This window comes from Malaya genurostris, chromosome 3, assembly GCF_030247185.1.
Source record: "Malaya genurostris strain Urasoe2022 chromosome 3, Malgen_1.1, whole genome shotgun sequence".
Lineage (NCBI taxonomy): Eukaryota > Metazoa > Arthropoda > Insecta > Diptera > Culicidae > Malaya > Malaya genurostris.
The window spans coordinates 192,941,115-194,051,114 of record NC_080572.1 but is presented as its reverse complement, the minus strand read 5'-3'; the positions used below and the strand labels follow the sequence as shown (position 1 = coordinate 194,051,114).

The following is a 1,110,000-nucleotide window of genomic DNA, read 5'->3' as shown; positions in this document are numbered from 1 at the left end:
TGACCTTGAAAACAGAATATGTTTCCAGACTTAGATTTCGCTCGGTAATACCTATCCAACAAGCCATAGATTGTTAAAATCCGTCCATTTTTAACGGAGATATCGAATTTTTTGTTTAAGCCTTATTCCAGTAGAAGGAATTTTGAGCGCTGTATGAAAAAGCAATGCTTGGGAGCAACATGAAACACGATTTTTTATACTGTTACATATAATTGTTTCTAAGTACCAAAAAGACTGTGTACAGCATCCTTTTTTATGACAATTTGCCTCGGACCAATTTTAGCACGGTTAATTTTTGGCAACATAACCTTTCGAATATGGCATATGTAAACCAGATGATACCAGCATTATCGAGTTGGAAGTAATTCCATAATTATATTGATTTAAACTATTTACAGCAATAAATGCTGGAAGAACATGACTTCCATATACCATACGACTCAGTTCGTCGAGATCAGCAAATGCGTGTGTGACAAATAATATCACTCAATTTTCTCGGAGATGGTTAAACCGACGACACGACCAGGCACTTCGAATAAAAATCTACATGAAAATTGTCCGTTAACGATTCACCGCCAGTTACCATAAATATAGTGACCCCTTGAGAATGATCGAAATAATCTTCTCGAGCAACACTGTTCGATTTACTAAGAACAAGTTGCTATGGAGTCCAAGAATAAATAAACAAACAATTTGAGAACGTAGATACGTGCAAGCGTGCATAACAGGTTTGAAAGGTGAATCAATTTGCCTTTTGGAATAGTTTAAAAAATTATTAGTGGTTCAATAATAGATGTAATGGCTCCCAATAAAGGTTTACTATCACCAGTAATCTTTCCAATATATTTTAACCAGTCGACATCTCCTTGTTTCAGGCGGTAGTGGAGCCTCTAAGAAGATAGTTGAAAACTGTTTTGTAATACATTAAATTCATTGTTTAGAAAAAAGAACAATTACAAAGCCAAATTGCAAGATATATTTGTGTGTTTTCTAATGTCTACAATATATGGAAATATATGAGATATACAACAATTGCCAATTGACATAAGTTGGAAATGCCATCCGAAAAAAATGCCACTGTTAGTTCATTCTCTTTGATTCAGTTCTTCATCGAATAACCTCGAGATTTTTCCATCAAGATATTTTATCCTGCCGTAAACTATTTAGTGCAGTTTTCAATAATTTGTTTTAAATTAAATCATCCTTGAGTAGATAAGCTTTTGCTTTTTCAGTCGCTAACTTACGCGTCATTGTGAGTAATTTATTCTCTTCGCTCGGTTTGGGTGTTGATCTAGGATAACGATTTCTACCATTCATTTATTTCGCATATGAAAAATGATTCGGGATTTGTTTTGTTTACATTCATTTGGTCTATAATATACAGTAACCAAGGTTACAATAACTATTATTCAAAATCAATAATCTATCAATTTGTGTTGCCAGTTTTAAAAATTTCTTAAGCAATGTCGTTTTGACATTACCAGTTACTGAGGAGTAGTTAAATTTGCGATACAGTTTTAAATAGCGAGTGGCAGGTCGTGTCGTCGTATAACCGTTTTCTACAAACTCAGATTCATATGAAAAGTCGTATACTCCCAAACAAGGTTCCTGAATTACGTTTGGATCCGACTTCTGATTGCGGAACCACAGGATGATATGTGAAACGAAATTAAAATAATGCAATTAATTTTTCTCGTAGATGGCCGAACCGATCTAAGATTCAAATGAAATCTAAGAATCATCTATGATTCAAATGAGAGGTCTTAAAATCCTATAAAACCTCTTACTTTTTAGTCAGATCCGACTTCTGATTTAGAAAATGCAGGGTGATTAGTATAAAAATGTCCATTTTACATAAATTAAGCAGGTTTATCGGGTTTGCAGATTTGGATAGTCGATTACCAAATAAATTTATTTCAGTTTGAACGGTATTCGTTTTTGGATTCGGAATGTACCCCCAAATTTTAATTCGCACTACAATTTCTCAAAGATGTCTACACACTCCTCAGGTGTATTTAACTGATTTCGGCTACACCGATTTTAGAATTCCGATTCCAGTATCGAATCGATTCTCAAAGCTCAATCATTTTCTCAAAAAAGACCAAATCGAACTTCAAAAACCAATATTACAGGACTTAAGGTCCCATACAAAATCGGTGAATTTTATCCGATTCTGGAATTACAGATGATGAGTTTATAAATTTCATGTAAATTGTTTGGCGTAATAATTTATGGCCATTCGAATCATTTTGGGCTATGCTAATTCCTGAATACCGGCTCTGGAAGTACCATAAATAATGACGAAAAACTCTAAAGTGGAACTTACTTCGACATCTCATGGAATGTTCAATCGATTGTCACACGCTAAGATTGAAATTCGATATGTTTTGCAGTTTCGGCATTACAGGGTAATGAGTGATTAAAATCTCAATTTGCCGTTTAAAACGACGATAGTTAAAACAATGTCATGGGAACTAAAACACCTGAGAATATCCATGCAAAAACACATGCGTATTGATAAAAAAAGGTATCATCTCACTGCTAGGTGGATTAATCACGTTTTTTATTGTAGTATTTCGAGGAATTTTTGATAAGAAGTGTATCGAAAATAAGCTATCCTCATACATTTGTGTTGTACGCATGTATTTGTGATGGTTTTTATGCTCAGATCACAGCATGCGTTTGGCTGTTAGCTTTCGTTTGTTTACTTGTTTGTGCGGTTGAAATTTTGCGTTTTCAAAATGTCGCGTATTGAAAAAGAAGTGAAAATTAAGGTTCTGGACACATGGCTAAGTGAGAAAGGTATTACTATGTGAAAATTGGCGAAGCGGTTCATCATGTCAGTGTTAAAACCATCATTAATAACACTTTGGGAAACACTATTCTTTAGATGAGCTACGAGAAAGTGGCAGAAAATCCGGTTCATCCAACCCGAAACTGGACCAGAAAGTGGTATCACTAATCATGAAGAACAAATACAATGCCAATACGTGATTTGACCAAAAAAGCAGGAACGAGTGTCGAAATGATCCAGCGTATCAAGAGGCGAAACCACCTGAAGCAAAAACTCTCGAAACAAAGTGTAGAACAGAAGAAGCGAGCAGCAACAAGGGCCCGTAAATTATATTCGCGTCTTTTGCAGTGTTCGGATGCATGCGTTTCGATGGACGGTGAGACTTATGTAAAGGACGACTCAAAAATCCTTCCAGGTTCACAATACTTTACTGTCGTCGTTGGGGAGGATGTGAGCGATGCGGACAGGTCGATTCAAGTGGAAATTCGGTCGAAAGGTACTGGTATGGCAAGCAATATGTTCATGTGGTTTGAAGTCAATCATTTTTTAGCGGATTTGGCTTGCGGAAAAGGGTATAAATTTCGTTGGGAAAAATATCAATCCACCAAATTGCCCTCAGCTTCGACCCATCTAACGTCACTGGGCAATCGTTAAGAGGGTTTTCAAGAAGACTGGTAAGACAGCTGGGAACATGAAGGAGTTCAAAAAAAAAATTATCATAATTTGATAGAAAAATTTATGGATAGCTTATTTTCGAAACACTCCTTATAATATATAGGAACAAATGAAAATGAGAAAGGCATCATTAAACCACTCGGGGGATTAAAACAGGTTTTTTGTATATACTTATGAATAATTTTTTGAATGATATTTAAAAAAAATTCAACAAATTTGGCTTTTTTATACGAGTTTAATGACTAAAATCTGATATTTTCTCATTTCTCATTTCATTAACTCTCTGATCATATCCATGAGATTCACGAGGAAATCATATGAAAACAAATGTTGGTGAACCAATTTGTCTTACCCCGGCACTTTTTTGGCAATTATGGCGTGTCTAAAATTCCATGACATAGAAATCATTGAAATAAAAAAAATTAATACTGATAGCGATCACCGCGACTTGAACCGAGAATCTTTGGATCGCAAAGTACGTCTGTCAAACGACTGAGCCACAGAAACACACATTTTCTTGGCTGATAAAAGGTGCATTTAAATTCATACAATCGCACCTGCTAGCAGAATGTCAGTTACAGTCGAAACCAGAAAAATTCAAGCTAATCTAACATTAAGTTTCACAAATGAAATTTTCGGACATTTATGAATTACATGACATTATGAATTACATCGCATGAAGAATTAAGTCACTTGAAAAATTCAAATTTTTTGGTGTGTAATTTTGAAACAAATTCAGCAGCTTTGACTTTACAACCTTTAAGGATCAATAATTCAATCCCACTGAACAGTTTGACATTTACTTCATTAAAGCAATTAATATTACAGTTATGAAAGGCTTTTCGAAAACGAATTTCAGCTAAAAACTATTTGCAAGCGTCGACAAAACTTCAATTTATGGATGAAAAAATAAAGCTGCGAGGAATTCAGGCCTTCGTTATATTACAGCGTTTTAACAAGTCCGCACGTACAGGAACAAACTTGTTTAATAAAATAAACAATTAATTTTAATTTGGTGAAATTACGTGATTCAACAGAAATCTCATTATTCCATTTTTTTGTTTTAGTGTCAATTTTTCTTGAAAAACTTCAAATTTCACGACGTGTTTCTATACATTACGCTGAATTGCAATCTAGGGTGAAGTGGTGAAGGTTAGCCAAACACTTTTATTTTTTTTTTACTTTTTATTACTTTGATCATATTATGGTTTCACTCCAATTGTCATCATTTACTCTTATCGAAAACATTGGACATTTCCGGAACGAGTTGTGTGCACTGTTTCAACGGCACAAATTCAATCCCCTCGAAGAACGACTTTTCGACGGTAACCATGGGCACCGGTCATAACCACACTAGCAATGCTAACCCAAAACCTAGTGACAACACAAAACTATGCTCACAGTAACGGGTGAATTTATATAGAAAGCGAAACACCAAATAAGGGCGAATGTTCCACTGTAGTAGCTGTGGTTGCTAGTTACCAATAGTAGCGGAAAACCTCAAAGTATCTCTTTTTCTAGCTTGTTTTCTTTGCCAAAGGCCGTCGTTGCACGCAATATATTGTAATCATTTTAAGGTCGCCCAAATGCAAACCGCGACTTCGAGCGACACACGACCTTTGAAGTTTTCATTCCATAGAAAACTTTCTGCATACAAAAATATTTCGAATGCTAGATTTTCTGCTCTATACTGTTGTTTATTACCGAAAATCTCGCAGCTGGAATAGGAATATCAGTATGATGACAATATTCAAGATTGTTAAAAGGTGTGTGAACAAAAAAAAAATGTTACATAACAAAACGAGATCGAACGGCTCTAAAAAAAATAGAATCTACTGTGTTTAGACAAACTTCGTCTGTGAACATTAACTACACGTGCATTGCTTTGTTTACCATTTTTTCCTATTGCCGATAATAACGTTCGGTTCCCAACAGTCTGATTACTCAATTCAAACTTTCAAATACCGTAATTGAAGCATCCCGAATTGAATTATTAGGTACCAGATCGAGTTACAAGTTGACAATACGCGATGGTTCCCGTCTGATAGATCATGCGAGCTGCACTTGATTTTCATCCAATTATAGATTCCCAGTGCTCACCACTTTCGATTGCGGGAAAGAAAAGCGCCATTGTTGCGGTTTTCCCACGGATCGGCGAGAACAAAAAAAAACGTAAACAAACTACTTTTCGTTCGTCTGCGGCGCGTGTACGCTTCGGGTATATTCTAATGCGTCGAGAAGGGTGCTGAGAAAAGTAATCTTCGCGAAAATCTTCCATCCTAAGCTACACTTACATATCGATGGCAGGCGTTCAATATGTAATTAGCGAAAAAAAAGGCGAAACGCAGTAGTTTTAGCGCACCTCAACAATAAACAAACTGCCGCCGTTCGCAGTTTTGCATCTCATTTCGGAAGGAGTGCTGGCGTGTGTGTGTCTGTGACAGAAACTGTAACATCTCACTGCCGGTGCGTGATTTCTGAACCGGGTGAGTCAAGCAACGCAGGAGGAAAAAAACCCCTTGGTGTAATTATTCCCACTTAATTAGTTTCGGACATGCGAATTATCGAGAGTGTTGCGGATGATTTTTTTTCACTTTTGTTATGGAAAATCATGTTTAGATTTGCAACAACACGGCTTGAAAAATCGATTCATAAGTGGTGCACTTCAGAAGTGTAAACAATATTTCTCTAAAATTAGCAGGTTAGGTGAAAGGTTACCTGCTTGGTAATGAAAAATATTTTTTTTTAATATTTATTTATTTCCTTTTGGGTTGATATAACAGTTTCTAAATCATTTAGGGGTTAGCCAAATTTTGTGCTAGGACACATAACCGTTTTTATTAGTTTTACGTTTCGTCTTTGACTCATCAGTGCCGATCAGTTCAAATTGAACTGCTTAGTGCTAAACTCGGAAGTTCAATTTGAACCACTAAGCAGACGTAAAGTTTCTGCTATTTACAGAACACTTTTTGTTTTGCAACGGAGTGCAATGTCTTTTCTGACGTGCCGAACAAAAACTTGTTCTCGACTATTTCTAGCCGATGCAGTTTTGGTCATTTAGGGGTTGGCTAAATTTTGTGCTAGGGCACATAACATAACATAACAAAATTTGGCTAACCCCTTAATGACTTGACAAAAACGGAAAATGTGTTGGTGTGCCCCTTTCAAATATTATTCAAGTTTAGGCTCGTTTGAAAGCTACTATTGGGTCATTGATCAAGTTTGAAGATCAAATGACTATCACATCTGGTTCCGAAAAGATAATGGTATAAGTGGCGTAACCGACAAAACGCTTTTTTTTTGTAACGCTCAATTTTTTTTTGAAGATGACTATACCGATTTCAACAAACTGTGGCTCGTTTTAAAATTGATTATTTTCTGATGGGTTTTACTGAACAACGGGTACGATCTCTTTTGTTCATTGAATTGAAAGATGACTTTGGATGGTCACTTGTTACTTTTGACATTTTTATTTCACGTGAACGGCCCACGTTTTGATGGTTTATTCCTTCATCTTCAGGGCAACATACATAAATTAATCAGAAATTGTTTTCACAAGATTTTACTTCTACGACTACAAATAGTTTTCGTCAAGTAAGTTGCAACATCGAAAATAACAGATGCGGAAACGACTAATTTGCACTGGAAATCACAAAAACGAAATATGCGAACACAATTTTTAATGTTATTTTAATTTAAATCTATCAATCCAGTTTTATTTTTCTCGTTCAAACATCAATTATTTTGCACCGCTTGGATAACCAGGTCTCGGGGTATGGAAATGAACAAACTTACGACATCGAAAGAAACCAATGCATAGTTTGGCGGAAGAGAAACGTTATTTATGAATGAACAAAACTCATAAGAATTTTGTGCATTGTACATTGTTTTGGCCTATCGAGTGACGTAGAATACCTGCGAGATATTGTGATAGGTCATATGTTGGGCAATTGATGCATGATAATATGCGACCCTCTTTGTGGATTTTGGGAAAACCGTATATTTTCGGACATATGCACCATATCAAACCAAACTAAGTATTGGTTTCTATCGATGTAGTAAGTTTGTTCACTTTGAATACCCCGAGACCTGGTTATCCAAGCGGTGCAAAATAGTTGGAGTTTAATCGAGAAAAATACAACTTTAAAGACCGTGAATTATTCACACAACTTGTCGACTTTAATCTCTCCTCCTAGCTATTTTGTGTTCCGTGGCGCTTAGTACAGGCAAACATCAGACACAGCGAGGGGGAAATCCACTGTCGCCTGCACTTGTCGATTTGGTGGTGGAAACGTTACTTGATCGCGTGATGGAGACGATCGACATAACGATTCCGTTTTTTGAAAAAAATACGTCGATGATTTTGATGGTCACCACTCTCTCCAGAGACAAAATTGAACATGTTAGAAGTTCACTTAATGCGTACAACTCATATATGCAAAGTCTACGTAGTCTCATTTTTTTAATTTTCAAAAATAAAATTACGAAAATCAATCAACCAAGCCAGAATAATGTTTCATCAGCTTAGGCAAGACAGATTCGAAAAAAAGTTAATGTCTAACATTGCGGAAGTGCAAACTTGCGAAAAATATACCTCAGAGGCAGAACTAGATCTTTGCAAGTAAAATTGTTTATGACGAAAACCCATTTTTCCTATTAATTTAAAAGATATTTTATTCAGGCCTATTTGCGTACAAGCTTTACGTGGCCGATTTAGCTGAGTTTTTAGATAATTTTTTTTTTGTATTGGATCTCGTTGTCACCCAGCTTCCATTTTCCTACTGCGAGGATTGAGGGGCAGTTTGTTCGGGGTTCGTCTCGTCATTCATTGCCGCATCGGTGGTATTGTTGTTGATTTCGTTGCTAGTTGCTGTAGATGCGTGTTGTTGTACATTGTTTGCAGTTGCTGGTTGGTTGGATGGTTGGTGGATACGTTGGATGGTTTCGTTGAAGGGGATGCTAAATTGTTGTTGGTGGCTGTCACAGGTGTACTGGGGTTGCTTGCGGTTGGTATGAAGGAAGCACCGTTGTCCTTTGGTGTAGTTGTCTCCTTGTCCAGTTTATCACATGGCTTACCGTAGTGAACAGCTTTTTGGTAATATTGACATGTGGCCATCTGATTGTTATAGGTAACAAGTGATTTGCACGGGATTCTTGTATCCTAACCGAATGTCACATAAGAAGGTATAGGCCTCCTCAAGCGCATGCGTAACAAACGTACGCCATTTAGAATACCGGGGAAAAATTCTTCCACTTTTCTTTTTCGATAGAGAGAATCTCTCCGTATTGGGACATAGTTTTGCGAATATACCCAAGTAACAATTCGAATGCCTTATGGTTTTGATGATAATTTATAGGAGTTTAGTAATTGCTTGTTCAATCACTACTTATTTTATAACAACTATAATAAGTGTCGCTTTTGACAAGTAATATCATAGTTTTTAAAGCTTCTATAAAACCTTTTACCTAGACTAACAACTGGACTAAAAATGAATTAATTTGTACTAGAATAAAACCATGCAAACGCTCTTAATATTGCTTTAAAAACTTTTCTTTAAAACATTATTGTCAGTTAAATTCTTTCATAAATCTAGTTTTGTGTGTGAGCGTGTTCATTTAATGACAGTTCCACTCAGAGCAAATTTGTGAGTTCTAAAGTACATTTATGACACTCTTGTTGTGGGCTATTTGATTCATTGCTTCTTAGATTAAGTGTAATTTGCATTAAAGGAAATTTCATGGCCGCCATTATGATGTTCTTTGCCGTAGCCTTTATTGACATCAAATAAACTTCGAAATGCAAAAACGAGGAAGTATGATGGACTTTTATAATTCATTTTCAGAACGTATGAACAAGTTTTACCGCCACAAAATAGTTTTATTCAAAAAAGACGATGCATCACAGAAAATAATTTTCATAAATCATGGAGACTTTTGCAAAAAAACCGTATTTATTTCAAGGCGATTAGTTATAATTCTTATTTTTATTCATACATTCACGATAAAAATAAAAGCGCATGAAGTTTTTACGTTCGGTTGAAGCCTCAAACTTGTAAATAAAATCCAATGAATTCTTATTGATTGCATTCAACGCAGACATGACACATATAGTCAAGAAAAATATTATCAAAACGACAGTTTATTCATAGCGGATTTTTTCCATCCAAATAAATTGAATGTTGATCGTAAAGCTGGTTTCAAAATTTTCTTGAATTTGAAGTTTTAACGCAGCTTTATGCTGATTCTTCACTTTGCTTTATAAACCTTATGAAGAATGGTCCACTTGGCAGGAACATGCTCTTATAGAGGTTTTCAATAGGTTTTCGTGGAGTTTAAAGTTTTATTGCAAGATTTATTATGTAGCATTGAAGACAGCTACAAGTATTTATTAATATTAAAAATGTTACTTGGGTAAGGATCGATGACGCATGAGGGAAGATCAGGCGCGTATACAGGGGGGGGGGGGGGTTTAGGGGTTCAAACCCCCCCCGAAACAAAAAATTATAACCCATGGGAAACATTGTGATATAAATTGTACATGTGTTGATTTATCACCATGTTCTAAAACTCCCCCCGAAAATTTTCTCTGGCTACGCGCCTGGGGAAGATCATGTACACGCACTTCTATAGCACTATCTTTCATACATACTGGAATGTTGTACTTGATATTTTCATGCTCCACATAGTGTACATTATTATTGTCTTTAGCGAATTGAATTGCATCCAACTCTTTATAAAACTGTATATAAACAACATTATTGGTCTTATTGCATTGAAGTAAATGCACAATGTCAAGATGCATTTGCTCCTAATGTTAAGATGTCAAGATGTCAAGATGTCAAGATGCATGTCAAGATGCATTTGCTCCTTTAATGTCAAGATGCATTTGCTCCTTAAGCAAACCTTTAAGTTCTCGTATCGAAGGTCGAATTTTACACTGTCTGAAGTAAACAATTGTATTCTTTCGTGTCGGCGGTAGCTTTTGTTCGTTTGGTTCACTCATTTCGAGGTCGTTCTATTGTTCACTACATAATACTGTACTTGGTCTCTTCTGTCCCGAACGTAAGCGGTTTTGTTTTATCGACTGACTTGGATGAGATGAGAAAGCGATGATTTTTTTCCTATTGTTCATCTCGTAAAGACGCTTGAAAATCATTGTATCTAATTGCCGCTTGTTTATCTGTAATAACTGAGAATTGATAACACCACCGGTAAACGACCTTCATAGTTAAAAACGATGTAATTTAACTATCTTTCAAAACAAATGGTACATTGCTTTGCTCGCTTTCTGGTTTGTGGTATCGTCTCGTTGGAAAACAAATTTTATCTAGACCACTTATTAGGTATTTCTAGTAACACTAAGACTGTGGACCATCTCACGAATTGTTTTAACTTTTAGTCGAGCAGTTATCAGTTTGTCTTTAACAAAAATAGCTCTGCACAAGAGTATGGTTTTTTTGGCAGCTCGATATTTACTTTCTAATTAAAAAAAAAATCTTGCTGAACAATTATAGTTTTGAATCTTGAGCAAAAATTACCTCCGTGTAACTTCTTTTATACTTATAGTAAAAAAACCGCAATTTGAAGTTTCAATACATTGTCAAACTCAAAGCTCTTACGTTCTTTGTATTGCAATCAATATATTACTCGTTATCATTTCATTCTCAGTGCAAAATAAATCCAAATAACTTTTAATTCGTCAAGCTTTGAATTGGGTGGTAGTATTAGTTTAACTTGACTATTCGATGAAAATAATTTTATAGCTATGTAAAATATTAAGCAACAGTTAATGTCATTCGCAAAATGGTTCACAGCCTAAGTGCACAAACATTAAATTTTATCAATCTTAGAGAATCGGCTCCTGAATACCAGAAATGAATCCCGTACAGTATTTTGATAGTTTCTTTCACTCAATGTATTGAGATGTATGACATATTGAAATATATGAGCGATTGTACGACTTGTGTTACGATTACATTAAAAATGATTTCTTTTTGGTCAAGGCTCACACTTACAAATGACTTGGAATGGTGCCCTGCTTCCTGGAATATAATCATACTTGAACGAAGTCTTTTCCAGGACTCCAAAGCCACTAACTTTCCTTTTCAGGGCCCCAAAAGCAACGCTACTTCCTAGAATACAAACGTAATCTTTTGAAACCAAATGGCCCTTTTCAGCACTACAAAATCTTAAACGGTCAATCGGTGTCAAATCAATTAATATCTATACACATCTCGAATGCAGTCCTACGTCAATCTCACGATTATGTCTCTGGCATTACCTACTCCAAGTTTTATTCATATCGTGCTGAATCCAAATCCGGAATTTTTCAAGGACTGTTTTCATAGCAATCTAAAAGGGTAAAATTTGTGAGCCTAAATAAACTACCAAAACTGAAGGAAAAATCCAACATTGGCAAATCATCACGCCAACTAATACGACCAGGCGCGTATACAAGTGGGGATTTGGAGGTCCGAATTTTTATCGTATTCTACACTGGAAAAAATAGACTTTATAAATTTAAAACCTATTTGAAAAAAACCCATTTTTGATTTTGATAATATTGATAAACAAGATAGGCACTTTTAAGGAAAAAAAAGTTGCTACTTTTTCTAATATTTTTGAAAGCTTTTTCCTGTTCAAATTTGATGTTTTACCCAGTGTCTTTTCATCGAAAACTAAACTAAACTGAAGGTCATTATAATCCAAGATTCCAATGAATCTCAATTGTGAGAAATTTTTCCCGAATACCCTATTGCTAGCTGCCCGATATTTGAAGGTAGTATCAGCGCTGGATAAGATAAAGGTTTTGTTAGAAAAACTTTTTCCCTTCGAAACAGTCCATCTTACAATATATGGAAGGTTGGTAGGGGTGCTGGGTTGGTAGGGGTGCATTCAAATAAAGGGTGGCATTTTTTGTGATTTGCCGTCAATTTTTTTAGATCGATTTTTTTAGTGTGAAATTCGATTAGTAATTTTGTTAGTATTTTCATTCGAAAATGAAAATATGTGTAGGAGAACATCAACAGCATAATAGCTTTCTGTAGGATTTGTCATTTTTTACTCTAACTATTTGCAAAAATTTTGTAAAAAGGTCCTAGTCCTAGTCCTATTGAAAAGATGGTCTAGATAAATTTTGGAAAAATAAAGTGACCAAAAAGGCTTATTGTTATAAAGTCTATATGCTGCCAAATCCGAATACGATTTTGCGCGAAATTGATCTATTCGAAGTCTACACTTAAAAAAATGGGATTTGAAAATTTAAAGTCAATCTACAAGAAAAAACACCACTTACGAATTCAACGAAACTTCGTCCCTACTAGGTTAATAAGTTCCCTTCCAACAGTCCATATATTGTAAGGCTGGGGCAAAAAGTGTTTTCAACTAAAACTTTTTCTTGACCATTACTGATACTTTTGGAAAACTCCTCTCAAATTGAGATTTATTGAACTCTTGGATGATAATGACTTTCTATTCAGTTTAGTTTCCGATAAAAGGACTCTGTATTTTTTTTGTATTAAATAAAAAGTTCGTGTTTTGTAAATTGATTTAATTTTTCAATTTTTTGGAAGCTTTTCAGTATTTGATCGATTTTATGAAAATCACTAGTATTACTATTTGAAAAATAAACGATTAAAAAAACTAGATAAATTTGGGCAATATAAAGTATGCAAGTTTACATGTCCAGAAAGTTTTATTCAAATCTGAGAAAATTGTGCCAACTGCGAGTATGATTTAGCGCGAAATTCATCATATTTAAGTCAATTATAAAATGAATAATTTTCAGCATTCATTCAAAAAACCCTTCTTAATCCACCTAGTGGTATGATAATGCCTTTCTCTTTCTTCACAACAGTTTCATGAAAACATATTTTGTACTTTTATTAAGTAATTTCTGACACTAATTTGGGCTCATTTTTGACACCAATTGATTCAGATTGAATCCAGTAGTTCACAAAAGCATTCTTCAGTGTTTATATCACATAGTAGGCATCATTTTTCCAAAAAAGCGCTCGACATTTGCGTTGCCTATGTGTATGAGAAGAGTGATGCCAATCTATAAAAACCCACTTAGTGGAATTTTCATAGATCTTGAAAAATCACCATGAAACTTCCGAAACCGAAAAAAAATTTTTGATGCCAAAAGTCTTAGAAATGCATGAAACGTCGAGATTTAGTGTCATCTAGAAAAAAAAATTATTTTTTAAATCGACTTTCTGGGACTTGAGAAAAAACACCAAATTTTCAGAAAGTCGATTTAAAAAAAAATTTTTTTTTGAGATAACTTTAACCGCTGGGCAACACCCCTTACCCATGCCCGATTTAGCTCAAATTTTGCATAAGGACTTTTTTCTAGGTGCTTAAACTTTTGAACAATAGCGCTTAACGAAATTAGAGGTGATCCCAAAATATTGGCACCCTCATATACATTAGAGCGATACAAACAACGTGTTTTGTCGGTTACGTCACTTATATCATTATATTTCCGGAACCAAAAGTCACAGCTAATTGATCTTTGATCTTGAAAAATGGCCCGACATTAGCTTTCAAACGAGCATAAGTTTGTTAAAATAGGTTCAGCCATCTCTGAGAAAATTAAGCGCGTATAAATATCTCCGAAAAGTGCACACACACTAACACTATGGGTCTCCGAGGCTCCGTTCAAAAGTCGGTTTCCAGCAATTCTAATACCTTTCTATAGGAAAAGGTAAAAACAATCAAGTAATTGTATACATATTTCCATGCGTATGGAAATTAATCATCATATTCCCCAACCAAAAAAATTTTCTGGGTACGCGCCTGAATGGGGCAAACTAAAATTACTTTTTCACCTACTTAGTATTTTTTTATGATAATGGAAATATTAAAAATTTGACTCTTACTTTTACTTTGAATTAAAAAAAACGTAGCTATGCTGCATCAATAAAGTCCTAAGTTTGAAAGCAGGTTATTTGATAACTATTTTTCAACACACTTCACCACCGATTCCTAGGGTACATAACTATTATACGGCCAGTTTAACGATCTTTTCCTGATTTAAGAGTGAAACCTACCCGGAGAACGACCGTAACTAGGTTGAAACCAGGTATACATAAACGATATTAGAAAAGAGTGAAACCTAATTGTTTTTTTTTGTGTAATTTTTAATCATAAACAAACTCAGTTGATAATGGAGATTTCTTGCAATCGTGCCAACTAGAGTTGAAATATAAATGAAGCTAAATACTTTCAGTTGCAGATGTTCAGATATAATATTATTGCTTTCAAACACATTTTATGTCTACAACAATTTTCACATCATTGCAAATTGCACAACCTAATCGCACAGTCGTCTTTCCGATAAAAAACAATCTGCTAACTTATCAACATCGGCTTCGTACTTAACGTGTCGACCTGATAACTGACTGAATGAATGGTACTATCATAAATGCGATGCGATGAGTTCATGCCCAACAAAATAGAAACACAATAATACCACGAATCTCGACTTACCCGAAGAATTTGTCGTCTACAGCCACTTGCGGCACGGTGTGCAATTTCCAAAAAAAACAGTCCTGCTATTTCGGTGAACTGTCCCAATTAAACTCACGAGCACTGTTCGGCTCCGGTTGGCGCAAAAAAAAAATATAGAGTCAAAAAATCCTCCTACGCTTTTTGTTGCACTTATGCGAGTTGAGTACAAACACTAGCTAGCATGAAACCACTTAAGAAAATGGGCAATACAATACTATGGCAGTGGTATGATTGGTTTCGGTAAAAATAAATGGGTAATACTTTCGGGTGTTACTATCTTGCAGCGGTTCACCACGTGACGACTGGAAACCACGAAATTCGCAAGTACCTGACAGCAGGAGAGGGACGCGGTGTGGTTCGGCTTTTGTCACACCAGAGATCACGCCTAAATATCAAGCTATCGAACAAACTCTGCAAAGAACCAATTGATTTACGTTTCGATTTCGATAAAGTCGAGACTGAGGTTTTCGCTTTGCACACCGCTTGCTTGCCACACAACACTTTTCCACCAGGGGGGTAACTTTTTCACCGATTTTCCGCTACCGTAAACGATCACACCTAAGCGACACTTTTCGAATCTTGCACAAAAATAAGGCACTGTTTCCTAACCTCTTCGTTTCGCCGTCTGCGGACCGATCCGCCGCGACCTAGCAATCAGTCGAATTCGGTGAGCCTGTGTTTGGTCAGGGGGGAAACACAATACCACATTGGCCGCCAGTGACTCAACAAACCCGTCCGGAATGATGATTGTTCAATACTTCCAGCAAAGGTTCTGCTCGCGCGGTCCAGTATTGTGTTTTTTTTTTTATTTGTTCACTACCAACTTCAGTCTTACACGAGATAAAATGATGAACTGATATAAAATAAAAGAAAAAAACAGCTCCCCGAGCGAAAACAGTACACGAAATACACAAACGGTCCACGAGGGAAGCGTCCAGCCAATCCGAGCATACGAGAGTGACTGATTAGCGGCGGCAGAATCGAACAGAATAAAAGCTCGCGCGGGTGGATGACTGGACGCGAATACTCGGGCCGCTGTCAGTGCCGCCGCGAATGCGTGCAAATGCCGCGGGATTGTCGCCGGAGCGGAGCGGATCGAACCCAAGAGCGCGAGAGCATTCACCGACAGCCACAGTGTCAGGTGGAATTTCTCGGTGTTCTCTCTCTGGTCCCTAGACAATGACAAAATCGCGATTGATTCACTGAGTGGTATAGAGGTTTATCGCATTCTGATCACTATGTCCAGTAGTCGAACGCAATTGATAAATATTCGTTTACGCAGAATAAATTTCATGCAAATTCGTGCATTCGAGGTTCATGCACTTTCAAGAATTTGAAAATTAGCAGAAAAATCGCTCCTTTTTTGCCTTTTTCATATAGAAAGGCTATGCAATCATTGTGGAAACCTTTCTCGGATTCATTTCTCGTTAGCTCGGGGGAACTCCAAGGAAGTCATCTCGGACCACTTCTTTTCGTTTTATTCGTGAACGATTTTTACAGTGAATTATCGTCATTTGAAGTAATGTATGCTGACAGTCTCAAAATTTACCGCATCATTACAAGCATTGTGGTTTGCTGTTCTCTACAGGGTTACCAGATATACGGATTTTTCAGTATTCTACTGATTTTCAAGTACATTGGGAATATTGCCTAAGATACGCCGTTTTTTACAGGAATAGATATAAAAGAAGTGGTTCTCCACTGCTGTCATGATTCCGACAGTTCTCCTTATTGGAAATAAAAAAAAAACAGTACACCACTTTATTCGTGGTACTAAAACAAAGAAAAAGTTTAAGAAAATAATTGTTTTGGGAAGTTAAAAAAATTCATCTAATTTACCTTTTTGGCATTCAAAAGGTCTTACTCTTTACTTTACTACACTATACTATATAAATAAATCTGTAACACATTTGTTGATTGATTTAAACGTTTCAACCACCGAAAACTTTTGACTTTAATGTGCTTGGTAAAAGTGGAAATATTTGCCAATAATATTGAATAATCAGTTTGAAAAGAGCCGTGTTTTCACAAGCTAATTAGAACACGTTATCAGAGCAACAAGTAAGCTGCGCGGATATAAAAGCAAAATGTTGAAATTTTTTCAACATTCTTTCTGAAGCGGTTCTCACAGCACGACTGGCAGTGCGAAACATTTTACCCATTTCAACTTTATTCTGTCTGGACGGCAGCACGAAAAATTATATGCGAAATATGTTATGCACATAATTCTGAAGAATGCGCAACCTCAAATAGAAATCGCTCTGTACAAAAGCAGCGGGTTTCTTTCCCAGATTTCCTCCATGGCTGCCGTTCAACAAGATGGTTCGAAGTACCGATATGAACGCTCTAATTCACAATTATTGTAAAAAGCGACATATATGTGCTCTTTTTAGTACTACCATAACAAATCATGCAAATGATTAATACGATATTTTCACAATTGAATCATTCGGTTTCATGAAATCAAATTTTATTTAGAGCAAGCGTCGTCACTAATGCATTTAACGCCTTGCTTTAGTATGAGTATCGTTTGAATATGTGTTGTGCATATAATTATTTTGTTACTGATTTGCCTGAATTTTTGCTTTATATAGAAGCAAGTATCAATTCTTGATTTAGGTAAGACGAAGAATTTGATTTTTCTTATAATTGTTTTTTTTTCTCATAAATACGTTTATTTCATAGGCAATATACATAAGTTTTTCTTCGCCGTGGCATCCACAATACATAGAAGTTTAAACCTAATACATTTTGAATATCATATTAGTATGTTGGTACTCATTAGTTAATCTAAACACTGTTTTTATCAAGCGAGTTGCTATTTTAAATTACATTAAATAAAATACATTTATTTTGTACATGATCTTATAACTATTTCAGGATTGTTTGTATCAGTTCACCACTTATATTCAATATCCTATAGTTGGCTATTGGTTGAACTCATGGAAGAGAAAACAGTCTAACATAAAATAAAATTTAAATTGGAACTCCAATTGATTTAATGAAATGATAAAGAAGTTTCATGTATGGAAGGTCACGACAAGCAAGAATGTCGCGAACTGGGACATTGGATAGTCTACCTTGGGTACGCAAGGAATTTATTAGTTGAGATCTGACATCACGAAACTCCACGCATGTCCAAACAACATGGTCAATATCGCGGTAACCTTCGCCGCAAGCACAATGATTAGTCTCGGAAAGTCCAATTCGAAGGAGATGTGCATCTAACGTGTAGTGATTGGACATGAGTCTGGACATCACACGAATGAAATCTCTACTCACATCCAGTCCCCTGAACCATGCCTTTGTCGATATTTTAGGAATAATTGAGTGCATCCACCGACCCAGATCATCTTTATCCCAAGAAGCTTGCCAGCTGGCAAATGTTCTTTGGCGAGACGCGCTATAGAATTCGTTGAAAGCAATCGGTCTCTCATAAATTTCACCCTCAATAGCACCACGTTTGGCTAAAATATCGGCTCTTTCATTGCCTGGAATGGAGCAATGAGCCGGAACCCAAACTATTGTGATTTGATAATTATTATTCAATATGACGTTCAGGCACTGTTTTATTTTGGCCAAGAGAAAAGGTTCATTTTTGCAAGCGGCGTTTGAGCGAATAGCTTCAATTGCACTGAGACTATCTGTGAAAAGAAAATAATGGTTTGGAGATAATGTGACGATTACACTCAAGCTATAATGAACTGCTACTAACTCTGCTATATAAACAGATGCAGGTTCTTGAAGCCTAAATGAGACCGAAACATTATTGTTGAATATACCAAACCCAGTAGCCTCTTCAATTCGTGATCCGTCCGTGTAAAATATTTTCTCAGAGTCAATATGCCTGAACTTACTTGAAAATATTTTTGGGATTTCCAACGAGCGTAGGTGTTCCGGGATTCCACGCACTTCGCGCTGCATGGATGTGTCGAAAAATAAAGTTGAGTCAGGGACATTTAGGAGGCTGACACGGATAGGAATATATCTTGAAGGGTTGATTTCCTGTGACATATGGTTAAAATATACTGTCATGAATCTTGTTTGAGATTGAAGCTCAACTAGCCTTTCGAAGTTATTAATAACCAGGGGATTCAGTACCTCACATCTTATTAGCAGTCGCGATGAAAGCTCCCAAAAACGATCTTTCAATGGAAGAACTCCCGCCAGAACTTCAAGACTCATTGTATGTGTCGAATGCATGCACCCTGAAGCAATTCGCAAACAACGATACTGAATTCGCTCCAGTTTGATAATATGAGAGTTTGCAGCGGAACGAAAGCAAACGCATCCATATTCCATCACTGAAAGTATCGTTGTCTGATACAATTTTATTAGATCTTCCGGATGAGCACCCCACCAAGATCCTGTTATTGTTCGAAGAAAATTTACTCTTTGTTGGCATTTTGTTATCAGATACCTAATGTGTCCTCCCCACGTGCATTTGGAATCAAACCACACCCCAAGGTATTTGAAAATCAAAACCTGTTGGATCATTCTTCCCATCATATGAAGCTGAAGCTGCGCGGGATCATGCTTTCTTGAAAAGACGACCAGCTCTGTTTTCTCCGCAGAGAATTCGATACCCAGATGAACAGCCCAAACGGACAAGTTATCTAAGGTATCTTGCAATGGTTTTTGCAGATCAATAGCTTTGGGTCCAGTAACTGAAACTACGCCATCATCTGTCAATTGTCTTAGTGTACATGGGGTTACTAGACAGCTGTCAATGTCATTCACGTAAAAATTATAAAGGAGCGGACTGAGGCATGAGCCTTGCGGTAGACCCATGTAGCTAATTCTGAATGTTGCCAAATCGCCATGTGAAAAATGCATGCGTTTCTCTGACAAAAGGTTGTGCAAATAATTATTTATAACCGGTGGAAGTCCATGTTGGTGGAGCTTGTCTGAAAGAACATCAATGGAAACTGAATCAAATGCTCCTTTAATGTCTAAAAATACAGATGCCATTTGTTGCTTTTGAGCGAAGGCAATTTGGATGTCAGACGAAAGTAATGCAAGGCAATCATTCGTCCCTTTATTTCTACGGAAGCCAAACTGAGTATCTGACAACAAACCGTTCGTCTCGACCCAAGTGTCGAGACGTCGTAGAATAATTTTTTCGAACAATTTTCTGATGCAGGACAACATCGCAATGGGTCTATATGAGTTGTGATTGGAAGCTGGTTTCCCCGGCTTTTGAATGGCGATAACTTTCACTTGCCTCCAGTCAGGTGGAACAATATTTTGCTCAAGAAACTTGTTAAACAATTCCAACAAACGTCTTTTTGCGAGGTAGGGCAGATTCTTCACCAAGTTGAATTTAATTCTGTCCAACCCAGGAGCGTTATTGTTACAAGACATGAGTGCTATGGAAAAATCCAACATTGAAAAGGGGCTATCAATGGACCCATTATTTGGAAAAGATTCTCTCATAATGCTATGCATAGGAATAGAATCTGGACAAACTTTCCTCGCAAAATCAAATATCCATCGGTTCGAGTATTCCTCACTCTCATTTCCTACGTTACGATTCCTCATTCGTCTGGCCGTATTCCAAAGAGTGCTCATTGAGGTTTCTCTTGACAAACCTTCGACAAAATGTCTCCAATAGCTACATTTCTTGGCCCGAAGTATGCTCTTGTACTTGGTTTCTAAAGTCAAGAAATTTTCAAAATTCTGAGGAGTTCCTCCTCCTCGTTTTAAAAACGTCTTGAAAGCATTTTGTTTCGCGTGCTTAGCATCTGAACACTCTTTGTCCCACCAAGGGTTTGGAGGCCTTCTGTTAGACGATGGACCAAGAAATCGTTTGGTTTGGGCTTGTTCTGCGGCCTCCAGAATCGAACAAACGAGGAAGTCATATTCTTCAAGTGGGGGGAGCTCTTCCATTGAAGTTAAGACAATTGAAATATTACTTTGGTATTTAATCCAGTCAATATTTTTTGTCAAATCATATGGAATATTAACTGAATTAGCAATGCCTTTGTTACTGCTAATTGAGATGATGATTGGTAAATGATCGCTACCATGTAAATCAGGAAATACTTTCCAGGTGCAATCTAGTCGAATTGAAGTCGAACAAAGAGATAAATCTAATGCACTTGGACGTGCAGGAGGTCTTGGGATCCGTGTCATGCTACCCATATTTAGTACCGTCATGCTAAAATTGTCGCAAATATTATATATTAGAGATGATCTGCTATCATTGTAAACGGAACCCCACATCATTCCGTGCGAATTGAAATCTCCTAAAATCAAACGTGGAGCAGGAAGGGCTTCGACAATTTCATTAAGCTGTCGTTGTCCAACTTGAGCTCTTGGAGGAATATATACCGAAGCAATGCAAATGTCCTTTCCTTTAATGTTTATTTGACAAGCAACAACTTCTATACTAGAAGTCGAAGGAATGTTTAATCTATAAAAGGAATAACATTTCTTAATTCCTAAAAGCACTCCACCATACGGGGAGTCTCTATCGAGACGTATAATGTTAAAGTCATTAAAATTTAAGGCTATGTTTGATGTAAGCCATGTTTCGCACAAAGCAAATACATCACATTTTTGACTATGCAACAAAACTTTAAATGAATCAAGTTTTGGCATGATGCTTCGACAATTCCACTGCAGGACAGTGATTGAATCATTTGGGGCGGATGATAAATTATCCATCAAATGATACAAAACCTGAAAGAGCTGGCCATTGAGCTGATAACTGTTTCAAAAAAGTTTTAGCTATTGGAAGGAATGCTGTTATGATGGTCTTTAGAGGTTCAGAAATATTGAATGCAGCGAAAATCCATTCTACAATTTCCGAAAATTTCAGTAATCCTGTTGGTGAATGTGAAATAGAGCCCACTGGATTATTGTCTTTTCTTTTCCTGGATTGGTTTGTGAATTTGACAAACCAGGAGGTACAGTTTTTGGTTTTAAATTTGGCTTTTTAGCTTTAACACGGGGATCTTTTTTTGAAGGTGTAATTTTAGGTGTCTTTTTTGGTATTTTATGGTTTGGTAATCTCCTCTTAACAGACCCTTGAGGAGTGACAAACGAGGTATCTTCACTATTTCCGTCAGAGTCAGATTCCTCTGGCTCCGCAAGATTTGAAAAACCGTTTTCGGTTTCCAAAGGGGAGACATGTATGACCGTTTTAAGCATTTCTGCATATGTGCGCTTAGACCGTGCTTTTAAAGAAAGCTTCATTTTGTCTTTACGCAGCTTAAATGCAGCGCACACTGAAAGATCATCATGAGGACTTTCCCCACAATAAACACATTTTTCAACATCTTTATCGCAAAGATTATCCTTATGAGGCCCTTGACATTTGATACATTTGGACTTATTACTACAGTAAGTAGCTGTATGTCCGAATTTTTTACAGTTCGTGCAATTCATAACATGCGGTACGAAAAGCCGAACAGGAAGATGAATTTTATCGATATAGACATGGCTAGGCAATGCAGATCCGGCAAATGTTACGCGAAACGAATCTGAGGGACGATAAGACTTTTTTCCATCGACAATAGATGCTGAGTACAATTGTTTGCACTCGAGTATCTTAACTCCCTCAAGCATGGAGTTTTTAAAACGGCCAACTCCATTTTTAAGTAAATCATCTGCTGTCAGACTTGCTTCAGTCACAACACCGTCAATTTCTACCTCCTTCGATGGAATGTAAACTCGATATTCAATAGCAAATAATTTACAGGTTACAATATCGTTTGCCTGTTTCAAGTCGTTAACAACAACTCGAATTTTATCTCTATTAACCTTACAGATTTCTTTAACTTCAGAGAAATCAAGTTTAAAATCTTTTCTTTTTTTCGAAGATAGACTATCCATGGCCCAGTGGTACCCTGTGGATAATGTTTAGCCCTCGGAGTATTTAAACTCTTACTAGTATCCAGAATCGGATTCGGATGATCTTCCATGAGATCATCCATTACATTAAATTTTTTTGTAAATTAATAATACCAAAATAAAAACTTATGTTTAGTAAAATTTCAGATATAAGAAATAAAAAATAAATTAAATTAAATCTACCTTGTAGCTGATGTCTCTGTTCCTTTATCGTGAAGAACGACGTGAAGCTCTTCCAACGATTTCCAATTGGCAGTTTTCTGCTGTTTCCAATTGGCAGTCTTCTGTCGTTTACTGCTATCTCAGTTGCTCTGCCGTCGTTGTGGACACCACTGCACTTGCTGTGCTGCCTGTACCTGACCCCAGGTACAGTGCTTTTGCTCTTGGTGGCGATCAAATGCGATGCTTGCAGTGTAGCACCTCGCGATATATGCCGTCTCTTTTGATCCTACGCAGCGTACAAATTCTGGTACCTGGTAGATCAGCACTGGGTTTCTTTAGCACCTCTGTGCCTTTGCACCCCTTCGGCTTCGCACCTTTATGCGATGGCACCTCTGTGACTCGTCACTTCTATGCTCTCGCACCTCTGTGTCTCAACACCTCTGTGCGTATGAACGGGATGGCCTTCGTTGCTAGCTTTCCAGTCGGGAAACGCCCCGAATATTGCGTTTGCTCTGGGCAGTTTAACTACCTGAAGCTTAGAATTGTCTCGGTAGCAGCCGTTAACTCACGAGCCAGTACAATCGAAACACAACCTCTTCGCTTGAATGGTTTTTACTGAATGATTATAATTGTTCAATTAGTGAGAAAAAGTACAAATTCTTAACTCTCCCTATACGGAATCGGGTGTGAATTAAAATGTCAAAACGACTATCATAATTTCGAACGATGATTACTCAGACATTTACTGGTGGATTTAATTCAACCAAGTGCGAACCGATTTGGAATATGTAGACTTAAGCTACGTTTATCTGTCACAGTTTATCTGCCACAGACAAGTAATTTTTCGGCAGTTTATATTTGGTCTGGCAATGTGATTACACTATTCACAGTTAAATGACTGCAACAGTCAAGTTTGACTGCCGACAGTCAATACTTTGACAGTTGTTATGTTTGACTGTGACAGACTTTTTGAGCATGTCTGTATTGTGATTACATTGATCAGACAAATCAAAGTGGTTACAGACTTAAATATAGGGAGTGGGCTGTTTATTGCAGTTTTTCTGCACAAAGTGATCACATTGGAAGAAAGTTTGTGGGGCAGACAACTTTTCACGGAATATTGCATTATGATAAAATATCGATCTGATCTCACAAACGGAAGTTCGTTGCGTTGCTACTTGGTTTGTTTCGAAGCAATTAAAGAAGGAATATATATATATGTGCTCCGTGCACAAAGTCAATGCGTGACTATTCGATAAAAACAAATGGTAGTCATTTCATTTAAATTCATATTTCATTTCAAAATATTTCATCTTTGTTGCAGTACTTTGGTTGTTCTGTTTCTTATTTTCTATCTGTATCTTGGTGTTCACTGATTTAGTGTCATTTGATACAAATAGTATTCGGAAATAAATGAATACGACGGAGAGGGAGAAGCTCCCAGTCAAGTGCTTTGATTGTATCCTTCCTGAACTTTGAAACTGATTTTGATTTGACTCTGCAGTATTTTTCTTCAAATGCAAGCAAAAATCATAATTAACTTTTTTCATTAATTCATTGTTTAATTTTTCATAATAATTTCATCCAAGTACAAAGCAAAACGTTCCAGTACTATGCTTCTGGAGATCCATTGCATTTTATCGTGAAGGAGGAGCTAGGAAAATTCAGTAGTAATTTCTATTAAGAATTCTACGAAATATGCGATAAGCTTCATTATTTCTACCGGAAATGACGACATTGACAACGCGGTTCGGTGAGAAGTTAGTACACGTGGTTAAGCCATAGAATTGGGGTCCAATACTCGTTAATCGATTTCGATCGATTTTAAGTACTTTTTTGTAAAATAAACAATATTTGTGTATAAAACTAAAGAGCCACAGCATCATATACAAAAAGCCTTGGGCTATTCCCGGCTTCCTGTTAGTGTTCCTGAAATAGTGGTCATATACTCAAAAATGGAACTCACTCTCATTTCGTAGAGGTCGCTTGACCGATATTCACAAATTTAGGTTCAAATAAAAGGCCAAAACTCCTGAGCTTCTGAACTTCTGCGCGGATGCAAGTGTTTAAAGATTCATTTTTGCCATTTCTAAAATTATAAGTATTTAAAATTTAAACCGTCGTTTAAAGTACGATGGCCGAATCATATAAAATCTTATAAAATTGACTAAAATCAATACAGTTTGTAAGTCATGTTAACAGATGCTCATTCGAACCGACCTCATTTACACCGATTGCAGAAGTACTTGCAATAGCAAAACTATTTTATTTTGTTGGTTGTTGGTTGTGCTAATTGATTTTTTTTTCTTTCTAGAAGCAATAAAAATTATTTCGAAGAATACTACATATATGAGAATGTGACAATATGAGTAATACGAGAAAGCCATCAATACACAACTAGGTAGATTAAAACAGGTTTTTTATTACTATCTGGTTTCTACACATTAGAAAATAATTGATCACGAAACCAACCCTCTTGGGGAAAACCACGTGTACTCACTTCTCACACTAGTGCTGGAACGTTTTGCTTTGTGTTTGGATGTAATAAACAAGTTTTTGGTTGTCATAGAATCTGTGGCAGACAACTTCTGCACAACAGTTTCAGAAACAGTCAAATTTGTCTGTACAGTCATCAACTATTTGTCTGTCGACTATGATCACACTATGATCACATTGTCACAGATAATCTGCACACTTTGATTGCATACAGATGGACAGTCAAGCCGATTTTGACTGCTTGCAGACAACTGCGAACCGATTACACTATGATACAGTCAATCTGCACAAGTTTGTGCAGATAAACTGGCTAATGTAATCGTACCTTTAGATATGAATATCAACAGAATGTACTGTTTGCAATAGTACACTTTTTAAGAGACCCGTATTTTCACGAGCCTATCAGCATACGTTATCAGGACAACAAGTAAACTGTGCGTATATAAAAGCTAAAGGCTGAACTTTTTTAATCATTCTTTCTGGAGCGGATCTCGCAGCACGACGGGCAATGCGAAACATTTTACGCATTTCAACTTTATTCTGTCTGGAGCTTCCTTCATTCAGGATTCTTTCGATATTCTCAAAATTTAATCATACGGTTTCATAGAACCGAATTTCATTTAGAGCAAACGTCATCACACTTATTAGAATGTCGGAGAACAACCCGGTTAAAATCATTCTCGATTATGATCCGACCGGTATAAGAAGAAGAGGCGCGCAGCGGGCAAGATGAATCGATCAAATTGAGGACGACCTGCGGACCCTTCGCAGCTACCGAGGCTGGCGGCGAACAGCCATGAACCGAGTTGAATGGAGACGCCTCCTGGATACAGCAGAGACCCGCGTGGTCTACGACTGAAAGAGTAAGAGTAAGTCATTTATCATTGGATCATGTACAACGAAATTGTAATTGTTGAGATAACCATAAATAGCTCAGTTTTCTGATTGCGCGGTCGACAAGTATCAACCAGAAAAGTATATGGGGTGCATATTCGGAAATCCAGAAGTGCCTATGATTCGATGGCTCGCGATGCAATTGATGTATATTATCTGCCAATCTATTCAGAATGATTTTTGAGAATATAAACGGAATTCATGTTTTTTCTATGTCAGTTTAAGCTAATCAAGAAATACAGAAGACTTTTAATAATTAATAATTTCTCATAAGATACGATAGAGAGATGGCTAATACTCCTTACCGGTAGCAGGTGCTACTATCTTTAACTGTTTGAAGGTGCTTTGTTAAGATTTTGCATTTCATTTTGTTTGCATATCTAGGTTATATTTTATTCACGAGCATCAGTTATTCATAGTTGCTTGCTAAGTTATTGAATATCTTCTACAAAACAAAAAGACGATTGGAAACAAAAGTTTCTTTAGCTACTTCGATTCGGTTCGGTAAAATAAACTTTTCCCTCTGATTATTATAACTTTTGGTTGCTGTTCAATAAAAGTGAAATAAAAGGTAATAATAATAAGACCAATGTCACATAACATAGGTATATGAAATAATAGAAATGGTAGCGCGTATCCACGGAATGCATAAGAATGCAGGTTCGAGTCCTGTCTCTGAGGGTATCGAGGGTATGACGGCCAGGATGTAGACCATGTTCGATATACGTTGCTACTATGTCTGTTTCGAGTTTTGGAGTGGCTAAAACAAGATCAGAGTGGCGAAATGGTAGCGCGTATGCACGGAATGCATAAGAACGCAGGTGCGAGTCCTGTCTCTGAACGTATCTTTTTCCAAAAATTCATATTTTCTGTTAGCTTTTCTTTTACTTGGCTTCTCCAATATATATTTCCGCTCAGTCATTGCAAAAACTTTACGTCAAACTAAAAATTAATAAATCGTCTCCAATATATGTTTCCGCTCAGTCATTGCAAAAACTAATAGAAATTGTTCTTTATAATAACTCATACGACATCTAAAATAATAAACGTTTAAACTAGAGTTGTGTTACAAATCAGTGGAAATATTATGTGAAGACTATTATTGCTTGTATTTATAACCTAGTTTCTTGACCTCTAGAATTAATATGATTTCGTTAATGTTTGAATTACTACCTTTTTAATGTCATCGCAATATCGGTCGTATCTTGTACACAATCTTGTATTTTTTTGGGCTTATATATGTTTCATAAACAACTAACGAAACAATCTTAATTATTCTAGTTCAGTTTAAAGCTGCACATATACTAAAGAAGCTGTATAAACTTGAACAGAATCAGGCAAACAGTTTCGAGATATCATGCAGCAGAGTTTGTTCATGGAACTCTATGTTGAAAAAAAAAATTCATGGAACTTAATGTTGAAAAATCAATCCCCAGAATCGCTTGCAATTGCGCCAGCTTGGAGATGCAGGACAATTCGGTACTAGTAAGGACAAAATAATATTAACATGTATTTGTTTATACTTTCCCAAAAAAAGTTACGATATCATTCTAGAGAGTGGATTTATTCAATAAAATTCTAATTAAAAGCTAAAACAGACTCAAGCCGAGGTAAAAAAAATGACATACTCGATTCAAATGCGTTTGGGTCACGTTGGTAATAGTTTCTGTAGCAGTTTTATGGTAATTTTGACTGGTTTTTCAATCAACAATCATTTTTTTACAACACTCGAGCGGAAAAGTAGATTGTATAGTCAAATTCAGGATGATGAAAAAGATACGTCTAGAGCTGGACTCGAACCTACTGGACATAAAAACATAATATTCTGTATCATCCCATGTACATATTCGTGACCTTACCCATATTGAATAATACTAGAAGTTTTTCTAGTTTTAGTATACCGGTTATCAACGTAATATAATAGCACTACATATCACTCATCACGCGAATCTCACGTCACGACTAACATATGTAGCTTACTCACTCTCAAGTAGTACCATTCAGACAGTGTTTGATTAGTGTTCTCTAGATTAACAACAACAAAAAAACCAAACAAAAACTGCTGTACGGAGAACAAGAGTAAGATTGTTTTTATCAATTCCTCTCATGTTTCGTTGAGAGCACTAACAAACGATTCTACGAAAGAGAGTCACTAGCGGGCTTTGCTACCTTTGTTAAACACTCTACATATACTCATTCTCACCTTTTATGACAATGCGAGGCCAACCACGTTGCGTTTTATGGCATTCTGCTGTGACTGTTGCTATAAAGTAAAATGTAATCGAAGGCACATAGAGCTCTGGTGAATTGTTTGGTGGGGATTTCGGCGGTTGAACATTGATGTGGTTTGCACACCTTAATAAATTTTTGGTTGAAAGTAGTGCATGGCTTTATTGGGTTAATCATACTTTCGGCAGGATTAGTCACAATGCAAAATGTTCATTTATGGAAACTCCATTTTAAAACTGTAATGATTTATGAATATGATAATCAGTTGCTTCGAAAACAATCATTGATCAGAAGTGCTCATGGGTAGAGGTGAAAAGAACAATCCATTCTTAACAAGGAAGCATTACCGATTCCAGCCATTCGATGTCACTCAAACCCAATGTCAATTGTTCAAGATTTCCCTTTAATATTCAACAGGCTCATTCACACCACCATATCAGTCTGTAAGGATCTTGGCACTACTCCAGAAGACCCTCCACGATTCTTTCTTCTGTAGAGCACAAAAGAACGGTAGTAGGATTTTCCTGGTGCTGCATAGTATCATCGCAGAACAAACAAACTTTGCCGCCCTCAGACCACAGAACATCCTCAGAATTCCAGACGAATCAACGAACCACAACCTCCGAATGCACCGCAAAAATAATAGCAGCTAGCGATGGATGAGTCATTCATGGGAACCATACTTTCTTTACCAAGCAGCACTGCTGCAAGCGGAAAAGGCTGGAGCATTAACGTTCGAAGTTTGGGCAGGTATATTTAGCGTATTTTATTTGGGCTGCGCATGCGATGCGATCTGGTGAATGATTCACTTACGAACTATGATGAAGCTCCTTTCTAAATATTGTCAAAATAAATTGTATTGAAGTTTGATTTGTTCGGCAGAAAATGTGAAAGTTCTTTCATGAGAAACTGAGTCAATTAGGACGTATCATCAATGTTTGGAAATTGGGAACCGATCGGTTTTAAACTAACGCCTTTTTCACAGAGATTCCAAAAATCTACAAGGAATGGTGGAGGCCAAATTGGATGCAAATAATTTATTTTGGAAAATAATTTTAAATTCATGAACGAGTTTGTCTACGTGTAACTTTAGATTTTTTTTCAAAATCCTGATAGTATCGTAGAAATATATACACTACACCCAAACCCGAACCCGACGGGTACGCGTCGGGTTCGGGTACAGAAGAAAAATGGTGGTCGGGCTCGGGTCGGGTACGGGTTCGGGTATAAAAATTTTGTCGAGTTTCGGGCCCGACTACTAAAGTTTTTTCGGGTCGCGTCGGGTACGCGAGAAGATTTTTATTGTTTAGGAGGTCGGATTCGGGTTTGGAAGAAAATTTATTCTCGGATTCGGGTCGGATTCGGGTATAAGAAATTGCTTACCCAACCATCTCTAGCATACGCACAATCATTTTGCGATTTAGATTAACTGATTTGAATTCGAATTCGAATTTGAAACTCTCGGTCTGCAATTGAACACATCTTAAGATGTGGGACAATTCGATGGAACGGCGTGCCGCACATGTGGGTAGAGTTCTACAGGTTTCGCATGGTATTATAATGAGGACAGAATAATAATTAAATGTATTTTTATACCTTCCCCAAAGCAAATTTTGATTTTATTTCAGAGAATATAATTATTCAATAGAATGAAATTTACGCTTGACGTAAACTCTAGCATAACGTGAATTCTTCGGTGATGACACAATATTCGATCTACTAAAATGTAAGAATAAATTTTGCATCTGTGTCGATGTGAGTGAATCGCGACGCTCCTTTTATGTGCATCTATAAAGATGAAAATTTTCTCTCAGACCCGTTTTATGTCCTTGTATTTTGATTACATGGCTCAGAATATTAATCCTTCTTCGTTTGTTTCCAACCGTGCTCATTTCTTGGATACTACTAATTCTACTGTGTTTTTCGACACATCCATGAGAGAAGAAATTCGTGGAATTCCGGACCACGTGCGCCCTCAAGTGGCCCCAAATATTTTTTATAATAAATTTAGAACAGTCAACTGTGAAAAGATGTTTTACACTGACGGATCAAACATCAACCGGTCCACAGGCTTCGGAATCTTCAATCAGAACATCACCGCTTCGTACAAACTCAGTGATCCGGCTTCAGTCTACGTCGCAGAATTAGCTGCTATTCAGTACACCCTCGAGATCATTGAAACCTTGCCCAAAGACCATTACTTCATTGTCACGGACAGTCTAAGCTCAATAGAAGCTCTCCGGGCAATGAAGTCAGGAAAGTATCCCCCATATTTCCTGGGGAAAATACGGGAACATTTGAGAACTTTATCTGAACGGTCTTATTTAATATCGTTAGTCTGGGTCCCTTCGCATTGTTCCATTCCGGGCAATGAAAAGGCAGACTCATTGGCTAAGGTGGGCGCATTAGAAGGTGATATTTATGAAAGACCAATCTGCTTCAATGAATTTTTCAGTATCTCTCGTCAGAAAACTCTCGAAAGTTGGCAAACTTCATGGAGCAATGGCGAACTGGGACGATGGCTGCATTCCATTATCCCTAGGGTATCGACGAAACCTTGGTTCAGGGGGATGAACGTGAGTCGTGACTTCATTCGTGTGATGTCTCGGCTCATGTCAAACCATTACACCTTCAACGCGCACCTCCGGCGTATTGGAATCGTGGAGAGCGGTCTCTGCGCTTGTGGTGACGGTTATCAGGACATCGAGCATGTCGTATGGACGTGTACGGAGTATCGTGACGCCAGGTCTTTATTAAAGGACTCCCTAAGGGCCCGAGGTAGACCACCTGAAGTTCCGGTCCGAGATGTGTTGGCTAGTCGGGATATCTCTTATATGCTTCTTATATACCAGTACCTCAAACACATTAATATCCAAGTGTAATCTGTTATACCTCGCTCAGAAAGTATAATCTCCACCTACAGGTTCGACACTAACATCCGCTCGATTCTCTCGATCACCGTCCCTGTCCACCATCTTCATTGGAACTAACAAGATCTTTTTTTGTCACTAACTTTTCGTTCCCCCCTTCCATGTCTCTTCACCATCTCGATGGCAACTAATTAGATCTCTGTAGTTTTCAGACATTTTGTTTCCATACCCCCTATTTACCTCGGTTTTCACAATATTTACTTTTTTTATTTTCTCATCTCTTCGTAACATCACCATCACCGCCTACGGTCCTACGCTCCAGACGATGACCAGCATGCGGGCCACCCGCCGGGCCTTCGTAGCCTGGGGGTGTTTCCCGCGGACCCACACGAACCGAAAGGAAGCGGCCATATATAGCACCATTTGGAATTCATGCAATATTCAATTCACCGACACCTGCCGAATACCAGCTAAAAGCTTTTTTCAAAAATTCTAGACGACATAATCTAATAATACTATTCTAGTTTTAAGTTAGTCGTTAATTAAGATTAGGAAATACCCTTGGCATCTTAGAGCTTAAGCAGTGTGCCTGAAAATATATATTATACTATTGAAAAAAAAAAAAAAAAAAAAAAAGATGAAAATTTTAACCTAGAAAAATGTGTAAATTTAAGTCCTCTGAGACCGACATATTCGAGCGTTAAAAATGATTCATTTTTACAATTCATCTTACACATATTTCATGCATTCTGACATACTTTTAAGTGCTGAGACATGTAAGTTAACCCAGACCTGCTCACCCAGAGACTGGGGGAATTTGACACATATTTAAATCATTGTTGTAAAATTCAGTCATTTTACAAATTACGTTCTTATGAATTGAGTCCTATATAAATTTGCGTCACCCGTAAATTTTGTGACACTCTCATATTCTGATTGCTTTTCCTTTCTTGGCTAGACAACGGTTCACGTCATACGATGAATTGAAAAACAGCTTTTATTTGTACACAGCCAAAAATTATGATCTACATATGACTCAATTCATTGGGACGTAATTCGTAAATTGACTGAGTGTTACAAGAATGATTTGAACATGTGTCGAAAACACCCTCTTTCAAGCAGGCTTGTAATTTTACATGTTTCAGCACTCAAAAGTATGTCTTAATGCATTAAATATGTGTAAGATCTACTGTAAAAATGAATCATTTTTGACGTTCGTATATGTCGGTCTCAGAAGACGTAAATTTACACGACTTTTCCTAGGTGTGTATATTAATTCGAAAGAGAGATGTAGAAAGCGATGGACTTTGCAGGGAATTCGTTGAGTCTACACTGCTAGAAAAAAAGGTGAACGTGTACAATCATTTTTTGTTCGTATTCTATAAGTATACGAATGCGACCATCAAACACACACACTTAAAAAAATCCTGTCATTTTACATCTTATTAGATGCACATAAATGGAGCGTCACAGCTCACGCAAATTTACGTGGAAGAACATTCAATATTGTGTCTAAAACTCCATGACATGAAATTCATTGAAATAAAATAAGAGAATACTGATAGTAACCACCGCGACTTGAACCAAGAATCATTGGATCGCAAGTACGTCTGTTAATTGACTGATCCACAGAAGCATGCATCTGCTTGGCTGGTAAAGGTGCATTCAAATTCATACAGTCGCACCTGCTAGCAGAACGCAAGTTACAGTCAAAACCAGTAAAATTCAAGCTCATCTAATATTAAGTCATTACAAATAAAATTTTCCGTCATTTGACAAATTAGGTCCTTGTGAATTACATCGCATGACGGATTAAGTCACCTGTAAAATTCACACCTTCTTGCGAATGTTCCTCATTAAATTCCGTACAGACTTCTTGGCGACAAGCTTTGACACTTTTTTCCAATCTTTTTCGAACTGTTGAATGGTTTCGGCTGTCGAGACATGTTTCCTAAGATGTGCCTTCGTTAATGCCCAAAATTCCTTAATTGGTCGAAGTTGTGGGCAATTTGGTGGATTCATGTCTTTTAGGACGAAAGTGACAGTTTTGGTAGTATACCATTCTACCGTTGATTTCGAGTAGTGGCAAGAAGCAAGATCTGGCCAGACGACAACAGGATCCTTGTGACTTCGAATCATGGGTAGAAGTCGTTTTTGTAAGCATTCCTTGATGTATATTTCGCTATTCATTGAAGCAGTGGTGATGAAGAGTCTCGAAATCTTACCGCAGCTACAAATTGCTTGCCGGACCATAGCTTTCTTACCAAATTTTTCGACTTCAATCGATGTCTCGGGCTGGTTTAACACTTGCCCTTTTCGCACCGTATAATATTGTGGCTCCGGCAAGGATTTGTAATCGAGTTTCACGTAGGTTTCGTCGTCCATGATTATGCAGTTCAAATTTCCAGCAAGAATCGTATTGTACAGCTTTCGAACCCTCGGCCTGATCGATGCTTCTTGTTTCGGACTACGTTTTGGTTGTTTCTGCTTCTTATAGGTTCGAAGATTCAAACGTTCTTTAGCACGAAGATAATTTGACTTCGAAGTGCCCACTTTTTTGGCCACATCCCGAACTGAAACCTTCTTCTTTTGCTCGAACGCCTTCATTATACGTTTATCAAACTGAGGGTTAGCAGGACCTTTATTTCGACCCGTTTTCGGTTTATCCTCAAAGGTATTAATCCTCACCGAACTTCCTGTTTGCATTTCGCACGGCTTTTTCATTTACTCCTTACATTTTTGCTATCTCAGTGATAGTCCGCGTTCTGTGCACCATTTGTGCACATTTTTTCGATGTTGTTCTGCTGAAAGTCCCCGCATTTCGAAACAAAACTAATGGAAACGAATAAACAACTGCACAAGTGGTTAGAGAAGAGTGTAAACAACAAGACGCAGCCATAAAAATTGACTGATTCTGAACCATTGCGGTTTTTGGTTGCGTCCATACTTTCTGGGACAGTCTTTATTACTGCTTCTGAACCCTTCTTGTTTAATTAAATCAGTCATTAACAAAATTTTCGAATTTTTTTGTTGGATTTGGTTCTTCGTGGAACACCCATACAATCGACTGCTGTTTAGTTTCGGGCTCATATGAGTAAATCCATGTTTCGTCACCTGTTATACATCAAATTTGAAGCACTACGTATGATTATTTTCAGCATTTCTTTGCACACATCGACACGAGCCTTATTTTGAGCGATTGTCAAAATATGTGGGATCCGACGTGAACAAATTTTTTTCACAACTAAATGTTCATGAAAATAAAATATAAGCTTTTCACACTAATGCCCAAGGCTGCTTCCATTTCACGGTATGTCAGATCATTATCAGATTTTTCACAGCATCGTTGTTTTCTGGCAAAACAACTGATTTTGGACGACCTTCTTTGAATTCATCGGCTAGCAAACTACGACCACTATTGAATCCCTTATACCAGATTTTCACAGCCGCATAGGATGGTGCTACACTGTCAAGAGTCGAAACAAAAATCGTATTAAATCATTACACGAAAATGTTCACGATTCAATTCCATTTTTTTGCTGAGGTGAAATTTTCAACTCACTGTAAACAGAACAAATAGCGCTCAAATGATAGAATGTTCTGAAGACGGTAATGGTTTAAAAAGTCAAACTTTATTATGGAAACGTCAAATCCACCGGGCAACACTTAGTGTTGCCAAAACTAAATACAAAAGTAAAACATGCATTCGATAAAAAACAGTTTCAGTTCGACAAATGTCTTTAATTCTACGTTCGCTTAACGGTTCATGTTGAACTGTTAGCTTAAGTAAACATTTTTGTTACGATAGCTAATCTGTGACTAGTTTGCATTAAAAAAAATAATAAAAGAGCAGCATAGTAATAGAAATAACAGACGGGGTTCAAATGTTACGATTTCTGAAACATCGAGCAAAAGAAGTCATAAATTTTTTTGAAAAAATAATAATTTAGTTCTATTTATGTTTCATACACTTCTTGCGACCCCTTACGGTTTCCTACGTTGAATTTTCGTTACGATTACGATGCCAAAATCAACCGCTAAGTTATCGTAATCAATGCAGTAATTTTAAGTTATAATCTTGTAATATCTTTGTTTAATGACATTTAAATTTACAGTAACGATTTTCTCATACGTTTTTGTGCTGCTAATGTTTTCGCAACGTCTAATAAACTTTTGTTCAACTAGTAGCTAAAAGCAAAGGTGTGATTAAACGTATGTTTAAATATATAACGATACCTTATAAACGATAATTTGTTCAATATGAAAATAGATGTTGTGATAGATATTTTCCTTTTAATTGTTCCCCAAGGAGCGTATTTTTTATCTTGCGCTGTTCATTAATTTCAGCACAAGCTGCGAACGTTTTTGAGTAATCTTTCAACAGAAGTCATGGAGTCCTGACACGTTTTCGTGAATAACGTTTACATCAAAAACAAAAAAAACTTTATTTAAGCCATCTAGTGGTGTAATGCTGCCTTTCTCATATTATATATTTATACATACACATATATATTTATACATACACCTAAACATTGCTCAGATGGATGAACTGTATTGAATGATATAGAACACTTTACCCTCCGCGCGAATTTTTACAAGTCAGTTGTTCAAGTAATTGCATAACCTTGCTATATTAGAATAGCAAAAAGTATACTTTTAGATAATAAATTCGTTATCATGATTTTGTGATAATACTATCAAGTGGGCACAAATTAAATAAATATGGTAACCTTGGTCATAATATAAGATAATAAAAAGAAATGAATTCCAATTGCATTGCAATACGATACCTCTAAACAAAAAGTAGCTGTCATTTTCAGATTCAATTTAATAACTCATTTCGTTGCGCTTTAATTTATTCTTGTACACAGATTTTCCATATAGAATTATGAACCCCCGATACAGATTTCTAGATTCTTGAAAAATATACATTTAAATGGGGCAAACCTGCACGCTATAAAAAATTTAACAAAGCACTTTGTGTGCTTCGTACGAAAAGCGGTATTTTCTTCTCCCGTACCAACGTGTACCGGTTTTGCATCGTCATTTTGTATGACGAATTGGAAGTTTAGACACTCATTGCCACAAAATTTCGGAACCGGAATTTGAATCTGGATGAAATTGCACAGCATCTTTCAATACAATGGTAACTTTAATTTGAATCACCTATTGTGAAAATCGGATTGACCGTAGCTTAGAAATCGAAGTGAGTTCCGTTTTTGGAATCTTCTCTCACTACTACCGGTGCTATTGGTAGAGGAAACCGAAGACTAGTAGATATTTTATGAATAAAATTTGTACCTCGTTTCGCCTCATAAAAAAATACTTACGAAATTTTCCACTTATCGCGCTGTAATACGAGAACCGGAAATCAGATCAGAATGTACTTTTAGACGAGTTTTTTTAAAGAAAATTGGGTGACATTGTTTGTCACATACATAGACATTATGTGATCTCGACGAACTGAGTCGAATGGTATGTGACACTCGGCCCTCCGTTCAAAAGTCGGTTTTTATAGTGATTGCACAGCTTTTCTATATGAGAAAGTTCCGTATATTACTAATATACCAAAGCGAAAATCAATGTATGTAAGTAAATATTTTATGCGGACTGTTTCACATGTTTTCTTCCTCCACAGATCGAAAAAAAACTAGTGATTTTACATCTTATAACATGCACATAAATGGAGCATCGTATTTCACTCAAATTTATATTCAAGAACATTTAAAATTCTGTGATTTGAAAATCACATGGCTTGAAATCGAATGAAATAAAAAGCAAAAGACCGATAGAAACAGCACGACTTGAACCGAGAAACATTAGCTCGCAAAGCACGGCAGTTATCGACTGTGCCATGGAAGCACATATCTGCTCGATGGATTATTGATGCATATAAATCCACATAGCGACTAATAGTAGCCGTATTCAAATTACACTCGGAGCCTGTAGAATTCTGTGGGAAAGGAATATTTAGTCTTTTGACAAGTTAAATTGTTATGAATTGTATCGGTTGTAGAATTACATCACCTGTAAAATTCATAATTTTTTTCTGTGTCGTATTGTTGCCATATTTATTACAGACACTTTCCAAAGATTATCGACGATTTTGAAGAAAGATTGATGAAATTACACTGTAACTGAGTTTACTGGTACAACATTATTCGTTAAAATATATAAAATCTTCTCTTGGATCGATTAACTGTTTTTAAAATAGTAAGTTTGTACGTTTCTCGAAAATTATTATCATAAAATAAAATCATTTCATTTGTCCAGGTTTAAATCTTTAGGTTGTTTGTATCTAAAATTGAACTTTCAAGTAACTTTGAATTCATCATAATTGGCTTCTAGTTAAAGTAGTTGTTCAAAAACTTAACAATGGAAAAATTTGTGGAAAGGGATAAAAATTGAATATAGAATCAATTATCAAGAAAGAATCTAATTGTCAATTTCATCAATCGCTAACAATCTAAGCGCTTAAACTAGAGCAAGTTTGTAATTAGTCAATTGAATAAGTTCTTAGTTTAGTGTATCATCATCATTATCATCTTTATTTTTGTATTTATTATGGAGACCCTAGCAAAGTTTCATTTTTAATGTTATTGTGCTCGGTCGTATCTTGTATACAACCCTCTAATTTTTTTTATTAACAATATGACACCAGAATTATCTGCAATTTGGTTCACTTCACAGAATTCTCGTTCGAAGGTCAATACAAAGCCATACAATATATGCTGTGACATTTGGATATTTGAAATTTACGCAAGCAATCAGTTTGGTGCTGACAACAAAAATCCCTTCTGAAGTAGACCTCAAACCGATTTACCTTGACTCGAAAGCAAATCTGATTGTGGGCACTTCCTCTTCAATGAAACTGAAAACGTGTCTTGAATTTAGGTACAAACTTAAGCCAAAGCAAGTTAATGAGCGATCAAGGTAACAAAAGTACCAATGGCATGATTCTTTTTCGCACTTATCGTTTACAGTAATCTGTTAGTTGGTACCATTATCTCTGTAGGCATCCTTTTACTGTGTGTGCTCGTCTAGAATTGCAAAACTGCAACAGTGGGCAAGATGCGAGGAAAGTTTTGTGTTTCCTGCAGTTTCTTTTGTTCTATTGCCATCTGTCGAAAGCACAGTGTGCGAATATCCTCTCCTTGAGATAATTTATGTGTGGTGACTTCTATGTGTTCTGCCCTATGACCAGAATACCGAGAAATGCAGGCTGTAGGAGCTTCCGAGGACAAAGACGCAAAGCAGTTGCAACTAGATTTACAATGCAAAATAACTCACTCGAGTTTTAATACCCGTCTTCATCGTCAAGTTTTACTGAGCAGGCTAGCATGTACCTGTCACCGGTCCATCGTATCGTCCATCCTGGAGAGCTTATCGAAACGGAATATACTGACTCGTCGTGCGTTTAATTGTCGTAAATTTGTGTTCATATAAAAAAAATGGTTATAAAACACCAGCGACAATTCCGCTCGTACACGTTTCAGTGCTGCCGAGTCTTCCGAGGATAGCTTCTGACAGGTTTCCTCAAGTTAATCAGGCAAACTTTCGTGGTGGTTGGTGAGATTTAACGATAGAATAATTAACTGACCCCGTTCACGTTCCTCGTAATCGCCGTCGTTGCCGGTCTGACATTGGTACTGACCTACAGGCGAATCCCGGTGTCAGGGTGTTTTATGAAGTCGATGTTCTGCAAATTCGTACGATTGGTAGCTTCGCAAATCTCACAATGTTTGCAGTAGACAACACCATTCTATAATCAATTACAATTACATATGAAGATTTCGATACAGTCTTCGATGATGGATCTAGTCTTTGCCGACAAGGAATTATCCGATGTAGGAAGTTCTCCCGAGTCGTAGCGCTGAGTCGTTTCGCTTTGAGCTGTGTATGTGCATCATCCAAAGATTTTTCTATCCAATCACTTTTCTAGGAAAAATTTATAAAATCACACGATAATGCCGTTTATTTGAAAAACCACTATTCCGTCAACAATTGATTGTTCGAAAATTATTTATTTCATTTTTACAAAAACTGTTCAAAAATTACATCGAGTAGAAAATTAACTTTCTCATATGATTAGTATTCTCAGAAATATTACTATGGTATTCTTGAAAAAAAACTGTACTTTCGGAACCGGGAGTTAAATCCGGATAAAATTCAGAAATTTTATACAGAATTGTAAGCAAAAAAATTTGACATTTTTTTAAACTGTCGCCAAGCATAAGGTCACTACCAACGATACACGCAGCTATTACATTCAACAGTAGCCAACACGCAATAAAACGAGAGCTTGGCAAATCATGAGAGCCACGACACACGACAGCAATATTGAGAGCAGGTAATTTTGTCGCACTCTCTCTAACAGCGTTCGTTTTGTGGTAGTGTACGTTAATGCTGGATAGGTAGCTGCTGCATTCATTTCCAGTCACGGTATCGAGAATGTTATGAGCTCGAAATGTCATGACATTTTCATAACTGGACTGTCATATCCGCTGTTAAGTGCGTGCGACGGTGTTTCCATTACTGGTTCAATTTCGGTTTTGAGCATCGTTAAGTAATTCTCATGCATAATTATATTGTCATGACATTTATATCTGCTTTTCAAATTAAGATAAAATTTGGCATGGTAGAAACTCAATCACAAAGCTTGCTCACGCAGATAGTTAAAAAATATTACAACCATTTACTTAAATTCAATACACGAAGTAGCAGGAGCGCAGCTTTTGCTTTTTGATATGACGCAAAGATAAAGAATCTTACGGTAGAAACTAAAAGAGAGAGAGAAAAAACTGTCTGAGAAACAAAACAGGATACAGAAAAAACTGTCTGCATTGGGAAGAAAGACTTTCATGTGAAAATCCCCCTGCACCTCATGATAATTCGAAGTAGAACGAATTTCAAAGTATGGCCTTGTTTGCAACTGTCTCTCGAAAGTTGTTAAATTTGGAAGGATCGACTGTTTATTGTGGCCTAGCCATTCTCAGATTGTAGAGAATAGAACAGCTACCGATGAGAGCATACGGCAACATTCACGAGAAAAAAATGTCATGAGACCTATGACATTTTTTTTCGTTACAGTCACGGCGAAGTACAGTCTGCGACTGTGGCCATTTGTGCGGTTTAACTGTCTGCTGTTTCGTGTCATATCCTACATATGTGAGTTTGTGATGTCTTCAACTTAAAAGACCTGTAAAATAGAGGAATTCATTTACTATTTTTGAAATCCATTACCAGGCCATAGATAGAATTTTGAATGATAATGGAGAATAGTTGCGAAGATTTATTCGTATATGTGGTATATCCGCTACTCTAACGCGTTATGTAGAAATAATCATATAAGTGACGTAAGCGACAAAGCGCATTTATCTCTATCCGCACAATTTTCTCGATGATGGCTTAACCGTAAACAATATTGGTCTCGTTTGGAAGCTACAAAGGAGTCAATTATCATGTTTATATTTGTTATTGCTGATATTTTCGGTTTTAGAAATGTTACCGAATGAATATAACACTGTGGAGATTATTGAATCTACATAAATTAACGATGGAAATATCTTATAGTGGGACAATCTTGATGAAAAGAAAAACATATTACTTTGCTTATTAGAGCCGAAGCAAACATATTGTGTCCGATTTCGTAATAATTCGTTGATCGAAAATCGAGTAATCGGTAGAATATTAGGGCGACTCTACTAATGAGATGACTCTCTGTTCAATAGCCATGCACATTTAGGAAATATCGCATTAATTTATATCTCTATAGATGCACATAAAAGAAGCGCCACAATTCACCTAACTTTACATGTACAAAGGAATCATTCTCTTTAGAGATAATTTATACCGTTTTCGTTTTTGAACCTACACGCGGGCAACTCTGACTCCGAGTAAAACGAACACGTGGTACACGCCCTAAACAACAACTCATGAAAAAAGAAAAAATAAACGAACTCGCGTGGATGCGTAGTGCGACCCGAGAAAATTTTCCGAGGGAAACTACGTGATTGGAGTCCGATCTAAAACAAACACATCAAAAGATGTTTGGTCGACTCTGGGTCAGCTCTCGAGCTGCTCTGATCAATAAACGAAAACGGTGTTAGTCAAAGTTGGTATTGAAAGAGATACAAAACTTATTTTTGCATGCTAAAGACTGTCCCAGAAAGTATGGATGCAACCAAAAACCGCTGCCATTTCGCAATGGTTCAGAATCTGTAAATTTTTATGGCTGCGTCCTGTTGTGTACACTCTTCTCTAACCACTTGTGCAGTTGTTTATTCGTTTTCATTAGTTTGCTTCGAAATGCGTGAACTTTCAGCAGAACAAAGTCGAAAAATTGTGTACAAATGGTGCACAGAACGCGGACTGTCACTGAGAAAGATAGCAAAAATGGAAGGAGTAATTGAAAAAGCCGTGCGAAATGCAATCAGGAAGTTCGGTGAGGATAACACCTTTGAGGATAAATCGAAAACGGGTCGAAATACAGGTCCTGCTAACCCTCAGTTTGACAAACGTATACTGAAGGCGTTCGAGCAAAAGAAGATGGTTTCAGTTCGGGATGTGGCCAAAAAAGTGGGCACTTCGAAGTCAAATGTTCGTCGTGCTAAAGAACGTTTGAATCTTCGAACCTATAAGAAGCAGAAACAACCAAAACGTAGTCCGAAACAAGAAGCATCGATCAGGCCGAGGGTTCGAAAGCTGTACAATACGACTCTTGCTGGAAATTTGAACTGCATAATCGACATGGACATGGACGACGAAACCTACGTGAAACTCGATTACAAATCCTTGCTGGGACCACAATATTATACGGTGCGAGAAGGGCAAGTGTTAAACCAGTCCGAGACATCAATTGAAGTCGAAAAATTTGGTAAGAAAGCTATGGTCCGGCAAGCAATTTGTAGCTGCGGTAAGATTTCGAGACCCTTCATCACCACTGCCTAAATGAACAGCGAAATATACATCAAGGAATGTTTACAAAAACGACTTCTACCCATGATTCGAAGTCACAAGGATCCTGTTGTCTTTTGGCCAGATCTTGCTTCTTGCCACTACTCGAATTGTCTGTACGGAATTTATTGAGGAACGTTCGCAAGAAGGTGCGCCAGCTAGTCTACAATGGCTAAGTAGCAAATGTTGAGAATAATATTCTGTTGCTGTAGTCTAATATTATCAGTATATCGAATAAAATTTGAATATCTAACACTTGTGAATTATTTACAGTGAAATCAAAGTGCGTCCATACTTTCTGGGACAGTCTTTACCTACTGGGAAAGCAAATCTTCACTTATTTTCAAGCTAAAAGCAAATAACATATTGTAAGGATAATTTAAAAGGGCATTACAGGAATGATCCCAGAGCGCAGAATCACGATAGGAAAATGAAGTAATGAAGTATGAAAGTATTTTTAAATACATTAAATAATCCTAGTGAGGGCGCAAGTTTTTATTTGTTTTCAGGCTAAAAAAATAAAATCTTGTAAGGAGAATTTGGAAGGACGCATTAGGAATAATTCCAGGGCGCAGAGTGGAAGTGTTTTAGAATACATCAAATGTTCCAACTGAAGGCGCAAATCACTATCTATTTTCAAGAAAAAAAAATTTGCACGCCTAATTTAAAAGGGTGCCTTAGGAATGTTTTAAGGGCGCAGAATCACGGTAGGAGAATTGAAAAGGGCGCTCTTAAAACGGGCGCATAGTGGAAATCTTTTTAAATACATTATATAATTCTACTGAGGGCGCAAATCATTATTTAGTTTCATGATAAATAAATATCGCAAGTAAGGAGTGCCTCAGGATTGACATCAGGGTGTAAAACGAAATTTGTTTACCTAATACTACAAAGCTTTCGAAAGCATACATGGAGCGCAAATTATTTCTTTGTTTTTGAGTTATATAAATAGAATCTCAGGAGGAAGCAATGAACAAGTCTACTTTGAGCAGTGCTGCCTTAACAACAATTTTTGTAACATTTATTATATTCAAACATAAAATATACTAGCATTTATAACTGTTTGTAATCTTCATTAACAGCAGCTTTATTAAATAAAGTATCTCAAATATTATATTTGAGGAAAATACTAAGAAATAGAAGTATCTAAAGATTTGGTGCTATTTTCAAGTACATCTAACTTGAACAATATTCTCGTCCATATCACACTTCGTGATTTCTGGCTTTCTCCTTGTATCATCAAGTGATTGTTAAATGTACTTGTATACTTTCCACATTGACAGGACTTAAAAAAAAATTGAACTTAGATCCTACTGAAATAATTAATTTTTAAAAGATGATCCGAAAACCAAATATGCAATATCAAACTACATAGTTACCGACGATACTGACAACAATTTTTCTACCACTCTGCAGTAATATTAATTTCAACAACTTGTAATTGCTTATGTCAATTTTGACCAATCACGAGCTGGTCCGGAACTGGTTCTAGAAGTGGATTAACAATTGTCAGGTCCTGTCCTCGGTATAAACGGACATATCGCTACCGTTACTATCGCATGACCGTCAATTCTGATCGAGGGTCGCAAGACCTTCAATGCTGATTGGTGTACCATCATTTGTTTGCCAGAAGTTCCTCGTGAAATAAGAAAAAAGCGATGCTAATTCATTCACCCAGAATTCACGTCGAATTGATGGGCCACCCGTCGTATAGTCCTGACTTGGCACCTAACGACTTCTATTTGTTCCCATCCGTGAGGAATAAACTGCGTGGAAAGCGATTCAATAGCTTAACGTTCGGTAATCAGTTCAGTAATTGATTTGATTACTGAACGTTCGGTAGTAATATTTAAGTTGAACTGTTAAACAACTACTGTACAGTTCTGTAATTTTAATGGTATCAGATAGCAGTTGGTTCGATTTATAAGGCTTTTCGGATTTTTACCTATTTATATATATATTGACCTATTTTTATATATATAAAAAATAGGTATAGAATTCGCTCAAACTTTCGAAAATTTTTCCGAGGCCCGGAGGGCCGAATGACATATACCAATCGATTCAGCTCGACGAACTGAGCAAATGTCTGTGTGTGTGTGTATGTGTGTGTGTCCGTATGTGTGTTGTCAACTAAGAGGTCGAGATCTCAGAGATGGCTGGACCGATTTTCATCAAACTAGTCGCAAATGAAAGGTCTCCCCGTCACCCAAAACGCTATTGAATGGTTTTGAGATCGGATGTTTACTTTTTGAGTTATACAAAGTTTTATGTCAAAATTTTCAGTTTTTTGACAGTATCTGTCACAATTGACCTTGAAAACAGAATATGTTTTCAGACTTAGATTCCGCACGGTAATACCTATCCAACAAGCCATAGATTGTTAAAATCCGTCCATTTTTAACGGAGATATCGAAATTTTTCTGTAAGCGACTTTTCCCCCTATTCCAGCAGTAGGAGTTTTGAGCGCTGTATGACAAAGAAATGCTTGGGAGCAACGGAAAACACGATTTTTTATACTGTTACATACAATTGTTTCTAAGAACCAAAAGGATTGTGTACAGCATTCTTTTTCATGACATTTAGCCTCGGACCGATTTTGGCACGGCTCGTTTTTGGCAACATAATCGTTCGAATATGACATATATAAACCAGATGATGGCAGAATTTTTTTTAATTATTTTGTTTTAAACTACTTACAGCAATAAATGCTGGAACAACATAACATCCATATACCATTCGAATCAGTTCGTCGAGATCAGCAAATGCGTGTGTGACAAATAACTTCAATTAATTTTCTCGGAAAATTTCTTTTCTACAAATTCAGATTCATACGAAAAGTCGTATGCTCCCAAACAAAGTTCCTGCATTATGTTTGGTTCCGACCTCTGGTTTCGGAACTACAGGATGATATGTGAAACGAAATCAAAATTGTGTAACTCATTTTTCTTGAAGATGGCTGAACCGATCTAAGATGCAAATGAAATCTAAGAATCATCTAAGATTCAAATGAAAAGTTTCAAAGTTCTATAAAACATCTTGCTTTTCAGTCAGATCCAACTTCCGGTTTCGGGGATTGTATAAAAATGTCTATTCCACATAATTTAATCAGGTTTATCGGGTTAGCAGATTTGGATAGTCGATAAAAAAATTAACTTTTTTCAGTTTTAGTGGTATTCAGTTGTCGATCAGAAGGCACCTAAAAATTTAATTCGTGCTATGATCTCTCAAAGATGTCTTAACTGATTTTCAAATGTTTTAAAACAAATGTAAAGTGTACAGCTACTCAGGTGAATTTATTTGACTTCGGCCATACCGCTTTTAGAATTCCGGTTCCAGTATAAAATCGTTTCTCAAAGCTCAATCGTTTTCTCAAAAAAAGCCTAATCAAATTTCAGAAACAAAAATTTCAATTAAAACAAACTTATATACAAAAATTAATTATTTTATCCAATTATGACTTCCGGTTCTCGAATTACATGATGATGAATTTTTAAAATTCAAACCGATATAGAAGATGACAATCCCGAAAAGCTTCAAAGTTGAACTCAAAACTGTTGTAATTTATTCGTCATATGGCCATACGAATCGGTTTGGGTTATGCTGGTTCCTGAATACCGGCTCTGGAAGTACCTTAAATTACCGTAAACTCTAGAGTGAAACTTACATATCATGGCATGTTTAATCGATTATCACACTTCTAGATTCAAATTCGATCCGATTTGCAGTTTCGACATTACAGAGTAATGAGTGATTAAAATTTCAAATTGTCGCTTAAAACGAGGGTCATTAAAATAATGTCATGAAAACTTAAACACCGAAGAATATTCATGCAAAAAACACATGCGGATTGATAAAAATAGGTATCATCTCACTGCTAGGTGGATTAAACACGTTTTTAAAAAAACATCTATTTTCATTTTACCATTGTGTTTTTCAAATACATTTTTTCACAGTGACGAGTCATTAAATTGAGAACCAGTGACTGTCTAATTTTGACCCAAGAAAAAAAAAAGATATTTATAAGATGCAACCGGTGCTATGTGCGCAAAAAATGAAAACCAATATTTACCGGAATGCCTTCAAGTATATTGAAACATCTACCGAGTCCGCCGTGAATTACCCCCAAATGCTAAGCGTTGGCCACAAGTGAATATAGAGATATGAAATTATCCTATGCTATATATTGGTTATTGCTGATGTTTACCGTAATATTTCGTCAAAAAAATTACCAAACAGAGAAATGTTATCTCAATGCGTGTATTTCAAACCGATGATTATTATATAAATGCAAACAAATGATTGAAGTGATTTTTACATGGCTTCATGTCGCTATGTGATGTGAATTTAGTACATATTTTTGAAGAAAAATCATTTCAAATTCAACTGCATCTCGAGCTGTTATTTTTTTGCTGTGATGTTCTAAGTGCACCATAAAATCCTATAAATTTACCGAACTTACAACTAATTACCCTCATAGCGCACTGCAAAGAATAAATACACCTAGTCGCACATTCGTATTCCTATTAAGCGGGAAATCACGATCATCCTTGGCATTCTCCGGTATCGATTACACGATCATTCATCCTCGGGAGGGTGCAGACAGCGACACATTTGCCCCTGCTGCTGCACTATTCCACATCAACAAACACCGCTGTCCAGCCGGATGCGAACGATCCCCCGCTGAAAGGTGTTGAAGTCACTGGCATTGTTCATCCGTAGAACAAACAATTTCTCCGCAGCCAGTGGATGCCACGAGCCGAAAGTGCAAACCGAGTTGATCTAGCGGAAGTATAAAAATTGTTAGCCTTGCTGTAAAATTATCTGAAATGGTCAGCTTTTTATTGGTACTGACCTCTGAGTCGTAGTAGTGGCAGAGGCCATTCATGCGACTGCTCGGGATGTACTCGATCATATCGACGAACCGACAAGCTGGCATCAGCAAACCTAGACCTGGGAGAGAAATTTCTTTCTTTCTGATTAGTCACCAATTATGTGAGTCATAACCTACCAATGAATCCGGAAGTGGGAGGATTGCGCATAATTTTGATGTCGGTTTTATCCTGCAGGGCGGTCCAAGCTCGCCAAATACTGCGAGGGTCCACCAGATGAAAATTAGATCCTGAGTACTTTTCATGGTACTTTTTGAAGTTTTCGAAAAGATTGAAATCCGGTTTCTTGATCCTAGAAATAAATAATATTACCGTTTTTTCTCTATGAGTGACACAAAATCGCAACCATACCAATCCTTTAGACTTTGATTAAACTTTCCAGGATCCCAAGCCGCAATCGAAATGTTTCGAAACAGTTTGGCCGTTAGTAGTTTGAACTCGGGTTTTGACACCACCTGTGAGTTGACCACTCGTACCGTGGTTTTCGATCCCACATCCATTTCGTACTTTCTCGTCGGTGCATTATTAAATCTCATGACGATATCGTGCTGATCTATGAACGTACCCAGCTTCGACCCTTTCAACGAGCCAGCACTGGCAATCACGGCGCAGCTGGCATTCCTCTGACTGAACAACGGTCCCACCGGTATGTAGCTGCCGATTTCATTCCAATCAAACGGTGAATCTCTCCAAGATACGGTTCGTACCGAGGCTCGCCGTAATCGGCAAACGTCTAACTCATCGCTTTTCACCCGCTGATATCGTACCTGATAGTAGTCATTTTCCTCAAACGATTCTTTGAGTACCCTACGAAATTCGGATATCACTTTCGACTTGAAAATTCTAGTTTTATTGATACAATCGGTTGAGCTTGGCTCATCACATGCATATTTAACTGGGTCAAAGGCAACATTCGCGGTTTTCGAAACACTAAAGTGTGGTCTGGTGCGAGGAGCATCCTGTTCATTGGTTTTGACTGAGGGCTTCTCTGAACCTGCCTTCAGCAGGCGTTCGCTGGAGTTGTATTTGACGTAAAACACACTGCGTTTATCCTTCCGAGCATGTTCTGTGGGTAAGAATTAAAATCAACGGCACAACGCACTGTTGCAGAGCAACGTTTGCGTAATACTTACTAGCAGAATGATGCGATGATGCGACTAAACTGAAAGCTACCGCCACCAGTAGCATTAAGTAGCACGCATCATTGAGTTTGTTGCGCGACATCGTTGCGTGCGACATCTTGGTTTGTGGCGCGGATAAATACTACGCCATGATGGAAGATGGTATCGTCACACGAAAGCTTAGTTACACTCTAAAATAAACCAAAACAAGTTGATTAATCTGAAAATTTTATTCAATATATAAGAGTTGACTGAAGAACTCAATATTATGAATGTATTTCAATTTGGCTGAGGTTGGTTTCTGCCAACCAATATTTGTACAATACGGAGTACGCCTACAGTATTTACAAAATACAAAATAAACTTAATCCGAATCAGTCTCAGAAAAATCGTCAATAATGAATGTAACGGCAAAATATAACGCACTTCCACATAGACTGAACGAGATATTTAATTAGTGTAGTATTCTGGGTTTACAAGCTGTCAGAAGTAAATAATTTTTTCATCAATTTTTGTTTGTTGGTTTCGTTGTGGATCCCATGAAAGGAAATGTTTTCCACTGGGATTCCGCTTTATTTTAGTAATGATTAATTGCCCATCAGAAAGATACAATCAAAAAAAAAAAAGGCCGGTTCTAAAACTTTTACGAAAGCGTTAAGTTTATCGAATCAATAGCTCCTAATTCGATTTAGATGAAACTTAGTACACGTGTTCAGCATAGAAAACCATTTGGTTTGCACAGTCGGAAAGACCAATATGACGCAAATTTTAGAAATAGCGAATGTACTTTTGTACGCTTTTTTTAAATCCCTGCGATGTAAAACTCGTAAAAATTGTATTTTACCGCAATATTTTTATTCTACCAATGGAGAACCAAGATTTGATTAGTGTCTGTTTTGAAAACGAAGAAGTTAAAACTAAAATTCTTTAAAGTTATTTGAAAGACTGTTGTTGATGAAAAATATCTAATTAAACACCAGAAAATATCATTAAAGGTTTATCCTATGTTTGTGCTTAGGGCACATCATCGTATTTACTTTTATTTTAGTTTCGTCTTAAGCTCGTCAGTGTATAACACATTGTGGTGAACTGTTATGCCACCAAGCTGTTCAACGGGTTGGTGGTTCAATGCGTAGGGCGCTTACAAGCAAGTTGTCGTATGTTCGAGCCCCGACCCGGAAGGATGCATTGATTCTGTACGCTATGAGTTGGCTGTTAAGTCTGTTGAAACAGGAAGGCCAAATTCCTGGAATGTAAGGCCAAGACTTTGCTTTAGTTCATCATAAACTGCAGTTTTAGTTTTAGTTCATCGGTAGATGCAAAGTTAATAACACTTTTTGATCAGAAATTTGTGATTAAATCGTGAACAGTGTGAGATAGCCATGAATAACGCAAAATATTAGTTTTCAAAAACAATGAAGAAACTCGAAACGCTTGCTTGCGTTTTTCGCACTAGGTCGACGGTTTTGAGATAGTCTCAGTTCCGACGTTCAACTGAACGAATGGCAAACCATGGTCGAAAATCGATCATTTCTACTTGTGCTTTAGATGGGACTGGAAGTTGTGGTGAGAATACTCAACCAACTGCAGTAAAAATATACCTTCTGAGAAATTGAAAGCCTCATCTGGATTGGATTAGGAACTGAATTCTAAAACTGCATTTTAAAACTGAATTCAGAAACTTAGTTCTGGTCTACCTGATTTCTGAACTTAAGGTGAAATGTAGCGTCATAAAATGCGCGCAAAATTTTATCCGCTTCAGTTGAACGAACCGTCGCACAAAGCATACCAAGAAAAACGGACACATAGAAACAAAAACTTTCTTCAATGATTGAGCACAGTGGGCTTACCTCTCGTTATATTGGCTTGTAAAAAAGACTGGACGTAATGGATTTTTGAATCCTTCACACTTAGAATATATGCTAATTCAATCGTTATTGTTAGTGATTACTCTTACACTAGTGCTTTAAATCATGAGTAATTATGAATGACTAACATGAGGCTATATGTATATGTATTGACCAACTTGCCATGTATATGCCTGAGTTTAATAGCAAGCATGGATTTCTCTTCAAAAGAACGATTGAAGACAAGAGAACATTCAAGTATTTTCGATATCTTTGCCAGTAGTTCACCAGGCCCTTCCCGCCGATGAGATAGAATTTACGTAAAAGTATTTACTTGACTCGCATGAGTTCATCTTACCATGCAGTTAAAATTATTTAGTGAATCTTTTCTCAAACACATATTTGGGGCACTAAATTAAATATAAAGTTATTTCGTAGTTCATTATTATTCAATCGATTTTGAAAAGAAAATCAAGCGTTGATTCATTGTATTCATAATAATTGAAAAACCAATGAATTCCAATAAGTTTTCCATGCTGACTGGCCCGAAGCTGACTCTCAATTTTTATCACATTGTTTGTATCACAGGTTAATTAACGATAATACTTGGCTTGTATTCATTTCATTCAGTAGCTTGTCATTGATAAAGTTATAGTTTTGCTATAAAAATTGCTTCAATCTGAAATAATACCTGTTATACGATATTACACAGCTTTATTGCCTCAGAAACATCAATGCATTGAAACAGAATTTGACATTATTAGCATTATAAATGACAGTTGCTTAGAAAATAGACGACTTCTTACAATACCCATTTTATTGTATTCAAATCGTTTTTATTTCAACACAAAACCCAATGCTGCATAAATTCGCGTCATAATTTTATATGTAATGTTTGCTCACAATATAATGCCACCGTGCCCACCGTGCATTTCTCACACCACCTCAATACGAAACAGCAGCGCGCAAGCAATGAAAAAATAAGGAAAAGTTTATGTAAACTTTTTCAAATTTCGGTTGTTTTAGCTAATATTTTATAATTTTGAGTTGCATTTTCAGATTCTTTGTGAAATTCTGCTACAAACACTACTTTTCAGTTCTAAAATCATCCCCATGGAACGGAACGGTAACCATTTGTACATTTCAAAAACCAATTACGGCTCGGCAAAGCAAAATTTCAAAATTCTAAGAATACTTAGTTATGATAAATTTGATTTCGAAAACTTAAGTGTTTTTGGTTTTTCGAAAATCGGTCTAGTTTTTGAATAATTGATCAAAAACGCGATTTTCGCATTCCGCTACATTTCACCTTAATTTAAGATATAGAATCTAATTTCAGAATTTAGTTCAAGAATACAGGTACAAAAATTAAAACTATGACTCTGGGACTGAATCCTAATTATAAAATCAGGAACTACATTTTTGGAGCGGATTTGGGAACTGAGATTAGTGTTTAAATTAAGGTTCGGAATTCGTATCCAGAATTTAGATAGAGGAATTCAATTTCAGAATTCTGAAACAAAATTCAAAAAAATAAATTCTAGTTTTTAATTCTGAAACAAAATTTAACAACTGAACTCCGAACCAGAATTTCTGAACTGATTTCCGAACCTCTATCTAATTCCTGAATTCAGGTTCAGAATTCAAAATCTGCATACTAGAGTTGAATTCGAAACTTGCGTTCAGGAGTTAGATTTTGGAATTGAATTCAGCTTTCTGTTCTAACATTAAATTCGGAAGCTATATTTTGAAAATAGGTTCAGTTGCAAAATTATGGAACTAAATTGATGAACTGAGTTCTTGAGAGCTGAATTCCGTAACTGAACTTTGCAACTTAATTGGGAGCCAGTGCCATGTTTCGAATTTATTACTTTATCCCAGTTCCTGAATGCTCAAAATTTAGGTTCGTTGGTAGATAAATAGGTGGTGGCAAAAAGTGCTTTACAGTTGTAAATATCAGATAAATTTCTCGAAGCGGTTCTTTTTAGAATCAGTAAAATATTAAAATCATTTACGTTTCGCATTCAGCTCATCAGTGCATTAGCAGATTATGTTGATCTACTAATGCTACCTCGCGGACCAACATAATCCGCTAAGAAGACGTAAAGTCATTGCTATTTGCAACGCACTTATTTTACACTAAAAGTGCTCTGTCTATTCTGACGTGCCGAAAGTAACGAAACCAATTGACGGCAATGCTGGCCGCCAACAGATAGTAGTCATTTGGGGGTTTGGAACCTCTTGGGTTACGGTTTGTGCTAAAGTGCACATAACTAGCTTAAATCATTTACATTTCGCATTCAGCTCATCAGTGCATTAGCAGATTATGTTGATCTACTAATGCCATTTTTACGTTTCGTCTTTGACTCATCAGTGCAGAGCAGTTCAAATAGAACTGCTTAGTGCTAAACTCGGCAGTTCAATTGCAACCGCTAAGAAGACGTAAAGTTTCTGCTATTTAAAGAACACTTTTTGTTTTGCAACGCAGCAATGTCTTTTCTGACGTGCCGAACGAAAACGTGTTTTCGACTATTTCTGGCCGATGTAGGTTTGGTCATTTATACGTGTCGTCTTTGACCCATCAGTGCAGAGTTATTGAACAAAAAAAATTTTTTTTCCAGTGTATATTATTTTTTAGAGTGCCCTATTGATTCCCTACAACTTCTTTCTTAACGTCATTTTTGTACAATTAACGGTTTCCGAGTTACTATGATTTGAAAAAGGCAATTTTTGTGAAATGTAAAAATACATACGCCCTACGCGTCTATTTTCAGAGAAAACTAAATTGAAATGTTTTGCATAATAAAAAGCATCATTCGAATAGAATACCGTTCAGATGCTTTTCTAGACCCCAACGTTTTTGTTTGATTTTTTAAAGTTTTGGTGATTGTTTAAATTAAAAACTTCGTCGGTTTACATAAAAATTCGCCATTTTGTAGCTGAAAAACCTCACCAAAGTAACAACAAACGAAAACCTTGGGGTCTAGTATTTTACATATATTTATTTATTTATTGAATTTTTCCTGAGACTTTAAGTACCTAACTATCAGTACTATAACTAATTATCTATACCTTATTTCAATATATTTAATTACTTTGTGTGTGATAAACAATGTACTTTTGTCTAGCTTTTAATCCTAGGTTATAACTGCTCATATAATTTTGTGACCCTTAAAAATTTGAACAAATTTTCATTTTTTTGCAAGTCATTGTCTAAATTAGTAAAGTCTATTTTGAATGCTTCTCTTTGTTCTGAATATCTATTACAGTTATTTAGAATGTGGGATATGATAAGATTTGTATCACAATCCTCGCATTGCGGAGGAAAAGACCTATCAAAGAGATTTCTGTGAGAGGTAGCCCACTCATGAGTATCCATTTTTATACTACGTAACTTATTATCCGTCGTATTTTGCCAACTTGTATTCCAAGACCTGATTGCTGCTGATTTTGCTAGCGACTTCCATTCATATACATGTAGTCCAATGGTCAAAATATTCATGTTCACAACGTTTTTCGCCATTGCATCTGCCATCTCATTTCCTGTGATTTTCATATGTCCCGGTATCCAGAGGAACTGAATTATTTTGTTTTGGTTCTCTGATATTCTCATATTGTCCTGGATTTTTTGAATGACCGGATTATCATTGTATATATTCGCAATCGATTTCAATGCACTCAGGGAATCAGAAGCTATTATGTATTAGAATATCGTAGTATCATTTTTTGTAATATATTCTATTGCATTATGAATTGCTTTCAATTCGGCTGTATATACTGACGATTCATTGTCAAGACGTTCTTTATACTGGCAGTTTGAACTGTATACCCCACAACCCGTAGTTGTGTTAGTTTTTGAGCCATCGGTGTAAAGAAAGTAATAATCGTGATATTTTTCACATGCTCTGCGGAATTCTGTCTGAAACTGGGAAACCGGAGTGCTCGTCTTGTTCCATTTTGCTAATGAGAAGTCTATTTCATATCCAGCTCGCTTCCATGGAGCAATTTCATGAAATCCGCGAGGCATAACAACCCCGAGTGCTAGTTCATATTTTTCAACAATTTCTTTGACCCTTATATAGAATGGGTGGGCTAGTCGTGGTCGACCTTTATAGCGCTGTTCTTCTCCAGAATGGTGAATTATTCTATAGAGTGGATGATTTGGTATAGATTTTATTCTAATTCCGTATGTCATCATTAGCAGGTCTCGTCTAAGTGGTAGAGCGAGCATGCCAGAGTCCGATAATAGACTGATTACAGGACTAGTCCTAAATGCACCAGTAGCAAGGCGAATTCCAAGGTGATGGATTGAGTCCAACTGTTTTAATATGGTTTTGCATGCTGAAGAATATACTATTGCCCCGTATTCTTATCTTGGTAGTACTAATGATTTGTGTAGTGTAAGTAAAGTCTGGCGATCCGAGCCCCAACTCGTGTTGGCGAGGGTTCGAATGATTTTCATACTTCCAAGAGTTCTTGCTTTCGTTTGCTTTATGTGTATATTTCATGTCAAGCGTTTGTCAAAAACTAAGCCTAGAAACTGGTATGAATCCACAACAAGTAACTTCTCTCCATTTAAATATAATTCAGGTTCAGTTGTACAGGAACTTTGACGACAGAAGTGTATTATTTTCGTTTTGGTGGGTGAGAATCGAAAGCCTGTCAATTTACTCCAGCGGTAAAGATTATCCAGTAGAGATTGCAAATTACTTTGGATTTCCCTAAGTGATCTACCTTTTAAAAATGCTACTAGGTCGTCGGCAAATATTAGTTTTCGTATGTTAGGTGGAACGAAATTCTTAAGCGAATTGATGGCAACTAGGAATAGAGTTACACTCAAGATTGCTCCTTGAGGAATTCCATTTTCTTGTTGGTATATCGATGAGTATGTATTTCCAAGGCAAACTCGAAATATTCTTTCACTAAGAAAATTCTGTATGAATCGTAACATATTTCCTCTTAGTCCGTAGTCAGATAACGTTTTGATAATGAGGTGTTTCCAGGTCGTGTCATATGCTTTTTCGATGTCGAATAAGATACAGACCAGGTGTTGTTTATTGGCGAACGCTTCTTGTATAGCTGACTCCAAGTTAACAAGATTGTCAATAGTGTTTCTATATTTTCTAAAACCTGACTGGTCTGGATCCAGTAGCTGGTTTGACTCAAGATACCATACTAGTCGTCGATTTACCATTTTTTCCATTACTTTGCAGAGACAACATGTTAAAGAGATTGGGCGGTAATTAAGTGGATTCAAAGGACTTTTGTTGGGTTTTCGAATAGCTATGGTGATAGCTTCTTTCCATTGTTTCGGAAACAATCTTTTCAACCAAAGTTCATTGTATAGCCCTAACAAATAGTATAACCCATCGTGTGGTAAGTTTTCTATCATGTCATAATGAATATCATCGGGACCTGTGGATCCACCCTTGCAACTTTTTATCGCATGCTGTAACTCTCGCATTGTGAATATTTCATTTAAATCATCTGATCCCCCTATTTCATATAAAATAGGGAAATTTCGTTCCTCTGTCATTTTGTATTCCAGAAATTCCAGTGAGTAGTTTTATGAGCTACACACCGAGGAGAATGTTTGGCCGAAAGTTTCAACAATCTTGTCGTGTTCTGTAATTAGATTGTCATCTACCTGCAGAGCAGTTACAATTTGGGGCTTCGTTTTACCGCTAATTCTATGTATTTTATTCCAGACTTCTCGAGTGGGTGTAGAAAGATTGAGAGTAGGGACAAACGATGTCCAAGATTCTTTTTGGGCTTTGCGAATAGTTTTCCGAGCGTTTGCTTTTGAAATTTTGAATGCAGTGTCATTTTCAGGTGTCATACTTCTGGAAAATTTCCAGTTATGATTTTTAACTTTCTCTATGAGTTTCCCTCTAGTATTGTCTGTTAGACTTCCCCATAAAATATTATGAGCATTGCAGTCAGTTGTTATTATATACGGCTTGGATAGTTGATCTAGTAGTTGTTCGATTTCGGTATCGGTTACGATTTTGTTTGGTGGTAAATAGAGGTCATATTTATTGGAACACATACACTCACGGCGAGAGCTTGAAGTTCTGTGTTCAAGTTGATTTCCTTAGAGTAATAATCATCACGTATAGCAATAGCTACGCCTCCCGATGCTCTCAGATGGAATTGGTCAAGTTTGTAGTATAGTTTGAAATTTTTTAAAGTTGGTTGTTTTGCATGGTTCAAATGTGTCTCTTGCATGGCTATGATATATGGGTCGTATTTACTTATCAAGAGTTGATAAGCTCATTATTTTTGATCACCATGATGAAAGCTTCAGAATAGTCGTTAAACTAAATAGTTGTGACACTGTACGTGATTTATGCAAACAAAATATTTGTTATGCAGTCAATTGTAAGAATTGTTTTTAAATAACTTTTGATTCAGTTTTTAAGTAAATGACCATTTTCTCGTAGTATTTTAAAGCATGTTCTAAAATTGACCAGACAACGTAGCGTCAGACATCGACAAATTTTGACTATAAACGATAGACTTTAGTAAGTTTTTACATTGTATTGTTTGTTCAACGCTCTATGTTTTTGTCAATTTAACACAATAAATTTTCCAGTTTTCCTTGAAAAAGGCCTACATCAAAGGCCGAAACGTCGGACAGTAAACAACATTCGTTTGTATTATAAGACTGAGACAGCCGTTTTACAGTTTTCCACGATTATCACCCCAGTCGAAATCAAGTATAATTCATTAAAGTTATTGTAGAAACCATTAGAATTCCATTGAATTATTGTACTATGCATTTTGAATTGAAATTTTCAATCAAGAGACTTGCTTTACGTTAGTTGAATTAAAGGTCTGAGTCAGGTCCTTGAAGTAACATTGATGTCTTCAAAGCCTGTGAGACAATACTAAGACTAGTTTCTTTTACTTTTACTGATTCTAGGTTTATGTTATGTTTTGTCTGTTTCGGTGACATTTCCTGATTATTTTTATTCAGTGGTGTTAGTAGTGTACCTTGGGCTCCTTCATCTGTAATCATAGGCTGCTGTGTTGGTGATAATGCAGAGCGTGATCTTTCTCTATCACGTTTCGTCGGTGCATTTCCGGGAGAACTAATACAATGCGAGTCTTTTATGCTAGTATTTTGCGGTGTTTGTGTTGATGGGTACTTTGACAACTGGGATCTTCTTTCGGTAGTTGTATCCAAATGCGAATTAACAGTGTTGATAGTAGTAGGAGTAGTATTTGTCTGGTTCCGGATCGTGTTTTCATTGTTTTGGTGTGTTTCAGTCGTACCTGCGTCATTCGATACAACTTTGGCGAAGCTTTTGGTTAGCCTCGGCGATTTTGGGTCCGGCGCTTGTAATCGTCGCTTCTTTATGGCTTCACGTAAAGAAATCCTCTCAGTTATGCGAATTTTCATGGCGACACTTTTTCCATTGTTTTACCTTCATCTGTCCTGGCCAGTACCAGATAGCGTGGTCCATTGTTTCCTTCTAATCTGCTTTCTTTTGCAAACGTATTTTCATGTAGCGTGTTTCTTGTAGCTCCACGTTTTTTCGATTTCGAAGTTACCTTCTTATTGTTTCCGGGATCATTATCCGTCAAAGTACAAAAACGAGATCCGAACGGTCGTGGCGACCCTCCGCCACCAGAGTCAGAGTCCATTGCTCCTTCTCCCTTCACGTCTGAATACAATAGTACGAACCAACGATATAGATTTGATATATAACTCGACTTGAACTAAAGAGCTCCAATAAAGATGTTTCTCGTTTGAAAGCTAAAGCCGAACTGTATTTTACGTATAGAAAGTGTGTGCAAAATTAAAAAAAAAATCGGTGAAGTATTTATAGAATCACGATCGGCACAGACTGTGTCTATAAAATCGAAGAAAACAATTTATTGTTCTAGGGTCTAGGGTCTAACATTTTCAAAACATTGTATTTTTTCTTTTGAATTTTGTTATGATGAAACATTGTAAGAATGTTTAGTCAAGATTGTAGGTAAGCAAAACTTGAAAGTTATAATCATTTACTGACTAATTTTAAGCGATTCACCGTTTATAGCACCGTTGAAAAAATTTAATTTGAAGATTCAATTTTCATTATTTATGTTACACCGGAAACATAAGTTTTATTCTGACATATTAAATTGGAAGACCTTTCATATGCATCTAGGTTTGGAAAGGCCGGATCTGCTACACTTACACAGACTTAGACACAAGTTTGAAAGTTGTTCTTTACCGTAATGGCATAGTTTATCCTTTCCTCCGACAAAATTTTAAAAAACTTTCTACTTCTGATTCCAGTTATTGCTTTTCGCTTCACATGTTTTTTTTTTAATCACTAAATGTTCATCAGAATTTATACAAACGTTGAAGAGTCATTATGGATGGAAAGCTAAAGATTCCATCCGTAGCGTTCAAAAACCCGGAACTTTCTGTAAAAGTTAAAACTGTCCATTCTAGTGCTTCATTAATATAGGAACTTGGTGTTATTGTAGTACCTAAATCATGTGCATGATTTTATAACTATTTATTGCTGCTTACAGAAATGTCACTTGGTCCTCTTCGGTACAACACAGACCAAATATAGCAGCGTCAAAAGAAACGAAAAACCATAACAACCACGTTGAATTTGTTCGCTAAAAATTTTCCATAATAAATCATGCATATCAAAATATTCACTTCACTCCAAATTCTAATTGAAAAAACTTGAAGATGGAAATGTCAAACGAACAATATTATTTGATTTTTGATCACTAAATCACAACAAAGCACAAATCACTAAGTTAGTACCTGTTATCGAGCGGATCAGAATCGTGCAGTTGCTCCTCGTGGGTAGGCACAAACTAACAGTGTTTTCATTGACCGAGGTTCTGTGATCCTGCAAATCGTTCGAACTTGAAAAAACCCTCACCAAACTGCAGCTGGTGTCGAAGAAAAAAAATTACGATCGATGCTATTCTGGCTTCGGTTGCCATGGTACTCACGAGATGAAAGGCACACGGGACAAAGCATATCTGCTCGGCTGATAACGAAATCTCCCACTTGGCGGAGCAAACAACTGGATATCAACACAAGCTCGGCAACCGTCGGAAGCGCCTGCGTCGTTGATTTCTACCGCTGATGCGATGAATCGTATCGAACCATTGCCTGAATGGTGGTTGAATTTGGCGGCTTCATCAAAAAAAAATTTCTCCAATGTGAGGCAATTGACAGAAGACCACGAGGTATCCCGAAGTTGCTTTCAACATAGTTAAAAATTTCTGCTTTGCTGGATTAGCGATGCTATGAGATTATATTTCTTTATGTACGTTTTGAGTGGATTCTAGTTATTTCGTTTTTACTGAAAGGTAATTGGAGTGCTAGAGCTTACGCAAAAGAATGTTTTCGTTATGAATCGAATTTTTGTTTATTTGTAATCTAGAACTAGAAGAAGTTTGTTTATTTGTAATCTAGAAGGGGTCGGAGGGGCCCTGGCCCCTCCCGAAGTTCGAAACAGAACCAAAAAAATATATGCTACGAAGCGAACAGTGTCAAAACTAATAAAATGGAGGTTGAATCCGGGGAAAAAACAACATTAATAATAAGACACTTAATTGTACTGGATGACTGAAAAAAGAAAGTGCGCGTAGTTGGGTAAGATTTAGCAGATGAGAAAGATATCCTGCTGCTGGATCTCGCACATACTTATTTAGAACAAAAAAAACGAACGCGAGTGTACTTCGAGTACATGTTCGGCTGGATCCATTATTATACATCAGAGAGTAAAATTATTACCCGACAATGGACTGAAGTCGTTCTTCGAAGTGGCACTAGTGCCTGGAAGGGAGGCTCAGTGGGACGGAAAGATCATGATGCCGGTTTTGTGGAATTGTCATAATGTTCTTTTGAAGGACTACCTCAAAATAGAAAAAATACAAGCATTAGCGTGCATTAATGGAGCGATTAAAGACCGAAATCAACGGTTTAGGGCTCCAATTATTTGTCCATCCATCTTCTTCAACTGATTTGGCCTCCTCGAACTTTTATCTGTTTCCAAATCTCAAATCATCGCTGAGAAATCGATGTGAGTTTCGTTATGGAAATTTAGACCACTACTTGCGGAACCTGTGTGGCTAAAGTTAGTTTGTACGGCCATCAACTAATATTACCAACAAATTTAGAAGATGTTTTCCGTTCTGCACGAATCTCAAAACCTATCAGAAGTCTTGTGAATTATTGTGCTTTATAAATAGACATTTAGGAGGTCTTACACATGCGCGACTGAAATATCGTGTATGACAGTAAACATTAAGAAATGTAATACAATAACCTTCTCTCGCTCACAGTCACAATCTTCATTTTATTACCTAATAATGATAGTTCCAGTGGAAAAGTTTAAAGTGTCTGTTGAAAACGCCGGTAAAAGGTGCACCGAAAATTATGTACATAAGCAATCCTTCCAAGCCCGAATATACGACCACTAGGTTGTAAGACCGGCGCCCTAAGCATTGAATCAGGAATGAGAGCTAATTGGCACAAGTGGCACGTTCCCCTAGTTATTTTGGAGATTTGTGTCTTTGTACCGAAAATTGTGCAACACTGCTGTTATAGCGATGCGAAAACTCTAAGCGAATGCAACTATTTTCATCTTACCCTTACAGTAGATCTATCGAACAGAGACAACAGAGCTCACTCTAACTATCTTCGATGGTCCCGGAATCTATCGTCCTGCCTCCAACCCATACGCATCTTTGAAGTAGAAGGGACGTCTTATCTTAGAGATATTTTATGCTATTTTTCTCGTGCTTGATTTTATTCATCTTTTGATTTGATTATGTACGTCTTGTTGCATCACTCTCCCGCATATGTCCATCATCGTATATTGTCATCATGTTAATAATTATCTTTCACATATTCAATGACCCTTCGTTTGAACTGGAGAAATCTGGATAATTGTTTTGTATCTAGTTCAAGATTGTTTTAAGATTTGTAAAATATTGATCTCTTTGATGATTTTTTCAAATATCGAGGTAATCTGAAACCATCAGTTCCTCGCTTGTTGTATTGGTGCACAGGCCCGTACCCAGGATTTCGTTTCGGGAGGAGCTTCAAGATAAAAAAAATTACTGAAGATAACTTAGGTATCTAATTCTCAGTGTGCCTTTCACGACGTTTTAACAGAGACTTTTAACGAGAGAAGGCTATTGTATTATCCCTTGACCCCCTTCCCTTCTGGGTACGCGGCTGTAGGTAACATTTAAAACATTGAAACCGTTGCATCATGTGAAATAACAATTCAATCTACTGAATACTTTCATATCAAAAAAAGAACGAATAATTCCTTCATGGATCGAATAGAACAATTAATTCACATGACTAAGATTTATGCTCATTTTCATTCAATATTAAAAATGAACTATTTTAAAATTTTAATAATGTAACACATGTAACGTTTTGTAACACCGAAAACTTACAAAAATATAACGCATGTAACACTTCGTAATGTCTGTAATTCACAAAAGAGTAACGCGCGTAATGCCTACAACTCACAAAAAACTAATCCATGTAACACATAGTAACGTTTCGTTGCACTTGTAATTTATAAATGGTAAAGCTTCGTAGCACCTAAGTTTACTAAAAATAACCCATGTAACGTATCGTAACGCTGGTAACTTCCAAGCGAGTGAAACTTGTAACGTTTCGTAATGTCCATAACTCATAGAAAAAATCGCATATAACGCTTCCTAACGCCTATTGCTCACGTAACAAAAAACACATGTAACGCTTCGTAATGCCCAAAACTTATAAAAAGTAACGCTTGTAGCTTTTAAACGAGAAACGTCGGTAACGCTTCGTTACGTCATAACTAACAAAAAAGTAACGCATATAACGCTTCGCAATGTCCATAACTTACACAAAAGTAATGCATGTAGCGCTTAGTAACGCCTCTAATTTATATTAAAGTAACGCTTCGTAACGTCTGTAACTTACTAACGCATCTAACGCTTCGTAACATCTATAACTCAAAGAAAAGTAACGTATCGTAACGTCTATGATTCACAAAAGAGTAACACATGTAACGCTTCGTAACGCCTATAACTTATAAAATTGAAACGCACCGCAATGTCAATAACTTATGAAAAAGTAACGCATGTAACCCATCCTAACTCCTATAGCTAACAAAAAATCAACACCTAGAATTTAAAAAAAAGTAATGCCTGTATCGCCTTTGACTCACAAAAAAGTAATACATGTAACGCTTCGTAGTGCCGATAACTAACAAAAACTAACGCATGTAAAGCTCCGTAACGCCTTCAACTTACAAAAATATAACGCTCCGGAACGCCTATAGTTTACTTAAATGTAACGCATCTAACACTTGTAACGTCTATAACTTACGGAAGAGTAACGTATGTAACACTTCGTTACGCCTATAACTTACAAGAAAAATAACGTTTGTAACGCTTTGTAACTCTTATGACTCGTAAAAGTAACACATGTAACGCTTCGTAACGTCTATAACTTACTAAGAAGTAACGCATGTAACGCACCGTTGCGCTTATGACTTACAAAAAAGAACGCATGTAACACTTCGTAATGCCGATAACTCACAAAAACAGTAGCGCATGTAACACTTCGTAACGCCTATAACTTCGTAACGCATGTGACTTACAAAAAAGTAATGCATGTGACGCTTCGTAATGACTATAACTTAAAAAAGCAACGCATCGTAACGTCTATGACTCACAAAAGAGTAACACATGTAACGCTTCGTACCACCTATAACTTATAAAATTGAAACGCACTGCAATGCCAATAACTTATGAAAATGTAACGCATGCAACCCATCCTAACTCCTATAACATACAAAAAATCAACACCTAGAATTTAAAAAAAAGTAATGCCTGTAACGCCTTTGACTCACAAACAAGTAATACATGTAACGCTTCGTAGTGATGATAACTAACAAAAAGTAACGTTGCGCTTATGACATACAAAAAAGGAACGCATGTAACACTTCGTAACACCGATAGCTTACAAAGACAGTAACGCATGTAACGCTTCGTAACGTTTATGACTCACAAAAAGATAACACATGTAACTCTTCGTAACGCTTATAACTTAAAAGTAACGCAGGTAATGCTTCGCAATGCCTATAACTTACCAAAAACAAAAAGTAACGCATGTAACACATCTTAACGCCTAGAACTTACTAAAAATAACACTTCGTAACGCTCATAACTTAGAAAAAAGTAACGCATGTAACGCTTATTACCACCTATAACTTACAAATAATAATGCATATAACGCTTCGTAACGCCTATCATTCACATGCAACGCTTCGTTGCACCTATAGCTTATTAAAAAGTAACGCATGTAACTCTTCATTACGCCTATAACTTACCAAAAATTAACGCATCGTGACTCGTTTACCGCAAGAATCTAACTCATATAGCGGTTTTTACCATTCATATTTTCCACAAAATAGCTCAAGTGATTTGTAATCCTCAATTGTTGGGGACAGATATAGCGTGACAAGTCAATCGATGGCTTTTCACGCAGCCCGTCTGGGTTCGATACCCAATCCCGCACATAGGGTCAGAAAGTTTTTCTAGCCTGAAGAGGCGAATGACCTTAAAGTAAATACCTCTATAATCGGCACAAAAAAATCCATAGTACCTTTATTCAGGCAGTAGGTCGTAAGATAGGCTTCGTAACTTACAACAAGTAACGCATCGTAATGCCTATGAGTTACAAAGGAGTAACACATGTAACGCTTCGCAGTGCCGATAACTAAAGAAAAGTAACGCATGTAGAGCGACGTAACACCTGTAACTTACATAAAAGTAACGCATACAGCCCATCGTAACACCTACAACTTACAAAAAAGTAACGCTTCGTAACGCTTCGTTACGCTCCAGAACGCTTTTTGCTTACTAAATTGTAACACATTTATTACTTGTAACATCTATAACTTACGAAAGGGTGACGTATGAAACGATCCGTAACGCCTATAACTTACACAAAAAATAACGCATGTAACGCTTCGCAACGCCTGTGACTCATAAAAAAGTAATCATCGTTGCGATTATGACTTACAATCAAAGGAACACATGTAACACTTCGTAACACCGATAACTTACAAAAACAGTAACGCATGTAACGCTTCGTAACACCTATAACTTAGTAACGCATATGACTTACAAAAAAGTAACGCATTTGACGCTTCGTAACGTTTATGACTCACAAAAAGGTAACACATGTAACACTTTGTAACGCTTATGAGTTACAAAAAAGTAAAGCATGTAACACTTCTTAACGCATATAACTAAAAAAATTTAACACTTCGTAACGCTCGTAGCTTACAAAAAAAGTAAAGTATGTAACGCTTCGTAACACCTATAACTTACAAAAAATAATGCATGTAACGCTTCGTAACGCTTATAACGCACCATGTAACGCTTCGTAACACCTATAACTTATAAAAAAGTAACGCATGTAACTCTTCATTACGCCTATAACTTACAAAAAAGTTACGGATGTGACGCTACGTAAGGACTATAATTCACAAAAAATTAACGCGTGTAACGCTTCGTTATGTTTATGACTCACAAAAAGATACCACATGTAACGCTTCGTAACGCTTCGTAACGCTTCGTAACCCTTATAACTTACAAAAAAACGAATATAACACTTCGTAACATGTATAACTTACTGAAAAGTAACGCTTATAACTTACAAAAAGTAACGATTATTAACACCTATAACTTATAAAAAATAATGCATATAACGCTTCGTAACGCCTATGACTCCCCATGTAACGCATGTAACTCTTCATTACGCCTATTATCTAATTATCTAAAACTAACGCATGTAACGCTTTGAACTTCCTTAAAAGTAACACATCGTGACTCGTTTATCGCAAGAATCTAACTTGTAACGGTTTTTAACATTCATATTTTCCACAAAACAACTCATACGATTTGTAATTCTCTATTGAAAAAAAAATCGTATGCAACGCTTTCTAGCTTCTTTAAGTTAAAGTAACATAACGCGTCCCATGTCACGCTAATATCGAGTGGAACGCTTCGTCAAATGGAACATTTTTCCATGTTAGGGACGGATATAGCGTGATAAGTCAGTCGATGGCTTTCCACGCAGCCCGTCTGGGTTCGTAGTAACGCATTTAACGCTTAGTAACTTACAAAAAGTAACGCATCGTAATTCCTATGAGTTACAAAAGAGTAACACATGTAACGCTTCGTAACGCCTGTAACTTATAAAATTGTGACACTCCGTAACTATTATAACTTATATAAATTAACGTATGTAGAGCTTCGTTACGCCTATAAATAACAAAAATATAACGCATATAACACATCGTAATTCCTATAACTAATAAAAAAGTAACACCTTGAATTTGCTAAAAAAAGTGTCGCATGTAACGCATTTGACTCACAATAAGTAATACATGAAACGCTTCGTAATACCGATAATTAACAAAAAAGTAAAGCAAGTAAAGCTCCGTAACGTCTGTAACTTACTAATAATTAACGCATATAGCGCTTCGTAACGCCGTAATGCCGTTAGCTTACATAAAGTAACGCTTCGTAACGCTCCGGAATACCTTTAACTTACTGAAATGTAACACATTTAACGCTTGTAAAGTCTATAACTAAATAAAGAGTAACGCTTCATAACGCCAATAACTTACAAAAAAATAACACGCTTCGTAACGCCTATGACTCATAAAAAAGTAACACATGTAACGATTCGTAACGTCTATAACTTACTAAGAAGTAGCGCATGTAACGCATCGTTGCGATTATGACTTACAAAACAGGAACACATATAACACTTCGTAACACCGATAACATACAAAAACAGTAACGCATGCAAAGCTTCGTAACACTCATAACTTCGTAACGCATATGATTTACAAAAAAGTAACGCATGTGACGCTTCGTAACGTTTATGACTCACAAAAAGGTAAAACATGTAACATTTCGTAACGCTTATGAGTTACATAAAAGTAAAGCATGTAACGCTTATTAACACCTATAACTTACCAAAAATAATGCATATAACGCCTCGTACCGCCCATAAGGCACCATGTAACGCTTCGTAACACCTAAAACTTTTAAAAAACTACAAGGATCAGCCCCATGGGGTTGTTCGAGCCATTGATGTGAAACATGGCAACCAAAATTTCTAATGATGGACATTTTCAATGAATCGTCACACTTTTGAATCCGCAAATGCACGAGAGTCTGCTTAGTCACAGAACACGCGAACCCAGAATATAGACTATATTTGTCATGATTTGTATTTGTTTTTTAGCCAACGAAAATACATCAATAGCCCAAGTGTATGCAATTATATGTTTATACAAGCTTGCGATACAGATATCGATATTTAAGCTTCTTTTCGCCAAGCTTGTGTTCAAGATTTGTATGCAAGTAGTTATTTTTATAGCGTTTCTTTACCATTACTACCATTCTGTGATTTCGGTTGAAGCGATAAACTTTTTCTCATTATCAATCGAGTTCATCTTATATAAATAAGAAATTAATCTTATGCACTCAAAATTTACCCTGGGGTAGTTGTCAATTTCTCAGCCGAAACGACATAACATGGGATTTCATCCAATCTTTCCTGACACAAGATCAGAGCATAGCAATTAAAGCTTCAAATCGTTTTATGGCACTTTTTGTCTTGCTGTTTAGCAACAACCTACCTCTAGCAAGCTACGTGTAGGACTGAAACGTTAGCTATAATTTTGCTTCTATTTATAGATTCGCGTGCTTCCAACAGCTTCGATTTTGATTCGATTGACCAATCAGAGCGATGCTTTCCCTTTGATATATCGCTTACTCCTTCAAAACCGTCGACTATGGCAGGGAAATCCGGTATGCCGGCGATTTTTTGCAGACAAAATAGGACACTGTTAGCTATTCATCAACATTTCAATAATATACTATTAAAAATACATGGCTATGAACATTCAAATCAATACGTAGAAATATTTCGAATCAAATGGTGACATGATATTAATAATTGATACAAAATTGACTGAGCTGTAACTGTTCAAAACCTGACCACATTTCTACGTGTATTTTTTCTTGAGTTTCTAGTTTGCACCACTATATAGAAAACAAAAATGTGTTCCACATTAAAAGAAACGCATGTAACTCTTCATTACGCCTATAACTTACAAAAAAGTAACGGATGTGACGCTTCGTAACGACTATAATTTAAAAAAATTAACGCATGTAACGCTTCGTTAGGTTTATAAATCACAAAAAGATACCACATGTAACGCCTTATAACGCTTATAACTTACAAAGAAAATAACGCAGGCAACACTTCGTAACTTACCAAAAAGTAACGCATATAACACCTCGTAAGGTCTATAACTTACTGAAAACTAACGCTTCTTAACGCTCATAACTTACAAAAAGTAACGCATGTAACGCTTATTAACAACTATAACTTACAAAAAATAATGCATATAACGCTTCGTAAAGCCTATGACTCACATGTAACACTTCGTAACACCTACAACTTATAAAAAAAGTAACGCATGTAACTCTTCATTACGCCTATAACTTACCAAAAAGTTACACATGTAATGCTTTGTAGCACCTATAACTTCCTTGTAAGTAACTTATCGTGACTAGTTTACCGCAAGAATCTAACTCTTATAATTTTTAACATTCATATTTTCCAAAATATAACTAATATGATTTGTAATCCTCAATTGAAAAAAATAATAATATGCAACGCTTTCTAGCTTCTTTAAGTTAAAGTAACGCTTCCCAACTCATGATAATATCGAGTGAAACACTTCGTAAAATGGAACATTCTTCCATGTTGGGGACGGAAATAGCGTGATATGTTAAGTCAGTCGATGGCTTTTCATGCAGCCCGTCTGGGTTCGATTCCCAAGCCCGCACATAGGTTTAGAGAGTTTTTCTAGCCTGAAGAGGCGAATGACCTTAAGGTTAAAACCTGTATAATCGGAACAAAAAAAAACAATTGTATTTTTATTCAGGCGTTGACTCAGATAGGTCTCAAAAACAGATAATGATTTAAGCATGTCCAACATACACAGAAAATAGAGCTTAAGCAGTGTGCCTTAATATTATATTATATTATTGAATAAAAAAAAAAATACACAGAAAAAAATTATGAATTTTACAGGTGATGTAATTCTACAACCGATACAATTCATAACAATTTAACTTGTCAAAAGACTAAATATTCCTTTCCCACAGAATTTTACAGGCTCCGAGTGTAATTTGAATACGGCTACTATTAGTCGCTATGTGGATTTATATGCATCAATAATCCATCGAGCAGATATGTGCTTCCATGGCACAGTCGATAACTGCCGTACTTTGCGAGCTAATGTTTCTCGGTTCAAGTCGTGCTGTTTCTATCGGTCTTTTGCTTTTTATTTCATTCGATTTCAAGCCATGTGATTTTCAAATCACAGAATTTTAAATGTTCTTGAATATAAATTTGAGTGAAATACGATGCTCCATTTATGTGCATGTTATAAGATGTAAAATCACTAGTTTTTTCGATCTGTGTAGTTTTCGTTGGAGTAAGACGACCACATCGAATAACAACTTTCATAACCTTGTTTTACAAACGTTAAATTCTCTGCAACTGAGTATCTGATGTATGTAGAAGTATTGTCGAGCAATAATCAAAGTGTGGCATTATTACCGCCTTCACACATGTCAGTTTAAACCAAAGCATGTTATAACCATCGATACGACACAGCACATCATCTTTTACCTACACAGTTCGAAAAAATCTTGTGATTTTACATCTTATAAAATGCACATAAATGGAGCGTCATATTTCATACAAATTTGTAATCAAGAACATGTAAAATTGTGTGATTTGAAAACTACATGTCTTGAATTCGAACGAAAAAAAACAACAAAAGATCGATAGAAGCAGCGCGACTTGAACCGAGAAACATTTGAACACAAGCACATCGGTTTCTCGACTGCACCGCAGAGCACATATCTGTTCATTGAATAATTGATAAATATAAATCCATACAGCGGCACTTGGTAGTCGAGTGCAAATTACACTTGGAGCATGTAAAATTCTGTGCGAGTGGAATATTGCGTCGTTTGAAAAATTAAGTAGTTGTGAATTGTATCGTTTGTAGAATTCTGTCACCTGTAAAATTCATTATTTTTTCTGTGTACCTACCTTTTTGTTACATAACCTATCTGGTGTATAAAATTCTTTTTCTCGTTAATGCAAACTCCTAAATATTTCATTACACTATTTCATGATTGTTTATTAGTGGTATTGAATTTTGGATAATTTTTCGATTTCCAATTTAGCATCCATTTAGTATTGGCCAAATTAATACAAATTCAGCGCTTGCCCATTCTATAATCTCATTTAGGTTCTTATCTTCCCGGTATAAGGCAGAACCGTTGTCGAAAAGTTTCAACCTTCCTCTGCCCAAGTTTCTGCGTTGAAAATTTTAGAAGGAGTTACAGAATTTGATCCTTTACCACCTGTTTGACAGATAATTCTCACACAGTAACACAATTTCAGGTAGGCCGATTTTGTACAATAGTTTTAGCTAGAGTGCCTATAACCAATAATATAGCAACTGCGCTCCGTCAGTAAAGCAATCAAAGATACCATTGCTGATATCTTTGAAACGAAAATTGGTTTTTGACGGTTACACGTGTATTGAATTTTCAAATTTTAGTCTATTTGTATTTTTATTCCGTAATAATGGTTTTTCTTACACCATTGTTGAGAAGTACAAAACGCATTCCCTTGATCAAGTTCCGGAAGAATCGTCCAACTCCGAAAGACGATAACCCATCTCCTACTACTGTAAGCATTACTATTAGTTTCAATCAAGATTCTTTGCAGAATTTCCTACAAGTTCTAATGGTCATTAGCACTCACTGATCAGAACTCCGCAGTGGTGATCATGTAGAATCTACCAATTTCAATGAACTGTGAATTGGTTGTAGGTATAGGGTTTGATCCGTCTGAAATTGTTATGTTTTGAAAATGAATCTCTTATATTCAGTAACATATTTGATTTTATAGCAATCGCCAAACGGCTCAACTCTTGAAGCAAACCAGTTACCACCTCGCTATCACAGAAAGCCACTAGATGATAATGAAATCGCTTGGATTAACAGCGGAGGTCCACCGGCTTCGAAACATTAACACGCTGTTTACCTAAAATCATGGAAAATTTACCTTGGAACGGTAGTTAGCAAAGCACTTCTTTAAATATCAATAAAACTAAACAACTCGTGATCGATATGCGATTTTATTTATTTCATTTTAATATTGTTGTATCAATTTTGGACACTACCGTCGCCAAAATGTCTCGGCGGACTACCGGATTACTTAAGGTCATCAAATTATTGAGCATGCACTCGACTTTTTCTTCGATGTTTTTTTGTTGTATTGAACCAATTTACTGCACTTGTGCTCACAAAATAATTTTCACCGGAAAAATCATTTTTAAAAATGATCTCTTCTCTAGAACATCGCACAAATCAACTGCCAGCCTGAGTTCCTAAATCATTCCGAGCACCGACATACGAAGCAAAGGCGGATGATGCGGCACACATGTAAACGACGGTAAAACACGCCAGGCGGTGGCCAATTTCCGTATCATCTTGCCGCGGAGCAAACGCCGAACCGACCGGACCGGAATGCCGAGACCAAGCCAAGGAGGGGAAACATGTAACGCAAAATCAAAGTGAAACAACAAACAACCGGTTCATTTCGGATATTTATTTTTTATTTCATTGCAACTCTTGCTGACCACCTGCGCGCATCCGCGCACTTGTTTCTCTAGAAATAATAAACAAATCGGTGTTATTTTTCTCTCATGTTATTCTCTTTAATCTTAGTTTTCCACTTTCAACTATCCACTTTGTTTTTCTTCTTCTTCTTCTTCTTCTTACTCTTCGGTTGGCATTGTTGTTGGTTACCTTCCTAAATATGAACAGCATTGTTTAAAAGTATACAGAAGCGATGAAATTATATACAAATTAGCCTCAATTCGACGAAAAACAAAGATCTCTTAGTTTCTCCAGTTGTTTTTTTTTTGGGTTTTTGTTTACTTTTAGTTGTTTGATCTTCTCAACTGCTTCTTCTCGGATTGGATCACTTTTCCCTAGTAGTTCGTGTATCTTTTTTTTTGCCACCTGTCACTTGTTTACTTGTTTAATTTCCTAGTTTTTTTCCAGATTAATGCTTAGATATAGACTTTTTTTTTTTTCTTTTCTTAAGTATGTGTTGGGTGAGTTTCTCTCATTTATTTTTTTTTCCTATTTGTTTAATATTAATCTACTCTTCCGTGGATCCGACTTGCAACAATTTTCAATCAGAGTAAATTCCTACTAATACATCGTATATATATACTTTTTTTTATTTTTTTCTCCTCTTATTCACTGAACATAGTTAACAAACAGCTCTACAAACTAAAAAGTTCAGGATTTACTGTGATTTTTCATCCCATTGTTTGCTCTTGAACTCGATTACTTGTTTTCCATGTTTGTTCTGTTTTTTTTTTGCTGTTTATTTGTAATTCGTTTCGCCTTAACGTGCTACATTGTAATTGTGTAGTACTGGTTTGTTACCAATCTATTTTTTCAATGATTCGGCTTTCGTATGAATGTATGTGTGTGTGTTTGTTTTTTTTTCGTCTAGTGTACGTAAATGTCTGTATTACAATATAACCATTACTTATGTGCGTGCCTATCGTTAGGCTTCGAGATTTTTTTTCCCTTTTCCTCCGGTTGGTTCGTTCCGCATTTGTGTGTTTCACTTTCAAACACTCGCTACAGTCGGAACTTAACCTATGGTGGTTTATTTTTTGCTTGAACTATTTTTTTTAATTATTTTACTTTGTTATCCGTTACAATTGTGTGTATGTGTGTGTGTTTTTTTTGTTCTTATTCGATTCTGTGGCGGGGGCGATTGCTATTAAATGTTATCCACTGTTTGCTGTACTTTTCACTACTAGAACTCATTCGCTCATGGTATTTCTCTATCTGTGTGTGTATGTGTGTGTTTGTCTCGGTTTTGTGTGTAAGTGTATGCCTCCGGTTAACGTTTATAAGAACCCATTAAAAACTCAACGGAAAGTCAACTGAATACGTCCATACTGATAGTTTCGGTGAACTGTGTTCATGCCTAGCCCTCATTCATTATTCTTTCTTTGATTTCTCGTAATGCTTTGCTGTAGAATTAGATAACTGTACTTAACAATTTTTTCTTATTTTTTTTTCCTTTTTTATAACTTTTTTGCATCTACGGTACGATTTTTTTTTTGGTTTGGTTTTTTGCAATTGTTTTTCTTTTGTTTTTTGTTATGTAAAATTTTTATCTATTTTTCTCATTGTTCTATAAAACACATTTAAGTTGCTGCTGTTCTTTAAATTATCTAATATATTTGTTCTGTTTGTGTGTGTGTGTGTGTATATGAGTCTGTGTGTGTGAGAGATTTTTCTAAGTTGCTTGCAATGACGATTCCGTTTCTGCTGTGACGGGGTTGTTCGTGGATGTTGAGAATTTGGAATATTTTCCACTAATTCAATCACTAGTAGCATCTGGCTACGATTCGTTCGACTAGCGAAAAAACCTACTGTGACAATGGTAAGATTTTGATAACCTTCCGGCAGTCGTCACTTTCCAAAACTATTAGTGAACTAGGACTGTAGAGCACCTGATTTGAAGCAACAACAAGAAGGTTAAGAATCACCGAATACTACGTGAAATTCATACAGATGCCATAAAGAATGTTGTAGACTACTTGCAAAGTATAAGTTAACTAATCACCGATTGAATTCTCCTGAAAGGTTCGCATTGTTTGCTACAAACTGAATAGTCACTTCAAATGTTTTGCGAAAATGTTGAAAAATGTAAAATTTCGATTGTTTTATCTTTAAAGGTGAAAATTCAGAAACAAAACCGACAATAAATAAAACACTAGAAAACATTTGGAACTGCAAGCGAACTGATGTTTCAGAGACGAAAGGTTACAAGTTAAGAAATTTGTTATAGGCACCTGTCACAAAACCTGAATGACATACGACAATTTTTTGCATGGTAAATGGGTGACATTAGCAAACCAGAAAGAAAACTTATATTTGTTTTAAATCCAAATTTTCATTCCGAGATCGTTTTTTTATATAATCGACTCCTAATGGTGTTATCATAAATCAAGAATAGTTTCTATCGTAGTTCTCTACATTAAACTTAATTCAATTTTGGAATCAGAGCTCGAATCCAGATTCCAGTAATAGTAATGTGCTGGTTTAAATAAACTCAATCTAAAAACAACAGATAAGTTCTAGATATCGGTTTCCTAAGCCGACATTTATAGGAGAGGCAAAATTGCCATATTAGAAATAATAATGCAGTAAGTTATTACAAATGAAATTTTTCGTCATTTGACTAATTAGGTCTTTATGAATTACATCGTATGAGGGATTAAGTCACCTGTAAAATTTAAATTTTTTTGGTGTGCAAAAAATCCAGCGAACTACTCAACACGGGACCAATTATGTACATTTATGAAACACCTTTGAAAAACTTCTCATTGAAGTGTTCAAATCGGGCACAAGAATTTATGTTATTTTTTTTAATTATAGAGGTTTTAACCATGAGGTCATTCGCCTCTTCCGGCCAGAAAAGTTTGCGGACCCTATGTGGAGGGTTGGAAATCGAACCCAGGTTGGCTGCGTGAAAAGCATCGACTCACCCATCACGCTATACCCGTCCCCAATGTGATGTACTGTTAGCACATCGCATTCACTCTGTCAGATTTGTTTTGATTGAATGTAGGGGAAGATGGGGTAAAACGTACCCTTCAAGGAAATATTTGTATATCCTAACTAAAAAAAATAAAACGTGCAAGTTTCATGCATGACTTCCGTCAGTCATCATTATTTCTTTTGATTACAAACAAATACACTATGCTTCGAAAAATACATAAAATATATCACTTTTTAAAACCCCTAAAAATTTCACATTGAAGTACATGTAAATATACATTTTAAGTCATGGGTATCAAAACAGAGGCAGAATGATCTTCAACAACGGGTCAACATTCGTGAAAAAACGGGTCAACATTCGTGACAATAACGGGTCAATATGCATCCTCAAGAAGCTTCTTTTTACCTTTTTTATATATATAAAAAATAGGTATAGAATTCACTCAAATTTTCGAAAAATTTTCCGAGGCCCGGAGGGCCGAATGTCATATACCAATCGATTCAGCTCGACGAACTGAGCAAATGTCTCTGTGTGTGTGTGTGTGTGTGTGTGTGTGTATGTGTGTGTGTCTGTATGTGTGTTGTCAACTAAGAGGTCGAGATCTCAGAGATGGCTGGACCGATTTTGATCAAACTAGTCGCAAATGAAAGGTCTCCCCGTCACTCAGAACGCTATTGAATGGTTTTGAGATCGGATGTTTACTTTTTGAGTTATACGAAGTTTTATGTCGAAATTTTTAGTTTTTTGACAGTATCTGTCACATTTGACCTTGAAAACAGAATATGTTTCCAGACTTAGATTTCGCTCGGTAATACCTATCCAACAAGCCATAGATTGTTAAAATCCGTCCATTTTTAACGGAGATATCGATATTTTTGTGTAAGCCTTATTCCAGTAGAAGGAATTTTGAGCGCTGTATGAAAAAGCAATGCTTGGGAGCAACATGAAACACGATTTTTTATACTGTTACATATAATTGTTTCTAAGTACCAAAAAGACTGTGTACAGCATCCTTTTTATGACAATTTGCCTCGGACCAATTTTAGCACGGTTCATTTTTGGCAACATAATCTTTCGAATATGGCATATGTAAACCAGATGATACCAGCATTATCGAGTTGGAAGTAATTCCATAATTATATTGATTTAAACTATTTACAGCAATAAATGCTGGAAGAACATGACTTCCATATACCATACGACTCAGTTCGTCGAGATCAGCAAATGCGTGTGTGACAAATAATTTCACTCAATTTTCTCGGAGATGGTTAAACCGACGACACGACCAGGCACTTCGAATAAAAATCTACATGAAAATTGTCCGTTAACGATTCACCGCCAGTTACCATAAATATAGTGACCCCTTGAGAATGATCGAAATAATCTTCTCGAGCAACACTGTTCGATTTACTAAGAACAAGTTGCTATGGAGTCCAAGAATAAATAAACAAACAATTTGAGAACGTAGATACGTGCAAGCGTGCATAACAGGTTTGAAAGGTGAATCAATTTGCCTTTTGGAATAGTTTAAAAAATTATTAGTGGTTCAATAATAGATGTAATGGCTCCCAATAAAGGTTTACTATCACCAGTAATCTTTCCAATATATTTTAACCAGTCGACATCTCCTTGTTTCAGGCGGTAGTGGAGCCTCTAAGAAGATAGTTGAAAACTGTTTTGTAATACATTAAATTCATTGTTTAGAAAAAAGAACAATTACAAAGCCAAATTGCAAGATATATTTGTGTGTTTTCTAATGTCTACAATATATGGAAATATATGAGATATACAACAATTGCCAATTGACATAAGTTGGAAATGCCATCCGAAAAAAATGCCACTGTTAGTTCATTCTCTTTGATTCAGTTCTTCATCGAATAACCTCGAGATTTTTCCATCAAGATATTTTATCCTGCCGTAAACTATTTAGTGCAGTTTTCAATAATTTGTTTTAAATTAAATCATCCTTGAGTAGATAAGCTTTTGCTTTTTCAGTCGCTAACTTACGCGTCATTGTGAGTAATTTATTCTCTTCGCTCGGTTTGGGTGATGATCTAGGATAACGATTTCTACCATTCATTTATTTCGCATATGAAAAATGATTCGGGATTTGTTTTGTTTACATTCATTTGGTCTATAATATACAGTAACCAAGGTTACAATAACTATTATTCAAAATCAATAATCTATCAATTTGTGTTGCCAGTTTTAAAAATTTCTTAAGCAATGTCGTTTTGACATTACCAGTTACTGAGGAGTAGTTAAATTTGCGATACAGTTTTAAATAGCGAGTGGCAGGTCGTGTCGTCGTATAACCGTTTTCTACAAACTCAGATTCATATGAAAAGTCGTATACTCCCAAACAAGGTTCCTGAATTACTTTTGGATCCGACTTCTGATTGCGGAACCACAGGATGATATGTGAAACGAAATTAAAATAATGCAATTAATTTTTCTCGTAGATGGCTGAACCGATCTAAGATTCAAATGAAATCTAAGAATCATCTATGATTCAAATGAGAGGTCTTAAAATCCTATAAAACCTCTTACTTTTTAGTCAGATCCGACTTCTGGTTTAGAAAATGCAGGGTGATTAGTATAAAAATGTCCATTTCACATAAATTAATCAGGTTTATCGGGTTTGCAGATTTGGATAGTCGATTACCAAATAAATTTATTTCAGTTTGAGCGGTATTCGTTTTTGGATTCGGAATGTACCCCCAAATTTTAATTCGCACTACAATTTCTCAAAGATGTCTACACACTGCTCAGGTGAATTTAACTGATTTCGGCTACACCGATTTTAGAATTCCGGTTCCAGTATCGAATCGATTCTCAAAGCTCAATCATTTTCTCAAAAAAGACCAAATCGAACTTCAAAAACAAATATTACAGGACTTAAGGTCCCATACAAAATTGGTGAATTTTATCCGATTCTGGAATTACAGATGATGAGTTTATAAATTTCATGTAAATTGTTTGGCGTAATAATTTATGGCCATTCGAATCATTTTGGGCTATGCTAATTCCTGAATACCGGCTCTGGAAGTACCATAAATAATGACGAAAAACTCTAAAGTGGAACTTACTTCGACATCTCATGGAATGTTCAATCGATTGTCACACGCTAAGATTGAAATTCGATATGTTTTGCAGTTTCGGCATTACAGGGAAATGAGTGATTAAAATCTCAATTTGCCGTTTAAAACGACGATAATTGAAATAATGTCATGAGAACTAAAAGACCTAAGAATATCCATGCAAAAAACATGCGTATTGATAAAAAAGGTATCATCTCACTGCTAGGTGGATTAATCACGTTTTTAATTTAAAAAATGTTTGAATCATTTCGTGGAAGAAATACTTCCCAAGTGGAAAATTGTACACTATTATTCATTAAATTGATAACTTATATATAATTTTTGTATGTGAATTCTTAAGTCATTTTGCCTTCATATACATGAAACGATAACTTCAACAGTTCCACATTTAATTGCAAATATATCCTCTGTATTAGAATTGAATTAAATTAAACAAAAGATTGGTACAGAAGTTCGTTGGTGACATAATTGAAATCGTCTTCATAGCTTTAGAGAATTACTATGGAACGAACACTAAAGATTACACACTTAAATTTAAAAAAAACTGCAATTTTACATCTTATTAGATGCACATCAATGGAGCGTCGCAGCTCACGTAAATTTACGTGGAACATTGTGTCTATAATTTCATGACACAAAATTCATTGAAATAAGAAAAAACGAATACTGAAAGCGACCGTCGTGACTTGAACCGAGAGTCATTTGATCACAAAGTAAACCCGGTAATCAACAGAGCCACAGTCAAATACAGTCGCACCTGCTAGCAGAACTCAAGTTACAGAAACCAGTAAAATTCAAACTAGTCTAACATTAAGTCATTACAAGTGAAATTTTCAGTCATTTGACAGATTAGATCTTTATGAATTACATCGTATGAGGGATTAAGTCACCTGCAGAATTATTCTTTTTTTGTTTTTTTCCATGTAATAACGACACAATTGTTTTATTTTTGTTTTTTCTATTCAGATATAATTAATCTATAGTTACCAAAATTTCAAAGATATATCTTGTCATGATCGACTTTTAGCTTCATTAAAACTTCTGCGTGAAAAATCGGTAACTTTTTATAAAAGCCAAGAGCCATTTTCCTCTAACTACACCTTTAGAAAAAAATGAAATTTACGTAAATTCAAGCATGCCGTAATTTCTTCGGTGATGACCCAGTATTACACCTACTAAGATGTAAAAATAAATTTTGTGTCTGTATCGATGTAAGCATCAGCTCAATTAACTGTGAAGTTATTGATAAGAGTTATCTTTACATGCTTTGAATTGTGAATGTAAGTGAATCGTGACGTTCCTTTTATGTGGATCTATTTTCTAAGTGCTCGCATGTCGCTTCGTGTGACTTACACTCTGATTGTAACCTAAGGGCACTGTCAGAGTGCATTCGTCTGGGGAAGTGTCAACACGCGCATCATGTGCAAAGTATTTGAACTATCACTACTTGTAGAAAACATGAAATTCATGAAACTTTTAACTCATAAAATGAGTTTAAAAACTATTGATATTTAGTGGAAATCATGCTACATTTATCTGAAATGCACATCATAACGGTAAGATACAGTCCGTTACATAAGAGCGTGGTCACTGTTGTGAGAAAATGAAAAGACTCAACATGAAAGTACATTTGAATATTATTTTGTTAGATCAAAAACTTGTTTTTTAGATCAAAAACTTGACACCTTCGAGGTATACTTTGAGCGAGATTTTGCGCGTATTCTTTTTAAAACGACCTCCAAATTTGTGAATTCGACGAACAAGCTGTTTTAAAGTGTGTGATCGGTTTTTCCCTAGCTTTAGTTTCATTTGAGCCCAAACGTTCTCAATTGGATTGGCATCGGGCGACTGATAAGGTCAACCCAAGATCACGACACCATTGTGCTCTTTTGCCCATTCAGTTTTTACATATGTTTTTCACTCAACATCGGTTTTTGCAAAAGTACTTCAAATTTTCAAATTATTTGCGATCAAATGTCTGCGAACAGTTCCGTACGTTATATTTAAACCATTTTTGGTCAATTTTGAAGCACCTTCGCGTAAATCACTTTTTCGTCTTTTTCCGACAATACACTGACAGTGCGCGATTTGGAAAGTTGTCGACATTTTTCACCTCTTTAAAATCACTTACTCACAAACAGTTTCGACTTTTTCAAGTATTTCGCCGCGGCAGTTTGGGTCATTTTGGGACCTTTCGGCTTCGAAGCGCGTAGCGTACGTGGAACTCATTTTGGAAGAATGTTGAAATCGAATTGTAAATAATAGTCAGCTGATTTATTCTTGCATTGCATCAAGGACACTACTGCCCTCTGTATTTAAAATAATATCTCACCATTCCACTTTGCCGATCGCGAGTAATCGTGACCACGCTCTTATGTAACAGACTGTATATCGTTACCTCTAGATTCTACATGAATTTCAAATGAATGTGACATTGTTTTCCACATAGCTCTCAATTGAAAAACAGTTGACCGAATCAAGTGTTTTGCACATACATTTGTGCTATACTCATTTCCACTAGAAAATGAAGTGTTTAACACGTGTAGTTCGATACAATACCAAAACACATTACATCCAAAGGAAAAAAAATTAAAAACTAAGTGAAAAATAATCTAACCTCGCATCTTAGTGAATTTGCCCATGAAATCTTAAAACAAATCGCTTTGGTTGTGCATTGAAACGAAAAAGCATATTAAATTAAAGTGCTGTTTACATATGAATCGATCGATTTTTATCAGTGTATATTAGATCTCAAACTTCAAATCCTTTCGACTAATTCTTCGCGTGGTACTTTTTTCCGCTTATTACTGAACATTTTACACCAAATCGAACTACCCGGTATGAAAGCGAGCTGAATCAAAAGTGTCATAACTGCAACTGCTCTGTACTAACAGAACTTCGACGTCTATAAACGACTAAACAATCATGTGGTTCTATTTTTTCTTTGCTTCTTTTTTACTCGTCTTTATAATTAATAAGCAGGGTTACCAGCTTTGCAGCTATTCAAGAAAAACTGTATTTTCGTTGATTCTCTCAACTTTTTTCGGCAACCATGTGTGTGTAAAAAAGAGTTTGGCTAAGAAACTGTGTCAAAAGTCCGGCTTTGGAAGCTGATTGCACTATCGAAACAAATTTCCGAAGTGAATCGAAGCAGGCGTGCTCCCGAAAAATTTGTTTCAAAATTAACTTTTGTTCGGTTTGCAGACAATGTAATAGAACAAGTCTGCATGATTGTAATTATGTAATGATTCTATGCTCAGTGGAAGTCGGGTCAGTTTTCCATTTCGATTGCTTTTCTTGTAATTGATTTATGAATAAGTGAATGGTTTTGCGATGGGTTCTACTTTGATACGTAGTGAAACAGTAGAGCTATCAAATATCAACGGCATCTCAAAAAGCGCAAGAATAGAATGGCGAATAGATTGCCATAACAAATTGGCTTAAGTGGCACGTGCCTAAAACAAATACAAATTATAATACGGAATAGTGCCGCATTTTGCAATATGCGGTACACCGTCAGCAACTCTGATGAAAAAAAAATCAGATCACCTTAGGGCATATTCAGAAGTGTTCTTGTTCTAGATGCATAATTTATGTGAGTTACAAAATTTAAATCAGAATTTTATGACAAGAGAAACTGGCAGTCCCAGCAGTGTTTTACTCGTGTTTCCAATATACAAAAAATAGAACGGCATCGTAGACCAGTTTTAAATTTGACAGAAGAACTTGTCGAATAAGTAAAACTAGAACGGCTTGGTGGGGATACGTTTGTTACAGTTTCTGCTCTATTATAGATCTTGCATATAGAACTTCTAGCTGCTTAATTTGCTCTTATAGATTTTCCATATAGACTTACTGAATTGGCTCTTAGATCCTGTTTATAATTTCATAATGTCATTAGTTTGACTAGATAACGTCTAGAAAAGAATCTCTTCACTTTAGGAATCGTTTGAAGTTGAGTACAAGCAAATACATTCGTATGTACAAATAACAAAACTACATAATAAAATACATATTATGTTTGGTAAAAGCTCCTCAGAATTCACATCCAAGGAAATCCTTCCAAGTGTAATATGTACGATGTAACTGTAGCCAAGGATGGCTTTTATCGTATCAAAGAACGCTCACCAGCAACTCTGCACACAATTAAATCAGTGCCATCAAAGAGAGACGGATATCATCGCAACAACAAAAACCCGGCATGGCTCATTTAACATAGAATAGACACCAGTGCGAGAGCTAACCTTTGATTCTGATTTGGATTTCTATCTTACGTTTCAACTTTGTTGTGGTGAAAGCCATTCCAATTACTTCGATTCGAGCATTATATTGGAATCTGTTGTTTATTCAGGACGCTAAATTTTATCTGCAGAACCAGATAAAATTGAGCAGCAGTAACAGAATTGATTAGTGAGAATTTGAGATTTGATAAGTGATTTAGAACGGTAGTTAATAGTAAAAGCCATAAATAGTTTTATTTTTTTTTTATCAAAGCTAGACTGCAAAAAAATATAGCTTTTCTATATATAATCTTTGACCGATGTGAAAACGTATAGTTTGTGAAGGAAAAACAAGAAAAATATTTTCCTTTTTAAAAATAGATTCTGGGGCTATCGTATCCCGAACAAAATTACAGTTCTCAAAATATACTACGAAATTGGATGCTTCAAGTTCGAATTATGAAAGTGTCGATTAAATTGCGTTTTTTTTTTTATCTCGATATATCTTAAGCAGATTTCATCATTAGACCCTAATCTCTTATTATCAAAACAAAACATATATCATTTGGTTAAGTTAGTGAATATGACCAAAACTAGGAATGCTTCTAATGGATACTACTTCTAATAAGTCCCTTCCTTATCCTATCGAGGGCAGGGAAATTGAATTGATACTAGATCATGAACGGAGCTTCGTTCTGACGGGTTGACATCTGGATTGTGTTTCACCACATGTAGAGTTGTTTAAGATCTCTCCATGCCTCAATAAGGTTGCAAGCACAGCTGCTGTCTCAGAGATCTGATTATTTTGTAAGTTTCCGTTTTCTCAATTTAATATGATAATCCTTTTCTTGGCTAGGTTTTCCTTGGGCTTCAATAACAGTCAAATCAAATCTGATTCGCTAACACCACTTGAAAGATCACAAACGAAAAGCGTTACTAAAATACAAAGCCTACAGTGTTAATGCAAAGTATCGACATTCAACACGAAAATATAACCTAGATGCTATGGATTGGCAAATCAGCTGTCATATCTGCGGAAGATGATGAACAGAGATGCCAGATATTTTCATAGGAAATCTGTATTACTCTCTATAAAAAATCTGTATTTATCTGTATTCACTAACAAAATTTAATTTCAACAATAAAATGATATTAAAAGATGTTATTCCAACACATTATGGCTGTAGAACGGTAGATTCAATGAGACCAAGACTTTGCTTCTCGTCACTGCAATCAAATACTAATACAGGCTCTTTGAACATAACTCATGGTTTGAGTTGCGTTTACTCAAATTCATAAACTGGAACACTATGTCAAAATTTGAGTATGAATTTGAGTAAAATTTACTAAGGCCATGAGTTCTCTCGCATTTATTCATACATTAAGCGGTAAGCGTTCAGTTTTCAAACATTTGAGTGGATAAAATACTTATAGCAGTTAAGTGCGTTTTCATCCTCGGAATCTTTTTATTGAATTTAAGAATGCAAGAATACGTCGTTTTTTAATACCGTTTCTAGATCCGGCCTTTGAAATCATGAATCATCAATCATAGATATGTTCAATAGTAATTTTGTGGTTTCAATTATGCTAAGTGAGAGATCCTACATAAGGATATCAAAATCGTTCAATATTAATTCCAATACGGTCAAATTGAACGGTTTTCAATCACTTTTTTGCCCTTCCTATTTAAAAGAAATAGGAATGATTTTAATCAGGGAATCCTTTTATATAAACATTAATGAAAAAGAATTTATTTATTTTGAGAGCAAAAAACTAAAATTTTTAGTTAAATTCACTTGTATTGTGAATAAAATATTTATTCCTTATTTTAAGTAAAATATACTCAAATTTTGACAGCCTCGTCGCTTACTCAAAAATAAGTAGATAGATGGTAACTCAAGTTCAGCGTACGTGCACTTTTTAATGAATTTGAGTGGTGTGTCACTCAATTTTGAGTTATGTTTAATGAGAGTGTATATTACTCATACGTAAAAATTTTTAATTTTGCTTCTTGGGAGATTCGTATTAAATTTATGAAATCTGTACTCTGTATGCGTATGTAAAAATCTGTATAATACAGATAAATCTGTATAAATGGCATCTCTGGTGATAAACACCATTAACATGGTGACTAGAGGCGTGCAAAACAGCTCATTTTGGTGAACAGCTCCGAACCGATCAGCTCACCAAAGTGAATCGATTCGATGTATCAGCTCATCAGCTCTTTTATTTTGAACTTAAGGTTCATTTTGTGCGCCGTGTTTCTTATGCACCGTTTTTTTTCAAATGCATGATCGAAATTGAATCATTGATTTGCAATGATGCAATGAATGCCATGCGAAATAATTTATCTTTAATTGATGTCGACTAAATTGAATCTCTTAAAGAGCCGAAGATCCGATCAGCTCGTAGCGTGTTCCTGCGTCATAATGCAGTGAACTGGGTAGCAAATGAGTGAGCTGGTGAGCTGCGGTTCCTTTGAAAAGAGCTGTGAGCTGTCAGCTCACTTCAATGATTCGATTCACTGGAACAGCTCAGGAGCGAATTGCCCATCTCTAATGGTGACGCAAGGTGCTTAATTTCAATATCGAAAGGGGAGAAAGCCGCGAAGCACTATAATAAATGTTTGCTAGTGTCACTGAGCTTTTGATTTGTCGCATGTCATTCGATTGGTTTTGGTTGATTTTAACTCTTTTTGAAAATCTGCCTATCAACACCTATGAACAAGATCGGTTTTTCGATTTTTCATTCCATCTTTTCCATAAATCCCCTGTAAAGCTGGTTTCGCGAATTTGTTCAATTGTTTATTTTTTGTTTTTGCGATCTTGTTGAATATTTTATTTCGTTTTCTCTTTTGGATTGGGACTCTCTCGCGTTAGTTTATGTAATGGAATCTTTGTGTCTTTACGGTTTGATTTATTTGTTTGCTAGTTGTTATGGTAATAATAAAAACATATTGCATGTATTTGCTTTTTTTTGCGTGTTCGCTAACTCACGACATCTTTTCCCTTCCACCACAGGTCTGTTAAGCTGAATAGTAGAAAAATAGCAGAAACGATAAAATCAGATCCGCTCCGAGTGCAAAAAACGAGTGAGTGACTGATGTATGTGCTATTTTGTTGTTGTTTGTTGTTTCTGTTTCGTATATTGTTGTTCTAGTACAAGAAGCGAAAAGATTTGTGCTGGTTTTCGAGTTTTCATTGTTTGTTTGTTTGTTTGTTTGTATTTGGTTGCATTTCGGGCAAAGTAGCAGAAAGTCAACATCATTCTTTTGGGGCAGGCGGCCACTAGCTGACCGCAATCCACGTTCATCATTTCCACATTCGAGATAGTGATAAGTAATAGTGTGTTCTTAGATAGAGATATACTTGCCTATACGTAGTAGATTTGATTTCTTTTTTCGTGTTTTCTTCTATGTTTACATAACTCCTCCGCAGGGGGGTTGTAATTTTTATCGCTTTCTAATAGATAATTGGAATCAATTATTATTATTTGTTTTTTTTTTTTGGTTTCTTATCTTCACGCAGGAAGTACGTCTTTCGTGAATTTCTTCCATTGTTAGTGTTAGTTCTAAGTAGTATGTAGTAGTTTCGAGTGGAAGTATTCTTGTGGTTGTGAGTGTATGATTTTTGTTTCATAATTCTAACGTAGGAAAATCAGACGTGTTCCAGAAATTGGGGGCTTTGGAACTGAACTGTTTCTTCGGAGGTCGTTTTTTTTCTGCAACAATAGGTTTTCTGTTTTCTCCGTCGCACCGTGTCTAAATGCTTCGAAACAAATTGCCGTCGTGATTTTTTTTTATAACTTCTACTGTACAAACATAGCGCTTCGGTTAACGAGCTCTTCTTCTGCTTCTGTTGCTGTGTGCGAGAGAGAGTGCTGTTTTGTTTGTATTCTGTTTTTTTTCATTGTTTACTCCTATATAAATTAGTACAAATTTCAATCTATACACTCTAGGTTGTTTTGTTCACAGGATGTATTTTCTTTTTTCCTCGATTTTTCTTTTTCACTAATAATTCTTAGCTTAACGTATTTATTACACTCTTTTTTTCTCTACTCAACAGCCCTCGCCGGCCGTGGCTGTTCTGCTAATGTCAAAACGTCGGAATTGTTTTTTTTCTTCTAATTTTACCATTTGCTTTCACTATATAAAAATAAATTCTCGAAAATATATCTGGTAATAATCAGTACAAATAAATCAACAACACCTTACACCGCTCCTTCGAAAATCGCAAACGAAAAGTCGAAAAAACTTTGGGTGGGTTTTCTCTGCTCGACGTTTATCCGGCTCTAGTACTTGTTTCAATTGTGTTTTTTTTACAATTTTTTTTGTTTTGTTTTCTTTTGTTTTGGTTTACCACTTGACTGACCTACACGATTAACATTACAACTTGATGACGTCACTAGATTTTTGTTTTTGTTTTGTTTGGTTTTGCTTCTTCTGTAAGTTACTGTGTTCTGTACGATCGCCCACTCAACTCTGCGGTAAACGGATTGGATGCTCTAGTGTTTTGGGTTTCATTTATTGTATCTCTAGGCTATTAATTTCCTTCTTCTTTTTTTTTTTGCTTTCCCAGTAGTCCATTAATTTAATTATTTATTTTTCTGTCTGGGTTTGCCCGTCATTAAATCTCACATTTATGTAACAAATATTGATTATAATTTCATTTGTTTTAATTACTATTTAAATGCTAAAAATATGGCTTTCGAACGTTAACAATTTTGTTTTATTATTATTTTTAGGTTTTATCCTTGGGGTTTGGCCATCGCTGGTGGCTTCAAATTGTTTTGTTTTTTTGTTGTTGCTGTTTGGATTCCTTCGGGCCGTGTTTTTTTTATTCGCTCACTGCTAGCTGGTCCTGTTTTTACGCGCGCGCATCTTCTCTGTATGTGTATATTTGTGTCAGTGTGTACGCTGTTTGCCATGCAGTGCCTGCATTGAGCGCGAGGGGAAGGCCTACCGCCGGCCTTCCAGATCATTCGCAGGACTGTGCGATAAATTTTAGAGGGCTACAATGTTTGTTTGTTTGTTTTTTTTTGGTTTCAAACAAGATGGCCGATTAGCGGTTGTAATTTCACTTGTTTCGTTCTAAGGTTACAATTTACGATAGTTTCTAGCGTTACTGTCCTCGGCACAGCGATTTGTGCTCGCACACGTAGTAGTTGTGTGTTTGTGTATGGGTGTGTCTGTGTGTTTTCTCGCGAGGAAAAAACAATTTTCGACATGTTTTTCAACAACGAGTATAAAAGTTGAGAAACTGCTAGCTTCTAATTCCCACTAGTGCATTTAGCTTTCACAGTTAACTGGATAGAGGGTTCAGGTGAACGTTTTCCTATGCGTCCTCCTGATTCGTGCTCCGATCCGGAGCGAAAGGGTGGTTCAGTCGGGACCACCAGGGTCTGCGATGTGTCGTTTTAACTCCGGATTCGCGTTGTTTCACCTGCCTCCATCGGGTAAAACCAGTTCAACTACAACGATTGTTGTATAAATTGACGGACTAATTATAATATCAGCGACTAAAAACATGTTTCCCAGTTCCTGCGATCCTGCGATAACACCGTTGCTTCCGAGAATCACTGAAAAACTCGAACGAAACATTCGCTTTCCATCGCCCCATACTCTGCTTCTTCGGCATTCCACTAAAACGCTCGAAAAAAGTCAAAACTTAACAACGCAAAAATAAATCGAACTCGAAAAATATTTGCTTGCTTACACGTGTGTTGTTTAATCTTGTAAAAACATTTTTGTTGAACCTTTTCATTTCTTATCCTCTTCTACTGTTAGCTTTCGTTTACGTCTATTAGTTTTCTCACTTTGCTTAACAATTAGAAATTTCTTCATGTGTCACCTAAAACTGTTCATATTATTATTATAATAATTTTAACGTGCCGTTCGATCTCGTCCCTTCCCACGTGGGTAAAAACCCGTCTGTTTAGCGCACCAAACACGAAATGCATAGCCTGTCCAGAGTGCGATCGCACTTTCTTTCATTTTCACCCCCAACCCCTGGAAACTCCCACACCCCACCAACGCTAAAATTCATCCCCTCCACCGACCACCTCGCGGTTGGAAATGCGCTCTCACAATTTGTTTACTATGCAGCGAAAATGCACCGCACTTATTCGAATTGTTTTCCAATTCAAATGCCCCAAAATCCTTGTTTTTCCCGGCTATTATTATCGTGTTTCCTCTTCTCAGCCTGCTTCGGGGTTTTCCTCGCGGTTCCCGCCGGAGCGCGCAAAACTTTGTGCTTTGTTCTGTTAATCATTTGTTGTTTATTTTCTTATGTATGCTACACAGTTGCGAACCTGGTCGCTTTCACGAATATGGCGCTGTGTTTTCCTTTCATTCGTTACATTGATGCGAACCTCGAGCTCTTGAATTTGTTTGTTTGTTTTTTTTTTCGGTTTGCTATTAAATTTTGGTTTCACTTCGTTCGACTCGCGGTCAATTTTCGGCCAACCGCGTGCGCATGGGGGTGAGTGCCTGTGGACTTAGCGTCGTTAGCGCCCATGATATCACTTTAACTATAACCCGGCCAGCTGCAGCAGGATCTTTGTCCATGCAACAAATTCGTCTAGACACCGTAGTCTCATCGTCCATGAGTTATTAAAGTAAGTGCTATAAATCGACTTTATACTAGTTAATTTAATAAATAACGACGACGATGCTAGCGATGAGGCTGATGATGACGTGGGCGCCACCGAAGGCGTCGGCGTCGGCGTTACCACCGAAAGGGTGACAGCAGCAGTAGTTTTACTGGTGGTTGAGACGGCGGTCAATTGCTGTTGTTGTTGTTGGAGAAGCTGCTGCTGCTGCGCTGATTTGCAATGCTCCGATTGTGTTGACGGGGTTGTTGCGCTTGTTATACTCGGACACGTGGCTAATCGGGGCGGCAGCTCGCTTTGGAATCTTAGTTCCGCTAAGAAATTACTTCTCGTACTAGTACTACTACTTCTACTATCGCTACTGCTGCTGCTGCTGCTGCTGATAATGATGGCGTTTGTGGTAGAGTTCGTGTTGTTCGCAACAGCCAGCTTCTCGTTTAGTTTTCCATTGGACGTAGCATCATCGTCACTAATGCCGTCCTCGTAGTCCTCTTCGTTGTCGTCCAGCAAAGGATCACACTTCGTACAGATGCCGGCACGAGGACTCAGTCCGCAATAGTCGTAACAGCAGTTAATCGGGCCACTGTTGGACTTCTGCCGCTGCTCACCCGTTTCTTCAATATTGAGATCTAGAAAATGATGAAGAAAAATTTTGTTTATACTTGAATGTTTGTTTCAACCTGCATGAAGCAGTCCAAGTTTCCGACGTTTTTCGCCATCTTACCTCGACACAGAAAGGTCGGCTCACCGGCATACTGCGTAGGATAGGCCGGAGCTCGATCACCCGGCAGCATGTAGGGACATTTTTGCTCCACAGTTTGACATACGTCTAGACACGGTCGTATTCGTACTCGTTGCGTTTTTCGACGTGAACTGAAATCGAAGAAAGAAAAAAAGATAGTTTAGTTTTAGGCTGTGGAAAAAATCCTGTACCGACCGACTGTGCGAACTGAATCTAGCTCTGCTCAACTATTCAATTGTAATTGCAGGAAACAATTTCTAATCCACAGGATCGAGCGAAAGTCTATTGTTGTAAAATTGCCATTTTTGTATGGTAACGGCACTTAACAGCATATTCGGTATATGGTAAAATCGTGCCTAATCATAATGGAAATAGTCAATAAGATCACTAGAAACGACGATTCATCGTTTCCTAACAATACGGGAAAATAGTACGGAACGATTTATTTGGGAATTGAAAGAAAAAATGACGACAGAAAAACCTACATTAGCATATGGGACCATTTGTAATGTTTACCGTCCTTGTTATTCTCTTTTATGTGAAGTTTTCCTCTTTTTATAACAAACACAAAATCAGGATAATGATTTTACTTCGAGAAAAAACAAAACCACACACTTAGAACAATTTACATCTCTATAGATGCACATAAATCGATCATCGTGATTCACTTACATTCACAATTGAAAGCATGTAAAGATAAGTCATTTCATTAACTTCACAGTTAATTTAGCTGAAACATCGAAACAGACGCAAAATTTATTTTACATGTTACAAGATGTAATATTTGTTACGGCATGCTTGAATTTACGTCAAGCGTATATTTCATTTTTTCTAAGAGTGCACTATTTATTATATTCAGACTCGATCCCTACACTCTCAGAACAAATAAAATTTACGCTAGACGTAAACTCAAGCATTGCGTAATTTCTTCAGTGATGACACAATATTACATCTACCAACATGTAAAAATAAACTTTGCGTCTGTATCGATGTAAGCTTCAGCTTATGGAGCAAGACTCTTTGCAAGCGTATGAGTAATGCCAACAATGTGTGCGTAAAAACAAATTCCGGCGCTTATTTTCCTGATTTTACTCAATAAATCTTCCATATGGCTGAAAAACAAACCAATCGATTCATACTGCTGAACACTCCAAATTAGAGATGGGAAATATCGAATAAAATCAGTTATCGATAATATCGATATTTCAATGTTCAATATCGATATTATCGATAAATATCGATATTTTTGCCACCGTAATAAAAGTTTATTGAAACAAGAAAGTACATTTGATTGCAAAAATTAATTTAGGTTTACAGCCGAACAAATTAGATTTTCAAAAATTGGAAATTCCCTGGACTCAAACAAGCCGTGTTTCCCGTTGTTGAATTGACTCTTTCGGAGGCAACTGATGTTGTTAAAGTTATCAAATGACGCTGTGCAATAAATTTCAGCTATTTGCATGCTGTGTAATTTTCCCAATAAGAGAAAATATCTGTTTTCTCTGGAGCTTGCTCAACAAACGCTGCCAACAAAATACTTTACCTTAAGTCATGTTTGTCCTATAGAAGGGTTGCGTGCAGGAAGTCAATTTTAGCAGAACCTGTCAGCTTGGAGCGAAATTAATCTTCAGTCCAACAACGCCATCGCATGGCATCACATTAAACATATCATGTCAATTGTATGGGCGCGCAGTGCTGCTATTTTGGCGCGCACAAATTTGACATTTCTATCTCCTAAATAGGATTTGAAACCAAAGTCGAAACATTCATCGCTGAAAAACAGCTGATTGGATTTCCCTTTTTTTTAAACATAGCTCAAATATCAAATATTAGATAAAAACTACACGAGCGAAGTAAAAATATGAAATTATTATTTTACTGAACTGGTTTCAATATCGAATATCGATAATTTTTGTCAATGCTATGAATTATCGATATCGTCGATATCGTGGTAATATCGATACTATCGATAAATATCGATAAGTTTGCCATCTCTACTCCAAATACCAAGCCTCAAAAAAAGTTGGAACGGTAACTTTGAGCTGTCATAGTTCAACTGTTTTTCAGCGAATCTCAATAAATTTTACACCCTCGAATTTTGTGAAGTTCGTAGATTGATTCAAAAACTTTGTAGGAGATGATTGGTAAAGAAAAACCAATGAAAATTTGATTTTTCCCGTTCCAGCGTTTTTTCACGCGCCCAATATACCCTATCTGCTTTTATTTGGCATAAACGTCGCATAGAAAATATTGATTACTTCAACTTTACCGAGTCATAACTTTGTTGTTGGCCAACCGATCTTCAAAATTTGTTCACCATTGGAAAGGTACTACTTCCAGAAATAAAATGCAAAAAAAAAGGAAAAATAGGGTTGTCTACCCAAAGTTATAATGAAAACTGTAGATAGATGACCTAAGAAAAGGTGAGATTTTTTATAATGATCGTAAGTATCTCGAAATTCAAAACGATGGCCTATATATTGTTACACATCATTCGATTGCTAGTGATACCAGCTACAATTTTCGCTCAACTACCATTCTTGAACAATCACAAGAAAACATTTAAAATTGATGAATTTATAAATATATATGATTTTTTCATTTTTTTCACATGTTTGTATATAACTCGAAAACTAAAGCGATGACATGTACACTTCTCTACTCCAAAATATTGGAATCACTACTAGAAACAATGTTTTGATGATCAAAATTATATATCAGTTCAAAGAATCTCAAGAAATTCGGTACAAATACAAAGAATTTCTATTATTGGGAAAATTTTGAAAAAAAAAACAAATCAAAACTTTGAAATTTCATGACATATATTTTTTTATTATTTTAGTTGGAGATTTATTATGAACAAAATTTACAGTAAAACTGAAACTTGGATTTCACTGAAAATCTTAAAAATTTTGGTAAATATACATAAACTCTAAAAATAATTATATTTTTGTGTTAGACAAAAGATCTAAACAATTTTTATGACTACTAAAATTAGTTTTTTTTTTCGTTTTAGGTTTTCCGTAAAATCTCAAAAAATCGGTATAAGATCGGAAATTTCAAAATTTTTGATAGGTATTGCGTTCCAACGTTTCTGCACATATTTCAGTTTTCCAATCTGTTTCCCCGTTAGATACTGATCATATTGAATACTAGTGTTCATGATTAAAATGGTATTTGCCCAAATATTTACATTTTTAAACGGGGGTGAAACGATTATTATTTCGATTACCTTTACAAGGATAGTGACTATTTTGCATTTCTCATATACAAAGACTATGCAATTACTGTAAGAGTCGTCTTTTCAACTGAGGTCCGGAGGCCCGAATGTCATATAACATTCGATTCAGCTCGACGAGTCGTCTGTGTGTGACAAATATTGTCACTCAATTTTGTTGGAGATGGCTGCTCCGATTTTCTTAAACTCAGGTTCGAATGTAAAGTCCCGTATGAAAGTCCTGAATTTGATTTGAATCTATTGTCCGGTTCCAGAATTTCAGTGTACATGAAAAATGAAAATAACGACCCTCAATACTATCGGAGATGACTTAACCGATTTTTAAAAACTAAAATTAAAATAAAAGCTATTATATATATATATATATATATATATATATATATATATATATATATATATATATATATATATATATATATATATATATATATATATATATATATATATATATATATATATATATATATATATATATATATATATATATAAATAATAGAGAAAAAAGTGTGTGTTGCTAATGTTCTCTGGTATGCGTTTGCCGATCTTCAAATGATTTTTTTTTCGAAAGGTGACGTTTATGCGTAGGTTTTAGGTTATATTGCATAAGGAAAATCCTTCGGGAAAGTAAAGAAAAACTAGAAAATTGGTTCGTTTAAAATTGGAAATTTTCTATTCAATGCATGCTAGATCTCCAATGATTGTTTGGAGCGTATCGAGTTATGCAATGCTGCTGCCCGCTGGAGAGCAAAATATGAATACTAGATTATTAATAAAACCGTTTGGCGCCAAACGAGCTGATTTGTGCAAAAAATTCACTGAGCCTACTTGATTCACGTGTTTCTTTATTTCGAATCACATGTTCAATTGACTAAGGGCGCCAAACGAACAGCATACAGGTTTCCATTTTCCGATATATAAATTTGAGTTCAATACCGTGAAGAATAAGTGAAAATAAAGTGATTAACGTTTTTTTATGATTCGTTGTTTTCCTAAAATTACAAAAATATGAATTGTATCTTCTTGATAAATATAATTATTGCTTTCACAATGCACTGAGGCAACAGGATCAGCACACCTCAGCTGCCACTTCAAATTAAAACCGTTAACTCAAACACCAAAACTGTTCGGCTCTCTACTTTTTGGAACAATTCCATTCGAATTAAAAGGATGTTTTCTGTTTTTTTCTGCTTAAATTTTTCATAAGCATTTCCTGTGCTATACCTTTGAAGGATTTTTTGGACGGGATTTTGTGTATTTTTTTCTCGAAACGACCTCCACATTTCGTCATTTGCTTCGAATTGCAAGATCGGTTATTTATTTGAGTCCAAACGTCTTTAATTGGCCCAAACGCGATTCCAATTATATCAACCCAGAGTATTCCGAAATTTCAAATTATTTGCATTTGAGTAACTACGAACAGTTTCGTCCAATGTACTCGAAACATCCCGTTTGCTTCTGTTAAATTACATCGATTGAACCGAGATGGGAACTCATCGAAATGTTATACATATTCGAATGATTCACTCTCTTGCTCATAAACCGTCAATCTGATTTTGGGCGTATTTTTCTTGAATCATTTGGGACTTTTAAGAGCAGGAAAAAACCACTTTAAAGTGCGAAGTGTACGTGTGTACCTGAATTGGGGAAAAATCTTGAGATCGAATCAAAAACAATTGTCAGATGATTCATTTTTACAGAACACTCTACCATTCTACTACACTAATCTCGAGCATTCATCGATTATTCTAATTTAAGAGTATTCGAAATAATTTCCATCCAAAGACAAATTTTGAGCTGTGAGAAATTCACAGGGACAGCTACAGGTACAGAAATAAAAGGAACAAGTACAGAAGCTAAGTTCAGGAAAAAATAAAGAAGGTACAGGAGTACAAGTGCAGAAAGTACAAAATCAAGTACAGAAATGAGGGAGACAAGTATAGGAAGTACTGGCACAATTGAGTGCAGAAAAAGGTACAGAATGTGCAGATGGTACAGATATAAGAAAAAAGTTAAAAGTTCAAATGTTAACCGCAAATGTTGTCGAGACAACAATTTTGAATGGCAAATTAGAAGAAGTAAAAGTTTTCATTTCACGCATTCCAATGATGTCCACTGCTATGCCATTTCAATTTGAACGTGATTTTCTCATCCGTTTAACTTTTCTATTGCCGTCAATAATCGTTATGAGTCTGTAGCGTGAATTTAGAGTTTTTTTCGTTTCGGCAAACCATCGGTTTTATATATTTTGTCCTGTTGTCCGCGATATAAAAAGGTTGGAGCCACTATCATAGAGCATTATAATGATATTTTTCTTCAATAATCATTGAAATTGATTTTCTACATCTAATCTAATATTATTGCGCTACGAAGTGTGCAGTGGTCCGCTAGTAGTCCCATATAAGGCTTCTGGATTGTATCTGGATCCCAATTTCCAGTTCCGGAATTACAGGGTGATGCGTTTTAAAAAATGAAAATAATGTCACTCACATTTCTCTAATATGGCTGAACTGATTTAGACCATCTTAGCATCAACAGAAATATCTTCAGATGCCATAAAAATATCTCGATATCTTTTTTCAGATCCAAATTTCGGTTCCGGAGGTAAGGTGTTGAGAGTGAAAATGTTCATTTCAAGTTTTTTGCCTAAATAATAGGGGCTGCGGTCCACTAGGAGATTGATAGTACCTATTATCTTTCTCCGGACAGTTCCAGCCTAGATGCCGTGTGGAGTCCGGCGGAAAAAAGGCCCAAGAATAGATCCACTGGGTTCCTGCTTCCATGTCGTCAAAGGCGACAATTGCTGGAGTTCCTTTTGCCTTCAGTTATTAGATATTTTCAACGTTTCTCTTCTGATTACTCTATGTTACTAAATTATCCCTTCAATCAACTTATCAATTTGCGACTAGATTTGGATAGAAATTTTATTTGATATGTTTTCTTCTTCTATGTTATTGCTTTGCAAGATTGCAAGATTATAAATGGAATGATATAAATCTACTTTTGCGCAAATTTGTTAATATTACAAAGCTAATAACAGAGATAACATATATCGGTATATTGAATAAATAGTAAAAAATACTTGTTTGTTTGATAAATTAATAATTCGCTCTTGGTAGCCGGCTACCCAGATCAACCAATATAACCAATTAATAATTTAATAAAAAAATTAAAATAATAAATAATAAGAAATCAAGTCGCGCGTGAAATCTGTTGACCTTTGTTTGGTGATTTAAAATGATTTTTTTAGTGTGCATTCAAATAATTGAATTGGACAATGCGTAATTCAGACCCCAACGTGGCTCTTAACCTCTTGTTCAGTAACTCCTATCCCTACCTCCCCGCGGTGCCGACTGGGGTACGAGTAATCATAAGAAAGATCGGGTAATCAACCCCGGTGAAACCTTGGTCGTATACTATCAGGAAAGGGGGGGGGCTTGCATTCTCTGTACAGAGAGAGCGAGCCTACCCGAGCGTCTGTTGTTCATGTTAGGAGCGGCTGACTGCCGTCCTTGGTCAGTGTGGGACTCTAAACAGTGCTGACACGATGACCACCGTCGAGATAGGAGGTTGGTGCAGGCCTAACAAGCCGCCCGTAAAAAGGAAGTTTGGAATAATCAAGGAAGAAATACGTCTCGAAATAATCGGCAAAGATCTACGTGACGAACAAAGGACTACGATTGGAAGCTAGGAATATCTGGGTTGTTCGACTCAAGACTTTCAAAAAGGGCGAATGCATTTTTTGCTAGAAAATTGTTTTTAAATTGAAAACTGTAATTAGTAGAATAATGATGTCAAAAAGAAGGGGTTGGAGATCGATTGAGCATTCTACTAAATCTATACACTGAGAAAACCAAATGAAAAACCATTTTCAATAATTCAAGAATTAACAAGACAAATATAATTATGTAACAACGCAACCGAATATTTTGATATTTTTAAGCCTGTTTTTGAAACACATTTACGTTAATGCGACTTATGTCTTTTGAAAACATGAGTAATTAGAACTGAAATAAATTTAAAGTTATTTCTAAGAGTTCAAGTTATTCATGTCATTTAAACACTAGCAAACGATTTTGCAGGTCAAAAACAATCATTTTACTCACAGTAATCGTTTTCCGATGCACGTCCAAGTGCATTAGATTTATCTCTTTGTTCGACTTCAATTCGACTAGATTGCACCTGGAAAGTATTTCCTGATTTACATGGTAGCGATCATTTACCAATCATCATCTCAATTAGCAGTAACAAAGGCATTGCTAATTCAGTTAATATTCCATATGATTTGACAAAAAATATTGACTGGATTAAATACCAAAGTAATATTTCAAGTGTCTTAACTTCAATGGAAGAGCTCCCCCCACTTGAAGAATATGACTTCCTCGTTTGTTCGATTCTGGAGGCCGCAGAACAAGCCCAAACCAAACGATTTCTTGGTCCATCGTCTAACAGAAGGCCTCCAAACCCTTGGTGGGACAAAGAGTGTTCAGATGCTAAGCACGCGAAACAAAATGCTTTCAAGACGTTTTTAAAACGAGGAGGAGGAACTCCTCAGAATTTTGAAAATTTCTTGACTTTAGAAACCAAGTACAAGAGCATACTTCGGGCCAAGAAATGTAGCTATTGGAGACATTTTGTCGAAGGTTTGTCAAGAGAAACCTCAATGAGCACTCTTTGGAATACAGCCAGACGAATGAGGAATCGTAACGTGGGCAATGAGAGTGATGAATACTCGAACCGATGGATATTTGACTTTGCTAGGAAAGTTTGCCCAGATTCTGTTCCTACGCAAAGCATTATACGGGAATCTCTTCCAAATAATGGTTTTATTAATAACCCATTTTCAATGATAGAATTTTCTATAGCACTCTTGTCTTGTAACAATAACGCCCCTGGGTTGGACAGAATTAAATTCAACTTGGTGAAGAATCTGCCCGACCTCGCAAAAAGACGTTTGTTGGAATTGTTCAACAAGTTTCTTGAGCAAAACATTGTTCCGCCTGACTGGAGACAAGTGAAAGTTATCGCCATTCAAAAGCCGGGGAAACCAGCTTCCAATCACAACTCATATAGACCCATTGCGATGTTGTCCTGCATCAGAAAATTGTTCGAAAAAATTATTCTACGACGTCTCGACACTTGGGTCGAGACGAACGGTTTGTTGTCAGATACTCAGTTTGGCTTCCGTAGAAATAAAGGGACGAATGATTGCCTTGCATTACTTTCGTCTGACATCCAAATTGCCTTCGCTCAAAAGCAACAAATGGCATCTGTATTTTTAGACATTAAAGGAGCATTTGATTCAGTTTCCATTGTGTAGAGTATAGATACGTCCTTATGAAAAACATTACTATAGATATTGTAGAGTATAGATACGTCCTAATGAAAAGGTCTTCTAGATATGTCACAAACAAAAGGGGAGGAAGTAAGTTCCGGTTAGATAGCAAGAAACGTTTCAAACGCGATCAGTTAAAAAGGGTGACGAAATCACGGCATCGAACGGAATTAAATAAACTGCTGGTTACGAAGTAAATGATCGAGTAATCTACTTTTGGTCCGAAAGTGTCGCGAAGTTGGACTCTACAATTTGGCGCAGCCGGTACGATTTTATGGTGAGTAGATTCGATATTTTCCCAAAATTCATTGCAGAAACATGGGCAAAGAGGTGAACAGTGAAGAATTAAAAAAAAAAAAAAAAAAAGAAATTCAAGACCAGTTGACGACTGTAAAAAAAAGGTATAAGTATTATTGTTTGAAGCGACGAGTTAAAGATACGAGACCGGTTGATGACCGAAGCGTACAGAAGCAAAAAAAAAAAAAAAAAAAAGAAGAAGGAACAAAATTTGCTTTCAAATTGTTAAAACGTGTATAGAGGTACATGTCAAGGTACAGTGGCAATGACTCGAGATGTTTGTCCATCTAGGTGAATGTAAGTTAAAGGAACAAACGCACATACTCAAATAACGATCAATTCAATGATTTATTAAATTTTAATGCACAATATTAATTTCCATTCCGAAAGTTCTTTGTAATGTGTAATGTTAATGTAATCGATAAAAGGGAATTTACATTATTGAAAATTTTACAATCTTTTATTCTTACTTTGTAGATGGACACTCATTTCCAATTGGATTTTTTTAATGATACGGTTGATTCCTCTAATTTACGATGCGAGTGGGAGGAATGGCATCGAGCCTGCGAAATCGTCGTAGAATTGAAAAACATAGAATCCCAGCATCAAAAACTGCTTTTTATGTTGGCCCGAGGTGGCAGAGGTCTTCAGAGAATCTATCACAATCTCGCCCCTGTGGTTGGTGAAATTTATCCAGGACCCGTGAAAATTCCGTTTGCTCCTGAAGAAGTTCCGGAATATGATAATGCTGTCAAACGTCTCAATTCATTTTTTGTGGGAAAACGTAATGAACGAGTGGAATTAGAAATATTTCGTTCAATTCGGCAGGCTGCTGGAGAGTCGTTCAATCGGTTTGTTTTGAGATTACGTACGCAGGCCGCCTGCTGTGACTTTCTTGATCGCGTGGAAAAGGAATTACTCCAGCAAATAACTGTTGGCGCCATCGACGAGAGAGTGCGAGACAAAGGCCTCGAGGGTACCATGAGTTTAGATGAGATAATTAATTATGCGATCAATCGCGAAATATTACTGAATCAAAAACAGAAAGCACAACCCTTTAGATCGGAGTCTGATGTAGTATCACTAGTAAAGCAAGATTGGATGAAGAAGACAATGCCAAAAGACGGACATTCTTATCAGCGTTTTAATCGTGTGCGAAAGCAGGAATACGGCAATAGACCTTCCACTGAATGTAGCCGGTGTGGATCATGGAGACACCAGCAAGAATCGAAGGATTGCATTGCACGAAATGCAACTTGCAACAAGTGTGGGGCTGTAGGCCACTTTGCAAGAAAATGTTCAGATAAACGATATGCGTCAATGAAAAATCGTTTTACATGGAAGAAGACAGAAGCAGTTAATACACTGCGAAATGAAGTTGATTTTAATCGTGAAGCTAGATGTTCTGGTCGTCATGAAGAGATTACACCGATGAAGGTAGAATGAATTTTATTCTTATTTTTTGTTACTTAATGAACCATCTTTGTTAAAAAAAAAATAAAATAAACTATTCTAAGTTGATTATAACGTTTTGCATAATTTATTTCACCAGGTTAATCCTAACGATGGAACCATCGTGGGCTTTATAGATAAACTTCCTGTAAAATTCTTGATTGACTCTGGAGCGACTATCAACACGGTTACGAATCTGGTATGGGAAAAGTTAATTGCAAGCAATGCTAGGATTTTTAAAAAGAAATTTAAATGCGACCGTCAGTTCATAGCGTATGCTTCCGAGGAACCGTTACGAGTAATAGCCATCTTTGAAGCTTGGATTACTATTAATGAAACAAAACCAAAAAATTATGCAGAATTGTTTGTGATACAAGGTGCGCAAAAATGTTTGCTTAGCAAAAGAACAGCGGAAGACTTGAAGATACTGAAAGTAGGACTAGAAGTTCAAACCATTACACAGAAGAAAGTTGAATTTCCAAAGTTTCCAAATGTCCAAGTAAAATTGTCAATTGATTACACTGTCCCCCCAAGAAAGCTAGCTTACCTCCGAATTCCTGTGGCATTGGAGAATAAGGTCAGTCAAAAGCTTCAGGAAATGTTGGATGCAGATATCATTGAACCAGTTTTTGGACCCTCTGATTGGATTTCTCCTATGGTGGTAGTCCCAAAGGGAGCTCATGATATCCGTCTGTGCATTGATATGCGGTATCCCAATCGAGCGATACAACGGGAACACTACCCACTTCCACTGGTTGATACTTTATTATGCAAGCTCAAGGGAGCGGTCATATTTTCAAAACTAGATATTACATCCGCTTACTACCACGTAGAATTACATCCCGACTCACGAGAAATAACAACTTTTATAACAGCAAACGGTCTGATGCGTTTCAAAAGACTAATGTTTGGTGTTAATTGTGCACCGGAGATATTCCAAAGAATCATGTGCGAGATGCTAGCTGGTATTGATGGTGTAATGGTTTACATCGATGACGTTATTGTATGGGGTGCAAATTTGATCGAACATAACGAAAGGTTACAAAAAGTTTTGAAGGTCCTTGATGAAAACCACGCATTGTTGAATAAAACTAAATGCCTGTTCGAAGTACATGAGCTTGAAATACTTGGATTCAAAATCAGTGGGAAGGGGATCAGCCCTACAGACGATAAAATCTCAGCGATCCAGAATTTCAGAATACCGGAAACGAAGGAAGAAGTTCGAAGCTTTTTAGGGTTGGTCAATTTCGTGGGTCATTTCATTCCACATCTTTCCACGAGAATTGAAGTATTACGACGTTTTATTAGAGGTGAAGTACAGTCGTTTGGCCTTGACCAGCAGCAAGCTTTTGATGATTTGCGTAATGAACTTTGTAACACAGTTCGTCGTTTAGGTTTTTTTGACCCTAAAGATCAAACCGAGTTGTACGTAGACGCATCTGCAGTCGGTCTTGGTGCCGTCTTGATACAAAGAGACAGTTCTAATAATCCAAGGATTATCAGCTTCGCATCAAAGGGTCTAACAAAAACTGAAAGAGTGTACCCACAAACTCAACGCGAAGCGTTGGCTGTTGTGTGGGCTGTGGAGAAATTCTACTTATACCTATTCGGTATACATTTTACGTTGTTCACTGATCATAAGACGTTGGAATATATATTCGGGGGTAAACATCAGGAAGGGAAACGTGCATGTTCTCGTGCGGAGGCCTGGGCGTTAAGGCTTCAACCTTACGACTTTACAGTAGAATACGTTCGTGGTATCGAAAATATTTCTGATATTTTTTCAAGGCTGTGTTCGCAGTCAGATGCACCGTTTGATGAGTTTTCAGAACATTTTGTTTGTGGTATCGGTGAGGGCCCTTCTGCCATCACATTGAGTGATATCAAGAATGAAACCAAACTGGATGATACATTAAAAGAAGTCGTTAAGTCTATTGAAACGCACATCTGGCCGTCAGACTTATTTAATTATCAGGCATTTTCAAAGGAGCTAGGAGTCATAGATGGTGTTGTTGTGAGAAACGACAGAATTATTCTACCGTCAAAACTTCGACAAAGGGCGTTAAATATCGCACATCGAGGACACCCTGGTGTGGTCTCTATGAAACGAAATCTCAGAGAGAGAGTCTGGTGGCCGTATATGGACCGTGATGTGGAAAATCGAGTGCAAGAGTGTGCTGGCTGTGCTTCAGTGAGCCTTCAAGGACCTCCAGAGCCAATGATACGAAAAGAAATGCCTGAACGGGCATGGCAGGACTTGGCACTAGATTTCTTCTCTGCCAAGGAATGTGCGACATTTTTGGTCGTGGTTGATTATTACAGCCGATTTCTGATAGTTACTGAAATGAAACTAACGAACGCATCTAAAACCGTTGAAGCCTTAGAACATATTTTCAGAGAGCACACATATCCTGAAACAATTCGAACAGACAACGGACCGCCATTTGCCAGCGAAGAATTTTCAAACTATTGTGTCCACAAAAATATCCGGCTCATCCGCACTATCCCATACTGGCCCCAAATGAACGGGCTAGTTGAACGGCAAAACCAAGGAATTTTGCGGGCACTGCGAATCGCTAGATCGATGAAAGAGGATTGGAGAAAAGCCGTTAATGAATACGTATATTCCTACAATACCACACCGCATTCCGTTACTGGTAAGTCACCAATGGAACTGTTAACAGGAAGACCAGTCAAGGATTTGTTACCATCTTTAAGGACCGAGCCATATTGGAAACGAGACGAAGAAACCCGAGATAAAGATTCTATAAAAAAGATGCAAGGCAAATTGTATGCGGACAAGCGACGTCACGCAAGAGAATCTGAGATAGCTGTTGGAGATACCGTTATGATCAAATGCTATGAGACAGGGAAACTAGAACCAAGTTTTCATTCAGAAAAGTATACAGTGATCCAAAAGAATGGTAATGATGTAGTTGTCCTGAACGAAGATGGGGTTAAATATCGACGACCTGTTGCCCATTTGAAAAAATGGAATACTACACGTGACCAAAATGACCTTCTTCAATCACCTTCTAAAACGTATGATGAATTACGTCTGACGGAGACGAGACAGATGAATGAAAATCCGAACATGGAGAAATCAACAGTCAAAAGACCCAAGAGATCTATTAAAATGCCAGCACGGTATTATGAATAAAAATACAAGGTTATAGTTTCATTATAAATTTTATTTCATTCTGTAAGTTTGCGTAAATCACGTTTATCCTTGAAGCAGGAGAGAGATGTAGAGTATAGATACGTCCTTATGAAAAACATTACTATAGATATTGTAGAGTATAGATACGTCCTAATGAAAAGGTCTTCTAGATATGTCACAAACAAAAGGGGAGGAAGTAAGTTCCGGTTAGATAGCAAGAAACGTTTCAAACGCGATCAGTTAAAAAGGGTGACGAAATCACGGCATCGAACGGAATTAAATAAACTGCTGGTTACGAAGTAAATGATCGAGTAATCTACTTTTGGTCCGAAAGTGTCGCGAAGTTGGACTCTACACATTGATGTTCTTTCAGACAAGCTCCACCAACATGGACTTCCAGCGGTTATAAATAATTATTTGCACAACCTTTTGTCAGAGAAGTGCATGTATTTTTCACATGGCGATTTGGCAACATTCAGAATTAGCTACATGGGTCTCCCGCAAGGCTCATGCCTCAGTCCGCTTCTCTATAATTTTTACGTGAATGACATTGACAGCTGTCTAGTATCCCCATGTACACTAAGACAATTGGCAGATGATGGCGTGGTTTCAGTCACTGGGCCCAAAGCTATTGATCTGCATAAACCATTGCAAGATACCTTAGATAACTTGTCCGTTTGGGCTGTTCATCTTGGTATCGAATTCTCTGCGGAGAAAACAGAGTTAGTCGTCTTTTCAAGAAAGCATGATCCCGCGCAGCTTCAGCTCCATATGATGGGAAGAATGATCCAACAGGTTTTAACTTTTAAATACCTCGGGGTGTGGTTCGATTCCAAATGCACGTGGGGAGGACACATTAGGTATCTGATAACGAAATGCCAACAAAGAGTAAATTTTCTTCGAACAATAACAGGATCTTGGTGGGGTTCTCATCCGCAAGATCTAATAAAATTGTATCAAACAACGATACTTTCAGTGATGGAATATGGATGCGTTTGTTTTCGTTCCGCTGCAAACTCTCATTTTATCAAACTTGAGCGAATTCAGTACCGTTGTTTGCGAATTGCCTTAGGCTGCATGCACTCGACACATACAATGAGTCTTGAAGTTCTGGCGGGAGTTCTTCCATTAAAAGATCGATTTTGGGAGCTTTCATCACGCCTGCTAATAAGATGTGAGGTGCTGAATCCCATGGTAATTAATAATTTCGAACGACTAGTCGAGCTTCGATCTCAAACAAAATTTATGACAGTATATTTTAACCATATGTCACAGGAAATCAACCCTTCAAGATATATTCCTATCCGTGTCAGCATCCTAAGTGCCCCTGACTCAACTTTATTTTTCGATACATCCATGCAGCGTGAAGTGCGTGGAATCCCGGATCATCTACGCTCGACGGAAATCCCAAAAATATTTTTAAGTAAGTTCAGGCATATTGACTCTGAGAAAATGTTTTACACGGACGGATCGCGAATTGAAGAAGCGACAGGGTTTGGTATGTTCAACAATAATGTTTCGGCTTCATTTAGGCTTCAAGAACCTGCATCTGTTTATATAGCAGAGCTAGCAGCAGTTCATTATAGTTTGAGTGTAATCGTCACATTATCTCCAAACCATTATTTCCTCTTCACAGATAGTCTGAGTGCAATTGAAGCCATTCGCTCAATCGCTGCTGGCAAAAATGAACCGTTTTTCTTGGGTAAAATAAAACAGTGTCTGAACGACATATTGAATAATAATTATCTAATCACTATAGTCTGGGTCCCGGCTCATTGCTCCATTCCAGGCAATGAAAGAGCCGATAATTTAGCCAAACGTGATGCTATTGAGGGTGAAATTTATGAGCGACCGATTGCTTTCAACGAATTCTATAGTTCGTCTCGCCAAAGAACACTTGCCAGCTGGCAAGCATCTTGGGATAGAGATGATCTGGGTCGGTGGATGCACTCAATTATTCCGAAAATATCGACAAAGGCATGGTTCAGGGGACTGGATGTGAGTAGGGATTTCATTCGTGTGATGTCCAGACTTATGTCCAATCACTACACGTTAGATGCACATCTCCTTCGAATTGGGCTCTCCGAGACTAATCATTGTGCTTGCGGAGAAGGTTATCGGGATATTGATCATGTCGTTTGGACATGCGTGGAGTATCGTGATGTCAGATCTCAACTAATAAATTCTTTGCGTACCCAAGGTAGACTATCCAATATCCCAGTTCGAGACATTCTTGCTTGTCGTGACCTTTCATACATGAAACTTATTTATCATTTCATAAAGAAAATTGGAGTTTCAATTTAATAAAGGCCCCTTTTAAGACTTAGTTCTGATCCCAGCTGCGTCCATGAGTTCAACCAATAGCTAAATTAGAATAAAAATTATGTAATGATACAAACAAACTCGAAACAGTTTATGAAATTATCAACAAAATGTCTGAAAATAACAGCTTATTTTATAATTTATAGAAGTTAATCGTTTGGTTCAAATAATATTTCCGAGTAGATTTCATAATTAATGACGAGTTACCTAAGATGATATTTAAGCTATACACACTTAAAACCATTTCTTGAGCTCGGCATAATAAAATGCCGAAACTGATCAGCAACACCTAAATTTTCTGATTGCTCAGTAATCAATACGCATGTTTCTGAACTTCGTTAAATGCATTCACTGATATTTCGGTAAAACGCTTCACTTTGCCGAAATTTGTCATGATTGCTTGCTGAATTTATCAGTAAACAACAGATATGCCGACATCAGCAGAAACGTTTGCCGAGATTTCGGAATATGCGCTAGCTGTTACCGAGATTCAGCACGACAGCTGTCATTTATTGCTGCGTTACATTTTCGCTTCGCATTGCGCGATTATTTTCTGATGAAATTCTCGAGTGAAAAAATGAATAATCTTCGAAGAAACGTGGAACCACTTGCAAGTAAAAATATTGAATAAATATAGTGACATGTTTCGCTTTATAAAAAGCGACTTTATCAGATCACATTATAAGGGAAAAACACCCAACACGGGGCTCAAAGAGTCTTCGAGACAAAACTTTGGGGGATATGCGAAAAAATAACCCAATGCATGGACAAATTCAATAGATCAAAGTAAGTTTATTTTTTGAACAATACCGTATATGCATCATTAAATATTGAAAATTTTTGTATATTTATCTTTGTTTTCATATTTCCAGCTCGACTCAAGGTGGCCGCATCCGGAAACGCCGCTTTTTATTATGCTACATGTTTTAAGGTAGAGGCTTTAAGCACTACTGGCAACAAATTTGTAAGCCTCCTTCAAGTGTTAATAAAATGAACTTTTGATCCTGAATGGTGTGTTTATAATGTTTAGAAATTACAAACAAAATTAATTGACTAGATATTTAATTACTGATGATTTGGTAATTTGTTTTTTTCATTTTTTCGTTTTATTGGATTGCCGAATATTCAGCGAACGTTTCACTGAGAAAACAGTAAATCTTATGCTGGCGATTTCGGCAATATTTGACGTTTGTCAAATTTGAGGGTGCCGAGACGCTCAGTTATTTTATTTTTGCCGAGATGATTGCTGATTACTCGGCTGTGCGAATCTCGGCATTTTTTTGCCGAGACTCAGCTAAAAAATTTAAGTGTGTAAGAGAATATGTTTTAATAAATTCAAAACGTTGTGACTATGTTAGAATTAAATTAGGATAAGAATGTTATGTAAAAGTGATGCTACGGCGAAGAAAAACTTATGTAAACTGCCTTAAGAAATAAACGTATTTATGGAAAAAAAAAAATCGTTTTCCTTGAAGTAGCCGTTCTTAACATATTTTGACACGAAACTTGAAAAAAACCTTATTTAATAAACCTAGTGGTGTAATAATGTACAAGATTCTGTCAAGAATTTTTTTTTTCATACTTGAGTAAACAGCTGCTCTACGCATAATTGTCCCTTATTTTAGAGGATTTCCTATGTATATGGGACAATTATGCGTAGAACGGCAGTAAAGTTAGAGACTTTTATTGGAACTAACATAATCTTTTAAATTTGTCAAAAGTTGTGTCAAGTTAATAAGCATTCTCCTTTTTTTAATCTTCAATGATACACTTCAATGACCTTTTGATATTTTAAACACACTTCACCTGATAGTTCTGGAACCGGAAGTCAGACTCGTATGAAATTCAACAGTAACCTATGAGACATTTGAGCCTAAGTTGTGAAAATCGATCAAGTCATGTCTGAGAAAATTGGGTGAGTTTTTAAGTTTTTGACCACTATTTCCAGTATTCCCAGAACCGGGAACTGGAAACGAAAACAAAACCTACAAATTAAATCAATTTTGAATCAAATCTAGAAGAATTTTACCCTTTTTTGCATCGTCGCTCTAAATGACGGTGTGCAACTTTAAACAAACTTTACCCTAAGATGAAACTCAATAGCAACGTATGAGATTATGATCTTTTTTATTCAAGCCTACGTTTGTGTGCTCACCTCGATGAACTGTTTTAGCTATATTTACTTTTCTTGTAATTATTTTAGCGAATTATAAAATTTCTTCTGATAAAATAAACGCTATTTCAAAACGAAAAGTAGCTGTCATTTTCAGATTCGATTCAATGCCCCTTCCTTTCGTCGCGCTTTAATTTCTTATCATTTTCACACACACAAGCAGATTTTCAATACAGAGTTTTGATCTTCCGATACAGATTTACAGATTTTTCTCCCGGAAAATATAGATTTAAATGTGGTAACCCTGCCTGCTATACGAAATTGAACAAAGCACACTGTATGCTAGGCAATGGTGTTTTCTTCTTCCGTACCAGCACATACCGATGTGTACTGGTATTGCAGTTTTTATTTTGTATGACAGTTCGAAAGTTCTGATACTTATCGCTATATAATTTCGGAACCGGAAATCGGAACTGTACAAAGATAATTGTACAGTATCTTTTAAAACAATGAGAACTTTAACAAAATTTGTGAAAATCGGTTTAGTTATTGCTTAAAAAATTGTTTTTGGAGCATTTCTGCAATATTATAGGTGCTTACGGAACTGGAAACCGGGGACAAGTTATCCCAAAGCAGGTTTATATATCCACTAACTAACAAGGTCTGCCAACTAGATGAACTTACCAACCGAAAGTCGGATTAGGATCAATTTTCCGAGGGCTCTTAAAAGAAATTCAAGACCTTTCATTTGCATCTTAGTTTGTAAAAATCGGTTGAGAAATTTCCGAGATAATAGAATGCGCATTTTCTCATAGATTTGCATATATTATCTTGTAATTCAGGAACCGTAAGTCGGATAAAAATAAATGTTAATAACAAGCTATGGGACCATAAGACATTTCGTTTGAGTTTTTTATGTCTGTGTGTTTTTGTGTGAGCCAGAATGTATGAGATTGCACCGTTCAAAGAATTTTCTCTCTGCTCAATTTTCTCCGAGACGGCTCACTCGATTTCAACAAGCTTAGACTCGCTTGAAAGTTACTATTAATATTACTACTATTATAGCTGTCACCTCCGATTCCAGAGATCTAATGACTTCAGTGACTTTACCGGCAAACCACCTTTTTTTTTTATCGGCTCAATTTTTACGGAGATCGTTACACAAATTTTGATAAATTGAGGTCATTGATCGATCATTTCCGATTCGGGAACGGATTCTGATAGCTGACATAAGCGACATATCGCAGTATTTTTCTCGGAATTGTCTGAATTGGTTTCAAAACCTTTAGGAACAATGTTCGTTGTAAGCACGTTTTGTTACTTATCGTATGCATGGCGTAACCGACAAGTCGCACTTTTTTTATCAGTATTTTTTTGTAAAATTCAAATGCTAATGAATCTACTATTGCAAATCTACACTTTTGGTCTTGCAAATATTACCGGATTAACGAAGTGAGTGTTGGAATACGCTTTCAGGAATTACTCGAATAATTTTGAATTTTTGAAAAAAATAGCTAGTTTCGGCTTTTTGATTGTGAAATAAACTGATTTTGATATATAGGTAATGTAATCTTAAAACCTTCGATACTATGGATATGCAGTCTGAGCTTTGAAGTCATCCGGACATACTCGAACATTGGTGTGCAAGTTACTTGGGAATCTCAAGCGTCCTTCTACGTTAAAGAAATGTTCAAATTATCCCTCAACTGAAATTCAAAATTGTTTTACTACTTTGTCTCTCTATTCGTTATTGTGTAAGTAAGAAATCCCATATTAAAATTGGTGTGTATTATTTATGAACTCGGTTAGAATTTGATACACATTGATTTTAGAGGGTAATTTTGGAAGAAACATTATTTTTGGAGTAATCCAAAAATGAAAATTTGGTTCCATTTCTGCCCCAATCTCTCGCTAAGCCCAGTAGGAAATTCATTATTTATCAACATATTATGCAACCCGTCATCCTTTCAGTATTGTCCGATTATACATATAGTTATCTTAACAGTCATTGCACAGAAAACTATCAATTCCATCCCAATCAGCAGCAGTGGCAGGCAGTTCATCCGGTACCCCTACCTGCCTCCCTCCTTCGCATCAGCCTCGTCGCTCCCGAGGGTCCAACTACGTTGACGTTTTCGTCCGTCTCCAGCTCGGTCTTAATAGGTATCCAGTTCTGCTGGCAGCGTACGAATAAGACATCAAATTTATGTTATGCGCTTCATATCATTCACTAACTCACAATCATTCTCATCAGCCGTCCAGCACCGTTTGCATAACTCCTGCATTATGTATATTCCGGGCTACGGCTTTGTGTTCCTTGTTATCACTTTCCAGACTTCCGAGGGCAGTCAAGAAAGTGGAAGCTTAATTGATTAGATAAATGGATGGTGAATATAAGTGGAAGTGGATATGAGAGCGAGAGTGTGAGTGTTGTACTGCCTCTGCTGCTAATAAATAATAGATCAGGGCAAATTAATAAGCCCTCAAACTCTTAAGACAAGAACCGAACTGGAGCCAGCGCGGTCCAACATATCACTGGACCGAGCGGGTTTGCTACCACCGGACGATGGAGGACTGCTCTGCAGATTTTAACTTCGGTCATATCGTCTGCCAAGGAAAAGGAGGAATAGCGATTTATCCTTTTTCTGACAATTTCACATAGATTTACGTGTTGCCTACTTTTTTTGTCCTGCTTTGGTTGTATTGCTCAGTAGGGAAAACAAATCGCAACAATTTGATAGATGGCGCTGTGTTCTACCAGGTTCTTCAAGGAGCGAGGAGTTGGTATGGAATGTTGTTGCATAAAGTTGATTGCAATCGCTGTGGAAATGCGTTGTGGTGGAACTTGTTGTTACTCTAAGATCTATATAGTCCATTGATTCAGACATATCAATCAATAGCTGTAAAGACTGTCCCAGAAAGTATGGACGCACTTTGATTTCGCTGTAAATAATTCACAAGTGTTAGATATTCAAATTTTATTCGATATACTGATAATATTAGACTACAACAACAGAATATTATTCTCAACCCGCTGCTCGGCTATCCATGGAAGTTGACCATAAATGTTAACTTCCCTCTCTGAGCAGCCTAGATAGCCGTGTAGTGTCGGTAGCGGTTTCCCAACTGCTAAGAATAACGCTACGGTCCACCTGTACCGGTGGTATAAGTCCACCAAACAGGTAAGCCGTGTGGCATCCGGCGGAATTATTTTTTACCAAGAATTGATCCACTGGTTTCCTATTCCATGTCGTAAAAGGCCACAAAAATAGGAACTCCTAAGTCAAGGTGTATTTCCGTGCCGATGGCTGAATGGCTGCAGGAGGTTAAACATTGCAGTCGTGAACGGAATATCTTGGGTTTTTCCCTTACTGGATACACGCAATGCTTAGCAATCAACTTCTTTGATCATCGCTTCGGCAGGCCAGAGATTAGAAAGCTGAGTGTCTGTGGGTGTCCTCAAGGTGGTGTACTATCCCCACTTTTATGGAACCTAGTCGCTGATAGTTTGTTAAGGAAACTTAATAACCTTGGATTTCCGACTTATGGTTTTGCCGACGATTATCATATATTGATGACCGGTATAAGCATTAACACTCTCTTTGATTTAATGCAGCAAGCCCTGCGATCTGTTGAACAATGGTGTTGTCAGGTTTGGATTATCTGTAAATCCGGGCAAAACATCAATGGTGCTTTTCACTCATCGTAGGATAATTACAGGAGCTCGTCCGTTGCAGTTCTTTGGTTCAGGGGTCACTGTGGTCGATCAAGTTAAATACGTCGGGGTTATTCTTGACTCAAAACTGAATTGGTCTGCTCACATTAATTTCAGGATTAAAAGAGCTTGCATGGCTTTCGGCCAATGCAGACGAGCTTTTGGAAAATCATGGGGACTCAAACCCAGATATATTCATTGGATCTACACAACTATCGTAAGACCAATTTTAGCATATGGTTGTCTTGTATGGTGGCAGAAAGGAGAAGTCGCGACAGTTCAGTCAAAGCTAAATCATCTCCAAAGGATGGTCCTAATGGCGATGACAGGAGCATTCACGACAACTCCTACTGCTGCTCTAGAGGCGCTACTGTGCATTAAACCACTACATGTGTTCCTAAAACAAGAAGCATTATCTTGTGCATACCGTCTTAGGGTTACAGGGCTTTGGAACAGTAACCCATTAGAATATGCTACCAGTCACACTCGCTTGTGGTCTCAAATGGTTCCGTGGGATGAGTATTTACTCGCTCCTAGTGACCTTACTCTCACATGCAGTTTTCCTTTTAAAACATTCAATGTGAGCTATCCTCTTCGTTAGGAATGATTGTCTGGTTGTCTGGAACGACAACTTGATGAACACATAGTTTGTTTTACGGACGGTTCTCTGTTGAATGGTCGTGCTGGTGCTGGTATCTACTGTCGTGAAATAGGCTGGAGCAGTCTCATTCACTTGGTAGATACTGTACTGTGTTCCAAGCAGAAATCTACGCAATTCTGTGTGGAGTACAATCGGCACTTCAGCAGAGGATCTGTGGTAAACGTATTTATTTTTGTTCCGACAGTCAGGCAGCCTTAAAAGCACTCAGTTCGAATGACTCACGGTCGAATCTAGTGATCGCATGTCGAACTCAAATTGAAGACCTCAGCATTTCAAATGCTGTTTACTTCTTATGGGTACCCGGCCATTCTGGTATTACTGGAAATGAATGGGTTGATGAGTTGGCTAGAGCTGGTGCAACGAATGATTTCGTTGGTCCTGAACCAGCTTTACCACTTTCAACTAGTTGGATAAAGCACAAGATACGTGCTTGGGCTGCATCCAAACATGCCAGCTACTGGCGCAGCTTGCAAACTTGCGCTCAGACAAAAGCATTTCTACCAGATTTAGATCTGAAAATGTCAAAGTGTCTACTGCATTTCTCCAAGTATCATTGAAGTGTTCTGGTCAGAGCTCTGACTGGACATTGCAAACTCAATTATCACATGGCTACTATTCAACGTGCTGAGTATTATTCGTGTGATTTGTGTGAATGCGATTATGGTACTTCATATCATCTGATATGTAACTGTCCCGCATTGACGCAGCTACGTATCCGGGTTTTTGGTTCTCCATATATGGTTGAGTCTGTGTATGCGAAGCTAAAATTGAAGGATATTCTCTCGTTTCTCACCCAATGTGGTAAGGAGCTATAGTCAGAAGGGTTCATCGTTCTTCCTGGAGTGAATGAATCCCTTCTGTATTCACCTTAAATAGGGTTTGGCAGATTGTTTGGCATCCTCTGGGGGGTACCGAATTTACTTCTGCTCGTACATACTGCGAGTCGTTCTGCATTCTTCCGAGAGTGGTGTCGCTTTTGTAAGATCTCTAAATCCTCTCGGGGGTTGGAGGTTTTATTAACAGCAGACTGTTCGGGACCTCGTAGAGGTTCAGAATTTCCTTCTGCTTCCACTAAATGTGATCCTCAGCAGATTGTTCAGCATCCCTTAGGGGTGCAGAATTTACTTCTGCTTTTATGTGTTTTTGTGTCGTCAATTTTTCCCATCCTCCTAGTCCAACCCTTACCATTTCCTTTCAATCCTTCCCTCTTATATATCGGGAAAATGATGCTAAAAACAAATTGATGGCAAGGCACAAATCTCCAAATATCAAGGGGAACGTGCCATTTGAGCAAATTTGTTCTGATTCCTGATTCCTGAAGATCTATATAGTCCATTGATTCAGACATATCAATCAATAGCTGTAAAGACTGTCCCAGAAAGTATGGACGCACTTTGATTTCGCTGTAAATAATTCACAAGTGTTAGATATTCAAATTTTATTCGATATACTGATAATATTAGACTACAACAACAGAATATTATTCTCAACATTTGCTACTTAGCCATTCTTGCGAACGTTCCTCAATAAATTCCGTACAGACTTCTTGGCGACAAGTTTTGACACTTTTCTCCAATCTTTTTCGAACTGTTGAATGGTTTCGGCTGCCGAGACATGTTTCCTAAGATGTGCTTTCGTTAATGCCCAGAATTCCTCAATTAGTCGAAGTTGTGGGCAATTTGGTGGATTCATGTCTTTTGGGAGAAAATGACATTTTTGGTAGTATACCATTCTACCGTTGATTTCGAGTAGTGGCAAGAAGCAAGATCTGGCCAGAAGACAACAGGATCCTTGTGGCTTCGAATCATGGGTAGAAGTCGTTTTTGTAAACATTCCTTGATGTATATTTCGCTGTTCATTGAAGCAGTGGTTGTGAAGTGTTTCGAAATCTTACCGCAACTACAATTTGCTTGCCAGACCATAGCTTTCTTATCAATTTTTTCGACTACAATCGATGTCTCGGACTGGTTTAAAACTTGCCCTTCTCGCACTGTTTAATATTGTGGTCCCGGCAAGGATTTGTAATCGAGTTTCACGTAGGTTTCGTCGTCCATGATTATGCAGTTCGAATTTCCAGCAAGAATCGTATTGTACAGCTTTCGAACCCTCGGCCTGATCGGTGCTTCTAGTTCCGGACTACGTTTTGGTTGTTTCTGCTTCTTATAGGTTCGAAGATTCAAACGTTCTCGAACGCCTTCAGTATGCGTTTATCCAACTGAGGGTTAGCAGGACCTTTTTTCGACCCGTTCTCGGTTTATCCTCAAAGGTGTTATCTTCACCGCACTTCCTGATTGCATTTCGCACGGCTTTTTCACTTACTCCTTCCATTTTTGCTATCTTTCTCAGTGGCAGTTCGCGTTCTGTGCACCATTTGTACACAATTTTTCGACTTTGTTCTGCTGAAAGTCCACGCATTTCGAAACAAACTAATGGAAACGAATAAACTACTGCACAAGTGGTTAGAGTGTAAACAACAGGACGCAGCCATAAAAATTGACAGATTCTGAACCATTGCGAAATGGCAGCGGTTTTTGGTTGCGTCCATACTTTCTGGGACATTCATTATTATTCTATCTAGTGGATCAACTAGTGGATACTTTTGAGTCGAAAGGGTAAAAAATTAACAATTAACAACATTCAAACCATTTAAAAGCGCTATATTAAAAATTATTTGTCTTATGAATTAAAAAAAAATCACCGATCGATCGGTTACCTACTTAAAATACAAATAGTAAAACTTGTGAATTTGAAGTAATCACCGAATACAGTTAAAATTACTGTATGAAGTGTAAAATTTCAGAGCTACGGTAAATTAAAAATTAATTGGTATTTAGCTGACAAACTGCAACCACTTACCATATCATATATTCACAAAATTGTGTAATTTGTACGAACTAGTTAGAAACGGGTGTTGTGTTGTGCAGGTATTCTACCTACCTAATTAGAAAAGATAATCGCGAGTGAAAAAGCCTTTTCGTGCGTAGTGCGCCATGTAGCGGGTAGAAGCCGCTACCGTTTAATATTTCGGTGACATGAGTTTGGTTGTACTAATGGCAAATTTGTCAACCGTACTGCAAGTACCCGAGCACATTGATGAAAATGCTGGATACTGGTGAGATCGTTTCATAATATTTTATTTATTTATAAAAAATTTTAATGGTTTCCTGTTCAGCGATTATAATTGTGCTACTGTTTTCCTTGTTTGATGAATATTTATTATTATTATCAGGTGTACAACTTTGCTTCCGCCGTTTTTTTTTCCAAAATTAAAAGCTTCATTGCGAAAAAGTGCTTACAGATGTATTATTCAAAGTATTGTCCGTCGCTAGCGACAACTTTCTCCCAACTTTCCGGCAATTTTTGGATCCCGGCTCGAGAAAAGGAGTCCTCTTTTGACGCTATCCATGAAGCAATCCATTTTTCCAACTCTTCGAAGGATTGAAAATGTTGATCTGCCAGGCCGTGTGCCATCGAACGAAATAGGTGGAAGACAAAAGGGGCGACATCGAGGGAATACGGCGGGTGGGGCAAGACTTCCGATTTCAGCGTTTCCAGGTACTTTTTGACCACTTTTGCGACGTGAGGCCGAGCATTGTCATGTTGGAGGATGACTTTGTCATGTTGCTCTTGATATTGTGGCCGCTTTTCTTTAACCGCGCAACTAAGGCGCATCAGTTGCGTTCGATAGCGATCTCCTGTGATGGTTTCACCCAGTTTTAAGAGCTCGTAGAAAATCACACCGAGCTGATCCCACGAAATACAAATCATAACCTTGGCGCCGTGAATATTTGGTTTTGCCTTCGCCGAAGTAGCATGCCCGGGCTTTCCCCATGATTTTCTGCGTATAGGATTATCGTATCTAACCCACTTTTTATCACCGGTTACGATTCGATGTAAAAACCCCTATACGATTTTGTCTTTGAAGCAGTTGCTGACATACACATAGACGGCGCTCGATGTCCCTCGGTTTCAACTCGTACGGCACCCAGTTTCCTTCTTTCTGAATCATGCCCAGGGCCTTGAGACGTTTTGAAATGGCTTGCTGACTCATTCCCAACGATTCGGCAAGCTCTTCTTGGGTTTGGCACGAATCTTCATCAAGCAATGCTTCTAGTTGTTCATCTTTGAAGGTTTTTTCTCCTCCACCACCATGTTTGTCGTCGACATCGAAATCACCATTTTTAAAACGTTGAAACCACTCCCGTCACGTTCTTGTACTCAGAGCAGCATGACCGTAAGTTTCTGAGAGCATATTTTTCGAATAATAAAGAATTTAAAACTTCCCGCGTATGGCGAGAATTGGGCACATAAACAGACATTTTCGAGCGTGAATAATACGAAAACAAGAACAACTGTCACTGAAACGGCGATGACAATTCGTTTGGCACTGTAAACACTCACTTTAAAGGCATTATCATCTATGTATTTTGACCAACCTCAGCCGGTACAGCCACCTATCGGAAAACGGCGGAAGCAAAGTTGTACACCTGACATTTATAATTACTATGATTATTATTTTTGATTTCCCACTCATTGTCAATACAATGATTGAATCATTGAATGGGGGCTTCAGATTTTTTTCACAGCATTTAGGATGTCTACAAATTCATCATGACATTTCAAATCATTTCACTACGCAATGAATGAAAATATGTTATATTATATTGTGTTATATTATTTTATGTTATGTTATATTATATTATATTGTATTATATTATATTACTGGCGCTGCATATATTGAGCCACCAATCCGGGTATTTGTTGTTTGATGTTATATTATTTTATACTGCATTATACTAGGGTATATTATATTATTTTTTTTAGATTATATTGTGTCACAATGCATTATATTGTTTTGCATTATATCGGATTATATTACATTGTTTTATATTAAAATATATTATGTAGTATTATTCTATAATGTTTCATATCGTATTGTGTTATACTATAAAATAGTATGTTCAAACTACGGAATTAAAACGTGATTTAATATAATCAACAAGAAAAATGACATCGAGATAGCTTTAAAACGCGTTTTTAAATCGTGCTGTGAACATAGTATTACATTAAATATATTGTTGTTGCTGTATTATATTATGAGTTATTAAAGTATTTTACATCATGTTATATTATATTGCATATCATCATATTATATTTATTATACTATATTACATTATATTCCGCGCTATATATAATACATTATAATCGCATCAGGGTATCATTGAAGTTACAACTGGACAATGAAGGGGAGTGCCAATCGGAGTAAAAGTGTTAGTATTTCGATACTGATGCATTTCTCTCCAACAGTTGTAAAATATTTGACACGCCCTTCTTCAACAAACCATCTAGTGGAAAGCTAGACAAGTAAAAAAAAATAATTACTCAATCTATTGGATCATACCGTTGGATGGAGATTCTTTGCTCTCCGCGGTTTTTCACGTAGGTCATTCAGTTATTTTTTTTATTTATTTATTTATTTCGTCAAGCAAATGTAGACTACATATAAATTGTTTACAATGTTCACTTACATACTACGCATTATTTCTACGACAAAGCTGAGATTTGATTTGATTTTTTGACATAGTAAGGTCAAGATGTTCGCAGTATTGATTGTAATGGCGCATTATTCGATTGACTGGACTGTATTTTGCATAATTTGTTCTAGTGTTTCTTTCTAAAAATAATTTCCTGGTTCGTAATTGACGGCTAGGTGTATAAAAATTTAGTTGCGATAATAAAGAAGGTGATTGAATGCGTTGAGAAATAATGTCGCTGATAAAATAAAGCATTGCAAGGTCGCGGCGTTCATTAAGTGTTTGTATATTGATGAGCATGCAGCGTGCTTCATATGATGGTAGAGGAAATGCTGTCCAGTTTAATTTACGAAGTGCATATAAAAGAAATTGTTTTTGAATAGATTCGATGCGTTCTTCGTGAATAATATTATATGGATTCCATACTAGGCTGCAATATTCCAAAATAGGTCTGACATATGCAGTGTATAATAATTTTATTGTGTATGGGTCCTGAAAGTTATGACTGAAGCGTTTAATAAAGCCCAGCATGCTATTTGCTTTATTGATTATGGTATTGTAGTGTTCCACAAAAGTGAGCTTGGAGTCTAAGATTACGCCTAAATCTCTTACAATTTTACATTTTTCTGCAAGCTGATTTCCTAGATGTATGTTTGTGGGTATAGTTTCATTTTTCCTACTGAAAGTTATTGAGTTACATTTTTTTACATTGAGTTGGAGTAGACTTTTGCAGCACCAAATGTGGAATAGATTGATTTCGTTCTGGAATATTACAGCGTCGTTGATATTTTTAATTTCCATGAAGAGTTTCATGTCGTCTGCATATATAAGCACTTTCAGATTTTTGAGTATGAAGGAAATGTCGTTTATATGTAAAATGAAAAGGAGAGACCCTAAGTGAGAACCCTGAGGTACGCCAGATGTTACATTAATTGGTTCAGACAGAATGTTTTGGAAGCGGACTACCTGTACACTATTCGTTAAGTATGATTTGAGCCATTCCAGAAGAGTATGTTTTATGCCATATTTTTGTAGTTTGACACATACACACACATGTTTATTTGACACATACACACACACACACACACACACATACATACATACACACACACACACACACACAGACATTGCTCAGCTCGATGAACTGAGTCGAATGGTATACAACACTTGGCCCTCCGGGCCAATTTTCACTAGTCGGCTTTTCAAGTGATTGCATAACCTTTCTATATGAGAAAGGCAAAAACGTGAAAATTTTTCTAAACTGGTCTCAAAACTACACAAATCGATAGTCATTATCAGTAGGCAACTAAACAAACCGATTCCGGCTATTCTGGTTCCCGGTATCCGGTTCCGGAAGTACCGGAAATAGTGGTCATATATACCAAAATGGATCTCACTCACTTTTTTCAGCGATGGTTTGACCAATTTCCACAAACTAATATGCAAATGAAAGGTCTTCTGGTCCCATACGGAATTCCTGAATTTCATCCGGATCCGACTTCCGAATCCGGAGTTATAGAGTGCGTACTAGAAGAGTTTGAGTGTCATGTTAGTTGGTGGCCGTACGAACCGACTTTGACTATACCGGTTCTTGGGTTCCGGTGCCGGAAGTGCATATAATAGTGAACCCATTTCGTTCTCTTAAGGATGGCTTACGCAATCAAAGCACTGTTTTATTCTGTATGTTATGCATAAACAATCACTTGGTTTCTTTCAAAAATCGAAGAGAAAATTTTTGAATAGAATACCACAATATTATATACATGAGAAAGGCATCATTACACCACTAGGTGGATTAAGACAGGTTTTTTTTGGTTCCATCACACAGTGGTATGTTGAATTTAGATTGGTAACGAATTTTGAAGTTACTGTCGAGTGGAACCGCATGCAGAGCAAGACTCCAGCTAATATGGTGGCTACCTACATACATACATACATACATACTAGTTAGAAACGGGCGATTTTTTCCCACTTTTATAGATAGATTAGGGATTAAAATTTTAAGAAATTATTCTTTAATTAAAAACTGACAATGAGAAAAGCGATACACTCTTCGCGCGCTGCTTGCACACTTCAAAAATCTTTTACCGTGGTTTGTTTACAATTTCATAGATAACAACTGGTGCAATTTTTATCAAAGTAGTGAATTGCGTTCAGAAAAAAACGTCATATGGAACTAAATAGAAAAAATTCAAAACTACCTGGATCATACATCGTAATCCGGTTTCAATCTGGCTAAAATGCTAAAGATGCAGAAAACAATAATATGACGAGTGCTCAAATCCTGCCAGGAGTGGAAAAGATCCAGTGACCCTATGAAGAAACTGGAATCAGGGATCGTCAGCCGCGCAGCAACGAGTTGAGATGAGGTGAAGCCATCCCCGGTATTTCGATCCTAGATGTGACCAGAAGGAAAAACGCCAGATTTGATTTTTGTTTTGGTTCGATTGTAGATGTTTTAACTTTACGGTCATTCGGCACTTCGGCCAGCAAAATTTTCTGACCCTATGTGTGAGGTTCAACGCCAACTTTCAAACGGTACGGAACATTGTTGCCAGGGAGGGACACAAGTCATACATATCCAGTAAACATTCGAGGCGCTACATGAAGCAGAATTACGTGAAAAAACGTGCTTAATCCACCTAGCAGTGAGATGATACCTTTTTTTTATCAATCCGCATGTGTTTTTTGCATGAATATTCTCCGGTGTTCCAGTTTTCATGACATTATTCTAATGTCCGTCGTTTTAAGTGGCAATTTGCGATTTTAATCACTCATTACTCTGTAATGTCTAAACTGCAAATCGGATCGAATTTGAATCAGAAAGTGTAACAATCGATTAAAAATTCCATGCTATGTCGAAGTAATTTCCACTTTAGAGTTTAGGGTAATTTTAGGTACTTCCAGAACCGGTATTCAGGAACCAGCATAACCCAAACCGATTCATATGGCCATGTGACGCATAAATTGCATTTTAGAGTCCAATTTTAAGCTTTTCGGGATTGTCATCTTCTATATCGCTTTGAATTTTAAAAATTCATCATTCTAAAATTCCAGAAAAGAAAGTCAGAATTGGATAAAATTGGATTTATTGTAATTTGAACTTTTGTTTCTGAAATTCTATTTGGCTTTTTTGAGAAAACGATTGAGCTTTGAGAAATTCGGTGTAGCCGAAGTCAGATAAATTTACCTGAGTAGCTGTATAGTTTACATTTGTTTCAAAATGTTTGAAAATCAATGTAGACATCTTTGAGGTATCGTAATGCGAATTAAATTTTTGGGTGCCTTCCGAAATGAAAACTTAACACAACCAAAAATGAAATAATATTTTTTGGTTATCGACTATCCAAATCTGCTAACCCGATAACCCTGATTAATTTATGTGAAATAGACACTTTTATACTAATCACCCTGTATCTCCGAAACCGGAAATCGGATCTGACTGAAAAACAAGATGTTTTAGAGAATCTTAAAATTTCTCATTTGAATCTTAGATCGGTTCAGCCATCAACGAGCAAAATGAGTTACACAGTTTTAATTTCGTTTCACATATCATCCTGTAGTTCCGGAACCAGAGGTCGGAACCAAACATAATTCAGGAACCTTGTTTGGGAATATACGACTTTTCATATGAATCTGAGTTTGTAGAACACGGTTGAGTCATCTCCGAAAAAATTGAGTGAAATTATTTGTCACACACGTATTTGCTGATCTCGACGAACTGATTCGAATGGTATAGGGCTGTTATGTTCTTTCAGCAATCAGTACTGTAAGTAATTTAAATCAATATAATTATGGAACTCGAAAATTCATATGTTTTCATATAGCATATTCGAACGATTATGTTGCCAAAAACGAACCGTGCTAAAATCGGTCCGAGGCAAAATATCATGCTGTACACAGTCTTTTGGGTATTTAGAAACATATGTATGTAACAGTATAAAAAATCTTGTTTTACGTTGCTCCCAAGCATTTCTTTGTCATACATTGCTCAAAGCTTCTACTGCTGGAATAGGGGAAAAAGTCGCTAACACAAAAATTTCGATATCTCCGTTAAAAATGGTCGGATTTTAACAATCTATGGCTTGTTGAATAGGTATTATCGTGCGGAATCTAAGTCTGAAAACATATTCTGTTTTCAAGGTCAATTGTGACAGATACTGTCAAAAAACTGAAAATTTTGACATAAAACTTCGAATAACTCAAAAAGTAAACATCCGATCTCAAAACCATTCAATAGCGTTTTGGGTGACGGGGAGACCTTTCATTTGCGACTAGTTTGATCAAAATCGGTCCAGCCATTTCTGAGATCTCGACCTCTTAGTTGACAACACACATACAGACACACACACACACACACACACACACACACACACACACACACACACACACACACACACACACACACACACACACACACACACACACACACACACACACAACACACGGACATTTGCTCAGTTCGTCGAGCTGAATCGATTGGTATATGACATTCGGCCCTCCGGGCCTCGGAAAATTTTTCTAAAGTTTGAGCGAATTCTATACCTATTTTTTATATATATATAAAAAAGCTAAAAACAGTCATAACGTTTTACTGGTAGCTCACATGAAAAAGCATGGTTGAGCAAAATTGTGCGGAATAATTATTTCAACAACTCTTCTGAAGAAAATTTTTTAGAACGTTTCACAAAAAAGTTATAACAAGAAAGTGATTTTTCAGGAACCACCCTATTTTTAAACGGGAAAATGTTCGTAACTCGATCAAATGAAAAGCTAGAGAGGTGCTTTCTTCAGCAAAGTTGCTCAAAATACAATTTTCTACAACTTTATTGCACAATAAAATCATTTTTGAGTTCAATTAAGACGGTTAGATTAGAGATTTCATTCTAAATGAGGACCACCTTAGCAACTGTTTACATTCAAACAACTTTTGCGAAGACACCAACTACAAAAAACTTATATTTTATAGTGAAAATATTTTTGTCACACTAATTTCCCGTTTCAGACCACTGTGGATTGGTTGTCCTTTTTGCTCACGAGACCTGGACTATGTCAGCAGAGGGCTAACGTTGATGGAAGACGGAACGAGGAGACGATAACTCTGAACCACGAATTTGCAAGTTGGACGGTTGCGATGGGCTGGACATGTCGCCAGGATGCCGGACGGGAACACAATTAAAATGTTGCTTGATACAGCATATAACACGACAGGACCTTTAGTTGATAGGTAAGATACGGTATCATAGCACATTAAAATTTTCATGTTAGTGATTTCCACTCAAAAAGTTTGCTTTCAACTCTTAGTGCAAACAGGCATGTAACGATGCATGCAACTATTATTCAAGAAACATCAACTCCAATTCATTCTGTGCAATGATCGATCTCTGTGCTAGTTATGTAGTGTTATTTAATTCGGATATCGTAATATTCTCATTGCTATCATCCATGCCGATTGTGACCATGATTGATACTTCCAGTTTCCGACGAGCCTCACAATAAAACAAACAACTTCCGACAAAGACTCATCATGACATGAAATGTGCTCCGAAAAACCATTAACCACCCTAAACTGCATCGCACTCCGTTGCTCAACACAAAGCCAACAAACAGTAAACGAACCGGCGACATCTTTATTGTGGTAACCTGAAAAACACTACACACTGAACAATAGATTTTGCCGTTTGCCTTTCAGCAGTAAACGTACGAGAATTGACACTCTAGTCTAGGACAACATTCCCACCACTCACCGACTTTGCGTCGTTCCGGAACACGATGAATATATAAAGAAAATCTTCTAGCTTGCCATAAGACTACTAAAAGCCAACAGACTCTCTGCCCTTGTCAAATGAAGTGACGATGAATTATTTATTCATGCGCTGGTTGGATGAGCCCCGGTTAGATTTCAACTCGGAACAATATCTCAGGTACCGACAGACCGACGAGCAAGCCAGGTCCGAGGCCTGACGGGGGATTCGTAGAGACAAACGGCGGACAAACGGTCGAACGCCGGAGCAATCAGGCATGAGAATTGATCAGAAACATTTATGCAAAATGTTTACTTTTTCTATGTTTCCAAAGGGAATAATTGAGCAGTTGTTGTTCAGTAAGTGTAAGTTTACTACCGGTGCATCTGGCAATCTGACAAAAGCTAACCAATCGACGGAAGTGAATAAATAGGTGTTGCTCGTCGAGACAGGAGCATCATATGCAGAAGCGGTAAACTGCTTGCATATTCATTGGGTGTTGGTTCCACTTCAGGATGGACCGATGGATTGTGTGGCATTTTTGTCAATCACCATAATTAAGCAATCCCCGAGCACACTTACCTTTTCACAGTGATTGATATATTTTTTAATAGTTGCTGCTTATTCGCATCGTTCAAATTCGGTTCAGTCTGCTTGTTCGAGACGTTCCCGCGGTAGTTGGCATTCGAGTTACCACGGGACGCCCGGTCACCGTCGATTCCGGTTTTATTGTTAACACTTTTGTTGTTTATGATGCTGCTGTTGCCGCTGCCGCTGCTGCCGACACCTGCCTCACTTCGGGGGTTGTTGTTCGTGGCCTCTACGCTGGCCACATCGCCACTGGTCGTAAACAACGGTAGAAGCATACTGCAGCCCCACCGCCGATATGCCTCCTGGAATGAAACGTACAAGGGGATGATAGATAACTGTTAGTAATGCCGCCACTTTAGTGTGTCTTGTATGGATAGAGTAAATATTTTTTCCGAAATAATTGTAGTCTTTTCGACAAGAAAATGTGATCGGTTTCGAAGGAGTCATATTCATTTTATGGAAATTGATATCGCCGAAGAAGTCTTAAGAGCCATTTCATCAAAGTCAGTTTTGAACTATTTTCGAAAATTAGTTGGATTAATAGTTATGTTAAGATTCTGAGCATTAATTTTCCCGGGAATTTTATGAGGAATTGCACTTGAAAACTTTAACTGAATTCCTTAAAGGAATGTTTTTGCTGCAAAGCTCATTCAATACAAAAACACTTCGAGATACATTTAAATATGGAACTCCCAAAATCATACTAAACTAAAAACCTGTTTTTATCCACTTAGTGGTGTAATGATGCCTTTCTCATATTACTCATAACATCATAAATGTTACAGTGGAATTCGCAAAAACAACTGTTCATTGAATAGAAATAGGAAAGTTTCTTCGGACTTGATTTAACAAAATCTACAAACCCTGTTTACCCTGTAATCGCCGAACAGGAAGTAGTATCCACAACAAAATTTAGAATTCCGTATGAGACTGTAAGGCTTTTCCTTTGAACCTATAAGTTTGTGAAAATCGATTAGGCCATCTTGAAGGAAATCGAATGAGATCCTTTTTGCAGTTTTTAATCATCATTTCCAATTCTTCCAAAACCGGATTCAGATGAACAAAGATCTACGAAATGGAACAGTTCTGAATCTAGTTAAATCTAGACTTACTACCTCATGCTTTATTGCGATTGAACCAATTAGACGAAATCTAATACCGTTTTCGTTTTTGAATTTAGACACGGGCTACTCTGACTCCGAGTAAAACGAACACGTGGTACGCGCCCTAAACAACAACTCATGAAAAAAAGAAAAAATAAACATACTCGGCTGGATGCGTGGTGCGACCCGAGAAAATTTTCAGAGCGAAACTACGCGATTGGAGTCCGATCCAGAGCGACCTCAGGTTGCTAAAACAAACATATCAAACGTTGTTTGGGCGACTCTGGGTCAGCTTTCGGGCTGCTCTGATCAATAAACGAAAACGGTATAACCGACGACACGACCTGCCACTCGTCTATCAAAACTGTATCGCAAATTTAAGTACCCCTCAGTAATTGGTAATGTCAAAACGTAATCGCTTAGAAAATTGTTGAGACTGGCAACAAAAGCTTAAAATTGTTGATTTCAAATAACAGTTACCAGTTACCTTAGCTACCAATGTTGTTATGTTGAAACCAAACGTGATTGTTAACACCGGAAAAAATCTAAAATGATCAGTAATGGAACGAAAGGAAATGTTTTTTTTTCTCCAGGAATAGTTTTCCAAGAAAATTGAGCGAATAATTAGAGTCGTGAAGATCTTAACGGAGGAATGGGTCGAATTATAATTGGACTACGTTTTCTGTGAAAGTCTTGTGATTATAGCCAGTCATCATAACGATCATTTCTGAGGCTTCTTCCAATCTAAAACAACTGATTCAGGAATATTTCCCCATAAAGCATTTGCTTTTAATCTTACTAGAAGATGTATGACTTATTAAAACCCTGTACATAAAATCTCGCCAGTGGTATGAATATTATACAATAAACACGAAAATAAAGAATGTGAGATTTTAAAGAGTTTTTTCGTTTTTTACTTTTATTATTTACATTTTAATATAACAACCCAAGACATTCGCCTTAGTCTAATAAACTTTCTTGAAAAATCCTTAATTTATTAACTTTCGAAGTATTACGCCTACACGCTTTCAAACAATTATTAGTCCTCTAACTCCCATCCTAACTATCTAGCGAAGTATCGTACATATCTAACGTCTAAAAGTGAACGAATTGAGAATTGGCACCGGCAAGGCATGGTGATGAACAAAGCATTTAAAAATTCCGACATTGACTATTTGAAATTTGTACAACTTATCGTCAGCATCGAAAATAGGGATGAAATCAAGATTTTGAAATCTTTCAAGCCATTTCCCAATGCTAATTCTTGATATTTTCATCCGATAAGACGGAGGCACAGTTAAACACGGAGATAATTGTAAATACACACATATCGGCCAACAAAAATGTGAACGCTGCATTGCTTTATTTGGCCTGTTTATAACTTGCCTAAATCATCTGCAATCATCAAAATCAAACGAACGATTCCGCAAATATATCAAACTGTTTGTTTATTTGTATTAGAACTCCTTGGCAACTAGTTCATAGCAACTGAACAGTGTTGCTCCAAAACATTATTTTCATCATTAGCGAGGGATCGCACAATTTTTGGTAACTGATAGTAAATCGTCAATGGACATTTTTCAAGTCGGTTTTTCTTCAGAGTGCCTGGTCGTGTCGTCGGTATAACTAAACTCTAAACAGCATGAATCAGCAGCATAAAACATGCAGGGAGAGTATTATTATTATTATTATTATTATTATTATTATTATTATTATTATTATTATTATTATTATTATTATTATTATTATTATTATTATTATTATTATTATTATTATTATTATTATTATTATTATTATTATTATTATTATTATTATTATTATTATTATTATTATTATTATTATTATTATTATTATTATTATTATTATTATTATTATTATTATTATTATTATTATTATTATTGACATCATTACACAACTGAAACGGTATTACTGCACTAACGGTTGCGAAAATTGCATATTTTTCAAATAAATTTGAATTCAATGACATTTGTTTATTCTTTCGGTCGCACTTATCATACACTGATAAAAATTTGCACGATCGATTCATATGTAAACAGCACTTCAATTTGAATATGCTTTTTCATTTCGATACTTAACCAAAGCGGTTTGTATTAAGATTTCATGTGCAAATTCACTAAGATGCAAAATTAGATTATTTTTCACTTGCCTTCGATGTGTTTTTCCTTTGGATGTGATGTGTTTTGCTATTGAATCGAACTACTTGTGTTAATCACTTCATTTTCTAGTGGAAATGAGAACAGCACAAATGTATGTGTAAAACACATGATTCGGTCAATTGTGTTTCAATTGAAATCTATATGGAAAATAATTTGACATTCATATCAGGTGTACAACTTTGCTTCCGCCGTTTTCCGATAGGTGGCTGTACCGGCTGAGGCTGGTTGAAATACATAGATGATAACGCCTTTGAAGTGAGTGTGTACAGTGCCTAACGAATTGTCGTCGCCGTTTCAGTGACAGTTGTTCTTGTTTTCGTATTATTCACGCTCGAAAATGTCTGTCTATGTGCCCAATTCTCGCCATTTGCGGGAAGTTTTATTTTTCTGTTACAATTCGAGAAAAATGCAGCTGAAGCGCATCGACTGCTCTCAGAAACTTACGGTGATGCTGCTCTGAGTTAAAAAACGTGTCGGGAGTGGTTTCAACGTTTTGAAAATGGCGATTTCGATGTCGAAGAAAAACATGATGGTGGAAGAGAAAAAACCTTCAAAGATGAATAACAATTTACTACGAGCTCTTAAAACCGGGTGAAACCATCACAGGAGATCGCTACCGAACGCAACTGATGCGCCTTAGTCGCGCGCTAAAAGAAAAGCGGCCACAGTATCAAGAGCGACATGGCAAAGTCATCCTCCAACACGACAATGCTCGGCCTCACGTCGCAAAAGTGGTCAAAAAGTACCTGGAAACGCTGAAATGGGAAGTCTTGCCCCACTCGCCATATTCCCCAGATGTGCCCCGTCCGACTACCACCTATTCCGTTCGATGTCACACGGCCTGGCAGATTAACATTTTCAATCCTTCGAAGAATTGAAAAAATGGATTGCGTCAAAAACGGACTCCTTTTTTCGAGCCGGGATCCGAAAATTTCCGGAAAGATGGGAGAAAGTTGTCGCTAGAGACGGACAATACTTTGAATAATATATCTGTAAGCACTTTTTCGCAATAAAGCATTAAATTTTGGAGAAAAAACGGCGGAAGCATGTAGTATCTACAGGTAACGATATATCTTATTATTATTTTGATGTGCATTTCAGATAAATGTGGCATGATTCTCATTAAATATCAACAGTTTTTAAACTCATTCTATGAGTTAAGTGTATATTTTCATGAATTTCATGTGTCTAGAATAACTAAAATTTTCATCAACCGCAGCACCGTTTTTACCAATATTACACACTAGTAACAGACATCCGTAACCGTTTCGATTTCTTCATAGCGTGTACGAACTAAAACATAGAACGCATCGCTTGTTTTGTGTTTTCTTCTTCTTTTGGTGTTGTACATATTGTCAGTTTATATGGCGATTTGAAAGCTTTGACACTCATCGCCCTGTAACTGCGGAACCGAAAGTCGGACCCGGAGGAAATTTCACAGTAGCTTTAAAGATAATATGAGCTTCCATTCAAATCAAGATTTGTAAAAATCGGTTCAAGAAGCATCGCTGAGAAATCGAAGTGAGTTCTATTTTTGGATTTTTTCTGCACCATTTTCGGTGCTTCCGGAACAGGAAAAGGGGGGACCAGTAGTGCCGAATCAAGTTTTTATGGCCACAAATTAACAAGCTCTGCAAAATAGAATAAATCTATCAGACAGTTTTATGGGATTTGTACCTGTTTTTGACCATCGTTCGTGAAAAAATACTCATGAAATCTGTAATTTTACACTTACCACGCTTTAGTTCCGGAATCGGAAGTCGGATCTGGATAAAATGTTGTAGAAATGTTTAGGAAACTGTAAGATCTTTCATTTAAATCTTAGTTTGTGAAAATCGGTTGAGCCATCTCTGAAAAAGTGAGTGCATATTTTTGTACATACATACACATACAAACACACACACACACACACACACACACACACACACACACACACACACACACACACACACACACACACACACACACACACACACACACACACACACACACACACACACACACACACACACACACACACACACACACACACACGCACACACACCAGGGAACCGGACGCCATCTCCCAACCGGAACCACTGGACCGACCTTGGCATCCTTTCGGTCGGGTCGTATACGGGTATCAAAAACGTCGGTTTCGGGAGAACTTCCATCGTCGGGGAACTCTGTCGGTGTAGACTAGATCCATCACCGGGGACTAGTCGAGTAGACGCCACAACACCGATTCGAGTCGTCGGGGCATCAGCGAACCGGAAGCCACGCTCCAACAGGAATCGCGGAGCCGACCTCGGTACTCCTTCGGGTGTCCCGCGTGGCGTAAAAGGGGATTCGGTGCCGGTGAGTTCCTTCGCCGAGGAACTCTCCGTCGGGGTAGTCTAGGTCCTTAGTCGGGGACTAGACGAGTAGACCGTATCGTAGTACCGTTAAAATCGTCGGGGCACCAGTGATCCGGAAGCCATCCTCCAACCGGCATCATTTAATCGACCCAGGCATCCGTACCTGACAACTACCGGTAGCTTGACAACTACCGGTAGCTTGACAACTACCGAGCACGTGAGCTGGGAAAGTACATAAAGTATTTCACCTTGTAAAAAAAACACACACACACAGACATTTGCTCAGCTGGTCGAGCTAAGTCGAATGGTATATGACATTCGGCCCTCGGTTGAAATATCGGTTTTCACAGTCATTGCATAGCCTTTCTATATGAGAAAGTCACACACGTTTCTCAAAAATTGCTTAACCGATTTTCACCAACTTAGATTCAAATTAAAGGTCTTATAGCCTCATACAATTTTTCTGAATTTCATTCGGCTCCAAATTTCGGTTCAGGAATTACAAATTGCAAATTTACTCAAATTGAGCACTTAATTTTCTGGAAAAATCTTAACCGATTTTCACAAACTAAGATGCAAATAAAAGATCTTGAAATTCTTTGAAAAGTTTCCAAGAAATTAATCCAGATCCGACTTCCGGTTCCGGTATTACAGTGCGATTAATGAAAATTTTCAATTTGAGTATTTTTTCACAAGCGATGGCGAAACGAGGTGCACATTTTTATAAAACTTACTGCTAAATTCATAAAGTTTGCAGATCTTGTTAGTTAGTGAATATACCTACTTTGGGACTACTAGTCCCCGGTTTCCGCACCGAATTTCAAAAGCGGAACTCACTTCGATTTCTCAGCAATGGTTAAACCGATTCATGATTTTAATTAAAGGTCTTATTATCTAAAACGATGCAGTGCAATTTCATCCAGATCCGACTTCCGGTGCCGAAATTATAGGGCGATGAGTGTCAAAAAATTCAAATCGTCATTCAAAATGACGATGCAAAACTGGTACGCGTAGGTAGGTGCGGCTTTGCTCCGTTCGAAGCGCGCTTTGTTTAATTTCGTATAGCGTGCAGGGTTGCCACATTTAAATCTATATTTTCCAGGTGAAAAAAATGTAAATTTGTAAATCTTTTATTTAATTTGTACCTACTTGTTAGTATTATCACAAAATCATGATAACGATGCTTATCTATTAAAATACACTTATTGCCTTTCTTATATAAAAAAAGTTTATGCAATCTCTTGAAAAATTGACTAGTGAAAATTGGCCCAGAGGGCTAAGTGTTTTATATCATTCGATACAGATCATCGAGCTGAGCAATGTGTGTATGTATGTGTGTGAGTATGTGTCAAATAATGTCACTGATGAAATAAAAATTGCATAGTCTCATAGGTTGCTATTCACTTTAATCATGCTTTTATAGGGTAAAATGTATCTAAAATTGCACAGCGTCATTTAGAGCGACGATGCAAAAGAGGGTAAAATTCTTCTGAATATGGCTCAAAACTGATTTAATTTGTAGGCTACATTAGTTACTTACTAAACGAACCGACTTCGGCTAAAGTGGCACCAAGTTCCCGGTTCCAGAAGTACCGAAAATAGTGGTCAAACACTCTAAAACAAGACTCACTCAATTTTCTCCGAAATGATTTGAGAGATTCCCACAAACTTAGACTCAAATAAAAGTTTCTATAGTCTCATATGTTGCAGTTTAATTTTATTCCGGTTCCAGATCTATAAGTTATCTAAAAGTGTGTTTAACCATTTAGTGCGATAATCAAAATAACGAAAAATTCTTATTAACTTGACATAACTGTTTACAAATTGAAAAGGTTATGTTAGTTCGCACCCAAAGAAAGTTTCTTATTTACTCAAGATTGAAAAAAAAAATTCTTGACAGAATCTTCTGGTAAAATTTTTGAAAATATGAGTAATATGAAAAAGGCATCATTACACCACTAGGTGGATTTAAAAATCATTAGTAACAGTGGGATCAAGTGTCTCTGTTGCCCTCGGCATCTTATAGCTTAACGCAATGTGCCTTAAAATATGTTATTAAATAAAAAAAAAGTGTCTCTGTTAGATAGATTATATTTCAAAGTAAGATGAAAATAGATGCATTCGCATTCGAAGCAAAGATATTGTATCCGATTTAATCACAATTCGTTGACTGAATGTCGAATAATCGATAAAATAATATGACGACTCTACCAACGAGATGACTTTTGGTACAATAGCCCTATTTGTGCAACTTTTGAGAAAAAAATAAACAGAACAGCGCGGTCGAAAGTTCCATCTGTTTATAATTGACGAGATAATTGAATAAATAAAATTTTACAATCGTCCCCCTTCATCGCATGTCTATATTGACACCGTTTTATAGACCAAAAGAGCAGCCTTACTTCCTGGAATCAATTCAAAACATTTACAAATACTAAACCAGTACCCATCAATCGGAGCAGGTCCATTAGTGGTTAGCATGACTGATAACTACCACCCCAACCAATTAACAATAAATCAATCAAAACCCGCACCCAGTTCGGGCGGCCACTCTAAATATTAAGCAAAGAATCATCTGTTGAATTCGAAATCCGATAAAATTAACCAGGTCACACCGGATTTTCGCTGTGTGACACAAGTTTTTGGCAAGACTAGCTACAATCAGAACTGTAAATACATTGTAAATTTATTATTCTAATCGTCGAGTTTGGTCTCAACAGTTCTAATTCGTTAACGAATGATTATTCATAAAATCTAATAATGAACTTGCCAACGATAATCTCTTGCTTAAATTCCACAGTAAGAGTTTCACGCTTCAACCAATTTAAGCCGATCAAAAAATTTCATTTGGAACTTTACGATTGAATGCTGTGGTGGCCGAGTAAAGCGAAGCGTGATTGGTTCGTCTAATGAATTCTTTAAGTGAATAAAAACTAGTAGAGTTTGTACATCATGTTAGTTGATGGCCATACGAACCGACTTCGATTATAGCGGCTCTCGGGTGGGTTAAAACAGTTTTTCACTTCGAATTAGCGGAAAGTTTAGCGTAAGATCGCGGTTTTTGTTTAAATATGTCACAAACTATAAAAAAAAATCAAAATACTAACTTGAGAACGACGGAGGGGGGAGAATTACCTCGTACTTCAAGTTAATTTAAGAACATTGTTGATTCAAATTAGGATGATGACTCCCCCCTTAATCCTTCATATGATGTAATTTATGATCTAAGTTGTCGAATGACGGAAAATTTCATTTGTAATAATACACATATGGTACACACCAAAAAAATTTGAATTTTACAGGTGACTTAACCCCTCATACGATGTAAATCATAAAGTCCTAATTTGTCACCTGTTAGCAAAATGCAAGTTACAGTCTAAACCAGTAAAATTCATGCTAATCTAAGGGTGAAGCCAGAGTGGGAGCGACGCGATGCGATAAGCGACGCGATGCGAATATCAAAGGATTGCACGGCGAATGCGGTAAAAGGCTTTCGAAAAAGGCTTCATCTTCATCTTTTTCACGCGGTAAATATTTTTTCTCTGATAGTTCAAGCTTTCGATGTTCAATGTCTAGAAGTAGTGCCGATTGTTGATTTTTTTCAAAGTTCTTTTTCAATTGCTTTCGGGGACGCGGAATAGAGACATAAACTGACTGTATGCTGGATGTCTCGACCTGCTCGATTTCAGTCTGACTGGGTGTTATTTAAAATGAACCTTCTTCTGATTCGACGGTATCAAGCATATCGTTGTACTGTACAAAAGGTTTCAGATTCCCCGACGATTTTCTGGGTTTCATTTGATGGCGTAGAAAAACAAGGCTGTTGAAATATGGCCAGCTTGATGAAATGTCATCACCACCTGCATCCCCTGATCTAGACTCTGGTATTTTCCGCAGCTCTCGATCAAAAGTATCGCGAAGATTTTTCCATCTTCTCTTCACAGTTTCGTCTTAAAATTTGAGAAAAAATGTATGTTGAACATTTTTGTTTCTACTTTTTTCATCAATATAACTCGAGGTATCCGAAAAACTTTAAGTAATTTCATTGACTATACTAACCAGTAGTTCTTAATATTTCCGAAACTTCTTTCCAGCACTTGTTCACAAGAACCCGGTTCCGGGAATTACGATTGTTGATCCCAGAGCGCATTTCGTTCAAAAATAGCACCGATTAGCGCTTCAACATCAATCGATTTTTTTTTGTTCCGTCATGACACAAATCAATTCAACCTCTGTTCGCTCGTGAAAATCTGTGCACGTGGTGCTTGGTCGCTTGTCGCGCTGAAAATCGCTCGTCGCTACGCAACGCATCGTGTTTACTGTGGCATGCATGTTTATATTTCTAAAGTGGACGAAATTCGGTCGTGCTTCGCCGTGCAATCCTTTGATATTAACATCGCGTCGCTTGTCGCATCGCGTCGCTCCCACTCTGGCTTCACCCTAAGGGTGAAGCCAGAGAGAAAGCGACACGCGACGCGAAGCGAAGCGATGCGATACTTGACAGATCGCTCGGAGTCGCGCGGCAGAGCTCCGTCAACTCAAGTTCAGCAGAAATATGACAAATATGTCAGAGTGAACTCGATGCGTTGCGAAGCGACTACTGACCGATTGCATCGCTCTCACTCTGACATACATGTCATTTTTCTGTTGAACTTACGGAGCTCTGCCGCGCGACTCCGTGCGATCTGTCAAGATTCGCATCGCTTCGTTTCGCGTTGCGTGTCGCTTTCTCTCTGGCTTCACCCTAACATTAAGGGCTGAGGCCACTAGGTCGCGTAAAACCACGTGGCTCGCTGTGCGTATTCCATTTCTCTCCATGCTCTCTCGCAAATGCGCAAAATAACTCTCGGTGTGGCCGGGTGGCCACGAAAGTTTTGATATTTCCGGTTACAAGTTTGACTAAATCACATAAAATCCAATAAAGCTACCGCTTGTTTGGCACCCTTGCTGAGCCGATTTTATGTCTCTCTCATGTTTCGTTACGTTACCAGGGAACTAAAATGGCGCCGACATAGAAATCGACTTACCTCTACAAAAACAACTAACACTTCATTTTCATCGCAAAAAATCATATATGTTTTTATGCACTAATCGCATCTAAACTAAATTATCTAGTCATTGTCAGGATAGAATTTTGATCCATGCTTTTGAGGGCGAGATATTCAATGAACGATTTGAAATACGGCGTTTTCAGCTAAGCAATTCTTCCTTCAGATAAAAGACTTTCCCGACCGCTAAAGTCAATGAATCATTATGAAATTTTCACAGAATAATCTAAACTAATTTTCTAAGAGATTGTCAGTTGGGTTTTTTTAATATTCGTCACCGTTTCTGAGAAAATCTTATTTGAATCGTGAAAATAGCCCTCTAAATCACCCTAAAACACACTGGCCTCAGCCTTTAAGTCCTTTAAAATGAAATTTTCCGTCATTTGTTAAATTTGGTATTTGTGAATTACATCGTATGAGGAATTAAGTCAATTGTAGAAATCAAAATTTTTTGGTGTGTAGATGATTAGTATGGCATTTACTGCTTCCAACTGTAACTTGCATTCTGTACGTTACTGTGGCTCAGTCGATTAACGGGATCACTTTGTAATCAATTGATTCTCGGCTCAAGTCGCGGCGGTCAGTATTCAATATTTTTTTGTTTCAATGAATTTCGTGTCGTGGAATTTCAGACACAATATTAAATGACCCTCCACTTAAACTTGCATGAATCACAAGGTTTTTTCGAAGTGTGTGACATTCCCCGAACTACAACGATTTTAAGGAATTTCGTATAAAAAAATAAATGTTTTTTTTTTAAATCAGTCTTATGTCAAATTGCTCGCTCCAACCGTGCACACATCCCAAAAATAAAAAAAGTTTCACAGGTGATCTAATCCCTTATACGACTCAATTCATAAAGACCTTATTTGTGAAATTCCATTTGTAACGAATTAGTGTTAGATGAGACTGAATTGAATTGATTCCGACTGTAATTTCCATTCGGCATTTCCGGGTTGAGGTGATTTGCAAACTAATAACAAATTATATTATTCAGTTCGTGCTGGCATCTCATCAGACACAGTCGACAATTGCTTACGGTCGAGACGATAGAAACAAAGACAATACAGTGTAGTGAACAATAGATTGTACGAAATGGGCAAATACGATTTAACAAAGCCTGAAACTTGGCCTACAAGGCCAAATTCAATTTGTATTGATTTCAAGCGCTGCAAAGTTAGACCAGCAGCAACCGAAATTGAAATCTTGCTTAAGGAACGAATGCATCTAAACGTTACTGATGTAAGTGAGATTCAATTCAACAAGGCGTCTAACTGTGTGTACATTATGTTCAAACGTGAAAAAGATGCAATTGCATTTGCTTCGGTTAATAACGGGGTGCACAGTATTGATCATGACAATGTTAAATATAAAATCCCTGTGTACATGGTGGATAATGCCATAGAAGTACGCGTGCATGACCTTCCCCCGCAGACCAGCGAGGGGTATGTTCGGGAATGTATGTCGCAGTACGGTGAAGTTCTTTCCATCGAAAGGGAATATGGCGGAATTTTTTTCCGGGTATCCGGAATGGCGTGCGAGTAGTACGTATGCAACTACGTAAAGCAATTCCATCTTACATCATTTGTGATCAAGACGGGATACATCCGTGTAAAACGCTGATTACGTATGAAAATCAACTGGTTACATGTCAGTTTTGTGAACAACCTGCACACTACGGCAAAACTTGCACTGAAACTGCAAAAAGGACATCTTTAAACAAAAAAAAGGACAACCGCCCAACAACGGAAACTAGTGAGCGCAATACTCCTGTTGTACCATCAAACCCACCAACAACTGCAATTAATGCACAACAAGGCGCGTCTACAGCAACTAACAACCAACCCAAGAATGCGAATTACAAGGAAAACGAAGAAAAAACGGAAACCAACAAAGTGCCCCTCACTCATCGCAAGATAAAAATGGAAGCTCCTCTCCCCCTAGAAAAAGGGTGACAACGAGATCCAACGGTAAAAAAATTATTTTATCTAATAAAAATATGGCTCATTCGGCCACGTAAAGCTTGTACGCAAATTGGCCTGAATAAAAAATTTTTTATAAAAAAAAAAAAAACAAATTATATTATTAAAATCAAACAATGGTAAAAATTGCCATTATATAGTTTGAAATAAGAGTTAAAATATCAAAAATCATCTGCATGCGAAAATAACAACAAAATATTAAATTCCGTCATTGTAATATCAAAGCAAGATCAAAATATTTATAGAAGATGATTTTTTTTCTAAATAAGATATAATAACTCATTTTAATGCTAAACAGATATTTAAAAATTTCTTGATCTCCTCGATGAAATATCAAAAAAATATCAAGTGTTTGGCTATGACAGCACAGAATCGTCAAGACAAGATAGGATAGTAAATTTCGTTATTATTTTGATTTTTGTTTGCTATTTACTATCTACCCGGGTTACCAGCCAAGCAGATGTGTGCTTCTGTGGCTCAGTCGGTTAACGGACGTACTTAGTGATCATAAGTTTCACGATACAAGTCGCGGCAGTCGCTATGGGTATTTTATTTTTATTTAAATGAATTTCATGTCATGTAATTTTTAAATCACAAAATAAAACACGAAGATGCACACTTTTTGCAACCTCAATTGAATTTTTTTGAATTTTTTTGCAAGCTCAATCGTTGAATGGTTTCACTCCAACAAGATGGTATTAAACGACTCTAAATGCTCCGTCATATCATTTTCCCGGAGGCACTCAGTAATAAGATATGACTACAATCTTTCGCAAAATGTTCTTAAGCGTGAATCGTTCGTGAAAGATTGAGGAGTTATTCTTGATGATAAACTTAATTTTAAGAATCACATTGACTACGTGATTTCGAAGGCATCGAGACTCTTAGGCTTCATATTTATAATTACCAAAAATTTCGCTAACATACACTGCTTGAAAACTCTTTATTGTGCACTAGTTCGATCATCGCTTGAATATGCGGCTGTCGTTTGGTCACCTCATTATCAAACTGATATTGATCGTATTGAAGCTGTTCAACGCAAATTCATTAGGTTTGCTCTCCGAAATCTACCATGGAGAGACCCATTAAACCTTCCAAGTTATAATGATCGTTGCCGACTGATCGAACTGGATCCGCTGTGTATTCGAAGGCTGTTTTCATCGCTGATTTAATACAATCACATATTAATTGCCCTGATCTCCTACGATTGGTCAACTTTGACATCCATCGTCGCAATCTTCGTTCACATCCATTTTGACGAATCCCTCGTGATAGAACTAACTACGGATATAATGAACCGTTTCTCAGTATGTGTCGTTTGTTTAACAGTTGCTCGCAGGTCTTTGATTTTCATCTCTCGCGTAATGCGATAAAACGCTTATTCAGCGATTTCTTAACTATCCAGTAAATAAATGTTCACCATCTTCATTGGAAACTAATCAGATTCGCCGAAACTAACCTGTTCTTTATATCCACTTTTCTCTTCTATCTCGCTTTTCAAGAAAGCTGCTCTGTAATGCTGTAATATTGTGTCATCAACTAGTTATAGAGTTAGCGGTTTACCTTCAACTGTTAGTTTTAATTGTTAGTTTTAAACGTAAATGTATCTGTTGGATCATTGTAATCTGTTGATACAAAAGATGATGAGGTTTTATGCCTGCTGGAGAGAGAGATTGCTATATTTCATCTCCATCGGACTTTTCCCTGCTCCCCAAAATAAAATAAAATACAAGGATAAATTTTTAAATATTACCATTTAATTCTGTTATAAGTATATCACGTCACTATACAAATTCACTATGTATCTCACGACACTATAAATCTTGTATAATAAACGTCACATCACATATGCACATATCGAATACAATTTATATTCTTCTTCAGTGTGATAGTTTTGTTTAGTTATTGAAAGAATGCTGCAATGTTGTTCCTTTTATATGAAACGGAAGTAGGTAGATTCCTACAACAGGTATAAACACCTCGAAAAAATTATCTAATTTGTTAGGGAGAGATTAAGTGTTTTAATGTGGAACACATTTTTGTTTTCTATATAGGCGTGCAAACTAGAAACTCAAGAAAAATACACGTAGAAATGTGGTCAGGTTTTGGACAATTACAGCTCAGTCAATTTTATATAAATTATTAATATTATGTCACCATTTGATTGGAAATATTTCTACGTATTGATTTGAATGTTCATAGCCATGTATTTTTAATTGTATATCATTGAAATGTTGAATAATAGCTAGCAGTGTCCAATTTTGTCTGCAAAAAATCTCCGGCATAGCGGATTTCCCTGCCATAGTCGACGGTTTTGAAGGAGTAAGCGATGTATCAAACGGAAAGCAGCGCTCTGATTGGTCAATCGATGCAAAAGCGAAGCTGTTGGAAGCACGCGAAGCTATAAATAGAGGCAAAATTATAGCTAACGTTTCAGTGCTACGCGTAGCTTGATAGAGGTAGGTTGTTGCTAGACAGCAAGACAAAAAGTGCCATAAAACGATTTGAAGCTTTAATTGGTATGCCCTGATCTTGTGTCATGCAAGTTCGGATGATATTCCATGTTATGTCGTTTCGCCTGACAACTACCCCAGGGTAAAGCGTGTACAAACATATAATTGCATACATTTGGGTAATTGATGTAATTTCGTCTGCTACAAAACAAATACAAATCACGACAAATAGAGTCTACATTCTGGGTTCGCGTGTTTGGTGTTAGTTCCTAACAAATTTCAATCTAAGCAGACTCTCGTGCATTTGCGGATTCAAAAGTGTGACGATTAATTAAAAATGATGATCACTAGAAATTTTGGTTGCCTTGTTCCACATCAATGGCTCGAACAACCCCATGGGACTGATCCTTGTAGTTTTTTATGTTTGTCTGTCCCCTGTGTGTAGGTAGTAACTTAAAGAGCCAGGAAGACCTATTTCCTTGGTCTCTGTTTAGTAAAGAAGTGGAATTATGTTTGAAAATTTCCAGACTTTCTGCCGAATCTAATTTCCATGGGTTGGAAATTTGTCTTAAAATTTTTATGTCATTTGTAGTGAAATCATGGTTTTCGGAAAAGGCATGCTCAGCTACTTTCGACTTGAAATGGTGTGATAAACCCCGTTCCAGATCCTTGGATGCTTTCCCTATTTCCGCTATGTGTTCCTTGAAACGGATATCTAATGATCTCTTTGTTTGTCCAATGTATAATTTATCACAATGAGAACATGAAATTTTGTATACCCCCGATTTTTTCAATTTGTCAGTAGGATCTTTAGTAGATCCTAGTAAAGTTTTCAACTGGTTGCTAGTACTACTGAACACTAAATCCAAGCCAAAGGGTTTTAATTTTGATTTAAGTGGATATGCCATGTTAGAGTTGAAGTCTACCGATATTCTTTTCAAGGTTTCTGATAGGGGGGTCAAAGTTGTAAACGATAATTTTTTCAATGATCTTAATTTCTTATCTTGGATTGTTTGGATTGAGCGCTCCGGATATCCATTAAGCTTTCCAATTTCGAAGATAACCGCATCATCTATGAGGGGTAAGAAAGGTAAACTGTTGTTTGTCTCCCTCTCGCAGGTGAATTTTATGTTCCTATGTAAATTGTTGATTGTATCCAAAAAATTTTCCAAATCGTTACGCTTGATGATGCAAAATATATCATCAACGTATCTCCACCAGCGATTAGGTAGTAATCCTTGTTTATTTAAAAGTTCTTCTAGGTTTGTCATAAATAATTCGCATAAAAAAGGGGAGAGCGGATTAAATTATGCCATTTCTTCCAAAGTTAATCTCGAACAGGTTATTATAGACGTTGAAACAGGTCTTCGTAACCCTTCATTACCAAAAATCAAAGGATTACCTAAAGTCCATAAACCTGGGAATGAAATAAGGGAAATTATCTCTTCAGTAGGAGCCCCTACCCAAAAAATCTCCAAATGGCTCGTGGAAGAATTCCAAAATATGCCGAAAAAGTTTTTTAGTAGATCCATTCCCAATACACAAGAATTCGCTACTCAACTTCTGAACTCAGGTGAAATCGAAGATGACGAAATAATGGTATCTTTCGATGTAGCCTCCTTATTCCCAAGTGTCCCGGTGAAGGACTCAATCAATCTGTTGGAAGATTGGTTAGTTAAACAAAAGAGTAGTAGTTTATGGAAATGCAAAGTAAGGTCTTACCTTACTCTAACCCGGCTTTGCATGGATGTAAATTATTTCAAATTCAGAGGGGAATTTTATAAACAATTACAAGGGGCCCCAATGGGTAATCCGCTCTCCCCATTTTTATGCGAATTATTTATGGCAAACCTCGAAGAACTTTTAAATAAACAAGGATTACTACCTAATCGCTGGTGGAGATACGTTGATGATATATTTTGCATCATCACGCGTAACGATTTGGAAAGTTTTTTTTGGATACAATCAACAATTTACATAGGAACATAAAATTCACCTGTGAGAGGGAGACAAACAACAGTTTACCTTTCTTAGATGTTCTTATTATACGGGAGGCGAAAACTTTATCTTTCGAAATATATAGGAAGCCAACCAATACAGAGCGAGTTATACCTAATATTTCTAACCATTCTCACCAACACAAAATGGCAGCATTTCACCATATGTTTCACAGAATGCTAACATTACCCCTCAGAGATGATGCGGTAGTGAAAGAGAAAAATTTTATCTTCGAAATTGGAAAGCTCAATGGATATCCGGATCGCTCAATCCAAACAATCCTCGATAAGAAATTAAGATCATTGAAAAAATTATCACTTACAACTTTGACCCCCCTATCAGAAACCTTGAAAAGAATATCGGTAGACTTCAACTCTAACATGGCATATCCACTTAAATCAAAATTAAAACCCTTTGGCTTGGATTTAGTGTTCAGTAGTACTAGCAACCAGTTGAAAACTTTACTAGGATCTACTAAAGATCCTACTGACAAATTGAAAAAATCGGGGGTATACAAAATTTCATGTTCTCATTGTGATAAATTATACATTGGACAAACAAAGAGATCATTAGATATCCGTTTCAAGGAACACATAGCGGAAATAGGGAAAGCATCCAAGGATCTGGAACGGGGTTTATCACACCATTTCAAGTCGAAAGTAGCTGAGCATGCCTTTTCCGAAAACCATGATTTCACTACAAATGACATAAAAATTTTAAGACAAATTTCCAACCCATGGAAATTAGATTCGGCAGAAAGTCTGGAAATTTTCAAACATAATTCCACTTCTTTACTAAACAGAGACCAAGGAAATAGGTCTTCCTGGCTCTTTAAGTTACTACCTACACACAGGTGTTTACACCTGTTGTAGGAATCTACCCACTTCCGTTTCATATAAAAGGAACAACATTGCAGCATTCTTTCAATAACTAAACAAAACTATCACACTGAAGAAGAATATAAATTGTATTCGAAATGTGCATATGTGATGTGACGTTTATTATACAAGATTTATAGTGTCGTGAGATACATAGTGAATTTGTATAGTGACGTGATATACTTATAACAGAATTAAATGGTAATATTTAAAAATTTATCCTTGTAAAATCATTCTGTTCAAACACTCAAACGAAAAGTTAATAAAAATAAAATAAAAATTGAATAATCGTTCGCCATACTGAAAACGTGAGCAAAGGGTTATACAAATTGAAACAAGTCAATCCTGAGTTTTACACGATTTCTGTTGTTAATTTCTGCAATCACTCATCAGTAAACTGTGAAATGGACAACAATTCAGTAAAATTTGATTTTTCAGACCACTAGAAATATTGCTGTTCAAACCATTCAAAACCAAATTTTTTGGTACCATCAATCGTATAGCATTTTTCTCTGTCGACACAAAGACATCGAATTCGAACAGATAGTATTTCGCCCAGAGTTAAATTTCTCATGTTTCAAATGTGATCAAATAACGATAGCAATTTAAACCGTTTCCCCGCTTACCAGCAGGACGAGACCCACATCGCCACATTCTTTCAGCAGCTAAATGATATGGAAACAATGTGGTGCTGTGGTCGCCCGCAGGACTTAATTCCGGTCGGGCTGGTCTATGGTCAAAGCAGAAGTGGGAGAAGGTGGGACGAGGAGAACGAATCGACCGATGAATTAATTATTCGTCATCGAGATAGGAGAGGACCTTTGACAAACTTAGACTGCAGCGGTTGCCGGTTGCGAGCCATCGAACAAAAGCTGAATAGAACGCGTGAAAAATCCTTCTGACGAGAGGACGCCGGAAATCGGGTTCTTATCGGGTAGATTGGAATCGTCGATGTCGCAGTTGAGAAGAGGATGACAGGAGAAGGGTTTGCAAATGAAGTGCTTTATCACGATGACTGCGCACGATGAAAGATGGTTTTTTTCTCATTTGGTTCAATTATTGTATTATCCGTTTCCGGTGCAACGTTTCTATCGAGGGAAGATTTCGGTGTCAACTATAGGAAAGCGTAGGTTCGTCCTTAATTTCTTTTGGCCACAAATAAAATACCGAATATCATAATTAAATCATTAACAGCTACTAATCTTGGATCCTCCGATGGAAACAAGCAGGTACTAACCAAAAGCACTTAACGGTAGAAGAATTGCTGTAATGTAACGTATCAGTCGAGAGTCTATTTTGGTAACGGAGGCGTTCCTGTTTGTATTATGTCTTCCCTTTCTATAGGGCTTGAGTTCCCCCCTCTGCACGTGCCTATCGGACGAGAGAGATTCTTGATTCTTCTATACTATACTCAATGGAAAAAGGCTAAAGCTCTTCTTCGGTTCGGCACATAATCAACTGAACTTAGCAAAGTTAATGAAAAGATTGGTGGTAGGCCTTCAATCGCAGTCGGTAGTCGGGAGGCTGCACCATAGCAGCTACCGATTGGCGAAGGCGAAGTTTGCGCGGGTTTGTGGTGTGTGGGTGGCACGGTGGGTGGTAGGATGGTGGTTGCTCTGGGAAAGAAAAAGCAACGGAATGCCATTGCTGTGTCGTTACTCGGTCGTCGCTTCGTAATCCTCATCCCTCCTCGGAAGCAACTAACAACCAGGGCGGCAGGCTGTGCCTTTCAAGTGGCGGAACCACACAGTACAGATTCTTCCGAAGAAAACTGGGTATCGCTTGAATAATAATGTACGCAAAAAAGAGAAACAGCTTTCACGTGATTAGGCACGTTTATAGATCCTGCACTGCGGTGTCCTCAACACAAATTGTTGTTGTTGTTTTACGCCCGTTCACAAGCAACCGCCGGTGGAGGCTAAAAAAAGAGGGTCTAGAACGGGGTTCCGCTACTATGGGTTGTGATTCATAGAATTTCTAGAAAATTAGTCATTAATGGAACAACATCCTTAACGTTTTAAATGGTTCCCCTAAACGAACATATAAAGCCCATACTAAACGGACCATTTCAAATTTTATCCAGCCATGGTTGTTATAAAGTGAAACTTAAGTGACACATTTCTTTTTCCGTCGAATGGATTTACATTTTGTAAAGTGATCATTCATACAGAGCCCTTTTGACAATTTTGATTCCTACAGAATATCCTTCTTTCCTCTGTTTGCCGCTCGAAGTAAACTCCTTACCCGCTGACTGCAAAACACGAACACATAATCACTTTTCACAACCGTAGGTACTTGACAGTCGGATCCGAATCCTATAAGGATTCGTTCTCCACTTTCAACTTCGTCATCCCGCCTACGACATTCGCACATACTTGCTATTGCTGCTACTTCTGGTGGTGGTGGTCAGTTTTAGTCAACCATTCAACTCCAACGCTAGAAATCCTTCTACACAGTCGAGGTCCAACGTTCAGTACTATTGCTGCCTATGATGATGATGATGGTATGATTCGAGGAACGAAACCAGAGGAAGCCGAGCAGGGTCTTGCAAATTTCACTCTTGTCAACCTGATTGAATCGAGGGTATGGAGACCATCGACACAGATGCTAGACCACAGTCTCTCACACCGTTGATTGGCGGCAATGGAATTTTCGAATGGTTGTGTTTAGTTCGAAGAATGATTCGCATCGGTTTTCTAATATACAATGTGATAATTTCAAACCGAAAATAGGACCAACTTTAAAAATTTATTAAACACCGCGTCATCCTGTATATAATCAGGATTGACTTTTAATTTTTGTGATTATTGTGATCATCGAAACGGAGGAGCTGAACGAGTCTTTCGAGTCCCTAGCTCATGCCTCACCGTTAGTCTTTGATGGCACTTCTCCCAAAAAATTGTATAATATCAGAATTCAAAAGCAAAGTCGTAACTCATGTCAAGCAAGGCAGACATTATACATCTTGAATCAAGTATTTTGAAGCGATTGTCTTTAAATTCGGTGGTATAACGAATCGCTTTCGACCTGGCGCACAGTGGTTCGAATCAATAAAAACCTGTCTTAATCCACCTAGTGGTGTAATGATGCCTTTCTCATGTACATATAATATTGTGGTATTCTATTCAAAAATTTTCTCTTCGATTTTTGAAAGAAACCAAGTGATTGTTTATGCATAACATACAGAATAAAACAGTGCTTTGATTGCGTAAGCCATCCTTAAGAGAACGAAATGGGTTCACTATTATATGCACTTCCGGCACCGGAACCCGAGAACCGGTATAGTCAAAGTCGCTTCGTACGGCAACCAACTAACATGACACACAAACTCTTCTAGTACGCACTCTATAACTCCGGATTCGGAAGTCGGATCCGGATGAAATTCAGGAATTCCGTATGGGACCAGAAGACCTTTCATTTGCGTATTAGTTTGTGGAAATCGGTCTAACCATCGCTGAGAAAAGTGAGTGAGAAAAATTTTGGTATATATGACCACTATTTCCGGTACTTCCGGAACCGGATACCGGGAACCAGGATAGCCGGAATCGGTTTGTTTAGTTGCCTAGTGATAATGACTATTGATTTGTGTAGTTTTGAGACCAGTTTAGAAAAATTTTCACGTTTTTTGCTTCGCCGGTTTAAGTGACGGTGTACAATATTGAACACACTTTACCCTATAATTTCGGAACCGGAAGTCGGATCCGGATGAAATTCAGGAATTCCGTATGGGACCGGGAGACCTTTCATTTGAATCTAAGTTTGTGGAAATCGGTCAAACCATCGCTGGGAAAAGTGAGTGAGAACCATTTTGGTATATATGACCACTATTTCCGGAACTTCCGGAATCGGATACCGGGAACCAGGATAGCCGGAATCGGTTTGTTTAGTTGCCTACTGATAATGACTATCGATTTGTGTAGTTTTGAGACCAGTTTAGAAAAATTTTCACGTTTTTTGCTTCGCCGGTTTAAGTGACGGTGTACAATATTGAACACGCTTTACCCTATAATTCCGGAACCGGAAATCGGATCCGGATGAAATTCAGGAATTCCGTATGGGACCGGGAGAACTTTCATTTGAATCTAAGTTTGTGAAAATCGGTTAAACCATCGCTGAGAAAAGTGAGTGAGAACCATTTTGGTATATATGACCACTATTTCCGATACTTCCGGAATCGGATACCGGGAACCAGGATAGCCGGAATCGGTTTGTTTAGTTGCCTAGTGATAATGACTATCGATTTGTGTAGTTTTGAGACCAGTTTAGAAAAATTTTCACGTTTTTTGCTTCGCCGGTTTAAGTGACGGTGTACAATATTGAACACACTTTACCCTATAATTTCGGAACCGGAAGTCGGATCCGGATGAAATTCAGGAATTCCGTATTGGACCGGAAGACCTTTCATTTTTTTTCCTAGTTTGTGGCAATCGGTCAAACCATCGCTGAGAAAAGTGAGTGAGATCCATTTTGGTATATATGACCACTATTTCCGGAACTTCCGGAACCGGATACCGGGAACCAGGATAGCCGGAATCGGTTTGTTTAGTTGCCTAGTGATAATGACTATCGATTTGTGTAGTTTTGAGACCAGTTTAGAAAAATTTTCACGTTTTTTGCTTCGCCGGTTTAAGTGACGGTGTACAATATTGAACACACTTTACCCTATAATTTCGGAACCGGAAGTCGGATCCGGATGAAATTCAGGAATTCCGTATGGGACCGGAAGACCTTTCATTTTTTTTCCTAGTTTGTGGCAATCGGTCAAACCATCGCTGAGAAAAGTGAGTGAGATCCATTTTGGTATATATGACCACTATTTCCGGAACTTCCGGAACCGGATACCGGGAACCAGGATAGCCGGAATCGGTTTGTTTAGTTGCCTACTGATAATGACTATCGATTTGTGTAGTTTTGAGACCAGTTTAGAAAAATTTTCACGATTTTTGCTTCGCCGGTTTAAGTGACGGTGTACAATATTGAACACGCTTTACCCTATAATTCCGGAACCGGAAGTCGGATCCGGATGAAATTCAGGAATTTCGTATGGGACCGGAAGACCTTTCATTTGAATCTAAGTTTGTGAAAATCGGTCAAACCATCGCTGAGAAAAGTGAGTGAGAACCATTTTGGTATATATGGCCACTATTTCCGGAACTTCCGGAACCGGATACCGGGAACCAGGATAGCCGGAATCGGTTTGTTTAGTTGCCTAGTGATAATGACTATCGATTTGTGTAGTTTTGAGACCAGTTTAGAAAAATTTTCACGTTTTTTGCTTCGCCGGTTTAAGTGACGGTGTACAATATTGAACACACTTTACCCTATAATTTCGGAACCGGAAGTCGGATCCGGATGAAATTCAGGAATTCCGTATGGGACTACGAGACCTTTTATTTGAATCCTAGTTTGTCAAAATCGGTTCAGCCATTTCCGAGAAAACCTAGTGAGATTATTTGACACATACACACACACACACACATATACATACACACACACACACACACACACAGACATTGCTCAGCTCGATGAACTGAGTCGAATGGTATATGACACTTGGCCCTCCGGGCCAATTTTCACTAGTCGGTTTTTCAAGTGATTGCATAACCTTTCTATATGAGAAAGGCAAAACGTGGACATAAATCAGCACCTGCCAAACCGTTCTTTTAATGCATATAGTTGCTTTTAAGAATTTTTTTTTACAAATACATACCGCGTAATTTGATTCTATCCCTAATTGTTCATGGCCTTCTTTGACAAAAACTATAACCATAACTTTTTTTTCTGAAGAGATAGAAAATTTTTTTCTTCTGCAAAGTTTTAGAACTATTGAAAATAATTTACTTTGTCAAATATATAAAAAGTATAGGTCGCACCTTTTCGGATATACAAAGTGTTTTTATGGCAACCCCCTTAAAATCCGTTTTTTATTCATAACTTGTTTCGAGTTACTCTTTTATGCATACTTTGTTTGGAATAATTGAAGCTATTTCTGTAACTCCCTTTTGCAGTGAGCGTAGAGATGTGCAATTCGCTCCTGAGCTATTCCAGTGAATCGAATCTCTAAAGTGAGCTAATAGCTCACAGCTCTTTTTTAATGATCCGCAGCTAACCAGTTCACCGCACTGGTAAGCAGGGATGCCAAGTTCACAGAGTAATTTGTGTGTCACAGATTTTCAACCTTTTGCACGGATTTAAAAAATGGCCCAGATTCTCAGAGATTTCTTAAAATAGTCACAAATTAACACCGTTTACGTTTCTGAAATCGATCATAGATTTTTTTAGATCACAGTTTAGCACCAAAAATTACAGAGCGGTAGGAAATAATGAGAGTTGCTGGTAAGGTGATAACAAGCTACGAGCTGAACGGATCTTCGGCTCTTGAAGAGCGAGTTATAAATGAGAAGAAATGTGTACATGAGCTTTTGTTCGTTCTTCCAAATGTGTATCTATCCTTCTTTAACAGATTGAATGAGCCATTGTCAATAAGAAATCTTACCTCTCACTAAGTAGGCTAAGGTACATTCAGGGATGCCACTTTTGCAGATATTCTCAAATATGACATAATAATAATTCGCAGACAAGTTAGTTCGCATATAATTTTTCTTTGTGCATTAATGATTTCGATCATGCATATGAAAGAAAAACGTAGTAAGAAGTTCAATCTTAATGAGCTGATGAGCTGATACGTTAAATCAATTCCATTTAGTGAGCTGATCGGTTCGGAGCTGTTCACCGGTATGAGCTGCTTCGCACATCTCTAAGTGAGCGTCGCACGATCAACATTCTGTCTTAAGAAACGTGTTGCTTCGCGATAACTCAATTTATTTACACGTTTAAAAATGAAATATCTTCGTAAAGGTAGGCACTTTTACAATACTTTTGCATATTTTGTTTGGAAAACATTTTTTAATTTTTTTTAATATGTGTTGAACTTTTGATAATTTTTCGGATTTTCAATATTTAAAACTAACTTTGAAAAGGCCTAAAAATTGCATCGAGTTCCATTTAGATTTTTTCCTAATATTGTTAATTGTCAAAAAGTAAACAAAATAATAATCACAACAATTTGCTTAAGCTGCGCGTGCAACCATGAGCTTGTTTATGCGTATTTATGCGCACTTTGTAGTAGATACATAGGTAATAGCGGTAGATTCTCTACGTAGATAAAACCAAAAATACTGTTTTTAAAAGAAAGTGAATATATCTCAAAAAAATTTTTTTTTTCATTATTTATATCTTCAGCAAAAATACTTCAAATGTTTTTTTCTTCAAAATGAGATAAAAAATAAAATTTTTTCGTGAAAAAAAATTTTTTTTTTTGTAATTGGTACCCCTTAACAAAAATTAAGGTGCCACTTTCAAAAGAAGCATAATATAATCTTTTTCCAGTTTTGGACCACTGTGGGGCGGTCGAAATCTCAAGTTTGTAGTACTAAATTTCGACCAGTAGTAGTAGAATAGATGTACGAGAGAGCTATATCAAATGAAAGTAAACAAATCAATGAAACCATAAACTGTAAATAATTATATGGATATGTGAGGATAACACTGTATCACAAGCGGTTATAATATTACTAGAGTTTAGACTGTACTCGTAAAAAAAAACGTGGAACAGACAAAAATAATCACCGAATTAAAGTATATTTGAATATTTTTGAAATTCTCAGAAAAAATTATCACGCATTAGTTATATTTTTGCGAAATTAGTTTATTAAACCACCTCCCCTAGGCCAAACACCCTCTCCTTGGACTTAATTGGTATATTGTCGCAAAACTGAAATGTAGAGGCGCTGCTTGTTTAGAGATGATACTTTCAGCAAGAGCGGTCAAATCGGTAGGAAAATTTCTAATTACTCCACCTTTTCAACGATTTCTTATGAAAACGGGTAAATTCATTTGAAAAATCATAGTTTTTACTCTGAGGTGGTAATGTTGATCTTAGCTCATTGTGCGAAATCTACCGTTTATTCAGAATAGAGCATTAAGCTTGGTTTGATACCATTTTTCAAATGCCTGGAAATAACAAATAAAGTATCCAAAATAAATAGTACTCGATCGCTCTACATTCTAGTACTCGAGGAATCAACATTAAACTGGTTTCTGTTTAAAAAAATGTTGATCCAAAATAACCTAACCTTACTCAATTTCACACATTTCTGAAGATTTTCCATGTTTAATCGTAGTTTACACTAAAAAAAAGGAGTGGTAATCACATTGAAATCGATTTTCTTCTACAGGGTGATTTTTTAAGAGCTTGAGAACTTTTTTAAACAATAAAACGCATAAAATTTGCAAAATCTCATCGGTTCTTTATTTTAAACGTTAGATTGGTACATGACATTTACTTTTTGAAGATAATTTCATTTAAATGTTGACCGCGGCTGCGTCTTAGGTGGTCCATTCGGAAAATCCGCTTTTTTATCGACAAATTTTGTTCAGCGATGAGGCTCATTTCTGGTTGAATGGCTACGTAAATAAGCAAAATTGCCGCATTTGGAGTGAAGAGCAACCAGAAGCCGTTCAAGAACTGCCCATGCATCCCGAAAAATGCACTGTTTGGTGTGGTTTGTACGCTGGTGGAATCATTGGACCGTATTTTTTCAAAGATGCTGTTGGACGCAACGTTACAGTGAATGGCGATCGCTATCGTTCGATGCTAACAAACTTTTTGTTGCCAAAAATGGAAGAACTGAACTTGGTTGACATGTGGTTTCAACAAGATGGCGCTACATGCCACACAGCTCGCGATTCTATGGCCATTTTGAGGGAAAACTTCGGAGAACAATTAATCTCAAGAAATGGACCGGTAAGTTGGCCACCAAGATCATGTGATTTGACGCCTTTAGACTATTTTTTGTGGGGCTACGTCAAGTCTAAAGTCTACAGAAATAAGCCAGTAACTATTCCAGCTTTGGAAGACAACATTTCCGAAGAAATTCGGGCTATTCCGGCCGAAATGCTCGAAAAAGTTGCCCAAAATTGGACTTTCCGAATGGACCACCTAAGACGCAGCCGCGGTCAACATTTAAATGAAATTATCTTCAAAAAGTAAATGTCATGTACCAATCTAACGTTTAAAATAAAGAACCGATGAGATTTTGCAAATTTTATGCGTTTTATTGTTTAAAAAAGTTCTCAAGCTCTTAAAAAATCACCCTTTACTTCGAGTGTACTTTTATTGCGGATATCTATTTGTACAATTGAATAAACGATAAAAATGTTGCACATCACTACTGCCGATATGAAAATTTCCGAAAGAATCCCTCTTTTCTTGATTCCATTTTTCATTGGCAGGTGTCGCTACCGGTAAATCAGCTTTGCGACAATGTGCCAATACTACTCATCGAATCCGGTGCAACACCTGCCCCATCGTTCTTACTCACTTTCATCTACTCTTTCTCTTTTTGGTGGGTATTATGCTCTTCTGGGGACATTCTTCTTCTGGCAGTTGATGGAGCTGTTTGTTACGTACGCTTTTTTGAAATTACTGCTCACACAGATCGCCTACCACATCAAGTAATTCTTGGCATATTTGTTAACCGTTTTCTTCCGGAACGTCTCTGGACTAACTAGGCGTGTCGACTTGTCGACAGGAAACTCCAAACCGGAAATCTGCTTGGCATTCTTTCCACGATGTAAATGTCCTTGCATTTCGGCTGCGCCCGCCAACTGCAATACAGGGGTGGAATCATGTAAGGTGATAAGTTACTATCAGCTCCTGGTGATAAAGAGGTGATCACCAGAATGTTTGGAAGGCACCGAAGGTGATCACTTTTGCTATCACCATCACCGGTGATTGAGCCAACTTCACCCCATTCATCACCTGTCAAGAAACGTCAATCGTTCAGGAGTAAAAAATGGATGAGGCGTATATTTTAAATTCGGAAATTTTATTCCTATACCTTTGAATCCTTTTCGTTAATTCGATTCATGTTGTAATACAAGTATTTTTTTAATAAAGCGCATAATGTTATATTAAAATTGTTTTTTTATCTGAACTTATTTCCGCTACTATTCTTCCTAGTGATAGCTTGGCAAGCATGCTAAAGAATGACTTTTATACTGCAAGTTGTTACTTTCTTCATTCCAACAACTGTTTTTGTTCATCCAATGTTATATTATATTTGAATTATTTCATATTGTTGATCGCTCATATTTTGCCTTTTCGTACAATCCGTCTAAAACCAATCATTCCTGTCAATCCTAGTTAAGATTTAGTGCTGATGAAAACGACCGGAAACAAGAGTTCAGATATACGATTAATAGAATCCTTTCACTAAATAATTACTCTTGAATGTTTTAAGATAGAGAACTATCAAAATCCGAGTTAGAAAACAATCTAAATATTCACGGGTCTCCTATTAGGATATAAAAAATATCGATGATCTATTCATCATATCGGGACATTATAATATCATTAGTAGACTCATCACGTTATTTCCCAAATTACTCGGTTTTCAATCAACAAATTTTGATAAAATCGAAAATCTTATCTTTGTATGAGTAATTTCTGATTTTATTAATTCGAACGGCTATGCAATCTCCAGAAAAGTCGTCTTTTGATTAAAATTTGGAGTGTAATATATAACCCGAATGGTCCTCGAAACCAAAAAATGTATGTGATGGACGATCTAACGTTGTGTTTCACAACTAGAGGCGAACGAGTGCCTGTGGTGATTGCAAGTTTATCTGTCAAAAAGCGGGGGAAAACATGTTTCCACTTGTTGAATAATTTCTAAATTATTAACAACATCATTTCTTCAAGTGAAAAGATTATTTTCGAGTGAGAAAAATCATTTTCCTCCTCTGTTATTTTTGCAACAATCAAGATTCTGTTTAAAATAATGAAAATTTGTAGCTCTGATTACAACATGTGAGAGAGTGTAATGCTGATAATTTTCAAGTGGTTTTATTTGACGCGTTCGTTATGAAATTCCACTCAAAAGATCGTCCAGATGTGCTAATCTAATCGAATATGCGTTATATTCTGAACGGCTTTGAGATTATTATCTCAATCGAACCGAAACATATTCCGGATCTTAATATTGGTAAACATATCATCTTGAAAAATCAAAAATGATTTCTCGAAACAAAAGAAAATAAAAGTGCTAACATTTTTCGGGTGACAAAGCGTATATTTCACACATTCGCTCTGTATGAAGGCAAACGCTAACTGAGCAAAAAATGTTACAGAGCCTATATTTTTCGATTCTGTTTTGTACGAAAGCTCCTGCTGTGCGGAACGGAGGGGTATTTTTTCGAAGCCTCCCTATACGCCGTGTTAGAGGAAGGATGACATCATAATGGTACGCTGTGGTTGGCTCGTGAAAACATAGGTTAATTCAATCCGATTTTTCAATGGTGTACTATTGAAAAACTAAACGTATATAACAACACGTTTGATGTAAATGTTTCCGAATCGATTGATAGTTAAATTATACAAATCCATCCACAGATCACTAGCTTTCAAAATCATGACAAAAAGGCAGGTAGGTAGTGTCAGAGACATAACCGGATAACGTGAATATAAATTAAGTAAAAAACTGTTTTAATCCACCTAGTGGTTTAATGATACCTTTCTCATATCAATCATACTATCATATATAATACTGTGCTATTCTTCAAAATAATTTTCTTCGTTTCCTAACAGAATAACCGAAATCGGTTTGTTTGACCGTCTACTGATAAAAACTATCATTTGGAAAACATTTGAGGTCGATTTAGAAATTTTTTTAAGGTTTTTTCTCCATTTTCAGTGATGGTATACAATTTTTAACCCACTTTACCCTATATTTCCGGCTCCGGAAGTCGGATCCGCATGAAATACAGGAATTTTGTATGGGACCGCAAGACCTTTCATTTGAATCTAAGTTTGTGAAAATCGGTTCAGCCATCTCCGAGAAAAGTTAGTGCAAAAAAAAGTTACACACACACATACACACAAAACATTTTGCGTACTCGACGAACTGAGTCGAATGGTATATGACTCGGTTCAAAAGTCGGTTTTCACAGTGATTGCATAACCTTTCTATATGAGAAAGACAAAAACATAGTAAAAAATCGAAATTCTGGAACCGAATTTTGGAGACGAATGCTAGAACTGAATTCTGAAACTTAACTTTGATGCCAGATTCTGGCACTGAATTCTGAGCCTGAACTTGGGAGCTGAATTCTGAAACTGAGTTCTAGAACTGAATTCTTGATCTGCATGGTTTAACTGATCAATGAATCTGTGATCTGGAACTGAATTTGAGATCAGGATTCTGGTTCGAAACTGAGTTTTGGATTTTAGTTACAGAATTCCGGTCCAGGACTCTGTTTTGAAATTCTGATCCTGAATTCACTTTCGAATCAGAGCTCTGTAATCCAGATGTAGAATTTAGTTCGAAAATCTTAAGAATGTAGTTCCTGAATTCCGTTACACTTTTAGAATTGTGAACGATTTCTGGAATCAAATTCTAGAGCAGCATTCTGGAATGCATTTTTAACTGAGTTCTGAAATTACAACTGAATTTTGTATCTAAATTCTGGTCCTGGATCTCGGTTTGAAGTACAGTTTCAGAACTTGGCTTCCGATTCTTCTGAACCTAAGTTCTAAGTCTGAACAACATAATTCTGGTCTGAACCTCAATTTCAGTTCCAGAATTCAGTTGCAAGTCAAGAATTTATTTCCGAAATTTATTTCCAGAGTCCAAGTCTAGAATTAAGACCTGATTTCAGTTGATGTTCAGATTTCTGTTCCAAAACCCAGGTTTTGAATCGAGTCTTCAAATTCGGTTTGAGTTCCAGAATTCTGGCCTCGGATTCTGGACGAGGAACTGATCTGTATTCTGGAATGAAACAAAACTCTGGTCTTGGATTCGGAAACCGCATTTCAGAACTAAATTCTAGAATTGTATTTTGGACCGGGATTCTGACCTGAATCGAACGAGCCAACTACTCCGGCTATAATGAATGAAGAATCAAATTATTTCAGAACATTCGATAGTTATTTGTAGTTATTTCATACTACCGAATATTCTATCACAAATTCGTTATCTTATCTTCGATGACGTGGAGGAAAAAATAAGTTGATACGTTGAATGAAACAAGAGACACTCACGATCAAAACCTTATCACTTTCCCAGAGAGAAAATTTGGAAAACGCACCCCATAGTAAAGTAAGACGTGTTCACGAAAAAAATTTAACGCGAATCTAAGCAGTTCAATTTGAACTGCTCTGCACTGATGAGTCAAAGACGAAACGTAAAAATAATGAAAACGGTTATGTGCCCTATCACAAAATTTGGCTAACCCCTAAATGACCATACCTGCATCGGCCAGAAATAGTCGAAAACACGTTTTCGTTGGGCACGTCAGAAAAGACATTGCACTTCGTTGCAAAACAAAAAGTGTTCTGTAAATAGCAGAAACTTTACGTCTGCTTAGCGGTTCAAATTGAACTGCCGAGTTTAGCACTAAGCAGTTCAATTTGAACTGCTCTGCACTGATGAGTCAAAGACGAAACGTAAAAATAATTAACGCGAATGTTTTTGAATTTCTAATTGACACCTAGTATAATGCAGAGTAAGGCATTTTTAATGTAATAAAATGATCATTAGTTTCGTTGTATTACTATAAAAGAGATTGCTGTGGATTCTGGTATATAATACTGCATATGTTACTTAACCGGACGAAGACAGTCCGGGACATTTCAAATATCGTTTTTATCAATCCAACGTCACATTTTTGTAATTTTTCAGAAAGAGTTTTGATAGATTTGAGATGTTTCGTTACTTGATATTTGTATAAAATAAAAAGAAAGAAAGAATTCGAAAATCGGTTAAAAAAGGCGGGTGGGTAATGTCAGTGACATAACTGGATGTCGTGAATACGAAAACAACTGACATGTTCCTTAACACGTCCGAATATCAATTAGTTGATCAATTGTATGAATTATCCAAGCATTCCCTTTTTTAACATTTTTCGCAAAAACAAAGAAGGCTTCACTTGATCTCGATTACTGTGAGTTTCACACAGCGAAAAGTGCACAAATCTAATCAAACTGTTCTAGATTTGCACTAAACTGAGGATACTAACCTTCGATTTGCGAAGAAGAAATCCTAATAGTTCTTTAGAAAACTTTTAGAGCCATTAGAACGGCTGATTTTGTGTGATGCTTTCCACCGTTGTTGTTTTTTTACCAATGCAAACGACTAGCAGCTGTGACGTAATCGCTCTTGTCGGAAAGCTCTGCAAACGACACACAATACATCTGTTCGCAGTGGCGATATAATCGAAACTGAGGTTTCGTTTTACGTGATTTCGTTAGTAACTTTTTCACTAATGGGCGGTCCTAACGGCTATAAAATTAGCCGCACACAGAATTTTAATGTCGATTGTTTCTTTTCGGATTTGCATTTCATTGAAAGAAACTATCAGCATGCTGTACGGGATTCATTCCTGCCTTTCAGAAAGACCAAATTGTGGAACTCACTACGATATTAAGCACTGTTCGGAACATTTTTCTCGAACGATTTGTTGTACAGCAGCAGATATTTTGTTTTCTTCCTCAGAACGCGTTCTGATTAGCTGGTGTTGACATGGGTTAAATGAGACAGGTTTTTCAATAGTGTACTATTGAAATACTTCAATGCTGTTGCTATACACGTTTAAGTTGAAAAATTTCGATTCTATTGGTAGTTAGATTATATAAATCCTTTCACAGATCACTGAGCTATGAGCTTTAAAAATACGATCAAGGAAAACGCTCCTTATGGATTATCACCTTTGATACTCTTTTATACCAAACATTTCAGAAAAGGTTAACTTTGAATTATTTGAGATTATGTCACACAACTGAATTTTTTATCATAAAATTGTGATCATCTTTCCGATGGCGTGTAGCAAAAATTATGTTGATTCGTTAGATACAACAAGAGATTTTCACGATCAAAAACGTATCACTCTCTCAGAGGGTAAATTTTGAAAAGGCGCCCCATAGTAAAGTAAGTCGTATTCACGACAAAAGAAAAGAAAACATTTGGACGGATCAGGGCGGAAGCAGTTTTCGTTGAATCGATTTCAAAAAAATAAATATAAAAGAGAGGTTCGAAGGTTCGAGTCATGTTTCAGTGGTAGCTTTTTCGCGGTTTTCATTTTATAGTTGTAATCGCATGTCGTTGTTACTAATATGTTTTTCTCGTTAAATACTGCTAATATTTGAAACTAGGACAAGGCGGCTCTACGTCTCAACAAGACTAAAAAGCCAATCGTTCAAAATAAAAGCTTTTGTTCCAACCTGACCAAAAAATCGTATGTCTGAAGTTGTACCCATTTGAAATATCGGATAAAATCATGTCTCCATGTTTTTTACAGATAGAGTACTTTCATGGATAAAATTCTGAGTTTGATTCTGAATCATTTTCAAAGAATAATTTAAACGATTGAAACAGAACATTGGGACTAAAAGACGTGCCTGAAGTTGAGCATTGAGATTCTTCAGAAATACGAAAATTGATTCCTCATGGACGACGAAACGTACGTGGAATTGAATTAAGACCAGCTTCCCGGACAAAAGTTCCCTCACGTGGTTGGTGGGCTTGACGGTATTGCAAACATCATCAGATACAATCAATTAGAGTTAGAACATAATATAGATATATGTTACAGCTTTAGCTTAATTATTTATTTTAATGAATCAAATTCGGAACGACTTGAATAAGATGTTGATTGCATTACGCTCCAAACATCCGTGGTTTGGAGAGGCCGGTAGGGCTTAACTGAGTTCTGTTTTATGATACATTTTCATACTACCGGCCTTTATTACTAGTGTAAAGTGGAAATTAAATGAAGTGAACGTATCCCAATTGGGTTTCACACGATGACATCAAACGAACGGTAAATGCAGTCAATTTTTGACGTTTATTGGTGGTTTGTGTACCATGGAATACTGTGGAATGAGATAGAATATTGTAGAATAGAATAAAATAATACAGACTGAACAAATGAGCAAACCACTGATAACTGTCATACGATGTTCATCCCGTTCATTTTGTGAGGTTGTGTCGTTTTCATGTGAGACCTGATGGGTGAGATGATCTGTGAGTGAAGTGTAAGAGGAAGTGTTTGCAAGAACGGTAATAAAGGCCACCGTTTCAACTCAGGGCTAACGATCGACCAATAGTAGAGATAAAAGTAGGGTAACGGTACCCTCATTTATCTCAGCTCCATTAGTCAACTCATATTCGGAAACCATCAGTTATAGTAAGATCTGTTGTCTCTGTTCGATAGATTGACTTCAAAATTAAGATGAAATTAATAGCATTCTCTTCAAATTTTCACGTCGCTATAACAACAGTATTGAACAATTTTCAAATCCGAAGCAAAGATATTGTATTCCATTTGATCACAATTCATCAATTGGAAGTCGAGGATTCGCTAAATTAACATGGTGGAACAACAAATGAGATGATTATTGGTACATTAACTCTAGTCAGAATCTATTAGAATTGAAACAGTAGCTCAATGTTACGTTGTTCGCTTGTGGAGTACATGTATGTATGCATGTGTGTGTGAGTATGTTTGCGTACATATGCATAAGTATATGATGTGTAAATTGCATGTGTAAATAATTACTAACTTAACATTTCTATTCCATATAAAATTAATTCACACTGAGAGAACTGGAACATCGAACTAAGAGAAGCTCTTAAACTTGGAAAAGAAGAATGATGCAGGTAACCAGAAGTATAAAAAAAACCCTTCCTAATCCATCTAGTGGTGTGATACTGCCTTTCTCTTCTTTCATAACAGTCTCATGAGAATATATTTCATACTTTTATTAAAAAATTTCGAATACTAAATTTGGCTCATTTTTGACACCAATTGATTCAGAATGATTCTAGTATTTCACAAAAGCATGCTTCAGTGTTTATGTCACACAGTCAGCATCATTTTTCCAAACTATTGCTTGACATTCGCGGTTCCTATTTGTATGAGAACAGTGATGCTAATTTTCATAGATCTTGAAAAATCACCACATGGAATTTTCGAAATCGAAAAAAATTTTTGATACCAAAAGTCTTAGAATTGCATGATAGGTCGAGATTTAGTGTTCATTTCGAAAAAATTTTTTTTTTGAAAAAATCGACTTTTTGGGACTCAGATCAAAGTCTCAGAAAGTCAATTTTTTCGATTTTTTTTTAAATAACACTAAATCTCGACGTTTCATGCAATTTTAAGATTTTCATGCAATTTTAAAAATTTTTAAATTTGAAAATTTCATGTACTTCCCCCTATGGTGCTTTTTCAAGATCGAAAATTTTCGAATTTTAACCGCTCGGCAGCACCCCTTATCCATGTCCGATTTAGCTCAAATTTTGCATGAGGACTTTTTTCGAGGTGCTTAAACTTTTGAACAGTAGCGCTTTACGAAATTAGAGGTGATCCCAAAATATTAGCACCCTTATATACATTAGAGCGGTAAAAAACAACGTGTTTTGTCGGTTACGTCACATATACAATCATATCTCCGGAACCAAAAGTCACTGCCATTTGATCTTTGAACTTGATCAATGGCCCTATAGTAGCTTTCAAACGAGCCCAAGTTTGTAAAAATCGGTTCAGCCATCTCTGAGAAAGTTGAGCGCGCTTAAATATCTTCGAAAAGTGCACACACACACAGACATTTTCCGATCTCTTCGAACTGAGTCGAATAGTATATAACACTATGGGTCTCCGAGGCTCCGTTCAAAAGTCGGTTTTTCCAGCAATTCTAATACCTTTCTATCGAGAAAGGCAAAACAGCTTCCCGTACAAAAGTTTTACGAAGCTATTGGTCGAGGTGATCTCCCTAGCAAGTTCAAATTTCTTTACTGACATTAGTGACAATATACTGAAGATTATTTTTAAATAGAGTGGAATTAAATGGAAATATTTTTTATTTTTGAATCGACTCAGTTCAAATTAGTTTTTCTAGACATTTGGATTTGCTGCTACCAACGAAAAACACAAATTAGCTGCCAACGAAAAACACAAATCCGTTTTTTTGCGTCCAAATATTGAATATCTCAAATTTCAAACACGTCGTGGAGATCTTAATCTAACTTGTCTGACAACAAATTTACAAATAAATGTAACTGAAGGTGCATATAGACACACATTGAGTATGTTGATAGTTAAATTCGTACACAATTGCAGATTTCCGAGGATCTCATCTACGAATTCGTACATTAACTTTGTAACATGTGTACAAACAGCAGGGTGAATAATGTTAAAGCACTTGGTGCATGTGATGGTCGTTTGTGGAATATTTTCAAAAAGCTTCAGGGGCTGCATTTCTGTATGTTTTCGTGTTCAGCTCAAGTCCAAGAAAAAATTGGAATATTCGATTTCTTTTCTCAATGCTCCAGTATCTGTTTTTTTATATTCATTGTTCGCACCGACTAGTCGTTAACTGCGATTTAAAGTTATCAAAATAGATTGACTCCGATTCATACTATACGTTCCGTCAGCACGTCCACGTGACAGGGTACAGTACATAAATCTAATTCGATTTTTTTTTCATACAAAGCGTATTCAGAGTACCTCAACCAAAATCTCCCTATCATGGAAAATCGATTTACTTCCACTAGCGCACTAGCACTGGTGACTATTTCTCATCCACTCGAAAAAGGGATACTCCTCGTTACAGAGCTGCTGCGCTACTTACTGCGCTTCCACTTCACCTACCGCCACTTCAAACCCGACGCCCGCCTCAAGATGACGATCCACTTTGGGATCCAACTAGGACATGAATCATTTGTAATAAGACGATTATGTAACTGACCGTACCTAGGCGAACGAATATTTGAAAGGTGCTGCCGGAGGAAATCGGAGTGCACACACTTTCTTTTTCCCCATTGTGACCGAGTTTCTTGAGAGACGTGTTCTGTATGTTGGATTTGTTTTTTTTTGTATGTGAGTCATTTTTCGAGCAAAAAAAAAATACTTCTATTCTATCTCAACAAGATTCTACGCAAGGCAAAGCTCATGTGTTTTTTGTTTCTTCGAACGAATGACGAGATAAATGACCGAACTAAAATCTCAAAAATCATCGCTCCAACTGCGATTTCGGTACTTCATTTCCATTGTACAGTAGGAAAATAATACAGCTAGCATCGTTTAAAAATTTAATCATCCAACCAACCTGATTCGTTTTAGCCACCACAGAAAAATTTACGGAGTAGAAGTTTTGACATCAAACCGAAGGTCGTGTTATTTTGTTGCAGCAGAACACTACTTCGAATGTGCAAAAGTTCTGTGCACAAACAGCAAAACTAAATATTTAAATAAGTGCATTATCATTTTCACTCGGTTGCTCAAAAAATAGGTCATCCTTGGAATCCAGCATAAAGATTGCGGTTTCCTTCGCCCCTTGTTCATGTGCTTTTTTTTTGTTTTTTTTTTAGTGTTTCCTTGTTTGGCTTGCAGCAGTGGTAGTGCACAGGGGATTTTTCTTTCGTCACTTGCAACACCGAGCGAACCGTGACACCGCGGCCACAGGAGGCAGCAGCAGCAGCAGCAGCCGACCGGGTTTTTCAGTGGTGCTGGCCAGAACTCGGTGCTGTCTCAGCCAGCGAAAGTATGCTAAACAATGCGCTGTCGCTCACGTCTTGCCTTGCCTTGGGGGTGTCACTCCAGACGACGCGGCGGTTCTGTTTGTCATTTCAGCCAACCGCTTCCGGGAACGAACATTCTGTAGGACATGGTGCCAGATCAGACAGGTTAAACGGTGGCTTGCAGCTGTGTTAGACAATTGGGGACACCTTTTGCGGGGCGTTTTCACGAGTGCATATGCTTGGTGCGATTAGTCGACAATCTGTACCATCTGCACCGGCGTTTAGGGGTAAGGCCGTCGCCAACGCCAACGAATAGAAAGGGTATACGACGGCTTTTAACTCTGAATACAGTAGTTGCTCAGGGATTTGGGAGTTTGAATAATAATGAAAGTGTTTGTGTGGAAAACAATGAAACTACACATGGACTCAAAGCCAAGTTGAGAATCACTAAATTGTTAAAATTATAACTGCTTTAATGTCTTTGAATTCTACAGTTCGACATAAATCAAGTTGATTGGAGTTTTATGCAATTTCTATTAGTGTACTGGTCAAACGATCCAACAACGGACAAATCCCCGTAATGATCACTTTACCGAATTATTTATAAACGATTTCAAGATACCAGCTATACAAAATGGCTAGGAAACCAATACTTTTGGCCTACTGAATCTTATTTCAATCTAAGATATTTAGCTTCGATTGAAAAATTGCTATTTCCTCAATCCTTCCAAACTAATTCGTTTTGCAGATAACAATACCTCACTTAATAAACTTTCCAAGTATTTAAATCTAAAACTAGAATGTGAATTTTCTTAGAACTGACCGATTCTTTCCTAAACTCTTGCAACTGTTCAATGTACAGAAATGGTGACCAAAAGGATGTTGCAGAAAATGGATTGATTCAACAAAAGTGTTAGTTCTTCCCAGGTCCGCACCCAGGATTTCGTTTCGGGAGGGGCCCTCAGATATACTATTTATGCCATTTCTGTCAAACATAGCTAAAACCATCTAAGTGCCCATTTATAGAGAACAATAATCCACAAGACTTGTGATGATGCGATAAATTCTGAGAAGTGGTCCGTGATAGGTCCCTTACTCCGATTCGCGGAGAACGGAAAACGTCTTTGTAAATTTGTAAATCATATTAGTTGATGGCCATACAAACTTACTTTGGCTATATTGGTTTCGGTTTCAGGTTCTGGAAGTAGCAGTCTAAAATCCCATAACGAAACTCACATTAATTTCTCCCAGATTACTTGGGGTTTGGGAACAGGTAACAGTTTGAGGAAACCAAATCAGGTGAACAAGGTGAATGGAGACTAGCGTGGGACAAGGTTATATGGGAAAAAGAATTATTATTTTCCCGCTCCACCAAACTTTTCGTGTTCCTTGTGAAACCTTCGACAACGACGAATTTTGCTAAAAAAAGTCATTAAAAGAAAACTGACACACGGTCCGAACTATGGCTCTTTCCTTGATATATCTAGCACCACTGCTGCTAGTGGTCGTAGCATGATTCGGCTTTCTTTTATTATGCTAGAACGGTTGATCTGGGTTGTTTGATATATTCACAGTAGTTACTCAGCTTAGTATTAACTTTCTTTGATCGTGAATACGACTTACTTTACTATGGGGCGCGTTTTCAAAATTTACCCTCTGAGAGAGTGATAAGTTTTTGATCGTGAATATCTCTTGTTGTATCTAACGAATCAACATTATTTTTTGCTACATGTCATCGGAAATATGATCACAATTTTAGCATAAAATTTTCAGTTGTGTGACTTAATCTCAAATAATTCAAAATTAAACTTTTCTGAAAAGTTTGGTATAAACGAGTATCAAAGAGGATAATTCATAAGGCGCGTTTGCCTCTCTCGTATTTTGAAAGCTCATAGCTCAGTGATCTGTGAAAGGATTTATATAATCTAACTACCAAGAGAATCGAAATTTTTCAACTTAAACGTGTATAGTAACAGCATTGAAGTATTTCAATAGTACACTATTGAAAAACCTGTCTCATTTGACCCATGTCAACTCCAGCCAATCAGAACGCGTTCTGAGGAAGAGCACTAAATATCTGCTGCTGTACAACAAATCGTTCGAGAAAAATGTTCCGAACAGTGTTTAATATCGTAGTGAGTTCCACAATTTGGTCCTTCTGAAAGGCAGGAATGAATCTCTTACAGCATCCTGATAGTTTCTTTCAATGAAATGCAAATCCGAATTGAAATAAACGACATAAAAATTCTGTATGCGGCTATTTTTATAGCCGTTAGGACCGCCCGTTAGTGAAAAAGCTACAATCGAAATCACGTAAAAAAACCTCTTAACAAAAATTGGATCAGTTTCGATTCTATCGCCACTGCGAACAGATGTATTTTGTGTCATTTGCAAAGCTAGTTTCGCTTCCGACAAGAGCGATTACTTCACAGCTTCCAGTCGTTTGCATTGGTGAAAAAACAACGAAAACAAGACAACGGTAAGGGGCATCACACAAAATCAGCCATTCTAATGGCTCTAAAAGTTTTCTAAAGAGCTATTAGGATTTCTTTTTTTCAAATCGAAGGTAAAAAACCTCAGTTTAGTGCAAATCTAGAACTGTTTGATTAGTAATCGATATCAAGTGCAGCCTTCTTTGTTTTTGCGAAAAATGTGAAAAAGGTGCGTGTGCTTGCATAATTTATACAATTGATCAACTAATTAATATTCGGAAGTGTTAAGGAACATGTTAGTTGTTTTCGTATTCACGACATCCAGTTATGTCTCTGACATTACCCACCCGCCTTTTTAAGTTACAAACTATTTCCCAAAACAAACCCAGATCAACCGTTGTAGCATAATATTAGGAAGTCGAATCATGCTACAACTAATAGCAGCAGTGTTGCTAGATATATGTCCACTCCAAATACCAAGCCTGAAAAAAGGTTGGAACGGTAACTTCGAGCTGTCATAGCTCAGCTGTTTTCAACGAATCTCAATAAATTTTACACCCTCGAATTGTGTGAAGTTCGTAAATTGATTCAAAAACTTTGTAGCAGACGATTGGTAAGGGAAAACCAATGAAAATTTGATTTTTCCCGTTCCAAGTTTTTTTTCACGCGCCCAATATGCCCTATCTGCTTTCCTATTTTCTTTCCTTTGGCATAAACCTCGCATAGAAAATATTGAACACTTCAACTTTATCGAGTCATAACTTTGTGGTTAGTCAACCGATTTTCGAAATTTGTTCACCATTGGAAAGGTACTACTTCCAGAAGTAAAATGCACCGAAAAAAAAACGAAAAATAGAGATTACCTATATAAAGACTGTCCCAGAAAATATGCACGCAACCAAAAACCGCTGCCATTTCGCAATGGTACAGCATCTGTCAATTTTTATGGCTGCGCCCTGTTGTTTACATTCTTCTTTAACCACTTGTGCAGTTGTTTATTCGTTTTCATTAGTTTGTTTCGAAATGCGTGGACTTTCAACAGAACAACGTCGAAAAATCGTGTACAAATGGTGCACAGAAAGCGGACTGTCACTGAGAAAGATAGCAAAAATGGAAGGAGTAAGTGAAAAAGCCATGCGAAATGCAATCAGAAAGTTCGGTGAGGAGGATAAACCGAAAACGGGTCGAAAAAAAAGGTCCTGCTAGATAAACGTATACTGAAGGCGTTCGAGCAGAAGAAGAAAGTTTCAGTTTGGTATGTGAGTGGGCACTTCGAAGTCAAATGTTCTTCGTGCTAAAGAACGTTTGAATCTTCGAACCTATAAGAAGCAGAAACAACCAAAACGTTGTCCGAAACAAGAAGCATCGATCAGGCCGAGGGTTCGAAAGCTGTACAATACGATTCTTGCTGGAAATTTGAACTGCATAATCATGGACGACGAAACCTACGTGAAACTCGATTACAAATACTTTCCAAGACCACAATATCATACGGTGCGAGAAGGGCAAGTGTTAAACCAGTCCGAGACATCGATTGAAGTCGAAAAATTTGGTAAGAAAGCTATGGTCTGGCAAACAATTTGTAGCTGCGGTATGATTTCGAAACCCTTCATCACCACTGCTTCAATGGACAGCGAAATATACACCAAAGAATGTTTACAAAAACGACTTCTACCCATAATTCGAAGCCACAAGGATCCTGTTGTCTTCTGCAAGATCTTGCTTCTTGCCACTACTCGAAATCAACGGTAGAATGGTATACTACCAAAAATGTCACTTTCGTCCCAAAAGACATGAATCCACCAAATTGCCCACAACTTCGACCAATTGAGGAATTTTGGGCATTAACGAAGGCACATCTTAGGAAACATGTCTCGGCAGCCGAAACCATTCAACAGTTCGAAAAAGATTGGAAAAAAGTGTCTAAACTTGTCTGTACGGAATTTAATGAGGAACGTTGGCAAGAAGGTGCGCCACCTAGTCTACAATGGCTAAGTAGTAAATGTTGAGAATAATATTATGTTGTAGTAGTCTAATATTATCAGTATATCGAATAAAATTTTAACACCTGTGAATTATTTACAGCGAAATCAAAGTGCGTCCATACTTTCTGGGACAGTCTTTTTTTTCACACATCATTCGATTGCTAGTGATACCAGCTACAATTTTCACTATCAAAATAAGACCCTAAAAAATCGATGAATTTATAAATATATATGAATATAAATTTTTTATTACATGTTTGTATATGACTCAAAAATTAAAGCGATGACATGTACATTTTTCTGCTATTGGAATTATTGCCAGAAACAATGTATTGATGAACAAAATTATATATCCGTTCAAAGAATCTCAAGAAATTTGGTACAAATACAGAGAGTTTCTATTATAGGAAAAATTTTGCCAAACAGAATCAAAACAAAACTTTTAAATTGTATGACATAGTTGGAAATTTATTATGAACCAAATTTACAAAAGACTGAAACTTGGATTTCACTGACACTCTTAAAAATTTCGGGAAATATACCTAAACTCTAAAAATAGTTATATTTTTGTATTGGACAAAATATTCAAACAATTTTTATGCACAACTCAAACGCAATTGATAAAATTCTGATTTTGTTTTAGGTTTTCCGTAGAATCTCAAAAATCGGTAGAAGATCGGAGATTTCAAAATTTCAAAATTGCCATCCGTGTTGATTTCACCTATTTCATAGAGACGTAGACTTTGAATTTTTCTAGTAAAATAAGTTTCGTGATAATACAAAAATGTTGACTAATTTCAATGGCTTTATATAATAAGGATTAGAACATAAAAATATAAGAATTTTATGGCAATTCCTAACCCATGGCAGAAAAACCAACCACAATTTAAAAATAATACATTGCTTGATTTTTGTTTTACAAGCAATTAAGAACAAAATCATATATCTTAAAATTCGGTGTTCAGGATACGATATCAATTATAATCGATAGAATAATTAAATTTATATTTCGCAAACATAGAATTATTTCGGAATGTACAGAATGCGAAAATTATTTGAATTTTCTATTAGTAAATTCCAAAAGGTAGGATTACGAATTTAGCAAAAAAAATCTCACAAAATTATGTAAAACCTGTTTTTATCCACCTACTGGTGTGATGATGCCTTTTTCATATCTCTCTTATTCTTATATAAAAAAGGAATGATATTCTCCAAACAATTTTGTATGATTTTTGGAAATCATGAAAGCTAGTGCTTGAACTAGTGTAACCTACAGAATGAAACAGTTCTCAGATCGGCCATCTTTCTCAGTGAAGTAAGTTCCACTATTCCAGGTACTTCTGAAACTGGAATCGCCCCGAATGTCGGCTTGCAGCAGGCTTTGCGATTAGTACCAACAGGTTATCTACCTGCAGCTTACAGTTGTCTGCGTCTCGAAAAACAACACCGGAAATTTATTTTTTATGTCATATATCTTAGAATTGCCTGAAACGTCGAAATAACACCAGATCTCGACGTTCGATATAGGAAATCTTAAAATTCAAAGTCCAGAGAGTCGAAATTTAAAAAAAATATATATTCGAGATGACTCACGATACAGCAGTTTAAAAATAACCCATTTTGAACTAGTTTTGCTCATAACTTCGGTTCAGAAAACGCTACTCGAATGCGACAGTCATCAAAAAATTGGTTTTAGCAATGTTCAACAATACCTAATACGAAAAGGAATAATAAAAATACTACAGAAAAAAATCTTATTTTTTAGGAACACCCTAAGTTGCTCTTTAAAAATAGCTGTAACACTAAAACCGTTGGAGATACCTTAATGGTGTCTTCAGCAAAATATAAGCTGCTCGATATAAGTTTATCTGCAATTTTGCCGAATTATACAGTTCTCTATCTCAGCACATCCGCAAAATAATTTTTTAATCATCTTTATAATAAGAGCCACCCTAATACCATGTACATCAATATATGGCTTATCTTTCACCGTTTTTTAAAAGTTGATTTCCTGATATTAAATCCCACACAAACTTGAAACCGCGAAAATAGAGTTTCGCCGATCGAGCTAAAATTTTGCATAGTTCTTATGGGAGCTGAAATCGAAATTTGGTCCCACCCTAATGGACACGTGATTGGAACCCTAAAATGATGATATCAACCATGGCAGCGTTGCCCATAGGCTTCGTGCAAAGTTATTTCACAACGATTTCGCTCTAACACTGTCGACACTAATACTTGCATTTTATCCGCTATGAGGTAGTCCTCTAAAAGTAAACTATGACAATCCCGGAAAACAGACATCATGATCTTTCTGACCCACTCAGTCTCCCTTCCAGGCACTCGTGCCGCTTTGAAGCACGGCTTCTGTCCATTGTCGGGTAATTCCAAACGACGTATAATACTGGATCCAGGCTAACATGTACTCGAAGTGCGCTTGCGTTCGTATTTTTAGTAAGTTTGTGCGGGGATCCAGGAACAAGAATATTACCCAAGTATAGCGAGCTCGCGCACTTTCGCACTTTCGCACTTTGTCGCTTATTTTGCCCCGGTTTTTACCTCCATTTTATGTAGTTATGACACTGTTCTCTGTAACCGCTTCTTAGGGCCTGCCGCTACGGGCCTTATCAGCAGTGGAATTTCGACCATCACGAAACTCTCGAAGCTTCTATCTCACGGTGTAATGTACAGGATCAACAGCCTCAAATTATTTATTAAACATTTTTTCTTGTACTTATTTCTGGTTTTGGGAGAGGCAGGGTCCCTTTGGGCCACCCTCTGGGTATGTGCCTGGTTCTTTAAATTTCATGCCTTAATATCCCAAGAATGGCTACTTCTAAGCGAATGGTGAGGTCAATGAACTAATTTATTACCATTGATTCGTATCACAGTTATTATCACCAGAAACTTGTAATTTTCAAAATGCCTGTAGTTTTTCTATTTTCAAAAAAGGTGTTGAACACATTTACGTTAAGTGTTGGTTTCAATAACAACTTTAAATGAAATTATTGAAGAAAATCTAGAAACGCGCGTTTCGAAATTTTTTGATTGTAGTTAATTTTTTACCTTCTCTATAGAAAGGTAACAGAGTTGCTGGAGAAACCGAATTTCGATCGGAGCTCCGGAAACCCATGTGTTATATATCATTCGACTCAGCTCGACGAGATCGGAAAATATCTGTATGTATATGTGTAGTATTCAACTACGCTATTTCTCAAACTGTCCTCAAGTGAGAGTCGACAGTGAAAGATCTTGGAGCCCTGCCGGATTCTTAACTCAATTCAAAAATCACTTTAAATATATTATCTCTAAGGTTTACAGAATACTTGGCTGTATTTTTCGTAACACAAAGAACTTTAAAAGTATATATTACCTAAAAGCACTATATTACTCACTGGTTGGTTCTACTCTGGAATACGCTCTGTCGTTTGGGCCCCCTAATATCAATTCGACATCCAACGTATCACAACGCTATTCAGCACAAATTCCTTCGCTTCGCTCTTCGTAGTCTTCCTTGGAGAGATTCTAACAAGCTTCCAAGCTATCAGGAACGCTGCAAACAGATCGATCTGTACCTGTTATCTGTTCGCCGAGATCTCTCCAGATCAATTTTCGTAGCAGATCTGTTGCAATCTCGAATTGATTGCCCTGAATTGTAAGCCAAACTAAATTTAGATATCCATTCTCCAATTGAATTTTGTACCTCTTAGAAGTACTTGAAAACCTAAAACTTGTTATAAGTATTTAAAGTGCTTCCATAGAAAGTATGCTCCATTTTCCATTGACGGCAGAACCAATTTCAACAAGCTTAAGCTCATTTGAAAGCCACTATTAGATTATTGATCAAATGACTAACTTTTTCGTTTTTATAGATATAATCGTATAATTGACGCAACCGACAAATAGTACTTTTTTTCTATCCGCATATTTTTTTCGGATTCGGCCAATGGTATCTCCGGAACCGGAATTCAAATATATTATTTTCAATACACTTGATTTGGCGAATTTTGCCAAATGTGTGACGTAAGCGCTGACGCATACTTTTCTTTTCTACCCAAATCAAACTTAGTGAGTTTGTATTAAAAATTTATCCCAAATTTGTACTAGAAATCATCCTAATAAAAAAATATTTTAACGAGCCTGTGCGAATGACAAGGTAATGGCATTATTTTCGGTGATTTTCCCGTGGCACAATTTGGCTCAAATTTTGCATAAAGAATTTTTTCGAGATGCTTGCACTTTCGGGCACTATCGGTTTGTAAGATTCAAAGACGACCATTTTTTGTACCATGCCATCGATCATATTTAAAATATTTAACTTAGGTAACTCTAATGAAGCGTTTACGATCAAAATTTGAAACTGTTTTAATCAAGCAGAAATGATACCCATTCCCTAGAAGATGCATCAAAAAGAATAAACTATGAAGTCTGCTGATTTATTCTTGGCTGCACAAACCGTAAGCCCCAAAATGATCAGATTCTACGGCGTCTCGTAGTCAGTCATCTCTCGTTTACGCCATTGACATCAAAAAGTACATGCACCTCGGTGCAATAGTCATCAAGCGTTACATGCCAGTGTTGAACAGTCGTTCGCACCGCACGCGTATAGCTCTTGGTTCCTGGAATTTTTTTTCTGGCTACCTAGAGTTTCATTGATTCAAGGCTTCAGTCTTTTTCAAGACTACCTGAATCACTAACTAAGTGACTAAGTGATACAAAGAGTGATATTAAAGTGACTAAGAAATTAATCAGCCTTTTTTAAGGCTAGCTAGGAGTCTAATCGAAGACTAATTTAGCCTAGTTAATTTAATTTAAAATTTCATTCATTTCAAAAATGCCTGCGTCCAACCGGAAAGGCAACAAGCCTAAGGCTAAAAATAATTCAATACGGAATAAATCACAATCCGTTATTCAACATTTTTCAAATAACATTCACGATATTATAGAATCTGAATGTAAAAATAACAGACAACGGACGGATTTCCCTTCCGTTGATCCTATGCCGTCTAACAATATTTACGAGATTCTTCCTGAATCCGATTGTAGCGACATAGAAGAAAATTCTTCAAAAATTCCCAAAATGGAAGTTCTCGTTCTGGGAAGAAACATCAATCTATGCCACCAGTGACGGTGATGATTTCCGACTTCAAAGCATTCCGTACTGAGCTTTCTACTTTTCTCCCGGAAGTAAAAGTCTCATTTCAAATCGGACGAAGAGGAGAATGTCGAGTCTTGGTTGATGGATTGGAAGATTACGAACGTCTTATTCGATATTTGACCGAGAAACTTCATAAATTTTATTCATATGATATAAAATCAGACAGACCCTTCAAGGCTGTCTTGAAAGGATTATCAAATGATCAAAGTATTGATGAAATTAAAAATGAACTAAAAGAATTGCTTGGTTTTGCCCCTTCCCAAGTAATACTTATGAAAAAAAGAGCGAATGGTACTTCTAAACCACGCTCTGGAATTTCCCATGAACTTTACCTAATACACTTCAATCGAAGTGATGTAAACAATTTGAAAACTTTAGAAAAAGTACGTTTCATTTCCCACATTAAAATTCATTGGGAACATTATAAACGGCATAATCGTATTGCAAACTTAACGCAATGTCGTCGTTGCCAAGGCTTCGGTCATGGAACCAAAAATTGTCATATGGATATACGGTGTTTGAATTGTGGTAAATCACATTCGAAAGACGTTTGTCCAATGAATGATAAATTTTCATGTTCAAATTGCAATGGAAATCATAAATCCAATTATTTGAAATGTCCTGTCAGGGAAAAAAATTTAAACGCTCGTTCGCTTAGACAACAAGTCAAATCAACGACCTTAAATTTACAGAACATACCTGAAAATCAAAAAACCGTTACAAATGCCACACCTAATTCTTCTAAGGCACTGATTTCTTCGAATTTGAAACAAAAAACAGGTACGCCTGCCAATTCGTCTTCTAACGAAAACAATTTATTGACAGGTAGATCGACTTCGTCATCATCTTCTTCTAATGTCAGTTATGCTGGTATATTAGGTAGAAAACTACCACCTATTTCTTCTAATGTAAATAATTCTAACGAAAACAATTTATTAATAGGTAGACCGGCCAAATCACCTTCTTCTAATGGCAGTCTACCTACCAATATTCCTTCAATGCCATTCGCTTCTTTAAATGAAGTCGTTTTAGGCGATATAACTGAAATTAAAATGATCTACCTACAAGATCAACTTTTTCAAATGATCATCCAAATGAATTCGACTTCATCACTTTTTGAAGCATTTCAAATCGGATGGAAATTTGCAAATAATATTATAATGGATTCAAAATTTAACAGTGATGTTAAATAAATATTTGAATATTTTAAATTGGAATGCTTGATCTTTGAAATCGAGTGAAGATGAATTTTATAATTTTCTCGAAGTTCACAAAATCCATATTGCCATTGTGACAGAAACTTTTCTTAAACCAAATGTCAAATTGAAAAGTAATCCACATTATGGGGTTCATCGATTTGACAGGATTACTGGAATGGGTGGTGGAGTTGCCATTTTTGTCCAACGGCAAATTAAACATCGAATTTTACCTTCTTTCAATACTAAAGTTATTGAAAGCTTGGGAATCGAAGTTGAAACCATTCATGGAATTTATTTCATCACTGGAGCATATTTGCCATTCCAATGCACCGGCGAACAATTAAATTTCTTTAAAGGCGATTTGCAAAAACTTACAAGATATCGATCGAAATTTTTCATAATAGGGGACTTAAATGCTAAGCAAGTCCAGTGGAATTGTAGGCAAAATAACAGTAATGGTAAAATACTTCATAATCAACTCTCAGCTGGTTACTTCACAGTTCTTCATCCCAGTAATCCGACTTGTTTCTCTTCAGTGAAAAACCCGTCTACAATTGATCTGGTTCTAACAGATCAAAGTCACATTTGTAGTGAACCGATTACACATGCTGACTTTGACTCAGATCATCTTCCAGTAACATTCAGACTTTCCAACGAAGCTATAATTAATCCAATTAGTTCTATTTTCAACTATCATAGAGCTAATTGGTTGGATTACAGATCTCACATTGAAAATCATGTGGATCATGAAACTATTTTAGAAAATTCTGCGGACATCGACACAGCAATTGATAATTTGAATCATTATATTATCGAAGCTAGAAATCTTTCAGTTCCCAAAGCTCAAACTAAATTAAATTCTCCTATCATCGATGACAATCTTCAACTGCTCATTCGGTTGAAGAATGTTCGTCGACGACAATATCAACGTTCTCGTGATCCTGCTATGAAAAACATAGTTAAGGATTTACAAAAAGAAATTAAACATAGATTTACTCTTTTGCGAAATGAAAATTTCGCTAAAGAAGTTGAACAAATTAAACCATATTCTAAACCTTTCTGGAAACTTTCTAAGGTTCTTAAGAAACCTCAGAAACCAATTCCTGCTCTCAAGGAAGGAAATCAAATACTTCTTACAAATGGCGAAAAAGCTCAAAAACTTGCTCAGCAGTTCGAGAGTGTCCACAATTTTGATTTGAACGTTGTGAGTCCTATTGAAAATGAAGTCTCACTTAAATATGATCATATTTCAACCCAAGTGTTATCACACGATGACATTATTGAGACGAATTTTGATGAAATTAAATCAATTATTAGAAAACTTAAAAACATGAAGGCTCCTGGTAATGATGGAATTTTTAATATTCTTATTAAAACTCTTCCCGATGTTGCCTTGAGACTCCTGGTTAAAATTTTCAACAAGTGTTTTTCATTAGCTTACTTCCCAAAAAGATGGAAAAACGCTAAAGTAATTCCTATCCTCAAACCTGATAAAAACCCAGCAGAAACATCAAGTTATCGACCAATTAGCTTACTTTCTTCTATCAGTAAACTTTTTGAAAAAATTATCTTGTTGAGAATGATGACTCATATAAATGAGAATTCAATTTTTTTACCAGAGCAGTTTGGATTTCGTCATGAACATTCAACTACTCATCAACTTGTCAGAGTAACGAACATGATAAAATCAAATAAATCTTCTGGGTTATCCACTGGAGTTGCTCTTCTAGACATAGAAAAAGCATTCGACAGTGTTTGGCACAAAGGTTTAATAGCAAAAATGTCTGATTTCCAGTTTCCTATTTATTTGATCAAAATGATTCAAAATTATTTAACTGATCGTACTCTTCAGGTTAGCTATCAGAATTGTAAATCTGAATTGCTACCCGTACGAGCCGGTGTTCCGCAGGGTTCGAGTGTAGCTCCAATCTTGTATAATATTTTCACTTCTGATCTTTCAAATCTACCCGTTGGTTGTCAGAAATCGTTATTCTGTGACGACACAAGTCTGTTAGCCACAGGTAGAAATCTAAGAGTGATCTGCAGTCGCCTACAAAGAAGTTTAAATATTTTCAGTGATTATCTGTCAAAATGAAAAATTAAACCAAATGCAGCAAAAACGCAATTAATTATCTTTCCTCATAAGCCAAGAGCTTCTTTTCTTCAACCAAGCAATAATCACATACTCAAATTGAATGGCTTGGAATTGACATGGTGTGATCAAGCTAAATACTTAGGTTTAACGTATGACAAAAAACTCACTTTCAAGGATCACATTGAAGGAATCCAGGCAAAGTGTAATAAAAATATTAAATGCTTATATCCTCTTATAAACAGAAATTCTAAGCTCTGTCCAAAAAACAAATTGTTAATTTATAAACAAATTTTCAGACCAGCCATGCTTTATGCGGTACCAATTTGGTCAAGCTGTTGTTCCACCAGGAAGAAAACGCTTCAAAGGATTCAGAATAAAATTCTGAAAATGATTTTGAAGCGTCCTCCCTGGTTTAGTACAAATGAGTTACACAGACTCACAAATATAGAACCATTAGATGTAATGTTACATAATATTATAAGAAAATTCCGACAACAATCGATGCAATCTTCAATTGAATCGATTCGCTCTCTGTATTAGTTAGTAAGTTAGTATATAAGTTCCTTTTCCCCATTACACAATACAAGTAGGTTTAGAATTTTCCCTACACAAAAATCTCAGAATTGCGAAAGCAAATAATGTCCTCATGGTAATAACCAAATCATATATATAATAGGGCTGAAAAGTCACCACTTGTGGCTGAACACCCAATTTAAATCTTAATAATTTAATTTTAACTCATATTCCAATAAATAGTTATTTAAAAAAAAAGCGTTACATGAATATTGTAAACATTTCGTCTGCTTAGCGGTTCAATTTGAAAATGAAAATAAAAAGTACGAAAGATTCCTTCGTAGTACATGGACAATTTAATATTTGTGTTGATTCTCCAACTTAAAAGACGCATCTGGTCAAAACTTTTCATGGCCTTTGCGAGCGTTGATGAGCGGTAGAATGTAACATATTTTATCCGGCACTCTTCCTTGTAGGATTTTATGTCTCATTTGTAATGAAAACTGAAGAATCAGAAATATTCTATCAAACTTACCAGCAAAAACTGACTTATATTTGCTGAAGTAAATTTTCTCTTATCGAGATATCACTCTTTATATAACTCCGAGAGGTCCGTGTTTTAGGCGTGTTCAATTTTTTAAAATTATGGAATTTCACTCTTATTGCTTCTGAAAGCGATATTTGTAAAACCATCCCCCACCAACAAGAGATTCCAGAGTATCTGAACTAATTCAATTTCAAGCTCCCAACAATTGCATTTTTAGTTACGAGTATTACTACTACTTGACGGCACACGTGTAACTTTCAGCCAGCTTAGAAGTACAGAACATAATTATGTAGAAAACGCATAGCTTAAGTCAAGCTCTTTTATTCAAACTTTTGGTTACTTTACAAGATGAGATCCTGTATAATCTACTGGATTGCTGTAAAACCCCACGTGAAATGTGTCGTGCATGGAAGTTATTTATATAGTTTAAAAATTTATATAGAAAGAAAAAATGATACATTTCCTTCCTGTCATAAAAGATGAATTTCAATTTCTTAACATTCTAAAACATTCCCTCTCCCAGAAATCCATTCCATCACAAAAAGAGGCGATAATTTATACAAAAATGTCATCATGTTCAGATTCATGAATTCTAACTTAAAATAATGATCATCCGTATCTGTATTTATCAGGAAACTAATCTCAAAATAAGAATCACAAGGAACGTCTGACGAATTTCGCGTCAGCTCTAATAAATGTGGGTAGCACGTCCCTGTTTGATAAGCAGAAAACTTTTTGAACATGCAGGCATGAAACACCATTTTACATATATGTTTTTTTTCCAAACCGACCAAGAATTGTCTTTTGAAAAGCGTAAATCCTTTTCTAAACCAATTTCATACAAATAGTGTCGAAAAATTATGAATCCTTCAAAAGCCGGGTATAGATAAACCATATACAGTACAATATAAATCCTTCAAACAAGTGTTGTACTAGTGATTTTCAAAATATCAGTAAAATTTTCGATTCAAAAAACTAAAAAAATCCTTCACTGGAAAAAAAACGATTTTGACATAAAATCTATCAGTAAAAACAAAAATACTTGATAATTGTGATAAATTTTTTTCTCAAGATAAATAACTATGCTCCAAACCCGGTGAACGACCAAAATGGTTAAAGCCGGGGTAAAATAAATGATTTAAAAAAAAACTATGCTCCTTACAAACCGTTCATATAATGCAAGTGTTAGGAAAAAAGTTTTTCTAACAAAAGCCTTTTCTTGTACAAACAGATTTTATCCAATGTCTTTTTTATCAAAAACCAAACAGAACTGAAAGTCAAAAGAATCGAATAAATATCAATTTGTGAGAAGGTTTTTCAGAACACTTCATCGTTTTTGGCCCGATATAAGCAAAACGTATAAGTGCTTCCCAAGAAAAAGTGTTATATAGAAAAAACTAGCACAACACTTTCAGAAGGATTTGTCATTTTGGCGCTAAATCCGTTATTATTGTCAATGTGGATTCAAGACAAAGACCAACGTATCTTTAATTTAAAATTTTCAAAACATCCTTTTTTATTAGCTTTTGAAATCTTCAAATAATAGTCAATTCCAAATAAGCATATAATTTTACAATCTATAAATCGAATACTGTCTTCATTTAAAAGTTCGAATAAAGCGCGTACATAGTAATTTTTTTCTGGAAATATGTATATAATTATTTGAAATATTTATGGTTATACAGTCGGTTGTTGGAAATTATCCATTTTATAATTTACTTGAAGATCTAAAAAAGAAGTTTTAATAGAAAAATGAAGACCGGAGCTAAACCGAAAACTTGTTGAAAATTGAAAAAACATCCATCCATCCATTCCAAGTTATCTTCACTGTTGTTAGATTCACCTTTCAGCTACAATTCCCAATTTGTGATTTGGAAAAATATGCACTAGTTTACATACCAAGTCGCGCAGAAGTGACCAACCAAAAATCCAATATTTCTTGAACCACGGGGCTAAACTGGACTCGTTATTGGACGAAACCAGGCTATAAGCTTCAGACAAATATTAAGAAAGAAAACAATGGGGTGCCAAATCTCGAGATACCTTAATTTCAAACTTTCGTGAGACTGACGTCTCAATCTCTAGTAGTCTGTCAAATGAAAACGCGTCTACAAAGTCAATCCATGGATCGAAATATTGACAGGCCCATAAGATATTTAAGCTATCCTGTCTAACCTCGGTCGCATGTAATAATTTCTTGAGTTTCATAGGGGTTCAAATTAAACGTAGAAATTTGTCCAAGCATTTGGTGCAACTATATCGTTCAACTTAATATAACTCGACGAACTGTTGATGAATAAAACCTGACAACATTTCACGACGCTAAAATTTTTCAAATGCCCTTCTATGAAAAACAAAATTGTGCTCCACATCGAAATTCATTCAGAGATGTTTCATCGGTTGAACTATTTTGAATATAATAAAACTCAATTCAGAAAGCAACCCAATTGTGCAGAATTCCGTACATATTCAGACTTCACACGGCCGGTGTGTGGCTCGATTTTGTGGTCTCGTGCTTGAATCCCCCCATAACTCGGTATAAAACACGCAATAACTCAAGAAGATTCCCGAATCAATCAAAATGATTCCCGAAGGAAATCGGAAAAGGCCATGCACCCAATGGTTCTGAAAATGGTGTCAGAAACGAAAAAATAATCCAAATGCAAAGATCTCAAAAAGTAAATCCAATCCACTTTTGAAGATATTGATCCGGACAATTTCAATCTCAACTGCAACATATTTTCTGAGAATTTTGTTTTTGTGTTTGTGTGGCATAAAATCTCAGTTGCCCAGCTCAAAGTTTTTCATTATAACTTCCCGCAAGCTTGTTTAATTTGTGATAACTCACCAACCAGAGCGATGTAAACTTCACATCGAGAAATAAATATGGCACAAAAAAGGGCCAATAAATCTTGACTTGCTGCTGTTCCTCGTGCAGGCAGTTTGCACTGACAGTTCAGCTAACAGCGATTCCACTTAGAAACCCATATTTATGACCAATTTCAGTCACCCGTGGCAGTCCACTCCACCTTTCGGTAGAATATGTCGGTAGCAGCAAAGTGATCTGGGAAAACTATTAGAGCGTTGTGCTACCACACGTGAAATACCTCTCGCAGTCCTGTGGTACCCTTTCTAACCCAGCAACTGATTCTTCAGCCTTTTCACTCACACGCCCACGCTAGTTGACGAGAGAAGTATCATTGGGAGAGAATGAGTTTAGCAGAAGAGAATGAGTGCGCACACATACCGGGAAAAGGCAAGGTACTCAGACCAACTCCAGAAAATAAGAAACGGAATTATGAAAAAGACGAAAGAGAGAGAGAAAAAAAAGCCCAACATTTCTCTTCCTGTGTGGGTGGCATAGAAACAGCTTGTTTTCCAAGAGAAACGAGAGTCGCGTGAGTCGGTATTTGTTGTGGCAGCAAACGAAGAAGATTTCCACTGTCACAAATTTCCATCCAACAAGGATACAAAAAAACGCACACACAAACACAATTTGGATCAGCAGCGAATCGACTGATGTGATGATGTGCTGCAATGTGACCAAATGCCAGCACACGGTCGATGTCGGAGTCATGCCTTTCCACAGGGTGCCAGCACAGGAACTGGGGAGAGCGAGTATAGGCGATATGCGCAGTTGGGTGCGTTCGTTTCAGTTGGTGGATGAGTTTCAGCTCTTTTTCTTTTATTGCTATCCACGGAACTCGTGGCGCTCGCAGTCTTTATTTCGAACTGTGCTCGACCACGGATTTTTTTGTTTTTTCGCTTACCACTGCATGTAGCAAACGTCAATCACGGCAAGGAAACTCTTATCAAATGATGCTGGGGATTGTCGCTCATTAGCAACGGTGGATTTCTTTGTGGGAATGATCAATAAATTTGTCCAGAAAAAAAAATGCATCCGATGGGTGATTGTCCACTTTACAAATCACGCTAGAAAGCTCGAAAAATCTGCTGAAGTGGTGAAATTAAGGAATATTACTATTCAGGTATCGATATTGAAGGAGTGATGATGGTTTGGTTCTGCTACCTTTAATCGCAGAAAAAAAGCTTCAGCTTCGAACACTAATCGACTGTCACTCTAAATGTATCAATTCGGAAAACAATCAAATACGTTTTCCAATTATAACACTTTAATGTTTCATTGTTCATTTTGACAGTAATGTTCTATGTTAACCAAAAACATGTTTCATGAGATAAATCTAGAAAAACGCAGTCCTAATTCGTTTGTGGATTTTCTCCGTTTTGCTTTAGAGGACTTCTTAGTCGGTTATTGCCGTGTATTCAGAATAAATGCAGACTTCTAAACTTTCTAAAAATAAGTCTTAGTAACAAATTGGTGTCCTCAGCCCTGTTTTTAGTAATCATTGGGGATATGTGGGAAAATGACAGTAAATTTTTTCAATTTAATTCTGTAATAAAACTTAAGAGCCTGTTTCATCAAAATGAAAATAATCGTTTCTTTCGTGAGTTTATTGCAGCACAGGTGAAGATGAAGAAATGAGGAACAATAAATTATAGTGTTTCGGAAAGACGAATTTTGTAACACTGTCGTAACATTTCTTCAATGTCTTTCGATCCGATTTAATGAAAGCCGAGTAATTCCACAAATTGACAACAGAAAAGGTTACAAAGTCTACTTTTTTAAGTTAGAATGAAATATCGTGCACGTCTTCCTTAAGGCAAATCCAATTTTTTTTATGTATAAAGAGACCGATTCGCTTCAAATTAGTTTTGAGGATGGTCGAATGCATTCATTGCATTCAAAGTGTCTCAGTAAAAATATCCTTTTTTTTTAATTTAACCATTTTTTTCGACAGATTTCGCAGCCGATTCTTAGCGTACAGAACCATTTCACCATGTACTGATCATAAGAACCTCTTCCAGGTCGGGGCTCGAACATACGACAACTGGCTTGTAAGTTTAGCATCTTATGCTTGAACCGCCAACCCAGGACGATGCATGCACTTTCTTCAAATCGATTTCACTCGTAAAATGTTACTTGCACAAAAAAGATATCCATAAAGAAATGATCGGAAACCTATGAAGAACCCTCTAAAAGATTTAAAGACTAAAAAAATCGACAGTAAAAAATAAAACTAGAAAAAATTATCGCATCTTTCTGGTTTTTATTAAACAATTTTGCAGTTTCAAACAAGTTACGAAAGCTAAGGTTTGATGATAATTTGATTAATTTTTTTCTTTAAAAAAATGTGAATATAGCAGTAACAATTTACAAACGGTTTATGAACTTAAAGGGTGTAGCCGGGTTTTTTTATAAAAACTGCCCCCAAACAGAAAAAAATGATATACGTTGTTTGAAAGGGGTTATATTGGAGATGATTTTCCCAAAACTTTAACCCTTTACTGCCATATTGATGGTAGCTCTTCTGAATTTCATTTTATTTGAACTTTACAAAAACCCCTTTAGAAAAAAAAAATTAAAAAATCAGGAATATTTTATCAATTATGGGAAACCTTTCTGATTTTTTTTTCAGAATTTTTCAAAATTTATTTCATGCAAAAAAAATTTTTTCAAAGTTTTCGATTTTTTTAATCGCACTTACAATTTTGATACCACTCTAGATTTTACATCAAATATAAATCATTTATGAGTACATTACGCTGTATTTTTTTCAGATTTTTAAAAGTCGTGGACGAATATAATATAGGACTTTTAAAAAATAAATAATTCGGAAAACCATGCGTCTCCATCGAATTGTCATCATCCGATGGAGACGCATGGTATTTTGTTCTAAAATCATATATCACATGGCCTTAGAACTAAATACCATGCGTTTCCATCTACAACTTGAGTTCAGGCTAAAGAAAGAATTTTCATAAGGAAGAAACAGTGAGAGAAACATGAATCAGAACTAATAAATTTACAAATATTTAAGTTTTAATATACGATTTAAAGTATAATATAGTCTGATATTACACCCGTCAATATTTTCTAAAAATCGGAAAAAATACAGCGTGATGTACTCATAAATGATTTATATTTGATTTAAAATCTAGAGTGGTACCAAAATTGTAAGTAAATTAAAAAAAATCGAAAATTTTGAACATTTTTTTTTTGCATAAAAATAAATTTTGAAACATTCTGAAAGAAAATCAGAAAGATTTCCCATAATTGATAAAATATTCCTTTTTTTTTAATTCAGAAGAGCTACCCTAACTCCACCAATATGGCAGTTAAATGGTTAAAATTTTGGGAAAATCATCTCCGATATTAACCCTTTCAAACATCGTATATCATTTTTTTTTCTGTTTTCTTTTTTCGCATAAAATACACTTTGAAAAATTCTGAAAAAAATCAGATAGGTTTCCCATAATTCCTAAAATATTCCTGATTTTTTCAATTTTTTTGCTCGGGGGTTTTTGAAAAAATTAAATAAAATGAAAATCAGAAGAACCACCCTAACTCCACTAATATGACAGTTAAAGTGTTAAATTTTTGAGAAAATCAACTCCACTATAAACCCTTTCCAATAGCGTGTATCCATTTTTTTTTGTTTTAGGGTAGTTTTTATATGAAAACCCGGATACACCATCTAATAATATAAAGTAATAGATTAAATATATGATGCATTTCCGGGGTAGAAGTAATTGGCAAACCAATAGCAAATTCTATTACTAAAACCGAACATCTTAATGGTAGAAATTACCATTATTCAGTTTGAAATAAGAGTTAAGATATCAAAAATCATAACAAAGTCTGCATGAGAAAATAGCGACAAAATATCAATTTCTTTCATTGTAATATCAAAGAAAGAACAAAATATTTATATAAGACGAATTTTTCACTTCTTTTATATTCTAGCATCTTGAAAAGAATAATAACATAAGCATTTCTCTTATCTGATTCTTATCCAGTTTATCCAATTGTATTTTATTTGAAGATAGAAGTACAGGATTAATTGTACTTAATTAAATTGCAGTATCTCATCAATTGCTCAATAAGATATAATAACTAATTTTGATGCTTAACAGATATTGTACTATTTATCGATTCCTTTCATGAAATATCAAGAAAACATCAAGACAAGATGTGATGGTAAAATTTGTCATTATTTTGTTCTTTGTTTGCTATTCACTTCTACCCGGGTTAAGTTAAAAATTGAAAGCTATAAATTTGATCATGATGACTTTTCTCCTATATGGAGCCTTAGTCAAGATGTTTAGGCATGGAATGAAAGTTTTCACCCAATCGCAGCAACACGAAAGCGTACCGAGGAAATTTGGCGCCTTGGGTAAAATAAAAGTGATTTGGTGAGCAAAAAACAAAAAGCAAAGATCTTCGACGAGCAAAAAAAAAAGATGACTTTGCCTCTCCTTCACATGTTGCGCTCGGGGCAAATGCCCCGGCGGCGACTGGGTCAATCTCTCGCCTTCTGCGTTAGTAGTAGAATGAGAGGCAGCGAACTGATTTGTATGTTTGAAACACAAAAAATAATAAAAATCATTTAAATAGGTCAAATATTTCGGCTTGACGTCCTATTGCCACTTGATGTGATTTTGAATTGCATCTTATTGATCCAGGCATGTAGGTCTTGTTTTGATAAAAACCGTCTGTAACATTCCTAGTATTATTCATAGATTAGATTTTTCTTCTCATTCTTAAGGCCATCGTTCAAGTACCATGCGCGCGGGTGGTTTTCGGAAATTTTCGATGGAGTTTTTTTTTAATTTTCCAAGACCAAAAACATACAGACCTTTGAAAAACTATCTAAGATCTAACTAACTAAGACCTATCTGCAGGGCAAAAATGGATGAAAAATTCGGAGGATTTTCCGAATGTTATCAAAAAAAGGTTCCGAAAAATGAGAATTACATTCAGACACATGTTTGGAAAAGCTTTCTACGCTTTTCATGGAAAATCAATGAATTTTATATAACCGATTTCGTTGTATTTTTAAGATTTGGAAGTACTAAATGAAACAAACATTATTTCATAACGATTCTAATTCAATTTATAAACGGAATAACGTTAGTTTGGTAAAGTTTTCTAGGTTTCACACAGAATAAGATCAATTTTGCAATGAACTGAAGAAAATCCGCTTTAGCTTGAATGTTTGTAATAATTGTGATAGATCCTAATTTTTTCAGTCTTTTTTGCCCTGCAGATAGATAAAAGTTTTTCAAATGTCTGTATGTCTTTGGTTTTGGTAATTTTTTTCAAAATTTCTATCGAAAATTTCCGAAAACCACCGGCGCGCATGGTACTTGGACGATGGCCTTAAAGAATTCGACCTATAAAAACAAAATACGTTTTGTGAGTTAGAGAAACTGTTTAGGTATAAGTAATTTTTCTATTCTCATTATTAATGTTTTATGTAGGAGTGTCTATGGAAAAAATATTGAGATGTGCAATATCATACTATATCCCAAAAGTGTAATTGGGTGGTTCCGAATACTGAATATTTGGATACGATTACGATACGGTAAGGAATAAGACATCGGATGCAAACTCGAGTACTGCTAAGATCGGAAAATGTTAACGGAATCGATTGCTTGCCATTTGCAAGGGATCGAAAGTCTTTATGTAGTTATTTTATCCATTTATTGCAAACATTGCATTGAGGCGGGGCTGGTGATTGGTGGAACGGTGATCTTGGAACACGATTTGCTCTGTATAAGAAATGGCTCATCGGAATTCGATTGTCCCCTTGAGTTCTGGATATCTAAAGTTATTTGCATATATACATAAAATACATGGAAACATATTTTTTCTGTAAACCTCTACTAAACAGTGTGGCTTTGGATAGGTTAGCTTTCTATTTTTTTTTCAAAACATCTTTTTTGCCTTTCTCATGTAGAAAAGTTGCTAAATCGCTTGAAAAACCAATGTGCGAAAATTGGCCCAGAAGGCCAAGTATACCATTCCACTCAGTTCGTCCAGTTGAGTAATGTTTGTGTGTGTGTGTGTGTGCGTATTTATATGTGCAAGTAAATAATGTCTCTCAAATTTCTCTGAAATGGCTGCATCGATTTTCACGGAATCAGGTTCAAATGAAAGATCTTTTGGTCCCATAGGTTGCGCTTCCGTAGTTACAGGGTGAAGTGTGTAAAGGGTGAACCTCACCACATTTTCTCAGAGATGGTATGCAGAACCTATTCTCACAAACTGAAATTTATACGAAAAGTCTTATGATTCCTAAGCTGCTATCTAATATCATCCATTTCTTACTTCCGGTTCGGGAGTTACAAGTGAAATATGTTAAATATTTTTCAAACCATCACTTAGAGCAAAAATGAGAAATAACGGAACAATTCTTGTCTCATTACTGTTTCCAAAGGTGGTTTGATTTGTAGAAGTAACAGAAGTGCAACATTTTGTTTGTCTCGAACACACAGCAGGCGCAGCGTTCGAATGGCACTTTTGAATTAGAGTAACGATCACCTGCGCTCCTGTTACTGCTGCGTACGATATTCAAGTTAAATTGGGTAATATTGTTAATCAGCAGCATAACAAGTTTTGTGATTGGTTTTCTAATAAAGTTTTTACTATTATTATTTACTATTATTAATGATATTACTCCACCACCACGGTATTGCTGAGTAAATCTCGAATACATCACCACTATTGCTCCTCTCATCAACCACCCCACGCGCACTGAACACTTCCAGAAAGCTTTACTTTCTGATCATCGGAGAATTTATTCCTCAAGTACGTATTCTGCAAAGGGTTGAGTTATAACGGCTATGAAAATTCAGTTCCCAAAAATCTTCCGTTCGAGAATCATATCAGATATATCCAATGTGTGAACTTTTTTCTTAAATATCTTCGAAGCGAATGTTCGAACTTTTCACAATTGATTTTTTGCTATGTGATGTCAGTATCAGTGAGAATTACGTTATGTTTTCTGACTGATGATTTTTTGTCTGAAAATCACTTGTGAAAAATTGTAGTCGCGATTTCCGAAAATGTGATTTTTTCCCAATACTAAATGTAATGTATATTTTTGGTGTGTTGAGATTCAGCGAAAAAAAATCATCATCTAACTATGGCCATAAAAAAGTATCGTTTCATGCCTAATTAGATACGTTTAAAAATGACACTAGATCCCTGATAATAACATTTAAAAAAATCCTTACATGGTTCGCTATAGGCGATTATAAGCCAATATATTTGGTTTCTTGTAGTTGTTGTACGGTTGGTGCTGGAGGTGGAATGTTCGTTATTCTAATTTATAATGGTTAGAGTGGCACAAATCATTCTTCAGCATAGACGTACAGCAACTATGAATCTATCCAGACTTCTGCAAGAAGGTAAAGCTACTATAGCTTTGGTTCAAGAACCATATTTCCAAAAGGGAAACTTCTACGCTGGAAAATTGTTAAACCCAGTCTTTGTTGCCTTCAACAAGATCGGTATGACTAATCCACGTGAAATGCCTCGAGCATGCATACTTGCTAATAGTGCTCTCGATGTTTCTCTCATATCGGAGCTCACAACTCGGGATATTTGTGCTGTCACAGTTGGTATGACTATTGATGGCATAGACAGGAAATATGTCTATTGTTCGGCATATTTACCGCATAACCAACCTTCGCCAAGCGATGACTTCAAAAAGGTTGTATCATACTGCTGCTAGAGTGATTTACCGCTTGTAATCGGCAGTGACATAAATGCTCACCATATCATTTGGGGCAGCACAGATATAAAGTCGAGAGGCTCTGATATGATGGAATTTGTGAGCAGTACAAACCTGCACATAGTCAATGCAGGAAACCGTCCAACTTTTACGAGATCTGGAAGAGAGGAGGTTTTGGACGTAACTCTCTGCTCTGATAGAATTGCGCATGAGTTGGTGAATTGGCTCGTCTCCGATGAGCTCGAACCTTCGTTGTCTGATCATAAGTACATATTTTATGATCATTCAAACGTTAAATTTGATATTATCACATATCGTAATCCCAAATCTACAAACTGGGACCTCTATGAAGAGGGCTTGGCGACTAGATTTTACGGGTACCAACCAACAATTGGAACCCCAATTGATTTGGAAAATGTTGTCGACGAGACAAATTCACTCATAGTTGCAGCATATGAAGAGGCTTGTCCACTTCGGATTGTGCGAGCTACTAGAGGAACTCCTTGGTGGAATGCTGAACTTGCTAGACTAAGGAAACTATGCAGAAGAGCTTGGAACCACCGACGCAGAGATGGGTCGGAGGCATTCGTGTCGGCTCGAAGGGCTTACAAAAATGCTCTTCGATCGTCTGAGCGAAGTGGTTGGAAAAGCCTCTGCACAAATGTCTCTAGTCTCAACGAGGCTAGCAGATTAAATAAGTTACTTTCGAAGTCTAAGGATTTTAATGTCAGTTTCCTAAGAACTTCAGATGGTGAACACTTGTCTGATGAAAGTGATGTACTTCACTGCCTTTTTAACACTCACTTTCCAGGATGTATATCCATCACCGACAGCTCTTCCCGAGACTTTTTCAGGTAGTTACGATTCTTGGGCCCTTGCTCGAAGCGTTGTGACGATTGAATCGGTCAAATGGGCAGTTGAGAGTTTTGATCCGTACAAGTCTCCTGGAAAGGATGGAGTTTTCCCAGTGTTACTGCAGAAAGGGTATGAACATTTCAAACATGTTTTGAAGAAAATACTTACTTTTAGTCTTGCGACAGGATATATTCAAAGAGCCTGGCAGGAAATAATTGTCAAATTTATTCCCAAAGGCGGTCGCGACACTTATGAGGGAGCGAAGAGTTTCAGGCCTATCAGTGTTAGCTCATTTCTTCTTAAAACAGTGGAACGCATAGTCGATCACTATATTAGGAATGTTAGTCTGGGCGTGCAACCGCTACATGGAATGCAACATGCTTACCAGCGTGGAAAGTCCACTACAACCCTGTTACATGATGTTGTGTACAACATTGAAAAAGCTTTCTCACAAAAGCAATCTTGCTTGGGAGTTTTCTTTGATATTGAAGGTGCCTTTGATAACGTGTCTTTCAATTCAATTCTGGAAGCAGCCCGTGGTCATGGCATACCTTCAAGTATCACAAATTGGATACACGCAATCCCGAATAAAAAATATTGTGGAAAAACAATACGATTTGCTGTTACAAAACCTGCCACAATTTTGCTTTGACCATTGAAAAATATTTTATTGTATTGTTGAACACTATTCAATTAATTGTGAACATGCTTTTTACAATAGAATGTATAGGTTGTTAAGTATCGTAACAATTTAAATTATAAAATTTTCTCATACATTTTTTCTTGTAAAACAATCAAATGTATAGTTTGCATATTGTTTGAAATACCACGTGTACAATAAATTCAATTGTAGAATCGTAGGAACAATATATTGAATCGTTGGAAACGAAAAAAATCTTGTCAAGATACAATAAAATGTATTGTAACCCATATATCTAATTGTGAATCAATTGCTTATACTGTAAAATCAATGGTTAATTTTTTTACGGGATGCTTAGCAATCGACTTCTTTGTTCATCGCTTCGGCAAGCAGAGATTAGAAAGCTGAGTGTCTGTGGGTGTCCTCAAGGTGGTGTACTATCCCCACTTTTATGGAACCTAGTCGCTGATGGTTTGTTAAGGAAACTTAATAACCTTGGATTTCCGACTTATGGTTTTGCCGACGATTATCATATATTGATGACCGGTATAAGCATTAACACTCTCTTTGATTTAATGCAGCAAGCCCTGCGATATGTTGAACAATGGTGTTGTCAGGTTGGATTATCTGTAAATCCGGGCAAAACATCAATGGTACTTTTCACTCATCGTAGGATAATCACAGGAGCTCGTCCGTTACAGTTCTTCGGTTCAGAGGTCACTGTGGTCGATCAAGTTAAATACGTCGGGGTTATTCTTGACTCAAAACTGAATTAGTCTGCTCACATTGACTTCAGGATTAGGAGTGCTTGTATGGCTTTCGGCCAATGCAGACGAGCTTTTGGAAAATCATGGGGACTCAAACCCAGATATATTCATTGGATCTACACAACTATCGTAAGACCAATTTTAGCATATGGTTGTCTTGTATGGTGGCAGAAAGGAGAAGTCGCGACAGTTCAGTCAAAGCTAAATCATCTCCAAAGGATGGTCCTAATGGCGATGACAGGAGCATTCACGACAACTCCTACTGCTGCTCTAGAGGCGCTACTGTGCATTAAACCACTACATGTGTTCCTAAAACAAGAAGCATTATCTTGTGCATACCGTCTTAAGGTTACAGGGCTTTGGAACAGTAACCCTTTAGATTATGCTACCAGCCACACACGCTTGTGGTCTCAAATGGTTACATGGGATGAGTATTTACTCGCTCCTAGTGACCTAACTCTCACATGCAGTTTTCCTTTCAAAACATTCCATGTGACCTATCCTCTTCGTGAGGAATGGTTGTCTGTTTGTCTGGAACGACAACTTGATGAACACATAGTTTGTTACACGGACGGTTCTCTGTTGAATGGTCGTGCTGGTGTCTACTGTCGTGAAATGAGGCTGGAGCAGTCTCATTCACTTGGTAGATACTGTACTGTGTTCCAAGCAGAAATCTACGCGATTCTGTGTGGAGTACAATCGGCACTTCAGCAGAGGATCTGTGGTAAGCGAATTTATTTTTGTTCCGACAGTCAGGCAGCCTTAAAAGCACTCAGTTCGAATGACTCACGGTCTAATCTAGTGATCGCATGTCGAACTCAAATCGAGGACCTCAGCATTTCAAATGCTGTTTACTTCTTATGGGTACCCGGCCATTCTGGTATTACTGGAAATGAATGGGCTGATGAGTTGGCTAGAGCTGGTGCAACGAATGATTTCGTTGGTCCTGAACCAGCTTTACCACTTTCAACTAGTTGGATAAAGCACAAGATTCGTTCTTGGGCTGCATCCAAACATGCCAGCTACTGGCGCAGCTTGCAAACTTGCGCTCAGACAAAAGCATTTCTACCAGATTTAAATCTGAAAATGTCAAAGTGTCTACTGCATTTCTCCAAGCAACATTGCAGTATTCTGGTCAGAGCTCTGACAGGACATTGCAAACTCAATTATCACATGGCTACTATTCAACGTGCTGAGTATTATTCGTGTGATTTGTGTGAATGCGATTATGGTACTTCATATCATCTGATATGTAACTGTCCCGCATTTACGCTGCTACGTATCCGGGTTTTTGGTTCTCCATACATGGTTGAGTCTGTGTATGCGGAGCTAAAATTGAAGGATATTCTCTCGTTTCTCACCCAATGTGGTAAGGAGCTATAGTCAGAAGGGATCATCGTTCTTCCTGGAGTGAATGAATCCCTTCTGTATTCACCTTAAATATGGTTTAGCAGATTGTTTGGCATCCTTTAGGGGGTGCCGAATTTACTTCTGCTCGTACATACTGCGAATCGTTCTGCATTCTTCCGGGAATGCAGAATGGTGTCGCTTTTGTAAGATCTCTAAATCCTCTCGGGGGTTGGAGGTTTTATTAACAGCAGACTTTTCGGGATTTCGTAGAGGTTCAGAATTTACTTCTGCTTCCACTAAATGTGATCCTCAGCAGATTGTTCGGCATTCCTTAGGGGTGCAGAATTTACTTCTGCTTTTATGTGTTTTTGTGTCGTCAATTTTTCCCATCCTCCTAGTCCAACCCTTACCATTTCCTTTCAATCCTTCCTTTTTATATATCGGGAAAATGATGCTAAAAACAAATTGATGGCAAGGCACAAATCTCCAAATATCAAGGGGAACGTGCCATTTGAGCCAATTTGTTCTGATTCCTGATTCCTGATGCCATAAAATAGTATCGTTTCATGCCTAATTAGATACGTTTAAAAATGACACTAGATCAATCGGAATTATCATTTCTAAGATTTATATTTTTGAAAATTTCCAAGGAAATTTTGCCTATGTATGGCTAGAATCAAACCATTTTTTTCTGAAAATGCCATAAGAAATGTTTGCTTTATTAAAAAAATACAAAAATGCATTTATTCAAAATGATTTTAAACCTTTTAAAATACTAGTAAATTGCTATTCCACAATTTGCCACTCTACCATACGAGAAAAATTTAAGTACCTTAGCCATAAGTATCTAGCGTTATAAACATATCATATTTTTTACAACTGCGAGTTGACAATAGAACTCATAAATGCTTGGAATCTGTTGTGCTACGAAAATTGAACGAAATTTCAAAAATTGTTTGAACCTGAAACTTAGATTCAGAAGGCTATTACTTCGACGTGCCCATTAGAACAAAATAAAAATAAAATCCACTACTTGTCTAGTAGCGTTCAACGGTTCTGACGTTGTTGTGAAAGTCCTGATGCAGGACGAACTATCCAGAAGAATGATATTTCCTCAAGTTCTTTGTCTTTGTTGTCTTCGCTCGTCTGGTCTGTTTTGAAGGCACGGGCGATAGCTTTCGACCCCAGCAGCAGAACATATGCGATGAGCATGATATATTAGGTTGGATTCCTTTTGTCTTTACACACGGACCTGCCCGTTAGTGGAAGGATGGGCATTCGGAGCAGAGAAGAAGAGGAAAGAAGAAGCAGGAATACTTGTTTGAATGACTGAATAAGGGTAGCTGCTGGCATGTGGCGCTTCATTGCCGGGATACTTTTGCAACTGTTTGCTCAAGTACGAATGAAAGCGGAGAAGGTTCTTGATGGATCTTGAGTTTGCGAATAAACTGCTCCGTGTTTAAACACCAGAACCCGACAGATTGCAAACATAAGTTTATGAGGTGAAATATATGATTACACTGGTGAATAAATGCCTCCGATTGTCTGTGGAGCGGTATCTAGATTTCGCTCTGTGTCTTCCGGACACGTTTCAATGTTGTTTACAGGGCCAGGACGTTTGCTACAATGAGACCACGAGCAATCAAAGAAACCAAGATTAGCTGTTGTATATCTCATTTACGGGCAGACAGTTGCGAAACTTCAGTGGTTGAGGTACGGAAAATCATGAAAAAGTGACAGAAAACGAAAGTTTCATCTACACAAATTAAACCACAATCTGTTCTGTTACCTAAAAAATGTTTTAAAGTATCAGTTTTTGAAAACGCTCTTCTTCGTTTTGTAAGATATTTTATGCATCATAGTATTCTATAATTCCGTGGTAATGCCATAGTTCTGAATACCGCATGCTGCTTGGTCATCCATCAAAAATTGTCTTTCAATGTCAACTTCCCTTTCCAAAAATCGAAAAGGGGAAAGCTAAATGGCATTGGACAGAACTTTTCAACCAAGAATTGGTCCACGATTGTCCTATTCCTTCCCATAAAAGGTCGCAACCACAATAAAACTTTCAAGTTAAGTTCTATCTACAGGTAGGGCACTGAACGGAATAGGGAGCATGAAAAAAGGTAGTCGTAGACGGAACATCTATTGTAACTAACTAATGTAACATCTAGCGTGCCTCAGGGCTCTCACCTAGAATCTCTTCTTTTCATACGATATGTTAACGACTGGTTACATATGTGAAATACTTGAAAGTGCTTATATTTGCACACGATAAGAAAGTCTCCGAAGAAATTAGAAATTGTAACGAAGCAGTAAAATACCAGAACGAAACTAATCTAATCCTCATTTGGTGCAGCAAAATCCTATTTAAGGTAAAAAATTAAAAATCAATCAATTTCAGTATGCAAAATTAAACCTAATCTATATATACACTTTCAAGAAATCAAGTTGTAAAAAAAACGTTAAACTGTACGAGATTTAGGTGCAATCTTACACACTGAGCTCACATTTTTGAAACATCACTGCACAGTTAATAAATCTAATAACATGTTGGGTTTCATTAAACGTTCCAATCATGACATTGAAGCTTAAATGTACACAATGAAATCACATGCCGCATCTACTTAGGAATATTTCAGCCTTGTGTAGAATACATACATTATGACTCACGAAGAACGCATTAAATCGATCCATAAACAATTTTCTTCATATGCACTATGTAAATTAACCTGGAAAGCATTTTCTCTTCTAGGTCCCATAAGAACTGTACAAAATTTGAGGGGCTGGGCTACAATAGGAGACTGAGAGTGCTTATTATCTTACTTCGGACAGGACCAGCCTAAATGCCGGCAAAAAGAAAAAAAAAATGCCGGCAAAAAGATGCGACCAAGAAAAGATCCACTGGGTTCCTGCTTCCATGTCGTAAAAGGCCACAGTTGCCGGAGTTTCTATTTTCCTACTTTCAGTTACCAGAACTTTTTTTTTACTAAACTATCACTTGATTCAACAAAGTGTTTTTGTGTATTCTTAATTTTTCAAGACAATTTGTTCTTATTTATTCTTTCGAGCTTTTAAGAGTAATCTGATCTGGGAAAAAACTTCTTCTCATCGCTTATTCTTATGGCGTGATTCGTTAGCGATGCTTTTATTGAAAATGTTCCGCTATTTTGCTTTTGTTTGTAGCTTTCTACTTTTTAACCAAAAACGTAAAATATATTTTGTGATTGGATTTTTATCATTAAATTAAACAGTAGAGTGCCAATATTTTGGAATCCGCTTTAATTGCGTAAAGCGGTAGGTGGGTGAGTGGTGCCGACTGATATTGGAAGTTATTTGGGAATTAACCTTGTTTGTGCTAGGGCACATAACCAATTTCATTATGTTCACGTTTCGTTTTAGCCGTGATGGTTTATGTTGAACTGCAGATGGCATAATAGTTCAACATAAACTGCTATGTACTGACGAGTCTAAGACGAAACGTAAAGATAATGGTGAAAGTTTGATAATTTTCCATTTAGGAAAATCATCACACAAGATTTTTTTCCAATTCCAAATACCTTAAAATTAGCTGAAACGTTAAGATCTAGTGTCATCTAAAAAAATTCTTTTTTTTTTGTTGAAAAAAATTCACCGAAATCGGAAATTTATTTTTTATGTCAAATATCTTAGAATTGCCTGAAACGTCGAAATTACCCCAGATCTCGATGTTCGATATCGGAAATTCAAAGTCCCAGAGAGTCGAAATTAAAAAAATAAATATATTCGAGATGAATCATGATCTCGACGTTCGGTGAGGAAGCGCAAGAAAGTCGAAACTAATCAATACACAAGTATAGGGAAATTCAATCGTTTAGTGAATCTGGAGGAGGTGTTCAAACGATAGCTTTTAAAATTAGATAATCTCTGTAATAGCATTATCAAATAGAGTAACAACCAACGTGAGTGAACTTCATCTTCCCGAATATTCACCTGAACTAGTTTTTTTTTTCATAAATACGTTTATTTCATAGGCAATATACAGAAGTTTTTCTTCGCCGTGGCAACCACAATACATAGTAGTTTAAACCTAATACATTTCGAATATCATATTAGTATGTTGGTACGCATTAGTTAATCTAAACACTGTTTTTATCAAGCGAGTTGCTATTTTAAATTACATTAAATAAAATACATTTATTTTGTACATGATCTTATAACTATTTCAGGTTTGTTTGTATCAGTTCACCACTTATATTCAATATCCTATAGTTGGCTATTGGTTGAACTCATGGAAGAGAAAACAGTCTAACATAAAATAAAATTTAAATTGGAACTCCAATTGATTTAATGAAATGATAAAGAAGTTTCATGTATGGAAGGTCACGACAAGCAAGAATGTCGCGAACTGGGACATTGGATAGTCTACCTTGGGTACGCAAGGAATTTATTAGTTGAGATCTGATATCACGAAACTCCACGCATGTCCAAACAACATGGTCAATATCGCGGTAACCTTCGCCGCAAGCACAATGATTAGTCTCGGAAAGTCCAATTCGAAGGAGATGTGCATCTAACGTGTAGTGATTGGACATGAGTCTGGACATCACACGAATGAAATCTCTACTCACATCCAGTCCCCTGAACCATGCCTTTGTCGATATTTTAGGAATAATTGAGTGCATCCACCGACCCAGATCATCTTTATCCCAAGAAGCTTGCCAGCTGGCAAGTGTTCTTTGGCGAGACGCGCTATAGAATTCGTTGAAAGCAATCGGTCTCTCATAAATTTCACCCTCAATAGCACCACGTTTGGCTAAAATATCGGCTCTTTCATTGCCTGGAATGGAGCAATGAGCCGGAACCCAAACTATTGTGATTTGATAATTATTATTCAATATGACGTTCAGGCACTGTTTTATTTTGCCCAAGAAAAAAGGTTCATTTTGGCAAGCAGCGTTTGAGCGAATAGCTTCAATTGCACTCAGACTATCTGTGAAAAGAAAATAATGGTTTGGAGATAATGTGACGATTACACTGAAACTATAATGAACTGCTGCTAGCTCTGCTATATAAACAGATGCAGGTTCTTGAAGCTTAAATGAGACCGAAACATTATTGTTGAATATACCAAACCCAGTAGCCTCTTCAATTCGTGATCCGTCCGTGTAAAATATTTTCTCAGAGTCAATATGCCTGAACTTACTTGTAAATATTTTTGGGATTTCCATCGAGCGTAGGTGTTCCGGGATTCCACGCACTTCGCGCTGCATGGGTGTGTCGAAAAATAAAGTTGAGTCAGGGACATTTAGGAAGCTGACACGGATAGGAATATATCTTGAAGGGTTGATTTCCTGTGACATATGGTTAAAATATACTGTCATGAATCTTGTTTGAGATTGAAGCTCAACTAGCCTTTCGAAGTTATTAATAACCAGGGGATTCAGTACCTCACATCTTATTAGCAGTCGCGATGAAAGCTCCCAAAAACGATTTTTCAATGGAAGAACTCCCGCCAGAACTTCAAGACTCATTGTATGTGTCGAATGCATGCCGCCTAAAGCAATTCGCAAACAACGATATTGAATTCGCTCTAATTTGATAATATGAGAGTTTGCAGCTGAACGAAAGCAAACGCATCCATATTCCATCACTGAAAGTATCGTTGTCTGATACAATTTTATTAGATCTTCCGGATGAGCACCCCACCAAGATCCTGTTATTGTTCGAAGAAAATTTACTCTTTGTTGGCATTTTGTTATCAGAAACCTAATGTGTCCTCCCCACGTGCATTTGGAATCAAACCACACCCCAAGGTATTTGAAAGTCAAAACCTGTTGGATCATTCTTCCCATCATATGAAGCTGAAGCTGCGCGGGATCATGCTTTCGTGAAAAGACGACCAGCTCCGCAGAGAATTCGATACCCAGATGAACAGCCCAAACGGACAAGTTATCTAAGGTATCTTGCAATGGTTTTTGCAGATCAATAGCTTTGGGTCCAGTAACTGCAACTACGCCATCATCTGCCAATTGTCTTAGTGTACATGGGGTTACTAGACAGCTGTCAATGTCATTCACGTAAAAATTATAAAGGAGTGGACTGAGGCATGAGCCTTGCGGTAGACCCATGTAGCTAATTCTGAATGTTGCCAAATCGCCATGTGAAAAATGCATGCGTTTCTCTGACAAAAGGTTGTGAAAATAATTATTTATAACCGGTGGAAGTCCATGTTGGTGGAGCTTGTCTGAAAGAACATCAATGGAAACTGAATCAAATGCTCCTTTAATGTCTAAAAATACAGATGCCATTTGTTGCTTTTGAGCGAGGGCAATTTGGATGTCAGACGAAAGTAATGCAAGGCAGTCATTCGTCCCTTTATTTCTACGGAAGCCAAACTGAGTATCAGACAACAACCCGTTCGTCTCGACCCAAGTGTCGAGACGTCGTAGAATAATTTTTTCGAACAATTTTCTGATGCAGGATAACATCGCAATGGGTCTATATGAGTTGTGATTGGAAGCTGATTTCCCCGGCTTTTGAATGGCGATAACTTTCACTTGCCTCCAGTCAGGTGGAACAATATATTGCTCAAGAAACTTGTTAAACAATTCCAACAAACGTCTTTTTGCGAGGTCGGGCAGATTCTTCACCAAGTTGAATTTAATTCTGTCCAACCCAGGAGCGTTATTGTTACAAGACATGAGTGCTATGGAAAAATCCATCATTGAAAAGGGGCTATCAATGGACCCATTATTTGGAAAAGATTCTCTCATAATGCTATGCATAGGAACAGAATCTGGACAAACTTTCCTCGCAAAATCAAATATCCATCGGTTCGAGTATTCCTCACTCTCATTTCCTACGTTACGATTCCTCATTCGTCTGGCCGTATTCCAAAGAGTGCTCATTGAGGTTTCTCTTGACAAACCTTCGACAAAATGTCTCCAATAGCTACATTTCTTGGCCCGAAGTATGCTCTTGTATAGAAATTTTCAAAATTCTGAGGAGTTCCTCCTCTTCGTTTTAAAAACGTCTTGAAAGCATTTTGTTTCGCGTGCTTAGCATCTGAGCACTCTTTGTCCCACCAAGGGTTTGGAGGCCTTCTGTAAGACGATGGACCAAGAAATCGTTTGGTTTGGGCTTGTTCTGCGGCCTCCAGAATCGAACAAACGAGGAAGTCATATTCTTCAAGTGGGGGGAGCTCTCCCATTGAAGTTAAGACACTTGAAATATTACTTTGGTATTTAATCCAGTCAATATTTTTTGTCAAATCATATGGAATATTAACTGAATTAGCAATGCCTTTGTTACTGCTAATTGAGATGATGATTGGTAAATGATCGCTACCATGTAAATCAGGAAATACTTTCCAGGTGCAATCTAGTCGAATTGAAGTCGAGCACAGAGATAAATCTAATGCACTTGGACGTGCAGGAGGTCTTGGGATCCGTGTCATGCTACCCATATTTAGTACCGTCATGCTAAAATTGTCGCAAATATTATATATTAGAGATGATCTGCTATCATTGTAAACGGAACCCCACATCATTCCGTGCGAATTGAAATCTCCTAAAATCAAACGTGGAGCAGGAAGGGCTTCGACAATTTCATTAAGCTGTCGTTGTCCAACTTGAGCTCTTGGAGGAATATATACCGAAGCAATGCAAATGTCCTTTCCTTTAATGTTTATTTGACAAGCAACAACTTCTATACTAGAAGTCGAAGGAATGTTTAATCTATAAAAGGAATAACATTTCTTAATTCTTAAAAGCACTCCACCATACGGAGAGTCTCTATCGAGACGTATAATGTTAAAGTCATTAAAATTTAAGGTTATGGTTGATGTAAGCCATGTTTCGCACAAAGCAAATACATCACATTTTTGACTATGCAACAAAACTTTAAATGAATCAAGTTTTGGCATGATGCTTCGACAATTCCACTGCAGGACAGTGATCGAATCATTTGCGGCGGATGATAAATTATCCATCAAATGATACAAAACCTGAAAGAGCCATTGAGCTGATAACTGTTTCAAAAAAGTTCTAGCTATTGGTAGGAATGCCGTTATGATAGTCTTTAGAGGTTCAGAAATATTGAATGCTGCGAAAATCCATTCTACAATTTCCGAAAACTTAAGTAATCCTGCTGGTGAATGTGAAACGGAGCCCACTGGATTATTGTCTTTTCTTGAGCTAGTTTCTGGATTGGTTTGTGAATTTGACAAACCAGGAGGCACAGTTTTTGGTTTTAAATTTGGCTTTTTAGCTTTAACACGGGGATCTTTTTTTGAAGGTGTAATTTTAGGTGTCTTTTTTGGTATTTTATGGTTTAGTAATCTCCTCTTAACAGACCCTTGAGGAGTGGCAAACGAGGTATCTTCACTATTTCCGTCAGAGTCAGATTCCTCTGGCTCCGCAAGATTTGAAAAACCGTTTTCGGTTTCCAAAGGGGAGACATGTATGACCGTTTTGAGCATTTCTGCATATGTACGCTTAGACCGTGCTTTTAAAGAAAGCTTCATTTTATCTTTACGCAGCTTAAATGCAGCGCACACTGAAAGATCATCATGAGGACTTTCCCCACAATAAACACATTTTTCAACATCTTTATCGCAAAGATTATCCTTATGAGGCCCTTGACATTTGATACATTTGGACTTATTACTACAGTAAGTAGCTGTATGTCCGAATTTTTTACTGTTCGTGCAATTCATAACATGCGGTACGAAAAGCCGAACAGGAAGACGAATTTTATCGATATAGACATGGCTAGGCAACGCAGATCCGGCAAATGTTACACGAAACGAATCTGTGGGACGATACGACTTTTTTCCATCGACAATAGATGCTGAGTACAATTGCTTGCACTCGAGTATCTTAACTCCCTCAAGCATGGAGTTTTTAAAACGACCAACTCCATTTTTAAGTAAATCATCGGCCGTCAGACTTGCTTCAGTCACAACACCGTCAATTTCTACCTCCTTCGATGGAATGTAAACTCGATATTCAATAGCAAATAATTTACAGGTTACAATATCGTTTGCCTGTTTCAAGTCGTTAACAACAACTCGAATTTTATCTCTATTAACCTTACAGATTTCTTTAACTTCAGAGAAATGTGATGTCAAATCCTTTGTAATTTGCATCAAGTTTAAAATCTTTTCTTTTTTTCGAAGATAGACTATCCATGGCCCAGTGGTACTCTGTGGATAATGTTTAGCCCTCGGAGTATTTAAACTCTTACTAGTATCCAGAATCGGATTCGGATGATCTTCCATGAGATCATCCATTACATTAATTTTTTTTGTAAATTAATAATACCAAAATAAAAACTTATGTTTAGTAAAATTTCAGATATAAGAAATAAAAAATAAATTAAATTAAATCTACCTTGTAGCTGATGTCTCTGTTCCTTTATCGTGAAGAACGACGTGAAGCTCTTCCAACGATTTCCAATTGGCAGTCTTCTGCTGTTTCCAATTGGCAGTCTTCTGTCGTTTACTGCTATCTCAGTTGCTCTGCCGTCGTTGTGAACACCACTGCACTTGCTGTGCTGCCTGTACCTGACCCCAGGTACAGTGCTTTTGCTCTTGGTGGCGATCAAATGCGATGCTTGCAGTGTAGCACCTCGCGATATATGCCGTCTCTTTTGATCCTACGCAGCGTACAAATTCTGGTACCTGGTAGATCAGCACTGGGTTGCTTTAGCACCTCTGTGCCTTTGCACCCCTTCGTCTTCGCACCTTTATGCGATGGCACCTCTGTGACTCGTCACTTCTATGCTCTCGCACCTCTGTGTCTCAACACCTCTGTGCGTATGAACGGGATGGCCTTCGTTGCTAGCTTTCCAGTCGGGAAACGCCCCGAATATTGCGTTTGCTATGGGCAGTTTAACTACCTGAAGCTTAGAATTGTCTCGGTAGCAGCCGTTAACTCACGAGTCAGTACAATCGAAACACAACCTCTTCGCTTGAATGGTTTTTACTGAATGATGAACTAGTTTTAACACTCTTTATATAAAAAAAAGAAAAAACTACCTAACCTTCTTTTTATAAACATGCTCGAAAATATTTTCTGTCAAATGCAATGATCTGATCATGATTCAAATATTTTTGAGAAGAAAAATGTACATGTCATCGCTTTAATTTTTAAGTTATATACAAACATGTAAAAAATATTAAATTTATAAAATCATCGTTTTTTTAATGTTTTCTTTTGACTGTGCAAGAATGGTAGTTGAGCGAAAATTATAGCAGGTATCACTAGCAATCGAATGATGTTTAAAAATATATAGGTCATCGCTTTGAAATTCGAGATATTTACGATCATTGTAGAAAGTCTCACATTTTCTGAGGTCATCTATCTACAGTTTTCATTATAACTTTGGGTAGACAACCCTATTTTTTGTTTTTTCATTGCATTTTATTTCTGGAAGTAGTACCTTTCCAATGGTGAACAAATTTCGAAAATCGGTCGACTAACAACAAAGTTATAAACTCGGTAAATTTGAGGTTCACAATACCCTATTCGCGATGCAGGTGCCGCATGAATGCTGATAGGGCATATTTTGAGCTTGAAAGAAAACTTGGAGCGGGAAAAATCAGATTTTCGTTAGTTTTTCCTAAACGATCGTCAATAATTCAATATACTTAAAATAATCTACAAACTTAACAAAATTTGAGGGTGTAAATTTTATCGAAATTGATCAAGTAACAACTGAGCTATGATAGCTCAAACTTACCGTTCCACCTTTTTTCAGGCTTGGTGCTCCGCGTAACATTTTTAGGCTTCATATTACCAGTGTTAAAAATTACTCCCAGGCCATTGATTAAGTTCGAAGATCAAATGGCTATGGCTTCTTTTTTACCTTTTTTTGTATATATAAAAAATAGGTATAGAATTCGCTCAAACTTTCGAAAATTTTTCCGAAGCCCGGAGGGCCGAATGACATATACCAATCGATTCAGCTCGACGAACTGAGCAAATGTCTGTGTGTGTGTGTGTGTGTGTGTGTGTGTGTGTGTGTGTGTGTGTGTGTGTGTGTATATGTGTGTGTATGTGTGTGTGTCTGTATGTGTGTTGTCAACTAAGAGGTCGAGATCTCAGAGATGGCTGGACCGATTTTGATCAAACTAGTCGCAAATGAAAGGTCTCCCCGTCACCCAAAACGCTATTGAATGGTTTTGAGATCGGATGTTTACTTTTTGAGTTATTCGAAGTTTTATGTCAAAAATTTCAGTTTTTTGACAGTATCTGTCACAATTGACCTTGAAAACAGAATATGTTTTCAGACTTAGATTCCGCACGATAATACCTATTCAACAAGCCATAGATTGTTAAAATCCGTCCATTTTTAACGGAAATATCGAAATTTTTGTGTAAACGACTTTTCCCCCTATTCCAGCAGTAGGAGTTTTGAGCGCTGTCTGGCAAAGAAATGCTTGGGAGCAACGGAAAACACGATTTTTTATACTGTTACATACAATTGTTTCTAAGTACCAAAAAGACTGTGTACAGCATCCTTTTTCATGACAATTTGCCTCGGACCGATTTTAGCACGGCTCGTTTTTGGCAACATAATCGTTCGAATATGACATATATAAACCAGATGATGGCAGATTTTTTTTAATTATATTGTTTTAAACTACTTACAGCAATAAATGCTGGAAGAACATAACACCCATATATCATTCGATTCAGTTCGTCGAGATCAGCAAATGTGTGTGTGACAAATAATTTCACTCAATTTTCTCTGAAAATTTCTTTTCTACAAATTCAGATTCATACGAAAATTCGTATGCTCCCAAACAAAGTTCCTGAATTATGTTTGCTTTCGATCTCTGGTTCCGGAACTACAGGATGATATATGAAACGAAATCAAAATTGTGTAACTCATTCTTCTCGTAGATGGCTGAACCGATCTAAGATTCAAATAAAATCTAAGAATCATCTAAGATGCAAATGAAAAGTTTCAAGATTCTTTAAAACATCTTGCTCTTCAGTCAGATCCAACTTCCGGTTTCGGGAATACAGGGTGATTAGTATAAAAATGTCTATTCCACATAAATTAATCAGGTTTATCGGGTTAGCAGATTTGGATAGTCGATAAAAAAAATTACCTTTTTTCAGTTTTAGTGGTATTCAGTTGTCGATTCAGAAGGCACCTAAAAATTTAATTCGTGCTATGATTTCTCAAAGATGTCTTCACTGATTTTCAAATATTTTGAAACAAATGTAAACTATACAGCTATTCAGGTGAATTTATCTGACTTCGGCCATACCGATTTTAGAATTCCGGTTCCAGTATAAAATCGTTTCTCAAAGCTCAATCGTTTTCTCTAAAAAAGCCTAATCAAATTTCAGAAACAAAAATTCAAATTAAAATAAACTTATATACAAAATTTATTAATTTTATACATACATACAAAAATTAATGAATTTTATCCAATTAAGCTTCAAAGTTGTACTCAAAACTGTAATTTATTCGTCATATGGCCATACGAATCGGTTTGGGTTATGCTGGTTCCTGAATACCGGCTCTTGAAGTACCTTAAATTACCGTAAACTCTAAAGTGGAACTTACATATCATGGCATGTTCAATCGATTATCACACTTCTAGATTTAAATTCGATTGTATTTGCAGTTTCGACATTACAGAGTAATGAGTGATTACAATCTCAAATTGTTGCTTAAAACGACGGTCATTAAAATAATGTAATGAAAACTTAAACACCGAAGAATATTCATGCAAAAAACACATGCGGATTGATGAAAAAAGGTATCATCTCACTGCTAGGTGGATTAATCACGTTTTATTTTATCTTTTTATTCAGGCAAATTCGCGTACAAGCTTTACGTGTCCGATTGAGCCATGGTTTTATTATATAAAATATTTTTTTTACCGTTGGATCTCGTTGTCACCTTTTTTCTAGGGAGAGAGGAGCTTCCATTTTTATCTTGCGATGATTGAGGGGCACTTTGTTCGTGGCTCGTCTCGTCCTCCATTGCCGCATCGGTGGTATCGTTGTTGGCTTCCGTTTTGTCTTCGTTTTCCTTGTAATTCGCAGCCTTGGGTTCGTTGTTAGTTGCTGTAGACGCGCCTTGTTGGGCGGTTGTCCTTGTTTTTGTTTGAAGATGTCCTTTTCGCAGTTTCAGTGCAAGGTTTGCCGTAGTGTGCTGGTTGTTCACGAAACTGACATGTAACCAGTTGATTTTCATACGTAATCAGCGTTTTACACGGACGTATCTCGTGTTGATCACAAATGATGTAAGATGGAATTTCTTTACGTAGTTGCATACGTACCATTCGCACGCCATTCCGGATACCCGGAAAAAAATTCCGCCATACTTTCCTTTCAATGGAAAGAACTACACCATACTGCGACATACTTTCCCGATCAAACTGATCGCTGGTCTGGTGGGGAAGGTTATGCACGCGTACTTCTATGGCATTGTACATCAAGTACACAGGGATTTTATATTTAACATTATCATGATCAACACTGTGCACTCCGTTATTAACCGAAGCAAATGCAATTGCATCTCTTTCACGTTTGAACATAATGTACACACAGTAGGCGCCTTGTAGAATTGAATCTTACTTACATCAATAACGTTTAGATGCATTCGTTCCTTGGCTATGACTTCTATTTTCGGAGATATGATGGTATAAGTGACGTAACCGACAAAACGCATTGATTTTTCACCGCGCAATGTTTTCAGAGATTATTATTTTTTTTTCAATTTCAGAGGCTTTAAAATTAATGTCATTCGCCTCTTCGGGCCAGAAAAACTTTCTGACCCTATGTGCGGGGATGGGAATCGAACCCAGGCGGGCGGCGTGAAAGGCATCGACTTACCCATCACGCTATACCCGTCCCCCAACAGATTATTTTTTATATCTGTTGAACGATCCATGACAAAATCGAATACAACTTGTTTTAACTGTTTTACCCCATTATACCGAATCCAGAATTTGAATCAGTAATCAGGCTATCAGACCATGCGACCTTGGTTTATTTCACTCTACCCTCTGGGCCTTGGCTACAAAATCGATTTTCACAGTGATTGGTTAACCGTTTTTTAATGATAGGGCAAAAACACTTGAAATTGAAATGCTTACACTAATCACCCTGTATTTCTAACCCCGAAAGATGGATCTGAAAAATTGGGTGGGTAATGTCAGAGACATAGGTGGATGACGTGAATACGAATAAAACTAACATGTTTCTTCGCACTTGTGAAAATCTAAAATTGTTCCATAAGTTCATGTAATATGTGAAATGTGAAACGTTTAATTTCTATACTTTCAGAACTGTAACGGTGCACCTATACTAAAGGGGAGCGGGTCATTTCGTCGAAAGCCCTTTCGCCGAAAGTCGTTTCGCCAAACAGGTCATTTCGCCGAAAGGGTCATGTCTCCTGTATAACTCAGAGGTCTAAATAATCAAATTTTTTGATTCACAGAAAATAAAAATAGTCAGTATTATCTTTTCATATCACATATGAATTTGTAGATATTATAATGAATTTTGAAACGCACGGTTTTTTATAAGATAAATTTTGATTTTACTTAAAATTTAAAAAGGTCTTCAATTTCATTTCCCAAAATTTAAAACATAATCGTAATTTTAGGTTTGTTACTCTACTTTTTAATTCACGGTGTTCGGTTTTTTGGTTTACAATCGGAAATCTTGATTCACATTTTCGTGCGCAAAATGAGCTTATTTCCACCTCTGGTATAACTGATGTGGCCCGGCCACATAACCGAAGCCAAGATGGCTCGGTGGCACAAAGCCGCCGAGGCGACGCACAGTGGGAAAAAATCTATGAAAACCCGCAAAGAATTCTGTAACTCATGAACTAATTGAGATAGGTCAACAAACTAAAGCGTTTCTTATGTAAAAATGTCCAAGGAATTTAATGGATTGGTTTACAATGGCCTCACGAATCACAATCCTGCTCGTTTTACCCCGAATGTACAGCAGTTTTGGGGTTTCCTATAACATTTGCTCTGTAACGTGAAAAGAAGTCGAGTGCGGTATTCTGGAATAGCCTACTTTCATGTAAAAAAGTCTGGAGAATCGAACGGAAGAACCTACACTGGCCGGACGAAACGTTTTGGTAACTATTTCACCCCATTTCTCCATTTCATGATATCTTATTGTAAATCGTCCTTGAATGTCGGTAAAACTTATTGGAAGTTCACTAAATCTAGCTTATCTGTAGTTAAAAAGTATGTAGAATCGAATGCCAGAACTTATACTGGCCGCATGAAACGTTATGGTGGCTATTTTACCCCAATTCCTCAAATATGTGAAATTTTCATCTAAATCACCCTTAAGTCTCAGGCGAACCACGTGGAATGCATACGAAAACTATCTTATAATATGTAAAAAAGTCTGGAGAATCGAATGGAAGAACATACACTGGTAAAAAAAAGTTTACGTTATTTGGAATTTTCAACGTAAAAAAAGTTTCCCCTATGTATGTATATTATTGGATATGTATAAAATAATGGGTAACATCATTTAATGTAATGATGTTTGAGGTGGTTTTGAATTCCAAGATGGCGACTTCCGGTTTATTGATATTCCTTGAAAACCCTTATAATATGGGTATTTTTAAACGGGTTTGATGAGTAGATGTCGGAACACGATGTTTGAGGTGGTTCTGAATTCCAAGATGGTATAGCATAGTTTCAACAGTCTTGATAATCTTAAACTGATTTGTCTGGTATTTTAATCTTTTTTCTACTAAATCCGGCTATAATTTAGATCTCCCGCAGACATTAGGCTACTGCTTCAAAAGTGTAAACTCTCACTAATGAAAGACGCTGTTTCTAGCCGCCCCAACCCGGAACCGCGGGGAGGTAAGGATAGAAGTCACTGGACAAGAGGCTAAGAACCACACTGGGGCCTGAATTGCGCATTGTCCAGTCGTTTACCATCCAATCGAAGCATGTGATATTTCTAAATTAGCACAGGAGTCTCCCAAATCATCAGTAAATTCGTCCCATCAAACGCTTTTTGGCTCGGGTCAATGTTCAATCAGCGTCTGAAATCGTTACTAACCTGTCTATACCGAACCTTATGAAAAAAAGTTAGGAAAAGTTTAGAAACTTCATTTTAAAGCTATCGAGAATCTTCCACTGACTGTTGACAAACAATGAAAGAATAAAAGGCAACGAAAGTAAAAATATCGATGTTTGTTTTTAAAGAACTGAAAGTGTACTCTTACTTTCTCGAAGCCATAAATTAGAGTTAAATACGAGACTTTACTCTTAATTTTGTAAATTTTAATCGCACAATTTTATATTCGTTCGGAAAAAAATATTCTCAAGCCGCGATCATCAGTATCAGTAGTATCATTGTTTCAGCCAGGCCAATATGCTAAACAATCGGTTGTCACCGCGACGGAGCTCGGCATCCAAAACACGACATGCGGATATCCCTAACAAAGAGATGAAATATCATAATTGGCAGCCCATAGCAAAGAATCCGATTACAGGTGCTTACCATTTCCGAGAATGCATATTTAATGCACTCTTAAACGTTTCTTCCCGTTGTGAAGAGCTCCGGCGGAACGTGGAAATCTGGTGGTAAATTTTCGGTTCGCCTTAAGCCGTTTTATATCAGTACCAGTAGTTTGGGGTGGTTCCCAAAATGAACGATAAGAGAGTACACGAGTCGGCTGCATTTAAGTACCTGTTATGGGTAGACTCATTTAAGGAGGAGTTCCGTCCGCACTCGGAAAACTTTGTTCGAATTTTTAAGCCTTCGGATAGTGACGATAATCGTCGAATATTCGTCTAATGAATTAAGACACGCTGATGACTGTAATGTTAAAACCTAGCTCATACCCTACAGCAAAATATTAAAATCCCATTTCTGCTGGATGCTTTTCTTTTTGTCGCGGAAAATTTCACCTACTTGCAAGACAAATGCTCTCGCGGATGGAAGTGGAAAGTGCTTTTCATTCGCGTTCTCGTTCTGCAACGAGTGAACGATTCCCACTTTGCTTTGTACCGGGGAAACTTCTTGCTTCGTTTCGTGGGAGCTGAAGATTATCACGCTGTATTTCCTGCACTCAAAGCCAGTGCAGTGCCATTCGCGTCGTGGTTGGCCACCGCAGCCTTGCAGAAGGAACGATCGTGACATTCCCCGTCGGTGTGCATTGAATAAATATTTTGGATAACAATTCCGTTGTATGCTTGCGAGTCGTCACCGTAATCGTTGTTGTTGTTGTTGTTGTTGTTATTGTTATTTGCACAAGGCGAAATATCTAGGTCACACAGCGAACACTGAGACGTGGGGTGCATTTTCTCACAGTGGAAACCACTACCTCCATCACAATCCTTAGCGCCTGATGCAGCAACAGCTGCAACCGCCGCAAATCTGGGACTGCTGAAAGTGCTAAAATGAACAATGAGTTCAACCAGCCCACGATTGCAGAGCTGCACTGGTGGTGAACAGGATGTGTTCCGGTTTCGAAACAAGACGTGGTCGGCTCAATTTGAATTTATGTTATATTGAGTAAACTACAGGTTCAATTTGAATTCGGAGAATTTTTCGGCAGTAGGTTGTCGATTCACAACTTTATTGTTCGATATTTCCCAAAGCTATTCACGCTAATGGGACTGCCATTGTCGTTATTGTTAGTTCTGGCTGGGAAAACATAGCATCGGTTCTTCTTGTCCATTTGTTTGACACAAAGATAGTATGCTCACTGCGCTACATTCGGTGCACGGTTTTGTCTGTCTAGGTAACAAAGTTTCTATTATGGAGATTTTTTTTTCTCGTCATAACATTTTTTATTTCGATTCAAACGTTTAGCGTTAGGTTTAGAAGCTATAAAATAAGCTGCTGACCGGGAACCAAAAATACGAACGCGAGCGCACTTCGTCAGCATATTTGACCATACTGATGCGGAGTCGGGTTGACTTTTGGCATCGATTGTTAACTGCTGATGAAACCTGGATCCACTAAAGCTTGCTTCATTTAGAATTGAAAACAAACTTTTGCTCATATTGTGGCACTCCTGGTAGACGGATTTAGAAGTTCTTGGCGCCCACGTGTCGGGAATTTTGTCAGCTTCACGTATGATTTTTGACATTCCGCAAATCGACTGCACTTTGTAAACAAACAACATGGAAGCCGAAAGAAGGGAAAAAAATGTGCACAGTTATTTAGAAAATCCATTGTGGTCTGCATCTAGGCTAGCTAAACAGCTGAAATTGCCCAGAAATACCGTTTGGCGCGTGATAAGATTTTGAAGACGACGATAATCTGTCGGACTGTGATTTAGCCAGAAAATTCGGTGCTGACCATAGTACCATAGTGGTCAAAATTCGGGCTCGGAAACTATATGACCAGGTGCTGACCAAGTCTTCTGATGGACGATGAAACCTATGTCAAGGCTGACTTCGGGCAAATCCCAGCTCTGGGGGATGTTCCAGCCAAATTTAAATTTGTTTTTGCCGACAAATTTGCAAAAAAAGAAATTCCCAGGGCATTTGCACCTGTGGCAAAAAAACGAAAGAATATAAAAAAACCTGTTTTAATCCATCTAGTGGTGTAATGATGCCTTTCTCATGTATAATATTGTGGCATTCTATTCAAAATTTTTCTCTTCGATTATTGAAAGAAACCAAGAGATTGTTTGTGCATTAACTAATAGAACATACAGAATAAAACAGTGCTTTGATTGCGTAGGTCATCCATAAGAAAACGAAGTGGGTTCACTATTACACACCCAAACCTCCGTTTACGAACACTTTTTATATCCCAAATAACGTAAACTTTTTTTACGAACCTACTTCGTAAAAAGAGGTTTTGTCATTCATCGAAAGCGATTTCCATGGAAACTACTACAATATGAGTATTTTTGGAACGGGTTTAAAGAGTAGATTCCGGAAAATGATGTTTAAGGTATTTTGGAAATCCAAGATGGCGACTACCGGTTGATTGATATTCCTTGAAAACCCATACAATATGGGTATTTTCGGAACGGGGTTAATGAGTAGATGTCGGAAAATGATGTTTGAGGTGGTTCTTAAATCCAAGATGTCGACTTCCGATTTATCGATATTCCTTGAAAACACTTGCAATATGGGTATTTTCGGAACCGAATTGATGAGTAGATGTCGGAAAATGATGTTTGAAGTGGTTCTGAAATCCAAGATTGCGACTTCCGATTTGTTGATATTCCTTGAAAACCCTTACAATATGGATATTTTCGGAACGGTATAATGTTTTAAAGGAATACCAATTTAAAGAAAATAACAAAAAATTTCAAAAGATACTAATAAACCGGAAGTCACTGTTTCGCATTTCAAAACCACCTCAAATATAATTTTCCGACATCTGCTTTTAAATCTCTATCCGAAGTACCCATATTGTAAGGGGTTTCAAGGAATATCAACAAATCGGAAGTCGCCATCATGGATTTCAGAACCACTTCAAACATCGTTTTCCGACATCCACTCATCAATTCCGTTCCGAAGACACCCATATTGTAAAGGTTTTCAAGAAATATCAAGAAACCGGAAGTCACCATATTGGATGTCAGAACCACCTCAAACATCGTTTTCTGATATCTACACATCAATTCCGTTCCGAAAATATCCATATTGTAAGGGTTTTCAAGGAATATCAACAAACCGGAAGTCGCCATCTTGAATTTCCAAACTACCTCAAACATCGTTTTCTGACATCTACTCATCAATTCCGTTCCGAAAATAGCCATATTGTAAAGGTTTTCAAGGAATATCAACAAACCGGAAGTCGCCATCTTGAATTTCAAAACTACCTCAAACATCGTTTTCTGACATCTATCCATCAATTCCGTTCCTAAAATATCCATATTGTAAGAGTTTTCAAGGAATATAAACAAACCGGAAGTCGCCATCTTGGATTTCAGAACCACTTCAAACATCGTTTTCTGACATCTACTCATCAATTCCGTTCCCAAGATACTCATTTTGCAAGGGTTTTCAAGGAATATCAATCAACCGGAAGTCGCCATCTTGGATTTAAGAACCACCTCAAATATCGTTTTCCGACATCTACTCATTAACCCCGTTCCGAAAATACTCATATTGTAAGGGTTTTCGAGGAATATCAATCAACCGGAAGTCGCCATCTTGAATTTCAAATCTACCTCAAACATCGTTTTCTGACATCTATTCATCAATTCCGTTCCGAAAATACCTATATTGTATGGGTTCTCAAGAAATATCAACAAACCGGAAGTCGCCATCTCGGATTTAAGAACCACCTCAAACAACATTTTCCGACATCTACTCATCAATTCCGTTCCGAAGATACCCATATTGTTAGGGGTTTTAGGCAATCTCAATAAACCGGAAGCCGCCATCTTGGATTTTGAAACGAGCCCAAACATCATTTTCGTGCACTTACTCTTCACATCCGTTCCGAAAATAAACATATGATGCGCGGTTTCCACAATAATCACACAAAACTTTTTTTACGAACCAAATCCCAAATAACGTAAACTTTTTTTACGAACCAAATCCCAAATAACGTAAACTTTTTTTACGAACTACCTCTTTTTACGAACCCCCGTTTAGTTCGTAAATGGAGGTTTCGGTGTATGCACTTCAGGCACCGGAACCCGAGAACCGGTATAATCGAAGTCGGTTTGTACGAACACCAACTAACATGACATACAAACTCTACTAGTACGCACTCTAAATTACGATTTAAACGTTTGTCGCATCCGAAAATATGCAGTAATTTTTGGTAGGATCGTAAGACTTTTCAATTGACCCTAAGATTTTGAATACCGGTTTAGAGTCCAGTTTATAAATTTTTTTACGGTTTCTGTTCCAGTTACAGTTTAGGTGATGGTGTACAATATTGAACACACTTTACCCTATAACTCCGGAACCGGAAGTCGGATCCGTATGAAATTCAGGAATTCCGTATGGGACCATGAGACCTTTCATTTGAATCAAAGTTTGTCAAAATCGGTTCAGCCATCTCCGAGTAAACCTAGTGAGATTATTTGACACATACACACACATACATAAATACACACATACACACACATACATACATACACACACAACCGTAATTTGTTTTTAATTAAAATGAAACATACGTTTTTGTCTTTTTCATATAGAAAGGCTATACAAACACTGCAAAAACCGACTTTTGAACCGAGGCCCGGAGAGCCGTATGTCATATACCATTCGACTCAGCTTGACGAACTGAGCAAATGTGTGTGTGTCAAATAATCTCACTCGCTTTTCTCGGAGATGGCTTAACCGATTTTCATAAACTTAAATTCAAATGAAAGTGCTCATAGTCCCATACAAATTTTCTGAATATCGTTTGGATCCGACTTTTACTTCCGGAATTTCAGGGTGATATGCATCAAATATGTGAAAATAATATCATTCACTTTACTCGAAAATGACTAAACCGATTTTGACAAACTTAGATTCAAATGAAAGGTCCTAAGATACCATAAGAATTACCAATTTTCATTCGTCATAAACCCCTGCTTCCGGAGGTAGAGTGTTTAGTGTAAAAATGTCAGTTTCAAGAATTTTTTTTCATAAGCTACCTCTTTATATTTGCTAGCTAAATTTTCTAGTTTGCCGACCATGAGAGTCTGATAATTTGATAATCCCATAAAAGATCTGCTGAGCTTTGTTCAAGTCCGACTACCGGTACATTTTTTTCAAAATTCAAATCTTCATAGAGAATCGTAAATAAATTTGTAGGTCATATTTTCTAAACTTTTTTAAATTGTAGTATTTCGGGGAATTTTGCTGTACTATACAGGAGAAAATGGAAATGAGAAAGGCATCATTACACCACTAGGTGGATTAAAATAGGTTTTTGTAAATTGATTTAATTTTTTAAAGTCAATTTACTGTGCAGGTTTTCCGTATTTTTATTGAAAAATTCTGGTATAGTCCTTTTTAAAAGACACTCTATTTTGGAAAAACAATGTGACATTTTAGGACAAAGTCTACATGTCCAGAACGTTTTATTCATATCTTAGAAAATTCTGAAAACTGCGATTATGATTTAGCGCGGAATTCGTCTTCAAAAATGTTTCAGTGCTCTTAAGAAATTAGTTCGAAGAAATATAACGAATCAGTGTTTTTTTTTCAAATTTTGCAAAATGGGAAAGATTCGATCTGTGTCATTATCAGATCTAACGAAAAATACAAAAATGCTTGGGTTGCATTTGAAAACGGAGAAGGGAAAGGATGGAAAAATTTAAATATAAAAAAAAAAAATAAAATACCATTTTCGACCAAACCTAAATTCGCTTACATCGGCTTGCCAGTAGCATTCCATTCCGATGATTTCGTGATCCAGTCACGCACGAATAATAAATTCAATTTTGTATATAATTAAGAGCCATTCGTTGATATAACATAAAGGCAATTCTAGTTTAAAGTTGCTCTTAACGAACACCATTCAGCATACGGGAAAAAAATAGCTTGTTTGTAATAAAATGTTCAACATCCCTATCGTCATTCGACGAAGAGAAAAAAAAACTCACACGAAAAACGATGACCGAACAACAACAACAACAACAGCGAAACAAAAAATTATTCCTCAATTTTCCGGGCGTTGCACAAGCCAACCATCAGCGGCATCCGATGTGAGATAGATTCAAACGGAAACGGTGCAAGATTGATTCCCTTCGCTCTCGTTGACCGATGATAAATTATTCCAACGAAATCGATGATGATACAACCACCAGCAGCACCATCACCAATGCCGGAGTTTTTTTTTCTCTTTCATTCGCCCAGTTGCGCTCGCCATTCACAAGAGATTTCCACCTGAGTCGCCTGTCGGCCTGCCAAGGGACTGCCGATCTGTTCGTGGTGACTCGCGTTGATCCGATGGCAATGGTGGAATTTGGAATGTGCCTCGCTGATGCCACCACCCGTCATTAGCGTTCGATACTGATGAATTTGAATGTTCGAGTCATTGAACCTTGAGAGTGCCCTATGCTTATGCTGATGCCATTAGCGTTTCTGCCCCAAGGGATTCTTTTTATAAAGTCTAACCAAAAAAGTCTGATAGTCACACGGAAAAAGAAGCTGACCGGTAGCTCCAGGGCGGATTATAATAGAATATCGAATTTGATTCAAATAAAAAAGCAATTACCATCGCCGATCGACGGTCACCGCGGCTGCTGTTGAGCATACACTTCCGTGCGTTGCGTTGCATGCATCCGGGTGGGCGTAAAAAGTGCAACTGCACTTGAAGGACCAACTCTTCAATCTCAACTCTCGACGACTGCCGCAGTGGCCGAGTCGTTGTCGTTTGGCGCTGATGAATTCGCAGAAAGTGCCATTTACTGTTTTGCAGTTTCGGTTGGCCGTGAATAATTGCTAATGAAATTATTACCCTTGAATCGGTCCAGCCGGTCCAGGCCCAGCTCCCAGGAACCCTCTTCTAGATCTATTTGTGGCCACGTTGTTGACGGCGTCGTCAACGTTCATTTGTGGCATCAATCGTTCATACGCTGAAATTATTCACACGACTGCCGGTGTGGAGAACATTCATCACCCATCACCCAGCGCAACATCACGGACGAGGGCAGTGAGTGCATTTAGCACCCCCAAATATTTTATTTATTTGGGTAGCTGCGCCCGGGACTTTGCGTGTCTGTTACTGCAAAGATGCCACTAGAGTGGTTCCTATTTTTTTTTTTATCAAATGATCACTCTATATGTTCCGATTCGCTCATAGACATCTTCCAGATTCAGTCATCTTAAGCGAAAGTGACTTACAAACAAATTTAGGACAACCCTACTGCAGAACCCTTAACCGTCAATGATTTCGGTTCAATGTTTCGAGTGCAATCGACCGGTTGCGATGGTAAATATTGACTGAGCTACACCCAACTCGAACTCGAACGAACGAATAAGAAATGCGACGAAGGATGACTCTACGACAGCTTCAGTGTCAAACACTAAGTTTCGCTAATTAGCCGTGGATCATAATTGGTTCGTGACAAATCCGACTGTAGGGGCGGACTGTTCAATTTATTGTACGTGATTCAATGGACTCTCAGGAAGCAATGATTCGTTCAAGCAATTTCTAGACTATTCTAGACTTACGAAATTACCCGATGCCGTTTGCTGATTTTTCTAGCATAAATTAGTTTGGCACACCTGCGGTGAGATATTTCGGTTTATGACTGTGACAACGCCATTTGCATACATTAATGAAGTCTGTTCTAGAATTTGGTTTATTAGAAAATAAACCAAGAAAAAAACGACATACCAAGAAAAAAACGACATGTTTACACTGACCCAAGAATTTGTCGGAATTTTTCGTAGATTTTTTTTCTATGATTCGCGCCGTGTCGGAAAAATTGCAGGTTTAATTTTGTAACTCGCGAGAATATGAGGGAGTGTGTTTTCTTCGAATTAAGAAAAATCATAGTCTCCTCGTCTGAAAATTATTCAATAAACAGAACATCGATCAATTGGGCTTGCAGAGAAATTTTAGAAATTCACAGAAGAAAAACCAAATTTTAGAAAAGCGAATGTATTTTTACATGAAATGTCTTCAAATAATAGATTTTACTGGGACAGGCTACGACCCTCTTTAGTTGATTATATTAAAAAGTGGCGTTGAATATATTCAAAGCAACAAATGATCGATCGAACACTCTAATAACTATACATAATCTGAAATTGATTGAAAAAGATAATAGGTAAAGAAACGCGTTCTAATGTTTGCCTTTCTCATAAAGACTGTCCCAGAAAGTATGGACGCAACCAAAAACCGCTGCCATTTCGCAATGGTTCAGAATCTGTCAATTTTTATGGTTGTGTCCTATTGTTTACACTCTTTTCTAACCACTTGTGCAGTTGTTTATTCGTTTTCATTAGTTTGTTTCGAAATGCGTGGACTTTCAGCAGAACAACGTCGAAAAATTGTGTACAAATGGTGCACAGAACGCGGACTGTCACTGAGAAAGATAGCTAAAATGGAAGGAGTAAGTGAAAAAGTCGTGCGAAATGCAATCAGGAAGTTCGATGAGGATAACACCTTTGAGGATAAACCGAAAATGGGTCGAAAAAAGGTCCTGCTAACCCTTAGTTAGATAAACGTATACTGAAGGCGTTCGAGCAAAAGAAGGAGGTTTCAGTTTGGGATGTGGCCAAAAAAGTGGGCACTTCGAAGTGAAATGTTCTTCGTGCTAAAGAACGTTTGAATCTTCGAACCTACAAGAAGCAGAAACAACCAAAACGTAGTCCGAAACAAGAAGCATCGATCAGGCCGAGGGTTCGAAAGCTGTACAATACGATTCTTGCTGGAAATTTGAACTGCATAATCATGGACGACGAAACCTACGTGAAACTCGATTACAAATCCTTGCCGGGGCCACAATATTATACGGTGCGAGAAGGGCAAGTGTTAAACCAGTCCGAGACATCGATTGAAGTCGACAAATTTGGTAAGCAAGCTATGGTCTGGCAAGCAATTTGTAGCTGCGGTAAGATTTCGGAACCCTTCATCACCATTGCTTCAATGAACAGCGAAATGTACATCAAGGAATGTTTACAAAAACGACTTCTACCCATGATTCGAAGCCACAAGGATTCTGCTGTCTTCTGGCCAGATCTTGCATCTTGCCACTACTCGTAATCAACGGTAGAATGGTATACTACCCAGAAAGTATGGACGCACTTTGATTTCGCTGTGAATAATTCACAAGTTGTGGGCAATTTGGTGGATTCATGTCTTTTGGGACGAAAGTGACATTTTTGGTAGTATACCATTCTACCGTTGATTTCGAGTAGTGGCAAGAAGCAAGATCTAGCCAGAAGACAGCAGAATCCTTGTGGCTTCGAATCATGGGTAGAAGTCGTTTTTGTCTTTCTCATATAGAAAATTTATGCAATCACTTGAAAAACCGACCAGTGAAAATACCATATACCATTCGACTCAGTTCATCGAGCTGAGCAATGTCTGTGTGTGTCAAATAATCTCACTTGGTTTTCTCGGAGATGGCTGAACCGATTTCCACAAATTTGGATTCAAATGAAAGGTGTTCCGGTCCCATATGAAATTTCTGAATTTCATCCGGATCTGACTTCCGGTTCCGGATTTATAGGGTAAAGTGTGTTCAATATTGTACACCGTCACTTAAACTGGCGAAACAAAAAACGTAAAAAAGACCTTCTGGGGAAAACACACAGCTTTCCCCTGTGAATCGGGTTGACATTTCACTCCTTCATTCAGTCATTCACTTGTAAGATACCCTGATGCACTCCCATCCCTCTTCCCTTACAATGTACTTGAGCATAGTATTATATAATGTAACATAATACATTTTAATATAATTTCCGGCAGTATAATACAATAAAACATAATATAGTATAAAACTGTGAAAAATCGTATGGTACAGTGTATTATAGTCTACTATAATATTTTATGATGAATATAATAGTATCATAATGTTATGTGACATAATATAGTAAAATATACCATAATATATTATAATATAGTTTGGTCACTATACGACACTGAATATAATAAAATATTATTATGCATAAAATATAAAAATGTAATACATCACAATGCAATATAATACACTTATAATTGTGTATTAAAAAAATGCATTACAATACTATATAAAACAATACCAAACATTGTACCATAATATAGTATAATATAGTACAATGTAATATAATATAATACCACAAAATATGACGTAATATAATATGATACAATTTAATAACATATGTGTAAAGTGAAATGTGTAGTATGGAAATGAAAATGTAGCTGATAATGATATAAAGATTATAATAATGGTAACAATAGTAATAATAATAATAATAATCATAAAAATAATACTAATAGAAACAATAGAAATACTAATAATAATAATAATAATAATAATAATAATAATAATAATACCTAAATGCTACAAAATTATATAATATAACATAATATAGTATAATATATTTTAATTTAATATAATATAATACAATGTCATACAATATAATATATTATAAATCAATATATAAAATAACAGTTAATGTAGAGTGTCAGTTATGCTCTTCTATCTTCGCAATACTGCAGGAAGTAGAATATTTCTCTTCTAATAACAATAATAATATCCACATCCATAAAAATAATATATGTTATTATTATTGATGACGAATTAATAATAATAACAATAAATATAATAATGAAAATAATAATAAGAAACAACATAATATAGTACAATGAATTATATAATAAATAATAGAATGAATAAAATGATATGTTGCGATATGCTATGATATTATATTACTTCAATTTATATGTCATTTCTCATCCTCTCATTCTGCCATCAACGCATTCCATCGAACAATTGTCACCACAGATACACGTGTAGGCATGAAACAGGAACCAGTGAGAACCAAGCTCACCTTGTGACGACCTTGATATTTAGTTAAAATTTACTTTAAAAATGATAACTTATAAGGAAAACAAATTTATATTTTGCGCAGAGGTACGTAGTACTACTCATAATAAAGCCTATAATAGAATATAATATAATATAATACAATACAACATAATGAATACAATATAACATAATATAATAGAATACAATATAATATAATAAAATATAATATAATATAATATAATACAATATAATATGATATAATGCAATGCAGTATAATACCATACAACATAGTATATAATAACATAAAATAAAGTAAGACGATAATATGTGAAATAATATGCTATGATACAATATAACAGTTAATTAATTAATTAATAATAATAATATTAATAATAATAATAATAATAATAATAATAATAATAATAATAATAATAATAATAATAATAATAATAATAATAATAATAATAATAATAATAATAATAATAATAATAATAATAATAATAATAATAATAATAATAATAATAATAATAATAATAATAATAATAATAATAATAATAATAATAATAATAATACATGATGTAATAAACAACAGAATTATATGTTGTAATATACTATGATAAACACTGCACTTTAGGATGGACTTCAACCTACAAGCCATTTCACACCCTCTCATTCTGCTACTAACGCAGAGGGCGATAGCACCAGTCGACGCCGTTCTATTGACCAAATGTCATCATAGACGCTCGGGGAGGCATGAGATAGGGACTTGTGAGGACTTAGTTATCTCACCATTTGACGACCTCTCAGCGATGGTTTGACCGATTTCCACAAACTTAGATTCAAATGAAAGGTCACACGGTTCCATACAGAATTTCTTAATTTTATAAGGATCCGACTTCCGGTTCCGGAGTTATAGGGTAAAGTGTGTTCAATATTGTACACCGTCACTTAAACTGACGGAACAAAAATCGTGAAAAATGTTATAAACTGGACTCTAAATCGTTACTCCCAATCTTAGGGTTAAATAAAAGGTCTTATGGTCCTACCAAAAATTACTGCATATTTTCGGAATCAACAAAAATTTAAATCGTCGTTTAGAGTACAATGGCAAAATTGTATAAAATCTTCACAATTTTCATAAAAACTTAAAGAGTTTGTACGTCATGTTAGTTGGTGACCGTACGAACCGACTTTGATCATACCGGTTCTCGGGTTCCGGTGCCAGTAGTGCATATAATAGTGAACCCACTTCGTTTTCTTAAGGATGACCTACGCAATCAAAGCACTGTTTTATTCTGTACGTTATACTAGTTAATGCACAAACAATCTCTTGGTTTCTTTCAAAAATCGAAGAGAATTTTTTTTCAATAGAATAGCACAATTCCTTGATGTATATTTCGCTGTTCATTAAAGCAGTGGTATTAAAGGGTTTCGAAATCTTACCGCAGCTACATATTGCTTGCCAAATTTTTCGACTTCAATCGATGTCTCGGACTGGTTAAACCCTTGCCCTTCTCGCGCCGTATAATATTGTGGTCCCGACAAGGATTTGTAATCGAGTTTCACGTAGATTTCGTCGTCCATGATTATGCAGTTCAAATTTCCAGCAAGAATCGTATTGTACAGCTTTCGAACCCTCGGCCTGATCGATGCTTCTTGTTACGGACTACGTTTTGGTTGTTTCTGCTTCTTATAGGTTCGAAGGTTCAAACGTTCTTTAGCACGAAGAACATTTGACTTCGAAGTGCCCACTTTTTTGGCCACATCCCGAACTGAAACCTCCTTCTTTTGCTCGAACGCCTTCAGTATACGTTTATCTAACTAAGGGTTAGCAGGACCTTTTTTTCGACCCGTTTTCGGTTTATCCTCAAAGGTGTTATCCTCATCGAACTTTCTGATTGCATTTCGCACGGCTTTTTCACTTACTCCTTCCATTTTAGCTATCTTTCTCAATGACAGTCCGCATTCTGTGCACCATTTGTATACAATTTTTCGACGTTGTTCTGCTGAAAGTCCACGCATTTCGAAACAAACTAATGAAAACGAATAAACAACTGCATAAGTGGTTAGAGAAGAGTGTAAACAGCAGAACGCAGCCATAAAAATTGACAGATTCTGAACCATTGCGAAATGGCAGCGGTTTTTGGTTGCGTCTATACTTTCTGGGACAGTCTTTAGGTCTCTTGCAAAAACAATTTTTTCCCAGCAATTCGTAAGTACCATTCAACAATTACACCAACTAAGTGTGCGAGTTGTTGGAATTTTTAGGAGATCCGAGCAAAATTTTGTCCTGTTGATCATTTTGTTTCAATGTCATTTTTACACCAAAATACCTTATGATCAAAAAAGAACCGGAATTTTTATTTTAAAATTCCCGCGCTTGCCCAATTGGTAAACTTTTATCCTTTCAACGTTGGCAACACTTTTATACACATTCTGTCAAATTTTGACGCATATCGTACGATTAGTTTTTGTTTGGCGTCTCTACAAAGAAGTTGAAAAATTTTCGTGTGACGATTTTTATAATGGATGAATATTTAGAACAACGGCTCGCCTTCGAAGCGCCATTCGGTCGATTGTTGTGCGGTTTCGACGTCATATTCATAGATCCACACCTCATCACCAGTTATGAAGCATTCGATGAATGTGGGGTCACTATCTGCGTTGGAAATCATCTCTTTGGCCACATCAACATGACGCTGTTTTTGAATGAAATTCAGCTTTTTTGGCACCAGCCGAGAAGCGACGCGTTTCAAACCCAAAACATCAGTTAAAATGTGTTTGGCTGATCCATAAGAGATGCCCAAAAACACAGCAATCTCTCTAATTGATACAGAACGATTTTGCTACACGATTTGCTTCGCCGATTCAATGTTTTCTTCAGTAACAGATGTTGTTGGGCGACCAGGGATCTCATCATGATCCAAGCTTGTACGACCACCTTTGAAGCGTTTATACCACTCGTATGCCTGTGTTTTTCCTAGACACGATTCACCAAAGGCCTTTTCTAACATTTAGAACGCTTTGGAACACTTAAATCCATTTGCAACACAAAATTTGATGCACGCACGTTGTTCTAAATTTTCATCCATTATAAAAATCGCCACACGAAAATTTTTCAACTTTCCTTGTATAGACGCCAAACAAAAACTAATCGTACGATATGCGTCAAAATTTGACAGAATGTGTATAAAAGTATTGCCAACGTTGAAAGGATAAAAGTTTACCAAGTGGACAAGCGCGGGAATTTTAAAATGAAAATTCCTGTTCGTTTTTGATCGTAAGGTATATTAGTATATCGTTGAAAACTATGAGAAATGCAGAAAAAAAATTAATCAACAGCAATAAAAATTAAATCTTCAATTTAAACGGTAAAGGTATGTGGTACACTTTGAAAATATTCCAGCAAAAGTGTAGTCATTGCTCCATCATTGAACAAAGGAAAATTGCTGTGTTCTGTTTTACATTTTCACTGGAATTTTGTTATGAAGCTGTTTCCTGTTTCAACAGTTTAGACGCGGACAGCGATAACAACTCTATCCATTCACTATTGGGTGACTAAACATTATAAAACGGTGATGCTTCGAGTAATTGAGATGAACATTATAGGGCCAAAAGCCCTAAAATACGTTTAATTCATACCGCTGTTTCGCGCATAGCGAACACTTTGCGAGTCCTCGTCCAGCTCGTTATTGTTCGGCAAACATAAGAACCGTTAAGGCACGATCGTTGAAAAGAACGCCACCATCTGTGAAATCCCACCCACCAACCCACGATGGTGGGTTCCGTTCACGCGGAGAGCGTTGCTTTCGACTTCTAATCGCCGTCGTTATCGACCCGGTTCCAAGTCTGCTTGCTGCTATTAATTAAGAGTGAGTGTTAACAACGCTTTGTGTGTTGTTTGCAATCTTCTTTACGACTATTTGCCCTCAGGTCGATTTTTATTGAAACACGCTCAAATATTATGGAAGAACGCCGCTCGCTGTGCCGCTGTGTTCGGGTGCCGTTCGATGTGCTGCCGTCTGCCGGTGACCGTCGGCCACTTGGCACTGTGTGTGACCACGGCCACCACCGAGCATGATCGTGGCTGGCCAGGAACTGACTTCTCTTGTGTGTGTCGGCGTACTTTGATGCTGCCGAGAGCCAGACCTTCACATTCGCATCGCCATGTGAACCCCGGTGACTGATTCCAGCAGTGAAAATTGCGTGAAATTAAGCTGCAGCGTTATTATTTTGCGGGAATTAATTTCACTGAAATTTTTTGCGGTAAATTGTTTTACACATCCCAAGCCAAAGAATATCGATTTTGGTTTTGCGTTGGTCGCATATGCTGGTACTGGTTCCTGGATTGGACTATTTCGACGCGTTACGTGTTGTGGCAATTTCCTGTCATCACGGTTTTAGCGGTTTTCTGAGCGTATTGCTCATGTGGCAGGCAGTGAGCATCAGTTGTCATAAATCAAAGAGTGTACAAGCTCAAGCCATGCACAGAAATTGGACTCATCCAACTGTCAATCAACTTTCTGTTTGCTCAGGCTCATTAAATAATGCTGAAGGTTGCGGGGTTTCGACCACCGCTGCGATAATAGACAGCAATTTATTTCACCGAAAGATTCAAACTACTCGTAGGTAGTAGTAACTAGCAATAGGGCAAAGGTGATATTTTCCTGAACCCACTCGGTTGTATAATAATTCGACATTGCAATGCTCATGGCGCTTGAATGCCAACTTGCGATACTCGTTGGTTATTGAACGGTCCTCGAAATATCGTTTCTAAGGAAAGCTTGGTAATATGCTGAATAGTGAACACTTTCAATTGTCAAATTGTGAGATCTGATGTCTTATTGAATAGGAGAGTATAACTTCTAATACATCTACTTCACTTGGAAATAATAACTTTAAATCAAGAAACCTTATTTTTATATGTCTTCGATAATTAGAATGTCGTGATCAGTTCTCTAGCATGAATTGTCATGAAATTTCTATTAAATGCTGAAGCTTTCTTGTATATACTCTGTAAATCTTCGTTTCTTTTTTTGGAAACAGGTTGTTGAAGTATGCTGTGTATTCTGTTTTTGTTTACGATATTACAACTACGAATTAAAACTGCAAAAAAGCTACCGCATAGACGAGACTTGAACCTGCAGCAAACTCTTATCAGTGGAAATCGTTTTGCCAATTCCAGTCCCGTCTCTGCGGTAGCAGTTCTCATTGCGTAGTTGTATTCGTTTACTTTTTTTCAATCTGTTTTCTTCGATAGATTCTGATCAAATTTTGAAAATAGCTCAAGGCTGCTCTTCGTCTTAACGTGACTTAAGGGGCGGATAGGGTATAACACTTTTGAAAAATCATTTATTGTTTTCTTTATACTTTCTCATAGTAGAACATTACAAGAATATTCTAAGAAATTTTCAAACCTATCGGAATAAAACTCAGCAAGTTATGGGCCTTTATCTTTGCTTATCTCATACTGCGAAGAAGTAAGAGCTCGGCGCACAGGCCCAAAATTTCTACTTCGATTGACTTCAAAACTTGACAAAACATTCTTCAAATGATTCGTTATAATAAATTATAAAATAAAAACCTATTTTAATCCACCTAGTGATGTAATGATGCCTTTCTCATATTACTCATTACATCATAAATATAACCGTGAAATTCGCAAAAACAATCCTGTTTAACCTGTAGCTCCGGAACCAGAAGTACAGGGTGATTTTTTAAGAGCTTGAGAACTTTTTTAAACAATAAAACGCATAAAATTTGCAAAATCTCATCGGTTCTTTATTTTAAACGTTAGATTGGTACATGACATTTACTTTTTGAAGATAATTTCATTTAAATGTTGACCGCGGCTGCGTCTTAGGTGGTCCATTCGGAAAGTCCAATTTTGGGCAACTTTTTCGAGCATTTCGGCCGGAATAGCCCGAATTTCTTCGGAAATGTTGTCTTCCAAAGCTGGAATAGTTACTGGCTTATTTCTGTAGACTTTAGACTTGACGTAGCCCCACAAAAAATAGTCTAAAGGCGTCAAATCGCATGATCTTGGTGGCCAACTTACCGGTCCATTTCTTGAGATGAATTGTTCTCCGAAGTTTTCCCTCAAAATGGCCATAGAATCGCGAGCTGTGTGGCATGTAGCGCCATCTTGTTGAAACCACATGTCAACCAAGTTCAGTTCTTCCATTTTTGGCAACAAAAAGTTTGTTAGCATCGAACGATAGCGATCGCCATTCACTGTAACGTTGCGTCCAACAGCATCTTTGAAAAAATACGGTCCAATGATTCCACCAGCGTACAAACCACACCAAACAGTGCATTTTTCGGGATGCATGGGCAGTTCTTGAACGGCTTCTGGTTGCTCTTCACTCCAAATGCGGCAATTTTGCTTATTTACGTAGCCATTCAACCAGAATTATGTAGACCATAAATCGGGCGTAAAGCGCGAAACACATTTCGAACCGAACACTGATTTTGGTAATAAAATTCAATGATTTGCAAGCGTTGCTCGTTAGTAAGTCTATTCATGATGAAATGTCAGAGCATACTGAGCAAATAATAATGCATGAAAATCATAACCTCAAAAAATCTGAGCAAATACTAATGCATGAAAATCCTAACCTCAAAAAAATCACCTTTTAGTATCCACAACAAATTAAAGAATTCCGTATGAAGCTGTAAGACTTTTCTTTTGAACCTATAAGTTTGTGAAAAGCGATTTGGCCATCTCCAAGGAAAGTGAGTGAGATCCGTTTTGCAGTTTTTAATCACCATTTCCAATTCCTCCGAAACCGGATTCAGATGAACGGAATAGCCGAAGTTGGTTCGCTTGCTACCAACAAATATGACCTACAAATTGGATCAGTTTTGAACGTAGTTAAACCTATACTTACTATCTCATGCTCTATTTCGATTAAACCAATTAAACGAAATCTAACAAACGAAACGAACCTGCGTTTCTGTTACTTCTGCATATTTAAGTCAAGCTAAACAGCATGAATCAGCAGCATAAAACATGTAGTAGGATTATTATTATTATTATTATTATTATTATTATTATTATTATTATTATTATTATTATTATTATTATTATTATTATTATTATTATTATTATTATTATTATTATTATTATTATTATTATTATTATTATTATTATTTTATTATTATTATTATTATTGTTGACATCACTACACAACGTGCACGAAATAGAAAAAAGCACGTCTTGCTCGTTTTGTGTTTTCTTCTTCTTTCGGTGTTGTACATATTGTCACACTATATGGCGATTTGAAAACTTTGACAATCATCGTCCTGTAACTGCGAAGCCGGAAGTAGGATCCGGATGAAATTTCATAGTAGCTTTAAACACAGCATGAACTTTAATTCAAATCAAGATTTGTGAAAATCGGTTTAAACATCGCAGAGAAATCGAAGTGAATTTAGTTTTAGGAGTTTTTCTTTTCCATTTTCGGTGCTCTCGGAACAGGAAAAGAGGGGACCATTAGTGCCGAATTAAGTTTTCAGAGTTTATCAGACAGTTTTATGGTATTTGTACCTGTTTTTAACCATCGTTCGTGGAAAATACTAATAAAATTGGTAATTTTTCACTTATAACGCTTTAGTTCCGGAACTGGAAGTCGGATCCAGATAAAATGTTCTACAAATTTTTAGGATATTATAAGACCATTCATTTGAATCTTAGTTTTAGAAAATCGGTTGAGTTGTTCCAGAGATAATTGAGTGTAAACGTTTTCTAAAATTTTCACATATTACCATGTAACTTCGGAACCGGGAGTCAAAATCAAATGAAATTCAATAGCAAGCTATGGGACCATAATACCTTTCATTTGAATCTTTGTTTCTGAAAATCGGTTCAGCCATCTCTGACTAAAGTGAGTGCATATTTTTGTTACATACATACACACACCCACACAAAGATTTGCTCAGTTCGTCGAGCTGAGTCGAATGGTGTATGACATTCGGCCCTCCGGACCTCGGTTAAAAAGTCGATTTTCACAGTGATTGCATATCCTTTCTATATGAGAAAGACAAAAATATGATTTTGTGAAAGTGTTAGGTCCTACGGGCCCTCTGGAGTAATAAATTGTTTCCATTGATTTTATAGACAAAAACCTGTTTTAATCCACCTAGTGGTGTAATGATGCCTTTCTCATATCAATCATACTTTCATATATAATACTGCGATTCTTGAAAGAATAATCGAAATCGGTTTGTTTGACCGTCTACTGATGAAAACTATCAATTGGAAAAGATTTGAGGTCGATTTAGACAATTTTTTAAGGTTTTTCCCCATTTTCAGTGATGGTAAACAATTTTTAACCCACTTTACCCCATAACTCCGGACCCGGAAGTCGGATCCAAATAATATTCAGGAATTTTGTATGGGACCACAAGACCTTCCATTTGAATCTAAGTTGTGAAAATCGGTCGCGCCATCTATGAGAAAAGTTAGAACACATATTTTTATATTTTTGCACATTTTACCCCATAACTCCGGAACCGAAAGTCGGATCCAAATAATATTCAGGTTTTTTTTATGGGACCACAATACCTTTCATTTGAATCTTAGTTTGTGAAAATCGGTTCTGCCATTTCCGAGAAAAGTTAGTGCACTTATTTTCACAATTTTTTGCTCATTTTACCCCATAATTCCGGAACCGGAAATCGGATCCAAATAATATTCAGGAATTTTTTATGGGATCATGAGACCTTTCATTTGAATCTAAGTTTGTGAAAATCGGTTCAGCCATCTCCGAGAAAAGTTAGTGCAAAAAAACGTTACATACACACACACACACACACAGACATTTTGCGTACGAACTGAGTCGAATGGTATATGACACTCGGCCTTCCGGCCCTCGGTTCAAAAGTCGGTTTTCACAGTGATTGCATAACCTTTCTATATGAGAAAGGCAAAAACTTTAAACGCGTTTTTCTCGAAAGCAGGTTTTGAAAGTCCGTGTCCATCGTCATTCAAAAACTACTGCACAAATTTTGTCCAAATTTTGCACACACATATAAAAAAACCTGATCCCAACGTTTTCCTTTTCGTTATATGTTACTTTGGGGAGATTTTATAGTTACAAAATGGTGGATTTTTTTCGTGATAAATCGTAGTTTTCACTTTGAACAACCACCAAAAATTCAAATAATTAAAAAAAAATCAAACAGAAACTTTGGGGTCTAGAAAAACTTCTACTCTATCTATGATGCTTTGATTTGTTCACTACTGATTAGTCTGCGCTGAGATACAGTGGACACCACAAATCATGATTTTCAAGAAGCGTTCTCAAAAATATCTCTTCACCGACTTATTTCTCAATATTTTTCCACGAACAAATTACAAAATGTTGTTCGAATGATGCTTTTTATCATGCAAAACATTTCAATTTATTTTGTTGCACGATAATTCTGAAAAAAATCCTCAAAAATGATGAGTTTTTTCATCATTTAGACCCTACCCCCTCCTTAAACAAAACATTGGAAGCAGGCGCGTACCTATAAAAATATTTCGATGGAATATATGTATATAATTACTTGAATTTTTTTTGGGCACAATGTTCGCTGAAAATTTTTCATTGTATTATTGACTTAAAAAAATGACAAATTTCGCGCTAAATCATATTCGCTGTAGGTAAAATTTTCTCAGATTTAAATGAAACTTGCTGGACATAAAGACTTTGTCTTAAAATGTCACATTGCACATTTTGTTTTTCCAAAATTAATCTTTACTACCTTTTAAAGGGCTAAAATAAATTAATAATTATTATTCAAATAAATAACAAAAACTGCTACAAAAAAATATAATACCATTGCTTTTTACAAAATCAGTCAAATTTTCCAATAAAAATACTGAAAAACTTCCATATCGAGTCCTACACTAAAGCAAATTGACTTTAAAAACAAGGATGGCTTTTATCGTATCAAAGAACGTTCACTGGCAACTCTTCAACGATTGAATCAGTGCCATCAAAGAGAAACGGAAATCATCGCAACAACAAAAATCTGGCATGGCTCATTTAACATAGAATCGACACCAGTGCGAGAGCGAATTTCTCTCGATGATATTTCTGAGAATCAAACGTTACCACGCTGCTGTGGGGATCCTCTCTGAAGCAACAAACGGTCGCTTATTCTCGTTTTGCGATCCGATTCTATGCAAGCAGTTGAAAATTGCGATAGTATCATTTTACTATTGCCGCTTATTCTAACTATGTGCATATAACCTTTGTATAAGTTGTGTCTATGAAAATGTCTGTGAATGCTCCACACAAGGGTTTTGAAATATTGCAACCTAGTATGAGAATCATCAAGTTGAATAATCGATTCGATTTTCTGCGATAATTGTCAACCAAGTGATTCTCTCTTGGGAAATTACACACAGCAACGATCATTATCAGACTGTAAATTTTTTTTAAGGGCGTGAAATACTCAGAGTATGAAGTGGAGCGAAGAAATGTAGCAAAATTCTCTCACGGTTAATGCATTGAGAGACTCGAGTTCTTGTAGCATCTTCTACCGGATTGAAAATGTTGTATACAATATAGATAGCAGTATAGCAGCTTCTGTCAAATTTTCGGCATTCACCAACACTGTTTTTTTTAAAGATCTTTATATCAAAAACAAAAAACAATCATTCTCCGCCCTGAAATCTATTATATGACCCGCCCTTTTCCATTTTCCTCTCGTTATTCTGCCCCCTGGAACTATTCCTAAGGCGCCCTTCCAAATTATCCTTACAAGATGTTATTTTTGTAGCTTGAAAATCAGTGACGATTTGGTTTCCCAGTAGGTATTATTGCTTCTGCACCCTTGTTGTTTAATTAAATCAATCATTAACTAAATTTTCGAAAAAATTTTTCTTGGTTCCAGAGAAGTTGCAGTTTCATGAGTTGGTTAGTCACTGACTAACTACAGCACTGGTTGTGATAAAACTTAAACGGTGAAATTGAATGATTTGCGGTACGCATTGGCGCACCATCCCCCGTATTCTCCAGACCTGGCCCCCAGCGACTATTATCCTGAAAAGGTTTCTCCAGGGAAAAGAATTTTCGTCGAGATTATACTGAAGAATAAAAAAGTTTGGTCCGGGACTTCTCATTCCATGTGTTATAGGAGACGTAACGAACATATAGTATGAAATAAGAGAACCAAAGCGTGATTAGTAGAAATACGTTGCAAACACGTGTTGAAGAAGAATCCAAGAATATTGACTCTTTCTCCAACACCATGAATACTCAATGAAAATATGTCAGTATTATATTCTGAACATTTCTTATTTTCAATGGAATGCTAAACTTGAAATGGCAATAAATGTGTCACACAGTTTGACACACCTACAAAAATATATCTCATGTAATCAAATGAAACCGTTAAAATGGTGCCGAGTAGCGATGGGCGCATCCCAGCAAAACTGTCCTCTTTGGCAATTGTAAACCTCAATTTACGGCACCTCGTTAATTTCAACTGTGATTACAATCCTCAGCAGTAGGAGTAAATTCAATTTTCATTACATCTGCATTGCGCTAATTTTTTCCCCACGAAGTAGTGAAACCACCAGCTCCAGAAAGTCATTCCACTTTCCACCGGATAGCACTCGGAAATTTTTCTCTCTCAAACGAAAGCGGGATGAAAAACTCGCAAGCCCATCAGAGAAGGGTCCTGATTTCATACCTCCACTGTTTGCCGGTTTGCTGGTAGTCATGATGGAGATAAGTAAAAAATCATACACCACAATGGTGTAACATCCGCTCCAGTCCATGGGATTGTTACGCACCGGAGCTCTGCTGTCCGCGCTGTGGTCTCGGTATGGGAAAACTCATGCTACGGCCATTAACGCATATGGTGGTTAATGCCGGGGGATGACATGCAAAGTCCCTAACGCCCCGGTCGCTTCAACCGGAAAGCTGCTGCGAGCCAAGTAGGATTCAACACAGTTTAACATTTCGCAGCAAAAGCGTCAGGATGAAAATGCTTTCGTGCCTTGGTCACTTGGTAATTGGTTTCGGTCGGGCAGAAACCGTAGGCATTCGTCTGCACCGTGATGATAGGGTTGTTCAAAATAATAATTCCGATTATACTGAACGAATACCGAACAAATATTTGTCCGTCCGGAGTGCTCCTGAATGCATCGGTTCTAAACTATTACTCACGATAACTCATTGCATCATCACAAAGTGGGCAGATGATATCCGATGCGTATGCTCCATAGATTAGGCGTTAGGAAAGGCTGTGATGCGGTATTCAATAAGTGTCATGATGCAAAGCCAAGCCAAGCAGCTGCAGTGTTGTCATGAAAAATTTCGACCTTTTTTCCATTCCACAATGAGGAACGATTTCGAATGGGGCGTGCATGAATCAAGATTAGAGATTTTACTAAACAGTTGACACGAATTTTGAAATTAATCATTAAATAGGTCACATATTTTGCCAATTTGCTGTTGAAAACTGCAACGAAAATGTTGTTTTGGAACGAAATGAAATGCTTCGTTTATGAGACGAAGGAATGGCCTCCGCATTTGGACAGGTGAAAGATCTGAGATTCACTTTAAACAAGTGGTAGAAAGTAGTACAATCATAATTGTTGTCTAGCGTTTATTTTATCATCGAGTTACACTGGAACCTCAATGTTTGCGCCGAGTTAGGAGCGCGTAAATTGAATAGAACCTTGCGTTATTTCAAAAGTTTCGCGTGAAATAAGCTTTTTTCAATTCCATTTGATCTTAGTATAAATAACTTACAAAATTTAACTATGTCCGCACTCAAATGTATTTAGGATCATCTGAGTATGTTCCTAGACTATGTAAATCCGTAGTAGATGTTCCAAGATCCAAGAACTACTTGGAATGTTGTTCTTTGGGACTACACTGTGCAACAGCAAGAACTACAACAGCTTATGTCTATTTTTGTTCGCTGTTCATATAGTTAGATTTACACATTGCTTACTTGTCTGTTTGTTCCAGAGATGTTCTCAGTCGACCGAGAACTTCTGTGAAACTGCACTCAAAATCTTCGCGGGTAATCGGCAGCTTGCGTATGAATTTTCAACGTTGTTCAGATTTATGGAGCTACATGTATCTTACTTGTTTACTTTGATTCGTTCCAGGCTAGTGGAGACGGGACTCGAACCCGTAGCTATCTCCTCACCTGGGAAATTGTATTACCAATTAAACTACCCTGCATATGAAAACACATGAGTTTAGTTTAGATTATTCTGTGAAAATTTCAGAATGATTCATTGACTTTAGTGGTCGGGAAAGTATTTTTTCTGAAGGAAAAATTGCATAGCTGAAAACGGCAACATTCAATTTGTTAATTGAATATCTCGCTTTCAAAGGCATGCATTAAAAATCTATCCTGGCAGGCAATGTCTATATAATTTAATTTAGATGCGATTAGTGCATAAAACATAGGTTTTGTCGCGATAAAAATGAAGTGAAGGTTATTTTTGTGAAGGTAAGTCGGTTTCGATGCACGCTCCATTTTTTTTTTGCTCCAATTTCCTGGTAAAATGACGGAGACAAGAACGAAAAATGAGAGAGAAATTGAAATCGGCTTAGCAAGGCTGCCAAACAAGCGGTAGCTTTATTGGATGGAGACACATTTTATGCCTATATATGCTAATCCCATTCGATCGATTGATGTATTCAAACTTCTAACCGAAAATATCAAAACTGTTTTGGCCATCCGGCTCATCGAGAGTCATTTTGCATATATGCGAGAGAGCACGGAGAGAAATAGAATGCGCAGAGCGCACACGTGGTCGATTCAAAATTTATACGCGAACCACTGGCCTCAGCCCTTAAGGCTTAAGCTCCAGGTAGATTTTGGCTGAACAAGCACTTCCTCATAGTTCATGACAATGATCCCATTAATTGATTGTGATGCCAAGAATATCGACCACAATAAAAAAAAACTCTCTGATGTCATCGGATATGTTAGTAAACTTTAAGACCTATGTTCAAAGGAGGTTTTAGTTGAACTAGAACTTCCACAGATCCTGTCACAGTATGCCAATGTTCTGTACATAATACAATGAGCACATACCGCACTGAAAAGTCATGCAAACTAAACTAGATTCTATGAAACCAAACTATTCAGTTATGTACATTTCGTAACATTCAATTCACAGAAGTATGTTGGATTGTTATGCATAAGTATAAATTCAAATTTCCTTTACTATGCAGAAACTTGCTTTAAAAACGCGTTAAAAAGACACGTAAATTGATTTCACGAAACCTAAGCTTCAAGTGAACTTCAATGGAACAAAACGAATAAAGTTTTTGTATACTCAAATTCAAGGCAATTGCCTGCCGAACAGTGCTGTAAAGCTTCATTCAATTCAATTGATATCGAATGTGTGCACTCAATGACGAGCACTCTACTGCAGTAAACTTCACATTCTAACACACAACCTTCGCTGTCGCACCGAATGGGGCTTCATCCCATCTTTCATTCGTTTCTCTTTCTACCGAAGCTCAGTTTAACCACCGTCATTTTATCTCTTGAGGTAACAAAATATCTCTTACAATGGAATAATAATGTGGCCTTCAAGTGAGGTTCATGCAAACATTTGAATTGCTTCAAGATAATGAATGAAAGGTTAACCAGTCATGATAACTGATATATCAATTACAAAATTAATGTAAATTAATTGTTTCCTCTTTCAGTTTTCATTTTTAATATTTCGAAATCCATCTCAATACATTTCAAACAGTCGAAATTATCGATTTTAACTTGCTGGTGATAATTGAAAACTCAAATGAGAACCGCTACCCTCTATTTATCATTATGGTCGGGTAGAGTTTTGTGTTATTCGAGTTGATGTTTATGTCTTTTCATTCGCACTTGCTCACTACCTACAGTGAAGACAAGGAAGACAATGAAACAGGTAGATTACAGGGCACTACAAACTGAGCAAGCAGAATTTCAAGTGACTAGGAACGGTTATTTATTTGACAATGAATTCTGGGAGCTTCGGCAACAGAAGTAAAATAAAGCCATAAATTTCATTTTCAACTAATAGTATTCGAAGGAAATGTAGCTGTACCGCAATGCTGCCGATAGCAGATAGTATGTTTTGCTGATTTTATCAAAGCGGTCAAAAACTACAATTTATTATAAAACAGTGATTTTTGCCACGTAGCTAGATTAGTTGAATTTTAAGCGTGCCCATGTAGAAGTACTTTCATTTAGAATTGAAACAAACTTTTGCACATATTGTGGCGCTCCTGGTGGACGCATTTGGAAGTTATTGGCGCCCACGTGTCGGGAATTTTGTCAGCTTCACGTATGATTTTTGACATTCCGCAAATCGACTGTACTTTGTAAACAATCAACATGGAAGCCGAAAGAAGGGAAAAAATTGTGCACAGTTATTTGAAAAATCCATTGTGGTCTGCATCTAGGCTAGCTAAGGCTAGCTTTATCAAACGATGTAGGGAAACATTGACGACGATTCGGAAGCCTCAAGCCAATTGTCGGAGTGGAACTATCGACCAGAAATTACGTGGTAAGATTTTGAAGACGATTAAGAGGAATCCTAATCTGTCGGACCGTGAATTGGCCAGAAAATTCGGTGCTGCCCATAGTACCGTGAGGAGAACTCGACTCCGGGAAGGAATCAAGTCGTATCGAGCTAGCAAACAGCCAAATCGGACAATAAAACAGAATAGTGTGGTCAAAATTCGTGCTTGGAAACTATATGACCAGGTGCTGACCAAGTTCGACGGGTGTCTTCTGATGGACGATGAAACCTATGTCAAGGCTGACTTCGGGCAAATCCCAGGTCAAAAATTTATTTGGCAACGGCTCGGGGGGATGTTCCAACCAAATTTAAATTTATTTTTGCCGACAAATCTGCAAGAAAATTTATTATTTGGCAGGGCATTTGTAGCTGTGGCAAAAAACGAAAGTTTTCGTTACAAATAAGACAATGACATCGGAACTATACCAAAAAGAGTGTCTCCAAAAACGAATTTTGCCGTTCATTCGATCCCACGACCATCCCGTAATGTTTTGGCCAGATTTAGCAAGCTGTCATTACAGCAAAGTCGTTCAAGAATGGTATGCAGAGAAAGGGGTCCAGTTGGTTCCGAAAAACCTTAACCCACCCAACTGCCCCCAGTTCCGCCCTATTGAGAAATACTGGGCAATCATGAAGAGGAGACTCAAGGCAAAGGAAAAGGTTTTCAAAGACATCAATCAGATGACGACCTGGTGGAATAAGATAGCTAAAACGATGGACGAAGAAGGTGTGCGCCGTCTAATGAACCGTGTTACAGGAAAAATTCGAGAATTTCTTCGAAACCGTGACTAATAATTTTATCCGCATTTGTAAAAGTATGAAAAGAAACGCTACATTTGTATAAAAAAATATCTTGAATTCAATAATAAATAACTGAAATACTGGCAATTGTCTTCGTTCCAATTCTATCTGATGCAAGCTTTATCAAAGTACTGCTCAGCAAATGCGTGAGCATCTATGAAAACAAATAACAATCGGGATGGGCTGAGTCTGGAGAGTATAGCGGATCGGCAAAGTCTCCCATCTGAGCTTTGGAATGATATTTTTCGCAATTTTCGTTGTGTGAACGTGGAGGCATTGTCGTGCTGCAAAATGACTTTCTAGTATTTTGTAGAAGATGGTTTTTCGATTGCATCATTAACTGTCGGTAGCGATGAGAAGACTCTCAGAAAACCATGTTTTTATTCACCTAATGGTGTAATGATTCCTTTTTCATATTATTTATGTTTTCAAAAACATAACTAGAAGATTCTTGTTTGGGTATAAACTACCATAACATTCAATATTTGTAAACAGTTAGGTCAAGTTAATATAGATTTAAATGTGGCAACCCTACAAAATTAAACAAAGAACACTGTGTGCTAGGTGGTGGTGTTTTCTTCTTCCGTATCAGCACTTACCGATGCGTACCGATTGTGCATCATTTTGTATGACAGTTTGAAAGTTTTCATATTCATCGCTCTATAATTTCGGAACCGGAAGTCGGATCTGAATGAATTTCACAGTACCTTTTAAGACACAGAGAGCTTCTATTCGATTCATGATTAGTGAAAATCGGTTTAACTGTTGCTAAGAAATCGAAGTGAGTTCCGTTTTTAGAACTTTGCTTCTTTCTTAGCCCCGAAGTAGATTTATATATCCAATAACTAACAAGGTCTGCCAACCAAACGAATGTACCAGTAAGTTTCATAAAAATTTGTACCTTGTTTCGTCATCGCTTGTGAAAAAATACCCATGAAAATGAAAATTTTCCACTTATCGCGCTGTAATACCGAAACCGAAAGTCCGATCTGAATCAACTTTTGGGGGGCTTTAAAAAGAATTTTAAAAGCTTTTACATACATCTTAGTTTGTAAAAGTCGGCTAAGAAATTTCCGAGAAAATTGAATGCGCATTTTCTCATAGATTTGCACATATTGCCTTGTAATTCCAGAATCGGAAGTCAGATAAAGACAAAATAAATTCAATAGCAAGCTACCTTTTGTTTGAATCTAAGTTTTTTACAAGGTTCATTTCATCTATGAGAAAATCGAGTAACATTATTGACACACACACACACACACACACACACACACACACACACACACACACACACACACACACACACACACACACACACACACACACACACACACACACACACACACACACACACACACACACACACACACACACACACACACACACACACACACACACACACATACACACAGACACAGACATTTTGTGATCTCAACGAACTGAGTCGAGTGATACACACTAAAAATACTGAATTTTACAGGTTACTTAATCCCTCATAAGATGTAATCCATGAAGACCTAATTTGTCAAACGATGGAAAATTTCATTTGTAATGACTTAATGTTATATTAGTTTGAATTTTACTTGTTTCGACTGTAACTTGAGTTCTTCTGCACTTGAGGTGCGACTGTATGAATTCAAATGCACTTTTTACCAGCCAAGTAGATGCATGCTTCTGTGGCTCAGTCGATTAACAGATGTACTTGCGATCCAATGATTCTTGGTTTAAGTCGCGGCAAGTATTCTATTCTATTATTTCAATGAATTTCATGTCATGGAGTTTTAGACACAATATTAAATGTTCTGTCACATAAATTAGCGTGAACTGTGACGCTCCATTTATGTGCATCTAATAAGAAGTAAAATCACTGGTAAGATGTAAAATCAGTCGGTTTTCAGAGGGAGTGCATAACCTTTCTGCGTGAGAAAAATTCAAAATGAAATTCAAGTATGCCGTACTCTCTTAAATTATCCAACAGAATATTATATCTATTACCACGTGCACATAAATTTTGTGACTGTTTCGATGTCAACTTTATCTGTTAAGTTAATGATATGGTTTTCAATTTTACATGTTTTGATTTTTATAAATTTCGGTGGATTGTGATGCTCCTTTTAGGTACATCTATTTACACGTAAATTTACGTAAATTAACACGATTTTTTGTAAGTGTGTATACACTGTTTCGTCTGGCTTGAGTGAAAACGAGCTAGCTAAAAAAAAAGTATAAGTTATTTGGAATTTACTTCGTACAGAAAGAGGGGGATTTATTACAAGGAATAAAAAAGGCCTTGGACCTCTCACAAAAAAGACGTGAATAGTTTCGAACCGTGTATATTTTCGTTGAAAACAACTAGTGTTTGAATAACAGCTAATCATGTCAGACGAGTTCAGGTTTTCATCGAGCAATGGAAAAATATGCATATATGTGAATATATGTGAAAATGAAATATTTGCGGTACGGATTGGTCCACCGTCCCCCATATTCTCTAATCCTGGCCCCCATCAACTATTAACTATTTCCAAACCTGAAAATGTTTCTCTGGGAGAATAAATTTTTCGTCGAATGCAGAGGTGATTGCAGAAAAGGAAGCCTATTTTGAAGGCCTTGAAATGTTTTTTTTTTCCAAAGGGCATCAAAATGTTGGAGTACCGATCGGTCAAGTTTATGGCTCTAGATATGATTATACCGAAGAACAAAAAAGTTTTCTCGGTGAAAAACGACTTTTTCTTTGTTTGGTCCAGGACTTCTCCCATGTAGTACTATGTGTGAAAAATTTTTCTTCCGGTTTTTGTACATTTTTTGAAATCCCCTACAATATACATATGTTCGGAACGAATTTGATGAGTATATGCCGAGAAATAATAATTGAAGGAGTTCCGAAACTAATGGTGTTAAATTCCGGGTATTTGATATTACCGGCTTTTCAAATCCGTTGTAAAAAACGTGTTTTATCCACCTAGCAGTGAGATGATACCTTTTTACCTTTTTTTATATATATAATAAAAAATAGGTATAGAATTCGCTCAAACTTTCGAAAAATTTTCCGAGGCCCGTAGGGCCGAATGTCATATACCAATCGATTCAGCTCGACGAACTGAGCAAATGTGTGTGTGTCTGTATGTGTGTTGTCAACTAAGAGGTCGAGATCTCAGAGATAGCTGGACCGATTTTGATCAAACTAGTCGCAAATGAAAGGTCTCCCCGTCACCCAGAACGCTATTGAATGGTTTTGAGATCGGAGTTTTTTGACAGTATCTGTCACATTTGACCTTGAAAACAGAATATGTTTCCAGACTTAGATTTCGCTCGGTAATAGCTATCCAACAAGCCATAGATTGTTAAAATCCGTCCATTTTTACCGGAGATATCGATATTTTTGTGTAAGCCTTATTCCAGTAGAAGGAATTTTGAGCGCTGTATGAAAAAGCAATGCTTGGGAGCAACATGAAACACGATTTTTTATACTGTTACATATAATTGTTTCTAAGTACCAAAAAGACTGTGTACAGCATCCTTTTTTATGACAATTTGCCTCGGACCAATTTTAGCACGGTTCATTTTTGGCAACATAATCTTTCGAATATGGCATATGTAAACCAGATGATACCAGCATTATCGAGTTGGAAGTAATTCCATAATTATATTGATTTAAACTATTTACAGCAATAAATGCTGGAAGAACATGACTTCCATATACCAAACGACTCAGTTCGTCGAGATCAGCAAATGCGTGTGTGACAAATAATATCACTCAATTTTTTCGGAGATGGTTAAACCGTTTTCTACAAACTCAGATTTATATGAAAAGTCGTATACTCCCAAACAAGGTTCCTGAATTACGTTTGGATCCGACTTCTGATTGCGGAACCACAGGATGATATGTGAAACGAAATTAAAATAATGCAATTAATTTTTCTCGTAGATGGCTGAACCGATCTAAGATTCTAATGAAATCTAAGAATCATCTATGATTCAAATGAGAGGTCTTAAAATCCTATAAAACCTCTTACTTTTTAGTCAGAAAATGCAGGGTGATTAGTATAAAAATGTCCATTTCACATAAATTAATCGGGTGCAGATTTGGATAGTCGATTACCAAATAAATTTATATTAGTTTGAACGGTATTCGTTTTTGGATTCGGAATGTACCCCCAAATTTTAATTCGCACTACAATTTCTCAAAGATGTCTACACACTCCTCAAGTGAATTTATCTGATTTCGGCTACATCGATCTTAGAACTCCGGATCCAGTTTCGAATCGTTTCTCAAAGTTTAATCATTTTTTCAAAAAGGCCAAATCGAACTTCAAAAACAAAAATTCAAATTAAAGGACTTAAGGTTCCATACAAAATTGGTGAATTTTATCCGATTCTGGAATTACAGATGATGAGTTTATAAATTTCATGTAAATTGTTTGGCGTAATAACTTATGGCCATTCGAATCATTTTGGGCTATGCTAATTCCTGAATACCGGCTCTGGAAGTACCATAAATAATGACGAAAAACTCTAAAGTGGAACTTACTTCGACATCTCATGGAATGTTCAATCGAATGTCACACGTTAAGATTGAAATTCGATATGTTTTGCAGTTTCGGCATTACAGGGTAATGAGTGATTAAAATTTCAATTTGCCGTTTAAAACGACGATAGTTAAAATAATGTTATGAGAACTAAAACACCTAAGAATATCCATGCAAAAACACATGCGTATTGATAAAAAAAGGTATCATCTCACTGCTAGGTGGATTAATCACGTTTTTTATCAATCAATTATCAATAGTTTATTTTGCATGAATATTCTTCGGTGTTTCAGTTTTATGTCCGTCGTTTTAAGTGGCAATTTGAGATTTGATTAACTCACTCGAGGTAATTTCCACTTTAGAGTTTAGGGTAATTTAAGATACTTCCAGAGCCGGACTGAAAAACAAGATGTTTCATAGAATCTTAAAAATTTTCATTTGAATCTTAGATCGGTTCTGCCATCTACGAGAAAAATGAGTTACACAGTTTTAACTTCGTTTCACATATCATCCTGTAGTTCCGGAACCAGAGGTCGGAACCAAACATAATTCAGGTACCTTGTTTGGGAGTATACGACTTTTCATATGAATCTGAGTTTGTAGAAAACGGTTGAACCATCTCCGAAAAAAATTGAGTGAAATTCTTTGTCACACACGCATTTGCTGATCTCGACGAACTGATTCGAATGGTGTATGTTTTCCAGCATTTATTACTGTAAGTAGTTTAAATCAATATAATTATGGAATTGCTTTCAACTCGATAATTCTGCCATCATCTGGTTTATATATGGCATATTCGAACGATTATGTTGCCAAAAACGAACCGTGCTAAAATCGGTCCGAGTCTTTTGGGTACTTAGAAACAAATGTATGTAACAGTACAAAAATCGTGTTTTATGTTGCTCTCAAGCATTTCTTTACCAGACTGCGCTCAAAACTTCTACTGCTGGAATAGGGGAAAAAGTCGCTTACACAAAAATTTCGATATCTCAGTTAAAAATGAACGGATTTTGACAACCTATGGCTTGTTGGATAGGTACTACCGTGCGGAATCCAAGTCTGAAAACATATTCTGTTTTCAAGGTCATTTGGGACAGATACTGTCCAAAAACCGAAAAATTTAAATTAAAACTTCGTATAACTCCAAAAATAAACATCCTATCTCAAAACCATTCAATATCGTTCAGGGTGACGGGGAGACCTTTCATTTGCGACTAGTTTGATCAAAATCGGTCCAGCCATCTCTGAGATCTCGACCTATTAGTTGACAACACACATACAGACACACACACATACACACACACACACACACACACACACGGACGTTTGCTCAGTTCGTCGAGCTGAATCGATTGGTATATGACATTCGGACTTCCGGGCCTCGGAAAAATTTTCTAAAGTTTGAGCGAATTCTATACCTATTTTTTATATTTATAAAAATGGTAAAAGAGCTATTTTTACAATCAAGTTAAATTCATGTTTTGCATAAATCACTTTTTACGATACGGATATGTAAAAAAAGTTTACTATTTACTATGTAAAAAAAACGTTGTTCAAATGTTGTTTAAGATTTAATTCGTAAAAAAAGAAACAGTTTTGGGATAATTTATGTTTATTGTGATCCCCAGAGAACATGCTAACATCTTAGTTACAAACTGACCATCTCTAATCCATCTGTGTCAACTGATGCCCAAACAGAAGCATTACGCTTTTTTCACTGCGACAATTTGGTTAATTTTTTTCGTACCCTAATAAGAGTGGCACAACTAGAATGATAGTGGCGATGATGATGCTGCTGCTGTTAGTGTGGATGATGGTGACCAGTTCTAGAGGAGGATTTTCATTTCCAAGTTTCCAAAATGGTTGCTATGCGAGACAGGTAGAAACACAAGTTTTGGCTTCTCAGCGGGAACGGACGGTGCCAAGACAACGCATCGAAGGGCAGCATAGAAATGCAAGTGCACTGCTTGGAGATAATTAGCAATTTTTACTTTACAAATTCTTCATTATGTCCTTGTCAAATAGTGATTTAAAGCAACACTAGATTGAAATATGTCCGCTGCATATGATGTTATACTTTAATTAACCCATTTTACTCTTAGCCAAAACTTCAACCAAATTCACAAACAACATTCAGTTAGTTTCGTTTTTATTTTATTTTTTTCGGAGAAGCTTCCTTTTATCCGAGTGTTTGTCTTCTTTGAATTGTCATAAAGTAACGAATCCTGGCTCTGCACTGTTTTGTTTTCTCGTGAAAACCGCAAAGAAACATTCACAATTAACGTGGGTGAAATTATGCACCCACAATCCATTACTGAGCCGGTGTACAGCATTCTCATGCTCGCACAGGAGTTAATGAATTGTGAAAGGTTACCCAAAAAATGGAAAAATTCTCGGTACCAACGTCGGATCCTGACAGAACTCACACCACAAAACACGCTTTGAGATCCATCATAAGCATGGTCGAACCCTCGGTTATTTTTTCTTCTTCTGTACGGATTTTGATTTTCTGCTGAGAACTCATCTCTCAGACTGCTGCAGTTTGTCTCATATTTTACGGAAACGGACAATCGTCGTCCGAGTGGAGATCGGAACAGTGTCAATTTCCCGTAGGGGCTAGACTAGAACTAATATGTGACTAGCAAGTGTTAATTTCCATTGTGAAACAACAACACGGACAAGTTGAAAACTGGATATTCATTATGAAACCGGAACAAGCACCAAAATACCGGAAAGTTAGTTTTACACCCGGTTTTTCACGTTCTCCGGTAAACGACGGCAGCCAAATGGACGCGCCGGAGCTGGGTTGATGTGCTAAAGGCAAGGGTTTGGCACAGTTAGATAAATAAAACTGGTCGAGAGTTGATCCTTTGTTTGACATCGACACATACAAAGGGCTCTACCCGCACAGGTAGCTGTTGGGTGGAACACGGAGTAATTATGGTACACGAATGGTTGGCGTTGTTTGGTCAGAAGATACACTGGAATGATAGAAAATATACTCGAAATATTTCTACCTGTTTACTAAATATTTTCTACCCAAAAAAAAAAGTTATTCCATCCATTATCCATTCCTTATTCGAACATTCTATTTTCTTGGCAAGTCAAATAATACTAAACCGGCATACAATTACTGTAGTGTTACATTTCACTGAAGCTTGGTTGTTACTTTGCCATGTCGATATGGAAAGTTATCATCTCAGTCGCAATTTCATTCGTTCATTCACTTTTTCTTTTCAATCCATTACTCGTTTGGATTCAAGAACAATAACAAACAAAATTGTTTACGGCTTTGCGTTATGCAAAGTGACATAAAATGAATCAAGATTTTTTGGATACTTTCCAAACAAAACGAGTTTTAGCATAACTGGAGGATGAGGAAACTATGGTTAGAGAAATTCTTCGTAAACCTTTTGTAGCCTAGATAGGCAATTTCTCGAAAATTTCTTATTGGTTCAGTTTTCCACTCAAATGGTTTTAAACATCATAGTTGTGTCCTTGCCAAGTTAGATAGGCTAGTAAAGTTTGTTTACACGATGGATACTTAAGGATCAGAATGAGTGCAAACCTCATAAATTAGAATTCGGAAAGTTTCAAAGAACGCATGAATTGCGTTGTATCGTTTTATCCCAATTTATTGTAAAAGGCTGATTTTAAGTTGAATTCTGATCTACCATTCTTAGGTCGAATACGACGTACCAAAATTATTACGTTTACATTTCACGTGAAAAACTCCAACGATCCAAATGCATGCAGTTAGTAAAACATTACTGGACTATTTGACCCGTTGTACTCAATTCTTTTCAGAAGCCGTATGTAGGGGAAGATGAGGTAAGACGCATTCCATTCTTTTCTCAAAAGTTATCAAATTATCGCATAAACATTTTATTGGAGCTGCCAGTCCATCATGACAAGATATCAGGCGCGTGTACAGGAGGAGGGGAAAGTGGTTTTTTTTGGGATTATCCCGAACAGCTTAAATATCTTATAAACCTGCTATTACTTCAATTCATGGATTTAAAAATTTCAGTCTTGTTGGACTTTATTTTTCAATTTCTAAAAAGTGCCCGACTCAGCTCCGGTCTGCCCTACATTATGAAAACACATTTTTCTGGGCACGCGACTGCAAGATATATTTATAAAACATTGGTAAATATGGATTATTCGTATCTAGAAAAATACACATATTCTTTTTATGTCGTCGTTATATGCAATTATTGGTTTCCATTAAATTTTCTAGTGTTATAAAAACGATTTTAAACGGTGCCAAGCCTTCGTTTTTCTAACATCGGTTCTTAAACAGATTGCAATTAAATGTCTCATGTTTATTGGAACAAAATGACAAAATACTAAGTAGTTCACTCAGCAAAATTATGCTTAAGTAATCAATTTAAGGAATAATAGTAAACACAAACCTATATCTAGAAAAAGGCGTTCTTAAAAATGAGATATTTTATATATTTTCCAATGCGTATTGCGAGCATTTGTTTGTAGTTATGATGAATGATGGTGGCTGAAGACAGTCATTGTATTAAACTATCGCATTTTTTTTTCTTTAATTAAGATATAATCCCCATTTTCTCTGGGGGTGCGTATTACCTCATCTTCCCCTAGATAAAATTTCTTCCGCAGTCCGAAAGGAGGCTGTTTGCGGCTGGCAAAATCGAATGATCAGAATCAGGAATCAGAACAAATTGGCTCAAATGGCACGTTCCCCTTGATACCCGGCTGACCCGGAGCGGGCGGCCGAATATGAAATGCGGTGTCCCGTCAGCTATAACAAAGGTGGCAGCCCCATCACGAGACTTGGTATACCGGAATACCGAAACAAAATAAAACAATATGAAGAAAAACAAAAAAAAACTTACGTCTAGATTATTGATCTAAACAAAGTGTGTAATTTTTTATGAATGTATTTTATTCTACAATATATGGAAAAAAAGCACCGAATAAAATTTCGAACGCTTTTTCAAAAAATCAAAAAATGATCGAAAAAATTCAATAGCGAAAAAAGCATCCGAAATGTTTTCCTACATATTCAAATATAAACCTGTAATTGAAAAAACTGAAAACTTAATTAGTTACAGCGGACACAAGATTTTAGCTATGCTCAAGAATTCAAGTTCTTGATGAAAAATAGTCGTTTTAGTCGTTGGTTTGGTTAAAATTACACTAAATAAATCGTTTGGACAAGTTTCTTAAGGGTTACACAACTGTAGAACAAAAAGAGAAGGACTTTTTTGAGGAATTATTGTGGATTCCAAAAAATGGAATAATTTTGAATAAAGCACTTTTTAATATGTATATTTAAATAGAAAAAAATTATCAGTTTTAGAAATTGAAAAACAAAATGGCGACTTGGTGACATTTCCGCGAAAGTGCTGCATTTTGACGGCCGGAAACAATTAATTTAAATAATTGATATTCTGTAAAATGACAGTCCTTCGAAAATAAAACCGCATTTTTTCATCACAACATTGTTAATAAAAAAATATTCACAATTTTCAAAAACCGCCAATTACCTCTGTGGAGATAACTATCGAGAATATTCTGTAAAAATTTTGAATCTATTGGTCAAGATTTACTTGACCTATATTTCCGGTCGTCAAATATGCATATTAAGGTGAAATGTAGCGTCATAAAATGCGCGCAAAATTTTATCCGCTTCAGTTGAACGAACCGTCGCACAAAGCATACCAAGAATAACGGACACATACAAACAAGAACTTTTTTCAATGATTGAGCGCAGTGGGCTTACCTCTCGTTATATTGGCTTGTAAAAAAGACTGGACGTAATGAATAATAAGAAGCCAGTTGTCAGGTCTTGTCTTAGGTTTCTGCTACTGCGAGTTTATGCAACCGGTATGATGAAATATTAACATACACAGCCGAAGAAATTTCAAACCAAGCCAAAGAGGTCGACTCATGTGTGTGCAATAATAAATTCACTACATTTTCTCGGAGATCACTAGCTGGGGTTTTGAAAACTAAGATTGAAATGAATAAACTTTATAGTACCATAAACTACCATTAACTTTTTTTCGAAAGCGACTTTCGGAATTATAGCATGATGAGTCTAGAAATGTCTATTTCAACGATAACGAACCGAAGATCAAATGTCCTCTGGCCTCCGGTGCCAGAAATCATCAATAGTTTAATAATTTCTTAGATTACATTATTGGAATACATTCCAATTATAACTAATAGTTCAACTTACCATGCAGTTAAAATTATTTAGTGAATCTTTTTTCAAGCACTATTTGGGGCACGAAATTAAATATAAAGTTATTTCGTAGCTCATTATTATTCAATCGATTTTGAAAGCAAAATCAAGCGTTGATTCATTGTATTCATAATAATTGAAAAACCAATGAATTCCAATAAGTTTTCCATGCTGACTGACTCGAAACTGACCCTCAATGTTGATCACTTTGTTTGTATATCAGGATAATTAACGATAATACTTGGCTTGTATTAATTTCATTCAGTAGCTTGTCAATGGTGAAGTTTTAGTTTTGCTATAAAAATTGCTACAATCTAAAATAATACCAGTTATACGATATTACACAGCCAAGCTTTATTGCTTCAGCAACATCAATGCATTGAACTCAACAGAATTGGACATTATTAGCATTATAAACATTATTAGCATTATAAATAAACGATTTCTTACAATACCCATTTTATTGTAATCAACTCGTTTTCATTTCAACACAAAACCCAATACCAATACTATAAAAAGTATTGATAAAATACGCCCAGATAAGCTCAGGGTTCTGCTCACCAGCTCAAAGCAGGCTAATGAGCTCGTTCAAAATGATCATTTTACGCGGGAGTACCGCGTCTACGTGCCAGCTCGCGAAGTAGAAATCGACGGTGTGGTCACCGATTCGAGTTTGACTTGCGAGGACGTTCTTAAGTACGGAGAGGGCTGTTTTAAGGACCCCTCACTTAAGAACGTCAAGATACTGGACTGCAAGCGATTGCATTCAGTATCGATCGCCGGGGATGGAACAAAGTCTTATCCCCAATCTGACTCTTATCGTGTGACCTTCGCCGGCTCTGCTTTGCCCAACTACATCCTCTTGGACCGGGTTCGTCTGCCTGTTCGTCTTTTTGTACCTCGAGTAATGAATTGTACCAATTGCAAACAATTGGGGCATACAGCTTCTCATTGCTGCAATAAGCCCCGGTGTGCTAACTGTGGGGAGGCTCATGCGGATGGCTCTTGCGGTAAGGATGCTGGAAAGTGTCTCTACTGCAAGGAGGGTCCGCATGACCTAATGGCATGTCCTGCGTATAAGCTGCGAGGAGATCGGATGAAGCGTTCCCTGAAGGCACACTCCAAGCGTTCCTTTGCCGAGATGCTTAAGAGTGCCACCCCTCCTAAACTGACAACGAACCCATATGCCTGCTTGTCAACTGACGAGAGCGATTCTGATGACCCTTTGGAAGGTCCATCATCGGCGGTCCCTCATAGCTGTAGGAAAAGAATGAATAAATCCTCTCATAAGCTACCTAGTAAGGGTTCGAAGGTGTCTTCTGAAGGGCTTCGAAAAGTTACAGCTAACGGGAATCGGGACAAACCACCGAAGCAAAAGGCTCCTGGTCTCGGAAAACTCAGTTCCGAGATGGAATTCCCACCACTTCCCGGGACAACAAAATCCCCAAACGTCCCTGAAAATCTACCAGAGAAACAACTAGGTGCTGGACTTATCAAGTTCTCTGATGTTGTGGACTGGATTTTTACAACTTTTAATATTTCTGACCCTCTTAAAAGCATTTTAATTGCTTTCATGCCAACAGTAAAAACATATTTAAAGCAGTTGACTGCAAATTGGCCCCTCCTCTCAGCGATTGTATCCTTCGATGGCTAAATCATCCATCGAGGTCACGGATCTAATCACTGTTTTACAGTGGAATTGCAGAAGTATCATTCCAAAAATAGATTCTTTTAAATTTTTAGTAAATAATCTGAAATGTGACGCATTTGCATTGTGCGAAACTTGGCTAACTTCTGAAATATCCTTAAACTTCCACGATTTTAACATTATTCGCCTGGATCGAGATGATCCCTACGGAGGAGTACTTTTGGGGATCAAAAAGTGCTATTCTTTTTATCGAATTAACCTCCCCTCGATATCAGGTATTGAAACTGTCGCATGTCATGTTACAATCAAAGGCAAGGATCTTTGCATTGCTTCAATCTATATTCCCCCAAGAGCCTCGGTTGGGCATCGGTGGCTCAGTGATATCATTGAGCTCCTTCCCGCACCGACGTTGGTTTTAGGGGACTTTAACTCACACGGTACGGGATGGGGCTGTCTTCACGACGATAACAGATCAGCTATGATCCATGATATCTGCGACAACTTCAATATGACAATCTTGAATACGGGAGAAATGACACGGATTCCTGCACCACCAGCAAGACCAAGTGCGCTGGATTTATCACTTTGCTCGACATCGCTACGGTTGGATTGCACGTGGGAGGTAATTCCTGATCCCCACGGTAGCGATCATCTACCGATCGTAATATCAATCACCAGCGGCTCAAAACCATCGAAGACAATCAATGTTTCGTATGACCTCACACGAAATATTGATTGGAATAGCTATGCGACCGCGATATCTGAGAAACTTGAAAGAACTCAACAATTTCCTCCGGAGGAAGAGTACACGTTTTTGGCTGGCTTGATTCTCGACACCGCGACTCAAGCTCAGACGAAACGTGTACCCGGCGTGAAAACTAACATCCGTCCTCCCAACCCGTGGTGGGACAAAGAGTGCACAAATTTAAACGCGGAGAGAGCCTCCGCGTATAAAATATTCAGAAAAAATGGAACACCTGATAATTACCGGAATTACGCGGCGTTAGACGTTAAAATTAAGAACTTGATTAGAGCTAAGAAACGCGGTTACTGGCGTCGGTTCGTAGACGGCCTAACAAAAGAAACATCTATGTGCACTCTTTGGAACACAGCCCGACGAATGCGCAATCATAACACAACGAATGAAAGCGAGGAATATTCTAACCGCTGGATATTCGATTTCGCTAAAAAAGTATGTCCAGACTCTGTTCCGGAACAGAAGATCACCCGCGCCGCGACACCAAATACAAACGAAACACCGTTTTCGATGGTAGAGCTCTCACTTGCGCTCTTGTCATGTAACAATAAAGCCCCGGGATTAGACAGAATAAAATTCAACTTGTTGAAAAATCTGCCTGACCCCGCCAAAAGGCGCTTGCTGAGTTTATTCAATAAGTTCCTTGAGGACAACATTGTTCCACATGACTGGAGACAAGTGAAAGTGATATCCATTCAAAAACCAGGAAAACCAGCCTCCGATCACAATTCGTATCGGCCGATTGCTATGCTTTCCTGTATCCGGAAATTGTTCGAAAAAATGATTCTGTTTCGTCTAGACAATTGGGTCGAGACTAATGGCTTACTTTCAGATACACAATTTGGTTTCCGCAGGGGCAAAGGAACGAACGATTGTCTTGCGTTGCTCTCAACAGAAATTCAAATGGCATTTGCTCGTAAGGAACAAATGGCGTCAGTTTTCCTAGACATCAAGGGGGCTTTTGACTCAGTTTCTATAAATATCCTATCTGAGAAGTTGCATCAGCATGGTCTTTCACCAATTTTGAATAACTTTTTGTACAATCTATTGTCCGAGAAATACATGTATTTCGCGCATGGTGATTTGTCGACAATACGATTCAGTTACATGGGTCTTCCTCAGGGCTCATGCTTAAGCCCCCTTTTATACAATTTTTACGTAAACGGCATCGATAAATGTATCAACACATCTTGCACGCTGAGACAACTTGCCGACGACAGCGTTGTGTCCATTATAGGACCCAAAGCTGGCGATCTGCAAGGGCCGTTACAAGATACTCTTGCCAACTTATCCACATGGGCTCTTCAAATGGGTATCGAGTTCTCTACGGAGAAAACTGAGCTGGTTGTATTTTCAAGGAAGCGAGAACCAGCACAACTACAGCTTCAACTAGGGGGTGGAAACATAGCTCAGGTCTTCACATTCAAATATCTCGGGGTCTGGTTCGACTCCAAAGGCACCTGGGGATGTCACATTAGGTATCTGAAACAAAAATGCCAGCAGAGAATCAATTTTCTTCATACAATAACCGGAACTTGGTGGGGTGCCCACCCAGGAGACCTGATCAGGTTGTACCAAACAACGATATTGTCCGTTATGGAATATGGATGCTTCTGCTTCCGATCCGCCGCGAACACCCATTTCATTAAGCTGGAAAGAATTCAGTATCGTTGTTTGCGTATTGCCTTGGGTTGCATGCAATCAACTCATACGACGAGTCTTGAAGTGTTGGCGGGCGTCTTACCGTTGAAAAACCGGTTCTGGGATCTCTCATATCGTTTGCTCATTCGATGCGACATTTTGAATCCTCTGGTGATTGAAAACTTCGAAAGGTTAGTTGAGCTTAATTCTCAAACCCGTTTTATGTCCTTGTATTTTGATTACATGGCTCAGAATATTAATCCTTCTTCGTTTGCTTCCAACCGTGCTCATTTCTTGGATACTTCTGATTCTACTGTGTTTTTCGACACATCCATGAGAGAAGAGATTCGTGGAATTCCGGAACACGTACGCCCTCGAGTGGCCCCTAATATATTTTATAATAAATTTAGAACAGTCAACTGTGAAAAGGTGTTTTACACTGATGGATCAAACATCGACAGGTCCACAGGCTTCGGCATCTTCAATCAAAACATCACCGCTTCTTACAAACTCAGTGATCCGGCTTCAGTTTACGTCGCAGAATTAGCTGCTATTCAGTACACCCTCGAGATCATTGAAACATTGCCCAAAGACCATTACTTCATTGTCACGGACAGTCTAAGCTCAATAGAAGCTCTCCGGGCAATGAAGCCAGGAAAGTATCCCCCATATTTCCTGGGGAAAATACGGGAACACTTGCGAACTTTATCTGAACGGTCTTATTCAATATCGTTAGTCTGGGTCCCTTCGCATTGTTCCATTCCGGGCAATGAAAAGGCAGACTCATTGGCTAAGGTGGGCGCATTACAAGGTGACATTTATGAAAGACCAATCTGCTTCAATGAATTTTTCAGTATTTCTCGTCAGAAAACTCTCGAAAGTTGGCAAACTTCATGGACGAATGACGAACTGGGACGATGGCTACACTCCATTATCCCTAAGGTATCGACGAAACCTTGGTTCAAGGGGATGAACATGAGTCGTGATTTCATTCGCGTTATGTCACGACTCATGTCAAATCACTATACATTCAACGCACATCTCCGGCGTATCGGGATCGTGGAGAACGGGCTCTGCACCTGTGGCGACGGTTATCAGGACATCGAGCATGTCGTGTGGTCGTGCGTAGAGTATCGCGACGCCAGATCGGAGCTATTGGAATCCCTCAGGGCCCGAGGTAGACCGACTGAGGTTCCGGTTCGGGATGTGTTGGCGAGTCGGGATAGTTCATATATGCTTCTGATATACCAGTTCCTCAAACACATTAATATACAAGTGTAATCTGTTACATCTTGCTTAGAAAGTTCCTCCTATTTATCGACGTTATTTCAACTGTGGCTAAGAATTATTTTCACCTGCAGGTTCGACACTAACTTCCGCCGATTACCCCGAGTCCTCTTCTGTCCACCATCTTCATCGGAACTAACAAGATCTTTTTGCTGTCACTAACCTTCTCGCTTCCCCCCTCCCCGTCTCTTCTCCATCTCGATGTCAACTAATTAGATCTCTGTCGTTCTTAGTCATTTCGTTCCCATATCCCCATTTTACTTCGTTTTCCGCAATATTTACTTCTCTATATTTTTTCGTTATATTTACATCACCATCATCGCCCACGGAAGGTCGCTCTAGTCATGCGGGCCACCCGCCGGGTATTCGTAGCCTGGGGGTGTTTCCCGCGGACCCACACGGACCGAGGGATGCGGCCAACGTCATCTGGAAGACTCATGACATATTCCATCCACCGGCCGGTGCCGATCGCCAGCTGAAGGTTGGATCAGCCAAAGTCGACCACTGCGACCCCAATACAACATTATCCAATCATACTATCCTAGTTTTAAGTTAGTCGTTAATAAAATTAAAAAAAGTCCTTGGCACCTTAGAGCTAAAGCAGTGTGCCTTAAAAATAATTATATTATTGAATAAAAAAAAAAAAAACCCAATACTGCATAAATTCGCGTCATTATTTGATATGTAATTTTTGCTCACGATATAATGCCACTGAGTCCACCGTGCATTTCTCACACCACCTCAATACGAAACAGCAGCGCGCAAGCAATAAAAAAAATGTGGGAAACTTTTTGTAAACTTTTTCAAATTTCGGTTGTTTTGGCTAAAGTTTTATAATTTTGAGTTGCATTTTCAGATTCTTTGTGAAATTCTGCTACAAATACTACTTTTCAGGTCTAGAACCATCTCCGGGGAACGGAACAGTAACCGTTTATACATTTCGAAAACCAATTACGGCTCGGCAAAGCAAAATTTCAAAATTCTAAGAATACTTAGTAGTGATAAATTTTATTTCGAAAACTTGTATTAATGTCAGCAACATAACTCTTTCACTATTTTATCAAAAATATGATCAGGAATTTAGAAAATATATTTTGAACAGTGCGAGATAACCACAAACAACTAAAAAATTAAGTTTTCTCAAAATTTGAAAACAACACGGAAAACTCTTTACTTTCGCTTGGGTTTTTCGTGCAAGGACGACGATTTTGAGGTAGTCAGGCACATATCTTCAACTGAACGTTATACAAGGGGAACCAGCGATGTCAGATCTACGGAAATCTCCGTAGATCTACTGATTCGAACATTCGTAGACAAAATCTACGGAAATTGGATTTTTTCTACGGAAGTTACAATTTATCAACGGAGAACTACGGAAACTAGTTTTGTCTGGCGAGCAAAAAAAAAGCTTTTCACCGTAAGAGCTTCCGAGAAAAATGCCAATCTACGGAAATGACACTACTACTGTCTGGCATCGCTGAGGGGAACCGTGGTCGAAAATCGATCATTTCTTCTTGTGCGTTGGATGGAAGCAGACGTCGGGGCCAGAGGACGCATTGAACCAGTTTCGCATCATTTGACACTGCGAGCGGATGTGTTGCGGTTTGTACGCAAAGCTAGTTTCAACTCAAACAAAAGCGATTGCACCATGCAACTGAGCTTCTGGTCGTTTGCATTGTAGAGAAAGAAAACGAAAAACGAAAAGTGGACAACATAATTTAAAATCAGCCGTTCTAATGGCTCTAAATGTTATCTAAAGAACTATTAAGATTACTTCTTTGCAAATCAAAGGTAAAAAACATCAGTTTAGTGAACATCCAAAATAATTTGATTTGCTTTGTGCACTTTTCGCTGTGCGAAAATCGTTCGAGAAAAATGTTCCGAACTGTGCTAAATATAGTAGAGAATTCCACAATTTGGTTCTTCTAAATAGTAGAAATGAATCCTGTACAGCATCTTGATAGATTTTTTCAATGAAATATGCAAATCCGAAATGAGATAATCGACGTCAAAAGTTTCACAATTCACACAATCGATCAGCTATCAATTCGAATTCGAAAGTATAAAGAAATCGTATCAGTTTTATTCATATTCACGACATCCAGTTATGTCTCTGACATTACACACCCGTACTTTTTGCTAATCGACTTTAAATTTTTAAAATCGATTTTTTTAGTGTAGTAGTTGATTAGGATTTTTTTTCAATATTTATATTCAAAAACTTGACTAATTTTGTAAAAACTACTCATACATCACTTTTTTGAAGAGTTTTTCGACTACAATTATTTTCAAAAAAATGGTAATAAAAAATTTGACCCATTTCAAAAGACAGTCTAGATTATTTTTGGAAAAACATAGTATGCAAAGTGTTTTTTTATTGTTACAAAGTCATTATGTTCTGCTAGTTTTATCAAAATCTGAGAGAGTGCTGTCAACTCTGCATACGATTAAGCGCGAAATTCATCTATGAATAAAATCAACCTTTGTTTACAGGGGTATTTTTCATAAAGAATTTGAAGCAAAACAATTCTATCAGATGTAACTTTTTCACTTGTCAATTTATACAAATCAAATTTATATTAGATAGTTATGTTTAAAATAAACCTTACAAATATATTAAATTTTTAAATTCTAGAAAACAATCACTATTTTCCTTGTAAATATTTTTTTAAAGTACCAAACCGATTTCTTGCCACTTCTTATTTGACAGGGGCGACCCGTTTGGCATAAGATCATTTGGTATAACAGTTATTTGGCATAGTGCCATTTGTCATAATAATTGATGGACTTACAATATTTTAACGTAACGTGAAATCTCGTTTGTGTTACGATCGAGTGATGTTTTGCAAGAAAAATTCGAACGAAACATGTGAATTTTATATTCGATCCAAATATTTCGATGATATAAGATGAAATAGTATTATTTTTTTAAGCTCTGTAGTAAATAGAACACCATCAATGTATATGAGCAACTCACTTAGTGCTAGCACAATATTCTGTTCGTTATGGATCTCTATCCTTCAATTAAGTCCGAACGAGCGGCAGCGAGGTCGAACAGCAGGTTATCAAAAACGATGTAAAGTTTCATTTAAATCGGAGTATGTGAAGTTTGATATCCTATTATCATTTTCAAGTGATTTATCTTCGAATGCAAAGCTTCTACTAGTAAATATAATTATGCATGTTTTTTGAAGATTGGCCAATACGCTACAAAGGCTGTTGAATATGGTAGTTTGAAGGGGATAAAGTCTACTTTTGTACCCCCAAATTTATGCTAGGTGTATATACCAATGTTCAAATTTATTTTACGTTTCGTCTTTGATTCGTCAGTATGCAGCAGTTTACGTTGAACTGCTAGCGCTACCTGGCGGCTCAACATTTTGTCTAGCGTTTTATGTTGAGCCACTTCAAATTACCAAAATCTGTACGGCAAGCCAGTCGAAATCTGTTTCGTCCGAGACGTCAGTTTAAACATTACACTTCGTTGTAATAGCAGAAAGTGTTTTGCAAATAGCATTAACTTTACTTCTGCCTAGCGGTTTATGTTGAACCGCTAGGTCGCGCTAGCAGTTCAACTTAAACTGCTACGCACTGATAAGTCGAAGATAAAACGTAAAATTCAGTTCGCTTTCACATCTCATCCAAGTCAGTCGATAAAACAAAACCGCTTAAGTTCGGGACCGAAGAAACCAAGTACAGTATTGTGTACTGAACAATAGAACGACCTCGAAATGAGTGAACCAAACGAACAAAAGCTACCGCCGACACGAAAGAATACTATTGTTGTTGACTTCAGGCAGTGCAAAATTCGACCTTCGATACGAGAACTTGAAGGTTTGCTTAAGGAACAAATGCATCTTGACATTAAACGTGTGCATTTACTTCAATGCAATAAGACAAACAATGTTGTTTGCATCCAATTTTATAAAGAGTTGGATGCAATTCAATTCGCAAAAGACAATAACAATGTGCACTGCGTGGAGCATGAGAACATTAAGTACAACATTCCAGTATATATGGAAGATAGTGCTATAGAAGTGCGTGTGCATGATCTTCCCTCAAGCGTCACCGATTCATATATTCGCAAAACTATGTCCCAATACGGAGTGATTCTATCTATTGAAAAAGAAAAGTGGAAGAATTTTTTCCCCGGTATTCTAAATGGCGTACGTTTATTACGCATACACTTGAAGAAGCCTATACCTTCTTATGTGATTTTCGGTCAAGATACAAGAATTCGGTGCAAATCACTTGTTATCTATGACAATCAGATGGCCACATGTCAATATTACCAAAAAGCTGTTCACTGTTCAGCAACTGGTTTATAATTACCAAATCTTCGAACATTTTAGGCAGTCGACTGTCCAGAGCAATAAGCAAACACAAAAATTCTATCACTCTGTGAGACGTGTTTTTATGCAGTACGATTCCAACGAAAGGTTAGGGTTTCTTGGTCAATTCCAGTAGTTTTTCCGCAAGATGCCTCGCGGCTTTTTTATCTATACATGACGCTCGTATCCATACTGCATTTTACAGTATTGTACTGTATTTTTGATCCATATACTGCGTACTGTTTTTCACCCTCAAATGTACTGTATTTTAATTTGTACTGTATTATTACTCTAAAATGTACTGGAGTTTTCAAAACAAAAATTAATACAGCATTTTAAATCTTTAACACATCGAATTTTGACTTGTGGTCAGAAACGATAGTAACAATACGTAGCGAATGTGAATGTGAATATAAGTACGTCAAAATAATATTTTTTCATTAATTATGCTTGTTCTGAGCGCGCCACAATAATTAAGCGAAACTTTGATGATTAAAAAAAAAGAAAAATGTCTCAACCAAAAAGTTTCATACGCTTCTCAAAAAATTCGTGCATTTTTTTAGTTTTTGTCGAACTTAAAAATGGCCTAAAAAGGAAATTAAAAAAATGAGATTATGAAAAAAAATCATTTGATAATTTTTTGCTTTTAACGATTTGTTTAGTCTTGTTAAGGCCGTAGAGCCGTATTGAGCTAGTTTTATCTTTAATCAGTATCTAATGAGGTCAACAGATTTAAAAAATGATTTGCGAATGCAACTGTGTGACAAAAACCATAAAAAAGCTACCGCAGAGACGGGACTCGAACCCGTAACAAGCTCCTGTCCGGGGAAATCGTTTTGCCAATTAAGCTATCCTACATGTGAAGCACACGAAACACACGGACTAATTGAGGGCTGAAACAACTAGCGAAGGGGGTTGCTCTAGAGAATTGACTGCAAATGAAAGCCGTGGCGTCCGAGCACATTCATTGTTTAATTCGACTGTTTCTTCGTATGTTTCACATGCAGGGTAGCTTAATTGGCAAAACGATTTCCCCGGATAGGAGCTGGTTACGGGTTCGAGTCCCGTCTCTGCTGTGGCTTTTTTACGGTTTTCATTATATAGTTGTATTTTCATGTCATTTTTTCAATCTGTTCTTAAGATGCTGAACAAATTTATTTGTTTAAGTTTTTTATTCACTATTTTTACAAAAATGCTGACTGTAAAATGTACTGTTTTTTTTTCAAAGTCTAAGTACTGTTTTTCGGCAAAAAAAATTATCGAACGTTATCTTTACACCATATTTGATCTGATTCTTTTTTAACATTTTATTAACTCGAAAATACGAAACAATGCTAGACTTAGATAAAATGAATAGTAACAGAGGTGCACCGAAAATGTTTCATAATTTATGAAATTGTATATTAAAAATTTACAAACTATAGAGTTTATTTCTTCCCCATTAGATATGTTGGAAATCATCTGAAATCTTCCTCTCGTGAAACACTGATTGATAGTAATTAAGCAAAGGGCTTACTCACCTACCTGAAGAAGAGTTAAATCAAGTCCTATCAAAGTGCTATCGAACTGTTTATTCTGGAATGGCCTACTGAAAATGGACCCGTTCCATTATGAATGGCCACGCGCTAGTTTTGTCACCGTTCTCCAAAACTAATCCATGCTTATGATACCAATTAAAATCAATTCATCGTTTATGGGCCGTATAAATAGCTAAACTCGAACGATTAGTTAAAAATAGGTAAATTGTCCCACATCGCCCTATTCATCGAATCACCGAAAAGTTACCACCCGGACACCGAAACCCAAATCCTCCCAACTCGTTCACCCCGTTTTGTCCGTCCGTGTGCCACACGCGTTTGCATTCGTACGGGATGATGGCCCACTTCATGAATAATGCATTTTCATGAGGTAATGAAATTAAGTGACCCCATTTCAAGGTCCCCCGGCTCATCAAGTGAATCCTCTGTATATCTATCAGTTGTCTATCATCCTTGCAGCCGCGTCACTCTGATTGGTTCGTATCCACTTGCCAGCGCCAATTGGGTTGGCCTCGTTCGTTTAATGTAGAAATTAACTTCTCGCCGATGTAGGTCCTGCGAGCAGCTGAGACAAAACAATAAAAAGATTGCGGAATGGGGTTTTCCACCAAGTCTTGGCGAAAGCCGTTTTCTTCCGATCGGTCCGCAACAATGGAAGCTTCCAACATCCAACTGCGGTTCCCTTTCCTGGTGCTAGCCGAGCGGTAAGCTGCCGTGAATGGGTGGAAGGATAAGTACGGTATAAGCACATAAAATCAATAAGTCGCTTTCGATCCCTGTCTCTGACATGTCTTGTGTATCATCTGCCTTCTCGGCGAAAGACGGTTGTTCCATCATTATTTCGGTACGGAGCTGCTACAAAGCGGCTGGACTTTTCTCCGAGAAGGACGTCACGCGTGTGACTTACGTAATTAATGTTTTGAAAGCACACACGGTTCACCGTGTTCGCGTTTTCAGAATTTTCTGGCATTTACACGTTCCGCCACCGATACGAAACATCAAAATCAATCTCATGAAGTTCCTTTATCAATATCAATTAATCGAAGGTGTCCAATCCTCCTGGCAAGAAGAAGCCCAGTCGATGCTCGGAAAAGACACCGACACACCGAACCGAAAGTACATATATAGCAATAGCAGCATAAAGAAAGCTACATAAAGCTTTCATTTGTTTCTAGAAGCTTGCTCAACTTTATATCAACCCAAGGCACCATTTCGCTGGCAACCATAAATGAGTGAAATCTCATTTTCCTGTCATTTGTCGGCACTGGGTTGACCCATCATGCATGTATGCGTGTGAGCAAATAGTTTTCCATTTCCTTTCGGTCAGCACGGTCCAAGGGAAAACCCGCCGCTTCGTCCGTGTGAGTGCCATTCATACGTCCATGCGATACGGTGATGGGTCAGAATTTTCCCTTCTGCGAAGTCAGCCTGAGCCAACACCGAGGAAGGAAGTGTTTTGTAACACCGAGTCACGAATGTGCTTTTATGGGTTTGTTTTATCTCGCCTGCTTTTTTTTCTTCCTACCCCGACAATCGTTGTATTTTCCGACTTCCTGTGTACGTTGCTGGCTCCGTCACCGTATGTGAATCCCATAGATGGGTGGCCGGATGGTCACAGTGGGGGGAGTGGGACGCATGCGGGTATCTTCCAGCATGATCATCATATATTTATTAGCAGACAATTGAATGTATATCTTTCGAAGTGATGGTCTCGATTTCGATGTTTTTTTTTCGGGTTGATGGAGATAGTTGTGCCACAGCCAAAAACGGTAAGTCATTCTGGGTGGAATACGTTAGTTTATTTGATTAATGCATTGGTGAATAGATAGTACGGTAGACGAGTTTATTGGCAATATTCCACCGAGATTGTTGGAACCATCTTTTTTTTTGCTTTTTATGATACATTGCCAATATCACGAAAGAAGTAACGCCAAGTAAATTCTGTTTCTCAGCATTAAGCTCCTGGAAGTACCAATTTGGGGGCAGAGGTCACTAAAGTCTTATCGAAAATTCCTCCTGGAAGCACGTTAATGAGACCCAAAAAAATGTGAGGCTTCTGTCCCTATGTTATTACACAAAAAGAGTTCTTGCATTCAGAAAATTAGCGAAACATTGAATGTAATGAATCCGTACAGCAAGCAATTGCTGTTTATTAATCTTATTTTTGTGTATTACATCAACATTTTACAGTACAAGTGTTTTGACCCTTTGGCCTTTCATCTTTGTTGTTCATACGATTCGTTATTAATAATAGGTGTTTTAGTTTTTCTTGTTTTACATACTAATGTTTAATCATAATATTTATTTTAATTATTTATAAAATATCTACCTATTTATAACTATCCCTAACCTAATACGTACAAATTTTGAATTATTTGTATTTCAGAGATTGAGTACCTCTCTTCAAATTTCGTGCAGTATTGTTCGAATTTTTGTTCTAGTATATCCAGTGAGGCCATCTCATGTACTTCACTAGTCCTTGTCCAAGGGGGTAGATTTAGAATCATCTTTAAGATCTTACTTTGAATGCGCTGAAGCCTAAGTTTGTGTGTTCGTGCACAGCCCCGCCAAACAGGGACTGCGTATTCAATTGCGGGGTAGATGATTTGTTTATAGACAGCCATCTGATTCTTCAGGCATAGTTTAGATGTTCTACAAATCAGCGGATACAGAGACCTGATGAGTATGCTACATTTTTGAACGATTTTGTCAACATGTGACCTGAATATCAGATGTCTGTCAAAGGTGAGTCCTAGATAGATAACTTCATCGGACCATTGAATGACCTCATCACCGAATCGTATTCTGCATTCGTCTGATGGAACAAGTTTTGGAGATCTTGAATGTGGAAACAAGATGACCTGAGTTTTTGCTGCATTGATCACAATTTTCCAGCTTGTAAAATATTCCGTTAAAGCGTCCAAACCTGTCTGTAGTTTATTCTTCAGAGCATTAATGACACGACCTTTGTAAAGAATGGCAGTATCATCAGCAAATTGTGACAGAACACCACCACCTGGAAGAGGTGGGATGTCTGATGTGAAAATGTTGTATAGAATGGGACCTAGGATACTTCCCTGGGGTACACCAGCAGGAATAGTAAATCTTTCTGAAAGTGCATTATTCAGAGAAACCTGGAATGCTCTATCTGCAAGATAATTTTTGATAATTTTAATAAGATACATGGGAAAATTATACCTATGCAGTTTGAACACCAGTCCATCGTGCCACACATTATCGAATGCCTTTTCAATATCCAATATTGCCATGGCAGTCGTTTTGGACACTGATTTGTTTTGCTGGATGCAAATATTTATAATTTCAAAAATTCAATTTATTCCTTCAAATCTATTTCGTTCCCCTCAAGTGAATCTCTCCTGGCCCCAATACACTTGTGCCAACGTTATTTTTTCCAATTCCCGAAACAGTTGTTCGGATTAGCCTTCAATACTCGATTCAAGTTTGATGTCTTCAATTGACTCAAACCGGTCAAAACCCCGGAGCGGTCGTTTGAGTTTGATACAATTTCAAAAAAGCCGACTACAATAGTATCATTGTTTTTTCTTTTTAACTTGACCTGGAGTGAAATTCTTGACAACGACGATGTTAATCTTGCGACTCAAACATTTTCTAACGTTATTTGTTTATTTATTTATTTATTTATTTATTTATTTATTTATTAATTTATTTATTTATTTATTTATTTATTTATTTATTTATTTATTTATTTATTTATTTATTGATTTATTTATTTATTTATTCATTTATGTATTGATTTATTTATTTATTTATTTATTTATTTATTTATTTATTTATTTATTTATTTATTTATTTATTCATTATCATCGGACATAACCGTCTAAATGATATGAGTGGGGAAAAGCCCGTTTGAGTGTACCAAATCATTTCAATGGCACTATTCTCAAAGAGGCATACAAACCACTATCTTTACCAATACACCAAAATTTACACATAATACATACACAATTGTCGTTGTTAATAAAAAAAAACTATACAAACATCATTCGTTAATCATACAAACACCAATAAATACTATACATAAATATCACAGTAAATGTAGTCTTCGTATAGAGGATGCAAATTTTTTTGATGAGTCGCCAAACTCGAAGGTACACTCTGCTCGTGAAAAAGTAAGTATCATTGAAGAGACTGGTTCGGGATATCCATAGCTTGTCCGATGAAACCTCGTTGATAATAACGGCACGTCGCGGTTAGTGGCTCGAAGATCCAAACGGGATAGTAGTTCAGGTGCATCAATTTCACCATTCAGAATTTTCGCAACTGTTAAGGCTTGTTGAATACGACGACAACGTTCCAATGATTTAAGATTTAATAGCTGACAACGATCTTGATATGGCGGTAGGTTCTGCGGGTCACGCCAAGGTAGATTCCTGGGAGCTAATCGTATGAATCTTTTCTGAACTCTTTCTAGTTTTAGGCACCAAGTTAACTGATACGGATTCCAAACTGGCAAAGAAAACTCAAGAACTCAAGGCTGAACTAAGGAGCAATAAAGAGATTTTAAGCAATATGGATTCGTAAAGTCAAGGGATATTTTAGATATGAATCCCAGTTGTCGATTCGCTTTTTTAGTTATATGAGCCATGTGGGAGCTTAAGCTCAGTTTTTGGTCCATCAATGCTGTAACTGAAGATGATCGGATATCTCTTCCTACTAAAAGTCATTACGGCGCATTTAGCGATGCTAATGGTCAGCTGATTTGTTCGACACCAATCCACGAAGCTTTTCAACAGTGTTTGCAATCGAACGCAGTCTTCGGTCGAATTCACCGCTAAATAGAGTTTGAGATCGTCAACAAATATTAGTTTACATCCAGTACCCAAAACGGAAGTTACATCATTAAAAAGAGTATGAAAAGCAGAGGACCCAGATTACTACCCTGTGGTACTCCTGATCCATTGTTAAATGCGGACGATTCGCAAGAACCCAGTTTTACACGAATGACGTATGCAATCGATCAATACGTTCCTTAGCGAATTAGCCAGCCCTTCAAGCAGGCTCCTTGGCAAACTGCAGAGCTAATACGTTTGAAAAGCTTAAAAAGGACTGCATTGAAGTCCGATCCAAAATCATGTTGGAAACATGTTAACGAGCTTAGAAAGGAGTTGGACCTACCTTCGACTATATTTTACGACCAACAAACTGGTCCTGCGCGCAAGAGATAAGCGATATTTTTATGAGAAAAATTTCCAGCGTTTTTTCTAGAGAGACCTTAAGCCCGTACCAAATCTCTCAGGCGGCTCCTAATGTTCTCATATCGAACCAATCTTTGAATTAAATCAATATCGACGCTGACGCTGTTCTAACTGCAATAAAAAAAATTAAACCTTTACACTCTGCTGGACCCGACGGTATCCCGGCAGTTGTCTTGAAGAGATGTCCAAGTGCAATAGTAATCCCCTTATGCCAACTGTTTCAACTATCACTTACGACCGGAGTCTTTCCCGTTATGTGAAAATTTTCCTACATGTTTCCAGTTCACAAAAAAAGGAGACAAAAAGAACATTAACAATTATCGTGGTATTACTGCCCTAAGCGCCATCTCTAAATTGTTTGAATTAGTAGTTCTAAAGCCAATTTTCGACGGATTCATGCCGAAACGCTCCACTGCTACTAATCTTCTATCTTTTACGACGTGCATAATGGATGCTATGTCTAATGGCTTCCAAACGGATGCTATTTACACAGATCTCTCCACAGCTTTTGATAAAATCAATCACGCTATCACGATCGCCAAACTGGATAGGCTGGGTTTCGGTTCCAGTATTCTTCGATGGATGCAATCCTATCTCTACAATCGACGGCAATCAATGACAGTCTATCGCAGGAGCTCTTTGCTTTTTCCGGCATACCTCAAGGAAGCCAACTCGGTCCACTGATTTTCCTCCTATATTTCAACGATGTAAATTACTCACTGGATGGCCCACGACTATTTTTTGCTGATAACTTAAAGTTCTACCAAGTAATCAAGAGTGCAGAGGATGCTTCATCCCTTCTGCGTCAACTGACCATTTGTTCAAGATGGTGCGAGATCAACCGTATGACTCTAAATGTTAGCAAATTTGTTATGGGATTTGTTATGAGAACTACTAGGCGCTATACAGATATATACTGTTTGAAGTCGCTCTACTGCTCACTTGTTCGCTCAACACTCGAATACTGCTCGGTGATATGGAACCCTCACTACGTCAATGGTGTTCTCAGAATCGAGTCAATCCAACGACGTTTCGTTCGTCTCGTTCTTCACCAATTGCCCTGTAACAAACCTCATCAGCTACCGAGCTACGAAAGCCGTGGAATGCTTATCGGTCTCGGTACTTTGCAAGTGCGCCGTGACCTGTCCCGTGCAATACTGATTGCCGATGTCTTGACGAACAATATCGATTGCCCAGCACTTCTTAGTCAAATCAACCTCAACGTTCGTTCCAGAACTATCCACAACAGCAACCTCCTCAGATTGCCTCTACGTCGCACTAACTACGGAATCGACGGTGCCGTTATTGGATTGCAACGAACCTTCAACGGTGTTTCTATGGGATTCGATTTTCATTTTTCACGCAGCCGAATAAGAGAAAAAATTTAAATTAGTCTTAGAAACAATCATTAGGACTTAAATTGGTCTGTTGATTAAATAAATAAAAAAATAATAAAGCAAAATAGCCAGAAGTCATACGGAGCTAAATCAGGCGAATACGGTGATTGCGGAACGATATTGGTTGAATTTTAGGCGAAAAAATCACGAAGAATCGATGCAGTATGTGACGGTGCATTATCGTGGTGCAAAATCCAAGAGTTGTCGGCCCATAATTCCGGTTTCTTTTAACGACTACCTTCGCGAAAATGACGCATCCCAAGTAGCAATTCGCAACTAGTTCTGATACGACTAAGTCCAAACTTCGTTGCAACAAGAGCACGAACATGTTTTTTATGTTATACGGGTTAAAACAAGGTGACGGTAGTTTTTTTATGTGTAACACATCTTTATTTCCTATATAGGGGTGCAAATCAGAAACTCAAGGAAAAATACAGGTAGAAATGTGGTCAGGTTTTAAACACTTAGAGCTCAGTCTATTTTGTATCAATTATTAATATTATTTCATCATTTGATTGGAAATATTTCTAAGATTCGATTTGAATGTATGAAGCCACGTATTTTCAATTATATATGATTGAAATTTTGATTAGTGGCGAGCAGTGTCCTACTTCGTCTGATAAAAATCTCCGGCATACCGGATTTCCCTGCCATAGACGACGGTTTTGAAGGAGTAAGCGATGTATCAAAGAGAGAGCATCGCACTGATTGGTCAATCGAAACAAAAGCGAAGCTGTTGGAAGCACGCGAATCTATAAATAAAAGCGAAATTATAGCTTCAGTCCTACGCGTAGCATGCCAGATGTAGGTTGTTGCTAGACAGCAAGATAAAAAATGCCATAAAACGATTTGAAGCTTTAATTGGTATGCTCTGATCTTGTGTCATGCAAGCTCGAATGAAATTCCATGTTATTTCGTTAAGATTAATTTCTAATTTATATAAGATGAAGCCGATTGATAATGATAAAAAGTTTATCGCTTCAACCGAAATTGCAGAATGGTAGAGAAACTTAACGCTATAAAAATAACTGCTTGCATACAAAACTTGAACGCAAGCTTGGCGAAGAGATGTTTAAATATCGAAATCCGTATCGCAAGTTTGTACAAAGATATGATTGCATACATTTGGGGTATTGATGTAATTTCGTCAGCTATAAAACAAATACAAATCAAGACAAACAATGTTCGGTTTTGGTTCCTAATCAAGATCAATCTAAGCAGACTCTCGTGCAATTGCGGATTCAAAAGTGTGTCGATTGATTGAACTGTTTGAGAAATCACTCTACTTGGATTAATTTTGAGCATTCTGAATAAAGAGGTTTTTCGTTGTTTTTTGTTCATATCTTCATAGACAAATTTAGATTGAAGGCGCATATAATTAAGAATTATTCATGTACATATAATAATTGTAGATATAGCAAGCAAATAAACAATTCATGGAAATATAAAAAATGACGTTAAAATTAAATATCCAAGTATCTCAAGAACAGCTATTTTTAGAAGAAATGATATCATGAACAAGTTTATTGCCTTTAACCTGTAGAATAATATGCTACTGTTTAAATGATTATTTTTCAACGAGAACTTGAAATTTCGAATATATCTGTAAATTGTTTTAGCTGTAACTTCTTCATTTTTCAAAAGGCACGGATGGGATAGCCATCAATCTGTAGGTTTTAATAAGAGCGTTAAAATAACAATTATCAAAAAAAATCGAAACCCTGAATTTTTTTTAATATAATTTTTTTGGTTCATTTTGAAATTATTGAGAAAAAAATATCAATTTTTTTTTCAGTGTATATATTTTTTAGAGTGCCCCATTGATTCCCTACAACTTCTTCCTGGACGCCATTTTCGTACGATTAACGGTTTCCGAATTACAACGATTTAAAAAAGGCAATTTTTTGTGAAATGCAGAAATACATCCGCCTTTTTTAAAAATCAGTCGTGAGTCGGATTGACCTCTCAATCGGTTCAAAACTTACGGTTTTCCATACTGAAGTCATGTGCAAAGTTTCATCCAAATCGGAGAAGGTCGATTATGATTTTGTCACTTTTTCGTCTACTCATTCCTGGAATTGCTCCAGTGCTTAAAACATTGCTGGTTTTTATTGATTTTTTTCAGGGGAGCGGTTACTTCAAAAATAAAATAAAATGAAAATCAATAGAACCTCAAAAAGTCCGTCAAAATGGCAGTTAAAAGGTTTTAATTTTGTGGAAATTGTGTTCAGTCCAAGTGCTCAACATGAGCATAGCTTCGGGGGCAAATTTTACATACTTATCGGGCTACAAAAAAGTGGACGCTGTTTGACAGTTAATTGTCATTAAATATCAAATTGGCTGAAGTGAGGAGAGAGTTGGCATCACTGGAAGTATGCGTGCTAAAGTGTTGCTCTCAAAAAAAGTCTAAGTCTAATTTCAATATTTATCAAACAATTTATAGTAAAGTAATTCGACGAAACAATTATTTTGAGTGATAGTGCAGCTATGGCGAGTGTGTGTTTACTAATTTAAAGTATAAAAAGTGTTATTTATTGAATAGTAAATAATTTATAAAAATAATGAGTGAAAAAAATGTTATAAAAGTTGTTTCAAGCGTATGCATAAGTGTATTGATCATTTATGCGAATATTTCGAAAAACAAAAAAAACATTACCGATCAAATATAACATAGTTTTCATTTTTAGACTTCTCGTATAAGATTAGATAACTTACGAGCGATCTTGAATCTCTAATATAACAACACACCGAATTAAAACATTCGTGACATAAAAATAATACTTCGATGAGAAAACTGACGGAAACGCAAGGTAAAGTTCGAGGGTGTTTCAAAACAAAAATTCATTTTTCCGGTAGTTCGCACCATAATCCAGGAAATATATCAAGCATATCCCACTTTGCACACCATTTCCCTATTTGAATCAGTTATTTCATTTTGCATTGATAAGACGGAAAACACGACGTATATAATTGCTACGAGCTTTGCCATTGTTCTGTGCGCTAAGAACCGACTCAAAGTCTATTAAAATGGAAGTTTAATTTCAAAACGTATTCCCAAGACTAAGCTTTGTGTTGAGATATAATGAAGTCCGAAATGGCAAACAATATGGTAGAATACAACAGTATATGGCTGCTGAACAAAGACAATGAATGATACAAGGCAAGAATAATTGGAAAACAAAAATCGGTTAAATACATTTTTTTTCGAACTAATGTCCATTGAACGAGGTGAATCTATTCTCTAAGGTCAATCTAATTATTTTCAATCGATTTTTTTTTTGAACGCTGAAATAATTTTCTGATTAGTTCTCAGCCTTCGTAGCGCGACTAAGCGAAGATTGTCTAATTTGTCAATGGGAGATTTGGTTTTATATTTATGCTTATTTTGTGAATAAGTGTGCGAAATGATACGCGCGCAATGCTTGCAGTATTTGTATTAAAATTGATCATTTAGGATGATATTTAGGTTTCAGTTTGTCATCAGGAAATTTTTCGTGTCCGAATATGGTTTTACCATTGTGATTCAAATGTAACAAATTATGTAGAAATTAAAATTATTTTAGGCTACATGGAGTACAACGAAAAAACTGATGGCCTCATATTCCATAAAATAAACGAAGAACATTACAATCTTCGGGATCGGGATTATAGTCGCACTAAAAATATTAAAAAAAAAAAGCGGTTTTGTCATCTTCAATACTAAATGGGAAGCAAAAATTTGAGCCCGAAAAGAGTGCCACCGAACTTACCTTGCAGTCCTCGCAGTGGTGAATGATCGAGAACGGCTGGCCGCAGTCGTACCGCACCAGCACCTCGGTGAACTCGCAGGTGATCCGGGCGGCCAGTGCATCCGTTTCCAGCAGGTCACTCAGCATCCTAACACATTCTGAACCACCGCGCAGCACTCCGGCGTAGGCCGCGTTGTGCAGCGCGCTGCCAACAGTACGTTCACAACAATGTCTTAAACGTAACGTTTTCAACTTGGTCTCAATACTTTGTGACGATTTTTTACAAATTTGTGCTGGACTTAACTCTTCATTATCGCCCAAATAGTCAAGGCACTGTTGTTTATCATGTAACCGGTTCTCCATGTTATATTTAGTATTATCAATATTGTTTGGCTTATAATTACTATTTTTATTATTAGACTTAGCCTTGCATGGCGGTGGACACCGCGGTGGACCAGGACCTTCGTCTATCCAGGCCACAGGCAGTGTACCGGCTGAACATTGACCCTGGAATTGAAAAGAAACAGAAAGAGAAAAAAAACAGATTGTTAAATTTTCCCTGCACTTTCCACAAACTGACATTCAACAAGATTCGGTCTAATTCTGGCAATCGTGATTTGCCGCTATTGCTACATTTATAATTGACAATTCAAAACTGCGGAAACCGAGCGGACCCATCAAGAACAGTGATAGGGAAAATGTAGGCCGGTTCGAAGCACATAATGACGTAATTGACTTGTTTCCTCCACTGTTGACCTCGGCTACCCTTTGGCACCTCTCAACACCCGGGGTTGGGCCCGGAATACAAACCGTTTCTCGTTTCTGTTTGCTCCGAGGGAGTGTAGGCGTTCCACCCCGATGACGTAGTTCCGATTATTTTTCACTCCTGGCTTGACGCTGCTTCCAATGGTGGAGCTTCCAACGAGCAGCCAGCCGGCTGAAATTCCTTCACCAGATTGACATTCTTTCTTCGGGTAAGGGGTTTTGTTGCTTTTGCACGACCGCCACGATGGTTACGTAAGAATGAAAATTTCTTTCATTCATTTCCATCCCGATTGTTGCGAAGCGTACCCGGTAAGCTAATCAATTAGTATCGCGTGGTGAAACAGTTGAATGAAAGAGAAGATGAGCGTTGTTCGGAAACTATGTTAAGTAAATTTTCATCACTAGTTCAGAATAATTGTGTAACAAATTCAGTACACGTTCTCCGATTCCGGATGATGAGCGGGTGATAAAAGCATTCCGAAAGCTCGGCAAATGATTAGCAATACTGGTGCAGAATCGAAGCATTTTTTCTGCTGGTTATAGTTTTCTTCATTTAAAAACTTCCTGACAATGTGTTAGAAACAGTGAACAAAAAAATGCTCTCCTGAAGGGGCCTTCAACCTACATGCATCCAATCGCCAATAGGGTACAGTACCTCTCTAATATCGACTCACAAAAAGGCAACAGTTTCATTCATTTACATCCCAATGATCTATTTACACTTGATCAACTTCCAATCTTTACACTTGAAAGCATTCAAATGAGTCCAAGTTTATTTAACCCTTATGCACTCGAATGGGTACCCGGGTACCTTTTCGAATTTCAAAATAAGAAATTTCTGAGTTAGGTTTAAACTAAGATTCTGCAATTCGGTCAATTCCAAGAACTAGTTGGACCATAACTTCTCATGCTTTGACTTTTCATTTTACAGTAAGGGGGGTCGAATGGGGGGGCTCAAATTTTTTTTATTACGTAAACACCCGAATGGGTACCCGGGTACCCACAAATAAAAATGCTTGTAACTAAGGCAAATTCCATCCGATTTGAATTTTTTCAGTACGGGTAAATTCAGAAATTTATCCACTTTTCGATGGCCGTGTATATTGCTGTAGTAGGTTCTTCTGGTTCCCGTTAATCCGGATTTCCGTAGAATGTTCCGACACTTGTGTTTTCCACCATAAATGTCATTTACTAATTTGAAACTTTTCCAAACCAGCTATTTGAGAAAGGCCGTACCAAAATGAACCTTTTGTAGAAAAATGACGTCATCTAAAGGGTAGTTGGCCTATTCTGGACTTACTCTCATAGAACGAAAAAAAGGAAATATAAATGAGAACGAAACTGTTTGGGAAGTAACTTCGTGATGTTTCGAAATGTTTGTTGCCAGAATTAAAAATTGTATTGCGTGCTCCTCGCAATAGGCCTGAAGTACATAATAATTTTCAAACTGAAGATAAGAAAGTGAAGTATATAAGGGAACATACATAAAGTACGTCACGCGTTTAGGGGGGAGAGGTTTCAAAAATACGTGACAATACATGGTGAAAAGATTGAGAAATGCTCGACAAAGGGGGAAAGGAGTGGTAGAAAAATTCAAAATTTTATGTTACGTACATAACGGATGCCCCCTGAAATATATAAACATAACAACTCAGCATAGCACTTGATTTCATATAGCAATTCTTAGATAAGATTACAAAAATACGTGAAATCCGTGTATAAATGCCTCGATGTCGGAACTCATTTAGGATATCCGGGTTCCTGGGAACCAGGAGCACCATGTCCATCTTTATGGGTACCAATCCCAAAGAGCTTAAGTTCCTGAATCCAACAGTGCTAAAATTACTTCAATCGGTTGAAAAATGCTCAACTTACAGCGATTTAAAAAAATGGGTACCCGGGTACCCATTCGGGTGGTTAAAGGTGTTTTTTTTTTCGAGTGCACAACGGTTAAATCGGTTGAATTATCTATAAGAAATTTGCGCGGGTTGAAAAAAATACGGTTCCTTGCGTATAATACATATATCATTATACCTTCGGAACCGGAAATGTCCGCCATCATTATTTGTGAATTGATTTGTATATCTGTGTTTCGTTATATATTTCCTTCGAAAATTTAGTTGCATTAATGTTGAGAAATATTTTGAATATGATCAGTACCTAACGGGGAAGTAGATTGGAAAATGTTACCACAGGAACGGAATTTGAACCCTTATTGTGTTCGATATCACAATCGTCACCGTTGCTCTACACACTGGTGGAGACCATTATATAGATGTGTGATAACGTGTGTTCCTCCCTAGATAGCAAAAATAGATAAAAACAAAATCTCGAATCAGTGTCGGCGGCAAAATAGAAGAGAAGAAGTAAGTTGAATGACGTAGTGATCAGGTACAGCGAAGCATGTCTGGTTTCCGTCTAGTCAATTGGACTTTCTCTTCATTTGTTTTCATGTGTAGGGTAGTTTAATTGGTAAAACAATTTCCCCGGTTAGGAGTTAGCTATGGGTTCAAGTCCCGTCTCTGCAGTAAAATACTCGTGGTTTTCATTACATAGTTGCATTCACATATCAATTTTCCGATCTGCTTCCCCGTTAGATACTGATCATATTTTAAAACTAGCTCAAGACGGCTCTACATCTTAACAATGACTAAAACACAAATCGTTGACATTATTTTTTGTTTTGAATATAAAATTTTTGAATTGAATTTGTTGCTAAAGGGTTTTTCTTTCAATTTATTGATATTTTGCAGCAGAAGATAACTGCCAAACTTACACAGCAGCAAGATACTACGAAAAGATAGTGTTACTGATAATATTCAAGTTTGAAAACTAATCGGAGGAGGGTATTTTACTCAGATGGAGTGTTTAACACTACCTATCCTTACGAAAAATACCGTCGTTGTTGACTTGAACCGAATCCACATTTGACTTTCGGCACCAGTAATTGAGATCATGCTTAAAGAGCAAATGCGCCATAATTTAGGTCAGTATACTTGCTGCAACTGAATAAAACAAATAGTTTTATATTAATTCAAGAACACTTTACTTTTATATCTTTCAAGACAGTTGATAAAATGAATCATTTAGGATCATGCCGGACTGAGATATTTATCAAAATAGAGTGCAGTCAATAGGAAATTTCCGAAATAAGAGAACCCAATGAACAGAAGGTACCGCCGCCAATACGAAAAAAGAAACGGAGGCTAATGTCAGAGACATAACTGGATGACGTGAATACAACTAAAACTGACACCTCCAAATATCGATAATCGCACTTACTAGTTGATCGATTTTGTGAATTTTGCTAGCTTCTATTGCATCACTTGTGTAATTGTAACGGTAAAACTACTTACATGGAATGAAAAGTCCCGGGCCTTTCACAGAAAATTAGTGAACAGTTACGAACCGTGTATATGTTTTGTTGAGAACAAGCCTTTAGATGGCACAATATCAAATTTTATGTCAATCTATCCACTAGTGTTTGAATAACAGCTGATCATGTCAGACGAGTTCAGGTTTTCATCAAGCTCTGGAAAAATATGCACCAGCAATATTCATGCATAAAAGCAACGGTGAAAATAGAAAAGAAATGCGGTACGGGTTGGTTCACCGTCCCTCGTATTCTCCAGGCCTGGCCCCCAGTGACTATTATCTATTTCCAAACCTGAAAAGGTTTTTCCAGGAAATAAAACTTTCTTCGAATAATGAGGTCATTTCAGAAACGGAAGTCTATTTTGAAGGCCTTGACATTTTTTCTTCAAGGGGCTTCAAAATGTTGAAGGACAGATGGGTCAAAAGTATCGCTCTAGACGGAGATTAAAATTACAGGGTTCTGTAGGGGGCAAGACCGATTAAATAAAAAAATGCAATGTTCAATGTGAATTTCATTCTTAATTTTAAAAATATACAATAAATCATTTTTAGGATTTCTGACTCTTATGAAATTATGAATTATTATGAAATTAATTCAATAACTTACTCCTTAAATCCGTCTCGAAATTACAAACTGTATAGCGATTTGAAAGAATATCCACAAACCGAATCTAAGAATTTTTAAATATAAATTATTGATATCCACTAGTCAAGCGTAGATAAAAAGTAACTGTTCTTCATTCAATAATTCATGAGAAATGGTAGAACATTACTCACTTATGTATTGATATGATATGCACTACATATTTTTAGTGAATATCTTACAAGTCAGTTTTAAATACATATAAAAAGATCTTGTTTGAATATTATTCAGTTATTTTATAAAATGATACCTATTTGGAATCAGCTAGGTGAAGTATTATCATCATTCCAAAGGTTTTGCCTTTCTCATATAGAAAGGTTATGCAATCACTGTGAAAACCGACTTTTGAACCGAGGCCCGGAGGGCCGAGTGTCATATACCATTCGACTCAGTTCGTCGAGTACGCAAAATGTCTGTGTGTGTGTTTGTGTGTGTGTGTGTGTGTGTGTGTGTGTGTGTGTGTGTGTGTGTGTGTGTGTGTGTGTGTGTGTGTGTGTGTGTGTGTGAGTGTGTGTGTGCGTATGTGTGTATGTAACGTTTTTTTGCACTAACTTTTCTCGGAGATGGCTGAACCGATTTTCACAAACTTAGATTCAAACGAAAGGTCTTGAGGTTCCATACAAAATTCCTGAATATTATTTGGATCCGACTTCCGGTTCGGGAGTTATGGGGTAAAATGTGCAAAAAATTGTGAAAATAAGTGCACTAACTTTTCTCAGAGATGGCTGAACCGATTTTCACAAACTTAGATTCAAATGAAATGTCTTAAGGTCCCAAAGAAATTTTCTGAATATTATTTGGATCCGACTTCCGGTTCGGGAGTTATGGGGTAAAATGTGCAAAAAAAAGAAAATATGTGTTCTAACTTTTCTCATAGAAGGTGCGACCGATTTTCACAAACTTAGATTCAAATGAAAGGTCTTGTGGTCCCATACAAAATTCCTGAATATTATTTGGAATCGACTTCCTGTTCCGGAATTATGGGGTAAAATGTGCAAAAAATTGTGAAAATAAGTGCACTAACTTTTCTCAGAGATGGCTGAACCGATTTTCACAAACTTAGATTCAAATGAAAGGTCTTGAGGTCCCATAGAAAATTCCTAAATATTATTTGGATCCGACTTCCGGTTCGGGAGTTATGGGGTAAAATGTGCAAAAAAAAAGAAAATATGTGTTCTAACTTTTCTCATAGATGGCGCGACCAATTTTCACAAACTTAGATTCAAATGAAAGGTCCTGTGGTCCCGTAATTCCTGAATTTCACGCGGATCCGACTTCCGGATCCGGAAATATAGGGTAAAGTGGGTTAAAAATTGTATACCATCACTGAAAATGGGGAAGAACCTTAAAAAAATTTCTAAATCGACCTCAAATTCTTTCTAATTGATAGTTTTTATCAGTAGACGGTCAAACAAACCGATTTCGGTTATTCTTTCAAGAATCGCAGAGAATTATTTTGAAGAATACCACAGTATTATATATAATAGTATGATTGATATGAGAAAGGCATCATTACACCACTAGGTGGATTAAAACAGGTTTTATCTGTAGCAATGAATAAACACCTTCGACAATTTGAGCATGTCGGTACTAAATATGAGTAGCATGACACGGATCTCAAGCCCTCCTGCACGTCCAAGTGCATTAGATTTATCTCTTTGCTCGACTTCAATTCGACTAGATTGCACCTGGAAAGTATTCCCTGATTTACACGGTAGCGATCATTTACCAATCATCATCTCAATCAGCAGTAACAAAGGTATTGCTAATTCAGATAATATGCTACATGATTTGACAAAAATGTTGACTGGATTAAATACCAATGTCAAGTGTCTTAAATTCAATGGAAGAGTTCCCCCCGCCGCCGCCCCTCCCCGCACTTGAAGAATATGACTTCTTCGTTTGTTCGATTCTGGAGGCCGCAGAACAAGCACAAACCAAACGATTTCTTAGTCCATTGTCTAACAGAAGGCCTCCAAACCCTTGGTGGGACAAAGACGTTTTAAAAATGGAGGAGGAACTCCTCATAATATTAAAAAATTCCTGATTTTAGAAATCAAGTACAAGAGCATACTTCGGGCCAAGAAATGTAACTATTGGAGACATTTTGTCGAAGGTTTGTCAAGAGAAACCTCAATGAGCGCTCTTTGGAATACGGCCTGACGAATGAAGAATCGTAACGTAGGAAATGAGAGTGAGGAATACTTGAACCGATGGAAATTTGATTTTGTGAGGAAAGTTTGTCCAGATTCTGTTCCTACGCAGAGCATTATTTTTGAGTTTTCTAAAAATAAATTGATAGCCCCTTTTCAATGATGGAATTTTCCATAGCACTCATGTCTTGTAACAATAACGCTCCTGGGTTGGACAGAATTAAATTTAACTTGGTGAATAATCTGCCCGATCTTGCAAGAAGACGTTTGTTGGAATCGTTCAACAAGTTTCTTGAGCAAAATATTGTTCCACCTGACTGGAGGCAAGTAAAAGTTATCGCCATTCAAAAGCCGGTGAAACCAGCTTTCAATCACAACTTATATAGACCCATTGCAATGTTGTGCTGCATCAGAAAATTGTTCGAAAAAATTATTCTTCGACGTCTCGACACTTGGGTCGAGACGAACGGTTTGTTGTCCGATACTCAGTTTGGCTCAGTTTTAGACATTAAAGGAGCATTTGATTCAGTTTCCATTGATGTTCTTTCAGACAAGCTCCATCAACATGGACTCCCAGCGGTTATAAATAATTATTTGCACAATCTTTTGTCAGAGAAGTGCATGTATTTTTCACATGGCGATAATAACGGAGAAAACAAAGCTTGTCGTCTTTTCAAGAAAGCATGATGATCTGATAAAATTGTATCAGACAACGATACTTTCAGTGATGGAATATGGATGCGTTTGCATTCGTTCCGCTGCAAACTCTTATATTATCAAACTGGAGCGAATTCAGAATCGTTGTTTGCGAATTGCCTTAGGCTGCATGCAAGGATGGCTTTTATCGTATCAAAGAACGTTCGCTGGCAACTCTTCAACGATTGATTTAGTGCCATCAAAGAGAGTTGGAAATCATCGCAACAACAAAAAAAACGGCATGGCTCATTTAACTTAGAATCGACACCAGTGCGAGAGCGAATTTCTCTCGATGACATTTCTGAGAATCAAAGGTTGGCACGCCGCTGTGGGGATCTTCTCTGAAGCAACAAACGGTCGCTTATTCTCGTTTCGCGATCCGATTCTATACAGGCAGTTGATAATTGCGATAGAATCATTTTACTATTGCCGCTTATTTTAACTATGTGCATATAACCTTTGTATAAGTTGTGTCTATGAAAATGTAAGTGAATGCTCCACACAAGGGTTTTGAAATATTGCAACCTAGTATGAGAATCATCAAGTTGAATCATCGACTCGATTTTCTGCGATAATTTTCAACTTGCGATTCTCTCTTGGGAAATTCCACACAGCAACGATCATTATCAGACTGTAATTTTTTTTAAGGGCCGAGAAATACTCAGAGTATGAAGTGGAGCGAAGGAATGTAGAAAAATTCTCTCGCGGTTCATGCATTGAGAGACTCGAGTTCTTGTAGCATCTTCTACCGGATTGAAAATGTTGTATAATATAGATAGTAATATAGCAGCTTCTGTAAAATTTTCGGCAATCACCAACACTGGCTGCATGCATTCCACACATACAATGAGTCTTGAAGTTCTGGCGGGAGTTCTTCCATTAAAAGATCGTTTTTGGAAGCTTTCATCGCGACTGCTAATAAGATGTGATGTACTGAATCTCCTGGATATTAAAAACTTCGAAAGGCTAGTTGAGCTTCAATCTTAAACATGATTCATGACAGTATATTTTAACCATTTGTCACAGGAAATCAACCCTTCAAGATATATTCCTATTCGTGTCAGCCTCCTAAATGTCCCTGACTCAACTTTATTTTTCGACACATCCATGCAGCGCGAAGTGCGTGAAATCCCAGAACACCTACACTCGATGGAAATCCCAAAAATATTTTCAAGTAAATTCAGGTATATTGACTCTGAGAAAATGTTTTACACGGACGAATCACGAATTGAAGAGGCTACTGAGTTTGGTATATTCAACAATAATGTTTCGGTCTCATTTAGGCTTCAAGAACCTGCATCTGTTTATATAGCAGAGTTAGCAGCAGTTCATTATAGCTTAAGTGTAATTGTCATATGATCTCCAAACCATTATTTTCTCTTCGCAGATAGTCTAAGTGCAATTGAAGCCATTCGCTCAAACTCTGCTGGCAAAATGAACCGTTTTTCTTGGGTAAAATAAAACAGTGCCTGAACGTCTTATTGAATAATAATTATCAAATCACAATAGTTTGGGTCCCAGCTCATTGCTCCTTTCCAGGCAATGAAAGAGCCAATTTTTTAGCCAAACGTGGTGCTATTGAGGGTGAAATTTATGAGAGACCGATTGCTTTCAACGAATTCTATAGTGCGTCTCGCCAAAGAACACTTGCCAGCTGGCAAGCTTCTTGGGATAAAGATGATCTGGGTCGGTGGATGCACTTAATTATTCCTAAAATATCGACAAAGGCATGGTTCAGGAGACTGGATGTGAGTAGGGACTACATTCGTGTGATGTTCAGACTCATGTCCAATCACTACACGTTAGATGCACATCTCCTTCGAATTGGACTTTCCGAGACTAATCATTGTGCTTGTGGCGAAAGCTATCGCGATATTGATCATGTCGTTTGGACATCAGTGGAGTATCGTGATGTCAGATCTCAACTAATAAATTCCTTGCGTAGCCAAAGTAGACTATCCAATGTTCCAGTTCGCGACATTCTTGCTTATCATAACCTTCCTTTCGAGAAACTTCTTCATTATTTCATTAAGTCCATTGGAGTTCGAATTTAAATTTTATTTTATGTTAGACCCCTTTCTCTTCCATGAGTTCAACCAATAGCCAGCTATCTTATATTGAATAAAAGTGATGAACTGATACAAACAAACTTGAAATAGTTATAAGATCATGTACAAAATAAATGTATTTTATTTAATGCAATTTATAATAGCAAACCGCTTGATAAAACCAGTGTTTAGATTAACTAATAAATACCAACATTCTAATATGATATTCGAAATGTATTAGGTTTAAAGTACTATGTACTGTGTATGCCACGGCGAAGAAAAAATTATGTATATTGCCTATGAAATAAACGTATTTATGAAAAAAATCAGATACAAAACTTGTCTATCATCTCACTAGCGAAATGATTTTTGCAACCTGTAGATTAAACATTTATTCGCAGCAAAAATTTCGAATCGATGCAAACATCACGACATCTATAAATATGACCCACCCAAATGAATGAATGTTTGGAATTCCCCAGGCACGGTTCGCCGGATTCGAAATGTCACCATGGAGCATCGATACATGCCGTAGCATTACAAGGGGAAAGATGAATGGTAGCCTTGGGACACTCGTGTTTTATCGAAAAATATTGTCAGTTCGTTAAGCTAAGTCGAATGGTATATGACACTCGGCCCTCCGGGCCTCGATTAAAAATTCGGTTTTCACAGTGATTGCATAACCTTTCTATATGAGAAAGGCAAAAAGGTGGGGCACAGGCGAGCTCTATTTTCGGGACCTTAAAAGAACTGAATCGTTGGGAAAAGTCCGAGTGCATTTTCTTTGAATTCGCAACTTCTGCTGCTGGATATTGATGAAAATAATTGACCCTTTTCAGGTGCGACCGTCGCACTCTCCCAGAATTGTACACAACGCGAATTAGATCATTAAATTTTATACTGACGCTAACATTTCAGATCGACCAAATAGCTATAGATTAAGGTAATAAGAACTAGTTGAATAATACATGGCATTGACAGCGGTTTCAGAAATGCCAAAATCACAGATGGTACCGAGATTTTACTTAATGTATGACTTTGCTGGTGGATAACAATGCTTCTACTCCTTCTAGCAACTAATTGTGTAAAACCACTGATCTTTTTATGTCTAACACACAACAATATGATTGAATTCCCAACATGGAGGGACTATTATGTATCTACTAACATCAAAACGGACATCCGAGTGCGAGAAACGCAAGAAAACGTGATGAGTTTTTCTCCATAATGCTCGTTGAGAAAAACTAATGTTTGGTTAATTTGTGATCATCTTCCCAATGGTCAGGAACAAAGAATGGTGCTGCTACGTTTAGTACAACATGGAAAATTCAAACTCAAAATGGAACCTCACTCACGGATGGCCCCTTAATCAACCCTTCCCGTCTGCTGCATTTTTAGTTAGCTTGCTTTTAGTTGATCGAACTTCTCCACCCCACACATGCAGACGGTTTTTCGACAGCCAATTAAATGAACTGTGAAGGTCGGCAACATGCAACGCAGTAAATAACTTAGCGCAATGCATAACAGCATTGCTATAATTGAACCCAATTTTTTTTCAAAGCTATCCAACCTACTGAGCCAGCTCCGAAAGCAATTGCGGGAAATTTTTATAGTTTATTTTTCTATATTTCTTTCTTTCTTCCGGTACTTATAATTATGAAACCTTGCAGATGCATAAGGAAAATGAAAATACTGCAGCTCTCGGAACTGTCGTTGAGGTTTCGGTGAAATCTTCCACTTGAGCAACGGTTCTCTTTTTTTTTTGGGATCTGCAACTTTTGAGGTTTGCGGTTGAAAATTTATCTTGCCTGATCTTGTCTTTTTGGTGTCACTGCGACAAGCAGGACCCAAGCGAAACGTAATTGTGAATGGGTTGGTTGAATTGCATATTTCATTCTGGACGCAAAAGAGGCAAATGCATCCAATCAAATAGCTGCTGCAGTTTAAACTTACGATCTCAGTGCGGGTTTCTTGCGGTTTCGTGTGATTGCGGGTGATGATTTGAAAATCTCATCGTTTGAAACCGACAGAACAGAACGGTCTGAGTTCTTGGTATATCGCAAATGTCTCCTAGGATGCAGATGTCAATTATTGTCTGTTGAAATAGAGTTTGCCTTCAACCATAGTTCACGTGACTTAAAGATGATATTAGTTTACTGATTTATTCCTTCATGTATGGGTATCTGACAATAAAAATTCTAATTATCTTCAGGTTTCATTTGCATCAATGCATCAGCACTTCAAATTGAACTGCTATTGCTATTTTGCGGTTCAATTGAAAACGGAAGGCAAACGCAACGCTTACTCTATAATAGCAGAGAAGAGGAATATTTAACCGGGATGCAATATTCTTTTTGATGGGTGCGAGTTATAATGACGTAAGCCATTTCACTGAAAGTAGTTTCGCCAAACAGAGCATACATTTCGCTTAATTTTTTAAATATTTTGTCATTTTCCATCAATTTGTCATAGAAACTTCAGTAGTTTGAGATACCCAAAAATAACTCAAAGCTAAAGTTTTCTAAAATGTTTAGTATGAACGATCATTAGGGTGAAATTCAGTGCCAAAATAAGGTGCGCAAAATTCCTAACAAATGAATTGAACGAATCATCGCACAAAGCGTATCGTACAAAACCAACACATAGAAATACGGAATATTTTCAATGATGGAGGGTTTGTGCATGTTGTTTAAGACGTACAATCCAGTCATTCAAATGATGATGATGATTTAAATTAAAGACAAACGAAAGATGATAGCGTTAAGGCCCGGCTTTGTGCCGCCGAGCCATTTTGGCTTCGGTTATGTGGCTACGCACATCAGTTATACAGGAGACATAACATGCGGGAGATATGACCCTTTCGGCAAAATGACCCTTTCGGCTAAATGACCCTTTCGGCGAAATGACCTTTTCGGCGAAATGACCCTTTCGGCGAAACGACTTTCGGCGAAATTACCTATTCGGCGAAACGACTTTCGACGATATGACCCGCTCCCCTCAGACACATAGTAGTTCCCATTCCCTCAATACGAGTAGTAGAAATTTAACTATTCATAAATATACTACTTCACGAGTTAATGAATACGATCAGCTATTATGAATCTCATAAAATGATAATTTAATATTACTAATATTAATTTTGTTTTATTGTATTCTCTCTATTATTTTTTATTAATGACTTATTTATTAATTTTTTATTAATGACTTATACATTGCTATATGTTTTTGATTTCACAAAAGGTACTCCGGAAAATACAAAATCGAAAATTTTGCGTTATAAATAGAAAATATTTGGTTTCATTTGATTTTACGTCGATTGTTGCCACCAAAGAAAAACTTTCCGAAGTTTTAATCGTATTCACGCCGTTTCCCACCCGTCTTTTTTTACTTTTAGTTAAAAGTCATTTCGTCGAAAGGATCATTTCGCCGAAAGTCATTTCATCGAAAGCCATTTCGCCGAAAGAGTCATTTCGCCAAAAACCATTTCGTCGAAAGGGTAACTACGCCGAATTCTTCATTAGTCTTAATATCGTGATTAGGATTGATAAAAAAGATAAAAAACAATAATTTTAACTCCCGTTTTGTTGACCTACAATCGTATTTCTGAAATGATTCAGAGACTTGGATAATTTTTGTAGGTTTATTCATGATCCTCAGAAATGAATTCATAAAAAAAAATTTGGCAATTGTTTGCTGTACTTTCCGATAACTGCGTGCAGATGGAAATATATCTAATGCGGCTTTGCCACATTGTTTTGTTCGTATGCAAACCGACCTCACTACCGCTCGTTCGGAACTCACTGAAACAAAGAAACCTAGCTTTTAGTAGACCAGGCAAATGAGGCGGTTACAGGTTTGTAACAGATCGGCTGAAAAGTTCGTATCGTTTCTATGAGAGGGCGCCACTAGAATTAAATCCATACCATTTTCAGTTAGTGCCAACCTTCAAAAGATACGTGTATAAATTTGACAGCTGTCTGATTATTAGTTTGTGAGATATTGCCTTTTGAGTGAAGCTACTTTTGTTATTGTGAAAAAAAATGGAAAAAAAGGAATTTCGTGTGTTGATGAAACACTACTTTTTGATGAAAAAAAGTGCCACCGATACCAAAAAATGGCTTGATGAGTGTTATCCAGACTCTGCACCGGGCGAAGCAACAATTCTTAAGTGGTTTGCAAAATTTCGTACTGGTCATATGAGCACCGAAAACGATGAACGCAGTGGACGTCCAAAAGAGGCTGTTACCGATGAAAACGTGAAAAAAATCCACAAAATGATTTTCAATGACCGTAAAGTGAAGTTGATCGAGATAGCTGACATCCTAAAGATATCAAATGAACGTGTTGGACATATTATTCACGAATATTTGGATATGAGAAAGCTTTGTGCAAAATGGGTGCCGCGTGAGCTCACAATCACAACGTCACAAGTCGATGAAAACCATGCTGAAATTGAACGAATTGGGCTTCGAATTGCTCCCTCATCCACCGTATTCTCCAGATTTGGCCCTCAGTGACTTTTTCCTGTTCTCCGACCTCAAGAGAATGCTCGCTGGTAAAAAATTTAGAAGCAATGAAGAGGTTATCGCTGAAACTGAGGCCTATTTTATTCGCTGTATCGCCTCTGAAAGCAAGTATGTTGAATAATAAAAACGAATTTTGGCAAAAAAATGTGTGTTTCTATTAAACGATACGAACTTTTCAGCCGAACTGTTATGCAAGAGGCCGCCGCTTCCGACTTTGCTTCCGGCTTCGGTTATGGGGCTGCGCCTGATCAATTATCTAGAGCTATAAAAACAAATAGATATTTTTGATGACTAACTAGAATTTGCAGTTTCCTAATGAATTATGTTGTGTATTCAAAGTTACCCTGTCGGCGAAACAACCCTTTCGGCGAAACTGCTTTCGGCGAAATGGCATTCGGTGAAACGACTTTCGGCGAAATGGCTTTAGGCGAAATGGCTTTCGGTGAAATGGCTTTTGGCGAAATGGCTTTCGGTGAAATGTCTTTGGTGAAATGACCCGCTCCCACGAAAAATAACCCCGCTTGAAAGCAGAGTAATTTTTGACAGTTTGATAATCATTTTCCGACACTGAAAAAAATCTTGCAGAACAATTCCTACTGCTGAGCTTTAGTAAAAATTACTACTTTCAAATCCCGAAAAATTGATTTAAGTGATAGTGAAATAACTAACCAAAAATAAATATGTTTTCTTCGTGATTCATTTATTTCTATATCCTCGAATCAACATCTCGATGGTACAATTAGTTATTCTATTCATGTCAGTTAATGGGGGAGTTAGGTATAATTTATATCAAAAAGCACAATTTTATTTAAACTTTTTTTACTTTATAAAGCATCATTTTAAGAATACTTAGTAAAATTTCCGCATACTAATATTGAAAAATAACTTTTTTCGTCATTTAGGGGTAAGCCTAAGTTTGTGCTTAGGGCAAATAACCGTTTTTACTTTTTTCTTTACGTTTCGTCTTAGACTCGTCAGTGCAGAGCAGTTCAAATTGAACTGCTTAATGCAAACTTAAACAGTTCAACTTGAACCGCTAAGCAGACGTAAAGTTAATGCTATTTGCAAAACACTTATTAATTTGCACCGAAGTGCCATGTCTTTGCTGACGTGCCGAACGAAAACGTTATTTTCGGCTAATACTGGCCGATTTAGGTATGGTCATTTAGGGGTAAACCTAAGTTTGTGCTTAGGGCACATAACCGTTTTTACTTTTCTTTACGTTTCGTCATAGACTCGTCAGTGCCATCTTAGCGATACGAGTCATCCGAGTCTCACTTTTCCGCACTTTATTCTTCCCATCCTTGCTCTTCCTTGAGTACTATGGCTCTATAATTTCATATTCTTTCTCTTCTTATAATCTCTAGTTAGTTTGATATCGTTAAAAACCGAAACTGACTGACCAGAAAAATAAGGCAGTAACAGAACATTCAATCTTAAATTTACTTAAAGTACGAGTTATTTCTTCCCCCTCCGTCATTCTCAAGTTATATATTTAAGCATATTTAGGTAAAAAACGCGATTCTACGCAGAATTTTCCGCCAAATTTGAGGTGCAAACTATCATAATATGAAAAGGGAAAAATTTCAAAAACGAGGGGGAGGCATTGTATAACAAAAAAGTATATTCCAAGTTTGATCGGAAAATCGGTTCAGTAGATTTTTCAGGATCGTGTTTCGTGGACTTCGAAAAATTGGTTTTTAAAAAACGCGTTTAATTTTTTTCTCGAAAATTCAACTGGGAAATTTAGGCACACACAAAACCATCTTATACCCGACCCGGCCCGATGCGAGTCCATGTTCAAGTCTTAGACTCGTCAGTGCCATCTTAGCGATACGAGTCATCCGAGTATTCTATCTTTGATCAATCTAATGGTTAAAATTTTAACGCCATTTCGTTTATTACCGCTCCAATAACATCAACGGAAGAGGGGTATAGCGTGGTATGGTTAGTCGATGTCTTACACGCAACCCACCTGGGTTCGATTCCCAACCCCGCACATAGGGTCAGAAAGTTTTTGTGGACCGAAGAGGCGAATGACCTTAAGATTAGAACTCTAAAATCTAAATAGACAAAAATCGTAGGTCAGCGTATTGATAGAGGACGGAAATCAACAAGCGGTATTCATTTAAAATAGAATTTAGTTTAAATCCAATTTGCAAGGGAACCGGTATAATTATTCTATTGGAAATATTTCTCATCACTTCCTTCACATTTTTACGATATTTTAGGTAATTTCTGAGCCCCCCCAAAAGATTTATTGGAGTGGCCATGCTACCCCCCGCAACTGGAATACTTTTTTTTGTTATCCCCGTAGTTCGTTTCCTTCATATTTCTTTACTAAGTTATTAAAATTTTTGAACTAAGGGTGTGGCCGGGTTTCCATATAAAAACTGCACCCAAACAGACCAAAAATTGATATACGCTGTTTGAAAGGGATTATATTGGAGATGATTTTCCCAACATTTTAACCCTTTAACTACCATATTGGTGGAGTTAGGGCGTTTCTTCTGATTTTCATTTTATTTAAGTTTTTCAAAATCCTCTTTAGCAAAAAAATTGAAATAAATCAGGAATCTTTTAGGAATTATGGGATACCTATGTGATTATTTTCAGAAATTTTCAAAATGTATTTCAAGTGAAAAAAAAAACGTTCAAAATTTTCGAATATTTTTTAATCGCACTTCAAGTTTTCCACCACTTCAGATTTTAAATCAAAAATAAATCATTTATGAGTACATTACGCTGTATTTCTTTCAGATTTTTAAAAAATGTGGACGGGTATAATATCTGTCTTTAAAAAAATCATTTGGAAATGCATTCGTCTCCATCAAATTGTCATCATCCGATGGAGGCGCATGGTATTTAGTTCTAAAATCATATATCACATGCCCTCAGAACTAAATACCATGCGTTTCCATCTACAACTTGAGCTCTGGACTTAAGAAGAAATTTTCATAAGGAAGGATCGGTGAGAGAAACATGAATCAGAACTAATGAATTGACAAATATTTAGGTTTTAATGTACGGTTTAAAGTTTTTATTCATGAGCTGATAAGTTATTTTACATTTATTTTACGTTTATTGTATTCAAATAATAACTATGTTAAGTAAAAATTCTGAAGGACAATCAAATTATAGTTCATTTGCAGAAAAAAAGTATTCCTAGATACCAAGCGCAAAATCAAGGAAAATTCGAAACCAAGCGAAATCTAAAAAAAACTATCAATTTTAAGGTAAAATGTTCATCAACGTTCTGTATCACATGGTATGAATAGCCAAGTTGCCTGAAACTGCTCAACAAGACAGCTAAAGTCAAACGGCTTAAGCTCATAAACACGGATTAATCAAAGTTGAGCTGATACGTGAGAAAAGTACTCCACGAAACACCAGAAAAAGACCACCAAGTGCAAGTAAATTCGATGAACTATATTTGCGAAAGCATTTGAAATTCAATTTTTACACATAGCTTAGTTTCCCATTTATTCTTAGATAATACATATTTCGATTAAAGCAATAAAACAATAAAGGGGTTCTCTTCAGTAAATAGCATAAAACTGAAAATATTAAGTTTAAACGAACATGTTGTTTGTATAAAAAATCGAAAGCAAAGTCCTGGCATTACATTCCTTTTGTGGAATTTGGCCTTTTTGTTTCAACATACTTCGCAGACGATTCTTAGTGTGCAGAATCATTGCATGGCTAGTACTATGGATCCTACTATGTTAACACTAAGAATCCTTCCAGGTCGGGGCTCGAACATACGACAACTGGCTTGTGAACCGCCAACCCTGGACGTATAGAAAATCGACGATGCGAATTAATACGCTCTTTTTGGGTCTTCGGGACTTGCTGGAGGCGCTTCGACTTGATTTCTATCTGCTTTATAGTATTTCTTAGGACTGCTAATAGCTAACCACGAAACCTCCAGACTATCTTGCAAGATGTTGAAGTTAGACACGAACTACAACCGTCCGCTGGCACACATGTTCACTAATGCATTCCCTACATCATTGTTTGGTAAATCGTACGTACGTATCGCAAAGTTAGAAAGTCAAAATTATAATGGACGACGAAACATACGTGCTCTTTAAGGTGAAATTCAGTGCCAGAGAGTGCGAGCCAAAGTGTGGCCGATTGACTTGAACGAATCTTCGCACAAAGCAAAGTAAAGTAGAACCGACACAGAGGAACTAGGAATATTTTTTTGTGATTCAGCGCAGTGGGCTCTCGATACGTTTTTCTATTATTAATAATAATAATGTACGGGCGTGTGTAAATAACATAAGGAATAAAATTCTTTTATCATTATTAACTACGTCAATACTCAAGCCCTGAGTTCAAGTTGTACAGGGTGATTTTTTAAGAGCTTGAGAACTTTTTTAAACAATAAAACGCATAAAATTTGCAAAATCTCATCGGTTCTTTATTTTAAACGTTAGATTGGTACATGACATTTACTTTTTGAAGATAATTTCATTTAAATGTTGACCGCGGCTGCGTCTTAGGTGGTCCATTCGGAAAATCCGCTTTTTTATCGACAAATTTTGTTCAGCGATGAGGCTCATTTCTGGTTGAATGGCTACGTAAATAAGCAAAATTGCCGCATTTGGAGTGAAGAGCAACCAGAAGCCGTTCAAGAACTGCCCATGCATCCCGAAAAATGCACTGTTTGGTGTGGTTTGTACGCTGGTGGAATCATTGGACCGTATTTTTTCAAAGATGCTGTTGGACGCAACGTTACAGTGAATGGCGATCGCTATCGTTCGATGCTAACAAACTTTTTGTTGCCAAAAATGGAAGAACTGAACTTGGTTGACATGTGGTTTCAACAAGATGGCGCTACATGCCACACAGCTCGCGATTCTATGGCCATTTTGAGGGAAAACTTCGGAGAACAATTCATCTCAAGAAATGGACCGGTAAGTTGGCCACCAAGATCATGCGATTTGACGCCTTTAGACTATTTTTTGTGGGGCTACGTCAAGTCTAAAGTCTACAGAAATAAGCCAGTAACTATTCCAGCTTTGGAAGACAACATTTCCGAAGAAATTCGGGCTATTCCGGCCGAAATGCTCGAAAAAGTTGCCCAAAATTGGACTTTCCGAATGGACCACCTAAGACGCAGCCGCGGTCAACATTTAAATGAAATTATCTTCAAAAAGTAAATGTCATGTACCAATCTAACGTTTAAAATAAAGAACCGATGAGATTTTGCAAATTTTATGCGTTTTATTGTTTAAAAAAGTTCTCAAGCTCTTAAAAAATCACCCTTTAGATGGAAACGCATGGTATTTAGTTCTAAGGGCATGTGATATATGATTTTAGAACTAAATTACCATGCGTCTCCATCGGATGACGGCAATTTGATGGGGACGCATGGTTTTCCGAATGATTTATTTTTTTAAAGTCTGATATTATACCCGTCGACATTTTTTTAAAATCTGAAAAAATATAGTGTATTGTACTCATAAATGATTTATTTTTGATGTAAAATCTAGAGTGGTATCAAAATTGAAGTGCGATTAAAGAAAATTCGAAAATTTTGAACATTTTTTTTCACATCAAATACATTTTGAAAAATTCTGAAAATAATCGCATAGGTATCCCATATATCCTAAAAGATTCCTGATCTTTTTCAATTTTTTTTGCTAAAGGGTTTTTGAAAAATTCAAATAAAATGAAAATCAGAAGAACCACCATAATTCCACCAATATGGCAGTTAAAGGGTTAAAATTTTGTGAAAATCATCTCCAATATAAACCCTTTCCCTTATTGGTTATTACTGGAATAGTAGGGAAAATGTTAGTGATTTTTACTTGGTTGCTTTTTTATTTGCTCTAACCTTTCCGTTTTCTTTATGAAAATGCTTAAGATATTGCAAAGCTCTATGATGTGTAGTAATAATTTTTTGTGCCCCCAATATTTCATGAAACTTGCCGCCCCTGGCTGAGATCATCGAATAGATGATGACACTAGGGGTCATCAAGCAGCAAAAGAGACAAAAACAAAAATTTCAAATCAGTGTCTGAAGTAGAAGTGAAGATAGACATGTGATGTGTTGTGTGTTGCTTCTGTTGGATGTGTTTCTATAGATATAGGATTATAATTGAATGCTGTGGTGGCCAAGTAAAGCGAAACATGCTTGGTTCTTCTAGTCAATTGGGCTATCTCTTCATGTGTATTTATATGCAGAGCAGTTTAATTGGTAATACAATTTCCCCAGTTAGGAGTTAGCTACGGGTTTGAGTCCCGTCTCTGCAGTAACATTTTCGCTGTTTCCATCTCATTTATCTCTTAACATGACTAAAACAAATCATTGGTGTAGAACGAGTCACAGAGATGCTAGTCAGATAGGGCCAGGTCTGGTGAGTAGGCCGCATGGTCAAGTGCTTCCCACTTGTACATTGTGTTGGACCAAAATGATTCTTATTTATCTTTTTTATTCCTCATGGCTCGTAAACGTATCGAAGCTAGTTTCCGTTGAACTTCCAGTGCCTCAGCAAACAGTCGTTTTATTTGCGTGCCGTCCTTATCTAAAAATGATTGCAATTATGTGCCAAAAAAAAAAAATTCCCGCTTGCCGAAGCATGCGACGACGTTAAGGTCGAAATTTTCTTCTTCGAATTTTTAAAAACCCGTTTTATATGCTCACGATACACGGTGGCTCTCGAACACATATCCCTTTTGATTGAACATTGAACATAGCAATGCATGGCGCATTCGATACATCGAAATGAAATTGTTCAGCAATAGCACACAAAACCTACAATGCCATCTATGAGCAGCTATTGGAAATGTATTAGGAGTAAATGTAGCCTGGTAAATCATACATCGTACAATCGGCTGTGAAGTCTGTTGAAACAGAAAGGCCAAATTCCACAAAAGGAATGTAGTGCCTAGACTTTGCTTTTCATTCGCGTTGACGTCACCTAGTTATGTCTCCGATATTACCCATCTGATTTTTTTTCCCGCCCCGTCTTAGTGATCTACTTTTGGAATCAATGTCTGGATTTTCCCCTTTTCTGGATTGACTCTCAACTTACTCTTGCCCATCTCAAACTGTTCAGGTTCTTGAATAATAGCCACTGAACATACGAACGCAACTGCCAATGACTTCACCCTTCACACGATAGTAAGCACCGATGAACCGATGACAGAAAGCAATTTGTATTGATGTGGCAGTGTGTGTGTGTGTAAATCGTCCAATTGCCAATATGCACTTGTAGTTATTTTCGACGAAGTCAGCCTCTCGTCATTTCAAATGCTTCCAAAATAGCCCTGAAAACTAAACCAAATAATACCGGCGAAAATGCATTGATAAAACCAGTGTGTTTATTTGTTCAATCCAACGGAGAGTTTGTATTGAGTTCCGTCCGTCACCGGTCGGCTTCTTTGCTGGTTACTGTCAGCGTTGGACTAGTCTATACATATCACGTTTCGCGTCGCGGAAGTATTCCTTTTCCTCCGATTGCATTTCATTCACCGAATAACGTTTCGCTAGCTCCAGAGGAAAATTCGAGATAAAGATACCAATCGAGTTCGGTTCGAGGTTCGAGCAGCGAAAACGGGTTTCAAGCAACTCTCCACATCGTTCGAGATTTTTGGATAAATAAACACCGCCGGTGGAATCGGCGCAGTGCGGCCCCAATTTTGCGTTTCCTATCCGTCTCCACCGCACTACCAGAACCAACCCGTGTCAAGGGCTATTTTTCCAATACGGTCATTATTCATAGTCATTCGGGCGAGAATTTTAATAGCCTCTTGGAAAACATTTCAAACAACCACAAACTCATCGATGGTTTATGCTAGAAAACCATCGGCTGCGCCACGCAACACCACATAACGGACTACTGGATTTCTACTCCCATCCTCCTTTAGTGCAACACTCACGGCAAATTTTGATCCTCTAGCTCTCTAATAAATAATGTGAAATATAGCTCAGTCGAAACAAACAATGCAAATTGAGCGATCATTTCAGTTTGCAATTACATACGCGATCCTCATAAACCGTCAGTGGTGTTTTAATTGCTGAATAAATTTACTTCTTGCAGCTTGTGAACCTACGCCATTGAAGTGAAAATTTATGGATCCAACTCAACAACAATACGATATCGATTCTGTAGTTTTCTGGTCGTTAATTTTAATGAGATGATTACTAGAACGCTATTTGCACAGTGGTTGATAATCACATGACATTTTTTTTCTTCGATAACTGACATATTTGACATTTAGTTTTTGGGTTTGTGTGGTACCATGTTCAAACGTTTTTATTCATAAGAGTATTTTATGTGATTACACTTGTCCGGTTTGTAGCGAATTAAGCAGCACAAAAAAAATGGTATTCTACAGGTGACCTAATCCCTCATACGATGTAATTAATAAAGACCTAATGCGTCAAATGACGGAAAATTTCATTTGTAATAATTTAATGTTAGATTAATATGAATTTTACTGGTTTTGGCTGTAATTTGCATTCTGCTAGCAGGTGCGAGTTTTTGCATTTAAATACATCTTTCACCAGCGTAGTAGATATGTGCTTCTCTGGCTCAGTCGATTAACCGAAGTAATTTCCGATCCAATGAGTCTCTGTTCAAGTCGCGCGGCGGTTGCAATCAGTATTCACTTTTTTTTCCTTTCTCATATAGAAAGGCTATGCTATCACTGTGAAAACCGACTTTTTAAACGAGGCCCCGAGGGCCGAATGTCATACCATTCGACTCAACTCGGCGAACTGAGAAAACGCCTGTGTATGCGTGGTGTGTGTATGTGTGTATGTATGTATTCAACAAAAATATGTACTCACTTTGCTCAGAGATGGTTGAACCGATTTTCACAAACTAAGATTAAAATAATGGTCCTATAGTCTGCTATTAAATTTCATTTGGATCTGGCTTCCGGTTCCGGAGTTACATGGTAATATGTGAAAATAGTAGAAAATGTGTGCACTCAATTTCTCCTAAACGACTCAACCGATTTTCACAAACTAAGATTCAAATGAAAGGTCTTATAGTTTCCTAAAAAAATTATGAAACATTTTATCTGGATCCGACTTCCGGTTCCGGAACTACAGCATGATAAGTGGGAAATTACATATTTCATTTGTATTTTTTCACAAATGATGGTCAAAAACAGGTAAAAATACCATAAAACTGTGTGATAAATTCTTCTAGTTTGCAGAGCTTGTTAGTTTGTGGGTATAGAAACTTAATCCGGCACTACTGGTCCCCCCCCCTCTCCTGTTCCGGAAGCACCGAAAGTGGCGAAGCAAAACCCCAAAAATAGAATTTACTTCGATGTCTCTGCGATGCTTGAACCGATAGTCACAAATCTTGATTTAAATTAAAGCTCATATTATCTTTAAAGCTGCTGTGAAATTTCATCCGGATTCGACTTCCAGTTCCGCAGTTACAGGGCGATGAGTGTCGAAGTTTCCAAATCGCCATGTAGAATGACAACATGTACAACACCAGTACCAGGTGATACGGTGGAAGGATAAAACACAAGACGAACGATGCGTGCTTTATTCTATTTCGTACACGCTATAAAAACACTTAACGGTTACGGATGTCTGCTACTAGTGTGTGATATTGGTAAAAGACAGGGGGTGCAATTGATAAAATTTTTAGCTATTTTATGATAAGTGCGACCGAAAGAGTGAAAGAATGTAAAGCCGGGGTAAAAAAAGTAATATAAAAAAATAAAAGAATGTCAATGAATTGAAAATTATTTGAAATGATTATCTTTCAACGAGAACTTGAAATTTCGAATATATCTGTAAATTGTTTTAACTGTAACTTCTTCATTTTTTAAAAGGCACGGATGGGATAGCCATCAATCTGATGGTTTTAATAAGAGCTTTAAAATAAAAATTACCAAAAAAAAAATCGAAACCCTGATTTTTTTAATTTAATTTTTTTGGTTCATTTTAAAATTATTGAGAAAAACTACAAGGATCAGCCCCATGGGGTTGTTCGAGCCATTGATGTAGAACAAGGCATCCAAAATTTCTAATGATCTACAAACAAACAGTTCAATCAATCGTCACACTTTTGAATCCGCAATTGCACGAGAGTTTGCATTGTTTGTTTTATAGCCGACGAAATTACACCAATATTCCAAATGTATGCAATTATATCTTTTTGCATACTTGTGATACGATTTTGATATTTAAGCTCCTCTTCGCCAAGCTTGTGTAAAAGTTTTGTATGCAAGCAGTAATTTTTATAGCATTAAGTTTTTCTACCATTCTGAGATTTCGATTGAAGCGATAAACGATTATCAATCGAGTTCATTCTATATAAATTAGAAATTAATCTTAAGCACTCGAAATTTACCCTGGTTAGTTGTCAATTTCTCAGGCAAAACAACATAACATAGAATTTCATGCTAGCTTGCATGACACAAGATCAGAGCATACCAATTAAAGATTTAAATCGTTTTATGGCACTTTTTGTCTTGCTGTCTATCAACAACCTACCTCTAGCATGCTACGCGTAGGACTGAAACGTTAGCTATAATTTTGCTTCTATTTATGCATTCGTGTGCTTCCAACATTCGTGTGCTTCACTTTTGCATCGATCGACCAATCAGAGCGATGCTTTTCCTTTGGTATATCGCTTACTCCTTCAAAACCGTCGTCTATGGCAGGGAAATTCGATATGCCGGAAATTATTAGCAGACAAAATAGGACACTGCTCGCTACTAACCTAAATTGAAAATACGTTGATGATACATTCAAATCGAATCTTAGAAATATTTCTAATCAAATAATGAAATAATATTAATAGTTGATACAAAATATACTGAGCTATTAGTGTTTAAAACCTGACCACATTTCTACGTGTATTTTTTTTTTGAGTTTCTGTTTTGCACCCCTATATAGAAAATAAAGATGTGTTCCACATCAAAAACATATTTTTTTCAGTGTTTATTTTTTTAAAGTGCCCTACAACTTCTTCCTGAACGTCATTTTTGTACAATTAACGGTTTCCGAGTTACAACGATTTAAAAAAGCAATTTTTGTGAAATGCAAAAATACATACGCCCTTTTTAAAAATCTGTAGTGAGTCGGATTGACCTTTCCATCGGTTCAAAACTTATTGTTTGCCATACTGAAGCCATGTGCAAAGTTTCATCCAAATCGGAGAAGGTCGATTCTGATTTTGTCACTTTTTCGTCTACTCATTCCTGGAATCCTGTACTCCATGTTAGGAGCGGCTTCAAACAGCGTCTGTTCTGGTATCCAGCGGCTGAGTATGAAATGCTGCATCCCGTCCAGCTAAATCCAAGGTGGCAACCCCACCAATGGAATCGTCCTAGTTCTAGCTGGGACGTTAAACAGAGTAAGCACGATGATCCTCCGGCGAGACCCCGTAAAATAATCATTACAAATAATACAGGAGAGCCGGAACAATCGTCATAGACCCACGCGACGAAAAAAGGACTACGATTGGAAACTTGGAACATGGAACTGCAAGTCGCTAGGTTTCGCAGGCTGCGACAGGATAATATACGATGAACTAAATCCTCGCAACTTCGACATCGTAGCGCTGCAGGAGCTTTGTTGGACGGAACAGAAGGTGTGGAAAGCGGACATCGAGCGGCTACTTTCTACCAAAACTGTGGCACAACGAATGAGCAGGGAACTGCCTTTATAGTGCTGGGCGAGATGCGTCAGCGAGTGATTGGGTGGCAGCCGATCAACGCTAGGATGTGTAAGTTGAGAATTAAAGGCCGTTTTTTCAATTACAGCATAATTAACGTGCACTGCCCACACGAAGGGAGACCCGATGACGAGAAAGAAGCGTTCTACGTGCAGCTGGAACAAGCCTATGACGGCTGCCCACGCAGAGACGTAAAAATTGTCATCGGTGACATGAATGCCCAGGTAGGAAGGGAGGCAATGTACCGACCGGTAATTGGGCCGAACAGCCTGCATGCCGCATCGAATAACAACGGCCAACGGTGTGCCAACTTTGCGGCCTCCCGAGGAATGGTAGTCAGAAGCACCTTCTTTCCCCGCAAGGATATCCACAAAGCTACCTGGAGATCACCTGACCAACAGAACGAAAACCAAATCGACCACATTTTTATCGACGGAAAATTTTTCTCGGACATCAACAATGTTCGCACCTACCGCAGTGCGAATATAGATTCGGAACACTACTTGGTTGCTGTATGCATGCGCTCAAAACTTTCGACGGTGGCTACCCAACGTCGAAACCGAATGTCGCGGTTTAACATCGCGCGGATCAGGGATGCTGGAGCAGCCCAAGATTACGCGCAGCAGTTGGCAGAGGCACTACCAACGGAAGAGCAACTTGGTGCAGCTACTCTTGAAGATGGCTGGAGAGACATCCGTTCTGCCATAGGTAGCACTGCATCAGCAACGTTAGGGACGGCAGCTCCGAACGTAAGGAATGATTGGTTCGACGACGAATGTCAACAGTTAGTGGCCGAGAAGAATTCAGCTTGGGCGAGCAATGCAGATGAGCCGTTCGCGCAGAGGCCATGTACCACAGGCCGATATGTGCAAGGAAACCAAAGGGACTCTTCTCACGAACGACTGTGAGGTGATCGAGAAGTGGCGGCAGTATTTCGACGAGCACCTCAATGGTGATGTGGCGGAATACGAAAGTAGCGGCGCGGTAACGAACTTGGGAACGCGTGCGGAGGACGATAGACTGCCGGTCCCAGACCTCCAAGAAGTTGAGGAGGAGGTAAGCCGGTTGAAAAATAATAAGGCCGCTGGCGTTGACCAACTACCAAGCGAGCTACTACAACACGGTGGTAATGCACTAGTGAAAGCACTGCACAGTGGTTTGAATCGACAAAAACGTGAACTCAATTCTCTAGCTGCTGAACCGTTGATCCGATATACATAGTTACTTTGGAGAACACATTTACAAAAATATCCCTCGTGATTTGATTACAATAAAAAATGTGCAAAGCCTACTACGACAAAAGTTCATTTCAACAACTTTTTCCCTTAAGAGATAGAAAAACGATGTCTTCTACAAAGTTTTAGAACTTCTAACGAGAAAAAACTTTGCCGTTATAGGTCTAGGTTATAGGTCTAACGCAAAAAGTTTCGGGTATATGAAGCAATTTCGTTTGAAATCACTTAAAATCAATTTTTTGTACATAACTTTTTTCACAATAATTTTCAGTGTCTATTATGTTCGAGACAATTACTCAAAACGTAAAATTACACATTTTTGTTGAAGAATGTGCACGGTTTGGCCTTTTCCTTAAAAAGTTATTTAACATTTAAACTTTTATATACACTAACTTTAACTATTAATAGGAAGCAGGGTCGCATACCAAAAGGCACATACATATACTTTTTGGAAAGCTTAAACCAAGTAACATATAGTTACGAAGTGTGTAGCGTGGCCCTTTTAAATTGTGTGAATGAGACTACAAAATATAGAGTTCTTTTTTGACCATTTTCTTAGCAAAAACATGTGCTAAAACGACTATTTTTGGTTTATTAGAAGTAACTTTGTAGGAAATGTTCAAAAATTATGTATTGTAGCATTGGTGCAATGGTGTAATGATTGAATATAATTCCATGATGCATGCTTGTATGCAATTGAACAAACTAAAGAAGCATGTTAACGTGCTCATTAAACTTCGAAAAGTTTTATCTATTCTTTTAATAGAACATTCCTTATCCGTTCTTTTAATTTCAATCCAATTCATTTCAAGGATGATATCTCACACCATTACCAGTACGCCTAAAAACAAATACGTTCTTATGAATTAATACATACACTGAGAAAAATAATGAAATTCGCACTATTTCTAAATAAATAATACTATGAAATGGACATCAGTTGAATAAAAAATTCGATTCAAAACCATCCTCGATGTAAAACTAAATTGGAATACATTAATTTCAATGAATATGACCGATTATTTATATTGACGATTAGCTTTACTTTTAAGGTATATTGAAAAAATAAGCACAGTGAAGTAACTTCATATTAAATTTCCTGCTCCAAATATGCACTGTTGGTGTTGGTGAGAGCAGCACTGCATATTATTTTTAAGAACACAAAAGAGTTAGTTAATAATACAAATGCTGGAGCATTCGGTCGATGATGATATTACAATAAAATGCGTGAGTGGTTCAACGTTACATACAGGCGTACACGGTAAAGTATCAAATCAAATTATGTAAATTATGAGTCTAGGTATTTTTTTAAAAGAGAAATGCCTGAACTTGAGTATAAAAACGTGCACAGACTAAGAATAAAGAATAATAACCAACAAAAACAAGTTTGTTTGGTTTTAGGAAATTTGTAACTAATCTGTTGTCTTACAGAAATTCTAATACATTTTCTACTGAAGTCGGTAATATCTCGCGATTTTTTTGTGATTGCGGTCAATAAGACACCTATCAACATTCACTTTGCAGAGGAATTCCGAAAGACTCGGTACTCGCTGAGAGTAAGTCATAATAGTAAGCTATAGTGAAAAGTCTTCTCTTTCGTCTGGTGTTAAAACTAATGCTCTATTTTTTATACCTCGACTGCAATTTCTTGCAAAAGTCGTTGCCTAAAGGTAACTTATCGATCGATATCACAAAAAACGCGTGATATGAAGATAAACAATTTTTTTAATGTACGTTTTTCCTAAGAAAATTGTCAAAAAAGGACTCTATATTTTGTAGTCTCATTCACACAATTTAAAAGGGCCACGCTACACACTTCGTAACTTTATATTACTTGATTTAAGCTTTCCAAAAAGTATATGTATGTGCCTTTTGGTCTGCGACCCTGCTTCCTATTGGTAGTTAAAGTTAGTGTATATAAAAGTTTAAATGTTAAATAACTTTTTAAGGAAAAGCCCAAACAGTGCACTGTCTTCAACAAAAATGTGTAATTTTTCGTTTTTAGTAATTGTCTCGAACATAGTAGACACTGAAAATAATTGTGAAAAAAGTTATGTACAAAAAATTGATTTTAAGTGATTTCAAACGAAATTGCTTCATATATCCGAAACTTTTTGCGTTAGACCTATAGCTTCTACGGCAAAGTTTTTTCTCGTTAGAAGTTCTAAAACTTTGTAGAAGACATCGTTTTTCTATCTCTTAAGGGAAAAAAGTTGTTGAAATGAACTTTTGTCGTAGTAGGCTTTGCACATTTTTTATTATGATCAAATCACGAGGGATATTTTTGTGAATGTGTTCTCCAAAGAAACTATGTATATCGGATCAACGGTTTAGCAGCTAGATAATTAAGTTCACTTTTTTGTCGATTCAAACCACTGTGCACTGCACTGGGTCGTTACCAAGATCTGGGAGGACGAGAGTTTACCGGAGAAATGGATGGAAGGAATCGTGTGTCTCATCTACAAAATGGGCGACAAGCTGGATTGCTGCAATTACCGCGCGATAACGCTGCTGAACGCCGCCTACAAGGTACTCTCCCAAATCTTATGCCGCCGACTTTCACCGATTGCAAACGTCGCGCTACCACGGACCAAGTGTTCGCCATCCGTCAGGTGTTGCAAAGTGCCACGAATACAATCAGCCATGTAAAATCATCCACGACTACGGATTCCCGGACAAACTGTTACTCAAGTCCCTTCGAAACTCGCAGAGGGCTTCGGCAAGGTGATGGCCTTTCGTGTCTGCTATTCAACATTGCTTTGGAGGGTGTGATAAAAAGAGCGAGGATAGACACGAGTGGCACGATTTTCAGAAAGTCCGTCCAGCTACTTGGTTTCGCTGATGACATTGATATTATAGCACGCAACTTTGAGAAGATGGAAGATACGTACATCGGACTAAAAGCTGAGGCAGGGGATCCAGAGAAGATAACGTCAGCCACCCATTACGAGTTCTGATTGGTGGTGATGAATTCGAAATGGTCGACGAGTTCGTGTACTTGGGCTCACTGGTGACTGCCTATAATGACACCAGCAGAGAAATTCAGAGACGCATATTGTCAGGAAATCGGGCTTACTTTAGACTGCGCAGGACGCTTCGATCGAGCAAAATTCGCCGTCGTACGAAGTTAACTATCTACAAAACGCTGATTAGACCGGTTATCCTCTACGGGCACGAGTCCTGGACAATGCTTGCGGAGGATCAACGCGCACTAGGTGTTTTTGAACGGAAGGTGTTGCGAACCATCTTCGGCGGAGTGCGGATGGAAGACGGTACGTGGAGAAGGCGAATGAACCATGAGACGCACCAGTTGTTGGGAGGACCAACCCTCGTCCAAACGGCCAAGGTCGGGCGGTTACGGTGGGCCGGGCATGTTGTTAGAATGTCGGAGAACAACCCGGTTAAAATGATCCTCGATTATGATCCGACCGGTATAAGAAGAAGAGGCGCGCAGCGGGCAAAATGGATCGATCGAATTGAGGACGACCTGCGGACCCTTCGCAGCTACCGAGGCTGGCGGCGAACAGCCATGAACCGAGTTGAATGGAGACGCCTCCTGTATACAGCAGAGGCCCGCGTGGTCTACGACTGAAAGAGTAAGTAAGTATCGTTCTTTCTATAGAAAAACACAAAATAAAAATCGCTTCTGTTATGTTTCTTCCATATATTTCATTTTGAACATGTTATGCAACACTCAACGGATAGGTGTCATTTGGCGTATGAAGAAGTAACTGCTAAACGAATTCTTAGCTCTTGATGAGCAATAGTCATTTAAGCACTGAAATATGATGCTACAGATCTAAAGCAAAAAATTTTCTCGTGATAATTTTTCTTCTAGAAGTAACCGTTCAGAAATTCATAAATAGAACATGCAAAATAAAGCATTTTGAAAAATCGATTTCAAACTATCAATGAAAAAAAAAAACAAACTACTCCTCCCCTAGAATATCGATGAAAAAAAAACTTAATAAATGCAATACAATTGCTGTTTGATTGAAAATGTTGAATACACTAGATTTCAATTTCAGGTTAATTGGAAAATCAACGAGTTCCAGTCTGCATTTAAATGAACGAAACTGAAATAAATTTTGAGCTCCTCTAAAGCCGAAAAAATAGCATTTTTAAAACAAAAACAGCTCGAGTTTGAAATATATTGTGTCAATTTTAATTCTATCGTTTTAAACGATATGTTGAAATGACATAATGAATTGCTTCATGAATGTGAAGTCTGAAAGCTATTTCACCGCTCCTCAGAATAGAGAAATTTGAAAAAATGGTAAAACAGTCCTTTAATTTAAATATCTACTCCGTCTAGCGTCCATTCGACCATGATAACCATTTGTGCTCTACATCATCACGAGTTTCTATGACATCCACATATTTGCTACCAGGTTTTGAAAGATAGTTTGATTTAGCTCGATTGGCATTTGTTATATTAACAACAAAAAAAAGCCCAAAGCAAGCATCTTCGAGTGTACAGAAAACGAAACAATTCCTTGTTAGACAGAGCCTCTTGTTGCTTGCTCACATGTCGGAAATCCCACCGATTTATTTATTTGTGGCCCGGATCGGTAAATTTACTTTATTCCGAAAGCTAGACAGTACAGTATCCACAATTCGAGTACTTTGTTTGAAATCAATATTTGCCATACTTCATACTACGACTGGTATCATACAGCTTGAAAATGTCTATAAAAAGCACATTAATGGAGTGTCGTAAGGTTGTATGATGTGAAAATTGACATGACTTGAAATTCCATAAAATAACAAAAAAAAAACTAAAATTCAATAGCGATCGCGACATGAATTTAGAATCATCAAATCACAAAATACGTTCAGTTTGTGTCGTTTATTCAACAGTTGCCCACAGCACTTTAATTTTCTTCTGTCTTTAATATATTACAAAACGATTCTTCCATGATTTCCTATCTATTCAGAAATGTTATTTTCAAAAAAAATGTAATGTTTCTGGTTAAAATTCTTAGTATGTTATTATGATATCATTCTTTCGCGTACCATTTGAATGTTGTGAAGCTGTTGGATTTAAAAGAAGATGACGTTTTATGCTTGTATGACATAAAGATTAGAAAATGTATACTCCCGTAGGTTCTTTCCTGCCCCTAATATATAAATTAACATATAAAAATTTTTGTACATTGAGGTCTTTTTTTACGCGTAATTTCGGAAATTCCCTTGAAGCCCGCCAAACTTCTATAATCCGTGTATTGACATAACCTCAAAACTATAGAAGAAAACATTTTGTTGCCGAATGTCTCGAAAAAATCATAAAACATTTAGACGATGTTGATATTCTATTCAATAGTCTGTGCGTTATTGTGCTAAGAGTGACGCTACTTTTGTTATTTTCAGAACAATGGATCAAAAACAATTTCGTGTTTAAATTTTACACTGCTTCTTGATGGGACAAAATACCGTTCAAGCAAAACAATGGCTTGAAAAGTGTTTTGGACGCTTCTCTCCATCAGAAACAATAATTAAACGTTGGTAAAGATATCAAAAGGACGTGTTAGCTTAACATTGCATGAGCGTTTGACTATGAGACAGCTCTGTTCAAAGTGGGTGCCGCGTTTGCTCACTGATAACCAAAAACGGGAACGTGTTGATGATTCTGAGCAGTGTTTGGCCATGTTTAAACATAACAAACCAAAATTTTTGCATCGATATGTGATAATGAATGAAACACGGATTCATCATTTCATTCCGGAATCAAAACGATCAAAAAAAGCCTCGTCCAAAGCGCCCGAAAGTACAACAAACGGCTGGAAAGGTTATGGCCTCGGTATTTAGGGATGTGCGTGGTGTAATATTTATCTACTGTCTTGAGAAAGCAAATACCATTAACAGTGAATATTATAGAGCGTTATTGGAGCGTTTGAAGGCTGAAAGAAACGACCGCATAAGGAGTGTATCGAAAATAAGCTATCCACATATATTTGAGTTGTACGCATGTATTTGTGATGGTTTTTATGCTCAGATCACAGCATGCTGTGCGTTTGGCTGTCAGCTTTCGTTTGTTTACTTGTTTGTGCGGTTGAAATTCTGCGTTTTCAAAATGTCGCGTATTGGAAAGACAGTGAAAATTAAGGTTCTGGAAACATGGTTAAGTGAGAAGGGTAGTACTATGCGAAAATTGGAGGAGCGGCATGGAATTCATCATGCCAATGTAAAAACCATCATTAAAAAGTTTGGGGAACACTATTCTTTAGATGGGTTACCAGGAAGAGGCAAAAAACCCGGTTCTTGCAGCTCTAAACTGGACCAGAAAGTGGTATCTCTAATTATGAAGAACAAATCAATGTCAATACGTGATTTAGCAAAAAAAAAAAAGCAGTGACTGAATGATCAAGCGTATCAAGAGACGAAATCACCTGAAGACCTACAACAAGCGGAAAATCTCGAAACAAAGTGTAGAACAGAAGAAGCGAGCAGCATTAAGAGCCCGGAAATTGTATTCGCGTTTTTTGCGGTGTCCGGATTTATGCGTTTTGATGCGTTATGTAAAATAGGGCTCAAAAACCCTTCCAGGTGCACAATACTTTACTGTCGTCGTTGGGGAGGATGTAAGCGATGCGGACAGGTCGATTCAAGTGGAGAAATTCGGTCGAAAGGTACTGGTATGGCAAGCAATATGTTTCTGTGGTTTGAAGACAACCATTTTTTACACTAACGGAACTATAAATGCAGGAATCTATCGATCTGAGTGTCTCCAGAAGAGATTGCTCCCATTATATAAAAAGCATAGTACAACTCCATTGTTTTGGCCGGATTTAGCGTCGGCTCACTATGCCTAAACCACTCTCAATTGGCTTGTGGAAAAGGGTATAAATTTCGTTGAGAAAAATATCAATCCACCAAATTACCCTCAAAATCCGACCCATCGAACGTTACTGGGCAATGGTGAAGAGGGTCTTCAAGAAGACTAGTACGGCAGCTGGGAACATGCAGGAGTTCAAAAAATTTGGGCTCAAGCGTCCAAAAAATGCGATGCAACACTTGTCCGGAACTTGATGAAGAGCGTTCGATCAAAAGTTCGTGAAGTAATAACTTAAATTCGGTCTCATTATACTCAAGTTTAGCCTCGTACAATAAAGGATCAATTTTTAGTTTGAATAAAATATCGTTTTTTATCGTAATTTGAAAGAAAAAATTGTGGATAGCTTATTTTCGATAAGCCATAAGGAGGGCAAAGAAAAAAATTTTGCTTTATCAAGACATTGCGCCGTGTCACAAGTCAATCAAAACAATGGCAAAACTACATGAATTGAGCTTCGAATTGCTCTCACATTCACCGTATTCACCATATTTGGCTCTCAGCGACTACTGGATTTTCGCAGACCTGAAAAATTATTGTTATTGCGTCATTGGTTATTGCTGAAACTGAGGCCTATTATGAGGTAAAAGATAAATCGTACTACAAAAGTGATATTTAAATGCGTACTACAAAAGTGATATTTAAACGGCGCTGGAATGATTGCGTTGCTCTTTATGGCGATTACGTTGATGAATGAAGTTAATTTTGAACCAAAAAACCGTGTTCTCTTTGGTAGGGCAGAGATTTTTCAGCCCATGTTAGTTTTTAGTGATGTCAATTCACTTTCAGTCGGTAGGTAAAAAACACATTTTTTAATGAATATATCTCAGTATCAAGTAAACATTTTCAAGTAGATCTTGTTTTCCGATGTCAGCCCTATGCCTTCTAATTAACCTATTTAGTAATCCATCACATTACTTGAGGAAGACGATTCAAAGTGATATCCTGGAAAAAAATGGGAGTGAAGACTTATTGCTTATGCTTTGAATACTTTCGATCATAAAATGATGTGGACAATTTAGTGGATTCATGTCTTTTGGGACGAAAGTGACATTTTTGGTAGTATACCATTCTACCGTTGATTTCGAGTGATGGCAAGAAGCAAGATCGGGCCAAACGACAACAGGATGCGTGTGGCTTCGAATCATGGGTAGAAGTCGTTTTTGTAAACATTCCTTGATGTATATTTCGCTGTTCATTGAAGCAGTGGTGACGAAGGGTTTCGAAATCCTACCGCAGCTACAAATTGCTTGACAGACCATAGCTTTCTTACCAAATTTTTCGACTTCAATAGATGTCTCGGACTGGTTTAACACTTGCCCTTCTCGCACCGTATAATGTTGTGGTCCCGGCAAGGATTTGTAATCGAGTTTCACGTAGGTTTCGAACCCTCGGTCTGATCGATGCTTCTTGTTTCGGACTACGTTTTGGTTGTTCCTGCTTCTTATAGGTGCGAAGATTCAAACGTTCTTTAGCACGAAGAACATTTGACTTCGAAGTGCCCACTTTTTTGGTCACATCCCGAACTGAAACCTCCTTCTTTTGCTCGAACGCCTTCAGTATTCGTTTATCCAACTGAGGGTTAGTAGGCCCTTTTTTCGAGCCGTTTTCGGTTTATCCTCAAAGGTGTTATCCTCACCAAACTTCCTGATTGCATTTCACACGACTTTTTCACTTACTCCTTCCATTTTTGCTATCTTTCTCAGTGACAGTCCGCGTTCTGTGCACCATTTGTACACACTTTTTCGACGTTGTTCTGCTGGATGCGTGGACTCATTTCGAAACAAACTAATGGAAACGAATAAACAACTGCACAAGTGGTTAGAGAACAGTGTAAACAACAGGACGCAGCCATAAAAATTGTCAGATTTTGAACCATTGCGTAATGGCAGCGGTTTTTGGTCGCGTCCATACTTTCTGGGACAATCTTTATTCGCTTCGAGTATTCGCGTTGCTATAGTAGCAGTATTGAACACTTTTCGATTTTTTTTTGCGGTTTTGCTTTTCAGAGTCGAAGCAGAGATATTGTATCCGATTGTATCACAATTCGTTGATTGAAAGGCAAAATAATATTACGACTTTATTGATGAGATGACTATTAAAACAATAGCCCTAGGCGTTTCAGTTTGTTCCGAAAATAATATTTTTCACCTTTGTTTTAGACAGTTAAAAGGCGGTCTCGAACCTAGTTCCAACGTTGTTGAACTGAAAATCAACTCAGTTTCGAACCTTATTTTTATATTAAAGACTGTCCCAGAAGTAATGGACGCAACCAAAAACCGCTGCCATTTCGCAATGGTTCAGAATCTGTCAATTTTTATGGCTGCGTCCTGTTGGTTACACTCTTCTCTAACCACTTGTGCAGTTGTTTATTCGTTTCCATTAGTTTGTTTCGAAATGCGTGGACTTTCAGCAGAACAACGTCGAAAAATTGTGTACAAATGGTGCACAGAACGCGAACTGCCACTGAGAAAGATAGCAAAAATGGAAGGAATAAGTGAAATAGCCGTGCGAAATGCATTCAGTCGATTCGGTGAGGATAACACCTTTGAGGATAAACCGAAAACGGGTCGAAAAAAAGGTCCGGCTCACCCTCAGTTGGATAAACGTATACTGAAGTCGTTCGAGCAAAAAAAAAAAGATTTCAGTTCAGGATGTGACCAAAAACGTGGGCACTTCGAAGTCAAATGTTCTTCGTGCTAAAGAACGTTTGAATCTTCGAACCTATAAGAAGCAGAAACAACCCGAAACAAGAAGCATCGATCAGGCCGAGGGTTCGAAAGCTGTACAATACGACTATTGTTTGAAATTTGAACTGCATAATCATGGGCGACGAAACCTACGTGAAACTCGATCACAAATCCTTGTTGGGACCACAATATTATACGGTGCGAGAAGGGCAAGTGTTAAACCAGTCCGAGACATCGATTGAAGTCGAAAAATTTGGTAAGAAAGCTATGGTCTGGCAAGCAATTTGTAGCTGGGTAAGATTTCGAAACCCTTCATCACCAATGCTTCAATGAACAGTGAAATATACATCAAGGAATGTTTACAAAAACGACTTCTACCCATGCTTCGAAGCCACAAGGATCCTGTTGTCTTCTGGCCAGATCTTGCTTCTTGCCACTACTCGATATCAACGGTAGAATGGTATACTACCAAAAATGTCACTTTCGTCCCAAAAGACATGAATCCACCAAATTGCCCACAACTTCGACCAATTGAGGAATTTTGGGCATCAACGAAGGCACATCTTAGGAAACATGTCTCGGCAGCCGAAACCATTCAACAGTTCGAAAAGATTGGAAAAAAGTGTCAAAACTTGTCGCCAAGAAGTCTGTACGGAATTTCATGAGGAACGTTCGCAAGAAGGTGCGCCAGCTAGTCTACAATAGCTAAGTAGCAAATGTTGAGAATAATATTCTGTTGTTGTAGTCTAATATTGCGTCCATACCTTCTGGTACAGTCTTTAATTTTAAATTTTAATCCAACAAAATTCAGAGTAGGCACAAGTACAAAATACGGTTTCTGTTTTGAAAATCCAACTCCATTAGCTGTGCTCTCCGAAATCCTGCAAACCTACCGATTCCTAGTTGAAAGCGCCAAAGACTACAATCGAGTCTAGCCCTCACCCACGTTCTAGTGATGAAGAAGGAAAAAAAATCCCACCGTTTCATGAGCTGTGACAGTTCGGAGTACCATTAGACGGAATACTGGCTGTTGATTCGTAAAACAAACAATCGTCTGCCCAAGTAAGTCTGGTTTCTTTCATTGATTTTCTAGAAGCAAGTAGATCTAGATGGACTGATAGTGAAATTTTCAATATACGGATCCATACTGAATGGTGCACAGACATAGACAACGTTTCAAACCGTCGTTCCTAGCATTGTCAAGTGAATCTTGCTTGTATCATCGTGGGGGCGATCGGACGGGGGTGGCTATTGAATCGATCGAAGACAAGAGTTTGAACAAGCAAATTCAGGGACTGGGTTGAAGAGCTTCCAACTGCTCTTCGATGTACACGACCCGTTTGTCTGTCTGTCCTGGGCAGGATGAAATAGAATAAGAAAAAAAAACGTACGAAAAGAGAACGAGAGTGTGGGTGTGTAGAGTAGTCTCATCCGTCTCATTGGATTCTTTCTTTCAAACGCTTTGCTTGAAAGTCCAACCAGCTCTCTAATTGACCTTCATCTTTACTAGGAAGAAATTCATAGTGATCCTTGCTAGCTTTGGCACAAACTGTTGGCTTGTTCATTGTTCCCGAGGATCCGAGCAGTGACAAAAAGTACCCATGGCTAGAGAGGACGAAACAGAGCTCGACACCAGGCTTGGTTTTTCAAAGGAAGCAAACGGGAAAGGGTAGTGGGTTGAGAGAGAGTGATAAAGTGCTCACCACATACCATGTACCGAATCGGCCATTGCCAACCCTAATGGCTTCGGCAGCACAAGCAGAATCTTCTCTCATGGCAACCCGCAACCAGCAGACAAACGAGAAGTGTACCGAGCAAAGCAACATCCTAGCGTTCGCCGGCACGAACGATGTGACATGGTTTTCGCCCCCGAGACGGGAGTATAACATTTCAGCAAATTGATTTTAGAACCTTGTTGGAATTTCGTGCTATTATCATTAACCCGTTGGCGTTGGTAAATAGTTGCGAGCTAATACAGAAATTTTATGGTCGGCATTTGGTCGGTGTTGTTCTGCTACAATGGTAGCGTGTTTACTTGCTGTGGACTGTTGTATGGTCGCCATCATGGTTGAAAGCGGAAAAACATGTTCCCATCCACAATTAGAATATGCGGAATGCGACTGATTCAAGCGCCATCCCCTCCTGGGATCAGCAAACAACGGAACTACCACAAAAGTGCACCTGTAAATGTAACAGAGCAAATCGTTCCGTAGCATTCCCGTTCGTTTTTTTTTTCTTCTTTCAAATCTCTATGCGATGCAAATTTGAAACAGTGAAAATTCCACTTCAAATTCGCGTGGCTCCCCCCCTCGAGGAAATATCAACCTCCACGCGCACACTGCAACGGGTGAACAATCTGGCCAAGGCTGGCGTAATCTCGGGCGAGCGCTCGTGCGTAAAAAGAACGGCCCGTGATCCGTACGAATTTGCACATTCCGTGCCGAATGCCGTGGTCGGTAGCAAAGAACGGTTCGATACGGATCTGCAACTTCACTTCGTGGTTGCATCGTGAAATCTCTCCATCCCGTTCTTTCTCCCAACCGACTGCTGCTGCTGCTGCTGCTATTTCAGCTACTGACTGGTACCAATCAGTTACGCAGAGACAGGATGAAGGCGGACGGAACAGGGTGGGAACATCGTGACTGGTTTCTTTTAATTTTTCAGCGAATCTTCCTCCTTCCGATAGACAGTCAGACAGTAGGGGGAAATTGATGAGCGATAGGAAGGAAGGAAGGAAGGAAGGAAGGAAGCAGTAGCAGCAGTACAACCCTGGCACGTTGACAGCAAGGTAACACAGAGAGAAGATCAATCTTGATTCGGTTCCCATTCGCCCAATTGAAGCCCTCGCAATTTTTGCCGCTGATATTTTCGAGAAATAATTTTTCGTGCTCCGAAACTCGTCACTTTTGCCAATATTGCTGAGTTCAATAAATGTCCGCTCAAACTGTTCATGTAACATGACGTGGTTTATTATTTCGCCGGAAGATTTATCGTAGTCTGGCTGTACATGCCCAAACCGGGTGGCCCGCGATCGGTGAACGGATAGACACCGGGGGGGCACGGGAGCACGGGAGGTAGGCATCTTGATTGAAAACTAGGGCAAAAGAAGCACAAGTCGATTGCTTGCGCGGTGCTCGATGGAAAGGTTCAATTTTTCCTGGTTCACCTCACTTGCGAGAACACAGACTTGTACACATACACACATACACTTACACTCCTACACCTACACTGCAACGCTAGCGCGAACTGGATAAATGAGGCCAGGAAAACGTGAAAATCATTGCCTGATGTTTTTGCCTCTTCTGCTATCAATAGAAGATGCCGCTGCTGTTGTTGTGTGCCTCATCCGTTCGATCCCAATGAGCCGAGTCTAATTTATTGAGGGGAAAATTGGAAAACCTTTGACGTTCCGACATGCGACATTATCTCTTCCTTTTAATCTTGCGGTGGTATTTCATCTGATGAACTTTGTACAGTGTTACGTAATCAGAATGTTACTTTTAACGGATGGGATGTCGAGTCATTTGCGAACGGCTTGAAATTCTAGGAAATCACTTCTTCCAACCAGAACACGCGCACCTTCGTTTTTGTTCGATTTAGAGTTAAACTTCCGACCTGATTTTCTTTGGCGAAGTTTGGTGAAGTGACACGAAACGGGTAGGATGAGGCAGTTATGTTCGAATTTTCACGGCTCCGTTAATAGACAAAATATTTTGCTGTTGGAAATTTTGCGCGAGTTACTTGTACTATCATTGATATTATTGAGAAAAGTCATTTCTGCAGCATATCGTATATTATGGAACAAAAGTTACTGGAATCAGAACTAATTGGCTCAAGTGGCACGTTCCGCTAATTATTTGGAGATTTTCCGAGGCTTCTCATCATTTTCGTAATGGGAAGGGAACCAGAATATTGCAATGCACCTATGGTCCGAAACGGGAAATAAGCGTGACAAAAATATTTTCACTATTAAATATTAGTTTTTTGTAGTTGGTGTCTTCACAAAAGTTGTTTGTAATCAAATGGCACTCCTTTTGATGAAAAAAGTTACTAGGGTGGTTCTTATTTAGATTGAAATCTGAAATCTAACTTTCTTAATTGTACTTAAAAATGATTTTGTTGTACAATAAAGTTGTGGGAAATTTTATTGCGAGCAACTTTGCTGAGAAAAGCACCTCTCTAGCTTTTCTATTGCTCGAGTTACATCAATTTTCCCGAGTAAAAGTAGAGTGACTCCTGAAAAGTTGTCATTAAAAGAGTTTTGCTCAACCAAGCTTTTTCATATGAGCTACCAGTAATAAGTTATGATGGTTTTTTCATCAAAACTAGTCAAGCTTCAAATCAGGGTGGAAATAGGCAATTTTTTTGATTCACAGTAAATAAAAATAGTCAATACTATCTTTTCATATCACATATGTATTGTATGATTTTTGATAAGATACAGTTTGGTTTTACTTGGAATTTAAAAATGTCTTCATCGTTATCAGTGTCACTGTCTGATTTGGAAATAATATTTCAAAATAGTTAGGCTCGTTTTAATGGTGGTCATTAAACCAATCCACCAACCAATACAGTTCAAATGGCTGTCACTTACGGTTCCGGTGATATAATGGTATAAGTGACGTCAAAACGCTCAATTTTCTCGGATATGGATTATCCTATGTCAAGGCTCGCTAGGTGAGTTTATTTCGTCGGTCGAATTTCCATACTTCGTAATGTATTTGAAATTTATTCAGCAATACCGTCGTGGTGGAGTAATATCATCGATGAAAACAGCTAATAATTTGAACATACATGTCCAATCACAAAGCATGCTCTGCAGCTGATTAGTATTACCCCATTTAGTTTGAATATCATACACAGAAGTAACAGGAGTACAGGATTTTGCTACACCAATTTATACGCAACATTTCAACGGATCATTCAAACGCTGCCCCAAATGCTGCGCTCCTGTTGCTTCTATAATTACTTTTTGGTGCAGTATATTTTTACTAATGTTGCATTAACTATTGCTATTGCGCAGTGAAAACTGTTAAATTACAATTATCAATGTGATTACGATCCAAACTGATTATTTCCATTAAAACCTTGATCTAGCATTCATTTCCCTTCATCTAGTATTCATTTAATTGCGAATTAAACAACAGGTTGCCAAATCAAACACAAACAAACGAGAACATGTATTGAAACTTCTTAAGGCCATCGTCCAGGTACCAATGAGTGTTTTGTGATGTTCCACAATTATCTGGAAAAAAATGCGATGATATACATTTTTTTCTCAAATAAACCTGGCTACAAAAATTACATTCGGACACATTTTTGGAATGCCTTTTCACGCTTATCATAGAAAATCAACGAATTTCAAAAATTTCAACGAAACCGATTTTATGAAATTCGTTGATTCTCCACCGGTCTGCTGACACTCTAAGAAATATACTGTTCCCACAATTTAGAAAATAATTTTAATTTTAATTTTGTTGCCCAATTTTTTAATTCACGGAGTTCGGTTTTTACCTTTTTTTATATATATAAAAAATAGGTTTAGAATTCGCTCAAACTTTAGAAAATTTTTCCGAGGCCCGGAGGGCCGAATGACATATACCAATCGATTCAGCTCGACGAACTGAGCAAATGTCTGTGTGTGTGTGTGTGTGTATGTGTGTGTGTCTGTATGTGTGTTGTCAACTAAGAGGTCGAGATCTCAGAGATGGCTGGACCGATTTTGATCAAACTAGTCGCAAATGAAAGGTCTCCCCGTCACCCAAAACGCCATTGAATGGTTTTGAGATCGGATGTTTACTTTTTGAGTTATACGAAGTTTTATGTCAAAATTTTCAGTTTTTTGACAGTATCTGTCACAATTGACCTTGAAAACAGAATATGTTTTCAGACTTAGATTCCGCACGGTAATACCTATCCAACAAGCCATAGATTGTTAAAATCCGTCCATTTTTAACGGAGATATCGAAATTTTTGTGTAAGCGACTTTTCCCCCTATTCCAGCAGTGGGAGTTTTGAGCGCTGTATGACAAAGAAATGCTTGTGAGCAACGGAAAACACGATTTTTTATACTGTTACATACAATTGTTTCTAAGTACCAAAAAGACAGTGTACAGCATCCTTTTTCATTATATTTAGCCTCGGACCGATTTTAGCACGACTCGTTTTTGGCAACATAATCGTTCGAATATGACATATATAAACCAGATGATGGCAGAATTTTTTTTAATTGTATTGTTTTAAACTACTTACAGCAATAAATGCTGGAAGAACATAACATCCATATACCATTCGAATCAGTTCGTCGAGATCAGCAAATGCGTGTGTGACAAATAATTTCACTCAATTTTCTCGGAAAATTTCTTTTCTACAAATTCAGATTCATACGAAAAGTCGTATGCTCTCAAACAAAGTTCCTGCATTATGTTTGGTTCCGACCTCTGGTTCCGGAACTACAGGATGATATATGAAACGAAGTCGAAATTGTGTAACTCATTCTTCTCGTAGATGGCTGAACCGATCAAAGATTCAAATGAAATCTAAGAATCATCTAAGATTCAAATGAAAAGTTTCAAGATTCTATAAAACATCTTACTCTTCAGTCAGATCCAACTTCCGGTTTCGGGGATACAGGGTGATTGTTATAAAAATGTCTATTCCACATAAACTAATCAGGTTTATCGGGTTAGCAGATTTGGATAGTCGATAAAAAAATATTAACTTTTTTCAGTTTTAGTGGTATTCAGTTGTCGAATCAGAAGGCAGCTAAAAATTTAATTCGTGCTTTGATTTCTCAAAGATGTCTTCACTGATTTTCAAATATTTTGAAACAAATGTAAACTGTACAGCTACTCAGGTGAATTTATCTGACTTCGGCCATATCGATTTTAGAATTTCGGTTCCAGTATAAAATCGATTATCAAAGCTCAATCGTTTTCTCAAAAAAGCCTAATCAAATTTCAGAAACAAAAATTAAAATTAAAAAAAACTTATATACAAAATTAATTTATTTTATACATACATACAAAAAATAATTAATTTTATCCAGTTATGACTTCCGGTTCTCGAATTACATGATGATGAATTTTTAAAATTCAAACCGATATAGAAAATGACAATCCCGAAAAGCTTCAAAGTTGGACTCAAAACTGTTGTAATTTATTCGTCATATGGCCATACGAATCGGTTTGGGTTATGCCGGTTCCTGAATACCGGCTCTGGAAGTACCTTAAATTACCGTAAACTCTAAAGTGGAACTTACATATCATGGCATGTTTAATCGATTATCACACTTCTAGATTCAAATTCGATACGATTTGCAGTTTCGACATTACAGGGTAATGAGTGACTAAAATCTCAAATTGTCGCTTAAAACGACGGTCATTAAAATAATGTCATGAAAACTTAAACTCCGAAAAATATTAAAAATAAAAAAAGGTATCATCTCACTGCTAGGTGGATTAAACACGTTTTTGATTCACAATCGGAAATCTTAATTCACATTTTAATGCGCAAAATGAGCTTATTTCCACCTCTACTTCAAATATCAATATTCATTAGATGCCAGATCGATAAAAATGTATCCTATGCGGTTCGTGAAAGGTTATAAAATAAGTAAAAATTAAAGAAAAATTGGAAAGGTGTTTTTTTTAACTTAATTAAATTAGTTTTGAAAATATCTTCAAAAATCTCAAGAATATTGCATAACTCTTAAACGCCTTAACGTATCAACATACTTCCTTCAGCAAAATAATAGTATCAAATTAGTTCTACAAGTGTTCCTTTCGAGGAATGTGACACACAAAAACTACAGCCGAAAATAGATTGCAGAACAATTTTAATTCATTTATGACCAATACAACTACAGCAATCTCTCTAATCGGTACAGAACGATTTTGCAACACGATTTGCTCCTCCGATTCAATATTTTCTTCAGTAACAGATGTTGTTGGGCGGCCAGGGATCTCATCATGATCCAAGCTTGTACGACCACCTATGAAGCGTTTATACCACTCGTATGCCTGTGTTTTTCCTAGACACGATTCACCAAAGGCCTTTTCTAACATTTTCAACGTTTCGGAACACTTAAATCCATTTGCAACACAAAATTTGATGCACGCACGTTGTTCTAAATTTTCATCCATTATAAAAATCGTCACACGAAAATTTTTCAACTTCTTTGTATAGACGTCAAACAAAAACTAATCGTACGATATGCGTCAAAATTTGACAGAATGTGTATAAAAGTGTTGCCAACGTTGAAAGAATGAAAATTTACCGATTGGACAAGCGCGGGAATTTTAAAATGAAAATTCCGGTTTTTTTTTTATCATAAGGTATATAATTTAACTACCAATCGATTCGAAAAACATTTGACTCAAACTTATGAGGTCTCGTCGTTTAAGTATTTCAATTGCATACCATTGAAAAGCTGGTTTGAATTTACCTATGTTTTCACGAGCCAAAGATAGACGCAGTCAACTATGTCATGCTCTCGTCCGATTTGCGCTGTATGAACTATAGGACAAAGCAAAATCTATAAATATATGCCCTAATACATTTCTGCTTTAGTTTACTCCTGGCTGCCGGCGAGGAAGCCATAGTAATTTCAGACTCTTTCCGAAGATTGTCGAGACTTTTTAACGAAGGATCAATGAAATCACACTATTACTGAGTTTACTGGCTGCCGACTTGCCGGTTATTAACATTTTTTACATTCACATTTTTTGGTCAAAATATCTAAAATCTTCTCTAATCGCTGTTTATAAAATGAATAAATCGTAGTACTAGACATGCAATGATTCTGTACGCTATGAATCGGCCGCGAATTCTGTGAAATTAAAAGGCCAAATTCCTAATGCCAAGAATTTAATCAAAATAGAGTGGAATAAATTATTCTGAAAGAATCTAATTGTAAATTTGATCATTCGCAAAAAAATACCAAAAGTAGAGTAAGTTTGTAATTTGTCACTGTTTTTTGCATCCGCCATCATGTTTATTTTTGTATTTATTGTGTGTACCTTAGAATTATTTCATTTTTAATATAATCGTGCTCGATGGTGTCTTGCATACAACTCTTTAATTTCTAACTGGTACAATTGGTATACAAATCATGTAAAAGGAATTGGGAAGTCGATACTTCACGACTCAAAGAGGACGAAGAAAATTAAAAGTATTTTCAAAAAACCTCAATTTACGTGTAGAGTCGAGGGTGCGTAAATGTAATAAAACATCGCGCTATTTCAAATTTTTCGCTTAAAAAGGGTTTTTCCAAATTTCATTCGAATTTAGTGTAAATAACATGAACAATCCCACTACATGTGATGTTTTAGCGCCTGAGGACCCTCTAAGTATGTTCTGAGACTATGGAAATGTTTAATAGATGTTCCAACATCCAAGAACTACTTGGAGTATTGTCCTTAGGGACTAAACTGTGTCACAGCAAGAACTAATGCTTTTTTTTATTTGTGGTTCAAACTTTTAGAGCTACACATTGCTTACTTATCTATTTATAGCTGTTCCAGGTAGGTTCCCAGTCGTCCAAGAACTTCGGTGTCAAGAATATGGACGGTGTCAAGAATTTTCTGTAAATAATACTACGAGTACATACCGCACTCAATAGTCATATAAAAGTGAATACACACAGTATTCGCTTTCCAGATAATTCTTAGATGCCCACGATCTTATTTAGATTCTTTGAAAGTAAACAATTTAAAAATGCACATTTCACAATATTCGATTCCCTGAACTTCATTTTGCAAAGACCTTTTTTACGCGATCATCGCATAAATAGGAAATCGCGTTATTTCGAATAAAACGCGTAAAAAAAACGCGCAAATTAAATTCACGTAAATTGAGGTTTTAGTGTATTTAAAACTAAGAATCTACATTTCATATATACTTTTGTTTATTTACCGTAATAAAAAATCTGCTTCAAAACACCTTGTGGTACCACTAGTAGAGTTTACATGTATTCTTGTTGATTGTTCTCGAGTTGTGGTCACAGAAGTACCTTCACCAAAAATCCCTTTGGTTTCTTTAATTATTTTGAATAAAACCACAGACTTACATATGAAAATATGATCAATATAAGAAAGGTATCATTACACAACTAGGTGGAATATGTTCTAATTTAAACCAAGTAGTTGTGACATCTCTGAGAAAATAAGTTTATTTTCGTAGTTTTTATCACTAATTCTGGAACTTCCGGTACCAGATTCCAGGGATCGGTAAATCCGTAGTCTGTTTATATGAGTAACAACTAAAATGACCGGAGGTATACTCGAAGCGATGAATATTTGATTTTGCGAATAAAGTTTGTCAAGATTCTGTTCCTACGCATAGCATTATTAGGGAGTCTTCTCCAAATAATGGTTCCATTGATAGCCCCTTTCAATGATAGTATTTTCCATAGCACTAATGTCTTGTAACAATAACGCTCCTGGGTTGTACAGAATTAAATTCAACTTGGTTAAGAATCTGTCCAACCTTGACCTTTGTTGGAATTATTCAACAAGTTTCTTGAGCAAAATATTGTTCCACCTGACTGGAGGCAAGTGAAAATTATCGCCATTCAAAAGTCGGGGAAACCAGCTTCCAATCACAACTCATATAGACCCATTTAAATGTTGTCCTGCATCAGAAAATTATTCAAATAAAAATATTCTTCGACGTCTCGAAATTTGGGTCGAGACGATTGGTTTGTTGTCAGATACTCAGTTTACCATATGTCACAGGAAATCGACCCTTCAAGATATATTCCTATTCGTTACAGTCTTCTAAATGTCCCTAACTCAACTTTATTTTCCGACACATCCAAGCAGCGCAAAGTGCGTGGAATCCCGGAACACCTACGCTCGTTGGAAATCCAAAAAATATTTACAAGTAAGTTCAGGCATATTGACTCTGAGAAAATGTTTTACACGGACGAATCACGAATTGAAGAGGTCGGTATTTCGGTTTCATTTGGGCTCCAAGAACCTGCATCTGTTTATATAGCAGAGTTAGCAGCAGTTAATTATGGTTTGAGTGTAATCGTCACATTATCTCCAAACCATTATTTTCTCTTCACAGATAGTCTGAGTGCAATTGAAGCCATTCGCTCAAACGCTACTGGCAAAAATGAACCGTTTTTCTTGGGCAAAATGAAACAGTGCCTGAACGACATATTAAATAATAATTATCAAATCACAATAGTTTGGGTTCCGGTTCATTGCTCCATTTCAGCAATTGAAGAGCCGATATTTTAGCCAAACGTGATGCTTTTGAGAATGAAATTATTGAGAGACCGATTGCTTTCAACGAATTCTATAGCCCGTCCCACCAAAAAACACTGGCTAGCTGGCAAGCTTCTTATGATAAAGATGATCTGGGTCGGTGGATGCACTCAATTATTCCTAAAATATCGACAAAGGCATGGTTCAGGGGACTGGATGTGAGTAGGGACTTCATTCGTGCGATGTACAGACTCATGTCCAATCACTACACGTTAGATGCACATCTCCTTCGAATTGGACATTCCGAGACTAATCGTTGTGCTTGTGGCGAAGGTTATCGCGGTATTCATCATGTCGTTTGTGGAGTATCGTGATGTCAGATCTCAACTAATAAATTCCTTGCGTACTCAAGGTAGACTATCCAATGTCCCAGTTCGAGACATTCATTGCTTGTCATGACCTTTCTTACGTGAAACTTCTTTATCATTTCATTAAGTCCATTGCAGTTCGAATTTAAATCTTCCATGAGCTCAACCAATAGCCAGCTATAATAAATAAATAAATAAAAGTGATGAACTGATACAAACAAACCTAAATAGTTATAGTTAGTTATCATGTACAAAATAAATGTATTTTATTTAATGCAATTTATAATAGCAAATCGCTTGATAAAAACATACTAATATGATATTCGAAATGAATTACGTTTAAAGTATTATGCATTGTGGATGCCACGGCGAAGAAAAACTTCTGTATATTGCCTATGAAATAAACGTATTTATGCTTTGTCTCTTTATACGAAGGCTTGAAATTTTAAACACGTATAATCCTGTAATTCCGAAACAGGTAATCAGATTCGGACAAAACTTAGGAGTTCTGTTTTAGACTATAAGACCCCTAATTTGAATCTAAGTGAAGATCAGATCAGTCATCTCGTAGAAAAGTGAGTGTATATTTGACACAGACGTTCTGCGATCTCGACAAACTGATTCGAACGGTATATGACACTCGGCCCTCTGGGTCACGGTTCGGTTTGTGTGGCAAGTTACATATGTGATCTACAAATTGAAACAGTTTTGAGCCAAATTGAGAAGATTTTTTCCCTCCGTTGGGTCACTGCTCTTAGTAATGGCTTGAAATTTTAAACACTCATCACCCTGTAATTCCGAAACCAGAAGTTGAGTCTAAAAAAATTAGAAATTCGGTATGGGACCGAAAGACCTTTCATTTGAAACTAAGTTTGTGAAAATCGGCAGTACGAAGTATGAAACTACGATAAATTTTCCTACAAATTTTTCTAAATCCCGACAAGTTCGTTCAAGCGAAATCATCTTTTAATAATTGCAATATGAACGTCATTTATTTCAATTTCATTCTCATCACACCAGATTATGGTAAATCATTTTTGGTCCGAGTGGGTAGTTTGCCCTCTTATAAAAAGTCATCGACTGCGTTTCTATTGTTCATGAAAGGAAAGGATTATACAAGTAGATTGTTCATTGATTTATTATAGCGTGTAAAATATCATCAGTATAAAAACAAAGCTTCCATTCATCATTCAATCTTTTTTAAATTTTTTTTTCTAGTATACCCAAGTAACCAATAAGCATCAAAACGATCTTGTATATTTTCCTGGTATACGAATATGGAATTGCCATTATAGTCTTATCAGTCCTACATGCTAATGTAGAGCTGATATAAAAGCACAAAAGGCGAAATATTTAGCCGTAATAATGCAGAGGTTGATTACTGCACTAGTAGAGTTATTGTAAAACAAAATGTGAAAATGTCAAAATTGAAACACCAAATACAGCTTTGCCAATGCTATTAAACATATGAAGTTTGGTGTTCAAAACAAACTTTCACCTGATTTATTTTATATTCCTTATCATTAGCAAAACTGAAATTGAAACAAGAAAAAGTACAACAGAACTGCTGGTCCCATTTAGCTACTATGAAACGAACCTAGAAACTTTTTCTTCGATTTCTTTGTTGAAGTGCTGCCTCTATATGAACCATGCCGAGTATAATTTAGTGTAGTGAACTATGTTCAATTTAAATCGTATTACTCTTTTGTTCAGAGACTTCTCTTTAGCAGTGATGTCTAGTCAAAATATTTAATTATTCGATTTTTAACAACATTCGATTTACAGTGAGCAGAGTTAGCTGAATAAACAAGAGAAATGAAAGTAATCGATGGAACTATTAATTTGATTCCTAAGGTTTCGTTTTACACCAATCAGCTATATACTACTTGATGAATGCAAAGCTGCACTAAGAAGAAAATTAGTCCCAATATTTGTTTTCATGCTCATGTTATGTTTGCGTAAGCCAAACTGATCTGTTCAGATTTACCACAAAAAAACGATAGCAATATATCGGTATTATAATAACATTATACTTATTCGATAAGGGCACTATATTAATATTTACAGCATAAAAAAGGTTAACGCTTGTACATTTTTTTATTAGCGCTTTATAATCACATCGAGCCAACCTTGATGCTACGTAATTGCAGTGTTCTTATGTATTAAAATTTCAAATACCACATGGCTTAAACGCAATGTTAAGACTATAATAGGTGCAATGTAGGGAACACAAGAATAACTTCGAGGAAAATTTAATATATATTGGAACTTTTTATTGGGGTATTTTCTTTAACTGATAGTATAAAAAGAAATTACACAGAACTAACTAATTAACCAAAGCTCAGAAATAGGAATTGTTCTGCAAGTTTTTGTTTCAATATCTGAAAATAATTATTGAACTGTCAAAAATAATCATGCTCTTGAGCTGGGTTATTTTTGACAACGATAAAATAACTGCTCGACTGGTAAACGATTATTTGCCAATCGGTTCACAGCCTAAGTGTTCTAAATTTTCATAAACAGTTTTATCATTTTATCGACTGCTCTCTGATCTAATATACAAAAAGTACAGGTGTGTAATGCCAGAGACATAACTGGATGTCGTGAATACGAATAAAACTGACACTCTTACTTTATACTTTAGAATATAAATTAGTTGATCGATTGTGTGAATTGTGCAAGTTTTGCCCTTTTACACTACTAGAATTTAAAACGATACACCTAAACTACAGTACAGATTAGTTACATTAAACATTCTGACACACAAATATTACGAAATAACCAGTATAGTTCTTTATGATAAAATATTGGTGGTTCTGAAAAGAACCATTCATGAAGACGTTCGGGACGAGTGACGAGTTGAGTTCAAATTCCGATGGATACCATTGACAGCCGATACTGATATGTGTTCTGTTGGAGTCTCCTGGTTCTTCGGCTTGCGGTAACAAGCTTTGTATTTCGCTCGGAGATTCCTCGATCGAATCATAATCAACACGATGACAACGACAGTTAAATTCGAAATGAATGGCTTCTGAGTCGATGCTAACTTTATATTTGAGTTGTTTGTGGTTATCTCACAATGTTCAAAATATTATCGTAAATTCCTGATCATATTTTTGATGAAATGGTGAAAGAATTATGTTGCTGCCGTTATTACAAGTCGAGATATTCACGATTAAGTTCTGACCATTCTTCCATATGGATAATTTTGAAAAGGCACCCCATAGTAAAGTAAGTCGTATTCACGACAAAAAGCTCACATTTTTGTGTGAAATTGGAAAACTTCTATAGGATTCCACATCCACCCAGCTACCCATACTATCTGCCGGGCCTGCCCGATGAATACGTGTTGCCTTATAATAATTGCCAAATGTAATCCTTGAATTTAGGATGAATTGAAAGCTCTGTTCATAATAAATAAATTCAGTTTTAGACCAAATCTATCGACTTTTGTATTTTGGTTTAGAAAAAATGGAATGTTGAATTATCAGAGGATTGAATATGTTCTACTTTTATGCAATAGTTGAGCAAAATTAGAGCTTGGACCATAATAGAATAATTTTTGGCTTTTGTGTTGAGATACTGAATTGGAGTTAGTGATGACTCATCAATTATTCAATCAGCTTCATTTATTTTACTTAACTAATCACTTCTATCACAGAACACTTAATTCGGAAAAGTTTCACCCTGCACGACTTTTTGTTTACCAATATTATAGCCAAACTTTTCAATCATTCGTAAGTTTGGTGGTAGTATTTTTCTTCTTTGACTTTTTTTGTTCCGATCGAGCTTTCAATGAAACCGTCTCCTCTCGATTTCCACGGGAGCAAGGATCGATTTCCTCAAAATCCAGTATAACAACTCGGCCTACGGAAGCCACCGAAAGTTGCTTCGGTGCAGATTGTGATCAATGATTAAATCTTTTCCTTGCCGTTCGTCTCTGTCAGTAGGTGGCGAAAATTAAAATCAATACAGTAATTTATATAGATTAATTACACTGGCTCGTGTTTTCCCATTCCATTACCCACTAGCATTTGCCGACCTCTCACATGACTGACAGCTCAGGGTGTCAGTCAAATCAGTCAATCTGAACCTTCCCGTGTTCTCGACTGTGTATGTGTGTGTGTGTGTGCGTGTGTGGCGTGGAGAGCAGTGGCCTAGATGGTCTGTCAAAAGCAGAAAATTTCCTCCCGTTTTGGGGGTCGGAGAGAAAGGATCTCACTCTCGTACCCAATTCCATGTGAAAGGATTCGCCAGTGAACAACTCTCAACGGAAGCTTTGATCTCTCGTTCGCGCGCTCTCTCTCTCTCTCTCTTTCTCGTTTTCCTCGCGTGTGTCACACATTCGAGTATGAAGTTTTCGTTGGTATGGCGTTTTTTTTTTTCTTTGCTCATTTGATTCAAGCGAAAAGAGATGTTTTTCTTCGAACAGGGACAAACAAGACGAGTATGTGGGACGAATTTTTCTTCTAGCAGTTGGTCACTTAGATTGGAACCCCAGCTTCTTTTCTTCTTTTTTTTTGAGTCCTCTGAGAATAACTAACTGTACGACTGGAGTAGATTTGAAGTTCAATCTGGTATCGGGGAGGATAACTTTGACAGGTTGAAGTGTCATTTCGACGGGAAAGCTAAACGTTGGAAGCTTCGAACTATACACGAAATGGAAGATTAAAGTTAATCGGGCAGCTCGTATATCGGTGACCCTCGGACGGAACGATGAAACTTTTCCTCCGAGGAGACTTTGGAGGGAGAGTTCTGCCTTAGTTGAAGGTTTTACTGAACCATTCAGTACACGACGTGTGAGCAAACACTTTCGGTCAATATAAAACTTTGAAAAAGTTCTCCATCCGCCTAAACCACAGTAATAAGTTGACACACATGTGTGCCATAGAACATGCTCACAATATCAATCACAACAGCAGCAGCAGCAGTTGGGATTTATATTGAACTGCTTTCAGGAAGAATGCACAGTTTGGCAAAACATTCGACAACCAATGGCTTTTCAGAAATCCTTGAATATATGGTAGCCATGGTGATGTGCTCTCCGCAGCTGGCTGCTCTCGCAATCCACCAGTCGACAACTTCGGCTAAGGATTAGTATCCCGAGACAGTGGTCGTACAGAACACAATTATCGTCAAGGATTCCACGGAACCGTAAAGAGCTAGCTAATAAGCACGTTGCGCTGTTAAATCCAGTTCAAACTGAATTCGAAATGGAAGCTATGAACCAACAAAACCACACGAGAAAAATAATTTAATTCAAGTGTCCCTCTTGAGAATATTTATTCGTTTTTTATTGGACACAGTTTGCATGAATTTCGACCAGTCACCAGTCAGTAGGTAGACGGAAAATTGAACCCAGTCAACCCAAACGAAACGTTAGTAATTTCCCATTTTTTTTTTCCTTGAACGAAATAGTGGGCCACCAAGACGATGGTGATGATAACGATGATGTATTAGTGTGTCAAATCAGAATTTATCCTCCCACTCATTATAGTTGCAATCTCAGTTCTTCTAGTGCCTGCTGTCCGAAAGACGAATGAATGTGTTGGTTTGGGTTTTGTCTGTCTGTCAGGCGGTGAGTTTCCCTTTCTCTATATCTCTCTCTCTCTCTTGCTGTTTGGTGACTGTTCGTGGCAAGGATCTGTGGTCCCTGCCACTGGGAATCATTCGCACTAATACAGGCACAGGACGTCAGTTGAAAGAAATCAAACGACTCTCCTGCTCTCCTGCCTTAGAATCTTGAAGGATCCGAATTTTATTATTATATAATTGATGAATGATATGTGTTTTTCGGATTTTTTTCCCCTGGCACTGAATGAAAATCGCAAGATCTTCTACGGCTAACAACGGACAAACCAAACAATGGACAAACGGAAACAACGAGACGGCAATTAATCATCTAATCATCATCATTCGATTCCGATCATGTGGCGAACAAATGTAGGTACCTGGAGATCCGGTGCTGAGTTGGGTTGCGCCAGATCGCACGCTGACAACCACGGATTTATCCGTGATAGAGCTTCCGTATTGTCTTCCTCAAATTTGCCCAACTTGCTACCTTGACTGGCACTGCTCTGTTGACTGGTGCCTCGCCGAGCCCCCGAAATAAACGCAAGCGCCATCACGACCAGCCCGGGTCCTGGCCGCATATTGACCTCGGGTTCGGCGGCGCTAGCATGGTGCAGGCCCGCTTGAGACGCACTTGCGACTCTTGATGACCTCGGGGCTCGGGCTCATGGCCCCATCATCTCAGTTTTCTAACGTCCTTGCGTATGCTTCTTAGTGGTATCGCTGCACTGCTGCAACGGAACACGGTATGCTGCTGGTTGTAACACTGTTTCTCAACACTGACCGTGGAACACTTGCGGCCATCTTGATCGCACACAGTTGTACTAGGTTTTTCACACACCACTCGCGACCGAAAAGGCCCAACAACTGGTCGGAATTCCTTCGGATAGGACGTGAACCGCGATTCTGGGACGGCTACTGATAACGGTCCGTCAAACTTTTCGCTCATCCGCGGTTACGCTACGCGCTGCAGGATGCCGATCCCTGCTTCTCGATGGTGGCCCCAAAACGGCATTACAGTACAGATAGATGGCGCGGCGAGAGCAAAGGGTTTGCGTGCGCAATCAATCGATATCACAACTCATGCGTACTACGAGGTCACTGATTAAAGCGCTACTTCACTGCAAACTACTCGCTCCAGAAGGCTCTTTTCATCCCTTGAAAAAACAAAAATCCACTCATGGGAAACTGGGAACTCACTTTTTCTCTCTTCTTTTTCTTTTTCTCTTCCTCTCTCTCTCTCTCTCTCTCTCTCTCTCTCTCTCTTGTTCCCAACTGACCCTTGCTGGTACTTTGGGGAAAAATCTGTTTAAACACTCGCCACCAACACGAACTAACTGACGAACTACCAGCACTTTTCTTTTCGGTTGTTGTTGTTCCACCTGTCTCCGTCGATTTGATCCGTCACTCGTGCTCAGTTCTGGCAGTTCTTTCACTGCTACTAATTCGCGGTCCTCGAAACGGCTGAGTTACCACCGATCCAACAGGAGTAGGCCATCATTACACATACATTCGCGGTTCCACACTCAAACAACGATTAGCACTGGCCTAAGAGCGCTTTTCTTTGCTTTGGAGCCAGATTTTATGGAGCTCTGAATAGCCTACATTTTCACACACGCACCAGGCCATCCAGTCAGTCAGTGACAGCGCCACCAGACGACAAAATCAGCAACGAATTTATTATAAACACACCGAGAGTGAGAAAGAGAGCAGCAAGTGCCAGCACCAGCAGCGGAGGGATAATACCGAGAGCACACTTCTGTCACGACGACGAAGAAGAAGCAGCAGGAGCAGCAGCACTAGCAGAATCCCTAGGAAAAAGGAAAACCAATCCCACTGCGAAGATTTTTTTTCGTCGCAAGAACTGATAGTACCACAAATTTGAGAAACTATCATATATTCCCAACGCTGAGTCTAGCTTTCAATTCGATTGGTCACTTCGCACGGAAATTTTCAAACGAGTCCATCTGCAGTGGCTGGCGTTTCACGGTTCAGCGAAGTTTTCCAACAGTAGAAATTTTCAAAAAAGCCACACTTTTCTGCCTTTCCGACCAGTTCAAGTTTTCGATTCGCAGCTATCACACACCAGGCAATGATTTTCAAATTTCACGTAAGGACGATTTTGCACACAGTTAGCAGTAATTGTAACACACGCTGGAAGTAGGATATTCCGGAAGGAAACGGAACCAACAAATTGCACAAGGAAAAAAACTGATTCACTGGCTGGCTGACTGATGATGGTCACCACACTCAACTACCGCACCAAAGCTATCGCCTGATGAGGTTTCGCTGATGGTGTCGTCCGCATTCCTTTATCGGTGTACACTCACTGAACGACTGCTCCCGACCAAATGGAGGCTTTTCCCCAATTTTCCAACTATGTTGTTTCTCTCACCCGACGGTTCAATAAGGGTTGGAACTCATTCTCGTTGCGTTCGTTCTCTCTGACTCATCCGCTACACTTTGTCACACCACTCCAATACGCAACCAACAAAAAAACTCACCACTCAGCCACCCTCCAGCGTGAGTCCATTCAGCTGCATTCGAATGGACTGTTGGATTGCTGGTTCCACAGTCGACCCGAGTCGATTAAGATCAACTGAAACAGCGATTTATGACTATCGATTTCCATTAGCACGATTCGTTCTACGGTAGTCGGTTTTGTTTACACCAAATATTATATTCACTTCTTTCGCCAAAACACCACCCACCCAAATTACACGACCGCGACTAAACTATGCATGTAGTTCGATTACGGTTCGATGCGGGGCAGCGTGAATAGGTTGTTGTGATTACAGCGGAACGGCATTTCACTGATCTTCAACATGCTTCGACTACATACAGTTCAAATAAATCAATCCATTCGAATCACACCCGCATCTCTTTCTAACCGACGAATATTGTGCTGCACATGCAATGAGTCAATTCTGAAAAAATGTTTTTAATTTATCCGTCATTCGTAAATTATAATCCAACGTAAATTATAATGTAGCGATACATCGTTGGTGTAGCGCGACAAATGTTACGTTGCACGACGTAGGCAGTAGCAAAACGGAAAGCTTTGTCAATCGATGCTAAGAAATGTACAACAGATGGCAACACGAATAGCTTATGCAGCTTTCTACTACTTATCACGCCATGCAACAAGTTCAACGCAAGTTGGCGGTTCGACATTTTAACATTTTTAGCGAAAAAAAGGCACAACGAATTTTACTTTCCTCCCGAACTGGAGTAAACACGTGCGATGAATAGTGAATACAAGAAATTTAACACAAAACTAAACAACTGTTAACTTTTCTACAGCATAAAGCAGCTCGCAAAGTTGCCAATGCGATGATGTTTTTTTGTACTCAATATCAATAAACAGATCAAACTTTTTAAAACGTCCTGTTTTAAAAATTCAAACGGATGAAAACCGATTTTTATTCGAGATTAAGGAAGAGTTCAGTTTTCTGAGGTATAAAATATAAACTAATTAAAAGTAATTAAGTTCCATAGTATATCAATTGAGTTTGTGTCAAGCAATTCCACGACAATGAAATACACGAAAAAAATTAAATTTACATGACATGTAAATGTAATAAACATCAGTTGAATCGAAAATCTGATTTAAAGCCATGATCGATGTTAAATTAAATTGAAATGCACTGATTTTTCAATGAACTGTATATTTCAAAACAAGCCTAATTTTGTTTTCAAAGTATATTAAAATTTTCAGAAATGTAAAGAAACTTGCCATTCAATTGGCTGCTAATAATATGTGCACACGGAAAAAAAATATTTACATCAACTTTCATGCACACACACTCAGAAAAAATCGTGTAAATTTAAATCCTCTGAGACCGACATATACGAGCGTCAAAAATGATTCATTTTTACAGTAGATCCAACACATATTAAATGTATTTTGACATATTTTTAAGTTCAGTTTTTGCAATGACTGAGCGGAAATATATATTGGAGAAGCCAAGTGAAAGAAAAACTAACAGAAAAGATGAATTTTTGGAAAAAGATATGCTCAGAGACAGGACTCGAACCTGCGTTCTTATGCACTCCGTGCATACGCTCTACCATTTCGCCACTCTGATCTTGTTTTAGTCACTCTAAAACGCGAAACAGACATAGTAGCAACGTACATCGAACATGGTCTAAATCCTGGCCGTCACCCGACCGATACCTTACATCCGAACATCTTCTCTGTCCATCAAACACTAGTCCTCTCGCTTTATACCTATTTCTCCGATGGACAGAGAAGATGTTTGGATGTAAGGTATGTCCGATGTCCAGCCAGCGACTGGCACCATTAAAGAAGGTGACAAACGATTATAAATACACTCTCCTACTCAATGCTTGATCGGTCATCTTGATTAGTCAATGCTTGATTAGTCATGGCGGCTTTACGTCAAACTAGAATTATTAAATCGTTAATATTTTTAAGTGCTGAAGCATGTAAATTTACACGCCTGCTTTAAAAGTAGTGTATGTTCGACACATATGTAAATCATCATTGTATAACTCAGTCTCTTTACAAATTACGTTCTTATGATTTGAGTCATAAGCGGATTTACGTCACCGGTAAATTTCATAATTTTTTGCTGTGCATATTTGGAGTAGGAAATTGAATATAAAGTTACGTGAATTAAGGTTTGTTGTATAATTCATTGAAAAATCAAGGTATTATAATTTGCTTTCACATCGATGATGGTTTTCAGTAACATTTTTGATTCAATTGAAGCCTACTTCAATGGATCATGGAATTACATGACGTGTAAATTTCATTATTCTATTTTCTGTGCATGAAAGCTGATGTAAATTCACAAAATATGTTTATTTCTGTATGCGATCACGTAGAAATTCGTAATATTTGATAGAGAAGGCCCGTATGTTTTCATTTTGCTATTAAGGGCTGAGGACAGTACCGTAAAGTGATAGGTTTTTTGCTATTTTCCCGTTTCAAAATAAACTGACATTGTCTTCGAAATTTAGTTGAAAATATTCTGTGAAATTTTCAGAATGATCGAGTTTAGCGGTCGTGTTGTATTTTTTTCTGACTGAAGAACTGCTGAACATTGGAACGCTCGGAAATGCATACCACTACTTACACAGAAAGAAAAGATGAAACTTACACGACATGTAAACCGATAGTACTATGAAATAGACATCAGTTGAAACGAAAATTTGATTTAAAACCACAATTGATGTAAAATTACATTGAAATTCATTTAGTTTTTTATTGAGCAAGACTGTATATTCACAAACCGCTTCGTTTTGTAATGTAAATTTCCATTCAATTGCCTGCTCCAAATATGTGCATGAAAATAAATGTAAATTCACAAAATATTTTTATCTGTGTATTCTTCGAATATCTTGGCTTTGAAGACTTGTATCATAAGTCTACCTTGACAAAGAATAGATAATTTAGTTTAGATGCGATTAGTACATAAAAACATCTATGTTATCGCGATAAAAATAAAGTCTTGTATTTTTCTGTGAAACAAAGTCAGTTTCAATGCATCCGCCATTTTTTCGCTTTGGTTTCCTGATAGCCTTCTGAAAAGGAGAGAGAAATGAAATTGGCTCGACAAGGCTGCCAAACACACAGACGTTTCATTGTATGTAAACACATTTTTTGTTTCGCATTCAATCTTTGTGAAAGTTGAATATTTTTTCATTGTTCTTTGGAATCCATGTAATGTCCAACCCATACGATAGATATATGTGATAAAACTTATCTTCAAAATAATAAAATATATGCTGGCAACCCGGTACAGTTTGCTCATATACGAGAGAGTACAAGAGAAATACGATGCGCAAAGGGAATTGAGCAAGCCACGTGGTCGATTTAAAAAGCAACATGCGACCCTCTATCCTCAGGCCTTAAGGTGAAATGTAGCGTCATATAATCCACGCAAAATTTTATCCGCTTCAGTTGAACGAACCGTCGCACAAAGCATACCAAGAAAAACGGGCACATAGAAACAAGAGCTTTTTTCAATGATTGAGCGCAGTGGGTTTACCTCTCTTTTATATTGGCTTGTAAAAAAGACTGGATGTAATGGATTTTTGAATCCTTCACACTTTGAATATATGCTAGTTCAATCGTTATTGTTAGTGATTACTCTTACACTAGAGCTATAAATCATGAGTAATTATGAATGACTAACATGAGGTTATATGTATATGTATTGATCAACTTGATAACCATGTATATGCCTGAGTTTTGTAGCAAGCATGGATTCTCCTTCAAAAGAACGATTTAAGACGAGATAACATTCAAGTATTTTTGATATCTTTGCAGTAACAGTATTTACTTGACTCGCATGATAGAGTGCGGTTCAATTTACTTATCGAATACATTCAATGCCAATAATTCTAATTGACTTTCATTATCATCTTCGAATAAGTAGAAAGAAATGCCAGAAATCATCAATAGTTTATTAATTTCATAGATTACATTATTGGAATACATTCCAATTATAACTAATAGTTCATCTTACCATGCAGTTAAAATTATTAAGTGAATCTTTTCTCAAGCACATATTTGGGGCACAAAATTAAATATAAAGTAATTTCGTAGTTCATTATTATTCAATCGATTTTGAAAGGAAAATCAAGCGTTGATTCATTGTATTCATAATAATTGGAAAACCAATGAATTCCGATAAGTTTTCCATGCTGACTGGCTCGAAGCTGACCCTCAATGTTTATCATATTGTTTGTATCACAGGTTGAACAATAATACTTGGCTTGTATTCATTTCATTCAGTAGCTTGTCAATGATGAAGTTATAGTTTTGCTATAAAAATTGCTACAATCTAAAATAATACCAGTTGTACGATATTACACAGCCAAGCTTTATTTCTTCAGCAACATCAATGCATTGAACTCAACAGAATTGGACATTATTAGCATTATAAATGACAGTTACTTAGAAAATAAACGATTTCTTACAATACTCATTTTATTGTATTCAACTCGTTTTCATTCCAACACAAAACCCAATGCTGCATTAAATTCGCCTCATTATTTTATATGTAATTTTTGCTCACGATATAATGCCACCATGCCCACCGTGCATTCCGCACACCACCTTAATACGAAACAGCAGCGCGCAAGCAATAAAAAAATGCGGAAAAGTTTATGTAAAGTTTTTCAAATTTCGGTTGTTTTAGCTAATATTTTATAATTTTGAGTTGCATTTTCAGATTCTTTGTGAAATTCTGCTATAAACACTACTTTTCAGTTCTAAAATCATCCCCGTGGAACGGAACAGTCACCGTCTATACATTTCAAAAACCAATTACGGCTCGGCAAAGAAAAATTTCAAAATTCTAAGAATACTTAGTTATGATAAATTTGATTTCGAAAACTTAAGTGTTTTTGGTTTTTCGAAAATCGGTCTAGTTTTTGAATAATTGATCAAAAACGCGTCTTTCGCATTCCGCTACATTTCACCTTAAGGTGACAATTTTCACCTGCGACCTACGACGGGATAAAAAAAATCGATTTTTATCGATTATCTTTAAAAAAAGGCTTTGTTTTTAATTTATTATATCTCGGTCGATTATTCTTCTTCTACTTTCTTCTGATTGGCGTCACCTCACTTGAGATGACGTCGATTTGATGGAACAGCAACTTAGGCTATATTGCCAGTTAATCTTCGTCCAATGGATTTTCTTTTCACTGGATTACAAGCGAAAATCTAGCTGTGTGGCTACGTCGAGTCGTCAGAGTACGAATAAAAATCCTTCCTTTTCTGCGAAATACTCGAATTTTCTCCGAACTCACACTATACAACGTGCCCACCCGTTGAGAATTTCACCGGAAGCGGTTGATTTTTCAGAAGGCCGTAAGAGCAAGTGACAGTTTCTTTTTGTTTACTTTCTTTTGAATCCGAATAGGCTACTTTTTTTGATATATTGTCTAGAAATGTCTATACAGGGTCCGGCACTCGAAGTGTAACCAACTTCAGACCTTCGAGCCTGGCGTCAAGGTAAATGCGACATATTATCGGGAAAGTATTCTGGAGGTTGCTTTGAAGCCGTGGGCAGACAAACATTTCGGTGGCAGACCATGGACGTTCAGCAGGACTCGGCACCGTCTCACAAAGCTCGAGTGAACCAATAATGGCTGAAAAACAACGTTTCGAACTTCATCACGTCCACACAATGGCTCTCGAATTCACCAGATGCGAATCCAATGGATTATTCTCTTTGGGCCATTTTGGAGAGCAAAGTCCGAACTAAAAGATACACCAGTCTCGAGGCGCTGAAAAAAGTTATTGTCCGCGAGTGGGCCTAAATACCTGCAAGTCACATTCGGCTACTTGCGATTCGTTTTTTGACCGTCTCAAGGCCATAGTCAAGGCAAAAGGTGGTCATATCGAGCAAAAGTGAATTGATTCTGAATTTTGTATTATTTTTACACATTTTGTACTTTGAATTAAGTAAAAGTAATTTTCCAAACTGAATTTATGGCCTTTTTAATTGGTTACACTTCGAGTGCCGGACCCTGTAGATTCTATAAACATACGTGAGAATGATACAGTAAGAGTTTTGTGAATTAAATCGCAAATTGCATGAGTATTTATCGATTTTTCATGGTTCGTAGACAGAGGGCACTAAATTCTTCTATACTTTTGTCGCGAATACGACTTACTTTACTATGGGGTGCCTTTTCAAAATTTACCCTCTGAGAGAGTGATAAGTTTTTGATCGTGAATATCTCTTGTTGTATCTAACGAATCAACATAATTTTTGCTACATGCCATCGGAAACATGATAACAATTTTATGATAAAATGTTCAGTTGTGTGACCTAATCTCAAATAATTCAAAACTAAACTTTTCTGAAATGTTTGGTATAAACTAGTATCAAAGAGGATAATTCATAAGGCGCCTTTGACTTTCTCGTATATTTAAAGCTCATAGCTCAGTGATCTGTGGAAGGATTTATATAATCTAACTACCAATAGAATCGAAATTTTTCAACTTAGGCGTGTAAAGAAAAAGCATTGAAATATTTCAATAGTACACTATTGAAAAACCTGTCTCATTTGACCCAATCAGAACGCGTTTTGAGGAAGAGAGTTTGGATTCTATCGCCACTGCGAGCAGATATATTTTGTGTCGTTTGCAAAGATAGTTTCGCCTCCGACAAAAGCGATTACGTCACAGCTGCCAGTCATTTGCATTGGTAAAAAAGCAACGGTGGAGAGCATTACACAAAATCAGCCGTTCTAATGGCTCTAAAAGTTTTCTAAGGAACTATTAGGATTTGTTGTTCGCAAATCAAAAGGAAACATCCTCAGTTTAGTGCAAATCTAGAGCAGTTTGGTTAGATTTGTGCACTTTTCGTTGTGTGAAATTCACAGTCATCTAGATTAAGTGAAACCTTCTTTGTTTTTACGAAAAATGTGGAAAAGGGGAGTGCTTGCATAATTCATGCAATTGATCAACTAATTGATATTCGGAAGTGTTAAGGAACATGTCAGTTGTTTTCATATTCACGACATCCAGTTATGCCTCTGCCATTACCCACCCGCCTTTTTTCATAACATTTTGTCTCGGACCTATTTTAGCACGGTTCGTTTTTGGCAACATAATCGTTCGAATATAACATATGTAAACCAGATGATATCAGCATTTTCGAGTTGAAAGTAATTCCATAATTATATTGATTTAAGCTACTTACAACAATAAATACTGGAAGAATATATCACCCATATATTATGCGAATCAGTTCGTCGAGATCAGCAAATGCGTGTGTGACAAATAATTTGACTCAATTTTTTAATCACAAAGTTAGGTGTCAATGAGAATTTCGTGTTGGATTGAAATATTGCTGGTTTGTGTCCAGGATATTCGCCAACTAAACACACACTCTCTAAAACAAGAGTTTTTACCTTTTTTTATATATATAAAAAATAGGTATAGAATTCGCTCAAACTTTCGAAAAAATTTCCGAGGCCCGGAGGGCCGAATGTCATATACCAATCGATTCAGCTCGACGAACTGAGCAAATGTCTGTGTGTGTGTGTGTATGTGTGTGTGTCTGTATGTGTGTTGTCAACTAAGAGGTCGAGATCTCAGAGATGGCTGGACCGATTTTGATCAAACTAGTCGCAAATGAAAGGTCTCCCCGTCACCCAGAACGCTATTGAATGGTTTTGAGATCGGATGTTTACTTTTTGAGTTATACGAAGTTTTATGTCAAAATTTTCAGTTTTTTGACAGTATCTGTCACATTTGACCTTGAAAACAGAATATGTTTCCAGACTTAGATTTCGCTCGGTAATACCTATCCAACAAGCCATAGATTGTTAAAGTCCGTCCGTTTTTAACGGAGATATCGATATTTTTGTGTAAGCCTTATTCCAGTAGAAGGAATTTTGAGCGCTGTATGAAAAAGCAATGCTTGGGAGCAACATGAAACACGATTTTTTATACTGTTACATATAATTGTTTCTAAGTACCAAAAAGACTGTGTACAGCATCCTTTTTTATGACAATTTGCCTCGGACCAATTTTAGCACGGTTCATTTTTGGCAACATAATCTTTCGAATATGGCATATGTAAACCAGATGATACCAGCATTATCGAGTTGGAAGTAATTCCATAATTATATTGATTTAAACTATTTACAGCAATAAATGCTGGAAGAACATGACTTCCATATACCATACGACTCAGTTCGTCGAGATCAGCAAATGCGTGTGTGACAAATAATATCACTCAATTTTCTCGAAGATGGTTAAACCGTTTTCTACAAACTCAGATTCATATGAAAAGTCGTATACTCCCAAACAAGGTTCCTGAATTACGTTTGGATCCGACTTCTGATTGCGGAACCACAGGATGATATATGAAACGAAATTAAAATAACGCAAATAATTTTTCTCGTAGATGGCTCAACCGATCTAAGATTCAAATGAAATCTAAGAATCATCTATGATTCAAATGAGAGGTCTTAAAATCCTATAAAACCTCTTACTTTTTAGTCAGATCCGATTTCTGATTTAGAAAATGCAGGGTGATTAATATAAAAATGTGCATTTCACATAAATTAATCAGGTGCAGATTTGGATAGTCGATTACCAAATAAATTTATATTATTTTGAACGGTATTCGTTTTTGGATTCGGAATGTACCTCTAAATTTTAATTCGCACTACAATTTCTCAAAGATGTCTACACACTCCTCAGGTGAATTTAACTGATTTCGGCTACACCGATTTTAGAATTCCGATTCCAGTATCGAGTCGATTCTCAAAGCTCAATCATTTTCTCAAAAAAGACCAAATCGAACTTCAAAAACAAAAATTACAGGACTTAAGGTCCCATACAAAATCGGTGAATTTTATCCGATTCTGGAATTACAGATGATGAGTTTATAAATTTCATGTAAATTGTTTGGCGTAATAATTTATGGCTATTCGAATCATTTTGGGCTATGCTAATTCCTGAATACCGGCTCTAGAAGTACCATAAATAATGTATGTATGTATGTATGTATATGTGAAGCCACCATCAGTTCAAGGCATTACCAATGTATGCGGGTAGACTTACAGTAGATCCGAATTTAATTATCAGATAGCTTTCATATTATTACTGTTAAGAAGGCCAAAATGGGTTATTTGGACCCGGCGCCTTCCAGCAATAACATCCAGCCATATAATAAAGATTTTCGCTGTACCAGCTTAAACCCGCCTGATGGTTTGTTTGTTAGAAGGGCGCGTCTTACTCATTTCAGACCTTCAGGGAGAAACACGAAGTTTCTCCCATGTGACTCAGGTTGGCAATCCACTCCATCATCCAGTCATTCACTTGTAAGATACCCTGATGCACTCCCTGCCCCTCACCATTGTAATAAAATAATATAATATTTGTGACGAAGTACAATATAGTAAAATAATAAGACATAATATAATATCATTTAATATAATACAATACAACAAATCGTCATACAATATAACATAATAAAATATAACATAGAGCAATATAATATCACATAATATAACATATATACTACAATATATTATCCTATAGAAGGGTTCCGTCATCATCCATCATCTCCGTTCCGCTATCCACTCATGTTCGAAAACTGACAATTATAGTAAAATCTGCTATCTCTTATCGATATGTTGACTATAGTGTTTGTCCGAAGAAAAGATGCCTACATTCCGTATCTCCTCGAAGTAATGACAGCAACATTATTATATAAATAAAATCAAATAATATAACTCATTATAATATAATATAATATAATACAATATTATATAATATAATACAATACATATAGTATAACATAATACAATATAATACAATATAATATAATATAACATAATATAATATAACATAGTATAATATAATATAATATAATACAATATACCATACTATAGAAGGGTTTCCGTTATCATCCTTCATCTCCCTCCGCTAGTCAACTCATGCGCTAAAACTGACAATTATAGTGACATAAGCTATCTCTTATCAATATGTTGACTATAGTGGTTGGACGAACAAAGATGCCTACATTCCGTACCTCCGCGATGTTATAACAGCAGCAGTATTATATAATTAAAATCAAATAATATAACTCAATATAATATAATAAAATATAATACTATATTATATACTATAATACAATACATATAGTATAATATAATACAACATAACATAATATAATACAATACATATAGTATAACATAATACAATATAATATAATATAATACAATATACTATACTATAGCAGGGTTTACGTTATCATCCTTCATCTCCCTCCGCTAGACAACTCAAGTGCGAAAACTGACAATTGTGAAATATGCTATCTCTTGCTATTGTCAATTGAACAGAATATGAAAAAATGTTTAAGGAACGATCTCACCAGTATCCTGAATCCTGTATTTAACGTATTTTCAGTAATGTGTCTTGGTCGATCGCTTTACCACCTAAATTACGTGCGGTAGACACTAAATCATGCGGCCAAGATGACGCGCCAGTAGCAAAAACGTTGAACATTCGCGATTTCGATGATATCCATCACTATAATGATCGTCCGAGTAAAACGCAGCAAATGAATTTGAGCGATCTTACGCGACGAGTGCTCCACACGAATCACTACAAATACATCGTCCGATTGATAAATCATACATGAAAAATAAAACCTTGCGACCGAACGTAGTTTCAGCCATTTGTCGTGGAGAGCACACTAAAATGAAAAATCTGTTCTCTACAGCAACTTCTGCTACTTGTCGCAAGATGGCACATCACTTTTTAAAATGTTCAGGTACTCGTGTTAACTATTTCTATTTTGGTGGTGAAATACACGATAGCGACTTGCGTGTTGCAATAATGAAATGATATCAATATTACGAAATAAAATTTGGGATTCCGCACTTTTGATTTCAGGGCATTTTCAAATTTTCACATCACTGCATCATCAATAAAATGACTTCTTTAGCATATAAAACCATGCGAATCCGGGAGGCGGAAACGGAATACGAAAAGACCGACCGGTACAGCCCGAGCGAAACACAATTAACACTGAGAAAGCAGAAAATATGATCTTATGCGATGAGGGCTCTAAACCTGGTTCCTGTCGTTTTCTGCATGCGAAAACTCCACAGTCAGAACACACTAACACTTGCACTTTCATGAATCCGGGTGGCAGAAACCCAGCACACATAGCAGTCCGGATGGCGCAACCCGAGCGACATTCAACGAAAGAGCACAGAGCGAAAGAAAAACACGACCGTGCGCGATGGATGTTATACACGAACTGCTCTAGAAGTACCATAAATAATGACGAAAAACTCTAAAGTGGAACTTACTTCGACATCTCATGGAATGTTCAATCGATTGTCACACGCTAAGATTGAAATTCGATATGTTTTGCAGTTTCGGCATTACAGGGTAATTAGTGATTAAAATCTCAATTTGCCGTTTAAAACGACGATAATTGAAATAATGTCATGAGAACTAAAACACCTAAGAATATCCATGCAAAAACACATGCGTATTGATAAAAAAAGGTATCATCTCACTGCTAGGTGGATTAATCACGTTTTTTCAAGAAAGTAAATTCTGAATTTGAACTAATTTAATAGTTATTTTGGAAATTTTGTTGTTAAAATCGACTAATTCAAAAACAATAATACGAATTTGGCGCAGGGCTTATTTCGGTCGTTCCGTGTAATAGTTGTAGGTATAACAAGCAATTAAAAAATGCTTATAAATCTAACAATGATATTGTAATTAAGAAGACCAATAACAAAATAAACAAAACACACACAAAATACACAAAATCACTTAGAATAAATGTTTACATATGTTTAAAGATACGTTTGATTAGTTTAAATCAACAAAAAAAAAACTAGTTATTTGACCTTCATGTCTAAACATCTAGAGAACGGTTGCTTCTATAAAATAGGTCTTTACGAGTAAATTTTTTTTTCAATCAGTAAAATTACATTCTGGTGTTTTACAAATGTTGGTAAATTGTGTTAGCTGTAACTTCGTCATTAATAAATAAAAAATAGTAAAATAATTAAATAAATGAAATTTCTTTTGTGAGTTGTCACAGTGGCAGCAGTCCCTTGCTTCGGTTCTTCACTGGACCCTTGATAAGATTTGCTTCTATGAGCTTCTATTTCAAATCAACACACAGACGTTCCTAGGCTATGGTGCCCACTTGGTCACTGTTTTTTTTGTGCTGATTCAAATAGATTGTATGAAATTGTCCCTATAATGTGTGGTTGTGTTTTATAGTTTAGTTGTTGTTTTTGTAATGACAATGGTCGTAGATCTGGTTTTGTGATAATGTAAATTGTGGTATGCGGTTCTTGTAGTGGTCTGTATGGAATGTAATGGTAATAATTGTAATAGTAATGTAATAATGTAATAATGGTAATAGTAATAACAAGAGTAATTTAAATGGGTTTACCTGTTGGGTAGTTGATGTTTTTTTTGCATACCTATCTAATTTGCTATACTTCTCCGTTATTCATTCGTTTCTTTTTTAAATATTTCTGGTATTCTGCATCATTCTTCTGTGCCAAGTTTAAGAGCTTCTCTTAGTTCGATTTTCCAGTTTTCTCAGTGTGAATTAATTTCATATGGAATATAAATGTTGAGTTAGTAAGTATTTACACATACAATTTACACATACATATACATCTACATATGCTCGCAAAGATACTCACACATACATAAATACATACATACATACATGTACTCCACAAGCAAACATCATAACATTGAGCTACTGTTTCTAGTCTAAAAGATTCTGACTAGGGTTAATGTACTAATAATTATCTCATTTGTAGTTCCACCATGTTAATTTAGCGAATCCTCGACTTCCAATTAATGAATTGTGATCAAATGGAATACAATATCTTTGCTTCGGATTTGAAAATTGTTCAATACTGTTGTTATAGCGACGTGAAAATTTGAAGCGAATGCTAATAATTTCATCTTACTTTTGAAGTCGATCTATCGAACAGAAACAACAGATCTCACTCTAACTAATGGTTTCCGAATATGAGATGACTAATGGAGCTGAGATAAATGAGGGTACCGTTTACCTACTTTTATCTCTACTATTGGTCGATCGTTAGCTCTGAGCTGAAACGGTGGCCTTTATTACCGTTCTTGCATACACTTCCTCTTACACTTCACTTAGAGATCATCTCACCTATCAGGTCTCACATGAAAACGACACAACCTCACAAAATGAACTGGATGAACATCGTATGACAGCTATCAGTGGTTTGCTCATTTGTTCATTCTGTATTATTTTATTCTATTCTACAATTTCCTTTCTCATTCCACAGTATTCCACCAGTATTCAAACCACCAATAAACGTCAAAGATGGACTAGATTTACCGTTCGTTTGATGTCGTCGTGTGAAACCCAATTGGGATACGTTCACTTCACTCAATTTCCACTTCACACTGGTAATAAGGGCTGGTAGTATAAAAATGAAACATAAAACAGAGCTCAGTTAACCCCTACCGGCCTCTCAGAACCCCGGATGTTTGGAGCGTAATGCAATCAAGATCTTATTCAAGTCGTTCCGTATTTCATTCATTAAAATTAATAATTAAGCTAATGTTGTAACATACATCTATATTAAATTCTAACTCTAATTGATTGTATCTGATGATATTTGCAATACCATCAAGCCCACCAATCACTTGAAAGGAGAAAAATTGTTTAGAAAAGTAATAAAGAATTTTTTTTTGTTTTATTTTTTTATTGGTTGTCTCATTTTTGCAAAAGTATTCATTTTTTTCACGGTGTAAATTTTGCTACAAGAAGTGCATGCGCCTTTTTTAAAAATCAGTCTTGAGTTGAATCGGTCTCTCCATCCGTGCAAAACAAATGGTTTGCCATTCTAAAAAGCGTCAAAAGGATCGGAGTACTAGCCATGCAACGATTCTGTACGCTATTAATCGGCTGCTAAGGCTGTTGAAACAGAAAGGCTAAATTTTACAAAAGGAATGTAATGCCAAGACTTTGCTTCACTTCGATTCTGATTTTGTCACTTTTTCTGCTGTTAATTTCTCGAATTGCTCAAAACTAAGGCCAGAGCCAAAATGGTAAAGGTGTAAAGTTTGGTCCATTATAAAAACTACAAAAAAAAAACAAAATAAAATGGAACCTGAAAAAATCTCCTTGTAACAGTGCAAAAAACGAGTTCCTGATCATTCACGAAATCTGCAATTTACAAACCTTTTTAAAATTGTTCTACTATTCCGGAAATCTTAAATATTCCAACAAAAGAAAAGAGCAAATTCCAGACCAAAACACGGCCCTCTCTCACTCACGGTGCGTAGTCACATTCCAGTTTACGAGTCATCGCTACCAAACCGAACCGAATGCCACTACATAGGATAGATCGCACAAAATGTGGACCTAAAATGGAATGGTATTAGATTTTTCTATCTTTTGTTTTGATTCGCTCATTCGGTTCGCCTCATGAAACTCTGCTTGCGCGCACACCCGCACATGGCACTAATTGTTATCAGCTCGAAAACAAATGGTTTTCCCGAGTTCGGCTTGATATGATGCCTCTTTATCTTCCATGTGGGTTCGTAGTTACAATGTGGTATGAAAGAGCGTGCGGGAGTAAACGAAAAGTGATTCTCACCTTTCTAAAAGAGAAACTCTCTTTCATTTTTCTCTCCCTCTCTTGAAGGATTAGCCGGAGCTTTTGATCCAGTGCTTTCGGGTTTCATGATCCGATGCGGTATCGAATATATTTACTGTTTGAATTGTATATTACTGGTCTTGAAAAATTAACATCTGGATGTGAAAACAGTGTGATGAAATCAAAGTGATCACTTAAAATAAAACTATATAGAAAACGGAGATTTTTGAATTATGAATTTAATAGATTTCGAAACTAAGCCGCATTACTAGCAGCACTGCCCTAGCTCATGTTTGGATCTCCTTAGCCACATCGTCTCAGCGGATCAGTGGAAGAACGCTATCACCATTCCTGCGCTTTGGGCTCAAAGCATAGTGCTTTCGGTGCGACGGGCTTCAGTTCACTTTGTGCGCTTGGCTGGAAAGCTTGTGACAGCGTCGTTAGTGTCGTGATTTTCGTCTTTGACATAGACTCCGAATCGTGTTCCGTGGAAAAGAACCGCGTATGTTGTATTGTGAAGTGCTTGTGATAACACGTGAAATGAGTTCGTTCTGACTACCGTCTGTCTGCGAAGTGCAATGTTTTAACAGTAAAAAGTGCTATCAGTCGAGACAAACGCAAAACATCCACTGCTGAACTGGACAACAAGCAGTGAAGGATATTCAAAGTGAATGCTTACCAGGTTCTGTTCGGAATAGTGTTCTCATCGTGTACGGTTCTACTGGAATCACGTTTCATTCTTGCTGATGAGCCAAGTTCTAGGTTTGTGCTGTCGTCGCGAAGGAAACGAAGAAAAAAAAGCTGTCTATTTTCTGCTGCGCTGGGATGTTCTTGCAGTTCGGTCGGTGATCGTTGGAAAGTTATTTTTTCCGACGAATTGTTTTGAAATGTGAGTTTTAAAGGTGCAGCCACTAATGCGTTGCTAGCCGTACTTGAATTACACAGTGGGAGTTACTTGAACTTGCATCTGACAACGAAACGCGTTGTTGAACAGGTTAAATCGTAGCAGTTTTAATTTCTGTCGGAAGTAGTAAAGTAAGTAATGTCCTTGGGTCTAGATATTTGTAGCCAAGCTTGACGGAAAAATGATCGAAAGTTCATTTCTGTTTAGCTAGATTCAATAGACATTATTCGATTGAATGGTCATTTGGATAAAAAGCAAAAGAAGCTCTTCGGACTGTTAATTTCTCCGAGGTTTATTGGATTGGTAGATATTCGTCACAGTAAAAAGAAATGTTTATCTGAAGCAACGTTTCAAAATTTAGAATATCTATTTAAATATTGCATAGTTGATATTATACTTCTGATTTTTTTAGTTTGTATATTCTGAGTAACACTTGTATATACCTATTTCTACCAGAACCGATCATTTAATCAGAGGATAAAAAGCACAATTCTATCTAGATAAAATAAAAGATAAGAGAAAATAGTTTGCACTACACTAGCAACTTAGATTGGAAATCCGTTTAGGTATTTTTGAATGCAAAAACCGGATAACATTATAAAGTTCAAAAACCGGACACAGATTTTGCCATGCAAGAATCGTTTAAAAACATCTTGTTTGCAAAAACCGGACAACAAATTTCGAATGCAAAAACCGGACAAAAGTTGAACTTCGTTGCATTCGAATTTTTTATGAAGAAAAAAAAAACATTTTTTTTTGCGAACTGAATCCCCAATTGCGTGAGCTCTTTTTTCGAAGTAAATCCCAAATAACGTAAGTTTTTTTTTACAAACTGATTCGATTTACAAACTCCCGCTTTATTTTATAAATGAACTCTCTTCTCTGGACCGATTTCAACTATCTTAGGTTCGTTCGGAAGTTACTTTTAAGACGTTGGTCAAGTTCGAAGAACATAGAGAACTACAACATTCGAAATAGTTATTTGCCTGTTATTCTTTCTCGTACAAAACAGTTATATATTAACCGATTTTCGCGGATGGAGGAAAGAGTACAAATTGATGCAGTATACACCGATCTAAAAGCGGCATTTGATCGTATAGACCACCGAATTCTATTATGTGAACTGATGCGACTTGATGCATCACAGAAGTTCGATGAGTGGTTGAATTCCTATTTGTGTGGTAGAGTTCTACGTGTAAAATTGGGAACCTCAGTAGCATCCCCGTTTACGAATAAATCAGGAGTTCCACAAGGCAGTAATATGGGTTCCTTTCTGTTCGCTCTGTTTTTCAACGATGCCGCTTTGCTGCTTGGTTATGGATGCAAGCTGATCTACGCCGACGATTTGAAACTGTACTTAGTAATTCGTAATTATGAGGACTGCGTCCATGTTCAAGAATTGCTAGATGAATTTGTCGCATGGTGTCGACGAAATCAGCATTGCCAAATGTCAAGTAATTACATTTCACCGAATACTTCGTCCATTAGTCTTCGATTACAAAATTGATGGACAAATCCTTACAAGAGTTGACCTTGTTAACGACCTTGGTGTTGTATTGGATGCAAAACTCACATTTAATCAGCATCGTTTTGCTTTAATATCTAAGGCAACGAAACAACTCGGATTCGTAGCTAAAATCAGCAGAAAATTCAAGGATCCACATTGTTTGAAGGTGTTATACTGTTCCTTAGTTCGACCATTGCTGGAAAATGCCAGTTTGGTATGGAGTCCATATCAACTCGATTGGAACTTGCGGATTGAACTTGCGGAAACATTTGGAAGCTACTATGAAGTAATTGAGAAGCAGAAGCGTCATGGTTAAAAAATCGTGTTCGTGAGATATAATCTTTTAAACTATGTAACCCACCAAACGCAAATTTATCTGCTAAATTTTCTTGAAGATTCCTGAATCTATTTCGGAAAGCGTAGTTGCATTGGAAAACTACTATTGACAAATCTCGAACTAAATCGAAGGCTGCATATTCTCAGATTTGAGTGAAACTCTCTGGATATGAAGACATACTTTGTTTTTCCAAAATTGATCTAGACTTTTTTTTGAAAACCGATTTTTTCAATCTATTTTTTTAAAATAGTTATTGTAGAAAAACGACAAAACCTACCAAAAAGTTTCGTACAAGCGATTTTCATAAAATCAGTAAATTTTTCTAGTAGAAGTAATTTAAATCCTTATGCAATCCTACATTGAAAAACTGACTAAAATTTTAAAATCGATTTACAAAAAAAAATCCATGTGTAATTTTATTAAAAACAATTTCCGAATATAGGTGATTATGTTCCCTTCCAGTCGCTTTTACATTGCAAGATGGGCATTTTAAGGAAAAAAAGTTCTGCCTAAGAAGAAAAACTATTTCCAAACTGAATTATTTATCCAGTGTCTTTATCGAAAACTAAAGTAAATCGATGTTTATTATCATCTAAGATTTCAATGAAACTCAATTTGAGAGAAAATTACAAAAAGTGGTGGAAAAGAAAAAGTATTCATTAGAAAAACTTTTTTCCCTGCAAAACTGTCCATCTTGCTACATACATAACGTCAAGTTTTTTTTTGTAAATCGATTTCAAATTTTTAGGATCGATTTTTTCCAGTGTAGGACTCGATAAGGTTTTTTTTTCAGTTCTTTAGTTCGAAAATTTGACTGATACTGTGAAAATCACAAGTACAACATTTTTCTGTAGAATTTGTCATTCTTAGACAATAACTATGTATTTGAAAAAAAAACAGATAAAAAAAATTTAACCCTTTTTAAAAGACCGTTGGTTAACATACATGTATTTCGATTCCTGAGATATAATGGTAAACTTGACGCAACTGACAATCGAAACTTTTTTACTATCCACCTAATATTCTCGAAGTGGGTTCGATTCAATCAATCATTTGAAAACCGTAACAGTATCCAAAAATAAAGTTTGAATGTATTATTGATGATACTTTCGGTTCCATGAGCAAATATTATAACATAAACGACGTAAGCGATGAGGACCGCTTTGGTGAAGTACGCGAATCAAATGGAGTAAACCTGAATTGATCTACCTAAATTTATGTTCAAAATATTCAAAAGTTTGGCAACAGACGCATCTTCAAACTTTTCCCTTTTTTTTGCCTTTCTTATGTAGAAAGATTATGCATTTGCTGTGAAAACCGACTTTACAACCGAAGCCCGGAGAGCCGAGTGTCATATACCATTCGACTCAGTTCGTCGAGATCATAAAATGTATGTGTGTGCGTACACGTAGGGGAAACCGGGGCTAGTCCGGACACGGGGTTAAACCGAACAGCTTAAATAACTTCTAAACCATCAATTATTTCGATTCATGGATTAACGTTGTATACTCGTTTCCATATGACAGACAGACGTTTTTTATTGAATTTTTTTTTTAATTTGCAAATGTTTTCGATATATTTGATTTCTGTGCATTATAATAGCGGTCTGGTTAGTGCTTTCAAATGTTTATTTAATGCTGAATCCAGCGATTATTGAATGCTTTCGATTTTGTGAAAAAAATTATTATTGCGTCTCGAAAATGAATTGTCTGTGCAAAAAAAAACGTGGGGCTCTATCGGACAAAAAATTTTCGACTTGAAATTCAGCACGGATTTTTGAAACATGCCTAAATATTGATTGACTTTTTACGGAAACCACAAGTTGAGAATTGTAGCTGAAGGATGAAACTATATAAAGTGTCCAGTATATCTGTAAGCTTTCTATTATTTCTGAATAGGTCACAACTATTTCAAAAAATGTATAATTTAGCCAACAAAATAGTCATATACAATTATCTAAAGCAGAAGTGCTCAAAAGCTCTAGCACCTAAAAACAGTCTCAGTCTCAGTGAATAATTCCAATTTTTCCTAGCGATATATGATAAAAAACGATGTTTTATTCAAACTAAAAATTAATCCTTTATTAAACGAGGTTGGATCGAACGCTCTTCATCAAGTTCCGGACAAGTTTTGCATAGCATTTTTTGGACGCTTGACCCAATTTTTTTTAACTCCTGCATGTTCCCAGCTGCCTTACCAGTCTTCTTGAAGACCCTCTTCACGATTGCCCAGTAACGTTCGATGGGTCGAAGCTGAGGGCAATTTGGTGAATTGATATTTTTCTCAACGAAATTTATACCCTTTTCCGCAAGCCAATTGAGAGTGATTTTGGCATAGTGAGCCGACGCTAAATCCGGCCAAAACAGTGGAGTTGTACTATGCTTCTTTATAAAGGCAGCAAACTCTTCTGGAAACACTCAAATCGATAGATTTCTGCATTTATAGTTCCGTTAGTGTAAAAAATGGTAGACTTCAAACCACAGGAACATATTGCTTGCCATACCTCTCCAACGACGACAGTAAAGTATTGTGGACCTGCAAGGGTTTTTGAGTCCTCTTTTACATAAGTCTTATCGTCCATCAAAACGCATGCATCCAGACACTGCAAAAGACGCGAATACAATTTCCGGCCCTTGTTGCTGCTCGCTTCTGCTGTTCTACTCTATGTTTCGAGATTTTCTGCTTCTTGTAGGTCTTTAGGTGATTTCGCCTCTTGATACGCTGGATCTTTCCGACACTCGTTCTTGCTTTCTTGACCAAATCAAGTATTGACATTGATTTGTTCTTCATGATTAGAGACCTTTCTGGTCCAGCTTCGGGTTGGAAGAACCGGGTTTTCTGTCTCTTCCTGGTAGCTCATCCAAAGAATAGTGTTCCCCAAACTTATTAATGATGGTTTTAACACTGGCATGATGAATTCCAAACCGCTTCGCCAATTTTCGCATACACGGAAAGGCCGAAATCAGCATTTTGGCGAAAAAATTAGTTGATTTTCTGATTTTAGTTAGTTATTTTTTGAGACAACTAAAAAAATCTTACTTTTGCTAATTTAGATTTTTCATTTCTGATTTCCTAAATAATAATAAAATATTTGTTGAAATGGCTATTTTTTTAGTTGAATTCACCTATTCAACGTGCTGTCATTTCTTAGCTAAGGCACACTTCATTTCCATTCCACTAATTTTTTAGTTGAATTAGAGGAATAAAACGTTGTTTTCAACCAACATAAATGGTTGAATTGGCTTTTGCAATTTGCAGCTATGTGGCGCACTGTCACCGAAAAAAACGTTAACACCGTAATGACTACTAGCCACTAGATGGCACACTACTGTCGGAAAGAATTTTTTAGTCGCGGTTGTCTTTTCTATATTAGCAGGTATAAATAGGATGTTGTATTGGAGCAAGACATAAACGAAACATAAACTTCATTTTTCTTCGAAATCGCTGCTTTCTTCATTCGACTTCGCGAAATCGACTCTCTCACTGAAAACTTTGAGCACTCGGAAAACAAAAACCGAATACAAGTAATACACCGGACGGCGTAGCCCGGAAGGTTGGAAGATACAAAAACATCATTTGACACACGGAACGACCGAAATCAGCATTTTGGCGAAAAATTTAGTTGATTTGCTGATTTTAGTTAGTTATTTTTTGAGACAACTAAAAAAATCTTACTTTTGCAAATTTAGATTTTTTATTCTCGTTCCCTTAATAATAATAAATTATTTGTTGAAATGACTATTTTTTTTAGTTGAATTCACAAATTAAACGTGCTGTCATTTCTTAGCTAAGACACATTTCATTTCCATTCAACCATTTTTTTAGTTGAATTAAAGAAATAACATGTTGTTTTCAACCAATATAAATGGTTGAATTGGCTTCTGCAATCTGCAGCTATATGGCGCCCTGTCACCGAAACGGTAACACCGTAATGACTACTAGCCACTAGATGGCACACTACTGCCGAAAAAATTTCAGACGCGGTTATCATTTCTATATTGGCAGGTATAAATACGATGTTGTATTGGAGAAAAAGACATAAACGAAACATAAACATCATTTTCAATTTTTTTCTTCTAAATCACTGTTTTCTTCATTCTCACTGAAAACTTTGAGCACTCGGAAAACAAAAACCGAATACAAGTAGTACACCGGACGGCGCAGCTCGGAAGGTTTGAAGATACAAAAAAACTTCATCACAATTAGAGTGAAGCATTCGAAATTCACTTCACTGTTCCGCGTAAAAACATTATTACGCACAATCGCTTCGAGTGCGCACAAATTCTGAGTAAATACGATTTCCACTAACAGTTTACGACATTTTTACATATCGGTTTAGAAATTTAAATAAAGATATCTCGAACACATGCGAAAAACATCAAAACAATTTGCAAGCAGTTTCAACAAGACTGTCCTTTTTAGCTTTTTAAAGGATTGTTTTGCTTTGACACTTCTCATGGGTTTTTGGCTAATAAACTTGTTAATTAAACCAATTTCATTTTGTGTTCTTTGTGCTGTCCTTTAGTAATGATGGTGATAGATAAATAGAAACAAAATTTCTGATTTTAATAACAAATTAGTTGCCAATGAGAATTTCGTGTTAGATTGAAATATTGCTGGTTTTTGTCCAAAAAAAAAAATCAACTGATTCAAAAACAGTAATACGAATTAGGCACAGAGCTAATTTCGGTCGTTCCGTGTAGTAATACCCTTCTCACTTAGCCATGTGTCCAGAACCAGAGCCAAATGCCACTATCAACTAGCAACTTTGTACGACAAATATTGAAATCAAGCAGTATATCCAGCCACTGTGCACGCTGCGCTCCTCTTTGTCTTGTACCTGCCGGATTAGAGGTGAACACCAACTTGGTGGGGCTGTTGTCCGGCATTCTCACGACATGTCCCGCCCAACGTACCCTTCCAGCCTGGGCTACTTTCCGGATACTTGGCTCACCGTAGAGTTGCGCTAGTTCATGGTTCATTCTTCTCCTCCACACTCCATTCTCCTGCACACCACCGAAGATCGTTCTCAGCACCCTCCTTTCGAAGACTTCGAGTGCTTGCAGGTCCCCCTCGAGCATTGTCCACGTTTCCTGCCCGTAGAGAACCACCGGTCTTATCAGTGATTTGTACATGGTGCACTTCGTGCGGGGGTGAAGTTTCCTGGATCTCAATGCTTTGTGGAGTCCATAGTAGGCACGACTTCCGGATATAATGCGCCTCCTGATCTCCCGGCTGGTGTCGTTGTCCGCAGTCACCAGTGAGCCAAGATAGATGAACTCGTCAACCACTCGTCGCCGTCGATCGTAATACTGCTGCCCAGACGTTGCCTATCACTTTCAGTTCCGCCAGCCAGCATGTACTTTGTCTTAGACACATTTATCCTCAGTCCTACTCGTGCCGCTTCGCGCTTTAGTCGGGTATACAGATCTGCTACCGTCTCCTTGTTTCTACCGATTATATCCACGTCATCAGCGAAGCACACGAATTGTCCGGACTTCGTGAAAATCGTGCCCCGCATGTTGAGCCGCGCTCTTCGCATAACTCCTTCAAGTGCGATGTTGAACAGCAGACAGGACAACCCATCACCTTGTCTTAATCCCCTACGTAAGCGTCGGGACCCGGTATTCACGGCATTTTTGGAGCATTTGCCGTATAGTGAAGATTTGGTCGGTTGTTGATCTGCCGTTGATAATCAAGCAGTATAAACATTGAATTAAATTCATTTACACCAATAAACACCGAAGTCCGATGACTTTTTGCAACTCTCATGGAACTTTTCTACTTCAACAGGGAATAGGAGAATGAGAGAAAAAATTAGAGGGTTGTATGCAAGACACGACCAATCACAATTACATTAAAAATGAAATAATTCTGAGGCACCCATAATAAATACAAAAATAAAGATGCTGATTGAATCACTAAACAGAGACAAATTACAAACTTACTTGCGAATGATCAAATTGACAATTAGATTCTTTCAGAACAACTGATTCTACTCTATTTTGATACCTTCAACAAATTTTTACATTTGAAATTGTTTGGAAAATATCCTTCGAATGAAAGACAATTATGATGATTTCAAAGTTACTTAAAAGATCAATTTTGGATACGAACAATCGCAAGATATATATCTGGACAAATGAAACGATTTTATATCATAATAATTCTCAAGACAGAGAAGGTACAAACTTTATCATTTTATAAACAGCGATTAGAGATTATATATTTTGATCGAAAAATTTGAATAACCGTCAACCAATAAACTAAGTGATAGTGTAATTTTAATGATCCTTCGTTAAAAAGCGTCGATAATCTTTGGAAAGTGTTTGAAAATAGAATGGCATCAATACAAGGAAGAAAATATGTGACACAGTCTGTAGAACATATTTTGTTACTTTAATTGATTTTCACTTTTGCATATTAAGGAACCAATGCATACGCAACCAAATTTCTTAATTTCGTTTATATTGTAACTTGATTTTATGAATACATGAATGAACATTGTCATAGTTACATCGCATGTAGTGATAAGACACTTGTTGTTTTGATGTAAATGATAATTTAACTAAAACTGGCGGCGACTCGAGTTTATTTCTAATACTATATTTTATTGCATCTGGTAATTCTATATGTATCAGTCTGTGCAACATATTTGTACTAAGTTGAAGCGTTTCCTGGTGGGACAACAGCTTGTTCAAATCGATTCTGCATAACGATTTTCATTGCATTGCATTGTTTTTGCTACACTTAGTCTGAATCCCTTTTATAAGATTCTTGGAAGCAAGATTACACCAAAATATTATGCTTTGTATGACTAAATCAATTTCTGACTATGCAATTAGGTTACACGATTATTGTTTGGGTCAATAATATGACCTGAGGAATTATGCTGAGAGATAGTTCATTGTGTTTATTAACATTTAATGAAAAAGAAGCACCTATGATTATCATCAGAACACAACTTTATACTGAATCTATTTGCGCGACACCGTGTTGTTAGTATGTAAATGGAGATTTCAGTATGCACACCACCCGTTGACAAATTAAATCATTTTCAAACTTTTCCGAATCAAGTTAAATGAGGCAAATTTATCAACAAATATACAAGCGCTTCAAATTAGGTTCGAAAAATCTATCGCCGATAGTTCGAAATTGGCCCGCTAGTAACCGGAGAATCGAAATAAACAGCTAACGTGTATTCAATACCAATAAATATGGTACCAACACACCACACACATACAAAAACAATTATCCAGCGAGCGAATGAATGTCAGCTTTGTCGTCCACTCACCTTTCCTCGCTGGAAGCCATGGGTAAACTAAAGAAAAAAATTATTCGGGAATATATTTATAGATTCCCCTTTGTGCTATAGTTCATACTGCGCAAATCGGACGAGAGTTTGACATCATTCACTGCGACTGTCATTGGCTCGTGAAAACATAGGTCAATTCAAACCAATTTTTTAATGGTATGCAATTGAAATACTTAAATGACGTTACCGCATAAGTTGAAGTTAAATGTTCCCGGATCGATTGGTAGTTAAACTAGATGAATTCATCACAAATCGCGTTCAAAATTATGACAGAAAAAATTACGCGGTTAGTTTTGCATTTTTGAATTGATACCCAGCCTCGTATACTGAAGAGTTAGCAAAAGCGACAATCCAACGAGCGAACGCATATTCAATCCAGCCATCACCTCACTGGACGAGCTACTTGTTTCAACTAGACAAAGAAATTTTTTGCACCATATAGGGTAACGGGTCCCTATTTCATCTGAGCTCCTATTTCCATCTCATCCCTTCACCTCATTACTTTGAACATGAATAATATTTTAAAACCTACCTGAACCAAACTGTGAAATGTTTTAAAATGATTATAAAAGCTATTGTCATACTTTCCCATCGAAAGAAATGGTTTTAAGTTCTTCGGTTATCGTTTTTTTCATTTCAAATAAACTCACTTTTCAATTTAGGACACATTTTCGTCTCAAGATTTACAGTTCGTCATGTTTCTAAATATCTACTAATCGATTCGTCTCAAAACATGATCACTATTTCGCACAATTACACTGCTATTGAATGCTGGATGGCTTCAAAATTGGTAATGTTCACTTGCCACTTGTTGAATTAACGATTTAAAATTTAAAAAATTACCCGACAAACAATAAAAGTCTTCAAAAATATGAGATTAAAGATTTTCATTTAGTTCACTTCATTGCGCTTTGTTTTCATCTCATTTGGTTTGGCAAAGTTGCCAAGTTATCTCATAATGTTACAAAACAAAAATTGTTTTTCTTCTTCAAAATTTCATCAAAAAGTATGTTTTTTGGTATCCGTGACATTAGTTTAATTATATTATTGATATTAATGTTTCAATAAAACTGTTTTGGCTTCGAATATTACCAGGAAGAGCATGTTAAATACTAATGAAATAACCATTGTGGCAAATCTAGTAACACTGGTTTCATTCCGCTATACGTCAACATAACGCTGTGAAGTGTGTGTGTTTCATCGGCTGTGCACAGAGATGCCAGATATTTTCATAGAAAATATGTATTACGTTGCATAGAAACTCTATATCTGGTCTATCTGTTTTCACTAATAAAATGATGTTAAATCTGTTTCCACTAATAAAATCTGTTAACATCATTTTATTAGTGAAAACAGATAGAACAGATATAGACTTTCTTTGCAACGTAATACATATTCTATGAAAATATCTGGCTTCAAATAGTTCAAACTGGTTCCAAATTTTAATATAAATGTTTGTCAGTGTTCATAATCAATTATCTACATAATAGATTTCCACTTTAACATGCGATTTGTCCGTTGATTAATAAACTTTTAAAGAATCACTGCAATCAAATACTAATAGATACTCAAAGAGAAAAGTCTAATTTTTTTACTTCTTTCTTTCTATGAACCTGTACAAATCTGTATTAAATTTAGGAAATCTTTTCAAAATCGGTACTTTGATTTAAACCAGTATGCGAACGCAAAAACCTATACAATACATATAAATCTGTAATAATGGCATCTCTGGCTCTACACTTTGTTTTAAGGAGGGCTAATGAATAAATAATAGCAATCACAGTTTTGTTTTTATTTAAAGTTCACCAAATTAACTTTTCAGTAAAATTTTAAATTTAAAGCGAAAGGTAACGGAAACGACTGAAAAATTTTTAAACGTTGAAATGATTTCAAACTGGTTCTAAAAATATCATATATTGTCTCATAGTTGACATTAGGCCGTTTTTAAGAAGATTTCTGACATTTTGAACCTGAGAGTGTAATAGTGGAATATTTCGTTTTGATTGCTGTCGCCATTGCTAATTTATAGGATGAATAAAGGATCAACGATAGGATGGATAAAAATCCATTGAGATGAAATTAGGAGCAGAGTAGTGAACATTTCATAAGTGTTTTTTGCTGTTTTATGAACATTATTTTAATTTCCAAAGAATGTGAATCAAATCTCAATGTGGAGCAAGGCGAATGAAGCAGTAATATGAAATAGTTATATTTTAGTGGCTAAATCGAGGTTTGAAGGCGACGTCCTTACAAATGAGGTGAAATAGGGAACCCTTACCCTATTTATAGATTTCTCTTCATACTACGCAGAACGATGCGGTGTTTTTATGCACGACGCAAAGCCTCCTATGCCGAACAAGAAATCGACGTCATTTTCTACAACTGGGATTGGTGGATGAAAACATAGGACGATTCTAACCATTTTTTCAATAGTATGCTATTGAAATACTGAAACGACGATGCCATACATGTTTAAGTTAAAAGTTTCCGAATCGATTTTTTGTTAAATTATATCAATTCATCAACAAATTACTGAGTTATTCGCGTTCAAAATTATGACAGAAAAAGGTTACGCGGCTATTTTTGAAACTTTTAATTGACACCCGGTATAGCGAAGAGTAAGGCATTTTTAATGCCAAAAACGTGATTAATCCACCTAGCAGTGAGATGATACCTTTTTTTATCAATCCGCATGTGTTTTTTGCATGGATATTCTTAGGTGTTTAAGTTCTCATGACATTATTTTAATTATCGTCGTTTCAAACGGCAAATTGAGATTTTAATCACTCATTACCCTGTAATTTCGAATCTGCAAATCGTATCGAATTTCAATCTTAACGTGTGACATTCGATTGAACATTCCATGAGATGTCGAAGTAAGTTCCACTTTAGAGTTTTTCGTCATTATTTATGGTACTTCCAGAGCTGGTATTCAGGAACTAGCATAACCCAAAATGATTCGAATGGCCATAAATTAATACGCCAAACAATTTACATCTTCTATATCGGTATGAATTTTAAAAATTCATCATCTGTAATTCCAGAATCGGATAAAATACACCAATTTTGTATGGGAAGTCCTTTAATTTGAATTTTTGTTTTTGAAGTTCGATTTGGCCTTTTTGAAAAAATGATTAAACTTTGAGAAACGATTCGAAACTGGATCCGGAGTTCTAAGATCGGTGTAGCCGAAATCAGATAAATTCACCTGAGGAGTGTGTAGACATCTTTGAGAAATTGTAGTGCGAATTAAAATTTGAGGGTACATTCCGAATCCAAAAAAGAATACCGCTTAAACTGAAATAAATTTATTTGGTAATCGACTATCCAAATTTGCAAACCCGATAAACCTGATTAATTTATGTGGAATGGACATTTTTATACTAATCACCCTGTATCTCCTAAACCAGAAATCGAATCTGACTAATTTTTAAAGGATTTTAAGATCTCTCATTTGAATCATAGATGATTCTTAGATTTCATTTGAATCTTAGATCGGTTCAGCCATCTACGAGAAAAATGAATTGCATTATGTTAATTTCGTTTCACATGTCATCCTGTGGTTCCGAAATCAGAAGTCGGATCCAAATTTGGAAGTATACTAGTTTTCATATGAATCTGATTTTGTAGAAAACGGTTTAGCCATCTCCGAAAAAATTGAGTGAAATTATTTGTCACACACGCATTTGCTGATCTCGACGAACTAAGTCGTATGGTATATGGAAGTTATGTTCTTCCAGCTAAGTAGTTTAAATCAATATAATTATGGAATTACTTTCAACTCGAAAATGCTGATATCATCTGGTTTATGAATGCCATATTCGAACGATTATGTTGCCAAAAACGAACCGTGCTAGAATCGGTCCAAGGCAAATTGTCATGAAAACGGATGCTGTACACAGTCTTTTGGGCACTTAGAAACAATTGTATGTCACAGTATAAAAATCGTGTTTTCCGTTGCTCCCAAGCATTTCTTTATCATACAGTGCTCAAAATTTCTACTGCTGGAATAAGGGGAAAAGTCGTTTACACAAAAATATTGATATCTCCGTTAAAATTGGACGGATTTTAACAAACTATGGCTTGTTGGTAGAGATGGTCGGGTATAGAAATTCTTATACCCGAACCCGACCCGTACCCGAGTGATCAGCAAAAAAAATTACCCGTACCCGACCCGTACCCGATTAAAAATTTAAAAAATTACCCGTACCCGACCCGTACCCGATCAATAATAAAAAAAAATTACCCGTACCCGACCCGTACCCGATAAAAAATAAAAAACATTACCCGTACCCGACCCGTACCCGTTTAAAAATTACCTGTACCCGTACCTGACCCGAATGAGTAGTAAAAAGTTTACCAAAATTCAGGATGGAAAAAATAGTGTTTTAGATAGCGAGCTAGATAGAGCGTATCAGACTCTAGTTTGAAAGTAAAATACATTAAAATGCTTGTTTACATTTAAATATATAAATACACTGTGAAGCATGAATAGATTTCCAATGTCTTTGGTACTTTATACTCATTTACAAATGTCAACAAAAGGGAGTAATATCTACTCAAATTTTTCGAGAAGCATATTTATCCAAAATGCCGTAATACCCGCTGTATTCTATTTTGGGTAGGTATGGTTTTTACGAAACAGTGCGACTTTTGATCCAATTCTTTAGAACCACAAGTAAGCGTGCTCATTATCTTGACACACAAATAAAAATTCACATTAGAATCACTTGAAAAATCACGAAAATCCCCTAAAATTAATAGAGTATTATCGGTTCGTTTACGTGAATTGACCAAACATCAAATAATTCACGTGTATTCCCGATGTGAAAAATTCAATTTTGAAAATGGTGAACTGTGAGTCCTTCAAGTGTAAGTAGTTTGAACATTTGTGAGAAATTTTTTTTGGTTACATTTTTTTTACTACAAAGCAAAATGAATTATCATTTTGATTTAAATTAATCTGTCAAATATGCCCGTTTTGTAAGCCTCACAAACCCACACCAACGATGTTAACGGGAGCTGGTGGTTTTTACAGCCATTGAACTTCTGTTCCACCTCCCTTGGAACCCTCAACGAGTGAACACGGTGAAAATTTGAGCATTTCGCGTGAAAAGATTTTCACCCGTACTTTTGCGACTGTCACGCATCGAGATTTTCAGTGAAAGAAACGTAAATTAACTCGACGTCAACATTTCAAAAGGGCCTAAAAACAATTGACAGATTTTCTTTGTTTACTTTCTCTTTCGACTATATCTGCGTTATTATACAAACGATCGTTACATATTTGGTAATGTTGGAAACATGGAGATATTATCTTTCATTCTACACGAATACTTTGTAGGTACACGTGAAAATTAAGGAGATATTCACAAAAGAGAAAGTAAACAAAGATAAACTCTCATTGGTTTATGTGCCCTTATGAAATGTTGACATCGAACTGGCAATATAGCTCAACTTGCTGTGCCATCAATCGGTGTCATTTCAAGTGAGGTGACACCATCCAGAAGTGAAGAATAAGAAGAACTTCTATGCAGGTTTTCTGAAATAAATGTTCATGTTTTTATGGTTAGAATCCTAATGATTTAAAATGGCAGTCCATTAAAACCTACGTGGAAAGTAGGGTCTGACCGCAACATCTTAGAGCTAAGGCAGTGTATCTTATTAAATATGTTATAAAAAAGTAGGGTGGAAAATATTCACATAACTTTTCACGTAACTATGATTGATCGTTTTTTTTTAAATGAAGAAAAGAAATGTTTTTTTTCTGGAAAAAGATGCCAGTTTTCAGGTCTGGTTCTAGGCGCGAATGTCAAAACCCCTTGAATCAAATTGTTTATTTTTCGGAACAACTGTTTTGCAATAAAAAATTCTCGTCAACGTGTAAACATATTTATGTGAAGTACAAATGGTCGGGTAATCGATCAGAACAAAAAATTTACCCGTACCCGACCCGTACCCGAGTGAGTAGTAAATTTTTTTACCCGACCCGACCCGTACCCGAGTAAGCAGTAAATTTTTTTTACCCGTACCCGACCCGTACCCGATTGAAAATAAAATTTTTTACCCGTACCCGACCAAAAACCCGTCGGGTACGGGTACGGGTCGGGTTTCGGGTAAAATACCCGATACCCGACCATCTCTACTTGTTGGATAGCTATTACCGTGCGGAATCTAAGTCTAAAAACATATTCTGTTTTCAAGGTCAATTGTGACAGATACTGTCGAAAAACTGAAAATTTTGACATAAAACTCCGTATAACTCAAAATATAAACATCCTATCTCAAAACCATTCAATAGCGTTTTGGGTGACGTGGAGACCTTTCATTTGCGACTAGTTTGATCAAAATCGGTCCAGCCATCTCTGAGATCTCGACCTCTTAGTTGACAACACACATACAGACACACGCACATACACACACACACAGACATTTGCTCAGTTCGTCGAGCTGAATCGATTGGTATATGACATTCGGCCCTCTGGACCTCGGAAAATTTTTCGAAAGTTTGAGCGAATTCTATACCTATTTTTTATATATATAAAAAAAGGTAAAAAAACAAAAAAAGTCGACTGTCTTTGACTGAGTATACTTCTACTTGGTCATAGAACCGTACCGATTACAGTTGACGATGATTTTAGTCAGTCTGTCAAGGTCATTTGACATGACTGAAAATTTGCAGCTCTGTCCAGAACCTTAATTTTTGCTTCCTTTTCAATACGCGACATTTTGAAAACTCAGAATTTCAACCGCACAAACAAGTAAACGATCGAAATCTGACAGCCAAACGCACAGCATGCTGTGATCTGAGCATAAACCACATACATAGCATACAACCTATTGGCCATGTAATGGCCTAATGTATAGACACTAGGCTTCATGCATTAACTCTTGGAAATCCTAGTACGAGTTGGTTTCAACAAAGTTTGGCTCAACAGTAGCCCTGAAAAAGCCTGTCCAGATACGTATTATCTCAATGATTGACGTTTTGCCAGTGGGAAAATGAAAATCAAATCCAGATAGTCAGCGTAAACTTGATAGGTTTAATCATCGGCTAGAACATTTACTTGTAAATCTAACACCGAAATTTTCCTACCCAGCCCATAGTCCCGTGGTGAATATCGGCTGACGCATGCCGCTAGTATCTGCATGAGTCACTGGAGATGAAAACTCGCGCTGAATCCATCCGATCCATCAATTCACCTTGTTTCCTGTGTGCATGTGTGTATTGGTATATTTTCAAATCTCTGAGTTTCCACTGCCGCCTGGCCCGAACCTACGGCCGGTCAGTGGTGAAAACTGCTCAAACCACACAAACACAAAACCAGCGCGGAGGAAAACTCAGGACACCTACCGAAGCTGGCGGGAGGATCGGAAAAATTCAACTCGTGCCAGCACGACCACGAGTTGCGCGCACCGTCGAGGCGACATTCGAAGTTTGACAGTCTAGCGAGCTGGTCGTGGAAAAACCGTGAAATTGTACTGTAAGTTTGGGGTTTGCTGGGTGGAAAACTTGTGACTGACTTTAATCTGATTCCATCGGTTGATTCATCTGTTGGCCGCCGTGAGGTAAGGGAAGAAGAAAAAACTCGGAAGACACCACTCGTCCAAGTAGTGAACGTCCAATAAATAGTGAACGAGTGCGCGGGTTACGTCACGCAGCCGCAACCGAGCACACAGGAACAAGCAAAACGGGCAGCTCAAATTTCGTGGTTTTCGACAGGCTAAAAATAAAAATTAGCAAATTTATTCGACTTTTTCCTTCCTTCGACGGCAAAAACCGATCTAGTCCGGTGAAAAGTGTGAAAGTTTAACAGTTTACTCGAATAATTTCAATGCTTTTCGCCGTGGATTATCAGTGAATTTTTTCTCCTTCTTTTTGCAGTGTCGTTTTGGTACGGTTTGTGAAGTGTGTTGATCGTGTATTCTGAAGCGAAGTGTGTTCCCCCGCAGTAAAAAAAAAGGATAAAAATTCCTAAAGTGTAATCTTGTGACTTGGAAGACAGTGCGAAATCCAGTTCTGGTCGCAGCTCGAATTAAAAGCCCTGTTGTGTAGAGCAGCGCGACTGAAACGAATCCGAAGACATAAATTAGCGCAGTCAGCTCAGTCCCGCAGCAGCAGCATCAGCCAGCAAAACAACGGTCGCCGAGCGGAGCACGAAGTTCTGTTTTCAAGGTGAGAATCAAAGTTATGCATGCAAATTTTGGCTGCTTCCTCTCCTCCGTTTTCCCACCGACAGTACTAGTGGGTTGTGCTGATGCTGGTGACGATGATGGTGACGGTGACGTAGGTGGTAGTGGTGGTGGTGGTTTGTGGTGCCGATGGTAGCCATGCTCTTTGTCCACCCGTTTTAAACATACAGCATAAAACCTGGCCCCGCGATCCAATAACTTCTGGAGATGCGTGGACTCTGCGCAGCCTGCAGAGGTGAACAAACTTTTATTCCGCAGATTTACAAAAAAAAAATACGAACGCCCTTCGCCCCCGCGGCTCCCTGCTGACCTGCTTCTTGGGCTCAGGATTCTCCCGAACCCGTGCGCCGATTTAAAGATTTGCGAATATGCACGTACTAAAAGCTACTCTTCACAATCGCAGAATGTGTGTTAGCACGTCGGTCCACGGAGAGTCCAAAAGAGTGCGAACCCAGATTTAGGTGAAATCTTACGGAGCGAACCGAGCGGCGGGAACTCTGGAGGCACGTGGTTTTCTTTTCGCATGGTGGTAGGTGCAAGCGAGCGGAGACTACTCAAGAATTGGGATCCAGAACCAGTTTAATGAGTACGGCGTCGGTCGTAAAAAAAAGTTACGTTCCAGGGTCGGATTCGAATAGTACATTGGCAAGGTGGTTGATTTTGGTGTTCTTGCTGTTCTTGTTTGTTAGCGAGTGGCTTTGAATGATTATATAAATTTAAATGGGATTTCTATTAAACAAATCTGGTTAGATTTCAGTTATGTTATGTTCGTGAATGAACAGATTATACTCTTTCTTTCACTATTTGGTTATGATTATCCTTGTAAATAGATAGTAGTTTCCAATAATTTTAGCAGCTGAAGTGTAATCGTTTGTACATTTCGCTTCTCGTTTCGCTACTTCAAGCATTTTGTCTAACTGGAAATTGTGGGACTTCTGTGGTTCTCATATACGGGAATTGTTAAGGATTACATCTCAGTATTCTTAGCAGCGCAGGATGTGAGAGAGAAACCATTGTTCGCATAATTCAAGAATAAACGAATAACTACAAAAAAAAACTATGATGAATTGGCCATGCAAATAGAAAAATATTTGTACATAGGATGTAAAAACACTGATGAAGATTTCTGTCAAATAGACGGTTGCTGAATCCGATCAGTTTACCATAAAATGCACAGGAAACTAGCTTCGTATCATTATTTTTACGTTTCGTCTTTGACTCATCAGTGCAGAGCAGTTCAAATTGAACTGCTTAGTGCTAAACTCGGCAGTTCAATTTGAACCGCTAAGCAGACGTAAAGTTTCTGCTATTTACAGAACACTTTTTGTTTTGCAACGAAGTGCAATGTCTTTTCTGACGTGCCGAACGAAAACGTGTTCGTATCGCTGATAGAAATAATTACAAAATAAAGAGTAGAACCGTACACACATTACATTTCGCAGAATTTAATAATTTTTTACCGAATTTTCTACAGCAGTACGGTAATTGAATTGATTACCGTTCGGGTTATTTCTAAATTGTCGAACAACTACCGTGAGCTGTAATTCAAAGTGATCTAACGAATGGTTCGGTAATTTTTGTGTTTGTGCTTGGATTTTCAAAAAACGACTCAAAACTTTCAGCTTACGACGAGGCTATTCGGATTAGGATTTTAAAAAATAAAAGCTTTGAAAACAAATATCCCGGTTGATCGCAATTATGAGCACCTTCCAGAACACTGCACAATCCGTCATCCACCAGAAATTATTGTCGAACGAAATGCATTGGCAGCAAGTATACTTGTTGCCTATAAATAAACAAAAAGTCAGTTCAAATGTTTTAAAAACTTGTAAATCTATACCTCAATCCATTCGACAAACCCTTTAGGAATTTTGTCGTTTAGTTAATAAAAAGACACTTACTTTAAATTTTAATAACTGTTTGACAGTTGGTTTTCACGACAATCAGTATTTACAGAAGTTCGGTTATTGAAAGACAATTTGACCATATGGGCAGTACCATTTTTACCATACCCGGCGATTTTTCAGATTTACCGTATGATTTGTTTATCTATTTACAGAATTCTGTAATAAAAACTTGCATAAAACAGATCGTCCGGTACAAATTTGCATAACTTTTGAAGAATAAATTTCATGTACCGAAATATCGGTTACTTCTATTGATTACTGAAAGATTTCGTCAAAAAAATTACCGAACAAACAAATCAAATCTTGGTGTTAACCAGTAATCATACAATGCTCTCATGCTCGTATTCATTGAAAGCCAGAGTTACTTTTAGTTTAACCATCTATTAATCATATGGAATGTTTCACTTTTTAGCACCGGAATTTATCTTGAGATGCTGGTACAGTTTGAAGTACGCATGCATTAGGCATTTCACGTAGATTAGTTATGCCAATCTGCTTTAAATTAACATATTAAATTATATTTCTTTAGTGTAGCGAAAAAATAAAGTGCGATAAATCTATAATGTACATGTTTTCATCGGTGTTGATCAGTCTATGGCACCACACAGAAATAACTCTTGGTTTATATAACTTTTGCTGGATACCAAGCACAGCTTTAAACAGTCTTTATCAAGGATGCCTGAAACACTAACAGTCTTTTTAGGTACTCATAATTTATCAACGTTTCTAAGCTATTCATTCAAAGAATTATATTCCGAGCTAATAAGTCGTTTTCTAGATATTCTAGGATTCAGAACCGAATCGGCTTTTTCTATAGGGAAACGCAATAGCTAATAAAAAAGTCACGTTATTTCTATACAATAGTTTGATGTTCTGAAAATACGAGTTGCAAAACAAAAATGCATACATTGGTTGCTTTGATCAATAAATCGATTCACTGACAACTTGTCACGGTTGAAACCACTTTGTACTACCAAACTGAAAATGTTATTCAAAAACATAAACGTTTTTCATAAAAGATTGGCTTAATATTGCTTAAATATATTTTCAGCGAACCCAATACTCTTTTTTGTACCCTAAACAATAAGCTGTTTAGTAACTAGACTAACAGTCTATTTAAAAATAAAAAATATTAATTTTTAGTTGAGCTTGTGTCATTTTCATAAAAATAGGAAAATTGAAAAATCTCACAATCTTCTTTGGACGATTAATTAACAAAATGGAAAAGAAACATCATAAAGACTGTCTCAGAGAGTATGGACGCACTTTGATTTCGCTGTAAATAATTCGCAAGTGTTAGATATTGAAATTTTCTTCGATATACTGATAATATTAGACTACAACAACCGAATATTATTCTCAACATTTGCTACTAAGACTATCTGGCGCACCTTCTTGCGAACGTTCCTCATTAAATTCCGTACAGACTTCTTGGCGACAAGTTTTGACACTTTTTTCCAATCTTTTTCGAACTGTTGAATGGTTTCGGCTGCCGAGACATGTTTCCTACGATGTGCCTTCGTTGATGCCCGAAATTCCTCAATTGGTCGAAGTTGTGGGCAATTAGGTAGATTCATGTCTTTTGGGACGAAAGTGACATTTTTGGTAGTATACCATTCTACCGTTGATTTCGAGTAGTGGCAAGAAGCAAGATCTAGCCAGAAAAGAACAGGATCCTTGTGGCTTCGAATCATGGGTAGAAGTTGTTTTTGTAAACATTTCTTGATGTATATTTCGCTGTTCATTGAAGCAGTGGTGATGAAGGGTTTCGAAATCTTACCGCAGCTACAAATTGCTTGCCAGACCATAGCTTTCTTACCAAATTTTTCGACTTCAATCGATGTCTCGGACTGGTTTAAAATTTGCACTTCTCGCACCGTATAATATTGTGGTCCCGGCAAGGATTTGTAATCGAGTTTCACGTTGGTTTCGTCGTCCATGATTATGCAGTTCAAATTTCCAGCAAGAATCGTATTGTACAGCTTTCGAACCCTCGGCCTGTAAGATGCTTCTTGTTTCGGACTACGTTTTGGTTGTTTCTGGTTCTTATAGGTTCGAAGATTCATACGTTCTTTAGCACGAATAACATTTGACTTCAAAGTGCACACTTTTTTGGCCACATCCCGAACTGAAACCTCCTCCTTTTGCTCGAACGCCTTCAGTATACGTTTATCCAACTGAGGGTTAACAAGACCTTTTTTTCGACCCGTTTTCGGTTTATCCTCAAAGGTGTTATCCTCACCGATCTTCCTGATGGCATTTCGCACGGCTTTTTTACTTACTTTTTCCATTTTTGCTATCTTTCTCAGTGACAGTCCGCGTTCTGTGCACCATTTGTACACAATTTTTCGACGTTGTTCTGTTGAAAGTCCCCGCATTTCGAAACAAACTAATGAAAACGAATGAACAACTGCACAAGTGGTTAGAGAAGAGTGTAAACAACAGGACGCAACCATAAAAATTGACAGATTCTGATCCATTGCGAAATGGCATCGGTTTTTGGTTGCGTCCATACTTTCTGGGACAGTCTTTATGTGGGATTAGATCACCTGTATAAAATTTTTTTCTGGTGTGTAAAATCAAGTTAAGATCTTTGGCATCCAATGAATCTCTGCAACAAAAACTGGCGATTTTTGCATAAATCTTGAGTGCTGTATGAACCTGTGACATCCAGAAAATTGTCACGTGTCATACGTCCTATAGAAGTTCTTGCTCATCAAAAAGCACTTCCGAAAATAGGCTTCTAGATCCACAAACGTAACCGATTATATTAGCGAGTTTCTTGTATGCGGCTCATATTCGTTGTGTCACGTACGAAAACCCAAGAATAAAGACATAGGACACTGATATCATAAGCCAGTTGTCGTATGTTTGAGCCCCGACCTGGAAGGATCCTTAGTATTAGTACACACTTTAAAAAACCCTGTGATTTTAGATCTTATTAGATGCACATAAATGGAGCGTCGCAGTTCACGCAAATTTACGTCGAACAACATTTTATATTGTGTCTAAAACTCCATGCATGAAATTCGTTGAAATAAAAAAGAATACTGATAGCAACCACCGCGACTTGAACCCAGAATTATTGGATCGCAAGTACGTCTGTTAATCGACTGAGCCACAGAAGCATGGTTGGTAAAATGTACATTTAAATTCATACAGTCGCACCTGATAGCAGACTGCAAGTTACAGTCGAAACCAGTAAAATTCAAGCTATTCTAACATTAAGTCATTACAAATAATATTTTCCTTTATTTGGCAAATTAGGAATTAAGTCACCTGTAAAATTCAAAACTTTTTAGAGTGTAGGATCATAGTACCAAGCATGCAATGGTTTTGTGCGTTATGAATGGGTAGCTAAAGCTAAATACCAAGCCTTTGGTTTACGTTTAAAAGATGCACATTTAGAAAAAAGTTTGTGATTTTACATCTCTTATGATGCAAAAAAAAAAACGATGCGAGAGCGGCGACTTGAACCGAGAATCATTAGATCACAAAGTTCATCCGTTAATCGACTGAGCCACAGAAGCACTCATCAGCTTGTTTAGTAAATGGTGATTTCATACAGTCACACTTACTAGCCGAATGCGAATTTCAGTCGAAATCAGGAAAATTCAGTCTTATTTAACGTTAAGTTATTGAAAGTGGAATTTTCAGTTATTTGACATATTAGGTCGTAATGTACACCTTTGGAAAAATTTACATCCTAATAGATGCACATAACAGGAGCGTCGCGATTTACTTACATTCCCAATTTAAAGTATGTAATGATAAGTCATATCATTAACTTCACAGTTAATTTAGCTGAAGCTTGCATCGATATAGACGCTACACACCAGTAAAATTTGAATAATACAGGTGACTTAATTCCTCATACGATGTAATTCATAAAGGTCTAATTTGTCAAATGACTAGCAAGTGCGACTGTATGAATTCAAATGCACCTTTTACTAGCCAAGCAGATGCATGCTTCTGTTGCTCAGTCGACTAACAGACGTACTTGCGATCCAATGATTCTTGGTTCAAGACGCGGCGGAGCATTTTTTGTCGTGAATACGACTTACTTTACTATGGGGCGCTTTTTCAAAATTTACCTTCTGGGAGAGTGATAAGTTTTTGATCCTGAATATCTCTTGTTATGCTTAACGCAACAACATAATTTTTTCTCCATGCTATCAGAAATATAATCAGAAATTTGTGATTAAATTTTCAACAGCGTAAAATAACCATAAATAACTCAAAATCTATGTTTTCTCAAACTTTTGGAAACAACGAGAAAAACTCATCACGTTTACTTGCCTTTTCGCACCAGGACGACGGTTTTGAGGTAGTCAGGCACATATCAGTTCTGATGTTCTACTGGTACCTTAGACGGAACTGGATATCGTGCTGTGGTTCTTCCATCAACATCAGTAATATTGAGGTGGTAATAGCTTAAAATGCTCAGGAGGTGCTCTTCGTCGCATTCGGACGTCGTGGCTAGCAGTAAACCAGCAGTAGCAGAGAACTGAATTTTTAGTTAAATTCAAGAACTAATCTCAGAACCTAGATTCTGGTCCACCTGAATGCTGAAGTTAATTTTAAGTTCCGAATTTTGTGTCATACTTCTATTTCAAAATTTAGTTCCAGATTACAGGTTCAGAATTTAAAACTATGACTCTAGAACTGAATACTATTTCTGGATTTTGAAAATGGTTCCAAATTTAGTTCCTTATTCAGAGATTCAAATCCAGAGATATAATTTAGGATTTTTAAGAATTCATGAATACCATTCAGGATATGCATTTTAGATCTGGATTCTGAAACTAAATATTAGGTCTGAACACCGAACCTTCTTTTAAAAACTGAATTCAAAACCAGAGTTTAATTCCTGAATTACGTTTCAGAATTTAATTCATCAATTTAGTTTCAGCATTCATTTCCAGAATTCAGAACCTACATGTTTTAACTAAATTGTGAACATGATTTCTGAAACTAGATGCTGGAACTGAATTCAGTTCCTATATTAAGACTTGGAATTCAAGTTCAGTTCTATAACGCAATTTGGAAAATTCTAAAAATAACTTCAGTTCCTTACTTCTAGAAGTAAATTTATGACCTGAGTTTTTGATCTAGATTCCGAAAATTTGCAGCAGAATTCGGAGCGTGCCTCAGATTTTTATATTAGTTCTTGAAATTACTCAAAGCGGTTTCTTAGAACCACTAAAATATTTTCTTAGAACCACTAAAATAGTTTATTTCTACTAGTATCCAAATCTACAAAAAAATCTTGTATTTGTTCCGTGTTATTTAATTGTATGGTAGAATATGTTTGCCGTCAATTAGTCGTACTGTAGTATAGATGCATCGTTAAAATTCTGGAAGCAAAACAATGAAAGTTGCAAAATATACACAATCTAATACGAATGATTATGAAACATGTCAGTTTTATTCGTATTCACGTCCTCCAGTTATGTCTGTGACATTACCCACCCACTTTTTTTATTTCAATGAATTTCATGTCATGGATTTTAGACACAATATTAAATGTTCTTCCATGTAAATTTACGTGAACTGCGACGCTCCATTTATGTGCATCCAATAAGATGTAAAATCACAGGGGTTTTTATAAGTGTGTATGGAAACATAATACTTTTCGAAGTATTGAAATGATTTCCGGTTTGGAGCACACTAACCATATCTTTCTAATTGAAGAATAATACGGCCATTTGAATGTATTCGACTTGATTTTTCCTTGTCATGTAAAAAAACACGCTCCTTAAAATGGAATTTTAATACTCATCAACCTGTAACTCCGGAACCGGAAGTCGTATCCAGATGAAATTCAGTAGGGTTATGTGGGGTTGTAATACCTTTCATCTAATTTTCAGCTTATGAAAGTTGGATGAGTGGTCCCTGAGAAAATCGAGTGCATTTTTTTAGTTACTTTTGCACATTTTGCCCCGTAACCTCAGAACCGGAAGTCGGATCCTGATGAATTTTCAATAGCACGAATACAAGGCTTTTAATTTGTATCTAAGTTTGTGAAAATCGATCCTCCCATCTCCGAGAAAATCGAGTGCTTATTTCGACTAACTACACACACACAGGCATTTGCTCAGTTCGTCGAACTGAGTCAATTGGTATATGACATTCGGTTTTTCGGGCTTCGGTTAAAAAGTCGGGTTTCACAGTGGTTGCATGGCCTTTCTGTATGACAGAAGCAAAACTCTGTTCGTATGTTTATATATTGTTAAATATTTAACATTTTCGTAGTATCTGAGATTCACGTACCTAAGACAAGACTTCTGATCAATTTAAGATATAATTTCGATGTTTAAGAGTACAACTTTCGAAGATATCGAGTGAACGGGAAGACGACTTTTTGCCTTTCTCTATAGAAAGGTATTAGAATTGCTGGAAAAACCGTCTTTCGAACGGAGCATCGGAGACCCATAGTGTTATATATCATTCGACTCAGTTCGACGAGATCGGAAAATGTTTGTGTGTGTGTGTGTGCACTTTTAGAAGATATTTGAATGCGCTTAATTTTCTCAGAGATGGCTGAACCGATTTTAACAGACTTGGGCACGTTTGAAAGTTACTGTTGGGTCATTGATCAAGTTCGAAGATCAAACGGCTGTGACTTTTGGTTCCGGAGATATGATGGTATAAGTGACGTAACCGACAAAACGCGTTGTATTTTTACGCGCTCAATTTTCTCAGAGATGGCTGAACCGATTCTAACAAACTTGGACTCGTTTGAAAGCTACTATTGGGTCATTGATCAAGTTCAAAGATCAAACGGCTGTGACTTTTTGTTCCGGAGATATGATGGTATAAGTGACGTAACTGACAAAACGCATTGTATTTATACGCGCTCGATTTTCTCAGAGATGGCTGAACCGATTTTAACAAACTTGGGCTCGTTTGAAAGCTACTATCGGGCCATTGATTGAGTTCAAATATCAAATGCCTGTGACTTTTGGTTCTAGAGATATGATGGTATAAGTGACGTAACCGACAAAACACGTTGATTTCTACCGCTCTTATACATATAAGGGTGCCAATATTTTGGGATCACCTCTAATTTCGTAAAGCGCTAATGCTCAAAAGTTTAAGCACATCGAAAAATGTCCTCATGCGAAATTTGAGCTAAATCGGACATGCGTAAGGGATGCTGCCCGGTGGTTAAGGTTTGAAAATTTTCGATCTTGAAAAAGCGCCATAGGGGGGAGTACATGAAATTTCCGAAATCGATTTTTTTGATGCCAAAAATCTTAAAATTGCATGAAACGTCGAGATTTAGTGTTATCTAAAAAAAATTTTTTTTGAAAAAATCGACTTTCTGGGACTTTTAAAAATTTTGTTATTGTTACTAAGTCCCAGAAAGTCGATATTTTCAAAAAAAAAAAAAATTTTCGAGATGACAATAAATCTCGATGTTTCATGCAATTCTAAGACTTTTGGCATCAAAATTTTTTTTTCGATTTCGAAAATTTCATGTATACCCATAATTCATGTATAGACATAATTTTTGCTTAACATTCTAGTTATAAGTTTTGATATCGTACGGTTCACGAATTGAATACGCTATTGGGTTTGGTATATTCAACAATATTGTTTCGGCTTCATTTAGGCTTCAAGAACCTGCATCTGTTTATATAGCAGAGTTAGCAGCGGCTCATTATAGCTTGAGTGTAATCGTCACATTATCTCCAAACCATTATTTTCTCTTCACAGATAGTCTGAGTTCAATTGAAGCCATTCGCTCAAATGCTGCTGGCAAAAATGAACCGTTTTTCTTGGGGAAAATAAAACAGTGTCTGAACGACATATTGAATAATAATTATCAAATCACAATAGTTCCGGTCCCGGCTCATTGCTCCATTCCAGGCAATGAAAGAACCGATAGTTTAGCCAAACGTGGTGCTATTGAAGGTGAAATTTTCTGAGAGACCGATTGCTTTCAACGAATTCTATAGCACGACTCGCCAAAAAACACTTCTTGGGACAGAGATGACCCAGAGTCGGTGGATGCACTCAATTATTCCTAAAATATCGACAAAGGCATGGTTCAGGGGACTGGATGTGAGTAGGGATTTCATTCGTGTGATGTCCAGACTCATGTCCAATCACTACACGTTGCATGCACATCTCCCTTAAATTGGACTTTCCGAGACTAATCATTGTGCTTGTGGCGAAGGCTATCACGATATTGATCATGTCGTTTCGACATGCGTGGAGTATCGTGATGTCAAATCTCAACTAATAAACTCCTAGCGTACCCAAGATAGACTATCCAATGTCCCAGTTCGAGACATTCATTGCTTGTCGTGACCTTTATTATATAAAACTTCCTAATCATTTCATAAAGACAATTGAAGTTTCAATTTAATAATTGACCCTTTTGATGGTTAGTTCTGACTCCTACTCCTAGTTCATCCAATAGCAAAATTTTAATAAAAATGATGTGCTGATAAAAACAAACTCAAAATTGGTTACGAAATCAACAACAAAATGTATAAAATATTAGCTTATTTGATAATTTATAGCAGTTAATTGTTTGGTTCAAATAATATGATATTTAAAAAATGAGAGGAATATGTTTTATTAAACTCAAATCGTTGTGACTGTATTAGTATTATATTAGGATAAGAATTCTATGTAAAAGTGATGCTACGGCGAAAAAAAAAATCTTATTTTAATTGCTTTAAGAAATAAACGTATTCATGGAAAAAAAATCAGTTTTGATAGGAAAATCTAATAGCTTTAGCTTTTAATATTCAATTATTTTTACATGATTGAACATTTAGAGGTTTTTGGTAACCTGCTTGTGCGAAAAGCCAAGTCAATTTACATTTTCACGTGATAAAGTATCATTTGAATCTTTGTAATCTATTGCTGCAATGAACTAAGAAATTTTATGCCCGTTAGAGGGCAAATTTTAAGTGGACTTTCCGCTGTTCCACAATAAACAATTAACAATAGGAGATTGCATTGTAGAACTAGATTGTTTATTGAAATTTTAGATTTTTCATTGTTCGCCTACCAGAGCATCTACGAACAAATAGAGATTTTTTCGCCGACTCACTACCAAAACAATTCCGCGCAAAAAACATCACGTCAATACCGGTTGTGCCGAGCCCCGTGTTGGTAATCTACGTGTGCAATTTCCAACCCAACTTCACGTCCGTCCCATCGTATGGAGTAGAATCGAACAGTTTCATTGTGGGGAGCAGTTGGCCATCTTCTTCCTGCAGTGCCTGCCAAGCAAAAACTTCAAACTCGTTCTTGATCACACCCTCGGTCCGTGACCATTCGTTTGTTCGTCCGTTCGCGAAAGCTGGCAAATTCTGGATAGAAATCGAAACCTGGACGCTCAACTATGAAAGTGAGACTGTTTCATCCGATCCCTATCTCTCTCTCTCTCTCTCTCTCTCTCTGTACCGTCCTATACTTGTAGCTTCTAGAATAGGCCTTCGATACGATGACCAGAAAGAGTGCACAGGAATTCGCCCCCGGGGAGTACAAATAGGAAGGTTCGAGCAACAACTGCGCAAACACCCACGCGGGATAGCCCTCACTGCGATGTGTTTCGCTTTGCATCTTCCGCCAGTCGGAGGTTTTGCATATGCCCTCGCGATAACACAGAAGATGAGTGATAAGCCGCTGGATCGGACGGTGGAAGGCGAGAGGCCGTCTGTCGCTTTTGTTGATAGCCGGTTTTATAGCTTTGTTACTGCCGCTGATAAGTTTGCGGTTTCGAGAGTACGGTTTTGATTACCGAGATACCTGCTGTTTCGAACCCCGCAGCTACTGCGCATTTCGATCGGAGCAATTAGATCACGCTGATTGGGATCAGCTTATTGAAACTAAACTGTTTTTAATAAGTGCGTAATTTAATATGATTGTTGATCTAAATTAATAAGGAAACAGGTTACCGGCAAAAAAATCGTACCTCAATGCCATCAACTGTGTCGGTTTCAATATTCTCATTTCGAGCTCCTAAACCGTAAATACTTTCTATACTTCTGTGTTATCAATTCGACTTATCAATTCCGAGTAATGAAACTCAAATCGATCGATATTGATTAGCTTTGGCCTGCAAACCACCACAGCCAAAAAAATGAGTTGATGAGTAATATTCTCTGATAGACAACCTTCTACCTTCATATGAAACCGGTAACCAGTCTGTAGGGGTGAAAAAAAAACCCATCGAATTTTGTTTATGTCCACATTTTCTGTCCACAAAACAACGAGACTGGCTTACATCATAATATGTACCTCGTACTCGTAAAACTTCTTTCGCAGGCGCATTTAAACACTGACCGTGCGGCACCCAGGGACAGTGAAAGTGCTAATGGTGCTAATTCAATTGCGCAGTTTTATTTGTGTGTGTGTGGGATAATATTACTCAGTTCGATTCCTGGGTTTGCCATTCTCAGCGAAGTGCGATTCGATAAATGGCCTGAAAATTGACACGGATTGCGATATTTGCTGCAGAAATGGTTTTAGTGTCATAATTTTGTGCTCTGACTGTTCGTTTATTTCACACGCATCCGATCGTTCCTCGCATCCTGCGAACGAAAAGAAGCCATTCATTAGTGGATGATCTCACTTGGAAAGAATAATTTGCGGAATGTTTTTTCCCATTGTTCCTAAGGTTATCTTGACGAACTCGCCCCTGTACGGTTGGCAAATAATAAAAAATACCTCCGGATTCGTGTGTCAACGAAAGCTGATAGCGATAAGAAAACCCGACATGTTATCCCGACAGTTGTTGATAGCTTACCACGTCTGATAAGGAAGCCTTTCCGTGGATGGTCGTTTATTTCGACTTCCGTTTGTTTTGAAATGTATTAGTAAATATTTTAAATAACATGAACATGAAAGAATTTTTGCTATGGACGAGACACTTTGACACTCTTCGCTAGTGGAATCAGTATAAATTCAAACACAAATGACGCCAGTGACGAATCCAGCATCGCGCACCAACAATTTCGAAATTTCTCTCAATTGAAAACATTCAACCGGTAATAACAGTGGTACCGTGCGCGAGAAAATTTATGCGGCAAATTTGTGTGCCCCCGCCAGAAGAAGCGAAAAAAAACCGTACTTACACACACACACACTCTGGTCCTGTCTCGCTCGTAAAGCATTCCGCCCGCATCGCTGATGAAACTCAACCACGAAAACAGGCGGTGAAAAACGAGTCCACGCTCGGTGGCTGCCAGATTGGGGCTAAAAATAGTTCCATCTCGAATACAAACGGATTATCCCAAAGTGCGATGGGACACGACGAAAACACATCGCGAGGGACAAGTTCACTAATACACGCTCCGCCAGGGGGACCCGTACAAATGCGCCAATCGGACGGGTGCACTCTCCAACCCAGAACCTTTGGCCTACGAGTGGGTGGTGGTGATCTTGGAAAAGGCGTCAACCGAGCTACCACCTGTCAATCTCGAACTGATGACCGACAGCCCGACCGACGGTGCTACGGTTTCTGTCATTCCAGTGTCTTTCCGTCGAGTGAAATCCAAAGTTGTATGCCGCCCCAGTACAAAATTGCGGGTCCTGTGGGTTGGCGGATAGTGAGGCGGCGTACATATTTCTATTGCAGTGCATTTTACTCACACATGAAAGCATGGAACGCAAGAACGGGACCGCGTGTGAGCAGATTTCGAAGGTATAAATAATGTTTACCTTCAAGTTTGTGCATTACAAAATTTCGACTTGAAATAGGTTAGGGTTAGAAGCGAGTTCCGAGACGGTTTCGGAAAGGTAAACAAATGAAAGTGAAAACAGGTGATCGGATTGTGCCAACCGAATGGAAACATGCTTTGAATAGTTCGAGATTTATGCTAATAAGAATGTTCTTTTTTGTTGTATCTTAAGAACTGAGCTGAAACCAAGGTTCATTCCTAACGAAAATGCAAATGTTTTCTGCTGTCACTGAAATGAAAAAAAAAACTTACAGTGAACGCAACAAACTGAACTCATTGTTTTGGTTTTCTCAAATAACGGATCATATGACCCTACACAATCACCTGTGTAAGAATGAATGAGATAAAATGAAACCTTGAGGCATTACGGAATTTTCTTTTTTTTTTTAATAAAAACAAAGCTGACAGTTCATAATTTCAAAATACTTCCAAAAATGTTTAGTGGTTATCAAGCGTGTAGCAAAAAATAAAATACTACATGGAATAAAAAGTCCCTGGTCTCTCACAGAAAATACGTGAATAGTTTCGAACCGCGTATAGTTTTGTTGAGAACAAGCCTCTAGATGGTCCAGTACCAAATTTCATGACAATCTATCCACTGCTATTTGAACAACAGCTGATCGTGCCAGACGAGTTCTAGTTTTGATCAAGCTATGGAACAAACCCGATCAGATGCACATAACAAAATCATAACACAAGTATATTAACAGTTGATATGTATAACAATATGTGTTATTTTAAAATATTTAACATATGAAAACAGATGAAAGTTAAAACTTATGATATCAATATAATAACAAAATCAGTTTTGATGTTTGATTTTCATTTGCAAGACTCATAATAAAGCTCAATAATTGAAAAAGTTGAGTTCTTCCGTTGCCTTATACCTAGATATAATGATCTGAATTTCAAAAAACTAAAAGAAGAAACCAGATCCTAAATAAATTATTAATTTAATAAAAAAATCATTCCACAATTTTGGATTGAAACCATGCTAAAAGTCGATTGTGATATAGTTTTTCTGTGTTAAATTATATTACAACTATTGTTATAAATTTCTGCTTCCGGACTTCTGCAGTTATATCAAATTCAATTATAATTGTGATACAAACGTTTCAAAAACTGTTACAATTTTGTTCCCGCTAGAGTCTTTTTTGTTATGATTTTTGTTATTTTAACAGCTTACCAGTCAAAAATATTTCAAAATTTGTTACAAAATATTTTTGAAATAAATTACTACAGTTGTTATAATTCTGTTATTACCATCTGATCGGGAAGGCAGTCCAGTGCATTCATCCATAAAAGCAACGGTGAAATTGCATGATTTGCAGTACTGATTGGTTCACCAGCCCCCGTATTCTCCAGACCTAGCCCCCAGTGATTATTGTCTATTTCCAAGCCTGAAAAGGTTTCTCCTGGGAAAGAGATTTTCATCGAATGCTGAGATCATTGCAGAATCGGAGGCCTTTTTTCAAAGGGCATAAAAAATTGGAAGACCGATGGGTCAAGTGTATCGATCTATATGGAGATTATACTGAAGAATAAAAAAGTTTTCGCGATAAAAAAACGGGTTGGTAATGTCAGAGACTAGATGAGGTGAATACGAAAAAAGCTGGCATGCTTTTTCCACAATTCCGAATATCGATAATCGTACGTACTAGTTCATTGATTGTGTGAATTTGGCGAACTTTCAATGCTTCACTTGCACAATTATAACGGTGCAAATATAAGGTGAAACACGTGAGAGCAGAAATTTACAGGAGACAGGAGCGATTACGATAACATTGAAAATTCAATGTTCAAATTCATTCACATATTCATTTAAATTTAAAAGATACGCAACAATTTGTTCGTGGCCTTCTAGGACTTGTAAATTTAGGATAGTGATTAATATGCCATTAATTTCAATAACTTACTTGTCAAGACCGTTTGGAAAGTAATAATTATAGAGCGATTGCAGATAAAATCCACAAACCGAAAGCCGCCATCTTGGATTTTTTGAATTTTACAACTGTCGTAACCCCACTGCTCTCAATCATTGAAAATGTTTCGTATTTCTATCTGTCAATTTTGCACAACAAGCTTTGTGCGATGATTCGTTCAAACATCGGTTGAAATTTTGCGCGCCTTCTTATGGCACGGAATTTCAATTGAATACTTGTTCATACCAAACATTTTAGAAAATTTCGATTTTGAATTATTTGTGGTTATCCCATACTACTAAAAACTTCATCATAAATTGCTGACCATATTTCCGATGTTATGGAGAAAAAATTATTTTGCTGCGTTAAATACAACAAGAGATATTCGTGATTAAGTTCTGCCCATTCTTGTAAATAGTGTATTTTGAAAAGGCACCCCGTAGTAAAGTAAGACGTATTCACGTCAAAAATCGACTTTTTCTTTGTTAGGGCCGGGACTTCTCATTCCATATAGTAGAAAGATTCAGCAATCGCTTCACACCGACTTCACAGCCGAAGGGCCGAGTGTCATATACTGTTCCACTCAGTTCGTCGAGATTATTATAAATTTTTTGCATGAGTGCGAAATAATGTCACTCAATTTTCTCAAATAATGCCACTCAATTTTCTCAGAGATGGCTGAACCGACAGAATCACAAACTCAGATTCAAATGAAACCGGAAGGCCCCCATAGACTGCAATTGAGTTTTATCTTTATCCGACTTTCGGTTCCGGTATTACAAGGTAATACGTGTACATCTATGAGAAAATGCACACTCAATTTTCTCGTAAGTTTCTTATCCGATTTTTATAAACTTAGATAAAAATAAATGGTCTTGAGATTCTTCAAAAAGTCCCCAAAAGATCAATTCATATCCAACTTCCGATTCCGGTATTACAGCGCGATTAATGGGAATTTTTCAATTTCATATGTATTTTTTCTCAAGTGATGGCAAAACGAGGTGCAAATTGTTATAGAACTTACTGGTAAATTTATCTAGTTGGCAGGTTTTGTTAGTTAAGCAGTGTCTTGCCATTACATTCCTTTTGTGGAATTTGGCCTTTCTGTTTCTCTTAGCCTTTCTGTTGTTAGCGAATAGAATCATTGCATGGCTAGTATTACTATCTTACTGACACTAAGAATCCTTCCAGGGCGGGGCTCGAACATACGACAACTGGTTTGTGAGACCAGCGTCCTATGCATTGAACCGCTAACCCGGGACAGATCTTGTTAATTGGTGAATATATAAACCTGCTTTGGGCCTACTAGTCTCCCGGTTTCCGGTTCCGAAAGCTCCGATAGCAGTGAAAAAAAGCTCCAACAACGGAATCACTTAGATTTCTCAACAACGGTTAAACCGGTCTTCACAAATCTCCATTAAAATTGAAAAATTGTCCTAAAAGATGCTGTGCATTTTTATCCAGATCCGACTTCCGGTTCCAAAATTATAGGGCGATGAGTGTCAAAATGAGTGTCCTAACCGTCATACAAAATGACGATGCAAAACCGGTACACATCGGTACGTGTTGGTAAGGAAGAAGAAAACACAACCGCCTTTGTGAACGAAGCACACAGCGTGCTCTGTTTAATTTCGTAAAGCGTGTACGAGAGAACAAAAAGAGAACGAAAACTTAAAACGTTTTTGAATATTTTCATTAATAATAATAACCAAATAATAAAAATCTAATCATCAGTGTCAATTACCGTTCGAATCAGCTCGTCGAGATCAGCATAACATCTTCGTATGTGTGTGAAATAATGTCACTCAAGTTTTTCAAATAATGTCACTCAATTTTCTCAGAGATGGCTGAACCGACTTTCACACATTCAGATTTAAATGAAAGGTCCCATAGACTGCTATTGAGTTTTATCTTTATCCCACTTTCGGTTCCTGTATTACAAGGCAATATGTGTAAATCAATTACAGCGCGATAAGTGGAAAATTTTCAATTTCATGAGTAGTTTTCCACAAGCGATGGCAAAACGAGGTGCGAATTGTTATAGAACTTACAGGTAAATTCATCTAGTTGGCAGATCTTGTAAGTTGGTGAATATATAAACCAGGGGTGGAAATAAGCAAAGTTTTTGATTCACAGTAAATAAAAAAATAGTGAGTATTATTATTTCATATCACATATTTATTGTAGATATTATAATGAATTCTGCAACGAATGATTATTTGTTAAGATAAATTTTGATTTTACTTAGAATTAATAAGTGTCTTCATCGTTATTAGTATTACTGTCTGATTCGGAATCAACATTTCAACAGAGTTCGGTTAGTTTTAACGCAACTCTGTGTTCATTAAACAGGTTTGAAGTTCAAATGGCTGGCACTTGCAGTTCCGGTGATGTAGAGGTATAAGTGACGTTAAAACTGATTACCGCTCAGTTTTCTCGGATATGTTTTATCCGATATCAATAATATCAGGCTCGTTAGGTGAGTTTATTTCGTCGGTCGCATCGAAATTCCATGTTTCGTGAAGTATTTGAAATTTATTCAGTAATACCGTCGTGGTGGAGTAATATCATCAATGAAAACCTGTTTTAATCCACCTAATGGTGTAATGATGCCTTTCTCATATTATTCATAACATCAAAAATGTTACTGTGGAATTCGCTAAAAAAACTGTTCATTGAATAGAAATAGGAAAATTTGTTCGGACCTAATCTAATAAACTCTACAAATCCTGTTTATCCTGTAGTTTCGGAACCGAAAGTAGTATCTACAACAAATTCAGGAATTCCGTATGAAACTGTAAGACTTTTCCTTTGAACCTATAAGTTAGTGAAAATCGATGTGGCCATCTTGAAGGAAAGCGATTGAGACTCTTTTACAGTTTTCATCACCATTTCCAATTCTTCCAAAACCGGATTCAGATGACCGAAATATCCGAAGTTGGTGTGTTTGCCAGCAACAAATATGACCTACAAATTGGAACAGTTTTGAACCTAGTTAAACCTAGACTTACTAACTCATGCTGTATTTCGATTAAACCAATTAGACAAAATCTAACGAACGAAGCGAACCTGCGTTTCTGTTACTTCTGCATATGTAAGTCAAGCTAATCAGCACGAATCAGCAGCATAGAACATTGGTAGGATTATTACTTTTATTATTATTCTTGACATCATTACACCACCGACACGGTATTACTGCACTATTGGCTGTGAAAATTGCATATTTTTTCAAATAAATTTGAATTCAATGACATTCGTTTATTCTTTCAATCGTACTTATCATAGAATTGCTAAAAATTTTATCAATCGCAGCACCGTCTTTTACCAATATCACACACCATTAGCAGACATCCGTTACCGTTTCGCCCACAAACAAACAAGCTCTGCAAACTAGAATAATTTATCAGACATCAGACACCTGTTTTTGTCCATCGTTTGTGAAAAACTAATAATGAAATTGGTTATTTTCACGCTTTTGTTCCGGAACCGGAGGTCGGATCCGGATGAAATGTTCTAAAATTTTTTTAGGAAAACCTTTCATTTGAATCTTAGTTTGCAAAAATCAGTTGAGCCGTTTCAGAGAAAAATGAGTGCACACTTTTTCTCTAATTTTCATATATTACCATGTAACTCCGGAACCAGAAGTAGGATATAAATAAAATTCAATAGCAGGCTATGGGACTGTTAGCCCTTTTGTTTGAATCTAAGTTTGTGAAAATCGGTTAAGACATCTCTTAAAAAGTGAGTGCGTATTTTTTTTGTACGTATCATCCTATATCTCCGGAACCGGAAGTCGGATCAGGATGAAATTGAATAGCAGGATATGGGACCATAAGACCTTTCATTTGAATCTTTGTTTGTGAAAATCGGTTCAGCCGTCTCCGAGTGCATATTTTTGTTACATACATACACACATACACACGGACACACACACAGGCATTTGCTCAGTTCGTCGAGCTGAGTCGAATGGCATATGACATTCGGCCCTCCGGGCCTCGGTTAAAAAGTCGGTTTTCACAGTGATTGCATAGCCTTTCTATATGAGAAAGGAAAAACAGCTAATAATATTAACATACATGCTGCGATTAATAATAATTATAACTATAAGAAAAACATGTCAAAGCTTCACAAAGCTGTTGTTGGAGTTGAATCATATTACCCTATTTAGCTTGAATATCATACACATAAGTAACAGGAGTGCAGGATTTGACTACGCCAATTCAAACGCACCATTGAAACGCTGCGTCAAATGCCGCGCTCCAGTTACCTCTTTATATCAAATTCATATCAAATAGCGTTTCATTGGGTTTAATCTAGATAGTGCATGAACATCATCATCAGCATCATCCAGCTGGAAGTGAAACAAAGTCGCTATAATCACTATTTGGTGAGGTATATTTTTTTTTACTAATTTTGCATTGCGTGTTGATATTGAGCAGCGAAAACTGTGAAATTAACATTATTCATTGGATTACGATCCAATCTGATTATTTTCATAAAACCTTCGTCTAGCATTTATTTCCTTTCATCTAGTATTAATATTACTGCAATTAAAAAATAGCTTGCGAAATAGAATACGGTTTGTATCAAAGGACAACATGTGTTGAAACTTCGTAAACCGTGCCGTAACGAAACCGGCATTTTTCCCAACTCCGGTGATAAAGACTGTTAAACGAGCATTCCTAAAAGTTACAAATTGACAATTTTCCCCAATTTGAGTACCCTCATGCATATAAATTGACAAAAATCATTTATGTACAAACTCCTTTAATATTTCTTATCACCCATCACTAAACTTCCCAAAGATGCAAAATTTGCAATTATCCACGATTTTAAAAGTCTCATTGACACGCGTTATCCTTAGTTTCAAATTACTGTAGTATTACTGTTGTCACTAATTTTTACGCCCCTTATAGGGATCAACGATTTTAGATGTGAATCAATCGGCACTTATATCTGATTTTGCTCATATGTGATTTTCTTCCAAAATTCTCAAAGTTGATCGAATCTTCCAGTAATTTGATCTTACAGGAATCAGTGAAAATAGTAGCTGATCTTAGAAAAATTAGATCAGTAGTGATCTTTATTGGGAATGATCACAATCACAATCATAGCCGATATTTTCAGAGCAAATGTGTTGATTTTTGCATGGAAACTTTCTAAGTGTTTCTCTCGGCTGCGGGATTCATTCCACATATTGAATGTTATGTATTTTATCGAACAGATTCAAAGCAGTTTGCTGTATTAATTAAACTTATGCGCATGCAGTTCACTTTTTAACCTACATGTTATTTGAGATCGAAAAGATTTTTTTGCGTACTGGATATTGATGACGAACCTTTCATTTTAATGTAATTGTATAGAATTCAGATATATTTTTATCTTGACGAATTAGGTTCGATAATATATGCCTATTAAAACTGTTTTCGGAATCAAAATTCATACAAGCGTAAAAAATTATTTCAATTATCGATATTTCTAGGTTTAAAAAGTAGTTTAATATAATAAAAATTACTTACGTGATTACTATATTTTATTTTAGATCATATTTGAATGATTTTTATGTTCCACGCAAACAATTTTAAATAAATTTTATGGTGTTGAGCAAGATCGCATCAGGATTTTCAAGAAGTAGATAAAAAATACTTTAGAATGATTGAATAGCTACAGATATTTTTCACCGCCTTTGAAACCCTAATTATTAATAATTGTGCCGCACGCCAAGGAAAGTAATTGAACAAGTCTCAGAAAACACAACTTCCAAAAAATGTAGGGTTTAATATTATTACAAAATTGTATGAATATTACAAGTTGCTACACCTGTTCTCATGCGAATGGAGCACTCGAACTCCGTTCTTGGCTAAATGCGCTGAGAACGAAGCGGTGCTTAAATGCGCGAACGAGTTTTTAAGAGCAGCTAATGCTCTTCTCCTGCAAATGGTTGTCTTTTGAGAATGAGAACAAATTTGTCTCGCAATAAAAAGAGCGCGTATGGATAAGGTCTGCTGCTACTCTGTGTAATATACAGTTCCCACCATTTAAATACTAATCGCCATTTTTGTTTTGTTACCAAATTTTTTATTTCACGGTGTTCGGTTTTCTGATTCACATTCGGAAATCTTGATTCACATTTTCCTGCGCAAAATGGGCTCATTTCTACCTCTGCATTATACAGGTATAAGCACTTTATACTCTTATCAAGCCAACTATGATGCTACGTAACTGCAGTGTTTTCAATGCATTTAAATTACAAATATATAGCTTACGGGCTGAGGACGTTAGTTTTTGAAAACTTTCCCGCATCAAATTAATTTTTCTTTGAAACGGTGATGAATATCAAAAAATCGCCTGATAATGTCTTTGAAATTTAGTTGAATGGAATTTTAGTCTGTGAAATTTTCAGAAAGATTCATTGAGTTTACCGCTCAAGTTTGATTTTTTTTTCGGATTGGAGAGCTGCTGAAAACTGCAACGCTTGGAATGGCATAGGGGAAAGTTTTATAAAGCGTCCCTGCTGGACAAAACGCCCCCTTCCTTTTTAAAGTATTCAAGACTTTTCTAAACAAAAATTTCATCACTAACACTATCATTAAGTGAGATCTTCCTGCTATGCAAGTTTGGCAGTTGTCATATGCTGGAAAATATGAAAAAAAAACCGAAAACATCATTAGGCAGCTTTTCGATGTAAGGTTCCCGAGTAGAGTGTGAGATTAAAAAGAAAACTCAATTTGGTGTTGTGCTGTTCGTATATATCGATTACCTAATTTGCTATCGTTTTGGTCGTTTTAACGGTTAAAAGATCAAAATTGAAAGCAAAAAAAGTGCTGTGTGACATCAAACTGGAAATTAGTTTTGCTCTCAGTGAAAGCACATTGAAAACTTAATATGATGTAGATTTTCTCGAAAAGACACGTCACGAGCATAATCCAAAAATAGAACAGCCAAAAAAGGTCCGGGATAGTATACATTTAGGCGATATTGCTCGCAAGCAAGAAAAAAGATTTTATGCAATCTCCATATTAGTCGCAAGCAAGAAAAAAGATTTCATGCAATCTCCACACTACCGCGGAAAGAAACCGGTTTCGAAGTCAGGAGTTTCGGAACGCGAACTTTTTGCGATTGCTATGGACTGTAAGTGCTAGCTGTCAGGAGATGGAAAATGTTCGCTTCCATCCCGCATCCACCGTAAATAGCAGTGTGGCTATTTGAGCATAGTATAAAAATGTTCTCTTTGTCCTTCTCATATCCAAATATGTAGCATTCAAACAGTATAACATAAAATTGAGTTACCTACTAGATCTCAAACAACTCGCACATGTAATCACTTTGAAATACGAATTTAGAGGCTCTGAAGACCGAACTTTTTTTATTGAAGTCTCCTACAACACAGGGAACGTGAATTAGAAATCCGGCAATAAGGTATCCCAGATCATTCGTTTTTTCGACTAATTGGGATAATGAACGATTATTTCGCTTCTGACCACAGATAGAACCATAATCTCTTCAGTAAATTTTTAGTTCCTGTGTAGACTTATAATTTACAACATTTACAAACAACATTTTGAGAGTTAGTCCTGTGGCTCAAAATTATAAAGATTTGGTTAGACGATTTCTTTTGAAAAGTTTATTAAAGTTCCAAGATCTATTAGATGATTGATAAAACTCTTCTCAGAATATCTAGCGTTAGTAAGTATATAAAGTTCTAAGCAGTTACAACTAGGAGTGAGAATATTTTTGAAGAGTGTCTTCGACATTGTTTGTGGACTACTTAGGAATATACAAATTAAACATATATTTTCTTGGTGGCTCTTCAAAGCCACTAAAGTATTATTAAGAATTAGCTCTAGGTTCTGAAATCTGAGACATTCAGTATTCGATGTTCGAACTTCGTAAACAATGAATTTTTCCATACTGTTGGATATAAAGTTATGGGTGTTTTCAGAACGGGTTTAGCGAGTAGATTATTTTCGCCATCCAGTTCCCCAATTTCTGGATGCACTGAGAATAATGGTCTAAAAACTTTGGAATGAACTTCGCGACGTCGTATGATTACAAATATCGAAACATCTTTTTAAACTGAACGCAAAAATTGTTACAGGATCGGATACTTAACGTATCTAGAAGGAAATCGATTACGTCAAATATATTTCTCATGTCAAATTCCTTAATAAGCTCCTTCTATGGCTGACGATCAGCGAAATGGGAATGCCAAAGCCACTATTCAGATTGACCTGCTTCAGACAAACGTGGTACCGATGATCGCCAATTTATCTAATGCCTCCCAGACGTGTGGTTTGACACCAATATTCTCGTGGTTAAAAAGAAAGAGCATTATTTGCGTAAAAGTTGAAAAAATGTTGAAAAAAATCGATTCTTCGCGGTTATGGTTGCGGTCAACTGCAGGATCTCGGCAGGATGTCAATTTTGTAACAGGCAACAAGGAATAATTCTTCTATTGAAACTTTACTTTGTATTTTTGTGCTGCCATTTGAAATTTGCTCAATTTCAATGGATTCACTAAGTTGTTGATTTTAATATTTTCATTTTTTGAGTTTCACAAAACTTTTGCCTTTAAACAGCAAAATGATAACATAATGTGACATTAATTGAAAATTTGATGAGTCGATATCATATTAGGATTTCAATCTGATGTTGCTATCATAATCAAATATCAATTGTTCTAATTTTGATGTTAGACTCTATTCGGGTTTTGCTTCGACTATACAAGAATTTTAACCGTGTAAAACGTCTAATAGTCGGTTGCTACTTAGTAATTAACATTTAGTAGTGCTAATGTCTCTACTTACAGTATAAAAATCCCGAGAAACAAGGCCATTTCTTTGATATACGAATTTTTTCATAACAGTCACTCTGCGGACATTATGCCCCTCCTTCGAATCAACAGTATGCTTCGATTTAAAATATTGTTTTGAAGATTTATAACGGTTATTAAAACAAAATGCAGCATTGGGAGGATAAAACATGTTGATTTCCAATTGTAATTAATTGATTATGCAATTGATATCTGATGCAAAAATATCTTCTTTATCTGCAAAGTTTTAAAAAATGTGTTTGTATCAATCAATGCTCATCACTTCTACCGGAATTATTGAAAATTATGTTCCTCATATTATAATACTCTACCCTACCTCTACTTTGTCATCGAATATTTCGACTTTTGAGCCTATATAATTTAGTTAACACACGATTAGTACATAAAAACATATATGTTGTCGCGATATAAATTAAGTCACCGTCAGTTTCAGTGCTTCCGCCATTTTATCCGCCTTCGGTGTTCGAAGAAAAGGAGAGGAGAGAAATAAAATGGACTCAACAAGGTTCCTAAGCACACAGACACAAAGGGAATTGAGGAAGCCACGTGGTCGATTCAAAATTTTTACGCGACCCACCGTCTGGCCTTAAACGCTATGTTAGGGTTGCGATACGATATTTATGTCGTATTAGTGTTGGTGTAATGTCAGCTTAATGTTTTGTTATCTTCGTAACCCAGTTATGTTAGCTTCGAATTACTAAGTTTGTACGGTGAATTGATTTATAATTAGCGGAACAATCAAAATTGTTTCGACCTCCAATTGAATAAATAGATGATATAATTCTTTCACGAAGTCTTGGTTTCATGCATAAATATTAGCTCTATCAAGCGGTAGATTTTTTTTGGGTCCAGTCTTCGAAAAACAAACAAAAATGTCGAGCTCTTCGACCGTGTTCCTCTGAAGTATTCAACAACTAGATCGGATTATTATTAACTCGATTAACTGATTTCACTACTCCTCCGCACGATGCTGAACATCGTACGGACAATCTCTAGGTCGCAGACGCCATCTGTTTTTGTTGCGTGCTTTGCACATTTATATCACACTACTTTCCCGTCCCGGTGTCCCAGACTCGGAGTTAACCATTCGAATGAGATCAAGATCAGAACCTATTTTTATCGCACCTCAACAATCGTGGTCCCGTGTGTTGCCCTTAGAAGATAGGTGTCCCCTCGCAACTCTCAAGGATTTTCGAAAACAAAAATTTCTTGATACCATTCCCACGATGGGTGGTACTTTTTTCAGCAAGTTCTTTGATTGTTTTTTTCGATCGATAAAGAAACCACGATTGACCATCCAGTGTAAGGCAGGTCGTCACAAGTCACCACTGGCATTGCTCCGTGGATGTCGAAAATAAATTTCTGTGATAATTCTTCATGTTTTATTTTTAAATCCGAACAGTTTTCTACTTGTTCGAGAGGGCGTTAAAATCAACTGGTGCGGCGCCTCCACCATGGTCTATCTTCTGCGGCTAAAAATGTAGTTCATAACAAGCGTGGTGTCACCGCCAGTGCACCGCAGCCATTTACCGCCATTAGCGCTGCTTTGACCGTCAGATCGCACAGTTGTCAGTTTATTTGCGAAGTAAAACTAATAACTCGCACCGGATCTGCTCTCATCATCAGCCAACGCCAACGGGTTTGCGGGTGTGTTTGTACGTGTGTTTATCGTTTTATAATGCCAAGTGACGGCACAAAGCGAAAAGAGGCTACCACCATATGTCGGGTATTACACTATCGGTAAACCGCAGGAAAGAAGGTACCCTAAACACTAACCGAAGCTCACGTCGACGTCGACGACGACGACGACTCGGTCGATCTTGCCGATATTTTGCCTCGCACTTTCGGTGAACTTGTTCTATGTGCGGTGGATAATTTGTTTAAACTTGAAATTCCTTTCAAATGATTAGGTAACCAGCAACGCTGCTCGAATGCGGGCTGAAAATAAGAAGTTTAGTGGAATTGTTGGGTATTTTTAGATTTTTCTTTTTTTCTAAGGACGATGTCGTCTCTCGCCACCTAGTTTTGATGAAACACGGAGGGCCAAAATGTCTACACTAATTGTCTTTGCCGTTTTGTTTTAGCAACAGTAACAATACATCGATTATCAATTGAGTGAACAGTATTTTTGGTGAATGCATTTGTTCGCATCTACCTAGTGGTGTAATGATGCTTTTCTCACATTAGGAATGCCAGGAAAGTTTGGTCGGACTTAATCTAACAAACTCTACAAATCCGTCAAACAAACTCTACAGCACCGTCTTTTACCAATATCACACACTAGTAGCAGACATCCGGACCGTTTCATTTTCTTTATAGCGTGTAGTATAGCTACTACTGTATGAAATAGAACAAAGCGCGCATCGTTCGTTTTGTGTCTTCTTCTTCCACCGTACCACCACGTACCGATGTTGTATATATTGTCATTCTATATGGCGATTTAAAAAATTTGAAAACCTGTAACTGCGGAACCGAAGGTCAGAGCCGGATGAAATTTTACAATAGTTTTTAAGATAATATGAGCTTTAATTCAAGTCAAGATTTGTGAAAATTGGTTCAATCATCGCAGAGAAATCAAAGTGAATTCCAATTTTGTGTTTTTCTTCACCACTTTCGGTGATTCCGGAACAGGAAAAGGGGGGGGACCAATAGTGCCGAACTAAGTTTTCATGCCTACAAACTAACAATCTCTGCAAACTGGAAGAATTTATCAGACAGTTTTATGGGATGTGTACCTGTTTTTGACCATCATTCGTGAAAAAATACTAATGAAATTGATAATCTCACGCTTTAGTTCCGGAACCGGAAGTTGAATCCGGATAAAATGTTCTAGCAATTTTTAGAAAACTATAAGACCTTTCATTTCAATCTTAGTTTGTGCAAATCGGTTGAGCCATTTCGAAGAAAATTGAGTTTACACTTTTTCTTTAATGTTCACGTATTACCATGTAACTCCGGAACCGGTAGTCGAATCCAAATGAAATTCATTGGCAGGCTATGGGAATATAAGACCTTTTTTTATTTCTTAGTTTGTGAAAATCGGTTTCGTGGGGGGGTAGGGTCTAAGCGATGAAAAAAATCATCATATTTGCGATTTTTTTCAAAATTATCGTTCAACAAAATAAATTCAAATGTTTTGCATGATAAAAAGCATCATTCGAACAACATTTTATAATTTTTCGTGGAAAAATATTGAGAAACAAGTCGGTGAAGAGGTATTTTCGAGAACGCTTCTTAAAAATCATGATGTGCGGTGTCCACTGTATCTCAGCGCAGACTAATCGGAAGTGAACAAATGAACGCAGCATAGTTAGAGTAGAAGTTTTTCTAGACCCCAAGGTTTCTTTTTGATTTTTTTTTTAAATTTTTTAAATTTTTAGTGGTTGTTCAAAGTGAAAACTACGATTTTTCACGAAAAAAACCGCAATTTTTTAGCTGTTGAAACTCCCCAAAGTAACAAACAACGAAAAGGAAAACGTTGGGTCTGGTTTTTTATATGTAGGAAGTGTGTGAAAAATTTGAAAAAAAATGATGTAGTAGTTTTTGAATGACGATGGACACGGACTTTCAAAACCTGCTTTCGAGAAAAACGCGTCTAACATTTTCAAAAAATCATATTTTTTCTTTTATAATTTATTATAACGAAACCTTTCAAGAATGTTTTGTCAAGTTTTGAAGTCAATCGAAGTAGAAATCTTGGGCCTATGCGCCGAGCCCTTGCTTCTTCGTAGAATGAGATAGCCATTGTTAAAGGTCCATAACATCCAGAGTTTCGTTCCAATAGGCTTGAAAATTTCGCAGAAAAATCTTCAAATGTTTTACTATAAGAAAATATAAAGAAAATAATAAATGATTTTTCAAAAGTGTTAGACCCTACCCGCTCCTTAAGCCATCTATGAAAAAAGTGAGTGCATATTTATTCAATTTTCTTGGTGCATATAATCTCCGGAACCGGAAGTCGGATCGAAATGAAATTCAATAGGACCATGAGACCTTTCATTTGAATATTAGTTTGTGAAAATCGGCTCAGCTATCTCCGAGAAAAGTGAGTGCATATTTTTGTTACATACATACATACACACACACGCACACACACACAGACTCAGTTCGTCAAGCTTAGTCGAATGGTATATGACATTTGGCGCTCCGGGCCTCGGTTAAAAAGTCGGTTTCACAGCGATTGCATAGCCTTTCTATATGAGAAAGGCAAAAAACACAGTCTCCATAATGGTTTTATCTGGAGAAAGTTTTTTACCCTGTTTGGCTTTGGCAAATTGTAGCAAAAGAAAATGATCGACTGGATTCACCCATTTAACCGATAATCTCTCATCTCTCAGAGAATCAAATCAAAGATATTATTTTTTTTATCTTCTTCCATATTCTTTTTCCTCACTTTCAATAGCATATCCAAATGCACGAATCTTCAACTTAACATTTTTCATAATATCGGTTTCGAACAAGGTTTGGACCAACGATTTTTTGTGTGGTAATGCATTTTTTCTACGTACCTTTCTCCGATTTTACTTGCTAGGGATGTTTTCGAATAAGCAATATATAAAAAAAATCTGTTCCGTGCACAAAGTATTGATATTCTACACATCGAACGAAACGGTGACAATACCAATATTTCTTATATTGTTAGAATAGTTTATTTACTGTTTTATTTATTGATCCCCACAGCAGCGAGCTAACCTTTGATTCTCAGAAATCTCATCGAGAGAAATTCGCTCTCGCACTGGTGTCGATTCTATGTTAAATGAGCCATGCCGGGTTTTTGTTGTTGCGATGATTTCCAACTCTCTTCGATGGCACTGATTCAATCGTTGAAGAGTTGCCAGTGAACGTTCTTCGATACGATAAAAGCCATCCTTGATAGAAGGGTGATTTTTTGCTGGTATCTTTCTGACAACACTGTTTTGACAGATCACTCGTGAATCGTGTCTTGTGTCATTCTCAAACTTTTTCAGTTTGGACCACATATACAGATAAATCTGTATTTTACAGATTTTCAGATAATTTTGGGACCAAGATTTTGTATATAGGGGAGAGTGTTCGGTTACAGGCACCCTTTTGTTTTAAGCTCATAACTTCTGACTTAGTGCACATTATGCGGACGTATATACATCAATAGAAAGCTAAAGTCCCGAGCTAACAACTGTTTAAGGATTTGAATGTTGATTCACTTGATTGAAAAAAAATTATTATAACTTTAGTAAAGTGATAAATTTTTGGGCCATTTCAAAAAAGATGTTCGGTTACTGGCACCCCAAGAAATTTCGGAAAAATGTAAGTAAAGAATGCAATTATTCAAAGAAAAACCGGAATTTATTCTTTTCGGAGGCGTCTTCATTGTCTGATGGTGACTTCACCTCTGCTCTCTTGGTCAATGGCGCCGTTGGAGTTGATTTGGCCGGTCTTCCACGCTTTTTTTAGCCGAGGCATCTGCTTTATAAGCAGCTAGATGGTTGGTCAAACTTTGGCTTGCTTTGTTTCGACAACAGCCTGCATATCACTGACAATTTTCCATGATTTGTCGAAAAAAATTGGATGCCGGTAACCGAACACCTTGGGGTGCCGGTAACCAAAGTCGGTAGACATTTTGGAAATGGTAGAACAAATCTTTGGTTTCGAAAATTTTGATAGCATCCGATATTAAATCACGAAATAGATCGATTCCACCTCACAACTATTCAAGTCACTCATCTTTCCGATTGATGCTCTTCAATTTATGATACTAAAAAAATATCAGAAAAAACTTTTGTGTTGATTTTCACGCAATTAAAATTTGTTTTGAACGCAGCAAAAAGTTTGCTTCGGTATTCGGCACAAAAAGAACGTGCTGCTATTGCACACACATGACATTTGTCGGAATGACGCTATCTATTTTCTATCAAAAGTTATGGTAACCGAACACTGCCGGCAACCGAACACCTTCCCCTACAAATTACAGATTGTTGGGCAAAAAAAACAATTTTGTTTTTTTGTCAATTGCAAATTCAAATTTATTATGACCGAGTAACAATATATTAAATAATAGTGTAGTTTATAGACGTAGTAAAGCGTGATTCTAATCATGTGGAAGTACTGAAAAGAGAATAAAAATCAAATAAAAGAGAATACCTAGGACAGCACACACTACGAATAATCCCAAATGTTAATGATGGATTTCCTATGCTAACTTTTTCATGCAATTATTGTATTGTAGTTCTTTGGTTTATAAAATTTATTCTGGTAAGTGATAGATGATGGCCTTGGTCATTATGTCATTATGTTAAAAAAGGAAAGATTGACAATTACTTATTAATACTCAAAAGTGTAAATATACAAAAAGAAACTGACAGTTTCAGATTGGATTTTCAATAAAATCATCATTTCGAAAATCTTCTATGCAAAAATTACTTTTAACGTATTTTCAACTACAACATTATGAAAGTCAGACGAAGGAAAGTTCTTTAAATTAGAGTTCTAATGACATTTCTCTTACGTTTTGCTTCAATTTCGTATCATTTTGATATACTGATTTCCAATACCGATTTTTTATCCCTCGATGCAGATTTACAGATTTTTCTTCTAAAAATATACCAATTTGTATGTGACAACCCTAGCTTGGTGTATAATTTAATCATGAATCGTCGTTTGGTCCATAATTTAATCGTGAATGGGCGCTGGCAAAATTAGTAGAAGATCGACTTTTATTTCAAAAAATTGTGTTCAGCGACGAAGCTCATTTCTGGTTGAATGGATACGTCAACAACAAGAGTGAAGACCAACCAGAAGCATTGCAATAGCTAGCAATGTATCCCAAAAAATCACTTTTGTCGTGAATACGACTTACTTTACTATGGGGAGCCTTTTCAAAATTAGCCATATGGAAGAATGGGCAGAACTTAATCGTGAATATCTCGACTTGTATTAAGGGCAGCAACATAATTCTTTCGCCATTTCATCAAAAATATGATCAGGAATTTAGGATATTATTTTGAATAGTGTGAGATAACCACAAACAACTCAAAAATGAAGTTTTCTAAAACTTTGAAAACAACGCGGAAAACTTTTTACTTATGCTTGGCCTTTTCGCGCAAGGACGACGATTTTGAGGTAGTCAGACACATATCTTCGTATAAAAGGGGAACCGTGGGTGATCATTTCTTCTTGTGTGTTGGATGGAAGCAGACGTCGTGAGAATGATTTATCATTTGCTATCGATCGTCGAGGGAGCGATATCATCAACCAACAGCGACAGAGAGTGCACCTTCTGCGTGGTTTAATCCTCAAACGCTCAGGTAGCAACTCTCATTCGCTTTCCGGTCATCAAGCCGAGACTCTGAGTCTGCTCTTAGTTCTTGAACTCAGGTCCAGTTCCTTATTCCAGAATTCTTCGGTTCGATTCATTTTAGAATCATAATAATACTCCCAAAGAATTATGTGACATTTTACTGTATTCTATGCAACCCATTTTGGTAGTCGTGGTGAGAAATCGTCTTCAAGCTTCAGAGCTTAGTTCCGGAATATGGGTTTAGAATTCAGAGCCTGTGTGCTGAACTGGATTCTGGAAAAAGATTCCGGAACTGATTTCAGTTTCCAAATTGTAGTCTACTAAAATGCAACTGTATTCTGAGTCTGTTCTAAGTTTTGAATATAGTTCTTGAGCTCAGGTCCAGTTCCTAATTCCAGAACTCTTCAAATCGGTTCTTTTGTCCTGAATACGACTTACTTTACTATTGGGCGCCTTTTTAAAATTTACCCTGTACAAGAATGGGCAGAACTTGACCACGAATATCTTTTGATGTACTTAACCCAACAACATATTCTGTCATTTAGAGGTTAGCATATGGTATACATATTCTGTTCTACAAGCTATCAAATAGAAAAGGAAATCTTTGAATAAAAACTGTTCATTTCTTTTATTGCTACAGACGAAACTGGATGTCGAGGTTACATCAGTAAGAACAAACCAAGTATAAAGCGTGAAAGTCTCATTTGGACTTCGGGCGTCAGGAGGAGCAGTCGGCAATGAAAGTAGACCTTTTGCGTGGTGTAAAGCCTCAAACGCTCAGGTCACAGAGCCAGTTTTCAGGATCATTTGATAAGCTTTGTGCAATTTTCGCAGTGCAAAATTCGCAACAGTGTTTAATTTCTTTGAGAATTACACAATTTGGCCCTTCTGAATGCCAGAAATTTATCTCGTACGACATTTTGATAACTTTTTTCACTGAAATATTTAAATCCGAAACGAAATGATTGACATCAAAATTCTGTATTGTTCTATTTAGAATAATAATTGTATACCCAAAGAATTATGCGAAATTTTCTTCACTATACTGTATACGGCCCATTTTTCAACCACTTGTAGTTTGTTGTAGAACTTTCTGCTGGTTTGCTAAATAAAATGCATAGCACCGACTTTGAAGCCATTAATGCAAGGTTCCTTTCAGAACCACCATTATTTTATCATAAAGAACTATACTGATTATTTCGTAATATTTAATTGTGTGTCAGAATGTTCAGTGTAACTAATCTGTACTTTAGTTTAGGAGTATCGTTTCAAATTCTAGTAGTGGAAAAGAGCTTGCACAATTCACATAATCGATCAACTAATTGATATTCGAAAGTATAAAGAAAGAGTGTCAGTTTTATTCGTATTCACGACATCCAGTTATGTCTCTGACATTACACACACGTACTTTTTTTTGGTGTGGATCATGGACCGGTGGCATTATTCGTGAAATACCGGCCAATATGTTGGAGGGTGTGTTCCAAAATTGAGCCATGGACCATGGCGCATGGGCCATCTAAAGTGGAGCCGCTGTCAAAAAATCATCTTCAAACATTGAATTATATTGATAGTTCTATCGATTCCAATAAAGGTTTCATCAATTTTCTCAAATTTTTCGTGTTGTTTTATAAATCAAATCCTACACCTCTTATAAAATCTCCCTTTATAAATGTTGGAAATCGTTTCAATAACTATGCCGTCCACTACATCTTTTCTAGAAATCATTTTTCATTTTGTTATGAGCATATACTATACCGTAACTAATCATATATTTCTGCCTTTTTTCATTTCAGATCTTCACCAACCTTAGAAGCATTTAAACTCACACAGGTAAGCAAACGAGCAATCGTTAACGGAAAAAGTACGTCAAACTCGTCTCCCAGTGCCGTCACATCGCTTCCACGTAAAGCTGCCGAATTGATCCGTCAGCATATCTATTATATTCAGCTGATTGGTTCGGATAGACACAAACCGCCATTCAAAAATAGATCCCCCCCCCCTCCACTCGACAGCTCGCAACAAAGAACTAACATCGCACTCGATCGGATCGTAGTGCGCTACATTTCCCTGGCTAGACAATCAAATCAAGGAACAGTAACAGCTAGATTTACAGCAGTCTCGCCTTGCCGCCTTTTCTTTTTTGTTGTTGCTTAATCTCCTTAATTTGCCAAAATGATCTCATGCTGGGTGTGATCGACAGAGATGAGAAGGAAATTATCTAGCATCCTCCCGGTCATCTGCCAAACCAAACGCGCGATCGGTCCCAATCGTGATCGAAGAATACAAACCAGGAACAGGAATCCGGCCGGGAGGAGGATTCATTCATAACTTTCTTTTTTTTTCGACTTCGAGGAATCCAAACATTTATTCGACACAATTTACTGCCCCGGTTTCTAGTACGCACTCCGATCCGAAATGTGGAATGGAAGAGTATCGCTATCCTCCCGCTGTTGGTTGATATTTTGCACGATATTTTTTTTCTTCATCGGAACGAACAACAATCGACTGCTGTGGCTACCGAGGAAAAGCGATTTAAACAAATTGGTACTTCATTGTGATATTTTTAGCGCGATATGTTTGCTTTTCGAGTTTCTTTCGGTAGTACATCGTGCAGGAAATGTTACCATTAGCTAAAGGTTAGCAGTGATGATTTCACATCCGTTCTGTAGCACTGTCTGAACGAAAGATTGCAAAAAGGATTACTTAATCTTTGCACCTTTGATAGAGGAAAGCCTTTTCTGCTGCTCTGCGTTGATCGCGTAAATTGTCGTGTAAATCAATTACAGTAAAATTCAATTACAATGACTCCACAATCGGTGACAATTTCGACCGTTTTCTCGATTCTAAGTCGAGATATCGGTAGGTTCTAGAACTCGAGATACATCATCATCGTAAATGGTGTCAAACGTCACAATCGACCTGATTCTATCAGGTTAACTGGAAAACGCAAGTGTGCTGCTAAACGTAAAAGGATATTAATTTTCACTTCACCTTAATCATCCACAGCTTACTAGACACCAGTCACCGCACAGCAGTGCGTCATCTGGAACTTCGTGAACAGATCATTGGAATTGGTTCCGCATGTGAAAACCGCAAATATAGAGAAAAAATATCATTGCACTTTGGCTGCGACCGTGAGCGCATCTTTTGATGTTTTGCTCTACGTGTCACACAATTTTACAGCAACTGGTTGGTGTCGTTTTGACCGAAGTCATAGCTCCTTGCCCCCGCCATGACCAATTTCGTTTCGAATCGTAAAATATTAATGGAAATCCGAGTACTGCGGTTTCGGTGCCAACAGTTTGCTGATTCGTCGGTTGCGTGCATTGTGGCGCTGTTAATCAAGATCACATTGATCTTGAATACCGCAACACGGGTGTCGGAGGTCCCGTGAAACGTTATACGGCCTGATCCATCAAGGTGCACTTGGCATATGGCACACGGATCGGTGACGGATCCCCTAGGAAGGTCGCCGAAGAGGATGATGATTTCGTTCGTCGGTGGGCCAGATTGCCATCCCATTCTCGTTCGCGCCACTCGGCCGGATCGTCTACGGGATCCCCGGTGCGTGTGTGTCAGTGTGGTGAGAAGGGCCGATATTCTGAACAAAACAACCAAATCGCCCTCAACGGCCTGTGTTACGTGCAGATGATGATGATGATGATGGCCAAGATGATCCGTGTGAGTTGAATGTGCCGAAAATAGACCAACTGTGCTGTGTCTACGTCTTTAACGCTTCAACGTTGATGAGGGGAACGCGGGGGGCCGGTGCGGGCCGGATAGCTGGGAAAGCAAAATATTTGTGTTGCAATATCGGACTTGGACTCGGGCATTTGTTTAGAAATGTTACGTAAGTTTTAATGGTACATAAAGTTGGCATTTGGCGGATAATGTTGTTCAATTATTCCGGCTATCCATACGAAAATAATCGGAACTTAATAAAGTCGACATTATCTCCTCCTACAACTCACGCGGCCCCGTTTAACAATGCATCCTAACAACAATTTTCTTTGACAGCTAGGCCAACAGCAGATTGGCAGCAAATCCGTCAGTGGCGCCGATCAACTAGTTAAAAGTCATTCGCATTAACGCTCATGCCATCTCCGTCGAAATGAAACTGTAACTGGTTAAAATTTTCTACTGGTCCCTTCGGACTCATCTTGAATGCCAGTAGCAGCAGCAGCAGCAGCAGCAGCCGCCGCAGTTGCAAAAGATTAAGCAAGACTACCTCAACCTCTCGATAGTTTATTTTGCTCGGCACGGCGGAGCCGAAAAATAAAGCAAAACACTAAAACTGAACGACTTCGACTCCGGACTCCGGACACGTTTAGGCATTGATACGACTAACGACGACTCCCCTGACCGCGCTGATGAGTCGACCTAATGTCTGCTGGTGAATTATTAACTAGGTCAAGCTGTGCTTATGTTTTAATGCCAGCGAGTCGTTCTCCGGTAGCAGTCTCCGAAGGCAACCCCCTGCGCAGCCAACGCAAGATTTGGCAAGTTCGATAGATTAAACAAATTGCTCGGTTGGGCAACAGCAACGTGGCAAGTCAAAAGGCGCCCGTGGGGGGTGACCAATCCGGGTTTGTTTTAATGCAACGATCGGACCGCAGCAACTTTCCCGCGTGGTCAAGCACACAGCTTGTATCTGGGGCTCGCGATTAGAATTGCGTCCTCCTCCTCCTGGCAACGAACACTGTTTTATTGTATATACGAATATCGGTGCAGTTTCGATTTCGGTGTAAACATCCTACAAGAATTACTTAATTTCACTTCTGCTGAATCAGAAATGAGTTAACGGAAGAGCGATCACTATCAAGTTGGCGGATGTAAATATTTGCTCTGTTGGAGTAATCGGTCGGGGTTTCTTTCTGGCGTGAAGAAGGGCTGACTCAATTCAGAACCAGTGAACATTTTAGCAGATCGCTGGACGGCTGTTAGTCACTGTACACCCGTAGATGGAGAAAATCTACATAGAACATTACAGTCCTGAAAAAAAATTTATTAATTTTTTAGAAACACAATCAAATGCTTGAACAAGTTGTCGAAAATTAGACCTCCAGAATGACCTTTGTAAAAAAATAGTCGTGGCGGTTAAATGATGTGTAAGTCGATGCCTTTCACGAAGCCCACCTGGGTTCGATTCCCAATCCCGCACAGCTTTTCTACCCCGAGGAGGTGAATGACCTAAAGATTAATACCTCTAGAATCGAAACAAAAAAAATATTGTGTCATGTGTTTTATTTCAATTTCAAATCAGCAAGCTTTTGAAAAACACCCTTTACTATGGGTAAGTTCCAGGTTAAAAGGCGAAAAAACATCACAACGTTTTTGTTTTCTGTATTGGTGCAAAACTTGACTAGAACCTTTTAACTCGGGAATTCCAAAAATTATAATTTTCAAAATATCATTGTTTTTTAAAAATTTACGAATATTTTCATGTCGTCTGAAACGTTTGTTGAACTTAATAAAACGAATAAATTATCATATAGAGCAGACACAAGTCACAAGTCACAAGTCACAAGTCAAAAGTCACAAGTCACAAGTTACAAGTCACAAGTCACAAGTCACAAGTTACAAGTCACAAGTCACAAGTCACAAGTCATAAGCCACAAGCCACAAGTCACAAGTCACAAGTCACAAGTCACAAGATACAAGTCAAAAATCAAAAGTTGAAAGCCAAAGTCAGAAATCAAAAGTTGAATGTTTCAAGACCAAAAGCAAAAATTAAAAAACGCCAAACTCTAAATTCTTAACTCTTAACTCTAAACTCTAAACTCTAAACTCTAAACTCTAAACTCTAAACTCTAAACTCTAAACTCTAAACTCTAAACTCTTAACTCTAAACTCTAAACTCTAAACTCTAAACTCTAAACTCTAAACTCTAAACTCTAAACTCTAAACTCTAAACTCTAAACTCTAAACTCTAAACTCTAAACTCTAAACTCTTAACTCTAAACTCTAAACTCTAAACTCTAAACTCTAAACTCTAAACTCTAAACTCTAAACTCTAAACTCTAAACTCTAAACTCTAAACTCTTAACTCTAAACTCTAAACTCTAAACTCTAAACTCTAAACTCTAAACTCTAAACTCTAAACTCTAAACTCTAAACTCTAAACTCTAAACTCTAAACTCTAAACTCTAAACTCTAAACTCTAAACTCTAAACTCTAAACTCTAAACTCTAAACTCTAAACTCTAAACTCTAAACTCTAAACTCTAAACTCTAAACTCTAAACTCTAAACTCTAAACTCTAAACTCTAAACTCTAAACTCTAAACTCTAAACTCTAAACTCTAAACTCTAAACTCTAAACTCTAAACTCTAAACTCTAAACTCTAAACTCTAAACTCTAAACTCTAAACTCTAAACTCTAAACTCTAAACTCTAAACTCTAAATTCTAAACTCTAAACTCTAAACTCTAAACTCTAAACTCTAAACTCTAAACTCTAAACTCTAAACTCTAAACTCTAAACTCTAAACTCTAAACTCTAAACTCTAAACTCTAAACTCTAAACTCTAAACTCTAAACTCTAAACTCTAAACTCTAAACTCTAAACTCTAAACTCTAAACTCTAAATTCTAAACTCTAAACTCTAAACTCTAAACTCTAAACTCTAAACTCTAAACTCTAAACTCTAAACTCTAAACTCTAAACTCTAAACTCTAAACTCTAAACTCTAAACTCTAAACTCTAAACTCTAAACTCTAAACTCTAAACTCTAAACTCTAAACTCTAAACTCTAAACTCTAAACTCTAAACTCTAAACTCTAAACTCTAAACTCTAAACTCTAAACTCTAAACTCTAAACTCTAAACTCTAAACTCTAAACTCTAAACTCTAAACTCTAAACTCTAAACTCTAAACTCTAAACTCTAAACTCTAAACTCTAAACTCTAAACTCTAAACTCTAAACTCTAAACTCAAAACTCAAAACTCTAAACTCTAAACTCTAAACTCTAAACTCTAAACTCTAAACTCTAAACTCTAAACTCTAAACTCTAAACTCTAAACTCTAAACTCTAAACTCTAAACTCTAAACTCTAAACTCAAAACTCTAAACTCTAAACTCTAAACTCTAAACTCTAAACTCTAAACTCTAAACTCTAAACTCTAAACTCTAAACTCTAAACTCTAAACTCTAAACTCTAAACTCTAAACTCTAACTGTACGTCTGAATTTTAAACTATAAACTCTTAACTTTAAATTTTGAATTAAAGCTAAAAGCTAAAGGCTAAAGGCTAAAGGCTAAAGGCTACAGGCTAAAGGCTAAAGGCTAAAGGCTAAAGGCTAAAGGCTAAAGGCTAAAGGCTAAAGGCTAAAGGCTAAAGGCTAAAGGCTAAAGGCTAAAGGCTAAAGGCTAAAGGCTAAAGGCTAAAGGCTAAAGGCTAAAGGCTAAAGGCTAAAGGCTAAAGGCTAAAGGCTAAAGGCTAAAGGCTAAAGGCTAAAGGCTAAAGGCTAAAGGCTAAAGGCTAAAGGCTAAAGGCTAAAGGCTAAAGGCTAAAGGCTAAAGGCTAAAGGCTAAAGGCTAAAGGCTAAAGGCTAAAGGCTAAAGGCTAAAGGCTAAAGGCTAAAGGCTAAAGGCCAAAGGCCAAAGGCTAAAGGCTAAAGGCTAAAGGCTAAAGGCTAAAGGCTAAAGGCCAAAGGCCAAAGGCTAAAGGCTAAAGGCTAAAGGCTAAAGGCTAAAGGCTAAAGGCTAAAGGCTAAAGGCTAAAGGCTAAAGGCTAAAGGCTAAAGGCTAAAGGCTAAAGGCTAAAGGCTAAAGGCTAAAGGCTAAAGGCTAAAGGCTAAAGGCTAAAGGCTACTATCAAATATTTGTTGAAAATCGAATGCTTTCATTTTAAAAGGCCCACCCTGTACATCAAATCGAACCTTGTGTGAAAGAAGCTCGTTACACCGTTGTCCTTCTATTTATTCGATCGAGCCTATTTCAAAAATTGGCGACCCGAGTGTCATATACCATTCGACTCAGGTCGTCGAGATTACAAAATGGCTGTATAACAAAAAATGCATTTTCACGGGGGCCTGATTTTCGAAAACTTATATTCAAATGAAAGGTCTCGTTGTCAAAAACTCTCTAAAAAGAATCTTATTTTATTTGCTCAGTGATGTCTAATTTTCACAAGCTTAGGCTCAAATTATAGGTATTATGATTTTTAGAGTACCCTTACATTACCATTAATCGGATCCGACTTTCGCTTCTGGAATTACAGCTCGAAATGTATTCCCTAATAAAGTTTTTTTTAATATTTAGCTCAAAAAATAAAAGTTTAAATCCGTCACTAGGATTCCAAATTTGTCCTAAAACTGCTTTATTGTGTATGTTATGTTAGTTGCTGACCAAACACACTTTCTGTCTTTTATTCAAGAGTCAGTAAACAATGTCAACAATCTCATGTCGTTAACTGCTGTCAAACTGTTTATTTGAAGCTAGTTTCTAACCAAGTTTCAACGTTGTAGAACTGATAATCGAGTCAGTTTCGAACCCGGTTTTACCTATTTTTATATATATAAAAAATAGGTATAGAATTCGCTCAAACTTTCGAAAATTTTTCCGAGGCCCGGAGGGCCGAATGACATATACCAATCGATTCAGCTCGACGAACTGAGCAAATGTCTGTGTGTGTGTGTGTGTGTGTGTGTGTGTGTGTGTGTGTGTGTGTGTGTGTGTGTGTGTGTGTGTGTGTGTGTATGTGTGTGTGTCCGTATGTGTGTTGTCAACTAAGAGGTCGAGATCTCAGAGATGGCTGGACCGATTTTCATCAAACTAGTCGCAAATGAAAGGTCTCCCCGTCACCCAAAACGCTATTGAATGGTTTTGAGATCGGATGTTTACTTTTTGAGTTATACAAAGTTTTATGTCAAAATTTTCAGTTTTTTGACAGTATCTGTCACAATTGACCTTGAAAACAGAATATGTTTTCAGACTTAGATTCCGCACGGTAATACCTATCCAACAAGCCATAGATTGTTAAAATCCGTCCATTTTTAACGGAGATATCGAAATTTTTCTGTAAGCGACTTTTCCCCCTATTCCAGCAGTAGGAGTTTTGAGCGCTGTATGACAAAGAAATGCTTGGGAGCAACGGAAAACACGATTTTTATACTGTTACATACAATTGTTTCTAAGAACCAAAAGGATTGTGTACAGCATTCTTTTTCATGACATTTAGCCTCGGACCGATTTTGGCACGGCTCGTTTTTGGCAACATAATCGTTCGAATATGACATATATAAACCAGATGATGGCAGAATTTTTTTTAATTATTTTGTTTTAAACTACTTACAGCAATAAAAGCTGGAACAACATAACATCCATATACCATTCGAATCAGTTCGTCGAGATCAGCAAATGCGTGTGTGACAAATAATTTCACTCAATTTTCTCGGAAAATTTCTTTTCTACAAATTCAGATTCATACGAAAAGTCGTATGCTCCCAAACAAAGTTCCTGCATTATGTTTGGTTCCGACCTCTGGTTTCGGAACTACAGGATGATATGTGAAACGAAATCAAAATTGTGTAACTCATTTTTCTTGAAGATGGCTGAACCGATCTAAGATGCAAATGAAATCTAAGAATCATCTAAGATTCAAATGAAAAGTTTCAAAGTTCTATAAAACATCTTGCTTTTCAGTCAGATCCAACTTCCGGTTTCGGGGATTGTATAAAAATGTCTATTCCACATAATTTAATCAGGTTTATCGGGTTAGCAGATTTGGATAGTCGATAAAAAAATTAACTTTTTTCAGTTTTAGTGGTATTCAGTTGTCGATCAGAAGGCACCTAAAAATTTAATTCGTGCTATGATCTCTCAAAGATGTCTTAACTGATTTTCAAATGTTTTGAAACAAATGTAAAGTGTACAGCTACTCAGGTGAATTTATCTGACTTCGGCCATACCGCTTTTAGAATTCCGGTTCCAGTATAAAATCGTTTCTCAAAGCTCAATCGTTTTCTCAAAAAAAGCCTAATCAAATTTCAGAAACAAAAATTTTAATTAAAACAAACTTATATACAAAAATTAATTATTTTATCCAATTATGACTTCCGGTTCTCGAATTACATGATGATGAATTTTTAGAATTCAAACCGATATAGAAGATGACAATCCCGAAAAGCTTCAAAGTTGAACTCAAAACTGTTGTAATTTATTCGTCATATGGCCATACGAATCGGTTTGGGTTATGCTGGTTCCTGAATACCGGCTCTGGAAGTACCTTAAATTACCGTAAACTCTAGAGTGGAACTTACATATCATGGCATGTTTAATCGATTATCACACTTCTAGATTCAAATTCGATCCGATTTGCAGTTTCGACATTACAGAGTAATGAGTGATTAAAATCTCAAATTGTCGCTTAAAACGAGGGTCATTAAAATAATGTCATGAAAACTTAAACACCGAAGAATATTCATGCAAAAAACACATGCGGATTGATAAAAATAGGTATCATCTCACTGCTAGGTGGATTAAACACGTTTTTATTATCAGGTTTGCGAACCCGAAACAATTTCGTGAAAAGTGTTTGTTTGATGAAACTACCCTGGGTTAGTTTCAGTTTTCTCAAGCGAAAACGACTTCACAGTAATATGAGAAACGTATTATTATTTGTATCATTAGATGGAAAAATACATGGTTGTAGTTTTGTTTGTTTTTTTTTGCCTCTAACCGTGACAGCAACATTGTTGTGATGCTACAGATGTCTTCACGTTTGAATTCAAAGTCCTTTAGGTATTTTTGGGAATCATCCAAGTTCTGATTAATTGTAAACAAAGAAACTTTGTTGTTTGTTTGGAAAAAAAAGCTCAAATAATCTCAAAACTCGTTAAAATATTCTAATAAATAACGATCCTAGCTTGAGCCACAAAATCGGAGCTGCATGCAACGCTCTGAATCATCATCACGTCATGAATTTTTGGCATGCCGATTCACCACGAGTAGAAGACATGCACCGTTTGCTCTTGCTGAGTATTTAATTGAAAATATGTTCATATCCGAGGAGAACTGAGGTTGAACACGCAAAAAAAATTTTTTTTTGCATCAATTTCTGTCGGACGGTAATGCAGGAATGGTACGTTGAATCAAAAACAGACAGGCTCCGATTGCTCCGCACTTGCGAGAGCTCATAAAGAAGACGGCATGATTTTTTTTTCTCCAAATGGGAAATAAATGGCACAATGATTACTGGTAGACATGGAGAGCATCATGCACCAGTTCATCGTACGCAAGTCAGTCGGATGGAACCGAGAATGATTAAAGCACTCTGATGGGGCCTAAGGCGTTAGGTGGGTTCTACTCTACGTGCAGTCAGTGGTTCTTGGAATTTTTCCCAGTAATTAAGGGTCCGCCCCAGTCGGTGATCTTGACTGTTTCAAGGTGACGAGTGAAATCGAAAGAGCTGCTAAGCTAACTAATCGATCTAATATTTTACCTCTGTCAACCGGGGGACCACAAGCTGCCACATTTGCATCCGGTGACCGTCGGGTGACAAAAAATGTGCCAACGACTACCGAAATAGAAAAATTCTTCGTCGTTTGTCAGGTAGTACAGTAGGTAGTTGTTACCCACTAACTGAAATGACTAGACTTGTACGGAGGATAGTCGCATTTCTAGCAGCACAAATGAAATTCTTTTCGTAGGAAAATAAACAAAAGCACACAGTAGAAGGAGAAAAAAAAAGTTTGCCAACCGCTCACGTTACGTAATTTGTTATTCATTCATGACGGTTTTAACCTGCCGTTTCACTTTTCACTGGCAGCGAACAAATCGAGTGTACGTGTTCTTTTCAATAGCAGGACAACCGAAAATAAATATGCGAACCAACAAACTGGTGGATAATCAGGTTTTTGCACGCATATTACTGAACAAAAAAAAACGAAAGAAATTTCAACCTCCCGCTGGAGCTGCACTCTTTTTTTATGATGCTGACGTGTAATTACACGGATAAAGGTCGTTTTCAGTGCAGGTCAGGACACAAATTTCTCACCAGGGACACACACACGCACGCACTAAAGGGAGAAAGATCTCCGCAATATTATCCCTTCACTGGCCATTTATGTGCTGTTTTGAACAAAACATCTCGAATTTCATCCGGGTTGTAAATCATCTCTACCGAGAAATAGTGGTTCCATAAACAACCGTAACCCGTTAAAGGGCTCTCACTTTCCCTGGACCTATGAATGTTGTTTTCGGGTTCCCACGATTTTGAAGTGAACGCAAATTTGATACTTACATTTGCATAATTAGTTTTTACAGGTTAACGACAGTTTCGGGCTGTCAATTCGTTTTGTGCCAACTGGGTATGATGACTGATGTCATTTGGATATTCCTCGTAATATTATATGTTTTTTTTTTTTCTCATAAATACGTTTATTTCATAGGCAATATACATAAGTTTTTCTTCGCCGTGGCATCCACAATACATAGTAGTTTAAACCTAATACATTTCGAATATCATATTAGTATGTTGGTACTCATTAGTTAATCTAAACACTGTTTTTATCAAGCGAGTTGCTATTTTAATTACATTAAATAAAATACATTTATTTTGTACATGATCTTATAACTATTTCAGGATTGTTTGTATCAGTTCACCACTTATATTCAATATCCTATAGTTGGCTATTGGTTGAACTCATGGAAGAGAAAACAGTTTAACATAAAATAAAATTTAAATTGGAACTCCAATGGATTTAATGAAATGATAAAGAAGTTTCATGTATGGAAGGTCACGACAAGCAAGAATGTCGCGAACTGGGACATTGGATAGTCTACCTTGGGTACGCAAGGAATTTATTAGTTGAGATCTGACATCACGAAACTCCACGCATGTCCAAACAACATGGTCAATATCGCGGTAACCTTCGCCGCAAGCACAATGATTAGTCTCGGAAAGTCCAATTCGAAGGAGATGTGCATATAACGTGTAGTGATTGGACATGAGTCTGGACATCACACGAATGAAATCTCTACTCACATCCAGTCCCCTGAACCATGCCTTTGTCGATATTTTAGGAATAATTGAGTGCATCCACCGACCCAGATCATCTTTATCCCAAGAAGCTTGCCAGCTGGCAAGTGTTCTTTGGCGAGACGCGCTATAGAATTCGTTGAAAGCAATCGGTCTCTCATAAATTTCACCCTCAATAGCACCACGTTTGGCTAAAATATCGGCTCTTTCATTGCCTGGAATGGAGCAATGAGCCGGAACCCAAACTATTGTGATTAGATAATTATTATTCAATATGTCGTTCAGACACTGTTTTATTTTACCCAAGAAAAACGGTTCATTTTTGCCAGCAGCGTTTGAGCGAATGGCTTCAATTGCACTCAGACTATCTGTGAAGAGGAAATAATGGTTTGGAGATAATGTAACGATTACATTCAAGCTATAATGAACTGCTGCTAACTCTGCTATATAAACAGATGCAGGTTCTTGAAGCTTGAATGAGGCCGAAACATTATTGTTGAACATACCAAACCCTGTCGCTTCTTCCATTCGCGATCCGTCCGTGTAAAATATTTTCTCAGAGTTAATATGCCTGAACTTACTTGAAAATATTTTTGGGATTTCCATAGAGCGTAGGTGGTCCGGGATTCCACGCACTTCGCGCTGCATGGATGTGTCGAAAAATAAAGTTGAGTCAGGTACATTTAGGAGGCTGACACGGATAGGAATATATCTTGATGGGTTGATTTCCTGTGACATGTGATTAAAATATACTGTCATGAATTTTGTTTGAGATCGAAGCTCGACTAGTCGTTCGAAATTATTAATTACCATGGGATTAAGCACCTCACATCTTATTAGCAGGCGTGATGAAAGCTCCCAAAATCGATCTTTTAATGGAAGAACTCCCGCCAGAACTTCAAGACTCATTGTATGTGTCGAATGCATGCAGCCTAAAGCAATTCGCAAACAACGGTACTGAATTCGCTCAAGTTTGATAATATGAGAATTTGCAGCGGAACGAAAACAAACGCATCCATATTCCATCACTGAAAGTATCGTTGTCTGATACAATTTTATTAGATCTTGCGGATGAGCACCCCACCAAGACCCTGTTATTGTTCGAAGAAAATTTACTCTTTGTTGGCATTTCGTTATCAGATACCTAATGTGTCCTCCCCACGTGCATTTGGAATCAAACCACACCCCGAGGTATTTGAAAGTCAAAACCTGTTCGATTATTCTTCCCATCATATGAAGCTGAAGTTGCGCGGGATCATGCTTTTTTGAAAAGACGACCAGCTCTGTTTTCTCCGCAGAGAATTCGATACCAAGATGAACAGCCCAAACGGACAATTTATCTAAGGTATCTTGCAATGGTTTTTGCAGATCAATAGCTTTGGATCCAGTAACTGAAACCACGCCATCATCTGCCAATTGTCTTAGTGTACATGGGGTTACTAGACAGCTGTCAATGTCATTCACGTAAAAATTATAGAGGAGCGGACTGAGGCATGAGCCTTGCGGGAGACCCATGTAGCTAATTCTGATTGTTGCCAAATCGCCATGTGAAAAATACATGCACTTCTCTGACAAAAGGTTGTGCAAATAATTATTTATAACCGGTGGAAGTCCATGTTGGTGGAGCTTGTCTGAAAGAACATCAATGGAAACTGAATCAAATGCTCCTTTAATGTCTAAAAATACAGATGCCATTTGTTGCTTTTGAGCGAAGGCAATTTGGATGTCAGACGAAAGTAATGCAAGGCAATCATTCGTCCCTTTATTTCTACGGAAGCCAAACTGAGTATCTGACAACAAACCTTTCGTCTCGACCCAAGTGTCGAGACGTCGTAGAATAATTTTTTCGAACAATTTTCTGATGCAGGACAACATCGCAATGGGTCTATATGAGTTGTGATTGGAAGCTGGTTTCCCCGGCTTTTGAATGGCGATAACTTTCACTTGTCTCCAGTCAGGTGGAACAATATTTTGCTCAAGAAACTTGTTGAACAATTCCAACAAACGTCTTTTTGCGAGGTCGGGCAGATTCTTCACCAAGTTGAATTTAATTCTGTCCAATCCAGGAGCGTTATTGTTACAAGACATGAGTGCTATGGAAAATTCCATCATTGAAAAGGGGCTATCAATGGAATCATCATTTGAAGAAGACTCCCTAACAATGCTATGCGTAGGAACGGAATCTGGACAAACTTTCCTCGCAAAATCAAATATCCATCGATTCGAGTACTCCTCACTCTCATTTCCTACGTTACGATTCCTCATTCGTCTGGCCGTATTCCAAAGAGTGCTCATTGAGGTTTCTCTTGACAAACCTTCCACAAAATGTCTCCAATAGCTGCATTTCTTAACCCGAAGTATGTTCTTGTACTTGGTTTCTAAAACCAAGAATTTTTCAAAATTCTGAGGAGTTCCTCCTCCTCGTTTTAAAAACGTCTTGAAAGCATTTTGTTTCGCGTGTTTAGCATCTGAGCACTCTTTGTCCCACCAAGGATTTGGAGGTCTTCTGTTAGACGATGGACCAAGAAATCGTTTGGTTTGGGCTTGTTCTGCGGCCTCCAGAATCGAACAAACGAGGAAGTCATATTCTTCAAGTGGGGGAAGCTCTTCCATTGAAGTTAAGACACTTGAAATATTACTTTGGTATTTAATCCAGTCAATATTTTTTGTCAAATCATATGGAATATTAACTGAATTAGCAATGCCTTTGTTACTGCTAATTGAGATGATGATTGGTAAATGATCGCTACCATGTAAATCAGGAAATACTTTCCAGGTGCAATCTAGTCGAATTGAAGTCGAACAAAGAGATAAATCTAATGCACTTGGACGTGCAGGAGGTCTTGGGATCCGTGTCATGCTACCCATATTTAGTACCGTCATGCTAAAATTGTCGCAAATATTATATATTAGAGATGATCTGCTATCATTGTAAACGGAACCCCACATCATTCCGTGCGAATTGAAATCTCCTAAAATCAAACGTGGAGCAGGAAGGGCTTCGACAATTTCATTAAGCTGTCGTTGTCCAACTTGAGCTCTTGGAGGAATATATACCGAAGCAATGCAAATGTCCTTTCCTTTAATGCTTATTTGACAAGCAACAACTTCTATACTAGAAGTCGAAGGAATGTTTAATCTATAAAAGGAATAACATTTCTTAATTCCTAAAAGCACTCCACCATACGGGGAGTCTCTGTCGAGACGTATAATGTTAAAGTCATTAAAATTTAAGGCTATGTTTGATGTAAGCCATGTTTCGCACAAAGCAAATACATCACATTTTTGACTATGCAACAAAACTTTAAATGAATCAAGTTTTGGCATGATGCTTCGACAATTCCACTGCAGGACAGTGATTGAATCATTTGCGGCGGATGATAAATTATCCATCAAATGATACAAAACCTGAAAGAGCTGGCCATTGAGCTGATAACTGTTTCAAAAAAGTTCTAGCTATTGGAAGGAATGCTGTTATGATGGTCTTTAGAGGTTCAGAAATATTGAATGCAGCGAAAATCCATTCTACAATTTCCGAAAATTTCAGTAATCCTGTTGGTGAATGTGAAATGGAGCCCACTGGATTATTGTCTTTTCTTGAGCTAGTTCCTGGATTGGTTTGTGAATTTGACAAACCAGGAGGCACAGTTTTTGGTTTTAAATTTGGCTTTTTAGCTTTAACACGGGGATCTTTTTTTGAAGGTATAATTTTAGGTGTCTTTTTTGGTATTTTGTGGTTTGTTAATCTCCTCTTAACAGACCCTTGAGGAGTGACAAACGAGGTATCTTCACTATTTCCGTCAGAGTCAGATTCCTCTGGCTCCGCAAGATTTGAAAAACCGTTTTCGGTTTCCAAAGGGGAGACATGTATGACCGTTTTGAGCATTTCTGCATATGTGCGCTTAGACCGTGCTTTTAAAGAAAGCTTCATTTTGTCTTTACGCAGCTTAAATGCAGCGCACACTGAAAGATCATCATGAGGGCTTTCCCCACAATAAACACATTTTTCAACATCTTTATCGCAAAGATTATCCTTATGAGGCCCTTGACATTTGATACATTTGGACTTATTACTACAGTAAGTAGCTGTATGTCCGAATTTTTTACAGTTCGTGCAATTCATAACATGCGGTACGAAAAGCCGAACAGGAAGACGAATTTTATCGATATAGACATGGCTAGGCAATGCAGATCCGGCAAATGTTACGCGAAACGAATCTGAGGGACGATAAGACTTTTTTCCATCGACAATAGATGCTGAGTACAATTGTTTGCACTCGAGTATCTTAACTCCCTCAAGCATGGAGTTTTTAAAACGGCCAACTCCATTTTTAAGTAAATCATCTGCTGTCAGACTTGCTTCAGTCACAACACCGTCAATTTCTACCTCCTTCGATGGAATGTAAACTCGATATTCAATAGCAAATAATTTACAGGTTACAATATCGTTTGCCTGTTTCAAGTCGTTAACTACAACTCGAATTTTATCTCTATTAACCTTACAGATTTCTTTAACTTCAGAGAAATGTGATGTCAAATCCTTTGTAATTTGCATCAAGTTTAAAATCTTTTCTTTTTTTCGAAGATAGACTATCCATGGCCCAGTGGTACCCTGTGGATAATGTTTAGCCCTCGGAGTATTTAAACTTTTACTAGTATCCGGAATCGGATTCGGATGATCTTCCATGAGATCATCCATTACATTAAATTTTTTTTGTAAATTAATAATACCAAAATAAAATCTTATGTTTAGTAAAATTTCAGATATAAGAAATAAAAAATAAATTAAATTAAATCTACCTTGTAGCTGATGTCTCTGTTCCTTTATCGTGAAGAACGACGTGAAGCTCTTCCAACGATTTCCAATTGGCAGTCTTTTGCTGTTTCCAATTGGCAGTCTTCTGTCGTTTACTGCTATCTCAGTTGCTCTGCCGTCGTTGTGAACACCACTGCACTTGCTGTACCTGACCCCAGGTACAGTGCTTTTGCTCTTGGTGGCGATCAAATGCGATGCTTGCAGTGTAGCACCTCGCGATATATGCCGTCTCTTTTGATCCTACGCAGCGTACAAATTCTGGTACCTGGTAGATCAGCACTGGGTTGCTTTAGCACCTCTGTGCCTTTGCACCCCTTCGTCTTCGCACCTTTATGCGATGGCACCTCTGTGACTCGTCACTTCTATGCTCTCGCACCTCTGTGTCTCTACACCTCTGTGCGTATGAACGGGATGGCCTTCGTTGCTAGCTTTCCAGTCGGGAAACGCCCCGAATATTGCGTTTGCTATGGGCAGTTTAACTACCTGAAGCTTAGAATTGTCTCGGTAGCAGCCGTTAACTCACGAGCCAGTACAATCGAAACACAACCTCTTCGCTTGAATGGTTTTTACTGAATGTAATATTATATGTTGTTTATTCCTACTCATTAACGAAATTCGTCCTTCTGGGTACTATTTACTCACCAACCCAGGAAAAAGAAAACGCAAAATCCTATTCGTCGCGTGACACCACTTTCAAAAAAAGAAAATCTCTTACTCATTCAAAACATCAAATTATTTCCTTTCCCTTCGGGTAATTCCTATAATTCATTGCGTCCCGATCCTCAGCCCTCTCGATCAGCTCGGTCGGTTGTCATGTTAAACTTAAATTAAGGTTCCAGTCCAGTTGATCACAACACAGACAGGCAGGCAGAGAAGGATGAACAAACAAAAAAAACGACCAAACATGAACAAAACAAACCATGCCTCGCCAAGATCGCAATCGGCGGCGGAACGGAACTCCGCACTCCGGCTTGGGACGGTTGTTGCACAGGACAGGGCTCGTCTGGTGGCTGGCCGATATCCGGTTCGAGTTAAACATCACGTTCGGTCCTGGTTCGTTGTTGTTGCTATTTTTTCGGTTTTCCCCGAGTGCAATAAAAGTCGGTCGGATTTGACCCAAATTTTAATTGTATCAGCAAGGATCGAATGCCAGATCGCAAGGCACACCCGAAAATCGAAACAAAAAAACGAAAACGATGTTTTGAAGATTAAGAAAGAAAGGCAGCAAGAAGAAAGGCGAATTGTGTTTGAAGCACGTTCCATGCGAGGATTCGTTTTTTTTCGATATTCAATGCTTGCAAGTTGCTTAATTCTGCGCTCGCAGTAGGCGGTGTGTGTGTGCGTGCGTGATATGTTGCTCGTTGTGTCACCGATTACTAATTATGTTAAACAATGCGTTCGGAACGTGCTGACGAGCGGAAGATTGAATTTCGTTTCGTTTGTTCGATGCCACTGATCTGATGTTGTAAGAACAAGTTGCTGGAATTTTGAATAATTTAAAGATAAAATGCTACCGGTTCGATCTTCATTACCGTTATCAAGGATCGTTCGGAATTTTTGTTTTTGTTGAGAAATGATTCACATTTTACTTTTTGTTCGGCTGACATTGACGTTTTTTTTTTGGTTGTTTCGTCAAAACTATGAAAACGAAGTTGACTATTTCAACATGTCAAATTCATACTTAAGGGCTGAGGCCAGTAGGTTGCGTAAAGCCATGTAGCTCACTGTGCGTATTACATTTCTCTCCATGCTCTCTTGCAAATGTGCAAAATGACTCTCGATGTGGCCGGGTTGCCAAGAAAGTTTTGATATTTTCGGTTACAAGTTTGACTACATCACATAAAATCCAAGAAAGCTACCGCTTGTTTGGCAGCCTCTTTGAGGCGATTTTATTTCTCTCTCATGTTTCGTTACGTTACCAGGGAACTAAAATGGCGCCGCCATAGAAATCGGCTTACGTTCACAAAAATAACTTTTACTTCATTTCATCGCGACAACATATATGTTTTTATGCAATAATCGCATCTAAATTAAATTATTAATTAGACATTGTCAGGGTCGATTTTTGATCCATGCTTTTGAAGGCGACATTTTCAATGGACAAGTTGAAAGTTTCAGTTTTCTGCTATGCAAGTCTTCCTTCAGAAAAAAAGACTTTCCCGACCGCTAAAGTCAATTAATCATTCTGAAATTTTCACAGAATAATCTAAACTAATTTTCTAAGAGATTGTCAGTTGGGTTTTTTGATATTCGTCACCGTTTCTGAGAAAATCAGATTTGAAGCGTGAAAATAGCCCTTTAAAACGTCCTAAAACACACTGGCCTCAGCCCTTAAACCTTGCAGCAATTCCAGAGGTGAATAACATGTGAGCAGACTTCACATGTTCCGAATAATTCTCCACGGATGGAGAAATCAGTTCGACTCCAGACGTGCCATTTGAGCCAATTTGTTCTGATTCTTCAAATCAGAGATGCCGTTCAAACAGAGTCGGATATCCTAAATTCAATACAGATTTCTCAAAAAATAAAGCGGGTGACAAATGTCCTTAATAACCAAAATCTGTGGTCTGCCAGTTCATTCGCCTACTCGTTTTTTTAGCAATGTTAGGAAAGACATTGCGCTTCGGTTCAATATAAAAAAGTGTTTTGCAAATAGCGTTAACTTTACGTCTTTTTAGCGGCTCAAATTGAACTGTTTCCGATTTGAACTGCTCTGCACTGTCAAATCGAAGACGAAATGTAAAGAATAGTAGTATTGTACCATACAAAGCAATAACACGGAACAAATACAGTTTTTTTTATAGGTTTAGCTACTTACTAAAAGTGAGCTTCGCATAATCCTTTCAGAATAATGACTATAAAGAGAACCAATTTACGGAATTTATCAATTTTGTACAACTCTTGAGTCCTTATTGGCATCATTCATTCATCTACAACAGAACCAAAATTCTGGGCCAAGACTGCATTCTGGAGTTGGATTTAAGATCTAAATTTGAAATCTGGGAGAGGCTCAGAATTCAGTTATAATTTTCTGATTACGAGATCGGATCATAGAACTGAACTCATTTTTAGAATCCATTTTAGTAATTTAGCTCTGAGTTCTAAACATGAATTCCGAACCTTTATAAAGGAACTGAATACATTTCCAAAATTTTGTTCCAGAATCCATGTTTCGAATTTAGCTTGCAGGTTTTGAATTCAGGAAATGAATTCTGAAACTGAAATTTTGTTATTCAATTATGAAACTGAATTCAGGAAATAAATTTTTGGTCAGAAGTCAGTTCTGAAATTCAAGTTTTGCTGAGAAACGGGTATGAAGACTTTTGTTGATTGAATTGCAAGATGGCTTTATTTGGTCATATGTTGCATTTGAAATATTTGCTTCTCATTAAAGGCCAACGTTTCGAAGGTTTATTCCTTCATCTTCAGGGCAACACGATTACAAATATTGACGAAAAAGATTTGTAGTCGTTTTGCGTTGAACGTGAAGGAATAAATCTTCGAAATGTTGATCGTTCCAGAATCCAGATCTAAAGTTGTACCCCGAAAATGTTTACGATGTCTGAAGTTGAAATCCTAAATCATAATTCTGGATTCAAACCCGGAACGAAAAATAAAGGAACTAACTTCATTGTGAAAATCTCAAGCCAAGAAACCAATTTCAAAATCCAGAACTAGGAGCTAGTTCCAGTCATAGTTTTTTAATCTGAACCTGTAATCTGGAAATATATTCTGAAACTAAATTCTAAATCTGAAATCAAGTTCAGAACTCAGGTCAACCTGAATTCTGGTTCTGATTTCAGCTCTTGAATTTAATCCAAAATACAGTTTCCTACTCCTTCTGGTTGAAAGCGACTGCTCGCATGGCCGTCGAGAGGAGGGAAGGAGGTTGGGGGGAAGGGCCGGGCCCGGTGTTTTTAGGTGGCCCGTAAATTCGAAGATTTGAATTTTTTTGTTGTTGCTCATAATGGAACACACCTTGGGACCGTTTTATTTTTGCTCGTTCAGTTCAATCCTCCAAGATAGAGGTGTTTTCGAAGGGGGCCCGTATTGAATTTCCCAGGGGCCCGTTTTTTTTTTCTCTCGACGGCCCTGACTGCTCACCACGACGACAGAAATGCGAATGTGAGAACGACGACGGCAACACATCCAGTTCCATCCAAGGTACAAGAAGAAAGGATCTATTTTCGACCATGGTTTACCATTTCTATTTGTGTTCTAGTCTTTGTTAAGACGTAGTGCCGCCTTCAGCTAGTTTTAAATATGATCAGTATCTAACGGGGACGTAGATTGGAAAATTGACATGCGAATGCAATTATGTAATGAAAATCGCGAAAATGTTACTGCAGAGACGAGACTCGAACCCATAGCTCCTCCTCCTAACCGAGGAAATTGTTTTACCAATTAAACTACCCTGCATATGACAACACATGAAGAAATAGCCCAATTGATTAGAAGAAACTAAGCATGCAGTCGTCAATCTGGCTATGGGCAATAAGTGTCGATGAAGATGATGTGCCGTTTTGTTTTTCTATCATAACTGAAGATTGATGAGTTTAACAAATAATTCGGAATCTACTGGGACGACCACTTTTGTTGATTATATAGCTTTTTGTTCATTTGCTACTATGAAAATATTTAATTCACGTCAATGGCCAACGTTTTTTTTTTGTTGTAGTCGTTTTGTCCTGAAGATGATTGAATAAACCTTCGAAACGTTGTTCATTAACGTGAAATAATCATCTTTTAAACAACAAATGCCAAAAAAAAAAAACATCTTTTAATACTATAATGCGAAACTGCATGGCCTTCGCAAGAGGTAAAAACTTCCTCCTAGTGGTGAAATAATGCCTTTCTCATGTTATTGTCGGAATCTTCAGAAAACTTTTCATTGACTGGAATAAAAGCAAAAAAGTTTGCAACTAACATGACATACAAAATGAAAATGTTTTGAGCCAAGTTTAGATGGATTTTAATGTTAATTTTACTATAAAGCAAAGTCTTGGCACTACGTTTTTTTGTGTAATTTGGCATTTCTGTTTCAGCAGATTTCACAGCCGATTTATAGCGTACAGAATCATTGTATGGCTGGTACTACGATCCTACTGACACTAAGAATCCTTCCAGACCGGGGCTCGAACATACGACAACTGGCTTGTAAAACCAGCGCTCTATACACTGAACCGCCAACCCGGTTAATTTTAGTATCGAAAACAGGAAGCTGGTTCAGAACTTAATTCAAATATATTTCATTTTAGCCTAAGGTTTGAAGCTTGGTGTTTTGAGAGTTTTTGAACACCACTTCCGGTACTTCCAGAAACAAGAACTGAGATCCGGTATAACCGAAATAAAACTAACTAATGAGGTATGCACAATTCAATAAATACACTCAAGTCTCTTTTATGCTTTTTTATGCGACTTTTTATGAAATTTTTCATGGAATACGGTTGCTTATGCAAATTTTGAAAATTATTCTAATTATTTTATGCGAATTTTCAAAGCTATGTGATTTTTTTAGAAATTCACAGTTCTAATGGTAGCTCTAGAAAAAGAACTATAAACTTTAAACTTTGGTTTCAGGAGCCAATCACAGCATTTCATAATGATGTCATCCTCTTGAATCCACTAAAACGGTTGCGATCACTACCTCACACCTCACACTCCGTTCAGTAGCTGCTCTCCTTCGGTCGGTATAGGAAGACTTCGCGTTACTTTTACAACTTTCACACAAAACGGAATCTCTAAATATATGCTCTGTCACACTTTTCTGCTCAGTCAACCTCTGCATGAAATTCAATGTGAGATTGCAAGCCCCATTATTTGAATCTAAGCTTGTGAAAATCGATTAAAGGGGATTTTTGAAAATCGAGCTCGCATTTTTTACAGATATTTTTTTGCGACCGTGCTTAACTAGGACGAATGTAAATATAGTTTAGTCTGCAAAACTCGATAAAATTGCAACGCATTCTCGGTAGCCGGCAACCCAGAGCAATACACACATAATAATATTATTCGAAAATTTGTTAACAAACAATCCCTTCCTGTGTTGCATGTAGAAATGCAGAGAATTCCTCGGTTTCTAATAGCAACATGCATTGAACTAACAATCATTCCTTTCCAAGTTGATCTGCATTCGGACGTGGCCGGTGTTGGTATCGATCTACATGCAGTGATCAATGCAGTTTACATAATGTACCTTATAATCAAAAATGAACCGGAATTTTCATTTTAAAATTCCCGCGCTTGTCCAATCGGTAAACTTTTATTCTCTCAACGTTGGCAACACTTTTATACACATTCTGTCAAATTTTGACGCATATCGTACGATTAGTTTTTGTTTGGCGTCTATACAAAGAAGTTGAAAAATTTTCGTGTGGCGATTTATATAATGGATGAAAATTTAGAACAACGGTTCGCCTTCAAAGCGCCATTCGGTCGATTGTTGTGCAGTTTCGACGTCATATTCATAGATCCACACCTCATCACCAGTTATGATGCATTCGATGAATGTGGGGTCACTATCTGCGTTGGAAATCATCTCTTTGACCACATAAACACGACGTTGTTTTTGAATGAAATTCAGCTTTTTTGGCACCAGCCGAGAAGCGACGCGTTTCAAACCCAAAACATCAGTTAAAATGTGTTCGGCTGATCCATAAGAGATGCCCAACAACACAGCAATCTCTCTAATCGGTACAGAACGATTTTGCAACACGATTTGCTTCGCCGATTCAATGTTTTCTTCAGTAACAGAAAAGAAAACAGGGCGGCCAGGGATCTCATCATGATCCAAGCTTGTACGACCACCTTTGAAGCGTTTATATCACTCGTATGCCTGTTTTTTCCTAGACACGATTCACCAAAGGCCTTTTCTAACATTTTCAACGTTTCGGAACACTTAAATCCATTTGCAACACAAAATTTGATGCACGCACGTTGTTCTAAAATTTCATCCATTATAAAAATCGCCACACGAAAAATTTTCAACTTCTTTGTATAGACGCCAAACAAAAACTAATCGTACGATATGCGTCAAAAATTGACAGAATGTGTCTAAAAGTGTTGCCAACGTTGAGATAATAAAAGTTTACCGATTGGACAAGCGCGGGAATTTTAAAATGAAAATTCCGGTTATTTTTTTATCATAAAGTAAAACTAAGTACTATTCCAAAGAAAGTTGTTTCGGCAAAAACATTTTGCAAGTTAAATTTGTTCTGATCAACAACGGAGTAGCAGCTCATACAGATATTTGAACTAAATTTTTAACCAATGCTATTCATAATAACATACAACATACGTCACCATTCAAGTCAAATTGAACGTCTTTTGAAATTTGGGAGAAGAATAGATGTCCACGTCGATTTAAGTCAATAAACGAAGACTTTTGCTAAACCTCTGCTCCCTTCAATGATTCTACGTGGTTTATGAAGGATCCCTTTACTGTTTTTTTTCTGTCATGCTATGGTTTCCTCTGGTTTGCAACATCCCAGAGCGAACAGTACAAAAACTTCAAGAGTTGCTCTATTTCATCATCGTCATCGGTATCCATTGGTGGCTGCTTGAACATGTTCACAGTGCTCTTAGAGTAGCATGTCGATGAATTTGCTTCTTGTTCTGCTCCTCAGCATAACCATCCCTTCTTTACCTTTAGTCGGGAGCAACTCCGTACTTCGAGATCAACTGTCGATCGAGTTGCACCAAAAAGAATTTCGGTCAAGACTTGCCTAGGAGAAGTGTGTTGCAAAAAAATACACATTCTTACTGATCTATAAAGTACAATGCAGTTCTAGCATTGTAAGAGGAAACTGACTGATTTTTTTTAGTAAACTTTAAACTTTGTATTAGTTGACCGCGGAGTGAAGCTGACTGAACAGTTTTTTTTCGAAAGGAACTTTTGCCTTTCCACTACAACTATAAGCCGACTAAAAACATCGACAATGTTGCTTAGTTTGACCGAACTGCTTAGCAGTATGCCGCCTTACTAGCCACGTTTGAAATTGCGAGTGAGGCGCAAGATTGAATGGAACGATTAAAATGTTCTGGTTTCAGTCTGACGGACAGAACAGCAAAATGAAAAAAAAAAATAAATACTAAGAAACAAGAGTGAATGTTACATTTCTGCCGACCCTCCCATCTCAAACCACTACCCATCCTAGCGCGAAATGCTCATGTGGAGGTCGGACAGGATGTGAAACAATTGTTTAGCCCTTTTGCTCCTGGCCCGGCATGGCACCGATGCAGGAACAGAGCAGTGGCCTCCGGCAGGGCGGGAGATGTCTGTTGTTGATTTTGCGCGTTTGAACTTTTTTTATTTTTGCTGTACTCCTCCAGTCGTCGGCGGCGGCGGCCGGTTTGGAGCGTTTATTTTCACGGTTTGGTGCAAATTAAATTGATGTTACCAAGATGAAATTAGCGTCACTTTATTTGTCCTATCCCCGGACGGACGGACGGAGGGACGGACGGTTCATCCGCTTGTTGGCGGTCGTGTAGTTGTGGCATGCAGCCCGCCGCCAGGTGGGAATAGTTTCTCCATGGGAAAACAGATTAGGCGATAATCAGATAGAAGATATTTCAACCATTTAAATTGTCTGCTTGTTTGCCACGGGTCGAACCAGAATCTTCAGTTGAGTGTCTTCAGTTGAGTGTTTTTTTTTTCTTGCACCGTTACCGAGGTCGATTTGATCGGAGAAAGGTCCCACTTAGTTTTAAGTGGCAATCAACGAACGCCAACTTTTTTTGGTTATCGTGCAATTCAATTATCACTATTAGGGGGAGGCAGGGTCGTGTTTCTACCAACAGATTCAGTGGTGTTGGTAGGATCGATGAATCATCAACCTAGCTTCGAATTGGTACTCTACGAACAACAGCAGTTAATAATAATCGATGCCATCGTACTGATAAAAATACCGAAATGATTCAACAAAAAAATTACGATCACTTCGACCACCGAGTGGGTGAGACAAAACAATGGTCGCTTTCGTTGTCTAACATTGACATTGAATCGTTCACCCGCTGCATCCCCGTTTCTCCGTTTCATGTTGTTCAAGTTGCCCTCCTGTTTGTCACAGTAAAACCTGACACTCACCTTCCCATACAGAACCTCCCACTTGTTTTCTGAGATCAATTCAAACTTCACACCTCATATTCCTTCGCGCTATTTTTAAGCATTAGGTCGATTTGTTTTAGCGCGTTCTTCGTGGGTTTTATGCTTCTGTTGCAGTTGAACCCAGGGTCCATCGATGAGAAGTAAAAAATAAAATTTTTACAATTTCTCATTTGAAACTGTCAAACCAACATGCAGAGACGCAGTTCCTCGGGGAGTTAGAAAAACCACTCGAACCACCCTAGTCAATCATCTATTCCTATGTCCCGGTGACGTTGAAGTTTGCAACAAGGTGATCACACATATTTATCTCGTTTAACTTCTCATAATGAGAAGGAGACCGCGTTCAAGTCGGTTAGGTCGGTCGAAGATGCGGTAGTTGTAGAGCAGAGCCGTCGTTCGTTGGTCATTGGATGCGCCGTCCGTCGTCTCGTTAGGTAGTTACGAGCAGGTAGCAAACACAACCCCCGCACACCGTCCTTTGGAGCGTTGAAGTGTTGTTTGTAACGCGGTTTGTCTTCATCATCATCATCAGAAGCAACAGCATAGACAGGTAGGTTATTGTTGGGAAAGGTAAGCGCTAAACACGGCAAACATGTTCCATTTGGGACCTCACGCGCGGTTGCGGTGATGCATCGAAAATACCGCCAGGCTGTCATCGCGTGGCGTTCCACGACAGTGACATACGGCGTAGAATTCAAGGAGAGTTTTGCGTTTTTGGGATATTTTTGGATGAGGCAGGTGAACTACTAGATTTGTGGTGTAGTCATACAGATGAAAATATGTTATAGGCGAATAATCTTCACCGTTTAACAGTCTAATAAGAACACTATACAAAAGATAATGGAGCACAGTGTAGTATTCATAGTTCTCATTTCGGAGTAGTCATAATCTTTAAAATTAATAATAGTAAAGGTTGTCAAGTTCATCAAGAGGTTGGCCTTATTTCGATCCTAGGGCAGATAACAATCCGAATTAGCGGTTCAATGCACAGGGCGCTGGTCTTACCATCTAGTTGTCGTATGTTCGAGCCCTGACCTGGAAGGATTCTCTGAATCATCAGTGCATAACAGTGTATGTTAAACTGTTATGCCACCTAGCAATCCAACATACAGAAAATACGATTCGGAGACGAAACAATTATTTTCACTCATATTTTCTACTGGAATAATACAGGATAACGATAATTAGACGGCATTAGCATTCACATTAGAGACCGCCCGTGAATTGCTTATCCGTTTTTGATCATCGAGTAAATCGAATAAAAAAATCGTTAAATTGAAATCACTGCCAAAGAAGATCGCTTGTGATCTTTCCCAATAAAGATCATAACTAATGGTGTTAATCTTCTGTCACTCAAAATCGGTAGTGATTTTGAGCTAAAATTATTCTTGATTCATGCAAGATCAATCATTGAATGAATCGATCAGCTTGAACCTTGGTGCAGGAAAATCACATATGATCACGATCAGACAGGAGTGCCGATTGATCTACGTCTGAAATCGTCGATCCCCCGCAGTGGTGTGTGAAAATTAGTCATAACAGCAATCCTACAGAAATTTAAAACTAAAGATAATGCGTGTCAATGAGATTTCCAAAATCATGGAAAATTGTCAATTTTGTATCTTTGGGGAATGTTCATTAACAATCCTTATCACCAGAGTTAGGATAAATACCGGTCTCATTACGGTAGGCTTTACATAGTTTCAACATATATTCTCGTTAGATGCACCCCGTATTCGATTTCTCAACAGGTTGTTTGATTCACAATTTCATGAACACTAGAGTAAGAGAAATAAATGCTAGATGAAGATTGGATCGTAATCACACTGATATTGTTAATTTGACAGTATTGCCTAAGCAAAACTAGTAAAAAATATAATTCACACTATTTACGTAGTGATAAGAGTGACAAAAGACTTTGTTTTACTTCCAGCTGGTTGATACTGATGATAATATTCGTGCACTATTTGATTCAACACAATAAAACGCTTCTTGACATGAGTTTAATTTATAGAAGTAACAAAAGTGCAGGGTTTGAACACACAGCAGGCGCTACGTTGAATGGTGCGTTTGAATTGCTGTAGTAAAACCTACACTCCTGTTACTTCTGTGTATAATATTCAAGCTGAATAGGGTAAATTAATCAGCTGCATGACATGCTTTGTGATTGAACATGTTTGTCCTATCATTTTTATTATAATTATATTAATCATAACATATGTGCTAATGTTATTTGCTGGTTTTATTGATATTACTCTGCCAACAAGGTTGGAATAGTTTCGAGGCCAGTTTAAAATTTTTGTTAACGTTTTTTGATCCGCCGCTTTAAGTGACGGTTCAAAATTTTTAACACACTTTACCCTATAAATCCGAAATCGGAAGTCAGATGAAATTTAGAAGTTTTGTATGGGACCATGAAACCTTTCATTTGAAGTTAAGTTTGCAAATATAGGTCACGCCATCTCTGAGAAAATTGAGGAAGTAATTTGAAATTGGATTTTTTCACTATTTCCGGTGCTTTCGGACCCTGTAATGGAAGTCGGATCGAAATAAAATTCAGGAACTTTGTATAAGATAATAATACCTTTGATTTGCATCTAAGTTTGTAAGAATCACCCACTTACTTATCACCTTGTAATTCCAGCACCGGAAGTAGAATTCAGATAAAATTCAGGAATTTTGTATGGGGCTACAAGACCTTTCATTTGAATCTAAGTTCATGAAAATCGATTCTGCCATCTCCGAGATAAGTGGTCGCAAAAAAAATGTTACATACAAACAATCTTACATGTACACACGCATACATACACACATACATACGCACACATACAGACACAAGTGCAGACATTTTGCGTACTCGACAAACTGAGTCGAAAGGTTAATTGACAAATATATGTTTTTAGATAGCCGCTGGGGATGACCGAACACCTTGGTAGGTCGAAACAAATCATTGACCGTCTATATCAGTTTGCTTGGGGTTATGAACACAAAAAAACCTGTCCCAATCCACCTAGTGGTATAATTATGCCTTTCTCATATCAGTCATACTGTCATATATAATATTGTGGTATTCTTCAAAATAATTTTCTTCGATTTTTAAAACAATAACCGGAATCGGTTTGTTTGACCATCTACTGATTAAATCTATCAATTGGAGAATATTTGAGGTCGATTTAGAAAACTTTTTACGGGTTTTCGCCCTTTTCAGTGACGGTATAAAATTTTTAACTCACTTTACATCTTATTTCCGGATCCGGAGGTCGGATCCGTATGAAATTCAGGAATTACGTATGGGACTGAAAGACCTAAGTTTGTGAAAATCGGTCGCGCCATCTATGAGAAAAGTTAGAACACATATTTTCATCTTTTTGCACATTTTACCCCATAACTCAGGAACCGAAAGTCGGATCCAAATAATATTCAGGATTTTTTTATGGGACCACAATACCTTTCATTTGAATCTAAGTTTGGGTAAATCGGTTCAGCCATCTACGGGAAAAGTTAGTTAAAAAAACGTTACATACACACATACACACACACACACACACACACACACACACACACACACACACACACACACACACACACACACATTTTGCGTACTCGACAAACTGAGTCGAATGGAATATGACTCTCGGCCCTCCGGGCCTCGATTTTCACAATGATTGCATAGCCTTTCTATATGAGAAAGGCAAAAAATGGCGGGTGAGTAATGTCACAGACATAACTGGAGTACGTGAATACGAATAAAATTGATAATCGTTCAGTATTAGTTGAGTGTATGAATTTCGCAACTACTACTACTTCGCTTGCAGAATTGTAACGGTGCATTTATTCTTAAGAGTGCCTTATTGGTGACAAATATTTTCTATCAAACAAATAAATAACGCGGAACAAATGATTAACAGAATTTTTATCTCGATTATTTTATTTCGGATTTGCATATTTCAGTTGCATGCTGTACGGGTGACCCTTCTGGCATTCAGAAGGGTCAAATATTACGAACATTCTTCTCGAACGCAAAGCAACCAAATGCTGTTTCTATTCGCACTCGTTTGGTGCGTATTTTGCACAGAGGAAAAGTACACAGAACTAATTAAGTTATTCTAGATTTGCACTAAACTGATGAGTTTTATCTTCGATTTGCGAAGAAACTATCCTTAAAGTTCTTTAAAGAATATGTCGAGCCATTAGAAGGGCTGATTTTGCATAATGATTCCCATCATTGTCCACTTTTCGAGGTTTAGCGAACGTCCCGCGATCGATTCAATACTGAACTTAATTCTTGATACTTAAACTACTGGACCTGAACTAACCGGAATGATGCACTTGCTTTACTCCTGCTCAGTCAATATAGAAAGAAGAAACTATATCAAATGTTAGCTTTTTATACCTACCCAGGTACGCGAGAGGCGTCATGATATTTCTTCTTGGATAATCGTTGATATCAAACATTTCAGAAAACTTGAATTTTTAACTATTTGTTATTATATCATACAACTGAAAATGCTATCATAGATTGATGATCATATTTTTGATGACATGTAGGAAACATTATGTTGATACGTTAGATACAACAAGAGATATTCACCAACAAAAACTTATCACTCTCTCAGAGGATAAATTTTTAAGAGCACCCCATAGTAAAGGGAGTTTTATTCAGAGCAAAAAAGGCGGGTGGGTAATGTCAGAGACATAACTGGATGTCGTGAATACGAAAACAACTGACATGTTCCTTAACACTTCCGAATATCAATTAGTTGATCAATTGTAAGAATTATGCAAGCATTCCCCTTTTCCACATTTTTCACAAAAACAAATAAGGCTTTACTTGATCTAGATTACTGTGAATTTCACACAGCGAAAAGTGCAAAAATCAAATCAAACAATTCTAGATTTGCACTAAACTGAGAATTTTTACCTTCGATTTGCGACGAAGAAATCTTAATAGTTCTTTAGAAAACTTTTAGAGCCACTAGAACGGCTGATTTTGTGTAATACTCTCCACCGTTGCTTTTTCGCCAATGCAAATGACTGGCAGCTGTGACGTAATCGCTCTTCTCGGAAGCAAAACTAGCTTTGCAAACGACACAAAATACATCTGCTCGCAGTGCTCGTATTCAATGCTTTTTCTTTACACGCTTAAGTTGAAAAATTTCGATCCTATTGGTAGTTAGATTATATAAATCCTTTCACAGATCACTGAGTTATGAACTTTAAAAATACGAGCAAGGCAAACGCGCCTTATGGATTATCCCCTTTGATACTCGTTTATACCAAACATTTATCACTCGCACAGAGGATAAATTTTGAAAAGGCACCCCATAGTAAAGTAAGTCGTATTCACGACAAAAAATACGGGTCCTACCGTTGTTCGTCGTAACAAGCATTTTGTTGCACCGAAACGGCATCCTTCGCACTCATACGTACAATGATGCCTGGAAACGTACAAAAGGGTGAATTAATAAAATTGAACGATTTTTGCCTTTCTCATATAGAAAAGTTATGCAATTACTGTGAAAACCGACTTTCGAACCGAGGCCCGGAAAGCCGACTCATTTCGTCGAGTACGCAAAATGTATGTATGCTAGTGACGGTTTTATTTGCACTAACTTTTTCAGAGAAGGCTAAAACGATTTTCACAGTCTCAGATTCAATGAAAAGGTCTTGTGGTTCCATGCAAAATTCCTAAATATTATTTGGATCCGTCTTCCGGTTCCGGAATTATGGGATAAATGTGCCAAAATTGTGAAAATAAGTGCACCAGCTTTTTTAGGAGATGGCGAACCCGATTTTAACTTAGATACAAATTGAAGGTCTTATGGTCTCATACAAAATTCTTGAACTTTTTATCTGGGTAAAATGTGCAAAATATGAAAATATCTGTACTAACTTTTCTCATAGATGGTGCGACCGAATTCCACAAACCTATGATCCTTTACAAAACTTCTGAATTTCATCTTGATTCGACTTACGATTTCGGAATTACAGGGTAACGTATGTCAAAAATGGACGAAATAAAAAACGAAAAAAAAAATCGAAACTGGCCTCAAGACTACTTCAATCGGTAAACATTACCAGTAGATGGCCAAACAAACCGATTCCGGCTATACTGGTTCTCGGTTTGCGATTCCGGAGGCACCGGAAATAGTGATCATATTTCCCAAATATTCTCTTCTCAGCGATGATTTGACCGATTTTTGCAAACTTAGGTTCAAATGAAAAGTCCTGTGGTCCCATACGGAACACCTGAATTTCATCCGGTTCCGGAAATATAGGGTAGTGTGCTAAAAAGTTTTTTCTATCGCTTACATGGCAAGCGAAAAAACTGAGAATGTGGTCGCTTTGAAAAATGTGTTCGTATCAATCAATTCTCATCATTTCTACCGGAAACATTGAAAATTGTGTTGCCCAGGCGTATTGCAAAGAAAAACCTACATTCTCGAAGAAAATATGTCAGTACCTTTAGAAATATCTCAATGTTTTCTTAAGAGGGGGAATATTATAAAACTTTACCCTATTATCACAAAACTAGGTGGATTGAAAAATGTTTTTTTCACTTTGAAAATGTTTCACAATTAACATTATTATATTTTATTTTCGATTAAAAATGATTACAGTATATAACCTAACAACAAAAAATGTTATTGGGAATTCAAATCTGGAGTAATTTCGTTACGTTCTCGCTTCGGATTTTTTTTCAAATTCACCCCAAACCAGTGCAGTAAAGAACGAAATAGTCCTTTATAAAACTATTCGCTATGTGTTATGCAATTTGAAAACTGTCGTTGTTTTATTGTAAAAATACTAATGCCGTTCTCTGTCTCAGAAGTACTCAGGTTGCTTGAATCCATACGAAAATAATTTCAATTGTCTTTGTCACGGGATGATTTTTTTTCCGGCAGAATTCTCTCAAGTTTAACCGTAACGAGCAAACTGCTGAAAATATTGATATGTGACCTAGTGATTTTCGTAAGTAACCAGTTATTAACATGAAAACCTTGTGTTTATACCGAGCACCACGGAAGAAGGAAGAGGATACTTCAATCACATATACAACATTCAAACAATGCTCTGTATTTTGAGAAAAAAATCATCACACTTGCCATTTGACGAAAAGGATCTGTTATTATTACGATATTGCTTTATCGAGCACCATCTTCATTAGTGTTTGAAGAAAGATCTACCCGCGTTTCTTCTGTATATTTTCACACGTCCACAAGGAGTTTATGAATAACGATGTCTTGTTCAATGGTGGTTTGAACGATTGGTGATTTGTACGATATTCAACGAATGAGTTTTATAAACGAATCGCACGCAAAAATGACTCAACTTATTTGTCTACAACTCTCATTGTGTTAAATTCGTTTTCCCACAGTAATAAAGTTAATAGTTTTCGCAGATTTGATAAAAATCCCACTCTGGACGGAACCAAACCAGAGCTTCTCCAGCGGATCGTGCCGAAACTGTACCTACGACTAGAGTGCCTCTTTTATGGGTTTAATTTTCCATGGAGGAAACTTGAAAAAGTGCATCTCAACTAGCGAAACTGAGGAAAAAGTAAGCGATATCGAATGTTGGCAGTAGAGAGCATTAAAAGAGACACAATGAAATTCATTCCGAAACCATATTTGCATAAGTCGATTTCGAGTTTCGAAACTTACACGCTAACGTTTATTTGAGGACCCGAGAGACGTTTCTGTTTTCTGAAGAGATGTGCTTAAGTAATTACTTAAGCGACTGCCGTACGGTTTTCTGGTGATACTTGAAAGAGACCACCAAAGGCAAAGCAAAGCTATCTGCTACATGCGGCGGAGGAAAGTGATTTTATTCGAAAGGAATTAATTACATAAGTTCATTGTCCTCTTGAACATTCAAATGCAAAATGTAAAGAACTTGAACCGTCAGGTTTTGCAAAAGCAAATTTAAATAAGTAATTTTCACTTTAACGCCATTCAACGACGACTCCAGAAGGGCCGGCCAGTTTGTGCCAGCACAAAGTGCCTCTAGCCTAGCATCCAGGAATCGCACAATTACCGGCAAATGAACGTCGATATCATTCATCCTCATCAATTTGACTGGACAGCAAATCCCGTCGTGTTTCGTGTTAAGAAGCTCTTCAGGTGCTGGCGAAACAATTTGAATTTGAAACAAACTTCCTCGACCAGGCGATCGTGGGCAAACTCGAGGATTTCCTGCGCCGGGTACTTTCATTTTCCGCAGCGGTCGCAGTTTGGGTTCTGTTGACTTCAGAGTCACCGACTGTCTCGTGCATGCTCGCACGCTAGTTGGACCCCACGGGGCACGGCCGTAGACATGAAAACTAGGCATAAGTTACGTTGGGCACGATTCCTCCTCCGGAAGGGGATTTTCCACCAACCGGTGACCGACAGACCGACGGCAAAGTCTTCGGCGGTGATTGTTCCGATGAACTTGCCGGCTTTCTGCAAGTGATGTACGGAAAGTGCAAGCGCGTAAGAATTAGGGAGAGACGAACAATTCGTAAAATGCAAATCTTGCTCGTTAAGACTTGATTTTGCACCTCTTCAGCGGAGAAAGAAAAACGTTGACTAGTGCAGCGTGTCGGAATGGCATCAATCCTGAGGTGCATCGTTGCATCGGAAAAAGACTAAATAAATGTACCTTACCTGAGTGACTGAGGCATCGCTAGGAAAGGCGAAAGTTTGTTTCCGAGTGGATGTGTTTGCCGATCAGCTTCCCAACCGATAATAATGAGCTCAACATCGTACATCTTTTACATTAAGTATGTTTCGCTAAACTAAGCGAATTCGTTTGAAGACGAACAACTTCTCTATCAACAGAAATCTATTTGCACGTCTTCTTAAGTCTTTCAAGTAAGTAAATTACCGCACACTTTCCTCCCGAATACAGGATTATGAACTATAAAAGGGTCAAAAGTCTTGAAGTAATTGTTAATTTTATTATAATGGACAGCTTTACCGATTGAAAAATATTTTACTCTTAATATTTGTTTCGAAAAATTACATCGTTTTAGTTCACCAAACTTGTGAACATGAAAAATATAAATTATTTAAAATTTTCTTGATGCAAATGTTTACATAAATTGAAGCTTTTTTTAAAAGTTGATCGGTTTGTTTTTGTAAAATAACTAAAATAAGGAATAATCGAGTTCTCGCAGTTGATACAGTCTTAAACATTTGAAAATGTTTGACATTTTGAATAATGTGTTTGACTTCAGCTCAATGAATATCTGAACTCAATTGAGTATTAGAATTTGCAGTTATTATACACGCGAAAAATTAAGTCCAACTGTATCAAAATCAAAACTAAAAATTATTTTTCCTACTATTCGCAAAAGGAATAAGAAACCAAATTTATTTAATATGTTTACGTTTCGTCTTTGATCAAATTGAACTGCTTAATGCGAAACTCGGCAGTTCAATTTGAACCGCTAAGCAAACGTAAAGTCCGCTATTCGCTTTGCTTTGCATCGAAGTGCAATGTAGATACTTTTCTTTTAATTTTAATAATGACACTTTACCATCTTTGTGGCATTCGTGTCAGAATGTATATACTGATGTGCCGAACGAAATCGAGTTTTCGACTATTTGTGGCCGATGCAGGTTTGGTAATTCAGGGGTTAGCCAAGTTTTGCTCCCTAGTTTCCGTTCGGCATGTCAGTATAGACAAAAGAAGTGTTCAATTTAAAGTAGACTTTCAGTGAATAGCTCATTTTTCTCAGAATTGAAAAAAGCTACCAGTAAAAGTTATAACTCGAATACTTTTACATGTGACCAAAGAGAAGTTGTAGGAAATCATTTGAATACTCTAAAAATATATGCACTGAGAATATAACAGAATTATTTCTCATGAATTATCCAACCATTCACTAAAATAGAAAAAAAAACAATTAAAATAAGCCACGTCTTTGGAAATTTTTGACATATTTTCATTTTTCTTCATGTTTCGCCTTCGGTTCATGAGTGCTTAAATTCTCTTTTTTTTGTTACTAACTTATTCGTTCCCCCTTTCCCCGTCTCTTCACCATCTCGATAGCAACTAATTAGATCTCTGTAGTTTTCAGACATTTTGTTTCCATACCCCCTTTTTACCTCGCTTTCCACAATATTTACAATATTTCATTCTCTTCCGTAACATCACCATCACCGCCCACGGAAGACCGCTCCAGTCAATGATCAGCATGCGGGCCACCCGCCGGGCCTTCGTAGCCTGGGGATGTTTCCCACGGACCCACACGGACCGAAGGATGCGGCCAGTATAGATATTTACCAACGCCATCTGGAAGACTCATGCAATATTCAATTCACCGACCACTGCCGATCGCCAGCTGAAAGCGATATTTTTGAAAATCCGAGACGACATAATCTAATGATACTATTCTAGTTTTAAGTTAATCGTTAATTAAGATTAAAAAATACCCTTGACATCTTAGAGCTTAAGCAGTGTGCCTAAAAATATATTATATTATTGAATAAAAAAATCAGTGCTTAAAGCAGTTCAAATTGAACTACTATCACCACCTAGCAGTTTAACTTAAACCGCTAAACAGACGCAAAGCTTGCATTATTGATGTAACACTGAAGAATTTTGAACCGAGGCATTCTGACGTCTCGGGCGTAAACGAGGGGCGATTGAATACTGGTCACCGAAGAATTTGAACTTTTTTTTTTTTTGTTTGGACAACCATTTCAAATTTCACCTTGAACTGCTTCGATACGTTAAGAAATTCGAAATAATTGTACATACACAATCCAAATAACCCCTAAATGTTCAATATTTTCTTGTTGTTAACATGAAGGACTCATATAACAGTCGAAGTAAGGAGTGTATCGAAAATAAGCTATCCACAAATTTGTCTTTCAAATTATGATAAACAACGATATTTTATTCAAACTAAAAATTGATCCTTTATTGTACGAGATAAAACTTGAGCATAATGAAAACCGGATGAAATTTAAGTTATTCCTTCACGAATTTTCGAACTTTTGATCGAACGCTCTTCATCAAGTTCCGGACAAGTGATGCATCGCATTTTTATGACGCTTGAGCCCAAATTTTTTTGAACTCCTGCATGTTCCCAGCTGCCTTACCAGTCTTCTTGAAGACCCTCTTCACGATTGCCCAGTAATGTTCGATGGGTCGAAGCTGAGTGCAATTTGGTGGATTGATATTTTTCTCAATGAAATTTATACCCTTTTCCGGGGGCCAATTGAGAGTGGTTTTGGCATAGTGAGCCGACGCCAAATCCGGCCACAAAAGTAGGGGTGTACCATGCTTCTTATATAAAGGCAGCAATCTCTTCCGGAGACACTCAGATCGATAGATTTCTGCATTTATAGTTCCGGTTGTGTAAAAGAATGGTTGACTTCAAACCACAGGAACATATTGCTTGCCATACCAGTACATTTCGACCGAATTTCTCCACTTGAATCGACCTCCCCAACGACGACAGTGAAGTATTGAGGACCTGGAAGGGTTTTGAGTCCTTCTTTACATAAGTCTCATCGTCCATCAAAACGACACATGCATCCGGACACTGCAAAAGACGCGAATACAATTACCGGGTTCTTGTTGCTGCTCGCTTCTGCTGTTCTACACTTTGTTTCGAGATTTTCTGCTTCTTGTAGGTCTTCAGGTGATTTCGCCTCTTGATACACTCGACCATTCCGATACTCTTTCCTCCTTTTCTGGCCAAATCACGTATTGACATCGATTTGTTCTTCATAATTAGAGATAGCACTTTCTGGTTAAGTTTTGGGTTGGAAGAATCGGGTTTTCTGCCTCTTCCTGGTACTCTTATTAATGATGGTTTTAACACTGGCATGATGAATTCCAAACCGCTTCGCCAATTTTCGCATAGTAATGCCCTTCTCACTTAGCCATGTTTCCAGAACCTTATTTTTCACTTCCTTTTCAATACGCGACATCTTGAAAACGCAGAATTTCAACCGCACAAACAAATAAACAAACGAAAGCCGACAGACAAACGCACAGTATGTTGTGGTCTGAACATAAAAAACCATCACAAATACATGCGTACAACACAAATGTATGTGAATAACTTATTTTCGATACACTCTTTATATTATCAGCTACAAATCGAGGACCGAAAGCTCATCCGATCACCATGACTTTAACATGCTCCTAAAGTGCGCTAGCGTTCGAATTTTTGGATGTGAGAGGATATTTTTTCATCTGATGATCTCACTTAAAACATGCCGTTTGAGCTAAATACTAATCCTTGTGGTATCTGTTCACTCACGCTCCTTCACTTTCGGGTAGGCCAAAACCATCGCAAGGGAAAGTCTGGTATGTTTCACAGCAGTCACGAAAAATCAGATATGAAACTGATCGAAGAAGCATACACAACTTATTCAGGTTTTTGGGTTAATGGCACAAGCAGTAATATAAGTGAACATTTCGTTTATTGCAACCACATGTCTAAAATCTAAAATTAATCTAACAAAATTAACCTGCTCTGTAACAACGGTGAGACATGAAAAATCTAACAAGTTTAATTTGCTACTTTAAATGAGTCAAAGTCACAACGCCGTAAGTTGTTCTGCCGAAACTTTCCTTTTGCTCAAAGTTTTCACACCGGAAGCCCTATATTTTCTGAAAACCATGCTGCCGTATGGAGCATTTCGCCGCATTATACATTAATCATAAAATTGGTTTTGACAAATATATTCTTCGGTCATTTAGGGGTGCTAAGGGCACATAACCAATTTGTATACATTATGCTTCGTCTTAGACTCGTCAGTACATAACATAAACTGTAATGTACTGACGAGTCGAAGACGAAACATGCAGTATAGAAATTTATTCTTGCTATTTAGAGCAATTCCAGAAATGCTTAGCAGATCATCAGACTTGACCTTCTCCGATTTGGATGAAACTTTGCACATGGCTTCAATATGGCAAAACATAAGTTTTGAACCGATGGAGAGGTCAATCCGACTCACGACTGATTTTTAAAAACGGCCGTATGTATTTTTGCATTTCACAAAACATGCCTTTTTCAAATCGTTGTAACTCGGAAACCATTAATTGTACAAAAATGGCGTTCAGGAAGAAGTTGTAGGGAATCGCCCAATCTGTAGGTTTTAATAAGAGCTTTAAAATGATAATTTAAAAAAAAATTCAAGCCCTGATTTTTTTTTATTTAACTTTTTTGGATTATTTTGTAATTATTGAGAAAAAACCAAAATATTTTTTCAGTGTATATTTTTTTAGAGTGCTCAATCGATTCCCTACAACGATTTGAAGAAGGCAATTTTTTGTGCCAATTTTTCAGTCGTGAGTCGGATTGACCTCTCCATCGGTTCAAAACTTATGGTTTGCCATACTGAAGCCATGTACCAAGTTTCATCAAAATCGGAGAAGGTCGATTTTGATTTTGTCACATTTTCGTCCTCAATACAAAGAAACTAGCTTCGAGTCAATCTGGTGAAACGAATAAACCCAGACAGATGTAGCAGTCCCCTCGCAATGAGATAAATTTGTAGATAAGTTTGTGAAAATTGGTCTCATCATCTCTGAGAAATTGAACTAAAACTCCGGAACAGTGAGTTTTATCAGGATAAAATTCCAAAATTTTGCATGGTATTTTCTGACCTTTCATTCGGATTTAAGTTTGTGTAAATCAATTCAGCCATCTGAGAAAAAATGAGTGCAACACACAAACATTTACTGATCTCGATGGGCTGATTTGAATTTTATGTGGCACTCGGTTTTTACAGTGATCGCACACCCTTTCTATATGAGAAAGGCAATATTTGGTGGATTCGTGTCTTTTGGGACGAAAATGACATTTTTGGTAGTATACCATTCTACCATTGATTTCGAGTAGTGGCAAGAAGCAAGATCTGCCCAGAAGACAACAGGATCCGAATCATGGGTAGAAGTCGTTTTTGTAAACATTCCTTGATGTATATTTCACTGTTCATTAAAGCAGTGGTGATGAAGGGTTTCGAAATCTTACCGCAGCTACAAATTTCTTGCCAGACCATAGCTTTCTTACCAGATTTTTCAACTTCAATCGATGTCTCAGACTGGTTTAACACTTGCCCTTCTCGCACCGTATAATATTGTGTTTTGGTTATTTCTGCTTCTTATAGGTTCGAAGATTCAAATTTCAAATTTCAAATAATTCAATAAGTTCAGAGCATTTTTGTTTGTTAGACTAATTAATGGAAGCAATTAGAATCATGTAAGATTTGCTCTTACATGAAGTAATTCTCAAGTTAAGTAATGAAACGACAAATTATATTGAGCGTAAATTTATTTGTGATAACAAAATAACAACTGTGTAATCAATCTAGATGATAAGATTAGAACACTTCTATCTGAGACGAGTGGGTAAATATTGATAATCACATAATAGTCTAAATATAAAATCAGTAAAAGTGAAAATGCTAATCATTTTTACATTAAACTATTATTTTCTGGTTCATTGTTAACCTATATCTTGTATTTCCTTCACAATCAATAATCAAATGAAAGTTTTTTTTCCAAAATTTTCAATCTTCCTCTTAGTCTTCCGTAATGATTCAGGACAATTAATTTTTATCAAAACTTTATCAGTATTTCATTGAACATGCGTGTTCCGAGCATCACTGTGTTCGGATCCATAAATCATACGAACGAGTGAGTTTGCATGCAGTCCCATTCTACCAGCAGCTTCCACCTCACCAGTCGGTATCGGGAAACCATCTAGTAGGTAATGGTAACTATGGTTCAGAGTCATTATTCCCTGTCATGGTAACTTCCTTAATGGTGCATTTAGGCTTGCATCGGTGCATTCCCTCCTTTCCGTGCGTGAATAGGTGCTTTGACTAATGCTAACAGCCGGCAACGACAGCGTCGTCTATGCCGAGGTGTTGAAAACGACTTAGACAAAGTGACTCACGAGATCAGTCGACGTCGTCGTCGTTCCGACGCGACTACGCGTGTTCATTAGACCAATGAGCATGCAAAATATTTAGATACGTATCGCGAATAAATTGAATTAATAGTAGCGTCCGCACTCTCGTTTGACCGCTCCCCCCTGCCTCCCTGCTCTAATGCTGCCGAGGGGTTCGTTTGGAAAAAAGGAGAAAGAATAATGACAATGTAATTTTACCAAAGCGCTGACACTTCCTTGTCAATTCAATAGAGGCCGTGTTGTTGAACAGCCTCGTTTGTCGTGAGGAAACAATCTACGATGGTTGCAATTTACCTGTAGCTCTTCGATTGACACAGCTGGATCACTGCGGGAAGGATTGTTGGTACATTGGCTCTGAATGGGATTCCGAAAGTGTCTGCAAACCAAATCAAGTTTTGATTGATCGATTTGAGTTGTTGAACCGTGGGATCCGTCCGTGGCTTCCCACTTGACATGTGCAAATGAGTGAGAATTGTTTTACCTGCACATAAAGTCAGTCTCCCAGCAAACGGACCAATGAATTCTCGATGAACAAACTCACATAAGCAAACCCAGCCCAGCCGTTAATCGAGCCTCATTTGTCAATAAGTCGATCGTCGTCGTCTCAATAGTCGTTCCCCATAGCTCATTAATAATAACAGCTCAGCTCGAAATTGATAAAGTGATTATTCGTCGTCCGTGGGTTTGTGCGCGCGGTCACTTCAAAGTTCGGATCGTAAACGCAGCGCTTCAATCATTTACTGCCCCGTTGGTTAACCCCTAATCAGATTTATTATGAAGTGGCGGTAAGCATGATTGAATAAATTGAAAAGTAAATATCAATATAAATTATCAGCAGAGAATGAAAAAAAAAACTAGAAGAACCAACGCGATTGTAAATAATAAAGCGCCTCTCATTAGCGAACTTTTGCCGAGCAAAATGCACTGCGGTTTTGGTCCGCGACGCGGGAGAGAATGCATCCTCGTGCGAAGAAATATGGTTCCGTTCGCGACGATAGCCACGAGATGCGGCCGCTGGTTGTTGGCTCAAGGACTGACAGTCGCGAAGATGAATTTGCATATTTTCAAAGCGAATGGGTAGAACTAGACATCACCAGAGGCCGCTGCTCACGGGAAAGTAATAATTGCGGAAAGTGTTCAACACGCCTGCCGTTCAAGGTTGAATTCGTCCACGACGACAACGGCGACGGCGGTCACGGCGGCGGCGACAGCGACAGCGGCGATGGCGAGGAACTTCTCGACATGACCGTACCCACCTTTCCTCTCTGGCTCACTGAACCCTCCATCGCCGGTCGACACTAGAATAACACTTTTGTTGAACAGGGAAATAGGGTTGTAATTTGCGATGCACAACAAAACGGGGCTGTACGCGAACTGATCTGTGGGAGTTGAACTCTATTTGGAGCCCTGTTAATCGCTCCATTGTAGTTTATTTTCCATTAATTTGCTTGTTTTCTCTTTGTTTGTTTTTATTTGCAGATATGGCAAATTTGATCACAGTCCGTTTGCAGCGGGGCGAAGGACAGGCTTGGGGATTCCGTCTTCAAGGTGGAAAGGATTTCTCCTCGCCGTTGGTACTACAACGGGTAAGTTTTGAGTGCGGGTTTATAGCCAGTGGATTCACATTTTCCTCTGGTGATTGCCCTATTACTAGACTGAAATAAGAAGCATCAAAGTTGTTACAATTCGATAATAATTTGAATTGCGGCCATAATTTAATTCTAATTTTGCCAAATAAACGTACTTCGTTTTTGAAAGGAATACATGTAACTAAAAATTAGTTTAGTTCGATTATCGGAAAGTACTTTTTCTTCCACATTTTTTATATGACACATAATAATGTAAAAAATCATCTATTAATCGGTGGTTTGATTGTTTGTCGTGCTACGTAGAGATCATTAATGTCCTAACAACGACACCCAAACCTCCATTTACGTAATAATCGGGACTTTGTAAATCGAATTATGACGTAAAAACATTTACGTTATTTGGAACTTTCCACGTAAAAAAAAGTTTTCCCTATATACGTATATTATTTGATATGTACAATATAATGAATAAAAATTTAGTATTTACAGGAAAAGATGGAGACTTCGGGTTCATCGATATTCGTTACAAACCATCAGAATTTGGGTGTTTTCGGAACGGGTTTGATGAGTACATGTTGGAAAACGATGTTTGAGGTGGTTCTGAATTCCAGCTTAGTATGATATCTGCGGCAGATCTAAATTATAGCCGGGTTTAATAAGAAAAAACTAAAATATCAGTCAAATCAGATTATAAAGACTGGTGAAACTGCTGAGTAAGTGCCCTAAATAAAACGGAATTCTACATATGACGAATTAAAGCAGAATTCAGAACCACCTCAAACATCGTTTCCGATATCTACTCATCAAATCCGTTCCAAAAATAACCATATTGTAAAGGTTTTCATGGAATATCAATAAACCGGAATTCGCCATCTTGGAATTCAGATCTACCTCAAACACCGTTTTCTAACATGTACTCATCAAATCCGTTCTGAAAATACCCATATTGTAGTAATTTCCATGGTATGTAAATGAGCCGGAAATGATTTTCCTTGTATGCAAAAACCTCTTTTTACGTAGTAGGTTCGTAAAAAAGATACGTTATTTAGGATTTTGTTCGTAAAAAGAGTTACGTAAGAAGAGGTAACGTAAAACAAAGTTTACGTAAACTGAGGTTTGGGTATACCTACATTAGCTGAATCCATCAAATCGATGAAGAAGGCGACAAAAATATGTGATATAATCAAACACATAGAAAAAATCGTGTAAATTTACGACTCTATAGTTGCACATAAATGTTGTGTCTCAATTTACTTAAATTTACAATTCAAAGCATGTAAAAATAAATCATATTATAAACTTCACCGCTAACTCAATCGAAGATGACACTGAAACAGACACACAATTTATTTTTACATGTTAATAGATGTAATATTCTACTATCACCCAAGAAACTACGACATGCCGGAATTTTCGTCCAGTGTAACACAGATAAAAATATTTTGTGAATTTACATCTATTTTCATGCACATATTTAGAGCAAGTAATTAAACATAAAGTTACTTAGCAGTTCTGTATGTTTCAATAGAATTTAATCACAAACTAAGCGTTAATTGAAAGATACAGTTATATTCATTGAAAATTCAACGCAATCCAATTTAGTTTTGCATCGATGAAGGTTTTCAATCAAAATCTCGATTCAACACATATCTATTACATGTTACTAATGATTTACATGTCGTGTAAATTTCATTATTTCTTTCTGTGAAGTTTCATTTTTTCTAAGAGTGCAAACAGCAAATAACAAATCAAACTCATGATTAAGTATGGATTGAAGATGCTTGTTTGTGATATAAGGACTTAAACATGAGACCTAAAAGACTGTTCAAAGTGTGCATGTACGGAACTATGTTGAACTGGATTGTTGTCAGAGTTATGTTCCATTCAAAAAGTTCTACTTAGCAAATGTTCCCGGCGATTTTAGAAGATTTATGAAACAGAGTCCTGCCCTTAAATTATATCTTTTGAAAAGTTTTCATTTTTCTTCAACTTGTTTTCTAATGAAAAATGATTTAAAAATTACTGATAACTAAATTCAGTAAACTGAATTCGGTTATGGTTACGAGATCGGAAAATGTCTATGTAAGCACATTTTCTACGCTCAATTTTCGAAACTTGAGCCTGCTACAAAACAACGCTGCGAAGACAGAAATAGGTTTGCATAGCTATCAACTAACAAGTCCTTTGCATTAGAATAGTTTGAAACCCAGGTTAAAATATTTTCTACGTTTTTTGTATCGTCATTTTGAATGACCGGTCAAAATTTACAACAGGCTTTCTCCGATTTTTCCGGAAGCAGAAGTTAAAACCAAAATAAAATCAACTTGAATTTCAGAGTTCTTACATCCTGTGATTATGAATCTGAATTATGTAATTAGGCCCAAATATCTCGGAATAAACGTCGTGAGTTCCATTCTTGAGTTTTTTACGGCCACTTCCGGTAACTGCGATGCCTGAAAACAAGGTTGCGATATAGCCAAAGTGAGTTTGTGTAGTCATTAACTAACAAGACCTGTAAACAAGAGGAATTCACTGACTAGGTTTCAGGAAGTTAACTATATATTCAGCTTCGTTTACAGAAATACACATTCTGACATTTGATGATCCCGACGAACCGTTTCGAGTGGTATATGACACTCAGTTTTCCGGGCCTCGGATCAAAAGTTGATTTTTACAGTGATCACAATACGTATTTTTGTCGCCTTCTCCATCAATTTGATGGCTTTAGCTGATGTAGCCATTCTAGTGTTGCAAAAATATCGAATAATCAAATATCACTACTTTACAAAATCATATCCGATTACCGGCATTGATTATCACTATCCGCAAAATCAACGATAATTATGATTACTCGAAGAGTATAGGTACAATCTCATCTTGTCCAATGGTCCGTATGGTGATGTTCAATAAACTTACTCATGATACTGAAATGATAATCATTCAAGTTCATTCTCACGATTGTCAGCCATGCAGCAATTTTCACTGAACATGATGATATTCACTGAGGTGAGTGATAGTGCAGTAATATTGTCAATATTGTAATGTAAATCAGGAAATAATTTTTCATACAAGCTGTGATTAATAGCAATGATAATGACGATGGGAGCAATAGTGGAAATACAATCACAAAGCATGTTCAATGCTGCTGTTTCAGAAAATATTACACTATTTAGTTGCATTTCATACACAGAAGCAGCAGGAGCGCAGGATATTGCTTGTCTGGCGAACACAACGCTTGAATACTTCGCATGCTAGGTGTTTGAGACAAGTAAAATCCATCTATAAATCGGATAAGTGTTAAATAGCGTTTATTGGGTTTAAGCAAAGTAGAGAGTGCATGGGATTGAATGAACCAGCTGAAATTAAAACGATATAACGGGGACTTTTTTTTAAGAAGATTGATTTTCCAATAGGTATTACTCTATTGTCTGAAAATTGTTTTGACAGTGTGAAGTGACGTTTCTACTCAGTATTGTTTGGCAAATCATCATGAATAGTTTAACTCCAGGATAACGCTTCCAAATCGTGCAAATTTTGTTTTCAAAATCAGTGTTCAATTAAAACAGTTAACTTAATTAGGTTAACTCCAGGACAAAGCTTCCAAATCGTGCAAATTTTGTTTTTAAAATCAGTGTTCAATTAAAACAGTTTATAGCGGAAAATTCTCCTCAGTGATGAAGCACATACGTCAACAAGCAAATTTTTCGAGTTTGGAGCAAATATAATCCACACGTCGTTCAAGAATTACTGATGCATCCCGATAAATGAACTGTTTGGTGCGATTTATGGGCTGGTGGAATCGTCGGTCCTTATTTCTTTAAAAATGAGGAAGGAAGGAAATTGATACAGAACCGTGATCAATGAGTTTTTTAATGCCAAATTTTCAAGATATGGATGTGGACGAAATGCGTTTCATTTCGGCACGCTATCAGCGGTTTTTGTTGAACCATTAGGTGGCGTTAGCAGCTCAACATAACCTGCTGACGCACTAATGAACCGAAGGCGAATAGGCGAATTTTATAGTGCAGAAACAGAATGAATTTATGAAAATGTCCTAACAATTGAAAAAAGTTAGAGACAAAGTCTATAAAGTCTCATTTCCAAACGCATGGTTTTGAAATTTACAATAGTTCTTATGGAATCCATTTTTATTTAGCTTCACAAAGAATTAATACATTGCAAATCGACTTGCACACTGCAGATCGATCAAGTATTAAATTCTGCTGGTCCAGTTCAAAATTTATATATTATTTATCATCAGAGTGAGTATATAATTCAAATAAAGTACGGGTCGTGTTCCAAATGTGAAGGCTGTTTCGGCATGGAATTATGGTTATATAAAATTGGTCATTTAGAGATTAACCAAAATCAGGACACACGTCTACGACTAGTCAGTACAAAACAGTTTATGTTGAACTGTGACGTCAGTCAAGATAGCACATTGAAAAAGTGTCCTGGATGAAGACGAAACGTCTACGTAGCGAGCTTATGGTTCATTAGCACATTTTATTTCCTATAAGTTTCACCGTTAAGTTTCAAGCTTTGTCCTTGCCGCTTGCTTAGCCCCTCTGCATAGAGATTCACCGCCTATGAGTTGGAAAAGTTGTTCCCAAAGTTTAGAAATGCATCAGCCATTATACTTATAATTAACCGACGATCAGATCTGGTTCAGGTCTTTTAGAGAGCCAATTTGTAATGAACATTTGGTTGTACATTTTTTAAATCACCATTTTCTAACCTCCTCTTCATTCATTGTAGTAGATCTGCTCTTTTTATGAAATATTCATAAAAATCTGTGAATTTAGATAAAATCTTTGTTCTGTGTTCAGAATCTGTGTGGCAAAATAGGCAAAACATCGGCGGTTTTACAGAAAGATCTGTAAATATGGTAACTCTGATCACCACAAATGTTACAGGAAAGGAGTAGTGTTAGTAGGACGAGGAAATGATCAGAATTTGTCTTGGTAGATAATACGATCTAATTATAATAAAACCCACATACGATGTTCGTTAGCTGAATGCTCATGTGTGGTTGACCTCAAAACTAATAAAATGTATAAATCAATGATCAAAATACGGATTCGCGACGACGCACAGTGGTTCGAATCAACAAAAACGTGGACATAAATCAGCAGCTGCCAAACCGTTCTTTTAATGCATATAGTTGCATTAAATTAAGTTACAAATATATACCGCGTAATTTAATCCTATCATTAATTGTCATGGCCTACTTTGACAAAAAATGTAACCATAAGTTTTTTTTCTGAAGAGATAGAAATTTTTTTTCTTCTACAAAGTTTTAGAACTATTAAAAATAATTTACTTTGTCAAATATACCAAAAGTCTAGGTCGCACAGTTTCGGATATACAAAGCGTTTTTATGGCAACCCCCTTAAAAGCAGTTTTTTATTCATAAATTGTTTCGAGTTATTTTGTTATGCATACTTTGTTTGAAATAATTGTAGAATTTATAAAATCGCATATTTTTGTTGAAGGTAGCGCATAGGTTTGTTTTTTCCTGGCAAAGTTATGCAACATTTTACCTTTTTTTACCTAGGATAAAACCTTGCACCGAAGCGAAATATGCAACTTTATGCAGCTGATTTTTACAAAACTTGTAGGAAAAGATGTGCCGAATATCATAAAAAAAATCTAAGTGGAACTCGGTGGAACTTTTTTTTAGGTCTTTTCAAAGTTAGTTTTAATTACTGAATTATGGCAACCCCCTTAAAACTAGTTTTCTAATCAAAACTTGTTTCGAGTTATTTTTTATGCATACTTCGTTTGGAATAATTATAGAAAATATAAAATCATAATTTTGTAGAAGCTAATGCATAAGTTTATTCTTTTCTGGAAAATTCATGCATAATTTTACTTTTTACCTAGGAAACCTTGTGCCGAAGCGAAATATGCAACTTAATGCATCAAACTTTTATAATACTTATAGGAGAACATGTACCTTATCCAATTTATTTTCCAATGAGAATATCTTGAGTACCCTTCGTGTGACTCATTTTCACTATGGCCATGCTGAAACCATTGTGGGCATAAAATCAACGTCGATTGAAAAATATGCACTTGACACAGTACGGACATTTGCTGCATTATTTCCATGGTACTATATGCCAACCACAGTGCATAAAGTTCGGGTTCATGGTGGAAAAATTATTGAAAATTCTCTCTTGCCCATCGGACAAATGTCCGAGGAGGCGCAAGAGTCCTGTAACAAATATATAAAGAAATTTCGACGTGATTTCTCGAGGAAAAACAGCCGTGAAAAAACGATGACAGATGTTTTTTGTAGACTCCTAGTAGCGTCTGACCCACTGATTGCGAATATTTATTACAAACCTATAAAAACTGGAAAGAAATTGTCACTGGAAGCAATTGATATGCTAGGACTTACAACAGAACAAGATATTAGCGATACGGAAAACTCGGACGATAGCGTGACTGATACTTATTGATCGAATGCAATGCGACTAAGTGACATATTGTAATGATTTATTAGGTAACATTAACTACCTAGTTGATTGATTAGGTTGTGAAAAGTATTGGGAAAATTTACTCATTTAAATGCTAACTTTGTAGTATATACTTAGGTAATAGAGATAAATTCTACGTAGGTAAATCCAAAAAAACCTGTTTTTAAAATAAAGCGAATATTTAAAAAATATTTTTTTATATTACTCATATCTTCAGCAAAAATACTTGAAATGTTCATATCTTCTGCAGAAATACTTGGTTGCAAAAATACTTGTTTATATCTTTAGCAAAAATACTTGAAAATACGTGAAAGTTTGCTGCATTAAGTTGCATATTTCGCTTCGGCACAAGGGTTTCTAGGTAAAAAGTAAAATTATGCATAACTTTTCCAGAAAAGAATAAACTTATGCATTAGCTTCTACAAAATTATGAAATTTTATATTTTCTACAATTATTCCAAACGAAGTATGCATAAAAAATAACTCGAAACAAGTTATGACTAGAAAACTAGTTTTAAGGGGGTTGCCATAATTCAGTAATTAAAACTAACTTTAAAAAGACCTAAAAAAAAGTTCCACCGAGTTCCACTTAGATTTTTTTTATGATATTCGGCACATCTTTTCCTACAAATTTTGTAAAAATCAGCTGCATAAAGTTGCATATTTCGCTTCGGTGCAAGGTTTTATCCTAGGTAAAAAAAAGGTAAAATGTTGCATAACTTTGCCAGGAAAGAACAAACCTATGCACTATCTTCAACAAAAATATGCGATTTTATAAATTCTACAATTATTCCAAACAAAGTGTGCATAACAAAATAACTCGAAACAATTTATGAATAAAAAACTGATTTTAAGGGGGTTGCCATAAAAACGCTTTGTATATCCGAAACGGTGCGACCTAGACTTTTGGTATATTTGACAAAGTAAATTATTTTTAATAGTTCTAAAACTTTGTAGAAGAAAAAAAATTTCTATCTCTTCAGAAAAAAAACTTATGGTTACATTTTTTGTCAAAGTAGGCCATGAACAATTAATGATAGGATCAAATTACGCGGTATATATTTGAAAATAATTTCTTCAAAGCAGCTATATGCATTAAAAGAACGGTTTGGCAGCTACTGATTTATGTCCACGTTTTTATTGATTCGAACCACTGTGCGACGTCTAACTTCGTGATATTTCAATGATGTAATATTTTCACTTAGAAGTGACATGCATCCAGTACAGTTCAAATTCTGTGGACGGAAGTCAATCAATTTGAAACCAACCGAATCCCCAATCGTACATCGAAACGCGATAGCATTTATTGTACAAGAACAATCCAAAAAGATGGGAATGTTACCTTATTCATAATAGGTGTCTGATTCATAATAGCCGAAATGCGTTTGTAAATTTCTAACAAAATGCTGATTTTTAAACTTATGGTTTTTTCCCCAATCTCTAGGCAGCCGGATATCGAAAAAATAATACACTGAGGTCTTTTTTACGCGGTTTTTTTAAACGCATGAAACGTCGAGACCTGGTGTTCTCCCGAGTTTTTTTTTAAGTCAACTCTCTGATACTGATAATTTTCGATATAAAAAATACTGATACTGATTATTTTCGATATAAAACAAAGTTAGTTTACATCAGATCTCGAAGTTTCATCCATTTTTAAGACATGTGGCATAAAAAAAATCGGTTTTGGAAATCTTAAAAATTTTTCAAGTCCCAAGGTCGTTTTTTCCATTTTTTTTTGAGTTTACACCACATTTCAAAGCATTTCTAAGAATTTTGGCATCAAATAAAAATTTCAATTTGCTCTAAGTCGATTTTTTTCAAATAAAAGTTTTTTTTTTTTAATTGCACCAGATCTGAAATTACACCAGATTCTCAACGTTTCATGCATAAAAAAATCGGTTTCGGAAATCTCAAAATTCAATTGTTTTAAAAATAAATTTATTTTAGATTTTTTGAACATATACTATTTTTTCCTCAATCTCTAGGCAGCCGGTTACCAAGAGAGAAATACACTGAGATCTTTTTTTACGCGGTCGTAATTTAATAGAAGTTAGCAAAAGAGGCGTATGAATAGAGAAAACAACAAACACTTCTTAGGCGGCAAACTTTCAATGAAAGCATCGGTAACGAATAACGCAATGAAAATAAGTAAAGTGAAACGCATATGATTTGAGCTCACCACAACCTATAGAGTATGATGAACGAGAAATAGCACGAAAGAAGATCCGGAGTTCCACAGGGTAGGACCATTCATATTTTTGCTCTACTTAAATGATTTAAATACATTACTAAAATGCAGGAAATTATCCTTTGCTGACGGTTTCAAACTTTTCCATCTTATTAAAACTACCAATGATGCTATATTCCTGCAGTCACAATTAAACATCTTTACCAGTTGGTGCAGTGTAAATAGAATGACTATAAACGCCTCGAAATGCTCAATTATGTCGTTCACACGAAAACACTGTGATGTTACGAGATGTTTCGAGAATGTACATTGCCTTAAAGCGCTATATTGTGCCCTGGATCGTTCTACACTCGAATACGCAGCTGCTGTTTGTTCACATTGTTATCAAAATGATATTCAGCGTACAGAAGCCATCCAACATAAATTCATTCGTTTCGCGCTACGTAAACTTTCTTGGAGATATCCTTTAAATCTTCCGACTAACCCAGATCGTTGCAAGCTCATAGGTTTCGATCTGCTGTCTGTTAGTAGAGACGTGTTTTTTAGGCCATGTTCGTCGCAGATCTGCTCCAATCTCGAATCGATTGTTCTGAACTCTTACGTTCACTAGACTTCGTCTTCCTTCCGCGAGAACCAATTACGGTCACAATGATTTTCAGTTACCTCATAACACCATAAAGAATTTGTTTCCAAGATAATTGTCACTCTAATTATTAGTACTGTATTAGTGTTAATATTAGTATTAGAGATAAGAATGGTTCTGTGTGGAGTAGTAACCAATGTAATTTACAGAAATGTATTATTTGGATAGCTATAATCTGTTGGTACAACAGATGAGAGGTTTTATGCCTACTGGAGAGAGAGAGAGAAAGTTGGTGATGTTTAAAAATTGTGGCTTTTTACATTATGGAAGCAGCAGCCCAGTGAATCTATTTCTGTCTACATTTTTTTACCGCAGAATTCCATAAATTCTCTAGGCTGCTCCTGTCCGTAGAAAGATAATAGGTACAATCAATCTCCTATTGGGCCCCAGCCTCTCCGAAAGTACCAAAAATATTGATCAAAAACTCCAAAATGGAACTCACTTCCATTTATCCGAGACGATTAGTCCGATTTTCATAAATTTAAGATCAAATTATCGTATAGTTTGCTTTGAAATTTTATACGGATCCAACTTTCAAAAACAAAACGAAACAAATGGCAACTAATCGGTTTTCGCAAAATAAGTTGCTCATGCTCATGTTTATTTCATTCTCATACTCGACAAATTGAGCTAATATATATAATGCTTATACTGTCGACCCTTAATTCCAAAATAAATTTGTTTTTTTTTTAGAGCGACTCCATTTTCAGTAAGGCTCTACCTTATTATTTACAAAAAATTATCCTAAATTTCAAATTCACGGACCGCAATCTGTGCTAACATTGCAGCCAACAGGTGCTAATACGAAAGTTGACGGTTTGCGCCATTTTGCAAATTACCAGTCGCCAGTTAGCCGCCAAAGATCACACCGGTCGAAGTCAATCATAATTACTGCCAGTTGGGATCGGTTACGAGGTGCAATAATTTATTCCAGACACCACCAGTTGTAACAGTATGCTAATCTCGTGTCGGATCTGATTCACGTTAGCTTAGAAAGGAACCGCCAAGTGCTCGCATGTAGTCCCAAACAGCAGCCGCAGCAGCACCAGCAGAAGTGACGCAAGATCCATTGCGGGTCACCTAATTGCTCTGATTCGAGTTATTTTCGGTCGGTGCAGATTATTATTCCAACGGGGCAGGACGCAGCGATCAGCCGATCCTCATAAATTTCGAATTCCGCGCCCGTTAGGTGACGGAAATTTTCGTTCGAACTGTCGTTGCAATAAATTTAGTAATCAGCTAAATACTCTCAAATATTTGTCAACACCATTTGATTGGGAGGATTATTTATTCATCACGTCTCGGTGTTGGCCAACCGGTGTTTGGTTGACCGGTTCTATAGTCTGTGGTTCGTGTTGTTTGGCAATCTAGCCTTCAGCCGCCGGTGGTGGTGGTGGTGGTTTGTAACAACATGGCGACAAATCGGTATACCACACGCACGCCCGTAAATGAGCTTTTCAATCAAACCTACGCGGGAGCGGCGTTTCACTGGAAGGGTATTTTCTGGAAAAAAGGTTTCCCGCGTTTTGATACTCAAGCTGCTTCCTACCGAGCAAACAAATTAGGAACCCTGTTCGAACCGTGTTTGTCTACGTGAAAAATTCCAGAGCAACTGCGAGCGAGTTGATACTTGTATTTATTGCTGGTGATAATTAATATTCTTTGGCGTCGCGTTCCCTGCAGCGCCTCCACCAAGCGGACACATTCGAGAACGGTAGGGTCTTGGCCAGGTCCATTAGAGCGATTCCCCCCCTCAACTAACCCCCACCCTTTCCTTTTTTCGGTCCCGTGGTGTGTGGAAATTGAAGGCTGGTTTTATCGCGCCCAATTGCCGGTTTGTTCGGAGTTCGGTTTCGATGCAGCCCAACAAAGCTGGCTTCGGTTCGGTCGAGGCTTTTCGCAAACTTTTATCGTGTTGAATTGCCCACCCATGGTCATTTGCATACGAACGCGACCGCTGACGGAACGACGCCTCGAGTTACTAATTCTGTTTATTGATTAATAAAGATTACGGGCCATTTTGCATGACAATCGGCAATAACTGTTGTTTTTTGTTGTTGTTGTTGTTGTTGAACGAGAAATAACTATTTCCGTTTCGTTTTTGCTCGTTGCAAACTGTGCTACTTGAAAATCAACTGCAGCGAAAGTTGCTCCGAGTTCATCTGCTCAAATGATTGCAAATTCCAACTTGTAACTTGTTTGCATGACAAAACCGGCACCGCAGATCCCCGCAGTCTAGCCAACAATGCAATGGCTTTATTGATTCATCATCGCCATTTGTGTGATCGAACTCAGTTCTGCTGTCCCACGGTTATCCTTCAGGCTGACCGATGACAGCGATGATGTAAGGAGTCATCACATCTCGCTCGTACAATGAGTCGCAGATCGCAAGTCGTATGATGGTGGATGGTGGTCGCGAAAAAAAATAGTGAGGTCATGCCAGTCGAGATGTTTTTCGCAGCCGTTTATTACCTGTAAGCCTATTAAGCGAATGTTTGATGGCTTTAAGTCAATTATCGTCTGTGTTTGAACCCGCGATGCGCCCGTTGATCTTTAGGTACGGTTCAATTGGTTCCGAGTGTGAAAAGATCGGAACCCCGACCGCACTCTCTCGAAACGGAAAAGCCTCAAAATCCTTACCGGCACGTAAAACTGCGAATGGTAACAATAATTACTAGCGGAAGGTAGATTCCTTCTTTGAGAACAACAACTTCTTCCTTCGGCTCGAATGTTGCACGGTGGGTCATTTGTAACATTCCGACATTCCAAGTGCTTGAAAAATGCGTTTCTGGGCAGGTTTACCTGTTACCAGGAATGGAATGAGAATGGAAACATAAAGACATACAAATTGATAAAAAACGAAGCTATAAAAGAAAGGGAAAAGAATTCGATCAATGAATCACGCTGCATTCCTCGAATGCAGGAGGCCGGTGGCCGCTCAGAGGTGGGCTGACGATGTCAAGGTCCCGCACGTTAAGCGAAGCGAAATATATTTTTTTCACAAAGTGAAATTTCTCAGATGACATAATATCGTAAACACTATTTATTGACCGAGCGAAATAGTTTAAATTCGATCCAGTCGCGACCGAAATTCCATAGAAAAAAAGACGGTGTTAACTGGCCTGTAATGACTCAATTCGCCACTAACCCGGTGACTCATTGAAACGGAGTTGCTTAACATGTTTTCAGTTTCGTCACGCATTGATTGGTCACCATCAGCTAGATAGCCATCGGAAAAAAGTTTGCAGATAATTTCTCTTTCATCTGTCACGCGTCTCATACGTTTTGTTGAAATTGCACAAAGGGTTCCATTTACTGTACACTTTTACGTAACAATGTAGATTAAATGGAGCTAAACGGTGTCGTTTTTAGTCAATGCCCGCAGGAACTTTCTGATGTGGATCGATGAGTTATACAATTGTCATTTCAATAACTTTGAAGATATTGTTAAAGGATTGAAATATGTCATCATCTAACTTTGTTTAAATTTCGCACGCCTCTGATGTTTATCTAACTGGATATTTATACCGTGCGCCACCTTCAGCAGCTAACCTGAAACAGAAGAACAATTGCGTAAGTAAACACGTGTAGAATATCTTGAAAATGTACAACCAAGCGACTGCGAGTTCTTACCCGGGATCAAGCCACCCGCTGCCATGAACCATAAACGATCGAAAAATGGTTCAGTTTTATTCTGTTTTGGTTAACGTCCAGGTAGCCTGCGGCGATCGAATAAGCTACCTCCGATACAGAAACCTAGAACCCTGCAGATAAATCCCAAACCGAGCATAAACAGAACACAAAGGTTATACATTTTATGGTGCGGTTAGAGCACTATATTGCACTATTATCGACGTTCCGCAACCGATGTCGTCTGGTTTGCCGGCTGCACCGGAATTGTTTGGCGCTCGGGACCGGAAGTTTGGGCGACACTGAAAAAAGTTGTATCTTCCGACGAAATTCTAGTTCATTGTTCAGGTTCGAAGCAGAAGTTTCCGGTTTAGTTGCCTGGTTTGGTTTCGAGTCCGATCCGATTAAACGGTGAATCTATTTCCAACGACAAAATGCAGAAAATTTCAGCTTTTCATCTCAATACCCTTACACCGTTACAGTTTACATTCGAGATCATATAAAGAATGTGCCTTAACAGCAAATGCGACATGATCACTATTTCGCACAATTACACTACTATTGAATGCTAATTAGTAATGTTCACTTACCACTTGTTTAATTAACGATTAAAAACTTCAAAAATTACCCGACAAGCAATAAAAGTCTTCAATAATATGAGATGAAAGTTTTTAACTTAGTTCACTTGATTGCGCTTTGTTTTCATCTCATTTGGTTTCGCAAAGTTGCCAAATTTTCTCATATTGTTACAAAAAGGGAGTGTATCGAAAATAAGCTATCCACATACATTCGTGTTGTACGCATGTATTTGTTATGGTTTTTTATGCTCAAATCACAGCATGCTGTGCGTTTGGCTGTCAGCTTTCGTTTGTTTACATGTTTGTGCGGTTGAAATTCTGCGTTTTCAAAATGTGGCGTTTTGATAAGGAAGTGAAAATTAAGGTTCTGGACACATGGCTAAGTGAGAAGGGTATTACTATGCGAAAATTGGCAAAGCGGTTTGGAATTCATCATGCCAGTGTTAAAACTTTCATTGATAAGTTTGGGGAACACTATTCTTTGGATTAGCTACCAGGAAGAGGCAGAAAACACGGTTCTTCCAACCCGAAACTGGACAAGAAAGTGGTATCTATAATCATGAAGAACAAATCAATGTCAATACGTGATTTGGCAAAACAGCAGGAAGGAGTGTCGGAATGATCCAGCGTATCAAGAGGCGAAATCACCTGAAGACCTACAAGAAGCACAAAATCTCGAAACAAAGTGTAGAACAGAAGAAGAGAGCAGAAACAAGGGCCCGGAAATCTTTTGCAGTGCCCGGATGCATGCGTTTTGATGGACGATGAGACTTATGTAAAGGAGGACTCAAAAACCCTTCCAGGTCCACAATACTTTACTGTAGTCGTTGAAGAGGATATAAGCGATGCGGACAGGTCGATTCAAGCGGAGAAATTCGGTCGAAAGGTACAGGTATGGTAAGCAATTTGTTCCTCTGGTTTGACGTCAATCATTTTTTACACTACCGGGACTATAAATGCAGAAATCTATCGATCTGAGTGTCTCCAGAAGAGATTGCTGCCTTTATATAAGAAGCATAGTACACCTCCACTGTTTTGGCCGAATTTAGCGTCGGCTCACTATGCCAAAACCACTCTCAATTGGCTTGCGGAAAAGGGTATAAATCTCGTGGAGCAAAATATCAATCCACCAAATTGCCCTCAGCTTCGGCCCATCGAACGTCACTTAGCAATCTTTAAGAGGGTCTTCAAGAAGACTGGTAAGGCAGCTGAGAACATGCAGAAGTTCAAAAAAAATTTGGCTCAAGGATCAATTTTTAGTTCGAATAAAATATCGTTTTTCACCATAATTTGAAAGTAAAATTTGTGGATAGTTTATTTTCGAAAATTGTTTTCCTTCCTCAAATTATCATCAACAAGTATTTTTTGGTATCCGTGACATTAGTTTAATTATATTGTTGATATTTTTATTTCAATAAAACTGTTTCGGCTTCGAATACTACCGGAAAGAGCGTGTTAAATACTAATGAAATCACCATTGTGGCAAATCTAGTAGCACTGGTTTCTTTCCGCTATACGTCACCATAACACTGTTAAGTGTGTGTGTGTGTGTGTGTGTGTGTGTGTGTGTGTGTGTGTGTGTGTGTTTTATCAACTGTGCACAGAGATGCCAGATATTTTCATAGAAAATATGTATCTGCTCTATCTGTTTTCACTAATAAAATAAATCAGTTCAAATTGGTTTAAAATTTTAATATAAATGTTCATCAGTGTTCATCATCAAATATTTGCACAAAAGATTTCCATTTTTGTGATTTTTCCGTGCACATGTGATTTTTCCGTTGATTAATAAACTTTTAAAGAAGTACTGCAATCTAATATTAACAGATACTCAGAAAGAAAAGTCTTACTTTTTACTTCTCACTTTTTATGAACCTTTACAAATCTGTATTAGATATAGAATATCTTTAATCTGATTTAAATCAGTATGCGAACGCCAAAATCTATACAATTTTGTTTTTTTTATGTTCTCCAAATTAAATGCACAGTAATATTTTAAATTTGAAACGAAAGATTACGAAAACGATCCAAAAAATTTTAAACGATTCCAAACTGTTTCTAAAAATTTCGTGTGTTGTCTCATAGGTGGCATTAGGCCCTTTTGAAGGAAAATTCTGACATTTTGACCCTGAGAGTGTAATAGTGCAATATTTTGGTTTAGATTGCTGTCGCCATTGCTGATTTATGGGATGAATAAAGGACCAACGATAGGATGAATATAAAACCTTTGAGATGAAATTCGGAGCACAGTAGTGAACATATCAGAAGTGTTTTGAGCTGATTTTTTTAATTATTATTTTAATTTCCAAGGAATGGGAATCAATTCCCAATGTGGAGCTAGGCGAATTAAGCAGAAATATGAAAAAATCGTTGTGATTCTAGTGGCTAAATCAGGTTTTTAAGGTAACGTCCTTAGGGGGTAAAATAGGGAGCCCTTACCCTATTACAGCAAGAATAATCAGAATACTACTAATCAAAAAAAAACTTAGTACCCAGTTTTGATGACTACTTATGCACAATACTGCTCCATTTAAAAACTACATTTGAACTTAACTTAGGGAAAATCGTATCTGAAAACCTCTCAATTGAATCTAAGTTGGTTAAAATTGATTAAGTCATCTTCGAAAATACTACTGACTGTATAAAATCGCAAGTCCTTTCACCTGAATCTAAGTTTGTGAAAATCGGTGAGGCTATCTCCGAGGAACTTGAGTGACAATATTTGTCATGCACATACACACACACATACAGACATTTTCCGATCTCGTCGAGCAGAGCTGAATGGTATATAACACTTTGGGTCTCCGAGGTTCCGTTCGAAAGTCGGTTTTGCAGCAACTTTATTACCTACCTATAGTGAAAAATAAGAACTAATGAAATTTCTCACAATGTAAAGACCGTCCCAGAAAGTATGGACGCACTTTGATTTCACTGTAAATAATTCACAAGTGTTAGATATTCACATTTTATTCGATATACTGATAATATTAGACTACAACAACAGAATATTATTCTCAACATTTGCTACTTAGCCATTGTAGACTAACTGGCGCACCTTCTTGCGAACGTTCCTCATGAAATTCCGTACAGACTTCTTGGCGACAGGTTTTATTTTTTTTTTTATTCAATAATGGCGACAAGTTGTGACACTTTTTTTAAATCTTTTTCGAACTGTTGAATGGTTTCGGCTGCCGAGACAAGTTTCCTAAGATGTGCCTTCGTTAATACCCAAAATTACTCAATTGGTCGAAGTTGTGGGCAATTTGGTGGATTCATGTCTTTTGGGACGAAAGTGACATTTTTGGTAGTATACCATTCTACCATTGATTTAGAGTAGTGGCAAGAAGCAAGATCAAGCCAGAAGACAACAGGATACTTGTGGCTTCGAATCATGGGTAGAAGTCGTTTTTTGTACACATTCCTTGATATATATTTCGCTGTTCATTGAAGCAGTGGTGATGAAGGGTTTCGAAATCTTACCGCAGCTACAAATTGCTTACCAGACCGTAGCTTTCTTACCAAATTTTTCGACTTCAATCAATGTCTCAGACAGGTTTAACACTTGCCCTTCTCGCACCGTATAATATTGTGGTCCCGGCAAGGATTTCACGTAGGTTTCGTCGTCCATGATTATGCAGTTTAAATTTCCAGCAAGAATCGTATTGTACATCTTTCGAACCCTCGGCCTGATCGATGCTTCTTGTTTCGGACTACGTTTTGGTTGTTTCTGCTTCTTATAGGTTCGAAGATTCAAGCGTTCTTTAGCACGAGGAACATTTGACTTCAAAGTGCCCACTTTTTTGGCCACATCCCGAACTGAAACTTCGTAGTTTTGCTCGAACGCCTTCAGTATACGTTTATCCAACTGAGGGTTAGAAGGACCTTTTTTTCAACCCGTTTTCGGTTTATCCTCAAAGGTGTTATCCTCACCGAACTTCCTGATTGCATTTCGCACGGCTTTTTCACTTACTGCTTCCATTTTTGCTACCTTTCTCAGTGACAGTCCGCGTTCTGTGCACCATTTGTATACCATTTTTCGACGTTGTTCTGCTGTAAGTCCACGCATTTCGAAACAAACTAATGAAAACGAACAAACAACTGCACAAGTTTTCTCCGATTCTTGAACGAATAACCGAAATCGGTTTGTTTGACCGTCTACTGATAGAAACTATCAACTGGAGAAGATTTGAGGTCGATTTTGAAAATTGTTTTACGTTTTTTCGCCCTTTTCAGTGATTGTATAAAATTTTTCTTACTTTACCCTATATTTCCGGATCCGGAAGTCGGATTCGGATGATATTTTAAAATTCCGTTTGGGACCACAGGACCTTTCAATTGAACCTAAATTTATGAAAATCGGTCGCGCCATCTATGAGAAAAGTTGGAAAACCTATTTTCTTTTTTTTCACATTTTACCCCATAACTCCGGAACCGGAACTCAGATCCGCATGAAATTCAGGAATTCAGTATGGAACCTAAAGAGCTTTCATTTGAGTTTAAGTCTGTGAAAATCGGTTCAGCCATCTGGTGCACTTATTTTCACAATGTTTTGCACATTTTACCTCATAATTCCGGAACCGGAAGTCGGATCCAAATAACATTCAGGAATTTTTTATGGGACCACAAGACCTTTCATTTAAATCTAAGTTCTTTAAAATCAGTTCAGCCATCTCCGAGAAAAGTTAGTATAGGAAAACGTTACTTACACACATACGTACATACACGCACATACAGAAATAAGAATTATTGAAAAAAGGTGGGACGGTAGTATCAAAGGTATAACTGGATGACTAGAATGTGAATAAAACTGACATGCTGTTTCCAGGACTTGTATTAAGAATCCTCAAACGAACGAAGCGACAAAAAAAACATCTGCTGTGAACACTTTGCTTGACATAGCTGAATGAGAGACCTATATTAGAGAGAAACTGGATGTGTGAGAGTATATGCTACTGCTACAAGACGCGAAGTAAAGTCATATAGGCAATGTTTACGGTGTTTTAACAGTGTAGGTTTACAGAAATCATTTTTGAACATGATGTTTGCATTCCAAAACCAAATTTGATCACATTTCAAACATACTTTAAACATTTTATTGAAAAAATTTTGCATTTGAGCCCATTTTTAAAAGAAATCAATTCGTTTCTTGGAAATTTACACTGTGTATATATCCTAGAAACATTAGAAATAATGTTCTTTAAATTAATATTCCTCGGAACTAAAAGTTATGAATCTAGTTTTTTCATAGGCATCTTCAATATGAGAACCATTCATCAAATGCTAACCTCATGAAGCATAGTCATCAGCTGGCGCACATATTCATGAACTAATGAACGAACGAAGCAGCTCTCCTTGCTTGGGTTGCGCTATGTATTTTACCTGACATACGAGTGTGTGTGAATAGCACAGAGGGTGAAACTGTTTTGGTAATATTCGTTGCTTCAATTTGCAAGCCCTGGCTGTTTCCACTCATCTGAATATTGATAATCGCACGTATTAGTTGTTTGATTGTTTGAATTTAACAAACTTTAAATGTTTCACATGTATAATTTTAACTGCACAATTATAAGACGAGAGCAATAAATATTCTGTAGGGGCAAGACCGAAAATTTAAAAGAATACCCACAAACCGAAAGCCGTCACCTTCGACTTTAAGAATTCTAAAACTATAAAATATTGATATCCACTCGCCAAATTCGGACAAAAAGTATCTCTATTATTTCCTTAAAAAATTAGTGAGAAATGGTTGAATATTATTTACTGATATGATGGGGACTTCACAAACTAGATATTTTTACTGAACATCTTACAAGCCAGCTATAATCTATATATATAAAAATGCAGAGATCATTCTTTGTAATCGCATCACGTAAGAACGGATGGACGGATTGAGATGCTTTTTTTTTTGTTTGATCATTTTTTACCCCCACCGGGTTCGTACATCAAAAAAATTTGGAGAACTTACCGGAAAAGTGGGAAAAACCAATAAAGTTATTTTGTATGGACAATGGAATTTTCCACTGAAAAAGTCGCCAATGATTGCTAGATCTACGATTGATGTTTGGCGCATAACGAGTTGCATAAGTGTTTGGCCGTCGAAGAAAGGAATACTAGATCGTTGAAAGAATCTTTTGGCGCGCAACGAGTAGATTTGGGTGGAGATTTTACATGCATGATTGATTCGTTATTTGGAAACACGTGCTTAAATCATTACTTGCCAAATGACTGTTTTAGCTATACCGTAAACAGAAGCACAAGTTCTAATGTCATTTACCAGTAGATATAGTTAGATGAATTATGTTGGACATCGTGGGCGTGAGTTGAACAAATAAAATTATGTAACGATTTTTTTACGTATCAATGATAGGATTCTGCTGTTGAAATAATGAGTTCAGATGAAAATATTTTCCTTGCATTTAGCATGCTGAAGTTTGTTCAGCCGATTCGGGTGAGTTTTCAAGAGTGGTTTACTTCAAAACGGATGGTATTCATGACATTTGTAAGCTGCTTAAGTCAAATCATTTCATTTTCCGAACTTTGGATTATTTGACGAATTACCATATGGGAATCGTGAATATCATATCTGAAGGAGAAATCGTGGCATGTAAGAACCATTAGTTGTGAGATCTGCTGTTTTATACATTGGCTTTAACGATAAGAAGAATACTGGTATAATCACTCCTCATGTTCACTCCGCTAGAACAGAATATTGATTCTCAGGACTGAATATTAAGCAAACCGATGTGGTGGCTCGACGAATGAGAGGCCTTTTGATACAATTCTTGAACGAATATAGCGTTCATGTCAAAGGTAATGGACACAATATTTAATAAAAGATTAATTTGAACTTTCGAATGTCCAAGTATTTTTCATTTTATCGCTAATTCGTTAATCGAAAATTGATCGTGTCATTATCCTGCTACGAACATTCATCAAACACGACTAAGTAATATCACTAGCGGTGAAGTAGGTTATGGACAACCGTTCAAAATTAGTTTATTACTTTCGATAATATCTAAGGATTTGCTATTAAATTTTAAACGTCTTCAGTACAAATAAGTCTTAATATTCAATGATAAACAACAATCTCCGAGGGCTGCTTTTGGACATTTGTGGGGTCAATTTAAAGTATTTATCTTGGTCATCTCTTTTTCATCCATCTGTTAATTTATTTATTTGTTTATTTAGGAGCAAGGGAAAAGCCTGCTGGAGCTGAGATGTTGGTTCTCCTTCTCCAGCAGGCAAAAAACATTCTCATCTTTTGTATCAACAAATAACATTTGACCAAATGATACATAACGAAATCTTTAATGACCCTTATTTAAACTACAAAGCTAACTAACAACTATTCATATTGACTAATTATCCTAATAAAACTACCGGGAAAATATTTGGAGAAAACGGGTTTTAATGGCGTTACGAGATAAATTGAAATTAAATCCATCAGAGCAAGTATTGAATACGCGACATATACTCGAAAACGGTTCATTGAAGCCATAGTTAGTTCTAGCACGAGGAATTCTGAGAAAGGGATTATACCGCAAATTACGCCGAAGAATGTCAAAACTTAGCTGTTGTAGGAGATCTGCACTATCAATTCGAGATTGGATGAGGTCCGCGACGAAAACAGCTATTTGTGTATCACGGCGGACAGATAGCAAATCGAAGTGTATGTCTACAACGATTTTCGTAGCTTGGAAGATTAAATGGATCTCTCCAGGGCAGGCAACGCAAAGCAAAACGAATGAACTTGCACTGAACAGTTTCAATGCGTAGCTAATATGGTGCCCAAACAACAACAGCATACTCGCGAACTAGAGCGCAATATAACGATTTCAGGCAGTATATGTTATTGAAATTTTATGAGATGCGAAAGATGAAACCTAGCATCTTTAATGCCTTAGAGAGGGTATATTCTATGTGATCTTTGAGACTAAGTTTTGAATCCAAAAACACTCCTAGATCCTTAATTGATGTCTCCCGTTTTAGTATAGCTTGCGAAATAGTATAATCAAACATGGTCGCGGTTCGTTTACGAGAGAAGGAGATAACGGAGCATTTAGAGGCGTTCATAACCATTCTGTTGACGTTGCACCAGTTTGAAAATACATCCAACTGTGACTGCAAGAAATTTGAGTCTTTCAGATCTTTGATGAGATGAAACAGCTTGAAATCGTCGGCGAATGATAGCTTCATGCATTGCAATGCGAAATTTAGATCATTTAGATATAGCAGAAATATGAATGGTCCTAGATGGCTTTCCTGAGGAACGCCAGAGCTCACGATGAATGATGGAGTAACGCAGTCGCCAATTTTCAGATATGATTCAATCCAATCCATCATACCATATGTCAAACCTTTAGTTTGAGAGAGATCTACAATCAATACACTGAAGGATGAGATGGCAATTGGTGCATTTGTTTAGTTTTTTCGTAAGAAAGAATTGAACATATCCACAATAATTCTTGATGATATTTCTTTTTCGGGACGAAGTTAATGTGTTGGATATGAATTTGTCGTAATTCGTTTATTGTAAGCCAAGTAATCAGTAAAATAATGGAAAGAAACATTAACGTTTGCTGTCTGAAAACACAAATTAAAAAAAATAATTTCAGGCGAGACGAAGTTCGACGGGTCAGCTAGTTCCATATAAATAAGATCGTTTTTGAGTACCATTCTGGTTTTTGCCTTTCTCATATAGAAAGGCTATGCAATCGCTGTGGAAACCGACTTCACAACCGGGATCCGCAGGACCGAGTGTCATATACCATTCGACTCAGTTCGTCGAGATCACGAAATGTCTGTGTGTGTGTATGTATATATGTATGTATGTGACAAATAGAGTCACTCAATTTTCTCAGAGATGGCCGAATCAATTTTCACAAACTTAGATTCAAATGAAAGGTCTTAAGGTCCCATGCGAAGTTCCTGAGTTTCATTGGGATCGATTTCCAGTTCCGGAATTACAAGAAAATATGTGCAAACTTATTAACCGATTTTCACAAAGTAAGAAGTAAATAAAACGTCTTGAATATCTTTTAAAAATCCCCGAAAAGTTGATCTAGATTCGGCTCCCGGCTCCGATTTTACAGTGCAATTTGTGAAACTTTTCAATTTCATGAGTATTTTCTCACTAGCGATTTCGAAACGAGGTGCACATTTTTATAAAATCTTGTTAGATTTTTACAAGATCTTGTTAGTTAGTGAATATATAAAACTACTTTGGAACTACTAGTCCTCGGTTTTCGTTTCCGAAAGCACCGATAATAGCAACCGTTAAGCCAATCATGAATCAAATTAAAGCTCTCATTGTTTTTAAATATACTGTGCAATTTCATCCTGATCCGACTTCCGGTTCTGAAATTATAGGGCGATGAGTGTCGAAACATTCAAATCGTCATTCAAAATGATGCAAAACTAGTACGCGACAAGCGGAGCAATGTATGTTACTGTACATGTATGTATGCTAGTATGTGTCAAATAATGTCACTCATAGAATAAAAAATCTCATAGTCCTATAGGTTACTAGAGAATTTCACACCATCATTTAGAGCAACGATGCAATAAAGGGTAAAACTCTTCAAGGTTTCGCTAAAACTGGTTTCAATAGTGCTCAAAAAGTTTTAAAACGAGACTCATTCAATTTTCTCAGAGATGATTTGATCGATTTACACAAACAGGCTTAATTAAAAGTTCCTATAGTCTTATAGGCTGTTGGTCAATTTCATCCGTATCTGACTTCCGGTTCCAGAATTATAAGGTAAAGTGTGTTTAATCATTTAGTGCGACGATGCAAAATTACGATAAATTCTTATTGACTTGACATAACTGTTTACAAATTGAGGAAGCTATGTTATTTTATACCCAGAGAAAGTTTTCTATTTTATTAATGATTGAAAAAAAAAATTCTTCACAGAATCTTCTAGTGATATTTTTGAAAATATAAGTGATATGAGAAAGGTATCATATCACTTATATTTTATGGATTAAAAAAGGTTTTTTAAATGATGCATAGTTATAATCAATTAGGTGAAGTATTGTCGTCATGTCAAACATTTTGGTCTGAGTAAATTAAATGACCGCCCTAAACAACACACATAAATATGTCTCCCTCGTATTAGTCAATTAAAATTACTTATGGTTTTTAAACATACATAGTTAGTTTTTCTTTTCACTGGTTAACAAAACTTGTCACAAGACCACTGCATTCAATTATTGAAAGTATTTCGTATTTATATGTGTCGGTTTTGCACGATACGCTTTGTGCGATTAATCGTTCAACTCATGCGATTTGAAATTTACGCGCCTTATTTTGGCACTGAATTTCACCTTAATGCTTGTCATACCAAACATGTTTAACAACTTCAATCTAGGGTTATTTGTGGTCATCTCATTCTATTGTGGTTATCTCTTCTGAAATCACAGACTTTCGTCATAGTTGTTACAATGATGCAAAATTTTTCTACCCAATTTCCTACTCATTCGATGAATCTCTATTCAACTACCTGTCGCCACCTGAGTAGTTGCCGTTCACATGGGCTAATCATAAAACAAAGCCTACGTCGCTAGAACCACAATTTGCGGTATGCGAACATTCATTTCAGTGTAAAAAAAACCGTCCGACCGTCGTTGCACACCGGTAGGGGCGAAGCGGCAGACCACAAAGACTAACCGCGTGTGCGAGGGTACCGAAGCTAGAGCATGGCAGAAAAAAAGTAGAAGATAAGATAAGTTAACTTTCTTCCAGGTTTGACAAAGGACTAAATAAGCGCAACGAACGTATCCGTCTGCGAGAACTTGTTGACTTAGCTACTGAGCAGCCCAGGGGAGGACGAGAGCAGACAGGGTCTAGCGCTTCGAATAAAAAAAAGACATCTCTTCGGATTGCTCTTGTGATCCAGTCTGGTAAAGTGATTATTTATGATCGGTCGGAATCCGTTTGATACTTCGTTCTTGGCGATGCAAGTCGCCGTCGGTTGTTGATGCTTGTCCTCTTCAAAAGGTATCACGGTTAAATGATTTGACAAGAAGTTTGCTCCGTCGTAGACGGTCCATTCCCTTAAGCAGTAGGAAACATTTAATTTTTGAACGTTTATGTAATTCTACAATACCAATATGTGATCAGAAGTTGAGAAAACCTGGGCTTCGATGCCAGCCACCGTTAGTGTCAGCGAATGATGGATTAAAGACCTTTTAATCTGCCAATCCACAGGAAGACCGTCTCACGTCGGCGTCCAACCGATTCCAAAGGAAGCCGTACATTAAATGATTAGTGGTTGGAAATGGCAAAATCAGTGAAATCGGATTATGACGAAAACTGAAACTGAAAGCTAAGCAAAGTTGGATGCCGCCTTCTGATGCAAGTGTTGCACTTGTGTCTGTCTGTCGGACTGTCGGACTGTATCCTGCACCAGGCTTACGGCGACGGCTCGATCAAATGGATCATAATATCCGTCTGAAAGAAGCTGGATGCGACTTAATCGCCAAATCAGTGACCGGTGTCACACGAACTACTGCGTCTCATAATTTGCTTCTATCGGGCGGGCGGAGGCGTCGGCGGCATTTGCGTTGCATGGCGTATGCCTTCGATTTATAGATTCTTATCGAATCGATTGTTTCTGCTGGTGGTTAATGGGACCGGAGCCGAAGTTTATGGTTTCATTGTTTGTGATTTCGAATAGACTCTACCTGGGACTGCATGATCTACGGAGTCGGAAAAAAGTCGTGCCTTACGGGCTACAGAGTCACTTGTCAGATCGTGGCGAACCTCCAGTATCTGCCGGTTGTTGTTGTTGTTATTGTTGTTGGAATAAAAAGAAGCTTTCTTGGTGATGAAGAAGACCCAATGCCAAGGCACTTGATCACGTGCCCTTAGGAGCGTAGTAGAGAAGGATCTGATTAAATCTCGCTCGATTATTTCCATCCAAATGAAGGTTCATGGTCAACAAAAAAAAAGTTCATGGCTGGTGAATTGATATGACACAAGTGACGCAAGGTCACATGTGAATGGTACTAGCGATCGGCATCGGTGGTTCGGTGGGAATTGATTGGTTGACGTCCAATCAAATATAGGCTGTAGAAAACAGTTTTGATGGTTTTAACACTTCGAACTAAAATATAAAACATTTGCAATCATTTGAGTTATGTGTTTTGTTATGTATGATTATTTCCAATAATCCAATAATGAAGTCAACCTGTTTTGTACTTTTTTGTATGTTTTGAATGCACAAATTGAAAAATGTTTGTTGGAATTTTGGCAAATTGTAGTTTTGGGTACAACGAAAGAGACACAGTAATATTGCTTTCATCTCTACCCAATAAAATACACTAAAACCTCAATTTACGCAAACTTAGTTTACTTTTTTTTTACGCGTTTTACTTGAAATAATGATATTTTTTATTTGATTTACGCGATTGTTTAGTTCCAAAGAATTATCTGGAGAGTAAATATTGAATATAATCACTTTTATATGACTATTAATTGCGGTAGTACTTTTCACAGAAAAATGACATACTGTGATAAGATCTGTAGAAGAACTTGCACTTCCTCGGAAAAGGCCTTCAGGTCTACCAACATAACCGATGATCCATCCAAAATCTACCTAAAGTTCAGGCCTTAAAATCTACCAGTGTATCGTTCTCAGTCCATATTCGTGATGCCACATGCAATCAGTAGGACAATTGTCCATCCAAAAACTACCTGGGTTAGAGCTCTACGACTATGGACAGCATTGAAAAATTATACATTAACTGCTTAATGTTCGTGTAGATCTTAAGACCTGTTTTCACTGAAGTTCTTGGACGACTAGGAATGTTGCGGGAAAAGGTCAAAATACACAAGTAAACAGTATGTAGCTCTAGGACTATGAGCCGCATTGAAAAACTATACTGCTGAATGTTCGAGTAGATCTTAAGATTTGTTTTCACCGAAGTTCTTGGATGACTAAGAACGTACCTGGAACAGCTATAAATAGACAAGTAAGCATTGTGTAGCTCTTAAAGTATGAACCACTCACAAAACAGGCATTATCCGTTGCAGTTCTTGCTGTGACACAGTGTAGTCCGTAAGGACAATACTCCAAGTAGTTCTTGGATCTTGGAACATAAGCATTTGCATCAGGTATCAGGTATCAGAATAAATTGGCTCATAACGGCACGTTCCCCATATTTTTGGGGATTTGTGCCTTGCCGTGACTTTTCATCATTTACCTGAATGATGGTGGGAAATAGAAGAGGATGGAAAATAAAGGAACGGGAGGAATACGGAATGAATCACGCACACAACATAAATGTGTACAGAAACCAGTCGCAACTTACGAGACGTAGAAACCGCTTGCGAAAGTAATTAGAGCTCTTTTCCACATTGCGTTAAAAACCCAAGAATATCTCTGAGTTTCAGTTGCTGGAACATAGGTTCTTCAATGTAAAGACAACCAAAAACCCGATGCCGTAGTTGAGATACTGCAGGGCAGTTACATATTAGGTGATATGAAGTCCCGTAATCAGATTCACAGAGATCACATGCAAATGATTCAGCAAGATGTATGGTAGCCATGTGATAATTAAGTTAACAGTGGCCAGTCAGAGCCCTCACCAGAACACCACAATGGCACTTCGAGAAATGTAAAAGATTCTTCGAAACTCCAGGGCATGGATTTTCCAAGAATACTTTTGTTTGACGACAAGTCTCAGAACTTCGCCAATAGTTTGCATGCTCAGACGAAGCCCAAGACAGAGTTTTTTGTTTTATCCAGCATTTGGAAATTGATAGTGCTGGTTTAGGACCTACAAGGTCGTTTTCTGCTCCCACTCTGGCCAGATCATCCGCCCATTCATTTCCAATTATGTTGGAATGACCAGATACCCAGACTAGATTTACAGCACTGAAAATGCTAAGTTCTTCGATCTGAGTACGGCAATCGATTACAAGCTTTGAACGTGAGTCACCCGAGCTAAGCGCTTTAATTGCAGCCTGACTGTCGGAGCAAAAATCTATTATTTTACTAGATATGCCTTGCCGGAGGGTACACTGTACTCCACACATGATTGCAAAGATCTCAGCCTGGAAAACGGTACAGTATCTACCAAGTGAGTACGATTGTTCCAACCCCAATTCACGACAGTAAACACCCGCACCAGCTCGGCCCTCCATCAGTGAACCATCAGTGTAACAGACTACGTGCTCTTGCTGTAGTGTTTCCATAAATCCAGACAGCCACTCCTGTCTAGATGGAATTTTTATTGAAAAGGAAAGGGAAACTACACGTGAGTGCTAAATCGCTAGGGGCAAGAAAAACATCATCCCATGCAACCAATAGGGACCACAGACGTGTATGACCTATTTCTGAATTTATTGATTTATCCTTCCATAGACCGGTAGCTTGAAGTCTATAGGCACAAGCGAGTGCTTCTTGCTTTAGATGCACATGAAGTGGTCTTATATTGAGAAGAGCTTCCAGAGCAGCGGTCGGAGTCGTTGTAAAAGCTGCAGTCATTGCCATGAGCGCCACTCTTTGCAAATGATTGAGCTTCGACTGAATTGTAACTACTTGCCCTCCCCCCACCATACGAGTCATCCATATGCCAGTATTGGACGTATAATTGTAGTATAAATCCAATAGATATATTTCGGTTTCAAACCCCACGTTTTACCAAAAGTGTGTCTACATAGGCCAAAGGCCATGCATGCTCTTTTGATTCTAGACTCAATGTGAGCAGTCCAGTTAAGTTTGGAATCCAGGATTACTCCAACGTAATTGATCTGGTCGGTACACAACAGCACGCTTCCAAAAAACTGAAAAGGACGGGCCCCGGTTGTTGTTCGCTTCTTTGTGAAAAGAACCATTGAGGTTTTGTTTGGATTCACCGACAGTCCAACCTGTTGACACCATTGTTCCACAACCCTTAAAGCCTGTTGCATCAGATCAAATAGCAATGCATAGTCCAGTGATTTGTATTAGATAAACATCTGCGAATCCGTACGTCGGAAACCCAAGTTCATTGAGTTTTTGCAGCAGACCATCAGCAACAAGATTCCAGAGTAATGGTGACAAGACACCTCCTTGTGGACAGCCTCGAACACTCAACTTCCTCATCTCTGCCTGTCTTAATGATTAGCAGAGGATGCGATTGCTAAGCGCTGCGCTTATCCAGCCTGAGATGCTTGATGATACTCCATGTCTGCTCATCGCTTGCACAATCGATTGGAAAGATACATTGTCAAAAGCACCTTCTATATCTAGAAAAGTTCCCAAGCTGGATTGTTTGAGCGAAAAGGCTTTTTCGATATTATATACAACATCGTGAAGCAGTGTAATCGTGGATTTTCCACGTTGATAAGCATGTTGTTTAGTATGGAACGGTCGTTCAATTAAGCACTTATCTCTGATGTGATGGTCGACAATTCGTTCCAAGGATTTTAAGCAAAAAGAGCTTAAGCTAATGGGTCTAAAGCTCTTGGCTTCCTCGTAACTCTGACGTCCGCCTTTTGGAATAAATTTGATGATTATTTCTCGCCATGCTTTCGGGATGTACCCAAGAGCAAGGCTGTTAAGTAGAATCTTTCTCAGGACATGTTTCGTAATATCAAAACCTTTCTGCAATAGAATAGGATAGATGCCATCTTTTCCAGGTGATTTGTATGGTGCAAAACTGTCAATTGCCCACTTTATCGATTCAAAAGTGATCAGCGATCTTGCTATTGCCCTCGAATCAAGATTGTCTGTGCACGGTTCGTGAGCATTTAGAAAATCAGGATCAGCACCCTTGCTACCTGGAAAGTGTGTCTCGAAGAGACAGTTAAGAACGTCCACTTCGTTTGAAATCAGTTCACCATCCATTTTTTTTTCAGACAGTTAGCCTGGAAAACTTTTGATTTCGAGAGTATCTTGTTTAGCCTGCTCGTTTCATTTAGACTAGAGATATTTGTGCAAAGATTTTTCCACTCAGATCGTTCGACAGATCTAAGGCATTTTTTATACGCAGTTCGAGCTGTTTTAAAAGCTCTCGAGTTGTCATGCCCACGCCGGTTCCAAGCTCTTCGCATGTCCTTTTTCAGTTTCTCAAGCTCAGCCCTCCACCATGGAGTACCCCTTGTAGTTTTTACGGATCTGGGCGGACAAGCCTCTTCATATGATGACACTATGAATGAGTTCAAAGTGTTTACAGCCAAGTCCAAATCGTCGTGACATTCGATGGTGGGAAAATAGCCATGAAATTTTGTTGCCAAAGTTTCAGTATAAAGATCCCAATCGATAGATTTTGGCTTCCGATATGTTGTGACAGTTAAGGTAACACCTTAGTGGTAAAAAAAAACAGGCATTATCCGTTGCAGTTCTTGCTGTGACACAGTGTAGTCCCTAAGGACAATACTCCAAGTAGTTCTTGGATCTTGGAACATAAGTCTCAGAACATACTCAGAGGGTTTACAGGCGCTAAAGCATCGGACGTAGTACGAATGTTCAGGTCATTTACACAAAAATCAAATGAAGGTTTTATTTAATTTACGCGAAATTTAATGCGCGTAAATTGAGGTTCCAGTGTAGCAAAATCATAGAAAGCAAATTGAACTGATGATTGGATATGGCTGTTCCGGTGTTTGGCTAAAGGAATAAGACTAGAAACAAAAAAAACATACCTACACAGAAAGAAAAGATGAAACTTACACGACATGTAAACCAATAGTACTATTAAACAGACATCAGTTGAAATGAAAATCTGATTTAAAACCAAGATTGATGTAAAATTACACTTGAATGCATTTACTTTTTCATTGAACAAGGCTGTATATTTACAAATCGCTTAGTTTTGTAATGTAACTTTCCATTCAATTACCTGCTCCAAATATGTGCATGAAAATAAACGTAAATTCACAAAATATTTTTATCTGTGTAACCTTGCAAACTCGGAACATGGAAGAAGCTTTATTTATCTTTTTGATCTCTGTCTCATAAATCGATACTAGTTTAATCGCCGAAAAGTTTCTCCCGAAGTGGAGAAGATTGCCAATCTCTATGTTGTTTTTTTATGCAAGTTTTCAGTTTCAGTCATCAGACATAACTGTTTATAACTTGAAAAGGTTATGGTAGTTTATATCCGAAGAAAATTTTTAATTTTATTCAAGTTTGGAAAAAACCTTGACAGAATCTTCTAATGATGTTTTTAAAAGTTTAAGTCATATGAGAAAGGCATCATTATGTTTTCGTTCGACTGGTCAGTAAAGATATGGAACTTCGGTGCCAATTAAAAAGTGTTTTGCAAATAACATAAACTTTATGTCTGGTTAGCGGTTCGAGTTGAACTGCTCTGCACTGACGAGTCTAAGACGAAGCGAAAAGAAAAGTAACATAACCTTTTTAATGTCTGATGACTGAAACTGAAAACTTGCAAAAAAAAACAACTATCTGGAGACATTTCGGAAGAAACTTTTTTTGAATTGAACTAGTATCGATTTATGAGACAGTGACCAAAAGAAAAAATAAAACTTCCTACATGTTCCGAGTTTGGAAGGTCAGATATGATCAGTATCTAACGGGGAAACAGTTTGAAAAACTGATATGTGAACACAATGATGTAATGAAAACCGCGAAAATGTTACCGCAGAGACGGGACGCGAACCCGTAGCTAACTCCTAACCTGGGAAATTGTTTTACCAATTAAACTACCCTGCATATGAAAACACATGAAGAGAAAGTCCAATTGATTGGACGAAAACTAAGCATGCTTCGCTGTACTTAGCCACCACGGTATCCACTTACAGTCCCGTATCGACGGAAACAAATTCAACAGAAACACATACAATGATCACGAGTCTTCCAATTTGTTTCCCCGTTAGATACTGATCATATTAAAACTAGCTCAAGACGGCTCTACGTCTTAACAAAGACTAAAACAAATCGTTGAAGGTCAGATATGTTTTTAGTTCAGATTTTTTTATTATTTGCATCGAAATGACGGTTTGTTATTTTAAGCACATTTTTCCTTATAGTTCCGGAACCGGAAGTCGGACTCGGATGAAATTCAATAGCAACTCGTGAGACTAAAGGACTTTTCATTTGAGCCTCAGTTTGTAACAATCGATCAAATTATCTCTGCGAAAATTGAGTGAGTTTCTTTTTAGAATTTTTGACCACTATTTCCGGTACTTCCAAAACCGAGAACTGGAAACCGCTATAGCCGAAGTCGGTTCGTTTAGTAAGTAACTGATAAAACCTCCGGGTCAATTTTCGCAAGTTAATCTTTGAAGTGATTGTATAAACTTTTTGTATGAAAAAGGTAATAAGTATAATTTTATAGAAAAGAATCGTTATCATGATTTTGTTATAATCCTAACAAGTAGGTGCATTTTATATAAAATATAAAATCCCGGGTTGGCGGTTCATTGCGGTTCGGGCACTGGTCTAACAAACCAGTTGTCGTATGTTCGAGCCCCGATCTGGAGGGATTCGTAGTGTCAGTAGGATCGTAGCACCAGCCATGAGTGAACAGAACGTTCACTCTGAATCGGCTGCGACAAACAAACGGAAAGACAAATTCCACTAACTTCTTGTGTATTGTATTCTAAAATATCTTCTGATAAGATGATTGGTCATAATGTAAAATAGTAATAAAGAAATTGTTGCCAATTACCTTACAATACGCTACCTCTAAACAAAAAGAAGCTGTGATTTCTTATCATTTTCATATCCAGATCTTCAATACAGAATTTTGATCCCCCGATACAGATTTATAGATTTTTCACCTGAAAAATATAGATTTAAATTTGGCAAACCTGCACGCTATTCGAAATTGAACAAAGCACGTTGTGTGCTTTGTTCGTTAGGCGGTGGTATTTTCTTCTTCCGTACCAACACGTACCGATGTGTACCGGTTTTGTATCGTCATTTTGTGTGACGGTTTGACACTTATCGCCAAATAATTTCGGAACCGGAATTCGGATCTGAATGAAATTGCGCAGTGTCTTTAGAAACGATGAGAGCTTTGATTTTAATCAAGAAAATCGGTTTATCCGTAGCTGAGAAATCGAAGTAAATTCCGTCTCTGAAGCTTTTTACCTTTCTCATATAGAAAGGTTACGCAATCACTGTGAAAACTGACTTTCTAAACGAGGCCCGGATTGAATTTTACCCAGATCGGACTTCCGGTTCAGCAGTAACGAGGTAAAATGTGTAAAAAAATGAAGAAAAAGTGCACTCAATTCTCTCAGACACCGCTCAACCGATTCTCTTCAATAAAAATTCAAATTAAAGGTCTTAAAGTCCCATAGATTGCTATTGAATTCCATTTGGATCCGACTTTCGGTTCGGGAGTTACGGGGATAAATGTGCTAAAATAAACTTAAAACGTTCCATCGATTTTTTCAGAGACTGCTGATCCAATTTTCACAAGTGTAGATTCAAATGAAAGGTCTTAAAACCTACCAAATTTTCATCCGGATACGACTTCTGATTCTGCAATTACAAACTGATAGGTATAAAAATTTCATTTTCAGGGGCGTGTTTTTGTAAATGACACCATCAAATACATTCAAACAGCCGTAAAATTTTTGGATTGGACAGATTTGATTAGTTGACGATCAAATACATTGATTTTGGGTATACCGGATCTTCCTTTCAGATTCCGGATGTATCGTGTACCCCAAACCGGAAATCACTCCTTTTTCTTAGAAGCGGATGAACCGATTTTCACTAACTCTGATTCAAATGAAAGGCATTGTAGTCTCATACCAAATTCTCGAATATGATTTGGATCCGACTTTCGGTTCCGGAAATATGGGGTAAAATGTACAACAAATTGTTAAAATAAGTGCACCAACTTTTCTCTAAGATTGCTGAATTGATTGTCACAATCTGCTATTCAAATGTCTTGTGATTCCATACAAAATTCTTGAATTTCGTTTGGATAGGACTTACTGTTCCGGAGCTATGGGGTAAAATGTGCAAAAAATGGAAACAAGCGTACTTACTTTTATCAAAGCAGGCGTGACCGAATTTTAAATTAATGGTCGTATGATTCTATACAAAATTTCTTAATTTCATCTAGATCCGACTAGAAAATGTTGAACATTTCCTTCCAAAGGTGAAACAAATTATGAAAGAAAATTCTAAATTGACTTCAAAACTGCTCCAATCGGTAGTCATTATCAGTAGACGGTCAAGCAAAGCATTTCAGGCTATTCTTTCAAGAATCGAAGAAAGTTATTCTGAAGAATACCACAGAATAGAATGATTGATATGAGAAAGGCATCATTACATTACATCACTAGGTGGATTAAAGCAGTTTTTTTTTCGATATTATCGGTGCTTTCACAAGCGGATACCGGGGGCTAGTTGTCCAAAAGTAGGTTTTTATATCCACTAACTAACTAGATCTGCCAACTAGATGAATTTACCAGTAAGTTTCGTCATCGCTTGTGAAAAAATACTCATGAAATAAAAAAATTTCCACTTATTGCGCTGTAATACCTGAACCGGAAGTCGGATAAAAATAAAACAGAATAGCAAGCCATGAGACTAAGACTTTTCGTCTGAATCTTACACTGATAAAAATTTGTTAGATCGATGCATATGTAAATAGCACTATAATATATAACCAAAGCGATTTGTTTTAGGATTTCATGTGCAAAATCTCTAAGATGCAAGATTAGATTATTTTTCAGCTTTGATGTGTTTGGAAATGAGTACAGCACAAATGTATGTGCAAAATACTTGATTCGGTCAACTGTGTTTCAATTGAAATCTATGTGGAAAACGATGTGACATTCGTATGAAAATCATATAGAATCCAGAGGTAACGATATATCATATCGTTTTTATGTGCATTTCAGATAAATGTAGCAAGATTTCCAGTAAATATCAACAGTTTCTACACTCATTCTATGAGTTAAGAGTATATTTTCATGAATTTCATGTGTTCTACAAGTAAAGCTTGCTTCAAATAGAATTGGAACAAAGACAATTACCTGTATTTCAGTTATGTATTATTGAATTCAAGATCTTTTATTATACAAATGTAACGTTTTCTTCATACTTTTAATTAAAAAAATACGGATAAAATAATTCGTCACGTTTTCGAAGGAATTCTCGAATTTTTCCTGTAACACGGCTCATTAGGCGGCGTACACCTTCTTCGTCCATTGTTTTAGCTATCTTATTCCACCAGGTCGTCATCTGATTGATGTCTTTGACAACCTTTCCCTTTGCCTTGAGTCTCCTCTTCATCATTGCCCAGTATTTCTCAATAGGACGGAACTGGGAGCAGTTGGGTGGGTTAAGGTTTTTCGGAACAAACTGGACCCCTTTCTCTGCATACCATTCTTGAACGACTTTGCTGCAATAACAGCTTGCCAAATCTGGCCAAAACATTATGGGATGGTCGTGGGATCGAATCAACGGAAAAATTTCTTTTTTGGAGACAATCTTTTTGGTATAATTCCGATGTCATTGTCTTATTTGTAACGAAATCTTTCGTTTTTTTACCACAGCTGCAAATACCCTACCAAATCATAATTTTTCTTGCAAATTTGTCGGCAAAAACAAATTTAAATTTGACTGGAACATCCCCCCGAGCCGTTGCCAAGTAACATTTTTGACCTGCGATCTGCCCGAAGTCAGCCTTGACATAGGTTTCTTCGTCCATCAGAAAACACCCGTCGAACTTGGTCAGCACCTGGTCATATAGTTTCCGAGCACACCACACTATTCTGTTTTACGGCCCGATTTGGATGTTTGCTAGCTCGATACGACTTGCTTCCTTCCCGGAGTCGAGTTCTCCTCACGGTACTATAGGATTCCTCTTAATCGTCTTTAAAATCTTACCACGCAGTTTCCGTTCGACAGTTCCGACGATTGACTTGAGGCTTCCGAATTGTCGTCAATGTTTCATTATACCGTTTGATAACGCGCCATACGCACCGCTTCTTCAACATTTCCGAATATCAACAATCGTTCGTATTAGTTGATTGGTTGTGTGAATTATGAAACATATACTGCTTCGCTTCGTGAATTGTAACGGTGCATATTTACTAAAGTAAGACATATTAACGACATTTATTCTACCGCACAAATATAGCTGAGCAAATGAAAATAAAACAATACAATAAACAATGCTAAAGTTGTGTTTTAATTTTGAAGATTTACTCAGTGGAGATAAACTTCGCATAGTCCTTTGGGAATATTTTAATGGTTCATCCACATTAGAACCTGAATTCTGGACATTCAGGAACTGAAACAGGATCAAATAGTTCTCAAACTGATGTCAGGAATTAAATTCTGGTTCAGAAAACAGTCCAAAAATTCTGGTATGAAATCTTTGTGAATTTGGTTTCAAAATTTTTCTAGCATCAGAATTTTTGATATGTTTTTCGACCTTATATTAAGGTACTAAATTCAATTCTAAAATCTAGTCAACAAACGAACTCCAGAATCCAGAACTAGGGTTCGGTTCTAGAATTTTATTTTATCTTTGGAAACTCTATTCTGAAACTGGATACTGAAACTAAAAACTAAACTCAAAATTCAGGTGGGTCAGAATTCAGGTTCTGAATTCAGTTTCAAAATTACCTGTTGGAAGTCACTCGAACATCGAAAACCTTTAATCAAACCAGGACTAACAAATCGATCCCATATAAAGTCATCTATGGCTTAGAACTCCGTTCCGAGTCAGTATAAAATATGTAATGGCTCGATCAAATATAAAAAAAATTAAGAAATTCATCGAACCCCACTTCACTCAGATCAATAAATTGATTTATTCGAACAATTCATAATTGTTAAACACAAAATGTAAAGTTCACTTCGAGTCGCCATTGTAGAATATAGCTCCAACAATGTTTCGAAGTGTTGTTCACCGAAAAGCGGTCGCATCGATGGGCAGGAATTCGATTCATTTACATTTATTTTACGGCTTAGGCGACCGGCTGCTTGCTGATTGCGCACCTTGGGGCTGTAAAAAAAACTGCCATTCCCATCAGGAAACGATATAATGTATCCGTGCATCCGTGCGCCGTTCGATGAAGTATGTCTGTCGAAAAGGGGTTTTCCTTGTCACGCAGAAAAATGATTGCTGTTCCGGTGGTTATTTTTTTGTGTTTTTTTTTCACATCAACTGTTAATCAAAAGTATCCCGTCCCGGGTGACTATCCGATGAGCCGACGCGTTCGACGATTGCCTAAGTGATTTTTGCTTCCCGATGATTGATCACTCATCGGATGCATCGTATTAACTTGATCTCCCTAAAACGTTAACCAAACGAAAATTGTTCCGCTGAGTAATCCTCACTCAACATGAAAGCAGCAAAACACCACTCAGCTAAACCGCTTTTCGGGAAATAGCTGATAATTTACTACTAATTTGACCAATCATCACCTCGCTTGCCTTCCCCTGCGAATGCGTGACAGGCAAGTTGGTGAACGTAGGGTAAAACCAAACACTAAAAAACAAATGACGAGAATACGCTTTAGAGCTGGAGAGTACTTCGACGAAAGTCCCCCCTGAGCTGCTGATCAACGGATGACGTCTCGATCCCGATAGTGGGCAGCGATCGCGGCAATCCACTTTGGGCTTGTTTACATACGCAGCATCAGTTTCGGTCCCAGAAGCGTGAATTCCTTTTCGAGTCACATACATGCAGTGTCTCCGACCGATTGACTTCACTGACAGACACGACGCCCGGTGCGACGCCGGTCGGAATATGGGTATAAGGCAAATCTGGTAACCGATTGGGATTCCGATCGATGGGAAGCGCGTGTTTGGCTGGTGATTCATAATGTGTTGACATTTTTTGTGGTCTTTCGTATGCTAGGAGTTGAACACGACAGCTAGAACACTTTGACAGAAACTGTGGAACCGGCTTAATATAAGCAGAAAATTGATGCCTTTGGGTTGGACTTACGCGAGATGAAGAACTGCTAGTATGGAAAAAATTACAGCTAAACACATTCTCACGATGAGAGGCCAAGTTGTAGCTCAGCTCCAGCTACTTTGTGCTACTCCAATTTCGTAATGAATTCTAAGTAAATTAGAACCTACAGCTTATCGGTTAGGTTCAAGAACATGGAAAAATTTTCTCATTCTAGCGCCTTGGCCTGATAGCACAAAGCGAAAAAGCAAACAACCGAACAGCAGTGCGGCAGTTGGCAATCCATCGTGCCTCGCACATAAAAACTGATATCGAATGCAAAAACCTTCCCGAGGAACGACTCGGTAATTTATGACCTAGAATAAAATAGCGCGATAAAACACGCGTTCGGTGCAGTCCGAAGTCATGCTCCGGTCTTGCAAGTTAAGGTAGCGAAATACAGACTCTACCACTCCTCTCGATGGCCACGGGACGTTCAACCGTCCCGCTCAGAAACGACGGCCAAACCGGAACGACGATCATTGGTCCCCGCGCCATCATAGGTCATTACTTTACCGCAGGTTTTATGTTCTGCCGTAATATTTTTTTAAGTGACGCAAGCGCATCGATTCTGCGCCAGCTTTTGCGTCATTGTTGCGAAACGACAGCCACGCGATCGTTTGTGTTTTAGAGGCGTTGCTGCTCATAAATGAAACGACGACACCAAAAGGGATAGAACAGTCAGAATTAATGAAAACTTAAACAATCAATTGATGTAACAACGCAACATAAATCAAACAACTCAACAAACAAAGTATGGTATGTTGGTATGTTCTATAGAAGGGAAGTACCTCAGCTGATCTCGAAAGTTCCAAACTACAACTTTATTTTAGATCTTCTGGAAAAAGATAACATTTCATTTCAATTTTAGATCAATGTCAAATTTCGAGTATGCTTCACAGACCACTTCATAATTATGTGATCATGTGGTGTTGACGTTTTACGACCGGCTTAGTTGGAGCTATAAATTTTTAGTATGAAGCTACTAGGAAAGTGGCACTAGAAGATATAAAAGTATTTTTATAATTGGTAGATGATAGAAAGATATTAGTTTGTCAAGAAGCTGTTAGTTAAATTAGTCAAAAGCAATCAAATTCCGAGAAGTGCTGTTCTTATTACGATCTGACACTCGATGGGATCATCACATTGATTCATTGGCTTTTGATGGAAATTTGACAAATAAGCTAAACCAACAATTGGCGACTCAGATATTCGATATGCATAAATGTGGTTCGGCTTAAACAAAGAGTTTTATCACAAACAAGATTCGATATTTATTTAGGGGTTTTGGTACCGGATTAGAACGAATTTGTGCTTTGTCGCATATATATTCACTTATTATTACGTTTCGTCTTCGGCTCATCAGTGCATTAGTACACACTTAAAAAAACCCTGTGATTTTACATCTTATTAGAAGAACATTAAATATTGTGTCTAAAACTCCATACATGAAATTCATTGAAAATTTAAAAAAAAATACTGAGAGCAACCGTCGCGACTTGAACCGAGAATCATTGGATCGCAGGTACGTCTGTTAATCGACCGAGCCACAGAAGCATACATCTGCATGGCTGCTAGCAGAACGCAAGTTACAGTCGAAACCAGTAAAATTTAAGCTCATCTAACATTAAGTCATTACAAATGAGATTTTCCGTCATTTGACAAATCAGTTCTTTATGAATTACATCGTATGAGGGATTAAGTTACCTGAAAAATTCAAATTTTTTGGTGTGTAGTTAGTGTTTGATTTATATTAGCTGCATAGTACCATTAGAAGGTGGAATCCCAATGCAAAATTTTTTGAAATGCACAGGTGAATTTTACAATAGTGATTTAAACGACGATTAAATTTACGTCAAACGCAATCGATTTCTGGTCGGTGGCAAAACCCTAGAAAAATCCACAGCATCAAAAATGACCACTTTTATACAATTGATTTAACTCAAGATTTAAGGATGTTGATAAATTTTTACGTGTATAAACACGTAATTTTACATGCCTGTGAAAAAGGTTGGGTAGGTTTACCACAGATTTAAGTCATTCTTGTAGAATCGATTCTTTTAACAAACTACGTTTTTATTATCAAATTAACAGTGCATTTAAGTCGTTTGAAAAAAATTATAAACTTTACTGTGTGTATGAACAGAATTTAAAATTTGCGAGAAAATCGTTTCTGTCTACGAAAGGTAGGTTGTACACCATCATAAAATAAAATTTAAAACAAATTTCACTGGTACTTGGGATGCCCATGGGATCATTGCTGATGAATTGATTTACCTATAGCTGTTGTGTGCAGGGTCCGGTATATAAAAATACGCAAGACACAAGACAAGACACAAGACATGGCACAAGCCATAACACAAGACAAGACACAAGACAAGACACAAGACAAGACACAAGACAAGACACAAGACAAGACACAAGACAAGACACAAGACAAGACACAAGACAAGACACAAAACAAGACACAAGACAAAACACAGAATAAGACACAAGACAAGATACAAGACACAAGACAAGACACAAGACAAGACACTAGACAAGACAAAAGACAAGACACAAGACACAAGACAAGACACAAGACAAGACACAAGACAAAACACAAGACAAGACACAAGACAAGACACAAGACACAAGACAAGACACAAGACAAGACACAAGACAAGACACAAGACAAGACACAAGACAAGACACAAGACAAGACACAAGACAAGACACAAGACAAGACACAAGACAAGACACAAGACAAGACACAAGACAAGACACAAGACAAGACACAAGACAATACACAAGACAAGACACAAGACAAGACACAAGACAAGACACAAGACAAGACACAAGACAAGACACAAGACAAGACACAAGACAAGACACAAGACAAGACACAAGACAAGACACAAGACAAGACACAAGACAAGATACAAGACAAGACACAAGACAAGACACAAGACAAGACACAAGACAAGACACAAGACAAGACATAAGACAAGACACAAGACAAGACACAAGACAAGACACAAGACAAAACACAAGACAAGACACAAGACAAGACACAAGACAAGACACAAGACAAGACACAAGACAAGACACAAGACAAGACACAAGACAAGACACAAGACAAGACACAAGACAAGACACAAGACAAGACACAAGACAAGACACAAGACAAGACACAAGACAAGACACAAGACAAGACACAAGACAAGACACAAGACAAGACACAAGACAAGACACAAGCTCAGACACAAGACAAGACACAAGACAAGACACAAAACACAAAACACAAAACACAAAACACAAAACACAAAACACAAAACACAAAACTCAAAACACAAAACACAAAACACAAAACACAAAACACAAAACACAAAACACAAAACACAAAACACAAAACACAAAACACAAAACACAAAAACACAAAAACACAAAAACACAAAAACACAAAAACACAAAAACACAAAAACACAAAAACACAAAAACACAAAAACACAAAAACACAAAAACACAAAAACACAAAAACACAAAAACACAAAAACACAAAAACACAAAAACACAAAAACACAAAAACACAAAAACACAAAAACACAAAAACACAAAAACACAAAAACACAAAAACACAAAAACACAAAAACACAAAAACACAAAAACACAAAAACACAAAAACACAAAAACACAAAAACACGAAAGCAAGAATACACAAACTGAGTTTGAAAATAGGGTGTTTTTTCAAAACCTTGCTGATTTGAAATTTAAATAAAACGCATACCAAATTTGATTTATAATTTCTTGGCGTACAACAATTAAATATGATTTCAGGCACATGGCCTTCGCGAGTATTTCACACAAAAGTCTTTCTGGAGGTCAAATTTGCGACCACTTTTTCAAGCATTTGAGGAAGTATTTTCAGCAATGATACGTTAAATGTTGGTTTCCAAAGCATCTATCGTTGCTGGTTTATCCATATAAACCAATGACTTCGCGTCAGTCGGTGTTGAACAGTCGTTCGCACCGCACGCGTATAGCTCTTGGCTCCTGGAATTTTTTTTCTGGCTACCTAGAGTTTCATTGATTCAAGGCTTCAGTCTTTTTCAAGGCTACCTGAATCACTAACTAAGTGACTAAGTGATACAAAGAGTGATATTAGAGTGACTAAGTGATACAAAGAGTGATATTAGAGTGACTAAGAAATTAATCAGCCTTTTTTAAGGCTAGCTAGGAGTCTAATCGAAGACTAATTTAGCCTAGTTAATTTAATTTAAAATTTCATTAATTTCAAAAATGCCTGCGTCCAACCGGAAAGGCAACAAGCCTAAGGCTAAAAATAATTCAATACGGAATAAATCACAATCCGTTATTCAACATTTTTCTAATAACATTCACGATCTTATAGAATCTGAATGTAAAAATAAAAGACAACGGACGGATTTCCCTTCCGTTGATCCTATGCCGTCTAACAATATTTACGAGATTCTACCTGAATCCGATTGTAGCGACATAGAAGAAAATTCTTCAAAAATTCCCAAAATGGACGCTTGTCGTTCTGGGAAGAAACATCAATCTATGCCACCAGTGACGGTGATGATTTCCGACTTCAAAGCATTCCGTACTGAGCTTTCTACTTTTCTCCCGGAAGTAAAAGTCTCATTTCAAATCGGACGAAAATCGGACGAAGAGGAGAATGTCGAGTCTTGGTGGATGGATTGGAAGATTACGAACGTCTTATTCGATATTTGTCCGAAAAACTTCATAAATTTTATTCATATGATATAAAATCAGACAGACCCTTCAAGGCTGTCTTGAAAGGATTATCAAATGATCAAAGTATTGATGAAATTAAAAATGAACTAAAAGAATTGCTTGGTTTTGCCCCTTCCCAAGTAATACTTATGAAAAAAAGAGCGAATGGTACTTCTAAACCACGCTCTGGAATTTCCCATGAACTTTACCTAATACACTTCAATCGAAGTGATGTAAACAATTTGAAAACTTTAGAAAAAGTACGTTTCATTTCCCACATTAAAATTCATTGGGAACATTATAAACGGCATAATCGTATTGCAAACTTAACGCAATGTCGTCGTTGCCAAGGCTTCGGTCATGGAACCAAAAATTGTCATATGGATATACGGTGTTTGAATTGTGGTAAATCGCATTCGAAAGACGTTTGTCCAATGAATGAAACCACTGATAAATTTTCATGTTCAAATTGCAATGGAAATCATAAATCCAATTATTTGAAATGTCCTGTCAGGGAAAAAATTTTAAACGCTCGTTCGCTTAGACAACAAGTCAAATCAACGACCTTAAATTTACAGAATATACCTGAAAATTCTTCTAAGGCACCTGCCAATTCGTCTTCTAACGAAAACAATTTATTGACAGGTAGATCGACCTCGTCATCATCTTCTTCTAATGTCAGTTATGCTGGTATATTAGGTAGAAATCTATCTCCTATTTCTTCTAATGTAAATAATCAAAACACAGGACCGCCTTGCAGTTCTTCTTCTAACGAAAACAATTTATTAATAGGTAGACCGGCCAAATCATCTTCTTCTAATGGCAGTCTACCTACAAATATTCCTTCAATGCCATTCGCTTCTTTAAATGAAGTCGATTTAGGCGATATAACTGAAAATAAAATGATCTACCTACAAGATCAACTTTTTCAAATGATCATCCAAATGAATTCGACTTCATCACTTTTTGAAGCATTTCAAATCGGATGGAAATTTTCAAATAATATTATAATGAATTTAAAATTTAACAGTGATGTTAAATAATTATTTGAATATTTTAAATTGGAATGCTCGATCTTTGAAATCGAGTGAAGATGAATTTTATAATTTTCTCAAAGTTCACAAAATTCATATTGCCATTGTGACAGAAACTTTTCTTAAACCAAATGTAAAATTGAAAAGTAATCCACATTATGTGGTTCATCGATTTGACAGGTTTACTGGAATTGGTGGTGGAGTTGCCATTTTTGTCCAACGGCAAATTAAACATCGAATTTTACCTTCTTTCAATACTAAAGTTATTGAAAGCTTGGGAATCGAAGTTGAAACCATTCATGGAATTTATTTCATCGCTGGAGCATATTTGCCATTCCAATGCACCGGCGAACAATTAAATTTCTTTAAAGGCGATTTGCAAAAACTTACAAGATATCGATCGAAATTTTTCGTAATAGGGGACTTAAATGCTAAGCATGTCCAGTGGAATTGTAGGCAAAATAACAGTAATGGTAAAATACTTCATAATCAACTCTCAGCTGGTTACTTTACAGTTCTTCATCCCAGTAATCCTACTTGTTTCTCTTCCGTGAAAAACCCGTCTACAATTGATCTGGTTCTAACAGATCAAAGTCACATTTGTAGTGAACCGATTACTCATGCTGATTTTGACTCAGATCATCTTCCTGTAACATTCAGACTTTCCAACGAAGCTATAATTAATCCAATTAGTTCTATTTTCAACTATCATAGAGCTAATTGGTTGGATTACAGATCTCACATTGAAAATCATGTGGATCATGAAACTATTTTAGAAAATTCTGCGGACATCGACACAGCAATTGATAATTTGAATCATTATATTATCGAAGCTAGAAATCTTTCAGTTCCCAAAGCTCAAACTAAATTAAATTCTCCTATCATCGATGACAATCTTCAACTGCTCATTCGGTTGAAGAATGTTCGTCGACGACAATATCAACGTTCTCGTGATCCTGCTATGAAAAACATAGTTAAGGATTTACAAAAAGAAATTAAACATAGATTTACTCTTTTGCGAAATGAAAATTTCGCTAAAGAAGTTGAACAAATTAAACCATATTCTAAACCTTTCTGGAAACTTTCTAAGGTTCTTAAGAAACCTCAGAAACCAATTCCTGCTCTCAAGGAAGGAAATCAAATACTTCTTACAAATGGTGAAAAAGCTCAAAAACTTGCTCAGCAGTTCGAGAGTGTCCACAATTTTAATTTAAACGTTGTGAGTCCTATTGAAAATGAAGTCTCACTGAAGTATGATCATATTTCAACCCAAGTGTTATTACCAAATGACATTCTTGAGACCAATTTTGATGAAATTAAATCAATTATTAGGAAACTCAAAAACATGAAGGCTCCTGGTAATGATGGAATTTTTAATATTCTTATTAAAAATCTTCCCGATGTTGCCTTGAGACTCCTGGTTAAAATTTTCAACAAGTGTTTTTCATTAGCTTACTTCCCAAAAAGATGGAAAAACGCTAAAGTAATTCCTATCCTAAAACCTGATAAAAACCCAGCAGAAACATCAAGTTATCGCCCAATTAGTTTACTTTCTTCTATCAGTAAACTTTTTGAAAAAATTATCTTGTTAAGAATGATGACTCATATAAATGAGAATTCAATTTTTTTACCAGAGCAGTTTGGATTTCGTCATGAACATTCAACTACTCATCAACTTGTCAGAGTAACGAACATGATAAAATCAAATAAATCTTCTGGGTTATCCACTGGAGTTGCTTTTCTAGACATAGAAAAAGCATTCGACAGTGTTTGGCACAAAGGTTTAATAGCAAAAATGTCTGATTTCCAGTTTCCTATTTATTTGATCAAAATGATTCAAAATTATTTAACTGATCGTACTCTTCAGGTTAGCTATCAGAATTGTAAATCTGAATTGCTACCCGTACGAGCCGGTGTTCCGCAGGGTTCGAGTGTAGCTCCAATCTTGTATAATATTTTCACTTCTGATCTTCCAAATCTACCCGTTGGTTGTCAGAAATCGCTATTCTGTGACGACACAAGTCTGTTAGCCACAGGTAGAAATCTAAGAGTGATCTGCAGTCGCCTACAAAGAAGTTTAAATATTTTCAGTGATTATCTGTCAAAATGGAAAATTAAACCAAATGCAGCAAAAACGCAATTAATTATCTTTCCTCACAAGCCAAGAGCTTCTTTTCTAAAACCAAACAATAATCACATTCTCAAATTGAATGGCTTGGAATTGACATGGTCTGATCAAGCTAAATACTTAGGTTTAACGTATGACAAAAAACTCACTTTCAAGGATCACATTGAAGGAATCCAGGCAAAGTGTAATAAATATATTAAATGTTTATATCCTCTTATAAACAGAAATTCTAAGCTCTGTCTAAAAAACAAACTGTTAATTTATAAACAAATTTTCAGACCAGCCATGCTTTATGCGGTACCAATTTGGTCAAGTTGTTGTTCCACCAGGAAGAAAACGCTTCAAAGGATTCAGAATAAAATTCTGAAAATGATTTTGAAGCGTCCTCCCTGGTTTAGCACAAATGAGTTACACAGACTCACAAATATAGAACCATTAGATGTAATGTCACATAATATTATAAGCAAATTCCGACAAAAATCGATGCAATCTTCAATTGAATCGATTCGCTCTCTGTATTAGTTAGTAAGTTAGTATATAAGTTCCTTTTCCCCATTACACAATACAAGTAGGTTTAGAATTTTCCCTACACAAAAATCTCAGAATTGCGGAAGCAAATGATGTCTTCATGGTAATAACCAAATCATATATATATATAACAGGGCTGAAAAGTCACCACTTGTGGCTGAACACCCAATTTAAATCTTAATAATTTAATTTTAACTCATATTCCAATAAATAGTTATTAAAAAAAAAAAAATGACTTCGCGTATCCCCACAACAAATAATCGAGTGGCGTCAAATCAGACGAACGTGGAGGCAAATTCACCGATTCATTTCTCGAAATAATGTTTTCGTTGAAACGTTTTTTCAATGAGTCGATTGTTTCGGCCGCAGTATGACAAGTGGCACCATCCTGTTGAAACCACATTTCGTCCACATCCATATCTTGAAAATTTGGCACATAAACAGTTTCAAATAAACGCTGATTTTGAAAACCTGAGTTAACCTGTTCATAATGATTCGACAAACAATACTAAGTAGAGCCGTCACTTTACACTGTGAAAACAACTTACAGATAATAGAGTAATCCCTATTGAAAACACCCGTTACAAATACACAGGCATAGACGTGGATTCGCCTTAAGCTATTTTTGATTTTTATCAGTATCTAACGAGGAAATGGGATTAGAAAAAGACATGTGAATAAAATTATGTTATGAAAATCGCGAAAAAGCTATCGCAGAGATGGGACTTGAACCTGTAGCTGGCTTCTATCCGGGAAAAACGATTTGGCAAGTAAACTATCCTGCATGTGAAAAACACGAAGAAACAGCCTAATTGAACAAAAGAACCGAACATGCTTTCCATTTCGGTTTCCTCTTAAGGTACTGATCAAATTTAAAACAAAACATCGTGAATGGTTGCATAAATTACATTAGTATCATCTCAGAACCAATAATTTATATCGCATTGTTGGTCACATGAATCGGGGTCGTATCTCTACTGTAGAATTTCGATAAACTGTTCCTTGATCCGACTAAATTTTATTCAGAGCAGATTGTTCCATCCAGCAGACCCACCTTTAACCAACATTTGCATCAAATGGTTTCAAATTTTACACGAAGGGTTTAGGTCTGATCAACACTGCTAAAAATTTATCGCGTGACTGTTACTTTACTTCAGCGTCTTAGTAAAGGCCAAAAAGATACCAGCAAAAAATCAGCCTTTAGAATGCGTAATAAACCAAACTCCATACTTTCAATTATACTATTTTTGCCTTTCTCACGAAGAAAGGCCATGCAATCACAATGAAAACTGACCTTTGAAACGAGGTTCAGTGATCCAAATATCATATATCTTTCGACTCAGTTCATCGAGATTAGAGAATATCTGTGCGTGCTTGTATTCTTGTAAGCAGAGATTAAAATTGTCACGCATTCTCAATGAAAGAAACCATTCCAACAGTCTCATTTCCAATATTTTACTGTCTCATTCTTAAATGACCGACACCAAAACAAACTTAGAGAGACGAAGCATTCTCGTTTCTCATCGAAAAAAATGAGAGAGTATAATTGCAAACGTCACTCTTTCCTCTATGACAAGACGAAACCAAACTAACGTCTTCAGGGAGGATCAGCAGAATTTCAATTCTCATTCTTTCATCGATGTTTTGAAAATCTCTGACTAAAATATGGCATATCGAAGTAAATACATCCCAGAATCTTTTTGGAAACCAATACTACTACAAATTCGAGCACCAACAGGTAAAAGTTATTGTAAAACCTTTTTCTGTCATTTACAATTCTCACAGCTTCGGTTGAATATCGACACTGCATACTAAGGGATTTTCATTGAGAACTGCAAATGACTGAAAGGGCAAATGAAAGAAAAAACACAATTTTGAAACTACTGTCCCGCTTATGTCATTGACTGGACGTGGATTTCGTTCTCATAGTTTGCAAGCGAAACTGAGAGTGACAATAATTTCTTGTCATTTTCGTCTAATTTTAGTCAATGAAAATGACTTTTATTTGTTCTGCTTGTAAGTAAGCAAAATATGCACTTGATTTTCTCGGCGACGACTTGGCCGATTTCCACAAACTTAGGATTCAATTGAAACGTCTTGATTTGAGAGCTTGCTATTGAAACTTTATCCGGATCAAACTTGTGGTTCGGGAGTAACGGGAAAAGATCACCCGACTTATTTTCTTGAACTAAGATTGTAATGAAAAGCTCTATAGTCTTATGGCCTGCTAGTGAATTTCTTCCGGATCCTACTTCCGATACCGAGGTAACGGAATAAAATGTGCAAAAAATGGAAAATGTGCACTCAATTTTCTCAGAGACCACTCGACAAATTTCCTCAAAAGTGGATTCAAATGAAAGTTATTTCAAACTAATAATATTCTGCCACCCGGTGAAAGACCGTAACTAGGTAAAAGCCGGGTATAAATAAACCAATAATTGTAATAACAATAATAATAGTATTCTGTTGAATTTCATTTGGATGCGACTTTCAGTTCTGGCGATACAGGCTGATAAGTTTGAAAATTGCCAATTCAATAGCGTGTTTCTATACATGATACTGACAAATCGAGTAACATACTTTCAACTATCCGTACAAGTCTTTAGTTGGGTAGTTCTTGTCAATTGACCAAATGCACTGATTTCGGCTAAACCGAATCTTAGTTCTCTATTCCGGAAGTGCCGGAATAATGATTGCATACGGGAAAAACTTTATTTATTTATAACGTTGATGTAAAGTTGTATCCGGATCAGATTTTGGGTTCCGGAATCACAGGATGAAATGTGTTTAAAATTTCACAATGCGAGATTATGGAAAATAAACCAACAAGAAGGGAAAACCGTAGAGAACACGGTTAAATATCAATATTCAATAGAAATTTCTTCGAGACAACAGATGTTGAATACAGGTAATTTGTCAGTCATATAGTCAAATCAGAGGACTATCAAATCAGAGGACTATCAGAGCACCTATAGGAAACGATTTGGACAAGGTTAGTAGAGTCATTAACTTCTTGTTGATTTCGTGCGCGGGCTTTTTGCACACCTATTTGGGTTTTCTGCCATAAAAATAGGAGTGAGTCATTTCACCGAAAGTCCTTTCGCCGAATAGGTCATTTCGGTAAAAATCGTCTCGCCGAATGAGGTTCGTGCGAGTGGTAACGAGGTCGGACAGCACACGAGCAAAAACGATGTGGCGATGCCTCTTTAGATATTTTTTCATTTGCACTCAATTAATGGAGATTACCGGAAACATTTACCTGGTAGTTACAGCAAACCAGTGTTGGCATTATCGTTCTCCAAAAAAAAAAAATCAGCTATAATTCAAACGATAATAATCGTTCGATTTTCTATGATTGATATTGGGGCAGCATTCTCACTTCTGATCAGTGTTGTGCAATTATCACCTAGTGAAATATTGATGTAAATACTGCGATAAAAATACATTATGAATATTGATTATAAAGACAAAAGACTTAGTTTTAATTCCAGAATTGATTTACACACATGGTTTAATTATATTAAACCCAATTAAACGCTGTTTAACGTGAATTTGGTTTATAAAAGTAACAGGAGTGCAGAGTTTTGCACAGCGTTTGTACTCTAGCCCTCTGCTGAGAAGCTATGTTGACTACAATAGAGCTGTACTTGGTAGAGCACCCCTCCACCGGGTTGCTTTTTTGTGTCGCTTCTGCGTTCCTGTTACTTCTCTGTATGAAATTCAAGTAAATAGTGTTGATGTTTTTCAAGCAGCTGCGTGAAACATGTTTTGTGATGTCATTATAATTGTTTTTTATAACAGCATAGTATATTAAAATTAGTCTGAAATTGGTTCCAATATATCACCCGCCATATTGAATATCGCAATTTTCAGTGAAAATCGCTGCATGGCGGATAATCGTGAGAATGATTTTGAATGAATTATCATTTTATTATTACGTGTGAGTTTATGGAACATCACTATAGTGATATTGAACGGGATGAGATTTTGTCCATACTCTCTTCCAGTGATCATTATCATAGTTAATTTTGCGAATAGTGATAATCGATGCCTAAAATCGGGTATGCTTTTTTCAACGGTGATATTTTATAATTTGATATTTTCGCTGCACTGCAAAATGCTTTTCTGCTTAGTATCTAATAAATTCAACAAGTTTGCTTGGAAATTCCGTTCTGAGAATCTTGAAATAATCTGAAACAAATATTCAATAGAGTAGTTATTCTTGATTAAACGCGGGGAAATGAATTTATCCGTTATTTTAAACATGAGATATTTCACAAATACGAGCGTAAATCAACAGAAGGGGCGTAAACATTATCTTCTTTCATGTGTCTTTATTTTGCTTCAATTCCAATTACGATATTAAGACAATTGAAGGATTCGGCGAAGTGGCTTTCTACGGAATTGCATTCGGTGGAATGACCCTTAGAAAGATGTCATTCAAAGGGAATCCTTAAAATCCTAGTTGTACGTGTAAGCGAAATCGATTGCTTGCCAGCCATATCTCGTTTTGATCCTGAACATATTGATAAGCAGATCTAGTCTGCTATCCTGTACTATCGACAGGAGCCTTGCTACAATAAATGGTAGATACATACATACATATAAACTTACTTGTTCTTATTCTAGATTAAAAGGAAAGTTTTCTTATAAATCCTTGTGAAAATGTTAGTGCTACGAGCAAGGCATCATTACACCATGAGGTAAATTAAAACAGGTGATTCCACATATTCTGAACAGAATATAAACTCAAACTTTTGCAATAACTGAGTGAAAATATATATTGTAGCAGCTAAATGAATGAGAAACTCATAGAAAAGATGATTTTTTTTTAAAAAGATACGCTCAGAGACAGAACTCAAACCTGCGTTCTTATGCAATCCGTGCATACGCGCTACCATTTCGCCACCCTAAGCATCTGATAGACACAGCTCTATCATACGAACGGGCTTGGTAAAGCGTACATCGATCATGATCTAAATCCTAGCCGCCTCACGACCGGTATCATATATCCAAACATCTTCTCGGTTCATCAGACAACAAACACTAGTCCTCACGCTCTATACTTATTTTCGGGCTAGGATTTAGACCATGCTCAATGTACCCTTTACCAAACCCGGTCGTGTGATAGAGCCGTGGCTATCAGATGTTTTGGGTGGCGAAAACCGAAAAGCTTGTAGGTACAGATTGCATAAGAACGCAGCTTTGAGTCCTGTCTCTGAGCATATCTTTTTCCAAAAAATCATATTTTCCGTGAGTTTCCCATTCATTTGGCTTGTACAATATATGTTTCCATTAAGTCGTTACAACAACTGAATTTAGTTATGGCGACATTACGTCAAATTAATAAATCGACAATATGAACTGTTTTTAGCATCATAAGTTCTCAAATGAAATCTTTTTCGATGGCATGTATGAAAAATTATGTTGATTCGTTAGATACAACAAGAGATATTCACGATCAAAAACTTATCACTCTCTCAGAGGGTAAATTTTGAAAAGGTAAATAGTAAATTAAGTCGTATTCACGACAAAAAAAGTACTTCTTTCATATTAAAACTAATGACTTTGACACGGAAAGGTCAACAGATATGAGAGATTTCTTCATTCTCACCCAAACGACAGATCATGTTTCCTTCAAACTTAAAAATCACTTATTCCACCATCCCAAGTTGTCCGTCAATCTGCACTCTGTACTCTTCCAGCGCACACACACACACACCTTTCGGGCAAACTTGTCATCCGCATTGCTCGAGGAGGGAAAAAAAGCTAAACCTAGCTCTGCTATTGTGTTCTCTGAAAAAGGTGCAAATCGAACAAGTTGTGACATTCGCTATAAATCAATCAAACTACCCTCAAAGTGGTCTTCAATTATCCGTTTGTACTTTCCTGCGGTACCGCGGCGTTCCTGAGAATGTCACCGCCCGGCAACGACCGTCTAGTCTAGTCGGTCTAGTCGAATAAACAGCCAACAATCGCACCCTGCAAATGCAAGTGCCAATCTAAGCCCAGAACGCCGCACAAATCAGAGGCCAATTTATCCAGGCCTGTAATGCAATCCGAAACGAAATTATTGCCCACCACTAGCTGGGAGTGTTCAAGTGGAAATTTATTGTTTGCATTCAAAGTTTTGATGTGTTGTTTATTTTCTATTTTATGGTAACGGTTTTTTTTCCACTACGAAGCCTCACCCAGAGCCGTTGACTGAGGTGACGTTTCGTTGAATCGAAAGTGAAAAACTAGAACTCGTGATTATGTCACATTACTTCCCTGAGGGGGTTGCTAGGTCATATTTCTCGTTTTTTTTCTGGTGCAATTTATCACTTGTCGTCATCGACCAAGAACCACTTTTCGCGCTCGTGGCATGTAGAATGCACCAAAGTTCAACAGCTGGTCACGTCGTTCATTTATCTCGTTGAGAATTCCGGTTCGAGTTCGGTTCTGCGGTGGTAACCCGAGATGGATTGACTCGAATCTGCACGATCGACTCTACTATCCACGCTGGATCGCTGCATCCGTCCGAATGACTCACCTTCGACCCTTCTGTCTGGTGGAAAACGGATTATCAAATATGGAAGAATTCTATCGCTGCGAAAACTGCTTACGGTCAGACAAAATGTGTGTGTGTGTGTGTGTTTTTTTTCTCAAACTCATGCGCGAAAAATGCAAAGTGCTGGCGCGTGTTCTTCGGTTGGTCCAGTCGGTACCTACCAACCTACAGCATGCCTGGGCCATAAATTAATCAACTGGTTTATTGAGGCTCGCCAACCGGCCCGCCCCAACCAAGCTACCGATGAAGGTGGGCGGTGCGGTGTTCTTACTTCTTTGACAGTCCAATTTGTATTGAATGGACAAATGTAGACCTACTGGAAGCTGGATGCGATTTATGATTAGCGGGCCAGAACGAAGTATTTCCATTTTGTAAGGGAAACAAAGCATTACAATTGAACAGGTTTTTAGCGAAGTGCTAAAAATTTGTTTCCTAATGAAATCGCTTCTTGATCATTGACAAAGAAAATTAACATTTTGAGCCAAGCTATGAAACTTTGGCCTTTGACAATCTTTTCATATTATTGAAACAAAAAACACATCCTGAGACAACAACAAAAACGTTCAATTAAGCGAAATTCCCTCTCGATGAAGCATTTCATTTATAAGGCATACGTTTCGTTTTTTTTTGTCCAATTAATAGAACCAGGAAATACAATCAATTTTCATTATTAAAAATATGACCGGCACGATTTTTGCCCGATTCGAAACTGTATCATCGCCGAATCGTTTCTCATGTGCTCAAACAGCAACAACAGAAAAAAAAAACGAAAGTAAAAATATCACTCGCCGGGTAGCGAAGTCACGTCGCTAATAGCTTCATTAGCAATGAAAATCACCCGGGAGGGGGTGGGGGGTAAGCGATAGAGGAGCGACCCGCGAAGGGACAAAGCTAAAACGAATTAATAGGATGAAAACGTGTCCCCGGAGGTTATCCGGATTAAAACTATGTGTGCTGAAGCGGAGGATGTCGGATTGTCGGATCTCCCGAAGGTGGAATTCAATTTACACACTGCTCAGCGAAAAACAGGCGCCTTTGGAAGGAAAGTGAAACTCGCCTCCAAGCTCCGGAATAGAATCTATTTGTGATAAATGATTTATTTGCGCACGACCCACCAAGTCGGTGGTGAGTTCTGGTCGTGCAGCACGGACATGGTAAATGAAATAACACTATCTTTTCCAATGGTAGCCGAAACTAGAGCGAGGGGAGTATTCCGTATTTCGGCTCCAAATGCCATACTGATCAGCCAGATCCAATTAAACACATTGATGACAGATGAATGAAAACCGATTTTAATTACTGATGATAGCAACTAAAATGAATGCTAAACATAAAAAAAATGTTTTCTTCTTCTTCCACTTTCAGGTAAATGGCGGTAGCGTTGCTGATCAGGCTGGTCTGCTACCGGGTGATGCCTTGGTTAAGGTCAACAGCACCGAGGTGTTCAATCTCAGACACAAGGAAGCACAGGATGTCATCATTGCCGCCGGAAATTCATTCGAGCTCACAGTTTCCAGGTCAGTAAGAGGTTCCGATAATTCAAATGCAAATGCAAGATATGGCTTTTCGATTCAAGCCAGATTCACAATTCCTAACCTGAAAAGTGTGATGAGTTAAACAATTTTGGATGGTCTTGTTTATGTTATTTAAAATGGGAAAATCTGACATCTATACCAGGTTGAGTCATTTCTGTTTCATAACTAGAGACTTTATTTCCTTTCATCATCGGAAAACTTAAAGCATACGAGGTATTATTGTTACTATTTTCATCATATAACATATAGAAAATTTGAAGAAACATCAACTATCATAATCTGCAAACCCAGAAAAAAAAAATTTCACTTGAATTATGGAATTAACTATTTCTTCCATAATCTTTTACAATAAAACACACTTAAAATTGAAACTCGTCCACGAATGACCATGTAATTCTGAAACCGAAAGTCGGATCTGAATGAACTTCAGGGTTTTTAATGAGATTCTGGGGACGGGTATAGCGTGATGGGTAAGTCGATGCCCTTTCACGCAGCCCACCTGGGTTCGATTCCCAACCCCGCACATAGGGTCAGAAAATATTTCTGACCCGAAGAGGCGAATGTCCTTAAGGTTAAAACCTCTATAATCGAAACAAAAAAAAATGAGATTCTAAACACTTTTCATACGAATCTAAGTTTAAGAAAATCGATTAAGTCATCTTCTAAGACTAAGGACCAATGTTTCTCGGAGCTGGTTGAACCCATTTTCACAAACTTAGATACAAATAAAAGATCTGATAGTCTCAGACAACATTCCTAATTTTTCTTGTACCTGACTTCCGGTTCCGGAGTTATGGGGCAAAATGTGCAAAAAAAGGCGGGTGGGTAATGTCATGAAACATATCCGGATGACGTGAATACAAATAAAATGGATGGCTCTGGACTTGGAATTTTAGATACGAATGCTAGAACTCAATTCTGAACCATAATTCTGAATATGAATTCTGAAACTCAATTTTGATACTACAGGGTCCGGCACTCGAAGTGTAACCAATTAAAAAGGCCATAAATTCAGTTTGGAAAATTACTTTTACTTAATTCAAAGTACAAAATGTGTAAAAATAATACAAAATTCAGAATCAATTCACTTTTGCTCGATATGACCACCTTTTGCCTTGACTTGATGACTTGAGAGAGCGAAGGAGTTGCTTCGTTTTGCCGAAAGCGGTCAATTTCCGAACATTGTATTTTCTGACGAGAAAATTTTTCCAATTGAGCAATTCGTAAACTCTCAAAACGATAGGGTTTACTTGACCGACCGTTCATATGAGAATTTGAGTCATCGATTGGCCACCAGGAGGCAGCACCCGCAACAGATAATGGTTTGGGCCGCTGTAACCGCAGATGGGCGCTCTCCAATCGTTTTCATCGAGCCTGGCGTCAAGGTAAATGCGACATATTATCGGGAAAGTATTCTGGAGGTTGCTTTGAAGCCGTGGGCAGACAAACATTTCGGTGGCAGACCATGGACGTTTCAGCAGGTCTCGGCACCGTCTCACAAAGCTCGAGTGAACCAAGAATGGCTGAAAAACAACGTTCCGAACTTCATCACGTCCACACAATGGCTCTCGAATTCACCAGATGCGAATCCAATGGATTATTCTCTTTGGGCCATTTTGGAGAGCAAAGTCCGAACTAAAAGATGCACCAGTCTCGAGGCGCAGAAAAAAGTTATTGTCCGCGAGTGGGCCAAAATACCTGCAAGTCACATTCGGCCAAACGAAGCAACTCCTTCGCTCTCTCAAGTCATCAAGTCAAGGCAAAAGGTGGTCATATCGAGCAAAAGTGAATTGATTCGGAATTTTGTATTATTTTTACACATTTTGTACTTTGAATTAAGTAAAAGAAATTTTCCAAACTGAATTTATGGCCTTTAAAATTGGTTACACTTCGAGTGCCGGACCCTGTAGAATCTGGAACTGAATCTGAGTTCGGAAACTGAATTCTAGAACTCAATTTTTGTCTGGATTCTGGTTCTTAGCTGAATTTTAGTTACAAAATTCCGGTCCAGGATTCAGTTTTCAAATTCGAATCCATAACTCTGCTTCTAGAATACAGAAAATATTCGAAATTTAGTTTCTGAGCTCAATTACACTTTTAGAATTATGGAACTGTGTTTTGAAACAAAATTCTAAACGAACATTGCATAACTTAATTGTGGAATTGAATTATGGTCTGAACCTTAATTTTAGTTCCAGGATTCAGTTTCAAAATTCAGATTCATGTCCAAAATTCATTTCTGGAATTTAGTTCCAAAGTCCAGGTGTAGAATCAAGGTCCGGGTCCAAATTTCCGATTCCGGTTCTGAAATTCAGGCTTCGAATCAACTTTTTAAGTTCGGTTTCAATTCTAGAATTCTGGCCTTGAATTTCGGGCGGAGAACTGAATTTTAGATCTGAATTCTATCCCTGGATTATGGTCTGAATTGAAAGAGTTAACTACGAGATCTAGAATTAATGAAGCATAAAATTTTTACCTATATTTATCGAACATTCAAGAAAATTTATAATTCGAATTCTTTGTAATTATATCACACTACTGAAAATTCTATCACAGATTGCTGATTATATCTTCGGTAACGTGGCGAAAAAAATATGTTGATATGTTAAATGAAACAAAAGATATTCACGATCAAAAACTTATCACTCATCCATGTGTTAAATTTTGGAAAAGCACCTCATATTAAAGTAAGACGTGTTCACGTCAAAAAACCGAAAAAAATATATAAAAATGTTCTAATCTGTAAACCTTCACTGATTGTTTCCACTTCCGAATTGCATATTTCCACAGGGGAGTGATTCTAATAGTTCTATTGTAAACATTTATAGCCCTTAAAAGGGCTGATTTGTAGAATTTCCCCGGTCGTTGTTTACTTTTCGGAGTGTTTTGCTTGAATGCAAGGTGAATGCTTGATTCTGTTACTGGAACTGAATTCTGGATCTGAACCAGTCGAAACCATGCACTTGCCTCAGATCCTGCTCAGTCAACTGCGTCTACCTCAAACCCGTCGTCGCGGGTACGAAAAAGGCAAACATGCGTCGTGAGATGATACTGATAGAAAACTTTAATTTTGAAATATTTGCAGTTATGTCATACAACTGAAAATGATATCATAAAATTGTGATCATATTTCCGAAGGCCTGTAGTAAAAGTTTTATTGATACGTTAGACACAACAAGAGATATTTACGATCAAAAACTTATTACTCTCTCAGAGGGTAAATTTTGAAAAGGCGCCCCGTAGTAAAGTAAGTCGTATTTACGACAAAAATGAAAACATGGATATAAATTTTTTCGATTTTTACAAACTGAGATGCAAATTATTGGTCTTATGGTCCTTTACAAAACTTCTGAATATTATATCTGGATCCGACTTTCGGTTTCGGAAATATAGGGTGATTTAAAATTTTATACCATCACTTAAAGGGGCGAAACAAACAACGTAAAAATATATCTAAATCGGACTCTAAACTACTCCTATCGGTAGTCATTATCAATAGACGGCCAAATAAACTGATTTCGTGTGTCTTGGTTCCAGACAATTACATTCCTTTCGTGAAATTTAGCCTTTCTGTTTCAACAGACTTCGCAGCCGATTCTTAGCGTACAGAACCATTGCATGGCTAGTACTATGGATCCTACTGACTCTAAGAATCCTTCCAGGTCGGGGCTCGAACATACAACTGGCTTGTACGACCAGCGTCCTATGCATTGAACCGCCAACCCGGGACGATTAATATGAGAAAGGCATCAACACACCTTGTGGCGTGGTGTTTATTCATTTAGTTGTGCATCATTAGTCATATCAAATTTAGATTTTAGAAATTTTTCGATAGTTGTAGCTTGTTATTTATATTAAGAGAGCTCTCTCTCTCTCTCTCTCTCTCTCTCTCTCTTCACGAGAGCCCAATACCGCTCGATAGATCGCAACTCGGGGCAGTTAAGTAGATTCGCCTCTTCCAGTACAACATTGACTCCATTCGCTTTATACAATTCCGAAACATCTTTGGCGAAGTGACAAAATGCTAAATCAGGCCAAAGTCGCGAGGGAACGTCAGGGCGGCGTAGATATGGTATCCAGTGCAAATAAAAGTCATTTTCAGTGACTTAAGGAGCAAGACTCTTGGCAAGCGTATAAGTAATGCTAACAATGTGTGCGTAAAAACAAATTCCGGCGCTTCTTTTCCTGATTTTACTCAATAAATCTTCCACATGGTTGAAAAATAAACCAATTATACTGCTTAACATTGCAAATCAAGAAAAGCGAAAATCTTAGTCTAAAACTTTTCCGTTTTCCTTAAAACGGCTCGAGAAAAATTATTTTAGTTTCAGCTTATTTCCACTGACACATTTGATTAGCCACAGACACATTCCTATATGGTTTTTCTCTTCCTTTTTGGTGAAAAATTGATCAAAACTGATATTTCATCCAAAATGTCAGGCTTAACATTCATTTGAGAATAAATTATTGTTAAAAAGATTGTGTGAAACTTAATCGTGCAAGCCACTTTGATAAACTCGTTGCACTGCATATATGAATACGTAGATCTATGACATACATACCAAATTGATCCTAAAAATAGACTAAAGTGAAATGAATGCCACTCTCCGCTCCGCTTGGAAATTATAAGAGCAAGTCAACGCTATAAGCGAAACAGTAGTTTCTTTCATTTAGTGCTGGCTTTGAGAATCGATAATGACAGAAAACGATTCACAATGGTTTTCACCTGTTGGTGCTCGTATCTGTAGTACATTTGGTTTCCAGAGAGGTTCTGGGGTGTAATTGATTACTACATATTGCCTGTTAAACCAAATATTTTTTTGGAAAATTTGGCCTTTTTCTGTGTCCTGAAATGCTTCTCTACGCCTTTCCGTTACATGGTAGTATAAAAAGGCATTGCCGGGAAGCTGCGTAAATTCTTCCAGTACATAAGTTTCATCGTTCATTGTCACCTAGGAAAACTTCATCAAACATTTTTGATGCAACTTGCGAGCCTGGGTTGTAGCCGTCACGTTTATAATTACGGTTCGGTACAGTTTTCACCTTGAACGATATCATACCTCGGAAGTATGCACTAAATTTGGAGACATTTTCATTTCTCTAGCCAGCTTTTTTTACAAGTTTTCTTACTTTTTTGCCTTTTACTGACAGATCCAAATTTACATTGCGATGGCACACAATAGCTTTTCGCACTTGCTCTTCTTTCGACGCCATCTTCGATCTAAAACCTTGTAGTGCGTTCATCAATCTGCGAATTATTTCACGTGTTGATGAATTATTTCCAAAGAACACGTATTTGAAGGGTGTCCAGGTTTGTCTCGAACAAGCTTTATTTTTTCCATAAATACGTTTGGCAATTTACATATATTGTTCTTCGCCGTAGCATTACTTTTACATAGAATTCTTATCCTAATATAATTCTAATATAGTTACAACGATTTGAATTTAATAAAACATACGCCTCTTATTTTTCAAATATTATATTATTTGAACTAAACGATTAAATACTATCGAACAAGCCTTAGTTATCAGTAAGTATTCAATCATAATGTTTTTAAAAAACAATATGCGGAGTTTGCTTCACAGATTCTTCTCGGTTTCCGACGAAACACGAATCAGGTAATGGTAAATGAATGGAAAAGTGTTCCAAAAAGTATTATCGCAGAGCACTACTTTTTTTTTGCAAATGTCTTGCAATGTTCGGAAATGTCCAGTCGGATGAACTATATTGAATGAGTAGAAAAATAACTCAGATAACAGCCCAATCAAACGGAATTCCTATTTCAATACAGAGGTCTAGTTGATTAACGTCTATTGAAATTTACTTTGGCTAAACCGTTCCGGGAGTTCCGGGAATAGTGGCTATTTTTCTGAAATAGAATTTGGATCATTTTTGCCTTTCTCATATAGAAAGGTTATGCAATCACTGTGAAAACCGACTTTTGAACCGAGGCCCGGAGGGCCGAGTGTCATATACCATTCGACTCAGTTCGTCGAGTACGCAAAATGTCTGTGTGTGTATGTGTGTGTGTGTATGTGTGTGTGTATGTGTGTGTGTGTGTATGTGCGTATGTGTGTATGTAACGTTTTTTTGCACTAACTTTTCTCGGAGATGGCTGAACCGATTTTCACAAACTTAGATTCAAATGAAAGGTCTTGAGGTCCTATACAAAATTCCTGAATATTATTTGGATCCGACTTCCGGTTCGAGAGTTATGGGGTAAAATGTGCAAAAAAAAGAATATATGTGTTTTAACTTTTCTCATAGATGGCGCGACCGATTTTCACAAACTTAGGTTCAAATGAAAGGTCCTGTGGTCCGATGCGTTATTCCTGAATTTCATGCGGATCCGACTTCCGGATCCGGAAATATAGGGTAAAGTGTGTTAAAAATTGTACACCATAACTGAAAATGGGGAAAAACCTTAAAAAATTTTCTAAATCGACCTCAAATCTTTTCCAATTTGATGGTTTTTATCAGTAGACGGTCAAACAAACCGATTTCGGTTATTCTTTTAAGAATCGAAGAAAATTTTTTTTCGCCTTTTTGCCTTTCTCATATAGAAAGGTTATGCAATCACTGTGAAAACCGACTTTTGAACCGGGGCCCGGAGGGCCGAGTGTCATATACCATTCGACTCAGTTCGTTGAGTACGCAAAATGTCTGTGTGTGTATGTGTGTGTTTGTGTGTGTGTATGTGCGTATGTGTGTATGTAACGTTTTTTGCACTAACTTTATGGGGTAAAATGTGCAAAAAAATGAAAATATGTGTTCTAACTTTTCTCATAGATGGCGCGACCGATTTTCACAAACTTAGGTCTTTCAGTCCCATACGTAATTCCTGGATTTTATTCGGATCCGACTTCCGGATCCGGAAATATAGGGTAAAGTGTGTTAAAAATTTTATACCATCACTGAAAAGAGCGAAAAACCGTAAAAAGTTTTCTAAATCGACCTAAAATCTTTTCCAATTGATAGTTTTTATCAGTAGACGGTCAAACAAATCTATTTCGATTATTCTTTTAAGAATCGAAGAAAAATAATTTTGAAGAATACCACAGTATTATATTGGTATGATAGTATTATTGATATGAGAAAGGCATCATTACACCACTAGGTGGATTAAGACAGGTTTTTTATTTTACGATAAAAAGAAAGGGCTCCACAAATAGGTGGATCAGAACCGATTTTTTATTTCTAGATCTCGTTGTTTCCTTTTTCTTTGGAGGAGAGATGCACTAATAGAATTAAGGGAGCGGTTAACCATTCCTACCCTCATCCATTGGTTCGAAATCGCTGTTGTTGGTGCAATTATTATTGCGGTGTTTTAATGTCTTATTACTTAAATTCGATCAATATCTAACGGGAAAACCAAATTAAAGGCATGATTTGTGAATGCAATTATGTAATGAAAATCGGGAAAATTTTACCGTAGAGACGGGACTCGAACCCGTAGCTTGCTCCTTACCGGGGAAATGGTTTTGCCAATTAAACTACCCTGCATATGAAAACACATGAACACAGAAGAACCAAGTATCAGTAAATAATTGCATTCACATGTCATTTTTCCAATCTGTTTTTCCCGTTAGATACTGATCAAATTTAAACCCAGCTTACGACTGCTCTAAGTCTTAACAAGACTGAACAAATCGTTGAAAGTATTATCACTGTTATTTTTCCAGTTGTTAGATACGTTCCCATTAAGCGTATCTTGTCGTACATTGATTTCAGATTCGTTAATGAGATAATCGTATTGTTGTTGACTTCTGTACCAAAAGTATGCACTGGGCCAGTACGGTAAAATTTCATTTTCGAATGAAATTATTTTGATGAAAATTAAATTTCTGGCCTTTCACTGTCAGTGTATTCCAAATCATTCAATTGACTTTTGTGATCATAATCAAACGAGATCCACTGGATTCATCGTTAATTGAATAACCATATCTGGTCATTTGAAGTTTCGCTTGTTCCGTTTCAAGAGCAAATGAACCCACTGTTTGTCCGTCTCAGACGCCGACAGTGAACAAGTTCGAATGAATAGGCATGAACATTAGTCAATTGAAAGAGATGTTTGTTATTTCAAGGGGGAAACTGACGTCGGTTCAACTGAGTTCAGATTGACGGTGCAACGGATGAACAACTGAGTGTTGTGTTGAGTATGAAATATAGTACAGTCAACTGATCGGCTGTGTATAGCCGATTTCAGTTGATTAAAATTAATGAAATTTTACGGCACTGACTGGGGTTGCTTGGGACCGATGAAGGAATAGCTTCATTATTGTTGGGAATAGATACTTATTTTTGCTTCTCGTACAGCTTTCCGTAGAGAACGGCTTTCTTTCAATATTGACATGTGGCCCGTTGATTTGCGTAGATGCCCAGAAATTTACATGGACTTCTTGTATATCGACCGAGCTTCACATAAGAATGTATAGGCTTCTTCAAGCGCATGCACTTTCGCCGTTGAGGATAACGCCGCACTTTCTTGTCGATAGAATATTGCCGTAATGTAACGTGTTTTATTACCTTTCTCGTATAGAAAGGTTACGCAATCACTGTGAAACCCAACTTTTGAACCGAGGTTCGGAGTGCCGAATGTTACATACCATTCAGTTCGCCGGTGTCAGTAGCATAGTGTGGTGAAGAACTACACTTGTTACAAGACCATACTTGGAGCCTCGAATTTAGTATTCGACCCCCTCAAGTAGAAGGTAAAATAGAATTTATTTCTTTCTTCTGATCATGCCTATATGAGCCTGCCTAGGCTAGCTTTTCCGTTCTAAATTTATAACTGATTCAATCTAGAATACCTTTCGTCTTTCGTCTCTCTCAGTTAATATTTGCCGAAAAGAACAAATCAAAATCGATTTAGTAGCCATTATGCGGCAATTAAAACCAAATAACATAAATATTGAATATGTTGAAAACTTTTGCTACGCAAAAATTGAGCGAACGCACCGATCGCCATATCGTCTTTTGAGTCAGTGCATCGAACAGCGATGGTTTCTCAAACTAATGGTTTCGACATATGGGAGTGGACCAAATATAACTGAGAGGACTACTTTAAAATGATTCCGCAAATTTACAAAAGCTGCCCTCGCGACTTGTAGTTCGTCACTTCTCGCTAGTCCGGTGATATTATTTAGTCGTGTTTGACGAATGTTCGTAGCGTTACAATCACAGGAACAATTTTCGATTAACAATTTAGTGATAAAACATTTTTTAATATATTATTACCCGGCGAACGACCAAAATTAGGTTCAAGCCGGGTATAAATAAACTATGTAAAAAATATATATATTTTATTTATGACTGCTGGTCAGTCAGTAATTATTTAGTAAATTTCTGACATATCAGAGATTCGGATGATTCAAAACGCTAAGTTCGACATGAGCATGAACTTAGCGAGGCTCCTTTCCCCGATGATAAAGCAAATAGGTGAATAATTTGTTGCTAATTAGTTACGGTAATTTTGAATTTGTTGCTCAATTTTTTTAAATTTTTTTTAGTACTTCGCTAAGTTCATATGGATTTGGCGAAGTACTTAAAAAAATAAAAGATTGAACAACGAATTCAAAATTACCGTAACTAATTGGCAACAAATTAGTAACAAATTATTCACTGGGTTTCGATTTTGAAGCATATTTGGAAGGGGGCATCGCTGACTTCATATGAACTTAGCAAAGTACTCAAAAAATAAAAAATAAATTGAGCACCAAATTCAAAATTACCGTAACTAATTAGCAACAAATTATTTACTGGGCTTAGATTTGTTTTGAAGCATATCTGGGAGAGGGGCTTTGATAACTTCATATGAACTTAGCGAAGAACTCAACAACATAAAAAATAAATCGAGCAACAAATTTGAAATTACCGTAACTAATTAGCAACAAATTATTTACCTATTTGCCTTGTCATCGGCTGGAGGCGCCTCGCTAAGTTCATGCTCATAAGTTCGACTCATCTGGTAGAAGGTAAAAGTTTTGATGCAAGAAACCTTCTGCTTACTGAAGGGGTTACACCACTGTAGAAAAAAAGAGAACTTTTTTGGGGAATTATTTTGGGATCCTAAAAATGAAGGAATCCGAATTTTGTATAAAGCACTTTTTAATATGTATATTTAAGTACAAAAACATGATCAACTTTAAAAATTAAAAAACAAAATCGCGGCTTGGCGGCATTTCCGCGAAAGTGCTCCATTTTGAGCTGACCGGAAACATAAGTCAAGTAAATCTTGACCAATCGATTCAAAAATCATACAGAATATTCTCGATAGTTATCTCCACGGAGATAAGTAGGGGCTTAGAGTTTTATATGAAAATAATGTGCAATTCTTCTGTTATAGCGGAGTAAACATGAGGAGTGATTGTACCAGTATTCTGCTTATCGTTCGAGCCAATGCATAAAATCTCACTACTAATGGTTTTTAATCCACCCTTGAGAATTTACCCGATGCAACTGAACGAACTTCAGCATGCTGAATGCAAGGAAAACCTCTTAGTTTGATCTCATTATTTAAACACCAGAATCCTATCATTGATTCGTAAAAAATCGTTCTATAATTTGATTTGTTCAACTCACACCTACGATGGCCAATATTAATCATCTAACTGATTACATTGCACACAATGCATCTTCTGGTAAACAATATCTGAACTGTTGATCCTGTTTACGGTATAGCTGCGTTCATATGCGTAAGCAATAATGTTTGTACCCAATTTAGCACGTGGCTCGAAATGACGAATCACATGATTCAAGCATGCATGTGAAATCTCCACACAAAACATCTCTTTGCGCGCCAAATTTTTTTCAATGATCTAGTATTCTTCCCTTCAACGGCCAAGCACTTATGCAACTCGTTGCGCGCCAAACAACAATCGTAGATCGAGCAATTTGGCAACTTTTTCAACGGAAAATACCATTGTCCATACAAAACAACTTTATGGATTTTTCCCACTTTTCCAGTAAGTTTTCCTAATTTTTTTGATGTACGAACCCGGTGGGAGTAAAATCAGAATCATGTAAATCCGTCCATCCGTTCTTACGTGATGCGATTACAAAGAATGATCTCTGCATTATATATATATATATATATATATATATATATATATATATATATATATATATATATATATATATATATATATATATATATATATATATATATATATATATATATATATATATATATATATATATATATATATATATATATATATATATATATATATATATATATATATATATATATATATATATAGATATAAGAAAGGCATCATTGCACCACTAGGTGGATTAAAACTGGTTTTATACGTAATCCATCGTCAGCGGCTCAGTACAGGTCAGGCACGCACAATTCTAAAGCCTAAACATTTCCCTTACACTAGATGTTTTCCTGCATTACCTTTGGTACATTTCTGGGTTCTTGAAAATTGAATCGCTTATCACAGCTTATAGCATTAAATATAAATGACACTATTCGTTTTATTTAGTTGAAGTTAATGCATTTGTTTTTAGTAGAGAAGTACTTACTCCTTAGGTTAAGAGACCCTTCATAAACATAGTAGACTTTCCGTGTCGCAAGAGGGGGGTTTCATAAAAGACTACAATTTTTTACGAGGAAGAGGGGATTTTTTTAAAGTTCATGTATTTTATTCGAAATTCGAAATTCAAACAACTCAGCAGGAGTTTATTTTAAGCTTCGGCCGATATGAGACCTTTATCAGCTTAGCTTTACTAAAAAAACGGCTTCGGAAAAGGTGAATTATTGTAATATCGAAAGTAAATGTTTGCGAAAAATATATCAGCAACGGCAGATTAACCGTAACAAATACATCATTGAGGCTACAGTTGCTTGTTCATTTGAAACACATATTTTGTGCCTAGTCATGTTTTAGAGCTGTGTCTATCACAAGGCATAGGGTGGCGTATCTTTTTCCAAAAAATCATCTTTTCTGTAAGTTTTTCATTCATTTGTCTTCTCCAATACATGTTTACACTCAGTCATTGCAAAAACTGACATATTTTGTTTTCTATCGTTCATCCGGTAAAGACACAATGACATGAGGAATTTTGAATACCGTGTTGGCTTGTGTATCTTGAAAAAATAAAAATGTTTGACAACATTTCAAGATAAACAGATTCACACGGTCTTAAAATTCTTAAACGGTAATAAAAGCCTTATTTTTACTACAAGACTTCACCGCGAAATAATATTGGTGGCACTATCTAAATTGAGTAGATGAATTCAATAACCTTCTCTGAATTCCCAACAGAATAGAAAAATCTTCTTTCAAAATTACCATTTTGCCAAAATTACCAATACAAATGATCCGTTCGCTATATGGCGTGCTGACTAACTTTGTTGAAAAACAAAGTTTTACAAACTATTTTTTGTTTGTAATATTTCCGATAACATAAAGTGCCCCTAAATCCAATTGCAATTTTGATTTTATACCGGGTTATCGTTTTTTGCTCAATTTCATATTTAATCCGGTCTCTCGGACGATGTCCGACCAGCATTCAAAACCGCATCCCATTGTAAAGTGCGATAAATCAATTGGTTTCATTGCTTTGATCATGAAAATACTTGCCTTTACTTTTCGCGAATCTCACGGTATCTAATTTATTGACAAAACAATTTTTTCATCGAACTTTTGACAGAGGTTCTGCCTGGAGGCCCACGGTAACCCCGGTCGGTTCCCTCCCGTCCCCAACACCAACGCTGGCCGGCAACGTAACTCCTGTCACAAAAACATCGCTGGCTGCCACCCCACAACCAGTCCAGCACATTGGCAGTGGCCACAATCAGGCCGCCAAACCGTTCCCTGCTGCTGCGGCCGTTTCGCCTGTACCAGTATCAGGAATCAGGAATCAGAACAAATTGGCTCAAATGGCACGTTCCCCTTGATATTTGTAGATTTGTGCCTTGCCATCAATTTGTTTTGCCATCATTTTCCCGATATATAAGAGGGAAGGATTGAAAGGAAATGGTAAGGGTTGGACTAGGAGGATGGGAAAAATTGACGACACAAAAACACATAAAAGCAGAAGTAAATTCTGCACCCCTAAGGGATGCTGAACAATCTGCTGAGGATCACATTTAGTGGAAGCAGAAGGAAATTCTGAACCTCTACGAGGTCCCGAACAGTCTGCTGTTAATAAAACCTTCAACCCCCGAGAGGATTTAGAGATCTTACAAAAGCGACACCATTCTGCACTCCCGGAAGAATGCAGAACGACTCGCAGTATGTACGAGCAGAAGTAAATGCGGTACCCCCCAGAGGATGCCAAACAATCTGCCAAACCCTATTTAAGGTGAATACAGAAGGGATTCATTCACTCCAGGAAGAACGATGAACCCTTCTGACTATAGCTCCTTACCACATTGGGTGAGAAACGAGAGAATATCCTTCAATTTTAGCTCCGCATACACAGACTCAACCATGTATGGAGAACCAAAAACCCGGATACGTAGCTGCGTCAATGCGGGACAGTTACGTATCAGATGATATGAAGTACCATAATCGCATTCACACAAATCACACGAATAATACTCAGCACGTTGAACAGTAGCCATGTGATAATTGAGTTTGCAATGTCCAGTCAGAGCTCTGACCAGAATACTTCAATGATACTTGGAGAAATGCAGTAGACACTTTGACATTTTCAGATTTAAAGCTGGTAGAAATGCTTTTGTCTGAGCGCAAGTTTGCAAGCTGCGCCAGTAGCTGGCATGTTTGGATGCAGCCCAAGAACGAATCTTGTGCTTTATCCAACTAGTTGAAAGTGGTAAAGCTGGTTCAGGACCAACGAAATCATTCGTTGCACCAGCTCTAGCCAACTCATCAGCCCATTCATTTCCAGTAATACCAGAATGGCCGGGTACCCATATGAAGTAAACAGCATTTGAAATGCTGAGGTCTTCAATTTGAGTTCGACATGCGATCACTAGATTCGACCGTGAGTCATTCGAACTGAGTGCTTTTAAGGCTGCCTGACTGTCGGAACAAAAATAAATACGTTTACCACAGATCCTCTGCTGAAGTGCCGATTGTACTCCACACAGAATTGCGTAGATTTCTGCTTGGAACACAGTACAGTATCTACCAAGTGAATGAGACTGCTCCAGCCTATTTCACGACAGTAGATACCAGCACCAGCACGACCATTCAACAGAGAACCGTCCGTAAAACAAACTATGTGTTCATCAAGTTGTCGTTCCAGACAACCAGACAATCATTCCTAACGAAGAGGATAGCTCACATTGAATGTTTTAAAAGGAAAACTGCATGTGAGAGTTAGGTCACTAGGAGCGAGTAAATACTCATCCCACGGAACCATTTGAGACCACAAGCGAGTGTGACTGGTAGCATATTCTAATGGGTTACTGTTCCAAAGCCCTGTAACCTTAAGACGGTATGCACAAGATAATGCTTCTTGTTTTAGGAACACATGTAGTGGTTTAATGCACAGTAGCGCCTCTAGAGCAGCAGTAGGAGTTGTCGTGAATGCTCCTGTCATCGCCATTAGGACCATCCTTTGGATATGATTTAGCTTTGACTGAACTGTCGCGACTTCTCGTCTCTGCCACCATACAAGACATCCATATGCTAAAATTGGTCTAACGATAGTTGTGTAGATCCAATGAATATATCTGGGTTTGAGTCCCCATGATTTTCCAAAAGCTCGTCTGCATTGGCCGAAAGCCATGCAAGCTCTTTTAATCCTGAAATCAATGTGAGCAGACCAATTCAGTTTTGAGTCAAGAATAACCCCGACGTATTTAACTTGATCGACCACAGTAACCTCTGAGCCGAAGAACTGTAACGGACGAGCTCCTGTGCTTATCCTACGATGAGTGAAAAGCACCATTGATGTTTTGCAAGGATTTACAGATAATCCAACCTGACAACACCATTGTTCAACAGATCGCAGAGCTTGCTGCATTAAATCAAAGAGAGTGTTAATGCTTATACCGGTCATCAATATATGATAATCGTCGGCAAAACCATAAGTCGGAAATCCAAGGTTATTAAGTTTCCTTAACAAACTATCAGCGACTAGGTTCCATAAAAGCGGGGATAGTACACCACCTTGAGGACACCCACAGACACTCAGCTTTCTAATCTCTGGCCTGCCGAAGCGATGATCAAAGAAGTTGATTGCTAAGCATTGCGTGTATCCAGTAAGGGAAAAACCCAAGATATTCCGTTCACGACTGCATTGTTTAACCTCCTGCAGCCATTCAGCCATCGGCACGGAAATACATCTTGACTTAGGAGTTCCTATTTTTGTGGCCTTTTACGACATGGAATAGGAAACCAGTGGATCAATTCTTGGTAAAAAATAATTCCGCCGGATGCCACACGGCTTACCTGTTTGGTGGACTTATACCACCGGTACAGGTGGACCGTAGCGTTATTCTTAGCAGTTGGGAAACCGCTACCGACACTACACGGCTATCTAGGCTGCTCAGAGAGGGAAGTTAACATTGATGGTCAACTTCCATGGATGGCCTAAAAGTAAAGTGCGATAAATCAATTGGTTTCATTACTTTGATCATGAAAATATTTGCCTTTACTTTTCGCGAATCTCACGGTATCTAATTTATTGACAAAACAATTTTTTCATCGAACTTTTGACAGAGGTTCTGCCTGGAGGCCCACGGTAACCCCGGTCGGTTCCCTCCCGTCCCCAACACCAACGCTGGCCGGCAACGTAACTCCTGTCACAAAAACATCGCTGGCTGCCACCCCACAACCAGTCCAGCACATTGGCAGTGGCCACAATCAGGCCGCCAAACCGTTCCCTGCTGCTGCGGCCGTTTCGCCTGTACCAGTAAGTCTAGATAAAAAACATTTTCCACGATCGATCGAATATCTAATGAGAACCTAATTGCAGCCACAGCTACAGCAACAACATCAACAACAACAACAACAACAACAGCAGCAGGTCAACGGCGGTGAAGGACCAATCAAGAGCATCGTAAACAAGCAATACAACACTCCGGTTGCCATGTACAGTGACGAAACCATTGCAGAAACCCTCTCCTCCCAGGCTGAGGTCCTTGCTGGTGGTGTTTTGGGGTAAATAGAAAAACAGTTAAAACAGAAGCCAGGCTGTTCAAAGTGATTAAGCAATGTTCTTTCGTTTTAGTGTCAACTTCAAGAAAAATGAACGGGTTTATTCGCCAGCCAACTCCGAGGTTTACAAGCTTTTGCACGAGCAGGGCAACGAACCAGAGCCAGGTAATGAGGACCTGTTATCCCACTACTATACTCTAGCCTTTATGTTGAAGCTATTAAACGGTGGTGGAAACATTTTTGCGTCCGATCAGCTGATCAATTAAATTAGTTATAGTTCTTTCATCCTTACATTGACGTTGTTTTGATCTCGAAAATCATGATTCATGAGCTAAGAATTTTCATTTAAGTACACTTTTGGTAGACCTTCATAACAAGAAAAAAAAACACTGCTCGTTGGCATATCTTATAAAATCACCCGATAATCTTTCGCTTGTGCTGCTATGACAGCTTCAGGAATCTATTTATAAGCAACACCTCAAACACATCCTCTCCTTTCTACCCTTCCTGACAACTTCATTCATTACTCGCTGCCTGATTCTGTAACATTCATCATCAATCTCGGCTAGTGCTCGTGTGAATGAAAATTAAGTTTGGCTTTTGGTCAAGTAACTAATCCTTTTCTCATTCGTCCAACGGCTGTTCTAGTTTGCGTAGTGGACTCGGGGATACTAACTTATATATGAAAATTGGAACATTTTAACTGTCCACTAGTCTGTCCATCAGTCTGAATGCATCAGAACTATCTACACGGTGTTTGGTTAACATTTAAATTCGTTCATGGACCTCAGTAGACCGCAAGCTGATTCACGTTGATTTATTCGAGTATGAGAAGTGAGCATTCAAAATGCTACATAAAACCATCGAATCATAGCAGGAAAATGTCTTTTCAAATTAATGTCATATGGTTTCGTTGATGCAATGATGAGCCCACTAAAATTACTAAGCGATTCGAATTTTTTAAAATTTAAAAAGTTTTTAGAATTCGATCAATCCACGGAGGTTTAAAATTTCAAAATGTAACGTACTTGGAAGTTATTAAACTACTTTAAAAAATAGATGTGTGTATGTAAAAATTTTCAAACAAACCGTTCTAACGTTTTAACGACTTATTACCTCCAATCGCGTGAGACACCTAAGTTTTATAGCATAGAAAAAAACTTAGGTAAACTTATTCATTCAAAAATTGTTGAACAATTCTCGGAATCGTAAATATCTTGAAAATTAAACAAACATCAAAATTTTGCTATCCCGGTAGGAATTCTTAGAACTGTAAGCATACTTGCAAAATCTCGGGTAATTAAGTAATCTCAGGAGTCTAAAAAATGTATTTCATAAAGTCTGCATTTTTATATATTCCTGTAATTATTGACATTCACAGTTTTTAAATGGCTTTGAAAACGTCCCTATCGAAGAATCAATATTCTGATAAATGTCCACAACAGCATATGCATATTGATATGTTATATAATTTATATACTGTTCACGAATGATTTGAAATTTCTCTACAGCGTTTGAATCGGAGAAATATCGAAAAAAAATTAAATCTATCGAAATTTAAGAAATGATATTTGCGTGAGAAAAGCAAATAGCCCATAAATTTTGAAAACCTGAAAAATTCCATGAGTTACATGAATGTTGATAAGCTAAAAAATTGTAGGAATTGAGGCGTTTTGAAAAAATAAAAAGATTCAAGTTTCAAGGAATTTATAACATTAGAGATATTTTCGAAACTTTGGAAATGCTTAGTATATAAAGATTTAGAAAAATTTGGAAACCATCAAAATTTTTAAATATGTTGATATGTTCTGGTATCTTTGAAATTCAAGAAGAAGTGGAAACTAAAGAAGTTTTAAAAAATTGAATAAATTTGTAGGTCATGGGATTTATTAGTAATAAAAATATGTTCTTTAGGAATTGGTGGAATTTGAAGATTTCAACGAATTTATGAGGTTTAAAGCAAGGGAGCTTTTGAATGTTATACATTTTGAGGAATTCAGAATGTTTGAGAAATTTATAGAATTGTAGATATTCAAGCAATTTGAGGAACTTTTGGAATTTAAATAGTTGAAGGAAATTAAGAAAATAAAAAAATTAGACGAAATGAAGGAATTTGACGAATTGAAGGAATTTAAGAAATTTAAAGAATTAAAAGAACGTAAGGAACTTAAGGAATTTAAAAAATTGAAGGAATTTAAGGAATTTAAGGAGTTTAGGGTATTTAAGGAATTTAAGGAATTTAAGGAATTTAAGGAATTTAAGGAATTTAAGGAATTTAAGGAATTTAAGGAATTTAAGGAATTTAAGGAATTTAAGGAATTTAAGGAATTTAAGGAATTTAAGGAATTTAAGGAATTTAAGGAATTTAAGGAATTTAAGGAATTTAAGGAATTTAAGGAATTTAAGGAATTTAAGGAATTTAAGGAATTTAAGGAATTTAAGGAATTTAAGGAATTTAAGGAATTTAAGGAATTTAAGGAATTTAAGGAATTTAAGGAATTTAAGGAATTTAAGGAATTTAAGGAATTTAAGGAATTTAAGGAATTTAAGGAATTTAAGGAATTTAAGGAATTTAAGGAATTTAAGGAATTTAAGGAATTTAAGGAATTTAAGGAATTTAAGGAATTTAAGGAATTTCGGGAATTTCAGGAATTTAAGGAATTTAAGGAATTTAAGGAATTTAAGGAATTTAAGGAATTTAAGGAATTTAAGGAATTTAGGGAATTTAAGGAATTTAAGGAATTTAAGGAAATTAAGGAATTTAAGGAATTTAAGGAATTTAAGGAATTTAAGGAATTTAAGGAATTTAAGGAATTTAAGGAATTTAAGGAATTTAAGGAATTTAGGGATTTAAGGAATTTAAGGAATTTAAGGAATTTAAGGAATTTAAGGAATTTAAGGAATTTAAGGAATTTAAGGAATTTAAGGAATTTAAGGAATTTAAGAAATTTTAAGAATTTAAGGAATTTAAGGAATTTAAGGAATTTTAAGAATTTAAGGAATTTAAGGAATTTAAGGAATTTAAGGAATTTAAGGAATTTAAGGAATTTAAGGAATTTAAGGAATTTAAGGAATTTAAGGAATTTAAGGAATTTAAGGAATTTAAGGAATTTAAGGAATTTAAGGAATTTAAGGAATTTAAGGAATTTAAGGAATTTAAGGAATTTAAGGAATTTAAGGAATTTAAGGAATTTAAGGAATTTAAGGAATTTAAGGAATTTAAGGAATTTAAGGAATTTAAGTAATTTAAGGAATTTAAGGAATTTAAGGAATTTAAGGAATTTAAGGAATTTAAGGAATTTAAGGAATTTAAGGAATTTAAGGAATTTAAGGAATTTAAGGAATTTAAGGAATTTAAGGAATTTAAGGAATTTAAGGAATTTAAGGAATTTAAGGAATTTAAGGAATTTAAGGAATTTAAGGAATTTAAGGAATTTAAGGAATATAAGGAATTTAAGGAATTTAAAGAATTTAAGGAATTTAAAGAATTTAAGGAATTTAAGGATCAGAATTTTCAGGCATTTTAATAGTTTCTGGAATAGAAAAGATTTCATGAGTTTTCGGAATTCTAAAAAATTAATAATTTTCTGCAAATTTCTGTAATCTTTAGAATTTTAGGAATTAGCTGAGTTTTTCAAGTTTTCTTAAGTTTAAAAGCAGGAAATTTAGAGAATTGAAAAAGAAAAATAAGGATTAAACAAATCTATGCACTCTAAGAAATTTTAGTGAATTCAAAATCTGTTGTATTTCTTTTAAGTTCTGAAATTCAGAAAATTCAACAAATATTAAGACTTTTAGAAGAAATGTGGTAAATTTAGGCAATATAAGAAAATTCATATAATGTAGTAAATTTCGGAATTCAAGAATTTGTTAACTCCAAAATTTTAAATTTGGAAAACAAAATTAAAATTTTCAGATATTTATAACGTTGTTAAATTAAAAAAATGTTTTACATTTAAAATTTGCTAGCACTTTCGGTATCAGGAGAATATTTGAACAAATTTAAGTTAGAAACTTTTTAAAAATAACCCATTTGACATAATATGAATTCGAAAACTTTAGAAACTTTTGACAGTTTGATGAATAAATATTGCAATTCTAAAGATTATGAAAATTGGGCAATTGCTTTTTAAAATATTGAATATATATATATATAAGGAATTGAACAAATTGGAGCATTTCGAAGACCTCAAGAAATTTAGAAAATTCACGCACGTCTCGTTTTGGGGATTGGAGGTGTTTTACGAATTTTTAGAACATATTGATTTTATAAGATTTGAAAAACTTTGAATTTTACAATTTCGTCATGGTTTCACTTATTTTATAATAGTAATACTTTTGGTTATTTAAACAGGTTTTGAGTCGTTTGGAAAACTTAAAAATTTGAGCTTTGAGAATGTAAGGAATGTTAAGAAGCTCTGGAATTTCCAAAGGCTTTAAATAATATGAAAATTTTCAAAACCCATTTTGGTATTATTTTTGTGAGTTTCCAGAATATTGAAGATATGCGAAGTTTTAAGAACTCTTAGCTATTTTTGCCTTTCTCTTATAGAAAGGTTATGTCCATACAAAATTTTTGAAAATCATTTGGATCCGACTTCCGGTTCCGGAATTATGGGGTAAAATGTGCAAAAAATTGTGAAAATAAGTGCACTAACTTTTCTCAGAGATGACTGAACCGATTTTCACAAACTTAGATGCAAATAAAAGGTCTTCAGATCCCATAAAAAATTCCTGAATATTATTTGGATCCGACTTTCGGTTCGGGAGTTATGGGGTAAAATGTGCAAAAAAAAGAAAATATGTATTCTAACTTTTCTCATAGATGGCGCGACCGATTTTCACAAACTTAGGTTCAAATGAAAGGTCCCATACGTAATTCCTGAATTTCATGCGGATCCGACTTCCGGATCCGGAAATATAGGGTAAAGTGGGTTAAAAATTGTATACCATCACTGAAAATGGGGAAATTGCGAGGTTGGGAATCGAACCCATGCAGGTTGAGTGAAAGGCATCGACTTACCCATCAGGCTATGCCTGTTCCCGCACACAACAATTAATATGAGTTTGGATAAGTCAAAAGTTGTTGAAATTTGGTCATCTATTCAATCATATGTTTCTTTTGCGTCTAATATGATCAGAGAATGTGTAGGAATAATTCAAATATTGCAACTTTTATTGCATTTTGTGAATTTTTCATGAGATAACTTTTTTTAAGAAGAATCACTGTGGCACGATTAATGTGAACAACTGAAGAAATCTTGTGAGCCTTACATAACTTTAAAATTTAAAAATCAGAAAAAATGTTACCGTCAAAAATACCTATTTTTGTTATTTTCTTATTAATTCCCTGCATTCCAGATTTTTTTCAATGGAGAAATTCAATGCTGAAATTTTGGAAATAATATTCATATATTAATTTGATGATCTTCAAAATTTTTATTGAAAGATTTATTTCGAAAGACATTTTTAAGTTTTGAAGATGTTTTGATTTTTTAATCTAGGATTAATTGAATAAATCAATGGTTGAATCAGCTAAAATTGCCTTCCTTGAACTTACACGATCACCTTGGCTGTACGGTCACTCACTAAAAATCAATTATAATTGCCTGCTAAACTAATATGGAAAATGTCCAAAACACGAATACTAATCTCTTCAGTCGATTCACCAACCTCACCATCATCAGTCAACCAGCAGCAAAAGCAACAAGTTCCCCAGCAGCCAATCCAACAGCATTATCAACAACAACAACAACAACAACAAATACAACAACAACAACAACAACAGCAACATCAGCAAACCAACAGCGTCACGAAGCACGTTGCTGCTCCGGTTGATAAGCCTCCAGTGGTCACAAATGGTCTTCCGGCTGGTCAAAACATTTGTCACTCGTGTGAGCGTCTTATTGTGTAAGTGTGATTCGACAAATGTCACGAGTTTAATTTTTTGCTTGATGCTGGTAAAAACCACCAAAATCAGACGACCGAGGAACGAATGAATGCCGAGAATGGATGCGATTTTCTCTTTCAGCTACTCAGACTCGACTAACCCACAAATCAACCAAACAATAAAATCAAAATGCCGTTGCAGATTTGCCAAACATCTTGCATTACGCCACCGAAAAATCAATTTATCAAGAGATTTTACTTTAATTGCAGCCTAGTTGTAAATAATGATTCCCCATGTGTTCTTTTCTCTTTGTCGCCGTTGCCGTGCGGTTTCTGTGTACTGTAAATATGAACTATTTTTACCGAAACAAAAACAATTGAATTTTCGCTCCGTGACTACCTTCTTTTGTGAATCTGCAGTAAGCGTCTACTCAAACAAAACTAATTATTCAATTCACAAACTGGAATCAGCATCTTCACATTTCTATGCAACGCAAAGTCACGCGATCGGTGGTTACGCAACTGCCGGGCGACTTCCGGTGGGACCGTTGAACAAACCGAGATCACCGATTCCACCCCAAATGCATCAGCAGCCACCATCCGTTCCACCGCATGGACCAGCGTCGGATTCGTCCCCGGTCCCGGTTGCTCCACTGGCTCAGCGACCAGCCCCGCAGACCCTGCCGAGAGCAGGCATCCCGCCCAGGATTCATCAAGAGTAAGATTATCCTTAATCCGTTTTGCAAGTCCTGAACTTTTACTAGGCTGAGATTGATGTCTTCTGGCCTACCGAAATCACACAGAGAGAGAGGAGCTCATTCTTGTATTATACGTTTTTTTTTGTTTTCGTTCATCAACGACCAGCTGACCTTTGGTTTGGTTCTGGCATGCTTGTGTGCAAGTGTTAACTGAATGAGTGCGACAAATCTGTTCCTATATTTTGATGGTTATTTCCAGACTATGACCACCGAAACAAAAAGAAAAAAAACGCATGACTTTAATGTTTTCTGTTTTTATTTTTCCGATTCCAAATTGATTGTTGTGTTGAATTTGGTTTTCTTTTTGTGTCATACAAAATTGTACATCATTCAAACGGAACAAATTCAACGTACAACATCAATCGAACATCGATCACCACAAACAAAAAACATCCACTCGACTCCCACAAACCACCCTTCCACACGATCAACCACAGTGGCGTGTTCGTGCGTATCAAGGACAAAAACCTCCACGCTGATTGCTTCAAGTGCGCCACCTGTGGATCATCACTTAAAAATCAGGGATATTTCAATCTCAACAACAAACTGTACTGCGACATCCACGCCCGACTGGCGGCCATGCAGAGCCCACCGCCCGGCACCAACGGAATGGTTCCGGTTGCCATCACCAAACCGTACGTATATTACCGTAATTGTCTCATTTTCCGACTCCAGCAATGACCATTTTCCGGCACAGGACGGATGCAAATGTACTCTGTTACAATCTTTTATTTCGAACGCATGCTTTACTGTTGCTTCTCCCGCTATCCTTTTCTCTCTTTCTTTTTTCTTTTCTTCTTTTCTTTCGTTCTTTACTGCTTTACTGCGAACCGTATCCGGTCGGTTAGCGCGTCCAGCCTATTACAGAAAACCGTTCTAGCAAACGAGGAGATTACAAATGCTCCGTAGTGGAGAAGTAGGCTGAGCAAAATACTTAATTGACAGTTAACCAAAGAGAAAAAAACGAAATTATAGTGTTAAGTGATAGTTTCTAAGATTCGAAAACATACAAAGGCGTTGAGAACGATTCAAGTTGTTTAAATTAGTGATTTAACAGACAAGTATTACGGGCAAATGTGATGTACCAGTTTTCGTTAGAGGTGTATTTAGCTGTTCTTACGTTAGCAATGTTGGTTGAAAAATCCGGATGAAACACGACAGTAAGTTTGACTTCACGGTATCGTTTTCGATTCATCCCATTGTTACTAGAAAACTTCGCCGATCATGGATTCATTTTGTGTACTTGTCAAAGATCAATTTCGTTTTCACTTGTTTGCCATCAAAATTTTTCAAATGGATGTGCATATTTGTGTCGTTTATTGATCATACCACGAAATGATCTGATGGCTTTCCAGGGTGTGCTCTGTCAGAACCGCAGCTTACCTGTATGCACTAATCAGTACAACTGGCAACACTGATATCTAGCAATCTAATTGACTAGTTCAACGAGAAATTGCGACTTTTTTACTTACTTCTTCATAATCAAAAAGGTCAATTTGCATCATCAGATCATTTTGATACTAGCCTTACTTTTGAGAAGGGCTTAAAGAATCAATCTGTCGAAATTTTCAAAAACAAGTATCTCAAAAAAAATATTTTTTGAAAATAGAACTCTAGGCATTTTATTTTTTGAAAATAGTAGAACTCTGAGGCACTCTAGCTCAAAATGAAGGAATAATGAAGCAAAACGTTATACAGGGTGCTCCATCTTTTATGTCGGTATGTTTGAATAACTTTGAGAAAAAACAACCGATTTCTTTAAATGATATATTTTCATTCAGGTTCCTTACAATTTTTTTGGACTAGTTTTTGAAAACTCTTTTTGCTCGAGTGTTAAATCGTCGATCTCAACACGAATGCTTGCCTTGAGCTCGTCAATAGTTTGAGGCTGGTTAACGTGAACCTTGTTTTTCAAATAACCACTCAAAAAGAAATCCGGGGGAGTCAGATGGTGCCTTTTTCCCGCGATATTTTCTCCGATATGCACATTGAGTGCTCACAATGGAACGACCTATTTTCGATTAAAAGTGTCACTATTTCAGCGCGTTGTTGCGGTGTGAAGCGATCCATGGCAAAAACTGTACTGAACTGACGTTTCCAAAACATATCTGATGCAATTTGTCGGAAAATTATTCAGCGTTTACAAAATGCAATGATTTTCTACTCATCTTTCTGAAATTTTGCAAAATTACAATTATAAATGACACTAATCGAATATTTTGCTAAATCCTACTAACACTTGCCAAGATACCAGAGGGATTATTTAAAATTAACTTTGAAATCTAACGTTAGCTCAATGGAACAGTTGAATATTAGATAATCTCTTCGATCTGTTGCATCGCTGTTACAGAATTATTGATAATTTTTTAACATTACAACAAGCAAATTGATTGCTTCTGTAAATCGATTCTTCCCTGTGAAATCGTAGTATGAGTCTACAAGTTCTTCTTAGTTCCTAGAGTTTGAAGTTTTGCCAATATCTACAAACTCTTTTAGCAGTAACCTCTCCGGTTTTAAAAGCACTGCTCGCATTGACGCGAAATGTTAGTTTATATAATAGATTTAATAAAATTTATAGGAATATAAATTCCAGGGGCGGTTTTCCATTAAATTTTTCGAATAATTCGTTGAAAGCGCCAATTTTTATTTTCGCTCTGAAAACATGCGAGTGCCGAACCGATTGCTTACTACTTTTTGACACTCCTTTTGTTCAACTAACAGATTTCGAGTTACAACATGTAGTGGAAGATATTTGCAAATTACATTATTAAAACCCAGTCTTCAGCCAAGTCGTTCTTTACTTTAGTGAATATTAAATAGGTTGCCATACTTAAAACGGATGATAAGTTTCATCTAAATCAGAGTATGTTAAGTGTGATTAGCATTATTCTGATGCCAATTTGTTTTACGAGAAATTGAATCTAAAGCATTTTTTGTGCGATTTCGTGTCCAGTATCTAATAAAATTCGTTAGATTTTATCTTCTTTACTTAGAATGTCAAAATTTAAGGGCATAGTGTCAAAATTTGAGTGTCATTTGAGGGCGTAAGTGACTTACTTACTTACTTACTTACTTACTTACTTACTTACTTACTACTCTTAACATTCTCATGAAAATATATTTCATACTTTTATGAAATAATTTCGGATACTAATTTTGACACCAATTGATTCAGATTGATTCGAGTAGTTCACAAAAGCATGCTTCAGTTTTTATGTCACACAGTCAGCATCATTTTTCCAATCTAGTGCTTGACATTTGCGTTGCCTATCTAAAAAAAAAAATTTTTTTTTTGAGATAACACTAAATTTCGACGTTTAATGCAATTTTAAGATTTTTCCCATCATGAAAAAGTTTCGATTTCGGAAATTTCATGTACTCCCTCCTATAGTTCTTTTTCAAGATCGAAAATTTTCAACCTTTAACCGCTGGGCAGCACCCATGTCCGATTTAGCTCAAATTTTGCATGTGGACTTTTTTCGAGGTGATTAAACTTTTGAACGATAGCGCTTTACGAAATTAGAGATGATCCCATAATATTGGTAAATATTAGAGCGGTAAATAACAACGTGTTTTGTCGGTTACGTCACTTATACGGAACCAAAAGTTACAGCTATTTGGTCTTCGTACTTGATCAATGGTACGATAATAGCTTTCAAACGAGTCTAAGTTTGTTATCTTCGAAAAGTGCACACACATACACACACAGACATTTTTCGATCTCGGTGAACTGAGTCGAATGGTATATAACTCTATGGGTCTCCGATGCTCCGTTCAAAAGTCGGGTTTTGCAGCAATTCTAATACCTTTCTATAGAGAAAGGCAAAAAGGAATCTGCAAGCACTCGTGAATTGTAGGCGAAACTCAAGGGTTTATAAGTGTTACAAATCATTAGACTGGTATGCGATGTCTTTTTATAACGGACTTGCACTCACTTATCGGGAAATACTGCAAGTAATTACTTGGTTGGTACTCTAATAAAGTTAACAAGTTGGGAATTCCGTTCTGAAGATTATGATATAATAATAAAATAAAAAAGAAAATAAAAAATAAATCAAGTCTTTCTGAAAAATTTCAAAAGTACGATTGTAGTTCTACAAAACGGAAGTGAACATTATCATTGTTCACTTGTCTTTATTTCAATTCCAATCACGATTTGAAGACTGTTAAATAATTCGGTGAAATGTCCCTTTCGACGAAAAGACGTTCGGAAAAATTACCTTTTCGGCGAAATGGCTTCCGGTGGAACTACCCTGATTCCGAAATGGCTTTCAGCGGAATTACCCTGATACCGTCAAGGCTTTGCTTGCACATAAAATATCAAAATGCTCATGCTGTCCTTGGTACTCGATCTTCTGTTACAACATACTTCGATTTTCACCGCGCAGAACCATTGCATGGGTAGTGTTACTATCCAAGTGAAACTAGGAATTCTTGCTGTTCCGGTTCGAATCTATCGAAAACTTATAGGGTTCAGCCTATAAAAATATATCAGAATGCATTAAACATGTGTTTGATCAACTGTAAAAATGTGTCACTTTTGACACTTGAATATATCGGTCTCAGACGATATAAATTTACAAAATTGTTCTAGCTCTGTAGATTTGCTGTTCTAGAACTGCTCAAAGAAATCAGTATCGCAAAAGATTGTTCTGCTGAGGATAGATACAAGAATACTGTTCTAGTAATCCCTTATTCCAGTACAATTACTAAGTTAAAGTAATTTTAACACTAAGCTATAAGATTATAAGATAATCCAACACATTGTTTGTTTTTAACATGGAACAAATTGCATCAGAATCAATTTGATTATTCTAGCCTTTAATATGAACCAAAGTCATTTAACCTTGAAAGCTTACTTTTTTCCTATAAAATGAATCGATTGTTTCCGTTGACCATTCCTATAACTCAATAATGTAAGGCAAATTATTATTCATAATCAGCTTATTAGCACCGATGGCAACTTCCTCGCAAAGTGATGACCGGTTCCACATGAGTCAGCCATATTTCTCGGAATCGATGCGTATAAAGCTATCACAATTCTTAGTGCCGGGTTGCAAGTCAGCACCGGTTTGCCTCAGTCATCTTCTTTTATCTGAGAGAAAACGTTCGTCTTCATACATTGTAAGTAACAAATTGAATCGTACTCATCGCAAAAAAAAAACTTGTACATAGTGTGTTTCTATCGCCGATACTTGTAAGTGTGTTCGAGTTTCGTGTTATTCTTCTTGCTATTTTTTTATCGTTTCATGAGCCCATTTTCCTATCCGAGTAATGCGTACTCTAGTTCCTATCAATACGAATTGCTCACAACTCTAATGTTTATTTCTTTACTTTACTTTCACAAATTAGCGGACAAAAAACTGGAGTCCAGGCAATCTCAGCCGCTCTCAACGCCCACGCCAATCTGAACGGTCGTTCCTTGTCACCGTACGCCAATAATGTAAGTATTTATCACCTTTCATTTTTCTATTCTTTTCCCACGAGCATGACAATTTGTCCCCCGTGTGACTGTGTTGATGTAATGTTGTTGAGTGACTCTATTTTTAACGGAAAAAGAATCACCTAATTGACATGATTTCGTGGTGTGTAGACACAGTGAACTATAGTCGTCTCGTCCCCCAGCGAACGAACAAACGAACCACCGCTCGTCGAAGCTTGCGGAAAGCGAAAATCCCGTCGAACCAAGGCACACCATCATCGGTTGAATGTATTGTGACAAATGTCGAACGACGTAGTGTCGATACATGACCGACTGGGTTGAGCTGCCGTTTGTCAGTTGGAGGCCGACCTCACGTCACTGAAAGTGTAGCAACGATAACAAGAACAACAGCAACGGTTGAGAACTAGAAGTCATTTGTTTTTTTTTTTCTAAAATTAAGACATTTGGCTGACGCAATCGATCGTCTGATAGTAGTAGTACTGCCAGCGACAAAATAAATTAAAAAAATAATAATCTAAATTATTTCGAAAAAATAAGGATTATGCTAGGGTACACTATCGTTTAGTTTCATTTTTTCATACTGCCAAAAGTGATTTTCTTAAACAATCAATTTTCAAAGTATTCAATTTCATTTTATGGAATTGAAACTCACAATGAATTTCGACCCAAACTCAACTCAACTGAACAGCGCATCCATGACGACTGATGACTTCCAATGGTAGGTTTTGGTGTGCTGTGTAACTGTTCTTCGGAACAATTCTGCTGTTCAGCACTCGCTTCATTCCAAAAGCGTGAGATCTTCGATGTTGCTCTCCCGTATTTCTTGCTTCGACAAGCGTTGCTCAGAAAATTATGAGAAAAAGTGGAATGTTCATCCTTGATGTCGATGCAGTTATACAGCAGCAGATGTTTTGTTCTCTTCTTCAGAATGCGTTCTGATTGGCTGGTGCTGACATATGTCAAATCAGACAGGTTTGTCAACAGTATACTATTGAAACACTTCAATTTGTTGCAATACACGTTTAAGCTGAAAAATTTCGAATCTTTTGGTAGTTAGATTGAATAAATCCTTCTACAGATCACTGAGCTAGCTGATCAAAATACGTGAAAGGCAAGCACGCGTCATGAATTTTCCTCTTTGATACTCGTTGATACCAAACATTTCAGAAAAGTTTAATTTAGAATTATTTGAGATTATGTCATAGAACTGAAAATTTTATCATAAAATCATGATCGTATTTCCGATGGCATGTAGTAAAAGTGTAGTAGTGTTGATACGTTAGATACAACAAGAGATATTCACGATCAAAATCTTATTACAGGCACAAATCTCCAAATAGCTAGGAGAACGTGCCACTGAAAGTAAGTCGTATTCACGACAAAAACATATTCAAAAATAGGGCCGACGATTGAATTTGAATCGAGAAAAAATAATGCGAAACATAACCTATTCGATAAAACTTTGTTTGAATCGAGATACATAATATATGCCCAGATTTCATCAAGAGTTACCAATCGATTCCCAAAGTCTACATGATTTTGTATCGGCATGGTCAAACTCGTTTCCGAAGTGCGCTCGCGTTCGTTGTTTTTTTTAACATCTGCAGAATTTGGACGGCATGCACTCAGTACTGCTTCTTGTGTCATCTACCAGCTCGCTCATTTTCTCTTCTCGGTAGGCTAACACCATTTCATGTATGATTTCGATATATTTCTGAATAGCGGCATCAGTTCACCTGCCACTGCGGATTTCATCGGCAGTGAAGCTTAGGCTTTCACGAAACTCTCGAGGAATTAATATTTTACGGTGTATTTTGGAAAAGAACTATCCCCATAACAATTCAACTTTTCTACAGTGTCTTTCGCAGCACAGTGGTTCGAATCAATAAAAACGTGGACATAAATCAGTAGCTGCCAAACCGTTCTTTTAATGCAAATAGTTGCTTTTAAGTAATTGTTTACAAATATATGCCGCATATTTGATTCGACCCCTTATTGTTCATGGCCTACTTTGACAAAAAATATAACCATAATTTTTTTTCTTCTACAAAATTTTCGAACTATTGAAAATAATTTACTTTGTCGAATATACCAAAAGTCTAGGTCACACCGTTTCGGATATTCAAAGCTTTTTTATGGCAACTCCTTTAAAATCAGTTTTTTATTCTTAACTTGTTTCGAGTTGTTTTGTAATGCATACTTTGTATGGAATAGTTTAGAAAATATAAATCCCATATTTTTGTGGAAGGTACTGCAAAGGTTTGTTCTTTCCTGGCAAAGTTATACAACATTTTACCTTTTTTACCTATGACAAAACCTTGCACCGAATCGAAATATGCAACTTTATGCAGCTGATTTTTAGAAATTTTATAGGAAAAGACATGTCCAATGCTATAAAAAAAAAATCTAAGTGGAATTCGATGGAACTTTTTTTAGGCCTTTTCAAAGTTAATTTTAGTTATTGAATTATGACTACCTCCATGAAACTAGTTCTCTAATCAAACTTGTTTCGAGTTATTTTTTCTGCATATTTTTTTTAGAATAATTGTAGAAAATATAAAATTCCATAATTTTGTGGAAGGTTAGCATATGTTTATTCTTTTCTGTTATAGTTGTACATAATTTTCCTTTTTTTTACCCAGGAAACCGGCAAAGACATTTGAGATTTATTTCGTCGTTTGTCCGATTGAGCTTTGAATCTCAAAGCAGTTCATGAATTTTACATGATACGGAGTTAGTGTTCATTCCTAGTACAAATTTCAGAAATTCCAATTCTTTCCATTTTTAATTTATACAATTTCATATCAAGATTTGTGAGGAATATTTTAATATTTGAGAAATGCTAATCAACATACTTGAAGGCAAGTGGTAACTTCTTTCTCGGTCAATGATAGCTCTCAGATGAATATCAAATTAAAACACAGTTTCTATTTAAGGAGGTTTTGGAATTTTATTTTAAAGAAGATTTACGAATATCTATTTGAATTGAATATACTAAAACAATTCGAGAGTTCTTGCAATATCTATAGGTAAAGCAAAGCCTTAGTATTACATTCCTTTCAGTGTTGGTGATTGCGAAAAATTGACAGAAGCTGCTTGATATTTAGCAATATTGTAAACAACATTTTCAATCCGATAGAAGATGCTACAAGAACTCGAGTCTCTCAATGCATAAACCGCGAGAGAATTTTTATACATTTCTTCGCTCCGTTTCGTACTCTGAGTATTCACGGCCATTAAAAAAAATTACAGTTTGATAATGATTGGTGCTGTGTGAAATTTCCCAAGAGAGAATCGCAAGTTGACAATTATCGCAGAAAATCGAATCGATGATTCAACTTGATGTTTCTCATACTAGGTTGCTATATTTCAAAACCCTTGTGTGGAGCATTCACATACATTTTCATAGACACAGCTTATACAAAGGTTATATGCACATAATTAGAATCTGCGGCAAAAGTAAAATGATTTTATCGCAATTATCCACTGCCCATACAGAATCGGATCGCGAATGTTAAATGAACCATGCCGGTTTTTAGTTGCTGCGATGATATCCGTCTCTCTTTGATGGCACTGATTGAATCGTGTGAAGAGTTTCTAGTGAGCGTTCTTTGATACGATAAAAGCCATCCTTGATTCCTTTCGTGGAATTTGACCTTCTGTTTCAACAGACTTCTCAGCCGATTCATAGTGTATTGCGTGGCTGGTGCTACGATCCTACTGACACTAAAAATCCTTCCAGGTCGGGGCTCGAAAATACGACAACTGGCTAGTAAGACCAGTGACTTATGCATTCAACTGCCAATGGCATAGGGCGTATTTAAAATTGCAACTTACTATATTACAATATGTGAAAAACAGCCACTGTCGAAACATGAAAAAAACAGTTTCCTCCGCTGACGTTGAGTGAAAACTCATATAGGAAATATTTACTCAAACATGATACCAACAGTCACATCTCATCAGTAAAATTATTTTGTGAACTACTTGACCGGATTGTTACAAGTCTGACGCAGTGTCATCGTTTCGACTATAAGAAGCAATATTAAAAAGGGCGATGGGTAGTGCCTGAGAAGTAACCGGATTGATGTGAATACGATTAATTTTTCTTATTTTAATTCAAATGCAGCAACCGGTTCACTAAACTGATTATTTGCACTTTCAATTTGCATATTTCAACATTTTAATGATTCTTATAGATATAGTGTTATCATTTATAGCCCTTAGTAGGGCTCATTGCTATGATTTCTCCATCGGTAATTTTTTTTCGGTGCATTTTGCTCCAATGAAAACGACCAGAAGCTGAATGTTGATGTAATGTAAAGAAAAGATGTCAGGAAATGACTGCGTGGTACCAAGCAAAAATGTAAAACGTAAATAACAGTTGTGTAGCCAAATTTCGGCAGAAGCTAACACATATTTCAAAGTTTCGGCAAACGCATTAGCTGATCTCGGCATAAATATGCACTTTGTCGAAAAATCAGTAAATTTACTAAACGAATCTCGGATAACAGATTATTGTTTACTGAGCAATCAGCTAATTGTGTGTGACTGATCTGTTTCGACATTTTATTTCACTGAGATTGAATTGATTTTCAGTGTGTGGCACCGAATGTTTGATTCTGGAACTGGATTTTATATCTAGAACAGAATTCTGAACCTGGAATTGTAAATATATTCAGGAACTGAATTCTTCACATTTAGCTGAACTCTGGATCTGAACCAATCGAAATTAGGTGCAGGCTAGAAAGAACGAAATATATGTAGTGTTAACCTTTTACGCTTACCCAGTAATTAACGCAAAAACGAAATGTCACTTACTACCTCGAAACCGTCTTATAAACTTATCACACTCTCAGAGGGTAAATTTTGAAAAGGCGTCCCACAGTGCAGTAAGACGTATTCATGTAATAAAACGTGATTAATCCACCTAGCAGTGAGATGATACCTTTTTTTATCAATACGCATGTGTTTTTGCATGGATATTCTTAGGTGTTTTAGTTCTCATGACATTATTTCGTCGTTTTAAACGGCAAATTGAGATTTTAATCACTCATTACCCTGTAATGCCGAAACTGCAAAACATATCGAATTTCAATCTTAGCGTGCCACAATCGATTGAACATTCCATGAGATGTCGAAGTAAGTTCCACTTTAGAGTTTTTCGTCATTATTTATGGTACTTCCAGAGCCGGTATTCAGAAATTAGCATAGCCCAAAATGATTCGAATGGTCATAAATTATTACGCCAAACAATTTACATGAAATTTATAAACTCATCATCTGTAATTCCAGAATCGGATAAAATTCACCAATTTTGTATGGGACCTTAAGTCCTGTAATATTTGTTTTTGAAGTTCGATTTGGTCTTTTTTGAGAAAATGATTGAGCTTTGAGAATCGATTCGATACTGGAACCGGAATTCTAAAATCGGTGTAGCCGAAATCAGTTAAATTCACCTGAGGAGTGTGTAGACATCTTTGAGAAATTGTAGTGCGAATTAAAATTTGGGGGTACATTCCGAATCCAAAAACGAATACCGCTCAAACTGAAATAAATTTATTTGGTAATCGACTATCCAAATCTGCAAACCCGATAAACCTGATTAATTTATGTGAAATGGACATTTTTATACTAATCACCCTGCATTTTCTAAACCAGAAGTCGGATCTGACTAAAAAGTAAGAGGTTTTATAGGATTTTAAGACCTCTCATTTGAATCATAGATGATTCTTAGATTTCATTTGAATCTTAGATCGGTTCAGCCATCTACGAGAAAAATTAATTGCATTATTTTAATTTCGTTTCACATATCGTCCTGTGGTTCCGCAATCAGAAGTCGGATCCAAACGTAATTCAGGAACCTTGTTTGGGAGTATACGACTTTTCATATGAATCTGAGTTTGTAGAAAACGGTTTAACCATCTCCGAGAAAATTGAGTAAAATTATTTGTCACACACGCATTTGCTGATCTCGACGAACTGAGTCGTATGGTATATGGAAGTCATGTTCTTCCAGCATTTATTGCTGTAAATAGTTTAAATCAATATAATTATGGAATTACTTCCAACTCGATAATGCTGGTATCATCTGGTTTACATATGCCATATTCGAAAGATTATGTTGCCAAAAATGAACCGTGCTAAAATTGGTCCGAGGCAAATTGTCATAAAAAAGGATGCTGTACACAGTCTTTTGGTACTTAGAAACAATTATATGTAACAGTATAAGAAATCGTGTTTCATGTTGCTCCCAAGCATTGCTTTTTCATACAGCGCTCAAAATTCCTTCTACTGGAATAAGGCTTACACAAAAATATCGATATCTCCGTTAAAAATGGACGGATTTTAACAATCTATAGCTTGTTGGATAGGTATTACCGAGCGAAATCTAAGTCTGGAAACATATTCTGTTTTCAAGGTCAAATGTGACAGATACTGTCAAAAAACTGAAAATTTTGACATAAAACTTCGTATAACTCAAAAAGTAAACATCCGATCTCAAAACCATTCAATAGCGTTCTGGGTGACGGGGAGACCTTTCATTTGCGACTAGTTTGATCAAAATCGGTCCAGCCATCTCTGAGATCTCGACCTCTTAGTTGACAACACACATACAGACACACACACATACACACACACACAGACATTTGCTCAGTTCGTCGAGCTGAATCGATTGGTATATGACATTCGGCCCTCCGGGCCTCGGAAAACTTTTCGAAATTTTGAGCGAATTCTATACCTATTTTTATATATATAAAAACGTGATTAATCCACCTAGCAGTGAGATGATACCTTTTTTTATCAATCCGCATGTGTTTTTTGCATGAATATTCTTCGGTGTTTACGTTTTCATTACATTATTTTAATCACCTTCGTTTTAAGCGACAATTTGAGATTGTAATCACTCATTACTCTGTAATGTCGAAACTGCAAATACAATCGAATTTAAATCTAGAAGTGTGATAATCGATTAAACATGCCATGAAATGTAAGTTCCACTGGCCGTATGACGAATAAATTACAGTTTTGAGTACAACTTTGAAGCTGATCTGACTGAAGAGCAAGATGTTTTAAAGAATCTGGAAACTTTTCATTTGCATCTTAGATGATTCTTAGATTTCATTTGAATCTTAGATCGGTTCAGCTATCTACGAGAAGAATGAGTTACACAATTTTGATTTCGTTTCATATATCATCCTGTAGTTCCGGAACCAGAGGTCGGAACCAAACATAATTCTGGAACTTTGTTTGGGAGCATACGAATTTCCGTATGAATCTGAGTTTGTAGAAAAGAAATTTTCAGAGAAAATTGAGTGAAATTATTTGTCACACACGCATTTGCTGATCTCGACGAACTGATTCGAATGGTATGTGGATGTTATGTTCTTCCCGCATTTATTGCTGTAAGTAGTTTAAAACAATATAATTTAAAAAAAATCTGCCATCATCTGGTTTATATATGTCATATTCGAACGATTATGTTGCCAAAAACGAGCCGTGCTAAAATCGGTCCGAGGCAAATTGTTCTGAAAAAGGATGCTGTACACAGTATTTTTGGTACTTAGAAACAATTGTATGTCACAGTATAAAAATCGTGTTTTCTGTTGCTCCCAAACATTTCTTTGTCATACAGCGCTCAAAACTCCTACTGCTGGAATATGGGGAAAAGTCGTTTACACAAAAATTTCGATATCTCCGTTAAAAATGGACGGATTTTAACAATCTATGGCTTGTTGGATAGGTATTATCGTGCGGAATCTAAGTCTGAAAATATATTCTGTTTTCAAGGTCAATTGTGACAGATACTGTCAAAAAACTGAAAATTTTGACATAAAATTTCGAATAACTCAAAAAGTAAACATCCGATCTCAAAACCATTCAATAGCGTTTTGGGTGACGGGGAGACCTTTCATTTGCGACTAGTTTGATCAAAATCGGTCCAGCCATCTCTGAGATCTCGACCTCTTAGTTGACAACACACATACAGACACACACACATACACACACACACACACACACAGACATTTGCTCAGTTCGTCGAGCTGAATCGATTGGTATATGTCATTCGGCCCTCCGGGCCTCGGAAAAATTTTCGAAAGTTTGAGCGAATTCTATACCTATTTTTTATATATATAAAAAAAGGTAAAAAAGGTAAAAATAGTTCGACAAATGTGCAATACTACTGTTAAAGCGACGCAAACAATCGTAGCGAATGCACACATTTTCATTTCTACCTTTGAACAAATGTATGGTTCAGCTATGGCAGATATCATTCAAGCTAATGATTTTAGTATATGCGATGAATGGTGGAACTGAGATACATTGAGATACCGTTACCCTAGAATGAGTATTTTTTCATGAAGATTGTGCCAGAAGTGGGTTAGAATCAGCAATTTCCTTTTTATTACAATGGCTGTTTTTCTAATACTGTAAACAGAAGCCTAATTGCAGTAATATGTGTGATACTTCATATAAGTACAATATTTAACTGCTTGTCATACTTATTTCACGCATAAAATATTCCCAAGTTGTTTCACCAAAGATATCTAAAACATACAAGAGGTATCATATAGAAAAGTAAAATAATATTTGACAGTCAAACTACTTGCGGATTTGACCACTCTTTTCTCAAATCTAAAATGAGAGATAACGATAGAAATTTAAAACACTTCGTTTCCAGCCCAGATATTTTTTATCTACATTGATACAAACAAAAAACTTTTACAGCTCGATCCGTTTGTTCTCGGTGCACTCCGACGAAAATAGCGTCCACTGTTTACACCCACGAATCAGTCACACACCCAATCGACAAATAATCACTTAGAAAAAGTCTCACAAAATGCATTTTTTATCTTTTCTTTATCAATCATTACCGTTTGTGTGTGCATCGGTTTTACGCTCAATACTTGCATGCCTAACAAACTCGGCTCGGCCGCCCGTGTGCGTATGTGTTTGTGTGTTTGTATGTTTGTATGCCTCCCGAACACGATAACAACAGCACCTGCAGCACCAAACAACGAGCAGCGGAGGTAGCAATACTCAGTCTCCGTCACACTCTCGATCGAGCAGTACGACTTCATCGAGCGGATACTGCAATTCGAATTCCCTTTCGCCGGTCCAATCGAACAAAGTGTCTCCACGGCACTCGCGAACCAGCAGTGAGAACGAACTGATCCTCGAACCATCGTCCAACGGCGTCAGTGCCTCGTCAAGATTCGGTACCTTCACTACGCAGTGTGAGTTTAATTTTCCACCACCACCGCCGCCGCCACTAGCAGGACCACTTTCGTATCCGTACCGCAGCATGGAAAATCCGGAGGGTCCAGTCGAAACACTCCAACAGTTGCAGCCTCCAGTTGAGGCGGTCGATCCGGCTTCGTTCGGTCCGAATGGGCTGGTCGTAGCTCAGGAGCAGAGCGCCGATTCAACGGATGCTGCCACCAACGGAGCTGTTACGCAAAACGATTACGGATTTTTCTACAAAACCATCGGTGGATCCGTCATTCGCAGTGTATTTCCACCCGGAACTAGCTCGCGCTATAAGGTAAGTGTTCAGGTGCATGGCTTGCATGGTTTTCATTTATTAGCACTAAGAATCATAACTTTGAAAAATCCTTCTAGCGGATCGGGAAACGGCTCGATCTTCCGCACTTTTACATAAGTATCGATAATTTTCGGTTTTCCTTCTGGCCGCGTGCCAGCGGAATTTTGGTCAACTTTGGTAACTCTCTGAGATGTGTTTCTCTAGGCGTAGACTTGGTTTGCTAATTGCTCTGTTCAGTATACAAGCCCGGAGTCATTGCCCATCATCCGCCACTGTCAGGGCTGAACGCACAGACCGATCGGGCAGTACAGGAAATACGTCGGGTGCAAGTCCTTCGCGTCGCTTATGTACATCACTTGTGACGACTTGGGGCGACAGTCGCGACTGGCACGGCACAACTGTGGCAAATCGTCGAACGCAATCAAACTAAATAATCGAGACTCAACTCGGAGACTGACAAACAATGCGGGCGTGTACGAATTTTTGCGCTACTGGGTCAGCTAAGTGGAAAATCGATCAACGGTTTCATTTTCGGCCTCCCGTCAATATTCGGATTAACTAAAACACAGAAAGGATTTAGGGTTGTTGAGATTGCGGGGTTTGCAATGGAGATTTGAATCGTGTTCCGTTACAAGCGTTTATTTTCAGTATCAGCATTAGTCACGACTCACGGCACGTGATATGCTGACAGGGAAGAATAATTTTAAAATGGGAGCTATTAATGAACTGCCACATGTCAGGTGACCTAGGTGTGCATTTGTTTAGGATGACTTAGCTTGCGGTGAAGTAATCGATACGACTTGTTTGTATACTTTTAATCAGGGTTTGATTTATTTCCCTTGCCAGCAGTAATAAATACGTAATACAAATTAATTTTAAATTGAGTTGTCAAACATTCGATGAGTATACCGAATGTCAACAATTTGTCCTAGACACCACTCATACGGGTCTTGGGCAGTTGTGAAACTATCACCTTTGATTAATTTACGAAGTCTGGTCTTCACGATGGACCAAAACTTCTGAATTAGGAAAAGTTCCTGATGGTTCTTTCTGTTGGTACAGAAACAAATATGTTATCATTGTACCATGGTATTCACGACCGCGTATAGGGGCAAGATGCCAATTCCAGTCGAAATTTCGTTTCGTTGCAGGTAGTGTTACAGACATAACCGCGAGATTGGCGTAGGACTGCTGTCGACAAGAAGCAGATCGCTTTAGGAACGCACATTTATTTTGGTACATTGTTCTACTAGGAGGGTTGTTATTTATGTATTTAGCCTAAAATGGGAACAGTATTATATTTGATCGAAAATGGTTTATTTATTTTTTTCCAAATATTCACCTAGAGCCGCTTGAACCAATGTCCATAACATTTTTTCCACTCTTCTTGTGGTACCCTTAAAACATGGTTTTTGAACGCTTGAACAGCTTCTTCAGGAGCATTGAATTGCTCTCCACGCAGTTTATTCATCACGGTAAGCACAGATAAAAATATTTTGTGAATTTACATTTATTTTCATGCACATATTCGGAGCAGGTAATTGAGCGGAAAGTTACATTACAAAACTAAGCGGTTTGTAAATATACAGCCTTGTGCAACGAAAAAGTAAATGCATTTCAATGTAATTTTACATCAATCTTGGTTTTAAATCAGATTTTCCTTTCAACTGATGTCTGTTTAATAGTACTATTGGTTTACATGTCGTGTAAGTTTCATCTTTTCTTTCTGTGTGGAACAAATAGAAGTCGTTACGTTCCAAGTCAGGACTATATGGTGGGTGGTCCAATGATTCGATATTTCGGGGGCTCAAATATTCGGTTGATTGAGCCGATGTGTGAGAGCTTGCTCGCGATGAAGAATGAATTTGCATCTTGCGTTTGTTTTTCTTGTTTTACGAAAATCTGTTTCCCAGAAGTTGGCAGTATACCAATCAGAATTGACGGTCTTACGATCCTCTAAAGTAACGATAGCGATATGTCCGTTTACACTGAAAAAAAAACAAATCATCATTTTCTTTTAAGTGGTTCGAGCGCGAACTGCTTTTGCTGTTCAGTTTCGGGCTCATACGATTAATCAAATTTTTCACAACATCGATGCTTTCTGGCAAAACAACTGATTTTGAACAACCTTCTTTGAATTTATCGGCAAGCGAACTAGAACCACGACTGAATTCGTTATACCAGTTTTTTTACAGTCGCATAGGATGGTGCTATTCTGCCAAAAGTCGAACTAAGTTGATTGAAGCATTCTTGTCTTTGATAATCCACGACGAAAATCGTAATAAAAATGTTCACGATTCAATTCCATTTTTTTTCACTGAAGTAAAAATTTCAACACGCTGTAAACAAAATATATAGCGCTCAAATGACAGAATGTCTGAAGATGGTAATGGTTAAAAATGTCAGACTTTATGATGAAAATGTCAAATCCACCGTGCAGTACTTAGTGTTTCCAAGGCAAAATACAAAAGTAACAACAAACCCATACACTGAGAATTATAACGTAAAAAATACGAAATACACTTACAACTTTGACCCCCCTATCAGAAAATTTGAAAAGAATATCGGTAGACTTCAACTCTAACATGGCATATCCACTTAAATAAAAATTAAAAGCCTTTGGCTTGGATTTAGTGTTCAGTAGTACTAACTACCAGTTGAAAACTTTACTAGGATCTACTAAAGATCCTACTGACAAATTGAAAAAAATCGCGGGTATACAAAATTTTATGTTCTCATTGTGATAAATTATACATTGGACAAACAAAGAGATCATTAGATATCCGTTTCAAGGAACACATAGCGGAAACAGGGAAAGCATCCAAGGATTTGGAACGGGGTTTATCACACCATTTCAAGTCGAAAGTAGCTGAGCATGCCTTTTCCGAAAACCATGATTTCACTACAAATGACATAAAAATTTTAAGACAAATTTCCAACCCATGGAAATTAGATTCGGCAGAAAGTCTGGAAATTTTCAAACATAATTCCACTTCTTTACTAAACAGAGACCAAGGAAATAGGTCTTCCTGGCTCTTTAAGTTACTACCTACACACAGGGGACAGACAAACATAGAAAACACTTAATCTCTCCCTACCCTAAACAAATTAGATAATTTTTTCGAGGTGTTTATACCTGTTGTAGGAATCTACCTACTTCCGTTTCATATAAAAGGAACAACATTGCAGCATTCTTTCAATAACTAAACAAACCTAACACAATGAAGAAGAATATAAATTGTATTCGAAATGTGCATATGTGATGTGACGTTTATTATACAAGATTTATAGTGTCGTGAGATACATAGTGAATTTCACTATGTAGTCAACTCAAGTCACTATACAAATTCACTATGTATCTATAACAGAATTAAATGGTAATATTAAAAAAATTATCCTTGTACGAAATACGTTTGATACATTTTTGTGAAAATAGTGACAGTGAAAATAGTGACTTTGTTACAGTATAATGACATAGTAGAATTAAACGATACAACAACAGTACTATTATATCCATTTCAAGTAAAATCTCATTAGTTGTTTGTAATCATGTGCAAAGCATTTGAACTATCACTACTTGTAGAACACATGAAATTCATGAAAACATACACTTAACTCATAAAATGAGTGTAAAACCAGTTGATATTTAGTGGAAATTATGCTACATTTATATGAAATGCACATCAAAATGTTAAGATATATCGTTACCTCTAGATTGTCAATGAATTTTATATGAATGTCACATTGTTTCCCACATAGAACTTCAGTTGACCGAATCAAGTGTTTTGTACATACGTTTGTGCTGTACTCATTTCCACTAGAAAATGAAGTGTTTGGCACATGTAGTTCGATTCAATAGCAAAACACATCACATCCAAAGGAAAAACACATCCATGCTAAGTGAAACATAATCGCGTCAACAATAAAGCGTCTTAGTGAATTTGCACATGAAATCATAAAACAAATCGCTTTGGTTATGTATTGAAATGAAAAAACACATAAAATTGAAGTGCAATTTACATATGAATTGATCGTACAAATTTTTATCAGTGTACTTAATTTCGCATTTACACAAACCACAAGTAATTACATTATGTAATCGCGGAATCCACTCCAGGCTTTCAGAAGGTTGTATTTTCTCCGATATTGAACACTGTTCGAAGCATTTTTCTTGAACGCAAAGCAGTCGAATGCTGGCTTTATGCGCACTTGTTTGATGCAAATTTTGCACGGCGGAGAAGTGCACATAGAAAATTAAAGACTAAAACGCGCAAAAATTGGTCGACAAAAATCGTTTTTTTTCCGTCACAATTCATGATAAAAAATGTTTATATCTTTCTTTTGGTAGATCAATTCATATATTTAAAGGCAAAAAATGTTCGTTTATCCATTTGGTTTTTTAAATCCGACCAACTGCCGTGCCTTCCGCTTAAATCTTTCCATTAAATTTTGTACAGTAGTCTCATCGACCTTATTCGCCGCCGAACGCCAGTTAGATTTTAACTGCTGCTCGTTTTCCATGGATTTATCAGTTTTTTTTTGAGAATCCGTTTGACCAAGGTTCAATACCGTTCGATAAGGCGAAGTTTTGAGCTGTTGGGAGGGTTGTGGTATTTGGGTACCACAACCACGTTGTTCGCATCGTACCACTCGATTGTCTTTTTCCCATAGTGGCACCTAGCCAAGTCCGACCAGAACAGCACAGCAGGTCTATTATTTTTCTTCAGGAATGGTAGCAATCACTTTTCAGGCACTCCAGGACGTAGATCTCTTGGTTGATGGTTTACGTTGTGATGAGAATGCCGCTTTTTAGACCGAACGTACATATGGCCTGCCAGACGAGGTGTTTTTTTTGGGGAACTTCGAAAGTTTTGAAAATTTCGGACACCTTCCCTTTTCCTGGTGCGGTGTAAAACTCCTGTCCCGGAAGCTACTTTGCCGACGTGTTTTGTTTATAATCTCGGTTTGTCACCTTCACCTTCTTAAAAATCGATGACCCGACTCGACACTGACATCTCGAATGGAGAGCTTCCTGGCAGTCGACAGTCGCTCCCCAAACACTTTTAAAACGTTGGTCACGGTCGATTTCGCCAACTTGACGTGCGAGAACGTCGGATTCTCTTGCTGTGCGAGCAATATTTTAATACGCTGCTCCTCTTGCTTGGACGTCATTTTAAACATTGGAGAACAAATGGTGAAAATCATATCATAGCAATCATTGTATATACACTCAACTTTCAAATGCAGCATATCAAGGTGTTTGAACTTAATTTTTAACAGGCATACATCGACTTGAAGTTGACCAATTTTTGCGCGTTCCAGGCTTTATTCTAGATTCGCATTATGCTAATTATTTTTACCTTTGATTTGCAAAGAAATAATCCTAATAGTTCTTTAGATAATATTTAGAGCCTTTAGAACGGCTGATTTTGTATAATGTTCCCCATCGTTGTCCACTTTTCGGTTTTTTTTTTCTCCAATGAAAACGACCACAAGGAGGATGACGCAATCGTTCGAACTGCTCACAGTACCAGTTGTTCCCAACTGAATCAATTTTTGGTTAAGAGCTTTCGCTGTACGTGATTTCGTTTGTAGCTTTTTTACAAAAGGGCGGTCTCAACGGCCACAAAAATAGTACAATATAGAATTATTTCATTTCTGATTTGCATATTTCAGTGGAAGAAACTATCAAAATGCTGTACGGGATTCATTTGCGGCTGTCAGAAGAACCAAACTATGCAATTCACTACAATATTAAACACTGTTCGGAACATATTTTTCGATCGCGATGAAGCCAAATGCTAGCTTAGCTTTTTTGCGGTCTTTTGGTGCGAATTTCGCACAGCGAAATGTGCACAAAGCTAATCAAATTTTTCCAGATTTGCACTAAACTGACGATTTTTACCTTCTATTTGCCAAGAAACAATCTCAATAGTTCTCTAGAGAGAATTTAGAACCATTAGAACAGCTGATTTTATGTAATGTTTTCCACCGTTATCCACTTTTCGTTTTATTTTTCTCCAATGCAAACGACCATCAGCTGGATGTCGCAATCGCTCTTGTATGAAGCGAAACTCACACTGCGAATGTTCAACAGCAGATATGCGCCCAGAAGAACTAGTTGTTGTTTTTCTGCGTTTAGGCTCGAGAAACGGAACCTCATATTCACCATTGACTGAAGCACCAGTTGAATATTGCCGGGTGTAGTTCCACTGTCTTGGCGTAGATGGCAGCCTGTGCACTCGATGTGTTAATGAATTCATCATAGACTGAAGCTAGCAAACGCGCAGCAGGGTGTTTTATTTTTTGTGTTTGGAACTATTGTTTCACTATTTAAAAATGTTTACGTAATAAACGAGATATTTACAACAATCCTAGCCCTTATCCAATTGTTTCGTGAAAGAATTAGAGAAAATACTCAAACAAGGGAAAAAGTTATTAGGAATTAAATCTGAAGTAAACTCGTTACATCGTGAAATTTTGAAAATGCATCCAGGTGAGCATAGTAAAAAGAGACGTAGACCCACGTCAAAAGTTTACGTTATTATGATTTGGTTCGTGGAAAAAGTTATTTAGAACAAAAAATATCATATGGTTTTTTTCGGAATCGATGTGAAGAGTAGGTGCAAGAAAACAATGTTTTGTGTCTTTCAAATTCCATGATGGCGACTTCCGGTTTATTTATAATTCTTGAATGCCATAACAATATGATTATTTTTTAACGAATTAGATGTGTAGGTACCGAAAAACTAAGTTTGAGGTTGTTTTGAAATTTTTGGAAAATTTCTTGATTGTTTTTGGTAATTTTTTCATCGTAACACTCTGTATCAGGTTTTTTTCACGAAGTTCACTGCCATTCGAATAATTAGATAAGATGTGATCTCTCGATTGAATTAGTTGAAAAAATGTCCTTAACACCCAAACGCTCGGGTAGGGATTTTCAACGAATCTATTTTTCCAAAAAATCATAACTCTTGATCAATTTCGATGCGTCCAGTGTCAAAAAAACCAGATTTTCTTCTAGTCCATGCTGACTCATACGGAGCCGCAGCGGTCCAAAAACACCGGAGTTATTCCAGATCTCGTTGGGGTATGTCTGTTCTAGAGATGGGCAATTCGTTCGCGAACGGTTTAAAAGAACTAGTTCTTTTGAAAGAATGAACGAGCTATAGTTCTTTTTTCGAGAACGGTAGTTCCTCAGTTCAAAGTCGAGGGATCTTTTTTTTTGTTTTTTAAGCTCGCTCAACCTTTTTTCAAGAACGGTACTAATAAGAAAGTTTCGTCACGAAACCTCAGTTCTATTTCGAGGGACCTTTTTTTCCTCGCTTAAGCTTACAAAAGTGCGTTCTCGTTCAGTCTTTGAACAAACAAACCAACTATGAAAAGAACGAACGAACGGCTCTGGAGAACTAGTTCTTTCAACAGAACTCTGCATCACTGAACGGTTCTTTAAAATGAGCTGTTTTGCCCATCTCTAGTCTGCCGTTAGAAGTATGTTATGAGGGTGTCAAAAAGTAGTTGATCAAACAGCTCTAAGTGGAAAGTACTTTGAATTTACATCAAAATATCGAAAACCTGCAGATCAGCTAACAAATACTAAACTGGAATTCCCAAATTAGTATTGGAAGCTTTCCAACAACTTGAGAAGTCCTGAGATGAAATACCATTTCAAATTTCAAGCACAATTCTATGGGACCACAATCCAGATTTACCGGAATTGAACATTGCATTTTATGAGTTCTAGTAAGTCCTTCACATTTTATACAATTTCCGTATTAATCCCATACTTATATAAAATTGTATGTATCAAAAACTTCTAACGGCAGAACAGACATACCCCAACGCGATCTGGAATAACTCCGGTGTTTTTGGACCGCTGCGGTTCCGTATGAGTCAGCATGGACTAGAAGAAAATCTGTTTTTTTTGACACTGGACGCATCGAAATTGATCAACGGTATCAAGAATTATGATTTTTTGGAAAAATAAATTCGTTGAAAATCCCTACCCGAGCGTTTGGGTGTTAATTTCAATCTAATACTTATCAGTATTTCCAGCAGTTTCTAACATAATATATCAAACCTTTAAATATTTTCTAACACTGGTTTTAATATTTTCACAATGTAATTGATAGATTTTATTTTCTTTCCATCACTGCCAACAAAAAAAGACATAGAAATCATTGAAATTTTGAAAGTTTCGCTCAGAGCGAGGACTCAAACCTACTGATTTCTTCATCCCGACGAAGCCGCATGCATTCAGGAATATGTTTTTTCGTGTAATTTTAGAATTACGTATTAAATAGCACACAATTTTTTTTTTGTAAATCTTTTGGGTTCAACGAGCATCAATAATAAAAAATGCTAACATCAAGTCAATTGATTCAATTCAATTTTCAAAATGGTTAAAGTCGGGGTGAATAAAATGATATAAAAAAAATTCAATTTTCAATACTCGCACATTGATTTTCAAGAGCTATTTACAAATCAACATTAAAATAATTCAATCAAGAAATATTGTTTAATATTTTCGATTGATTGCTTGTGAACAACATTTTTGGACATAATTCACTAGTGACGCCAATATTTAAAGAAACTGTACAGTTCTTCAGAGGGTCAATTTTACATTTTGCTGATGCTCCATTTCACACTTGGTTGGTTGGTCAATGGGATCGATTTGACTCATTTGATCAGCGAATAACAAATGTTTATCTATTTGATGGAAATTTTATTTTATAAAGACCCGAAAATTCTATTTGCGTCTCAATTATGTATACAAAATCAAAAAAGAAAAAGTTGTTTTAGATGGGCATGGTAACCAAATCAATCAATGACTAGATCACAGGTTTAGTATTCTGTAAAGTTTCTGTTCGAAATCCTATATAAATGCAACTGATTTAGTGAGTGAATGTGTAATTCTAACAACAGTTTAAGTAACACCAAAATAAAAATGCGTCACACATTCCTGCGATAACAGGTTCTATTTTTGGGCGCACTCTTCGAGTAGTAAAATGTGTATTGACGAAGACCATTGACGCCAGTCTGTGACGGCTACAAAAAGTCAATCCTAGTCAGTCAGTTTTTCAATAAACGCAATGTCGTAACATTTTCTAATGACGTATTGTTTTTTTTTTAATTTTCTTCCTTTAGAACCAGAATAACATAACCCCGAAACCATTCGGAGCACCATTGCCGGTTAGCTCTCTGGCGCAACCACCGGCATCCTATCCGCCCGTAGCCGGGAGCGTACCAACTCCATTCGCGGCGGCTGTAACCGGTCAGTCCCAAGCTCCGGCCCCCGCTGCTGCCATGGCTCCGTTGCCAGCTTCCTATCCACCGGCGGCTGCACCGGCACCGGCTCCGGTTGCGATCGCTCCTGTTGCTCCGGCTCCAGCTCCAGCTGCTGCTGTGCCAACTCAACAAGGTTGTTATTCATTTGTCATCGGCTCATGCTAGAAACGATTTCACTTTTGTTCTGACCTCACCACAATCAACAACACTCAAAAAAAAATTCTTGAACCGTTTGCAGTTTTGCTCATTATTCATTTTCTCGATGTCATTTTGTTTAATTTTTTTTCGAATGGTTCTTAAAATATATCTCCTATCAACAACACTGTTCGACAACAACAAAAACGACATCGAAATGTTTTTGTGTATACTTCTTCAACTGTACCATAATTGAACCACCACTCACAGGAAACCACTACTTTTACAATAAAAAGTTCGTCCATCCACCTAAATTTAATTTTAGAGGTATGATATTTAGCTGTGCTGCACAAACGAGCTAGTCGCTAAATGTCATCTGAGCTAGTCATCCGACACCTGTCGCTGAAACGCAACTAGACTCGCTTCAAATAACGCTTTTAATCATGCTTCTATCGCTTTCTCTTACATTTTCTGCTTTGCGCTTATTTCATCAACTAACCACCAACAAATGGCAAAACTATGCCGTACTGGAAAACATCGAACCTGAACCGGAACCTGTGTTGTGCCGAAAACAAAACCACTGAACCACGATCAGGTGATGCGACGGAAGAGGAACACGTCCAAGAACAGGTACAGAAACCAGCCGAATCTCCCGTCCCAGTCTTCACCTGGCCTCCGAAGCGCATAGAGGATGAAACTGTCCCTACCGCATCTCCTATCTACATCCCGCCTCCGGAAACCCAGCGAGTGGTCACCAAACAACCAATCTTGGTTCCGCCACCACCGCAATCCAAAGACATAAGTAAATCGGCACCAGAGCTGAGTAGGAAACAAAGTGAGGTACAATGTGTGGAGGTACAGCGAAACGAAGAACAATACCAACAACAGCTGATACACGAAGAAGAATGCTATGAGGTCTACACCACCACGACCGCTTCCACGTCCGCTTCCTCGGAGTCGTATCGAATGTATACGACGCAAACCTCGCAACCAATCGTAACCTACTACGACACGCCAATTATGGAGATGGAAAATCCATTCTTGTCAGGCCAACGAAGCAACCAGGCTAGCACCGGGGCAATGTCCGATGCTTCGTACACTCACTTTGTATTCCGTGACACTCCGCTAGTGGAATCCGTTGAACCCTCCATGGAGCCATCCATCGAACCGGAGTGCATAGCGGAACGTTCGAAATCTGCTCTCGATCGCGGTGGAACCAAACAGCAGAAACGTGTCGAGTTTCTTGATTATAGCAAAGAACTTGCAAACTACCTGCAGGCTGAAGATGCTAAACGGGCTGCCGAACAACAGAGTCAGGTAGAGATTGAGGAAATCACCGAAGAGTTCACGATACCACATTACGAGCTTCCATACATTAAATCACCCAATCCCATGATCAATTTACCCAAAAAAATCGTTCCGAACCCCGTCCCCAAGCAGTGGCAGAGCAAGCTTGTACAGGCCCTGTGTACCGCTCCGAGAGATCCGATTCGTCTGACCAATGAACAAATCGAGGAAGCAAACTTCATGAAGTCCCGTAACGAGGCATACCTGAGGGAACAGGAAGAGAATAAGCTACGTCAGTTGGAGGCTCTGAAAAGGCAAGTGGATGCATTGGAGCGTCGTATGGCGAAGAAGAAAGAACCCGAACCCGAACCGGAACCTCAACCGTATCCTCCACTGGAGATACCGCGGAAAGGTTCAGTAATGGCCAAAGTACTTGCAAGTTCAACCACCAAATCGGAACGATTTCCCAAATATCTCCCCGCGCCGGCAGTTTCACTTCCTCCGGACTCGGTTCCATATTTTCCTCCTCCACACACGATGGAACCGATTCGGAGCGAAAAAATATCATCCATGCGCGCATCACCATTCCTGGAAGCGTTGACTACAGCTCCTTATACTCCGTTTCAGAAATTTGGTCGAGAAATACCTTCGCAGATGGAAAATATGCCAGTGCCTACTGGTCGAGTATCGATGATGGAAGCACTGGCAACCGCCCCGGAACGACCCTACACACCATTTTCCGAGGTGCAATTCGAGCGATCCGAGATGTATCAGAACCTACTAAAAGAACAACCATCGATCCAGATTGATCCGGAGAAAAATTATTCCGCTTTCGCTAGCGTAGCCGGGAATCGATCACCGATTCCATTCAAACCAGTAATGCCGGAGATTCGAGACGAACCAATTGAAGAACCGATTGCAGAACCTGAACCGGAACCGGAACCGAAACCGGACCCGGAACCCTTACCTGTCGTAGAGCAGAAACGTGAAAATCCAGAGCGCAAAGTTCCACCATATCCAAGAAAAGACTCTGGGGTAGAACATTATTCGCTGGCTCCGCGAAGGGAGGTGAAGTCACCTCTCAACCACCCTGCGGAGATTCCGACATACCAGCGTAAGTGGTACAATCTACCGACTCAGAATCCTTCGCGCACACCGGAATCGGAAGAGCTCCGTCAGAACGTGCCGGTGGCATTTGTAGATACTCATTCTATGTCCCATCTTGCCAAGCCTGTCGCACAAGCTGTAAATATTAAAGATCAGGCTTCACTGAAGAAAACGCATGCATTCACAACCATTCAAAACCGTATCATCCCAGTCATACAGACGCCCCTGGAGGAGGATGCCGAGTTGGCACAGTACAACAATGCCCATTCACGACTCCAAGCCAAGGGCGTAGTCGATCGTGGTCAGTCATTCACTCCGTCGCTAATACTTTCTAAGCACTCGACCACGATTCCGTATTATCAACATCAATTGGGATTCGAAGAGTATTTTGCAGAATCCAAAGAATTTGACGGACGCCGTACTCCGCAGCCGGTTCGTAAGTCACCGGCCTTCGGTCCCCCTCCGAATCCATTGAAAGCACACGTGCCGCCTTCCCGTGAGGGCATCCCCGTCGAATCGGGATTGTATCTATCAATGGGTAAGCTACACGGTGTTCCGTGGTATACCAATAAAGATCATATTCCGGCAGATATTCAGCAAAAAATGCAACAACAGCAGCACGGTATGGGTGGAGGGTATACTGCTCCCCGTCAACAGAGTACAGTTAGCTATCAACATCAAAAACCGATGACAACTCTCGTAGAGCAGCGTGACGAATCGACCGTTCAGACCCGTTACCACGAGAGCGCTTTGAGGGATCCGGCTTCGTCTGAAAGAACAACGGCAAGCGCATCACAGGTAGGCAATGCTTTAATCCAAAAGCGCACTAGAACAGTTGAAGAGCATGAGCATACTGAGGCGACCAAAAACGTTGAAATTGCTAAATTTTCCACAAAGATCAAAGAAGACGAGGCACCACCGAAGGGCTTAGTAGCACAGCAGGCCAGAAGATTCTCGGGTCAAGATGAATCCCTGAATATCCCTCCACAGCTGCAGGAACAGCCTACGGCGCAAGAGCAACTACATCCACAACAACAACAACAACAATCTGTTCAGTCGTTCCCAACAGCCAATTTCCCATCCAGCTTTCCACAAGCAACTAATACCTTCCCGACGGTAGCGCTCTTTCCCGAACCTGCAGTGGATAAGTTCCCAACCAAAAGTTCACGCAAAGCAAGTATACTTTTGCCGACCATAAAATCATCGCAACCGTCCAGTCAAGGTACCGGATTCAAGGCTCAATTCAATGAGTTCATGGTTGGTGAGGGTGCACTTCTTCCGCAGCGCGAGGGAAGCACCAAAGAACTAACCCAGTCGTGGCCACCGCAACTACCATCCTATCTATCTAACACTAACCCAACCGTCGGAGCACAGTCCTATATGAAGCCACCGTTGCCATCAGCCCCTGCACCTCCAGCAGCTCCGGCAGCACTCAATGGTCACAGACCTTCTCTTAATAACAGCAGCATTGGCTTCAGTAATAACCTTGCCAGCAGTCGAAGCAATAATACTGATCGATCTGATGCTAGCGCAGGTTCTGGATTACTGAACAAGGGGCGGGCTGCCTGTTCTACCATCGCTCCAACCCGTGGACGCGGTGTCCTGAACAAGGCCGTCGGACCTGGCGGTCGAGTTCCGCTGTGCGGCTGCTGTAATCAGCAAATCAGGTGTGAGAGCCACCCTAAGAGAAAATTGATTGTTTGCTTATTTTTTGTCTGATTGTTCTGTTTTTGAGTGTTGTTTTCATAGTTACCTATCGTTTTGCATGTATTTTAAGATCCTAACGATTGTGTTTGTGTCTGAACTAACTTCCCCCCTCAACAGAATCGATCCAGAGGAAAAGGTCACCGAATAAGCAATCCAGTTACGAGCCCGGAATGGCTACAACCCTGCTGGACAACTCGGTAAGCAAGCTGGCTTCCATCAACGGTAACAGCGACTACCGCAAGCAGGCTTCCAATGTGCTTAAAGAAATGCTTGAAGCTAGACTGAAAAAGGTCGAACCGGTCGCAAAACCTTCCCCGACTACGTTGGATATCCGTTCGAAAAACAAGGAAAATCTCCTCAATAACGGAGACTCTTTGTCCAAACGACTCCTCAATCCAACCCATCCTCTGTCCCGAATCATCGACATATGCGATGCCTCGGTACCTGCTCCTCCACCACTCCCGAAAACTGACTATCCTCACTTGCAACCAGTTCCGAAACAGGCGCCGCTAGCCGCTGTCGATGTGAGCGGTGTCATTCTGCGACCGAAGAACAACAATCGCACCACCAACGGTTCGATCGGCCAGGAAGAAAGCCTTGGACAGGTTAATCGTCGAAAAGTAAGTTCCGAACTAACCTCGCATGCCCGTGATAGACGTTCGTATGTGGAAAAGAATAACAACTGTCCGCCGGAAAAGGATCAAACCCGCCGGGATGCAACCTCGGAAAATACACCGGTGTCGCTGGTCGACAAGGTGCCGGTTTGCAACAAGTGCAACCACAAGATTGTTACGTAAGTAGTTTGCTGTTTGACGATAGAATTGTCGCTTCGATTGACTGTATTTTGTTCTTGATTTAATTTTTTTATTGACTTTTACGTTGAATAAGAAACAGTGTAAGTGATTGAAAAGTGCTATGAATCAATGGTTAAAACACTGTGATGTAAACGACTTAAAGCTTCTCGTATCGGTCGAAGCAAGTGGTAGTCGGATGTAGTGAAGTCAGACCTATAAGGCCAGAATTTCCCACAAAGATTTTGAGGCCAAACGTTGTCGTGAAGAAAATGACAGAATCTGTGCCTGGTTTCATACAGTATATTTTTCCTCCTATGTATGCTTGAAATTAGTTAGTTTCGATATAATGATTTTTTCACGGATCTAACACTACGTAGCAGTTCGAATTATTCGACACCTTTTTGCATTATCTCGTACAGAACCCGATTTCTCACCATTCGTATTAATGAGGCTTTTTAAATCATGCGACTAGATGCGTCCAGCTTTTTTAGCGTCCATATCCAGCGAAGACTCATTAAATATGACATTCCTCTCTGAAATTGATTGAAGACTTTATGCTTCGTGAAATTCAGCAAACCTTTTTATAGTCTCAGAAAAAAAATTATGAATTTTCGATAAAGATTTGCTCACAAAGATCGAATTCTAGAAAAAAAGACGCGCCTTCTAAAAATTCAGCAGAGTTTTTTTCTCAAATGGAAACAAGAGCCATTAGTGCAATTGTTCTAATGGGAGAAAAAAGCTTGGCGGAATTTAGAATATCCTGATATAGGATAGAGCGTATTTCGCTCTGTGTTGAGAAAAAAATCAAAATTTCGAAAATCGCGACTGAAATTTCTCGCATGTGATTTTTAGACAAAAAAATCATCGATCAGAAAAGCTCACTAACAATTCTTTGTAACGCGATTCTCACTGGAACTGATCTCACACGGTAAAAAATCAGTTGTAAAAAGCTAACATTCGAAACAAAACAGTTCGCATATTGAATATATCTGACATGGTTCTCGAAATCGAAAAAAAAAATGTTTAATGCCTAAAGTCTAAGAATTGCATGCAAGATTCAGTGTCATCTCGAAAAAAATTTTTGTTTAAATCGATCTTCTGGGATTTATTTCAAAATTTTTCTAAGTCGATTTTTTCAAAAATTTTTTTTTTGAGATAACACCAAATCTCGACGTTTCATGCAATTTTAAGATGTTTGGCATCAAAAAAAATTTCCATATCGAAAATTTCATGTACTCCCCCCTATGAAAGATGTATTGAATGGCGAACATGGTAACTTGTGCGTCTTTAGTGCTGAGTCAAATTGTGATAAATTTTGTGTGAAATAGGTGGCTTTTTGCGAAAATTTTTTCGACTAAGCAAGTGACTAATTGTGCTTTAAACAGATAAGTAGAAAGTGTTTTGTAAATACTTCTATTTTGTGCTGTAAATTGTGTCAGTAATCGCCGTGCGGCGATCGCTCAAACAAAGCGGCGTCGTACCGTGGTATATTGAATGCATTGTCTATTGTTTTTGCATGGTTCACTTTGCTTTAATTTCTCCCCCAGCTGTGTGTCGGGCCGGTTTGGTTTGTGCATGAATGATGGGTGAATGTGTGAAGTGTAAGGAAAAAATAACCATATCAGATATTAGAATAACATGTTCAGTTTGCGAGAATGGCTATCACCAGCGCTGTACTGGGCTTACGAGAGCCATGGCCGGTTGGGTTTCAGATACACCGGCGCTTTTGTTTAAATGTGCTGATTGTTTGGAAGGTGCCGCGGTGTCTAATATGATGCCAAAGGATGATGTTCTTTCGCTCATTAGTAATATGAAGAAGGAGATGGAGAAATTCAAATCCATCACTGATTCGTTTGCTGCTGTGCGGGAGAGTATCGAGGCACATATTAATATCGCGATAGAGAGTGGAATCGAGAGACTGATCAGATCTTCCAATGATGCTCTGGAGAGCAAAATGGCCTGTTTAGAAAACAGTGTGGCCAAAAAGTTGGAAGATTTGAAAAGTTTCGTGATTAAGAATAATCAGCGCAACGATAATGAATTGGTCGTAATGAAGAGAAAGAAAATTGTTGCAGATAGAAAGACTCATTCGGAGTCAGATGGAAATCCCAGACGCAAAAGAAAAATTATGTCTAATACTGATGATGAACCACATGATAAAAATATTGATAATGATAGTAATGACGAAGTTTTTGATAAAAATAATAAAAAGTCATACGCGGATGTTCTTTCTGGTAAATTAGCTAGAAATAGAACGAAAAGTAACAGAAAACGTAAGACTCGCTCGGTTATTATGATTAAACCTATTGAGTCTTCGCAAACAAGTGATGACACGAGACAATTTTTGAAGGGTAGGTTGGATCCAAGAACACATAAAATTAGTAATTTCAAAAATGGTAAAGATGGCTCGATTATTGTTGAGTGTGCAGCAGGAGAGGATATTCAGTCAGTGAAAGAAAACATTGAAAGCAATTTAGGTACTGAATACAATGCTGTTATACCCAAGCCCGGGAAACCAAAACTGAAAATAGTGGGGATGAGTGATCGATATTCCTCTGATGTATTTATTGACCTATTGAAAAGCCAAAATCAGGAAATTTCGATTGAAGATGTAAAAGTTGTTGCTGACTTTGAGAATCCACGCTTCAAATATAACAAATTCAGTGTTATAATTGAGGTTGATAAAAATACTTATTCTAGTTTGATGGCCGCCGGTAAGGTTTGCGTCGGCTGGGATAGGTGTTCGGTTTTCGAGTCGTTCAACGTATTGCGCTGTTTCAAGTGTGGTGAGTTTGGTCACAAGAGCACCGAATGTTTAAACAGTGAAAATTGTTCCAAATGTAATTCCGCACATAGAACATCTGAGTGTTCTTCAACTGAATTCAAATGCGTTAATTGTCTGAAAATGAACAAAGAAAGGAAATTGAATTTAGACATTCACCATCCAGCGTTTAGTAAGCAGTGTCCTGTATATCTGAGATTGCTTGAAACGAAAAAGAACAACATTATGTCAATGGAATAGCAACTAATCGATGGGAGGCATTCAGATATTTTGTATTTGAACATAGCCGGTTTGTCTTCTAATTATGTCGCAATGCGTCATCTTATAGAGGATAGACATCCTTCATTAGTTTTGCTCTCAGAGACACATATTGTTGATGCTGACGCTTTCGATCAGTTCAGTGTTCCGGGTTACACTGTTGCTTTTTGTTTGTCCCATTCCAGGCACACGGGTGGAGTTGCAATTTATGCCAGAGAATCAATTAAATTCAGCATTCAATCAAACGAAGCAGTTGGAAATAATTGGTTCTTGGGTATATCAGTTGAAAGAGGCATGCAGATGGGAAATTATGGAGTCGTTTACCACTCTCCAAGTTCAAGCGACCGCCAGTTTCTGGAAATTCTAGAAAACTGGTGGGAGAATTTCGTCGATTTTGGTAAACTAAATATTATTACTGGAGATTTTAATATTGATTGGCTCAGTGATCAAGGTTCGAATCAATTGAAACAGTTAGCAGAATTCTTCAATTTGAGGCAAACTGTGAATGAATTTACAAGAATTTCGAGATACAGTAAAACATTGATAGATCACGTGTATTCCAATTTCGACGGTGTTTATTCAAATGTGGAATCCGATTGCAAGATTTCAGATCATGAAACAATTGCAATTTCCGTAACGAGTAGCTCTAGAAATGAGGAAGATACGGTGAGAATCAAGTGTTGGAAAAACTATTCAAAGCAAACCATATCTCGACTTGTATCAAGAAGCTTGGGTTGTACACAGTTGACTGGAAATTTGGATCACAGGGCATCTATTCTTACTGACATATTAAAAAAGTGTACTAATGAATTAGTAACTGAAAAGTATGTTAGTTTGAACAGCTCGAGTAGTTGGTACTCAATAGACCTCTTACGGTTAAAACGGGAAAGGGATAAACAGTACAAGAGATTCTGTAGAACTAACAATGATAGTCACTGGAGTAGATATACACAAGCACGAAATATTTATTCACGGGCCCTGAAAAAGACTAGATATGAATACATACAGAGGAGAATCGATCAAAATCAACAAAACAGTAGAGAGTTATGGAAAATTCTCAAACAGCTTATCAATCCTACACATAGTGCATCGAAAAGTATAACTTTTGACGGTATAGAAGAACACACAGAACAAATTATATCTGAAAAGTTCAACAGTTATTTCATAAATAGTGTTCAGCAGATCAATCAAAGTATTGAATTGGTAGGTGAACCTGTTGAAATAACACAGCCGATGAATAACTATTGTAGACTTGATGAATTTCAACCAATCACTTTTGAACAATTGAAAAATATTTGTTTTAATTTGGGAAAATCGACGGGTATTGACAATGTAAACTCAAAAGTGATACAGGATTGCTTTCATGTTATCGGACACGATCTACTGGATTTGGTAAATGAATCGTTGTACACGGGGCACGTGCCAAAAGTGTGGAAAGAATCTCTGGTTGTTCCTATCCCCAAGGTTACTGGAACGGATAAAGCCGAGGAGTACCGTCCCATTAACATGCTGCACACGCTGGAAAAAATTTTGGAACTTGTTGTTAAAGATCAGCTGATTAACTATTTGAACTCTAACAGTTTGCTAATACCGGAACAATCGGGATATCGTAAGGGTCACTCTTGTGAATCCGCTTTGAACCTAGTATTGGCAAAATGGAAGGAGAAAATCGAAGCCAAAGAGAGTATTTTTGCTGTGTTCTTGGATCTGAAGAGAGCCTTTGAAACAATTTCAAGACCTTTATTGTTGCAGACATTGCGGCGTTTTGGCATCGGGGGAATGGCACATGAATGGTTTGAAAACTATTTATGTGGTAGATCTCAAAAGACTGTTTTTAACGATGTAATGTCTAGTTCCCTCGGCAATTCACTTGGTGTGCCTCAGGGAAGTGTGTTAGGTCCTATTCTATTTATCATGTATATTAATGATATGAAGCGAGTCTTACGTTTCTGTGATATAAATTTGTTTGCTGATGATACTGTTCTGTTCATTACGGCTAAAGGTTTCAATGAAGCTGTTGCACATTTAAACGAGGATCTAAGTTCGCTGGTTCGATGGTTAAAATTTAAGCAACTGAAACTAAACGTCGCGAAAACTAAATATATGGTTATTTCTTCTGTTAGCACCGGTCATGACGCCAATGTGGAAATTGATGGTGAAATTATTGATCGCGTTAGAGAAATGAAGTATCTTGGAGTCATAATTGATGAAAAGTTAACATTCAAATCTCATATCAATAACGTCATCAAGAAGATTGCCAAAAAATATGGTGTATTATGTCGTTTGAAAAATGACTTAACGACCCATAGTAAGATTCTTTTGTATAAAACAGTCATTTCACCACACATTGACTTTTGCCCATCCATTCTGTTTCTTGCTAATAACACACAAATCTTGAGATTACAGCGACTGCAAAATAAGATCATGCGATTAATTCTAAAATGTAGTAGATATACCTCCTCAGATTTTCTACTGAACGCATTACAATGGCTTTCAGTGAAACAGAGAATTTACTACTTAACCATGGTATTTATTTGCAAGATATTAATTGGCATGCTGCCTCGATATTTGTGTGATCGAGTTGAAAGAGGAACTGATTTGCATAGGTACAATACTAGAAACGCGTCTGATGCTAGAACACCAAGCTTTTTGTTAGCCAGATCGCAAAACTCATTGTTGTACAAGGGAATACGTTTTTTCAATTCGATGCCAAGAGAGATCAAACGCGCGGCGACATTGGTGGAGTTCAAAAAGTTATGTATTTCACACATAAAGTCCGCTTTGTAAGCAAATATTTAGTTAGTTAGTTCAATTTTTTTAGATTTTTTATTTTTTTACGTATTACGAAGATTGTATTTTTTTTTTGTTTATATATATTATTGTGAGACGTATTAAGTTACTATGTTCGGTATGATGATGATGGATTTTTAGTTTTTTTGAGAGTTAAAAATAATGAGCAGTCTACAAACGTTTGAGCCTCGCGCGCGAAGCAGGTAGTGACTATTTGGAAAGCGAACAGGACTGGCCGAAGAGCCTTAGCATTCAGTGTGTTAAGTTTGCTCTTGACCTTGATTGCAAGGTTGGATAATAATTTAAGGAATAGATTCGGGAAACTAATTGGGATCGACAGTTGTTGATGGAATTGGGCTTGGCTCTGCTCATCCGCAGTCTCGTTACTCCATCGTAGCTGATGTGTGTAGCGATGAACTGGTCCGGCGGGAAGGGCCAGGTGAATTACTGTCTGATACTGGTAAAGATATCGGGTTCGATTCCTGATGTGATCAAGGATCTTCCCGGGTTGGAAATTTTCTTGATTAACCCTGGATAGTAAATCCGAGATATTTGAATGTTATTTTGTGGTCAGTCGTTCTTTTGAAGAAATATCTATACCTGCTAGATTAATCAGATCGTTTTCTTTTGTTTACTGGTTAAGATATGTGCAAAAATATTAATTATCATTTAGATAACTCGTTCTGCTCACACCTTTGTAGGGGTATGAGGTGGGACCATCATCATCATCATCATGATGGTTTATCAAGATCGAAAATTTTCAATCTTAACCTCTAGGCAGCACCCCTTACCCATGTCCGATTTAGCTCAAATTTTGCATGAGGACTTTTTTCGAGGTGCTTCAACTTTTGAACAATAGCGCTTCGCGAAACAAAAGGTGATCCAAAAATATTGGCACTCTTATATACATTAGAGCGAAAAAAACAACGTGTTTTGACGGTTACGTCACTTATACCATCATATCTCCGGAACCAAAAGTGACAGCCATTTGATCTTTGAACTTGACCAATGGCCCAACCGTAGCTTTCAAACGAGCATAAGTTTGTTAAAATCGGATCAGCCATCTCTTCTCAATATCTTCGAAAAGTGCACACACACACATCCACAGACATTTGCCAACCTCGTCGAACTAAGTCGAATGGTATATAACACTATGGGTCTCCGAGGCTCCGTTTGAAAGTCGGGTTTTCCAGCAATTCTAATACCTTTCTATAGAGAAAGCTAAAAAATGCTAAAATTTTTCTGATGCAATTTGATGCTTTGTTGATAAGTGGATCGATAATGGTGATGTATTCGAAACTTATCCAGCAATACTATGGTAGTGGAGTAATATCATCAATAAAGGCTGCAAATGCTGTGATTAATAATAACTATAATGATAATTAAAAATTAATTTATCAATTAATCACAAAGCATGCCATGCAGCTGGTTGAAAACTATTCCTTAATTTAGATTCATCATAGGCAGAAGTAACAGTAGCGCAAGCTATCGCTACGCCAATTAAACGCTCCATTCAAACGCTGCGCCTGCTGTGTGTTCGAGACCTGCAAAAGGCTGCGCACCTGTCACTTCTACACATCAAATTCATGCTTAATAGAGTTTTATTGGGTTTAATCTAAATGAAGCAGTGTAATCAACAAACTGGAATTAGAACAACATTTCATCGAAAATATCGCAGTCATTTATTTATTCAGTAAAGATTTTCTTCTTGTAGAGAATATAATAATTAAATCTTGCATTAATTACTTCGGTGTCGAACTGAAACGTAGAACTCAGTATGAAAATATCACCGGAGACTCTTCTCCCTTTCGATTATCTTTGAAGAATTATTTCTGGGGGTGAAAGTTCGTCAAAAAAGTTACATGTGAACTTCGAGTTTTCTGTATGCTTGTTTCATGAATGAAAATCTCGGAAGTGATTTTCACAGTCACTGAGTTTTTTGTAGAAAATCTTTTGAACTGAACTGAATTTCACGAGTAATGAAAATAATGAAATAATGAATTGAATTTTATTCTGATCATGATTCCGCCTACACTGGTTACGAACAAAACTAGATCGAACATGAATATGTGTAAATCGATCACTTTTTACTGAAAACTTGATTCATTTTCTTTTCCAAGTTCAATTCTTACATATTAAATATCAATTATTGCCTCAAGGCTCCATTTTAGTGTGAATAACCGGGTTTTTTGATTGACTCATTTCATGAAGTTTTGCACAGTTTCCTTGGTCACTAGCTGTTTGTCTTGTACTGAGTCTCGTTGATTGTCGTGAGTTGTTGATTGATCTTCTTGAGGATCAGCTTAACAATGGCGTAAAATTTTTATTGGGCGGAGTTGGAAAGTTAATGTATTTTAGCATCACCAGGGTATAGGTGATTTTATGCCACTCCATAGGACCATCTTTCTGTGATGGTAAGATGCCAAATCTCATCAAAATGGAACTTTTGTGTTGTTGGAGAGAAAATCATAGACGTTATTTTCAGGCACTCATGCATATGAATTTTCTGGTTGGTGGTCCTGTTCGCAATAGATGGTTCGGATGGTCTGTCATACACGATATGCGGCAGCTTGATGAATTGGAAAGCCTTTGCCTTTATTTTTCTTGCAGTAAGTATTCCTGTCAGAAAGCTGTTTAAAATCTGTTTAGACGTAGGTTCCAACATCCTGTACCACACAATTAAACATCTCGACAGTGGCCCATATTACCGGTATCACTTCACGGTGAAAATCCAGTGAAGTGAGTTTAGGTCCTCAATACGGAAGTCGCTTCAAAGGCAAAAATAAATATTTGGACGAACTTGATGTCATTATGAACATCACGCCACCAATATTTTGTTGAAAAAAATGAGTTTTTTCCACTACAGTGATCACTTCACTATGCGTGATTCTGGTAATAGGGAAAATCAAGTGAAGTGACATGCAAGTGAAGTGAATGTGAAAGTGGAAGTGAGAACGGTAATAAGGGCCAGTATCTACGATATCGATTATGATTGGTTCTTTTCGGCAAGCATTAACTATTATTCTCTGATAAAATGGAGCAAAAACTTACATTCTGTCAATTTAATGATAAAAACAACTTGAAGCCAAAAATTTACAAGGTCATCGCCAAAATAAGGTTATTTATTTTTAAGTAATCAAATATTTTTGATGAAATTTAGATGAAGTTCACAAAATAACAAAAATATGCATTCACTTTTCTCCGAAATGGCTGAATCGGGTTTCACAAACTTAGGATCCAATGAAAGGCAACACTGCCCCCTTGGAAATTTTAAAAATTCTATATGGATCTGCTTACTGGTTTCGAAATGATCGGGAGATGGACGAATAAACGCAAATATAACAGTTTGTATTAGTAGAAAGAGATGTTACGATGAGCTACCGATCTTTACAAACTTATATACAATTGAAAGGTTTTATGGTCTTTTAAAAAAATCCTAATTTTAATCAAGATTTGTTTGGAATTACAGGGTGGTGAGTGTTGGCAATATTAAACTATCACAAGGAAAAAATTTTTACATATTACCATTTAATTCTTATAACAGAATTAAATGGTAATATGTAAAAAAATTATCCTTGTAAAAACATTCTGTTCAAACACTCAAACGAAAAGTTAATTATTAAACTATCGTAAAGAGCTACAATACAAACAAGGAAAAATTTCTTCCTAATCTCAAGAGCTCCCCCACTCAAACAATCTCAATTTAATGGTAATGTTAGTTGCTGGCCATACGAACCGACTTTCGCTTTACCGATTCCCGAGATCCGGTTAATAAGGGACCAGACATAGATGTTGTAAATTCCAGAAAGGAACTCATTCTGTTTGCTCATACAGCCGATTTTCTCAAACTTAGGTCTAAATAAAAAGTATTTCGAAACTACAAAGTAGGGCGTTTCAAAACACTATTTAGAGAAATACAGAAATACATGTTTACCTGTAGTAGTTTGGAATTTCACCCCAATTCCGTATTTCAATCGAATGCGAACTTTTGCATTATGTATTCGGTCGAATTACAGAATCCAATCTAGGTTAGGCCCCTCCAGGAACTAACCTCAAAAAGCGCTTTATCACAAGGCAAGACAAATATAACCAACAAATCGAATTTTTGACTCGGTCTAACTCCGGAGTTTTATTGTTACATGACCGGAATGCAGATGAACAGTCTTCCAAAATTAATATTTCCTTCTGGGACAAATTTTGTTGCTTCAGTCGATCTACTAGTTTGGCCATTTCGGTGCCACTAAGATTCCACAGTTTCAGGCGTCATCGCAAAAATCTGTTTCTTATCCAGCTGCAAGCAGTTTCCAGCTCCGAAATCAATCAGCTCCAGTCCTAACCTCTCTATGAATGTTATTTTCGTTTTTTATCGCGCACCCCAGAGGTCCATTTATCACCGCTCTAGGCCGTATCTGGTGCCCGGAGCACTTCATCTGTCACAACGCAAACTGCAAGCGCCCACTGGCGGAAATTGGTTTCGTCGAGGAGAAAGGCGATCTGTACTGTGAATACTGTTTCGAAGAGTTCCTGGCCCCAATGTGCAGCAAGTGCAACACCAGAGTGAAGGTTTGTTCTTCTTTAGAGTGTAAATCTCGTTTGGCATAATGTGTCTCATTGCTTTATTCTTAGGGTGACTGTCTCAACGCCATCGGCAAACAGTTCCATCCCGAGTGTTTCAAGTGCACCTACTGCGGCAAACAGTTCGGAAACAGCCCGTTCTTCCTGGAGGAAGGCGATCCTTACTGCGAGAACGACTGGAACGAACTGTTCACGACCAAGTGCTTTGCCTGTGGATTCCCCGTGGAAGCCGGTGACAAATGGGTGGAAGCCTTGAACAACAACTACCACAGTCAGTGCTTCAATTGCACAGTAAGTTCTGTAGTTTTTAATTTGAACCAGAACGATGTAAACGGTGCGTGTTTTTTTTTCTCTCTTTTTCCAGAGCTGCAAGAAGAACCTCGAAGGACAAAGTTTTTTCGCGAAGGGTGGTCGTCCATTCTGTAAAAATCATGCCCGTTAAGTTGACACTTCAACCGATGGGCAGACAAAAGAGTATAAAAAGGGTCATCTGTTTATAAGGTTTTATCTGTTGCACATAACTTTTTTTTCGGTTGCTATATCTACATAGTGTTATAACAAAACTCGAGAAACGCGGAGCGAATGGCGAGAAGTTTGCATCTAACATTAACATGTTCGACACCAAAAAAAAAATCTAAATCAACACACACACACACAACAACCACACTTGCACGCAGCCGACGCTACTATGCATTGCTTAAAGTAGCTGGTAGTCCTAGCGATCGACAGTCATTCATTAAGAGAATCAAAACAAAACAAAAAACTATCCCATCAAACGATCTTTAATCATAATCCCATCAAACAAATTAACAGCTATTATTATGATGAGACCAATAACATCGATCAATCGAGCAAAAGAATAGGATGGAATAGGGAAGAGAGAATGAGAGAGAGAGAGAGAGAGAAGTACACCATAACACGCTTTCCGTAGGAAAGCTTCCAAATTGTAAAAAAAAAACTTACAGTAATGTTTTGTTATGTTGACCGTATGTAAAGTTCAATGCGTTGGCGCTGCTAGCGGCTGAGAGAAACTTGTAACCCACATCATCCACAACGCAATGCTCTATCTTTATATATGTATGTATTGCAGGAAACAGAGCTAGCTTGAAACATTTCATTTGTCGTTGTTGCTCACTGAAATGTTTCAAGCAAATGAAAATGAACGTTTTAGGTAAAAAGATCTGTCAATGAAATGTAATTTTCTTCGGCCAATTTACAGAAAAAGCTGTTTTTAGTTGACAGAGACGAGTGGTCAGAAGAAGAGATGTTATCTTTATTTTATTTATATTTTATTTGAAAAGAAATGCCTACGCAGGAATGCAGTACTAGAGTACTTTTTCTTACTTATTAAATTTAAAAGCGGCTATTTAAATAAATAATAAAACAACAAAATCTGTTTAGCACGGAAAGTTAGTTTAGAAAGTTTAGACAAAAAGAGAAACATTATTTACAACCAACTATGTAAAAAATTGTTTAAGTCTCACTACTACTTCTTGGTTTAACCGATAAGCGGAGAGTAGGGAAAAGAAACGAACATGTGTCCAAAAGTTTTGTGTGTGATAAATTGTAAACAATACGTTTTTATTTAAATTTTATTTAAGCCCAATATTGCAGACTAAAATCGAGGAGAAAATTTTTCTCTAGAATGGAACGAAAAAAAAAAGCAGAAGAACAAGAGAGGGACTATTTAAGGAATCGCATTGCTGACATCGCAGAGATTAGGATGCTTTATGTTTATGCTTCTGATATCAGACAATATATTTGGTTATTTCAAATGAAAACTATAATGACAAACGATGTACAAGCGTACGTAGGCAATTTGAGTTAATAAAGTGACGAAGTCTTGCACTGTAGCAAGAGTTGTGATTTTTCCTATCCGAAAGTCTATCTAGGAAATGTTCCATTCGACACATGGCACATATTACAACCATATTAATTTTTTCTTGTCAATAGTCGAGTCTTATTATTTTGTTGATTATTCAAGTGACTACCCCAGTTCAAATCTTAATCTCTTTCGGTTGGGTTGTAGCCAACGATTCCAGATGGACACAATGTCAGTTCCGTAGATTTTCGTTGGACGGCAAATATGTACTAATTCTTTCTTTGCCAAAGTCACTATGATCTTGGCTTCCAGATAACATGCATTCCATACCAAAAGAACTAGATAACATAGGCTACGTGATTACCGTAATAGATAACGAGTTTATTTGGAAAAGAAGTTTTATTTACCACTGCTTAAGAGAAACTTATTGGTCCGTATGAATAAAATATAGTAAAGTCTGTTGTTTGTAGTATCTTCTCAAAAACAAAGTCCACAGAGTATAACGCAATTTGCTATACATAAAAAAAACAAGTTCGAACATGTAGTTATGCTGCTTCCGAATTTGAGCATTTACTGCATGCCGTATCGCCATGTAGCCGGAAAAGCTGGAATTTTCTAAAACATTCCTGTATTCTTTTCATAAATTCTTAATTTTTCAGTTGATCAATTATTTCAATTGCAACTTCAAGTTCGGTACAATTGAAGCCTCTTGGGGTTTTTTTTTTTCATAAATACGTTTATTTCTTAAGGCAGTTTACATAAGTTTTTCTTCGCCGTAGCATCACTTTTACATAATATTCTTATCCTAATTTAATTCTAACATAGTCACAACGTTTTGAATTTATTAAAACATATTCTCTTATAGCTTAAATATCATCTTAGGTAACTCGTCATTAATTATGAAATCTACTCGGAAATATTATTTGAACCAAACGATTACCTTCTACAATTTATAAAATAAGCTGTTTTTTTTGACATTTTGTTGATAATTTCATAAACTGTTTCGAGTTTGTTTGTATCATTACATAATTTTTATTCTAATTTAGCTATTGGTTGAACTCATGGACGCAGCTGGGATCAGAGCTAAGTCTTAAAAGGGGCCTTTATTAAATTGAAACTCCAATTTTCTTTATGAAATGATAAATAAGTTTCATGTATGAAAGGTCACGACAAGCAAGAATGTCTCGAACTGGGATATTGGATAGTCTACCTTGGGTACGCAAAGAATTTATTAGTTGAGATCTGACATCACGATACTCCACGCATGTCCAAACGACATGATCAATATCCCGATAACCTTCTCCGCAAGCACAATGATTAGTCTCGGAGAGCCCAATTCGAAGGAGATGTGCATCTAACGTGTAGTGATTGGACATGAGTCTGGACATCACACGAATGAAATCCCTACTCACATCCAGTCCCCTGAACCATGCCTTTGTCGATATATTCGGAATAATTGAGTGCATCCACCGACCCAGATCATCTCTATCCCAAGAAGCTTGCCAGCTGGCAAGTGTTCTTTGGCGAGACGAGCTATAGAATTCGTTGAAAGCAATCGGTCGCTCATAAATTTCACCCTCAATAGCACCACGTTTGGCTAAAATATCGGCTCTTTCATTGCCAGGAATGGAGCAATGAGCCGGGACCCAGACTATAGTGATTAGATAATTATTGTTCAATATGTCGTTCAGGAACTGTTTTATTTTGCCCAGGAAAAACGGTTCAGTCTTGCCAGTCATGTTTGAGCGAATGGCTTCAATTGCACTCAGACTATCTGTGAAGAGGAAATAATGGTTTGGAGATAATGACCTCTTGGGGTTTCGTATAATTAAACGAACATCTACAGATGTCTTGCCAAATCAAAAATTTGAGAGTGAATTAGTCTGCAAGAACTTACTTGGAACACATTTTTTCTGTTTTGATCAAGGATTTTGGAACTTTTCCTATCGATAACTATGCCATGCAGTTATCGATAGGAAAAGTTACAAAATTTGTGAAGCAACGAAAGATTCAAAGAAATCAAAATAGTCTTAGGAAATTCTACCATTCATAAACAGGAAATTGAAAAATTGTCGACTGCGGAGAAAGATTGCTATGTTTGAAAACTAAAAAGTTAGATTTCATCTTGTTGTATTGTGAAAAGTTTATAAAAAATATTACAGGATTGTGCACGCATCCTGACTGATCATGATGACATTAAAAAAATCAATTTTCAAACTCTCCCATCAACAGACTTAAATTTGATAAATTGGCGAATCTATCTAGGATTCTTGTATCTAGAGCCAGGAATCATAGGAATTAAGAATCTTCAGCTACTAATATATCATCGTCAAGTGCGTTCAAGAAGTATTCATCATAACATAAGTGTTTTGTGAACTTTTTTCTTTGCTCGTAAATAGAGATTTCTACTTAAGACAAGTGCCACCGCTAATTTGTTTGCTACGTGTGATGCATGGTATTAGGTAACGTTGAATAATGTTCGTACGAGAAGTCCACAACTGATTGGTATTTCCGATAAGGCTATATGAAAACTTCCAACACTGAGGCAACTCTACGGATTTCTGCTATCTCTACGGATCTACTTCTTAGAACTTTTGTATTTTGGTTTATTTCTTTAGAAAACTGTCGGAAGTTGATATTGAGAACTGTTCAGTTATTATTATTATTATTATTATTATTATTCACGTAATTTTTGAATGCCAAATTAACGAAAAATATTTCTCCTCGGTTTTCCTTATCATAAATCTACAATCTAATTGACATCGATATCTACTTTTTGATATACTGCATTCGTCGTTGGAGTGGAGTGCGGTACGATTTTCGAAGTACAAAATTCGAAGTACGATATTCGAAGTACAAAACGATGTTCAAGTGGCAGATAGGGTCTAACACTTCAGAAAAATCATCTTTTTTTCTTTGTATTTTCTCATAATAAAACATACCAAGAATATTCTGTGAAATTTTAAAGCCTATCGGAACAACACTCTGGAAGTCATGGGGCTTCATCTATGCTTATCTCATACTGCGAAGAGGTAACAGTTCGGCAAGCTCTTCTGCTTTGATTTACTTACTAGTTTGACAAAACATTATTGAAATGTTTCAATATGACAAAATATAAAGAAAAAATACGGTTTTTCGAAAGCGATGCTCCCTACGCGTACCCTAGATGTAAAATTTTAAAATTTAAACGCGTTTTTCTCGAATGCAGGTTTCTAAGGTCCGTGTCCATCCACTACTTCACCATTTTTTTTTCAAACTCTACACACAATTTCTACACATAAAATACCAGACTCAAAGTTTTCGTTTTCGTTTTATGTTACTTCGGGTTGGTTTTGCAGCTACGAGGTGGCGTCTTCTGTTGTGCACAATCATAGTTTTGACTTTAAACAATCATCAAAAATTCAAAAAAATTGAGAAAAAATTAAACAAAAACGTTGGGACTTCTTTTATAGCCTGTTCGCACTATACCGGGACGACCGGGACGGGACCAACCGGGACTATCCGGAACGTTTTTTTCCTTATCGGCGATGACTGAGCTGCCGATTTGTTGACTTCTTATTGGTCTGCGCTGAGACACCGCGGGTATCGCAAATCGTGAATTCTAAGAAGCGTCCTCATAAATACTTCGTCATGGGCTTATTTCTCAATATTTTTCCACAACTTACTAACATTAAGAATCCTTTCAAGCCGGGGTTCAAACTTACGACAATTATGAATAACGGGTACTCAATAAAAAATGAGTATGATTTGAATACCTTTCTGTTATTAAAGTAAAGAACGTAATATTTTAACGTGAATACATGTTACTTTACTATGGGGCACCTTTTCAAAATTTACCCTCTGAGATAAGGGATAAGCTTTTGATCGTGAACATCTTTTGATGTATCTAACACATCAACGTAAATTTTGCTACATGCCTTCGGAAATATGATCATCATTTTATGACAAAATTTTCAGTTGCATGACATAATCACAAATGGTTCAAACATAAAGATTGCTGAAATATTAGGTAGCAACAAGTATCAAAAAGAAAAATAACGGTTGTTTGCCTTTCGCAATCCTGCTACGATGTTTTTGATGTAGTAAGCGACATTAAATTTCAGAGTTACACAAAAAATTATGAAATTTACAGGTGACTCAAATCCACATATGATACAATCCGTAATCCGTTAAATGAAATTCGAAACATGACTGAATTTTTACAAGAATGAAGCAGACGTGTAAATTTACATGTTTCAGGCCGAGTTTCAGGCCTTAAAATTATGTCAGAATGCATTAAATATGTGTCAGATTTACTGCAGAAATGAGTCGTTTCTAACGCTCGTATGCGTCGGTATCAGAAGACGTAAATTTGCACGATATTTTCTATGTGCATACCAGAATATATTTCAGGTTCAGAATTAGGCTTCAGATTTCAATTTCGAATTAAGATGCAATATTCTGCTTTTTCTGCATTCTACGGAAGTGACATCAATATTGTGGAGCGCCCAAGTGGCTTCATTATTTGATTCATTTTAGAGCCTCCACAATTTTTCGCAATGAATTACTACGATATTTTCTTTCTTTCGGTATTAGCAAATTGGCATTTTGCATATTGCTTTTGTACGCCATTCGCAGTTCACGCAGTGCTTGCTCTGATGTGGGAAAAACTTACGAAGAGATTTTATTGTGAGCACCACCGTTCGTAGTTTTATTTTTGTTTCAAACAGGGGAAATTATATAAGTATTCAGCAGCTGGTCTATTGCATTAGAGCAAAATGCACCGAAATGTGAGCAACGACGGACCAAATTCTACTTTTAAGGGCTATACATTTTTACAAAAGGGCTTAAAGAATCATTTAACTGTTGAAATATGCACATCGCAAGAGAGAATAATCGGTTGAGTGAACCGTTTGCAGTGCAAACATCATACCAAAAGGGGCACAAATAAAAGTTTGCGTCGTCACTAACACATTCAATGACGGGCAACGCTCGCACGCACTTCAGAAATAAAAGTATTGATATGGAACAGCTGAAAAAAGTAACTCATGTAGCAACTATTACTTACAAAATGCAACGCAAGTAACGCTTCGTAACGCGTAATTTACAAAAAGTAACGCATGTAACAGTTCGTAACGCCTATAGCTTGCAAAATGTAAAGAATGTAACGTTTCAAATTTACTAAATAGTAACGCATGTAATTCTTCATAACCGTTTAACATAAGAAATATGACGCAAGTTAGTAACTAATGTAATGCTTCGAAACAGCTTAATATTAGAAAAGCCCATTGTTTACAAAAAAGTAACTCATATAACGATTAGTAACGCTTTAAAATACAAAAAGTAACGCAAGTACGGCTTATAATTTATCAAAAAATTAAGCATAAATCGCTTCGTAAAACATTAACCATTAAAATGGAACTAGTGTAACACCTATTGCTTACAAAAAAGTAACGCTTCGTAACACCCATAACTTGCGAAATAGTAAAGCATGTTACACTTCGTAATATTTATAACTTACAAATAAGCAACGCATGTAACGCCTCATAACAACTTATCTTTTAAAAGGAAACGCATGCAACACCTGAAACTTACAAAAATTGACGCATGTAACGCCTTCGATTTAAAAAATTGCATGCAACGTTTCATAACTTACAAAAGTACCGTATTCAACACTTCGCAATGCCTGCGACAAACGGAAAAATAATACACATAACGCTTCGTAACGTCTATCATAAAGTAACGCTTCGTAACGTCTATAACTTCTCAAAATGCAACACATGTAACGCTTCGTAACGCCTATAACTTACAACAAAGTAACGCATGTAATGCTTCGTAACATACAAAAATGCAATGCATGTAACGCTTCGTAACTTACAAAAAATAATGCAGGCAACGCTTCGTAACTTACAAAAAATAATGCATGCAACGCTCCGTAACTTACAAAAAGTAACGCATGTAACACTTCGTTAAGCCTGTACTTTACAAAAAAGTAACGCATTTAACGCTTCGTAATGTATGTAACGCTTCGTAACGTCTATAACTTACTAAAATGTAACACATATAACGCTTCGTAACGCCTATAACTTACAAAAAAGTAACGCATGGAACGCTTCTTAACGCCTACAACTTACAAAAAAGTAATGCTTGTAACGCTTCGTATCTTACAAAAAAAGTAATTCATGTAACGCTTTATAACTTCCAAAATGTAACGCATGTAACACTTCGTTACGCCTATACTTTACAAAAAAGTAACGCATGTAACGCTTCGTAACTTAACTTACAAAGAAGTAACGCATGTTACACTTCGTAACGTCTATAACTTACTAAAATGTAACATATATAACGCTTCGCAACGCCTATAACTTACAAAAAAGAAACGCATATAACGCTATGTAACGCCTATATTTTACTAAAAGTAACGCATGTAACGCTTCGTAACGCATGTAACGCTTTGTAACGAATATAACTTATACAAAAGTAACGCATGTAATACTTCGTAACGCCTCAAAACTTACAAAAAAGTTACACATATAACGCTTCTTAAGGCTATCGTCCAAGTACCATGCGCGCGGGTGGTTTTAGGAAATTATCGATGGAAATTTTGAAAAATTTGCCAAAACCAAAAACATACATACCTTTGAAAAGCTTTCATCTATCTGCAGGGCAAAAATGGCTGAAAAATTCGGAGGATTTTCCGAGTCTTATCAAAAATAGCACTGAAAAAATGAGCTTTTTTGTGATCTTTCACAATTATTTGAAAAAATAATTCGATGGCATGAATTTTTTTTTCAAATAAACCTTATGCTGGCAACAAGGATCACATTCGGACACATTTTTGGAAAACCTTTTCACGTTTTTCATGGAAAATCAACGAATTTCATATAACCGATTGCGTTTAAATTTTTTGAAATTTGTGGATTTTCTTTGAAAAGCGTGCAAAGTTTTTCCAAAAATGTTTCCGAATGTGATTCTTGTTGCCAGCATAAGGTTTTTTTGAAAAAAAAAAAACTTATGTTATCGCATTATTTTTCCAGATAATTGTAAAAGATCACAAAAACACTCATTTTTCAGAGATATTTTTGATAAGACTCGGAAAATCCTCCGAATTTTCTAGTCATTTCCACCCTGTATATAGAAAAAAGTATTTCAAAGGTCTGTATGTTTTTGGTTTTGGCAAATCTTTCTAAATTTCCTAAAACCACCCGCACGCATGGTACTTGGACGATGGCCTTAACTTTCATCAAAAGTAACGCATGTAACGCTTCGTAACGTCTATAACTTACCAAAAAGTAACGCATGTAACGCTTCGTAACGCCTACAACTTAAAAAGAAGTAACGCATATAACGCTTCATAACGCTTACAACTTATAAAAAAGTAACGCATATAACGCTTCGTAACCTACAAAAAAGTAATGTAGGTGTCGTTTCAAATATGCCGCGCGAAAAGGAGAAAATCAATAAACATACGAGATACCTGAAAATTGCGTAATCAATCAACGATAAATTCTTCGGAAACGTTTTCATGTGGGGCCGAAACAGGGACGCTTAGTACTTAGAAATGAAAATCTATGTACTTTGAAAATTAGGAAAAAATTAACCTGGTGCCTTATGCAAGGATGAAATTTATTTTCACGCCGCACTGTAATTGCACCCTGACGCAATATCTTTCAAAGGAAAGATATCTCTGAGTTCTTCGAATTTTAATATATGAGGTGCTTATGGATGCTAAGGTTTTGTACAAGACACGACCGATTGCGATGACATTGAAAATGCAGTAATTACAACATAAACGAAGCTATACTGAAACAACGTTGTTAAAGTGAAATGTTTGCGAATCGATTGGTTGTTAAATTATATCAATCCATCAACAAATGATTGAGTTATAATTGTTCAAAATTATCTAAAAAAAAGGTTACGCGGCTAGTTTTGCATTTTTTTTTCACACCGACCCCGTATAGAGAATAGTAAGGCATTTTTAATGCCAAACATTGTTGTTTAAATATTTAAAACAAATGTTTGCAGTGATTTTGACCAGATGTAGTTAACGTCAAGGTCGAAATTGGTACCACTCTCCTTACTAAAATGATATTGTCTCTTTCCACAGCACCGTTACAAAATCCTGGGAAACGGGAACGGGTATAGCGTGATAGGATAGACGATATTTTTCACGTAGTCTTTTTTTACCTGGGTTTGAATTAAAAATGTTTAATTGAACCAAAAAAATCCTGGGAAAGTTTTTTTGTCGTGAATACGACTTACTTTACTATGGGGCGCCTTTTCAAAATATACCCTCTGAGAGAGTGATAAGCTTTTGATCGTGAATATCTCTTGTTGTATCTAACGAATCAACATAATTTTTGCTACACGCCATCGAAAATATGATCACAATTTTATGATAAAATTTTCAGTTGTGTGACATAATCTTAAATAGTTCAAAATTAAACTTTTCCGAAATGTTTGGTATAAACGAGTATCAAAGATAATAATTCATAAGACCCGTTTGCATTTCTCGTATTTTGAAAGCTCATAGCTCAGTGATCTGTGAAAGGATTTATATAATCTAACTACCAATAGAATCGAAATTTTTCAACTTAAACGTGTATAGTAACAGCATTGGAATATTTCAATAGTACACTATTGAAAAACCTGTCTCATTTGACCCATGTCAACACCAACCAATCAGAACGCGTTCTGAGGAAGAGCATAACAAATCGTTTTACAAATCGTTTTAGATGAATGTTCCGAACAGTGCTTAATATCGTAGTGAGTTCCACAATTTGGTTCTTCTGTAAGGCAGGAATGAATTCCGTACAGCATCCTGATAGTTTCTTTCAATAAAATGCAAATCCGAAATGAAATAATCGACATTAAAATTCTGTATGCGGCTATTTTTATTGCCATTAGGACCGCCCGTTAGTGAAAAAGCTACAAACGAAATCACGTAAAAAGAAACCAAAAATTGGATCAGTTTGGATTCTATCGCCACTGCGAGCAGATGTATTGTGTGTCGTTTGCAAAGCTAGTTTCGCTTCCGACAAGAGCGATTACGTTACAGCAGCTAGTCGTTTGCATTGGTGAAAAAAACAACGAAAAGGGGACAACGGTGGAGATCATCGCACAAAATCAGCCGTTCTAATGGCTCTAAAAGTTTTCTGAAGAGCTATTAGGATTTCTTCCTCGCAAATCGAAGGTAATCTTCAGTTTAGTGCAAATCTAGACTGGACTGGTGGACTGGAAGGGATTGGAATTTGGCCCAAACGAGCCTTGCTGATGTTACCAAAATGTGTTCATTTCGAAAGGCATGATGTCATCACGAATTTTCAATGGAAACGACAATTGTTTAAAGTTTCTCGATATGATAATACTCTGCTCTTGTTTATTTTTCCTCTCACATTCTTTGGTTAAATAAAAAATAAAAACATTTATGATACAGATTTCTTTCTTCCATTTACAACACTTCCTCCTGCACTGTCTGCCGATATCGAGATGCCAAGATTTCCCTTTCCTCTTATGCTACTCGCTAGTGTTATTTACTTTCAACTACCGTTTGCCATATTCGAATTGGATGTATTTCGTCTTGATAATTGTTAATATTCTATGGTTCTACTGGAAATAACAAGTTTTTTTCTCTACAAAAAGCCACTACTTTTGCGTTTTTTTTCTCGTAATCAGCATCCACTGCAACGCGTTTGTGCATCGAATAATACAAAAGTTTTACCAGCAGCTTAACCGGCTAATGGAAAAAAATAATTACAAAATTGTGGCGAGTTCGTGTTTGACTTTTTTTCGTGTCGCCCAGGCGGAATGAAAATAGAATCAAAAATTAATCAAATTAAAGTTATTCGTTGCAGTACAATCGGCGGGGAAATCAGAAACGCTGCAAATTACCGGTGACTTGTATTTCGAAACAACGAATGAAACAGACAAAAAAAATCATGATATCCCCACCCACCCGGGGCGGTTGAATGGTATTAAAAACGAATAAAACGCTATAATCAAAACTTTAGCACTTGCAGTTTGCTGATTCATATGTTATGGTTTCATAATTTCTGCTGCGTTCTCGTTCGCTCACCAGCTTATCATCACCGCGGTTTTTCACATTGTGATTTTGCGTTTTACATTAATTTGATGTTTCAGGCACATATTAAATTAAAATTTAATTTATTTCCACTCTCGAATCGTTCTGTTTGATTTTGTTTTATTTCCGCTGTTTTTTTTTGTTCTGCTGCTGCTCAACTTCAACTTTTCCCCTTCCCTCAGCGGTTCAGCATCGGACGACACTCGATCACGCATTGTTGGTTGCACTGCACGGTCGGTCGGTCGGTCGCGCGGGCTGGCAACACTAGAAACGGCGGATCACCGCGAAGCAACGATTGACAGCAGTAAATATAGCACGAACACTCAGCAGGAGATGATTTATTGGTTTCCACAAACATCGCTCCACCCCCCTCCATCCCGACGATCCAATGCGAAGAGGATAGGAAGGGGATGGGGAGGAATCACATGCACTCACATATTTTATTTCATTTGTTTTGTTTTTGTGGTGGTCCTAAAGCTAGGTTCTATACAGCTCTACAGAAATCCACGATACGGTTAACTTACGCCCTAAAATGCGAACAACTTAATCTATTTATTTTTAATCGATTTTTTTTATTTGTTTGTTTGATATATTTGTTCTGGTTGACATACCGGGATTCGGTTGCAAGGACGAGTGATTGATTGAATGATCAGAAGAGAATCACTTGACTATAAGCGTATTAAGTCGAGCGGTTTAAACATTGTGAATACACCTAAAGCCCAATCTACGAACTAATGCGAGGGTTGGATAAACCGAATTAGTTCGAAGAAACGTCATTTGGAATTAACTTTGCAAAATTTCGTGAATTTTCGAAACAAAAAAAAACAATTTCCTCCTTTAGCTACGGTTTCGATTCCTGTCTCCCCCGGTTTTCGTTACATAATTGCATTTACATATCAATTTTCCAATCTGTTTTCCCCGTTAGATACTGATCAAATTTCAAACTAGCTCAAGACAGCTCTACGTCTTAACAAAGACTAAAACACAATTTATCGTGTTTGGTGTTTGCAAATCATTAAAATAGTTCTTGACTGTAGATCGGAGAGTCGAAAGTGGAACAAATGGAAAAGTATACTCCCTTTAAATGGACAAATGGACAGATGGTAGCCATTATTAAAGACTGAGACCAGTGTGTTTTAGGGCGTTTTAGAGGGCTATTTTCACGCTTCAAATCTGATTTTCTGAGATTTTCAAATATCAAAAAATCCAACTAACAATCTCTTAGAAAATTAGTTTAGATTATTATGTGAAAATTTCAGATTGATTCATTGACTTTAGCGGTCGGGAAAGCATTTTTTTCTGAAGAAAGAATTGCTTATCTGAAAACGTCGTCTTTCAACTTCATTGAATATCTCGCCTTCAGAAGCATAGATCAAAAATCGATCCTGACAATGTCTAGAGAATAAAATTTAGATGCGATTAGTGCATAAAAACATATATGTTGTCGCGATAAAAATGAAGTGAATGTTATTTTCGTGAAGATAAGTTGATTTCTATGGCGGCGCCATTTTTTTCTACTCCAGTACCCTGGTAGCGTAACGAAACCTGAGAGAGAAATAAAATCGACTCAAAAAGGTTGCCAAACAAGCGGTAGCTTTATTTAATTTTATGTGATGTATTCAAACTTGTAACCGAAAGTATCAAAACTTTCTTGGCCACCCGGTCACATTGAGAGTCATTTTGCACGTTTACGAGAGAGCATGAAGAGAAATGTAATACGTACAGCTAGCCACGTGGTTTTACGTGACCTACTGGCCTCAGCCCTTAAGGAAAATGTTCATGTTTCTGCGTGTAAAGTGATATGAAAAGTTGGGTAGTCAAAATTATTCTAACAAAATGTGAGGCAGAGGTGAGGATTGAAGGCATACAAAGCGAAAAAGATGGCCATCAAAATTTCACTTCAAAAAGTCGTGATAAGAGGCTCTACACCAATTTTTTGTAAGAAAATTTTGCACCTTTATTGACGAAGAAACCGTGCTCAAATACTTTGAACAGCTTCCGGATCTGACTTTTTTTATTCGGCTGAAAAAGTGGTCCAAGTTCTCGAAGAAGCATTCGATTTGGCAGGCCATATGTGGTTATGGTCAAAAATCTAAAAGTTTCGATTCATACGGCACTACCAATAAGTATGTGTTCGTGAAATAGTGACTGCGAAAGCGGTTGCTCACGACTCTTCAGCTCTGTTTTGGTTTGCTTTGATCTCTTGTCACTGCGAAATCCGTCCTAGAAGGGTAGGGGAGGGTGTTCGGTTACCGGCACCCTTTTATTTTAAGCTCATAACTTCTGACTTAGTGCACATTATGCGGACGTCTATACATCAATGGAAAGCTAAAGTCCCTAGCTAACAACTGATTAAGAAACTAAGTTGATACATTCGATTGAAAAAAAAAATTATCCATCTAGTAAAGTGATATCAGGTGTACAACTTTGCTTCCGCCGTTTTCCGATACGTGACTGTACCGGCTGAGGCTGGTCAAAATACATAGATAATAATGCCTTTAAAGTGAGTGTGTACAGTGCCTAACGAATTGTTATCGCCGTTTCAGTGACAGATGTTCTTGTTTTCTTATTATTCACGCTCGAAAATGTCTGTTTATGTGCTCAATTCTCACCATTTGCTGGAAGTTTTACTTTTCTGTTACAATTCGAAAAAAATGAAGCTGAAGCGCATCGAATGCTCTTAGAAACTTACGGTGATGCTGCTCTGAGTAAAAGAATGTGTCGGGAGTGTTTTCAACGTTTTAAAAATGGTGATATCGATGTCAAAGACAAACATGGTGATGGGAGAGAAAAAACCTTCAAAGATGAACAACTAGAAGCATTGCTTGATGAAGATTCGTGCCAAACCCAAGAAGAGCTTGCCGAATCGTTGAGAGTGAGTCAGCAAGCCATTTCAAAACGTCTCAAGGTCCTGGGCATGATTCAGAAAGAAGGAAACTGGGTGCCGTACAAGTTGAAACCGAGGGACATCGAGCACCGTCTATTTGTATGTGAGCAACTGCTTCAAAGACAAAATCGTAAGGGTTTTTACACCGAATTGTAACCGGTGATGAAAAGTGGGTTCAAAACGATAATCCTAAACGCAGAAAAACATGGGGAAAGCCCGGGCATGCTACTTCGTCGAAGGCATAACCGAATATTCACGGCGCCAAGGTTATGGTTTGTATTTGGTGGGATCAGCTCGGTGTAATTTACTACGAGCTCTTAAAACCGGGTGAAACCATCACAGAAGATCGCTATCGAACGCAACTGATACGCCTTAGTTGCGCGCTTAAAGAAAAGCGGCCACAATACCAAGAGCGACATGACAATGTCATCCTTCAACACGACAATGCTCGGCCTCACGTTGCAAAAGTTGTCAAAAAGTACCTGGAAACGCTGAAATGGGAAGTCTTGCCCCACCCGCTGTATTCCCCAGATGTCGCCCTTTCTGACTTGCACCTATTCCGTTCGATGGCACACGGCCTGGGAGATCAACATTTTCAATTCTTCGAAGAGTCGGAAAAATGGATTGCTTCATGGATAGCGTCATAAAAGGACTACTTTTTCCGAGCCGGGATCCGAAAATTGCCGGAAAATGGGAGAAAGTTGTCGCTAGCGACGGACAATACTTTGTATAATACATCTGTAAGCACTTTTTCGCAATAAAGCTTTTAATTTTTAACACCTAATACAAGAGGTGAAATAAGTGCCAAAACAGCCAATATATCAAACTATCGAATTACGGTAACTTCACCCAAAAAGAGAAGTGCTAGGCTCTAGTTAAACGCAAATTCTTCGAAGCGAAGAAGAAAGCAAATTGTATCCATGATTTCAAGAGAAGATGGAAAATCGTCACTGCTGCCGTATCTGAGAATATCGTACGAAACCTAACGACGGCTATAACACAGAAGATTCGAGAATTGTACAGAGACAAAGATTAACATCTTAATCAACTATTTCTGATGTACTCTATTTTTCTGGGATGAACACGAGACATGCTTCAACTCATGCTACAGTCTAGTAAGCTATTTGAGATTGAGGTAAGATTTCATAATTGTTCATGTTCTACCAGAGTAGACGAATACACCTAACTGCCCCTAGTTGCGACCTATCGAACGGTATAGGGGCTCGTCTCTCCGTCATCTCTTTTTTATTCCGTAGTCGACTATAATATTTCACAAATTGTTCTGGAACGTACATCGTCTGTGAAATACCTCCAAAGCCTCTAAGCTACTTCGCTCTACGCTCGAATACGCCTCGGTTTTCTGGTCACCGTACTACCAAAACGATATCCAATGCATTGAAGTAACCCGTCGAAAATTTGTTCGATTCGCTCTTTCTCGTCGGCTTCCTTGGAGATACCCTTGGAACCTTCCAAGTTACCTTGGCAGATGCAAACTGATTGATCTCGATTTGTTATCTGTCCGTCGCGATGTCCGCAAGGCTACTTTTGTGCCAGATCTACTCCATGTAAGAATAGACTGTTCCGAGCTCTTACAGTTTTTACAAATAGATATCCATCGCCGTAATCTTCGAAACTATTCTTTTCTTAGAATCCTCTATGCTTGAACTAATTATGGGTATAACGAGCCTTTTGTCAGCCTGTGCCGAATGTTCAACCACTGATCCAATTCATTCGAAACGCTGTCAAGAAATTGTTCCTAGGGTTACTATCAAATTAATTTTAGTTTTAGTTAGTTTAGAAATACTATGTTTAAGTGAAATGTATCATTTGAATGGTTGTAATCTGTTGATTCAAAAGATGAGGAGGTTTTATGCCTGTTGGAGAGGAAGTTCGACAGAAACTAACTCCACCGGGCTTTTTCCTAACCTCTTGTATCTTGGGTTGAATTAACAGCAAATTTGTTTTATTTCATATTCAATTTGTCCAGATTTTGTAGCAAACAAGTCTTATAGCAGTTAGTAATTGCTAAATTCATCAATTCTAGGTTACACTCTTAAATTTAAAATTACGCATGATGTGAATTCAAGCATGCCTTATATTTTTTGGGTATAACAGAATATTACGTCCATTAACTTGTAGATTAATGTTTGTAAATACTGTAACAATAATTTAGTATTTGCATGATAATGGATGTAAATTTAATTAAATTTCGACGCTATTTTTATGTGCATCTATTGAGACGCAAATTTACATGTTTTTTGACCGATAACAACCGATCGTCTGGAAGAGGAGTGAGACTTAATCTTCCAGTTCTGTCTGATAGTAGAGGTAGTGCAGTTTGTCTATGTTTCGCTTAAAGGGTTCTCTCGTCTTGTTTCGAATACCGACGTTAGCTAATGTTAGATAGCTGCGGCACTAAACACTAAAAAATACATACGAACTAGAAACAACTTTCCTTGTGGTGGGTGACACGCAGAGGCACGTGGTTAGGTGGTAGCTAATCGACTAAAGTACGTGCAAGTTGAGGATCAAAGGTCGATTCTTCAGTTTTAGCATAATCAACGTACACAGGTTCTACAAAGGAAGCACTGACGATGACAAAGACGCCTTTAACGCACAGCTCAAACGCGAGTGTGACCGCTACCCAAGCTACGACGTGTAGATCGTCATAGGAGACCTGAATGCTCAGATAGGAAAGAAGGAGGAATTCAGAACGATGATTGGAATGTTCTGCGCTCATTAGCTGTCGGTTGAAAGCAGTCTCCGACTCATTGATTTCGCCGCCTGTAAGCACCTTTTTCCAATACCACTATTTTTTTCACAAGGTGAAATGCATTTACGCTCAGAGTGTGGGACTACCATTGTATAATTGGAACGACCCACTAAAACACTTTGGATCTTCAACACTACTCCCCCGGAACTACCGTTATGTATTACTTCAGGGTGGAAGGCTATCGGTGCTCAAAGCATCCTTCTCGGTCTCTTGCATAGCCATGGACGGTTGCATCATTCTCTCCTACTTTTGGACATTTAGCTCTTGAGCCACTCGCTTCGCTCCAGGGGATCCAATACTACTATCGCTACCCCCGGGTTGGCGGTTCAATGCATAGGACACTAGTCTCACTAGCCAGTTGTCGTATATTCGAGACTCGACCTGGAAGGATTCTTAATGTCAGTAGAACCGTAGCACTAGCCATGCAACGATTTTGTACGGTATGAATCGGCTGCGAAGTCTGTTGAAACAGAAAGGCCAAATTCCACGAAAGGAATGTAATGCCAGGACTTTGCTTTATCAGTACACCTAGCACGTTAAGATTGATGGACGACACAGAAGACGGAAATAATCCAGCTCCCACATTGAGGGAAGTTAAGGATGCACCAGCTCAAAACCAACAAAGCAGCTGGTAAGGATGGTATCGCAGCTAAACTCATCAAGATGGGCCCAGAAAAGTTGGCCACGTGTTTGCACCGATTAATGGTCAGGATCTGGGAAATCGAACAGCTACTGGAGGAGTGGAAGGAAGGGGTAATTTGCCCCATTCACAAGAAAGGCGACCATTCGGAATGCGAGAACTTCCGAGCGATCACAATTCTGAATGCCGCCCACAAAGTATTATCCCAGATCATCTTCCGTTGTCTATCACCTAAAACGAATGAATTTGTGGGAAGTTATCAAGCCGGCTTCGTCGATGGCCGATCGACAACGGACCAGATTTTCACCGTGCGGCAAATCCTCCAAAAATGCCGTGAATACCAGGTCCCAACGCATCACCTGTTCATCGACTTCAAGGCAGCATACGATAGTGTCGACCGCATAGAGCTATGGAAAATTATAGACGAGAACAGCTTTCCTGGGAAGTTGACTAGAATGATCAAAGCGACGATGGACGGTGTGCAAAACTGCGTAAGGATCTCGGGTGAACTATCCAGTTCATTCGGATCTCGCCGAGGAATGCGACAAGGTGACGGACTCTCATGCCTACTATTCAACATCGCATTGGAAGGAGTAATGCGACTAGCGGGCTTAACAGCCGGGGTACGATTTTAACGAAATCCAGTCAATTTGTGTGCTTTGCGGATGGCATGGACATTATCGCGAGAAACTTTGAAACGGTGGCAGGGTTGTACACACGCCTGAAACGCGAAGCAGCAAAGGTTGGACTGGTGGTGAATGCGTCGAAAACAAAGTACATGCTAGTAGGCGGAACCGAGCACGACAGGGTTCGTCTAGGAAGTAACAACAATGTGAGTCGTGAAATACGAAGACGCATCATCAGTGGAAGTCGTGCCTACTACGGGCTCCAAAAGAATCTGCGGTCAAAAAAGATTCACCCCCACACGAAATGTACCATGTACAAAACGCTTAGAAAGACCGGTGATCCTCTACGGACACGAAGCATGGATCATGCTCGAGGAGGACCTGCAAGCACTTGGAGTTTTCGAGCGACGCGTGCTAAGGACGATCTTCGGCGGTGTGCAGGAGAACGGAGTGTGGCGGCGAAGAATGTACCATGAGCTCGCTGCACTCTACGGCGAACCGAGCATCCAGAAGGTGGCCAAAGCCGGAAGAATGCGATGGGCAGGGCATGTTGCAAGAATGCCCTGCTAAACTGGTGTTTGCCACAAATCCGTTTTGAACAAGAAGGCGGGGAGCGCAGCGGGCAAGACGGGTGGACCAGGTAGAACGTGATCTGGCGAGTATTGGGCGTGATCGAGGATGGAGACAGGCAGCCACAAACCGAGTATCTTGGCGTACTATTGTTGATTATGTGTTATCTTAAATGTGATGTAGTAGATGTGCAAATAAATGTAGCTCAAAAACAACAAAACAACTGGGTTAAAAAATGTTGGGCACCTGTTCACAACGGTTGACAGTCAGGATCTAGCAAACCGAACAGCTGCCGGAGGAGTGGAACGAAGAGGTCATCTGCCCCATTCATAGCAAAGCAAATTCTTAGTTATACATTTCTTTTATGGATTTCGGCCATTCTGTTGCAACAGACTTCGTAGCCGATTCACAGCATACAGAATCATTGCATGGCCTGTACTACGATCCTACTAACACTAAGAATCCTTCCGGGTCGGGACCCGATCAAACGACAACTGGTTTGTTAGACCTGCTCCATATGCATGGATAAATCGCTAGCCAGGGTTGATTCATGGCTGCTATCATTTGGAATGTGAGAACCTCCGAGCGATCTCCATTTGAATAACGACTACCATGGGCTATCCCAGATTATCCACAGTCACCAAGGGATTTCGTGGAACACTCTCAAATTGTGTTGGTTTTGTTGACGGCCGGTCAATAACGGACCAGATCTTCATCTTACGGTGAACTCTCCAGAAATGCCGTAAATATACCGAGTTCCAAAGCATCACTTACTCATCGACTTCAACGCGGCAAACGACAATATCGCATGACGGTTCCGAGTGAACTATCTAGTTCATACGAATCCTGCCGAGAACTGCGACACGGTGACGGACTCTGACGCCTACACCGCCCTGGAAAGTATAATGCGACGAACCGTGTTCGCCTGTTGGAGTACAATTTTCGTCAAATCCAGTCAATTTGTCTGCTTTGCGGATGATCTGGATATTATCTCTAGACCATTTGGAACGGTGACAAAGCAGTACATCCGCCTGAAACCGGAGGCAGCAAATGTCGGACTGTTGGTAAACGTCGAAAACTACCCACTCAGCAAGCGGTTATATTTTGTTGATCGTTGAACCAAAGATAAACTCAAGATGGAATAGTCTATGATTTCTCATGTACCATTCAAATAGGACCCCTCGATGATTTCGGTTCACCGTCAGTTGTACTTCAATTATTATTTGAAACAAAACAACAAGCGTTGAATCGCTACTTGCGTCGTAACTATGACAATGTTTGTTTATGTAGAATTAATCTTAATTTGCAATATGATAGAAATCGCGGTATTTTGCTGCATATCGAGTGGATATTGCAACAGGAAAACAAAAATCAATTAGAATTATTGCTAAGAATATGTTCAATTTGCAATATTCTTATCTTACGAAGCATTAAAGTGAATGGATGTTTTATGCGGTATGTTTACTTCCTTCCAAACAAGTATTGTTGCTATGGAATATTACCGTCATTTTCAAATGTTTATCGACGCTTATTAACGAAGGGTCAACAAAATTACACTATTACAAAGTTCACTGGTTCACGATTACTGGTCCGATATTTTTCGATGGATTGTATGGGACATTGTAATCTTGAGTTTATCTTTGGTTGAACGCTTGTTGAACGACATATTGCACGAAATAATCGTTCAGTTAGCAGGAAGGGCTTGTTGTTGTTTTTACTCCAACAAAAATAGTGTGGAAATTTGGGGTTATCTTCATATAGAAAGAAAATTTGTTGTTATTCTACATAAAGCTGAGGTATTCTACAGATATGTGTTGTTCATTTAAACAATAAATGGATAAAAACTTCCAAAATTCTCCAATAAAACTAGTCCAACGGAGCTCCAACTTCTCATATTGAAAATGGCTCAACAATGGACCTCTGTCTGCCGAGTTTGTTGAACGAAAGAAACGGCGCCCGATTCAACGGTCTGTTTCAATATCGGCAAACGAAGGTCTCGTGTTGGCTTCCCGTTGAACGATTAATTGGACGTTGAATGGACCAACGAAAGACCACCGTTGAACTTTTTTTTAAAGAGGGTAAGTAAAGACTGTGCAGTTGTTTATTCGTTTTCATTAGTTTGTTTCGAAATGCGTGGACTTTCAGCAGAACAACGTTGAAAAATTGTGTACAAATGGTGCACAGAACGCGGACTGTCACTGAGAAAGATAACAAAAATGGAAGGAGTAAGTGAAAAAGCCGTGCGAAATGCAATCAGGAAGTTCGGCGAGGATAACACCTTTGAGGATAAACCGAAAACGGGTCGAAAAAAAGGTCCTGCTAACCCTCAGTTGGATAAACGTATACTGAAGGCGTTCGAGCAAAAGAAGGAGGTTTCAGTTCGGGATGTGGCCAAGAAAGTGGGCACTTCGAAGTAAAATGTTCTTCGTGCTAAAGCACGTTTGAATCTTCGAATCTGTAAGAAGCCAAAACCAAAACGTAGTCCGAAACAAGAAGCATCGATCAGGCCGAGGGTTCGAAAGCTGCACAATACGATTCTTGCTAGAAATTTGAACTGCAATGGACGACGAAACCTACGTGAAACTCGATTACAAATCCTTGCCGGGACCACAATATTATACGGTGCGAGAAGGGCAAGTGTTAATCCAGTCCAAGACATTGATTGAAGTCGAAAAATTTGGTAGGAAAGCTATGGTCTGGAAAGCAATTTGTAGCTGCGGTAAGATTTCGAAACCCTTCATCACAACTGCTTCAATGAACAGCGACAAATGAACAAAAACGACTTCTACCCATGATTCGAAGCCACAAGGATCCTGTTGTCCTCTGTTGTCTTTGGGAATCCGGTTGGTACAAGAAGTCGAGGAGCGCAGCAGGTAAGTGGAAAGCCTGCAAATTTAAAGTGAAAACTGGGCCTGTTCTACAAATAAGAAAAATCATTGCTCTTCTACCCGATGTACACATATTCTATCGTAATGTAAAGCTAAGAGAAACTTAATAAATTCTCCGATCCCTTATTGTCAAAATGGTACAATTAAAAGCGTATGTACGATCGGCTGAAACAATGTGGAAGTAGTTTCCCAATGACAAAATGCTTCACAATCAGTATAAAATTTTAATTCAAAATCTCCACCCCGTGGGACTACATAGAACCGTTTGTTTATCAGCATTATGTGGTTGAATCCTGATAGCCGGAATTTGATAGTAGTTTTGATTTATCAAGTTCATTCACTGACTGAACCACGGGAGGAACATCAGTGCATCAGTGACATGAACGACAAAAACAAAAACCACGACCGTAAATTGTGGGCATCGCGGGGGAAGCAGCATCCAAATCCATAAAATATTTTTCCCAACTATGGGAATAGTAACTTCATTTGCAAAGCCCACATTTAAAAGAATATTACCGCGAGCCAGATACTGACCCACATATTGATGAAACGAGCATCAAGATATGCATGCGAACGAACGGCTCGGACTGCATATTTCATAACAGCAGAGAGTACAGTAGAGTGGAACGTTGGCCGCAAAAAAGCTCTCCATTACGGGAATCCCTCAACCAAGTTTTTTTTGTTGTTGCTTCAGTCCTCGTCACCGCATCACGATCGTGTATAATCCTCGGCAACAAAATCCGGCAGCAGCCCAGACGAGAGCAAAAAACAAACCTCCCGTCCGTACACCATAACACCCGGGTAGGCCAACCAAAACATTTTCCGAAAAATATTCGTAGCAAAACTAGACTTCCATGGCGTTTATTTATCTTCCTCTTTTTTCCTTACTATTATTTCCGTTGCTGTTGCTTCATCAATCGCATCAATGTATGTGTGCATGTTTGCTAGAAAATAACATCTGTGCGTGTACGTGTGTACGGTTTGTGACTGCGTACGGGTCCTGGCTAGAGATGGGCCACCGCCCCACTCCCCAGTGATTTTACTGGATTTAATAACGCTGCCTTTCCGGTGCCGATCCCCGGCACTAGGCCCACGACAGGAGCAGGAGCCGAATCGTCGCAGTCGTAGACGGATTTATTCGGTTTCGGTTGTTCGAGCGTACCGGAAATGGTAACAATTGTGACTAAGTCCTTGTTGGGTGCGTTTTCACCGGCCGTACTACCGTCGCTTTCAATTATTTCGTTTGTAATTGATTTTCGTTGTTTACGTTGCACTGCGGCCGCCGCCGCCGTCACCGGGTCTGCTCCGCCGGCGGTCACGGCTGCTGCCGTCCGAGTTGTTGATTTACCGTCATCTATTTTAATAATCGAAGGCGTACGTCCCGCCACGGTCGGTTGACCTGGCGTCGATACGATATTATCGTCATTCATTAGACCAGCACCGGAACCGCGAATAGATTTTGTAACCGGTGGCGTAGTGGTTGCTGTTGTTTTCGTTGTTGTTGCCGTTGACGTCGTGGCAGAGGGTGGTGGCGGTAATGGCGGTGGTGGTTTTCGAATCTGCACCTGATGCTCGTTGCTGCTGCTGCTTACTGGGGCCTGAGATATCACCGATGCCGATGAGTTTCTGCGGTCGATAGTGCGATAGGTTGGCGGTAGAATACCACCGCCTGGTTCGGTAACCGCCACCAGTGGGTCCGCTTGGTTTGCCCCACCCGGTTCTGCATTGATTGGCGGTGATGATTGAGCTGTCGCATTGATACTGTTTGTACTGCTACCCATGGCACCGCTGATGATCCCACTTATGCCACCGAAAATGCTGGTGTTTGTGGCAGTGCTGCAGCCCGCACCGGCCACCGTGCCACCACCTGGTCCACCGTTGACATGGCTGGCACCGTTGCTGTACCGTGTGGTGAGCGGGATTCTGTGGGGAATAAACAAGAATAGAGCTGGGGTTATCTGGTTGGTCATATTGGTAATTTTTGGGGAAGCATTTTATGTCTATGAGCAGAATGATAAAGATAAAAAATTACGAGAACTTCATTACGCTTTCGAGTTTTTGCAACATTTTGCAAAGTTTTGATATAGATATCGTCTGCGTATTAAAGTACTACTACCAGCATTTCCTATCAATTTTGATATAAATTTGGGATATTATTCATGAAACAGAAAAACAGATCCCTGGTGAACAATCACCTTTTTGCCAGTTTTAACAAATCATGTTCAATATCCGGCAGTGTAATTCAAATGTTGAAAGGCTCATATTGATTCTTTATTCTTCATAGGAGCTGAGGTCCACTAGGAGATTGATAGTACCTATTAGCTCTCCCCGGACAGTACCAGCCTAGATGCCGTGTAGAATCCGGCGGAAAAAAATGAATGTCCATGTCGTAAAAGGCGACAATTGCAGGAGTTTCTTTTTCCTTTCAGTTATCAGATATTTTCAATGTTTCACATCTGATTACTCTATTTTACTAAATTATCTTTTCATTCAACCTATCAATTTCCGTCTAGTTTCAGAGAAAAGTTTTATTTGGAATGTTTTCTTCTTCCATGTTATTGATTGTCTTTCAGGATTGTAAATTGAATGATAAAAATCAACTAATGCGCAAATCTGTTGATATTACAAAGTTAATAACAGAGATAACATATATCGGTAAATTGAATACATAGTAAAAATACACTTGATATTAATATTTCAAACAATAAATTAATATTTTTCTCGGTAGCCGGCTGCCCAGATAAACTTATAAACAAATTAATAATTTTAATAAAAAAATAAAATAATAACTCGTTTATTTCGTAATTTCATTTATAAAAATTAGGGAAGTTTTTATTCGTTACGCGATAGTATTTCAAATTTTCCTTCACGAATAAGATCTGTGACTCAAGAGTTTCAGGGTCTTCAGCATCGGATATTGTTGAAACGTTCACTCGGAAAGTCAATGAGTTTAGTGGTGCATCCGAGCATCTTGAAACCGGAACATACTAAGTCGCGCGCGAATACTCTAATACTGAAATTTTTACTAACAAATATCCTTCCACTACGGCCTCTAGTAACAACAAGTGTTGGACTAACATCCCTTCCCATTCCTTAGACGATCTAAGCTCGGGCCTGGCCGGCGCCGGTATTGATCAATGAATTCTGGGATTACCAGAAGATGTACATTGAAAGATGGTTTACCATTCTCAGGTCGGATCATTTAGAAACTTTAGGTACAATTTCAGCTAATCCCGATCAGTAACGGAGTAGCAACCAGGGGTTGCTCAAGCTTAAGCTCACATTAGTTCTTTATTCTTCAATATACGAGGCCGGGTGTCAATTAAAAAAATTAAAACTAGCCGCCTAACCTTTTTCTTACATAATTTTGAACGATTATAATTCTGTATTTGTTGATGGATTTCTAGAATTCAATAACCAGTCGATTCGAAAACATTTAACTTTAACATATGAGGCAACATCGTTTAAGTATTTCAATAGTATACCATTCAAAAAAGCTTTGAGAATCGTTAATGACAGAAAACGATTCACAATGACTTTTACCTGTTGGTGTTCTAATTGGTAATAGTTTTAGTTTCTATAGAAAGCTCTTTGGAAACTGAAGTGTAATTACTTCGATGTATCATACTTTAGACAATTTTCATGGCCAAACGTCACAGATTTTCATTATATCGATGAAAGAACGAGAACTGAAATTCTACTGATTCTTCCTGCAGACGTTAAATTGATTTCGTCTTGTCATAGAGGAATGAGTGAGGTAAACAGTGATATTCTCTTTTGTTGACAATAAGAGACGAAAATGCTTCGTTTCTTTTCGTTTATTGCGGTCGAGGTTATGGCCATCGTCCAAGTACCATGCGCGCGAGTGGTTTTAGGAAATTTTCGATGGAAATTTTGAAAAATTTGCCAAAACCAAAAACTTACAGACCTTTGAAATACTTTCAACTATCTACAAGGTGAAAAAGACTGGAAAATTCGAAGGATTATCCAAGTCTTATCAAAAATAGCTCTGAAAAATTAATGTTTTTGTGATCTTTCACAATTATCTGGAAAAATAATGCGATGACATAAATTTTTTTTTTTTTTCAAATAAACCTTATGATGGCTACAAAGATTACATTCGGACACATTTTTGGAAAACCTTTTCACGCTTTTCATAGAAAATCCACGAATTTCAAAAGTTTCAACGAAATCGGTTATATGAAATTCGTTGATTTTCCATGAAAAGCGTGAAAAGGTTTTCTAAAAAATGTGTCCGAATGTGATCTTTGTAGCCATCATAAGATTTATTTGAAAAAAAAAAATTATGTCATCGCATTATTTTTCCAGATAATTGTGAAAGATCACAAAAACATTAATTTTTCAGAGCTAAAGCCAGCATGAGGTTTTTTTGAAAAAAAAAAAAAAATTTCATGCCAACGAATTATTTTTTCAAATAATTGTGAAAGATCAGAAAAAAAGCTCATTTTTTCAGTGCTATTTTTGATAAGACTCGGAAAATCCTCCGAATTTTTTTAGCCATTTTTGCCCTGCAGATAGAGAAAGGTATTTCAAAGGTCTGTATGTTTTTGGTTTTGGCAAATTTTTCAAAACTTCCATCGAAAATTTACTAAAACCACCCACGCGCATGGTACCTGGACGATGGCCATTTTATTTGGTTTGACGTAAAGCCGCCATAACTAAGTTCAGTTTTTTTGCAATGACTGAATAAAAAAATGTATATTGGAGAAGACAAATGGATAAAAACTAACAGAAAAGATGAGTTATTGGAAAATGATACGCTCAGAGACAGGACTAGAGCCTGCATTCGTATGCGTTCCGTGCATACGCGCTACCATTTCGCCGCTCTGAACCTTGTTATTAGACACTCTAAAATGCAGTCAGACATGGTAGAACGTACATCGAACATGGTCTGCATCCTGGCCGTTACCCGACCGATAACATATGTACATCCAAACATCTTCTCTGTCCATCAAACATTAGGCTTCTCGCTTTATACCAATTCTTCCGCTCAAGCACTGAGTAGGAGAGTGTATTTATAATCGCTTGTCACCTTCTTTACTGGTGCCGGTCGCTGGCTGGACATCGCTGGTAGAACGTACATCGGGTGACGGCCAGGATGTAGACCACGGTTGCGTTTTAGAGTGTCTAATTACAAGGTTCAGAGTAGCGAAATGGTAGCGCGTATGCACGGAATGCATAAGAACGCAGGTTCGAGTTCTGTCTCTGAGCGTATCTTTTTTTTAATAAATCATCTTTTCTGTTAGTTTTTAATTCATTTGGCTTCTCCAATATATGTTTGAGCTCAGTTATTGCAAAAAACTAATATGAGGTTGTTGGATTGGACTTTTTCATTGCGAATGCGTGATAATTTTAAGCTTTGGCTCCAACACATTTTTTCGTCCAGTAAACTTCTGACAGTAAGGAAGACAACTAGTTTGACTAGCGAGTTGATAACAAAACTGGAAGTCACACCCATTCGCTCGCTGGATAGCCGTTTTTACGCTGTGTGGATGCCATTTTCGGTCTGCGGCACACAGTGTTCATTTGAGTATATGAAATACCAATTATCTGGAAATTTAGGACTTTCGGCGATAGATTTTATGGACCAAGTTAGAAGCGCTTTTATCTCTGTGATTTGTTGTTGGGTTTGCCACATTGACCACATTGAATTCGAAAGCATTTCTTCAATTATTGTACACTTGAAAAATGATTGATTTGTCAACGGGGTCGTATGCACATTGGAGTCTCTATTTACGAGCGAAAAGGTGACTCAAAAATGGATTCAATTCAAGGTTGTGTTATGAAGATGATCATAGATACTTTTGACGTGAATACGTCTTACTTTACTATGGGATGCCAATATAAAAATTTACCCTCTGAGAGAGTGATGATCGTAAATATCCCTTGTTGTATCTAACGTATCAACATATGTTTTGCTTCATGCCATCAAAAATTTGATTACAATTTCTGAAAAAAATTTCAATAGAAATAAATAATCACGAATAACTAAAAATTTAAGTTTGCTAAAATGTTTGGTATAAACGATCATCTAAGAAGAAAATTCATAACGCCTGTATCAAATAAAAATAAATTTACTAGCTCAGTTGATGCTAGGCCTTTTCAAAATTTACTCTCTGGGAGAGTGATAAGTTTTGGATAGTGCATATATTTTCCTTATCCAACGGATCAACATTATTTTTTTTCATTCAGTAAAAACCATTCAAGCGAAGAGGTTGTGTTTCGATTGTACTGGCTCGTGAGTTAACGGCTGCTACCGAGACAATTCTAAGCTTCAGGTAGTTAAACTGCCCATAGCAAACGCAATATTCGGGGCGTTTCCCGACTGGAAAGCTATCAACGAAGGCCATCCCGTTCATACGCACAGAGGTGTAGAAACACAGAGGTGCGAGAGCATAGAAGTGACGAGTCACAGAGGTGCCATCGCATAAAGGTGCGAAGACGAAGGGGTGCAAAGGCACAGAGGTGCTAAAGCAACCCAGTGCTGATCTACCAGGTACCAGAATTTGTACGCTGCGTAGGATCAAAAGAGACGGCATATATCGCGAGGTGCTACACTGCAAGCATCGCATTTGATCGCCACCAAGAGCAAAAGCACTGTACCTGGGGTCAGGTACAGCAAGTGCAGTGGTGTTCACAACGACGGCAGAGCAACTGAGATAGCAGTAAACGACAGAAGACTGCCAATTGGAAACAGCAAAAGACTACCAATTGGAAATCGTTGGAAGAGCTTCACGTCGTTCTTCACGATAAAGGAACAGAGACATCAGCTACAAGGTAGATTTAATTTAATTTATTTTTTATTTCTTATATCTGAAATTTTACTAAACATAAGTTTTTATTTTGGTATTATTAATTTACAAAAAAAATTTAATGTAATGGATGATCTCATGGAAGATCATCCGAATCCGATTCCGGATACTAGTAAAAGTTTAAATACTCCGAGGGCTAAACATTATCCACAGGGTACCACTGGGCCATGGATAGTCTATCTTCGAAAAAAAGAAAAGATTTTAAACTTGATGCAAATTACAAAGGATTTGACATCACATTTCTCTGAAGTTAAAGAAATCTGTAAGGTTAATAGAGATAAAATTCGAGTTGTAGTTAACGACTTGAAACAGGCAAACGATATTGTAACCTGTAAATTATTTGCTATTGAATATCGAGTTTACATTCCATCGAAGGAGGTAGAAATTGACGGTGTTGTGACTGAAGCAAGTCTGACAGCAGATGATTTACTTAAAAATGGAGTTGGCCGTTTTAAAAACTCCATGCTTGAGGGAGTTAAGATACTCGAGTGCAAACAATTGTACTCAGCATCTATTGTCGATGGAAAAAAGTCTTATCGTCCCTCAGATTCGTTTCGCGTAACATTTGCCGGATCTGCATTGCCTAGCCATGTCTATATCGATAAAATTCGTCTTCCTGTTCGGCTTTTCGTACCGCATGTTATGAATTGCACGAACTGTAAAAAATTCGGACATACAGCTACTTACTGTAGTAATAAGTCCAAATGTATCAAATGTCAAGGGCCTCATAAGGATAATCTTTGCGATAAAGATGTTGAAAAATGTGTTTATTGTGGGGAAAGCCCTCATGATGATCTTTCAGTGTGCGCTGCATTTAAGCTGCGTAAAGACAAAATGAAGCTTTCTTTAAAAGCACGGTCTAAGCGCACATATGCAGAAATGCTCAAAACGGTCATACATGTCTCCCCTTTGGAAACCGAAAACGGTTTTTCAAATCTTGCGGAGCCAGAGGAATCTGACTCTGACGGAAATAGTGAAGATACCTCGTTTGTCACTCCTCAAGGGTCTGTTAAGAGGAGATTAACAAACCACAAAATACCAAAAAAGACACCTAAAATTATACCTTCAAAAAAAGATCCCCGTGTTAAAGCTAAAAAGCCAAATTTAAAACCAAAAACTGTGCCTCCTGGTTTGTCAAATTCACAAACCAATCCAGGAACTAGCTCAAGAAAAGACAATAATCCAGTGGGCTCCATTTCACATTCACCAACAGGATTACTGAAATTTTCGGAAATTGTAGAATGGATTTTCGCTGCATTCAATATTTCTGAACCTCTAAAGACCATCATAACAGCATTCCTTCCAATAGCTAGAACTTTTTTGAAACAGTTATCAGCTCAATGGCCAGCTCTTTCAGGTTTTGTATCATTTGATGGATAATTTATCATCCGCCGCAAATGATTCAATCACTGTCCTGCAGTGGAATTGTCGAAGCATCATGCCAAAACTTGATTCATTTAAAGTTTTGTTGCATAGTCAAAAATGTGATGTATTTGCGTTGTGCGAAACATGGCTTACATCAAACATAGCCTTAAATTTTAATGACTTTAACATTATACGTCTCGACAGAGACTCCCCGTATGGTGGAGTGCTTTTAGGAATTAAGAAATGTTATTCCTTTTATAGATTAAACATTCCTTCGACTTCTAGTATAGAAGTTGTTGCTTGTCAAATAAACATTAAAGGAAAGGACATTTGCATTGCTTCGGTATATATTCCTCCAAGAGCTCAAGTTGGACAACGACAGCTTAATGAAATTGTCGAAGCCCTTCCTGCTCCACGTTTGATTTTAGGAGATTTCAATTCGCACGGAATGATGTGGGGTTCCGTTTACAATGATAGCAGATCATCTCTAATATATAATATTTGCGACAATTTTAGCATGACGGTACTAAATATGGGTAGCATGACACGGATCCCAAGACCTCCTGCACGTCCAAGTGCATTAGATTTATCTCTTTGTTCGACTTCAATTCGACTAGATTGCACCTGGAAAGTATTTCCTGATTTACATGGTAGCGATCATTTACCAATCATCATCTCAATTAGCAGTAACAAAGGCATTGCTAATTCAGTTAATATTCCATATGATTTGACAAAAAATATTGACTGGATTAAATACCAAAGTAATATTTCAAGTGTCTTAACTTCAATGGAAGAGCTTCCCCCACTTGAAGAATATGACTTCCTCGTTTGTTCGATTCTGGAGGCCGCAGAACAAGCCCAAACCAAACGATTTCTTGGTCCATCGTCTAACAGAAGACCTCCAAATCCTTGGTGGGACAAAGAGTGCTCAGATGCTAAACACGCGAAACAAAATGCTTTCAAGACGTTTTTAAAACGAGGGGGAGGAACTCCTCAGAATTTTGAAAAATTCTTGGTTTTAGAAACCAAGTACAAGAACATACTTCGGGTTAAGAAATGCAGCTATTGGAGACATTTTGTGGAAGGTTTGTCAAGAGAAACCTCAATGAGCACTCTTTGGAATACGGCCAGACGAATGAGGAATCGTAACGTAGGAAATGAGAGTGAGGAGTACTCGAATCGATGGATATTTGATTTTGCGAGGAAAGTTTGTCCAGATTCCGTTCCTACGCATAGCATTGTTAGGGAGTCTTCTTCAAATGATGATTCCATTGATAGCCCCTTTTCAATGATGGAATTTTCCATAGCACTCATGTCTTGTAACAATAACGCTCCTGGATTGGACAGAATTAAATTCAACTTGGTGAAGAATCTGCCCGACCTCGCAAAAAGACGTTTGTTGGAATTGTTCAACAAGTTTCTTGAGCAAAATATTGTTCCACCTGACTGGAGACAAGTGAAAGTTATCGCCATTCAAAAGCCGGGGAAACCAGCTTCCAATCACAACTCATATAGACCCATTGCGATGTTGTCCTGCATCAGAAAATTGTTCGAAAAAATTATTCTACGACGTCTCGACACTTGGGTCGAGACGAACGGTTTGTTGTCAGATACTCAGTTTGGCTTCCGTAGAAATAAAGGGACGAATGATTGCCTTGCATTACTTTCGTCTGACATCCAAATTGCCTTCGCTCAAAAGCAACAAATGGCATCTGTATTTTTAGACATTAAAGGAGCATTTGATTCAGTTTCCATTGATGTTCTTTCAGACAAGCTCCACCAACATGGACTCCCAGCGGTTATAAATAATTATTTGCACAACCTTTTGTCAGAGAAACGCATGCATTTTTCACATGGCGATTTGGCAACAATCAGAATTAGCTACATGGGTCTCCCGCAAGGCTCATGCCTCAGTCCGCTCCTCTATAATTTTTACGTGAATGACATTGACAGCTGTCTAGTAACCCCATGTACACTAAGACAATTGGCAGATGATGGCGTGGTTTCAGTTACTGGATCCAAAGCTATTGATCTGCAAAAACCATTGCAAGATACCTTAGATAAATTGTCCGTTTGGGCTGTTCATCTTGGTATCGAATTCTCTGCGGAGAAAACAGAGCTGGTCGTCTTTTCAAAAAAGCATGATCCCGCGCAACTTCAGCTTCATATGATGGGAAGAATAATCGAACAGGTTTTGACTTTCAAATACCTCGGGGTGTGGTTTGATTCCAAATGCACGTGGGGAGGACACATTAGGTATCTGATAACGAAATGCCAACAAAGAGTAAATTTTCTTCGAACAATAACAGGGTCTTGGTGGGGTGCTCATCCGCAAGATCTAATAAAATTGTATCAGACAACGATACTTTCAGTGATGGAATATGGATGCGTTTGTTTTCGTTCCGCTGCAAATTCTCATATTATCAAACTTGAGCGAATTCAGTACCGTTGTTTGCGAATTGCTTTAGGCTGCATGCATTCGACACATACAATGAGTCTTGAAGTTCTGGCGGGAGTTCTTCCATTAAAAGATCGATTTTGGGAGCTTTCATCACGCCTGCTAATAAGATGTGATGTGCTGAATCCCATGGTAATTAATAATTTCGAACGACTAGTCGAGCTTCGATCTCAAACAAAATTCATGACAGTATATTTTAACCATATGTCACAGGAAATCAACCCTTCAAGATATATTCCTATCCGTGTCAGCCTCCTAAATGTACCTGACTCAACTTTATTTTTCGACACATCCATGCAGCGCGAAGTGCGTGGAATCCCGGACCACCTACGCTCTATGGAAATCCCAAAAATATTTTCAAGTAAGTTCAGGCATATTAACTCTGAGAAAATGTTTTACACGGACGGATCGCGAATGGAAGAAGCGACAGGGTTTGGTATGTTCAACAATAATGTTTCGGCCTCATTCAAGCTTCAAGAACCTGCATCTGTTTATATAGCAGAGTTAGCAGCAGTTCATTATAGCTTGAATGTAATCGTCACATTATCTCCAAACCATTATTTCCTCTTCACAGATAGTCTGAGTGCAATTGAAGCCATTCGCTCAAACGCTGCTGGCAAAAATGAACCGCTTTTCTTGAGCAAAATAAAACAGTGCCTGAACGTCATATTGAATAATAATTATCAAATTACAATAGTTTGGGTTCCGGCTCATTGCTCCATTCCAGGCAATGAAAGAGCCGATATTTTAGCCAAACGTGGTGCTATTGAGGGTGAAATTTATGAGAGACCGATTGCTTTCAACGAATTCTATAGCGCGTCTCGCCAAAGAACACTTGCCAGCTGGCAAGCTTCTTGGGATAAAGATGATCTGGGTCGGTGGATGCACTCAATTATTCCTAAAATATCGACAAAGGCATGGTTCAGGGGACTGGATGTGAGTAGAGATTTCATTCGTGTGATGTCCAGACTCATGTCCAATCACTACACGTTAGATGCACATCTCCTTCGAATTGGACTTTCCGAGACTAATCATTGTGCTTGCGGCGAAGGTTACCGCGATATTGACCATGTTGTTTGGACATGCGTGGAGTTTCGTGATGTCAGATCTCAACTAATAAATTCCTTGCGTACCCAAGGTAGACTATCCAATGTCCCAGTTCGCGACATTCTTGCTTGTCGTGACCTTCCATACATGAAACTTCTTTATCATTTCATTAAATCCATTGGAGTTCCAATTTAAATTTTATTTTATGTTAAACTGTTTTCTCTTCCATGAGTTCAACCAATAGCCAACTATAGGATATTGAATATAAGTGGTGAACTGATACAAACAATCCTGAAATAGTTATAAGATCATGTACAAAATAAATGTATTTTATTTAATGTAATTAAAATAGCAACTCGCTTGATAAAAACAGTGTTTAGATTAACTAATGAGTACCAACATACTAATATGATATTCGAAATGTATTAGGTTTAAACTACTATGTATTGTGGATGCCACGGCGAAGAAAAACTTATGTATATTGCCTATGAAATAAACGTATTTATGAAAAAAAAAAAAAACATTATTTTTGCTACATTCCATCGGAATTTTGGTCATCAATTTATGATAGCATTTTCAGTTGTATAACATAACCAGAAATAGTTCAAAATTAAAGTCTAAGAAATAATAAAACCTGTTTTAATCCACCTAGTGGTGTAATGATGCCTTTCCCATATCAATCATACCATCATATATAATACTGTGGTATTCTTCAATATAATTTTCTTCGATTCTTGAAGGAATAACCGAGATCGGTTTGTTTGACCGTCTACTGATAAAAACTATCAATTGGAGAAGATATGAGGTTGATTTAGAAAACTGTTTTACGGTTTTTCGCCTTTTTCAGTAATGGTATAAAATTTTTAACGCACTTCACCCTATATTTCCGGATCCGGATGAAATTCAGGAATTACGTATGGAACTACAGGACCTTTCATTTGAATCTAAGTTTGTAAAAATCGGTTCAGCCATCTCCGAGAAAAGTTAGTGTACACAGACATTTTGTGTACTCAACGAACTGAGTCTAATGGTATATGACACTCGGCGATCCGGGCCTCGGTTAAAAAGTCGGTTTTCACAGTGATTGCATAACCTCTATATGAGAAAGGCAAAAACGTCAACAAGTTTTTGCCTTTCTCTATAGAAAGGTATTAGAATTGCTGGAAAAACCGACTTTCGAACGGAGCCTCGGAGACCCATAGTGTTATATACCATTCGACTCAGTTCGTCGAGATCGGAAAATGTCTGTGTGTGTGTGTGTATGTGTGTGTATGTATGTGCACTTTTCGAAGATATTTGAACGCGCTCTATTTTCTCAGAGATGGCTGATCCGATTTTAACAAACTTGGGCTCGTTTGAAAGCTACTGTCGGGCCGTTGATCAAGTTCGAAGATCAAATGGTTGTGACTTTTGGTTCCAAATATATGATGGTATAAGTGACGTAACCGACAAAACACGTTGATTTTTACCGCTCTTATATATAAGGGTGCCAACATTTTGGGATCACCTCTATTTTCGTTAAGTTCTAGTGCTCAAAAGTTTAAGCACCTCGAAAAAAGCCTTCATGCAAAATTTGACCTAAATCGGACATGCTTAACGGGTGCTGCCCGGTGGTAAAGGTTTGACAATTTTCGATCTTGAAAAAGCACCATAGGGGGGAGTACATGAAATTTCCAAAATCGAAATTTTTTTTTGATGCCGGAACTCTTAAAACTGCATAAAACATCGAAATTTAGTGTCCTCTCAAAAAATAAAGTCCCAAAAAGTCGCCTTTTTCAAAAATTTTTTTTTTCGAGATGACACTAAATCTCGACGTTTCATGCAATTCTAAGCCTTTTGGCATCAAAAATTTTTTTTCGATTTCGAAAATTTCATGTACTCCCCCCTATGGTGATTTTTCAAGATATATGAAAATTCCACTAAGTGGACTAAGAAGGCTTTTTTAGATTAGCATCACTGATTACAAATAGGCAACGCAAATGTCAAGCACTAATTTGGAAAAATGATGCTGACTGTGTGACATAAACACTGAAGCATGCTTTTGTGAGCTACTCGAATCAATCTGAATCAATTAGTTTCGAAATTAGTATCCGAAATTATTTAATAAAATTATGAAATACATTTTCATGAGACTGTTATGAAAGAAGAGAAAGGCATTATCACACCACTAGGTGGATTAAGAAGGGTTTTTTTGTTTGTGAACGCCGGCTCATTCACATTTTATATTTCTGGTAGATGGAAGATTTCAATCTAAGTTTCTCGGTGATTTGAGGGAGATTTATATGATTCAAATCACAATCCATTCGATGTAACTTGAAAGTTTATACATATAACTCAATCAATCAGTAGATTACTATTGTTGAATTTCGCGCCAGCTCGAACAAATGTTGACAGCACCCTCTTAGATTTCAAAAAAACTTGCTGTACATAAAGATTTTTCAACCAAAAAAACACTTTGCATACTTCGTTTTTCCAAAAATGATCTAGACTGTCTTTTGAAAAGGGCCAATCTTTATTTACCATTTCTTTTTCAAATGCCTGTAGTCGAAAACTGACAAATTCTACAAAAAAAAAAGTTGCATGAGTATTTTATTCCACGTTTCGACTTTGACTCATCAGTGCGTAGCGGTTTATGTTGAGTCGTCAGGTCGCGCTAGCAATTAATCTAAAACTGCTACGCACCGATGAGTCAAAGTCGAAACGTAAAATAAATCATAATGGGTATAGGTGCCTAGCATAAATTTAGGGGTAAAATATTTTTCCCCTCGCAATTATCCGTTGTATGATTGTTTTTACATAATTAGTTTGGTTTTTGAATAAAAGTATTAAAAAAATCCCAATCGACTCCTACACTGAAAAAATCGATTTTGAAAATTTGAAAACCATTTTTGATTTAGATGAAATTTTGTTAATAGATGAGGGATCATGTTCCCTAACAACAGCCAAAAATTCAATTTGTGCACTTTTAAGGAAAAAAAAAGTTATTTGGGAAAAACTTTTCCTTGCCCAAACTGTGTTTTGTCAGTGTAACTTCGGAATTCCTGTCCAAAATTCTGATACATGAATTCAACATCAGAATTCTGGAAAAAAAGTTTCAGATCCGAACTTTGAACCAGAATTTTGAAACTGGCTTCTGAACCAAAATTTAAATCTGTTTCAGAATTTACTTTCTAAATTCAGTTTCCGAATTAAATTCCTACATGCAAAGTAAACTTAAGTCCTACATACAGTTTCAGAATTCAGGTTCAGAATTCAGAACCCTCATACTGGAGTTGAACTCGGAACTTGGGTTCTGGAACTATATTGGAATTCAGTTCCTTAATTCAGGTTGGGAATTCAATTTCAGTATTCAGAACTAAAATTAAATTCAAAACTCAAAGTACTCAACATCTGATAAATTTCACAAATCGGTTCTTTTTAGAACCATTGAAATATTCCCAAAGATCTAAGCAAAGTTTCCCACCTCTGAGTATGCTAATCTTCGAAATAACAACTTATTTCTTGTATTGTTTTTATCTCATTTGTACAGCGTTATGTTTATCGTAAATAAGTCGTACTTTAGTATGAATGCACCGTTATAATTCTTCAGCCCGGGTTGGCGATTCAATGCATATGGCACTGGTTTCACAAGCCAGTTGTCATATGTTTGAGCCTCGACCTGTAAGGATTCTTAGTGTCAGTAGGATCGTAAAACCTCCTGTCATGCAACCGTTATGTACGCTATGAATCTTTACTTTTATTTTCATTACAATTCTGGAAGCGAAGTTGTTGAACTTTCTATATCCGCACAATCAAGTAACTAATACAAACGATTATTGATATCCGGAAGTGTGAACGAAGCATGTCAGTTTTAGTCGTGTTCACGTTGTCCAGTTATGTCTCTGACATTACCCGCCCACCTTTTTTTATAAACTGGATTGAGATACCTGACGTGCGATTGAACATTTCGAACGATTTTAACGACGCACCAATATAAAAGACTTCTGAAAATTAAATTGACGAAAACGCATGGTAAAGTTCGATATTGAAATTTCTTTTTCGATAGCTGGCACCATCAACCAGAAGAGATTTCAAGAGAAGCCCGCTATGCAGAGATGGCATTTCACTAGAGTGATACACCAGAGCGTAGGTTTCAATTAAACACTGCGGATACATTTTTTCTGCTCCACACAAAGAGGAAAGCGCACTTCTTCTCGGTGTCCAGACAGACAGACTTTGAGTGCGTGCTTGTGTTGAAAGAAGATGGTGCGAGAGAATAACATTCTCTTCGCACGAATCGCTCTCACGTGCTCTCGCCTAAATACACCCAAGTGATCACTGGCGCGTGATGGTGAGCGAACACTTCTGTGAACTTCAATTAATAGAGAGTAGATCTGGCCTTGTTATAAAAAAATTGCAATGAAAACTGAAAATTTAACGATAAATTGTTTTATTTTGCTGATTTTGCGTATCCAACGCTTCTTCTACGCAAACCATACACCACAGTGCTCACCGGTGTGTACACCTCTGTGAAAGTATCTGCATCCACCTCAGAGAATTTATTAGCTAATGCTCTAGCACTTTGGTGCGATTCAGTGGAAGAGGTAAAAGGAAATAAACAAACGCACTCATGATGCGTGCACACTTCATACAACAGTGGTGTATATATGTGAAAGAGAAGAGCTCTCGTTGAAGTTGGCAGTGCGAGGGGAGAAATTTTGTTTACTCTTCGTCACACAGAGGAGATGGACATATCTGCCGCTATGCCCTCCCTATACCTTTAGTTGATCTGGGCAGCCAGCTGTCGAGGTAAATACTATTAATTTATTAAACAAACAAGTGTTTTCCTACTATTTATTCAACATATCGATCTATGTTATCTCTGTTATGAATATTATAGTATGATTCAATTTATAATCTTGAAATACAAGCAATAACACGGAAGAAGAAAAAAAAATACCAAATAGAACTTGTCGAAAAATGATGATAGAATATTTTTGAAAAAAAAACATGAAATTCATTTATTGAACGAAAAGTTAGTTTAGTAAAATAATGTAATCAGATGTGAAACGTTGAAAGAATCTGATAACTGAAGGAAAAAAAAACTCCTACAATTGTCCTGTCTTCTACGAAATGAAAGCAGGAACCCAGTTAATTTTTTTTTGCGGCTTCCACACGGTCTCTAGGCTGGTCCTGTCCGGAGGAAGATAAAAGATACTATCAATATCCTGGTAGACTCCAGCCGATCATGGGAAGTATAACTACATCCTTACAGAATGAAAATAAAAGTTCAGAAATCGATCCAGAGTCGCATGGGATTACCCGCCTACCAATTGTACGCCACGGGAGTTTTTGAAGGATAGTACACGGAGGAGTTAAGTCAATTCGTAAAATGTAACACAATGTAAAATGTGTTTCAGCTGACCCGCACGGTTGCAAACTGCATCAGTCTTGTACAAATAACCGAATATCTGTGAACTACTCTTTCGACCCCCGCAGAAATAAAAGTTCCCATCAATTATGTGAAAGTAAACACTCAGCCAAAGAGGCGGTTTCACTATGCGGTTATCTCTGTAATGTTGTGCACCCGACCGACACACACAAGCACACATATACATCCATACATACACGCTCAGATGGTTCCAATCAATCTTACCCCACCGTGTGCATGAATTTTGCATCGATCCTGTTTCCCACTACGGAACGGACCGGATTTGAACGAGCAATCATTGTATGTACTTACCTCAGGAGACTCCCGACGTTGGATCGGTAGGTGGGTGGAGGCGACGCCGTGCTGCGCATTCTTCCAGATTGACGATCTCTATCCAGTAGAAGAAGCCTGCAATGAAGAGAGATATCGGTACTTGAGCACGGAGCTTTTAGGAGCATCAAGAGGACGTATTACAAGTGGCATTAATTCATAAAATGTAAATCGTTTCTGGGGTGTGGTAAGAAAGTGAGCGAACATCGGAACTAACAAGGCCGATGATGATTTCAGGAGCTTGTTCCGGAGGCACCGGAACATGCGTGGCGATGTCACATCATGAGCGGCAGGGAGTGACAGGTGGGCAAAAGTTTTCCCATGGGCCCGCGTTGACATAATTAAGATAAATGTGATGTACAAATGTTAATTTAAATAATTAGCATACAGCAGCCGAGCTAAGCGTTAATCTTGATAGGACGGTGAACGGAGGCTTCCCGTTCTCTCCGGAAGTAACAAATCACACATGTATCACTTCCCATCAGGACACGGCCCCGGTTTGTACGGGTAAACTTCGTCATACCATCATCGCTCGTTAGCTTTATAGTGGTCCGACCGTGACAGGACATTACTAGGACCCGGCTAGCTTTGCAGCATACAATAATGAGCATGGCTCGACTGGAAAATGGCTATCATTCGGCGATTGTGTGCGCATTGCAAATGCTCTCGAAAGTCCTGTTTGTCTAAATCTCATTTGTGAAATTGTTTTAGTTACTAATTGAATCATTCAGATTGGTTGAGCTACCGTGGGTGTAATCATTTTGCGCTAATTGTGCTTCGGAGGACAAGCCTTTTGCGGTATACGACAATGATATATTTGACGTACTGAGTTCAGACACAGATGTGTCAACTGTTTTATTTTTGCCTTTCTCATATAGAAAGGCTATACAATCACTGAGAAAACCGACTTATGAACCGAGGCCCGTAGGGCCGAATATCATATACCATTCGATCCACATTCGATCCACCGCCTAGCACACAGCGTGCTTTGTTCAATTTTGTATAGCGTGCAGGGTTGCCATATTTAAATCTATAATAACTTGACATAGCTGTTTACAAAGATGGTGGTTTTTACCATAGAAAGTTTTTGATTTTATTCAAGTTTGTAAAAAAATCTTGACAGAATCTTCTAGTGATGTTTTTGAAAACATAAGTAATATGAGTAAGGCATCATTACACCACTAGGTGAATTAATAAAGGTTTTTGTTTAAAAATATCCACAACCCGATTGATACTAAGCAATTATCGTATTGGATCAATTTAATTATTGAGAACTGAAGTAATATTCATGTTTTTGAGAATAATTTTAATTTGTCCATTCGTTTGTATGGTTAATCCGTTTGGATGATTTATCCGTTAACAACTAACGAACTACTGAGTAATTCCAGAAATGGATAACAAATTACTTCAAAAAGGGTTTGAATACTTCAAACGTTTTTAGTGAAAATTCTGACATGTAGCCTTGCGACAGGATATATTCCAAAAGCATGGCGTGAAGTAATTGTTAAATTTATTCCCAAAGGTGGCCGTGAAACTTATGAGGAAGCTAAGAGTTTTAGACCCATAAGTCTTAGCTCCTTTCTCCTCAAGACTTTAGAACGCTTAGTCGATCACTTTATAAGGGACGCCAGCTTGCGCGAGCATCCGCTTCATAAATTGCAACACGCATACCAGCGTGGAAAATCCACTACCACCTTACTACACGATGTAGTTTATAATATCGAAAAAGCTTTTTCACAAAAACAGGCTTGCTTGGGAGTTTTCTTAGATATAGAAGGCGCATTTGACAACGTGTCTTTCGATTCAATTCTAGATGCCGCGCGTGGTCATGGAGTGCCTACATCTATGATAAATTGGATCCACACAATGCTTGGAAATCGACTATTATCTTCATCACTGGGACAGGCAGAGTTGAGAAGACAAAGTGTTTGTGGTTGTCCCCAAGGTGGCTACGGCTTCGTCGATGTTTATCATATATTAATCACGAGTATTTGTATTAATACTCTGTTTGATTTAATGCAGCAAGCTCTTTGTACTGTTGAACAATGGTGTCTTCAAATCGAGTTATCAGTAAATCCAAACAAAACGTCAGTGGTACTCTTCACTCATCGTAGGATTACAAACGGAGTCCGTCCGTTGAGGCTATTTGGCTCTGACGTTGTGGCAAGGGATCAAGTTAAGTATGTAGGGGTAATTCTTGACTCAAAACCGAATTGGTCTAGTCACATTGATTCCAGAATAAAGAAAGCTTACATGACTTTTGGGCAATGCAGACGAACTTTTGGTAAAACATGGGGACTCAAACCTAAATACATCCATTGGATCTGTACTACTATCATTCGTCCAATTTTGGCTTATGGATGTCTTGTATGGTGGCAGAAAGGGGAGGTTGCTTTAATCCTGTCAAAGCTAAACCATCTTCAAGGGATGGTTTTGATGGCAATGACTGGAGCTTTCTCGACTACTCCTACTGCTGCTTTAGAGGCACTTTTGAACATCCCACCATTAAACATGTTTCTTAAGCAAGAAGCAATGTTTGCTACATACCGTATTCACACTACGGGATTCTGGAATAGAAATCCTATAGACCGTGAAACTAGTCACACCCTGCTGTGGCCTAAACTAATAAATTTAGATGAGTATATTTTCGCTCCTAGTGATCTTACGCTTTCATGAAATTTCCCTTCTAAAACTTTTAACGTTACATTTCCTCACCGTGGAGAATGGCTATCTGACTGAAATATATATAACTTGTTACACTGAAGGTTCCTTGATGGAGAGTCAAGCCGGTGCAGGTGTCTATTGCCGCGAAATGAGGCTAGAACAATCTCACTCACTTTCTGCACCGTGTTTCAAGCTGAACTCTTTGCGATTATCTGTGGAGTACAGGCAGCTCTCCAACGGGGTGTCTGTGGCAAACGAATCTATTTCTGCTCGGACAGCCAGGCAGCTCTTAAAGCACTTGGTGCAAATGAAACCAGGTCTAGTCCTGTAATCGCTTGTCGAACTCAAATTGAAGAACTCAGCACATTAAATGCTGTAAACCTCTTATTGGTACCCGGTCATTCTGGTATTACTGGAAATGAATTGGCTGACGAATTGGCTAGAACTGGAGCAGAGACCAGTTTTGTCGGTCCTGAACCAGCTTTACCGTTACCAATTAGCTGGATAAAACACAAGATTCGATCTTGGACAGTTTCAACGCATGCCAGTCATTGGCGAAACCTAGAAAGTTATGCCCAAACAAAGGCATTTTTACCAGACTTAAATTTGAAAACTTCTAAGAATCTATTACATTTCTCTAAGCAAAATTGTAGTATTCTGGTCAGAGCGCTGACTGGGCATTGTAAGCTAAACTATCACATGGCTACTATTCAGCTTGCTGAATATTATTCGTGTGACCTTTGTGAATCCGATTACGGAACTTCATATCATTTGATATGCAACTGCCCAGCATTAACGCAACTACGCATGAGAGTTTTTGCCTTCCCGTACATGAATGAACATTGTTTCAGGATACCTAAGCTAAGGGATATCCTACAATTCCTTGTCCAATGTGACAAAGAGCTCTAGGTCGTGACGGTGGAAATTCTTGGTTTCCTAGGAAATCTCGAGTCGACCCTGCGATTTAATTGAGCTGTTTCTGAAATCCCCCATCCCACACATCCTTCCTTCTTTTCCTATCCTCTCCCATCAAGAAATGATGTTAAACCCGGCAAGGCACAAATCTCCGAATTATTTGGGGAACGTGCCATCTGAGCCATTTTGTTCTGATCCTGATCCGATAACAACTAACGAACCACTGAGTAATTCCAGAAATGAATAACAAATAATTAGACTCAACACGAGTTATAGGAAATCAAGAGAGCACTCTAAATGAAAAAAACGTGCTTAATCCATCTAGCAGTGAGATGATACCGTTTTTATCAAACCGCATGTGTTTTTTGCATGAATACTCTTCGGTGTTTTAGTTCTTATGACATCATTTTAATGACCGTCGTTCGAGGCGGCAATTAGAGATTTTAATAACTCATTACTCTGTAATGTCGAAACTGCAAGTCGGATCGAATTTGAATCTAAACGTGTGACAATCGATTGAACATTCCATGAGATGTCGTAGTAAGTTTAATTTTAGGGTTTACGGTTATACAGGGTTATTTTTTAAGAGCTTGAGAACTTTTTTAAACAATAAAACGCATAAAATTTGCAAAATCTCATCGGTTCTTTATTTTAAACGTTAGATTGGTACATGACATTTACTTTTTGAAGATAATTTCATTTAAATGTTGACCGCGGCTGCGTCTTAGGTGGTCCATTCGGAAAGTCCAATTTTGGGCAACTTTTTCGAGCATTTCGGCCGGAATAGCCCGAATTTCTTCGGAAATGTTGTCTTCCAAAGCTGGAATAGTTACTGGCTTATTTCTGTAGACTTTAGACTTGACGTAGCCCCACAAAAAATAGTCTAAAGGCGTCAAATCGCATGATCTTGGTGGCCAACTTACCGGTCCATTTCTTGAGATGAATTGTTCTCCGAAGTTTTCCCTCAAAATGGCCATAGAATCGCGAGCTGTGTGGCATGTAGCGCCATCTTGTTGAAACCACATGTCAACCAAGTTCAGTTCTTCCATTTTTGGCAACAAAAAGTTTGTTAGCATCGAACGATAGCGATCGCCATTCACTGTAACGTTGCGTCCAACAGCATCTTTGAAAAAATACGGTCCAATGATTCCACCAGCGTACAAACCACACCAAACAGTGCATTTTTCGGGATGCATGGGCAGTTCTTGAACGGCTTCTGGTTGCTCTTCACTCCAAATGCGGCAATTTTGCTTATTTACGTAGCCATTCAACCAGAAATGAGCCTCATCGCTGAACAAAATTTGTCGATAAAAAAGCGGATTTTCTGCCAACTTTTCTAGGGCCCATTCACTGATTTGCAAGCGTTGCTCGTTAGTAAGTCTATTCATGATGAAATGTCAGAGCATACTGAGCAAATAATAATGCATGAAAATCATAACCTCAAAAAATCTGAGCAAATACTAATGCATGAAAATCCTAACCTCAAAAAAATCACCTTTTATAAGGTACTACCAGAACCGGAACCAGCATAACCGAAAACGATTCGTATGGCCATAAATTAATATGACGAATAAATTGTAATAGTTTTAAGTTCAACTTTACAGCTTTTTAGGATTGTCATCCTGTAATTGCAGAATCGGAAGTTAGAATTGGATAAAATTCATTAATTTTGTATGGGACCATAAGTTTATTTTAATTTGAATTTTTGTTTATGAAATTCGATTTGGTTTTTTTGGAGAAAACGATTGAGCTTTGAGAAACGATTCGATACTGGAACCGGAATTCGAAAATCGGTGTAGCCGAAGTCAGTTAAATTCACCATAGAAGTTGTATAGTTTACATTTGATACAAAATGTTCGAAAAATCAGTGCAGACATATTTGATAAATCGTTGTGCGAATTAAACTTCCGCATCGAAAACTGAATACCGCTGAAACTGAAATAAGTCTATTTGGTTACCGACTATCCAAATCTGCGAAACCCGATAAACCTGATTAATTTATGTGAAATGGACATTTTTATACCAACCGCCCTGTATCTCCTAAACCGTAGATGTATTTGGAGCAAGATGTTTTTTAGGATCTCAAAACTTTTCATTTGAATTTAATCTAACGTAATTCAGGAACCTTGTTTGGGAGCGTACGACTTATCATATGAATCTGAGTTTGTAGAAAACGGTTGAGTCATCTCCGAAAAAAAATTTAGTGAAATTATTTGTCACACACGCATTTGAGGATCTCGACGAACTGATTCGAATTGTATATGGGTGTTATGTTCTTCCAGCATTTATTACTGTAAGTAGTTTAAATCAATATAATTATGGAATTGCCTTCAAATGGAAAATGCTACAATCATCTGGTTTACATATGTCATATTCGAACGATTAAGTTGCCAAAAACGAACCGTGCTAAAATCGGTCCAAGGTGAAATGTCATGAAAAGCATTGTACACACTTCGAAACGATCGTATGTAACAGTATAAAAAATCGTGTTTCACACACACGCATACACACACACATGTTGTGGTAATGGCTTTCTTTTGCTATTCAAGCAGTTCCATTATAACATACTTTTTCCACTAGGATAATATCTGACTAGAATATTGAATAGTTTTTTACATAAACTCATTACACATATTTGTGAAAAAAAACAAACTCATTCCAGTTTTCGAGTAGCTTCCAAAGGCGTGATTCAAGCCGTACGTCACCTATTCAACAACTTCTCCGAAACCAAAAGTATCAACAACAATACATTTGAACTTTCTGAAAAAAATGTGCACACGCAAAACCCAGTGATCGCAAAACAACCAAAATGCTGATTGGTTAAAATTTTCTACAACTAATCGATTGTTGTTTTAGCTAAACTGTCACTTATAGTGTTAGCAGTTTAGCAATGACGTCCAGCAAAGACACGCACTACAAACGAGTTAATGTTGAGGAATGACATACACCCTAAATGGAAAATGGAACGTTTCAATGAAGTTTCACTCGTGCAACTGAGCAATGACACACTTCCAGCAAAGTTACCTGTATGCTTGGAGCAAAGTTACTGCATGTCTCAGTTGTTTCAACCAACTATTCAGTTATTTTAACTTAAGACGCCTATTGCAATACATATTTTTTTACTGTTAGTCTCTTCGGAGGCAGCTAAACGTTCACAATTTAAACAACGAAATGCTGCCTAAGAAGCCACTTATAGCTTTAGCATTAAACTCATATATGATGTAGAAATGCAACAATAGATTATAGTTCCCAAGATGAAATTAATCAGCAAAATTTTTTACAGAGCAATCAGAAATATTTACTTCACCTGCAGGATGGCTCGCTGGAAGAGCATTTCTAATTCCGATTTCAACAATGTAGCTGATAAGCCTAATGCTAGAGATGCACTTTCAGGAAAATAAAAATGCTATAGTTTCACTTCAGGAGCAATTTTCAAACGTTAAGCGTAGCGTTAACTTCATTGACATGCACTGTCCAAAAGATCATTACTCGTAGATGAAATTAAAACATTTATGCTGTAGAAATATCTATTCAGTAATTATTGTAAGTATTGCATAAGTATTGTTGAAGTCTCTTAAATACCGGGTGAATTTGAAATGGTAAGACGTAAGCAATTATTCAGTTAATCACACGAAATATTCTGGAGTTCACAATACTGCCGATATATAAATTACAATGAAAACGATTTTTTTATATTGGGAGTACAAATCAATTCGGTCCTTTTTCGTGGGGTAAAAATTCATTTGTTTCAAAATAAAAAATCAAAGATTGATTAAAGTATCGTCCATCGCTATTAACTACTTTGCACGCCTTTCAGGCAATTCTCGAATTCCATCTCAAAAAAATGTCTCGTCTTTTGATGTGATCCAAGTTTGAAACCAACTTTCGATTTCGGCGAAAGAAGTAAACCGATTACCAGCAAGATTGTGCTGCATTCGCCGAAACAACCAGTAATCGAAATGGGTAATGTCAGGAGAAAACGGCGGGTGCGGAAAAATGTCCCATTTGAGCATTTCCAAATATTTTTTCACGACTTTCTCGACATGAGACCGAGCGTTGTCATGCAGGAGAATAACGTTATCATGTCCGGCCGTTGTTATCGTGATCAGAGCTAATAAAAGTCATTTTCATTGACTAAAAATAGACGAAAATGACAAGAAAAATAATGTCACTCTCACAGTCGCTTGCAAACTGTGAGAACAAAATCCATGTCCAGTCAATGACATAAGCGGAACAGTAGTTTCAAAATTGTGTTCTTTCTATCATTTGCCCTTTCAGTAATTTGCTGTTTTCAGTGAATATCCCATAGTATCCCAGTGTCGGTATTCAACCGAAGCTTCGAGAATCGAAAACGACAGAAACAGGTTTCATAATGACTTTTACCAGTTGGCGCTCGAATTTGTAGTAGTTTTGGTTTCCAAAAAGGTTCTGGGATATGATTGTCCTATTTTAGTCACTCTTTATAGCCAAGCGTCACAGATTTTCAATACATCGATGAAAGAATGAGAATTAAAATTCTGTTGATGCTCCCTGCAGACGCTAGTGTCGTCTTGTCATAAAGGAAAGAGTGACTTTGACAATTATACTCTCTCATTTTTTCAATGAGAAACGAAAATGCTTCGTCTCTCTTCGTTTGTACTGGTGTCGGTCATTCACGAATGAGACAGTAAAATATTGAAAATGAGATTGTTGGAATGGTTTGTTTCATTGAGAATGCGTGTCAATTTTAAGCTCTGATCGTAATGCATGGCTCAAACGTAGTCAACTGTAGTCTATCACACAACACCCGTTTGGTCACACCAGATGCACAACATGACCTTCGAACCATTAATATTCGGCTTTGGTGTTAATTCTGTGGTCGATGGCTACAATGGACCGGGCAAAGCGTAGTATTTTTTCTTCTTGGGGTTTTAATAGAATATACATTTTTCATTTCCAGTAACAATTCGAAGTATAAAGCCCTTTCTTTATTACCTTTCAATCAGCTGCTCGCAAGTAGAATGTCTTTTAATGTCTCGCCTTTTAATGTCTCTCGGTTTCAGTTCATAAGGCACCCAGCTGCCTTGCTTTTGAATCATTCCCATGGATTTTGATTGTACAGAAACTGCTTGTTGAGTCACTCGGATTTTCAACGAGTTACGCCTCCAACTGTTGTCTTCGATTTTTTTTTGTGGTTGTCTAGAACGAGGCCTGTCTGCAACACTGAAATCTCCATTCTTGAAACGTCGGAACCATTCCCTACATGATTTATCAGTTGGAGCATTATCTTCAAAAACATCCACAAGCATTTGATGCATTTCAGTTGCAGTTTTCGTCCAATGAAAACAGAAAAATAAAACTTCCCGCAAATGCTGCATGGTTAATACAAAATTGAAAATAATTAACACAGTGTAAAACAGATTAATGACAGATGTCTAGTCTCTTGAAACGACATCATGGATAGCCGCCAGAGCCATTTTTGAAACGGATTGGATTTTTCCAAAAGAAAGCTAGAAGTACTTTTTAAACAGTAACAAATGACATTCAGTGTTCAAGTGAGAAACGTAGACTAACTAGGTTTTATAACGAACTTCAGAACGATTTGTTAATAAATAACTATGCCTTTCGTGCGTTATTCGATGGATGTGACGTTCTTTTATGAAACCAAATTTTAAACAACGTATTATTTTTTACGAAGTAAATTTCAAACAACTTAAACTTTCGTTGCTTTCCTATGTTACTTCCTAAAAAGAGTTTTCAGAATAACATGACAATATTCGTATCGTGTATTTTTGAAGTTGATTCGACGAATAGTTATCGGAAAACGACGTTTGGGCTCGTATTAATCCGAGATGTCGACTTCCGCCTACGCATTATTTCTTGAAAATTCTTACAAGTTGATATTTCCGGATTTTAATTTTAAACTCTTTTCAAATAATATGGATTGTTAAGTAAAGTCTTGATATAATATTAAGAATTCGAACTTCTATTTTAACAGACTTCGCAAGTAATTAATAGCGTAGAGGACTATTGAATGGCTAGTGCTACGATGCTACTGACACTAAGAATCCATACGACAATTGGATTCAAAGATCTTTGTCCTATGCATTGACCTGCAGACCCGGGCAAAACTGGAATGCGAAACAATCTCAAACATGATTTTTCCGGCATGTACACATAAGAATCAACACTAAACTACCCATATGATAAAGATTTTCAAAGAATATAGATTCACCGGACGTCGCTATATGGATTTTCAAATGATCTATAACATCGTTTTCCGGTTTTCAACGAATTCGATTTACGAGCGTCCGTTTTAATTCGTAAAACGAGGTTTGAGTGTGAGCAGTTCCAGGAATGAGTAGACAAAAAAGTGACAAAATCAGAATTGACCTTCTCCGATTTAGATGACTCTTTTCTCATGGCTTCAGTACGGTAAACCATAAGTTTTGAACCGATGGAGAGGTCAATCCGACTCACGACTGATTTTTAAAAAAGGCGTATGTGTTTTTGCATTTCACAAAAATGCCTTTTTCAATTCGTTGTAACTCGGAAACCGTTGATTGTACAAAAATAGCGTTCAGAAAGAAGTTGTAGGGAATCAATAGGGCACACTGAAAAAATATACACTGAAAAAAAATTTGATTTTTTTTTCTCAATAATTTCAAAACGAAGCAAAAAAATTAAATTCAAAGAAAACAAAGCCTACAGATTGATGGTTATCCCATCTGTGTCTTTTGAAAAATGAAAAAGTTACAGCTAAAACAATTTACAGATTTATTCGAAATTTCAAATTCTCGTTGAAAGATACAGTAGAACTAACGTAACTACGTCAAAACGAATAAACACATGTAGAATCAAAGAGGTGTACCAGTTGACTACCCACTGTTTACAACCAACGTACGTACCGGCGAATTACTTACTTAAGTTCTACCTGTTTCACATATAAATAGCTATGCATCGTAGAACAGATATCAGTTTATAACAAATCGCTTTCGAAACAGTTACAATACTACAATATGGTTTTCCCAAAGTGTTGTAAGCCGTTTCCTGGTTTTGTGTGTTCCGGAAAATTTTTCCAATTAACAGAAACCATAATTGGAAAATTAGAAGCTCAAAAGTGCAAGGTTAAATTGAATACCACGTTAAGAATTTGTGATCGCTGTCTTGAGCAAACAGGTGGATGGAATAGCCATCAATCTGTTTCAAATTCCTGAACGCCATTTAGTACAATTAACGGTTTCCGAGTTACAACGATTTGAAAAAGGCAATTCTCGTGAAATGCATGCATACGCCCTATTTATTTATTTATTTATTTATTTATTTATTTATTTATTTATTTATTTATTTATTTATTGAACAAAATCCATCGGACTGATGTCTAAATGGACTAACAGAGTGGGGAAAAGCCCATCTGAGTTGAAAAATGTAGATCATTCTGAGATAGGCATAAAAACCACTATCTTGTAAAATAATCACAAAAATTACATGACAACTACACAACTACTTAAAAACTATTACAAACAATTTATAACAAATTAAATTATCCATAGTCAGATTATTTCAGAACGATTGATTTTTTCAACGAAGCGGCGGGAAGGCTCTCCAAACTCAAACAATTCTTCTACTGTAGTGAATGTTCTTATGCATGCAGTAATTGGTTCGTTATATCCGAATACAGTCCTATAGAATCTGTTCTGAAGCAGGTTTGTGTTACGCAGTGATCTATTAGGTATTCGAAAATTAAGGTCATAAAGCAATTCAGGAGCATCAATCTCTCCGTTGATCAACTTAGCAATTATCAATGCCTGTTGAGTTTTTCTACGTCGCTGTAACGTGTCGATTCCTAACATTTGGCATCTGTCTGAATATGGTGGCAAGTTTACTGGATCTCTCCACGGTAAATTTCGTAATGCCATACGAACAAATCGTTTCTGCACTCGTTCAATTCTAAGGCTCCTCGATACTTGATACGGAGTCCAGATTACCGACGCGTTTTCGAGAATTGGGCGAACGAGTGAGCAATACAAAGCCTTAAGGAAATGCGGGTCTTTAAAGTCCTTTGAAATCTTAGCGATGAAACCCAATTGACGTGTTGCTTTCGAAACGATTTGAGAACGAAGAGCATCGAACGTCAGTTTAGCATCCAACACCAAGATCACACACTTGATCCACTCTAGAGATAATTGTACCATCAATGTTATAGTCAAATATGACTGGAGATGGAATCCTATGAAATGTGATGACTTGGCACTTGGCTACACTTATCATGAGTTTGTTTTTCCTGCACCAATCGGTGAACAATGTAAGCAGACATTGTAGTCGCTGGCAACCATCTACACTACGAACAGTGAGATACAGTTTTAAATCATCTGCGTAGACTAATTTACATCCAGCTCCCAAAAGCAACGCCACATCGTTGAAGAATAATACGAACAACAGGGGTCCTAAGTTACTAGCTTGTGGGACACCTGATTTATTCGAAAACTCGGATGATGTGCTTCTGTGCTGATCTATTTTCACGCGTAATATCCTATCGGAAAGATATGAGTCCAACCAAGATACGAGTTGCGAAGATAATCCAAGGCGAGATAATTTGCAAAGAAGTATTTTATGATCTATTTTGTCAAAAGAAGCATTTGAAAATCAGTCGTGAGTCGGATTGACCTCTCAATTGGTTCAAAACTTATACTGAAGCCATGTGCAAAGTTTCATCCAAATCAGAGAAGGTCGAGTCTGATGATCTGCTAAACATTTTTGGAATTGCTCGTGTGTTTCTTTCTAGTCCCACACAATGCTATTTTTAACAACGGGCCTCCCCATGCGAGGTGTATCTTTGAACTCAAACTCTCTAAACTCTCTACTCCAAAATGTTGTCGCTAAAATGAAGGATCATCTATGGTTTCAGTCAACTACCGCAGGATCACCCGGCACGGCGTAGGAGCATTTTTGGGGAAAATTCAATTGTTTCGTAGAATGATTTGTTGTAGATTTATTTCCTCCCACTTCGAAATAATTACAGTTTAAATGCATGTGATATTATCGATAATGAACTAATGATTTTTAACTAAATGTTAAAGCTCATCAAGTTGTTTTCGTTTTCAATGCATCTACCATTTTACATAAACGAATCACTTTTTTTCACCACTAATGATTTATTGATTTTTGTAATTCGATTAGTACCTTAGAAACTAATGAATCGCAGATACTTATTTTTCGTCAAATAAATGGCATCTCTGAATCAGACTATTTTGGGTTATGGCTTAGAAACGGATAACTCTTCTTATGTTTTCAAAATTTTACTATCCGTTGATTAAAAACCGCTATAAATGTATCCCCTTAGTTTTGAACTAACCAGAAAAAGTAACATTCTGTCCCCGCCCACCAACCCTTTCGCTTACCTTAACCTGTACTCCTGCATGCTGGCCTGGTAGGATGGCGGCGGCGGTCGATGCTGGAACTCCGGATACAGCAGTCCGTGCGGTGTGCTACCGCCCCGTCCGCAAGGTCGCCTCGAGCAGCGGCCCAGATCCACGGTGGAGCCAAGGCCCAGGCAGGGTGGGGCTCCCGGAGCCGTCATTCGCCAGGCCGCTCCACTCACGGTGACCAAAATAACTCCAACACCTGAGGACAAAGGATGTAAACAAAAAAAAAAGTTCAGAGGGATGAAACACAACACCAACTGCAACAAAATGCGGAAGCATTTTCTATATAAATTAATCTAGTTTCGAATGAATGTGCGAACCAAATTAAATAACGAGCTAAATTGAACGGGCGAGAGAATTTAAATGAATTATCCGATCGAATTAACGGCAAACTTTGCTCTGGTCGATCGAACCGAAAACAAAAGCGGTGAGAATGGAGGGCGGGCAAATTTTTGCACCGTCGCGCGTTGTCCAATCCGGAAAAAGTTGGCAAGAAACATTGCAAACTCCCGCCCTGGGATGGGATGGGCGTCGGGGAGCGTCGAGCGGGAAAGTTTTTTAATTAAGATGTTAATTTACGTTTTCTTGCCGGTGCAATTTTTCATGTTCAACGAGAGAGAGATAATGTCATCGAAGTAGCAGAAGATCGGAGAAGAAAACGTTGAAGAAAACGACGGAGAAAAAGGAAAAACCGAACGGGAGTTTTAATTGCAATGTAATTTGCAATCGATGCATGAATTGCAATTGTTCGAGGGTGAAAATCTGGTAAGACTGCAATTAGTGCAATTTACTGCTCGCCGATGGTTATCAGTTCAGTTGTTTGCTCGAAAAGGGGTTTGCAATTAATGATTGCATCGACGAATGTTTCAATCAAATTACTAAACACTCTCACAGCCATTCGACGACCTGTGACCTAATTCATTTCAACCATTACCCAAGTATCGTGCAGTGATCTGGCCGTCACTCAAAGCCGTGGCAATTGCTCGCCCGCACGGCGAAGATTCGTGGGAACTTGATCACAACGATCCAAGATGCGTGCGATTGCATTTCTAGAACTGCATCGACGCGATCGATTTATTACTAATCCAGAGTGTCGTGGCCGGTCACCTCGCGTGTGAAGAAAAAATATCGAACATCGAACGACAAACTGGGCTTTGGGACCAAGGCGTAGGTTGACGCAATCGGTTACTTGATTGCCCATAAATGTGATTCCAGAGTAGTCGTGTTTACGATCGCTAACTCGGTCGGTCAACGAGCGTGAAATTTGGTTTTGCACATATTTAATTGTGTGAGTTGTGTGTCGCCAAGAGAAATGCAAATGAGGTGGTTTATTAAATTGGCTGATTTAAACGTATTATAAAACATTGATTCACAAATAACTTGCATATATTAAAGCAAATCGTTGATACATGACAAATAAATTGCTGCAAGCTTACTTATTATCATACTCGTATATTCAAAATCAACTTGGATCCGAACTAGAAAACTTTAGCTGCAAAGTGAATATTGCGGCTAAATGAATGGCAGAATGCAAAAATAAAATTAGTGCGAATTTGGTTCAAAACTCCGTTTTAAGTATTTTCGAACGCAAAAACCAATTCATCAGAGTATAAAACCCAGACTTGATTTTTTGGTATGCAAAATTTGTTTCAAAACAACAGTAGTGCAAGGACCGGAAAAAACATTGAATCCAAACCCCATTAAACACTCAAATGGTATTCTCAAAATAAATTTTTTATCCGATTTTTGCACTGAAACTTTTTTAGGCTCCGGCAACATGTCAAGTCATCAGATTTCGCATACACTGGGGTCTTTTTTGCGCGATTTTTTTATGCGGTTTCTTTCACTTCTTGCACTTCCTTCAAATCATTGTTACTGAATAACTTGTTTTCATTACATTATTTTTATTTTGCTCCTGTTACTTCTCGAAGAAAGTTCATTATGAGTAAATTGCTTGCCTCTGAGCAATAGAATAACATTTCATTGTTTCAATAAAAATTTGAAATTTGTGGAAATATTTAAGCAGTAACTTTTTAAATTTAAAAAATACACAAATTAACACTCCAAATACCAAGGGGGTAAAAAGTAACGAACATTACGAGGGTACGATTAAAAAAGGGAGTGATTACTGACTATATTTCATTTAGTTTTTTACCGATTTTAATAGAGTTGTAAGTCAAAGTGGGAAAGTTTACGATGACTTTATTTAAAGGCACGAATCTCCAAATAACCGGGCGTGAGCTACCTTGAGCTCATGATTCTTGATATTCAAACTTGATAAACTAAAAAACGAGCCTCAGATTGTAGAAATTGGCTCAGCCATCTTCGAGAAAATCGAGCGCGAAAAAAAATAGTTGATTAGGTTCACACACATACACACTCACACACAAACATATTCACCCAAACCTCCAATTACGTAACAATCGTGACTTCGTAGATCGAATTGTGACGTAAAAAAAGTTTACATAATTTAGAATTTTCAACGTGAAAATAGTTTCCTTATTTATATATATTATTGGATATGTATAATATAATGGATAACTATGGAGTAAATTTTCAGGAAAAGGATGTTCTAAGTCACATCAATTTCCAAGATGGCGACTTCCGGTTCATCGATATTCGTCACAAACCATCAGAATATGGGTATTTTCGGATCGGGTTTCATGAGTACATGTTGGGAAACGATGTTTGATATGGTTCTGAATTCCAAGACGGCAACTTTCCGTTCATTGATATTCCTTGAAAACTCTTACAATATGAGTCGAGTCGTACTTCTCGAATTCCTTCACAATATGCATATTTTCTGAACGGTGTCCATGAGTAGGCATTTTCATTTTTGAAGCAATATATCTGTGGCATATCCAAATTATAGCCGGATTTAATAAAAAAATTCCAAAATACCTATCAAATCAGATTATAAAGACTGTTGAAACTGCTGAACAAATGCCCTAAATTAAGCGAAATTCTACATATAATAAACTGAAGAAGAATTTAGAACAACCTCAAATCTCGTCGAGCTGAGTCGAATGGTATATAACACTATGGGCTCCCGAGGCTCCTTTCGAAAGTCGGGTTTTCCAACAATTCTATTATCTTTCTATAGACGAATTTCTCGCTATTATAATAAATCTTGCTGTACTTGGAGACTTTGTCAAAAAAAACACTGCATATTTTGTTTTTTTTTTTGCGAAAGTGGTATAGACTGTCTTTTGAAAAGGGCCAAATATATTTTTACCATTTTAATTTTCAAATGGCTGTAGTCGAAAAATTCCAAATCCTACAAAACAGTGTTGTACGATTTAATTTTACAAAATTATTCAAGTTTTCGAATGAAAATATTAAAAAAAAATCTAAATCGACTCCTACACTGAAAAAAATTATTTTTTTTTATTTGCAAAAAAAAACCTTTTTGATTTGGATAAAATTTTGTTACAAGATAGGGAATATTTTCCCTACCTACAGTGAAAAATTCAAGCTGGACACTTTTAAGGAAAAAAATTATTTGAAAACAAACGTTTCTTTGTCCAAACTAATATTTTTTCAGTGTAATTTTATCGAAAACTATAACAACGAAAGTCATAATTATCTCAGAATGAAATGAAACTCAGCTAGTGATGTGATTTTTATTAATCAAGAATTCCTTTGAAAAGAGTTTATGTCATTAAACAAAAATTGCATTGTTACTTCTTAATTTTCTTGGTTAGTTCTAAGTGTTGAATTCGACTTAAAATTTTCGGAAAATTCCGCAAACAATTGCCTGATAGCTAATGACGAATTCGGCAAAATCACCCGTTCGGCGAAATGGCATTCGGCGAAATGATCCTTTCGGCGAAATGACATTCGGCGAAATGGCATTCGACGAAATCATCCTTTCGGCGAAATGGCATTCGGCGAAATGACTCTTTCGGCGAAATGCCTTTCGGCTAAATGACCCTGATCCGAAAAATTCAATGATAGAAGTATGTGTATATATGACTTCTTGTTTATCGATCGATTGAAGTTAACAGCAGGTAAAATAATCTCAAATTTGCTACAAAATCTAAAGAAATCGATTTACTCAAAGAATTTTAGAAGTATTCGGAGACGAAAAATACAAAGTAAATGTTTATGAGATTTTGTATACTAATCAATTGAGTTTCGTTCTAGCTGAACTTTTTAGAGTGTGATAATTTTATACTTACTAGAAATCTCAAAAAAATTAAATATTTTGACAGCAATACTAAAATTAGTGATGTTTTTTGACACTTACGGGAAATTCAAAGCTAACATTCAAGCATGTTTGTTTACTAATCAATTGAACCTAAAACCTGCTTGGATTTATAGAAGGAATTGTTTTCATATTTATCAACAGTCGCAATAAATTTGGTATAGGAGAGACCGGGGCTTAATCGGACACTTTTTAGAAATGGGAAAAATCCATTTCAATCAGATTTTTACCATGTTTAGATTCAACATTCAACTACAATTCTCAAATTGTGATTTGGAAAAATATGCATTAGTTCGCAGTTCAAGTCACGCAGAAGTGACCTACCCAAAATCCAAAAATTCTGGAACCGCAGAGCTAAGCTGGACTCGTTGTGGGGTAAATTAGACTATAAAATTTCATAAAAAAAAGTTTAGAAGGAATACATTGGGGTATCTAATCTCAAGTCTGTCTATCACATAAAAACACTTTTACAAAAAACAATCCATGAATCGAAATAATTGCAGCTGTCCGCTTTAATCCCTGTCTCTCCTAATCATTTCTTGAGTTTCGGAGGATGAGGGTGGGTTTAAAACCCCAAACCCCATCCCCCTCCTCAGTAAACGCGACTGATTGTCTCTGCAATAATTAAAATTGTAAAAGTTCAAATACATACGTTAAATTCAAAGCTAAAATCTGAGCTTTTTTGTTACTGATCAGTTGAAGGTAAAATAATTTCACAAATAAAAAAACGATGTTTTCCAAAAAGTTTTGGAATTTTGGAGCTTCGAAACGCCATTTCGCCAGAAATATTAAGTTAAAATATTATTTGTGATCAGTGAAAGCTTCATTCAAATATATTTATTAGTTTGGTTGAAAAAATGGTGACAAATGTCATTTTACAATAACATTCAGAAATTTTTTTTATATATATCATTTATTTACACCCGGCTTTAACCTAGTTGCAGTAAAGAATCTTTTTCCATTGTTGCTTTCAGAAAGTCGTTTTCATGAACAAAAAATATAAACAATCATTTCTTCTTGGGGTGATTTTACGAATTCTCACTCGTCTATCAACGAGCGAAACAATTAAAAACTGGTTGAACATAATTAAGTTTATAACAAGTAGAAATAAGTTCACTGCTTGGGAGCCTGTCTTCATTCAGTAGTCGCTTAAAACTTTTGACCTGGCAGCTGCTTGAAATCCACCTTGGCGTATAAACCAGAACAAATTAGCTCAAGTGACACGATAACATTCTGATTTCAGTTTACTCCTGATATTGGTTTGTTAATTATCCAACTATTACAATAACGTTTGTCCGTTTGGCTTTGTGCGGCGATTTTACCAAGTTTGCGAATGACTTTTCTAATGTGAGAATGAAAAATTGTCTAATTTCTCTTAACGTGTAAAAACATCAATTACTTTAACAACGTACCAGCAACATCGAAAAAAGTGAGAATTTTCCAACGTTGGACGATGGCGAAGGTCAATCTATTGTCAAAATGCGGCGTTTTTCCCGTTTTCAATCAATACAGAGCCGGTATTAGGACCATTATCTTCTGGGAGGATCCATGTCTCGTTTTTTTTGTGATGATGTTCGCAAATGACGACGTGTGATAATAACTCGAGATCTTATTTCTTCAGTGTTCGTCCTTTTTGTTACTTTTCCTACCAAACCACGATTTTAGGTCATGGTCAGTTTTTTTTTTGATATGGGTTATGAATAGTTTTTTTTCGCTCTTTAAATCGTTGAACCCACTTCTTGACAGACGATAACGACTTTTTAATGTATTTAGTCGCCACTGCACAGTTCATTGTTGGTGATCCTGCCGAGAGACACAGCCTTCAAGTGTAAATGGCACTAATCAAGATTTTAGTGTTTTCTGAACGGAAGATTGACTTTGGCTGAGATAATGCCACCGACAAAAAGAATCAAAGGATAGTGGTGACATATATCCTAGCTTATTGAAGGGCATTGTTGAGCAATTTATATCGATATCAGGTTTGGAAAACGATGATAGTAAAGTTGTAAACATGATAAAAATGAATTTTTATTCGTAATTCCAACATGTACTAGTGTTTTTGGCACCACAAACAAGATGATAAATTATCGTTACTCGAATCCTTCAGCTTTCGTTGTAAGGCGAATGTTAAAATTCAAAAGTATATCAATTTCCATTTCCATTTGATTTGAGAAATTTAAATAATCTTATCCAATATCACACTCAGTCTCTTTTATTCATGTCGATTGCTCAGCTCCATTGTGCAACCAGCATTGAATTCTGCTCCTTCATCTATTTTTCCATTCGTGGAAACTTGCAACCGCACATCCCAAGAGAAATTAAACAAATTAAAGCATCAGTAACAATAGCACAACCTCATGTCTGTTTTAAACCGGGTGATAAATGATGATTCGATTATCTGAAAGTAGTTTCCAATCTCTTTCCATTTGATCAACGTTTCACCCGTTGCCACCATTGCTGCAAAAACAAAACCCAAAAAAAAAAAAAGAAAACAAAGAAAACCCGAACCAAACTACACCCAAGTGCACTTCCAGTTCTGTAGTAACGAGCAAGAAGTGCGGGGGAAATAAGTTGTTACTTCTGGGTCATGGAAAACAACGACGCTAGAATTTTCCACTATTCGTCCCCGCGACGCCGCCATCGCATTGTGCCCTGATGGGAAAAGTTATTGTAGTCGTTTTCAAGAATTTAATATCGGATCTTTCAGCTACGACCTACATTCGCGCGGGTGAGGAGTGCGGAAGCGTGTAACGAAGATAAAGCTTCGAGCCTCGAAACCCGGTCCGTATACCGCCACTGGAAACTGGTTGCTATTCAGAAAATGAAAACTGTTTTCCTTGGGTTTCCACGCGAAATTGTACCCAACGGGCGGTTGGTCGAGCCGAGGGTGAAATTTTAATCTCTGTAATCTTCATTGAAAGTATTAAATTTATACTAGAGCAGAAAAAGGACTACAACGATTCTACAGAGTCGACGGAGGCAGTATTTATTAGTAATTAAATTAACGAACCACGATATCTTCAGAAGATTGAAGTTGGGTCGACAGGCGGTCAGGATTTTGCTACAGTTTCAGAATTATAGTTTCCCCGGTTTTCCTTATTATAAATCTACTATCTAATTGACATTGATATCTTATTTTTGATAAACTGCAATCATCGCTTAGAAATAAGTCTTAGGTTGCTGTCAGAGTGGAAGCGTAACGTAAAGCGTCGAGGTACACGTGCGAGCTAGTTGCATTTGATCAAACCAAACCTGTCAGAGTGGGCGCGAAGCGATAACAGTACATTGCATTGAATCGCTTCGCTTAGCATCGCGTTCCGCGCTCACTTTGACATCAAGTATACGTTCTATTCTCCCACCATTGCCATCTTGGTGGGCCAAGACTTGAAACATAAATTTTTAAATCCTACTTGACAACACAGAAAGTTATCATCTTGGATTTGAAAATAGCTCAAAACATTACTCTTTGACATCTATTCGCCATATTAGTTCCAAAAATACTAATATTGTAACAGTTGCATTATTTATGTACCATTTAATTCCACTATTTCACTGTCACGTTATTACACTTTCACAAAGTCACTATACTTTAATGAAGCATAACAAACGTTACAATACAGATACGCGTATTTCGGAATGTTATTTAATTTGAATGAATTTATATCTCGAAATTTAAGGGTTTTGCCTCTCTGACAATGAGGATATCTAAGAAAGGTAAACTGTTGTCTTTCTCCTCCTCATAGGTGAATTTAATGTTTTTATATAAGTTATTAATCATTTGTAAGAAAGTTAATAAATCATTGCGTTTGATGATACACAATATATCATTAACGTATCTCCACCAGCGATTAGGTAATAATCCCTGGTTTTTCAAAAGTTCTTCAAGATTTGCCATAAACAATTCGCATAAAAACGAGGAGAGCGGATTACCCATAGGTGCCCCTTGTAACTGTTTATAAAATCCGCCTCTGAATTTGAAGTAATTTACATCCATACAAAGCCGAGTTAGGTTCAGATATGACCTTACTTTGCTTTTCCATAAACTGTTACTATGTTGTTGAAGTAACCAATCTTCTAATAGATTGATTGAGTCCTTCACCGGGACACTTGGGAATAAGGCGGTTACATCGAATGACACCATTATTTCGTCTTCTTCGATTTCACCTGAGTTTTTATGTTGAGTCGTAAATTCTTGTGTGTTGGGGACTGATATACCGAAATTTTTTTTTGGCATAGAATGGCATTCTTTTACTGGCCATTTGGCGATTTTTTGGGTAGGGGCTCCCACTGAAGAAATAATTTCCCTCATTTCGTTACCAGGTTTGTGAACCTTTGGTAGTCCTTTGATTTTGGGTAAAGAAGGGTTAGAAACTTTGAGGTAATTGAGGTTGATATCGAAGTTTGGATTACATTCAAGAAGAGTTTTATTCACTTTTTTGATAATTTCAGGAAGGGGGTCGGTTCTTTGTTTCCTATAAGGGGAGGGGGGGGGGGGGGGGATTTGGGTTATCAACTTGTCATAATCTTGTTTGTCCATAATAGCTACTTTATTTCCCTTGTCAGCCTTTACATAAAAAACAGGCTTTTCTCGCAATTGTTTCACTAGTTCTTTTTCATATATGGTTTGCTGATTATTCAAAGAAGTTCTTTTAATGACGTCAGCTACGATAGTTCTGGCGTCATTAATTTGAGGAAAGGGAAGATCACAGTTATTTAAACCTGTTTCTATGTCTATAATAACTTGTTCGAGATTTACTTTTGAAGAAATTGCATAATTTAAACCAAGATTTAGAAGATTAGTTTGTTCATTGGTAAAATTTTGAGATGAACGATTTACAAGAAAATCCTCCAAAAATTGTACTGGAAATTTTCGGGGACGGTCTGAAAGATTTTTGGAACGTAAATTTTCGAATTTCTTATGAAGAAGAATTCGTTTGCGTTCGGATTCGCAATGTTCTGCAATTTTTACTCTGGTTATAAAAATTTCGAAGTCTTGGGGATATTGTTTCTCTAGTTTCAAGTGAAGGTTAAAGCCTTCCAAAATTTTTACACTCTGCATGCTATACAATTTTTTAACCTTCTCTGTGGGAATTAATCCAAATCTACTGCAATTTTTCAAAAACGCAATATCTTTGGATATTCCCACAATTTTCTTTCTTAACTTAATAAACCTGTTTGGCTCACTTGGCTTGGTAACCATTGTCACTATTTTTCACCAAGGGGCACCAATGGGTAATCCTCTCTTTCCGTTTTTATGCGTATTGTTTATGGCAAATCTTGAAGAACTTTTGAAAAACCATAGATTATTACCTAATCGCTGGTGGAGATACGTTGATGATGTATTCTGTTACATCAAACGCAATAATTTATCAACTTTCTTACAAATGATTAATAACTTACATAAAAACATTAAATTCACCTATGAGGAGGAGAAAGACAACAGTTTACCTTTCTTAGATATCCTCATTGTCAGAGAGGCAAAAACCTTAAATTTCGAGATATACAGGAAGCCAACCAACACAGATCGGGTCATACCAAATACTTCTAATCATTCCCACCAACACAAAATGGCAGCTTTCCACCATATGATTCACAGAATGCTGACCTTACCCCTTAAGAGAGATGCTGCAATAAAAGCGAGAAACTTTATTTTCGAAATTGGAAAGCGCAATGGATATCCGGAGAGTTCAATCCAAACAATCCTCTACAAAAAATTAAGATTGTTGAAAAAACAATCACTTACAACTCTGCCTCCCCAATCGGAAAATTTAAAAAGAATATCGGTGGACTTCAATCCAAACATTGCACATCCTTTGAAATCAAAACTAAATAAATTTGGTTTGGATTTAGTATTTAGCAGTAGAGCTAATAAAAGTCATTTTCATTGACTGAAAAATAGACGAAAATGACAAGAAATTACTGTCACTCTCAGCTTCGCTTCCAAACTATGAGAACGAAATCCATGTCCAGTCATTGACATAAGCGGGACAGTAGTTTCAAAATTGTGTTTTTTCTTTCATTTGCCCTTTCAGTCATTTGCAGTTTTCAGTGAAAATTCCATAGTATGCAGTGTCGATATTCAACCAAAGCTGTGAGAATTGAAAACGACAGAAAAAGGGTTCACAATTAGTTTTAGCTGATGGTGCTCGAATTTGTAGTAGTTTTGGTTTCCAAAGAAGCTCTGGGATGTAATTACTTCGATTTGCATATTTTAGTTACTTTTTATAGCCAAGCGTCACAGATTTTCAATACATCGATGAAAGAATGAGAAATGAAATTCTGCAGTTGCTACCTGAAGACGTTAGTTTGGTTTCGTCTTGTCACAGAGGAAAGAGTGACGGTGGCAATTGTGCTCTCTCATTTTTTCGATGAGAGACGAAAATGCTTCGTCTCTTTTTCCTTTTGTTCTGGTGTTAGTCATTTACGAATGAGACAGTAAAACAATGAAAATGAGACTGTTGGAATGGTTTCTTTCATTGAGAATGCGTGACAATTTTAAGCTCTGTTTAGCAGCATGAACTGTCAATTGAAAAATTTACTAGGCTCTACAAAAGATCCTACGGATAATTTGAATAAATCTGGTGTATACAAAATCCCGTGTTCTCATTGTGATGAAATATATATTGGACAAACAAAGAGACGTCCGTTTCAAAGAGCACGTCGCTGAAATAGCGAAAGCATCTGAAGAACTAGAGAAAGGACTACCACATCATTTTAAGTCAAAAGTAGCTGAACATGCCTTTTCTGAAGATCATGAACTCACTACCAACGACATAAAAATCATAAGACAAATTTCCAACCCATGGAAATTAGACATAGCCGAAAGTTTAGAAATCTTCAAAAATAACTCCATTTCTTTATTGAATCGTGACCAAGGAAATAACCCCTCATGGCTATTCAAGTTATTACCGACACATAAGATACAAATAGATTTAGGTAATACTTAATCTCTTAATATCCCACTTCTTCAGTTTGTTACCCTCTGGTGACAATCAAACTACCGTCCTACCCGTTTGTTACTACCTGTTTCTTCCCGTTTTTACCCGATGACAATAAGACATTTCGTATAAAAGGAGCAGCATTACAGCATTCTTTCAAACAAACTTATAAAACCGATACACTGAAGAAGGATGTGTCAGGAATCAGAACAAATTGGCTCAAATGGCGCGTTCCCCTTGATATTTGGAGATTTGTGCCTTAACGTAACCTTTGTTATGCTTTATTAAAGTATAGTTACTTTGTGAAAGTGTAATAACGTGACAAGGAAATAGTGGAATTAAATGGTACATAAATAGTGCAACTGTTGAATATATTCCGCTAACAGCTCCAGGTGAAAAATGATGACTAAAATTGTAGGAATTTGCAATAACCTCTATAAATTGAAAGTCGCCATATTGGGTTTTATAGAGACTTGAAGCATCAATGTTCGAAACCTACACGTCGATCCCGTTCCAAAATACATATATGTAGAGATTTGAAACATTATCGACAAACCGTAGCCAAATATAGCGCCATCTTAGGTTTTGAAATATCCTTAAAGGTCAATTATTCTATCCTTATGATTATGGTAATGTTTAGTTACCATGTAAAGGATGATTTTTGCTGGCATCTTTTTTGCAGCACTGTTTTTAAAAGATCACGCGTGATTCATTGCCAGTGTCAAACGTGTTCAGTTTAGTGTATAGTTTAATCATGAATCGTCATTCGGTCTATAATTCAATTATGAATCATGGGCGCTGACAAAGTTGAAGGAAGATGCACCTTTTTATCGAAATATTGCAAGTGAGAATCATCGAGTCGAATCATCGATTCGATTTTCTGTGATAAATGTCAACAAAGCTAAGAAATGTAAAAAAAATCTCTCACGGTTCATGCATTGAGAGGCAGTGAGTTCTGTAGCATCATCTACCAGAATGACGATGTTGTATACAATGTAGAGAAATATCAAGCCGCTCTCTGCCAAATTGTCGGCAATCATCAATACTGGTTTTAGTTATTGTTCTCTGCAAATAGTTAGAGAGAAGAATTGCTAAGAGTATCGCAATAATCGAAGGAGAAAGTAACCAAAGCAAATCTGTTATTTTCACTTAGAACTTAATCTTTTGTACATCCAGAAATAATATAAATCGATCTTCAAATCACCTGGTTTAAGCATTCATAATTGCTGGTATTCTGAGTCTACTCCATTCGTACAACGTTGTCTTCAATTCCATCGTTCACCGATAAATCAAAATTAGTAGCGAACTGCACCCACACAAACGAACACGGTGTGCAATAACCAAGAACACGCTTGACATATTTGGCACACCCGTAAACAACGCAGCACTGCACGTCGACACGTAGTTGACTACTGGTCGAACGGATGGTGAAGTAAAATATTAAGTAGTTTGGATTTTTTATCAACTTCCGCGGAGCATACCTATTGAAAGAGTTCAAAAACGGTTCGTTCGTCTGGCATTACGATACTCACCTTGGCTTCATCGGCGCCGAAAAATGAAATAAGAATTTGCAAATTGCGGCCCGAAATAAATTTTTAGATACCGAATATTCATCTACGGAATTCATCCCTCCTTCTGCAGAAATCTCATAGGATTCGTTTTGGGTTTAATGTACCGATAGCTTCTTCCATTCGAACTTCCACCGCTGTTGAGGATATTTTCGATTTTGTTTTTTTTATATCGTTTATTTTACCCCGGCCTTAACCATTTTGATCGTTCACCGGGGAGAAAGAGTTTGGTGATACATGAAATTTTCGAAATCGAAAAAATAATTTTGATTCCAAAAGGCTTAGAATTGCATGAAACGTCGAGATTAAGTGTCATATCGAAAAAAATTTTATTTGAAAAAATTGACTTTTTGGGACGTAGAAAAAATATCAAAATTTTTCTAAGTCCCAGAAAGTCGATATTTTCAAAAAAAAATTTTTTTTGAGATGACACTAAATCTCGACTTTTCATGCAGTTTCGAGAGTTTCGGCATCAAAAAAAATTTTTGATTTTGGAAATTTCATGTACTCCCCTCTATGGTGCTTTTTCAAGATCGAAAATTTTCAAACCTTGACCGCCGGGCAGCACCTCTTACGCATGTCCGATTTAGCTCCAATTTTGCATGAGGACATTTTTCAAGGTGCTTAAACTTTTGAGCGCTAGCGCTTTACGAAATTAGAAGTGATCCCAAAATATTGGCACCCTTATATGTATAAGAGCGGTAAAAATCAACGTGTTTTGTCGGTTACGTCACTTATACTATCATATCTCTGGAACCAAAAGTCACAGCCATTTGATCTTTGAACTTGATCAATTGCCCAATAGTAGCTTTCAAATGAGGCCAAGTTTGGTAAAATCGGTTCAGCCATCTCTGAGAAAATTGAGCGCATTCAAATATCTTCGAAAAGTGCACACACATACACACACACAGACATTTTCCGATCTCGTCGAACTGAGTCGAATGGTATATAACACTATGGGTCTCCGAGGCTTGGTTCGAAAGTCGGGTTTTCCAGCAATTCTAATACCTTTCTAAAAATACGCCAGATCTCGATATTTTTTTTTCTTTCTCATACAGAAAGGTTATGCAATCACTGTGAAAACCGACTTTTTATTCGATGCCTGGAGGGCCGAGTGTCATACACCATTCGACTCAGCTTGACGAACTGAGCAAATATCTGTGTGTGTATTTGTATGTGTGTATGTAACAAAAATGTGCACTCGATTTTCTCGGCGATGGCTGGACCGATTTTCACACTTAGATTCATATGAAAGGTCCCTGGGTCCCATAGGGTGCTATTGAGTTTTACCCGGATCGGACTTCCGGTTCGGGAGTAACGGAGTAAAATGTGTAAAAAAAATGAATAAAAAGTGCACTCAATTAACCGATTTTCTTCAAATAAGATTCAAAATAAATGACCTTTAGTCTCATAGGTTGCTATTGAATTTCATTTAGATCCTACTTCCAGTTCGGGAGTTACGGAGTAAAATATAAAAAATGAACTAAAACCGTGCAATCGATTTCCTTAAAGACCGCTCATTAAATTTTCACAAACGTACCAAATTTCTTTCGGATACGACTTCTGGTTCCGGAATTGCAGACTAATAGGTATAAAAATTTCATTTTCCGGGACGTGTTTTTATACATGACACGGAAAATTCAATCAAATACATTCAAATAGCCGTATGATTCTTGAAATGGACAGATTCGGTTAGCTGATGACCAAATACATTGATTTTAGGTATACCGGATCTTCGTTTCAGATTCCGGAAGTATCGAAAAAAAAGTGATCGTGTACCTCAAACCGGAAATCACTCCCATTTCTTAGAAACGACTGAACCGGTTTTCATAATCTTAGATTCGAAGGAAAAATCTCTTGGTCCCATGGCCTGTATTTGAATATTATCCAAATCAAACTTTCAGCTCGGGAGTAACAGGGTAAAATGTGTAAAAATATTAAAAAAGTGCACTCGAATTTCAAAGAGATCGGTAAACCGGTTTTGTCGTCAATTACCATGGGGCGTCTTTTCAAGATTTATCCTCTGAGAGAGTATTAAATATTCGATCGTGAATATCTCTTGTTGTATATAACGTATAAACATCATTTTTGCCTTTCTCATATCTAAATCAACATTGACACTGCTCCGATCGATAGTCATTATCAGTAGACGGGCAAACAAAGCGATTCCGGTTATTATTTCAATTATTTTGTTTTATTAATATTTTTTTTCACCATATCTCGACGTTAAATGCATTTCTTAGATGAAACAAGAAAATTCATGCAAAACAACCGCGTAACTTCAGAAATCCGCTTCAAAAACGAATTATTTCTGAAAACCGCGTAAAAATATGCTGCATAACTTCGAAAATCCGAGTATAAAAACCGCCTAAGAATACCGTATAAAAACTCAGTGTATTTGTTGTATTACGGCACTTGTGATACTAACTTTAAGTTGCATTGTAATAATTAGTTTCATTGATGTTTTTGAAAAGATAGTCGTTTTTGCGCCCTTTTGAGAATGTCAAACAAAATGTTCAACTCTAACGAGTTTTTCCTACTCTAATTGTCCATTTAGATGTTATATCCGATGGATACAATAATAGTAAATAAATAAATAAATAACGTAAGTTTGTTAGACTCGATTCAACCATCTTCGCAAAAATGTAGCAGACAAGCAAAAATCGAATGGTATATTACAAGAGATGTTTCTGAAACTCCGATAGAAAGTTGGTATTTTCAAAATTTTTAGGGTCATGTACCCCGAACTTGATGGTCGAAGTAGGGTCATAAACAACATTAAAATTCTTAAAATAATTGAATTTGGAAACCCAATAAAACACGATGGGCCATGATGATACTTCATTATTACAAGTTGAAACGACTTGATCGGTACACTGTTGCTGTGATAAACCACAGCAAATGATAAGATAAATCATGATTTCTCTTAAGTTGAAGCTTGCTTCAGATAGAATTGGAACAAAGACAATTGCCTGTATTTCAGTTATTTATTATCGAATTCAAGATTTTTTCTTATAGAAATGTAGCGTTTTCTTCATACTTTTAAGAAAAAATACGGATAACACAGTTCGTTTTCACATCTCATCCAAGTCAGTCGATATAACAAAACCGCTTACGTTCGGGACGGAAGAAATCAAGTACAGTATTGTGTAGTGAACAATAGAACGACCTCGAAATGAGTGAACCAAATGAACAAAAGCTACCACCGACACGAAAGAATACAATTATTGTTGACTTCAGGCAGTGCAAAATTCGACCTTCGATACGAGAACTTGAAGGTTTGCTTAAGAAGCAAATGAATCTTGACATTAAACGTGTGCATTTACTTCATGTAGTAAAACGAATAATGTTGTTAACATCCAGTTTTATAAAAGGTTGGATGCAATTCAACGTGGAGCACGAGAACATTAAGTACAACATTCCAGTATAAATGGAAGATAGCGCTATAAAAGTGCGTGTGCATGAACTTCCCTCAAGCGTCACCGATTCATATATTCGCAAAATTATGTCCCAATACGGAGAGATTCTCTCTATCGAAAAAGAAAAGTGGAAGAATTTTTTCCCTGGTATCCTAAATTACGCATACACTTGAAAAAGGCTATACCTTCTTATGTGATTTTCGGTCAAGATACAAGAATTCCGTGCAAATCACTTGTTACCTATGACAATCAGATGGCCACATGCCAATATTGCCAAAAAGCTGTTCACTACGGTAAGCCATGTGATGAACTGGACAAGAAGACTACCACACCAAAGGATGTGACAACAAGATCCAATAGCAAAAAAAAAATTTTAAGTAACAAAAATGTAAGCCAATCGGCCACGTAAAGCTTTTACGCAAAACGGCCAGAATAAAAATTTTATTATAAAAAAAAAATACGGATAAAATTATTCGTCACGGTTGCGAAAGAATTCTCCAATTTTTCCAGTAACACGACTCATTAGGCGGCGCACACCTTCTTTGTCCATCGATTTAGCTATCTTATTGCACGAGGTCGTCATCTGATTGATGTCTTTGACGACCTTTCCTTTTGCCTTGAGTCTACTCTTCATGATTGCCCAGTATTTTTCAATAGGGCGGAACTGGGGGCAGTTGGTTTTTTAAGGTTAAGGTTAAGGTTTTTCGGAACAAACTGGACCCCTTTCTCTGCATACCATTCTTGAACGACTTTGCTGCAATCACAGCTTGCCAAATCTGGCCAAAACATTACGGGATGGTCGTGGGATCGAATGAACGGCAAAATTCGTTTTTGGAGACACTCTTTTTGGTATAGTTCCGATGTCATCATTGTCTTATTTGTAACGAAAGCTTTCGTTTTTTTGCCACAGCTGCAAATGTCCTGCCAAATCATAACTTTCTTGCAAATTTGTCGGCAAAAACAAATTTAGATTTGGCTGGAACATCCCCCCGAGCCGTTGCCAAGTAAAATTTTTGACCAGGGATTTGCCCGAAGTAAGCCTTGACATAGGTTTCATCGGCCCTCCGAAGATACCCGTCGAACATGGTCAGCACCTGGTCATATAGTTTCCGAGCACGAATGTTGACCACACTATTCTGTTTTATTGTCCGATTTGGCTGTTTGCTAGCTCAATACGACTTGATTCCTTCCCGGAGTCGAGTTCTCCTCACGGTACTATGGGCAGCACCGAATTTTCTGGCCAAATCACGGTCCGACAGATTAGGATTCCTCTTAATCGTCTTCAAAATCATACCACGCAGTTTCCGGTCGACAGTTCTACTCCGTACGATTGGCTTGAGGCTTCCGAATCGTCGTCAATGTTTCCTTATACCGTTTGATAACGCGCCATACGGTATTTCTGGGCAATTTCAGCAGTTTAGCTAGCCTAGATGCAGACCTCAATGGGTTTTTCAAATAACTGTGCACAATTTTTTCCCTTCTTTCGGCTTCCATGTCGATTTGCGGAATGTCAAACATCATACGTGAAGCTGACAAAATTCCCGACACGTGGGCGCCAAGAACTTCCAAATCCGTCCACCAGGATCGCCACAATATGAGCAAAAGTTTGTTCCAATTCTAAACGAAGCAAGCTTTAATTCAAATTTTCGCCAAACCAAATTTTGTAATTCACTATAAATAGTCTAATAGTGGAAAACACTCTCAATTGTACAATGCTAACTTCATATTTGAAACAACAGAAACAAAGGCAAAACGCCAGTGAACAATAGAGTGTACGAAATGGGCAAATACGATTTAACAAAACCTGAAACTTGACCTGCAAGGCCAAATTCAATTTGTATTGATTTCAAGCGCTGCAAAGTTAGACCAGCAGCAACCGAAATTGAAATCTTGCTTAAGGAACGAATGCATCTAAACGTTAATGGTGTAAGTGAGATTCAATTCAACAAGGTGTCTAACTGTGTGTACATTATGTTGAAACGTGAAAGAGATGCAATTGCATTTTATTAACCAATAACGGGGCGCACAGTATTGATCATGACAATGTTAAGTATAAAATCCCTGTGTACTTGGTGGACAATGCCATAGAAGTACGCGTGCATGACCTTCCCCCGCAGACCAGCGATCAGTCCGTTCGGGAAATCATGTCGCAGTACGGTGAAATCCTTTCCATCGAAAGGGAAGTATGGCGGAATTTTTTCCCCGGCATCCGGAATGGCGTGCGAGTTGTGCGCATGCAACTACGTAAAGCAATTCCATCATACATCATTTGTGATCAAGGTGGGTCACGTCCGTGTGAAATGCTGATTACCTATGAAAATAAGCTGGTTACATGTCAATTTTGTGAACAACCTGCACAATACGGTAAACATTGCACTGAAACTGCGAAAAAGACATCTTCAACCAAAGACAAGGTCAACCGTTCAACAACGAAAACTAGTGAGCGTAGTACTCCTGTTTCACCATCAAATCAACCAACAACTGCAATTAATGCACAACAAGGCGCTCCTACAGCAACTAGCAACGTGCTCAAGACTGCGAACAACAAGAAAAACGAAACGAAGACGGACACCAACAACAATACAACCAATGAGGCATTGGATGATGAGACGAGCCACGAACAAAGTGCCCCTCAACCCTCGCAGGAGAGAAATGGAACTCTTCTCCTCCTAGAAAAAGAGTGACAACAAGATCCACTTCAAAAAATTCTTTATTTAAAAAATCGGCTGATTCGGCCACGTAAAGCTTGTACGCAAATAGGCCTGGATAAAATTTCTTTAAAAAGAAGCATATCACGTATGTTATCTTAATTTGTTAACCCAACAAGAAGTATTCCATCTATTTATAATGTGTCCAATTTGACAAATATTGCTCCTTTGATGTGACGATAAGGCATTCGTTACATACTAAAATGATCTATGTTCTATGAGAAAGACAGCAGTACGTCATTCTGTAGATCATATTAGGTTTAATTTCTTTTCATTACAATCACATTATATCTACTACTGAAATCCGGCCCTACTTAATATCTTATTCAAGCACGAAAACGATACCAGCTTGCATTCGAAGCAACACTTGAAGAGCACTTAGCATGTTCCGATTCAGTAGTTTGTAGATTTTGCTATGACTCACTTGTTTATTTAATTATCAGCTAAAGCGATTCGAAACAACTTCGACTGTTCTAACGTCATACTGCTGCTGCTGCAAGTCGTGTCTAGAAACTGTGCCATGTCAGACACCAAATAGTGCAGCAGCAGCAGCAGCAGCAGCAGAGACAGATCCTTTGCACCTCTACTCTGAAGTTGCAAAAGTCATTTCATCGTTTGCACTAGAAATTTGCTTCGGTGTCGGTTTCACCGCTACTAAACCATCCCAGGAGACAAGCAAAACATCGACAATGAATAGCAAACAGATTTCGGGATTTCTGTAATTGGTTTTGTCCTTAAAATAGAAACCAGAGTTCCAGGGAGCAATTTAGCTTCGGCGGCAACAGATTGCGTGTCGTTCGGTGGCAACCCGGCGGTCCATTTCCGTTGTTGTCATTTGACGCAGCATAAATTTCCAATCGATTCGGCACCGGAAAACATACAGATTCAGGGAACGAAAGTTTATCATCCGGTCGGTAATAAATTGCGGTATTTGCCGGTCCAACAGAGTGTCAAGGCTGGGAGAGTAAGGCAATCGCTTCGACGGAATGTGACTTCAAGTTGGGTAGGATTTGTGTAAATGCTTTCAGAATCGAGAATCTATTAAAGATGGTCTATTCACATGACGTTTCAACTGAACTGTCATTAAATACGTAATGCTCTAATTGTAATTTCCATTCCTGTGTCAAAGTCAACTCGAGGAATCATTTCTCATAGCAACAACTCATCAAGCTTACGTTATAATCCGGCTCAACTTTCACTCGTTTTTTAAGTACGAAAACGTTTTTCTCGTCCCGAAATTGAGGGAATAAAGCATCTTTTTTTGGAATAGGTGCTTCGTTATTGTTCAAAAGTACCAGCGGAGATTTGTGCTTTTAAACCCCCAGACAGCGGCAAGTACGATCATTCATTCACCGCCCGGCAGACAACGGTTTCGGAAAATAAAACTTTTGGTACGGTCTTTGCTTGAGAACCCAGTTCCCCCCAGTCTCAGTAATGGAACCTGATTTCTGACTGTGGGGAACAACCAACGAAAAGTTTTGTGTAATACCGAAAGATGAATCGTGTAACTTTTCGCTTGTTTTTGGTTTAAGGGGGTAAAAAAAGTTACACTACCATGTTGGCTTAAAAATACTTCACAAATCGGATTACGATTTTGGGTTGCACCGGGAACCACACCGAAATTGGGCCACCGTACTTCATTTTCGGGCTCGAGCAACACACACACACACTTTTCCGTTTGCGTATATTCACCGGGGGTCGCAAAGTTGGCGTCATCGTTTGTGCCAGAATAAATTGAATTCATGAAAATCCATTTCCCTAACCAAAGTAACGTTGTTCCGCTGGGTTTGGCCCAAAAACAAAAAAAAACAAAATTTAATTCTATCACTTTTTACGGCTCTACGGGAGAACTGGGCAGTGTTTTTCTCAGATTTGCCGTACTTGGGCTGTTTATTTCTAGCCTCTATTCGGAACAACAATCGCGTGAATCGCGTTGCCTAGCAATACCCGGCAGGAACCAGCCACCAGCAAGCCCCAATTTTTTTCTTCTATTTAACGCTCGGCAGAAATGAAATGTTTGCCGTTTTTCTCATTTCCTGTAGCGTACACTTTCCGGGGCTCGAGATTTGGGATATTGCTTCCTGCTGCAATCGTTGCACTTGTAATGCATTGCCCGGTCACTATCCGCGATGGATCAGAATGGTATGTACTGTGCTTTGTACGAGTTCTCTCGCTTGGTCTACAACAGTGAAAAGTTAGGATGTGCGCTTTATCAACAAGCTGCCAGCGAGTGCCGGCATCCGGCCGGCCTCGCACCAAAGCAGATAGAACACAACTCTCTATCTTCCCATATGAAAATGCATTTGCCTGTTCGTGTTGTAGCGCATTAAAACTACGTCGGCTTGTTGTGCACTGACAGTTCGTTTTAGAAAGTATTTGCACGTTTCTGTTTTTTTTTTTATTTCTAAACTGGTGGAGGCGCATGGTGAGTAACCACGCATTTCGCGTTGAAAGATGATGGACTTTGTTTTTTTTTCAATTATTCGGAGAACGTATTGTACTTACCAATCATCAATAAGGCAGCCGTCAAATGTGAGGTAGGTGAGCCAGCAAGTCCGGTCGCGCCGAGTGCTGCACCGCCCAGAGCGCACGCCACACCACCCAGGGCCACCACCGCGATGAGCGCCCGCAGTGGTGGCCCAGCAAACCAGTGACCGCAGCAACCTTTCCGGGAGCGTTCCGAGGGTGAGCTGCAGGAAAAAAAGAACAAAGTGAAGAAGTACATATTAATAATTGAATGCAAGTGATTTGTATCGTTATGGTGACTTTTCAAGATCTATGAAAAATACACTAAGTGAACTAAGAAGGGTTTTTGTCGACTTTCGAACGGAGCATCAGAGAACCGTAGTGTTATATACCATTCGACTCAGTTCGACGAGATAGGAAAATAACTGTGTGTGTACGCAATTTTAGAAGATATTTATACGCGCTCAATTTTCTCAGAGATGGCTAAACCGATTTTAACAAACTTATGCTCGTTTGAAAGCCACTGTTGGGCCATTGATCAAGGTCAAAGAGCAAATAGCTGTGACTTTTAGTTCCAGAGATATGATGGTATAAGTGACGTAACCGACAAAACACGTTGATTTTTACCGCTCTTATATATAAGGGTGCCAATATTTTGGGATCACCTCTAATTTCGTAAAGCGCTAGTGCTCAAAAGTTTAATCACTTTGAAAAAACTCCTCATGCAAAATTTTAGCTAAATTGGACATGGGTAAGGGGTGCTATCCAGCGGTTAAAGTTTGAAAATTTTCGATCTTGAAAAAAAAAATGAAATTTCCGAAATATTTTTTTTTTATGCCAAGAGTCTTAAAAATGCATGAAACGTCGAGATTTAGTGTTATCTAAAAAAAAATTTGTTGAGTCGACGTTTTATGCAATTGGCATCAAATTTTTTTTTCGATTTCGGTTATTTCATGTAGGCTTGCGATCAGCTTGAAGAAGACGACGATTTTTGCCAAAATATCATCTTCTCGGATGAGGCACATTTTCATCTCGGCAGGTATGTTACTAAGCAAAATTGTCGCATCTGGGGGACGAAAAACCCACACGTTATCATGGAGAAGCCAATGCATCCTCAGAGAGTGACTTTTTGGTGCGGATTTTGGTCTGGCGGCATCATTGGGCCATTTTTCTTCGAAAATGAGGCAGGAGCCGCCGCCACGGTCAATGTCGAGCGCTACCGCGCCATAATTAGCGATTGGTTCTTCCCGTTACTTGAAGAGGAAGACTTGGACACCATTTGGATCCAACCAGACGGCGCTCCGTGCCAGACAGCCAACGCTACTATCGATCTTCTGCGCACAGTCTTCGAAGATCGAATTATCAGTCGAAATTCGGATGTCGTTTGGCCGCCTCGGAGCTGTGTTTTAACGCCGTTAGACTATTATTTTTTGGATGGCTGTCAAAGATAAGTGTTATGTGGACAAGTCAGAGACAATTCAAGCCTTGAAAAACAACATTCGTGCAGCCATAGCTGAAATAAAGTTGCATACAATCGAAAATGTATTAAAAAACGTGATTAATCCACCTAGCAGTGAGATGATACCTTTTTTTATCAATCCGCATGTGTTTTTTTGCATGGATATTCTTAGGTGTTTTAGTTCTCATGACATTATTTTAATTATCGTCGTTTCAAACGGCAAATTGAGATTTTAATCACTCATTACCCTGTAATTTCGAATCTGCAAATCGTATCGAATTTCAATCTTAACGTGTGACATTCGATTGAACATTCCATGAGATGTCGAAGTAAGTTCCGCTTTAGAGTTTTTCGTCATTATTTATGGTACTTCCAGAGCTGGTATTCAGGAACTAGCATAACCTAAAATGATTCGAATGGCCATAAATTAATACGCCAAACAATTTACATCTTTTATATCGGTATGAATTTTAAATATTCATCATCTGTAATTCCAGAATCGGATAAAATTCACCAATTTTGTATGGGACCTTAAGTCCTTTAATTTGAATTTTTGTTTTTGAAGTTCGATTTGGCCTTTTTGAAAAAATGATTAAACTTTGAGAAACGATTCCAAACTGGATCCGGAGTTCTAAGATCGGTGTAGCCGAAATCAGATAAATTCACCTGAGGAGTGTGTAGCCATCTTTGAGAAATTGTAGTGGGAATTAAAATTTGGGGGTACATTCCGAATCCAAAAAAGAATACCGCTTAAACTGAAATAAATTTATTTGGTAATCGACTATCCAAATTTGCGAACCCGATAAACCTGATTAATTTATGTGAAATGGACATTTTTATACTAATCACCCTGTATCTCCTAAACCAGAAATCGGATCTGACTAATTTTTATAGGATTTTAAGACCTCTCATTTGAATCATAGATGATTCTTAGATTTCATTTGAATCTTAGATCGGTTCAGCCATCTACGAGAAAAATGAATTGCATTATTTTAATTTCGTTTCACATGTCATCCTGTGGTTCCGAAATCGGAGGTCGGATCCAAATTTGGAAGTATACTAGTTTTCATATGAATCTGAGTTTGTAGAAAACGGTTTAGCCATCTCCAAAAAAATTGAGTGAAATTATTTGTCACACACGCATTTGCTGATCTCGACGAACTGAGTCGTATGGTATATGGAAGTTATGTTCTTCCAGCTTTTATTGCTGTAAGTAGTTTAAATCAATATAATTATGGAATTACTTTCAACTCTAAAATGCTGATATCATCTGGTTTATAAATGCCATATTCGAACGATTATGTTGCCAAAAACGAACCGTGCTAAAATCGGTCCAAGGCAAATTGTCATGAAAAAGGATGCTGTACACAGTCTTTTGGGTACTTCGAAACAAATGTATGTAACAGTATAAAAAATCGTGTTTTATGTTGCTCCTAAACATTTCTTTGCCAGACAGCACTCAAAACTTCTACTGCTGGAATAAGGGGAAAAGTCGTTTACACAAAAATATTGATATCTCTGTTAAAAATGGACGGATTTTAACAAACTATGGCTTGTTGGATAGCTATTACCGTGCGGAATCTAAGTCTAAAAACATATTCTATTTTCAAGGTCAATTGTGACAGATACTGTCAAAAAACTGAAAATTTTGACATAAAACTCCGTATAACTCAAAAAGTAAACATCCTATCTCAAAACCATTCAATAGCGTTTTGGGTGACGGGGAGACCTTTCATTTGCGACTAGTTTGATCAAAATCGGTCCAGCCATCTCTGAGATCTCGACCTCTTAGTTGACAACACACATACAGACACACACACATACACACACACACACACACAGACATTTGCTCAGTTCGTCGAGCTGAATCGATTGGTATATGACATTCGGCCCTCCGGGCCTCGGAAAATTTTTCGAAAGTTTGAGCGAATTCTATACCTATTTTTTATATATATAAAAAAAAAGGTAAAACTGGACCGACCGTAAGGCGTACTGCAAGGCCAGCCGAGGCAGCCATTTGAATGAAATTATATTCCACAATTAACCGGAAGGATTGTACTTTAATATGAAAAAAAAGTTTTGAAATCGGATGAACCGTTTGTGTTTTATTGCATGTTTAAAAAAAATTACATGACTGATCCTGTATAAGCATTTTTAGATTTTTGAGAATGAAGGAAATGTCGTTTATATGTAGAATGAAAAGCAGAGGCCCTAGGTGAGAGCCCTGAGGTACGCCAGATGTTACATTAATTGATTCGGAGTTTTTGTTTTGGAAGCGAACTACTTCTACACGATTCGTTAAGTATGATTCAAGCCACTCCAGAAGGCTATGTTCTATGTCATATTTTTGTAGTTTGTATAGAAGCAATAGTGTGTCAGTACGGTCGAAAGCTTTTCTAAAGTCGGTGTAGAGAGTTTCTACGTGGTTACCAGAGTCCATTGCGTTCAGAGTGAATGTCACAAATTCAAGGAGATTTGTTGTAGTTGTGCGGCCTATGAAAAAGGCATGCTGTTTGTTAGTTGAAACATTCTACAGTTGGTGAAAAAGATTTCTCTTTAAAATTTTGGCATTAAAAATGCCTTACTCTTCACTCTATGGGGCCGGGTGTCAATTAAAAGTTTCAAAAATAGTCACGTAGCCTTTTTGTGTCATAATTTTGAACGTTAATAGCTCGGTCATTTGTTGATGGATTGTTATAATTTAACAACCAATCGAATTGGAAACTTTTAACTTAAACTTATGAGACAACGTCATTTGAATATTTCAATTGCATACCATTGAAAAATTGGTTTGAATTGAGTATTTTATTTTGGTTCTCTGGTAACTATCAGGCCAATTTAGAATTATCGGCGATAGATTTTTCGGATCTAATTTGCAGCGCTTGTTCCTCGATGATTTGTTAATAGATTTTCCTAATTTAAACAAAGCTTCAATATTGTAAGCTTAAAAATGTTTTAATTTGTCAACGAATCGGTTTGCATACTTAAATCTCCATTCCCATACAAACAAAACGTGACAATGTGACTGAACAAGTTGTTGTCCCACCAGGAGTTAAACGCTTCAAAAGATTCAAAATTAAATTCTGAAACTTATCTAAAAGCGGTCTCCTCGGTTTACTAGTATAATTGAGTTTCACAGGCTCACATATACAGTACAATTAGATGCAATATCATATAGTATCAAAGATAAACTCAAGGTAAGTTTACCTGCGATTTTACATGTATCGTTTGAAAAGAAACCCTCGTAGAATTTGGTTAACCGCCAGTTTCAGTTAAATTATTATTTGCTTCAAAACAATAAGCGTCTGATGGCTACACGCGTTGTAACTATGACCATGTTCATTCATGTGTTAATCACATCAAGTTACAATATGAACAAAATTTCGGAATTTTGTTGCTTTTTCATTCCGTATATTCCTAATATGCCAAAGCGAAAATCAATGTAAGTAACTAAATATTTTATGCGGTCTGTTTCACATGTTTTCTTCCTCGTATTGTTGCCATATTATTTACCGACACTTTCCGAAGATTATCGACGATTTTGAAGGATTAATAAAATTACACCATTACTGAGATTACTGGTACAACATTCTCTTGGATCGATTAACTGTTTATAAAATTAATAAGTCCACCCAGTGAACGACCATTATTAGGTTAAAACTGAGGGTAAATAAACGTTATAAATCAAATTAATAAGTTTGTACGTTTCTCGTAAATTATCATCATAAAATAAAATAGTTTTATTTGTTCAGGTTTAAATCTTTAGTTTGTTTGTATCTAAAATTGAGCTTTCAAGTAACGTTGAAGTGTAGTGAAGTTTAGTGTATCATCATCATTATCATATAGAGAAGATGTTTGGATGTATGGTATCGGTCGAGTGACGGCCAGGATGTAGACCATGTCCGATGTACGTTCTACCATGTCTGACTGCGTTTTAGAGTGTCTATAATAAGGTTCAGAGTGGCGAAATGGCCGGCTTCGTCCGGCTTGAGTCGATATTCTTGATGTACTTCAGTGAAGATGCGCAGGAGATGTTCAGGTGATACTGGAAGTCCTTCGGAGACGAGCTACATTTTTCAAATCTGGCTTTCAAAAAACCACCGTCGCCATTTGAGAATTCAGACAGTCGCACAATAGGTGGCCGCATGCGGTCCAGTTCGAATTGACTGTCATTCGTACTATCGAATGATACAGCCAGTATGTAACTCGAAATTGCGCCAGTGTAGTTGACTCCAATTGGTGATGGTTCGGCGATGTTGTTTTCTGGATGTTGGACTGTAGATTTAATTGGACTGCCTTCAGCTGAGGTTTTCCGATAAGGATTGATTGTTCGCCCTTCTCGAAGCTTACGAATGGTGAGGTAATACTGACATTTGTACTACAAGGCATTTTCGAGAACCGACGGTGAAGTTGGACTAATTTTATTGTTGTTGCAGGTGATGTTATTGATATTAGATATTTTTCTGATCAGTCCATGTTCAAGGTCAGTTTAGGTTGTACGTTGAGCATGATTTACGACTCCCCAAGTATCATGCATTTGGGGCTATATGCAATTTCAACTGGTTTATGATGAATCACGGGAAACTCACGGGCGGTCAACTAAAGCTACATCATGAAAAAGACAATGTATCAATCATGAAAATGTTTTTTTCCCGCTCGTAAAAACATAGTTCGGGTGCAACGCAAACTTCCACGAGATGACACGTTTCCATGAAAACGTATCCTCGGGTTTTCGTCCTCCGTTTCCGCTGGGGCACGGAAGCAAAAAGCAGTCACATCCAACAACAATATCTCAATTTGTAAACATCTGCTGTACGATTCATTTCAACACCATTCTCAGCAGTGAATCACACGCAGCTGATAAAAACAAGTCCATCCCCAACAACAACAACTGCAGTCCTAGAAAATGACAAATTGTTACAAATAAAAATAAAAACACTGCAACAAACATGTTCCCCATTGTACTACTCCAATGCTTGAAACGGTGGCACACGATTGGCACGGGTTTTTTTTTTTTTGGAGGCACGTTTGCACGCGTGTTAACGCCCGAACTGTGGTGGAAGGAAGGGCGGTGGTAGCCAATTACCGAATGACATGCCGGGTTGCATAAAAATCAAACCGAGCGCGTTTCTCGGCTTCAAAGTGTGACAGCAATAAACAAAAAAAAAGTTTCGCTTTCAACGGATAAAGAAAAAAACGGTTTCGGTTGAATTTTGTTTTCCTCGAACCCCGGCATAGTGCAAGTGTGAAAATCCCATCAATTCGCTTCCAATTAAATCGCCCATGGCCGGCACGATTCACCGGTTGGGGACTGCCACTCGAGCGAATGGAATTGGTTCGATTGCCCTAAGCGGCCAGAGCGAAGCGGCGAGGCGAATGCGAACGCTTCTTATGCAATAATTAGGTTCAATAATCGTATCACCAGTTACAAATTGTATGCCAATTTGCATAATGCATATTCGAAAATCATCATCATCATCATCATCTAGATGATGCATCTCTTCACATTCGCGTCTGAATGATTTCAACAAAGGAAAACAGCGCAGACGGTCCTCGGGGCCGATGCTATCACCGAGAGTGCCGATTGATTTAGCTGTACTTAATGATGGTTGTTAGTCACTCATCACGTTGAAGAGTGTTGATAAGATTAAAATCACCATTAAAAGGTAATTGTTTTACAATTTGCAGCAGTCCGTCTAGTCCAATGTATATTGTTTCTAATTGTTATAAACAAAGGTGTCATAAGGCGGTGTTATGGGATTTCTTCAAAATGTCAGTTTATAATATTATGCTAGCACCTGTTGCAGTAGAACAAATGTTTTAAATGAATGGTTTGAATAAGAAGGTCCATATCTGGACGTGTAAGGAAGCAGCTTTTTTCTTCGCCAACGAGTGAATAATTTAACACAAAACTTTTTTGGCCAATGTGAAAAGTTTTTGTAAGTCAACATTATCGCCTTCTGGCTAGAGTTTCCGGTATTTGTTTCCAATTTTAAAAGTAAGTTCTCAGTGTGTTTCCCATAATTTATGAATTCCGGACCAAAGAAATATCGCGCGTTGTTTAGTGTGTGAAGAAACGAGCCCGTTTTTCAATTTCCCCGACTCAAGATAAGCGTGTTCTGATAAAAAAAAACGTGTTTAATCCACCTAGCAGTGAGATGATACCTTTTTTTATCAATCCGCATGTGTTTTTTGCATGAATATTCTTCGGTGTTTAAGTTTTAATGACCGTCGTTTTAAGCTGCAATTTAACATTTAAATCATTCATTACTCTATCTAAAAGTGGGATAATTGATTAAACATTCCATGATATGTCGAAGTAATTTCCACTTTGGAGTTTAGGGTAATTTAAGGTACTTCCAGAGCCGATATTCAGGATCCAGCATAACCCAAACCGATTCGTATCGCCATATGACGAATAAATTACAACAGTTTTGAGTCCAACTTTGAAGCTTTTCGGGATTGTCATCTTCTATATCGGTTTGAATTTTAAAAATTCATCATTATGTAATTCGAGAATCGGAAGTCATAATTGGATAAAATTAATTAATTTTGTATATAAGTTTATTTTAATATGAATTTTTGTTTCTGAAATTTGATTAGGCTTTTTTTGAGAAAACGATTGAGCTTTGAGAAACGATTTTATACTGTAACCGGAATTCTAAAATCGGTATGGCCGAAGTCAGATAAATTCACCTGAGTAGCTGTATAGTTTACATTTGTTTCAAAATGTTTGAAAATCAATGTAGACATCTTTGAGGAATCGTAGTGAAAATTAATTTTTGGGTGCCTTCCGAAATGGAAACTGAACACAACCAAAAATAAAAGTGAAAGTTTATTTGGTTATCGACTATCCAAATCTGCTAACTCGATAAACCTGATTCATGTGAAATAGACATTTTTATACCAATCACCCTGTATTCCCGAAACCGGAAGTTGGGTCTGACTGAAGAGCAAGATGTTTTATAGAATCTTGAAACTTTTCATTTGAAGCTTAGATGATTCTTAGATTCATTTGAATCTTAGATCGGTTCAGCCATCTACGAAAAGACACAATTTTGATTTCGTTTCACATATCATCCTGTAGTTCCGGAACCAGAGGTCGAAACCAAACATAATTCAGGAACTTTGTTTGGGAGCATACGACTTTTCGTATTAATCTGAATTTATAGAAAAGAAATTTTCCAACAAAATTGAGTGAAATTATTTGTCACACACGCATTTGCTGATCTCGACGAACTGATTCGAATGGTATATGGATGTTATGTTCTTCCAGCATTTATTGCTGTAAGTATCTTAAATAATTTAATTTTGGAATTGCTATCAAGTCGAAAATGCTGCCATCATCTGGTTTACATATGTCGTATTCGAACGATTATGTTGCCAAAAACGAGCCGTGCTAAAATCGGTCCGAGGCTAAATGTCATGAAAAAGGATGCTGTACACAGTCTTTTTGGTACTTAGAAACAATTGTATGTAACAGTATAAAAAATCGTGTTTCCGTTGCTCCCAACCATTTCTTTGTCATACAGCGCTCAAAACTTCTACTGCTGGAATAGGGGGAAAGGTCGTTTACACAAAAATTTCGATATCTTCGTTAAAAATGGACGGATTTTAACAATCTATGGCTTGTTGGATAGGTATTACCGTGCGGAATTTAAGTCTGAAAACATATTCTGTTTTCAAAGTCAATTGTGGCAGATACTGTCAAAAAACTGAAAATTTTGACATAAAACTTCGTATAACTCAAAAAGTAAACATTCGACCTCAAAACCATTCAATAGCGTTTTGGGTGACGGGGAGACCTTTCATTTGCGACTAGTTTGATCAAAATCGGTCCAGCCATCTCTGAGAACTCGACCTCTTAGTGGACAACACACATACAGACACACACACACATACACACACACACAGACATTTGCTCAGTTCGTCGAGCTGAATCGATTGGTATACGCCATTCGGCCCTCCGGGCCTCGGAAAAATTTTCTAAAGTTTGAGCGAATTCTATACCTATTTTTTATATATATAAAAAAAGGTAAAAAGTTCCGCATAGGCCAAACCAGGAAGGTAACCAGTTGGTAAAATTTTTTTTCAAGATAACACTAAATCTCGACGTTTCATGCAATTTTAAGATTTTTGGCATCAAAAAAAAATTCCATTTCGGAAATTTCATGTACTCTATGGTGCTTTTTCAAGATCGAAAATTTTCAAACCTTAACCGCCGGGCAGCACCCCTTACGCATGTCCGATATAGCTGCACACACATACACTTTCTGATCTCGTCGAAATGAGTCGAACGGTATATAACACTATGGCTCTCCGATGCTCCGTTCAAAAGTCGTTTTTTCCAGCAATTCTAATACCTTTCTATAGAAAAAGGCAAAACGATTTTTTTCCGAAACTCGTAAAACTCCGGACAGCCGGCTTTCGGAAGGTTCGCTATAAATTCATACATTTAATTCTTTGTATTTTGTTTTTTTTTTTCAATAGACAGTCGTATTACTGGATATCACTCGATCATCATTAATCGAACAACTGCGCCTACTGTTTAACCAATTTTATTTAATAAACTAGCTGAATAACCCGGCGTTGCTCGGAAATGTTTCGTGAAGGGAAGGCCGAAAAAAATTCTCGAAGTTGTCATGCTTAGTGAAATACTCTGATTGTAGTGAAACATAATTTAGACGGAAACCCGATTGAACAATACTCCGTTCATGTTCAGATTGCGAATGATCAGTGTCCCATCTCAGATCTCACAATAATCATAATTTTCGTGGTATTCTCGACAAATTGGGTTAGTTTTATATTTGAAATTATTTATTTTGTTAGAAATATTTAAAACACCTTTCTCTCTATAAATACCTTATTATTAACCTCAGAGTTTCATATGTATATGAGCTTGTAACGTACTTCCGTACTTCCTCGTCACATTCGATCTACAATACCTTTGGCTTCCATGGCTATGAACACTTACTACGCTCTCCTCTTTATAAAAATATTTATGACATCATCAATTGCTCAAAATTTCCATCTGATAATGTTTATTTTATAACGAAATCCTGTTTAACATCATAATTACATTCCTACTATAGAATAACGTTTTTATAAATTTATTTAATTTGTAATTTATTTTTCCATCACCTTGAGTCGACAGTTTTCTCAAATTACATTAAAAAATGAACATTGATTGTATGATTTCGTCAATTCAGATTAATGTTGACAATACTTATTCCCCATTCCCTCTTGGTAATATTTTTGTGAACCTTAGTTGCTAGAAATATACTGTACTCATAAAGTAGTACCAATTTTTCGTAAAATCAGATCAATTATCCCTTACACTTTCCATGTTCGGGGCACTTATTCCACTCTCTCACCCTTAAAATAACCTCATAATCTATTTTGATTTAACTTCCTTTTTGTCATTGAACTTACTACAGATCCCCTTCATGATTACTCTGAGTAGTGTAGAAAGCTTTTCAAAGCTTCAAGCTTGTATCTGAGCTTTTCAAAAAATATCGATTCCCACCTTTGGTACATGTACCAAACTTGGTGACGATTCCTTAAGTTGTTTCGTAAATATGCTGACACTTAAATATACTCGCGTTCATAGACAGATAAAGATTATTTTCCCATAGTTCTTTGAATTTCCCGGAAAAATGGAACCAGATCCTTTGAAATTATTTAAATAAAATTGCGTTGCACTCGAATCAACAACAGCAATACTATCTACTACGACCTTGAAATTCTTTCCACTCTCTTGTTTTACAAAAAATGGAAGGTGAAGTGAAAATGTATTTTCAAAATCCCCCCTTCTAGTCTAAATGTCAATTCTCTTCAAATTAAATAAATTTCGTCATTGACCCCCTCTACCCCTGTTAAGGACACTTACTTCACACTATCCCCCCCTGAAAATGTCCTAATGATCATCTCTGAAGAGCAAGAAGTATCTGGCCAAAGTAGATAGCAATCCGTTCAGTAGTTCCAGAGTTATGCCGTTACAAACATTTCAACCTCTATTTAGAAGGACGTACTACATCCACTTCATACGAATACCCTAAGTTGCGCAAAAAGTATCTATGGTCTTCAAAAATTATCGATTCTCATCAAATTAATTAAATTTTTTCATGACCCCTGTTAAGGATACTTACTACGCTCCCTCCCCATAAAAATGCCCTTACAACTATCTTTGGACAGCAAAAATCTTCTATGCTAAGTGTGATAGCAATCCGTTCAGTAGTTTCGGAGTTCTGCCGTTACATCCCCCTTTTCAAAGGCTACATCCACCCCCATATATATCATTTCTAAAGTATGGAAAATGTTTGCATGATCTTCAAAAATTATCGATTCTTGTCAAATTTTATGAATTTTTTCATAACCTGTTAATGATACTCGCTACGAATCCTCCCCTATAAAAATACCTTTATGACTATTTCTGAAAAGAAAGAAAGAACTGTGCCAAATTTTATAGCAATTCGTGCAATAGTTCCGGAGCTATGCCGTAACAAACAATATACTCCTTTTTTAGAAGCACTTACTACACTCTCTCCCTACAGAATATCCTTATAATCATATCCAAGTTGTGCAAAAAGTGTCTATGGTCTTCAAAAAGTACCGATTATCGTCAAATTAGAAACAAATGTATGACCACCTTTGTTATGGACACTTGCTACGCTCCCTCCCCCATGGAAATATTCTTCTAACTATTAAATCGTATCTACGATATGCAAAATGTTTTTAAGATCTTCAAAATATATCGATTTTCTTCAAGTTATATGTTTTTTTTTCATGACCCCTCCTTGTTAATGACACTTGCTACGCTCCCTCCCTCATAAAAATACGCTCATGACCATCTCTGAAGAGCAAGAAGTACATGTGCCAAGTTTGATAGCAATACGTTCAGTAATTTCGGAGTTATGCCATTACAAACATTACACCCCCCTTTTTAAAGGCACTTGCTACATCCACATCCCATATTATAATATGTAATATTTGCAAAATGTTCCTACGATCTTAAAAAAGTATCGATTCTCGTCAAATTAGACAAATTTTTTCATGACCCCCCTGTTATGAACACTTACTACGCTCCCTCCCCTGTCAAAATATCCTTATGACCTTTTCAGAAGAGCAAGAAGTATCTGTGCCAAGTTTGGTGGCAATCCGTTCAGTAGTTTCGGAATTATGCCGTTTTAAACATTACACCCCCCTGTTTAAAGATACTTGCTACATCCACCCCCAGTGCCATTAATAGTCATATCCAAGATATGCAAAATGGTTCTACGGTCTTCAAAACGTATCGATTCTTGTCAAGTTATATGCATTTTTCCATGACCCCCCCTTGTTTATGACATTTGCTACGCTCCCTCCCATATAAATATACTCCCTAAACCATCTCTGAAATACAAGAAGTACCTGTGCCAAGTTTGGTGGCAATCCGTTCAGTAGTTCCGAAGTTATCGCGTTACAAACATACAAACTTACATCCATTTTTATATATATAGAAGATTAAATACCAAATAGATCGCAGTCGCTGGCTAAACTATATTTACATACGTCCTAGTCAAGCATGGTCGCAGGTAATATCTGTATGGTCTCGGCGAAGACTCAGCATCCACTGCCCGGACCACCCGGCCGCTGCCGCACACCCAGTCGAGAAACTACACTGCTCCATGGGCCATCCGCGGGGGGGGGGGGCGGAATGTCGACCAAGGCCCCCTTCTCTTTCAACCACTACACGGACCCCACCTAGATTCAACCTCTACCACCACCGACCACCAGAGCACTGTTTCACTACTATCCGAGGCACGACTCCGCCACTGCGAGAGGCTGGCCTCCCGGAACACCTATCACTGGACCCCACTCCCATCGGACCTCCACCTGCAACCATCACCCGAATACAGGACCGAGACCAGGAGCCTGGTCCCGACCTCCAGAAAGCAATCCGCCACAGACCCAGCACCTAAGCGGCCATCCGCCGGGGGCGCTGCCCTCGGGAAGTTACCCGCGGCCCGAAGCTGTAACATCAATCCCAGTCCAGCACAGAAAAATAGTCTTTAACGTAGTCTTAAGCTTATCCCTATCTTCTCTCTTTCTCTATCTCTATCCCCTCACAATCTAAGACATATGAACCGATACCATGAATTGTAACCATTATTACTGACTCTATGTAAAAACTCCTCCCCCCCCCTTTCCCCGAAATGCCCCACCTTATATCTCCCAGCCACCCCCAAACCCCTACCCCAATCAGATACATACCCGGTGAACGACCATTATTAGGTTAAAACCGGGGGTAAATAAACGATATAATAATAATATCTGTATGGTTTAAACTAGATGTACGCGTCTTAAATTCAGCGTTTAACCCAAAAAAAAATAATTCCATTGGTCAAACGTTCCCCGAAGATATCTGCACTCTTTTTGCCTTTCTCATATAGAAAGGCTATGTAATTACTGTGAAAATCGACTTTTTAACCGAGGCCCGGAGGGCCGAATGTCATATACCATTCGACTCAGCTCGACAGAGCAAATGTCTCTGTGTGTGTGGCCGTCCGTGTGTGTGTGTATGTAACAAAAATATGCACTCACTTTTCTCAGAGATGGCTGAACCGATTTTCACAAACAAAGATTCAAATGAAAGGTCTCATTGTCCCATAGCCTGCTATTAAATTTAATTCTGATCCGACTTCCGGTTCCGGAGATATAGGATGATATAAACTAAAAATATGAAAAAAATATGCACTCACTTTTTTCAGAGATGGCTGAACCGATTTTCACAAGCTAACATTCAAATAAATGGCATTATGGTCCCATAGTTTACTATTGAATTTCGTTTGAATGTGACTTCCGGTTCCGGAGTTATATGGTAATAAGTGAAAATTCGAGAAAAAGTTTACACTCAATTATCTTTGGAAAAACTCAACCGATTTTCGCAAACTAAGATTCAAATGAAAGGTCTTGTAGTATTCTGAAAATGTATAGAGCATTTTATCTGAATCCGACTTCCGGATCTTGAACTAATGCATTATAAGTGGAAAATTACCAATTTTATTAGTATTTTTTCACGAACGAGTTAAAAACAGGTACAAATCCCATAAAACTGACGAATTCATTCTTCTAGTTTGCAGAGCTTGTTAGTTTGTGGGCATGAAAACATAATTCGGTACTACTGGTCCCCTCTTTTGCTGTTCCGAGAGCACCGAAAGTGGAGAAGAAAAACTCCTAAAACTAAATTCACTTCGATTTCTTTGCGATGCTTGAACCGATTTTCACAAATCTTGATTTGAATTAAAGTTCATACTGTCTTTAAAGCTACTGTGAAATTTCATCCGGATCCGACTTCCGGTTCCGCAGTTACAGGGCAAAGAGTGTCAAAGTTTTCAAATCGCCATCTAGAGTGACAATATGTACAACACCGAAAGAAGAAGAAATCACAAAACGAACAAGGCGTGCTTTGTTCTATTTCGTACACGTTGTGTAGTGATGTCAATAATAACAATAATAATAATAAAAATAAAAATATTAATAATAATAATAATAATAATAATAATAATAATAATAATAATAATAATAATAATAATAATAATAATAATAATAATAATAATAATAATAATTATAATAAAAATAATAATAATAATAATAATTTTATTACATGTTTTATTCTGCTGATTCATGCTGTTTAGCTTGACTTACATATGCAGAAGTAACAGAAACACAAGTTCGTTTCGTTTGTTAGATTTCGTTTAATTGGTTTAATCGAATAGAGCATGAGATAGTAAGTATAGGTTTAACTACGTTCAAAACTGTTCCAATTTGTAGGCCATATTTGTTGGTAGCAAGCGAACCAACTTCGGCTATTCCGTTTATCTGAATTGGAAATAGTGATTAAAAACTGCAAAAAGGATCTCACTCACTTTTCTTGGATCGATTTTCACAAACTTATAGGTTCAAAAGAAAAGTCTTACAGTTTCATACGGAATTCCTTAATTTGTTGTGGATACTACTTTCGGTTCCGGAACTACAGGGTAAACAGGGTTTATAGAGTTTGTAAGATTAGGTCCGAGCCAATTTTCCTATTTCTATTCAATAAACAGTTGTTTTTGCGAATTTCCCGGTTATATTTATGATGTAATGAGTAATATGAGAAAGGCATCATTACTCCACTAGGTGGATTAAAACAGGTTTTTATAAGCGTTTCGGAATACCTAAGTGTTGACACACTATTACTGCCCTGTAATGCTTGGTGTCATCAACTAGTTATAGGGCTATAGATTTAGTTTCAATTGTTAGTGTTAAGTCCATAATTAAATGGAATCCGAATTATGGATCATTGTAATCTTTTAATACAAATAATAAGGAGGTTTTATGCCTGCTGGAGAGAGAGATTGCCAAATTTCATCTCTATCGGGCTTTTCCCTGTTCCTAAATAAATAAATGAATAAATAAACAATCTTTCAAGAGCCCACAAACAATTGTGTGTAGTTTTGTCTATCAAACATCACAATCAAATTTTACTAGTAACTATGAAGACAGAATTATAAAATACACATCTTTGTTTCAAACCCCGCATGAAAAGAGAAGTGCTACTCCAACCAAACAGCTATCATCCGTTCTGAAAACTGCCAGCGAGAGGCAGCATAAACTCGGCGCCAGCATCAAAATCCGACAAGCACGATAATGATCAGGGCGAGGGAATTTTACGACCGGAGATAACCGTCATCAACGCGGGCCTGACGGTGTATTGTCGCAATTTTTACGATACCCGGGAATGTCCTCGAAAAACACACACCCGAGACGGAGTGAAAAGTTTGGAGATATTTTCACGTCAGGATCATCCGCCGCGCCAGTGCCAATGCCACTGCTCTGTCGGATGGCAGAACCCCGCGGAGCAACAATTTCGTGATGTTGGCTGCGTGTAGTCGTGTTTTTATTCTTTTTATGTGCGTTTCTTTTCGTGACTGAAACTCGTGGAAGACATTGTTTCAGTCGGTACAGCAGCTGTGCACTTCAAATTCGTTCGCCTAATCACAATCTTGCTTCCGAGAGATCCGGTCCAAGTCTCCAAGTCCCGAGCTGTGGCCGGAGCTCCATCATAAAGTACGCCGCAAACAACAAACCGATAAAATGTAATCAATATACGTTAGAACTGGATGTCGGCAGCCGGCAGCGGAGACGATAATAGTGTTGACATTTTCCATTTGATTGAGCATCCTCCGGTTCCAGCCGGTGCGGCGGTTTGCGTCTTCTGTTTCCACGTCGATGTTGCTATCGAGAACCAGGGGAGGTAGGAATCTAAGCAACCCCACCACAAACCCAGACACAGCTGCTGCTCCTGCTACTTGCTGTTGCTGTTCAGCAATTCTGATTGACTTTGTCATTGGATGCCTTCTGTTCTGTCATTAGCGGTTGGTTGGTTGGTTGATTGGATAAGTGACGGCGTGGGAGGACGAGGCGGTGGTTTCTGCGGTGTTATTCAGAACAACGAGTTAATTGAGTAATGACGGTTTGTCTTTGTATGACAGGATTCCAAGGTGTTTGCTGGAGGCAGAACAGAGGTGGTGAACACACGTGGGAGTTTTCTGAACGTTTAGATCTGTAAGTGTTAACAGTTGGATTCATTTCTGAATGCATTGCATTCAGTACAAATTTTTCAATTATCGAAGGTTTAATGTTTATAGAAACCGTACGTGTGAAAACCATTTGTTTCGTGCACCTCAACACCTTAACTGATCTCCGCTGCCGATTTAGGGGTTGATGAGTGCACAAATGACATTGAACTTTCACAGATTGAAGCAGAAGTGTTCGGCTAAAGTACAATCCAATTAAAACAGTATTAAAAGTTTCAAAATAAATTACAAATAAAACGTATCGAAATTTTCCGAACAACCTAGCATCGATTGTGTTTTTGCTGGTAGTCAACTCTACTGATCAGCTTGGTTTTATTCCTGGGCGATCGATAAATACGAACCTGTTGGATTTTACATCAGCCTGTATCACTCGGATGGAAGAAAAATCTCAAACTGATACAACTTACACCGATCTAAAAGCAGCGTTTGATCGAATAGATCATCAAATACTTATAACAAAGTTGTCCCGATTAAGTGCTACGATATTTTTCGTTAAATAAAAACTCTTATTTATGCGACTGAGTGCTGTTCCTCAGGGCAGTAACCTAGGCCCATTACTGTTTGTGCTGTTCTTTAACGACACTACATTACTACTAGGTGTTGGATGCAGGCTGGTTTAAGCTGATGGCTGGAAGGAGCTTTTAAATATTTTAATTGGCTGATGTAGAAGAAACCTTCGATGTGGAACACATCTTTATTTTCTGTATAGGGGAAACTCAAGGAAAAATACACGTAGAAATGTGGTCAGGTTTTAAACACTTACAGCTTAGTCTATTTTGTATGAATTATTAATATTATTTCATCATTTCATTGGAAATATTTCTGAGTTTCGGTTTGAATGTATTAAGCCACGTATTTTCAATTATAAATGATTGAAATTTTGATTAGTAGCGAGCAGTGTCCTATTTTGTTTGCTAAAAATCTCCGGCATATCGGATTGCCATAAAATGTTTGAAAAAAATAATTGATTGCATACAAAACTTGAACACAAGCTTGACGAAGAGAAGCTAAGGGGGGGGGGGGGGGGGGGGGAAGGAGGGGGGGGGGATGGTTCAACAAAATAAATGAAAATGTTTTGCATGATAAAAATCATCATTCAAAAAATATTTTGTAATTTGAGAAATAAGTCGGTGAAGAGGTATTTTAGAGAACGCTTCTTAAAAATCATGATTTGCGGTGTCCACTGTATCTCAGCGCAGACTAATCAGAAGTGAACAAATGAACGCAGCATAGTTAGAGTAGAAGATTTTCTAGACCCCAGCGTTTCTGTTTGATTATTTTTAATTTTTTAATTTTTGGTGTTTGTTCAAAGTGAAAACTACGATTTTTCACGAAAAAATCCCCCATTTTGTAACTGTTAAACCTCCCCAAAGTAACAAACAACGAAATGGAAAACGTTGGGGTCTGGTTTTTATATGTAGAAAGTGTATGCAAAATTAAAAAACAATTGGTGCAGTAGTTTTTGAATGACGATGGACATGGACTTTCAAAACCTGCTTTCGAGGAGAACGCGTTTAAAGGTTTTTGTCTATAAAATCAATGGAAACAATTAATTACTCCAGGGAGCCCGTAGGGTCTAGCATTTTCAACAAATCATATTTTTTCTTTTATAATTTATTATAACGAAACATTTCAAGAATGTTTTGTCAAGTTTTGAAGTAAATCGAAGTAGAAATCTTAGCTCTTGCTTCTTCGCAGAATGAGATAGCCATAAATAAAGGTCCATAACTTCTAGAGTCTCGTTCCAATAGGCTTGAAAATTTCACAGAAAATTCTTGAAATGTTCTACTATAAGAAAATATAAAGAAAATAGTAAATGATTTTTCAAAAGTGTTAAACCCTACCCGCCCCTTAACTTAGTTTTTCAGGAAATTCCATGCTAAAGATCGCTAATAAATATATAAAGTTCAATCAAAAGAATATTCGTTCGAAAAAAAAATTGGGAACGATTTTATCGGCTGTTTGAAATAGACAATATTGGGTTATTATTTTAATTCAGTTTCAATGCTATAATGTCACAGCAAAGGACACTCCAGGACTATAACTGTTGAGGAAGGTAAGTTCGTTCTCAATCGAAACAATAATGCGCAGTGATACTCACAGTTTATGATATGACCAAACACACCTCCGAGGTGTGATTGCGTTTCAGTTTTTTGTTCCGGAGTCAGCATTCGCTGCACACAGTAATCCGATGTTTTCCGTAGGCAAAATATCGACTAAAATTTGACGTCATTGTCATATATTATTTCATTGACATTCGTTTTGTTTAAATGCATCGGATAATCTGAATCGGAATTTATCGTCTGTACAGTTTTAGCCATAACGCAACTCTCGAAGCTTATGTTTCCCGGTGTAATCTGTAGAAACCCAAGCTCCATAAAAACTATTCAACTTTTATTTGTTTTCTTTGACCATTTAGCATTCCAAATGACTGCATTGCGATAGGAATATTAATTGTCTATATGACACTGTTTTCAATTTATAATGGTGCAGCACAAATCTCAACTATTTTAATATAAATCAGAGTGAAATGAATAACATACTTAACAAAATAATTTTCTGTACCATCGTCAATTATTGATCACTCATTGAATTCATTGGATTACTATTCTTTACTTTTCGTCTTTGACTCGTCGGTGCAGTGCAGTTCAAATTGAACTGCTTAGTGCAATATCTTTCCTGACGTCCCGACCGAAGGAAACGAATAGGCGAAATGGCCGATCACAGTTTTTGGTTATTTAGTGGTTTGGCTAACAACCGTTTTTCCTGCTATGGGCACATATCCGTTTTTGCTATTCTTTACGTTTCGTCTTCGACTCGGCAGTGCAAAGCTGGATTGATTGATTTCTTGATTGAAAAAGAAGTAACAGGATTGCCGATATCATTGTCGGCTAGTAACATTTGCTACCAGCACTCAACTGATTCGCTGATGCGTAAGCTAGCATTTCAACATCTGGTGTAAGAAATTACTGAGAATTTCAAGTTCTTTATGTCATTTTGTCCATGGCATTAAAAGTCCCCATAAAGGCTTATTTTGTCTATCTGCTCAATTTCTATGTCTTCAGATATTCGACTGGTCCATCTCAAGCTTGAAAAACTATTTTAGATGGATTCAAAATCTATATCGATTTAGTAAACGAGGGACCATGGTTTGGTTTCCATTTGTTATTCGTCCTTCGATTTGATGGTGCAAATTAGAGATAGGATTTGCTTTCATTCGAGTCAAAATCGTGTTTGAATTTAGAAATTCAACACTTATCGTCCAGGCTAAAGTCTATCACCCAATCTGTCCAAAATACAAGAACTTAAGTTTGATTCGCAGTTCTGCAACAATGTTCCAGTATCAAGAGGGGGAAAACACTGATTGGATTTAGTTGGTCTCAACATGTTGGCACAGGATATATCTATTGGTTCCAAAACGTACTCTCCACTGCCACACATTTTTATAATGTGACTAGTAAAGTCATTTTCTGTGTCAGAAAATCACTATGAAAACTTCTCAATATACATTATTGTTAATACCCCAATTTCTTAAACGATGATCCAGAAAGCACTTACTATATTAGAACCCTTTGTACTTTGTAATAATCGTAAAATCTGACAATGAAGTAGACCGCAAACCGGGTGACCCAACAGCCAACGACAAGGCAGAAAAGGAAGCCCAATGCTTTTGGATCCTTGCACCGATACCACTCGTAAGCACGGGGTATCTTCACAATGCAAAAAGCAGGGAAAGGTAAAGCTCCGGAATCTCAAATCGAGAGCCGTTTATGCCAAAAATATAAATTTCGATATTTTGTGATTTTCATGGTCGAGTCCGAAACGATACCACCATCACCATCAGGGTCCATATTTCAGACGCCTTCGTATTAAGCAATAATGCGAAGGAGAGATCAGAGTTAACACCGTTAAGTAATGGGAATTACACAAGGTTGTTATTTCTGATCATTTTTATCGATTGGCATTATCCAACTTTAAATCACTCGATTTCGATTCATTGATCCTCTGCCGAAGGTTGAAACGTCACGAATTACAAAACCGACACATGCGGATGATGCAGTTTAATCCCCTGTGTGTCACTACGTGGTGAAGCGACAAATGCTCGGATTATTTTACCTTCAATGATTTTACATCCAATTGAGCGAGAATTGTGGATCACGCAGAGTTTACATAAGTAGGAAAATGGAATTAAAAAAAACAGAACATTCAAATGGTACATTTTCGGTTAAGGGTACACACCACTCCCCCTGCGTGAATGTCCGTGTTACGAGTTCGATGCTGGAGTGCAGCAGCTATGGCATTAATTGCAGTCTGTTCTCTGCAACTTCGCTGGCTACACGCAACCGAGAAAGTAAGTAATAATTAATTCTATCAGCCATAAAACATGCTGAAAATCATTGAATATTTCATTGCAAAATTGCGCGTTGTTTGCATACGCAATGGATTGAATACGCTATTGTAATAACAATCACTCCCCCCCCCCCACACCGGTTCCCTAGTTCCCTGTATCGGTAGGAAGTTTAGATTGTGTGTAGATTTGGTGGAACACGGGTGCATCAATTAGACTGTTCGGTGACTGTGGAGAGAGTGGATATAATCGTTTATTGGAAGTGATGGGCAATTAGCTCGAATTAATGAGCAGTTCGAAACACAGATCACCACCGGAGCAGTTGGAGTGCGTGCAGCAACCGTCGAGCGTTGAAAGACAGCTGGAGTAGGTTTTGTTTATTTGTGAATCATTCAACTCCAATGGGCTAACGAAAAATGAACAAAGTGTTGCCCAATATGTTACGAGATCTGGATGACTTATGTATTAAGAGGATTTTGTTACCTTAGAAATAGAAAATCTTTCCTGAAATCTCTGATACTAGTTATCGCTTAGGGAGAACGAAACATGTAAAAGAGAAAAAAAATCATATTATTTATAACTTAAAATCTATTTAAGCGCTTTACGTTTAGTTGAGCGCCATTGTTACTATACTTCAACCAAATACAGATAATTTGAATTTACTTCAACGTTTGACTCTTGCAACTCGATTTTAAGTTTCTGGTTTAGGGATTTTTTGTTTTGTCAATCCAAGTCAGCAAATGTTGTGAAAACCTTTTGTTTCTTAATTATTAGTGTTTATTTTTTTTATTCAATAATGTAATATAATTTTAGGCACACTGCTTAAGCTCTAAGATGCCAAGGGTATTTTGTAATCTTAATTAACGACTAACTTAAAACTAAAATAGTATCATTAGACTATGTCATCTCGGGTTCTCGTAGATCCAGATTTCAGCTGGCCATGTGGGTCCGCGGGAAACACTCCCAGGCTACGAAGGCCCGGCGGGTGGCCCGCATGCTGGTTTTCGACTGGAGCGGTCTTCCGTGGGCGGTAATGGTGATGTTACGGAAGAGAATGAAAAAGAAAGTAAATATTGTGGACACGGGGTAAAAACGGAGATGTGGGTACAAATAGTAGTGTTTATGTTATTCAATTTTCAAAATCAAAACGCGCAAAATCCACGCGAAGTTGAAAACTAAAACGCGCGATATTCGAGCGAAGCGTTAGACAACTATTTTTATGCAGGTGATACTTTTCGCAGTACTTGAAAATTCACTTATTTATAATTCAAAAATCTGCATAAGTTTGTCATATGAACACAATAAATAAGTCTGCATACAACACGTCACTTCGAGAAACCCTTATGAAAACGATTTCATTTTTATGCTCCATTTTTTGGATGTCCTTAGTTAAGGAGCCAGACTCTTTGCAAGAGTGTGAGTAAAACCAATTCCGACGCTTGTTTTCCGGATTTTAATCAACAAATCTTTCATATGGTAGAAAAATAAACCAATCGATTCATACTGCTAAAAATTGCAATTCAAGAAAAGCGAAAAACTTAGTCAAAAACTCTTCCGTTTTCCTTAAAACTGCTCGTGAAATTTTTTTTCAGTTTTAGCTTACTTCACCTGACACATTTAATAAGCAACAAACACATTCCTATATGGATTTCCTCTCACAGAAATTATTGCGATATAAAGATTTACGTACCTTCATAAGTAAACCCACAGAATAGGAACCTTTAATTTAACACGCGAAAGACAATGGATATAGAATGTTGTCGTAAAACTATTTATTTTTCCGGAAAACTGCTTTTGTAACAGAAAATATTTAGTTTTGCTTATTTTGTGTAGCACAATCTAATAGAAATGCATTGAAGCAGTGTTGCTAACTTTTTTTATTAGGGAATAAAATCTACATTCATAAAATGTAAGCAATTTTCCATCGAACGTTGGTGAAAAATTGTTCAAAACTGATTTTTTTTTTTTTCATAAATACGTTTATTTCATAGGCAATATACATAAGTTTTTCTTCGCCGTGGCATCCACAATACATAGTAGTTTAAACCTAATACATTTCGAATATCATATTAGTATGTTGGTACTCATTAGTTAATCTAAACACTGTTTTTATCAAGCGAGTTGCTATTTTAATTACATTAAATAAAATACATTTATTTTGTACATGATCTTATAACTATTTCAGGATTGTTTGTATCAGTTCACCACTTATATTCAATATCCTATAGTTGGCTATTGGTTGAACTCATGGAAGAGAAAACAGTTTAACATAAAATAAAATTTAAATTGGAACTCCAATGGATTTAATGAAATGATAAAGAAGTTTCATGTATGGAAGGTCACGACAAGCAAGAATGTCGCGAACTGGGACATTGGATAGTCTACCTTGGGTACGCAAGGAATTTATTAGTTGAGATCTGACATCACGAAACTCCACGCATGTCCAAACAACATGGTCAATATCGCGGTAACCTTCGCCGCAAGCACAATGATTAGTCTCGGAAAGTCCAATTCGAAGGAGATGTGCATCTAACGTGTAGTGATTGGACATGAGTCTGGACATCACACGAATGAAATCTCTACTCACATCCAGTCCCCTGAACCATGCCTTTGTCGATATTTTAGGAATAATTGAGTGCATCCACCGACCCAGATCATCTTTATCCCAAGAAGCTTGCCAGCTGGCAAGTGTTCTTTGGCGAGACGCGCTATAGAATTCGTTGAAAGCAATCGGTCTCTCATAAATTTCACCCTCAATAGCACCACGTTTGGCTAAAATATCGGCTCTTTCATTGCCTGGAATGGAGCAATGAGCCGGAACCCAAACTATTGTGATTAGATAATTATTATTCAATATGTCGTTCAGACACTGTTTTATTTTACCCAAGAAAAACGGTTCATTTTTGCCAGCAGCGTTTGAGCGAATGGCTTCAATTGCACTCAGACTATCTGTGAAGAGGAAATAATGGTTTGGAGATAATGTGACGATTACATTCAAGCTATAATGAACTGCTGCTAACTCTGCTATATAAACAGATGCAGGTTCTTGAAGCTTGAATGAGGCCGAAACATTATTGTTGAACATACCAAACCCTGTCGCTTCTTCCATTCGCGATCCGTCCGTGTAAAACATTTTCTCAGAGTTAATATGCCTGAACTTACTTGAAAATATTTTTGGGATTTCCATAGAGCGTAGGTGGTCCGGGATTCCACGCACTTCGCGCTGCATGGATGTGTCGAAAAATAAAGTTGAGTCAGGTACATTTAGGAGGCTGACACGGATAGGAATATATCTTGAAGGGTTGATTTCCTGTGACATATGGTTAAAATATACTGTCATGAATTTTGTTTGAGATCGAAGCTCGACTAGTCGTTCGAAATTATTAATTACCATGGGATTCAGCACATCACATCTTATTAGCAGGCGTGATGAAAGCTCCCAAAATCGATCTTTTAATGGAAGAACTCCCGCCAGAACTTCAAGACTCATTGTATGTGTCGAATGCATGCAGCCTAAAGCAATTCGCAAACAACGGTACTGAATTCGCTCAAGTTTGATAATATGAGAATTTGCAGCGGAACGAAAACAAACGCATCCATATTCCATCACTGAAAGTATCGTTGTCTGATACAATTTTATTAGATCTTGCGGATGAGCACCCCACCAAGACCCTGTTATTGTTCGAAGAAAATTTACTCTTTGTTGGCATTTCGTTATCAGATACCTAATGTGTCCTCCCCACGTGCATTTGGAATCAAACCACACCCCGAGGTATTTGAAAGTCAAAACCTGTTCGATTATTCTTCCCATCATATGAAGCTGAAGTTGCGCGGGATCATGCTTTTTTGAAAAGACGACCAGCTCTGTTTTCTCCGCAGAGAATTCGATACCAAGATGAACAGCCCAAACGGACAATTTATCTAAGGTATCTTGCAATGGTTTTTGCAGATCAATAGCTTTGGATCCAGTAACTGAAACCACGCCATCATCTGCCAATTGTCTTAGTGTACATGGGGTTACTAGACAGCTGTCAATGTCTTTCACGTAAAAATTATAGAGGAGCGGACTGAGGCATGAGCCTTGCGGGAGACCCATGTAGCTAATTCTGATTGTTGCCAAATCGCCATGTGAAAAATGCATGCGTTTCTCTGACAAAAGGTTGTGCAAATAATTATTTATAACCGCTGGGAGTCCATGTTGGTGGAGCTTGTCTGAAAGAACATCAATGGAAACTGAATCAAATGCTCCTTTAATGTCTAAAAATACAGATGCCATTTGTTGCTTTTGAGCGAAGGCAATTTGGATGTCAGACGAAAGTAATGCAAGGCAATCATTCGTCCCTTTATTTCTACGGAAGCCAAACTGAGTATCTGACAACAAACCGTTCGTCTCGACCCAAGTGTCGAGACGTCGTAGAATAATTTTTTCGAACAATTTTCTGATGCAGGACAACATCGCAATGGGTCTATATGAGTTGTGATTGGAAGCTGGTTTCCCCGGCTTTTGAATGGCGATAACTTTCACTTGCCTCCAGTCAGGTGGAACAATATTTTGCTCAAGAAGCTTGTTGAACAATTCCAACAAACGTCTTTTTGCGAGGTCAGGCAGATTCTTCACAAAGTTGAATTTAATTCTGTCCAACCCAGGAGCGTTATTGTTACAAGACATGAGTGCTATGGAAAATTCCATCATTGAAAAGGGGCTATCAATGGAATCATCATTTGAAGAAGACTCCCTAACAATGCTATGCGTAGGAACGGAATCTGGACAAACTTTCCTCGCAAAATCAAATATCCATCGATTCGAGTACTCCTCACTCTCATTTCCTACGTTACGATTCCTCATTCGTCTGGCCGTATTCCAAAGAGTGCTCATTGAGGTTTCTCTTGACAAACCTTCCACAAAATGTCTCCAATAGCTGCATTTCTTAACCCGAAGTATGTTCTTGTACTTGGTTTCTAAAACCAAGAATTTTTCAAAATTCTGAGGAGTTCCTCCTCCTCGTTTTAAAAACGTCTTGAAAGCATTTTGTTTCGCGTGTTTAGCATCTGAGCACTCTTTGTCCCACCAAGGATTTGGAGGTCTTCTGTTAGACGATGGACCAAGAAATCGTTTGGTTTGGGCTTGTTCTGCGGCCTCCAGAATCGAACAAACGAGGAAGTCATATTCTTCAAGTGGGGGAAGCTCTTCCATTGAAGTTAAGACACTTGAAATATTACTTTGGTATTTAATCCAGTCAATATTTTTTGTCAAATCATATGGAATATTAACTGAATTAGCAATGCCTTTGTTACTGCTAATTGAGATGATGATTGGTAAATGATCGCTACCATGTAAATCAGGAAATACTTTCCAGGTGCAATCTAGTCGAATTGAAGTCGAACAAAGAGATAAATCTAATGCACTTGGACGTGCAGGAGGTCTTGGGATCCGTGTCATGCTACCCATATTTAGTACCGTCATGCTAAAATTGTCGCAAATATTATATATTAGAGATGATCTGCTATCATTGTAAACGGAACCCCACATCATTCCGTGCGAATTGAAATCTCCTAAAATCAAACGTGGAGCAGGAAGGGCTTCGACAATTTCATTAAGCTGTCGTTGTCCAACTTGAGCTCTTGGAGGAATATATACCGAAGCAATGCAAATGTCCTTTCCTTTAATGTTTATTTGACAAGCAACAACTTCTATACTAGAAGTCGAAGGAATGTTTAATCTATAAAAGGAATAACATTTCTTAATTCCTAAAAGCACTCCACCATACGGGGAGTCTCTGTCGAGACGTATAATGTTAAAGTCATTAAAATTTAAGGCTATGTTTGATGTAAGCCATGTTTCGCACAAAGCAAATACATCACATTTTTGACTATGCAACAAAACTTTAAATGAATCAAGTTTTGGCATGATGCTTCGACAATTCCACTGCAGGACAGTGATTGAATCATTTGCGGCGGATGATAAATTATCCATCAAATGATACAAAACCTGAAAGAGCTGGCCATTGAGCTGATAACTGTTTCAAAAAAGTTCTAGCTATTGGAAGGAATGCTGTTATGATGGTCTTTAGAGGTTCAGAAATATTGAATGCAGCGAAAATCCATTCTACAATTTCCGAAAATTTCAGTAATCCTGTTGGTGAATGTGAAATGGAGCCCACTGGATTATTGTCTTTTCTTGAGCTAGTTCCTGGATTGGTTTGTGAATTTGACAAACCAGGAGGCACAGTTTTTGGTTTTAAATTTGGCTTTTTAGCTTTAACACGGGGATCTTTTTTTGAAGGTATAATTTTAGGTGTCTTTTTTGGTATTTTGTGGTTTGTTAATCTCCTCTTAACAGACCCTTGAGGAGTGACAAACGAGGTATCTTCACTATTTCCGTCAGAGTCAGATTCCTCTGGCTCCGCAAGATTTGAAAAACCGTTTTCGGTTTCCAAAGGGGAGACATGTATGACCGTTTTGAGCATTTCTGCATATGTGCGCTTAGACCGTGCTTTTAAAGAAAGCTTCATTTTGTCTTTACGCAGCTTAAATGCAGCGCACACTGAAAGATCATCATGAGGGCTTTCCCCACAATAAACACATTTTTCAACATCTTTATCGCAAAGATTATCCTTATGAGGCCCTTGACATTTGATACATTTGGACTTATTACTACAGTAAGTAGCTGTATGTCCGAATTTTTTACAGTTCGTGCAATTCATAACATGCGGTACGAAAAGCCGAACAGGAAGACGAATTTTATCGATATAGACATGGCTAGGCAATGCAGATCCGGCAAATGTTACGCGAAACGAATCTGAGGGACGATAAGACTTTTTTCCATCGACAATAGATGCTGAGTACAATTGTTTGCACTCGAGTATCTTAACTCCCTCAAGCATGGAGTTTTTAAAACGGCCAACTCCATTTTTAAGTAAATCATCTGCTGTCAGACTTGCTTCAGTCACAACACCGTCAATTTCTACCTCCTTCGATGGAATGTAAACTCGATATTCAATAGCAAATAATTTACAGGTTACAATATCGTTTGCCTGTTTCAAGTCGTTAACTACAACTCGAATTTTATCTCTATTAACCTTACAGATTTCTTTAACTTCAGAGAAATGTGATGTCAAATCCTTTGTAATTTGCATCAAGTTTAAAATCTTTTCTTTTTTTCGAAGATAGACTATCCATGGCCCAGTGGTACCCTGTGGATAATGTTTAGCCCTCGGAGTATTTAAACTTTTACTAGTATCCGGAATCGGATTCGGATGATCTTCCATGAGATCATCCATTACATTAAATTTTTTTTGTAAATTAATAATACCAAAATAAAAACTTATGTTTAGTAAAATTTCAGATATAAGAAATAAAAAATAAATTAAATTAAATCTACCTTGTAGCTGATGTCTCTGTTCCTTTATCGTGAAGAACGACGTGAAGCTCTTCCAACGATTTCCAATTGGCAGTCTTTTGCTGTTTCCAATTGGCAGTCTTCTGTCGTTTACTGCTATCTCAGTTGCTCTGCCGTCGTTGTGAACACCACTGCACTTGCTGTACCTGACCCCAGGTACAGTGCTTTTGCTCTTGGTGGCGATCAAATGCGATGCTTGCAGTGTAGCACCTCGCGATATATGCCGTCTCTTTTGATCCTACGCAGCGTACAAATTCTGGTACCTGGTAGATCAGCACTGGGTTGCTTTAGCACCTCTGTGCCTTTGCACCCCTTCGTCTTCGCACCTTTATGCGATGGCACCTCTGTGACTCGTCACTTCTATGCTCTCGCACCTCTGTGTCTCTACACCTCTGTGCGTATGAACGGGATGGCCTTCGTTGCTAGCTTTCCAGTCGGGAAACGCCCCGAATATTGCGTTTGCTATGGGCAGTTTAACTACCTGAAGCTTAGAATTGTCTCGGTAGCAGCCGTTAACTCACGAGCCAGTACAATCGAAACACAACCTCTTCGCTTGAATGGTTTTTACTGAATGTTCAAAACTGATATTTCATACAAAATGTCAGGCTTAACATTCATTTGAAAATAAATTATTGTCAAAAAAGTTTGTTTGAAACTCAACCCTGCAAGTCACTTTGATAAACTCGTTGCACTGCATATATGAATACATAGATCTATGACATACGTACCAAATAACATGTACGTAATACACAAATTACCAACACAAGTTAACTTGGTTCACTCTTGTTCCTTAATTAATACTCTCTGATGTATGGAAAATGTTACAGTAAAAATGAAAATGCTTGCTATTGTGATTTTGAAAGAAGTCTTTTTGCTCGGCAAACATTTCCTTCTTGGTATGAAAAGGTTAAATGTAGACCACATCAGGATGATCTGATTGACTCTTTTTAATTTCAGTTTCAATTATAATAGCGCCTTCTTCTGTTATCAGATTTTACTCTGAATGCCTTTCTTTTGTCTTTCTTTCAGGGAAAAGCCCACTGGAATTAGTTTCTGTCAAACTTGTTCTCCAGCAGGCATAAAACCTCCTCATCTTTTGCATCAATAGATCAAAATCATCCAAATGATACATTTCCTTTAATCTAGTGCTTCTATAGTAACTAAATCTAATGAGACAGTAACTTAAGAAACGGTTTCTTGATAACATTACGTGATAAATGAAAGTCGAAAGAATGGAAACATTTGTTAAATATGCGGCACATGCCAGCAATGGGCTCGTTATATCCATTATTAGTTCTAACATAGGAAATCTGAAGAAAAAAATAGGAAAACTACGACGTCGAATGTCAAATTGTAACAATTGCTATGTGCCCTCTAAACTTTAACTTGATTTCTAGAACACCCAAGTCCTTAACAGACGATGCGCGTTCGAGAACAGTTTGTGGAATATTATAGCCGAACTTGAATACAGACTTTTTGCTACTAAAAGAGATGACGGAGCATTTAGTGGCATTTAAACCATTTTGAAAAATGAAATATGAAAGTCATCGGCGAACGATAGTTTCACGCACTTGATCGAAACATTTAGATCGTTGAGATACAATAAAATTATGTACGGTCCAAGGTGACTTCCTTAAGGAACTCTAGATGTAACAGTTCGGCCCGTTTAATAGAAACACACATTTTTTGCCAAAATTCGTTTTTATTATTCAACATAATTGCCACCAGAGGAGATACAGTGATTATAGCGATCTTCCAACTTTTCGATACCATTTTTGTAGTACGATTTGTCCTTTGCCTCAAAATAGGCCTCAGTTTCAGCGATTACCTCTTCATTGCTTCTAAATTTTTTACCAGCGAGCATTCTCTTGAGGTCTGAGAACAGGAAAAAGTCACTGGGGGCCAAATCTGGAGAATACGGTAGATGAGGGAGCAATTCGAAGCCCAATTCGTCCAATTTCAGCATGGTTTTCAGCGACTTGTGACACGGTGCATTGTCTTGATGAAACAAAACTTTTTTCTTCTTCAAATGAGTCCGTTTTTTTGAAATTTCGTTCTTCAAACGCTCTACTAACGCTATATAATAGTCACTGTTGATGGTTTTTCCCTTTTCAAGGTAGTCGATGAAAATTATACCATGCGAATCCCAAAATACAGACGCCATAACCTTACCGGCCGATTGTTGAGTCTTTCCACGCTTTGGGTTCGGTTCATCGCGTGCAGTCCACTCAGCTGACTGTCGATTGGACTCCGGAGTGAAGTGATGGAGCCATGTTTCGTCCATTGCTATATATCGACGAAAAAAATCGGTTTTATTTCGATATAACAGCTCCAAACACTGCTCAGAATCATCAATTCGTTGTTGTTTTTGATCGATTGTGAGCTCACGCGGCACCCATTTTGCACAAAGCTTTCTCATATCCAAATATTCGTGAATAATATGTCCAACACGTTCCTTTGATATCTTTAGGGTGTCACCTATCTCGATCAACTTCACTTTACGGTCATTGAAAATCATTTTGTGGATTTTTTTACGTTTTCATCGGTAACAGCCTCTTTTGGACGTCCACTGCGTTCATCGTCTTCGGTGCTCATATGACCAGTACGAAATTTTGCAAACCACTTACGAATTGTTGCTTCGTCCGGTGCAGAGTCTGGATAACACTCATCAAGCCATTTTTTGGTATCGGCGGCCCTTTTTTCATCAAAAAGTAGTGTTTCATCAAAACACGAGATTCCTTTTTTTCCATTTTTTCCACAATAACAAAAGTAGCTTCACTCAAAATGCAATATTTCACAAACTAATAATCAGACAGCTGTCAAATTTATACACGTATCTTTTGAAGGTTGGTACTAACTGAAAATGGTATGGATTTAATTCTAGTGGCGCCCTCTCCTAGAAACGATACGAACTTTTCAGCCGATCTGTTAACAGCACAAGGTGAGGTTGTACAGGCTCCTATTTTCACTATCATTTCATTACCAGTTAGATATGGCCGAAACCAATTAAAAATGATCCGTTTAATCCCAGTATACTTAACTTATGTTATGTGATGATTGATTTTGTCGAACGCAGCAGGGGAAGTTGAAAGCTTTGGCATGGATCCAAGCTGAGTCTCGGATATGTAGTCAGAGCAACTATGTGTTATGGAATCCAGAACTATAATTTCCAACAGCTTCGATACAGCGCACAAAGCATCAATTCCACGGTAGTTGGATATTTCAGGAAAAAATCCAGAACGCAAAGAACAATTGATAATGTTGGATAGTGAAACCAACAACTTATTAGAACACTTTCTTATCACCAAGGATGGTATCCCGGAACATCTTCGTTTCTTTCATTGACAGACTTCGCTTAGTAAGCAAGTCGTGCAAATTTTGCTAAATAAATGCGATTTTTATCATACACAAAATTTGTTACCATATTATTGAAGAATCGCATTCCATTTATTACGTTCTTTACATTATTGAATGTATTTTCACTGAGACTATATCTTCCAATATCCTTGAATGCGAAAATCTTCTTTCGATTTCAGCATTGGAATGGGAAATCGCAATCACATATATCGAAGAGTTTTTGTAATTCCTGGTAACAGCTCTGTTGAAATAGAAACTTGTATCACTCGAGATCGAAAAGCATAAAATCGAAATTTTGTCCACTGAAGAAAATATTTGCTAGAACCGCCTTCTAGTAAATTTTAGTTTTATCAAGGTTTTAAATTCACCAATTCGGCCAGCTCGACCAATTGCTGAAACGTTCGCCCATCTTCAGTTTTTTAGGGTTTCATAAAACTCACAAGCTTAAAAAATTTGCGAAGAATTTTTTTATTAGAACAATTAAATGTGGAATGATATTTTTTGAAATTCTAAATAAATTCTGTATTCTACTGAAAAAAGAAGACTACACAGAACTGCAGAGTTTTAAATGTTTACAATGACGTCCTTGATTCTCGCCTTTCTCATTTAGAAAGATCACGATATCACCAGATGTATGTGGTTGTGTGTGTGTGTATGTGTGTGTGTGTGTCTGTGTGTGTGTGTATGTGTGTGAGTGTGTGTGTGTGTGCATGTGTCAAATAATGTCACTCGATTTTCTCAGAGACGACTGAGCCGATTTTCACAAACCCAGATTCAAATGAAAGTTTTTATAGTCTCATAAGTTGCGATTAAATTTAATCTCTATCCGGCTTCCAGTTCCGGAATTACAAGGCAACATTTGCAAATTTATGAGACATGCACACTCAATTTTCTGGGAAATATCTTTACCAATTTTCACAAACTAGGATGCAAATGAAAGGTCTTGAAATTATTGAAAAAGGCCCCGAAACGTTGATCCAGATCCAACTTCCGGTTTCGGTATTACAGCGCGATAAATGATTTCATTACTATTTTCTCACAAGTGATGGCAAAACAAGGTGCAAATTTTGATGAAATCTACTGGTAAATTCATCTTGTTATCTGATCTTCTTAATTGGTGGATATATAAATCTACTTTGGGAGTACTAGCTAAAAAAACGGAACTCACTTCGATTTTTCAGCAACGACTAAAAATGATTTTCACAAACCATGATTCAAATTGAAGCTTTCATCGTCTGAAAAGGTACTGTACAATTTCATCCAGATCCGACTTGTGGTTCCGAAACTATATGACGATGAACGTCAAAACTTCCAAACCGTCACATATAAAGACGATGCAAAACCGCGAAGTACTGGAACGGAAGACGAAAACACAATAGCCTTTTGAACAAAGCACGCAACGTGCTTTGTTCATTTTCGTATAGTGTGCATGGTTCCCACATTTAAATCTATATTTTCCTGGAGAAAAATCTGTAAATCTATTTCGGAGAATGGAAATTCTGTATTGAAACTCTATATATATATATAAAAATGATAAATTAAAGCGCATGAAATGAGTATGTCAATAAATCGAATCTGAAAATGACGGCTACTTTTGTTTAAAGGTAGCGTTCATTGTAATGCGATTGGTCTGTGTGTATGTATGTATGAATGTTATTAAATTTCATCCGGGTTCGACTTCCGGCTCCGGAACTATAGTGTGAAGTGTTTAAAATTTCAAACCGTCATTTAGTGCAACGATGCAAAATTGAGAAAAATTCTAATTAACTGTATAACTGTATACAAATGAAAAAATATTATGGTAATTTATATACAAGGAAAGCTTATAATTTTATTCAAGTTTGAAAATAAAATTTCTTTACAGAATATTCTAGTGATGTTTTTTTAAAATATGAGAAAGATATTATCACACAACTAGATGGATTGAAACAAATTTTTAAAGTGTTTACAGCATTAACAGAGATGTTGGTATTTCGTGAATGTATATTACCGTAGAAATTCGAAGAAAATTGCAGTAGGCGACTCTGTCCCAAACATACGAACTTTGAATAGAAAATCAAAGAAATTAGTGCCTTCATATTCACTGGACTGTTTAATGGTGGATACACATTTAATTTACAAATTGCCGATAGATTTCAAATTGCTTTAACTAGATAAGTATATTAGTATTAGTGAAAAAAGTCAATCGTTTTTTCCACTAGCAACACAATTGATCCGTTCGGTTTGGTCGAGTTTCGCTTCTTGCCATAACGGTAAAAAATCTCCGCGCGGTATGTAGCGATCAACATTTAGGTTATGCGCAAGAAAATAAACCCTTTCAACATAATGGAACTGCGCCAAATCGAAAAAATTGGGGCCATTGCGAAAAACAGTTTATTTTGGAGCAAGGGAACACAAACTGGAGTTAGTTTGGGTCGAGCTTGTTCTCCAATAGGCATAAAACCACCCCATCTTTTGATGATTTCAATCATTTACACATACATGGTTGTTGGTAAAATTTCAGAACGATAAATAATAAATTTAATTCAAGGCAAACTGGCGTTTTGCAACGTGGCAAGTGACCAAGAAGGCAGTTCGAAGTTTGGTGAAAGGAGCCCAATGTTTGCTGCTTTGAACCATCAACTCTAGCACTAAAATAGACTAAATAATAATATTTAAATGAGGTGCCGAAAACAACGGAATTATTTCATACTGCTGACACAGGACAATTCACGGTTTCAGATAACAATGATATTTCGACTTTTACACTTGACACACATAAAATATTCAAATCATCTATCTCGATATATTCAATCATAACAACAGCAAATCACTCATCAAAATACAGGTCAAAATTAGTTCGCAAATCATAAACCGGTCATTTGAGCATACACCAACCATTCTGAAATAACAGGCAAACAGAAATATTCAATAATAAAAGCTTATGAATATTCATCAGTAAATCATGTTCAATAAAGTGCAAATAAATTTGAGCAAAGTCCAATTTGTTCGTGACTGGAACTATCAATTCCCTAATCTCTGCATATATTTCAGACTCAGTAGCCGAAAACTAACAAAGTTTAATTTTTTTTACTTCATGGATTGGAGATACAGAATTTCAAATGACACTAAAAATGGTGACACGGTTCTCCGAATGAATTGTCAGTTCATTTGTCGTTTTCAGTTAAGAGACCTGAACTCACTTTGACCACCGTTGAGTTTTCCGAAGCTTCATGACACAAAATCCGTCGGAAATCTTTGCATACTTCCTACTCCCTTTGGCTCTCATTAGCACAAAAAAATGAAACTTACGCATTGACACTTTGACTGCCGGAAGCCAGATTTACAATTAAATTTCTCCGTTTTATCACGAAGATCCTATCTCGGTCGTACGGCCACACGAAGTTTCAGACGGAAATTAAGTTAATTTCTAGTCGTTTTTCAGTCCCGCAAAATCCGTTCGTTGTAAGATGGCGACGGGAAAAGTTTTCCTGCTGAGAGCAGCGTAGAAGGAAAATCAATTTATCACTTTACAATACCTCGAATTTTCGCCTTTCCATCACACCAGGACACTAGTGGCGTGCAATATTCATAAATGTCACAATGAACCCCGTTTAGGCGGCATGAGGTGGCGAAACAACCTCCCCCCCCCTTTTATACTCCAATAACAGTAAATGTTCCTGCTGCTGCTGCTGCTGATGATGATGATGATGATTATATTGCTGGCTCGTGTGCCCCCAACTCCAAGTTAGTCTCTATTCGCCTCATAAATGTTGCTTACGAGTGTCCTATTTCCGCTCCAGTTTGTCTTACCGGGAATGGGAACCTTTTGAAATATTGCAAACGACTGAAGGGCTTCACAGGAGGCTTACAATGAGAAGAATAGATTCTGTATTAGCATGGTTATTTCTTCTTGTTCCGAAACAGCCCGGAATCTTCGGTTGTTTATGGATGAGTGTGTGTGTGCGCGCGTGTTTTCCTCGGCGCTCATACGAGGATTAAACGAGGGTACAGCTTGCATACGACAATCGAGCGAATCAAATATTTATCAAACTCATAAACAGAAGATATCTGCGGTGGAGCGGAAAGCCAATCAATGTGATTTTCTATTGGGAAGTTTATATTCATGTTTCATTGTGTTTACACTGCCAGTTTCTGTTCTGGAAGGCTCAATGAATTTGATTAATTTATGAATTTATGTATGTTTCCGGTTTTTGATCGACTTGTCGACTCTGTCAATATAAATCATTGTTGTCAAAGCGGTTTGACAGTGCCATCAAAAGTAATGAGACCTCTTTTGTAAAAGTCTACTGATATTAGTTCAGTATTGAAATACCAATGAAAAATTGTGAATGGAATCTTTTGCTATCAAATCACGAGCTTGATCCGAATATTTAAAAGTCGATGTTGACAACAAAAAATATAACAGATGTAAAAAAGTTCGCATGGTTTTTTTTTCTAATTTGAAACCTTATTGAACTTTATTTAGCCATCGCTTTCCACTACTTTTCCCCATATTTCTTCCCATTTTAAAAATTTGACCCATTTGTCCGCAATCCACGAATCGATCGATTTTTTGGGCTAAACCCTAACTGTAGAAGTGCTGGTCAACTAGGCCATGCTGAATCGACCAGAACAAATAGTAATCTGAAGGAGCAATGTCTGGGTTATACGGCGAGTGAGGTAGGGTTTCTCATTTGAGAGTTTCTGAGTATGTTTTTACCGGATGTGCAACATGTGAACGAGCATTATCATATTACAAAAATTACTTTGTCGTGTCTATTGGTATATTGTGGCCATATTTCATGCAATGCTCGTTCAACCGCATCCACTTCAACGATCCTTTCACTCGATTGCTGCAGCTCATAATTCAGCAAACCCAACTGGTCCCACCATATCCTAAGTATAATCTTCAGGCCATCAGTACTCTTCAATTCATACGGCACCTAATTGTCTACCTGATTGACCTGTTTTCTTATTATTTAAAAAGAAGAATTTCCTGCAAAAACACATAATTAGCCACAAAATTCGACATGTTCATAGTAAATAAAATTGTTGCTAACGCTTCAGCTAAATGATGATGATACTGATTCTGAAACTGTATGACATTAGCTTTCCAACGCACATTTGAAAATGTGAATCACTGGAATAAAAATCAAGTAATGCAATCTGTTTAAAAAACGGTGCAAACTTATTTATTCATCAATTAAAATTTTTCAGGTTGAGTGAAAATTGGAAAGAAACCGACATTATGAATATTTACCTGCCTCCAAAATTGCTTTTCTATACTTACACTTTAAACAAGTTTTAAAACTAATCATATTATTGATGGAAGTTACCATTTTAATCGATTGGTTGAAAATAATTAACCTAATATGCGAAAAAAAAACTCCAAAAATTGTTTTCAGGCTTATCGAATCGACTATTCTTTAACCATGACTGTACTATTCACAGCAACTAGAAATGAGAACAGATAATTCATGTACCTCTAAAACTACTTTACAGTTCAGGTGGTGTCATTTAAAAATTGGTTTGCAGTATTTCACTATATCTTCAGCAAACTGTTATACTTTAGTATTTAGTTACACAAATACACATATAAATTGTTTGCTTATTAGTTAAATTCAGAATTCTTTATATCTCATTTTACAACTGCAAATCCCATTTTCCAGTACAGTTCGTAGTAATAATTGCTTAAAATGTTGCATACATTTAACATACAAAATGTTGTAATTAAAACTTTTGATATAATGTGCGGATGTATGAAATTATTGCGAATTTAGTTTTAGGTCTAAAAATGCCGAGACATTATTCGCTCAATTTTGTAATCTTCTCGATAACTAATTCATGTAATATTTAAAGGACAACTTCGTTTCCGCCGGTTTTGAACAGATGACTAGCTCGAAATAATTTGAACGAAATATCCAACAACAAGCTAGGCCATCTGGCAGCATTGTTGTTTCAAACTATTCGCGTTCTTTTTCAGTGTTCATTATTTCATGATTCAATTTTGGTTTCTCTACCACTATACTTGAGTGAAGAGATGGTTCACCACAGTGTTCCGGTTCCTGACAATATTGACAATATTGATTGTCGTAGTTGACCAGCGTTTTACATGGATACTTTGAGCACCAACCGAAAGTCATGCAAGACGGCATCGGTCTATTCAAAAGTATGCGCATCACCCGAACAGCATTCAAGATGCCGGAAATGAGTTTCGTCACCACTTTTCCTTTTGTTGGAGAGAATCTCTTTGAACTGCGATATTCCGCTTCAAATGAAATCATCGATAACGCGCACACACTGCACAGTTGTCCGAAACGGAAAATTAGCGTGACCAAAATATTTTCACTATTAAATATTAGTTTCTTGTTATTAGTGTCTTCACAAAGGTTGTTTGTAATCGAATGGCGCTCCTTTTGATGTAAAAAGGTCCCTATTTAGATTAAAATCTGAAATGTAACTTTCTTAGTTGAACTCAAAAACGCTTTCATTGTTCATTAAAGTTCTGGGATATTTTAAACACCTCTCTAGCGTTTCATTTGATCGAGTTACATCAATTTTCTCGAGGAAAGTTAGAGTGGCTGCTGAAAAATCACTTGTATTGTTCTAACTTTTTTGTGAAACATTCTATGGAAAAGTTATCCGGGGAGATAATAGAAGTTACGTGTTTCGAATGGAATACATTCTATGGAGTGGCTTTGTAAATGTGCTTTCATGTGTTAGGCGTTCAGTTAACTAGATGATGCTGAGTCAATTCAGTTTGGCATCAATCGTGTTAATGTCAAGACGTGCACGTTTTTCACTGAATTTTTCGTTGACATTTTAAGATTTTTTGAGTAGATTTGATTACTGTGTATCGTAACTTTATAGTCCGGTTCATCATTCATTGGTACAAAAACTAATACACATTTCTCCAAAGCACAAATTCCGAACCGTGAAGGTCGGAAGCTACACAACGGTATATATAATTCGGGTAAAAACATAGTTGTAATGAGTGCTTTCTGCAATTCCAAAAAGTTTCTGGCCTAGGCTTCCCTTAACAATTTTATAATTCCAAAAGTTTTTGGTTTTAATCTTTAGATCATGCTAATTAATATTACCAATTATAAAATCACTAGTTGCTGGATTCTTCTTTTTATGATTATGTCTTACTTTATTAAATAAGAATGAGAAGAATTCAATCGTAACTCCAAGCCAATAGTCGAAGAATTTATTAACGATAATATTGCATAATCTAAACGCTTAAGAGAAATGCACTGAATCTTATATAACAAGAAATTTATTCAAAAGTTTGATTCTTTCACAACAAGTCAATATGCTAAAGAACTTTTTGGTAAGCTTTTCCATTGAAATAAGCAAATCTACTACAAATTGATCAATGAAGTAATACTATTTGTGATTTTTTTTTCTCTCGTTAGCCCCGTTTTAGCGACAATGACGCGAATATTTAAAGAAAGCCAATTCATTCTACTAGCGTCAATGATAATTTACTATAATTCCAAACGAATGATAGTAAATGCAGTGTTCAAACCTAGAGTCGAGTGCTATTTAGTATTCGGTATTCAATTAAAAAATGTGTTTACATCATTTTACAATTTATCGTGTTATATCATATTGTGTTATCTATATGGTACATCAATCTGGTGGTGTAATAGGGCCTCTCGTTATCGGCAATATTAATGCTAGGTTCATTAAGTAATATTTTATCACTACATCGGAGATTTACATAATTGGAGCCCAAAACGGGTATAATAATATCTAGGAGGAGTTCTAAAATCTTTTTTTTTATTCAATAGATATTTTTATTCAGGCCTACTTGCGTACAAGCTTTACGTGGCCGATTGAGTTGATTTTTTAAATAAAAAAATTCTTGTATTGGATCTCGTTGTCACCCGTTTTTCTAGGGAAAGAGGAGCTTTTATTTCCTCTCCTGCGAGGATTGAGGGTCACTTTGTTCGTAACTCGTCTCGTTATCCATTGCCGCATCGGTGGTATTGTTGTTGATTTTCGTTATCTTTTCGATTTCCTTGTTATTCGCAGTCTTGAGCTCATTGCTAGTTGCTGTAGATACGCCTTGTTGTGCATTGGTTGCAGTTACTGGTTGGTGAAACAGGTGTTCTGCGCTGAAACAGGAGTACTGCACTAACTAGTTTCCATTGTTGGACGGTTGATCTTGTTTTTGGTTGAAGATAACCTTTTTGCAGTTTCAATGCAAGGTTTGCTGTAGTGTGCAGGTTGTTCACAAAACTGACATGTAATCAGCTGTTTTTTTATAGGTAATCAGCGTTTTACACGGATCTATCCCACCTAGACCGCAAACGATATAAGATGGAATTGCCTTACGGGATACCGGGGGAAAAATTCCGCCATACTTCCTTCTCGATGGAAAGAACTTCACCGTACTGCGATATGTTTTCCCAAACGAACTGATAGCTGGTCTGTGGGGGAGTTTTCAATTAAATTTGTTTCTAGAGCACTTCGTGAATTCTAAGATGCACATAAACGTCCATCTGAGACCACCATGTAGAACGTTATTACTAAATTTCGGTCTATATTCACTATTTTGAATGCGGAACCATCGACAAGAATGAGCAGAGTGCGATAAATGTACTGTTTGGTGCGGTCTGTGGGCTGGTGAAATCATCGGTCGTTATTTCACAAAAAATATAGAAAGACGACGCATTACCGTAAATGGAAATCGATACAGAACCATGATCAATAAATTTTTGTTGTAAATCTTCAAGATATGGATGTATTGATAAAATTTGGTTTCAACAGGATGCTGCCACTTGTCATACTGCGGCCGAAACAATCGAACAGTTATTGAAAGAACATTTGTACGTTGTCGTATTTCGAGAAATGGACCAGTGAATTGGCCTCAGCGATCGTGTGATTTGATGCCACTGGATAATTTTTTGTAGGGATACGTGAAGTCATTGGTTTATGTGGTTTATGAACCCAGCCACGATTAATACTTTGGAAACCAACATTCAACGTGTCATTACTGAAATACGGTCATATGCCCGAAATAATATTTAAATGGTAAATGTCAAGAAATTATGGACCAAATAAAGAAAAAGTTTGACCATTTCATAATTTGGCATGTGTTTTATTCAAATTTCAAATCAGCAAGCTATTTACTTCTACTATTTTATTCTAATAGGTAACCCTGATCAGAGCTTAAAATTGTCACGCATTCTCAATGAAAGATACCATTCCAACAGTCTCATTTTCAATGTATTACTGTCTCATTCATAAATGACCGACACCAGAACAAACGAAGAGAGACGAAGCATTTTCGTTTCTCATCGAAAAATGAGAGAGTATAATTGCCAATGTCACTCTTTCCTCTATGACAAGACGAAACCAAACTAACGTCTCAGGGAGCATCAGCAGAATTTCAATTCTCATCGATGTATTGAAAATCTGTGACGCTTGGCTATAAAGAGTGACTAAAATATGGTAAATCGAAGTAATTACATCCCAGATCTTCTTTGGAAACCAAAACTATTACAAATTCGAGCACCAACAGGTAAAAGTTATCGTGAAACCTTTTTCTGTCATTTTCAATTCTCACAGCTTCGGATGAATATCGACACTGCATACTATGGGATTTTCACTGAAAACTGCAAATGACTGAAAGAGCAAATGAAAGAAAAAACACAATTTTGAAACTACTGTCCCGCTGATGTCATTGACTGGATATGGATTTCGTTCTCATAGTTTGCAAGCGAAGCTAAGAGTGACAGTAATTTCCTGTCATTTTCGTCTGTTTTTAGTCAATGAACATGACTTATATTAGCTCTGACCCTGATATATGGGTGAGGTATCATAAGATGAACTAATGACTGGACACGGGAATATGGATAACCAGCCCATGCCTATTGAAAGGAATTTGTTTCAAGCATCCAATCGTAGAGGTTTGTGCTCCTCAAAGTTTCATTTCTTGAGAAAACAACGTAGATTTAAAAAAGCAGGGTGGCAAGTGAATTGCAAATTTTGAATTTCCGGGTTTTTCCCAGTAGTGGTTTGGGAAATAAAAGTGGTTTTTGGAGTAGGCGAAAATTGTCTCTGTTGGTAATTCGTTTGCAAACACGTATGTTCAATAAACGAAAATCTTAGAAGAATTGTCATGCTTTGATTGTTATAGAATCCATAAATTCAAATATTGGCAAAGTCCGAAAAAATATTAAAAGTCTCATCTCATCTTTTTTTTCTCATTTTTTCTTCTTAATGGGGTTTTAAATGCTTTGCATCTCTCGTGGAAAAATGATCGGAAAGTACGAGTTCGTTATAATGAACTCTGCGCTGGTTTCTAACCAGTTTTATTTCCAAATAATCCAACTAGTTTATCTTCTTTAATTTATCTGGATCTAGAAGATTAATGTTACATTTATAGTGAGCAGGTTACTTAAACAGATTTTGATTCAGATCATCGATCAATAATATTCAGGATTTCAAATGAAAGCTTTAATTCAATTAGTCCTGTATTCTACAACCTTGTAACTAGGATACAAATATCATACTCTCGGAAGCAATGAACCCTGCAATTGTTTTGAGATCGACACAGCAATAGACTGTTTAAATCAATACATGATTGAAGTTAGGAGTCTGTCAGTTCCAAAAGCTCAAACTCAATTTAATTCTCCTATCACCAACTGCTTCTTCACCGGCATCAATATCACCATTCTTGTGTTCCTACTATGAAATCAATAGTTGAGCACATTCAAAAGAAAATTAAACATAACATAACTGAACAAATCAAACAGTATTTAAAAAAAAATCTACGGTTCTTTTCAGCCCTCAAACCAGTTTCAGCTCTCAAAAAAGGAAATTAAATATTCCTTGCAAACGGTGGATAAAGTCAAAGTCGACCTTTTGTTCATTTTTGTGAGTCCTGTTGAAATCAAGATAACATTACTGAAACAAATTATGATGAAATTAGGGTAATCATTAGTAAAGTTAAAGACTGTCCCAGAAAGTATGGACGCAACCAAAAACCGCTGCCATTTCGCAATGGTTCAGAATCTGTCAATTTTTATGGTTGCGCCCTGTTGTTTACACTCTTCTCTAACCACTTTTTTTTTTATTCAATAACATATATTAAGGCACACTGCATTCTCTGACCACTTGTGCAGTTGTTTATTCGTTTTCATTAGTTTTTTTCAAAATGCGTGGACTTTCAGCAGAACAACGTCGAAAAATTGTGTACAAATGGTGCGGACTGTCACTGAGAAGGATATCAAAACTGGAAGGAGTAAGTGAAAAAGCCGTGCGAAATGCAATCAGGAAGTTCGGTGAGCATAACACCTTTGCGGATAAAGAGAAAACTGGTCTAAAAAAGGTCCTGCTAACCCAGGTTTCAGTTCGGGATGTGGCCAAAAAAGTGGGCACTTCGAAGTCAAATGTTCTTCGTGCTAAAGAACGTTTGAATCTTCGAACCTATAAGAAGCAGAAACAACCAAAACGTAGTCCGAAACAAGAAGTATCGATCAGGCCGAGGGTTGGAAAGCTGTGCAATACGATTCTTGCTGGAAATTTGAGCTACATAATCATGGACGACGATACCTACGTTAAACTCGATTACAAATCCTTGCCGGGACCACACTATTATACGGTGCGAAAAGGGCAAGTGTTAAACCAGTCAGAGACATCGATTGAAGTCGAAAAATTTGGTAAGAAAACTATGGTCTGGCAGGCAATTTGTAGCTGCGGTAAGATTTCGAAACCCTTCGTCACCACTGCGAAATATACCTCAAGGAATGTTTACAAAAACGACTTCTACCCATGATTCGAAGCCACAAGGATCCTGTTGTCTTCTGGTTAGATCTTGCTTCTTGCCTCTACTCGAAATGAGCGGTAGAATGGTATACTACCAAAAATGTCACTTTCTTCCTAAAAAACATGAATCCACCAAATTGCCCACAACTTCGACCAATTGAGGAATGTTGGGCATTAACGAAGGCACATCTTAGGAAACATGTCTCGGCAGCCGAAACCATTCAGCAGTTCGAAAAAGATTGGAAAAAGTGTCAAAACTTGTCGCCAAGAAGTCTGTACGGAATTCAATAAGGAACGTTCGCAAGAAGGTGCGCCAGCTAGTCTACAATGGCTAAGTAGCAAATGTTGAGAATAATATTCTGTTGTTGTAGTCTAATATTATCAGTATATCGAAAAAAATTTGAATATCTATCACTTGTGAATTAATTACAGCGAAATCAAAGTGCATCCATACTTTCTGGGACAGTCTTTAGAGAAAAGCTCTGGGGCTTTATGGTTGATTTCAAATTTCTTTTATACCCTTAAACAATCGTTGGGCGAGACATGGGGTGTTAGTCCAATTTCCAATGAATTGTTCAACATGGAATCTGTACGGGACAATAAGTTGTTTCAACATTTTTTGCTGAACTTCTCACTCAAACGCAAAATTGGTTGTCGCATCCAACGTTTCACTTGTTGAATAAAAATAAATCATGATACTGAAAATTATTACTCATATTTGTGCTAGTAACTTTTTTCCCGGCACTAAGATTCACGGCTTCTTCCCGGGTTTTCCCGGTGAACTTGAGCCGCTCCACTCTTCGGAATGTATTTTTCTGATCATCTAACGTAGTAATGTTACAGTTAAATACGAATAACTAACGAGTGGTGTATGTCACTTTTGACAGCCAGCCTCTACTCCTGCAACTCTACAATCCCAACCTGGTGGTTACAATCGGTGAGATGATTGCCACTCACGCAACTCTACTGTCGAGAGCTAGCCCACATAAAGAAACAAATGATTTATTTGGTCCAAGATACGTTTGAATACGTATGAGTATGAGTTGAATATTTTAATTCTAAAAGGAATGTACTTGAAGCAACTCCTGGTGGTCAATGGAATCGTCCAATGAGCTATTTAAATTTATGACCGGCTGTTTGCGCGATAAAACGAACTACTTTTAGTTTTATTGCTTTCGGTTAGTTGAGCTGTCACATTGATACTTGTTTCTACTCTAGAGTGGAATTCGAGATTCGAAAAATAAAATAATAAAACATTTGTAGCTAGTGGAAGATTAGTGTCATATTAACAGGATGTTAACCACAAATAAACACGACTCACGAATGCTTCATTCGAATATTATCGAGAAAGTGACAAGCTATACCGAATAGTTCACACCTCGCTGTAGTCTAGCACACGATTCAAAATTTATCCATCCTGTGACATAACTTAAAACTACAAAAGCAAACATATCCGTCTCCGGTGAATATAATACAAGAGACCAAATGTACCGGAATTGTTATCCTTGTGCACATTCAAGTGACAGTGCTCCGATCGGTGTCATGCAGCAGACATACACACACGGGAACGATGTAATACTCCGCATCCTCTCGGGGAGGGACGCATATGGCCTCCTACAAATTCAATTAATTATCTCTGGTTCTGGTGAATTGCTACCGCAATTGTTGAGGAAAGTTTTTCCATTCAGCAATCCAGCTTTCGAAACATCCAGGGCTTCCTGGCTTCCATTTTTATTCCTTTTTTTCTAGCGAATATGTTTATTTATATGCAAACGATCCTATCATTCCCTGTCACCTGGTGGCTGGGAAGAAAAAAAAGCATATCGTAAACAGACAGGTTCCGGGGGGCGGAGGGGGTCTGAAATGGCGAAACGACGGCGTGGCTTTGTCGGACGCGGTCGGGAAACGAACCTTGCAAAACATCTCGTCAAACGGAAAACAACATGACGAAGGTGTTGCCGCGTTGGCTCCGTGCATCCCGGACACTTCCCGGGAAATATATAGCTCCGGGAACGACGTTTTTCAATTTACTTTCTGCGTGGGAGAAAGTACGATGATGGCCGGGAAGCCATCCTTATTCCGTGCCTCAGTACGGAGGCAGCGCAACCGAAGTAAGACGTGACACGAAGTGAAAGCGAGAAAGTGGAGGAAGTCTTGTGATGCAGCTTTTTTCCTAGCGAGGGCTACGAGAACTCAATTTCTAGGGTTGTTGTTTTTATTTCAATAATATGTAAACATCATTACAAGAAAAGATCTAGTCCTTATGTTTAGGAGCTAGTAGAGGGGCGCCATGGTAGCACATTGAGGTGTGGGACACGAACGAGAAAACTTAACATTAAAAGTGATTTCGCAAGATACATTTTTGTTGGGATGACGAGCTTCTCTACCTTTTATCACCGCTCTGCAGGCAGCTTCTGATTAATTTATCTCCCTTTTTAGGGCTAATTCCGTTAATGAGTGAAATGTTATTATGCAGAACTGCTAAAATTATTATGTTCTTCTCTTTTTATGCTTTCACTCAAGGTAACACCTGAAACCGGTCGGAATAAATTGCACAAAATTTAATAAGCAAAATGTGATACCTCTTTTGACCTTCACCTTGACGAGCAAAATTTCCGCGCACTCGAACATCACGCAAATGGTGCTTACCTGCAGGAAGAAACGGAAAGAAAAAAAATACTTTCGTTAGTCAAAGCTAAGTTTATTTCGCAATTAGAAGCTTTCCCCAGCCCGAAAGGCTTCAGTCGGACTCGGTAGCAGGCTTCAACAGTCTGTGAATAATTCGCATGAAATATGAATGACTTCTGGGCGGCTGTTGACGGAGGCTTCTGGCGGGGCTAAGTACCCGGATGTGAGGCACTAATTTCCGAAAGCGAAATCACGTCACAGTGCACACACACAGAAAAAAAAGAAGGAATAATTAAAGGCTTTCCGTGCTGTTGCAGCCAGCTTCTAGATGTCTCGCCACCAGTGCGAGTTGCCACCGCGTTCATTGGGAATCGGAACCGAACTTCCAGTGCCAAAGTCAAAGTCAGAACCCGAAGCCAAAGCCCAAACCGCGAGTCGGTGGTGACCTTAGTCTTTGAAAATGGAATACTAAGCAGCGATGATTTTTTTTTGCTATTGCCGTGCAAAAAAGTTTCTACATATTCATAGGCGATGAAGTGATGGTTGACTGGCGGCACCAAACGGTCAGTCTAGATGAAATCAATTCTCACCGCTAGGTGTGCAATTGTGTTGAATTAGATTAAAGTGCAAATGGTAAACACGCATGAAAGAACAGTTCTGGTTGTAACTATAGAAAGTATTGATTAGCTTGAGTTAAGCGTCTGGTTTCACCCTCAAAAGGTGGTTTCCATTCACACTTATCGATTCAATGGTTTCTGTGAGTATTGCAATGCGTTTTACGCGCGGTGACTCATGACTTATGATGATCAAAAAACTTTGCTCAGGGTTTGCACAAAATTAATCTTTCGAAAATTTCGAAAAATGAATACACTGAAACCTCAATTTGCGTGCAAAGTCGGGGGTGCGTAAATTAAATTTTTCGTACATTAAATAAAACATGGCGTTATTGTCTTTCGCGTAGGTTTTTCCGATTTATTTATTTTATATATATAAAACAATAGCGAAAAACTACAATGATCAGCAATGAACAATGATTGTTCGAGCCAACACCGAACACGCGAACCCAGAATATGGACTCTAATTGTCGTGATTTGTATTTGTTTTGTAGCCGACGAAATTACATCAATAGCCCAAATGTATGCAATTATATGTTTGTACGCGGTTGCGATACGGATATCGATATTTAAGCTTCTCTTCGCCAAGCTTGTGTTCAAGTTTTGTATGCATGCAGTTATTTTTATAGCGTTTCTCTACCATTACTATCCTTCTGCGATTTCGGTGGTTGAAGCGATAAACTTTATCTCATCATCAATCGAGTTCATCTTATATAAATTAGAAATTAACCTTATGCACTCAAAATTTACCCAGGGGTAGTTGCCAATTACTCAGGCGAAACGACATAACATGGAATTTCATCCGAGCTTGCATGACACAAGATCAGAGAATACCAATTAAAGCTTCAAATCGTTTTATGGCACTTTTTGTCTTGCTGTCTAACAACAACCTACCTCTAGCATGCCACGCGTAGGACTGAAACGTTAGCTATAATTTAGCTTCTATTTATAGATTCGCGTGCTTCCAACAGCTTCGCTTTTGCATCGATTGACCCATCAGAGCGATGCTTTCCCTTTGATATATCGCTTACTCCTTCAAAACCGTCGACTATGGCAGGGAAATCCATAGGGGGAAGGGTATGCCGGAGATTTTTTTGCAGACAAAATAGGACACTGCTAGCTATTAATCAACATTTCAATGATATACAATTGAAAATACATGGCTATGAATATTCAAATTAATACGTAGAAATATTTCCAATCAAATGGTGATATAATATTAATAATTGATACAAAATTGACTGAGTTGTAATTGTTTAAAACATTTCTACGTGTATTTTTACTTGAGTTTCTGATTTGCACCTCGATATAGAAAACAAAAATGTGTTCCACATTAAAAAGTGTGTGTTGCTAATATCTCTGGTATGCGTGGGCCGATCTTCAAATGATTTTTTTTGTTCGAAAGGTGACGTTTATGCGGAGGTTTTAGGCTATAGTACATAAAGAAAATCCTTCAGAAAAGTAGAGAATAACTAGAAAATTGGTTCGTTTAGAATTGGAAATATTCCATTCAATGCATGCTAGATCTCCAATGATTGTTTGGCGCGTATCGAGTTATGCAATGCTGCTGCCCGCTGGAGAGCAAAATATGAATACTAGATTATTAATAAAACCGTTGCCAAACGAGCTGATTTGTGCAAAAATTTCACTGAGCCCACTTGATTCATGTGTTTCTTTATTTCGAATCACATGTTCAATTAAGTAAGGGTGCCAAATGAACAGCATAGAGGTTTCCATTTTCCGATATAAAAATTTGAGTTCAATGCCGTGAAGTCAAATTATAAAACAGCTATAAGAAAAGAAAGTGATTAACGTTGTTTTTTTAACGTTGTTTTCCGAAAATTCCAGAAATGTGAATTGTATCTTCTTGATAGATATAATGATTGCTTTCACAATGCACTGAGACAACAGGATCAGCACACGTCAGCTGCCACTTCAAATTAAGACAGTTAACTCAAACACCAAAACTGTTCGGCTCTCTACTTTTTGGAACGATTCGATTCGAATTAGAAGGATGTTTTCTGTTTCTTTTCGGTTAAAATTTTTCATAAGCATTTCCCGTGCTATACCTTTTTTTTTTATTTAAAAAACATCTTTATTCAGGCCTATTTGCGTACAAGCTTTACGTGGCCGATTGAGCCGATTTTTTAAATAAAAAATTCTTTGTATTCGATCTCGTTGTCACCCTTTTTCTAGGGGGATAGGAGCTTCCATTCCCCTCCTGCGAGGATTGAGGGGCACTTTGTTCGTGGCTCGTCTCGTCGTCCATTGACGCATCGGTGGCATTGTTGATTTCCGTCTTCTTTTCGTTTTCCTTGTTATTCGCAGTCTTGATCTCGTTGCTAGTTACTGTAGAAGCGCCTTGTTGTACATTGGTTGCAGTTGCTGTTTGGTTAGATGGTGAAGGTGATTTTGAAACAGGAGCACTGCACTCACTAGTTTCCGTTGTTGAGCGGTTGTCCTTGTTTTTGTTTGTTTTGTTTGTTTTAGCAGTTTCAGTGCAAGTTTTGCCGTAGTGTGCAGGTTGTTCACAAAACTGACATGTAACCAGTTGATTTTCATACGTAATCAGCGTTTTACATGGATGTATTCCATCTTGACCACAAACGATGTAAGATGGAATTGCTTTACATAGTTGCATACGTACCACTCGCACGCCATTCCGGATACCGGGGAAAAAATTCCGCCATACTTCCCTTTCGATGGAAAGAACTTCACCATACTGCGACATAGTTTCCCGAACATACTCATCGCTGGACTGCGGGGGAAGGTCATGCACGCGTACTTGTATGGCATTGTCCACCATGTGCACAGGAATTTTGTATTTAATGTTGTCACACTCAACGCTGTGCACCTCGAATGCAATTGCATCGCTCTCACGTTTAAACATAATGTACACACAGTTAGACGCCTTGCTGAATTGAATCTCAGTTACATTATTAGCGTCTAGATGCATTCGTTCTTTAAGTAAGATTTCAGTTTCATTTGCTGCTGGTCTAACTTTGTAACGCTTGAAATCTATACAAATTGAATTTGGCCTTGTTGGCCAAGTTTCAGGCTTTGTTAAATCGTATTTGACCATTCCGTACACTCTATTGTTCACTGCACTGTATTGTCTTTGTTTCTTTTTCTTCGACCGCAAACGATTTTCGACTGCGTTGGCTGAGATGCGAGCACGAACTGAGTGCTATACCTTTTAAGGATTCTTTGGACGAGATTTTGTGTAAATTTTTCTCGAAACGACCTCCAAATTTCGTCATCTGCTTCAAATTGCAAGTTCGGTTATTTATTTGAGTAAAAACGTCTTCCATTGGCCCAAACGCGATTCGAATTATATCAACCCAGAGCATTACGAAACTTCAATTATTTGCTCTTGAGTAACTATGAACAGTTTCGTCCAATGTACTCGAACCATCCCGTTTGCCTTCTGTTTGAAATTGAACCGAATGATTCACTCTCTTGCTCATAAACCGTCAAACCGATTTTGTTGTATTTTGCTAGAATCATTTGGGACTTTTAAGAGCTGAGCTGAGCTGAGTTCAAGTAGATCGTTATGACCGGTACCTTTGAAACCGAGAACTGGGAACCGGTATAGCAGAAATCGGTTCGTTTAGTAAGTAACTAATATAGCCTACAAATTAAATCAGTTTTGAGTCAAATCTAGAAGAACTTTACCCTTTTTTGCATTGTCGCTCTAAGTGACAATCTGAAATTTTAAAACCCCTTCTATCATATGGAAGCATGATGAAATTCAATAGCAACCTATGGGATTATGAGATTTTTTATTTTACGAGTAACATTATTTGACACATACTCACACGCATACACACACAGACACATACATTGCTCAGCTCGATGAGCTGTGTCGAATTATATAGAACACTTAGCCCTCCGGGCCAATTTTCATTAGTCAATTTTTCAAGTGGTTGCATAACCTGTCTATATGAGAAAGGCAATAAGTGTACTTTTATAGAAAAGCATCGTTATCATGATTTTGTAATAACACTAACAAGTAGGAGCTTAAATTTGAATCATGATTCTTGAAAATCGGTTTAACAGTTGCAGATAAATTGTAGTGAGTTCCGTTTTTGGACCTTTTCTTCACTATTATCGGTGCTTTCGGAAGCGAAAGCCGGGGACTATTAGTCCCAATGTAGTTTTATTTATTCCCTAAGTAACAAGATCGGCAGCTAGATGAATTTATCTTCAAGTTTTATCAAAACGTGTACCTCGTTTTGCCATCGCTTGTGAAAAATACTCATGCTGAAATTGAAAATTTTCACAAATCGTACTGTAATACCGGAACCGGAAGTCGAATCTGGGTCCACATCTCAGGGACTTTTTAAAGAGTTTCAATACCATTTTTTTGCATCTTAATTTGTAAGAATCGGTTTAGACATTTCAGAAAAAATTAAGTGCGCATTTACTAGTAGCTTTGCACATATTTTCTTGTAATTGTGGAACCGAAAGACGGATCGGGATAAAATTCAATAGCGATCTGTTATACAATAAGGCTCTTCATTTGAAGTTAGTGAAAATCGGTTCATAATATTCAATTTACTGAAGTATGTTAGATTGTTTTGTATACGTATAAAGAAAAATTTCCTTCATTATGCAAAAACCTTTCACCTTTCTCATATAGAAAGGCTATGCAATCGCTGCGAATGTGTGCAGGTGACACATAATGTCACTCAAGTTTCTCAGAGATGGCTAAACCGATTTTCACAAACTCAAATTCAAGTGAATGGTTTTCTAGTCCCATATACTACTATTAAATTTTATCCCGATCCGACATTCGGCTCCGGAATTACAAGGTGGTATGCACCTAAAAAGGAAAAAAATAGTCACACACGTTTCCCATATAAAGTTCCTATATAAAGTTCCTGAATTTCATTTGGATCTGACCTCTGGTTCCGGACTTACAAGGAAATATGTGAACATTCATGAAAAAATGCGGACTCGGCAATCTCTTAACCGATTTTCACAAACTAAGAAGCGAATAAAAGATTCTAAAAATCACCATCTTTGAGAAAAGTAGGTGACATTTTTATCATATTTTTGGTGCATATCACCCTGTAACTCCGAAACCGGAAGTCGGATCGGAATAACATCCAATAGCGATTTATGGGACCATAAGATCTTTCATTTGAATCTGAGTGTGTGAAAATCGGTTCAGCCATCTATGAGAAAATCGAGTGACATTATTTGCCACATACATACATATATACACATACACACACAGACATTTTGTGATCTCAACGAGCTGAGTCGAATGGTATATGACACTCGGCTCTCCGGGCCTCCGTTCAAAAGTTGGTTTTCACAGCCTTTTTATATGAGAATGGTAAAAACAAATTTTTTTGGGCGGTTTTGCGAATTCTTACCGTATATTTGAAAATGGAAATTTTCGTTGAAAATATGCCATTATGGCTCGAGTATTGCAAATCTGGCGCCTATTATGAACAATTGTATTTGTATTGTAGATTATTGGTATAAATTAATTGGTATTGCAATTTAAAATAGTTATTTTTATGAATCAAGCGGTTCACTCAGCTAAGCTATTTTTTTCCGAAATTGTATTAAATAATATGGGACTCCTATGACTTTCGTCAAACCCTTTTTCGTCAACCCTTTTCTCATATTTCATTGAGTCTACGCGGCTTATGAACGGCACCTTAGCTGGCAAACCGTCTAAATGAAGCATTCGAACAAACGTCCAACATATGTCGATAGGATTGATTTGTTGCCATAATAAGCCAGCAAACATATTTGCATATGCTGCCAAAAGCGCATCCCTGTCTGCACAGAAAAAGGCAGTTTGACCGTGAAAATAGCATGTGCGCCTGGTTGAAGGTAAAACGAGACTGTGCACAATACCTATATGGAATTCGTCAATATCACTCCTCACGAAGACCAAAAATGGATTCCTTGCAAGGCAAGCAATGACCCTGCGAAAAATAAAATAAAAACACGAACGAATGCCATCGTAAACAAGCAACGCATAGCGATTGGAGGTTAAGGCTATGCGATCAATCGTCGCACGACGATCGCACGTTAGTTAAAACATAAGTACTCGTTTACCGGTAGCGTCATTCTAATTGCACCGATATCTCCGTTGAAAAACAAACTTCAAACTCGAAACAATCTGTCATTAGACGACGACGACGCTCTCGACGGGACAAATTCAGTGCTTCGACTCGACGTCACGGTGTCCGATTGCCGCCGTACCGATGCGGAGTGAGAAAATATTTATCCAACGGAGGTCGATTGAAATTCCTTGCCGGCCTGGTGTTGTTTACGATGGCACATTACATCACGGCACGGCTTAACGCGTGTCGATCCAATAGCAGCATCAAACCTACCTATATATCGGTTTGCACTATGTATCCTGACCTGACGGTGCGGCTCACGTTTTCCATTAAAATTTAAATACAGCCGCATGTGAGGACGTTAATAAAACTTAATAGGCAACACTTCAAGTCAAACAGCTTGCTGTGAATGCAGCGCCCGGGTGTTGGCGACACGAGGTGACGAGTGCTCTGTCTGTCCATTGTGGAACTAGAATCAACAAACGAACGTCGCAATTGATTACGAGACAGATCAAGATAGAGCAATTGTTCAGGACATTGAAGGTACGATGATGCACGAGATGAGCCCGGGGGTCACGCCCGATCCTTCCTCTGTCCTTTCGTCTATGGTCTTACAAGGAGATAACTGAAAACCACAAGCAGCGACTAATGTGACGGGTTTATTTACCGACTGGCATCCGGAAGTATCCGGTACCAGCAACAATACTTGCTCCGTATGGCATCAGAAATTACACCAACAAGCTACAGAACAGTGTCGAACGATTCGTGTGAACACGTGTCTGCTTCACGGCGGATCAATAGATAAACAATCGCCAATTGTCGGTTCGAATTGATTCTCACGGATGGCAACGACGAAGGCGACAAACGGAACCGCATTCCAGCAATATCGTCGAGTGATATGATAATTTGCTGCAAAATTAAGTTCCATCAACACCAGAGCGGATCTCGATGGTTTGGTTTGGGCTTGCAATGATTGGATTTGCTTGATTGAAAACAGCTCAGTTGTTGATCGAATTCAGATTGGAATAATTGCACGAGTTGTTTGCTTCTGGCCGGCATCAGGTAGCAAATAATATGTTTGTTAAGTTTCGCCCAACCTCAAAATACGGGTTCCATCACTACCAACGGAAAACGTCCGACTTTCCACTCATCAATTCCGAGAAAATCCCGGTTGGTCCGGACAAGACCATCGTCGCATCAATTGTTCGTTATCCGAGCGACCATCATCGAAAGCCAATGTCAAAGCGACCGTTTCCTCGCAAACAACGACATCAATCAACGTTCGATTGTCAGTGAACTTGATCTGTTCGAATTGATTGTTTCATTGGACTTTGCTGTGCCTTCCGCCATAGTTGCAACTATCAATGCTGCTGCTTCTGCTGCTGCAGTTGGTCATTGGATTGGCTGAAATTTATTTTTCCGGTTCATGATAAATTGAGATTGGATACACGTCGTTGCAAAAACCAATTGCTGCCATTTATGAGTCGGTGCACTCGCAACCTCTCCCCGAAAACCTTCGGAAAATTGTAAACTCATCTCACAATTTAGAGGGCAACGCTTTCAATTGCTGTTCCATTGGTGATGATAGATCAATAAATGGAACTTGAATTTGAGTTTGAAATTATGATTTTCCGCTTTGCAACAGTGAAGTTCATTAAAACCAACAATTAATTATTTATGAAGCAAGGATTTGCTTCAATTGTATTCACTGTTTACGTCATTTAAAACCAAAGATATTAGTCATAAGCAGGCACGTACCCAGAGGAGGGCCAAAAGAGCCTTGGCACCTCCCGAAATCGAACACTTTCATTGGTTTGATACATACTATTTATACATTCATTTGATCACTACTTTCGATACTTTTGGAAACGGAATCTAAGAACCGGTATAACCAGACCCACTTAGTTTGGCCATCCACTAATAGGATCTACATATTAGAAAAGTTTTAGCCTCCAGTATTTTTCACCATATAAATCCAAAACCGGAAGTTGGATCCATACAAATTTTCATAGTAATCTACGGAATGATAAAATCTTCCATTTGAAACTAAGTTTGTAAAAACCGGTCAAACAGGGTTCGATAAATCGAAGTAAAGTACTACTGTTGGCAAAAAGTAGTAAAACTTTTGAATTTAATATTCATGGAAATATTTTTTTGTCTTTCTCATATGGAAAGGCTATGCAATCACTGTGGTGAAAACCGACCGATTTTTTAACCGAGGCCCGGAGGGCCGAATGTCATATACCATATACCATTCGACTCAGCTCGACGATCTTAGCAAATGTGTGTATGTAACAAAAATATGCACTAACTTTTCTCTGAGATGGCTGGACCAATTTTCAAAAAAAAAAGATTCAATTGAAAGATCTCATGGTCCCATAGCCTGCTATTGAATTTCATCCCGATCCGACTTCCGGTACCGGGGATATAGGATAATATGTACCAAAAAAATGGAAAAAAATATGCACTCTCTATGTTCAGAGATGGCCGAACCGATTTTCACAAACTAAGGTTCAAATAAAAGGTATGTACGTTGTGTTTTCTCCTATCGATTCACCGATCCACTTAAGCGGAATAAGGATATTTCATATATTGAGACGATGTTCACCGCTTGACGGCCAAAATACTAATAAACTTTATTCCAATCGAACACAATTAATTAACCTACTAAGTATCTAACTCGAGTAACAGTGTATGTGCGGAACAGCTGAAAATGGAATACAATGTTTATGGCAACTATGTTTTACTGGTATTACTACAGAAACATCTCGATTTACTATCAAATTCAACAAGGTATTATGGTCCTATAGCCTGCTATTAAATTTCATCTGAATCCGACTTCTGGTTCCTGAGTTATATGGTAATATGTGAAAATTTGAGAGAAAGTTTGCATTAAATTATCTCTGAAGTAGCTCAACCGATTTTCGCAAACTAAGATTCAAATGAAAGGTCTCCTAAGTTTCCTAAAAAATTGTGAAACATTTTATCCGGATCTGACTTCCGGTTCCGGAACTAAAGCGTGATAAGTGAAAAATTACCAATTTCATTAGTATTTTTTCACAAACGATGGTCAAAAACAGGTAAAAATCCCATAAAACTGTCTGATTAATTTTTTTAGTTGGCAGAGCTTGTTAGTTTGTGGGCAAAAAACTTAATTCGGCACTACCGGTCCCCCCATTTCCAGTTCCGGAAGCACCGAAAGTGGTGAAGAAAAACTCCGAAAATAAAATTCACTTCGATTTCTCTGCGATGCTTGAACCGATTCTCACAAATCTCAATTTGAATTAAAGCTCATGTTATCTTTGAAGCTACTTTGAAATTTCATCCGGATCTAACTTCCGGTTCCGTAGTTACAGGGCGATAAATGTCGAAGCTTTCAAATTGGCATATAGAATGACAATACAATACCGTGTAACGTGGTAGAAGAAAACACAAAACGAACGATGCGTGCTTTGTTCTATTTCGTAAACGCTATAGAGAAAACAAACCGGTTACGGATGTCTGCTACTAGTGTGTGATATTAGTTAAAGACGGTGTCAATGGATTGAAGTTTATTTGAAAAAAATATACAATTTCCAAAGCCGGTAGTGCAGTAATACCGTGCCGGTGGTGTAGTGATGTCAACAATAATAATAATAATAATAATAATAATAATAATAATAATAATAATAATAATAATAATAATAATAATAATAATAATAATCATAATCATAATCATAATCATAATAATAATAATAATAATAATCCTACTGGTTGCTGGTTGCTAGCAAACGAATTAACTTCGGCTATTGCGGTCATCTGAATCCAGTTTCGAAAGAATTTGAAATGGTGAATGAAAATTGCAATTCACCAAACTTGCTTCGAGATGGCCCAATCGATTTTCACAAACTTATACGTTCAAAGGAAAAATCTTACAGTTTCATATGGAATACCTAAATTTGTTGTGGATACTATTTCCGGAACTAGTATAGTTTGTTAGATTAAGTTGGTAAACGACTGGAAAATGCGCAAGTCAGGCCCCAATGTGGTTCATAGCCTCTTGTCCAGTAACTCCTATCCCTACTTCCTCGCGGTGCCGGCTGGGGTACGAGTAACCATAGGAAAGATCGGGTAACCAACCCCGGTGGGACCTTGGTCGTATGCTGACAGGGAAGGGGGGGCTTGCCTTCTCTTTACAGAGAACGAGCCTACCCGAGCGTCTGTTCTCCATGTTGGGGCGGCTCGACACAGCGTCTGTTCTTCATGTTAGGAGCGGCTGATTACCGTCCTTGTGTCAGTGTGGGACTCTAAACAGTGTTGACACGATAGCCCTCCGACGAGACAGGAGGTTGGTGCAAGCCTAACAAGCCGCCTGGAAAACACTTGTTACGAAAAATCCGGATATAAATACGACTCGGAATAATCGGCAAAGACCTACGCTACGAACTAAGGACAACGATTGGATACTTGGACATGGAACTGCAAATCGCTTGGTTTCCCAGGATACGACCACGGCTTCGATGTCGTAGCACTGCAGGAACTTTGTTAGACGGGACAGAAGGTGTGAAAAAGTGGGCATCGAGCGGCTACCTTCTACCAGAGCTGCGGCACAACCAACGTTCTAGGAGCGGGATATGTAGTGTTGGGCAAGATGCGCCAGCGCGTGATTGGGTGGCAGCCAATCAGTGATAGAATGTGCGTATTGAAGATGAAGGGCCGTTTCTTCAATTACAGCATGTTCAACGTGCACTGCCCACATGAGACGAGTCCCAATAACGAGAAGAAAGCATTCTACGCACAGCTGGAACGAACCTACGACAGCTGTCCACGGCGGGATGTAAAACTCGTCATCGGCGACATGAATGCTCAGGTAGGCCGGGAGGCAATGTACAGGCCCGTGATCGGGCTGAAAAGCCTGCACGCGGTAACAAACGACAACGGTCAACAATGCGTAAACTTTGCAGCCTCCCGAGGAATGGTAGTTCGAACCACCTTCTTCCCCCGCAAAAATATCCACAAAGCCACCTGGAGATCACCTGATCAACATACGGAAAATCAAATCGACCACGTTCTCATCGACGGGCGATTCTTCTCCGACGTCATCAATGTCCGCACCTACCGCAGTGCCAATATTGATTCTGACCACTACCTTGTCGCGGTTTGTATGCGCTCAAAACTATCGACGGTGCACAACACTCGTCGCACAGGAACGCCGGGATTCAATCTCGAGCAGCTACGTAGCGTTCGTACTGCAGAGGAATACGCGCAACAACTGGAGCAAGTGCTACCAACTGAAGAGCAGCTTAGCGCGGCGACTCTTGAAGACGGCTGGATCAACATAATGTCCGCCGTGAGTAGAACTGCTGCAACCGTTCTAGGTACGAGGTTATCGAATCGAGGAAATGACTGGTTCGACGACGAATGTCAGCAGTTGGTCGAAGAGAAGAATGCAGCAAGGGCGATGATGCTGCAACACCGCACGAGGGCGAACGAGGAACGATACAGACAGGCACGGAACAGACAGAACACGGTTTTCCGGAGGAAAAAGCGCCACCAGGAAGACGAAGATCGCGAAGCGATGGAACAGCTGTACCGCGCAAATGATACACGGAAATTCTATGAGAAGGTGAACCGCTCACGTAGAGGCTTCACGCCACAGGCCGAAATGTGCAGAGATACCAGTGGTAACCTTCTCACGAACGAACGTGAGGTGATCGACAGGTGGAAGCAGTACTATGACGAGCATCTGAATGGCGAAGCACAGGATACAGAGAACGACACAGGAATCAATCTAGGTGCACGCTCAGCCGACGACAGATTCCCAGCACCTTACCTTACCTATCAGCTATTGGCCTGAGGTGTCCTTTGCTGTATCAAGCATACGTCTCCACATAACTCGGTCCATGGCTGCTCGTCGCCAGCCACTCAAGGCACGGATGCTTCTGAGATCACCCTTCACTTGATCGATCCAGATTCAAAAACCATTTTCACTGGACTGTCGTTCGACATCCTTATGACATGCCCAGCCTATCGTAGACGTCCGATTTTAGCTGTCCGTACGATAGGTGGTTCTCCTAGCAGCTGTTGCAATCCGTGATTCATACGCCGTTTCTACGTTCCGCCTTCCAACTGAACTCCGCCATACGTGGTCCTCAGTACCTTTCTTTCGAATACACTGAGGGCGCGTTGGTCCTCTGCCAACATAGTCCAGGTCTCGTAGCCATAGATACGTCTCTGAATTTCTCTGCTGGTGTCATTATCGGCGGTCACCAGTGAGCCCAAATACACGAACTCGTCAACCACCTCGATATCGTCACCGTCTATCAATATTCGTGGTGGGAGGCGTAGTGTTTCTTCTCTAGAGCCTCTTCCTCTCATGTATTTTGTTTTCGACGCATTTATGGCCAGTCCGATACGCCTAGCTTCAGCTTTCAGTCCGATGTAGATTTCCGCCATCTTCTCAAGGTTACGTGTCACAATATCAATATCGTCAGCGAAACCAAAAAGTTGTACGGACTTTCGGAAGATCGTGCCACTCGTGTCGATCCTCGCTCTTCGAATCACACCTTCCAGGGCAATATTGAACAAGATACAAGAAAGTCCATCACCTTGACGTAGCCCTCTCCGAGATTCGAAGGGACTCGAGAGCGTCCCAGATACTCGGACGCAGCACATCACTCTATCCATCGTTGCTTTGACCAATCGCGTCAGTTTATCCGGGAAACCGTATTGGTGCATTATCTGCCATAGCTGTTCTCGATCGATTGTGTCGTATGCCGCTTTGAAGTCAATGAATAGGTGATGCGTGGGTACGTTGTATTCACGACACTTCTGGAGTAAATCCCGCTTGGTACGGCCCTACGAATTCCTTAGCTATTGGTGATAGATGACGGCAAAGGATTTGGGAGAGTACCTTGTAGGCGGCGTTCAGCAATGTGATTGTGCGGTAATTGTCTAGCTTATCGCCCTTTTTATGGACGGGACATACCACTCCATCCATCCATTCCTGCGGTAGAGTCTCCTCCTTCCAAATCCTAGAAATCATCCAGTGCAGCGCTCTAGCCAGTGCCTCTCCTCCATGTTTGAGCAGCTCGCCTGGCAACTGGTCATTGCCCGCGGCTTTGTTGTTCCTCAGCTTGCCGATCTCCTCACTTATCTCCGACTGATCAGGGGCTGGGAATCTATCTTCGGCTGAGCGTACACCCAGATTGATTCCTGTACCGTTCTCTCTTGTTAGTTAGTGGATATATAAATCTACTTTGGGACTGCTAGTCCCCGGTTTCCGCTTCCGAACGCACCCGGTAATAGTGAAGAAAAGCTCCAAAACCGGAACTCACTTCGATTTCTCAGTAACGGTTCATTTCCACAATCAAACTAAAGCTCTCATTGTTTTAGAGGATACCACCGTGCAATTTCATCCAGATCCGACTTCCGGTTCCGAAAATATAGGACAATGAGTATCAAAACATTCAAACTGTCATACAAAATGATGCAAAATCGGTACGCATTGGTAAGTGCTGGCACGAATGAAGCAAACGCCACCGCCTAGCACACAGCGCGCTTAGTTAAATTTTGTATAGCGTGCAGGGTTGCCACATTTAAGTCTATATTAACTTGACATAACTGTTTACAAATTGAAAAGGTGATGGAAGTTTACATCAAAAAAAGTTTTTGATTTTATTTAAGTTTGAAAAAAAAAATCTTGACAGAATCTTCTAGTGATGTCTAGGAAAATATAAGTAATATGAGAAAGACATCATTACACTAGGTGGATTAAAAGAGGTTTTTTTTCTTTCAATCATGTCTTCTACTACTTAAATTTTTTCCATTTTTAGCAGATTTCCTTGAGGTGCCGGTAACCGAACATCGTTTTTAAAATGACAAAAAAAATTGTCTTTACTAAATAGGAAAAAAAAAAGTTTAATAATGTGCATTTAGTCAAAAGTTATAAGCCAAAAATAAAAAGGTGGCGGTAACCGAACACCTTTTCCTACCTTAAGCCAATCCTTATTATTCACCAATGGTTGCTCTGGCTTCAAAGATTCAAGCCGAACTATTACTTATCGAAAATAGCCAGACTCAATCAACTCGAAAGCTTCCAAAGTCAATGACTGTCTCTAATAAACCGAAAACCTTGCCTATACAGTATCAGTATCCCCCATATGGCGAAACTTTTCTCATCACGCCTGACAGTTGATGAAACTTACTCCGTGCCAAGAAGGATCCATAAAATAACTTGCAAATGTGCGTTACTTTGGATGAAGGCGTGCAATGATTGTGGTCATCATCCGACGTTTCTGCGGTGCAAAATTTTGCCTTAATTAGCTCGAAGAAGAATAACTTTCGGGGGAGCTTTCCGTTTAATTTCTGAGGGGTTCATGCTCAATTTATAGTTGTGATTCTTTCTATACTTATGAGGGTACCGTTTCTGAAACTTTGTTTCGAGCAGAACATCAATCTATCTCGGGAAAAGTAAAGAAATCGTCAAAGTTGTGAAAATGTGTCCAATCAGCCAGATAAGCAATCGAGTTTACTGCTCCAGTTTAAAGTTTTTTCATTGCTTTAACCATTTCGAAAGGAAGCAAAATTTTCCTCACACGTGAGGTGCAACGTTGAAATGCACACAGAAATGTTTTCACCCGGGGCGAGGCGAGAGGGAAGGATGCAAGCAAGTTGGATCCGGAATTACCACAGGAAGTCATAAAATCCTTGCAGCATTAGTTGAAGTGAGAAAAGGCGGTGAAGTAGCTTGGTATGCGGTACTTTCTCAGTCTTTATTATACATTTCACACTGCACAGTAAGAATCTTCTGGCGACGGCGAGGTACCGGCCAGGAACAATGAACCGGTGGCTGCAGATTGCATACGCCAAGTTAGCGTGTGCCGGTATGGGGAAATATGAGAAAGTTTTCCCTGCTTTATTATCGGCTGAAAATTTTAATCACAAAGTGGAAAAAATAGAAAGCATTGGTTTAATTTTTTTTTTCATTCTGTTCGAAACAAATGAACTCAAGATTTCGCTTTGTTGTGGGTAAGAAAAGCTTCTGAATTCGTAACGATCTGAACTATTGGGGGTAAATATTCAAACATATGTACGGCCTATGTAAGCTTCAATTCAATTCCACAGCTCAACTCAACCTTAGCCACATGAACGAACAACGGATAATCAGTACAGACGGTTTATGCCAGGGAAGAGATTTCCCCAAAGTAGATAAAACCATTTTCTTGTGTATATAAATAAGCTAAAATGGTTCAATTTAAATTGCTAATACACTTCCTCGTTGAAGAATGATCCCCAACGGTGTCAAAACGAAAGAGAAAACAAAGCCCCAGCAAAGCAGTCAGGAGAAAAACCTTGCAGAAAACGTAATCAAATCAAGTTTAACCAGCTTTCACTTGTTTGTCACCCACTCCCTCTGTCTTCGGTTCCTTTGCTGAGGCGGTTGTTACTTCGGCCTTGGTAGTCCAACCGACAGGCAGACAGACAGACAACGACGATGATGATCGTTTGCATCCCAAACCCTTGGCAAACTCCATAACTCAAAGGTCTAAGCCGAAAGACTGGTTCCCAACCGGTACGGTTTTTTGAAGAAAAGTTCATCTTGCTCCAACTTCGAGCGCCGCCGACCCCGGAGTTGGAAATTGGCTTCGGTGAAAGTGCGAACCACCGTTGTGGGCTTGCGAGCTCCGGCGATGTGGGGATAGAACATAAAATATGCCCGGTCGGCGAAGGCGAAACACTCTCCTCAGATGGTTTGAGCAGATGCAAATTTATTCATTCAATGTATCGTTCGGAGTGTGAGCCCCACGCGGTCCACATCTTAATAGCTGCGAGCTGCGAAGGGATGCCCCGAATGCCAGCGAAAGCTATTTGCACCTTTCGAGTGGATAATTCTGTAACATCCCCAAAACCGGGCGGAGATTTTTCTTACGGTTATCGGTTATGTGGTGAACTGAAGGCACCTTGCGAAAAACCATGCGATAGACTCCGATTCAGCTCGGAGAGTGAACACCGTATGTCAGGTTGGGGAAAATTTAATATTCATCATGAAAAATGATCTAAATAGGCTCTACTCAACAGGCAAACAAGATCAATGTTCAGGGCAGTGATACGGAGATGGGGGAGACCCGGTCGCAAACTGATAAGCCATCAGTAGCGGTTTCATTACAGTGAACGGCGTATCTGGACTTACATCATGCTTTGGTTTGTGAATTCAGAATCTTCCAAAAGCCCTGCGAATCGTGATAAGTTGCTAACGTGAAGAAGGCATGAATAAAAGAATCATATTTTTTTGTATGTTTGGCATAACTAACGATGATGAAAGAGTTCGAAAGCGCCGGGCTATGCTTCAGGAGAAAAAAAACCGGCTCATGTTTGTAATATCCTGTCACGTACATTTCGAAAGTCTACGATTTGATAACATTTCCAGCTTTAATATATGCTGCTCGTTAAGGTTTCAGAAGGAAAGCATTTGATCCCGAAAAAACGATGAGGAAATCGAATGATGTTCAAAAGCCGTCATCCATCTTTGAAACAATTTATCATGAACATATGTAAATAACATCCTTTTCCAACGAACAAGTTAGCATAATAGCCATAACCTCCAGCTAAATGGTTTTTTTTTCGTTTCCATGGTACCCTTTCCAAGCTGTTTCAATCGATTCGGGCTTCCGGTAAACATTCGAAAGTCAATCGAAAACGAGCCCATTTTCCACTGGAACGCATTTCTCGCTCAACGATGAAGATGACGGACGCCCCGACGTTTCAATCGATTGGACATCTGTTCCGTTCTCGAACCACCAACCTAAGGTTGCTTATTTGTTGTGTTTACTTGGGATCGAAATTAGCTTACCCCACCCGCGATCCGGCAGCGAACCATGACGACGAGCATCACGACGATCAGGAAACGAACTTCATCCATCCTGGATGTTTTACTTTGTTCTCACCCTGTTTAATTTTCGATTTTTTTATCTCTCTTTCTCTGTCTCTCTAGCCGTTCCCGGGATTCGTTTGATTGGCTTTCGGACCGGTTTCGGATTCCCGTGCGTGACCTACGCGGGGCTCACCAGTTTCGTTTCCCACACACCAACCTTCCGAGCAGGGGGAGTTTGGGGTCATTGATCTATTCGACGAATTTAGTCCGGAAGGTTTCCATCTGGCAGCCAGCCGTTTGTAATTGATTGGCTGGCTTGTATCGTTGTAGTATGGGATGTATCGGAATTTTCAACCCTACCAGGAAATTAGGACGAATGTTTGTTTACGATGGAAACTGTAGATAAAGTTAAAGTTAACGATCAAATTTTATCCTGTCACTACTGCTGACGGACAGACTGTGTAGTATATAGTATGTACTATGTACTTACTGTTCAAGAGCTATTTACTACCATTTTTGTTTATTAGGTTTAGGTTTCGTCTTTGACTCATCAGTGCAGAGCAGTTCAAATTGAACTGCTTAGTGCTAAACTCGGCAGTTCAATTTGAACCGCTAAGCAGACGTAAAGTTTCTGCTACTTAAAGAACACTTTTTGTTTTGCAACGGAGTGCAATGTCTCTTCTGACGTGCCGAACGAAAACGTGTTTTCGACTATTTCTGGAAGATGCAGGTTTGGTCATTTAGGGTTTAGCCAAATTTTGTGCTAGGGCACATAGCCGTTTTTATTATGTTTACGTTTCGTCTTTGATTCATCAGTGCAGAGCAGTTCAAATTGAGTTTAGCACTAAGCAGTTCAATTTGAACTGCTCTGCACTGATGAGTAAACATAATAAAAACGGTTATGTGCCCTAGCAAAAAATTTACCATTTTTGTCTATCTCAATGTGGAAACAGAATCTGCGACCAAAGTCCAGTGTCTAATGCACTTAGTAAAATCCCGCTTGTTTAAAACAACATAACGATTAAGGACTGTCCCAGAAAGTATGGACGCACTTTGATTTCGCTGTAAATAATTAACAAGTGTTAGATATTCAAATTTTATTCGATATACTGATAATATTAGACTACAACAACAGGATATTATTCTCAACATTTGCTACTTAGCCATTGTAGACTAGCTGGTGCACTTTCTTGCGAACGTTCCTCATTAACTTCCTTACAGACTTCTTGGCGACAAGTTTTGACACTTTTTTCCAATCTTTTTCGAATCTGTTGAATGGTTTCGGCTGCCGAGACATATTTCCTAAGATGTGCCTTCGTTAATGCCCAAAATTCCTGAATTGGTCGAAGTTGTGGACAATTTGGCGGATTCATGTCTTTTGGGACGAAAGTGACATTTTTGGAAGTATACCATTCTACCGTTGATTTCGAGTAGTGGCAAGAAGCAAGATCTCGCCAGAAGACAACAGGATCCTTGTGGCTTCGAATCATGGGTAGAAGTCGTTTTTGTAAACATTCCTTGATGTATATTTCGCTGTTCATTGAAGCAGTGGTGATGAAGAGTTTCGAAATCTTACCGTAGCTACAAATTGCTTGCCGGACCATAGCTTTCTTACCAAATTTTTCGACTTCAATCGATGTCTCGGACTGGTTTAACACTTGCCCTTCTCGCACCGTATAATATTGTGGTCTCTGCAAGGATTTGTAATCGAGTTCCACGTAGGTTCCGTCGATCATGATTGTGCAGTTCAAATTCGGCCTGATCGATGCTTCTTGTTTTAAACTACGTTTTGGTTGTTGCTGCTTCTTATAGGTTCGAAGATTCAAACGTTCTTTAGCATGAAGAACATTTGACTTCGAAGTGCCCACTTTTTTGGCCACATCCCGAACTGAAACCTCCTTCTTTTGCTCGAACGCCTTCAGTATACGTTTATCCAACTGAGGGTTAGCAGGACCTTTTTTTCGACCCGTTTACGGTTTATCGTCAAAGGTGTTATCCTCATCGAACTTCCTGATTGCATTTCGCACGGCTTTTTCACTTACTCCTTCCATTTTTGCTATCTTTCTCAGTGACAGTCCGCATTCTGTGCACCATTTGTACACAATTTTTCGACGTTGTTCTGCTGAAAGTCCACGCATTTCGAAACAAACTAATTAAAACGAAACAAATTAATGAAAATGGTTGCTTCAAAATAACACTAGTTGAATCAGACCAGAATTATTTTTGTCACTATATCAACAAAGAAATTCGATAGAATTACTCGGAATATGTTTTCTTGCGTGTACCTTTAAATTACGCTGTTCATTTTACCATTGAATGTTGAACACAATCTTTGATGAATATTAAAGGCTCTCGGGTTCCATAGTCTTGAATTTTCCTTTGATGCGACTTCCAGATCGAAAACTAAGGAAGGATTAGTGTTAAAGCATTCAAAGTTTTAAGAGATACCGTTACAGGCAATAGACATTTTTTTTCAGAAAATTGTTTTGACGTAGAACTATGTCTTTGTTTCCAATAAATTCTAAATACAGAAAATAAAAACGAAAAATCAGTGGTGAGTTAAGGAACATCTACAGCACAACCAATTTTAAAGTGATTTTCGACTGCATTACACCTACTACTTGAAAAACTTGCTACCTAATCAAAAAGAGAAAATTCCATTAATATCTTATTTTCCCTGATTTTCAAGCCATCATCATAGTTTCCTCTAATATTCGTTTTTGCCTTTCTCATATAGAAAAGCTACCCCGGTAACCAATAAGCACATATTAATGCCGCATTAGGACAGCAAATAATCGCTAATTTGCACTTCAATCGCACTTGAGACTGAATTAAGACCGACTTTGGCAAAATATACGGATATTCATTGACAATGCTCATTTATAGATGGTTTGCACTCTGTCCCAGGTTGGCGGTTCAATGCATAAGACGCTGGTCTTACAAACCAGTTGTCGTATGTTCGAGCCTCGACCTGGAAGGATTCTTAGTGTCAGTAGGATCCATAGTACTATGTTAGCCATGCAATGATTCTGTACACTAAGAATCGGCTGCGAAGTCTGTTGAACAGAAAGGCCAAATTTCTCAAAAGGAATGTAATGCCAAGACTTTGCTTTGCTTGCACTCTGAAAGCTGAATTCCGGATTATTTACAACGAGCTTTCAGATTGCAGATATAGAACTTCAAGCATTTTTGGTGCTCATAAAGGGCTAGTTTAATGCCATTATTAGTGCTTACTGGTTACCTGGGTATGCAATCGCTGTGAAAATCTACTATACAACCGATGCCCGAAAGGCCGAGTGTCATATACCATTCGATTCAGTTCAGTATGTGTGTATGTGACAAATAATGTAATACAATTTTTTCAGAGATTACTGCACCGATTTTCACAAACTCAGATTCAAATGAATGGTCTTATGCTCTTATAGACTGCTATTAAATTTTATCCCGATCAGATTTCCAGTTCCGGAACAAAGATTCAAATTAAATGTATTAAAGCCTCGTACAATTTTCTTGAATTTCATTTGGATGTGACTTCCGGTTCCAGAATTAAAAGGGAATATATGCAAATTTATGAAAAAAATGCGTACTCAATTTTCTCGGAAATTTCTCAACCGATTTTCACAAACTAAGAAGTATATAAAAGGTCTTGAAATTCTTTTAAAAGTCCCCAAAAAGTTTATCCAGATCCGATTTCCCGTTGCGGTATTACAGTACAATTAGTGACAATTTTCAATTTCATGAGTATTTTTTCACAAGCGATGGCAAAACGTGGTGTATATTTTTATGAAACTTACGGCTAAATTTTTTTGTTTCAATTATTGGGGTTTTAACCATAAGGTCATTCGCCTCTTCGGGCCAGAAAAACTGTCTGACCCTATATGTGCGGGGTTGGGGATCGAACCCAGGTGGGTTGCGTGAAAGGCATCGACTAACCCATCACGCTATACCCGTCCCCGACTGCTAAATTCATCTAGTTGGCAGATCTTGTTAGTTAGTGGATATATGAAACTACTTTGGCACAACTTGTCCCCGGTTTCCGCTTCCGAAAGCACCGATAATAGTGAAGAAAAGCTCCGAAAACCGGAACTCACTGCGATTTCTCATTTCTCGGTTAAACCGATTTTCACGAAACATGATTCAAATTAAAACTCTTATTGTCTTTAAATAAACTACGCAATTTCATCGAGAGCCAACTTTTGGTTCCGAAACTAGAGAGCGACGAGTGTCAAAATATTCAAATTGGCATTCAAAATGATGATGCAAAACCGGTACACGTCGATACGTGCTGGTACTAAGGAAGAAGAAAACACCACCGGCTTTGATCCGTTTGCAGCGTGATTTGTTCAAATTTCGTACAGCGTGAAGAGTTGCCACATTTAAATCGATATTTTTCAGGTGAAAAATATGTAAATTTGTAAATCTTTTATTCAATTTGTACCTACCTGTTAGTGTTATTATAAAATCATGATAACGATGCTTTTCTATAAAATAACACTTATTGCCTTTCTCATATAGAAAGTGTTTGCAATTACTTGAAAAATTGACTGGTGAAAATTGGCCCGGAGAGCTAAGTGTTCTATATCATTCGACACAGCTCATAGAGCTGAGCAATATCTGTGTGTGAGTGTGTGTCAAATAATGACACTCATAAAATAGAAAATCTCATAGTCCAATAGGTTGCTATTGAATTTCATCATGCTTTCCTAGGGTGAAGTGTGTTTAAAATGGCACACCGTCATTCAGAGCGACGATGCAAAAAAGGGTAAAATTCTTCTAGATTAGGCTCAAAAATGATTTAATTTGTAGGCTATATTAGTTATTTACTAAACGAACCGACTTCGGCTATACTGGTTCCACGTTCCCGGTTCCAGAAGTACCGGTTTCAGAAGTACTCTAACGCGAAACTCACTCAATGTTCTCAGAGATGATTTGATCACTTTCCACAAACTTAGGCTCAATCAAAAGTTCCAATGGTCTCATAGGTAGCTGTTTAATGTGTGTTTAATTATTTATTGCGAAGATGCAAAATAAAGAAAAATTCTTATCAACTTGACATAACTCGTCATTTGAGGGTTTGGAATCTCTTGGGTTCCAGTTTGTGCTAAAGTGCATATGACTAAATTGAATTAGATTCCAAACCCCCAAATGACTACTATCTCTTGGCGGCCAGCATTGTCGTCAATTGGTTTGGTTACTTTTGGCACGTCAGAAGTAAAAATTGCACATTTAGTGTAAAATAAGTGCGTTGTAAGTAGCAATGACTTTACGTCTGCTTAGCGGATTATATTGATCCGCGAGGTGGCATTAGTACATCAACATAATCTGCACGGAACCACCCGCGATCCCATTTCAACCAGAATATTAGTTGATTTTCTGAATTCGATTGGTTAAAATTTGGTACAACTAATCGATTGTTGTTTTAACTAAACTGTCATTTTTGTTTTTCGATTAGCAGAAACGATGGTTGAAACAACTAATTTAACTGTTTGGAAAAAAAATGCTGTCAATTAGTGAGGACACAAACCTTTCAATTTCAATAAATATTTTAGTTGAAATAACTGGTGTTGTTATTGAAACAAAATTCTGTTAGTTGAAAAATTAATCGGTTTTATTTGTTTTAGACATTGCAAATAGTTGAATCAACTCGAACAATGTTATTGATTTGCGAAAATTTTAGTCAATTTATATGAGCTTGGGTGCATCAACCGTGGGAATTGGAATTTTGCGAAAGCAATTCAAACGCGCCATTCAATCGCAGCGCGTTTTGTGTGTTTGAAACCCTTCGCTCCTGTTACTTTCATAAATTAAATTCATGTCAAAAAGCGTTTTATTACTAATGCATGAACATCATCATCGGTATCAAACAGATGGAAGTAAATCAATGATCGAATTTGAAGCATAAAATTTTTGCGCATACCTGAAAGATTACGAGATGATCATTCATTAACATTTTCTAATTTGTCACCAAATCTTTTTCATCTTGAACAAGGTCACAACACCGCTGTTAGATAAACACTTGTTACCATAAATTTCTCAAATCGAATGAACACAATTTCACCAAACGCTTTTATCATCGATGTTTTTTTCATAGACATTTTGAAGCGACGCGAACAGATTTCATCTAAAAAAGTTGTTGATTTTGCATTGCAATTATTGTTTTGCTTTCAACTGTCTCCGGCATTTGACAGCATTCAAAACAACATATTTTTCAACTACTTGAATATATGCAAATCAAAAACCATATTGTTTGAATCAAAAAGAAATTAGTTAAATCAACTATCGCAAAAATCAAAAACTGCGATATCGCAATTTTAAGATCGAAGGGTTCTCCGTGTGCTAATGCACTGATGAGCTGAGTGCGAAACGTTGACATAACTGTTTACAAATTAAAAAGGTTATGTTAGTTCATACCCAAAGAAAGTTTCTTAAATCTTGAATAAAAGATTGAAAACAAAATTCTTGACCGAATTTTGTTTATTTGTGAACAAGTCTAACCGTTTGCAGTCAAATATGTAGTGTCTTCTTGACATTCAACTAAATAAATTAGCTGCAAGTCGTCTGCGAAAGATAGTTTGTGGCATTTCAATATGAAGTTGAGATCATTGAGGTAGAGTAAAATTAAAAATGGTCTTAAGTGACTACCTTGAGGGACTCCAGAGTTGACAGCGAAAAGCACGGCAATGAAGAATCCGATTTTCACAACTGTCTAATCAGATACGACTTGAGCCAATTTAGCAACGATCCACTGAAACCAAGTCTATTGCGTTTTGCTACTGCTATTTGGTGGTTCATTTTGTCAAAGGCTGCAGAGAAATCAGTGTAGATTGCATCAACCTGTAAGCGTGCTTGTAGAGATCGAGCTATAAAAGAAGTGTAGCAGAGTAAGTTTGTTGCAGTTGATCGTTTCGGCATGAATCCGTGTTGAGTTTTTGAAATGTAGTAGTTGCTGTCGTGCTTCATGAAATCACATGAAAAATTGACTAGTGATCCAAAACTATATTTTCAAATAATTTAAATACGGCGCATAGTGCGGCTATACCACGATAATTGGATACATCGGCTTTATTTCGCTTCTCGAAAACTGGAAAAATAAATGATTTTTTCGAAATATTTGGAAATGTTCCTGACCTAAAAGAAATACTGAACAACATGAACAGTGCAATTAGAAGACTCTTTGAGCACTCTTTCAATACTAACGAAGGAATACCATCCGGTCCAGCTTTGGAAAATGATTTCATCTTAACACTCCAAATACCAAGCCCGAAAAAAAGTTGGAACGGTAACTTTGAGCTGTCATAGCTCAGCTGTTTTTCAACGGATCTCAATAAATTTTACACCCTCGAATTTTGTACAGTTCGTAGATTATTTTAAGTATATCATTATTGACAATCGGTTAGGAAAAATCAATGAAAATGTGATTTTTCCCGTTCCAGGTTTTTTTCAGGCGCAAAAAATGCCCTATCTGCTATCTAATTTTATTTCCTTTGGCATCAACGTCGCGACTGAATATTGAGAGCTATAACTTTATCGAGTCATAACTTTGTTGATAGTCAACCGATTTTCAAAAGTTGTTCACCATTGGAATGGTACTAGTTTCAGAAATAAAATGCACTAAAACATATGTAAAATAAAGTTGTCTACCTAAAGTTATAAAGAAAACTGTAAACAGAAGACCACAAAAAAGATGGGATTTTTTACAATGGTCGAAAATATCTCTGAATTCAAAGCGATGACCTATATGTTTTTATACATCATTGGATTGCTAATACAGTTACAAATAGGGCTAAACTAGCAGTTTTTTATATTCAAAAACTTCTAAAAATAAATGACAAACACCAAAAAATTTCAAATTTTAGTTATTTTATACACTTAATTATTGTTATTAATACTCACGATTATTTATAACAAATTAAACTTAATGTTCTTAAGGAGAATCTAAAAACAAACGGCATTAATACAGAAATTTTCAAAACATTTTGCCTTTCTCATATGGAAAGGTTATGCAATCACTGTGAAAACCGACATTTGAACCGAGACCCGGAGGTCCGAGTGTCATATTCCATTTGACTCAGTTCCTCGAGTACGCAAAATGTCTGTATGTGTGTGTATGTGTGTGTATGTGTGTGTATGTGTGTGTATGTATGGATGTATGCAACGTTTTTTGTACTCACTTTTCTCACAGATGACTGAACCGAATTTCAAAAACTTAGATTTAAATGGATGGTCTTGTAACCCCGTATTTTATTCGAATCCGACTTCCGGTTCCGGAAGTACAGGATGATATGTGCAAAAAAATGAAAATAAGTGCACTAACTTTTCTCAGAGATAGCTGAACCGATTCTCACAAACTTTGATTCAAATGAAAGGTATAAATTTCTCATACAAAGTTCCTGAATTTCATTTCGATTCAACTTCCGGTTCCGGAATTACAAGGTGATTAGTATAAAAATTGCAATTTCAAATTATTTCATCACTTTGCTCAGAGATGGCGTGGCAGATTCAACCAAAATTAGGTTCAAATGAAAGGTCTCATAGTCCTATATAAAACTCCAAAGTTCCATCAGAATGCGACTTCCGGTTCCGGAATTATAGGGTGAAGTCTGTTGAAAATTAATACACTTAAAGTGGCGAAACTAAAAAACATAAATAAAATTCTAGACTAACCACGTGACTATTCCAATCGGTAGTAATTATCAGTGTACAAATAAAATAAACCGATTCTGGCTATTCTAATTCGCGGTTTCCGATTCCGAAAGCACCGGAAAAAGTGTTCATTCATTCCTAAATGGATCTCAATCACTTTCCTCAGCTATGGATTGACAAATTTTCACAAATGAATATAAGTTAAAATGAAAAGTCTCGTGGTCCTATATTGAATTCCTGAATTTCAGCCGACACCAATTCCGGACAACCGGTTGCGGAATTACAGGGTGAAGATTATTAAAATATTTATACCGTTATTAAAAGCGCTAAGTAAAACACGTTAACTAAACTTACCTCAAAACTAGTCCAATCGATAGTCATTGTCAGTAGACGGCCAAACAAATTGATGTCGGCTTTTCTGATTCCCGGTTTTCGATTAACGACCGGATATCGTGACTATAGACTCGGAAATGGATCCCAGTCACTTTTCTCGAACCGACTTCGATTGTACCGGTTCCCGGACTCCTGTTTCGGAAGTACCTGCAATAGTGGAATTCACTTCGTTTTCTCAGAAATGGTCTTATCGATCTGAGAACTGCTTTACTCTGTAAGTTATACTAGTTGATGATGAGAAAGGCATCATTACACCACGAGTTCAAGTTCTACTTTCCTATTGTACAAAGCCATCGCAAAAATTAAGAATTCCCGTTTTATCTAAAAACTAAAAATCTATTGGTGAAATTCAAATTATGAGTCTCTAAGAATTATAGTTTCTATTGATTGCAAACGATAGAAGTATGAAAACATATTTTGATACAATAAAATCTCAATTTACGCGAAATTTAATTTACGCACTCACGACTTTGCGCGTAAATTGAGGTTAGAGTGTATACTGAAACGTTGAAGGCATAAAAGAAATTTTAAAATTTCCGATCCTGCACCGTTTTTTTAGATTCTACGGAAATGTTGGACAAGTTCAAAATTGTAGTAGATATCAATTGAGTTTGTTTTATATGTACATAAAAATTATTTGAATCTATGTGTTCATTCTTTAGTACAGTACAAAAATCGAAAAAAATATCGAAGCCTTCATTTTTGAGTAAATTGTAAATAAATTGATTTCAAAATATACAAAATTATAAATTATATTAGTCATCGCTTTCATTTTTGATTTATATGTTTAAAATATTTTTTTTGCAATATTAGTCAATATTTACATTCACACTGTATATTTTCAGGTTGTTTTTGATGGTGCAAAAACGTCAGCTTAGCATAAATTGTAGCTGGGTTGACTAGCAATCGAATAATGTATAAAAACATATAGGTCATCGCTTTGAATTCAGAGATATTTCCGACCATTGTAAAAAATTCCATCTTTTTAGTGGTCTTCTGTTTACAGTTTTCTCTATAACTTGAGGTAGACAACTCTATTTTACGTATGTATTAGTGCATTTTATTTCTGAAACTAGTACCATTCCAATGGTGAACAAATTTCGAAGATCGGTTGACTAACAACAAAGTTATGATGCGAGAAAGTGGATGTTCTCAAAATTCTATTCACAATGCTGGTGCCGCATAAATGCAGATAGAGCATATTTTGTGCGTGAAAAAAACTTGGAACGTAAAAAATCACATTTTCATTGATTTTTCCTAACCGATTGTCAATAATGATATACTTAAAATAATCTACGAACTGTACAAAATTCGAGGGTGTAAAATTTATAGAGATCCGTTGAAAAACAGATGAGCTATGGCAGCTCAAAGTTACCGTTCCAACTTTTTTTGAGGCTTGGTGCTTCGCGTAACTTTTTGAGGCTTGGTATTAGGTGTGTTAATACACGCTTTTTCAATCATAGCAGTTGTTATGAAGGGGTGAGAACCAGTTGGAGAGCGGCTAGGAACATTGATTAAGCTTTGGAGATCTGATTACTCGATAGAATTTCATTGGAGAATACACTGCTGAAATGTCGTTGAAATAAGTAGCAAATATCAGATATCGCCGATGATTCAACGTCATCAAGAAACATCTGATCGGGAAGTCCTGATTCTTTCCTTTGTTTGTTCACGTGGTTCCAAAATCTTTTAGGGTTCTAATCTTCTAATGATAATTTTTGAAATATAAGTAATATGAGAAAGGCATCACTACACCACTAGGTGGATTAGAAAAGGTTTTTCTATATCTGTGCAATGGAAATGGTTTACCACACTGAAGACGTAGGCAAAGTTCCGTCAAAATCGGAGAATGACAAGTGTGATGACTTGTTACCAATTTCAGAAATTGTTCATTCTTTCCTGGGTTCCGGAAAGAAGTTATATTGGTCCTTCGATATTTGCTCTATTTTGCAATAGCATTCGCAAAATGAAACAAGTAATGAATTTAATGAATCTAACATAACTAATAAGCATTTGTTGTGTTTAGGACTAAGAATACTGCATTAACCTTCTTGAGCAAGAATGATCCGGCAGTAATAAAATCTATCGTCTATTTATTATACCTGTAGCTTACAGAAAAGCTCAACTCAAATTGAACATTGCGTTCATTATTGTTAGTTACAATAACATAAAAATGTCATTAAATAATAATTATCGCTAATATTCCAATAACCCCAATCGGAACGAGCAAATGCGGGAACCATTCGGCGTGCAACAAGACGCATTTCGTCACGCTGTTCGCATCTCGAATGTTTCTGCGTTATAAAATCGTTATGACTCGTTAGCCATCATGCGCACCTTTCTCTTTGTTCGACGCTGAACAAGAACCCATTCCTCTCTCGTTTCAGCAAAAAAAAGTAGTAATAAACAAAATAAAAAATAAAACGGAACAAGAACCGCACACTACCCTTTCAAAAATTCAAGAATTTCACATCTGACTGATTTCGGCCTCTCGCCGCTGATTCACACAGCGAAACGACGACAGCGGCGGCGGCGGTGGCGACATGAGTCTCCTTCCGTCCGTACGATTGCGGATTCTGCTGGCCCCGGGAATGGCCCACCACGTCACCATAAGCCACCGTTCGACCGCTAGAGATATCATGACAGTAACTGAGGAACGGCGGCGACGACGACGACGATGAGGTCGGAGCCAACAGCAGGAAATGCAATCAGTCGACCGTGGCAACATGATACCTGGCCAGGCTCTGGCTATTAGAGAGCTTCCCTCTCGCTCCGGACTGTGCCGGACGCCACAGACCAGGTGGAATCAGCTAGCAGAAACCAGATGGTTGGCACGGTCTGTGGATTCTCGGTGCTTACCTGAAAAGAACGCAAGCAAACAAAACAAAAAACAAGATTAGATAGTGCGATCGTTTTTCGGGTGCGTGTCAGAGGTGTTATGGGTAGGAAGGCTTGTGTTGTTAAACTGTTTACACGGCTTGCACTGCAGTAAGAATGGTTATGTGCCTAACACCACCGGCTGGAGGACTACAATGGCTGAAAGGAGGGCAGCAAAGCGCCCTGATCTTTTCTAGTTTCTGCGGTTCCGAGCCACAGGCCACCCACCGGCTAAGTTCAAGTTCAGTCACGATGGGCACCCAGTGCTCGTTTACTTGCTTGCTTGCTGAGTTTAACAAGACACAGCCGGTTAGACACAAGCTTCGCTCTTCAGTGGCTAACGGGATTAAACGGATGCAAAGTAATATCTTTACTGAAGTACCTAATTGAATGTAGCTCATACCGCAATTCAGACCTCAAGCATCTTTTTATGATCAGCTTCTTGAGGGCGAGAGTCTGCTTCAGTCCATTCTCTGTTGTCTGTCGTCTGTTGAAGCAGAAGCAGATTTATCTCGGCCTGTCGAAGAGCCTTGAAACCGGGTAGGGAACTGTTTGCCAGTAGGTTCCCGTGGTCCCAGCTGATCGGAATTCGAAGAAAATCCGAACAGATTGTCGATTAAGGTCGAACCCAGGCCAATAATGGTCGATAATTGAAATATCTATTATTGGCAACTACTTCCATAACGGCAAATAAAGTGCATCCGATGCAAACAGAATTCCATCCATATTGGAACTCAATCCTATCAGATTCCAGTTGGTTCCTAGTCGGCATCCGAACTGCTGGACGAGTTCATTGAATAAACGTTCGCATACATCCAGTTACATTATCTGGGCTTCTCTCTTCGTTCTACGTCAAGAGCCAGCCGTCCCAATCGGAACCAGCATATCTGAATGCCATCAAAAACACCCGGCCAGCGAAGAATTCTCCGATGGTCTGGCAAGGACGGAGGGCTTTACAAGCACACTGGATGCTTGCACTCGTACATACTCAACACTCACGAACCGAACCAACCGGGGCCAGCAGTATGGGAGGCGAGATCCAGTACCAGCACACAAACACAAACAACAATGATGCAGGCTTGGCCAGCGCTACGCTGTCAGTTCCGACAGTAAACCAGCTAACCAATAATAATGGAAAAATAGCACACAAGGCAACAAAGGCGGGTGACTGCAGCAACGGCAGCTGGAAGCTGGGAAACTCACAATTGCAATCTGTTATCGTTCTTTACAAAAGCAGCTTTCTTCAGCAGATATTATGCACGGGATTTTTTTCTGATCCTGGTTGTTTACTGAAAGCATTATACTAGTACTTTTATCGGGTTTCTATCGCGGACCGATAAGAATATAAATAGACTACTGTTAGTGGGAGTTTGATGAACAGTAGAAACTGATATCCAACAAAAGGAAAATTATGGACCAAGAATGAAGCTCTACTATCAGACTTAGCTCAATATTGGAAAACTTGTTCCAAATGATATAAAAATGGAGACAGCAAAAAATAACCAACGGTTTGTATAACTTGGGCGAGTCTATTGATTAAATTGGCATCAAAGAAATTTCATAGTAACGCATTGAGTGAATTGAGTGGAACAAAGACATATAAGAATGTACATAACATAACTCCGCCAGTAAAGGATCTGCTACGATAAAAAAAACTGTTAAACAGGATTGAGTATAAATCAGTCTATCATAGTTCTTTTCCAAGGCTCGTGTACATTCTTGAGTACCAGTTGAATGTTGTTCGCTGCATACCACTACATTGCGTTTTTTATGCTAAATGGCACTATGCTAAATTCGGCTACTAAAGAACAGCACAATTTTGTTGCTTGAGGTAAGGCAACAGACGGTTTCCAAAGTACACTAAGGTTTCTTTTTACACGTATTTTTACACACGGTTTTCTGCACGGATTCCGTAACCAACACAGTTTTTATTTGCTCGGTTTTCGGTTTCTGATAAAAGGTTGAAAACCACTCTATCTTTAAAAAAAATTGAAAAATTTGAAAAAATAGAACAGGTCTATAAGAAAACGATTTTGAAATCTAATATAATAAAATGTTTGGAAGTTAACAAAAAATCATACATTCGTTCCATAAAATGATGATTAAGTCCTCAGATTTTCAATCCCTGTCGTAAATCACACGACAGTCTCCTGCACTCAGTTGTGGTGTACGATATATTGTCAGCATCCTCATTGACATCATCGAAAATTTAGTAAAGTTGAAGAACTAACAGATCGGCTGAAAAGTTCGTTTCGTTTCTATGAGAGGGCGCCACTAGAATTAAATCCATACCATTTTCAGTTAGTACCAACCTTCAAAAGATACGTGTATAAATTTGACAGCTGTCTGATTATTAGTTTGTGAGATATTGCATTTTGAATGAAGCTACTTTTGTTATTGTGAAAAAAATGAAAAAAAAAGGAATTTCGTGTGTTGATGAAACACTACTTTTTGATGAAAAAACGTGTTTAATCCACCTAGCAGTGAGATGATACCTTTTTTTATCAATCCGCATGTGTTTTTTGCCTGAATATTCTTCGGTGTTAAAGTTTTCATGACATTTTTTTAATGACCGTCGTTTTAAGCGACAATTTGAGATTTTAATCACTCATAACTCTGTAATGTCGAAACTGCAAATCGGATCGAATTTGAATCTAGAAGTGTTATAATCGATCAAACATGCCATGATATGTAAGTTCAACTTTAGAGTTTATGGTAATTTAAGATACTTCCAGAGCCGGTATTCAGGAACCAGCATAACCCAAACCGATTCGTATGGCCATATGACGAATAAATTACAGTTTTGAGTACAACTTTGAAGCTTTTCGGGATTGTCATCTTCTATATCGGTTTGAATTTTAAAAATTCATCATCATGTAATTCGAGAATCAGAAGTCATAATTGGATACAATTAATTAATGTTGTATGGGACTAGAAGTTTATTTTAATTTGAATTTTTGTTTCTGAAATTCGATTAGACTTTTTTTTGAGAAAACGATTGAGCTTTGAGAAACAATTTTATACTGGAACCGGAATTCTAAAATCGGTATGGCCGAAGTCAGATAAATTCACATGAGTAGCTGTATAGTTTACATTTGTTTCAAAATGTTTGAAAATCAGTGTAGACATCTTTGAGCAATCATAGCACGAATTAAATTTTTAGGGGCCTTCTGAATCGAAAACTGAATACCACTAAAACTGAAAAAAGTTTTTTATTGACTATCCAAATCTGCTAACCTGATAAACCTGATTAATTTATGTGGAATAGACATTTTTATACCAATCACCCTGTATCCACGAAACCGGAAGTTGGATCTGACTGAAGAGCTAGATGTTTTATAGAATCTTGAAACTTTTCATTTGAATCTTAGATCGGCTCAGCCATCTACGAGAAGAATGAGTTAAACAATTTTGATTTCGTTTCACATATCATCGTGTAGTTCCGGAGCCAGAGGTCGGAACTAAACATAATTCAGGAACTTTGTTTGGGAGCATACGACTTTTCGTATGAATCTGAATTTGTAGAAAAGAAATTTTCCGAGAAAATTGAGTGAAATTATTTGTCACACACGCATTTGCCGATCTCGACGAACTGATTCGAATGGTATATGGATGTTATGTTCTTCCAGCATTTATTGCCGTAAAGTAGTTTAAAACAATATAATTAAAAAAATTCTTCCATCATCTGGTTTATATATGTCATATTCGAACGATTATGTTGCCGAAAAAGAACCGTGCTAAAATCAGTTCGAGGCAAATTGTCATGAAAAAGGATGCTGTACACAGTCTTTTTGGTACTAAGAAACAATTGTATGTAACAGTATAAAAAAATCGTGTTTTCCGTTGCTCACAAGCATTTCTTTGTCATACAGCGCTCAAAACTCCTACTGCTGGAATAGGGGGAAAAGTCGTTTACACAAAAATTTCAATATCTCCGTTAAAAATAAACGGAATTTAACAATCTATGGCTTGTTGGATAGGTATTACCGTGCGGAATCTAATTCTGAAAACATATTCTGTTTTCAAGGTCAATTGTGACAGATACTGTCAAAAAACTGAAAATTTTGACATAAAACTTCGTATAACTCAAAAGGTAATCATCCGATCTCAAAACCATTCAATAGCGTTCTGGGTGACGGGGAGACCTTTCATTTGCGACTAGTTTGATCAAAATCGGTCCAGCCATCTCTGAGATCTCGACCTCTTAGTTGACAACACACATACGGACACACACACACATACACACACACACACACACACACACACAGACATTTGCTCAGTTCGTCGAGCTGAATCGATTGGTATATGACAATCGGCCCTCCGGGCCTCGGAAAACTTTTCGAAAGTTTGAGCGAATTCTATACCTATTTTTTATATGTATAAAAAAAGGTAAAAATGGCTTGATGAGTGTTATCCAGACTCTGCACCGGGCGAAGCAACAATTCGTAAGTGGTTTGCAAAATTTCGTACTGGTCATATGAGCAGCGAAGACGATGAACGCAGTGGACGTCCAAAAGAGGCTGTTACCGATGAAAACGTGAAAAAAATCCACAAAATGATTTTCAATGACCGTAAAGTGAAGTTGATCGAGATAGCTTACACCCTAAAGATATCAAAGGAACGTGTTGGACATATTATTCACGAATATTTGGATATGAGAAAGCTTTGTGCAAAATGGGTGCCGCGTGAGCTCATAATCGATCAAAAACAACAACGAATTGATGATTCTGAGCAGTGTTTGGAGCTGTTATATCGAAATAAAACCGATTTTTTCGTCGATATATAACAATGGACGAAACATGGCTCCATCACTTCACTCCGGAGTCCAATCGACAGTCAGCTGAGTGGACTGCACGCGATGAACCGAACCCAAAGCGTGGAAAGACTCAACAATCGGCCGGTAAGGTTATGGCGTCTGTATTTTGGGATTCGCATGGTATAATTTTCATCGACTACCTTGAAAAGGGAAAAAACGTCAACAGTTAATATTATATAGCGTTATTAGAGCGTTTGTTATTAGAGTTTTGTTTCATCAAGACAATGCATCGTGTCACAAGTCGATGAAAACCATGCTGAAATTTAACGAATTGAGCTTCGAATCGCTCCCTCATCCACCGTATTCTCCAGATTTGGCCCCCAGTGACTTTTTCCTGTTCTCAGACCTCAAGAGAATGCTCGCTGGTAAAAAATTTAGAAGCAATGAAGAGGTTATCGCTGAAACTGAGGCCTATTTTGAGGCAAAGGACAAATCGTACTACAATAAAGGTATCGAAAAGTTGGAAGATCGCTATAATCGCTGTATCGCTTCTGATGGCAATTATGTTGAATAATAAAAACAAATTTTGGCAAAAAAGTGTGTGTTTCTATTAAACGATACGAACTTTTCAGTCGAACTGTTAGCCTCTGGAGTTGTCGAATTCACTAATTTCTTCAACTCTTCATCATACAACTTTTTACCATTTTGAATTATATATCTCTAGCAGAATTATGATGTACTGCTGTTAAGATCTTTACCGTACACCACACATCACCCCTTCGGAATTTTTCTCCAGCTGTATTTGTAGCGAATGTGTTTTTGGGTGGTTTTACCAGCACTTCTCCACTAGAACGTTCTAAATTGTACAAACGTATTCTGGTTCTTTAGTAAACGCGTAATGCATTATACAGAATGTATGAGCCATTTAGTTTGCCTAGTCTCCCAAGTGTTCTAATTTAAAACTGTGTTTTATCAAAAATGACTAGACCCTTTTCGTAACTTCAGACTAGGTCCTAGATTTCAGTATTTATTGTCGAATAACAGTTACATTTTGACGAAAACAAAACAAACAAATAATCAAATCTACGGTTTTTGGAATTATTACGTCCAATTTTCCACTCGTTTTTTTTTTGTACGGTTTCCGCAATTAACACAATTTTGTTTTACACGGCTTTTTTAACACGGTGCGTGATCCCGTGTAAAAAGGAACCTCAGTGTACTCCAGCAGAAAAATTTTCTGGTTATTGGTCCCGGTTGCCATGTAAATGTTGCTCTTCACGAAAATTCTTTGCCAAATTTGTCAGCTTATCGTGTTTGAAGTTCTTTGGCACCTTTCATCTTCCATTAGTAAAAATTAGTGAAAGAATACAAAACATGTTTCCACACTTTAATTTTTTTTTTGCGACATAAAAGGATTCTTAGTGTGAGTAGGATCGTAGCACTAGCCATGCAATGATTCTGTACGCTGCCAAATTCCACAAAAGGAATGTATTACCAAGATTTTGCTTTACGTTTCAGCTGAACAAACGCTTCAGTGGCAACGATGACCTCACAATTCGATGTAAATCTCCTGCGGCAAGATTATATTTTAAATCTGAGATCAAAAACTAGTTAATGGGGGCTGCATCTGGGAAATATGGTACATGCGATAGCAATTCGAATCTGAATGCGTGTAATTTAGCTATCGTAACGATCGATTTATGAAACGGTGTATTTGATCAGCTGTGATAAAACGCGTGACACACTTTGCAAGCCATCTTTTAAATATTCAAGTGCCCATGGAAATTGTGAATACATTTTCTTTTCGACGAACTTCGCGCTAGCTCGAACAAATGTTCGAAGTACCCTCTCAGATTTGAATGAAACATTCGAGACCTGTAGACTTTGTCATTAAAAGTCACTTTGCATACTTTGTTTTTTTTCTAAAATTGATCTAGACTGGTTTTTAAGAAGAGTCAAACTATTTTACCCAATTTTTTTCGAATAGTTATAGTGGGAAAACGACAAATCATACAAAGAAGTGTTTTACTTGTGATTTTCACAGATTCGGTCAAATTTTCAAATACAAACAGTAGCTTTTAAACTCGAAAACAACCCATATTTTATTTAAAAATGTTCCACCTCAAAATAGGTGAATATGCTGCCTACTAACTGTTCATACATTGTAAGTTGGATACTTTTAAGGAAAAACCATTTTAGGATTCGACAAGTAATTTTTTCAGCATTTTTATTCGAATATTGGACTAATTTTAGTGTTGTAGGATTTGTCATTTTTCGACTATAAATTTTTGCAAAAAAAACAGACGGGTGGGTAATGTCAGAGATATAACTGGATGATGTGAATAAAACTGACATGGTTTCCAACATGTCGGAATTTTTTTTTTCCAGTTTGACCAATTCACTACCTATTTTTATTAAAAATTGTTTGCAAACATAACGGAAATACATTCATGGAAAGTGTCAAAACATATTAGATAATTTTGTTGTATCTGGAACATATAGCAATGTATTCATAAATTAAAAATAAGAGGATGTAATAAAATAACATTTCTTAGGATCTGATCAGTTTAAGCTGTTTGAATTTGGAAACTCTAAATTCATAAAAATAAAAAAAAAAGCGTTTTATAAGATTCATAATAACTGATCGGATTCGTCAACTCATCAACAAGTTGGAGCTTATTGTTATGAATAGCCGAATTCTTGCTACTCGTATGGAAACTATCATGTATTTGAACATTAAAGAGTTTCAAAGGAATTGCATAGATGTGTAGGTGATCAATCGATCACAACAAGTATCGGACTAAGCATTTGCATCTCTCGATTATTAACCGATTGAGTGGTACACAGCTCATTCCAAAGATTTTGATTTGTTATTTCGCTATAGACGAGAAAATCAATTATAAGAGCATTTTGGTTTAAAATTTAATAACTAAATTGACCGTCTTAAACACCATGCACAAATATGTCTCCTTCATATTAGTCAATTGAAGCTACTCATGGTATATAATCATTCATAGCTAGTGTCTGTTTTACTAGCGATGAAAACGTGTCCTAAGCTGTTGAAGTCTGCCTGTCGGTTTTGCACGATACACTTTGTGCGATGATGCGTTCAATTCATGCGGGTAAAACTTTTCGCGCATTATTTGGCACTGAATCTTACCTTAATGCTCCTTCATATCAAACTTTTTAGAAAACTTTAACTTTGAATTATTTTTTAATATCTCATACTACTAAAAATTTTATCATAAATTTCTAAACATATTTCTATAGTATGGACAAAAAATTATGTTTCTGCCTCCATTACAATAAAAGACAAAAAGAGTTCTACCCACTCTTGTACAGGAGTAATTTTGAAAAGGCGACCCATAGTAAAGTATGTCGTATTCACGAAAAAATGGTCAAAAGGTCTAGCCCTTTTAAAAAAATAGTCCTAATCGAAAATGCAGAAAAAATGTAACGTGATAATATGATAACGTTTCTATGTTGAGAAAGGTTCGTTCAAATGTGAAAGGGTGTGATCATATCCGACTGCGATTAGGCGCGAATTTCGACTGTTCGAATCCTACACTGAAAACAAATTATTTCCAAAATTGAAGGTCGATATACAAAGGAAACGTCATATATTAATTCAATGAAATTTTGCCCACAGGAAGGTGATTATGTTCCTTTGCAATCGTCCATGCATTAAAAGACGGGCATTTTCGAGGGAGAAATGTTTGCCTAGCATTTAAAAGACAGTCAACTTAAAAAAAAAAACAAAGTGGCTTATTGTGACAAAGACTGCATGTTTAGAAAGTTTCATTCAAATCTGAGGGATTGCTGTCAACTGCGAATACGATTCGATGCGAAATTCTTCTTTGATATCTTTACTATGTCAGCTATCCCCGGCAACTGAACTTTTTGATTTTCGATAGCGATGGAAAGAAATTTTGAAAGTCCCGGAGCAACAGTCTCATTTGGACGATCAGAACATAGCTCATTACCAGCATGACCTCATTTGAACTCAACGTATTAGTAAATAATGGTTTATTTACTTGTAGAGGAATCCGGATAATGTTTATCAAGCCATTTATTTGCTTGCGTTTGAGATCACGAATTTCTTCATTTTTTATTGTTTCTAATTTTTCAACAGTAGCGGCACGGTAATGAACCAAATTTCATAATATTTCGATATATGACATTTGACAGATTGAACGCTAGAGATCATTATAAATTAGTAACTCTTTCTTTCGATCAATTATTGACCAACGTGTTTGTAGTCTGTCTGTTGAAGTCTGCCTTGCATAGATTTCACCGTCCTGTACCATGCAATTAAACTTCGTTAGCATCTTCAGTTGTAGGCGACACTCTTAGCATACTTGAGACATATCGCCCTCTTCTGGTTACTGACAGTCTACAAACGATCTTTTAATACGTTATTGACCGTTCATTAGGCCGCATTGAACAATTTCGTAAACTTGGCAAGAGAATAGTTAGAATTTTCATGATGTGCGAGTATAATTTTAACACATAGCTCTATTTGCTCTAATGCCGCTTTCACATTTGAAGAGTAAAGCGCTATTCGCACTAGGCCGTGACGTATCCGGAACGGGACTGGGCCGGATTCCGTCCGGGTTACGCTTCAAATTTGTTTAATGCAGCTCCATGTGAATATTCTCACTAGACCGTGTCGTACCCGTGTCTGTATCGATACACGTCCGAAGCACGGTCAAAGCATGCGTTGACTCAAAGTTACTATTGGCAGGGACTGGAATTGTCACATGTTTCCATCCAAGGCTCCAAGATACAGCGGGAAATACCACAAAAATCGTTAGCAATCTTCTTTCACATATCTTCTATTGGTTTCGGCATTGCATCGTCGAATAATTTTTCGGTAACTACACGACATATCTTGTGAACAATCTGGTAGACAGCCCCAAGTCTGTAACTAAATGCTATGGTTTTTTGCGTGTCTCCTGTTGATAAATATCTGAAATCATGAGACGAACACAAACTATAAGCCATCTCAATGATCGTTATACAATTTTTGGTTGGAGTTTTCTTGACATTTACAAAGAAATTTTCTTAACAAATCAATGAAAATATCTTAAATACACTGCCAGCCTCTCTCGGAGAGTCACTGCTAATCGGAATGTAGTGTCATGCTTTTTAAGACACGGATGAATTTTACTCAACAGCGAGTTGAAACAAGCTTCTGACATTCGGAAATATTCCTTGATCTCGTCATTCACAAGCTGGTTATATAAGGTGATGAATTCACCCTCAACGGCTCTTTTTCGCCAAAGTTCGTGCATCCAAGTATTCTTTCTTTATTTTGTTTGTTTTTAAACTGCTGATTATCTTCGTCATTCAGAGCAATTGCAATTATGGCCAATTCTTCGTTGAAAAAATGTGCCATTTTCGTGAGGAACAGAAGCACATCAAATTCAACGATTGTGTATGTTACTAATAGCAACGGTAGCGACACGGAAACTGCACGGTATGATGTGAATATTTTACAAATAAATCCCGGCACGTTGCGGTCCCGTTCCGGATACGTCACGGCCTAGTGTGGATAGCGCTTAAATGTCAAAATCAACCCGTTGACATGATATTACCTACACCCATAAATATCTTTAAAGAAGGTGTGTACAATTTCTTTCTGTATATCCAATGTCTAATTCAAGCCAAGTATGAGTTGGAAAATTTTCGATCGCAGCACGCTTTAATTACGAATCGAATTTCTTGTACAAGATGATATTTTGTTACGGTTGACCTATCTAAGTTACTGCAGTTATTAAATGTTTACTTTCGCTGGTTCAAGGCTCAAGAAAGATTTTTAATTTTAATATATGATTGAGGCGGTTTTATCAATCATAGTTTCATAAATCTAATATAAAATTTATTAATTCCACCAAAATCGTCAAAATGTGATTTATAAAGCAAAATGAAGAGTCAACATAACAGTTCGGCTGAAAAGTTCGTATCGTTTAATAGAAACACACATTTTTTTGCCAAAATTCGTTTTTATTATTCAACATAATTGCCATCAGAGGCGATACAGCCATTATAGCGATCTTCCAACTTTTCGATACCATTTTTGTAGTACGATTTGTCCTTTGCCTCAAAATAGGCCTCAGTTTCAGCGATTACCTCTTCGTTGCTTCTAAATTTTTTACCAGCGAGCATTCTCTAGAGGTCTGAGAACAGGAAAAAGTCACTGGGCGCCAAATCTGGAGAATACGGTGGATGAGGGAGCAATTCGAAGCCCAATTCGTTCAATTTCAGCATGGTTTTCATCGACTTGTGACACGGTGCATTGTCTTGATTGTGAGCTCACGCGGCACCCATTTTGCACAAAGCTTTCTCATATCCAAATATTCGTGAATAATATGTCCAACACGTTCCTTTGATATCTTTAGGGTGTCAGCTATCTCGATCAACTTCACTTTACGGTCATTGAAAATCATTTTGTGGATTTTTTCACGTTTTCATCGGTAACAGCCTCTTTTGGACGTCCACTGCGTTCATCGTCACTTTTTTACCTTTTTTTATAAGTATAAAAAATAGGTATAGAATTCGCTCAAACTTTCGAAAAATTTTCCGAGGCCCGGAGGGCCGAGTGACATATACCAATCGATTCAGCTCGACGAACTGAGCAAATGTCTGTGTGTGTGTGTGTGTATGTGTGTGTGTCCGTATGTGTGTTGTCAACTAAGAGGTCGAGATCTCAGAGATGGCTGGACCGATTTTGATCAAACTAGTCGCAATTGAAAGGTCTCCCCGTCACCCAGAACGCTATTGAATGGTTTTAAGATCGGATGTTTACTTTTTGAGTTATTCGAAGTTTTATGTCAAAATTTTCAGTTTTTTGACAGTATCTGTCACAATTGACCTTGAAAACAGAATATGTTTTCAGACTTAGATTCCGCACGATAATACCTATTCAACAAGCCATAGATTGTTAAAATCCGTCCATTTTTAACGGAGATATCGAAATTTTTGTGTAAACGACTTTTCCCCCTATTCCAGCAGTACGAGTTTTGAACGCTGTTTTTGAACGCTGTACGACAAAGAAGTGCTTGGGAGCAACGGAAAACACGATTTTTTATTCTGTTACATACAATTGTTTCTAAGTACCAAAAAGACTGTGTACAGCATCCTTTTTCATGACAATTTGCCTCGGACCGATTTTAGCACGGCTCGTTTTTGGCAACATAATCGTTCGAATAGGACATATATGAACCAGATGATGGCAGATTTTTTTTTTAATTATATTGTTTTAAACTACTTACAGCAATAAATGCTGGAAGAACATAACATCCATATACCATTCGAATCAGTTCGTCGAGATCAGCAAATGCGTGTGTGACAAATAATTTTACTCAATTTTCTCGGAAAATTTCTTTTCTGCAAATTCAGATTCATACGAAAAGTCGTATGCTCCCAAACAAAGTTCCTGAATTATGTTTGGTTCCGACCTCTGGTTTCGGAACTACAGGATGATATGTGAAACGAAATCAAAATTGTGTAACTCATTCTTCTCGTAGATGGCTGAACCGATAAGAATCATCTAAGATGCAAATGAAAAGTTTCAAGATTCTTTAAAACATCTTGCTCTTCAGTCAGATCCAACTTCCGGTTTCGGGAATATAGGGTGATTAGTATAAAAATGTCTATTCCACATAAATTAATCAGGTTTATCGGGTTAGCAGATTTGGATAGTCGATAAAAAAATTAACTTTTTTCAGTTTTAGTAATATTCAGTTGTCGATTCAGAAGGCACCTAAAAATTTAATTCGTGCTATGATTTCTCAAAGATGTCTTCACTGATTTTCAAATGTTTTGAAACAAATGTAAACTATACAGCTACTCAGGTGAATTTATCTGATTTCGGCCATACCGATTTTAGAATTCCGGTTCCAGTATAAAATCGTTTCTCAAAGCTCAATCGTTTTCTCAAAAAAGCGTAATCAAATTTCAGAAACAAAAATTCAAATTGAATTGAACTTATATACAAAATTAATTAGTTTTATACATACATCCAAAAAATAATGAATTTTATCCAATTAAGCTTCAAAGTTGTACTCAAAACTGTAATTTATTCGTCATATGGCCAGTGGAACTTACATTTCATGGCATGTTTAATCGATTGTATTTGCAGTTTCGACATTACAGAGTAATGAGTGATTATAATCTCAAATTGTCGCTTAAAACGAAGGTGATTAAAATAATGTAATGAAAACTTAAACACCGAAGAATATTCATGCAAAAAACACATGCGGATTGATAAAAAAAGGTATCATCTCACTGCTAGGTGGATTAATCACGTTTTTCATCAAAAAGTAGTGTTTCATCAACACACGAAATTCCTTTTTTTTCCATTTTTTTCACAATAACAAAAGTAGCTTCATTCAAAATGCAATATCTCACAAACTAATAATCAGACAGCTGTCAAATTTATACACGTATCTTTTGAAGGTTGGTACTAACTGAAAATGGTATGGATTTAATTCTAGTGGCGCCCTCTCATAGAAACGATACGAACTTTTCAGCCGATCTGTTAAAACTGGGCTAAGTCTCTTTCGAAGTGATCTACAAATTCCAGAAAGTTTTAAAACCAGTTTAAGGATCAACAATAAATTTTTTATTTAGATGAATTGAATTCCGTAATGCATAATGCCATTTTGAAACACTCATGGTTTCATTTCGTTTTTTTTCAAATGATGGTTACACGGTATTAGGAAACTTAGAATTCATTTACGAGTTTTAAGCAATCTTTCTTTCGTTTTCAGCCGGCTCGTTAATAAAGACAGGGCACTTCGAGGCAATAAGTGTTTTGAAAGTAGCATTAACTTTACGTCTGCTCAGCGGTTTATGTTGAACCGTTAGGTGGCATTAGCAGTACCAAACCCCCAAATGACTACTAACTGTTGACGGCGAGCATTGCCGTCAATTTGGATTCGTTACCTTCGGCGCGTCAGAATAGACATTGCACTTTCAGTGTAAATAAGTTTGTTACAAGTAGCAATGACTTTACGTTTGCTAAACGGATTATGTTGATCCGCGAGGTGGTATTAGCAATTCAACACTTTTTTTTATTTAAAAGATATTATTATGCATGCCTTTTTGCGTACAAGCTTTACGTGGCTGAATTAGCCGATTTTTTAAATAAAATCGGAAGTGGAATCTCGTTGTCACTCTTTTTCTAGGAGGAGAGCTTCCATTTCTCTTCTGCGAGGGTTGAGGGGCACTTTGTTCGTGGCTCGTCTCGTCATCCATTGCCGCATCGGTGGTTTTGTTGTTGATTTCCGTCTTCTTTTCGTTTTCCTTGTTGTTCGCAGTCTTGAGCTCGTTGCTAGTTGCTGTAGGAGCGCCTTGTTGTACATTGGTTGCAGTTGTTGGTTGGTTTGATGGTGTAACAGGAGTACTACGCTCACTAGTTTCCATTGTTGAACGGTTGACCTTGTCTTTGGTTGAAGATGTCCTTTTCGCAGTTTCGGTACAGGGTTTACCGTAGTGTACAGGTTGTTCACAAAACTGGCATGTAACCAGCTGATTTTCATAGGTAATCAGCGTTTTACACGGATGTGTCCCACCCTGACCACAAATGATGTATGATGGAATTTCCTTACGTAGTTGCATACGTACCACTCGCACGCCATTCCGGATGGCGGGGAAAAAATCCCACCATACTTCTCTTTCGATGGAAAGAATTTCACCGTACTGCGACATGATTTCCCGAACGAACTAATCGCTGGTCTGCGGGGGAAGGTCATGCACGCGTACTTGTATGGCATTGTCCACCATGTGCACAGGAATTTTGTATTTAATGTTGTCACACTCAACGCTGTGCACCTCGAATGCAATTGCATCGCTTTCACGTTTAAACATAATGTACACACAGTTAGACGCCTTGCTGAATTGAATCTCAGTTACATTATTAGAGTCTGGATGCATTCGTTCTTTAAGTAAGATTTCAATTTCATTTGCTGCTGGTCTAGCTTTGCAACGCTTGAAATCTATACAAATCGAATTTGGTCTTGTTGGCCAAGTTTCAGGCTTTGTTAAATCGTATTTGACCATTCCGTACACTCTATTGTTCACTACACTGTACTGTCTTTGTTTCTGTTGTCTCGACCGCAAACGATTTTCGACTGTGTTGGGTGAGATGCGAGCACGAACTGTGAAAAAATCTGATTGTTTACTTCTAATTTGGAATCATATTTATAGCGTAATGAGATATTGGTTGGTTGCTCTGTTGATCGGGAAGTCTTTTTCGAAGTGATCTACAAATTCCAGAAAGCTTCGACACCAGTTTTAGGATCAACATTTTAAATTTTATATTTGGATGAATTGAATAATGTGCATAATGTCATTTTGAAACACTTATGGTATCATTTCGTTTTTAAAATGATGGTTCCACGGTATTAGGGCGTCCCAGGTTGGCGGTTCAATGCATAGGACGCTGGTCTTACAAGCCAGTTGTCGTATGTTCGAGCCCCGACCTGGAAGGATTCTTAATGTCAGTAGGATCCATAGTACTAGCCATACAATGATTCTGTACACTAAAAATCGGCTGCAACGTCTGTTGAAACAGAAATGTCAAATTCCACAAAACGAATGTAATGCCAGGATTTTGCTTTGACGGTATTAGGAAACTTAGAATTCATTTACGCCTGCTCAGCGGATTATGTTGATCCGCGAGGTGGTATTAACAATTCAACATAATTTACTCATACACTGATGAGCTGAATGCGAAACGTAAATAATTATAATTAGTCATGTGTACTTTAGCATTAACCGGTACCCAAGAGATATCAAACATGCAAATGACAAGGTTGTGCTAATTTGTGCCGAAATAAACTTTCTTGTTGTTATTTAAGCTGAAATAAAAACATTTAGGGGCTAGTTGGTTTGTGCAATAAGCGCATATTTAATTTCGGTTTAAATTGAACGACTAGGCAGGGATGACAGTTCTAATTGAAGTGCTTTAAGCACTAAAGAACCGAAGGAGAAACGTGAAGAAATTCGAAACTCAAAAAAAAAGTTTTTTGAAGAATTTCTTAGTAATAGTTATAAAAAACATAAGTATTGTGAGAACACTATGGGTAGTTCGTAACGCCGTAGAGAAAGGTCACTGTGCACATCAGCATTCTACGGATTTATTGTATGCGCCGATCGCTTCGCACGAAAAACAATTTGATCGAAATTCTGCAGATTCCCTACAGTCGAAAAAAACGCTGGATGACTTAGATTATGGGGTGCTGGATGATCGTGATCAGAACCTTTCATAATCTTCACCAACAATTAAACAGCCCTTTACAGGGCGTTCAAAGAATTATATACGGAAAAATATTTCGCACAAATTCAAATAAGTTTATATGGAACACAAGGAACGACGGCCAAAATATTCAAAACAGTTTGAGTTTGAACCGCTAAGCAATTGAACTGTTAGGCGGAGATGGCGGTTCAATTTGAACTGCTTTAAGCACTGATGAGCCGAAGGCGAAACGCGATGAAATAGAAATTAAAGCTTGCTTCATTTAGAATTGGAACAAACTTTTGCTCATATTGTGGCGATCCTGGTGGACGGATTTGGAAGTCCTTGGGGCCCACGTGTCGGGAATTTTGTCAGCTTCACGTATGATTTTTGACATTCCGCAAATCGATTGTACTTTGTAAACAATCAACATGGAAGCCGAAAGAAGGGAAAAAATTGTGCACAGTTATTTGGAAAATCCATTGTGGTCTGCATCTAGGCTAGCTACACAGCTGAAATTGCCCAGAAATACCGTATGGCGCGTTATAAAATGGTGTAAGGAAACATTGACGACGATTCGGAAGCCTCAAGCCAATCGTCGGAGTGGAACTGTCGACCGGAAACTGCTTGGTATGATTTTGAAGACGATTAAGAGGAATCCTAATCTGTGATTTGGCCAAAAAATTCGGTGCTGCCCATAATACCGTGAGGAGAACTCGACTCCGGGAAGGAATCAAGTCGTATCGAGCTATCAAACTGCCAAATCGGACCATAAAACAGAATAGTGTGGTCAAAATTCGTGCTCGAAAACTATATGACCAGGTGCTGACCAAGTTCGACGGGTGTCTTCTGATGGACGAAGAAATCTATGTCAAGGCTGATTTCGGGCCAGGTCAAAAATTTTACTTGGCAACGGCTTGGGGGGATGTTCCAGCCAAATTTAAATTTGTTTTTGCCGACAAATTTGAAAGAAAATTTATGATTTGGCAGGGCATTTGCAGCTGTGGCAAAAAAACGAAAGTTTTCGTTACAAATAAGACAATGACATCGGAACTATACCAAAAAGAGTGTCTCCAGAAACGAATTTTGCCGTTTATTCGATCCCACGACCATCCCGTAATGTTTTGGCCAGATTTGGCAAGCTGTCATTACAGCAAAGTCGTTCAAGAATGGTATGCAGAGAAAGGGGTCCAGTTTGTTCCGAAAAACCTTAACCCACCCAACTGCCCCCAGTTCCGCCCTATTAAGAAATACTGGGCAATCATGAAGAGGACACTCAAGGCAAAGGGAAAGGTTGTCAAAGGCATCAACCAGATGACGACCTGGTGGAATAAGATAGCTAAAACGATGGACGAAGAAGGTGTGCGCCGCCTAATGAGCCGTATTACAGGAAAAATTCTAGAATTCCTTCGAAACCGTGACGAATAATTTTATTTATTTTTTCTTAAAAGTATGAAACGCTACATTTGTATAAATTGATCTTGAAATAATCTTGAATTCAATAATAAATAACTGAAATACAGGCAACTGTCTTTGTTCAAATTCTATCTGAAGCAAGCTTTAAATATGTACTTTTTGTACAAACCAAAACCCCTAAATATTCAAAACAGATTTTTTAAGAAATAGTTGTGTAGTCCTACATCAACAGATCGAACAACCCTTGTAATTGTTCAAGTAAAATCCCTAATTTCCCCATGTTTACGCCACAACGAGTCATTCTGTTTAAACCAACTGGCCTTGTTTCACCTAAAAGCAATCAAGAACTGCCGATATTTACTAAGTTCTAAAAATATACAATGAAACGAGCGAAGTTAGATTTAACGCCGGTTAATCATGCTGAAACTATTTTTAGTACAAATTAGTACAGACTGCCATCCTCCGGAATGCACGGAACGATTAATGTTTGTGATGTTGGATTTCCACTTGAAATCGAAACCAAAATGTGTCTCAACTACTCAACGTTTCTTGGTGCGGAAACTACCATGCATCGCACAGTCTAGAATCGGAAATCAAAATAAAACATGAAGGGAGATGATTCGTCAACTTGTGGTTCACACTGGAGATTACATGTTGCTAAACTTGAAGCTTATTTGTATTTAGAAAACAGAAACAGAGATAGTGTAGAGAAATGAAAACATTCGGCTTTCAGAGATGGCTCCTTGTGCTCACCCATGCAATCCCGACTGTAAGCCGATCTCCGTCACCTACTAAACTGCATAATCGAAAGAAACACATTCGTTTAATTGCACCACTTATGCAGTATCACTCACAAGCACTATCGAATTAGACAGATTACAACTTGCCAGCACATTTCCGTTTTTCTCATCAGCACGAAGAGCAAGATTATCGATAAGTGTGGAAAGGAAAACATTTTCCCATCGACTTAAGATACGTAATGATGCATGAGCAAGAAAGTGGAAAGCAAATATGCACCCACGTCTGCTTCATTTTCCCAACTGTCGTTGGTCGTTGGCTGTTGGATTCTGAGAAGAGATTCCCCTGTAAACACTCCGTCACTAGCGTTTCTCCAGAACAGAATGTCGACTCCCCTTCCAACTAGTTGAAAATAATCTTCAATTTTATAAGCTGATATACTTATAATTGCCTGTTTATTTATTGGAAAAGTTACACAAGCTTCTTGGTGCAAAGTAAATGCCTCTTCCTCTCGGCAACAGCATCTGGAACCGTGCCCGTTTGATGCACTCTGAACTAAATGTTTCCACCAGACCGAGCTTTTACTGTTGAAGACTTGACGAGTGTAATCGAGTTGAGTTTAACGGGCTGTAGATATGAAGTATTTCTATACCGTGCACCAGAACCGTATTAAGAAGGCAATGTTTTCCACTTAATTTTTCTTCACTTTGTAACCGGCCCCCGTTCTCCCATGCATCCAATTCGCCAAGCGTCAAATGAAGTCTTAAAAGACGCCACTCTTCACGTGGTGCCGCACTTCGAACATAGTCATAAAACGTCAAGCAGCCCAAAATTGCTCCTGACCCGAACTCGGAGGTGCTCAAATTGGGGTGTTGCGTGCGTGTTCTTTCATATGCACTGGCAAGCATAATCGATTTCGGTCGATTTCTGAAGAGGATGCTATTGGGCAACCCGCCGACCTGTAAGTGATCGTAAATTTTGTACTGCCATTCCGAAACTGCCGTTTAGTGTGCCACATTCACGTACATGCCATGGCGGGTGAGCGGACGGATGGCGGCCCACGCCGGGAAGCTGAGCAGCAGCTCCTACGACTTAGGCCCCGTATCCATCAACTTAAGGATGGTGAAATCGGTACCGAAAAGTGATGAGCAGTGCAGAACGATGCTTCGATTTGCCATGAATAGACGAGTTAACAAACGGCCTATTACGGCCGTAAAGAATGATGATGCCCGAGGGGGAGTAGGATTTGGAAGTAGGTTCAGTTATGAAATTATGTCTGTTTGCAACAGACCGCATAATAACTGCTCAATAATAACTGGTCTAGTAAAATCAGTAAATTCGATCGATCAGCTCAGCGTACTTTACAGATGAAAGATATATGTTTTAAATTGAACTGCACGGAAAATATGCGTTACTGCTGTCATGGTTAAAATATCATTAAATTTTGCCGGTGTGACAAAAATCCGTTTGCTTATTGTTTTATATTGAACAGCTAAGTTTCAGTGGTAGTTAAAAATGAGCTGCTAATGCGCTCACGAATCGAAGACGAAACGGTTAAAAAATATATAACCCATGTGCACTTAGAAAAAATGTAGTGCTATTCAAAATTCCAATATATTTAAAAAATGTTCAACTTTTTCACAAATTTGAATAAAGTATTATACGAAGCACGTCCAGAAAGTAAACGTACTGGTACTCTCAGATCTGTATGGACATGTTGGCAGCACTGTCTAGTAACTTAACCCCTACGCTTAAAAGCGTGACTGCAATCTCTTGACGCAGTGGCTTCTCATGCGACAAATGTCGATCGTATCCCCCGTCAAGTGCGAAATTCGCTGTCTCGGTGCGAAGGAAAAAGTTCCAGTGAGACGCCAAAAAATGGAAAAATAGATCCGGAATGGAAGGAATGCGGACAACGCAATGAAGAAACTCTTGGACTTTTTTGAATGGCACGTTCAGAACCACCCCCCGTATTCCCCTGATCTGGTCCCTCCATATTTCCATCGTTTCAATTCCCTTAAGGTGCACTTGGGTGAGAGCAAGTTTGCAACGGACAAGAACGTGAATGGAAAGATGGAGAAGTGGTCGAAAGGACAAGCGGGAGATTTTTTCGAGGCAAACATAAAAAAATTGATCCCACTTGCATCGAGAAGCATGGTGACTATATCGAAAAAAAAAACTTACACTTACTATCTGGACGAGACTCGTGTGCTCGGAGGGACCCAATACCCTCCCGTATTGGAGGATTTTTCTACATTAAGTTCAATAAGCAATAGAGCATTTATTACATAAAAGTGCAAATAACTTGATCATTCATACTTCGTTTTCAGCATTTTTTCCAAATGCCTACCAAATGCTTCGCGACATAATTTATGAAAGTTTGAATACAACAACCCTCCCCCTCCACAGTTCGGTTTTACATCTCATCCAAGTTAGTCGATAAAACAAAACCGCTTACGTTCGGGACAGAAGAAACCAAGTACAGTATTGTGTAGTGAACAATAGAACGACCTCGAAATGAGTGAACCAAACGAACAAAAGCTACCGCCGACACGGAAGAATACAATTTTTATTGACTTCAGGCAGTGCAAAATTCGACCTTCGATACTAGAACTTGAAGGTTTGCTTAAGGAGCAAATGCATCTTGACATTAAACGTGTGCATTTACTTCAATGCAATAAGACGAATAATGTTGTTTACATCCAGTTTTATAAAGAGTTGGATGCAATTCAATTCGCAAAAGACAATAACAATGTGCACTATGTGGAGCACGAGGACATTAAGTACAACATTCCAGTATATATGGATGATAGTGCTATAGACGTGCGTGTGCATGATCTTCACTCAAGCGTCACCGATTCATATATTCGCAAAACTATGTCCCAATACGGAGAGATTCTCTCTATCGAAAAAGAAAAGTAGAAGAATTTTTTCCCCGGTATTCTAAATGGCGTACGTTTATTACGCATACACTTGAAAAAGGCTATACCTTCTTATTTTCGGTCAAGATACAATAATTCCGTGCAAATGACTTGTTACCTATGACTATCAGATGGCCACATGTCAATATTTCCAAAAAGCTGTTCACTACGGTAAGCCATGTGATAAACAGGACAAGGAGACAACTATACCAAAGGACAACGGTGCTTCCTTCACACCAACCCCAAGCAACCCCAGTACACCTGTGACAGTCACCAACAACAATGAAGCATCCTCTTCAACGAAACCATCCAACGTATCCCCTATAGAACAAAGTACACCAGCTGCAATTAACAGCTTACCATCTAACCTACCAGCAACTGCAAACAATGTACAACAAGGCGCATCTACAGCAACTATCAACGAAATCAACAACAATACCACGGCAATGGATGACGAAACGAACCACGAACAAACTGCCCCTCAATCTTCGTAGGAAGCTCCTCTCCCCCTACAAAAAGGGTGACACGAGATCCAATACAAAAAAAAATGTATCTAAAAACTCAGCTAAATCGGCCACGTAAAGCTTGTACGCGAATAGGCCTGAATAAAATATCTTTTAAATAAGAAAAAACCCTTCCCCTCCCCCTTACCCTGGAATGACTCTTGCTCACGGGACTGATCTGGACGTGCCTCGTAACTATTTTTAATAATCTATAACTAAAATGTACAGCGGTACTTATTCTAGCGAGATGTCTGAACCCATTTTCACAAACTCAGATTCAAACGAAAAGTCTTCTGGTCTCATACAAAATACCTAATTTTATCAGGATACGATTTCCGGTTCCAGTGTAATAGTGAGATGTTTCAAATGTTTTAAATTGTAAATCGACGTTCAAAGCAATGATCCAGAATAAAACTTCGGCCAATAAGTCCCCGGTCTGACAGACAGATGACGTTACTAATTAAAAATACCTATAGCGAGTAGTAGTAGCGCCATACTTCAGATGTCAACTTAAAAAATTTGATGACTGTCGGTTCATTGTTGGGTTAGTAAATGTGCTACCAGTAACACTACTTTGTAAAACTAGAAACAATGGAGAAAAAAGATATTCTGGTACCAATAAAGCACGGGTTTCTATGAGAAAAATAATACGCAAGCGAAGACTTAATAAGCGTTATCATGGCTCTTTCAAGCAATTCAACCATTATTGACTAATACACTGAATTTGATTGAGGTAGGTCTGTTCGTCCACATCAGGCTATAGTTTCGGAAATAGTCTCAAAAGTTCATTCCATGGTTATAGAAAATCAAAAAGTGAAGTTTCAGTTCCACTATACCGGTCCTCAGTTCCCGGTTCCGAAAGTACCAGAAATTTGCGTTAAATTCTCGAAAAACGAACTCCCACCGTTTTCTATGAGATTCAAATGAAAGGTCTCCAAGTGCCAAAAGTTGCAATGGAATTTTATGTGAATTTGATATCCTGAGTACTATTTGTGTGACTCATTTTCACTATGGCCGTACTGGAACCATGCATGATTAAGAAACGGAGGGTGTCACGCTTCTGCTATTTATGTAACTCACTTGTGCAGTGAGCGTAGAGATGGGCAATTCGTTCTCGAGCTATTCCAGTGAATCGAATCTTTAAAAAGAGCTGATAACTCACAGCTCTTTTAAAAGAACCGCAGCTCATCAGTTCACCGCACTGGTAAGCAGGGATGCCAGCTTCACAGATTAATCTGTGTTCCACAGATTTTCAACTTTTTGCACAGATTTAAAAAATGGCACAGATTTTCACAGATTTCTGAAAATGGTCACAGATTTTTAAAATTGATCACAGTTTAGCACCAAAAATTACAGAGCGTTAGGAAATAGTGAGACCTTTTTTGCTTACCAAAATGATTCCGATTAGTTAACATATTATGGAAACGGGGAAACGTGCACAGATTTTGCACAGACAGGTTTTTGGCTTGATCACAGATTTTTTTTATAAAATGACCTCGCATCCCTGCTGGTAAGGTGGAAACAAGCTACAAGCTGAACGGAATTTCGGCTATTGAAAAGTGAGTTATAAGCGAGAAGAAATGTGTGCATGAGCTTTTGTTCGTTTTTCCAAATGTGTATTTATCCTTCTTTAACAGATTGAATGAGCCGTTGTCAATAAGAAATCTTACTTCTCACTCAGTAGGCTAAGGTACATTCAGGAATGCCACTTTTGCAGATATTCTCAAATGTGACATAATAATAATTCACAGAGAAGTTAGTTCGCATAGCATTGTTCTTTGTGCATCAAAGATTTCGATCATGCATATGAAAGATAAATGGCGCAAAAAAAACTCCCTTAACACAAATCTTCAGTTCAATTTAAATGAGCTGATGAGCTGATACATTGAATCGATACCCTTTAGTGAGCTGATTGGTTCGGAGCTGCTCACCGGTATGAGCTGTTTCGCACATCTCTAAGTGAGCGTCGCATGATCAACATATCGTCTTAAAAAACGTGTTGTTTCGCGATAACTCAATTGATTTACACTTTTAATAATGAAATCTCTTCGTAAAGGTTTGTACTTTTGCAATACTTTTTCATATTTTGATTGGAAAACATTTTTCCATTATTTAAATATGTGATATGTGTTGAAATTTGGATAATTTTTCGGATTTTCAATATTTAAAACCCACTTTGAAAAGGCCTAAAAAAATTGCATCGAGTTCCACTTAGTTTTTTTATAATATTGTTAATTGTCAAAAAGGAAACCAAATAAAAATCCCAACAATTTGCTTAAGTTGTGCGTGCAAGCATAAGCATGTTTATGCGTGTTTACGCGCACTTTGTAGTAGATACTTAGGTAATAGAGGTAGATTCTACGTAGATAAATCCAAAAAACTGTTTTTAAAATAAAGTGAATATATCTCGAAAAAAAATTTTTTACACTGTTTATATCTTCAGCAAAAATACTTCAAATTTTTTTTTCTTCACAACGAGATATAAAAAAAATTTGTTTTATGAAAAAATAAATATTTTTATTCGAAATTGGTGCTACCCCCTTAACAAAAATTAAGGTGCCACTTTCAAAAGAAGCGTAATATAATCTTGTAAAACTTCTTCGAAGACACGTTTGCTCTTAAAAATTAGTGAAAGTCAGTAAAGACTTTTGACCGTCTTTTTCCAGTTTTTGATCACTGTGCGTCGATTCGATTTTCTGCGATAATTGTCAACTTGCGATTCTCTCATGGTAAATTTCACACTGCGCCGATCGTTGCAAAACTGTATCTATTTTGATAAGAGCCGTGAAATGCTTAGAGTTTGAGGTGAAACGAAACAAATGTGGAGAACTTCTCTCACAGTTCATGCATTGAGAGGAAACGAGTTCTTGTAGCATCATCGATATAATGTAGAGGAATACTGAGCCGGTCTCTGCCAAATTTTCGGGAATCACCAACACTGCTTGTAAGTACTAAATTTTCTCGGAGTTGCCTGAACAGATTTTAGAAATTTCATGCAAATTTGATAGCTACTATTAGGTTATTTTTTAATAGCATAGGAGGAATGGTTAACACTTTTTATATCCGAGTATATAATCGTATAAATGACGTAACCGGCGACCCTGGATGGAAAAGTCGCGCTTTTTCTGATGTTTTGTGGATTGATTATCCGAATCAATCTGAACGACCCTGAAAGAATCTACATGAATTTGTGTAAAAAATCGATGAATACTAAAAACGTTTATTGATAAGAGGAAGACATTATCTCTTCATTAGTTAAATTAATAGTTTTGTTTCTTTACATTAAACGTAATACGATACGAGAAATATTCTTTTAGCGAGATGGCTTCTTTCTATTACAGAAGATTTTTCTTTATATTACAGAAAGAACAGAATTGTTACTAAAAATACAACAAAAACAATCGCTAAGTTTGACTAACTTTTTTATTACAACTTCATTTGGCCGTCTTGATGTGACTATCGCAAAAAAAAGGTTCAAGTGACGTAGAACAGGGCTTCCATTCATTATCGTGAATGACACGACATGGTCGCTTCGGTAATTAAATTATTTCAAGTCATCTGGGGCCAATTAAACAACAAATTAATCAGAATATTTACCGAGTCACGCACGCAAACAGACTTTCAAAGTTGCTGATTATAGCAACGCCATTGAAGATCCATGGTCAAAAAAAGACACGCAGATGCTCCAAGATTTCAAACTTGAATCTGTCGAATAAAATTATCATTACATGGACATGAGCCCACCACAAGTGACGAGAAAGGTGGTTGAGTTATGGGAACCGTCAGCTCAACTTTTCTTCTGTCAGGCAAACAACACTGCAATCAATTCTTGAAAAGGAAATTTCTCACAATTTCAAATTACCCAATCGCTGAACAACAACCAGTCAGTATGGCATGACGGACAACCCCAGCTTCATATTTCTGAGGTAGCACACACACGGTCATTAATATCTTAACCGTGTAAACCCAATCCATTTATATGATAGGAATTGCTACCGGTTTCGAGCAGCAGCAGCAGCAGCACCTCATTCGCGTCTGGTTATCAAAAGGTAATTGAAGTTTGTAGCTTGATATATCAGTCCGTCGGTAGGCTGTACAACTGAAACCGGAAAAATGGGTGCAGATTTTTCACTTTCGCTTTCTTCGCTGAACTAAGCTGCACTACCGGGGTGTGTGTGATTTTTTTTGTTTTGCTGCTGGACTTCAGCTTCACCAGATCAGCTGGTCGATGTGCTTCATCAATCTTAGCATCACCGCCCGGAACGGAACGGAACGGATAATTGAAGAAAACTCGGATAACAAGAGTGAATAGATGCCCACATGTTCAGCCGATTAACACCAACATGAACCGTGAGGCATCATATTGCTTATTTTCTGCTTTTCGCGCCAGTTGACTGACTGGGCCAGGGAGGCATCAAGCTTCCGCCGCGATAAGCGAACGAACGAACGGATCCGGACGGATAAACTTTTGCTTTTGTTCGCTCGAGAGTGAAATTGATCGGATTTTTCTTCCAAGCTCCCGTCGACCAACCAACCGGTCGGCCTAATCAGTGGGTGGGCCTCCGTCGTCGTCTTTAAGAAGCGATGGAAACTAAAATTACTCACAGCACAATCCACACCGCATCCAGTGGTTCGCGTGTGAGGTGAAAATGGAGAGATAACAAAAATGAAACCTGCTTTCCGTGTGCGCCGTTCAAAGTCGTAGAGTTGCGTAAGCCGAAAGAAGGTGGTTATGTTTTTCCTCGGATGATGGAATTAAATTACCATCGACCGGCTAATGGTAGAAAATTTCCGACTAGGAAGTGAGATAATGTTTCGTTCAGCACCGGTGACGTTTGGCAGGCTGCTAGAGATCAACTAAAACGAATCCGGTTTCGTGTGTGGGTGTGGGTGTGGATGTTAGCAGCCACTTAAGGATAGCTTCCGAATTGAAAGTTTGGTGTCGCTAATGGAAATGACAAACAACATGCTACAGGGTTATTGTACCAATATTCATCTCATTTGTAGAGTCGCCACATTATCTGGCGAATCAACGAATTGTGATAAAATCTGACACAATATCTTTGCTTCAGCTCCAAGATGCGTAGAAAAAATAGTTCGAAAATTGTTTAATACTTCAAATATAGCGACACGAAAACTCGAAGTGAATGTATTTATTTTCATCTCACTCTTAAGATTCATCTATCGAACACAGACAGCAGATTTTACTCTAATGGTTTCTTTTTGTATTTGAGATGATTGCTGGAGACGTTACCCATGCAATCTTCAAAACCCAAAGTGTTTGTCGGATCGATTTTTAACCAAAATGTACTTTGTGACATCGATATAACCTGACGGATTAAATTCGACTCCGGGTGAGACGATGAAATTGTGCCAAATTGTGCCGGAAACTTTCGATTGGATTTCAACAGTGAGTAGGCTGCCTTGTAGCACCCCCCTCCCGCAAGTCAAACAATTCAACAAAAAGCCAGTTCGGAGCCTTCATCCCTAAAGTGTTTGACAATCCATTAAAGTTTCATATCCAATTACAGCCATTCCATTAACTGGAAACCGCAGCAAAGAGCATTCCAGTTTCCACACCTTCCAAAGCTAGCCGAACAGTGCCCAGGAGCAGTTGAGTAAATACCCACTGCCCCAACTCACTTGAAGAGATATCCCGTTTCGACAAACAACTCGACCCCGTCCTCGGGTGTCTCAGGACAACCGGTACCGTTCTAGGGTTGGCTTCGGGTTTGAGAAGGAATTAGGCTGCCTCACAGCACGCTGGGTTAGGTTAGGTGGTGTAAATTGAGAAGGCATCACTCATTCTCTACATTCTCTCCGGCACCGGTCCCTGGTGCCTGCCAGAGCCACTTGAATATTCCAGTAATTCAGCTTGCCGGTGGGTTGGATGAACAAAAAAATAACATCCTTCGGCAGATGGCGATCGCGGAAAGTGGTCGCAAGTAACGTTCCTTCTCATAAGTGACTTTGACACGTTCTCATGACGCCAGCTGTGACATGGTGGCTTGATGGGTTTCAGAAACAATTGGGCAGAGGTGGATGTTTGTTATAGAAATGAGAAATTCCATGGTTTGGAATTGAATATTGGTTATGTTTTCCCACTATGTTGACAGCTAAAAACGTAGCGTACGGTTTCTAGTTTGGATATTTACTGCACCATTTGTATTATAAATAAATAATAACTCCTATTTCGGGCATAGAAACAGTATCTCTAATATAAAACCGGTTTTAATCCACCATGACGCCTTTCTTATTAACATTTCATTATAAATCGATGCAAGTTCCGATGCAGTTTTTGACAAAAGTATTTTTGACCATCAAATAGCCATAAAATAAGTTAAAATAGTTATAAATCTGCTTTGAAAATTTCGTACTTATCTGTGTCTGTGTAAATTTGATGAAATTTATGATTTTCGTGATTTTTTTTTGATTTTAATTATTATTACCATTACGATCATTTGTAACCCCAACCGATAAATTCGGTTGTGTTTTGAAGACGTTGTAGGCTTTCGTTATTCCGTACACACTATTCGAAATTGAACGAAGCACGCTGTGCTCTTCGTTCGCAAAAGTGATGGTTTTTGCCAAGGATTTCCAATAGCTTGGATTACTTGTCAGTCTTGAAGTGGGTAACTTCGATTACTCACATTATTACCCTGATTATTTCTGGATTACTCGATTACTTTTAAAATCTGATTACTCGGTATTACTTTTTGTTTATGGGAATATTTCTTCTGGAATTACTGCACTACTTTCAATATACAATATTTCAAAAGAGGATTACGTCAGTATACTTTTTTTGTTTCAATAATAGAAGTTTTAACCTTAAGGTCATTCACCTCTCCGGGTCAGAAAAGCGGGGTTGGGAATCGAACCCAGGAGGGCTGCGTGAAAGGCATGGACTAACCCATCACGCTAAATTCGTCCCTCTAATATACAATTTTTCTAAAGAGCTCAAAACACGAAATATAATTTTTTCACATTTTCCGATTGTTTCCATTTTTGTTAGTTGCATAAAAAATTCCCACAACCCTGTGGAAACAACAAAAAACTTTTTTCAGAACATCGGTTCCGTGCAGGACCCACGTAGAACCATTTATTCAATATAGCGTTGTAACAATCCAAAATGAACGATTTTGAAACCACTTTGGTAGGACTTTGTACAGGAGAACGATACACTTGAGCGAATTGATTCTGATTCCTGCTCATCTCTGGCAGAACTTTGGAACAGTTCCAAAATTTACCGACTTATTGAATTTCACAAATTATTCCAATGACTCTCATAGAGAATGGCTTAGTAATCACTGTGAAAACCTGCGTTTGAGTCGACTCAGTTCTTCGAGTACGTACAATGTCTGTCTTTCGAATCCGGAAGCAACGGAAACAGTGGTCGATATTTTGAAATTAGACATACTTTTCGCAGCCATAGCTTGAAATTCTTTCACATATTTAGGTTTAAATGGAAGTTTATATGAAATTCCTTTATTTCATCCGAATAAGACTTCGGTCAGCAGGATTAAAAGGAGATGAGTGTCAAAATATTCAAATTGAACTAGCATATGCACATGTGCTCGTACGGATGAACAAAACACAACACATGCACATAGAACATCACCGCTTCTTACAGACGCAGTGATCCGTCGTCAGTTTACGTCGCAGAATTAGCTGCTATTCAGTACACCCTCGAGATCATTGAAACCTTGCCAAAAGACCATTACTTCATTGTCACGGACAGTCTAAGCTCAATAGAAGCTCTCCGGGCGATGAAACCAGAAAAATATCCCCCATATTTCCTGGGGAAAATACGGGAACACTTGCGAACTTTATCTGAACGGTCTTATTCAATATCGTTAGTCTGGGTCCCTTCGCATTGTTCCATTCCGGGCCATGAAAAGGCAGACTCATTGGCTAAGGTGGGCGCATTAGAAGGTGATATTTATGAAAGACCAATCTGCTTCAATGAAATTTTCAGTATATCTCGTCAGAAAACACTCGAAAGTTGGCAAACTTCATGGAGCAATGGCGAACTGGGACGATGGCTATACTCCATTGTTCTCAAAATATCGACGAAACCTTGGTTCAGGGGGATGAACGTGAGTCGCGATTTCATTCGTGTTATGTCGCGGCTCATGTCAAATCACTACATTTGCAACGCACATCTCCGGCGTTTTGGGCGGTCTCTGCGCCTGTGGCGACGGTTATCAGGACATCGAGCATGTCGTGTGGTCGTGCGTAGAGTGTCGCGATGTTTATATATGCTTCTTAAATACCATTACCTAAAACACATTAATATACAAGTATAATCTGTTATATCTCGTTCAGAAAGTATAACCTCCACCTACAGGTTCGACACTAACATCCACCCGATTCTCTCGATCTCCGTCCCCATCTTCATTGGAACTAGCATGATCTTTTTTTGTCACTTACTTTCTCGTTCCCCCCTCCCTGTCTTTTCACCATCTCGATGGCAACTAATGAGATCCCTGTCGTTTTCAGACATTTTGTTCCCACATTCCCTTTTTACCCCGTTTCCACAATGTTTACTTTTTTTCTCATTCTCTTCCGTAACATCACCATAACCGTCCACGGAAGACCGCTCCAGTCGATGAAAAGCATGCGGGCCACCCGCCGGGCCCTCGGTTTCCCGCGGACCCACACGGACCGAATGATGCGGACAACATAGACATTTTCCAACGCCATCTGACTGACTTGCTTAAGCTCGGATTTGAAACTAATGTGCACGTGTTTCCAACCGTGTTGAAGAACCAAATGCACGGTTCAGATACGAATTTTTGCTACCGATGTGTAATTTTGAATGAAAAATAAAAGAATTTCAATGGATTGAACTTCATTTGAAATGGCATGTATCGGAATTCCATGCTTCGCGATGTACATCTCCCGTAGTTTTTCACAAAAAAAAACTTTTTTCTAGAACATTTACGATACACATTATTCAAACATTTAAAATTCTCAAAACTTCGCAATGCGCTGATCTCACTGTGAGCTTTCAAATGTCTAATAAAAAAAACTCTCTTCATATTCTAAGAAACAACTGAATTTTCACAAACTTTTACTGAAATGAACAGTCTTATAGACTCTTAATCTGTTATTGAATTTTGTCCGGATCTGACTTCCGGTTCTGGATTTACACGGTTAGGCGTATTTGAAACATCATGCCGGCATTTACATATTTTTCAAAGTGAGGGCACTGTTCTATTCCTGAAAGTACTATGATACACTTTATCATAGTTCAACGATTTTCATCTAACAGCTGATGAAAGAATATTTCGTATGTGGTATGCCATATATTGCCTCAGGTTTTGGTATGATTGGCTGGTAGATATGAGTTTGACCGTTATCGATTTTTTCGCCACAAACAATTTATATTTCTGCATGGAATCAAATGGGCGTGGAATGATTAAAATTATAATGTATTGTCGTCAGAATAACTGTCCCGAGATATTCTTACCCCCGTTTCAAAACAATCACAGCAACGAGAGCGTTTTTCGAAAACTCAGATAGCCAAAAGAGCCAAATTTCTGGGATTAGAAGATCAGTTGGTACGCTGTACCGTACAAAAATCAGTGTTCATCGAAATATATGCGGGTCATATTAAGCCACCAGTAAAAACACCCGATAAGATTAATATTGAAAACTTTTCTCAAACTTTCATTGAAGGCATGTTGAATCAAAACCAAAAAAACACTTTTTCATCCACCTAGTGTATTCGTTTGTGATTCAAAGTATCATTATTCTGCTATTATATTTTCGGAATCGGGAGTGACAGCAATTTACTTTTCAAATTTGAACAATGAGTTGAAATTGGCTCTGCACATACATACACACATAAGTACACAGACATGTTCTGATATAACACTAGGGGTCTTCGGAGCTCAGATTTTCCAGCAATTATTTTACCTTTCTATAGAGAAAGGCAAAACGGATTACTATATGATTACTGGATTATTTTAATATTTTTCCTGATTACTTGGAATATTTGAAAAAAATAAGCGATTACCTGGATTACTAATAATTACTTTTGGATTCCTAATGTGATCTACCGATTGCTGGATTACTTGCAAAACATTAGAGTAATCCTCGATAACTTGACACCTTTGCGGCTTGTTGGAAACCCTTGGTTTTTACCTTTCTCTACAGAAAGGTATTAGAATTGCTGGAAAACCCGACTTTCGAACGGAGCCTCGGAGACCCATAGTGTTATATACCATTCGGCTCAGTTCGACGAGATCGGAAAATGTCTCTGTGTGTGTATGTGATAAATAATGTCACTCGATTTTTTCAGATATAGCTAAACCGATTTTCACAAACTCAGATTCAAATGAAAGGTCTTATGGTCCCATAGACTGCTATTAAATTTTATCCCGATCCGACTTCCGGTTCCGGAATTACAGGGTGATATGCACCAAAAATAGGAAAATTTGAATTCGACTTCCGGTTTCGGAATTACAAGGAAATATGTGAAAATTTATGAAAAAATGCGTACTCAATTTACTCGGAAATTACTTCACCGATTTTCTCAAACTAAGGAGCTAATAAAAGGTCTTGAAATTCTTTAAAAAGTCCTCGAAAAGTTTATCCAGATCCGACTTCCGGTTCCGGTATTACAGCACGATTAGTGAAAATCTTCAATTTCATGAGTATTTTTTCACAAGCGATGGCGAAACATTTTCATAAAACTTGCTACTAGATTCATCAAGTGTGCAAACTTGCTACTAGATTCATCAAGTGTGCAGATATTGTTAGTTAGTGAACGTAAAAAACTACTTTGGGACTACTAGTTCCCGGTTTCTGCTTCCGGAAGCACCGATAATAGTGAAGAAAAGCTCACCGATTTTCACGAATCATGATTCAAATTAAATCTCTCATTGTCTTAAAAGATACTGAACAATTTCATCCAGACCCGACTTCCGGTTCCAAAATTATAGAACGATGAGTGTCGTCATTTAAAATGATGCAAAACTAGTACGCGACGGTACGTGCTGCTATGCTCCGTTCACAGTGTGCTTTGTTCAATTTCGTATAGCGTGCATGGTTGCCGCATTAAAATTTATATTTTTCAGGTGAAAAAATGTAAATTTCTAATTTTTTTTATTCAATTTGTACCTACTTGGCTTAAAACTGATTCAATTTGTAGGCTATATTAGTTACTTACTAAACGAACCGACTTCGGCTATACTGGTTCCAAGTTCCCGGTTCCAGAAGTACCGGAAATAGTGGCCATAAAGTTTTAAACGAGACTCACGTAATTTTCTCAGAGATTATTTGATCGATTTCCACAAACAGGCTCTAATGAAAGTTCCTATAGTCTCATAGGTTGCTGTTTAATTTTATCCGGGTCCGACTTCCGGTTCCACAACTATAGGGTAAAGTGTGTTTAGTCATTTAGTGCGACGATGTAGAATAAAGAAAAAATTTTGATAACTTGGCATGAATGTTTAAAAATGGCAAAGGTTCTATTAGTTTATACCCAAAGAAAGTTTCTTATTTTATTCTAGATTGAAAAAAAGTATTTTCACAGAATCTTCTAGTGATATTTTTGAAAATATAAGTAACTAGTTGACCCATCGAACTTCGTCTCGCCCAAAAATTATTTGTTCGAATTTATGTTTTCGGACAGCAGAATTGTCGACTAAGTGATTAACGTTTCTCTCCATTATTTTTCTGATTAAACTACAATCAACGGATTCGACACACATTCGCTTCAGCCCAAAAAAGAAATATCACCAAAAATAAATATTAAAATGTGAAATACTTCTCTTAAGCAAAAATTGAGCAAAGATACAGAATCCAGATGTGATTCTTGCTTTCGGTAGGATCAGGGTCATTTCGCCGAAAGCCATTTCGCCGAAGGCCGTTTCGCCGAAAGTCATTTCGCCGAAAGGGTTATTTCGCCGAATGCCATTTCGCCGAAAGGGTCATTTCGCCGAATCTTGAAATCGTCTTGAAATCGTAATTAGAATTAATTTAAAATAGAGACAAACGAAAGATGGTAGCGTTAACGCCCGTTTTGTTGACCTACCATTGTACTTCTTGAATAATGATTGATTGTTGTACTCTTGAATAAAGATTGATTCATGAACCTCAGAAAGTAGTTCCCAAGAAAACTTGTTGACTATTAGCTAGTAAGCACCAAAGCAATTGCATAGGTGTATCTACCAGGCAAATGTAGGTGGTATTTTCCGTTTATTAAGTGAAAATGAAAAAATATCTAATGCGGCTACGCCACATCGTTTTGGTTCGTGTGCTGTCCGACCTCGCTATCGCTCGTTCGGACCTAACTAAAGCAAAGTAACCTAGCTTTGAGTAGACCGGGCAAACGAGGCGGTTACAGGTTTGTATGCAAGAGGCCGCGCTTCCGACGGCGGGTCGGCGAAATGACTTTCGGCGAAATGACCTATTCGGCGAAATGGCATTCGGCGAAACGACTTTCGGCTAAATGGCTTTCGGCGATATGACCCGCTCCCCTTTCGGTAATCGATGAAAAAGCTCACTAACCAGAGTTTTGTATTGACAAACTTAACAATATGTTCAAGAATATTTTTTTCTACAGTTCTTCATTTGGTAGAGTAGGATATATCCACAATTTGTATTTAGCCAAAGTAACCAAAATTTCGTGAACAGTTCCTTGTAAAGCTTTTAAGTAGCGACAAAGTTTTCTCAGAAATGCATTCAAGTTGCCAAAAAGTGCCACGCGTACTCTATAGCTCTTTCAAAGTGGATATTTTTCACGTACTGTGGAACTTTTTGTTACTTGATGAGACGACGCTTAAATTTTAATTTGATATTGATTCACAGAATACTGCATAGAAAATGTCAATCTCAATCCATTAAGGAAATCTTCTTGAACATAGATCTAATCAGCAAAATTCAAGGAAAATCTCTTAGTTTGACCTTAGCGCTTCTACAGCATAATCTTTCCATTGATTAATTCAAAAAATTTTAGATTTGTTAAACTCACACTCACAATGACCAATATTATTCATCTGACTCCATTACACACAATCCATCAACTGGTGAACGATATCAGAACTTTTCTCCTGCCTATTTCTAGAACAGTATACATTCCGCCAGACATTTATTTCGTTTTCGTTTAATTCTAAATTCAACCCAGTTTCCTCCCTAACTGCTGTCAAACCGTTTGTTTGAAGCTAGTTTCGAATCAGTTTCGTACCTGGTTTTTATATCAGGTTTATTCAGATCCTCGTTGCTAAGTGCGAAACCAACACAGTTTTGTTAAAAAGTGTTTGATGAAACTATCCTGGATCAGTTTCAGTTTTCTCAAGCGAAAATGACATTAGTAAGCAATAATGTTGATACCCAATTAATCACGTGGCTCGGAATGACGAATAACATGAATCTAGTATGCATGAAAAAACTTCACACAAATCAACTCGTTGCGCGCCAAAAGATTCTTTCTTTCGAGGGCCAAGCACTTATGCAACTCGTTGCGCGCCAAACATCAATCGTAGATCTAGCAAAAATTTTGAACTAGAATTATTCAATATTTCATCAATTTCTTCCTCGAATATTTTTATTCACTAACAGTCTCTGGTTAGAATCTATTTTCGTTAAGACCGAACTATGTCCAAACTTTCTAACGTTGTGTAAAGTGTAGATGGTCTTCGATTCCCATGCAAGCAGGCTCATCATCCGAAACTTATGGCTTTCAATGATTACATACGAGGTTATAAATCTTTCTCGTATCAATAAATCAATTAAAAGTTATGAAACTGTGATTAATCGAACAACCTGAGTTTTGTACGTAGTTAAATGGATTTTACGGTTCACGATTTTCAAAGGGCCCGGCGAACACATTTCAAAGAAAACTGGCGATTACGGATATAGTGGTAGAACTTCAACTCAATTGATACATTTCAAATGCCGCAAGTTCGGGCATATTACAAGCTTTCGTTAATCGGTAACAAAAAGTACATCACCTAACAAAATAAAAATTTAACCCATTTTGGCGTAACAGCTCAGCACAACCACTTGCATCACAATTGATAAACACGATCGCCAGTTGTATAAATATGCCCATTTACTGTTTGTGCACGGCCTGCCTAGTTTTACGAGTAACAGTTCACATTGAATAATGCCTTCCCGTTCGGTAGGCGTACGGCACACATTCGAGCCGAAAGGGGTCTGTGCCACCGGAGGGACGGTTGGCAGTCACAGGCATAAACAATTGGTTCGCCTTTCGGTCGGCTACACTTTTCAGCTGACATTGAAAATTTTTAATAACCTGTAGCATTGTTCACCGGTTCCAGCTCACACATTGAACGTGACATTATGTTTGCATACAGACAAAAAAAAAACAACAACTATTCTTCAGTTTGAGCGACAATGTTTTTTCCCGCACAGACAGCATAGCTAGGCATGTGCTAGGCTAATTACCGCAACGCAAAACCGTGCGCTAGAAATAGAAATAACACACAGTCACTGGTGGCAACGATCTTTCCACGTCTGTTTCGATACATACCTACTCATTTTAACAAACGAACGAACCAGGAAATTCTCAAGGGAGCCAAGAGTGACGATGAAAAACGAATACGCTTTTGTGCATAAAGTGCAATTGTCAAACATCAAACAGTTATTCGTAGTTTCCTAGACAGAAATCCTTTTAAAACGATTTTCCATTAAACGGTGCGATTGTTTCCTAATTTGTTTTCAAATTCTTCGCTTCTTCGAACCGGAGCTCCGTTCTTCACATAAATAAACTTTTTCAATTTCATGCCAACTGCGGATGAAAATAAAAGCATCACGTGGCACTTCCTGGCAAGCAGATTGATCCGTGAGTACAAGATACAAGTCGACAGAGATTATAAAAGTCAATCAACTTTCATGTTATCATGTGATAGGAAAAAGGCTGCAGTCCTGAAAGAACGATCTACTTGACTAAACTACTAAGAAAACAACTAAGCACTGGTACGTGGATGAATTCTAGTTTTTGTTTCTTCTCAAGCCTCACAAAAAAAACGACGAGTCAAAGGAAAATCCTCCCAGCAAACGTGACGCACAACGTGCGGCTTATGGAGGCCATCTCCGCTTACGACTCGGATCTGCATCTAGGCAACGATGACGACTCACTGGAAAAATAGTAACCCCTTGCTAGAGGCGACGAAGAAAATCTTCCCATTAATTTACTCCATATTTTTCCTGGCTTTGTTTACGTTTTGTCACCGCGAGATATGTGCGCCATGACCGCCAAGCCGCCATGCGATGATGCAGCAGCGCAAGCCCGGTTTCGATTCGGCCCGTCGCTAAAGTGCTCTGAACGAAACCGAAATCGGCAAAGATCCGGCCAGCCTGGAATTTCCCTGTGAGCTGGCGTGCGTGTGCTTCTAGCAAACGGTCGCTCGAACAACGAGTGACGATAATTAATGAAGCTAAAAATAAACATCCCGTGAACGTTTTCGGCGGCCGCGATCGGTGAATGAGTTGACTGGCTGACTGACATTCCTGCTGAAACCGGGACCGGGAGATACGATCCATTTGAAAGGTGACACATGTTTGGTCGTCTGAATACATGGTTGTTTGGTCTGTTGGATACGTGTTGTGACTAATAAACTTGGCCATATTGAGATTAAAATTTAACAACATACTTCACGTTAATGCACTGGTCGAAATTGATAAGAGCTGTTTAGGTTATGTTTTAGAAGCAAATAATATAGATTAAGATTTTACAGTTTTTTTTACAACCTAGAATAATCATCAATTTATTTTGACCATTTATCATTATTTTTAACAGTGAAAAAGGGGTGAAAAAATGCATGAAATAGCGAAACTATATGTTCAATCGAATTGTTCTGAGATGAGGTTTCCAAAGTTGCTCAATTAGCAGAGCATTCTCACCAATTGGAGTAGACTCGCATACCTCGGCTCTGCACTGACCAGGAGTTCAGAGTCAATAGGATCAGTCCCGTTAAAAAAAACCATTCTAATCCACCTAATGGTGTAATGATGCTTTTCTCATTTGACTTATATTTTCAAAAATATTACTAGAAGATTCTGTCAAGATTTTTGTTTAATTTGAATACAATCAAAAACTTTCTTTGGATATAAACTACTATAACATTTTAAATTTGTAAACAGTCAAGTTAACACAGATTAAAATGTGACAACCCTGCACGCTATACAAAATTTAACAAAAGCACGGTGTGGATAGCTAGGCGGTGATGTTTTCTTCTTCCGTACCAGCACGTACCGATGCGAATCGACTTAACATCGTTTCGATTTCGGTCTTCAACCGTTTCAATAATGCTCGCTAATACTGGTTTTTTTCTGATTTGAGGTAGTCCTCCAAAAGTATACTATACCGATCCCAGAACACCGACAAATTTTTCCGTCCCATTGAGATGCTTCAAAACACTCGTGTTAACTTCAGTCTACACAGAAAAATATAATGAAATTTACACGACATGTAGATCAATAGTACTGTGAAAAAGACATCAGTTGACAGGATTGATGAAAAATTAAATTGGAATGCATTGATTTATCAATAAACAAGACTGTACGATTACAAAATCGCCTAGTTTTGCTTTCAAAGTGCATTGAAAAATAATGAATAATAAAGTAACTTTCCATTCAATAGCCTGCTCCAAATATGTGCATGAAAATTGATGTTAATTCACAAAAAAAAAATTATCTGTGTTTTTTCGGGCAATCATTCTATTCTCTGGCGTATAATAATGGATTCATCCAAACATGTACTCGAAGTGCGCTTGCGTTCGTCTTTCTAGCCTCAAATAAGTATGTGCGGGATCAAACGGCAGAATATCTTTATTATCTGCAGAATCTTGCTTAACGCTTACTTTCGTTTTCCGTTCGTCCAGAACAATTTTATATACCTTATGATCAAAAAAGAACCGGAATTTTCATTTTAAAATTCCCGCGCTGGTCCAATCGGTAAACTTTTATTCTCTCAACGTTGGCAACACTTTTATACACATTCTGTCAAATTTTGACGCATATCGTACGATTAGTTTTTGTTTGGTGTCTATACAAAGAAGTTGAAAAATTTTCGTGTGGCGATTTTTATAATGGATGAAAATTTAGAACAACGTGCGTGCATCATATTTTGTGTTGCAAATGGATTTAAGTGTTCCAAAACGTTAAATGTGAAAATGTTAGAAAAGGCATTTGGTGAATCGTGTCTAGGAAAAACACAGGCATACGAGTGGTATAAACGCTTCAAAGGTGGTCGTACAGGCTTGGATCATGATGAGATCCCTGGCCGCCCAACAACATCTGTTACTGAAGAAAACATTGAATCGGCGAAGCAAAACGTGTTGCAAAATCGTTCTGTACCGATTAGAGAGATTGCTATGTTGTTGGGCATCTCTTATGGATCAGCCGAACACATTTTAACTGATGTTTTGGGTTTGAAACGCGTCGCTTCTCGGCTGGTGCCAAAAAAGCAGAATTTCATTCAAAAACAGCGTCGTGTTGATGTGGCCAAAGAGATGATTTCCAACGCAGATAGTGACCCCACATTCATCGAATGCATCATAACTGGTGATGAGGTGTGGATCTATGAATATGACGTCGAAACCGCACAACAATCGACGGAATGGCGCTTCGAAGGCGAGCCGTTGTTCTAAATTTTCATCCATTATAAAATACGCCACACGAAAATTTTTCAACTTCTTTGTATAGACGCCAAACAAAAACTAATTGTACGATATGCGTCAAAATTTGACAGAATGTGTAGCAAAGTGTTGCCAACGTTGAGAGAATAAAAATTTACCGATTGGACAAGCGCGGGAATTTTAAAATGAAAATTCCGGTTCTTTTTGGATCATAAGATATCATTATTATTGTCATTTATTTTACTACGGTTTCATACTGCACTTCATGTGGTCTTAACTCGTTCTGCTCACACCTTTGTAGGGGTATGAGGTGGGACCATCATCATTCATTCAACTCTGTTCTCCTTCGTAGGACCTGCCAATGCGCACTTTATCGACAGTGGAGTTTTGACCATCACTTAACTCTCAAAATCTCTATCTAAAGGTGTAATGTACAGGACGTTTTTTTCGCTTCTGTTTCTGATATCGGAAGGAGCCAGGGCTCTTCGGCCTCTGGTTCTAGGTACGCGTCTGTTGGTAACATTTAAAATATTGAAACCGTTGAATCTTGTGAAATAACATTTCAATTCACTCACAACTAACGGGAATAAAAGTTATGCATCTTCTGGCAATAATATTTGTGCTCATTTTCCTTCAAAATTAGATACAAGTTTTAGTTTCGATAAGAAATGTCATCGTGCTAATTTGGTTCATAATTTTGCCATTTCCGGTAGATTTTACAAATAAGGGACTAACACCTCGTAACGCTTATACCTTTAAAAATATAACACATGTAACGTTTTGTAACACCTAAAACATACGAGAAAAGTTACGCATTTTACGATTTGTAACGCCTATAACTTACAAAACAGTAAAGCATGTAATGCTTCGTAACAACTAAAAATTATTTAAAGTATCGAAAGTAATGCTTCGTAAAGCCTCTAACTTACAAAAAAATAACTCATGTAACACTTCATAACGCTAAAAACTTACAGAGTAACACATGTCACGTTTCCTAACGCCTGTAGCTGACAAAAAGTAACGCTTTGCAACGCTTGTAACTAACAATAGGGAACGCTTTGTAACGCCTTAATCCTACTAAAGAGTAACGCATGTAAGGCATCGTAACACCTATAACGTACAAAACAGTAACACATGTAACGCTTCGTAACGCATATGACTCACAAAAAAGTAACACGTGTAACGCTTCGTAACGCCTATAACTTACTAAAAAGCAATGCATGTAACGCTTCATTACCCCTAAGAGTCACGTCATGAGTAACGTCTGTAACTCACAAAAAAGTATCAGCCTATAACTCACAAAAAAGTAACATGTAATTGTCATGTACACTGACAAATAGGATGCAAAGTTTATTGAAACAGTCAAGTTCTGCTTAAGAAAATAGCATTTCACTTAGTTGCGCGTAGTTTCGAAAAGATTACTCATTTATTTGAATGTGCTTCACGTTAAGTTTGACACTTTGACAGAAATTGTCCTCTTTTAGGGGTTACCTTCTGGGTGCTCGTTTAGGTAAAGTGCGCAGAACCGCATTCATCACCCTTACGTTTTTTATGTTCTGCTCATCGGTGCATTAGCCGTTTATGTTAAGCTACTAATGTCGCTTTGCGATTCAACCTAAATCGCCAAGCAGACGTTAACTTTTTGTTATTTGCATAAAAGCATGTTTGGTACCGATGTACAACATAAAAATGTGTAACGGTTTTCAGGCTGATTATTTTCATTTAGAAGCTTTGCTTCCTCATGAATTTCTTCACGATTTGTATGAAGTGCATATGACTATATTTATCATTTTTACGTTTCGTCTTCAAGTTATCAGTGCACTGAATTCCGAGGGGCATTAACAGTTTAACACAAACTGCTAACACACTTATGAATCGAAGACGAAATAGTGACAAAACTATCGTACTCTGTGGTAGCTCAAATTATTGAAAAGGCAAAGAGGTTTATTGAGGAGTAAGTTGAAAGGTACAAAAAGACAAAAAGGAAGGATTGCATATCTGAACGTGGGAAACCTTGAGCGATATCCAGAAAGCCAGAATTTTTGTTTTTGATTGAACATGGTTTTTCTAAAGATTTTACCAAGGACCTTCATACGAAGATCATGGATACGCACTTCTATACTACAATTATTCATGTACATTAGAATGTTGTCGTTTAGATAGCGCACATTGTTGTCGGCGTTCACAAATTCAACTGCTTTAGTCATCTCAAAGAAATGCACGCTGATAACACACCTCGTTTCATTCAATTGAAGCGACTGCACGTCTTTGAGATCAGTGTGCATATTCTCGTTTAGCAAAACTTCAGCTTGTTATGTTGAGAATCGCAAAACGAGCCTATTTCAATCAACAACGGTATTTTTTCGTTACTATCTCTGCTGCTTTCGGTTCTTTATATTTACTCATTTCGATCGTTCTATTGTTTACAAAACTTTTTCCTATCTTTCTGTCATCCCGACCAGCAGCAGCTTATTTTGTCGCTCATCTCCGATGAGGTATGAAAGCGAAAGTTACAGTTTGTTACTTGTAAGCGAACAGTAATGTTCAGAAAAAGTTACCATTTTACTTAAAGTGGATCCATGCGACCAAAATCTAAAATTGATTATAACCATGCGATATGTTTCGTTTTCCTGGTTTTGTTATTACCGGATTACGATTATTACTCAGTCTACCGTTGATCACCGAGGTAGCCCCATGATACTGAGTATCCTGATGAGGCTACCACCTTTGTTATAGCTGGCAATACTACGTGAGATAAAAAATCACAGGATTGTGTAGGGGGCAAGACCGATTACGATGACATTAAAAATGCAATGTTCATATTCACATGAACATCAACTTAACGAGCCGATGATAACGCAAATATATTAATAAGTTGTTTCTAATTGGTTGCTCGTTAATAAATGTAATTTTGAATTTGTTGCACAATCTTTTTTAGTACTTCGCTAAGTTCATATGAAGCTAACGAATCACCCTTCCTAAATAAACTTGAAAACAAATCGAAACCCTGTGGATAATTTGTTACTTATTAGTTACGGTAATTTTGAATTTGTTGTTCATTTTTTTTTAATTTTCTTTAAGTACTTCGGTTATGAACTTATATGAAGTTAACGAAGTACTCGAAAGAAAAATCGGGCAACAAATTTAGAACCACCGTAACTTATAAGCAACAAACTATACACTGGGTTTCAATTTGATTTCAAGCTTGTTTGGAAGGGGTGCTTCGTTACCTTCATATAAACCTAGCGAATCACTGGAAGAAAATTGAGCAGAAAATTCAAAATTACCGTAGTTAATTAAAAACTTATTAGCAACAAATTATTCACCTATTTGCGTTATCATCGGTGAGATGAGCCTCGTTAACTTCAAATTCTACCTATGGTTCTTGATATAAAATTCAATATACAAAAAATATTTGAATATTATTCATTTCTTTTGTGAAATGATGCACAGTTGGAATCGGTTAGGTGAAGTATTGTAATCATGTCAAAGATTTTGGCGCCAACAAAGAATGAGCAATTTCGCTATAGGCGAGAAAAACATTATAAATTATAAATTGAAAGAGTAAATTGACCATCGTTAGTGCCTGTACAATTAGCGAGCAAAACGTGTCGTAAGCCCACTATTCCGGATTTCTGTGTGTCGGTTTTGCACGATACGCCTTGTGCGATGATTCGTTTCATTCATGGGATTGAAATTTTGTGCGCCCTATTTGGCACTGAATTTGACCTCAATGCCCGTGCATACCGAACATTTAAGAAAACTACAATTTTGAGTTATTTATGGTTATCTCATATTACTGAAAATTTTATCATAAATTGCTGAGCATATTTTTGATGGTATGGGGAAAATTATATTGCTGCATTAAAGAGAGATATTCAGGAATCTATCCATTCCTATGCAAAGAGTATTTTGAATAAGCGCCCCATAGTAAAGGAAAACGTATTCTTGTCAAAAGTCTAGTTATACTTTATTAATACACTGCTCAAATTCGACCAATGATTTAAAAAGTGTTACGATCGGAGATCGGTCAAAGTTTTACTGATCGCATTTTTGGGCATTTGTTCTCCGCTCGTAAAATGGAATCGAAGTTAGAGAATTGAAAATTTTGCTCACGTATCGCAAAAATCCGAGCTACATCCATGCCAAGTTCATGAAATTGTCGAGTGTGGTGAAATTAACTGTCCTCAATGTTATAAGATGTGTTCGAAGAACGTTTGTCGTTAAGAAGAAGACAGGATCGGGGACTGAACCTAATACCGTGGACAGTAGAGATTTCGAAAAAAAAAATTACTCCATTTGAGATGTCGCAAGCAAGCTCGTAGTGTTATTAGAAACCGTGCAGGGAGCTAAACAACCAAGCCGGACAATCGAATTAAAAGAAGGTTGTGATTCCAAAACCAACAAAAATCTATATCTGCAATTTAAAAAGTGCTCTTCGTTCTTTCCGAAAGTGAAAAAAGACATCTCAGTTCGAAGGGAAAATTATAAACAATATTTACATTGCCAGGCCTTCAGCCATGGTACAGCGAATTGTCATTGTCCATACGCTGTTTAAAATGTGATAATGCGCTTGCAAAAACGTCAATGAATGGTACCCTTAGATGAATTGTCATGTTCTGATTGGTGTGGAAACCATAAAATCAGTCATTAACATTGTTCTATCAAACACTTTAAGCACTGACGAGCCGAAGGCGAAACGCAAAGAAAGATGAAACAAAATATGTGCTTTTTTGCACAAAACAAAAAACCTTTAAATGTTCAAACTCTGCGGCGACCAGTAGCCAGTCGTCATTCGTTTACGCCCGAGACGTCAGAAAGGATATGGCACCTCTGTGTAATATCCAAAAGTGTTACATAAGTTGTGTAAGCTTTGCGTCTACTTAGTGGTTTAAGTTGGACTGCTAGGCGGAGATGGCAGTTCTACTTGAACTGCTTTAAGTACTGACGAGCCGAAGGTGAAACGCAAAGAAAGTTAAAAAAAGTTAAATTATTATGCAACCAAATTCAATTTAAAATCATTAGATGTCCATATACCTAAAATTTAGCAAAACCTTTCGGTTGCCACGACTGGCTCATCTAAAATTCCATTTTTTCTAATGTTTCCCATTTTTGAAATGCATAATGCTTACGATTTCAATGCGTGGATGAGCAAATAAATCAAATGATAGCTGCAGAATGCACAAGATATCCATATTTTTTCCTAACAGGATTTTAAATGCTAAGCATCACTCGTGGAGTAATCAGAAAACTAATCAGAAAGTAAGAGTTCTTCTTGATGATCTCTCTCCTGGTTTCAAGCCAGTTTTATAGCCCAACTAATTTATCTTCTATGGGAAATCTTTCTACAATTTATCTAGTTTTGGAAGATCAATGACATATTTGTAGTGAACTGACTTGATTAGTTCAATTATTTTTATATTCTACCACCTTAGAACTAATCGGCTGAACTACAGATGTCATATCCAAAGCAATGTGAACCATGAAATTGTTTGGAGAAATATAAATACGGCGATACATAAAATCATCATACATTGAAGTTAGGAGTCTATCAATTCCTAAAGCTTGAACTAAATTGGATTCTCCTTTATCTACATCAATATCAACGGTCTTGTGATCCTACTATGGAATAGTTGAGTACCTTTAAAAAAATGAAACATAGATGCATTAAACAAATCAAACCATAATCTAAATCATTTTAAGATTCTGTACTGGTAGATCAAAGACGACAACTTTTCAAATTTCGTGAAACCTATTGAACCATTACACAAATATAAGAATAGCACAAGTGTTGTCTCAAGGTTGTTAGCAAACTTAAAAACATTAAGGCTGCTAAGAATTTTGAATAAGTTTATTGCAATTTTTTTCGATACACTTGTCAAAAACCCAAGGTAATAGGGTTTTTGACAAGTGTATTGAATACTTATTCTAAAACTTAATAAATCCCCCAGAAGCATCCAAATTATGCTTATTTTTCAAGATGAACCTTCATTGTGCTGTTCTTCATAACAGCTAAGAAAGTTCTGATGCGTTTTGGTTGCTTTAAAGCGCTTAAAAATTAACGATTTATTAATTTTAGTTGATTTGACGTGAAGTCGCCAGAACTAAGTTAAGTTTTTGCAATGACTGAGTGGAAACATATATTGTAGAAGCCAAATGAATGAGAAACTCACAGGAAAGATGATTGTTGGACAAAGATACGCTCAGAGACAGGACTCAATTTTGGGAGCGGGTCATTTCGCCGAAAGCCATTTTACCGAAAGTCGTTTCGACGAATGCCATTTCGCCGAAAGTCGTTACGCCAAATAGACCATTTCGGCGGAAATCATGTCGCCGAAAGGGTCATTTCGCCGAAAGGGTAATTTCGCCAAAAGGGTAATTTCGAATACATCATAGTATTATTTTTTTGTGTTATTATGTCTCCTGTATAACTGATGTGGTGCAGCCACATAACTGAAGCCAAGATGGCTCGGCGGCATAAAGCCACAACAGCGTAACGTAATATCATTCATTTGTGTTTATTTTAAATCAATTTCAATTGTAATATTAAGACAATTGCAGGAATCGGTGAAATGACCCTTTCAGCGATATGGCTTTCGGCGAAGTGACTCATTCTGCGACATGTCATTCGGCGAAATAACCCTTTCGGCGAAATAACCCTTTCAGCGAAATGACTTTCGGCAAAACGGCTTTCGGCGAAATTACCCTGATACCTCGATTTTTGTCGTGTAGTATAGCCGTGTCTATCACAAGGCTTAGGGTGGCGAAATGGTATCGCGTATGCACGGATTGCATTAGAACGCAGGTTCGAGTCCTGTCTCTAAGTGTATCTTTTTTCAAAAAATCATCTTTTCGGTGATTTTCTCATTCATTTGGCATCTCCAAAATATGTTTCCACTCAGTCATTCCAACTTAACTCAAAAATTGGTGGATGAAAGACATGGGGTGTTGGCCATAGAACCTGTATGGGACAATATGTTGTAATTCGACTGAAGCTCAGACGCTCCTACTTTTCGTTTGTTGGGTATAAAGGTCATGCAGCTAACAATAGTTACCCATATTTGGGCTAGTAATATTTTGCCCGGTTTTTCACTAAAATTCCCGGCTTTTTCCCGGTAAAACCTAATTCCCGACTTTTTTCTGGTTCTCCCCATTTTGCCGATCACTTTCCACTCTGTAAAAGCAACTGCTGCTCTTTGGTCCAGCAATACAATCGTTTCGTTCTGTGTTGGTAGGATTTGGCATCTTGCCATTACAGAGAAGGCCATGGTATAGACAGTGTTCAAGTGGCGGCACTCAAGGACGTGAGCTCTTCCAACAGGCCAGAAAAAATAATATCTATTAAGAAAATATTGGATCATTGTCAAACTGAACCTCAAGAAAACATGAGAGACAGCTGTCAGCAAAACGCAGGCCGCTTGGCTTTCTGAGCCAAGGAAAGTGACCAAGAATAGAGATGGTCGGGTATCGGGTATTTTACCCGAAACCCGACCCGTACCCGTACCCGACGGGTTTTTGGTCGGGTACGGGTAAAAATTTTTATTTTCGATCGGGTACGGGTCGGGTACGGGTAAAAAAAATTTACTGCTTACTCGGGTACGGGTCGGGTCGGGTAAAAAAATTTACTACTCACTCGGGTACGGGTCGGGTACGGGTAAATTTTTTTTTCTGATCGATTACCCGAGCATTTGTACTTCACATAAATATGTTTACACGTTGACGAGAATTTTTTATTGCAAAACAGTTGTTCCGAAAAATAAACAATTTGATTCAAGGGGTTTTGACATTCGCGCCTAGAACCAGACCTGAAAACTGGCATCTTTTTCCAGAAAAAAACATTTCTTTTCTTCATTTAAAAAAAACGATCAATCATAGTTACGTGAAAAGTTATGTGAATATTTTCCACCCTACTTTTTTATAACATATTTAATAAGATACACTGCCTTAGCTCTAAGATGTTGCGGTCAGACCCTACTTTCCACGTAGGTTTTAATGGACTCCCATTTTTTTTGTTACAATTATAGAGGCTTTAACATTAATGTCATTCACCTCTTCGGGCCAGAAAAACTTTCTGACCCTATGTGCGGGGTTGGGAATCGAACCCAGGCGGGCTCCCATTTTAAAGCTGTTTAATGCACAATCCAGTAAAAATTATTTGATTAATATATAAAATGTAGTGTAGTACTCATATCACATTCAGATACCAGAAAACTGTTATTTTAAATATTGGTTGGAGATTTTCAAAATTTACATATAAATCATTAGGATTCTAACCATAAAAACATGAACATTTATTTCAGAAAATCTGCATAGAAGTTCTTCTTATTCTTCACTTCTGGGTGGTGTCACCTCACTTGAAATGACACCGATTGATGGCACAGCAAGTTGAGCTATATTGCCAGTTCGATGTCAACATTTCATAAGGGCACATAAACCAATGAGAGTTTCTCTTTGTTTACTTTCTCTTTTGTGAATATCTCCTTAATTTTCACGTGTACCTACAAAGTACCTACAAATGTTCAAACTACTAACACTTGAAGGACTCACAGTTCACCATTTTCAAAATTGAATTTTTCACACCGGGAATACACGTGAATTATTCGATGTTTGGTCAATTCACGTAAACGAACCGATGATACTCTATCAATTTTAGGGGATGTTCGTGATTTTTCAAGTGATTCTAATGTGAATTTTTATTTGTGTGTCAAGATAATGAGCACGCTTACTTGTGGTTCTAAAGAATTGGATCAAAAGTCGCACTGTTTCGTAAAAACCATACCTACCAAAAATTGAATAGAATGGGTATTACGACATTTTGTATAAATATGCTTCTCGAAAAATTTGAGTAGATATTACTCCCTTTTGTTGACATTTGTAAATGAGTATAAAGTACCAAAGACATTGGAAATCTATTCATGCTTCACAGTGTATTTATATCACAAACGAATTTCCAGACATGACAGTCACGATCTTTTTTTGGCGCACATCTACGGTCCTCCGTGAAACTGGCACCAATGGTGATAAATTGGTTGCACTGCTGAGTTCCCATCATCGCATTCATAATGCCAATGTCAAACCGTGAGAACCCTTTCGATACGTTAGCTCATTTGTATATATTGAGATTTCATGGCACACTTTGGTCGAAATGATAACAATGCAATTAATCTCGCGCTCCACCAAGCGGTGAGTGCGGTCATTTCAGAAGACCGGGAACGGACCAGATTTTTATTTAATACTAGCTGAATTACCCGGCGTTGCTCGGAAATTTTTCGTGAAGGGATGACCGAAAAAACTTCTCGAAGTTGTCCTGCTTAGTGAAATACTCTTGTAGTGAAACATAACTTAGACGGAACCCCGATCGAACAATACTCCGTTCATGTTCAAATTGCGAATGATCAGTGCCCCATCTCAGATCTCTCAATAATCATAAATTTCATTTCTCGACAAACCTCATTTAGTTGCTAGAAATTTGTCAGTGAACGTACTACAGATCTCCTTCATGATTACCCTGAGTAGTGTAGTAAGTATCTATGCTTTTCAAAAAATATCGATTCCCACCTTTGGTACATGTGCCAAACTTTATGGCGATTCGTTTAGTTGTTTTGTAGTTATGCTGAGACTTGAATACACTCACGTTCATAAACAGACAAAGACTATTTTCCCTTAGTTCTTTGAATTCCCCGCAAAATGGAACCAGAACTTTTAAAATTATTTAAAGAAAAATACGACCTTGAAATTCTTGCCACTCTCTTGTTTTATAAAAAATGGGAGAATAAAATTTATTTTCAAAAACCCTCCTTCTAGTCTAAATGTCGATTCTCTAAGTTGCGCAAAAAGTATCTATGGTCTTCAAAAAGTATCGATTCTCGTCAAATTAAATAAATTTTTTCATGACCCCTGTTAAGGATAGTTGCTACGCTCTCCCCCTTAAAAATACCCTTACAACTATCTCTGAAGAGCAAAAAGCACCTATGCCAAGTGTGATAGCAATCCGTTAAGTAGTGTCGGAGCTATGCCGTTACATCCCCCTTTTTAAATGCACTTGCTACATCCACTCCCCATATCTATCATATCTAAGGTATTGAAAATGTTTGCATGATCTTCAAAAATTATCGATTCTTGTCAAATTTTTGAATTTTTTTTCATGCCTCCTCCTGTTAATGATAATTGCTACGCTTCCTCACCTATAATAATACCTTTATGACTATTTCTGAAGAGCAAGAAATAACTGTACCAAATTTTATAGCAATAGTTCCGGAATTATGCCGTTACAAACATTACACTCCTTTTTTAGAGGCACTTACTACAGCCTCTCTCCACAGAATATCCTTATAATCTTATCTAAGTTGTGCAAAAGTGTCTTCAAAAAGTACCGATTTTTGTCAAATTAGATAATATTTTAATGACCACCTTTGTTAAGGACACTTCCCACGCTCCCTTCCCCCATGGAAATATTTTTATGACCATCTCTGAAGAGCAAGAAGTACATGTACCAGGTTTGATAGCAATCCGTTAAATAGTTTTGAAGTTATGCCATTACAAACATTACACCCTTCTTTTAAAGGCACTTGCTGCATCCATCCCTCATTAAATTATATCTACGGTATTCAAAATGTTTCTAAGATCTTCAAAAAATATCGGTTTTCATCAAGTTACATGAATTTTTTCATGACCCCTCCTTTGTTATGACACTTGCTACGCTCCATCTCCCCATAAAAATACGCTTATGACCATCTCTGAAGAGCAAGAAGTACATGTGCCAAGTTTGATAGCAATCCGTTCAGTAATTCCAGAGTTATGTCATTACAAACATTACACCCCCCTTTTTAAAGGCACTTACTACATCCACCCCCCATATAATCATATCTAATACATGCAAAATGTTTCTATGGTCTTAAAAAAGTATCTATTCTCATCAAATTAGTCAATTTTTTTCATGACCTCCCCCTGTTAAGAACACTTAATACGCTCCCTCCCCCATTAAAATATCCTTATGACCATCTCAGAAGAGCAAGAAGTATCTGTGCCACGTTTGGTGACAATCCGTTCAGTAGTTTCGGAATTATGCCGTTTTAAACACTACACCCCCCTATTTAAAGACACTTGCTACATCCACCCCCATATAGTCATATCTAAGGTATGCAAAATGTTTCTACGGTCTTCAAAACGTATCGACTCTTGTCAAGTTATATGAATTTTTTCATGACCCCCCCTTGGTAATGACACGTGCTACGCTCCCTCCCATATAAATATACTCCCTAAACCATCTCTGAAATACAAGAAGTACCTGTGCCAAGTTTGGTGGCAATCCGTTCAGTAGTTCCGAAGTTATCGCGTTACAAACATACAAACTTACATCCATTTTTATATATATAGATTTGTAAGCACATACATGTCTTTATTATTTGTCTTTGTTTATATGTTTAAATGTAAACAAGCATTTTAATGTATTTTACTGACAAACTAGAGCCTGATACGCTCTATCTAGCTCGCTATCTAAAACACTTTATTTTTTCCATCCTGAATTTTGGTAAACTTTTTACTACTCATTCGGGTCGGGTACGGGTACAGGTAATTTTTAATCGGGTACGGGTCGGGTACGGGTAAAATTTTTTATTTTTTATCGGGTACGGGTCGGGTACGGGTAATTTTTTTTTATTATTGATCGGGTACGGGTCGGGTACGGGTAATTTTTTAAATTTTTAATCGGGTACGGGTCGGGTACGGGTAATTTTTTTTGCTGATCACTCGGGTACGGGTCGGGTTCGGGTATAAGAATTTCTATACCCGACCATCTCTAACCAAGAATGCTGTGTAAAATTTGATGGAAGGAGTAGAACAAGCCATTCGAAATCATTAAAAAAGAAGCTTCGCTGAATATGTGTAATATATTTCATTAATTTCTTTCAATAATAATTTGATCGATTTATCACATTAAGAATTGAGTATAAGTTACAAAAAATATTTTTGATTTGAATCCAATAAACAAAACGATTATTGAGGTCCATAAATTGTCGTATCTACTCTCTCAAATGTAGTCAGAAAAACCCAATGTTTTCAAAACTTACGTTAAGATAACGCGATAAACTAATAAATAGAACAATAAAAATAACTGACTATGAAAAAAGCAAGACAAAAACCGCAAAACCATCGTAAACATTTAGGGGTTAGCCTATGTTTGTGCTTAGGGCACATAACCGTTTTTACTTTTCTTTACGTTTCGTCTTAGACTCGTCAGTGCAGAGCAGTTCAAATTGAACTGCTTATTGCAAACTTAAACAGTTCAACTTGAACCGCTAAGCAGACGTAAAGTTAATGCTATTTGCAAAACAATTATATATTTGGTACCGAAGCTCTGCACTGACGAGTCTAAGACGAAACGTAAAGAAAAGTAAAAACGGTTATGTGCCCTAAGCACAAACATAGGCTAACCCCTAAATGACCATACCTGCATCGGCCAGAATAAGCCGAAAACAACGTTTTCGTTCGGCACGTCAGGAAAGACGTGGTACTTCGGTACCAAATATATAAGTGTTTTGCAAATAGCATTAACTTTACGTCTGCTTAGCGGTTCAAGTTGAACTGTTTAAGTTTGCAATAAGCAGTTCAAATTGAACTGCTCTGCACTGACGAGTCTAAGACGAAACGTAAAGAAAAGCATCGTAAACAGTTAGATAAACAATCTAATATTTCAGATTCAAAAACACTCCTCTCCGCCCAATGGAAGCAGACCGCTGCTCAGCGCACTGCTATTGCTTGATGTTTTTGTTTTTTAACTCAACTCGCTAATCTCCGGCGCCAAATACCTTCCCTCCCCCCACCACTTCAACAAACTGCACAAACGAACCGAACACAAATCCGTTAGTGATATAGATACCAAACCAAGCCGGGACAAATATGCAAATGCTAGCCAACCCAAATCGTATCTTTGACACATTGACGGATAATGTCGTGATGTTCAATCGCGATTGGCTCACCGGCAGAGGAAAAACAAAACCCCGACCCGGGAAAAAAAGAAATATAACCAACGAATCTCAGACCCGCTCCGGCAAAGCCAGCCAGAGAAAGTGAAAGGGCACAAAGAAACCCAACTCGGAATAAACGAAACAACAGCTGGATAGATAACACGCAAAAAGGGTACCACATAAAACAGCACGAACAGCCAAACGAACCGAAGCTTGCTCGATCCGGACGTGGGAAGGGAAAGGGGGAAGGGATGGTGACAAAGGAGGAGAAAAAGCACAACAGAACAAATAAGTATCCAACCGAACGAAAGAAAAAGCGTGCTCTTTGCGTTGTCGCCCTTGGGTTCCACCACCCGGCGGTCGCGATGGGGTATCGAAGGCACCCACCGACCGGCCAGCATAAAAAAAAAACAGCAGCAACGAGAAAGGTCTTAAAAACGGCAACTTTCTGTAACCCACTTTTCTGGCTGCCGGCTCCGACGTTTGAATGTTTAGTGTTCGATCGCAAATAATGTTAATAGCAGTAAATACAGAAAGGCTTACGCTTGGGTTGCGGCCCCTTGGTGAACGAGACAAAATTAAATTTGAAAGAAAAGCAGAAAAATAAACGACCGGCGTACGAATGCGAAAATCGTGCGTGTCCCAGATCGAAGGCGATGTACCGCGTGCTTTGATTTATTTATCGCTGGTTGGTTGGACCGAAGTAGGTTTGCAAAAACATTCGATTCGGGTTCTCACCTGAATGGCTAATGAAAATGTTGGGTTGAAATCGAAACTTCAATCGGATTGGGATCAATTTGCGATTCTTGCTCAAAATCTTACCTGTAAAGAAAAAAAAGAGAACAAATTATTACTAAACGAGTTCAGGTGCCGTAGAACAATCATAGGATTCCGCTGTATAGTATCACAATCAATAGAAAAATTGAAACTTTTCAGTTCAAATAATATACAGCGTACAGTCTGAGCTTGAAGCAATATAATTCACATTCCACTGAATGGAATTGTCACTATACAAATATTGTACTATTTGAAAAATCTAATAAGCTACCGTCGCAATAGTTCAAAGCCCGAAGTAAATTGCAATCTCACACCTCACTGCTTTCAATCCAACACACACACACACACACACTGAGCATAGATCTTGTGAATGTGTGCCATTTAGCACCATTCAGCGTTTTCTCTAACGTGAAAGATCAACACCAGCTTCCGGGCTGGGAAAAGTAGAAACCGTACAGAAAGGAGGCTCTCCCATAGAGAAAAAAAAAACAGTCTCGTGAAAGCCCACTGACACCAAATGCTATGCCAGTTATGAATGGTACGCGCACCCATCCAGTGTGTATTTAGTGTTCTGTTCCTCGCTTCTGTTGCAGCAGATTCTGTTTCGTCATTACCTTTATCTCTGCTATTCGCCATCAGCACCTGAGTTTAGCAGAGGGAATAGGCGAACGGCCAGATCGGGAGTGATTCAGTCAGCAAATACTCCAAGAGCATTAAGTTGGCACAAGTGTCAGGCAGCGGTAAGGTAGGATGCACCGAAATCACCGGAAAGTGAGAAGTGAAACTTTCTTGCTTTTGATAAAATTCTGGATAAAAATCCCAGGTCTGTCGAATTGTCGATAAAAATGATTTTTTAATGTAATATTATAGCATTTACGGCACACTGCTTAAGCTCTAGAATGCCAGGGGCAAACGTTGTCAATTGTTGACTGTTTTTGAAACCTGAATCCACAATCACTCATCAAAGAACTGAACGAGGCCCCGTAAATGATTTCAACTAAAATAAAATAAAATTGTTTATAAATAAAAATTTTTAAGAGGTATAAGATTTCATTCAAAAAAAAATGAGAAAATTAATGTAATCTTCATAGGAATCGATAGATCGATCAATATAAGTTAATATTTGAAGATGACTTCATGTGCAAGGTGCAATTTTAATAGACTCTCTCCAACATATCAACCAGAAATGAGCTTCGTTGCTGAACACAATTATTCAATTAAAAAGTGGATCTTCCTCCAACTTTGCCAGCACCGATTCACGATTATATAATAGACCAAACGACGATTCATGATAAAATTTCAGACCAAACAGGACAAGTTTGACAATGACACAGGACACGATTAACGCGTGATCTGTCAGAAGCAGTGTTGCCAAAAGATACCAACGAATAAATCGCCCTTTACAACGCACCGACTCACACGAGCATCGCAATCATGAAATCAAACCAAATCACAATCAGGCTACAATTGCTTTCGCATTCACCTTTTTCGCCTTATTTTTCTCCCTCCGGCTTTTGACTGATCTCAGGCTTGAAGTAAGGAGTGTATCGAAAAGTAGTTAGCAACATCGATTATTGAATAAAAAAGCGAAAAAAACATATTTTGACATCAGTTTTCGATATATTGTAGAAAAATTAATTTTTTATGCATTTCACTGATGTCCTTTTCCACGAATTGTACATTAGTTTTTGACAACCACTGTAGAACGGAGTTGGCGTAGTGAGCTGAAGCCAAATCCGGCCAGAAGAGAGGAGGAGCCTTATGCTTTCTGTACAGTGGCAGCATTCTCTTCTTCAAACATTCTTCTTCGTACACCTTGGCGTTAATTGTGCCCTTCGTGAAGAAAATCGACGACCGCAAACCACAGGTACAAATTGCTTGCCAGACCAACACCTTCTGCCCAAACTTTTCCATCGCCACCGTGGTGTCAGCGTCGTCCAGGTCCTGGTACATCGATTTCGTATAATATTGCGATCCGGGCAGCGCTCGAGCGTCTTCCTTGGCGTAGGTTTCGTCGTCGATCAGGATGCATCCGTCTTTATTCTGTAGAATCCGGTTATACAATTTTCGCGCTCTTGTTTTGGCCTGAACTTGCTGTACCAGGGACTTTTTCAGCACCTTCTGTTTCTTTTACGTTTTCAGGGAGTTCCGAACTTTGATCCGTTGAATCATCCCGATGCTGGTGTTGAACTGCTTGGCCAAATCCCGCGTCGACGCCGATGAGTTTTTCCTGATGTACTCATCCACTTTTAAGTCCCGGCCGGGCTGGCTGGGACCCGTTTTCCTACCAAATTCTTTCAATAAAAGGGTCTTACCGAACTTCTCGATAATATTTTTGACACTGGTGTGGTGCACTTTCACCCGTTTTGCAATTTCGTTGTACGTGACACCACTTTCTGAGCACCAAGTGTGCAGAATTTTCTTTCGCGTTTCCGGATCAATTCGACTCACCATTGAAACGATAAGCCGTGCCGAAACCAATCGTTTGCGCAGCTGTTAATGACATGTAAACAAACATGTCACCGCGAAACACGCTGCAAAAAATTAAGCCATTTTAGAGTAATAACTGTTTGAATATTGCTAACTACTTACCGATACACTCTTTATGCCTATTAAAAAAATTGAACGAATCAAAAAATCACAGAAAGCTTCACATACACATTCACACACCAAGATATTTTCCGATCCCGGCGAGATGAGTCGAATAATATTTGGAACTGCGGGTTATATGCTGCGGTCTGTAGCTTTTATAGCCACTCAATACATAATCATTTAACGCCCTTTTGCCATTCACTGGGTAGAGACAGCGAATTGTTCCATTCTAACCCTAATAGTGGTCAATTGCACCGTTAGAATATTGCATTTCTGCTCGAAAGTGAAATACCAGACCAATACACACCACCAGTTTATTTTTCAATGAAAAACGACATTATAATTCTGTCACATTTAGTCAGTACACCCAAACCTCCGTTTGCGTGCACTTTTTTTACGTTACCTCTTTTTACAAATCCTAATTTTTTTTTTATGAACCTACTTCGTAAAAAAGAGATTTTGGGTAAAAACGAAAACGATTTCCGGGTACTTGATATTCCATGGAAATTTGTAAAATATGAGTATTTTTGGAACGGGTTTGAAGAGTAGATTTCGGAAAATGATGTTTAAGATTATTCCGAAATCCAAGATGGTGATTCTGGAAACCCTTACAATATGATCTGTATCTAACGCTAGCTACGCTACGGGGTCGAGTCCCGTATCTGCGATAATATTTTCGCCGTTTTCATTACATAGTTTTATTTATATGTCATTTTTTGCCTTTTTCATATAGAAAGGCTATGCAATCACTAAACCGACTTCATAACCACGGCTCGGAGTGCTGAATGCCATATATCGTTTGACTCAGCTCGACGAACTAAGCAAATGTCTGTGTGTGTATGTAACAAAAATGTGCACTCGATTTTCTTGGAGATGGCTGGAGCGATTTTCACAAACTTAAATTCAAATGAAAGGTCTCTTGCTCTCACAGGTTGCAATTAAATTTTACCCGAATCAAGCTTCCGGTTCGAGAGTAACTGGGTAAAATGTACAAAAAAATATGAAGAAACAGTGCACTCGATTTTCTCAGAGACCGCTCAAATGAAAGATCTTACAACCCCATATAACCAAATTTCATCCGGGTATGACTTCCCGGAATTACAGACTACTGAGTATAAAAATCTCATTTTCAGGAGCGTGTTTGTATACACGACACGGAAAAATCAAGACAAGTACATTCAAATAACCGTATAAATCTTCAATTAGGCAGGTATGGTTAGTTTATGACCAAATACAATGACTTTAAGTTTACCGGATCATCGTTCCTGGTTCCGGAAGTATCGAAAAAGTGCTTTAATTTCCCAGAAATGGCTAAACCGATCTTCGCAAACCCAGACTTAAACGAAAAGTATTATGTTTCCATAAATTGATGTAAAACTTTATCCAGATCTGGCTTTCGGTTCCGGAAATACAGTGTAGTGAGCATGAAATTGCAACCTGACATATGGAGCGATAATGCAAAAACGTAACAAAAATTCTAAGTTTCTCCCATACGCAACGTTTTAAGAGGGTGGCAAACTAGTCCTTGGGACCTTTTTCTTAGATGGAGTTCAGCTAAGCCAATGGAGCGACAAATCGATAAACCTTTTATTTTGCCCCGGGCGACAAATTTCCTCGGCACTGGAAACTGGAAACCACCACATTATGGGTATTTTTGAAACGGGTTTCAAGAGTGTCGGTTTTTCGGAACAAACTGGACCCCTTTCTCTGCATACCATTCTTGAACGACTTTGCTGTAATGACAGCTTGCCAAATCTAGGCAAAACATTATGGGATGGGCGTGAGATCGAATGCTCGGCAAAATTTGTTTTTTTAGACACTTTTTGTGGTATAGTTCCGATGTCATTGTCTTATTTTTAACGAAAATTTTCGTTTTTTTCCATAGCTGCAAATGTCCTGCCAAATCATAAATTTTCTTGCAAATTTGTCGGCAAAAACAAACTCAAATTTGGCTGGAACATTCCCCCGAGCCATAACCAAGTAAAATTTTTGACCTGGGATTTGCCCGAAGTCAGCCTTGACATAGGTTTCATCGTCCATCAGAAGACACCCGTCGAACTTGGTCAGCACCTGGTCATATAGTTTCCGAGCACGAATTTCGACCACACTATTCTGTTTTATGGTCCGATTTGGCTGCTTGCTAGCTCGATACGACTCGATTCCTTCCCGGAGTCGAGTTCTCCTCAAGGTACTATGGGCAGCACCGAATTTTCTGGCCAAATCACGGTCTGACAGATTACGATTCCTCTTAATCGTCTTCAAAATCTTACCACCCAGTTTCCTGTCGACAGTTCCACTCCGACGATTGGCTTGAGGCTTCCGAATCGTCGTCAATGTTTCATTATACCGTTTGATAACGCTCCATATGGTATTTCCAAGCAATTTTAGCTGTTCAGTTAGCCTAGATGCAGACCACAATGGATTTTCCAAATAACTGTGTACAATTTTTTTCCCTTCTTTCTGTTTCCATGTTGATTGTTCACGAAGTACAGTCGATTTTGGGAATGTCAAAAATCATACGTGAAGCTGACAAAATTCCCGACACGTGGGCGCCAAGAACTTCCAATTCCGTCCACCAGGAGCGCCAAAATATGAGTAAAACTTTGTTCCAATTCTAAATGAAGCAAGCTTTAATCACTTGCTGCCTTCCGTACTGATGACCGGAATAGCCGAAGCTGGTTTGTTTTCCAGCAACAAATATGACCTACAAAATGGAACGTTTCTGTTACTTTTGCATGTGTAAGTCAAGCTAACCAGCATGAATCGTAGGATTATCATTATTATTGTTATGATTGACATCACCGGCACTGTATTACTGCACTACCGGCTGTGTCAATTGCATTTACATCGCGAAAATTCCGATGCAGGTTTTTTTTCAAATAAATTTCAATACATTGACATTATTTTATTCTTTCGGTCGCACTTATTATAAAATAGCAAAAATTTGTATCAACCGCAGCATCGTCTTTTACCAAAATCAAACAGCAGTAGCAGACATTCGTAACCGTTTCGTTTTCTTTATAGCGTGTACGAAATAAAACGAAGCACGCATCGTTCGTGTTGTGTTTTTTTCTTCCACGTTGCACGCACTGATATCGTACACATACTGAGGCCTTTTTACGCGGATTTCCGTATGCAGTTTTTTTACCCGGATTTCCGAAGTTAAACGGTTTTTACGCGATTTGCCAAGTTAAGCGGTCTTCTTGTTTTGTCTTAGAAATGCATGAAACGTCGAGATCTGGTGTTACCCCAAAAATTTTTTAAGTCAACATATCATGCATTTATAAGACATTTGGCATAAAAAAACGTGCTTTTTTTTTTATTTCTATTATAGAGGCTTTAACATTAATGTCATTCACCTCTTCGGGACAGAAAAACTTTCTGACCCTATGTGCGGGGTTGGGAATCGAACCCAGGCAGGCTGCGTGAAAGGCATCGACTTACCCATCACGCTATACCCGTCCCTAATCCACCTAGCAGTAAGATGATACCTTTTTTTTATCAATACGCATGTGTTTTTTGCATGAATCGGTGTTTCAGTTTTCATGACATTATTCTAATGTCCATCGTTTTAAGTGGCAATTTGAGATTTTAATCACTCATTACTCTGTAATGTCGAAACTGCAAATCGGATCGAATTTGAAGCTAAAAGTGTAACAATCGGTTAAACATTCCATGATAGGTCGAAGTAATTTCCACTTTAGAGTTTAGGGTAATTTAAGGTACTTCCAGAGCCGATATTCAGGAACCAGCATAACCCAAACCGATTCGTATGGCCATATGACAAATAAATTGAAATATGCTTGAGTCCAACTCTAAAGTTTTTCGGGATTGTCCTCTTCTATATCGCTGAAATTCGATTTAGCTTTTTTTTAGAAAACGATTGAGCTTTGAGAAACGATTCGATACTGGAACCGGAACTCGAAATTCGGTGTAGCCGAAGTCAGACAAATTCACCTGAGTAGCTGTATAGTTTACATTTGTTACAAAATATGAAAATCAATGTTGACATCTTTGAGGAATCGTAGTGAGAATTAATTTTTTGGGTGCCAATACAACCAAAAATGAAATAAGTTTATTTGGTTATCGACTATCCAAATCTTCAAACCCGATAAACCTGATTGATTTATATGAAATAGACATTTTTATACTAATCACCCTGTATCTCCGAAACCGGAAGTTGGATCTGACTCTAAAAAAACAAGATGTTTTATAGAATCTTGAAACTTTTCATATGAATTTTAGATGATTCTTAGATTAGATTTGAATCTTAGATCGGTTCAGCCATCTACGAGAAAAATGAGTTCCACATATCATCCTGTAGTTCCGGAACCAGAAGTCGGAACCAAACATAATTCAGGAACCTTGTTTGGGTGCATACGACTTTTCATATGAAACTGAGTTTGTAGAAAACGGTTGAGTCATCTCCAAAAAAAATTGATTTGAAATATTTGTCACACACACATTTACTGATTTCGACGAACTGATTCGAATGGTATATGGCTGATATGTTCTTCCAGCATTTATTGCTGTAAGTAGTTTAAATCATTATAATTATAGAATTGCTTTCAATTCGAACATGTTGATATCATCTGGTTTACATATGGCATATTCGAACGATTATGTTGCCAAAAACGAAACGTGCTAAAATCGGTCAGAGGCAAAATAGTAGGCAAATGCTGTACACAGTCTTTTGGGTACTTCGAAACAAAAGTATGTAGCAGCATAAAAAATCGTGTTTTATGTTGCTCCCAAGCATTTCTTTGCCAGACAGTGCTCAAAACTTCTACTGCTGGAATAGGGGAAAAAGTCGCTTACACAAAAATGTCGATATCTCCGTTAAAAATTAGCGGATTTTAACAATCTATGATTTGTTGGATAGGTATTACCGTGCGGAATCTAAGACTGAAAATATATTCTGTTTTCAAGGTCAATTGTGACAGATACTGTCAAAAAACTGAAAATTTTGACATAAAACTTCGTATAACTCAAAAAGTAAACATCCGATCTCAAAACCATTTAATAGCGTTCTGGGTGACGGGAAGACCTTTCATTTGCGACTAGTTTGATCAAAATCGGTCCAGCCATCTCTGAGATCTCGACCTCTTAGTTGACAATACACATACAGACACACACACACATACACACACACGGACATTTGCTCAGTTCGTCGAGCTGAATCGATTGGTATATGAAATTTTGAGCGAATTCTATACCTATTTTTTTATTAATAAAAAAAGGTAAAAATGTCTTCAGGTTTAAGGTTTTTACGCGAATTTCCGAAGTCTCAGTGTTTTTTTCGGTACGATTCTCCCGCGAAAAAAGAGGCCTTAGTATATCGTCATTCTTTATGGCGGTTTGAAAAACTTTGACACTCATCGCTCTGTGCGGAAACGGAAGTCGGATTCGGATGAAATTTCGCAGTAGTTTTTGGCACAATGTGAGCTTTAATATAAACTAATTTTTCAGGAAAGTTAGCTTAGCTTGCATGATACTTGATAGCAGAATTACAATTCGTCACGTCGAATGTCCTTGACAGACTGACTAATATCATCGTCTATTGTAATCTGTACTGTGAAAGTGATTATCAAATGAGATACTTCGTATTTCTATGATCAAATAGAAATATAATCAGTCAAAGATAGGCGACTTTTTCATTTTCTCTCTCATTCTCTTATTTCCTATTGAAGTAAAAAATAAAATAACATAAACATAAATTGATAAAGTTCTTTAATTTTTGCCAAAATTGAGGAGTAAATGAATAAATTTTAATTTTTATACCGTCCGATTCTTATTTAGTCACATCGTAATCAAGCAGTGACAGGAGAAATGAAGAAAATGTCAATTGCTTCTGCAATCAATGAGCATTCTGACGAGTGAAATTTTAGGAATTGGCAAAGGACCGATGTAAGTAAGTGAGTAAATGTTCAGATTTTTTCGCTCGTCTATAACCGATTACGAATACAAAATAGAAATAAATTATGAAAACACCTATTCGCGAGGAAGTCTAAAAAGTTATTAATATTTTTGTTCTGATGTGAAACAGTAATCAGTGTGGTTTTATCCAACGAAAAACAGATTTGAAAAATCAAAATGATTGAAATTGTAAAAGTGAGCATTTAAAAAAAACCTCAAAGGTTGAAATCGAACCAGCCAACTAAAGCTTGCTTCATTTAGAATTGGAACAAATTTTTGATCATATTGTGGCCCTCCTGGTGAGACGGATTTGGAAGTTCTTGGCGCCCACGTGTCAGGAATGTTGTCAGCTTCACGAATGATTTTTAACATTCCGCAAATCGACTGTACTTTGTAAACAACCAACATGGACACCGAAAAAAAGGGAAAAAATTGTGCATAGTTACAAGGATAAATTTTTAAATATTACCATTTAATTCTGTTATAAGTATATCACGTCACTATACAAATTCACTATGTATCTCACGACACTATTGTAACGGGTAACGGAAGACAGCTATAAGGGTAGATGGAAATAAGCGACCTTCACTTAAGCGCCAGGCATGATTGATTGCATGCCGTGAAAATGCCTGTTTTATTTTTTTTCTGAAATTCCCGTGCCCGGCTGGAACTCCTCAGGGCAGGTTCCCATCTAGTACGCCAACCGAAATCCGCGACCCCAAGAAATCACCACAACTCGCGATCAAATGAATCTTATCAAGACAGTCTGAACTGTGCCTCAATCTCAGAAGGATAGGGTAGTGTCCTTTGTAGGTTTTCTCCCCTAGAGCCCCATACTACGCGACCCGAATCCCGAAACTCGATAAATAAGGCCTCCCTTCGTCCAATTCTTACGGGTCGCTCACCAAATGGAACATACACCTTCTCTCATGTTTCAAACATATTATTCAACGTCTTTATGCTTAGGTGCTAAGGTTAGTGGTTTATCTTCTCTTACTTGAGCTGATTCTAATACTTCTGCTTCGCCGGCATTCCCGCGTAGTCCTGATGACACGTGGTGACTTATCTAGAAAGTCTGCTTGTCTGTGGTCTCTGCAAGGCGGTCTAATCCGTTTCGGGAACGGTCAAAACTCCCTCTCGTGGTCACGGTGCGAACTGTCGTCGCGCTTTTGGGTCGAGCGCAGTGGATGTCGATAAGTTCGATGTTCGTTGCCACAGCACCGGTTTAGTTGCTTGTGGTGCACCTGTTGCTGGATGTGCAGAGCGAGGATTTGGATGTCGTTACTGCGTCCAGGTGTGCGTCCCTGCTAGTGTAACCGCGTTGCACCGCGATTATCAACCAGGGCCTTTTCTTGTAGCGGGTGGACTTTTCCGACTCGATCCGGTGCCCTTAGGGTGGACCTTCGTTTGAAGGTTGTAACAATCTTCAAACGGATTCAAAAACTCGAGTCAGATTTTTTTTTCTTTTTCTGGTAACACACATTTATCAAATTCGTACTAAAGTTACCTGTTTATAATAGCTTTTATCGAACAATCAGGTATTAACGTTTTCTTCAGAATAAGTGCCGAACATGTGCGTTACAGAACTGATAAAAGAACAATAGCCTTTTGTTAGTTAGCTCCTTTTTAGTCTCAGATTCTAACAATTACCTGATATCTAGATTCCCTGTAGATTAAGTAACTTCTAGCCTTTTACTATATCGGATTCTAAACTGGCCTCACTAGACCTTTAAGCACTGTACACTCTTAGCATTGAACGATTTCTTATTAAGCGCTAACCACTGACATGTGATCAGTCCGCTGGTTGAACTACAAGAGACCGTCTTATCGAGTTATCCTTTCTTCCTTCTCATTTCTTCGTCAAGCGGACCCGAAGATCAATTGATCGTTAATCGTGTCGCTCAAGTGTCTCAGAGAGACTCTCTTTTGGTTTTCCGCTGGTATAATAAATGCACCCTTCCCTGGCGAATTCCAGCCGAAAAAGAACAGAGACCGAGAACGCGATCAAGATAAGTGAAGATCACTAGGGGCGGAACTGTCTTGGGACCAAGATTTGTAACTCCGTTACACTATAAATCTTGTATAATAAACGTCACATCACATATGCACATTTCGAATACAATTCATATTCATCTTCAGTGTGATAGTTTTGTTTAGTTATTGAAAGAATGCTGTAATGTTGTTCCTTTTATATGGAACGGAAGTAGGTAGATTCCTACAACAGGTATAAACACCTCGAAAAAATTATCTAATTTGTTTAGGGTAGGGAGAGATTAAGTGTTTTCTATGTTTGTCTGTCCCCTGTGTGTAGGTAGTAACTTAAAGAGCCAGGAATACCTATTTCCTTGGTCTCTGTTTAGTAAAGAAGTGGAATTGTGTTTGAAAATTTCCAGACTTTCTGCCGAATCTAATTTCCATGGGTTGGAAATTTGTCTTAAAATTTTTATGTCATTTGTAGTGAAATCATGGTTTTCGGGAAAGGCATGCTCAGCTACTTTCGACTTGAAATGGTGTGATAAACCCCGTTCCAGATCCTTGGATGCTTTCCCTATTTCCGCTATGTGTTCCTTGAAACGGATATCTAATGATCTCTTTGTTTGTCCAATGTATAATTTATCACAATGAGAACATGAAATTTTGTATACCCCCGATTTTTTCAATTTGTCAGTAGGATCTTTAGTAGATCCTAGTAAAGTTTTCAACTGGTTGCTAGTACTACTGAACACTAAATCCAAGCCAAAGGGTTTTAATTTTGATTTAAGTGGATATGCCATGTTAGAGTTGAAGTCTACCGATATTCTTTTCAAGGTTTCTGGTAGGGGGGTCAAAGTTGTGAGTGATAATTTTTTCAATGATCTTAATTTCTTATCGAGGATTGTTTGGATTGAGCGCTCCGGATATCCATTGAGCTTTCCAATTTCGAAGATAAAATTTTTCTCTTTCACTACCGCATCATCTCTGAGGGGTAATGTTAGCATTCTGTGAAACATATGGTGAAATGCAGCCATTTTATGTTGGTGAGAATGGTTAGAAATATTAGGTATTACTCGCTCTGTATTGGTTGGCTTCCTATATATTTCGAAAGATAAAGTTTTCGCCTCCCGTATAATGAGAACATCTAAGAAAGGTAAACTGTTGTTTGTCTCCCTCTCGCAGGTGAATTTTATGTTCCTATGTAAATTGTTTATTGTATCCAAAAAAATTTCCAAATCGTTACGCTTGATGATGCAAAATATATCATCAACGTATCTCCATCAGCGATTTGGTAGTAATCCTCGTTTATTTAAAAGTTCTTCGAGGTTAGCCATAAATAATTCGCATAAAAATGGGGAGAGCGGATTACCCATTGGGGCCCCTTGTAATTGTTTATAATATTCCCCTCTGAATTTGAAATAATTTACATCCATGCAAAGCCGGGTTAGAGTAAGGTAAGACCTTACTTTGCATTTCCATAAACTACTACTTTTTTGTTTAACTAACCAATCTTCCAACAGATTGATTGAGTCCTTCACCGGGACACTTGGGAATAAGGAGGCTACATCGAAGGATACCATTATTTCGTCATCTTCGATTTCACCTGAGTTCAGAAGTCATTCTGTTCAAACACTCAAACGAAAAGTTAATGTGCATAGTTATTTGAAAAATCCATTGTGGTCTGCATCTAGGCTAGATAAACAGCTGAAATTGCCCAGAAATACCGTATGGCGCGTTATCAAACGGTATAAGGAAACATTGACGACGATTCGGAAGCCTCAAGCCAATCGTCGGAGTGGAACTGTCGACCGGAAACTGCGTGGTAAGATTTTGAAGACGATTAAGGGGGGGGGGGGTAATGATGGAAAATATCATCATTTTCGAGAATTTTTTTCAGAGTTATCGTGCAACAAAATAAATTCTAATTTTTTGCATGATAAAAAACATCATTCGAACAACATTTTGTAATTTTTTCGTGGAAAAATATTGCGAAATAAGTCGGTGAAGAGGTATTTTTGGGAACGCTTCTTAAAAATCATGGTTTGCGGTGTCCACTGTATCTCAGCGCAAACTAATCAGAAATGAACAAAAGAACGCAGCATAGTTAGAGTAGAAGTTTTTCTAGACCCCAACGTTTCTGATTGATTTTTGTTAATTTTTTTGAATTTTTGGTGGTTGTTCAAAGTGAAAACTACGATTTTTCACGAAAAAATTCGCTACTTTGTAGCTGTTAAACCTCCCCAAAGTAACAAACTAGGAAAAAAAAACGTTGGGGTCTGGTTTTTTATATGTAGAAAGTGTGTGCAAAATTTGAAATAAAAATTGGTTCAGTAGTTTTTGATTGACGATGGACACGGACTTTCAAAACCTGCTTTCGAGAAAAACGCGTTCAAAGTTTTTTGTCTATAAAATCAATGGAAACAATTCATTACTCAAGGGTCGGGTGTAACATTTTCACAAAATCATATTTTTTCTCTTGTATCCATTTATAATGAAACATTTCAAGAATGTTTGTCAAGTTTTTAAGTCGATCGAAGCAGACATCTTGGACCTTAGTGCCGAGCTCTTATCTCTTTGCAGGATGAGATAAGCAAAGATAAAGGCCCATAACTTGCCGAGTTTTCCTCCGATAGACTTGAAAATTTCACAGAAGACGGGTGTCTTCTGATGAACGATGAAACCTATGTCAAGGCAGACTTCGGCAAATCCCTGGTCTAAAATTTTACTTGGCAACGGCTCGGGGGGATGTTCCAGCCAAATTTAAATTTGTTTTTGCCAACAAATTTGCAAGAAAATTTATGATTTGGCAGAGCATTTGCAGCTGTGGCAAAAAAACGAAAGTTTTCGTTACAAATAAGACAATGGCATCGAAACCATACCAAAAAGAGTGTCTCCAAAAACGAATTTTGCCGTTCATTCGATCTCACGACCATTCCGTAATGTTTTGGCCAGATTTGGCAAGCTGTCATTACAGCAAAGTCGTTCATGAATGGTATGCAGAGAAAGGGGTCCAGTTTGTTCCGAAAAACCTTAACTCACCCAACTGCATCCAGTTCCGACCTATTGAGAAATACTGGGCAACCATGAAGAGGAGACTCAAGGTAAAGGGAAAGGTTGTCAAAGACATCAAACAGATGACGACCTGGTGGAATAAGATAGCTAAAACGATGGACGAAGAAGATGTGCACCGCCTAATGAGCCGTGTTACAGGAAAAATACGAGAATTCCTTCGAAACCGTGACGAAAAATTTTATCCGTATTTTTTCTTAAAAGTATGAAGAAAATGCTACATTTGTATAAAAAAAAAGATCATGCATTCAATAATAAATAACTGAAAAACAGGCAATTGTCTTTGTTCCAGTTCTATTTGAAGCAAGCTTCATTTCCACCAGTAAAATTGTTGATTTTATTCACTCTTTTCTTTCTTATCGTTAATACAATAAAGCCATTTAAGATTTATTTTATATCTTTACCAGATATTGGTCTACGTGATTTATAAACGGTTCCTAGAGAGATTGCATAATCAGCTAGCATTTTTTTCTCTCCTTCCTCAAACAAACGTGAACAGAAAATATTATATTTACAACCGATAATCGAATCTTAAACAATAGTAAATCAAAGTTTATTCTCTCATTTGGATTAAAGTGCATGACTTTTCTTGTCAGTTTTGCACGGTACGCCACGAATCAACACAAGGCATTACTTGATTATGACGGCTGACTGCAGTGAAAGCCTTCAAAACAGCAGTTACATAAAGGGAAGATGCAGTTTAATGATGTGTCTGCTTATTTCAGATTTCTGAGCCATACCGCCTTCTCGCCTCGGCTGACGGTAGGCGATGGAGTAAATATGGTTGAAAAAAAATTATTACTGGAAATGTTCTTCTGGATGGACTCAAACAAGTGATCACTTGAGAGGGCTGTATTGGATCTTTTAATAACATTTTATTTTAACTTAAAATTTTCGTTTTTATTTTTCACGCAAGCTCAGCTCTGACGAACACCGCCGCCCAGGTGGAGTGTTGGTTTTAGGTCAATAAACAGAGTCCTTTTTTCAATGAATGTGTACTCAAGTTATTCTAAAGTGTTAAGGATGGCTTCAGACTTTTTTTTGCTTCTTCTTCTTCTTCTCGTCTTTTCCTCTTATTTAATCTCCCTCAACGCACTAAGTTTACCCACTTGTCCGCTTGCACTGTACTGTGCGTCAAGTGCCCATACACGAGAGCCTTTTTAGCAGTCAACAAGTTAGCGGAACAACGGCTACGGCGAAAAATCTATGTTTCTGTGCCGACTCTCACGCGCTCCGGTCGCACTTGAGCCGGCCTCTCGGGGGCCCGTTCAACACCCGGCGCATGGTCGATAGGTGTGTATGTGTGTGTATGCTGGGCTGACGTGGCAGCAGAATAATTAATAACTATCCCATAGCCATAAATCGTTACTCAATTGAAACCGGCTAAGCTTCTAACAAACCCGTGCAAGCCTCAGCGGGGCTCATGTTCAGTGTAACTGTGAACTACTGCCAGTGCCCATACATACATACATACATACATACATGGGTAGATATGTTCATGTCGAGTTTACCTTCGAAACAACGGTGGCGCCGGGTGAAAGCTACAATGGAAAACACGACACGGAACGGGGCAACCTACCGTCAGTGGTGAGTGAAGTGGCTACTAGCAAAGGGTACTTTTGTTTTGCTGTTTTTCATTTTTTTTTTTGCTTCCAGATGTCAAACTAGAACTTGACCGTGAATTAATTAGTCCACTGGAAAACGACGAACGGTCTGGGGGTAAAAAGTAATTGACGAGAGCGCTTTTAAATTTATAGCTTGGCTTGCAGGAGACGAAATATTGGGTTTCAGGTTTAGGAATGCAGAAATCGAAATCGAAAATCGATTGGAAATTTTCTGGTTCAAATTGTCGAACATTGTCGCTCTGGTCTTCTCGGAGCCAATCGAAACCTCTTTTTGCTCGCTTCTTGGTGGCGTCGGGTGGATACAGTCAAAGCAAAATAATGGAGACTCACGAACCGTGAAGCATAAATTTACAGCTTCCAGGTCCGATTTTCTCCTATACGGAAGGTGGCAGCCACTCGGAAGGAAGCGACTTTTCCACCGGAATGTGATGCAACCGATACTCAATATGCTGGAAAACCGATTGCACAAACAGAAGGCACGGAGTAAACCGAACCGAACCAGCAGTCAGTCAAGGGTGAAGCACAAAGATTACTTGTGCAAGAGTCGAAACTGTAATCGAGCGAATTTCTTTTGTTAAGGGTTAGTTCCGGATCCGGATGCGAACGGAATGGCGTGTGTTTCGTTTCAACAAGCCCTCGCCTCGGTTATCCAAATCCTTTTCAGCTCGTTGAAATGTTCGACCTTTAGCCGAGAGTGGCACTTGTTTGGTTTGGGTTATGCAACACCGGACAGTTTCTATTATTGCATCGAAAGCGAAAGGGGAGGCAGGAGAAACTAGAAAATCGATAACATTTACACTTGGAATCAACTAACGACTAACCGGGCCAGCCGACCGATCGCCCGAAACCATTTCAAGAAAGACTGTGGAAAAGCACAGTGAGTGCCAAAGTTGAATCGGCCATTACCAACCAGTGCCGGAGTCAGTTGCCGCACGGCGTACCACCCCCCTCGTTGGTTTCTCGCACCCAACCGAGTCGATAAAAAGGGTACGAGAGTCGAAACGGAAAAATCATCGAACGCTCGCAGCAACACAGCTTGCGAAAATTATCCGATCGAAATAATTGAAAAATTACCATTCCACGATAATTTCGTTCTGTTTCAACACAACCAATACTCCAGCGCTGGATAGTGCTTTGGCTGGACCCGGGCCGGGGCGGCTTTGGGCAACCATCAAGATAACAACCGCCTGCCTGTTCGCTCACATTCTGCGGCTTGGTTTTTGTTGTGGTTTTTCTTTTTTTTTTGCTGATGTCGCCACGGAAAGTGCCTTCAATTACCGACGCTAATTATTCGCATCTCGGCAAATTTCAGCACAATTTGGCTCTTTCGAAATTCGGTGAGAATCATTCCCTACGGGTCGATGTGGTGTGCGGCAGGGAAGACAGGGAGAGAACACCATCAGCTTTCGTGACCGTTCTGGAAATTCTGTAACACTCGGTGAAGAATAATGTCTTTTATGTCAAGTTCCTTTCCATTTTTTTCCATTCCAGCAAAGTTTGGATGAGTTCTTCGTTCGGAAAAAAAACTGCTAGCGAAAGACCAACCGACAGTCAAACAATTGACGTGGGAGTTACGTAAGCAAAATGAAAATGGTTTGATAATCCATTCCATATACTGATGCAATTAATTGCACTGTATTAATACTTTAGTGTTCAACACGACGATCAATAAATTCCCGGTCTGACCTAGAGATAGCGTCAATAGTCACAAATTCGTCTAGCGTTACAAAATTTTATGTCACTCGGTTCGTTAGTGTGTTGGTTATTATGCTTTTATTGACGTTACTTTTGGAAAATTGGAAACAATAGAAATGGTTGTAGTATTCAACAACAACAACAACAGTTATAGTCACGTTTATTACGCAAAAGTTGTTCAAATAGTGAAATAATAGGTCCAAACACAGAAACCTGTTTTAATCCACCTAGTGGTGTAATGATGCCTTTTTCATGTACATAAAATATTGTGGTATTCTATTCAAAATTTTTCTCTTCGATTTTCGAAAGAAACCAAGAGATTGTTTGTGCATAACATACAGAATAAAACAGTGCTTTGATTGCGTAGGTCATCCTTAAGAAAACGTTCACTATTATATGCACTTCCAACACCGGAACCCGAGAACCGGTATAATCAATGTCGGTTCGTACGGTCACCAACTAACGTGACATACAAACCCTACTAGTACGCACTCTTAATTACGATACCTTTCAATTGACCCTAAAATTGGGAATAACGGTTTAGAGTGCAGTTTATAACATTTTTTACGGTTTTTGATCCGCCAGTTTAAGTGACGGTGTACAATATTGAACACACTTTACCCTATGACTCCGAAACCGGAAGTCGGATCCGGATGAAATTCAGGAATTCCGTATGGGACCGAAAGATCTTTCATTTGAATCTAAGTTTGTGAAAATCGGTTGAGCCATCTCCGAGAAAACCTAGTGAGATTATTTGACACATACACACACACACAAACACACACACACACACAGACATTGCTCAGCTCGATGAACTGAGTCATTGGTATATGACAATTTTTACTAGTCGATTTTTCAAGTGATTGCATAACCTTTCTGTATGAGAAACGCAAAAAAACAAGAAATTCGCGCTAACTCGTATTTAGAGTTGGAAGCACTCTCTCAGATTTTGATGAAACTTGCTGTACATGAAGACCTTGTCACAAGAAACCACTTTCCATAGTTTGTTTTATTATTTCGACTAACTTTTGAAATCGTTCCAAAAAAAATGTTCCATAAGTGGTTTTTACAAAATTAATCAAGTTTTCGAATAAAAATATTGAACAAAATCCTAACCGACTCCTACACTGAAAAAAGTATATTGCGAAAATTTGAGGAAATTAGCAAAAAAAAACATTTTTGATTTGGCCTAAATTTTGTTACAATTTTGTAAAGTTACAATTTTGTAAACTTTGTAATTTCCGTACCTTAAGTCAAAAATTCAAGATGGGTACTTATAAAGAAAAGAGTTATTTGAAAAAAAACTGATTTTTTTTCAGTGTAATTTTATCGAAAACTAAACCAACGAGAGTAATAATCATCTAAGAAATCAATAACACTCAGTTTGTGAGAAGCTATTGTCTAACATAACAACTAAGTAAATGTTTTAATCAAGAATCCCATTGAAAAGAGTTTGTGTCATTAAACAAATATTGCATTATTACTTCTTTATATTCTTGTTCAGTTTTAAGGAAAGACCTGGGAAGAACCAACCACCACAAAATTATGTATTGAAGTTACATTGATATTTATTAATTTTATATGAGGCATTCCACGCAAAATCAGCCACCCAAATTTTTTTTTCATCTAACTAATTTTTTTCGGTTAGTTCAATATGGTACGTGTAATTTCCGAGATATGATTTTTTTTTAAGTTTCGTGTTAACAATTTAAATTCTAATAAAGATACGAAAAATTGTCCAAGACATGAAATATGTGTCTTTGCCTTAGCTTTCAATGAAGTGATTCCATATGTAAAGTAAGTTTCATGGAAAAAAATTAAAATTAATAAACAAATGAAAAAATAAACAAACTTGGGAGTATTTTTTTTTCTTTTTTTAGTTGAAAAAAGAAGCCATAGTTAACTCAATCTTGGCAAAGTTTCAGAGTGGAAAGATTAATATTTTCGGAGCAGTGAATTTTTCAATCACGACCCGCACGCGCAGATATATATTTATTATTTTTTTCATGCATGCTATTTATTATAGTTTCTATACAATTTCGTCTTCACTTTGCCGCCTGGAATAGGCACAAAACTGTGGAATTTCTGAGTGCCAGTTATTTTTTTTTGTGTCATTATACAGTTGTTGGAGTTCTTCGGATATTTTGTTGTTTTATTCCGTGGATATGTAGCAGAAATTTTATTTGGTAATATTTTTATCAATTTGCTTAACTGCCCAGTTATCTAACTCTCGGGGGGTTGTTATGGTTTATTTCTACAGTCGCCAGCAAGACTGGCTCTTCGTGTTATTCGTTTGAGAGTGCTACCAATAGCAGACCTTTTCCATAGGATGTTGCAAAAAAAAATCCATTCTGCTTAATTCATACTTTGAATGGAATTTACACAGTCTTGCATTTTTTTTGTAATGTGCTGCTACTCTATCAGATATAAGATAAATTTTAGAAAAGCTTGTCAATTGTTTCATAGAATCTATCATTTTTTAGATGAATAACTGAACTGCAATTGTATCGTGAGTCATCACTTCTGATATGATAATAGAGCTTGAGAATTTTTTTTATTTAAAAGATATTTTTATTCAGGCCAATTTGCGTACAAGCGTTACGTGGCCGATTGAGCCGATTTTTTAATTTTTTTTTTGAGTTGGATCTCGTTGTCAGCCTTTTTCTAGGAGGAGACGAGCTTCCATTGCCCTCCTGCGAGGATTGAGAGGCACTTCGTTCGTGGTTCATCTTGTCATTCATTGCCGCATCAATGGTATTGTTGTCGATTTCCGTCTTCTTTTCGTTGCTAGTTACTGTAGATGCACCTTGCTGTACATTGGTTTCAGTTGCTGGTTGGTTGGAGGGTAAGTTGTTAACTGCAGCTGGTGTACTTTGTTCTATAGGGGTTACGTTGGATGGTTTCGTTGAAGGGGATGCTTCACTGTTGTTGGTGACTGTCACAGGTGTACTGGGGTTGCTTGGGGTTGGTGTGAAGGAAGCACCGTTGTCCTTTGCTGTAGTTGTCTCCTTGTCCAGTTTATCACATGGCTTACCGTAGTGAACAGCTTTTTGGCAATATTGACATGTGGCCATCTGATTGTCATAGGTAACAAGTGATTTGCACGGTATTCTTGTATCCTGACCGAATGTCACATAAGAAGGTATAGGCCTCCTCAAGCGCATGCGTAACAAACGTACGCCATTTAGAATACCGGGGAAAAAATTCTTCCACTTTTCTTTTTCGATAGAGAGAATCTCCCCGTATTGGGACATGGTATGGCGAATATAAGGATCGATGACGCTTGAGGGAAGATCATGCACACGCACTTCTATAGCACTATCTTCCATATATACTGGAATGTTGTACTTAATGTTCTCGTGCTCCACATAGTGCACATTGTTATTGTCTTTCGTGAATTGAATTGTATCCAACTATTTATAAAACAGGATGTAATCAACATTATTTTTCTTATTGCATTGAAGTAAATGCACACGTTTAATGTCAAGATGCATTTGATCCTTAAGCAAACCTTTAAGTTCTCGTATCGAAGGTCGAATTTTGCACTGCCTGAAGTCAACAATAATTGTATTCTTTCGTGTCGGTGGTAGCTTTTGTTCGTTTGGTTCACTCATTTCGAGGTCGTTCTATTGTTCACTACACAATACTGTACTTGGTTTCTTCCGTCCCGAACGTAAGCGGTTTTGTTTTATCGACTGACTTGGATGAGATGTGAAAGCGAACTGAGCTTGAGAATTATTCAAATGATACACAGAAAGAAATTATGAATTTTACAATTGACATAATTCTTCAAACGTTACAATTCATAACTACTTAACTTCTCAACTTATGTGCATCTTATAAGATAAAAAATCACAAGAATTTTTCGAACTGTGTATCCTTGAGCAGCACTTCGAATAATAAAGGCATGACATTTATGTAAATCACAAATCGCCAAAATTTCGTTTTCTTTTAATGAATCCTTTTAATTCTTTAGAAACGTTGATTGTTGATTTATCAATTTTATCAACAAGGTACGGAAAAAAATCATCAACAGGCTTAATAATGGTTTCCAAATTACAGCGTCAGTACATAGCTATTGTAAAAAAAACAATATCTTCTTTTTCGTATGATTCTATTCGCACATTCGCACTGTGAGTTCCTTTCGAATGTATTCTTTGGAAGCACATTTTTTACACACACGGTAAATGCAATCACTTGTTCTAGTAGTTTTATCACAAAGGATTTTTTCTATTATTTTTTTCTGTGACACAATTCTTGAACTGTTAATCATTAGATTGACATTTTCATGGATTGCACATATACATACATTGTGTATTCATGTACGATCAAGTAGAATGCTATGTTTTGGTCGCAACTGTGTAAATACCAGTTCGATTTCACGTCTCATCCAAGTCAGTTGATGAAACAAAACCGCTTACGTTCGGAACGACAGAAACCATATACAATATTTTTTAATGAGCAATGGAACGATCTCAAAATGAGTGAATCAAATGAACAAAAGCTACCGGAGCCAATACAAAAGAATATGATCATTGTTGACTTCAGGCAGTGCATAATTCAACTTTCGATACGAGAGCTTGAAGATTTGTTTAAGGAGCAAATTCATCTTCATATTGAACATGTGCATTTACTTCAATGCAACAAGACAAATAATGTTGTTTATATCTAGTTTTATAAAGAGTTGGATGCTATTCAATTCACTAAAGACAATAACGATGTGTACTATGTTAAGCATGAAAACATCAAGTATTACATACCAGCGTATATATATATATATATATATATATATATATATATATATATATATATATATATATATATATATATATATATATATATATATATATATATATATATATATATATATATATATATATATATATATATATATATATATATATATATATATCTATAGAAGTACGTGTGCATGATCTACCCTCAAATTCTTAAGCATATATAGCCTTTTATACCTTCTTGTGTGATTTTTCGGCAAGAATACAAAGGTTCCATGCAAATCACTTGTTACCTATGACAATCAGATGGCTACATGTCAATATTATCAAAAAGCTGTTCAGTGTGGTAAGCCATGTGATAAACTGGACAAGAAGACCAAAGAACAATGGCGCTTCCTCCACACTAACCTCTAATAACCCCAGTACATCAGTGGCAGTAATCAACAACAATGAAGCATCCTCCTCAACGAAACTCTATAGAGCAAGGTACACCAGCTGCATCTAACAACTTACCCAACGCCTTGGCAAAAAGTAACGATTATTCCGCAAACAACAGTGATGCCGAACCAATGGACGGGAGCGTGAATAGCGAACCACTGCTCCCTCTTCATTCGCTGAATAGCACTGAAAGCACACCTCCTTCAAGGAAGAAAATAACAACGAGATCCAGTAAAAAAACTAAACACTTAATATTGTATAATGGCCGCGTTGAGCTTAATTACAAACTAGCCGACTAAAAAAAATATCCTTGCGATGAAAAGATTCATTGCATATCAGATCAGATTTCAGTATAAATTCGTTACCATGGTTCAGTATAAATTTGTTAGCCGCGATTTTTAAAAGAAACAATCATCAAATCGAGTTTGGATCAGAAAATTGGTAAGGTTATTATACAGTTTTTAATTTTTGAATGTGCTTTAAAAAGCAAAACTAATCGTTGTTTACAGTCCCAGGCCATATTATTAGACCCCTGCTTTCTGTGAAATATTTTTGTTACTTTCAAAGATGGGAAAATTGTTCGAAAATCACGGTGACCCCTGCCACTGTTTGAAACGGTTGTCATCGTATTTAGCAAAGATAAAAAAGGCGGCACCGTTCTAGACTGGCCGAGAGATTCTCCAGACATAAATCCTATAGAGATTTCGGAAATACTACTTTAATGAAAGATGTTATCGAGTGAACATTGCGTAAGAAAAATTGACAATAGAGATTCAACTAAATCTCACATCATTTGTCATCCGAAGAATCGAAGAGAAATTTGATAGGTAGAGAAAACGCTTGATGATTGTTAACGTACGGTATTAGATTTTTGCCCAGTGAAACTACCCTTGTAACACTTTTTGTTGCAACAACTTTATCCTAACAAGCAGCAACAAAAATATGCTCATATGTTTTTCTGCGAGCTTGAAACATGCTCATATGTTTTGTTATACCGCAACAAAATGTATCACTTGAGTAAAATTTGAACAATACCGGCTGCCGTGCACAGTCAGATCTGTTATGTTTCATTATAATCGCAGTACTCTCCTGAGTTATATTTCATCATATTCGGCAGTAGTTCAGTTGGTAGAACGATTTTCCCGGATTGGAGAAGGTCACGAATTAATAACTGGCTTTGAGAGCTTGTGTCGCCAGTTTTCTTAATTCGTTATTTTCATTTTACCAGTCACATTTTAAGTATGTCTTTCCGTCGGGTTATGGAAAAAAAGTTCCACACTGTGGGTGTTTTCTTGTGGCCTGGATTTTTTTGAGACGAACAACAACTGACAGTATCATACAATCAACTATTTTTTGCAACTAATCTCACATTTATTTAATCATCCGAAATAAAAGCTGCTAATAGTCAGTGATGTAGATTTGCAAATTACTTCACTTGAAAATTCCAGATGCAAACATTGACATAATTCATTGCCAACGGATTCAAACAGGAATGTCAATATTTCAAAAAACGTCAAATCTCGAAATAAAATCCTTCTTACCATCTAAGGCTGAATTAAATTGACTGCGCTGCAATTGCAAGTAGGCTTTTTTCAAAATTTGTGCAAATTTGTTGAGTACGATGTGTTGTATTTGACCTATTTAATCATCATGTCTACTAGTTGAGTTTGATATTTGCTTATCGATTAAGAAAACGGAGAGACCCATGAAAATTTTGCTTGTATATCACAAAAATCCGCACTACTCACTTGAATTTTTTCAAAATTGATAGGATCGGGGGGAAATCGAAAACCGGAAGTCATAAAAACGTCAAATAGTATAGAATACGTAATTCGATTAAAGAAAATAGGGAGATGAAATCTAGCTTCCCGAACATACACACTTAAAACTGTTTCTCGAGCTCGGTATAATGAAATGCCGAATTAGATCGGCAACACAACATTTTACTGATCATTCAGTAATCTACATGCTCTTTTCTGAAAATTGTTAAAGTAATATGCTGATATCTCGGTGAAAGCGCGTTCGTATGCCGAAGTTTGGCATAACATTATACTGAACTTGTCAGTATACAACAAATATACCGAGATCAGCAAAATAGTTTTCCGAGATTTCGAACAGTGAGTTAGCTTTTACTGAAACTCGGTGAGACACTTATCATCTAATGTCTCCTTTCTATTCAAGCAGCATCACCTTGCCATTGCTCGTGGAACTGGAAAACATGTAAATTGGATGAAGAAAGAAGATCTGTATATTGTATGAGAAGATAAGTGAGATAAAAAACTATCTACTTTGCATAAAGACTGTCCCAGAAAGTATGGACGCACTTTGATTTCGCTGTAAATAATTCACAAGTGTTAGATATTCAAATTTTATTCGATATACTGAAAATATTAGACTACAACAACAGAATATTATTCTCAACATTTGCTACTTAGCCATTGTAGACTAGCTGGCGCACCTTCTTGCGAACGTTCCTCATTAAATTCCGTACGGACTTCTTGACGACAAGTTTTGACCCTTTTTGCCTTTCTCATATAGAAAGGTTATGCAATCACTGTGAAAACCGACTTTTGAACCGAGGCCCGGAGGGCCGAGTGTCATATACCATTCGACTCAGTTCGTCGAGTACGCAAAATGTCTGTGTGTGTGTGTGTATGTGTGTGTATGTGCGTATGTGTGTATGTAACGTTTTTTTGCACTAACTTTTCTCGGAGATGGCTGAAACGATTTTCACAAACTTAGATTCAAATGATAGGTCTTGTGGTCCCATACAAAATTCCTGAATATTATTTGAATCTGACTTCCGGTTCGGGAATTATGGGGTAAAATGTGCAAAAAATTGTGAATATAAGTCCACTAACTTTTCTCAGAGATGGATGAACCGATTTTCACAAACTTGGGTTCAAATGAAAGGTCTTGTAGTCCCATACAAAATTCTTGAATATTGTTTGGATCCGACTTCCGGTTCCGGAGTAATAATGCCCAAAATTCCTTAATTGGTCGAAGTTGTGGGCAATTTGGTGGATTCATGTCTTTTGGGACTAAAGTGACATTTTCGGTAGTATACCATTCTACCGTTGATTTCGAGTAGTGGCAAGAAGCAAGATCTGGCCAGAAGACAACAGGATTCTTGTGGCTTCGAATCATGGGTAGAAGTCGTTTTTGTAAACATTTCTTGATGTATATTTCGCTATTCATTGAAGCAGTGGTGATGAAGGGTTTCGAAATCTTACCGCAGCTACACATTGCTTGCCAGACCTTAGCTTTCTTACCAAATTTTTCGACTTCAAACGATGTTTCGGACTGGCTTAACACTTGCCGTTCTCGCACCGCATAATATTGTGGTCCCGGCAAGGATTTGTAATCGAGTTTCACGTAGGTTTCGTCGTCCATGATTATGCAGTTCAAATTTGTTAGTTTTGTGATATTAATTTCAAACAATAATTTTAAAAAATCATTTTTTCGATTATTGATGACTCGGCAATTCTTGATTCCATCTTGATAACTTTTGCCGAAACGATTACCGAGCACACGGATGTGCAAATCTCGGTATATTTTTACTGCGATTCAGCAAGACAATTTAGGTGTGTATGAATGTTCTATGCGGTTGCTGGAATGGAGATTTTCAAACATATTGAGCAGTCGGAGCTTGCAATGAAACATTTCGTGTGGCGAACTATCTCTGATGATGGCTTGAAGAGCATTATTTAAATCGTGACTGGATTCGTCTACCAAAAATTTCCTTTTTCTAAAACAGTACAAGTGTTCTACGAACAAAAACAAAAATATTTTGAAAATAAATAAATTAATGTTTTTTTAGCATCCAAAATTTGTTTGGAACAACCAAGTTCAAGTTTAAAACAAGCATGTTTTCTTTGAATCTTCGATATCTCGTTTGGAAATGATTCACCATTCACGTCATATTTGCAGTTAACAGATTGGCATGATCCTGGATTGATTTATTAAAAAGTTTTACACACGTCTACATATATAAACTTGTCATGACAGTTACTCTGAGTCTTTCGCAGATTGATCATAAAGTTCACTATTTGCGAGTCATTGCCCACCTGTTGACAATTTTGAGTTTACTGCTCACTAAAAATGTGCTAATGTCCACTGGTGGGCTATAGGGACCACATTAGGAATCACAATAAAACCTGAAAAAATAACGAAGAGATACAGTTTTATGCATTTCAAAAATGCATTCGATGCATTCCAATTTAGTTTTGCATCGATGATGGTTATCAATCAAATTTTGAATTCAATTGATGCCTATTTCACTTTCTATTTTTTTTCTGTGTGACCAAACACGCTACCGAAGTTAGCTGCCGTTCATGTTTTTGATCCAGAGTTAGCATGCATGTGCGGCACCCAGTGGCAGAATATTTTGTATATGTGTTAGCTCGCACACCTTCATTTTCCGTTTATCCAACAACATTCCATGTATTTTGTGAGACTCGAACATACGACAGCTGGTTGGCGCACGGAAAGACCGAAATCAGCATTTTGGCGAAAAAATTATTTTGAGACAACTAAAAAAATCTTACTTTTTCTAATTAGGATTTTTGAATTCTCATTCCCTTATTAATAATAAAATATTTGTTGAAATGACTATTTTTACCTATTTTTATATATATAAAAACTAGGTATAGAATTCGCTCAAACTTTCGAAAATTTTTCCGAGGCCCGGAAGGCCGAATGACATATACCAATCGATTCAGCTCGACGAACTGAGCAAATGTCTGTGTGTGTGTGTGTGTGTGTGTGTGTATGTGTGTGTGTCCGTATGTGTGTTGTCAACTAAGAGGTCGAGATCTCAGAGATGGCTGGACCGATTTTCATCAAACTAGTCGCACATGAAAGGTCTCCCCGTCACCCAAAACGCTATTGAATGGTTTTGAGATCGGATGTTTACTTTTTGAGTTATACAAAGTTTTATGTCAAAATTTTCAGTTTTTTGACAGTATCTGTCACAATTGACCTTGAAAACAGAATATGTTTTCAGACTTAGATTCCGCACGGTAATACCTATCCAACAAGCCATAGATTGTTAAAATCCGTCCATTTTTAACGGAGATATCGAAATTTTTCTGTAAGCGACTTTTCCCCCTATTCCAGCAGTAGGAGTTTTGAGCGCTGTATGACAAAGAAATGCTTGGGAGCAACGGAAAACACGATTTTTTATACTGTTACATACAATTGTTTCTAAGAACCAAAAGGATTGTGTACAGCATTCTTTTTCATGACATTTAGCCTCGGACCGATTTTGGCACGGCTCGTTTTTGGCAACATAATCGTTCGAATATGACATATATAAACCAGATGATGGCAGAATTTTTTTAAATTATTTTGTTTTAAACTACTTACAGCAATAAATGCTGGAAGAACATAACATCCATATACCATTCGAATCAGTTCGTCGAGATCAGCAAATGCGTGTGTGACAAATAACTTCAATTAATTTTCTCGGAAAATTTCTTTTCTACAAATTCAGATTCATACGAAAAGTCGTATGCTCCCAAACAAAGTTCCTGCATTATGTTTGGTTCCGACCTCTGGTTTCGGAACTACAGGATGATATGTGAAACGAAATCAAAATTGTGTAACTCATTTTTCTTGAAGATGGCTGAACCGATCTAAGATGCAAATGAAATCTAAGAATCATCTAAGATTCAAATGAAAAGTTTCAAAGTTCTATAAAACATCTTGCTTTTCAGTCAGATCCAACTTCCGGTTTCGGGGATTGTATAAAAATGTCTATTCCACATAATTTAATCAGGTTTATCGGGTTAGCAGATTTGGATAGTCGATAAAAAAATTAACTTTTTTCAGTTTTAGTGGTATTCAGTTGTCGATCAGAAGGCACCTAAAAATTTAATTCGTGCTATGATCTCTCAAAGATGTCTTAACTGATTTTCAAATGTTTTGAAACAAATGTAAAGTGTACAGCTACTCAGGTGAATTTATCTGACTTCGGCCATACCGCTTTTAGAATTCCGGTTCCAGTATAAAATCGTTTCTCAAAGCTCAATCGTTTTCTCAAAAAAAGCCTAATCAAATTTCAGAAACAAAAATTTTAATTAAAACAAACTTATATACAAAAATTTATTATTTTATCCAATTATGACTTCCGGTTCTCGAATTACATGATGATGAATTTTTAAAATTCAAACCGATATAGAAGATGACAATCCCGAAAAGCTTCAAAGTTGAACTCAAAACTGTTGTAATTTATTCGTCATATGGCCATACGAATCGGTTTGGGTTATGCTGGTTCCTGAATACCGGCTCTGGAAGTACCATAAATTACCGTTAACTCTAGAGTGGAACTTACATATCATGGCATGTTTAATCGATTATCACACTTCTAGATTCAAATTCGATCCGATTTGCAGTTTCGACATTACAGAGTAATGAGTGATTAAAATCTCAAATTGTCGCTTAAAACGAGGGTCATTAAAATAATGTCATGAAAACTTAAACACCGAAGAATATTCATGCAAAAAACACATGCGGATTGATAAAAATAGGTATCATCTCACTGCTAGGTGGATTAAACACGTTTTTTAAGTTGAATTCACCAATTAAACGTGCTGTCATTTCTTAGTTAAGGCACACTTCATTTCCATTAAACTAATTTTTAGTTGAATTAGAGAAATAAAAAATAAGGTTGTAAGATACAAAAAACATCATTTGACATATACTATTAGAGTGCAACATGCGAAACTCACTTCACTATTCCGCGTAAAACCATTGTAACATTGTTTCGCCAACTAAACACATTCTCTAACAATAAGAGTTTTTTCAGCAAAGTAAACTCTCAATTTTAACAAATTTCATAGTTATTTTGGAAATTTTGTTGTTAAAATTAACTAATTCAAAAACAGTAATACGAAATAGGCGCAGAGCTAATTTCGGTCGTTCCGTGCGGAACCGGCGTCTCATATTCTGAACCATCGCCCTGGACTTTGACGTAAAGCTAGATGCAAACAATGGTTAACCTTAAAATTTCAGTTTAAGCTCACATGATATTAGAATAAATGATAATGAATTCGAGCTTCTTATGAGTTTTACTTTTTCTGTTTCAGATTCATTAAGGTTGGTTGTTCGATACGTAATGTACGGTTTCATTTTACTTATTTAAAAGAATATGATGAACACGAACGACTTATGAATATGAAACGCTTATGAATAAGATGGTAATTATCGTTTGCTAACGACGTTCGAGTTTCAAAACCAATAATTGGTCTTACTGCGTAGTCAGATATTCCCGAGCCAAACCGCGATTCATTCACATCATCATTCCAACATTCATTCACACAATGACAAAATCTCCATTCAAACGTTCTACCATAAAGCCACTGTCGGAATGGTTCCAGTTTCGGCACAAACCATTGACAGGCAAACTCATCTGATAATCGTGCCTGCCACCCCGACTGACTGGTAACATTTCGCGTGATGATGAGATCAAAACTTTCAAACAGCTTCTCACCACCCGTTACTATACTCGTACTACTGACATTTTGCAAGCGGAAAGTCGAATCTGCACTTTCAGCAGAAAACATGTTCCCCTTTCCCCTCAGTGAAGCAGGGACCGGAGCGGAACAGGATCCGACAACGTTCGGTAAATAAAAAGCGGAAGCAAACGCTCGGATTACTTCATAGTTACAAACCGCTGTCGCCTTCTACATGGTCCAGGTCCCACGGTCCAACGCCGACACCGCAGACCGTGTTTCGCAACTTTGACCGTAAAATCTACTCCATTGCCATATGCGGAACCCCGGGTTGGATTCTCCTGTGGACTGACTGACGTACCGGCTGCTGCTGCTGTTGCTGCTGATGCTTCGAAACCAGCTTTGGTTTGCGATCGTGGCAACAGCAGCCAGCCACCATCAGCCAGATCTCCGGTGGTGAGCGGGGAAATCTCTTAATGATAATAGCAAATGTTGAAGCAGTCATTGACTGTGTGCGAAGGAAAAGCTCTCGGTGGCATTGGCCGTCAGTCGAGTGCTTGCCCGTGTACGCGGTTCGCATTAAATGAGATTCAACCTCATTCGGAACAATTTTGGTGCAGCTTTGTAACGTTGTTATTTGTTATCTTAGCAGTGTTCGAAGACTGTAGGAGGAGGGGGGTCCCTTGATGATGGCGGGAGAGATCTGGTCGTCCCTGTAAGGAACTACAAGTTTACCGCTCTTCAACGAAATTCACTTTCATTTCAACTCGAATCCCGACTCGATGATGCCCACGGCAGACCGGAACAAATCTGCACAGATGAAAGAGGCGGTGCTTCATCCTCCTGCTGTGGCTCCAGCTTTCCATCTATGCTGCATCTCCCGTTGCTGCCCGGGCTGCTTATCTCCATCATTATAAAATACGACAACACGCGGTGCATGCATTCGCGTAATATGTAAATAGGATTAATTTTTTCACTTTCACTTTAACTCCAAGCCAGTAATTATGGTTAGCAGAAAACAGCAGCTACGAAACTACGAAACGTTTGGTGTTGGGTGCAGTTTAGTGGGATTTGGATCCCCCGGCCGGAGGCAACCGACACAGGGTCCAGTTCTGTGCCTGTAGGGCCCCTGCTATGTATGTATTATCTCTCACGAAAAAAAAATTATAATTTGCTGCGGACGCCTGATGAACTACCTCCAGTTGCTATGAACAATATATTTATCTCTACAGTAAAATATGACCTTTCACGATATGCTTATCCAATTTTATTGCCACCAAGAGGCACGCTTTAGTAAATTGCGCGAACAATTTGCATCATTGTTCGGATGCTTTGTTAATGATGTGGGAAAATCGGTTCATCGGGATGGTGGAATGGAGCTGCATGAAATTCGAATCCGATGGCTGTGGAGTTGGTTATAATGTTTTCTCATTTAATACATCCGGGTTCAGTAAAAAAAAAAACGCCTGTCACATGCAATAAACAACCACATTTGAACAACCGGTAGGTGATCAAAGCTGCTAAAGCAGTAGAAATAAAGTTCTATTTTCAAATTTTGGCTCGATCAAAATTACCGGGTCGTCAAAAGGTGAGATAACTTAGTGCTCACAAGTTCCTATCTCATGCCTCCCCGTGTGTCTATGATGACATTTGGTCAATAGAACGGCGTAGCAGGATGAGAAATGGTGCAAATGGTCATTTGAAACGCGAAAATTATTGAAAATCCTTCAAATAGGTCAAGTATTTCGTTTTGACGTCATATTACTGAAAAGTATTAAAATCCTTATTGTGACTTTAATTTGTCGTCAGGTTGTCATAAAAACCTTCTGCAGCATTCCTTGCAATTCGTAAATTAGCGTTTTGCATATCTTCCCTGTATAATTGGACACAAAAAGCAAAATTACGACGCAAGAATACTTATTATTAGTGTTTTATGCAGGTGCGTCTATAGAAAAAATATTCAGAAGTTTGCAATACGTTACGGACTGTTTGGAAGGTTTCGATACTGTTCAACTTATCACTTAATTCAGGAACGTTTCCCGACATCTGGAAGAAATCATTCATTTTCCCTGTGTTCAAAAAGGGAAACAAATCTGATGTTTCTAATTATCGTGGGTTAGCCACACTATGCGCCGTATCCAAATTACTTGAAATTATTGTTCTCGAATTCGTTACGCATAACTGCAACAACTACATCTCTGAAAGTCAACACGGTTTTATGCCAAATCGATCAACCTCAACGAACTTATTATCGTACGCATCCTTCATTATTCGATGTCTACAAGCACGTCGACAAGTTGACGCTTTATATACTGATTTCTCCGCTGCTTTCGACAAAATAAACCATCAAAAAACAGTTGCAAAACTCAATAGGCTTGGATTCGGCGGATCACTACTTAAATGGCTGCAGTCTTATCTAATTGGTCGTGAAATGTCAGTAAAAATTGGAGACTGCATTACTCCTTTCGCAGTCTGCTCTGGAGTCCCTCAAGGCAGTCACTTGGGGCCATTTTTATTCTTGCTCTACCTCAACGATCTCAATTTTATATTGAAATGCCACAAACTATCTTTCGCAGATGATTTCAAACTATATTATCCAATAAAATCACCTGATGACACCATATTTTTGCAGTCACAGCTTGATATATTCGTGAACTGGTGTATTAGCAATAAAATGGTTTTAAATGCCTCGAAATGTTCCGTTATGTCGTTTACTCGCAAACGCTCGTTAATTAGGTACGACTATAACATTTCGCAGAATGTACTCAAACGTGAGTCTATCGTTAAAGATCTAGGTATCATTCTTGATATCAAGCTAGATTTCAAAAGTCATATCGACTATGTGATTTCTAAGGCATCCAAGCTTTTAGGTTTCGTTTTCCGCATTACCAAGAGCTTTGTCAATGTACATTGTCTAAAAGCATTATATTGTTCTTTAGTCCGCTCGACACTTGAATATTCAGCTGTTGTCTGGTCACCGCATTATCAAATCGACATAGAGCGGATTGAAGCCATTCAGCATAAATTTGTTAGATTTGCCCTGCGTAACCTACCTTGGAGAGATCCTGCTAATCTTCCTAGTTACATCGATCGCTGTAAGCTTATTGACTTGGATCGGTTATTTGTTGGTCGAAATATCTCCAAGGCAACTTTCGTTGCTGATTTACTTCAATCACATATCGACTGTCCCGAGCTTTTGCAGTTGATTAATCTCGACATTCATCGACGTAATCTACGTTCCCACCCCTTTCTCAGATTACCTATTGCAAGAACAAATTATGGGTACAATGAGCCATTCTCCAGTATGTGCCGAACTTTCAACAACTGTTCCAATGTTTTCGATTTTCATTTATCTCGAAATATGATTAAACGATTGTTTCGTAATCACTTGTCAGATTAGCCTTACGATCAGTATTTGTTTTGAAACCGACAATATTGTTTTTTCGTTCAACCCCCACTTCGTCTCTCCACCATCTTCATTGGACACTAACTAGATTTGCTCGCAGAAATTAACCCGGTCGTCCCTTCCTCTTTTCCTTTGTCTATCACCATGCTTTCTTCGATCACTAATTAGATCTACATGCCGATTCTAACATCGTCGTTAGTCCACGCTACTTTACCACCTCCTCCACCAACCCTGGTACTCCATTCGCCTACCCACTTTTTTCTTCTCTCTCACCTTTTAAGAAAGAGCACTATTACTGCCATGCAATGCTTGGTGTCATCAACTAGTTATAGGATTATAGATTAAGTTTTCATTGTTAGTTTTGATTGTTAGTTCTAATTGTTAGTGTTAAGTCCAAATGTATCTGTTGGATCATTGTAATCTGTTGATACTGATGAGGAGGTTTTATGCCTGCTGGAGAGAGAGATTGCTAAATTTCATCTCCATCGGGCTTTTCCCTTCTCGCAAATAAATAAATAAATAAATAAGCGGGGCTGGTCGATGGAACGGTAGGGTTATAGGTTAACACACACGCAGTAAGTAGCCATACCGAGAACCGAATAGGCAGAGTTCGTAAGCTTTGGCTTCGATCTGAAGGAAAACTTTTTTTAATCCACCTAGTGGTGTACTGATGCCTTTCTCATATTACCTATATTTTCGAAAATTTCATTAGAAGAGCCTGTCAAGATTTCTTTTAAACTTGAATAAAATCAAAAACTTTCTCTGGTATAAACTACCATCACCTTTTCAATTTGAGAACAGTTATTTCTAGTTAATATAGATTTAAATGTGTAAACTCTGCACGTTATACAAAAATGAACAAAACCAGCTGTGTGCTAGGCGGTGGCGTTTTCTTCTTCCATACCAGCTCGTACCGATGCCTTCCAATATTGCTTCATGCATGTATGACAGTTTCAAAGTTTTGATACTCATTGCCCTATAATTTCGGAACCGGATGTCGGATCTGGATGAAATTGCGCATAGTCTTTTAAGAAAATGAGAGCTTTAATTTGTGAAAATCGGTTGAACCGTTGCTGAGAAATCGAAGTGAGTTCCGGTTCTGAAGCTTTTCTTCGCTATTATCGGCGCTTCCGGAGCCAGAAAACAAGGACTATTAGTCCTAAAGTAGATTTATATATCCGCTAACTAACAAATCAGCCAACTAGATGAATTTAGTAGTAAGTTTTATAAAAATGTACACCTCGTTTCGCCATCGCTTGTGGAAAAACATTCATGAAATAGAAAATTTTCACTGATCGCTCTATAACACCGGAACCGGAAGTCGAATCTGGTTCAACTTTTCGAGGACTTTTTAAAGAATTTCAACACCTTTTATTTGCAACTTAGTTTGTAAAAATCGGTTGAGAAACTTCCGAAAAAAATGAGTGGGCATTTTCTTATAGATTTGCACATATTGCCTTGTAATTCCGGAACCGGAGGTCGGATAAAAATAAAACTCAATAGCGATCTATGGCACCATACGACCTTTCATTTAAATCTAAGTTCGTGAAAATCGGTCTCGCCATCTCTGAGTAAAGTGAGTGACATTTTTTTCCATTTTTGTCCTGCATATCACCCTGTAATTCCGGAACCGAAAGTCGGATCGGGATAAAATTCAATAACGATCTATGAGACCGTAAGACCTTTCATTTGTATATGAGTTTGTGAAAATCGGTTCAGTAATCTATGAGAAAATCGAGACAAATTATTTATCACATACACACATACATACATACATACACACGCACTCTCTCTCTCTCTCACACACACACACACACACATTTGCTCAGTTCGTGCAGCTGAGTCGAATGGTATATGACATTCGGCCCTCCGATCAAAAGTCGGTTTTCACAGTAATTGCATAACCTATCTAAATGAGAAAGGCAAAAAACGTCTTAAGGTAAGATAACTAAGAGCCCACAAGTTCCTATTTCAAGTCTCCCTGTATTCTATGACCATATTTGATCAATAGAACGGCGTCTGCTGGTTATGACCGCTCTCAGCGTAGGCAGCAGAATGAGAGAGTGCTAAGTGGTTTGTATGTTCATACCTCATAGTGTGTTTGGAAAAGAATTTGATGAGAGGATTCCGTAAAACGATATTTAAGGTTATCCATTCAAAAACAAAGATAAATAGAAAACAGGTAATCGAATCGATGTGGAAATTTAGTCTTTAAAACTATAAATCGGTAACTTTGTACTGAATTGAATTCTATAACTCGATAACTTTTGTCTGAAAATGTATATGAATTAAAAGTAGAACTCAATTAATATGTTGTTTTTCCGGAAAATATATGAAACTAGAAGCTTCAACTTCTTTGCACTTTGCAATTACTTATCCTGATAACCATTCGAACGGGCGAAAATTGTGGCTCACCTGAAAATAGAAAGAAAATGGAATTGGGTTAGTTCTAAACGAGTCGGATATTTTTAAATTATATTAAAGTAGATTCAATCACGTGGTCACACACTTGTCAGCTCACCAAATCATTCTAAACTCATGTGTGGAGTTGTAGAATAAACAAACAATTGAAAAAATTTAGCTTTTTGCGACTAGATTGCAATATTTACGATACCATTCAGGATTATTTCGTCGAAAGTTGTTTTACCAAAAAGCCATTTTGCGGAAATGATCAAATCGACGAATACCGTTTCACTACATGTCATTTCGTCGAATGCCGGTCCATCAGTTCGCTTTCACATCTCATCCAAGTCAGTCGATAAAACAAAAACGTTCGGCACGGAAGAATCCAAGTACAATATTGTGTAGTGAACAATAGAACGACCTCGAAATGAGTGAACCAAACGAACAAAAGCTACCGCCGACAAGAAAGAATACAACTTCAGGCAGAGCACTTCAGGCAGAGCAAAATTCAACCTTCGTGTTATTTACATCCAGTTTTATAAAGAGTTAGATGAAGTTCAATTATGTGGAGCACGAGAACATTAAGTACAACATTCCAGTATATATGGAAGATAGTGCTATAGATGACGTGTGCATGATCTACCCTCATGCGTCCCCGATCCTTATATTCGCGCAACTATGTCCCAATACGGAGAGATTCTCTCTATCGAAAAAAAAAGTGGAAGAATTTTTTCCCCGGTATTCTAAATGGCGTACGTTTGTTACGCATGCGCTTGAGGAGGCCTATACCTTCTTATGTGACATTCGGTCAGGATACAAGAATACCGTGCAAATCACTTGTTACCTATGACAATCAGATGGCCACATGTCAATATTGCCAAAAAGCTGTTCACTACGGTAAGCCATGTGATAAACCGGACAAGGAGACAACTATACCAAAGGACAACGGTGCTTCCTTCACACCAACCCCAAGCAACCCCAGTACACCTGTGACAGTCACCAACAACAGGGAAGTATCCCCTTTAACGAAACCATCCAACGTAATCCCTATAGAACAAAGTACACCAGCTGCAGTTAACAGCTTACCCTCCAACCAACCAGCAACTGCAACCAATGTACAGCAAGGCGCATCTACAGCAACTAGCAGCGAAATCAACAACAATACCACGGCAATGGATGACGAGACTAACCACGAACAAACTGCCCCTCAATCCTCGCAGGAGGAAAATGGAAGCTCCTCTCCCCCTAGAAAAAGGGTGACAACGAGATCCAATACAAAATAAGTTTTATCTAAAAACTCAGCTAAATCGGCCACGTAAAGCGTGTACGCAAACAGGCCTGAATAAAATATCTCTTAAATACAAAAAAACCTGTCTTAATCCACCTAGTGGTGTAATGATGCCTTTCTCATGTACATATAATATTGTGGTATTCTATTCAAAAATTTTCTCTTCGATTTTTGAAAGAAACCAAGTGATTGTTTATGCATAACATACAGAATAAAACAGTGCTTTGATTGCGTAAGCCATCCTTAAGAGAACGAAATGGGTTCACTATTATATGCACTTCCGGCACCGGAACCCGAGAACCGGTATAGTCAAAGTCGGTTCGTACGGCCACCAACTGACCACTATTTCCGGTACTTCTGGAACCGGATACCGGGAACCAGGATAGCCGGAATCGGTTTGTTTAGTTGCCTAATGATAATAACTATCGATTTGTGTAGTTTTGAGACCAGTTTAGAAAAATTTTCACGTTTTTTGCTTCGCCGGTTTATGTGACGGTGAACAATATTGAACACACTTTACCCTATAATTCCGGAACCGGAAGTCGGATCCGGATGAAATTCAGGAATTCCGTATGGGACCACGAGACCTTTAATTTGAATCCTAGTTTGTCAAAATCGGTTAAGCCATCTCCGAGAAAACCTAGTGAGATTATTTGACACATACACACACACACATACATACACACACACACACACACACACACACACACACACACACACACACACACACACACACACACACACACACACACACACACACACTCACACACACACACACACACACACACACACACACACACACACACACACACACACACACACACACACACACACACACACACACACACACACACACACACACACACACAGACAGACAGACAGACATTGCTCAGCTCGATGAACTGAGTCGAATGGTATATGACACTTGGCTCTCCGGGCCAATTTTCACTAGTCGGTTTTTCAAGTGATTGCATAACCTTTCTATATGAGAAAGGCAAAAAAACAAAATTTGATTCAAATTAAAAATTGATCCTTTATTGTACGAGGCTAAACTTAAAAATAATGAAATCCGGATGAAATTTAAGTTATTTTTAAACGAATTTTCGAACTTTTGATCGAACGCTCTTCATCAAATTACGGACAAATGATGCATCGCATTTTTTTGACGCTTGAGCCCAAAATTTTTTGAACACCTGCATGTTTCCAACTGCCTTATCAGTCTTATTGAAGACCCTCTTCACGATTGCCAGTAACGTTCGATGGGTCGAAGCTGAGGGCACTTTGGTGGATTGATATTTTTCTCAATGAAATTTATACCCTTTTCCGCAAGCCAATTGATGGTTTTGGCATAGTGAGCCGACGCTAAATCCGGCCAAAAGTGGAGGGGTACTATGCGTCTTACATAAAGCCAGCAATCTCTTCTGGAGACACTCAGATCGATAGATTTCTTCCCTTATAGTTCCGGTAGTGTAAAAAATGGTTGACTTCAAAACACAGGAACATATTGCTTGCCATACCAGTACCTTTCTCTACTTGAATCGACCTGTCCGCATCGCTCACATCCTCCCCAACGACGACAGTAAAGTTTTGTCGACCTGGAAGGGTTTTTGAATTCTCTCTTAAATAAGCCTCATCGTCCATCAAAACGCATGCATCCGGGCCCTTGTTGCTGCTAGCTTCTTCAGGTGATTTCGCCTCTTGATACGCTGAGTCATTCCGACACTCGTTCCTGCTTTTTTAGCCAAATCACGTATTGAAATTGATTTGTTCTTCATGATTAGAGATACCACTTTCTGGTCCAGTTTCGGGATGGAAGAACGAGTTTTTTTTGCCTCTTCCTGGTAGCTCATCCCAAGAATAGTGTTCCCCAAACTTATTAATGATGGTTTCAACACTGGCATGATGAATTCCAAACCGCTTCGCCAATTTTCGCATAGTAATACCCTTTTCACTTAGCCATGTGTTCAGAACTTAAATTTGGCAATTGGCAAAGGATTTTTGGTCTTTTTGATAACTTGAAATAACGTTGTTGATATACTGGAACATAATCTAAGGTTCAAGATTACTGCCTTGTGGCGCACTAGCTACAGCTTTCACAAGCCGTAGAGATACGATTGAATCTAGTAAATAATGCAGAGACCGAATCCAAGTCAGTTCAATTTACAAATTAGAACAGAGTGATTAATTTTAACAAAGCAAGCGGAATTTATTTTCGGAAGCTAGGTAAATTCATTAACTACAAAGCATCAAAACAATTGCTTTGGTGAATTTACCCGACAAAATTTGGCAGTGCTTTGTAGTTACCAGAGCACAAGTGAAGTGTGACTAATTCCGTTTTTACACATCTTTTTTATTCGAGTGCTGTCCGACCTCGCTGCGACTCGTTCTAACTTAACTAAAATAAAATAAACTCGCTTTAAGTAGACCGGGCGGATGAGGCGTTTGCAGGCTTGTATGTAAGAGCCACTGTTTTCGACATTGGGTGGATTGACGGTCAATTCATCCAAGGTCGCCTCGGTGGCTTCAATATCTCAATATTATTGACTTGCATTTATTTCAACTTAGCCAGTTTGATTTTAAGATGCGTTGAGCAAAATTTATAATGGGTTCAATGGTAGATAGTGCGGAACTGCACTTATGTATAATATAAATGTGTTAGAGATAACTTATTAACCATAAACTTTATGTCTTATCAAAGCGTTAACGTTGATTTTCCGAACCACATGCGATAGGCGGTGTTTTTCAAAGCGCTTTTCATTAGAATTACTTGGGATGTAATCTGTCTTCACAAGTGGTTTTACAATATTTTTTTATTCTACTCAAGTCTACTAAGTCACTTGTGAATTTATTAATAATATGATACAAATATTTCTGGTTAATTATGCCTTGTTTTACTTACTAACAATAGTGAGTGAAGATATTTTGCATTGATGTCAAATTCGTTTGCATGTTCTGCTGCGTGTTTCATAACCAGAAAGAAAGAAAATGTTGGAAAAAAATTATCGCCTCATTGCAATCATAAATGTCTGTCAAACATCAAACCACCCGACTCCATACTGTCATAAACTGCCCCTTTTACCATCAGATCGACGGTTGAGTAATAACTCTACTATCACAAGGTTACATATTTCGTAGCACGACACAAACAAGTAGCTAGCGAAAAACACTCACCTTTTGACGTTTTGACTGCAGTGATCTACTGCAGTTTGCGTTTTTTTTTCTTTTTTGTGGAACGCCTTTTGCCCTCACGATATACCAGTCAGTAGATGCATTTAGAATGGACGCGTCGCGTGCGGATTGGATCAACTGAGGTTAGCTTCTGCACTGTTGTACAGTTGAAAGAGCAACAGAAACAAAAAAAAATCCTGCCAAAGGTGTAACACCTTTCCAATTGCCCAACACCACGGCGCACGGCGGTCCGAGCTTCACACCAGGATCCTGTCAGGTACGCCCTGCCACGCCACACAGGGGCACTATCTGCATAGAGCTGCTACACATCAAGTATCGTTTCTGTGCCCGGTGCCATTTAACGGGCAAAGATCACATGAAAACGATACTGCCCTTTTAGGCGATGCAGTCTTTGCAGTGGTTTGCTCTCGAATGCGAGATTGCTAGACAGGTCCAACCATCGTACCAGCGGACTGTGGACCAGTTTCTTTTAAGGGAACGGCAAAATAACGGATCACAGCAGGTACCCGTTTTCCTTCGGAAAAGGGCAGTATTTAATTTTATAGGTGATGTGATTCGAAATTAGTGCAGTGTGTTTTTTTTTTTTAGCTTTTCGGAGAAGAATCTGTTCCCATTAAATTAATTAATACGATCAAGCAAGGAAGCTTCGACGACAATCTGCAGTTTCGATTACTACATCTGCAAGATGGATTGAGTTGGAAAATTCATCCTTAGCATGGATCCCTCAAAACTCTATCGCTCACTTTAATGACGATTTCAAGTTTCAATTTCTTCCGTAGGGATTTCTTGGAGAAGAATGAGCCCCAACCCCGTCCGGGGTGCTCAGCAGCGTTACTGTCGGAACACGTACCTAACCTCTTGTTCCGGCAAAGAACTCGCACTTGAAGCTATGTAGGTTAGAGCAATTAGTAGCGCGGAAATGGATCCCGAGTAAATAGTGAATGCACCGCATCATCTCAAAATTCAGAGCGCGCATTCAGCGTTTTCCACGTTTTGCATTCCACCCGGCAAAGATCCTTGCTCAAATTAATTATCTCGTCGTTTAACTTCTTCCCCCGCAGTTATGCAGAAGAGACGTGCCTGTGCCGGAGGGGGTGGGGTAGGGCGCGGAAACCACCCCACGGGAGATTCGGGTGCAAGAAGGAAGCCAAACGATGGAAATTCGTTCGTTCGTTCGTTCGTTACCGTCGCGGACTATTCTTGCATCATCGCGGAAAACCGACGGCGCGCACTCTTTCGCGAAAGCACAAAACCGCAAACCATAAATCACCGTGCACAGACTGACTGCACACAGAGGCCGCCGCACGCACATTCATCATTTATTATTTTCCCTAATTGGCGTGAATCATTGTCACACGTCACAGTAGAAGAAGCTGCCTGGCTGCCTGCCTGCCTGCCAGGATGAGGAGAGGGGCCTACGGAAGAACCGGTGGTTGGTTGGTTTCACGGTTGGGCTGCGCTGTAACTGAAGGTATCTTTGCTATGACATTAACTGAGCATTGAGCCGTTGCTACGAAACACAATGAGAAAAATCAAAATTAAACTGAAAAAATCAATGCATCACAACCGGTAAACTATTTTTCACAGTGCATAACAAGGGCGAAATGGCCAAAAGTTGCGAGCACCGATTTTCGCGTACTCACGTCCATTACGGATGACCCGTCGTAATGCATCGCGAGCAGAAATGCTTAAATTGATTCGAAGACTCATGAGCTCTGTGAGACACACACACACACGCAACGCAAAGACGACGTTACGAAGGGAAACGGGTGGTAGGTCTTTCGACGGTTGAAATTTTTCCGTGCGCGATACTTTTGTACTCATTATTATTAGCGAATCCACCACAGCCACAGGAAAGGGAACGAGACGAGCCAAAAACAAAAGCTCTCTGCAGGGAAGGTGTGATGTAATACCGGTTGGTACGCGAACGGAGTATTATTCGCCGACGAACAATTATCCAGCGTCAGCCGAGCGAAACGAGATCGTGCGATTGCGAGTCTCTTTAATCGATTTGGTTTCATCTTTACTAGTGCTTTTGTGAAACCCGGCAATTAAAAGCACCGACCGGCGGATCGTTGCGAGCTAGTCTCATCGTCGCGAGAAGATTACAGCAAAATAGAAGCGAGCCCAGCAAATCAATCGTTTGCTGGTAATCTATTGACAGTTTGGACATAAAACTCAAATGGTACAAATGGCACTGGACTGCGATGAATCGTTGGAAACTGTTCTCAGAATTAGTTACACGTTTATCTGGAACAGTGATTGGAATACACAGTCAAATGTTATGAAATGTACAAATAGTGTAATTTTACGTATATTAATGAGTAATTCGCAAGAGTGACTTAAATCTTAAATCGTGCATGCCTCGCCTTTCATGCAGAAAGGCAAAATTTTCAATATGTAAAAATAAATAAAAATGCATGGATAATTTGTATTACATCAGCTGTAAAAATGTGTCAATTTGGATACTCGAACATGTCAAACTCAGAAGATGTAAATTTCTACTAATTTTTCTAAATGTGTAACGTTCTACTTCTACCAATAATCATAGAAGAACTTCCATCTCGGTACCAAACTAGGCTGGGTGGGAAACCAAGGTATACTAAAAGTAGGGGAGGAAATTGAAAATCTTTGACAGAGGTTTGTTTACACTTATATAACGAACAACTGATGAAAGATAGATTAAAGTAGTCGTTCAGAAATTACATCGAATGGAACTTGAACAAAAAATATTGTTCGCAAACCCCTTATAAATCTGGACCGGTTCAATTCCAAGCTGGTAAAAATGCTGAAGAATGCGAAAACAACAGTTAGTCGTGTGCGCAAAATCTACAAGGAAACCCTGAACGTGGAAAAATTTCAGCCGACCTACGAAAAACTGGAAACTAGGGATCATCAGTTGCGCAGCAATTTATGGAAGTGCGCAAAGCCAACCAGAAGGTTCAAAGCTCTTTTTAGAACAGGCGGAACATCTGTACCAGGGAAAGATACAAGTCGTACAAAGTCAGTAAAGATTCGAAGTGTCTTGAAGGTCTTGTACGATTGTGTTTAGACGAACCACAAGAGCTGCACTTTGATCAATGGCGAACTCGATTTCAAGCAGTTTCTCGGTCAAATGTTTTTCATCTCAACTGGAAGTTGGAAATGGGCCGGAAAGATACAAGTTCGCAAATAAGGTAATATAATTAACAGATGTGGGCTAAAACGGAACTACTCGTGACATCCTAGACGATGACATCCAAAGTTAACATAAAATAATTCCTGAAAAAAGCGTGCATATGGGTAAAATCATAAGTTGGCCTGATTTGGCCAGCTGCTACTACTCCGATGTTATCCCCAAGGTAATGAATTTTCTGAATTGAGAAAATTTTTAACCAAACGCAACCAAAACAGCGGCTTTTAATGAAGCGGCGAGGCAGTACAGCTTCTCATCCGTAAAGAGAATAACGGTGGACTTCTTCAGATTATTAAGCAGTTTCTTGCTTCGCTTCTCTCTAACTGTTTCAATTCTGTCAGTAATCAAATGTCTTTTAACTCGAGCTCTAGATTATTTTTAATTCATATTTCACAACTCTTCACAAGATTACTTCTGATATACTAGCCTGATTTGCATTTTTTTCATGCTCCGAACGGGATTACGAGTTACTTTCATCTTAATTGATTGTATCAATCCTGGCGTTCTCACAGATCGCTTCCGACCACTTCTTGGTTTTCTTGGTACTGTTGGAAGTCTGACTGACGCCTTGACACAAAATACAGTAGCTCTTGAACATTTTACATGAGCCATGCTATCTGAAACTGACTTCAGGACATGAAGTAATCTAATGATGTCATCCTTATCGTACATTTTTCAAAAAATGTTCCTTAATAAAAATTAATTCAAATATGCCAATCTGTTTGTAAACAAAAACTGACAAAAATTTTGTAAAACTAGGTTGAGTGACTTGTGCGGTAATGTAGTATTAGTGAGAGTCTCAAAATTTTCTAACACGTACTGTATATGACAAATTGGTCAAATTTTGTTTTTACAAATTTTACCACTTTTATAAATTTTGCCGTTTTCATAAATTTTACCATTTTCACAGATTTTATATTTTCTACAATTATGTCATTTTTACAAACTGCAATATTTTTATAAATTTAACCATTTTGACAAATTTGAACATTTTCAAATATTTTATTATTATAAAAATTGTACCAGTTTTCTAAATTCTACTATTTTAACAAACTTCATCGTCTCTACTAATTTTTGCCATTTCTACAAATTTTTCCATTTTTGAAAATTTTACCATTTTTTCAAATTTTGATATTCTTACAATTTTTTTAATTTTTGTAAATTTTACCACTTTACTAATTTCAACATTCTGACAAGTTTTATCATTTTTACATATTTAACCATTCTTATAAATTTTATCAATTCTACTTATTTTATTATTTTTCCAAGTTTAACCTTTTTTTCAAATTTCACATATTTACAAATTATACCTTTTTCACATTTTTCATTTTATAAAAATTCGACCAATTTTGACCATTTCACTGCTTATACAAATTTCACTATTTGTCCAATTTTCAAAATTTCTACAAAGTTTATCATTTTTACATATTCTCCATATTTGATCAGTTTTACAAATTTCATCATTTTTACAAAATTTACCATTTATACAAATTTTACCATTTTTAAAAGTTTTGTCATTTTTACAAATTTTACCGATTTCACTGTTTCCTCAAACTTTTCCACTTATACAAATTTACCATTTCTTCAAATTTTATCAGTATTCCAAATTTGATGTATTTTTACTATTTTAACCATTTTCATGTATCTCACTGGTCCTTTCTTATCAAAATTCTTTCTTAAGCCCTGAACTCAAGTTGTGGATGGAAACGCATGGTATTTAGTTCTAAGGGCATGTGATATGTGATTTTAGAACTAAATACCATGCGTCTCCATCGGATGATGACAATTTGATAGGGACGCATGGTTTTCCGAATGATTTATTACATTTTTCAAACATCTGAAAAAATTACAGCGTAATGCATTCATAAGAGATTTATTTTTGATGTAATATCTAGAGCGGTACCAAAATTGTAAGTGCGATTAAAACAAACTCAAATAAAAAAATGAAATACATATTGAAAAATTCTGAAAAAAATGAGAAAGGTTTCCCATAATTCCTAAAATATTCCTGATTTTTTTCAATTTTTTCGCTAAAGAGATTTTTGAAAAATTTAAATAAAATTAAAATCAGAAGAACAACCCTAACTCCACCAATATGGCAGTTAAAGGGTTAAAATTTTGGAAAAATCATTTCCAATATAAACCCTTTCAAACAGCGTATATCAATTTATTTTCTGTTTGGGGGTTGTTCCAGCAAATCCGGCTACACCTTTTTACACCTAAAATTGTGTAATTTTCACAATTTTTACAAATTTCACTGTTTCTTCAAATTTTACCACTTTACAAATTTAGTTTTATCAGTATTCCAAATTTAATTATTTTTGCAAATTATATCATTTTTTTTATTTTTACAATTTTCTCATATATTATCACTTTCTTAATTTTTATCGTTTTTAATTTTTATAAGTTTTACCATATTTACAAATTTTACCATTTATACTAATTTTATTATTTTTTTAAAATTCACTATTTCTGTAAATTTTACCATTTTTTTTTAATTTTACATTTTTTTCAAATTTTGTCATTTTTACTGATTATTATAAATTTTACCATTTTCCAAAATTTAGCCATTTCTACTTTTTCATTATTTATCTAATTTATATCTTTTCTTAAATTTTACCATTTTTGAAAATGTTACCTTTTTTCTAATTTTACTATTTTCACCAATTTTATATTTTATTCCAATTTATCTATTTATATAAATTTTATCATTTTTACAAATTTTACAAATTATGCCCAGCTCAGCTCATTACCGCGAACTCATTCTCTCCTCACTCATATAACAGTGAATCCAGGTTTAACAACAGTTACCAATCGACGTCAAAAGAGCACCAGCATGACCAAACACGTCATTTTATGTCAGCATGATCAAACACGTTTCCAAAGTGCACTCGCGTTTGTGTGTTTGGCTCTGATTCTGCAAAATCTCGTCCCAAGTAAAAGCAAAGTCCTGGCATTACATTCCTTTTGTGGATTTTGGCCTTTCTGTTTCAACAGACTTCGCAGCCGATTCTTAGTGTACAGAATCATTGCATGGCTAGTACTATGGATCCTACTGACACTAAGAATCCTTCCAGGTCGGGGCTCGAACATACGACAACTGGCTTGTAAGACCAGCGCCCTATGCATTGAACCACCAACCCGGGACGAAGTAAGTTTGAACCACCAACCCGGGACCCTTTCTTGTAAGTCGACAGTTGTAAAAAGCTTGTAAAAGAACGGTAGTAGCGCTTGTTTGTTACATCTTGGACGAGGATGATGTTCCGCTTGAAATAGCTGGTAACTCTCCTGGATTTGTTTGCGGCCTCCGGTGTATGATTTCTCTTTCATCCAGTCTTTCTGATAGTCAACAAACGGAACAATAGACTGAAAACCCTTCTCAAACGTTAGAGACAATTGGATCACAATAAAAAATTTCATCAACTTGGTGGGCGAGTGTGCCGGATTTTTGCGATGCGTAAGCAAAAAAAAATTAACGCGTTGCTTCTCTTGGTTTGATGCCATTTACAGAAATGAAGATCAATTGTTCCGTAGGCATGCACACACACGGAAAGACCGAAATTATCATTTTGGCGAAAAAATTAGTTGATTTTCTGATTTTAGTTAGTTATTTTTTGAGACAACTAAAAAAAGTCTTACTTTTGCTAATTTAGATTTTTTAATTCTAATTTTCTTAATAATAATAAAATATTTGTTGAAATGGCTCTTTTTTTAGTTGAATTCACCAATGAAACGTGCTGTCATTTCTTAGCTAAGGCACGCTTCATATTCATTCAACTAATTTTTTAGTTGAATTAGAGAAATAAAACGTTGTTTTCAACCAACATAAATGGTTGAATTGGTTTCTGCAATTAGCAGCTATATGGCGCTCGTTAACACCGTAATGACTACTAGCCACTAGATGGCACACTACTACCGAAAAAAATTTCAGTCGCGGTTATCTTTTCTATATTTGCAGGTATAAATACGATGTTGTATTGGAGAAAAAGACATAAGCGAGACATAAACTTCTTTTTGAAAATTTTACTTCTAAATCGCTGTTTTCTTCATTCGACTTCGCGAAATCGACTCTCTTACTGAAAACTTTGAGCACTCGGAAAACAAAAACCGAATACAAGTAGTACACCGGACGGCGTAGCCCGGAATGAGAAGATACAAAAAAAATCATTTGACGTGTACAATTAGAGTGCAACATTCGAAACTCACTTCACTGTTTCGCGTAAAAACATTATTACGCACAATCGCTTTAACTGCGCACAAATTCTGAATAAATACACTTTCCACTAACAGTTTACGTCATTTTTACATATCGGTTTAGAAAATTATATAGGGATATATCGTAACACATCATTCAGTAAAAACCATTCAAGCGAAGAGGTTGTGTTTCGATTGTACTGGCTCGTGAGTTAACGGCTGCTACCGAGACAATTCTAAGCTTCAGGTAGTTAAACTGCCCATAGCAAACGCAATATTCGGGGCGTTTCCCGACTGGAAAGCTAGCAACGAAGGCCATCCCGTTCATACGCACAGAGGTGTAGAGACACAGAGGTGCGAGAGCATAGAAGTGACGAGTCACAGAGGTGCCATCGCATAAAGGTGCGAAGACGAAGGGGTGCAAAGGCACAGAGGTGCTAAAGCAACCCAGTGCTGATCTACCAGGTACCAGAATTTGTACGCTGCGTAGGATCAAAAGAGACGGCATATATCGCGAGGTGCTACACTGCAAGCATCGCATTTGATCGCCACCAAGAGCAAAAGCACTGTACCTGGGGTCAGGTACAGCAAGTGCAGTGGTGTTCACAACGACGGCAGAGCAACTGAGATAGCAGTAAACGACAGAAGACTGCCAATTGGAAACAGCAAAAGACTGCCAATTGGAAATCGTTGGAAGAGCTTCACGTCGTTCTTCACGATAAAGGAACAGAGACATCAGCTACAAGGTAGATTTAATTTAATTTATTTTTTATTTCTTTTATCTGAAATTTTACTAAACATAAGTTTTTATTTTGGTATTATTAATTTACAAAAAAAATTTAATGTAATGGATGATCTCATGGAAGATCATCCGAATCCGATTCCGGATACTAGTAAAAGTTTAAATACTCCGAGGGCTAAACATTATCCACAGGGTACCACTGGGCCATGGATAGTCTATCTTCGAAAAAAAGAAAAGATTTTAAACTTGATGCAAATTACAAAGGATTTGACATCACATTTCTCTGAAGTTAAAGAAATCTGTAAGGTTAATAGAGATAAAATTCGAGTTGTAGTTAACGACTTGAAACAGGCAAACGATATTGTAACCTGTAAATTATTTGCTATTGAATATCGAGTTTACATTCCATCGAAGGAGGTAGAAATTGACGGTGTTGTGACTGAAGCAAGTCTGACAGCAGATGATTTACTTAAAAATGGAGTTGGCCGTTTTAAAAACTCCATGCTTGAGGGAGTTAAGATACTCGAGTGCAAACAATTGTACTCAGCATCTATTGTCGATGGAAAAAAGTCTTATCGTCCCTCAGATTCGTTTCGCGTAACATTTGCCGGATCTGCATTGCCTAGCCATGTCTATATCGATAAAATTCATCTTCCTGTTCGGCTTTTCGTACCGCATGTTATGAATTGCACGAACTGTAAAAAATTCGGACATACAGCTACTTACTGTAGTAATAAGTCCAAATGTATCAAATGTCAAGGGCCTCATAAGGATAATCTTTGCGATAAAGATGTTGAAAAATGTGTTTATTGTGGGGAAAGCCCTCATGATGATCTTTCAGTGTGCGCTGCATTTAAGCTGCGTAAAGACAAAATGAAGCTTTCTTTAAAAGCACGGTCTAAGCGCACATATGCAGAAATGCTCAAAACGGTCATACATGTCTCCCCTTTGGAAACCGAAAACGGTTTTTCAAATCTTGCGGAGCCAGAGGAATCTGACTCTGACGGAAATAGTGAAGATACCTCGTTTGTCACTCCTCAAGGGTCTGTTAAGAGGAGATTAACAAACCACAAAATACCAAAAAAGACACCTAAAATTATACCTTCAAAAAAAGATCCCCGTGTTAAAGCTAAAAAGCCAAATTTAAAACCAAAAACTGTGCCTCCTGGTTTGTCAAATTCACAAACCAATCCAGGAACTAGCTCAAGAAAAGACAATAATCCAGTGGGCTCCATTTCACATTCACCAACAGGATTACTGAAATTTTCGGAAATTGTAGAATGGATTTTCGCTGCATTCAATATTTCTGAACCTCTAAAGACCATCATAACAGCATTCCTTCCAATAGCTAGAACTTTTTTGAAACAGTTATCAGCTCAATGGCCAGCTCTTTCAGGTTTTGTATCATTTGATGGATAATTTATCATCCGCCGCAAATGATTCAATCACTGTCCTGCAGTGGAATTGTCGAAGCATCATGCCAAAACTTGATTCATTTAAAGTTTTGTTGCATAGTCAAAAATGTGATGTATTTGCTTTGTGCGAAACATGGCTTACATCAAACATAGCCTTAAATTTTAATGACTTTAACATTATACGTCTCGACAGAGACTCCCCGTATGGTGGAGTGCTTTTAGGAATTAAGAAATGTTATTCCTTTTATAGATTAAACATTCCTTCGACTTCTAGTATAGAAGTTGTTGCTTGTCAAATAAACATTAAAGGAAAGGACATTTGCATTGCTTCGGTATATATTCCTCCAAGAGCTCAAGTTGGACAACGACAGCTTAATGAAATTGTCGAAGCCCTTCCTGCTCCACGTTTGATTTTAGGAGATTTCAATTCGCACGGAATGATGTGGGGTTCCGTTTACAATGATAGCAGATCATCTCTAATATATAATATTTGCGACAATTTTAGCATGACGGTACTAAATATGGGTAGCATGACACGGATCCCAAGACCTCCTGCACGTCCAAGTGCATTAGATTTATCTCTTTGTTCGACTTCAATTCGACTAGATTGCACCTGGAAAGTATTTCCTGATTTACATGGTAGCGATCATTTACCAATCATCATCTCAATTAGCAGTAACAAAGGCATTGCTAATTCAGTTAATATTCCATATGATTTGACAAAAAATATTGACTGGATTAAATACCAAAGTAATATTTCAAGTGTCTTAACTTCAATGGAAGAGCTTCCCCCACTTGAAGAATATGACTTCCTCGTTTGTTCGATTCTGGAGGCCGCAGAACAAGCCCAAACCAAACGATTTCTTGGTCCATCGTCTAACAGAAGACCTCCAAATCCTTGGTGGGACAAAGAGTGCTCAGATGCTAAACACGCGAAACAAAATGCTTTCAAGACGTTTTTAAAACGAGGAGGAGGAACTCCTCAGAATTTTGAAAAATTCTTGGTTTTAGAAACCAAGTACAAGAACATACTTCGGGTTAAGAAATGCAGCTATTGGAGACATTTTGTGGAAGGTTTGTCAAGAGAAACCTCAATGAGCACTCTTTGGAATACGGCCAGACGAATGAGGAATCGTAACGTAGGAAATGAGAGTGAGGAGTACTCGAATCGATGGATATTTGATTTTGCGAGGAAAGTTTGTCCAGATTCCGTTCCTACGCATAGCATTGTTAGGGAGTCTTCTTCAAATGATGATTCCATTGATAGCCCCTTTTCAATGATGGAATTTTCCATAGCACTCATGTCTTGTAACAATAACGCTCCTGGATTGGACAGAATTAAATTCAACTTGGTGAAGAATCTGCCCGACCTCGCAAAAAGACGTTTGTTGGAATTGTTCAACAAGTTTCTTGAGCAAAATATTGTTCCACCTGACTGGAGACAAGTGAAAGTTATCGCCATTCAAAAGCCGGGGAAACCAGCTTCCAATCACAACTCATATAGACCCATTGCGATGTTGTCCTGCATCAGAAAATTGTTCGAAAAAATTATTCTACGACGTCTCGACACTTGGGTCGAGACGAACGGTTTGTTGTCAGATACTCAGTTTGGCTTCCGTAGAAATAAAGGGACGAATGATTGCCTTGCATTACTTTCGTCTGACATCCAAATTGCCTTCGCTCAAAAGCAACAAATGGCATCTGTATTTTTAGACATTAAAGGAGCATTTGATTCAGTTTCCATTGATGTTCTTTCAGACAAGCTCCACCAACATGGACTCCCAGCGGTTATAAATAATTATTTGCACAACCTTTTGTCAGAGAAACGCATGCATTTTTCACATGGCGATTTGGCAACAATCAGAATTAGCTACATGGGTCTCCCGCAAGGCTCATGCCTCAGTCCGCTCCTCTATAATTTTTACGTGAATGACATTGACAGCTGTCTAGTAACCCCATGTACACTAAGACAATTGGCAGATGATGGCGTGGTTTCAGTTACTGGATCCAAAGCTATTGATCTGCAAAAACCATTGCAAGATACCTTAGATAAATTGTCCGTTTGGGCTGTTCATCTTGGTATCGAATTCTCTGCGGAGAAAACAGAGCTGGTCGTCTTTTCAAAAAAGCATGATCCCGCGCAACTTCAGCTTCATATGATGGGAAGAATAATCGAACAGGTTTTGACTTTCAAATACCTCGGGGTGTGGTTTGATTCCAAATGCACGTTGGGAGGACACATTAGGTATCTGATAACGAAATGCCAACAAAGAGTAAATTTTCTTCGAACAATAACAGGGTCTTGGTGGGGTGCTCATCCGCAAGATCTAATAAAATTGTATCAGACAACGATACTTTCAGTGATGGAATATGGATGCGTTTGTTTTCGTTCCGCTGCAAATTCTCATATTATCAAACTTGAGCGAATTCAGTACCGTTGTTTGCGAATTGCTTTAGGCTGCATGCATTCGACACATACAATGAGTCTTGAAGTTCTGGCGGGAGTTCTTCCATTAAAAGATCGATTTTGGGAGCTTTCATCACGCCTGCTAATAAGATGTGATGTGCTGAATCCCATGGTAATTAATAATTTCGAACGACTAGTCGAGCTTCGATCTCAAACAAAATTCATGACAGTATATTTTAACCATATGTCACAGGAAATCAACCCTTCAAGATATATTCCTATCCGTGTCAGCCTCCTAAATGTACCTGACTCAACTTTATTTTTCGACACATCCATGCAGCGCGAAGTGCGTGGAATCCCGGACCACCTACGCTCTATGGAAATCCCAAAAATATTTTCAAGTAAGTTCAGGCATATTAACTCTGAGAAAATGTTTTACACGGACGGATCGCGAATGGAAGAAGCGACAGGGTTTGGTATGTTCAACAATAATGTTTCGGCCTCATTCAAGCTTCAAGAACCTGCATCTGTTTATATAGCAGAGTTAGCAGCAGTTCATTATAGCTTGAATGTAATCGTCACATTATCTCCAAACCATTATTTCCTCTTCACAGATAGTCTGAGTGCAATTGAAGCCATTCGCTCAAACGCTGCTGGCAAAAATGAACCGTTTTTCTTGGGTAAAATAAAACAGTGTCTGAACGACATATTGAATAATAATTATCTAATCACAATAGTTTGGGTTCCGGCTCATTGCTCCATTCCAGGCAATGAAAGAGCCGATATTTTAGCCAAACGTGGTGCTATTGAGGGTGAAATTTATGAGAGACCGATTGCTTTCAACGAATTCTATAGCGCGTCTCGCCAAAGAACACTTGCCAGCTGGCAAGCTTCTTGGGATAAAGATGATCTGGGTCGGTGGATGCACTCAATTATTCCTAAAATATCGACAAAGGCATGGTTCAGGGGACTGGATGTGAGTAGAGATTTCATTCGTGTGATGTCCAGACTCATGTCCAATCACTACACGTTAGATGCACATCTCCTTCGAATTGGACTTTCCGAGACTAATCATTGTGCTTGCGGCGAAGGTTACCGCGATATTGACCATGTTGTTTGGACATGCGTGGAGTTTCGTGATGTCAGATCTCAACTAATAAATTCCTTGCGTACCCAAGGTAGACTATCCAATGTCCCAGTTCGCGACATTCTTGCTTGTCGTGACCTTCCATACATGAAACTTCTTTATCATTTCATTAAATCCATTGGAGTTCCAATTTAAATTTTATTTTATGTTAAACTGTTTTCTCTTCCATGAGTTCAACCAATAGCCAACTATAGGATATTGAATATAAGTGGTGAACTGATACAAACAATCCTGAAATAGTTATAAGATCATGTACAAAATAAATGTATTTTAATTAATGTAATTAAAATAGCAACTCGCTTGATAAAAACAGTGTTTAGATTAACTAATGAGTACCAACATACTAATATGATATTCGAAATGTATTAGGTTTAAACTACTATGTATTGTGGATGCCACGGCGAAGAAAAACTTATGTATATTGCCTATGAAATAAACGTATTTATGAAAAAAAAAAAATATCGTAACACATGCGAAAAACATCTAAACAATTTGCGAGCAGTTTCAACAAGACTGTCCCTTTTAGCTTTTTAATGGATTGTTTTGCTTTGACACTGCTGTCCTTCAGTAATGACGGTGATAGATAAATAGAATCAAAGTTTCTGATTTTAATAACGAAATTAGTTGTCAATGAGAATTACGTGTTGGATTGAAATATTGCTGGTTTGTGTCCAGAATATTCGCCAACTAAACACTTTCTCTAAAAATAAGAGTTTTTTTCAGCACAGTAAATTCTACATTTTAACTAATTTTATAGTTATTTTGGAAATTTTGTTGTTAAAATCAACTAATTCAAAAACAGTAATACGAATTAGGCGCAGAGCTAATTTCGGTCGTTCCGTGCACAATCGTAAATCAGGATGTGCAGGTTTTTTTAATACCCGATGGAAATTAAATACCTCAAGTTTAAGGATTTCGAGGTGGCGAATCAAAATTTGTGAAACTAGTTTTAGGGAAAGACCACGACTTCTCGAATTGAAAGGGGCTGGGAGTCCACTAGGAGCATATTATCTTTCTCCGGACAGGTCCAGCCTAGAATTCGGTGGATAAAAACTAAGCCACGAATAGATTTACTGGGTTCGTGCGTCCATATCGTAAAAGGCGACAATTGCAGAAAGCGTTTTTTTACTTCAGTTATCAGATTTTTTCCGATGTTTCACTTCTAATTACTCAATTTTATTAAATTATCTCTTCTTTAAATATTTTCTAATCATTCTTATCGATTTCCGGCTAGTTTCTGTGGAAAGTTTTATATTATATTTTTTATTCTTCCATGTTATTGCTTGTCCTTCAAGATTGTAAATTGAATGATAAATTTGAACTTTTGCGACAGAGATAACAAAGCTCTGGACAATGAATAAATAGTAGAAAAATACTTGTTTGTTTGAAAAATATATATATTTTTCTTGGTAGCCGGCTGCCCAGATAAACCAATGTAACCAATTAATAATTTTTCGCGGTAAATAATAAAATGTGACAACAAGTGTTGTACTAACACCCCTTCCCACTCCTTAGTCGATCTACGTTCGGGTCTGCTCGGCATCGGTTCTGATCAAGGAACTCAGAAGATGTAGACTGAAGGATGATTTGCCATTCCCAGGTCTAATCATCTAGGAATTCTCTGTACAATTTATATAAGTATTGACGGCTTTCTCAGTCCCAAATCACTAGACAAACGATTTAATTCTTGAATTGCCCGACGTTTCGGCCGTTTTTGATGGCCTTTTTCAAGGGATTTCGGTGCCTAGTGATTTGGGACTGAGAAAGCCGTCAATACTTATATAAACTCATCTTCCAGTCGTTACAACCATCACACATAATCTCTGTACAATTTCAGCTAACTGCGGTAAGTAACGGAGTAGCAACCAGGGGTGGTCACTCTAGCTCAAGACCACGTCTTCTCGAATTGAATTGAATGGAACAGAACTCCATCTTTAAAAAACATTTCGCATGACGATTTATTTCACTTCCATTTAATTCAATTTGCATCGCCATTCCATTCGTAAATATTCCGCGGCAATGCAGGATGTAGTTTGGCAGCTTCGATAACATTTTTCACACTTACTGCTGTTCGGCATACCAGCATACGAAACCCATAAACCATTACAAACGGTTTGATAATATGATCGACTATGGGTAAACAAGTGGAAAAAATGCATTTTTGCGAATAAACCACCCTTCGGTAAAGTGTGTAACAATAAAAGTTTTTCTTTCCTCCCCGGTCTCGTAGATTTCGTAATCGTTCCAAACAATTTCAAAACACCTTTTGTCGGTTTTTTTTTTGCTTTCATCAGCCGCTGATGGTTCGCCAAAGTAAGTCGGACGCTTCTCCGCTGCCCGACGACCGCGGGCAACGCTTATCTTCCTGGACAATTACGCGACGATGGCTGCGAAAGGGAAAGTTTTCGTAGGAAATGCGTGCTTAATTATAATTGAAACACTTTTCTGTACCGCGCCGTGCCGTGGTTGAAGTCTTGACAAAGCGAACACAAGCAGCAAGCAGGTGGTACGCACCGGCACCATCGAAGGAATGTTTTCCCAGGCTTAAGGTATCTAGGCTTGGAAATCTTTCCGCACACCGAACATATGCCCATTGTTAGCGGATGAACGAGGAAGATTTATGTCATCTCCCTCCCCGTCCCCGGCACCAGCACTGATCCAGATGACAATAGGTTTCATGACCATTACACGGTTTTATGTAATAATTTCAGTATAGAGGATAAAGCCGAACGGAAAATGTGAAAAGCATTGCAGAAGAGATCCTCGAGTGATGAAATGCAATTTGTACAACTTTTCGAAGGAATTCCGAGTGCCACGAGTGCAAGAGCAGATCCGGGGAGAAATGAAAACCATTCCGAATATTACGATCAGCTATCTGCAGATACTTCAGTAATCACTCTTCTCGGCTGCAATGTCGACCGAAGAGCTACTTGTACCCTGTGTATGTGTGCCAGTGCCAAGTGAAGGGTCGGTACTAACAAGAAGTGAATGGGAAGTGGGACTGTGCTTTCTTCTCGTGTGTGCATCCCCACTAAATAACCCACCCACCTGGAATGGAGGTACACACTGTAATTGAGATTGGATTTGGAATTGACCGAGCACTTCGTGCATCGGTTCCAACACAAACTAGCTACTAGCTGGCAGGTGAAATTGCAGCATGTACACTTTTTTTCTGTTGTTGTTGCACTGGGCTCTCATCCATCGCCGAGGAAACTGTGTCGTTTCGTTTCTATTTCGTGTGTGCGCTATTTCATGTTTTGTACCAATCGATAAGAGTTATTGTGTGCCATTCACCCACTAATGCTTTCTGCCTGTTTGTGTCTGGTGGGATGCTTTCTTTCTGGCGGCAAAGGAAACAAGTTCCGCCAATAACATCGATGCGGTTCGAATTGAAGTTAGGCATCCCGGGCTGATGTTTCCCATTGGGGATCCGCGAAGGCATACTCTCACCGATTCCGTTGAAATATTTGGGCCAGGCTGTCACCTCTTTGTGTGGTTGAAAAAATCTTGTGCGAATGTTTTCCAAACGCCGCGCAGGACAGGGCTTTTCTAATGCAATCAAATGCCGTTCCGAGTAAGCGTCGTTTGCCGGATTGAAATGCAGCTAGATCGGATTCAATCGATGTCGGCCCACGTCCGAACGAAGACAGAGCTAGTAACCGACAATCTCGACCGACCGAGCGTATTAACTTCACCTCCGGTTAGTTGTCATCGGTCGTTTGTTGTTGGTTAGATTCCGCTGAATGTTGATCCTTTCTCGATCGGATTATCGTTTAATAACGGTCATTGGTTGTTCCAGGCGCAGCCCTCTTTTCACTTCTTCATTAGGTAAAGCACGGACCATTCGAACCGACCGACTTCAGATCACGGCTGAATCCCGGGACTGGTCAGATTTTATTTTTATTAACACTGACAGGCACTTAATTCTGTATGTACTGTGCACTGGCAATGCAGTTGGCGTGTGTTGAGCTGAAATAAAACATTAAACTTAATTGATAGAAGCACTTTCTGGGGGAGTGGTACTCAGTCTGGGCTAGTCCATGGGCGATGGAGAAAGCTTCGGTAGTACAGCAGTTGAATCTCTAATCCCGCTGGAATGTTCGACACTCCGCTCAAGTCCAGCGCCGCAATGGTTTGCAGGGTAAGGTGGAAAGTTTCTTTCATGGACTTTTCAAGTTGCCTCTTTGTTGGCATTTTTCAACCGAAAATGCGATTCGATTTGGCACACCTTCCGAACGGTTTTTCTTTTGATTTTTTTTAAATAAAAGGGTGGCTCCGAAACATTGTCGTTTCGGTGAACATTGCCGGCACAAGTAAGACCAATAGTTGGCTGTAGTCACCTGGGTACCTGCTGGAACACAGTCTTTCCCTGGTACGGGAAAGTTGCCGACAAGACCAAGTTTGTATCGGTTCATTATAAATTTATTCGAACGGTTTTCGGTGCATTCAGCTCGCTTCGCTTCACCAACTGGCACCGACCGAAGCGAACGGATATCTTCACGTGTACGGTTCCGTGGTTCTGATCCGAAACCGGGCAGATTAAATCCTGCTGACGCTTCAAAGATGTGTCGTTTCGTGGGATGTACAGGTAGGAAAAAAGCGGTAACCACAGCTTTCGAATTGATACAGATTTGGCTCACCGAGAAGAAACGTGCGGATGGCTGTTTAACAAGTTTGCGGCCGTTCAGTGAGCACGAAGAGTTTTGTTTCTATACGTTTTTGATTCTCCATTGTGTTTGAACTCGGTTGAAAAGTGGTTTCGTTTTGAACTGCTACGGAAATCGATTTCGAACATCTTCTCAACCGAAGCCCCGAAGGCCGAGTTTTATTCACCTTTCGATTCGGTTTGTCGAGATGTATGTGTCAGACAAAGGATGTTTTTTAAGAGCTTGCTGATTTGAAATTTAAATAAAATACAGGCCAAACTATGAAATGACCGATTTTTTTTATTTAGCTGATAATTTCTTGGCATTTAACATATGGCCACCACGACTATTTTTCACGAAGGTCATTCTAAAGGTCCAATTTTTGATTACTTTTTCAAGCATTTGGAGGCGTATTTCAACAATGACACGTTGAGTATTGGTTTTCAAAGCATCAATCGTTTATCCATATAATCCAATGACTTCACGTATCACCACAAAAAATAATCGAGTGGCCGCTAAATCACACGAACGCGGAAGCTAGTTCAGCGGTCAATTTCTCGAAACAATGTTGTCGTTGAATGTTCTTTCATTTAGTCGATTGTTTTGGCCGCAGTATGACAAGTGGCACCATGCTGTTGAAACCAAATTTCGTCCACATCCATATCTTGAAGATTTGGCAACAAAAATGCACGTTTTACGTTTCGCCTTCGGTTCATCAGTGCGTCAGCAGTTTATGATGAACAACTAAAGACCGCCGAGCAGTTGAACGTTGAACCGTTAAGTGGCGTTACCAGTTCAACATAAACTGGTGACGCACTGATAAGCCGAGGGCGAAACGTAAAAAGTGAAAATAGTTATGTGCACTTAGCACCAAGGTTGGCTTTTATCGTATCAAAGAATACTCTCTAGCAACTCTTCACACAATCCTATCAGTGTCATCAAAGAGAGACGGATATCATCGCAGCAACAACAAAAAATCGGCATGGTTCACTTAACATAGAATGGACACCAGTGCGAGAGCCAACGTCGCTTGATGACCCTTCTGAGAAACGCAGGTTAGCACGCTGCTGTTGGGATTAGCTCTGAAGCAACAAGCGATCGCTCATTCTCGTTTTGCGATCCGATTCTATACGGGGAGTAGATAATTGCGATTGAATTATTTTACTATTGAATGGCATGACAATCGCTACATGAACAATATTGGCGCATGCTTATGTGTGTTGCATTTTAACTCCAGTATAATTAAATGTGTTCTTACCAAACTTGACACAGGTACTTTTATTTAGAAGATATTTTTTTTATTCAGGCCTTTTTGCGTACAAACTTTACGTGGCCGATTGAGCTGATTTTTCAAGAATTTTTTTTTGAGATGGATCTCGTTGTCACCCTTTTTCTAGCGGAAGAGGAGCTTCCATTTCCCTCCTGCGAGAATTGAGGGGCACTTCGTTCGTGGTTCGTCTCGTCATCCATTGCCGCATCGATGGTATTGTTGTCGATTTCCGTCTTCTTTTCGTTGCTAGTTGCTGTAGATGTACCTTGTTGTATATTGGTTGCAATTGCTGGTTGGTTGGAGGGTAAGTTGATAACTGCAGCCGGTGTACTTTGTTCTATAGGAGATACTGATGGTTTCGTCGAAGGGGATGCTTCATTGTTGTCGGTGGCTGTCACAGGTGTACTGAGGTTGCTTGGGATTGGTGTGAAGGAAACACCGTTGTCCTTTGGTGTAGTTGTCTCCTTGTCCAGTTTATCACATGGCTTACCGTAGTGAACAGCTTTCTGGCAATATTGGCATGTGGCCATCTGATTGTCATAGGTAACAAGTGATTTGCACAGGATTCTTGTATCCCCACTGAAAGTCACATAAGATGACGCTTGAGTGAAGATCATGCACACGCACTTCTATAGCACTATCTTTCATATATACTGGAATGTTGTACTTAATGTTCTCGTGCTCCACATAGTGCACATTGTTATTGTCTTTTGCGAATTGAATTGCATCCAACTCTTTATAAAACTGGACGCAAACAACATTATTCGTCTTATTGCATTGAAGTAAATGCACACGTTTCATGTCAAGATGCATTTGCTCCTCAAGAAAACCTTCAAGTTCTCGTATCGAAGGTCGAATTTTGCACTGCCTGAAGTCAACAACAATTGTATTCTTTCGTGTCGGCGGTAGCTTTTGTTCGTTTGGTGCACTCATTTCGAGGTCGTTCTATTGTTCACTACACAATACTATACTTGGTTTCTTCTGTCCCGAACGTAAGCGGTTTTGTTTTATCGACTGACTTGGATGAGATGTAAAACCGAACTGCGACACAGGTACTTCTTGTTCTTCACAGGTTATCATAAAGACGGTCTTAGGAAGTATGGACGTACTTTGATTTCTCTGTAAATAATTCACAAGTGTTAGATATTCAAAAAAAGTTCGATATACTGATAATATTAGACTACAACAACAGCATATTATTCTCAACATTTGCTACTTAGCACATTGTAGACTAGCTGGTGCACCTTCTTGTGAACGTTCCACATCAAATTCCTTACAGACTTCTTGGCGACAAGTTTTAAAACTTTTTTCCAATCATTTTTGAATTGTTGTATGGTTTCGGCTGCCGAGACATGTTACCTAAGATGTGCCTTCGTTAATGCCCAAAATTCCTCAATTGGTCGAAGTTGTGGGAAATTTGGTGGATCCATGTCTTTTGGGACGAAAGTGGCATTTTTGGTAGTGTACCATTCTACCGTTGATTTGGAGTAGTGGCAACAAGCAAGATCTGGCCAGAAGACAACAGGATCCTTGTGGCGTCGAATCATGGGTAAAAGTCGTTTTTGTAAACGAAAGTGAAGTCGTTTTTGTAAAGTAGTGATGAAGGGTTTCAAAATCTTACCGCAGCTACAAATTGCTTGCCAGACCATAGCTTTCTTATTAATTTTTTCGACTTCAATCGATGTCTCGGACTGGTTTAACACTTGCCCTACTCGCACCGTATAATATTGTGGTCCCGGCAAGGATTTGCAATCGAGTTTCACGTAGGTTTCGTAGTCCATAACTATGCAGTTTAAATTTCCAGCAAGAATTGTATTGTACAACTTTCGAATCCTCAGCTTGATCGATGCTTCTTGTTTCGGACTACGTTTTGATTGTTTCTGCTCCTTATGGGTTCGAAGATTCAAACGTTATTTAGCACGAAGAACATTTGACTTCGAAGTGCCCACTTTTTTGGCCACATCCCGAACTGAAACCTCCTTTTTTTGCTCGAACGCCTTCAGTATACGTTTATCCAACTGAGGGTTAGCAGGACCTTTTTTCGACCCGTTTTCGGTTTATCCTCAAAGGTGTTATCCTCACCGAACTTCCTGATCGCATTTCGCACGGCTTTTTCACTTACTCCTTCCATTTTTGCTATCTTTCTCAGTGACAGTCCGCGTTCTGTGCACCATTTGTATACAGTTTTTCGACGTTGTTCTGCTGAAAGTCCACGCATTTCGAAACAAACTAATGAAAACGAATAAACAACTGCACAAGTGGTTAGGAAAGAGTGTAAACAAGTGGACGCAGCCATAAAAATTGACAGATTCTGAACCATTGCGAAATAGCAGCGGTTTTTGGTTGCGTCCATACTTTCTGGGACAGTCTTTAAGAGTAAGGTCCCCATACTAGGGACACTGCCCATGCTAAAGGAGTGTTCCTAGCATGGGGATATAGGATAAAACTAAGCAAATTTTACGAAAATCGTTACTACCGACGAATACAGATATTTCTTGCGCAACTCAGATGGGATCGTAAGAGGAAGAAGGTAATTGTAAATGCCTATGAAGAGGGGGTAGACAATGAAAATTACTCCAACTCACATGTGGGTTTGAATTCACCTTGAATCACTCCGAAAAAATGACTATTGATTTTTTTTTCAAGTGTTGGTAATTTGGTTCTATTCGACCATTGAGATTATTTTCCAAAAGAAACAATAAAAAATAGATTTTCTACAAGTTATTGTAAAATTGATTTTTTGTCACTTTACAAAGAAAATCATATCATTCTGTAACTAATAAAAATAAGCTATTCCTGTTGAATTGTTGGTTGAATCATACCAGAATTGTTACAGTTACTCTAATTTCGTTAGAATTAGTCAGAATTTATTCATTTTAACAATAACTTCTCCGGCGTGTAGAAAATCATTCGATCACTCTAAAAATCTTAAAACTGGAAGTAAACGATAAAGGTTCCTCCTAGTTTTAATCCAGGGAGGTGAAAAAATAACATAAAACCGTACCTTCAATAATTTCGTTTGCATTTTGTTATTAAAGCCAACACTTAGCGTTAATGCGAATAGTGCTGTTTTGAATAGTTATTTCCAAAATAATTCACAGAGATTCGAAACACTTAATGAAAAATAGTAATTTTAGCACTAGAATATGATTTTATAGCTCAAAAGTAATAAATTTGATCTTTCTCCTGTGTCAAATTATTTGAACATAAAGTGCTCATAATACATTTTTTCGAGAAGTATCACATATGATGATTTTTTAAATGTTTTTATTCACTGTATTGGCGTTTGATAATTATTATTTCACCTTTTGTTACACAAAACCATCTAGCACCTAATGTCGCTCTGACAGATTTAAAACCATTAACATTTTCCTAATTCATTAAACAATGGATTGTTTCCTGAGATGATTTCTGAGAGGTTTTGTTTAAAGATAGAAATGACTAAACCATAAGGTGGAGAAAACTCTGTCGAAAAGAATTCTTTTTGATAGTAATTTCCCTTAAAAAATATTATTGGTTGCCCCCTATTCCAACTATGTGCATATAACTTTTGTATAAGTTGTGTCTATAAATACATATGTCTATAAATGTTCCGCATACGGGTTTTGACATATTGGAATCTAGTATGAGAATCATTAAGTCGAATCATCGATTCGATCTTCCGCGATAGTTATCAACTTGAGATTTTCTCTTGGTAAACTTCACACAGCATCGATCATTGCAAAACTGTTTCTATTTTGGTAAGGGCCGTGAAATACTCAGAGGTAGAGCGAAGAAATGTAGAAAAATTCTCTCACAGAGAGAGGCAACGAGTTCTTGTAGCACCATCTGCCAGAGTGATGATGTTGTATACAATGTAGGAAAATATTGAGCCACTCTCTGTCAAATTATCGGCAATCGCCAACATTGCTTAGCACAAAACCTTGCTATCCAATACAGTGAATGTAGACCGAAATTTGGTAATTACGTTCTTCATTGTGGTCTCAGATAATCGTCCGTCTGTACACCACAAAAAATAACGAAGTGTTCAATGAACAGTTTGAATTGAACACTGATTTTGGAAAAAAAATTACGATTTGCAGACGTTGATTCTGGAGTTAACCTATTATTGAAGATTCGCCAAACAATACTTAGTAGAAACGTCACTTTACACTGTCAAAAACACATGATTCGGTCGTTTCAGTAAAATGCCTTTCAAAGCAACATAGTTGTAGCAGATGCTTATTCTAGACCCCTACGTTTTTATTTGATTATTTTCCAAATTTTTTGAACCTTTAGTGGTTGTTGAAAGTCATAACTGCGATCTTTCTCGTCATTACGCTATTTTTGTAGCTTTAAAATCTACTCGAAGTAACGAAAAACGAAAAGGAAATCGTTGGGGTTGGGTATTTTATATGTTGAAAGTGTGTGCAAAATTTTAAAATAATTAGTGAAGTAGTTTTTAAATGACGATGGACACGGACTTTTAAAAAGTGCTTTCGAGAAAAACGCATTTAACGGGAACGGGTAGGTCCTTATACTTTCAAAATATCAAATTTTTTTTTCTTTGTTTTTTTTGTTACAATAAAACATTCCAAGAATGTTTCGTCATATTTTAAAGTCAATCAAAGTAGAACTTTTGGGCCTAGCTCTTGTTTCTACGCAGAATGAGATAAAAAAAGGCACATAACTTTGTTCCGATAGGCTAGGAATTTTGACAATCTTGAAATGTTTTACTATAAGCAAATAAAAAGAAAAAATAAATGGTTTTACCTTAACTTAACCGCTCCTAAACGAGCAGTTTGATTTGTTGATATCCTTGTTATAAATCCCACATCATAAATGTGGGATCACGGTAAAGCTTGACTAAAAGTAAATTGTCACGCACACAGGGTCCTCAATGAATCCCATCAATATTGATATTAACTCTGCACAAACGGCAAACACTAAAAAAAGTCTTTATATTCCCTATGGATAACATCCCTACAGCCATCGTAAAGATATGGTCCAGTAATATCCAGTAATGCCATTTTCAAGTGAAGATCCCAGAATTCATCGTCAGTTAAATAATCGTACCTAGTCATTTGAAGTATTGCTTGCTCAGTTTCATGTGCCAAGTAGTCTATCCGCTTAATTACCTTCGCTCTTGGTAGTGAGCAAGTTCGAACGAATAGAATTATAAATGGAGTAAAGTATTAAGAATGGAAACTGAAGGAGGAAACAATTAATTTATGTGTATTCTGAAATTGATATTTTAGCTATCTGGTTTGTCTTTCATCTATTTTCTTGAACCAATTAGCATGTTTATATGAACCTCATTTGAAGACCGCTTTCACACTACTGAAAGAAATATTATCAACTGACGGTGGTAAAACTGAGCATCGATTGAAAGAGAAACGAGGAAAGAACTGAATGCTGCCCGTTCGGGCCGTCAGCAAACATTATGTGTGTCAGAGAGTGAAGTTTACTGCAGTAGAGGAGATCGTCAATGTGTTCCACAATCAGTTTCAATTGTATTGAATGAAGTTTTACTACACTGAGTGCAATACCCAAGCTGCTTGAACTGGTTATTCAGGAGACCATTTTTAATAGTTGTGAGCAGTACATCGTAGAAACTCTGCACTGACTCATGCCGAAACTCGTATATTCATTTATCTGCCGTATCTCTGAAATCAACGGCTAATGTATCTAAGAAGTTTATTGTTTTATTGCTGGTAATCCATAAGGCATTCATCTCGGATCTTTGATTTTCCTTCTGTATTTCAACGACGCAAACTTTTCACTGGTATTCCAAATTATTAAGACAACTGAGGTTGTCATTTTCCTGCAGAGTTAACTTAATTTTTTTTTCGGAGTGAGCGAAATTAACCAAATGACATTAAATATCAGCAAATGCTCGATTATTACCGTTCTCGTGGAAAAGAACATGTTTCGACTATTGTCTTCGAGGAACTACGACAGATAAAGTCTCATGTGTCTAATAAAACGCCTCTTCACGAAAAATAAACTAAAACTCACTTCTACGTGGATAAATTATCTATTAAATTTTATAATCAAATGAAAATAAGTTAAGTATCGAAAGATTTGGACAGGAGCGAAAAACTGATATTGTGTGGCTGTGATAATAACGCACATCTTACATTTATGTTTATAATTCATAACCCAATTTAATCAAATGCAGGAATTCTTCATTTGTGACGCTCGTAATTATGTTACTCAAAAGACATTTTTTCGGGCGGAATAAACGAAATGAAAATTTTCATCGCATTTCGTCCCAATGCAAGCCAAAACATTGTTGTTGAGAGCATTCCTGAAAACGTAAACTTCAAACAATCATGTCTGAATCAGAAACCCATACAGCTGCCGTTCCGTTCCGGAAAAAGAGGCCTAATAATTCCGGTTCAAGGTCGCTGGCTGTGCTCACCGCTTGTGACATACGTCGAACATTCCTCTGTCCAGTACAGCCGGGCACCCCCCTCGAAGCCAATTTCCGTTCACCGACGATCGACGTTCGCTTTTGTCCGAACGGACGGCTAATGTGTTCGTCTGAAGGAGACTCAAGAAGAAGAAGCAAATAATTTCTTTTCTATGCCAGATGCTGGGTGGGTATCTAACCTAACCTAACGAAAGGTCGTTTGCTGGCAGTCCCACGGAACCTCTGGAACCCCTCCGTTTGCATTGTTCGCCATTCAGATAGTGAGAGAAAAGCCTCAAAATGCATCAATTATACACGACGATTTCAATAAAAGCGCTTTTCTTTTCTCTTGTTGCTTCATTGATTAAAGGAAGCATACTCGTTTGGAACCAAACACACAACCAGTACACCGGTAGAAGGTCCCCGATCCGTACCTACGCTTTTTTGTTTGGTCTTTATGTTTTTTTTTTCTGTTGAACTTCATTCACCTCTCACTCTACTACCCCATCGTCTCCCTTTCTTTGAGACTCGCTTCAGACTCTGCAGATCGGAGCATAAAAAGTGAGTCAGATACAAACATAAATAAATCCCAAAAATAGAAAGTCTTAAACGCGCATGCAGGGTTTATGTAAGTCGGCACAAAGACTCCATCGAGCATGGCTCTTTCGGATATTTCGGTGTTTTCTTTGCGTCTTTTGTGTTTGTCGCTTTTACTCTTTTTTTTATTGATTTATGTTCTCTTCAGATTCATGTTTGTTTCTCCTCTGCTCACTTTTATGGTGCTGTGCTGTGCCTCTTGTTTATTTCACTATTTGAACTTTCCACTCCGTGAATGTGTGTGTGTGTGTGTGTGAGTACCGTCGTCATACGGATCGGTACCAGGAAGAAAGGTGAACGATGAGTACGAGGTACTGTTAGTTGTTAGTTGAAAACTGTTTATGTTCACCGAAGCTAGAGCAAAATAGACAGAAACAACGTTTGGTGTAATCTCTCGGTACATTAACCAGGGTATGTCCGAGAAACTTACTCACCACTTCCAGGAAATGTTAATTATGGGATCCCATCGGGCACTGGCTGATGGCTTTGTTTTTTTTTGTTATTCACTCGAATCTGCTTGTTGAACGGTTTACTGCTCAAAGTTGAGCTTGTTCTGTAGTCATTTATTGAGATGGAAGCTAGTACGAACTCGGAAACACTAAACTTAAGTGCCGGCTTTGGAGTCACAGTCCGAAATATATTATCATTAGCTAGAAGAAGTCGTTAAAAAAGTGGTGCGATACACGATATCACTGTTTTGTCTAAGCTCGCTAAAATGGGTAAAATTATCCGTAAATAGGTTATTTACTTATAGTTCCCTAACTCATCTAAAAAATACTATTTGTTTAACAAAATGAAAAAGGATTCTCAATGTCAATAGGATCGTAGCACCAGCCATGCAATGGTTCTGTACGCTTCGAATTGGATGTGAAGTCTGTTGAAACAGAATGTCAGATTCCACAAAAGGAATGCAATACCAAGGCTTTGCTTTATTTTGAATAAATGTTGACTCAATATTTAAGTTATTCTAAGATACAAGCAGGATTTGAAAAGAAATTAACTTTGCACTAATTAACGTTGCTTCAATATATTCAATACTACTTGGGACATTTTAAAGCTGTTCACATCCGAATGCACACCGTTTTGATCAATATATGCGATCAAAATCTTTCTTCGAAGGGTGTAATACGAACTTTTGTTTTCAATGACCGATACGGACTGCTCGTAACGGTTGCATATCTATCATTCATATCTAAAAGTTTCATGGGATTTGAGTAGGTGGTATATCCGATTAAAGTGATGGTTGACGGATTTGGTATGACTGAAAATAATATCTTACATACCGTGCAAAGTGTACAGTGCTCTGTTACATTGGGTCACCTCCCGAGTTGAAAGCACAGCTGATAATTCGGTTGCGATTTGAATACGTTGTAAGTTTTCGTTCTCCCGCACGCATACGTTTGTAAGGCGGTGGTATTTTCTTCTTCCGTACCAGTTTTGCATCGTCATTTTGTATGACGGTTTGAAAGTTTTGACTCTCATCGCCATGTAATTTCGAAACCGCAAGTCGGATCTGTATGAAATAGCACACTAACATTAGGACAATGGAAGCTTCAATTTAAATCAAAATTTGTGAAAAACGGGATAACCTTTGCTGATAAATCGAAGTGAGTTCCGTTTTTGGAATTTATCGATGCTTTCGGAACCGGAAACCGAAAAAAACTAGTCTCAAAGTAGGTTTATATATTCACCAACTAACAAGATCTGCCGACTAGATGAATTTACCTGTAAGTTTTACAAAAATTTGCACCTCGTTTTGTAATCACTTGTGAAAAAAAACGTGAATAATCCACCTAGCAGTGAGATGATACCTTTTTTTATCAATCCGCATGTGTTTTTTTGCATGGATATTCTTAGGTGTTTTAGTTCTCATGACATTATTTTAATTATCGTCGTTTCAAATGGCAAATTGAGATTTTAATCACTCATTACCCTGTCATTTCGAATCTGCAAATCGTATCGAATTTCAATCTTAACGTGTGACATTCGATTGAACATTCCATGAGATGTCGAAGTAAGTTCCACTTTAGAGTTTTTCGTCATTATTTATGGTACTTCCAGAGCTGGTATTCAGGAACTAGCATAACCCAAAATGATTCGAATGGCCATAAATTAATACGCCAAACAATTTACATCTTCTATATCGGTATGAATTTTAAAAATTCATCATCTGTAATTCCAGAATCGGATAAAATTCACCAATTTTGTATGGGAACTTAAGTCCTTTAATTTGAAGTTCGATTTGGCCTTTTTGAAAGAATGATTAAACTTTGAGAAACGATTCGAAACTGGATCCGGAGTTCTAAGATCGGTGTAGCCGAAATCAGATAAATTCACCTGAGGAGTGTGTAGACATCTTTGAGAAATTGTAGTGCGAATTAAAATTTGGGGGTACATTCCGAATCCAAAAAAGAATACCGCTTAAACTGAAATAAATTTATTTGATAATCGACTATCCAAATTTGCAAACCCGATAAACCTGATTAATTTATGTGAAAAGGACATTTATATACTAATCACCCTGTATCTCCTAAACCAGAAATCGGATCTGACTAATTTTTATATGATTTTAAGACCTCTCATTTGAATCATAGATGATTCTTAGATTTCATTTGAATCTTAGATCGGTTCAGCCATCTACGAGAAAAATGAATTGCATTATTTTAATTTCGTTTCACATGTCATCCTGTGGTTCCGAAATCAGAGGTCGGATCCAAATTTGGAAGTATACTAGTTTTCATATGAATCTGAGTTTGTAGAAAACGGTTTAGCCATCTCCGAAAAAATTGAGTGAAATTATTTGTCACACACGCATTTGCTGATCTCGACGAACTGAGTCGTATGGTATATGGAAGTTATATTCTTCCAGCTTTTATTGCTGTAAGTAGTTTAAATCAATATAATTATGGAATTATTTTCAACTCGAAAATGCTGATATCATCCGGTTTATAAATGCCATATTCGAACGATTATGTTGCCAAAAACGAACCGTGCTAAAATCGGTCCAAGGCAAATTGTCATGAAAAAGGATGCTGTACACAGTCTTTTGGGCACTTAGAAACAATTGTATGTCACAGTATAAAAATCGTGTTTTCCGTTGCTCCCAAGCATTTCTTTGTCATACAGTGCTCAAAACTTCTACTGCTGGAATAAGGAGAAAAACGTTTACACAAAAATATTTATATCTCCGTTAAAAATAGACGGATTTTAACAAACTATGGCTTGTTGGATAGCTATTACCGTGCGGAATCTAAGTCTAAAAACATATTCTGTTTTCAAGGTCAATTGTGACAGATACTGTCAAAAAACTGAAAATTTTGACATAAAACTCCGTATAACTCAAAAAGTAAACATCCTATCTCAAAACCATTCAATAGCGTTTTGGGTGACGGGGAGACCTTTCATTTGCGATCAGTTTGATCAAAATCGGTCCAGCCAACTCTGAGATCTCGACCTCTTAGTTGACAACACACATACAGACACACACACGCACACACACACACAGACATTTGCTCAGTTCGTCGAGCTGAATCGATTGGTATATGACATTCGGCCCTCCGGGCCTCGGAAAATTTTTCGAAAGTTTGAGCGAATTCTATACCTATTTTATATATATAAAGGGTGATTTTTTAAGAGCTTGAGAACTTTTTTAAACAATAAAACGCATAAAATTTGCAAAATCTCATCGGTTCTTTATTTTAAACGTTAGATTGGTACATGACATTTACTTTTTGAAGATAATTTCATTTAAATGTTGACCGCGGCTGCGTCTTAGGTGGTCCATTCGGAAAGTCCAATTTTGGGCAACTTTTTCGAGCATTTCGGCCGGAATAGCCCGAATTTCTTCGGAAATGTTGTCTTCCAAAGCTGGAATAGTTACTGGCTTATTTCTGTAGACTTTAGACTTGACGTAGCCCCACAAAAAATAGTCTAAAGGCGTCAAATCGCATGATCTTGGTGGCCAACTTACCGGTCCATTTCTTGAGATGAATTGTTCTCCGAAGTTTTCCCTCAAAATGGCCATAGAATCGCGAGCTGTGTGGCATGTAGCGCCATCTTGTTGAAACCACATGTCAGTTCAGTTCTTCCATTTTTGGCAACAAAAAGTTTGTTAGCATCGAACGATAGCGATCGCCATTCACTGTAACGTTGCGTCCAACAGCATCTTTGAAAAAATACGGTCCAATGATTCCACCAGCGTACAAACCACACCAAACAGTGCATTTTTCGGGATGCATGGGCAGTTCTTGAACGGCTTCTGGTTGCTCTTCACTCCAAATGCGGCAATTTTGCTTATTTACGTAGCCATTCAACCAGAAATGAGCCTCATCGCTGAACAAAATTTGTCGATAAAAAAGCGGACTTTCCGAATGGACCACCTAAGACGCAGCCGCGGTCAACATTTAAATGAAATTATCTTCAAAAAGTAAATGTCATGTACCAATCTAACGTTTAAAATAAAGAACCGATGAGATTTTGCAAATTTTATGCGTTTTATTGTTTAAAAAAGTTCTCAAGCTCTTAAAAAATCACCCTGTATAAAACAAAAGGTAAAACTCATGAAATTGAAAATTTATCAATTATCGCGCTGTAAGACCAGAACTGGAAGTCGGATTCGCATCGACTTTTCTAAGACTTTTTACAGAATTTCAAGACCTTTAATTTGCATCTTAGTTTGTAAAAATCTGTTAAGAAATTTCTGAGAAAATTGAGAGCGCATTTTCTCATAGATTTGCACATATTACCTCGTCATTCCGGAACCGGCAATCGGATAAAAACAAAATTCAATAGGAAACTATGGGACTTTTCGTTCAAATCTAAGTTTGTGCAAATCAGTTGATCTTTGAGAAAAGTGAGTGACTATTTTGATAATTTTTTGGTGCATATTCTGGAACCGGAGATCAGATCGGGATGAAATAGAATAGCAATCTATGGGACCATAAGTCCTTTTATTTGAGACTGAATTTGTAAAAATCGGTTCAGCCATCTCCGAGAACATACATACATTCACACACATACATGTTGTGATCTCGACGAACTGAGTCGAATGATATATGACAGACGGTCTTCCGGAGTAGTAAAGTCGGTTTTCACAGCGATTGAATAACCTTTCTATACGAGAAAAAGCCAAAATGACCCCTCTTACCTGCAGACCAATATACACACTTCGAAAAATAACCTGTGATTTTATTTCTCATTTTATGTAAAAGAACATTTAATATTGTGTCTTAAAATCCATGACATGATATTTATTGAAATAAAAAAAAATGAAAACTGATAGCAACTGCCGCGACTTGAACCGACAATCATTGGATCGAAAATTACGTCTGTTAATCAACTGAACCACAGAACCGCATACATCCGTTTGGCTGATTAAAGGTGTATTTAAATTCATACAGTTGCACCTGCTAGCAGAGTGCAAGTTACAGTCGAAATCAGAAAAAATCAAACTAATCTAACATCAAGTTATTACAAGTATGAAGGATAGCAAAAAAATGTAAAATTCAAACTTTGTTGATGTGTAGTCTTATTAAACCTGTTTTAAGCTACGTAGTAATGGAGCTTTTCTCATAAGCTTTCATATAAGAAAACGGATGCAAATGTCAATTTTATACATTTTTCCAGAACGGGTACAGCAAACTAACAAGATCTACTTAAAGTCTACTTAAAGAGAATTTCAACATTTTTTGCATCGTCATTTCGAACGATAGATTGTAATTTTTATACTCATCACCGTATAATATATGGGAATATAAGACCACTTATTTGAATCTAAGTTTGTGACAATCGATTCTTCTGTCTTTGAAATATCAGAGTATATTTTGACCACTATTTCCAATACTTCGGGAACCGACTATTAGATTATTATTATTATTATTATTATTATTATTATTATTATTATTATTATTATTATTATTATTATTATTATTATTATTATTATTATTATTATTATTATTATTATTATTATTATTATTATTATTATTATTATTATTATTATCATTATTATCATTATTATTATTATTATTGTTATTATTATGTTGCTTTATTTACCCTCGGTTTTAACCTTACGGTCATTCGCCGAGGTTTGACTATTAGATGTTTCATGCAGATGAATGCTTATTTAGTCTACTCAAAATCTTGCATCGAAACTCAATTAACTACAGAAAACCAGACATTCAAACGTTTCTCTAGGAGAAATGCCAACTTTTCAAATAGGCAGTTGAATTTATTAAACACATATGCAACTCTACTTATGTGTTCTGTCAGCTAATCATACTGGTTATTTGGAATAGTATCTAATACATTTTACTTCATGAAAGTAAAACGGTTGTATGCAAGACACGACCGAGCACGAATAAATTAAAAATGAAATAATTATAAGTTACCCATAATAAATACAAAAATATGATACAAGATGATGGTAGATGCACTAAACAGTGACAAAAATACAAACTTACTCTACTTTTTGCGTTCAAATTTTGTGTGAATGATCAAACTGACAATTAGATTCTTGCAGAACAATTGATTCTACTCTATTTTGATGCCTTCCACAAATTTTGACATTTTAATTTTTTTTTTTAATATTCTTTAAATGAAAGTCAATTATGATGATCACAAAGTTACTAAAAAGATCAATTTTGGATACGTACAACCTCAAGATTCAAATATGGACAGAACAAAGAACGTACAAACTTATTCATATTATAAACAGCGATTAGGGAAGATTTTATATATTTCAATCAAAAAATGTGAATAACCGTAAACCAATAAACTCAGTAATAGTGTAATTTTCTTGAAAAAAAAATTAAAAAGCGTCGATAATCTTCGGAAAGTGTCTGAAAATAGCATGGGAGAAAACATGTGACGCAGTCCGCCAAACATATTTTGTTACTTTCATTGAATTTAACTTTTGCATATTAGGAATCAATGTATACGAAACCAAATTTCCTAATTTTGTTTATATTGTAACTTGGTTTCGTTAAAACATGAACAAACATGCTTGTTGTTTTGATGTTTATGATAATACAACTGAAACTGGTGGTTAGTGAGGATTCAAATTATAAATGTAAAATAGCAGATCAACTCATCTTGAGTTTATCTTTGATACTGTATTTTATTGCATCAAATAATTCTATATGTGTTAGTTCCGAATCTTTTGAAGCGTTTCCTGGTGTGACAACAACCTGTTCAAATTGATATTGCATATCGATTTGCATTGTTTTTGCTACGCTTAGTCTGGATCCCTTCTATGAGATTCTTGGATGCAAGATTAGACCAAAATATTATGTTTTATAAGACTAAATTAATTTCTAACTATTAAATTAGGTTACACGATTATTCTTTGGTTCAATAATAGATTCTGAGGGATTATACTGAGAGATAGTTCATTGTGTTTAGCAACATTCAATGAAGAATAAGTATTTATGATTATCATCACAAAACCCAACTTTATACTGCATTTATTTGCGTGCCACCGTATTGTTCGTATGTAAATGGAAATTTTAGTATGAACACTACCCGTTGACAAATTTAAACATTTTTAAACTTTTTCGAACCAAGTCAAATGAGGCAAATTCGTCAATAAATCACAGAGATATAAGCGCTTCAAATTAGGTTCAAAAAATGTATCGCTGATGGTTCTAAATTGGCCTGCTAGTTACCGGAGAATCAACATAAACAGCTAACTTGTGTTCAATACCAATGAATACGGTATCAACACACCGCACACATACAAAAGCAGCTATCCTACGACCGAATGAACTTTCAGCTTCGTCGTCCGCTCACCCTTCCTCGCTGGCAGCCATTGGGTAAACTAAAGCAGAAATGTATTCGGGCATATATTTATAGATTCCCTTTTGTGCTATAGTTCATACTGCGCAAATCGGACGAGAGTATGACATCATTGACCGCGTCTGTCATTGGCTCGTGGAAACAACAGGTCAATAGGTCAATTCAAATTTGGTAGTTAAATTGTATAAATCCATTAACAAATGACTGAGTTATAAGCGTTCAAAACTATGACAGAAAAAGGTTACGCGGCTAATTTGGAAACTTTTAATTTACACCCGGCCCCGTATAGTGAATAGTAAAACATTTTTATTGCCAAAAGATAGAAGAAACAAACACTTACTCTTAATGTATAACTAGTCTTCCAATGAGACTGGTAGAGTGATAAAAGTTTCGCTTACCTGTGAAAGAGACAAAAAAAAACAATTTGATTACTATTTTATTGATTTAGTAGATACTGCAGTTTCATAATAGTCATACAATGGAAAAATATTATTTGCATAAATAATGAGTTTTATGAAATAAAATCTCTGTCTTAGGCCGAAAACCATTTACACCCAAATGTTTCATGAATGGTAATTCCCGGATGCATAACTGAAAAAGATCTCTACGATTGAGTAGATGGTCCTAGAAAGGGAAGAATTATTAGAGACGCTAACGACTGAATTTACAAATCTTCGAAAAAACAAGACCTAAGTATATATACCTATTGGGAGTACAAATTATTTCAGTTCGTTTTCAGCTCTGGCTGTTATAAATATTGCGCTAATGTCGATAGTTTCAATAGGTTAGGCATCTGTCATTAATATTCAGTTTCGTTTTGCTGCGAGTTTTTTTTTTTACCTTGTTTTCACTCTGTTAATTATAACAGCTTTGTGTTAACTAAGCCTCATTTGCAGGAAGTTCTAGTTTTCTGTGTTAAAAGTAAGAAAATTGATACTGAATCGCATCAAATGATTGGAAATGGAAAAATCATTTTGAAAACCCCTTCAAAATAAATGAGGGTTTTCAACCATTATCAATAAACCGGAAATTACCATCTTGGATTTCGAAGTGAACCCAAACATCGTTTTCCGGAATCTACTCTTCGAACCCGTTCCAAAAATACTCATACTGTAGAGGTTTCAGTTTTATGCAAAAACTTTTTTTGACGAAGTAGAAGTGGTTTCGGAGATATAATAGTATAAATGACGTAAGCAACAAAACGCGTTGTTTTTTACCGCTCAATTTTCTCCGAAATAACTGAGCCGATTTTAACAAACTTAGGGTCGTTTAAAAGCAATCATGTTCGAAGATCAAATGACTGGCACTTCTGATTCCGGACATATTATGGTATAAGTGACGTAAACGACTAACCGCACATTTTTCGTCGGCTAAATTTTCTCGAAGATGACTCAACAAATCTCGATAATTTTCGGTTTATTTGAAGGATCACAATATCAATCAAATTTGGAAGGATTATGGCGAACATCTCCGTTTCGAGAGATGTACGTTATATGTGACGTAACCGACAAATCCCAGTGTTTTTCAATGCAACAAAATTTTTTGGGAACATATTTTTGAACTTTCGATTTTGAAAGACTTAGACTCATTTGAAAGCTACTACGTATTAAGTTATTCGAGGTTATATTAATGGCCGTGGATAGAATCTTATACATATTTTAGCGAGCCTAAATGGCAAGAAAAAGGCATTATCAAACCACTAGAAAGATTAAGGGAGGAATAAGGGATAATTTGAATCAATAAACACTTTTTTTTGTATTTTTTTACGGAGAAAACGCTAAAGCAAATTTATTAAAACTTTTTTACATTATAAAGCACTATTTGTAGAATATTTAGTTAAATTTTCGTATATTAATATTGAAAAATAAGGCGGTAACAGAGCTTTCCCCAAAACCTCATTTTAATATCACGTTGCGCGGTGAACACGATAACTCAGCGTAGAATTATCTGAAATTAGAAATGTTCTTAAATTTACTTAAAGTACGAGTTATTTCTCCCAACTCCGTCGTTCTTCAGTTATTATTTTGATTATTTAACAGTTCGTGGTATATTTAAGCAAAAAACGCTATCTTACGCTAAAGGTGAAAAACTACCATAATATGAAAATGGAAAAAAATTGAAAACGTATACCAAGATAGCATGTTCCAAGTTTAAGAAGAATCGGTTCAGTAGATTTTGCAGGATCGTGTTCCCGGACTTCGAACAATTGGTTTTCAGAAAAACGCGTTTAAATTTTATTTGTCTCAAATAGTGAGCAAAAAATATTTTTGGTAATTTACACTGAATTTTGACTCAATATTTTTGAAATGTTAAACTAAAAGAAAATGTAAAAAAACGATTTTCCGAAACCATTTCTCCCTTACAAGCCCCTCTAATCCCCCCCCCCCCCACCCCTTTAACAAGGGTTTTCTATCATGGAATGCTTGGAAAACGATTGTTGCATTTCCTCAAGTCTCGATGAACATTAGAAAAGGTCCCAAGTGCAAGTGACAGTTTCTCTTGGTTTACTTTCTCTTTCAATTATTACGGCAAATTCCAGTAAATTCCAACAAATTCTACAGTGCATATCGAAAGTTGATGGTTTTTGCTATGATCCTATGTGAAGTGTTAGATGAAAAGATTGCTGATTGGACCGTAATACTCGAAAGAGAAAGTAAACAAAGAGAAACTGTCATTTGCATTTATGACCTTTTCTCGTGTTTGTCTTCAAGTAACCTAATTGTTCTGTTCGATTTTGGTCGAATTTTGCTTTGCACCATTACGGAACAGAGGTCATGCATGACATTTTATGCCACGAACAAGCATTAGATTGCTTCCAGAAACACGAGTCTTCCAAACAGACCAAAACTCCACTCAATAGAAAAAAATTGACCATCGTCAAGAGGAATCACAAGAATATGCGAAAACAATTTTTTTTGAGTTGCAGTTCAAGGCAAAGAGGCGTTCGGCGGTGGGTTTAGTGACTAAGCCGACTGTGCAACACATGGTGGAAGGTATCAAATAAATGCACCAGAAATTCGTATTCGCTCAAACGGAAGCTTGGGTGAATATTATGTATTTATCTGTGTCAATCGAATTTGATTTTATTTGATTTCCTAACCAAAATTTTGACTGGTTTACAAACATTCTTAATTGATCAATTTGCGGTAGTAGAAAATGACATTTTACATGATGAATAAAATTATAAAATGACATTTTACATGGTTGTCGTGCGTGTACTTTGAAGCAATCTTCCTTTTATAAAAAACACATAGTCATGGTTCATGGAAGTTAAATTAATTTATCGATCCTAAAACCAGTCTTCTCAAATAAACACCGAACACCATGCTTGCGGAACTCTCAAGTCATGTTCAAACTCGAATTCATACAATTGTACACGAACTCGTGCACATGTTCGATGGTACAATCAATGTACTCGATGTTCGCTCATCTACTGCTGAACAGTGATTCCAGATAATCACAATGTCCATTCCGTAAATTATTGATAGACAAAAATATCAGCAACATCTAGAAATGAGTTTCCAAGTAGAAACATGAAAAATATCATTAAAGATTCAAAATTTAATTCACTTGCTGCCGTTTGAATGTATTTTGTATGAGTTATCGAAAAATGTGAGATAACTAAGTGCTCACAAGTTCCTATCTCATGCCTCCCCGTATGTCTATGATGATATTTGGTCAATAGAACGGTGTCGACTGGGTACTATCACCTTCTGTATTAGTAGCATAATGAGAGGATGCGAATTGGTTTGTATGTAAAACTCTTAATGTGACTTTAAATTGTCAATCTGTTTTCATGAAAATCGTTTGCAACATTCCTTGCAATTCATAAATTAGCATTTTGCATACCATCCATATATAATTTGAAGCGAAACGCAAAATTAAATTATATTCTTATTATAAGTGTTTTATGCCGGAGCGTGTATAGAAAAAATATTCATATTTGTGCAATCTCATACTATGTTCCAAAAGGTGTAATTGGCTGGTTCTGAAGACTGAAGGTTTGGAAGGTTTCGATACGGTAACAAATGAAACAATAAATGCAAAATCGAGTATTGGTAAGATTAAAAATGTTAATTATTCATACAACACTAAAGAACATAAAATTAATACGCGCCGATTGCTTGCAAATTGCAAGGGATCGAAAATCTTTCTGGAATGTTTAAATCCATTTGATGCAAACATTTCAATTAGGCGGGGCTGGTCGATGAAACGGCGACTTCGGAACACGATTTTCTCTATATACGAAATCGGTCATCGGAATTCGATTGAGTCAACATCTTTCTGAGCCCTGGACTAAAGTTATTTGCACACACACACACACACACACACACACACACACACACACACACACACACACACACACACACACACACACACACACACACACACACACACACACACACACACACACACACACACACACACACACACACACACACACACACACACACACACACACACACACACACACACACACACACACACACACACACACACACACACACACACACACACACACACACACACACACACACACATTTAGTATGAGTAATACAATAAATTAAGAACCTCAAGTTCTTATTATGTTCGAAGGCTAAAATTAATGATCAGAGTAAAATCTTCCAATATCTACTCAAACGTACAATATTGGTTCTCTGCAGGTTTCGTGATTTATTGGATGTTGAGCCGCATTAATCTAACTTTGCATCGTTCTTGAACAAAATTCAAAAAATGAAAAACACGGCACTCTGAACTAATATTAAATAAATTCGAAACACTATTGTTAGATTTCTTCTTTGCCAAATAAAAGTAAATAAACAGCAACACTGACATCTTCAGTTTACTTTTGCTTCTATTACAGTCACTCATTTCTCACTTTGATTACTACTGAACTGGTTTTGTTCTGTCTTTTCTCTATAACAGTTGAGGATTAAATGTGGAACCAGTTTATCAAAGTGGCTTGAACAATTGAGTTTGGAACAATCTTGTTTAGCAATATTTTATTCTCAAACGAATGTTAAGCCTAACTTTTCAGATGAAATATCAGTTTTAATCAATTTTTCTCCAATGTTTTATTGAATACGGCTTACATTTTATGAATGTAGATTTCAATTCTCTAATAAAAAAGTTAGCTATACCGATTCAATGTAAAGGGTGATTTTTTAAGAGCTTGAGAACTTTTTTAAACAATAAAACGCATAAAATTTGCAAAATCTCATCGGTTCTTTATTTTAAACGTTAGATTGGTACATGACATTTACTTTTTGAAGATAATTTCATTTAAATGTTGACCGCGGCTGCGTCTTAGGTGGTCCATTCGGAAAATCCGCTTTTTTATCGACAAATTTTGTTCAGCGATGAGGCTCATTTCTGGTTGAATGGCTACGTAAATAAGCAAAATTGCCGCATTTGGAGTGAAGAGCAACCAGAAGCCGTTCAAGAACTGCCCATGCATCCCGAAAAATGCACTGTTTGGTGTGGTTTGTACGCTGGTGGAATCATTGGACCGTATTTTTTCAAAGATGCTGTTGGACGCAACGTTACAGTGAATGGCGATCGCTATCGTTCGATGCTAACAAACTTTTTGTTGCCAAAAATGGAAGAACTGAACTTGGTAGACATGTGGTTTCAACAAGATGGCGCTACATGCCACACAGCTCGCGATTCTATGGCCATTTTGAGGGAAAACTTCGGAGAACAATTCATCTCAAGAAATGGACCGGTAAGTTGGCCACCAAGATCATGCGATTTGACGCCTTTAGACTATTTTTTGTGGGGCTACGTCAAGTCTAAAGTCTACAGAAATAAGCCAGTAACTATTCCAGCTTTGGAAGACAACATTTCCGAAGAAATTCGGGCTATTCCGGCCGAAATGCTCGAAAAAGTTGCCCAAAATTGGACTTTCCGAATGGACCACCTAAGACGCAGCCGCGGTCAACATTTAAATGAAATTATCTTCAAAAAGTAAATGTCATGTACCAATCTAACGTTTAAAATAAAGAACCGATGAGATTTTGCAAATTTTATGCGTTTTATTGTTTAAAAAAGTTCTCAAGCTCTTAAAAAATCACCCTTTATTTGTATAAGATCGCGCTACACAAAGTAAAAGAAACTTAATATTCAAGAAAGTTAAAAAAGCTGTTTTTCGGAAAAATAAATAGTTTCACGACAACCTTCCATATTCATTGGCTTTCTTATGTTAAAATAAAAGTTCCTATTTTGCGGGATTACTAATAGACGGTACGTAAATCTTAATTGGCAATAATTTCTGCAGGAAAAAATCCATGTAGTTGCTAATCAAGTGTGTTAGTGGGAGTAAACTGAAACTGAAATAATTTTTCTAGTGCAGTATTCAGAAAAACGGAAGAGTTTTAGACTAAGATTTTCGATTTTCTTTAATTGCTATTCTTTAATTGCAATTTATTGATTAAAATCAGGAAAAAAAAGCTCAGGAATTTTTACGTTTTTTACGCACACATCGTTGACATTACTCATACGCTCACATTCAGTAAAAACCATTCAAGCGAAGAGGTTGTGTTTCGATTGTACTGGCTCGTGAGTTAACGGCTGCTACCGAGACAATTCTAAGCTTCAGGTAGTTAAACTGCCCATAGCAAACGCAATATTCGGGGCGTTTCCCGACTGGAAAGCTATCAACGAAGGCCATCCCGTTCATACGCACAGAGGTGTAGAAACACAGAGGTGCGAGAGCATAGAAGTGACGAGTCACAGAGGTGCCATCGCATAAAGGTGCGAAGACGAAGGGGTGAAAAGGCACAGAGATGCTAAAGCAACCCAGTGCTGATCTACCAGGTACCAGAATTTGTACGCTGCGTAGGATCAAGAGAGACGGCATATATCGCGAGGTGCTACACTGCAAGCATCGCATTTGATCGCCACCAAGAGCAAAAGCACTGTACCTGGGGTCAGGTACAGGCAGCACAGCAAGTGCAGTGGTGTTCACAACGACGGCAGAGCAACTGAGATAGCAGTAAACGACAGAAGACTGCCAATTGGAAACAGCAGAAGACTGCCAATTGGAAATCGTTGGAAGAGCTTCACGGCGTTCTTCACGATAAAGGAACAGAGACATCAGCTACAAGGTAGATTTAATTTAATTTATTTTTTATTTCTTATATCTGAAATTTTACTAAACATAAGTTTTTATTTTGGTATTATTAATTTACAAAAAAATTTTAATGTGATGGATGATCTCATGGAAGATCATCCGAATCCGATTCCGGATACTAGTAAGAGTTTAAATACTCCGAGGGCTAAACATTATCCACAGGGTACCACTGGGCCATGGATAGTCTATCTTCGAAAAAAAGAAAAGATTTTAAATTTGATGCAAATTACCAAGGATTTGACATCACATTTCTCTGAAGTTAAAGAAATATGTAAAGTTAATAGAGATAAAATTCGAGTTGTTGTCAATGACTTGAAACAGGCGAACGAAATTGTAACCTGTAAATTATTTTCTGTTGAATATCGAGTTTACATTCCATCGAAGGAGGTGGAAATTGACGGTGTTGTGACTGAAGCAAGTCTGACGGCCGATGATTTACTTAAAAATGGAGTTGGTCGTTTTAAAAACTCCATGCTTGAGGGAGTTAAGATACTCGAGTGCAAGCAATTGTACTCAGCATCTATTGTCGATGGAAAAAAGTCGTATCGTCCCACAGATTCGTTTCGTGTAACATTTGCCGGATCTGCGTTGCCTAGCCATGTCTATATCGATAAAATTCGTCTTCCTGTTCGGCTTTTCGTACCGCATGTTATGAATTGCACGAACAGTAAAAAATTCGGACATACAGCTACTTACTGTAGTAATAAGTCCAAATGTATCAAATGTCAAGGGCCTCATAAGGATAATCTTTGCGATAAAGATGTTGAAAAATGTGTTTATTGTGGGGAGAGACCTCATGATGATCTTTCAGTATGCGCTGCATTTAAGTTGCGTAAAGACAAAATGAAGCTTTCTTTAAAAGCACGGTCTAAGCGCACATATGCAGAAATGCTTAAAACGGTAATACATGTCTCCCCCTTGGAAACCGAAAACGGTTTTTCAAATCTTATGGAGCCAGAGGAATCTGACTCCGACGGAAATAGTGAAGATACCTCGTTTGTCACTCCTCAAGGGTCTGTTAAGAGGAGATTAACAAACCACAAAATACCTAAAAAGACACCTAAAATTACATCTTCAAAAAAAGATCCCCGTGTTAAAGCTAAAAAGCCAAATTTAAAACCAAAAACTGTGCCTCCTGGTTTGTCAAATTCACAAACCAATCCAGAAACTAGCTCAAGAAAAGACAATAATCCAGTGGGCTCCGTTTCACATTCACCAACAGGATTACTTAAGTTTTCGGAAATTGTAGAATGGATTTTCGCAGCATTCAATATTTCTGAACCTCTAAAGACTATCATAACGGCATTCCTTCCAATAGCTAGAACTTTTTTGAAACAGTTATCAGCTCAATGGCCAGTTCTTTCAGGTTTTTTATCATTTGATGGATAATTTATCATCCGCCGCAAATGATTCAATCACTGTTCTGCAGTGGAATTGTCGAAGCATCATGCCAAAACTTGATTCATTTAAAGTTTTGTTGCATAGTCAAAAATGTGATGTATTTGCTTTGTGCGAAACATGGCTTACATCAAACATAGCCTTAAATTTTAATGACTTTAACATTATACGTCTCGATAGAGACTCCCCGTATGGTGGAGAGCTTTTAGGAATTAAGAAATGTTATTCCTTTTATAGATTAAATATTCCTTCGACTTCTAGTATAGAAGTTGTTGCTTGTCAAATAAACATTAAAGGAAAGGACATTTGCATTGCTTCAGTATATATTCCTCCAAGAGCTCAAGTTGGACAACGACAGTTTAATGAAATTGTCGAAGCCCTTCCTGCTCCACGTTTGGTTTTAGGAGATTTCAGATCGCACGGAATGATGTGGGGTTCCGTTTACAATGATAGCAGATCATCCTTAATATATAATATTTGCGACAATTTTAGCATGACGGTACTAAATATGGGTAGCATGACACGGATCCCAAGACCTCCTACACGTTCAAGTGCATTAGATTTATCTCTTTGTTCGACTTCAATTCGACTAGATTGCACCTGGAAAGTATTTCCTGATTTACACGGTAGCGATCATTTACCAATCATCATCTCAATTAGCAGTAACAAAGGCATTGCTAATTCAGTTAATATTCCATATGATTTGACAAAAAATATTGACTGGATTAAATACCAAAGTAATATTTCAAGTGTCTTAACTTCAATGGAAGAGCTCCCCCCACTTGAAGAATATGACTTCCTCGTTTGTGCGATTCTGGAGGCCGCAGAACAAGCCCAAACCAAACGATTTCTTGGTCCATCGTCTAACAGAAGGCCTCCAAACCCTTGGTGGGACAAAGAGTGCTCAGATGCTAAGCACGCGAAACAAAATGCTTTCAAGATGTTTTTAAAACGAGGAGGAGGAACTCCTCAGAATTTTGAAAATTTCTTGACTTTAGAAACCAAGTACAAGAGCATACTTCGGGCCAAGAAATGTAGCTATTGGAGACATTTTGTCGAAGGTTTGTCAAGAGAAACCTCAATGAGCACTCTTTGGAATACGGCCAGACGAATGAGGAATCGTAACGTAGGAAATGAGAGTGAGGAATACTCGAACCGATGGATATTTGATTTTGCGAGGAAAGTTTGTCCAGATTCTGTTCCTACGCATAGCATTATTAGGGAATCTTTTTCAAATAATGGTTCCATTGATAGCCCCTTTTCAATGATGGAATTTTCCATAGCACTCATGTCTTGTAACAATAACGCTCCTGGGTTGGACAGAATTAAATTCAACTTTGTGAAGAATCTGCCTGACCTCGCAAAAAGACGTTTGTTGGAATTGTTCAACAAGCTTCTTGAGCAAAATATTGTTCCACCTGACTGGAGGCAAGTGAAAGTTATCGCTATTCAAAAGCCGGGGAAACCAGCTTCCAATCACAACTCATATAGACCCATCGCGATGTTGTCCTGCATCAGAAAATTGTTCGAAAAAATTATTCTACGACGTCTCGACACTTGGGTCGAGACGAACGGTTTGTTGTCAGATACTCAGTTTGGCTTCCGTAGAAATAAAGGGACGAATGATTGCCTTGCATTACTTTCGTCCGACATCCAAATTGCCTTCGCTTAAAAGCAACAAATGGCATCTGTATTTTTAGACATTAAAGGAGCATTTGATTCAGTTTCCATTGATGTTCTTTCAGACAAGCTTCACCAACATGGACTCCCAGCGGTTATAAATAATTATTTGCACAACCTTTTGTCAGAGAAACGCATGCATTTTTCACATGGCGATTTGGTAACATTCAGAATTGGCTACATGGGTCTACCGCAAGGCTCTTGCCTCAGTCCGCTCCTCTATAATTTTTACGTGAATGACATTGACAGCTGTCTAGTATCCCCATGTACACTAAGACAATTGGCAGATGATGGCGTAGTTTCAGTTACTGGACCCAAAGCTATTGATCTGCAAAAACCATTGCAAGATACCTTAGATAACTTGTCCGTTTGGGCTGTCCATCTGGGTATCGAATTCTCTGCGGAGAAAACAGAGCTGGTCGTCTTTTCAAGAAAGCATGATCCCGCGCACCTTCAGCTTCATATGATGGGAAGAATGATCCAACAGGTTTTGACTTTCAAATACCTTGGGGTGTGGTTTGATTCCAAATGCACGTGGGGAGGACACATTAGGTTTCTGATAACAACATGCCACCAAAGAGTAAATTTTCTTCGAACGATAACAGGGTCTTGGTGGGGTGCTCATCCGCAAGATCTAATAAAATTATATCAGACAACGATACTTTCAGTAATGGAATATGGATGCGTTTGCTTTCGTTCCGCTGCAAACTCTCATATTATCAAATTAGAGCGAATTCAATATCGTTGCTTGCGACTTGCTTTAGGCTGCATGCATTCGACACATACAATGAGTCTTGAAGTTCTGGCGGGAGTTCTTCCATTGAAGGATCGTTTTTGGGAGCTTTCGTCGCGACTGCTAATAAGATGCGAGGTACTGAATCCCCTAGTTATTAATAACTTCGAAAGGCTAGTTGAGCTTCAATCTCAAACAAGATTCATGACAGTATATTTTAACCATATGTCACAGGAAATCAACCCTTCAAGATATATTCCTATCCGTGTCAGCCTCCTAAATGTCCCTGACTCAACTTTATTTTTCGACACATCCATGCAGCGCGAAGTGCGTGGAATTCCGGAACACCTACGCTCGTTGGAAATCCCAAAAATATTTACAAGTAAGTTCAGGCATATCGACTCTGAGAAAATGTTTTACACGGACGGATCGCGAATTGAAGAAGCGTCAGGGTTTGGTATGTTCAACAATAATGTTTCGGTCTCCTTTAGGCTTCAAGAACCTGCATCTGTTTATATAGCAAAGTTAGCAGCAGTTCATTATAGTTTGAGTATAATCGTCACATTATCTCCAAACCATTATTTTCTTTTCACAGATAGTCTGAGTGCAATTGAAGCCATTCGCTCAAAGGCTGCTGGCAAAAATGAACCTTTTTTCTTGGGCAAAATAAAACAGTGCCTGAACGTCATATTGAATAATAATTATCACAAATCACAATAGTTTGGGTCCCGGCTCATTGCTCCATTCCAGGCAATGAAAGAGCCGATATTTTAGCCAAACGTGGTGCTATTGAGGGTGAAATTTATAAGAGACCGATTGCTTTCAATGAATTCTATAGCGCGTCTCGCCAAAGAACACTTGCCAGCTGGCAAGCTTCTTGGGATAAAGATGATCTGGGTCGGTGGATGCACTCAATTATTACTAAAATATCGACAAAGGCATGGTTCAGGGGATTGGATGTGAGTAAAGATTTCATTCGTGTGATGTCCAGACTCATGTCCAATCACTACACGTTAGATGCACATCTCCTTCGAATTGGACTTTCCGAGACTAATCATTGTGCTTGTGGCGAAGGTTACCGCGATATTGACCATGTTGTTTGGACATGCGTGGAGTATCGTGATGTCAGATCTCAACTAATAAATTCCTTGCGTACCCAAGGTAGACTATCCAATGTCCCAGTTCGCGACATTCTTGCTTGTCGTGACGTTCCTTACATGAAACTTCTTTATTATTTCATTAAGTCCATTGGAGTTCCAATTTAAATTTTATTTTATGTTAGATTGTTTTCTCTTCCATGAGTTCAACCAATAGCCAGCTATCTTATATTGAATAAAAGTGATGAACTGATACAAACAAACCTGAAATAGTTATAAGATCATGTACAAAATAAATGTATTTCATTTAATGTAATTTATAATAGCAACTCGCTTGATAAAAACAGTGTTTAGATTAACTAATGAATACCAACATACTAATAGGATATTCGAAATGTATTAATTTTAAAGTACTATGTATTGTAGATGCCACGGCGAAGAAAAACTTATGTATATTGCCTATGAAATAAACGTATTTATGAAAAAAAATTACTCATACGCTTGCAAAGTGTCTTGCTCCTTAAACCATACCTAGACATGTACCCGGTGTACGTACACGATGTACGTGCATGGAAACTCGACCCAATGTACGCACTGTGTTCGTTTGTGTACGGTGCTTGGAATGAACTCGAACATGGACTCGCAGTAAGTTCGAGGTTGAAATTTCGTGCACAAGCACAAGCGTGTCGATATTCATGGGAAGACAATTTTATTGGCATTTAAAAGTATCGATTTGATAGTGATCTCACATTAATAGAAACAACCATTATAAAGTTTCTAAAGTTGATAAAAAATACATCTTCATGGAGCTTCTGAATCTATGTGCACAAAAATGTGATAAATCAAATGATTATTCGCACATCTGAAGAATTGAACTGGTTAAATAGAGCCAACTGAAAACGCCTGAATAATCTACTTTGCATATATTATCTTGAATTTACTAATCCGAAAATAAGACAATGGCTCATACAAAACAAAAACATTCATTATTACAACAAAGAACAAGTTGTAATTGATACTAAATTCACCATAATTTAAATCAAATCCACTTCCTTAATTCCCACCAAACACCAAAGTACAGAGCATTAGCGCTATTTTCCCATTCGGTCAGGCAAACCAACTTCCCCCTTGGGCCTCGGCCTGGCGATGTGTGGCGCCTTCCGTTGTAAGCCAGATAAGTTTGCTACCTTCTGCTAATCAAATATCCACACAACGGATCGGCCCCCTCTTTACACCGTTGGTTGCCTCCTGCAGGGTCTCTAGCCAGCCTAATTGGTACCTCAAATGGCAGAGTAAATAAAACTCGGAAAAGCACTGATTTCAGACAGCTTCTTCTTTTACTCTTTTCTTTTGGCCATACCTTCTCCCGTTCATTACAAGGAACATTTCTCGAAGCATTCCAACCTAAGCGAAAGCGCTATAGTTGTGAATCTTTTTATTTTATTATGATTATTTTTTGCTTGCCTTACGAGATTTCAGTACACGTCACTTTCAAGTGAAGGTGCTTCCTGGTACCATAATTGTTCGGTTGGGTTGTGAGGAGGCCGAAGCCGAAAGTATGCAGATTAACGACGTTGATGTTTCTCGGGGTTCACGGAGCAAAGGTCGATTTATCGCCTCATCCAACTTCCGAACCGTGTGAGGCCCGGGAAGCAACCGATGGAGAAGGGCCAGGCGCGTACACAGGGGGGGGGTTTTAGGGGTTCAAACCCCCCCCCGAAACAAAAAATTATAACCCATGGGAAACATTGTGATATAAATTGTACATGTGTTGATTTATCACCATGTTCTAAAACCCCCCCCGAAAATTTTCTCTGGCTACGCGCCTGAGAAGGGCAAATGAACCATCCATGGCATCAAGGTGGGAAGAACATGAAAGCAAAGTGCTAACAGCCCGTACCGGAGAAAATTGGAGGAATTCGACGTAATCATAAAAAAAAATCTCTCGGTATGTCGGTTGCTGAGTAGGTGCTGGGGTCCGGGTGGTATGGCAGGTATGCCCGGCAGGCCGAAACGAACGAAAAAAACACATTTCGGTCCTGTTGCGTAGGCCAATTAATGGAGCGAGAGCTACGAGAAATTTCAAACTGAGCCGAACCGCTTTATTGCCTTCGGGCTGGGTGGTTTGCTTCGGCGAACGAAGGAAAGGAAGGAACCGGGAGAGCTCCGACAGCGAAATGTTCCAGACCTTAGAGGTCTGAAGGTCGTTGCGCTCTGCTTGCTGGATCGAACTGGTCTTGATCGATCTTTTGGCCATTTTGCCCCGTTCGAACACGATCGGGTGCGTAGTCATTCCGAGAAGTGTGTAATGGATGTTATGTTTTTTTTCCGGGAGGAAGAAATTTAACGAGATCAGAAGATAAACTCGGTTGGAAACCGATCCATGATTGACGATCCAAAACTCAAGGACATCGCACCGAGCGTTGCTTGATATGTAATTAACGTTAGTTTTTATTTTAAATTCAAGGTGCTAAATGTTTACGTGATGGAAAACCAGCCAACAGTCAGTTTCCGTCGCCCTGTTAGGGGGGAAGGATCACCGATCAGCTCGCCGGACGGATCGTATTAACGCTCAATCAACTGAAGAGTAACCGAGGATCGCGGCTGAGCTGAAGCGATGCGAACTCGGTATGCGATTACATTCAATTACGGTTATATTTATTTTTTTCCACCGATTCCAACCAGATCCAATCACTTCAAAGCTCCGGATTGAATGGTGGTTTCAGCAGCCGAAAAACGCTGCCATTTACCGATTGTTAAGCCTCGCGGATGAGCGAGCGAAACCGAAAAAAGAAGACAATCAAGGTGAGGGTCGTTGTGTTTCCGGATTCGATGGCTTTGAGAATCAGTTTCGGATAGGATTTAACGGTTAATGTTTGGGTTGAGCAAGCCACTGTCCGACGGTGATGTAAACAAGCTTTGATTGTTGCTATCCTAAATTTTTAGGCTTCATCTTGTTGTGACCAATAAAAGCTGCGGTATTTTCTTCCAGTGTAAATCACTCATGCCACGGGTATTTCCATCTTCATTATTACACAACTCGTTTACAGTTCATCTGACTGTGAAGTGGCTCTTGAACAAAGAAAATCCACTTTCGATACGTAATGATTTACGTGGCCTGTCCAAACCTACAATCCCTTCCCCGCCTTACCATTCGCTTGCCGCAGTGAAACAGAATCCATCCGCAATAACATTTTCACACAGGGCCCCGCTTGTTTGTTGCTTTGTGTAAAATGTTTTCATTCTTCGTTCGCCGATTCACTGATGTTCGATCTCCTATAAGGCAAACCAATCACCATGGAGAGCTGAGAACAGCTTCAACTCCAACAAAAATAATAACAAATAAAAATTGAAACATCCACTCACCCCGAAGACTGGAAACGCAAAAATGGAAATGGGAACAGAGCGACGCGGAATTTCCGTGCAAAACATTCTCCCACATCCTCTAGCAGCAGCAGCAGCAGGCCACTTAGACAGCACACTAAAATGTGGATCGTTTCAGTGTTTTCAGCCGAATAAAAGCATTATATTTTATGTGCCCCATAAAAGTACGCGCGAAATAGTTGTAGCATATTCGTGAACACTCACACAAACCCCGGTACCGAAAATCATCAGTGCCTAAAATGTTTCTGCCACAAATGCAAAGTGGGAAATAAAAGCCAAATAGGTGCATCATTATTATCGTCATTATCATTATCAGCGGTGGCGGCAATCAGCAGAATCAACTCGGCACTCTCTCTTTCTCTCTCTCTCGGTAGAGATGGTGCCGAAGGCAATGGAAGTCCTTGCTCTGGCTCTAACAAACTGAGCGCCCGATTGTGGTTCCCAAGAGGAGCTTCGTTATTTCGAGATTGTAACAGATTTTTTGTTGCTGGAATGATTTGAAAGCTGGTCCTGTTGAGATTTGAGTAGAGATTCAAACAGTGAATGTCTTTCTGATTGTTATGATATTTTTGACATTTCGTATTTTCTTGTTTGATGACGTTAGACGACGACACAAATTTTCTGTTAGCAGCAGAGATGACATTCTAACTTCTCGTGAATCGAAAGATTTACCAAATTATAAAAGATATTTGTTTTAAATTACCAGACCTCTGTATGTTTTATATCTCAAAAATATTAGATTAAATTTCAGTATAACAGAACTACTTTCAATCAATTGTAGGTTTTAATAACAGCTTTGAAATAAAAACTATCAAAAAAATTTAAAACCCTGATTTTGTTTTTATTCAACTTTTTCGGATTATTTTGTAATTATTGAGAAAAAAAAATCAAAATTTTTTTCAGTGTATATTTTTTTAGAGTGCCTAATCGATTCCCTACAACTTCTTCCTGAATGCCATTTTTGTACAATTAACGGTTTCCGAGTTACAACGATTTGAAAAAGGCAATTTTGCGAAATGCAAAAATACATACGCCCTTTTTAAAAATCAGTCGTGAGTCGGATTGACCTATCCATCAGTTCAAAACTTATCGGTTGTCATACTGAAGCCATGTGCAAAGTTTCATCCAAATCGGAGAAGGTCGATTCTGATTTTGTCACTTTTTCGTCTACTCATTCCTGGAATTGCTCAGTTGGTAATTTGGTTCTATTTGATTATTAAAATAACCTTTTGAAATAAAAGTTGGACAAAAAACAATTTCTGAAAGCTATAGTAAAATGAAATTTTTATTTTTTTATAAAGTTTTAAACAAATATTCGTATTTGAATGAAACTTTCACAGATCGTACATAACACAATATACTTATGTTTATGCTAACATCATAAAAAAATATTTTTCATATTTTTTTATACACACTCGAAGAATTTTCCTATGCATGTTGACAAATTTGCATTGGGAAATTCCATGCGCGTTTTGCAACACATGTATTAAAAAAAAACCATGCCGAGAGTCATACTTTTCGTCATAAATTTTGAATAAATTGCTGGCCCACAAATTGTTCAACGGATTTAGATTTTAAAGACTGTCCCAGAAAGTATGGACGCACTTTGATTTCGCTGTAATAATTCAAAAGTGTAAGCTATTCAAATTTTATTCGATATACTGATAATACTAGAACACAATAACAGAATATTATTTTCAACATTTGCTACTTAGCCATTGTAGACTAGCTGGAGCACCTTCTTGCGAACGTTCCTCATTAAATTCCGTACAGAATTCTTGGCGACAAGTTTTGACACTTTTTTCCTATCTTTTTCGAACTGTTGAATGGTTTTCGCTGCCGAGACAGGTTTCCTAAGATGTGCCTTCGTTAATGCTCAAAATTCCTCAATTGGTCGAAGTTGTGGGCAATTTGATGGATTCATGTCTTTTGGGACGAAAGTGACATTTTTGGTAGTATACCATTCTACCGTTGATTTCGAGTAGTGGCAAGAAGCAAGATCTAGCCAGAAGACAACAGGAACCTTGTGGCTTCGAATCATTGGTAGAAGTCGTTTTTGTAAACATTCCTTGATGTATATTTCGCGTTTCATTGAGACAGTGATGATGAAGGGTTTCGAAATCTTACCGCAGCTACAAATTGTTTGCCAGACCATAGCTTTCTTACCAAATTTTTCGACTTCGATCGATGTCTCGGACTGTTTCAACACTTGCCCTTCTCGCACCGTAGAATATTGTGGTCCCGTCAAGGATTTGTAATCGAGTTTCACGTAGGTTTCGACGTTCATGATTATGCAGTTCAAATTTCCAGCAAGAATCGTATTGTACAGCTTTCGAACCCTCGGCCTGATCGATGCTTCTTGTTTCGGACTACGTTTTGGTTGCTTCTGCTTCTTATAGGTTCGAAGATTTAAACGTTCCTTAGTACGAAGAACATTTGACTTCGAAGTGCCCACTTTTTTGGCCACATCCCGAACTGAAACTTCCTTCTTTTGCTCGAACGCCTTCAGTTAGCCTGCTAACCTGAGGGTTAGCAGGATCTTTTTTTCGACCCGTTTTCGGTTTATCCTCAAAGGTGTTATCCTCACCGAACTTCCTGATTGCATTTCGCACGGCTTTTTCACTTACTCTTCCATTTTTCTATCGTTCTCAGTGACAGTCCGCGTTCTGTGCACCACTTGTACACAAATTTTCGACGTTGTTCTGCTGAAAGTCCACGCATTTCGAAACAAACTAATGAAAACGAATAAACAACTGCACAAGTGGTTAGAGAAGAGTGTAAACAACAGGGCGCAGCCATAAAAATTGACAGATTCAGAACCATTGCGAAATGGCAGCGGTTTTTGGTTGCGTCCATACTTTCTGGGACAGTCTTTACTATGTTCTATTGTATTTGGATATATTTTTTAAATTTTTTAAGTGTCAAGAACATTGACAAAAATATCAATAGTTTTCAAAAATTCAATTGAGAAAATAATGCCACTCACTTTTTTCGGAAATGGCTAAACCGATTTTCACCATCTCAAATTCTAATGAAAGATCTTAAGATGCCATAAGAATCTTTCAATTTTCATTCGAATCAAACCTCTGATTCCGGAAGTATTGTGCTTAGTATAAAATTGTCAATGTCAAGAATATTTTTGCCTTTCTCATATAGAGAAGCTATACAATCACTGTGAAAACCGGCTTTTGAACCAAGGCCGGGGAGGGCCAAATATCATATACCATTCGACTCAGTTCGACGAACTAAACAAATGTCTGTGTGAATGTGTGTGTGACAAATATTGTCACTCATTTTTCTCGGAGATGGTTGAGGCGATTTTCACAAACTTAGATTCAAATTAAAGGCCTTGTGGTCCCATACAAAGTTCCGGAATTTCATTTGGATTCGATTTCCGGTTCCGGAATTATAGGATGATGTACATAAAAAACGTGTTTAATCCACCTAGCAGTGAGATGTTACCTTTTTTATCAATCCGAATGTGTTTTTTGCATGAATATTCTTCGGTGTTTCAGTTTTCATGACATTATTCTAATGTCCGTCGTTTTAAGTGGCAATTAGAGATTTCAATCACTCATTACTCTGTAATGCCGAAACTGCATCTTTGAGAAATCGTAGTGCGAATTAAATCGGAATCGAAAACTCATTACCACTAAAAATGAAATAAGTTTATTTGGTTATCGACTATCCAAATCTGCAAACCCGATAAACATGATTAATTTATGTAAAATAGACATTTTTGTACTAATAACCCTGTATCTCCTAGACCAGAAGTCGGATCTTACTGAAAAACAAGATGTTTTATAGAATCTTAAAACTTTTCATTTGAATCTTAGATGATTCTTAGATTTCATTTGAATCTTAGATCGGTTCAGCCATCAACGCGAAAAATGAGTTTTAAGTTTTAATTTCGATTTACATATCATCCTGTAGTTCCGGAACCAGAAGTCGGATCCAAACATATTTCAGGAACATTGTTACGAATTTTCAAATGAATGTGAGTTTTAGAAAACGGTTGAGTCATCTCCGAAAAAAATTGAGTGAAATTATTTGTCACACACGCATTTCCTGAACTCGACGAACTGATTCGAATGGTATGTATGGCTGTTATGTTCTTCCAGCATTTATTGCTGTAAGTAGTTTAAATCAATATAATTATGGAATTGCTTTCGACTCGAAAATTCTGCCATCATCTGGTTTACATATGGCATATTCGAACGATTATGTTGCTAAAAACGAACCGTGCTAAAATCGGTCCGAGGCAAAATATCATGCTATACACAGTCTTTTGAGTACTTAAAAACAAATGTATGTAACAGTATAAAAAATCGTGTTTTATGTTGCTCCCAAGCATTTCTTTGCCAGACAGCGCTCAAAACTTCTACTGCTGGAATAGTGGAAAAAGTCGCTTACACAAAAAATTCGATATCTCCGTTAAAAATGGACGGATTTTAACAATCTATGGCTTGTTGGGTAGGTATTACCGTGCGAAATTAAAGTCCGATCCGATCTCAAAACCATTCAATAGCGTTCTGGGTGACGGAGAGGCCTTTCATTTGCGACTAGTTTGATCAAAATCGGTCCAGCCATCTCTGAGATCTCGAACTCTTAGTTGACAACACACATACAGACACACACACACACACACACACACACACACACACACACACACACACACACACACACACACACACACACACACACACACACACACACACGGACATTTGCTCAGTTCGTCGAGCTGAATCGTTTGGTATATGACATTCGGCCCTCGGTATATGACATTTTTCTAAAGTTTGAGCGAATTCTATACCTATTTTTTATATTTATAAAAAAAGATAAAAATGTGAAAATAATGTCACTCACTTTTCTCGGAGATGGAAGGTCCTAATATACCATAAGAATATCCCAATATTCATTAGGATAAAACCCCTAGTTCCGGAGGTTGGGTGCTTAGTATAAAAATGTCAATTTCAAGAATACTTTGTTTATAAGGTACTTATTTATGTTTAATTGTAGGCCATATTAGTTTATGGTTGATAGAACCGAATATCACTATGCCGATGTCCGGTTTTCGGTTCCTGAAGTAACGACAATAGTAATCAAATTTGATAAAATTCAGCTTACTTCACTTTCTCGCATATGATTGAGTAGATTTTAACTAACTTAAATTCAAATGTGCGACAGAAATATTCAAAACTGCTCTGGGTCGGTGGATGCACTCAATTATCCCTAAAATGGCATGGTTCAAGGGACTGAATGTGAGTAGGGATTTCATTCGTGTGATGTTCAGACTCATGTCCAATCACTACACGTTAGATGCACATCTCCTTCGAATTGGACTTCCCGAGACTAATCATTGTGCTTGTGGCGAAGGCTTTCGCGATATTGATCATGTCGTTTGGACATGCGTGGAGTATCGTGATGTCAGATCTCAACTAATAAATTCTTTGCGTACCCAAGGTAAACCATCCAATGTCCCAGTTAGGGACATTCTTACATGTCGTGACCTTTCTTACATGAAACTTCTTTATCATTTCATAAAGACAATTGAAGTTTAAATTTAATAATTGACCCTTTTGAGACTTACTTCTGACCCCTACTGTGTCCATTAGTTCATCCAATATCAAAACTTTAATTTTAATTATGAGCTGCTAAAAACAAACTCGAAATAGGTTATGAAATTAACAACAAAATGAATAAGAATTGTAGCTTATTTTATTGTTTATAGCACTTAATTGTTTGGTTCAAACAATATGATATTAAAAAAATAAGAGGAATATGTTTTATTAAACTCAAATTGTGACTATATTAGTATTATATTAGGATAAGAATTCTATGTAAAAGTGATGCTACGGCGAAGAAAAACTTATGTTAATTGCCTTAAAAAATAAACGTTTTATGGAAAAAAATGGCTCACACCAAATAGTGACTATAGGCTTTCTGCGCAGCTCCGGAAGCGCCACCATGTGGCGTATAGCATCTCCAGCGCGGTGCGCTGCATCGAGCGTATGAAATGTCCAACAAAGTGTGATAGCTTACAAAGTTTACAATGGTCTCTATTTTCTTCATTTACATAAACGCAACTGGAATTTTGAACACTTCTGTTCGCATTATCTGCAAAAACCAGATTTTTTGGTGAGTTTTCACAATATTCACTTTTAACAGAGTGCTCAGTGGTCCCAACCACATCAAAATACGTTTTCTGTTTGAGTTTCAGAGGTTGATTTTGGGGCTTCATTGCATTCAGAAAAACTTTTGTTTGGAACTGTCTTTTTCTTTGAATAAATTCAAAGTTGTCATTAATCCACTTAGAATTGAGTTATAAGTTTTAATTTGCATAAATTGCGTGGTAGTGAATTCAAGTCTTTTGAAGAATTATAGAACATGTTACTACAAGAAAATATGCCGAACACATGGGCCCTTTAAAATGCATCGGTGTCGATATAAGGAGCATAATTGATATGAGGCTCCCAAAATATAGTTTTTCCATCATACCTTTCTTAAAAACACAGACGAAAAAGGGAATTGAGGGAACCACGTGGTCGATTTATACGCGACCCACTGTGTGCTGTCATCATAACATATCTCTGGAACTGGTAAGGATAGCCACTTGATCTTCAAAATTCAACCAATAAATCAATAGTAGCTTTCGAACGAATCTAAGTTTGTTTCAATTGGTTCAGCCTTCTACACATACAAACACACATACACACACAGAGAAACATTTTCCGATCTCGTCGAGCTGGTCGTCTGATCGAGCTCGATCAAAAGTCGTTTTTTTCAGCAATTCCATTACCCTTTATAGAAGAAGGCAGAAACATTGATGCAAGAATATTCAAATGTATGTAATGAGATTAAAGGTGGTTAATCGTTTTTGTACGCGAGTTTTCTTAATCGACATGAAGTAAAGATACTTAGAAAACGGTATAGTACAAATTTTCGCGTTTTAGCTAGCTATTGGTGCGCAAAACAGTAACCTGGAGAAACCCATTGTCATTTCGCTCTTACTTATTTTATTCCCTTTCTCAACGATTTATGACGAAAACTAGAAAATTTTACGGTTTGAAAGAGATTTTCAATAACCGTGCTCATACTTCATCTGATTATGCTAATAATATTAATTAAAATAGTCGAGTTTAGCTTGTAAAACCATGGCTAAGGATATTAAAGAGTACCGCGCTGATGACGCCAGCCCTCACAAGGTTTCGCTTTAATCGCTATTTCGAGATATGCAGTTAGCCTATAGCGACAAAAGACTTTGTTTCACTTCCAGCCGATTGATTCCGATGATTATGATGTTCATGCACTATTCTCATCAAACCCAATAAAACGCTATTTGACATGAATTTAATTTAAAGAAGTAACAGGAGCGCAGATTTTGGCGTGTTTCAAACACATAGTAGGCGCAGCGTTTAACTGGTGCGTTCAAATTGGCGTAGCAAAGTCCTGGACTCCGGGTACTTTTGTTCATGCTATTCAAGCTAAATAGGGTAAATTAATCACTTTGTGATTAAACATGTTTTATTATCAGTATAAATAATATCAATCACAGCATATACGTTATTCATTCAGTGGTAATATATGTTATATGTTTATATTATTTACTGAATAAATTTCAAATACATCACGAAGCATGGAATTCCGATGCGACCGATCAAAATACACTCATTGAAATTCTTCAATTCTTCCAGTAAAGTGGTTATGATTTTTCTCAATAGCTGTACCATGTAAAATCAAAATCAAACACTGACAACAGACTTTAGCAAAGGCACGGTAGTGGTTATCGTTTTCTTTACCGCGTGTACGGAATCGGGATGCTGTGCTTTACCCACCAGCACCGGTGTGGTTTATAACCACCTGTCTTTAAATTCCCGAAAATTTGAAAATTGATTATTTTCAGCGATTGGTGCACCCAAGCTCATATAAATTGTCTAATTTTATCAATGCGAAACATTAGTTCAACCGTTTGAAGACATCATCTTCCAATATTCATATTATGTAAAATTTATTAATTCCGTTATTCTACTCGCCCCTCTATGCACTTTTACTGATCACATCAGAACCAATTATCTACATCAATCATTTCCGATTGAATCAGTAGTGATTGTTTTTTAGAATTTCGATCTTTACTGACCTCGGCTTTACATGATCATGATCATATATAAATCAACATTACTTAGAGATCAGAGCTCAGAGATCAGTTTTGATTACGCAACGATGATTTTTTCCTAGGCTTAGTTCACTTGTGAGAAAATCAGCTACAATTTTTTGTATGTACGCGATCAGTGATCTTAAGATCACTTAGATGAACTTAGATCACCGATGAACTTTGATTTTCGGTGATTTTTCCAGCCCGCCATCTTAAATTTTGAAATTATTCGATTCATTTGTTTTTCGTGATTTCGCCGTCACCGAAACTGATGCAAGCTTGTAAGTTGACCAATTATGTAGTAGGCATTATTCTGCAAAGTATTTCTTGAATGCATAATTAATCAATTAATGGCGTAGGGCAGTCGTTAAAGAAGATGTTTTTCTAGAAGCTGAGAGTTGCTGACAATTGCAATTGCGCAAACAAGACTCTACAGGACAATTGCATGGCTAGAAAGTCACCATCCTATGGAGACTAAGAGTTCATTCCTGGGTAATATAAAGCAAAATTTCAATTTTAAATTGAATTGCGGTAAGCACTTGAGCAATGAAACGGAGAATTGTTCAATTGCAACAAATGTATTGAATTAAGACACAATCAGCGCCTACCCGCGTATTCAAATTAGCACGACTCTATTTCTGGAAACCGAAAGTGGACCGAACTAATGATGGAAAGCAAACCGCCAAACTGTTATTGGATGGATGGATGGATGTCTGCAGAATACTGCCGGTGAACTTCGTAACCTGACTCGGTTTCGGTTGGAATTGACCAAATCAGCCCGCCGTTCCGTCCGTTAGATTCGATGCCGGCGGCAGTCAGCAACTGTGACGACCTAAAAACTGACCTCAATCTTTATTCGCCGCACTGTTGTTGTTGTTAATTGTGGCGTTTTTTTCTTCTCCTTGTTACTCTGTACCCCAGCGATTCTCCTGCGGGGTAAATCACGGTTTAGCCCGATACTACCGCAACCGTCGGCGAGAAGGAGGAAGACGGCAAAGGCATCCACTTTTCGCATTCGGCCACGGTGGATTTGTTTTGCTCATTACCACTCGGTTGCGATTTCTAGTCTCTGCTTCGTTTGCATTTTGCAGCGCAAAGCATCCATCCGAACCCGTTGAGTGAATGTGTTTGTAGAAATCGAAAACAAAACCAACCATTCAGTTTGGTCATTCATCCGAGCAACGAGGTTCCGAACCATGTCCGACCGGGTGGTGGTCGTGGGCTGCTGAGGGGTCGTGCGGATCGAGTGGTTTCTTTCCGATCCGAGAATGGGGACCTTGTGCGGCGATGCACTGCAAACGGATGATTTGTAGCAAAATGCGGTAACAAGGGATTGAGTTTTGCCGTAATGAAACTTGATTGCACATTTGCGAGGCAATTTTATCAGAAGAAGTGCACCCATTCTCCGAAGCTCATAACCATATTTTAGTGTCGTTGTTCCAGTGATGGGTCTTCCATAGGCATCAGGCACGGGAAGTAGATAATTTGCTGCCAAGTAAGTTCTGAAGGCAAGTTAATTGTCGATAAATGTCGTCTGTGTTATTAAAAAGTGAAACACACGCAGACCGCCGCTTCTCTGGACATCAAAAGAGCCATTAAATAATATTGCCAATATGCTCCATTCGAGCCAAGTGGCTCATCAATCATGTCAAGGCAGGACGGGTTCGGATGATTTATGGGGCAAACATGGATTGGGAATTGAGGAGAAGTTTGAAACAATTATGCCAAGGAATGACGTTAGTTAGTTAGGAAATATTGAATTTAGCAACCAGTTTGAAGTGTTAATAATCTATCGCCAGACCCAGTTACGGAAAGGCCTTATAACTCAATTGAAGTTTCCTTTTGAGGAATGTGTGCCTGTGAAACGAAATACAAATATAAAACACATTCCAAAAAATTCACTCTTGTGAGCCGATTCCGACTGTTGTCATGACGCAACGGAATGCGCTCTTCAAATCATCCAATTTCAGCTTCCTGTGAATCGTAAGTAAAAAATACCTAACTCAAACCGATTCCCTCCTCTCTCTCTCTTTCTCCAAACATCTTTCAGCATCCGCCAAACCTCGGGACCGGCAAAAGGTGCCAAAATAATCGTAACCATCCACGGTGCCGCTGATGTTACTGCTCTGTCGGTAGAGAATTCGTTCCAGAAAATCAGTATTCTCAAATCGTTGTCGTCAGAACTTCGGCCGACCGAGCGCTATCTTCCAGCAGCGAGCACAACTCCGGAAAGTGTTTACGTGGGAAGCGAGCGGAAAACGTGACGAGAAACTGGTCCGTAGCAAGAATCAACCTGACATGATTTCGAAGATTTTTCATGCGGTGCATCTCACGTGGGCTGGCAGCGGAACGGCGTTGCAGCTGCCATGAACGAGTTCTGTTTTTAGCACCTTTTTGCAACGCAGAAACTGCTGCACATTCCGGTGCCACGTCATCGTCGTGTCTCGCTTTGGAACTGGATTACGAATCGAACCGATGATGAAGCTGGAGCAACAGGTTGTGGACTCCTCAGGCTGTGATTGGCTAATTTTCATTCGTTCTGCTTGAGCTCTTGAAATAGTTTTCATTTCTGTGGTGCGATTTGGGTGAATTTGACTGGTTCTGATCTTGACTTGCTGAGGTGATAATTATCTAATTTTACTGCATGAAAATTTACATTTGCTTTTTTGTGGATGTGTTAGAATTGATAAGCCAGAAACGATACTAATAAGTTTAGAAAGCATGGTCCGTAGATTTGTTTGCTTGAGCGGATAACAATGTGTTAACAGTTGCATGAAACACGTATCCTCATCATACCTAGATGGCCACAATTGACCTTAAACTTAATCTCGCTGACAATTCTCGTTCATATCTGCTTGAAATTCGACCAGATAATGGCCCAATATTTGTTTTAGGCGGATTTCTGCGGGTCAGGATAATTTAGCCGAGATCCGATTCACCGAAAGCCGATTCACCGAAAGCCATTTCAACGAAAGGAAAATTCCGTCGAATCCTTCAATTGTCTTACAATCGTAACTGGAATTGATTTAAGCTTAAGACAATTGAAAGAAGTGTTTACGCTTATTTTTCAAATGTTTCGTATCTGAAATAACGGATAAAATCATTTTTCCACGTTATTCCGGAAAGACTCAAGACGAAATTCCCTTGAAAAATTGTTCACTTTATTAGCTACTAAGCATCAGAGCATTTGCTTTAGTGTATCTGCCAGGAAAATGTTATTTCTCGGGATTTTCCCGTCACTGTTTGTAAATTCCGGAAGCTGCTTAAAGTCTGTCTTGAGCTTCGTCAGCATCTTTAGTATTGCATAGCATTACGATTTGGAATCACCTCCTTCTCGTTAGTCGACAGTCCGACACGTTTCTTAGCTACACGACTCTCTCAGCTTGCTTGTGACATTTCAGACGGACCTGTGATGTACGATATGAACCAACTAGTTACTGTTTTCGATTTTGTTTGCGAACTTTCAATTTCTACTGGATCTATTTACCTCATTCAAGAATTTCGCCAAATTGATGTGCGAGTAGCTCGGATTTTCGCGATACTCGAGCAAAACTTTGACTCGTTGTACCTCTTATTTCGATAACATTTTCAACACTCAATGTTAAAATGTTAAAATCTAAGAGTGAAAAATTTCCCAGAAAGTATGCACGCAGTTGAAAGCCACTGCCATTTTGCAATAATTAATAACGTTTTCGTTTCATGATCAGAGCAGCCCGAAAGTTGACCCAGAGTCGCCAAAACAACTTTTGATGAGTTTGTTTTAGCAACCTGGGGTCGCTCTAGATCGGACTCCAATCGCTCTGAAAATTTTCTCGGGTCGCACCACGCATCAATGCGAGTTTGTTTATTTTTTCTTTCTTATATGAGTTGTTGTTTAGGGGGCGTGTCACATGTTCATTTTAATCGGAGTCAGAGTTGCCCACGTGTAGGTTCTAAAACGAAAACGGTATAAGAATCTAACAATTTCTATGGTTTCCTTGTACACAATTGGTCACAAAACCCAGACTGTCACTGAGAAAGTTAGCGAAAATAGAAGACGTAGGTTAGAAAGCCGTGCGAATAGCAATTAGGAAGTTCGGTGTAGATAACTACGTTGAAAATAAATCGAAAAAGAGTCTGAAAATAGGTCCTGTTAACTTTCGTTTGGACAAACGTGTAGTGGAGGCAATCCAATAGAAGCAAGAGGTTTCAGTAGTGGATGAGGCAAAACAGTTGATACTTGGAAGTCGTGTATTTGCGTGATAAGAACGCTCAATGTTTCAAACCGATGAAAAACAGAAGCAACTTAAATGCAGTCCAAAGCAAAAAGCATGGATCAGACCCAGGAATTCTAAAGTTGTACGATTCCATGCTTACTGAGGATTCGAGCTGTATAATCATGGACGATGAAACCTACACATTTTTAATAATTAAACTATAACCATCAACTGATCTCAAGATTCGTGAAATCAGTTGTGTCATGTCTGAGAAAATCGAGTGTAGGCACAGTATCCTTTTCATTCTCGTTGACCAGAGTCAAATTGTAGGCTCCGATCAAAAATCAGTTTATCAAGCAGCTTGAAAGTCTTTTATAGAGATATACAAAACACGAATCGGATCTACACTAGACCACACTTTCTGCCGCCTGATTCTACACGGGCTCTAGGTTGGTTCAGTCCGGAGAAAGATAACAGTTTACCAGGCCCGTACCCAGGATTTGGTTTCGGGAGGGGACCAGAATGAAAAAAATAATGCTTAAGTAGATAATTTGCGGTGCGCCATTTACCGCGTTTTTAACAGATACCTTAAACTTTTACACTGGAACTATCATTATTAGGTATTTAAATAAAATTTGTGACTATGACCGAGAAAAGGTTATTGTATTACATTTCTCAACGTTTACTGTCATGCCATTTCCATTCTACATTTTTAAGACCGTCTAAATGTCAATTTCTAGAGCACAAAAATCCACAAGACTTGTGATGGGTTTTGAGAAGTGGTCCGAGATAGATTCCTTACTTCGATTCATGGAAAACAGAAAGCATCTTCTTAATTTGCCGGCTTCATGTATAAACGTATATAAATGGATCCAGCCAAACATGTACTCGAAGTGCACTTGCGCTCGCCCTTTTAGTCCTAAAGAAGTATGTGCGAGATCCATTTTTTTGTTTCTGTTTCTGATTTCGAGAGGAGCCAGGGCCCCTCGGGCCCACTCTCTGGGTACGTGCCTGCAGTTTACTATCATTCTACAAGTGGCTCTTCGTAGTTGAGCAATTCCAGAAATTAACAGACGAAAAAGTGGCAAAATTCGATTTGCTCCAATTTCAATGAAACTTTGTACACGTCTTCAGTGTGGTAAACCATTGATTTTGAATGGATAGAGGGACCGATACGGTTTTAGACTGATTTTTAAACAGGAATTTTTTTGCGTGCACTGTCTACACATAGTTTTACCTCGGAAGCCGCTATTTGCACACAATATGTGTGCAAGAAAAACAATTCGAAACTCAAAACAAACTATACACTGAAATGGTCATAGATTTCTATAGTTCGCAAATCTTATTGCCAAACGACCAAATATACTAAACTTAGTTATACCGGTCTCCAGATTTTGGTTCCGGAAGTACTAAAAATAGTCTTCCAATATTCCTAAATGAAGCTGTTTTCGATTTCTTGGAGATAGAAGAGCCGATTTACATAAATTAAGATTCAAGTGAAACTGTTTTCATTCAATATTCAATTGAATGTTTTTTTTAAGAATCTCTGTAATATTTTTGAAAAAAAGTGTAACATTTCAAAGGCATAAACATGTTTTCTTATAAGATTTTTAATTAAAATTTATTATAATAAAAAAAAACCTATGATGTTAATTTGTTCATCACCTTCTTAGAAATGAAGTTACAGCTAAAACAATTCGAATGCATTTGCAGAGCTTCAAGTTTAGGATGAAAAAAAGTCTTTAGAATTAGCCTATCTCGAGACGTAGGTTATGGTAAATTTGTAGATTAACTTTTATGCTACGTGATTTGAGAATCAAAATTTTATACCACTGCAAAGTTTGAAAAATAATAAGCATTTCACTATTTTTTACCTGGAGCTTTTAGTGGAATGTATTCAACAGTTTCACTTTTTCTGTACCATTTAATTCCACTATTTCACTGTCACGTTATTACACTTTCACAAAGTCACTCTACTTTAATGAAGCATAACAAACGTTACAATACAGATACGCGTATTTCGGAATGTTACTTACATCCTTCTTCAGTGTAAAACAAACTTATAAAACCGATACACTGAAGAAGGATGTGAGTAACATTCCGAAATACGCGTATCTGTATTGTAACGTTTGTTATGCTTCATTAAAGTAGAGTGACTTTGTGAAAGTGTAATAACGTGACAGTGAAATAGTGGAATTAAATGGTACAGAAAAAGTGAAACTGTTGAATAAGCATTTACAAAACAAAATCCAGAATCTCATTCGATTTGCCATACTCGTTTCAATACAAACCTGCTTTAATCCTTCTAGTGGTGTGATGATGCATTTCTCATATTACTCATAACATTATAAATATTAAGGAGTGTATCGAAAAGTAGTTAGCAGCATTGATTATTGAATAAAAAACGTGTTTAATCCACCTAGCAGTGAGATGATACCTATTTTTATCAATCCGCATGTGTTTTTTGCATGAATATTCTTCGGTGTTTAAGTTTTCATGACATTATTTTAATGACCCTCGTTTTAAGCGACAATTTGAGATTTTAATCACTCATTACTCTGTAATGTCGAAACTGCAAATCGGATCGAATTTGAATCTAGAAGTGTGATAATCGATTAAACATGCCATGATATGTAAGTTTCACTCTAGAGTTTACGGTAATTTAAGGTACTTCCAGAGCCGGTATTCAGGAACCAGCATAACCCAAACCGATTCGTATGGCCATATGACGAATAAATTACAACAGTTTTGAGTTCAACTTTGAAGCTTTTCGGGATTGTCATCTTCTATATCGGTTTGAATTTTAAAAATTCATCATCATGTAATTCGAGAACCGGAAGTCATAATTGGATAAAATAATTAATTTTTGTATATAAGTTTGTTTTAATTGAAATTTTTGTTTCTGAAATTTGATTAGGCTTTTTTTGAGAAAACGATTGAGCTTTGAGAAACGATTTTATACTGGAACCGGAATTCTAAAAGCGGTATGGCCGAAGTCAAATAAATTCACCTGAGTAGCTGTACACTTTACATTTGTTTTAAAACATTTGAAAATCAGTTAAGACATCTTTGAGAGATCATAGCACGAATTAAATTTTTAGGTGCCTTCTGATCGACAACTGAATACCACTAAAACTGAAAAAAGTTAATTTTTTTATCGACTATCCAAATCTGCTAACCCGATAAACCTGATTAAATTATGTGGAATAGACATTTTTATACAATCCCCGAAACCGGAAGTTGGATCTGACTGAAAAGCAAGATGTTTTATAGAACTTTGAAACCTTTCATTTGAATCTTAGATGATTCTTAGATTTCATTTGCATCTTAGATCGGTTCAGCCATCTTCAAGAAAAATGAGTTACACAATTTTGATTTCGTTTCACATATCATCCTGTAGTTCCGAAACCAGAGGTCGGAACCAAACATAATGCAGGAACTTTGTTTGGGAGCATACGACTTTTCGTATGAATCTGAATTTGTAGAAAAGAAATTTTCCGAGAAAATTAATTGAAGTTATTTGTCACACACGCATTTGCTGATCTCGACGAACTGATTCGAATGGTATATGGATGTTATGTTGTTCCAGCATTTATTGCTGTAAGTAGTTTAAAACAAAATAATTAAAAAAAATTCTGCCATCATCTGGTTTATATATGTCATATTCGAACGATTATGTTGCCAAAAACGAGCCGTGCCAAAATCGGTCCGAGGCTAAATGTCATGAAAAAGAATGCTGTACACAATCCTTTTGGTTCTTAGAAACAATTGTATGTAACAGTATAAAAAATCGTGTTTTCCGTTGCTCCCAAGCATTTCTTTGTCATACAGCGCTCAAAACTCCTACTGCTGGAATAGGGGGAAAAGTCGCTTACAGAAAAATTTCGATATCTCCGTTAAAAATGGACGGATTTTAACAATCTATGGCTTGTTGGATAGGTATTACCGTGCGGAATCTAAGTCTGAAAACATATTCTGTTTTCAAGGTCAATTGTGACAGATACTGTCAAAAAACTGAAAATTTTGACATAAAACTTTGTATAACTCAAAAAGTAAACATCCGATCTCAAAACCATTCAATAGCGTTTTGGGTGACGGAGAGACCTTTCATTTGCGACTAGTTTGATGAAAATCGGTCCAGCCATCTCTGAGATCTCGACCTCTTAGTTGACAACACACATACGGACACACACACATACACACACACACACACACACACAGACATTTGCTCAGTTCGTCGAGCTGAATCGATTGGTATATGTCATTCGGCCCTCCGGGCCTTGGAAAAATTTTCGAAAGTTTGAGCGAATTCTATACCTATTTTTTATATATATAAAAATAGGTAAAAAGTGAAAAAATAACATATTTTGACATCAGTTTTCGATATATTGTAGAAAAATTACATTTTTATGCATTTCACTGATTATATTGAACAAAATCCTAGTTTCTGTGAAACGCTCGCACTTTGGACTTGACATTCTTCATTAAATTCTGCACAGTTACTTTTGTGACTTTCCTGGTGGCAGCCATCCAGTTTTTTTTTAACTCCTGCATGTTTTGGGACACTGTACCTTCCTTCCGAAAGTGCCGCTTGACAATTGCCCAATACCTTTCAATTGACCGAAGATCCGGGCAGTTCGGTGGCTTGATGTCCTTTTCCACGAATTGTACATTATTTTTTGACAACCACTGTAGAACGGAGTTGGCGTAGTGGGCTGAAGCCAAACTCGGCCAGAAGAGAGGAGGAGCCTTATGCTTTCTGTACAGTGGCAGCATTCTCTTCTTCAAACATTCTTCCTTGTACACCTTGGCGTTAGCTGTGTCCTTCGTGAAGAAAATCGACGACCGCAAACCACAGGTACAAATTGCTTGCCAGACCAACACCTTCTGCCCAAACTTTTCCATCGCCACCGTGGTGTCAGCGTCGTCCAGGTCCTGGTACACCGATTTCATATAATATTGCGGTCCGGGCAGCGCTCGAGAGTCTTCCTTGGCGTAGGTTTCGTCGTCGATCAGGATACATCTGTCTTTATTCTGTAGAATCCGGTTATACAGTTTTCGCGCTCTTGTTTTGGCCTGAACTTGCTGTACCAAGGATTTTTTCGGCACCTTATGTTTCTTGTACGTTTTCAGAGAGTTCCGAACTTTGATCCGTTGAATCATCCCGATGCAGGTGTTGAACTGCTTGGCCAAATCCCGCGTCGACGCCGATGAGTTTTTCCTGATGTACTCAACCACTTTTAAGTCCCGGCCGGGCTGGCTGGGACACGTTTTCCTACCGGATCGAGGCAAATCCTTCATGGAAAGGGTCTTACCGAACTTCTTGATAATATTTTTGACACTGGTGTGGTGCACTTTCACCCGTTTTGAAATTTCGTTGTCTGTGAAACCAATTTATGAGCACCAAGTGTGCAGAATTTTTTTTCGCGTTTCCGGATCGGTTTGATTCATCATTGAAACGATAAACCGTACTGAAACCAATCGATTGCGCAGCGGTTATTGACATGTAAACAAACATGTCACCGCAAAACACGCTGCAAAAAATTAAGCCATTTCCAAGTAATAACTGTTTGAATGTTGCTAACTACTTATCGATACACTTTTTAATGTGGATTTCGCAATAACAACTGTTCATAGAATGTGACAAACTTCACCAATCCTGTTTACCCTGTAATTTCGGAACCGAAAGTAGTGTTCACAACAATTTAGGACAGCCGTAGTTGTTTCGTTCTCTCTACAGCGTGTACGAAATTGAACAAAGCACGCATCATTCGTGTTGTGTCTTCTTCTTCCACTTTACACGGTATTGTATTGCCATTCTTTATGGTGGTTTGAAAACTTTGACACTCATCGCCCTGTAACAGCGGAACCGGATGAAATTTCACAGTAGCTTTAAGGGCAATATGAGCTATAATTCATATCAAGATTTGTGAAAATCGGTTCAAGCATCGCTTAGAAATCGAAGTATTTTGATTTTTGGAGTTTTTCTTCACTACTTGGATGCTTCCGGGACAGGAATAGGGGGGACGGAATTGAGTTTTATGTTCACATACATACAAGTTTTGCAAATTAGAAGAGTTTATAAGGCAGTTTTATGGGATCTGTACCTGTTTTTGACCATCGTTTGAGAAAAAATTTGAGAAATTTTTCTCTTATCATGCATAATTTCAAGAACCGGAAATTGAATCCGAATGAACTGTTTTAAATTTCTTCAGAAAACTATAAGTCTTAGTTTGAATCTTAGTTGAGCCGTTTCCGAGAAAATCGAGTACACATTTTTTCCCAAATTTCTACATATTACCATGTAACTCCGGAACCAGAAGTCGGATCCAAATGAAAATCAATAGCAGTTTATAGGACCATGAGACCTTTCATTTGAATGTAAGTTTGTAGAAATCGGTGAAGCCATCTCCGAGAAGAGTGACTGCATATTTTTGTGACACACACACATTTGCAATCGCAACAATCGTTTGTTGCCTTTCTATATGAGAAAGGCAACAAGCGATTGTAGTTCGATTATGACTAGGGGAGTGAAACAACATCCACAACGACCCAAGGATTTTACCCAAGTTATATAAACCGTTCTGTAGCTTCTATCTTCAGCTACAATCCCCAATTTGTGATTTGGAAAAAATATGCATTAGTTTCCGTACAAAATCGAGAAGAAGTGACTATCCACCCAAAATCCAATATTTCAGGAGCCGCGGGGGCTAGTCCGGACTATAGAATTTCACACAAAAAAATGAAGAACAAATACAGCGCGAAGAAAATAAAACCATTTTCAACTGGATTCTCTCTTGGTGTCATGAGCTTTCGTGAGACATAATCCAGCTCCCGGAAAATATAGGTACGTTCTCGAAAGTTGACATTTTGCTGTACCAAATTTATACTGAAACAGACTTCAGAGTCTTTATTGAAGACGTTTGGTTTGTTCCGCAACATCTAACTATAATGAACGTTAAGCTTGAATTTAGAATAGATTTGAGAATATTTTGAGAAATGAAATTATTGATTCAGTCGATGTGTTTAGAATTAACTTCCGTCAACGAAGCCTGGTATCCAAGCAATGCCTTGGTAAAACATTTATGTAGTGGAATTTGACCTTCTGTTTTAACAGACTTCGCAGCCGATTCAGAGTGTACAGAACCAGTGCATGGCTGGTGCTACGATTCTACTGACACTACGAATCCTTCCAGGTCCCTGGTTTCCACGAGCGTCAAAACCAATGCCGTTTCATCTTTCTCTATAGAAAGGATATAAAATTTCTGGAATATTCGACTTTTGATCGGAACCCCAGTTCTATATACAATTTGACTCAGCTCGACGAGATCGAGAAATTTCTGTGTGAATATATGTGAGTGCACTCTCGGAGATGGATAAACCAATTTCAAAATTTTTTTGCAATGACTGAGTAGAATATTGGAGAAGCCAAATGAATGAGAAGCTCACGGAAAGTTGATTTTTTTGGAAAAAGATACGCTCAGAGACAGGACTCGAACCTACGTCCGTGCATACGCGTTTACCATTTCCGCAACCCTGAGCTGTGGTAAACACAGCTCTACCACAAGAGAAGGCAACAAGTTATTATAAATTTACTCTTCTACTCAGTGCTTGAACGGAAAAATAGGTATAGAGCGAGAAGGCTAATGTTTGCTATCTGATGAACAGAGAAGATGTTTGGAAATATGATACCGGTCGTGAGGCGACTAGGATTTTCACCATATTCGATGTACGCCTACCAAACCCAGTCTTGTGGTAGAGCTATGTCTACCATTGCTCATGGTGGCGGAAATGGTAAACGCGTATGCACGGATTCCATAAGAACGCAGGTTCGAGTCCTGTCTATGAGCGTATCGTTTTCCAAAATATCATCTTTTTCGTGAGTTTCTCATTCATTTGGCTTCTCCAATATTCCACTCAGCCATTGCAAAAAATGAATTTGGTTTTAGCGACTTTACGTCAAACTAACTAAAAAATAATAAATTGATTCCAACAAGCTTAGTCTCATTTGAAAGCTACTCCTGAGTTGTGAAATAAGTTCGAAGATCAAACGGCTGTTTTGCTCTAATTGCGGAGGTATAATCTTATAAGCCACTTATACGACTCTACTTTTTCCGCTCTATTTCATGTGATGAGCCAGTTCAACAATTTTAGGCTTAATCGAGATTAACAATGGGCTGTAGATCAAATTCCAAAATCTAATGGATGACACTTCAGGTTCAGGCGATAGAATCGAATAAGTGACGTAACCGACAAATAATTCATTTTTTCTGTATGAATATGTGATCTAAGCGCCCTGAAGCACGCTGTGTGGGTTAAAAATTTCCTTTCTCAATATAAACATTTGTTTATGACAAGAGAAAAGCACCACTAGGTGGAGAAAAGGTTCTCTTTATCATGCATTTGATAATAAACCAATATTAGTTCATGTAAATGAGATTAAAATTTGTGTGTATTTTTTTTTATTTATCAAATTGATATAGATCTCATCCATGATAAAATAACATCACCGTCCCATTACAATTATCTGCCTTTGTAAGGTTCTCGAAACATGCTACAGCACGTATTCCTTTACTTTTAAGGAAAGCCCAAAAATAGGATTTACAAATTAATCCCTTACACATCTCTGGCGTAGCAAATTTCAAATTAGTGACTGCTTCGTAATGGCATGCGGAGTGAGTTGCTTTCAGGAAAGTCTCTATTAATAAACGGCAAAGTACTCCCGAACAAGAAAACTTTACTTCACAGATAACTAAACTCCCATTTTCTTCGCGACTTTGTTTTCCGCAAACCAGCAAACCTAACAGAACAGAACCAATTTAAGCACTGGCGGAAAAGAAAAATCAAACCACAGTCTGAAATCCTCTATCAGGAACAGTACATAAGTTGAGATTTTTATGCTTGCTGCTTCATCCACATCAGCCCCGCAAGATAGGCAGGCCGGCTTCAGTTCCAGTGCAGAGACCGGTCCTCGAGTCTGTTCTCGATTTTTCCGCCACAGATTTCGTCTTGTTGATTCAAGATTTTCTCCCCTCGTCCCTTGCGATGTGCGTCGTTGACGACCGTCGCCGACCTTATTGCCGAGAAAACACACCGTATCGAGTCGATAAAGATAAGCACGATGATGAGTTTCCCCTAGTCGTTCCGCGTAAGCCCGAGAGGAACTTTATATCAGTATATTTTGGTCGTGCATAGAATTAGAGTGAAGGCAGAAAAAGGAAAAAACACCCAACCCGAGCGCAATTGCTTGTCATTTACTCCGGAGGGGAGGACCGTACCGTTTCTTCGGAACACCCATCCGAGAGAGAAAGAGAGGAGTCCGGGCTTTAATTTGTACAGCCAGCAGCGACAATAGACTAATTTCGATTGTGCCGCAGGCCTACGCCCGGAAGGAATGCTGCAGGAAGTAAGATTCGAATAACGGCACGTGGACCAGATCCACGAGAGATAATTTCGTTCATTTTGGGAGGGCGTGCGGTCCTAGTCCTAGTCCTAGTCTCTATCGTCTTTTCAATACCCAGAACACGGCGGTGCCAGTCGAAGTCATTATTCCCAGTAGAGAGGGGGGACGGAGCACGGAGAAACAGGGAAAGCAGTCTAAATTAAGAAGTAAGCCAAATCTGGAAAATGATTTGTTGTTGGGTAGATAAGGGGTAGATGGATGCAGGGGCACTGATTGAGGTGGAGTTGCTCCGGGGAAGTGGCGGGTAATAAAGTGAAGTTTTTTCATTAAAAACGATGGGTGCGGTTAGGATCGTACCGATGCTGGAAAAGTGGTCGGAATTTTTTAAGTTGATTCTTAGCCGAGCCGGTGGTAGGCTTTATTGCTTTTATCGTTTGAAGGCTGGAGCGATCCGGAAAAGCTGCTTAACTGCGCTTAACTTCGTTGCGTATTATACGGGGTAATTGATGTTTTAAGTGATTTGATGTCGGTTCTGATAGACCCGCACCCATGGGCATGGTTGGTAATTCGTTTAACAAAATCGAATAATCAGTTAGGGAATGTCGAGATCTACAACCGAACAATTTTATTTACTTTAGAATTCAGCAGTTTGAAATAAACTGTGATTCATTCGAACATGTCCAATATGTAGCAAAGTTTCCATCCAGCCAATTTTTCGATTTTCTATTCTCCCATCAATTTACTTCGATAAGATGATTCCATCAGCTGTTCCGTTGGTGAAACTTTCGAACGGATCTCACCTATCCCGGGGCGGGGAGGAGAATGTGTCAGTTTGGATTGGAACCAGCCAACCCAGCAAACAACCGACGGGCGGTGAAGATGAATGGCGGATGGTCCAGTGCTGCTAACTGAGCGAGAGTGTGGTCTACTGTTCGAAAAACCAGCAGCGCGAAAGGTCAGAATGGCCATGTGTTGTGGTTGTGTGTGAAAAATTGATGCGAAGAGAGAAACTTTGCGGACGTATTCAGGTCGGTCGTCGGTTTACGACGGTCTAATGGGTTCCGGATCACGACCGGTCGGGATGGGTTGAGCGGATATACGATAGTAACCTCTTCGAAGAGCTTAAGGTGGTTTCGGTTTCATACTTTCACACAGGTGAGATGGAAAGCTCATGCTTAGCGGGATTTGGGTCATACGTGAGGGTTGGTGATTTGCAATTTCAAATTGACTGATATCCAGTCACGACTACGTGACTACTCTGTGAGCAAACACTTCTAATCAATTACGAGCACCCGTCATCCCATCCGATGCAGATGTGATGTTGATTAGAAAGGCGGGACTTTGATTGACTGCTGCTGTACAGAACCACTCCAAGCCATGAAGTTTGCTATAGATAATATAGATTGAAAATTTCCACTCGATTCGCTTGAATTTTGAAAGGTTGAAGTGCTTCGACCGGTCACTCACCAAGCGGAAAAGAATTCTTGTAAAAAAAACCCTACAATATCGTTTTAGGATGATGGTCAGAGAACCGATAATTAAAAAAATATAAAAACAACACTACCAGATTAACTACCCGAAAGGACCGACAGGAGAAGTATCAAGTGTGAAAAAATAACATTTCTGCAAGGACTCGTTTGCAGTTAGGCCTGTGAGCCGCCGAGTTACGCCGGTGCCGAAGACAGTTGTGTTACACCGCCGATTTGAAGAATTCTGTTAAATTATTATTAATAGTACTTGTCGGCAGCTCAAAATTTAAGGCGCTGGTATCGAACACCACTTGTCGTGCCTGGATCCTCGACCAGGAAAGATACTTATTGTCAGTGCGAGGCAACTCTAGCCGATGATAACGCAAATAGGTGAATAATTTGTTGCTAATTATTTAAAGTAATTTTGAATTTGTTGCTCAATAATTTTTTAATTTTTTAGAGTACTACGCTAAGTTCATATGAAGTTAGCGAAGCCCCTCTTTCATATTTGCTTCAAAATAGATCGAAGCCCAGTGAATAATTTGTTGTTAATTTGTTGCTAATTAGTTACAGTAATTTTAAAATTGTTGCACAATTATTTTTTAGTTTTTTGAGTACCTCGCTAAGTTCATATGAAGTTAGCGAAGCCCCTCTTTCAAATATGCTTCAAAACAGATCGAAACCTAGTGAATATTTTGTTGCTTATTAGTTACGGTAATTTTGAATTTGTTACTCAATTATTTCTTTATTTTTTTGAGTACTGCGCTAAGTTCAAATGAAATGCTTTCAAATATGCTTCAAAACAGATCGAAGCCCAGTGAATAATTTGTTGTTAATTTGTTACTAATTAGTTACAGTAATTTTGAATTTGTTGTTCAATTATTTTTTTAGTTTTTTGAGTACTTCGCTAAGTTCATATGAAGTTAGCGAAGCCCCTCTTTCAAATATGCTTCAAAACAGATCGAAACCCAGTGAATAATTTGTTGCTTATTAGTTACGGTAATTTTGAATTTGTTGCTCAATTTTTGTGTTTTTTTTTTTTGAGTACTTCGCTACAGGGTCCGGCACTCGAAGTGTAACAAACTTCAGACCTTCGAGCCTGGCGTCAAGGTAAATGCGACATATTATCGGGAAAGTATTCTGGAGGTTGCTTTGAAGCCGTGGGCAGACAAACATTTCGGTGGCAGACCATGGACGTTTCAGTAGGACTCGGCACCGTCTCACAAAGCTCGAGTGAACCAAGAATGGCTGAAAAACAACGTTTCGAACTTCATCACGTCCACACAATGGCTCTCGAATTCACCAGATGCGAATCCAATGGATTATTCTCTTTGGGCCATTTTGGAGAGCAAAGTCCGAACTAAAAGATACACCAGTCTCGAGGCGCTGAAAAAAGTTATTGTCCGCGAGTGGGCCAAAATACCTGCAAGTCACATTCGGGCAGCTTGCGATTCGTTTTTTGACCGTCTCAAGGCCATAGTCAAGGCAAAAGGTGGTCATATCGAGCAAAAGTGAATTTATTCTGAATTTTGTATTATTTTTACACATTTTGTACTTTGAATTAAGTAAAAGTAATTTTCCAAACTGAATTTATGGCCTTTTTAATTGGTTACACTTCGAGTGCCGGACCCTGTAACTTCATATGAACTTAGCGAAGTACTCAAAAACATAAAATAATAAATGGAGCAACAAATTCAAAGTCATCGTAACTAATTAGTAACAAATTAGCAACAAATTATTCACTTATTTTCGTTATCATCGACAAAAGGTGCCTCGCTAAGTTCATACACATCATTTTATCATGAATGGAAGCTGGCAAAGTTGGAGGAAGATTCATCTTTTTATCGAAAAATTGTGTTCATCGACGAAGCTCATTTCTGATTGAATGGATACGTCAACAAGCAAAATTGTCGCATCTGAAGCGAAGACCAGCCAGAAGCATTGCAAGAGCTACCAATGCATCACAAAAAAAGTCACTGATTGGTGTGGATTAGTTGTGAAATACCTAACCCTGCGAATTTAAAGTGGAACCGCGGCCCACTTTCGCATGAAATCATCTTTAAACATTAAATTATATGATCGTTCTTTCGATGCCAACAAAGATTTCATCAATTTTCTCAAATTTCTATACCTCTTAAAATCACTCTTTACATGAAATCGGATTTTTGATGAGATGATTATTGTATTCTATTAGTAGGAGGATTGGTGGGATCCTACGGATTTTAATTTTAAATTTGATTATAAATCAAAGGAAATCAAACCGGCATCACTGTTTTAACATAAATCACTGCAAACTGCACCATGTGACATGGAATTGAATTGTGCGTTGACAGAAACCAAAAGCTCTATTCTACACACCTAGAAAAAATCGTGTAAATTTACGTCTTTTGAAACCGAAAAATACCTTATGATCAAAAAAGAACCGGGATTTTATTAAAAAACGCAAAATTTCGATTTTAATAAATTTCTTTATTTTCGCCTTCAAAGTACTCTCCTCCTGCATGCCAACGCTTGATCCAATTTTCCATACAAGTTTTATAGGCCGCCGAAGGTATGGCCTTTAGTTCACGCAGTGAAATCTCTTTTATGGTCTCTATGGTCTCAAAACGCGTTCCCCGCAATGGCAATTTGAGTCTGGGGAAGAGGAAAAAGTCACACGGGGCCATATCTGGAGAGTACGGTGCTTGGTTAATGATATTGATTGAGTTTTAGGCCAAAAACTGCGACACAACCAACGCTGTGTGAGCCGACGCATTATCGTGACATTCAGCTTTTTTGGCACCAGCCGAGAAGCGACGCGTTTCAAACCCAAAACATCAGTTAAAATGCGGAAAACTGCTCCAATCGATGACCAACATGCGGGCCACCCGCCGGGTATCCGTGGCCTGGGGGTGTTTCTCGCGGACCAATTGATACGTAGAATCGTCATCTGGAAGACACTCGTATTAAATTCAATCCACCGACCATTGCCGATCGCCAGCTGCAGGCTGAATCTGCCAGAATCGACCATTGCGACCGGAATAAGTCACTACCCTAATGATAATATCCTAGTTTTAAGTTAGTCGTTAATCAAGATTAGAAAATACCCTTGGCATCTTAGAGCTTTAGCAGTGTGCCTTTATATTTTATTATTGAATAAAAAAATCAGTTAAAATGTGTTCAGCTGATCCATAAGAGATGCCCAACAACACAGCAATCTCTCTAATCGGTACAGAACGATTTTGCAACACGATTTGCTTCGCCGATTCAATGTTTTATTCAGTAACAGATGTTGTTGGGCGGCCAGGGATCTCATCATGATCCAAGCTTGTACGACCACCTTTGAAGCGTTTATACCACTCGTACCTGTGTTTTTCCGTTTCGGAACACTTAAATCCATTTGCAACACAAAATTTGATGCACGCACGTTGTTCTAAATTTTCACCCATTATAAAAATCGCCACACGAAAATTTTTCAACTTTTTTGTATAGACGCCAAACAAAAACTAATCGTACGATATGCATCAAAATTTGACAGAATGTGTATAAAAATGTTGCCAACGTTAAGAGAATAAAAGTTTACCGATTGGACAAGCGCGGGAATCTTAAAATGAAAATTCCGGTTCTTTTTTGATCATAAGGCATGAGCTTAAAAAAAAACTCAATTTTACAGTAAATATAACTTATGAGTAATGCATTCCGACATATTTCAAGTACTAAAACATGTAATTTTACACGTTTGCTTGAAAGGTTTGACGTGTATTTATATTATTATTGTAAAAATCAGTCGTTTCACGGATTACGTTCTTATGAATTGTGTCATATGTGGATTTGCGTCACCTGTAATTCTCATAATTTTTTGCTGTGTATTGGAAAATAAGCCAAATCAAACAGCAATTTTCACACGTATTCGATTGAGATCCCCGTGTGTCCGACTCTTGAGAAATAATAAAATTAACAACGTAAAAAGGATTTTGTTAATACACGGAACGACCGACTGTTTTTGAATTAGTTGCTTTTAACAACAAAATTTCCAAAATAACTATGAAATTAGTTAAAATTGAGAATTTACTAGGCTGAAAAAACTCTTATTTTTAGAAAATGTGTTTAGTTGGCGAATATCCTGGACACAAACCGGCAATATTTCAATCCAACACAAAATTCTCATTGACAACTCAAATTTTGTTATTAAAATCCGATAATTTGACTCTATTTATCAATCACCATCATTGCTGAAGGACAGCACAAAGAGAATAAAAATGAAATTGGTTTTTTTAACAAGTTTATTAGCCAAAAACTCTTGAGAAGCGTCAAAGCAAAACAATCCATTAAAAGTTAAAAAAGGACGGTCTTGTTGAAACTGCTTGCAAATTGTTTAGATGTTTTTCGCATGTGTTACGATATATACATATTTAAATTTCTAAACCGATATGTGACAATGCCGTAAACTCTTAGTGGAAAGTGTATTCATTCAGAATTGGTGCGCATTTGAAGCGATTATGCGTAATAATGTTTTTACGCGGAACAGTGAAGTGAGATTCGAATGTTGCACTCTAATTGTTTATGTCAAATGATGTTTTTTGTATCTTTCAACCTTCCGGGCTACGCCGTCTGGTCTACTACTTGTATTCGGTGTTCGTTTTCCTAGTGCTCAAATTTTTCAGTGAGAGAGTCGATTTCGCGAAGTCGAATGAAAAAAAAAACAGCAATTTAGAAGAATAATTTTTCAAAAAGAAGTTTATGTTCCGTTTATGTATTTTTCTCCAATGCAACATCGTATTCATACTTGCCAATAAAGCAAAGACAAGCGCGACTGATTTTTTTTCGGTAGTAGTGTGCCATCTACTGGCTAGTAGTCATTACGGTGTTAACTATTTTTCGGTGACAGTGCGCCATATAGCTGAAATTGCAGAAGCCAATTCAACCATATATGTTGGTTGAAAACAACGTTTTATTTCTATAATTCAACTAAAAAATTAGTTGAATGGAAATAAGGGTGCCTTAGCTAAGAAATGACAGCACGTTTAATCGGTGAATTCAACTAAAAAAAAGCCATTTCAACAAATATTTTATTATGATAATTATAATAATAATAACAATACGGAGGGAATGAGAACTAAAAAATCGAAATTAGCAAAAGTAAGATTTTTTTAGTTGTCTCAGAAAATAACTAACTAAAATCAGAAAAACAACTAATTTTTTCGCCAAAATGCTAATTTCGGTCTTTTCGTGAAGAAAAAAAAAAGCTTCATGTTGAAATTATTATTTGCCTTTCCCATATAGAAAGGTCTTTTGAAACCGAGGCCCGAAAAACCGAGTATTATGTATATATATATATATATATATATATATATATATATATATATATATATATATATATATATATATATATATATATATATATATATATATATATATATATATATATATATATATATATATATATATATATATATATATATATATATATATATATATATATATATATATATATATATATATATATATATATATATATATATATATATATATAAAGGGTGATTTTTTAAGAGCTTGAGAACTTTTTTAAACAATAAAACGCATAAAATTTGCAAAATCTCATCGGTTCTTTATTTTAAACGTTAGATTGGTACATGACATTTATTTTTGAAGATAATTTCATTTAAATGTTGACCGCGGCTGCGTCTTAGGTGGTCCATTCGGAAAGTCCAATTTTGGGCAACTTTTTCGAGCATTTCGGCCGGAATAGCCCGAATTTCTTCGGAAATGTTGTCTTCCAAAGCTGGAATAGTTACTGGCTTATTTCTGTAGACTTTAGACTTGACGTAGCCCCACAAAAAATAGTCTAAAGGCGTCAAATCGCATGATCTTGGTGGCCAACTTACCGGTCCATTTCTTGAGATGAATTGTTCTCCGAAGTTTTCCCTCAAAATGGCCATAGAATCGCGAGCTGTGTGACATGTAGCGCCATCTTGTTGAAACCACATGTCAACCAAGTTCAGTTCTTCCATTTTTGGCAACAAAAAGTTTGTTAGCATCGAACGATAGCGATCGCCATTCACTGTAACGTTGCGTCCAACAGCATCTTTGAAAAAATACGGTCCAATGATTCCACCAGCGTACAAACCACACCAAACAGTGCATTTTTCGGGATGCATGGGCAGTTCTTGAACGGCTTCTGGTTGCTCTTCACTCCAAATGCGGCAATTTTGCTTATTTACGTAGCCATTCAACCAGAAATGAGCCTCATCGCTGAACAAAATTTGTCGATAAAAAAGCGGATTTTCCGAATGGACCACCTAAGACGCAGCCGCGGTCAACATTTAAATGACATTATCTTCAAAAAGTAAATGTCATGTACCAATCTAACGTTTAAAATAAAGAACCGATGAGATTTTGCAAATTTTATGCGTTTTATTGTGTAGTTTAAAAAAGTTCTCAAGCTCTTAAAAAATCACCCTTTATATATATATATATATATATATATATATATATATATATATATATATATATATATATATATATATATATATATATATATATATATATATATATATATATATGTGTGTGTGTGTGTGTGTGTGTTTGTGTGTGTGAGAGAGAGATAAAGAGAGAGAGAGAGAGAGAGAGAGAGAGAGAGAGAGAGAGAGAGATATGCATGGACTGATTTTCCCAAACTTATATTCAAATGAAAGTTTTTCTTTCTCCCATACAAAATTCCTGAATCCCGAAGGTATGGGGTTAAATGTACAAAAAAAATGAAAATATGTGTACTAACCTTTGTCAGACAAGGAGTGACCGATTTTTACCATCTTAGATTCAAATGAATGGAATGGAATGGAATTATTCAAAAATTAAACGTAACGGAATATAAATGCTGACTTAAACAGTGTAGGCGGAAATTTGTATTTGACATAATTGACAATTTTCCATTAAATGTAACCTACATTCCTGAAAAATTATTATGTTCGTATCTTATCAATTTTCTATGCAGCGCGAACTTTAAAAAAGATAAAGCTAATTTTTTTTGTCTATCAACTGTATTTTCCGTCATGACTGATTTACATGTTTAGTATGTAATTTTCAACTTGCTACTTTCTCACAGCTAACCACAAAGATAAAAATATTTACATTTATTTTCATGCACTTATTTGGAGCTCTTCAGGTTTTCACGTTTCAATATAATTCAAAAAGAAAACGAATTTACTTTTACATCGATGACGGTTTTCAACCAAATTTTTGATTCAATTGATGTCTATTTCAAAGTATCATTGAATCACATGTCGTGTAAATTTCATTACTTATGTTTATGTGTAGTACAATTGTATGAATTTAGGTATACCGTTTACCTGACCAACAGTAATGTGATGGCTCAATAGATACACAAATGCTCCCTGTGATCAAATGGTTATAGGTTCAAATCGCTGTTGTCACCAATCATTTTTGTTTTTGCCTTACCGATACAAAGGTTACATACAGAAAGGTTATGTAACCACAATGAAACCCGACTTTTTAACCGAGGACCGAAGGTCCGAGTGTCATATACCATTCGACTCAGTTCGTCATATAGACAAGAAGTCTGTGTATGTAACGTTTTTTTTTGCACTAACTTTTCTCGGACATAGCAGGACCGATTTCCACAAACTTAGATTAAAATAAAAGGTTTTGTGATCCCATACAAAACTCCTGAATATTATTTGGATCCAACATCCGGTTCCGGAAAAATGAGGTAAAGTGTGCAAAAAAACATGTGAAAATAAGTACACCACACAGATAAAAATATTTTGTGAATTTACATCTATTTTCATGCACATATTTGGAGCAGGTATTTAAACATAAAATTACTTTGCAATTTTGTACGTTTCAATACAATTTAATCGCAAAATAAACGTTAATTGAAAGATACAGTTATATTCATTGAAAATTCAATCCAATGCAATTTAGTTTTGAATCGATTAAGGTTTACAATCAAAAAATCGATTCAACCCATGTCTATTCCATGTTACTATTGATTTACATCTCGTGTAAATTTCATTATTTCTTTCTGTGCAACTTTTCTCGGAGATGGCTGAACCGATTTTCACGAACTTAGATTCAAATGAAATTTCTTATGATTTTATGACTTCCGGATCCGTAGTTACGGGGTAAAATGCGCAAAAATCGAAATATGTGTACTATTTTTTCTCAGAGATAGTATTATCGATATTCACAAATTAAGATTCAAATGAATGATTTTACGGTCCCATACAAAACTTCTGAATTTGATCTGAATCTGTCTTCCGGTTCCGGAATTATAGAGTAAAATGAGTAAAAAATTTCATACCATCACTTAGGGGGGCGAAACAAAATAAGTAAAAAATAATCTAAGCTGACCTCAAAATTACTTCATTTTATATTCATTATCAGTAGACGGCCAAACAAACTGATTTCGGCTATCCTGGTTCCCAGCTTCCTATTCCGGAGACACAGGAAATACTGGTTATTTTTTTTTTCAAACGGATCTTACTCACTTTGATTACTCAGCGATGGTTAGATTTATTTTCACAAACTTAAGTTCAAATGACAGGTCTGGTCCTTTACGGAATTCCTGAATCTGACTTCCGGTTTCAGAATAATAGGGTAAAGTGTGTTAAATATTATACATCTCAATTTGAGAGGGGGGGGGGAGGATGCTATAGAGTCTAACGGATGAAAGATAACACTAGTTCTGCGAATTTTGTTTAAAGCTATCGTTCCAAAAAATAAATTCAAACGTTTCACATAATAGAAAGCATCATTCGAACAACATTTAGAATTTTTTTCGTGGAAAAATATTGAGAAATAATATGCTTTGCGGTGTCCACTGTATCCCAGTGCAAAATGATTAGAAGTAAACAAATTAAAACAGAATAGTTGCAGTAGATGATTTTCTACACCCCCACGTTTTTGTTTTATTTTTAGTTTTTTAATTTATTGATTTTTTGGTGGTTGTTTAAAGTCAAAACTACGATTTTTCACATAAAAATCCGCCATTTTGTAGCTGTAAATCTCCTCAAAATAACAAAAAAACGGAAAGGAAAACGTTGGGGTCTGGGTTTTTATTTGCAGAAAGTGTGTCCAAATTTGAAAATAATTGGTGAAGTAGTTTACGATGATTGATATGAGAGAGGCATTATTACATTACAGGTGGATTAAAGCAGGTTTTTTCAAAGTCATCGCAGAAGCGGAAGAATATTTTTTTAAAAATGGAAATGTATTTTCTTTTTATCTTTGTTTTTTTTTACTTGCTGATGTATTATTAATTCAATGAAAAAGGATGGTCGCAAATCACGAATTTCAAAAGTATCATAATTTTCTTGGTTTGCTTGAATTTTGCGGTATTATGACCTATGATAACCTATTCGGAATGAAGTCACCGCCGCTGCCGCTGCCGCTGCTACAAAAAGGCCTTGTGCCATCATTTTCGATATTTTGGATCGGCACACAGATCTATACCCGGTAGTTCGGTTGCCTGTATGCCGGACACATTCCCAAGAGTATTCCGGTTAACATGGGGACATCAAGAAAGATACATCGCACCGGACAAGACTGATTATTTTGGGAAGATGTTTTTATGGGACAGCATTTAACACGGACTGTTAATAAACACGTGTCCTTTGTGACGTGTGATATCGTATCTACTGGAGCCTGGCAGCTTCTGTTCTGTTTATCAATATTTTTACGACTGACTCATAAAATGAACCACTTGAGCCGCAAAGCTATCTGGATGAATGATCGCCCCATTTTGGGACCACATTTAATCATATCTTCCGAGCTAGCTACCGCTAGCTGAATTGAGTCATTCACCTCCCAAACCAGCTCCGACGTACGAATTTTCCGAAGAAAGAAACCTAACAGCAAACGAAAAAGGCAATACACAACTAATTTCACTTTCATCGTAGCACGTAAATCACCGTACCTCCGGGGGACAGTATTGAAATGAGTGTGTCAATATGCAATCAAGATTTCTGATTAAATTCGTCGAGGTAGGGCGTTGGTTTGTCGTATCATCAGGCGAACATGTTGAAGAAGTGTCCCCCCCTTCGCATAGACCGCTCCACTTTGCACAGAAGAGTAACCGAACGGGCAATGGACGAAAAAGAGAACCACGTCCCCGAATTTGGCTCATGAATAATTCATACGAAGAATTGGTTCTCGCTTTCAATTTCTAGCGCACAGATTGAGGCACAAGCGCACAGACAAACACACACATGCACTCACAAACTCCCATTCACAGTCTCGTAATCACGTCAAAAGACCACACGAAGATCGTGGTGGCATCGGCTGGTGACGCCGGCCGGTTGTGGTGATCAAGCGATAGACTGATGGTGTCATATTTTATCATTCGATAACCAGCGCCAGCAGTTGAGAGTCGTTGAAAAATGAGTTTGAATAGTGATCTGAGTTATGTCGATGCACGGAGGTATTTGAATGCAAGAAATGTTGTCCAGGTTGTTGATACGAATGGAACTATAGAGCAGTTTCAACACTACATTCCAATGCGGAGCTTGATCTTCCGCCGTCCGTCGATTTTCAGTGCACTGAGGAATCTTTGACTCTACTGGCAGTTAAATTTCTTCCTGATCGAAGTTCAAACAGATTGCAATTGTTCTAAAGTTTGTAACGGGTGGCCAGACAAGAGATTGTACAGTTAAACACGAAGAAATTCGAACCGTACATTTGCAAACATATTTAATATGAGAAGCATTCAAAAACGGATCTATTACGTAATTTTTTCTACAACCCTTAAGAATAGATCTATAGTTTCCATTAGCCAGAAAGTGTCTCGGCTATGAGCATATTTGAAATTGCATGTTTAATCATATTTTCAACAAAATAATATTCGGAGTTTGGCAAAACCACTACAAATACATTTTCATTCAATTATCGAATGTTATTCGGTGGTTCGGTGAACATTGAACGGCGGGTGTTTAACATTATTTACAAAAAACATCGCTTAACTTGCTCAACTGCCAGATGGGGGAAATGACTGCATCGGGTAAGCCTACCCTAATGCTTGCCATTTGACATACAATTTCCGAACTCCAAAGGGAAGGTCCATGATGAATTCGAGTTTCCTAATCACTTCGTTTGTGGAAAGGTCGGAGAGCAGACCGCGTCGAGTAGTGCTTACTATATTCATTGATTTGGTACGAAACATGAGGTTTTAGTTTTCGCAAAGTGTACTAACGTTTTGCTTCCTTTGTAGCTCGATGTTAAATTAAATATTAGTTATTTAATTGCAAAAAGTGTTCTGCTTGTGCTCGATAAAACAAATTCAGGAAGGTAGGCAAAATATAGATTGAAACGGTAAATGGACAGTTGGTTAATTTGGTTCTCGTTGAACAGAAACCTGTTCGACAGGTGGTATATTTCGGACGCAACGTTCCGACTGAGCCGTGGTGATTCAGTCCACAAACGAACCGGCGGGAGTTAACCCGAACGCCGGACCGGCACTCGGCGAGTCCGCAGTGTCCCGTAGAGGCACGCCATCACACTCTACGTCCATCAAATTTCACCGACCACTCGAGTCACCCCTGGCGCATGCGGCAAACATGGAGGGCGCCCTACTTGCTGGACACTAAACTCAGCCACATCAATTCCAGCCCTGCCGAACGCCGCTACTGCCGGAGTCGTGAGTACCCCGCCGAAGCAAACCCTGCGCGCAGGTATGTTAATGTTAGTGTTATGGCCATACACGTGTTTAGTTGAGAACCATACTGTCCAATAAGAATTACCACCCACGGGGTGATTTGTAATCCAGTAGGAAATTCAGAATGGGGAATAGGGAGTTAGGCGAACACTAGAATAAACAAATAAAATAGAGCTGCAATGTTTTCCTTGAAAAGTGCGTTTTACGTTAACTAACCTCGTTACCTTGATTCGGGATCCGCGGAAAATGTCGGAGATTGTTCGTTCATTTGGTTTTTTCTTTCCCTGCGGTGTCTGGAAACTCGAATCCTTCGTTTCGGAACGGGCGATAACGATCTGAATGGGGCATTCGTTTCTCTCTGGTGACGTTGGGGAAGTCGGGAGATTTTTGAATATGAATCAGGATTTTTGAACCCTAGCCTTCAAGGTTGCCTGACCATCGAGTTGAATTCTGTGAAGCCGGGCAACTCAACACGACAAGCGATCTCTCTCCGGAGAGTGGCGCGTAAATCGCCATGTTAATTGCACTCGATCGGTCAAACTGAAGACGGCTACAAGTTACTGTTCAGGATAATTTAGTTATGGACAGCTCATGCTGGAAACCGAAATTGTCAAACATAGTCATTTAGGGGTTAGACTTATTCTGTGCTTAAATAACAAATTAAATAATAACCGTCTTAAATGCTAATAGTTAAACATAAATGTTAAACATAGATTATTTTACAATCCAGGTTTCGTTGATATTAACTGTGTGGTTATTTAAATTATAATAAAAACAAAACAAAATAGAAAACGAGAACATTCTCTTTTCTATGGTGCGACATGACAGACGCGATCAATCTGATCCAGAAGACGAATGGCTTCCATATGGTAATCGTGAAGGTCGTCGAATAGGAAGCTTGTTTTCATACTCCACCGTGAATCCGGATTTTGGTCAAAACAAGAACGTCTTAAGCAAACGAGAAGCGTGGTAATTGTATATTTCGAATTATAGGCCCTTATTACCGGTGTCACTACACGGTGAAAACCAAGTGAAGTGAATGTAGGTCCTTATTACGAAAGTCGCTTCAGTGACAAAAGTAATTACTTGAATGAACTGGATGTCATTATGAACTTCACGCCACCAACATTTTGTTGAAAAAAATAGTTTTTTCCACCACAGTGATCACTTTACTATGCGTGATACTGGTAATAGGTAAAATCAAGTGAAGTGACATGTAAGTGAAGTGAATGTGAAAGTGGAGTGAGAACGGTAATAAGGGCCTTAAACATAAAATATCCACGATATATTTAGATGCCAAGCCTCTGATTAGGAGTAAAAATTTAAGTATTTCAACTCTATTACTAGGCATATTCGAAAAGTAACTCTTGAGTCGAATTGGTCTCTCGTTTTGTGAAAAATAAATGGTTTGTCATTTTGAAGACGTGTGTAGGGTTTCATTTTCTGAAATCGCTCTATGGCAAGTACTAGGAATATACTTTCTGTAATTTAGGAACCGGAAGGCGGACCCGGATATTATTCAAAACTGTTACATGGCACCGTAAGACTAAAGACTTGTGAAGAGTTTGCTAAATTCCGTTCAATCTTCTCTGAGAAAATTAAGTGACATTATTTTAGATTTTGATGATGCGATCGGAAGGTCATCGATTTTTTTCGGTGAAAATCATAACTAATCGGTGTATTTATCCGGACGTTTCGACCTACTGAAGTTTTCGGTCATCCTCAGCGGCTATATGCTAATAACGTCTACACTACACCACTTCACATTTTCAACTGAAATGTAGACGTCATTAGCACATTTTTAACAATAACAGGAAAGAATTTTTACAAAAGGTTCGAGATGGGTAATAACAAGGAACTTTCAGTCCAGAATGAAATTATTTGGATGAAAATGAAATTTCTGGCCTTTCACTGTCAGTGCAATTCCAAATAGTTCAATTGACTTTTGCGGTCATAATCAAATGAGATCCACTGGATTCATCGTCAATTGAATAACCATACCTAGTCATTTGAAATTTCTCTTGTTCCGTTTCAAGAGCGAATGGACATGTTTCTCTGTCTCAGTCACCGACAGTGAACAAGTTCGCATGAATATCCGGGTAGAAGTGATTTGCAAACCAATAACAAATTTTATTATTAAAACCGAACATCTCAATGGTAGAAATTAACATTATTTAGTTTGATATAAGAGTTAAAATATCAAAATTCATAACAAAGTCGTAATGAGAAAATTTCAACAAAATATAAAATTCTGTCATTGTAATATCAAACCAAAAACAAAATATTTAAAGAAGAGGAATTTTTCAATTATTCTATATTCTAGCATTGAATAATATAATAAGAATTTCTCTTATCTAATTCTGATGCAGTTTATTCAATTGTATTTTATTTGAAGATAGTACTTGTACTTAATAAAATTGGAATAACTCATCAATCACGAAATAAGATATAATAACTAATTTAGATGCTAAACAGATTTTCTACAATTTCTTGATTCTCTAGATGAAATATCAATAAAATATCAAGTATCGCTATGATAGCACAGAAACGTCAAGAAAAGATATGATGGTAAAATTTGTTATTATTTTGATCTTTGTTTGCCATTTACATCTACCCGGTAAGGAATGAATATCAGCTCGATGCCAGAAAACTTTTTCGATCGGTACAATATACAAAAGATGGCGGTTTCCATTTGAGTTCACAGTTATCGCGAGCAAGTGTGAATGAATATTTTTTGAATTTTTGGAATGCATTAAGATGTATTCTAAAATATTAGAAATGAAGATTGGAAGAGAAAGCAGTAAATTTAAATACATTCTGTGATTGACCGTGTTTACCGCTTATTTATTATCTTGAACCAACTGAATATTCACCAGGAGCTCAATTGATAGTCGCTCTCTCAATTGATGTTTGTTATTTCAAAGTAGAAACTGATAACGGATGAAGAACTGAGTGTTGTCCGTTCAGTATGTCAGTCCGCGGTATACGTATGGAGTATGAAGTATAGTACAGTCAACTGATTGACTGTGTATAGTCGATTTCAATTGAATAATATTTTACGGCACTGGGTGAATAGCAGACTTTGATAGCTGGATGTATAAAAGGTTCTGCAACTGAATTCTGAACCTGAGCTTGAGAACTGAAATCTGGATCCGGATTGTTGAACCTGAACTGAGCCTGTGTTCTGGAACAGAACTCGAGACCAGATTTTTTTCGGCCTTGAATTCTCAAGGGGGGAGGAAGGGGTAGGGTCTAATGAAAAAAACCTGTTTTAATTCACCTAGCGGTGTAATGATGCCTTTCTCATGTATAGAATTGTGGTATTCTATTCAAAAATTTTCTCTTCGATGTTTGAAAAAAAAAAACAAGGGATACAACCAACATAAAGAATGAAACAATACTTTGCTCACGTAGGTTATTCTTAAGAAAACGAATTGGGTTCACTATTATATGCACTTCCGGCACCGGAACCCGAGAATCGGTATAATCGAAGTCGGTTCGTACGGCCACCAACTAACCTGACGTACAAACTCTACTAGATTTTATTCAAATTTTGAAGATTTTATACAATTTTACCATCGCACTCTAAATGACGATTTAAATGTTTGTTGTATCCGAAAATAAGCAATAATTTTTGGTAGGAACATAAGACCTTTTATTTCAGCCTAAGATTGGGAATAAGGGTTTTGAGCCCAGTTTACAATATTTTTTACGTTCTTTGTTCCGCCAGTTTAAGTGACGGTGTACAATATTGAACACACTTTACCCTCTCCGGAACTGAAAGTTGGATCCTGATGAAATTCAGAAATTCTATATGGGACGGTGAGACCGCTCATTTGAATCTAAGATTGTGGAAATCGGTCAAACCATCCCTTAGAAAAGTGAGTGAGATCCATTTTGGTATATATGACCACTATTTCCGGTGCTTCCGGAACCGGATATCGGGAGCCAGGATAACCGGAATCGGTTTGTTTAGTTGCCTACTTATAATGACTTTCAATTTCTGTAGTTTTGAGACCAGTTTAGAATTTTTTTATGTCTTCTGTTTCGCCGGTTTAAGTGATGGTGTACAATATTAAACACACTTTACCTTATAACTCCGGAACCGGAAATCGGATCCGGATGAAATTCAGGAATTCCGTATGAGACCATTAGACCTTTCATTTGAATCTAATTTTGTCAAAATCGGTTCAGCCATCTCCGAGAAAACCTAGTGAGATTATTTGACACATACAAAAACACACACACACATGCAGACATTGCTCAGCTCGATGAACTGAGTCGAATAGTATATGACACTTGGCCCTCCGTGCCAATTTTTACTAGTCGGTTTTTCAAGTGATTGCATAACCTTTCTATATGAGAAAGGCAAAAAACACAGTTTTTGCCAATTTCTTTTAGAGTTATCGTTCAAAAACATAAATTCAAATGTTTTGCATAATGCAAAACATCTTTCGAACAATATTTTGTAATTTTTCCTGGGAAAAATATTGAGAAATAAATCGGTGAAGAAGAATTTTTAAGGTCATTTTCGGCACTACGTTTTTTCGCGAAAAAGTCCTCCGCTTTTTAGCTGTAAAACCTCCCCAAAGTAACAAAAAATGATTTAAAAAAACCTTGGGGTCTGTTTTTTACATGCAGAAAGTGTGTGCAAAATTTAAAACAAATTGGTGAAGTAGTTTTTGAATGTCGATGAACACGAACTTTCAAATCCTGCTTTCGAGAAAAAGCGCTTTAAAGTTTATTGTTTATAAAATCGAAGCAAACAATTTATTTGTCTACGAAGCGCGTTAGATCTAGCACTTTCGAAACATCATATTTTTTTCCTTGTATTTTATCATAATAAAACAAGTTCAAAAATGTTTTGTCAAATTGTAAAGTGGATCGAAGTTGAACCTGTGTGCCGATAGCTTGCCTCTTCGAAATATAATATAAGAGAAGATAAAGGCCCATAACTTTCAAAGATTTGATTAGATAGCCTTGAACATTTCACAGAATATTCTTGAAACGTTTTCCTATAAGAAAATGCAAAGAAATAATATAATTGATTTTTCAAAGGTGTTAGATCCTATCTGCCCCTTAACCTGAATCGTAGCACTGACTACTGGACCTGGATTATGGTCCGTAGCTCAATTGTAGTTACAGAGTTCCGGTTCAGGATACAGAATTCTGCTCTAAAATTCAGTTCTAGAATTCAGATCCGGAATTCAATTCAAAAATCTTCAAAATCTATTCACTGAACTCAGTTACACTTCTAGAATTGTGGAACTGAATTTTATATTTAAATTCTAGACCCGCATTCTGGAACCTGGATTCTGGAATGCATTTTAGATCTGAGTTCTTGAAATACAATTAAATTTTGAATTTGGGTTCTGGTCCTGGATCTCGGTCTGTAGATCCAAAACTTCAGGCTCAGAACTCAGTTCCAGACTTCTGAACCTGGATTCTTAAACTGAGTTCTATTTCTGAATCTGGACAAGAATTTTGGAACTGTATTCTGTTCAGTTATAGATCCTGATCTCAGTACCAGTTTTCGGTTCCAAAATCTAGGCTTAAAATCAAATTCTGAAATTCCGTTTCAATTCCAGAATTCTGGTTCTGGCCTTGGATCCAGGAACCGAATTTTGGAGCTGGATTTTAGAAATGAAAACAAAGTTGGATTCTTAAATGAATTTCAGAACTGAACTCTAGAATTGGACTCCGAACCTGGATTCTGATCAGAACCAAATGAGTCAACTAAACAGATTAGAATAAATGAAACATTAGATTAATACATACTTAATTCATTAAACATTTTGAAAAAAATACGAGTTATTTGTGATTATCTCATAATACTGAAAATACTATCACAAGTTGTTGATCATACCTCCGATGAAGTGGAGAAAAAAAATATGTTGTCACGTTAAATACAACAAGAGATATTCACGATCTAAAACTATGATAAGTTTCGAAAAGGTGTCCCTTAGTACGTATTCACGTAAAAAAGGAAATCCCAGCAATTGTCGCCTTTTTCGACTAGGAAGTAGGAATCCACTGAATCTATTCTTAGTCATATATTTTGCCACCGGAAGCCATTCGACTTTGTTTAGAGAAAGACAATAGACATAACGGACACCTGTTATTTGAAATTGGCATGAATTACGAATGCAAATATAGAACCTAATCAAAGGAAAGTTCGTCGGAAAACCTTAAAATGGGTAATATTTTATGCTGGGTTTGCACTTGTGGGAAGTGAGCCTCAAAAGCAGTGCTGGAAAAATCATGATAAGGAAAAGTTCATTTCATTATCATTCGTAAAAAACCAGTTCATGAAATTTTCTAAAAAAAACTCAGTTACTGAAAAAATCGCTTCCGAGTTTTTCATTCATCCACAAAACTTTGGACCTCGAAGTTCACAGGTGATGTTTTGTATCAACGAAACTTGATGACGAATTTTCACCCACAGAAATATCGCTAAAGAGGCTCCGATGATATTTCGATGCTGAATTTTCACTACGCTTCAGTTCGACACCGAAGTGATTCGTGCCAGATTTAATTATTATATGTACAAATTGTCCCGGGTTGGTGGTTCAATGCATAGGACGCTGGCCTTACAAGCCAGTTGCCGTATGTTCGAGGACCGACCTTAGTGCCAGTAGGATCCATCGTACTAGCCATGCAATGATCCTGTACACTAAAAATCGGCCGCGATGTCTGTTGAAACAGAAAGGCCAAATTCCACAGCAGGAATGTAATGCCAGGACTTTGCTTCATGTCCAATAATTAAAAAAATCTCTACTGAATGATTTCACAACTAACTCGCAACTCAGAAATAATGACAGTGATATTTTCGATACACGTAGGGTAGTCAATATGAACAACAATATTGGTTTACACATTTCGAATAGTGATTAGAGCGACGAAAGGTTGTTTGAATTCCACCTGGTTGATTACACTGCACTATTCTGATTGAACCTAATAGAACGTTATTTAGCATGAATTTCATTTATACAAGTAACATGAGTGCAGCATTGTATGTATGTCTCGAACACACAGCAGGCGTAGTGTTTGATCAGAGCGTTTGAATTGGCGCAGCGATGTCCTGCGCTCCTGTTACTTCTGCGTATGATTCTCAGGCTAAATTGGCTAATATTTTTTATTCAGCTGCATAACATGCTTTGTAATTGTTTTTATTAATGTTTTTATTACTTATCAACCGTCCTAAGCGCACTGAATATTTTCTGGAAGTTTCAGTTTTTGTTCATCGACGAATTTATTCATCTTGCATTCTGCAAAGGGTTGAAATATAACAACTATGAAAATTGATTTCCCGAGAACTCGTTTCTTTGTGAGAGTGTAATGACGTGATATAGTGGAATTCAACGGTACAACAACAGTACTATTAGTGAGAATATTCTACTAACAGCTCAAACAGAAATTTAGTATGAAAATTGATTTCCCAAACAAAATGTTCGATAGTAAACGTTTCACAACTTATTTTTTGTCATGTGAAATCAGTTTCAGTGAGAATCGCGTTTGCAAAAAATCAGTACTGAACTTTTCTGCTGTGAGTTTTCTGATCGATGTTTTTTTGCCTGAAAATCTTGAACGTGAACTTAGCGAGACACCTCTCGCCGATGATAACGTAAATAGGTGAAAAATTTGTTGCTAATTGGTGACGGTAATTTTGAATTTTGAGCTCAATTTTCTAATTGTTTTTTTTTTTTTGAGTACATCGCTAAGTTAATATAATGTTATTGAAGCACCCCTCCCAAATAAGCTTGCAAATAAATCGAAACTCAGTTAATCATTTATTACTAATAAGTTGCTAATTAGTTACGGTAATTTTGAATTTGAAGCTCTTTTTTTTAATTTTTTGACTACATCGCTAAGTTTTTATGGAGTTAATGAAACACCCAAACCAAATAAGTTGATAATAACATAAGGTAATTCTAAGTTTGTGGCTCATTTTTTTGGAATACTTCGCTAAGTTCATATACAGTTAATGAAGCTTAAGCTTGAAAACAAATCGAGTCCCGGTGGATAGTTTGTTGCTAATAAGTTGCTAACAAGTTGCTAATTAGTTACGGTAATTTTGAGTTTGTTGCTCAATTTTTTGTTATTTATTTTTGAATAATTCGCCAAGTTCATATGAAGTTAAGAAAGCACCTCTCCCATATAAGCTTGAAAACAAACCAAAACCAGTGAATAATTTGCTGATAATAAGTTGCAACATAAGCTTAGCAAGGCACCTCTCGACGATAATAACGCAAATAGGCGAATGATTTGTTGCAAACAAGCTGCTAATTAGTAACGGTGATTTTGCATTTGTTGCCTAATATTTTGTAATTTATTTGAATACTTCACTAAGTTTATAAGAAGTTAACGAAGCATCCTTTCGAAATAAGCTTAAAAACAAATCGAAACCCAGCGGATAGTTTGTTGCTAACAAGTTGCTAATTAATTACGGTAATTTTGAATTTTTTGCTCAATGTTTTTAATTTTAATTTTTTGAGTACTTCGCTAAGTTTATATGAAGTTATGGAAGCCAAGCAAAGTCAAGCAAAGTGTTGGCATTACATTCCTTTTGTGGAATTCGGCCTTTCTGTTTCAACAGACTTCGCAGCCGATTCTTAGTGTACTGAATCATTGAATGGCTAGTACTATGGATCCTACTGATGCTAAGAACCCTTCCAGGTCAGGGCTCGAACATACGACAACTGGCTTGTAAGACCAGCGTCCTATGCATAGAACCGCCAACCCGGGAGTTAACGAAGCACCCCTCTCAAATAAGCTTGAAAAAAAAACATCGAAACCAAGTGGAAAGTTTGTTGCAAATAAGTATCTAATTAATTATGGTAATTTTGAATATGTTACTCAATTTGTTCCAATTTTCTAAGTTCACTTGATTTTGATTGACACTTGTTTCGCTAAGTTCACGTGATGTTTACGAAGCATCCCTACCAAATAAGCTTGAGAATAAATTGAAATCCAGTGAATAATTTGTCGCTTATAAGTTGCTGATAAGTTGCTAATTAGTTACGGTAGTTTTGAATTTGTTGCTCAACGTTTTTAATTTTTTGAGTACGCTAAGTTCATATGAGGTTAACGAAGCACACCCTAACTTAAATAAGCTTGAAAATAAATCAAAACCCAGAGGATAGTTTGTTGCTAATAAGTTGCTAATTAGTTAAAGTTACTTTGAATTTGTTGCTCAATTTTTTGAGTAATTCGCTAAGTTCATATAAAGTTAATAAAGCTTTATCGCTAATATTATATTATATTATTGAATAAAAAAAAAAAAAAAAAAAGCTTTATCGCTCCCAAATAAGCTTGAAAACAAATTGAAATCCGGTGCAACAAATTCAAAATTCATTATTTTTTACGTTTCGTCTTTGACTCATCAGTGCAGAGCAGTTCAAATTGAACTGCTTAGTGCTAAACTCGGCAGTTCAATTTGAACCGCTAAGCAGACGTAAAGTTTCTGCTATTTACAGAACACTTTTTGTTTTGCAACGAAGTGCAATGTCTTTTCTGACGTGCCGAACGAAAACGTGTTTTCGACTATTTCTGGCCGATGCAGGTATGGTCATTTAGGGGTTAGCCAAATTTTGTGCTAGGGCACATAACCGTTTTCATAATTTTTTTTTTTTTTTTTTTTTTTTTTTACGTTTCGTCTTTGATTCATCAGTGCAGAGCAGTTCAAATTGAACTGCTTAGTGCTAAACTCGGCAGTTCAATTTGAACCGCTAAGCAGACGTAAAGTTTCTGCTATTTACAGAACACTTTTTGTTTTGCAACGAAGTGCAATGTCTTTTCTGACGTGCCGAACGAAAACGTGTTTTCGACTATTTCTGGCCGATGCAGGTATGGTCATTTAGGGGTTAGCCAAATTTTGTCAATTTGAACTGCTCTGCACTGATGAGTCAAAGACGAAACGTAAAAAATAATGAAAACGGTTATGTGCCCTAGCACAAAATTTGGCTAACCCCTAAATGACCATACCTGCATCGGCCAGAAATAGTCGAAAACACGTTTTCGTTCGGCACGTCAGAAAAGACATTGCACTTCGTTGCAAAACAAAAAGTGTTCTGTAAATAGCAGAAACTTTACGTCTGCTTAGCGGTTCAAATTGAACTGCCGAGTTTAGCACTAAGCAGTTCAATTTGAACTGCTCTGCACTGATGAGTCAAAGACGAAACGTAAAAAATAATGAAAACGGTTATGTGCCCTAGCACAAAATTTGGCTAACCCCTAAATGAAATTCAAAATTTCCGTAACTGATTAGCAACTTATTACCAACAAATTATCCACTGGGTTTTGATTTGTTTCAAGCTTATTTCGAAGGGATGCTTCGTTAGCTATACACTTGGCGAAGCACTCAAAAAAAAAAAGTTTACAAAAAATTTAGCAACAAATTCAAAATTCATGTAACTAATTAGCAACTAATTTTGCAACAGGTTATTCACCTATTTGCGTCATCAGTGGCGAAAGGTGCCTCGATAAATTCATGTTCATCTGAAAATCACTTCTGATTTACTTCAATTTTGATTTTTCCTAATACTAGTCAAAAGAAATAAAGTGCATTTTCAATTAACCAATTTTGGGTAAAGTTTTTCTACAAAGCTTGCATCTTTTCTTCAACACGCTAGTTTAAAAATCAACAACTATTACGTTATTACACAAACTGCATGATGTAAAATTTTTTAATTCTCTCTCTTTGCCACGAAACTCAAAGTTCCATACGTGTAACTACTGTATATTTATTCATTTATTTGTTTATTTAGAAGCTGGAAAATCCTATACAAGTGTATTGTATTCAACTACCGTGGAGTAACTGCTTTATGTGCTGTATCGAAGCTATTTGGAGTTATAGTTCTTGATTTTTTGACGCAGATTTACTCTGACTACATATATGAGGCTCAACTTATGCCCAAACGTTTAACTTCCAAAACTTTAATTTTCCTACACTCCATCATACGATCTTTGCAAGCAGAACAGTACCGTTGATACGATATACACCGATTTCTTCGCTCATTTTTATATTTGCTTCAACCAGATTTATGTGGCCACGAAATGATAGTGAAAATATGAGACTGTTCTACTTCACCGTTCGCCGTTACGTCTAGAGTTCCTCAAGGAAGTCATCTTGGACCGTTCATATTTTTACTTTATCTTAACGATTTGAATTTTTCGATCAAGTGCATGAAATTATCTTTTACTGATTATTTCAAACTATTTTACACTATCAAATCAACAACTGATTCAGAGTTCTTATAGAAACAGTTGGATGTTTTTGTACGCCTCTCACTGTTCCGTCATTTCTTTTGGTCAAGTTTGGGGTGTCCTCTTACTTAATGTTACGTAAACTGTTCCTCAGATTGCTGTCTAATCAGATTTAGTTAGTTTTAGTTTAGCACTAATACAACTTTCATTTAATTTTAATTTGACGTTTTATTAACTGATCAGTCAGGCCTATACAGTTTTCTTGTATACGTTAAAATTACATAACATACACTCGTATATCAGTGATGACGAACAGCGTAAAATTGAACAAGTGTTACCAAAATGTTTCCCAACCTTAACAAAAAAACGTGTTTAATCCACCTAGCAGTGAGATGATACCTATTTTTATCAATCCGCATGTGTTTTTTGCATGAATATTCTTCGGTGTTTAAGTTTTCATGACATTATTTTAATGACCCTCGTTTTAAGCGACAATTTGAGATTTTAATCACTCATTACTCTGTAATGTCGAAACTGCAAATCGGATCGAATTTGAATCTAGAAGTGTGATAATCGATTAAACATGCCATGATATGTAAGTTCCACTCTAGAGTTTACGGTAATTTAAGGTACTTCCAGAGCCGGTATTCAGGAACCAGCATAACCCAAACCGATTCGTATGGCCATATGACGAATAAATTACAACAGTTTTGAGTTCAACTTTGAAGCTTTTCGGGATTGTCATCTTCTATATCGGTTTGAATTTTAAAAATTCATCATCATGTAATTCGAGAACCGGAAGTCATAATTGGATAAAATAATTAATTTTTGTATATAAGTTTGTTTTAATTAAAATTTTTGTTTCTGAAATTTGATTAGGCTTTTTTGAGAAAACGATTGAGCTTTGAGAAACGATTTTATACTGGAACCGGAATTCTAAAAGCGGTATGGCCGAAGTCAAATAAATTCACCTGAGTAGCTGTACACTTTACATTTGTTTCAAAACATTTGAAAATCAGTTAAGACATCTTTGAGAGATCATAGCACGAATTAAATTTTTAGGTGCCTTCTAATCGACAACTGAATACCACTAAAACTGAAAAAAGTTAATTTTTTTATCGACTATCCAAATCTGCTAACCCGATAAACCTGATTAAATTATGTGGAATAGACATTTTTATACTAATCACCCTGTATCCCCGAAACCGGAAGCTGGATCTGACTGAAGAGCAAGATGTTTTATAGAATCTTGAAACTTTTCATTTGAATCTTAGATGATTCTTAGATTTCATTTGCATCTTAGATCGGTTCAGCCATCTTCAAGAAAAATGAGTTACACAATTTTGATTTCGTTTCACATATCATCCTGTAGTTCCGAAACCAGAGGTCGGAACCAAACATAATGCAGGAACTTTGTTTGGGAGCATACGACTTTTCGTATGAATCTGAATTTGTAGAAAAGAAATTTTCCGAGAAAATTAGTTGAAGTTATTTGTCACACACGCATTTGCTGATCTCGACGAACTGATTCGAATGGTATATGGATGTTATGTTGTTCCAGCATTTATTGCTGTAAGTAGTTTAAAACAAAATAATTAAAAAAAATTCTGCCATCATCTGGTTTATATATGTCATATTCGAACGATTATGTTGCCAAAAACGAGCCGTGCCAAAATCGGTCCGAGGCTAAATGTCATGAAAAAGAATGCTGTACACAATCCTTTTGGTTCTTAGGAACAATTGTATGTAACAGTATAAAAAATCGTGTTTTCCGTTGCTCCCAAGCATTTCTTTGTCATACAGCGCTCAAAACTCCTACTTCTGGAATAGGGGGAAAAGTCGCTTACAGAAAAATTTCGATATCTCCGTTAAAAATGGACGGATTTTAACAATCTATGGCTTGTTGGATAGGTATTACCGTGCGGAATCTAAGTCTGAAAACATATTCTGTTTTCAAGGTCAATTGTGACAGATACTGTCAAAAAACTGAAAATTTTGACATAAAACTTTGTATAACTCAAAAAGTAAACATCCGATCTCAAAACCATTCAATAGCGTTTTGGGTGACGGGGAGACCTTTCATTTGCGACTAGTTTGATGAAAATCGGTCCAGCCATCTCTGAGATCTCGACCTCTTAGTTGACAACACACATACGGACACACACACATACACACACACACACACACACACACACAGACATTTGCTCAGTTCGTCGAGCTGAATCGATTGGTATATGTCATTCGGCCCTCCGGGCCTCGGAAAAATTTTCGAAAGTTTGAACGAATTCTATACCTATTTTTTATATATATAAAAATAGGTAAAAATGGTGAAATATTTCACACCTTGACTGTATTCACTACCAACCATCGATAGAATAATCTGCATTTCCCACGAGTTGATACTCTAATATATTTCCCTAAAGAGACCGACTGGGGCGATGGTCGCGAAAATTTATGTCCCATTTCGAAAGATTACATTGACTTCAGAGAAAAAATAAAACAAACCTAATGGCTCCATCGCGTTCTGAAGATGCTCTTAAAACATTTTATTGCGCCTAGATACAATCTTTACTGCTCATTTAGAGCATCCATAAAAAAACAACATCGGAACATACGACGATGCTTGGCCATTTTCATTATCAAAAAAAACCCCAAGACATCACGCCGTAAGCTTTACACTTTACAACCATCAGCCGAGACTCATCAGCAACAGGTTTAACGATTTCGTTCTTGCTTTTCTGAATCACAACATTAATAACAGCAGCAGCAAAAAAAAAGTAAAGCGGCCAAGTCGTGATCGCACGCAATTGACGAGATCCGCCTTGAAAATATTCCTCCCAGGCAGCTGTCGAAACTCCTAGCAAAAAAAAGACTGTTTGGCACCCAAACAAAGATGAAAATAGCCAAAATAGAACCATCTCCATGGTTTTTTTTGCTTGATTGAAATAACGATCACCGATCTGAGAATGTTGATGTTCTAATGAAAATAAAACTTCCCAACCATGGTCGGCCACCATCATTCCGTAGAGCACTGATGAATATCGAAATAGTCCGACGGCTGAGTCCAGAGAGTTCCCAATTGGTTCGGCTGAAAAAAAGGGCTGTTGTTCATCTCGCTGGCAGCAAACGAACACGTTATGAAAGAAGATACTACAGCTTGATTGGATTGGATTGAAATATTTTTTATTTTGCTGCGTCGAGTCACGACTTTGAAGTGCAGCGTTGGTTTGGAAACAAAGTGATAAAATGTTGTCGTTCTTGGAGCTGGTGTTTAAAACTTGTTTGGCTTTTGACTTTTGCAACGGTGCTGGATTCAACATGGTAACGAAATCAAGCCTTCCAAAAATATTTCAAAGCTTTAAAAACATCAAACTGCTTGATTTCGAGTCATAATTGCTTTGGTGTTATTCAAAACCAACCCAAAAGGTTTAGAGATTTATCGACAAATGAGCTCGTAGAGCCTTTAGTCTAAATTCATCCCACCTCCACCCTCGTGACGATTCGATCACGAAACCACACGTGCTGCCTTAATTGAATGAGCATGTTAATTGCCGTCAATAATTGGGCCTAATTAAACTTTTAGCATTGTTTGCAAAAGAAGGAGGGTTCTGCCGTACGGAACTGTGAATCACTGCGGCACGTTAAAATCATTGTTTCCCCCCCTCTTTCGTTCGACGCGTATTTTCAAATGCCACTCGATTTGGCAACGACACGAATCCTGCGTACAGTTTTTTTTCTCTACCACGATAGAAACTCAATTGAAATTTGTTCATTAATTGATGGATGTATGGGTGTGTATTTCATTCATTGGCAACTGTAGAGAGGAAACAAAAAATACACCGGCTGCCAATCGGTAAGCCGAGATTAACCTTGCCCCTTGTGTTTTGAAAGCCCTAAGAAGGCTCATCATCCCAGCAGCGTACCAACATGAAACGGTAAAACACTCAATTTAATTCGAATTTGCCATTGGAAACGCTCCAGCTAGCGTTGAAGTGTTCTCTGCCGGCTACTTCGAACAATCGACGCCCGAACACAGTTTCTCACTCAGTCGTTTTCGTCATCTTCGCCTTTCGGAACTTGAAAAAGGGGAAGCGACCCCGAGAAAAACCGGGGCAGTTCGTGCGCGGGGTAGCAAACACACTCGCGGAGTTTTCAAAGCTACTGCACGCTCCATTCACACAAATCACTCCAAATTCTCTGATCTGAAAAATAATCTTCAAAGCGAATGGAAATAATATTTCTTACGTTCCCGAAGCCCCGGGGACCGAAACGCCTCAACACAGTGAAGAAGCATAAGCGGGAAAGCCGCTTTCGTATAGCCCATGTTGCAGCAGAGGGACAGGACAAGTAGGGTTCGATCGGCGGCAGAGATTCCTTAAATATAGGTCTAAAAAGGAAAATGAATTCAACATCTTTGTTGAAGATTTGAATGGTGCAGAAGCAAGTACGGATAGCGGCACTGGTGATGCTTCTTTTCTGTGCTTGTTAGAAGTGTAAGAAAGAAAGAGGGAAGCGAAAAATGGCTCAAAATTCAAGTGAAACATGATATCGACCCTCGTTGTTGCAAAGAATGAAGAAGAAAAAAACCTAAGCTGTAATTTACGATGATATTACAGAGACCGCACATCGAGAAGGTGGACATGAGTGACAATAACACCTGCCATTTTTTTGCTGGAAAAAGTATGGATCTTGCGTTTTTCAGGACTTTATATAATCGAATGTTGTTTCGTTTTAGGTTCAACGATCACATCACATGATCATCATGTGCCAATAAAGCAGCCAATGACTCTGCTTTGTATGACGTTGAGTTGTAATATAGCTACCAACTTTTTGGAAAAACATTCAACTGACTTTTATAACTCTACTTGAATGTTCACTCATACTTTCTTTAACTTTGGTTCTTTGAAAAGAGGAACTAAAAACCTACTCACCCAAAATATTTATTTACGAAGTATGTAGAACACCAGACAACTATCGAAAATACGCGTCGTTAGATTTTAAAATAAATTAAAGTTCGTAGATGGATTGTCGAGGGAAACAACAATGAGCACTCCTTGGAATACAGCTCGACGAATGCGCAACCATAATACCACGAACGAAGGTGAGGAATGTTATAACCGATGGATATTCGATTTCGCTAAAAAAAGTATGGCCTGACTCTGATCTGGAACAGAACATCAGTCATCAAACAGGAACGAAACACCGTTTTCAATGGGAGAGTTCTCACTTGCGCTCTTGTCATGTAACGATAAAGCCCCGGGGCTAGACAGAATCAAATTTAACTTGTTGAAGAATCTGCCTGACTCCGCCAAAAGACGCTTGTTGAGTTTATTCAATAAGTTCCTTGAGGTCAACATTGTTACACATGACTGGAGACAAGTGAAAGTGATCGCCATTCAAAAAACAGGGAAACCAGTCTCCTATTACAATTCGTATTGGCCAATTGCAATGCTTTCCTGTATCCGAAAATTGTTCGAAAAAATGATTCTATTTCATCTTTCAGATACACAATTTGGTTTTCGCAGAGGCAAAGGAACGAACGATTGTCTTGCGTTGCTCTCAACCAAAATTCAAATTGCATTTGCTCGTAAAGAACAAATGGCATCAGTTTTCCTAGACATAAAAGGGGCTTTTGACTCAGTTTCTATAAATATCCTACCCGAGAAGTTGCATCAGCATGGTCTTTCGCCAGTTTTGAATAACTTTTTGTATAATGTATTTCGCGCATGGTGATTTGTCGACAATACGATTCAGCTACATGGGTCTTCCTCAGGGCTCATGCTTAAGCCCCCTCTTATACAACTTTTACGTAACCAATATTGATGAATGTATCAACACATTTTGCACGCTAGAACAACTTGCCGACGACAGCGTTGCCGGTTTGTGATTTGTTGGCACGTTTAACAGAACTTTCACTATAAGTCAATAATACTGTCAATGTCGAAGAATACAGGTTTTTGTTTATAATCTGTAACGATGAGTTAAATTATAAAATGAGACCGTGATACGAATCCTTGCATGTACAGTGGTTATAGCATTGTGACCTTGAATAAAAATGTAAACATTGACGTAGAGATTGATTACCGTGTAAATGATAAATCGCAACAAGTTTCAGAGTTGAATTAGAGAGCAGATTTTACTTTTTATGTTTGAAAAGCAATTAATGCTTCTTCGTCTTACTCCAGTATGAGATGCATTTGGGCATACTGTTTGTTTTTACAGTAGCGCTCCTAGTTTTCCGACCTGAATTTTGTTTACAGCAGTTTATTACGAAATGTTTCCTCTTTCAGTTCCGAAAATTTTGTTGCAATCCATATTGTTTCAAAATGGATTGTGGACAGCTTTCCTGACAAGAGCTCTAGAAAACCGTTGGTGATGCCCATAGTTAGTTTCATTTCTGCTGACAATTTATTATGAATTGCTTATGATCTGGCAAAAAATTTGCAGTTATGGTATAAAAAACCTAAAATTTTTGTGACAAACAAGAGTATCGATTCCCAAATGTACAAGCAGGATTGCTCAAGCTCGTAATTAAAATTTAATATATTCTTACTGATTGGATTCAATGCAGACATGACCCGATCAGCATATCGTATCTAGACTATTTCTCTTTTTGATATTTGTTAGAAAATTTTGATATTTTAATCACTAACGAGACCAGACTTACGTCAGCATTTGCTACGAAAACGGTTTTTCGTTATAAGCTTGTTACGGATTGATGATCGGGGACACACACACACATATTCAAAAAATATTATCAAAATGACAGCTAATTCATCCGAATGTTGATTGTAAAGTTAGTTTCAAATTTTTTTTTGAATTTGGAGGTTTAACGAAGGTCTATGCTGATTTTTTGCTTTAAAAAAATTTGCGAAGAATGGTCCACTTGGCAGGAACATGCTCTTATAGTGGGTTTCAGTAGGCTTTCATGGAGTTTAAAGTTTTAATGTAATATTTATGATGTAGCATTGTAGACAGCTATTTATTAATATTAAAAATGGTACTTTGTATGCGACAATGGATGGAACATGGATCCATCACTTAATTCCGAAGCGTCCAAAGACACAACAGTCAGCTGGGAAGGTTATGGCTTCAGTATTTTGAGATCCACGTGGTATTATCTTTATCGACTACTTTGAGAAAGGAAAGACGAGCATATAATACATAGCATTGTAAAAAATCATATCTGGGACTGGTAGAGCCGGAATGGATAAGTACGGCCATCAACTGACAAGGCCCATCGGCTGGAACTGATTTGAACCCCCAGCAAGCCAATTTTTCCTTGTTTTGCAGGACTGCTCTGTAATGTTCAACCCTCTTCATCATGTAATGTCGGAATCGAAAGTCGGGTCCAGATGAAATTTAAAGGCTTTGTATAGCATCATAAGACCCTCCATTTTACAGTGGTTAGAGTCCATTTATATAACTTGATTTAAGCTTCTCAAAACGTATATGTATGTGCTTTTTGGTCTGCGACCCTGCTTCTTATAATTAATTAAATTAATTTATACAAAAGTTAAAATCTTAACATTGTAAAGAAAATGCCAAATTGTACATGATGTTCAACAAAAATGGGTAACTTTACGTTTTTAGCTATTCTAGAACATAGTAGGTATTGAAAACAGTAGCGAAAAAGGTTATGTTTCAAACGAAAATGCTTCATACACTGACGTCTCTTTTTACGCGGGAGATACGTACCGCGTAACAAACCCGCAAAAATAACCGCATAACTTCGGAAATCCACGTAAAAAAACCGCGCAACTTCGGAAATTCGTGTAAAAAAACCGCGTAACTTCGAAAATCTTCGAAATGCATGAAAAGTCCAGATCTGGTGTAATCTCAAAAAAAATTATTTTGTGAAAATCGACTTTGGGACATAAACAAGTTTTGAGACTTCCAAAATCGAATTTTTTTTGATACCGATGAAAAACCGCGTAACTTCGGAAATCTGCGTAACTTCGGAAATCCGCGAAAAAAAGAAACCGCATAACAAAACATCGTAAAAGGAGACCCCAGTGTATGTCCGAAACTTTTTTCGTTACACAGCTACTTTGGCAAAGTTTCTTCTCGTTAGTAATTCTAACACTTTGTAGAAAACATCGTTTTTCCATCTCTTAATGCCCCGTTTACACTTCTGCTGGCTGCCAGCATGCTGGTGTCAGTGTACTGCCCTCTTAGGAAAAAAACGTTCAACGGTGGTCCTTCGTTGGTCTAATACTTTGGACCAATGGACCACAGTTGAACGTTTTTTCCTAAGAGTACACTGACACCAGCATGCTGGCAGCCAGCAAAAGTGTAAACGGGGCATAAGGGAAAAAAGTTGTTGAAATGAACTTTTATCATAGTAGGCTTTGCACATTTTTTTTATTGTGATGTATGTTTTTGTGAAGGAGTTCTCCAAAGAAACTATGTATATCGGATCAACGGTTTAGCAGCTAGAGAATTAAGTTCACGCGTTTATCGATTCAAACCACTGTGCATTTGCATCTAAGTTTGAAAAAATCGTTCATGCCATCTCTGAGAAAAGAGAGTAATTTGGAATTGGAATTTTCCATTAGATTATAAAACCTTTCATTTCGATCTAATTTTGTGACAATCGGTTCAGCGAAATTCGAGAAAAGTTAGTACACATACTGTCATTTTTCACACATTGTTTCCCATAGTTCCGGAACCGGTAGTCGAATCCAAACAAAATTTAAGAATTTTATATAAAGCTTGCTTCATTTATAATTGGAACAAACTTTTGCTCATATTGTACCGCTCCTGGTGGACGGATTTGGAAGTTTTTGGCGCCCACGTGTCGGGAATTTTGTCAGCTTCACGTATGATTTTTGACATTCCGCAAATCGACTGTACTTTGTAAACAATCAACATGGAAGCCGAGAGAAGGTAAAAAATTGTGCACAGTTATTTGGAAAATCCATTGTGGTCTCCATCTAGGCTAGCTAAACAGCTGAAATTGCACAAAAATATCGTATGGCGCGTTATCAAACGGTATAAGGAAACATTGATGACGATTCGGAAGCCTCAAGCCAATCGTCGGAGTGGAACTGTCGACCGGAAACTAGGTGGTAAGATTTTGAAGACGATTAAGAGGAATCCTTATCTGTCGGACCGTGAAAATTCAGTGCTGCCCATAGTACCGTGAGGAGAACTCGACTCCGGGAAGGAATCAAGTCGTATCGAGCTAGCTAAACAGCTGAAATTGCCCGGAAATATCGTATGGTGCGATATCAAACGGTATAAGGAAACATTGACGACGGTTCGGAAGCCTCAAACCAATCGTCGGAGTGGAACTGTCGACCGGAAAGTGCGTGGTAAGAATTTGAAGACGATTAAGAGGAATCCTAATCTGTCGGACCGTGATTAGGCCAGAAAATTCGGTTCTGCCCATAGTACCGTGAGGAGAACTCGACTCCGGGAAGGAATCAAGTCGTATCGAGCTAGCAAACAGCCAAATCGGACCATAAAACAGAATAGTGTGGTCAAAATTCGTGCTCGGAAACTATATGACCAAGTACTGACCAAGTTCGACGGGTGTCTTCTGATGGACGATGAAACCTATGTCAAGGATGACTTCGGTCAAATTCCAGGTCAAAAATTTTACTTGGCAACGGCTCGAGGGAATGTTCAAACCAAATTTAAATTGGTTTTTGCGACAAATTTGCAAGAAAATTTATGATTTGGCAGGGCATTTGCAGCTGTGGCAAAAAACGAAAGTTACAAATAAGACAATGATGACATCGGAACTATACCAAAAAGAGTGTCTCTAAAAACGACTTTTGCCATTCATTCGATCCCACGACCATCCCGTAATGTTTTGGACATATTTGGCAAGCTGTCATTACAGCAAAGTCGTTCAAAAATGGTTTGCAGAGAAAGGAATCCAGTTTGTTCCGAAAAACCTTTACCCACCCAACTGCCCCCAGTTTCGCCCTATTGAGAAATACTGAGCAATCATGAAGAGGAGACTCAAGGCAAAGGGAAAGGTTGCCAAAGACATCAATCAGATGACGACCTGATGGAATAAGAACGAAGAACGAAGAAGGTGCGCGCCGCCTAATGAGCCGTGTTACAGGAAAAATTCGGAAATTCTTTCGAAACTGTGACGAATAATTTTATCCGTATTTTTTCTTAAAGGTATGAAGAAAACGCTACATTTGTTTAAAAAAAGATCTTGAATTCAATAATGAATAACTGAAATACAGGCAATTGTTTTTGTTCCAATTTTATCCGAAGCAAGCTGTGGGACCGCAAGACTTTCTATTTGAATCCAAGTGTGGGGAAATCGGATCAGACATCGCCGAGAGAAGTTAGAGCACAAAACGATACATACGCACATATACAAAAACACATGAACATTTTGCGTACTTTAGAGACTTTAATTTAGAAATTTTATTCAGTTTAATTTCTCGTACATTGCTGTTACACTGCTAATCGTCGCTAGTTCAAAACCAGCATTCTTAGATTACATTCATGCTTCACTAAAGCCACATTCATATTCCCTCGAAAACTCAATCCAAAAAGATGCCACAAGATCATATAACAAGCTCTAAAATTGCAAGAGACTGTTGGTATAATAAAACTACTCTGTGAATAAGTCTGGGACCAGCACGTCACAGCAAGCCTTCATTTTGCGCCGGAGCTAATTCAGCTTGAAAACGCCTTTTAAGATAAACAATAATTTAGATCTTGGATCAACCAACCGAACAAACGAACTTTCGTTGGCCGTCTATCGCACAAAGAACCGCATCACTCCAGACTTGGTTGTTCGCGGTTGGTGACTACAAACCTCTTGCACATTATTTCACTTTCACTTCGGCACGCTACTTTACCGTGGTGATGCTGTGTGGTTTGCGGGGACCTGGGGAGCTGAGTTGGGGTTCGCGCGACCGTCGCCAAGTTAGGCTGTCGGGTTTCAGCAGAGCATGGCACTTTAGTCCACAGCGGTCGACTGGGTGGTAAGAAAATCAAATGCCCCGTAAAACGATTGCCTCGCGATGTGATCAAATTATAAAACTTCGACCACTGTGCGACTGATGCGCTCTTGAAGTTTTTAGCATCTCACGATCGAAAAAATGAACAACACAAACACACACACACAATAGCTCTCAACTGCAAAAAAGGGAAAAGTTGCTAATGTCAGTCAGCGACTCGTCCCGGTCGTCTTTCTTTGTCACTGATGCCAAGACGACCAAGGGATCCCGGAGAAAGAGTTGATTTCGTGGATGGTTGAACTTTTAAAGCCCATGAATGGTGAATAGACGCGCGCGCGTGCAATTCGTGAAATATCACCATCAACCATCACCGGGTCGGTTGATCGTTCGCTCGCTCGCTCCACGGCGCCATTTCAGCGCACAAAGGTTTTCTGTTCATTTTCGGGCTGCCTCTTTTTTTGTGTTGTTTTGTTTTGCATTCACACTAACGCTTTTTCAATATTTGAACGCCGCTGAAACCGGATATTGATGCCAGCCTACGACGACCTTTTCTCAGTTTTGGTTGGGTTCCGTGGCAGCACGACCGTGAAGCCGGATCCTCGCGGTTGATTGCGCGTAGAAACAGGATAGGCGAAAGTATCGCTGATAAGGTCAATCGAAATTTGTCGTTTTTGTTTTCTGGTTTGGGCGACTGACTTTTCGTCGCGGGAAATCAAAGATTCTATTCATTCGGAACGAGATTTTACGTGAAGAAAATTCAAATTCACGGCTAAATTAAGAGTAATACCATTTTCCAAATGTTATGATTTGAACTGAATCAACACATTTTAGGTTGTCTAAATTTAAACGCCCCTTCCCGTTCAGTCACAGGTTCTATTTATTGAACCCAGTGCCCGCCTATCCGCTTCCGTCCCGTCCGTGCACAGATCTGTTCCCAGCAGCAGACAATTTGTAATTTAATGGTTATCTCACCGTCACCCTCGATAAAATTTCCTCAGCGACTTAATTTCGTTTATTTCCAGCACACCACTCGCCGACTATTTTTGTCCTTATTTTCTCACCCTCGGCTTCGACCTGCGCTCGCTAGCCCACTCGATCCGGATATCGGTTTCCTGCAGGCTAGCGGCTCTCGTAGCACTGGAAAAACCAATCTTTCCACATTCGAACTGATTCAAAAGCAGATAGCAGCAACAGCAGCAGCAGTTATTTGGTTCCAACGACCAACGCCGTCTTGCTAGGGACGGTTTAGGTTGCAATGACAGTTTAATGGGTCCACGGTGCAGTCAGGAAGGTACTGCGCTCTCTTTGGTTCCGTTTGGGGGCGCGCGTGAAAATCCAACCATTAGCCGCTTGACGTTGGTTCGCATCTAAATTCGGTATTAGGTTTTCAAATATTGGTTCGCGTGTGTGTGTGTGTGAATGCGCTTGTGCCCATTAGTGAATGGTTCTGACGGTGGGATGATGTTTTATCTTCATTGTCGAGGTCGATTGAGCTCTCACGGCTCAGCACATCGAGACAGCAGTGATGTTCTACAGACAGTCGACTGTCGGAAGATCTGCTTCTCATAATGATACATGTGAAAAGCTAAGAACCAACGCCGAACACAAGCAGAAGGGAAGAAGGATGACGAAGTAGGATGCGAGGGAGTGTGAACAAAATTTAACCGAAACCCCGGAAAAGGGACGGAAAGCAACGGAGTGGAAAAATGGATCGAATTCGGCTGATATTGAGCATGATTAAATCACAAGGGTTCTACGACCAGGAGCTGCTAGAAGTAAACTGAGGTTAGCTCATTGTAACCGGCTCGGAGAGATCCGATAGGTTCTTTATATCTTTCTTTTTTTTCTCTTCTTCATTTTAAGGTCCGTTCATTGCACTGTGATTTCTCCCCCATCCCACCGTCCCAAAAAAAGAAGTTAGAGAATTAGTGGTGGATAGAGATTGTACGTAGTTCAGCACACAGCATGCGATTCGAAACATGTCAGGGTGAAAAAGTGTGAAAAATGAACGACAGATAATCAATTGAGTGCCGATGCCACGAACCGATAAGAGGGAGAGCTAATGAACTTCGGAGATGTATCATTAATCTTGCGGAATGGATTTTCGGATTTCGAGCGGGTCGAGCTTGTTTCTTCTATTTTTTTTCGACAGCCAGTTCGTCGGTGAAAAGTTTGCTGTCGATAGCCGGGTCGATTGCGTAACTGATGGGTGGAAATTTGTAACCGATTGGATCGGCGTTTTGTTTCAATGGTCACGCTCATAAATTCAGCTAAAGTATCGGCGTAGGCCCTTCTGTACGGCGGGGATACTCGTTTCGGTTTTATAGCTTGATTGGGCAACCGAGACGTTATCTGAAATACTAAAATTATTTAAACGATTCAACTAGGTTCTCTCCTGGGGGCAATCGAAACAGTGAGTAATCGAAAATTTTGAGCAACACAGGTGAACGGCGTGACTTTTTTCTGGTAACGGAATTTCACATGTGACGCAATTAATTAGATTTACATTACATATTCACAATAAATCCTCGGTCTGACAGACAGATGGCGTCACTAATTGAAAATCCCCAATCGTATTCATTATACTCCCCAGGTTTAGCCCCAAGTGACTATTTTCTGTTCTCAGATTCAAAAGGGAAGCTTTATAGAAAAAGATTTGCATCAAATGAGTAGGTCATTGCTGAGACCGAAGCGTTGAAACCCCGTTGGAATAATTGTTTTGCTATACAAGGAGAATACAGAAATGAATTAAATCGAAGTATAGAGCAAAAAAACTGTTTTAATCCTCCAAGTGTAGTGAAGCTATTTTCATACTACTTTTACATAAAAAATATCACTAGAGGATTTTGTTAAAAAATTGAATTTAAAATTTTAATTAAAGTTAGAAAGTTTTTGTCGTATATGTGACTTACTTTACTGCGGGGCGTCTTTTCAACATTTATCCTGCACAAGTATAGGTTGAACTGTATCGTGAATATCTCTTGTTGCATTTATGACAGTAGAATCGGAAATACAGAATAATCTTCGAAAAAACCCTTCTTAATCCACCTAGTGGTGTGATAATGCCTTTCTCTTTCTTCAAAATAGTCTTATGATATTTTTATCTTTTAATAAAACAATTTCTGACACTAATTTGGGCTCATTTTTGACAACAATTAATTCAAATTGATTCAAGTGATTCACAAAAGCATTCTTCAGAGTTTATGTCACACAGTCGGCATCATATTGCCAACCTAGTGCTTGACATTTCTGTTGCCTATTTGTAATCAGTGATGCTAATCTAAAAAAAGCCTTCTTAGTCCACTTAGTGGAATTTTCATATATCTTGAAAAATCACCATAGGGGGGAGTAGTTGAAATTTTCGAAATCGAAAAAAAATTTTTGATGCCAAAAGGCTTAGAATTGCATGAAACGTCGAGATTTAGTGTCATCTCGAAAAAAAATTTTTTTTGAAAAAGTCAATTTTTTGGGACTTAGAAAAAATATGAAAAATTTTCTAAGTCCCAGAAAGTTGATTTTTTAAAAAAAATTTTTTTTTGAGATGACACTAAATTTCGATGTTTCATGCAGTTTTAAGAGTTTCGGCATCAAAAAAATTTCGATTTTGGAAATTTCATGTACTCCCCTCTATGGTGCTTTTTCAAGGTCGAAAATTGTCAAACCTTTACCAACGGGCAGCACCTCTTACGCATGTCCGATTTAGGTCAAATTTTGCATGAAGGCTTTTTTCGAGGTGCTTAAACTTTTGAGCACTAGAACTTAACGAAAATAGAGGTGATCCTAAAATTTTGGCACCCTTATATATATAAGAGCGGTAAAAATCAATGTGTTTTGTCGGTTACGTCACTTATACTATCATATATCTGGAACCAAAAGTCACAACCATTTGATCTTCGAACTTAATCAATGGCCCGACAGTAGCTTTCAAACGAGCCCAAGTTTGTTAAAATCGGTTCAGCCATCTCTGAGAAAATTGAGCACGTTCAAATATCTTCTAAAAGTGCACACACACATACACACACACACACACACACACACACACACACACACACACACACACACACACACACACACATACATACACACACACACACATACACACAGACATTTTCCGATCTCGTCGAACTGAGTCGAATGGTATATCACACTATGGGTCTCCGAGGCTCCGTTCGAAAGTCGGTTTTTCCAGCAATTCTAATGCCTTTCTATAGAGAAAGGCAAAAAGCCTTCTTAGTCCACTTAGTGGAATTTCCATATATCTTGAAAAATTAATGAAATTTTCGAGATCGAAAATAAATTTTTGATGCCAAAAGGCTTAGAATTGCATAAAACGTCGAGATTTAGTGTCATCTAGAAAATTTTTTTTTTTTAAAACGTCGACTTTTTGGGACTTAGGAAAATTATGAAAAGAAAGTTGATTTTTTCAAAAAAAATTTTTTTTTAGATGACACTAAATTTCGATGTTTCATGCAGTTTTAAGAGTTTCGGCATCAAAAAAAATTCGATTTTGGAAATTTCATGTACTCCCCCCTATGGTGCTTTTTCAAGGTCGAAAATTGTCAAACCTTTACCACCGGGCAGCACCCCTTACGCATGTCCGATTTAGGTCAAATTTTGCATGAAGGCTTTTTTCGAGGTGCTTAAACTTTTGAGCACTAGAACTTAACGAAAATAGAGGTGATCCAAAAATTTTGGCACCCTTATATATATAAGAGCGGTAAAAAACAACGTGTTTTTTCGGTTACGTCACTTATACCATTATATCTCCGGAAGCAAAAGTCACAGCCATTTGGTCTTCGAACTTGATCAATAGTTCGAGAGTACCTTTCAAACGAGCATAGGTTTGTCAAAATCGGTTCAGCCATCTCTGAGAAAATTGAGCGCATAAAAATACAACGCGTATTGTCGGCTACGTCACTTATACCATTATATCTCCGGAACCAAAAGTCACATCCATTTGATCTTTGAGCTTGATCAAAGGCCCGATAGTAGTAGCGATAGTAGCATTGAGCGCCTTTTAAATAAAAAAAAACAACATATCACATCTAAACTTTTTCCTGATTTTGAAACTTGTTAGAAAATGTTGATATTTTAACTACTAACGAAACCAGACTTCTATCAGCACTTGTTACAAAAACAGTTTTTTGTTATGAATTCGTTACGGCTTGATGATCGGGACCTCATACAGTTATGTCTCAAAAATTACCCACCCGTCTTACTTTAGGTATAATTCAATCTTCAAACAATTTTCAAATTAAAAAAAGGCGGGTTGGTAATGTCAGAAACATAACTGGATGTCGTGAATACGAAAACAACTGACATGTTCCTTAACACTTCCGAATATCAATTAGTTGATCAATTGTATGAATTATGCAAGCATTCCCCATTTTTCTCAGAAACAAAGAAGGCTTCACTTGATCTAGATCACTGTGAATTTCACACAGCGAAAAGTGCAAAAATCAAATTAAACAGTTCTAGATTTGCACTAAACTGAGGATATTTCCCATCGATTTGCGAGCAAGAATTCCTAATAGTTCTTTAGAAAACTTTTAGAGCCATTAGAACGGCTGATTTTGTGTAATGCTCTCCACCGTTGCTTTTTCGCCAATGCAAATGACTGACAGCTGTGACGAAATCGCTCTTGTCGGAAGCAAAACTAGCTTTGCAAACGACACAAAATACATCTGCTCACAGTGGCGATAGAATCCAAACTGATCAAATTTTTGTTGGCAGGCTTGTTTTTACCTGATTTCGTTTGTAGCTTTTTCACTAATTGGCGGTCCTAACGGCTATAAAAATAGCAGCATATAGAATTTTAATTTCGATATTTCATTTCGGATTTGCATTTCATTGAAAGAAACTATCCGGATGCTGTACTGGATTCATTCCTGCCTTTCAGAAGGACCAAGTTGTGGAACTCACTACGATATTAAACACCGTTCGGAACATTTTCTCGAACGATTTGTTGTACATCAGCAGATCTTTTGTTCTCTTCCTCAGAACGCGTTCTGATTGGCTGGTGTTGACATGGGTCAAATGAGACAGGTTATTCAATAGTGTACTATTGAAATACTTCAATGCTGTTGCTATACACGTTCAAGTATCTGACATTACCCACCCGCCTTTTTTATTCTTTTTGTATCATTGCTCTAAATGACGGTGTGACTATTTGACCACACTTCACAGTATAGCTCCGGAACCGGAAGTCCGATCGGGATGAAATTCAAATGTGAAAATCTCTGAGCAAACCGAGTGACATTATTTGACACATGCACACACACATACATTGTTCAGCTAGGTGAACTGAGTCGAATGGTATATGCAGACTGACGAGCGTTCCGCGTCATTTGTGTCGGTACGATCACGTTTAAACTCGGTGAACCACCGACAAATCGTTGCTTTTGATGGACAAGAGTCCGGATAACATTTTTCAATCCATTATTTTGCTTGCACGGTGTTTTTATCCATTAAAAAACAATGTTTTATCAAAACACGAAACTCGGTTTTTTCCATTTTTTAAACAAACTACAAAACGACTTTACTCCAATCTCGATAACTCAGCTGTTTCTGGTCGGATCGACTTAAAATTTTGACCCGTTTCAAGCAAAGGTTAGTACTCTAGAAAAACGTGGTTACTGGTTTACTACGAGATCCATCTCTGCTTTAGTCTCGGGACTTATTGATCCATGTGTTATCAATAGGATACTAGTTTAGATAATATATGTTGATCGGGTATTGCTTAGCATAGATGCATGCAATTTTTTCTTGTTTCATCAGCTTTAACTAATAAGCCGTAATGTTTCACAAGGAAAGTGTGACACTGTCAGTTTAGTTTGAACACGTCCAACTAGAGCTTATGACTAGCAAATGACAACGTTTACGTATTTGGTAAAATATTACACTAGGATGCATTCATCAAAATTTGAATACATTTGCATGTGATTAAATGTGCAAAAAAAAACCATCACGCGTTTTGAGCTTTATGCAATAGTTAAATAGCGCGGTGACATTCCGTACGTCAATTCGGTATCGCGTATGTTTTGCTGTACACCTCTCATTGACACTGTGGAATACAGTCTAACACAATGATTCTAAAACATTTTATATAGCGGACCCCTTCGAAGCCATGGCAGTTCCGTTTAAAATTAATTTTACATGCGGGAAATATATGTACACTCTCTTACGTAAATTACACAGTCCTAATGAAAAATTACACTCACGAATGGGAGAAAATGATTATTGCATCGAAAGAAACAATATAATATGAAATTGCTTGTATGTTTTATTGACGCCTTAATCGATTTATGTTCTTTCGACGAATATTACATACAGTTCGAAAAATTCTTCGGATTTTACATCTAATAAGATGCACATGAATGGAGCGTCGAATTTCATTCAAATTTAGATTCAAGAATATGTAAAATCGTGTTATTTGAAAAATACATGCCGTGAAATCGAATGAAATAAAAAAACAAAAGATCGATGCAACTGTGCGAGTTGAACCGTAAAAACATTAGATCACGAAGTAAGTCAGTTAATCGCCTGAACCACAGAAGCACATATCCGTTTGGCTGTTAAACGGTGCATATAAATTCACACAGTGAGTATTGCGTACGAATGGAATATTGCATCATTTGAAAAATTAAGTAGTTATGAATTGTATCATTTGTAGAATTATGTCACCTGTAAAATTCATAACTTTTTTCTGTGTTAATTTTCCAATTGCACTTTCTCTAAATCGTGTGTATGTTCATAATGTGTTCTTAAAAAAGGATTTCTGATCAATTTTTTCTATTACTCAATCTAAGAAAATAGTTTTGGATTTGTTGATTTGCCTAATAAGTAACAAATTTTCAACATTGGTTGATAACTCTCAAAACTCAAAAGATAAATTGTACATGTTGTCTACTTTTCAGCGTAGAAAAAAAGAATTATTTTCAAGGATCCATATGACAATTGCATGATACTTGACGTTTCATATTGGGAATTCATTTCGTGACTGAAACTGTTCAAATATTGTAGTTGTGGCAAGTTATCTTTTTTATCAAAATTAAACATTCCAGTGAATAGCTTATAAGGTTCTAGTGGAATTGAAATTATACAATGACTGATAATACTGAACATTTCCAGAATGGATAACATCAGTTTTCACACTCCTCGATTTGGATACTTTGCATACGTTTTCAATATTTGTTTATTTTGCACCAATGGAGAGACCAAGTCGGTTAAGGACTGGTCGTATATATTTTTGCATGCTCTTCAACATCTAGCAGGTGTTACTACAATCAATGACAAATTCCAATCTACCATTAGGGAATTCAAAGATAAAAGCTCTCCTACCAAGTATCCGAAGAATGGGTCGCTGTTTTGATATAAATAGTGTTGATATTAGTATTAATTAGTTTAAGTAAACTTATCAAATCAAACTGTGTTTCAGTTAAACATAATAAGAGAAAAAAAATTAACAAAACTTTATCCGCAACGCTCAAACATGGAAATGTATTAGTACTAAATCACTTGAAATGTAGTAAATTAGTTATTAGTACTAGATCACTTGAATTGTTGAAATGTAACAAAACTGAAACAGTAAATATTTTATGTCAAAAATAATTCCATGCACTTCATTCATATCATTGTAAATTAAAAACTGTTACTTTTGTCAAAATGATGGCTAAGATAAGGAAAATTAGATTAGTACTAAATGTACTAAATATGTACAGTGACATCTGAGTTATTTAATTTCATGTCTAAATATCTCCAGAACGGTTACTTTTAGTAGGATGATTACTAGCAGGTGGAACAAGGTTGTACGGGAAAAACACTAAAAGGTTTATTATCATGCACCATTAAACTTTTCGTGTTCCTTTTGGATCCCATAAGAACCGTGTTTAGCTCGATCGGTGAAACCTTATTTTCGAATGGGAGGTTTAAATTTTGTATGAAATTTAGTATAGGGATACTGACACCCAAACATAAACTTCAAACCTAAGGCGAGGAAATATAGTTTCACCGATCGAACTAAAATTTTGTACGGTTCATATGGGACAAAAAAGGCGTACGAAAAGTTTGGTAGAGCTGAAATCAAAATTTTGTCCACCCAAATGATTACTAAAGGCGAATTGGTTGTGAAATAATATTCTAGTGTTTGATTAACTTTTAGCTGTAATTTCTCCACTTTCAAAAGATTCAAATAAAATTTAAACCGAATGGTTTGAAGTAAAATTATTTAAAAAAAAATTTAAATAAAATTTCATTTGTTTTTTTTTGTTTGGTTAGTGAGTTAAAAAATTGTTGATTTTTGTTATTGAGTGAAGTGTCCTAGGAAAACTTTTTGTACAATCCCAAGGTGTCGAGTCACAAAAATTTAAAGAAAAACGAAAAAATACTGCTAAAACCTAATTCCTCCAAAATTGCACGTCCAAATAACTCGAGATCCATACAGAATAAAAAACAATGGAATTTACATGACATGTAAATCAATAGTACTATGGAACAGACATCAGTTGAATCGAACATCTTATTAAAACGATGATCGATGTAAAATTGAAAAAAAATAAATTGGAATTTCAATGAACAAGAGTGTATATTAAAAAACGTGATTAATCCACCTAGCAGTATTGATAGTCCACCTTTTTTTATCAATCCGCATGTGTTTTTTTGCATGAATATTCTTCGGTGTTTAAGTTTTCATTACATTATTTTAATGACCGTCGTTTTAAGCGACAATTTGAGATTGTAATCACTCATTACTCTGTAATGTCGAAACTGCAAATACAATCGAATTTAAATCTAGAAGTGTGATAATCGATTAAACATGCCATGATATGTAAGTTCCACTTTAGAGTTTACGGTAATTTAAGGTACTTCCAGAGCCGGTATTCAGGAACCAGCATAACCCAAACCGATTCGTATGGCCATATGACGAATAAATTACAGTTTTGAGTACAACTTTGAAGCTTAATTGGATAAAATTCATTAATTTTTGTATGTATGTATAAAACTAATTTTGTATATTAGTTAAATTCAATTTGAATTTTTGTTTCTGAAATTTGATTAGGCTTTTTTGAGAAAACGATTGAGCTTTGAGAAACGATTTTATACTGGGACCGGAATTCTAAAATCGGTATGGCCGCAGTCAGATAAATTCACCTGAATAGCTGTATAGTTTACATTTGTTTCAAAATATTTGAAAATCAGTGAAGACATCTTTGAGAAATCAAAGCACGAATTAAATTTTTAGCCGCCTTCTGATTCGACAACTGAATACCACTAAAACTGAAAAAAGTTAATATTTTTTTATCGACTATCCAAATCTGCTAACCCGATAAACCTGATTAATTTATGTGGAATAGATATTTTTATACTAATCACCCTGTATCCCCGAAACCGGAAGTTGGATCTGACTGAAGAGCAAGATGTTTTAAAGAATCTTGAAACTTTTCATTTGCATCTTAGATGATTCTTAGATTTCATTTGAATCTTAGATCGGTTCAGCCATCTACGAGAAGAATGAGTTACACAATTTTGATTTCGTTTCATATATCATCCTGTAGTTCCGGAACCAGAGGTCGGAACCAAACATAATTCAGGAATCTGAATTTGTAGAAAGGAAATTTTCAGAGAAAATTGAGTGAAATTATTTGTCACACACGCATTTGCTGATCTCGAAGAACTGATTCGAATGATATATGGATGTTATGTTCTTCCAGCATTTATTGCTGTAAGTAGTTTAAAACAAAATAATTTAAAAAAATTCTGCCATCATCTGGTTTATATATGTCATATTCGAACGATTATGTTGCCAAAAACGAGCCGTGCTAAAATCGGTCCGAGGCAAATTATCATGAAAAAGGATGCTGTACACAGTCTTTTTGGTACTTAGAAACAATTGTATGTAACAGAATAAAAAATCGTGTTTTCCGTTGCTCCCAAGCATTGCTTTGTCATACAGCGCTCAAAACTCCTACTGCTGGAATAGGGAGAAAAGTCGTTTACACAAAAATTTTGATATCTCCGTTAGAAATGGACGGATTTTAACAATCTATGGCTTGTTGAATAGGTATTATCGTGCGGAATCGAAGTCTGAAAACATATTCTGTTTTCAAGGTCAATTGTGACAGAAAAACGTGATTAATCCACCTAGCAGTGAGATGATACCTTTTTTTATCAATACGCATGTGTTTTTGCATGGATATTCTTAGGTGTTTTAGTTCTCATGACATTATTTTAATTATCGTCGTTTTAAACGGCAAATTGAGATTTTAATCACTCATTACCCTGTAATTTCGAAACTGCAAATCGTATCGAATTTCAATCTTAACGTGTGACAATCGATTGAACATTCCATGAGATGTCGAAGTAATTTCCACTTTAGAGTTTTTCGTCATTATTTATGGTACTTCCAGAGCCGGTATTCAGGAATTAGCATAGCCCAAAATAATTCGAATGGCCATAAATTATTACGCCAAACAATTTACATGAAATTTATAAACTCATCATCTGTAATTCCAGAATCGGATAAAATTCACCAATTTTGTATGGGACCTTAAGTCCTGTAATATTTGTTTTTGAAGTTCGATTTGGTCTTTTTTGAGAAAATGATTGAGCTTTGAGAATCGATTCGATACTGGAATTGGAATTCTAAAATCGGTGTAGCCGAAATCAGTTAAATTCACCTGAGCAGTGTGTAGACATCTTAGAGAAATTGTAGTGCGAATTAAAATTTGGGGGTACATTCCGAATCCAAAAACGAATACCGCTCAAACTGAAATAAATTTATTTGGTAATCGACTATCCAAATCTGCAAACCCGATAAACCTGATTAATTTATGTGAAATGGACATTTTTATACTAATCACCCTGCATTTTCTAAACCAGAAGTCGGATCTGACTAAAAAGTAAGAGGTTTTATAGGATTTTAAGACCTCTCATTTGAATCATAGATCGGTTCAGCCATCTACGAGAAAAATTTATTGCATTATTTTAATTTCGTTTCACATATCATCCTGTGGTTCCGCAATCAGAAGTCGGATCCAAACGTAATTCAGGAACCTTGTTTGGGAGTATACGACTTTTCATATGAATCTGAGTTTGTAGAAAACGGTTTAACCATCTCAGAGAAAATTGAGTAAAATTATTTGTCACACACGCATTTGCTGATCTCGACGAACTGAGTCGTATGGTATATGGAAGTCATGTTCTTCCAGCATTTATTGCTGTAAATAGTTTAAATCAATATAATTATGGAATTACTTCCAACTCGATAATGCTGGTATCATCTGGTTTACATATGCCATATTCGAAAGATTATGTTGCCAAAAATGAACCGTGCTAAAATTGGTCCGAGGCAAATTGTCATAAAAAAGGATGCTGTACACAGTCTTTTGGTACTTAGAAACAATTATATGTAACAGTATAAAAAATCGTGTTTCATGTTGCTCCCAAGCATTGCTTTTTCATACAGCGCTCAAAATTCCTTCTACTGGAATAAGGCTTACACAAAAATATCGATATCTCCGTTAAAAATGGACGGATTTTAACAATCTATGGCTTGTTGGATAGGTATTACCGAGCGAAATCTAAGTCTGGAAACATATTCTGTTTTCAAGGTCAAATGTGACAGATACTGTCAAAAAACTGAAAATTTTGACATAAAACTTCGTATAACTCAAAAAGTAAACATCCGATCTCAAAACCATTCAATAGCGTTCTGGGTGACGGGGAGACCTTTCATTTGCGACTAGTTTGATCAAAATTGGTCCAGTCGTCTCTGAGATCTCGACCTCTTAGTTGACAACACACATACAGACACACACACATACACACACACAGACATTTGCTCAGTTCGTCGAGCTGAATCGATTCGTATATGTCATTCGGCCCTCCGGGCCTCGGAAAACTTTTCGAAATTTTGAGCGAATTCTATACCTATTTTTTATATATATAAAAAAAGGTAAAAAACGCGTTTTGCTTTTAAAGTATGTTGAAATATGATGTAACTTTCCATGAAATTTTTCAAGGTACAATATGCCTTATATGACTGCATTTACAATTCTATTTTGATATTGTTAATGCTACATATTTTTCAGCAATGTGCATTAAACTTGCATTCAAAATGTATTAAAGCAGCCTTGCGATAACTTTTCATCGTGTTTTATATCGACATTCAATGCTTAATTCTGACACAACGAAACTTTAATGATACAAATGCAATGAAATTGAATTATTGCATTATATCAATGCCTTAGTGATGATTAAAAGCAGATTAGTTCCTTCATTTAAAACTAGACTAAATTTAACTTTATTTGGCAATATTTGTTCGAAGTACAGAAGTAAAATGAATTACCGACGTAAATTTGGCTTTCCATTTATTTCGAAATATTCGAAAACAACTTATGCATTCGTTATTTTATTTCATAATATTTTTAATAAGGCACACTGTCTTAGCTCTGAGATGCCGAGGGCTTTTCTTAACTGTACTTAAAACTAGGATAATTTCTTGAATTATAGTACTGTTGTATTTGGTTAACGTATCGGAAGCTGATTAGCACAACTCGGGAGGAATATGCATTGGTTACATACATGATAAGTGAAATGTAAAACACTATAATGCTGTTGAAGTGATAAAGTAAGATCTTTATTTTCCAAAAAAATAAACATGTCAAGTAACAAGTTCACTTACAGGTTCTGATACATTTTTAATTTTTTTTTTTAATTTTTGGTGGTTGTTTAAAGTCAAAACTGCGCTTTTTCTTTAAAAAAATCACCATTTTGTAGTTATAAAACCTCCCCAAAGTAACAAAAAACAGAAAACGTTTGGGTGTAATATTTTTCATGTAGAAAGTGTGTGCCAAACTTTAACACAGAATTGGTGAAGTAGTTTTCGAATGACGATGGACACGGACTATCAAAACCTGTTTTCGAGAACAACGCATTTAAAGTTTATTGCCTATAAAATCGAAAGAAACAGCCGGTAGGGTCTAGCACTTTTGAAAAATCATATTTTTATTTCTATTTTGTCATAACAAAACATTTCAAGAATGTTTTGTCAAATTTTCAAGTAAATCGAAGCAGAAGAAAAACGTTGGGGTCTGGTATTTAACATGTAGAAAATTGTTTTTTGTCACTTCGCAATATGAGGTAATAAATGGTAATAGTCCATGTCTTCCAGAGTTTTGTTCCGATAGGTTTCTAAGAATATTCTTGAAATGTTTTACTATAAGAAAATACAAGGAAAAAATAAATCATTTTTCAAAAGTGTTAGACCCTTCCCGGACCGAAGAATTAAGTTGAGTGTTTAAATGACGATTTTACAAACGCCTTTAAATTGTTTAAGCTGCAACTAATTAACTTTTGAAAAGTAAGTAATGAATTCAACGCCTAATGTTTTAGATTATACGAACTCAAAAAAAAAAAATAATATGAAAAAAAAGAGATGCGTTTTTTATTTTATTTTTTCGATTAGTTTTCTAATTCTCGAAAAAGCAGTCAGTTAGTATTGAGAGTCTTAAATCAAATACAACAATTTGAAGATCATCTGTTATTACAAAATTATTGCCTTGTCATACTGAAGTCGTTTTGTAAGTTTCATTCATATCGGATCAATTTGATCCTATTTTTTACACTTTTTCTTCTATCAGTTTCCAGAATTGTACAATTGAGTGACTGCAAACACACCCCGAAAAACAGAAAACAAACAACAAACCACCTACCTTCGTATAATCGGAATCGGGAACGAGTACCGACAGTCGTCGGCCGCCCCCCGATGGTGCACCGGAACGGCCGGCAGCATCGGTGCCGGCAGAACGGTGGCCCCCAACGGTAGCGTCGTGTACGGCGGGGGCAGATGGCTGTGCAGAATATCCGGTATGATTTCGATCGGGGGTGGCCGAATCATCGTCGGCGGCGGTGGCGGTTGGTCCAACGGGTGGACATGCTGCATCCGGTTGCGCGCCTGGCGACGTTCGCGCCTTTCACGTCGCCGATGTTCCCGGGTGCTGAATTCCGACCCGACCGGGGTAGCCAGCATGAGCGAGGGATGGGAAGGCGGATGCGGGATACCACCGGTGAGGATGGCCGGATGGGGGAAGCTGGCGATCATCGAAGGATCTTCGGTTTGAGCCTCGGTCGAGATGTAGGTACGGTTGCCTGCCGGTTCGATGCGATCGATATCCGTCTGCTTGTACGAAGTAGTTTGATTCTTAGCACTATTCTTCACATTATAACTATGCTCGATCAGATTGGGATCACTTTGCACTACTGTGTTAGAAACATGAACCATTTGCTCTTCATTTGCACTGCTATTTACAGAATGATTTTTATCGATAATTGTAGGATTCAGATCAGCACTGTTAACATCACTGGGTGAGAATTGACTTTCCTCCGGGACATCCGGGCCGGTAGATACCACGGTACACTCCGGATCCTCACTAGGATCCGCCGCACTTTTCGGCGCCCCACGGTAGCAATTCACGATGCTTACCCCGGAGGACGCATTATTTACAACATCATTCTGCTCCTGATTATTAGTATCGACACGATTCACCTGGATGGTTAGGGTAGGTCTTGGTCCACCCTCACCGTGAGAGATTGCACCATCTGTGACGGTCGTCCCATCCGAGGACGGAATGTAAACACTGGTCCGGCTGCCTTCGGGTGCCGCTGGCACGTTTAGCCGCATGATATCCACGAACCGATCCCGGACGCTGCGACCAAAATCTCGTAGATTATCCAAAGCCCTACTGGAACTACCACTGGCACTGCGGCTGTTATTGTCACTGGCACTGAAAATCCGATCGATCGTCGGTCGGTCGGTCGCAGCGAACAAACGACGCTCCGGCGCGGCAAGATCACTATACGCGTATGCTTCTCCGTTCACTATCCGCACACTACTAAACGGGGCCCGATCCGAACCATTCATCGGAACCGCAGTCGATGTTGGTGCTGTTCGCCAGTCCCTACCATCAACAACAAGCCTGGCACCATCAGCTGCTTCCACGGCAGCACCCTCACATTCATCGTCACTGTGGTGGTAGCCGTTTAACGGGCCCATGTTTTGCTGGTTCCACTTTGTCCGTTCATTCCGACTGCATCCAACATGACGGTGGTGTTCATCCTGCAGTTGCGTGTTCGTGTTGGTGTTGGTGGAACTTGAGCCAGTTGCATTCTCTACAGTATGCTGTTCCGATCGTGGCCGTTGTTGTTGTTGATGTTTTGAAAAATGTAGGTCTCCAACGTTGCCGCTATTGCTGCGCATGACTGGCTTAAGTATTGCGGAAATTCTGCATAGGCCGTTGTCGTTATTGTCATAGCTGTAGTAGTTGTTGTTATTGTTATTGTTGTCGTTTACCAGGTTGCAACCTGATGCCGCCGAGGACGAAGATGACGAAGACATAGACGAAAAATGCCTCTGCGACTGTTGGGCCCTCAGGTAGGCACTACCACCAGCGATCGGTGTGCTGGGATAAACCTGCAGAAAAAGAGGAAGAAAAGAAAAAACAGAAACAGCATAAAATAGCAAATTAAAGAAGCCACGGTTCAAGAAAGAAAATCTGCACAACACCGTTTGGGTGGCTGGAGGCTGGAGATGGAGCTCATGCAGAACGATCAAGCCTGCACCGACCGCATGATTTACTGCCTCGCGTTCGTCGGCCGGCCCGGAAAAGGGTGAGTGAGAGGGTGTTTTGTTTTTGCTTGCTGAACCCCAAAAACAAAAGCGTTGCGCTGCTCTGGATACCGAAAACCTGATACCGACCTGAGGACAGCAAGACTGGTATCTTCTTTCTGACCCACGCCCTCCACAACCTCGCCCCCCCCCCCCCTTTAGTGCATTCGACATGTTCGGCACTAAGCCTCACAGCATTTAGGAAGGATGGAGCCAACCCACAGCCAAACGGAGCTTGTCGAGCAAGTTGTTTTCGTTGTTTCTCTTTGCCAATTGCTTGCTCTGCGAGATAGTGCTTTGTTTTGCAACATTCTTGATTCAATTTTCTCCCTTTCGGGATTGCATTTCGCTAGCTGTGTTTCTGTCCTGCCCTGGGCCGGTTTTGCAGGCTGTGTAACCTCCATTTCAAAACCGGGTTATGCGATGCATCTTGTCCATACTTCTCTCTGCTCTTGCCGACGGATGGCACAGCTTTTCGCGTTACGACTGCGAACAAAAAAAAATTGGGACAATAATTTACTTGTTTCGTCGTGGTTCGGTTCTGTCCGTTCGACTCATGTTCCACGGTGTGGGATATTTTTTTCTACCTACTTCATGAGCATTATCTTCGGCATTAGGCTTTGCCAGAACTGATGAGTAACGGGATGCGACACGGGTTAAAACATAATCGTAAAATCGACTCATTCAGTCGCAATCGCTCTTGGCAGCCGTCCAAATGAGATTATTTTTCTGGCTTTGTCATTACGGCAGAGCCTTCCGAAGTCAAACGTAAATAAGTTCAGTGACTGCTACTAAGCACATCCAAGTATTTATCTGTCTAAGTCGAATCACTGCACGTGTGTTAATGTTGTTCTCTCTTCCGTATGCTCTTATGTCCGTAGGGCTTTCAGGGATTAATTACACAAACGGTGATATCAGTAAGTGATTCAACCGCACGTGATACTCGAATCATGGTACAATGAACTTCACTCGTGTAAACTGAGCAATGATGCATTAATACATTAATGGTTAAAACTTGAATGTCCGTATTGTGCCCATGGTTACATTATCGATTTGAGGTCTGTTGCGTGTGCACCGCAATTATTTTAATCCATGATAGTGTTCCACGAGCCTTCAATAAAAATATTCGTAAATGGTCTGCAAGCTTTGAGCAAAAAATTTTGATCTGGGTGTTAGGTTATAGAACTGATAGCATTCAAAATCCTACTGGTTTCGATTGATCCGAGACCATCAATTTCGAACCCACGGTAGAGCTAATTGAAATTAGGCAGCAGCTGACGAAAATTTGAACCCAAATTAATGAAAATCATTTCAGTTTCTCTAAAGGAAAGCGATGATATTTCTTTAAAAAAAAGGCGGGTTGGGTAATGTCACAGATATAACTGGAGGACATGAATACGAATAAAACTGACATATTTCTTTCTCACTTCCGGATAGAGTTAATCATTCGTATTAGATTGTGTATATTTTGCAACTTTCATTGCTTCGCTTCCAGAATTTTTACGATGCATCTATACTACAGTACGACTAATTGACGGCAAACATATTCTACCATACAATTAAATAACACGGAACAAATACAGTTTTGTAGATTTAGATACTAGTAGAAATACTCAAAATCCTTTGGAAATATTTGAGTGGTTCTAAAAAACCACTTTGCGTTATTTGTCCAATGTTTATAATTGTTAAAATTTAAGAACTAATATATAAATCTGGGGCATGCTCCGAATTCAGCTGCAAATTTTCGGAATCTATTCGGAAAAAACCCAGGACATAAATTTAGTTCTAGAAGTAAGGTACTGAAGTTATTTTTAGAATTTTTCAAATTGCGTTATAGAACTGAATTCAGTTCCAGCGTCTAATTCCAGAAATCATGTCCACAATTTAGTTCCAACATATAGGTTCTGAATTCTAGAAACGAATGCTGAGACTGAATTGATGAATTAAATTCTGAGATTCAATTCAGGAATTAAAGTTTTGAATTCAGTTTTTAAATGAAGGTTCGGTGTTCAGACCCAATACTTAGTTTCAGAATCCAGATCTAAAATTCATATCCTGAATTTTGTTCATGAATTCTGAAAAATCCTAAATCATATCTCTGGATTCGAATCCCTGAATAAGCAATTGAATTTGAAACCATTTTGAAAATCCTGAAATAGGATTCAGTAATAGAGTCATAGTTTTAAATTCTGAATCTGTGATCTGGAACGAAATTTGAAATAGAAGTATGAAACTAAATTCGGAACTTGAAACTACAAGGATCAGCCCGATGGGGTTATTCGAGCCATTGATGTGGAACAAGGAAACCAAAATTTCTAATGATCGACATTTTCAATTAATCGTCACACTTTTGAATCCGAAAATGCACGAGAGTCTGCGAACCCAGAATGTAGACTCTATTTGTCGCGATTTGAATTCGTTTTGTAGCCGACGAAATTACATCAATAGCCCAAATGTATGCAAATATATGTTTGTACATGATTGCGATACGAATATCGATATTTAAGCTTCTCTTCCTCAAGCTTGTATTCAAGTTTTGTATGCAAGCAGTTATTTTTATAGCGGTTCTCTACCTTTCTGCGATTTCGATTGAAATGATAAACTTTTTCTCATTATCAATCGAGTTCATCTTATATGAATTAGAAATTAATCTTATGCACTCAAAAGCGATGCTTTCCCTTTGATATTTCGCTTACTAAAAAAAACCGTCGACTATGACAGGGAAATCCGGTATGCTGGAGATTTTTTGCAGACAAAATAGGACACTGCTAGCTAATAATCATTATTTCAATGATATACAATTAAAAATACATGGCTATGAACATTCAAATCAATACGTAGAAATATTTCCAATCAAATGGTGACATAATATTAATAATTGATACAAAATTGACTGAGCTGTAATTGTTCAAAACCTGACCACATTTTTCTTGAGTTTCTAATATATAGAAAACAAAAATGTGTTCCACATAAAAATTAACTTCAGAATTCAGGTAAACCAGAATCTAGGTTCTGAGGTTAGTTCTTGAAATTTAACTAAAAATTCAGTTCTCTACTACTGCTGGTTTATTGCTAGCCTCGACGTCTGATTGCGAAGAAGAGCACCACCTGAGCAAGTTTTCACCACCTCATTATTACTGATGGTGGTGAAGAACATCAGCACGATATCCAGTTCCGTCTAACGTACTAGAAAAAATGAATAATTCTCGGTCAGAAAATAACTACTACATTCGGCCAGTTGAACACCGCAACAGATATGTGCCTGACTACCTCAAAACCGTCGTCCTGGTGCGAAAAAGACAAGCAAACGAGATGAGTTTTCCTCGTTGTTTCCAAAATATTAAGAAAAAATAGATTTTGAGTTATTTATGGATTTTTTACACTGTTGAAAATTTAATCACAAATTCCTGATTATATTGCTGATAGCATGGAGAAAAAATTATGTTGTTGCGTTAAGTATAACAAGAGATATTCACGATCAAAAACTTCTCATTCTCCCAGAGGTTAAATGTTGGCGCCCCATAGTAAAGTAAGTCGTATTCACGACAAAAAATAAATTTGAACCATGGAGTACACGCTTACTTGTGGCTACCCAAAATTGAGTTAAAAGTCACCCAATTTCGCAAAAACCATACCTTCCCATAATTGAGTAGAACGGGATCTACGCAATTTTGGGTAAATATGCTTTTCGCAAAATTTGAGTAGAACTTACTTTCTATTGTTGACATTTGTAAATGAGTATCCGGAACAATCTTGCATCTTTTGGTATTACCATCAGACAACCACGCACGGGGCATTGGAAATCTATTCACAATGTACTTATATTTCACAATGAATACATGCATAAACATTATGTATTTTACTTACTAACTAGAGCCTGATACGACTCGCTGTCCACACAACTTTTTATTTTCTCCATCCTAAAAACACTTGAAAATTTTGTACATGAAAATATCGATCGGCGCAATTAGGCAATTTTGCTCAGTGATAGTTTTAAATTCTACTCATTCTTTGACATCTGTTCACAGCTGACGAAAATGAGTACTTTCGATTCACTCACTGAATAGCCACAAGTATGCGTGTAGGTAATCCCAGAGACATAACCGCAAGATTGACGTAGGACTGCATTCGAGATGGGTATAGATAGCAATCCTCCTTCTTAGTACCGGTCATTAAATCAGGCTCAAAATCAGACATACGTAATTATCGAGGAATTGCCATTATCTCGTGCATTCCAAAATTATTTGAAAAAATTATCAATGGGAAAATATTTCAACAAGTAAAAAATTACATAACTCCAAAACAACATGGCTCTTTCAAAGGTCGTTCTACGTCAACAAATCTCCTGGAATTCATTACATCCACTTTGGAAGCTATGGACAATGGAAATTATGTCGAAACTCTCTATACTGGCTTCAGCAAAGCTTTCGACAGAATTGACATACCATTACTACTATTCAAAATTAAAAAATATGGCATTGAACAAAAACTTTTAGAATGGCTTGAATCATATCTCACAAAACGTGAACAAATTTTACACTATCAAAACACATACTCCAAATCAATAAATGTCACTTCAGGTGTTCCCCAAGGTTCACATTTAGGCCCTCTCGTTTTTATCTTGTACGTAAACGACATTTCCTTATTACTCAAACATCTAAAAGTACTTGTATATGCAGACGACATGAAGCCCTTTATGGAAATAAAAAATGCTGTAGATGCTGAAGTATTCCAATATGAAATTAACGTATTCAACATTTGGTGCAATAAAAGCTTACTCCAACTAAACGTTAAAAAATGTAGTTCAGTAACGTTAAGTAGAAAAATCATGTCTCCTACTATTAACATATATTTAGGAAACCAACCTGTAGAAAAATGTGAAATTATTAGAGACCTAGGAGTAATTTTAGACTCAAAACTTACTTTCGTGGAGCATTATAATACAATTGTCAATAAAGCAAATAGTATGTTAGGCTTCATGAAACGTTTTAGTCATAATTTTCAGGACCCTTACACAATAAAATTATTATATACAACATACGTCAGGCCAATTTTGGAATACTGCAGCATAGTATGGAACCCACGTACCTCCGTACACGTAGAACGCATCGAATCTGTTCAAAAACAATTTATACTATATGCGCTTCGTAGACTAAACTGGACTACATTTCTTCTTCCATCATATAAAGCGCGTTGTATGCTCATAAACTTACAAACACTAGAAGAACGCAGCAAAGCTACAATGCTTCATTTTATCAACGACATTATTTCTCAACGAGTACAATCTGAATCATTGCTTTCACAACTAAAATTTTATACTCCTAGTCGCCATCTCAGAAGTCGTCAAATATTCTCGAAAAAAAATTTAAAACAAATTATGCCAAAAATAGTCCTATTTATCAAATGATGCGCTTTTATAACGAAAACTGCCAAAAAATCGATCTAACTATGTCCAGGAAACAAATAGAAGAAAAATTGAAACCAAATCGTAGAAATAATGTGTAGCATATAGGAAACCATTGTAACTTTTTTTTGTCTGTAGTCTACATTTGTTTGACGAATAAATAAAAAAATAATAGAATTGATTTGATACCATTTGATGTTGAAGATTTGTAGTATTAAAAATGATCATACGGTTTCATCTTCTATATCTTAGAAATAACTGCTTTAAGTTCCGCCCATTTTAGTTTAGTTTTCAAAACTAAAGCATTTGGAAAGTTGCTTCATGAGAGATTTCCGACATGAAACGGTTCTAATGTTGTTTGGGATTCATTTCTAGTCCCTAAATGGGGCCCCTGTGGAATTTTCTCCCATATCAAACACTGCTCGGTGCATTTTTGTAGAACTCAAAACAACTGAATGTTGGTTTTATTTGCATTTGTTTGCGAACGGTTCACTAACAGTTCGGCTGAAAAGTTCGTATCGTTTAATAGAAACACACATTTTTTTGCCAAAATTCGTTTTCATTATTCAACATAATTGCCATCAGAGGCGATACAGCGATTATAGCGATCTTCCAACTTTTCGATACCATTTTTGTAGTACGATTTGTCCTTTGCCTCAAAATAGGCCTCAGTTTCAGCGATTACCTCTTCATTGCTTCTAAATTTTTTACCAGCGAGCATTCTCTTGATGTCTGAGAACACGAAAAAGTCACTGGGGGCGAAATCTGGAGAATACGGTGGATGAAGGAGCAATTCGAAGCCCAATTCGTTCAATTTCAGCATGGTTTTCATCGACTTGTGACACGGTGCATTGTCTTGATGAAACAAAACTTTTTTCTTCTTCAAATGAGGCTGTTTTTTTGAAACTTCGTCCTTCAAACGCTCTAATAACGCTATATAATAGTCACTGTTGATGGTTTTTCCCTTTTCAAGGTAGTCGATGAAAATTATACCATGCGAATCCCAAAATGCAGACGCCATAACCTTACCGGCCGATTGTTGAGTCTTTCCACGCTTTGGGTTCGGTTCATCGCGTGCAGTCCACTCAGCTGACTGTCGATTGGACTCCGGAGTGAAGTGATGGAGCCATGTTTCGTCCATTGTTATATATCGACGAAAAAAATCGGTTTTATTTCGATATAACAGCTCCAAACACTGCTTAGAATCATCAATTCGTTGTTGTTTTTGATCGATTGTGAGCTCACGCGGCACCCATTTTGCACAAAGCTTTCTCATATCCAAATATTCGTGAATAATATGTCCAACACGTTCCTTTGATATCTTTAGGGTATCAGCTATCTCGATCAACTTCACTTTACGGTCATTGAAAATCATTTTGTGGATTTTTTTTTACGTTTTCATCGGTAACAGCCTCTTTTGGACGTCCACTGCGTTCATCGTCTTCGATGCTCATATGACCAGTACGAAATTTTGCAAACCACTTACGAATTGTTGCTTCGCCCGGTGCAGAGTCTGGATAACACTCATCAAGCCATTTTTTGGTATCGGCGGCACTTTTTTTCATCAAAAAGTAGTGTTTCATCAACACACGAAATTCCTTTTTTTCCATTTTTTTCACAATAACAAAAGTAGCTTCACTCAAAATGCAATATCTCACAAACTAATAATCAGACAGCTGTCAAATTTATACACGTATCTTTTGAAGGTTGGTACTAACTGAAAATGGTGTGGATTTAATTCTAGTGGCGCCCTCACATAGAAACGATACGAGCTTTTCAGCCGATCTGTTGTACTGATTATTTCATCAGAATTTTTCTAAACGGACTATTTTTAATTCCAATTTTCATATTTCAAAGAAGAGTAATTGTATTAGTCCTTTGGGAAACCCTTAGAAAGGCCGATTAATTAATTTTTCTGCTTCGCTCACATTTCGGTGTATTTTTCTTGAATGCAAACGACCAGCAGCTCAATGATGACGAAATCGCTCATGTATTTCAATATTTCATTTATTTCAATATTTCAGTGAAAGAAACTATCATAATGCCGCCGGGTTTCATTTCTGGCATTCAGAAGGATCAAACTGTAGAATTTCCTACGATATTAAACACTGTTCGGAACATTTTTCTCGATCGCGATGCAGCAAAATGATAGCTAACGGTAGTTTGGTGTAAATTTCGCATAGAGAGAAGTGCACAAAGATAATCAAATTATTCAAGATTTGTATTAAACTGATGCTTGTCATCTTCGATTTCTAAAGAAGCAATCTTAATGGTTCTTTAGATAACGTTTGAATTTTGTATAATTTTCTCCACATAGAAAGACCAAAATCAGAATTTTGGCAAAAAAATTAGTTGATCTTCTGATTTTAGTTACTTATTTTTTGAGACAACTAAAAAAATCTTACTTTTGCTAATTTAGATTTTTTAATTCTCATTCCCTTAATAATAATAAAATATTTGTTGAAATGGCTATTTTTTAGTTGAATTCACCAATTAAACGTGCTGTCATTTCTTAGCTAAGGCACACTTCATTTCCATTAAACTATTTTTTTAGTTGAATTAAAGAAATAGAACATTGTTTTTAACCAACATAAATGGTTTCTGCATTTTTCAGCTATATTGCGCTCTGTCACCGAAAAAACGTACCGTAATAAATACTAGCCACTAGATGGCACACAACTACCGAAAAAAATTTCAGTCTCGGTTGTCTTTTCTTTATTGGCAAGTACAAATACGATGTTGCATTGGAGAAAAAGACATAAACGGAACATAAACTTATTTTTAAATTTTTTTTTTCTTCTAAATCGCTGTTTTGTTCATTCGACTTCGCGAAATCGACTCTCTTACTGAAAACTTTGAGCACTTGGAAAACGAAAACCGAATACAAGTAATACACCCGACGGCGTGGTCCGGAAGGTTAGCAGATACAAAAAACATCATTTGGCATATACTATTAGAGTGCAACATTAGAAACTCACTTCACTGTTCCGCGTAAAAACATTATTATGCATAAACGTTTGAAATGCGCACCAATTCTGAATAAATACATTTTTCACTAAGAGTTTACGGCATTGTCACATATCGGTTTAGAAATTTAAATATGGATGTATCGTAAAACATGCAAAAAACATCAAAACAATTTGCAAGCAGTTTCAACCAGACTGTCCTTTATAGCTTTTTGATAGATTGTTTTGGTTTGACACTTCTCATGAGTTCTGGTTAGTAAAATTGTTAATAAAACCAATTCCATTTTTGTTTTCTTTGTGCTGTTCTTCAGAAATGATGGTGACAGATAAATAGCGTTAAATTTTCTGATTTTAGTCATAAAATAAGTTATCAATGAGAATTTCGTGTTGGATTGAAATATTACTGGTTTGTGTCCAGGATATTCGCCAACTAAACACATTCTCTAAAATTAAGAGTTTTTTTCAGCAAAGTAAATTCTCAATTTTAACTAATTACATAGTTATTTTGGAAATTTTGTTGTTTAAATCAACTAATTCAAAAACAGTCATACGGATTAGGCGCAGAGCTAATTTCGGTCGTTCCGTGCATTGTTGTCCACTTTTCGTTTTCTTTTTCTCCGATGCAAAAAACGACCAGAAGCAGGATGACGCATTTGCTGTTGTTTGAAACGAAACTTACACTGCGAATGTTTAACAGCAGATATGCTCACAGAAGAACAAGTTGTAATTTTTCTGGGTTTGGGCTTAAGGACATACTCATACTACTTATATTTTCAGAAATATTACTAGAAAACTTTGTCAAGAATTTTGTTTTGAAACTTGAATGAAATCAAAAACTAAACTACCATAACCATTTTTATTTTTAAAACATTTATGTCAAGTTAATATAGATAATAACCGATTCGACCGGTTTTTGCAACATTTTGTATGACAGTTTGAAAGTTTTGACACTCCACGCCCTATGATTTCAGAACCGGAAGTCGGATCAGGAGAAAAAGGCACAGTATCATTTAAGACACTGCCAGCTTGAATTTGAATCATGATTTGTGGAAATCGGCTCAACAGTTTCTGAAAAATCGAAGTAAGTTCCGTTTTTGGAGCATTTCTTTACTATAACCGGCGCGTTCGGAAGCGGAAACTGGGAACTAATAGTCCCGAAGTAGATTTATATATCCACTAACTAACAAGGTCTACTAACTAGATAAATTTACTAGTAAGTTTTGTAAAAATTTGCACCTCGTTTCGCCATCTATTGTGAAAAAAATACTCATGAAAATGAAAACGATTTTTCACTTATCGCGCTGTAATACCGAAACCGGAAGTCGGATCTGAATAATTTTCCGAGAACTTTTCAAAGAATTTCAAGACAAAGGTCTCTGAAATTTCTCAACCGATTTTCACAAAATGCAAATAAAAGTATTTGCTTCTTGTGAAAATCGGTTGAGAAATTTCAGAGACGCATTTTCGCATAGATTTGCACATATTACTTTGTGATTCCGGAATCGGAAGTCAGATACAGATAAAACTCAATCCCAAGCTATGTTTGAGAGAATCGGTTAAGCGGTGTTTGGAAGAAATCTCTGAGAGAAATAATTGCCATTTTTTTTACCTTTTTTTGGTTCATATCACACTGTAATTCTAGAACTGGAAGTCGGATCGGGATAAGATTCAATAGCAGTCTATGAGACTATAAAACCTTTCATTTGAAACTGAGTTTGTGAAAATCGGTTAAACCATCTCTGAGAAAATCGAGTGACATTATTTGTCACATATCATAGACATACATACCTACATACACACACCTAAACACATAGACATTTTGTGATCTCTACGAACTGAGTCTCCGTTCAAAAGTCGATTTTCACAGTGCATTGCTTCTCTATATAAGAAAGGTAATAACCAATCTGCTCTAATGCTTTTTGTTTTTAGCATATCGAAAGGATATGCAATCGTTGTGAAAACCAAATTTACCTAGTGTCATATACCATTTGACTCAGTTTATCGAGATCACAAAATATCTGTGTGTATGCAGGTATGTGTGACGAATAATGTCACTCAAAGATGGCCTAATCGATATTCGCAAAACTCAGATTCAAATAAAAGGTCTTATGGTCCTAGAGCTTGCTATTGAATTTCATCTCTATCCGACTTCCGGTTCCGGAGCTACAGGGTAATATGTGCAAATCTATGAGTAAATGCGCACTCAATATTCTCGAAATTTCCTGAACCGATTTTCACAAACTAAGCTGCAAATAAAGGGGCGAGTAGGATCTAACACTTTTGAAAAATCATTTATTATTTTCTTTATATTTTTTAATAGTAAAACATTTCAAGAATATTCTGTGAAATTTTCATGCCTATTGGAACGAAACTCTGGAAATTTCGGACCTTTATCTATGGATATTTCATTTTGCGAAGAAGCAAGAGCTCGTCGCACAGGGCCAAGATTTCTACTTCGATTAACTTTAAAACTTGACGAAGCATTCTCGAAATGTTTCATTATAATAAATTATAAAAGAAAAAATATGATTTTTTGAAAATGTAAATGAGTAATAAATTGTTTTCTTAGATTTTATGGACAAAAAACTTAAAACTCGTTTTTCTCGAAAGCACGTTTGGAAGTCCGTGTCCATCGTCATTCAAAAACTACTACACCAATTTTTTTCAAATTTTGCACACACTTTCTACACATAAAAAACCAAACCTAGACGTTCTTCTTTTTGTTATTTGTTAGTTTTGAGAGGTTTTACAGATACCAAATGGTGGATTTTTTCGTGATAAATCGTAGTTTTCACTTTGAACTACCCCCAAAAATTAAAAAAAAATAAAAAATATAACAAAACCATTACTCTAACTATGCTGCGTTCATTTGTTCACATCTGATTAGTCTGCGCTGAGATACAGCTGAGATAACATAAATTAAAACAAAAAAAAACAAATATATGAGAAAGGTAAATATATTCAAGAGAGTAGTCTTCCTGGAATAACGCGGGGAAATGAACTTATACGTTATTTCAAATATGATAACTTTTAAAAGTATGATTGCAATTTTTTCCAGAATTATCGTTCAACAAAATAAATTCTAATGTTTTGCATGATAAAAAGCATCATTCGAACAACATTTTGTAATTTTTTCATTGAAAAATGTTGAGAAATAAGTCGGTGAAGAGGTATTTTTGAGGACGCTTATGAAAAATCATGATTTGCGGTGTCCACTGTATCTCAGCGCAGACTAATCAGAAGTGAACAAATGAACGCAGATTTTTCAAAAGTGTTAGATCCTACCCGCCCCTTGAAGGCCTTGAAATTCTTTGAAAGTTTCCCAAAAAGTTGATCCAGATCCGTCTTCCGGTTCCGGTATCACAGCACGGTAAGTGAAAAAATTTCATGAGTATTTGATCACAAATAATTGAGAAAAGATGCGCAAATTTTTATAAAATTTACTGTTAAATTCCTCTGGTAGGCAAATCTTGTTAGTTAATGGATATATAAACCTACATTTGAACTAATAGTCCCCGGTTTCCGATTACGAAAGCATCGATAATGAAGAAGAAAAGTTCCAACAACGGTGAAACCGATTTTCGCGAATCAAGATTCAAATAAAAATTTTCATTGTCTTAAAAGATTCATCTAGATCCGACTTCCGGTTCCGAAATTATGTGGCGATGAGTGTCAAAACTTTCAAACCGTCCCTTATGCACGCGCGCTCTTTATTTTGCGCTGAGACAAATTAATTCTCATTCTCTTTTTTTTTTTTTTTTTTTTAATAATTATTTATTGGAATATGAGTTAAAATTAAATTATTAAGATTCAAATTGGGTGTTCAGCCACAAGTGGTGACTTTTCAGCCCTATTATATATATGATTTGGTTATTACCATGAGGACATTATTTGCTTCCGCAATTCTGAGATTTTTGTGTAGGGAAAATTCTAAACCTACTTGTATTGTGTAATGGGGAAAAGGAACTTATATACTAACTTACTAACTAATACAGAGAGCGAATCGATTCAATTGAAGATTGCATCGATTTTTGTCGGAATTTGCTTATAATATTATGTGACATTACATCTAATGGTTCTATATTTGTGAGTCTGTGTAACTCATTTGTACTAAACCAGGGAGGACGCTTCAGAATCATTTTCAGAATTTTATTCTGAATCCTTTGAAGCGTTTTCTTCCTGGTGGAACAACAACTCGACCAAATTGGTACTGCATAAAGCATGGCTGGTCTGAAAATTTGTTTATAAATTAACAAGTTGTTTTTTAGACAGAGCTTAGAATTTCTGTTTATAAGAGGATATAAACATTTAATATATTTATTACACTTTGCCTGGATTCCTTCAATGTGATCCTTGAAAGTGAGTTTTTTGTCATACGTTAAACCTAAGTATTTAGCTTGATCAGACCATGTCAATTCCAAGCCATTCAATTTTAGAATGTGATTATTGTTTGGTTTAAGAAATAAAGCTCTTGGCTTATGAGGAAAGATAATTAATTGCGTTTTTGCTGCATTTGGTTTAATTTTCCATTTTGACAGATAATCACTGAAAATATTTAAACTTCTTTGTAGGCGACTGCAGATCACTCTTAGATTTATACCTGTGGCTAACAGACTTGTGTCGTCACAGAATAGCGATTTCTGACAACCAACGGGAAGATTTGGAAGATCAGAAGTGAAAATATTATACAAGATTGGAGCTACGCTCGAACCCTGCGGAACACCGGCTCGTATGGGTAGCAATTCAGATTTACAATTCTGATAGCTAACGATCAGTTAAATAATTTTGAATCATTTTGATCAAATAAATAAGAAACTGGAAATCAGACATTTTTGCTATTAAACCTTTGTGCCAAACACTGTCGAATGCTTTTTCTATGTCTAGAAGAGCAACTCCAGTGGATAACCCAGAAGATTTATTTGCTTTTATCATGTTCGTAACTCTTACAAGTTGATGAGTAGTTGAATGTTCATGACGAAATCCAAACTGCTCTGGTAAAAAAATTGAATTCTCATTTATATGAGACATCATTCTCAACAAGATAATTTTTTCAAAAAGTTTACTGATAGAAGAAAGTAAGCTAATTGGTCGATAACTTGATGTTTCTGCTGGGTTTTTATCAGGTTTCAGGATAGGAATTACTTTAGCGTTTTTCCATCTTTTTGGGAAGTAAGCTAATGAAAGACACTTGTTGAAAATTTTAACCAGGAGTCTCAAGGCAACATCGGGAAGATTTTTAATAAGAATATTAAAAATTCCATCATTACCAGGAGCCTTCATGTTTTTGAGTTTCCTAATAATTGATTTAATTTCATCAAAATTCGTCTCAATAATGTCATCGTGTGATAACACTTGAGTTGAAATATGATCATATTTCAGTGAGACTTCATTTTCAATAGGACTCATAACGTTCAAATTAAAATTGTGGACACTCTCGAACTGCTGAGCAAGTTTTTGAGCTTTTTCGCCATTTGTAAGAAGTATTTGATTTCCTTCCTTGAGAGCAGGAATTGGTTTCTGAGGTTTCTTAAGAACCTTAGAAAGTTTCCAGAAAGGTTTAGAATATGGTTTAATTTGTTCAACTTCTTTAGCGAAATTTTCATTTCGCAAAAGAGTAAATCTATGTTTAATTTCTTTTTGTAAATCCTTAACTATGTTTTTCATAGCAGGATCACGAGAACGTTGATATTGTCGTCGACGAACATTCTTCAACCGAATGAGCAGTTGAAGATTGTCATCGATGATAGGAGAATTTAATTTAGTTTGAGCTTTGGGAACTGAAAGATTTCTAGCTTCGATAATATAATGATTCAAATTATCAATTGCTGTGTCGATGTCCGCAGAATTTTCTAAAATAGTTTCATGATCCACATGATTTTCAATGTGAGATCTGTAATCCAACCAATTAGCTCTATGATAGTTGAAAATAGAACTAATTGGATTAATTATAGCTTCGTTGGAAAGTCTGAATGTTACAGGAAGATGATCTGAGTCAAAGTCAGCATGTGTAATCGGTTCACTACAAATGTGACTTTGATCTGTTAGAACCAGATCAATTGTAGACGGGTTTTTTACTGAAGAGAAACAAGTCGGATTACTGGGATGAAGAACTGTGAAGTAACCAGCTGAGAGTTGATTATGAAGTATTTTACCATTACTGTTATTTTGCCTACAATTCCACTGGACATGCTTAGCATTTAAGTCCCCTATTACGAAAAATTTCGATCGATATCTTGTAAGTTTTTGCAAATCGCCTTTAAAGAAATTTAATTGTTCGCCGGTGCATTGGAATGGTAAATATGCTCCAGCGATGAAATAAATTCCATGAATGGTTTCAACTTCGATTCCCAAGCTTTCAATAACTTTAGTATTGAAAGAAGGTAAAATTCGATGTTTAATTTGCCGTTGGACAAAAATGGCAACTCCACCACCCATTCCAGTAAACCTGTCAAATCGATGAACCACATAATGTGGATTACTTTTCAATTTGACATCTGGTTTAAGAAAAGTTTCTGTCACAATGGCAATATGGATTTTGTGAACTTCGAGAAAATTATAAAATTCATCTTCACTCGATTTCAAAGATCGAGCATTCCAATTTAAAATATTCAAATAATTATTTGAAATCACTGTTAAATTTTAAATTCATTATAATATTATTTGAAAATTTCCATCCGATTTGAAATGCTTCAAAAAGTGATGAAGTCGAATTCATTTGGATGATCATTTGAAAAAGTTGATCTTGTAGGTAGATCATTTTATTTTCAGTTATATCGCCTAAATCGACTTCATTTAAAGAAGCGAATGGCATTGAAGGAATATTTGTAGGTAGACTGCCATTAGAAGAAGATGATTTGGCCGGTCTACCTATTAATAAATTGTTTTCGTTAGAAGAAGAACTGCAAGGCGGTCCTGTGTTTTGATTATTTACATTAGAAGAAATAGGAGATAGATTTCTACCTAATATACCAGCATAACTGACATTAGAAGAAGATGATGACGAGGTCGATCTACCTGTCAATAAATTGTTTTCGTTAGAAGACGAATTGGCAGGTGCCTTAGAAGAATTTTCAGGTATATTCTGTAAATTTAAGGTCGTTGATTTGACTTGTTGTCTAAGCGAACGAGCGTTTAAAATTTTTTCCCTGACAGGACATTTCAAATAATTGGATTTATGATTTCCATTGCAATTTGAACATGAAAATTTATCAGTGGTTTCATTCATTGGACAAACGTCTTTCGAATGCGATTTACCACAATTCAAACACCGTATATCCATATGACAATTTTTGGTTCCATGACCGAAGCCTTGGCAACGACGACATTGCGTTAAGTTTGCAATACGATTATGCCGTTTATAATGTTCCCAATGAATTTTAATGTGGGAAATGAAACGTACTTTTTCTAAAGTTTTCAAATTGTTTACATCACTTCGATTGAAGTGTATTAGGTAAAGTTCATGGGAAATTCCAGAGCGTGGTTTAGAAGTACCATTCGCTCTTTTTTTCATAAGTATTACTTGGGAAGGGGCAAAACCAAGCAATTCTTTTAGTTCATTTTTAATTTCATCAATACTTTGATCATTTGATAATCCTTTCAAGACAGCCTTGAAGGGTCTGTCTGATTTTATATCATATGAATAAAATTTATGAAGTTTTTCGGACAAATATCGAATAAGACGTTCGTAATCTTCCAATCCATCCACCAAGACTCGACATTCTCCTCTTCGTCCGATTTGAAATGAGACTTTTACTTCCGGGAGAAAAGTAGAAAGCTCAGTACGGAATGCTTTGAAGTCGGAAATCATCACCGTCACTGGTGGCATAGATTGATGTTTCTTCCCAGAACGACAAGCGTCCATTTTGGGAATTTTTGAAGAATTTTCTTCTATGTCGCTACAATCGGATTCAGGAAGAATCTCGTAAATATTGTTAGACGGCATAGGATCAACGGAAGGGAAATCCGTCCGTTGTCTTTTATTTTTACATTCAGATTCTATAAGATCGTGAATGTTATTAGAAAAATGTTGAATAACGGATTGTGATTTATTCCGTATTGAATTATTTTTAGCCTTAGGCTTGTTGCCTTTCCGGTTGGACGCAGGCATTTTTGAAATTTTAAATTAAATTAACTAGGCTAAATTAGTCTTCGATTAGACTCCTAGCTAGCCTTAAAAAAGGCTGATTAATTTCTTAGTCACTCTAATATCACTCTTTGTATCACTTAGTCACTCTAATATCACTCTGTATCACTTAGTCACTTAGTTAGTGATTCAGGTAGTCTTGAAAAAGACTGAAGCCTTGAATCAATGAAACTCTAGGTAGCCAGAAAAAATTCCAGGAGCCAAGAGCTATACGCGTGCGGTGCGAACGACTGTTCAACACCGACTGACGCGCATGCGACGTACTTTTGCCGCTCTCAAGAGAACTCTTTGGCACATTTACGTACCGCACCAGAAACTGATGCACGCTTCGCTGTATAGTCTCATCGCATTCTTCCAAGAGCGAGGCTCAAGCGCTCTCGTCGCATGAGATAGCGCGGCGCGCTCGTTTCATGCGATCTACGAGCGGTTTGTACGTTATTTTCAACCTCTTCATCTCTTCCTTTAGGATAGGACACAAGTCGCACGAACCGCTCTAGGCACGAAAAAAAAATATAACAGCAGCTTTTACTGTGGCTCACAAAGCACACAAGCTGCTCTCATAAAAAATCTCGTGCGCTGTCTCGTGAGACCAAATCGCACGAGTCGCGCGCAGAAGAAAATGCGATGCTCTGAAATTTCAAGCAGTGCATCCCGTTTCTATGTGCTCGCTACGCGTCTCGTACACGCTTTTGGTTTGCTCTTTTAGTCGGCGCTCAAGCTCACAGGATATATATGCGACACACACATTTTCGGTGCGCTCTCGCTGTCGCATTTGTGCACGCATGAGCATTCGGAAGGCCTGCGTCATACAAAATGATTATGCAAAACCGGTACGTATTGGTATGGAAGAAGAAAATACCATTGGCTTTGTTTAATTTCGTATAGTGTTGCCATATTTAATTCTATACTTTTCATGAGAAAATTATGTTGCTATTGAATTTCATCGTGCATTCATAGAGTCAAGTGTCTTCAAAATTGTTCACCGTCATTTAGAGTGACGATGCAATAAAGGGTAAAATTCTTCTAGATTTGGCTCAATACTGTTTTAATTTGTAGGCTATATTAATTACTTACTAAACGAACCGAATTCGGCTATACCAGTTCCCGGTACCGAAAGTGCCGGAAATTGTGGTCAAAAAGTCTACAACGATACTCATTCAACTTTCTCAGAGTTGATTTGATTGATCTTCACAAACATCGAAAAAATCTAGTGATTTTACATCTTATAAGATGCACAGCAAAAAATCGTCGTATTTTTCATGATTTTAAAATTACATGCCCTGAATTCGAATGAAATAGAAAACAAAAGATCGATGCAATTGCGCGACTCGAACCGAGAAACATTAGATCACAAGTACATCGATTACTCGCCTGAACCACAGAGCTCAACGCAGTCTTCGATACCAGCCATTTCTGAGGTTACCTCGTGCTAGAACAAATTATGCATATAACGACCCTTTCCTCAGCATGTGTCGCCTTTTCAATAGCTGTTCTGATGTTTTCGATTTACACTTGTCGCGTATTACTGCAAAAAAACGTTTCCGGAATACTCTCTCTAGTTAGCTTTAATTCTATCTACGATCTCAGTGACAGGCACAGTTAGAGTTTCCATGTTACTTTATTTATTTATTTATTTATTTTTAATTTGTTATGTTGAGAAAAAGATTAGTGATAGTTGTATTTTCAAGCCAAAAAATGTATCTGTTGGATATTTGTAATCTGTAGATGCAAAAGGCGAGAAGGTTTTATGCCTGTTGGAGAAAGAGGTTTAAAGAACCTCAGCTCCAGCGGGCTTTTCCCGGCTCCAAACAAATAAACAAATAAACGAATAAACAAATAAACAAATAAGCTCATATCTGTTCATTGAATAATTGATAAATATAAATCCATAGAGCGGCACTTGGTAGCCGAGTGCAAATTACACTCGGAGCATGTAAAATTCTGTGTGAGTGCAATATTGCGTCATTTGAACAATTAAGTAATTGTGAATTGTATCGTTTGTAGAATTCTGTCACCTATAAAATTCATTTTTTTTGTCTGTGTAGTCTCATGGGTAGCTTTCGAATTTCATCCGGGTCCTACTCCCGGGTCCGGAACTATAGAGAAAAATGTGTTTAAAATTTTAAACTGCTGTTTAAAGCGACGGTGCAAAATAAAGAAAAAATCTTATTAACTTGACATAACTGTCTACAAATCGAAATGGTTATGTTAGTTTATACCAACATTAAACATTGAATTGTCCCGAAAGTATCGATGAAGCCATGGCACAGAGGGATGAACTTGAGACGAGACTTCAATCCAGTGATTTCTCGGCTTATATCCAATCATTATACTGCTAGTTGCATCATATTTTATAGGCCTGCAGATTTCCGGTTTATCCGGTCCGAAGATAGTTCAACATGTTTCCTGAACTATTTGCATGCAAGAGTGAATCACTACTAAAGTTATACTCTAATAAGACAGTAATGGAAAACTAGATGACGAAGCAATGTATGTTAGCATTCAATTAGAAGCTTTGATGGGAACGAGAGAAGCCGAAACCCAATCTACAGGTCACCATGATGACACACCGAATCGATAAGCTCAAATGAGTTCCATCAGCCACCGTCAGCGCTTTGATCCAGATTTCCGGAAATTTCAATTTCAAACGGTAGCTTACCTGCTGGTAATCGACAAAAGTGTCATTGATGCCAAACATTATATTGGAGTTGATGAGATCGGTCTCGTAGAAGCCGTAAGTGGCAGTGATTGGTACCGTGCCTCCGACAGCCACCGGAATCGAATCCATGCTGAGCAAACTGAACGGAAGCGATGATGACATCGGAACGGCACTGGACGATGCCATCGAACGGATCGGCTTGCCGTAGTCCAGCAAAGGTCCCGTCTGCATCGTTGGAAAAATCGTCGTGCCGAGGTTGGCTGCTGCCGATGGTCCGGGAAAACCATCAGTGTAAATATTATTACTGTTCCAATAGCAGCCAGCCCCAACGGTATCGACAGCAGGATGTATGCTGTAGTAAGGATAGCTGTAACGATTGCCGGCTCCGTCGCTGGCTGTTGCTGGGATAAGTGGTGCTTTGGAGGAACTGTTATCACACGGGCTACAGTAATTCCACTCGGAGTAGCTCCGTTTCATTGTCGACGATGGTTGAAGAGAATTATTGTTGCAGTGTCTTCCAGGGGTTGTGGCCGGATCCGCCGGCATGCATTGATCTTCGTCGGGTGATGAGTCCGAATCGGAGGCGTTGTTATCGTACGGGGTCCAAAGCATCGAGGAGAGAGCTTCCTCCACGTCCGGTGGTTTGCGGAATGGTCGCGGTTGATTCATTTTTGCTTGTGACGCTGGTGAAAACCTTGTCTGTAAAGAAAAAACCGAAACGTTTATGAGAACTTTTCTGACGATTATGTGAGTAAATTTGTAGGTTTTAAAAGAAAAGTGGTCGTAAAGAAATTTTGTTTTTAAGCAAGCACTTCAAATTGATTTACATTGACAAAAGACGATCAGAATAAATTTCAAATTTAATATGAGAAATCCATTTCAAACTTTTATTGCCCATACCGAGACCAAACAATTGCAACAGAAGAAAACAAGAAGCACTTTTAACGGTGACGAGAAATGTCAAGTGTAGTGTTAAAAAGTAATTTCCCCAGAGAACTATCACTATATCTATCCAGCAGAATAAAATTCGTGAGAATGTTTTGTAGTGACTGTTTCATCTAATCACAGAAAAATTCGAAGAATGATGATTACATTCTTTCTTTCAAAACCCTTAAGAGTTTCACTATGCACTCGGATCAAACAATGGATTACTAGTTAATTTGAAATATTCGAAAGTAAGAATGGCTGTTCAATCATGAGTGACGAGTGAGTGACACTATAACTCTATTATATTACCTTATTTCTATATAATAAGAGTGCCCCGATTTAGTTACAACTTCATTGCTTCCGAAATTCTGTAGTTTTTTGTAGTAAGAGAAATAGTAAGCCTGCTTGTCATGTAGTCGAAGAAGAGGTGAACTTACAAGCTCACTTACTAATTACATAAACTGTAAATCGACTCAGTTTCAGATTGTATCGATTTTGATCAAGGTTTACTTCTAATGCTCTGTAAGTCTGTTCAAATCACCTACATCAAAATATGTATGATCATTTGCAAACATTTTTCAAGATTATTCGAAGCATTCTCTTTCCGGTAGAAGAACTTTACCAAATCGGAACAGCATAAAGCATGGATGATTTCAAATTTACAATTCATTATCATGGTAGTACACAGTTCGAAAAAATCTTGTGATTTTGCATTTTATAAGACGCACTTAATTGGAACGGAACATAATTTATGTGATGGTATAAAAATTTTAACACACTTTACTCTATAATTCCGAAACCGGAAGTCAGATCCAGATTAAATTCAAAAGTTTTGTATATAATGATAAGACCTTTAATTTAAATCTAAGAATATGAACAACAGTTCAGCCGTTTCTAAGAAATTGTAGTGATTTCCGGTTTGAAGTACACGATCATTTTTCAATACTTTCGGAATCTGAAACGAAGATCCGGTGTACCCAAAATCAATGTATTTGGTCATCAAATAATCAAATCTGTCCAATTCAAGAATTATACAGCTATTTGAAGGTATTTGATTGAATTTTCCGTGTCATGTATAAAACCACGTCCCTGAAAATGAAAATTTTTTACCAATCAGTCTGTAATTCCGGAACCGGAAGTTGTTTCCGGATGAAATTTGGTGCGATTATATGGGGTTGTAAGACCTTTCATTCGAACCTACGCTAGTGAAAATTGGATAAGCGGTTTCTGAAAACATCGATTGCACTTTTTAAGTTCACTTTGAACATTTTGCCCCGTAACTCCCGAAACGGAAGTCTAATTCAGATGAAATTCAATAACAAGCTATGAGACTACGAGGCATTTAATTTAATTCTTAGTTGAAGAAAATCGGTTGAGCGGTCTATGAGAAAATTGAGTGCACTTTTTATTAATTTTTTTGCACACGTTACTCCTGAACCTTTAGTCCGATCCGGGTAAAATTCAATAGCACCCTATGGGACCAAGAAACCTTTCATTTGAATCTATGTTTGTGAAAATCGGTCCCGCCATCTCCGAGAAAAGCAGCGCACACACACATGCAGACACACAGACATTTGCTCAGTTCGTCGAGCTGAGTCAAATGGTCTATGCCCTCTGGGTCTCGGTCAAAACGTTGGTTTTCACAGTGATAGCATAAACTTTCTATATGAGAAAGGCAAACAATCGTGATTTGAACCGAGAAACATTAGATCACAAGGCACGCCAGTTAATCGACTGAGTCACAAAAACACATATCTGCTTAATGAATAATTGATACATATAAATCCATACAGCGGTACTTGGTAGATGCCTGCAAATTACACTTGGAGCCTGTAAAAATCTGTACGAATGGAATAATGCGGCATTTGAAAAGTTAAGTAGTTATGAATTGTATTGTTTGTAAAATAATGTCACCTGAAAAACTCATAATTTTGTCTGTGTAAGATATACCAGATATACCAGTATGAAGCGAGCGTTAAGACACAAATGTGTTGCTAATGAACATTTGGTGTGAACGAGCCTAATTTTCTTCTCTTTTTGTTTGGGTGACATGACATCTGTCAAATATATTTGACCATACTGTATCAGAAGCAGCATACTAAAGAAGGGTTAAATGGTTCGGAGAATGTGATTTTGATGTAAGAAACGGAGAATGCAGAAATCCATCAGAAAAGTTTGAAAATGCCGCATTTCAAGCAATATTTGCTGAATATGATACTTCTAGTCAAAAGTGCAGGACAGCAACAAACAATTTCTGACCGTTTCAATATTATGGGAAAAAATCCAAAAGTGTGGAAAATGAGTGCCACACAATTTGAATGAAAGACAGATAGAAAACCGAATAAACACTGTTGAAACTTTACTTCAAAGACACGAAAGAAAATCAGTTTTTTATCGAATTGTTACTAGCGTTAAAATCGGATTTATTTTAAGAATCGTAAACGATAAAAATCGGGGGTTATTTCACAGCTATCAACATCGACTGCAGAACTAGACCGATTTACTCTGTGCTTGGTGGATTCAGAAAAGTGAGCTTCTTAAACCAAGAGGGAATGTTATGAAATGTTAATTTAAATTTTTGTCACACTGTCCCAATTAAAACTAATTTTAAATCCTTCTGTGATCGTTTTATCGATTAAAAAATAAATTCACTCTCCAATATAAGAAATATTTTCGTCCCAAGTTTTACAATTCGTCATGTTTCTGAATATTTACTAATATATTCCTCTAAAAACATGATCACTATTTCACATAATTACACCATAAAAAAAGTTACTTAAAATTACTCGCTAATCAATAAAAATCTTCAAAAATATGAGATGAAATTTAGGGGTTAACCTTATTTTATGCATAACCAATTTCACTATATATATATATCACTTTACGTTTTGTCTTAGACTCGTTAGTGCAGAGCAGTTCAAATTGAACTGCTTACTGTGAATTTAAACAGTTCAATTTGAGCCGCTAAGCAGACGTAAAGTTATTGCTATTTGCAACACACTTGTAATAAGCACCGAAGTGCTAAGTCTTTCCTGACGTGCCGAACCAAAACAAGTTTTGGCTAATACTGGCCGATTCAGATGGTCATTTAGGGGTTAACCTTATTTTGTGCTAGGGCACATAACCAATTTCACTATCTTTACACTTTATTTTTCATTTCAATTTGGATACCACGTTTTCTTATAATGTTAGGGAATAAAAAAAAATTTTTTTTCTTCCTAAAAATACCATGAACAAGTTTTTATTATCCGTGACATTAGTTTGAATAAAGTTATTGATATTTTTCTTTCAATAAAACTGTTTCGGCTTCGAATATTACTATAATGCGTGTTAAATACTAATTAAATATCCACTAGGGCAAATCTAGTAGCTCTGGTTTCATTCCGAATTAGGTCAACATAACACTGTAAAGTGTGTGTATGTGTGTTTCATCAGCTGTGCATCTGATATTTTCATATTTTTAAATTTCCAGATTAACCGATTATTTTATTTGTTAAACGGAAAGAAACGGAACAACCCAATAATTCGAATTGATTTCAATCTGGTTCTAAAAATATTGTGTGTTGTCCCACAGTTGGCATTTTGGCCCTTCTAAGAAGAATTCTGATATTTCAAACCTGAGAGTGTAATAGTGCAAAATTTTGTTTTGATTGCTATTGTGCTTCGCACGAACATGACGAACAACACCATTTGACAGTTAACGGTGATTTGTTTACGTGTTCATTCTAATTTGAATACGTGTTAGAGGAAATGTAAACAAACAACTGGTACATGGCAAACAAGAACTTTATTCATTACGAGTTCATTTGTGTCGTCATAGCTAATTAATAGGATGAATATAAAACCAACAAAAGGATTAATAAAAATCCATTGAGATAAAATTACGAACAGAGTAGTGAACATATAAGAAGTGATTTAGCTGTATTTTAAATATTAGTTTAATTTCTAAGATATGTGAATCATTTGAGCAGAAATATTAAATAATTATAGTGATTTTAGTTGCTGAATCAGGTTTTTGAGGCAATATCCTTACAAACGAGAATAAATATGGATTCTTTGCCCTATAATAATATTGTCTCAAATCACGTCAAACTTTCACGCTTCAATAATTAACACAATAAAAGCGTGTACTTTCTGCAAAGTTGCCTAGAAAGACGAAAAAACTTGAAAACTCGATATATGTAATTAATCTCCCTAAAAGTGAGATCCAAATATCGCTTTGACTCAGATGGGAGCGGGTCATTTCACCGAAAGTCATTTCGCCGAATAGGTCATTTCGCTGAAAGTCGTTTCGCCGAAGAGGTCACTGCTTTCGGCGAAATGACCCTCATCCGACGCAGGTAAGTAATTTCTAATAAATTTTCAAAAGACACCATACCCGAACATCCAATCAAACTACTCAATGCCTTCTTCGGGTAAGCTTTTGTATAGATAATTTTCAGTTAAGTGGTATTTTTTTATATGCTTCGATGTGCAAAATCATCACGATTACTAACAAATATGTACTGAACAACTTTGCTGCAGGTACTTTACCTGGAAAATCACGCGTTTATGATGTTATGAATTAAGAGCGTGAAATTAGACTATTGAATCACTGTGCAATGACTTTTCAAAGTGATAGCGTGTGTCAATGTGTGTATGTGTTTGTATTTGTGTATGTTCATATGTGTGTGTTTATGTGAAAAAAATATACATTTGATTTTCTCGGAGATTCAATTCAATTCAATCAAATTCATATGAAGGAATTTACAACCCCATAGAATGCTAATAAAATTTATCTTGTTTCGACTTCCAGTTCCGGGATTACAGGGAGTATAAGTTAAAGGAAAACTCATTTTCTTGAGTTTATTTTAAAGACATAACGTATTTCGATAGTTGATAGCAAAAATAAACATCGGTTTCCGAAAATACCGGAAATAATGATTAATAACTCTAAAACGGAGCACACCGATTTTCACAAACTTAGACTCAAATAAGAGGTTATTGAATTTCATCCGGACCCGACTTCCACTTCTGAAAATACTGGGTGACGTGTTTTTTAAATCTCATACCATCATTTATGTAGAGCGACGATTCGATATGCGGGAATTTTTTTCTATATTTTCCTCAAAACTCTTTCTGAATATAGTTTGATTTAGTTGCTGGCCAAATCAATGAATTTTGATTAAACAAGTCCCTTCCCGATTCATTGAATTGCTATTGACTTGTATCCAATATTCGGTTTTGAAGTAACATGGTATAGATAAATACATACTTCGACCCGTTGCACAGTAAGAAAAATAAGCGACTTGACTGAATGATTTCTTATAAATCTATGTTAATATTTGCAAAGTATGTATGAATTAAGCAAAAAATATCGTAAAATCATACCGATTTTGCCTCATTTTCTCAATTTTTTCTGACTTTACTTCGAACAGTGACTGTAAAACTCGGAAAAATTTAAAAAAATGGAAACTAAAAGTACCTTGTTTTGTGTTTGGAAATAATTTGACTGTAAATCGAAAAATTTAAAGAATAACAAATCGAAAAGTGAGTTCCTGACAAATTGGCAAGAACCATTATCGAGAGAAACACCAATATTTTTGTTCGGAATGTGACTCGCAAAGTTGGGAAGTCAAAATCATACGTACTTTAAACTAAATTTGATCAGTATCTAACGGGGAAAATAGATTGGGAAAAATGACATGCGAATGCAACTATGTAAAAAAAAGCCGCGAAAATGATACCGCAGAAATGGGACTGATCGTGGAATTTCAAAAAAAAAATTAAACCACCATGCAAATGAAAACGCATGAAAAGATAGCCCAATTGACTAGGAGAACCAAGTATGCCACTACATTGAATTATAGTCCCATCTCTATGGAAACACATCCAACAGAAAAACAACACACACACCGAATGACGAGTCTATCTTCACATTCTGCTACCTGTTTTCCCCGTTAGATACCCGGTCAGATGGTAATAATAGAATTATAACAACTAAAGTAATTTATCTCAGAAATATTTTGTAACAAATTTTGAAATATTTTGGGCTGGTAAGCTGTTAAAATAACAAAAATCATAACAAAAAGACTTTAGCGGGAACAAAATCATACAGATTTTAGAACGTTTGTATCACAATTATTATTGAATTTGATATAACTACAGAAGTCCGAAAGCAGAAATTTATAACAATAGTTGTAAAAAATTAGATAGCAAATTTAACATATAAAAACTATATCACAGCTAACTTTAAGCATCGTTTCAATCCAAAATTGTTGAAAGATATTTTTATCAAATGAATTATTTATTTGGTGATCTGGTTTGTAGTTTTAGTTTTTTTGAAATTCTGATTTCGATATTTCGATATGAAGCAACGGAGAACTTCATTTTTTTTTCAATTAAAGAACTTTAAATGTTATGTGCATCTGATTGGGTACTGATCAAATTTAACGCTAGATCAAGACAGCGCTGTTTTGGGCTGATTAAGCCTTTTGTCACTATGCGAAAACCGTCATGGAATGATATAAGGTACAAGAGGTCAAATACGTGCCAAAATCAGCCAATCTACCAAACTGTTCCGGACTTCGTCCAACAGAGAAGTACTGGGAGCTACTTGTGCGAAAACTCTTCGAAACTATGAAAAAATCAAATGGTATCACAGAAAGTACGAGAAATTTACAGAAAGAAGAATTAACATATTTATCAATTGTTTCTAATGTACATATAACAACATATTATTTGGAAATAGACAATCGGTTTTGTTTAATTATGTGTAAATTTTCTTAAGTTAATATTTTTTTTGTTTCTGAAATTTCCGTGGGCATGCTTAACACTATAAATTGTATTATGAATAAATTTTACATTGTTAAGATTTAAGATGGGTAACTAGTAACAAATGGTGACGTTTTTACATGATTTGAAATTTTGTTTTGCTCTCACAATCCTGAAGATTGTGATGAAGTAAATATTGTAAGCTCGCATTACTACTTGTCATGTGGGTTGGAAAATTCTCTTTGCATCTTGATGTTAAATCTTTGCTCAATTGTATTGATCAAAAAGCGTAAAGTAAAGTAAATAATAATTCTAAAATGTCTCCGTTCCCCCCTCACCTTCTTTCCAATTACCTGTTTCGATGCTTTTCACTGCGAGCAATGGTAAATGTTCGACGAACGATGATGCTCCAAAATGTTTCCTTCCTTTCCAGTGGCAAGACGCTGTACGGAGACCAATCAGCTCCACCGGGTTGAGTCGACCGTCAGCATTATTAGTAGCTCGTTTTCACTGTAACGGTTACCAATAGGCAGACACTGTTGTTGTTGTTGTTGTTTCTGCAGTTGTGTTGTCGTGGGTCCCAATTGGTTCCATTCCTCTTCGACAACTGCTGACTTCCGCCTTTTTGTTGTAGCGATACGATTGCTAAATTGCCCGATCATCGTTTTATTGCTGCAGAGGAAGTCGCTTTCGTTGCCATTCAGACGCCTGCCAGCCAACCTCGACGGGGGAGGGGTGCAGGTCGGTCCAAACCCGAACCGCTGTGTTCGGAATGCTTTAATTCTTAAACTCGTTCAAGAGGTCTCCAGTGCCGCTCCGGCGGTAGTAGACAGTGTGGCGAAGTATCATCACCCAACGACGACGAGCGAACGACGACAATGGCCAATCTTCTTCACCCACGACGGTTTTCTCTTTGTGTACATCAAACCACAGCAGACCAGCAGAGCATTCTCCTTTCACTAATGCTGCATATTTTCCACTGTTTTCACTTTTTCCTCCCAAAACAATCCCCCGTCGTTGGCGCACACCGTCTTTGTTTCGTAATTTATTTATGTGTCTATTCTTCACCAATCTTGCACTTCCCGTTTTCCGAAAAGCTCACGCTAGGTCGGTTCGCTTGGTGTGCTTACAGGGGTGAAAAACTGCACACCGCACAGCATCAGCTCAGCTATGATGGTTTCATTGTTTCGAAAATTGAATACAATCAGTGGAACGTGCGGACGGGGGTCTATCTTCGCTAGGGTTTTTCCCCCGGGGTTCCCGCGAGTGGTAACTGCTGAAGTTCCTACCAACCCACTCCCCTTTACTTTTCAAATGCACTTTTTATGGTTCCGATGCTCCGTTGAGTGCCACTGTGCTCGAAAGGAGATCCGAGTGGGTGGCCTGTGGTCCGATACAGATGCTCTTTGAGCACTGGAGGTGTTTATATGGTTCTGACAAGAGCAAACCAAAACAAAACAAATATACCCCACTGCCGCCACCACACCAATCCTGGTCTGGTCCAAACAGGGGAGCTCTGTTTGTGTTGTATGAGTTTTTCTCTTCTTTAGTCGATTCTTTTCCGTTCAGAGTGGGTTGCCTCTTTTTTTCGTCCCTGTACTGTACGGTACGGTTGTCTATTGCTGCCTGTCTGCCAGCCGCCGCGCTATTCGTCGGTACGATTGAAGTCGTTCGCTCCAGTTCCGCCGGGCGGGTGCATCTGGGTGGGCTGGCGCGAGAGGAATGAATGAAAAAGAGATGCGAATTAGCAATTTTCTTCTCGCTTTACTACGCTAATTAATGGGCATGATAATAGCACTCGGGACCAGGGTGAATCATGAAAATAAATACTTCTATTTTTTTGGCGTTTCGCTTCTTTTTTATCTTTGATAATTTGATAATTAATAATCTATTTACGAAACTGAAATTGTTTTAGGTTCCGGGGACGGTCAGATGCTGGAGAATTAATTAAACTAATTTACTGTCACAATTTGCTTAATATTTTAGAAGGTGCCTGTATAATTTGTTTTGCGGAGTTCTGTTATCCTCAAATGGGTTAGACAATTTTTTAAATCAAACTGAATCTGGAAAATATTGGTCTTATCAATAAAGAGAGACAGAAGCATTACATCTTTTTTGTGTAATTAGGACTTTCTGTTCCAACAGACTTCGCAACCAATTCTTAACGTACAGATTCATTGCTTGGCTAGTACTGCGATCCTACTGGCACTAATGTCGTTTTCGCTTGAGAAAACTGAAACTGACCCAGGGTAGTTTCAACAAACAAACACTTTTCACGAAACTGTGTTGATTTCGCACTTAGCAACGGGGGTTTGAGCAATCCTGATATAACAACCAGGTTCGAAACCGACTCGGTTTTCAGTTCAACAACATTAAAACTAGGTTCGAAACTAGCTTCAAACAAACGGTTTGACAGCAGCTAGGGTGGAAACTGGGTTAGGTTTGGCATCAAGCGAAAACGACATAAGAAGCCTTCCATGTCGGGTCTCGAATATATAACAACTGGCTCACAAGACCAGCGTCCTGTGCATTGAATCGTCGACCCGGGCTAAAGAAAACATAAATCGAGTTTGAATTATTTTAAAGTTGAACCATAGTTTCAATCTATTTTTTCAAACCTGAGTAAGCAAGGGTTTTGTTTAACTTATACGAACGAAGAGAGTTCTCTTTCGTTCATTTAGAATTTAGAACAAGACACAAATGAACTTTCCCGATAAGAGTGCTTTAATCGAGCTTGTTATTGTTCTTTCTACTTTGGCCGATAAAAGTACCGGGTTTCCACCGAAGGCGTATATATTTTCAAAACTTCAACCGTAACTAAAGACTGTCCCAGGAAGTATGGACGCACTTTGATTTCGCTGTAAATAATTCACAAGTGTTTGATATTCAAATTTTATTCGATATACTGATAATATAAGACTACAACAACAGAATATTATTCCCAACATTTGCTACTTAGCCATTGTAGACTAGCTGGCGCACCTTCTTGCGAACGTTCCTCATTAAATTCCGTACAGACTTCTTGACGACAAGTTTTGACACTTTTTTTAAATCTTTTTCGAACTGTTGAATAGTTTCGGCTGCCGAGACATGTTTCCTAAGATGTGCCTTCGTTAATGCCCAAAATTCCTCAATTGGTCGAAGTTGTGAGCAATTTGGTGGATTCATGTCTTTTGGGACGAAAGTGACATTTTTGGTAGTATACCATTCTACCGTTGATTTCGAGTAGTGGCAAGAAGCAAGATCTAGCCAGAAGACAACAGGATCATTGTGGCTTCGAATCATGGGTAGAAGTCGTTTTTGTAAACATTCCTTGATGTATATTCCGTTGTTCATTGAAGCAGTGGTGATGAAAGGTTTTGAACTCTTCCCGCAGCTACAAATTGTTTGCCAGACCGTAGCTTTCTTACCAATTTTTTTAACTTCAATCGATATCTCGGACTGGTTTAACACTTGCCCTTCTCGCACCGTATAATATTGTGGTCCCGGCAAGGATTTGTAAACGAGTTTCACGTAGGTTTCGTCGTCCATGATTATACAGTTCAAATTTCCAGAAAGAATCGTATTGTACAGCTTTCGAACCCTCGGCCTGATCGATGCTTCTTGTTACGGACTACGTTTTGGTTGTTTCTGCTTCTTATAGGTTCGAAGGTTCAAACGTTCTTTAGCACGAATAACATTTGACTTCGAAGTGCCCATGTTTTTGGCCACATCCCGAACTGAAACCTCCTTCTTTTGCTCGAACGCCTTCAGTGTACGTTTATCCAACTGAGGGTTAGCAGGACCTTTTTTTCGACCCGTTTTCGGTTTATCCTCAAAGGTTTTATCCTCACCGAATTTCCTGATTGCATTTCGCACGGCTTTTTGGCTTACTCCTTCCATTTTTGATATCTTTCTCAGTAACAGTCAGCGTTTGTACAAAATTTTTCGACGTTGTTCTGCTGAAAGTCCACGCATTTCGAAACAAACTAATGAAAACGAATAAACAACTGCACAAGTGGTTAAAGAAGAGTGTAAACAACAGGACGCAGCCATAAAAATTGACAGATTCTGAACCATTGCGAAATGGCAGCGGTTTTTGGTTGCGTTCATATTTTCTGGGGCAGTCTTTACACCAAATTGACGAACGACATCCGAAAACGAAGATATATAGATCAAAGCAAAGCAAGGTATTGTTTACTCTGTCGACGTACGCATTCCTTTCTTTTTAATTATAATTTTTAAAATAGCGTTTCGACAACAGGAGCTATGAAATTTGATTTGGGCGAGTGGTAAGCAAATCCTAATCGTAGCCAGAAAACATCGAATTCTATGGAGATGTCGCAAAAAACCGTGTCGAATGTCATCAGCAAGCTCCCACGATTCAAATCAGGACAGAAGAAGCCAACTAAGCAATCAAAAACCCTTCCGAATCCACCTAGTGGTGTGATATTGCCTTTCTTTTTCTTCAACACAGTCTTGTGAAATTTTTTATCTTTCTATTGAATAATTGTTGACACTAATTTGGGTTCATTTTTGCCAAGTAATTAATTCAGATTGATTGCAGTATTTGACAAAGCATGCTTCAGTGTTTATGGCACATACTCGGCATCATTTCTCAAACCAAGCACTTGACATTTGCGTTACCTATTTGTATGAGAAAAGGGTTGTCGATCTAAAAAACCCTTCTTCTTAATCCACAAAGTGGAATTTTAAAAAATTTTCCAAATACTTGAAAGTTGATTTTTTTCAAATGACACTAAAGCTCGACGTTTCAAGCAATTCTAAGACCTTTAGCATCAAAAATTTTCGATTTCGGAAATCATTTGATTTTTCAAGTTCGAACATTTTCAAACCTGTACCGCCGGGCGCCCCCCTAAATGTTGTCACGAGACGCCACTGATTTTAACACTATCAGATTTAAATTAATTAAAATCATATTTAAACAAAATATTGTATGAAAGCAAATAAATTGAAATGAAATTACTATTGATGGTATTAGCTTCACTGTAATTCATATAATATGAAGAATATGAAGTCATCGCTCGGCGAAGACCAGTTATATGGCCAATATGCCGAAAAAAAGATATCTGTTCTGCCTATACCTTAAATTAGTCAGTTTTATCGTGACACTGAATTTTGAAACTCGCAAGAGCAACGCACACAAATGTTCCGTTTACGACTGTCTCTTTTAGGTTCATTCAGTCATCGGCACGGAACTACACCTTGACTTTCGGGATCCCGTTTTAGTGGCCTTTTACGACATAGAACAGGAAACCGGTGGATAAAGTCTTGGTTGAAATAATTATGCCGGATACACGGCTTACCTGTTTGGTGGACTTATACCAGCGGGACATGTGGACCGTAGTGTTATTCTTAGCCTGTTGGGAACCGCCATCGACACTACATGACTATCTAGAGAAGTTGACAATGAAGATCAATTTCCATTGGTGGCTGAGCAGCCGGTTATGTGGCATGTTTCATGATTTCATGATTTTCAATCATAGTGCCGGCAATAGATTTTTATCCGTGAAGGTATAAAGGATTTTTTTTAGATGACACTAAATCGTTTCATGCAATTCTAAGACGTTTGGCATTGGCAGTTTTTTTTTCAATTTCTGAAATCTCATGTACTCCCCCTGTGGTGATTTCTCAAGATCGAAAATTTTGAAACCATAAACGCCGGGCAGTACCCCTTACGCATGTCCGATTTAGCTCAAATTTTGCATGGGAACTTTTTTCGAGGTGCTTAAACTTGTGAACACTAGCGCTTTACGAAATTAGAGGTGATCCCAAAATATCGATAAAAAACAACGTGTTTCGTCGGTTAAGTCACTTATACCATCATATCTCCGGAAACTGAAGTCGTAGTCATTTGATCTTCGAACTTGATCAATGGCCCAATAGTAGCTTGCAAACGAACCTAAGCTTGTTAAAATCGATTCAACCATCTCCGAGAAACTTGCGCGGTAAAACTACAACGAGTTTTGTCGGCTGCGTCACTTATACCATCATATCCCCGGAACCAAAAGTCACAGCCATTTGATCTTCGAACTTGATTAATGGCCTAACAATATCATTCAAAAGAATTAAGTTTGGTAAAATCGGTTCAGCCATCTCTGAGCAAATTGAGCGGTAAAAATATTTTCGAAAGTGCACACACACAGACATTTCCCGATTTCGTCGAACTGAGTCGAATGGTATATAACACTATGATTCCGTTTGAAAAAAGATATAACTAAGTGCTCACAAGTTCTTATCTCATGCCTCCCCGTGTGTCTGGGTGCGAATTGGTTTGCATGTAATAATTCATTCGAAACGCGAAAATTATTGAAAATACTTCAAATAGGTCAAGTATTTCGCCTTGACGTCCTATTGTTGAAGTTAACTATAGCCCTTAAAATGTCTTTAAATTGTCAATTTGTTTTCATGAAAACCGTCTGCAGAATTCCTTTCGGTTCAAATATTAGCATTTTTCATGTCATCCTTGAATAATTTGACAAAAATATATTTCTTATAAGAGTAATTTTTTATGTATAAAAACAATTCTATTTTTATTATTAGTGTTTTATGCAGGAGCGTCTGTAGAAAAAATATTTAGAAGTCTGCAAATTCAAACTATATTCCTAGGGTGTAATCGGCATGTTCAGAAGACTGAAGGTTTGGAAAGTTTCGATATGGTAAGAAATCAAATATTAAATTCAAACTCGAATATTGGTAAGATTAGAAAACATTAATTATCCATACAAAACTAAAGAACATAAACTAATTAGGAGTCGATTGTTTGCTTATTGCAAGGGATCGAAATTCTTTCTGTATTGTTTGAATCCATTTGATGCAACCATTTCATTTGAGCGGGGCTGGTCGATGGAACGGTGACCTCGGAACAAGATTTGCTCTGTATACGAAAAAGGTCATCGGAATTCGACTGAGTCAACACCTCCCGGAGTCCTGGACTAAAGTTATTTGCATGCGAAAACAAACCACATGAAACCACATCTGTTTTCTGTAAACCGCTGCCAGACAGTGGGGCTAGGAATAGGTTAAACACACACACACACACACACACACACACATACACATACACACACACGCCTTAAGCCCAGAAATAGCGAGTATGTGCAGGCACCTGGACGAGGTCACAACGGTGGATGAGCTGGCTGGTTCACTAAAAGCGCAGTGCAACCTCGGCGAGGGGTAAATGGTGATTCGGTTGAGGAAGTCGTTCGGAGGCACACAGACAGTGATGATTCGTCTGCAAGTTAGAGCTGCTAACAAGGCACTGGCGGATGGCAAAGTAACGGTTGGATGCACATTGAAAGCCACTCCGAAAATAAATAGGCAAGCGGAGAGATGCTTTAAATGTTTGGCCTTTGGTCATCGGGCAGGGGCTTGTAAAGGCCCGGACAGATCCAAAATGTGTTGGAAATGCGGGGAGACGGGTCATGTTGCGAGAGACTGCACACAGAAACCAAAGTTCATGCTTTGCACTCTAGAGGACGGGAACGACCACCAGACAGGTAGCTACAAGAGGATGATTGCAGGCCAATAACAATGGAGATTACCCAGATAAACTTGAATCATTGCGATACCGTACAACAACTGTTGTGGCAGTCAACGACGGAAACTAGGTTTGATATCGCGATTATCTCAGAGCCGTATCAAGTGCCACCTGATAACGGCAACTTGGTGTTGGATAGGACGGATGCGGCTGCGATACAAGTTATGGGCAGTTTCCCGATTCAAGAAGAGGTAGAGAGTTCTGAAGGCTTCCTGATCGCAAAAATCAACGGCGTCTTCGTATGCAGTTGTTACACACCCCCAAGGTGGACAGTGGAGCAGTTCAGTCAGATGATAGACCTGTTAACCGACAGTTTGACCGGACAAAAGCCGGTAATCATCGGAGGTGCCTTCAATGCCTGAGCTGTAGAGTTTGGCAGTAGATTCACAAACACAAGAGGATATATTTTGCAGGAAGCCCTAGCGAAGCTAGATGTACGTTTGTGTAATGAAGGCTTCGATAGCACATTCCGAAAAGATGGGAGGGAGTCTGTTATCGACGTCACGTTGGCGAGTATGGGAGGATTACTCATAGTGATCATCAGGCGATTAGATATTTCATCGAGAAACAGAACCCTGTGGTGAATCAGAGAAGCATGACCGGTAAGCGAATATGGAAAACGTAAACCTTCGACAAGGATCTCTTCGTTGAGGCACTTCGGCCGGATAGCGGATCAGAGAGCACTGATGCGGGTGAGCTAACAAGAAGAATGGTTACGGCTTGTGACGCTACAATGCCGCGAAAACTGGAGCCAAAGAATAGACGATGTCCAGCTCACTGGTGGAACGAGACGCTCAGCACGCTATGCGCTGCTTATCTGAGAGCTAGAGGGCGGTTTCAGAGAATGGAGCCAGACAGAGAGGAGCGTTTGGTGGCGTTTCGGGAAGCTAGGACTGCTTTCAGGCATGAGATCAAGCGTAGCGAATCGAATTGCTACAAGGAGCTGTACTAAGGATCAGATGCTAATCCCTAGGGTGATGCCTACCGGCAAAGATCAAGGGGCCGTCGATGCCTGCTGAAATGTGTCCGGACAAGCTGAAGGTAGAAGGTCTCTTTCCGAAGCACGACCCGACTTCTTGGCCGCCAACATCGTATGGCGAGGAAGAAGCACAAGCGAACGTCGAGGATCAACAAGTGTATAATGACGAACTTGTAGAAGCGGCACAGCGATTGAAATCGAAGAAAGCCCCCGAATCGAATGGTATACCAGACGTAGCGCTGAAAGCTGCAGTCTTGGCATACCCGGACATGTACAGGACGGTGCTGCAGCAACTTCCCAGAAATGTGGAAGATTCAGAAGCTGGCCGAAGCCAGGGAAACTACCGGGGGATCCGGCATCGTACATGCCTATGTGCCTGCTGGATACACTCGGGAAACTCCTTGAAAGAATCATCCTCAACAGGTTGACTAAATGTACGGAGGGCGAGCGCGGACTGTCGCTGTTCGGATTCCGCAAAGCAGTATCGACGGTGGACGCGATTCGAACAGTGCTGGAGAGTGCTGAAATGGCATTCAAACAAAAGAGAAGAGGAGATTGATACTGTGCCGTGGTCACGATTGACGTGGAGACCGCGTTCAACAGCGCCAGCTGGGAGGCCATCGCCGCAGCGCTACACAGAATGCGTGTCCCCGACTATCTGTGTTATCTATTTCTAGAATAGAATCTTGGCGTACGAGACGAATGAAGGACAGGGGTCAATGCGAGTCACTGCGGGCGTTCCTTAAGGGTCCATCATCGATCCATCTCTTTGAAACGGGATGTACGATGGCGTCTTGACACTTCAGCTGCCCAGGAAAGTGAAAATCATGGGTTTTGCTGATGATGTAGCCTCAACGGTGCTAGGCGAGACACTCGAAGAAGTGAAGGCAACAATGTCGGGGACAATGGGTGTCATCGAGAGCTGGATGAGCGGGGTCAAGCTATATATTGCTCATCATAAAACGGAGGTGCTGTTAGGTAGCAATGGCAAAGCGGTTCAGTGGATGGAAATATAAGTCAGAAAATTATAGAAATCGGTTGTTTTTTTTTCTTAAAGTTATTCAATGTTTACATACCGACCTAAAAGATGGAGCACCCTGTACATTGAAGTATGATTTGCTAGTTCCAGGTCGGATCATCTAAAGACTGTTCCAGAAAGTATGGACGCACTTCGATTTCGCTGTAAATAATTCATAAGTGTTGGATATTCAAATTTTATTCGACATACTGATAATATTACACTACAACAACAGAATGTTATTCTCAACATTTGCTACTTAGCCATTGTAGACTAGCTGGCGCACCTTCTTGCGAACGTTCCTCATTAAATTCCGTACAGACTTCTTAGCGACAAGTTTTGACACTTTTTTCAATCTTTTTCGAACTGTTGAATGTTTTCGGCTACCGAGACATGTTTCCTAAGATGTGCCTTCGTTAATGCCAAAAATTCCTCAATTGGTCGAAATTGTGGGCAGTTTGGTGGATTCATGTCCTTTGGGACGAAAGTGACATTTTTGGTAGTATACCATTCTACCGTTTTTTTATTTAAAAGATGTTTTTATTCAGGCCTATTTGCGTACAAGCTTTACGTGGCCGAATTAGCCGATTTTTTAAATAAACAATTTTTCGAAGTGGATCTCGTTGTCACTCTTTTTCTAGGAGGAGAAGAGCTTCCATTTCCCTCCTGCGAGGGTTGAGGGGCACTTTGTTCGTGGCTCGTCTCGTCCTCCATTGCCGCATCTGTGGTTTTGTTGATGATTTCCGTCTTCTTTTCGTTTTCCTTGTTGTTCGCAGTCTTGAGCTCGTTGCTAGTTGCTGTAGGAGCGCCTTGTTGTACATTGGTTGCAGTTGTTAGTTGGTTTGATGGTGAAACAGGAGTACTACGCTCACTAGTTTTCGTTGTTGAACGGTTGACCTTGTCTTTTGTTGAAGATGTTCTTTTTGCAGTTTCAGTGCAAGGTTTACCGTAGTGTGCAGGTTGTTCACAAAACTGACATGTAACCAGCTGATTTTCATAGGTAATCAGCATTTTACACGGATGTGTCCCACCTTGACCACAAATGATGTATGATGGAATTGCCTTACGTAGTTGCATACGTACCACTCGCACGCCATTCCGGATGCCGGGGAAAAAATTCCGCCATACTTCTCTTTCGATGGAAAGAACTTCACCGTATTGCGACATGATTTCCCGAACGCACTGATCGCTGGACTGCGGTGGAAGGTCATGCACGCGTACTTGTATGGCATTGTCCACCATGTGCACAGGAATTTTGTATTTAATGTTGTCACACTCAACGCTGTGCACCTCGTTGTTAACCGAAGCGAATGCAATTGCATAGCTTTCACGTTTAAACATAATGTACACACAGTTAGACGCCTTGCTGAATTGAATCTCAGTTACATTATTAGCGTCTAGATGCATTCGTTCTTTAAGTAAGAATTCAATTTCATTTGCTGCTGGTCTAACTTTGCAACGCTTGAAATCTATACAAATCGAATTTGGTCTTGTTGGCCAAGTTTCAGGCTTTGTTAAATCGTATTTTCCCATTTCGTACACTCTATTGTTCACTGCACTGTATTGTCTTTGTTTCTTTTGCTTCGACCGCAAACGATTTAGGACTGTGTTGGCTGAGATGCGAGCACGAACTGCACCATTCTACCGTTGATTCCGAGTAGTGGCAAGAAGCAAGATCTGGCCAGAAGACAACAGGATCCATGTGGCTTCGAATCATGGGTAGAAGTCGTTTTTGTAAACATTTCTTGATGTATATTTCGCTGTTCATTGAAGCAGTGGTGATTAAGGGTTTCGAAATCTTACCGCAGCTACAAATTGCTTGCCAGACCATAGCTTTCTTACCAAATTTTTCGACTTCAATCGATGTCTCGGACTGGTTTAACACTTTTTCTTCTCGCGCAGTATAATATTGTGGTCCCGGCAAGGATTTGTAATCTTGTTCACGTAGGTTTCGTCGTCCATGATTATGCAGTTCAAATTTCCAGCAAGAATCGTATTGTACAGCTTTCGAACCCTCGGCCTGATCTTGTTTCGGACTACGTTTTGGTTGTTTTTGCTTCTTATAGGTTCGAAGATTCGAACGTTCTTTAGCACGAAGAACATTTGACTTCGAAGTGCCCACTTTTTTGGCCACATCCCGAACTGAAACCTCCTTCTTTTGCTCGAACGCCTTCAGTATGCGTTTATCCAACTGAGGGTTAGCAGGACCTTTTTTTTCGACCCGTTTACGGTTTATCCTCAAAGGTGTTATCCTCACCAAATTTCCTGATTGCATTTCGCATGGCTTTTTCACTTACTCCTTCCATTTTTGCTATCTGTCTCAGAGACCGTCCGCGTTCTGTGCACCATTTGTACACAATTTTTCGACGTTGTTCTGCTGAAAGTTCACGCATTTCGAAACAAACCAATGAAAACGAATAAACAACTGCACAAGTGGTTAGAGAAGAGTGTAAACAACAGGACGCAGCCATAAAAATTGACAGATTCTGAACCATTGCGAAATGGCAGCGGTTTTTGGTTGCGTCCATACTTTCTGGGACAGTCTTCAGAAGTTTCATGTAAATTTTCAAACTCGTCTATATATCTTCCGATCTCGTGTTTTGGTATTTGGATTGGATTGGTCAGCCATCGAGTTGACATTTTGCTGTGATATTATAGAGTCATGACCGCCGAGAGGGAGGGGGAAAGCAGTGATGGTCCAGAACACGAGCCGGGTCTGATACAGCCAGTATGCTGTGTTTTTTTCAAACCAGACTCATGAGCGTGTGCTTACAGGAAAATAGAACCATCAAAAGGCTCGTGGCGCTCACGAGCTGGCTCATGTGCAGGCTCATGTACCGACTTGAGTGCCCGATCATGTCTTGTCTCTTGTCACTAATGGCACCACACAAATCAATATTATTGTCAATCAAAATAATTTTTATCTCTCACACGAGGCAATATTATTGTCAATACTCGACATTTGGATAATGTGAATCAGGAACACGAGGTAATATTATAGTCAACATTCAGTATTATCAATTCGTCCGTCAATACGTCATTCCAATTTGAATTACGATTATTCATCATCATCATCATTCCTGATGATGAATAATCGTAATTCAAATTGGAATGACGTATTGACGGACGAATTGATAATACTGAATGTTGACTATAATATTACCTCGTATTCCTGATTCACTCTTTAAAAAGGAGAACTTTCCTCACAATCTAGTATCAAAACACCACCAGACTAAAATTTGGAGCACCGTAAAAACATGAGCGTCCAGATGTTAGGTGAATCGATTTTTATACTGACTCTTATACCAGGTCTTTATTTTTTTAATTGATCACAGCCATTTGTAGAATTTATTTCCACCGTTTCATTTTAAAATTCGGGTTAATTGATAAAGTCGTGGAGTAAATGCGTCCTGTTCAAACCGTATTAAAAATGTGACATATTTTCTTGCTTCCCAAAAAATATAAAAGAGAATAGATCCTCCCAAAATCCCAGCATATTACGTAAATCTACCAAATCCCTAAGATTAGATTGAATAACGACCTGACTTCCACTCTAGCTTCCAATTAGTTTAATAGTGATAGCTGGACCAAGTCCACTCGACGTATCACTGCAAAATGCGCTCACGTACTATCGAAAACTACAGGGAAAAATCGAGAATGCCTATTCGAGGTTTCACATATCCTCACACAAAGACACACACACACACACACACACGCGAGACCATTGCAACCATCCAGCGCCGGCATCGCAATTCGTTACGCGAATAATCCAACATGAAATACACCCTCCACAAAGCAGCCCTCTACGGGCACCGAAGGCTATCAAAGCATGCGTTGCCCCGTACCTGGACGCTTTGGATCCGGACTACCAACGGACCGAAATCTAGAGCAATTACTGATCCCAAGCAAGCACCCAGCGTTACCCGGGAAATTAGGTTAAATGGATCCTGACTGCGTTTGGAATCCGACGGGTAATCGAACAGCACTTGCATCCTTGCCAACTTTGCCGAGTTCGGATGCCGTACAGCAGTTCTCGATGCGCGTGTAAATTTCCATTCGAAACTGAACCTGGAATATTTATGAATCCGAAGCAATCTCAACTCTTTGCACGTACCACCGACCAACCCGGCAGTCCAACCGACCGGCGCCAGTGGGTAGGAAGGAAATTGATTTTGAATCTCTTTCTGTCAATGAAAGCTGGGGCATGGTTTACTAGGATCGGGCCGGTCCGGACAAGGCCAGGCCAGGCCAGACGTTCTGAGGTAACAAATTGGCGTAATTCAAAGCTTCGTATCATGCGTGATGGCTTTCGGTCAGAAACAAAGACCAATAAAAAATCAATTTTCCGCACACGTATCGATAGTTTATTCTGCCAACCGTGCAGATCGCTGTGAGGAGTCCAAGAAACCATACCAAACTGTTGTTTTTTTGTTTCGGATCATGAAATCTATGAGATAATTTATTGACCGAAGAGATTGCAGAGACGAAATCGGGCACAACAACATAAAAGATTCTGAACTTTTCGCGATTATGATGATGTTTGATTTTATAATTATTGCTCGAAATGTTCCTACTAAGAGTCTAGGCTATCAAAATAATGGCCCAACAATTTTTTTTCTTTCCTTGTCTGAAACGGTGATTCGATAGCAGCACCGACAAAAATAACTACCCGTGAAAGAAATTGATACAAATGATGTGTTGGCAAAGATTTCGGCAAAAGCTTTCGCCGTACTTCTTTGAGCCTCGCACAGAACAGTCGCCTCCCCACCCCTTCAACCGACATCCCGCATGTGGTAAAGAAAAATATTCAACCACTTTACTATTTTTATGGTGTTTCCGAAGGAAAAGGAAGAAAAAACGATTCAAACCACAGTTGGTGAGCTTATTTTTCAAGCTTTCTTTCCTGGTTTTAGGGGATTCTCCACGCTCACAGCTCAAAGACTGCCTTCTTGACCAGAGGCCTTTATGTTTATTTTATAGCCTTTCAAGAAGAGTTTCCCACTGTTTCCTTTCTTGTCGGTCGGAAAATTGACGATGGGCAAGCTGGTGGATCCGGCGAGGGCGACGGGAAGGAGGACGGTGGGGACCTTTATGGAATATTTATCATCTTGGAACCCGTCCCATGGCAGCCGTACAGGAAGGGCCTAAATGGAGCTTTGAATATCCGGATGGGGCGGTGGTTGTCCGATGGAAATCGTTCAGTTTCAGCTGTATGCATGGAATAATGAAGTAAATTTTGGAAATTTAAATGCCTCACTTGGTACGTAGTTACGTCTGGCGTTTGTCTCAGGAAGCATTCGACTGCCATAGTAATCATAATAATATTTTCACTTAAATGACTTATTAAAGTGTATTGTGTGAGTTCCTACCGCAGACTGAGCATATTTTAATGGTTCGTATGAATGCTATTCAGAAAGTAGTTGCATTTGATTCGTTAAGTCGGAATCGCACCATGAATGCTATCTATATTCTATTATGAAGTGCATAGAGTTTTTTTATATTAACTGAAAGAAAAAGTTGACGGTGATCGAAAATTACTAAAGTAAGATTTTTAAAGAGGTATAGAATTGGATTTTCAAAAAAAAATACATAACATTTCAATAGCACCACGTTTGGCTAAATTATCGGTTCTTTCATTGCCTGGAATAGAGCAATGAGCCAGGACCCAAACTATTGTGATTTGATAATTTTAATTCAATATGACGTTCAGGCACTGTTTTATTTTGTCCAAGAAAAACGGTTCATTTTTGCCAGCAGCGTTTGAGCGAATGGCTTCAATTGCACTCAGACTATCTGTGAAGAGAAAGTAATGGTTTGGATACAATGTGACGATTACACTCGAACTATAATGAACTGCTGCTAACTCTGCTATATAAACAAATGCATGTTCTTGAAGCCTAAATGAAGCCGAAACATTTTTGTTGAATATACCAAACCCAGTTGCCTCTTCAATTCGTGATCCATCCGTTTAAAACATTTTCTCAAAGTCAATATGAACTTACTTGTAAATATTTTCGGGATTTCCATCGAGTGAAATCACGCCATCATCTGCCGATTGTCTTAGTGTACATGGGGTTACTAGACAGCTGTCAATGTCATTCACGTAAAAATGGTAAAGGAGTGGACTGAGGCATGAGCCTTGCGGGAGACCCATGTAGCTAATTCTGAATGTTGCCAAATAGCCATGTGAAAAATTCATGCATTTCTCTGACAAAATGCGAATAATTATTTATAATCGCTAGAAGTCCATGTTGATGGAGCTTGTCTGAAAGAACATCAATGGAAACTGAATTAAATGCTTCTTTTTTGCCTAAAAATACAGATGCCATTTGTTGTTTTTGAGCGAAGGCAATTTGGATGTCAGACGAAAGTAATGCAAGGCAATCATTCGTTCCTTTACTTCTACGGAAGCCAAACTGAGTATCTGACAACAAACCGTTTGTCTCGACCCAAGTGTCAAGAATAATTTTTTCGAACGATTTTCTGATGCGGGACAGCATTGCAATGGGTCTATATGAGTTGTGATTGGAAGCTGGTTTCCCCGGCTTTTGAATAGCGATAACTTTCACTTGCCTCCAGTCAGGTGGGACAATATTTTGCTCAACAAACTTGTTGAACAATTCCAACAAACGTCTTTTTGCGAGGTCGGGCAGATTCTTCACCAAATTGAATTTAATTCTGTCCAACCCAGGAGCGTTATTGCTACAAGACATGAGTGCTATGTAAAATTCCATCATTGAAAAGGGGCTATCAATGGAACCATTATTTGGAAAAGATTCCCTAATAATGCTATGCGTAGGAACAGAATCTGGACAAACATTCCTCGCAAAATCAAATATCCATCGATTCGAGTATTCCTCACTCTCATTTCCTACGTTACGATTCCTCATTCGTCTGGCCGTATTCTAAAGAGTGCTCATTGAGCATTAAGCTAGCTACATTTATTGGTCCGACCTCTCTTGTACTTGGTTTCTAAAGTCAAGAATTTTTTAAAATTCTGAGGAGTTCCTTCTCGTCTTTTTAAAAACGTCTTGAAAGCATTTTGTTTCGCGTGTTTAACATCTGAGCACTCTTTGTTCCATCAAGGGTTTGGAGGCCTTCTGGTATACGATGGACCAAGAAATCGTTTGATTTGGGCTTGTTCTGCGGCCTCCAGAATCGAACAAACGAGGAAGTCATATTCTTCAAGAGGGGGGAGCTCTTCTATTGAGTTCAAGGTACTTGAGATACTACTTTGGTATTTAATCCAGTTAACATTTTTTGTCAAATCCTATGAAATATTAACTGAATTAGCAATGCCTTTGTTACTGCTAATTGAGATGATGATTGGTAAATGATCACTCAGGCAATACTTTCCAGGTGCAATCTAGTCGAATTGAAGTAGAGAAAATAGATAGATCTAATGTACTTGGACGTTCAGGAGGTCTTGGAATCCGTGTTTAGAACCTCTATGCCTTTGCACCCTCTGTGCGTATGAACGGGATGGTCTTCGTTGTTAGCTTTCCAGTCGGGAAACGCCCCGAATATTGCATTTGCAATTAGCACCAGCAGTTTTAACTACCTGCAGCCGTTAACTCACGATCCAGTATAATCGAAATACAATCTCTTAGCTTGAATGGTTTTTACTGAATGAATTTAAAATGATAAATTTCATGATTTTTTAATCATGACAGCAGTAAGGGATTTCTGCTGGTGATGAGTGATTTATTTTACCCCTCCCGAATGCTATTTAGGAGCTCAACATAAACTGCTAACGCACTGAAGAGTCGATGATGAAACGTTGAACCAAACGAAATTTAAATTTTTCAGGTCCTATCACTGTTCGAGTTTGCGACAAGACGCGCAAGCGAGCTTGTTTCATTGAATCAAAGCAAAACATGACATAGTGAATGCGATGCGATAACAGTGCATCGCATCAAAATGCTTCGCCTCGTTTCTCAAATCGTGTTCACTCTGACAGAAACCTTAGCATTACGTTCAGGCCAATGTGAACTGTCAGGATGAAAGTAGTTACAGAGCATAAAGTTTCACTCTCAGGCAAACCATAAACTATCTAACTGCAGCGATCGTTTTTCGTACGAATAGATTTCGTCCAAAATAATAATTAAATTACCAAAAATGAATCTAAATAAGCCGGAAACTACCGTCTCCTTTTCTCAACGTTGCAGAACCCAAGATTGGGACTAAATGGCTGAAAATTGAAATTACTCCATATTTCTCTCTCGGTAACCAGCTACCTAGAGATTGAAAACAAAAACTCTATATATTTACAAAATAACATTTCATTAGAAATTATCCAATCCAGTTCAGCTACTCCGATTCGGACGCCTCCATTCTTGGAGATTATTCAATTATACGAATAATGATGACATCGCCTTCTGAGGTACGATTGGGAATTAGATTGGTGTGAAAGGAGTGATAAAAATCAGCCATTATTTATCTATAAACTTCATGGAAAAATAACAACTGCCGTCACTAACCGCAAGTGATTGATCATTTTCGCTGTAGATAGCTAAAGTTGTAATTGTGCTAGTGAGACTTTCCTAGGCAAATTGGACCACGTTATCGGATGACAGTTAGTGTACAATACAGAATATTGGTGAAATCATTCCTTGTACAATATTTTTTCACATTAATCAATCACCGTAATGTAATATTGAAATAAAATAAAACAGACTCAACAGAAGGTTTGTAATCAATGGGAAATTTCAGGCCTAAACGCGTAATGTTGGCAATCGGAAATAATTGATGTATTTTAATCACTATTTCTGCTTCTAGAAGCTAGACTCATTTCACTAATATTTTTCGTAGCAAATAAAAAAGCGTGCATTTATGGGCTGACTTGACACTGACTAATTGAAGGCTTTCTTGCGTAGCTTGAACACTGATACAACGAAGTGGAAATAATGTGCGCTATCTTAGTGTTCAACCTGTTTCCATACGAGGCTAATTAATAACAACATTATCATGTCATATTTATTCAGTGTCGATTACGCTTTCAGCATGAAAAGGTTTTGCACTAAAACGAAATTGATTAACTGTTCAGTTATGTAACGGAAATCAACATTAGGTGAAATAGAAAACAAGATTGATGAGTTCGGACCCAATTGGTTTATGCGGTTTTAAAATGGGCGCAAATGGACTGTCTCTAGTCACGAGAGTCAAATTTGCACAAAACATACTTGTTCAAAAAATATAGTTAGAGATCGTTCATTAATTTGAACTTGATTCTGCTTGGGTTAGAAGCGTTATTATTGCACGACAAGTAGGCTGCTACGATTTCACACGCGATGATTTCCAGAGTGTGATGTGCAGTGTTAAGAAAATCATGATCAGAAAAAGTTAATTTAATCGTGTTACTAAATAAATCCGATCCTTTCATTCATGACACAAGCATCCACAAAACTCTGAACCTCGAAGATAATCGAGAGCGAAAAGAGTCTCCGATGTTATAGAGGTTTTAACCTTAAGGCCATTCGCCTCTCTAGTTCAGAAAAACTTACTGAAATTATGTGTGGGAATGAGAATCGAACCCAGGCGGGCTGCGTGAAAGGCATCGACTTACCCATCACGCTAAACCTGTCCCCTCGTGCAAAATTTCATTATTATATTTTCATCAATTTTCGATACATTGATTTTTTTTCCAACACTAGTGATGTGATATTATACGACTTGTAATTGACGAGCTCAAGACAACAACATTTATTTTTTTGCTTGAAATAAGTTTTTTAAACCAGGCATAAATTTCTTAATTTTTACGCTATCCGTTCAATTCAAATTCTTTAAACGCAGAATAATTTCCTGTGTTTTTGTTTAATTTTTTAAGACAAAACTCTACACAAACCTTACGTTTACAATACGATAGCATAGTTATTCTAAAAAGTTGAAATGTCGCTATTTTGATTCAAGACTTTTTACAATTTGTGCTTTTACAGTTGTTACTCATCTTAAATGCGATTTCGATTTCGATACATTTCCAATGTAGCTCTATGACAGAGCAGATCCACGAATCGAAGAAGATTTGTGAGATCATGTCCTATCAGCAAGCCAGTTGAAATAAATAGTCGCGAATACCATCCCTAAGACGGAAAATCAACTGCCCAACTTGAAATGCTAAGCAAATGTAAAATTCGAATCCACTTGAATGATACTTTTTCGAATTGCACCGAATTATGATGACGCTTTAAATTCTATTGAAGCTCAATGAAATACAAATGCAATTAATTTAATCACACTACAATTATCTTTATGCAATCTCCAAGTTCTATGACAATAAGCGAATTCATGTATATCTTAGCAAAAAGGTAGTTGGTCAATGTCAGCGAGAGAACTGGATGACGGAAACACGAATAAAATTAACATACTTCCGTCACACTTTCTATTATTGATAGTAGCTCTAACAAGCTGAACGATTCTGAAATAAACAGAGCACCAGGACATAAGTAATACTAATTCTAATTATCCTAACACACCATTAAATAATAGAAAATCATTAAAACAATCATTGATGATAATATTGGCAGTTCTGAAAAAAGCCGTGTTGGAGTATATTGTTGATGTTAAATAGTTGTTTGATGACGCTGAGATGCTGGGAGTTCAATACCAAGCAATTTTCAATGGTGTACCAGCCGTGGAAAAGATTCAGACAGAAAAAAGAGAATTTTGTACCAGGACAATGCATTATTGTACAAGTCGAAAAGTGTTCGTGACATGCTGGACAGTGCATGACCAAGTTCATCAAATCGTGCCCCATCCGACTACATTTTTGGCCTCATTGGGCCACGCACTTTCTGAGTAACGCTAACTATTTCAACAAAAAAATTATGATAATGGCTCGCCCAGTGGTTAAAAACGTACGACAGCCAATTCTACCTATAAGGTGTCCACAATTTGACAGCAAGATGTAAAATGTGTAGAAAGTTGGGGACAAAAATTCGAATAAAATAACTGCAACAATTCCCTCTCAATTAATCTGTGTTATTTACAAGGAGAGACTGGTTTTATTCCTCCTAGTGTTGCAATGATGGCTTTCCCATATCACTCATATTCTCATACATAACAAGATGATATTTTACAAAATTCTTTCCTTCGACTCTCATAAGAAGACAAAAAAGTATGATTGGGAAGAAACCATTCGAAACTTAAAACATAATTCTTCCAGTAAATTACAATTCAATGCTATCCCTAAGGGCATAACTTAGGTAACCAGTAAGCATTAATAATGGCAGTAAAACAGCCTTTTATTAGCACCGAAAATTCTTATAGCTCTATATCTGCAATCTGTAAGCTCATCTGTTGTAAATCAAACAGAATTTAGCTTACACAATGCACACCTGTCATAAAAAAGCATGATCCATGAATAGTCGTATATTTTGCAAAAATCGGTCCTTATTAATTCTCAAGAGCGATTAAAGTGCCGATTAGCGATTATTTACTGTCATAGTGCGGCATTAGTAGGTGCTTATTGGTTACCCGTGAATTGGCTGTTCTGTCTCTGAGAAAAAACGAATAAGTTCCGTTTTAGAGTTGTTGATCACTTATTCCGGGACTTCCGTAATTGAAAACTGGGAACCGGTAGACACTAAAACCTCCATTTACGAGCTAAGAAGGTTTTCTTAAATCGAGTTAGTTCGTAAAAAAAAGTTTATATTATTTCCAATTTACTTCGTAAAACAAGTTTGTGCAGTGAATGTTTTAAAACCTATTCATATGAATATTTTCGGAATGGATTCGATGAGTAGAAGCCGGAAAATGATGTTTGAGCTCGTTTCAAAATCCAAGTTGACGACTTCCGGTTTATTGATATTCCTTGGAAACCCTTACAATATGGATATTTTTTAAATGAATTTGATGGGTACGTACCGAAAACGATGTTTGAGGTGGATCCAAAATGCAAAATTGTGACTTCCGGTATATTGGTATGCCTTTGAAACCCTTAAAATACGGGTATTTTCTGTACTAGTTTGAAGAGCAGATTCAGAAAATCTACGTTCGAGGTCGTTTTGAGATCACAGATGGAGACTTCCGGATATTATATTCCGATATGGATATTTCTTGGAAACCCTTACAGTATGAGTAAGAGGTTTTTTAAGCAATATCGATAAACCGAAGATCACTATCTTGAAATACGAAACGACATCAAACATCGTTTTCCGGCATCTGTTCATTAAGCCTCTTCCGAAGATATTCATATTGTAAGGCTTTCCAAGGAATATAAAAAAAACTGGAAGCTGCCATATATGATTTCGTAAGGAACTCAAATATCGCTCTCTCATATATATTCATCATTTCCGTTCCGAAAATACTCATATTTTAGTGATTCCCATGAGATATCTATTACGCGGATATTGTTTCCATTTTATGCCAAAACCAAATTCCGATTAGAAAATTTTATTCCGATCCGACTTCCGGTTCCGGAATTATAGGCTGATATGCACCAAATAACGGAAAAAATAGTCACACACGTTTCTCAGAGATGGCTGAACCGATTTTCTCAACTTTAGATTCAAATGAAAGGTCTCATGACCAGTGGTGGTAAATTGCGAACCGAACGCCGATGCTTCTGCAAATTTACTCAAAAATGTTCGCCGAGCATAAGCATGCGATAGGTTCGAAAACTATTCCCTCGGTTAATGCGAAGGTGTTCTGTGCTCGGTGTTTGGCGAAGCAATCTGATTCGAACCGTTCGGTTGGCGGACCATCGGCGAGGGCCGAGTAAACTGCGTTCGATACGATGGTTTGTTGATTTCAATTCTCGCATCCTGGTTTTGAAATTATTAATGCACACGTGATCAGTACAAAAAATTGTTTTGTTCGATTGATAAATCGATCAATAGCAATTCAAATGGTATTATTTTGGACATTATCAGTGTGCGTAGGGTGGCTCGATATGGAAAATAGTAAGTTTTGGATCTTTTGCTAATTTTATGGTTTTGGTTATAGAATCTATAACAATAAGAATTGAATATTTTGGAAAACTTCAGCAATCGTAGAGTGGCTCAATATGAAAAGGGATTTTTTTTACTCTTGCAAATTCGATGTTTAATAAACTGGTGAGTCAATAACAAAGAAAATTAAGTAATTTCAGGTATTTTCAACGAGCGTATTTAAATTTGATGTTCTATTGATTGTTGAATCAATAGAAGTTCAACTTGGATAATTTTAGACATTTTCAGAGAGCGTAGAGTGGCGAAATTTGAAAATTCGGATTATTTTTTACTAATTCGATGATTTATTAAATAGTAAAAAAACTTTGGAAATTATCTGCCACCGTAGGGTTTTTCTATTTGAAAAATTGTAAAATTTTTGATAATACCAATTCGATCGTTTGTTGATTGTTGGATCAATAGCAGTTCGAATTGAATAATTTTGGGCATTTTCGGTGAGTGTAGGATGGCGCAATATGAAAACTTGTAAGTATTTTGACTTTTGCTGATAAAATGTTTCATTTAATAGTGAATTAATATCAATTACAAATTGCTCATTTTTGAGATTGTCAGGGACCATAGGATCTATCTGTATCTATCTGTATAATGGTAAAGTTTTTGACTAATGTCAATTCGATGCTCTATTGATTGATAAATTAATAGCAGTTCAAATAAGATGATTTTCATGATGATGATAAGAACATTTTCAGCGATCGTAAGGGGGTTTAATATAAAAATTTGAAAATATTTTGATTTTTGGTATTTTAATGTTCAATAGATGAATAGGTAGAATTTTGATTCTGGATGATTTTGGAAGTTTCTAGCGAGTGAGCCGTTTGTTAATTTTGGATATTCTCAGCGAGCGCTGGATGGCTTAATATAGAAATTGTAATTTTTAAACTATTTACAATTTCATGCCAACGGTAAAGCGAGAACCGAGCACCAATGCTTTATACATATTTGTTTAGAAATGTTTTCCTAGCAAAAATATGCAAAAGCTGTTCATTCGGTTTATGGTAAAGTTCACTTGCTGTTCGGCGGAGCAATATGTACCAAACAGTTGGCAGACCATCGGCGAAGGTCAATTGAGCTCTATTCGATGCGTAGTTTCATTATTTATGGTCCGATGAAATGCCTACCTACAGCATCAAAATAAATTCACAGGCACTTCGACGATTTGCATGTTTAAATCCGATGGTTCACCACCACTACTATTTATATATTAATCAATACAGCATCCGATTTGGAAAAATAGTTCACAATTTCTCATATAAAGCTGCCTTACCACCGAATAAAATGCTTAAAATTCTAATATTCCAATTGCTATCTATTGAACATTGAATTAGCAAAAGGTAAAGTATTCCCAAATTTTTATATTAGGCCATTCCACGCCCACAAGATATGTATAAAATTATTCTATTCGAATTTAATTCATTCATCAATCAATAAAGCATCGGATCTGCAAATTCAAATACTAACATTTTTCAAATAGAACCACACTACGCTCGCTGTAAATTGAAAATCCTATTGGAACTGCTTTTGATTCATCAATTAATAGGACATTGAATCGACATTTGTCAAAAATTTTAAAATTTTCCAAATAGCACCACCCTACGCTCGTCGAAAATGTCCAAAATTATCAAATTTACATTGCTCTTGATTCACTATTAAATGGAACATGAAATCATCAAAAGTCTAAATATATGCAAATTTTCATATTGCACCACCCTACGCTCGATAAAAATGTAAAAAATTATTTCCAGAATCAACAGACCATCGAATTAGTCTAAGATACAATTTTTGTAGATTTTTCAAATAGAACCACCCTACGGTCACTGAAAATGTCCAAAATTGTTAAATTTTAATTGCTTTTGAATCAATATTTAATAAAACATCAAATTAGTAGAAATCAAAAAATTTACAAATTTTCATATTGCGCCACCCCCGCTCGCTGAAAATGTAAAAAATTATCCAATTCGAACTGCTATTTATTCACTAATCAATAGAGCATCGCAATGAGATTAGTCAAAAAATTTTCTATTTTCCATATACAGGCACCCTACGCTCGTTGTAAATGCCCAAAATTACTCAATTTTAATTGCTATTGACTAACCAATTTATTCAATATCGAATTTGCAAATGTTGAAACATTTTCAATTTATCATATTGAGCCACCCTACGCTCACTGAATATGTACAAAATTACCATACTCTGCTAAGCTACCCAAAAACTGAAACGTCCAGCCGCAGCTGACAAAGTTCGGTTCATCCGAAGCAACAGCCTATAGTACTCGAATCGGATGTTCATGAACTTACTAGTAACGATAGGCTCACAAACTAAAGCATCGGTTCTTTCACCATCAGCATCGCTTCTTGGTTCGGCGATGCTCGCTCGAACGATGGTATCGGCAAATTCATACTCGCGATGGTGGTTCGCTTTTTGGTTCGGAACGAACACGTTTTGCGTGTTCGGAATCGATGCTTCACCACCACTGCTCATGACCTCATAAAATTTTCCTAAACTTAATTTAAATCCGATTTTTGGTTCCGGAATCACAAGGATATTTGCACAAATTTAAGAAAAAATGCGCATTAAATTAAAAACGAAGCTCACTACCATTTCTCAGCAACGGTTAAACCGCTTTTCAAAAGCAAAGTTTTAGCATTTCATTTCTTTTGTGGAATTTGGCCTTTCTGTTTCAACAGACGTCGCAGCCGATTCTTAGCGTACAGAATCATTGCATGGCGAGTACTACGATCCTACTGACACTATGAATCCTTCCTGGTCGGGGCTCGAACATATGTCAACTGGCTTGTACGACTAGTACCGTATGCATTGAACCGCCAACTCAGGTTGGAATTTTAAGCCCACTTCATCCTATAACTCCGGAATCGAAAATCGGATACAGATAAAATGCAATACCTTCCCGTTAATTGTTTTCATCTATGCTCAGGTTTGTGAAAATCGGCTCAGCCATCGCTGAGTAAAATGAGTGGCTTTATTTGACACATACACACATACAGACATTGCTCAATTCGACGATCTGAGCCGAATTTTTTATGACACATGGCTCTCCGACCTTACTTATCCATTTCTCAAATGATTGCATAACTTTTCTATATCAAAAAGACAAAAACAGAATCGAATTAAGATTTCACCAGGCTCTTCCAGGCTGACCTGTTTTTCGTGAATGCTGTTACTGATACTGGATATACGTCTTCTGCAGATGATAAAAATAGTTACCATTTTTTGTTCAGAGCAAATCGAGCACAAAATGAAACTTAATACTGACTTTTTTGTTGGCGTTTGACGAACGCAGAACTATAGCTTAGCCTGGTCGTTGAACTACACACGATGTGAATTGAATCAACAATTAAAAGTCTCACTTCGAATACTTGGGTAGTTACATGTTTTAAAATAATAAGGCGGGGCTAATGAGAGCAAAAAAAATTCTGGCAGAACTACATACAGTGTGAGGTAAATTCATACTGAAGTTAGCATTTCAATGTGAGAAAATATCAAAAACAGTTTTTCGGGATCTGTTTTTGATCCATCAAACAATTGCATTGTTTAATTTCTTCTATGTAACCAAGTTCAACTACATTTCTGCCTTTCTCATATAGAAATGTTATGCAATCACTTGAAAAACCGACTAGTGAAAATTGGCCCGGAGGGCCAAGTGGCATGTACCATTCGACTCAGTTCATCGAGCTGAGCAATGTCTGTATGTGTGTATGTGTCAAATAATCTCACTAGGATCAGATTTTGACAAACTTAGATTAAAATGAAAGGTCTCATGGTCCCATACGGAATTCCTGGATCCGACTTTCGGTTCCGGAGTTATAGAGTAAAGTGTGTTCAATATTGTACACCGTCACTTAAACCGACGAAACAAAAAACGTAAACAGTTTTCTGAACTGGTCTCAAAACTCGATAGTCATTATCAGTAGGCAACTAAACAAACTGATTCCGGCTATCCTGGTTCCCGGTATCCGGTTCCGGAAGCACCGAAAATAGTGGTCATATATTCCAAAATGGATCTCACTCACTTTTCTCAGCGATGGTTTGACCAATTTCCACAAACTTAGATTAAAATGAATGGTCTCACAGTCCCATACGAAATTCCTAACTTTCATTTGGGGTATTATAGGGTAAAGTTTGTTGAATATTGTACACCGTCACTAAAACCGGCGGAACAAAAACCGTAAATAATGTTGTAAACTGGACTCAAAATCGTTATTCCCAATCTTAGGGTCAAACGAAAGGTCCTATGGTCCTACCAAAAATTACTGCATATTTTCAGAAATAACAAACATTTCAATCGTCATTTAGAGTGCGATGGCAAAATTGTATAAAATCTTCAAAATTTGAATAAAAACTAGTGGAGTTTGTACATCATGTTAGTTGGTGGCCGTACGAGCCGACTTCGATTATACCTTTTCTCGGGTTCCGGTGCCGGAAGTGGATATAATAGTGAACCCACTTCGTTTTCTTAAGGATGACCTTCACAGGTAAAGCACTGTTTCATTCTGTATGTTATACTAGTTAATGCACAAACAATCCATTGATTTCTTTCAAAAATCGAAGAGAAACATTTTGAAAAGAATACCACAGTATTATATATATGAGAGAGGCGTCATTACACCACTAGGTGAATTAAAACAGGTTTTTGTTGCCATACTTTACTATGGGGCACCTTTTCAAAATTTACCCTCTGAGAGAGTGATAAGTTTTTGATCGTGAATATCTATTATTGTATCTAACGAATCAGCATAATTTTTGCTATATGCCTTCGGATATGTGATCACCATTTTATGATAAAATTTTCAGTTGTATGAAATAATTCAAAATTACACTTTTTTAAATGTATCTAATCAACAAGTATCAAAGAGGAAAACACATGACACTTGTTTCCCTCTCTCGTATTTGAAAGCTCATAGCTCAGTGATTCGAAATTTTTTTAACTTGAACGTGTATTGCAACCACATTGAATTGTTTTTCAATAGTTTTAGTCTGATTTGATCCATTTCTGAGGAAGAGAACAAAATATCTGCTGTTCCATCGATATAAAAGATGAAGATTTCACTTTTGCTATCATTTTCTGAGCAACGATTGTCGAAGCAATACACACACGAGAGTAACATCGGACCGGTCACACAGCGATACCACACCAGAAGCCTGTCAGCTGAAGTGATCAGTGTGCACGCCAAGAACCATCTCAAATCTGAATGCAGATTCTGTTGGTCGTGAATTTTTCTCTATTTCCTATCAAAAGCATAAGATTCATAAAAATGGAAGTTGCCAATTTTACACCGTCACTAACACATAAAATTACGACTCATGCAATGCAAAAATTAAAGTATTGATGTAGAATATATCTGTATACTAGTATGGGTATCGTTTGGAAATATGGGCTGCCATATTTTATTTCTCCTGAAAATACAGATTTAAATGTTTCGAAAGGAAAGAACTTCTTAACACCGCTAAAAATCCACATTTGTTTAAGAAGTGTTTGGAGTGAGCGGGAGGGATTCAAAATCCGGTTTTAATTGGAAGCCGATATGGTGTGTTTATGCCAAATTTTTCTATCATGTCTGGCATATTTTTAAATATACACAGCAAAAAATTATTAAATTTACAGAAGACGCAAATCAATTTATGACACAATTCATAGAACGTAATCCGTGAAACGACTGAATTTTACAAGAATGATATAAATGTAAGCCCGAATTTCAAGCAAACGTGTAAATTTACATGGCGTAGTACTTAAAAGTATGTCAGAATGAATTAAATATAAATTAAACTTACTGTGAAATTGAGTTATTTTTGACGCTCATGTATGTCGGTCTCAGAAGACGTAAATTTACACGATTATTTCTAGGTGTGTACACGCTTAGAAAAATGTACATCTTGATCGATGCGTATAAAAGGAGCGTCGCGATTCACTTACATACACAATTCAAAATATGTAAAGATAAGTCATAACTTCAAATTCACAGTTAATTTAGCTGAAGCTTACATCGATACAGACGCAAAATTGATTTTTACATGTTAGTAGATATAATATTGTGTCATCACCGAAGAAATTACGGCATACTTGAATTTACGTCAAGCGTAAATTTCATTTTTTTTAAGAGTGTAGTCATTGATTGTAACGGTTTGTTTTCTTAATTTGAACATACTTCTGATGTTATTTGTTTTTCAAGAAAGTTATAATAATATTGAAAAAACAATAATACTAACAATAATAAGAAATTATTGTTATTATCATTGTTGGTTTTCCTATATTTTGAATTCGTGCTAAATTTCTCACTACCAATTATGAAGTGCTAGTGATTATATTAAGGATAGCGCAGTTAAAGTTCTTGGTACATTCCCTTTATTTTCCGTCTTGTTAATTAGCTTAAATCGCTATTTTGAATGATTGATTTTATTATTTCCAAATTCCATTTGACCATTAATATTAGTATTATTTTCATTAAAATAATAAATATAATAATAGTTATTATTATTATTATTATTATTATTGTTATTATTATTATTATTATTATTATTATTATTATTATTATTATTATTATTATTATTATAATTATTATTATTATTATTATTATTATTATTATTATTTTTATTATTATTATTATTATTATTATTATTATTATTATTGTTAATACTAAACTTTTATAAGCATTAGCAAGATCGTCGCTACATTTCAGAACAGGCCATTGCAATTGTCTCTTACTGCAATTTCGTGATCAATCAGATATATTCTAACTTCATAGTTTAAAAAAAAATAAACTACAAGTTTGTTGTACTTAGCCTATATCAACTAATTAAAATGGAATTGTTTCACTTTTAGAATAAACAGTTTTAGAATAGTAGCCATTTGATGTAACTAATCTGTACTTTAGTGTAGGTACATCGTTTCAAATTCTAGTAGTGAACAAGGGAAAAGCTTGCACAATTCACACCGTCGATCAACTAACTGATATTCGAAAATGTGAAGGAAGCGAGCTAGTTTTTTTTGTATTCACGATATCCAGTTATATCTCTGACATTACCCACCCGCCATTTTAAATTCCAGAACTTCTGATGTTGAATATTTCTGCACATAGTTGTCACTGTCGTGCTTTCTTCTACAATGGGTCCATTACATAGCGGTGCAAAAAAATGTTGCAGTAGAGCAATTCCAGGAATGAGTAGACGAAAAAGTGACAAAGTCAGAATCGACCTTCTCCGATTTGGATGAAACTTTGCACATGGCTTCAGTATGATAAACCATAAGTTTTGAACCGATGGAGAGGTCAATCCGGGAATCGATTGGCACTCTAAAAATGTATACACTGAAAAAAATGTTTTTTTTTTCAGTGTATATTTTTTTAGAGTGCCCTATTGATTCCATACAACTTCTTTCTGGACGCTATTTTTGTACGATGAACGGTTTCCGAATTACAACGAAAAGAACTAACTGTTTTGGCTGTTACTTTTTCATTTTTCAAAAGGCACGGATGGGATAGCCATAAATCTGTAAGTTTTAATAATAGCTTTAAAATTAAAATTATAAAAATATATTAAAATTCTGATTTTTTTTCTCAACTTTTTCGGATTTTTTTCAGTGTATATTTTTTTAGAGTGCCCAATCGATTTTCTACAACTTTTTCCTGAACGCCATTTTTGTACAATTAACGGTTTCCGAGTTTCAACGATTTGAAAAAGCCAATTTTTGTGAAATGCAAAAAATACATACGCCCTTTTTAAAAATCAGTCATGAGTCGGATTGACCTCTCCATCGGTTCAAAAATTATGGTTTGCCATACTGAAGCCATGTTTCATCCAAATCGGAGAAGGTCGAGTCTGATGATCTGCTAAGCATTTCTGGAATTGCTCTGAAAGCTGCATATATTTTATCGTGCTTTGCTCTAACGAGGAAGTGGAACCAGTGGATGATCACAGAGATCACCGTAAATTTACCTCCAGTATAATTATACTTGACGGAGAACAATGCTGTTAAGAACCACTAGTCTTTTTCCGTCAAACGCACAAGAAGAAATGATCGAATTTCGACCATGATTTTCCTCTTCTATTCGTTCAGTTGAACATTGGGACTTATATGTATCTGACTACAACAAAACGACAACAAACAAACCGAGTGTAAGAAAGGTAAGAGTGATCAGCTCTCCTATTTGGTTCGTTGATTCCAAAATTTCGAAAAAACTTTATTTTTAGTGAACTGATGGGAAAATTTAATTACGAATTGCTGATAATATTTCCGATCGCACCGAGAAATAATGAAGTTGTAATTGTTTGGACAACTCAAAATTTTCACGATCAAAAACTCATCACTTTACTAAATGTAAATTTTAAAATGGAGCTCCATTGTGAAGTGAAACTTATTGAACAAATGAACACGTCGTTTCATTTTATATCCTTCGAAAAAAAAATTAATAAACAACTTTCTGCTTCAGCTTCAAACAGATTTGGTGTTTTTCCGTCAGAACCAAAAAGGATAAGAAGTTCACGAAAGTGTATGTAAATTTGCCAGATTCAAAAACAGAACCACATGAAATCCGGTACGCGGCTATCATCATGCCCGAAACACCTAAATCATTCATTAAAAATTCCATTACCTACCCGTTCGAAGTTCGCCTAGGCCTTGGCGTTGGTTCGGGTCACCGTTGCCCGAAAATCCGGTTTACAATCGGCGAAATATCCTGCCTCCGTTGGCCACGTCCAAAAACTCCTGCACACACATGACGCTTTGGAAGCACCAGCGCCGAGCACCGAACTTTGAAATAATGTAATTACACCCGAACCCTTTCTGTACCACGTGGGAACTATTCGTTTACATCAGACACACACCGACACACACGGTTACTCAGAAACTCGCAGCATTCCGCCGGCCCGCAAAAATCTCCTGTGTTCCTCCTGGCTAGGATGACGGTCGGTACTTCACAGTATCGATCCCTCGTACAACTGGCGGCGCTGGTCGTACACACAAAACTTTCGCCATAAATAAGACCATAAATCAAAACAAACTTTTATGCTGCCGCCCTGTTTTTTTTTTGCTGCTACTCGCCTACTGTCTTCTTCAGGCTAACAGAGATCGACCGTCGCGCCACCACCGCAGAACGAGCGAGGCACTGAACGACGGAACCAGGATTCACGTACAGTCGGTGAGTCCTCGTGCTGGTAGGGTGAAACTTTTATTCCTTGAACGGGTTCCCTGCCGGATTGCGGCTGTCCTATCTAATGTGTTTGTAGTGCGACCACTATTTTGCCGCCAAGTTGCACTTTCAGAACACATAAAAACCTCAACTCTTCCGTATAATGGATGAACTTTTTTAGTGCAACATTTCACTCTGAGCGGCGGTTATTTTGAATATTTTATCATCCCATTACACTTTTCTTGTCGGGGTCGGTCGCGTGAAAAATGCACTGCCAACTTCTGGCTCAAACCGCTAGCTAGCTAGCCTGTGCAGGAGCCCCGTAGTGGCTTTCCGCTAAGCCGATTCCATCCTTGGATCAGCACGTGATGCCAACAAAATAGCACTACTCACTTTTTTTTATGTCTGAACCTTTTTCCACCACATTTGTCATTGGGGGTCGTTCGAAGGTACAGAGCCCTAATGAGCACCAATCGTCCTACGTCCTGCGTCCGTTTGCTTACAAAACAGGTTCACGCATAACGATTTTTCTTTCTCGAGCACATATGGCACCTACAATTCATGGAACATTTCACATATGTCAAAGTGACACGGGTATTTTGCTCGTTATGGGTTTTACATTATTTCGCTACCCTCGACGCAATCATATTTCACCAGTCGGAAGGCTCAGCAGATCGGAGCGGCGATATCGGTCCACTTTCGTCGGAATAAAATCTATGTCAACAATTCCATAACCATATTACCATCATTCATGGCAGATTCTGGCTTTCATCTGTCAGCTTCACGGCAAACCACAGCCCAACCGAAAGGGGCAGCACCGATCTCCGTCTTCATCCTGTCTATTTACACGTGCACCCACTTAATGTGATTTCCGATGTGCGAAACCGTGCCATCGGACGAGGATATAAACCGCGCGAATATTCGGATACACATGCACACCGTCACCCAGGGAGCGGGATTCGCTGGATTATCCTTCGATGTCAAAGTCTCCCGTAGAACTGAAGTACGGCTGACTGGTTGGACCTACCGCACCGGAGAAACTTTGTCGCATGCTGCTGTACCAGTAGCTACGAAGAATCCCTGCAATCCTTCCCAATGTTTGTGTGGACCCATACATACACTCCTCTATCCGTCGAACACAATCGGGATCATATGGTGAACCCGAACGCCACGAACACGGGTGCCCGTGGTGATTCGGCGCACTGTCCCATTTCCGGACCCGAATGGCTGGCAACACTGAAACCGTAGCACATGGCTACAACAATGTCAACCAGCTGCTGGATCTCGGCTGTGGAGTAGCACTCCAAATCCGAGGATTTGTTTGTTTTTGCAGCTGTTTCCTTTCCGGTGGTAATTCGTTGGCAATTTCGCGAATGGGCTACGTACGGTTTTGTGCATTAAGGATTAAGTGAATGTGGGTGGTACATTGGGCAGTGGGCTGTTTTCGCACCGAATGGGATTACTTTAGTGTAGTGTCTTTGGCAGTAATTCCGCCTGGGGACGGCATGTCACCCCACAAACATGCATGGTAGGGTGGGGGATCGGTGGATTTATGCGGTATCAGTATTGTACTTCGTTTGGATACGAAATTGTTTATACTTTTCTTATCCTTGCAAGTTTGACGATTGTTTAGTATAATTATATGTGTTATTCAGTGCTGTAGTTGTTCAAATTTCATTGGTTAGTCGCTGACTTTGTTGATGGGGCGCCTTGATTTCCATGGTACAGGGGCGCATTGCAATTGACTGAAGTTAGATTTCTATAACGGGGTTTGTTGTTTCTTCATCTTCCTATTTTTGTATACAACGGTTAAATAGTGCTAACATCAGACTTATTTGATGCGAGCGGGGTGCCGTATTTTCCCAAACAACTCCTTTTTAACTCTTTTTCAATTTCCTGAAGCTCTTTAATTGCCACACAAATCAATCATGAAGACTCATTGTCTCATGTCTATAATGTCTATAATGTGTTATTCAAATAATAGTTCCGATTGTGTGATCGTGAGATAGAGTTCCAAATCTACTTCTTCAAAGCTGAGTTTTGTTATATATCCAGGCTTTTGATTGTATTGAAAACATCTTGCTGCGAAAGTTGCGAAATTTCTATTGAATATTTCAATATAGACACAGTTCGAATAAATCTTATGATTTTACATCTCATAAGATGAACATAAATGGAGCGTCGTATTTCACACGAATTTATATTCAAGAACATGGAAATTGTGTGATTTGAAAATTACATGAATTGAAATCAAATTGGGATAAAAAACAAAAAATATCGATAGAAACAGCGCGACTTGAACCTAGAAACATTAGATTACAAGTACACCATTTCATGAATTCATTCTATATGGCGGTTTGAAAACTTTGACTTCAAACTATAACTGCGGAACCGGAAGTCAGATCCGGATGAAATTTCATAGTAGCTTTTGAGACAATGTGAGCCTTCATTTAAACCAGGATTTCTAAAAATCGGCCCAAGCATCGCGGAGAAATCGAAGTGAACTCAATTTTTGGAGTTTTTCTTCACTACTTTCGGTACTACCGGAACAGAAAAAGGTCTCCCAAAGGAACGACCGAAATTAGCTCTGCGCCTAATTCGTATAACTGTTTTTGAATTAGTTGATTTTAACAATAAAATATCCAAAATAACTATAAAATTAGTTAAAATTGAGAATTTACTTTGCTGAAAAAAACTCTCATTTTTAGAGAATGTGTTTAGTTGGCGAATATCCTGGACACAAACCAACAATATTTCAATCCAACACGAAATTCTCATTGACAACTAATTTTGTTATTAAAATCAGAAACCATCATTACTGAAGGACAGAACAAAGAGAACAAAAATTGAATTGGTTTTATTAACAAGTTTATTAGCCAAAAACACATGAGAAGTGTCAAATCAAAACAATCCATTAAAAAGCTAAAAGGGACAGTCTTGTTGAAACTGCTTGCAAATTGTTTAGATCGCATGTGTTACGATATATCCATATATAAATTTCTAAACCAATATGTAAAAACGACGTAAACTGTTAGTGGAAAGTGTATTTATTCAGAATTTGTGCGCATTTGAAGCGATTGGGCGTAATAATGTTTTTACGGGGAACAGTGAAGTGAGTTTCGAATGTTGCACTCTAATTGTATATGTCAAACGAAGTTTTTTGTATTTTCCAATCTTCCGGGCTACACCGTCTGGAGTACTACTAGTATTCAGTTGATGTTTTCCGAGTGCTCAAAGTTTTCAATGACAGAGTCGATTTCGCGAAGTCGAATGAAGAAAACAGCGATTTAGTAGAAATTTTTTTTAAAAGACGTTCATGTTTCGCTTATGTCTTTTTCTCCAATACTGCCATCTAGTCGCTAGTAGTCATTATGTTAACTTTTTTTCGGTGACAGAGCTGCAAATTGCAGAAACCAATTCAACCATTTATGTTGGTTGAAAATAACGTTTTATTTCTTTAATTCAACTAAATAATTAGTTGAATGGAAATGAAGTGTGCCTTAGCTAAGAAATGACAGCACGTTTAATTGGTGAATTCAACTAAAAAAAATAGGTAAAATAGCCATTTCAACAAATATTTTATTATTTATAAGGGAATTAGAATTAAAAAATCTAAATTAGCAAAAGTAAGATTTTTTAGTTGTCTCAAAAAATAACTAATTAAAATCAAAAAATCAACTAATTTTTTCGCCAAAATGCTGATTTCGGTATTTCCGTGCCCTTTTATTAAGCATTGCTGAGAAATCAAAGTGAGTTCTATTTTTGGAGTTTTTCTTCACTACTTTCGGTACTGCAAGAACAAAAAAAGGTCTCCCCTTTAATTAAGTTGATATGCCCACAAACTAAGAAATTCTGTAAACTAGAAAAATTTATCAGACAGTTTTATGGGATTTCTATCTGTTTTTGACCATCGCTTGTGAAAAATTATTCGTGAAATGGGTAACTTTCCACTTAGCATGTATTAGTTCCGGAACCGGAAGTCGGATCTGAATAAAAAGTTTAGGAAACTATAAACATTTTTAGGAAACTATAAGATAAATTTTGTTGTTGCGAGAAAATCAACTAAAATGTAAATTCCTGAGGATGTTTTGCTCATTCTATTTTTAGCCTTTGTTTGCGGCGTATTTGTTTTCAGTAATATCAGGGCAGATCAATAACTGATTATACGTTTCAATTTTGTTCTCGTTATTTGGTAGTAGCATCAAACTGAGAATAAGTTTCGTTATCAACTCAAGCAATTCCATATCTCTTTCTGATTTCAATATGCTATTCGATGTCATAGGAATAATTTATCTGCTTCCGATTTAGATTTTTTACCTTTAAGACAACCAATACTAAGCAAATTAGGTAATCGATAGACATGAATATCACATATTCAGAAGAAAATGCTTATTTTAGCGCTTAGTGGATAGCTTTAGAAGAATCATAAATCATTTTACATCTTAGAGATAACTCATTTTGATAAGTTACATATAAATAAATAGTAACATGGAATGTTAATATATTTACATATGTTCCTAAACTTTCAGCTACGTTTAGTTTCCATGTAAGTTCATAATTTTCTAAACATATTCAGCTATTTTTGACTTGGAATGAAAATCTTATCAAATTTTACTTACTGAAGCTCTTTTTGAATTTTCTGATGGTTAGGTTAAAGTAGTAAGTGATTGTTTTTTCAACAGTTTTTCTTTTTATCAAAAAACGGTTTTAATTGTTGGCTCCGAATATCTACTGAGCATTCCAATATCGAGAATGTATTTTCTCTCGTTTCTCACCGCATCTTCTCCATGGACAAGTTTTAGCATTCAATCAATCAGCTGGTGAAAAGCTAACATTTTAAGCTGATGAGAATGATTAGAAGTATAACGTATAATACGTTCTGTATTGGTTAGCTTTCTATATATTAAAAAGGATTGGTTTTCCGTCTTCCTTGTGATGAGAATGTCTAAGAAGTCTGCTGTTATTTGCTTCTTCACAAGTGAATGTAATGTTTTTGTGCATGTTATCGAAAGGTGAACTACCTCACTATGTATTGATCGGTGTTTAATCAAAATGATAAAATCTCATAAAGTCTTATCTAAGATGCATAGAAGAAATAAGAAAATAGTAAAGAAATCGCCATTAGCTCAATTCATGTGGTAATTAATTCTACTATACCGACCTTCACTAAACAAGGCCGAGTTTGAAGAAAAGATGCCAATCCAATTTTTCTATAGAGTCAACTTAAAACTATTAAAAGTTAATGATGAAGATTACAGACAGTTATAAATGCTAGTATATTTTATGTTTGAATATAATAAATGTTATAAAAATTGTTGTTAAGGCAGCACTGCGCACAGCTGACTTATTCATTGAAAGCTTTACAGTATTAAGTAAAAAAATCGTTTTGCACCCTGATATCAATCCTCAGCCACTCCGTACTTTTGTTTTTTATTTAGCTTGAAAATAAATAATGATTTGCTCCCTCAGTAGAATTTCATAAAGTATTTAAAAATACTTCCACCATGCGCCCTGGAATTAATTTTAAGAGCGCCCTTGAATCATTCTTATGGCGCTCTTCCATATTAGGCTTTCAAGATTTTTTTTTGATTGAAAATAAATAATGATTTGCGCCCTCAGTATTATTTATTGTACTTAAAAAAATGTCAACCTGCGCGTTAGGAGCAATTATATGGGCGGTCTTACCATTTCTCCTATCGTGATTCTGCGTCCAGGAATCAATCCTAAGGGGCCCTTTCAAATTATCCTTACAAGATGTTATTTATTTAACTAATAAATAAATAACGATTTGATATCTCAATAGGTATTATTGCTTTTGCACCCTTCGTGGTTACTTGAATCAGTCATTATCAAAATTTCCAAAAACAAATTTTCTCGATTCCTGAGAAGTTGAAGTTTTATGAGCTGGTTAGTCACTGACTAACTGTGACTAACCGCAACTAATTAGACGTAATTATTTTCTTGCTCTTTAATCTGAACTAGAAGAACCCGGCGTTGCTTGGAATTGTTTCGTGAACTGAGACTGCAAAAAGATCTTGGAAATAGTCCTGGCAATTGAGTTCTACCTTATGATAAAAAAAGAACCGGAATTTTCATTTTAAAATTCCCGCCCTTGTCCAATCGGTAAACTTTCATTCTCTCAACGTTGGCAACACTTTTATACACATTCTTTAAAATTTTGACGCATATCGTACGATTAGTTTTTGTTTGGCGTCTATAAAAGAAGTTGAACAATTTTCGTGTGGCGATTTTTATAATAGATGAAAATTTAGAACAACGTGCGTGCATCAAATTTTGTGTTTCAAATGGATTTAAGTGTTCCGAAACGTTGAAAATGTTAGAAAAGGCCTTTGGTGAATCGTGTCTAGGAGGCATACGAGTGGTATAAACGATTCAAAAGTGGTCGTACAAGCTTGGATCATGATGAGATCCCTGGCCGCCCAACAACATCTGTTACTGAAGAAAACATTGAATCGGCGAAGCGAATCGTGTTGCAAAATCGTTCTGTACCGATTAGAGAGATTGCTGTGTTGTTGGGCATCTCTTATGGATTAGCCGAACACATTTTAACTGATGTTTTGGGTTTGAAACGCGTCGCTTCTCGGCTGGTGCCAAAAAAGCTGAATTTCACGATAATTGTTAGATGCTCGATGAGCTGAGTCGAGTAATAAAAATTGACCCGGAGGACCAAGTGTCATATCGGTCCTCCGGGTCAATTTTTATTAGTCGATTTTTCAAGTGATTGCATAACCTTTCTATATAAGAAAGGAAAAAACACGACTGCTTCATACCGGTATACCTGGTAAATGAATAATTTTTGGATACGTTGAAGCTTCGGTTTCATAATTTTTAAAAATATGGGAAAGCTCAATATCTGAATTTTTCAGAAGGAAAATAATAAATCGATCATACGATCGATGGAAGGAAACGCATGGTCAATATCAATAGAACTAAATACCATGCGCTTCCATCAAATAGAACTTGAATGGAAATGCACAGTTGATTGGTATTTATTTAGAAAAAAAGATATATAGTGACGTTCCACATTTAAAAAACCTTTTTCAATCCACCTAGTTGTATAATGATGCCTTTCTTTTGTTACTTATATTTTCAGAAACATGACAAAAACATGCCGTCAAGATTTTTTCTTTAAAACTTGAATAAAATCAAACACTTTCATTGGGTATAAACTACCATAACCTTTTAAATTTGTAAACTGTTATGTCAATTTAATATAGATCTAAATGTCGCAACCCTGCATGCTCTACAAAATTTAACAAAGCACGCTGTGTGCTAGGTGGTGATGTTTTCAATTGAAAGTTCGAAAGTTTTGACACTTATCGCCATCTAATTTTGGAACCGGAAGTCGAGTCTGAATAAACCGTATCCTTTAAGACAAATAATGCTTTAATTTTAATCATGAATTGTGAAAATCGAATTTTCTAATAGATTTGCACATATCACCCTGTAATAACGGAACCGGAAGTCGGATCGGAATAAAATTCAAAAGCGATCAATGGGACCATGAGACCTTTCATTTGAATCTGATTTTGTTTTGACATTTTGTGATCTCGACGAACTGAGTCGAATGGTAAATGACATTTGGCCTTCCGAGCCTCCATTCAAAAGTCGATTTGCACAGTGATTGCATAGCCTCTCTATACGAGAAAGGCAATAATATGAAACTGAAGCACTTTAATGCGCTCAAAAACTATTTGATTATTATTAAAAAATCCAGAGTTGTACTAAAATCGGAACAGTGAGTAGTCTACGTCGGTATTGATAAGCAGTTATCAATGCATGCATTTAATGCGAACATTAAAAATTACCTTTAATAGAGACGTGATTGGTTTTTGGTTATTTTTCTAGGAATGATTGAACCATCAAAACCAAAATTTTATAGTAATCAATTATCATGACGGACTTTCAATTTCATTAAAATTTCAATGAAGAAATTGGTAACTTCTGAAAAAAACAAAAGGTGCATCCAGGCCCGAATGGCCGTGTGTCATATACCATTCGACTCAGTTCGTCGAATACGCAAAATGTTTCTGTGTGTGTCTAAGTATGAGTGTATGTAACAAAAATGTGCACTCGATTTTCCCGCAAATGGCTGGACCGATTTTCATCAACTTAAATTCATAAGAATTAAGGTCTCTAGGTCCCATAGGTTGCTGTAACATTTTGTTCGGGATCAGACCTTCGGTTCGGGAGTAACGAGGTAAAATGTGACCGCTCAACCGATTTCATTCAACTTAGATTCAAATTTAGAGCTTGTAGTCCCATAGGATTCTATTAAATTTCACCTGTATCCGACTCCCAGTTCTGGAGTAACAGAGTAAAATGGGCAAAATGAACTAAAAACATGTACTCAATTATCTCCGAGACCGCTAATCCAATTTTAACAAGTTTAGGCTCAAATTAAAAGTCTTACAACCTCATGCAATCTAACCGAGTTTTATTCGGATCCGACTTCCGGTTCCGGAATTACAGGCTGATAAGTTTCATTCTCAGAAGCGTGCTTTTATACATGACACGGAAAAATCCATCCAAATACATTCCGTAGCTGTATAGTTCTTTCCACTGGTAGGTACGGTACAGGTACGTATTTGATGACCAATAATTTTGTTTTTGGCTACACCGGATTATCGTTCCTGATTCCGGATGTACCGGAAAAGTGCTGCTGTGCTCTTAGCCGGGAATTACTTCAACTTCTCAGAAAGGTCTAAGCCGATATTCGCAAAATCAGATTTTAATTAAAAGTATTATGGAAATACAGGATAGTGTGTATGAAATTGCAACCTGTATTCAATTTATATGTTTTGCCAGTTGTTGGCCAAACGAACCGATTTCAACTATATAGGTTCCTAGCTCCCGATATTCTGAAATAGCTGAGTTGGTTATCACAAACTTAGACACAAATGGAAGGGTCTACGTCTATAGCAATACACTGCCTTTGCCATTGGATCTCACTTCCGGCTCCGGAGCACCAGAGTGAGATATGTTCAAAATTTTAGATCCGTCGTTTGAAGAACCCCATAGTAATATCAATGAAAACATAAGTTTCATGAGAGCAGATCATCTTTAATATATAATATTCGCGACAAGTTTAGCATGACGGTATTAAATATGGGTTGCATGGCGCGGATCCCAAAGCCTGCTGCACGTCCAAGTGCATTAGATTTATCTCTTTGCTCGACTTCAATTCGACTAGATTGCACCTGGAAAGTATTTCCTGATTTACACGGTTGCGATAATTTACCAGTCATCATCTCAATCAGCAGTAACAAAGACATTGCTAATTCAGTTAATATTCCATATGATTTGACAAAAAATATTGACTGGATCAAATACCAAAGTATTATCTCAAGTACCTTGAACTCAATGGACGAGCTCTCCCCATTTCAAGAATATGACTTCCTCGTTTGTTCGATTCTGGAGGCCGCAGAACAAGCACAAACCAAACGATTTCTTGGTCCATCGTTTTACAGAAGGCCTAAAAACCCTTGGTGGGACAAAGAGTGCTCAGATGCTAAACACGCGAAGCAAAATGCTTTCAAGACGTTTTTAAAACGAGGAGGAGGAACTCCTCAGAATTTTGAAAAATTCTTGACTATAGAAACCAAGTACAAGAGCATACTTCGGGCCAAGAAATGTCGCTATTGGAGACATTTTGTCGAAGGTTTGACAAGAGAAACCTCAATGAGAACTCTTTGGAATACGGCCAGACGAATGAAGAATCGTAACGTAGAAAATGGGAGTGAGGAATACTGGAATCGATGGATATTTGATTTTGCAAGTTGTCCAGATTCTGTTCCTGCGCATAGCTTTATTAGGGAGTCTTCTCCAAATAATGGTTCCATTGATAGCCCCTTTTCAATGATGGAATTTTCCATAGCACTCATGTCTTGTAACAATAACGCTCCTGGGTTGGACAGAAATAAATTCAACTTGGTGAAGAATCTGCCCGATCTTGCAAAAAGACGTTTGTTGAAATTATTCAACAAGTTTGTTGAGCAAAATATTGTTCCACCTGACTGGAGGCAAGTGAAAGTTATCGCCATTCAAAAGCCGGGGAAACCAGCTCCCAATCATAACTCATATAGACCCATTGCAATGTTGTCCTGCATCAGAAAATTGTTCGAAAAAATTAATCTTCGACGTCTCGACACTTAGGTCGAGACGAACGGTTTGTTGTCAGATACTCAGTTTGGCTTCCGTAGAAATAAAGGGTCGAACGATTGCCTTGCATTACTTTCGTCTGAATTCGCTCAAGAACAATAAATGGCATGTGTATTTTTAGACATTAAAGTAGCATTTGATTCAGTTTCCATTGATGTTCTTTCAGACAAGCTCCACCAACATGGACTCCCAGCGGTTATACATAATTATTTGCACAACCTTTTGTCAGAGAAACGCATGCATTTTTCACATGGCGATTTGGCAACACTCAGAATTAGTTACATGGGTCTCCCGCAAGGCTCATGCCTCAGTCCGATCCTTTATAATTTTTACGTGAATGACATTGACAGCTGTCTAGTAACCCCCTGCACACTAAGACAATTGGCAGATGATGGCGTGGTTTCAGTTACTGGACCCACAGCTATTGATCTGCAAAAACCATTGCAAGATACCTTAGATAACTTTTCCGTTTGGGCTGTTCATCTGGGTATCGAATTCTCTGCGGAGAAAACAGAACTGGTCGTCTTTTCAAGGGTCTTCAAATCGATCATTTCTTCTTGTGCGTTAGATGGAAGCAGACGATTGGTTTAATCAACCAGCAACTTTGGAGAGTGCACCTTCTGCGCGGTTAAAAACCTCAAACGCTCAGGTCGCAACTCTCATTTGGACTTCAGTCGTCCAGTGGAGCAGTTGGCAATGAAAAACCTTTTGCGTGGTATAAAACCTCAAACGCTTAGGTCGTGCTTTCATTTGGACTTCAATCGTCGGGAGCAGCAATCGTCAATGCTTTCATTTGGACTTCGCAACAGTGTTTAAAATCGTTTATATCTAATCTGTGTTTAATATCTTAGAGAATTATACAATTTGGCTCTTCTGGGATGCCAGAAATGAATCCTGTACAGCATTTTGATAGTATTTTTACTAAAGTATTGAAATCCGAAATGAAATAATCGAAATCAGAATTCTCTAAGGTGCCATTTAGAACCATAATTTTATACCCAAAGAATTATGCGAAATTGTACTTCACTATACTGTATTACGGCCCATTTTCTAACCATACGGCCCATTTTGCGATCGAGGAATCTCCAAGCGAAATACAAAGCTTGTTGCCGCAAGCGGAAGAAGCAGGATACTCCAATAGAACACATATCAGTATCTCATTCAAGGACAACAGGTCATCCTGGAAATAGAAGACGGAAGTCAGCGGTATCCATCGGAATTTGAACCAAACTCGTCACTCTCCATCACGAACGCCTTCATAAAAGGTTCTTTTCAGAACCACCATTATTTTATCATAAGGCACTATACTGGTTATTGCGTAATATTTGTGTGTCAGAATGTTTAATGTAACTAATCTGTACTGTAGTTTAGGTGTATTGTTTCAAATTCTAGTAGTGTAAATGGGCAAAACTTGCACAATTCACACTATCGATCAACTAATTTATGTTCTAAAGTATAAAGTAAGAAGAGTTCAGTGTTAGAATGTCAGTTTTATTCGTATTCACGACATCCAGTTATGTCTCTGACATTACACACCTGTACTTTTTATTTATGTTAGACTGCTATTTATGTCACACTGCTTTTTATTTATGTGGAACGCAACGCACAGATGCTGGAGAGTACGCATAGACTGATGTGTCTTCGCGTAATCAGTGCATACCGCACTGTATCGAGGGATGCGGCCTGTGTGAATGCAGGTATGATGCCTATCGGTCTGATAGTGAAGGAAGACGCGGAGCGCTACAGCATGCGAGGAGACAGGAACGCCCGTAGGGCCTCCAAAGCCGCTTCTCTACGCAGATGGCAACAAGAGTGGGACAGCTCAACCAAGGGCAGGTGGACACATCGGCTCATACCTAGGGTCTCGAGTTGGTTAGATAGACCTCACGGAGAAGTGAACTTCGGCCTGACGCAATTCCTCACAGTCCACGGGTGCTTCAGATAGTACCTCCACAGGTTCGGCCACGCGACATCCCCTGTATGTCTTGGCTGCCCAGACGAGATCGAGACGGCTGAACACGTCTTGTTCGCATGTGAACTACTGGAGGCATGCGGCATGGACACCACACCGGAAAACCTGATCCAGAGAATGTGCCACTGCGTAGAGAACTGGAACGCAGCGTCGACCGCGGCATCCCAAATTGCGGGCATATTGCAGCGGAAATGGAGTGCGGATCAATAACAGGCAGCCGCCTCCGCTAGCCGCGTGCAACCGTAATGGGCTCAAGAGGGATCAGCGAATAAATGTCGGTCCGGGAGAACCTTCTTCGCCGGGAAGCTCTTCGTCGGAGCAGTCTAGATCCATCGTCGGGGACTAGACGAGTAGTACGTAAAACTGCTGGATCGTCGGGGCGCCAGTGAACCGGAAGCTATCCTCCAGCCGGAATCACTGGATCAACCCAGGCATCCTCTCGGTCGGGCGTTGACGGGTATCGAAAGCGTTGGTTTCGGGAGGGCTTCCTTCGTCGGGGAACTCTCCGTCGGTGTAGGCTAGATCCATCGGTGGAGGCTAGTCGAGTAGCCGCCACAACACCGATTTGAGTCGTCGAGGCGCCAGCGAACCGGAAGCCATGCTCCAACCGGAATCGCGGGACCGACCTCGGCACTCCATCGGATGTCCCGTGTGGTGTAGGGGACTCGGTGTCAGGAGATTCTCCTTCGCCGGGGAACTCTCCGTCGGAGTAGTCTAGATCCTTTGTCGGGGACTAGACGAGTAAATCGTGGCGTAATACCGCTAGGATCGTCAGGGCGCCAGTGAACCGGAAGCTATCCTCCAACCGGAATCACTGGACCGACCTCGTCATCCAACTGGTCGATCCCTCGAGAGCAGGATGCTGATCCTCATTCTGCATGAGTCTGGGGAGGGTGCTGTGAGCACCAATAGCCTTCCACCCCGAAGTAATACCTAGCGGTGGTGCCGGGAAGGTAGGGTTGGAGATCCAAGGTGTTTTAGTGGGTAGTTCCAATCAACAGTTGGGTAGTCCTGTGGAGAGTCCCACACTCTGTGCGTAAATGCATTTCACCTTGTAAAAAAAAAGACTGCAAGAGAGTCATGATTTCAATCAATAGCCAATAGCTATAATAAATGAATAAAAGTGATGAACTGATACAAACCAACCTGAAGTAGTTATAGGATCATGTACAAAATAAATGTATTTTAATTATTATAATTTAGAATAGCAAATCGCTTGATAAAACAGTGTTTAGATTAAATAATGAATATCAACATACTAATATGATATTCGAAATGTACTAAGTTTAAAGTACAATGTATTGTGAATATGGAAAACTTATGTATATTGCCTTTGAAATAAACGTGTTTATGAAAAAAAAAACAGGTTTATGAGAAAGGCATTATAGCACCACTAGGTGGATTAAAACAGGTTTTTATTCATTTAGGGGTTAGCCAAATTTTATGCTAGGGCGCAGAACCGTTTTTATTAACTTTTACGTTTCGTCTTTGACTCATCAGTGCAGAGCAGTTCAAATTGAACTGCTAAGTTTAGCACTAAGCAGTTCAATTTGAACTGCTCTGCACTGATGAGTCAAGGACGAAACGTAAAAATTAATAGGTTTTTATTTCTTTATATTGAATAAAACTGACTTTGCGCTTGTTATTTATTTCAATATTTTACAAAATTATTTTTGTTTATCTAATTGTCATGAAAACTAATTCACCCATTAGATACAATTTATTGTACAACTCGGTAGTATAACACACCCTACACATTGTGATTCTCTCTGCCTTTGTCCGTCGTGAATTACAGCGAATATTCGATGAATTCCTTCATTTAGCCGATGTCACCAATTATTGCTGACCAAGCAGGCAGGTCATGCATCGTGAAAACAAATGACCCATCATTTCCTCTCGGTAGTTCGGAATTGGAAGCCAACAGTCCAGTGCTGTCTTGTCGTCCGATTCGTTCCAATTCTGAATAGGCCTCGTTCATAAACTGTCCTTTATGCTGTTACTTTCGACTGTTGGCCTCACACAGAACACAATCCAATCATGTTTATGTGTATGACCGAGAAATATGCTGCCCTAGTGATGATACATCGTATGAGTAGGACTATTCTCACGTACATGCACAATTTTCGTCAGAATAGAAGGGAAAGTGGGTCGTTCCCGAACATTTATCGCTCCGGCAGGATCTGGACACATTCCAGCATCGGCCACCTTTCAACCTCGTTACAATTCACTACTGTGTGTGTGTGTGATTGGATTTGTAACCAAACGAACAATGGCATTGTTCTGCTATGTGGAAAGTCTGGTTCAGATTCTTAGACCGTAAGGAAATCTGCACCGTCTTTGTTTCTCGCTTGTTAACGTTCCTTCAATACGGGCAAATGGCAGAACATTCACGGTGGTGAGCAAATGTATTCTGCACGTGCCGCATGTGATTCCCAATGATGTGATGAATCGTGAATCACCGAATGCTGCACAATGTTCGCCCGTTCCGTACGACACACGGTAAATGTTGAATGTCATACTCAGCAAATTGCCAAAGCTCTTGTCGAGGAAACTTTGCAGGAGTCCTTTCTCAGAATGAAATAATCGGTAACAGGGACCGATTATCCGTGAGAATTATGCTTTTAAACCAACATAGATAAGAAATAAATATATTCGAATTTTGTGTCTTCCACTTAGGGTTAGGTACCGAACAATTTCACCAGACGACCATTTTCAGCCTATATCGCAAATTGTGATCATATGATGCTCGCTGTTATACATTTTAATTAAATCGTAAAGCATGCAGAAAATGTTTCTCTTGCGTGCAAAAAGGGGAGTCGATTTTCATGTAATTTCTGAAAATCACCAGCTAGATGCGATGCAGAAATGTATCTTATGCGATTCAATACATTATAATCACTTTGCTACAATGATTTGTTTTTGTGATGTATGCGTTCATCTATATAATTTTAATGAGTTTATTAAAATTTTAATGCAATTCGAACCATACATCATTCAAAAAAGCAAAAACAACGATGATTTTTTACCTATCGTAAATGTCCACAGTTATACAATAGCAACAATAAGATTGATTATGATTATGTTAGCGTGTAGACCAGTGGTTACAAGTACTTATTTGATCGAAAGCCCATTTTGAATATATTATTCGTTGCACTGCCCACCAAGTTGAAAAAAAAGTTAAAATTTCTCTGGCAATCGATTAATCATTTTTGTAGTTTGCTTGAGATTCAAATATAGAATCCTACACGGTAGAAATTAAATGTTTACTCATTTATCGAGCAAACATTGGGTAGGCTAAACATAAGACGTCAATAGAGACACAACAAAAATCTCTCATATCATTGCTTGGCCGGAGAATTAAAGAGAGACTCGATCGGTAGGGGAAAGGTGCGTTTAGTTTGGCGTGTGGAATTAGATCCGAGGGGACAAACTAATTTTTTAACCAAACCGGCCGTACATAATCAGATTGAACATCAAGTGCTTTTCTGAGTTGGGTTTCATCACATCCACATTAGTTTAGTTTTCCCCGAATTGGAAAAGTTGCTAATATATAACTGTCTCCGAGAACGTGTGATGCCAGTATTTACATATAGTTGGTTTCATTCTATTGGTCATACTTTCAGTTTGTTTTTTCGTTGGGTAAAGGAGAAAAGTTCTGTAATAGGCATGTTTTCTTGTGGCATATATGGACTATGCTGTGAATTTTTCTTGGGTGTTCGCTCAAAAGTAGGTTTTCGAGTTATTTCTGGTCTTAATTTAATGTCCTGTGTGAGAGACAAAAACAAAAACATTCCAGATCAAACAATATTTATGCAACTTACAGTCGAGAAAACTAGGACAACAATTATGTTTTGATCCTAAAGATGTGCATATTGTGTTTTTGTTTTTCTTGTGCAACACAGCCAATCCTGTTTACCCTGTAGTTCCGGAACTGGAAGTAGTATCCACAAGAAATTTATTAATTCCATATGAAACTGCAAGACTTTTCCTTTGAACCTTTAAGTTTGTGAAAATCGATTTGGCCATCTTAAAGAAAAGCGAGTGAGATGCTTTTTGCAGTTTTCAATCACCATTTCCAATTCTTCCGAAACCGGAACTGGAATGGTATTACTGCACTACTGGCTGTGAATATTGCATATTTTTTCAAATAAATTTGAATTCAATGACATTCGTTTATTCTCTCGGTCGCAAATATCATAGAATAGCTAAAATTTTTATCAACCGCAGCACCGTCTTTTACCAATATCACATACCAGTAGCAGACATCCGAAACCGTTTCTTCATAGCGTGTACGAAATAGAACAAAGCACGCATCAGTTGGTTTGTGTTTTCTTCTTCTTTATTCTCCTTTTCGTGTTGTACATACTTTCAATCTATATGGCGATTTGAAAACTTTGACACTTATCGCCCCGTAACTGCGGAACCGGAAGTCGGATCCGGATGAAATTTCGCAGTATCTTTAAAGATAATACATATGAGCTTGAATTCTAATCAAGATTTGTGAAAATCGATTCAAGCATCGCAGGGAAATCGAAGAAAGTTCTATTTTTGAGTTTTCTTTATTACTTTCGGTTCTTCCGGAAAGGAAAAGGGGGGACCATTACTGCAAAATTAAGTTTTAATGTCCACAAACAAACAAGCTTTGCAAACTAGAAGAATTTATTAGACAGTTTTATTGGATTTGTACCTGTTGTTGAGCATCGTTCGTGAAAAAATACTAATAAAATTTATAATTTTCCATTTATCACGCTTTAGTTCCGGAACCGGAAGTCGGATCCGGATGAAATGTTCCAAAATTTTTCAAGAAACTATATCACTTTTCATTTGAATCTTAGTTTGTGAAAATCGGTTCAGCCATCTCCGAGAAAAGTAAGTGCATATTTTTGTTACATACATACACACACATATACACAGACATTTGCTCAGTTCGTCGAACTGAGTCGAATGGTGTATGACATACGGCCCTTCGGGCCTCGGTTAAAAAGTCGGTTTTCACAGTGATTGTATACCCTTTCTACATGGCAAAAACAAAAAATCGATAGCAGCAGCGCGACTTGAACCGAGAAACATTGTATCACAAAGTACATCGGTTAGTCGACTGAACCACAGAAGCACATATTTGCTTGTTGAATAATTGAGACATGCAAATTACACTCGGGGCGTGTAAAATTCTGTGCGTGTAGAATATTGCGTCATTTGAAAATTTGTGTAGTTATGAATTGTATCGTTCGTAGAGTTGTGTCACCTGTAAAATTCATAATATTTTTCTGCGCAAAAAGCCAAAGAATTTATGTTCTATTGAGCACGACTAGATTTCCATTTTTTTCAAATCTCACTAAATTGCACTTTTTAATCGGTAAATGGGACTTGAAAAATCGAAATTTGTTCGAAAACTTCTAAGACAAAAAATAAGTTTTGGTGAAAAAGATGTGCATATTTATTATATTTGTTAGTATTTGGTTCTATGATTGTTAGAAACACTCGCAGGTCCTCCCGCTCAGTTATAATTAATCGATATCTAAGTTTGGTAACCAAAACTGCAATGAATCTTTCTTCGACAGGATATAAAGAAGAAACCGCTATACCATTCAATTCAACAATGTTTCTTAGGCCAGTGTAGAGCTAGAGAATGAATTGCTGAATTCAAGAGTCGAAAAAATTTCGTCCAAACTGGTTTATAAAAATTTGAAATATCATTAAATCTCGAAATGAAGACCTTCGAAGGAAATGGACAATGAGCGCAGTATTCCTACAGATCATCATCTTTAGCCTGTCGTTGGGAGTGATACGGTGAATATGTACACTTTTGGCATCTCTTATTGTGTTTAAACTTAAAAAATTTGCAACCATAGCTCAAATTTCATTTGAGTTCGAAGGTTGATTTTTTTTTTGTATATTTTCATTTGACTCAAACTTTGCGTATTATTTCGAACCAAAAATGACATCAGTTCATAACTTTTACTATAGCCCTGTTGAGAAGGGTCTTGTTAAAAAATCCTTCGGAAAATTCCAAAATCGGATGGCCGATTGATTTTATGTTTTCGGCAATGTTTTAGGAATCTATTGGTGATATATTGAAGGACAGGCAAGTACCCAAGGGGCCCTAGACCCTACCAAAATCGAACACTCTCATCGATTTATTTATATATAATATACTATTTACACATTCAGTTTTCATACATATTATAAAGCTTTGCTAAAACCTGTCTTTCTAACTACTGCTAATATAAGCAATGTGTGCAAATTGGTTTATAAGAAATTTTGACTACTATTGCCGATATCGGAATAGCTTTATAGTTTGATAGCTTGAAATTTATATGACACTCAGTTCTTCTAAAGTCGGTTTTTGCAGTGATAGCATAACCTTTCTATATGAGATATACAAACTGATTTTCGTTCTTTAAAAAACAGTTTAGCGAAACATACGATGGATGAATATATTTTAGTGTTGGTGTTCCTTCAGATTACACCGTAAAGTAGTTTCGATTGTGCAGATAGAAAAGATATCATGCTGCTGAGTGCTAAACATTCATACTCAGGACTAAAACGATAAACGCGAGCACACTTCGGATGCATTTTCGGTTATGGTGATTAGATTCGCTTGAATATTGGGTGTCGGCTGGAAATTGTTGATGAAACTAGGATCCATTATTATACGCAAGAGAACAGAGAGATTACCCAACAATGGACTGACGTCGGCATGAGTGCTCCTATGCGGTCTAGGGAGCTTGAATAGAGCAAAAAGGACATGAAGTCGATTCTTTGGGAATGCCATGGTGAAATTTTCGTGGACTACCTCGAAAAAGGGAAAAACACCATTTCAATAGTGAACATCTTCGTTTGAATTGAAAATATATTCATTTATGAAAATCGTCCTAGTCATCTCTGGGGAATCTATGTAAGCCCAATTTTGGAGTAATAAACCGCTACAAAGAAGATTTTTCTGTTGTTCATTGTCACTTCTGAAGACGAATTGAAATTTTCAACACTCGTCACTTTGTTTTTCCAGACCCGGAAGTTGAGTCCTGATGAACTTGAATATGATCATATGGGGCAAGGATTAGGACTGAATTGAATATAAGCTTATAAGCTTATCAAAATCGGTTCCGCCATCTCTGAGAAATTGATGTGAGTTATGTTTTGAAATTTTGGACAGCTTTTTCTGGTGCCTCCGAAACTGCTATAATCAACCAAATTTGCAAACTAGAAGAGCTCTTGTTTGCATCATCTCACATTCTTGAAATTGTCGTCACTTTGTAATTCCAGAACAGGTAGTTGAATCAGGACTGTAGGACAATATGATAAGAGAAATGTAAAAATCTCTTCCCCTTAACGCATAGAACTTCCTACTGCAGTTCCCCATATTCCCATCCAAATTGTACTTAATTTGAAAATTTCAATCTTCGAATACAGAATTTTTTTCTATTTGTTTAGTAATTTTGAAGCACTTCTGCTTCCAAGAATCAAAAGGTATTGAAGTCACACCTAGAATTATTGATACATAAAGAACCATCAGTTAGATGTTTTATTTTTCATCTGTGGAACGAAATCCTGGGTACGTGCCTGGAAAAGGATACACACTATGAGCATAAAACTAGTATGGATTTATGTTAATTTGCAAATGAAAGATAAACGTAATCGATTTGATTAATATTTTGTTCAGTATCTCATTTATTTGAAGTTTTGCTTAGGATAGGGTGATCCCATACCGATCGGTGATCACGGTTGACCTACTAATATTTTTAAGCTCATGTGCTACCGCAGACCTAATCGGTGGTAGCTATCGACAATTTGGAGGTATGCCGATATTTTTCGCTCGTATAATAACTTATGTTCTTCGAGGATTTTTTTTTTTGACTGTCGCGAAATTTTGTATGGAGCTGAAGAAAAATCGCGTAAACAATACTTCGTAGGGTGAAGCCAGAGTGAGCGCGACACGCGACGCGATACGTAACGCGAAAGTTTTCCGATGAGAAATAGTAGCGAGTGTCAAAGTGACAGTAGTAACAAAACAATATAATTTAATTATATTTCTATTAATTGAAAGAAACATTCTGATTAATCACTGCAGCTCTATCCGAAGTTGTAGCTTTTTTCGCAGAATGCAAATGTTTCTCACGCGACAATGTTATTTTTCTCCAGTAGCTTCAACTTTCAAAGTTCTATTTCCAGAAGAAGTGCCGATTGGTTGTTCTTCCACTTTCTTACTGAGAGGCGGAATAGAAGAGCAGCTCGGCTAGTTCGAATATTTCAATCTGACTAAATGTTATTTCAAATGACCCTTTTTCGACGGTATCAATCATGTCGTTGTCGTTGTACTTTATATTCCTCGAAGATTTTTATGGATATGTTTGATGGCGTAAAATGCCTGTTGAAATAAAGCCAGCTTCTTAGCATTTTCAACTAAAAATGTATAGAAAATGTATAAACTTTTTCCATCGAGATAACTCGAAGTATTCTCAAAACTCATTGCACTTTCATTGACTGCATATGCCAGAAATTTGTAATATTTACGAAATCTCTTTCCAACAGCATTCCGTTAAACTGCTTCTATTAGAGCTTTGATATCAATAAAAGTATCTTCTCCCGCCATAACGAAAAATAGTTTAATAACCTTTGGTCGTTCGTTAATCGCATGAAAAACTGTGCACGTGCTGCTTCGTTGTTTGTCGCACCGAAAATCGCTTGTCACTACGCAACGCTTCGTGTTTACTCTGAAATACATGTTGATTTTTTGCTGTAAACAAATGAACGAAATACAGAACTTTAATGGTCGCATCGCATCGCTTCGCGTCGCGTGTCGAGCCCACTCTGGCTTCACCCTTAGGTTGATGGCATAGTGAGCGTGGAACGCAGATCAAAGCGATTCAATGCAAGGTACTGTTTTGGCATCGCATTCACTCTGACAGGATTGTTTTGATCAAATGAAACTAGCTCGCACGCGCGTTTTGACGCTCTGACAGCAATTTTAGGTTGACGGCAGAGTGAGCGCGGAACGCGGTGCGAAGCGAAGCGATTCTATGCGATGTACTGTTTTCGCATCACATTCACTTTGCTTTGATCAAATGCAACTAGCTCTCGCACGCGCGCCTAGACACATCGCGTGACGCTTTCACTCTGACAGCAACCTTACTATCTCATAACTTACTATTGAAATTCATCTTTATCCTACTTTCGGTTCCGGAATTACAAGGTAATATGTTCTATGAAATAATGCGCATTCTGTTTTCTCGATTTTCACAAACTAAGATACAAATGAAAGGCCTATTAATTATTACAAAAGTCTCAGAAAAGTTGACACAGATCCGAAATTTTGAATTGAAAATTTCAATTTCATGAAAATTTGTTTACAAGCGTTGGCGAAACGAGGTGCAAGTGATAAATTCACCTAGTTGACAGATATTGTTAGTTAGTGGATATATAAATCTACTTTGGGACTACAAGTCCCCGGTTTCCGCTTCCGAAAGCACCGACATTAATGAAGAAAAGCTTCAGGAACGTAACTCACTTCGATTTCCAGCAACGGTTAAACCGATTTTCAAAATTCATGATTCAAATTAAAGCTCTCATTATCTTAAAAGATTCTGTGCAATTTCATCCAGATCCGACTTCCGGGTACGAAATTATATGACGATGAGTGTCAAAACTTACCAACCGTCATACAAAATGACGATGCAAAACGGTACGGGAGAAGAAAACACCACTGCCTTTGCGAACAAAGTACACAACGTGCTGAAGTTTTTAATTTTATTCAAGTCCAAGAAAAAAAAATTTCGATTAAAAAAAATTCAAAAGAAGAAAGAAGTTTAAAAAAACGTGCTTAATCCACCTAGCAGTGAGATGATACCTTTTTTTATAAATTCGCATGTGTTTTTTGCATGAATATTCTTCGGTGTTTCAGTTTTCATGACATTATTTTAATGAGCGTCGTTTTAAGCGACAATTTGAGATTTTAATTAGTCGTTACTCTGTAATGTCGAAACTGCAAATCAGATCGAATTTGAATCTAAAAGTGTGACAATCGATTGAATATTCCATGAGATGTCGAAATAAGTTCCACTTTAGAGTTTACGGTTATTTACGATACTTCCAGATCCGGTATTCAGGACCCAGCATAGCCCAAACCGATTCGTATGGCCATGAATGGACTTGCCGAATATCGGTTTGAATTTTAAAAAATTATCTTCCTGTAATTCCCGAATCGGAAGTCAAAATTGGATCAAATTAGTTAATTTTTTATGGGACTATATGTTTATTTCAATTTGAATTTTTGTTTCTTAAATTCGATTTGACTTTTTTTGAGAAAACGATTGAGTTGTGAGAAACGATTCGATACTGGAACCGGAATTCGAAAATCGGTGTAGCCGAAGTCAGATAAATTCACTTGAGTAGCTGTAAAGTATACAGTATATGTTTCAAAATGTTTGAAAATCAGTGTAGACATCTTTGAGAAATCGTACTTCGAATCAAATTTTTGGGTACCTTCCGAATCGAAAACTGAATATCACTAAATCTGAAATAAGTTTATTTGGTTATCGACTATCCAAATCTGCTAACCCGATAAACCTGATTAATTTATGTGAAATAGACATTCTTATACCAATCACACTGTATCCCCGAAACCGGAAGTTGGATCTGACTGAAAAGCAAGATGTTTTATAGAATCTTAAAACTTTTCATTTGAATCTTAGATCGGTTCTGTCATCAATGAGAAAAATGAGTTACACAGTTTTAATTTCGTTTCACATATCATCGTATAGTTCCGGAACCAGAAGTCGGATCTAAACATAATTCAGGAACCTTGTTTGGGAGCATCCGAGTTTTCAGAGTTCGACGGTTGAGTCATCTCCGAAGAAAATTGAGTGAAATTATTTGTCACACACGCATTTGCTGATCTCGACGAACTGATTCGAATGGTATATGAGTGTTATGTTCTTCCAGCATTTATTACTGTAAGTAGAGAATATAATTATAGAATTGTTTTCAACTCGAAAATGCTGCCATCATCTGGTTTACATATGTCATACTCGAACGATTATGTTGCCAAAAACGAACCGTGCTAAAATCGGTCCGAGGCAAAATGTCATGAAAAAGGATGCTGTTCACAGTCGTTTTGGTACTTAGAAACAATTGTATGTAAAAGTATAAAAAGTAAAAGCTCCCAAGCATTGCTTTGTCATACAGCGCTCAAAACTTCTACTGCAGGAATAGGGGAAAATAGAAATTTTGACATAAAACTTCGTATAACTCAAAAAGTAAACATCCGTTCTCAAAACCATTCAAAAGCGTTCAGGGTGACGGGGAGTCCTTTCATTTGCGACTAGTTTGATCAAAATCGGTCCAGCCATTTCTGAGATCTCGACCTCTTAGTTGACAAAACACATAGAGACACACACACACATACACACACGGACATTTGCTCAGTTCATCGAGCTGAATCGATTGGTATATAACCCTAAAGTTTTTTGCGAATTCTTTACCTATTTTTTTATATTTATAAAAAAAAAGGTAACAAAATCAAAAGAAAAATGGTAAAAATTCAAAAATAAAAATGAAGCAGAAGTTCCAATGATGAATTCAAATAGACGAAAAACGTTAATATTGAAAGTTGATTTCTTTAAATTAAACAAACCCATCAATCAGATCAAGATCATACACATTACCAAAAATGATAAAGATTAATTTTCAAAAAAGTAATGTGTTCGAATTAGTTGAAACAGCATACAGCACATCAAGGAGCGATCAGAATCAACAATCAAATTACTTATTGACTCGAAACAGCCAATTCCTACAAATTGAATGCATTAATTTCGCCCTCGTGATGCGGTGCCATAATTAGCACCACCCCTCCTCTACCACCACCACCAGCACCAGGTTATGCCACTTTGCGGTTCAAATGTGTTTCTGCACTGGCTTCAACGTGAATCCAACGGATTTGCGGTAAAGTTTTGCGGTTAGTATGCAGTTGCATAATTGGAGCAGCTGATAACAGCGATCCACGGACAGCACACATACATACACACATACACGCGCACATTTGATCAAAGTTACTAGTTTTATGGTGGCAGCATTTAAGCAGTATTTGCTGCTGTTAGCGAACGTAAATTACTGTACTATATTTGAGTACTACTGCAGTCAGACAGACAGCGACGGGGAGAGCGTCGATGCTTTTGTTTTTGCTTAACCGCAATGAGTTTCTGCATTTCCAGTGGTTGTCATTTGCTGCATCAGCGAGTATGATTATCGAAAGTGTGCGGCATAACTTCGGACACTCATAACACGAAATGGTTGGCTGGAAATTTTTGTTTTGACTCAAAATTTTTGTCATCTCAAAACTTGTTTTTTTTCGAAAACTTTAGGTTTGTAATTTAGGATCGTTATTTGTTGGCAGCTGGAAAAATATTGTTTCGCATAAATTTCGAAACTTAACTGGATTCAACCGACCGACCGACCAAATAAGCTTCGTCATTGTTCGTGCGAAACGAAGGTCGCCTAGCGCGTTGGCTCCACCGCCTGCTGCTCTGCTTCGAATAGTTCTAATAATCGTTCCGTCATCATCGTCATCACCGCCATCACCGGGGCATCCAACGCCGTGGTTGCCGCCTAATGCAATAATGGTTTCCATGCGTGACGAGCACACGCGGTAATGATACGCATTAGCCGCGACTCGTCGTTGTCCATGGATCAGTCATCTACGGAGTCATGCCGGGTCGAGCCTCACGTTCCGGACATTATTCGCCAGGAATGTTTTTATTAGAAGTCACTCTGGGTTGGTTGCCATCATTATCATTCGGCGACCGGTGATGGGGCAGGCTTATTTTCTGTCCTTGCCAAAAGTCAACCTCCGAAAATTATTTTATTCCTCTACTAACGACAGTGTCCGGATTGAAGGCGCAAAGGGGGACGAGCCTCAGGAATGATGCCGTATCTTAACAACTTACGGGAAATGTTATGAGTTTTTTTTTGCTTGGCGTTTCTGCTTCGTTAATATCTTAATGGCAAACTTGAGGGGTTCCACCGTGTGGTTAAGCATTCATACGAAATCTAATTTGATCCCGATTGGGCGATTAGATGATGTGTGTTTATTTTAATGGGCATAGATCTGACACCTTGGTCGTGAATTGCTTTATAGAAGAGCAACCCAACAGCAAGTGGATTCAGGTGAAACAAAACGATCCACGAGGTTATGAATTTTATATAATTCATTCGGCCATTGTCACCGTGTTGGTTGATTATGGTGATTTGAAATCGCTGGTCGCTGGTGCCAATGAATAGAAGTACTAAATAACGATAATAATCCATACGGACAAGGTTGGTAGCCATTCAAACACAGCAGTAATTTCCTCCGAAACCATCAACATGCGGCCACTGCCGGAAGAAACCATTCCCACAATCAATGACGACAGACTGGGCCCGTGGCCACGGTCGACTGCTTCGCGTCTGAACAGATCTACTCTGTCGGAACTTCAAAACAAACTTCACCGCTAGGCTAGGTTGGTCGGCGCTAATCTCATCTTTTGTGGGAAATGAGCTGTTCGGAAGGTACACACGTAACATGGCGCTAGGCGCTGAATGATGTTGATGGTGATGATGATGATGCAGCCAGCCGGTCACGGACGGGTGACCAGCAACGACCGACTGCCGTTGTGTTTAATTGGTAATCGGCGACTGGTACACGGTCGGTTATATGTTCGACCGATCCACGGGTATTCACGTAGCAAACCACTTTCGATTTCACATGACACGACACAGGAGCCTCCTCTGACCGGCGGCTGTCGGAAATTCATTGGTGGACTAACAAATGCTCGACTGGTTGCGGATATCGTCGGGTTGTACAGCAGACTGCATGAATTCACCTGTGAACGGATTTTAATGTGTGTGCTTTCTCCAGCGAGGGCATCGGGAATAATTAGCGTTTGAGCTGGGGGGTCCCGTGTGCATCTGCTGATGCATCACGTCGGGTCGAATCTCGAGCTATTTTCCACTAATCGGTTCATGGCTAGTTTAATTGCTGAACACGATGCTAAAACGAACTGTAGTCAACCTGTCGCCCGTCTACATCGTGAACCTCAAAGATTGGATTTTTCTGTACTTCTCCTGTCGTCGATTGATGTTTGCTCATATGTGAACCTTTTTTACGGCTTTGAAATGTATGATGTATAAATCAAACCAAAAATTCTACAAATAATGGATAGTTGATGTGAAAGATTTCGTACAAAGTTCAAACGAACATTAATAAAAATTATTCAATGTACACGTACAGCTAAAACATCTAGAATCCGTTCAGGATTGTGAAATCGACAGGTGCGGAATATTCTAAACTACGTAATTTTTTAGGCATTTAACGAACTCTTTTGGATAACCAGTAAAAATTGAAGACTGTTGTATTAACGTTCTAGCTCCATCAATGTTTAATTATTGAAATACTTGCTGAATTACCCGGCATTGCTCGAAAATGTTTCGTGAAGCCAATACTGCAAAAAGATCCCAGAAATATTCTTAATGAGGTGAAACAAAACATTGAAAGACCAATTGAAAAATACTCCGCACATGTTCTGACTGTGCACGGTTTGCTGTTAGAAACATTTAAACACCTTTCTTTCCACAAATACTTCCTTTTTATAGTGGAACTAACTACAATTTTCCTTTATGATTAAGTGGAGCTTCTCCTGTAAACGGTGTCATTTCATTTTATTTAGAGGTACTAGCTGATATACTCGGTGTTGCTCGGCAATGTTTCGTGAAGGCAAGGGCGAAAAAAATGCTCTGATTGCAACGAAACACAACTTAGACGACAACCCGAATGAACAATACTCACAATAATCATAATTTTTATGGTAGGGGAAGGTGTTCGATTGCCGGCACCCCACCGTAACATTTATTTCTTTATTTCTTTATTTATTTCTTTTGGAGCAGGGAAAAACCCGATGGAGATGAAATTTGACAATCTCTCTCTCTCTCCAGCAAGCATAAAACCTCCTCATCATTTGTATCCACAGATTACAATGATCCAACATTTGACAGAAAGCAGATAGCGTCAATCCGACAAATTTCATGTGTAATAGCAGCACGTTCTTTTTGTGCCGAATTGCGAAGAAAACAGTCACTTGTACTTTTTGCTTCGTTCACAATTACTTTTAATTACGTGAGTTCTGACTTTTTTTAAAGTATCATGAATTGAAGAGCATCTATCGGAAAGGTGAGTGGATGGAATATTTATGAGGTGAAATAGATCTATTTCGTATTTTAATACCGGATGCCATCAAAATTTTCTCAACCGAAGATTTTTTTGTAATTTTCAAAATGTCTACCAATTTCGGTTACCGGCAATCCATTTTTTTTTTCGACAAATCGTGAAAAAATGTCAGTGATATGCAGGCTGCTGTCGAGACAAACATCTAGCTGCTCATACAACAGATGCTCCGGCTAAGAAAAAACGTTGAAGACCGGCCAAATTAATACCAAAGGCGCCACCATCCAAATATTCGATCAAGAGAGCCAAGGCGAAGTCACAATCAGACAATAAAAACTTTTGTCGAAAACGCTTCCAAAAAGAATAAATTCTGTTTTTTCTTTGAATAGCTGCAGTTTTTCATTATATTTTTTTCCATTTCTAGAGAAATTTCTGGGGGTGCCGGTAACCGAACACCTTTTTTGAAATGGCCAAAATTTATCGCTTCAATAAATTGATAACAATTTTTTTTCCAATCAAATAAATCAACTTAGTTTCTTAATCAGTTGTTAGCAGAGACTTTACATTAAGGTGCACTAACTTAGAAGATATGAGCTAAAAAGAAAAGGGTGCCGGTAACCGAGCACTCTCCCTTATTCTTGACAAATTGGGTCAGTTTTATATTTGAATCCTTTTGTTAGAAACATTTAAAACACCTTTCTCTCTATTATTACTATTATTCAATTTTCCATACAAGTTTTATAGGCCGCCGAAGGTATGGCCTTTAGTTCACGCAGCGAATTCTCTTTTATGGTTTCTATGGTCTCAAAACGCGTTCCCCGAAATGGCAATTTGAGTCTGGGGAAGAGGAAAAAGTCACACGGGGCCATATCTGGAGAGTTATGATGCATTCGATGAATGTGGGGTCACTATCTGCGTTGGAAATCATCTCTTTGGCCACATCAACACGACGCTGTTTTTGAATGAAATTCAGCTTTTTTGGCACCAGCCGAGAAGCGACGCGTTTCAAACCCAAAACATCAGTTAAAATGTGTTCGGCTGATCCATAAGAGATGCCCAACAACATAGCAATCTCTCTAATCGGTACAGAACGATTTTGCAACACGTTTTGCTTCGCCGATTCAATGTTTTCTACAGTAACAGATGTTGTTGGGCGGCCAGGGATCTAATCATGATCCAAGCTTGTACGACCACCTTCGAAGCGTTTATACCACTCGTATGCCTGTGTTTTTCCTAGACACGATTCACCAAAGGCCTTTTCTAATATTTTCAACGTTTCGGAACACTTAAATCCATTTGCAACACAAAATTTGATGCACGCACGTTGTTCTAAATTTTCATCCATTATAAAAATCGCCACACGAAAATTTTTCAACTTCTTTGTATAGACGCCAAACAAAAACTAATCGTACGATATGCGTCAAAATTTGACAGAATGTGCATAAAAGTGTTGTCAACGTTGAGAGAATAAAAGTTTACCGATTGGAAAAGCGCGGGAATTTTAAAATGAAAATTCCGGTTCTTTTTTTATCATAAGGTATACATATTTGGTGGTGTCAAGATTTAGTCACGAACCAGGCTTGTTAGGAGTTTATCACGAAAGAACAAGTCTGGTTTCGGAATATAGTGGCTAGACTTGAATTTTTTGACGAATGTTGGAATCATAGTTGCTGCTTTTGGACTACGAATTCCAAGAGTATAAAAAGCCTCGGAAATGTGAGTTGGTAAAATTCATGCGTTACATATTACTCTATATACCCTTTTCTTGAGGGAGGATTTTGATGTAATATCCTACTATGGTTTAGAGGCAGATGGTTCTCCAATCGTGTCTTTGTCCATGCTCCTGTTGTTGATGTTGATGTGAAGCTCGCTAGAACGATTTCAATCCCACAAGGTAACTCGGTTGGATAACGAAATAAAAAAATTTCTGCACACTTCGTTCGCGATGGAAAGAATCCACGCATTGCGGCAATTTTTTTTACAAATTATTGCATTTACTTTTTTCTTTGCAAATTATTGCTTTGGCAGGTGCAACGAATTTTTGGTATCGGTTTTTCTTGCACGTTCCTTTGGTACATGTGCCAAACTTGGTGGCGGCTCGTTTAGTTGTTTCGTAGTTATGCTGAGACTCTACACTCGCATTCGTAGGCAGAAAAAGATTATTTTCCCTTAGTTTTTTTAATTCCCCGGCGAAATGGAACCAGATCTTTTGAAATTATTCAAAGAAAATTGCGTTGCATTCAAATTAACAACAGCAACACCATCTACCACGACCTTGAAATTCTTCCCTCTGTCTTGTTTTACAAAAAAACGGGGATTTATTTTCAAAAACCCCACCTTAAAGTCTAAATGTCGATTCTCTCCAAATTATATAAATTTCGACATTGACCTCCTCCCCCCATGTTAAGACACTTGCTACACACTCTCCCCATGAAAATTCCATAATGATCATTTCTGAAGAGCATGAAGTACCTGTGCTAAATTTGCTAGCTATCCGTTCAGTAGTTTCGGAGTTATGCCGTTACAAACATTACATCCCTCTTTTTAGAGGCACGTACTACATCCACCTCACACGAATACCCTTATAATCATATCTAAGTTGGGCAAAAAGTATCTACGGTCTTTAAAAAGTATCGATACTCGTCAAATTAAAATTTTTTTTTCATGACCCCTGTTACGGAAACTTGCTACGCTCCCTCTCCCATAGAAATACCCTTACAACTATCTCTGAAGAGCAAAAAGCATATGTGCCAAGTATGATAGCAATCCTTTCAGTAGTTATGCCGTTACATCCCTCTTTTTAAAGGCACTTGCTACATTCATTTTTCATATAATCATATAAAAATACCTGTGCCAAGTATTATAGCAATCCGTTCAGTAGTTTCGGAGTTATGCCGTTACAAACATTACATCCCTCTTTTTAGAGGCACGTAACACATGGATCAATAAGTCCCGAGACTAAAGCAGAGATGGCGCTCGTAGTAAACCAGTAACCACGTCTTTCTAGAGTACTAACCTTTGCTTGAAACGGGTCAAAATTTTAAGTCGATCCGACCAGAAACAGCTGAGTTATCGATGTTGGAGTAAAGTCGTTTTGTAGTTTGTTTAAAAAATGGAAAAAACCGAGTTTCGTGTTTTGATAAAACATTGTTTTTTAATGGGTAAAAACACCGTGCAAGCGAAACAATGGATTGAAAAATGTTATCCGGACTCTTGTCCATCAAAAGCAACGATTTGTCGGTGGTTCGCCGAGTTTAAACGTGGTCGTACCGACACAAATGACGCGGAACGCTCGGGTAGACCTGTGGAAGCCGTTACACCGGAAAATGTGAGTGAAGTGACAAAAATTATAATGAAAGATCGTAAAGTGAAGCTCCGTGAGATTGCTGAGAAGACACAGATATCATATGGAAGTGAATTTACTATCCTTCATGAAAAATTGAGCATGAAAAAGGTTTTTTCCAAGTGGGTGCCGCGATTGCTTTCGATGGAACAAAAACAGCAACGAGTCGATGATTCAGAAAGCAGTTTATCGAAAAAAAAACAAAAAAAAACGTTGGAACCATTGTATCACCCTAAAAGGTGGTTATGTTGATGAATAAAAGAAAAAAATTGCAAAAAAATGTTGTTTCGATTGTTAGTCTCGGGACTTATTGATCCATGTGTTACTACATCCACCTCACACGAATACCCTTATAATCATATGTAAGTTGCGCAAAAATTATCTGTAGTCTTCGAAAAGTAACGATTCTCGTCAAATTAGATAATTTTTATAATGACCCCATTCATTAAGGACACTTGCTACGCCCCCTCTCTCCATAAACATATTCTTATAATCATCTCTGAAGAGCAGTAAGTACAGGTGCTAAGTTTTATAGCAATCCGTTCAGTAGTTTCGGAGTTATGCTATTATAAACATTACACCCCCCTTTTTAAGGGCACTTGCTACATCCACCCCCCGTATAGTCATATCTAAGGTATGAAAAATGTTTCTATGGTTTTCAAAACGTGTGGATTCTCGTCAAGTTATATGCATTTTTTCATGACCCCCCCCCTTATTAATGACACTTGCTACGCTTTCTCCCCTATAAAAATATCCCAAGAACTATCTCTGAAATGCAAGAAGTATCTGTGTCAAGTTTGTTGGCAATCCGTTCAGTAGTTCCAGAGTTATGGCATAACAAACATACAAACTTACATCCAGTTTTAAATATGGCGTATTCTACGCAAAATCAGGCACCACATTTTTTTTTTCATCTAACTATTTTTTTCGGTAAAGAACTCGAAAATATTCGACACGTATTTTTTTATTCCTATATGGTACATGGAATTTTCAAGATATGATTTTTTGAAGTTTTGCGTTCACAAAAAAGAGCCTTTTTTCAACAGCCTATACTGTAAAATCTAATTAAGATACAAACATTCGTCCAACACTTGACACGTGCGTCTTTTCCTTGACTTTCAAATAGGCGATTCCATAAAACATGCTTCACAGTGAGTTTTATAAAAAAAAGTTAAAAATTAATAAACAAATAAAAAAAATCAAACTTGGGCCTAATTATTTTTCTTTTTTTAGTTGAAAAAAAAAGCCTTAGGGCCTCATTCTTGGCATGTTTTCGTTTTTTTAAGACGGTTGAGTTAAATTGGCGCTAAGGATTTACGTGAGTATTAAAATAGTGATGACATACACTTCCACTATTCAATCAGTGACGCGACATATGTCGACAAGCTAAGCCCGTATTTGAGCGAGTTGCGCCACGGTACACTCCGCGCGTGCGGGTCGTGATTGGAAAATTCACTGCCCCGAAAGTATTAATCTTTCCACTCTGAAACTTGACCAAAATTGAGTTAAACCCTGAGGCTCTCTTTTGTAAACGCAAAACTTCAAAAAATCATATCTCGAAAATTCCATGTGCCATCTTGAAATAAAAAAATACGTGTCTAGTATTTTCGAGTTCTTTACCGAAGTTTGAAAGATTAAAAAATGAATTTTGGGTGGCTGATTTTGAGTTTCATCTAATATTTTTTTTTCTTTAAAGAACTCGAAAATATTCGACACGTATTTTTTTATTTCAATATGGTACGTGGAATTTTCGATATTATATCACTTCAAAAGATAAACTGATGGTGTTTGAATTGAGCTTCGGCAGAAAGAAGAAACGAATGAATCAACGTCGCCGATTCGGTGCGACAGCGAGGGTTGTGTGTTAGAATGTGAAGTTTGATTGCAGTGGAGTGATCGTCAGTGTGTGCATACATTCGATTTTAATTGAATTGGATGAAGTTTTACAGTACTGCCAGCAGTAGTTAACTTAAGCTCACGTCGATTTCATTAAGAGTGAAAGATAGAGAGAGAATCAATTAAAAATATTGTGAAGAACTCCTCAATAATACATACACTAATATGAAAGGTATCAATACTAGATACTAAGCGCTCAGAATCATTGCATGGATGTAGCTACTATCCTACCCAGGTAACCAGTAAGCAATAATAATGGCAGTAAAATAGGCCCTTAATTAGCACCAAAAATTCTTACAGCTCTATATCTGCAATCTCAATGCTCATCTGTTGTAAATCAATCAGAATTCAGCTTTCAGAATGCACACTAGCCATAAATAAGCATTACATATGAATAGCTGTATATTTTGCCAAAGTCGGCCCTAATTCAGCCTCAAGAGCGATTGAAATGCCAATTAGCGATTGTTTACTGTCATAATGCGGCATTAGTATGTGCTTGTTGGTTACCAGGGTACTAACACCAAAACTCCTTCCAGTTCGGGACTCGAACATACGACAACTAGCTCTCAACTGGTTTTTATTCGTTAGTCGCTCGATTATCGTCCTGGAGAAAATTTTCTTCTGATTGTTATTTCCCAGAAGACAAAAATTTTCATACTATTTATCGACTATAATCGATAATGGTTTCCCGATCAGCAAGCTTACAACAGAAAGCGAAAACAGACTCAAAACTAATACACCGAAAACGGTTGCAAAATTGGTATGTAACTATTTCGTGACATAATTGACGAAATAGTAAAGAAATTTTAGTATAGCGGAGTTGAAGGATTATTTCTTCTCCAAAGCGAAATAGAAAGTAATGTTCATGGTAACTTCCTGAATATGTCTCAATTAAAATTAAAGTAATTATTAACCATGAAAAATGAGATACATGTTGATCATTCATGTTAACTTTTTTTCAATTTTCAACAATTCAATTTTTTCAATTTTCTACAATTCAATTTTCAATTTGTTAACAAATGTTGGAAAATTTAAATTTCAATAACAGCCTAAGCTAAGCTGGGAAATGAAAAAGAATATCTTGCTCATACGCAATTAGCTACTTGTAAAGTGTAACTCATACTTCGGTTAAAATATTGTTTTGTTTCCGATTCCTCCCCAAGTTCAAACGTGACACAAAAGTTGCAGTGCTTTAATCCATTTTATTCGGTAGTTAATTAGTAAAGTAGTTACTTGACCGGAGAAGCCCTTTGAATCCTACATACAAACACAGAATTGTATTATTACTGTGAAAAATTGTGCTTGACCTGAAACAAAAATTTTACCAAAAAGCATTAGCAATAATTCTAATTTATATTTCGCTTACTTTAAGTGGATGGAAGCATTCAAGTTATTTACCAACTTTATCAGTCAAGTGACTGGATCCTACAAAAGTAAAAAAGTAAATAAATCATCAGATGTAGAATGAGAATAGATTGAATCAAATCCTTAAATCCTTTGTGGATCGAAATTACTATAAATCCTATTCCGAGTCCTTCCCACCCATTATAAACAGTTCCTGACGGCCTTTGACGGTCGCCTGGTAGAAATGAAAGAAAATTAATTAAATTCTAGTGCAATTTATCTTTAATATAAATTTTTCACCCAACAGCCGGCTTGGGTGGCATTTGGCTCATCGTCGCCAGTGGCAACAGAAGAGGACTTATTATCTTGGTAAAGTGTAGAACAATAAACGGAAATAATAATGCTATCTCGGGGGCAATCTTCATCCATCCAACGGGGTCAACAAGTCCTTCCGCCTGGAGACCAACGCAAAGGCGCAATCGGAGTATGGATAACCGTTTCCTTCGGCTTTGGATGTTATATTTATGGAGTGTCAGGAAGGACTTCATTATTGAAAGATAACCGATTTAATTATAGAAAGGTGATGAGTTCGTGATTAAAGTTGGCTTTCAGTTTGGTCTCCAATTAAGAACGGCTCAAATAGATTTTATCCGGCACACATATTTATTTCAATCATATTTAACACCCCAAACTAATGTTTGGAGCCAAATTTTGATGCCTTGAAGACACGCCAGGGGAAATAACAATTTGTTAAGTGAGGATCCGATTTTATCATCGCTTTCTCGAGTGGAACCGACACAAGAATTTTTCGCCCATTCCTGGAACCCGTTCCCACAACCACCAATTTATCACATACCTGACTGAGTAGAAACTCTTCAAGCGAGAAAATTGACATGATTTTGTCTCTTCTTTGATGCTCTTTCGCTGTTTACATGCCCGCTCAGCTGCCTCTGCTACCTTCCCTACTTATGCAATTGCAATCCAATTTCCGAGTTTCATCCAAACCATGCGCAAATTATGGGAAAATTGCTCCACGGACAAGAAGTTTTTCTTTCTGTTCGCATCTTTCCTTTGTCCATAATGAGCAATTACAGCACCGGTGGCAGATGGTGATGCCGAGGCGGCGCAAAGTGAAGAGGTTGGCAACAGGTTCGCCTTTTTGCTTTTGCCCCACTATCAGTTGCGTTCCAATTTTTCACGTTTCTCATTTTTTTTCTTTCTCACATTGGCGGTAGATTGCCATTTCGCACAGTAGGATGATGCCTCGGGCGGAACTCAGTCGAGGCCAGTTCTTAACACCTCGAAGCTGAGAACTCTTGTTGAAAGTCGAGAACGTGCTCTGCTTTGCACTTGCTCCGCTGGTGAGAATTGGCTGTGTTGGGTTGAAGTATTTTTTTTGTTCGTTCTGCTGCTGCTGCTGGTGCTAGAAACGTTGTGTGCTGCGTTTGCCGCTCGATGTCGAAACTGTTTCCTTTCAATTGAGACAGTTTTCTTTTGAAATTGAAAATCATCCTTAGGAAAAGAGATCACAAAAAGGAATAAACTAGAAACCAAGAGTTTCTTTAAAAAAAATCCTGGAATCTGCTCGGGTTTGGCTGGTTAAATTTTGTAACTCGAAATTTATTCTTAGGAATATTGAAAAAAGACATTTTGTGAAATTCATGATAACTGATCGGGCTCGTAAACTTATGAAGGTTTACTGTATTTGTTATAAATTAAATGACTAAATCGACCGTCTTAAACAACACGCACAAATGTGTTTCCCTCGTAATAATCAATAAAAAATGCTCATGGTTTATAACCATACATAGCCTGCTTTACTAGTGAACAAAACGTGTCGTAAGCCCACTGCACTCATTCGCTGAAAATATTGTCGTATGTCGGTTTTGCACGATACGCTTTGTGCGATGATTCGTTCAATTCATGTGTTTGGAATCGTGCGCCCAATATTTTGGCACTGAATTATACCTTAAGGGGTCTGGTATTTTACATGTACAAAGTTTGTGTTAAATTTGACAAAAAAGGGGACAGTAGTTTTTGAATGACGATGGACACGGACTTTCAAAACCTGATTTCGAGAAAAACGCATTCAAAGTTTTTTGTCTATAAAATTGAAGGAAACAATTTATTACTAGGGAGTCCGTTGGGTGCTCGCGTCGCGTTTTCGATCAATTATTCAAAAACTGAACCGATTTTTGGAAAATCATAAAGTATTCTGAGAATTTTGAAATTTTGTTTGCCGAACCGCAATTGGATTTTGAAATGTATAAACGGTTACTGTTGCGCTCCACGAGAATGATTTTAAAACCAAAAAACTTGTTTGTTTCAAAATTTCACAAAAACTCTGAAAATGCAACTAAATATTATAAAACTTCTGCTAAACTAATTTAAATTTGAAAAAAAATTACATCAACTTTTCAACATTTTCTATATTGCTTGCGAGCTGCTGTTTCGTATTGTGGTGGTATGAGAAATGCTCGGTGGGTTCGGTGGCATTATATATTGAGCAAAAAGTACTTTTCAAATAATGACACGAATTTGGATTTTATGATGAAATAACAACGACTTGAATACAATAAAATGTGTTGTGTAAGAAATTATTATGTACTGATGTTGCTGAAGCAATAATGCTTTGTTGTGTAGTGTCATATAATAGGTATTACTTCAGATTGAATCGATTCATTTTAGCAAAACTAAAAATTCAAATTGTACAGGCTATCGAATGGAATTGTTTATTGTTTATTGGAGCAGGGAAAAACCCTCTTGAGTTGACCAACTACACTGAGGTCTTTTTTATGCGAATTTTCAGAGTTATGCGGTTTTTTTATGCGAAGTTTCAGAGTTATGCGGTTTTTTATGCGGCACGTAAACTCGCATAAAAAAAAATTCAGTGTACTAGTACTTACTCAAAAGGGCGCAAAACCTCCCATCTTTTAGTACAAACAAATTATACAAATCCAATTCATACACTTTATTCAAAACTAATACTAAATATACCTAACATATAAACATGAACAACATTACACTTAAGCAAAATTAAATTACATGCGAAGGTTGTAAAATACATTCAATAATAGGTCAAGTTTGAAAAAAGTAATAAATAAACGTTTGAAAGTGTCACGAGATTAAAATCGAATATTGTACAACACCGGTGAAATATGCGAGCCATACTAGACACGAGTTCATTCTTCGTGTAATTTGTTCTAGCAAACTGGATGACAAGGAAAAAGTTACTCCGGAGAGTTCTGCGTCGGATGTTTATATCCATTTGTCCGAGAAGATCAGGACAGTCTATATGACCAAGTATCAAATCGGAAATAAACAGGCAGCTGACGTAAAGCAAATCGGACAAATTTATGCAGCACAGCCTCAATGCGATGTACTCCATTACGGTAATAAGGTGACCAGACTACTGCCGAGAACTCGAGTACAGAGCGAACAAAGGCAATACATAATGCTTTCAAACAGTGTCTTTGAACGACTTCGTCATTCGGAAGATAAAACCGAGTTGCTTGGATGCCTTTGAGACGATGTAACGATTAAAGCTTATTATGGAACACTTTGAGGCGTTTAGTACCATTCTGCTGACCTGATACCAGTTTTCGAAAATATGAAGTTGTTTCTGAAGCTACTTAGTATCGTTTTGGCAGCACACGTTGAAGAATAATTTGAAGTCGTCTGCGTATGAGAGCTTAAAGCACTTCAAAGAGAGATTGACGTCATTAATGTAAATTAGAAACAGAAGAGGTCCAAGGTGACTTCTTTGTGGTACGCCAGATGTAATAGCAAAGGATTGAGAAGTTCTGTCTCCGATTTATGCATGTTATTAGCATCGTTTTCGATTGCATCGTAGTAAAGGTAATCGTTGCTGAATACACTGCCAAAGTGTTCACGAAAATGGTCCGAAGTCAGAACCAGAATTTAAATATAACGAGTGTTTTTGTAGGAGGTTTGCCTTTTTACCTTTTTTTATATATATAAAAAATAGGTATAGAATTCGCTCAAACTTTAGAAACTGTTTCCGAGGCTTGGAGGGCCGAATGATATATAAAATCGATTCAGCTCGACGAACTGAGCAAATGTCCGTGTGTGTGTGTGTGTGTGTGTGTGTGTGTGTGTGTGTGTGTGTGTGTGTGTGTGTGTGTGTGTGTGTGTGTATGTGTGTGTGTTGTCAACTAAGAGGTCGAGATCTCAGAGATGGCTGGACCGATTTTGATCAAACTAGTCGCAAACGAAAGGTCTCCCCGTCACCCAGAACGCTATTGAATGGTTTTGAGATCGGATGTTTACTTTTTGAGTTATACGAAGTTTTATGTCAAAATTATCAGTTTTTTGACAGTATCTGTCACAATTGACCTTGAAAACAGAATATGTTTTCAGACTTAGATTTTACACGGTAATAGCTATCCAACAAGCCATAGATTGTTAAAATCCGTCCATTTTTAACAGAGATATCGAAATTTTTGTGTAAACGACTTTTCCCCCTATTCCAGCAGTAGAAGTTTTGAGCGCTGTTCGGCAAAGAAATGCTTGGGAGCAACATAAAACACGATTTTTTATACTGTTACATACAATTGTTTCTAAGTACCAAAAAGACCGTGTACAGCATCCTTTTTCATGACATTTAGCCTCAGACCGATTTTAGCACGCACGGTTTTGGCAACATAATCGTTCGAATATGACATATATAAACTAGATGATGGCAGAATTTTTTTTAATTATATTGCTTTAAGATACTTACAGCAATAAATGCTGGAAGAACATACAATCAATATACCATTCGAATCAGTTCGATCAGCAAATGCGTGTGTGACAAATAATTTCACTCAATTTTATCGGAAATTTTCTTTTCTAGAAATTCAGATTTATACGAAAAGTCGAATGCTCCCAAACAAAGTTCCTGAAATATATTTGGTTCCGACCTCTGGTTCCGGAACTACAGGATGATATGTGAAACGAAATCAAAATTGTGTCTTTTCGTAAATGGCTGAACCGATCTAAGATTCAAATGAAATCTAAGAATCATCTAAGATTCAAATGAAAAGTGTCAAGATTCTATAAAACAGCTTGGTTTTCAGTCAGATCCAACTCTGGTTTCGGAGATACAGGGTGATTATACTAATGTCTATTTAACATAAATTAATCAGGTTTATCGGGTTAGCAGATTTAGATAGTCGATAAAAAATAAACTTTTTTCAGTTTTAGTGGTATTCAGTTTTCGATTCAGAAGGCACCTACAAATTTAATTCATGCTATGATTTCTCAAAGATGTCTACACTGATTTTAAAAACATTCTGAAACAAATGTAAACTATACAGCTACTCATGTGAATTTATCTGACTTCAGACATACCGATTTTAAAATTCCGGTTCCAGTATAAAATCGTTTCTCAAAGCTCAATCGTTTTCTCAAAAAAAAAAATCCTAATCGAATTTCAGAAACAAAAATTCAAATTAAAATAAACTTATAGTCCCATACAAAATTAATTATTTTATCCAATTATGACTTCCGATTATCAAATTACATGATGATGGATTCTTAAAATTCATACCGATATAGAAGATGACAATCCCGAAAAGCTTCAAAGTTGGACTCAAAACTGTTGTAATTTATTTGTCATATGGCCATACGAATCGGTTTGGGTTATGCTGGTTCCTGAATACCGGCTCTGGAAGTACCTTAAATTACCGTAAACTCTAAAGTGGAACTTACTTCGACATATCATGGCATGTTTAATCGATTATCACACTTCTAGATTCAAATTCGATCCGATTTGCAGTTTCGACATTACAGAGTAATGAGTGATTAAAATCTCAAATTGTCGCCAAAAACGACGGTCATTAAAATAATGTCATGAAAACTAAAACGCCGAAGAATATTCATGCAAAAACACATGCGGATTAATAAACAAAGGTATCATCCCACTGCTAGGTGGATTAAACACGTTTTTTAAATAGGGATTACTAGATTGTTTGAAAGTTGTTCTGGCAGTGTAAAGTGACGTCTCTACTTAGTATTTTTTGACAAACCATCAAGAATAGGCTAACTCCAGAACAACGCTTCCAAATCGTGAAAATTTATTTTCTAAATCAGTGTTCAATTAAAACTGTTTACAGCTCAAAATTCCCTTCAGTGGTGAGGCAACAAACAAAATTGACTAAATTTCTATCAACGATTCTGGACTATATTTGTAAGAAATTCAGTAAATTTTGCTTTTTTGGCGTTCAAGAATTACCGATGCATCCCAATAAATGTACTGTTTGACGTTGGCGGAATCATCGGTTTTTATCTTTAAAAATGCGGAAATCGATATAGAACCATGATCAATAATTTTTTGTTGTCAAACCTTCAAGATATTGATGTTTACGAAATGTGGTTGTAACTTGATTTTCTCTACAACACCCCTTTGTGGGTGTTGAGTATAATCGTATTAAAAATTTACCTTAGTGCACGGATTAGACCGTAGATCCTCTCCCGTTAGTCGCAGCTCGATGTGTCGGTAGAGCTATCAGCCCGAAAAAAATATTGTAGAAAAACAATACGATTTGTTGCTACAAAACCTTCCACAATTTTGCTTTGACCATTGAAAAATATTTTAATGTATTGTTATACACTATTCAAATAATTGTGAACATGCTTTTTACAATAGAATTTATAGGTTGTTAAGTATCGAAACAATTCAAATCATAAAATTTTCTCATACAATTAAATGTACAGTTTGCATATTGTACGTGTACAATAAATTCAATTGTGAATCGTAGAAACAATCTATTGAATCGTTGGAAATGAAAAAAAAACTTGTCAAGATACAATAAAATGTATTGTAATCCATAGATCTATTTTTATTTATTTTTTTACGGGAGGTTAGGGCAGGTCTGCAACAAAGGTAAGAGAGAGAAACCGGTGAATCTACGTTCACCCAACAAACGCACGCCGTGGTTCACCCAAACACTCCCGTAAGAAAATAAACCATTGATTTTACAGCATAAACAATTGATTCACAATTAGATCTATGGGTTACAGTACATTTTATTGTATCTTGACAAGATTGTTTTCATTTCTAACGATTCAATATATTTTGGTTCTACAATTCTACAATTGAATGTATTGCACATGTGGTGATGCAAACAATATGCAAACTGTACATTCGATTGTTTTCCAAGAAAATATGTATGAGAAAATTTTATGATTTGAATTGTAACGATACCTAACAAATTATACATTTTATTGTAAAAAGCATGTTCACAATTAATTGAATAGTGTATAACAAAACATAAAAATATTTTTCAATGGTCAAAGCAAAATTGTGGAGTGTTTTGTAACAGCAAATCGTATTGCTTTTCTACAATATTTTTTATTCGGGCTCTTCACGCCTAGGGAAGACGCAGATTTGGGTTGTGACAAGTATCAGACTCACCTCCTCCGACTACTCTCGTCGGTACAGGACTCGAATGGATGGAAATGGGATCGTGAGTTTACGGTTTTGGCTTGTCCTCTCCTGCCAGACACCTCCTCGTTGAATCCACCGAAAAGAAAATTCAAGTGCCTGAATGCATTAGGCAGCACCGAGAGCTGAGCTAATGATAAACTTATCGATCTCCTCACTCAGAATTGCTACATTGTTTCAACAGGATGGTGCCACTTATCATACTGCAACCGAGACAGAACATTTCAACGGCATTCGACATTGTCTATTTGTTTTCAACTGATTTGCCTAGGCTATGCAAATTTGTATGTATGTCTAGGTTTCGAACGTATTGGTAAATAATTTATAACGCAAAACGTCACTCAACGACAACAAAAGTCAATTGAAATGGAATATATTAATAGTGAATGTCCAGTCATATTATATTTCAACAGTGTTTTAAATCGTAAATTTTGGTGAAATGCTGGCATAGCACAGTGGTTTGAATCGACAAAAACGTGAACTTAATTCTCTAGCTGCTAAACCGTTGATCCGATATACATAGTTCCTTTGGAGAACTCATTCACAAAAATATAACTCGTGATTTGATCACAATAAAAAATGTGCAAAGCCTACTACGATAAAAGTTCATTTCAACAACTTTTTTCCCTTAAGAGATAGAAAAATGATGTCTTCTACGAAGTTTTAGAACTTCTAACGAGAAAAAACTTTGCCGAAGAAGCTATAGATCTATCACATATAGTTTCGGATATATGAAGCATTTTCGTTTGAAACCACTTAAAATCAATTTTTTGTGCATAACTTTTTTCGCAATTATTTTCAGTGTCTACTATGTTCGAGACAATTACTAAAACCGTAAAATTACACATTTTTGTTGAAGACTGTGCACGGTTTAGACTTTTACCTAAAAAGGTATTTAACATTTAAACTTTTATATACACTAATTTTGACTACTAATAGGAAGCAGGGTCGCAGAAAAAAAGGCACATACATATACTCTTTGGAACGCTTAAATCAAGTAATATAAAGTATATATAGAGTGCTTTTTTTACCATTTTCTTAGGAAAAACGTACATTAATAAAAGTGTTTATCTTCATATTTGCGTTATTTGTGATATCGACCGATAAGTTACCTTTAGGCAATATCTTTTGTAAGAAATTGCAGGCCAGATATAGAAAATAGAGCATTCGCTTTAACACCAGACGAAAGAGAAGGCTTTTCACTATAGCTTACTATTATGACTTACTCTCAGCGAGTACCGAGTCTTTCGGAATTCCTCTTCAAAGAGAATATTGATAGGTGATCGTTATCACAAAAAAATCGCGAGACATTACCGACTTCAGTAGAAAATGTAATAGAATTGCAATTAGGAAACAGATTAGTTACAAAATCCCTGAAACCAAATAAACTTGTTTTTGTTGGTTATTATTCTTTATTCTTAGTCTGTGCACGTTTCTATACTCAAGTTCAGGCATTTCTCTTTTAAAAAATGTCTAGACTCATAATTTACATAATTTGATTTGATACTTTACCGTGTATGCCTGTATGTAACGTTGAACCACTCACGCATTTTATTGTAATATCATCATCGACCGAATGCTCCAGCATTTGTATTATTAACTAACTCTTTTGTGTTCTTAAAAATAATATGCAGTGCTGCTCTCACCAACACCAACAGTGCATATTTGGAGCAGGAAATTTAATATAAAGTTACTTCACTGTGCTTATTTTTTCAATATACCTTAAAAGTAAAGCTAATCGTCAATATAAATAATCGGTCATATTCATTGAAATTAATGTATTCCAATTTAGTTTTACATCGAGGATGGTTTTGAATCGAATTTTTTATTCGACTGATGTCCATTTCATAGTACTATTTATTTAGGAATCGTGTGAATTTCATTATTTTTTTCAGTGTATGGTTTAATTCATAAGAACGTATTTCGTAGAATGGAATGATTTTACAAAAAGTTTTCAGCCTGTCAAGCAGGCTACACTTACACATTTCAACACTTAAATTTAAACTATGTTTTTGGGCGTACTGGTAATGGTGTAAGATATCAAATTATATTCAATCATTACACCATTGAACATTTCCTACAAAGCTCTTTTTAATAAACCAAAAATAGTCATTTTAGTAAATGTTTTTGCTAAGAAAATAGTCAAAAAAGCACTCTATATTTCGTTGTCTTATTTACACAATTTAAAAAGGCCACGTTACTCACTTCGTATCTTTATAGTACTTGATTTAAGCGTTCCAAAGAGTATATGTATGTGCCTTTTTGTCTGCGACCCTGCTTCCTATTAGTAGTCAAAATTAGTGTATATAAAAGTTTAAATGTTAAATACCTTTTTAGGTAAAAGTCTAAACCGTGCACAGTCTTCAACAAAAATGTGTAATTTTACAGTTTTAGTAATTGTCTCGAACATAGTAGACACTGAAAATAATTGCGAAAAAAGTTATGCACAAAAAATTGATTTTAAGTGGTTTCAAACGAAAATGCTTCATATATCCGAAACTATATGTGATAGATCTATAGCTTCTTCGGCAAAGTTTTTTCTCGTTAGAAGTTCTAAAACTTCATAGAAGACATCATTTTTCTATCTCTTAAGGGAAAAAAGTTGTTGAAATGAACTTTTATCGTAGTAGGCTTTGCACAATTTTTATTGTGATCAAATCACGAGTTATATTTTTGTGAATGAGTTCTCCAAAGGAACTATGTATATCGGATCAACGGTTTAGCAGCTAGAGAATTAAGTTCACGTTTTTGTCGATTCAAACCACTGTGCATAGATACCGAAAATACTTTACGTACATTTTCTTACTTTCAACCATTTGTAAAAGGAGAATCTATGCTTGCTACTAAATTCAGGCATTTATATTGTCAGCATGATAGTCAATACACATACATATAACCTCATGATAGTAAATTATAAATACTCATGGTTCTAGTGTAATTGTAATCAATAACAATAAAGATTAAATTAGATATGTGTATTCAAAATATGTAAAATTAAAAAATCCTGTACGAATCAACAAAGTCGGTTTTAGAAGCCAACAAAACTTGTGGCAAGTCCACTGCGCTCAATCGCTGAAAATTTTCCTGGTTTACGTGTTGGTTTTGCTTGTTATGCTTTGTGCGACGATTCGTTCTGCTTCAGCGGTTAGAATTTCACGCTCATTTTTTGGGAATACATTTCACCTTAATGCTCATTCATACAAACAATTTTAGAAAACATCAATATTTAGTTATTTGTTGTTATCGCATACTACAGAAAATTGTATCATAAATTACTGAACATATTGCTAATGATATGGAGAAAGAAACATGTTGCTGCATTAAATATAACGGGAGATATTTACGATTAAGTTCTGCCCATTCTTGTACAGAGTGGATTTTGAAAAGGGGCCATATATTAAAGTAAGACGTATTCACGTCAAAATCATATTAACTTTTCTCAGAGGTGACTTGACCAATTTTCACAACATTAGGTTCAAATGAAAGCTCGTATGTTCTGACACAGAATGCCTATCGTTTATCCGAATTCAACTTCCGATTCCGGAGTTACAGGGTGAAGGGTGTTAAAAATTGTATTTCGGAAAGTAAAAAAACTATACCAATCGATAGCCCTTGTGAGTTGATGGCCACGTGAACCGGCTTCGGTTATACCAGTCCTCGGTTTCAAGATCCGGAAGCACCGGAACTAGTGGTCAGAAACTCCAAAATGGACATCACTCATTTTTCTCAGGGATGATGTGACTGATATTCACAAACTTACATCGTTTTTCAATGAAAACATGATTTTCACCGCACGAAAAAATGCACTTAGGGGGCAATTCGCGGGCAACTATTTTGCACTCATTTTCTTTTCCGAGCAGCAAGCGTGCAAACCAAACTTAACAAAACCGATTCATTGATCGACTTTCAGGGCAAAACACTGGAACCGAGCGAGTGGAATCAATGAAAAACGACATTTGATTCAAAAGGAAGGTTTTATGGTCTCTTATGGATTTCCTGATCCGACTTTCTGTTCCGCAATTACACATTATCACAAGCTTCAACAGGTTCAAGAGGAGATATACGGGAAATTCGAGTTACGAGTTACTAATTGTCGTGAATTCATGAAAAAATAGAATGATTGATTCCACGTTTTTAAGTCATGACAATAGTAACGGAGCCAACGGAGTGTTGTGTGCTGGAAATATCGAATGCTGTTTTAATTTTCTCTAGATTACTAATCATCTTTGCGGCATTGAACTGTTATCGGGAGTGGCAATAATTAGATCTGCTTCAACAAAAGCAGGGATGTACATGACAAAGCAAACAATTTTTGCTCTCCCTTTGATAAATTTTATTCCACGAAGAGATTTTCTGAAATTAATTTACAGCCAAAAAGTTTTTGTCCAACACCGATTTCAACGGCACCCATCGTCACTTTTATTATTCTTCAAGAATAAGTTAATTGAATGATGAGGAAATACTACTCGGTCAAAAATGCTTGAAACGAGGCGCGCTTGGTTCGGATCTGACAGTGCCAGGAGAACACTAATTAAAACTTTCCTCCGTTCCGTAACCTGGTCACAGCTGCACGTCCTCATCATCATCATCATCATCATTATCATCATCAGCAGCAGCAGCGACACAGCATTTTCATGCTGTTGTAATTCGACTTCCCGATTTTTGTTTACAATAGACACTGCTGTCATCAACAACATCGCCGTACGTCCCGCTGTGGAGGTGTCGGTGACGTAAGTTATTAAAATCGTACCACCCCAGAACTGTGGAAGCGCTATCCACTGCAGGCACATTCCGTTTCCGAAAAGAAGTCCGAAACCATGACTCCAACCATGAAACTTTCTGCTGATGATGCGGCTGAAGGTAACCGAGTAAATTTCGTGGATGCTGCTTTGAAGTGTGACCGTTTGAATTGTGCAATTGTGAAAAGTACTGCAGGAAGCGGGAAGTTTAACTCGTCGCTTAAAATTCATTTGTTCGATTATACGGAGTTGTTACTCTAGGATGAGAACTAGCAATGCTCGACTCCAGTTGACTTGAATTGACCTTTTTAGATGTGTTACACATCTTTGTTTTCTATATAGCGCGGCAAATTGGAAACTCAAGGAAATAAATATACAGAAAAGTGATGAGACTTTGGACACTTACAGCTCAGTAAATTTTATTTCGATTTGTAATATTCTTTTGCCAACTGATTGGAAATATGTCTACGCATCGATTTGAATGAAATTGTTATCAATAGCGAGTAATGTTTTGTTTCGCCTGCTAAACACTTAAACAATATCCTGGCTTTCCCTAACGGAGACGATGATTTTGAAGGAGTAAGCAACATATCAATAGGGAAGCATCGCTCTGATTTGTCATTCTAAGCAACTGCGAAACTGCAAAAGTGCTGGAATCTATGAATACAAGCGAAACGACAGCTAATGCTTGAGACTCACATGAAACATGCCAGAGGAAGGTTGCTAGAGTCGTGAGAAGCGATATAAAACGATTGCATGCTCTGACAGGCTTGCTTTGATCAAATTTAATTTTCCCGCATTCGACTGTTGGCTTCGATAAGCTTGGGAATTGGAAGAAATAAAAGTAACTCTCGAAGGCTCAAGATTAGTTTCCACTTTTTATAGTAGAATCACGTTTTATTAGAAAAATATTCTCATGGCTTATAAAAAAATCTCAGGCTGATGAAGCAACGCTATAAAAATAATTGCATGCAAGCAAAATCTGAATACAAATTCAGTGTAATCCAAACAATTTTCAAAAAATCTAATAAACTGTTTTATCCTAAATTGCTAGTAAGTACTCTTAGAAATGACATAGAATCAGTCCCGAGGGTATCCGCAACCGAGAAGTTAGTGAAAAAAGGAGGGACGATTATTCGCAAATAAAAGTTTTGTTCGGCTTTTTCTCGAAATCACACGAAATTTCAACTAGGTGTCATTCGTATTCCAAAACTATTGCAAGTATCAATATGAACCAAAAGACATTTTACTCGTTAGATATCTTTTAATGGTCTGAACCAGGGTTGCTGAAATTCGCCTCACGCAACTCATTAACGTTCACCGCCTGCGAACGATTCAAGAACGGAGACAGCAAAGCATGTAATGCCGGACGAGGCAAAAGCTATGCTTAATATGTAACTGCCTGAGCGACTCGCAAGAGAGAAGAGATCTTGCTTTTTCATGCTGGTTGCTATTCCGCCGTGAGCCATTCTCTACCATTTCAAGAGCAGGTATCATCAGGCACGAATAGCGCTTACATTGAGTCAATTTTTGACTCACTGCGAGTCAAAATGCCAGAAATCATGAATGCAAGTGTACGGAAAAAATTGAAAACAAAAATTAGCGATGCGATGGAAGCAATTTTTTATTTTGCTTAGTTTAATTGTCTCGTAGATATTGCCCTGATAAAAAGTGTGCGTTGAACATCACAAATTAACTTGGAAAACTTTTAACGTAATATCATTACTTATCATAGGAAGATGGCGAAACGATTGGGTTGGATAAAAATTAAACTGATAAATAAAACTGATAGTCCACTTCAAAACGTCGTTTAAAATCGTAAACTAATTAACATATAATGTACTTCCTACTGCAATAAAACTAATGAAACAGTTTATTCAGATTTCACCGAATACTATTCTCACGTTCGTACTCCGTGCTGTTGAAATTTTGCGGCAAGTAATGGCAGATAGATTTTAAAAAAGCTGGAGTTGAATCACCTGAGGACAATCACTTTTGTAAAGTGAAAATTTTGCAGTTTATATGGCTTATATAAGAAATAAAATAAAAGGAATTATTTTCCACATATAACTGTAGCAACACTTTTGATTCTCTTTCGGGTTGGTTTGATATTTATTTTATTTATGATTTTGAAAATGGACTGAAATATCTACAGTGATATTTTTTAAACTCACATATGATTATGAATGATCAAGTCCAATACGCAATATCAATATGCAATGCAAATAGAGTGACAAAAATATATTCTGAATATTGATTATAGAGGCAAGTCTAATCTTTTAATTCCAGGGATGATTTATTTTCTCATGTTTTTATTATATTAAACACAATTTAACGCTTCTTCGCATAGATTTGATTTATAGAAGTAATAGGAGTGCAGGGTTTTCCACAACGTTTGAACCTACTGAGACGCCATGTAACTGCTTGCTCTGCAAAAATCAAAGCAATTAAGAAGAATGGCTAACAAAGAAATAGTCATTACTAACTAAATACTCATTCAGCATCTTTTACCATACATCTACGCAAATTATCGATTAGAATAACTGTACTACTATCAGGAAATTAAGACTTTTAAATTGAGAATCACGGTTGTGGTTCCGGCCAACTGCCACAGGATGTCGAAGCATTTTGTAAAACGCAACATAAAATTGGAGGAATAGATGTTCCATTGAAATTTACTTTTGCATTTTTGTATCGCCTTATTAACTTAGTCCTATTTTAATGCACTCATTAAATTTTTGCATTTAATATTATCATTTTTGGAGTTTCACAAAACTATTGCCTCGTAAGTTTTTTTTCCAAAAGCAAACAGCAAAACAATAACGTAATGTGATATCAGTTGAGAAATTGATGAGCTGAAATCAAATTAAAATTACAATCTGATATTGCTGTCAAAAATGTATTGAAAATAAAATGTTCTACAATTGACTCCCGAAGTGATCGGTTTAGCTTTTTTTAAAAAAAGAACCTCCGCTAGAAGAAATTGTAAATTCAATTTCATAACATTTTAAAACATTCATATTACAGAGGAAATGATTTCAATTTGAAAAATAACACAATCCGCGTGGTTTATAGATTTGTCAGATAGTGCGATTTTGAATTTTTGTTACTCATATCACACATTCAGTTTTGAAACTACTCATTGTATTATTTACCTTAAAACTATGTTGAGCAAAAAAATTTTTAAGTGAATACTTCAAGAATCACATACAAAGAGTCCAAATGAAATATAATTCTGTTATCACATAATCAGGAGATAGTAGGAGAATATAGGATCAAGAAAAAAAATATGCATTTAATTCCACTTTATTTAACGTCACTAATGTCACGAGACAGATAATTTTATTATTTTTTTTTTATTTAAAAGATATTTTATTCAGGCTTATTTGCGTACAAGCTTTACGTGGCCGATTTAGCTGAGTTTTTAAATAAAAGATTTTTTTTGTATTGGATCTCGTAGTCACCCTTTTTCTAGGGGGAGAGGAGCTTCCATTTTCCTCCTGCGAGGATAGAGGGGCACTTCGTTCGTGGTTCGTCTCGTCATCCATTGCCGCGTCGGTGGTATTGTTGTTGATTTCGTTGCTGGTTGCTGTAGATGCGCTTTGTTGTACATTGTTTGCAGTTGCTGGTTGGTTGGATGGTAAGCTGTTAACTGCAGCTGGTGTACTTTGTTCTATAGGGGATACGTTGGATGGTTTCGTTGAAGAGGATGCTTCACTATTGTTGGTGACCGTCACAGGTGTACTGGGGTTGCTTGGGGTTGATGTGAAGGAAGCACCGTTGTCCTTTGGTATAGTTGTCTCCTTGTCCGGTTTATCACATGGCTTACCGTAGTGAACAGCTTTTTGGCAATATTGACATGTGGCCATCTGATTGTCATAGGTAACAAGTGATTTGCACGGTATTCTTGTATCCTGACCGAATGTCACATAAGAAGGTATAGGCCTCCTCAAGCGCATGCGTAACAAACGTACGCCATTTAGAATACCGGGGAAAAAATTCCTCCACTTTTCATCTTCGATAGAGAGAATCTCTCCGTATTGGGACATAGTTTCGCGAATATAAGAACCGTTGACGCTTGAGGGAAGATCATGCACACGCACTTCTATAGCACTATCTTCCATATATACTGGAATGTTGTACTTGATATTTTCATGCTCCACATAGTGCACATTATTATTGTCTTTAGCGAATTGAATTGCATCCAACTCTTTATAGAACTGGATATAAACAACATTATTGGCCTTATTGCATTGGAGTAAATGCACACGTTTAATGTCAAGATTCATTTGCTCCTTAAGCAAACCTTCAAGTTCTCGTATCGAAGGTCGAATTTTGCACTGTCTGAAGTCAACAATAATTGTATTCTTTCGTACCGACGGTAGCTTCTGTTGGTTTGGTTCACTCATTTTCGAGGTCTATTGTTCACTACACAATACTGTACTTGGTTACTTCTGTCCCCAACGTAAGCGGTTTTGTTTGTCGACTGACTTGGATGAGATGTAAACCCGAACTGAGATAATTTTGTTGTGTTTGATTGTATGATACTTGATTTTTAGATATTTATTTCGTTATTGGAAACTGCGGAAGGTCTTCATTGCACGATTTTCCATGGCACAGTTTCCAACAAGTAACTGTAGAGAGTTTGTTTGTTTTTGATAATAATAGAAATATCATTCTTCAGTAAAATCTTATGTTGGCCTCCAAATTAGTGCCTTATACAAAATTATAGAAGTTCTATTTCGGTTTTAGTTTCTATTATATTGTAGCTCTAACGCCCTGTATATTGAATGTGACGGAATTATTTGGTGTTTATGGCTCTTCTAGTATTTGTACGAACTGATAGTGTTTATCATCAAAGTTGGTCTCAATCTTTTTGGTAGTTGACTTGGTTCGACACAACTTGTCTCGAAGTCAATACAAATACTATTAGTTTATTATGAATGATTAACATGAAATTAAACGCAATTATTAGTGTCATCACATATGTTTATAATTATTAAGGTAACGATCGTCGAATGGCTTTGTAATCGGTATATAAATAGTTTCACGATCATGAGAAACAATAATAATTGACAAAAACTTGGGACTATTACTTCTCAGGCATAATAAACAACCCTACATTCGACCGAATGAAAAATACCAATTTGGCATTTCGAATGAGGTATAATTTGTTTGGAAAAGTCGAACTCGATCGAAACACAAAATGAATTTATTATAGAACTACGGAATAGGAGTGAAAGTTACATATTCACGACACACAAAAACGCTCCATTAATAACCCTTTACAGTTTGATGATTAATCAATAACATATTCTGGCAGGTATCAAAGTTGTCCCTAACGCTACAAATCACGATTGAAGTATAGCAAACACCGAAGAAATGTGCAGTGAAGACAATTCAAAAAGATTCGACATCTTTCTTATAAGCTTTATACAGGAATAAAATTTTATCCTGGGCGGTCATTCAGTTGTACTGCCATACGTCGCAGAGAACGAATCACCGTGAGTAGAAAATTCGACTCAACGCGAGTCATCAGCACCACCGAATAGCTTTCTACCTAAATGCTTCGAAACGAACTCACTGTGAGCCAACAGAGTGCATATAAGATGCTTGCTTGCTTTGCCAAGCGGTTCAATTCTCTGAGTGGAAGAAAAGAATGAATAAAGCAGACACAGAATATATACAAACTGCTCGCCGCACGGGTAGAGCATCGCCGGTGAAAAGAATAGTTCACGAGTAATGTTTCATTGATAGGATCAGCAACCTTGGTCTGAACTACAACCAAAAATATTCAATGTTATTTAAAAAAATACACGATTTTGTACGAGGCACGACCGATCATGATGACATTAAAATTGCAATTTTAAAACACTCCTATCAACAGGTTTAAATTTGAAATATAGGCAAATAATTGCAAAACATTATCTAGGATTCTAAAGTTAATTTAAGGAAGTTACAACCTTTAGTTACCATCGCCAAGTGCGGTCAAAAAGTATTTACAATAATAGTATAAGCCAGAGGTTTTTTGCTAACTTCCACTTTCGTTAGTAAATAGAGATTGCTGTTCACGACAAGCGTCAACGGTGATTTGTTCGCTATGTTTGATGCATGTTATTAGGTAGCCCACAACAGATTGGTGTTTCCGAAAAGCCTATATGAAAACATCCAACGCTGATGCGTATCGTCGGATTTCTACTTTCTTTAAGGATCTATTCTTAGAACTTATGTATTTTAGTTTATTTCTTCAGAAAATTACAGAAAGTTGAAATTGGGAACTATTCAGTTATCATAATATAATTTTTTAATACCAAATTAAGATTGTTTGGCACCCCTTATTGGGTGCCGAATTTACTTCTGCTCGTACATACTGCGAATCGTTCTGCGTTCTTCCGGAAATGCAGAATGATGTAGCTTTTGTAAAATCTCTACATCCTCTCGGGGGTTGGAGGTTTTATTAACTGTGCATTTTGGCATCTGCAGGTTGCTGAAAGACCTTTCAGAGATGCAGAAAGATTTGTTTCTTTATCTTTTGTGTTGGTTTTCCACCTCACCCCCTTCACAATTCCCTTTCATGTTCCTTTTATCCTTCCCTTCCCATCAGAAAATTGATGAGAAACCATGGCACAAATCTCCAAATAACTAAGGAAACGTGTCAATTGAACCAATTAGTTCTGATTCCTGATCCGACCATAATTTTAAACGCTTGTAACCAGATGATTTAACAAATTTCAAATGCCGATATTATGCTTCGTATTTTCGATATTATGCTTCGTAAGACCGATATTATGCTTTTATAATGCCGATATTATGCTTCGTAAGACTATATCAATTACTAACCATAGCAGCCCACCTGGGTTCGATCCCCAACCCCGCAAATAGGGTCAGAAATGGCCTTAAGATTAAAACCTCTATAATAAAAAAAATTACTAACCATTTAATTAGGTTACATGATTATTGTTTGGTTTAATAATAGTAGCTAAGAGCTTACGCTGAAAGATAGTTCATTGTGTTTAATGAAGAAGAAGTATCTATGATTGTCTTCATAATACAACTTTGAACTGCATTCATTTGCAAGTCACCGTTTCGCACGTAAATATGCAAACAACCCGTCGATAAATCAATTTATTTTTGGAGTAATACTTTTGAATCAAGTTAAATGTGGCAAATCCATTAGCAAATCACCAAGATACAAGCGCTTCAAATTAGGTCCGAAAAATCTATCGCCGATAGTTCTGAATTGGCCTGCTAGTTTTCATAGTACAGATCGTAGCAGACGGAAAAAGACATCCACATACACAAATGCAACTATCGAACGAGCCAATGGGTATAACTCAGTTATGTCATCCACTCACTATACAAACTACGTGTTTCTTTTACAGGTAACCAGCAGCGACTGAAGACTGAAATGGTAAAATGGCATATATTTATGGATTCCATATTTCATATTACGCGGAATGATATGGTATGATTTTATGCATGACGCAAAACCTCCCTATTGCAAACAAAACAGAAGCTACTATATGAAATTCTAGGTGTAGACCAACGATCGAAAAATCAAAGAATGACATCACTTTAGTCCGCTGAGATTGGTTCGTGAAAACATATGTCGATTCCAATTTTTTTACAGTATTCTCTTGAAATACTGAAACGACGTGGACATACATGTTAAGGTTCAATGTTGCCGAATTGATTGGTAGTTGAATTATATAAATCCATTCACAGATCACTGAGTTATTATCGTTCGAAATTCTTTAAAAAAATCTAACGCGGCTAGATTTTTAATTTTTAATTGACACCCGGTCCCGTTTAGTGAAGAGTAAGGTATTTTTAATAACAAATGTTACTAACAATTATTAGTGCAAAAACGTGTTTAATCCACCTAGCAGTGAGATGATACCTTTTTTTATCAATCCGCATGAGTTTTTTGCTTGAATATTCTTCGGTGTTTTAGTTCTCATGACATTATTTTAATGACCGTCGTTTTAAGCGGCAATTTGTGATTTTAATCACTCAATACTCTGTAGGATATAAGCCGAATAAGAAATTGAAAAATCGAATATTCTGATTTTAGTAGTGGAAAACGTATCAGTGTAGCTGAGCATTCTTATATGAATCTTTCCTCCAGCATTTCAATGAAATAAAAGTGTCTTACGTATACATGCATCGCCTATCGAAATGAATCCACCAACACTGTTATGCATAACGAATTACTCTTCAAAATGGAATGAGTGGAATGTGTGTCGGTAGTAGTTAGATTCTGCATGGATGCTTTAAAGCTTTTTAGAATTGTCAACTTCTATATCGGCTTGAATTTTAAAAACTCGTCACCCTGTAATTCCAGAATCGGAAATCAGAATCGGATAAAATTCATTAATTTTGCATGGAACCATAAATCCTTTAATTTGAATTTTTGTTTTTGAAATTCAATTTTTTGAGGAAACGATTGGATACTGGAACCGGAATTCAAAATCAGTGTAGCCGAAGTCAGTTAAATTCACCTGAGGAGTTGTATAGTTTACATTTGATTCAAAATGTTCGAAAATCAGTGCAGACTGACTAAAAAGCAAGATGTTTTATAGAATCTTATGACCCTTCATTTGAATCTTAGATCGGTTCAGCCATCTATGAGACAAATGAGTTACACTATTTTAATTTCGTTTGACATATCATCATGTAGCTCAGGAACCAGAAGTCGGATCCAGACGTGATTCAGGAACTTTGTTTGGAAGCACTTCTCGTATGAATCTAAGTTTGTAGAAAATGGTTGAGTCATCTCCGAGAACATTGAGTGAAATTATTTTCCACACAAGCATTTGCTGATCTCGACGAACTGATTCAAATGGTATATTGGTGTCATGTTCTTCCAGCATTCATTACTGTCAGTAGTTCAAATCAATATAATTATGCAATTGTTTTTAACTCGGAAATGCTACCATCTTGAGCATCATCTGGTTTACATATGCCATATTCGAACGATTATGTTGCCAAAAACGAACCGTGCTAAAATCAGTCCGAGGCAAACTGTCATGAAAAAGGATGTTGTACACAGTCTTTTTGGTACTTAGAAACAATTGTATGTAACAGTATAAAAATCGTATTTCACGTTGCTCCTAAGCATTACATTATCATATGGCTCTCAAAATCCCTACTACTGGAATAAGGGTAAAAGTCGCTTACACAAAAATATCGATATCTCCGTTAAGAATGGACGGATTTTAACAATCTATGGCTTGTTGGATAGGTATTACCGTGTGGAATCTAAGTCTGAAAACATATTCTGCTTTCAAGGTCTATTGTGACAGATATTGGCAGAAAACTGAAAATGTTGACATAAAACTTCGTATAACTCAAAAAGTAAACATTCTATACCTTTTTACCTTTTTTTATATATATAAAAAATAGGTATAGAATTCGCTAAAACTTTCGAAAAATTTTCCGAGGCCCGGAGGCCTCAAACTTTCGAAAAATTTTTCCGATTCAGCTCGACGAACTGAGCAAATGTCTGTGTGTGTGTGTGTGTGTGTGTGTGTGTGTGTGTGTGTGTGTGTGTGTGTGTGTGTGTGTGTATGTGTGTTGGCAACTAAGAGGTCGAGATCTCAGAGATGGCTGGACCGACTTAGATCAAACTAGTCGCAAATGAAAGGTCTCCCCGTTACCCAGAACGCTATTGAATGGTTTTGAGATCGGATGTTTACTTTTTGAGTTATACGAAGTTTTATGTCAAAATTTTCAGTTTTTTGACAGTATCTGTCACAATTGACCTTGAAAACAGAATATGTTTTCAGACTTAGATTCCACACGGTAATACCTATCCAACAAGCCATAGATTGTTAAAATCCGTCCATTTTTAACAAAGATATCGAATTTTTTGTGTAAGCGACTTTGCCCCCTATTCCAGCAGTAGAAGTTCTGAGCGCTGTATGGCAAAGAAAGGCTTGGGAGCAACGTAAAACACGATTTTTTATACTGTTACATACAATAGTTTCTAAATACCAAAAAGACTGTGAACAGCATTATTTTTCATGACATTTTGCCTGGGACCAATTTTAGCACGGTTCGTTTTTGGCAACATAATCGTTCGAATATGACATATTGGAAAGATGGCAGTACTTCCGAATTCTGAACAATTTCATAATTATATTGATTTAAACTGCTTACAGCAATAAATGCTGGAAGAACAAAACACCCATATACCATTTGAATCAGTTCGTCGAGATCAGCAAATGCGTATGTGACAAATAATTTCACTAAATTTTTTACCATATTTTCGAAGATGACTCAACCGTTTTCTACAAACTCAGATTCATATGAAAATTCGTATGCTCCTAAACAAGGTTCCTGAATTATGTTTGGATCCGACTTCTGGTTCCGGAACTACAGGATGATATGTGAAACGAAATTAAAATTGTGTAACTTATTTTCCTCGTAGATGGCTGAACCGATCTAAGATTCAAATGATATCTAAGAATCATCTAAGATTTACTGATTTGAATAGTCGACAACCAAATAAACTTATTTCAGTTTTAGTGGTATTCAGTTTTCGATTCGGAAGGCACCCAACAATTTAACTCGTACTACGATTTCTCAAAGATGTCTATACTGATTTTTAAACATATTGAAACAAATGTAAACTAATCAGGTGAATTTGTCTGACTTCGGCTACACCGATTTTCGAATTCCGGCTCCAGTATCGAATCGTTTCTCAAAGCTCAATCGTTTTCTCAAATAAAGCCAAATCGAATTTCAGAAAAAAATTCAAATTAAAATAAACTTATAGTCCCACACAAAATTAATTAATTTTATTCAATGCTGACTTCCAATTCTGGAATTACAGGAGGATGAATTTTTAAAATTAAAACCGATATAGAAGATGATAATCCCGAAAAGCTTGAAAGTTGGATTCAAAACTATTGCAATTTATTCGTCATATGGCCATACGAATCGGTTTGGTTTATGCTGGTTCCTGAATACCGGCTCTGGAAGTACCTTAAATTACCGTAAACTCTAGAGTGGAACTTACATATCATGGCATGTTTAATCGATTATCACACTTCTAGATTCAAATTCGATCCGATTTGCAGTTTCGACATTACAGAGTAATGAGTGATTAAAATCTCAAATTGTCGCTTAAAACGAGGGTCATTAAAATAATGTCATGAAAACCGAAGAATATTCATGAAAAAAACACATGCGGATTGATAAAAAAAGGTATCATCTCACTGATAGGTGGATTAAGCACGTTTTTTATATTTATAAAAAAAGGTAGAAAAGGGTCAAAAATAAAAAAACAAATTCCGCCATTTTGTTTTTTTTTCGGTGAAAATGTTTCATTCTAGTTGCGATCATAGACATTTTGATACAGAATACGAAACTCTGATTTTTTTACTTTCCGATGATTATTTACCAAGAAATGACAATACCCACCAACAAATAGAACGAGTCTGTTTTCAGAGAGAGAGAGAGAGAGAGAGAGAGAAAAAATGTTTGGCATTAAAAATGACTTACTCTCTACTATACGGGGTCGGGTGTCAATTAAAAGTTTCAAAAAAAAGTCGCGTGACCTTTTTCTGTCATAATACTGAAATATAAAAACTTAGTCATTTGTTGGAGGATTGACATAGTTTAACATCCAATCGATTCGGAAACATTGAATTTAAACATGCATAACAACGTGGTTGCAGTATTTTAATAGTATACCATTGAAAAAATGGTTTGAATCGACCTATGTTTTAACGAGCCAATCATAGCTTGCCATAATGATGTCATCCTTTCGTCCGATTTGCACGGTATGAACTATCGCACAAAAGGGAATCTACAAATATATGCTCGAACACATTTCTCCTTTAGTTAACCCCTGGCTGCGAGAAAGGAAGGTGTGCGAGTAGATGCGACGAAACTGAAAGTTACAACTATTCGTTCGCTGGAAAGTCGTTTTTGTATGTATGTGTGCGGTGTGTTGATGCCGTGTTCAATATCCAATTTAGAACTATCGGCTATAAATTTTTCGGACCTAATTCGAAGCGCTTTTATCTCGGTGATATGTTGATGGATTTACACCTAATTTGACTTGACTCGAAAGCTTCAATATTGTACGCTTAAAAATGTTTTAATTTGTCAACGGATCTTGTGTATACTGAAATCTCCATTTACATACGAACAAAACGGTGACGCGCAAATAGATTTAGTATAGAGTTGTGTTATGACGATAATCATAGTTTTTTTACCTTTTTACCTTTTTTTATATATACACGGAAAGACCGAAATTAGCATTTTGGCGAAAAACTTAGTTGATTCTCTGATTTTAGTTAGTTATTTTTTGAGACAACTAAAAAAATCTTACTTTTGCTAATTTAGATTTTTTAATTCTAATTCTCTTAATAATAATAAAATATTTGTTGAAATGGCTATTTTGTTTAGTTGAATTCACCAATTAAACGTGCTGTCATTTCTTAGCTAAGGCACGCTTCATTCAGTAATAGCCGTTCAACCGAGAAGGTTGTGTATAGAAGCGTACAGTTTAATAACGCTGGTTGGTTTACACGCGTTAAATACGACAACGGTTGAACTACAGGTAGAGACCTGTTGGCAGCAGCCGTTAAAACGTATAGTCGTGCTGCATAAGAGAGCCCTAGTGCTGGGCCAAGCTGGTGAAGGAAACAACAAAAGGCGTTTCCCAAGCTCTACCCAGGCCGCAATATACAGCCACAAGTGCTGAGCAGGAGAGTGCAAAGGCACATCGAAGAGGAAGAGTGCAAAGGCACATAGAAGCAGGAGAGTGCAAAGGCACACCGGTGCGAAGGCACTTCGGTGCAGAAGCATATCGGTGCGGAGCACTAGGAAGAAGGAGACAAGACAACTCGGTCTTTCCACTGCCATACAACACGCAGGTATACACCGGTGACCTGCGCTGGTTGCAGCTGGCGAAGACAAAAGTAAATCGGAAATCGAGTGGTGCTGGATGTCAGGTAGCAGTAGCATCACATCATATTCTATCGCTACAGTGAGCTTCAGCATTGTATCAACGTCCAGATACATCCAACAAGAACATCTAGAGCAACGAGGATCTACACGGCAGTGCAACGGAGATAGACAACAATTTCAAGGTAGAAGTTTTTTCTTTTCCTTTTGATTGAGTACTGTGTAGTGTTGGTTTCAAATTTTATTTTAAAGTTTAGTTAAAAATTTTAATGTAATGGATGAATCCATGGACGTAAATCCTAGCATGAATCCGATACCCCCACGAACGAAAAAATATCAGGAGAGCTCTTCTGGGCCTTGGATAGTCTTTTTTAGACGTATATCAAAGCCATTAAACATTTTTCAAATTAATAAAGGTTTGACATCACGATACTCTTCAATCAAAGAGATCATAAAAGTAAATAACGATAAAATTCGTGTTGTGGTAAATAATTTGAAACACGCGAATGATATTGTCTCTTCGGAACATTTCAATAAAGAGTATAAAGTTTACATACCCTCCAAAGATGTCGAAATTGACGGTGTTGTTACCGAAGCGAGTCTTTCGGTAGATGATTTACTCAAGCATGGTGTTGGTCGTTTCAAGAACTCTATGCTTGAGGGTGTGAAAATACTGGAGTGCAAACAACTGTACTCAGTAGTTCATGAAGAGGAAAAAAAAGTTTATCGCCCATCAGACTCGTTTCGAGTGACATTTGCCGGGTCTGCGTTGCCGTCCCATGTCTATGTCGATAAAATTCGCCTCCCTGTTCGGCTTTTTGTTCCAAATGTAATGAATTGTACGAACTGCAAAAAATTCGGCCACACAGCTACTTACTGTAGTAATAAACCAAAATGTATTAAGTGTGAAGGGCCTCATAAAGATAATGATTGCAACAAGGAAATTGAAAAATGTATTTATTGTGGGAATAGTCCTCATGATGATATTTCAGTATGCACTGCATTTAAAGTGCACAAAGACAAAATTAAGCTTTCTTTAAAAGCACGGTCTAAGCGCACATATGCAGAAATGCTTAAAACGGTAATTGATGTCCCCCCTTTGGAAACCGAAAACGGGTTTTCAAATCTAGAGGAACCAGAGGACTCTGACTCTGACGAAAATAGTGAAGGTAATTCGTTTATCACTACCCAAGGGTCAGTTAAGAGAAAGAAGTCTTCCTCCAAATTACCAAAAAAGACACCTAAAATTTCATCTTCAAAAAAAGATCCCCGTGTTAAACAAAAAAAGTCAAAACCAAAGACTGTGCCTCCTGGTTTGTCAAATTCACAAACCAATCCAGGATCTAGTACAGAAAAAGATAATAATCCAGTGGGCTCCATTTCACAGCCACCAACAGGATTACTGAAGTTTTCGGAAATTGTTGAATGGATTTTCTCAGCATTCAATATATCTGAACCCCTAAAGACCCTCATAATGGCATTCCTTCCAATAGCTAGAACCTTTTTGAAGCAGTTATCAGCTCAATGGCCAATTGTCTCAGGTTTTGTATCTTTTGATGGATAATTTATCACCCGTCGCAAATGATACAATCACTGTCCTGCAGTGGAATTGTCGAAGCATCATGCCAAAACTTGATTCATTTAAAATATTATTGCATAGTCAAAAATGTGATGTATTTGCTTTATGCGAAACATGGCTTACTTCAAACATAGCTTTAAATTTTAATGATTTTAACATTATACGTCTCGATAGAGACTCTCCGTATGGTGGAGTGCTTTTGGGAATTAAGAAAGGCTATTCCTTTTATAGATTAAACATCCCTTCAACTTCTAGTATAGAAGTTGTTGCTTGCCAAATAAACATTAAAGGCAAAGATATTTGCATAGCTTCGGTTTATATTCCTCCAAAAGCACAAGTTGGACAGCAACAGCTTAATGAAATGGTTGAAGCCCTTCCTGCACCACGATTGATTCTGGGGGATTTAAATTCGCACGGTATTATGTGGGGTTCCGTTTACAATGATAGCAGATCATCTTTAATACAAAACATTTGTGACAATTTTAGCATGACGGTATTAAATATGGGTAGCATGACACGGATCCCAAGACCTCCGGCACGCCCAAGTGCATTAGATCTATCTCTTTGCTCAACATCAATTCGACTAGATTGCACCTGGAAAATACTGCCTGATTTACACGGTAGCGATCATTTACCAATCATCATCTCAATTAGCAGTAGCAATTGCATTGCTACTTCCGCTAGTATTCCATATGATTTGACAAAAAATATCGACTGGATTAAATACCAAAGTAGTATCTCTAGTATTTTGAATTCAATGGAAGAGCTCCCTCCACTTGAAGAATATGACTTCCTCATTTGTTCGATTCTGGAGGCAGCAGAACAATCCCAAACTAAACGCTTTCCTGGGCCAACGACTAACAGAAGGCCTCCCAACCCCTGGTGGGACAAAGAGTGCTCAGAGGCTAAACTCGCAAAACAAAATGCTTGCAAGACGTTTCTAAAACGGGGAGGAGGAACTCCTCAGAATTTTGAAAAACTTATGGTTTTAGAAACCAAGTACAAGAGCATACTTCGAGCCAAAAAATGTAGCTATTGGAGACATTTTGTCGAAGGTTTGTCAAGAGATACCTCAATGAGCACTCTTTGGAACACGGCCAGACGAATGAGGAATCGTACCGTGGGCAATGAGAGTGATGAATACTCGAACCGATGGATATTTGACTTTGCTAGGAAAGTTTGCCCAGATTCTGTTCCTACGCAGAGCATTATACGGGAATCTCCTCCAAATAATGGTTTTATTAATAACCCATTTTCAATGATGGAATTTTCTATAGCACTCTTGTCTTGTAACAATAACGCTCCAGGGTTGGACAGAATTAAATTCAACTTGGTGAAGAATCTGCCCAACCTCGCAAAAAGACGTTTGTTGGAATTGTTCAACAAGTTTCTTGAGCAAAATATTGTTCCACCTGACTGGAGACAAGTGAAAGTTATCGCCATTCAAAAACCGGGGAAACCAGCTTCCAATCACAACTCATATAGACCCATTGCGATGTTGTCCTGCATCAGAAAATTGTTCGAAAAAATTATTCTACGACGTCTCGACACTTGGGTCGAGACGAACGGTTTGTTGTCAGATACTCAGTTTGGCTTCCGTAGAAATAAAGGGACGAATGATTGCCTTGCATTACTTTCGTCTGACATCCAAATTGCCTTCGTTCAAAAGCAACAAATGGCATCTGTATTTTTAGACATTAAAGGAGCATTTGATTCAGTTTCCATTGATGTTCTTTCAGACAAGCTTCACCAAAATGGACTCCCAGCGGTTATAAATAATTATTTGCACAACCTTTTGTCAGAGAAACACATGCATTTTTCACATGGCGATTTGGCAACACTCAGAAATAGTTACATGGGTCTCCCGCAAGGCTCATGCCTCAGTCCGCTCCTCTATAATTTTTACGTAAATGACATTGACAGCTGTCTAGTAACCCCATGTACACTAAGACAATTGGCAGATGATGGCGTGGTTTCAGTTACTGGACCCAAAGCTATTGATCTGCATAAACCATTGCAAGATACCTTAGATAACTTGTCCGATTGGGCTGTTCATCTTGGTATCGAATTCTCTGCGGAGAAAACAGAGTTAGTCGTCTTTTCAAGAAAGCATGATCCCGCGCAGCTTCAGCTCCATATGATGGGAAGAATGATCCAACAGGTTTTAACTTTTAAATACCTCGGGGTGTGGTTCGATTCCAAATGCACGTGGGGAGGACACATTAGGTTTCTGATAACAAAATGCCAACAAAGAGTAAATTTTCTTCGAACAATAACAGGATCTTGGTGGGGTGCTCATCCGGAAGATCTAATAAAATTGTATCAGACAACGATACTTTCAGTGATGGAATATGGATGCGTTTGCTTTCGTTCCGCTGCAAACTCTCATATTATCAAACTGGAGCGAATTCAGTATCGTTGTTTGCGAATTGCTTTAGGGTGCATGCATTCGACACATACAATGAGTCTTGAAGTTCTGGCGGGAGTTCTTCCATTAAAAGATCGATTTTGGGAGCTTTCATCACGCCTGCTAATAAGATATGAGGTGCTGAATCCCATGGTAATTAATAATTTCGAACGACTAGTCGAGCTTCGATCTCAAACAAAATTCATGACAGTATATTTTAACCATATGTCACAGGAAATCAACCCTTCAAGATATATTCCTATCCGTGTCAGCCTCCTAAATGTCCCTGACTCAACTTTATTTTTCGATACATCCATGCAGCGCGAAGTGCGTGGAATCCCGGATCATCTACGTTCGACGGAAATCCCAAAAATATTTTCAAGTAAGTTCAGGCATATTGACTCTGAGAAAATGTTTTACACGGACGGATCGCGAATTGAAGAAGCGACAGGGTTTGGTATGTTCAACAATAATGTTTCGGCCTCATTTAGGCTTCAAGAACCTGCATCTGTTTATATAGCAGAGCTAGCAGCAGTTCATTATAGTTTGAGTGTAATCGTCACATTATCTCCAAACCATTATTTCCTCTTCACAGATAGTCTGAGTGCAATTGAAGCCATTCGCTCAAACATGACTGGCAAGACTGAACCGTTTTTCCTGGGCAAAATAAAACAGTGCCTGAACGACATATTGAACAATAATTATCTAATCACTATAGTCTGGGTCCCGGCTCATTGCTCCATTCCTGGCAATGAAAGAGCCGATATTTTAGCCAAACGTGGTGCTATTGAGGGTGAAATTTATGAGAGACCAATTGCTTTCAACGAATTCTATAGCTCGTCTCGCCAAAGAACACTTGCCAGCTGGCAAGCTTCTTGGGATAAAGATGATCTGGGTCGGTGGATGCACTCAATTATTCCGAAAATATCGACAAAGGCATGGTTCAGGGGACTGGATGTGAGTAGAGATTTCATTCGTGTGATGTCTAGACTCATGTCCAATCACTACACGTTAGATGCACATCTCCTTCGAATTGGGCTCTCCGAGACTAATCATTGTGCTTGTGGCGAAGGTTATCGAGATATTGATCATGTCGTTTGGACATGCGTGGAGTATCGTGATGTCAGATCTCAACTAATAAATTCTTTGCGTACCCAAGGTAGACTATCCAATATCCCAGTTCGAGACATTCTTGCTTGTCGTGACCTTTCATACATGAAACTTATTTATCATTTCATAAAGAAAACTGGAGTTTCAATTTAATAAAGGCCCCTTTCAAGACTTAGTTCTAATCCCAGCTGCGTCCATGAGTTCAACCAATAGCTAAATTAGAATAAAAATAATGTAACGATACAAACAAACTCGAAACAGTTTATGAAATTATTAACAAAATGTCTGAAAATAACAGCTTATTTTATAATTTATAGAAGTTAATCGTTTGGTTCAAATAATATTTCCGAGTAGATTTTATAATTAATGACGAGTTACCTAAGATGATATTTAAGTAATAAGAGAATATGTTTTAATAAATGCAAAACGTTGTGACTATGTTAGAATTAAATTAGGATAAGAATATTATGTAAAAGTGATGCTACGGCGAAGAAAAACTTATGTAAACTGCCTTAAGAAATAAACGTATTTATGAAAAAAAAGGCACGCTTCAAATCCATTCAACTAATTTTTTAGTTGAATTAGAGAAATAAAACGTTGTTTTCAACCAACATAAATGGTTGAATTGGTTTCTGCAATTTGCAGCTATATGGCGCTCGTTAACACCGTAATGACTACTAGCCACTAGATGGCACACTACTACCGAAAAAAAAATTCAGTCGCGGTTATCTTTTCTATATTTGCAGGTATAAATACGATGTTGTATTGGATATAAGCGCAACATAAACTTCTTTTTGAAAAATTTTACTTCTAAATCGCTGTTTTCTTCATTCGACTTCGCGAAATCGACTCTCTCACTGAAAACTTTGAGCACTCGGAAAACAAAAACCGAATACAAGTAGTACACCGGACGGCGTAGCCCGGAATGAGAAGATACAAAAAAACATCATTTGACGTGTACAATTAGAGTGCAACATTCGAAACTCACTTCACTGTTTCGCGTAAAAACATTATTACCCACAATCGCTTCAACTGCGCACAAATTCTGAATAAATACACTTTCCACTAACAGTTTACGTCATTTTTACATATCGGTTTAGAAAATTATATAGGGATATATCGTAACACATGCGAAAAACATCTAAACAATTTGCGAGCAGTTTCAACAAGACTGTCCCTTTTAGCTTTTTAATGGATTGTTTTGCTTTGACACTGCTGTCCTTCAGTAATGACGGTGATAGATAAATAGAAACAAATTTTCTGATTTTAATAACAAATTAGTTGTCAATGAGAATTTCGTGTTGGATTGAAATATTGCTGGTTTGTGTCCAGAATATTCGCCAACTAAACACATTTTCTAAAAATAAGAGTTTTTTTCAGCACAGTAAATTCTAAATTTTAACTAATTTTATAGTTATTTTTAAAATTTTGTTGTTAAAATCAACTAATTCAAAAACTGTAATACGAATTAGGCGCAGAGCTAATTTCGGTCGTTCCGTGTATAAAAAATAGGTATAGAATTCGCTCAAACTTTCGAAAATTTTTCCGAGGCCGAATGACATATACCAATCGATTCAGCTCGACGAACTGAGCAAATGTCTGTGTGTGTGTTGTCAACTAAGAGGTCGAGATCTCAGAGATGGCTGGACCGATTTTGATCAAACTAGTCGCAAATGAAAGGTCTCCCCGTCACCCAAAACGCTATTGAATGGTTTTGAGATCGGATGTTTACTTTTTGAGTTATTCGAAGTTTTATGTTAAAATTTCCAGTTTTTTGACAGTATCTGTCACAATTGACTTTGAAAACAAAATATGTTTTCAGACTTAGATTCCGCACGATAATACCTATTCAACAAGCCATAGATCGTTGAAATCCGTCCATTTTTAACGGAGATATCGAAATTTTTGTGTAAACGACTTTTCCCCCTATTCCAGCAGTAGGAGTTTTGAGCGCTGTATGACAAAGCAATGCTTGGGAGCAACGGAAAACACGATTTTTTATTCTGTTACATACAATTGTTTCTAAGTACCAAAAAGACTGTGTACAGCATCCTTTTTCATGACAATTTGCCTCGGACTGATTTTAGTACGGCTCGTTTTTGGCAACATAATCGTTCGAATATGACATATATAAACCAGATGATGGCAGATTTTTTTTTAATTATATTGTTTTAAACTACTTACAGCAATAAATGCTGGAAGAACATAACATCCATATACCATTCGAATCAGTTCGTCGAGATCAGCAAATGCGTGTGTGACAAATAATTTCACTCAATTTTCTCTGAAAATTTCTTTTTCACAAGTTCAGATTCATACGAAAATTCGTATGCTCCCAAACAAAGTTCCTGAATTATGTTTGGTTCCGACCTCTGGTTCCGGAACTACTGGATGATATATGAAACGAAATCAAAATTGTGTAACTCATTCTTCTCGTAAATGGCTGAACCGATCTAAGATTCAAATGAAATCTAAGAATCATCTAAGATGCAAATGAAAAGTTTCAAGATTCTTTAAAACATCTTGCTCTTCAGTCAGATCCAACTTCCGGTTTCGGGGATTGTATAAAAATGTCTATTCCACATAATTTAATCAGGTTTATCGGGTTAGCAGATTTAGATAGTCGATAAAAAAATAACTTTTTTCAGTTTTAGTGGTATTCAGTTGTCGATTCAGAAGGCACCTAAAAATTTAATTCGTGCTATGATTTCTCAAAGATGTCTTCACTGATTTTTAAATATTTTGAAACAAATGTAAACTATACAGCTATTTAGGTGAATTTATCTGACTTCGGCCATACCGATTTTAGATTTCCGGTTCCAGTATAAAATCGTTTCTCAAAGCTCAATCGTTTTCTCAAAAAAGCCTAATCAAATTTCAGAAACAAAAACTCAAATTGAATTAAACTTATATACAAAATTAATTAGTTTTATACATACATACAAAAATTGATGAATTTTATCCAATTAAGCTTCAAAGTTGTACACAAAACTGTAATTTATTCGTCATATGGCCATACGAATCATTTTGGGTTATGCTGGTTCCTGAATACCGGCTCTGGAAGTACCTTAAATTTCCGTAAACTCTAAAGTGGAACTTACATATCATGGCATGTTTAATCGATTATCACACTTCTAGATTTAAATTCGATTGTATTTGCAGTTTCGACATTACAGATAATGAGTGATTACAATCTCAAATTGTGGCTCAAAACGACGGTCATTAAAATAATGTAATGAAAACTTAAACACCGAAGAATATTCATGCAAAAAACACATGCGGATTGATAAAAAAAGGTATCATCTCACTGCTAGGTGGATTAATCACGTTTTTCATTAAATGTTGCTAAACGAAATGAACTATATCACATGGATCAATAAGTCCCGAGACTAAAGCAGAAATGGCGCTCGTAGTAAACCAGTAACCACGTCTTTCTGGGTACTAACCTTTGCTTGAAACGAGACAAAATTTCAAGTCGATCCGACCAGAAACAGCTAAGTTATCGAGGTTGGAGTAAAGTCGTTTTGCAGTTTGTTTAAAAAATGGAAAAAACCGAGTTTCGTGTTTGTTTTTTAATGGGTAAAAACAGCGTGCAAGCGAAACAATGGATTGAAAATTGTTATCCGGACTCTTGTCCATCAAAAGCAACGATTTGTCGGTGGTTCGCCGAGTTTAAACGTGGTCGTACCGACACAAATGACGCGGAACGCTCGGGTAGTGGAACCCGTTACACCGGAAAATGTGAGTGAAGTGACAAAAATTATAATGAAAGATCGTAAAGTGAAGCTCCGTGAGATTGCTGAGATGACACAGATATCATATGGAAGTGTATTTACTATCCTTCATGAAAAATTGAGCATGAAAAAGGTTTTTTCCAAGTGGGTGCCGCGATTGAGACAATGCACCCTGCCACAAGTCGATGAAAACAATGGCGAAATGGAACGAATTGGGCTTTGATCTGCTTCCCCACCCCCCCCACTCGCCAGATTTAGCCCCCAGTGACTACTGGCTCTTTGCTGATCTTAAAAAAATGCTCCAGAGAAAAAGATTTGGCTCAAATGAGGAGGTCATCGCTGAAACTGAAGCTTATTTTGAAGCGAAAGATAAATTTTTTTATAAACATGGTATTGAAAAATTGGAAAAACGTTGGAACCATTGTATCACCCTAAAAGGTGATTATGTTGGTGAATAAAAAAAATTTGAAAAAATGTTGTTTCCATTGTTAGTATCGGGACTTATTGATCCATGTGTTATCTCAGCATAATTCCTCAGGCCCAACAATAATCGTGTAACCTAATTGAATAGATAGAAATTGAATTAGTTGTATAATGCATAATATTTTGGTCTAATCTTGCTTCCAAGAATCTCATAGAAGGGATCCAAACTAAGTGTAGCAAAAACAATGCAACGCAATGCAAATCGTTTTGCAGTATCAATTTGAACAGGTTGTTGTCCCACCACGAAACGTTTCAAATGATTCAGATCTCACATATATAGAATTATTAGATGCAATAAAGTATAGTATCAAAGATAAACTCAAGATAAACTGATCAGCAATTTTACATGTATCATTTGAATCCTCACTGAACTTGGGTCACCACTAGTTTCAATATAATTATCATTTGCATCAAGCGTCTTTTCACTACACACATTGTAACTATGACAATGTTCGTTCATGTATTAATAAAATCAAGTTACGAAATGAACAAAATTAAGGAATTTGATTGAGTATGCAATGGTTCTTAATATGCAAAAGTGCAAATCAAAGAAAGTAACAAAATATTTTGTGCGGACTGTTTCGCACGTTGTTTATCTTTTATTTTATCGATTTATTAATTTTTTAGTTTGACGTAAAGCCGCCATGACTAAGTTCAGTTTTTGCAATGACTGAGCGGAAATATATATTGGAGAAGCCAAGTGAAAGAAAAACTAACAGAAAAGATGAATTTTTGGAAAAAGATACGCTCAGAGACAGGACTCGAACCTGCGTTCTTATGCATTCCGTGCATACGCGCTACCATTTCGCCACTCTGATCTTGTTTCAGCCACTGCAAAACTCGAAACAGACATAGTAGCAACGTACATCGAACATATTTATTTATATTAACGAACACTTTCCAAGGATAAATTACACTATTACTGAGTTTATTGGTTCACGGTTACTGATTCAACATGCTTCGATCAAAATATATAAGATCTTCTCTTGAATTGATGTTTATAAAATTAAAAAGTTTGTATGTTCTTTTTCTTGAAAATTATGATATAAAATCGTTTCATCTGCCAAGGTTTATATCTTGAGGTCGTTCGTATCCAAAATTGTTATTTTAAGTAATTTGGAAATCATCATAATTGACTTGCATTTAAAGGATAATTTTCAAAAACTTTAAAATGTAAAAATTTAAAAGGTTTGAATAGATTAAGAAAGAATCCAATTTTCAATTTTATCATTCATAAAAAATCTGAACGCTTAAAGTAGAGTAAATTTGTAATTTGTCACAGTTTAGTGCATTCACCATAATCTTTTAAAATACCCGAATTCCGTGCACTTAATCAAGCACTACACAGTTCGAAAACATCTTGTGATTTTACATTTTATAAGACACACATTAATAGAGCGTCGTATTTGACATAAACGTATATTCAAGAAAATATAAAAATTGTGTGAATTGAAAATTACTGGACTTGAAATCAAATGAAATGAAAAACAAAAGATCGATAACAACTGCGCGGCTTGAACCGAGAAACATTAGATCATAGAGCACGTCAGTTAATCGACTGAACCACAGAAGCCCATATTTGCTTGATGAATAATTGATACACTTAGATCCATACAGCGGCACATGGTAGCCTAGTGCAAATTACATTCGAAGCTTGTAAAATTCTGTACGAGTGGAAAATTGCGTCATTTGAAAAGTTAAGTAGTCATGAATTTGATCGTTTATAGACTTATGTTGCCTGTAAAATTCATTTTTTTCTGAATTGCATGCATTTTCACTGAGGATATAATTTCGTCGTATACAAAACAAATATACATATACTATGGCCAAAAGCGTATTTCGTTGGATCACGTATCCAATGTTTTTTAAACTTTTACATAAAAACTAAAAGGTTTGCGTTGTGACGCTCGTACAAATCATGACGACTGATTGGACTGCAGTTGTATAGAAATTATCAATAATCCAAATTTTTAGTGGTTTTGTTCCAGATCAATAGCTTTATCAACCAAATAGGACTGATTCTTCTAGTTTTTTTTTTCTTCAGAAAATAGCATATATAAATTTTATCGATGTACAGGGTGCGCCAGCTGGATGCATTATTTTTCAACACTGAACAACTCCCCCATTTTTCGTCCTAGGTTCATAAATGAATAGGTTTTTTACGAATAATCTATGCCATTTATTTCAAACCACGTTTGAAATACAACGTCGATTAAATGACCACACTTCCATTTTGATACACAAAAAGTGGACACTTTGCATTTTTCACCACGTATGTTGGCTTAGAGTTCATCATTTACCAAGCTAAACCAATATTCAAATACCATTCACGACCGTCATTCCACTGCAAAATGAAACATACATTGCGCCATTGAAATCAAGAACTTCACTCCAAACGGTTTTCTTTTTTTTCGTTTAATTTTTTTTAGTGGGTGACCAACTTTTCAAACAACAATTTTTCACTCCACTGCTGCAGTTGTGCAAGGTCTTCCGGAACAGGAAACACACAACAAAAAAAAATCTTTCATCCTCGTTCTACCGAGCGGCCACACAAATGAAAGCAAATGCTCCGCATCTGCTTTCACCTCTTCCTTCCTCCCCGCCGTTTTTCTATTTCTCAGCCAGAAAATATCGAAATCATAATTTTAAAATTCATAAATTTTCCACTTCCGCCTTCCATCGGCTGAGTGATGCCAGTGTTATATTTCCTTTCGTCGATTTTTTTTCCTTCCTCCTGTACGTGCCACGCGGAATTGTTTAATGAATGACTGCCACTGATTCTGCTGCTGGCGCTGCTGGATGATGGCTGAAATGGACTAAAACGAGAAAAAAAAACGTTTTTTTTTTCATTTATCCCGTCCATACATTTCACTATCCTATCATCCAGTGCGGAACGATTTGCACTTCACACTTTTCCGACTCGTCAATTTTGAATTGATGGAAACTTCGCGCTGAATTCGTTGAAAAGATTTCCCTGCACTCGAAGGAAACGGACGATTTCACATCCTAATCGTTTCACGGAAAGGAACAGGAATAATTGATTGCATAATTGTGTTAGCGAGTTTTTGAAACATTTTGCGTAAATATTTCAGATCGTCGAGAGCGCAAAGGAAAAATTGATTTCGGTTGGCCGATCGTACGCTTCAAAGTTGAAACTTTAACACTAAACTTTTCTGAATTAACATGATTTATGTAAGACCCATTCGTGAGGAAACTCTAAAGCTACTCTTTTTGTATGTCTTTATTATATTGTGTGCTCTTGTGCTTTCGTCGGTGGAACTTCTCCATACTTGAAGAGAATGGATTTTTCTCGTTCAACGAAATCCCGCGACGCCCGGTCTGCCTACAGCTTCTTGCAGTCCTGAGAGCAAAAACCGGCGTTGGGAAAAAGTCTCAACAGGAAGCAAAAATGTCGCATGAAGTGGAGCACTTTTAATTCAATGTAGTTATAATTTTGTTTCATGCAGTGAGCCTGTTCTGATTCTATTCGTGCCGGATTTCGTCGTCATTCTGTTTGAGGCTGGGAACTAGAGTGGCGAATTCCAAGGTTGATCAGAGAAGTTGATAAACCGAGAGAATCGTTCGAGATGTAATATTCGTAGTTCTTACAAGCCGATATCGAACAGTATTTCAAGCCGCAAACGAAATGCTCTTGGTATTGTGAATATTATTTTCAAGAACGAAAAATCAATCGTCCTTTTGTTAGTAAATTACACACTCAGAAAGAAGTCGTGTAAATTTACTACTTCTATGTTTGTTTGATAATCTTCTGCAGTGCGCACAGTACGAACAAATAATGTAAATTTACGTTTTTCCAAAGCATGAAAAATGTGTCATGCCATTTCAAATTCCGAAAAACAATTACTATTTCAGCTGAATTGAGGAGGCTGGACCGATTTTACCAAACTTAGATACAAATGAAAGGTCTCGCGGGGTCCATAGCCAGCAATTGAATTCAAGAGTATTATCCCGTGCAAAATTAAAGAAAAAAATTAAACTCGATTTTCTCAAAAATTGCTTAATCAATTTTTTTAAGCTTGGATTCAAATGAGATTGCCTGCTATTGAATTTCATACGGGTACAACTTTCGGCTCTGGTAGAACAGGAGAACAAAATAATAATGTGAACTTGATTTTACTAGATTTTTTTAACCTTTTTACCTATTTTTATATATATAAAAAATAGGTATAGAATTCGCTCAAACTTTCGAAAATTTTTCCGAGGCCCGGAGGGCCGAATGACATATACCAATCGATTCAGCTCGACGAACTGAGCAAATGTCTGTGTGTGTGTGTGTGTGTGTGTGTGTATGTGTGTTGTCAACTAAGAGGTCGAGATCTCAGAGATGGCTGGACCGATTTTCATCAAACTAGTCGCAAATGAAAGGTCTCCCCGTCACCCAAAACGCTATTGAATGGTTTTGAGATCGGATGTTTACTTTTTGAGTTATACAAAGTTTTATGTCAAAATTTTCAGTTTTTTTACAGTATCTGTCACAATTGACCTTGAAAGCAGAATATGTTTTCAGACTTAGATTCCGCACGGTAATACCTATCCAACAAGCCATAGATTGTTAAAATCCGTCCATTTTTAACGGAGATATCGAAATTTTTCTGTAAGCGACTTTTCCCCCTATTCCAGAAGTAGGAGTTTTGAGTGCTGTATGACAAAGAAATGCTTGGGAGCAACGGAAAACACGATTTTTTATACTGTTACATACAATTGTTTCTAAGAACCAAAAGGATTGTGTACAGCATTCTTTTTCATGACATTTAGCCTCGGACCGATTTTGGCACGGCTCGTTTTTGGCAACATAATCGTTCGAATATGACATATATAAACCAGATGATGGCAGAATTTTTTTTAATTATTTTGTTTTAAACTACTTACAGCAATAAATGCTGGAACAACATAACATCCATATACCATTCGAATCAGTTCGTCGAGATCAGCAAATGCGTGTGTGACAAATAACTTCAATTAATTTTCTCGGAAAATTTCTTTTCTACAAATTCAGATTCATACGAAAAGTCGTATGCTCCCAAACAAAGTTCCTGCATTATGTTTGGTTCCGACCTCTGGTTTCGGAACTACAGGATGATATGTGAAACGAAATCAAAATTGTGTAACTCATTTTTCTTGAAGATGGCTGAACCGATCTAAGATGCAAATGAAATCTAAGAATCATCTAAGATTCAAATGAAAAGTTTCAAAGTTCTATAAAACATCTTGCTTTTCAGTCAGATCCAACTTCCGGTTTCGGGGATTGTATAAAAATGTCTATTCCACATAATTTAATCAGGTTTATCGGGTTAGCAGATTTGGATAGTCGATAAAAAAATTAACTTTTTTCAGTTTTAGTGGTATTCAGTGGTCGATCAGAAGGCACCTAAAAATTTAATTCGTGCTATGATCTCTCAAAGATGTCTTAACTGATTTTCAAATGTTTTGAAACAAATGTAAAGTGTACAGTTACTCAGGTGAATTTATCTGACTTCGGCCATACCGCTTTTAGAATTCCGGTTCCAGTATAAAATCGTTTCTCAAAGCTCAATCGTTTTCTCAAAAAAAGCCTAATCAAATTTCAGAAACAAAAATTTTAATTAAAACAAACTTATATACAAAAATTAATTATTTTATCCAATTATGACTTCCGGTTCTCGAATTACATGATGATGAATTTTTAAAATTCAAACCGATATAGAAGATGACAATCCCGAAAAGCTTCAAAGTTGAACTCAAAACTGTTGTAATTTATTCGTCATATGGCCATACGAATCGGTTTGGGTTATGCTGGTTCCTGAATACCGGCTCTGGAAGTACCTTAAATTACCGTAAACTCTAGAGTGGAACTTACATATCATGGCATGTTTAATCGATTATCACACTTCTAGATTCAAATTCGATCCGATTTGCAGTTTCGACATTACAGAGTAATGAGTGATTAAAATCTCAAATTGTCGCTTAAAACGAGGGTCATTAAAATAATGTCATGAAAACTTAAACACCGAAGAATATTCATGCAAAAAACACATGCGGATTGATAAAAATAGGTATCATCTCACTGCTAGGTGGATTAAACACGTTTTTCATTTAACCTTTCAACTTGATTTAACCAATTTTCACAAACTTAGATTCAAATGAAAAGTTTCACAATCTTAAAAAACTCCATTGAATTTCATTCGGATACGACGTATGGTTTCAGAGTAACAGGCTGATAAGTTTAAAAAATTCAATTTCCAGAGCGTGTTTCTAAACCGGACTCTGAAAAATCGAGCGTAATACTTTCAGCAATACTCAGAAAACACATCTGGTTTCATTTTCTCACAGACGCCCTGACAGCATAAAAAAGGTGAGATGATACCTCTTATTTATTAATCATCATGTGTTTTTCGCGTGAATATTCTTCGTTGTATTTGGTTTTCATGAAATTATTTTAATGATAGAAATTGCATGATAGATAGAAATTGCATGAAGCCTTAAATTTATTTATTTCAATCTAAACGTATGACAATCGATTAAGCATTCCATGAGATGTAGAAATGAGTTTCTCTTTAAAGTTTTTGTCATTATCTATGGTGTTTCCAGAAACGGTATTCAGAGACTAGCATAACCAAAAATAGTTCGTATGTCCATGAATTAGTATGACGAATAAATTGAAATAGTTTTGAGCCCAACTTCGGAGATTCTCTGGTATCGTTATCTTCTATGACGGTTTAGATTTTAAAAACTCATCATCCTGTAATTTCAAAATTTGAAGTCGGAATCGGATAAAATTCACCAATTTTGTATGATTATTTTAATTTGAATTTTTGTTTATTAAGTTCGTTTTGGTCTTCTTTTAGCTGCTCTATTCCCAATACTGTCGGTAACGGAATTTGGAAAATCAGGGTAACCGAATTCAGTTAAATTCCCCTAATGGACTGTTAACCACATTATTAGATTCAAAATTTTTGAAAATCAGTGTTGCCATCTAAGATAAATCATAATGCGTTCCACATACAATATTTAGGAACCTTCCGGGATCGAAAGCCGAATACCGGTAAAACTGGAAAAAAGTTGATTTAGTCGTCGATTCTCAAAATTTGTGAACGAAAAAATAACGTTAAATTTATGTGAAATTTTTACACCAATCACCCTGTATCTCCTGAACTGGAGGTCTGATCTGATTAAACAGCAAGCAGTTTTTAAGACCTTTTATGTGAATGTTAGATGGACGAAATCGGTTCAGCCATCTACGAGCAAAATGAGTGGCATTGTTTGAATTTTATTACATATATCATCCTGTAATTACGGAACCAGAAGTTTGATCAAAATGGAAATCAGAAACCTTATATGTGAGAATTGATTAAAACATGGGTTGATGTTACTTCCAAGATTAAGATTAAAATTGCTTTATTTTTATCAGTTCTTTAACTTATATAGTCTATTCTCTTCTAGCCTAGCTTATTAGTTTTTACAATTGGGATTACTGAGAATCCGGGAGGAGAAGTTAGAACGCGCAGTGTAAATCGGGTTTAAACAATGGGACTCGTTGTATCGTGTTGGCCATTGTATATTTCTTGAGTAAGAGAGTGAGTAAAGCTTCTTGATGAGCGTGAGCGGGTGTGATACGGAGAGGAGAGGGCGATAGCATGTTGGGTTATTCTCGTGAGTGTCGGTTTGAGTTGGTGTGTGTTCCTGAGTTACTGTTATTCTAGGTCGTATTGACTTGTATCGATTGTGGGACATGAGGGACGTGAAGAAGAGGGAAGTGACACAGGCTGTTGTGTTTTTGTTTTCTTTTACTTCGATGACATAACGATTTGAAACTTGATGCTTCCTTGTTTCTGTAGTCGAATTTTATGACCACGGCGATTTTTCGCTGGGTCATCGGAACGTACAGGTGTTGATTTTTAGTTGCCTTCATGTAGGTAATGTTTTTATTTTATGTAGGTTTCTAGGTTTTCGTGGAAGGGTGCTTTTACGGGTTTTTGTTAAGTGCGTGTGGTCTGGGGTGTGTGAAAGATTTAGTCTTAAATATTCATATTACATGGTTTGGAATGTGTGAGGAGATTTAGTGTTAAAGGCTCATATTACATATGGGAGCATAGGACTGTTCATATCCGAGAAAAATTAATGAAATTATTTTTCTCACACAAATTTGCTTATCTCGACGAACTTCTTCAAATGGTATACAGATGTATGAAGTTGTGTTCTTCCACCAATTATTGTTGCAAAGAATATAAATAAGAAACTTTTTTGAATTAGAAAATACTGCCATAAGTCTAATACATATGTCATGTTCAAACGATTATGTTGTTAAAAACGAACCGTGCTAAAATTAAACAATCATGATAAAGGGTGCTAGTCGTTTAGGTGCTAAGAAACATGCATAAAACAGTATTGAGAATCGTGTTTCACTTTGCTCCGAAACATCACTTTATCTTCAAGCGCATAAAAATCCTACTACTGGAATACGGCGAAAAGTCGCTAGAATAAAAAAATCGATTGCTCAATTCTTCGAGCAGAATGGATTGATAAATGAAATTCGGCTCTACGGGTCTCGGAATATTTTTCTAAAGCTTGAGCGAATTATATACTTATTTTTACCTTTTCTATATATGTATATATATATATATATATATATATATATATATATATATATATATATATATATATATATATATATATATATATATATATATATATATATATATATATATATATATATATATATATATATATATATATATATATATATATATATATGAAAATATATGTATAGAATTCGCTCAAATTTTAGGAAAATTTTCCGAGGTCCGGAGGGCCGAATGTCATATACCAATTGATTCAGCTCGACGAACTAATCGAATGTCCGTGTGTATGTGTGTGGGTCTGTATGTGTGTTGTCAACTAAGAGGTCGAGATCTCAGGGATGGCTGGACCGGTTTTGATCAAACTAGTTGCAAATGAAAGGTCTCCCCGTCACCCTGAACGCTATTGAATGGTTTTGAGATCGGATGTTTACTTTTTGAGTTATACGAAGTTTTATGTCAAAATTTTCAGTTTTTTTTACAGTATCTGTTACACTTGACCTTGAAACAGTATATGTTTCCAGACTTAGATTCCGCACGGTAATACCTATGCAACAAGCCATAGTTTGTTAGAATTCGTCCATTTTCAACGGAGATATCGACATTTTTGTGTAAACGACTTTTCCCCCTATTCTAGCAGTAGCAACGTGAAACACGATTTTTTATACTGTTACATACAATTGTTTCTAAGTACCAAAAAGACTGTGTAAAGCATACCATTTCAAGAAATTTTGCTCGGGCCGATTTTAGCACGGTTCGTTTTTGGCAACATAATCGTTCGAATATGACATATGCAAACCAGATGATGGCAGCATTTTTGAGTTGAAAGCAATTCCATAATTATATTAATTTAAACTACTTACAGCAATAAATGCTGGAAGAACATAACACCCGTATACCATTCGAATCAGTTCGTCGAGATCAGCAAATGCGTGTGTGACAAATAATTTCACTCATTTTTTTTCGGAGATGACTCAACCGTTTTCTACAAACTCAGATTCATATGAAAAGTCGTATACTCCCAAACAAGGTTCCTGAATTATGTTTGGTTCCGACCTCTGGTTCCGGAACTACAGGATGATATGTGAAACGAAATTAAAATTGTGTAACCCATTTTTCTCGTAGGTGGCTGAACCGATCTAAGATTAAAATGAAAAGGTAATCTATAAAACATCTTGCTTCTCAGTAAGATCCAACTTCCGGTATCGGGGATACAGGGTGATTAGTATAAAAATGTCTATTTCACATAAATTAATCAGGTTTATCGGGTTTGCAGATTTGGATAGTCGACAGTCACGTATCCAAAGGGGGAGGGGGGAGGGGGGTGTTCTGGCCCCTCTCGAAATTAGGATAATAATTTATAATAATGAATGATGCGAACCAAATGAAATGGAGGTTAAATCCAGGGCACAATAAACGACAATAATAAAAAACACACTAAATTGTATTTTATGACCAGAAAGAGAAAGTGTTCGAACTTACCACAGTTGGGAAAGATTCTGCAGATGAGGAAGTTATCCTGCCGCTGGATCCCACATATACTTATTCAGGACTAAAAATACGAACGGAAGTGCACTCCGAGTACATTTTTTGAAAGTGATTACTCGACAATGGACTGAAGTCGTACTTCGAAGCGGCACGAGTGCATGAAAGGTTGGATTTCTGGGATTGTCAAGGTATAATTTTGGAATATTACCTCAATGCAAGTATTAGCGTGCATTAAAGGAGCAATTAAAGACCGAAATCGCTGTGAAAGGGCCTTATATGAATTACATGAGTATCGCAACTACGGTTATAATCAACGGTTTAGGCTCACTGAGAAATCGATGTGAGTTTCATTTTAGGATTTCAGACCGCTACTTCCGGGACCTGATACCGAAACCTGTATAGCCAGAGTAAGTTTGTATGGCCATTAACTAATACGACCTACAAATTTAGAACATGTTTTCCATTCTCCACGAATCGAAGTAAGGGAGCTATATCGGACCACCCCTAGAAACCTTTCACAAGTCTTGTGGATTTTTGTGCTCTAGAAATTGACATTTAGAAAATCTTAGACATGTGCGACTGAAATAGCATGACAGTAAACGTTAAGAAATGTAACACAATAACCTTCTCTCGATCACAGTTACAAATTTAATTTAAATACTTAATAATGATAGTTCCAGTGTCTGCTGAAAACACCGGTAGAAGGTGCACCGAAAATTATGTACATAAGCAATCCTCAGTAACATAATTTTTTATCTTAGGGTCCCTCCCGAAACGAAATTCTGGGTACGGGCCTGATAGTCGATAACCAAATAAACTTATTTCAGTTTTCGATTCGGAAGGTACCCAAAAATTTAATTCGCACTACGAATTCCGGTTCCAGTATCAAATCGTTTCTCAAATCTCAATTGTTTTTTTCAAATAAATCCAAATCGGAATTACAGGATGATGAGTTTTTAAAATTCAAGCCGATATAGAAGATAACAGTTCCAAAAAGCTTCAAAGTTGGATTAAAAACTATTGCAATTTCGTCCTATTTATATTTTGGTCATACGAATCGTTTTGAGTTATGCTGGTTCCAGAATACCGACTCTGGAAGTACTGTAAATAACCGTAAACTCTAAAGTGGAACTTACTTCGACATCGCATGGAATGTTTAATCGACTGTCACACTTTTAGATTCCAATTCGATGCGATTTGCTGTTTCGACATTACAGAGTAATGAGTGATCAAAATCTCAAATTGCCGCTTAAAACGATGCTCATTAAAATAATGTCATGAAAACTGAAACACCGAAGAATATTCATGCAAAAAACACATATAGAACGATAAAAAATGGTATCATCTCACTGCTGGGTGGATTAAGCACGTTTTTCACACTAAGCACCCTACCTCCGGAAGCAGGGGTTTTATGCCGAATAAAATTTGGAAGTTTGTGTAAATCGGTTCAGCCATCTCCGAGAAAAGTGAGTGACATTTCTTTCACATATTTAAGGCATTATTTCTACATTTTTGCTGCATATCACTACACGGTAAAAACCAAGTGAAGTGCTTTTTACCTTATTATCGGTATCACTTCTCGGAGAATACCAAGTGAAGTCTTTAGGTATTTATCACGAAAGTCGCTTCAGAGAAAAAAGTAATTACTTAGATGAGTTTGTTGTTATTACAAACATCAAATCACCAACATTTTGTTGGAAACAATGATTTTTTTTTTCAATAAAGAGGCACATTGAAATATGAAAGATAAAATTATATGTTCTGGTACACTTTTTCATGAGGTGGTGTAGCAAGACTCGTGAAAATCAACGGGAAAGTTATGACAGTTTCTAACTTAAACATCTTGTAGGATAGTCTGGAGGTTTCGAGGTTAGCAATTAGCAGTCCTAAGAAATTCTATAAAACCTGATAGACATTATGTCGAAGCGCCTGCAGCAAGTCCCGAAGACCCAAAAAGAACATACTAATTCGCATCATCGATTTTCTATACAAACAACATGTTCTTCTAAACTCAACATTTTCAGTGTTTTGCTGTTTCCCGAAGAGGACCCCTATATTAAACAGTTTCGGAAAATCGTATTGTTTTATTGCTAAAATCGGAATATGAATAAATGAGAAAAAAAGCTATGTATAAAAATCGAAGCTCAAGCCTGTCTATTCTATACCCAAAAGTCGTCTCCATGCAGCTCAGACTATGACCACTCTTTGCCAGCCATTCGAGACTCGTCACCCTCCGTTTGATCGATCCACCTTGCTCGCTATGCGTCTCTTTTTCTTGAGCCTGCCAAATCACATTGAAGAAACACACAAAGTTCCTGAATTTTATTAGAATCCGATTTCCAGTTCCGGAATTACAGGGTGAAATGCGCAAACAAATGAAAATAAGTGCATTTACTTTTCTGAGAAAAGACTGAACCGATTCTCACAAACTTAGATTCAAATGAAAGATGCAATTGTCCTTCACAAAGTTCCTGAGTTTTATTGTGATCCGACTTCCGGTTCCGGAATTATATGGTGAATTGTGTTAAAAATTGGATACCGTCACTTAAAGCGGCGAAACAAAAGACGGAAAAAAAATTTTAAGTTACGTCGAAACTATTCCAATCGGTAGCCATTATCAATATAAAACCAAACAACTTGATTCCGACTATGCTGGTTCTAGTTTTCTGATTCCGGAAGCACCGGATATAAAAAGTAAAATAATTTCTAAACTTGCCTCAAAATTATTCCAATCGGTAGTCATTGTCAGTAGACGGCCAAACATTAATTTAGCATTCCTTGTTCTTGCGTTTTTGTTGATTGACCGAAAATTGTAGCCATAGACTCAAAAATGGAAGTCACTTTTCTCGAACCAACTTCCGAACTACCGGGTCCCAGATTCCGGTTTCCGGTTTCAGAAGTTCCTCTTTTTGTTTCCTCAAAGATGTCCTAGTGAGTACTGTTTCACTCTGTAAGTTATACTAGTTTTTTCATATCGTTTATTTATACCCGGCTTTAACCTAATTTTGGTCGTTCGCCGGGTTTGTATCCAAAAGTGAGGGGGGTGTGAAATCATAGGGAGAGGGGGAGGGAAGGTGTGTTATTTTACAATTATTATTTATCAGAGGTTCTATAGTTTTGATGGCCGCGGAGGAACATCCTCGGGGGGTCCAGCCCCCGGTGGATGGCCGCAGACTAAGTGCGTCCGGATCTAGTTCACTGTGTTATTCCGACCATCGTTTGGATTCGTATGGCTTGTTTCAACGGGTTGTTCCAACTGTCGGCCGCGGGCAACATCCCCGGGGGTCCGCCCCCAGTTATACTAGTTTATGGACAAACCATTTTGTTTTTTAGGAATCAAAAAATTATGTTGAAGAATTTCACACATTTGATTGTGCGATATGAAAATATGTGAGATATGAGAAAGGCATCATTACACCACTAGGTGGATTAAAACAGGTGTTTGAGTTTGCGCTTGGTGTATGGGAATACTCCTTATGAAATGCAACTGTCCGCTGGCAACATGTTCACTAATGGGTTCAAACGAACTATTTCCCTACATCATCACTAGCTAAATCGAGACAGACGTACGGGGGTGTGTAAATAACTTTAGGAATGAAAGTCTTTTTTAAGCCCTGAGCTTCTCTTCTAGTCTTCTAATAGTATTTTTTCCAGATTTAAAAAAAAAATTTGACTGGGATAATATCAGACTTTAAAAAAATATCATTCGAAATGCCTTGCCTCTCCATCAATTTATCATCCGATGGAAACGCATGGTATCTAGTTCTGAGGGTATGTGTTATTTGATTTTATAAATACCATGCGTCTCCATCGGATGATAAATTGATGGAGACGCAAGGCTTTTCGAATGATTTTTTTTCCAAAGTCCGATATTTTAACAGTCAACATTTTTTTAAAAATCTGAAAAAAATACTATTAGAAGACTATATTTGAATGATCGAAAACACAAAATTAAAATGACTAATACATTCCTTGGAGAAGACAAAAATAAACAGTATCGAAAGGTTGGGCGTTGAAACAAAAATATTCGACTAAACCCATTATTGACTAAAAATTTAGATAAACGAATCTGAAATCATGAACATCATGTCACTTATCCTGATTTGACTTCTCGTAGAACTTTTCGTGTTTCAATCGGCTTCGCTATGTCGAGGGCTTAGCATCTACAAAAAACAATAGAGTGTACTTTACTTTATCTACAGCTTAGCCCATGGTATCGAGCTAAACTATTAAATTCCTTCTATGAACTAGCTTTGCCGGTTAAAATAAACAATGAAAATGTCTCACCGTGTCATTCACAATACTGACATCTCTCGGAATGTTTCGGTTCTGCTGAAATTCAATTTGATGAAATTCAATTCCAACCTTTGTTGACAAAAAACCGCCGCCGCCACGACAGGATCATGATGGAGCAAAAATTCTACCTCGTCAACATTGGTTTCAGCAGAAGAAATCTTTTTTTTTGCTTCTTTCATTGAAACGCTGCAGACCGTAAAACGATCTTGTTGAACTAACAATTTACAAATTGATTTGCCATTCACTGTATCTACTTTGTGCTTCATGATTGCGCCTCAGCCTGGTAGGACGAAATTGAATCGAGTGATTTTTTTATGACAATGCAAAACAAAAAAAATGTACCAAAGTATCAACTTGGAGTAAGTCATCGCCGAAAAGTTTCAACAATCAAAGATGCCCCGTGGAATCAATTCAAGTTTTGCTGACAAATTAAATGTTTGACCTAGACAAGCTTACTTTGTTCTCGTCAGTTTGTCTTCCGAAAAACTTTCTCCATGTTGCAAGCAACTCTGCGTCCTACGGGTCCTGTTCTATCTCTCGCATGACCGATAAACAAATGGAACGAAGATGAAGGACGAGGCTGTCGTTCGTTACACGCAGTGCAGTGGAAGGAACAAAAGGAAAACAGCGACATACAAATGATCCTAAAATGTTGACATTAATTAAGATTTGCTTTGTTCCGTAGATAAACGACTTGACTTGAAGTGTGATGAGTTATGTAGCTCGTGTCTACAAATAGGGCGATAAAGAATGTCACAAACCGTTACAAATTTTTACAAATAGAAAGAAATCACCTTTCAAACAAGGACAGTTGACAATGGAACAAGAAACGTTGTAGATTCTACTAAAAACATAAAACATCATAACGGAACAGAATTTTTCTTCTAATCTTCCAGTGGATCCGCAAGGATAAGACAAGCGAGTGCTTTAGTCAAGCGCGACTTCCCACGGGAACCCAGCCCCGTAAGAGGAAAAATCCTCGCTTCGAAGGAATATGTTTCTGTCGAGAACAAAAGCCGTTAGTTATTTTTATCGCCTATCAAAACACAATTTTCCCCCTGCTACGGGATTTCTCGGTGAAGCTTTTTTTTTTCTCTTTCTCTCGCCAAACAGTGGACTTTCTACATACGTGTCATCGGAACCATGCCCGGGAATCGCCAGAAGGGGTTCCCACAGCGCGCGCGGCATAAATATCAGCCAACACCGGGTGGAACCGTTTCGATGCGCTCATTTGAATGTTTATCTTTTCTTGTTGCATATTTTATGAAAACGCTTTCCAGCGAATTAATAGCAGTAGAGATTAAGGCGAATCAAGTGCTTTGGTAGCAATTTTCAGTTTAAATCCATCCGGTAGAACTTTGTGCGCAATTCCATGTGTAGTAAAATCTCATCCCTCTGATAACAAGCGGCCCCTGACGTACGATTTCATACAAAGGAATTATCGTTTACCTTGGAAAACATCTTGAATCGTGTACCATTAGAACGGAAAATAAGAGTCATCACAGCTTCCCACCGGGTGCTCGCTACTAAAAAGGTTTACGAAATGGGTGTAAAAGCTTTTCACTGTTTCCTTGCTAACAGTGCTTTTTGCGCATTTCAACGTCATCGTGGACTCGTATGTAGAAGGTAATTCTTTTTTGGTTCTGCGCCTGTGTCTGAGTGTGTGATATCGGTGCTTGTTCGTTTCTGCTGCAGCCTGTGAAATCATATTTTTCGGTTTCACTATTTATTTCTCATTACACGGTACCAACGCAGCGGTACACAAGAGTGTCTTTGAATTTAACAAGGTTGAGACTGCTCTGCTGGTTTTTTCTCCGAAAAGATGAAAATCCTTGCGTTTCTTTTTTTCTTTTGCTTTGTGAGTATATGTTTTATTTTTCAGTTGAGTTTGTGACTTTACTGTTTAAATCTTTCGGTTCGAAAGCAAATTATTGCAGGACCAGTTTCTGTTCTGTGCTGGCGTTGTTTGAAATAGATGTTTTTTGTAATTTTGCACAGGTACTAAAATGTCGTTGTTGTTGATGAGCTGATGTTAATAATCATTTGGTTTCGAAAATATAGCCAACTTTAATTGTTTAAACAACCTGTTTCGATCTATCTAGTGGTGTAATGATGCCTTTCTCATGTCACTGTGTCACGTTGTGGGGTTCGTTGGTAAACTCCCTTGAATGATCTAGAAAAACATACGCGTAGAGACAGTTTTGAGCAGAATTTAGAATAAAAAAACTTTTCCGCACTTTGTATCGTCGCTCTAAATAACGGCTTAAAATTTTGGGAGCGGTCATTTCTCCGATATCCGCTCGCCGGAAGCCGTTTCACAGAATGGGTAATTTTGCCGGAAGACAATTTTTCAATATTTTATTTCTAAAGCTAATTTCTTCACGGAGAACCCGCAGATCACAAAATTACAATATTGCAATTGTTGTTTCATGTCCTGGTTGTTTCAACTAAAGTGTTGTTGATTTAACTAACATATCTGTTGATTTTGACATAACTATTCAGGTAACCGAAATTGTTGTATTCAAATGCTGTCACTTGGCGGAGAACGAAGACTGCAAAACGCAGAACAAAAAACTTCTTCATTTCACCAGAAGCGTTTCATATTGAAAATTTTCAATGGTAAATGAACGTCATTTATGTTAGTTTCGTAGTGGTCGTTTTATGTAAGTGAAAGTATGCAGAAGAATATAACAGTTTGTTGTAAAACAAGTTTTCCATGTGTTAAAAAGATATTCTTACAGTATAAATGTTTTAATATCATCTAAGAGTAATGTATTCTAGGACATTATTCCGCTTATCGCTTAAAAATTGGCTGCCAAAGTGAAGTGGTACTATTTGTATTTTCTTGAAAAAGTATCTGTAGCATCAGGTTTACCAGCGAGCAATTCTGCAAGTGAAGGAAAATTTTCCTAATTAACTGTGACCATTTTTCTGGTGAGTTCCCTTTTGAGAATTGTAATCTTTTGGTTCATTTCTATATCCTTTGTGAGTTTAGTGATAAAGCTATAAGCAGTTAATTAGGTAAAATTTCGTTGTTCAAGCAGTAAACGATTAGCTGCCCCCCGAAGAGGCTAACAGTAAAAAATATTTATTTCAATTGACGTCTTAAGTTCAAATAACTGAATAATTGGTTGAAACAACTGAGACGTTTTTTTGCTTTCATGCATACAAGTAACTTTGCTGGAATTGTGTCTTTGCTCAATTGCACGAGTGACATCGCATTGAAACGTTTCATTGTTCGCTCAGGGTGTTTGGCATTGCTCAACTGAAACGTTTCATTACTTGTTTGTGGTGCGTGTCTTTGTTGGGTGTCGTTGCTAAGCTGCCAGCACGATAAATCAAAAATGACAGATTAGTTTAAACAACAGTCGATTAGTTGTATCAAATTTTAACCCATCAAAATCAGAAAAACAACCAATATTTTAGTTGTTTTGTGATCGCTGGCTTTTCCGTGTTTAATTATACACTGAAGTCTTTTTTTATGCGAGTAACTCTGAAACTTCATATAAAAAACCCGCATAACTCTGAAACTTCGCATAAAATAAACCGCAGAAGGGAAAAAGCATAACTCTGAAAATTCGCATAAAAAAACCGCATAACTCTGAAACTTCGCATAAAAAAACTCTGAAAATTCACATAAAAAGCCGCATAAAATAGACCTTAGTGTATTTGATCCGAGCTACCGGAAGTGAGTTCGGATACATAAAAGTCATCACTTGGCTTAGCTTGACGGTTTAAATTGAACTGCCAACCAGAGATGGCAGTTTGTTTTGAACTGCTCTAAGCACTGATGAGCTGAAGGCGAAACGCATAGAAATAGAAATAGTGTTCCTTTTCTATCTTCCTTTCAAGAACAGAATAGTTTTGGGATCAATTTTTGAAAGTTTGTTTCGCCCCGTTGTTGTCGAGAAAAAACGTTATTTTAAAGAATTTCCACTATTTGGAAACAATATATATTCATATTGGCAATCTTGCCTTCATGTTAAGATACTCGCAGACCCGTGCGCAGTGAAGTTCCAGGAACAATAGAGTACTTATTATATAAAAGTGCAAATAACTTGGCAATTTATATTTCGTTCCCAAATTTGTTTCACAGTTTCAATATTGTGGATGGCGAATTTTTCTTTCAAATTTTCGCGCCTTCCCCACCTTCAAACGGACTTAGATTCTACGATGCTTCATTGTATTATAATATTAATTCCCGATTTTTCAAAGGCCCAGAACAGAAAAATTGTTTATGAGAATTTAATAAAATAATTATTAAAAACACAATTTGCATCATATTTTTAAAACAATAAGTTAAATTTAGATGTTTATTATGTTTATGTTAAAGAATGGTAAGATAATAAAAACCCTGTTTTAATCCATCTTGTGCACAGTGGTTTAAATCGACAAAAACGTGAACTTAATTCTCTAGCTGCTAAACCGTTGATCCGAGATACAAAGTTCCTTTGGAGAACTCATTCACAAAAATATTCCTCGTGATTTGATCGCAAAAAAATGTGCAAAGCCTACTACGATAAAAGTTCATTTCAACAACTTTTTTCCCTTAAGAGATAGAAAAACAATGTCTTTCACAAAGTTCTGGAACTTCTAACGAGAAAAATCTTTGCCGAAGAAGCTATAGGTCTAGCGCAAAAAGTTTCGGATATATGAAGCATTTTCGTGCGAAACCACTTAAATCAACTTTTTGTACATAACTTTTTTCGAAATTATTTTCAGTGTCTAAAATTTAATTTATAATTAAAAACGCAATATTACACATTTTTGTTGAAGACTGTGCATTATTTAGCCTTTTCCTTAAAAAGTTATTTAACATTTAAACTTTTATATACACTAACCTTAACTACACGGAGAACCCTTCGATCATAAAATTGCGATATCGCAGTTTTTGATTTTTGCGATAGTTGATTCAACTAATTTCTTTTTGATTCAACCAATATGGTTTTTGATTTGCATATATTCAAGTAGTTGAAAAATATGTTGTTTTGAATGCTGTCAAATGCCGGAGACAGTTGAAAGCAAAACAATAATCGCAATGCAAAATCAACAACTTTTTTAGTTGAAATCTGTTCGCGTCGCTTCAAAATGTCAATGAAAACAACATCGATGGTTAAAGCGTTTGGTGAAATTGTGTTCGATTTGAGAAATTTGTGATAACAAGTGTTTATCTAACAGCGGTGTTGTGACAAAGTTAACCTTGTTTAGGATGAAAAAGATTTGGTGACAAATTAGAAAATGCTAATGAATGATCATCTCGTAATCTTTCAGGTATGCGCAAAAATTTTATGCTTCAAATTCGATCATTGATTTACTTCCACCAGACTGTTTTACTTCCAGCTGTTTGATACCGATGATGATGTTCATGCATTAGCAATAAAACGCTTTTTGACATGAATTTAATTGATAGAAGTAACAGGAGCGAAGGGTTTCAAACACACAGAACACGCTGCGATTGAATGGCGCGTTTGAGTTGCCGTCGCAAAATTCTAATTCCCAGCGGTTGATGCACCCAAGCTCATATAAATTGACTATAATTATTAGTGCATAGCTTTAGTTCAACCGTTTGAAGGCATCATCTTTCAATACTCATTTTAGTTAAATTTAATAATTTCGCTAATTTACTCGCCCCTCCGGGCACTTTTGCTGATTAAAAATGTTTTTCTACATCAATCATTTCCGATCGAATCAGAAGTATTTTTTCAGAATTTAGATCTTTACTGATCTCGACTTGACATGATCATGATCATACAAAAATCAAAATCATTTAGAGATCAGATCAGTTCTGATTTCGTAATGATAATTTATTCCTTGGTTAAGATCACTTAAAATCAGGAGTGATCGGTGGTTTTCCCAGCCCTAATGATATTCCATGTCAATATAAAATACTGTTTATATTTTAACAACGATATTTATTTCATGAATCTCATCTTATTTCAAATTGATCATGACGAGTATCAGTAAGTATATTTTGATTATTTTCGCAAATCAATAACATTGTTCGAGTTGATTCAACTATTTGCAATGTCTAAAACAAATAAAACCGATTTATTTTTCAACTAACAGAATTTTGTTTCAATAACAACATCAGTTATTCAACTAAAATATTTGTTGAAATTGAAAGGAATGTGTCCTCACTAATTGACAGCATTTTTTTTTTCAAACAGTTAAATTAGTTGTTTCAACCATCGTTTCGGCTATTCGAAAAACAAAAATGACAGTTTAGTTAAAACAACAATCGATTAGTTGTACCAAATTTTAACCAATCGAATTCAGAAAATCAACTAATATTTTGGTTGAAATGGGATCGCGAGTGGTTCCGTGTACTAATAGGAAGAAGGGTCGAAGACCAAAAGGCACATACACTAACTTTTTGGAAAGCTTAAACCAAGTAATATAAAGATACGAAGTGTGTAGCGTGGCCCTTTTAAATTGTGTGAATGAGACAACATAATATAGAATGCTATTTTGACCATTTTCTTAGGAAAAACGTACATTAATGAAATTGTTTATCTTCATATCACTTGTTTTAGTGATATCAACCGATAAGTTACCTTTAGGCAACAACTTATGCAAGAAATTGCAGTAGAGGTATTAAAAATAGAACATGAAGTCATTTTTTATGCGAGTTTACGTATCGCATAAAAAAAACCGCAAAACTCTGAAAATTCGCATAGAAAACCGCATAACTCTGAAAATTTGCATAAAAAAGTCGCATTTAAAAACCGCATAAAAAAGACCTTTTGTCATGTCTAGTCGTGTTTTAGAGCTGTGTCTATTACAAGGCTTAGGGTGGCGAAATGGTAGCCCGTATGTACGGAATGTATAAGAACGCAGGTTCGAGGCCTGTCTCTGAGCGTATATTTTTCGGAGAATCCAGCTACTTGAATTACTTAAAGGACATTTAAATTAATTCCATATTTATCGATGGGCTACACCAAACAAATCAATGAGAAAGTACTCACACGGAAGAGCCAGCGATTGCAAAACAACTAAAATATTAGTTGTTTTTCTGAATTTTAATTGGTTAAAATTTGGTACAACTAATCGACTATTGTTTTAACTAATCTGTCATTTTTGATTTATCGACCACAAACAAGTACCAAGTTTTGACCACAAACAAGTAATGAAACGTTTCAGTTGAGCAATGCCAAACACCCTGAGCGAACAATGAAACGTTTCAATGCGATGTCACTCGTGCAATTGAGCAAAGACACAATCCCAGCAAAGTTACTTGTATGCATGAAAGCAAAAAAACGTTTCAGTTGTTTCAACCAATTATTCAGTTATTTGAACTTAAGACGTCAATTGAAATAAATATTTTTTACTGTTAGCCTCTTCGGGGGGCAGCTAATCGTTTACTGCTTGAACAACGAAATTTTACCTAATTAACTGCTTATAGCTTTATCACTAAACTCACAAAGGATATAGAAATGAACCAAAAGATTACAATTCTCAAAAGGGAACTCACCAGAAAAATTGTCACAAGGAATTAGGAAAATTTTTCTTCACTTGCAGAATGGCTCGCTGGTAAACCTAATGCTACAGATACACTTTCAAGAAAATACAAAGAGTACCACTTCACTTTAGCAGCTAATTTTTAAGCGTTAAGCGGTTTTAATAACATTGACATGAACTGTCCTAGAATACATTACTCTCAGATGAAATTAAAACATTTATACTGTAGGAATATCTTTTTAACGCATGGAAAACTTGTTTTACAATTAACTGTTATATTCTTCTGCATATTTTCACTTACATAAAACGACCACTAACATAAATGACGTTCATTTACCATTCAAATTTTCAATATGAAACGCTTCTGGTGAAATGAAGAGGTTTTTACCTTTTTTTATCTTTTTTTTATATATAAAAAATAGGTATAGAATTCGCTCAAACTTTCGAAAAAATTTCCGAGGCCCGAGGGCCGAATGTCATATACCAATCGATTCAGCTCGACGAACTGAGCAAATGTCCGTGTGTGTGTGTGTGTGTGTGTGTGTGTGTTGTCAACTAAGAGGTCGAGATCTCAGAGATGGCTGGACCGATTTTGATCGAACTAGTCGCAAATGAAAGGTCTCCCCGTTACCCAGAACGCTATTGAATGGTTTTGAGATCGGATGTTTACTTTTTGAGTTATACGAAGTTTTATGTCAAAATTTTCAGTTTTTTGACAGTATCTGTCACATTTGACCTTGAAAACGGAATATGTTTCCAGACTTAGATTTCGCTCGGTAATACCTATCCAACAAGCTATAGATTGTTAAAATCCGTCCATTTTTAACGGAGATATCGATATTTTTGTGTAAGCCTTATTCCAGTAGAAGGAATTTTGAGCGCTGTATGAAAAAGCAATGCTTGGGAGCAACATGAAACACGATTTTTTATAGTGTTACATATAATTGTTTCTAAGTACCAAAAAGACTGTGTACAGCATCCTTTTTTATGACAGTTTGCCTCGGACCGATTTTAGCACGGTTCGTTTTTGGCAACATAATCGTTCAAATACGACATATGTAAACCAGATGATACCATCATTATCGAGTTGGAAGTAATTCCATAATTATATTGATTTAAACTATTTACAGCAATAAATGCTGGAAGAACATGACTTCCATATACCATACGACTCAGTTCGTCGAGATCAGCAAATGCGTGTGTGACAAATAATTTCACTCATTTTTCTCGGAAATGGTTAAACCGTTTTCTACAAACTCAGATTCATATGAAAAGTCGTATACTCCCAAACAAGGTTCCTGAATTACGTTTGGATCCGACTTCTGATTGCGGAACCACAGGATGATAAGTGCAACGAAATTAAAATAATGCAATTAATTTTTCTCGTAGATGGCTGAACCGATCTAAGATTCAAATGAAATCTAAGAATCAACTATGATTCAAATGAGAGATCTTAAAATCCTATAAAACATCTTACTTTTTAGTCAGATCCGACTTCTGGTTTAGGAGATACAGGGTGATTAGTATAAAAATGTTCGTTTCACATAAATTAATCAGGTTTATCGGGTTGGCAGTTTTGAATAGTCGATTACCAAATAAATTTATTTCAGTTTAAGCGGTATTCGTCTTTGGATTCGGAATGTACCCAAAAATATTAATTCGCACTACAATTTCTCAAATATGTCTACACACTCCTAAGGTGAATTTAACTGATTTTGGCTACACCGATTCTAGAATTCCGGTTCCAGTATCGAATCGTTTCTCAAAGCTCAATCATTTTCTCAAAATTTCTCGATCATTTTCTCCAAATTGAACTTTAAAACCAAAAATTCAGGACTTAAGGTCCCATACAAAATTGGTGAATTTTATCCGATTCTGGAATTACAGATGATGAATTTTTAAAATTCATACCGATTTAGAAGATGAAATTTATTTGCCGTATTAATTTAAGGCCATTCGACTCATTTTGGGTTATGCTAATTCCTGAGTACCGGCTCTGGAAGTACCATGAATGATGACGAAAAACTCTAAAGTGGAACTTACTTCGACATCTCATGGAATGTTCAATCGATTGTCACAAGTTAAGATTGAAATTCGATACGATTTGCAGTTACGGCATTACAGGGTAATGAGTGATTAAAATCTCAATTTGCCGTTTAAAACGACGATAATTAAAATAATGTCATGAGAACTGAAACACCTAAGAATATCCATGCAAAAAACACATGCGAATTGATAAAAAAAGGTATCATCTTACTGCTAGGTGGATTAATCACGTTTATATATATATATAAAAAATTGGTATAGAATTCGTTCAAACTTTAGAAAATTTTTCCGAGGCCCGGAGGGCCGAATGACATATACCAATCGATTCAGCTCGACGAAGTGAGCAAATGTCTGTGTGTGTGTGTATGTGTCTGTGTGTGTCTGTATGTGTGTTGTCAACTAAGAGGTCGAGATCTCAGAGATGGCTGGACCGATTTTGATCAAACTAGTCGCAAATGAAAGGTCTCTCCGTCACCCAAAACGCTATTGAATGGTTTTGAGATCGTATTTTTACTTTTTGAGTTATACGAAGTTTAATGTCAAAATTTTCAGTTTTTTGACAGTATCTGTCACAATTGACCTTGAAAGCAGAATATATTTTCAGACTTAGATTCCGCACGGTAATGCCTAACCAACAAGCCATAGATTGTTAAAATCCATCCATTTTTAACGGAGATATCGAAATTTTTGTGTAAGCGATTTTTTACCCTAATCCAGCAGTAGAAGTTTTGAGCGCTGTCTGGCAAAGAAATGCTTGGGAGCAACATAAAACACGATTTTTATACTGTCACATACATTTCTTTTTAGGTACCAAAACGACTGTGTACAGCATGATATTTTGCCTCGGACTGATTTTAGCAAGGGTTCGTTTTTGGCAACATAATTGTTCGAATATGACATAAATATACTAGATGATGGCAGCATTTTCGAGTTGATAACAATTCCATAATTATATTGATTTAATCTACTTACAGCAACAAATGCTAGAAGAACATAACACCCATATACCATTCGAATCAGTTCGTCGAGATCAGCAAATGCATGTGTGACAAATAATTTCACTCAATTTTGTCGGAGATGACTCAACCGTTTTCTACAAACTCAGATTTGTATGAAAAGTCCAAAACAAGGTTCCTGAATTACGTTTGGTTCCGAACTATGGTTCCGGAGCTACAGGAGGACATGTGAAACGAAATTAAAACTGTGTAACTCATTTTTCTCGTAGAAGGCTGAACCGATCTAAGATTCAAATGAAAAGTTTTAAGATACTATAAAACATCTTGTTTTTCAGTCAGATCCCACTTCCTGTTTCGGAGATACAGGGTGATTAGTATAAAAACGTCTATTTAACATATATTAATCAGGTTTATCTGGTTAGCAGATTTAGATAGTCGATAACCAAATGAACTTGTTTCATTTTTGGTTGTATTCAGTTTTCGTTTTGGAAGGCACCCAACAATTCAATTCGCACTACGATTCCTCAAAGATATCTACATTGATTTTCGAACATTTTGAAACAAATGTAAACTAAACAACTACTCAGGTGAATTTGTTTGACTTTTATCCAATTCTGACTTCCGATTCTGGATTTGAAGGATGATGAATTTTTAAAATTCAAAGCAATATAGAAGATGACAATCCCGAAAAGCTTTAAAGTTGGACTCAAACATATTACAATTTATTCGTCATATGGCCATACGAATCGGTTTGGGTTATGCTGGTTCCTGAATACCGGCTCTGGTAGTACCCTAAATTACCCTAAACTCTAAAGTGGAAATAACATCGACATATCATGGAATGTTTAATCGATTGTTACACTTTTAGATTCAAATTCGATCCGATCTGCAGTTTCGACATTACAGAGTAAAAAGTGATTAAAATCGCAAATTGCCACTTAAAACGACGGACATTAGAATAATGTCATGAAAACTGAAACACCGAAGAATATTAATACAAAAAACACATGTGGATTGATAAAAAAAGGTATCATCTCACTGTCTTCGTTCTCCGCCAAGTGACATCATTTGAATACAACAATTTCGGTTACCTGAATGGTTATGACAAAATCAGCAGATACGTTAGTTAAATCAACAACATTTTAGTCGAAACAACCAGGGCGTGAAACAACAATTGCAATATTGTAATTTTGTGATCTGCGGGTTCTCCGTGCAGTCATCTGACCTTTAAACGACCGAAAATTTAATTTCTTTTCATGTGTCATAAAAATTACTTTTGCTCTGTAAAAATGTAATTGAAATAGCATTGTTTATCGTAATAAATGATATCCACACAGCAATTGAGCGTAGTACTGAAACCTTCAAAGCTCACAATTTCCAGCAGTAAGCTGTTCGGAGTTGTAAACATATGCAATTCAAACCACCAATTAAAATGAAGATTCTACCGAGCACGGCACGGTGGAATGAAAGACAGCAGTCACACATTCGTGTAGATCCTGGCAGTAAATTGTCATCCACAGGAGAAACACAGTCCGGGTCGCCTGGATTCGGCACTCAAGCATGCACACGCACACCCACAAAAGGGCTGACAAAATTCATACATTATTCATTCGGGCAATTGGTTCTTGCACGATTCCATTCATTCCCATTGTACGTTTTGTTGCGTTGCGCTCCGTAGAAACTTCCGCTGACTGGAATTGATTGGTTCTGTGAAAAGCCTCCTGCGGGTGGCATGCAAATGCCACGAACCTTTGGCACTGCAGAGGACGAACGCATTCGCCCGGCGAGCTGAGCGGAACCGGGGAAAATTGCATGAGTTATTAGGTCGAGAGATTTTTTCCACTCCAATGCAACAGATCTACCGTGTGCGAAAATGATTTCGATAGTATCTGTGGAATATTTTAAATGCAAAATTAAATTCATATATCCTTGGCATCCCTAGTCCACGGAGTGTAAACGATGGTACCGTTAGAGCTTTTCTCCGGAGGGTTTCGATTTATGCAGAATTAATTCGATGCCAGCCGAAACCTTCATCACGTGAGCCCTCAATGGAATTGAGGACGAAAAAACTCAATTACACCTTACCGGCAGGCAAGCAGGCAGAGAGGCTGGTTGGCCAGACAGACATGAAACGCTACATTGTCCAGTGAATGCTTTCTCGGAGTTCAGGCGACAAGTGCAAATGACACTGGCGGAAATTAATTTCTGGGAAATTCACAGCTCTCTGTCGTTGCTACTTTTTCAATGATATTCCGAAAAAAAACACTAGGAGTGTTTCTGTCTCGTTTTGATGGAACCAGGTTGATGCCATAAGGAAGAAAAGATAATTTGTAGTAGCATTTTCATGCATGTCACAAATGTCTTATGACAATCAATCAAGCACATATCACTGGAGTATGCTGTCTGCATTGAAACTTTGGAATTCTGCTAGGGCTTTTTAAATAGTAAAGAAGAATCAGAAGTGTCTAGACATACATACACAGGTAAGTTTCTTCAATCGGAAATATTCAATTACGATCAGAAATAGATTTTTCATTCGTGCAAGTTGATTCACTTATTTATTGTAAAATCAACAAACACATTGTGATTCTCATGACAATTTTCGATAGGAAGTAAAGTGATGTGATACCCGATTGAATGATTTTTGTTGTCCGTTTATCTAATAGTTAGTAGAGATAGTCAAAGAAAGGTTTTATTTTTATTTAAAAGATGTTTTTATTCAGGCCTATTTCGGTACAAGCTTTACGTGGCCGAATTAGCCGATTTTTCAAATAAACAATTTTTTGAAGTGGATCTCGTTGTCACTCTTTTTCTAGGAGGAGAAGAGCTTCAATTTCGCTCCTGCGAGGGTTGAGGGGCACTTTGTTCGTGGCTCGTCTCGTCCTCCATTGCCGCATCGGTGGTTTTGTTGTTGATTTCCGTCTTCTTTTCGTATTCCTTGATGTTCGCAGTCTTGAGCTCGTTGCTAGTTGCTGTAGGAGCGCCTTGTTGTACATTGGTTGCAGTTGTTGGTTGGTGTGATGGTGAAACAGGAGTACTACGCTCACTAGTTTCCATTGTTGAACGGTTGACCTTGTCTTTGGTTGAAGATGTCCTTTTCGCAGTTTCGGTGCAAGGTTTACCGTAGTGTGCAGGTTGTTCACAAAACTGGCATGTAACCAGCTGATTTTCATAGGTAATCAGCGTTTTACACGGATGTGCCCCACCTTGACCACAAATGATGTAAGATGGAATTTTGTATTTAATGTTGTCACACTCAACGCCGTGCACCTCGTTGTTAACCCAATGCACAGTGATCCGAAACGGGAAATTGGCGTGACAAAAATATTTTCACTAATAAATATTAGTTTTTTGTAGTTGGTGTCTTCACAAAAGTTGTTTGTAATCAAATGACGCTCCTTTTGATAAAAAAAAGTTACTAGGGTGGTCCTCATTTAGATTGAAATCTGAAATCTAACTTTCTTAATTGAACTCAAAAATGATTTTGTTGTACAATAAAGTTGTAGGAAAATTTATTTTCGGTAGCTTTGCTTTAAAATTGTTCTGCAATATATTTTCGGCTATAGTTTTGTGTGTCTCATATTTCGAAATAACAATGTATGGAACACTTGTAGAACTAATTTGGTACTATTATTTTGCTGAAGAAAGTAGGTTGATACATTAAGGTGTTTAAGAGTTAGGCAATATTTTTGATATTTTTGAAGGTATTTTTAAAACTAATTTAAATAAATTAAAAAAATAACACCCTTCCAATTTTCTCTTAAATTTTTACTTTTTTTATGACCTTTCCGGAACCGCATAGGATAAATTTTTATCGATCTGGCATCTAATGAATATTGATGTTTGAAGCTTGACTAGTTTTTGATGAAAAACTACAAAGATCAGCCCCATGGGGTTGTTCGAGCCGTTGATGTGGAACAAGGCAACCAAAATTTCCAATGATCGACATTTTCAATTAATCGTCACACTTTTGAATTCGCAAATGCACAAGAGTCTGCTTAGATTGATCCTTATTAGGAATCAACACCGAACACGCGAACCCAGAATATAGACTCTATTTATCGTGATTTGTATTTGTTTCGTAGCCGACGAAATTACATCAATAGCCCAAATGTATACAATTAAATGTTAGTCATGTCATGTACTTGCGATACGGATATCGATATTTAAGCTTCTCTTCACCAAGCTTGTGTTCAAGTGTTGTATGCAAGCAGTTATTTTTATAGCGTTTCTCTACCATTACTACCATTTTACGATTACGGTTGAAGCGATAAAATATTTCTCATTATCAATCGAGTTCATCTTATATAAATTAGAAATTAGTTTTATGCACTCAAGATTTACCCTGGGGTAGTTGTCAATTTCTCAGGCGAAACGACAAAACATGGGATTTCATCCAATCTTGCATGACACAAGATCAGAGCATACTAATTAAAACTTTCTGTCTAGCTGTCTAGCAACAATCTACCTCTAACAAGCTACGCATAAGACTGAAACGTTAGCTATAATTTCGCTTCTATTTGTAGATTCGCGTGCTTCCAACATCTTTGCTTTTGCTTCGATTGACCAATCAGAGCGATGCTTTCCCTTTGATATATCTTACTCTTTCAAAACCGTCGACTATGGCAAGGAAATCCGGTATGCCGGAGATTTTTTGCAGCCAAAATAGGACACTGCTAGCTATTAATCAACATTTCAATGAAATAAAATTAAAAATACATGGCTATGAACATTCAAATCAATACGTAGAAATATTTCCAATCAAATGGTGACATAATATTAATAATTGATACAAAATTGACTGAGCTGTAATTGTTCAAAACCTGACCACATTTCTACGTGTATATTTCTTGTGTTTCTAGTTTGTACCGCTATATTGAAAACAAAAATGTGTTCCACATTAAAAACAATCAGAACTTTTTACTGGTAGCTTATATAAAAAGCTTGGTTGAGCAAAATTGTCCGCAATGATTAGTTCAACAATTCTTTTGAAGACAACTTTTCCGTAGAACGTTTCACAAAAAAGTTAAAACAAAAAACAGTGATTTTTCAGGAGCCACCCTACTTTCATTCGGGAAAATTTATGTAACTCGATCAAATGAAGAGCTAGAAAGGTGTTATTTTTTCAACAAAGTTGCTCAGAATAAAATTTTCTACAACTTTATTCTACAATAAAATCATTTTTGAGTTCAATTAAGAAAGTTAGATATCGGATTTCAATCTAAACGAGGACTACCCTAGTAACTTTTTTTATAAAAAGGAGCGCCATTTGATTACAAACAACATTTGTGAAGACACCAACTACAAAAAACTAATATTCAATAGTGAAAAAAATTTTGTCACGCTAATTTCCCGTTTCGGACTATGGTAATTCACGACAAAATCGGTTGACTGGTCCCCTAGAAGTTCGAGTGCACTTTTTCCATACTTTCGCATATTTTACCCTGTTACTCCCGAACAGAAAGTTCGATCTGGATAATATTCATATACAGGCTATGGGACCAAGAGATTTTTCATTCAAATCTGAGATGATGAAAACCGGTTCAGCCGTTTCTAAGAAATTGGAGTGATTTTGGTTTGAGGTACATGATCACTTTGTTTCGATACTTCCGGAATCAGGAACGATGATCCACTATAACCAAAATCAATGTACTTGGTAATCAGTTTACCAAATCTGTCCAATTCAGGAATTATACGGCTATTTGAATGTATTTGATTGAATTTTCCGTGTCATGTATAAAAACACGTCCCTCAAATTGAAATTTTTATACCTATTAGTCTGTAATTCCGGAACCGCAAGTCGTATCCGGATAAAATTTGGTAGGATTATATAGGGTTGTAAGACATACGCTTGTGAAAATTGGATGAGCTGTCTTTAAGATAATCGATTGCACGTTTTTAGTTTATTTTGCACATTTTACCCCATAACTTCCGAACCGGAAGTCGGATCCAGATGAAATTAAATAGCAACCAATGGGACTACAAGACCTTTAATTTAAATCTTTGTCGAAAAAAATCTTTTAGGCGGTCTCTGAGAAAAATCGACTGCACTTTTTCCGATCCGGGTAAAATTCAATAGCACCCTATGGGACCAAGAGACCTTTCATATGAATCTAAGTGTGAAAATCGTTCCAGCCATCTCCGAGAAAATCGAGTGCACATTTTTGTTACATACACACAAATATAGACACACATACAGACATTTGCTCAGTTTGTGGAGCTGAGTCGAATCGTATATGCGGGTAGATTTACAGTAGATCCGAATTTGATTATCAGATAGCTTTCATATAACTGCTATAAGAAGGCCAAAATGGGTTTTGAGGACTCGGCGCCTTCCAGCAAGAATATCCGGCCATATAATAAAGAATTTCGCTGTACCAGCTTAAACCCGCCTCATGGTTTGTTTGTTAGAAGGGTGCATCTTACTCATTTCAGACCTTCAGGAAGAAACACAAAGCTTCCCCCGCGTGGCTCAGGTTGGCAATCAACTCCATCATCCAGTCATTCACTTGTAAGATACCCTGATGCACTCCCTGCCCCTCCCCGTTGTCGATATAATTGAGCATAATACAATACCGTTGCACACGACTTTGCACGTATGAATGTCTTCAACAGATTTGAATCTGAAAAATAGACAAAAAATGTGAAACACTATCTGGGATTCTGAAGAAAATGTTAGGATTTTGGGAAGTTGGAACCTTCAGTTACTAATCCATCATCGTCAAGTGTGTTCAAGAAGTATTTATAATAATATTCATAACGAAAGTTCATTTGCGAACTTCCGCTTTCGTTCGTAAATAGATATTTCTGTTCACGACAAGCACCACGGGTGATTTGTTTGCTATGTTTGATACATGTTATCAAGAAACGTTCAATAATCGTACGTGAAGCCCACAATAGATTAGTGTTTCCGATAAGCCTATATGAAAAATTTTAACGCTGACGTATATCTATGGATTTTTGCTTTCTCTACGGGTCTACATCTTAGGACTTATGTAAAAGAATAGTTTCTTCAGAAAATTGCAGCAGAACATTTTTCAATTATAATAATATAATTTTTAAATGCCATAATAAAGAAAAATATTCCTGTTTGGTTTTTCTTATTATAAATCAACAATTTAATTGACACCAATATCTACTTTTGGATAAACTAGACTATATTTCGATCAATACAGATTGACCTCAAGAAAAATTGTAATCACTGATGCTGTGCGATATTCGAAATAGATGTTAGATCATTAGATTAGATTTAAAATGCAAATGACAGTTTCTCTTTGGTTGCTTTTTTTTAAATTAATACGAAATATTCCTGTATTTTGTCATGAATACGACTTACTTTACTATGAGGCGCATTTTCCCTCTGAGATAGTTTTTGATCATGAACATCTGTTGTTGTATCCAACTTATCAGCATAATTTTCGCTGCATGCCATCGAAAATATGATCATCAATTTATGATAACTTTTTCAGTTGTATGACTTAATCACAAATACTTCAAAATTAAAGTTTTCTGAAATGTTTGGTATCAACGAGTATCATAGAAGAAAACTCTATGACATCTTGTTTGTACCGGGGTAGAAACAAAAGAGTTAACACTTGTTATATTTTGTTTATTCCAGCCTGCGCAGTTGACAGAGCATGAGGTGAATCAAATGCATCATTTCGTTCGATTCAGGTCTAGAGCTCAGTTCCAGAGGACGTTTCCAGAGCCAGTTTCGCTTCAAAGAAAATCAATTGTGTCAGCTAAACACACCGAAAAGTAAAAAAAATTAAAAAAATTACTTCCTTGCAAATCGTAGATAAAAATCATCAGTGCAGTGCAAATCAAGAATATTTTGATTAGCTCTGTGCACTTTTCGCAGTGCAATATTCGCACCAAACGAGTTTATTTTGATGGTTTCTTTCACTGAAATATGTCAATCGGAAAAGAAATAATCGACATCAAAATTCTATATTTTGCTACTTTCTCACTCTCATTTGTTCTGAGTTGTTTAATTGTGTACAATTTTTGAAGCGAAGCAGTCAAAGTTGCAAAATTCAAACAATCAACTACTACGACCAAGGTTGGCGGTTCAATGCATACGGCATTGGTCTTACAAACCAGTTGTCATATGTTCGAGCCTCGACCTGGAAGGATTCATAGTGTCAGTAGGATCGTAGTACTAGCCATGCAATGATTCTGTACGCTAAGAATCGGCTGCGAAGTCTGGAAAGAAGGAACAGATACGAACGATTATAATTTTTATTCACGTCCTCCTGTTATGTCTGTGGCGTAACTCACCCGCCTTTTTCGACAATTTCTTCAATACAGATTAAAATATGATAGTTATTATTCTCTGCAAATTGATAGAGATGTAGATTGCTAAGAGAACCGTCATAATTGAAAGAGAAAGTAAACAAAGAGGATCTGTTATTTGCACTCAGACACTAAATCTAATGTTCATCGAGAAATAATATAAATTATTTTTCAAATTACCTAGTTAGAAACGTTTGAAATTACGGGAATTCTGGGTCTACTCTGTTAGTATAGCGTTGTCTTCAACTCCATCGTTCACGGGTGAACCAAAATTAATAGTGCAGTCCGGTGCACACTAGGTTGGGACAAAGTTGTATGAGAAAAAAGATGAAAAGGTTTATTTTCTCGCTCCACCAAACTTTTTGTGTTCCTTTTGGGTCCCATAAGCACCATGCAAAATTTTAGCTTGATCAGCGAAACTATATTTTCGCGCCCTATAATCTTTAAAAATCAGTGCATGTGTGATTTTCGTAGAAAAGTTATCGAGGAGGAAAACCTTCGAAGACCGCAAAACAATCCGACATTTGTAGAAAAAGTTATTAAAGGAAAACCGATACAAGATCCGAATAATGGTTCATTCCTTAAAATATCTAGCACCACTGCTGATAGTGGTGGTAATATGATTTTGTTTTATTTTATTATGCTATAACGGTTGATCCGAGTTGTTTGATGTCTTAACGATAGTTACTCAGCTTAGTACTAAGATTTTTTTTCCAAGTGACAAGCCATGTTCCGAAACTCACTGTAAAGACACAAAAAAGTCAAACTTTTCAATTTGAAGAAATAGGATTTTGTAGTATTCTACAATATTTTAGAAAAACTCAAATACAATAACTTTGCCGAATATTTTATGCAAACAAAAACATAATTTACATAAATATTTGTGTCTTTACAGTAAAGTGTGCATCATGGTTTGTCACTTAAAAAGTCTCTTCATTCTAAGCTGAGTAACTATCATCAAGACATCAAACAACTCAGATCAACCGTTATAGCATAATAAAAGAAAGCAAAATCATATTACCACCATTAGAAGCAGTGGTGCTAGATATTTTAAGGAATGAGCCATTGTTCGGACCTTGTGTCGGTTTTCCTTTAATAACTTTTTCTACAAATGTTGGATTGTTTTGAAGTCTTCGAAGTTTTTCTTCCTCGTAAAATTTCCTACGAAAATGACATACACACTGATTTTTAGAGTTCATAGGCTTATCTCTAGACGATTTTTTTGTAAAAATTTCTCCTTTCCAAAACCCACACAAACTTTAAGCCTCGGGCGCGAAAATATAGTTTTTCCAATAGGGGACGGGTATAGCGTGATGGGTAAGTCGATGCCCTTTCACGCAGCCCACTTTGGTTCGATTCCCATCCCCGCACATTGGGTCAGAAAATTTTTCTGGCCCGAATTTTTTTTTTTTTTTTGCATAAATATCTGTTTATTAATCTTATTTTTGTGTATTACATCAACATTTTACAGTACAAGTGTTTTGCCCTTTGGCCTTTCATCTTTGTTGTTCATACGATTCGTTATTAATATTAGGTGTTTTAGTTACTCTTGTTTTACATACTAATGTTTAATCATAATATTTATTTTAATTATTTATAAAATGTCTACCTACTTATAACTATCCCTAACCTAATACGTACAAATTTTGAATTATTTGTATTTCAGAGATTGAGCACCTCTCTTCAAATTTCGTGCAGTATTGTTCGAATTTTTGTTCTAGTATATCCAGTGAGGCCATCTCATGTACTTCACTAGTTCTTGTCCAAGGGGGTAGATTTAGAATCATCTTTAAGATCTTACTTTGAATGCGCTGAAGCCTAAGTTTGTGTGTTCGTGCACAGCCCCGCCAAACAGGGACTGCGTATTCAATTGCGGGGTAGATGATTTGTTTATAGACAGCCATCTGATTCTTAAGGCATAGTTTAGATGTTCTACAAATCAGCGGATACAGAGACCTAATGAGTATGCTGCATTTTTGAACGGTTTTGTCAACATGTGACCTGAATATCAGATGTCTGTCAAAGGTGAGTCCTAGATAGATAACTTCATCGGACCATTGAATGACCTCATCCCCGAATCGTATTCTGCATTCGTCTGATGGAACAAGTTTTGGAGATCTTGAATGTGGAAACAAGATGACCTGAGTTTTTGCTGCATTGATCACAATTTTCCAGCTTGTAAAATATTTCGTTAAAGCGTCCAGACCTGTCTGTAGTTTATTCTTCAGAGCATTAATGACACGACCTTTGTAAAGAATGGCAGTATCATCAGCAAATTGTGACAGAACACCACCACCTGGAAGAGGTGGGATGTCTGATGTGAAAATGTTGTATAGAATGGGACCTAGGATACTTCCCTGGGGTACACCAGCAGGAATAGTAAATCTTTCTGAAAGTGCATTATTCAGAGAAACCTGGAATGCTCTATCTGCAAGATAATTTTTGATAATTTTAATAAGATACATGGGAAAATTATACCGATGCAGTTTGAACACCAGTCCATCGTGCCACACATTATCGAATGCCTTTTCAATATCCAATATTGCCATGGCAGTCGTTTTGGACACTGATTTGTTTTGCTGGATGACGTTGTTAACCCTTGTGAGTTGGTGGATGGTGGATCTTCCTTTCCGGAACCCAAACTGTTCTTCCAGAAATATATCCTGTTCATCTGCGAAAGCAAGAATTCGCCTTTGTATTGACTTTTCAAACAGCTTGGATAGGGCAGAGAGTAAGCTGATGGGCCGATAGCTCTTGGAAAAGGAAGGATCTTTCCCCGGTTTCAAAACTGGGATAACTTTAGCTAACTTCCACATTGAAGGGAAGTAACCAAGCTCCCAGCACCTGTTAAAAAGTTTAGCTAAGAAGACAAATGAGCGAATACTCAAATGTTTCAGCTCAATGTTGAATGTGTTGTCGAAACCGGGGGCCTTCATATTTTTGGATTTTTTCACAAAAGCCATCAGCTCATTCGCAGTGACTCTACTTTCCTCAGGAACTAAGCTGTCTGATTGGTCAACCTCAGCTACGCTATCAGCAACGGCTCTTTCATATGGACTAACAATGTTGAGTCCTAAATTGTGAGAACACACAAACTGCTGGCCTAGCGCATTTGCCTTCTCTACTGGTGTGATTAAAGGTATTCCTTCAGCTGCGTCCTGGGGTGACATCAGAGGAGGAATAGGCTTCGGTTTTTTCTTAAGCACCTTCGTTAAGGACCAGAAGGGCTTTGAATGTGGGAGAATTTCTCGAAGCTTTTGCTGGAAGTTCCTGTTGCGAAGCTCAGATATCCTTTCCTGGATTATCCTAGTTAAGTTGTTATAAGTAGTCTTCCTATCTAGAATGCCAGTTCGTTGATACTGCCTCCGGTAGATATTCCGAAGTCGGATGAGTTTCTTGGTGACACTGTCGATTTGAAGAGAGGAACTCGGCATATGTTGTACTGGAACCGTCCTATCACGAGCGACTGTGATTGAATGCTGGAAGGAAGATAGGGCTGCATCGATTTCCATCGGGGAATCAAGTGGCAAATCGATATGAATAAGTTGGTCGGCGATATGTTGAAATTGGACCCAATCGGTGCGATAATAGTTCCTCCGAGGTTGAATACGCACTGTTTCTGGTGAAGATCCCAACGTCAATATTACTGGAAAGTGGTCGGAAGAGAGCTCGTTGAAAACAACCGGAGAGCTGTCTATGGCGATGTTGCTGATGAATATATCCAAAATGGAATGAACTCCCGATCTGGAAAGTCGCGTTGGTTGATCCGGAGCGAAGATGTTGTATTGTCCAGCTTCGTAATCTTCGGCAAGTACGAATCCGTTTCGATTCTGTCTTCTGTTTCCCCACAGCTCATGCCGTGCGTTCAGGTCCCCAGCAATGATGAATTTGTTCTGTCGTCGAGTGAGCATAGCCAGATCTCGCTTCAATGATGCACACGTACCATCTCGAAGATTGGTTTGTTTGGGGCAGTACGCTGCAATGATGATGATGGGTCCCATCGTCGTTGTAATCTCAATTCCGATGGCTTCTATGAGTTGCAATTTAAAGGCTGACAGAAGCCTGTGCTGAATGGATCGTTTAACGGCAATGACAACTCCCCCTCCTCTGCTAGTTGTCCTGTCGAGCCTGTGAATCCTGTAATTGGAAATAAAAATATAAATTTCAGGTTTAAGATGAGTTTCAGTTAAAATAGCAATATCGGCATTCTTCTCTTGAAGAAAGTCGGACAATTCAGCAGTTTTGCTCCTGAGTGAGCAAGCATTCCAATTTACTATAACCAACTCATTATATTGCATATTCGATGATGAATTTGCCTAAGGCGTTGATTTGATCTAACCGCGTTCTGCAGTTTCGTAGTTTTGTTGTCATTGTTTCAAAAATGACGATCAGTTGTTCAGCAGAGAATAAATCATAAGAGTCATCCTTTGCTTGTGGTTGATTATTGCCCCATCCAGGAGGGATTCTTGAGGAAGATTCTTTTTGAGATCCAGCGGCTGAAGTCTTTGGATTGCTGCGAGGAAGTGGCGGCAAATTCGGAATATCCCTCTTCGGTGGGAGCCGTGGGAAATTAACTTCATCCTTCTGTGGAACATTCTTGCGCGTTGATTGTTTACGGGACGCCTGTTGTCGAATTTTTGTGAACTCAGCACGTTTGGGACACGATTTGCTAGTAGATGGATGGTCGCCATCACAGTTCACACATTTTACAGCGATGTCATCTAGTAGGCAATCGTTGGTATTGTGTGGTTCGGCACATTTCCCGCACCGACTTTTCATGTGGCAATTCCTCGCTCCATGGCCGTAGTTCAAACAGTTCGTGCACTGTGTGACATCCCGATGTACCGGTTTATACTTTTGCCATTCGATGATTATGTGAAATAACGATTTAATCGTTTTCAGTTGACTCATGGTGATGGAGCCCTTCTCCAGATGAATCAGGTACAGTTGATCTCTAAACTTTTTATCCGTATTATGTCGCTTCATTTTGAACACCATCAAAGGCTTTAGTCCAGCCTCCGACAGTGCCTGCTTTAGTTCGGCTTCCATCATGTCGGGTAGTCCTCGAAGTACAACCTTCATAGGTTTGTTGGCGGCAATATCGTGTGTGAAGTATTCCGCTTTTGTCTGCTTCAGATAGCATTCCACTCCTTTGTAGTGGTTCAAAGCCGGAACAGTTATTTTGTAGCCTTCAGTACATAAACGGATTGTTGCCTGTAGTCCTTTGCTGATCAGTGTGTTGAAATCCGAGCGTAGAGTTGGTGGGAAGCCCTTCAGGTAGAAAGGCGGCATTTTTTCCTTCTTCTGCAGTTCCTCTTCGACATCTACTGGCAGATCAGCATATTGGTTTTTACTCAGCAAACGGTCGTTTACCTGTACATCACTTGGCTTCAGACGCTTAGCATCCTTTGGATCCTTCTCGGATCTATGGCGGTTTTTACCCATAGCTTGGGTAGGTAGTCGGAAATTGGCGGTTTTTACCCATAGCTTGGGTAGGTAGACAACTGCGAATAAAAAATAAAACAAAATCGAAATTAGTCGTAGTAGGTTATTCGTCTATCCACATCGAGTGTTAGATGACGAATGACACCCGAAGAGGCGAATGACGTTAAGGTTAAAATCTCTATAATCGAAACAAAAAAAAAGTTTCTCCAATCGAGCTAAAATTTTGCATGGTGCTTATAGGACACAAAAGTAACACGAAAAGTTTAGTATAGCTGAAATCAATGTTTTGTCCCACCCTAGTGTACACCCACACAAACGAGAACATGCTTGACATATTTGGCATACTCGCATATAGCGCTGCACTGCACTGCGACCAGATGAGTTTCCATCCTTTTTCCACAAGTCTATATAAATTTTTAACCATTCAATTAAGTCACATGATTGTTGATTGGTTCAATAGTAATATCTAGGGGCTCATGCTGAAAGCTAGTGCATAGTGTTCAGCCGCATTTAATTAAAGAGAAGTATCTGTGATTATCTTCATAACACAACTTTGAACTGAATCCATTCACAAGCCACCGTTTCGCTCGTAAAACGAAAATTCTAGTATGCATATAACCCCGTCAACAAATCAATCCACTTTTGTGCGTACAATATTGAAGTAACCTAAGCAACCAGAAGTTCCCCAATTACCTGAAAAATTCACTTTCTTGCTGCTTAAAAGTACACGCCGAACTTTTGAGAACTTGAAAGTACAGATCAAGTTCCGCGTGAACTTTCTCGCTGCATACACGCTGAACAATGCATTCTAAAAGCAGCTTAGAAGTTCTGAATAAGGAAGAATACGGAGAAATCCTCTCTATCGAAAAAGAAAAGTGGAAAAACTTTTTCTCAGGTATTCTAAATGGCGTATGTTTGTTACGCATGCGCTTGAAGAGGCCTATACCTTCTTATATGACTTTCGGTCAGGATACAAGAACCCCGTGTAAATCACTTGTTACCTATGACAATCAGATGGTCACATGTCAATATTGCCAAAAAACTGTTCACTACGGTAAGCCATGTGATAATCTGGATAAGGAGACAACTACACCAAAGGATAACGGTACTTCCTTCACATCAACTAAAAGCAACCCCAGTACACCTCTGACAGCCACCAACACCAATGAAGTACCCCCCTCAACGAAACCATCAGTATCCCCTATAGAACAAAGTATATCAGCTGCAGTTAACATCCTACCCCACGCCTGTCAAATAAGTAACGATTGAGAATTTATTAAGGTTGAGATTAAGATTGCTTTATTTTTATAAATTCGTTAACTTATATAGTCTATTCTCTCCTAGCCTAGCTAATTAGTTTTTACATTTAGGATCACTGAGAATCCGGGAGGAGGAGTTAGAACGCGCTATATAAATCGGGTTTAACCATTGGGACTAGTTGTATCGTGTCGGCCATTGCATATTTTGTGGGTAAGAGAGCGAGTAAAGCTTCTTGATGAGCGTGAGCGGGTGTGATACGGAGAGGAGAGGGCGATAGCATGTTGGGTTATTCTCGTGAGTGTCGGTTTGAGTAAGTATGTGTTATTGAGTTACTGTTATTCTAGGTCGTGTTGACTTGTATCTATTGTGGGACATGAGGGACGTGAAGAATAGGGAAGTGACACAGGCTATTGTGTTTTTGTTTTCTGTTATACTTCGATGACATAACGATTTGAAACTTGATGCTTCCTTGTTTCTGTAGTCGAATTTTATGACCACTGCGTTTTTTCGCTGGGTCACCGGAACGTGCAAGTGTTGATATTTTAGTTGCCTTCATGTAGGTAATGTTTTTATTTTATGTAGGTTTCTAGGTTTTCGTGGAAGGGTGCTTTTACGGGTTTGTGTGGTCTGGGGTGTGTGAAAGATTTAGTGTTAAAGCTCATATTACACGATTGTTCCGCCAATAAAAGTGATGCCGAACCAATGGACGGGAGTGTGAATAGCGAACCACTGCTACCCCTTCATTCGCTAGATAACAGGGAAAGCGCCTCTTCTCCACAGAAAAAAAAAATTACTACAAGATCAAGAAAAAAATAATATTTTTTTTATTGTAAAACGGCCGCGGTAAGCTTAAGTACAAAAGAGCCGACTAAAAAAAAACTTCATAAAAAAAATTACTTTAAAAATGAGCTGCTTAGAATGCCTTTGATGAACTTTAAGAGCGGCATAAGCCAAATCAGTTCCTTTTATTCGAACTTTTGGTTAGTGTTTTCTAATCAAGTTAAATGCGTCAAATCAAATCACCGAGATCCAGCGAACACGATGTGAAGCAGACAGCACTTTCAGTTTTGTCATCCACTCACTAATCCAACAGCTTGCCTCACTCCCAGTCGGAAGCTGACTATGGAAAAAAATGGTCGGATCATATATTTATGGATTCTTTTTTGTGCGATAGTTCGTTCTGTCGACCATACGGATGACATCATTATGGCAAGCTCTGATTGGCTCGTGAAAACATAAGTCAATTCAAACCGATTTTTTCAAAAGGTATACTATAAAAATACTTAAACGACGTTGTCTCATATAGTTAAGTGGAATGTTTCCGAATCGAGTTTTTGGTTGCTATCTAGCATATTAGGGACTGAATTCTCTGCAGTGTCATATAACGAGACAAACCATTTCAATCATATGAATATATGAACAAGTGGGACCAAATCAGGTTGCTTCTAATTGTGTCTTCTAGGAGCCTCAGTTGATATAAACTCATATGACGGTGGCAAAGTGATTGCATCCTTTTCATTTTATGTTTCTCCATTAGCAGAAGTTCAGATTGTACAAAGTCTCTCTCCCAACAAATTGAAGTACTTTATAGCTAAAACCATTTGCTTCGTGGCAAGGGAATATAAATGTTATTTCGAGTGTTCTTTTTTTGTCACGTAGGTAATATATTCTTCAAAACAGCACAGAAAGCGAAAAAAACTCACTAGCAACTGATGCTGGACTTCCCCGACAAAGGGGGTAAAATAGTGAAAACCTAAACATTCACTACACGAAAACCCATTTTGAATGCATCCTCGGTTTACGGGTCCACATTTCCACTGAACTCAACGTGGAAAAACTAACCGAAAACAAGTAGCTTATCGGTGCGAACCGAGCCTTGTGTGACAAGAAAAAAAGAACTAAACGACCGCTCGTTCACTCGAAAGTGCATGTGAAAACGGCGTTGATGATAAAACGAAATAACGTTAAGCGCATTGCCCAACTCAGTCGGACCGAATCTAACCGAACCCTGTGCAAATTGGGAAACTACACACCCGACGATGTGGCCGCTGAGTGAAGTTTTAGTGGGGCCGAGGGATGTTTGAAATAAGCACGAAAAAGGCTACAACCCGACAACAATGGCTTAGATTTATTGGTATAATTTTGAGCGGAAACAGTTCTACCCTGCTAAAAGCCAGTGCGTTCGAGCGTTTTCTCCGACTTTAGAGTGATTTGTAGGCAATTAGAGATAGGAGCGTGTTTTCGAAAGATCTTGATTTTTGTGACTCGTTTTTGTTTTGACTTTCTATTAGAAACCATTGTACCCCTTCTCAAGGGGGGGGGGGGATGAGAAATGGAACCGTTGCTTACCATCACAGAAGCATGTTTCCACACCCGACATTTGACATTTGATATGTGGTGTAGGAAAAAAAAATCAACGCCCTCCAAAGTGACACCTCAACAGCAGTATTAGTAACAACCGATGGAACGATAGCGTGTTGTCAACATAACGAATGACAGTGCTTTTCTTGCCGCGTCACGTCACGTGACGTCCCGCCCGATGCACAGCCCCGTTTGAACGAGGCAGAGCAGAAAGGGTAGGGGCAGAATTCGCAAAGCAAATTACCAATTCCCAGAAGAAGGATGTTTCAGCGAAGCACGAACAGTCGTCGGTGCCCGCAGCATCAGCGAGCTTCGTAAGACAGCTCGGAAGGACACAAAATTGCTGAGCAAATGACAAGTTGGATTGCGGAGACTGCTGATTTTTCGGGTGATGCACACTGAATCCTGAAGGATGCCTCGGTGATCTATCACTGTGTTGAGGAGGGAATATGCTAGCAGCAGAATCGGATGAAAAACTGTGTAAACTTTGTAGCAACTCAATTTGGATAATTTTCACAAATTAGGGTGACACGGAGGAGTGTTTACATGGGAACAACGACCGTCTGCTTCTAGTACAAAGCTACACGTGCCATGACAACTCTTTATGAATTACAATGTTCAATAAACAAACGTCTCCATCAACATAAAATGGAAAGTAGACGCATGGTATTTTAACTTAACTTAATAGCAGCACAATTTCCGTAAAACTATTCTCTTTTCAATTATGCAAAAAAGGTCAGCTAAAAATTTCCCTCATTCACGGAAGTGCACAATTTTACTTCTATTAGAAACTGAATCCATTGGGTATCGGTACCAGAGGAAAATGCTTATATAATGAATATTCATAATGAGCCCGATGTTCGATAAATGAAGCATGAGTGGTTCCACAATTTATGATGTTGCAAAAGCTATACAGCAATTTTCATTTCCTTTAGCCAGTGCATAGTATTGTCGCTCCCTCATGCGTTTCATTAAAATAATAGCCTTATTTTGAGCTAGTTGTTGATTTTGGCAACACAAAATCTGCATGAGTTTTCAATATGAGACTGGAATAACAGTAGCCTAATTAATACCAAATATTTATATTGAACGCAGTTTTTTGTATGAAAGTTTAAAAAAAGAATGGAGTCGGCTGCTCGGCCATCCATGGAAGTTGACCATCAATGTCAATTTCCCTCTCTGAGCAGCCTAGATAGCCGTGTAGTGTCGGTAGCGGTTTCCCAACTGGCTAAGAATAACGCTACGGTCCACCTGTACCGGTGGTATAAGTCCACCAAACAGGTAAGCCGTGTGGCATCCGGCGGAATTATTTTTTACCAAGAATTGATCCACTGGTTTCCTGTTCCATGTCGTAAAAGGCCACAAAAATAGGAACTCCTAAGTCAAGGTGTATTTCCGTGCCGATGGCTGAATGGCTGCAGGAGGTTAAACAATGCAGTCGTGAACGGAATATCTTGGGATTTTCCCTTACTGTGTTAAGCGAGGCTCTGGCACAGTGGACGACTTCTTTCTTCGCAACTCGTGGGATTTAAATGATTGAAACATTTAAAAAAATCCTTACATGGTTCGCTATAGGCGATTATAAGCCAATATATTTGGTTTCTTGTAGTTGTTGTACGGTAAGTGCTGGAGGTGGAGTGTTCGTTACTTTAATTGATAATGGTTAGAGTAGCACAAATCAATCTCCAGCATAAACGTACAGCAACTATGAATCTATCCAGACTTCTGCAAGAAGGTAAAGCTTCTTTAGCTTTGGTTCAGGAACCATGTTTCCAAAAGGGAAGCTTCTACGTTGGAAAATTGTTAAACCCTGTCTTTGTTGCCTTTAACAAGACCGGAGTGACTAATCCACGTGAAATGCCTCGAGCATGCATACTTGCAGGTAGTGCTCTCGATGTCTCTCTCATATCGGAGCTCACAACTCGGGATATTTGTGCTGTCACGGTTGGTATGACTACTGATGGCATAGACGGGAAATATGTCTATTGTTCGGCATATTTGCCGCATAACCAACCTTCGCCAAGCGATGACTTCAAAAAGGTTGTATCATACTGCTGCAAAAGTGATTTACCGCTTGTAATCGGCAGTGACATGGATGCTCACCATATCATTTGGGGCAGCACAGATATAAATTCGAGAGGCTCTGATATGATGGAATTTGTGAGCAGTACAAACCTGCACATAGTCAATGCAGGAAACCGTCCAACTTTTGCGAGATCTGGCAGAGAGGAGGTTTTGGACGTAACTCTCTGCTCTGATAGAATTGCGCATGAGTTGGTGAATTGGCTCGTCTCCGATGAGCTCGAACCTTCGTTGTCTGATCATAAGTACATATTCTTTGATCATTCAAACGTTAAATTTGATATTATCACATATCGTAATCCCAAATCTACAAACTGGGACCTCTATGAAGAGGGCTTGGCGACTAGATTTTACGGGTACCAACCAACAATTGAAACCCCAATTGATTTGGAAAATGTTGTCGACGAGACAAACTCACTCATAGTTGCAGCATATGAAGAGGCTTGTCCACTTCGGATTGTGCGAGCTACTAGAGGAACTCCTTGGTGGAATGCTGAACTTGCTAGACTAAGGAAACTATGCAGAAGAGCTTGGAACCACCGACGCAGAGATGGGTCGGAGGCATTCGTGTCGGCTCGAAGGGCTTACAAAAATGCTCTTCGATCGTCTGAGCGAAGTGGTTGGAAAAGCCTCTGCACAAATGTCTCTAGTCTCAACGAGGCTAGCAGATTAAATAAGTTACTTTCGAAGTCTATTTTATTTTTATTTTTTTTTTATTTTTTAGGAGCAAGGGAAAAGCCCGCTGGAGCTGAGATCTTTGTTCTCCTTCTCCAGCAGGCATAAAACCTTCTCATCTTTGTATCAACAGATAACATTTGTCCAACTGATACATAACGAAATCTTAAATTACCCTTATTTAAACTACAAAGCTAGCTAACAACTATTGATATCGTCTAATTATCTAAATAAAACTAGCGGGGAAAAAATCGGAGATAACGGGTTTTAATGGTGTTACGAGATAGATTTAAATCAAATTCATTAGAGCAAGTATTGAATACGCGACACATACTCGAAAACGGTTCATTAAAGCCATAGTTAGTTCTAGCACGAGGAATTCTGAGAAAGGGATTAAACCGCAAATTACGCCGATGAATGTCAAAATTTAGCTGTTGTAGGAGATCTGCACAATCAATTCGAGATTGGATGAGGTCCGCGACGAAAACAGCTTTCAATGTATCACGGCGGACAGATAGCAAATCGAGGTGTATGAGCCTACAACGATCTTCGTAGCTTGGGAGATTCAAGGGATCTCTCCAGGGCAGGCGACGCAAAGCAAAACGAATGAACTTGCGCTGAACAGTTTCAATGCGCAGCTTATCAGTTTGGTAATATGGTGCCCAAACAACAACAGCATACTCCAGTGTAGAACGAACTAGAGCGCAATATAACGATTTCAGGCAGTATATGTTATTGAAATTCTTTGAGATGCGAAAGATGAAACCTAGCATCTTGAATGCCTTAGAGAGGGTATATTCTATGTGACATTTGAAACTAAGTTTTGAATCCAATAACACACCTAGATCCTTAATTGATGTCTCCCGTTTTAGTACAGCTTGCGAAATAGTGTAATCATACGTGATCGTGGTTCGTTTACGAGAGAAAGAGATAACGGAACATTTAGAGGCGTTCAGGACCATTCTGTTGACGTTGCACCAGTTGGAAAATACATCCAGCTGTGACTGCAAGAAATTTGAGTCTTTCAGATCTTTGATGAGATGAAACAGCTTGAAATCGTCGGCGAATGATAGCTTCATACAATGCAATGCGAAATTCAGATCATTTAGATATAGCAGAAATATGAATGGTCCTAGATGGCTTCCCTGAGGAACGCCAGAGCTCACGATGAATGATGTAGTAATGCAGTCACCAATTTTCACGGTCATACTACGACCAGTCAGATATGATTCCATCAAATTGAGAAAAGGGCCGCTAAATCCAAGCCTGTCGAGCTTTGCAATTGCTATTTCATGGTTAATCTTGTCGAATGCAGCAGTGAAATCTGTATAGATGGCATCAACTTGATGTTGCGCTTGCATAGATCGAATGATATATGATGTATATAGAACAAGATTTGTAGACGTAGACCGTTTAGGCATGAAACCGTGTTGAGTATCAGATATGTAACTGGAGCAGTTGTGAGTTATGAAGTCCAGGATTATTATTTCAAATAGTTTTGAAACTGAACATAATGCAGCAATTCCTCGATAGTTTGAAATAAGGGATTTATCCCCTTTCTTATAAACGGGAAAAACGTAAGAGTTTTTCCAAGATTCGGGAAAAGATCCAAGCTGGAGAGATAGGTTGAACAGTTTTGTCAAAGGTACAAGAAGACTTCTGCAGCATTTTTTCAACACTAATGACGGAATACCATCAGGGCCGGAACTTAATGATGATTTCAGTTTCAAAAATGCATTGTTAACGTCAGCAGTCGTAATCGTAGGATGAGGACCAAACGATGAACGGAGTGGAACATTGCTGGTGGCCAAGAGAATATCCTGCGTAGACTTTAATGTCAGTTTCTTAAGAACTTCAGATGGTGAACACTTGTCTGATGAAGGCGATGTACTTCACTATCTTTTTAACACTCACTTTCCAGGATGCATGGATCCATCACCGACAGCTCTTCCCGAGACTTTTTCAGGTAGTTACGATTCTTGGGCCCTTGCTCGAAGCGTTGTGACGATTGAATCGGTCAAATGGGCAGTTGAGAGTTTTGCTCCGTACAAGTCTCCTGGAAAGGATGGAGTTTTCCCAGTGTTACTGCAGAAAGGGTATGAACATTTCAAACATGTTTTGAAGAAAATACTTACTTTTAGTCTTGCGACAGGATATATTCCAAGAGCCTGGCAGGAAATAATTGTCAAATTTATTCCCAAAGGCGGTCGCGACACTTATGAGGAAGCGAAGAGTTTCAGGCCTATCAGTCTAAGCTCATTTCTTCTTAAAACAGTGGAACGCATAGTCGATCACTATATCAGAAATGTTAGTTTGGGCCTGCATCCGCTACATGGAATGCAACATGCTTACCAGCGTGGAAAGTCCACTACAACCCTGTTACATGATGTTGTGTACAACATTGAAAAAGCTTTCTCACAAAAGCAATCTTGCTTGGGAGTTTTCCTAGATATTGAAGGTGCCTTTGATAACGTGTCTTTCAATTCAATTCTGGAAGCAGCCCGTGGTCATGGCATACCTTCAAGTATCACAAATTGGATACACGCAATGCTTAGCAATCGACTTCTTTGTTCATCGCTTCGGCAAGCAGAGATTAGAAAGCTAAGTGTCTGTGGGTGTCCTCAAGGTGGTGTACTATCCCCACTTTTATGGAACCTTGTCGCTGATGGTTTGTTAAGGAAACTTAATAACCTTGGATTTCCGACTTATGGTTTTGCCGACGATTATCATATATTGATGACCGGTATAAGCATTAACACTCTCTTTGATTTAATGCAGCAAGCCCAGCGATCTGTTGAACAATGGTGTTGTCAGGTTGGATTATCTGTAAATCCGGGCAAAACATCAATGGTGCTTTTCACTCATCGTAGGATAATCACAGGAGCTCGTCCGTTGCAGTTCTTTGGTTCAGAGGTCACTGTGGTCGAACAAGTTAAATACGTCGGGGTTATTCTTGACTCAAAACTGAATTGGTCTGCTCACATTGACTTCAGAATTAAAAGAGCTTGCATGGCTTTCGGCCAATGTAGACGAGCTTTTGGAAAATCATGGGGACTCAAACCCAGATATATTCATTGGATCTACACAACTATTGTTAGACCAATTTTAGCATATGGATGTCTTGTATGGTGGCAGAAAGGAGAAGTCGCGACAGTTCAGTCAAAGCTAAATCATCTCCAAAGGATGGTCCTAATGGCGATGACAGGAGCATTCACGACAACTCCTACTGCTGCTCTTGAGGCGCTACTGTGCATTAAACCACTACATGTGTTCCTAAAACAAGAAGCATTATCTTGTGCATATCGTCTTAAGGTTACAGGGCTTTGGAACAGTAACCCATTAGATTATGCTACCAGCCACACTCACTTGTGGTCTCAAATGGTTACGTGGGATGAGTATTTACTCGCTCCTAGTGACCTAACTCTCACATGCAGTTTTCCTTTCAAAACATTCAATGTGAGCTATCCTTTTCGTGAGGAATGGTTGTCTGGTTGTCTGGAACGACAACTTGATGAACACATAGTTTGTTATACGGACGGTTCTCTGTTGAATGGTCGTGCTGGTGCTGGTGTCTACTGTCGTGAAATGAGACTGGAGCAGTCTCATTCACTTGGTAGATACTGTACTGTGTTTCAAGCAGAAATCTACGCGATTCTGTGTGGAGTACAATCGGCACTTCAGCAGAGGATCTGTGGTAAGCGAATTTATTTTTGTTCCGACAGTCAGGCAGCCTTAAAAGCACTCAGTTCGAATGACTCACGGTCGAATCTAGTGATCGCATGTCGAACTCAAATTGAAGACCTCAGCATTTCAAATGCTGTTTACTTCTTATGGGTACCCGGCCATTCTGGTATTACTGGAAATGAATGGGCTGATGAGTTGGCTAGAGCTGGTGCAACGAATGATTTCGTTGGTCCTGAACCAGCTTTACCACTTTCAACTAGTTGGATAAAGCACAAGATTCGTTCTTGGGCTGTATCCAAACATGCCAGCTACTGGCGCAGCTTGCAAACTTGCGCTCAGACAAAAGCATTTCTACCAGATTTAAATCTGAAAATGTCAAAGTGTCTACTGCATTTCTCCAAGCATCATTGCAGTATTCTGGTCAGAGCTCTGACTGGACATTGCAAACTCAATTATCACATGGCTACTATTCAACGTGCTGAGTATTATTCGTGTGATTTGTGTGAATGCGATTATGGTACTTCATATCATCTGATATGTAACTGTCCCGCATTGACGCAGCTACGTATCCGGGTTTTTGGTTCTCCATACATGGTTGAGTCTGTGTATGCGGAGCTAAAATTGAAGGATATTCTCTCGTTTCTTACCCAATGTGGTAAGGAGCTATAGTCAGAAGGGTTCATCGTTCTTCCTGGAGTGAATGAATCCCTTCTGTATTTACCTTAAATAGGGTTTAGCAGATTGTTTGGCATCTTTTAGGGGGTGCCGAATTTTACTTCTGCTCGTACATACTGCGAATCGTTCTGCATTCTTCCGGGAGTGCAGAATGGTGTCGCTTTTGTAAGATCTTCAAATCCTCTCGGGGGTTGGAGGTTTTATTAACAGCGGACTGTTCGGGACCTCGTAGAGGTTCAGAATTTACTTCTGCTTCCACTAAATGTGATCCTCAGCAGATTGTTCGGCATCCCTTAGGGGTGCAGAATTTACTTCTGCTTTTATGTGTTTTTGTGTCGTCAATTTTTCCCATCCTCCTAGTCCAACCCTTACCATTTCCTTTCAATCCTTCCCTCTTATATATCGGGAAAATGATGCTAAAAACAAATTGATGGCAAGGCACAAATCTCCAAATATCAAGGGGAACGTGCCATTTGAGCCAATTTGTTCTGATTCCTGATTCCACAATTTATGATGTTGCAAAAGCTATACAGCAATTTTCATTTCCTTTGGCCAGTGCATAGTATTGTCGCTCCCTCATGCGTTTCATTAAAATAATAGCCTTATTTTGAGCTAGTTGTTGATTTTGGCAACACAAAATCTGCATGAGTTTTCAATATGAGACTGGAATAACAGTAGCCTAATTAATACCAAATATTTATATTGAACGTAGTTTTTTGTATGAAAGTTTAAAAAAAGAATGGAAATTTTGTGTTAATCTATAATCATCAGATTTAGGAAACGACTTCATTTAGTGTAGGATAGACTGTGAAGAAATCTAAACTATTGACGTGAATACGTTTTATTTTATTTATAGTCTGAATATTCGCTCTGTGGAAAAATGGGTAGAACCTAATCCGGAATAATCTCCAGTTGTACTGAACGCAACAAACGAATTCTTTCTCCATGCCATCCGAAATACAATCAATAATCTATGATTAAATTTTCAACAGTCTGAAATAACTCAAATATTTAGTTTTTTCAAACTTTTGGAAACAATAAGGAAAACTCATTACGCTTACTTGCATTTTTTCACTCGGGCGCGGGTTTGGAGGTACTCTCAGTCCCGATGTTCAACTGGACGAGCGTAATAGGAAACCATAGTCGAGTTTAGCACTAAGCAGTTCAATTTGAACTGCTCTGCACTGATGAGTCAAAGACGAAACGTAAAAATAATAAAAACGGTTATGTGCCCTAGAACAAAATTTGGGGAACCCCTAAATGACTAAAAAACCATGGTCGAAAATCGATCATTTCTTCTTGTATGTTATGATGAACTGGACAACATGGTGAGAGTCTTCCGCCTACAGCAACATCAACATCAACAACCGACCTTCTGTGTGGTATAAAGCATAATTTGGATTGGATTCTGGAACTGAATTCCAAAACTGAATGTTGGTACTGAGTTCAGGCTTAGGCTTAGAAATTAGTTTTGGATCTTAGTTCTAAAATTTAGTTCTAGAGTAAAGGTTCGAAAGTTAAAACTAAGACTATTTCAGGTTTGTTTGTATCAGTACGTCACTTTTATTCAAAGTAAGATAGCTGGCTACTGGTTGAACTCATGGAAGAAGAAGGAGGCTAACATATGTATAAAAAAAATAGATTGAAACTCAAATGGTTTTTAAGAAGTTTTACGTATGGAAGGTCACGACAAGCAAAAATGTCGCGAGCTGGATCATTGCATAGTCAACCTTGGGTTCACAAAGAATTTATTAGTTATAACGATACGATCGATGTCGTTACAACCTTCGCCTCAAGCACAATGATTAGCCTCGGGAAGTCCGATCCGAAGGAGATGTGCGTCTAGCGTGTAGTGATTGGACATGAGTTTGGACGCCAAACGAATGAAATCCCAGCTCCCTGAACCATACATTTATCGATATTTTAGTAATAATTGAGTGCATCCACTGACCACTGACCTCAATTTATCTCAAGAAGCTTGCCAACTGGCAAGTGTTCTTTTGCCGAGACGGGTTATAGCATCCGTTTTATTTAAAAGATTTTTTTTCAGGCCTATTTGCGTACAAGCTTTACGTGGCCGATTTAGCTGCGTTTTTAGATAATTTTTTTTGTATTGGATCTCGTTGTCACCCTTTTTATAGGGGGAGAGGAGCTTCCATTTTCCTCCTGCGAGGATTGAGGGGCAGTTTGTTCGTGGTTCGCCTCGTCATCCATTGCCATGGTATTGTTGTTGATTTCGCTGCTAGTTGCTGTAGATGCGCCTTGCTGTACATTGTTTGCAGTTGCTGGTTGGTTGGATGGTAAGCTGTTAACTGCAGCTGGTGTACTTTGTTCTATAGGGTTTACGTTGGATGGTTTCGTTGAAGGGGATACTTCCCTGTTGTTGGTGACTGTCACAGGTGTACTGGGGTTGCTTGGGGTTGGTGTGAAGGAAGCACCGTTGTCCTTTGGTATAGTTGTCTCCTTGTCCGGTTTATCACATGGCTTACCGTAGTGAACAGCTTTGTGGCAATATTGACATATGGCCATCTGATTGTCATAGGTAACAAGTGATTTGCACGGGATTCTTGTATCCTGACCGAATGTCACATAAGAAGATATAGGCCTCCTCAAGCGCACGCGTAACAAACGTACGCCATTTAGAATGCCGGGGAAAAAATTCTTCCACTTTTCTTTTTCGATAGAGAGAATCTCCCCGTATTGGGACATGGTATGGCGAATATAAGGATCGATGACGCTTGAGGGAAGATCATGCACACGCACTTCTATAGCACTATCATCCATATATACTGGAATGTTGTACTTGATATTTTCATGCTCCACATAGTGCACATTATTATTGTCTTAAGCGAATTGAATTGCATCCAACTCTTTATAGAACTGGATATAAACAACATTATTGGTCTTATTGCATTGAAGTAAATGCACACGTTTAATGTCAAGATGCATTTACTCCATAAGCAAACCTTCAAGTTCTCGTATCGAAGGTCGAATTTTGCACTGCCTGAAGTCAACAATAATTGTATTCTTTCGTACTGGTGGTAGTTTTTGTTCGTTTGGTTCACTTATTTCGAGATCGTTCTACACAATACTGTATTTGATTTCTTCTGTCCCGAACGTAAGCGGTTTTGGTTTATCGACTGACTTGGTTGAGATGTACGTGCGAACTGATAGCATCCGTTGAAAGTAATCGGTCGGTTGGTTATAAATTTCACCCTGAAGAGCACCACTTTTTGCTAGACTGTCGGATCTTCCATTACCTTCCAGACGAGGAATAATGTTTATCTTACTGTAGCACATTTATGCCGAGGTGGCAGAAACCATAAAAAAACTTTTATTCATATGAAACATCACACCAAAAAAAATTCGAATTTTACAGGTGACCTAATACCTCAATTGATGTAACTCATAAACACCTAATTTGTCAAATGACGAACAATTCTATTTGCAGGGAAAAGTATTATAATGCGCCCCTGCTGGACAAAACGTCTCCTTCTCTTTTAAGTATTCATTACTTTTCTGAACACTATTTTTTCGAAAGATCTTTCTGATATGCAAGTTTGGCAGTTGTCGTTTGCTGGAAAATATGAAGAAAAAAAAACTGAAAATTTCATTAGGCAGCTTTTCGATGTAAGGTTTTGCTTCGACTAAAAAGTACGGCTGTGTAATGTCAGAGACATAACTGGATGTCGTGAATACGAATATGACACGCTTTATTTATGCTTCCGAATTCGAATTGGTAGTTGATCGATTGTTTGAATTGTGCAACTTTCTCGTCTTTCATTACTAGAAATTTAAACGATGCGCCTAGACTAAATTACAAATTAGTTACATTAAACATTCTGAAACGCAATTAAATATAATGAAATAAGCAGTATAGTTCTTTATAATAAAAAATGGTGGCTCTGAAAAGAACTTTTTATGAAACCGTTCGTGATGAAGAGTGACGAGTTGAGTTAGTTCAGCACGCAGACTCTGAATTCTAAACCCATATTCCAGAACTAAGCTCTGAAACTTGAAGACGATTTTTTGCCATGACTACCAGAATGGGTTGTATAGAGTACAGTAAAGTAAATTTCCGCATAATTCTTTAGAAGTATTATAGTGGTTCTAAAAAGAACCGAATAGAAGAAGTCTGGAATAAAGAACTGGATCCTGAGTTCAAGAACTAAATTTAGAACCAATAACAGACTCAGAATCCAGTTTCAATTCTAGAACTGCAATTTCGAAACTCAAATTAGTTCCGGAATACAGTTCCAGAATCCAGTTTCAGCACGCAGGCTCTGAATTCTAAACCTCGTTACGACTACCGAAAAGCTAATGAGAGTTGCGACCTGAGCGTTTGAGGTTTTAACCACGCAGAAGGTGCATTTCCCGTCGCTGCTGGTTGAAAGTTTAACTCCCACGACGTCTGCTACCATCGAACGCACGAAGAGAAATGATCGATTTTCACAACGGTTCCCCTTTTATACGCATTCAGTTGAAGATATGTGCCTGGGTACCTCAAAATCGTCGTCCTTGCAAAAAACCCAAGCGAAAGTAAAGAGTTTTCCGCATTATTTTAAAATTTTGAGAAAACTTTATTTTTGAGTTGTTTGTGGTTATCTCACACCGTTCATAATATTCTACTAAATTCCTGATCATATTTTTGATGATATTGTGAAAGATTTATGTTGCTATCATTAATACAAGTCGAGATATTCACGATTAAGTTCTGCCCATTCTTCCATATGGCTAATTTTGAAAAGGCACTCCATAGTAAAGTAAGTCGTATTCACGACAACAAGAATTTTAACCGTGTCAAACATCTTGTGGTCGGTTTCTACTTAGTAATAAACTTTTAGCAGTGCTAATGTCTCTATTTACTGCATATAAATCCCGAGAAACGAAGCCTTTTATTTGATATACGAATTTTCTCATAATAGTCACTCAACGGACATTTCTGATACAAGGAATATCTTCTTTATCTGCTTTCCTTCTGTATCGACCTTTCAAGGAACAGATGTGTGCTTCTGTGGTTCGGTCGATTAACAAACGTACTTTGCGATCCAATGATTCTCGGTTCAAGTCGCGGCGGTCGCTATGGGTATTTTTTTTTCTTTCAATGAATATCGTGTCATGAAGTTTTAGACACAATGTTGAATGTTCTTCCACGTAAATTTGACTGAACTATGACGCTCAACTTATGTGCATCTCACAATATGTAAAGTTACAGGGTTGTTTCGAAGTGTGATTCATACTAATATATATTCCATTAAATCAAGAATCGTAGTTCGCAATTGGAATATTTTCGAACGAGAAATGATCCCGTACTTTATAAGTTGGGGTTCTGTGGGATAAATTATCTTTCTTCCAAGCAAAATGTATGGTGCAAAGACGATGTTTTGGATCTAGAGTTTCGAATGAGTAGCAAACAGCTGTAACTGTTCACTAGTAGTTGATTTTGTAGCATATGTCTCTACTTTCCGAAAATTTATGCACCACCCTGCGAATTTCTGCGCCTTAGGAGTTCTTCTTTCAATTGTTCGTGAGGTCGAAAATGGAAATCACTTCCCAGGTTTAAAGCTAAGTAGATCAAAATCATATAAATATAATCTGAGTTTAGACATAGAGATTGAGCAATTCTGATCGAAAATTTTAAATATGAAATAGCTTCGTTATCCGAAATAATGTATAACACATGGATCAATAAGTCCCGAGACTAATGCAGAGATGGCGCTCGTAGTAAACCAGTAACCACGTCTTTCTAGAGTACTAACCTTTGCTTGAAACGGGTCAAAATTTTAAGTCGATCCGACCAGAAACAGCTGAGTTATCGAGGTTGGAGTAAAGTCGTTTTGTAGTTTGTTTAAAAAATGGAAAAAACCGAGTTTCGTGTTTTGATAAAACATTTTTTTAATGGGTAAAACACCGTGCAAGCGAAACAATGGATTGAAAAATGTTATCCGGACTCTTGTCCATCAAAAGCAACGATTTGTCGGTGGTTCGCCGAGTTCAAACGTGGTCGTACCGACACAAATGACGCTAAACGCTCGGGTAGACCTGTGGAAGCCTTACACCGAAAAATGTGAGTGAAGTGACAAAAATTATAATGAAAGATCGTAAAGTGAAGCTCCGTGAGATTGCTGAGATGACACAGATATCATATGGAAGTGTATTTACTATCCTTCATGAAAAATTGAGCATGAAAAAGGTTTTTTCCAAGTGGGTGCCGCGATTGAGACAATGCACCCTGCCACAAGTCGATGAAAACAATGACGAAATTGAACGAATTGGGCTTTGATCTGCTTCCCCACCCCCCATGCTCGCCAGATTTAGCCCCAGTGACTACTGGCTCTTTGCTGATCTTAAAAAAATGCTCCAGGGAAAAAGATTTGGCTCAAATGAGGAGGTCATCGCAGAAACAGAAGCTTATTTTGAAGCGAAAGATATTTTTTTTTATAAACATGGTATTGAAAAATTGGAAAAACGTTGGAACCATTGTATCACCCTAAAAGGTGATTATGTTGATGAATAAAAAAGAATTTTGCTAAAAATATGTTGTTTCCATTGTTAGTCTCGGGACGTATTGATCCATGTGTTAAGTGCAGTGCAAAAAGTTATTGATAGGCCTTCTTCAATCCTTCTACGATTAATTCACAAGGCAATCAGACCTTGTAGCGGCACAATCACAGGCAAATTTGATTGTTCACCTGACTCTTGAGTAGAAGCTTGTGTGTTGAAGAAGATTCAAATTAAAGGTCTTATGGCCTTATACAATTTTCTTGAATTTCATTTTTATCCGACTTCCAGTTCCGGAATTGCAAGGATATATGTGCAAATTCATGAGTAAATGCGCACTCGATTTTCTCGGAAATTTCTTAACCGATTTTCACAAACTAAGAAGAAAATGAAAGGTTTTAAAATTCTTTAAAAAGTCCCCGAAAAGATTATTCAAATTCTACTTCCGATTCCGGTATTACAGTGAAAATTTTCAATTTAACCGGTTCCGAAGTTATAGGGCGATTCGAATCATCATTTAAAATGACGATGCTAAGCTGGTACGCGACCGTACGTGCGGCTTTGCTCCGTTCGGAGTGTGCTTTGTTCAATTTCGTATAGCGTGCAGGGTTGCCACATTAAAATTTATATTTTTCAGGTGAAAAATATGTAAATTGATCATTCTTTTATTCAATTTGTACCTACTTGTTAGTGTAATTACAAGACCATGACAACGATGTTTTTCTATAAAAGTACACTTATTGCCTTTCTCATATAGAAAGTATATGCAATCACTTGAAAAATTGACTAGAGAAAATTGGCCCAGAGGGCTAAATGTTCTAAAAGGTGATTTTTTTGAGGTTAGGATTTTCATGCATTAGTATTTGCTCAGATTTTTTGAGGTTATGATTTTCATGCATTATTATTTGCTCAGTATGCTCTGACATTTCATCATGAATAGACTTACTAACGAGCAACGCTTGCAAATCAGTGAATGGGCCCTAGAAAAGTTGGCAGAAAATCCGCTTTTTTATCGACAAATTTTGTTCAGCGATGAGGCTCATTTCTGGTTGAATGGCTACGTAAATAAGCAAAATTGCCGCATTTGGAGTGAAGAGCAACCAGAAGCCGTTCAAGAACTGCCCATGCATCCCGAAAAATGCACTGTTTGGTGTGGTTTGTACGCTGGTGGAATCATTGGACCGTATTTTTTCAAAGATGCTGTTGGACGCAACGTTACAGTGAATGGCGATCGCTATCGTTCGATGCTAACAAACTTTTTGTTGCCAAAAATGGAAGAACTGAACTTGGTTGACATGTGGTTTCAACAAGATGGCGCTACATGCCACACAGCTCGCGATTCTATGGCCATTTTGAGGGAAAACTTCGGAGAACAATTCATCTCAAGAAATGGACCGGTAAGTTGGCCACCAAGATCATGCGATTTGACGCCTTTAGACTATTTTTTGTGGGGCTACGTCAAGTCTAAAGTCTACAGAAATAAGCCAGTAGCTATTCCAGCTTTGGAAGACAACATTTCCGAAGAAATTCGGGCTATTCCGGCCGAAATGCTCGAAAAAGTTGCCCAAAATTGGACTTTCCGAATGGACCACCTAAGACGCAGCCGCGGTCAACATTTAAATGAAATTATCTTCAAAAAGTAAATGTCATGTACCAATCTAACGTTTAAAATAAAGAACCGATGAGATTTTGCAAATTTTATGCGTTTTATTGTTTAAAAAAGTTCTCAAGCTCTTAAAAAATCACCCTGTATATCATTCGACACAGTTCATCAAGCTGAGCAATGTATGTATCTGTGCGTGTATGTGTGTGTGGGTATGTGTCAAATAATGTCATTCATAAAATAAAAAAATCACGTAGTCGCATATGTTGCTATTGAATTTTAATTCAAACCGTCATTTAGAACGACGATGAAAAAGGGTAAAATTCTTCTAGATTTGGCTTAAAACTAATTCAATTTGTAGGCTACATTAGTTACTTACTAAACGAACCGACTTCGGTTATACTGGTTCCAAGCTCCCGGTTTCAGAAGTACCGGAAATAGTGGTCAAAAAGTTTAAAACGAGACTCACTCAATTTTCTCAGATATGATTTGATCGATTCCCACAAATAGACTCAAAAAAAGTTCCTATAGTCTCATAGGCTGCTGTTTAATTTTATCCGGGTCCGGCTTCCGGTTCCAGAACTATAAGGTAAAGTATGTTTAATCATTTAGTACGACGATCCAAAATAAAGAAAAAATCTTACTACCTTGACATTACTGTTTACAAATTGAAAAAGTTACGTTAGTTATTACCAGAAGAAAGTTTCTTATTGATGAGGAACACATCTTTTTTTTTGTTTTTCTTTGTGCAAATTAGAAATTCAAGGGTAAATACACGTAAATACATACAATTGATTGAAATATTTCTACGTATTGATTTTAATGTTCATAGCCATGTTTTTTCAATTATATATCATTGAAATGTTGATTCATAGCTAGCAGTGTCCTATTTTGTCTGCTAAAAATCTCCGGCATACCGGATTTTCCTGCCATAGTCGACGGTTTTGAAGGAGTAAGCGATATATCAAAGTAAAAGCATCGTTCTGATTGGTCAATCGTTGCAAAAGCGAAACTGTTGGAAGCACGCGAATTTATAAATATAAGCGAAATTATAGCTAACGTTTCAGTCCTACGTGAGGCATGCTAGAGGTAGGTTGTTGCTAGACAACAAGACAAAAAGTGCCATAAAACGATTTGAAGCTTTGATTTGATCTTGTGTCATGCAAGTTCGGATGAAATTCCATGTTATGTCGTTTCCGCCTGAGAAATTGACAACTACCTCAGGGTAAATTTTGAGTGCATAAGATTAATTTCTAATTTATCTAAGATGAGCTCGAATGATAATGAGAAAAAGTTTATCGCTGCAACCAAAATCGCAGAATGGTAGAGAAACTTAACGCTATAAAAATAACTGTTTTGCATACAAAACTTGAACACAAGCTTGGAGAAGAGAAGCCTATATATCAAAATCCGTATCGGAAGTATGTACAAAGATATAGATATAAATCAAGATTGCAACAAAAAAATTCTTTACAGAATCTTCTAGTGATATTGTTGAAAATATCAGTAATATGAGCAAGGCATCATTACACCACTAGGTTGATTAAAAAAGGTTTTTTTGTTTATTTTTACACACGGAACGACCGAAATTAGCTCTACGCCTATTCGTATTATTGTTTTTGAATTAGTTGATTTTAACAACAAAATTTTCAAAACAACTATAAAATTGGTTAAAATTGAGAATTTACTTTGCTGAAAAAAGTCTTATTTTTAGAGAATGTGTTTAGTTGGCGAATATCCTGGACACAAACCAGCTATATTTCAATCCAACACGAAATTCTCATTGACAACTAATTTTGTTATTAAAATCAGAAAATTTGCTACTATTTATCTATCACTATCATTACTGAAGGACAGCACAAAGAAAACAAAAATGAAATTTGTTTTATGTTATTAACAAGTTTTTTAGCCAAAAACTTATGAGACGTGTCAAAGCAAAACAATCCATTAAAAAGCTAGTCTTGTTGAAATTGCTTGCAAATTATTTAGATGTTTTTCGCATGTGTTACGATATATCCATATATAAATTTCTAAACCGATATATAAAAATGACGTAAACTCTTAGTGGAAAGTGTATTTATTAAGAATTTGTGCGCATTTGAAGCGATTGTGCGTAATAATGTTTTTACGCGGAACAGTGAAGTGAGTTTCGAACGTTGCACTCTAATTGCCGTCCGGTGTAGTACATGTATTTTGTTTATGTTTTCCGAGTGCTCGAAGTTTTCAGTGAAAGAGTCGATTTCTCGAAGTCGAATGAAGAAAGCAGCGATTTAAAAGAAAAATTTTCAAAAAGAAGTTTATGTTTCGCTTATGTCTTTTCCTCCAATACAACATCGTATTTATACCTGCCAATATAGAAAAGACAACCGCGACTGAATTTTTTTTTCGGTAGTAGTGTGCAATCTAGTGGCTAGTAGTCATTACGGTGTTAGTTCAATGGAAATGAAGTGTGCCTTAGCTAAGAAATGAAAGCACGTGAAATTGGTGATTTCAACTAAAAAAATAGCCATTTCAACAAATATTTTATTAATATTAAGAGAATTAGAATTAAAAAATCTAAATTAGCAAAAGTAAGATTTTCTTAGTTGTCTCAAAAAATAACTAACTAAAATTAGAAAATCAACTGATTTTTTCGCCAAAAAGCTGATTTCGGTCTTTCCGTGCGGATATTATTAATCGATAAGATAATAGCATCTTATCATGATGGAAATGATGACCATAAAATGGCTTCAATAAAATTTCTGCTCAAAACGTTGGCAGATTCTGAGGAAAGGCTGAGATGCATTTTACCCCTCATGTTCCACTGCAAACAAATACTGGCAGGGCTGGTGAAACATGTTAAACCCAGGTGGGTAATTTTTCATACCGGGGAGAACGACCCACTATTTTGAAGTATTCCTATATTCTAATGGAAATGATATTTATCCCTTGAAAATGCAAGGTCGTTCTTTAAAATTTTGCTTCTATAAAACTTTGCATGAAACGCGTAAAATACGTTTAAATACGACATAAAACGGTGTTGTTGTTCGAACTGTTGACGTAGGACAACCCAGATGGTTTCAAAATCACTGCCCATATTTGTTTTTAATATTAAGGCGACAGTCTTTTGTGATCCGTTTCAACTTATTTGTATCTGCGAATATTCGGAATTATTTCTTTGAGAATTTTAGTTATACTTATCGTTTAGTTTTTTGAGGCTAATGATGAAAATTGCTGAACTCGTCCATCCAGTTCTCCCACATCATCAAGCCTTTCCTCGAATACGAAAAACAACCGATTTTCGATCAAAATGTGTCTCGCGCTAGTCGAACGGTGCTCAAAGTAAATCCATAAACAGTCCAGCCGCTGATGTGCAAAATACATTGATAAAAAAGGCACTGACCCAGAGATGACGTTTGTGATGTAAAACTAACCTCATTTTTCGAAAGTCCCATCCTTCAGAGAACATGGGCCAAATTTTCACATCAATTAGGTTTCGCACAATGACGACACAAATAAACTGCCGATGAATCAAGTTCATCTTTGACAGCTGCCGTGTGTTTGTTTTGTTTTGCGACTGCAAATTAAAAATTGAAAAATGACAAAAAAGTGCCTGTTAAAAACGTGTTCCGCAGTGAAAAGCACTAAAAAGACGCGTTTCCAGCATCAAGGAGCGATATTTGTGTAAATCTGTTTAGCGTGAGGCGACTTAAAATTTTTAAATTCAAATAAGGAACTTTTAAACTGTAAACAAATACACGGCGACTGTTAAAAAAGAGTTCATTCTGTTCAATTTTTTAGGTTATGTTATGTTCGTGCAAAACCTAATAGCCTCACAAACACTGAACCTGCCGACATATAAGTGACGTTACTTATCCGTTTATGAAAAATGGAAATAACGAATTCCGTGTATTGATAAAACATTCCTTCTTAAAGGGAAAAAACCGCGCCAGTCCAGAAATTGCTTGAGAAGTTTTTCTTCCACTCAGATCCATTTAAAATAAAGGTTTGTGGTATTCTGATTTTGAGCGTGACCAAATGAAACAGTGAACTGGAAAAAAATTAAGCAAGTTTTGGTAATCGTGATGTATGAACGCAAAATCAAAGTTCGTGAGATTAGATCTCAAGTTCTTGTACGAAAATCTAACGTAATAGGTAGCTGGAACAACCATGGCCTAATTTTTTAGATGCTCGAGGTATAATTAACTACCTTGAACAGGAAAGTACCATTAAAAGTAGTTATTACTTTGAGTTGATACGTTTAAAGTGCGAAATCGTAAAAAAACAATCCCGTGCCATAAGTTAATGTAAACAACGAAAAAACTAAAAGAATTGGGCTGCGATTTGTTTCCTCACCTACCTTATTTACAATAACCCAGCCACTGCTTGTCCTTCCAACTGAAGCCTATGTTTAGGCAATTGACAAATTCTATAAGGATGGTATCGAAAAATTATAAAAGTATATGTAAAGGTGATAATGTTGATGATAAAATTAGATTATGTTTTCCTAGTTAGTTTCTGTGCTTTTTGAACGATGTGTTAGCAACTTTTTCTACGACAGTATTGAACCGCACAGAGTGCAAGTCTATTCGATACAGAATTTTGTTTTGTATGAGTGATTATAGTAAATGCGAACGCACTCATTAAAACGCAGAAATCTTAGAAAAACCGTGAAGTTATGTATACGAAACTGTCGTATTTTTTAAAGGAAACCATGACAATGATTATCGTTACTAACTGAACTTTCGATCATCAATTATTTGATGATTTTCATCTACTCCAATCGATGCGTAGAAATATTTCCGAGCATTTTGTGTAATGATATGGAAAATCAGTTAAAAATGATTGAGATGTAGTTGTTCAAAACCTGGGCACTGTTTGTACGGCTTTATTTTCTGTATTTCAAATTTGCACACCGGTATAGAAATAAAAACGTAGTCCTACGTCAAAAGATTATGAATGATTTTATTTATGTGAAGATAGAAGTTGTTACTTGCTACTTGTTACCTGCATTCTTCTTTTGCCGGTTCGGATAATAAATGATGAAGGACCTTTATCAGTACTTTCCGGGATATCAGAGACTCGAGTGATTCGCATTGATGAGATGCTTAAGACAGGCTCCACTGCTAGAAGAGAAAAGATTTCAACTTGCTCGAATGGCCCTTGTCGCGTCTCACCAATTCTGCGATATATCTTCACATCCTTTCTCTACCTTGAGAACTAGCATTCTACAATTTTAATTTTATTCCTTACTCCGAATTACAATAAAAATGTTCTTATTGTTATAAATAATATTAATATTACCATTGTTTTTCGCTCGAAATTTCAGGTGGGTAATTACACACCTTTGGAATTTTCGGGTGAGTAGTACTACCCACCGTACCAACCTCTTTCACCAGCCCTGAATACTGGTAAACACAAATCTGGTTTGTCCACTGGAGCTACTCTTCTAAACAAAGTATCTGTCTTCCAGCTTTCTATTTATTTGATCAAAATGACTCAAAATTATTTAACCGATCGTACTCTCCAGGTTAGCTATCATAATTGTAAATCTAAATCGCTAACCGTACGAGCAGGTGTTCCTCAAGATTCGAGCGTTGTTTCAATCATATTTTCACTTTTGATCTTCTAAATCAAGCCGTTGGTTGTCAGAAATCACTATCCTGTTACGATACAAACTTGTTAGCCATAGTTAGAAATCTACCACCAAAGATGCTTAAATGTTTTCAGTGAATACCTGATAAACTGAATATTTATTTACCTTTCTTCATAAGCCCAGAACTTCTACATTTAAAATTTATTAACGAATATACATACCAGCCATGCTTTATGCTGGACCAATTTGGTCAAGTTGTTGTTCCACCAGGAAGAAAACGCTTCAACGTAATCAGAATAAAATTTTCAAAATGATTTGAAAGCATCCTCCATGGTTTAGTACAGATGAGTTACACAGACTCACAAATATCGAGCATTAGGTGTAGTGCCATACAGCGAACTCCGACAAAATCGATGCACTCTTCAATTGATTTTAGTCGTCGTCAAGTTCGGACGTGTTTTTCATTCGCGCCCAGTGCCGCGCGCGAAATATTATTTATTGTTTATTTTAACTGTTAGTTGTGTAATCAACATGAGTTGTGAAATTTGTGCACTAGATACCTCCGTCGACACAATCATGTGGACATGCGTTGGCTGCCCTCGAAAATTTCACGCGGCTTGCATCGGTGGTACCATTCAGCGCGGTTCTCTCAGGAAGAGAGACAAAAAAGCAGATATTAATTATTATGTGCTGCCATGTTGGGAGGTATGTCAAGAATTACTACAAGTAAAGATGCATTATAGCAGCCTTGTTGAGCAACAAAAACTGCTGGAGAAGCAACTTCAGGCCAACACGGAAGTGCTGCATAAGTTTGCTTTCCAACAGGAGAAGCCAACTGTAATACATGAGGCGATTGACGGATTAGAAGTCCTACTCACTACCATAAAAAATGAGTTGATCGCACTAAATAAAAATAGCAGTTTGCCGGGAAGTGTGACAAGTATTAAAAATCACATGACTGCACTGCTAGATACAGCTTTAAAGTCGACAAAGGAAAGTGTGTTCTCGACACTGCAAACCGTGACGTCAAAATTTTCTACAAATTTGCGAGACCTGAGTAACGAAATAAGTCAACTCAGCCAGCTATCACTTGACACAGCAACCTGTTTACCTAACAATCCGAATTCTATGGTCGAGTTGGACATTCTAGAGGAGTTGAAGTCTTTATCAACAAATATTGCTGGAATCCAAATTGCTGTATCATCATCATCGACACCTGACTCATGCCCCAGGTTGGATGACGAACTGAACTGTAAAAAAACCGACTATTCTGGATGGCGTTTATTAGGCACCAAAAAGGTATGGAAAGCAGATTGGAGTGAGTACGACGCACGCCAATCTAGGTTCCGACGTCAGCAAAATGAGGCTGACAAGTCAAGAAGGCGCAAAAAGCGAAATTCAACAAAAAATTACAATAACAGATCCAATATTCTTTCAACGCATCATTCATCTACAAAACGATATTGTAATAACATTATTAGTCACAACATGAATAATAATAGCAATAACAATAATAACAACAACTATAATAACAACAACTACAACAACAGCCGAAATAATCTTCCACCTGATAGAATACTTCTTGCTGCAGCTAAGGATCGATTTTCGGGACCACCAACAAATTACAGACCTACAATTAATTTTCAAAGAGGACCGACGATTAATCCTTATCGAGAGCACAACCTGCAACTAACGATGCCGAATCAAATGTCTGCTGAATGTTCGTCAACTGATACGTGCGTGGCGTGTCGTGCTCAACATTCGTGTTTTCGACAATTTTGACGCATTACCCAGAAGAAGAGAATAATGACAATATTATCATAAGTCAACAATCATGTTCAATAAGATCTCCTCATCTAGCGTCGTCGACAGAAATCGTAGCATATTGTCAAAATTTTAACCGTATGAAGAGCGCACTTAAGATTAATGAAATCCATAAAAATATTTAGGGTGTTCGTATGGAATTATTCTAGCAACCGAAACTAGTTGGGATGATAGCGTTAACAGCACGAAAGTCTTCGGAAACATTTACAACGTTTTTAGAAACGATCGTGAGCTCCATACATCTGATAAAAAATCGGGGGGAGGTGTTCTCATTGCTGTTTTAGCAGAATTTGACGCCGAAATGATAACCACTACGAAATTTAAAGAATTTGAACACGTATGGGTAAGAATTCATTTAGCAGGTGAAACACATATTTTTGTTTCAGTATATTTTCCTCCTAACAATGCCCAAAAAGCCACATATGAAAAGTTTTTGCATGTTGCTGATGAAATAATTACTAAGCTTCCATCGGAAGTTAAAGTTCATATATATGGAGACTTTAATCAGCGCAATATCGACTTTATTCAAGACGCTGAAAATGATAGCATTTTACTACCTCTCATTGGGGAGAATGAAACACTTCATTACTTATTCGACAAAATATCTGGTTTAGGTCTTAATCAAATTAATCATGTAAAAAATCAGCAAAACTGTTATTTAGATTTTTTATTTACTAATATTCACGATGATTTTTGTGTAATAGAATCACCAACTCCATTGTGGAAAAATGAAGTTTTTCATACAGCAATCGAATTCTCAATATTTATACATCAGATTAATAGACCCGACGACTACGAGTATGAGGAGATTTTCGATTACCACTCAGCAAATTATGATGGTATTAGTCGTAAGCTACGAGAAATAGATTGGCAAGAACTCCTTAGAAACGAAGGAAATGTCGAAATTTCAGTCGATATTTTCTACGCACGGCTGTACGACATAATAAATGAACATGTCCCATTAAAGAAAATTAGGCGACAAAATAATTCAAAGTATCCTGTTTGGTATAACGAGCATATTAGAAATTTAAGAAATCGAAAACAAAAAGCTCATAAAAAGTACAAAAGAGAAAATAATAGTGACAATTTATCGAATTACATACACATCTGTGACCAACTAAGTTTAGCAATTGATACTGCATTCAAAGAGTATAACTCAAGAACTGAACAGGAAATAAAGTCTTGCCAAAAAAAAATCTTTAGTTATGTTAGAAACAAATTGAAATCAGAAAACTTTCCGTCAAGAATGTATTTACAGGAATACATTGGTAATAACTCACAAGAAATTTGTAATCTTTTCGCTAAATTTTTTCAACAAATCTATACGAAGTTTTCTGAAGATGACCGCGATCGTGAATATTTTAATTTCTTTCCAAAGTTTACTGAAGATATTAATGTAAATCAAATCGAAGTGCTAGACATAATAGATGCCCTAAACAAATTGGATGTCTCTAAAAGTGCCGGACCTGATGGGATTCCACCCATATTTATGAAAAAATTAGCATTAGATCTTGGAACCCCTTTGTGCTGGCTTTTTAATAATTCGCTTCAGTCTGGAGTTTTTCCAGATACGTGGAAAAACTCTTTCCTTATACCAATCAGTGCTGAAAAAATTCGTTATCACAATGGTGACTCGAGCTTACATTGAGACAACACATATATCATCGTCCACCCAACGACGATTGTCGCCAATTGAATCATAACAAGTATCATGACTGCCGAACCCTTTCAGTATCATTGGAAATTGATTTCATGAGAATGTAAACAAAAGTTATCCCCCTATCACCCGGCGATGAGCCAGTGATAGACGACAATATTTGTCTCATTCGACATTCAGTTGAGCATCAACGGTATCATATTCATTCCTGAGAATCATCGTCAACCGGGTCGATTGGGCCCTTCCAATCATATGCAGTTCCCAGCGCCCTGGAGAACAAGTCTTTGTTTAATTTAATAAGTAAAATGTTTTCCAACGTATCTTTCCCAAGGCCAGTGCGTTGATTAGAGAGAACCAAGGCAAGGGCACTGAAAGACCGTTCAACAGAGACTTGGTTCGATGGTGTGGATAGTACAACCATTGCTACTGCATATATCTCTGGGTGCGTAGTCTTACGGCGCAACCAATGGTCCCACACGTTGTAGTTATGTTTTTGGCGTGGCTCTAGGTCCAAAGACTTAACTTGTTGAAGAAACCCGGTCTCGCAACCAAGATTCACGGATTCACCAAACATTTGCGTAAGATACTGATCAAAATCATCGGTAGACTCTGACGATTCTCTACTTGTACTAGCCGGTGTTTTACCCAGTTGGCAGATACGTTCCCATGTATCGACTATGTATTGCTGAATTTTATCTTTTTCCTCAGCCGTGAATATTTTAGAACCTCGATAGTTGAACCTTGGATCCAGGTATAATGCCATCTGGACCGCCTTCAATTGGCGCAAAACGTTCAATCTATTGTTCAACGACCGAAGTAAATGGGGACTGAAAGAGTTTTCGCGAACTTTCTGTACCTCACTCGTTGCCATCAGCCATGCCATATAGAAGTCAGATAACGACACGTGCTTCTCTTGCATTTGCTTTGTGCAGATGTACAACGGCTTAAACGTATCATAGTAATGCTCAATGAACGACCATTGATTGGAAAGGTCTAGTTCGGGAAAATTATCGGCCAACTAGTTAAAAAACCTTTTTTGGTGTACGAACGATTCCATCATTTTGAATATACCACCCCATCGTGTCCTACTCCAGACGGGTGGGTATGAAGCGTCGTAGCTTTCAAACTCTGACCGGTACTTCACCAGCTTACATTTTCTAGCAACAGCAGTGATGGCTCGGATAGACTCATCGGATTTATCAACAACATCCAGTATTGCAAGCTGTAAGGTATGCACGGCACATCTCACAAGAGTAATCCTTTCGGACAGTTCATTGGCCAGTTCAGCAGTAACGTTTCGTTCACACTGTTGATCATCCTCTATCACATCCGACTCATCCAGCTCATTTATGTTCGTACCATCAGCCTGCTGCTCTGTAGGCATTACGTACGTATCATTGTTTAATTTTCTAACCGTTGCCACCATATTAGCCCCATTGTCGCATGTCACGGAAAATATGTTCTCAAGAGATAGCCCATAGTCGGCCAAAGTATCCATAACTTTTGATTTCAAGAACGCCGCTGTTTGACTTTCTTTGATTTCGATCATACCAAGGGTACGAATGACCACCTGCTCGTCTAGGGCATACTGTACATTGATGCCTAAGATATGGCGATTGTGTCGGGCAGCAGAATCTATTTTCAAGCAGACGAGCTTGCCTTTCATCTCATCTATCAACATTTCTTTTAGACGATAGGCAGTCTTCGAGAGATGACATTTCATTGTGACACGGTTCAAAGTGCACCCAAGAGTCGTTGTAATCGGTTTCAGTAAGTCTTTGAAGCCTTCCCACTCGAAGCAGGAAATAGGAAGATGATGGAAGGTCGTCAGCTTAACTGCTGACGCAATTAGTAACTGCCGGTCAATAGCTATTAAACGCTTAGGAATTACTCTTTCCTTCTTCTCCATTGGATAGGCAATTGTAAGGAGATTGTTTGCACATGCACGTTCCGTATGTACGGTACGAAAGTGACGGATGAAGTTGCCAGGGGCAAATCTACTCTGGACGTATGGACATCCTGATGCGGGATCGATGTTGCAGATAGCTTTATCGCCCTGTCTTACTACCAATGACGACGCAATGTCCGTCAGTGACCGCTGCAGCCTATTGCGGTCTGCTCTTGTTGTAGGTGCCATCGTATAAACACCACACAAAATTTAGTCGTTAATGGTTTAACTCTAAATACGCTCCTCTATCTAAACACACACACACTTGATAAATACTTCTTTGATCAATATTGAATTCGCACTATATCACTATAACCTTGTCTGAACCGGATTCGTTCGGAATACGATACGAAACCTGACAGACTCTCCCTCCTACGCCTCCGACAAGTGCCGGAAGCAACGGTGGTATCTCATTGTTGCCCGGGAGATAATATTTTACCCGAGCTCCCACCTATCTGGCAGTGGGCCACGGTAGTGCACCACTTCACCAGCGCTCATATAGCTATTCGCCTCTCTGTTCGTACCTGTCCCTCCAAACCGTAGTTAGCAATTCCAACAACCTACATATTTTCAGTTAGCTTTTCCAACAACCTATCCGATTTTTTTTTCTTAGCTAAGTCCAACACTTTTTTAGTTATTCCAACAACCGATTTAGTTCAGTCAACACCCGCATTTTTTTCCAAAACCCAGCTGTTTCACATATGGTAGTGCCGTCCCCGCTCTGTCGAATGCAATTGACGTGAGCGTAGTACGCGGGATAGGTGATAAGTTACGAACGTAGGCGCAATGCCTATCCGTGCGGGATATGTGCCAGTTCGTACATGGGTAACATGCTGGAAGGCCGCAGCATGAGAGGCATACGCTTAGTAAACCGGGTTGACCGGTTGCAACTTGGTCACATTTGTATGGAACAAAAAATTTGTGCGCAGATTTTCCAAAACGGACTTCACGTCGTGAAAGTACGTCGCAAAACTACCAGAACGCACCATATGTCGTTACGTTCGTTTACCAAAGTAAGCCGTAACAACGATTTTAAATAATGCCTCTCGGTACGAACCATCACCATGGACACGTATATGGGCGGTCCGCTGCCTATGCCGCATCGATAGGCGTTAACGGTTAACACTGTATACATAACTACGGACGCGTATACGGGAGCGGTTCGTTGCATGTGCATCGCTGTTAGGCGTTAGCCATAGATACGTTTTCAACCAATCACCAATCTTAAACCACTCGTGCACTTAACAATTGTTACGACATGTACGACCCAGAACTTTATATCACTGGGTCGATGTGATCAACAGATGGAAACTTGGTCAAGTAACCCGGTTGCAAAAACTGGTATTAGTAATAGAGACGTGCTATACAGTCCTAGTACGATACCTCCACTAGGTCATGTACTATCCACGGGACCGATTACCAGAGTAGAATAAGTTGGCAAGAGACATAGAATGTCGCACTATACCACTATATGGTATAGTGATATAGTGCGAAAAGTTTTACTGTCAGTGCTGAAAAAATTCGTTATCACAATGGTGACTCGAGCTTACATTGAGACAACACATATATCATCGTCCACCCAACGACGATTGTCGCCAATTGAATCATAACAAGTATCATGACTGCCGAACCCTTTCAGTATCATTGGAAATTGATTTCATGAGAATGTAAACAAAAGTTATCCCCCTATCACCCGGCGATGAGCCAGTGATAGACGACAATATTTGTCTCATTCGACATTCAGTTGAGCATCAACGGTATCATATTCATTCCTGAGAATCATCGTCAACCGGGTCGATTGGGCCCTTCCAATCATATGCAGTTCCCAGCGCCCTGGAGAACAAGTCTTTGTTTAATTTAATAAGTAAAATGTTTTCCAACGTATCTTTCCCAACTTTGGTCAAGTAACCCGGTTGCAAAAACTGGTATTAGTAATACCAGTTTTTGCAACCGGGTTACTTGACCAAGTTTCCATCTGTTGATCACATCGACCCAGTGATATAAAGTTCTGGGTCGTACATGTCGTAACAATTGTTAAGTGCACGAGTGGTTTAAGATTGGTGATTGGTTGAAAACGTATCTATGGCTAACGCCTAACAGCGATGCACATGCAACGAACCGCTCCCGTATACGCGTCCGTAGTTATGTATACAGTGTTAACCGTTAACGCCTATCGATGCGGCATAGGCAGCGGACCGCCCATATACGTGTCCATGGTGATGGTTCGTACCGAGAGGCATTATTTAAAATCGTTGTTACGGCTTACTTTGGTAAACGAACGTAACGACATATGGTGCGTTCTGGTAGTTTTGCGACGTACTTTCACGACGTGAAGTCCGTTTTGGAAAATCTGCGCACAAATTTTTTGTTCCATACAAATGTGACCAAGTTGCAACCGGTCAACCCGGTTTACTAAGCGTATGCCTCTCATGCTGCGGCCTTCCAGCATGTTACCCATGTACGAACTGGCACATATCCCGCACGGATAGGCATTGCGCCTACGTTCGTAACTTATCACCTGTCAGTAAAACTTTTCGCACTATATCACTATACCATATAGTTGTATAGTGCGACATTCTATGTCTCTTGCCAACTTATTCTACTCTGGTAATCGGTCCCGTGGATAGTACATGACCTAGTGGAGGTATCGTACTAGGACTGTATAGCACGTCTCGAACGACTTGATCGTTCGATGACGTGCTTATTTTTTTTAAGTTTTTTTCAAGTTTTTATTTACCATATATCACCATACTCGTCTAAGATGTTCCCATCAGTTTGCCATATGATGTGGCATGATTGGCCCTTGTAGTGGGATACATCCCCATACTCGTCTAAGATGTTCCCATCAGTTTGCCATATGATGTGGCATGATTGGCCCTTGTAGTGGGATACATCCCCATACTCGTCTAAGATGTTCCCATCAGTTTGCCATATGATGTGGCATGATTGGCCCTTGTAGTGGGATACATCCCCATACTCGTCTAATGTCGTTTTCGTTTTTAAATTGCACTACACCGGTGTAGCGAAAGCTGCACCTAAACCGTTCGTTTTTGCCAATTGCACTACACCAGTGCTACACTTTTTCTGCACCGATACCACTGGTGTAGCACTCATCAAAAGTTTGGTGTAGCTCTGTGCAATGGAATCGTTTATTGTAGTCAATGGTTACTGTTTATGTTTTCGTCAGTTTTGTTCGTTTATGCATGCCTCAGTGTAGCACTGCACCGGTGTAGTGCAAATTAAAAACGAAAACGCCATAAGATGTTCCCATCAGTTTGCCATATGATGTACCATTAATGGCCCTTGTAGTGGGCATGTCAGCTAAACCGCCTTCTACGTTCCGCTCGGTCTGCCGCACGATGCGAGGCATAGTTGTCTCACTGACGGTACCGTAGTATACGGTTCCGCTGGTTGCGGTGGACCGACGCGTTAAAGTTATTACAAATCATGATAAAGTTGGCCTGTTTTGGCCACAAATCTATCTATAGGGGGACCACATTTCGGAACGTATGCGTCGAAAATATTGACTTTTGAGCCCAAAAAATGCATTTTGAGCGTATGGTCAATTTGGTCCGGAGGGGGTGCATGCCATGTGAGTCGACCAACCATGGTGCGGTACACTACGGTTTGGCTGGACAGGTTCGAACAGAGAGGCATAATGGCTATATGAGCGAGTCCAACCATGATGTTGTACATTACGGCTTGGTTGGACAGGTACGAACAGTGAGGCGTAATGGCTATATGAGGGAGTCCAACCATGATGTTGTACATTACGGCTTGGTTGGACAGGTACGAACAGTGAGGCGTAATGGCTATATGAGGGAGTCCAACCATGATGTGGTGCACTATGGTTTGGTCG

General features: G+C 37.4%; 6 protein-coding genes and 2 long non-coding RNA genes across 34 annotated transcripts in view; 3 read left to right on the top strand and 5 right to left on the bottom strand.

Annotated features, from left to right (window-relative positions):
- The window catches only part of LOC131439179 (matrilysin), a 128,443-nt gene extending 112,481 nt beyond the window's left edge, over positions 1–15,962 (bottom strand). For 2 of the 4 annotated variants that reach the window (XR_009231071.1, XM_058609898.1), the window contains exon 1: positions 14,963–15,962. The gene's annotated coding sequence lies outside the window, so the exon portion shown is untranslated. The remainder of the gene's footprint in view (positions 1–14,962) is intronic. The other 2 variants (XM_058609899.1, XM_058609897.1) reach the window with 2 other exon arrangements.
- A 30,726-nt stretch (positions 15,963–46,688) lies between these two features.
- On the bottom strand, positions 46,689–59,370 carry LOC131436354 (beta-galactoside alpha-2,6-sialyltransferase 2). 4 transcript variants are annotated; one of them, XM_058605028.1, is made up of 7 exons: positions 59,278–59,370; positions 59,084–59,214; positions 48,470–48,648; positions 47,688–48,402; positions 47,456–47,628; positions 47,300–47,397; positions 46,689–47,226 (listed from the first exon to the last, which is right to left on the bottom strand). In XM_058605028.1, exons 3-7 carry the CDS (start codon positions 48,573–48,575, stop codon positions 47,086–47,088), a joined length of 1,233 nt encoding a protein of 410 aa, XP_058461011.1. In that variant the 5' UTR covers positions 48,576–48,648; positions 59,084–59,214; positions 59,278–59,370; the 3' UTR covers positions 46,689–47,085. The 4 variants fall into 4 exon arrangements, with proteins under 4 accessions (XP_058461011.1, XP_058461012.1, XP_058461010.1 ...); XM_058605029.1 differs by lacking the exon at positions 59,278–59,370 and adding an exon at positions 58,530–58,740 and having other exon boundaries at positions 48,470–48,599; positions 59,084–59,261; XM_058605027.1 differs by lacking the exon at positions 59,278–59,370 and having other exon boundaries at positions 59,084–59,261.
- An 11,794-nt stretch (positions 59,371–71,164) lies between these two features.
- LOC131435228 (uncharacterized) lies at positions 71,165–320,769 on the bottom strand. Its single transcript, XM_058602893.1, has 5 exons — positions 318,812–320,769; positions 264,669–265,154; positions 122,894–123,204; positions 88,726–88,874; positions 71,165–88,630 (listed from the first exon to the last, which is right to left on the bottom strand). Exons 1-5 carry the CDS (start codon positions 319,010–319,012, stop codon positions 87,921–87,923), a joined length of 1,857 nt encoding a protein of 618 aa, XP_058458876.1. The 5' UTR covers positions 319,013–320,769; the 3' UTR covers positions 71,165–87,920.
- On the top strand, positions 97,300–103,227 carry LOC131435227 (uncharacterized protein K02A2.6-like). Its single transcript, XM_058602892.1, has 3 exons — positions 97,300–97,590; positions 98,088–99,047; positions 99,163–103,227. The coding sequence occupies exons 1-3, from the start codon at positions 97,588–97,590 to the stop codon at positions 102,220–102,222; spliced, it is 4,023 nt and encodes a 1,340-aa protein (XP_058458875.1). The 5' UTR covers positions 97,300–97,587; the 3' UTR covers positions 102,223–103,227.
- Positions 320,770–336,102: 15,333 nt separating the features above from the next.
- On the top strand, positions 336,103–547,131 carry LOC131436088 (PDZ and LIM domain protein Zasp). Of its 18 annotated transcripts, none has more exons than XM_058604569.1 (19): positions 352,998–353,126; positions 353,528–353,818; positions 387,275–387,311; positions 428,792–428,898; positions 482,663–482,814; positions 495,497–495,689; positions 498,737–498,921; positions 498,992–499,083; positions 505,228–505,525; positions 506,003–506,200; positions 510,918–511,008; positions 520,010–520,555; positions 529,703–529,976; positions 530,574–531,295; positions 531,893–532,910; positions 532,962–534,039; positions 545,083–545,266; positions 545,330–545,569; positions 545,643–547,131. In XM_058604569.1, the coding sequence occupies exons 4-19, from the start codon at positions 428,794–428,796 to the stop codon at positions 545,718–545,720; spliced, it is 5,454 nt and encodes a 1,817-aa protein (XP_058460552.1). In that variant the 5' UTR covers positions 352,998–353,126; positions 353,528–353,818; positions 387,275–387,311; positions 428,792–428,793; the 3' UTR covers positions 545,721–547,131. The 18 variants fall into 18 exon arrangements, with proteins under 18 accessions (XP_058460542.1, XP_058460540.1, XP_058460541.1 ...); XM_058604570.1 differs by having other exon boundaries at positions 531,893–533,170; positions 533,270–534,039; XM_058604572.1 differs by having other exon boundaries at positions 530,574–530,608; positions 531,893–534,039.
- A 9,293-nt stretch (positions 547,132–556,424) lies between these two features.
- Positions 556,425–970,393, bottom strand: LOC131436051 (uncharacterized). 4 transcript variants are annotated; one of them, XM_058604495.1, is made up of 8 exons: positions 968,850–970,393; positions 938,116–939,470; positions 930,083–930,781; positions 908,959–910,715; positions 619,316–619,500; positions 597,947–598,169; positions 584,970–585,065; positions 556,425–569,467 (listed from the first exon to the last, which is right to left on the bottom strand). In XM_058604495.1, the coding sequence occupies exons 3-8, from the start codon at positions 930,749–930,751 to the stop codon at positions 568,549–568,551; spliced, it is 3,849 nt and encodes a 1,282-aa protein (XP_058460478.1). In that variant the 5' UTR covers positions 930,752–930,781; positions 938,116–939,470; positions 968,850–970,393; the 3' UTR covers positions 556,425–568,548. The 4 variants fall into 4 exon arrangements, with proteins under 4 accessions (XP_058460478.1, XP_058460479.1, XP_058460477.1 ...); XM_058604496.1 differs by having other exon boundaries at positions 938,101–939,470; positions 968,854–970,393; XM_058604494.1 differs by having other exon boundaries at positions 968,854–970,393.
- LOC131436053 (uncharacterized) lies at positions 871,363–872,688 on the top strand. The gene is made up of 3 exons (XR_009230573.1): positions 871,363–871,602; positions 871,662–871,738; positions 871,802–872,688. It is a non-coding gene; the product is annotated as an uncharacterized LOC131436053 (long non-coding RNA).
- Positions 970,394–1,051,887: 81,494 nt separating the features above from the next.
- LOC131437531 (uncharacterized) lies at positions 1,051,888–1,052,512 on the bottom strand. Its single transcript, XR_009230771.1, has 3 exons — positions 1,052,439–1,052,512; positions 1,052,088–1,052,376; positions 1,051,888–1,051,963 (listed from the first exon to the last, which is right to left on the bottom strand). It is a non-coding gene; the product is annotated as an uncharacterized LOC131437531 (long non-coding RNA).
- Positions 1,052,513–1,110,000: the final 57,488 nt, after the last annotated feature.

What these genes read in the sequence shown, in the direction of transcription:
- LOC131436354 (XM_058605028.1), bottom strand. Translation starts at nt 48,575, where the DNA reads ATGTCGCACGCAACGATGTCGCGCAACAAACTCAATGATGCGTGCTAC. An exon ending in ATCATCGCATCATTCTGCTA is followed by an intron (nt 48,403 to 48,469) that starts GTAAGTATTACG and finishes TCTTACCCACAG; the next exon opens with AACATGCTCGGAAGGATAAA. An exon ending in GCCACTACTACGACTCAGAG is followed by an intron (nt 47,227 to 47,299) that starts GTCAGTACCAAT and finishes TACTTCCGCTAG; the next exon opens with ATCAACTCGGTTTGCACTTT.
- LOC131435228 (XM_058602893.1), bottom strand. Translation starts at nt 319,012, where the DNA reads ATGCGGCCAGGACCCGGGCTGGTCGTGATGGCGCTTGCGTTTATTTCG. An exon ending in ATATCAATCACTGTGAAAAG is followed by an intron (nt 88,875 to 122,893) that starts GTAAGTGTGCTC and finishes CTTCGATTTCAG; the next exon opens with TTCACGTCGAAAAACGCAAC. An exon ending in GCCGACCTTTCTGTGTCGAG is followed by an intron (nt 88,631 to 88,725) that starts GTAAGATGGCGA and finishes ATCATTTTCTAG; the next exon opens with ATCTCAATATTGAAGAAACG.
- LOC131436051 (XM_058604495.1), bottom strand. Translation starts at nt 930,751, where the DNA reads ATGAATCAACCGCGACCATTCCGCAAACCACCGGACGTGGAGGAAGCT. An exon ending in ATGCAGGAGTACAGGTTAAG is followed by an intron (nt 585,066 to 597,946) that starts GTAAGCGAAAGG and finishes TCTTCATTGCAG; the next exon opens with GCTTCTTCTACTGGATAGAG. An exon ending in AACGTCGGGAGTCTCCTGAG is followed by an intron (nt 569,468 to 584,969) that starts GTAAGTACATAC and finishes TATTCCCCACAG; the next exon opens with AATCCCGCTCACCACACGGT.
- LOC131435227 (XM_058602892.1), top strand. An exon ending in AAGAGATTACACCGATGAAG is followed by an intron (nt 99,048 to 99,162) that starts GTAGAATGAATT and finishes TTATTTCACCAG; the next exon opens with GTTAATCCTAACGATGGAAC.
- LOC131436088 (XM_058604559.1), top strand. Translation starts at nt 428,794, where the DNA reads ATGGCAAATTTGATCACAGTCCGTTTGCAGCGGGGCGAAGGACAGGCT. An exon ending in GGGCAACGAACCAGAGCCAG is followed by an intron (nt 499,084 to 505,227) that starts GTAATGAGGACC and finishes GTGAATCTGCAG; the next exon opens with TAAGCGTCTACTCAAACAAA. An exon ending in GTCAGTGCTTCAATTGCACA is followed by an intron (nt 545,570 to 545,642) that starts GTAAGTTCTGTA and finishes CTCTTTTTCCAG; the next exon opens with AGCTGCAAGAAGAACCTCGA.